The sequence below is a fragment of the Mustela lutreola genome, chromosome 16 (assembly GCF_030435805.1).
Source record: "Mustela lutreola isolate mMusLut2 chromosome 16, mMusLut2.pri, whole genome shotgun sequence".
NCBI classification, from domain to species: domain Eukaryota; kingdom Metazoa; phylum Chordata; class Mammalia; order Carnivora; family Mustelidae; genus Mustela; species Mustela lutreola.
Genome location: NC_081305.1, coordinates 12,378,038 through 13,516,645, shown reverse-complemented (window position 1 = coordinate 13,516,645; position 1,138,608 = coordinate 12,378,038). Strand labels below are relative to the sequence as shown.

Sequence of the window (1,138,608 nt, the reverse complement as noted above, 5' to 3'; positions counted from 1 at the left end):
GCGGGGAGCCTGATTCCCCCCCTCTCTCTGCCTGCCTCTCTACCTGCTTGTGATCTCTCTCTCTCTGTCAAATAAATAAAATCTTAAAAAAAAAAAAAAAAAAGAACTGTTTCAACAGCTACCAAAGTTAAGACTGCACCAACAGTCATGAGAAAGAGGCATGGAAACCCCAACATATCCCTTCCATTCTAGCTGCAAAGTTCTGCAGCAGTTACAGATAAAGAAAATTGCAGCTGGGATGAGATCCTAACCATGGGCCACTCTCTTCTGTGCCCTATGTATAAAAACTCGCATCCTGCTTTAGCTCAGGGAGCTTTGTCATTTTGAGGGATTGCCTGATACACATCAGCTAAATACCCAAGTCACATTAACCTCTGAGTCACTTCAACTAATTTTTTTTCCCTTGCCAAAATAAAGAAGACATCATTTGAAGGGAGAGAGACTTGTGGGAAATTGTCTCTGAGGAGGATGGATTTGAATTGAAACTAAATAATGAGAAGGAGATGGGCTTGAGATACAGAAGCCACAGGTGCAAAGGCCAGAAAATTGGTAGAAAGAAGAGAACATGAATAGGAGTGAGTGAATGGAGAGAGAAGGACTGTGTGGTCTGGGAAACCCCTGGAGGTTTCTCTTCTCTTTGTTTCAGTGGCTTTCTTGATTGAGATGTAATTCCTAAATGATTCATGCATTTAAAGTATACAGTTCAGGGACGCCTGGGTGGCTCAGTTGGTTAAGCAGCTGCCTTCGGCTCAGGTCATGATCCCAGCGTCCTAGGATCGAGTCCCGCATCGGGCTCCTTGCTCAGCAGGGAGCCTGCTTCTCCCTCTGCCTCTGCCTGCCATTCTGTCTGCCTGTGCTTGCTCGCTCTCCCTCTCTCTCTCTCTGACAAATAAATAAATAAAATCTTTAAAAAAAATAAATAAAGTATACAGTTCAGAGGCGCCTGTGTGGCTCAGTCCGTTAAGCATTAAGCATCTGCCTTGGCTCAGACCATGATCTCAGGATCCTGGGATCGGCTTGTGTTACTGTCCTTGTTGGGCTTCCTGCTAGGCAGGGAGTATGCGTCTCCCTCTCCCTGACTCCCTCTGCCCCCGACTCCTGTGAGCGCTTTTTCTCAAATAAATAGTCTTTAAAAAGATAAATGATACAATTTAGTAGTTTTTAGTATGTTCAAAACATTATGCAGCCATTACCACTGTCAATTTTTTTATTAATTTTTTATTTTTTATAAACATATATTTTTATCCCCAGGGGTACAGGTCTGTGAATCACCAGGTTTACACACTTCACAGCACTCACCAAAGCACATACCCTCCCCAATGTCCATAATCCCACCCCCTTCTCCCAAACCCCCTTCCCCCAGCAACCCTCAGTTTGTTTTGTGAGATTAAGAGTCACTTATGGTTTGTCTCCCTCCCAATCCCATCTTGTTTCATTTATTCTTCTCCTACCCACTTAAGCCCCCATGTTGCATCACCACTTCCTCATATCAGGGAGATCATATGATAGTTGTCTTTCTCTGCTTGACTTATTTCGCTAAGCATGATACGCTCTAGTTCTATCCATGTTGTTGCAAATGGCAAGATTTCATTTCTTTTGATGGCTGCATAGTATTCCATTGTGTATATATATATATATATATATATATATATATATATACCACATCTTCTTGATCCATTCATCTGTTGATGGACATCTAGGTTCTTTCCATAGTTTGGCTATTGTGGACATTGCTGCTATAAACATTCGGGTGCATGTGCCCCTTTGGATCACTACGTTTGTATCTTTAGGGTAAATACCCAATAGTGCAATTGCTGGGTCATAGGGCAGTTCTATTTTCAACATTTTGAGGAACCTCCATGCTGTTTTCCAGAGTGGCTGCACCAGCTTGCATTCCCACCAACAGTGTAGGAGGGTTCCCCTTTCTCCGCACCCTCGCCAGCATCTGTCATTTCCTGACTTGTTGATTTTAGCCATTCTGACTGGTGTGAGGTGATATCTCATTGTGGTTTTGATTTGTATTTCCCTGATACCACTGTCAATTTTAGAACACTTTTTATCACCCCTGAAAGAAATCCTATACCCATTAAAATTCACTTTCTACTTCTATATCCATTCTCACCCCCAGTTCTAGGCAACCACTAATCTGTTTTCTGTCTGTATGAATTTTTTTATTCTGGACATTTCATGGAAACAGAATAATACAATTTATGGTCTTTTGTGATCTTTTTCATGTCTATAGCATGGTGTTTTCAAGGTTCATCCATGTTGTAGCACATGTCAGTACTTCATTCTTTTTTATGGCAGAATATTACACTATATAAATTATACTACTTTCTCTGTCCATTCATTGGTTGATGAATATCTGGGTTGTTTCCCCTTTTTGGATATGATCAATAATGTTGCTATAGGGACACTTGGGTGGCTCAGTCTGTGCGGCATTTGCCTTCCACTCAGGTCACGATCCCAGGGTTCGGGATTAAGTCCTGCATCAGGCTCCCTGCTCAGCAGGGGGTCTGCTTCTCCCTCTCCCTCTGCCTGCTGCTCCCCTGGTTTGTGCTCTCTTTCTTTCTCTCTGACAAATAAAGAAACTCTTTTAAAATATAATGTTGCTATAAACATTCAGGTACAAATTTTTGTGTGGGTATATGTTTTCACTTTTCTTGAGCACATAACTGTAAGTGGAATTGCTAGGTCATATGTTTAACCTTTTGAGGAACTGCAAAACATTGTTTGCCTTTTTTATGTCAGCCATCATAGTAGGCATGTAATTGTGGTTTTGTGTATGTGCTGCCAAAGCGAGCACTTTAATTGTGGTTTTGATTTGTGTTTCCTTAATGACTATTGAATTTGCATATCTTTTCATGTATATATTGGCCATTTGTATATTTTCTTTGGAGATATGTCTGTTTGCATCCTTTACCCATTTTTAAATTGGATTATTTTTCTTTTTATTGTTGAAGTGTAACAGTTCTTTGTATATTCCAGACACAAGTTCCTTATCAGATGTATGCTTTGCAAATATTTTCTCCCATCCTTTGGGTTATCTTTTCACTTTTTTGATGGTGTCCTTTGAAACAGAACAGTTTTTCATTTTGATGAAGTGCAACTTATCTCTTTTTCCTTTAGTTGCTTATGCTTTTGGTGTCATATCTAAGAAGCCACTGCCTAACCAAAGATCATGATTTCTTCTGAAGGCTATATAGTCTTTTTTTAAAAAAATATCTTTTCAGAGTAACAATATTCATTGTTTTTGCACCACACCCAGAGCTCCATGCAATACGTGCCCTCCTTAATACCCACCACCTGGCTCCTCCAACCTCCCACCCCTCGCCCCTTCAAAACCCTCAGTTGTTTTTCAGAGTCCATAGTCTCTCATGGTTCACCTCCCCTTCCGATTTCCCCCCAACTCCCTTCTCCTCTCTAACTCCCCTTGTCCTCCATGCTATTTGTTATGCTCCATAAATAAGTGAAACCATATGATAATTGACTCTCTCTGCCAGTCCCGTCCATGTTGCTACAAAAGTTGGGTATTCATCCTTTCTGATGGAGGCATAATACTCCACAGTGTATATGGACCACATCTTAGTCTTAACTCTTATATATGGGCCTATGATTCATTTGAGTTAATTTTTGTATATGGTGTGAGGTAGGGGGTCTAACTTCATTTTTGTACATATGGAGATCTAATTGTCCCAGTGCCATTTGTTGAAAAGATTATTCTTTCCCTATTGATTGGTCTTGGATTGTCAAAGATTACTTGTCAAAGTATTGTCAAAGATTACTTGACAATATATGCAAAGGTTCATTTTTGAACTCTCTATTCTATTCCATTGATCTGTTTATCTTTACACCAGTACTATATTGTCATTTTTTTAAGGTTTTATTATCTATCTATTTATTTATTTTAGAGAGAGTGCACGTGTGAGTGGAGTGGTGAGGGGGAGCAGAAGGAGAGAGGGAGAGAATCTTTTTTTTTTTTTAAAGATTTTATTTATTTGTCAGAGAGAGGGAGAGAGAGCGAGCACAGGCAGACAGAATGGCAGGCAGAGGCAGAGGGAGAAGCAGGCTCCCTGCCGAGCAAGGAGCCCCATGTGGGACTCGATCTCAGGATGCTGGGATCATGACCTGAGTCGAAGGCAGCTGCTTAACCAACTGAGCCACCCAGGTGTCCCGAGAGGGAGAGAATCTTAAGCAGGCTCCATGCCCAGTGCAAAGCCCTCCACAGGGCTCAATCTCATGACCCTGAGACCATGATCTAAGCCAAAATTGAGAGTTGGATGCTTAACCAACTGAGCCACCAAGGCATCTCTAAGAGTTTATTTATTTTTTTTAAAATTTATTATTTTTTTAAATTTATTTGACAGACAAAGATCACAAGTAGGCAGAGAGGCAGGCAGAGAGAGAGGAAGGAAAGCAGGCTCCTCTGTGGAGCAGGGAGCCCGATGCGGGACCCGATGCGGGGCCCGATCCCAGGACCCTGGGATCATGACCTGAGCCAAAAGCAGAGGCTTTAACCAACTGAGCCACCCAGGCGTCCCCTCTAAGAGTTTATTTTTAAATAATCTCTACACCCAACATGGGGCTCAAACCCACAACCCTGATATCAAGAGTTGCATGCTCAACTGACTGAGCCATTCATATTGTCTTAATTACTGGAGCTTTGTAATAAGTTGTAAAATTGGGACTTCTTTCCCACAATATTTTTGGATCAGCTTGTCAATTTCTGCAAAGAAGCCAGATGATGTTTTGGATTGTTTGCTAGTATACAGAAATAGAATTGGTATTTGTTTATTGATCTTGTATCCTGCCACCTTGCTAAACTCCTTTATTCTATTATTTTTTAGTAGATTCCTTAGGATTTCTATATATAAGATCATGTTGTCTGAAAATAGAGATCATTTTATGTCTTCTTTCCAATCTGGATACCTTTTATATCTTGCCCACTTGAACTTCATAGAACCTCTAATACCTTAGGAAATAAAAGGATGAAAATGAATTTTCTTGTCTTGTTCTTGATCTTGGGGGTGGAGGGAGCATTCATTCTTTTACCATTAAGTATGTTGTTATCTGTGGGTTTTTAACAGATGCCCTTTTTACAGTTTGAGGAGTTCCCTACTATTTTTAGTTTATTGAGTATTTTAATTATGAAAGGTTTTTGGATTTTATCAAGTACTTTTTTTTTTTTTTTTACATCTATTGAGATTATCAAAAGGGTTTTGTTTTTTGTGGGTGTTTTTGGTTTTTTAGAGAGAGAGTGTGTACCCGTGTGCACACAAGCTGGCAGGAAAGGGCAGAGGGAAAGGGAGAGAGAAAATCTTAAGCAGGTTCCATGCTCAGCATGGAGCCCAACTTGGGACTTGGTCTTACAACCCTGAGATCGTGGCCTGAGCCACAATCAAGAGTCAAATGCTTCACCAGCCGAGCCACCTAGGTGCCCTGGTTTTTGTTTTTATATTCTATTAGTATGATATATTGCATTATTTGATTTTTTGATGTAAAGTCAACCTCATATTCCTGGGATAATTCCTACTTACTCTGGTGTACCATGTTGCTGGATTGAGTTGACTAGTATTTGTTGAGGCTTTTGCACCTATATTTATAAGAGATATTGTTAAGTAGGAGTTCTTGTAACATGTTTTTTGGTTTTTGTCTCAGAGTAACACTGGCCTTGTATAACAAGTTGAGAGGTATTTCCTCCTCTTCTTTATTTTGGAAGAGTTCAAGAGGATTCATATTAATTCTTTAAATTTTTGGTGGAATCTATCAGTAAAGCTATTTGGGCTTGGGGTTTTCTTTATGGAAAGTTTTATTTATTTATTTTTTTTTTTAAAGATTTTATTTATTTATTTGACAGAGAGAGATCACAAGTAGGCAGAGAGGCAGGCAGAGAGAGAGAGAGGAGGAAGCAGGCTCCTGCCGAGCAGAGAGCCCGATGCGGGACTCGATCCCAGGACCCCGAGATCATGACCCGAGCCGAAGGCAGCAGCCTAACCCACTGAGCCACCCAGGCGCCCCTGGAAAGTTTTAAATTATTAATTCAATCTCTCTTTTTTTTTAAAGATTTTATTTATTTATTTGACAGACAGAGATTACAAGTTGGCAGAGAGAGAGGGTGAAGCAGGCTCCCTGTTGAGCAGAGAGCCTGATACAGGGCTTGATCCCAAGACCCTGGGATCATGACCTGAGCCTAAGGCAGAGGCTTAACCCACTGAGCCACCCAGGCACTCCTAATTCAATCTCTTTACTTGTTATCAGTCTTTCTAGACTTTATTTCTTTTTTGAGTTGTTTTTGGTAGTTTGTGTCTTTCTAGGATTTTGTTCATTTTGTCTGTTATCTAATTTATTAGCATGTAGTTGTTTGTAGCACTCCTTTATCATCTTTTTTATTTTTGTGAAGTCAGTAGTAATATCCCTGCTTTCATTCTCGATTTTAGTTATTTATTTTATTTTATTTATTAATGTTTTTAAAAGACTAGTTTGGGTTTTATTCCAAAACAGACATTAATAGAACGTACTGAAAGTATTGAAGCCTTGAAAACACAAATGATTGGCCTCTGGTATAAAGATGAGAACTTATTTATGTACTGAGGACCAAATATACATATAGCGCTGTATAAAAACAAAAAATGTTTACATTAGATATCACTTCTTAGTGAAGGTATCCGCTAAGGCAGAAGCCTGCAATGCTGATTTGTACCCCTTATGCCACCAACACTGCCAGGTTTCTTTCCAAAATGTCTATTGGTTTCATTTTTCCCCTTTATTTACACTACCATCTATCACCCTAGTCCTGGACTTTTTATCTTCTTCTTTTTTTTTTTTTTTAAATTTATTTGACAGAGATCAAAAGTAGGCAGAGAGGCAGGCAGAGAGACAGAAAGGAAAGCAGGCTCCCTGCTGAGCAGAGAGCCCGATGTGGGGCTCGATCCCAGAACCCTGGGATCATGACCTGAGCCAAAAGCAGAGGCTTTAACCCACTGAGCCACCAAGGCACCCCGACTTTTTCTCTTCTTATGCAGATCATGGCAGGACTGTCCTAACTGATCTCACCGGCTCCTCTCTTCTGTTGAAAGCTATCCTGCTTGCCATTACCAGATTAGTCTCCCTAAAACATTACTTTCTTGGTATAATTACCTTCCTAGAGATCTTTAGACAGTCAGGCACTGGAAAAAAAACCACCTGGCCCCTCCTTGCATGGTCACTCTTTTCTATCAATACTCTCCAGCAACTTGTCTTAGATAGATGCTCTTTGATCTCAAACTGGCCATATTTATTTGCCTGTGTTTATGTTTGCTAATGGCTTTCACCTATCTGCCAAAGCTCAGATGACCTTCAATACCAATGTCAATTCATCTACTTCCATAAAACCAGTTCTAATTATTGACATTTCTTTGATTTCCAATTAATACATTCGTAGAAGTTCATATTACTTGACTATATGTTCTTTAATTTTGGGCACCAAACTACATTCCTGCCCAGTACAGTGTTCTGCAACTGCAGTCTTGAATAATGTTTGAATAATGCAAGATTTGAGTAATGGTGATCTTTGTCTCAATTTTAAATAAACCAAATTCCAGTAAATAGAATTCTGTCCACTTTAAATGTCTCCTGCAATGTTCTCATAAACCATTTCCACCAATTCTTGCTTATTTGCAGGGAGTATTAAAACAGAATAAAAATAATAATTAGTAACAAATGAATTTTAACCAAACAACTAAAAATAGTTCAGCATGGTCTGGACAACTTTTTCCCCCTCCTTTAATAAACACATTGGGTCATATAGAATTGCCATTTTTTTTTTTTTATCTTCAAATGGTAAAATATCAGTTTCCATACAATTTTATATGGTTCAATTTAATACACAGTAAAATTATTAATAAATTTTCCAGTTATTTCTAATTCATATATGGAATTAAAGTGAACCATCTAGTTAGCTTTAAGAATCACTCTTTTATGTATTAATTTGACTCTTCAGTTATAATTGAGATTTTGATAAATAAGCTTCATGAGAACTTAGGTTTAAAAGTTTCAAGGTGTTTCCTTCTATGCATCATTTTTTTGGACCTTGAGAGCTTGTTTGGAGGTTCTAGCAGGGGAGCGCAGCTACTCGTATACCCTTGACCGAAGAACGGTCCTCTCCTCTATCGGGGAAGGTCGTCCTCTTCGACCGAGTGCGCAGCTTCGGGAGGGACGCACATGGAGCGGTGAGGGAGGAAGGGGACACCCGCCTAGCCAGCCAGATCAGCCGAATCAACCCTGGCGATCAGTGGGGTGACAGATGTCGCAGCCAGATCGCCCTCACATCCTGCATCATTTTTTTGAAAATTCACAAATTTCTGGGTTTTCTTAAGAAGCACATTTAAATGCAATAAGGTTTAAGCCTTGATATGTTCTTATTCATTTCCATTTCCCTTAGATATCTGTTCAGCTTATTTATTTTTTTTTTTTTGCACATCCTTTCAGGAAAATTTTTGAAAGAACTTTTTTTTTCTTTTTCTAAGGAAATTCCCTTAATAAAGGATGTAAGGCTTAAACACAGAGAGAACCATGACCACCTGTAGGACTCAGTAGGGATTCAACTCCCATGAGTCAGGATTTTTTGCTTCTTATTCAGTTTAGATATCAGAATGTCATTTTATTCATTTCTGATGAAAAACTGAATATGTCACTGATTGGAAATGGTAATGCAAGTGTAATCAGCATTTATTCTTTTTCAGAAGTCAAGCTGCATGAGAAATCAGATCACAGTGGGTGGTAGATGTTAAGACACTGATTCAATTTCCTTCATGATTATAAGTTACAAGCCTACTTATATTTTCTGTTTCTTCCATAGTCAATTTAATAAATTACATCTTTCTTTAAAATATCCATTTTCTCAGGCAACTGTGTGGCTCAGAAGGTTAAGTGTCCAACTCTTGCTTTTGGCTCAGGTCATGATGCCAGGGTTGAGAGCCTCTGTGGGGCTCTGTGCTGGGTGTGGAGCCTGATTAAGATTCTTTCTCTCCTTTTCCTTGTGCCCCTTCCTACCTAAATAAACTGAAAAGCCCATTTTCTCTAAATTTTCAAGTATCATATATTTGTTCAAGATAGGTTCCTATTTTTCAAGTCTCTGATTTTCTGTAATTGTATCCCTCCTTTTTTTAAATTCTGTCATAGTTTATTCGATTTTAGTAATTTTAGCTTCTTTTTAAATAATTCCTTTTTAAAAATAATTTTTATAATTTTTTATAATTTCTGCTTGGAGATTTGGCTAAAAGCCAGTTGGAAGGCAATCACTAAGCAAGTATTTGCCATACGCTTCCAGGTGGCACCTGATTCGTTCTTATGCTATACCCTGTGAACACATGCAACTCTTCAGAAACCAGCATAATTTGTAGTTCCTCTTGCCACAGTGATATCACTATTAGAAATATATGTCACCTTAATTTATGAATCTCTGCTTTAGCCCCTACCTCCCATCTGCCACCCCACTTGACCCAGCACTTCTGAGCTACTGGCTTTGAGATTCAACTTCCCTTATTTCTCTCAAACAGGAAACTTTTAAATGTTGATTCTTTTTTATCTGCATAAATAGGGAGAGCACAAGTAGGCAGAGTGGCAGGCAGAAGGAGGAGGAGAAGCAGGCTCTCCATAGGCAGAGAACCCAGTGCAGGGCTTAATCCCAGGACCCTGGGATCACGACCTGAGCTGAATGCAGACATTTAACTGACTGAGCCACCCAGGTGCCCCTTATATGAATCTTTAAACATGTCACTGTTTTCTCATAGTAGACGGTTCTGTGATTAGCCTTTTTTTTTCCCTCTAATTATTACATAAAGACTGAGCTCTTTACCTATAATACAAATAAGGTCAAGATTTCATTTGTTAAACATTTAATGAGTGTCAGGAACTGAGGCAGGGAACTGTGTCAGACATCAGTTATGACACGTGAACAAGATAGTTTCCGCCTTCAAAGAGCTCAAAGATGCAAACAGTGGATGGTTTTATTATATGGTATTAAGTGCTGTGATAGTAGAAAGCCAGTACAGGGACACTGAGCAGAGACCTAAGGGTTAAGCTGGGAAAAACTCCCAGAGGAGATGTTTTAGTTGAGAAGGAATTAAAAGAAATGATCAGAGAAGTTGGGGATGGGACAGAATAGCATATTCTCCGTGGGAGAAATAGGATGATCTAAGATCCAGACATGTATGTGGCACACTGGCAGAACTACAAATTTGAGATGGTAGGAAGGTACAGTCTAAGAGGGAGTGACAAGGGAAGGATGCGAGAGCCCGAGCATGAAAGGCTATCTAAACTGTATTAAGAAATTTGTGTGGGGGGGGTGCCTGGGTGGCTCAGTGGGTTAAAGCCTCTGCCTTCGGCTCGGGTCATGGTCTCAGGGTCCTGGGTCTTAGGCTCTCTGCTCATTGGGGAGCCTGCTTCCTCCGCTCTCTCTCTGCCTGCCTCTCAGACTACTTGTGATCTGTCCGTCAAATAAATGAATAAAAATCTTTTAAACTATATTAAGAAATTTGGACTTTCTGAATTTTCAGCACAGTGTAGATTGTACTGAAGTGGGAAGCTTGGAGGCAGGAAGACCGGTCAATGCTTCAGGAGAAGGTGATGGCATGAACAAAACGGGGTGAAGATTTGGAGGGACATGGAAAAGGGAAAACATGTACTTAAGAAATGTTGATTTCTAATCAGTGGCTTTTTATTTTCTCACCTTTTACTTCCTCCTCTACCCACTTCAATCTGGATTTTTCTCCCTTCTCTAAACTGCTCTAGATAGTAAAATTCCATATTATTCATTCACACAATGGGCATTTTCCAATTCTCATTTCACCTGAACTCTCAGCAACAAACTTGATCAAGAACTTCCTCCTTCTTGAGACACTGTATCCTAGTTTTCCTCCTATTTCTCTAGCCACTTCTTAATTTTTTATAAAATTATTCTCTTCTAGAGAATAATTATTCTCTTCTAGAATCAACAGTTGTTGATGATTGATCGGTGGAAAAGTAAAGGGCAAAGTCCAGTGTTTTGATTTGGCAACAGGTTGAAAAAGTGGGGAAGAGACCCAGAAGGGATGAAGATGTTTGGCGTGGTCTAGGGTGAAGGAGGGGAAGATCAGAGTCTGATACATCTTTTGAGATGTTCAAGGGATGTCAGTCAGTGATTGGATTTACAGATCTGGAGCTCAGAGAAGATATACATCAAAGATACAGATTTTGGGGGGTCTTGGGGTGGCTTAGTCATTAAGCATCTGCCTTTGGCTCAAGTCATGATCCCCAGGGTCCTGGGATTGAGCCCTGCATCTGGCTTCCCGCTTAGCGGGAAGCCTGCTTTTCTCTCTCCCACTCCCCCTGCTTGTGTTCCCTCTCTTGCTGTGTCTCTGTCAAATAAATAAATAAAATCTTAAAAAAAAAGATACAGATTTGTGGATCATCTACATGTAGGTGATTTTGAAAACGTTTGTGGGCATAAATGAGATAGTCTAGAGAGAAAGCATAGAGTGGGAAAAGAAGAGGTTCTATGTTGTGCCTTAAGTAATGCCAACATTTAATAGCAGGGTAGAAGAGAATAATTCTATAAAAAATTAAGAAGTGGCTAGAGAAATAGGAGGAAAACTAGGGTACAGTGTCTCAAGAAGGAGGAAGTTCTTGATCAAGTTTGTTGCTGAGAGTTCAGGTGAAATGAGAATTGGAAAATGTCCATTGTGTGAATGAATAATATGGAATTTTACTATCTAGAGCAGTTTAGAGAAGGGGGAAAAATCCAGATTGAAGTGGGTAGAGGAGGAAGTAAAAGGTGAGAAAATAAAAAGCCACTGATTATAGACAACTAGTCAAAGCAGTCTGGCTGTGAGGTGAGGAGAGGCTAGTAGCACTGGTGACTCACCGACTTCTGATGGCTCAGGCTAATGACTTTATGACTTTATCATGGTGTGAAAACAATATGCATACAATAGAAACGGTACATCAGAGTTTGAATTCTTACCATTTCCCAAGCTGGGGATAAGTGGTTCAGTTCTGTTGTGAGCTTGGATGGGGGGGCGAGCTGTGACTCCTAGTCAGCCACACCGTCACGGGCATGAAAAGCTAATACACAGACAGCCATTCTGTACCCATACAACTGTCCCAGTTTTCACTCTAATACAGTGTTCAATGAATTGCAGGAGATACTCAATTCTTTATTATAAAATGGGTTTTCTGGGAGATGATTTGCCCAACTGTAGGCTAATGTACATGTTCTGAGAATGTTTAAGGTAGGCCAGGCTAAGCTGTGATACTCAGTTAAGGGTATTACTTGCATTTTTGACTTGGGATAGTTTTGATCTAGGATGGGTTTAACCCCAGTGTAAATGGAAGAAGATCTGTAGGTGGGTAAGGATATGGGAAGGACAGAAATTTTTTTTCAAGATGTGAGTATGTACAGAGGTAAAAAGAGGAGGATTCAGTTGAGGAGAAGTTGAGTCGAGAGGGAGTGAATACTGAAAATACACAGTGCTTGAAAAGGTGAGGAGATAGAATCCAAAGCTCTGGTAGTGGGGAGGCTAAGCCTTCCACAGGAGACAGAACAGTCTCCATCTTGTAACAGTATCAGGAGCGAGACAGAACGCTAGGGAGCTTCAGACATTCACAGTGAGGAGTGGAGAAGTCGGGTATCAGATGGCTTTTCTTTTCTCTGGGGAGGAGTGGGGAGGTATGCAGTCAGGATAGGACTAGGGAAAGTTCTTAACGTTGAGGGGGGAAAGAGTTGTGAGTGTTGAGGTAATCCTACACTGATGGGGGTGATCATAAAGCCCCCGTGAATTAACCCCGTGTGATCTCCTCTGTTCAGCATTTGCCGGCCTGGGCTCGGGAGGAGGCAAAAAGAAGCCAGAGTGTTGCGGTCAGCCAGGGTTAGGATTGCTGAAGACAGCTCAGCATTTCTCAGACTGGCCTTTCTCGAAACATTCCCGTGACAGGTGTTACTAGGTATACTGAGGGGAAAGAAGCTTCCTTGGTCAAAGAAGTTTGGGAGAACCACTAAATGCTCTTTTCCATTTTTAATATGCACATGGACATATTTGAAGTTCTGAGGGCCTTGCATTTGAAAACCTGGTTAAATTTAGTTTTGTCAACTTTTTCAAGCTTATTTGCTCTCGGAATGCTGTGTGTGTGCGCGCGTGTGCACTCACCTGGGCTCATATAGGCATTTGTTAAAATCTCCTGTTTGGTTTATCTCATCATTTCATCAGCTAATCAGGAGTTCACCTCACCCCTACAGGGGGGCCTTTATCCCATTCGTCCAACATGTTTACATTATCTGTCATTAGCCATTTAAATGCATATTGATTTAGGGTGGAACAATAGCTTACTTTTCCGGAAACACACCTCATTCTTCATGAACAGCAGCGCTATGTGCCTGTTGCACTTGTTCTCCATTCTTGTCATAAACTTAAAAACAAACAGTATGTTCTTCCAGGACCATAAGAAGCCATCTTGAAACGTGGCAAGGCAAACAGGGCCAGCAGCCATCCCAAATAGTTAAGATTAGTGCTGGCAGGGAGGGTGGCAGTGCGAGTTACCTGTTTAATTATCATTATTCTAATAAGAAGAAGCAACATTTTCATAGGTCCTTACAAGTTGCTCTCGTGTGTGTTACTTTGCATAATCACATTTAACTACAGTTGAGCAAGGTTCAAATCTTATTGGTGAGAGCAAGGAACATAGTTTAGGGGGATGACAAAAGACATGTTGAGGAAAATGGAGAGGAGCCGGGGAGGGAGCGAAGTGTCAGGGACAGTGGTCTGGGTCGTGCATGGTCAGTGGAGCTGCTGTTGCCACCGATGGGGTAAAAGTGGTTTGTGGGGGACAACAAATGTAGGTATTACAATGATTTGTGGCCTTTTAGAGGGCCACAAAAACTGTATAAAATATGCAATATATTTGTGGTACTAACATTTCATGGTAGAGGACGATCAGAACAAAAATGTCTACAGTAGGCTTGCTGGCGGGGTAATAATGAAAAAAAGATTGGGGAGCCATGGTTTAAGTCCTGTAGTGCCTGTGGAATTTTTGACGTTTATGAATGATTCTTCTGTTCCCAGACATATCAGACAGCTCATTTGTCTAGCACAGTGTCTGCTTCTGGCTTCAGTTGTCTTGCCCATCTTCCCCCAGACCCTAAATGACCATGTTTTGCCCCCATTAAGCTCTTGTCTTCTGGCCACAGCTGATGGAATTAGGGTGAATATAAGCCAAGACCAGTTATGGCCAGTGCATAACTAATCCCAGGAAGCCTGGCTTTGCTCACTTCCTCTCATCAGACCCCTGTGATGCTGCTCTGGGTTTTTAAAACACCCGCAGCACTACTTACTCCCTTTGAGATGACTTGAGCGAGTGCCCGAAGAGCCCTGGGGGTTGCGATATCTCCCCAGTCAGGACGCTTGGCCTGGGGGTGTACTATTTGAGTAAGACTGGATGTGACTGAATGAGGAGAGAAGAGAAATCTGTTTGAATCACGGGCTCTTCATCTTGCATGTATTCAGCATCTGACGAGTGCAGAGTAGGGTTGCTTAACAGCTGTGCTACTGACATTTTGGACCAGAGAATTTTGGCTGGGGGCGGGGTGGGGGCTTTCCTGTACATAGCAGAAGGGTTAGCAGCATCCCAGGCCACTCCCCGCTACACACCAGGAATATGCACTCCACCGGTTGGGATGACCAAAAATGTCTCTAGCCATTGACCAATTGACCAATGTCTCCTGGGGAACAAAATCACTTTGGGTTGAGAACAATTGATATAGATAATACAGACTATCAGAAAGCTATAATTCTGATCCTATCAGTGTGATCAGAAACGCCACAAAGGGCTTGTGATCCTGTTGGACATCGAAATGATGGAAGATGGTCCCCGGGAGCGCTAAAACCAGCCCTGTTACCAAGATGGTCACAGCTACCACTTAGTGAGTGCTAGCTCGTGCGCCAAATGCTTGCTACACGTGTTCCATTTATTAACTCATCAGCCCTCCCAGTAACTCCAGGAAGTCAGGGCCGCCATTATTCTGCCCACCCTACAGTTGAGGGAACTGAGACATGGAAATGTTAGGGGACTTGCTGGAGGTCACCCAGCTGGTAATAGCAGTGTCACCCAGGTGGCTTGACTCCGGAGCCCATGGGCTCATGAGCATGTAATGACTCCTTTGGAGAAGGAGAAGCAAGCAGCTCTGTACTCCAGCATCCTGTAGATATGCTTCCTAAGGAAGTTGCTAACATTAAGACAATTCAGGTGGAGGCAGAATTTCAGAGGGAAAATCGGAAGAAGTTGAGTCTGTCACTGTCTGTCCCCCTCACTGGACTTCTTCACTCTTTTTGCACCATCACCTACTGCCCTGGCCTTATTTTCAATGTTGGGGAAACTTTTCTTGGTTTTGGAAGGTTCATAGAGGCAAAAAGCATTTGTTTGGGAGATCCCAGCTAGGCTCTTGAGGTGTATCTAGAGTGGCTTAGGTTTATATGTTAGAATAAATTCACTCCTTTAGAGCCACATATAAATGAACTTTGCTAGATCCAGCTGGCAAAGGTAGCTACCCACGCATCTCAGGTAGCGCCCGAGCCCAGGAGCTCCTCTGCAGAATCAAGCGTGAGCATTCCCTCTGCCACTGAGGGCACTTTATGAGGTGAGGACCACATCCAAAGTGGGAGTAGGCACAAAAGGAAAGAGGAAGGGGTGGTATCCTTTAGGGTTTGGACAAAGTGAAATATTAAGTGAGCCTGGATTCAAAGGTCCCTGGAGTTCCAGACAAATATAGACTGTCTTCCTATTCCTTCTACCCTGAGGACAGCGCTAGTGTCAGGGGTCAGCTGCGTGGGTACTTGGCATGTCCCGAAAAGGCATCTGTCTTGGAGAAGCAAGGCAGACAAGACAGTGCTGCTTCCCGGTGGAGGGTGTGGTATTGCCGGGCTGGCCATGAAAGGATCACCAGGGTCGCTTGATCAATACAAAGAAGCCCAGCTCCCACCCTGGCAGACTCCAACTCCAGCTGACTTGAGGTGGGGCATGGCGAAATGAATTTCTAACTATAGATTCAGATGCATCACTAGACCTAGAGTGCTGCAAAGACTTCCTATGCTGCAAAGACATTTGGAGAGGTGACCTGGAAGGGCTGCACAGTGCCAGCCGTACTAGACCAAAGGTCCTCTGGCTGAGGAGCACATTAAAAGAACCCTTTGTGGGGCGGCTGGGTGGCTCAGTGTGTTAAAGCCTCTGTCTTCGGCTCAGGTTATGGTCCCAGGGTCCTGGGATCGAACCCCACATCGGGCTCTCTGCTCGGCAGGGAGCCTGCTTTCCTCTCTCTCTCTGCTGCCTCTCTGCCTACTTGTCATCTCAGTCTGTCGAATAAATAAATAAATAAATTAATTAATTAATTAATTAAAAAAAAAAAAAGAGCCCTTTGCCCAGACTCTAGGGTGATATATACAGTTATTATCACAACTCACACCTCACACAAGAAAGGGCTTAGTTGCTAGTTGCCTAATTTCTACAGATTCTTAAAAGCACAGTGTGATAGTCAGTTATCGATCAGTCTAACAGCTAACACCAAATATTGTCTTAGCAATTTTTTTATGTGTAGGTAATATCTAATCCAAAAGTGTAAAAAATCTGTAAAGATGCTTATGCTAGGTTAGGATCCTATAAGAATTAGTTAGCATTTACTACTAAGTAATTAGAAAGCATAACCAGGGGAACTCCTAACAGAATCCTGTTTGGAATTTTAGCGTGAACGGATGGCAGCTTCACAAGTCAAACTCTTTCACGGGTTAGGCAAACTCTGAGGGAAAATGACGTCTGCGTCAGGGACAGCCACCCCCGTGAACTTAAGAGCTCGCTCTGTTGTGCAGGGATCTTATTTTGTATTTGCACTAACGGATAGCTGACGGCCTGGCTCGTCGTAAGCTGCCAATACTGTTCTCTGTCCCCTTTTTGAATCCACCAGGAGTTCCGTGGGCTCAGAGTTCACATCCCTGTGGAATGTGCTGGTGGGCTCTTCGGCAGGAGACCCATTTCCCTGGTTTTCCTGTCTCTTCCCTTTCCTGCTGGGTGAGATGGGGACAGAAAAGTTTATGGATCTACTCCACTCATTTGTGGTGCCGAATAGGACTCCAGGCCACCAGGTCTTTGAGGTATCCATGGAGAGGAAGGCCAAAAAGAGAAGAAAGGCGATACTCCTTTGTCAGGGGCGGAATATGCTGCCGAATCTCTTCTAGGCCTGAGTAGAGACACGAACATTTCTCAGCCTGAGCAGCTTGTGGGTGCGACTCAAGCTTCCACGTACACGGACAGAGATGTCATTAAGGCTCAGAAACCTTCAGTTAACTCGCCTGAGGCTGGTGCTCGCTGGGAACAGACCCTCTTCCGCCCTCTTGGTGGACTTACTTGGAGGGAGTCCATGCAGACAGAAGGTCCAGGGACAGGTTTTTCTGCTCTTGCTCCGATCTGACAAGGTGGTAGCCCAGCAAAGTCATGGTATCATTGCAGACTTTCTGAAGCCGAGAAACCTTCTTGTAAGGCAACGTCCAGCGCCAGGCCTGGGAGACGTTGAGGGCATTCCTGGCATTAGTGTGGAAGGCGTGACTACCCATGCCCTTGCCTCTAGTGATGTTGTACACCCAGGTCTGGAGGTGAGGCAAGAATTTCAGTCCCACATATTTATACATTTGGGCAGTCTGGCCAGTGGGGTCCCGGACCAGGTCCTCATAGCGTATGAGCATGTAGCGTTGCCTCAGGGCTTTGGGCAAGGACTGCACAGCCTTATAGATCTCCAGCTGGCTTTGGCAGATGACCTGCATCACAGAGTAAGGCTGATCCTCCTCCTTGAGTTCCTCCCAATGCTCCCCCAACACAATGCGGCTGTCAAGCCTGAGTTCCCCAGTGGTGCGTTCTCGAGAACGGAACACCGCCCGGGGGTCCCGTACCAGGTGCACAATGTGCAGATTGAGGGAAGGGTCTCTCAGCAGTGGGAAGAGCACCTTCAGGTTGAAGAAGCGTACCTCCTTAAGCACCACGTGACTGTAGGAGCGACAGGCCTTCTCTACCACCTCAAAAGGCTGCTGACTGCACAGAAGCTTGCAGTGAGCCTGGGGGATGATCATATCCCGGGAGAAGACGTTGCAGGCGGGCGGGGAGCACAGGGCCCTGCTGTTCTCCCACTGGAAGAGGCTGGACTGTCTTCGAGGACCGGGTTTCATGTAGGCATCAAAGACACTCATGTCACACAGAAAGACAGCACGGATCAGGTCCCTCACTGCCATCTGCAGCCTCCAGGCGGTGCTGTGTGTGAAGGTCATCCAGATGTGCCAGGCGGGCTCCATCAGGTAGAAGACGTCCGGGTGCTGTGCAAAAAGCTGTCCCACAAAAGAAGAGCCAGAGCGCCAGGAAGACAGGACCAGCACGTGCATGGGCTTGGGCTCCTCCTTCGTGGACAGGGAGTTGAAGTTGTGGCCATACAGATGGAACAACAGGGCAAAGATGGCCATCTGGGAAATCAGAAACAGCAGTGGCCTCATTTTTTTGGGCGGTATCATCATGGCGAAGTGGAAGAGCTTTAAGAAACAAGGAGAAGGGCTGTGTTAGGCTTCCATTTTGGTGTCTGCCTTCCATTCCCTTTCTTCTTTCATTCCCTTTCTTCCATTCCCTTCCATGTCCCTTTCAAATGACAAAGCCATTTTGTCCCCCCCGACCCCCAGCAAGGAGCAACCTAGAGCGCTGGAAACTTCTGGCAGCCAACTATGCAAATCCTTTGAATCAATTCCCATCCCTTGTAGTTAGTGTGTCAATAAGTTCTATTTATTTTAGACTCTTTACTCCCTTTCTCCTGGACTTTCTTGTCCAGTGAGCTACCAAAAGTGCCTGAACGTAGCCATATTTCATCGACCTAGAGGAATAGCTCCATTCTGACAGCTTGGTGACATGCATGCCTCTACACAGGCCACTTAGGCAAAGCTTAACCACAGTCTGACCAAATTTTGGCTGAATGCTCTGTGATTCCTTCTGAAATGAAGGACGATAAGCTGACTTGGGAGGAATGAGCTCACGGCCACCGTTCACCTACCTCTCCTGTCTTGAGGGAGATTGCCGTAGGCCATTTCTCATTACCTTCCTTCATCTCAACCAAGCACAGGCTTCAGTCCCCTGAAGGATACGGTTGCAGGCTGTAAAACTGTTTGGCTCGAGTTTGGAGCTGTTTCCTCAGTGACAGAGCCAATTGCCCATGGCACCTGTCCTCTGGCCCCCTCTGGTTTGGCATCATCCTGTGGGTTTAGGGACAGGAGGAACCGGCCCAGTGCTGACATCTACATAGCTTGGAAACTGTCTGAATCTATTTAGCTTGAACTGTTGTCTCCTTAATAGCTGACTCGGTGGCAGTGTGGCAAGCCAAGCTAAGAGCTACAGTTACCTGTGACCTGTTAGCCACTCTGCCGCTGCTTGGGGGAATGCTTAACTGCTTGACGCAATCCAATCAGGGCATCTCAGTACAGATGGCCAGGTTATGTACTGCACAACCCTAGAGAATGCCATCTCCTCAAAATTTTAAGATATTTCTTATTAAAAAATGTTTTCATAGGGGATAGTAAAGTATTTTGGTCCAACAGAATAAGAACATTAGGATGATTTTCCAGTTGTTAGATGTTAAACATCTAGAGACGGGCGCCTCAGTGCTTAGTCAGTTAAGTGGTCAACTCTTCATTGAGCCCTATGTTGGGTTCCATGCTCAGTAGGGAGTCTGCTTGGGATTCTCTCTCCCTCTCCCCGCTGCTTGTGCATTCCCTTGAAATAAATCAAATAAATAAATAAATAAATAAATAAATATAAAATCTTTTAAAAAAGTATCTAGAGAAATGAATTCTACTTAATAATTCACACCAAGACTCATACAGACTGGTGGCAGCCCTCAACTTACTCCCTTTATAATCAAGGCTGAAAAGACCATGGTTCCCAGTGCCATGCTAGAATGTTATTCTGAGGGGTTTTTTTAATGGTTTAAGGTTAAGGGTTCTTTAAGGGTTAAGATGAATCTGGATCATTTTGGATGACTTTGTAGCACAAACAACTACTGAGAGATAGAATAGAATAGCTTTTTCAAACAGTGTAAAATATTAATAGTAGCAAGGTGCTAATTTTTTTTTAAAAATCTTATTTTTACGTAATCTGCATACTGAATATGGGGCTCAAACTCACAATCCTGCAATCAAAAGTCCCGTACTCCGATGTCCATGACTGAGCCAGCCAGGCACCCACAGGGTGCTAATTATTATACACCCAAGATATTTTTCCTTCCAGCTTTAAAAAATGAAATACATTAGGGATGTCTGGGCAGCTCAGTCAGTTAAGCATCTGCCTTGGGTTTAGTAATCCTGCTTCTCCCTCTCCCTCTGCCTGCCACTCCCCCTGCTTGTGTTCTCTCTCTGTGTCGAATAAATAAAATCTTTTAAAAAAATAAATAAAATAAGGCTTCCTACAATCCTGCATGCATGCAGGACCGACCTAATGGGAGCACGTACCAGCCTGAGTCTCTAGCCTGTCACACTGCCAGTCTTTAACAGGTGTCGGCGGGGTGCCGGGGGTGGAGTACTATGACAAGCAGTTACGTCTGTGGATGAAGATTATAGCTGTAAATTAGAAAACTTCTAGAGCTGTTTGTAAACAGGGTTAATGATATGCCTTAATGACAGGTCACAGTATTTTTCTGGGGGATAGAACACCTAAGAATTTTACCAGCCGCTGAATCCGTAACCTCCACTGGACTCAGCTAGGATGAATCTGCTCGCTGGTGTTTGGTGGTTACTGTACAGAGAAAGTCTGCGCCAGTCCATGTCCCCCATCTGCCCTTTTCCCACCTTGCACCCAGGTAGCAACTGGGTTTATTTTTTATGTGTCTTTTCCTTTGCTTTCTACACACCCAAGAAAATTCAAATGTACGTGTCGTCTTAATTTTCCCCCTCTTTATAACAGAAAACGTAGCAAGCTCTACACACCTTGCTTTTTTTTAACTTTATAGTGTGTCTTGGCGAGCTTTCCATGCTAGCACATAAGGCACTTCCTCACTCCATTTTACCACCACATAGAGTTCTATCATGCAGATACACCACAATTTATTTAGTTGCCTCATTGCTCGGCTCCCAGCTTATTTCCAGCTCTTTTGCCATTCAGAAACGTCGGTAATGACCTGATGTTTATACATCATTACACATTTATGTAAACTAAATCCCCAGAAGGGGAATTGCGGAGTCAAAAAATACACGTGGGTGTAGCTTTGCTATCTGTCACCCAGATGGTCTTCATACTTGCCACAAACCATTCATTATATCCAGAGCTGCAGAAATTCTAGGGTGTAGATTTTCAAGGAGGAATATATAAATATAAAAGCAAGTTTATAGGTTGCTTCCTGAAGAGATGCAACATGCTTCCCTTGGAAGTCCCCTGAACCTTCTGGGAAGTATGTACTGACCCAAGCCAAACCTTGTGCCATAGAAACTCTTCTCTTGCATTCATTACAACAATGTATTTCCTCCTTATTGCCAAAAGGATCCAGTGAGGGTCATCTCTCCTTCATGGCCAAGATTACTTTGCTATATGCCAGGGAAATGTCAGTGAGTGGTAATTCCTTCCTTTGCCCTGAAGGTTAGAACAGGAGAAGCTAAGATATGCTCTTAGGTCTTTCAGACTCAAGCCCAAGAGGAAATGATTAGAAACTAGGACATTACTAATAACAGCCCAAGATTGGCCTCCTCTACCCCTACCTCCCAAAGACTTAGGAAATGACTTTAGCAAGAGATCCTCTCCCAAAGGTACTGTGATCATCTGGAAAATTGTGGAACAAAGATAGGAAACAACAGAGCAAGAGAGAGAGAAAAGTAAAGAAAAGAAGGACTTGACCTTTGCACATTTATAAGGAAAGCATGGTAGAATTTTATATGCAGGGCCTGTAATCAACTCACAAAGAAACTAACATTTCTTAAGGATTAGGAATATAGATCTTTCAGAATTATACTCTCTCCCTAATCCTGGCTTTGGACCAACTCAGTGTCCTGAGCAGGATTAATGGTTGTAAGTCCTCCCTGCCTACAAGTAGCTCCTGGCTTCATGCCTGTTCCCTCCCAGAGCTGGAGCCACGCCTCCTGACTCTGTCCCCAGTTATCCTCAGGCTTTAGTTGTTCACAGTTCTCAGGAATCCCCATGGAAACCCTCTGATTTCTTTCTCTGCTTTGTCTTACCATGAGCATTCACCCTGGCCAGGAAGAAAATATGCTTTTGAAAAGTGAGTCCCATCTCTTGTCACTGGGATCTAGGTACTTCCTGGATCTAGGCAACCCATGATGGGGCTAGCCAGGACAGCCAAGAAATACCACAGGCAAAGCTCATGTCTGCAGAGATTGTAATCAGCGGTAGAGATGGATATTCTTTTTTTTTTTTTTTAAAGATTTTATTTATTTATTTGACAGAGAGAGATCACAAGTAGGCAGAGAGGCAGGCAGAGAGAGAGGAAGGGAAGCAGGCTCTCCGCCGAGCAGAGAGGCCGATGCGGGACTCGATCCCAGGACCCTGAGATCATGACCCGAGCTGAAGGCAGCGGCTTAACCCACTGAGCCACCCAGGTGCCCAGAGATGGATATTCTTGAGGGCCTTGGAGAAGCGAGCTAATGTGGCTCCATGAAGAAAGGGCAAATTGGGTTTTTTATGGCAGTCTCCTCTAATCTAACTTCCACCTCTCCCCTTGTCCTGCACTAACCTCCTCTATAATCCTTGGAGTTGGTAAGCGTTTGTGAGAAGTGTGTCACTACTCCATTTCTGAGTCCCTGGTCCACCTTCCCAAGTGTTCTTTCCTGGATGTTGCGTTGCAAGCTTGAACCCCTCCCTCCCTGCTGTCAGAATCCCCACTGTGCTCATCTCTGGCCTGGCCTTTGACAGGTAAGTAGCCTTTTTCTTCTATCTCTCAAATTCCCCATCAACCACTGCTGCCAAAGTCTGTCTTTTCTTTCTTTTTTTTTTTTTTAATTTTTTATTTTTTATAAACATATATTTTTATCCCCAGGGGTACAGGTCTGTGAATCGCCAGGTTTACACACTTCACAGCACTCACCAAAGCACATATCCTCCCCAACGTCCATAACCCCACCCCCCTTCTCCCAACCCCCCTGCCCCCAGCAACCCTCAGTTTGTTTTGTGAGATTAAGAGTCACTTATGGTTTGTTTCCCTCCCAATCCCATCTTGTTTCATTTATTCTTCTCCTACCCACTTAAGCCCCCATGTTGCATCACCACTTCCTCATAAAAGTCTTTTCTAAAGCATAAGTCTATCAGTCCCCTCCTTCCGTAACTTTCCAGCACAAGCAGGATTAAATCAAAATCCCCAAGACTTGTAGCCTGGGGCCTTCATGGTCTGGTCTTTGATCCCCTGTCAGTCCCCTGCTTTTCAGCACTTTAGGTGCCAGATTTGACTTTCAGTTCTTTCCTGTTGTTTAGAAGCCCTTCCTCCCAAGATGGAGTTCTCTAAACTTTCGAGTAGCTCCCATCTCTCATGCTATACTAAACAGCCATAGAAGAATTTATTTCTACCTCTGGGCTGCTGTAACTTAAGGGTAAATACTATGTCTTATCTTGTAAGTGATTAAGACTCTTTAAATACTTGTTGACTAAATCAGCAGTTGAACAGGGGGAAGAGGAATAATGGCTGGAAAGCAGATAACTGAATGAGATCCTTTGAGAAAGGGAAACTTTTTAAAATGCACATGTGTGTCTCTGTAGTATCAGTTACTAAAATTTAGGTGATTCTGTTGAATATTGACCAAAACTATCTCAAGTGTATGGAGCGAAATATTAAAGTTAAAGGCAGAGATTTGATGGTATGGCACAGTTAACCTTACTCCAAAAAGGGGGGGGGGGCGTTCCACAGTGAGTATGTATTAAGGAAAGCTACAAATAAAAAGCCATGAACACTATTTTTTTTTAAACTAATAAGAAACAGAAGGAGGCCATCTGGGTGCTCAGTCGGTAGAGCATCTGACCCTTGATTTCGGCTCAGGTTGTGATCACAGGGTTGTGAGATCAGCCCTGCTCAGCGGGGAGTCTGCCTCTCTCCCTCTCTCACCCTCTTCCTAAATTATTAATTAATCTTAAAAAAGAACTAAATCTTAAAAAACAAAAAAGAAAAGAAATAAAAGCGTACTCCAAGGCACAAGACCACTCAGACAGACTACTTCTGTTGTCTAACTAGCTAAGTTAGGAAAAGAAAAAAAAAAGAGAGAAAAACCTCACCACATCCTGTCATCATCGACCCCCCCCCCAGCCAATACTTTAAAAACAGGTTGTGCCAATGAGGGGTGAGTGGTATATTCTTAAAAAACACTATCATCAACATGATCTCACCCGGGAGCCTGGATGACCCCCAAATGGGTACTGTGTAGTTCTTTTAGAAACAAAATGAGCGGGGGCGAGGGGGTGCGCCTGGGTGACTCAGTCGTTTGAGCCTCTGCCTTCAGCTCAGGTCATGATCTCAGGGTCCTGGGATCAAGTCCCACATTGGGCCCCCTGCTCAGCGGGGAGCCTTCTTCTCCCTCTCCCCGTGCCTGCCTCTCTCCCTGCGACAGAGAGAAAGAAAGAAAGAAAATGAGGAATTCTGAGGGGAAAAAATAACAGGCAGCAATTTAAAGAGCCCTGGATTCCAGCCTCTGGCACATTCCTAACTTAGATCCCCCAGGGAGATTATGCTCCCATAACCCCAAATTACAGATGGCAGAAGATATTTTCACAAACCGAGAATTCAGAGTTGAACTGGAGAAACCGAAATCCAGATGTACACCTACAGACCCAGAAAAACCACAGGTATAAGCACCTGGGTAAAGGTGACCCTGTGGTAACAAACACTGACCAGACCGAAAGCGCCAGGAGGGTTGGACCCGGGCCGCCACCACTTCCCTGTCTCCAGTGTGCCAGAAACAGCGCCTGCAGCATTTACCGAATGATGACCAAGTAACATCATCTGTAGAGCAGTTTTTAGTGCTTGAGCGTGATGCGGGTGAGGAAGGTAGGCAAGATCGTTTTATTTTGCGCATATAAATGTATTTCACTTCCAATTAGAAGCCCTAGACTGGTCTGAGGCCCGATGGGACAAAAGTCTCTTCTGCTTCGGCTGTTGTGCCTGCCTCATAACTTAATCTTTCACGTCCAAGTAGCGCTCCGCAACTTTGAAAGCCCGTTCAGCCACAACCACGACAGCTGATCATGACACGGATAATCCACACACTCATTTTTCAGAGTAAACTGAACCCTAAGTGATGGACTCAGTGGTGGCAACAGCCCTACCAGAGTCAGACCCCAGGTCCGTTGAGTGTCAGGGATGAGAGCATTCAATGATCACATCACACCCTGCCTGAGCTTGAGAAAACCTACAGCTCCCTCCACCTCCCGTCTGCCATTCTCTAGCACCCGAGCAGAGAAGCTCCAGGAAGTATAGAAACTTGAACTCAGAAGCCGGGATCGGAGTAAGTTAGATGCACCAGGAGATCATCTACGGAACATCTATCAGGATAGCCCCACTGGCATTCTCTGCTTTTTCAGATCCTGTGAGAGATGGGGCTGGGTGGGGACAAGGGAGCTACTGGCAAGCAGCTTGTGCTTTTTCAGGAAGATTCTCCAGGTGACTCTGATTTCACCGTCCTCCACAGCCCCCCTTCTCCAGTGCCTTTAAAATCCTTAGCTCAGCTGGGGGAGCTTTTCTGATACTCCGTCCGGAGCCCTGGGACAATGGCCCCGCTGCGGAGTGGTGTATAGAGAAAACTCTTCTTACCTTGATAATAGCTTAGGCTTCTCCACTCCTTGAGAGAGGCTCACGGCTAGCCAAGTTGTGCTTTTCTCCTCTGACTCACCAACTCCCCTATCGGCTTCCTCTTCCTCCTTGCATTTTGCATAACCGTCCTTACTCAGAACAAATTCCACTGCCCTCTCCCTTCTGCCAGAGTGACCCACCTTCCAAGACGGTGTTGAGAAAGCGCTCACTCCCGAGTAGCCTTGGTATTAGCAGCTTCAATCCGGAGAGACTCAGGCGCTGGGAGAGTCTGTTCCCGGTAGACCGGGAGAAGCAAAGGAGGAAGCGTCCTCTCCTACGACGGAGCTGATGCTGGAAGGCAGGCTCCTGGAAGGCAGCTGAGAGGGTTAACTCCCTTAGGACAGGGCAGTAAAAGAAAAAGGAGACCTGGGAGATGAGGTCGATAGGGAAATCAGAGACAATTACAAACCAAATACCCACAAGATCTTAAGCCTTGTTCTTCCCTTAATCTTATCTCTGTTGCAAAAAAGAGGAGAAAAGCTGAATGCTATTTCTGGATTGTACCTGCCTGCTCAAGCCACTGGATTTAGGGAGATAACTTTTTTTTTTTTTTTTTGGCCTCTGTGTCACGTTCAAAAATCTTCGACCCTTCCTATAGGAGATTTTAACTAGATAATTTTAACTAGCTACATGAAATAGCTAAATGTATGGGAGGGCAAAAATCTAGTGGCATTTAGTGCAAGAAACGTAATTACCTCCACAAGAATAAAAGAAACAAGTTATTAAAACTTGTAGCTTCTTACTAACTGCGTGGCCTTTGGCATATCACACACCTATTCTGAGCTACTTCACATGATCCTTGTGAGTGTAAACAACAGAGGAGAATCCTCAAGTAAATGTAAATTGCAGCCAAGTGTAAAAGCCACTGACTTTGCATTCAGACATCTGGGCAAGCAAGTCCTTCCTACCTCTCCGAGCCCCGGACTATCACTGTAAAATATATACCTACTTTATAAAATTCTTGTAAATGTTAGGGCAGGATTAATGCATGTCATACCCCTAATACAATATTATGACAATAATGAATTAAAAAGTGGTAGTTAAGGGACGCCTGGGAGGCGCAGTTGGTTAGACATTTCAGCTTTTGGTTTCAGCTCAGGTCTGACCTCAGGGTCAGATGCGTCCCAAGTCCAGCTCCCCGCTCAGCAGAAAATCTGCTTCGGTTTCTCTTACCCTCTTCCTCTGCTCCTCCCCACTGCGCTATCACTGACATAAAAAAATAAATGTTGAGAAAAAGTGATGGTTAATCATAGTACCTTTTTCTTCTTGCTCACTCGCTGGCCCACTTTCTAGGTTTGAAACAGAGAGCAGGCAGAGTTGTAGGAGTTCTAGGATAATCTAGAAAGCATCTTTCCTGGTTTCCCTCAGCTGAGCCTCCTCAGGCTTCAACACTGGCACAAATCTAGGATAATCTAGAAAGCATCTTTCCTGGTTTCCCTCAGCTGAGCCTCCTCAGGCTTCAACACTGGCACAAATGACCAGACCTACAGTGGTGGGATTTCAACTGTATGGCCCTCCCACTCTCCCAGTCACTCCCCAGCAGGAAGAAGAGACAGATTTCCTCAAACTGACTTCATGCTGTACATTGAGGAGCCAGAACCAAGCAGTTGGTGGTTCTGCTTTTATTCTTTTTATAAAAGTGAATACTTCAGGGAGCCTGCTTCTCCCTCTGCCTGCCTCTTTATCTGCCTGTGCTCGCTCGCTCTCTCTCCCTCTGTCTCTGACAAATAAATAAATAAAATCTTTAAAAAAAAAAAGTGAATACTTATTCGTTATTTAAAAATTTGGAAACTACAAAATGTGTAAGGAAGACAATATAAATCCCTTTAGATTTTGCTGCCCAGAGAAAATCACTCTTGATCTTTTTTCCCCAGACATGCAGAAATCTAAATTATTGAGAACACCCTGGAAAATAAAGATTTATACTTGTTTTCCCTTTGTCTTTATTTTAAAACATCTAGAATTACAAAATTAGAATAAGGGCAGGAAGGTACAATGTAACAAGTAACATAAAGGAACTGCCTCTTAAAAAAAGAAACCAGGACATTCATTATCAGAGCTGTTTCACCGTGTCCCTCCCCTCCCACAACCTCCTCCTGCCCTTGTTACTTAAAGATCACTGATCGCTGTCATGTAAGTGGTTCATTGCTTTTTCTTATGCTTTGTCATCTTTTTTATTTTTTTATTTTGGGGCGTGCCTGGGTGGCTCAGTGTGTTAAACCTCTGCCTTCGGCTCAGGTCATGATCTCAGGGTCCTGGGATCAAGCCCCACATCAGGCTTTCTGCTTGGCAGGGAGCCTGCTTTCCCCCTCTCTCTCTCTGCCTGCCTCTCTGCCTACTTGTGATCTCTAAATGTCAAATAAATAAATAAAATCTTTAAAAAAAAATTTTTTTTTTGTTTTTAAGTAATCTGTGCATCTACCATGGGGCTCAAACTTACAACCCCTAGATCAAGAGTTGCACGCTCCACCAACTGAGCCAGCCAGGAGCCCTCTGTAGTCTGTCATCTTAATCAAGACAATTAAAATTTCCCCAATTTGAGCTTTATGTAAGTAGAATCATAGCATATGTGCTTTTTTGATTTTTGTTTTTTTTGGTTTCATATTATCCTTGTAAAACTCATCATGATGCTACATATAGTTATAGAGGCTTTTTAATTTGTTCTGGTTATCCTTGAAACATATTGTGAATATACCACAATTTGTCCACAATCTTATTAACTGACATCTGAAGTGTTTGTAGTTTGGAGCTGTGGTTGAATATTCTTGACCTATCTCTGGGCACACATTTACCCAAGTGTCTCTAGGGGATGCTAAGACATGGGGGGTGTTTGGCTTTGATTTTTTTCACCTCATACTATGTAATAAGCATTTACCCATGTTAACAAATATTTATGGAAAACATTACTTTGAAAGGATTTGTGGTATGCCAACATTCTAGTGCTTGCTCGTCAGACACAGAGATTGTTCCCAGTTTCCCTGTGACATAGAACACTGTGGTAAATATGCAACCTTAATGATTAATGAAACACTTAGCATAATTCTCAGTACGAGTAGCTGCCCCGCCTCTTTCCTTACAGGTAATACCACAGATCTTAGCCTCTTTATTTTGTGACTCATAGATTAGTTCAGAAGAACTTTCAGAAAGTTTGGGCTGAAAACAGTCATAAGGAAATAGGTATTCACAGTAATAAAAAACCTAGAGTATCCCAAACAGAGGGCATTCCCAGGAAGAAATTAGGAGGCACAAAGACTATAAAAGAAGAAAACGATAGGATAGCTCCTGCTTGTTCGCAGCTGGGGACAAGCCAAGCACTGTACTGTGTGCTTATTGGGGTCATTGCATTGTCCTCTTTGCTGTTGCCTTAAGAGGTAATTTCCGTATTTTCCAGATGATAGAATAGAGGCTTGTAGAAGCTACACAGTATATTCACAATTATATGGCTTATAGTGGAAAAGTATGGACCCAACCTCCACTCATCAGCAGTGCTGCCTCTCTTTGTGATCATGGACAGGACTAGTGAGTCTAGTCCCTTTTGCTGTTCATTCAGGGAGAACTCTTTCTATAGTTATAGGAATAGAAATTTAACATTCATAAAGAAGAAAGAACTTGTCCAGTTCCGTGTATCACCATGGAATCCTTGGGCCTTGCAGACCTTATGGGAGATTCTACTAGCCTCGTGTAAAAAGAAAAAAGAGAGAAACTGGGTCTTTGTCAGTCATTGATGAACACCAGTAATTTAACCCAGCCCTTTCTACTTTCTTTCCATGCTTTTCTGAAGCCTTCCCAAATATAGTGATCACTCAGATATACCAAAATCCCTAAATAATTCATGTCACCTACTTTCTTTTTCTTGAGAGGAATTTGTGCTGGTAGAGTGCCCAGCAGCTGAAGAAAAGCCTCCTTTGGTAACTAGCCTTCGGTTGGCAGTCGGCACATTCAGATATGCAGCTTCTAAGACTCCCTAGTATTCCACAGCACCAGGAAGAAATTTGAACGCCCGTGTGGAACAGTCACAGGGAAAACACCATTCCTTTAAGTCCGCACCATCCACAGCACTTTTCTGTGATGAAAAACTATGACACATCTGCATTGTCTAATACAACAGCCACTAAGACATGAGGCTATTGGACACTTGAAATGTGGCTAATGTACCAGACTAGAGAGCTGGGTTAAGGTTGTGTAGATCCAGTCTCTTTTTGAGTCTCAGAAAATTTGATGAAAGATAAAGACCATCTCTCTATGAAAATGTACACTTGACCATCATACAAATGCAAAATCATCTCCAGTTGCAAGGGGTCTCTACTGAAGAATCCTGACAAAGGGCTGTATGTACTTTAAGTGCTTCTCAAAGCATGATTTCAAGAGGGTTGACTCTCAGGGACCACTGTACAGCAGAGCTTTGTGCTCCCTCCCTCCCCCTTGGACTTTTGCCATCTTTAGAGTCTGGAGACCATCCCTCATGGTAAGGAGTCAGCCACTGGGCCAGAGTCTGATTTTTTTTTTTTTAAAGATTTTATTTATTTATTTGACAGAGAGAGATCACAAGTAGGTAGAGAGGCAGGCAGAAAGAGAGAGGAGGAAGCAGGCTCCCTGCTGAGCAGAGAGCCCGACGTGGGACTCGATCCCAGGACCCTGAGATCATGACCTGAGCCGAAGGCAGAGGCTTAACCCTCTGAGCCACCCAGGTGCCCCAGAGTCTGATTTTTTTAGGGGTCAAAAAGAATCTTTCTGCTGGTTATATATCCATGCCTACCTTTACTGAAACCATTGCTTCCTGTGTACAAGGGTTGGAGTTTCTTCACTGCTACACTTGGCTACATGTCTTATTCACTGACATTAAAAGAACAGTTAGGAGTACCTGGGTGACTCAGTTGGTTAAATGTCCCACTCTTGATTTCGGCTCAGGTCATGATCTCAGGGTTGTGACATTGAGCTCCGTGTCAGGCTCTGTGCTGGGCATGGGATCTGCTTAAGATTCTCTTTCTTGAGGCGCCTGGGTGGCTCTGCCATTAAACGTCTGCCTTCGACTCAGGTCATGCTCCCAGGGTCCTGATGCAGCTCTGCACTGGGCTCCCTGCTTGGCGGGAAACCTGCTTCTCCCTTTCACACTTCCCTTGCTTGTGTGGCCTCTCTGGCTATCTCTGTCTCTGTCAAATAAATAAATAAAATCTTAAAAAAAAAAAAAAAAAGATTCTCTTTCTCCCTCTCCCCCTCCCCACCCTCTTAAAAAAAAAAGAATAGTCAGGCTTTCCTTGGGATCCTTTTCACATGGGGGCTCCAGAATTATCTTTAGTCAATATGAAACAGCTTGCAGTGTGAATGTCAAGACTTGAAACCTGAATGACATTACCCTCTCTACATTGGTCACCAGCCCTGTGTAACTTACCAAAGCCTGGCGTCAGGCTTGACAAGGGTACAGGCTGGGTTTGGAGAGTGGATTCTAGAGGATTACAGCTTTCTACTTTGGTTAAACATCTGCAGGCGGCAAAGGTTGGACCTGGACATCCTAGAGAGTCAGCACCTGAAGAAGTGTGCCAGGAAGGGAATTTTGGTTGCTATAAATCCTATTATCAAATGGACAATTGCCTGCTGTAGAATCTGCTTCCCTGAGCTGGGCCTTGGGGGCAGACACCTGACTGGGGATCCCCTGGCCCTTATCTCTGTGTTAAAAGTATTTGTTTCAATAGTGGGAGAACAAGTTGGATTAGGGCAGGTCAGGATGAAGGAAAAGGTAAACATGGTATTAAGTTTCTTGTTGTTCTTACTTTCTTGAGGCCTCTTAATAGGACAAAGAGGGTGTGAAAATGGGGAATAAAGAGTCAGGAGTCCCTCTTAAAGCTCAGTCTCGTATGTTTTTGGTGGTTCGGGAGCTGGACATTATTGGACAAGAGAGACCTTACCAGGGATTAGATCAAGATATGATCTGAGATGAGAATTCTATCTCCAGGCTTTCAAAAGATAGCCAGAGATTGATAGAGGTGATCCATAATGGCCTAGTCAAGGAGTCCTGGGGGATGAAATCCGAGGAGAGCAGAGAGGTGTCTTCTGATGGGCTCCAACCCCATGTATCACATTGGTCACCCCTATAGAACCCAAATTTGCTTCCTTTTCTTTTTGTTCACAGACACTGTCTTTGCTCAGGCTCTCAATTTTTCCTGCTTGAATTTCTGCCAACAACCCCTCAACTCTTCCCTCAACCTCCAATGCTACCCCCTCAAGTCTTTGCTTCACCCGACAGCTAGAGTGATCTTTCATTGTATAGATCCAATCCCAGTCACTTTTCTGATGAAATGCTGCAGTGGAGCTCATTATAGACAAGGTGAAATTTTTTTTTTTTTTTTTTTGGCTTGCCACTAAGCACTTTTAAAAGCAGGTGTCTGTCTACCCTCCATCATAATCTTCTTCATGCAGTAAATTCCAGAAGTATTTATTGGTTGCCTATCACATACCAGGCTTTGCTTCAAGGCCCTGAAAACTGCAGTGAATGAAAGAAAAAATTCCCTGCTTTTGTGGAGCTTGCTGGATGGGGGACAAATAGATAAATAAAATGTGTGGTATATCAGATTGTGTAGGTGCTATGAAGAAAAATAAGGAAAGCCAAGATAGAGATTGTGATCTGGGTGGGGGTTGTTCCAATTTTAAATTGAGGGGTCAGGGGAAGTACATTTTGCCAAGGACTTGAAAAGGATGTGGGGACAAAAAACAAGAGAATATTTGAGGAAGGTCCATCCCAAGCAAAGGGAACATGCAAGTGCAGAGGTACTAAGCTAGGAATCTCAAGGAAAGTGGTGTGACTAGTCAGAAGGAGTAATAGGGGAGTAAACAAGGAAGTTGAGTGTCTTTTATTAGTGGGAGTTTGACTCCTACTTTGGGTGAAATGGGAAGCTACTGGAGGGTATGAATTTGGAATGACATATTCTAAAAGGATCATTTGGGATACAGTGAGGGGAATAAACCATAATAGAGTTAAGGACAGAAGCTAGGAGATCAGCGAGGGGGCTAGGCAAGAGACTAATGGCTTGGATCAGGGTAGTAGCAGTGAAAGTAGTAAATTCTACAATATCTATTAAAACATTTTTTAAAGAGAGACTCGAATAATTCACTGATGGATCATATGTAGGGATAAGAGTAAGATGATTCAGGGCTGACCCAAGGATATAGTTGCCATTTTTCAAAAATGGGAAGAATTCGGTTTGGGGTGGAAATCAGGTGTTAGATTTGAGATATGTTACTTTCAATGCCTGTTGGACATCCCAGTAGGAATGTTGGAGTAGGCAGGTAAATACACAGTCTGGAGTTCAAAGGAGAGGTCCAGCCTGAGACACACATTTGCAAATCATCAAGATAGAAATAGTACGTAGAACCATGAGGCTAGATGAGAACACTGTGAAAGATTGAGAAGATGGAAGACAAAGGAAACCAGAAGAAGGAATCACTAGCGAGTTAAGAGGAAAACAAGGGGGTGTAGGATCCTGGAAGCCAAGAGAAAAAGGTATATCAAGGAGAAAGGAGTAATTAGTTATGTTAAAACTTCAGAAATATTAAACAAGTTAGAGACTGGATATTGACCATTGGATGTAGCAAGATCGATGTTATTAATGACCTTGACTAGAAGACATTCAAGGAATCATAAGCATGAAAATCTGTGGGAAGGAAAGGAATTGGAGGTCGAGAAGATAGCCAACTGTCAGTGTCTAAAGGGGATGAGAAATGGGATAGTAGAAGGAAGTGAGGTCAAGAGATAGTTTTTTATTTTGTTTTTGTTTTGTTTTAAGATGGGAGGAATAACAGCTTGTTTACTAATTGGTGGAAATGGTCCTGGACAGAGAGGAGAGTGGTTAGAGTGATGGAATAAGGTGTACACGAGTAGAGAGTTGGCCCAAGGTAGGAGCACATATGGGTCATCCTTATTAATAGGAGGGAAGGTTGACTGAATGAGCCCAGAGGCAGGTAGGTGGGGAGATGATGTTCTGGAATTTGTGAAGATTCTTTTCTTACTCTTTTTATTTTCTTGGTGAACTAGTTGACAGGGTTGTCATCTGAGTCTGAGGATAGGAGAGAGGTTGTAGAAAGTTTGGAGAGAGAGGAGAAGGTATGGAATGGCTATTAATGAGGAAGGGTTAGTAACTACAGTGTTAGTAACTATGCTAGGGTAATGTAAGTAAGATTGATGAGTGACATTGAAGGCCTCTGCAGGTACATGGTCATAAACTTAAAGTGAGAGCAGTCGGCATAGGTGTGTGAATTTTCAAGCTATGGTCAGCTGTTGCACTTGTGTAGACATAGGTGGAGAGTTAGATTTAATTAAGGCTTATGTTCCGTCAGAGTGTAATGAGATGAGAGAGGAGAAAGGGAGCCAAGGGTGTATTCAAAAGAGTGATTATGATAAAGAGCCACAGAATCTAAGTGGGATGAGAGGCGAAACAAGAACACGAAGGGAATAACCGAGCTAAGGAGGAAGACCGGCTTTTCAAGGGGAGGAGGTCAAGGATTTTAGAAATAAGCATTTTGGAAGGGTCATCTGTAAGGATGTTGAGATTGTGTCAGAGGTGGGTTACAAAGGAAGAGCGGCCACATGGCTGCAGTAAGAATAACATAGTCTGGTTAACCTCAGAGTCAAAAATGGGCAGGATTAAGAAGGAGGGAAGTAGAATGTTCTGGAAGCAGCAGTGGGGAATATTAGCAATAACAGAGGACAGTGATTATTCCACCGTAGGATATGGGAGAAAAACAGCCACCACTTGAGAGGGCTGCAGAGGAAGCAGTGTCCTCAGAGGAGACCCCAGTTTCCAGAGCAAAAAGGTAAAGAAAAAATTCAAAGACTTTGAAAAAAGCAGGGGGTTTGCTGATTCTGACAATGAATTGCTAAGGGTTTCAGGATGTGGGGGAGCTGGAAAATGCGGGTCAGAGAACGAGATGTACAGGGCCATTTGGGATGAAATGTGAGAGAGAAGGAACCTAGGATCCTGGGCTCCTTGTGTGACTGACATGAAGCTGGATAAAGGGAATCATGGTAACATGATGGTTTCAAGGAGGACCATCATTGGGTTATTGACTTGGTCTATGGTCTCAAAGTGGCCAAACTGAATACTCTTGGTAGTCCAGGGGCCACTTGTTGATGCTTGGCACTGACGATGTATAGGTCATTCCTTTTACAGGTTCACTGAGCACTTTCTATGTGCCAGGCACTGTGCTAGGTGTTAGTTATACACCAATAAAATGTGACCCCTTCTAAAGGAGTTCCCCACCATTGGTTATATCACCGAAATTGTGTGGTTGGTTGTCACTCAGCATGACGGTGGCATTGGATCATTGCTGCGGAATCCCCTGAGCATAGCTCTGCCCCAAGCCTTAGTTGGCCCTGTTTCCCCAACCAATGTTGGGGAACTCCTTTAGGATGGGTCACATTTTATTGGTGTATAACTAGCACTTAGCATAGTACCTGGCACATAGAAAGTGCTCAGTGAACCTTGTGAAAGGAATGAATGAATGAACCTTTGTTCAAGCTTTAAAAAGGAACTTGCTGCACAACAGGTGCCAAATTCCCCATAACTAAACAGTGTGATCGAATGAACTCACCCACAGAAAACCGACTCAACAAGGTATGTGAAACTACAATAAAAAATAAGTTCTCATCCCAGATTAAAGTGCTTTTCTACCACAGATGGTCCCGGTTAAACACCGGGAACTCAGTTTCATAGTTTATTATATTGTGTAGGAAGTTTAGAGATAATCTAAATCCCATAAATATACTTTATTTTTACAAAATATTTATTTATTTATTTGACAGAGAGAAAGTGTGAGAGAGCACAAGCAGGGCTAACAGCAGAGGGAGAGGGAGAAGCAGGCTCCCCACTGAGCAGGGACCCTGATGAAGGGCTTGATCTCTGGACCCTGAGATCATGACCTGAGCTGAAGGCAGATGCTTAACTGACTGAGCCACCCAGGCGCCCCTGTTTTTTAATTTTTTTAGGAACCTCCGTACTCTTTTCCACAGTGGCTGTGCCAGTTTGAATTTCCACCAACAGTCCTTGAGGGTTTCTTTTCCTTCGCTTCCTCACGAACGCTTGTTTCTTGTATTTTTTATTGAAGCCAAAGATCATATTTGTGAAAGGTCAGCAATCACCTGGTATGGCATGTTTTGGGAACTTAGAGAGTAATTTTACCAAAGAAGAAAGATTCTGTAGAGAACTAGTAAACAAGACTGGGAGTAACAAATATAATGTTAGATGTCAGTTACATGTACATTTTTTTAAAAAAAAATTTTATTTATTTATTTGACAGAGATCACAAGTAGGCAGAGAGGCAGGCAGAGAGAGAGGAGGAAGCAGGCTCCCCACTAAGCAGAGAGCCCGACGCGGGGCTCGATCCTAGGACACCGAGATCATGACCTGAGCTGAAGGCAGAGGCTTTAACCCACTGAGCCACCCAGGCGCCCCACATGTACATTTTTTTAAAAAGATTTTATTTATTTATTCGACAGATCACAAGTAGGCAGAGAGGCAGGCAGAGAGAGATAAGGAAGGAAGCAGGCTCCCCGCTGAGCAGGGAGCCCGATACGGGGCTCGATCCCAGGACCCCAAGATCTCGACCTGAGCCGAAGGCAGGGGCTGTAAACATGTACATTTTAAAATAAAAGGTTGGAAGTGGCAGGGTAGAAGGATTCCAGTAGTGGAAGTCCTTGAATAAAAGGTTAGGGACATTTTGACATTATCTTTTACTCAAGAGATATCATTCAACAGCTCTGGAGCAAAGGAGTGACATAATAAAAGATTGGGTGAATCTTAACTGCTAGATTCTAGCAGTATTGTGTGTGATGGTTTTCACAGGAACATATTTAATAGTCATATTAAATTTATGATTTATGCTGGATGTAAATGACCAAGGAATTATTTTGAAATCATAAGATATGCTATTGTCTTCCTGAGAGTCATTTAGCTTGTTGTGCGTTAGGAGTCCTTGAGCTACTATCTTTCCCCCTCTGGCTCTTGGGCTGTCTCATTTTCTTCTATTCTGATTTTAATATACTCCCCTGTTTCTGCTTGTCCAGCTCTATAAAAAACTGTTACAGCCAGGGGTAGAAGTCAGAAGTACGATCAAATGGGACTCCATGTAGCCAAAACCAGAATTAATATTGGGATAAAATTTTCTAGGCACCTTTTCCAAAGACACATCTCACTTGAGTTTTGGTGGTATTTACCTTTTGGGTGTGAGGGTGTCATTGTGTTCTTGAAAATCTTTCTTAATCTACCAATTATATTTGCTACGTGGGTGTCACTATTTCTTTTTATTCAAGTGGAACTTAGAGTCAGGAAGGTACATATCTTACCCAAATCTTCTGTCATGTTAGTGATAGAAGCATGTCTTTTCATACTCCATTCCTTTATACATTTTTTTTAAAAGAATGTTCTCTTCTCCACCTCACTCCCAATTTCACCTTAAAAACTCCCATTCAGCTTTTTAAACCCTGTTCAGAGATGCCTTTTCTGTGCAGCCGTTCCTTATCCCCATGCCCAGTTCTGTCTCCTCTCACCCCCCCACCTCCCTGATAGAAATGATCATTCTCGGGGTTGTACGAACGTCTGTAATTATGCATATTCCTTTACATGTCTGACTCTCCTGTTGGACTGTAGGAGCCTTGGTGTTCCTCCCTTTTGTGTCCCCAGCACCAGGCTGGGAATCACAGTAGGAACTCTGTCAATGTTGCAAATCCAAAGGGAGAGAATCAAAAAGGAAAATTCTAAACTCTCCTAACAGTCTAAGCAGAAGATTAGGGGGCCACACCCCAAGCCATCTCCACCTACGTTCATGTTTACCGTCTTTAGAATGTTTGGGAGTGGAAGTTTCCCAGCCTTCCTACAGCCATCAAGGAGATGTCAGTGCTGCCCCTCAGGGGTTCCCCCACGGACTCCCAAAGTTGTGTGCTGAGCTCTTCCCACGACATCTTGACCCCTCCCAGGGGCCCCGCCAGGTGTGGTTCCTTTTTCTGGCTCACTGAGTCTTCTGTGTGGATGCTTACTCTACTTGCTTTGTCCTGGTTTTCTCACATTTTCTCCATCCAGGAACTTTGTTTTCTTCCTCTGGAGGAGATCCGTCTTCCCCACCACATCCTCCTCCACCCACTGCTTCCCAGGAGAGCAGGCAAGAGGAGGCATTGTCTGGGCCCTCTTGTGTGTTTTCTTTTACTTGATGTACCTTCCCTTCCCTCCAGTTTTTCAAATCTGAAATCAGATAGGCATGAAGTGTAGTCAGTAGACAGTGAGGACTGAATGAAAACGAGCATGGTTTATTTAGGGGGCGAGAAAGAAGTCTATATTGGCAGGCCGGCTCTTCCAGCTCCTTCCAGCTTCCTACAGTTACAGCCTCTGGTACCACTGGCTTAGGGCTGAATCTGGCACGTGGGTCTTAGGGAAGCCAAGGCACAAAGCTTCACACAGAGCTCGGTTCTCAAGGTGCCAAAAGAACCAGGGAAGGAGCAGGCAAGTTTCAAGGGCTGGGTGGGGGACCAGTTAGGAGAGGCTGAGGGTGGACAGCGGGGCAAAAGTGTGCTGATAACCCCTTTGAACTCCTCAAATGTGTAACAAAGCACAGCCCAGGTGACCCCACTGCTCTTACCTTTAATGTCTTTTTCCAAGTACTTTCCCTAGTGGCACAGTCAGGTCATTGTTCAACCATGTCCCCGCACCCCAATCCCTGCATTTCATTGAGGGAACAATTTATATGAGAGTCACCCCAGGCCCCAGACTATAAATTGTTGGAAATGGAGAGTTTGGCCTAGGAGAAGGGAAGGAAGCAGGGTTGACCAGTCCCCTGTGGAGAGGAAGTAGAAAAGAGAGAAAACACGAATGGTGATTTTTCCTTGTATTTTTCTCTAGCAAGTCTCCACAAGAAGGATGTTTCAAGCTTCTATAGCAACAGTTTTCCTAAACACATAATATAATCACATAAAACAATTATAATCTTTCTGGAGTCTTGAAATTAACAAACATTTCTTTTTTTAAAAAATGCAAACATCTGAGACCTGAAATGTTAACAGCGTTAACAGTCAAGTTTCCCATAAGAAGTAGAAGGTACACAAAGTTGCAATTTAGTAGGGAATTTCAGCTTACAGAAATGTAAGCAGTGGGCACATGGGTGGCTCAGTGGGTTAAGCCTCTGCCTTCAGCTCAGGTCATGGTCTCAGGATCCTGGGATCAAGCCCCGCATCGGGCTCCCTGCTCAGCGGGGAGCCTGCTTTCCCCCTCTCTCTGCCTACTTGTGATCTCCTTCTCTGTCAAATAAATAAATAAAATATTTTTTTTAAAAAAGAAAGAAATATAAGCAGCATTAAGGGAATCAAGAGAACGTGAGTCTGACGAAAGCAGGAAGCCCTTAGCACCTACAGGCCTGAAGGAGGAAAGGGAGCTCTGTGAAAGCGGCCTCTGGACGGAGCTGTTTCAGTGGCAGAAGCAGCCACTGCCTGAACCTCTGTGATGAGAAGGAAGGGAGTAGGAAGGAAACACCATCCTCGGGCTGCCTCGGTGCTTCCCATTGTCTGAAGCCAGCTGGAAGCCAGAAGGCGAAGAAGCCCGTTGATGCCACCCTCAGGGATTAGCTGCCCAGGGCCCAAGGAGGGCAGAGGAGGGCGGAGAATGGATCTGGGGGACGCGGGACATGCAGGGAATGACCGAGCCCAGTCAGCACCAGAATGAGGGTGGGGAGAGGAGACTGAGGAAGGCAAATGCAGGGTGGGATCCAGCCTTTATTAAAATTTAGGCATTGTGTCATCCTGGATGTTTTGCCCTAATTTTGTTTTTTAAAAGCTATTACATTAAAATATTATTTGTCTGGCTAATGAAATAAAATATTATTTGGGTGGCTCAGTGGGTTGAGCCTCTGCCTCCCGCTCAGGTTATGATCTCAGGGCCTTGAGATCGAGCCCCACATCCAGCTCTCTGCTTCCTCCGCCGTGGCTCTGCTTCTCTCTCTCTGCCTGCCTCTCTGCCTACTTGTGATCTCTTTGTGTCAAATAAATAAATAAAATCTTTAAAAAATAAAATAAAATAAAATATTATTTATCTTGATGACTGAATTGTTTAGCATTTCCCGCCCCCTTTAAATTTTGTGCCATTGGCCACACTCTCATCCTGGCTCTAGAGGGATTCTCTCTGGATAAAGGTATTGTGGGTGGTTTTTATTTTCTCATTTTTGCTGACCTGTATGTTCTGATTTTTCAAGTGAACGTGTGTTCCTTGTATAATAAAAACAAATGCAAAATTTTCCTCTTTGAAAGTAAGGATCTTGAGGCACCTGAGTGGCTCAGTCAGTTAAGCAGTTAAACATCTGCTTTCAGCTCAGGTCCTGATCCTGGGGTCCTGGGATTGAGCCCCGTGCTGGGCTCCCTGCTAAGCAGGGAATCTGCTTCCCTCTCTCTCTCTGCCCTTCTTCCCCAGCTCATGATCTCTCTGTCTCTCAAATAAAAAAATAAAATCTTTAAAAAAAGAACTTAAAAACAAAAGTAGGGACTCTTATTCATGCAACATGGAGCAGACTCAGCAACAAAATCAAATGTTTGTTGAACGAGTGAATTAAGAAATGTGTATCCACTCTATTTCCAAATCCCATCTCTTCCCAAGTTCTAACTCAAATGCCACTTTCTCATGAAATATTTCCTTATATCCCCAAACACATTGGCCTGTGAAGGCCCACACAATGTGTACATGGGGCACCCCTGTCTCTTCGTGGCCTCTGCCACCTGCCCTCTCCCTCACTTGGTTCCTTTACATTAGCCCCCTCCTGGCTATCGCTTCCGGCGCGTGGGGAGCAATTGATTAATATTTGGTGAATGAATGAATGAGTGAATGTGGCCTCTCCCTTTTTTTTGTATCATTCCTGACATAATCTGTTTTGTTCTAGATAGATGTGTATTTATCTCACCTCCCCTCTTCTTAAGCAACTCAGGCCGTCTTCCTACCCACTTTGATGTGACCATTGGTGCCTGGCACATTGCTTGGAATGTAGTTAATGACAACCACTAACAATGAGAGTAGGGAGAGTCATTTTTTTGAGCCAAGCCTTGTGTTATACATTTACAGGTATCCATCACCTCATTTATTTACCTAAATGACTGTGAGGCTGCAACATCCGTAGGAGTGCAAGTAGTCATAAAAGAGAACTCTTGTTTTTAGTTGCACTTTACAGTTAAGGAAGGCGAGGCATAGAGAGGTTAAGTTGCAGGGCAGAGATCACATTGCTAATAAATGGCATGACAGGAAACTGTGGTCCCAAATTATACCAGATCAGTAGTTCTCAGAGCATAGTCCAGGAGCCACTGGGGTTCCCAAAGCCCTTGAAGGGGTCTGTACATTGAAAACCACTCTTGTGTGCCTACAGTGATTTTCTCAAGTCTACATGCCATGTGCTATCAAACACCTAAAATGCAAAAGTAGGGATAAGAATCCCACTGTCATCTGTTAAGCCAGACACTAAAGAGATTTCCAAAAATGTAAAAGAATGCCAATGTTTTCACTTCATTTTTTAATGTTTTGTAAAATATGGTTGTTTTTCATAAAACATATTGTTTATGTTAGCATGTAATGTGATTACTATTGTTATTTTAAAATAAATTAACAAATACTTAAAAATTGTATTGGTGTTAATTTCTAAGATGGTCAATATCAGTAGATGTGGCCCACATTTAAACAAAAACTCTTTGGGGTCCTCAACGTCTTTAAGAGTATTATGGGGTCCAGGGATCAACTTGCTTGAGTATTAGATGTACTAGGTAATATTTAAGTTTCTTAGCAGCTCTAAAATTTCAGGATTCTCTACTCATGAAGCAGTTTAGGTCATACATAACTTTTGGAAGGCAGGGGCAGGGCCTCCAGGTCACGAGGCAGTCTCTGGGGCAGCTCAGGGAAGAGGGGCCATCTTGGGATTGAATTCTGTCTGTGTCTAGGTTCCACTTTGTTTCACTGGTCTTGGGCACCTGGATTTATTCTGCTCTTAATTGCTCTGTGGACTTCTGGAAACTCCTGTTCCTGTTTTGGACTCCCCCATGACTCCCAGTTATGATTCAGTTCTCCAAGACTCATTATTTTAATCTTTGTCCCTCATCCTCTTTTATGCTTATATGATGTGTGTCACTCTTTTCCTTGACCCTTGACTAGATCCTGCTGCCAACTTTTATTTTATCTTCCAACCAGGTTTATTGAACATATAAAAATTCTGTGTATAAAGTGACATGGACCTGCTGCTTCAAAACATGATCCTTTCTTACTAATATTTTGATAAGTCAGTCCATTGAGTGTCCAAAGGCAACTTACTCTGAAATTAATAGGAAAGTGCCCAATACACACTAAAGAAATGGCCTCACTACTGGAACTTTAATAGTTCTACAAGGTAATTAACATTGAGCCCCTGTGACAGGCTGTGGGTGAACTTATCAAGGGGGTCATTTTGTGCAATGCCCCTATGATGCCATCATATTTCTGGATCATCATGTTCCATTATCTTTTTTCTTTAATTTTTATTTATTTATTTGACAGAGGTCACAAGTAGGCAGAGAGGCAGGCAGAGAGAGAGGAGGAAGCAGGCTCCCCGCCGAGCAGAGAGCCCAACACATGGCTCCATCCCAAGACCTGAGATCATGACCTGAGCCAAAGGCAGAGGCTTAATCCACTGCGCCATCCAGGCGCCCCTTCATTATCGTTTTTTTTTTTTTGTAGTTTTATGGTTTTATTAATGCAAATATGACGTGTACACAAGCTGACTATTCATTTTCTTCACGGCACAGCCTGGCATTGGGATTGGTAACTCTGACTGCTGGCTGGGCTGCTCTTTCCACAATGGCTTTGTGGTTCTTGGAGGAGACATTGTGAGCAGTTGCTGCACAGTAAGATTTGTTGCCCGTCAGGAGCACTTCAAGCTCCTTGACATTGTGGACTAGGAACTCCGCAAGGGATTTCCTTGCAGAGTATAGTTAACACAGTTAACGTTTTTTTTTGTTTGTTTGTTTCTCCGGTAACTAATGTTGGGCATCAAGATCTGGCCCTTGGGGGCACCTGGGTGGCTCAGTGGGTTAAGCCACTGCCTTCGGCTCAGGTCATGATCTCGGGGTCCCAGGATCGAGTCCCGCATCGGGCTCTCTGCTCGGCAGGGAGCCTGCTTCCTCCTCTCTCTCTCTGCCTGCCTCTCTACCTACTTGTGATCTCTCTCTGTCAAAAAAAAAAAAAAAAAAAAAAAAAAAAAAAAAAAAAAAAAGATCTGGCCCTTGAATCTTCAGTGCACCCTATTGTCAATGCCTCTGGGCTTCCGCCTGTTGCGCTTAATTTTGACCTATTGGTCTGACTGGTGCCAGATGGACTTATTGGTCCTCTTTTTAATGATCTTGGGCTTCACCAGAGGTCTGAGGGCAGCCATGCTGCCCAGTAATAGATGGCTGCCACCTGTGCAGGCAGAGCTGAGGAAGAGAGGGGAACCGTGTTCCCATTATCGGATTCCAGACACACCACAGGAATATTGGTGAAATCTGAGTTTAGCTGGACTAGAACAGATATCACCCCAGCATGCTCATCTGATGGCATCCCACAGCAGCCCAGATTAAGTCCTTGCACACCTGTGCCCAGGACTCCAACAATGGCTCTATTCTTCGTTGTGTCCTCCAAGTGCTGCTCCAAGGTCGTCTTCATCCCGCCTACTATCCATCCAGCCCTGCCCTGCTGCCAACTTTCTACACTTAGTCTTCCATAAATGAAGGTCTTAAAATATCCAAACACTTCCTGAACAACAGATTAGCCCCAAATATCTTATTTCATGTTGCCCGAGGGATATACGGGGTTACAACAGATTTCATGATTTAAATTCTTTATCATTGATTATGTCTGGGAAGGTAAAGAGTGGAAGGGAAACTCATTCTTTTGTAATGCCTTTTGAATGACTAGCCAAAAAATAAACTGAAACTTTGTTTCAAATGAAGCAAAAAATTAATAATTTATCCTGAAATAACTTCCTTGTTAAATTATCATTAAGTTATCATTCTCCCCTGGGAATGCTCATCTTGCAGGGTGCTTACAGAAGTACAAAGTGGATCACAGATCACTGGACAGTGAAAAATGTGCCTTTTGGGATGGAAACTGCTTTGGGGAGCTTTATGGTGTTTTGTTTGGTTTTGTTTTTCTGCTTTTCAGTCAACCGAGTCACAGTTTGATGGAACAGACTGAGAATATTCATGGGCCTCTGTTATTTCATGAAAATGATATTTTATAAAAATCCATAAACTTAGATAGAGTATATATTGTATATATAGTAACATACTGGATATACTTTATACTTTCTGTTAAAGCATTTGATGTCATTAGTGGTTAATTCATTTGGTATTTGATGGTAATTGCTGGTATTTGATGTAATTGGTGATTTCTTCATGCTCTGTGGATGCATATGGAGAAAGAAAGTGCTATTCCCAACCAAGACATCTATCTGCTGTGAGATCTTTGGCCAAGTCTTGCCCCGGATCTCCATGACCCACGTCTGTCCCACAGAAGGAAGACTTGCCTTTGAGGGACAGTTGTGAGGAAAACATAAGGTCCAGACCTCAAAGCCTTTTGGAAATTTAGAAGTACTTTTCGGAACCTAAGTAGTAGTAGTAACTATTCCTCATGCTTAATTCTTAGAACACTATGGAAGGAAACCAAAAACTAGACATTGGTTCAGTTTGCCAGATTAGAACAAGATGGCTAAATTCCAAAGCAAGTCAGTGGTGGTGGAGCCTGCTCTATCTGCCTTTCTCCAGCCCAAAGAAATATCCTTGAAGCTGGAGGTCAGTCTGGGTCAGTGGTCTTCAAAGTGGGAATAGCATCATCTATTTGCAGATCCTCAGCTTTGTGTGGGAGCAGGGCTGCTTGCTTGCTCTGGTTCTCCTTCGCAAAACCCCACCCTCGGGTTCTCCTTTCCAAAACCAATTTCACAATCTGCCCTTTTGCTTGATAAAAAGAATGCGTGCTCCTAACCTGCCTTGAACTGCCCTGGGGGAGTCAAAACCTCTGGGGCACCAAACAAAGAGACACTTTGAAATATAGGTTTCTGAAAAGGATCCTTTAATAATAATTAATCAAAGGGGGAAAAGTCCTGCCTCCCTTTTGTCTTCCATTGTCTTGTACATTTTTTTATTGGGAGGAATTGGACTGTGTTATGATAGTCTGAATTCAGATACTGTGTACCGATGCCGCGGGGTTCAGGTGACTTCACTTCTTCCATCTCTAGTTCATTGTTGAAAAACCTTTGCTCCTAGCAACAGCCCCACAAAATCAAAGGAAACATCCAATCATCAGAATGCCTACCCACCCCCCCATATTTAAGATAAGCTGTTCCATTCAGTATGTTTCTTTCAGTACTCACCCCAGGACATCTTTTGTAGAAAGAAAAGTTACCTCTAAATGGGTACAAGTTAATAATGCTGATTATAATAATAATAATAATAATAATAATAATAATATATTATTATTATTATTATATTATGAAGTATATTATTATATTATGATATAATATATCTGGGACTATCATATTATTCAAGATACACTGCATCAATTTGCTAGCAAAAGTTCCATGTGATTTCTTTCAGATTTTCTGTGCATTAATTGATACAGTATTTAATAAGGTACTTTTATCAAAGCATATCCTGAAATATTTATTCCAATAGCAGTCAATCCTCATCTTATTTCACTTATAAAATGTTTAATGATGCAGTGTTGGGCTAATTAGTGCAATATGCCTTTCTCTTACATTGGAAAGTTCAATCATGATGTCAAGCAAAAGTAGTAAAGTTAAATTCTGATTTTTGTACATTGTTTTATTTTCAAAAACTGAACACCTGGTATTTATATATATGCACATGCACACATCAAAGAAATATTATATCTTCCTGTATTTCTTGCTTTGTAAATAACTTACAGTACTAGTTGAATTTATACTGAAACATAAGTGATGACAAATAGCATAATTACCTTGTTTTTATAAATTATTCTAAATGTGAATAAATTAATTATATAACAGCTGCATTATTTGAATCTTACCTGCTTTTAGTAATGTGTTGTACCAGATGTGTTCCATAACTTATTTCTCAGTAGTTGTTATAATATTCCTCAAAAATGCCTATTAATACATTTACTTGACTTTTAAAAGTTAGGCAGAAATTAACTCTGATGTAGTTTATTGGTTTGAAAATGAGGATCAGAGTTGACAATTAGGTAGTATGATGCATGTTTTTCATAAATGGAATGAGACTTATCTCTAAGACTTTTAAAAAATATATATTTAAAATGTGGGATGAAGAAACTACTTTTATTGAAAAAATATTGAGGGGTACCTGGGTGGCTCAGTGGGTTCAGCCTCTGCCTTCGGCTCAGGTTATGATCTCAGGGTCCTGGGATCGAGCCCCGCATGGGGCTCTCTGCTTGGCAGGGAGCCTGTTTCCCTCTCTCTCTCTGCCTGCCTCTCTGCCTACTTGTGATCTCTGTCAAATAAATAAATAAAATATTTTTTAAAAAGAAAAAAATATTGAATTGGCTATGTGCATTAGAATTAATATTTTGGTTTTTTTTCCAATATTTTCTGAACATACCAGATTAAACAAGATGTCCTTACATGAAAGAGTAACAGGCAGGGACACCTGGGTGGCTTAGTCGGTTGAGTGTCTCTTTTTTTTTTTTTTCTTTGAGTGTCTGACTCTTGTCGTGATCTCATGGGTCATGGGATGGAGCTTACCTCAGTTTCTGTGATCATGGGGGAGTCTGCTTGAAGATTCTCTCCCTCTACCTCTCCCCTATCCCCCACATGCACTCTCTCTCTAAGAAATAAGTAAATCTTAAAAAAAAAGGAGTAACAGGCATAACTGTATAATTCTTAATATTAACAATTATATAACCTGATGATAATTTTTTTTAAAGATTTCATTTATTTGTTTGACAGAGAGAGAAAGATCACAAGCAGGCAGAGAGGCAGGCAGAGATGGGGGGAAGCAGGCTCCCTGCTCAGGGAGCCTGATGTGGGGCTCGATCCCAGAACCCTGAGATCATGACCCAAGCTGAAGCCGAGGTTTAACCCACTGAGCCACCCAGGTGCCCCTGATAATTAATAATTCTTAAAGCTATTTGAGTATACTACTTTCCAGAAATTAAGAAAGTGAATGACTCTAATTAGGAAACAAATTATTTTCTATTTCCCAATTATTTATTTTCATCAAAACTGAAGGAAGAGGGGTGCCTGGGTGGCTCAGTTGTTAAGCAACTGCCTTCAGCTCAGATCATGATCCCAGGATTCTGGGATGGAGTCCTGCATCAGACTCCCTTGTCAGAGGGAAGCCTGCTTCTCCCTCTCCCACACCCCCTGCTTCTATTCCTTCTGTTGCTGTGTGTGTCTCTCTCTGCATCAAATAAATAAATAAAATCTTTTTTAAAAAACTGAAGGAAGAACACGTAATGAAATGCTGGATCTAGGCAGTGATCATTAATGGCTGCTAAACCATCAGGTGAAAAAATGATGGAGACCTTGGTAATGGGTGGATACAGCTAATAACACTGAACCCACTGATACAGCCTATCACACACACACACACACACACACACACACACACACACACAAGAAACCCAGACTTTAGGTACCTCCAATGAAATAAAAAGTACAAACACACCAGCTATGAAGAACTCTTGCCAAAGTATCAAATCTGTATCTAATCAAGGCTCAAGATTTAAATACCAATTTTCAGGAAATACAGAGACCAAAGAGATGTAATCAACAAAATCCAGAACATGGAAAACATATCCACAGGACAAATGACTCAGTTCTTCAACAAATCAATTGCAAGGGGAAAGAAAAACAAGGAGAAAGAATCTATTGGTTTGAAAAAAAAAAAAAAAAAAAGACTTAGGACACCTGGGTGACTCAGTGGGTTAAGCCTCTGCCTTCGGCTCAGGCCATGGTCTCAGGGTCCTGGGATGATGCCCCGTGTAGGGGCTTGGCGAAGTCTGCTTCTCCCCCTCCCCCTGCTTGTGCTCGTGCGCACTCTCTCTCTCTCTCTGCAAATAAATAAATAAAATCTTTTTTAAAAATTAAGATTGGAAAAAAAAAAAGACTTCAGAGGAGCATCTGGGTGGCTCAGTCAGCTAAGCATCTGACCCTTGACTCTTGATCTCAGCTCAGGGCTTGATATCATGGTTGTGAGTTTAAGCCCCATGTTAGGTTCCATGCTAGGTGTGGAGCCTACTTAAAACAAAACCAAACCAAGAGAAATATGAATAGAGCCAGATGTAATTTGTGGGCATTGTTAGACTCTTGAGTTGAAAAACCAACTCTAAAATCCAAACCAAATCAAAACAAAAGCATGTATGATATAACCTAGGGACATTTAGACAATGGCTGGATATTGGATGATTTACATTTCTTAGGTATACTGCTTTGTTTCAACAGTGTCTTTATTTTTAAGAGATATTTATAGAGGTATTCTTTCTATTCTCATCCCAAGATGATTCTTGGGATTTGCTTCAAAATGATCCAACGGTGGTGAAGGGGTGGGAGGGAGGACAGATAGCAGGAAAGGACTGAAATGAAAAAGGTTGGCTGTGGGTTGGTGAAATTGTCAAAGCTGGATGGGAGTCATGTGGAGATTAATTTTATTATTTTTCTACATTTGTACAGACTTGAACTTTTTAATAATAAAAATTAAAAGATAAAAACAAATCTAAAAAAAAAAACCTCATTGAAGGAGTATCTACTCTAGCTCTCAGCTAATAGATCAGTAAAACTAATTTTTTGATGATATATCACTGTGTGATTTTTGGCATATACCTTGAAAGGATTGAGTGACTGATGTTGGTATAACAAAACTCTCCATTCCTGTATGCCTGTTTATATGGACAGTGCTTAAATGTGGAGAGACAAAAACAAGCAATGATTGTTTATTCAGAACTCTTTCATTTCATTTCACTTTTTTAAAGATTTTATATAGTTATTTGACAGAGACACAGAGAGAGAGGGAACACAAGCAGGGGGAGTGGGAGAGGGAGAAGCAGGCTCCCTACTGAGCAGGGAGACCGATCTGGGGCTCTATCCCAGGACCTTGGATCATGACCTGAGCCAAAGGCAGATGCTTAATGACTGAGCCACCCAGGCACCCTGAACTCTTTTGTTTTAGCCAGAGGTGATATTTATCCATGAATTCATGAGCAAACAGGAAAAAAAGAAGAGCCCCATCCAGTCTTTTAAGAGACCTGTATTTTCAAGAATTTTTTTCTTTTTATGTTTAATAGTTGCTTATATTGTTATATCTTTTTAGAGAGTGGGGAGGGAGAGGGAGAGAGAGAATCCCAAGCAAGCTTCATGTCCAGTGCAGAGTCTGACCTGGGGCTTGATCTCACAACCCTGAGATCATGATCTGAGCCTAAATCAAGAGTTGGATGCTTAACCAGTTGAGCCACCCAGGTGCCCCAATTATTTATATTATTTATCAGAGTAATATTTATGTTGTTTTGATCAATTATATACTAATACCAACTATAACAACCCAATCCAGAAGAAGTTTTTAATATTTGGAGACTTTGGGATCAGGAAAAAAAAACTTCAAAAATTATACCAAAAGGGGTACCTGCGTCATGCAGTCAGTTAAGCTTCCAAAACTTGCTCTCAGCTCAGGTCATGATCTCTGGGTCATGAGATCGAGCCCCTTGTGGGATTCCACACTCTGTGGGGAGCCTACTTGGGATTCTCTCACTCCTTCTCCCTCTGCTCCTCCCCCACTCTCTTCTCCAAATCAATCAATCAATCAATCAATCAATAAAATTAGAAAAAAAAAACCAAAATAAAAATTACATTATTAAGATAAAAATCTAAGGGGAAATGCAATGGAAATATAATTTTAAGAAGAAAAAGGAGTGATATAATTTAGAGTTACACAAGAGGTTGTTCATATGCTTTTAAAAATAGGTGATGGGTTTGGGGTGCCTGGCTGACTCCGTCAGTAGAGCCCGCGACCCCTGATCTCAGGTCGTGAGTTTGAGGCCCATGTTGGGGATAAAAATTAACTTAAAAAAATAGGCGATGGGGTATCAAATTAGAGCATTAAGATCATATGGATGTATTTAGAAGAATGACGTAACCGTTTTATTTTGAAGTGTTATTTATGAGATACTGTAGAGCTGCCCTCTACACTCCCAGCAGGGCATCAGTATCATATGATCTACCAGAAGTTACATCCTTTGCAATTCTTTATACTTCTGTTCAAAAATGTTAAATATTAACCAAAAATATGTAGGGAGACTTTTGTTTGGGAATTTTTTATTGAGTTAAGTTCACATAACATAAAATTAACCACATTAAAGCATACAATTCGTGGCATTTACTATGTTTATAATATTGTGCAACCACCCCCTCTATTTCGAGACATTTGCATCATCTCAAAAGGAAACCCTGCACTCCTTAGGCAGTAACTTCCATCTCTCCCTGCCTATTCCCTGGCAACCTCTAATCTGTTTTCTGTCTCTATGGATTTACCTATTCTGATGTTTCCTATAAATGGAATCATGAGATATTGGACTTTCTGTGTCTGGTTCCTTTTACTTAGCATAATGTTTTTGAGGTGTATCCAAGTGGGAGCATGTACCAGCACTTCCTTCCCTTTTATGGTTGAAAAATATTCCATTGTCTGTATATACCCCATTGTGATTATTCATTCATCAGATGATAAACATTTGTCTTGTTTCCACCTTTTCGCTAATAGGATCGTGTTGCTATGAACATGCATGTACCAGTATTTGTTTGAATATTTATTTCCAACTCTTTTGGGTCTCTACTTGGGAACAAAATTATTGAAAATTCTGTTTCACTTTTTGAGGAACTGCCAGACTTTTCCACAACCACTGTACCTACATTTCCAGCAACCATGGGTTCCAATTTCTCTGCCTCTTTGAGAACTCTTGTTATTTTCATTAAAAAAAATTGTGACTCGCCTGGTAGGTATAGAGTGGTATCTCACTGTGGTTTTTGATTTGCATTTCCCTATTGATGCTGAATATCTATTCATGTGATTGTTGGCCATGACTACCTAGTTTTTACAGAATTATTTTCAGGGGTGTGCAAGCAAAAGTGTTATGGTCCACGGCTGTAGACATAAGCTGTTGTGTTTCTGAAGGCCTTGTCTAGTACTCTTCTGTTTTCCAGCAGCATCCTGCTCTCACCTCAAGGCTTTGCGAGTTTGTCTAAGTGACCCTCCTCCCATCTAGAGGTGCAGAACTAAAAATAAAAAAATACTTTCCTGGGCGCCTGGGTGTCTCAGTGGGTTAAGCCCCTGCCTTCGGCGCAGGTCATGATCTCGGGGTCCTGGGATCGAGTCCCACATCGGGCTCTCTGCTCAGCAGGGAGCCTGCTTCCTCCTCTCTCTCTGCCTGCCTCTCTGCCTACTTGTGATCTCTCTCTGTCAAATAAATAAATAAAATCTTTAAAAAAAAAATACTTTCGGGCGCCTGGGTGGCTCAGTGGGTTAAGCCGCTGCCTTCGGCTCAGGTCATGATCTCAGGGTCCTGGGATCGAGTCCCGCATCGGGCTCTTTGCTCAGCAGGGAGCCTGCTTCCTCCTCTCTCTCTGCCTGCCTCTCTGCCTACTTGTGATCTCTCTCTGTCAAATAAATAAATAAAATCTTTAAAAAAAAAAAAAAAAAAAAAAATACTTTCCTTCTCAGTGGGGTGGCTGGCGGGTCTGTGCAGACTGAAACTACAATTTATAATACCAAATCTTCTTTCTCTGCTCCCTGCTAAATGAGCCCTCCTATGTTTTGAAGACATTTTAAAAAAAGAGACTGAACTAATGAAAGGTTTAAGCAACACTCAAGGACCCACAGGGTATACTTACTAGTGCCAAGATAATATCTACCATTGATTGAAGGTCCTATGTGGGGCCATGGTCTTGTGCTAGGGGATCTACTTACATGTCAACAAATAAAAAGACATCTAATTTAATAACAGTACTACTAATAAATAGGGCTGGCTTAAGGAATAGGCATGTCAAAAGCTTTTGAAATATGTTTTAAACCTAAGTGATGTACATAATATTTACACATTGTGAGTATGCTGTTCAGCCCCATGTGGCAGGAAGTGTAGATTGGCTCACACAACACTCTTTCCATCCTCTTTCTGCCATGGAAGCCAGAAGGGGGAAAAAAATTACCTTCTAGATTCTCTGCTGTTGGGAGTAGCTATGTGATATAATTTTGGCCACTAAGAATGTAAGCTCTATGAGAACAGGGATTTTTGTCTATTTTGTTCTCTACTGGTCAAAACTCACCAAAACGTATACTCTAAAAATATCCAGTTTGCGTGGGGATTAGGAACATTGTGGGAGTGGGAGGACATGACTTACTGGCACTCATGGCCACCGAAATGGGTCATTCATGCATTCCATGGACACTGAACTACCATGAGTCACAATGTGCTGGGACTCAAGGGTGAGTAATGACCAGTCCTTGTCCTTGAAGAGGTCAGACTTCAAAACAAGACAAGACATCTAAAGAAATTCTTTAAAGAGGATAAGCTAAGATGTTGTTCAGGGGTACAAACTTGCAACCAGTAGTAAATAAGTCCTAGAGGTCTAATGCACAATTTAGTGAATATAAACAACAATATTGTATTATAGTCATCAAATTTCCAAGGACTAGAACTTAATTATTCCAGCCACTAAAAATAAATTATAATTATGTAACATGATAGAGGTGGTGGTTGTTGCTATAATGGCAATCATATTACAATATGTAAATTGTACAAAATTAACACGTTGTACACCTTAAATTTACACGATGTTATATGTTAAATATATTTCAGTTTAAAAAACATCCAGGGGCACCTGGGTGGCTCAGTCGGTTAGGAATCTGACTTTTGATTTCAGCTCAGGTCATGATCTCAGGGTTGTGAGATCACGTCAGGCTCCATTGTGGAACCTGCTTAATATTCTCTCTCTACCTCTATCTATGAGCCCCTTCTCTGCTCCCATGTGCTCTTTCTCTCAAAAAAAAAAAAAAAACAAAAAACAAAACAACAACAACAACAACAAACCACCATCCAGTTTGTTACATTATTTTATTTCAATAATGTGAAAAATAAGAGCGATTGTTAAACAAATTAAAAGGCAAGTTACAAACTAAAAAAAATAATAATAATAACAAATTTCTTAGCCCTGCAGGAATCCTGAGAGAAAGGGAGGCACCAAGAAACCTCTTTCTCGAAATTTCAACTAAATTGCCGAGCTAGCTGATATTTAACCAGCCAACACTAGATGTCACCATTGTGCTGTGCAAATACAGCTGGCGGTCTGGCGTGCTATTTAATATTTAGGACGGGGTCAGGCTTTTCGAGCGTTTCAAGAGTGCTCATTTTTTCACCCCCGTTTGACGCTGGAATATGATTGCTGTGGCTTTACCAAAACTCCCTGAACCTTGATCTTCTCTTGTTTATGATTCATTCTACATCTCTCGTGCTTGGTACTGCTTTGAGCCAAGCTCTAAGGGACACACCAAAGCGGGGCGGGGGCGGGAGGGGTGTGTGTGTGTGTGTGTGTGTGTGTGTGTGTGCGCGCGCGCGCGCGCCTCATTGCTTCCTGTGAAGGATGGCAACATACAGGGTTCCTGTGTTATCTCTGCCTTGGACCTGTGCTTCCATCTCCTTGGAGGTCTGACAGGTGCAAGCTCCACTGCTAGAGCTGGAAAGAGAGCGACCCAGGGATGGGGAGCATGAGGGAAGTGTGTGCAGGTGACACTGCCCAGGTGGGAGAAAAGGAGAGACAAGGAGCCCACCTCCTAAGGGCTAGACACACATTTAAATTGGGGAGACTTCTTGGTCCTGGGAAATTGAACAGCCTCCTGGGTTCTGTCACCAAAAGTTGAAGCTTTAACCAAGGCTCTTTTGGGACCATCCAAAACTATGAGTTAGGTACAAGAAATCACATGTAATATACAGAAGTTATTGTTCCCAGTTTTTAATGATTCCTGGACTTTGGCAAGAAATATGAAGAAAGAATGTATTGTACATGAACTATAAGAGAGTAATAAGGGGTAAGAGAGCTCACTTACATTTAATTTGTTGCATGAGTAGTTAGTAATTTAGGAATTTCTGTTTAGGATAGTGTACTTCATGGATACCTGGGGTTTGTCCTGAGTGAAAAGAGGAAGGGCGCTCCACATATTAGAAATATAAGATTTTCCATTTGCAAGGCTATCTAGGCAATAACCCTATTCACAGGCTTACTTACCCTTGTACTTATGGAAAGTAACCCAGTTACTTTCTACAGTAGCAGTATAGTTACTACAATCTATATGTAGGTAGAGTATGTCTCATCCATTTGGCATATTGATGCTTTTAGGAATATTTTAACCTGTTAACATTTAATGTGATAAAATTTGGCCTGACATCTATCATCTTAAATGCTTTTAATTTTTGATGATTATTGCTGTCCTATTTAGTCCCCTTTGCTATGTAGACTTGGCTTTCTTTACTCTTATCATCCTTAGGTATTTTGGAAGATTTCTTCTGTTTTTATTCTACTAGTGGTACCATTGAGATTTTTAAACATTCTTAGAAATATTTTAGGTGTAGAAAAATAGCATATAATAAACCTCTATGTACCTCTTCTTGGCTTTATCATATGTTAACGTTTTGTGATGGCTGTTTCAGATGTTTCTAAGAACTAAAGCAGTACAGATATAATTGAAGTCCTCTATATTAAACTGCATTTCCCTCTCTGTGGCTCCAGAGGCAGTTTACCATCTGGATATGGTGTTAATTGCACCCATAGATGTTTTTAAACTTGTTATATATGGTTATTTCCATAAACATCATCACATTACTTTGCACATTTTGAATCACATAAATGGTATATCTTTTTGCAGCTTATTTTTTAAATTCAACATGATGTGATTGAGATTTTTTTGAAAAGATTTCATTTATTTATTTGAGAGAGAGAGCATGGTCAGGGGGAGGAGGAGCAGAGGGAGAGAGAGAATCTGAAGCAGGCTCCATGCCCAGTGCAGCACAGGGAGCTCAACATGGGGCCTGATGCCAGGATCCTGAGATCATAACCTAAGACAAAGGCAGCCACTTAACTGACTGAGCTACGCAGGCACCCTTGTAATTTAGATTTAAACACATAGTTCAAGTTCATTCATTTCTACTTATGTTTAGTATAGTATTTCATTTTGTGAGCTAAAGTTCAGTTGATTTAGCCATTGCCTTAATAATGGACACTAAGGTTGTTTGGAGTTTTTTCTTTTGAAAAACTGATGCAGTGAACATCGTTGGACATGTTTCATTGCCTACATGTGAAATAATTTTTCTCTGACATAATTGCTGGGTCCAAATGTAGGGTTAGGGAAAGTGTAATGCTGGTGATGGAAAGAACATGTAACTGGCAACAAGGCCTGGTTTATTTTTTCTACCTTGACCATTTCCCTTTTTTGAGATACTGCATATTTCCTTTATAATAGCCTCAGCTTGTCATTGGTTAGTTGAGGTGATTGGACAATGATATTCAATAGTTCTATAATTTTGTGATCCTGTTTCTTTCTCAGGAGTAATTAAAATTTTTTTTCTATTTTAATTCTTTTTAGAGTGGGAAGAGGCAGATGGAGAGGGAGAGAGAATTTCAAGCAGGCCCCATGCCCAGTGCAGAGCTTGACAAGAGGCCTGACACAGGGCTGGTCCTACAACCCTGAGATCATGACCTGAACCAAAATCAAGAGTCATACGCTCATACAACTGAGCCACTCAGGTGCCCCTCAGGAGCAATTCTTAAGTGTAATATTGTTTTCCACTTCTAAGTACAGATGATGTAACCAAGACCGCAAATAAATTCATAACAACAAATGATACGGCAAAGGAAGAGATTATGCTCTCTAGTAAACTCCAAAGAAACATTTTCCAAGGAACTACCTTTCTTTTTTAAAAAAAGATTTTATTTATTTGACAGAGAGAGACACAGCAAGCGAGGGAGCACGAGCAAGGGGAGTGAGAGAGGGAGAAGGAGGCTTCCTACTGGGTGGGGAGCCCAGTGCAGGGCTCGGTCACAGGACCCTGGGATCATGACCAGAGCTGAAGGCAGATGCTTAACAACTGAGCCACCCAGGCACCCCCAAAGAACTATGTTTCTAGAAGATTACGAACTGAAGAGACAATAGGAAATATCCACGGTGGGGAAAGGGAAGGGGAATAAAAGTTGTTTTGCAGCAGGAATGGACAGGATTAGAATCTCCACTGGAGAGGTTATTTTAGTCAATGTGTAGACATTTTATCAGTTTCAAACCATTCCCACCAGGGAGAAGTCCTATGAATGTAGGATATGTGGGAAAGGTATCAGCTTTAATTCAAAACTGATTCAGCACTGAAGAATGGACATGGGGGTGATACTCTTCAAATATACAGTGTGTAAGAAAACCTTTTGGTGTAACTCCCAACTTAGCACTAGAGAAGTCCACAGAAGAGTTTTGAAGCTATCTCAATGTAAGGAATGTGGGAAAACCTTCAATAGGAGTACACAGCTAACTTGGCATTAAGCCGCACTGTGGAGAAACCCTGAGTTTTAAAACTAAGCATTATTATTATGAGATTTACATGTTGAAGCTTGTAGCTCTAGTTCGTTTTAACTAATGAATAGAATTTTCTACAGCCTACTTACCTACTTTTACTATTTCAAGGAGTGCCATAGTGAATATCCTCAAATGTGTTAAAGAAACAAACTCGGGGCACCTGGGTGGCTCAGTGGGTTAAGCCTTTGCCTTCATCAGGTCATGATCCCAGAGTCCTGGGATTGAGCCCCGCATTGGGCTCTCTGCTCAGCAGGGAGCCTGCTTCCCCAACCCCCTCTCTGCCTGCCTCTCTGCCTACTTGTGATCTGTCAAATAAATAACTAAATAAATAAAATCTTTATTTAAAAAAAGAAGCAAACTCAAAGAGGTCTGTAAGAAGAAAGCAAAAGCAAAGGTGTTCTTCATGTTTAATAGTTGGTAAGTACATACTACTTATATAATAGGGGTTACAGAATGAAGGGAATAACTCACAAATAGTAAGAAATCAGTAGAGGTAATATGCTCATTACATATTAAGTGAATAAACTCAATTTTGTACAACAAACATATACTAACAAGTGTGGGGTTTTTTATAGCAAGTAGAGCACGCAAGAACAATTTCCCACAAAAAATATAAAAAAGTTTGCAGTAATCATAATCTTTCCATTTACAGTAGGTTACCTAGGAGGCAAATATAAAACTGTGGTACTCGGTGATAATGCTTTCTCTTTATTAAAGGAGGCCTTAGACGGAGACTCAAATTCTACGTTGGTCCTGCATGAATACATCTGCCAGTGGAGCCCATTCAGAAGCCCAGATATGGGACATTCGGTATTTAGCTTTCCATCTTGCAGTACAGAAAGACACCCCAGAAGAAGGCTGGTAAAGATGCTGAGTGAAGGGGCGCCTGGGTGGCTCAGTGGGTTAAGACGCTGCCTTCAGCTCAGGTCATGATCCCAGGGTCCTGGGATCGAGCCCCGCATCGGGCTCTCTGCTTAGCGGGGAGCCTGCTTCCTCCTCTCTCTTTCTGCCTGCCTCTCTGCCTACTTGTGATCTCTCTGTCAAATAAATAAATAAAAAATCTTAAAAAAAAAAAAAGATGCTGAATGAAACACTCCATGGTAACTACCACATATAGAGTGTGCACTGATTGGACACATACTACACTGGTGTCCCATTTGGCTTAGGCTCCTCTTTTTAATGCCTTTAGGTAACTGGTATGTAATGTTTTAAAATACTTCTTTAAAGAAATGTAGGCATTGATTTCTCAAAAGCGTGTATAAGAATATTCATCCCTTTAAAGGTTTCTCATTAAATACCATTGTTACTTGTTACTTGCAGTATCAACAAAGTTTTAACCATGACTGAATCAAACTTTTGGGGCTTATAATTTTTTATCTATGCAGAATGACTCCCTGTGCATGTGTGCAAGAGTTTTTTTAGGTTATAGGAACAGGGCCATGGTGCCTACGGTTTTTCAATTTTATGATATGGAAATGTATGGAAATACAGGACTGGAAGCGTTTGCAGATTCCCAAGTGAGGTTGAGGCCCTCAGTGACTGAGCTGAGGAAATGAGAAGAGATAAAAGCCAGGGTCATAATGCTAAAATGGCCAAGAAGCTTCCTACCCCCCCGTGAGATCTCTGATGTCTTATTTTTCTAGAATCAGTTCCCTCAGTGGAATAATAGATCTTGAGGTGAAGAAGGCACATGTCCAACATTTCATTTTTTTGTCAAGCCAAGGGCATTGAGACAGAATAAACATTGGCGATTTTGGAGCAGTTTGGGTGCTGATCACGTGTAAAGGGAAAGTAAGAACACTTAAAGATTAATTTCTAGGGGCGCCTGGGTGGCTCAGTTGGTTAAGCCGCTGCCTTCGGCTCAGGTCATGATCCCAGCGTCCTGGGATCGAGTCCCACATCGGGCTCCTTGCTCGGCAGGGAGCCTGCTTCTCCCTCTGCCTCTGCCTGCCACTCTGTCTGCCTGTGCTCGCTCGCTCTCCCTCTCTCTCTCTCTGATGAATAAATAAAATCTTTAAAAAAAAAAAAAAAAAAAAAAAAAAAAAAAGATTAATTTCTAGAGAGGTACCATCCAGAAGACTGAATAAATGTGTACAGATAAATATGCTTGTGTGTATCTACAGTTACAGCTGCTTCCCGTTATAGAACAGCCTGTGAGAGATGCTAATAGTAGAGTTCTAAATAGTACTGTGACTATCCAACTCTTCATCGTTGCTGATGGGGACGTTTTATTAGCCTTCTGACTGCTCTCTTGCCTATCTTAAATGCATTTTTCATGCTGCAATTACAACTCATAGATCTACAACGAAATCAGACCTGGTCCAAAGAGCAGGTTTTGATTCTCTGTTCTTTGTGTGAACATGGTGAAGTTAATCTCGTAGCTTTTGTTAATCCATCTGTTTGGAGGGGGGTGGGAACCCAAATCTCTCTAGGCCCCTAAATCTCTTTTATTTTTATTTATTGTTTTGAAGCTTTTATTTGTTTATTTGACAGAGAGAGAGAGAGAGACAGTGAGAGAGGAAACACAAGCAGGGGGAGTGGGAGAGGGAGAAGCAGGCTTCCCGCCAAGCAGGGAGCCTGATGCCCGGCTTGATCCCAGAACCCAGGGATCATGACCTGAGCTGAAGGCAGACTCTTAACAACTAAGCCACCCAGACACCACCCTAAATCTCTTTTAAAGGAATGTTGTGAGAAGTAGATGAGAAGATGGGTATAAAGCATTGTAGTGTGGTGCTGAGCATGCACAAGCTCTTTGCAAAAGGAAGTTATTACTAAATATGTAGATTAATTTGAAGGAAAGTCAGCATTTACAAGAAGTTTAACATTGATTGTTTCAATCCAGGAACATGTTTTACCTTTTCATTTATGTTTGTCAATAATATTTTATGTAATTTTCTTTACATAAATTTGTTATATTTCCTACTAAGTTTACTCCTGGGTTCTTTTTTTTTTTTTTTTTTAAAGATTTTTAAACAAGCCGTTATATTTAAAAATGTGTTAAGGTACATGCTAAAAATTTGAACAGTTCACAAGGTATGGAGTGAAAAGAAAGTCTGTTTTCTGTCCTGGATTCCAATTTCCCAGTCTTCCTGCACCAGAAGCAACTTCTGTTGCCAGTTTCTCACATGGATTCCCTGGGTTCTTTTCTTAAATGTTTGCTTTGTTTTGCTTTTGTTTATTTATATTTTTGCCCTGCTGTATTGTTTTTACCGAGGAGAGATAGCACTACATAGTGGTTATGAATACAGCTCTTGTGGCCTAAAATAATTACTTAAACTTTCTAAGTCTCCTTTCCTTGTTTTGGTAAAATGAAAACAATGGTTTTACATATCCACTAGTATTATAATGAATATAAAGTATTGAGTTCTGAAGCTGGCACACTGCAGGCCTAGAGAGAATGTCAGTTGTTATTAGCAGCTAGTACAGGTTTGCACGTTTAAAGGAAGGTCACTGACTGAGCCAGGCTCACTCTTGGTTCTCTTTGCTTCTTCCCTCAGCCCCTGCCCTTCATTGAGAGGGAGCCAAGGTGATGGCAGCCATGCCCCTGAATGCCTGGCACCAGGTGAGCTGTGACTCCCTCAGATCTATCAAGAAATCTTATTTGAGGAAATGGGAAATAAGAGGAATGATGTGGGCAAAAGTGTTAGAACCAAAGCAGCAGGAAGACCCCGCTTCATCCCCACAGCGTGACTGGACAGTGACAGATTGAGCAGCCAGAGACCCCAGCGTCCAGGAAACAATGGCTGGAGATGGCTAGAGAGAGTGAGGAATCAGAAGTACAGCCTTTGAGGATCTCTGCTGAGCTGGAGAGCTCCCACATTCAGCCCTGACACAGGGCTCCATGAGATAAGAGACTTAGACTGGTGGTGGAGGTATCCAGTGTTCAGTAGGAGTGTTCAAGATCAACAAGGTGGCAGGATTCTTGGGAGGTGGGATCAGAGGGATGGTAGGAGAAACAAAAGAAAAAGGGAGCCCATAGCATTTGTCCTCCAAAAAGAGAGCAAAGTTAGAGGCTTGGGATCAGTGAGGAAAGAATTGGTTCCAGGAAGGGCACATGAATGTCTGTCTTGAGAGTCAGTACTTCTGGTTGAGGCCAGCAGCATGCTGCAATATGAAATGTGGTACTAGGTGACAGGAAATTTAATTTCAGAGGAGATCCCTCATCAGTCCTCAGGGGCACTGTGACTTTGAGCTAGTCACCTAACCTCTTTGTGCCTCCGCTGACCTCATCCGTCAGATGGCAACAGTGCTGCTCGTTCCGGGTTAGGAGAAAGATTCTGCCAGGTGCCTTTCAGCTCTGCAGTTTGCTGGGTTGTTGAGTGCTGCTTGATGGGCTCAGTCTTCTTCAGGCTTCTTCATGTCGCATCTCGTCATCCATGATCCTATCTCTAGTACCATTCCCAGATCATCCATTATCTGGGTTCCTTTCCATTAGTATGGCTTTGCCTGGAAGCATGATCTCAATGCATCAGTTTATTGTACCCATTGTACCTCCCACTTCTCCTGCACTTCCTGATAATTGCTAGTTTCCCCATGCCACTATCCGTGGTCACTGTTTTCAGATTTTTATCATTGACTCTTCACTCTCCTTTGTCACCTTATTCATTCAATCCAGGTTCTTTTGTTCCTATCTCAGCACCCATTTGTCCCTTCTTTAGCTTTCCTGATTTTTTTTTGAAGATTTTATTTATTTATTTTTTAGAGAGGTAGAGAAAGCATGAGTGGGGGGAGGGGCAGAAAGAGAGGGAGAGGGACAAATAGATTGCCTGCTGAGGGAGGAACCTGACACAGGGCTCAGTCCCAGGACCCTGATCATGACCTGAGCTGAAGTCTGACATTTAACTGACTGAGCCACCCAGGAGCCCCTGGCTTTCCTAATTTTATCATCCCTTTCCTGGATATTGTCAGCAGAGCCTCTCAGTAATTTCATTTGTCTTCAATCTTGGGCCATCCTGTCCTCTAACATTTATTGCCTTTAAAACTCAGGCTCAGGTTCTTGAATTTGAGTTTGTTGCTGTATGGTGATCCATCTAAGTGCATTAGCTCACAGAGGTCAGATTCGCATTTTATAAAGCTCTTTCTATGTGCTGGACAAAGGTAGACTTGGAGGATAAGCCTGGAGTCAGGGATCGCAAGTCGCCATGGTCCAAAGGACAGTTGAGTTATGTGGTAACTCATGATGTTGCATAGGAGTCAGATTCAAGAAATATTTATGAGAGAGAATTGGCAGGATTTGATTACTGATTGCTTGCCAGAACTACGCAATGACTAGGGAGATAGTTGAGAATGATTCTCAGGTTCCCATCCAGGGGAACCAGGTTGAAAGTGTTGCTACTGGCTGAGACTGGGAACCAAAATAATGACCAGCATCAGACTGAGCACTTACCATTTGTTTTTCCTTGTACTGAGCAGGATTAGAAGCACTTTAAGGGAGAGTGAGGGTTCAGAATTGGACATGTGAGAATTATAACTGGCATGGGTGGGTCATTGACATCTGAGGCAGGCATGTGACTGATGCCAAGACCACATGAGACCTTGGAGTGAGGATCATGTTCACATGGGGAAGGCACTAAGGAGACAAGAAGGACCACATCATTGTGCTGTCTGGGAAAGAAGAGTTTGGGCTGGCAGGCTGTTTGATTGGCAGAGGACAGCTTATCCAAGAGGTGTAGAAACAGCCAAGGAGCCACCCAGCAGCAGTTAGAATCAGGAAGCATTTTGTCCTAGGAGGACTGCCTGGAGTTAAAGAGGCGCTCCCAATACCAGAGTTCTTTCTGAGGGAGGGGCTCAGGCAGAGGCAGCATAGCCCCCTTTTGTGAGGGTGGAAGGGTGGATGGCACAACAGGGTTCTGTATCAGGTGAGGGCTTCAGAGGGTGGGGCCCCTTTGGACAAACCATGACTATTCTCAGTAGGTGGCTGTAGGGATTGGGGTAGGCAGGTAGATGTGGACATATAGCAGGGCTCAGTGTAAGTGCAGGGAGCAGGATGGGTAGGCTGGACTCTGATCAGGAAAGTGGGGACGGCAGCAGAGACATCCCTGGGATGTCACCCATGAGAAGTATAGTTGGAGGCCAAACATCTGTTCATAGAGTGTCTGAAAGACCAGAAGGGCATGTGCAAAAATGAAGAGGGTTTACTTCAGGGAGGCGAATTTGGGAAAGATTTTCTCGCTTCCAGTTTTCTATATTGTGACATTGCCTCTTATAATAGTAAGTCTCATGCGTAATTAGAAGCTTCTCTGACAGTGAAGGGAGTCTCAGAGTTGCTTATTGTAATTGTGGTCATTCATTAGCATTCAGCGCCATGTCCTTTTACTTTTCATTTTCTATCCATCATGGGACTGTCCCTCAGAACCTCACAATGTCCCCTGTTCTCCACACTCTGGCTCTGAGCCAGATGATTGGCTCTGGGGCAGTAGGAATCTCTTGTTTTAGGAGGCGGTGACTTTCAAGGATGCGGCTGTCTACTTCACTCGGACAGAATGGGCTGGCCTTTCTCCTGCACAGAGAGACCTGTACAGGGAGGTGATGCTGACAAATTATGGGAACTTGACTTCCCTGGGTAAGGCTACTTCGCCTTTGGGACTCAGATGCCTAGGATGAGGGTAGGGTGGATTGTGGTGTGAATCTCATAACCTTTTACATATTTCCAGGGGCAAAAACTGCTACACCCACACCCTCAGCCTCAGAAGATGTCAGGCAGGGATGGAGGGAGAAGTCTGAGGTTAGTTTGGGTCTAATGTGGATTGGCCATTCTCTGGTGAGAACACTTCCCACCATAGGAGTTCTGTGCAGGGCACCATGGGAAAGAAGTATCTTCTGTTGAAGGTAGTGCCTTCAACTCTCCCAGTGGTCTAAAGAAGACTTCCCTCATTGCTTTTCTTTGCTTTCATGTGTCTCACAGGATTTCACTGACAAACTTTAAGTGATCTTTCATAAAGAGGTCACAAATACTCGGTTTCCTTTTGATCAAAAATCTTGGGTTCCCCATTTTCCAGCCCACTTCTGTGGGCCTTATCCTTACTGAGCTGCTTTGGGGTTTCCTCCTCTGACTGCATACACAGCTTTATGTGGTATCTCAAGAACACTAACATGAGACTCTTTTCCAGTGCCATTTTCTGCTTCCTTTTCAGATACCCAGTTTGCAGACTTGCCCTGATCTCACTTCTGGAAGGAGGGGACTTGCCTTGGGGTCTGGAGCCACAGGACGATCCCCCTGCAGAGGGTACCAGTGATGTCTCTAAATGTAGGTGAGGTAGGTTTAGAACCATCAACCATAGTTCTTTGTTAGATGCGTGTTTTGCCAGTTTTTGAGCACTTGCTGTGTCCTAAAATAGCACTTCCTTGTTTGAGAAGCTCTGGAGGATACCAGTTACGGATTCAGAGTTAGAAAGCTAAAAAAGAGTTAAGTACTTTTAAGTACTGTTGGTATATTGTTGGTATATATGCAGCAGGCTATGGGACAGGCAGGAAGGGTTAGATGAATTCCCACCTCGAGTATCAGGTGACACTTCTTCAATGGCAGGCCACATGATTTGCATGCAGCAGATAAGAACACATTGCAGATGGGGTGGGGGAAGATAATCTGGCTGGAGGAAAGGAATATAAGATCTAGTATAATTCCTGGCATAATATAATATCTGGAAAAGGATTAGTGTCTGGAATATATAAACAACTCTGAAATCTCAGCAACAAAAACAAATAAACAACCCGGTTAGGAAATGTGCGAAAGGTATGAACAGACATTTCACCCAAAGGGAACACAAATGAAAGCATGCTTGACATCATTAGCCATCAGGGAAATACCGTTTAAAACCACAGTGAGATATCACTACACTTTGATCACGTATGTCACCATATAATTGTGAAGAGCTTCATAATTTGATGTGCAGGAGAATTACCTGGGGAGTGTATTTTAAAATGGACATTTTGGGTGCCTGGGTGGCTCTGGGTTAAGCCTCTGCCTTCGGCTCGTGTCATGATCTCCGGGTCCTGGGATCAAGTCCCGCATCGGGCTCTCTGCTCCGCTGGGAGCCTGCTTCCTCCTCTCTCTGTCTCTCTCTCGCTGCCTGCCTCTCTGCCTACCTGTGATCTCTCTGTCAAATAAATAAATAAAAATCTGTTTAAAATGGACATTTCTGGGGCCAAACTGTGAGCCTTCATTGTTCTGTCTTTTTAAGTAAGTGTTCAGGAACATAGGCTTAGGACTGAAAGCCTAAGCAGGACTTCCTTTTATCTACTTCTGTGCAGTTGACATGGTGGCCACTGGTCCTGTGTGCTTACTAAACTCTTAAGCACTTTAAGGGGGGGCTAATTCAAATTGAAATGTCCTTTAAGTATAAAATACCAGATTTTGAAGGCTTAGTAAAAAAAAAAGTGTAAATGATCTCATTGATAATTTTTATGTTGACTTAATGTTGAAATAATGTTTTAGATTTATTGGGTTAAATAAAATACATTATTAAAATTAGTTTTACCATTTTCTTTTTACTTTTTTAATGTGGCTCCCATAAAAACAAAATTACATATGTAGCTTTTGTTTATGGCTCACATTATATTTCTTTTAAACAGACCTGCTCTACTACAGAGCATATCCTTAAGCCCTCTTATTTAGCCAACCATGCATAAATATCGTAGGTGTGTCTAGAAAAGCCTAGAACATAGAGGTTATGGAAGATAACCATAGACTTCTGAAGACTTCTGTCCTAGGGAACTTATTGCGTGGAAATAGGAAATGAGAGAGCTGACAAAACAACATGGAGCAGGAATAGGGACCCCTGCCACAGTGACCTTGCCACTAGCAGCATATGACATAAGCCCATGATTGCTATGTTTTAAAAATATTAGCTACAAAGGATGGCACTGTGCGGTCTCCTGGGCCTTAAAGCAAACTGTGTTCTCCCCTTTCTAAGTGGTTGAGCGGTCCCACAAGTCCCACAACAGCATGTACTCAGCCATTTCTAACCGTTAGATGGCATATGCTCAACCCTTGTAGCTCACCAGGTGTTGCTTCTTGCTCTTAGATTCTGTGTTTCTTCCTCTGTGAGCATTTTCAAGCATTTACTTACTATGAAGTCACAAGTTATTGGGGACATACAGGGACAAACTCAAAATCTCATCTCCTCTTCCACAGCTACTATTTTCTGCTTATGTGATATTTGGCTCTTCCAGTTTAATAGGTTTTAATAGGTTTAATAGGTTTCTATTTCTGGCAGGCTACATGGAGGTTGGGATTATAATCTCCAAAGGCTCTATAATTTTAGTGCTCTATTGTTTCCAGAATAATTCTCAGGTGGCATATGTCTTCCATTTCTCATGTCTGGAATGTTGCCGAGACCAACATTGACAGTGAGTCCACATCAACTCAGGGAATTTCTGAAGAAAGAGGTGTGATGATATCACATGGGCTGCCACAGAGTGTTTCTCTGGAAAGTGACTTTCCAGAGACATGTGAACCAGAGAAATACCAGGAAATCCTCACGGTGAAACATACTAGAAGAAAGGATGAGAGTATCGTCTCTTCAAGGAAACACTTCAGATGTGAGGAGTGTGGGAGATGCTTTTCTTCTTACTACGTTAGACACCAGAGAATCCACACTGGGAAGAAACCCTTTGAGTGTAATGAGGGTGGGAAATCCTTTAATGGCAATTCTTCATTAATTCGGAACCAGAGAATCCATATTGGAGAAAAACCCTATCAGTGTGAGGAATGTGGGCGAGCCTTTAATAATAGTACAGATCTGATCAGGCATCAGAGAATCCACAGTGGAGACAGGCCCAGTGTCTGCCAGGGGTATGGAAATGGCTTCCTCAGTAGTTCTGAGTTGGTTATACACTAGAGTGGGAGAAACTTTATGAATTTAATGAGTATGGAAAAGCTTTCACTGTTAAGTCAATACTAAGTAGGCATCAGAGGATCCACAGTGGAGAGAAACCATATGAGTGTCTCAAATGTGGGAAAACCATTGGAACTTCCTCCGCTACATCATCATGTATGCTCACCCTAGAGAGAGACCTGTCCTGACCTCGGTTCCTTTGGTCTCCCAGCATTTTTTACCCCCTTTTCATGGTAATTACCCTTCTGCTTTTTTTTTGGAAAGCCACTCAGCTCTCACTCAGCAGTTGATGTGGTATGTAGGTGGGGCTTGCTACCCCACTGCAGGGGCGCAACGTGTGGCCTAGTCTAACCCATCTCTACTGTTCCTTCCCCTGCCACAGTGTTGGGTTCAGGTGATGAGGCCCATCTAATCAGGTGCTGAACCTACCAGGAAGCAACATTTCATTCTACTGGACTCTAGTGTTAGCCTTGATCCATCATGAAGGGTGAGAAGAGGCTAGCCCTGCATATAAGAGAGAAATGCAGAGAACCAGATCTACCTCTGGGTGTTTCAGTGACATGAATCAACAAATTTCAGGTTTTTGCTTAGGTAATTTTGAGTTGGGTTTTCTTTCCTTGGTGATACTGATCCATTTCAATGTCTCACATGTTTCAAAGCCTTCAGAGTTAACATAAACTTAATTTGGTGTCACTAAGTCCATGGTATGCAGAAACCTTTCATACGTATGGTATGTTGGCAACACTGTAGCAGTGATTTTGATGGTTTGTGCAGAGGCACTCTAGTATGAATGTGGGAAAGCCATTAACTCTCAGTTAAGGCATGTTAACATTCAGGTATCCCAAATGAATGGAAGTTACAGCAATTTAAGCACTGAAATGAAAATTTCAAGTTACTATAAGTGCTTTTCTTTGTTTTAAGTAGGATCCCTGCCCAAAATAGGACTCGAACTCATGAGCTAAGAAGTCATATGTTCTACTGAATAAGCCAGCCAGGTGTTCCTTCAAGTTACTCAAAAACTAAATCTTGGGGCACCTGGCTGGCTCAATCTGTTAAGCATCTGCCTTTGGCTCATGATCTCAGGGTCCTCGGATCGAGCCCCACATCAGGCTCCCTGCTCAGTGGGGAGCCTGCTTCTCTCTCTCCCTCTGCCGCTCTCGCTCACTTGCTCCCTCACTCTGTCAAATAAATAAAATCTTTAAAAAACAAAACAAAGCAAACAAAAAACTAAATTCTATCAATGAATATTCTGTAGGGAAGATGTATGTATTAAATGGGAAGACTTGTTTACTTCCTACTCAGTTTCTGACAGAAGTGGATGCTGAATTTTTAATCTTATTTTAGATCTTACCAGACGTTTCCTTTTTGACCTATCTATAGTTAATTATACTAGTGTTTTCCTAATATTTAGTCATATTTATATTCTCATAATCCTAGTTGGCTATGGTAGTACACATTTCTTTATATCTTGCTGGATAGTATTTGTTAGTATATTTAGGATTTTGTCATCTATATTCATATGTATGAGTGCCCTGTAATTTTTTTCCATCTTTGTCAAGATTGGGAACTGACTTTTATGAGATTGCTAGAAATAGCTAGGAGGCTCTTCTTTTTCTGTACATTAGAACAGTTTCAAAAGCCTAGCAATTATCTGTTCCCTGGAAATTTGGAGAAAAGTCCACCTAAACATGCGGCTGGGCCAGTCACTTTAGTTGGGGGTAGCATAGAGGACAAGAGATCTTTGATTACTTTATCAGTTCCTTCTATGGCATTGATCCCATTTCACTTTTTCTTCTTGAACCGATGTTGGTCATTTATAATTTCTTACTGACATTTCAAATCATTAGCCCTGCCTTTTACCCAGACTATCCTATTTTTAAAAATATTTTCAATATATGTTCCTTAGCATTCCTAAATCTGTTGGTCAGCAAAATCTGTATGAAGAGTTTTTATTACTTACACATTTGCATGCAAAATCTTGACATTCATCCTTGTAATACCTGGAATAACATGGCTACCCTGACCTTTGATTTGGTTAGGGGACTCTAATAACCAAGGAAATGGTCTTGGTTATCCGTCTACAGCTTTGAGGATTCCTCAAACTTGATACTGTCAGCATTTGGGACCTGATGATTTTTTGTTGATGCTATCCTGTACATTGCAGGATGTTTAACTTACCCACTGATCTCTCCCCACTAGATACTATTTGTAACACTCTGCCTGACCCCAGTCATGAAAATTGAATTTTTGTCCCCTAATCTAGAGAGATCATAAAGGTATATTTTTGTAAAATTAGAAACAAATCCTCTTCTTTGCATGCATGTCAGTCTGTACCTTGTTTTGTTCCGTGCCTCCCCGTACTATTGCCTGCTTGTCAGGACAGTTCTCAATTCCATATTACCTTGCTGTCTGCAGTCTTGCCTTGAGAAGACAACTTTATCAACTCCTTATTTGACAGCAATTTCCCCAGTGGGGAGGACATTGGGAGGTCATCTTTTAGTAATGGACTTAAAATTGTGCAGAGATTTCCAAAGTGATTCAAACAAGGAAATGGTTGAAGTCACTTGAGTTAAAGTTTGTTTCAATTGTTGCCTCCCCAACAGAATATTAGTCTTTTATTGTTATAGCTGTTCTTTAATAAACACTAATAACCAGTACATTGTGTGTGCTTTCCTAGGCTAGGTAATTCCCATTAACTAGGATCCTCCCAGCATCCTTTGAAGTAGATACTGTTACCTTGTTTCAGTTAGGAAATTGAAGAACAAAGAGGTTAAGTAGGTTGCCCAGAGATACAGCAAATAAGTGTAAGAGCAGAGACTCAAACCCAGGCAGTCTGACTTAAGAGCCCTCGCACTATTACCCAGTATTGCCCTCCTGTCTCCACTGCTTGTTGTTGTTGTTGTTTTTAGTTTTATTGTATGATTGACATATAATTGAGTCATTTTATTCACTTCTGCAAAAGGTTTTGCTGGGATTTTGATAGGATTGCTTTTAATGTATAGATGAATTGGGGAGAATTGACATCTTAACAATATTTTTCAGTCAATGAATACCACATCTCTCTGTGTATTAGGTATTCTTTCATTTGTCACTATTTTGTTGTTTTCAGCATGCATATCTTGGGTATATTTTTAGATTTATACCTAAATATTTTGTGATTATTTTGTGCTATTGTAAATGGTACTGTTTTTGAAAATTTATTAAAATTGTATTTGTATCATAGAAAAGATTGCTATTAGAAATTTCAGTTTCCAACAATTAATTTTTTTCTTTTTTGTACCTTGACTTTAATTCTGTGACCTTGCTAAACTCACTTGTTAGCTCTAGGAAATTTTGTAGATTCTTTGGGATTTCATTTCCTTTCCTTTTCTTTCTTTCTTTCTTTCCTTTGACAGAGAGAGAGAGAGAGAACACAAGCAGGGGGAGCTGCAGGTGGAGGGAGAGGGAGAAACAGACTCCACACTGGCAGTGATCCCGACATGGGACTCGACCCCAGGACCCTGGGATCATGACCTAAGCCGAAGGCAGACTCTTTTTTAAGTTTAATTTTATTTTTATTTTTTCAGTGTTCCAAGATTCATTGTTTATGTACCACACCCAAGACTCCATGCAGTAGGTGCCCTCAATACCCACCACGAGTCTCACCCATCCCCCCACCCCCTTCCCCTCTAAAACCCCTGAAGGCAGACTCTTAACCAACTGAGCCACCCTGGTGCCCTGGGATTTTCTGGGTAGACAGTTATGTCCTCTTGCATATAGTAACAGTTTTATTTCTTCCTTTCCAATATGTATGCCCTTTCTTTTCTGGCCTTCCTTGTACTTGTTAGGGCTCCCAGTACAGTGTTGAATAGTAGTGGTAAGAGCAGACATACCTGCCTTGTACCCAATCTTGGAAGGAAGGCATTCTTTCTGTCACCATTCGGTATATTTTCAGCTGCAAGGAAACAATCCATACCAAATCCTATGTCTTTGTAGCCACTGCAACAAAACATTGAGTTTTAACAGTGCCTTTTGGGGCAGCCAAGTTTTGTGTGTGAAACTTAAGTTCCACTATAACTTCAATCCATTTGTGGCCAGGCTTTTCAGAGAGCTGGGAGAGAAGTTGATATTTCCCCCACCACTTTAAAGTCAGGAATAACAGCAAATGTGTCGTGATCTTGTGCTATATTCTGGGTCCCCCGACTTACAGTGCTCTTAGTCTAAATTTAAGTTAGATAACATAGGAGTTAGAGGGAGAGCCGGTTATTGAGGCCATGAAGTGACCAGGACAGGAAGTGGCCTCTATTGGAATCTGGGGAGTGGCCAAGGCTTTAAGATAATTATGTTTGATGGTAGATACCACAATAGACCTGGGTATGAGTATACATTTTCTTGTAAGTGGTACAATAGAACAGTACCAGTTAGCTATTTATTAACCCTGAAGACTCAACTGGAATACCATGTGGGCAGCTGGGAGTGGAAATTACTCATCTTTTAAGCAAAAAGAATTTCAGGTGGCTAGCTTTTCCCCATTCTAATGATCCTAAGGACATTGGATTAGAGTCTTGGACAGGGAAACCCAGATTGCAAAATCCTGCTGAATTTCTAACTATCAAGAATAGTATGCACTCTGATTCATGAAATGTGACTATGCAGGAAATAAGTAACACTGCTTAAGTTCTAATTATCCCCCATAAGTCACCTGTGACAGTAATTGTTCACCTGCCATTCACCTGTGACAGTAATCTTGCTATATTTACTAAATAGTTTGAAGGAAAAAAAAAGACTTGCATAAAAATCAATACAATGTCATGGAGAAATAGGGCACCTAAGTTCAAGTCTTGGTAGGACACATCTGCTAATGCTCATGGCCAGGGTTGAAAGATGACACAATATGTAGTTTGTCCAAAGCACTTCAGAGTACAATTCAAATCACACCATCTCTCTGCTTGGAGTAGTCATTGACCAGAGATAATTGAGACATTTCTCCTCATTGGGGTAGTCTTTTGTTGTTGTTGTGGTTGAGTTTGTGCAGATTAAAAGTATAGCAACCTTCTTCCCCAAGCAAATTAATCAAGCTCTTCCCAAGTCTTGCCACTCAGTAAACACATAGGTTTCCATTATTCTAAAGACTAATAAAATTACCAATGATAAAAACTTTGTTTCGTGTCCAGATTTAATGGACATTATAGAGTAAATGCCCAGAATAGGCAAGTCTGTAGATCTGAAAGTAGATCAGTAGTTGTTTGGGAATGGAGGAAAGCTTCACATGGGGGTTGTATTAATTTTCTGTTTGCTGCTGTAACAAATTACCATGAACAGTGACTTAACACACACTTACTCTATGTGTTTATTAATTTATCTTATAGTTCTAGAAGTCAGAAGTCCAAAATGTGTTTCACTGGGCTAAATTCCAAGTGTTGGCTAAGGAAGGACTATTTTATTGCCTTTTCTAGTTTCTAGAGGCCACTTTTCTTGGTTTGTGGCTCTTTTCCTCTAGCTTCAAAGCCAGCAATGTTGGGACAAGTTTCTCTCAATCTGTCACCTCTGTGGTTCCAGTGACCTCTTCCAGTGATCTCTCCACTTTTAAGGACTCTTATGAGTATACTGGGCCCATCTAGATAATCCAGAATAATCTTATTTTCAAATCAGCTGATAAGCAATTTAATTCCCTCTGCAACCTTACTGTTTCTTTGTTACGTAACCTAACATACAAGTTCTAGACATGTTTGAGGAGACCATTACTCTGCCTATCACAGGGAAGATGGAAAGTGAATGCTAGTGCTGATGGTTACAGGGTTTATTTTTGGGAATGATGAAACTGTTCTAAAACTGATTGTGGTGATGGTTGTGCAATTCTTTTAATATACCTAAAACTACTAAGTTGTATACATTAGTGTGGGATATGAATTACATTTTAATAAAGCATGTGTGTGTGTGTGTGTGTGTATTCAGTATTTCTAGAACCAATTTCTATAATCTTCCTGCCTGAGTCCAGCTCCTCTTCCTGAATTCCTGAATTAACTGAGTCTTAGTTAATGACACCTTCATCTACCACGTTACCCAAACTTTGTGGCTAGAATAGATTGCTCCCATTCCTCATATCTGTTATTTGATCTTTAAAAAAAAAATCTCCACTGTTTTCACTTCCTAAATAGTTCTAAAATAGTATCCCTTCTCAATCCTGGTCTTTCTTAATGTGACTGGATCTTTACCCCTGAGGACAGGGTTTTTTTTTGTTTGTTTGTTTGTTTTGTTTTGTTTTGCCTATCTATCTCTTTGGCATTGTGATGACATCTGTGGACCACTCTAAAACTAGTTATATTAAAATATGGCTCAGTGAGTTAAAGCCTCTGCCTTCGGCTCAGGTCATGATCCCAGGGTCCTGGGACCGAGCCCCACATAGGGCTTTCTGCTCAGCAGGGAGCCTGCTTCCTTCCTCTCTCTACCTGCCTCTTTGCCTACTTGTGATCTCTCTCTGTCAAATAAGTAAATAAAATCCTTTAAAAAGAAACTTTAAAAAATAGTTAAATGGTTTAAAAAAAAATCTGGGGGTGCCTGGGTGGCTCAGTGGGTTAAAGCCTCTGCCTTCAGCTGAGGTCATAATCTCAGGGTCCTGGGATAGAGCCCCTCATTGGGCTCCCTGCTGAGCAGGGAGCCTACTTCCTCCTCTCTCTCTGCCTGCTTCTCTGCCTACTTGTGATCTCTGTCTGTCAAATAAATAAATAATCTTTTAAAAAATTAAAATTAAAATCTGGGATACATTAGTATATGTGTGCCTTTACCACTGTGGTGAAAAGAAATATCAAAATCTAAAGGTGAGCCCTAATAACAACGGTGACAATTTCAAATTAGGGATGAGAATAGCTTATATTTTGAGATACCTGCATTAACTGTGATATGATATGAAGATATCTGTGATTTCTATTGGTGGCAAAGTCACAGGTTACTGCTGATAGTAATGAGGTTTGTTGCCAATACATAATCGGAGGAAATGCTAAATTTCAGTTAGAGATCAGCGAAAACAACAGTCGACTTTCTCTGCCATTCAAGGTCTCCGAGGACCGCTGGTTAAGAAGCCCCCGCCCCCCGGGGCCCGAAGCCTGGGGACAACCGAGCGGCGCGCTCCGGCGTCCTAGAGAGGAGCTCGTGAGTCTCGGCGACAGGGCCCGCGGTGACGCGCTTCCGGTCACGCTGCACACTGCGCCTTTTCTGAGGTGAGTGGTGGGCTTCGTCGCCGGGCGTCTCTGCTAGGGGCGCACCCTTCGCCCTTGGAGGAGGCTGCCTCCAGCGTCCCGGAAACCGTGGTGGAGGGAGGCGGAGGCTGGCTGCCTGCCGGCCGGTGCTGCCTTCCCTTGGGTGGCTTCGCTCGCCCCAGCCCACAGCTGCCGCTTTGGGACGAGGAGCTGTGGACGGAAAGTAGGCGCTCTGTGTGCGCGACACGGCTGCGGAGCGCTGCGCTTTGGCTCCACCACTACCTACCGAGCCGCTGCCTGGCAGCTGCGGCTCCAAGTTCCGGGGATGCGGCTGGAAAGGAGCCAAGCGTGGGCCCCACCCTCCGGGAGCTTTCAGTTTGGTGGGAAAGTCACATAGTCATCAAACGTGATCGATTGACGCCACCTGCCTGCAGCCCAGTAGCTGTGGCCTGTTGCTTTCCGGTTCAAGACCAACTCCTTAACGTGTGCACAGGTCCCTGCATGGCTCCCATCTTCTACAACGGTACACCCTCGTTTTGCAGCACACTCTTCTTTGGCCATGCTACAGCCTTCTTGGCTTTTCACCACCAGAACATGCATTTTTGTTTGTTTGTTTGTTTGTTTAGATTTTTTTTTTTTTTTATTTGACAGAGATCACAAGTAGAGAGAGAGAAAGAGGAGGAAGCAGGCTCCCCGCTGAGCAGAGAGCCTGATGCGGGACTCCATCCCAGGACTTTGGGATCATGACCTGAGCTGAAGGCAGAGGCTTTAACCCACTGAGCCACCCAGGCGCTCCCAGAACATGTGTTTTTAACTTAGTTAATTCCTATCCCTAAGTCTTCCCATCTAGGATAGGTTTCCCTGGTACTAATCACAGTTGCGATCTTTGTTATTTATGAGAATCTTTGATTTGTATGTGTCCTTCCTTTAGTCTGGACAAAGCTCCATGACAGAAGGTCACACCCGTTTTTCCTCTCTCTACTGTATCTCACACTTGGCCTGGAGTGAATGAAGTATATGATAAATGTTTGTTGAGTGAATAAAGCACAAATTAATGCAAATGTATAATCTCAAACTGGGAGAGGTGGTATACATCTCCGCTATGAGCGGAGATTCTAACATGGGAAACTAACCTGGTTTGTAGAGGACAAGCTGAAGGATGATCTAGTATTATCTAGGTGAGCTAGGGTCAGGCTGCTGGAGAGTATTGTAGGCGGACCCTATCAGTTACAAAGTTCCTAAGGTTGGAGAAGAGTAGTTCATACAGAGGCAATAGCGGGTACAAAGGCCCCGAATTAGCCCAGTAGAGGGAACTGAAGGAAGGCCAGAGTGGCTGAACAAAGGAGGGGGTGGCACAAGATGAGGCCAGCAGAAATGACAGCATGCAGTGAGGTTAGGGAAGATGGTGGCGTTGGAGCACAATATGACTGCTTAGTAAGAATACGAAGTGTTGGGGCACTTGGGTAGCTCAGTTGTTAAGCATCTGCCTTTGGCTCAGGTCCTGATCCCAGGACCCTGGGAACTAGCCCCGCATCAGGCTCCTTGCTCAGCCGGAAGCCTACTTCTCACTCTCCCGCTCCCCCCTGCTGGTGGTTCTGCAGTGTCTCTCTCTGTCAAATGAATAAGTAAAATCTTAAAAAAAAAAAATACAAAGTGTCTGTAGGGGATGATATGGTTAAAGTAATAACCTAGCATTTTGGCTTGGTGAGGTGGCCTTTCATGGTCCTTTGCTAATCAGTCAACCACTGGGTCCTAGAATGGAGTGGTGAACAAAAAGAAAGACTTACTCTGCGATTCTTTTCTCTCGATTTTCTTGGTGACTGTTCCATATTAACCTTAGAATCACTGTATCAGGCTCTAAAGGATCCTTTTGGGATTATTACTGGAAGTGATCTAGTGTAGTTAACTGAAAACATGACCTTTGGAATATGGTACATCTGGTTGGAATCCAGGTTCATCTACCACCTTGTGACCTTGGTAAAGAAATATTCTCATAGCCTTGTTTTCTCATTTGGGAAAAAGAAAATTCAGAGCATTAAAGGGGAGACTGAATGAATTTTACATCCAATGACATTTTTTTCCTTTTTAGGTTTCTCTCTAAAAGTTTTGAGTTTTTAAAAATTTTTATTTATTTACTTGTTTGACAGAGCACAAGAGTGCGACCAGCGGGGGGGGGGGGGGGTGCGGATCAGAGGGAGAGGGACAAGCAGACTCTGCGCGGAGGCATCGGGGGGTACTCAACATGGGAGTAGATCCGTGATCCCTAGATCCTGACCTGAGCTGAAATCAAGAGTTGGATGCTTAACAGACTGAGCCACCCAGGATCAGTTTATTTTTTATTTTTTTAAATAAAGCCTGGGTTTCCTCTTCTTAGGTTTTGCTCTTTGGTCTTTGCTTGTTTTGCTCGTTGTGTACTCCTGTTCCCCTGTGCTTACATCTTACCCAGGACAGGCAGAATGGTTCGATGGTGGTACCAGCTCCGGTGCCTGAGGGCGAGTTACTTACCCTTTCAGAATCTATTTCTTCCGAAGTCACACTTCATTTTATGGAGTGGGGTGAAGGAAGAAATACATGCCACTTCTCCAGTGGGCATTGGATAAATGATGGCTGCTGTTGTTATTGGCCCCAGGTTTGTTGGTTTAAAGGAGAGCCTTTGACTGGGCCAAGCTCACTCATGGTTCTCTTTGCTTCTTCCGCACAGCCCCTGCCCTTCACCGAGAGGGAGCCAAGGTGATGGCAGCCATGCCCCTGAATGCCTGGCACCAGGTGAGCTGTGACTCCTTCAAGTTAGCCTTCAGAGATCTAATCTGAAAGAAATGGGTCAAGAGAGGGATAATTCTGGCAAGACTCTTAGAACCAAAGCAGCAAGAAGGCATCTTTTCTTTCTCTCCTGTAGGACTGGATGTTGATGGTGAGGGGCTAAGCAGCCAGAAGCTCGGCAAACACTGGCTGAGGAAGTGTCCGGGGAATCAGTGGTCTCCTGTTCTCTAGCTCTCTGCTGAACTGGAGAGTGCCCAGGTTCAGTAGGGACCCCCATGGAGAGATCTCTGAGAATGAGGGACTCAGGTTGGTCGTATAAGTATCCAGTGTTTGGTGGAAGTGATTGAGATCAGTGAAGTTTCAAAGTTCTTGGGAGGTGGGGGCAGAGGGCAAGCAGGAAGAAGACAAGAAAAAGGGGCTCCTAGCCTTTGTCCTCTTAAAGAAGTTTGGCTTCATAACCAGGGAAAATATATCATCCTTAATGTCAATATTGCTGGCTAAGGTGAGGCACCAGCAGGCTGTGATGGGGGAAATCTTCTGCGCTAGGATGGGACACCCATCAGGACTCTGTGGTCTTGAGCCAAATGGTTGAACTCTGTATTCTGATGGACTTTCATTTGTAAAGTGAGCATTAAGTACTTCACATTTGTGGAACTGGGAAATTGATTTCTTGAGTTGTAGTTCACTTTTTAACTGGGGGGTTGCTAGGTGTTGATTATCATTTCCTCTTCTTGGGACTTATTTATCCAGTAACTTAACATCCATGAGTCATATCCCAAGTCCCAATCCTGGATTTCTGACATCTTGTAGGTCCCTCTCCCTCACTTTAATCGATGCAGTATCTTCCCGATAGCTTCCACCCTCTTCTGATCTTCTGTAAGTGCTAGTGAGTCACTGGTACCACCACATCACACAGTCCTGACCACTCAGTTTCCCGATTGTTAAGCGATAGTTGACTCATTCTCCTTTGATACCACTTCTAGAGAGGCACCAAGTCCCAGCTCCTCTGCCTGCTATCTCTTTCACTTGTCCCATATTTTATATTGCCATCATTCATGGTTTATCATTCCTTTTCTGGGATTTTTGTTGGCAGATCGTCCCAGCTAGTTGCTCTGTGTACAGTCTCATGCCTTCCTCTCACTACTTATCACCTGATGAAGCTCAGTGTCCTGAGCTTTGGTTTTATCCTCTAGTCCAGGGTTCTCAAACTTTAATGTGCTCCAGAATCATCTGGAGGGCTCATTAAAGCAGAAATTGCTTTCAGGTGGGGCCTACCAGTCTGATTTCCAAAAGGTTTTCAGATTCTGCTCCTGCTCCTGCTCCTTTCCCCTTCTTTCCCTCCTTCTCTCCCCCACCTCCCCAGTCCTCTTCCTTCTCCTGGTCTTCTCCTGCTGCTGCTTATGCTCTGGGGAGCCACACTTTAAGAACCACTGTTGTAGTTAGTGCTGACTCATTAAGTCATTGAGTTTAGTGGGTCATGTTGTCATTTTTAAAATAGATCATTGTATATGCTGGCTGAGGATGGATTCAATGCAGGACAGCCTGGAATTGGAGCTATTTTAGTGTCCCCAGCTGTTGAGCTAGGGTACTGATTGTATGATGGTGAAGAAGAGTCAGATTCTGGAAATATTTGGGCAATGAAACTGGCAGGATCTGATTACCTGCTGCATATGAGAAATGGGGAGTGACTGGAGTGAGTTAGTCTCGGGTAAATTTCAGGTTGTAGTGTAGGTGTCCGGGCCGAAATTGGTACTGTTAACTGAGGGAAACAATATTGTCGCTCTTTGTGCCGATTAGTTTATATGAGTTAGAAAAGCCAGTTTTGGTTGGAAGATAAATTTGGTGTAGTTGATGGGTCAGGCATATTAGGTCACCAGGGAGTGCTGGAACTAGTAGAAGATGGGGATCTGCAGAATCAGTTGAGGCATTAGGAAGTTGGAGGATATTCATTGCATGTTCAGGTAACCAGGTTGATACTAAAGTCTAAGGAATAGGTAGAGGGTCTAAACCAGATGCTGGCACTTTCTGGGGAGGTAGAGCTGGGGCCGTCAGAGAAGGGAAAGGAGGGGCTGTTGGAAAATCTTGAGACTTGGTTGGTAGAAGCAACTGTAGATTGTCTTGGAGGTATAAAGAAAAGCAGCTAAAAGTGCTGTCCAGCAGCAATTTGATTCCAAAAGCAGATTCTCCCAGGAAGACCCATCAGGAAGTCCATCAGAATAGACTGCTCCAGGCGGCACTAAGATCTCTGCTAGATGTTCTTGAGTACAGGCAGTATAGCTCTTCAAACACAGATCGGGATTGGATGAGACAGGCTCATCAGAGCAGACCATGATGCTCTTCTTGTTAAAGTGGACTTGAGATCTGGGGCAGAATGAGCACTTGTGGGCGCCTAGGTGACTCAGTTGGTTAAGCAACTGCCTTTGTCTCAGGTCATGCTCCCAGAGTCCCAGGATTGAGTCCCGCATTGGGCTTCCAGCTCCACGGGGAGTCTGCTTCTCCCTCTGAGCTTCTCCCCTCTCGTGCTCTCTCTCACTGTCTCTCTCTCAAGTAAATAAATAAAATCTTTAAAAAAAAATTTAAAAAAAGAGTGAACATTTGTCAGGTACAGATGGATTGATTACCTGGGCACTGAGGCAGTGAAGGGGGAACAGGTAGGTCCTGACATGCTACCTGTGAGTGGGAGTCTAGATCGATTGAAGCTAATGGCCATTCGTAGGTGTAACAACAAAATATTAGAAGTATTTATAAAATCAAAGGATTTGCTTTGGGAAGTTTAATTAATGGGAGATTATCCAAGGTTTTTGAATGTTGTCATGTTATGAAATATTATATTTCATGTCCTAATGGAAGCCGTTCTGTTAATGAAAGAAGTTTTGGATTTTGGGTTGTAGAAATAGTGATTTAATGGTCCAACATCCAGTTTCTTCCCTTTTTCTCATTAGCTGTCCCTATTAGGACCCCTCATTCATAGTGTCCCCTATGCCCTGTACTCTTGTCCCTGAGTCAGAAAATTGGCTCTGGGGCAGCAGGAACTTCTTGTTTTAGGAGTTGGTGACCTTTAAGGATGTGGCTGTCTACTTCACCCGGACAGAATGGGCTGGTCTTTCTCCCACACAGCAGGCCCTATACAGAAGCGTGATGCTGGAGAATTATGGGAACTTGACATCCCTGGGTAAGCCTGCTTTTCTTCTGGAACTCAGAGCTGTCCCTTCCTGTTTCCTTCCTTGTTCTCTCCTAATAGGCTGGGTGTGCATTGTGGAGAGGGAGTGGTTGTCTCTGGTATCCTCCACTCTGGCTCCAGGGCTGAAACCAAATGACCCGCTTCAAAGGTTGCTGGGTAGGGAGAGATCTTGGGTCGGTTTGGTCGCAATTTATGGAATTGTTGTCTCTTGGTAAGAGTACATCCCATCTTCTAAGGGGCTCTGCACAGGAAGGAGGACATAGTTTTCATAGCCAGAGCTAATTTCTTAGCTTGTCTAGGGAAGGGTGTGACCCCCTCCCTGTGTGTGTAGGATCTCACTGACTTATCTCTTCTTGAAGTAGGAAAGGATCACAGATGCTTGGTTTCTTGATCAAATCTTGGCTTTCTCCAGTCCTGAGCCTTGTTCTGTGGATCTTATCTTACCGAGGCCCTTGGGGTTTTCCTTCTTTTGACGCATTGGACACGCAGCTGAAAGGTGCCGTTTTCTCCCCCTTTTCAGGATACCCAGTGCCCAAACCTGCCCTGATCTCACTTCTGGAGGGAGAGAATTTGCCTTGGGGCTTGGAGGCACAGGAGAATCCATCTGCAGAGGGGACCAAAGACATCTGTAAAGGTAAGGAGGAAGGTTTAGAACTGGCAACTATGGAACTTTATAGAGCCCTGTATTTTCAAACAAACCATGCTGGGTAGAATTTAAATAAATGGTTGATTTCTCTTATAAGTAAAATACGAAACCTTTCCCATTAATTTTAACTCTTAACAAGATAACAGGCTCCCCTTAGGGTTCATGTAGTTTTTGGATCCATTACTCCTTTCTGAGTTTCAGCTTTTCCTATCTAAGTGGTTCCCCCTTCTTTGGACAAGATGGATTTGTTCACAGGTGGTTTCCAGCACTTGCCATGTGCCAAGCTTTGTTTAAAAAGCTCTGGAGGATACATGCTATGGGGATAGATGTAAAGAACTTTTAAAAAAGTGTGTTAAAAGCTGTTGTTTGTATATAGGTAGTGGGCTGTGGGAGCACAGCAGAAGGAGAAGTTGAGAAGTTACCAGCTCAAGTAAGCTGCTTCAGTGGCAGGTTTTATGTTCCAAATTTGACTTACAACAATGGATCCCATGTGGAAAAAAGGAGTGGCCTAAGAAAAGGAGTAGAGGATCCAGTAAATTGTTTGGGAGAATTTTGCAGTTTAATGTTCAGGGACAGTCACCTGGAGAGCATATTTTAAAATGGGTATTTCTGGAGCATTATAAGTATTTGTCTTTTCTAGTAAGCAGTAGAAGAGCATGAAGCTTAGGACTCAAAGCCCAAGTAAGCTTTCTAGAATCTGAGGTTGGCCTAGTCCACAGTATACCCTGACCCTCTTTACTCAGCCAGTGGTGTGGATAAAGGTAGTTGCTGTGTCTTAGCCACTCAGCCTTGTATTAAAAATCTAGAATGCAGGGTGTGTGGTGGATCTGAGGGCTTTATCCTTTATTTTATTTTATTTATTTATTTTGACAGACAGAGATCACAAGTAGGCAGAGAGGCGGCAGAGAGAGAGGTGGAAGCAGGCTTCCCACTGAGCAGAGAGCCCGATGTGTGGCTCGATCCGGATCCTGAGATCATAACCTGATCTGAAGGCAGTTTGAAAAACACTGCTGTAAGAAAAGGTTGGCTGTAAAGGGGTGATCATTAAGCCCAAGTGGATATGAGGGTCTGCAGAAGGAAACGGTTGGTAATGAAGAGGAGGGATGAGAGAGCCGGTAGCGCAGTGAAGCTGGGAAGGGAGGAGACGGCAGGAGGCGATTGGGAAGCATGAGAGGTAAGAGGGCAGCAGATGGCTTGGAATGAGTGCGGTAGAAATGGAAGGGAAAGACCTTGAGGGCACTGCATCTGGGCAGCTTTGTTCTTTCAGCAGGAAGGTGGCGGTAATGGCTAGGAAGGTGGTGGCTTGGAAGAACTGCTGTGGGGATCCTGATCTAGATGATGGCAGATTATAGGGCAGCAGGAAAAGAAACAGTATTTTGGTCATTGATTGCCCAAGTCCTGGTTTTATAAGTGAGCACCCTAGTAGCAAGAACGAGGCAGGGTGTAAAGAGCAGACCGCCAGGTCTCAGTTGTGATCACTCTCTTCCATACTGCTCGTTGCCCTGTTCACTTCAGTCTCCAATGTCTCCTCTCCCACCGCCTGTCTCCAAGGGCTCTTACTAGTTTAACTCACACTTGAAGGATGAACTTGATTAATGAGCAGAAGAGTCCCAGGTAACCCAAATTAATGTTAAAACAAAATTAGTCCAGCATTTTATATAAAACAGATTGACTTGGGGACACCTGGGAGGCTCGGTTGGTTGAGCATCTGCCTTTGGCTTGGGTCATGATCCCAGGGTCCTGAGACTGACCCTGGCATTGGGCTAGTTGCTCAGCAGGGAGCCTGCTTCTCCTCCTGCCTGCTGTTCTCCCTGCTTGTGCACTCTCGCTCGATCTCTGACAAATAACTAATCTTAAAAAAAAAAAAAATTAGATTGACTTTAACTGAGGTAAAATGGCATCCAGTCTTGGAATACGAATGCCATTTTACAGGTGGCTGTCTTCTTTTTCTAAAATGAGAAGAACTGCTCTGCAGTCTTGCTGTATCTTGCTGTATTCTTCCTTTCCAAATAAAGTCTCTGCATGTTTGAGATTCAGACTTTTGTGAGAGTCTGATAACAAGACAGGAATTTCCAGCAATTTTAGGGAGTTCGTTGTCCTCTATGAACCTGCAGTGAACAACTTTGGGGGGATGTCCTGCAGCTGAGAACCTCTGAATGGGATTTTCTTCTCTCTCTGGCTTGTCACAGCTTAGTGCCTTTAATGCTTAGTGTATCCAGGCTTTGGGACCATTTGAGTGTATGAATTTTTTAAAAGAACCTTTTTCCTTCATCACCTTTGTATTCTGACTCTGTTCTTTTGTACATTCTGACTCTGAGTCTCGCCAGCCCCAGTGTCACCACTTGCTCTTAGGGCCTGTGCCTTTGCTATTTTGTAGGTCTATGAATATGGTAAGGTGGAAAGATAATAGAATGTACCAGAGAGAAGTTATTCAAAAAGTCTGGAGTCTGGAAAACTTTAGGAAGCAACCTGGTGTGTGCTGTGTATACCAATACCCTATGTCTCCTCGACTGTTCTCTCTGTGATATTTGGCACTTTGATTTTAGTAGCCTGGTCTTGCTAGCAGTCCAGTGTGGGGGTTGGAATAATAATTTCTAAAGGCTCTGTAATTTCCAATACTGTTTTGTTTCTAGCATAATTCTCAGGTGGCATTTGTGTTTTATGTTATATTAGATACTGAGACCAGCGTTGGCAATGAGTCCACATCAACACAGGGAATTTCTGAAGAAAGAGATATGATATTGTCACATGGGTTGCGGAAGAGTGCTGTTCAGGGAGCCAACTTTCTAGAAGCCTGTGAACTGGAAAAGCACCAGGAAATCCCCACAGTGAAAAATATTAAAGGAAAGGTTCCGAGAATGCACTGTGCAAGGAAACCCTTCAGCTGTGAGGAGTGTGGGAAATGCTTCAGTTATTTTTCATATTATGTGCGACACCAGAGAATCCACACTGGGGAGAAACCCTTTGAGTGTAATGAGTGTGGAAAAGCCTTTAATGGCAATTCTTCATTAATTCGGCACCAGAGAATCCACACTGGAGAGAAACCCTATCAGTGTGAAGAGTGTGGGCGAGCCTTTAATGATAACGCCAATCTGATCAGGCATCAGAGAATCCACAGTGGGGACCGGCCCGATCTCTGTGGAGAGTGTGCAAACAGTTTTACCAGCAGTTCCGAGTTTGTTATACATCAAAGAATCCACACTGGGGAGAGACCTTATGAGTGTAATGAGTGTGGAAAAGCTTTTGTTGGTAATTCACCACTACTTCGACATCAGAAAATCCACACCGGAGAAAAACCCTATGAATGTAATGAGTGCGGCCAGAGCTTTGGAAGGACGTCCCCTCTTAGCCAACATCCGCGTATGCACACGGGAGAAAAGCCTTATTCTTGTAAAATTTGTGGGCAGGCCTTCAGTTTTCATACAAAATTAACTCGGCACCAGAGAGTTCACAGTGAAGAGAAACCCTTTGACTGTGTAGATTGTGGAAAAGCCTTTAGTGCTCAGGAACAATTAAAAAGGCATCTGAGGATCCATATTCAGCAGGCCTCCTATTTGTGTGATGCGTGTGGAAAAGTCTTCACTGGCAAAAGAAATCTTCTTCAGCATCAAAGAAGCCATACTGCAGAGAAAGCCTATAAGTGTGTCAAGTACGGAAAAACCTTTAGGTCTTCTTCCAAGCGAGGTCATCATGAGCGTGTCCACCCTGGAGATAAACCTGTCCTGGACATTTGTCATTTTGGCCTCCCAGAGTTTTTCACCCCGTTTTACTGGTAGTAGATTACTGAATTTGCCTTTGGCTTTTTGTCTTCCACTCAGGAGCAGGATGTGTGACACAGGCCCGGCCCAGCTGCACATTCCTTCCCCTTGGCTGTGGCTGGTGGTTCAGATGTCAGTAGTTTACCCAGCGTGGTCCAGTCACAGTTGCAGGACTTGGCAGGAGTTACTAGGAAGAAATACTCTCCTTTTACCCCCTTAGTCTTAAAGCTGAGAGGAGCTCTTGGACATTTGTGTACAGATTTTTGTATGAAAGTTTTCGTTTGTCCTGAATAAATGCCCAGAAGTGCTGGGTCATGTGATAATTGCATGTTTGGTATCCGAAAAAACTATTTTCCAGTGGGACCGCACCATTTTGTTTTACATTTCCATCAGTAACATATGAGTGATCCAATTGCCAGCATTTGGTGTTGTCACTATTGTTTTGTTTCAGTCATTCTGATAGGTATTTATGTTTTTTTTTTTTTTTTTAAAGATTTTATTTATTTATTTGACAGAGAGAGATTACATGTAGGCAGAGAGGCAGGCAGAGAGAGAGAGGAGGAAGCAGGCTCCCCGCTGAGCAGAGAGCCCGATGTGGGACTCGATCCCAGAACTCTGGGATCATGACCTGAGCTGAAGGCAGCGGCCTAAACCACTGAGCCACCCAGGCGCCCCTGATAGGTATTTATGTTAATGATATTGTGGTTTAATTGCATTTCCCTAATGGCTAATGATGTTGAACATCTTTTGTTATCCGTGTATCTTCTTCAGTGAAGTGTTTCTTCACATATTTTGCCCATTTTCCGATTGGTTGTTCTTTTACTGTTGAGTTGTTTTTTTTTTTTTAAGATTTTATTTATTTACTTGCCAGAGATCACAAGCAGGCAGAGAGAGAGAAGGGAAGCAAGCTCCCTGCTGAGCAGAAAGCCCCATGCAGGGCTTGATCCCAGGACCCTGAGATCATGACCTAAGCCGAAGGCAGAGGCTTAACCCACTGAGCTATCCAGGCACCCCTGCTGTTGAGTTTTGTGAATTCTTTATATATTTCAGAAGTACAGCAATAAGTATGGGCTAGCACTTGTTGGATATGTGGCTTGCACATATTTTCTCCTACTCCGTAGCTAGTCTTTTCATCCTTTTAACAGGATCTTTTGTAGAGAACATTTTTAAAATTTTGATGAAGTCTAATATATCCATTTTTCCTGTTACGACTAATGCATTTTGTTTGCCTAGCCCTAAGTCCTAGGACTTAGGAAGGAGAAAGATTTTCTCTTTCATTTGTTTCTAAACATTTTACATTTATATATTTATAGTTTACTTAATTTCATTTTACATTTATGGCCGTGATCATTTTGGGTTTATAAGTTGTGAGGTTGAGATTCATTTTTTTCCCTATGAATGTCCAGTTGCTCCACCAGCACTTTTTGAAAGAGTCATGAATTGCTTGCGTACTTTTGTAAGAGAAATAAGCATATTTATATGGGTCTATTTCTAGGTTCTTCATTCTGTTCCATTGATCTATGTATATATTCCTCTGCCAATAATATACAGTCTTGATTGTTTAAACCACATAATACTACTTGAAATTGGGTAGACCTATTACTTTTTTTTTTTTTTAAGATTTTATTTATCTATTTGACAGATAGAGATCACAAGTAGGCAGAGAGGCAGGCAGAGAGAGAGAAGGGGGGAAGCAGGCTCCCCGCTGAGCAGAGAGCCCAATGCGGGGCTCGATCCCAGGACCCTGAGATCACGACCTGATCCGAAGGCAGAGGCCTTAACCCCTGAGCCACCCAGGCGCCCCGACCTATTACTTTCATGCTATTCTTTTTCAAACTGGTTTGCTTACTCTAGATTCTTTGCCTTTTCATATAAATTTTAAATCAGTCTTATTTATATCTTCAAAAATCTGCTGGAATTTTAGTATGAACTGCATTAAACCTGTATATCAATTTGGGGAACACATGACATCTTTCTTATGCTGAATCTTCCAATCCATGAACCTGGTATTTATTCCCAATAGTTTAGATCTGATTTGATTTCTTTCATCAGCACTTTGTGGCTTTCACCATGCACATCCTTTACATGTTTTGTTAGTGTTCGTTTATTTTTAATTTTCTTTTCTCTGTGTGTTTCTTTCTGGATATTTTTTAGTGCTGTGACTTCCAGTTCACTACATTTTTAAAGTTTTTTTTTCAACATCTACTCTTAATTCTGTCCAGTGTATTTTTTATTGTACATTACAGTTTTCATCTCTGGAAGTTTGATTTAGGTCATTTCTATAATTTCCATGTCTCTACTTAATTTTTGATTCTGTGGGATGCAGTTATAATAACTTTTAAATGCCATTGTCTCCAAATTCTGTAGTGACTATTTCATTAGTTTGCTAGGATTCATATTTAACTTAATTTCTTAGGTTATGAGTTCCTAGTTCAAGTAGTTAGTATTAATTTTAAACTATGATCTCAGTAATACAGGCTGTGATTATAATTTCTTAGGTGACATCCCCACTATCACTCCAAAACTGAGGCAAGGACTAAAACCTCTTTTGTTATCTCTTTTTATTAGTGGGAAGTTTTTACTTTTTTCCTAGTTATTCTTGCATGGGTCCAGACATTTGGGTAGATGTAGGTGTGTGAGAAGCCCCAGTTCCTACTCCTTGTCTCATGTGGCCTCCTGAATATTTTAATACAGCCTCTGCAGATATCAAGATCTTTAAATCTCCACTGTTACCAGTCATGTTGGCCAAATCAGCCAGGGCAGCTAACCTATGGTTAGTTTCCTGTTCAGTTTTGGTACCTGGGTATATTTTCCTGTGAGCTAAGTATAAAATGATGTTATAAATGATATCTTATTCTAAGTTTCTAGATACTAGTTTATATCATTCATTATATTGCCTTAAATGGAATCCTACCTAGTGATATTTTTTGCCTCAAAATCATTGCTATATTAATATAGTTAATGCCGTTATTCCTTTAGCTTAACACTTGTCTAGTATATCCACTCTTTAACATTCAATCCTTTTGCGTTTTTATGTTTTAGTAGTATCTTATAAATATATAACATTTTTTCCATAGGTGAACCTTAAAATCATTTCACAAGTTCCAAAACAAATCCTGTTGTGTTTTTACTTGGGTAGGGCAATTTCTCCCACTTTATTCTTTTTTTTCCCCCAAAATTATTTGAAATTGGACTCATAGATTAAATCAAGATGAATGCCATTTCTTTGAAAATTTACCTGCACCTTTCCATATACAAGTTTCTTTTTAAAAATTATTTATTTATTTGTCAGAGAGAGAGCAAGCATAGGCAGACAGAATGGCAGGCAGAGGCAGAGGGAGAAGCAGGCTCCCTGCCAAGCAAGGAGCCCAATGTGGGACTCGATCCCAGGACGCTGGGATCATGACCTGAGCCGAAGGCAGCTGCTTAATCAACTGAGCCACCCAGGTGTCCCTCCATATACAAGTTTTTATTGGTGGTGGTGGTTATGGTTTAGCTCTTGAATATTTACGTTTTTCTTCATCTATGTCTTAAACATTTATTATTAAATTTATTCTTAATTTTTTGTTTGCTTTGTTGCTTTTGTGAATATGACCTCTCCCTACCCTATTTCTCCACATAATAGATTGAGCGATTTCTTAATTTAATTCACAACATCATTAAGTAAAGGAATAATATAATAATATATTATATAATTAATAATATTGAGACATTCTTGAATTTTTGGAATGAACCCCAAACAGACTTTTGTTGTTTTCCCATAATTTTCAAAATAAGTAGGCAGAACATCCTTTACTATGTTATCTTAAAACTGGAAACACCAGAAACAGATGCTTTAACTGGGGGAAGATCTGTCATTTTCTCCTGGTGGGCAGGGAGGAAGGGTTTTGGGAAGGCTCTGGGACTGTAAGGACAGAGGGTACTTAGAGCTGAGCAGGAAGACTCTTGGCTGCAGGCCCAGCATAGAGATGGATTTACAGAACAGTAAAATATGAGAACCAGCCTAAATTTTTAAGTGTGTTTTGATTTTAAGTATGTGCATATTATGTTTCCATCATTCCTCATTCCTAGAGGTATTCTATAAGGCTATGGTGCTGGGTACTGATTTGAAGAACCCAAATCCGTGTGGTTAATTAAGCATGATGAAAGCTTATTTCTCACTCATGTATATCACCTGAAGGTAAGTAGTCCAGGACTGGTACAGCAGCCCAGTGGTAGCTCCTAGCAGCTCTGCCATCCCCAGGGACAACATCCTCATTCGCATGGTTTGCACCCTTGTCAGATGCTTACCCCCTTGTCAGCATTCCATCTAACTGAAAGGGATATTGGGCCAGGAATGGCACGTTCCTTTTCTTTAAGGGCATAGCATCACCTTTTTTTATAGTCTATTTGCCAGAAGTTGGTCACCCAGTCACACTTTAATTTAAAGAGGGTCATATGTGTCAGCAGACATGAAAACAACATTAGGGGTGCCTCCATGGTTCAGTTGATTAAGTGTCTGCCTTTGGCTCAGATAATGGTCCCAGGGTCCTGGGATTGAGCCCTGAGTCGGGCTCCTTGCTCAGTGGGAGCCTGCTTCTCCCTCTCCTGCTCCCTCTCTCAAATAAATAAAATCTTAAAAAGAAAATTTAAAGAGGGCCAGAACATGTTATTTTTCTGGACTGTCTTTGGCTTGCTAGAAATTATGTTAATATATAAAGGAAGAACAGAGATTGACAAGTGGTCTCTGCTTCTGCAGGCCTTTTGTAACTTGGCATGTGCCTGTGCTAGTACTCTGAAGAGCAGGAGCTTCAGGTTCTTTAGGAGGCCTTCTTATCTGTAAATTTAGTGGCTGGTTTATGATCCAGCATTTGGGCCCAGCATTTCTATGACACTGTGATCTCCTAATTTCTTCCTACTTCTTTAGACAAGCTCTCAGTCCTAGTAAAGTTCTGCTAAACGAAAAAAAAAAAAAAACCCACCCTTATTTCCAAGAGCAATATAATCCCCAGTTATCACTCTGCCAAATCTTGGGACCGTTTTCCTATCTGAACAAGAGAAGCTGTGTAAAATGCTCATTTTAGGAAATAGCAATGATCAGGGACAAGGCAAAACAGAGAAGGGCTCCTGACTGTTCAGTGTCATGATTCTAGGCACAAGAACATCCTACCTCCAGGGGCCCAGAAATAAAGAAGGGTCCTACTCTGGTGTTGGGGTTGGAGCCTTTGGATAATGTCAACAGGAGGTATTTGTTACATGCCTCCTTTGTGCCAGGCCTAAACATAATGATGCTAAACAAGATGGATACAGTCCCTGCTTTGTGGAGTGAGCAAAGACAGTTAAACTGAGAAATACAGAGTGCTATGATGGCATGTAACTTGGGGTCTGCCTTATTCTGGATGGTCAGAAAAAACTCACTTTCCAAGGGAAATGGGATTTGAGCCTAGATTTCAAGTAACAATCAAGGTGGAGGGTGGGAATGGGAAGGGCATTCTAGGTTTAGAGACCAGTATTCAGGAAGTGGGACAAGTTGAGAGAGGAGGAGGAATGGGAGAGCTAGGAGGCTGGGAGAGTGAAGTCGGACTGACTGCCAACCACATTCCAGTGCTGTAGCATCTCAGGGATCAGAGCTAGAAGAAAGGCCCGCACTATCAAGGTTGGGAGGGAACTTAAGGATGCTCTAATCCAGTGGCTTTTAGTGCCATTCCCCTTCCCCCTTGGCTCATTTTGAAATTTTATGGGAGTATTTTTGTATCAATGTTTGGTGGTGTTAGATGGGAACCAGGAGTGCCATGAATCCTGAAAGGCAAAGAAGGGTTCCACCTACTTGGAAAAGTTTTCACAGACGTTTTGGTCTTTGTGGATGTTCATGTAGGGAAAAACTGTTTACAAATGACCAGAATCTAGAACCTGTTTTTCAGCTAAATGAATTTTTACACAGTTTTAACATACGTTGATTTTCCGGGAATATAACTACTGTATAATCAAAAGAAGATTATACTGTTTCACTTAAACCTTACCAAGAAGCATTCACCATTTTGGATCACAGTTTGCGATTTTTTGAAACACCAGTAAAAGACAGCACTGTGGCTTTGGCGTTCAGGCACATTCAACATGAAAATGCAAGTATCTGACCTTTAGGTCTATAGCCGTCATGACCAGACATTTACATATTGAAATGTGTATTTTTACAAATCATTTTCCTTTTATATCTCCTCTATGAAAGCATAGTATTATGGGGTTTTTTTGGTAGTTTCAAGTATTTATTTAAATTCTAGTTAGTGTATTATGTAGTACTAGTTTCAGGAGTAGAATTTAGTGATTCATCACTTATATACAACACCCAGTGCTCATCACAAGTGCCCTCCTTAATACCCATCCTCCATCCAGCCCATCCCCCACCCACCTCCCTTCAGGAACCTTCAACCTATTTTCTATTCTTAAGAATATGCCTTATGGGGGCGCCTGGGTGGCTCAGTGGATTAAGCCGCTGCCTTCGGCTCGGGTCATGATCTTGGGGTCCTGGGATTGAGCCCCGCATCGGGCTCTCTGCTCAGCGGGGAGCCTGCTTCCCCCTCTGTCCCTGCCTGCCTCTCTGCCTAGTTGTGATCTCGCTCTCTGTCAAATAACATAAATAAAATCTTAAAAAAAAAAAAAAAAGAATATGCTTTATGGTTTGCTGTTTTATCCCCAATGTTCATCTGCTTCTTAAATCCCACATATGAGACATATGGTATTTGTCTTTCTCTGACCGACTTATTTCACGTAGCATAATACTCTCTAGCTCCAACCACATTGTTTCAAACGGCCAAGGTTTCAGTTTTCATGGTTGAGTAATGTTCCATTCATCTATCTACCTATCTCACAACTTCTTTAAACATTCATCAGTTTTTAAAACGTGGGTTGTTTATATTACCAAAGATCTTCTAAGTCGTGATCTATGAGTTTCATGACAGGAGACTAAAGCGGTCACTAGAAAACAGTTGTTACAAAAAGGCAGCCTTAGGTGTGACAGCCTGTGATAGATGCACAGGCCCAGCCCAGAACTCCCCAATCCGGTTGCACCTGCAGCTTTACTAAAATACAGATACCTGGCGCCACCTCCAGGGGTGAATCCAGCTCTCCCCTCTCCCCAGCCCACCTCAAGAAATAATGGCCCTTCGGCAAGAGAGGGGCGCAGGGCCCAGCAGCTCCTGTTACTGAGACTCAGTTGCAGGGGCGGGGCCGGAGCACCACCAAGAGGGAGCAACGCTGCTCCTAGAGAGGCTCGGCCGCGGCGTGGTGACGCACTTCCGACTCCGCCGTGGTAACTTCCGCGGCACGGGTGAGTGTCGGGCTGCGGTCGGCGGGGGCGGTACCCTGGCCGGTAGCTGTGGGTTGGGTAGGGATGCCCCTCCGGCTCTTGGAGGAGTGGGTAGGGCGATGGTCCGCGGTCCTCCTGCGTCCGTCCTAGATTCCCGCTTTGGACTTGGTGACCGAATTGGAAGGCGCGGCGGGGATTACTGCCACAGCACTCTGTTCCGGGAAGATGCCACTGACCTTTCGGGAAGATGTGTCGGAGCAGCCCCGGGGTGGAATATTTGCAGGGGTGAAGCAGGTTATGATATCGCGAGTCTTGACTTGTTGAAGTCGTACAGGGGCTGTTACCTATATGCGTTTCAAGTATGGACTGTATGCCCCCTGACTCCTAACATTGGGTCGTGAATCAGGGTTCCGTGAGCACAGAAAAAGCAGAGCCCCTCCGGGTCATCGGGGAGTAGAAGCAGTCCGGCCTTTCGAGAGCATCGTCTTCTGGAGCTGGCAGTTCCAAAAGGTAATTTGGCCTTGTCTCGGGCTGTTGGGATGACAATGACTTGGGCATGATTTCTACGTTGTAATCACTTATTTGCTCAGTTGTAGAATACACATGAAATACACATCATAAGGGGCGCCTGGGTGGCTCAGTGGTTTGGGCTGCTGCCTTCGGCTCGGGTCATGATCTCAGGGTCCTGGGATCGAGCCCCGCATCGGGCTCTCTGCTCCGCTGGAAGCCTGCTTCTCTCTCTCTCTCTCTCTCTCTCTCTCTCTCTCTCTGCCTGCCTCTCTGCCTACTTGTGATCTCTGTCTGTCAAATAAATAAATAAAATCTTTAAAAAAAAGAAATACACATCATAAGATAGCTCCAGAGTGACTCATTCATACCGCAATGAAAGTTATACGAAAATTATACTACGCTAAAATTATGAAATAGTAATTAAAACATGAATACAAAAAAGAAAACCTCTGTAATGTGGCTAGTCGTATATTCAGAGGAAAATTTACGTTTTTACAGGTTTTCATTGCCAAATAGGAAAGAATGAAATAATCGTGCATCCTCAAGAAGCATTTGGGCAGAGGTTTTTTAACCTTATAATACCTAGTTCCTACTTAAAACACTGCTTTCCGAGGTTATTTAGTTCTTTGCTTTCCCACCACTTCAGTGTGGTTATGTAATTCAGTTGTAGTATAATTCGACTCATTTGATGTTTGTATTCCTTTTTGATTTGTCACCCCATCCCATCCTGGTTGGTTTATTTAATATATGTTTATTTATTTATTTATTTGGATATGTGAAACGTTACTATGGTTATGAAAGTCAGAAGAAGGGGCACCTGGGTGGCTCAGTGGGTTAAGCCTCTGCCTTCGGCTCAGGTTGTGATCCCAGGGTGCTGGGATCGAGCCCCGGGTCGGGCTCTCTGCTCAGCAGGGAGCCTGCTTCCCCTTCTCTCTCTTCCTGCCTCTCTGCCTACTTGTGATCTATGTCTGTCAAATAAATAAATAAAATCTTTAAAAAAGAAAAGAAAAGAAAGTCAGAAGAGAAAGGCAAACTCAGAAGCATCACTCTCCCTCTCATCTCTGCTACCCGATTTCCTTTCATCCTCTTTTCCATCCCAGGCTCCTTTCATTTCCTGTCCAGATCTGAAGCAATGACTCTCCTTAGTTTCTTATTTATCCTTCTATTTCTTTTTTGTACAGGTGACCAGATACACACATGTTTTTTTTATACTCCTGTTTTTTGTACACAAGAGGTAGCACACTGCCTTTTGCACTTTGCTTGTTTCATTTAACAATATATTCTGGAAATCACTCCTTATTATAGAACTAAGTATGTTTTTTTAAATGTTACTCATGCATACTGAACACTTCATCTAGCATGACGTTTAAGAAGCATAGTAGTAGCAGGGCGCCTGAGTGACTCAGTTATTAAGCATCTGCCTTTAGCTCAGGTCATGATCCCAGGATCCTGCGATTGAGCCCCTCATTGGGCTTCCTGCTCGGAGGGAAGCCTGCTTCTTCCTCTCCCACTCCCCCTGCCTCTGTTCCCTTTCTTGCTGTATCTCTCTCTGTCAAATAAATAAATAAAATCTTTTTAAAAAAAGAAAAAAGAGGAAGCATAGTAGTAAAATGTGTACCCATGAGCACACCGTCCCTCTAAGGAGAACATTTCCAGTACTGCTTCTCAGCACAGCTCCCAGCTTCCCAACCCTCTAGAGGTAACAACTATCTTGAATTTTGTGTTAGTCATAGTCTTACCTATTTATAAAAATAATTTTATTTCATAAAATATGTCTGTAAACAATATGTTTAATTTTTGAGCTTTATGCAAATGGCCTTGTAGTGTATATAGTCATCTGGGACTTGTATGACTCAATATTATGTTCCTGAAATCATCCCTGTTGTGGCATATAATGTGAGCCATTCATCTTTGCTGCTGGATAATACGCCTTTTTAAAGATGAGGACAGTTTATTTATGTATTCTAAATGGATATGTGGGTTATTTACAGTGTTTGGTATTCAGATACTCACAATGAATAATTTTGTACATGTTTTCTACATAATGAGGGTTTCTCTAAGGCATAAATTTTAAAATGTAAGCACGAGTATTGAATTTTATCAAATGCCTTTGGCATCTGTTGGGATGGAGTGTTTTTATCTTTCTTTGATTTATTCATGTGGAGAAGTATACTAATCTGTAATATTAGGCTTTACTCGCATTTGTGGGATGGTCCCTTTTAGTCATGGTACGTCACTGTAATGAAATACTGGAGTGTAATCCTTTATATTGGGGATTTTTCTGTCAGTATTCATAAATGAGACTGATTTGTGGTTTTTGTATCAGTGTTGTGCATCATAAAAAGGACCAGGAAACTTATTTTGCTGTTCTCTCCTACAGTTTCAGTAGTGTTAGAATTACTCATTTCTTAAAGACTTGAAAAGATTTGTCCATGATACATACAGGCTCAGTGTTTTGTGAGAGTTTGCTCTTTACTGGCTCAGTTTAATTAGGTAGAAGTAATCATGGATTCCAGAGAAATGTCTACATAATAAAACTAGTAGAGTTGATTTATTAGATCCAAATAGAATTACATGTTCTTCTATCATAGAATAAGTTTTCTTTGTAAGTACTTACACTTCAGCCAACAGAAAAAGACCTCAAAATCTGTAAAGCAGAAGTAAATAGATCAGGTTATTTAAACACTGTACAGTAAAGCCAGAAATTATGAACAGAGAAGAAATTAGCAACAAACTATCCTAACATTCTGTGGTTGGAGACAAAACACAGTTGCTGACAGGCTATAAAATGTAATTAACATAATTAAAACATGAAATATTTTTTAAAAACCTCTGGCATGTGGCCGATAGTGTATTCAAAGGAAAATTTATGTGTTTACAGATTTTAATTGCTAAATAGGAAAGAATGAAAGTAAATGAATAAATCATGCAACCTCAAGAAGGTAGGAAAAAGGATGCCTGGGTGACTCAGTCGATTCGGTGTCTGCCTTCAGCTTGGGTCATGGTCCTGGAATCCCGAGATTGAGCCCCCGCCTCAGGATCGCTGCTAAGTGGAGAGCCTACTTCTCCCTCTGGCTGCTGCTCTCCCTGTTTGTGCTCTTTCTCTTTCTCACTCTCGCTCTATCTCAAATAGATAAAATATTTAAAAAAAAAAAAAAAAGGTAAACAAAAGCCTGTAGTCCAGCTTCCCCCAAAAGCAGAACACAGGTTAGAAACTTGTGTGCAGGCAGTTTACTCGGGAACATTTTCCCCAGGGCAGAGTGGAAGACAAGGGGAGCAAAACAAGAGGGAGAGCCAGAGCAAGGGCACGTGGTCAGGCTGGCCTGTCGACAGGCTACTGGTGCTCAGTTTTGTAGGATCAGTGAGGAGCCTTGGAATCTCATGTAGGAGACTGAAGGGGAAAGTATTTATCCACTGACTCTGTCCCCTGGTGGTCATGGGTATTCTCATAGGCATTAACTTCTGCCTTTCAGGACCTAGCAGGTGTCCGTGGGTATCTGCAGATGCCCCCCACAGGACACCAGAGAAGCCCCAGGCAGGAATCAGCCATATGTGGTATAGATCCTTGAGGATGCATTGGTGGGTTACACCCGCACAAAGCTGGTCAAAGTCTCTGGCACTGGACTGAGACGGGACGATTTAGAGGGGAACAGAAGGTGTATCTCTTACAGAGCTAAGGAAACAAAGAAAGCAGAACTTAATGAGCTAAAAGGAAATAGAAAAGAGTGGTGTTCTAAAGAAATAGAAAAAATTGTTCTTTAAAAATAAAACAGCATTCAGGTACACAAACCATTGTTCAAGTTAACTTTATTCGTTTGCTCAGGCCACCATACAGAATACCATAGACTGCATGGTTCAAACAACAGAAATTTATTTTTCACAGTTCTAGAGGCTGAAAGCCCAAGTTAAAGGTGCCAGACAATTTGGCTCTTGGTGAGGACTCTCCTTGGGTTGCAGGTGGCTGTCTTCTCACTGGGTCTGCACGTGTAGAAAAGGACCTCTGGTGTTCTTCCTCCTTTTTATCAGGACACCAGCCCTATCAGAGTAGGGCTCAGACTTAGGGCTTTGGTTAACCTTATTACCTCCTTACAGGTTCTATATCCAAATATAGTCACATTGGGGGATAGGACTTCAACGTATGAATCTTGGAGGGGACACCTTCCACCCGTAACATTAACAATGGGGAAGGGGTCTAGAGAACACATGTATCCATGTATTCAAAAGTGGGAAAAGCAAAGTAGCTCCAGATATGGAAGAAATGGAAAGAATCATGAACCAGTGTTTTTCACAACTCTGCACTGAAGTTGAAATCCTGGAAGACATGAATGATATTTTAGGAAAACACGTATTTTCAAGACTAACTTTGGCAGCAGTAAAAATCCGAAAATAAGCAGTCCACATGTTTTGAATACAGTGAACAAGGGGTGCTGGGTCCTGGGACCCTAGATGATACAGTGACCCCCTCTCACAGGGAGCTGAGGCTCTGGCTGCTTCACTATCAGAGGCTGGAGAACATGAGGAGGCGGCCTGGGACCTCAAAGGTAAGCCTGGGCCATGCGGGAGGCTGGCTTCTCAAGGTCTCTACGGAGGTAGTGGGGCTCTTGAGGACACTCGGCTGTGTGAGGGAGCAGGCGGATTTTGGGGGATGGGGGGAGTGGGCAGCTGTCTCCTTCAGCTCCCAGGGGCCTGGCTCAGGTCTTTGTGCGGGGGCCGCAGCCCTTCCCTCGTGGCTTTTCTTGCAGCGTAATCAAGGGTGTTGCTTGTTTAGAGGGAAGCAAGTAAGTCCAAGATCTTGGTAATGTTCTGGTAAGCTGAATTGTTGCTATGTGGGTCTTTGTTTTATTATCCTTTAGGCTCTGAATACACTTTGTGTCTGCCCTGGTGTGTGTGATATGTGTCAGAATAGTGAAATCCGGGGGTTCCTGACGGCATCAGTATCATGGCTGGGGCGGGGGGGCGCTGGGCACTGAGCCAGTGAACGGATCACCCCCTCCTTCATGTGGCAGCGCCTGCTGCACTCCTGTCTGGACAGTGGCTGCCTGTCCAGGGCAGGCCCTGTGAGGGGCTGTGTGGTTCCTTCTGGGATGGGGTTCACCTCACACTTCTCTCTGTCTTTCCTCAGCTCCAGCCCTGCTCTGAGAGGGAAAGCACGTGATGGCCGCCATGCCCTTGACCGCCCGGCCCCAGGTGAGCTGTGGCTCCTTCAGCTCTTCCTCCGAACAGTTTCAAACTGAAGAAAACCGGGAAGGGAAGCTGGTGAGCTTTGTGATGGAGGCTGGAGGGGCCGTCCTCGCTTCCGCCTGGCCCTTGTGAGAAGAGCGGAGATGCGAAGGGACTGAAGCAGCGGGAGAGCAGCCCCGAAGGCAGGAGTGAAGTGCTCTGCGCACCGAGGTGCTTTGCTCCTCCGGTGACAAGGAAGCATGGGAGCCGCCCGCGGAGGGTGCTCCATTCATGGGTGTGCGTGGAGGGGGTAGCAGAGGATGAGGCTGCCCAGGGCCGGGCCGTAGGCGAAGAGGAGTGGTGGGGCTGGGTCATCATGAAGGCTGGCTTGGTGGGGGGCAGGGAGACAGAAGAGTGGGGTCCAGAGAGGGGGAAAGAAAGTCCTGTGGGACACGATGTCTCACTGTGTCCCGGAGAGGCCTTCAGGGCTTGGGGGCAGGAGCTCCAGCTTAGGTCTCTGATGAGAGCTCTGGACCCTCCCCCGGCTCAGAGAAATGCAAACCACATTCTCCATACAGTTTCAGGGACTTCATGGACGCCCTGAAGCGCATCCATGGGCGTCCATGGACTACAGGTTGCCAATAACGGTAGTCTCAGGAACTCCAGTAACCTTGTTTGAGGCCTGCTCTCCTGCGGACACCACACTCAGCGCTCGGGTGGATCGCTTAGTCCTGACACCCGCCCCCTGCACTAGGGGCTGGGTCGTGCTCTTTCTGCCTCAGAAGACACGAGGGCAACGGGGAGTAGAGTGCCTTGCCCAAGGTCATACAGCCAGTGTTTGATTTTTTTTTTTTTTTAAGATTTTTATGTATTTATTTGAGAGAGAATGGGAGAGAGAGAGAGCACGAGAAGGGGAGGGCCAGACGGAGAAGCAGACTCCCCACAGAGCAGGGAGCCCAATACGGGACTTGATCCCGGGACTCCAGGATCATGACCTGAGCCAAAGGCAGTTGCTTAACCAACTGAGCTACCAGGCGTGCACTCCCCTCCCCCGGGTTTGATTCTTCACTGCTCGTCCTTATGATACGTGTGCGACCCGTGAAGTTAACACGGTCAGAGTTGCGATGGCTTTGTAGGGAATAATTTTTAGGGGTGATTTGAAAAGAAGCTGACCACTTCAGTAAGAATCCCAGTGGTCCAGGTTGATGTGGGCTTCGCCAGGGAAAGTAGTTAAAGAAAAAGAATCCAGTTCAAGTGATGCTTAACATGAACATCGAGGATGCTGAGAGTCAGAGGACTGGGTTGGGGGGTAGGTAAGGGAGACGGAGGGGTCAGGAACAGTCCCCAGGGTTCTGGCTGAGGTTTCTTGCACACAGGGTGGGGGATGTTGGGGTTCAGGAAGAGGCGCCAACTTCCTAGGGTGAAGGGTGGTGGTGGCGGCAGTGAAGGCATTTAATATTGTTCAGAGAAGTTCCATGACCCATCCAAGGTCATAGACGAGTGACTTGCACACTCACGCAGAGGTTGGACTAGAATTGCTGATGGCTGAGGTCAGTAGAAGGAAGCAAGACAGATCCTAGAAGAGAGGAATTGAGGGCATATCCCTGCAGTGTGTCTCCAAGGTTGTTGGGAAGGAGAGAGAGAGAGAAAGTGACCAGAGGCTACAGCTCCCCAGAAGGGAGGCATCAGCCCTGATGGCGGAGCCTGTTTTGGGCACATGGAGTAGTGATGCAGAGAGGAGCAGCTAGCCACCCGGAAGGCTGATCGCCCCTGTTTCCCGAACCTTCTCGGAGAAACAGTGAATTCTTGGGTAAAGTTGAAAAGGATGAGAGGCTTGAATGGGAGAGGGTAACAGAAAATGTTGGATTTTCAGCAAGTTGCCTCTGGGAGCAGAGTGGGCCGCGGCCCCCTCCTTAGCCAGTCAGGACAGCGCTGAGCGGCTGGTGTGCTCAGGCAGCTGCACTGCCTTTTGTAGCAGCAGCAGTGACAGCCGGGCGCTGGGCCAGTAGAGGCCATAGTTCTTCTTCGGGGGTGGATGGAGGTTATCAGGGGAGGGGAGCAGGATGGAGAAGCGGAGATTTCAAGTGGGAACGCTGGTGGGTTGGTCCTGAGCTGCATCTGCCTCTGAGGATGGGGCCTAATGGAAACAGTGGAGTTGCTCTGGGGACTCGATTATGGAAATTTTCTTCCTGTCATCTCAACGTAGGGTATCGTTTATAAATGTGAAATATGGCATGAGGTTCCCTGCCATGAGAGAAGTCAGATACTGTCCATCATGTATTTTCCAGGTGCTGTTTCTCAAACCTGCCCCCTTTTCATTAATTCTGTGCTCTTCGCAAGCTCCCTCCCCAAGCCCTTATACTGCCCTCTGCCCCTCACTTAGGGCCTGAGCCATGGAATTGGCCCTAGGGCAGCAGGAACCTGTTGTTTCAGAAGTCGGTGACCTTCGAGGACGTGGCTGTGTACTTCACCCAGACGGAATGGGATGGCCTGTCCCCCGCACAGAGGGCCCTGTACAGGGATGTGATGCTGGAGAATTATGGGAATGTGGCCTCCCTGGGTAAGGCCTCTCTCCCCCTGGGACCCAGACTCTGCCAGTTGGGGTTTCCTGGCTTATTGCCCCCTAACAGGTTGCAGGTGGGGTCTCTGGTAATCCTTTACTGAGTGGGAACCCCAGGGGCTGAGATTCCTAATCCCCCTTGAGTCAGGGGCTGCTGGGAAGGGTGAACCTCAAGCCTTTTTTGGGCCCATACAGGACTTTGCCAGGACTGGTGTGCTCTCTCTATCCACCTTCTAGAAGTTGTGGTTTGGATACAGTGTGGAAAAAAGAAACTTACTGTTTCACACAGCATTATCTTTGGGTTCACCCTCACCCAACCTGTGTATTTTGAGGCCTTCTGGGCCCAAGTCTGGGCCGTTCTCAGCTCCTCCCACACCGTGTCAGGCACCCCCTCCCCCCCCCCCCCCCCGTGCACATATGCCTTGCAGGCCTCCCATCTTTCCAGTTGTCCCCCCGAACCCTCGCTTTCCCATAGTTTTTAGGCATGGGATCCCCTAGCATACTTTATTTTGCCACCCCATTGCCAAGACAGTCTGAGGAGATGCTTAAGAACTCATCTGTGGGACATTAATTCACCTGTGTCTTCCATTTCTTTCCCCCTAAACAGGATTTTCGCTTCTCAAACCTGCTGTGATCTCACAACTGGAGGGAGCAGGTGAGCTGGGGCGCCCATCTCCACTGGTGGCTGGAACAGAAATAGGCCTCCAGGGCCTCTGGACTGGTAAGGGACATACAGGTTGCCTAATATGGGGGAAAGTTTACGTCTTTTAAGAAGGAGGTCAGCTTAAGCAGCATATAAGCCTGCCACATGTATGAGCCAGCTGTACAGAGTAAAATTTAAATAAATGAGGATTCATAGAGATAGGTACAGTTGGACCTCTTTTTCTAGTTTGTTGTTTCTTTCTGATTCCAAGAACAGATCTTTTTTCAGATGTCTCGTTCTGATTCTTCCCAGTCCTAATTTTGGAATTCTACTTTTCTCAGATGAAATTAATGGATGCTGTGTTTAGGTCCTTGCTACTTCTCAGCGTTGTACACTTACTGTGATGGGTGGAGAATCAACAGTCTTTTCATATAGGAAGACAGAATAGCCTAGTGGCTAAAAGTACAGTCTTTGGAGTAGACTTCCCTGAGGTACCATCCTAACTGCTCTTCCTAGTTATATGACTTCCTACTTGTGACTTTAAGCAGGTCCATTATTTGAGTTCTATAAGGTTCAGTGTTTTTAATCCCTGAAAGTAGAGTAATAAAATGAGAAAATAGTGCTGGTCTTCCGGGTTGAGGATTACACAAGATAATACATATTAAGTGCATAACTTGTAGTGTGGGCTCAGTGAAGTATTAGTTTTTATTAGGCTTTTGTTGTTGTTGTTGTTTGTTTTTTTGGAGGAGACAGCTGTATAGTAAGCTGTGGGAAATAAGGTGGAAAGGAGAAAGTGTTCTCAATTCAGTGCTTCTCAAATGATACGCAAATGAATCCCTTGGGTGTCTTGCAAATATGCATATTGTCATTGAGTAAGTCTGTCATAGGGTCAAGGTTCTGCATTGCTGTTAATTCTCAGATTCTGCCAATGTTTTTGGTTCCTAGACCATAGTTGAAGTAGCATGCTACTCTTTGGCTTAAGCAGAGTTGTTGCGAAATGATTTCCCATTTCCCACTTGTATGTGAGTGTCTTCTTTGCTTGGGGTCTAGATTTTAGTGAATCCTCCTTTTTAAAAGACAGTTTCAGGGCATCTGGTTGGTTCAGTTGGTTAAGTGGCTGCCTTCGGCTCAGGTCATGATCTCAGCAGGGAACCTGCTTCTCCCCCTGCTGTGTTCTCTATCTCTCTGTCAAATAAGTAAAATATTTTTCAATAAATAAAATAAATAAAATAAAAAGATAGCTCCAGTGGATTTTTGTTCCTTGTGACCATTCAGCCAGATAATCCCTGACCAAGGAAGACATGTTTTGCAAAATGAGGAGTTTAAAGCAGATCTCATATAGAAGGGAAAAGAAATGATGTTGTGGAGCTCCTCAAAGGAGTCTGGATTTCATTCTGTAGTTAACAGAAAATCCCAAAGTCTGAAGTTTTCAAATAACCATCATGATCTATGCTGAGAATGGAAACATTAATTAGTGTGTGAAGGTTAATTGGAACAAGGAATCAAATGGCTTTTGGGCAGACAGAAGGGGAAGGTAGGTACAGGGCCCAAGGCCCATGTCAGCAGAGTGGACTCTCTTCTAAAAAAAAAGAAAAAAAAAAAAAAAAAGTCCTATCCGGTGACTTCTGTTTAAATCTCATTTGCTGGAACTGTCTTATGGCCTCCCTACTGCAAGAGTGTGGAAAATACAGTTTTTAGCTGTAGTTTTTATTGCTACCTCAAAAAAAATTGGAAAACATATTAGTAAGGAAGAAAGGGAGAATGGAATTGGTTAAGCAACTGATAGCCTCTGCCACACCGTAGGATTTGGTAAATAGAAGGTCACTAGTATAGAAAAATTGTGATCCACATAAGAAGTAAAAATTTTAATAAATGTGAAAAATCTTCACCCTCTTAGAAACCAATGAAATACAAATTAAAATAGAGATGTTCCACCTAACACACTTGACATAGGTAGGCTGGGTCCAAGGACCCCAGGGTGAGGAGGCTCCTGTAGGACCAGCCAAGAGGGTCCTGGGCTTTGAGCTGGAAAGAAATCAAGTGCAAGCCAGGAGGAAGTGAGAGCAGAGTTTATTGAATAGCATAAGTGATAGAATATAGCAGATGGAGTGTTTGGGAGACTCAAAGGAAAGGAGAGTGAGTGTCTTCTTTGCTTGGGGTCTAGGGTTTTTACTGAGGATTGGGGTGGGTCCAGTATACATGTCCTCTTCAGACACCCAGGAGCTGGGCAGAACAAAGACAAGTGCCTAGGTGTCCTCCATAAAGCACTTATTACCTGGAGCTAGGTGATTTTGGCATCAAGAGTTCTAGAATCAGTGGTCTAGAAAACGTATGTGACGACCCTGCTTGTCATTAGATGTTATCACCTGTGCTGGAAGACTCCAAAAAATCATTAACTCCTTGACCCTTGTAAGAAGGACATACATCATTTGTATTGTAAGGCATGTACAAGGCAGGGGTACGGGTCCTAGCAAGAACAGAAGCAGGAAAATAAGCAAAAAGCAGTTTTTCATGGAGTTCCTTCAGTTTCCCTAGTTCATACAGAGAACAGTTACATTGATGGAGAGAAGACACCAACGTGGAGTAGACTTTTGGAGGTGAATGTGAATCTGTAGTCTTTCTAGAAACGACTTTAGCAGTACATATCAAGAGCCTTTTAAAGTCTGACCTTGATAGTCTGGATATTCTCTTCTAGACTATCTTAATAAAGTAATCAGAGATACAGACAAAGATGTACATGCACAAAAGTTCATCATAATTTTATATAATAAAATGTTGGAAATAACATTTCCAACAGACATTCAGTATAGAGACATTCAGTATAAAGAGAACTGGTTAAATTAAGATACCTCTACAGGATGGAATGCTATTTAAAAAATATTTTTATAGGGGAGCCTGGGTGGCTTAGTGGGTTAAAGCCTCTGCTTTTGGCTTGGGTCATGATCCCAGAATCCTGGGATCAAGCCCTGCATCGGGCTCTCTGCTCAGCAGGCAGCCTGCTTCCCCTTCTCTCTCTCCGCCTGCCTCTCTAACTACTTGTGATCTCTTGTCTGTCAAATGAATAAATAAAATCTTAAAAAAAATTTTTTTTTACAAACTGAAGATACTGGAAAATTGTCATTATTAGTGTTAAGGAAGAAAAATATTTTCAATTTTGAATAAAAACATTTTTAGAAAAATGATTGGAAGGAAAAATCTTTGGGGAAGGAGATAACATCAGAAAAGTAGGTGTAGTTGTTAGATGGTTATATTTCACGTAACTTGAATTTTCTTCTTTGCACGTTTCTGATATTAGGGATGAATACTATTTTTATAATTAGGAAAAGACCAACAGTGTTTTGAAAATGATTGCTAGGGAAATCCACGTCACTTGGGTCTCTTGAGGGTGATTAGAATGAAATCCTGGGGCAGGGGGCTTATGACATGTGTTGAGGAGAGATGGGAGATGAAAAATAGGCAGCATTTTGAGGTCAGTTTAGAGAAGTTTGGGAACAAAGACATCCCTAGCTCTATTGGGACTGTAGGGATTCCAAAAAGAATGTTAGGAACAGGAGCTCCTGGGTGGCTCAGTCTCCCTGCCTTCAGCTCAGGTCATGATCTTGGGGTCCTGGAATTGAGCCCCGTGTCAGGCTCTCTGCTCAGTGGGAAGCCAGCTTCTCCCTCTCCCTCTGCCTCTCCCCCTGCTTATGTGCTTTCTCTGTCAAATGAATGGATAAAATCTTTATGTTACTGGTTATTTGTGTAGAGGTTGGTAATCTTTTGAAATTGTTCATGTTCAAACCTGTACAGGAAGTGTGTAAAGCACACTGGAGAACAAAGTCTCCCAGACTTCCTGTACTAATTTGCTCAGTTTCTTGTGTATTCTTCCAGGAGTTTTCTAGGCATGCCCATACAAATATATAAGTATATATCGGCCCATTTTATTTTTCCTTCATACAAATGGAATCTGCCTTACATCCATTTGTCAGCTTGTTTTGCCATTTAATAGTGTATCTTGGACATCTTTTCACATCAGCACATATGGATTTGTTTCTTCCTTCCTCCCCTCCCCCCCCCTTTTATAAACCAGCTACATATTACTCTACCTTGTAGATGAACCTTAGATTCTTTGACCTAGTTTGGTGATTTTCAAGAGACCCTTGATTAACTAAGATTCTTTATTCCTTTTACCATAGTTCTTTTCTCTCACATGGTTCTTACATGATATTTTATGTTTTCTGGGTTTTTTTAATAGTAGATATTGATATCCAGACTGACGATAATTTGACAAAGGAAGTGTATGAAGAAAAACACAATACATCATTTGAACTTCAGAGGCACTTTTCCCAGGGGATGGACTTTTCAGAAGCCTGTATTCTAAAGAAACAGCAGGAAGTCCATTTAGTAGGAAGCATGAAGAAAGAAAATAACATCATAGACGGGACAGCGAAAGACGACACAAGCCCTGTGAAGGAGTGTTTGTTTAGTCAGAGTCCAAACTTGGGTCAGTGTCATGCCGTTAGTTCTGGAGAGCAGCCTTCTGAATGTATAGGATTGGAGAGAGCCTTCAGCTTTGACACAAAACTTATTCAGCATGAAATAATCAATTCTGGGGAAAGACCTTTTAAATGTGAAGAATTAGTGGAAACCTTCAGGTGTAACTCTGAGCATCAAGATGGCCACACTGGGGAGAAGCCCTATCGGTGTAAAGAGTGTGGCAAAGCCTTTAGCATTAATGCAAAATTAATTTGGCATCAGAGACTTCATAGTGGGGAGAAACCCTTCAAATGTGTGGAGTGTGGGAAAAGCTTCAATTACAGTTCCCATTATATCACACATCAGACAATCCACAGCGGGGAGAAGCCCTATCAGTGCAAGGTATGTGGGAAAGCCTTCAGCGTGAATGGGAGTCTAAGTCGGCATCAGAGAATCCATACAGGAGAGAAGCCCTATCGGTGCAAAGAGTGTGGGAGTGGCTTTACCTGTAGCTCTGCATACATCACACACCAGAGGGTCCACACTGGAGAGAAGCCCTATGAGTGCAAAGACTGTGGAAAAGCTTTCAACGTGAATGCAAAATTAATTCAACATCAGAGGATCCACACTGGAGAGAAACCTTACGAGTGTAATGAGTGTGGGAAAGGCTTCAGGTGCAGCTCCCAGCTGCGGCAGCATCAGAGCGTCCACACTGGGGAGAAGCCCTATCAGTGTAAGGAGTGTGCAAAAGCCTTCAGTAATAATGCAAAACTCATTCAGCATCAAAGAATCCACACAGGCGAGAAGCCCTATGAGTGTACTGAATGTGGAAAAGCCTTTAGTGTCAAAGGGAAGTTAATCCAGCACCAGAGAATTCACACAGGTGAGAAACCCTATGGGTGTAACGAATGTGGGAAAGCCTTCAGGTGTAACTCCCAGCTGCGGCAGCATCTGAGAATCCACACCGGGGAAAAGCCCTATGAGTGCAGGGAGTGTGGAAAGGCCTTCAGCGTTAATGCAAAACTAATGCAGCATCAGAGGATTCATACTGGGGAGAAACCCTTTGAGTGTAACGAGTGTGGGAAATGCTTTACTTCTAAGAGAAACCTGCTCGATCATCACCGAATCCATACTGGAGAAAAGCCTTATCAGTGTAAGGAATGTGGGAAAGCCTTCAGTATCAATGCCAAACTAACGAGGCATCAGAGAATACACACTGGGGAGAAACCTTTCAAATGTATGGAATGTGAAAAAGCATTTAGCTGTAGTTCTGACTATATTGTACATCAGAGGATCCATACTGGAGAGAAGCCCTTTCAGTGTAAGGAGTGTGGAAAGGCCTTCCACGTTAATGCCCATTTAATTCGGCATCAGAGAAGCCACACTGGGGAGAAACCGTTCAGATGTGTGGAGTGTGGCAAAGGGTTCAGCTATAGTTCTGACTGTATTATACATCAGACTGTCCATACTTGGAAGAAACCCTACGTGTGTAACGTGTGTGGGAAAGCCTTCAGGTTTAGCTTCCAACTTGCTCAGCATCAGAGTGTCCATAGTGAAGGAAAATCCTAATGAGAAGGATGTGGAAAACTCTCAAAGTTATGGATCAAGTATCATCAGATTCACTGTGGTGGAAAACCTTGAGGGAAATGAATATGGCATCTTCCCAAGGAAACACATCTTTCCCCTCTTACTTTTAAAATCAGGAATGATGACTGGTTAAAAAGTAACAACCAAAAATATATAGCTTGTCTTACACCGACAACCAATTAGAAAATATGAAAAGATCCCATTCCCAACATCAAGAAAAGTGGCTCTCCTAGGAATAAACTTAAGTGTTACACAGGATTTATATGGAGAAATAAATCTCCACTGAGGACCACAGAAGGAAAAATAAATGGGGAGAGAGGGAAACCTTGTTCTTGGATAGGAAGACTCATGAAGGTCCTCCCTCTACCTAAATTTACTTCCCTTTCATTTTGGACACCAAGTATGTATCCCTTTTGTAAAGAGGATAAACAATAAAGATTTCCTTAGAAAGAAAAGATGAGTAAATTCTTTATGTTCATGAAAGGGAGAAAACCTTTCCTAAGCATCATATGAAAGCTAGAAACCAACCGTAAGGGAAAATAGCAGTACGCTGGTTTTTCAAAATTAAATATTTATTTTCTAGATAACCCCAAATAAAGTTAAAAGATAAAGCACAAAAAGTAGAAATACCTTTGTGCAATTTATAAGTCTTTAATATGTAAAGATAGATTTTATGATCAAGAGAAAAGTAATCTAATAAAACCCAGAAAAAGGACATCAGCAGGCAGTTTTAAAAAATATTAAAATAATAAAGAGATGTTTAGTCTCCGTCCTCTAAGGATTGAAAATGAAACATGCACACAGTCATACACTCCGACCTCTCTTTCACAGACCCTCCAACAGACACACACATAGCTACAATGTCCCCTATGTATGCAGAGACAGTCCACCCCCAGAGGCCACTGACACCTGCCCTTCGTGCTCTGTAGCTCAAGCAACCACTGTTGGCTAGGGATGCTATCTTGAATATTTCAAAGGAACCATTCCTGTTAGAAAGCAAATGATGTGATATAGGACCCCAGCAGAGTGTTGGGGGGATGCCATTGTGTGTAACTCCCATCGCTCTGCCCCCAGGCTCCTGGCAGCTGAGCAAGGGTGGAGGCCAGACCCTGGAGCCCCCCGAGAACATAGGAAGGAGCATGGCCTTTCTTCCCACTGACTATCTGACCCCGCTCCTCTGGCAGTTCCAGATGATACACTAAGACCCAGGCCATGGGTCCATGTCCTTCATTTACTTAGAAACAGGCCCAAAGATGGATGGCACTACCTCTGGGCACACAGCAAATGAGCTGTTGATGAGGTCCTTTTACCCAGGCCACAATGCCACAGCACTCCCCAAACCATCCTGGTCCATGAGCAGCCACTAGTTGGGTTTATAACCAACTAGGCCTGGTCCTGGCTCTCAGCAGGGTCTAGCAGTTTCTCTGCCATGGCAAGACCAAGGTGGGGATTCTAGGAGGGTCAAGAACCACTAAGGATAGAACCTACTGTCTGGAATTGGCTACCAGTGTCCTATGTGACCATGGTCTCTCTCTGGGTTTCAAGCTCTTGTCAATGGGTAAGGGCTGGTCCCAGAATTCAAGGCCCTTCCCACCCAGATGGCCCTTGAGGGTTTTCTTCCTCTCTGTAGGTTTGTTACTGTCCAGGACAGGTCCTCTGCTCAGAGCCTAAGGACAAGAGAAGGAAGAAAGACACCTGCAGAACCTCATGAAGTTACGTGGCTCCATCACCCAGTAGTCCCGCCATCTTGTATCCTCAGTGCTCTTTACTGCAGCCCAGGGCTGCCTGGGTCCAGTGGAAGCCTTATCAGGAACAAAGGAGCCATGGCACTGGAGACCTCGGCCACCCCACAAAAGCGCTTCTCTTTTTCTGAACTGGAGCTGTGGCCCCGGAAAGGCCAGGATTAAATAAACCCTTTCTCCCTTGGTCCCAGTCAGTGTGCTCTACCCCTATAGCACACCCTTCCAGCCTGGCCTGTCACACTGGAAGGGCCCTCAGAGGACATCTGGTCCTGCCCTGTCCAGGTCAGAAGGACAAATTGCCACGTCAGAGGAAAATGGCTGTCCACAGTCGCCCAGCAGGTCAGGGGACAGCCTGGGGAGAAAGGCCAAAGCAGGACAAGTCTTCAGGGTCATCTGGGGGAACAAGAGGCCCGGCACAGCTACTCCCAGGCTGGTAACCCCCTCCTGGCACTGGGGCTGGGGGTTGTGAGAAGAGGCTTCTGGACCTCTACCTCTGAGGTCCCCACTATCCCCAACCATAACCCCACTATGTGTCATCCTGTCTCGATAGGGAACTGAGGATACCAAGTCTGACCAATGCTGGGGAACGGAAGATGAGGCCAACCTCGGTAGTCCGTAGTTCGTAGTCCCCGTCTACGGTCTATGGGCGGGGGGGGGGGGAGCTCCCGGCAGTCCCCTCCCCCGGCTCTCAGGCCCTGGCGCTGCACAGACCACGTGGTCCCCAGCAAATCCAAGTCGTGCCAGGGCTCCCGGGCTCTAGTCTGGGTTTGAGCCCACTCTGCGGGGCCCTGGCTCCTCCGCCTGTCCTCGGACTGCCAGCGGCCCGAGCCTCTCTTCCGCTCCAGCTCTCCCTGCCACGGCTTGCCAGCCCTGGGTGGCTCTGGGATCCTGCAGTGTGACCCACCCTTGCCGGCCACCGAAGTCCCACCCGCGCTCAGCCGAAGCCCAGCCTCCGGGAACCCCCCCGCGCTGCTCCGCCGGCTTCGCCCAGCCAGCTACGGTAAGGGGCAGTTGGGCCACCCGTTCCTAGTGTCGGCCACCCTCCTTTGGCCTGCGAACTCTTGGCCCACGTGTTCCCAGGTTAGGGACTGGAGGCTCCGGATCCCAGCCGCCCCGGGCCACCGCGCGTGGGTAGGGAGCCAGGCGACGGCTTTCTGCGGCCGCCTCACTCCCCCGCCCGCACCGGGGCGCCTGGCCGTCCTGGCACTGTTTTGGCCTCTGTGTGACAACGGGCCGGGCCGCGCGCGTCCAGGGCCCTGTGACCTGCACTTGGGCATGAGAAGCCATTAGCAGCCAGTGGCCGCCAGCCTCGGGCCCCTGCTGTCCCCGGTGGCCGGTTCTCTCCCTGCAGGGCTCCTGACGCCCAGCCCGCTCTCCGCAGAGCCGCCACCGTGAGGCTGCCGGCCGCGGGCGGCTTCTCCCTGCCGTGATCCCTGGAGCATTGTCCTGGGGCAGCCGAGCCTGAGCTCTTAGTGGCAGCTCTTCTGGAGATCCGGCGGGGGTGGGGTGGACCTGACCTTAGACGCCAGGCAGGGCGGGGTCCGCAGGACTCTTAGAACGCTTGGGCCAGCGTATTGCAAACTTCTCAAGAAGTAGATCCCTCTCGACCCATCCCCTCTTCCCCGCTCCCCACCCCACAGGGAAATCTTAGAGGTGCATATTGTATACTCTTAAGTAGAGCCTGTGTGGAAGACCCGGGGTGGGGTGGGGGGCAGTTGCCAGTGGGTCCCAGAGTCAAGGGCAGGGGTTTTGCTTAAGGATGATGCCTTGGAAGGTAAGAGAGGATACAGGACAGAAATTGGAACGTGTTCCACAGAATCCAAGAGTCCCACGCAGGGCCACGGATGTGAGTTGGCTGGGAAGACAACAGATGAGGGAGATGGGGTCCCCAGCTGGGCTCCCCGGTGAAGGACACATAGAAAAGAATGGTGAGTTGGCCTCCCCATGGCAGTGGGGGAAGAGAGTTAGTACAGGCAGCAGAGACCTAGTCATCCCTTCTGCCCAGAGGGCTCTCCCTGCCTTCAATCTGAGCTCACTCAGCCGAGCTCCACGCCCGCCTTGCTGGCCTCCCTGGTCTCCTTCACCAGCACTGGGTGCCCCGCGCTGGGTCCTCCACCAGTTCTCTGAGCCCTCGACCTGAAATTGCTGTTTCACTACCTTATCCTGTGGACCACGAAGTCACTGGGGGGTAGGAGTGGGGGCAGCTCATCTGGCTAGGCCAGACCTTGGTGGTCGAATCATTTCAGTTGAGCGGATAATGTGAGTCAGTAAGGGAAGACGTGTTTCATGCCTGTGTTTATATGGTTTACATGTCTTCATCAACAATGGGTGTCCAGGTGAATTCTCAGGGAGGCTCTCATGCTGAAAGAGAAATAAATTCCCGGGCTTGGGAGCCATCAGACAAGCACAGCCATCAAGCGCACTGGCCTAGGAGCGCTATCATCTTAGAATTTGGTTGCATTCCAGTTGCCCACCAGAGGGCGCTCCACCCCCAAATAAAGATCCGGAGGCTGACGTTGGAGATCCCGCTCTGGTGACTCAAGTTCTCTGACCTCGGTGTTTGCCCCCTCCCCCGGCCCGCCTCCGGTGCTGCTGCGCACCGTCCCCGCCCCCAAGCTGCCATTACACTATAGCTGGCCAGGGTGTCTGGGGACAGGGGCACCTGCAACTGGCTGGCTCTTCTTCTTGGGGAGCAAAGATTAAGAAAACCACCAGTTAAACTGCCTGATGTTTGCTAGATGAAGGAAGAAAAAAAAATGCTGTGGGAACTTGCAAGACCTCTAACTCATGACAGAACGACAGTTTTTCTTTATGGTGGTTAAATACACATGACATAAAACTGACCATTTTAACTATCTCAGAGTGTCTAATTCAGTAGCATTAGGTACATTCACAGTGTTGCATACCCATCACCACCACCTAGTTTCAGATCTTTTCCATCAACCCGAAAGGAATTCTCTATTAAAAAAGCAGTCTTCCGGGGCGCCTGGGTGGCTCAGTGGTTTGGGCTGCTGCCTTTGGCTCGGGTCATGATCTCAGGGTCCTGGGATCGAGCCCCGCATCGGGCTCTCTGCTCCGCAGGAAGCCTGCTTCTCTCTCTCTCTCTCTCTCTCTCTCTGCCTGCCTCTCTGCCTACTTGTGATCTCTGTCAAATAAATAAATAAAATCTTTAAAAAAAAAAAAAAAAAGGCAGTCTTCCACCCCCAGCGCCTGGCAAGCACTAGTCTGTTCTCTGTCTCTATGGATTTGCCTATTCTGGGTATTTCATGTGAACGGAATCAGACAATATGTGGCTTTCGTGTCTGGCTTTTTTCACTTAGTGTAATGTTATCAAGGTTCCCCCACATTGTAGCATGAATCCCGGCACTTCCTTCCTTCTTATTGGCAACTAATAAGTCATTGTGTGGATATAGCACATTTCATTTCTCCATCCATCTGTTGATGGGCACTTGGGTTGTTAGCTTCTGTTTTCAGTTCTCTAGGGTATATACCTAGGAGTAAAATGGCTAGTGTATGTGGTAATTCTGTGTTTAACTTTTTGAGGGACTGCCAAACTTGTTTCTACAGGGGCTGCACCAGTTTACGTTCCCACCAAGAGTGCCCAGGCATTCCAGTTTCTCCACACCCTCATCAACATTTATTACTTGCTGTAATTTGTGGTGTGGTTCTATCCATCCTAGTGGGTGTGAAGTGGAATCTTGTTATGGATTGGATTTGATTTCTATTTCCCGGGTGAGTCCTAATGTTGGGCATCTTTTTTTTTTTTTCAAGATTTAAAAAAAATTATTTCTTTGACAGAGATACAGCGAGAGAGGGAACACAAGCAGGGGGAGTGGGAGAGGGAGAAGCAGGCTTCCTGCTGAGGCGGGAGCCCAGTGTAGGGCTCGATCCCAAGACTCTGGGATCATGACCTGAGCTGAAGGCAGACACTTAATGAATTTAGGAAATATGTCTTAAATAAGACTCAAAAAAAAAAAAAAAAAAAAAAAGAAAAGAAAAACGGCCAACCTTAAAAGACTAGATAAGCTGGGCTGAATTAAAATTAAGAACTTCTGTTCATCTACAGACACCATTAGGAGAGCTCAAAGGCCAGTCCGAGACTGGCTGGAGACACAGCCGGGGTATATCCTCTGCCAAAGGATTCATAGACAGTCCAGAGAAAGAACCCCTATGATTCAAAACAGCTCCCTCACAAACATATTTTTAAAAATCATGTAGGCCTGGCTTTGGACCCTAGCTCTTCTCACCTGTTCAGTGAGATCCTGCCCACAAGGTTCCGAGCCCCCGAATTAATTCTTGTATTTCCAAACTGGGGATAAAATCCCTGCCTCACTGTTGTGTTTCCTGTAAGAATAAAAAAGGGACTCATTCGCCAAAAATGGATCCTCGGTCAGCTGGGGAACTCTATCAATAGCCCTCTGTCCCTCCCTCACACATGGGAGCTCCCCTAGGACTTGGGGCAGGTGTTGGGCTGGTCTCTGGTAACTTGTTCAGAGTACAGGGGAGTGTAAATGTGATATGTGAGTGGACAAAGAACAACATTCCCGGCTGAGGGAACAGCATGCGAGAAGTGTGAGGGTGGAAAGGTACAGTCAAGTTCTTTGGAGGGTCAGTGAGAACAGGCTGGGCTTGGCAGGGGACAGATCTTAAATACCGGACTGAGGATAATGCCAGGCATTATTGGGAAGGCCACAGGCAACCATAAAAGTTGTGGGACAAGGGGTGCATAAATGATGGGGAATGAGGGAGAGACGGAGAGCTTTGGAGAGAAGAGATGAGGGGTAGTAAAAGATTTCTCTGTACACAGCAGCGATTTCAGGAATTCTGCTTCGAAAGAAGGAAGAAAGGAATCGGAGTGAAAGAGAGTATGTGTTCAGGGGGAGGGGTGGGCCGGAGGTAGGGGTTTCATGGGGGAGAAGAGCGGGAGGGGGATCACGCTTCACCTCCCGCTCACTCCTGCGGAAGGGGACCACCAGGCAGAGGGGCTGGCCGGGGTTCTCCAATGGGGCACCTTTTTGGAAACAGTTTGGGTCCCCAACCACGCCAACAGAATTAGGGTCTCTGGGGTGGGTCCTGCAATCCAGGGGATTCGGGTGCTCAAATTGGAGACCGTCCTGGCCTGGTAAGTCAGCCACTGAGGAGAGAGGCCTCCCTGGTCTTCCCTTTCAGAGACACTGGTGAAAGACAAAGCGTCCCAGAGCTCGGCGCATTCAGGGCGGCAGAGGTGGCCCCCTCCCCTCCCTCCGCAGCCCATAGTAGCCTCAGCGCAAGCCAGGCTTCACCCTAATGGGGTGCACCTGGTGAGGAGAATCTGCACCCCCTCCTGGGGACAGCTCAAGCAGCTCTCCGTCTCTCCGCACACACTGGCTCTTGGGGCCGGCCGAGCCTGAGCCCGAGCCCGAGCCCGAGCCTAAGACCCAGCCCTCAAATCTTTCTCTCTCCATCTTGCCTCCAGCCCTTGACTTTCCTCGGACCCCCACGCCATCCCTCTCCCAAGGCCACGGGGGCTAATAGGAAGACGTCAGTGGTGGCCACGCCCCGGAAGACACCTGCCCCAGGTTCTGACCCAGGGCTTGATTATCAATTAAGCTAAGGTTTAAAAATAGCAGCCCTGCAGGGGAGAAGGCTGTACCTGGGCGTCCCAGCGCGGGTTCAGTTCTGCGGCCTTCCCTTCTCGGCTTTGACCTTCTACCTTCAGGGGTGAGTTTCCTGCCAGTGGGGGGACTGGTGAGGGCCTGACTTGCCGGCAGGAGGGACCCGTTCCCCTCCAACACACCCCCCAGCCCCGCAACTAACATTTTGTACTGAAGCTTGCACAACAGTTGCGGGTAAGGGGAGGGGTCCCTGCATTTCCAGCTCTGGGGTGAGAGCAGAGGGGGTTTCAGTGATGTTGATTCTTCCCTCTGCTCTTTCTAGAAAGGCTTGTCTTACTCTTAGGGCGAAGTCCTCTTCATATGTGAGATCCTGGCTAAATGGCCCCACTGCCTTTAAGCTTCACCTGAGGGCCGCTTGCTAGTCTCTTCCCGCCTCGCCTCACCACACTGGCCGGCGGGGGCGGTGGGTTGTTGCTCTGCGAATTGGCCCACTTCGAGGAGCCTGATGCGCGTCAGGGTGCATTTGTTAAAATTTTTAAACAAGTACGTAGGTAGGCATCATGAGGACCCCAAATTGTCCTATGGGGGAAGATGAGAAAGCAGGATTCAGTCGAGAAAAAGACTCCGGGTCTAGCAATTTTAAATTTAGGTTCAAAGAGCCACACCTGTGCAGAAACGAGCCCAAGCTGGGCAGAGACCCATCTTCCTCCTGCTCTTCTTGCCCGCGTGGCAATTTGCACTCCCAAAGGCAACTCCTCCTCCTAGGTTCTTAGGTGCACACAAACATATGCAAAGACAGGTTCTAATGGCCACCCTCCTCTCTAAAGCTGCGCGTTAGGCACTTTGTTCTGAACCTTGGATCCGCCTCTCCCTGCCCTGACCCACCTGGGAATTGTCCTGGTCCTCCAGGTTGTGTCCTTTCTTTTCCTAGCGGCTTTGTATTCCAGGCGATGCAGGTCCTGTGACGTTTCACCGGTCCCTGCCGGCCGCGGGGTTTGTCACCAGTCCCCTCCCGTGGACGGGGGTTTGTCCAGTCACCTGCTGTCCGGGCCGGCGCTGCGGCTAGAGCCTCCTGTTGCCTGGACTTCAGTGTTAGGTCAGAGGGCAACGGCCTTTGTACCGTTTTTGTTTTGGGGTTTTTTTTTGTCCTAGAGGGAAGAATCAAATGGCTGAAGAAGCGGCTGTTTTGTCTTCCTTCTGGTGGGGAGGCAGGAAAGACACTGTTCAGAGCCAGACCTGGGCAGGGAGGGGGAGGGGGATTTGAACCTTTTCCTTGTGTTTTCTAGTTATTTGTTCACCTGAGCTTCAGTTTTTAAAATATGTAAAATGTGGGGAGGATGCTGTGGGATCACCTGTGTCAAGTGTTTAGTTCAAGGCCAGATGCAGAGCGAGAGAGCTCGAGGCGTCCAGTAGTGTCCAGAGTAGTGGCGATACAGCTGCCTGACATCGTCCCTGGGGTGACTCTGGGGTGACTGCCCGTGCATGTGGGGGGCGTCAGGGTCTATGAGCAAGGACCAAGCTTGGTCGGCCAGCATTGGTTCCCTGGGGAAGATCCTTTTGTTTTGTCCCTGAGCACCTGTGCTCCACTGTGGAGCACTGGGGCTCCCCAGGCCCTTTCTGGGGCTCCCCGTTGGGAGGCCTGGAGGAGAAGGCACGTGGTCTGCCTTAACGTCCTCAAAGCTCTGGTCCCCGGCACAGTTCACAGATGAATGCACTTGCTGCTGGTGACAGGGCTGCTGCTACCGTACAGAGTTCTGTGTATTCTACCTGCGTGATTCCATTCATTCCTCAGAATTACCCCGTAGGGTAGGAGAGACGAATAGCCCCACCAGCCAGCCCCTCGGTCATGGGGGAGCCTAGCTCCATCCAAAGGGAACCTCGTGTTTGCCGCATGCCTCTCGGTTCTTCCACGCTGCCCCCTCAAGGCAGGGAAGGAGCCCGTGACACGAGCAGAGTTGCCCCATGTTCACATTGGGCATGAGTACTCCGTGGAGAGGTATGGTGCCAGACTAAAGGGTGACTTGGATTTCGTAGGACTAGAAATGTCCTCTGTGGGTCTGGAAGGAAAAACAAACCCCTGCTACTAACCTCTCCAAACGTCTGTGTGCACTTTCGCCCGTAACACCATCCCGGCCAACATGTAGGATAAAACACTGGTCCACAGCCAGTCTTTGGCATCCTTTTGGCAACACAGTGTTCTTGGACCCTTGCAAACAGACCCCCAGCAGGGCCCATGCCTGTATCTGTGTCTGTTCTCTTGCTGCAGGAGCTCAGGACGAATTGGCTGCCCGGACGCTGTTGGAACAGCCCTAGAACTGGGTGACTAGGGGACTGCACTGATCTGAGAGCATGAGTAGAGAGGAGGATGAGGCATTGTTTCGTATACTCCGTATTTATGATGAGCCAGAGGAGATGAGCAATGTGCCCCAAAGCTCTGATATTTCCTCCCAGTCCCACCAAGCACAGTCCCAACCAGAGGGGGTGTATGGAATGCCCCCGCAGGCCCCCAGTTTCCTGACACAGCGTGGCCTGCTTTATCAGGAGACGAGCGCCGGCATCCCACAGCAGTGGGTCCTCCCGACTCTGGGCAGATCTGAACTCCAGGCCAGTGGTCTCCCCCAGGCAGAGCCAGAAGCAGCCGCAGAGCTGGCCCCCAGGTAGGTGTTGCTTGAACCAGACTGGGGGAGGGAGCGGGAGCTGTCCTGGGGAGAGGAGATCCTGGCACCGAGCTCTCCAGATCACACTGTGTCCCCCTACCCTTCGTCCACGTGTCATAGCTTCCTGCCAGGACCCAGGTTTGGTAAGTCCCAGCTTGGACGTGTGGGCAGGGGAGGTGGCAGCCCCAGGCCGGGCCTCAGATGGGGGACGAGGCGTGAGGCCTGGTGTCGGGGAAGCAGGCTTCTCCTTGGGTCCCGCGGTCCCGTTGCTGTGGGCCACCCTCTCCGTGAGCCGGTGGGCCTTGATATTTCCCTGCAGGCCAGCCTTGCCCCTCACCTCCGCCCAGGGAAGAAGTCTGGTCGTTCTTCAGGACAGTTGTAAGTGTCTTATTTTCTCTACGCTTGGGATCTTTGCCTTCCCCATGCCTCCCCCAAAGAGAAGCTAGTAAGGGAAGGGGAGGGCATGTGGCGTGCCTGGATTCTCTCCCATAGCGGTGGCTGTCCTGCAGCTCCCTGCTGCCTTTGAACTTGGCTGCCAGGCTCTCACTGCCACTGTGTGGGGCCTTTGGCTCACAGTGTCTCCTCTTCTAGAGCTGTGTCGGGAGCGGGGGGGGAGGGGGTGTCTGAGCCGGACCCTGCTGTCAATGCTGGTGCCGGAGCTGTCTCAGAACCTCAGGTGAACACTGAGGAATTCAGTCAGAGGACCGGGCAGGTGGTCGCCCATGGGCGATGGAAGGCCAGGACTGTGCCCTCTGATGGGTACCCGCGTTCTCCTCTGCCCAGCCGCCTGTTCCCAATGAAGCGGTGGTCAGGCAGAGGGTCCCCCGGCGGTGCTGGAAGGTTGGCAGGCTCCTCCACGGGAAGAAAGTCTACGCCGTGGCCATCAGCAGCTCGACTCACCACGTGTACACGTGTGGCCACGGCTACATTAAGGTCTGGGACGAGAGTGCCCTGCATGCCTTCAGCAAGGCCCCACAGGCCCAGCTGGACTTGCAGGTGAGGGGTGTTCGGGAAGGGCTGGGGGAACCTAGATGTGACCTCTGTCGTGTGACGCGGAGCCTGGCCCTCGAGGAGGTTAAGTGAGGGCGGGGACTGTTCCTGCAGGACCACCAGAACTGTGTCCTGGCCTGCAAGCTGTTCCCGGACGAGCAGTGCCTCATCACCGGGGGTCTGTCCCAGAGCCTGACCCTGTGGGATCTGGCACCCACACCGCGCGTCAGGGCCCAGCTGGCCTCCACGGGCCCCCTGTGCTATTCCCTGGCGCTCTCCTCCAATGCCCAGATCTGCTTGGCGTGTTTCAAAGGATTTGTTGAGATTTGGGATTTGCAGAACCAAATCTTGATCAGGTACGCCCCCGGGGAGGGCAGGGTGGTGAGGTCTTTGGGAAGGCCCGTGTCCCTTTCTGGACCTCCCTCGCCCCTCTGTGCAGTAGGACTCGGTGAGTCTGTGTGGAGACTAGATGTGGGGGCTTCCTGGGCCCGAAATGTCCTGGTGTTGAGACAGTGCGTGAACCTTGGAGATCTTCTCCTGCCAGGAAGCACGAGGTCCCTGAATATGGGTCCCGCTGCGTGGACATCACAGGCAATAAGTTCTGGACAGGAGGTGAAGACACCAGACTCTATTCCTGGGACCTGAGGAGCTACCAGAGGTTGCAGGAGCACGAGTTACGGCATGAGGTGTCTGGCAGCCCCCAGTGGGCTGCGGGCGGTCCCCGTGGCCGGGAGTGGGGGCCTGAGTTCCACAGGGGGGCGGGGTGTGAATGACCGTGTAGACGGCTTGGACCGCTGACTCCGGTCCTCCTTCCAAACAGATCCTCAGCATTACCCACGAGCCCACTGAGGAGTGGGTGCTGGTAGGCCTGAGAACAAGCGACATCATAATTCTCCACACACACCGGCCGGAGAAGTTTAAGGCAGTCTTGCATAAATACGTCAACCACCACAACCTCAAGTTTGCCTCCTGTGGTGAGTGGAAGCCAGGTGACCCCTCTAGGGGTCCTGTTCCTAACCCCCAAGGATGTCTGGTCTTCTGCAGAGTCTGGGTCCAGCCTTGTTTCAGGCTCTGTTCTTCCCTCCCCAGCCCCAAGCCGGGCAGAGTGGAGACCCAGGTGTCCGGTTCCCTGCTGCTGTCACCTCTGCACCTGCTTCTCCACTGCTGCCTCTCCCCCCATCTCCTGGCCTCCTACCTGTCTTCTGTCCCCATCCGTCTGCTCTCCGACTCTCCCTGTAACGGTGCCTTCCTACACAGAACAGCAGCCTGGAGACCAGGGCCAGCAGAAAAGGCATGAAGCCCCATGAAATTGTCCTTTTGTGCAGTGATATTGAGCCCCGTCCCGTGTGGGGCTGGAGGGAAGGGCCAGATGAGGGAATGGTTTGGCTCTTGTCTCTGGTTTTTCTAGATGGGCACAGTGGGCCAGAGGAAGAGCTTCTCTCTGCTCAGTCATCTGGGGGAGGGACCTGGGCCCGGAATGCAAGCTTGGTCTCTGGCTTCTTCACCTGCCTTTCCTTCGCCAGGGAGCTACTTTGTGACCGCGATCGACGAGTCGATCCACTGCATAGCCGCACCTTCTCTACAAAGGTTGTTTCAGGTATCGAGAGGAGGGTTCTGCAAACCCAGGCTCTCAGAGCTCACAGGCCCAGATCCCAGTGGGGCGGGTCCCGAGGACAGTGACAGAAACTATCCCTGGGGTAGTATATGGGGCCCTTTACTAGACCCAGGGGAATGGGAACTCCAGGTTCTGTGACCTCATGGGCTCCACCGTGAGCCCCGAGACCTGCCCCGTTGTCTCCAGACTGAACCTCAGGTCTGTCCTTCACCTTGAAACTGCCCCCAAGTGTGGCCTTCATCTGTGGCCCACGCCTGGCCCCTGCCTGTAATCGATCTTCTGGCCTCCTTCCGGGTAGGTAGAGGAGCCGACAGATGTCCTGTGTTGTGATGTGTCTGCTGACAACCAGTATCTGGTCACGGGCTCCAAGAACAATGCCACGGTTTACCAGCTCTTGTACTGAAGTTTGCGTGCTGTGTTCCTGCTGGCGAAGACCCAGAGGAGGCCAGAAGGCCGAGGGCATGGCAGCCTCCATGGCCTGATACCTTCACGTGACCCTCGGTGTCACGTGAAGACCCTCCGTCTGCTTCCTCTGTCCCAGACACACCTTGCCTGTGCTCGCAGGTTTTTATGATATGACGTAGGGGGTTTTTCCTTTGTTACTATTCTTACTGCTGATTTCTGGGTTTGGGTGGGGAAACTTGCCTTCGTAACTAACAAAATAGAAAAGCAAAAACCAAAATGGCATGATAACGTGGTCAGTTTTTTCAAAGAGCAAACCCTTGTGATGGATTTCTTAGACCCCACTCAGCAACTTCCAAGGTGGGGAAGGAATTTTACAGCAGACTTAGTTTGGCTTGCAACTTTTTTTTGGCGGGTCGAGATGTCTTGGAAACTTCAGAAAGCTCAAGAAGAAAGGCATGCACCTGTGCAAACCCTTCAGGCTGTGTCACGGAGTCAGCGCCCCATCAACCCTCCATTCCTGACCCAGGTTAATACTCCATGAGCTGGTCTAACCATATCCCAAGGAAGGGCTCGCACTCTCCCTCTCTCTCTCTCTCTGTGTGAAGATGTGTGGCTTTATCTGAGTCTTTGGAAGGCCTGATTTTTGTTCTGGCATTCTGTAATATTTTTGTCTGGGCCTCTGCAGGTAGATAAAGCCCAGCTCCTGAAATCAAGCCACAGAGGCCTGCTTCCTTATCCTTGCCCATTCTGCCTCCTCTTTGTTTGCTTAGGGTTGGCACGGCCGAGACAGCTCAAGTTTGTAGCTCAGAGTTGTCACTCGCAGGAGATGCAAAGCCAGGGACCAAATGTGCCATCCTTTGACCGAGATACAGTCAGGTACCTAGGTCTTGCCGACGGATCTCGAGTAAGGAATGAGTCTCTCATTCCTGGATCAAGGCTAAAGGAGTCGGGGGCATTCCACCCCCAGGTTCTGGGTCCCTTCTACCAGCTCAAGGCAAGGAGGTGGAGGTTCTTGGGGACTGCGGGGCCATGAGGTGGAAGCATCCACTGCGCCAGACACAAAATTACAAATGTCCACTGATAGATGAATGGACAAGGAAAATCTGATATATTGGTAAGACACACACAAGGGAATGTCGGGTTCAGCCCTTAAGAGGAAGGAAATTCTGACCTCTGCTGCAACACGGGTGAACCCTGAAGGCCTTGTGGGAAGTGGAATGTCACAGAAGGACAAATACTGTGTGATTCTACTCCTGTGAGGTCCTCCGATCACTCACAGAGACAGGCAGCAGAAGGGTGGTTGCAGGGGGCTGAGGGAGAGAGAGAAATGGAAGGTGAGTGTTTGATGGGGACAGAGTTTCACTTCTGCAAGGTGACAAGGATTCTGGAGATGGAGTGTGGCCCCAGTGACACAGCAGCTTGGGCGTGCTCAATGCTGCTGACCTGTACACCTCCAGGTGGTGGAGATGGTGTGAGATCTGTACGTGCCTTTTACACAATTAAATCAACAACTAGGGAATTACAAAGATCAAGTTCAGAATAGTGGTGATCTCTGGGGAGGGAGGGAGAGAAACTGGGTCGTAAAGTGAGAAAAAGGGAGCTTTGACTCCATCTGCAGTGTTTTTTTTCTTCAAAAATGAAGTTAGTCAAAATGAAAACTGAGCCCCTGGATGAGACCATCAGGAAAGGGGACCGACAGGCCACAGAAGGGGAGAGGATATTTGCAAATCCTATTTCTGGTCAGGAACTTCTATCCAAAATACACCAGGAATTCTTATAACTCAACAATAAAAAGACAAGTAAGCCAATTGTACACAGGGCAAAGGATTTGAATAGGCTTTTCTCCAAAGAAGACACACAGATGGCCAGTAAGCATGGGGAAGGCTGCTCACCATCACTGGGAACATGCCAACAAATCCACCCTCTAGGAAGGCTAGAATAAGACAGACAACAGCAGGTGTTGGTAAGGATATGGAGAACATGGAACCGTAAATGGTGCAGCTGCTTTGAAAAACAGTTCGGTAGCTCAAAGCGCTCACCCTAGTTACCACGTGACCCAACAATCCCACTCTCACGCATGTGTCCGAGAGAACAGGAAGAAGAAAACCATGTAAGGGCGGAGGCAATAACTAGAGTGATAAAAGAGTTCTAAATTTTTTTTCCGGGAAAGTAAAAGTCTGGAGTGCTTGGCTGGCTCAGTCAGTAGAGCACACCACTATTGATCTCTTAGTGTTGTGAGTTTGAGCCCCATGTTGGGCAAAAAGATTTTTTTTTTTTTCTTTTTAAGATTTTATTCGATAGAGAGACAGTGAAAGAGGAAGCTGGGGCAGTGGAAGAGGAAGAAGCAGGCTTCCTGTTCAGCAGGGAGCGGGGCTCCATCCCAGGACCCTGGGATTATGACCTGAGCCTAAGGCAGACGCTTAACAATTGAGCCACCCAGGTGCCCAAGATGACCTTAAAAAAGAAAAAAAAGGTAAAAGTCCCAGTTAATAGTAGTCTTCATAAGTCAAGTAGTGGCATTGGGACTTCTAGGTTAATTACTAAAAGAATATTAAACAAGGGTACAGTTTCACAATAGAGGGAAAATGTTGGCATAATAGAACATAAGAATAACATTAATATTAGTATTTATAATCAGTATGATCTTAATATGTATAATTTGATATTAATCTATGGATATAATAATAAAGCATTCCAAAAGAAGAGAGGATATATGTTAACTAACTAGAATTTAAAAAAAATTTTTTTTAAGATTTTATTTATTAGAGCATGCGTGCGGGAGCACATGTGTGTCTACATGTGGGTGGGCAGTGGGGAGGGCAGAGGGAGAGGCAGGCTCTCCTTTGAGCAGGAAGCCCACCCAATTCGGGGCTTGATCCCAGGACCCTGGGATCATGACCTCAGCCAGAGGCAGACACTGAACAGATTGAGCCACCCAGGTACCAGTTAAATAACTAGAATTAAAATAAAACAGGCAGAACAAAAAGGGAAACCTTCTTCAAATGGTAGATTTAAATCCAAACATACCAGTAATTGTATTAAATGCAAACAGAGTAAATATTCCTATTAATTTGTAGCAGTTGTATGACTGTGTTAAAAATATCTCAAATATGTGTTTAAGAAAGATATATATATGTATATTTAAAGAGATGTATATTTAAGAGAGACATATATATTTAAAGATTTTGTCAGAGCAGAAGCAGGGGGAGCAGCAGGGTCCCCACTGAGCAGGGACCCCAATGCCGGACTGGATCCCAGGACCCTGGGATCATGACCTGATCTAAAGGGAGATGCTTAACTGACTGAGCCACCCAGGTGCCCTTAAAAGAAACATTAAAACAAGGATAAAGTATGAAACTCAGAAAAAGATGCTTCTATACACTAAATCAAAGCAAGCTGATATTACTATTAGACCACACGTTTAAAATGAAAAGCTACTGGCAGTAAAAGAAACACTTTGTAAGTGTTCAATTCAGGTTCATTTCAGCAGGAAGACAGGAGAATTCTATGCTCCATGCATTAATATGGACTCAAAATATATACAAATTGACAAAACAGACAAATCTATCAATAAGCAATATTTCAAACAGACCAAAAAAAAACACAGATTTAAAAAAAAAGAATATAGGAGATGAACATGAGTAGAAAATGTAGTTCATTGCCTATGACCAATACAAAATACATACTTTTGCCCACATACACAAAAAGCATTTACAAAATGCGATCATACACTGAGCTATAAATTTCAGTGGATTTAATTCTTTTTTAAAAATTTTATTTTATTTATTTGAGAGAGAGACAGTGAGAGAGAGTATGAACAAGAAGGTCAGAGAGAGAAGCAGACTCCCCATGGAGCTGGGAGCCCGATGTGGGACCTCATCCCGGGACTCCAGGATCATGACCTGAGCTGAAAGCAGTCGTCCAACCAACTGAGCCACCCAGGCGCCCCTCAGTGGATTTAATTCTTATAGAGTATATTCTATGACTAGGGTGCCTGGCTGGCTCAGTTGGTAGAGTTATGGGATTCTTGATCTCAGGGCCTTGAGTTCAAGCCCCTCACTGGTGTAGAGCTTAGTTTAAAAATTAAAAATGGGGGGTGCCTGGGTGGCTCAGTGGGTTAAAGCCTCTGCCTTTGGCTCAGGTCATGATCTCAGGGTCCTGGGATCAAGCCCCACATCTGGCTCTCTGCTTGGCAGGGGGCCTGCTTTCCTTCCTCTGTCTACTTGTGGTCTCTGTCTCTGTCAAATAAATAAAGTCTTTTAAAAAAAATTAAAAATAAGTAAAAAATACACATATATAAAAACTATATAATACATATATTTTATTGATGTGAAGAACAAAGGCAAAATAAATGAGATAAATTTTCTTCTAACTTGCAGCCCATTGACAAATACTTGAGGCAGGCCTAGTATGACATTCCTCCCGAAATTCCCGACGGTTTTACTGTTAATGCTTTGCTAAAGGGAAAAACCACCTTGGCTAGACGATCCCTACCTAGGCCTCCAGGATCCTCTAAATCTTTAACAGACGAAAATCCTTTTGGAAACTTCCTTTGTCTTGACCTCCCCCAGCTCCAAAGCGGATCGTCACTTGCCCCTCAACAATCCCAGCTCTGCTCCTGCCCAAGGTCCTGCCCTGGGTCTGTAACAAAGCCACCCTTTTTGCACCAAAAACCTCTCAAGGATTCTTTCTTGACTCTTTGCTCGGGAACCCCACTTCAAACCACATCGCTACGACCACAGTTCGACCAATTAAGATAGAAATGAATAATAAAAACTAGAAATGTCCCTATTTTGGAAAATAAGAAATACCCTTCTAAATAATTAATAAAAAACTAAATCACAAAGTAATTGGAAGCTATTGTAAACCGAATAATCAAAACTTGCAGGGGTCAGCTGGAGCTGTGGGTAGAGCCGTGGCCTCGCCAGGGCCGCCAGGGTCGCGCCCCACCTTGCTGTCCTGGGCCACGTGGGGGGCGCCCCCGCCCTGAGCGCCCAGGTCCTCCCTCACCACACCTGGGCGGGCTCTTGAAAGCAGGGTCTGGGATGGAGCGAGGACACAGTCTCCGGAGACAGCCGGAACCGAACATAGAGACCTGGTTCTGCTCCGAGTCAAGTTGGGGCAAAGCGAGGGGTCCAGGAGACGCGGTTTCACAAGTGCTGCAAAAGCAGGCCCACCACTCGGCCTCGCTCTGTCCCTCTCCCCGCTGTCGCGACAGCACGGCGAGTTTTCTCACTTACGGCTTTTTATTCTTGGGAGGGGGCCGTGGCCCTTGGCTTGCGTTCCCGCTGAGTGAGGTCCCGGGCAGCTGGGGTCTCCGCTCCTCCGTCCGCGGCGTCTCGGTGTCCGGGGGGCTTCAATGCACCGTCGCGGCAAGTTTTTCTGCACCCGGTGCATTGGAGCGCGGCAAACCCTCGTGCCCTCTCTGAGGCTCGAACTCAGGACCTTCAGATTATGAGACTGACGCGCTGCCCACTGCGCTAAGAGGGCCACGGCGACGCATTTCTTTTTATCGCTAAAGGGACGTGTCTACGGCCCCTACCGCCGCCTGAGCCACCTTCACAGGTCCGTCTCTCCCTGCAGACCCGGGGGTCCCTGCCCCGCGGCGGACCCCACGCGGCTGGCTTGTACCGACACGCGGGGGAGGAGGGTCGCTCCTGGGAGAGGAGCGGTTTCCGCGGAGAGAACGCGCGCCGAGCCGCGGCGCTCCAGGCAGGTGCCCAGGCTGCGAGGGTGACCCCGCCGGCGCGCTCGGGCACTCGGAGGGCGCGCGCCTGGCTCGGGTGCGGACAGGTGAGAGGGGGCCTTCGAGTCCAGGTGTCAGTCCAGAGGGCGGGGGCGGGAGGGAGCACCTAGGGCTTGGCGGGGCTGATCTTCTGGGACAGAGGCTGCGGGTGGGCGGCAGGGGGCGCCCCCGAGTAGGGGGGGTAGGGCCCCGGTTGCAGGCGTGGGGGGCGGAGCGGATGACGGGAGAGCCGGGCATGAAGACTCCAGGCTTGGTCCTGGGTTCGGGGTGGGAGAGAGGTAGGGCAAGGGAGAAAAGATTTCAGAGGACTCTTGGGATGTGAATTCGGGAGGGAAGCACAGGGAAGAAGCTATGGTAACTTTGCACTTGCCGGTATTTTTGTATTTTCTTTTCAATGATTTGCTCCCTTGTTACATATAAGGGTATCTCATCTGGAAGGTCAGAAGGCTGGCACCATGGCCCCAGCAGGGTTTTAAGTTTCATTGTAACAAGATGGGTGAGTGGCAGAACATACAACCATCCCTAGAAAGGCTTTCCTTCCTTATTCCTTTTTTTTTTTTTTTCTTTCCCCTCTTCCTTATTCCTGAAGGGAAATTTCTGCTGCAGATGCCCAGACAGATGGCTCCCAAGGAATCATTCATTGCCTGTCCCTGTACCCAGCGATTATTACAGGTAAGATGACTACGTTGGACTTGTCAGCTTATTTGCTCCCCAGCTCTTGTGGGATTCATGCTTTCACCCGAGTAGCAATATATTTTCATATCTGGTAGGACTGACCCCTTCCCCCTCCTTGCGCCTTGAAGGGTTTTGGTGCTCCATTGCAAACAGGTTTCAAGTCACTCTTGTAACACGGTTCACACGGATTCCCTCTTATTTCCCTGATTTCCCATCCTGTGCTTCCAGATTGTTCTCAGTTGTTCCCTCTGTGTCAGTTCTGTTTCCTTTCTTGACTGGGTGATCCAGGGATAGGAGCTGACCCACCTCTAAGTACGCCACATTCAGAAGGATGGGTGACAGGGCTCTGGGCCCCACCCCAAGCCACTCTCTGCTGCCATCTCCTGCCCAGACTCAAGAGCCGGTGCACTGAGCAACGAGTACTGCATGGACAGTCCACGGCTTGGGTTTGGTTTTCTCGCAGCTGCTACCCAACCTTGACTTTGTGGCTTCCCCTCCTTTTCATCCTGGGGTGGCACAAACTCTGCCCCAAGAATAGGAGGCTGAATCTGACAGGGGAAGGGCTTTTCGGGGGGCGGGGGGGGTATCAGAGCCGTGAAGCCAGAGTTCCCTCTACCTCTCCCACCTTGAGAAGTTGCAGAGGGGAGGACACACTTTGTTCTAGGAGTCTCTCTAAACATGCTTTGCAAGGTGTCCCCATGCCCAGGCTTGAGCTGTTTCTCACTGTCCTTTAGGGGAAATAGCCATTAGGGCCGTGCAGTGGTAAGACAGACCCTTGGCCTCCCAGCCAGGTGAGACGTACTGTCCATCCAGGGCCTTCCTGCCTTCCTCCCGTCTGCCTGCTCCTCCTAATCTGTTTCCTGGGCTCCTCCTGAACAGCAGCCTGAGACCAGCAGAGATGCTTTTCTCTCTCCATCACTTCTTCGAAACCTTTGCTATTCCCCTAAGATGATTGCTCTTTCTTTGGGGCAGAGGTGGGTATGGAATCTTCTGGATCCTCGGCAGCAGGTATATAAGAACTAGTTTTAGCTTATTGATAGGCCTGAGAGGGGAGGGCCTGAGAGGAGAGGCAGGTGCAGTGGGAGGGGTGGGGGGTGGGGGCTTATTGTGAAGAGTCAGTATTGGGAGACACCCCCCCCAGGACTTGGGTGGGCAAGAGTGAGGAGCTGAGGGGAAAAGCAGGCCCCAGGGAATGTGAGGGGAGTCTCGGCCTTCTTTCTTTCCCTGGGGCTTTCTTACTGGCTTCTTCATTACTAAAATCATTCCCTCTTCACACTTAGCTCAGCTATGATGCCTCCCACGAGCCCCTCCCTTGATTCGCTGGTGCGTATTTGGTCCTCCCTTCTGTTCCCCTCCAGCCCTCTGGGTGCTGCACATTGTGTTTGAGATGCCCAGCACCTTATCACCTCCGAGGAGACAGACAGGTTTATCTTCTCACATTCGGTCTCCTCGGCGTCCATCCCAGGACCTCGCCCATGAATGAAGAGCCATTCTCTCTAGCTGTCCTGCAGTCCGTGATTTCGGGGATGCAGGGAGGAAAAACTACTTTGTGTATGTTGGGTCCCTGATAGGACTTCGTTGACAGGGTCCTGGGGATTCGGCAGGAGGGCACTAGCAAATCAACTAGAACCTTCTGCCCTGGCAGGGAGGGTCAGGGTCTTGAAATCCACCAGCATGCAAAGTGAAGCCTTTCAGGGTCCCAGGAAGGGATGACTGCAGTTTTCCAGTCCTTCCGCCAGGGGGCAGCCTTGCATTGCCTCTAACATCCAAATGGTTTGCATTGAATGCCAGGAGCCTTGCCTATGAGACCTGGCCTCTGGTCTCTGTTTTGGCTTTGACCAGCTGCAGGATCCACAGAAAGTCTCTTCACTTTCTGGATTTGTTTCTCCTCTATGAAGGAACAGGGCCAATCCCTTCCATCTTATTCTAGGTTACCAGCATCCCATAAATTCCCTGAGCGTGGCCATGCCTCCGGGGTGGGGGACCTAAGTCCTTTGCCGTCTACTTCTCATAATGCCCTTACAAGACCAGGTCTTGGAGACAGCCGTGCACGGCTGCTGGAGTGAGGGGCCTCTGTTCGTCTCCAGGTCGGCCGTGATGGGTGACCTTGACCTCTCTATTCCCATAAAGTGGTGACTACACCTGCACCGGCCTCGCCAGGCTGCAGCCTCCAACCTAGCATGGACAGGCAGCCGTGGTGACTGTTATCACTGATTGTTCGAGCACTGTGAGTCGGAGGACCTTTCTGGCTTTGCTGAGCTCCGCTGCTCACTGCCTGGTGTGGAGGGTCCAGCATTCTCAAGGGCTTCTGCTAGGGAACAGGAGCAGCCCCCCCCCCCCCAGAGCTGCACCACCCGAGTCCCCTTGGTTCTAGTCCCCTGGTTTCCAAACCTGGCTGCCCATCAAAATAACAGGAATGCTTGTTATTCACCCACAAGAAAAGTACTTATTTAAAGCGTTAAATTCATCATCAATTTCTGAGTTACTTGTAGAGCTGAGAGGAGCTAAACTGAGAAGGTCATTGGGTAGGAGGGACGTGTTCAGGCAGTGGTCTTTGTAGTGGTCAGTTTTTGAAAAACCCCAAACCTCAGATTGTTGTCTGCGTGCCCTTTCTTGGACAAAAGGAAATTCTTAACTTGGGGAAGGTGCATATTGCGTCTTCTCAGTAGGTCTCAGGGAACTAACTGTGTGTGGAATCCTTAGGGGGGGTGGGGCTCAGGGGCTCCTCCTGGGTGGGGATGTGCTGGAGCTCCCTGGTGGATGGGGCGTCTTTGTTTTGGGATGTTCATGGGAATCACAGAGATGACAGGTGGCCTGTGACATCCACTCTTTCAAGGAGAAGGATTTCTTTCTTTCTTTCTTTCTTTCTTTTAAGATTTTTATTTATTTATTTGACAGACAGAGATCATAAGTAGGCAGAGAGGCAGGCAGAGAGAGAGGAGGAAGCAGGCTCCCTGCTGAGCAGAAAGCCCCATGCGGGGCTTGATCCCAGGACCCTGAGCCAAAGGTAGAGGCTTTAACCCACTGAGCCACCCAGGCGCCCCAAGGAGAAGGATTTCTTATATCTATTGGTGGGACCCCAGCTGGGCGAGCCAGGAGGAGGCCTGCCATTCACTTGACACCCCATGTGACTCCTAGGAACTGTTTTTGGGGCTTCTGGTCCATGTGGAAGGCAGGAAGAATAAGACGCCACAGATTGGCTTCTTGTTGATGTCGCCAGATGTCACCTGTGCTGATGGTGGGCCAGAGGAACTCTCTGGCCATTGGGGGTACCTTCTAGGAAGTTTCTGGTGACTTCTTACTTCTTGGAGTTGTTTTGAGGGATGGGGTTTGTTGATAGTAAGATTCGTATGAAAAATAAACTTGCTAGAATATCCAGGGAAACATTGCAATGTTGAAAAGGGGGAGGGTCCATTAGTGCTTGTTCACCAGACATTAAAGCAAAAAGTAAATCCTCTGTAATTAGAACAGCGTGGCCGTGGCACATGAGTAGACCAGTGGAATAGAACAGAAAGTGCAGAAATAAACCTACGTACAAAAGGAAATTGAGTGTGGGATAAAGGTGGCATCTCGAATCTCAGAGGCAATGATCGCCTTTTTAATAAATGGTGCTGGGAAATGGGGCAGGTATTTCAAAAGAGAATTAAATTCATAGGTCACATCACATGGAAGAGTGCACTCAGATGGTTCATGAATGTAGAAGTAAAAAAAAAAATGAAACCATATAAGTACTAGTGTGAAAAGAAAAAGCACAGGTACATTCTACTTAAGCTCCATGTAAGGAAAGGATTTCAAACACCATAAAGTCCAAAGACAACTAAAAAATAGGGAGAAAATATTTGCAACACCCAAAACTAAGGGCTTTTCGACAAAGATGGAGAGCTTACACTCCCTAATACATAGAGAACTCTGGAGAACTGAGGGGCAGAGGATGAAATCTCCAAAGGAAAAATAGAAAAAGATTTGAACAGGCAGTTTGCACACATGCCCGAAGACCATGGTCCGCAAACATGGGACATGGTGAGTAAGCACATTCACTCGCCCGAGATCTGTCGGTTCCAACAGCTGAGTGCCGGGTGCTGCCCTGGCTTGGCTCCTGGAAAGTGGAAAGGACATTACTGAGCAACTGACGAAATGTGAGCGCTGTCTGGGAATTGGTTAGCATCTCCACGTTCATTCTCTGCTTTTGCTCCTGGCGTTCGCCGTTACCTAAGTGTTAACATCTGGAGAAGCTGGGTGAAGCGTGTGTGGGAGCTTGATTATTCAGTCGGAAAATTACTTAGAGAAAAGTTTTAAAAATTAAAAAAACAAACGGATAAAAGTGAGTGCCCTCTGGTCTCCCTCTAGAGATTCTTGTTAGTGGCTCTTAGAAAGGGGGCTATGGGGGTTCTATTTTTAAGAAGCTCTTCTGGTATTCGGGTGCAAAGCCCCCTGGACCAGGTGGGCTGTAACATCTGTTTTATTCATTGGCGCAAGAAATGTTTGAGAGTCTCCAACCTCAATAAATAATCAATAAAACCTGCAGGCATAATGGCTGCCCGAGTTGGAGCACAGACCTGGGCCGTGGGTGTGCCAGGCAATACATCTGATATTTTTTTAAAAATGTTAATTTTTTAAAAAAGATTTTTTTTATCTATTTGACAGAGAGCACAAGTAGGCAGAGAGGCAGGCAGAGAGAGAGGAGGAAGCAGGCTCCCTGCTGAGCAGAGAGCCCGATGCTTCGATGCGAGGCTCATCCCAGGACCCTGGGATCATGACCTGAGCCGAAGGCAGAGGCTTTAACCCACAGAGTCACTCACCCAGGTGCCCCAATTTTTTTTTTTAATCAAAGGCTCCCTATGGATCAGATACTTTCTGCATTAACTGAATCCCCGAATTCATTTACTCAAAATATATCGATGGCTTTGTGTGCCAGGCTGACCCCGTTTTGTGGGGATGAAAAATGGAAGAAGAGTCAGTTCCCGTCCCCAAGGAATTTATGATTCACTGGCTGAGACGTACTGGACCCTGGGAAATAACGCTAACAGACGCCAGAGTGTGGTCAAGTCTCAGGGGGGCTTGGATTTGAGCTGGGCTGCAGATGGCGGTTGGTCAGTTGGAATGTGGGGAAAGGGAACAGCCTGAGAGGCAGTTGTGGGGGTTGGTTCCAAGGAGAGAGGACCGTTGGGAGAATGAGAAGGCTGCTGGAGAGGGATAGCTCAAGGGGACAGCTTCAGGTCTGAGATGACTCGAAGAAAGGTAGTGCTATCAACCAAAATAGTGGAGCCGGGAGGGCTCGCTGGTTTGAGATAGGCGAGTCTCCCTTACCTTGCTTGGGTCTGTGAGGGGCCCCTGAGGACCCTACATTGGGGGCAGGAGACCAGCATGGCCACGCTGAACTAGCCTTCTGGAGAGAGTGGACCCAGTGCTCTTTGGGCGGGGGAGGGGGTGGCAGAGGCTGGAGGGAAGAGTCAGGCACTTGGAACTGGTTGGGTTTCAGGGCAAGACAGACGTCCCTGTGCATATATTTCCCTGGCCTTTGAAAATATGGGTCTGTTGAAAGGAAAAGAGGGAGACTCAAAACAGACTGGCCCCCCGCACCTGCCAGGGAAGGGGTTATGGAGAGAGAAGGCGTGTCTCGAGGGTCCTGGGTGGGGCCATGTGCACCGAGGCTTAGGAGAGGGGTGTTTGATCCAGTAACCCCCCTTCTGACCCCTATTGTGTGCATGGGGGAGCTCTGTCCTTCGTGAGTTTTCTCGCCTTAAAATCCAGAAGGAACACAACACGTCTGGAAAGCACTGTGGTAGGATTAAATGGCTCACATATGTAAAGTGACTTCAGGTTGTGTGCAGGACTTATAAATGCTACCATTTAATTAGGGGTCAGGAGGAGACTGAAGGAGCAAGTCCAGGGGCTGCAGAGGCTTCCCAAGCCCTGGGAAGAGTGAGTCCTAAGAAGTGGAATGGAGTCGTCCTGATTTCAAGCAGCGGTTACATGCCAGGTAGGGAAGGCATATAGCATAGACAGTCCTCACTCTAACCTCAGGAGCGATTTTTTGGTTACCATCTCCAGTCTATGCTGAAACAGGCTGAAGATACAAGAGTGTGACTTACATATTCTGTTCTGATCTGGACTCTTGAGTGTTAAGTGGCCCTTGGGTTAAAGGTTGGCCGCCTCTGGAGATGGTCATTTGCAGGATGTGTTTAAGTGCTGAGGCTCTGCTAAGTGCAGGTGACCTTAAGCTGTCCCCACCCGCCCTAGCTGGAGTGCAGGTTGATCATAGCTCCTGCAGAGAGACTGGCCATCCTTTGTCCTGGGAGTCTCTAGAAGTACACTTACTATGTCTCTTTCCTGCATCCAACCTTCTAGCTGCCATCTGGGAAATCGCTCCTTGAGATGTCCCACATCCGGCGGACTCTTCCTGAACCTTCCTGCTCCAAGTCTTTTCTCCTGACTCTCCTGACTCTGCCTGTCCGTCCCACCCGTGCAGAACCCGCCACCGTTGCCCATAGGGACCACACCCCTTCCTCCCCACTTCCTCTGGCCTTAAAAGGGGCCAGAGTGAACTTGATCCTTCCTCTGAACTTGTAGAGAAACTTCCCTCAGCATGACTCCTTTATACCTTTCTTGCTTCCCCGGGAGGATTTTTCTGTTTCTTCGGCTGGTTTAGACTTTGCTGAGTTCCCTGGGTAAGAAACATCTCCCAGGGATTGAATTCTCAAGTGTCCGGATTGTGGACAGGTTTGTGCAGGATTCAGGAAACCCAAGTGTTCATCAGCAGGGCTGAGGTAAGAGGCCTGGGAGAGTCCCGTGGATCCCGGCAGACGTGGACCTGGCCAGAGCGGCCAGCCAGGAGAGGTGGGTAGATTCTTGAGGTGGACAGCCACTGTGAGCCATGGTGAGTTAGGAGGGAGAGCAGGAGGAAGGAAGAGGAAGCAGTTGGGACAAGGGATGACTGAGGAGGGGCGTTGGCTGTGTCTGTTCCCGCCCCCAGAAATGCCTTTCCATGTTCTTCTGCCTCCCTCCGTTTTCCTCTAGAGCCCCCGTATCTGCCGCTAGAGCACCCCATCCCCCAATCCATTTGCTTGGTACTGGGTCCCCCATCCCTCTGCACTCACTCCAGCAAATCCTTGCTTCCCTGTTTCCTTGGTTGTCTGCTCACTCTGGAAACTCCACGGGGGCTGGAACAGTGGCTCACCATCTCTGGTTCTTAACGTACCAGAGCCCAGTGGCTGGGCTGCCGAAAGCCACCAGTATGTGATCCTGACCAGACACATTCAGGGATGCAGCAAGGGAGAGAAAGGAAATGATGGTGGGCATGAGCTTCCTGTTAACAGGGATGCTGGCGGTTCCTCCGGGGTTGTCTAGAGCGAAAGGAGAAACTCCCCCGGGAGGGGGTATGCACTGAACCCCACCCTCAGCTTCCCTGGGCAGGGACCCACAGAAATCTGTGAGGCCTACCTGAGGTTTGGGTTCCTTAGCAGTTAGGCAGCAGGGGGCGCTCTGGCCCCACCTAGAGCCCTACCTCGGCCGCGCTAGTCCTCTCCCTCCTGCTGGGAAGTGCTGACCCCAGTGGCAGGATGCCCACAGGTGACACTGTAGCACCTGGGAACCTAGGGCGGTTGGCTGGCTCCTCTTTGTGGGGCCAAGTGTGGGGAAAAAGACCCTCCTCTTCATACCCTCCAGCCCGGTCTAGGATGCAGACCATCCCCCAGATCATCCCGGGCTGTGGTGCTGCTCTGTGGAGCCTTCATGCTCTGTGGCTTTAGACATTGCCCTTAGGGGACCGGAGTCCAGAAAATCCACGTCCTCCTGCTGTGGGGACTGGCCCTACACCGGGTATTTCCCATCCCCTTCCCAGACCCCACCCAGACACGACTACGGGGAAGAGCAAGCCAGGCAAGGAAAGAGCTGGGGCCTCGTAGGGAGGAGCCCCAGGCGGGGCGGATGGAGGCCGAGTTGCACGCGGCAGATGGGGAAGGGCTGTCGCCCGGGGGTGGCGGCTGTTTTCTGAAACAAAAATTTTCCCATTGGAATACGACTATTTGCAAACTATTAGAAAAATGTGCCTGGGAAGACAGTTGGCTGGAACGCAGTCTCCTGCTTGTCACAGGCCTTCCGGGGACACGAAGGTGCCACGCTGGGTGGCTTTCCACAGGAAGCCGGTGGCGAGACTGGAGAGTCCCAGAGGAGGAGTCCCATGCCCAGGTGTCGGAGCGCGGGCATCGATCTCGGCTGGAGGAGGAGAGTCCCCTCGGTCCCCGCACCGCAGGCAGCCCGCCCCACGTCCCCAGCCATCCCTTGCCATGGAACAAAAGCAGACACAGACTCCAGGACCAAGGAGAGGCTTAATGGAGGAAAAATGAGGACTCCTGGGGGCTCCGGTGATTCGTCGTTTCCAGAGGCTGACTGGCTGCGGGGGGGCGGGGGGGGGGTGGCGGCTGTGAGGAGCTCAGAGAGGGAGGAAGCCTGGCTGGGCGGCTTTGGTGCCCACAGATGCACAGGCCATGTGCCTGGGAGCTGACTTCGCTGGCTCCGTCAGTCGAACGCCGGGGTGGCAGGTGGTGTCCACAGGTGAGCGTGGTCGGAGATGACCAGGCGCTGACCCAGACTGCTGCTCGCTGCCTGGCCTGAGCCCAGGGTGGCCCCTGCCCTGCCCTGCCACTCAGGGGAGGTGGCACAGGGCCCTTTGCCTGCAGATGGGGCCTCCAGGGGAGGGCACTGCCTCCACATTGGTGGGTGTCCGCGCCCAGGCCAGCGCCTGTGGAGCTGCGGCCCTGCGCAGGGTGCTGTCACCACGCTGGCCCTCGAGTGGAGGGCGGCCCAGGAGCGTGAACCCCATGGAAAGCCAGCCTGGAGCTGGAGTGCCGGGGCCTCGTCTGCGGCTCTGCCACTTGCTGGCTGTGCCACCTTGGAAAAGTTTTCTTAAGGCTCTCTGTGCCCCAGTGTCATCCTCTGTCTCATGGTGATCATAACAGTCGTGACCCGGTTACTGGGCTGTGAGGTCTAAATGAGGTAATACGGGCCACAGGTTCTTTTGAGCAGGATTTCTTTTACTTAGAAGGATTTAAAAAAAAAAAAAAATGGAATACTCCCTAAGAAGGGTTCCTGATCTCAGTATCTTTGGGTTCCTGATATTGCGGGGGCAGGGCGATGTGGAAGGGCATCAGGGGTTGAATGGCTTCAAGGACTCCTCCAGACCCGCAAAGCCTTGTGTCTGTGCGTAAGTCACTTGCTCCTCCCTCCCCAGCACAGGTTCTATCTACTAAGATGCTCAGGGGGCGGGCCCTGACTGGAGATTGGATGCCTGGGGTGGGGGTGGGGGGTGGCTCAAGTGTCTTTATTTGAGACTAGCTTGTTTCTCAGCCTTGGTGCTATTGACATTTGGGGCCGGATGACTCTCTGCTGTGGGGTGCCGTCCTGTGCATTGTAGGATGATTAGCAGCATCTGTCGCTCTTTGCCAGGAGATGCCAGTTGTGACAATCAAAAATGTCTGCAGATGTTGCTAAATGTCCTCAAGGAGGGGAGAGGGGGACAGACTGCCTCTGCCGGAAAGCTCCTGCTTTGTCCAGTTTTCTAGGCAGCGAGCCCTCCCTAAGTAGACATTATTCACTGTCCTGAAATTTATAACAAAGTCACTTTTCTGAGCCTCCATTTGTCTGCGTCGCCCTGTGCACAGTCCCCATGGGGTCCAGTGAAAATCCTGGCAAAGGGTTTTTCAAAATTGGTGGACCGTGGGCTTTGCAAACCCCAGTCCCGTCTGATAGAAATTACTGGTTCCTTACTTAACCTGGCTGGGCAGCTGGATCAATTGGAACTTGGTTTTTATTACATTTCTTTTTCGCTCAAACCTAAAGGGTTTTTAGAGCGTTAAATGCAACATAAATCACTTAGTCCTTTACTATTAAAACCCGAGCTATGATGAAAATGGAACAGTTAATTCTGTGGAGAACAAGATCTTGAGGTAATCTTCTGTTGTGGTGAATACATTTTTTTTTTTTTTAAACCACAGACCTCAAATGGGTAGTTCCACATTCAGGGGAAAGGCCAGAGAAGGGAAGACCCAGCAAGAAACAGATGTGGAAAAGGAATCGGAAGCATGGGAGGTTCCCACTGTTTAGGGTTCCTGGCACAGGTACCCTCGTGTTTTTTCCCTAAATGCTGTGGAGCTTGCTTTGGGGCAGGTCCTTTCAGCCGTGGGTTTGCCAGCACCAAGGCCCCCTGTCTCGGGACCAGGGTGCCCAGGAGCGGGCATCAGAAGCAAGCTTTGGAAATGTTGGGGTTGCAGCCGGGAGCGCCTCTGGGTGACGGATTGTCTTAAACGAAGCGGCTAGTGTTTGCCCTGTGGGATTTGGGGGGGTCTTGTCAGTAACACGCGGGTTCAGAAGCAGCGTGGTGTCCAGCTCGCCGAGGTGTGTGTCGGTCGCACTGAGTGAGGTCATTTGAGTCCCCTTTGTATTCGGTGGCCTGGGCTGTCATCTGCACAGTTGGTCCTGTGGGCACGGTGATTAAGATTCCAACCAGCGCCTGGGGACACCATGGCTGTACCAGGATAGATGGAACCTACACGGAGACATCTAGGGTCCAGTAAAGTGTGTGCACCCTGGCAAGGGTGGCTGCTTGGAATGCATCGAGATGGCTTGGGGCAGAGCAAACGCGGCTCCTATCCCGGGGTTTCTTAAGAATGCACTTGGATGCTGTTCCGTGTGGACCAAGTGGATGCTGTGGGTCATCCCAGCCTGAACTGTAGGAGACTCGTGATTGACAGATGGGCGTGGCAGCCCCAGGGCAGGGATATCTGTGATGAAGTTAGTTGCAAATGGTCCCCTCAGAGAGGAAGTTTCTTCAAGCCAGATAAGCTAACACCAAGGGTTGTGGTGCAAATCGCCCTAACCTCGTAAAGCTGTTGTGTAGACGATCTTGCTGTGTAGACGGTTGAGCTGATGGTAGAGTGGATCCGGTCTCCTCTGGTGGGGCAACAATCTCATTAAGAAGAGCCAGGGAGGACGGGTGGGGCAGATGATGACGGGGTTGGCCCTGGAATGGCCATCTTTGTGGGCACCGAGTTGGGTCCTCTTTGACACTGTGACCCAGTGGTTCTCCTGCACTTGCCTGCCGAAGTAAAGGGTTTCAGCAAAGCACAGAGACGAGGCCAGGGGCCCGAGACCTCAGACAGGCCTAGGACCAGCTGTGGGGGCTTCCTCTGCAGGCCTGGATCCTGGTGGAGGCTAAGCTCCTCCAGTGAACCATGAGGAGAATCTTATGGTTTGGCTCATTGCTGGCGCTGGGAAGGAAGCAGTTTGAGCGATGGTCTTTGTAGTGCTTAGACAGTTTTTTGAACCCCCAAACCTCAGATTGTTGTCTGCATGCACCCTCTTGGGCAAAAGCATGTTCTTACTTGGGGAAGGTGCAGATTGTGTTTTCTCAGTAGGTCTAAGGAGAACCACAGGTTCTGAGCCTCTGTTTGTCTGCCTCCTCCTGTGCACGGTCCACATGGGGTCCAGTGAAAATCCTGGCTGAGGGTTTTTCAAAATTGGTGGACTGTGGGCTTTCTAAGCAGGGGGAAGGACAGGAAGTCCTTCTGGGTGGGGTGGTGATCTCTGTTCCCAGTGGGCTGGGCATCTCTATCTTGGAAGTCGTGGAGACGATGGAAACAGCAGGTAGCCTGTGACATCCAGCTCTTCAGAGGGGAGGATTTCTTGCCTCTTGGTGGGACCCCAGCTGGGCCAGCGAGGAGGCCTGCCGTGCCCTCAAGGCCTCAGATGACCCCTAGGAATCGGTGTTGGGGCTCCCAGTCCAGGTTGGACTCCTTCAGCAAGAAGACCCTATGGGTTGGTTTATTTTCCATGCCAAGAGGCAGACCCCACCTGTTATGGTAGCTGGGCCAGAGGAGCTCTCTGGTCATTGAGGGCGCCTTCCAGGAAGTTTCTGGTGACTGCTTACTTCTTGGAGCTGTTTTGAGGGACACTGTTTATTGAAGCTCTCTTTCTATCTTGGTGTGTTTGTCCTGAAGCGTATCTCAGATTGGAAGCATCCCATCCCTGTGGCAAGAGCTCTTGTAACGTCCTGTGCCGTGGATGGGATTTCGTGGCTTTCCTGTTTAAAGTGCATCTGTAAATTTTACAGGACCTTTCTTGAGGATGGTGTTTTGCTTTTGTTTTTGTTTTTTTAGTTTTTTCTCCAGGGCCTGGATTTCCTGCTGCCTCATTTTCCCTTCCTCAAGCAGCTTCTGCTCTTTTCCCTTCCTGCTGGGCTGTCTGTGCGTGGACATGACGGGTTGCCCGTGGACTTCATTAGGGCCTGCGGGGTGCTGCCTTCCTGCCCCGTGCGAGCAGTCACCCAGGGCAGGGAGCGCCTGCCTCCTTAGCTGCTTCCTGCCCTCTCGCAGTTCTGGCCGCTGGCCCCGTGGTCCCGCGGGGGGCTGGACGGCCGCATCTTCCTCAAACCACTCTCTTTCTTCCCGACTCTGTGTTGCAGGGCCATGACCCACTGCCAGCGGCCTCCTGAAGGCTTGTGTGATGTTCTTCTCGATTTTGGGGTAGTGTCTGAACCTTACATATTCTTCCTTGTTCTTCCTGCTCCACCCTGGTGGCCCCTCCCTATCCTGGTGGAAGAGAAGGGGGCTGCCCGTTCCAAGTCAGGGTGGACAGTATTTCTGTCTTGGGATGATCATGATCAGACATGATCATCAGACTTGGTCTTTTCTCATCCTGGGCTTAAACTGCTTTCTGACTCATTGTGCGCGGCACGCAGGCTGGTTGGGGAGGGGGTTGGCGGTGTGAGCCACGGTCAACGCCCCCGAGGATGTGGACTCCTGTCCAGCCTCCTCGGTGGAGGGATGCGGTACACGCGGTACACGTGTCAACTCTCCGGAGCTTTTGTAGCCTCCTCCCCTTTGGGGGCCCATTTCTTTTGCCTGTGGCTCTTCCGCTTCTTCCCGGTTAGTCCAGCGGTGGCTTCAGCTGTGTGGTCTTTGATGAAATATCCTGCCTTCTGAGGAGTGTCTCCTGACTTCAGTGATTTTTCACGAAACCAGAGGCCAAAGAAACAGTGGCCCCGGAAAGGGAGTCGCAAGCAGCAGCCCGGCTTCTCAGGACTCAGGCCACCTTTGGAGACTCTGCCCTCTAGGCTGTCCCTGCCTTCAGTTTCTCCTTCTCCGGCGCTCACAGTAACCCCTGGGGGTTGCTCCGCCCTGAAGCCGGGGCCCGCCTTTTGTGATTTAGAGCAGGGTTTTGTGGTTGGGGGGGGGGGAAGAACCCTTCTGAACTTCACTTTGGTTTTTAAAATTACCATTCCCAAACCTTGCTTTCCTTTAACCCTTTGCAATCTGTTTGCAGTTTCTGCTCTAACAAATTGTATCGGTCCCTTTTAAAGAGGGGGGAGTCCGTGAGATTCTGGGTCCTGTTGGGAGCAGTCCGTGGTGAGAGCCCGGGACCCGGTGTTGCAGGCAGGTCTGTCCTGTAAGGCCCAGGGCTGGTGGTCAGCAGCTCACTGGTCCCTCTGTGTCCCAGAGGGGCAGGGTGGGGTGGGGATGAGGGGGGGGGGCGCTGGCTTCAGGGACTTGCCCCCTCTGCTTGGTTTGATGCTCTGCTGTCATTGTCTTGAAATTCTTCGTAATTTTTGGAAGAAGGAAGCCATGTGTTTTCTTTTAGCACTGGGCCCTACGAATCACTGACGTGGTTGTGGTTCGTCCTGACCAGAAAGGCAGTTCGCTGAGGGAGCTGTGGAAAGAGGCGGGGCTTGGCGAGCGGGGGTAGAGGGTGGGTGCGGATGGGAAGGGAAGGAGCCATCTTAACATCAGTGGGATGAGGAGGGCGAGCTTAGGCATTTTGTATGGGACTCAAGGCAAGAACATCCGCTTGATCATCAGCCATGGCCATCTCATCAGACTGGGAGCTCCGGGCCCGCGGCGCTTTGGTTCTTGGCTCTGCCACCAGCACCCCCCCCACCCCCCCCACCCCCCCACCCCCGCATGGGTGCAGCACAACTCTTGGTTGTAGTTAACCTCCCAGAGAATGGTTGTCAGCCAGTGACAGGCCTCAGAACCCAGCTGAGTGACAGCGGAATGTGCTGCTTTGGCAGCGGGTGAGTTTCCTCCTGGTCAGGGCACTGGTTAAGCAGAAACCAGCTCCTTATTTGATGTTGTCGTGATGGTTTTCTCGTTGTTTTCACACAACAGGAGCATGCCGCCTCTGGTACATTCCCTTCCGTGGCCCTGAACGTGTGGATTACTCTGTGCCTTTTGAAGAGCGTTGTTCCCCCAGCCTCTGGCCCTCCAGTCAGGATTCTTTGTGTCTCTGCTGGGTTGCTTTTTCCTAACCCCCACGACCTACCCCAGTTGGGCACCATGACATTCTTAACTCATGCACCTTAAAAACGTCCGCTGAACGGGATGGCGGAGGCTTCCTGCGCGGGCCCCACTGGCTGGCCCTCCCGCACTCATCCCTGCAACTGAACCAACCCTCTGGTCACCAGTGAGGTGGTCTGAACATAGTGAAGATGCTCTCCTGGGCCTCTGAACTCTCTCCCTACCCCGACCTGCCTTCCCTGTCCTGGGAGCTAATCCCTCCCAGCTTGTGGGGGTGGATGTTTCCCTGCCCTTTACTGTGCCTGGATTTGCTGGAAAAACGCCTCCAGGTGATATGTCTTTAGGAAGGAGGTAGTGCTGGAGCCTATGAGAGGGTCTGTGTGTGGTGTCTGCTCTATCCTGGGCAGCTACAGCTCAGCGGGGGAGCCCAGAGGTACTTTGTTTTTGGGGGTGAGGGCTTGGGATCCTCCCCTCCCACGTGCAGAGGGTTCCTGTAAGCACACTTCTCAGTTCCTGGCAGGTCATTATCAGTGGTCTATGCCGGCTCCCATTCTTGGTGTCACACTCCCTTGGGGTGAGATTTCCCACAGCCATTCATCCCCCTTGGGGACAACCATTGGGGATGCTCAGTGGGGGTCCTTTTCTTTTTTAATGCTCTAACAAAACATCCTTACTGTCTTGTGTATAAGCACATTTAGTTCACATAGATGGAATTGTTAGGCCATTTCGTACTCTGTTCCCCTCCTCCTGTAGCACTGGGTTTTAGGTGCGGTCTCCCGCTCTGCGTTCTTCAAATGTATTGAGATTACCCCAAGAGCTTTTGTTTAAGTGGGTTAAAACTATCGATACTTGCCCCATTAGAAATCAAAACAGACGTTTACAAATTTTTTTAATTCATTTGCAAATAGAAATGGTGAAAACATTGCAAGTTAAGATAAATAATATTTTAGCATTCTTATGAACATAGTTTTGACCCTGCAGACTCCTTGCCCTGTAGTAAGGTGTCTGTTTGTTCCAGGATCCAGAAGGATACTATGAAGGGTAAGGTTTGGAAAGTGAATTTCATTTGTCTTGCTTTATAAAACCTGTATCTGAAGAGAAGTGGTGAAATGTAGTGTATTGTAGAAAAGTTTGCTAGGTTTGATGGGCTTGCCTCCCTGGTTTACTGATCATTGCCTGCAGTATGGAAGGTTATTCTAGATAGCAGAGACTCTGTGTCTTACCAGAACACTGTTTGGTGCTTTATGTTGAATTTGTCCTGTTGTAGGATAGGTGGTTTTAAAACACAAAAAAACAAAAACTTATCCATTATGAACATGCCATATATATATGTATATAAACAGGCATTTCCTGTTTATTTTGCTTATTTTATTATCCATAAGGATTTTTTTTTTTAAGGAAATGAAGAGGATATTCACTTATTTTTGGTCTGTGGTTTTCAGTATATTATTAGGTTGTGCAGTCATCCCCACTCTCTAATTCTGCCTGATTCCAGACAGAATTAATTCCTAATTAATGAATTCCTTATTGTTAGGGCCCTAATGAATTCCCCAGCTCCCCATTTGAAAATGAAACCCTGCACCCACTAGTGGCCGCTCCCTGTTAAGGTACCCCTTCCCCATCCCCTGGCAACCGTGACTCCATTTCTCTCCTGGCCTCTGGGTATACGTGGCATCACCCAAGATGGGGCCTTTTTTGTCTGGCCTCTTCTACGCGGTGTCACATTTTTTAGGTTCATCCGTGTTGTAGCCGTGTCAGCCCTTCATTGCCTTTTGTGGGCGACTCTCCAGTCATCCCCTCGTATGGATGTACTGTACTTTGTTGGTCCATTGCTTGATGGACATTAGACTTGCTTCCACTCTTTGGCTATTATGAATAATGCTGCTGTGAACACTGTGTGCATGTTTTTATGGGGACGGAGGGCTTCTCATTAGCCCCGTGTCTGTTTACTTTCAACAGTTGGCACTTTTTGACCTGGGTGACCCAATGGGTTATTTCTCAGGCGCCCATGATCGTATGTTAACCAGGTGTCCAAATCTCATCTGACAACTCTGTAGATGTTTGCCTTCTCAAATAATTTAATAAGTAGAGGGGGAAAGAAAACAGAGGAAAGGGAACTTTTTAGGATATCTTCTACACCTGCGGTGGTCTTTGAGGTGCCCCAGAGGAGCCCTGGAAAATCACAAAGATTTGGGTTTGCTCCTTATTAAAAGAGGGCTGCTAGCAATTATTAGGTTGGTTTGAGGTGTTGCTGTCAGAAGATTTGCACTAGAGGAGTTGTCAGATCAGAAGACACGCTCTGCTTTCCTGAAGTTAAGCTTATATAGATGAAATGTGAGTGTAAATATTTTAGAAGAATTGTGAGTATGTGAGTGTGAGTGAGGGGAAGTCCCTGGAGATTTGTCAGTGCCCTCACTGGCCACATGTGTGTGTACCCTCAGGGGAAGCGCCCGTCTAAAGTCTTAGGAAATAGTTCTGCACTGTCCTCAGATAGACACATGTCCTCTTCTCCATTCTGGTGATCCTGGTGAGAGTAATAGACAAACCACAGCTACACAGGCTTTGTCATACAGGCGTTCTGGGGCAACACTGTACAACTTGTTCTGGGACACGTTTCCCTGGGGGCTGTGCTCTAAGCCCCAGGATGCAGTTTGTGTGTCTGAGACAAGGGACAGTCCTACAGCCTCATGAAGAATGACTGTACCAGGTACTTCCAGCCATCCTGCCTTGAAAGAATAGACTCAAGCGTTCAGGCTTCTGAGCAGATGTCGCTAGAGCAGCTCTCTGACTAGCCCTATGGGCCGCATCAGGATTTCCAGAACTCTCTTTGTTCCAGAAGCAAGATGGCATCCTGAAAGCAGACTGCTAATCCAAGCTCCAGTGGGACAAGAATGGATTACATAGGACTGCATGAAATGATGTGGGAATTTTATTGTGCTTTTGTTTAATGTCTTTTGGCTCTATATTTTTCTGGTTCTGTGGGGAAGACTTCTCTTCTTTGGGCTCCCTGTAATTCACACAATTTAGTAGACTCTGCTTTTCGAAACAGAAATAAGGCATTTAAAAACGATACTTGGTTCCCGCTGGTGTGTAATGGTATCTCATCTCGCCAGTGGCTAGCGATGTCAATCTTGTGTTTGTTTTCAAGTAGGCTCCCTGCCCAGGGTGCAGCCCAGCACAGAGCTTGAACTCACAACCCTGAGATTAAGACCTGAGCTGAGATGAAGACTCAGATGCAAAACCAATTGAGCCACTCCAGCGCCCCAGTGATGTCGGTCTTTTTTGTGTTTGTGCGCCACTCGCAGACACTTTCTGGTGTCTTCCTGCCTCTGCCGGGGGTCAGCGTGGGCTGCTCAGCTCCTCAGCTGTGGCAGACAGACCTGCGCCCCTAAGGTGTCTGCCAGGTTTGGAGGACTCCCGTCCCCGTAGGAGGGGACAATGCACCAGGGCGGGCACGTTCTCTGAAAGCTGAGTAGGACGTCCCAGATTTGGAACCAGCTGAGTCCCTGAGAGTCCTGGGGCAGCTGGGAACTCCCAGCTGGGGGTCGAGGAAGCCTCCGGCTCTTGGACCTGGGCCACCTTGTGTGTCTGCAGTGGACTCATAGGCTCTTGCTGCTGTATTTATCACAGTTATCACAGACTTGGGCCTTAAAACAGCCCACGCTATTATTTTACCGCTCTGGAGGCCAGAAGTCCAAAATGAGCTGCTGTCAAAGCCTCGAGGGGCTTCTGCAAGCTCTGAGGAGAATCTGTTTTCCTGCTTCGCTGAGTTTCTGGATGCCTCCAGCTTCCACCTGGGACGGCTGAACCTTTCCCACAGTGCCTCCCTTGACCTCTGCCTCCCTCTTTGCCATCTAAGGACCCTTGGGATTACTTGGGGCACTGGGGTGATCTCCCGAAAGTCAGCGGATGAGCAGCCTTAATTCCTTCCAGGACCTTAATTCCCCTTTGCCTGGTAAGAGGACATATTGACTACGTCCTGACATCTTTGGGGGCCCCTAATGCAGGACAATGTTGGGGTACTGGGTGGGGACGCTGGGAGGAATGGGCTCGAGGTATGTGAGTGGAGCAGGCATGGGCAGGGGGAGCTTGCCGCCCTCTGGAACTCCCGCTCTGGCTGAGGGAGCGCCCGGGACACATACCAGGTCACATGCTCATGGTGCCATGGGGGAAAATGCTGCCTGGAGGAACTAGGGGTGATGGGGTGCAGTGGCTACAGTTTAATCAGGGTGGGCCTCACCGAGGAGGTTCTCCGTCTGAAAATAGGATCCATTGCATAGGATTCCTGCAGCATTAAATATGTCAAAATGCATCCTGTAGACCATGAATGATTGCATTAAAAAATTAGTTATTTCTGTATTCTAGGATCTCAACTCTGTGGATGCCTGGGCCAGGCTGGCCCCCTGCCATGGGGCATCTGAGGAGTGGTGGGGCTCATTACATTGTGAGAAGGAGAGTTTGGCTTTGTGGTGGTCTAGACCTCCTGGTCGGAGGTGTCCCCAGCTTGGAGGACATCACCTGGTCCCACTGTTGGCCACACCCAGCCGGTGTCCCTCCTAGAGAGAAGGTGGGTCCAGTGCATGGGAGCGTGCCCCAGCTCTGCCCCACACTGGCCATGAGATGTGGGGCTCTTCCTTAACCTCTTCAATCTTAAGTTTCCTTTTCTGTGCAGTAGAGGCGATCACAGCACCTCTCTCCAAAGAGTGGGGGATACCTCAGGTCCACCGTTTAGCAGAAGAGGGGGCACTTCGCTTTCAGGGAAGGGATGACTGCTGCCATTATCTCAGAGGAGAAGAGACACATGCAGCAAAGAAGGGACAGGCTGGTGAAGAGACAGGTGGGGAATGATGAGGGTCATTCCAGAGTCATTCCAGAGGGACATTTCAGCCCAGAGTCCTGGGGTCCTACGCCCCTGCTTTTTGTGGTGACTCCCCAGTTGGGTGGTCCCAATGGCTCCCCCTTCTCCACCCCATAGGACAGGCGCTCTCCTGGTCAAGAGCTGCTGCCGGCAGAGAGAAGTTGACCCCTTGACTAGAACTGGGTGAGCTTCCACGCAGAACGTTTCCACTTTATTGTCTGTAAACTCTTCTTTGGTAAACAAGGAGACAAGGAACCCACAGAGCAAAGGAGCACGCGGAGTCCAGAAGACACAGGGCCAGCACCCACGAACAGGGACTCTGAGAAGACAGCTAGGCCATTAGCGAGGTGGTGGGTGGAACTAGGGGGTTTGGGTGGGCGGTGGCACCGGGGGAGAGGGGAGTGGGAGGGAAGAGTCTGCTCGGTGGGACAGAGAAGCCTAGATCATACAGCAGAGGAGCTCATGCATCACAGCGAAGAGGGGCAGGGAAGCTCCGCCCATGTCCCCGCCCACCGCCCACTAGGGTGGTGCACTTCGGTGGGCAGAGCAGCGTGCCAGTCGGGTCAGGTCCGGGGAGGTTGGAGAGGGCTCCCGGAGGCCCGTCAGCAACCCACCCTCCTCTCCTCTCCTCTCTCTCCTGCTCTGCAGGCTGGTGGGTGCAGGCGGCAGGGGCGGAGGAGGGGTGCTCACGATCTCGGGGGTCCAGGGAGAAGTGGCCGGGCAGCGGGGGCAGGGTTTGGGGGAGGCGGAGAAACAGCCCCCCGACCCCGCTTTACATGGGGGGCTCGCTGCAGAGGACGATCTCCAGGTCCTTGCGGTAGAGCTTCCCCGCCTCAGCCAAGGACATGACAGTCTTTCTGTAGTTGGTGAGCTGCTGGATATTCATTTCCTAGGAGACACACGGAGAGAGAAAGAGCCCCTCACTGGATGGCTCCAGTGGAGCGTCCTTTCTGCTCATTCACAGACACATCCACCAGAAGGCTCCTCTTCTCCCATCCCTGCAAACGTGGGCTTTGGAGTCCGAAAGCCCTGCTTTGTTAAGGCAAGGCTGCCTTGCTTTGGGGAAAGCAGTCAACCTTTGAGTCTCAGCTCAGCTGCCTCATCTGTAAAATGGGTACATTACCAGCGTCTGCCTCACTGAGGTGTTAGGATGGTTAGCTGAGGGAATGGACGCAAACGATGGGCAGCGCAGCCCCTGACACACAGCGCGCCCTCCCAAGTCGGCTAGCCCCTGTCTCTGCATGCCTTGTATCAAGTTCTCGTCTCCCTGGGGCTCTGGTACTCGCTGTGGGTCCTTGTAGGTGAGGAAGAGAACACCAGGGAAGCTCCCTGATCTTGTCCCCCGGCATCACGGAAAATACTTTTCCTCAACCTCCCCCATTTAAACAAGGAGTCCTAACTCCTGCCGCCTCCCAGCAGCAAAGCTCTCCGGCCTACTTCTTGTTCACTGGCTTCTGTGGCCATTCAGAGGCCACGAGGACAGGTGAGCCATGGACATAGGGCCACTGTCTCCTGTAAAATGGAGGCCAACATTAGAACATCAATACCTAATATTAGCTTTGGGGAGCATCTTCCCTAAAGGTCTGAAGTCCCTGCAAATACCACCTAGTTTGTTATACTATCCACCATTCAAATTAGGAGCCAAGGAAGGGACCCCATATATCAACACGGAGCTGGAGAACCACCCCGCCCCCCACACTGATTCAGTGAGAGGGCTGTGCTCACTTTCTATATCTAGAAGTTCTGCTTGAAGCTGAGGAAGGTTTTAATGAGCTGCAGCGGCCCCAGGAGTGGTGAGAAATACTGAGGTTTGGGCTGCCTGGGTGGCTCAGTGGGTTAAAGCCTCTGCCTTCGGCTCAGGTCATGATCTCAGGGTCCTGGGATCCTGATCGGGCTCTGCTCAGCAGGGAGCCTGCTTCTCCCTCTCTCTCTCTGCCTGCCTCTCTGCCTGCTTGTGATCACTGTCTGTCAAATAAAAAAGATCTTTAAAAAAAAATACTGAGGTTTGATCACACCAGCCTGTCCCTCAGGGACCTCAAACATGAATCTGTTCAGAAACCATGTCCGAGACCTCGCTCCATCCAAATGGAAATGTGCACCTGCCATGTGGGTTCACAGAACACGGCCCGCTCCCCTCCCGGCACAGGTGCTGTTTCCAGTCCTGTGGTTCTCTCTACTGGTTCCTGCTCTCCATCCCCAGGGGCCACATCCTGAGCTTCGGGCAGGTGGAAGACTCCCAGGTAAATGACTGTATCATTGTTCTCCAACCTTCAGAGTTGCTTCCTAACCCTCAACACCTCTTTTTGTTTCTACATCTTGAGTGAACCTGTGGGGCTGTGGGATTTGTACTTTGCGGTAATTAAGAAAGAACCTAGGAGCACCTGGGCTCAGCTGGGTTAAGCATCTTCCTTCGGCTCAGGTCATAATCCTGGGGTTCTGGGATGGAGCCCAGTGTTGTGGGGGGGTCTTAGCTCAGCAGGGAGTCTGCCTCTCCTTGGCCTTCTACCTCTGCTCCCTCTCCCCATTATGCTCTCTTTGTCTCTCAAATAAATTAGTCTTAACAAAAAAAAAGTTAGGCGAAGAGCAGAAAATTGAGGTCACTCCCAAGATTTAATGCTTGCCTTCAGGGTCGATCAACCTCAGGAGTCGAGCAGGACCACATGGAGAATAATGATGCCTCATTAATACAATTACAGTTGAAGATATTTTCCACTAGGATGCCAACATTCCTTGGACACATAAGGTTGCATAAATAATTTTCTCCTAGAGTCTGGTGCCAGGAAGGAGTCCGCTGAGTTCAAACACCTAGTGAAGACATCCTTCTTCCTACGAAGCATGTGTTTACTTATAATTTATTTTCTGCCTCTTTCAGAAAGCATTTGTAGGTAACAAAAAAAAGTGTAGGATGAAAGAAATGAATCATGATATTCAGGACAAAGATGAAGCGGTCAGAAAGCAAGCAAGTGGCAGGGGAGACAGATTCAGGCTGCAGTGAATTTTTTCCCCCTGAAATTGAGCAGTAAATTTAGCTTGTGCCTGGCAGGCAAGGTGGTTAGGCACCGTGAGGAAGTATGGAGTATTTATCATCTAATTAAAGAAAATAGCAAAATCATTTGCTTAGAGAAAGGCATCCCAGGAGGTGAAGGAAGGTGGCTGCTAAGAGAGCCACGGGCTCCCGGTCCCCCTGCTGCCACCGGCCCTCCAGCCCCGGTGAGCCCACCGCCTGGGGTCTATCCTTCAAGCGACACCACCAGGCAAAGTAATAGTTTGGTTCCCCGCCTTTTGCCTTTTCTTTGAGGGGAACAAATGCTTCCGTGGCTCCTCTTAGCCTCTTGCCCACCTCCAGACTCTGCATTTATTTATTTTTTCAAGATTTTATCTGTTCATTTGAGAGGGAAAGAGCGCATATGCACACACGGGGTGGGGAGGCAGAGGGAGAAATATCTTCACCTTCATCTCCTACTGGCCCCTTCTTTCCCAAATCACTCCCCCCCCTTTTTTTTTTGTAAATTTAAATTCAATGAACATCTATTATTATTGGAAGTTCCCCCAACTCTCTTTGTGGGGAAAATCTTTTCCGATGGCGGTCGGGATGCCAGCGTCTTATCATCGCAACATGATAGAGGGCCAACAGGTGGGGCCACCCCGAGTGTCTGGGGATGGCTGAGCAGATAGAAAGTGCTGGACACAAACCCTGGAATATTACTCGGCCTTAAAAAGGAAGGATGTCGGCACTGCCACAACATGGGTGAACCTGGAAGGCGTTCTGCTGAGTGAGGTAGGCCTGTCACAGAGACAGGACCTGGATGCCACCATTTGTAGGAGGTGCCGAAAGCGGTCAAGTTATAGACACGGTAGCCTGGTGGGGGTCTCAGGGCCTGAGGGTCTGGGGGCTGGGAGAGGGAGGGCTGGGGAGCTCTTGTTTGCTGCGCGCGGAGTTTGGTTTTGCAAGAGGAAGAGCGTTCTGGACGGGGAGGTGATTACAGTGTGGGTGTCCTCAGCACTGCTGAGGGCTGCTCAGAAATGGGGAAGAAGCTTTGTGTGAAGGGGGTTTTCGTCGACGGAGCATCCATCCAGAAACCAAACAACAGCCCCCACACTGCCGTGGCCTAGTTATGGGTGATCAGAGGAGAGCGGACGCACCCCACAGGCCTTTCCCCCTCCCTCAGAAGCCTCGCTCCTGCCCCAGGGCCAGCTCCCTCAGCCCCGGGGCTCCGCGGCTCACCTTCTTGTTCTTCTCATACAGGTCCTTCAGCAGGGCGTCCAGCTCGTTCTCGTCGATGTAGCCGCTCCCGTCCTGGCGGTGGGGGGCAGGGGCACACAGAGCTGGAGAATCAGGCCGCACCACCCTGGCCCTGGCCTCCCCGATTCCCCCAGCTCCTCCCAGGGGGCCTGCGGAGTCCGACCTTCCCTCTGCTCCGAGCAGAAGGCGTTCACACCCCGCGGGGTCAAAATAACACCGAACTGCTGACTTCCCCAGCCCAGGCAGGGGGACAGGACATCCCAGGGCGAAGGTGTGTCCCGGTGTTTTGCATTTGCATTGGAAATACAGAGGAGGTTCCAGAAGCATTTAGCTAACTCCCTAAGATGTCAGGATGAACACGGGGGCTATTTAAAGCTTACCCTCCAGGCTTTGGTTATAAGGGAGACTACTGGAGTCACCCAGGTGAGGCGGCAAAGGAAGGGGTGACGACGGTAAGGGGGTCCTCTCCCTCCCAACTGCCTAGCCAAACCGTTGGCTCCGATGCGAAATGATGAGCCGGCAACAAGGGAGCAATACTGAGTCCCTCCTTCCCCCGAAGGACAAAGCGGAGCCGGTGGCTGGGGGCTCCCCTGCTGGCGGGGCCCCTGCTCTTCCCTCCCACGCTGCTGTCCGTCTTACCTTGTCGTAAAATGTGAAGATCGCGTTGAATTCCTCTGAGGTCAGCTTCATGCCCTGTAAGGCCCGGGGTATTAAAGAGGGAAGCAGAAGCTTGGGAGAGGGTGTGTGCATGCACGTTGCCTGTGTGCATGCCAGTGTGTGTATGCAAATTAGCGCACCGCTGGTGTGTGCCCGAGAGGGCGCGTATATCCGTGTGCACCTGCGTGCACACGTGTGAGTGAGCGCGTATGTGTGCATGTGGGAGCGTGTGTACATGGATGTGTGCATGGGTGCATGTGTGTACACGTGAGCAGGCACAGGGCTGCGTGTGTGCGTGTGTGTCTGCACGTGCGTGTGCGCACCTGTGCGCTGGGGTGCCATCAGGAGGGTGGCAGCATGAAGTGCGTGGGGTTGAGGGAAAGGAGGAAGCGAAGAAAAGCAGAGGCTCTTTTACCTGAAATTTAAGCAGGAAGTTTTCCTGTACAGGCAAGAGTCTGGAAAGGAAGCGTTAGAGCAGAGCTTAGGAGACAGGGCAGAGGCTGGAACAGCGGGTTGGAGGGGGATGTGGAAGCCGTGCCTGTGGTTCTGGAAACTGTCTCTGAGCACGGAGGAATTAGTGGCAAGGTCTGCATGGAGGGAGGCGGACGCACTGAGGTGCTGGGACTCTCTCTAGCTTGGTCTTGAGCTTCATGACACCCGACCTGTCACTTCTTACAGCCCTCTCCCCACCCCCGACTGGTCTTCGAGCCAGGGAGGGTGGCACAGGACCGCAGGCAGAGGTCCTGGGAGAAGTGACCCTGGGGTGGGCTCGGACACTTACCGGGACATCTCCGAGAGGCCCAGCTTGCCATCCCCGTTCAAGTCAAACATCCGTAGCTGTTGGGGACAGACAGAGGTGCCTGTGTGATTCGCTTTGACCTCTCAGGGGGGACCCTGACCCGCCATCTCCTTGCATAAGAGAGGAAGGGGGAGGGGTGGGTGTGCTCTGCCCCCTCTGAGGTCACCTGGAGGCTAGAGACCAGCAGGGTCTAAATGGGTCCCTGCTCCTCTCTCCTCTTCTCGGGGGAGGGCCCCAGGAGCTGGGCTGGCCAGCAGCAAAGGCCCACCCTCTCCCAGAGCTGGGGAGGTTGTCATGGAAACAGATGCTCCCATCTCCTTCTAGCTCAGTGAGGATCTCAGAGGGTGCGTGAGGCCAGAGACCAGCATCCCTTTTGCCACTGGGAGTCACTTCACCAGGGCCTGAAGACTCCGCCAGCAAAGAACCCTGGAAACCCAGAATCCCGCTGGCGTGGGGCAGACCCCAGTCCCGTGCCTCTGCCCACTCACTATGGTTTGGGTGTATTCCTGCAGCTTGGGTTCATCATATGGCCGGTTCGCCTTCTTCAGCAGGTCAGACAGAAATCCCTAGAACACAAAAGGTCTCTTGAGAGCTCCTGACGCAGTCAGTTCCTCCTTCATTACTTGCTCCTTCAGTCAGTCACCACTGTTTTCTGAGGTCTCCCATTTGTATGGCTTACATCCCTCCTGATTCCCTAATCCCTAATGCTTGTGGGATGATCCTGAAGGCCTGGATGCAACTTCAGCCCCCAGGAGAGGCTGCAGAGACTGGCTGTGGCACCTTAGGGAGCCCAGGACCCAGGGCTAAGCAGCGGCCTGGGCACCACTGGTCGCAGAGGGATGGTGGTGTGGTAGACCCACAGGTAGGGGACAGATCTGCCCGAGTTGTCTTGAAGTTGTCTGTCCCGGGCACTGATGTGCAAAGGAGTGGAGTCTGGTCAAGCTCCCTGGCCCCGTGGCTCCCTGCATATCCTCCCTCCCTGGGTTCCTTAAACCTACCACCACTCTGGCCTCTCAGTCCATTCTCTGTGCGTTCCGTACCCTCCCCAAGGCCCATCCTACCTTGAGCTCGTTGGCTTCAATGTAGCCACTTCTGTCTGTGTCATACTTCCGCCAAGCCTGCAGTGGGAACGACAACCTATTTGCAAGGACCCGTCAATACCTCTAAGCCTCCTTCCAGTTCCCTTTAATGGACCAGGTTGGGTCTTGATGTTCAAGAATATTACCGGGAGATGGGGACGTGGAGATGGTCTAGTCCAGTCCCTTCCATGTCACAGATGAAGAAATGGGGAAAGTGTCTTGGCCAAGGTCACACAGAAAAGGGGAAAAAAAAAAAAAAATCCCTTGGAAATTATCTACCTACTCTTAACTGGCCGGGGTCTCTTTTTTGTATCATTTTTAACTACGGTTATGGTTTTCTTTTCTTTTTTGGACAGGGTTATGGTTTTCTAAGGTGCTAACCAAGCAACTTCTAGCACTAGGATCTGGTAGATCCAATTTTTGCTGTGGGTATACAACATGTTCTTTTACTGCTCTGGAAGCTTCTGATGGTCTGGGTGGGGCCTTAGCCAAGGGTAAGAATCTTCTGGAAGGGTCAGATGCAGTCACTGTACTCCCTCCTCCATGCCTTCACCATGGTGCACAAGGCATCCACAGCTGAAGGGGAACAGAAGTGGTAGTGCTGTCAGCTCATTTGGGCTGTCCCAAGGCTAGCCCCCCATCTGTGTGATAAAAAGCATTTCTTTCTCTGTTTTTTAAGGAAACCACCCCTCTCCCTGATCAATCCAGAGGGCCCCACTTCCCCAAATCTTTGATCTAAGTTGGTGCCTGAATATATTTCTTCTATTTTCTTTCAAGGTTTCTTCCCTTGACTTTTTCTCTCTTCTCCCTCACCTCCAAAGTGCACACCACACACCGGTGACACAGAGTTTACTAAGAATCAGCAGGTACTAATTATTTTGCCAAATTTGGATCCCCTGCATCTCCTCCCTTCTCTATGTCATGCCTCCCTTTTATTTTTATTTATTTATTTTTTAAGTTTATTTAACAGAGAGAGAGAGAGAGAGATCACAAGTAGGCAGAGAGGCAGGCAGAGAGAGAGGAGGAAGCAGGCTCCCTGCTGAGCAGAGAGCCTGATGTGGGGCTCGATCCCAGGACTCTGAAATCACGACCCGAGCTGAAGGTAGAGGCCTTAACCCACTGAGCCACCCAGGCGCCCCATCATGCCTCCCTTTTATTGTCCAGAGGGTGAGTTTCCAGATAACCCGGGACCTTTCTTCCATACCAGCAAACAAGGCTGTGTAATTCTTATGGGATAGCGGTGACTCAGGGAATTTGGTAGTATTTTTTTTGGGAACCTGATTGCTTAAAAAGTTATGAGACATGAGCAAATCCCAGCAAAAATGTAGACTTATACCACGGACAACCTGGATAGATGGTATTTGATCAGGGAATTGTCTTTTCTCTGGGGAGGAAAAATGCTTTGGTTCCATTCAAATATTCCTTCCTGTGCCCAGAAAGCCTGCCCTTGAGAAAGAACCAGTAAGAGCAGGTTTATAAATATGACGTCACCAACCACCTGCATGTACCCAGTGCCTTAGAGTTTAGCTCATCGGAGTCTTGACTGAGAAAATAGGCAGATAGACCCTAAAAGTTGGGGCTAAAGCTGCCTAAAAGGAGGGTAACCTGGGGGTGCCTGGGTGGCTGAGTCCAGCGCCTGCTCAAGCCCCACATCAGGCTCCTTGCTCAGCAGGAAGCCTACTTCTCCCTCTCTCTCTGCCCCTCCCCCGCCCTCTCTCTCTCTGACAAATGAATAAAATCTTGGAAAAAAAAAAAAAGGAGGGTAACCCGAAGGCACCCCAGTCCTCACTCAGAGCAAAGCATCGCTTTGATTCTTTTTTTTTTTTTTTTTTTTTGGCCGGGGGTGGGGGGGGCGGAGATCCTCAGCGGCTCTGACCTCCCTCCCCCCCCCCCCGGCCCCGCCTCCCCCGCCTCCTCCCCAGGCTCTCCCCGTTCACTTCTCTTCCCGCCAGTGCTTTGTGCTCGTCCATCAGTGGGTCATTCTCTTCCCATTCAAGGAAAAGAGTTCAAGGGACCTGGGCTTTGTGAAATCTCAAAGAAATCCTGAGGCGTCACTAAAATTAGAAATTACAATGTTGTGCTTAGCAGTGGGACAGAGCTCTCTGCCCGCGCTAGCCTTTCAAGGAGGCACAGGGACCAATTCCTGTTTCCAGCTGATGAAAATGGAACAAGCGGCCAAGCCCAGGGGGGTGGTGCTGCGGGACGGTGGGGTCCCCTGGAAACTCGGTCGGGGGATTGTCTCAGCTGTACCGTGGATTAAAGGATGGAGACAGATAAGAATATGGAATCATATCAACGACACAGAGAGAAACCACTAATGACTTTGAGAGAGAGGGACACACAGAGAGAAAGGTCTTTTTTCCAGCTCCCCTCACCCCCGCAAACTATTCATCATCCCCATTTTCCAGATCAGAGGTGGAAGAGATACCGATTTTTGCCTGCCTCCCTCCCCATCAGGGAGAGAACCATCAGGCATAAGGCTCCCTTTTCTACAGACAGAAAAATGGACTCTCACAAAAGCAGCGCTCTGGCAAGGAGATGCAGACTTTCCACCCCCTCCCCAGGAAGACAGGCAAGAGAAGGACTAAGAACAGAATCCAGAATGTCAATGACTAGCTTACGGAATCTGGCCATCTTGAAAAGCCTGGAGAAAATCCTTTAAGGCACCATAAAATTAAATCCATATCTGAGGCTTAGGCAAGCTGCCACTTAAAAAATGACTTTTCTGCCCTGAGAATTGGTTCTTTCTAACCAATTTTCTACCCATGTGGGGAACTCCATGCCGTGTGGGTTTCTGGGCTAACTCTCCATTAGTTTTAGGCAGTAAATCACGGAGAGGGGATTACCGGTGTCTGGGCATGGATTTAACACGAGGAATGGCAACTTGAGTCAAGTTGAAGGCCAGTCATTCTCCTAGCAGGCAGTGTGTGAGGGGTATTGGTTAAGTTTCCCTCTGGGGGACACATATCTTAAACAGCTAGGGTGCAGAGTCCAGAAAAATACCAAGAAATAATCAGCAGTTTGCCCGGTATCAGGATTAGTCATGTATCTGGTTGAATCATGGAGTTTCCAATTTTTATAAATAAAAAACGGTCAAATATCAGCGATTTCACATGGCTGCATCTATCTGTTCAATATTACTAAAAAAAAAAAAATTGAGTTTGTGTGGTCTACTTCACTTGAGGATTTCAAAGAGTTTCTTTTGCAAAGATCTCTTTCAAGGGTGGGGGGAGCACTGATGTGTAGACCACAGTCAAGAATCAGAACTGGAAGGGGCGCCTGGGTGGCTCAGTGGCTTAGAGCCTCTGCCTTCAGCTCAGGTCATGATCCCAGAGTCCTGGAATCGAGTCCTGAGCAGGGCTCTCTGCTCACCGAGGAGCCTGCTTCCTCCTCTCTCTCTGTCTGCCTCTCTGCCTACTTGTGATCCCTGTCTGTCAAATAAATAAATAAAACCTTAAAAAAAAAAAAAGAATCAGAACTGGAAGATGCTGCAGACTGAAATTCCGCCCCTCCCCCAGGCTTTTCCAGCTTTGGGATGGCACAGAAATCTATGCTCCCCATTCATGCTCCTTGGAACCCTGACCTCAAAGGACACCAGTGTTATTGAGAACACAGTGCGTGAGCTCTGGAAGCCAATGGACGTGAAACAGGTCTCTCCACTGCAAGATATCCAAGATACGGCAAGATGCAAATGTCTATGGACCAGTTCCCAAAGGGGAGATAAGCGCGTACCTGGCATTTCCCACATGTACTTCCCCACACTTACTCCTCACTCTATTCTGCACGCTTTGATGTGCACGTATCATATGGGGATCTTGCTGAAAGGCAGATTCTGAGTCAGTGGGTCAGGGACTCTGCGTTTCTCACATGCACTCAGGTGATGGTGATGCAGATGGCGCTGGTCCAGGGACCACACTCTGAGTCATGGAGCTCTAAGGGGTTTAGCATCGCCCCTGGGGGGGACCACTTCCAGGCACTGGGGTGCACCTGGCCCTGAACATGGGAGAAAGGCAGTGCCTTGGCCTCACCTCCATAAACTCGGTGCTGGAGCCCACGTGCTGCCGAAAGCATAAAAGGAAGTTCTCTTCCGTTGGCAGGATCTGTGCCAGCTGCGGGGGGCCAGAGAGCAACACAGAGACACAGACACGTTACTGGAGGGCCCCGCCAGGGAGCGGAGCCCACTCTGCCAGAGGGTGGTGAATGGCCAGTGGCAAGGCAGTGTGGGACCCGCATTTTGCTCTTCTTCCTGAGAATAGCCCCTCAAAAGGGAAGAAGGATGTTCTGAGGAGTGCACCCCCACCCCCCCAGCTAGAGGGACAGATAGTGGAGCCCCTTCAAAAATGCAAGTGTCCGTTCTCCCAAAGAATACTTAATAGATGATTCCAGTGATATAAAATTCTAAAGAAGGCAAATGAATCTGAGATGAGTAGTGGCCTGGGATTTTTTTTTTTAACTATTTTACCAAAATTTATTATTTTTTTTAAATTAAAAAAAATTTTTAAAATAAACATATAATGTATTATTAGCCACAGAGGTATAGGTCTGTGAATCGCCAGGTTTACATACTTCACAGCACTCACCATATCATATACCCTCCCCAGTGTCCATCACCCCACCCCCCTCTCCCTATCCCTCCCGTCACCCTCAGTTTGTTTTGTGACAGTAAGAGTCTCTTATGGTTTGTCTCCCTCCGGATCCCATCTTGTTTGATTTATTCTTTTTCTACCCCCCCCCCCCCCCCATATGAGTTGCATCTCCACTTCCTCATATCAGGGAGATCATATGATAGTTGTTTTCCTCTGATTGACTTATTTCGCTAAGCTTAATACCCTCTAGTTCCATCCACGTGGTTGCAAATTGGCCTGGGATGTTTAAGGGCAATAGCAATGCTCTGTCTTGATCGTGGTGGTAATTATATGGCTGTGCACAACGTCTGAGCTCCCAGAACTTGGCTCTCCCAATCAGTGCAGCTTATTGTATATAAATTATACCTCAACAAATCTGATTTTCAGAAAATGCAAGAATTCCCTTGTTCAGCACCCCCTTATTTTGCTCCCAGCTTCCTTGGGTCACAGGCAAATCCTGATTGGTGTGAGTCAGGTAAATGGGCTAATTCCCTTGCCAGGGATTGGCTTATGAGTAGGCATGTGACCGAGTTCTGGCCAATGGGATGTGAGGGGAGGTCTGCTAAAAGTACTCCCGGCAAAGCTTTCCTCGCTCCCAGGAGGAGCCAAATGGGACGGATCCTTTCTGCATCCCGACGTGGGTGCTTGCAGATGGGGTGGCTGGAGCAGCAGGCCAGCCTGAAGATGAAGGTGTTTTGGGGGGGCAGAGAAGTGCAGAGAAGCAGAGCTGGGGACCTGGCCTCCTTCATCTAGAGCCATTCCTTCTCGTGGCGCTTGTCTCACTAGGAGCCTCTCATGGTTTAAGCCAGGAGTAGGTAAACAATGGCCCGTGAGCCAAATCTGGCCCAATGCCTGTTTCTACAAATGAACTTGTCTTGGAACATGGCCATGCCCATTCATTTACATACTGTCTATGGCTGCTTTTCTGCCACAGTGGCAGAGTTGGAAGAATTGTGGCAGAAACTATGTGGTCTAAAAATCCTAAAACATGTACCATAATCTGGATCTTTCCAGAAAAAAGTCTGGTGACCCCCGGTTTAAGCCCTTTTGAGTCAGGATTCTCTGAGACTTGCGGCTCAGACATCTATGCTCTTGGTGCCCTTCCCAGACCCCCCTTAGCTAGGCTGGTGGGCCACCCCTCATGCCGTGAAGGACACCTACTAATGGCTCAGAGCTGCTCCCTGCATCAGAGCTGCCCTCCACAAACCACCACTGCCTCAGGCACCCCCCTCCACTTTTCCCGACCTGGAGGGGGCAGCCTGTATCCAACGACTGACTGAACTGGGAGTACGAAGGACCACCCCATCCCTTGCCCCAGGATGAGACCACCTCTGGTGCAATCCTCATTCCAGAGCTCCCCGTGAGATCAGGCCAAGACCCAACTCCGTCGGACACCATGTCCTTCCTTAGCTCCTTCCTCTGCCTTTTCCTGCTACATTCTTCCCTTCTTTCGAGAGTTCTCTCTCAATAACCCCCCCCCCCCCCCACTTGAGTCCTTTCTCAGTCTCCTTTTCTGGGGCACGGACTAAGGCAGCATCCCACCCAATCCACCCTGGGAGGAGCTATGCCCTCATTCCTGTGCTGCGGTCATTATTCCCGAGCCTTAGACCACACATCACAAACTGATGGCCAGTGGCACGCGCACGCGTACGTACCGTATACGTAGGAATGTATGTGTGTGTGTGTGTGGATACATAAGTTGTTTAATTAGACAAAGAAGCCATTAAACTGAGGTGACCTTACTGCCTTAGTAGCCTATGTGAGCAAACCCAAATGGAAACCAGTCACAACAGCCCAGGAGGGGTTCCCAAATAATGCAACCACTTAAGCGATAGCCAATCAAATACCTTCCTTGCTCTGCTCCCACTTCTTCTCTATAAGATTCTTTCCCTAGCTACTGTTGGTGGGAGTGTTCCTGATCACTTGTGGTTTGGCACTGCCCCATTTGAATCAATTTTTCCTCAAATACACTCTTAAAATTTTTAATATGCCTCGATTTGTTTTAGCAATCTGTATTTATGCAAATGTATGTGTGTGTATATAATATATAAGTGATATGTGTTACATATGTAAATTACGTGTTTACAAATTAATTAAGTAATTAAAACTATTGCCTTGGGATGCCTTTTGGCGGGGCATGAACTCTCTTGTTCTCCAACGGTCCTGTTCTTCCTCTCTCAAGCTGGGCTCCTCACCCATTCGGAGTAGCTGCTGGGACCGTGAGAGCACGTAAGGTCTCCCTCCCTGTCTTAGGCCACTGTTTGTTGCTTCTTTCCTTGTGAGGCTCAGAAAAATCCTGCCTGTTCTTGTTGATCAGCCTAAGTGCTGGAGGTGGGGTGGGGGCTTCCAGACCACCCTCCCCCCCTTTTAGAGGCCTAGAAGGACACTTGTGCTTGGCAGAGTGGAGGTGACGGGAACCCCTCTCCCCTATAGCTCTTAGCCAGGATGTAGGACTCACCTCTGCCATCTCGATTTTGCCGTCGGAGTTCTTGTCATACTTCTGCATGAACTCCTTCATCTTCTCCCCAAAGTTGTCACTCTTTGACATCTGGGGAAAAACAAAGGGGGGGACTGACTGTGCTGCTGGGCCCCACGGGAACCACAGATCTCTCACCTGCTTGGTGTGGCAGTGGCACGGAGCGTTCCATGCCCCAGATCTGCAGCCCCAGAACCGGGCCGGGCTGACGCTCTGACTGGTCAGGGCCCCACTCCTTCCCAAGGATCTCCTTCCCAAGATCGCTCCAAGTCCAAGCGATCTCCCCTCTGAGGCTTGGTCACCTGGGGACATACACCCCCATCCCATGTAATTTATGCAATCAAACATGCCCCTCTGCCTTTGAGACGGGATTAAACCACAGCTTTGTCGGAAGGGCGAGGACTTATTCCCATCACTCAGATGTGAGAACTGAGGCCCCAACATTTTACCAAGGCAGCTTCTCATACAAGCCAACTTATTCGAGGAGGAAACCAGCACTACCTCAGAGCAAGGTAAATCATGCATTTTCTTCTGTCAGGTCTAAAGGGAATTTACGGTATTTTTCACTCTGATTTTAAGCCAGGAGGAAGGTGAGGAGAAAGTCTTCATATAGCTGAGGGGTAATTTCAATCATCTGTGCGATTATTGTGACTACTCCAAAGGCAGAGAATTTCAAAAGCTCCTTTGACCCATCACTGCCCACTGTAAATCTAAGGCTCTCTGAAATTCTCCAATCTTGGCCTGTTTTGGATGCTGCTGAATAGTTCCGTGTATGAACACGTTCTTCCTTAACCCTCACCAATGGGCAGTCTGCTTGTACAGCTGATGGCGCCTCTTGCCTTCTCTGATGACTTCCGGGGGGGTTGCGCGCTTCCTCAGATCGGGCCCTGGAGAATTCTACCCATTCTTCAGATTAGAGTCTGTTCTTTCTACCTGGGAAGCGGTTTCAATTTGCCAGGATTTATTCATCAGTATTTCCTGCCTTATATGTTCGAGTGTGCACGGGATGCTCCTAGGCTTGGATCCCAGATGGGGTGAGCTGATTGAGTTTTCACAGCAGCCCCGGTGGGGTGAGTCGTCTGTCCGTTCTACACACCGGTGCACACTGGGGGGCCGTGTCTTCTCCCGAGGTCACCAGCCGGTGTAGCTAGAATTGGAACTTGAGGCTCCTGCTTCCAAGGCTACTATCCCTTCTGCCCAGCTGCTCTGAACACCAGTCACGGATGCTGTCAGTTGAGATGTTGTTGACAGACTTGAGAATCACCCCTGAAGCCATCTGAGATGGGGAGTGACTAAGATTTCAGTCTAGAAGCACTGATCCCAGAATCAGTTTTCATGCCTGGGATTTCTGGGATGCAGGCTTCATTATCCTAGTAATGAGCGTGATGGGGGAACAGTTGATAAACAAACCCATGAATCAAGGCCATCGCCGAAGTCCATGGCTGGCCCTCCTTCTCGCTGGGGCGCTCCGCCGGGCTGTGGACCAGGAGCTCACTGGTGGATTTGCTGCTTGTCTCCCAGATTGCCCCATGGAGACTTGCTAAGAGGCAGGGGATCGGCCAACAGACACGTAGCAGGAGAGAGTGGGGAGACCCCCAAGGGACCAGCGGGAGCTGGGGGAGGTGATGGGTCTGACTGTGTATATCTGAGAACCAGACGCGGGGATTGCAATAAACTAGGTCCAATTACCTCAGCTTTTCGGTATTTCAGACAGTCCTCCCACGGCTTTCGTGAATTTAATAGTGTAAGCTTGTGACTACAGGCCTCACAGTGACCCTGCTGTGAAGGGGTGGGACGTGATTTGGAGTCGCTTCAGGCAGGCTAAGAAAGGCAGACTGACACCACCGCGAATGAGGCCAGGCCGTACTCTCTGGTTCAGATGCTGGTTTGGAGCAACCAAGTTTCCCTCTAGGTCCTTGCTGAGGATTCCAGACTCTGTTGGTCTAGAACAGTGGTTCTCGGGTGGGGATTATTCTGTGGCTCCCACAGGGGACCTTTGGTAATTTCTCGAGACATTTTTGATTGCTACAACTGGAAGAGGATGTTGTTGACATCTCATGGGGAGAACCAGTGACGGTGCTATATATCCTACAATCACAGGACAGCCCCCCCTCCACCTCCCCACGACCAAGAATTATCCAGCCCTGTCCATAGAGCCGAGGCTGAGAAACTCTGGTCTCAAATAAAGACACTTGAAACCCCTGAAGCATCCAATGGAGTCATGACCCCCCTGAGAATCTTAGATAGGCTCTGGACTATTCCTTAGGAAAATAAAAGGGTTTTATACACATATACATAGACACAAACTTTGCAGTTTTGGGGGGTTTAGTAACCCCTGATACCCATTCACAAACACCCCTCAATCCCAGACACCCAAAGGTATTGCAGGAAGGTTCTCTTTTTAAGGGATTATTCCAATTAAAAAAAAAAATTCTTACAAATGAAAGAAAAACTTGGAAGGTCAAGGCCAGAGATGTCAGGCTGGCTTAGGAGACGCAGAATTTGGGACAGACAATGCTGACCGAAGCCACGATCAGGATGATAGAAAAAAATCAAACAGTTCGACAAAGTACTGGGCTTACCATGCCAGAGCCTTTTCTTGCTTTCTCCAGCTCCTGGAAAAAGTTTTCTAGCTCTTTACCTTCAATATACCCATTTCCTGTGAAGAAAGCAAAGAAAAAGAAAAAAGCAGTTGACCTAGGAGCTGAATAGTAAGACTAATGGGGTGGGGTGAGGGGGTGGGGAAGTCACAGGGCTTCAGGGAGAACTTCTTGGTCAACAAGCAGGTGTGTCTGGGTTGGCCTCCGACTGTGCAGCGTGAGGGACGTGGGTCCTGCCCCCAGGGTGTTTCCAACTGTACAGCTGCAAGATCAGTAACCGCGGGCCTTTGGGGTATACATTCAGTAGACGGGAGAACACTGGGAGGGACCAGGATCCGAGCTAAGCTGGTAGAAGTGGGTGGAACTGTCCGCAGCTGGCTGGGTGAGCCCAGGATCCAGAATTTAACGGGATGATGGTGGTGGTGGGGGCACAAGGTCATCAGCATCCCAGCTAGTCAGCAGGTGGCAGACCCTGGTTGCAGGGGTGAATGAGGCCCGAGACAGAATTTGGGTCTCTGGAGTGGGAGGGTATCCCGAGTTGAAGAGTGTCCCCCGTGCCCCCAAATCCATGTCCACGGAGAACATCAGAATGTAACCTCACTTGGAAATAGGGTAATTAGTGAAGATGAAGCCATAGTAGATTATGTAGGCCCTAATCCAATGACCTGTGTCCTTATAAGAAGGCCTCGTGGAGACACAGAGACACACAGGGAAGAAGATGATATAAAGACTGAGACAAGATTGGAGTGATGTTCTCTCCAAGCTAAGGAACGCCATGGATTGCCAGCAACCACTAGAAGCTGGAAGAGAGACACGGAAGGATTGTCCCCAAGAGCCTCCAGAAGGAAGCAATTCTGTCGATGCCTTAGGTATGGACTTCCAGCCCCAGAACAGGAAGAGAAAAAAACCTCTGTTGGTTTAAACCGCCTGGCCTGTGGGACTCTGTTACAACAGCTCTGGGAAACTAACACAGAAGGGAAGAGTGGGAAGAGAAAGGCAGGGCGTCCCTCCTTCGGGCTGGGGGCCCCCGAGAGCATCCGTCACCGGGATTATGAGGAGGGGAGGCAACCCGCTGCACAGCCATGAAGAGAGGAGGCCCTCTGGTCTGTGAGCACCTGGGAAAACCCTGTTCTGCTCGCTCACTGCCTGTAGGACTTTGGCGAAGTCATTAACCCGTATCAGCTGCAAAATGAGTTCTGACACTTAAATGGGATTTTGTATGTACCAAGCCCCCCCATTATGAGTGCACCGTGAACGTGACTGTGGTTCCAGTTCAATGACCAGAACTTGTGCAGAAGATGGAATGAATCAGTCCTGCAATGATCAGGACTGGGCCCCAAGGTCAGTGCCTGACTTTGAAGATCACAGTTAGTGGTGAGAAGCCCTTTAGGTTCTCAAGTCTTAAACCAAAATGGCCTATAGACTGGGTAAACTGAGCCCATGGCCAAGGTCACTAGTCCCTGCTGTGATTGAGAGCAGGCATTTTTGGGCTGGAAATCAGACAGGCCGAAGGGAGTGCTCTCCCACACTCCCCCAAACTGGAATCTCCTGGGATCTTTTTTTTTTTTTTTTTTTAAAGATTTTTAAAAATTTATTTGACAGATCACAAGCAGGCAGAGAGAAAGGAGGAAGCAGGCTCTCCACTGAGCAGAGAGCCCGATGTGGAGCTCGATCCCGGGACCCTGGGATCATGACCTGAGCTGAAGGCAGAGGCTTTAACCCACTGCGCCACCCAGGCACCTCTCACCTGGGATCTTTAAAAAAAAATCAGATGGGTGTCTGGCTTCCACCAGACATGCTGTTGTTGCCATTGGTTTGGGGGTGTGAACTAAGCATCACGGTTTGTTTTTGTTTTTGTTTTTTGTTTTGTTTTGTTTTGTTTTTGCTTTTGTTTTAAGCTCCCCAGATGATTTCTATGAGCAGCAAGTTTGGAAACCACGGGCCTAAAGTCAAGTTTCAAATCTGATCTAAAACAATTGATTAAGGTTCCTATAGAGAATAGCCAACTGGTAGCTTTTGTCAAGGGCAAATGGAATTACAAGTGAAACAGAGACAATAAAAAAGGAGTATTTATCCTGGCCCTTGGGGGTAGGATGGGGTTGCGGTGGGGGTGGGGGTTCTCCCCACCCTCTGCCCCCGGCATCCCCTGAAAATTTAGATTCCCAATAAATAGCCACAGACGCGCCCCCTAGTGGAGAAGATGCCACAATAAACATGGCATGGAGAGGATCCCGTGAGATAAATGATATATTTTTCTCAGCAGGGAAAATATGTGATTGTATTTAGGGGGTGGGGGAAGGGGACTGGAGCTCCCTTTTCCCCCCTGGCATAGAGTGGTCATCGTTCTTGCGACGGTTGGAATTTCATGAGCATGCGCCTAATGGCCTGTGAGGCCAGTGGGAGAGGGGGCGTGAGCGGAAGGGCCAGGGCTTTCTAGGCAAAAGGCAGTCTAGTTGATGATGCCTCGGAGTTGAAGGAACAAGTGCTTTTTCTCTGCCTCACTAGTCCCTGCAATGATCCAGAAGGATGGGTTTCAGCTCTGACCAGCATCTCTCCCCACCCTCAGAGCTGGCCCTGCTATGCCACTTCCCCGCCAGCTCCGGCACCTGCTGTAGAAGGGGGGTGCGGGCGGGTTACCCACACTTCTTGCAGAGGCACCCACACCCACTTCTTGTCCTGCCTCTATTACTCACCGTTTCGCTCTGGGATGTCACCTCTCCGGACCTGTTTCCTCACTTATAAAATAGGGATAATGACGGTGCCCGCCTCCTACCATTGGCAGTGAAGACTCCACGGGGGTAAAAACACAGGGAAAGTGCTGGCCCACAGTGAGCCTCCAAAATGCCAGTGGTCATCACCACCACGGCAGGTGTTTCTTCCTAGGCCAGGGGACATCTTGCCCTTGGGCTGCTTGCTTTCAGCCAGGAAGAGTTGGGTACAGGAGGCCAAAGCAGGTGAGGCCAGCACTGAGCCACCTCCCATTGAGCAATCTGAACGAGAAGAAGAAATCTCGAAGAGTACAGACCGTGGGACCCACCTTTTCCTTGCAGTTTCTCTGAAACTTACTAAGAATAAATGTCCTTGTGTTTATTCCTGTTCTAGAAAGGTTTTAAGGTGGTTTAATATAACCTCCAGAACCCGACAATCAGCCTGTGCCTTGCCCAGCGGGAGACATGGACACTTGTAAACATCAGGAATGGCTCACGGATACAATGCTTTAAATTTTTCAAAGCACATTCGCTTCTCTCTTTGCTTCCGGAGATAATCTGAAGCCTCACTATGTGTGAAGCCCTGTGTAGGTTGCCATGGGGGAGGGATATGACACTGCACAAGACCGAGGTCCCATTTTCCAAGTTGTCATAATCCTTCCAGACACACAGGATCCTAACAGGGCAGAGTAGAATCCTCCTCTTGTGACAAAGAAACTTGAGGCACAGAGACTGTAAGCAATCTGTTCAGAGACACACCGCAAGGCGGGACCAGAATTGGAGTATCCTAATTGCTGATCTAGGTTTCATTCATTCATTCATTCATTCATTCATTCAACATTTCTTGAGCATTCACTTTGTGCCTGCTGTATGCTAGGCCCCAGGGGTATAAAAGTGAGCTAGACGGGGTCTGCCAGGATGGGTCTTATGTTCTAACTGGGTGGGGGTGGGGCTGGGCAGACAAACAGCAAGGAAAAGGAAAGATGACGTAGTAGAATGGGGGGAGGGGCTCCCAGGGCTACTTGACAGGGTGGGCAGGGAAAGCTCGAGAACCCCCAGCTACCAGGAAGAGGAGGAGAAAGGGAAGACTAACCGTGGAGGCCGGGGGAGGAGCCAGGACCCAGCAACGGTAGAAAGTGGTCCCCTCCCCAGCCCACCTTGCCCAGCCTGAGCAGCAGGAGGGTCCTAGAGGCTGGCAAGCCCCTCACACCCTACTAGAAATCCCACCACCTCTTCCTCTCCGTGCCCCCAACGAAGAGACAAAAGGCGGCTCAATTCAACAAACCTATACTGTTGGAAGTAACAATAGTTCATCTTTGTGCCTGGTGCTCTGCGGCGGGGGGTGGGGGGCTGGGGGGGGTGCTACAGACAAGTCTTCGATGTGGGCTTACTCCCCAGAGCGGTTCATGGTCCAGCGGGGGCAAAGCAGCCAAATAAGAATTGTCAGGATCTACAAGCTGAACGCAGAAGGAGAGGGGCAGAGACTGGATAGGGAGGCAGGGGCTGTGGGGCCCAGAAGGGGGCATCCTCCACCATTGGAGGGAAAGGCCTTTGCTACTTGGTCTCTCTCAGGGCAAATCTCATCCCTCCCCCAGGAGGCAGCTGCTACCCCCCCCCCCCCCCCCCCGGTCTCATCTGTGTGGAGGGGTAGGCCGGGTTGACCTACATCCTTCCAGAACAGACTTCAGCACCAGATGAATGGATTGCTTTTTCTCTGACCCCAGTATCAGGGCGTGGGGTGACTGGCCACCCAGCAAATCTCCTGTGGACGGGTATTGATAAGAATGCGGTTACCATGGCAACCACCACTCCTTCGCTTCCTATCAAACTGCATCCTGAGAATATTAGGAAGAGGGGGCTGGGTGGGAGTCAGAGACCCTGCATCTTTCCTTACTGTACTCTGGCTACCACTGTGCCTCAGTTTCCCCCAGTCAAAACTGAGACAACATTTCTTGGGGGCGCCTGGGTGGCTCAGTTGAGTGTCTGGTTTTGGCTCAGGTCGGGATCTCAGGATGGAGCCCCTTGTCCCGCTACTTCTTCCCGCTCAGTGTGGAGTCTCCTTATCCCTCTCTCTCTGCTCCTCCCCTATCCCTCGAGCCCGCATGCACCACCCCCCAGATAAACAAACAAACAATCTTAAAAAACAAAATAAAGTGACACACCACTTCTTTACTATTAAGCTGATCACAGACACCTCGAAAGCCTTGACTAAAGGATGCTTTGCCCCCTGTTGGAAGGAGGCCTCCTTGTTTCTCACTGAGAGTCACGTGTACAGATTTTCTAAGAGTTGAACAAGGAAGAGAGTAAGAGGTATAATTCTGCCACCAGCTCCATGACTGCCCATGTGACATCGAGCGAATCAATCTCACTGTGCCTCCATTTCTTGATCCCTAAAATGGGTATAATTGTTTATGCCCTTTCTGCTGTGAGAGTCACACAAGGTATTATTGTGAAAGCGTTCCAGAAAATGTAAAATCTCACATGAATGGAAAGCATCACTTCTAACCTCAGTCCTCTGAACCAGTCCATGGCTGTCAACTCTTCAGCTCAGAGAGTACTGGTTTTCAGCCAAGCTGTCTAATAGAGTCACCTTGGGGGACACCTGGGTGGCTCAGTGGGTTAAAGCCTCTGCCTTCGGCTCAGGTCATGGTCTCAGGGTCCTGGGATCGAGCCCCACATTGGGCTCTCTGCTCAGCAGGGAGCCTGCTTCCTCCTCTCTCTGCCTGCCTCTCTGCCTACTTGTGATCTCTCTCTCTGTCAAAAAAAAAAAAAAAAAAAAAAATAGGGGGTGCCTGGGTGGTTCAGTGGGTTAAAAAAATAAAATAAAATAAAAATTAGAGTCACCTGGGAGGCTTTTAAAACACCATTGCCTGGGTCCCGCCCCTGGAGGTTCAGATTTAATTGATGGGGGTGGGGACTTCTCGGGAGCCTGTTTTCAAAAGCTCTGTCGGTGATTCTAACGCCCAGTCAGAATTAAGGACCGGTTTATGGTGAGTCTCAAGTGTTAAGGTGTGTAAGAATTACCTGGGGATCTTATTAAAGTGCAGAGTCTAATCCAGCAGGTCTGGAGGGCAAGGGCTTGCTGTTTCTAGTGGGGTCTGTGGAACAGCAGCATCAGAATTACCTGGGAGCTTGTTACAAGTGCAGAATCCCAGGCCTTCCCCAAGAACTCCTGAGGCAGAAGTGCTGGGAGAGAGATCCCGAAATCTGTGTTTTCACAAGGCTCCTACGCTTCAAGTTTGAGAACGAGGGGCCTGGCCGCAGGGGCGCTCACCAGTCCGTGTCTCCCCGTGATGCACAGGTTAGAGAAATCCAGGAGACGGATTGCCAAATCCCAGACGTCCTCGTTAAGGAAGTGTTCCTGAGACCCAGCCACTGGCTGTCTATCCAGAGTTCAGATTTTTGGAAAGGCAAATAGCCCTCTGCCCACCCAAGCCTGAGCACCCTCGGGACAGTCACAGCCCACGCCCCGGGGCAAGAAAAGGGCTGAAAAAACACAGAGCTTTCAGACATGACTTTCAGTCTGTGTTTCTGGGCCGAGCTGCTTCTCGAACACTGGTTCTGGAGCTGCTCTGGGTCCTCTGAACGTGGGGACATCTGGCCGCCGAAGGCTGGGCTCGTTCCCAGGCTTGGGGGAGTCCAGAAGGCTGGAGCAGATTGGACAGCAGAGAGCCAAGGAGGAGCGGGGGAGAGCCAAGCGAGGCCAGAGGCCCCAGATGGGTCCGGCTGGGCCAAGGAGGGCACGGCCTGCCACAGGCCGGGAGAGCTGCCAGGAGAGGCCCTGTTTTCCAAGAGCCTCATGGCCGCTCTAGTAATTTGGGCTCCCCAGGTGTTGGAAGAGATTTCCCCGAAGGGTCTTCTCAGCCCTGGAAACCTCCCTCAGGGCTTCAGCCAGGACAGCCACTGAAGTCCGGAGGGGAATAAGCTGGCTGAGCGGGCAGGGGCGCAGGCTCCCTGGGCTGGCAGCTGCCCTGGGTGAGGCGGGCTCAAGCTACCTTGTTTGTGAAAACTCGTCCCAGGGCTGCCTCCCCGGGGAGCCTCAGCTCCTCACAGACACAGCGCCTCCCTGGCTGGTGTAATCACTCCCAAGGGCAGGCTTCGGGGCCCGGGGTGTCCCCAGAGGCCACCAGCGCGGGGCGACCCAGCACGCTGCAGACACCACAGCAAAGGGCCCCGTTAGCAAAGCATTTGGGGGTTTAGGGGTGAAAGTGGAGTGGAGGCTGATTCCTAAGGCTTACCCCGGGTGGACCAGGAGGCTGCCCCCAAAGAACCCCGCGTCCTGCCATCACGACCCTCAAGCCCGTACCTTGCTGTCCCTGATGAGACCCACAGACCCCACAGAGATTGGCAGACAGGGTTAAAAAAGACAGCTCCCACCTCAGCTCCCTGCACCAGACCCCCCGGACTCTCTTGAGCCAAGAAGCGATCATTTGTAGGAGTCCTGGAATCACCCTAGGACTGGCACAGTGATACTGCCTTGTACATGTTAGAGTGTTTGCCGAAATACTTAATATATTCCAAGCATTCTGTAACCCTGTTTGGGCAAGTCTTTTTTTACTGTTCCAAAAGGCTTCACTGAGTATCCCAGTGCAAGCTGCCCCGACCTCTCCCCAGCTTGGAGAGGCCCTGGGGCTTCTCCCTCCTCGCCTCTCCCTGCAGGCACACGGGCTAAGCTGTGAGGCTCCACCAGGCCTGCCTGGGTGCTCACGCCTCCAGGTGATCCTGGTGCCTGGATCTTCTGTTATTACCTTCGGGTGTGGGAGGACAGAGGAGGGAAGACAGGTCAGGGCCTTCCTCTCACTCATTTTCAAAGGCCTTGAGGCCCCCATGGGTAGCAAACAAGGCTCACTCCCTGTGAGAGGCTTTGAAATCCTCCCCCATCCCCTCAACACCAGGGCCACCTGGAGGCAGGCAGAGACCCTGAAGTATCTGGGCAGATTCCCACACCTGGAGATACAGATCTTCTTACATTTCTACTGTTTTGCGGATTCACCCCAGAAACATAAACTCTTAGAAAATCTGCACACACTCTGGAAATTAACTTAGTTAAAGCAAATGCCTTCTAATTTTTCCCTCACCCGCTCTGTAGAGAGAACCACCATTTTCCATGCCCCGTAATGTGTGGCATTTTCTCGAATCTCTTCCAGCATTTGAGCTTAGTGAATAATGAAAATGGGTTCATATGGTAATAGTGTCCTGCTACCATTAAAAACAAAACAAAACAAAACCTTAGTAGTCCATCTTGGATGTTTTCCCGTGTCAGTGGAAAAGCTCCCCCTCCCTATGCTTGGTTGCATAATATTCCCCTGTAGAGATGGGTACAATTCATTTTTCTCCTCCCTGGTGAAGGGCATTTCCTTTCGAATTTTCAGCATTCCCAAGAACTCGGTAATAGAAGCCCTTGCTTGTCTAACTTTTTGTACACGTCACGGTAGAGCTATGTTAGAGAGATTCCGGGGGTGAGTTGCAGTGCCTGTTTGGATCCAGGTGTCTGCTGGCCTCTGGGAGAGAAGCCATCCTGTCCCTGTGATTTCAGTGGCTTCTAAAGGCTATGGTATTTTTCCCTGTTGAGCCACCCCTTGGCTTTCCATGGAGATTCCTACTGGTCATCCGTGAAACTGGAGCCTGGCGGCCCATCTGATCGGAACCACGCAGACAGACCAGGTGGGCTCCGGGCTGGGCCTCGCACGGCTGCTTGGATCATGCAGGGTGAGGACATTCCGAAGAGGTGACCAGGCAGCATGGGATGGGCTCAGACATGGGGGGCCGTGTGAGGGTCACTCCGAGCATGGAGGCGGCATGTGGGGTCAGAGCGTGGGCTTGGCTGCGGTCTTCCCTACTTCTGCCTTGGGGAGATGACATCTGAATTCTCCCAAATGCATGGCTGCAGCTGACCTTGGAGGAAGAGCCCAGGGACGGAACCAGGCCCGAGGAGACAGGATCCCTGGGTGGCCCCCACCCTCCCACTTTGCCGTGTGGTCTTGTGAAAAGAACTTTGCCTCTCTGAGTCCCAGTTTTTCTCTCTCCAAACGCCTACTCCTTTCTTTCTCCACGAGACTGATGCAGATTTTGAAAAGAATCTCTTAGGGCAGCGTCACCAGGTTGACCTTCCTCCTGGTTAGTAACGGGCTGAGTTAGGGTCAGAGCCCCCTGCCCCAGCTCCCCTCTCTTTGGCATCCAGCTTCTCCTAAGTTTGCCTCATCTGTTTCCTAGAGGGTCCGGGAAGAGTGGGGCAGTGGCTCCCTCCCCTGGGGGGCTGTGCCTGACTGGGCTCCAGGGTCCTGGTGGGTTGCAAACAGGAGTCCTCCCAGAGCTCTTTGAGTTTGTAAGAGGCAGGGGGACTCCGTATCAGGGAGCAAGTCCAAAGTGAACACAGAAGCCAGACTTAGTAAGGGGGAGGCCCAGATAGGGCAGGGAGTGCCTCAGGGGAGGGGGTGGGCTCCCCAGAAGTCTTTGGGTGTGCTCAAGGGGTTAGGTAGGGAAGGTATGGAGCAAGGCCGTCCACAGCCTCTTTCTGGATCCTTCCGTGGAACTCCAAACTTGGCTGTATCCTCCTTTTCCTAAATCACCTCTGTGCCATCTCTGGCCCTGTAAGCCCCTTTGTCTTCTCTGTGTTAGGTCTGGGGCTCCTCCTCGGGACCTCCCTGAGGCAGTGGCCGGAGAGGGCAATGGGGTGTCTGGTGGGCAGGAATCAAGAAGCAAGCATTGAGCTCCCCTTTGCCATGGGAGCAGGAAGGAACCAGAGGCACAGTGGCTTTGGGGGTGTTTGTCGGACTCTTGCGTCTAGTGCTAGCTTAGCTTTGCTCCAGCCCGCACCAGGACCCCTTTCTGAGATTAAAGAAACAGCTCATTGCCTCGGAGGCAGGGGGTGATAGAGGCTTTTCAGTGGGCAAGTGGGAAGGTGGTTTCCAGCATCACAGAAGAATCCCTCTTGCAACCCAAATGCATGTTCCCAGGGAATAAACCCTGGCCGGGAAGGAGCCCCATGACTCCCTTGCTGTACAGCCTGTGAGAACCCGCCCCTCATAACCCCCGTCCTCACCTGCACCAGGAGCACCTCGCCTGCCCAGCAGCCTCACAGGGACTCTAGGAGGTGTGACTGTGTTTGGAACACTATGAGGTCTCAGACAGATGTAAGGATTTGCATGATTATTGAGTGTGCTATTGGTTGTCCCCACGAGGACGGGGGAAAATAGGAACCATGGAGTCCTCTGTCTGTTATAGCTGACTCATCTGGCAGCAGGCTGGTGGCATAACCTTGGCCACTTGGTAACTTTCCTTGAATCCTGCAAGTCTCTGGTGCAGATAAACTGGCAGAAGCATCCTCGGGGAATGTGCGTGTCATCTGGAATACTAAGAGGCTGCACCTTACATCCCTTTTCCCCCAGGCAGTCTTACGGTCCAAGCTGGGGATCGGAAGTACAAACCCTCCTTAGCCCCATTTTACAGATTTAACAGCCTACCCGCCTCCTTCAGTAATTCACAGGCAGATCACCATCCCAACCCGGAGATTACCTGCCCGGTCCTCTGCCCGGTCCTCTGCCTGGCTCTCAACCCAGCTTTCTCAGGTGGCTCCCAGGGAACAAAACTTGACTCGTGAACTTTACTAGACATTAACCCTTGCCTCTCCAAGCACCCTGGGCAGAGGGCCTCTGTTTAGCCACTTGCATGCCCTGCAGAGATGAGGAAAGGAGGAGGGAGGAACTAAGTGAGCCGCCCCTGATCCTCCCTCTGGTTCCCACCCCCCCTCGCTGTCAGTCCCAGGCTAAAACCCGGACGCCACCACCCTGCCAGGAGTCTCAGATGCCTGAACATTTGGGATGCCCATCCTGGCCAGGCCCTGAGAAGGGAATCAGATCACTTAGTTTTTTTTGGAGGGGTGGAGAAAACATCTCTAGTAAGATCAGAGGCTCCTAAAGGGGTGGGGGTCTCCCTTTATGCCGGAATCAGACCATCATAGACTCACAGAATGCCAGCCCAGGGAGACACCTCCTAAGGTCATTCTATCCGGTCCTCAATTTTGGGGGGAGTCAGTGTCTCAGTAGGCATTTAAGATTGTGCTTCCCTCCATCCACAGATGTCACCTAAAGCAGCCAGGACTATCACCATGAGGGAAGATGTCAGGCTGGTCCCCCAACCCTGCCCTCACCACACCCACTGCTGCTGTGTTTGGACCCATTTGCCCAGGGAGGATGGGAAACCGGCAGAGGAAGCCCAAGGGGTGGTCAGGGCCCCCGGCTCACTCCCGACTCCTACTCCCAGCCAATTCATCTGGGGGAGGCCCAGGCTTGTCCTAACCTCCAGGACAGTGGGGGGTGGTGGTGGTGGTGCTAAGCTGGCATTAAACAAGAGGAGAACCCCAAGAAAGAAGAGAGTGGGCTTGAGACCTGTGGCTGCAGCAGCTGAAGGCAAGCCATTACCTCGAAGAGAAGGCAGGGATGATAAGACGGCAGGGGGATTCCCGGGGAGCCTTGCCCGCCCGGGCCTCCTCTCTGGGAAAGCTCCAACTTGCCCAGAATGAGGCTGCAAAAGCCGGCGGGCTCTCCGCCGTCTATGTCGGAGAAGAAAAGTTGCTGACAGTTGTCACCTGAGCAGCCTGGGCATCTCCCAAACTCCAGACCCCGACCTCAGCAGGCTTTGGGGCCCAAACACCACCACCACCGCGCCCCCGGGACGAACGTACACCTGCCCGCATCAGCGCTGTCCCCTTCCCTTCCACCGCAGGTTCCCTGGGGGCCAACGGGCCCAGAAGTTGAGAGATCTACTGACCGTCTGCGTCAAAGTGCTTCCAGATTTCCAGGAACTGGGATGCCGTCAGCTCGGCCAGGTGCAGGTAGGGGGGCTGCTGCTGCGGGCTAGCCATGGCGAGCTGCTGGGAGACCTCAGGCGCACAGCGTTGTCCCTGCGCCCGGCTCCGCTCCCGCACTCGGCCAGGTCCTGCGCGCCACGCTGCCTTTATATACGGTGCGGAGGCTGCGCCCGCGCCCGGCCGCCGGCAGGGGGCGCGCTCGCTCAGAGAATCGGCCCGGGGCTCGGTGGGGCGGCGGCGGCGCGGGGCTTGGCTGGGAGCGCGGGGTGGGGGCCAGGGGCGCGCAGGTGGGCCCTGAGCTCCCTGGAAGCAGAGGCGAGGGAGAGGCTATTCTTGCCTCTCTCTGACCTTCTTGAGTACAGCCACCCCGTATTGTTACTAGCATGGAGCAGTAGTAATAGCAGTAGTAACAGCAGCGCCACGAGTAGTAATAATAATAGGAGCTTGACAAGGAGTTAGCCACCCGCACCTCGCAGCTCACTAGGTCTCTCTCGGGGCTCCTCTCGTCCGGCCCTTCCACGGTAGCAAGAACAGGGACCGCTTTTCTGAGGAGGGGACTTGAGACTTCACATGACGAACTGACTTGCCCAGCAAAGAGGGGCCGAGCTAGAATTTGAACCCAGCTCTTCTCCGTGCTCTCATGGACCCTCAGTACAGCCCATGCTTGGGGAAGAAGCTGTGAGTTCTCAAGGCTTTGTTGGGGCGGGGCGGCTGGAATCAGGGACACCCAGGGAGGATCCAGATGGAATGGAGGAGGGGCTTCCACGGTCCCCTTGGGTGGTGGTTGTCGCCCTCCCCCGCCTGTGTCCCTCAGCGCTCTGGTTACCCACCTCTCCCTGGACAGGCTCTGAGGGCTTTTAGACAGTTGTTCAAGGAGTGTCTCCCCTACTGGTGCTTAACCCCATCCACCTAAGGACATCATGGGAACCTGCCTCGGCCAGTGGGCAGAGAACATCCATTGCTGACCTTGGAATGTTCTACGCTGGTCTCAGAGAAAACAGAAGTAGCTGCTGAGGGCACAGTTCTGAGGACAGCTGATCGGACTCCCCAAACTGGGCACTGGGCTCCCTCCCCATTCTCTCCAGGAGCCTGAGGCCTGCAGCCTCCCGGCTGGCTGTGGGTACCCATTACCCCTGGAGCAGGCCTCCTTTCTCCCCTCTCCTGCTGGCTGACTGAGAAATGAATTGATGCTCATTAACACGTGCTAATGAGTGTTAGCTGAACTGCCTTCCGAAGGGAGAGCGAAAGGGAAGGAGGTAAGTGAGAATCAAAAGAAGGGCGCTGGGGCAGAGGAGCCGGCAGGAGACAGAGGGGGAAGGTTGTCCCTTGGAGGGAGGGACAGCTTAGAGCGAGACTCAGAGGGGCAGTACAGAGCGGATGCTCCAAAACCTCTTGATTTTGCTTGGAGCAAATGTGTTTAGAGTCTCTTGCAGGAACACACGAAGGGAGAGAAGGAGTCCTAAAAAGCCAGAAGCCCAAATGTCTTCCCTCTCCCTTGTGCCGCAGGAGAGCCTGGGCCTGGGAAATTCACCAAAGCTGCCGGGTTTCTCTTGTACTGCCTCTGGGAAGGTAGAATGGCTCAGGAGTTGGGGGTGGACACTCTGGAATCGGGTCTGAATCCCAGAATAAGCTGTGTGACCTTGGGCAAATGACATAACCTCTCTGTGTCTCAAATGTTCTCTTCTGCAAAATGGGAACGTGGGTATTTACCTCTTAGGATTGTTCTGAGGTTTCAGTGAATTGATGTTCCCACTGCCCTTCATGGATCCAGAGATCAGCAGTGATGAGCTTGGCAAGAGATTCCTTGGCCAGCATCCCTCTCCAGGGTAACCATGGCTCCCAAAGGGGTCAATCCCAGAGGGAGGCCAAGGGGAAGTCTAAGCACAAGCTCCTCACCACAGTGCTTCGGAGTCCCGCAGGGTGCAGGCTCAGCCCCTTCCAGCTCTGCCACTGTCCTTTGGGCTCCTCTGTCTCACCTCCTGCTCCTCCCCTGGCCCAGATCGGCGGGGCCAGCGAGCTCATCCCTGGTTCTCTAAGGAGCAAAGCCAGTACTTCCTTGCTGCTTTGGTTTTCCTGGTGAAGAAGAGAGAGTAGAGCTCATGCTTCCTACTTTCCAGAGGCTGAGATGGGTGTTGGGTATGTTGCGGGGTGGGTGGGGGGCATGTTGGCTTGCCTGGGGGACGTTCTAGGTATGATGGTAGCATGGCCACAGTGACCACCAACTCTGCTTTGGGACAGCCCAGCATCATTCATGTTAGATGCGTGATTGGAGTCTTTCTGGGAGGCCCATCCCTGGGCCCATCTCAAACACAGAGGGCTGCAAAGCCCAAGCAAGTCCCTTTGTCCTTTGTCCCCAAGCCAAGCACTGCAGAAGCAGTTGTGTTGAGGAGTTACAAGCTCTGCGCAGGGGTCAGAAAGCTGCAGGTTCAAAACCTACTTAGTATTTGTGAAGCCGTGAGCAAGCTCTTTGACCCTTAGGAAATAAATAGAGATTTAAAAAAATGTCATACTGGGCACACAAAGTCAGTGTAGGGACCAAAATTATTGTAGTCAAGGAGTTAGCTAGCAAGCATCCTGGCAGTGGATAAGATCTACTGGGGCGCCTGGGTGGCTCAGTGGGTTAAGCCTCTGCCTTCAGCTCAGGTCATGGTCTCAGGGTCCTGGGATCGTGCCCCATGTCGGGCTCTCTGCTCAGCGGGGAGTCCACTTACCCTCCTCTCTCTGCCTGCTTGTGATCTCTCTGTTAAATTAAAAAAAAAAACCAAAAACTTACAAAAAAAAAAAAAATCCTGGCAGTGGTGTTTGCTTAACTGAAACATAGTTATTATATGAACATAGGATGTTAGAAGGAATTTTCCTGGTTATTCTGAAAAGGGGCCAAGTGCCCCACTTGTAGAGCTCTTGCAGAAGCCAGGCACCTCCTGTCTACAGGACTCCTGAAGCCTGACCTTCACGTCAACCCAGGCCATGGGCTGTACTGGGAGAAGGCTACATGGGGGGGTTTAGGGAGGGAGCCTCAGTCTTTGGGGAGTGCAGCCTTTGTGGCTTCTATGAAGCCGCGTTTTGTTGGGGAGTCTCCAGAAGACCTTTCCAGGTTAGGAGGAGTGCCTTCAGTGGGGGCGGGGGGCTCTGACCAGCCCAGCCAGTCCTGCAGCAGAATTCTGGAGTCTTGGCCCCCTGTGAAGACAGAAGTGGTGCTGTTTCAGACTTAAGAGTCCTCTGAAGGCCCACACTGTCCTGTCCAGTGCCTGGAAGGATTGCACCCCATCCCTGCTCTGAGCAGCCTTTGGAGGTCGCTGTGCCTCCCAAGAAAGGTGCATGGAGTTGAAGGGCAGAGCAGAAGCCAGACCTGTCGGTTAGCCTTTGGTATTGAAGGAAGTCAGGGTAGAGCTGAAAACTGATCTAGAAAAACCTTCGTTCCACTCTGCTGGACCCTGGACTCCCCGGAGCCCAGCAACAGCTCCAGCCCACGGGGAGCAGCTAGGTGAGGAGCGTTCCTGTTCCCCTTCTCCTCCTGGGGAGGAGATGTCCCAGAGCCAGACCCCCTCCATCCCCCACATCATGCTTAGCCCAGGAGGGAGCCAAGGTCCTTGCTTGGCAGTGGGGGGAATGGGAAGCTTTACATCGGAGAAAAGAATGGGGTTTTGCTAGACTGGACCAAGTTTAAATAACTAAACATGAAGAGAAAGCCGTAGACGCAGAACAGGAGATTGCTAAGGGATGGGAAAGAGATTCAAGGAGTGTGTTTGAAAGCAGTGATGACGTTTGTATCTCCATGATGGAGACTCTTGTGATTCCCTTAGATGTCTGAGGTTTTGGTACCCTCGCAGGAGCTCCCTCTCACATTTATAACACTAACCGGGATGACGACCCTGAGGATACCTTTAAATGCTTTGATAGAGGGCTTTGGTGTATCTTGTTTGGTTTGGGCCTTACAACTAGCCTATTGGATAGACAATGCCCATTTTAAAAGATAAGGATACCAAAGCTCAGAGAGATTAAGACCCAACCCAGACCCAGCAGGGGTGGGATTCTGGGAACCCTTTGGCTGCTGCATTTTCCAGTTTCCAGGGTATATGCAGTTCTTGGGGACCAGATTCCAGACCTCCGCTTTCCCCCAAGTGTGTGTATGCAACTATGCAACATGCTTCCTAGATCCTGGCCACAGGTTCCTTTCTCGCGGCCAGGAGTGATGTCATGTCCACTGTTTCCAGGATGCCCGTGAGTTCAAGTGATGGCTGGCACGCCCCCCTTCCCCAGAAGAGGAAAATTGGGGACCTTTGTCCTTTTTGCTCCCCCAGCTCACCAGCTGAACCCCAGGTGCTGCAATCGGATGTCAAGGATCAGCAAGGAGGCTTGCCCCACTCACCTTCTGCCTTAGAGCCCTGAGTCGCTTTCCGAAGGGAGGGGGGCCTGCGGACGGTGAGGTGGTGAGAGGCTAGAGAACAGCTGACAACTTTGCAGCCAGCACCTACTGGGCCCAGATAATTGGCAGGGCTCCTCAGAGCACCTGGTGTTCGTTTGGAGCACATCAAAGAGAAAACCAGAAGCCGGATCTGGTTCCTCCCTCTGCCTGGAACTATTTCTTCCAGATATTGCTTCTTTGGTCTTTATAATGGCCAGGCCTAGCGGCCCGGGTGCCAGAAAGCTGGCTTTACTTCCCGGGAAGGAGGATAAAAGGGACGCAGGAGCCCAGCAGTTTCCATGGAAACGGATCAGGTGGAGGAGAATAGAGTCCAGAGGAATCCAGAGGTAGGAGCAGGACTTTTGAGTAAACTCCGTCTGAAGCCTGAGAATCTATGAGGAAGAGATTTGGGTCACCAGGATAGCAACAGGTTGTGGAATAAGAAAAGCCGGGGGGGCTGGTGAGTGAGACCCTCCTCCAACAGGCAGGGCACGGTGGCTGAGAGCTCAGGCTCCAGAATCCCATAGGTCCCTATTAGCTTTTGCTTTTGCTGCTAATCAGCAGTTCTGCCAAGTGATGGCTGTGTGAGCCTGGGCAAGGTATCTACCCTCTCTGAGCTTTCATTTTCTCATTGGGGAAATGAAGACAATTCTAGTAACTTCCTTGTATGGCTTTTGTGAGAGTTAAACATGGTAACACATGTAAAGGGTGGTGTAGGGCCTGGGGAGTCATAAGCACTTAAATATTGTTACAGGTGGGAAAACTGATGGCAGTTGATAGGTCTAATTCAATCAGTGTAGCCCATCCTCCTGACCAACCTGACCAGTTCAGGGATAGGCAAATGAGAGATTATTTCTCAGAATGTGAAAGAGCTACAGAAAGGGCTCCCTCTCCACTTGCAGACGTTCTGGTATGAAGCTGTGAGGTCTGGAATTGCTGCAGCCATGTTGACACCATGAGTGAAGAATCTAGAGTGGTCTAAGTTGAGGAAGGGCACAGGATGGAGACTGAGGATGAAGCCCACGTGGCAGAAGGTGGGCAGAGAGACTGTAAGAAATTGGGTGGATGTGATGTTGGGGTCCTGGAGCAATGGTCAAGAAAGAATTCTTGAGACATTTTTGGTGTAGAAAAGGTGGTTTTATTATAGCATGGGGACAGGACCCGTGGACAGGAAGGGCTGTCCTGGGATTGTGAGGAGTGACTGATTGTATATTTTTTAGTTAGTGGGGATTAGAGATGGTGTTAAGTCTTGCTGCTGGGAAGATCAGATTCATGAGACCATTCAGATGTATATCAGTGGGCCGTGTGTTTGAAGGATGATTGCTAGCATATATCTTATGGGGGGTAGAGATAAGGGAAGTTTCCAAAGGGATTTTTATTTATTTATTTTCATTTTATAAAATTTTTTAGAGAGGGAGAAGAAGAGAAAGAATCTCAAGCAGGCACCCCGCTGAGTGTGGACACCTTCCCCGCCCCCCAACAATACGGGGCCGGATCTCAGACCCTGAGATCATGACCTGAGCTGAAATCAAGAGTCGGACGCCTAATGGACTGAGCCTCCCAGGTGTCCCTCCAAAGGGGTTTTTTAAAAAGACTTACAGGATCTCGGAGGTCAGGCTAAGATTGCTTTTCTCATCTAGCAAAGTATTAACATTAAGGCAGTTGAGTTCCTCAAGGGAGGTCACTCTGCTTGTCTCAGGTACTTGTCAATGGGCTGCACGTTGTAAGGAAATTTTATATTTTTACATTTCTTTGGTCTTTGACATCATTTGAACTGTTGGATCCAGCTGAGCCTGAAGTACCTTTGGACTTTCTGTTGTGTGAATCAACATACACCCATTAGTGTTTAAGCCTGTTTATGTTGGGTTTTGTTTCATTTGCAATGAAAAAGTTCCAAGTCTTGACCCAAGGAGAGGGCAGTTGTTCTAAAGGAAGCTGGAATTGGGAAACCTTTTGGAAACAAGGCTTCTGTCTTTTCTGTTTTCTTAGGGTACCAGGACCCCCTTTCATAGATTCTGCCTCCATCTGGATCCTTCCTCCATTTTCTGCTCTCACACAGCAAGGACCGTCACACCTTGCATTTTCCTTCCCACCCACAGCCACCCAGCGTCAGTGTGTCCTCAAGAGTCATAGCTTCCATTTCTCCCCACAGTCTCGGCCTCTCTAGTTCCCTGTTCCAAATTCTGAAGGGAAGAACGTGATTGGTCCAGGTCATCTTTTTGTGTCGGGCCATTCAGATCCTAGGTTGCTGTTGCTCTGGGCGTGGCCCCCACCTCCTGATCCAATCAGCCATGGCTGGGGACAGGGAGCAAGGGCAGTGCAGGGAGGTCACAGGGTCTCTGTCTCAACTACTCAGCTCTCCCTTTGTAGCACGAAAGCAGCCACAGACAATATGCCAACAAATGAACATCACTCTGTTTCAATAAAACTTTATTTACAAAAACATGTGCTGAGCTAGACGTGGCCTATGGGCCATAGTTCACTGACCCCTGATCTAGTGGAAAGAGTTCTAGACTCTCTCTAACCTCTCCAAGTCTCCGTTTCTTCTATGAAACAGGGACCATAATAGCACCCATGTAGAAAGACTGTTGGAACACATCAGTAAAAATGACGAATGGAAATTACTTAGCACCGTGTTTGGCACAGGGTGATAGATCCTGGCTGCTTTGATTCTCTTTATTGTTGGATGGAATCGCAGCATAGCGGGATTCTAGATCCACCAATTTGCTTTGTGATCTAGAAGAGTCCCTTCGTATTCTCTGAGCTGAGCAGGGAGCTGGTCCTCTCTTCTCAGAAGGTGGGATGGCATTACTAAATAAAGGGTTGGAGGAACTGGAGAAAGGCAAGACTCGGGCAAGGAGGGCAAAGCGAAATGTAGCTGCCGCGAATCCCAATCTGTGTGGCCTCCTTGGGAGGCTGACTTGGCCTCTGCTCAGGGACCTGGCGGGAAGCCCTGGACTCCATTTGCAAACAAACCTGCTCTGTTTCCTGCCAGCGTGGGGCTTCCTGGTGGCCAGGAATTTGGAACCGTTCACCAAGGCTGGGAAAAGGGTCCCTGAAGGATCAGTGTCCCACTTCCAGGATTTCCCAGGATGCAGCGGGGATGCTGGGATGAAATGCTTAAAGAGAAGGGATGCGTTCCGTTCATGAATGAATTCATTTAAAATTTAATTCCTCCATGCCGAGGTGGGACCCGTGGCCAGGGAAGGGGATGGGGGGGCACCCAACAGTAGCTGCTGCCCCCAGCATAGGACCAGATGCACTTGGGGGGTCCAGGCAGGGAGAGACAAGGCTGCCATTCTGGACCAGTGGCCATGGGGAGGACCCACTGTTTCTCCAAGTGACCTCCACCCCCCCCCCCCACTAGGTCTCTGGTAATCCCTGCCCTTCCTCATACTCAGACACTGTCCTGGAGACACAGACAAGAAAAGGATGGAAGAGATAGCATTTATCCAAAAGAAACTAACTCCTCCAAAAGTTCCCACCTAAGCCAAACAGCACGGTGTTGCCATAAATCGGCAATTTTAACGTGAGCTCCCCCATTCCTGTCCCTGCTTCCCAGCAGGATGGGAGCCCCTGGAGGATGATCGCATCGACTATGGGAAAGAAAAAGCCTATATATGCCTTGTGCATCTGTCTGAGTGATCTGTGACCCCGCTACACTCAGTTTCTTTGTTACCCCCACTGGAATGGAAGTCGGGACCCATCTGTTCTGTTCAGATTTTCCCAGCTCTCCTGGGCACTCAGTGAATAATTGTTGAATGAATGAATGAATGAATGAATGAATGGCAGCAGAGAGGAAGAGGATGTTTCTTTGTATAGAATCAGGACCCTCTGGAGGCTCTAGAAAGGACCCCAGGCGCTGACCTGGCCCGCTCATCTCCTGGCAGTCGGGCCCAGGCAGTGGGCCCATCTGGGTTGCCCTCAGGAGGGCAGCTGCTCTCTCTGTGGGGGCTGCAGCACGGGCTGGTGGGGGCGGAGCGGGCTGGCTCTCAGCATCTCCTCATTCACTAATTCCCAGGCCTGGCTCCGGGCTGTAGCCTGCCCTGCCCTGCCTTCCTGACCACGTCACTGGGAATCCCCTCAGAGGCAGGCCACAGGATGGGGCATGTGGGGCGCCATTCAAGGCTGGAAGAGAGTGCAGTGGGACACTTCCTGGAACCTTCAGCTCCGGCTGGGATCGCCGATGGTCTGAGACAGGAGCCAGAAGGCCGGGCCAAGCCTAGCCCAGCTGGTGCCGGAGGGTGAGAGAGGAGGAGGTTCAGAAGGAAGAGGGGGAGTCGGGTAGGGAAGGGAATGTGGTTTTCCAGGAGCTGCAGAGCTAGTTAGTGAGGTCTGGGCCTCCAGGGTCACCTGCTTCTAGTGGATGCAATGGCCCCCTGCCAACGTCCTCCTAGCAAAAGGACAGCATTCTCCAGCAGCTGTGAGTGTTGACTACTAGGACATTGTCCTCTGGAGAATCGCCATCTTGTCCAGAGATGCTGCTCCCCACAACCCCGCGTGGGCTGACCACGGCCACGGCCAGTGACTGATGGGTACATGGTGCCATGGGCCGGCCCCTTGCCTTGAGAGAGAGAGAACCCTGTGGTACCATCCATGCTCCAGAACTCCCTGTGGGATCTGGCCATGACCAGACCAGCTGAACCTGCACCTTTGCCTGGCTTTTCCCCTTGCCCCATCCCGCTTCCCTGCTTCTGCCAGGTTTCTCCTGGGGCCCCTCCCCTTTCACACAGTAACTCACCAGCATAGGAATCCCTGTCCCGGGCTCTGCTTTCCGATCAGACCTAAGACATAGCCTCAGACTAAAATCTCTCTTGCCACTTGCTGAGAAGCCCAGCTCCGCCGTCAGGACACTGGTTTCCCACGGTGTCTAGAAATGCGCGTTTTCACATGAGGGCAAGGTAGTTTCCAGAATCTCGGTGTGTCAGCGGCTCTGCCACAGAGCTCTAGCAACTCCGCTCATCAGATGCCTGAACTTGGACCAAGACTTTAGCTTCTAAGAATTTCTCTTCATGCGTCTGAGGCATTGGGGTCATTGACACGATCTTGCAGGGGGGCTGCGGGATAGGCAGAGCCGGGGAGCCAGGGACAGAGAATCTTGCTCGGAGTCAGAGAGATCTGCCTCGCTGCGTGAACTTGGGTGTGTGGTTAATGTTTCTGGGCTCTGTTTTCTAATCCATAAGACGAGGATAGTACGAGTAGTGAAATCACAGGTTCCTGAAGGCACTAAGGATATGTACCGCACTTAATACAAAGCCTGGCCCCTTAGTAAACATGAGCCAGAGGAAGATTCTATGGGGCCTGCTCAGACTAAGTACTCAATACAGAGTGAATGTTGTTCTTAGTAAGAGGTATATGTCTACACTTAGTTGGTAATAATTTAATAATAATAATCTTAAGTAATTTGGGAGAGGTACCTAAAAGGTGACCCAGGAGTGTGGCATGTTGGACCCTTGGGGCCTGATGTGCGGGGTGAGCGCTTATAGCCGGCCAGCGCAAACCCCGAGACCAGGGTTCTGCAGCCCGCCGCTGTTTGTCACCCTGCCATCTCCTCCACCCTCGAGAGCCATTCCCCAGGGATCAGGCGCCAAGCACGCAGAACAAGGAGCCGCTTTTTTCTCTAGGTCTGCAGGAGGGGAAGCAAGGGTGGCAAACAGCGAAGGGTGACCAAGCGCTTGTCCTTGCAGAGAGGATGGTTTGGGGGGAAGGGTGTGAGTTCTGCTGCTCAGGTGAAGTTGGGGTCAGTGACGTGCGGTTCCCCGGTGCATCCAGCCGCCTCCTGTGTCTGTGTGGCCTTCAAGCGAGAGATGGCCTTTTCCATTTGCAAGGGCTTCGAAAGAATGAAATGGAAAATGATATTTTTATAAGAGATTTTTTTGTTTTTAAAGATTTCATCCATTTATTTGACAGACAGAGATCACAAGTAGGCAGAGAAGCAGGCAGAGAGAGAGGAGGAAGCAGGCTCCCCGCGGAGCAGAGAGTCCGCTATGGGGCTCAATCCTAGGACCCTGCGATCACAACCCGAGCCAAGGGCAGAGGCTTTAACCCACTGAGCCACCCAGACACCGTGGAAAATGATATTTTTAAGGATAATTATATGAAATTCCCATATTGTTGTCTGTAACCATCTTACAGAGACCCAGCCATGCTGTCTGTGGCTGCTTACATGGGGCAATGGCAGAATGAAGAGAGCTCCCAGCGGAGACCCGATGAGCTGCAAAGCTGAAAACATTTGCTCTCTGGCCCTTTCCGGGACAAGGTGGCCAGGCCCTGACTTAGAGCGTCAGGCTGATCAAGAAAGGTCAGAAATGGGGCGCCTGAGTGGCTCAGTGGGTTAAGCCGCTGCCTTCGGCTCAGGTCGTGATCTCAGGGTCCTGGGATCGAGCCCCGCATTGGGCTCTCTGCTCAGCAGGGAGCCTGCTTCCTCCTCTCTCTGCCTGCCTCTCTGCCTACTTGTGATCTCTCTCTGTCAAGTAAATAAATAAAATCTTTAAAAAAAAAAAAAAAAAGAAAGGTCAGAAAGTAAGAAAAGCAAAAAGCACGTTGCTTCTCCCCTGCTCACATTTTGGTTTTCCTCTGCTTCCCCCCTTTAATAACTTTTCCCTTGCAATGCTCAGTCCTTTCTTAATGCCTGGCTGATGCCAAGGGATGAATCTGATGAATAAACTCGCACTGAGGTGTCGGTGACCTAATGCATGGCACCCTTCTTCTCCCGGGAGGCTGGACTCGGGGAATAAATCTTTGCGTGGTGGAATTTGGGGAACTGTGGACTGTGTCCTTGTGCGCGCACGTGTGTTTGTGGGCGCATGCGTGAGAGAGACAGGCGTCCTCTCTCTTATCCCAGAGAGTGGGAGCTGCTGAGTCCTGGCCCAAAGGAAAAGGCCACATAGATTCTTTGGGAACAAACCGGGGAATGAGCGGGAGGAGCTCACCTTAGCGGCTCCTGGAACCTTGGAAGACAGGTTAGATCAGGTGTTTCCTCTTCTGATGTGAGTTCTAAAGCTGCCCAGGGCAGGCTCCTTTGATGGCCAGAGAAGCTGGGAATCCGAGAACAAGGTGGGACAAAGGGGGTACTTCCCTCTCCTGATGCTCTGCCCAGAAACTCGACCCCCTTCACATGGCGTGGCCAGAGGACAGGTGAGAGCTGGCTTTGTGCCTTTGTTGGCCTCAACACTCGGCTCTGCCGGCCTTTGGTGCGCCTTGGTGCAGCAGTGCACCTTTGTCCTTCTCTTCTCCCTGCTGCCTGGATCTGAAGGGCAGTCCCAGTGGGAGAGCAGGGCGGTTCAGCGTGCCCACTGCTGCTCCTCGGCTGTCCCGCAGGCTGTGGCTTCAGCCTCTGACTTCAGGCTCTCATTGGCTGGATGGCTGCCGTGGGGTTCTGCCCAGCCTGCCCCCCCACCCCCCCCGCCACCGCTGTTAATTCTGCAGGTTGCCCTTCCTTACCAGAACCAGGGCGAGCTTTCTGAAATGCCAGCTGTTATGGGCTGGATTGTGTCCCCCGCCCCCCAACTCCTATGTTGAAGTCCTAACCCGCAGTACCGCAGGTATGACTGTGTTTGGGGACAGGCCCTTTACAGAGGTCATTAAGTAAAAATGAGGCTGTAGGGGTGAGCCCTAATCCAATCTGGTGTCCCAAGAAGAGGATATTTGAACTGACAGAGAGATACTAGGGGTACACACATAGAGGGAGAGGGTCTCCGCCTGCAAGCCCGAGCCAGGCGTCCGAGAGAAACCGGCCCTGCTGACACCTTGATCTTGGACTTCCAGCCTCTAGATTGCATGAAAATAAATTTCTGTTGTTGACACAATACAGCTACGGGAGCCCTTAGAAGACAGATGCCAGCTTACCTCTCTGTCTAAAATCCTTGACTCTCTATCAGGTGCCATGCCTTGGGTTGCAAAGCTCCTTCCCCAACCTGGCAAATCCCTCCTACGCTCTCGATTCCTTCCCAGTGCACCTCCTCTTCTGGCCTCCTTGAGGGGAATGCCAGGTGGGGCTGTGATGGCCGTTCCAGGCTGGATTCCCCAGCGGCCAGTCCGGGTGCTCCTGGTGGACGAAACCTGAGCCTCATGGATCCTGTGGCCCCAGGACTCCACTCACCGTCGGACCTGCGGCACGCGTGGCTCCTCTTCGTGAGTGCGCTGTTGGAGGTCAGTGCTGGGCTGAGACCTCATCTGCATGATCTCATTTACCTTCCAGCGCTAAAGTGGACGTCCTGCACTTTCTGTCTCCTTATTCTGCGGTGAGGAGTAAATATAATGAACCTGAAATGTTTGGCACAATGACATGGGTGTGTGACAGCTTCTATGGGCTTTGCTTCCACCAGCTCATACCTGCTCCCTTCTTTAGCCCCTCCATCCCCCCCCCCCCGCCCGCATATAAGCACTTCCTGTCCCGCAACTGCAACGGGACAGGAAGTGCTTATATGGGGTCAGGCAGAGGTCAAGACTTTACTCAATGTCACACCCTGCTTGGCCTCCTTCCCTCTCTGTCCTGCTCCCTCACCCCTTTCCTGGTTCCTCCTGTGGCAGCATTTCCTTGGTAAATCACTTGTCTCAAGTGATTAGAGACACACAGATAAATCACAAATCCTTATCTCAAGCTCTGCTTGTGGGAGAGTCGGATGTAAGATGGGGTTGGCAAAATTTTCCTGCAAAGGGCCCCATAATAGGACTTCATAAATATTGAGGCTGTGTGGGCCAGATAGTCTCTGCCCTAACTACCCAACTCTGCTGTTGTAGCAGGGAAGCAGCCATAGACCATATGTGAATGAACATACATGACTGTGTCCCAATAAAACTTTATTGACAGAAAGAGGAGGGGGGCTGAATTGTGTCTGGGGGTCATGGTTTGCTGATCTTTGGCTGAAGACAGCAGCCCTAGAAGCTTGGTGTGCTGTCCCATCCTTACAGGTGAGAACACTTGAGGTTTAGAGAAGCTGAGTAGCCGGTCCAAGGTCACGTGTGGGTCACGTACAGGCAGGGCCTGCAGACTGGTTCTGAATCCTGTATGCTGAACTGGTCCCTGCAGTTAGAGGTCTAGTAAGCAGAAGGCTCCAGGTGTCCAGCAGGGAGGTAAGAGAAAGGAGTGGCTGGGGAGAAAGTACTTGTTGACTTCTCTCCCGTCCGGCTCCAGAAGGAAGACTGGCCAGTGTGTACTTGGGGTGGGTTGGCAGGGACGCATGTCCCCTAAAGTCCTAGGTGTTCGCCACTGATTTTCGGCCTGTTCACTTGCCTCCCTAAAGCTCTGGGTGGACTGAGAAGGACTCCTGGAATCCTTTGCGAAACCTACGTGTTGGAACGATTTTAAAAATAGCACCGGGCCCTTTGACAAGATGAGCGTTAATTACCCTGAAGCTCCTGGGCCCCAGCAGTGTGTGGCACGGCAGAGGCTCAGAGGGAGGCTGTCCGTATGCCCCGAATTTTCCAGCTCAGGCCAGGGAGCTGCTTCACTGTCAGGGTCTCCAACCTGAATGTGATTCTTGCAGGGAAGTGGCAGAACCCTGCTTTCTGGGGCTGAGTTTTCTGGCCAGCCGTGTGTGTGTGTGTGTGTGTGTGTGAACTTTTTTTAAGTAAAAATAATATATATTCATTGTAGTAAAATGCTGCTAAATCAAAAAGAGAAAACTCACCTGCAATCCCATGCCCGGGTTAGTGATTTATTAATACTTTGGTTTAATTCCTCCCAGTCTTTTGTTTATGTTTATCTCTAGATATTATTATTACAAAAATGGGATCCTTCTGTGACTATAGCTTAGTGTCAATGGCATATTTTGACCATGGCATTGTGTACCCTTCTACAGTGTCTTTTGAAATGACTGTGCGTGCTATACTATTTGTGTCTGGACCCTAACTTCTCTACTTACCAGTTCGCTATTATTAGGGAAAAAGCATCAACTCCAGTCTTTTTTTTTTTTTTTTTTAAGATTTTTATTTATTTATTGACAGACAGAGATCACAAGTAAGCAGAGGGAGAGAAGGGGAAGCAGGCTCCCTGCTGATTGGAGAGCCTGATGCGGGGCTCAATCCCAGGACTCTGAGATCATGACCTGAGCCATAGGCAGAGGCTTAATCCACTGAGCCACCCAGGCACCCCAATTCCAGTCATTTTACTGTTATTTTCTTTGAAGATTTTATTCATCCACTTGAGAGAGAGAGAGAAAGAGAAAAAACGAGTAAGGGGAGGGGCTGAGGGAGAGAGAGAAGCAGGCTCCCCACTGAGCAGGGAGCCTGATGTGGGCTCTATCCCAGGACTCCAGGATCATGACCTGAGCCAAAGGCAGCGCTTAAGTCATTTACTGTCATAAACAGAGCAGCTAAGTCTTTGTTTGAGTCCTTGACAATCCCCTTACGTTTTTAGGTGTGGAATGGCTGAGGCTTGAGGGAGCCATTGGGACAGTTGAAATCTCATCGATCTGTTATAAATGATCTGCAGCCTCTTGACAAGACATTCTGAGGGAGCAATTAAGGGCACAGTTTCTAAAGCTTGAGCAGCTGGGTTTGAATCCCTGCTCTGTCTAAAAAAGGTTTGGGACCCTGGGCACATGACTTAACTTCCGTTTCTTTATCTGTAATGTTGGAATGACAGTACTGTCCAAATTTGTGCTCCTAGGATAACCACGTGACTCTCTGCCCCTGCTCTGGCAGGGTTCCCTCCTACTTTTCCCTTGGTTCTGCTCCCCCAGCCTCACTGAGGGAACATGCGAGTGGCAAGTCTACCACAGGGCCTTTGAACTTGCTGTGTGGCCATGGTGCCCCCCTCTCTCCCCTCTCTGCTCCCTTTGCAAGGACACTGTCTCTCCTTCCCCAAACACAGCATCACCTCTCAGTGAATCCCTCCCTGAGCTGTTTGATTTTGAAGAGCAGCCAGGTGGCTGGAAGCCCAGGGAAGAACTGAGGGCCCTTCCTAGTCCTGAGCTCTCTCTCTTTTGGGCTCCATTTCTCTTCTCACTCACACTCATTCTCTGCTGCAGTGGCCTGGAATTGCTTGCTGCCCTGAATGCTCCCCACCTCAAGGCTTTTAGTGCTGTTCTCTCTGCTGGGGGGGTCTTTCCCTCCCCGCCACCCTCCCCCACTGCTTCCCACTACCCCTTGCCCATCATTTCAGGGCTCAGCTCAGGTCTCTGAGAAGTGCCCCCGATCCCTGCCCCCCACCCCAGCCTCATGAGTCTGCAGCCCCCATGCTTCTGTCCACATTGCTTTTCTCACACTGTGTTTTCTTACTGGCTTCTCCCACACAACTGTCCTGGTAGACGCGGGGACAGTGCAGCCCTCACTGTTGTGTCCTCCGTGCCTTGCCTGACACAAAGAAGGTGCTCGTATTGTTGGGTGAATGAATTAATAATGAGGAAATAAGGCACCCCAAAATGTCGGGGGTGGGGAGGAATGGCTTCTGGGTTGGAGACCTGCGTGTGGTCATGGGGGGAAGAGGTGCCAGGGCCTGGAGTCTTGGGTTCTGTCTCGGGCCAGGCACTTCTGCAGTGTTTGGGATAAAGCATCCTTATGTGTCTGGGGGAGTGACATTCTCTGCTTTGTGTCCCAGCTCTGTCAGATTCAAATGCTTCAGCCAGTTTCTATAAATGTGAACATTTCAATCGGGCAGCAGCTGCCATGGTAACGGGCTGAATCTTAGAACTTGGGGACTGGGAGCAGACCAGAGACCAGATAACTTTCAAGAGGCCCTTTTCGAATTGTGCTGGTGTGTGGAAGCTCACGGAGATCTGCCTTTGCCCAAGCGCTCCCCGATGCTGATACTCAGCGCTTCCTTCTCTCTGGAAAGGGACCTTCAGGGGTTTCACCAACCATATTTGTGCTATCATCAGCTTATCCTCTTGGACCCCACGTGGTCTTGGGCTCAGATGAGGTAGCCTGAGATTTTTCTTGGGACGCTGAGGTGGTAGGACTGGGAAGGGGCATAGTCAAGCAGGGAGAGGAAGGTCACTCTCACCTTTAATATTCTGCTCTGGTCAAACTTGGAAGTGACAATCCAGGCTCACTGGCACATCCTCCTCTTGGAACTTTCTCAAGTGGTAGGACATTGTTTTTGAAACATTAACTAGTATTATTTTCCTCATGGCATTTTTTTTCTTCCCATTCAGACTGTACTGCCGTATGGTCAGTATTTTGCAACACACACGGCTGTGCATATGCATACAGTTGTTCAGGTTGTGGACTCTGTAAGTCCATCCAGGCTGTGTGTATGAGGCTCCCTGAATTGTGCAGTGTGCTTGCCCTGGGAAGGGAGGTAACAAAAGAAAAGGGGGATGTTTCAGGGATTTTGCATTCAGAAGCCTTGGCCTTGGGGGAACAAAATGAACTCTAAGTATAGATGAAAGGATGAGAGAATGGTGGATAACCAAGAATAAGGATTCTTCAGCCCCAGTCTAAATAAAGATTCCTTGAGGTATCAGAGGGAGAAGAGAGGTAGTGGTTCATTGAGAAGAGGACCCTGAACTCTGCAACTTGGGCCAAGTCCGGGTCAGGGGATGGGGGGGGGCGTGTGTGGCAAAAACCCCACAAGTCAGCTGAATCTGAGAGTCTCTGAGACCTGTGCCCCTTTTCCCAGATGGTGTTCCAGAAAAGAAATTGCTGCATGGTAGATCCAGGCCTCAAAAGGTGAGGCATGGTGGGATGATTTCAGTGCTGTGGGCACAGCTTCAGGGCCAGCCATGAGAGACGAACGATCCTGGGGCAGGATGGGCCATGACTGAGCAGACTTCTCTGTGGACCAGCAATCGGGGAGGATGGCGTGGTGGCCCAATCAGGGGGCCCAGGTGGGGGGGGATTGCTAGAATCAGATCTCCCTCCACCGCCGCTCCTCAGGTGCAAGTATGTGGGGAAATGGGACTGGGGGTCCTCAGTTTGGCCCAGATTTAGTCTATTCTACGGCAGATGAGGAGTGAGAGTAGAAATTAAGTTGCAGTAAAGATAAAAAAAGGTCTAAATTACATAGAATTTTTTTTTCCTGCAAGTAGGAAGAAAAGAAGAAGCAGGAGGAAGAGGAGAAGGAAGAGGAGGGCCTATTCCATAGATAATCCCAAGTTAAAGCAATCTCAGGTTGTCCTCAAAGAGAGAAGTCTGGGCCTCCAGGGAGCGCAGCCATGTCTCTCTGCCCCAAAGGTCGCAGTGCCTACCAGGCAGAGAGACACATGACTGGTGACCTAGACAGAGATTCAGGAATCACAGCAGTGAACTGGATAATCCATTTAGAGGCAGCTGGCTGAGCTGGCCTGGTGGAAGAGCCACTGGGAGCCTGGCATAGGCAGAGAGACCTGGGGAGCAAGGGGTGGTGTGCCCCGGGCCTTGTAAAGCAAACAAATCCCATTTTTTTAAGGTGGTGTAGCCCTGCTTAGAAGGGATCACTGGGAATGTATCCACCGATACTCCTTATGAAAGTAACATAGTCTTAATAAGATGTTATTAAATAACATGGCAAAAAATCGTAATGTGTGGAAGGAGCCAAATATAACAGAATATAGTCTCTAATATTTCATTTATATCGAACTCAAAAAGAACAGAATTAAACTATGTTGTTTGGAGATACATGATTAGGTGGTGATTTGAAGAAAAAAGAGGGATGTGAGGAGAATGGGCATCTTTTTTTTTTTTTTTTTTAAAGATTATATTTATTTAAGACAGAGAGAGAGAGTATACACAGTCAGGGGGCAGTGGGCAGTGGGCAGAGGGAGAAGCAGGCTCCCCGCTGAGCAGGGAGCCTGACACGGGGCTCAATCCCAGGACCCCGGGATCATGACCTGAGCCAAAGGCTTAGTAGTTCTGACTTGAGACAATTTAAAAAAAGCAGTGATCCCTTACGGAAGTCTTTAGAGGGACAGTTTGATACATTCAAGCCTGAATAATCTGACAACAACCTCCAAAGCTGTCTGTAACTTGCATGGCTCCATCATTCTCCAAAGGCTGAGTATCTGCCGGTACCTTTCCTTACACACCCTCTTTGTCTGGCATCCCTTCTCTTTTTTTGCTGGGTGAAATTGGACTCATCCTAGTGCAAGTGCTTTGCATGAAACCTTCTTTTGTCCTATGAACTGGGGCGGAAGAGATTAGTCCTCTACCTGGACATATCCTGCGGTAGGGAGGGTGGGGGGTGGAGAAACCCACCTCTTCTTCTACCTCCAAGGAACAGGTGGAGTCTTAGTGTTTACCTACAAGGGTGATGGACAGGTCCCCAGATTGCTTCCTGCTGATTTGAAAGTCACAGGAAAAAAGTCTCAGGTCAAGATTCAGGGTGGGAATAACCTCCATAGATGCTAGGGCCTTAGCAGAATTTTAAACAGTTCAAGCTACTCTGACTCCTTCCCTTCATTTCAAAGCTGAAAAAGATCACAGACTTGAACACAGGAGACTTTTTCTCATGTTGAAGAAATCTGGAGGTGGGTGGCTGGACCTCATACCGGAGACTCCACAGTGCTGTGAGGCCAGCTGTCCTCTCTCTGCTTTGCCATCTCCAGGACACAGCCATCGTTAAGACACCACAGGGCATAAAATGACTGCCAGTGCACCAGCCATTACATATCCAGGCCAGGCTATAGGGCCAGGATGTAAAGAGACATAAAAGGGGGGCTTATCTTCTTTTTAAAAGAGTCTTTCCAGTAGTCTCATTTGACACTTCTGTTTATATCTCCCTGGCCAGAACTTAGTCACTTGGCCGTAGCTTAACTCAAAGGAGTCTGGGAAGTATCACCACTGAAACACAACTGGCATGTCATTATAAAGAAGGAAGGTGAGAATGGCTTGCTGGGAGAAGCTCCCAGCAGCCTCTGCCTCTGCAGGAGGCTTTCCCAACAGGCAGTGTTAGCGGCATGGCTCTCACCTGTGAGGGGAGTTGGCACTGAACAGGCATTTCTTGGGGGGACAATGGGCTAAGGTGGGGCACGTGAATGTCCCAATCACATAGAAAGGCCCTGGGTCCTAGAAAGTCTCTGTCCTGTGTGGCAGTGGTTCCCTCAGGCTTCCTACAGCTTCTTGCTCTGGCGTGTTCTTCTTTTGACCCCTCCTCAAAGGACATCCTCCCAAACCTCAGGTCTGAGGTACGCTAACGTGATTTCCAGAAATTTCCAGAGTTTGTTGTTTGTTTTTTACTACTCTATACTTCTCAAATCCTTCCACACACATGGGTCTACTTTATTCTCACCAAAACCTCATTTTGTAGTAACAGCTGCTGTTTAGGGGGAAATCCCGAGCACTTCTACATGCTGCATTCTCACAGTGACCGAGGTGCCAGAGCTGCTGGAAGCCCATTTTTCAGATGAAGATGTGGAGGCTCTGAGAGGAAAACTGGCTTGTGTGAGGTCACAGAGGATGTGGTTGCTGTTTGAACCCGGTTCTGTCTGATTCTGAAACCCCTGCTCCTTAACCACAAGACTAGGTTAGCTCTTATTCTTATTTCATAGTTGAGAAAAAGAAACCCAAAGGAGGTTAAAGTGGTTTGTAAAAACTTATAAACCAAGCAGGTGGGTAGTGATGCCAGCATCAGGACCCAGGCTCCTAGGCCTCTCACCGCTGAGCGGCATGGTCCCATTGCTCTGGACCTGGGAGCATCACCCAGACCATGCGGACTGATATGGTCCAGAATTACCCTGAGGATCCCTGCCGCCTCCTCACCATTTCCAAACCAGGCAAATCGAGACCAAAGGGGTGTCTGGGGGAGGCCGCAGACATAGCAGGAGGGAGCGATAAGCATCTTCTGAATTGTGAGCCAAACCTCTTTGATCTGAAAGTCCATGGGAGGAAATTGGTTAGACCCCCACCGAAGCCTTTCCCTGCCATGGCATCTGTGCAGTAGTTCTTGAACTTGCTGTGGTCGCCAGGCCTGCAGCGTTGTGACACACTCAGGATGGGCCCTGCTGCTGCTCGTGTGGAAAAGCAGCCATCAGATGAGCTCTCCTTCTGTCAGCATTAAATAGGAGGGTTTTTTGTTTGTTTTGTTTTTGTTTTTTGCTGGTTCCGGCCCGTGCCATGACCTTGACTTCTCTTTCCCGCTATTTGGCAGGCATTGTCCCAGAGTCCAAGCTGTAAGAGGAAGGCCCAGATTTACGAGACCTTTATAGAAAATGCCAGCTGGACCCTAGCAAAGCGTCCTGGAGATCCCACAGGGGACACCTTGGGGCTCTTTCAGGTCTTCCCAGCTTCTTTCAAGGGCTGAGCACTGTGGCCAGCCAGGCATTTGGGGTGCGTGTGCCACTAGTTTGTCCTGTTAATAGCTCTGAGGTTTTCTCTGGCCCCCTTAATGGTTTCAGGAGCGCCCGGGATCAGCATGCCCAACGCTGGAAGGGAACGCTACAGTCACCTTGTCCACTCCTGGATCTCCAGGCTGAACCAGACCTCCTGGGAATATTTGCCAGTTGAAAATAATTCAGCAGGTGGTCCTATGCCCTGCATCAGTGCCTGACATCCTAGGTACTCAGTGAATGAACACCGAGTGAATGAATATAGGAATCAGTGGCCTCTGTAACTAATGACTTTTGAGCCAGGAAGTTCTTCAGGGAATGCTGAGAACTCGTGTTTACTCATTAGTTGTATGGCACCCAAGACAAGTGTGAGCTCTGGAAACTAGTGTCTCAGTAGAAAGAGAGGACAATAACAGTTGTTACATATTAAGACCTTGCTATTTGCTAAATGCTATATACGAAGCATCTTTTTAAATACTCACAGAAACCCTTCAAGGTAAACATTATCCTCCTTTTAAATATTAGGAAACTGAGGGCCAGGGAGGTCAAGCCACTTAGCCAAGGTCAAACCCTTAGTGAGTGGCAGATCCAAGATCCAAATCAGGTTTTTCTGATATGGTCTTAGCCAATGTACTTAAAAGAAAATCTTTGGGCTCTGAAGCTAATACTAAAAAAAATCTCTGGGGGAAATTCTCACTTCTCTTTCCTTCATTTGCTTCTTTCCTCTTCAGAGAAAGTCTTTCAAGAAATGGGTCGAGTGTGGGCTGATAACCCTTTGTGTGGTTGGACAATGGAGCTACTATACTTCTCCTGAACCCCGTTGATAAGGAAATAGTCTCTGATGACTTTGAGGTTCTCCATATATTTCTCTTCTCAAATGGGGCCCACTCATCCCTCCACCCACCCACCCATGTACCATAGAAGATACTGATGCTCTGAATATGGTCTATGCTAGGGATACAATAGAAAATAAAAAGTTCACAGTGAATCCCTGCCCTCATGAAACTTACTGTCTCCTCTCCGAGTACCTTTGGACAAAGAAGACCAATTCTATGATGGGCAGTGAGAGTGACCTTATACTATCCTCTGGTCTCCGTAGGTAATAAAAGGAAGGCAAAGTAGTAGGGTATAATACAATAGAGTCAAGCGGGGGATTCTGGTAAACTAGGAAGCTCATGGCCCACCTAAAGCAGATAGCCAGTCCTGAACTCCAGCTGAATGTGGTCCTGCAGTGTGGTTAGATATTTGGATTTTGTCAAAAGAAGCTGGATATTTACATATTTTCGTATGTGAGAGCTGGACAATTCTTTCTAGTAAATCTTCCCGTCTCCCCCACCGCCTCTGTCCCTCTCCATATACATTCGCTGCCCCTCCCCCACCCCACCATGAGTCTGATCAATCTATGGGCTGTTGGTTTGCAATTTTTGCTTTATAGCCACTGAGTAGATTACTTAAGAGTGGAAATCCGCATTAGAGAGATACTAGTTCATCTTTGCCACTTTTTGATCTTTTTCAAAATTCAGGCTTGGCACTTTAGCTCTGCAACAATTATCCGTTAAGAATAATTTCTCCGAAGCTTGCCTCTGGCTAGTAAGATTAGTGCGGTGTCCCTAGAGGGTGCAGGCATGAACGTGCATTTAGCTGTGTGTGTATTACTATGATTGTGAAAGCCACCTTATTTAAGGTGGTTTAAGGAAAACTCTTTGATCTTTCAGAGCCCACTTTGAAAGCAAGAGTAAGAGCAGAGGGAGAGGACAATTCAGCTGAGAACCTAGAACTGGGACACAGACAGTCTTTCCTGTCTAGGTCACTGAATCACGCCCAGCCCAAGGCAAAACTGTCCAAAACGTGTAAGCATCAACAGCTGCCCGGTGGACCGTATGTGAAGGACTCGGGATCTCAATTTGCTACGATATTTGGGTTTTCTGTTCCACTTTGAGGCTGTGCTTAGGTGCCACCCTTGAGAACAAAGACGTGCACATCGCCAGCCAGCGCTGTCATTCCCTGCTCAGTGGCCATAGGGATGGAGGGAGAAGGGGGGTGGGCTGCGGTGTTTAGTGAGCCCAAGAAGAAGCCATGCTCTAAGGAGCGATCTTGAATTTAAGTTATTTGCCTGCTGTGCACTTTCCTCAATGTCAGGCAGTCTTATGTTGCCGTGATGATTCTTACCACAATTCGGTACAGCCTCTGCTCTTGTTGACACAGTTCAGAGCCGTTGACCCATATTTTTTTGCTTAAATAATTGATTCTATAAGGAAAATTGATCTCACCACCATTAGGCCAAAGCCATTGTTGCTTGGCATACATAGAAGGTGATGATAAGGTTTGCTACAGTTTTATAAAGGCTTATCTGCATGTTTTGCATTTTGCATGCCCTTTGTGGGATGCGTGAGGTCTGAGTCCCGTGTGGAGAGGAGCGGATGCCGAGCTGTGGGTCATACATAGGTAATGGACTAGGGACACGGTTCTCGTGTTTCTCTTTCTGGGAAGCTGTTAGTTCGCCAGTGCATTCACTGGCTTGACGCTCATTAGGTCCCTCCTCTGTTCCCATCCTTGTGATCTGTCTGCAGTAAGATCGTCTCTGTGGGTCACGAACGCTGTGGTGTTCTGCCTTGGGTGTTTCGTGTGCTTCTTTGGTTGTGGACTGGGCTGATCTCCAGCCAACACACACCAGGATCGTCAGCCCTGATGTTTATGGCTGTCGCCTGGTCTGATTGCTCAATGCCTTGCCTTTGGTTCATTCAGATGGGTTGGTTGTGAAATATTTTGGGTATAACTCTCAGTGGCAACCAACAGAAATGAATTCAAAATAACAAAGTGGGGTGGATTCATTGGAAGGAACTGAGTTCTCATAGAACTTGGTTGGAGGCTGAAGAACCTGGCTGGGGATGGGGCAGAACCGAGGTCAGTTTGGGGTGGTGTGATGCGGGACACACTGCTTGGTCAGGCTCCGATGCTGGTGGGGATCGACCCGTAGGGCCCAGTCTCTTTGGCTGTCTGATCAAGACTAAAATCCAGAGAGGGAGAGTCTGACTGCTGGAGGCCTTGGTTAACCAGATGCAACTTGAGTGACAAAGGGCAAGGTCTGGATTATTGTATCCCAAAGAGGTGAATTCTCAAAAGGAAACAGAGGTTCTAGGTAGTCAAAAAGCAACGTGTGTGGGACATCTGTGTGGCTAGGGGGGGTTAAGTGTCTGATTCTTTGTATCAGCTCAGGTCTTGATCTCAGGGTTGTGAGTTCAGGCCCCTTGCTGGGCTCCAGGTTCAGATTATATTGTATTATATTATGTATAGATAAGTAACATGTATCCAATATATTGTCTTGTCAGATCTGGGGGAGAACAACCTAGGTACCTTGCTCCTTAGTGGAATAATTGTGGGATGGGAAGAAAATGAGTTTTCCTATTAAAAAATAAGGTTGGAAAATAATGGTAATATTTACCCTCTAACCATTTATGGGAAAGAAGTGCCTTTTTTTTTTTTTTAAGATTTTATTTATTTATTTGACAGAGAGAGATCACAAGTAGGCAGAGAGGCAGGCAGAGAGAGAGGAGGAAGCAGGCTCCCCGTTGAGCAGAGAGCCCGATGCGGGACTTGATCCCAGGACCCTGAGATCATGACCTGAGCCGAAGGCAGCGGCTTAACCCACTGAGCCACCCAGGCGCCCCAGAAGTGCCTTTTTCTTAGAGATTTTATATTTCCATGTTATGTTATTATACTAACCAAAACTTGTGTATTTAATGAGAAAAATCATTGTAGCTTGAGTGTAAGTTTCTTATTTTGCTTAATGTAGGTAAAGCTCTGAGTTAATATGTATAAAACAAGGACAATGAAACCTCACAGATGTGGAATTTAATGAGTATGTGACTAGAGTGTTGTCTTTGAACCCCAGTTCCTTTCACTGAGTAGTTTGCGAGATCTCTGGCAAATGCTTTCTAGGAAACTTTTCTGTGGCCCGAGGCCAAGGCAAACCTCCCAGTATCTCTCTTGGGTTGATATTACCCAGGTAGGTATTCTGTCGCAAAGTCTGTGGAGGCCTCCCTAAGTCATAAGCACTTTTACTGGTGCCTCAAAATAAACTAACTTGTATGCAGTACTCCCCAATTTATCAGCCTTCTGTGTGTGGGGGAAGTAGTAGCTAATTTTTTGGCATCAAGTAGATTGAACGCTGAATGTGTGACTGAACTTTTTTTAAAAAAAGACTTTATGTATTTATTTGAGAGAGAGAGACAAAGAGCAAGAGAGAGTAGAAGTGATGGGTGGGGAGTGGGAGAAGCAGACTCCTTGCAGAGCAGAGAGCCTGACATGGGGCTCGATCCCAGAAGAGTAGATTTTTTTAGTGAAAGTCATCTAATGGATCAGTGCTTTTCCAACTTCTGACAGATACATATACATTTAAAAAATTTCAGTACCCGCACACACACAGAGGCACAACATTTATGAGATAGCACATAGCCTGACTACATGCAAGTACACTGTGAGTGTTTGTTCCTTTCTTTTCTTTGCAAAACGCTGGTCAAAACCCCCTTGTATGGATTTTGCACAGTTCCACAGTTTTAAAAACAGGGGTAAATATGGTCCAAGTTCAAAGCCAACAACTTCTGCCCTATTTGTTGTTGGTGGAGCTGTCCATATTCTTGATTTCTGCCTCCTAGACTAACTTGTTATATAGGAAAAAGCATCCTACAACCTCTTGAGTTAGCCAACAGAAGAGGCACTTTTTATTTTTTATTTTATTTTATTTATTTTAAAAATTTTAAATTTTTTATTAACATATAATATATTATTATCCCCAGGGGTCCAGGTCTATGGATCACCAGGTTTACACACTTCACGGCACTCACCATAGCACATGCCCTCCCCAATGTCCATAACCCAACCACCCAGAAGAGGCACTTTTAGGCTCAGTTTTCCCTCTTTCCCACCCTGAAAAGATATTCTTGGGCCACAGGGCCAGACATATCAATGCAGAGCTGTGTGTAATGGAAACAGCCCTTGCTAACAGTCACCCACAGCTCTGAGCACTTTGCACATGTTCTCTCTCGTCATTCTTGCAATAACCCCATTCAGAAGAAGTAGACCTAATGTCTTTTTTTTTTTTTTTAAGATTTATTTATTTATTTATTTGACAGACAGAGATCACAAGCAGGCAGAGAGAGGGGTGGGGGAAGCAGGCTCCCCGCTGAGCAGAGAGCCCGATGCGGGGCTCGATCCCAGGACCCTGAGACCATGACCTGAGCTGAAGGCAGAGGCTTAACCCACTGAGCCACCCAGGCGCCCCAGTAGATCTTATTCTTATCTCTATTTTCAAACAAACGGATTCTGAAGGAGATTTTGTAACTTGCTCAAGGTGACACAGTTATGGAGAGGTGGGGTTGAGATTTCAACCCTGATCTCTCTGACTTCAAAGATGTTTGGTAAAATTTCTCCTTAAGAAGTGTGGGTGTGGGAGCTGAATAATTCAGATTAATTCCACAGCACAGTATTTACTTTTTCACAGAAGGTCCAAATCACAGCCCTCACCCTGGGGCCACGGGCTGTGGCGTGTTGTCTCAGGGCACAATGGCACGGGAAGTTCAGCGCCGGTGACTGGCCAACACTGATGTCTCCGCCTTGCTCATGGCTTAAACAGCATTCCTCTGAGCTCCAAGCAGGCTGCCATCTGGAGAAATGCTTCTTTTGTGAGGAACTGCTAAGCCCACGAGACCCTCCTGCAGCAGAACATACCTTCCACACGCCTGTCTGTTGGCTTCCCGCAAGTCTAGCCAAGGGAGCGCAGCCAACTCCCGGAGCGGGGAAGGAACGTACATATTCAAAGTACGTCTATTTGCAATCCACATAAATACATTCTCTAGTTCCAACTAGAGAGTCGGAGATACCTATGTAAATGGCCAATATTGTACCAGCGCAAGCTTCCCCAAGGTCACCTGGGCATTGCAACATTTTGCAGTCCAGACATCTGACATGAACCAGATGTCTCCCTTCTTTTTTCATAATAACGTGTTTACTTCTTCTCATCCTCTGTCTGACATTTATGGAGTACCTGGTCAGATGAGCAAAGAAAAATAAGACAAGACTCATCTGCTATTGAGGTGATGCTGTCTCCTCCCTTCCTCAGCTGCCTGTCACGGGGCTTTGTGCCTTGCCCCAGGCATCATCTGTCTCTTTCGGTTCTTCTGTTCTGTTTTTGCAAACTCCTCCCTCCTTTCTCCAGAGACGAACACAAATTAATGTGTGCACTGAAGACCGGCACATGGGGACATCAGGATTTGAAGAAAGCCAGTTTTCCCTGTGGTGGACATGATAGGCTCTGTTCCCCATGGTTCCTCCACTTCTAACCAACTATGCTAATTTGAACCTCGTAAACAAGCAGACGGTGGCTTCAAAGAGGCGAAGTGTGCAAAGTTGTTCTGAACTCCGCTGATGTTGTGGGTTCATATTTCCTGTCCTTTGTTCTTCACCAATAAGTATTCTTCTGCTCTCAACCTGCATTCTCTTACCTACCACGCAGGATTCCTGAGAATATTTTGCCATCATTTTAAATCATGGTTAATAAGTAGCACATATGGAACTTCGGTATTTGGTCCATCGATACTCCATAAGGGTAGGTATTGGCATCTTTTCTGATCTCCTTTTGACTGCATATGGTAGGTCTGGATACATGCTTGTTGAATTAATTAATTAGAAAATGACATGAGCCAGAGTCCATGGGACGATGGTCTTCATACCAAGATGTTGAATAAAGCCTGGGTCCATCTAGAAATGGTTGTATTGTTCCTGGTGGTATAATATGGAACATAATCAAGAGAAAATACTTACAAAATGAAAACCCTGAGAGTCAACAGACATCTCTGGTTTAGAGGCAAAGGCCATAGCAGCCAATGTCAACCACCATCTTTTCTGATGGTGCCCTTTTGATTGTCATGGGATGTGATTATGGGCATATCGAAGAGATAAGAAAGCTAAACCTAGGTGTGGGCCATTAGGTATTACCATGAGAGAAGTTTTGGGGGCATTTGCACAAATGGAAAGATGATCAAAGCCTATTCCATAGCTGGGCCAATGTCAGTTATCTATAACGTCTCCTAGAATTACACAATCCAGACAGACCTCTCTCTCTTCTCTGTATTGGCTCAGGACCCCAAGATGCCCCCAGCGTTATTGGAATTTTAGAGCTGGAAAGAACTTTTGCTCTGTTTGAGTTCAAATGACCTTGTTTCATAACCGTCTCGGGCTAATTGAATTCCTTCATTTATTCATTGGTTCAGCCTCTGTAGACCTTAAAGGTCTACCAGATGCCAGGCACTGAGCTCGTGTTACTATAGGGACACAGTAGTAAACAAATCAGGAGAGTCCAGACTACACTCTTAGCTCTTGTATCATCTACGTTCCAATGACAGAGAGAAAAGCAGTTGAAGAAGTAAAGGAGCAAGGTGGTTTCAGATAGTGGTGAATCCGATCTGGGGGAGATAAAACAGGGGTCGAGACCGTGACGGAGAGAGGGCTGGGTATGAGAATAAGGGAACATGCCTCTGCAGGGAATATTTGAATTGGCATCTAAATGACAAGAAGGAGTCAGCTTTGCACAGTTCCATGTGAAGAATTCGCAGCTGCTTCTCTGGCAAATACCACAAGATGAGAATAAGTCGTGAGATTCAAGAGCAGAAAGACCAGTGTGAGGGGATCACCATGAGGGTGGGGGAGGAGGCGAGAGACGGGCGGCCGGCACCTCATGCTCGGCTTTGCAAGTCATGGCAAGTGGTTTGGGTTTCAGTCTTGGTGCAGTGGGAGAACACGGGGAAGCTTTAGGCAGGGAAGCGAAGTGATTTGATACTGTCTTTTTAAAGGATGACTCTAGCTGTTTAAGGAAAATAGTCCATTGGAGCTGACAATGGAGAAACCTGATCCAAATACGTGATACCTCCTTAATCACACAGTGACTTAATGGCAGAGCCAGGGGTTAAAAATACTAGGTTTCTTCCAACAACAAATCGATTCAGTTCAGTTGAAAAAATGTAACAATAAAAGAGTAGTTACCATTTATTAAATGCTTAGTGTTGCCAGGCTCAGTGATGCAACATTGTAGCTAGTAGTTGTCATAATCATCTGAGGTGAGTCTCATTCTTCTTTCTATTTTATGAATAAAGAAACTGAAGCTTCAAGTTCACACAGATACCAAATGACAGAGAGGCGGAGTGAGGATTTAAACCCAAACTAACTCCCATAGAGCCCACATGCCCCAGAGCACATCTCGTTATTGGCAGTGGGGGCAGTCTAGCCTAGTGGTTAGGTAGGTGGGTGTCGGAGCCCGGCCATCTGTGTTCACACTCCAGCTCTCTTGCTTACTAACTCTGTCACCTTGGGCATGTCACGTCATTGTTTGTAATATGGTTGAAATTGTTGCTCTATCGCATCCCTCTCCCCACCATTTCCCATGGTGGTCAGTAATAAAACTCTGGGAAACAGTGTGACCCTTGTGCTTTGTCTCTGCAAAGAATGGAGAAGCTGGGAAGTTTGGGTCCGTGTTATAGCTATGGCTTATAGGGTAGATGGTACCGGTGCCTCAGGGAAAGGGACGGATGCCTATCTTCTGCGTTCCCAAGAAAAAGGAAAAATGGGGTTGTGTGGGAGGATTCTGAATTCATCCGAATGAGCCGCCTGGGGGCTGGGAAGGCGGAAAGTCCTGGTGGGTTCCTTGGTGCACATGTGGGTCTGGCGGTCTGTTCAGTGTCTGTGCTCTTTCATGTGATGGGCAGCAGGGGGCAGTGCAGCCAATGTATTCCTTGTGAGTGAGGGGTTGTCTGCTTGTAGCCCAGGGGTCTGGGAGAGAGTTTCTGCAGCCTGAAACTGCACCTGTCTGAGCAGCTTCTGAGTAGAGAACGCCACCTTCTTTCTCCTCCTCCGGGACCCTCGTCTTCTGTCTTTCCTCGTCTCCTGCTCTATTCTACATCCTCTTCTCTACCTGTCATCCTCATGTCTCCCCTTTTCTTTGTAAAGCATGCTCGCACCCGTTCCCTCCTGGCATCTTCCCAAATATTTCTCGAGAGAGGCTGGGCCAGGGTAGTGATCTGTCATTTACAGATGAAGAAACAGATGCTCAAGGAGGTGCCCGGTCCCTAGCCCCAGTTCCTCCCTCTGATATACTTACAGGACCTGAAGCCAGGGGTCAAGGCATGTCTTGTTTATTATTCTGGAGAAGGGAACTCCACCACCAGTGAACTACCTTCACCTGGGAATTAGAGCAAAAGCTGCCAAAGTCATAAAACAAGAAGGGGCTTGTTCAGAGCTGTGGGCCCTAACGAACTATCCATCTCATGAGGGCCTCCAGGGAAAGGATCCCAAGCCAGAGGGCAAAACCCTTTGAATACACACACACTCAGGACCACGTGGGGATGGATCATCTTTCTGCTTTTTAAGAAAAGAAGCTGCGGGAGTCCCTGGCTTAGGGCCCACTTGGTTGGACCTAACTGGTGAAAGCTAAGATCATGTCCTCTGTGTGGAAACATCCGGCCATAAGCGAATGTCTCCATCTCTTTAAACCTTGTCTCTTCTCATGTACGATTGCATTTGGGTAACCGTGATGTGTTAGTCGTGGCAGAGCCTACATACTCTGCATTGAGCCAGTATTGCTCTTGGTGAAAGGGGGCTTTACTATTTTCATAGCCACTCATTCTGGAAGGTTGATTACATCGAAGGCTCTAATTAATGACTCCCTGTATCCTTACCCTCTGCCTTGATAATTTCTGGACCTTACCCTCTCTGGCTCCAAGCTGGCCAGTGTCTTGCTTTGACCCATAGGATGTAGCATCTGTTAGTGTCAAGCCTGGGCATTCAAGAGCCTTGCACTTGTCTGCAGCCTCTTGCTTGCTGTTGAAACCCTGCCACGACTGTATGGAAAAAGCCCAGCTAGCTTGCCGGAGGATGAGAGCCACATAGTGGGAGACATCAGACAGGGCTACAGCCCATAGACCCCCAGTCACACGAGAGCGCCCAACTAAGACCAGTAGGACTGCCCACTGTGCACACGCCATGGTTGACCTCAGGTACACCAATAAGTTCAGCTGGGACCAGAAGAAGTGCTCAGCGGACCCATATATCATGAAAATAGCAAGTCCCTATCGTATAGTATTGCTTAATTCTGGGACAGTTTATTATGTAGCCATAGCTAACCAATGCACTAAAAATTTTATGTAGGCTAACCATAGGAGCATAATGTGGGGGTGACTACTCAGAGGGTTATAAACTGTGTTACTGAACACTTAAAGCAGGATGATATTTTTAGAGGCTCAAGGTCAGATATAGTTCATGGTGGTTCGGCCTAAACCCTGGAATAAAACAGACCTGGTTCCAGATCCCTGCTCTACCACTTACTAATTAGGCACCTTTGGTCCAATTTCTCTATGACTCAGTTTCCTCTTCTGTAGCATGGGGATAAAAATAGTTACTGGAAAGGTCGTGAGGATAAAACGGGCTAATGTATGTAATTAGCATGGGTATGTAGAAGGTAGCACGTGTTGAGTAAATGTTAAGCGTTCTTGCTGGTGCTATATTTAACCTTCACATGACATTGCTACGTACAGTCACATGGTTGCTGCAGGTCCAACTGCTAACCCAGGACAGGACTTTGCAGTGAAGGCTTCTACAGCTCTGATACAAGATAAATTGCAATTGCATGTATATTTTTCCTCCTTTCTTTAATTAGAAAAGTCATCTATATTGTATACCTTAATCAAAATCTCTTAAAGGGCAAAATTCCTGATTCAAAGAAAATCTGTATTGTGGGCTATGACTTATAATTATGAATACTGAACCCTACTTCAGTGCCTCGTGGCAGACCTTATTTTCTTAGAAAGGAAATGTGCACACCATGCTCGGTGGTGAGACAGGAGCATAAATCTCTCTTTGCTGCAAGTTGCAACAGCCTACCTCCTATCTTGTTGAACAAGGAAACAGCAATTATCCACAATATCAAATGTGGAAAAAAAAATCATCTGACTATAGAGCTCTCATGTAAAAGGCTTAACTTCACAGGAAATCTGAAAAGGAAATCAGATGTAGGTTTGATGTTCAGGGCAGAACTTCCTTCGGTGATCAATTCCTCACTGGCTTTCAGATACACTAGTTGATGTTTATTCCTAGTGGAGAAGGACAGTTGTGAGGGAGATGGGGAGTCAGGGTGGAAGTTCTTTCTGGACTGGAGAGGAATGCTGTGCTAACGTTTTGGTCCTGAGCAGAAGTAGGTTGGGTGAGCATTCACTGTTTTTGTTGACTCTCAGTTGATTTAATTTAAACAATAACAAAAAACCAAACTTGACCCCTTCCCCAAAACACTGGCTCTTAGCCTTTTTTGTTTTGTTTTGTCTTGGTCATGTCATTGGGGTATCTGATGTTAACTATATACCTATGAACACCCACAGCACTCTGTGTATCCCGTCAAGGGCTTCCCAGTCTCTCAAGTGCATCAGTGAGTTCCATGGTTCTGTTTTAAAGGGAATGACAAGTGTCCCAAGTCCCATTACCCAGTGATGGATCTTTTCCAGCCCCTTCTCACACAGATTGGATGGAGGCATTTCCTCCCCGTATGTTCTTCCAGGGATCACAGTGAATGCACTTGACATTATCACAAGAACTCATCTGTGAGTCGTCTGGCAGACATACTGACTCTCCAGTGGGCCACAGAATAATCTGTGATCACACTGAGGTTTCTGTGCTAGGCTGCTACTGGACTCCCACACAAGTGATCCCGAGGTTCTTGGGTCAGACCTCGCCCCAGCTTAGCTCCCTGAGGGCGGCAGGGTGGTCAAGGTGAGCAGGCGCTGTGCTTCAACCTGGCAAGCAGCTGATGGGCTCCCAGGGTCCAGAAATGGGGCTGCACCAGATGGTTACAGTAAGTTCCGTCTGGAATGTTTGATGTTTGGGCCTTATTGGTTACTAGACATTACGACCATCTCCCCTGGATGCAAGTGACAGAAACCTACAGTTTTTATCGTACGTCTCCAAATCAGGGGAGGAAGCATAGTGCCTTTCTCTCTTTCCTCATACCTGGCTCTCTCTCCTCGTCTTTGAGCACGGCAGAAACTAGCTGACTGACAGTTCCTAATTAATATCGTTTCATTTCAAGCTTCTAGCAGAAACTAACCAGTCTCCAGGTGGCAATTCAGAATTCTTGGGGGGAAAGATATCTCATTGGTCAGGTTTGGGTCAGGTGTCCATCTCCAGTCAGCTGTGGTTAGAGGGTCACGGTCATGTGATACCATTTAGCCTGCCCATGTGAGTGGTGAGGAGGAGGGCGGTTACCCCAGAATGGCGCTGTGACAGGCAGCTTCTGAAATGGCTCCCAGTGATCCCCCTCCTGGAGCGTGGCTGGCACCTAGTGACTTTTGATTCGACTGAGTAGACTATGCCCAAATTAGGTTGCAAAAGACTGGGACTTGCGTCTTGCTCAAACTCTTTCTTTCTGGTTCTTCTTGTGTCCTTATTCTGATCAGCAAGCTGCCATATTGTGCCCAAGGATGGAGAGATCCATGGGGTAAGGCATGGAGGGTGGGGCCTGGCCAAGCACCAGAAAGGAACTAAATCCCTCCAGTAACCATGGGAGTGAGTTTGGGAGCGGCGCCTTCCCCAGTTGAACCCTGACTGGCTTCATGAAGGTAGCCTTGGAAGACATCCAGAGCCAAAGGCACCCAGCTAAGCTGTGCCGGGATTCCTGACCCACAGAAACTCTGAGATAACACACGTTTTTTTCAGTCACTAAGGTTTGCTCCACCATTCTGGAAGCCCTGCCCATAAGCTACTAAATTTTGCTATAGTTCATTGTGTAACAACAGATAATGAATCCAGGTACTTGGTGAGTGAAGGGCTCGGAGGCCACGTGACCTGTGTCTTGTCCTAAGTGCACCATGCACCAGCGATGTGGTTTTGTGCCAGTTATCCTACTGCTTCAAGTCACATTCTCGTCTGCAAAATACACATAATAGTACTAATATGGTTGTTATGGGGACTAAGTGAGTAAACCTAGTGCCTACTTGCGGATTAGGTATGCTAAGATTAATAGCTAACTAATTAATTAATGTTAGTGATAGCAATGAAGTTCACTACTGTTCACAGCTCTGCTAACCCTAAACACTGGGGTTACGGGTGCCTCCGTTTCTTCTTCAAAGAAGTCTAAAGAACTCTGTGCCCCTTATGGAGATGCTATAGAGAGGAACAGAAAATACCCAGAAAGCTCTGCGAAGCAAATGGCTACTTAGCTACTAAGTATGAGGAGTATTTCCGTTGCACTCGTTTTGATTTTCATAGCGAAGAACCATTTCGGTATCACGGAGAAGCCGAATGACAGAATTCATGCTCTCAGATTCAAAATGTCAAAAAATATGTGGGCTGGTGGAATGGAATTTATTTTCGCAGTTTTTCCCCTCACACAAAGGCATCCAACAACTGTCTGCAGCCAATTATTTGCTGTGTGGAAATGCCAGGGCACGACGCAGGTGGCAATTTATCACAGAGATGAGACCTGAAGATGAAGAACGCAGGGGTAATCATGGGTGCTTAAAAGGTTTCTGCCTTTGAGGCCAAAGCCCATGGTGTCAAAAGGTTTGATGGGATTTGCTCATTAATTCCAAAGCTTGGTTGCTTAGTTAGCATGTTTTCATTACTCCTCAGGGATGCTGTTTTTCTCCCGTTGGGAGCTTGGCAGGGGGGAGGGGGCTGAGAGGAGGGAAGGAGGTGTTGGATTTGCAAAGTTCCCACTTGCCTCACCTCCCTCTTTAGAGCACAGCATCCCAAGGTTGCTGCCCAGGCCTGGATTTCCTACCTGTCTCCTTCCACACTGTGTGTTTGTTGTAGCACGGGGTAGGGGTGGGGGGAGGCGGGGGGGGCACTCGACCCGCCTTCCCCTCTTCTCCACTCATTCACAGGGCTGAGCTGTGTCCTTCTGGAAACTGGCTGCTGAGCTGGGGGGTGGTGCTTTCTGAGCCTCCCTCACGTTAGCTATCCTCAAGTTAAGCACAACAAAAGTCCTTTGTGTTGGGGGTGACACCACTCCTTGCTGAGAAACCAAGGGGAAGGAGAAAGAGTTGATGGCAAGTGTGGTAGCCAGACAGATTTCATGAAAACTAGCAGGCTCCCTGAGTAGGGCCTCTCACCACCAGGAGCCTGGGGTCTGCTTGGGTAATCGCATTTCACCTTTTCCCCCCATCCAGCCCTGTCCCTGAGGATAGGTAGGGTAAAAGTGCCAGTCTCCTCATAATGATAAAACAACTCGTTTTGGCTTCCAGAATCACCATCCTCTGTCATTCAGTGAAATAAATGAGTTAAAAATAATTACTACCAACAATGAAAGAGGTTACCCTCATGCTCTAAACCAAAAAGTGCCTGACGAGAAGAAAAACAGATTTTGGTGTGGGTCAGTGCAGCTCCTAAATTACCTTTTTTCCTACAAGTGATACAAGGGAAGAAAGTGACTTGCAAAACTTTGAGAATTCTGCCCAATACCCCCTGAGTTGGATAGGAGACGATGAAGTTGCTGTAGGAAACTTAGAGAAAAGTCAAAGAAATCTCTTCTAAGAGCAGAGGTTCCCGTCTATGATTTCAGTATCACAGCTAAGTCAGGCAAAGCCCCCTGCTGCCATATCTGCCAGGGTTCCATGCTGAATCAGGGGATTGGGTTGAAACCTAAGGATACTATCCCTGAGGGAAAAGGGGTACCTCAATCTGGACTTGAACGTCCAATGGTATACCAAAGGCTGCAGGAAATTAGCCAAATTTTTTCCATGTTCCTGCACCCAGGCTATAAGAAGGTGGGTGGAATGCAATTCCCAGGCCTGGAAATGTTGCTGGAAGGGAAGAGAGTCCCAGATAAGGTTCAGAAGTGGTTCATGAGAATCCATCTATCAAAGCAAAAGGAAGAACCGGGGGAGAGCTGTCTATTTGAAGCCTAAGCAAGATGAAAAGAAGCAACATGGCAACGAAGTGAACATTCCGCAGGTGAATGAAACGAAGGGAAGAGTTAAATGAGCATAGCCAGCATAAAACAGATGGGAGACTGCAAGGACAAAAAAACAAAAACCGAAGCAAACAAAAAACACCAAGGAACGTAGGAGAAGTCCCCCGCAATTGCTTTGAGCTACAGAGTAAATTAGTAAGAACATGAATTCGATAAGACCAGTGTAAAAAAACAAAACAGCCTCATTTCAGGGATGAAATTTAACAAACCAGAAGATGAATGGAGAGGTCAAGGAAAGAAGGGCAAAGGCAGGGCTCACCAGCAGTTACCATGCAATGAATTCTACCGTCTTATTGGGAAAGAGAGTCTAAATGTCCTTGAGGATAAAGGGTATGTGAGATGTTTTTAAAATTGCTCAAACCTGGCACTTATGATCCCTCTTAAAAAAAAAGTTCTTAAAATCATGGTAAAAAATGACATAGATGGAGAAACAATGGTGAAAGGACTCCAGATGAATCAACTTAGATATGACGACACCAAGGAATGAGTTACCGTCTATTGACATGTGGACAGCTGTGCATGGAAGAGGGCTTTGGGGCTAAAACTCGGTTTCAGTTCCGTTTGAGAGGCCTGTGAGGCATCCCAGCTGAGAGGTTGGGTAGGCAGTTGTATATAAGAGACTAGAGGTTGAAAAAGAGGTCTGGGAGGAAGATACGCATTTGAGAATCACAGATATAGAGAGGACATTTGAGGCTTTGACTGGGTGAGATCACCCAAGGAATGGATGTAGAGAAGAAGGCCAAGGAATAAGACTTGGCTTCCCCCAATGTTAAGAGTCAGGGATAAAGGAGAAACGAGCAAAGATGGAGAGAGAAGGTCAGTGAGGGAGGAGGTCAACCAGAAGAGAGAGGTATCTGGAAAGCCAAGAGATAGATGGGTATCAGTGAGAAGTAGGTGACCAGCTGTGTCAAATGCTGCTTATTAGAAGATCAAAGTAAAATAGGATTTTTCATGTTCATTCATGGGTGACATGATAAGATCCATTTCAGTGGAGTTGTATAGTGGAGAGCCTGATTAAAGGGGGTTTTAAAGACATTTCAGAAACTTTTGCTGCAAAGAGGGCAAAGAAGAGAGGCAGTAGGTGGCTAGGATGATGGGTCAAGATGATTGTTTTAAAATGGGATTCGATGTTGTGAATAAAGAAGAGGGATGATTTCTAATTCTATTAGGCAATAGACTGGCTGGCTCTAGCCTCAGTAGTGGGCTCTGGGTTGGAGATGTAACTCTGGGAATCATCAACATATTTAAGATTGTCTGGAAATTAGCTGAGATAACCTTGGATTACTGTTTTAAGAAGGAAAATCACAAGGTTACATAGTGCTAGGAATTTAGTAAAGATCAGGGCAAAAAAGAGAACCCTCTTACACTGTTGGTGGGAATGCAAGTTGGTGCAGCCACTTTGGAGAACAGTGTGGAGATTCCTTAAGAAATTAAAAATAGAGCTTCCCTATGACCCTGCAATTGCTCTACTGGGTATTTACCCCAAAGATACAGATGTAGTGAAAAGAAGGGCCATCTGTACCCCCAATGTTTATAGCAGCAATGGCCACGGTCGCCAAACTATGGAAAGAACCAAGATGCCCTTCAACGGACGAATGGATAAGGAAGATGTGGTCCATATACACTATGGAGTATTATGCCTCCATCAGAAAGGATGAATACCCAACTTTTGTATCCACATGGACTGGACTGGAAGAGATTATGCTGAGTGAAATAAGTCAAGCAGAGAGAGTCAATTATCATATGGTTTCACTTACTTGTGGAGCATAACAAATAACATGGAGGACATAGGGAGATGGAGAGGAGAAGGGAGTTGAGGGAAATTGGAAGGGGAGGTGAACCATGAGAGACTATGGACTCTGAAAAACAATCTGAAGGTTTTGAAGGGGCGGGGGGTGGAAGGTTGGGGGAGCCAGGTGGTGGGTATTATGGAGGGCACGGATGGCATGGAGCACTGGGTGTGGTGCATAAACAATGAATTCTGTTACGCTGAACAGAAATTAATTTAAAAAAAAGGAAAAAATGATAAGGGCAAAAAATTCTAGGTTGGAGGTAGCAATGAAGGAGGTTATTTGAGGTCTTTTAATAAAAGACTTTCAGGGGTATAATGAAGGAGAAGCAAAGTTTTCATGAGTTGAAACTTAATGGGAGATGATGAAGTGAAAATCATGAGGACACAACTCTCTTAAGAACTCTGGCTGAAAAAGAGGTAGAAGAGTGATAGGGCAATAGCTGGAGGAAGACACAGGTTTCAGAAACTTATTTTCACGATGGTGGAGACATGCATGTCTAAATGTTGTTGGAAAGTTTCTCATGGTGAGGAGAAACTCCCCTGTGCCTTTGGGAGGCAGTTTGGGGAGATACAGAAGGGATAATGATAAATACAGGAGGACAAGAGAGAGAGAAAGAGAGAGAGAGATAGAGAGAGAGAGAGACCGAGACCAAGATAGAGAGCACGCGTTGGTGGAATCAGTTTCCCTGAGAAGGATAGAAGGACCTGAGACACAGAACAGAAATGATTAGTCTTAGACACCTGTTCCATTATGAGAGGAAGGATAATAAAATGGGTATAGATGCACATAAATTAGTGGTGGGTTGCAGAATACTGGAGTTCTCTTTTGATGACTTCTATTTCCTTTGTGAAGGAGGAGATGAGGTCATTTCCTGACAAGGAATGAGCAAACGATAAGGTAAGAATTATGAGGAAAGTGGAAGAATTTAAAAATAATCTTTGGGAAAGAAAAAGAGGCTAGTTGCTTAGAAACATAGAAAAGGGAGTAGGAAGAATGTAAGAGAGTCAGAATAGAAGAGAGTTAATTGTTCCCCTTTCTCCTTTGTCCACTGCACCCGAGAAATGGACCTCTTTCCCTGTTAAAATGTTCAGTGTTCAAAATGGATGCTTAAGGGGCACCTGGGTGGCTCAGTGGGTTAAGCCACTGCCTTCGGCTCGGGTCATGATCTCAGGGTCCTGGGATCGAGTCCCGCGTCAGGATCTCCACTCAGCGGGGAGCCTGCTTCCTCCTCTCTCTCTCTCTCTGCCTGCCTCTCTGCCTACTTGTGATCTCTTTGTCAAATAAATAAATAAAATCTTTAAAAAAAAAAAAAGGATGCTCAAGCAGGATGTGGATAAGTTGGGCTTGAATTCTTCTAGGTATCTTTTTAAAATTTTATTTTATTTTGCAGCAGGGGGAGGGACAGAGGGGGAGGGGGAGAGAGAATCTTTTTTTTTTTTTTTAAGATTTTATTTATTTATTTGAAAGAGAGAGACACAGCGAGGGAGGGAACACAAGCAGAGGGAAAGGGAGAAGCAGGCCTCCCACCAAGCAGGGAGCCTGATGTGGGGCTCAATCCCAGGACCCTGGGATCATGGCCCAAACCAAAGGCTTGAGCCAGAGAGAAAATCTTAAGCAGGCTCCAGGTTCAGCGCAGAGCCCAACACAGGGCTCACTCTCATGACCCTGAGATCATGACCCTGGGATCATAACCTGAGCCAAAATCAGGAGTGAGACAGTTAACCGACTGAGCCACCCAGGTGTCCCTCCTCTAGGTCTCTTAAAGGTCATTGTCAACAAAGTCCTTTTGTCTCTTCTGGTCTCAGCTTTGCAGCTAGTTCTCTAGGGAGCCTACCTCAATTCCTCGGCTTGGAGATACGAGGGGATGTTGATCTAACTCCAAAAGGCACTCTGGAAACATTGGAATCGGGACAATAGAATTTGGGTTGAGGCGGAGAGGATGTTCAACGAAGGAACTAGACATGTGAGAGTGCTGTTGACCATCTTCTACAGCAGGGTCACAAGCTTTGGCCCTTGGGCCACATCCAGTTCCACTGCCTTTTTCTGAAATAGAATTTTATTGCAATAAAGCCATGTCTCTGCTTTTCAGCTACCATTCCAGAGTGGAGTGGTTGTGACAGAGACCTTCTGGACCACACACTGAAAATATTGACCCTCTGGTCCTTTTACAGAAAATATTCGTCGGTCTCTGTTCTAGAGGAAAGATGGGAAGGTTTCAGAGGAAATATAACCTTGAGAAAAATCCCAACTCTCTGTCTCTTTCCTTTTCTGCAGAATAAGGACACCATTCATTAAATCATTCTTTCATTTAACAAACACTTATTGATTGCTTATTATGTGCCAGAAGCTGGCAGTGCAGAGATCAATAAGATCCAGCCTTGTCCTTTCAAAGCCCACAGCAGAGACAGATGGGTAAACAAATCGTTGGAAGACCTAGACATAAATGCTATGTGAGTGCCATGGGGATGACGGGGAGGTGTCTCACCTGGCCCAGATGGGACTGGGAAGGCTTCAGAGAAAAACAGAAGAGGAGGGGCTGGCTCATCCGCCTCTAGGGTTGCTAAGGATGAGAATGAAACCAGCCAGGGATTATATAGTGTGAGTAAATATATGCGGTGCCTGGGTAGGTCAGTGGGTTGAGCGCTGGCTCTTGGTTTTGGCTTAGGTTATGATGTCAGGGTCTTGGAATCAAACCCCGCACGGGGCTCTATGCTGAGCGAGGAGTCTGCTTGAGGATTTCTCTCCCTCTCCTTCTGCCCCTCACTGCTGCTCTTTCTCTCTCTCTCTCTCTCTCTCTCTAATAAGTACATAAATCTTTTAAAAAAGATAAAGGAAAGTCAGGGAGGGGGATTCTAGAAGCACCAACTTAGAAGGGGTAAGTGATGGGAGCTAGAAATGAAGGAGAGTCAGGAAAATTGTCAAGAATATTCTTGGGACACACAGGGAACCATTCCTTCACCTGCTCTTGACGCAGCTCCCTCCTGACCATGGCCTTTCCTGTGGAGCCCAGATGTGGTTTCTCAACTGTCTCAGCAGAGTGCTCTGGCCAGCTGCCATTCATCAGTCGGAGTTTATCCCTGACAGGAGCTCAGTAGGGGCATCTTAAGGTACACACAAGCAATTTGTTAATCACAAAACACCCCCAACACATTAAATGCGGTGTGAAAGAAATTAAAATCTAGGAATATGATAATATGTGTGGCTCAACCCAGATATCAGAATTTGAAATATATTTCAAATCTTTTGGCGATGTAGGCCGAACACAAAACAAAACCCATTTTTCATGGGTTCATCATAATTTTCTCTAATGGAAGCTGAGAAGCACACTCTCATTCCTGAAAGTCGTGCATACAATGTGATTTGGCTGGACAGATGGATTTCTAAAGTGCATGGGAGTTTGAATGGATTTAGAAATGAGGCCGACAGTCTTCTTTTCTTGGTTTAAAATTTGTAAGAAATATTTCAAAGATTCAGACAAGAGAATAATGTAACACCCATGCATCTGCTACCTGCATTTTAAAAGTGCCAATATTTTGCTAGAGCTTCAGAGCTTAGTAAAAAGAACAAAGAGACTCCAGATACAGTTGATGCCCTTCTGTATCTCACTGCTATCTCCTCTGCCTTCCCAGAGGTTACCACTCTCTGGAAGTGAGTGTGTCTTTATCATTTTTTTTTTTTATTTTTACTATGTTTGCATGGATAAACATCAAACAGAATTGTCTCATGTGTTTTCAAACATTATGTAAATGGCAGGCAACGCAAGACTGTTCTGTGACTTGCCTTTATCACTCCGCATTATGTTTTCAAAATGCATCTACGTTGATTCATGTGTTCATTCATTTTTTTTTAAAGATTTTATTTATTCATTTGACAGACAGAAATCACAAGTAGGCAGAGAAGCAGGCAGAGAGAGAGGGGAGAAGCAGGCTCCCTGCTGAGCAGAGAGCCCGATGTGGGACTCGATCCTAGGACCCTGAGATCATGACCTGAGCCGAAAGCAGAGGCTTTAACCCACCGAGCCCCCCCAGGTGACCCTGTTCATTCATTTTATAGAGAGTCTTCTTTCTGCTCTTTGAAACCTGCCCGAATTGTTGAAAACAGAAGCAGAAACATTTGAAAGCTTCTCAGTGACCGATATGACATAATTTGGTCTCAATTGTCTTCTCTTGCTTCCCTTTCTTCTCCTGTGTCTCCCTGCCTCTTTTCCTCTCTCGCTCTGTTAAGGGTTTTGAATATAAGAAAAAACAGCAATGGGAGAACCTTGTAAGGAGGGTCTGAATTTAGCACCCCATCTTCCAGAAAAGAACAGACACTTTTCAGGAGCAGCCCACATCTCTCAGATGCTGGCTGAGAGCAAGAAGCCGGGCTCAGCATTTTTTATTTGTCAGGTAATCCTCAGTGTGACCCTTGGAGGTCTGCTTTGCCCAAGGTCATGTAGCTAACAGATGGAGGGTTTAACCCAGGCACTCACAAGTCAGCGCCATCCTTAGCCATTCAAAAAGAGAAGCCATAACTCTCTTCTCCTCTCTAACACCCCTTGTCCTCCATGCTATTTGTTATGCTCCACATATAAGTGAAACCATATGATAATTGACTCTCTCTGCTTGACTTATTTCACTCAGCATAATCTCTTCCAGTCCTGTCCATGTTGCTACAAAAGTGGGGTATTCATCCTTTCTGATGGAGGCATAATACTCCATAGTGGAAGGGGAGGTGAATCATGAGAGACTATGGACTCTGAAAAACAATCTGAGGGTTTTGAAGGGGTGGGGGGTGGGATTTCGGGGTACCAGGTGGTGGTATTATAGAGGGCACGGATTCCATGGAGCACTGGGTGTGGTGAAAAAATAATGAATACTGTTATGCTGAAAATAAATTAATAATAATTTTAAAAAAACACTTTATCAATAAACATCATAGTAACTAAAAAAAAAAAAAAGAGAGAGAGAGAGAGAGAGAAGCCATATTGATCCCAAGGCGGGACAGCCCTAGGCAACCTATTAACAGGAAGGAGTCCCCCAAGGCTAGTGCTTTAACAACTTTTGGTATTGATTCCCCTACTAAGTTAAGTACCATAATCATTGTTAATAATAAATAATAATAAAGCAGGTACTTAAAAAAATCCAAAGAGTTGAAGGTCACTTTCGTATTCTCACCTGATCTTCAGCCACCCACTGATTTCCAGCTCCCTCCGGGGTGTTTCTGCCTGACTATTCCATGATCCTCCCTAACGCTCTATGAACCAAACACAGTCATTTACTTCCCACTTGACCATTTCCTCTTGCAGCAGATTCCGGCACCTCTGTCTGGCTTCCACAGCCCTCTGGACTCTGGATGCTCAGTCCCTGCTGTGGTCCGCGTATTGCCCACAAAATCCAGATGTTGAAGTCCTGGCCCCCGGTGTGATGGTATTTGGAGACTCAGCCAGATTGGGAGGTCATTAGGTTTAAATGAGCTCATGAGGGGGAGGTCCCCATGATAGGATGAGTGTCCTTATAAGAAGAGACCAGAGACCTTGCTCTCTCTCTGCCATGAGAGGACACAGTGAGAGAGTGGCCATCTGCAAGCCAGGAACAGACTCCTGACCAGGAACCCAATCTGCCAGCGCGTTAATCTCAGACTTCCCAGCCTCCAGGGCTGTGAGAAATATGTTTCTTTTCTTTTTCTGTAAAGATTTTATTTATTTATTTATTTGTCAGAGGGAAAAAGTACACACACAAAGAGGGCAGGCAGAAGAAGACAGAATCCCTGTAAAGCAGGGAGCCTGATGCAGGACTTGATCCTAGGACTCCTTGATCATGACCAGAGCTGCAGGCAGATGCTTTAACTGATTGAGGCACCCAGGCATCCTAAGAAATACATTCCTATTCTTTAAGTCCCCCAGTCTATGGTATTTTCTGATCACAGCCTGAACTGAGATACTATCTCTATAGCGTTTCAGTCTTCTTAACCTTTCTATCCCTTTTCTGCAATTACCTTTCTTGTCCATTGATTCACCCACGTATTTTTCCTGAGCTAGGCTGGTACTCCCTCTCCCCAAATAACAGCAGCCTTTTAAGACAAAAAGTGAAGTCTCTTTCCCCCATCTTCTTCCTACTAGTTTGCCTTCCTTAGACTCCTGAAATACTCTGTACCATACCAGGGAGTACTTAGTTGTGTAATGTTATTTATTTTTAAAAATCTTGTGTCTGCAGTTAAACGATTTAATGCTTCAAGGGTGGGCCATGTCTTCTGTTCTATTCCATATGCCACTATTTCCCAACTTTTTTTTTTTTTTTCCAAACTGTGCCCATCTCACAATAATATATGTTGCTTCTTAAACCCTTAAGAATTTTTGAAAAAGTCATTTTGGCGCTTTTTACATGGAAGAGAAAAAAGATGTGATTTTAAGTAAATAAGTATTTTAGGTCAATGTAGTATTAGTGATTATATTATGAATCTTATTCTAAAGTTCATTTAAAATATCATGATATTCATAACCTGAAACTGATATTCACAACATAAAAACACATTTGGCTTTCCCCCATTTAGTGACTCAATCTATCAACTTTTTTTTTTTTTAAGATTTTATTTATTTATTTGACAGAGAGACACAGCAAACAGCGAGAGAGGGAACACAAGCAGTGGGAGTGGGAGAGAGAGAAGCAGACTTCCTGCAGAGCAGGGATCCCAATGAGGGGCTCGATGCCAGGACCCTGGGATCCTGACCTGACCTGAAGGCAGACACTTAGCGGCTGAGCCACCCAGATGCCCTCGATCTATTAACTTTAACTAGGTAAGGAAATTAATGAATTGCAAAAAAATAAGTTTTAAGAAAGACATTTCCTACTGTATCTTAGTTCTGAATATTTATTAAAGTGCAGAATGAGGTTTAATTTATGTGTTATAGCACCCAGACAAGATGAAAACTGCTTTCATAACACGCTGTTTATAATTTTTTGTATTTATGCCTAAAAAGTAATTGCTTTTGTTTAAATATTTTTTGTTTAGTTCCTAAACAGTAAGAAAGAAGAGATTTTGGCTGCTGTTTTCAAGCACTTTCCCACAAATACTACCATTCAGATGCTCTACCTAATAGTTGAATAGACAAATTGGTTATAATTTTTGCTGTATTTTCTCTTTTTAAGTGTATTTTAACGCTGTGTAAGAATTTTGGTCAAAATGCTATTTAAAGATCTAGTGAAGATCATCATGAGGGAAACTGGAATAATTATTAGCAAGTTTAAAAACTGCTGGCTTCTGGAATTTCCATATCCATGTTCCCTTCCTTGGCTTGCTGCCTTTAAATAATGGCCCATTCCATGTGTCGAGAAGAGAGTAAGTGGCCCACTGTGTGACCAAGAATGGGAACAATTTAAGATTGTGTAATGGTCAAAACCAAGCCTGAATGGGGTTCACCAAATCAAATAAATGGTTCAAATGACTGAGCCATAAGAACACAGGTCTGGTTGGCACCAAATCCAGTGCTGTTCCCTTCACACTCATTTAGTGGTTCTGATTCCTGTGCTAGATACTCATTGTATGTATGTATTTTTTTTTTAATAGGAAGCGATGCTATTCCTGCTTTTTATGATGTGAATCTGTATATTTCCCCCACTATTTTATCATGAAAAAATTTCAACAGAGGAATGTTGAACAAATGAGTGCACAGTCATAGAATCCACCATCTAGATTCTAAAAATTGTGGACATCACATGACACTTACTTCACCACTTATCCACTCTTCCGTCCGTTTATCTGTCCATCTTATGTGTGGTGCGTTTTGAAGTAAGGTGCAGAGGTCAGTACACTTCTCTCTAAATTCTTCAGCATATGGGTAACTAGAGTTCAATATTTGAATATTTGTTTATGGCTCTCTCTTTATTTCCAAGGTAACATTTGTGTTTAGTGAAATGCTCAAATCTTAATTACGCCATTTGATGAATTTCGACAGATACATATACTTTGTAACTTAAACCCCCTGTCTAGCTATAGAACATTTCAGACATCCCAGATAACTCCCTCTGGGATTTTGGAACCATGATTTATACATTGTTGCCCCACAGAACTGGTCTGGAGATGTAGTTAGAGACTCAGCAAGTTGACTTGTGATAAAGGGCCACAGTGCAGTTTTGTCTCTGTTTTCTTTGACACAGAAGTATAATCAGAGCAGGGACTGGAGAGCTGGTTGCTTTAATTCTTGTATGCTAATTATTTTCTCATTGTCATGCCAGTTGAGTATAAAGAATATTCAGGAGTTGGAAAAGAGTAACTAACAGTAGCTAGCTTCCACCCAAACACTTATGGATGTTAAAGTACATATTTAAAAGTTGGTACCAGGGGCGCCTGGGTGGCTCAGTGGGTTAAGCCGCTGCCTTCGGCTCAGGTCATGATCTCAGGGTCCTAGGATCGAGTCCCACATCGGGCTCTCTGCTCAGCAGGGAGCCTGCTTCCCTTCCTCTCTCTCTGCCTGCCTCTCCATCTACTTGTGATTTCTCTCTGTCAAATAAATAAATAAAATCTTAAAAAATAAAATAAAATAATATAAAAGTTGGTACCAAATGCATTCACATGAATGCATTTTTATCCAAATTTCCAAATACGTCAGTGCAGGGCTTGGTTATTTTCCTTGAACTTTTTAAAGTTTCAGATTCATTGTTTTTGCACCACACCCAGTGCTCCATGCAATCTGTGCCCTCTCTAATACCCGCCACCTGGTTCAGATACCAGTTTTATTTATTCCTAACATTTCATCTTTTCCCCCAATTTTGTAAACCCTCCTGCTCTTAGGATAAAAGAAATGAAATATCATTTTATTTTATTATTTATTTATTTATTTAAAGATTTTATTTATTTTATCAGAGAGAGAGGGGGAGAGAGCAAGCACAGGCAGACAGAATGGCAGGCAGAGGCAGAGGGAGAAGCAGGCTCCCCGCCGAGCAAGGAGCCCGATGTGGGACTCGATCCCAGGATGCTGGGATCATGACCTGAGCCGAAGTCAGCTGCTCAACCAACTGAGCCACCCAGGCATCCCTGAAATATCATTTTAAATAAAACTTCTGGCCTCATATAAGCATTTCTCACCATGAATGTGGATTATAAAGTTGTTTTTAAATTACTAGAGGCAATTTCTAGGAATTCTCTGCAGAACAGATTGGTCTTAGAATGAGGCAGAGCTAGGTCTAAACTCTGACTGTGCTTCTTACTGACTCCATGACCTTTGGCAAATTGCTTAATCACTTCGATCCTTGTTTATAAAAGTGGGACAATACGTGTATCTACTTCATGGAGTTGTTGAGAGGATTAAATGAATTTAAAAAGGCTGTTTTCAGTGCTAAGCACATATTATGTACTCAAAAACTGTTAGTTAATGTTGTGATTATTTTAGTAAAGACTGGCTTAGTATATGCTTTGTTGTTTGAAATACTCCTGATAATATTTATAAAGCTTAGGGAACATAGTAATTGTATTTAAGAGATCATATAGCCCTCATCTAGCATCTAATCCCCTAAAAGAACAATATCCACAGCTTTTCATTTTAAGTTAATATTGATCAAGAATCAGAGGTAAAAAGCAACCAACTCCCACCCATAGCTAAAATGAAAGATTCATGACACCAAAAGTTGGTGAGGATATGAAGGAACTAGAATTCTTTGTTGTTGTTTAGTTTTTATTTCATAATCATAAACTTAACTCTGTAATCTAAGTTGACTTGGAGGGGGATAAGGAAAATATGGAACCATGGAACTGCTCCAGGGAACACAAAGATCATAGGATATTTTCAGCAGATGGGGGTGAGGGGGTCCTCTCCTAAGCTACGGGAGGAAGAATCTGGTGCTTGAGATATGATACAAGTCAAATTTATTAGACTTGTCCACATCAGCAATGGTGATCTTCTTGGTGGTCTTGCCCTTCCTGGATCCAAGGTGTTCTGTGGCTGCTACAATATTCCTGCCCTCTCTCACCTTGCCAGAGACCACATCAAACGTGCCATCCAATCATTCAGTTTTGGCAGTGCAGATGGAAAACTGGGAACCATTTGTGTTGGGTCCGGCATTTGCCAAGGACAAGATGCCAGGGCCCATATGCTCCAGGATGAAATTCTCATCAAATCTTTCCCCCTAGATGGATTTGCTGCCAGGGCCATTATGGCGTATGAAGTCACCCTGTAAATCCTGGAATAATACTGTCAAAGCAGGTAATTTTATAACCAAATCCTTTCTCCTCAGTTCTCAGAGAATGCAAGTGTTCTGCCGTCTTTGGAGCTTTGTCTGCAAACAGCTCAAAGGAGATGCACCCCAAAGGCTCACTGTTCCTGGCAACGTCCAAGAACAAGGTAGGGTCGACTGTGGCTGGGTGGTGTCTACAAGGGCCAGAATTATTAGGTATGGTGAGTAGGAATGTAAAATAGTTCAAACACTTTGAGAAAACTGTTTGGAGGTTTCTTCAAAGTTACACATAGCTCTACTTACCCAAAAGTAAAGAAAACATATGCTTACAGAAATGTCTTGTGCTAGAATGTTCATAGCAGGTTTATTCATGATAGCCTCAAACTGGAAACAGAACTCAGATGTCCATCAACAAAAGAATAGATAACTAAATTATGGTCTATCCATACAATGACATACTAATTAGCAGTAAAAAAGGAATGAACGTCAAATATGTAAAACAACATGAATATTGAATCTTGACAGGGTGAATATTGACAGGGGTCAGGACGTGCTGCCCCAAAATATGGTGACTGGCATATGAAATATTTTAAGTTAAAGGAATTTGAGAAAAGGTAGGTTCAGGAAGGACCCTCTGACTTTGCCCTGAAGCAAGTCATAAGATCCTGATGTGAGACAGGCATTCCCTATAACTGGAGGAAAGGAACATCCTTATCTGAAGAGGGAAGAACTTCAAGAGGACTCTGGATGAACAGGCCTTGCTAAATTTCCCCGACTGTACTACTCTTAGCTCATACCCATTTGTCACACTTTCCCACAACTTTCTACTCCTCATTAAACTTAGTACAAAAATACTCAGATTTTTTTTTTAAGGATTTTATTTATTTATTTGACAGAGAGAGAGAGAGATCACAAGTAGGTAGAGAGGCAGGCAGAAAGAGGGGGAAGCAGGTTCCCTGCTGAGCAAAGAGCCTGATGTGGGGCTCGATCCCAGGATCCCAGAACCATGACCTGAGCTGAAGGCAGAGACCCAACCCTCTGAGCCACCCAGGTGCCGCCTAAATACTCAGATTTAACAGTTTCTCCAGATCTTCATTTCCTTGGGGGAGGCTCCCATGGCCCATTAAACATGTTAGTAAATTTACATGCTTTCCTCTTGTTAATCTATCTTCTGTTACAGAGCCCCAGCTGAGAATTTAGAAGGGTAGAAGGGAGAGACTATTTTTCTTCCCTACCAAAAAAAAAAAAAAAAAAAAAAAAAAAAAAGCTTACTGGGTGGAAATGGGCTGCAAAGAAACAAACTGTAATGACTGAATTCATATAAAATTCTAAAACAGGCAAAACTAAACTATGACCGTATGAAACAGAGCAGCGGTTGCTTCTTGGGAGTGGGAGATTGACTGGGAAGGAGATTAAGGGAACTTTCTGGAACATTTAATAGCTGTTTGGCAAAAGTAGTTGAATAGTGCCTGTAGGATTTCAGCATATGACTGCATATAATTAGAAAATTTAAAAAAAAGGGAGGGGGGGCAACTAACCTGTCAATTCGGAAGTTCTTGGGAGATCTTTTCTGTCCAAACAGCTTTCCATGGGTTGCTCCTCATGCTCTCCAAAACTTATATTTTTCCTTTTTTGTTTTTGCCAGTATAATGTATAATTGTAACTCATTACAGGGTTAGTTTACATTTCCCCAAAGACTAATGAAGTTGGGCATCTTTTCATGTGTTTATTGGACTTTTGAATATCATCTTTTAGAAGTGTTTGTTCTGGGACTTCTTTTTTTTTTTTTTGGCCCATTTTTTCCACTAGGAAAAAATTTTTTTTGTAGGAGTTATATATTTTGGATACAAGGCCTTTGTCATATGTATGTATTGTAAATATCTTCTCTCACTCTTATGTTGTCTTTTCACTCTCAATGGTGTCTTCTGGTGAATAAACATTCTTAATTTAATATGGTTCAATTTATATATTTTCCCTTTATGTTTAGTGCTTTTTCTGCTTTGTTGGAAACTTTTTGCCTAATTCAAGGTCACGAAGATGTTTTCTGCTGAAAGTGTTGCTTGACTTTTAAAATATAGATTGGTAACCCAAATGAAATATATTTTTATGATGGAGGTAAAAGTCCAAATAAATTTTTTTTCCATATGAATATCCAAATGACCTAGCACCATTTTTTTGAAAAGACAATTGTTTTCCCTCAATTGATGCACATTCTGGAGGACTTGTAAAATAATGTATTTTATATACATATATATATAATTTATATAAATGGTTCAAACTCTACACACAGTTCTGTTTTCCTATTTTTATGCAACACTGTTGACACACATAACCCATTATTAGCTGAATAGTATCCCATTATATGGACGTATCATGAAGAATTCAATTATTTCCCTAAAAGCAGACATTTAGAGTTTCCAGTTTTTGTTACTGCTGTTGTTAAGGTGCTGAAATGAACATTTTGTTCAAAGAGAGTGCCTGTTTGTTTCCGAAGGATAAAGTGCGAAGCGCGGGAATCCCCCAGCTCAGGTTGCAAGACCATTTTAAAGTTTGCCTTCTGTAAGGATTATGCCAGTTTTTATGCCCACCCACAGTCTAGAAACGTGTTTCATCATATTCTCGCCAAGAGTGGCCATTATCGATCTTTTTAATCTTTGCTAAATTAGGTGAAAAGGAAATTTATTGTTTTCATTTCCAACGTTTTTTTTTTAAATAGCTTAAAATTTTTTGTATATCCTTATTGGCTTTTTTACTTGTTTTGAATGGCCTGTTCAACTTTTCGCCCAATTTCCTTTGAGATTGTCTTTTCCTTACTAGTTTATAAGCATATATATGTTATAATAACAGAGTGTTCTCTTGCAGTTTCCGTTGTTTGGCTTTTAAGCTCATACCGTCCGACGCCGGTTTTAACTTGCATGACAAATCACCTTCTGCCTAACAGCCTTGAAAAGCCTTCACTGCCCAAAGGCCAGGTGGGCGGAGCCAGCGTGCTCTGGAAGGGTTGCCCCTCCCCTACTCACGGAGGGGGCGGGGACAAAAGACGCCCCGCCTCCGCGAGCACGCTCCGTTGCCATGGAAGCCGTGGGCGCGGATCTTGGCGCTTCCCAGCTTCAGTACCTGGCAGAGAAACGAAACCTAGGTAGCGAGGGCTTCGGGCGGCGAGAGTCGCCGGCGTGCGTAACGTTGACGCGTGACGCCAGCCCGGCCTCGAGGCGCGTGCGCAATGTGTCTTTCAGGGCCCTCGGGCCACTGTCTGCCGACGTTCGGCGGCGGCGCAACCTGGAGGTGGGTTCCCGCTTCTGGTGTGGCGGGGGCGGGCCAGGGCCTCATTCTCGGCCTCTCGGAGCGCCACCTACCTCTGCAGAGGCAGGGAGGCTGGGGGCGCCGCACACTTTAGGAGCGACCGTTCCGGGAAGCGGCCCGGCCCGGGAGCGGAAGTGGAGGATGGTTCCCTCGAGTGAGGAGAGAGCGTGAAGCGCTGCCTCTCTAGACTCGGGGGGGGCCGAGGTGGGCGTGAGCGAAGGTAATCAGACCCGGGTTCTGAGGCCGGGTCCTCCTGCGACTTTCCAGAGGCTGGGGCTGGGACGGAGGTTCCTCCAGGTTAGGAGGGCTCGGGCCGCTCGAAAGGAGCTTGGGACTCACTTCCATCAGGTGAAAGGTGATCGTGGGTGCCCCTGGCCCAAATTAAAGCGCTGGATACACTCTAGCTAATTATTTTCACCGTTGCTGGGAGGAGGAGTTGCCAGAAACACTTCTAAAACTCCTTTGTAAGCGTTAATTGGAGAGAGCACTGTTGATGAGATCTTGTGGGTTTTGTGTCAGGCCCACGAATTTTGCAGGTATTTCCTTTGTGGCTTCGAGCAGGGAGCTACAGGACTTTTCCACTCTAATCTGCAAAACAAGAATGGTAATGCTGACCCTCCAGGCAGAATTATGATGCCACAAAGCTCTATGGAGTGCTTAATGAAAGGGGCAGGGGAACATACGGAAACTTTTTCCCTTCTATTCTGTGAACCACGCGTTTTGTTGTTGTTTTTTATTTTTGGTCGTGCATTGAAGTGCTGGAGTGAAGTTGAAGTGAATTATTATGACTCCTATTCAGAACCTAATCAGAGGAGTGCCCTTTGTGCTAAGTATCATATACATTCATTTGTTCAATAAATACTGTGTGTTTACTGTGTACCAAGCACTGTTGTAACCTTGGGGTGATATAAATGAGTCAACAAAGCAAAGATCCTTGCCTTGTGGAGCTTAGATTCCAGTTTGGGGAAGACAAAAAATAAACATAATAAGCAAAATATAGTAGAAGGAAAAGAAAGTCATGGAAAAAGAAAAGTACAGCTAGACCCATACCTTTATGGTGGTGGTAGTGCAAGATGCAACTAGGGTGTCAGGGTAGATTTCATAGAAGAATTACACCTGAGTAAATATTCGAAAGAGATGAGGGAGTTAGCTATGCAGGCAGTCTGGAGGAAGAGGGTTCCAGGAAGAGGAATTGATCGAGACTTACAAGTTGCGCTGTATCTGGTGGTAAGTGAACAGGAATAAAACTTGTGTGGCTGGAGCAGAATGAATAAGGAGAATAATAGACAATTAGGTTAGTGACAATTAGGTTGGGGCTGGAGGGCAGAAATCTTCAAGGTCCTTGTAGGCTACTGTAAGGACTGTGGCATTTACTTTGAGTGAAATGGGGAGCCAAAGCAGGCAACGATAGAAGAGACCAGTAAGAAGGCTATGGCAGTAATCCAGCAGAGAATTGACAGTGTCTACAATCAGGAGGCTGGTAGCTGGAGGTTGGTGGCTTCTGGGAATTTGATAGGAGGAAACGAAGGTGGGATTATAGACCTGAGCATTATTCAAAATATACATATATATAGTCAATATCTACAATTTGTATATAAATATATCAGATATAGTCTTGAATTGTGTACCACAGGTGTAGTCCGGAAGAACAGAGGTGTGTTTGAATCACTTTAGTTTTTCTCATGTGAAGGTAGTTGTCTGTTAGCTTACGTAAGATTTCAGAGCTTATCTACAGCCATTAATTAGTATGCGAAATTAGACTAAAATCAGATATTTTTCCAAGATAGACTATAGTTGCCATCTAAACATGGTTGTAGTTTCCAGTAAGCACAGTGGAAATTAAGACAAAATAACTTGTAATAAACCTTCGCTTACTTTTGTTTAGTATTTTGTTGAATGTGACAATGCCTCATTTTTGCTTTCTTTCAGAAGTCTGTCTGAATATAGCTTCTAACTAAAAAAAAAAAAAAAAAATCTAAGAAAAAGTTATTGCTGGGCAAGTGTGACCATTAACTATACTTTACACGTATTGTAAATATACCGTCATGAACAGAAATGGCTGAGAAGATACTTGTTATTTCAATAAGCTTACAAGTTAGTTGAGTATACAGGGTTGTAAATAATTTAAACAAAACATAAGAGGATGAAAAAAGTGTGCTACAAGAACAGTACAAAATAAATGCTAATAAAATATAGTCTTTCGGGTATTGTGTTTATCGTGGCTCAGACTCACTTTTGTTTCCCATTTTAATCATGAAACATTGGCTTTTTGCGGGATGATGGTTGTGTTGTCAGTTTTTTGTGTTTTACTTTAGATTCCTTTTGAGAAACTGGTGTAGAATGCATTGAGTATACTAAGTAAATGCAGAGCTTAGGAACTTAAAGTGCCTATTAATTAACACTGAGCCAACAAGTACTATGTAATACTTACAGCTCTGTCTTCTGGGATGTGTAACTTAGGCCAACACTATGCCATTAAGCCATGCTTCTTTCCCTTATATCTCTTTCCTTCTCCAGTGTTTTTGGTTTCTTAGGCGGTGTTAGAACACAGAATGTACATTGACTTGTTTATAATTTGTAAATTCAATGAGGATATTTCTTCAATTTAAAGATCCTCTATCAAAGTGTGTTACATTTTGGTGGCAAGAGGATACAATATTTTATAGTGGAGGCATGGAGTTGTCTGAGCAGATAATAGAGGAATCTAGTTTAGAGACATGCCAGGTTGAGCTACAGTTCAGTTTCAGCATTGAGCTGAATAGAGGCTAACCAGTCAGGTACACCACAGTTAACAAGCAGTATGGTGATGAGTGTTAGTTGGTGGCCTGTAAAGGTGATTTGGTACTACATCACATGCGTACCAAAGTGCATGTCTTAGCAAAAGTGTGAGATCTGGATGGAGAATGTATCTGGCAGTTGTAAATAAGTATGTTGGCAGAGAGGCCTGGTATGTATACCAGTAATGGGTTCAGGTGTAGAATCTTTTCCTGGAAGGAGGTGAGATTTGAAGGAACTAAAAAAAGCTGAAAGTCACTTGTTAAAGCTTGGTCAAAGTTCGAGGAATGAATCTTAGTCTGACAGTGTGTTTGGGGCCGTGTGGGTGGTGTCTCAGCCATGGATAGAGGAAAATTTTGGGTAGGAGCTAGACAGATTATTCTGTTAATATGGGCCGCCATCACAGATGAATATTCGTTGGTATATGCTTTTTATATGCTAACATGTTTATCCTCACCTAAAAAAAAAATGATACCCTAACTTTTTAAAAATAAGAAACAGGCTCAAAGATGTAATTTGCCCAGGCCCACTTTTTAACTGTGGATTTGAGTTCAGGTCTGTTGGATGTAAAAGCCTTTACTCTTTCTTTATTCCAAATTGCTTCATTGTGTAACAGAATGTGCTGACATTAGTCTTCCCATTTTAGGTAGTTTGTCCTGGGTATGATCTGATTTGCTGTGGATGAGATTTCACTCACTAATAAATTTGATTCATTTAATTATGTGTTTTCTTTTTCTAGATTTTAATTTAATTTGAAAATGAGTAAGTGCAGAAAGCCACCACTGGGTTCAAGTCCTGAGACATTCAGCCCAGATGTTCTTGCTGACATTTTTGAACTCTTTGCCAAGAACTTTTCTTATGGCAAGCCACTTAATCATGAGTGGCAGTTACCAGATCCCAGTGAGGTTTTCACTTGTGATCACATGGAATTTAATACATTGCTTGATTTGAAGAACTCCCTAAATGAAGTAAAAAACCTACTGAGTGATAAGAAATTGGATGAGTGGCACGAGCACACTGCTTTCACTAACAAAGCTGGAAAAATAATTTCTCATGTGAAAAAATCTGTGAATGCTGAACTTTGTACTCAAGCATGGTGTAAGTTTCATGAAATTTTGTGCAGTTTTCCGCTTATTCCACAGGAGGCTTTTCAGAATGGAAAATTGAATTCTCTACACCTTTGTGAAGCTCCCGGAGCTTTTATAGCGAGTCTCAATCACTACTTAAAATCCCATCGATTCCCCTGTGATTGGAGTTGGGTAGCTAACACTTTGAATCCATACCATGAAGCAAATGACAATCTTATGATGATTATGGATGACCGACTTATTGCAAACACCTTGGGTTGTTGGTACTTTGGTCCAGATAACACTGGTGATATCATGACCTTGAAATACCTGACTGGACTTCAGAACTTTGTAAGCAACATGGCTCCTATTCACTTGATCACCGCAGATGGGAGTTTTGATTGCCAAGGAAACCCAGGTGAACAAGAAGCTTTAGTTTCTTCTTTGCATTACTGTGAAGTTGTCACTGCTCTGACAACTCTTGGAAATGGTGGCTCTTTTGTTCTGAAGATGTTTACTTTGTTTGAACATTGTTCCATAAACCTGATGTACCTGCTAAACTGTTCCTTTGACCAAGTCCATGTTTTTAAACCTGCTACTAGCAAGGCAGGTAACTCAGAAGTCTATGTGGTTTGTCTCCACTATAAGGGAAGAGAGGCAATCCATCCTTTGTTATCCAAGATGGTCCTGAATTTCGGGACAGAAATGACCCAGAAAGCTCTCTTTCCCCATCATGTGATTCCCGAATCCTTTCTTAAAAGGCATGAAGAATGTTGTATGTTCTTTCATAAATACCAGCTAGAGACTATTTCTGAGAATATTCGTCTGTTTCAGTGCATGGGAAAAGGGGAACAAACAAAGCTGAATAGTTTAAGGGACTGTGCTGTTCAGTATTTCATGCAAAAGTTTCAGTTGAAGCCTCTTTCCAGAAGTAATTGGCTAGTGAAAAAATCTAATATTGGTTGTAGTACAAATACAAAATGGTTTGGGCAGAGGAACAGATATTTTAAAACCTATAACGAAAGGAAAATGCTGGAAACCCTTTCATGGAAAGATAAGGTGGCCAAAGGATACTTTAATAGTTGGGCAGAAGAACATACTGTATATCATTCTGGGCAAAATTCTCTCTTAGAAGGGACAGCTTCCAGTCTTGAGTGTCACTTGTGGCATATTTTAGAGGGAAAGAAACTGCCAAAGGTAAAGTGTTCTCCTTTCTGCGATGGTGAAATTTTAAAGACTCTTAATGAAGCAATTGAAAAGTCATCAGGAGGAGCCTTGAATTTGGATTCCAAGTTCTGGCCCAAACAGCAGTTTTATTGTTCTTGTCACATTTTTACTGAAGAACTGATATTTTCTGAGTTGTTTAACCTAACCAAGTGCCTTCAGGATGAGGAGGTGGTAGAACCCAGCAACCAAATGAAGTGCCTGCTTGTGGGCTTTCCAACCCTCCATGATATCAAAACACATATACCACTGGAAGTTCACCTCTTGGAATCAACTGAACTCATGACTTTCAGCTGTTCATTGCTTCATGATGGAGACCCGACTTACCAGCAGCTGTTTCTGGACTACCTTCTACAATCATTGCAGCAGCTTCATACAGGGGATGTTATGATTTTGCCTGTACTTTCTTGTTTTACAAGATTTATGGCCGGTTTGATCTTTATACTGCACAGCTGTTTCAGATTCATCACATTTTCTTGTCCCACTTCTTCTGAGCCCCTGAAGACCTGTGCAGTCCTGCTGTGTGTTGGTTATCAGGACCTTCCAAATCCTGTTTTCCAGTATCTGCAGAATGTGAATGAATTGTTGAGCTCTTTGCTTAAATCTGACGCACCCCAGCAGGTTTTACAGTTTGTGCCAATGGAGGTGCTCCTTAAGGGGGCACTACTTGATTTTTTGTGGGATTTGAATGCTGCCATTGCTAAAAGGCATTTGCACCTAATTATTCAAGGAGAGAGAGAAGAAATCATCGGCAGCCTTCAGCTATGACGTTGAACTTGTCCTTTCTGAGATTTAACTTTATGGCTTCTTATGGTTTCCATTGTTAATTTCAGTCCTTTGCTATTTAAAAACCATTCATTTGGGGGAAGGGCCAACTTTTGCATCATTGAAAGTCTCATTATTTTGGGAAAACCACCAGCTAGTTCTGATCTCCTATACATGCCTGTAGGCATGGAGTTTGCCATATGGTGCAGTCTCTCCAGTGATGATATTCAGCCTCAGACACGAGATGTGTGTATACAGTTGGGATGGACACATGCATACTTACTTAAGCAGTTTACTTGGTCTTATTTATCTGTTTTAAGATTTGCACCCATGTGCCTTCCTTCAGATTAGATTTTTTCCCAACTGATTTCCTCATTGGCTAATGCTGTTAATAAATTGAGAGAGGTCTCTGATGAAAGGAGTGAACCACTCCTCAGCAGCACTGGTTCTTTAATACTGACCGTGTCACTTATGGATTCGGGGGAACTCCTCTTGCCAGATGTTCAGTATGTGCCATTCCTTGCCTTTAGGCCACTGACCCAGTTTACTTGTGTGGTTTAAATAAAGCTATGTGCTGTTTCCTGAATATTTAATGACCACAGCCATCCAGCTGGGAAGGATATCAGGACAGCTTCAAACCAAAGATCATGTTTAAAACAATGAAAAATCACTGTGTCTAGTACACACCTGTATCATGAAAAGTTTAATTTAGGAATGGTGTAGAAATCTTTAACTTCCGGGACATAATCTGTGAGCGAACAGATTTTTTTTAGATTGTAAAATATTGTGTATGGACTCCTTTCGGGGACATATGAATGTAATGAACAGAGTGAATCCTAAAGAAAAATTTTAACACTTCCAGAATGATGGCTCAGCATTCAAAACTTTTCAGTCTTTTTCTTTGAAAGTAGCACTTTACCAAAAGATTGACCATGAGATGGTCATTTTATCAGTTGTGTCTGATTTATTTTGAATTATATGTATTTGACGTGTAAATGAGCTATTCTGGCAAACTGTATTAAGCAGATCTTCATTACTTCGAAGTTCCACAAAGTGGGGAATGTTTATATTCTCACATGTGCGTTTTAGACATTTTTGTTAGTTATTAAAAAATAGATGTATTTTCTGATGTATTTGGTTGATAAATATTAATCTGAATTTTTTTCATGTTCTTTGCTATTTTGAGTTCCATTATAGATTCATGAATAAAGTCATTAGCAGAGAGATTTTGTGTTCGTCTTTTTTAAGGAGAATCATGGGGGAAGTTAAAAATATATCTTGGAAACATTTTTTTTAAAGGAAGGTTTGAATGGGAGTTAATGTTCCTTCATTTCCTCTGATTTGTATTCATTAAAATTTAGTCCTTAATATTGTAATATTTATAGAATTTCTACTTCAGGAAAGAAACTGAATACTGGTACTGGTGTTAAAACTTTCTTTTAAGCACTTCAAATAAGTGTTGAATGCTTTCGTGGTTTTTTGTTTTGTTTTATTTGTTTTATTTGTTTTTTTTTTACACTAAGCCATCTCTGTTGGAATACATAGCATAGTGGTGTATATTAGAATATATTTTGGTATTTAACTTGACTTTCGGAATCAGTTGCTGTTCATCTGATTTTTTTGGATTCACATTTGCTCCATAGGTGAGAATAGGACTTGAAGGTTCAGATTGAACTTGATGTGGATGACAGGTACCAATGACTTATAGGAACTTCTCTTTGAGAAAAAAGGGAGGAAAAGTGCTGTCCAAAAAATGAATGACAAGAAAACTGTAAGGTGAGACATGATTTATATAGTAAGATAGGGTTCTTTAAAAAAATTATTTTTGTAGATTTTGAGATTTTTAACTTAATTGTTGAAATTAAGAGTTTTGTTGAAAAAAGTATTTTACAACCAGAAAATGTAAACTTCATAAATGTGTTTTCTAAAAACTTAGATGAGAAACAGGTTTTATAAATTTAATTTTTCCACTGTTCATTTTTGTCCTCCCTAAGAAAAATATATTTTAGTGGAGGCCTTTATATATTATCCTAATGTTGCTTAAATATTTTAATGCATTGAAAATATCTTTTCTTGAGTAAATTAAACATCGAGTTTGTGGACTTTACTCCATCTTTAAAATCGTTTTTTTTATGTTTAAAAAGATCCAGAGATCTTGGAGTGGAATGAAAAGTATTTAAAATACTAGGAAGAATTGGAAGAAAAAGTTGTTCGATGCTTTTGTTATTTTACTTATTTTTGATGAGAATATACCTGCTCTTTAAAAATATGTAAACCTACTTTTCATTTCCAGTTGAACTCATAATAGTTAGACTGCTGTGGCATGGGTAAATGAAGTCAGTTAATCCCTTACATTCTCATATTTTTAGAAATTAAAATGTTGATTGTCAACCCAACCAAAATTTTATTTTCCATGTTTAAATACTTTTCCATATTTAAATTGATTTGAAAACAAAAGGGTAACACTTATACTTCATTTAGTGTATTTTTTTTGCTTTATTCTGAGATTAAAGTAAGAGATAAGACATTTTTAGTTTCAATTTTTTAAATTATTTGAAACAATAAACTATTATTTTTAAGTTAAGCAGCACAAAGATTTTACAGCATTAGATTTCTTTTGCTAATTTTTGTGTTCTAAAAAAAAAATTTATTAATTAAACTGGTATAATTAGGCCTTATTTAAATGTCCTTTGTTACCTGTTTAATACATTTTAAAGAAAACTTAGACTTAATGTAAATATTATCCTCTATTAAAATGATGAAAAATTATTATGTGTAGATGGTACAGATATGCAAGGCCTGGCTGAAAATTTATTACATAGTTACTATTGAAAACAGAGATTCAATTGTTCGATAATAGGCCTCCCCAGCCCTTTTCTATCTATTTTTTTCCCCCCCACTGGATTAAAATTTATTTCAGGCTGATCTTGGGAACAGAACTAACCATAAAACAAAAATTTCAGTATTCCCTAATGAATTTCTGTTGGGTGGAAAACATTTTTCAGAGCTGGCCTCATGATAGCAGGTGAACCAAAAGTGTATGATGTATAGTAACTCATAATAAGTAGCTATGTTTTAGGGCATGAATTTAAAGCAAAAATCCTGAAAATTTATAATGAGTTCCTACTATTTTGTACTTTCTGATCAATGTATTCTTTATATAAAGTAGCAATCTTTGAATATGGAGTTCTGTCCCCCCAATCTGTTATTTATATTTTCTTAATTTGAACCAATACAGAAGATCAAAGTAACTTACCTTTGGATAAGGGTAAGTTTATATGATAATGTTTTGGGAAGAGGAGAAGCTGCTTTATAACCACAGATATGGTGAAGTTGTCTGCTGTTTTTTGTTAGTAAAAATAGTTAGAAATGACCTGTCATTGAGCATGGGTTAGCATTTAATCTTACTCAAGTGAAAATTTTATTTAAAAGTCTTATCTGCTTCTGGTCACATACAGGTTGTATTCTCATTTACAAGTTGTACCCAGAGTAGTGTTTTCTCTAATTTTCTTGAGATTTTACTCTTTCTGTCTTTCCAGAGTATCTTTATAGACCCAGTGAGGTATAATTCTGTGTTTACTGTGTGCCAAGTGTAGCAGCATCAGTATAGTCTGTTACTGGACTTTTAATATAATTTATTATTTAAAATTGCAGCCACATTATTGATTTGTGGGCTAAATTTGTCATGATATAATTAAAACATTTGTAGAGATTGCTTTTTAAACTGTTTGTGTACATTTTGCCAAAAAGCTACTTTTACTAAAATGATTCCATAGACCTTTGTGGATAAATATATTTTATTTACCTTTGTATCTGCATCTTTTTGCTATTTAAACTTCTGCTTCAACACCAAATTATTTTACTGGGCAAGACAGATGTGCTTTTATGGTCTCGACTTTTGAGAATTTCTATTATTTACAGTGAATTTCAGGAGTGAAAAATTAGTCTACCTACTAGACCGGTTCAGAAACTTAAAAAGACGCACAAACATATCCTAGTGATTTTTTTTTTTTATTAGAGTAAACATCATTCCTGTAACTATTTGATAACTCCAGTAATATTAATCTCTTCCTGGAGCTGTTACACTTACTGCTTGAATCATTCAATCTGAGTATTACCTTAAATAAAGCAATATTACATTGTTCCTTTTTTTCCCACCATTCTTTCATTTTCTTTCCAGAATTATAAATTCAAGGGCAGAGTGCTATGGCATATATTTATTTTATATTTCATATTGTCAGTACAGGTGTTATTTTATATTTTGTGTAGTCAATATATGTGTCTTCAGAATACTCTTTTTTTATTATATAAAATTTACAAACATACACAAAATTAAAATCATATTAACAATCCTTGGCCAGGTTCCATAACCACCAACATTTTGCTTAACTTGCTTTATCCTCCTACCTTTTTTTTTTTTTTTTTTGGAGTATTTGAAAACAAATTCATGGAATCTTAAACAGATAAGGACTTTATTGCATGTGACAAAATTAATATCACCCAATACTTAGTCCATGTTCAAATTTTCCAGGTTGTCTCAAAAGTGCCTTTTTGTGGTTGGTTTAAATAAAGATCCAAATAAGGCTGGCACATTGTATTTGCTTAATGTGCCTCTGAAGTCTCTCTATATAAAAGTCCCTCACCCTGTTCTGTAGCCCCAACATTTTCTTTTCTATGCCATGTTAACTGGCCTGTGCTTTCCCTCATGCTGAATTTGATTATGTTTTGATTTGTATCTCTATGCCACATATTTCTTATAAATTGGTAGTTAGAGGTAGAGGATTGATTACCTTTGGCAGGAAAACTTTGTAAATGGCACTGTGTACTTTTCGTCAGATCAGGAAGCACAAAATGGCTAGTTGCCCCATCTCAGTGACATTAAGGTCAGTTGGATTCAAATGTCAAACTTATTTATACACTGCATTTTTCTGTTGATCTTTCTTTTTCTTTTTCTTTTTTTTAAAGATTTTTTTTATTTGCGAGAGATCACAAGTAGACAGAGAGGCAGGCAGAGAGAGAGAGAGAGAGAGAGAGAGAGAGAGAGGCAGGCAGTCTCCCTGCTGAGCAGAGAGTCCGATGCAGGACTGGATCCCAGGACCCTGAGATCATGACCTGAGCCAAAGGCAGCGGCTTAACCCACTGAGCCACCCAGGCGCCCTCTGTTGATCTTTCACTTCATCATTTTATATTTAATAGGTAGTGATACTTAGCTCTATTAGAGTTTGCAAGTTATTGATTAACAACATTTCTTCAGTTATTAACTGGACTTTATAATATGTACTTGAAGTCATCATCATTTGCTTTTTAAAAATAGTTTATTCAGGAAAAAACATGGAAAAAGTGCTTCATTTTGTAGAACACTTTATCAGTTTTCAGAAAAATAAGATGATGTTTTAGCAACCCTCAAAGGTGACTAATGAAATTTTATTTGGTGGTTTTTAAACTATCCTGAGGATTTCTTGGATGGTTGTGTATTTGATGTATTTTAACCAGTTACAAGTACTGTTCTCATTTGATGCTCAAATTATCCTATTTTGACTTGGGTGGGTGAGCGATGGGGCTCCTTCAGGTTAATACCTATGTCATTTTTTACATAATTTAAACAGCCTTTGAAAGCTTCTCTGCTTTCTGGCACAACATATGCCCGTGTCATCTATATTTCTGCCCAGACCTGATTTCATCCTGACCTTAATGGGAATGTCTACAGTGCAGCGGATCTCAAGACTCTTTTACTCTCTTAAAAATTACTGAAGAATCCAAAGAGCTTTTGTCCATTGGAATTTTATCTTTTGGGATGTTCCATGTTAGAAGCTAAACCTCATAAAAATTTTAAGTTTCATTAATTGAGAAATAACAGTGGTAAAAGTACTGTGTTAACATAAACATATTTTACAAAAAATACTTTCAAAACAAAAGTTAGAAGCAGGGTAGTGTTTACATTTTTGCAGATCTTTTTTGTCTTATAGTAGAAGACAGATTCTCATATTCATTTTACATTCAGTCTGTTTGCACTACATTGTTTTAGTTGAAGTACTTAAGAAAATCTGGACTTCAATAGGTAGTTGGAAAAGGAAGGTGTATTTTAATAACCTTTTCAGATAATTATGGATGTTCTTTGATGCTCTTCCAAAACTTGACAGGTGATAAAGTTGATTGCAAAGAAGAATCTTAAACTATATTAATGAGACTTTTTGTACTCTGTTAAAGTCCATTGGTCTGTCTTGTACTTTGAAGGGATTGCTTACATGTGGTTTTGTAACCCCACACATTCGTCATTTGGAAAATGCGTTCATTGAGTTATGCAGATCTTGCAAATGTTTTTGACATAATTTGATTTATATGGTACCCCAAAAAAATCACTTTTTAAACTCACTGCCGATCTTTTTTTTTTTTTTTTTTTGGATTGTTTATTTCTGCTTATTTAAAATTAAAAAAAAATTTTTAATTAACATATAATGTATCATTAGCCCCAGGGGTACAGGTCTGTAAATTGCCAGGTTTACACACTTCACAGCATTCACCATAGCATATACCTTTCCCAATGTCCATAACTCAACCACCCTCTCCCTACCCTGCTCCCCCCGGCAATCCTCAGTATGTTTTGTGAGATTAAGAGTCTCTTATCCCATCTTGTTTCATTTATTCCTTTCTTACCCCCCCACCCCCGCCGCCAAATTCCCCACTTTGCCTCTCAACTTCCTCATATCGGAGATCATAGCAATCGCACTACTGGTATTTACCCTAAAGATAAAAATGTAGAGACCCGAAAGGGCACATGCACCCGAATGTTTATAGCAGCAATGCCCACAATACCCAACTATGGAAAGAACCTAGATGTCCATCGATAGATTAATGGTTAAAGAAGATGTGGTTGGTATATATATATATATATATATATATATATATATATATATATATATATATATATACACACACACACAATGGAATACTATACAGTCATCAAAAGAAATGAAATCTTGCCATTTGTGACGATGTGGATGGAACTAGAGGGTATTATGCTGAGCGAAATAACTCACTGCTGATCTTATCAGAAAAAAATCTAAGTATTGAGAAGCTGTCGAACTCAGGGTGGTGGACAAAAATTTTCTAAAATTTTAATTTTTGTTTGAATGCTTGAATTCTCTCTAAGCGACAACATTGTCAGTTTTCCTTGAAGTGAGAGATCACCTTATTAATTATTAAGGAAATATCTGTCGAATAATTATTAAGGAAATATTTGTTGAATGAATACAAACTATAATTACCAACTATATAATAGCTATAGTTTGTCTCCCAGTTATTCTTCCAAGTAAATACTATGTTCCATGAAAAATACACAATTTCAGGGCACCTGGGTGGCTCAGTGTGTTAAAGCCTCTGCCCTCAGCTCAGGTCATGATCCCAGGGTCCTGGGATCGAGCCCTGCTTGGGCTCTCTGCTCAGCAGGAAGCCTGCTTCCCCCTGTCTCTCTACCTGCCTCTGCCTACTTGTGATCTCTGTCTTTCAAATAAATAAATAAAATCTTTAAAAAAAAAAAAAAAGAAAAGAAAAATACACAATTTCAGTTTGCAACTCGGTTGCAAAAATGCTTTTCCTGGGGACAGCCATTCTACGTTGGTATGCAGTGGAAATGCTTTATATATATTTCCCATTTCTTCACCTAGAATATTTAAGTCATTTGCTCAAGGGTCAAAACTTACTAAGTTGGATTATTTTTACTACTTCAGGATATCTTAAGTTAAAAAATCACTTTTTTTCTACTGCCACGAATATGTGCATTGAAGAATGCAATGACAACTTAGAGGAGTTTATTGCCACTACCTTGATTTGTGCTAAGGCACCAGCAGTTTTTTCCAACACTGCTTTTGGCTCATCATAGTATAAAGCGGAAATACATAATGTCTTGTTTTGGATACACAGACCATAATTTGAGAACTGCTATCCTAGTCTATTCCCATTGTATCAGCTACTAATTTTTAAAAATGTATTTATTTTTTAAAAATTAAAGTTTATTTTAATATTATTTACATTCATGAGTTATTCCTATTTTTGAGGCTTTTATTTTTTATTTATTTATTTTTAAGATTTTATTTATTTATGTGACAGAGAGATTACAAGTAGGCAGAGAGGCAGGCAGAGAGAGAGGAGGAAGCAGGCTCCCTGCAGAACAGAGAGCCCGATGTGGGACTCGATCCCAGGACCCTGGGACGGTGACCTGAGCCGAAGGCAGAGGCTTTAATCCACTGAGCCACCCAGGTGCCCCTGAGGCTTTTAAAAAATATTAATGTTCAGTTTTTCCATTGCTAAAATCTGTGGAGATAAGTATATTTTCCTCTTTAGTTCTTTTTTTAAAATTTTATTTTATTGTGTTAGCCATCATATAGTACATCAGTAGTTTTTGCAATAGTGTTCTATGATTCATTGTTTGCATATAACACCCATGCAAGTGCTCCATGCAATACATGTCCTCCTTACTACCCATCACTGGGCTCACCCACCCCCCACCCCTCCTCTCTGAAACCCTCAGTTTGTTTCCCAGAGTCCATAGTCTCTCATGGTTTGTCTTCCCCTCTGATTCCCCTGACCCCTTCAGTTTTCCCTTCCTTTTGCTAATGTCCTCCATGCTATTCCTTATGTTCCACATATAAGTGAAACCATATGATAATTTACTTTCTCTGCTTGACTTATTTCCCTCAGAATATTCTCTGGTTCCATCCATGTCATGGCAAATGGTGGGTATTCATCCTTTCTGTTGGCTGAGTAATATTCCATTGTGTATATGGACCCCATCTTTATCCCTTCACCTGTTGAAGGGCATCTAGTCTCCTTCCACAGTTTGGCTATTGTGAACACTGTTGCTATGAACATTGGGGTACATGTAGCTCTTCTTTTCGCTACATCAGTATCTTTGGGGTAAATACCCAGTAGTGCAATTACTGGGTCATAGGGTAGCTCTGTTTTTAATTTTTTGAGGAATCTCCACATTGTTTTCCAAAGTGGCTGCACAAGCTTGCATTCCTGCTTACAGTGTAAGAGGGTTCCCCTTTTTCCACAACCTCTCCAACATTTGTTGTTTCTTGCCTTGTCAATTATTACCATTCTAACTGGTGTAAGGTGATATCTCAGTGTGGTTTTGATTTGACTTTCCCTGATGACTAATGATGTTGAACCTTTTTTCATGTATCCATTAGCCATTTGTATGTCTTTGGAGAAGTGTCTGTGCATGTCTTCTGCCCATTTTTTGACTTGATTGTTTTTTGGGTGTTGAGTTTGAGAAATTCTCTCTTTTTTTTTTTAAGATTTTATTTATTTATTTGACAGAGAGAGATCACAAGTAGGCAGAGAGGCAGGCAGAGAGAGAGAGGAGGAAGCAGGCTCCCTGCTGAGCAGAGAGCCCGATGCGGGACTCGATCCCAGGACCCTGAGATCATGACCTGAGCCGAAGGCAGCGGCTTAACCCACTGAGCCACCCAGGCGCCCCAGAGTTTGAGAAATTCTTTATAGATTTTGGGTAATAGCCCTTTATCTGTAGTGTCATTTGCAAATATCTTCTCCCATTCTGTGGGTTGCCTCTTTGTTTTGTTGACTCTTCCATTTGCTGTGCAGAAGATTTTATTTTGAAGTCCCAAAAGTTCAGTTTTGCTTTGTTGCCTTTGGAGACATGTCTTGAAAGATGTTGCTGTGGCCAATGTCAGAGAGGTTTCTGCCTATGCTCCCCTTAAAGATTTTGAATGATTCCTGTCTCACATTGAGGTCTTTCATCCATTTAGAGTTTATTTTTGTGTATTTATCTTGTGTATGGTGTAAGAGAATGGTTGAGTTTCATTCTTCTGCATGTGGCTATCCAATTTTCCCAGCACCATTTGTTGAAGAGACTGTCTTTTTTCCATTGGATATTTTTTCTGGCTTTGTCAAAGATTTTTTTTTTTAAGATTTTATTTATTAATTTTACAGAGATCACAAGTAGTCAGAGAGGCAGGTAGAGAGAGAGGGGGGGAAGCAGGCTCCTGCTTTCTTTGTAATTTTGACTCTAACACAGTATTATTAAATATATATTATATATGTATCATGTATGTTTTGTGTGTGCCCCCCCCCCCCCGATGTGGGGCTCGATCCCAGGACCCCGAGATCATGACCTGAGCCGAAGGTAGAGGCTTAACCACTGAGCCACCCAGGTGCCCCACTTGGTCAAAGATTATTTGACCATAGAGTTGAAGATATATAGCTCGGCTCTCTATTCTGTTCCCTTGATCTGTTTTTGTACCAGTACTGTGCTGTCTTGGTGATCACAGCTCTGTAATATAGCTTGAAATCAGGGAATGTGATGTCCCCAGCTTTGTTTTTCTTTTTCTACATTTCCTTGGCGATTCCAATTCTTTTCTGGTTCCCTACAAATTTTAGGATTGTTTGTTCCAGCACTTAGAAAAGTAGTTCTATTAAAGTGATTAATTAATGGATTTCCAAATACTGAACCCCTCTTAAATTTCTGGAATAAACACTACTTGATCATGATGGGTTTTTGGATTGTGTTTGCTAATATTTTATTTATAATTTTTGCATTAATATTAATAAATGAGATTGGCTTATAGTTATTTTATTATGTAGTATTTGGTTTTAGAATTGATGTTAAATTTGCATTATAAAAATAATTTGGATGTTGTTTCAGTGCTCTGAAATGGCTTAAGCAGTGTTTACATAATCTGATTTTTACAAGTTTAGTGGATTTCTTTGTGAAACTGACTGAGTCTACTGTCTTTTTGTCAGAGGAGCTCTTTTATGACTTTCTATTTCTGTTTTTCTTTTTACATAATTCACTTGTTTAGAATGTTGTTTATTTCATCTATATATTATTTAAAATGTTTTTATTTCATTCATATAGTTGTACAAAGTAGTCTCATGATTTAAAAAAAAATCCCATTTTGACCTTATTTCTTTTGTGTGCTTGTGCTTTCTTTTAGAAATCAAGTTAACAATTTCTGTTTTGTTGATTAGTTTTCAGAGAATGAGCTATTTTGGTTTACTAACTGTTTTTTTCTAACTCCTTGATTTATTTCTAAAAATTAAGATATAATTGACATGTAATATTATATTAGTTTCAGATATATAACATAATGGTTCAATATATATATATATATATATAGTGAAATGATCATCACAACAAGTTTAACATTTATCACTGTACAGTTATAATATTTTTCTTATAAGAAAGGTCTGCTTTCTTTGTAATTTTGACTCTAACACAGTATTATTAAATATATATTATATATGTATCATGTATGTTTTGTGTGTGTATGTGTGTGTGTGTGTATTTATTTTTGGATGAAACTCCTGCCTCTGGGGTGCCTGGATGGATCAGTTAGTTAAGCATCTGCCTTCGGCTCAGCTCATGATCCCAGGGTCCTGGGATGGACCCCCTCATTTTGCTCCCTCTCCTATATGCTCCTGCTCTTTCTATTTCTGTCTCTTTCTCTGAAATACAGAAATAAAAAATCTTAAAAAACAAAACAAAACAAAACCCCTGCCACTGGCAAACACCAATCTGTTCTCTGTATTCATGAGCTTGTTTAAATTTTTAAAAATATTATGCATATAAATGAGATCATATGGTATTTATCTTTTTCCATCTGACTTATTTCACTTAGCATAAAGCCCTTAAGGTCTATCACGTTGTTGCAAATGGCAGGATGTCCCTTTTTTAAAATGGCTGAATAATATTTCATCATCTTTATTCATTCACCCATCAGTGGACACTTAGGCTATTTCCATGTTTTGGGTATTGTGAATAATGCTGCAATGAACATGGGAGTGAAGACATCTTTTTGAGGTAGCGTTTTTGTTTCTTTCAAATTAAAAACTCAAGTGGAATTGCTGGATCATATGATAGTTTTGAGGAACTTCTACACTGGTCCAGTGGAGTAAAACATAGAGGCTGCACCAATTTACATTCCCACCAACAGTGCATGCGCATTCCTTTTCCACATCCTCACCAACATTTATTTCTTATTTTTTTGGTAATATCCATTCTAACAAGTGTGAGGTAATATCTCATTGTGGTTTTGGCTTGTATTTCCCCAATGATAAATAATGTTAAGTGTCTTTTCATGTACCTATTTGCCATCTCTATGTCTTTGGAAAAATGTCTATTCAGATCCTCTGCCCATTTTTTAATTAGGTTGTTGTTATTTTGCTCTCAAGTTGTTTGAGTTCTTTATGTACTTTGGATATTAACCCCTTATCTAATATATTATTTGCAATTATTTTCTCCATATCCATGAACATGGAATATCTTTCCATTTATTTGTGTCTTCTTTAATTCTTTCATTATTGTCTTATAGTTTTCAATGTATAGGTCTTTTACCGCTTTGGTTAAATTTATTCCTAGGTATTTTATTTTATTTTTTGACACAGTTGAAAATGGGATTGTTTTCTTAATTTTTCTTGTGTTAGTTTGTTATTAGTGTATAGGAACATAATAGATTTTTGTATATTGATTTGGAATCCTACAACTTTATTGAAATTTTTTTTACTAGCTCTCACAGTTCTTTGGTAGTCCTAATATTTTCAGTTTATAATATGTCAATCGCAAATAGTGACAGTTTTACTTCTTTCTTTCCAATTTGGATGAATTAAAAAAAAAACACCATTTACTAGAGAGAGAGAGAGAGCATGAGTGGGAAGAAGGGCAGAGGGAGAGGGAGAGGGAGAAACAGACTCTCCACTGAGCAGAGAGCCCAACACTGCCAGATCCCAGGAACCTGGGTTCATGACCTGAGCTGAAGGCAGTTGCTTAACTGACTGAGTCACCTAGGTGCCCCATGGGTGACTTTTATTTCTTTCTCTTGCGAAGTGCTCTGGCTAGGATTTTTGATACTGTTTTGAACAAAAGTGGTGAGAGTGGGCAACCTTGTCTTATTCTTGATCTTAGAGAAAAGATTATAGTTTTTCACCACTGAATATGACATTAGCTGTCGGACTGTCATTTATGGCTGTTATGTTGATGTATGTTCTCTCTATACTCAACTTGTTGAGAGTTTTGATTATAAGTAAGTGTTGAAATTTGTCAGATGTTTTTTTCTACATGTATTGAGATGATCATATGATTTTCACCTTCATTTTGTCAATGTAGTATAAAATGTTAATTGGCTTGTAGATGTAGAACCATCCTTGCAGCTCTGGAATAAATCCCATTTGCATAGTGTGTGATTTTTTTCATGTATTGTAGAATTTGGTATGCTCATATTTTATTGGGGATTTTTGCATCTATGTTCATGACAGATTTTGGCCTGTAGTTTTCTTGTGTCATCCTTGTCTGCTTCTGGTATCAATAGTGACAATAGTAACAATAATGCTGGCCTTGTAAAATGAGTCTGGAAGTGTTCCTTCCTCTTCTGTTTTTTTTTTGGAGTTTGACAAGAGTTGGTATTAATTCTCCTTTAAGTATTTTGTAGAATTACCAGTGAATTACTGTCTGGTCCTGGACTTTTGTTTTTTTGGTGGTTTTTATTACTGATTCAGCCTTCTTACTAGTAATCTGTTCAGATGTTCTCTTTTCATGATTAGTTCTTGGTAGGTTGTATGTTTCTGGGATTTATCCATTTTTTCTAGGCTGTCTAATTTGTTGGTATGTATTCATAAAGTCTCTTAGGATCCTTTATTTCTGTGGTATCAGTTGTAATGTCTCCTCTTTCATTTCTGATTTTATTTGAGCCCCTTCTCTTTTTTTTCTTAGTGTAGCTAAAGTTTTGTCGTATTAGTTTATTTTTTAAGAAAAATAACTCTTAGTTTCATTAATCTTTTCTGTTATCCTTTTAGTCTACTTCATTTATTTCCACTTTGATCTTCATTTTTTCTTTCCTTCTTTTAATTTTGGGCTTTGTTTATTCATTTTCTCATTCCTTGAGGCTCAAGAGTAAGTGATTTATTTGAGATTTTTCTTGTTACTTGAGATAGGCATTTATTGCTGTGAACTGTCTAAGAACTGCTTTAGCTGTATTCCACATATTTTGGTATGTTGTATTTCCATTTCCCTTGGTCTGAAGGTGTATTTTGATTTCCCTTTTGATTTCTTCTTTGACCCATTGGTTTTCTAGTAGCATGTTGTTTAATCTCCACAATTTTAGAATTTTCCTGTTTTCCTTTTACAATTAATTTCCAGTTTCATACCACTGGATTGGAAAAGATGCTTGATCTTTTTTCAGTCTTTAAATTTATTGACTTGTTTTGTGTCCTAACATGATCTGTCCTGCAAAATGTTCCATGTGTGCTTGAAAAGAACATGTCTTTTGTTGCTTGTGGATGCAATGATCTGTATAATATATCAAGTCCATGTGATTTAATGTGTTTTTTTAAGGCCAGTGTTTTGTTACTGATTTTCTGTGTGGATAATCTATCCATTGATGAAAATAGAACATTGACGTCCTTTGCTGCTATTGTATTGCTGTCTAACTCTCCCTTTATCTCTGTTAATATTTACTTTACCTATTTAGGTGCTCCTATGTCAGGCCTCCCGTGGCAGTGTAGGCAATGACTGGAGTCAGGGCCATCTCTGAGTCTACAAGCCATTCTGGGGGCCTTAACTATCTACATGCAGATGGGGAGCAGCTGTGGGGCCCTGCGCTGGCATCTTGCATGCACATAGCTGTTGAAGCTGATGCTGGCAGTGTGGACCTGGGTTTTGGTGTGGAGGGAGCATGGAAGGACTCAGGTAGCTGATATCTGTGAGCCTAAAAACCTGCAGGGTGAAAATATCATGGCAAAATCTGCAGGACATCTGTCTGCAGGGGCTGTGCTAGCTTTTGGCTTCCTCAGCAATAAAGCTGGTGGGGACCTCTGTGAAGCAGTCTGCTGAGGTCTGTAATGAAATTCTCAGCGAAGAAAGCCAGGGTTGGGTCTGTAGCATCTGCAAGGGCTGTTGAGGTCCTTATTCCTGAAGATTTTTGTGGTCCTCTGCAGAGCAGGCCACTAGGAACCACAGTTGATCACACTGTGAGTGATATTGGGAGCCCCTGCCCTTGTTCGTTGTTCCTAGCCATTTCTAAAGGTCTCAGCTTTGCTGGTTTCTGGGGAGGGTAAAACTGAAGTGGGTTCTTTGTGCAGTGCTCTGAAAGGCTGGGGAAACTTGTTGCTCACCCTGCTTTCCTTTTACCAGCATGGGGAATTCTCTTGGGCTGGGGGAGTTCCCTCTTGGCACAGAACAGTGCCAACCCGGGGGATGGAACGATGCAGGCAAAATGAAACTTCTTTCTACCTTTTATGTATGGTTATTTTCAGGTTTTTTTCTCTATTGTGTTGCTGAAGCTTCTTCTTTGTCATCATCATCTTCTTCTTCTTTGTTTTTAAAGATTTAATTGTTTATTGGGGCAAGGCAGACGGAGAAGGAGAGAGAATCTCAGGCAGACTCCCTGCTCAGCAGGGAGTCTGATGCAGGTTTTGATCCCACAACCCTATGACCATGACCTGAGCCAAAATTAAGAATTGGATGGTTAACCAACTGCGCCACAGAGACACCTCTGTTGGTGAAGCTTCTTAGCTGGACTTCTGAACTCTCCCAGAGCTATTTTTTGTTTATGGATAAGTATCTAATTGCTTTTGTGTGTGTGTGTGTGTGGAGGGGGAAAATGGAGGCTGGAGTCACCTCCTCCTCCATCTTGATGTCACTCTCTCATCCAGTCCTCAAAAAATGTCACTCTACTGTCTTCTAGCTTGCATGTTTCTAACAAGATGGCTATTATCATTTGTATGTGTATTTCTCTTTATAAATTTTTCCCCCTTTGGCTGCTTTTAAGATTTTCTCTTTGTTTTGTGTTTTCAGAAGTTGGATATTTATCTTGCTTGGTGGTTTGATCTGTAGTTTGATAGATGCCATTACTTTTGAAAATTCTTAGCCGTTATCCCTTCAGATATTTATTCTACGCAATTCCCTATCATTTTTTTCTTTCTGGAATTCTAATTGTGCATCTGTTAGATCGTTTGATATTGTCATTCATATATATATATATATATATATATATATATATATATATATTTAAATTTTTACTCTTTTCTCTCTTTCAATTTGGGTATTTTCAAATTCAGTAATTCTTCCCTTAGTTCTGCTATGTCTACTGATGAACTAGACAGTGACAATCTGGAACTCTTAACACTGTGTTTTTTATTTCCAGCATCTTCATTGATTTTTCTTAGTTACCATCTCTGTTGAAATTACTCATCTGACAATGAGTGTTGCTACTTTTTCCATTGGAGCCTTTGACAAATTTTTGTGGTTATTTTACTTAAAAATTTTTTTTATAAGATTTTATTTTTAAGTAATTTCTATATACAGTGTGGAGCTTGAACTCACAACCCTGAGATCAAGAGTTGCACAATCCATGGATTGAGCCAACCAGGAACCCACATAGTTATTTCTTATTAAATGTTGATAGCTCCAACATCTGTTTTATATGTAGGTTTGGTTCTGTTGATTGTTTTGTCTCTTGGTATTATGAAGTTATTTCCCTTGATTTTTTTTTTTTTTAACATCGTATCACCAGTGATTTTTTTGTTTGTTTGTGTTTGTGTTTTTATAGGGGAGATGGAGAAGAAGAATCTGGGCTGGGCTCCATGGCCATCCTTCAGCAGCTGCTCTTCCTCACCCTTAAGCCTGTAACACGTATGAGGGATGCCTTCTCAGAACTCTTGCCATCATTTTTTTGTGAGTACACATTGCTGCTCTCTGTAGAGAGAGAGAAGCCTGCAGGTGGTGTTAACTCCCCTTATATCTGTGGCCTTTAGGGCTCCCTATTGTGCCACCAGCCAGTACTTAGCCTCCACTATTTTGTTAATAATTCTTTAAAATAATTTTTAAATTAACATATAATGTATTATTTGCCCCAGGGGTGTAGGTCTGTGAATCGTCAGACTTACACACTTCACAACACTCATCATAGCACACATTCTCCCCAATGTCCATAACCACCCTCTCCATACCCCCATTCCCCCAGCAACCCGCAGTTTGTTTTGTGAGATTAAGAGTCTCTTATGGTTTGTCTCCCTCCCGATCCCCTCATGTTTCTTTTTTTCCTTCCCTACCCCCCAACCTCCCCACTTTGCCTCTCAACTTCCTCATATCAGGGAGATCATATGATAATTGTCTTTCTCTGATTGACTTATTTCACTAAGCATAATACCCTCTAGATCCATCCATGTCATTGCAAGTGGCAAGATTTCATTTTGGGTGGCTGCATAATATTCTATTGTATATATATACCACATCTTCTTTATCCATTCATCTGTTGGTGGACATCTAGGTTCTTTCCATAGTTTGGCTATTGTGGACATTGCTGCTATAAACATCCAGGTGCATGTGCCCCTTTGGACCATAACATTTGTATCTTTAGGGTAAATACCCAATAGTGTGATTGCGGGTTGTAGGGTAGCTCTATTTTCAACTTTTTGAGGAACCTCCATGCTGTTTTTCAGAGTGGCTGCACCAGCTTGCATTCCCACCAACAGTGGAGGAGGGCTCCCCTTTGTCCACATCCTCGCCAGCATCTGTCATTTCCTGACTTGTTAATTTTAGCCATTCTGACTGGTGTGAGGTGGTATCTCATTGTGGTTTTGATTTGTATTTCCCTGATGCTGACTGATGTGGAGCACTTTTTCATGTGTCTGTTGGCCATCTGAATATCTTCTTTGAAGAAATGTCTGTTTGTGTCCTCTGTTCGTATTTGTCCTTTGGGTGTTGAGTTTGGTAACCTTTTTATAGATTTTGGATACTAGCCCTCTATCTTATATGTCATTTGCATATATCTTCTCCCATTCTGTCAGTTGTCTTTTGGTTTTGTTAATTGTTTCCTTTGCTGTGCAAAAGCTTTTGATCTTGATGAAGTCCCAATAGTTCATTTTTGCCCTTGCTTCCCTTGCCTTTGGCGATGTTTCTAGGAAGAAGTTACTGTGGCTGAGGTCGATGGGCTTGCTGCCTGTGTTCTCCTCAGGGATTTTGATGGATTCCTTTTTCACATTGTGGTCATTCATCTGTTTGGAGTCTATTTTTGTGTGTGGAATAAGGAAATGGTCCAGTTTCATTTTTCTGCATGTGGCTGTCCAATTTTCCCAATACCATTTGTTGAAGAGACTGTCTTTTTTCCATTGGACATTCTTTCCTGCTTTGTCAAATATTAGTTGACCATAGAGTTGAGGGTCTATTTCTGGGCTCTCTGTTCTATTCCATTGATCTATGTATTTGTTTTTGTGCCAGTACCATACTGTCTTGAGGATGACAGCTTTGTAATAGAGCTTGAAGTCTGGAATTGTGATGCCACCAACTTTGGCTTTTTTTTTTCAACATTCCTCTGGTTATTCGAGGTCTTTTCTGGTTCCATATAAATTTTAGGATTATTTGGTCCATTTCTTTGAAAAAAATTGATGGTACTTTGATAGGGATTGCATTAAACATGTAGATTACTTTAGGTAGCATAGACATTTGTTCTTCCAATCCATGAGCATAGAACATTTTTCCATTTCTTTATATCTTCCTCAATTTCTTTCATGAGCACTTTATGGTTTTCTGAGTACAGATTCTTTGCTTCTTTAGTTAGGTTTATTCCTAGGTATCTTATTGTTTTGGGTGCAATTGTAAATGGGATTGACTCCTTAATTTCTCTTTCTTCTGTCTCGTTGTTGGTGTATAGAAATGCAACTGATTTCTGTGCATTGATTTTATATCCTGACACTTTAATGAATTCCTGTACAAGTTCTAGCAGTTTTGGAGTGGAGTCTTTTGGGTTTTCCACTTAAAGTATCATATCATCTGCAAAGAGTGATAGTTTAACTACTTCTTTGCTGATTTGGATGGCTTTAATTTCTTTTTGTTGTCTGACTGCTGAGGCTGGAACTTCTAGTACTATGTTGAATATCAGTGGTGATAGAGGACATCCCTGCTGTGTTCCTGACTTTAGTGGAAAACTCTCAGTTTTTCTCCATTGAGAATGATATTCATTGTGGGTTTTTCATAGGTGGCTTTGATGATATTGATGTATGTACCCTCTATACCTATACTTTGAAGAGTTTTGATCAAGAAAGGATACTGTACTTTGTCAAATGCTTTTCAGCATCTATTGAGAGTATCATATGGTTCTTGTTCTTTATTTTATTAATGTATTGTATCACATTGATTGATTTGCAGATGTTGAGCCAACCTTGCAGTCCTGGAATAAATTGACTTGGTCGTGGTGAATAATCCTTTTAATGTACTGTTGGATCCTATTGGCTAGTATTTTGGTGAGAATTTTTGCATCTGTGTTCATCAAGGATATTAGTCTGTGATTCTCTTTTTTGATGGGATCTTTGTCTGGTTTTGGAATCAAGGTAATGCTGGCCTCATAAAATGAGTTTGGAAGTTTTCCTTCCATTTCTTTTTTTGGGAACAGTTTCAGAAGAATAGGTATTAATTCTTCTTTAAATGTTTGGTAGAATTCCCCTGGGAAGCCTTCTGGCCCTGAGCTGTTGTTTGTTGGCAGATTTTTGATGACTGCTTCAATCTCCTCACTGGTTATGGGTCTGTTTAGGTTTTTCTATTTCTTCCTGGTTCAGTTTTGGTAGTTTATATGTCTCTAGAAATGCATTCATTTCTTCCAGATTGTCAAATTTGTTGGTGTATAGTTTCTCATAATATGTTCTTTTTTTAAATTTATTTTTTTATTTATTTTCAGCATAACAGTATTCATTATTTTTGCACCATACCCAGTGCTCCATGCAATCTGTGCCCTCTATAATACCCACCACCTGGTACCCCAACCTCCCACCCCCCCTTCAAAACCTCAGATTGTTTTTCAGAGTCCATAGTCTCTCATGGTTCACCTCCCCTTCCAATTTTCCCCAACTCCCTTCTCCTCTCCATCTCCCCATGTCCTCCATGCTATTTGTTATGCTCCACAAATAAGTGAAACCATATGATAATTGACTCTCTCTGCTTGACTTATTTCACTCAGCATAATCTCTTCCAGTCCCGTCCATGTTGCTGCAAAAGTTGGGTATTCGTCCTTTCTGATGGAGGCATAATACTCCATAGTATATATGGACCACATCTTCCTTATCCATTCGTCCGTTGAAGGGCATCTTGGTTCTTTCCACAGTTTGGTGACCGTGGCCATTGCTGCTATAAACATTGGGGATACAGATGGCCCTTTTCACTACATCTGTATTTTTTTGGGGTAAATACCCAGTAGTGCAATGGCAGGGTCATAGGGAAGTTCTATTTTTAATTTCTTAGGGAATCTCCACACTGTTCTGCAAAGAGGCTTCACCAACTTGCATTCCCACCAACAGTGTAAGAGGGTTCCCCTTTCTCCACATCCTCTCCAACACATGTTGTTTCCTGTCTTGCTAATTTTGGCCATTTTAACTGGGGTAAGGTGATATCTCAATGTGGTTTTAAAATATGTTCTTATAATTGTTTATATTTCTTTGGTGTTGGTTGTGATCTCTCCTCTTTCATTCATGATTTTATTTATTTGGGTCCTTTCTCTTTTCTTTTTGATAGGTCTGGCCAGGGGCTTATCAATCTTATTAATTCTTTCAAAGAACCAGCTCCTAGTTTTGTTGATTTGTTCTACTGTTTTATTGGTTTCTGTTTCATTGATTTCTGCTCTGCTCTTTATTATTTCTCTTCCTCTGTGGGGTTTAGGCTTTCTTTGCTTTCTTTCTCCAGCTCCTTTAGGTATAGGATTAGGTTGCATATTTGAGACCTTGTTTCCTAAGAAAGGCTTGTATCACTATAGACTTTCCTCTCAGGAATGCCTTTGCTATGTCCCACAGATTTTGAACAGTTGTGTTTTCATTATCATTTGTTTCCATGAATTTTTTGAGTTCTTCTTTAATTTCCTGGTTGACCCATTCATTTTTTAGTAGGATGCTCTTCAGCCTCCATATATTTGAGTTCTTTCCAACTTTCCTCTTGTGATTGAGTTCTAGCTTCAGAGCATTGTGGTCTGGAAATATGCAGGGACAGATCCCAATATTTTGGTACCAGTTGAGACCTTATTTGTGACCCAGGATGTGATCTATTCTGGAGAATGTTCCATGTGCACTAGAGAAGAATGTGTATTCTCTTGCTTTGGAATGGAATGTTCTGAATAGATCTGTGATGTCCATCTGGTCCAGTGTGTCATTTCAGGCTTTTATTTCCTTGTTGATCTTTTGCTTCAATGATCTGTCCATTTCAGTAAGGGGGGGTGTTAAAGACCCCTACTATTATTGTATTATTGTTGATGTGCTTATTGATTTTGTTATTAATTGGCTTATATAGTTGGCTACTCCCATGTTGGGGGCATAGATATTTAAAATTGTTAGATCTTCTTGTTGGATGGACCTTTTAAGTATGATGTAGTGTCCTTCCTCATCTCTTATTGTAGTCTTTGGCTTAAAATCTAATTGATCTGATATAAGGATTGCCACCCCAGCTTTCTTTTGATGTCCATTAGCATGGTAAATTATTTTCCACCCCTTCACTTTAAATCTGGAGGTATCTTTGGGTCTAAAATGAGTTTCTTGTAGACAGCATATTAATGGATTTTTGTTTTTTATCCATTCTGATACTCTGTGACTTTTGATTGGGGCATTTAGCCCATTTACATTCACAGTAATGATTGAAAGATATGAATTTAGTGCCATTGTATTGCCTGTAAGGTGACTGTTACTGTATATTGTCTCTGTTTCTTTCTGGTCTACTACTTTTAGGCTCTCTTTGCTTAGAGGACCTCTTTCAGTATTTCCTGTAGGGCTGGTTGGCTGTTTACAAATTCCTTTAGTTTTTGTTTGTCCTGGAAGCTTTTTATCTCTTCTTCTATTTTCAACAATAACCTAGCTGGATATAGTATTCTTGGCTACATGTTTTTCTTGTTTAGTGCTCTGAATATATCATGCCAGCTCTTTCTGGCCTGCCAGGTCTCTGTGGATAAGTCTGCTGCCTATCTAATATTTTTACCCTTGTATGTTACAGACTTCTTGTCCCGAGCTGCTCTCATGATTTTCTTTGTCACTAAGACTTGTAATTTTTTCTTTTAGTTGACGGGGTATAGACCTATTTTTATTGATTTTGAGGGGGGTTCTTTTTGCCTCCTGGATTTTGATGCTTGTTCCCTTTGCCATATTAGGGAAATTTACTACAATAATTCACTCCAATATACCTTCTGCCCCCCTCACTATTTCTTCTTTTTCTGGAATCCCAATTATTGTAATATTGTTTCATCTTATGGTATCACTTATCTCTTGAATTCTCCCCTTGTGGTCCAGTAGTGTTTGTCTCTCTTTTGCTCAGCTTCTTTATTCTCCATCATTTGGTCTTCTATATCATTAATTCTCTCTTCTGCCTCATTTATCCTAGCAGTAAGAGCCTCCATTTTTGATTGCATCTTATTAGTAGCTTTTTAAATTTCAGCTTGGTTAGATTTTAGTTTTTTTATTTCTCCAGAAAGGGTTTTTTTTCCCTCTAGACAGCGTTTCTCAATTATCTTCCATGCCTTTTTCGAGCCCAGCTAGTACCTTGAGAATCATCATTCTGAACTCTAGATTGGACATATTACCAACATCCATATTGATTAGGTCCTTAGCCTTTGGTACTGCCTCTTGTTCTTTTTTTTTTTTTTTTTTTTTTTTTTTTGTGAGTTTTTCCGCCTTGTCATTTTACCCAGATGAGAATATATGAACGAGAGAATAAAATACTAAAAGGATGGCAAAGACCCCAGAAAAATGCACACTAACCAAATCAGAAGAGACCCCAAATTGGGGGGAGAGGAAAGGGGGTAAAAGAATTAAAAAAATATATATATATGTATTTATTTATTAGACTGGTGAATAGAACAGAGCCACCCACTTGATTTTGGGTGTATTTTGGTCTCTTAGAAGAAACTACCTCCCCAAAGTTTAAAGAAAGAAAAACTTATATATATATATATATATATATATATATATATATATACCAGAATGAGTAACCACAATGAAGGGATGGAATATGACTGTAAAGATGAAAATTTAAAAAAAAAATTCTAAAAAAGGAATTTATAAGATAAGTTTGTTGGAAAAAGAAAGTGGAGAGAATTTGCTCAGGCTCGAGACCAGAACAAAGCCCTGTGCTAGATTTAGGGCAAATTTTGGACTATTGGAAGAAATTGTATCCCAAAATTTTTTATAAGAAAAAAACCTATATGTATACAAAAAATAAAGTTAGATACAATGAAGGATAAAAAAATGACTATAATAATTAAGGTTTAAAATTTTTTTCTTTTTAGAAAGGTATTGTTAAGATAAACTACTTAAAAGATGTTAAAAGAAGAAAGAGGAAAAGTTAAAAAAATTAGAATAAGAAAAAGATAAAATTTTAAAAAGTTTAACTTTGTAAGACTAAAGGATCATGGGGAGAAAGGCATAAATTCCATGCATTGCTTTCCCCTGTCTCTGGAATTCCGCTGTTCTCCTTGATCGGTGAACTTGTTCTTGGCTGGATGTGCTTGCTGATCTGTGGGAGGGGCCTGTTGTAGTGATTTTTAAGTGTCTTTGCCCTAGGCAGAATTGCAGTGTCCTTGCCAGGGGTCAGGTTTAGAAATCTGCTCAAGTTCCCTCTTGGGAGCTTTTGTTCCCTGAATGCTTTCTGTAGAGCTCTGGAGGATGGGAATGAAAATGGCGGCCTCCCAGTCTCCTGCCTGGAGAAGCCGAGAGTTCAGGGCCCCACTCCTCATTGCACCCTTGGAGAAAAGTGATCAATCACTCCCATTTCCCTGGTCTCCGGCCACGCTCCAAGCTCACCTGGCCTGTGACCAAGTGTTTCTGTCTCTGGCACCAGCCCCTTTGGAGTCTCCAAACTCAGCAGATTCCTGCCTCCAGAGAAGGAAGGTGAGTCTCCCCAGATCTGCCACTTGGGGGTTCCCTGCTCAAAGAGCAGTGGTCTGACTGTGCCGCAGATCACAGTTTAAGGTAATCCTGAGCTAAGAGCTCACTCCTTGGCTCCATCTCTGTAGTCGGCTTCCCTGCTCTGATACCTGTGAGCTCTGCTACACGCAGACACCGCTGATCTTTCTGTGACCCCGTGGCACCAGAGACCACAGTATCCCTGCTAGGGCTCCACCCCTGCTTAGCCTCTGGAGCGATGTCCCTCGGTGGAGCAGACTTTTAAAAGTTTGGATTTTGTGTTCCGCTGCTCCACCAATTGCCGGGAGTTGGCCATTCACCCTGTGGTCTGTTTTCCTGTCGCTTCGGATTCACTTCTCCACATGCCCGACCTTACAAAAAGTGGTTGATTTTCTGTTTCTAGAATTGCTACTTTTCTTTTTGATCTCCTGTTGGGTTTGTAGGTGTTCAGAATGGTTTGATAACTATCTAGCTGAACTCCTGCGACCTGATGTCATCTTAGTCTGCTACTCCTCCGCCATCTTCTATTTTGTTAATAATTGTAGGTGAATTCTTCTTCCCTGTGTTCACCTGCTCCAAGTAAACAGGGACTGTACTCAGTGTCTCTCTATAGGCACTTGTCTCAACCCAGATTTGGGACCAGTTGGCATTTCCTCAGCTTCATCTGTGATGGATCCAGGAAAAGTTATTCACTTGCAGTTTGTTCAACTTCCTTTCTCTTTCTGTGTGTGTGTGTGTGTGTATGTGTGTGTGTTTCTTTCTATTGTCAGGATGGGAGGGACATTCATTCTAGCTCTTTTCCAGCTCTCTATAACCAAGTAGAAACCAGAAACTGGATCTCCCTGTTTATTCCTGATATCGCTACTGGTGGGGTGACTATTTGTCCTGGTTTACACTAGTATAATTATTAGTAGCACCCTCCTTTCACTCAAGAGTTTGTTTGAATGATAAATGATCACCCTCTCCTCAAAAATATTACATAACGAAGGTTGACCAGGAGCATGTGTTAAGTTTGGATGGATTTGTTTATCCTGGATAAAACTAAAATATTGATTATTTTGGTGGTATTCAAAAGGACTTTGGGAGAAAAGGTGTTAATGAAAGACACATCAACCAAACCCAATATGTAGTCTCTGGGTCTTGTTTCACTCTGAAAGGATTTTTGTTAGGCAATCAGAGACATTAGAACATGGGCTAGACTTATTGTGATTTTGTCAAGTATTATAATGATATTATAGATACATTTTTAAAAAATCTTATTTGTCAGAGATAAATTCTGGTGCATTTCAAGGTGAAATGGTATGACAGTGAGAATTTATTTTAAAATACTCAAAAAAGGTGAAGAGGAGAGAAATGTAGATAAAAACAAGAATGATGAAGTGATAATTACTGAAGTTAAGTAATGTGTATGTGGGGTTCATTATTTTATTATCTCATCTTTTCCTTATTTTTATCAATTTCCATAATAACTTTAAAAAGAGACAATGATATCATCAGGAACCTAGTTCTTAAAAAAAAAAAAAAAGGTAATTATCCTACAGTTTACACTGGTGAAGGTAAATTTTTTCTTGGGGCTGATCAGAGAGGCCAGGTAGCCATGCCTAAAATTTCTTTTGAAAATTTTCTATGCTTCTGTGATTATTTAGCAAACCAGATAATTGGTGCTGTGCTAGGTACAGGGAGACCAAAAAGAGGTGAAATACCATGGTTTCCATGCAGTTCAGTCCTGCAGTTCACACTGGACTAGGAGGAGGGTGTGGTGTCTTAATGCTGATTCCATTTAATGTCTCCTTTGTAAAAACTTATGTTAGAAGGGGTGCACTCTTTTTTCTGGTGCAAGCTTCTGTTAGAAGGGATTCATGAAAACTTACATTAGAAGTGGGGGGTAACAGGGCTATGACCTCCATGAGGGGAAGGTAACAGGGCTATGACCTCCACTAGGTATACCACTGTTTTTAATAGTGGTATACCTAGTACCATTAGTGGCACATAAAAGACATGAAATAAATATTGGATGAAGAAATGAATGAATCAAGTCACATCTGCTTCTTTCCACATAAAAGGAACCTAATAAATGCTGTGTTTGTTGAATTGAATTGTGAGTGACAGAATTGAAAAGAGAATTTCAGAGTTTATGTATCCATTTCATGCTGGACCTCTTCCAAGTCTTTGAAAGATGCTCAGAAGAACCAAATCAGCCAATGTGATGTATGTGAACAGGAAAGGGAAACCAAAATGAAGTGCAGTTTCATTTGTATCTGAAAGAACAATATACAGTTACATACATTCCACCTTTTTCTTTCAAATATAATCATGGAAATGATTAGGCAAGGGTGGTGATTCTCTTTTCCCTCTAAAAGTCCTAATGCTACATATCGCTCTGCAAGGAAATCAGGAGACTCTGTAATATCCTGTTGGCAAAATTTGAAACGACAGGTATCCTTAAAGATATAGGTGTAATTAATCATGGTCTGCTTGTTTTGATGAGCATGCAAGAGTGACAAGTTAATAATAAATCTCCAGCTCATCCAGGGAAGGTGGCTAGGAGGTACTATGGTTTAATTTACATCTTTGGAAGCACCGAAGATTTAATAATCTCCCTGCCTCATATATCAAACTAACACCCCCGAGACAGAAAAGCAAAACATTTTTAACTGTTAATCTGAGAAGCAATAAAATCCTATCTTGGGTCCCAAATAAATTGAGTTTCTGGTGGTTTCAATGGACGCCTAGTGTGTGTGATTTATTCAGATTCCAAAGCTATTCAGGACCCCTGGGAAACTTGGCTGCAAACCCAGCAAGCTGGGAACGCCCTGGGGATCGCCAGTCTAATCAGAAGGTCTAGACCAAGGGCAGTGACTGATTTTACCTTAGGTCTACCCAATTTATTTTACTTTCTATGTCAAATACCCATAGATTATGGAATGCAAACATATGTGAATTTGAGATTCAGTTGTAAATGATTGCTTTTAGTTGGGATTGTAGCCATCTTTATGCTTATATAGTACCTGTTCTCAAAAGAGCAAAGGCTGTCTTGAAGCTTTTACTTTCAAAGCGTAGGATTTTAATTTGGCTGGAGAAACTGGGGTGCTAGTGGGGGGAGTAACCCTTCAAGGCACGGTGAGCCATTTGCAAAAGTTAAGCAATGTTCAGATTTCCAGCTCTTCATTTCTTAAGCAGCTAAGCTGTGAATTATATTGAATTTATTCGTTCAGAAAATGGTTTCCTTATTGATATCATCTTCCTTGTTTGAAGAAAGGGCCGTAAGGATCTCAGAGAAAGAAGAAGGTAGAGTTTGTGCATTTGCAGTATGCATGTGTGTATGCATTGCTCCAGTTTGCTGTGAAATAATTTAAGGAATTAGACTATAAAATGTGGTCCCAGCTCATCTTCTTACTGATGCTGCTTATAATTTTCAATTAAATCATTTCAATTAAATCATTTGTGGTATTTAATGCACCATTATAGGACATGGAAAAAAGAGCCTAAATTGGTGCCCTAAAATAGCTTATTCCTCCCTTTCCCCCATGGCTCTAAATTCCAGCTGTGAGTTAGAGTTGCATTTTGTCATGTCTTCAAGGTCACGTTTACTGACACGTTTACTGATGCAAAAGTTGGGTATTCTTCCTTTCTGATGGCTGAGTAATATTCCATTGTATATATGGACCGCATCTTCTTTAACCATTTGTCTGTGGAAGGGCATCTGGGTTCCTTCCACAGGTTATTACTGGCGCCATCCATTCAACTAGGAAAACATACCACCCCAGATATACCTGGGCTGCTTCTGCCTCCCTCTCTCTAAGGAAGACTAGATTCTTCCTGTCAGGAGTTCAGGTAGGGCCAGGTGGGAGACACCCTGGAGAAGAATCTCTTGCCCCTTCTGCAATTAGCAAATATCTATTGACCACCTTAGGTCCTGGGGATGTAAAGGCCATATGAGGACAGAGGCAAAGAGCACCGTGTCATTTTCTTACTGCTACCATTAACAAATGACCACAAATTTAGTGGGTTAAAATAACAAAGATTTATGGTCTTACTCTTTTGAAGTTCAGAAGTCTACCATCAAGGTATCGGCAGGTCTGGGTTCCTTTTCAAGGCTCTGGGGGAGAGTCTGTTTTCTTAACTTTTCCACCTTCTAGAGGCTGCCTGCTTTCCTTGGCTCATGGCTCCTTCCTTAAGTCACATCAACGGCTTCTTCTGTTGTCACGTCTGCTGCTCCTCAATGTGATCTCCTGTCTCCCTCTTACAAGGATTCTTGTGATTACATTGAGCCCATCTGGGTAATCTAAGATATTCACCCACTTCGAAACCCTTAATTTAATCTCATGGCAAAGCTCTGTTTTCCATATATGGTAACATTTTCAGGTTCTAGGAATTAGGGTTTGGATGTCTTTGCAGAGGCTATTCTTCCTTTCTTTCTTTAAAATTTAATTTTATTTTTTCAGTGTTCCAAGATTCATTGTTCATGCACCACATCCAGTGCTCCATGCAATACGTGCCCTCCTTAATGCCCACCAGCAGGCTCACCCATCCCCTCACCACCCCCCAAAGCCCTCAGTTTGTTTCTCAGAGTCCACAGTCTCTCATGGTTTGTCTCCCCCTCCAATTTCCCCCAACTCCCTTCTCCTCTCCTCCCCATGTCCTCCATGTTATTCCTTACGCTCCCAAATAAGTGAAACCATATAATAATTGACTTTCTCTGCTTGACTTATTTCATTCAGCGTAATCTCCTCCAGGTCCCAACCATGTTGATGCAAAAGTTGGGTATTCTTCCTTTCTGATGGCTGAGTAATATTCCATTGTATATATGGACCGCATCTTCTTTAACCATTTGTCTGTGGAAGGGCATCTGGGTTCCTTCCACAGTTTGGCAACTATGGTCATTGCTGCTATGGCCATTGTTGGGGTGTATGTGCCCCTTCTTTTCACTACATCTGTGCATTTGGGGTAAATACCCAGTAGTGCAATTGCATGGTGATAGGTTAGTTCTATTTTTAATTTTTAAGGAATCTCCGTGCTGTTTTCTAAAGAGGCTGCACCAGCTTGCATTCCCACCAGCAGTGTAAGAAGGCTCTGCTGGGACCATTATTTAGCACAGAATTTGTCATTGGACAGCTCTGCCCCTTGGTGACTTAACATGACCATTAAGTAAGTTTCTTAACCTTTCTGAATCTGGGAAGTGGCATAAATAATACCCATCTCATAGGGTTGTGTTAAGGATTAAATGACTAAAAACTGCGTGTCTGACACATATTAGTTGAGTGAATGAGAAGTGAATGAATTATTGTTCTTAACAATTCAATGATGTCAGGTCATAGTCTCACCTTTTTGAGGACGTCTGAGTCTAGTGGAAAAGATAAACAGGAAAAACCAATAATTATAACTGTGAGGCAATGTGACATAGGCTGTATTTGTCTCAGGCTCCAAGAATCTTCCATGCATGACTTCAATTAGTCTTTTATAAATGGTCACCTAATCTTGGGTTTTGAGGTGAAGGAAGGCAGAATACAGAAAGTCATCTGAGGCTGTGACTGACATGAAAGGTCAGGTCCTAGAATGTTGTGTGGCTTTTTTGTTTTTGTTTTTGTTCTGATGAGGTCATGTTTTTTTTTCTAAGCAAAAGCTAGTTCCTGGTCTTGAGATATTCTATTAACTCTCTTGGCATTAGGGTTTATGCCTTTTAACAAGCTGGGGCCTAGGAGGGCTTAAAACTGTGTTGTATGGTAGAAGGAAAGACAGTTGTGCAGGTCTGTAAGATAAACTTGAAAGTCCTTCTGTTCTTTTCTCTTCTGCTTTCCTCCTCTTGCTACTGACCTTCATGCTTTCCGTTCCCCAGGCAAAAGAATGCTGAGCTGATTGGAAACATTCCAGGGTTCTAGTTGGGCCAAGTTGGCTAGAGACTCTGAATCCCTGTGTGAAAATACGGGCACTCTGGGTGGCTACCATTCATGTTTCTCCCCCATCCAAGGTGCCTGAGTGTTGAGGACCTGGTCTACTGTTTTCCTTCTGTGTATAGCCTTTCTCTGTGTGTCAGCTGGATTGGACATGCGTGCTCTCCCTATCCTGTTTTGTTTCCCAGTTCTTTCCTCATCTTACTTGACCCTTCAGTGGCATGGGACACAGACTCTTCATCTGACTTCTAGAACACTACTTTCTTCTTCTCTTTTCTTCCTATTCATGTCCACTCCATCTCAGTCATCTCTGCTGGGTCTTCCTCACTTTCCTGACTTAATATTCAAATTTGCCAAAGTTCAGTTCGGCTTCCTCTCTTTTCTGCCACAATAACCCACCCTTATGGATTTAAATACTACCAAAATATTGATGATGTTTGAATTCATTTCCCATTCCTACTGTAACAAATGACTACAAATTTAGAGGCTTCAAACAACACTGATTGATTATCTTATAGTTCTTTAGGTTCAAGGTATGACTTAGCCTCACAGGGCTAAAATAACCTGTCACCAGTCTACATTCCTTTCTGAAGGCTCAAGTAGACCGTTCATTTCTTTGCTTTTTGCAGCATCTAGAGGCCTCCTACATGCCTTAGCTTGTGGTTTCCTTTCTGTGTCTTTAAAGCCTTTGACATCTTATCTCTTGGACCTTCTTCCATCAGCTCTCCCTCTCTCACCATAGCCAAGGAAAGTTCTTTGCTTTTAAGGATATCTCTGATTTGATTGGGCTCAGACACATAATCCGAGATAATCACTTCATCTCAAAGATTTACCAAAAATGTCAAGGATAGTACAAAAGCTACTTTGCCCCCCAAGCCATCGGAAAGGAAGGTACCAACCTGATGTCCCATCACCCCCGAAAACTAAATACGGTGAACTCTTTTACATTTCCTATAAATAAGGACACTATCTTAGATAACCACAACACAGTCATGAAATTTAAGAATTTAACATTGATGTCCAGCTATACTAATAACATCCTTTGTAATAGGAGTCCTTCCTTTTGTACTTTTGTGTCAGGTGGTGTCTGATTTTGGTGTGTCCCATTACTGATGATGTTCATTTTGATTAGTTGATTAAGGTGGAGTCTATCAGACTTCTTCACTGTGAAGTTACTCTTTTCTCTTTGTGATTAATAAGTATTTTATGAGGAGGTACTTTGGAAATATTTAAATATCCTGTTCTTCATCAAACATTTATTTTATTCATTTATTTATATCAGCAAATTAATGCATTCTCATTTTATTTAATGGGTTATAATCTGTTACAGTCATTATTTATTTTGATGCTTATATTTCTCAGATTAGAAATACAGGAGCCCCACCAATCCGGCCTGTGTGTCTGTCCCATCCCGCTTTGAGTACTTCGTCACTTCCCGGCACAGGATGTCCCAAGAGCATCTTGTACTTTCCTTGCTCTAAGCCTGGGGTCAACCATTTCTCTGATTCCCTTTCAGTGGAGAACAGTTCTTAGAGACCAAGGTCAGTTGTTACTGCTGTGGAGTGCCATTGTCCCCAGTCCCTCTCACCCTCCTAGTGGGTAGAGCTAGAGAGAGAGAGGGAGAGAGAGAGAGAGAGAGTGTGTGTGTGTGTGTCTGTGTGTGTGTGATGTAATGTGTGGACCTTGTTTGTATTTAGATTCAGGTGAACTAACTAGGGAAACTTTATAGGAAGTTTTATAAAGGACTTGTTAATTTTGTTGCATGCAATAAAGACCTTGTGGTTTTGTCTCTAAAAAAGGTCTTTAGGAGTATCTGAGTGGGGCAGTCAATTAAGTGTCCCACTCTTGGCTTCAGCTCAGGTCATGATCTCAGAGTTATGAGATGGAGCCCTGTATCGGCTCTGCACTTAATGTGGAGTCTGTTGGGATTTTCTCCCTCTTTCTCTCTCTCCCTTTATCTAAGAGAGGCAACTGACATACTTTCAGGTGAACTATATCTTCAAAGTGGTTAAATGAGATGATAATAATATAGGTAGAAAGGACTATGTAAATAATTTATTATTCCATATATACACATATGTATATGCTCATGTATATAGACACTGTATACATATGCATACACATATGTACAGACACACACATGTATATAAAATAATTTGGTATATGAGTGTCTGGAATCTCAGCTCTCTGTATCCAATGTCTAGAGCTCATGTAATCCAAAATCTCCTTGTTAAACTGAAGTTGTATCACAAGCTGTGTGAGACACAGAAAGGTTTTGACTGTGTCTGGAGGAGAAGACTTGTTTCCTGACCCTGAATTTTATGTATTGTATACATTTTATTCCAAAGATAGAACTGATCATTGGAGACATCATAACGTATTCTTGGCTTTGTTTCAGTTTTTGTAACGTTAAACAGTTATTTAGGACCAAATGCAAAACCTGTCTTTTGTCCTCTTGTCAGTGAACTGTCATGGGTGTGCCAGGAAAGTTTGATACAGACATTAGTTCTTCTGCCCTGCACTGGGTATGGGGCTGGCCTCTAACCCCCACAGCTGTTCCCTGCTGGAATGGTCAAGTTCCCAGGTGCTCTTTGACCTGTTCAGCAGCTGTAACAGCAAGCAATTTAGTGCAAAAGAATCTATCAATTAATCTCTTTGTTATTGGACGTTTCAGACACTTGTGTCTTGTTTCATACTGTAAATGAGGTGGGAAGTGAAATGACTCTTAATCGTCACAGGCATGTCCCATCATGGTCATCCTGTCTACTCAACCCGTGACCCATGGGGGGCTCCAGAGTCCGGAGAAGAAGAGCGACGGTGTTAGGACATGAGGCTGTGGATTATACATAACTTCCTCACCACTGGCAATGACGCTACCCTGTATCTCCCACTCCAGGAAGCATATCAAAATGAATGAGAGGGCTAATAACCTTGAGTCCTCTTTAACTACGAAATTAATTATTCAAAAACTTAAATCCTTGGAACGTTGCTAACAAGTAGTGGCAGGATATCATGGTCTCGAGCTACTGCTCTAATGGAATAATTTTAGTGAAGAAAAAAAGAAATAAGGCCACCTGAGTGGCTCAGTCAGTTAAGCACATGCCTTCAGCTCAGGTCATGATCCCAGGGCCCTGGGATCAAGCCCCCAGTTGGCTCCCCGCTCAGCGGGAAGCCTGCTTCTCCCTCTCCCTGTGCTCTCTCACCCACTACCTTTTTCAAATAAATAAATAAATAACAATCTTTTTAAAAAATTAATAAAGGGGTGCCTGGGTGGCTCACTGGGTTAAAGCCTCTGCCTTCAGCTCAGGTCATGGTCTCAGGGTCCTGGGATTGAGCTCCGCATTGGACTCTCTGGTCAGCAGAAAGCCTGCTTCCTCCTCTCTCTCTGCCTGCCTCTCTGCCTACTGTGATCTCTGTCAAGTAAATAATAAATAAATAAAATATTTTAAAATTTAAAAAAAGGAAACGTGAAACAATGTCTACACACTTAGGCAGAATTGTCCAGAGGCCTGACTGTTGCCAAAGCTGAAAAATCCCTTGGAAATCTTCAGCTTCGCAGTTAATTACCACCTCCTTTGGCTGTTTCTCTTTTACTGCTCTTCTCTCCTCTTCCTGTGATTTTCCTTCTTGCTGCCAAACACACTTTCTCTTCCAGACATCATCTGTTTCCAGAATACATTTGCATTTCCTTTTTCCTTCCCAACATGTCCCTACTTTGGGACCTATATTTCCCCGTCATGGACTGCTTCTGTGTTACCACATGGACTGGTGGGAGGGAAAGCCGTGGCTTGTAGAACTGAAATATAACCACCAACCCAACAGAGGCATTTTTTCTGGACTCTATGCTCTATGTTCCTGGTGCACCTACTCCCTTAAAGATCTTAGGGCACAGGGTTTAGTTTGGAGTATGTCTTTAAACTATCTTTTGTTTGTTATAAAACTTCAAAGATTTCAAATTGTAAAAATGAGAAAGTGAAAGCCATTCTGTCCAACATCGGTCACATTCCTCAGAGGAACATGAACTCCTCAGCTACACACAGTGACTGCTATCAATGGTTCTGGTCTTTATGACATGTGTGTATCAAAATGTGAAATATGGAATATATGAAACTTAAAACAAATTGCATCATCCTCTATATATTGTTTGCTGTTTATTATTTTACATAAACATCACGGGCATCTTTTCATATCAATGCACATAATGTTTCTCATTACATTTAAGAACTGGGATTCCAGAGTATGAATGTACATGATTTACTTACCTGATCCATTACTAATAAATTTTTTGCAAATTTCTCATTATTACCAGTGCCTAACATGTTTATCTTTATGCTTATGTAGCTATATTTGTAGATTAGTTGGAATTACTTCATCAAAGGATATGTACATTTTATACATTGGTGGATACTGTCCTAAACTTTATATGTAAATCACTAATAGAAGCCCAGAATTTTCTCCCCTTAGTTATCAGAAATTATAACCAGATGAATAATAATAATTTGTAAAGGATAAAGTATTTTACAATTATTTTTATTCATTTGTTGAACAATCACAGATATGCTAGAGGGAGGTGATAAAGAAATGGGAATTCATTGAAATTAAGCGATTTGCCCAAGGTAATACACTTGGACGTGGCTGAGCTGAGCCCAAGTCCCTCCTGTTTAGAAGCCTGAAATTCCTACACTTGGTTCTACAGTACTTTGGCTTTTCACATGGAGCACCAAAATTTGCACTGTGATAGAAGGAGTGAGGGTAGGTGGGGGAGACGGAATGTGGTGGCCAGCCAACTTTATGCTAGTGTGGTCCACCTGTGGACATACAGACATTTCTCTCCCTGCCATTACTCCCTCAGTAATCTCATCCGGTCTCGGCTTTAAACACCGTCAGTATGTCAGTGACTCACAAACTTATATTTCAGTGTCGCGTTCTCTCCTCAACACACCCTAGACCCAGCTCTCTCAGCCAGCTCTACCTGCAGCCGGCACCATCTCACTTGTCATTTCTGCACCCTTTTAGTTTGTCAGGCCCAGATTCCTGATGCCTCTTTCACACCCTCATCCATGGGGACTGTGACCAAAGGCCTTAGTGGGACTCCTGACCAGGTTTGGAATTAAAATCCAGGCATGTCTTGTTCTCAAACATACCTAGATTAGACTGCTTTATTCTAATCCTGTTAGCTTGATGAAAGGCAATTCTGATCTGAGTCTCGGAATTTGCACTCTAATTTAGGACACTGTGAACTGAGTGAAATGTTTGGAGAAGAGATCAGATTCTCAATAAATTTATTTCTACTGGTTTTTAAGACTGCAAAAATAGAAACTCTGAGTTAAATTTATTGAAAACATAATTTAATCTTAGCAAGAAGCTCAGTAAGCCCAGATTTTGCAAGCACACATGTCCCCCTCCATCAATTCTTCCACGTTGCGAGCACATTGATAGGGAGGCCGAAAAAGGAGGCGAGTGGAGTCCCATAAGTGAGCCTCTTGCTCTTCCCTCAGGAGAGTACAAGATCAGAAAGAAAATCTCCGAGTGGAAAGGCTGCTGATTTTGAGGGCTTACACAGGAGCTGGGGCGAAGTGTATCTTCCTCAATGCACAAAGGAAGGCAAGCTCTTAAGTAAACTATGGTGAAAAATTTAAATTATTGATCAGGAGGGGGATTTAACTTGTCAGGAGGCATTTTTATTAATTTTAGCATATCCTCTTGGTACTGGTGCATCTGTGTCTATGGTTTGTATATGGAAGTTGTCACACTCAGAAACCAAAGGTTGAATAGTTAATATATGTGCTCTTTTCATTATAATTCACTTGTCAACTGGGACCTTCCTAGCCTTAGGAAGTTTAGGGAAACTTGATTCAAATCCCCCCTTTTCCAGCCTGGCTAGAGTTGGCCTGGACCAGAGGGCATCCTTGGAATGCTAACATCCGAAAGTTCTGCATAGACCGCTGCACGTTGGTTGCCCCAAGCTTAACTGAGTCAGGAGCCGTCACTACACATCAGGCTGTTTCCAGGCTGCTTGCATTTAATGAAGTAAGCAGCTCCCCCAAAGACTTAAGGGGTTGTGTATGCCCCCGCCCAGCAGCCATAAACCATGTCTTTGGCTGCTTGGTATCCCTCTTTCTTTCTCTTCCCTGCAACCTCTGCTGTGGTCAGCAACTTCGATTTCTTTTTCTCATCCAGAGTAGTTCTGCCTCTCAAGGTCCTGGGGGGCAGGGATCCCACATTTTATTCCATGGGGGTATACCGTGAAATGTCTTAACAAAGGTGGATCTCATCTAAGAGAAAATCTTAATCCAGCTATGTAGAGAATAAAATTGTGTCTATTACATTACATAATGAATATTTTGTACAAATATGGATGAGAATTTTTTTTTAAGATTTATTTATTTATTTATTTGATAGAGAAAGATCACAAGTAGGCAGAAGGCAGGCAGAGAGAGGGGGAAGCAGGCCCCCCGCTGAGCAGAGAGCCTGATGTGGGGCTCGATCCCAGGACCCTGAGATCATGACCTGAGCTGAAGGCAGAGGCTTAAACCACTGAGCAACCCAGGCGCCCCTGGATGAGAATTTTTGACTTGGTTTGGAAAATAGTAAACTGTCTTCTCTCGGTCTCTCTTCCAAGATCTTATAAGATATAAATCCACCCCCAATTACACATTTTTTTTTGTTCTTTTCTCCTGGAGTTTGTCAGGAAGAGCTAAACTGAGGATCGATCTTAACTGTTTTCTTGTTTTAGGGACATCATGGAATTTTACTCAGAGGTGCGTGGCTTGATGCATTAGCAAACCCCTCAGGATACTGTCTCTGCAAGGGGAATTGTGTCTGCATCTTAAAAATCAAGTGATGCATTTTTCCTAATGGGAAGCATTAAAGATTCAAGTCTGATTTTTGACCAGACACCATAATAATGAGAAACTTGTCAAAGCCATTAATCAAGAAAGAGCTAGAGGGAGGTCAGGTCAGATGGATGAGACTCTGGGTGACCTAGTGCCTCTGAGTCAGGATCCCTTCTGTTCCTTTTGGACTGGGCACATCTGAACAAGGGTGGGACCCTGTTTGGGGTGGAGGTCAGAGGTCTCACCTGGCTTTCATTTCTTCTTACTCAATATGTCTGGATGCAGGGAGAGTCAAGGAATGTTATTTGTAGGGAAGTTAGCCAGGAGAAGAGGGAGGCATGGGGAAAAGCATACACAGGAGGTGGAAGGAGGGCCAAGAGAATATAACATGTTTAGGAGCTTCCAGAAATCTCTGTCTGTGCCCCCACTTGAAACGTTGTGCTCTGGTCACCAGAGAAGAAGAATAATGAAAACGGCTAGTATTTATTGCATGTGTACTCTGTACCAGACACAGTGTTTAATGTGTACATGAGAAGGTGGTCAGCTTTATTACGTCACCAGAGAGATACGAATTGAAGTTACAAGGTGGTAATGCTACAAACCCATTAGAGCGGTGAAAAGCAAACATCAACAAATGCCGAGCGTCGGGAAGGATTGGGAGCAACTGGGCTCTCTCTTGTACGTGGCTTGTAGGGATTTCAGTCAGAATAGCCACTTTGGAAAACTGGCTGGGGAAGGCAGTCTGCTACAGCTGATACCCTCTGACTGAGAAATTCTACCCGACCCAGAAATTGTCTATGTATTTTTACATATATTTATGCGTGCGTATTTTACACATATTTCTATATAAGAAATTTCAAAGCAGGACTACTTGTCAAAGCCCCAAACTGTAAACATCTGAATTCTCCATCAAGACTAGAACGGACACATAAAGCACAGAATATTCACAGACTGCACTACGGGGTAGCGGTCGCGGTGAGTGGGCTCCGATGACAGGCACTGGCTGACATCTGGCTGAATCTCATTCACTCAACGGTAACTCCATGAGGTAGCTCGTAGTCTTACTCTCATTTTGCAGATGGGGTGAGTGAGGGCAGAGAGTGGACGTTACTGCTGGAGCCCCAACTAGTGAAGGAGCTGGGGTTGAAACCCTGGCAGCTGAGTCCCAAACTTTCAGCACTGTGTCCTGCGACCCCAAGCCTCTGGCCCTGCACACAGTGGGCATTTCGTGTGCGTGCTGCGTTCGTGTAAGACACGGTGGAGCTGGTACCGGCCCGTCCTGTGAAAGGCGTCTTCCACCCAAGTGTGATCACCACATGCCAGGCTGTATACAAGTGCTTCACCTAGAACAACATGTTTCATCCTCACAACGGTGCCTGCCCAGAGTAGCAGGTGCTGTTGCGCCTGGAGAAATAGATAGGGAGAGGTAAAGTGATTGACTCAGGTCTTATCACTAGTATGCGACAGAGCCAGGGTTCAAAGCCCAGTCTGTGTGCTGCAGAGTCTGGGCCCTTGACCATCCCACACACGCCTCCTTACCAGCCAGCGCCACAAAGCCACAGGGCCAGAGGCCAGCAGGGACTACTGCTTCTGGTCACAGGATGTGAGTTCTTTGAGCTGTCCCAGTCGACAAAAGTGATGAGAATTTGAGTATCCGCCGTAGATGGTCTTTACCCACTTTCAAGGGAAGAAGCAGCCTGCATCTCTACAGCCTGGACCATGTCTTTCTGGCAACAAATAAGGTAATTGGTAATCTCTGCAGTGTTGGAAGCAGGCTGTGAGCAGGGCCCCTTCTTCAATCCGGAGCTGAGAGGACCTGTACTAGGGAGGAACATTTCTTAGCAGATGGTGGAGCTGAACATGGAATTCTCCAGTGAACTCTGAAGTGGGCATAGGCCTGTACCCCAAGGATCTCTAATGAGAGGAGGCCTGGACACTGATACCCTCTAGCCACTGGCTGCTCAAGGAACAGATGTGAGGCCTTATTGCTTTGCCAAGAGCAGAAGACTCTGGGGACTCAAGTTCTTTTGCTTGACTGTATTGGAGGAATGAGAAGCAGGAGAGTTGAAGCATTTCAAAATATTTCCTCCTGATTGTAGAGTGAAATCGTCTCCAGCCTGAATCATTACAGTGGCCTCCTACCTGGCCTCCCTAACTACAGCCTTTCCTCTTCCAGACTGACGTTAAGTCCATACCCAAAGCACCGGCTGCCACTGTCCCAAGCACACGGCTCTGTTGACTTTCATGGTGTCTTTCCAAATTCTGAGTACTCCCTTTTTACATGAAAAGAGACAGCTTATTCTTTTTTTAAAAAGATTTTTTATAAACATATAATGTATTAGTAGCCCCAGAGGTACAGGTCTGTGAATTGCCAGGCTTACACACTTCACAGCACTCACCATAGCACATACCCTCCCCAATGTCCATAATCCCATCACCCTCTCCCTAGGCACCACCCCCCCCCGCTCTGGCAACCCTCAGTTTGTTTTGTGAGATTAAGAGTCTCTTATGGTTGAGACAGCTTATTCTTGATGGCCCAGTTCAAAGACCTCTCCGTGGTTTTGCCCTTCCTAACCAGCTATCCAAGGGCAATTAATTGTTTCCTCCCCAGTATGCCCCAAATGTGTTCTCTCTCTCTCTCTAAGATTTTATTTATTTATTTGACAGAGAGTCACAGAGAGAGAGGGGACCCAAGCAGGGTGAGTGGGAAAGGGAGAAGCAGGCTTCCCGCTGAGCAGGCAGCCCAATGTGGGGCTTGATCCCAGGACCCTGGGAACAGGACCCAGGCTGAAGGCAGATGCTTAATGACTGAGCCACCCAGGCGCCCCCTTTCTCCATCTTTTCAGTATAACATCCCTGCTCTAACAGATTTAGAGACTATTTGCAATCCTGTCCTGGAGTTGACAGTGGGCTTCCTATGGGCAGGAGCTGTGGTGTGTCCATCACAGCCCTAGCAGCTAACAGCACTCAGCTTGTCTTGGTGCTGAAGATACAGTTGTTGGATGAAATCCAAAAGCACCGAGTTTTAAGGTGTTAGATCATAGTTTCTTTGCAACCCCAATATAGCACTGATTAAAAAAAAAAAAAAAGCTTTTCTTAGGCCAGCTTTCCTCTCTGTTGTCATATTGCTTTCTCATATGGACTCTTCTGGTCACTTCAGTGTTAGTACAGGAAACCCTAGCTTTTAAGGGCCGGTCGTGAGCTGCTTCCCTCCACCTCAGCGTTCTCATTGGAGTGGGTGGTGGGATGGCGGTGGACTTATCCGTGATGTGACCTGTTATGTAATGGAGTATTTGTGCCTGGGGAACAAGAACTTATTTGTATCAGCCCCTCCCAGCTCCCATGATGGGTTAGCAGGTATCAAAAGCTTTAACAAGCAGATTTTTAAAAATTTGCTTTTACTTTTTAGAACAGTTGACTGAAGTTTATCATGTATTGAGGCTTCCTTAGCTTTTTCCTGATGTTCTTCTCTGTTCCAGGATCTCCTCCAGGATAAGACATCACATTTAGTTATCATGCTGACTTAGGTTTCTCACCACTGTGACCGTTTCTCAGACTTCCTGTGTTTTGGATCACCTTGACAGTTTTGATAAGTACTGGTCATATATACTGTAGGATGTCCCTGTATTAGAATCTGACTGATGTTTTCCTCATGATTAGACTGGGGTTATAGTTTGAGGGGAGGAAGATCACAGGTAAGATGTCATTTTCATCATGTCATGTCAAGAGTATAAGCAAACTTCCAAAAAATGTCAACGTATAATAACTCTTCCCTCTCCTCTGTTTTGTGTTCCTGTCTGTATTTTGGATCTCAGTTAATGGCTTCATCACACACGTAGTCATGATGGCTACACATTGCATCTGCTCTTTCTTCTCCATCTTCTGTCCAACTAGCCATACTTATCAATTACAAGATGCTAGTGTATTTTTTTCCCCATCTCTCATTCACTCTGCCTCTGGTTAACACTGTTATTTTTTCCTAGACTGTTACCCTAGCCCCCTACCTGGTCTCTCTGATTCCGTTTCCTGACCTCTGCGTGTCATTGCTAACTATTGTTCTATCAGCTCTGCCTTCATTAATCTCAGAATGGTTCCCTGTCACATACAGAGTAACATTTAAATTTGTTAGTGTGGAATTCAAGGCTCATCTAGCGCTAACTCCAAACAACCTCATTTGCTATGGTAAATACTAGTTCCCCAACTCTTACCGCTAATGGTTTTTGGGAATATATTTATCTCAAAAATAAATAAATGTTTTCTATAAGTAAATCTCCCTCCCCCCGTTAGAGTAAATGAAACAGTGTGTGTGTGTGTGTGTGTGTGTGTGTGTGTGTAACTTGTGTATCACACCAGTGATGTGTACTTCTCCAGGCCACAGCTTTCTCTGAGAAGAAGAGCTGCCCATGGCTGAAAGTCTGTATGAATAGGATGGGTCCACTTGCTGCATAGGTTATATCAAGTTAGAGAAGAGGAAAGAGCAAAAGAATGTAAGAAGGACATACTGTTGCTCAAAGGGGTGTGTGTGTGTGTGTGTGTCTGTCTGTCTCCGCACTCAACAAAACCTCTACTCGTTTTCCTTCCTCAGGGGCTAGAACTACAACCTCTGTTCTCTCACACTCTCTATGGCTCAGGAGCCTGGCCCGGCTTAGGTGGCTCCTCCACCTTTGGGTTTCCCACAGGGCCACGCTTTCTAAAATTCACGGGCTAAACCTCACCTCCTTCGAACTTCTGTAACTCAGAGAGCTTTTGTCACACTCCAGGAATGGTGTTTAAATGAACATTAAATTCCTTCATTGTGCTTGAGTATATAATATGGCTGTCCAAAATTTTAATGAGCAAAAGAAATTGGCTTTCAAATTTCATCTGCCAATTATTCATGTAAGTCCACGATCTTCATTATTAAAGTTTAGAAGTGCATGAGGAATTTGTGAAAGTCTCTTCGGTGCCTGCTGCGGAATGCATAAGCAGTGCAGACCAGGGACCATTTTTTATGCCCAGCACTAGACGAAGAGAAAGGCTAACAGGGGTGGGAAGCAAGAGTGGAGAGAGAGGGAACCACAGGTCCAGGAGTGCTCACAGGCAAGAGCTTGGATAAGTCATTGAATTAATTAATCAGAATTAATCAGAAAGACTAATGCCCTCTCTGCATGCTTATAAATATTGAGCTGTTAGCAGCCCAGTGAAGCTGTGTTTTGGGAAAAGGCAGAGACTATGCAGAAATAGTTATAACATTCAGTAACTGTTTTCATTTTTTGAGCTCCTAAATGATGAAATTGTTTTCTAAGGGTGGAATAAGAGCTGTCACTCTGGGATGGGAAACGTCCACAGATCATCCAATAAAAGCAGCACCTATAACCAAACCACCAATGTTTTCACAGTCTAGGAATCCCATTTATCCACGGTGTAGAACGCTTCCATTTTACATGACTCTGGATAACTCTGTGTTGCCTGCAGCAGAAACAAAGACTGTTTATTAAGGGTTTAGGTGGCAAGGTGCAGACCTTGACAGACCAAGACAATGGGTCAGAGATAGGAAGAACACATGGAGGGAACATATCGTGTAATTCTACTGTATCCAAGTGGACTTGAAACATACACATTCACTATCCATCCGTGTATGTATCAGCCATGTTCCTCCACTAGGCTCCCAATTTTCCCTCATTAGTGCTAACAATATTTTGAAATATTCACTTTTGGTGTATTATCCATGTTGTTTATACCTTTATTAGTGCAGGTACACAATACTTGATTTAAAAAATGGTTGGCGATGTTGCTGCTACCTGATTTGAATTTTTGTTTCCCCTTTCCTCCCCTTCCAATGGTGAGGGGAGATTATTTTTCTCAAACCCTAACATAATTTTAGATTTTACCTTGCCCTTCATTGCCTTCCAAAAGTCATTGGCCTCAGATTTCAAAGTCCTAACCATCTCTATAGGGTCAGCAACTAGGACCAAACCATATCAGGGTCATCCCTGGCTGTCATTAACTCCTCTGATGTGTCCATCTGCTTCTCTAATGAAGCAGGGACCTGAGGACTCTCCAAAGCCTCAGTGGTTTAATGGGAAGATGAGGGCAACGGAAAGCTTTTAAATTTGTTTTCTTATTGACTTCTAGTGTTGAGTCTGCTCAGCTTACAAAAAACTGCTAGCCCAGTGCCTGCCTCCTTCTAGCCCTTTCCCATGGCATTATTATGGAGGCTCTATCTTTTATGTTTAGTCTGCCTGGAAAATAAACAACTGAAAATTTTCCTCTCTTTGTCCCTGGTATCTGACACAGCTGATACAGTCTTGAATATCTAGGTATCTGAGAAATATGTGTTTGAATGAATGGGTGAGTTCTTATATATTCATCTCCATTTCTCTAATAGGATCTTACGATCATCAGGCAGACTTTTTATATGGACTCAAATCAAACATTTTCTTTTGGGGGGGTGGGAGCAGGCAGAGGAAGAATCTTTTTTTTTTTTTTTTTAGTTTCATTTTTTTTTCATTGTTCCAAAATTCATTGTTCATGCACCACACCCAGTGCTCCATGCAATCCGTGCCCTCCTTAATATCCACCAGAAGGCTCACGCATCCCCTCACCACCTCCCCAAACCCTCAGTTTGTTTCTCAGAGTCCACAGTTTGTCATGGTTCACCTCCCCTTCCAGTTTTCCCCAATTCACTTCTCTCCTGCTCCCAGTGTCCTCCATGTTATTCCTTATGCTCCACAAATAAGTGAAGCCATATGATAATTGACTCTCTCTGCTTGACTTATTTCAGTCAGTATAATCTCCTCCAGCCCCATCCGTGTTGGGTATTCATCCTTTCTGATGGAGGTGTAATATTCCATTGTATATACGGACCCTATCTTTTTTATCCATTCATCTGTAAGGGCATCTTGGCTCTTTCCACAGTTTGGTGACTGTGGCCATTGCTGCTATGAACACTGGGGTACAGATGGCCCTTCTTTTCACTACATCTGTATCTTTGGGGTAAATACCCAGTAGTGCAATTGCAGGGTCATAGGGAAGCTCTATTTTTAATTTCTTAAGGAATCTCCACACTGTTTTCCAAAGTGGCTGTGCACCAACTTGCATTCCCACCAACTGTGTAAGAGGCTTCCCCATTCTCCTCTCCAATACACGTTGCTCACTGTCATGTTAATTTTGGCCATTCTAACTGGTGTAAAATGCTATCTCAATGTGGTTTTGATTTGAATCTCCCAGAGGGAGAATCTTAAGCAGACTCCACTTCCAGTGGGGTTTGGTACAAATACAAACTCAATACAAAAGTGAAAATTTTTAGGATGAGTTGTAACAAATTATAACTTTAAAAAAACTGATGAGTACCACAAACATCACAAAATAAAAAAAAGATTTTTATTCATCAACTGCCTGCCACATTTTTTTAAAAAGATTTTATTTATTTATTTGATAGACAGGGATCACAAGTAGGCAGAGAGGCAGGCAGAGGGGGAGGGGGAGCAGGCTCCCTGCTGAGCAGAAAGCCTGATGCGGGGCTGGATTCCAAGACCCCAGGACCCTCAGGTCATGACCTGAGCCGAAGGCAGAGGCTTAACCCACTAAGCCACCCAGGTGCCCCTGCCTGCCACATTTTTATGATGATTTTCTTCTCTACCTAGTCTTTGATTACCTCTTCATATAAGGGTGATTCTGTCACATCATTTTCTAGAGATAATAGATAGTTCAGTTTTTTCTGTAGGATGGTTGGTATAAATTGGTGTTTTTAATTATTGCTAGTTTCATGTATATTGTTGTGTGCTGCCTCACACACAGACCCATTCACTCTTTGTAGTTCTGCTACATCTGTGGGCCCTGCAAACACAGGAACTCTATTATGTGAGATTTTCATCAAGAAGGGGAAGCAAGCAGAAATGCATCTATAGTTGTATATACTGCATTATCAAGTATTTTCCTAACAGGAGACAATTTTGATTTTCCCTGCATATTGATAAGAATGAAGGCCTCTGCTTGAAACCATACATACCTGATGATTGGCAGAATTTTTTGCAGATGAGCTCTTGGTCCTTCCCTTTGAAACTGTGGTCTTCTCTACCACACGCTTTTGGTTCCATATGACACCTTCATGTCATGAATCAGTCCCTGATCCTGGGTATTCACATCCACGACCGTTTAAATTATGGCTCCTAGCTGCCAGACACAACAAGCATCTCGTGTCTCCTCATGACAAGTGCCTCTCTCTGGGTCTCCCCTTGACAGTTAATCACAGGCAGTGCAGTCCTGTTGGCAGTTCTCGGATTTGCATTTTGGGGAAGTCCAAAACAGAGTCAAGTCTGCTTTTCAGTTCTCTTCTAACCCAGACATAGTCTATATTGACGAATCCTCAGGACATGAGGCAAGATATATTCCCCCTACAAGCAAGAGAGTGGGTCATTAAACACGGTGCTGACAGTTTTTATTCCTAGGCGCTGTAAGAACATTATAATTAGTCTTTTAATTGTTGAGCTGAGTCTGATGTCCTAACTTCTCCTAGTCCAGCTCCTCAAATGGAATAAATTGAAATCACTCACAGCCAAGGGGCAGGCACAGAAGATGGTGAGTACGTAGAATTAGATGAGGAAACAGGGTGACATCAGTCTTGGTGAAGACCTTAGTCTCAGGCCAGACGGACCTAATAAGTCCTTCTGCTCACTGCCCGGGTGATTCTGGGCAGGTGACTTGTGCTTTTGGAGCCTTAGCTCCATCTGTGAGATGAAGAGACTAACCCCATGGGCGTGTGAGGACCCCGTGTGTCGCGCACTCTGTACGGATACAAAGGGCAAGGACTTCATCGGAAACACTAGGTACCATTTCTTCTACCATTTCTTTCTCTTCTACGTCTATCTAGATGTCTAGCTCTCTGATATCTCAAAGATATCCGATATCTTTGGTTATTTAAGCCTTCTTCCAGAATCTAGCCTCTTCAGCTTTCTTCAAAACCACCTCTTTTTTTTTTTTTTTTTTTTTTTTTTTGATAACAGGGTTCAGAGCGAAGTCATTTTCTGTCTGTAATGCCTAAAAGTCGCGTTTTGCAAATAATAACCCCACCCATTCATGTAACAATCTGCTATTTATCAAGTGTTTTCCTTCGCTGTTATTACTCAGTTTTCCGAATGGCTCTCTCTCTAATGGTGGTGTCACCGAGCTCACCATGCTCCGCCCTTCTCTTGCCTGTCATGAAGCTGGTGCCTGGCAGCAACCCCAGACCCCGACCTCCCTCCCCGCCCTGCACTGGCAGCTCCTCCCTTGTGGACACCTGGCTGTGGGTCATTCACATCTCACCACTGGGGTCACCTTTCACAGGGGCCTCTGGCTCAGCCCCTCAGCTGTTCTCCATCATAGCATCCTACTTTCCTATTTCAGAGCACTTTTCACATCTGATATTTTGTTTTTTATCCAAATTTTCATGCTACAACGTGGGCCTTTGTGAAAGTGAAATGTTTTCCTCTGTTTCCTTAGGTCATGTGTTCTTAGTATGGGTGACCTTATCCCCAAGGGGCAAAAACTGGTTCTTGGGGGAGCAAAAAAAAACCCCTTCAAATATCACTTTTTAATGCATAGAATGCAGATTTATCATAACATATAGACCAATATACAGCGCATACATATTAACATTTCGGAGGCATCATTAGAACAAATGTGTCTAAAAAGTCTCCTTAGGGGAGCAGTGATGGAAAAAAAAAAAAGGTTGAGAACACTGCTTTACAGAATAGAGCACTTTTGAGCATAGAGTAGCCTCATAAATAATATTTTTTGAATGTCTGATCATGCCTTTTAGTAGCTGCAGACACTGAGGTTGGGAGAGGTGAAGCAGTTAGCCTCAGCACCAAAAGGTGGTGGGCAGTGGAACTGAGCCTCCGACCTAAGTTTACCAGCTCCTGGGCTTTTTAGTCCAAGCTAACCAGTAAATGCCCAGTACATGCTTTTTGAGTTGACTTGAACATAGTAGACATTTTCACAAGAGGGAGCAAAATGAGCTCATATTTTCTAAGTGGCAGAGTCAACGTTCTCAGACATTCTACCCAAAAAAGTCATGTTAGTCTTCTTCTCTGGGGGCATTTGTGATGCGTTCTGCGTGGCTCATCTTTGAGATGGAACTTGATGCCATCTTCTGCTCTTGGTGAAGTAGGAATAAAAAGGTGGACAATATTTGTAGTGTCTTAGTAATTGTTTCACAGCATCTGTGGGCCAAAAGAAGCAGCCAACTATTCCATTTATTAAGTAATCAGGCCCCAGATAGCTTAATAAGTACATATGTCCTAACAACGTAATGCCTGTTGGTCACCGCACACCTTTGAAACCTTGGAAGCATGTCACACACCCCCCTCCACATTTCTATGCCACACTGATTTCCAAGTGGTGCATGTTTTCATCATAGCACTTATTTGAAAACCTGCTTTGACATGATTTCGTCATTGGAAACAGTATAATAATCTAGTGTTGAAACTGTGGACTATCTTAAGGTACTAGTTTCCCACAGATGTTGCTGTGATTCCTGTGAAGATTTAAAATATCCAGAGAGACCACTGTGAATTCTATGTGGTACCCTGAAGTGCCTCAGCAAACACTTTGAGAACTGTGGCGCTAGACCAAGGCAAGATATGAAGCTGGCTTGAGGTAGATGAGTGGCCGGAGAATTGGAAAGAAGTGGGAAATTTGGTATATATGGAGAAGTGAAAAACTGAATCCAGGAAAAACTGGTCCAAAATGGTGAAGGAACAGGGTGTGAGGATGGAGGAAAGAATGAAATTTAGGGCCTGGTTGATTGGAGAACTCCCATGTAGTAGATGGCTTTAAGGACTCTCACTTCCTTGAGAATGACCACAGTCCTCCATACGGGGGTGGCCCTGGCCACCGTACCATTCAGTGTGGCTCATCTCTAGCAGATGATTGAGCTGGAGGAATATGTTGCACTCGAGTCAGCCTAAGCCACTTGGATTTTCTCTTCTAAGAATTTGGAATTAAAACTTAGCATGTTTGTTTCCTATGACTACAGCAACAAATTATCACTAATTAGGTGGCTTCAAATAACAGAAATTTATTCTTTCAGGGTTCTGAAGTCCAGAGGTCTGAAATCAAGGAATAGGCAGGCCTGTACTCGCTTTGGAGGCTCTGGGGAGAATCCTTCCATGCCTCTTCCAGTTTCTAATTGCTCTGGTCGTCCTGGGCTTCCTTGGCTGTACCACTCCAATCCCTGCCTCTGTGGTCACATTCCTACCTCCCCTTTATGTGTCTGTGACTTCTTCCATTCTGTCTCTGACACAGTTGGTAGATTTAGGGTTCACCTGGATAATTTAGGATAATCTCATATCTCAGGACCCTTAATCACACCCGCAAAGACCTTTTTTTCTGAATAAGATAACATTCACAGGGTACGGGTATTGGGATGTGAGCATACCTTTTTCAAAACCACCATATAATCCACTACACTTGGAAATTTGCGGATGCTTGGGCACTGAGAGGATGGGTATATGGGATGACTGCTCTCTAAGATTTGGTAGAGAATAGGGGCACCTGGGTGCTTCAGTCAGTTAGGCGTCTGATCATTATCCCAGAGTCCTGGCATCAAACCCCACATCAGACTCCCTGCTCTGCAGGGAGCCTGCTTCTCCCTTTCCCTCTGCCTGCTGCTCCCCCGGCTTGTGCTCTCTCTCTCTCTTTCTCAACTAAATAAATAAATAAATAAATTCTTAAAAAAAAAAAAAAAGATTTGGTAGAGGATAGAGAGAGACAGGTCTAAAGGGAAAAAATGACACAGGTATCTATAGAGAAGTAGGGAGATTCGGGCCCAGAGAGAAGCAGACAGAGGGACTAGCCCTACTTTGGTTCTGTTTAATTTTCCACTTCTTGGTTCCTGTCCCCCAGGAAGCCCAGCTGCCTTCAGAATTTAAGATTTAGGTGAATTTTTCAATTAATTCTCCAGTTGGCTTAAACTAATTGGAGTTGGTTTCTCTAATTACAACCAAGAGGCTTGCTGAAGGTGAAATAGCAGAAGGGTGGTGAGATGGGTCTCAGTTTTGGAAAACCTTCAGTCTTCTTATGGCTGTAATTTATGCTACCCAAGCATCAGTAGGAAATATTGGCAGTGGCTATTCACAAAATGAGGCTGATTAAATTTTTTTTTTCCACATAAAACTGGCAAAGGTAGTTCATTTACCTCACTGTCTCAAAATGTGAGGAATTAAAATTTTCCCCCACAATAATACTTCTCAGAGGACTTGAGAGAACTGTGTTTCATTCTGAGCTCTAGTAAAGGAGAGCGCTCTGGGATTTGCTCAGCGTGGTCAGGATACAAGGTGTCTGACTAGAACTCATACCCTGTGAGGCACTGTTGGAGAGAAAATGGAGGACTTGGAAAGCCACAACAGATGGTTTTTAAATTGGAAAATTTTTCACATAAAAGAGATATAGGAGTCACATTCTGTTTTATTTCAGGAAAAGTTTTCAAAAATTTTGGCTGTTCAAATGCAGAGTGTCATGATGCTTGATCTTAGTTTTGGGAAAGTGTGAAAAGTAAGCATCTTCTACAAACAAAAGACTGAGCTCTTTGAGGGCAGGGACTGGACCTTATATGCTGAATATACTCCATGCCCAACATCAGTTCAGTGCTTAGTGGCTTCTCAGTCAAAGCTTGGTAAAGGGAAGAACAAAAAGCAAGAGTTTAAACAGAGGCTAGGTATCTTGGTTTGGGTTGCTGTGACAAAAACATACTACACTGTGGGTTAAACAATAGACATTTATTCCTTACTGTTCTTGAAGCCAGAAAGTCTAAGATCAAGGTGTCAGCAGGTTCAGTATCGGCTGAGAGTCTGCTTCCTGGTTCGTAGATGCTATCTTTTTGCTGTAACCTTACATGGTGGACATGCTCTAGGGAGCTCTCTGGGGTCTATTTTATAAGGACACTAATCCCATTCATGAGGGCTCCAGCCTCCTGATCGAATCACCCAAAGGCCGCACTTCTTAACACCAGCGTATTAGTTGGTTATTAGTAACCAACCAAGTAGTTGGGGGTTAGTAAATTCTGAATTTTGAATAATGACGCAAACATTTAGTCTTTAGCGCTGAGCAACTATCTACAGGTGATGTCAAAGAGATAGAAAGCCAGACTGAAGGATGGTGACAATATTCATTAGAATGACAGCTTTCCTTCTTAGGCCCTTGGTTTATGTTATTATCTTAATTCCGTCCTCACCGATCGGGTGCAGTAGTTCCCCTACTGCACAGATGTGGCCACTTAAGCGCTGAGAGGCTATGGAGCGAAGTCCACACTGGGGGTAAGTTCAGAGCTGGAGTCCTGTCACTATAGTAAGAAAAATCATTGCTCACGTATTGCTCTAAAAGTTTTATACACATTGATCTCTACAGCTTTTTATAATGGTGAATACATGATTTCTGGGTATTTGCCCCCTAAGTTCTTGACCATGGCTCTCCTCTGCATGGGCCCCATGAACCAGGATTGCTGAGGCTGGCTGGGTGGCTTGAGGCCCCAGGGCAACAGGCATATTTAACCACTGAAGTCGAAGGAAGGCTCAGTCTTCACTGCTTGTTGACCCAATTATCTGCTCACACCTTAGAAAGAACAGGACCTGGCCTCATCTCTTACCCAATACAAGTGTGAGGTTCCATAGTGTCAGGCAGATCTAGAATAGAGACCGTCTTCATCCTTCCTGTTGAAGACAAATAAATGTAAGTTAAAGATCCCCAAATTTGATCTACTTATGAATACCATTATTAATTCTCAGTGGGATATCCATTTCTAGACACAGGGTTTTTTTGTTTGTTTGTTTGTTTATGCATTTGTTTTTCCCTGTGTTGCCTGCCCACCTGTCTATCTGGCAGCGAGAATAAGCCAAGCTTTCATCCCTATGCAGCAGCTGCAGATGGGCTCCCTCTCAGAAGCCCTGGAAAGGCCTTTGGGGATTGGGGATTAAATGCTAGCTTAGGTCTGGCTCCGAGGCACTGTGTCTTTAGATAACCTCTTCTTCTCCCTGTAATACTATGCACTTTAATCCTTAACTTTATACATCGACTGCTCTGTACACTTCAGGAATAACACACATTCCTACTTGTATTTGTAGCCTGTCTCATATTTCTTCTGTAACCCTTCAGTCAGACAAGCGTGACTTATGGCTGCAGTCATAAAGCAACTTGATTTTTGTCTTCTCGTTTCTCTTTAAAATGTCTCTGTGGGACAAATGGTTTCCCTGCCCGTTGGCTGAACTCAGTCAGGTGCCAAGACTTTTGTGGACCCTCCTGAGTGTCAAAATCCAGTCTCAGGACAGTTGTTAAAATGTTCTGTCCAAGGTGATAATCAAAACTTTGAAAGTTGTGGCTTCCCTCCTTTTTGCTCTTGGGCTGCCGCCCATAGGAACCCTCCTGCAGGGGAATAGAAGCGGGGTCACCTTCTTCTTTCCCGTTGTCTTCTACTTGGGCTCATTGCCTGCCTCCACACCTGTGCCCCAAGTTTCGAAACTCTTTTCCGGTCCTGTTGGGATTAGAACATGAAGACGGAGGAAAGAAAAAGGCAGTAAGAAAATTGTTACTTGTCTGATACTGCCATGATTAAGATGATACTTCCACCTGCAGGGCACTTTCAAGAGTCTTTCAGAAAGTTTAACCTCATCGCCAGGAATCTGTACCCTACTGTTCTCTTACTGGGGTCAAATGCATTTCCCATTTACCTGGTTCTTTGCTTTTCCTTGGCCCCTAGGAACCTTTGCTGAAGTCCCTTTGTCTCACCAGATTTTCCTCTTAGAAAGGATCCAAAATAAACCCTACACATCTTTTTTGAGTGGCCCATAGGATCTCTATAGAAAACCCTCATGCCTTTTTTCACCTTGATACATCCTGGGGGGAGGGGACAGGTTGTCCCCAACCAACCAATTCTTGCTTTGCTCTGCTGTCTGCTGACTAGTTCACCCATCCCTTACCCTTTAGAATTTCCAGGTGGGATTCAGAAACAAGCCCCCTGTGACCCCAATAGGTTGAACTCACTGGTGGTCTTTGCAAAGCCTCCTTTTCTTGATGGATGGATAGGGGATGGGGCTCACAGCTAGCTCTCTTTAAAGGAATCCTCCCCCATCACCTACTCCTGACCCTTTTATATACTCATGTGTGAAAGGCTTAAGAGTTGTCTGACCTATTTTCTTTGTAAATTCTTTATCTAGTTCCTCTATTTGCAGTTTGCTATCTATCCTGCCTCAGCTGAAATATCTATTTTATTTTTTAAAACTTATTTATTTATTTAATTATTATTATTTTTTAAAAGATTTTATTTATTCACTTGACAGAGAGTTATCACAAGTAGGCAGAGAGGCAGGCAGAGAGAGGGGGGGGAAGCAGGCTCCCCTCTGAGCAGAGAACCCGATGCAGGGCTCCATCCCAGGACCCCAGGACCATGACCTGAGCCGAAGGCAGAGGCTCAGCGCACTGAGCCACCCAGGCGCCCCTTTATTTATTTATTTTAAGTGATCTCTACACCCATTGTGGGACTCAAACTCATGATCAAGAGTCATGTCCTCTTCTGGCTGAGCCTGCTAGGTGCCCCCTGAAAGTTCCATTTTAATATCTGTAATAAGATGTCACTTGTTTATTCAACTAGCATTAAGTTCCCACTAGACCAATGCTAATAGGAATATAATGCAAGCCAAATATATAATTTATCATTTTCTACCAATTACATTAAGAACAAGAAACAAGGGGCGCCTGGGTGGCCCAGTGGGTTAAGCCTCTGCCTTCAGCTCGGGTCATAAACCCAGGGTCCTGGGATCAAGCCCCACATCAGGCTCTCTGCTCAGCAGGGAGCCTGCTATCCCCTCCCTCTCTGCACCTGCCTCTCCACCTACTTGTGATCTCTCTCAAATAAATAAATAAATAAATAAATTCTTTAAAAAAAACCAAACAAGAAACAAGTGAAAATAATTTTAATAATAATCTTACTTAACCTTATATATCCAAAATGTTATTATTTCAGTATGAAATCAATATTAAAAATTCTTAATGAGCTATTTTACAGTCTTGTCTTGCACTTGGTGTTTTAAAATCTGGAGTTTATATTGCTCCACATTCCAGTGTGGACCAGCCACAAACCAAATGCTCAATGGTTGCAAGTATGAGGTGTATACTATGATAGACAGCGTGGCAGTAGATTGTGAGCTTTACAGGCAAGACTGGTGCTCTTCTTGGTCATTACTATGTACCATAGACCAAGCACTGGATCTCTGTGAAATTGAACTGAAATATAATAGAATGAAGAAATTATCATTGTTCAGTGGCTTTGCACAACACATATAGTCTAAATCACTCAATTCTGCATATGTTTAGTTAGCCCACATAGTTTGTAATTCATTTATTCCACAAGCATTTATGCTTCATAAAGACAGAAGTATTTGTCTTATTCCCACGGTCCATGTAATTTCTAGTTTTGTGATACGGGGGTTCATGTAGTCAACAAATATTTATTCAGTGTCCATGCCGGGCCAGTTATTTTAGGTGCTGGGGAAACTGTGTTGAGTGATGTCTCTGTCCTCCGGGAGCTCACAGACATTGCAAAGTCACAATGGCTATGAAGGAAAGAAAGGGTGATGTGATAGGGGTGACTGGGGATGGCCGGGTGAGGGAGGAGGGAGAAGGTGCCAGTCCTTTGAAAATCCGGGGGAAGGGCAATCTGATTGTCTCTTCCCACAGTCTTACAAGCCGTCTCCTTTTCAGCTGTACTGGCCTTTCATTTTCTCTAACATTCTAATTCATTTCTTTTGGCTTACTGTATCTTTTGCCTGTGATGCTGTCTTCCTTGCTCTTCTCCAGCTGGTGTCTTGTCACATCTTGGCTCAAATGCAGTCTCCTCAGTGTGAACCTCTCTGACCCCCCTATCTATAGGACATGTTACCTTAGACACTTCCCGTCATATCACATTTTATTTATTATCATAAACTGAAATGATCTTGTTTATTCATCTGTTGTTTCCCACACCACAAGGAAAACTCTGAGAAATCAGGGACTTTGTCTTCACAATTGCTATACTCCAGTGGCTAGAAAGGCACTTGTTTCAAATGTATGACTCATAATTAGTGATCAATAGATATTTTTTGAATGAATGAATGAAAGTCAAGAGTTAAAGTCTTTGAGAGATGTCTCAAGGCAGGATATGAGTGATGCCACCGTCTAAATGAAGTCTGGGAAGAATCACACTTTTTATCTGTGGACTCTGAGAAGGAAGATGGGGTTAATACATATAGAAATTATTCTTTTGGACTGTCTCGAGTTCTGGTTCTGGCTCCTTTGAGAATCTGTAGTTATGGACCATCCCTCCTGGGTGAGTGGACATAGACTTTTGCATATAACGTAAGAGGGTTCACGGACATTCTACCTGAAGATAAAATTGGCGCCAAGTTAAAAAAAAAATTCTGTGGAAGCAAGAACGGTTGCAGTAACAAGGAGAGACAAATGTTTCACGAGACAAGGCATGAAGCACATTTCGGAAGTGAGGACAGGTGCCTGCAGTAGGGTGCCTTTAGGGAGAGAGGGCATCCGAAGAATTCCTGAAAACCAAGGTCACTTCCACCCAACAGCGCAGCCGGGCAGTTGCTATGGACGCTTGCCTTGTCCAATCACACTGCGGCTTGCTAGGCTGCGGGGTGCTCCGTGGTTGCTGTGGCAACGGATGGCAACAGCTCGGGCCGGGAAGCTGGAGGTGAGCGGGCGGCTTGGAGCTGCTTGCGGAGCTCCTCGGCTTCGGCTGCACCTGTGAGTTGGACGCAAGGTCTTGGTGAGGAGCCGGGGACAGAATTGACAGGCAGTCGCGGGCATTCCGGAGTCGGAGGTCCTTGCAGTGATCAAGGGGTCACAGTGCGAGGGGTTTAGGGACTGGCCAGGGCATCTTCTCCTCATGTTCCCACCCTTTATCTCGTGGGTTCCCCAAGCTTTCCAGATCCCGCTCCTCCTCAGCCTTCTCTGACCCCTTCTTCTTATTCTCATTAAAATAGCAGAACCTCCGACCTTGGTGTTCACTTTGCTTCTAACTTCTACTTAGCTGTGAGGCTTGGGGGCCAATCGTTTCCCATATTTTCTCGCCCAGATAAGTTGCCCCCCTTCCATCCCTCCAATCCCTTCCAGTTTCCTTCCCAGAAAGACTGTGAGGATCAATGACTGACCCATAAACCCTCAGACATGCTTCCTCTCTGTGGTTGCATTTGACAGCCATGGTCCTGGGAGGTGATTTTAATCATGAACCTGCCTTTACTCTGGAGCCTTCTGGCTCAGAGACTGGCCGGTGATGGGGACTAGCCAGTGGCCGTTGCTATGATTCTTAATCCCCACCTTTGCTGGATACCAGGTGTGTTGTCCTCGGTGTGTGCTCACCTGTTTGCCTTGGATTTGTTTCTTGCTCCTTTTCTCTACTGGGTCTTGTCCTTTTCGGTTCATAGTACTTCACATACTGTATTTTATCAAGAGGATTCTTCCCCGCTCTTCTTTACTCCTTAAAGTAATAGAGGTTCTCCTTCATGTCCAGTACTAAGGCACGTGTTTTGCTGGAAAGAAAAAATACTGTTACACACGAGATCTGTGTGCCCTTGATGAGGTTGTCTAGTGGACTCACATTTTACTGTGTGAAGTTCAGAAGTCAGCGCTAAGGTCAAAATTGGATGCAGTCAAAAATATCTCGAGACAATCCCTTTAAATCACCTCGAGCAAACCAGTTCTGAAATCGAACCATTGAAAAGCTTTCATTCTGAGAATATTTAAAATTCTAATTTATAGACTTTTCCCGTATGTCTCCATAAATTAGAAGAAGGATAAATTTGTCAGTTTCATTACGTCTTTATTCTAAATTTTGCTGTGGCTCTCATTTCCTACCTGAGTTCCTTTCTTGACAATGTTGAGGAGGCTGGCGCCCTTTGAAAGGCTACCTGGACATCACTCTTTGCTTCTTGGGCTGGTAAATCCTTTGTATCATTCATATGGACCTTCCGTGGTGTCCCCAGCGTGTACTGGACTGACAGACTGTTCCAGCAGTGATGACGCCAACACTAGCATTTTCAGGATTGTCTCACCTCGTCCTACAACCCACTGACTGGAAAAGAAAAGACAACCACCCAAATATTTATTTTATTTTTATTTGTTTGTTTGTTTTTAACCACCCAACTATTTTAAGGGTTATTTTTCTGTCTTTCAATTTAGCTAAGTATGAATATAGTAGAAATTCCATCATCCCCATTGAAGTAACTCTCCTGGGGTCTTATTTTAGAGATTGTATTGCTTTGCATCGGCATCAACACTTGATATTTCCAGTGTTTAATGAGTTTGTCTTTCTAATGGAAAAATAATGGTTATTACTTTACTATAATTTGCATTTTCCAGATTAGTGAAATTGAGTGGTTTATGTCTGTTCACTCTTGATAATTGGTCTTCTGGGGATTGCCTTTTTCTTTATTGTTTCCCAATTTAAATTTGACTGTCCTTCTTGTATTGATTTGTAGGATTATTGTACATACCCTGGATATTGATGCTGTATGCTATGTTAAGATATGAATTAAATTAAATTTTCTCCTAGTGTGTTCTTAGCTGTTTTTTAAAGTCAGATTGAGGATTTATAATTTATGTACTATAAAATTCACCTCTTTTACTTCCATGTGATTTGAAAAATATATGGCATGTAACCACAGTAATATATAGAATGATTCTATTAGCTCAAAAAGTTGTAGTCAATCCCCTTTCCCTACCTCCAGCCCCTGGAAACCAATGATCTAATTCCCGTTTCTGTGTTTTCCAAAACATCAGGTAAATGGAATCAGAAAATACACAGCATTTTTTGTCTGGCTTGTTTTATTTAACACATTGATTTTGAGATTTCTCCATGCTGTCACACATAACTAGCTCATGCCTTATTGCTGAGTACTATTCACAGTTTTCTTCCATGGATTATGCTATCTAAAACTCTTTGCCTAATCCAAGGTAACACCAATGTTCTTTTCTGTTTTCTTCTCAAATTTTTATAGACTTATGTTTTACATTTTATTTCATTTTCATTGTTTTATTTTAATCATTTTCTTGTTTTGTTATTTCATTTTATTTGTATATGAGCAAACTTAGATTTATTTTGAGCGTGAGAATGATTCTTATAACGAACCACAAAGCAGAGAGGAAGTTATTATTTGTTATTAGTTAGTGGGTTAGTTCCACAAACTTCAAAACGGTTTTGAGAATGTTTTTCCACATTAGCAGCAAAAACATTTAGAACATGAAAACTCTTCATCAAGTTTGAAAGAAGTCTGGATAGCTTGTGAGTACTGCAATCATGTTTTAACTGATACACTTTGGGATCTGCATAAAGTAGTGATTCTTGATCCTGGGTATGGGGATCTTTAGATTTTATGTTTATGTTCATCTTGTGGTGGACAGGGTTCCGAGATTTTTCCTGATTCCTAGTGGGACTGAGACCTCAAAGGTCAAAGATTACTGGCTTAGAATGAGTACGTATCAGAACACAGGGGGTAGCAATACACTCGATTATGGTCGTTATCACTGAAAGTGAAGAAACAGCCATTTCCTGTAGGCAGTCTCTTCTCAAATGATTCCTTCCAAGATCTGTTCCCTCATTAATGCTTCAGAGACACTTAGCATTTGGCCGCTCTTCATATACAATATCTTGCAAAGGGAATGAGGACTTGAAATAAGGCAAAAATGATTGTAGGATCGTGGCTGGGAGGATTTCAGGTGGGGCAGAGAAGGATAAGTAAGAAATTGACAAATCACCAGATGCCTCTACCGTGATTTGATTTGAAAAACTGTGCAGTCTTTTTATTTCTTTGAGAATTTAAAATGCTAAAGTTCTGATTTTTTTTTTTAAGAGTCATAGTTACCCCTGTGATAGGGAGGAAAAGTGGGCTTTTAAAAAAGCATTCTTGGCTTAAAAAAAAATGTTCTTTGCTTGATTGAAAGGCTTGTCAGAAAGTATATGATCTTGTCAAAGTAGTGCTCTTCATCTTACAGTGAATACAAAAGTTAACTTGGTTGACTTTAAAGAAAAATTTCTGTGAGATGCCTTAGGAAGAAATCTCTTGTAATTTCTTGGCAGTTCGCAATCTCCTGCATTTTATTTGGCATCTTCTTACTTTAGTAGACTATCTAAAATATCCTGTAAGGTTGCTCTAATAACATTATGATCTGACTGTGTCTGTGTCTGTTTTTATTTCTCTAAACCATTATTGTAAGCTCAAGTTAAATAACTTTCCCTAATTCTATGTTCTGTACAACTATGTTGTTGATGCTTATTTTTATTATAAACAATCCACCCAAGTTTGCCGCCGTGGCTTTGAAAAATCCCTAATTAAAATAGATTTCAAGGTTAAGCTATTTTTATTCATGCCTGAAAACAATTACCTATACTTGTGGCTCTTAAAATAATAACAGTGTTGTAAGCATATTTCAAAACCAGGAAGGCAGAAATTTGTGTTTATGAAAGCCAAAAAATTAGTCTTGCAATGCTTGGGAATGTCCCTGGTAATTAATTATAGGTGATGTGTATTATATGGAGCTCAAAGATTTTAGCAGGGAAAAAAGGGGGCCTGATGTATTTAATTTCTGATATAATTCCTGTCATTCTCAGAGGGAATTAAAGTTTAAGAAAAAGGAATAACAAAGGGATATAATCTGAGAATAGTAATTAATAACTTTGGCTTTACCAGGATGAGATTCCATAATAAATGGTAGGCTGTCATTTGCTAAATCATGAAATATTGTGGAGGGAAGAGGCAACATACTTTCACAATATGGCTCATCATGTTAGAACTGTTAGTGGTAGTGGAGTTTTGTACTTGTGAAGCATTTGTGTTTTTACATCGCTGCTTGTAATTATAATTAAACAGATGGTTCCTGAAAAGATAGTGTGTTCTTAGCAATTAAAGCCATGGCAAGCAGCTTTTCCTCTTCCCCAACATACAATTAAACTGAATGGAATCGCACACCCTGTGGGTGCTTCAGAGGAAAGGTTCTATGCAGATTCAAGCAGATTAGTATTCTGTTCCCCAGCCCTGTCATCTTGCCCCTGCAAATGGAGAGCTTCGCAGCTGCAGAGGACTTCCAAACATGGGTTTTAGGAAGTAGTTACCTCTTCTCTGCTTTCTCCCCAAATCCTACTATTGTTATAGGAAGACTGACATATTATGTTTTTATTTTTAATTTTTAAAATTAAAAAAAAAAGATTTACTTATTTGATAGAGAGAGAGAGAGAGAGAGCATGAGAGGGAGGGGCAGAGGGAGAGAGAATCTCAAGCATGCTGAATGTGGAGCCAGACATGGGGCTCAAACCCAGGACCCTGAGATAGTGATCTGAGCCGAAACCAGGAGTCAGACACTCAACTGACTGCCACCCAGACACCCCTGAGAGATTGTTTTTATTTTTTTTTAATTAAAAAAATTTTTTTTAAAGATTTTTATTTATTTATTTGACAGATCACAAGTAGGCAGAGAGGCAGGCAGAGAGAGAAAGGAAAGCAGGCTCCCTGCTGAGCAGAGAGCCCAATGTGGGGCTTGATCCCAGGACCCTGGGATCATGACCTGAGCTGAAGGCAGAGGCTTTAACCACTGAGCCACCCAGGCACCCCTAGATTCTGTTTTTAAATGGGATCTTTGGAACAGTCTCTAACAACCATTAGATGTGTTGTTTCTTACATGGCTTTCTAAATTTTGGTCACTCTGCTAATGAAATTCCTTAAGGGCACAGGAAAATTAGATTTTTTTTTTCTTCTTAAGACCATGAATGTTGACATGTTTTGCTTATGAAAAAAGTCCTTTCATTTCAGAATTTTTATCTAAAGAATATAGAATTTACTTTGGATTCTAGGAAAACCAAATTCTGTTTCATTTATGATTCCTATTACAACAAAGAAACTTAAGGAGATTTTTTTTTTCAACAAGGATTCAGCACCCTGTGAAATATTTCACCATTCGAAGTACAGCTTTGTGGCCAGTGGTCCCTCCCTTGAACTAACTCCCAGCAGTGTTAATGGGTCTCCCCCAGAGCAGTGTGGTTTGAGCCTGTGGTGCTCTGTTCACAGATGAAACCTTGGAAGAAGTGTTTTGTTTGCACGAGTACAAATAGGCCCAAATATACTTTCAGTGATTTTAGGTACAGGCTTTTGTGCCCACAAGTAGCAGTTATTTGCTGGGGTAATTAACCATCTGCACCTTATTATGGGAGTGCAGCTGGCTAATTATGCCCAGTGCCATAGGGCAGGTTCAACTTCTCATCTGCATAAGAAGCGGATTTGCAACAAAGGGCACTGACCTTTACAAATGAGTCCCTAAATTTAACCAGTTCAGTTGGAGGTCACCACTCATGGATCTTTGTTTTGTTTTGTTTTGTTCAGAAGTGAAATTTATATATGGGTAATGATATTTCTATTTGTAAAGCAATTAATAGAGAACCATAGGACAGCCATATTATTATGAGCCAGGGACAATGAGATCCCTGCTGAGTTCAGATTGTTTTGGTTCTTCATTTTGAAAAAGTGGAACATCAGTATGGATGTACATGTATTCGTGAACTTGTATGGAGACTTCAAATAAGGCAAATTGGCATATTAACTATTTCAGAATCATTTTCAGCGATGGTCATACATTATTCTTGTATCCATCCGATAGTTGTACATTAGTGGATGGTTCGTTTGAGGAAACAGCAGAATCTTACATTTTAGGGCAGTTCAAATTCACAGACAGTACTAAGTGTGAAGGAGATCTGCTGGGATGAACTTCCCGTATTTGTCTGTCTAAAATTGTCCTTCATTCACCACTACTCTTGAAAGATATTTTTGCTGGTTATAGAATTAAAAAATGGCAGTTTTTTCTTCCAGCATATTTGAATTCATCATTCTACTATCTTCTGGCTTCCACTGTGTTGATAAATGAACTCTCAATGTAACCACAGCTCCATTGAAAATAATCTTTTTTATTGGTTCTTTTAATAATTTTTCTCTTTATTTTTGGTTTTCTTTACCCTCTCAAAGACAAGTCCAGGTATGGATTTTTTTTCTCTCTCTCATCTATGCAGCTTAGAATTTGATGGGCTTTTTGAACCTACATATTGGTCTTTTCCAACATTGCAGAAGATTACCCAGCTCTTAGTTTTCAATTACGTCCTCAAACTCCTCTCCTGTCACTCAAGGCTCCCATGACATGAGTTCTCTGCCCTTCATGTCTCTGACTTCCCTTGTATGTTTTCTCTTCCTCTGTCACTCCATGTACTGACCTGCCTGATTTTTCTGATCCATTTTCTAGTTCAGTCATCTTCTCCTCAGCTGTTTAAAATATGTTTTTTACGGGGCACCTGGGTGGCACAGTGGGTTAAAGCCTCTGCCTTTGGCTCAGGTCATGGTCCCAGGGTCCTGGGCCTGAGCCCCGCATCCGGCTCTCTGCTCAGTGGGGAGCCTGCTTCCCTTCCTCTCTCTCTGCCTGCCTCTCTGCCTACTTATGATCTCTGTCTGTCAAATAAATAAATAAAGATCTTTATTAAAAAAATGTTTTTTACTTTTCTGAGAAATTTCTAAATTTAGTCACTTTTTCATTGTTAGATGTTGTGTTTGAATCTTTTTCAAATCTGCTGTACAACTTCCTCTGACAGCATTTTGTTTTTTAAAAATTTTCAAACCTGAAGAAAACTTGAAGTAATTGTACCAAATATTCTTTACTTGGATCCGTCACTTGTTGTTACCATTCTCACATTTGCTTTTGCTTGCTCTCTCTCTCTCTTTTGAATATTTGAAAGCAATATATGACTTGTAGAGGGAGATGTTGTGACACTGCTCCTTTATATAAGTTAGCAGGTATTTGCTAAGGTCAAGAACATTCTTTTACATAACCACAGTGCTGTTTTCACATCAAATTGATACAGTATTGTCTAATACACACTCTATGTCCATGTTTCCCCATGTTTTTAAAGATTTTAATTATTTATTAGAGCACATGCGGGAGCACAAGCAGGGGGACAGGCAGAGGGAGAGGGAGAAGAAGCAGGCTCCCTACTGAGCAGGGAACTTGATGTGGGACTTGATCCTAGGACCCTGGGATCATGATCTGAGCTGAAGGCAGATCCTTTACCAACTGAGCTACCCAGGTGCCCCTCCCCAGTTTTTGAATAAAATATAATAGTTGTTTTAAAAAAATGAAATCCAGGATCCAAAGATTATATGCTATGTTGAGCTATGAAGCTTTTTAGTTCCCTTTAATGTAGAACAGTTTCCTTGACATTTGGTGGTGGGGGGGTGTTTGTTGGGTTTTGTTTTTCAGGACATTGGCATTTTGGGAGTCCAGTTATTTACAGAACTGCTGTAATTTAAAAAAAAATAGATTTGTGTGCCCTAAAGATATCTTCAGGTTTATCTGTTAGTTCTTCAAACAGTAAAAACGTAGTTGTTTTATAGTGTGTATCTAATAAGTCCCCTATATGAAAACTTTGATGATCTTTCTGACATTTTTAGTTTCTGCTAATTTTGTTTATGGTATCTAGTTTTCTTATTTCTTTTCCTTATTGTCCTTAAAATATTATTTGTAGGGATTTGTACTTTTTGAGATATGGGATTGATGGTACCTTCCGTGATAGAATTACATATGCTTCTGCGAGACACCTCAAGATCTGTTAATGTGGGACTACCCTAAACCTAGCTCATGGCTTGAAGTTCTCTGGCCAGATTAGTGGATGGACTTGGGCTGCAGTTTGAGTCAGTAGTGCCCCCAACTTGTGGAATATTTTTTACCCTTTCCTTTTCTTTTTCTTCTCTTTCTGTGCTAAGCACCATCACAAATTCTGCTATGGCTTTCTGGGGATGATGATGGAGTGGCCAGTCTTAAGTTTGGTCCCAGCCTAGGGTGAGAGATTTCTCATTAAACTTCCCATCTTTAGTAGGCTCTAATTGTTGACTTCCATCTCATTGCCCAGCACAGCCACCAAATAAAGCCCCAATTTTTAAAGAGTAGTAAATGCTCTGCGGCAGAAGGGGCTATGGAGTTTTAGTGCTTCACTTACTCCTCTGGTGTTGATCACATTTAGATTTTGGTCTGGTAATTGCTCATTATATTGAGAGGCTTTTTAAAAAAATTATTTTATTGATAGGCTTTTAATACTTTTAGGGAGATTAACATTTATCTCCCCTAAAGTTTTTAGTAGCGTTCACATGAATGGTTGGTTCAACCATTCTGCCACTTCCGGAAATGGAAGTCCTCTTTAATTTTAGGAGAAAAATTTATTTTTGTCCTTATTAGAAATGTAAGTTGGATATAGGTATTTTTCATAGTATTGTAATGGAAATCAATCTGGCCAAGCTCTGTGACACCAATACACTAAGAATTTCCCAGTTAGTATTTGCCAATGTGATAATGAAAGAAGAAAAAAGACCCTGTTATACATCAGACAGTTCAGGTACGGTTTTATAGTATGCAGCCAACCTCTGTCATTGGTTTTCATTATTGAATTCTGTTATGACAGCTATCCAGTGTGAATTAAAAGAAATACATTTGACATTTTAATAAAGGTAGACATATAGCATTTAACAAGTAGCTGCTGGTGAGGATATATGAGCTAGTGATTAGTGTTGAAAGCACTCAGTTTGATCAGGGTCAAGCTAACTTGCTGTTCATTTGCTCCCGGGAATTACCACATCCCTAATGGCTGACAGAGACTGATGAAAGCCCCGGTCCCTTTCTTCATTGATGTTGGTTGGAGCCCTGAAAGGGTCAATGAATAAATCCAGATTTGCTCTAATATGTATGGCTGACTTTCTTAAAGGGATTCTAAATATTTTCTGTGAAAGGAAATTTGATCCCCAGGCATTATTTTTGTCAGTGGGATTTGGTTAACAAATAAGATCACTTTCAAATAATGTTTGCAAGGAACCCTAAGTTGTTAATACTTAGAGGAAATGCAAATAAAATGTACCCATTTTCTGTAAAGAATTTTCTCTGTAACCCTTTATAGGATTATATAGTTCTTTAAAGTATGAAAAGTGTGAAATAGGTAAAGTATGAAGTATTTCGGACCCAGATGACCCAGAATTTTTGGATCAATGTGAACTTCCACAGAGACCTTGCTATGTGCTAGTTTTATTCACATGTGAACTTGGGAAGAGCAGAATTATTTGTGTATGGAATTACCTGTCCTGTGTTACCTAATCCAAGTATCTAATGACGTTTTATGATTTCCAGATTTTTATGCATCCTGGATGGTACATCCTGATTGATACCCTGATGGTTCAAATGAATTAGTCTATGCATTATACACAAGTGCAAAATGTATAAGCTTTTTCTCTTCTATTCTAATAGAAGTAAGGTATTTTCAACTGGCTTTGGAAATAGCAACTTATACTATCATGTATTACTTATTTGCAAGTCTTCCTAATAAATCCCAGGAGTAAATTTTAAGTAAATGTATGATTTCTAGGATGCCTGGGTGGCCTTGGTTAAGCATCTGCACTCAGCTAAGGTCATGATCCCAGGGTCCTTGGATTGAGTCCTGCATTGGTCTCTTTGCTCACTGGGGAGTCTGTTTCTCCCTCTGCCTGCCTCTCTGCCTGCTTGTGCTCTTTCTTATCAAATAAATAAATAAAATCTTCATAAAAAATTTACAATTCTTAAAAATAAAACAATTATCCATTTGAGAGTGATAGGTTTCAAGTAATAGAAACTTAGTTCAAACTTCAATACAGCTTAATTAGCATAAGGAATTTATTAGTCCATTTAGTTAGAACCCTAGGACGGCTGATAAGTTGAAAAGATAAACCACTTGTGTCAGGGCCTCAAGGTTTATAACTACCCTCTTTTCTTTTTTTTAAAGATTTTATTTATTCATTTGTCAGAGAGAAAACATGAGCACAAGAAGGGGGAGCGGCAGGCAGAGGGAGAGGGAGAAGCAGCCTCCCCGCTGAGCAAGGAGCCTGGTGTGGGGCTCCATCCCAGGACTCTGGGATCATGACCTGAGTTGAAGGCAGACACTTAACCAACTGAGCCCACCCAAGTGTTCCTAGAGCTGCTTTTAACAGCAGTGTAATTCACGCATCTTCATCATTCTTTCCTCCTAGCATCTGTCCGTCCTTTTCACATTTCTGATTTTATCTCCTTGGCTTGCCTTTTTTTTCCCCCCCTCAAAAAATGCTTTTTCCATGTGGTGGGAAAGATGGCTGCCAATAGCTTTAAATTCATTTTCACCCCAGCAAAACCGAGGGAAAAAATTCTCTTTCTCAATGGCCAGCTATCATTAAAGGGAAGGATTCTGACTGACATTATTAGAGTCCCACGCTCATACCCAAGACCAGTCAGAGCACAGGAGAATGGATACTATGATTGTCCAGGTTTCGCTACCTTTTCTGGACAGGAAAGTGGCTTCTTACAGGAAGAAGGAGAACTAGCGGGTCGGGGAGAATTATACTAGACAGCCAAAAGAAATCCTTTATAAATAAAAGTAGATTGTTAAAAGGAGTTAAGAGCTGTTGGAGAGTATTCCTAATTGAGTATGCATTTCTTGAATCCAAGTAAGATAAGTAGATTTGAGAAAATGATCTACCAACCCATTGTGGTCGTATGAGAAGATATTTTCTTATGTTAGAAAATTCCCCATCTAGAATAATTAATACAGCACACTGGAGGAAAGGACAGTTGAATTAGAGATTGTTGTGTTAGAAAAAGAAATTAATATACCCAATATTTTCCTTTGCTTATGTTTCTTCAACAAAAGAGTCACAAAGAAATGGTAGGCTGCAGATTTTTTAAACATTATTTTTAAATTTTGCTAAGCCAGCAGGAAGGAGCCATTACATCTGTTGTTGATATTAAAATAGGAGTAAGGCCTCATTGATTTGATGGTTAGATCCAAAATAAGGAATTTTAGTTATCAATGAATGGTAATTTCAGTATCTCTTCTTCATTGCAACAATTCACAAATACGTGTGTATTTGTTTCATACAATGAAAATAGTAAGAATTGCCTGGTATTCATAAGAAGCTTATAAAAGAGTTCACCTTGAGTGATGTGTGTGGTGTGAATTGAAACAAATTCTCCAAATGAACATTCATCATGTGGAACAGCTGTAGAAGTCAGAGGCATTCTGTTTGTATTTCTCCAAGCCAACTGGTCTTTAGAATCTGGTGGTAACAGACTCAATGGTATATAAAATGGAAGTTATTATATATTTTTTTAAAAGATTTTATTTATTTATTTATTTGACAGAGAGAGAGAGAGAGAGAGAGATCACAAATAGGCAGAGAGGCAGGCAGAGAGAGAGAGGGGGAAGCAGGCTCCCTGCTGAGCAGAGAACCCGATGCGGGGCTCAATCCCAGACCCTGAGATCATGACCTGAGCCGAAGGCAGAGGCTTAACACACTGAGTCACCCAGGCATCCACAAGTTATTATATTTTAATAGAGCAAACATGTTTTTAAAGTATCTTGTCTGTTATGTTTACATTAGCATATTTGAAAAAATGAACAAGACCATAAAAAACTGCTTTTGCAGGTTTTGATCTAAATGATTCTCAAGTTATTCATGCTGTGGTTACACATTACAAATAATGGACAGACTACAATTATTTATAATGAATTCATTTTGTCAAGAGATTGTGGCCACAGAGTACAGCTCAGATGACACTTGTGTCAAAGAACATTAATTGGCTCAGATAGCTCGGAAGTTCCTGGCTGGATCTCAGGATTTAAATGATGTCATCAGAACCCAGGCTTATGGTACTGCTTTCATGTGTGGCTTCATTCTTAACAGCCTCTCTCCTCTCATAGGGGCAATAGGGCTGCCAGCAGCTTCAAGCTCATATCCCACTTTTTGGCAACCTCAATGGAAAGAAAGCATCCCTCTTTTTCAGCAGTTTCAGTAAAGTCAGGATTAAGCCTCATTGGCTCTGATTGGTTTGACTTTAGTCCTTTGGCATGTCCAGAACCAATCACTGTGGCCAGAGAGATGTGATATTAGGATAAACCCCTCCTGCATTGGGGTAAGGAGTGGGGTACTTCCCCGAGGAAAAATGATATTAATCCCTGAAGATTAATAGGGTAAAGGGTAAATAGATGCAGGGTAGTAAAAACTTATAAATATCTGACAAATGAGTCCTTTTTAATTTGAAGATATCTTTGAGGGGCACCTGGGAAGCTCAGTGGGTTAAGCATTCAACTCTTGATTTCAGTTCAGGTTATGATCTCAGGGTCACGAGATCGAACCCCACATTGTGCTCAGGGTACCGAGTGTGGAGACTGTTCCCTCGCTCCTCTCTCCCTCCTCTTCCCCACCTCCCTCTCATTTACACACACTCTCTCTCTCTCAAACATTTTTTTTCTTAAAAATAAAAAAGGTATCTTTGAGAAAGCAAGCATAAGTGGTTTAGTGATTCACCTACCCACCTGACCATTCAACAAATAATTATTGACTCCATACTAGGCATTATGTTAGGCAGTGTTGAGGGTGATGGTCATGGTGTCTGACCCATGAAACTTGTTCTCTAGTGAAGAAGACTGACATAGAAATCTAGTTACAGGGCACCTGGGGGGCTCATTTGGTTAAGGAACCGCCTTTAGCTCAGGTCATGATCCTGGAGTACCAGGATCAGAGTCTTGCCTCGGGCTACCCTCTCAGCAGGGAGTCCGCTTCTCCGTCTCACCCTCCCCCATCTCATGCTCTCTTACCCTTTCTCTCAAGTAAATAAATAAAATCTTTTAAAAAGGAAATCTGGTTACACAAATTATTTACTCAATATGTAGGAAGTGAAATTGCTATGCGACTTTAGGAAAGGCTTTCTAGAGGAGGCAGTGATGTTTCAACTGACATCTGTAGAGTGAATCTAAGTTAGCGTGGGAAAGTGGGACTGAAGGAGAGGGTTCCAGAGATTTTACCTCTAAATAACCTTGTAGTTTGATCAGGGGAAACAGGACAGCCTGACAACTAGATTGAAGGGGACCAGAGTATACTGGTAGGGTTAATGGACTTGGAAGGAAAGGCTAGGCATTCCAGAGATAACTATGCATTTTACCATATCATCTGAGGGTGTCTGTAATAGTGTCTCATAATTCAGATCCATACATGGACTAAGATTCTTTCTGAAAAATCTAGCTAAATTTCAAAGAGTCTCAATTTTAATATACATTTTCAAAATAATTTAATGCTTTTTGTTGTTAATTGTTCTTCAAGTGAGAAGGGGCTGGGAAAATATGTCTTTGGTTGCTTGGTGGGAGAAATGTAAAATGTTTACTTCTGGACATTGAAGTTCCACAGGTAGGTATTCATTGTTACTATAGCAAGTTGTCAATACAACAGTTGTTTCTCAACCTGATACCTAAAATCAGTCACGATGTCATGACCTCAGCTCTATAAATCTTGGATTAGATGGCATGAATGGATAATCCCAGTTAATTTTAGGAATCTGAGCATGCTTTATCTTCATTTCCTGGGAACTATTTGTATTATGCTTCATTTTTGGGTTTTATCTTCAAATTTTAAAAAAAAAAACTCTATTTTTGCATTGGAAAATTCTTTAGGCATGGATTAGGTTTTCTCTCCTTATACAGTTTACCCTTGGCAAATAAGGATTTCTGTTCTGAGAAGGGTAGAATGGGTAGTACTGGTCTGTCCTCCTGAGAGGACAACTGGAAAACCTGGGCTGTTTATCAACAGGAGCTTGCTTTAGGTCACTAGAAGGATAACAAGATGGTGAAGAATGATCAGACCAGCTCTAAGGGGAACAGGGACCCAGAGAAGTGAGCTCCAAACTTAGAACCCCTGAAAGCACATGTACATTCCAAGGAAGATGCCAGGAGACAAAGAGGCAGGGCATTGTTTGTGGGCTAAAGCAGCAGGGATTGGTGGCCAGGGCCTGCCAAGGATAGAGCGGGCCCAGTGAATTCCTCTTTGGGTTTAGACCTCAAAGGGCTGCTTAAGAGGAATAGGGATGAACTGGAATTTGGCACATGATGCCATTTGAATGAAAACAAAACAAAACAAAAACAAAAACAAAAACAAAAACAAACCATAGAGTGGGCAGAGACATCTACAAAGACCTATAACTGAAAATTGCATCCAGAATATTTGAAGGACCTCTACAAATCAGTAAGAAAAAGACAACCCAACAGGAAAAGTCAAGAGACTTAACACTTCACCGAGACCTTTCATAAAAGGGGAGTCCAATTGGTCAATCAGCATATGCAAAGATACTCAATCTCATTAGTAATCAGGAAATGCAAATTAATACCACAGTGAGCTATGATGATACCCCCACCAAATAGCTAAAAATTAGGTGGCTAATAGCAAGTGTTAGCAAATTTGGGTGCCCCCCCCCAGATCTGTCATACACTGCTAGTGAGAATATAAAATAGGTACAACGACTTTGGAAAACTGGTTAGCATTATCTCCCATAGTCTAAGATATGCTTACCTATGACCCAGCAATTCCATTCCTAGATATAAACTCTTGTGCACAGGCAGACATTTTTTAGACCGTTCCTGTCTTATTCATGATAGCCTCAAACTGGAAACAACCCAGATATTAACCAATAGTAGAATAGATTAATGAATTATAGTATATCTCCAACAGTGAGCTATTAAACTTAAATGAAGAGAAACAGATTACAGATATATGTAATGAAATAGATACATAAAGTAGAACAAAAGAAGCCAGACGGAGAAGATTGCATACTGTGTGATTCCATTGCCTCAAATATTAAAAACTGGGCAAAACTGTAATGTTTAGAGATGCATACTTAGGTAATAAAGTCAAGGAAGTGATTTCTAGGAAAGTGAAGAAGCTGATTGCTTTTAGTGGGAAGAGATGGCTTAGTGACTGTAAAGGGATGTGAGGGTCCTTTTGCGGGAGAGTGGGGGTGGTGTGCCAACAGCGTTTTCTTTCTTCACTGGGATGATCATTTCATAGATGTTCACTTTGTAAGAAATTCATTGAGCTGTACATTTTGGAGACATCTTTATGTATGCCTATAAAATTTCACAGTAAAATATTTGAAAAGGCAATATCACTTTATCTTTTATCTACCTCATTGTAACTAAAAGCAGAATTTATCAAGTGGTCAGCCGGCAACAATGCTTTTCACTTAGAGATTTGACCAAGCCTGAATGCGGGTGGATCTGCAAAGCCCAAGTCAGATTCCAGTGTGATTTCTGGGTGCTTGTTACTGTATGCTGGAGGTCATCTCACTGAGTTTCATCTTCACTCCTCAGAGCCAATATGATTTTATTTATAATTAATATAGTACTTCACAGATAGTTGATACTCTTTTTAGTTGAAAGATAATTGAATTCCCATGTGAGAAAAGGAATCTATTTTGGAACTGTAATGTTTGTAGATTCTTGGTTTAAATCATGAAAATGATGTGAATTGGAGCTCACAAATAAGAAATTTCTACAGCTGCGGCTTTCTCTGTTCCTGTTGTTACTGTTAAAAAGAAGACACAGCAGAACCCAAATACTGTCATTTGTGCTAAGCCCCTGTCAACAAACACAGACTTAATATCTAATCTAACTGCAGTTTCAGACTGTCCCAGGAATGTTACTTTGAATCAGTCAGTCTGGAATTACCTGGGCAGTACTAGTGAGGTAATCTACCCGATAGGTCCCATCCATTCCCTACAGGAAGGTGAGGTTGCCTGAAAAAATCCATTATTTTAACTTTAATTTCCTCCCCCCTTCTGCCTATTAAACCTGTCTGTTTTGTAGGGCTTTTTGAAACACCTTTCTTTTTGCTCAAAGAGATGCTGCCTGATTCATGAATAATTGAAAAAAGTCAATTTGGTCTTCAAATTTACTCTGTCAAATTTTATTTTTGTTTTTTGTTGTTTTTTTTAGAGAGAGCGCACATGCATGAGAGAGTGGGAGGGTGGAGGGAGAGGAAGAGAGAATCCCAAGCAGGCTCCACGTTCAGTGCACAGCCCGACTCCGGGCTCTATTTTGCAACACTGAGATCACAACCTGAGCTGAAACCAAGACTGAGCCACAAGGCGCCCCTGAATTTTGTTTTTTTTTTTTTAGCATCGCCCTCTTCCTGTATGGTCCTTAGTTGGCTGTTTGACTTTTCTCCTGCCTGTGTCTGGCATGGTTCTACAGTTTGAACAAGTTTCTAGCACTTGACATTTTTCTTTGAGAAGCCGTTCTTTTTGTAATTTGATGCCGAAGAAAATTCGTTTTCTCCATGCATCTTGTGATATTTTGATTTATAGTACAAAATACGTATTTGGTCTTCACTATTTCTGGTACAGAGGTTCTAAAACCCTTGGAATTTCCCAAGTGAGGAAAGCAATAAAGGGATCTTTTGTTATGGTAATGAGCTAATTTTTGGACTCCGCATAAGGGTGAGGAGCCTGGTTGCCAGGAGAACCAACCATCTGATTAGAGGGTTACAACTTTCAGTCCCTGCCTGCCGACTTCTGGGGAGGGGAGGCTGACGGGTGGAGGCTGGAGGGGAGAGGGGAGGTTGAAAGGCCATTGGTTTAATCAGTCATGCCTATGTGGTAAATCCTCTTTAAAAGTCCAAAAGGACAAGGTTTGGAGAGCTTCCAGGTCAGTGAGCATGCAGAGATTTGGAGAGAGTGGTGCCCTTGGAGAGGCCATGAAAGTTCTGCACTCCTTCCCACTATCTTGTCTTTTGCATCTCTTCTATCTGGCTGTTCCTGAATTATATCCTTTTATAATAAATCAGTGATCCAGTAAGTAAAATGTTTCTCTGAGTTCTGAGAGTCACTCTAGTGAATTAATCTAACCTGAGAAGGAGATCTCAGGAGCCTCTGATTTATCTCTGGTTGGTCAAAAGTAACACTCTGGGCTTGTGACTAGCATCTGTTGGTAATGGGGGACATGGTCTTGTAGGACTGAACCTTTAACCTGTGGAATCTAGTGTTGTCTCTGGGTAGATGGTGTCAGAACTGAGTTGAATTGTAGGACAGCCAGCTGGTATCCTGAGTGTTGCTTGTTGGTGCAGGGAATAGTGTCCCCCTTTTGCCCTCCCCTCATTGAATTGGTGGCCAGAACAAAACACATCTTCATTTTCTTTTTCTTCAACATGGGTCAAACAAGAGGATTCTTTTCTGAAATTTGTCTCTTTTATCTATATCAGATATCAGAGGTCACACATTCTGCAGAGACATTATTTTCAGGAAATATTTCAAGGAGAAGAGAGCAGAGGCTAGTGTGAAACCTATGAAATCCGAAGTAATCCAATTTAAAAGAGATCAAACAGATAGAAAACCAAGGAGCGTAACAGCTTTAGAAACAATAGAAAGACAGAAGATGAAGTAAGATTTAAAAATTAAAATTAATCCTTTTATTCTGAGATCCTGGAGAACCCCTCACTAGCAACAAAGTCATGTTGTATTTGAGCATTTTCCTAATTTTTTCTTTGATCTTTTCCTGCTAAAATGGTGTTTGGGGGGTAAAGAAACATTTGGAGTATCAGAAACTGAAGACATGAACAGATTCATTGCTTTCTTTTTTTTAACCAAACTTTCTATGAATACTAACATTAAGAACAATTATATGCCAGATACTGTGCAAAGTGAAGTACTTTACACACATTATCTCATCTAATCCGCACCTTGAACACATTGAGTAGAAGTGGTAGCTGGCTTCCAAGATGGCTCCCAGCGATCCTCCCTTCCTGTATTCACGTCCTTGTGTGGCTTCTTCCACACTGAATAGGACTGATCGGTGGGACTGGTAGATTTTGCATGAATGTTGGTGGTGATTTGGGGGTCATAGAGGACATTGTAGCCTCTCTCATGGCCTGTTGACTGCTTGCTGGGAAAGTTGCCAGTCATCATGCTGCAAGGACACTCAGGCAGCCCTGTTGAGAGACCCATGAGGAGAGAACTGAGGTCTCCCACCCAGAGCCATGTGAGCCAGCCATCTTGGAAGTGGATTTTTCCAGCCTTAGTCAAACCCTCAGAGAGCTGCAACCCTCACTGCCATCTTTGACTACAACCTAAGAGACCCTAAGCCAGAATCAAATTCTTATTCAAATTCTTTCAAATTCTTAAACCACAGAAACTGTGAGAAGTAAGAAACTACTAAGTTTTGGGGCAATTTGTTACCTGGTAATAGGTAACTACTGTTATCTCCATTATACAGATGAGAGAACTAAGGCTTGGGAAGATTGGGGGGAAAAGTTCTTTTTTTTTTTTTTTTTCAAAACTATGAAAAAGCATTTTTAGTCAGTCAACCTATATATTTAGTAAAATGTATTAGAGGCATGTGGGCTCGTGCACTGCACAGCAAGTATGAAATGTAGTGTTTCTGATGGAAGTTTTTTGAGATTTGTTTTCATCTTACATGTTGCTTGCTGGGTAGAAAAGATTTTAACTTGTTCTGAGATTTAACCTGGGAACACATATGCCTGTTTTTTATTTGGCTTTGCAACAACGGAGAGACTTGGGAATGGAAGAAGAAGGTAGGAATAAAAATGCGAGGAAATTAGTCTTTGAGACCTTCAGGATGAAGGGAAAGCAAGAAGAAATGGATAGAGATGAGGGATGGGGTAGAGTTCAGGCGATCATGATATAGTTATTTATGTGACATGTACATGTCCCCGCTGTGTCGGGGGATGTTCACTAATTTAATGATAGATGTCATGAAATTCTGCCTTACCAGACAGCAAACCCATTCTGTATTTGATCGCTTTTAGACTCAGCTCCCTTATGAGTTCCTAGAGGTGAACAAAATAAGTTTGTGCAGAAAATAATTTTGTGCTTAAGAATGTGCTTAAGAATATCTTTAAACTTTTTTTAAAAAAGAATCCAGTGCTGCAAATCAATAAGGCAGATCTTTAATGCAAACCCCATCCTGCCCAGTCTCCCTCCTAAGACTTAGCCTAGAATACATTTTCTTGTCTTTTCTCTGAAAGAAGCTATTGTGACTTAACCTAGACTCTGTTCCATAGAAACACAGAAGGAACCCAAAGTTAACATTTAAATTAACACAAAACAAAAGAGAGAAACAGTTCTTCTGAGAACTATTTCAGTATTGTGAAAAAGTCTCCTTTAATGAATGCAATTTAATATTAAAATAAATTCAAATATTAACTGAGCCTTCTTTTCCTTTGCATTCACACATAATCCCTACAGTTAAGCTTACATCCTGGAGGTAGAGACAGGCTTATAGGCAAATAATTGCAATAGAAGGTATTACCTTCAAGAATAGAGGCATATGCAAAGGACAGAATGATTGACACTCTTTGTATTAGGGAAAACCTTATTTCTGGGGACCCTTGAGATGGTTTTTTTGGGATGAATGAAAGTTTGATGGGCAGATGGGAATAGGGAAGTGAGAAGAAAGGATGAGCTTATATAAAATGGATAGAGGAATGAAATAGCAGGTACATTTGGGGACTGTGGAAAGTCATTTGCAGGGATTAATTAATGAATTTAACACACTTATTAAATAAGCATATGTATCTCATACTGTAGCGGGCAGTGAGAATACAGTGATGGTAAAGACCAAGTTTCTGTCCTCAAGGAACTTGCAGTCTATGGGCAGCGGGAGATGAATAAATAACCATGACAGGGGTGAGCATGAGATCATAAAGAAGGGGCTGCCTTGGAAGGTCAGAGAAGGCTTTCTGAAAGAGGTAGCATCTGAGCCCACAAAGACAAGTGGGAGTTGGTGGTGGGGTTGGAAGTTTGGAAGGAAAGGGGTTCTGGGTGAAATGTACGAGTCTGGAGGTGTGTGAACATTTGAATGATTGTGAACTGCAAATTGAACATAATGTACAAGTAGAGTGAGTTCCTGGTACATATGTCATGCTAAGGAGCTTACAGAATATTCTGGACTAAAGGATTTTAGGTAGGGAAATGACATGACCCTGTTTTCCCTTTAGAAAGGTCACTGTGGCATCAGTGCAGAGAGCGGATGGGGAATAGGGGTGTTGTGAGGATGTGAAGCTGGAGTCAGGGAGGTCAGTTAAGAGGCTGTTCTGGTCAAGACATGAGGGTTACATTAACAAAGGAGGACCACAGGGATGAAAAGGAGGAGTTGGCTTTGTGAGCTATCCAGGGGGTCGAGGCAGAGGAATGTCACGACTAAGCGTGTGGACTCTGGAGCCGGAGCGACTGGCTCTCCTCCCAGCTCTCGCCTTTACTAGTATGGGGACTGGGGCAGCTTCCTTACCTTCTCTGTGCTTCTGGGTTTTTTAATCTGTGATTTGGGGAGAATAATAGTACCTACATCTAGTGCATAATGCTTGGAACACTGTCTGGTTCATAGTAAGTGTTCAGTGAGCATTTACTTATTATAGGACTGATTGGAGGAGAGGCCAGTCATAGATGACACCTGAACTTGGGGAGTGGGCAGTTGTGTGAATGGTGATTCCATCACAGAGGAATGAATGCAGGAGAGAGCAGCTCTGGGGGGCATGCTGGGCTTGAGGTGGCTGTGGACACCCAGGTGGAGACAGCTTGTGTGCAGTGGGGTCAATGGACTGGAGCCCAGAGGGACCTGGGGAGGCATAAATCCTTTAGAATCGCAGGAGGGCATGGAATAGTCCTGGGATACACTGCCAAGGAGACAGCTGACAAGGAGAACAGGATGGCAGGTGAACAGGAGCCAGCGGAAGCCAGCGACTCTGAATTTGTTGTGACATGGTCTGCGCTCTTGTGCGGTTTTCTCCAGCCGTCTTCACCCGCTGGGGGTGGGAGAGAAGCGCAGCTGGACTGCCCCAGGGTTGGGGTTTTACTGGCTGAGACAGCAAGACCGGGAATCAGGATGTTGACAGCACGGCTCAGAGACTGGACGGAGGTTAGCTGAGAGATGAAGGCTGCAGAGGCGAGACTGATGAGGCGCGAAGGGGCGAGGGTGCAGGAGGAGTTGGAGTGTGATTCTGGGACCACTGCCTTGGGAAAGTGATCATGGAAACCACATCCATGTGCACGCAGGCTGCACAGGGCACTAGAGGGTGGAAAGAGGGATAATGGCTACTTAACTAAAATAGAATTCTAGGAGCTTCTGAAGTTCATTTTAACAAATAAAAATTTATTCTTGGTGGAAACGAAAGATTTGGCGATATGGCTAGCTGGCACAGTAAATATCCTAATAAAAGTATTGTTATCCAGACATCTTCAGTTAAAAAGTTATTTGGTTAAAAAAAAATTCTTTGGTTCATGGCTCCTTTTATCATATTTTTGACCTGAGGGTGGTCATTAAAAGCAGGGTGTTAATGGAATACATGAGTCAAGGCATTCCAGGGACATTAATGCATTTGGCCTATTTGCATGGATTCAGTTTTGTGTTAGATATTGGAACACCAGACTAGGTGATGGTCATTTTTAATAACACTCCTGAATATTGACTCTCTCTAATTTGCTGGTCGATTGTTCATTAGAAATTTGCAGGCGTCCATTAAATGCGAGACAGTACGCATTATAGTCTCTATCTCAAGGAGTCTATGGGCTGTTAAGGTCAGAATACGCACACACATAACTGTAAAGTAGAAAGTTTTAGATGTCATAAAAGAGAGGAAAAAGTAAGATGCTGGAAGGTCAGAGATGTTGAACAGTCACTTCCAGCTGGTAAGATCAGAAAGAAATTGCTTCGATAAGGAACTGACATTTGAATCAGGAAGGGATCTGTGCAGAGGTAAAGAAAGGACATTGCGGTTGGAAGGAACAGTGTGAACAGATTTTTAGGGAAAAATATCTTAACCCTCGTAGTTAAGGAGCAGCAAAACCACGATCCAAGTACGGCAGGCTGGAATTGTAGTAAGGTATCTAGTGACCAAAACAGGAAAAAAGTTGAGATTTTTTAAGTACTTAAGAAATCATTTATATAAAGAAACAAGTTTTAATAAAAAATACCCCAGTCATCAGATTTTAAGATAACTGCTTTGCATTTTAGTTTGATAAAGAGGAAGTCGTTGTATTTCTAATCTGTTGACATAGAATGGTCAACTTATGTCACAGCCATAGCTTATGAATACATCTTTTTTTAAAAAGATCTTATTTATTTATTTGACAGATAGAGATCACAAGCATGCAGAGAGGGGGAAGCAGGCTCCCTGCTGAGCAGAGAGCCCGATGCGGGGCTCAAACCCAGGACTCTGGGAACATGACTGGAGCCAAAGGCGGAGGCTTTAACCCATTGAGCCACCCAGGCGCCCTACATCTTTTTTTTTTTTTTTTAACATCTTAATTTTATTTTATTGTTTTCAGTGTTCCAAGATTCATTCTTTATGCACCACACCCAGTGCTCCATGCAGTACGTGTCCTCCTTAATACCCACCACCAGCCTCGGCTAATCCCCACCCCCATCCTCTCCAAAACCCTCAGTTTGTTTCTTAGAGTCCAGTCTCTCATGGTTCGTCTCCCTCTCTAATTTTCCCCAACATACTTTTCCTTTCCTTCTCCTAACGTCCTCCGTATTTTCCTTATGCTCCACAAGTAAGTGAAGCCATAAGATAATTGACTCTCTCTGCTTGGCTTATTTCATTCAGCATAATCTCTTCCAGTTTTGTCTGTGTTGATACAGAAGTTGATTATTCATCCTTTCTGATGGCTGCGTAATATTCCATTGTATATATGGACCATATTTTCTTTATCCATTCATCTCTTGAAGGGCATCTCAGCTCTTCTCATAGGTTGGCAATTTTATTTACTTATTTGAGACAGAGAGAGAACGCACGCATGAGCAAGGGGAGGAATAGAGGGAGAGGGAAAAGCAGACTCCGCACTAAGCAGGGAGCCTGATGAGGGGCTGTATCCCAGGACCTTGAGATCATGACCTGAGCCGAAGGCACTTAACCAACTGAGCTACCCAGGAGCCCCATGGGTACATCTTTACACAATTGGGGTACATCCACCAGCAAAAGATATTTATTCATCAAAGGATATACATAGTCTCTGAGCAGCTTTTAAAGATGGCCAAAATGAAGTTACACATTTATATGCCACCTGAAGCATGTGAATGTCCACCTTTATAACATCCTTATCTACAACGAGTTTTGCCTTTTTCAATTTTTCTTGAAAAACTTTAAAAATAAATTTTCCTTTAAAATAACTATAGATTCATAGGAAGTTGCAAAGAAAGTACAGAGAGGTCTTATGTACCCCTGGCTTCCTATTCCCCCCACAGCTACATCTTATAGCACTATAGCATAATATAAAAATAAGAAAATTGTCATTGGCACAACATATATGTATGATTCTATGCGCATTTATTTATATAACTTCCTCTACAACCAAGATACAGAAAATTCCTTTGTTATATTCAGTAATAGCACTGGAAATTGAACTCATACCTTATAAGAAGTGAAAAACTTACTATAAGCAAATTTTCTCTTATTTACCCCACCTCGATAAGCCTTAAGATTTTGCCTGTCATCTTATTTCTTCTCGATGTCTCTATTTTATCACTACGAACATCCCCTCTCCACCATCCCTAACCCCTCGTGACCACTACTTTGTCCTTCATCTCTGTAATTTTGTTACTTGAGACTACTACATAAATGGAATCACAGAGTATGCAACCTTTTGGGATTATTATGTTTTTTCAATTCTTTTTGTCCCTGAGATCCATTCAAGTTGTATTATCAATAGTCTGTTCCTTTTTAATTGCTGAATAGTGTTCTGTGGTACCAGGTACCATATCTGGCTCACCATTCCCCTGCCGAGGGACATTTAGGTAGTGAAAGCTGCCATTGAATAAGCATGCACAGGATTTTGTATGTATTGGTATTTTTAATTATGAAAAATTTAAAAACATGCCCAAAGTGGAGAGAATAGTATAATCTTCAGTGGTTGTCCGTATTGTCCCGTTCTTATTTCTTCTCTCCTCCTCCCTCACACACCCACACACCTATACCTGCATTCATATTCCCCACATGCATCTTTTCCTGGAGTATTATCAAGTAAATGTCAGCTATAATTTCTCTGTACCTGTAGATGCTACATATCTCTAACAGATAAGAACATTCTTTTGAAAGTTCATACCCACAGTACCATTATCCTACCAAAGAACCAATAATTATTTTATATCATCTCTATTCATTTATTTGAATCCTGATCTAAACGAGGCACACCCTTGCATTTGGTCGGTTTAGAGCTCTTTTAGTTTATATTATAAACTGCCCACAACTCTCTGATGCTTTTTATTCCTTGAATAAAGTAGGCCATGTTCCTATAACATTTCTCATATTCTTGATTTGGCTTAATTGTCTTCCTCCAGAATATGCTTGCTCCTCCATTCTCTGTGTGTCCTGTAGCCTGGCTGGTAGGTCTAGAGGTGTAATTAGGTTTTTGTTAATAGTTCCACATGGCTGGGGCTCTGTAGAGCATCATGTGGAGGCAACATGGTATGTCTGGTTTTCGCACATTTAATGTTAGGATTGGTTTAGAGGGCTCCAGTGGTGTTCGCTCGATTGAGTCATTACAGAGTTCTTCAACAGCATCTTTCCTAATGGTTTTAGCATCGAATGATCTTTTGTTTCATTAGGGCCTGCATAATGGTCATTTTTCTGTTGCTTCTTCTGAGTTTATTAGCTGGAATTCTTCTATGAAGGACTGTTTTCCTTCCTTAATGATTTAGTTAACTTGCAATGCAATTTGTACCCCAAAAAAGTGCATGATAAATGGCTGATTCTTTCCTTTTATTTTTTCCAAAATAATCAGTTTGGTGCCGTTGCAACTTCCAAAGGTGACCAGTGATTTTTTTAGTATCATTTGAACTTAAATTTTTGAGAGACTTATCCATTGCAGACTTTAAAAAAATATTCAAATTGTCCTATTTTTAGTGAATGGGAACTCTTTTAGAGTTCTCCAGTGGCCTTTGATAATGTCCTTGTTTTATAGTAAAATAGAATACTCAAAGTTCATCTTATAATTTCATGCCTCAGACCTCAAATTACCAATTTCTCCAAGGAACTGTGGTTCCTTTTAGTGGGAAATGGCATTTAGAGGCCATGATATGTCCTTGACTGTTATTGCTTACTGAGCCTTCATTGTTTCTGGGCCGTTTCAGTAGACAGGTTATTTAAAAGGAGAAAATAATCACGAGCTCATACTTGTTTTCAATTTAAGTGTAAGATTATAGGGTTTCTTAATATAAGAACTTCTTTGATCTTATTTTTTTCTTAAGCTGAATTGTTTGGTTCCTCACAATATTCCTTTAACTACTTGTTTTGAAAATATTATTACTGGGGCACCTAGCTGGCTTAGTCAGTAGAATATGAAAACTCTCGATCTTGGGTTTGTGAGTTCAAGCCCCATGTTGGGCATAGAGCAAAAAAATGTATATTGTCACTAATATTATGACTAAGGAAGACTATGATTTAATGAAGACAGTCAAAATACTGTATTTTAAGGTCAGTTGGAGTAATTGTTTTCTCTTTGTGCTTATGACACCAGCTTGATATACAGCAAGGTTCATTTCTTTCAGTTGGTTTTCAGTTTTTAAGAATTGATTTTTTTAGGGGCACCTGGGTAGCTCAGTCCATTGAGCTACTGACTCTTGGTTTCAGCCCAGGTCAGTCTCAGGGCTGTGAGATCAAGTCCCGCCCTGGGCTCTGCACTCAGTGTGGAGTCTGCTTGGGATTTTTTCTCTCTCCCTGCCCCTTCTTCTTGTGCATGCTCCATCTCTCTCAAATAAATCTTTAAAAAAAATGAGTTAATTTTTTAAGTGTTTTAACATGTTATACGCAAACTGAACCATGGAACACTACATCAGAGATATATTATATGGTGACTAACATAACATAATGAAAAAGAAAGAAAGAAAGAAATGCTTCCAGAATTCTCCAGTGAAACAACCAAAAAATAATAAAATATATTTTTAATAACCTTATTGAGATAAAACTCTCATACCATACAATTAACCCCTAAGGTGTATATACAACTCCCCAGTTTTTAGTGTATTTACAAATATGTGCAATCATCACCACAGTGCACTTTAGAACATTGTCATCTTAGTAAGATAACCCATACCTTTTAGCCATGAACCTCTGCCCCATCCTTTCATTTTTTCCAGCCCTAAGCAACCACTAATTTATTCCTTCTCACTAGAGAGCTCCCCATTCTGGACGCTTCATGTGCATGGACTCATACAACACGTGGTCTTTTGTGACTGGCTTCTTTTACTGAGCATCCTATTTTTGAGGTTCTTCCGTGTCTCTGTGACCCAAGAGGGTATTTCAGGCTCAACCCCTGGGTTCTGGGATTTTCACAGAGACATCTTGTCTGTGGGTAGTTTTTATTTGGTCTTTTTGTGGGAGACTGAAGTTGGCTCTCACCCATTCCAACATGCTGCTGACATCACTTCCCATATTACCTTGTGTTGTACAATTAGACGCATCACCGTTGATTCATTGTCTTTCTCTGTTTAGTATGGCTACTTTGCTTTTTCTAATTTCTTTTGGTATTTAGGAAGGTTTATGTTGAGTAGTTTTTGGTATATAAACTCTTTAAAATGGCTACATTAGTAATTTATTGCTGTATAATAAATTACCCTAAAATTAGTAGCTTAAAATGGTGAATATTAGTTCTCTCATAGTTTCTATGGGTCAGGAATCTAGGTGTGGCTTATTAGTTGGGTGCTTCCTCTTCAGTGTCTGTTATGCATCTGCAGGCAAGCTGTTGGCTGGGCCTCTAGTCATCTAAAGGCTCAAATGGGGCTGGCAAGTCTGCCTTCAGGCTCATTCACAGGGTTGTTGGCAGGTCTCAGGAGACCCACTTCCAAGATCACTCATGTCATTGTTAGCAGTCATGGTCCCTCACCACGTGGGTCTCTCTCTAAGCTTTCTGAGTGTCCTCACAGTGTGGCAGCTAATGATCTGAGAGGGTGCCAGACAGTACCCAAGATGGATCCAAGTCTCTTTAAAAGCAATCTCGGGGGCGCCTGGGTGGCTCAGTGGTTGAGCCTCTGCCTTCAGCTCAGGTCGTGATCTCAGGGTCCTGGGATCAAGTCCCGCTTTGGGTGCTCTGCTCGGCGGGGAGCCTGCTTCCCCCTCTCTCTCTCTCTCTGCCTCTCCGCCTATTTGTGGTCTCTGTCAAATAAATAAAATCTTAAAAAAAAAATAAAAGCAATCTCAGAAGTGACATTCATCAATGTGCTGTATTATGTTTGTTAGAATACCTAAGGACAGCCCACAGTCAAGGGCAGGGCATTAGCAAATACATGCGTGCTTGGAAACAGGTGTCATTGACTGCCCTCTAATGGGCTTTCTTTTTTTTTTTTTTTTTTTTTAAAGATTTTATTTATTTATTTGACAGAGATCACAAGTAGGCAGAGAGGCAGGCAGAGAGAGAGAGGGAAGCAGGCTCCCCGCCGAGCAGAGAGCCCGATGCGGGACTCGATCCCAGGTCCCTGGGATCATGACCTGAGCTGAAGGCAGCGGCTTAACCCACTGAGCCACCCAGGCGCCCTCTAATGGGCTTTCTACCCTAATTCCCATAAGCTCCTTTATTCTACCTGGGTAAATAGTTTGACTCCTACCTAATAGTGTTAATGATCTTGTTTTACTTTTCTATTTTTTTACTCTTCTTTTAAAATTGCATTCTTTCAAGTTTTTCAGAAAATATGCTTAAACTCTATATTCTCCTCATGTCTTCAACTTCATTATTAAAATTAACTCTATAATTAAATACATGAAATGTTCATTGTAAGTCCTTTCATTGAGGTTCCCCAATCATCTATTGGTTGGCTGAAGCCCATCGTCTAGTACATTCCTCAGGAAGGGAACTTGTTCACAATTTTCCCTGAGTTTTACATGTTCAAAACTCCCTTTCTGTAGCTTTGGTATTTGAGGGAGAGCTTGGCTGTATATAAAATTCTTGGCTCATACTTTTTAAAGTTTTGGAAAATATTGTCCTTCATTTTCCCAGTTCTTAGGTTCCTTTTTCAAGGTCCATTGACATCTAATTCTCTTGCCCCTCTAAGTTATTTTACCTTTTTTGCCTGGAAGCTATGAGAAGTTTAAAAATTTCTCTAAAAGTCTAATAGTTGTGCTAAGATATAACTTAGAGTTGACCATCTGCATCTGTCTTCATAGACACCTACCAGTCCCTTTTCATTATGTTTTCTTTATGGGGGGGGGACTTTTTATTGGATGATAGTTTTAAATATTAGTTCCACTCTAGAACTTTATTTTTCTTCTTCATGGGTTCTGGTTATAATGTACTGGATCTTCTTTTTGACTGTCTGCTATTTCAATCATTTGTTCTTTTATTTGTTTTACCTTTTAAAACATTTTATATTCATTTCCTGGGGTGTTTTACTGCTTTACTTTACTGCATTTTCATTCAGATCTATTTTTCTTTATGTACCTCTTTCCTCACTGTTTTGGTCTGGTAATAACTTATTGTCTTGTGAGCTTTTTAATGACTTTTATGGTTTCTTACTTGACATTGTATCCAAGCATTTTTAGTTTTTGTTTGTGTTTTTTGGGCAGAGTTGGATAAACTAGCCAGCTATTACTGAAAACAGAAATCCCCACTTCTCACAAATGGGCCTCCATGTTTGCAACTGTTCTACTAAAAGGCATAAGGAAGGATATATAGAGGGGAGATGTCCTATCTCTTTGATTTCTAGATACAGAGTGGCTGTTTAATGACTTATTTATGACCATAAATGTCAAAAATTTTCCAGAAACTTCCTCTTCCTTATCTCATACTGCCTTTTTAGTCTCTGCTCAGCTTGAAGGCCTGAAGCCTTATGTTTTTTTCTGTTTGGAGGCCATCATGAGAGAGAATTGTTAAATAAATATAAAGTAGCAAACAATGAAGTGTATTTATTGGGCAGTGTTTGTTTATCTGGGAGGATAAAAGTACCAAATGTAGGAACTACATGTATGTCTGGGTCTTCCTTGAGCTCAGTCCAGAATCACTTGGTTTGTCTAAAGGGCTTCCTAGACTTTGGGCTAAGGTTAAACCTGGACTAATTACATGGAATAGACTGCTCTAGCTAAGGCATTTGTTACAGGCATTTGATGTATTTTTGAAGATTAGTCTTTTCTAAACATTTTGTATTTGAAAAATCTTAAAAAAAAAAAATTGTGACCTGTATTCAGGAATTAACTGTATTTGTTCTAAAACCCCCCCTTTTTTTTTCACTTCTAGGTGAATGAAGGAAATAACTAAAAATGACCAGTAGAAGACTCGAGGAGTCTATGGGGGCTGTTCAGATGGGGTTAGTCAGAATGCTGAAAGGATTCCAAAGCAAGGTTCTGCCACCCTTGAGTCCAAGGGTGGTTACAAAAGAAGAAGCAAATCCAATGGTAATGTACCCGAGACTTTCAAGTGTGAAAGACTTAATGCAGTCTCCTCAGGAGGGTGACAGCTGCTACTTGGCATTCTCAGAACTCAGGGAATTACTGACTTACAATATCGATGTAGGTAACATGGCAGCTTGCTGTGGAGCAGAGGCTCCTCTTAAAAGCCCAAGAAGTTTTTGAAATTACATGCCTCAAAGTAGAGACTTGAATTGCTTAAGCTAATCAGTTGAAGTAAGACTATGCAATGAAATTATGGTGGTTTTCTAAATGTTAGGTTGAACCCTATGAGACTGCCTTGTGTGTAGTTCAAAAACAACGAGGTATCAGAATTTTGTAGAGTTTGACCTCAACAGTGTAATACCTATTGACTGGCAAGAGTTATTTCTGTTTGCATATTTGTAGAACAGAGAGTATCAAAATGATGACTATATGGTATCAAGGAAAAATACACTTTTTCTCTGTCCTTCAAAATAAAACATACTTCTATTTTAATAGGTTATAGTAATGTGATGAGAATGGAATTATAAACTACATGCTATAGAAAATATCAGTAACAATTTACAGGGTTCAAGATAGTATTCATCAAATTTTAAAAGCCAGACTCAAGTTATGTTCCGAGGAAAAAAAATAAAACCTATCATCACTCTCTTTTGTGGTGGTCATCATTTCAAATTTAAACTCCTGACTTTTTGCTTTTAAGACTTTATTATTTTTATTTAAACTGTGACACAGCTGATACCTCTTAACATTTCAGTATTCAAATCTGGGTTCCAATCAAGAAGAACCTAAAAAAAAAAAACAAGTAAGAAGCAGCATTAGAAATATGCTTTCATTTATATGGATTCAATCACAGAAATTAATTTTGTAGGGATTTTGAAGAGCATTGATTTTAACCCAAGGTGAAACGAATCAGCTAAATTATATACCTCTGGCTGTTTTAAAAGTCTTGGTGCATACTTAAGCATTATGTTGCTGTGAATGATCATCCTCCCCTTGCATATAAAGCAAACCCTGGAACATTCCAGAACAACAATAAGTAAATAATTGTGTTTGGTCCTGGATAAATAAGTCTTGTTGGGTTATTTAAATGCCTTTATTTAAATGATAGGTTACATTTTTTTTTTTTTCCTCATAACATGAGAAAGTGTTAAAGCATTTGTGTTCCTGTTTTGGTGTGAGTAGAAGTGGCTGCTGGATCTGATCATGGGTTTAGGGCTCTTTTAAAACAAGGTCTAAACGTGCTCCTGGGATTTCTAAAAAGTTCAAACTCATTCCTAAGCTGTGCAATCACACTCCCTAGATCCTTTCTTTCTTTCTTTCTTTTTTTTTTTTTTTTTAAGATTTTATTTATTTATTTAACACAGAGAGAGATCACAAGTAGGCAGAGAGGCAGGCAGAGAGAGAGAGGAGGAAGCAGGATCCCCACCGAGCAGAGAGCCCAATCCGGGGCTCGATCCCAGAACCCTGGGATCATGACCCGAGCCGAGGCAGAGGCTTTAACCCACTGAGCCACCTAGGTGCCCCAGATCCTTTCTATTTCACAAGATTCCTCTTTAACCTGCTGTAGTGGGATAGCTAAATACCCAAACTTTGCTTGTTTGTTGTAACTTCAACTGAGAACTAGAAGCATTTCATATTCCTCAGCTCTGAACACCAGAAGTGATTTTTGGAAGTAGGGTTGTATGCTCAGATGCTTTATCTGAGCGTAAATGTTAAACTCTTTGGATATGTTCTAGTGCAATTTCTTGACTCCCCAGCCCCCGAGTTTCTTTTGTGTGATTTCTTCAAAATCGCATGTCCTTTCAAATTAGTGTACAAAGAGCTCAAAAGTGCGCAGGTACTTCTCTTGTATTATTTAGTTAATTTAAATATTTCATAAGGGAACTTAGTTGCATTTCACAATTATCCTGAAAGCTGCAAACACAAATTATTCATTACTGGCACTTATGAAAACACTTTTTTGGTATAACCATTTATGAATCTTCAGCTGTTTTTTATTTTTTTATTCTTTAATCTAGCTGACACCCTCGGAATTCCTGAAGGAAATGTCCCTCACCACAGAGCAGAGACTGGCTAATACACGTTTGATGTGCCGACCACAGATCATCGAACTTTTAGACATGGGGGAAACACATCAAAAGGTAGCTACCTCCTGTCATACTTGTTAATGAGGCAGGCTCTGGAATAATGTGAACATTCTAGAACAACAGGAACTAAGTCATGGTTATTGTTTCCAGGCTAATTCCTTATTGAGTTTGTGTTATATATTCTTTTTCTACCTCTTTTGATCTTGGTATTTGTTGATTTAATATGGATAGAATTATAATTAATAAGTACAAATAACTTTTGACTAGTCACTTTTCTTAGTTACTTCTGGACGCTATTGTTTATAAGTCAGGAGTAGTTCCAAGGATTATAGTGGCCAAATCCAATTAAGTCATCTTCTTAACACAGCAATAAATCCCATCTTCCCTGAGCTGTCATCACTAGAAAGGAAGAAGGTGGAATTGTTTATTAAAGGCGGCATTTGTTATCTGTTCTGGCTCACTTCCAATAGCAAATGTATTCATTTAGTTTCTAAAGAATAGTTATTTTAACCTGTTTTTATATTCTAATGTAAACCATGAATTCCAGGCTTTAGGAGTATATGGTTATAAAAAGGTCTTATTTCCTACTTTTAAATTAATTTCTTGAATTAGATGCTTTACTTTTTATGTACAAATTATGGTATGAACTTCCATTCGTCAGACTGATGGAGATCTGTCTCCTCTTAAAGGCTTTCCTGGGCTAATCCTGAGAGATTTCCAGAGATCTTTCCCCCGTCATGAATGAGTTCCTGAGGCTCTTTTGCACTTGCTGCAGCACCATTGCCTTCCCTGTGTAGGATCTACACAAAATTTGCTCTTCCTCTGAGCCTTGCAAATTTAGTTATGGTTTCTTCTCTTTTTTGAGGCCAGTAGCATGGCTTCTCCCAATACTAACTTATCCTGATCAAGGGCTATTTGCTCCTTTCCCATCATGTAACTGAGACCAGCCTTATTTTCCTGCATACTTTCCTGTATGTACTGCTTGTATGTTTTTTATTTTTAAGATTTTATTTATTTGACAGATCACAAGTAGGCAGAGAGAGAAGAAGGGAAGCAGCCTCCCTGCCGAGCAGAGAACCTGATGTGGGGTTCAATCCCAGGACCCTGGGATCATGACCTGAGCCGAAAGCAAGGGTTTAACCCACTGAGCCACTCAGGCGCCCCTGCTTGTGTGTGTTTTAACATATTTTGACCCCTGCTATGAAGGATGACATAATTAGTACACTTTACTGTATTTCATCATTTCTCCCTTTTCTTTCTCAACTCATTTGGTTATTTTTACTTTATTTTCTGGAGTTTTATTTGTTCCTAGTTGGGCGACAGTCATCTTTCACCAATCTCTTCAAGAAGAGCCTATGGATACTATACTTCCTTGGTTTTTTGTTTAACAATATATGCCTATTTCCTTTATATCAAATTTCAGATTTTCCCCATAAAAGCTGTGCAGGCATTTTCCTCACTACCTTCTGGCTTTAATGGTAAGCAGAAATATGATGCATAATGGTATGCAGAAGTGTGATGAAGCCAGCTTGATTTATCCCACTACAGATATGTCAGTCTTTTAGCTCTTATGGCCAAAGACTGTTTATTCTAATTTAGTATGCAGTAATTTTTTAAACTTTTCTTGAGATACTATCACGTATCTTTAGTTTACTTCTAGAAAATTTTTCTTGAATGACCCAGTATTTGTTCTTGCCATTTTTCATTCTTCTTGAGGACTATCAATTATGAATATGTTGGACCTTCTTTGTCTACCTTTCTAGATATTGTATTCCCTTGCCAACCATTTTTAATTTTCTGTTCATTTCCATTTCATTGTTATTATTTCCATCAGGTTATACTCTATGTTCCTTACTTTGAATCTTGTGTATATGTGTTTCTCTTATCATTCATCCTTGAGTTTGACCAGTTCAGTACTTCTGGATTGTCTCACAGTATTAGTCTCAGCATCCCTTTTTATTTACTTGTAGCTCAGCTATCATATTCCTTTTATTTTCTTCCTACTTCACTGGTTGTTTTTATCTTCTTTTATTTTTTGGGTCACTCTTCTGTTCCTGATCACTAAATGTTGGAACTCCCCAGTACTTGGTCCTTGAACTTGGTTTTCTTTTGAACTCATTCTTCAAGTGACCCCTTCTAGGAGCAGGCTTTAAATTCTACTTTTTTAAATGTTTACTTTCACAACTGTTTATCTTGCTGTGGCCCATCCTCTGAACTCTGGGTCAGTTATTCAGCCCAATGAATGATTGGCAGCTCAAACTTAAAATATTCAAGCTCTAATTTTTGTGTTTCCTTCATTCCCTAAAGACACAATCTTGTCTCTTTTGTCTCCTCCATCTAGTATATATTTTCTCAGGCCAGAAACCTACCTTGGGATTATCTCTGATGCTCTTTTTTCTTTCATCTTATATGAAATCCAATGACAAGCGCTATAAACTTCTGCTTTCACAAATATGGCTTTAATCAAACTGCTTCTCACCAGCTGCACCAATACCCTCCCAGTTCAAACCACCATTCTCTAGACTACTGAAATATTCTCCATGTTTCCATCTCATTCCACCATCATCAATTCTGCACAAAGAAGAAAGAATGATTTTTTAAAAATGTAAACTGGGACATGTTACTTCCATGTGTAAAGCCATCCAGCAGCTTCCTCTTACCCTCAGAGATATAGGGTCCTGCATTGTCTAATCCTATTTCCCTCACAGACCTCTTTCCCTTCCACTCTTCCCTAGCTCATTCTCTCTAGCTGTGCCCCCTCCCCTTTTGTTGCTCTTCGAACACTCAATGATAATCCACCCCTCAGGACCTTTGCACCTGCTAGTCATTCTAACTGTAATCTATTCTCTCAGATCTTTGCAGGATTTGCTTAGATCTCTGCTTGGATGTATTTTCCTCAGAGAGGCTCTCCCTTGACACCTGTTGAAGAGAGCATACACCTTACATTCACACTCTCTCCATGTCTGTTAGTTTTCTCTGTAGCCAAATCACTGCCTGACCTCATATTATACATTTCTTTATTTTTTATCCATTTCCCCAAGAATGTCAGCTTCATGAGGGCAAGGGCTTTGTTGGCTTTGCTCACTACTGTGTGCTTAACATTTGGAGAATATTGGAAACTCAATTAGTATTTATGAGTGAACACATGAATTTTTCATCACTTTGATTGCTTAAGTCCTCCCTGCCTCTTAATTATTTGCTTTGTGGTTTCATATTTTTTTCCATTATGTCTTTTGGGTTTATAGTCAAACAGTGTAGCCAATATTTTCATTGGTTCATGGCAACTTTCCTATTAACTCTTCTTCACTTGCCATTTTCTTTATCCCTTTGTTTTCCTTGAATATTTTTGTACTGATCTTGATTTATCAAGATATTACTATTATTGTTACCACTCATTTTTGGAGGGAAGAGGGGCATTTTTCCCGGACTTGTGATCTGCAGGAAATTCTTGTTGGGGCATGTCCTAGTGGTGTCCCAGACCAATAGGAATCCTTCATGATTCTCAGCACAGCATTTTATGAAAGAGGATTGTGTGCATGTGTTTATTTGGAAGGGGGCTGAGAGGAAGGAAGGAAAAATGAGCTGTGTTAGCCTTTTCCCAGAGTTGTGACTTGTGGGGGCCCTTAGGAATCAGAATCCTTCTCTTCTAGCCTGCCTCAGTGGAAAAACTCCTTCCTATAAACATGTAAATTTATGTGTTGCCCATTTGGCCTTGCCTTCCCTGCTGTTTCCTGGTGCCAAATGGCATACAGGTAATTTCTTATTGACATTTCTAGTATTCCAAACAAGGAGTTGGTGGTTTTGCCTATCAGAGTATGCCACCTGCTTAAGAGGTCTGTATAGTGCAAGCCTTACCTGAGATCTGAAATTGTGGACGTTCTCACTGGGTATCTCTTAACCCTGGTTATTTGTGGCAGGAGGGGTGGGGAAGGGAGCTCAAGCTGCCAGTTAAAACCTATACAAAGTCCATCTTGGAGTCTGTCATTTATGCTGAAATCCATTGTTTCCTCTGCACTATAGGGCCTCTGTCATAGGTCCAGTGATCTGTTTCTGGACTTATCCACACCACTGGTCAGTTTATTCAAATCCAAAACATGGTATTTAATTGCTCTCTCTCTCTATGTATATATATATATTTATTTATTTCATATAAATATTAATTTATTTCACTATAATAAAAGCAGTGGCAGAAGAGGGGCAGAGGGACAGAGAGAATTATAAGCAGGCTCCATGCCCAGGGCAGAGCCTATTGGGGGGCTTGATATCACAACCCTGAGATCATAACCTGAACCAAAACCAAGAGTTTGACACTTAACCGAGCCACCCAGGTGGTCCCCAAAACTATATATATATATATATTTGACAATTTTATTTATTTATTTGACAGAGAGACAGAGATCATAAGCAGGCAGGGAGGCAGGCAGAGGGGGAGAGGAAAGCAGGCTCCCCATTGAGCAGAGAGCCCAATGCTGGCCCAATCAGGACCCTGAGATCGCAACCCAAGCTGAAGGTAGAGGCTTAACCCATTGAGCCACTCAGGTGCCCCCTTTTTAATCAATTTCTAATGTTAAAACAACTTTGAACTTCTGAGACAAACCCAATTTGGTCATGATATATTATCCTTTTTATATATTGTGGGTTTCAATTTACTAATGTTTTGTTCCTTAAAAAAAAAAAAAAATCTATTGTATATAACTAAGATTAGCCTATAGTTTTCCTTTCTCCCGCTATGTTTCTTAGTTATAAGAAAGTTGAGCTACCATCATCAATTTGGGAGATATTAATTTTGTTTCTTTCCTTTGGGAGAGTTTCTATAATATTCATGCTTTTTCTTTAAATGTTTGCTAGAATTTGCTTGTAAAGTTATTTGGGCTGGCGTTTTCTCTATCAAAAGTTTTTACTTACAGATTCAATTTCGTAGTTCAAGAACTGCTCATATTTTCCATTTCTTCTTGTGCTAGTGTTGATAAATTGTATTTTCTTAGGATTTGTAACTTTAATCTAAATTTTCACATTTCTTGACATAATACCCACTTATAATCTTTTCAGTTAGTTCAGTTTCTGTTGTAATGTCCTTATTTTCATTCTTTATATTGGCTCTTTGTGACTTCTGTCTTGTTTTCTTTTTTTTTTCTTCATTTATTTATTGTCAGCATAACAGTATCATTATTTTTTCACCACACCCAGTGCTCCGTGCAATCCGTGCCCTCTATAATACTTTCTTGACCATACTCACCAGTTATTTTGTCAATTTTATTAGTTTTTAAAGGCTTGACTTTTGGCTCTGTTGATTCTGTAGTTACTTTCCATTTTATGAATTTTTATTGTTTTGGTTATATCATTTTTTTCATTTTGTTTGGTTTTTTAAATGTTTGCTATTGCTTTTCTAAATTATTGAGATGAATGCTTACATCTTCATTTTGCAGACTATACTAAGGTGCCCCAGGGTGCAACTATGTACTCACAGAGCAACATGGAATATTCTAAAATTTCAAGGAGACATGGCAATGCTCAAAACCTATTGGATTCTACCCAAGCTAATAGCTTGAGATAATTTATACTTTTAACATTAGATTGTACTGTCTTGTTAAGCTCTTCAGTTCCTTCACATAGATATTTGTTGATAGAGTTTTTCTTGTTATTTTCATAGGGAAATCATGACCTTATTCACCATTGCTATAAATGGAAGTTTTGGGTTGGTGTTCTAATTAGCCTGTATTTTTTAAATGAGGACCAAATCTTCTACTTTCTTTTGTATTAAACAAATTGTTCACAATAACTTCAGTACTTATAACAATTATTGCCTATAGTAGTTACCCCCTTCTGAGTGTTTTGTATGTTTTTAGTATTAACATCCATAGGTCTATGTAGTATTTTCATTTATTGCCCTGTCATTTCTGCCACTGTGGGACTGTATAATGAATTTACTCTTTCAATGCAGTCCTCAGGAGTTGACCTGGATCAGGCATTATTCCAGCCCTTTCCATCAGAAATTGTATTTCAGAACTATACTCCCTGTGAAGTCTATGAAGTTCCACTCATTTTGAGGAATAATGACAAAGTGAGTATGTTTGCTGGATGTACCTTTTATTGATATGTAAGGGATTAAATAAAGTGGGATCCTATAGGGTCTTAGATGAATTCTTTAATTTGAGAGGCCTAGAAAAGTAGATTAAAAACATGCACTTTGACTATAAGTTTAATGAAGACAAGATTGGTGTTGATTTACTCATGTGTGTTCCGACCCAGATCAGTGTCCACCAGATGATCAACTCCCAATATGTATAGTAACATTTTGTTGAGTAAAATACTAGCTAGGTAAATGTCTCAATTTTTAAAAAAATGTTTATTTGTTTATTTTAGAGAGAAAGAGAGTGAATGGTGGTGGTGGGGTTATGGGCAGGGAGTGAGAGAGCCTTAAGCATACTCTTCTCTAAGCATGGGCTCAATCTCATGACCCCAAGACCATGACAGGAGCTGAAACCTAGAGTTGGCTGCTTAACTGACTGAGATACCAAGGTGCCCCAAATGTAATGAAATTCTTATGTGTGACCAGTTTAGCTAGGTTTTCATTCAAACAGGGTAAAACGTACATTTATGTTTTCTGCATTAGGGCCTCTGTAAACTCTACTCATATGAATTGCAGTTGTTGAGGTAAATTATTTATACTTTATAAATTGTACTTTTTTAAAAACTTCAAAACAAATGTATCTCCCTTTCTTTTTCTTTCTCCAAACTTCAAAACAGATATATCTCTCTTTCTCCTTTTTCATTCTCCTCCTTTTTACCTTAGATAGCCTTCAAATTTTTGTCTACAGATCATTTTGGACAGCTTCTCACAATGTCTATACCTTGGCCTTTTGTCGTGGCAACTGAGAGTTTCTTCTCCATCCATATGCCTTTTTCCCTGCTAGAGATAAATTATGGTTTACTTCAAGAAAAGGTATTAAGTGCCTGAAGAGTTCCTTGACATCTAACAATAATGGAAGAAAGAACAATGTGGGGAGTCAGCATGACGCACAGTTAAATGTGAAAAGTAATCAGAAGGAGAGAAAAGCATCTGAGAGATACTGAACTTCAGATGTGGAAACAGGTAGGAATACCTCAGGAGTTCAAGAATGTGGAGACAAAAATTCTAGCTGTAAGAAAAAGAAGGAAAATAAATGAAGACTATGCAAGAAAACTTTTAGTTATATTTGGTACAATAGCTCATTAAAGGAGTCGCTGATGCCTTTCAGAGATCAATGGGGTGATGTGGTGACAGTAAAGTCAGACTCTGGAGAAAATAGTATATTTCGTTCTTGGCTACAGGAGTGCTAGCAAGAGAAGCTCAAGGGACAGAAGTTAAAAGGGTAGGCAGAGAGAAGAAAAAGAATCTGAGATGCTCAGAATTATGCCCCTAGACCTCAAGAAGAGATGTATTCCATAGACATCAGGACTCTCTCTTTTCATATAGGCTGCCAACCAGTTCCCTTTGTCAATTCCAGTTCTCTTTTTCCCTTTCTCCATGACTTTTTGACTCTTGCTCAAGTATTTTAAGGCTGTTAAAGACAGAGAGGAGCTAGCCCAAGGGATATTTTGATCACTCTTCCTTGGCCCTAAACAAGAAATGATTGCCAGTGGGTATAATATGAGCAAGTAAAGGGTATGGGCCATTTTGTAAGTTTTGTCTGCCAAGGGGCACTAAGTTCTCATGGATAACCCAGTACCTCTTGGTTCAATGCTGCTACAGTGTGACCTCATGAAAGGAAGGTCTTCATCCAGGGAAAGCCCAGCTACAAAAAGTAGATTGATTTCTCTAGCCTAGGCAGGCTTGTCCTTGGGTAACTCACCCAAGAACAAGCCTGCTTCTCTACTTCCTTAGTTCATGGACTCATAAAGAACTGCTGGGATAGATATGGGGCAGAGAAAAGTGCTTTCTATCTTATTTGCCATTTATTTCCTTCCTCATTGGCACTGAATGCAAAAGATAGAGCCTGTTTGGTCATTATTTCTCTATCTCACAATACAAGGTGGGAGTAAGCTATGAACCCTCTACAAGGCTCAGCTTGATTCTACTTAGTATATAATCATTAGAATCCAGACTCTAGAGTCAGACTAATTAGGTGGATTCCAGCAGAGCTGTCTCCCAGCTGCAGACCGTGGGTAAGTCGCTTCACTACTCTGGGCCATGGTGGTACTAATAGTACCCATTTCAATCCACTGTGTGGAATATTAAATGAGGTAATGAACGCAAAGCCTTCAGCTCAGTGTCTGTCACATAGGAAGCACTAAACCATTATTATTGTCATTACTATTACCATTACGTACTGTTGTTGGTATTTTCCTTTTTCATTTTTAATCTATGATTCTGCCTTTGCCAGAAGTATTCTCAGCAAGCTTCCACAGTGTCAATCTGTCCATCATAAATGACACTGCACCTTCCCCTTACCAGCAAAGCCAGATGGACTCCTATCACATTGGCATGTCTCTTCCTTAACCCCCACTCTCTAGCCTTAGCATCTGTCTGAATTCTCTCTCTGCATTTCTTCTTTCTTTGCCCATCTAGGTTTCAGTTTTGAGAGGTTATGTGGGTTCTTTTGCCCTCATTTTGCACCTGAGACTTCTCCGTCACCTTTAACTATATAGTTCACTGTCTTCTGCCCCCCTTGAGTCTTCAAAAAAAAAAAAATCTTTTCCCTTTCCCTGTGTCCCTGGAACCTCCACCCCCATTCTTCTTGCATTTGTATGTCTTTTATTGCTTAGACTGTGTTAGATAAACAGAGATACGTACTCTGGGCAAGGCAAGCAGAGCAGAGCAGAGGAGGATTTGAAGAGAAGGAGAAGCTCTTTGAAGCCGCTCTGACACTGGCCTGGGGACCCCGTGCTATTGCTCTGTTCTTGCTCACAGTGGTGTCTACTGAGGACTGTGCCCCAGATGGAAGGTGGGCTGAGGCTGGGGCTTGCTGAAGGACACTGAGGACAAGCGTCCTGTTCCGCGTCTGTAGAACGGGGGTCATAAGGTAGCTCTGAGGATATTGAGACGATTAAGGCCTGCCTTCTGTGCAGGGGCTGGTCCACAGCAGGCATGCAGGAAGTGTGAATTCTTCTCCCGGATCACTTCTCAAATGTTGGGAAATCCAGCTTACCTCTGCTGTGTGGCTGGGGTTTTAGCTGATCAAGCAGTTCCTCTTCAAACATGGTCTTATTTATTTATTTAGATTTTAGTTATTTACTTGACAGAGAGAGAGCAAGGGCACAAGCAGGGGGAGCAGCAGAGGGAGAGGGAGATGTGGGGCATGATCCCAGGATCATAGGTTCATGACTGGACCCAAAGGCAGACACTTAACCTACTGAGCCACCTAGGTGCCCCGTATCATTTAAATGACGCAATGAACAAAGGCTTGCAATAACAATAAAAATGAATAATAACTTCAGTAAAAATTAAAGCTCAAATGCACTGAGTGAGTCATCTCCTCTCACAGCTGAAATGGAAGTTAAGCCTTGACCAAGGTCGTGCGTGGCTAATGAGAAGCTGATGGAGATTTCCTGGTGGACAGCAAAGCCCGTGCTTCAGCTTCTGCTTTTTCACAGGCACAGTGTCCAACGTGGTGTGTTTCTCTTGCAGATTCCAAGGTTGGTGAAAGTCACTGGGGAAAGTTCACCTTACTTTAAAGTCATCAGCCCCAAAGATTCCGGCCACAAAGTAGCTCCCGGCGTGCCATCTATATTCCGAATCCTCTTCTCTCCAGAGGAGAACAAGGTAGGAAAGTGGTCGAATACGTGTCGCTAGCGGTTTGTAATTCTGAACATTCGCCGAGGTGGTGCTGGTGCTGGTGCTGACAGTGTTGTTGTCAGTGGTGCTGGTAGTTGTGTCGCTGATAGTGTTGGTGGCAGTTGGTGGTGTTGAGGGGGTGGTGTTGGTGTCGATGGTGTTAGTGGTGGGGTTGGTTAGAGCAGCAGTACGGGTGGCCGAGAGGAGGGGGCAGCGCACCCCTGGGAATGAGGGAAGGACTGTCAAAGAGACCCGAGGGCTTCCATGAGCTCTAAGTACCCGGGGTATAAAGAGGGGTCATCGTTGTGGGTGCTCCCCCACCCCCCTCACCTACCTCAGCATACTTATATTGGACTACGAGCCAGAGGGTCACCAAAAAGGAAAAGGTGTGCTCTAGATGCAGGCAGTCGAGGCAAAAGATAGAGATTGTGGCTTCCTGGAGATTTGGGATCTTAGTTAGTTGCGTCCCTCCTCCCTGGGTTCTAACAAGTTTAGAAGAGACTGAAGATCCAAATATTGATCATGGTAGGATTCTTATTAATGGCAAAGAATGTGGCCAGTACCTGAGGCCCGGAAAGAGCCTTCTCTTGCTCCCCAGTGTTGGCAGATAACTGGGCTTTGAGGGGCTGACGTCCGGATAGCTCCGCTGAAGCCCGAGCAGACCAGCTAGAGCTAAGAGCAGGGACCTGCCTGGTCTGCTCAGCCCTGTCCACACCTCGAAAGGCCAGAAAGAGCCTACGTTCAAAGACAGGCCATTTCCCCTCCACACGAGTCCAGCTCCGTTCCCAAACCCGTCCATTCTGAAGCCCTCTCGGTTGTAGAAATTCCAGTTCCTCCTGGAGGGAAGAACCAGCGAAGGGGGACTGAGGATGGAGGCTTCCTCCCCAGCCCTCTTCCAGGATTTCAAAACTGTGGGTTGAGTTTTCTTCTCTGTGGACCAAAGTGGGGACGTGTGGGGAGGAGGAAAGGACTTTTACCGGCATAATTAAAGGAGTGAGGACAAAAACAAGGCTCAAATAGGCAGAATAAAATGTCAGGTTATATATAATGTTAATGGTGTGTGCTCGTCTGTATTGTGCCCTTAGGGTTAGAACCACAAAAGCATGTTAGAGACAGAAAGAACCAGCTTTGAATCCCTGCTTCTTCATCACTAATACCTATCAGCCACTTTGATGCCATCACCAGTATCACTGCCACTATTGCTACTACTCCTGCTTCCTGGAGAGCAGGGATAGAGAATATCATGTGGTCGGCCAAGTGTGTATCCCTCTAGTGAGTGGGTAGAAATTCTCTTATAATAATGCTGCTCTTATAATTCTGCCACTTTGTAGCGTTTGGGTTGTATTCATGGACCTATAATTTTGCCTGGGGCCCTAGGGAAATAAATGGAAAGATAAATAGTTCCAGAAGTAGTGAGGTTTTTGATGTGCTATTGTTGTTCTCTGCTATCACAGTCTTTGTTTTTTTCCTTGAGGATCTAGATCTGAATACCATCTGTGAAGAGATTGGTATCGGATTTAGTTTGGGTGTCAAGTTCCTCCACTGTCCTTTGGGTAGGAAGCCTTTGTGCAGCTTGAAATAGAAAGCTTGCTGGATTCGAGGAGCTGGAGTTCCTTACTTCTTTTCTGTGCTGGAGAAAGTATGTCTTTTGTTGGATAAGTATTGTTCTACCTGTAGGGAGTCTGGCTGAGAAATGCACACACGGGAGTTTCTGAGGAGGTGGAATGTTCTGTATGTGTGACAAGTGTGGGGGTTATATGGATGAATTCATTTGTCAAAATTGTATGTTTAATATTTATGCTTTCTAATATATCTAAATTCGACCTTAAAAACTATAACATAGAATAATTGCAATGGAAGGGGGAGTAGAAGGAGATCTAGATGAAGCCAGGATGGCAGAAGGTGAATATTTGTTGAAGCTGGCTGGCAGGGGCCCAGCGCTTGTTACACTCTTTTGTTTTCTTTGTGTATGTTTTCAATTTTCCCTAAGCAGAAGCTGAAAGGGAAAGATTTTATTGATGCTTATCTATATAGCAAACAGATAGCCAAAATGTATGTTAGGTATGTTTGTATTTACGTGTAACTATGAAATGCTAAGCTTCCTGTTGAGGGTTATGACTTGGCTGTATTTTGTGGCTGCTTTTCTTACTCCTCGCTTTTGCATTCCCTCTTACCTTTCCATTTCACCAACAAACCCCTAATTAAAAAAACCTTATTGACAAACTCCTGTCTATTGGCAAACCCCTAATTAAAAAAATAATTAAGTTGAAAGTTGTCTTACTGTTTCTTCTAAGTATTTGAATGTCATCAAAGTCTACACGCATGTAGGTGGAAACACAGAGTGAGAACAGTGGCTACCTATGAGAAATTTAAGCAGCCAATTTTGGATACAGTCAGATTTTTCTGGGCTTGGCCTCCAAGCTATCATATAATTTACAAAATGTATTTTTCTAAAATATTGTGATTTCTCCTCTTGCTGGCTTGTCTAAGACTAATGGTGGGAATTTGGGGAAGCTCCTGCTGCTAGCTCTGGTCCCCCTTTTCTGCCAAGATCCTGTTGCACGTGCCCCATCAGCAGGGTCCCTTCTCAGGAGTTTCTGCCGGTGAATCTGCACTCACTCACCGTTGGAAAGCCAGGGGACCCATGCACAGAACGACCAGCAAGGGTGAGTCGTGCTGTCTGCAGTGCCGTTCCCAGAACATGGCACAGGAGCCAGGTTTATTTCAGGGCAGAGAGAAGTCCATCTTTTCACCGTGTCACTTTCTCTTCAGTTGGCCAAACTGATAGGCAACATACACATGTACTTTCCTTCCTTATTCCCTGCTGATGTGAGCACACTCCATTCTCATTTACCCTCCGCACATCTGGAGGGCGAGATATGTAAATTGCAGCATGCCACAGCTTAATAAGCCAGTCCCCTTTCAATTGGATTTTCAGCACCCATGTATATTAGCCCGTCGTCGAAGATGATAATATAATTTACATTTTTCCCTGTCATCTTTTAATCTGGCTTCCTGGGGTTTAACTTGTTAAGAATGTCAAGTGCCCAGATAACAGGTGCAGCAGATTCACTCTGGCTTTCCTTATCTCTTCTTGTCAAACAGACTTAAAAAAAAAAAAATGATCTGATATCTTATTAATCTAATAATTCTGGTGTATGTCAATGTGGTAGAGATATATTAGTGTTCTCATTACACTGTGAAATTCTGGAGCCTTGCACTTTTCTTGACCTCTTGAATTTATATCTTTACTATTAGAAGGAGAATGAAAAGTATTAGGCTTTTGTAGGAAAGCAAAACTGGGTGCTTCCTTAGACTTAAGAAAGCATCTGTTTATTATAGAATTGTCATATGGATATAATTGTGGTGATTTAAAGAGCAATTTTATTGCTGTTATGTTTTAAGAAAAAATATAATGTGTTGTCAAAATAATTTTCCTGGTTTGCTACTATAAAATTTAAAAATTATCCAAGAAGACTAGAAAAATGTTAACGTATTTTATGCTGTCCAGGTGTACAATGATAATGAATTATATTGTCAGTGTCTTTAATTGAAGTGTAGATGCCATAAAATTTTCCAGAATCAACCATTTTTGTTGGCAAAAACTGTGATAGGGATTTGTCTTCTTCCTGCCTGGAATTCGCCCTCCCTACGTCTGTCTGAGTCATCGCATCACCCGAGTGCCTAGTACAGTGCCTGACAAATATGAAGCATGGAGTACATATTTGTTGAGTAACATAAGTAAGTAAAAATTAATCTCAAAAAAATCTAGGGAAGTTTCTTTAACTTGAGGATGGCCTACAGGTGATCAAAGCAAAAACATTTAATAAGGGCTCAAATATCTTCTTGTGCCATTGAATGTATTAGACTTTCACTTTTTCTTGTTTTTCTCCATTTTATGTCACATCTTCAGTGAGTGTCTGTCACTACTGTTTAGCATTCTGAACTTGATAAACATCGTTTTGTAGTAAAGCTAACAAGGCTATTGGGAATTCTCTTTGTGAAGAACTCTTGATAGTTTAGTACCCAAATGAAGATATTAAAAATGAGTAATATTCTTTCATTCACTCTAGGCCAAGACTAGTTCTATGAGCCAGAACCCACTGGAGAACAAAACAAGCTTTGGCCTTCATGGAGCTTATGTTCCTCCATGAATAACAGGCAGATGTATAATGGAATGTCAGCTACTGATGTGGTAGAGAATAGAGAGTGACGGGCTCTTGTTTCTTTTCGGAGGGGAGAGGGGGTTAGGGAAGCCTCCTGTTCTCAGGTGACACTGAGCAGAGAACCAAATTAAGCTGCGCACATCCATGGGAAGACATTTGTCGGGGAGAGGGAATAGCAACTACAAAGGCCTGTGGCTGAGACACGCTCGACAGCAGGCTCGGGGAAGAGCGGGGAGGCATGTGGTAGACTTGAAGGGACCTGCTAGAAAATGAGAGCTAGATGTATCTCAACTGGGAAGATCTGGATAGTGACTGGACATTTGACGATATTGGGGAGATACTGTAATTTTTTAGGTATGGTAACAGTATTGTGGTTATGTTAACTTTTTAAAGGTCCTTATCTTTAAGAGACAAATAACAAAGTATTTACAGAGGAAATAATATGGTGTATGGGGTTTACTACAAAATCCGTGGAGCAGGAGCAGGATAGATGAAGCATGACTGCTCAGGTGCTGAAAACTTAGAAATCTGGGTGATAGATATAGATACACGTGTACATATACATATACACATACACATACACATGCACATATACACATATGTATGTATATAGGTAAATATTTTTTAAGTCAGTTTGCTTAAGTCAGGGTCCAAACAAAGACCTGAATGCATCCCTGTCAGGTTCTGCCAAATGGTCCTCTATCCCCTACGTTTCCTGTAAACTGGTGGTTACATCTAGAGACTTGACTGGATTCGTATTTGATTGGGGGGGGGGCAAGAATTCTTAGGTGGTTGATTCTTCTCTTGTATTACATCAAGAGGCAAAAAATGTCTGTCATTCTGTTCTGGTTTTGTAATGATCCATTGAGGATCCTGAGGTGCAACTCCTCCAGGAAAGAGAAGATACAAACGGAATCCCTTTCCTTTACTTCCCGGGGTGGGTTTTGCCTAGCAATGCCATCTCTGCCTTGCATTTTGGGATCCGTCTGGTTGCTGCGTGAGGATAGACTGAAGGGAGTGTGAGGTGTGGCAGCGAGTTGCCCATCCTTATCATCTTAAGAGCATCCCAAATTGGGATTGGAGTCCCTGCTGCCTACAAGAAAAGACTGCATTTCCCCCAGCCTCCTTGGTGGCTATGTGTGTCTGTGTGTTGGCCAGAGATGTGAGCGAGGTTTCCAGGTGTGTGTTTGCCGAAAGCGGACTCAGCGTGCGGGTGCTTCCTTTTGCCTCTCTGCCTTCTCCTTTTGGCCTGCTGCCCGGCTGGGAGAAATAGCCGGCATCCCAAGAGTTAATGTGCTGCATGGGCCGACATGGAGGATAGATGCTGAGTGCAGTCATGGTAGAGCAAGAAGTTAGGAATTTGGGTCTCTGGGGACACGGCAGAGCCACCATCTCTATCCAGCCTGCTTACTTATGAACTGGTTTATGGGAGAGTAATAAACTTCTGCCTGTCTAATCTAAGTTGCTCTGATTTTGTTCTGTTTCCTGTTATATGCACCAGAATCCAACCCTGTTTACTACAGGCACAAGAGGCTGTTTAATAGTTGCGGTAAAAGATGAGGATGATTTGGACCAGGAAAGTGACAGCGAAGGTGTGGGAAGTAGGTGGACAAAGGATACACATTTTTGTGGTAGAGCTGTCAGGGTTTGCCAAGGGACTGTGAGAAAGGAGTCTAATTTGACTCCTAGTGTTTTGGCAAGCAGCTGACTGAACAGCGGTGCCATTTATTAAATAGGGAAAAGTGGAGGGAAAGCAGGTTTGTGAGGCTGGGTGGGAGTAAAGTTGGGAATTGGAAGGATTCAGGGAATCTGGTGTTTATACATTAAGTTGGAACTTCCCTTTATGCATTGAAGTGGAAATACCAAATAGGCCATTGGACACAATTATCTGTGGCCAAAGGGAGATGTTGGCTAGAGACAAATATTTGAAAATCATATGAAGATGATCCTTTCCACCCAGGGGTGGCTGAGCTGATGTTACGAGTGAGTGTGCCTCAAGAAGAAGTTGGGGAACGGAGGAGGTGCCTGCAGAAGATGCTTCTAAGAAGGGGTGGTCATGAAGTCGGAGGAAAACCAGAAGATTCCAGTGCTCTGGAGTCCCAAATGGATGCAGTATTTCAAAAAGGAGGGAGAGATCAACTTTGTATTATGTCCAAAACTATGAAAAGTAGAATAGGATAAGGATGCTGAGTTAGCCACTGGATTTGTCAAAGCCATTAGTGACCTTGGCAGAAAGACTTTCTGTGGAATGCTGTATACAGAAGCCTAAGTGGGTGGGTTGAAGAGAGAATGGCAGCAAGGAGGTGGTGATATTGAGCACAAGGAACACCCGTGAGCGGTTTTGCTGTCAAGGATAATTAGAAAAATGGGGCCGTAGCTGGAGGTGGATGTTGGGCTCAAGGGTAGATGAGTTAATATTTAAGAGGAAGCTATCCTGATGTGTCAGTGCTCAGTAAAGTGGGAAAACAGATGCTTCAGGAAAATCCTGGAGTGAGCTAGAGGGATTGAGATCTAATGCACAAGGACAGGGGTTGAGCTTAGGAACAGGAGTGAAGGCAGAGTAGACGGGTATGGGTGTTGGTGGATTAGTAGATCCGGGGGTAACTTGGAAAGCAAAAAGTTACAGGGGAAGTTAATTACCTTAAGTGGATCATTTCTACATGAATCGGAAAGCAACCACATTATCACCATACACTATGGATAAAAATGGTCAAAATAAATTCAGAAGTCTCAGGTCTCTTTACATGCCAAAGGTCAGAGGCCATTCTCTTTGAATAGACAAAGAAATGTAACCGCCACCAGGAAGCCGAGAACCCCGCTGAGTCTTATGAAGAGTCGGTGGTAAAGGGTAAGGCCCACGGTGCCTGACCAGTCTCGTTTTCAAACTGATTAGGACTTCAGAACTGATTCTTCCCTGCAGAGGGAAGAATTTCAGATTGAGATCATATTTAATAAATACTTTAAGTGGTTAAAGACTCCATAACATTTTCCAGGGACACCAAAGATTAAATTCACTGAGTCCTAATCAAATATAGCTCTGGTTTTACTCTGTGCTAGTCATTCTTCCATCAGCTTTAGGTGTGGAAGAAAGGCAGAGGGAGGATTGTGAGGGTCTAACCATGCTTGCCTCTGATGAATGCCTGGAGAGTCATTGGCTGCAGGAGAGAACGCTATTTTCCTTTGCCCGAGACTCTGAAGGACAGAATTATTGCCATGTTTGTTCTCTTATCGTGGAGCTCATATAAAAATCAAGATTCATTCTTCTCCCATCTCACAAAGTCAAATCTGCCATTTTCATATTTTGCTGCTCTGTTTTTTAAAGTTTGGGGGCTAGGTGTTTTGGAAGGAAAGCTAATGGACAAAAAGTAGACTGGATGTTTTGTCTGGAGAGCATTTTTATAAAGGATAACCTTTTAGGATAGATAGTAACTCATGGCTATGTCTCTCATAGTACAGCGGAAAGAGCTTGGAATAAATATTTTGGCTCCGAATGGTGACCTGATTGCTCTGAATCTAAATACAGTGGAAAGGGAGTATATAAACTAAAGTAATTGCTTAGCTTGAAGGCTGACAGAGTCTCCCCAGGCATTACGTCTGAATTAATTGTAAGCCAGTAGAGCAATATATAATTGTATATTACATAATCTAATATAGTCATATTAAATATAGAACTTCAGAGATTAGAATACATTTTTAGGGAGTTGTTTAAAAAATTTCTTCATATTCTTTTATGAATATATGAATTGATTATGAAAAAAATATGTACTTCAGACCAAACTTCAAATCTTCCTCTGATGGAAATTTGACATGGTTTGAAAACCTCTCTGAACATTTCAATGAGTCCCCTAAACTGTTTTAAGCTGTACGTAATTTCTTATAGAACAAAGCAGAAGGTTTGTAAATACAGAATAAAATAAGACAAATTACTTTGGGATCATCTCTCATTCTGGATTCAGTAGCATCTTTTGTTCTTTCTCTCAAAGCCTCTGTTAATATGAAGTCGCCACACGTGCCAGAAGCTTTCCAGTTCCTAATTCCCAACAAAACCTTTGCTTGCTGGGTTTGATCTACTAAGAAAAAATGAAAACAGTACTTATCTCTTTAGGATTCTGATGAATTCAGACTAGACTGTTTCATTGGTGAATTCTGTAGGGTTTTCTAGGATTAAGTATGCTTAATGCAATTTGTACTCCCTTATGTGTGATTAGCATAATTTTTGAGCCTGGCATTTCCATCTAGAAACCAGAATCAGTTGAAGAGCTAAGAGTCCAACAACTCCATTTTAATAAATTTCATGACTACTCTCCGTTAGTTTTTATTATTATTCCTACTGTAAGGCCTTTACATTTGCAATTCTCCTTGCCAGGAACACTCCCTTCCTAGATCTCGCTTGACTGGCTCCTTTTGCTGTTCAGGTTTCTATCCAAAGGCCACCTCCTCAGGAAGGCCTCCTTGATTGTTCTAACCAAAAGCAGCCTCTTCCAGCATTATCACGTTACCATGTTTTATCTTCTTCAAAGCCCTTGTTGCTTTGTGAAATTATCTTGTTGTATTGTTATCATGAGGATTTTCAGTATTATTATTCTAACAATAAGAGAAAACACAAACCCGTATACCTTACCCAAGTCCTTGTATTTAATACAGCATTTTAATAATGACAGCTAGTGTTTATGGAGTACTCACGACTCACCAAGTGCTAGACAAAGCATGTACCACACTAGGCCAGGCCACTGCCTTGCTGCGTGGACTGGTGCAAGGGCTTTCTGACTCTCCTAGCTTTTCCCATTTTAGCTTCTTGTAGTTTGCTGCCCACAGAGCAGCTAGTGCTCTTCCTAAAACATAAATCAGCTTTCAACAGCAGCAGGCTTTCAGGCATCTTCGGGTCCTAACTAGTTTACCAGGCCTGGTGGGATCTGGCCGCTTTTACCTCCCTGCCCTGTCTCTAACCTCTCCTGACCTCTTACCTTTGGCCCCAAATCACACTTCCCTTAGTGTGCCGTCCAGCCACACACGGCTCAGGTCTCACTCTGCTCATATCTCTGCTGAATTATTACTGCTCACAGAGGCCTTCCCAAGCACGTCATGTAAACAAGCAAGCAATCACTTTCCAGCCCCTTCTCATGCTTCATTTCTCGCTGCTGCTCAACATTGATTTACTCATTTTCCTGCCCTCAGCAAATCTTTTTTGAATGTTTACTACATTCTGGGCCCCGTTCTAGGCACTGAATACACGAAGTCAGCATGATGAGCGAAGTCCCTATTGATGCTGGAGATACTAGGGGCAGGCATGTAGTGGACTCAAGAAATAGGTAAAATACGACTATGTTGGATGCTTCAGGAAAACGGAGGCAGAAGGAAAGGCTGGGGAGTGCTGGGGGTGGGGTAAGTTTAAACTTGGGCTGCCAGGAGAGGCTTTGGTGAGCCAGAGCCTTATCAAATCCTAAAGCAGGTGAAGGAATGAGTTCTGTGAGTGACTAGAGGAAGGCGTGTTCTGCTCAGAAACGGCATCGTGTTTGCAGGCTCTGGAGGAGGAGTGGCTCTAGCATGTTTGAGGAGCGACGGGGAGTGAGCAGTGGGGAAAGGGGCTGTGGCCAGAGAGGTGACCGGACACCAGGCTGCAGCATTCACAGGTCCTCCAGGTCTCAGCCTGGCAGGCTGAACAGAGGAGCAGTCTGAGCTGACTTACATTTTAACTGGACCCCCTCGGGCCCTTGTGTGGAACACGGACTTTAAGGGAGCAAGGGTGGAAATAGAGGCCACTTAGCCCAGGAGAGATTGGAGCGGCTTGGGGTCAGGGTGACAGGGCAGAGATGGGGAGAAGGGATTGTGATCTGAATGTATTTTGAAGGTCAGTCCTATAGAATATCCTAAGAAACTGAGAAATAGAGTGATCAAGAATTCCTCATTCCAGGGTTTTAAATCCAGGCCACTGGCCCAGTGGTGATGCCAATACCAAGATGGGGAGGCAGTAGGGGAACAGATGGAGGGTGTAGGGAGGGCTACAAGCAGGACCCAGATGGCATTATAGGGCCTACGTGGGCATGAGAAAAAGGGTCCCCCTCTGGGCTGATGCAGTTGGAGCCAGCCATGTGAGCTGGATTTCTACCTCTATTCCTTCTCCATCTTCGTGCAACTGTAGGCAGTGACATCGATCAGATGACGTTTGGGATATGCCATGTGAGCATTCCTGGCGAGTTCATCTTTATATATGTGTTATGTTGTATATTAGAAGCGCTTTACTTACCTTTTCATGATCTATGTCATTATGCAGCTTGAAGTGATGCACGTGTTGTTTTCTGCTTCATTGTATTTGCACACCTAGCTCAATAGCTGGTACCTGAACCCTTCACAAATGTGGTTAAATAAATAAACTAACCGGGGAGACCATTGCTTTATCCTGGTCCTGTGGGTTGCTCGAGATTGAGGGCATGGTCAGGTTTGTGTGTCAAACTATATGTCAGACATTCCCATTCCCACTCTTTACCTAAAGCCCACGGAGAGATTTCCTATAACCTCCACCTTTTACTACCATTTCCTACACAGCTGCTGAAAGAAAATTTAAGTTCCAAGTAGACTTTACATTTACGAATATCGCCATGCAGCTAAATGATGGGAAAACTTAAAGCTTGGTTTAGATAAATTCCTTTCATAGTAACTTCTGAGCTTCTGATCTATTCTTGAGGGGACTACTAATACTTTCCTTTTATATCTAGTTGTGTTTGTTGGTGGGGGTTCCATTTTTACTTTTTCTTTGGTATATTGAAGATGAGCGTTCTATTTTTCTATCTTATGAAATAATGAAAAAGAAAAGGGGGGTGCCTTAATTTCAGCATTTCCTTGCATTTAAATCCAAGACTAGGGAAAATACATGTCTTGGACCTCAGCATTTTTATGTAGAATGGTCAGTGATGGCTTTGCTCAAGAGACAAGGTTTAAACTGGGCTATGTAACAGTTTGTTATTGTCTATAGTACCAAATTACCCCTAAACCCACTGACTTCAAATAATAAACATTTTTGCTCACAAGACTCTGGTTCAGGGGTCTTGACTGGGCCCACTCATGCATTGGGTCAACAAATGCTGCTTATCTTGGTTGGGCTCTCTCACATATCTGGGGCTGTAGGCTGGTCTGGCATGGTCCTGGCTGGGACATTTGGGCTCTCATCCTGTAGTAGGCTGGACAATGTTTACTCATATGGCAGTGGCAAGGTTCCAAGAGCAAGACTAAAAATGCCCAAAGCTTCTTGAGGCCTCAGCTTGAAAACGGCAGAACATAATTTTGACCACGTTCCATTGGTCCAAGCTTGAGATGGAGAGATAGACTCTACTACTCATGATGGAGAAGCTGCAAGGTCATAATGCTAAGAGTATGGGCTTGGAGGGACCATAAATTGGAGCCATTAATCTAATGGCTTGGAGGATAAATAGGATTTGGAAGAAGGATGTGAAGCAACTAGTGTGAACTTCCTCTGATCTAAAGAAAAATATACCTTGACTGCCCACATCCTACCTCTTTAATATATGGAAAACACATGAAGCATAAGCTTCTCCACTGACTTGTGGGTTTTAACACTTGAACTGTTCTCTTTCTCTCAGAAAAGAGTGTCTCATGGAAAGCACATCTATAATTGTCTTGAGGAGCTTTCATAGAAGACATTAAGTTGGTTTGCAAGGCAGCTGGCACATGGCCATTTTACTTGCACAGTTATCTTGATCATGTGGGCATCTCCACAAATAATGATTATACCCTTCTCTTGTAGGATTATGCCCATATTTTGACCTGTATAACTGAAAGAGAAAAGTTTATTGTACCCATCAAAGCTAGGGGTGCACGAGCCATCCTAGACTTTCCTGACAAACTGGATTTTTCCACTTGCCCTGTCAAATACAGCACCCAGAAGATTCTGCTGGTACGAAACATTGGCAACAGAGATGCTGTGTTTCACATGAAAACCCACAGGTATGCATTCCTCCAGTTCTTGTTTTTGATTGATTATAGTTAAATCTATTCAGCACAGGTAATTTGCTAGAACGGCACTCAGGGTGGAACTGCTTGTTATAGTCTTCAGTCGCAGGGCCAGGAGACCTCACTGATACAGGGCCAACTTCCTCTTCATTCCAAGCGGAAACTAAAATTCAAGAATCACTTGGGGTTTGGGTATGGGTAGTTTTTTGAAATGTTAGTGTAAATCTTTTTATTTAGCATAGAGAACAGCCCAGGGAAATCTATTAGGAAATATATCCAGTCTTTCTAGGTATTTTCAGGTTATCTGTTCTGCCATACTTACTGTAGGTCGTAGGGCTGCTGGGGATGTGGGTGGAGGGCACATTCCTTGGTGGGGAGTTTGTGTTTCGTCTTTACAGGAATGTCCCAGGAGCATTACTATCTCTGAATAGTTTCATGTAGACCTAAGTTTATGTCTGGATTCCTATTTCTTCTGGCTGAAATATTACTTTTAATATTTCTTACAGCACAGGTCTATTGGAGATTCTCTTCATTTTGTCTACTTGAAACAAAGCATTTTGCCTTCATTTTTTTTATTAAAAAATTTTTTTTAAACATTTTATTTATTTGCCAGAGAGAGAGAGAAAGAGAGAGAGAGAGAGAGAGCATAGGCAGGCAGAGTGGCTGCAGGGCAGAGGGAGAAGCAGGCTCCCCGCCAAGCAAGGAACCGATGTGGGACTCGATCCCAGGACGCTGGGATCATGACCTGAGCTGAAGGCAGCTGCTTAACCAACTGAGCCACCCAGGCATCTCTTTGCCTTCATTTTTGAGAAACATTCTCTACAGTTTAGAATTTTGGGTTGACTGTTCTGTATACATGTAATTTGTTTCAGCAGTATAAAGATGGCATTTCATTGTCTTTTGGCTTACATATTTCTTATGAGGTCTCTGCCAAAACTCTTTGTTCCTTTAGATGTAATTATGTCTTTTTTTGTGGGCTGCCTTTCAGATTTGTCTTTATATTTGGTTTTTAGTCATTCAAATAAGCTATGTCTAGGCATGGTTTTTTTTTTTTTTTTTTTTTTTTGTCTTTTTTGTTTTAAGGATTTTTGTTTTGTTTTTGTTTAGTTTTGGTTTTCATCCTGAGTTTCCACACTTGCTACATCTTTCGTTATTTTTGGAAAATCTTAGCCATTATCTCTTCAAACACTAATTCTGTTCCATTCTCTCTTGCACTTTCTTCTGCCCATAGGGAAGTTCTGTTGGCTACCAGTAAAGCAGTCTGCACCTTTCCCTCTCCCCTAGGGGCGGGGGGATTGTCCATCTTCAGATTTCAGTTTGCTTGTTTGCTCTGCAATGTCTGCTTTCCGATTCGCTCAAGAAAAGTTGTGATTTTTGAATTTACCTGTTTTTTTTTCATTGTTAGGGTGGGCAACCTCTTTCTAGCTTTCTGCATCCCAGGCAGAAGCAAGACCCCTTGAACTCATTTAGCTAAATCAATCAGCAACGACAAAGTTGTTTTGAAGATCATTGTCTTTTGACCTTGTCCCTAAGCGCTTATATGGCCTTTGTCATCTCCTGGTGAGATTCACAGAGTTGGAAGGAGTAGGAAGCAGGTTAACTGGCTTGCCATGACTTACGAAAGAACGAATCTTTTTGGATTTAAAGAAGTCCTCCCACAACCACTTTCCATAATACACATTAAAAACTTCCTGTTATACTCATATTTTTCCAATGAAAAAGAAAATCCACCTAAGGTGGAAAAACAAGAGCAGCCAGCATAACTTCCTGGACTGAGGCTGAATCTTAAAAGCTACCTATAAATGGCAGTTTACTCTTTATTGCCTTCATACAAAAGTGAAGTAAAATCACTTCCTAGATCACTTCATAGTGTGAAGTTGCAGGAAGAGACGTAAAGCTTTTCTGCCCATTAACTATGAATGTGAATCATCTTCTAATACAGAAATACTTCCAAGGTAAAATAGTGAGCCAACTCAAGGACTAGCTAGGAATCATGAAGCCATTAGAAACTCTCGTCCGACATTCTCATTTTACAGATGAAGGAAATAAGGCCCGAGAGGGGAAATGACTTATCCAGGTTCCTTCGTGAACTAACACCAAAACCTGGATCAGAACAAACATGGGCCAGTTCTGGGCTTACTTCCCCTCGGATCCACTCCTTCCCTTTCCCAGGCTTCATTCAGTATCTCTCAGCAGTTAGCTTTCCTGGCTGCCTCAGCAGAATTCCCTCTGACTTTGACTACTGCAGGGCACTAGAAGGAGAATGCAGAGTAACAAGGGGCCGGGGCATTTCTCCTCCACCCTCTCTGCCTTCAGCAGAGGCCCCAGCAGAGGCTGCATCTCCCGGATGGTTCTGATTCCTGTTGGCCTAGCCTGACCATGGTTCCAACTTCTGTCAAGTTCCCACGATCTGATAACACTTCCTCCTCCTCTTGTCTCCAGCCCAGGGGTGAGAATCGCTAACTGCTGTTACTTATCCCTGAGTCATCTTAAATTGGGCTTCTCATTTCTCTCATCTTCTGGACAATCAATCTCTCAATTCAATTTGTTTGCAAATATTTTTGCTTTCTTGTTTAGGTATCTTATCTATTCGTGATAGAGTAGCTTTATGTTCTTTCCACAAAATGCATGTTTTCTAAACATGCCATCAATTCTTTGAGTTACCCCAAATCCTTCCAGTAAATCCGTTTTCTGAAGTTAGCCAGAGTTGGTTTCTGTTGTTTGCAGCTGAGAACCCTGGGGGTTGCAATGAGAAAGGATGTAATTGAACTTGTGGTCGCATTGTATTAAATCAGAATCTTCGGGGAGATGCCCTGACAAGTGTCCATTCTAAAAAAAAAGTGCACAGTGATTGTGTTGCCGCAAAGGTGAGGATCACTCTTTCAGTTAATATGATTGCCAACGTGGTAGAGCAGTGGATATATTGTGAGATTTTGGAGTTGAAAACCCAGGTTCTGCTCTTACTCTGATCACTTTAAGAGTCAATGCACAGAAACAATATCTCATGGGAAATTATTTTAAAAAATCAAATTCTTTTCATTGAAATAATGATTGAATTAAATGGTTAAGTTTATAAATGGTTAGGTTCATATAAATTATAAAAAATAAAATGTTCTTTTTATGTCTGTTGCCCCCATTAGAATGTGAGTTTCTCAAAAAGCAAGGGTTGTATCAACACCATCCAATTCATTTCTATTTTCCCTGCATCAAATATAATGCCTAGAAGAATTAAGTGCTCAATAAATGTTTATAGGATGCCTAACCAACAGTATATCACAAGGCAAAGCTACAACTATAAACCCGTACAATAATTTAAAATAAAAAAATGGTCCTAGTACTATAAAATAGGCATAATGTTTTTACGCTAATAAAAGGAGTCACAGTGTGCTATAAAATATACAGAGAATATAAACCATTACTCCTCAAGTTTATTGCGGATTTGACCTGAAACTCTAGTAGGTACCAGAATAATTCTGACTATTAAAGTGGGATTAATTTTGGAAGGTGAAATAAGAAAGATGAAGAAGCAGTCTCAAAATCCAAAACCTTATGTCAGGAATCAGTTAATAAGAAAGATTGTCTGAAGAAAACATACTAATATTAAATTCCATATTTAATATAACAGAGCCAATATTTAGCCTTCTGCTAAAATATTGATTTGTAAGGATGGAAAAGTTTTAGTTCTCAAGAGCAGTTTACAGTGGGTTGAACAAAAATCTCAAAATCTTTTTTGTGGCTCATGATTTTTCCGGAACCCAAGTTCCTCCCTAATCAAGCATTCGGTATTAATGGGGCTATTATATCAAAACCAAACATTTTGGTAGACAGAGCCAGTTCTATGCCCTTGAGAAACAATGCCTTTTACCTCTTTGTTAAGAGTATTTTCTGATACTTGATATTTTCTGGCCGGTTCAGCCTGACTGCCTGTAGAAAAATGAAGTACAAAATCAAATTATAGACAATGTTTAATGCCAGAACTTAACACACTCTACCCAATTAACATCTGATTTATTGAGAAAGCTTAGGCAGCTCTAAGTAGCAATGGTTGTCCCAGGTGTTTTGTTTTTTTGACTACTGAAGAAATTTAGTGTAATAGAAACCCAACAGTGAGCACAACAGAAAAGTATCTGTTACTTCTGTATAGAATTTGGATTTCTGGAGGTCCTAGAGAAGGATCTCTTTGTCCATAGAAAATTAGCTTAGGTTCTACTGTGCAATACCATCCAATTCATTTCAAAACTGTTCTTTTCGCTACCAAGAAATGTTTGAAAAGAAAATGAAAGCGCCATGTAGGAAGAAAAAATATTAGGACCCAGGGAGGCAAAAATAGAAGAAAATATTACAACATTGTTCCCAAAGTCAGGAAACTGGGCCCAGTTCTCAGTTCTTAAGTTTCTTACTGACACCATCAGAGACCAAAAGGAAGCTTTACGACTGTGAGCCTTACTTTGGATCTCCTACCTTCAACTCAGGAAGCAGAGATTCTTGAGATGCTAAAAGTCTGCTCCTTTTCTGTTCCACCAAAATGTTATAAAGGTGACTTAATGACTACAGATATTTTTATTTCCCTCTGAAAGTTGGTCGTAATTCAATCCACAACCTCTTCTGAGAGGCTTCTTTCAGTAAAGAACTGTGCATAGGGTGAGAGACACAAAGATCTATCTCTTCAGGTGGCTTCAATGTTCAGGCATGGTTTGGGGAGGCAGAGAGAACTTGAACTTGCAGGCAGGCTTCTAACCCTGCTCCACGGCCACCTCGTTGGGTAACTTTGGGCCAGTTGCCTGCCCTTTTAGAGCATGTATTCTCATATCTAAAGTGGAAATAACAATACCTCCTTTCTGCAGATTTTCCCCAGTATTAAGAGGATTGGCATACAGAAGGGACCCAACATAGTTAGGGCCCGGTGTGGAGTTCATGCTCATGGCAGCTTATTTGCTTTCCCTTTCGTGTTGTCTCAAGAGTCTGTAGCTGCAGACAGGAGCAGGTGTGAAAACTAACTCTAGTACAAGGTGAACTGAAGTGAGAAGTAAAAAGAAAGTTCGAGCCTCTGAGGAAGGAGACTTTGTTCACAACACAGAATCCAGGAAGATTCTAGTTAAGAAGTGCCTTTGAGTCTGGGCAGTGATAAGTGACTTTGGAGGCATTAGGACCTGTGGAAAATGCTAAATATTCTTGTGGGAGCCTAGCAGCTGGGGAATGTCTGTGCAGGGGGCACGGTCTGGTTGGAACAGAGAGGGGGCGCTGCTCGGTGAGGTTATGGTGAAGGGAGCGGAGCCCTCCTGTCCTTTCCTTCCTCAACTGATTTGGGATGTGACAGATAACGTGGGACATTTGCACACACATTATGTGTTCAATGAAAATGTAAAATCTTATTGGGAGCAGATTGTGTGGAACCTCAAATGCCTAGGACTTTGAGCTTTATTACGTACATTATGAGGACCACTGAAAGTGTTGAGATGCATGTGTTATGACCTATAGATGTTTTTTATGGTATCCCTAGAGCAGTGTGAAGGATTGAGAGGAGAATAATAAAAACTTGAACTCATTTAAACACCCAAGATCATCCTCAGGCTCATCGTCCATCTGGAGGCTGCCAGTGATGGAGATAACAGAAATAATAATAAACATTAGTTTAGCACTGCCTAGTGCCAGGTTTTGTTCTCTACAATTTACCTGTGTCTGCTCCTTTGGTCCACCTGACAAACCTACGGAGTAGGTGCTGTCCTTACCCTCATCTTACAGACCAGGAGACCGAAGCTTCAGTGACTTGCCCCAAGGTCATGGCAGAGCTGAGTTTTGAACTTTTTCTGTTGGCTTCAGGCTAGGGACCACTACCCGCATAGAGCCTCTACACAGTGCCTGCGGTTCACTGGAGAGCTGGGGCTATAGGTGTGGGAGAAGGACAAGGGAATGGGAAAATAAAGAAGTGAATGTAGAGGGAGATCCAAATAGAGAGCCCCAGAGAAAAGAAACAGTTTCCCATGGTGGGAAGCACTGCAGAGAAGATCTCGGGTATCACCATGTCCTGCCCTCACCATGGCTCTGTACCCTCACAGAAGCTTAGGCTTTCGGACATGAAGTTCATTACCTAAGGGAAGATTTCAGGGATAGAACTAAAAAACAGTGGTGATAGAAGTAAATAATCAGAAAAAATGTAGCCTGCCAGATACATTGTACAACACGTTACTTTGAAAAACTAGCAATTTAGAGAAGTGAAATGGACCATGAAAATAATTAAATGGGCTGGGTTTTCTATTTAGAAGGAAGAACTCTGTAAGTTATTTAAGGTACCTCATGATCAGATCCAGCTTCTCTCTTACCACTTCCTTCCAGGGAAATGAAATGAAACGATTTCCTGTTCCCAAAGCCACCCTACCACCCCATCGTGTGTCCATGCACAAATTCTATTTTCAAGGCATAGAACTTATCCCCAGTTTGCCTTTCTAAATGCTCTCCACCAGTCTCCAGCTTGCTGTCACCCAGGAGGCTGACTTGCGTGGCATGGGTCAACAGGCTCCCATCCCTTTGGCTTCTGATTGGGTTCACCCAGTGGGAGTCCCAGCAGGTGACCAGATGAGAGGATGTGAAGTCGGGACACTTTGTCCCCTAGTGTCTTCCCTGTGAGGCCATCTGGACTGTCTGTCTCTCTCGACTAAAGGTCCTTGCTCCTCGTACAGCAGCGTTCTCATAGGACTCCTGTAGGTTTCAAAACACTCCTTCTCCTTGGCTCTTTGGGCCTAGAGGTCATAATGGCTTAACTCTTTATAACCCTGGGGGATTGTATCATTTGTAGTTCCCCTTCCCCTTCTGTTAAGCAGACCCTTTATTAAAAGTGCCCTAAAGTCATCCTCACGTGATTGTGTGATCTTTGGGAGTCTCACAGAGTTTTCCATTATGAAACCTTCTCTTTACTGACCTATCACAAAACTTGTTTTTTTTTTTTTATCCCTTTGAAGGTATTTTTCTTCTACAAATTATAGTATTTGCAGACATGTTTTAGGGCTGACCCCTGGAATCACTCCATGAATGTTAAAAGAGTGGCTGAATAGCAAGGACCCAAACGAGAATATTACTGTATCCTTTAAATTTCTCTTACACCTGCTGGTCTAATACTGCTATTTTAACCTTAAAAGGAAAGTTCTTTCATGTCAGGGGAGAAGTGTACTTTACTTCTGAATCACCAAATTGTTCTAGTGCCTGCAGTGCTAGAACTCCCCTTCCTCCACAACCTCTCTTCCACTCTTGCTGGGAACGCAAGCTGGTGCAGCCACTTTGGAGAAAAGCATGGAGGTTCCTCAAAAAAGTTAAAAATAGAGCTGCCTTATGACCCAGCAATTGCACTACTGGGTATTTATCCCAAAAATACAGAGGTATTGAAAAGAAGGGGTACATACACCCCAATGTTCATAGCACCCATGTCAAAGACGGCCAAACTATGGAAGGAGCCCAGATGCCTCTCAACAGATAAATGGTCCAAGAAGATGTGGTCCATAGACACGATGGAATATTACTCAGCCATCAGAAAGGATGAATACCCAGTTTTTACATCAACATGGATGGAACTGGAAGAGATTACGCTGAGTGAAATAAATCAAGCAGAGAAAGTCAGTTATCATATGGTTTCACTTAATTTGTGGAGCATAAGGAATAGCAGCGAGGACATTAGGAGAAGGAAGGGAAAACTGAAGGAGGGGAAATCAGAGGGGAAGAAGAATTATGAGAGGCTGTGGACTTCGAGAAACAACCTGAGAGTTTTAGCGGGGATGGGGGTTGGAGGATGGGTGAGCCCAGTGATGGATATTAAGGAGGTCCCATATTGCATGGAGCACTGGCTGCTGTACACAAACAATGAATCATGGAACACTACATCAAATACTAATGATGTACTGTATGGTGACTAACAACAAAATATAATAAGAAAAGAAAAGAAAAAAAAAGAACTCCCTTATCCTTTCCTCCTCCCCCTCACACCAGAAAGGAATGGGCTCTGATAATGTGTCTCACCGTGTGCTGCAGGCCTTTCTCCGTGGAGCCATCTTCCGGAACTCTTAATGTGGGGGAGTCCATGCAGCTGGAAGTGGATTTTGAGCCGCAGACTGCGGGCAGCCACAGCAAAAGGCTTATCGTGCATTACGACACAGGTATGCGTCCTTCTTTGTTATAAGAAAGGTCAGATGGGGGTCGCCTGGGTGGCTCAGTGGATTAAGCCCGCTGCCTTCAGCTCAAGGTCATGATCTCAGTGTCCTGGGATCGAGCCCTGCATTGGGCTCTCTGCTCAACAGGGAGCCTGCTTCCCCTTCTCTCTCTGCCTGGCTCTCTGCCTACTTGTGATCTCTCTCTCTGTCAAATAAATAAATAAAATCTTAAAAAAAAAAAAAAAAGAAAGGTCGGATGGAAAATATGGTGAAACAAAATAGGAAATGGTTCTTTTGGCTGCTTTAAGCTAAGCTAAGATCCATAAGGTGAAGAACCAAAGAATGAATGTCTCCCACAGAAATAATGTTGAGCCAGAAATAAATCCCACCAGACTGGTTTTTCCAATGCTTGAAAGTCTGACAAATAACAGTTCTCAGGAAGGGAACTAAACCCTGAAGTCACACCGGCAGCTTAATTGTATTTATATGTAAATGAAACATTATGGTAACTGAATACCCCATGGATTTTCCATTTGATTTATTACTGCAATTGTCTTAAAGTTAAAACAAAATGTAAATCCCAGTTCAGAATGTCTCCTGTGTGCTGACCAGTCTATGTAAGATCCACTTGCCTTAACCCTTAGAATGCACATCTTACTTAAATGTGATTCTGTGTCTATTGCTACCAGCATTTTCTGAAGGCTCCAGTCTGGACAATAATAAAAATTATACACTGTTTTTCGCTAATATTTAATTGATGGTCATGTAGGCTGCATGTACGCTAGGGAAGTCTCCAAAGTTGGTTGTTAGATTAATATTTTACATTGCCATTTATTATTTCATGATTTTTCTCATTTCCTTCTCACTTCTTTTTTCCCCATTTGTGTTTATTGACCCAGATTGTCTGCATCTGGAGGGCACTGTAGGCAGAAAACACAAGTGCACAGCCAGGGAAAGAGCAACAGATGACATCTGGGTCACAGTTCAGAGTTGCTGCTTTTGTGGACACACCTCTGAGCAGGGCAGCTCTAGTCATGCTTAAGGACCCGTTGTTAAATGGTCCAAGTTCCACATTGCCTGAGGGAGCAACACATACCCCCTGTGTATCTTATCTTTCAGTGTAAGTCAGGATTCACTGGCTGCTAGCAAGGCAAACCTTAAGCTAAAAGGGGAGTTTTGACCCATATAACCCAGCAGAGAAAGGTAAAAAGCATAGCTTATAACACATCAGGAACATGAATGTTTCCAAAGTACCTGTGCCATTTTACAGGCCCATCAGCAGAGCCTGAGACTTCCGATTGCTTCAGATCCTTGCTGATAAACGCAGTTGTCGTCTTTTTTTTCCTGCTACCACATAGTGTTGTCTTGTTCATTTTAGACCCACTAGTAGTGTGAAGCTCTGTCTTCTAGTGGTTTTAGTTTTTATCTAATGATTAATGAGGTTGCGGACTTTTTCCTGTGCTTACTGGCCATTCATATATCTTTTTTAATGAAGTGTCTGTTCAAGTCTTTTGCTCATTTTTTATTGAGTTGTTTTTTTCTTTTATTAATTTGTAAGAGTACTTTATAACTTGGTATTCTGAACACTAATCACTTGTCAGGTATGTGCATTGTTAATATGTTCTTCCAGTCTGTAGCGTCCCCCATTTCATTTCCTTCATATTTCTTCAGCAGCAGAAATTTTTAATTTTGATTATGTTGACATTATCAAAATGCATTATTGATGCATTTTCCTTTAAGATTAATGCTTTTTGGGGCACCTGGGTGGCTCAGTGGGTTAAAGCCTCTGCTTTCGGCTCAGGTCATGATCTCAGGGTCCTGGGATCGAGCCCCACATTGGGCTCTCTGCTCAATGGGGAGCCTGCTTCCTCCTCTCTCCCTGCCTACTTGTGATCTCTGTCTGTCAAATAAATAAATAAAATCTTAAAAAAGAAAAGATTAATGCTCTTTGCCTTCTTGCTAGGAAATCATCACCTTATCAAGGATCACAGACATACTCTATGTTTACTTTTAAAAGAGTAATAGTTGTAGCTTCTTTGTTGAGATTAATGATTGATCTTTGATTTCATATTTGTATGAATATGTGTGAGGTAGGGACTGTGTTTGATTTCCCCCCTTTGTGGATTCTTGGCTCTTCTCCCTTCTGTAATCTTGTTCTGGAATTCCAATCAGTTACTCTGTTATTCTGTTCCTTAGTCTATTATTATTCTCATTTATTCCTTTTTTTAAAATAAGAGATTAACATTTTTGAAAATGATTTATTTGAAAGAGAGAGAGAACGTGAAAGCAGGAATGTTGGCAAAGGAAGAGGGAGAGAATCTCAAGTAGACTCTTCACTGAGTGTGTAGCCCATGTGGGCCTTGACCCTAGGGCCCTGAGATCATGACCTGAGCTGAAACCAAGAGTCAGAAGCTTAACCAACCAACCACCCAGGTGCCCTGATTTTTTATGCCTTTAAACCTCTACTGTACTTTTTCCATTTCTTTGTCTTTGTAGAACTTCTCTGAATACTTTTTCTTCTCTATTCAATAATTCCCTCTTCCGTGAAGTCTCATCTGCTGAGTTTTAATTTTTCAATTATAAGTATTTTCATTTCTGAAATTTTATTTGGTTCTTGATTCAATCTGTTCTTCAATCTGATTACTTTCTACTCTTTAATTCTTCAAGTTTCCCTTTTATTTCTTAAGCATGTTAAACATTGTCATTCTCATTCTGTTTCTGAGCATTTAAACATATTAAATCTGTTTATTTAGTTAGTTTGCTTTTTATTAGTTCTGATGGTTTTCAACCACGATATCTGTGGGGGAGGAAGAATATGGTTTTCCTCCACTCTTCTAAGCTTTTGGCTGGGCTCCCTATAGCAAAGGACAGATTAAGAAGAGAAAAACATACACATTTATTTAATGTAAGTTTTCCTTTGATGCATGCAGGCCAAGTCCAGGAAGCCAGAGGGGTTCCTCAAGATCAGCCAAGAAGGTCCTTGGCTTCACTAGGAAGTGAGAGCACAGTTTATTGAAGATAAGGAGAGAGCAGATATGGATGGAGATTCTGGGAGACTCAGAAAGGAAAAGAGGGAGTCTTGTCTTTGTCAGGGTCTGGTATGCATATCCCCTCAGGCATCTAGAAACTGGTTAGAAGGAAGAAGACAAAGGCCCAGGTCTTATTCCTTGGAGCCAGGGGGGCCTTGGCCTGGAGATATCTGGAGCCCTGGTCTGGAATGCGCACATGATGACTTCCTCGGGTCATTCTCATCTGGTTCTTCCTTAGATGTTATCTGTTCTAGAGAAATCATTAACTCCTTGTCCCTTACAAGGAGGATATACTGAGTTAAGTGGGGTGGGGGTGCAGATTCTGGTAAGAACAGAAACAGGAAAAGGAGCAAAAGCAGATTTTTAGGGAGTCTTTATCTTTGCCTATCTCCTTGAGGCATGCAAGCTTTCATAAGGAAATAAAGACCTGGAGGAGTGGTTAAATCTGAGTTGGGTTTTTTGTTTTTGTTTTTGTTTTTGTTTTTGTTAGGTCTGGTGAAGAGCAGAGAACTGTTGAGAGAGAACTGACAAAAGACAGCCTGGGCACTACACTATTTCTTGGAATTTTTCACTTTGATGTTCTTACTTTCTGATAGGGTTAGTGATGGATTTTAAAGTAGTTTAAAAACTGTTTTTATCAACTATTTTAGTTATTTCAGTCTCCAGTTGAATTTGCTGCTTAAAACTGACTCTATGTCTTTTTTCACATCATTCAGCATGACTTAAGGAGTAGTTATCCTTTCCTACTGTCCTATAACGCTCTCTATGTAGTATAGTATGAATGTGGTTTATCTCTCACGTATTTAGATTTTCGCTAATTTCTCTCAGCAGTAGTGTGCTGGGTAGAAGTCTTGAACATTGTGGTTAGGTTTATTCCTTTATAGCCTTATTTTTTATGTTTATTATTTACATATTATGTAATCTTCATTACATTTTTTAGTGAGGTATAATCTAGATACAATAAGATGCACAGTTCTTCAGTGTACAGTTTGGTGAGTTTTGGCAAGACCTGTGTAATGACCACTCCGTTAAGGATATCCTCCGTTAAGGATAGAGAACATCCCTGGCTTCAGGGTCCTCTCATGCCCTTTCCAGTCAGTCCCTCCATCCCCGTCCCAGACATTCTGCATCCTCTCACCCTATAGTCGTGTTGCTTGTTCTTGGACTTCAAATAAATATGCTCAATAGAGTATATAGTCTCTTGTGTCTGGTTTCTTTCACTCAACATAATGTTTTGGAGATGTATTCATGAGGTTGCGTGTAGCAAACTCCCTTCTTTACCCGTGAGCAATATCCCACTGTAGGCTTATCCATGGTTTATTTGTTCTCCTGTTAATGTAACTTTAGTTTGTTTGAAGTTTGGGATTATTATGAATAGAGCTTGAATAACCATTCTTGTACAAGTTGTGTGTGTGTGTGTGTGTGTGTGTGTTTTTATTTTTCTCAGGTAAATGTTTAGGGGTAAGGTTGCTGGGTCATAGAGTAGGTATATGTTTTAACTTTCTGAAAAGCTTCCAGTTTTCTAAAGTGGGTGAAGCATTTTAAAGACCAACCACAGCACCCCCTCACCAAGCCAGGTGGTAGATAGGTCTTCTGGTTACTCCACATTCTCATTAACTCTGGGTCATTGTCGATCTTTTAATTTTAGTCATCCTAGCTGCAGAGTTATTATTAGCCAAATATTAACAAAAGCCTATATATTTTGCTTTTTTTTATATTTTGTTTTTAATTGGCATTTCTCCAGTGACTAATGATGTTGAGTATCTTTTCATTTGCATTTTTATGTAAATGCAATTTTTATGTACATACATTTTTATGTATTCTATTCTCAAGTGTGTATTCAGAGGTTTTGCTTATACTTTAGGAGGTTATTTGAACTTTTGTTATTGACTCATGGCTTTTTGTTTTTTTTTTTTTTTTTTCCCAATACAGGCCTTTCAGAAACAGTTATTACAAGTATCTCCTAAAAGTAGATTATCTTTCTAATTTTCTTACTAGTATCTTTCATTAGCAAAAGAATTTAATTTTGATGAAGTACAGTTTATCACTTCCTTTATAGCTGGAGTGGTATGTTTCTTTTAATTTTATTTTCTAAATTTTGGGAGCATATCAAAAAGGAGTTGTATTTTGTATATTGATCTTTTATATTTTCAAACCTTGAGAAATTAACTTATTAACTCCTACTTTATCTGTAGGTGATTTTGGATTTTGTATATACACAGGGCATCTGCAAATAATGATAGTTTTATTCTTTTTCAGTCCTTAAGCCTTTTATTTCTTTTTTTTTTTAAACTTTTATTTATTTATTTATTTGACAGACAGAGATCACAAGTAGGCCGAGAGGCAAGCAGAGAGAGAGAGAGAGGGAGGCAGGCTCCCTGCTGAGCAGAGAGCCCGATGCGGGGCTCGATCCCAGGACCCTGGGATCATGACCTGAGCCAAAGGCAGAGGCTTTAACCCACTGAGCCACCCAGGTGCCCCAAGCCTTTTATTCCTTATTCTTTCTTGCACAGCTAGGCCTTTATCAGAGTTTAATGGAAATTATGACAGCAAACATCCTTCTCTTGTTCTCAGTCTCAGAGTGGAAGTTCTCACTGTTTCATCATTTAGTATGATGCTCTTAATGGATACTCTCTTTCAGATTAAGAACATTTCCTTCCATCTCTAGGTTTCTAAGAACTTTAATTTTGAATGGGTGTTGACTTTCATATATTACTTATGCATTTGTTGAGATGGTCATATATTATTTCACCTTTTCATGCAATGGCTTCTTCTTTGGTCTGAAAAAAATGAATCAGTCTCATAAAACAAGTTGGGAATTATTCTACTTTTTCATTCTCTACAAGTGTTGTTGTCATTTAGAATATTCATATTATTTCTTCTTTAAGGGTTTAGAAAATTTGCTTTTCAAGCTATCTGGGCCTAGAGCCTTTTTGGGGAGGTTTTTAGTTATTCAGTTATTCAGTTTATTTAGTACATTTAGATCTACTAAGGTGTTTCTGTTTTGTTTCCTTGTGTAATTTTTGGTAAACTTTTTAAAGAAAATTTTCTGTTTAATCTAAAAATTTAAATTTGTTGGCATAAAATGTTCATAATAACCCTAAGAAGGGAGGGGAGTTGGGGAATGGATGAGCCTGGTGGTGGTTATTAAGGAGGATACTTATTGCACGGAGCACTGGGTGTTATATGTAAACAGTGGATCTTGGAACGCTACGTCAAAAACTAATTTGTTTTATGGTAACTAACATAACACAATAAAAATTTTAAAAGACAAAAGAAAACACAAAACCCTAAGCTTTGTGATGTCTGCAGGTTTTATAGCAGATCTCCTCTTTCATTCTTGATATTGGTAATTTGTGTCTTCTGGCTTCCTTCCTTCCTCCCTTCCTTTCTTTATTCTTGAATTTCAATAAATGCCTTTGTGTTGTTAGTGTTAATAGTGGGTGAAAGTGAAAAATATGAGTGTTAATAAATTCAATCAATGATAAATTTCTTCCATCTGGATCTCTATATCTTTGTGAGTTATCATATTCATTTATGTCAGCCCCTAAAATTAAGTATTGGAAAAAATGTGGCCTTAGAATTATGTTTGGATTACTTTATCACAAAGTGTTTTAAATCAGGAGTTAAAAAAGAATGAAGCATAGTCAATTTTTGTTGGTAAACATAATTGTTGATAAACATACCAAATTACCTTTAAAATATCTTTCATCTTTAGCTCATTTTGAATTATATTTTTAATATATTTGACATATGAGTACTCTAGTACTCTAGTCCTAGTACTCTAGTACTCATATGTATGTATATGTATATACGTATCCGTAGTATATAATATAATTATAAATGAACAAGTATACATAGGGTGGTGGTATAATGTCAAAAATTTTATTTGGTTGGATTTTGAGACCAACAGTTTAGAATGCTCCATAACGCAACAGAATCAAAGCTTGAGAGAAGACTTAACTAATAATCAAATCTAGATTTTACAAATGAAAAACTGAAGCTTTAAGAAACCAAGTGAAAAGAAAAGAAAAGAAACCAAGTGGCTTCCAAGTTTGCTTGAGTAGCAGAAACACAATTAAAGCCCAGGCTCAGACAGTAATCTGCTGTGCAGTGCTTTTTCCACCAGAGTAGATCACCTCTATAATCTCTCAAGTCACTATCTAGGTACTTTTACTCCCTTAATTTATTGACTGTGAAATGCAGCTCTCACTGGCCTTCAATCTGTATTTTAACTTTTGGGTAAGTATTTGAGTTGACACCCATACTTGCATTTATAGTCGTGTGCCAAAGGAAACAAGTATTCGTGTATTAAAATTGAATCACCACAGCAATGTTGACTTCCACACTGTGAGGTTATGGTGTCAACTTTGGTTCACAGTCATTTTCTGAAGATGCAGATAGAGGTAAGCTATCTTGTAGCATTTTTCTTTACATGAAATGAACTGCTGATAAGAATATGCTTTCATCTTTATTGTGGGTTATCAATGACCGGAACCTATAACCTTTCATTAGTGAAAAACAGTAATGACTGTCTAAACACAATCATGGAGCTTTTCCAGGCAGCCATGATCATTGCCTTCTCATTTCACTAAATAAGCATCTGATTGAATGTTCTGCAGCTGTTTCAAGTATGAATTGATTTGAGGAGGGAAATTTCTCTTGGATTTTTTTTCATACTTCCTCAAACGATGTTCCAAAAGGAGGAACATTGATAATCCTCAGCGGGAAGTACTCAATCACATTTCTAACAGTTATGTTTATGCCCTTCAGTTGCTGGTCCTCCATTGGATAGAAATTCTTGATTAAATGCAGCTAGGAGATTTTTCTTTTTCATCAACCAGAGTTTGAACCAGTGCTCTAGAATCAACGAGGTTGAGTGTAAAGTTCACCAATATCTAATATTTTACTCATCAGTGTTTACCTGAACCAGAACTCTTCTGTGCTTTCTTCTGTATATGCCTTTCTGTGGTGAAACCAAGTTTGTTTAGGAAATTGATTTTACCACAGAAATGATTTTGTTACCTTTTTATAATAGTCTAAAAGAGAAGAACTGAAGTAACTTGATACCTTTTACAAACTGATTCTTCCGGAAGAGATTAAGAACACAATTAGTCAAGACTACATTCTTAAAAACAAAATAGAACAAAACCAGAAACAAAATAGTTGAGTAAACTAATTCTATCATTTTCAATAAAACTGAGATGTGAAAATATTATTTGACTCTTAAAAGATTAATAAATGGTTAACTGCTTAAGTTTTGCACTTTTTAACTGGGTATTGAGAAACTTTAGGTAATCTAGGGGTTCAAGGAGATACTAGTATTTAAAACAGGCATTAAGGAAAAACATATTCTTATTAAACCTTTGGTTACCAGAATGAACCCTAGAAGTGAGAGCATAAAAGTGTTTTTTATTCAATGCCTGGTGAGGTTGCTGTCATCTTAGAGGTGACATTAACCACTGGAACAATCAGGAAATGGAGCTGCTGCACTTACTCAGCATTTTTTAAGTATTATGTCTCTTATTGAAGAGGAGATATTTCAATTCAGGAGTCAGAAGTTGGCAAATAGGATCTTTTCCCCCAAAGATATCATGATGTATTATTATTAAAGATAAAAGTAATCATAATATTAGTACTTCAAAGGACAGCTTTATAGTCATTTATGTATTGTACTCTAATAAACCATAAAGAAGATCTTTTTTTTCCTCCTAAAGGCCAAGAAAGGAATACCAAAATAGAACATAGCAAGTAATTGAGTGCAGTATGTTAGCTCACAGTTGCTAAATAATATGTATCTGAATATCCTGGTGCAGCCCACCCTGCATAAGCTTTGTTTCAGCTGTGGGATTATTATGATTAATTATTAGTGTGTGCTGTTATAATTAGAAAACCTAGCAAAACATAGTTATGGTAAAAGAGTAAATGTTTTAACATGGCTTCAGAGGCAATGGAAACATTCCTTGACTATTTCCTTTTCTTCATTTCTTCTTCCATACCTTAGGATAGGGAATAGCACAAGTTTGGATGCACAGATGGTCAAGATTGTTTAGGAGGTTGGAATGAGGTTTCTGTCAATTACATAGCAAGTGAAGACTCGAGTCATGAGGTGTTCACATTTAAAAGGACATTAGAGGACATCTCTTAACCCCATTATTTTATTTTATTAAAAAAAATCTTTTGATGTATAGTTGACACATAGTGTCATATTAGTTTCAGGTATACAACATTGTAATTGGGCATTTATACACATCACAAAACACTTGTGTAGTTGCCATCTGTCGCCATTCCAAATTCATGCAATACAATTGACTATATTCCCTATGCCGTACTTTTTATTCCTGTGACTGACTTTATAACTGGAAGTTTTTACCTCTTGACACCGTTCACCTACTTCACTCCCCCCACCCCTTTTGCTGCAATCACCAGATTATTCTCTGCATTTATGCAACTCCCTTTATTTTAGAGATGAGTTAACTGAGGTTCAGAGACATTGAAAACTAGCCACCTAAGTAAAGCTGGAACTTGAACCCAGGTCTTTGGCATCCTCTGAGGCCAGCATACTTTCTGTAATCCTCCACTGCCTTCTATGGAGATGGAGAATACTGACTTTGACATTGCCACTGATTTGCTGCGTGAGCTCAGTCAAGCAAATCTTGGAAGTTGTTTCCTGTACCTTTCAAAGAAAGAGCACTTCTAAAAAAGTTTGATTCAGCAATTCACTTGCATGGGTGAATTTGACCCTGCTGTGACCAGGAAATGAAAAACACTCTTTCCACCAACTTGCTAGTTCCTAGAGAATCTATGGCTCCACTCATATATTTTATTTATTGCCCTCTGTTGTCTGAAAGTACTGAAACCACAGTATGAAATATATTGTGTATATAGCTAGTTTCGTATTTTTTTGGTAAACTTAGTTTTGTTCATTTTTTTCTTTTGTTTTGCTTGATTGATAGTAGCAAAACTAGCAAGAGCTAATGAGACTTCCAGAAAACATTTTTACTAGGACATAATAAATGACAGTGGCTAACCTCATCTGCAGTGATCACAACATTCAACGCTAGAAACCAAATCGGAAGCCGAATGGAAACAGGCACTCCAACGAGACAAAAATACCAATGCTGAGGAACAGCAACCTTGTCCACTCTGGCAGGCATAACGTCCCTTTATCCAACCAGTTTTCTAAGTAGCTAGGGTTTGGGAGCCCTTTCTAAGGTTGTCTTCATGAGAGTGGGTGGAAAAATCAAGTCATATTCCTAAAGTTGTGGAGACAAAAGTTATTGCTTCCTTTACTTTGTGGATCTGATGATTTTTGGAAGATGGATTTAAAAAAATCAATATTAGATGGTTTTCAAAAAGAGTGTAGTGGTTTTTGCTATATTTCTAGAAGCAAGAGTTTTGCAGTGAGCAACTCAAATTGATGACATTAGTCCCTCTGACCCTGAGATTTGTATGAACTAAATAAGCCCTTGGATCTTTTTCCTTGATTAGATATTTAAACAATGAAATATTTCAAATCACAACAGAAGCACAGAAGTAATATAATCAATAATGATTATGTTTAACGCATCTCAACATTTTGCTATACACATTTCTTTCAGATGTTTTATTTTATGGATAACTAAACTGAGTACAGATTTGAAGTTATCTCATTTACTCTGTCCTGATCTGATTCCTATGGCTTCTTAGAGGAGCTGTATTTGGTTCATTTTTATGGTATTTTTACATATTTATCTATCTATAAATCATATATGTTATTGTCTCGAGTAGTTTTTTAAAAAAGAGTATTTATGTATTTATTTATTTATTTGAGAAAGAGAGCACAAGAGAGGGCCCAGAGAGAGGAGCAGAGGGGAGGGAGAGGGACAAGCAGTCTCCACGCTGAGTGAGGAGCCTTACACAAGGCTCGATCTCGTGACCCTGAAATCATGACCTAAGCTGAAATCAAGAGTCAGCCACTTAACCAACTAAGCCATCCAGGCATTCTGTTCGAGTAGTTTTAACCTTCACATGAATGATATCATACAGTATATACCATTTCCCAACTTGACTTTTTCATTCAACACTACATTTTGAAGATCTAAACGCATAGATCCATATAGCTCTGATTCATTTTAACTGATGCAACACACTCCAACATGTGGACATGCTATAATCTGTTCTTCTATTGGATATTAGGATGTTCTTCCTAGTTTTCTGCTATTACAAACAGTACCACAATGAATAACTCTGTATATGTCTTATGCAGCTGTAGGAGATTTTCTTTAAGAAGGGAAATTGCAAAGTTACAGATCAGGTGTATATTGAGCTTTCCTGGAATATAAATTGGTCAGTCATGTGGTTGTACTAATTTGTATTTTCATCAGCATTATATGGAAATTGTTTTCCCACATCCTTATGACATAGTTCCAAAACAGCACTGGCAAACTATTTGATATTTGTTAATCTGATGGTTATGGAATAGTATTTTATTTTATATTTCTCTCATTAGTAGTGTTATCTGCAGCTTTCCCATGTTTCCTGAAGACCCTGTAATCTTTTCTTATGTTAAAGTTTTGGATAAGTAATGTACTCCTGTATTCAAAAATTAAAGCAATATCTTAAAAATATATATTGAAAGGTGTCATTTCTACTTTGCCTCATTCACCCACCCAGCTCTTAACTTTATTCTGGTGTTCTGTGCACATAGATGCAAACATGAATGCAGATTCTTATTGTCCCTCCTTACCTAAAAATAGCATACTATGTGAATTATTCTAAACCTTACTTTTTCCACTTAATCATAAATCCTGTACTTGTACACCTGCATGGCATTCCCCTTTTAGGTGTAGCACAGATAATTTAGCCAGTCTTCTCTTGGTGGGTACTATGGCTGTTTCTTCTCTGTTGTTATTAAGGTCAGTGTTTTAATGAATACTCTTGATCTTGTTCTCACTCGTCGACAGGATAAATTCCTAGAAGAGGGCCAGAGGATAAATTATTTTGCAAGCTTGATAGATATTTAATCCATGTCACCCAACTCATTCCATGAGGGAGGAAGAATGTACCACTTTGCATTTCCATGGCAACAGATTATGTTCTCAAACTTTTATTGTACCCATTGTGTTTGGGGGAAATGGTATATAGATACATCTTTAGTTGTGTTGCTTTTATTATGAGAGAAGTTGAGCATCTTTTAACACATATAGGGGACCTGTATATTTCTTTTCTTACAACTCTCTTCCATTCTTGTACTGGATTGTCATATTGATTTCTAAGACTTATTTACATATCTGGCGATTTAATTTATTTTAGATATGAGTTGTAAACATTTTGACCACTTTTTCTTTTGTTTTTACTTAAGTTTCTATAGCATTCAAAATTTCTTTTTTCTTTACTTCTTCTTCTTCTTTTTTTTTAAGTAGGTTCCACGCCCAGTGTGGAGCCCAATGCAGGACCTGAACTCACAACCCTGAGACCAAGACCTGAGCTGAGTTCATGAGTCAGACACTTAACCAGCTGAGACACCCAGCCCCCCAAATTTCTTTTTTCCTTTTTATGTAATAACATTTCTTAATATTTTTTAGAGTAATCTGGATTTTGAGACATGGTTAGAAAACTTTCTCCTCTAAAAGTTACAAAAGAGTTTTTCTGTGTGTCGTTCTACTTTTATGGTTTCATATTAAACACTTAAATATTTTATTAATTTGGCATTTATTCTGTTGCTAGATGTGAGGTTTGTTTTTCCATATGGCTATTAGGTTGTCCAAATAGTGCTTTTTTTTTTTTTTTAAGTTTATTCTTATACCAATGATTTGAGTTGCTGCCTTTATACTATAATAAATTCTAGCATGTATTTGGGCCTGTTTTGACTTTTTATTCCATCAGTCTTTCTTAATTACTGAGACTTTATACTATGTTTTAATTCTACCAGTTCCCAAAGGATAATGACAATAATTCACAGTTCATAAAGCTCAGCAAACCCTTGTTAGTTCAAATACTGCTGGAAACTAAAGCAAAAAGAATGTCACAAAAGGAGTCAGCAGAAAAAAAGACACATTCCTTAAATGGCACACTAATAATGTTGACTGCAAAGTTTTCAGCTGAAATTATGGAAACCAAAAGACAGTGATATTATTCAAGTGCTGCAAAGAAACAGTGCTAATTTACAATTCTTTAACCTATTTAAAATATTCCTAAAAATGAAGATAAAACGAAAATGTTTGTAGACAAACAAAGTCTGAAAAACTATAAATTTTGGTTGGCATTGTTTTCCCCTTCATCACATTGAAGAAGCCATTCCATTTTTCTTTCAGTTTCCATTGTTTGATTTGAAAAGTTAGCTGTAATTCTAACCATGGGTCCTTTGAAGATAATATGCCTTTTCCTCTAACTGCTTTTAGGACTTTCCCTTTGTCTTTGATTTTCTTTAGTTTCACTACAATATATTCATGTATTTAAGTTTCTCCACTTGACATTCCTTTGGGCTTTTTGAATTGTAAACTGATGCCTTCAATCAACCATAGAAAACTCTTAACCCTCATCCCTTGAAATATTATCTTTGCTTCATTATATCTTTCCTCTCCTTCTGAGTTTCCAATTAAACACTTATACCTTCTCGCTCCATTTGCCTACTATTTTATTCATTCATTGTTCATTTTTCATGTATTTTTATTTCTTCATATTGCCTTTTGTATTTTCTGAACCATGGTCCAGTTGACTATTTTTTTCCATAAAATTATTAAAATTATTTTATTAATCTTATTCTTAGAGATTTAAAAATTTAGGTGATTTTATTTTATTTCTATAAGAGCCTAGTATGGCTCTTGTTCAAGTTTTCTAGATCTTTGTTTGATTTCCCACTCCTTGGATATAGCTCCAAGGTCTTACTTTGTTTCTTTAGACACAGTTAGATTACCATCTGTATGTGATGATTCTAGTGTATAATAATTTTTTAATATCATTTTGTCTTTCTTACATTTGCCAGTTCAACCAAATGGAGCTTTGTTTCTTTGCATGCCTCGTTATGTTTGAATGTGTATTTTAAAAAATGTTAAAAATTTGAAATTTCTTTCCTCCAACATGAAGTGTGTTACTTCTGCTAGGTTTCTGAGAGTGAAACCAGTCCATGATCACCAAATCCAAGGACTGAAATTCTCTTCAATCACAGACATTCCAGCATAGTATTTGACTCTGAATTAGGGCTAGTCTGCTTCTAATTCAAACTCATCTTGAGGGTACAGTCCTTTGAGGATAAGTTATTGTGGATAAAGTGTTTCTGTTTGCTTTAAGTCTCCCTTTCTTTAGACTTAGGGTTTTGATTTCCATCCTTCCTGCTTGCACAGGAATAGCTCAACATTGCCAAGAGTACCATATCTGTGGGTCAAAACTTTCTTCCGTGCTCAATGATCTCTTTGGTCCCTTTTTCATTTAATTTTGGCCTGGTAGTTCTTTAATGTGACAATGGTTCTGAAGTGACTTTAAGAAGATGTTTGTTCATATTTTGTCCAGATTTTTAAGTTATTTTAGCAGAAAATCCCATTAACTTAACCTACCTTATTTTTGCTAGAAAAAGAAAATTAGCTATGTCTCATTTTAAAAAGTACATCAAGCCAGACCTATTTATGGTCTCCTTAGTTTCTTTAAGAAAAGGTGCTGCTTTTAAAGGGAAGGTGGAAGTTGAGTTTCAAAATGTAATTTAAAAATTTTAAAACATAAACTTATTTTTAAAAGCCATAAAGAAAAGAATTAGACTACATAAAGACTAAGAGAAAAGAGACTTAACTTGAAAAAAAAAAGTCATACAGAAATTCAAATATCTAATGGAGGAAAAAATTGCAACATGAATAACAAAGAGCTAATTTTTTCATATCAAAAATTCTCACAAATCGATATGCAAAAGGTAAACTTCTCAAAGGGAAAATGAACAAGGCTATAAAAGGCATCTCACAGAAAAAGGTGTTTTAAAGTTCTTTAATCTATGAGAAAATCAATATCATCCATAATTAAGACCATGCAAATTAAGCAAAACAATGATTTCTCACTTATCATATTATTAAGCTTAGCTCATCAGAAAGTTTAAACGTTGTCAAGAGTACATACCTTGATTTGGCCAGGGAGTACATGAAAATATTAACAGCTCTTACCTTTGAAAGTCTGGCCTAAGATTGAGTGAGGGGGAGAAGACATTTTATTTTCACAGTGCATGCATGCTTTTATGGTATTTGAATGTGAAGTTAAAAAAATATATTTTTAAATAAAAATTTAAAATTTTAGAGTCAAATGCCTGGATATTTTCTTCTGTGTTCAAAGCTTTTCTGTGTTTAAAGTGATAGAGCATAAAGGATGTTTGCACTGTATAAAACATTATTAATTTACTAAGTACCTGCTTGGTTAATACAATGGTGAATGGAGCAGAAATGTTTGCTAAAAAATAAGGTACAAGTGCTTATGCTTTTTGGGTGCTGATTAAACTTAGAGCAGCACAGGACCTTCCTGGTGTTTAAGTATTTCCTTTTTCTACTCTTATGTCAGAGTGAGGCACCCTCATGACATCGCAGAGATCATGTAGAACATAGTTTGTATGTTTGTATCTTCTCGGAAGCCCAAGGGGCCTCATGTTTTACCTGGAATCAAGGGAATTAGTGCATCTTGAATGAAATTGGGAACTTAAATTACTATGCTGAATAAAGGTGTTCTTAACATTAAGATTTTTAAAATTTACACATAGCCTTGGTCTTAATATTTTGTTTTTTTTCTGTGTAACTACTACCTAGATATAGTATGTAGATGTTTCGTTTTTGTTTTAATTACTGTTGAAGGAAGTGATTCCTTTTAAATAGTTGTATGTTTTTTGTGTTTTGTTTTTTAACTAATAAAGTTATTCTTTTTTTTTAGATTTTATTTATTTGACAGAGAGAGACACAGTAAGAGAGGGAACACAAACAGGGGGAGTGGGAGAGGGAGAAGCAGTCTTCCCACTGAGCAGGAAGCCAGATGTGGGGCTCTATCCCAGGACCCTAGAATCATGACCCGAGCCAAAGGCAGAAGCGTAACACACTGAACCACCCAGGCGCCCCAATTCTTTCTTTCTGATCCCCTTTGGATAGGATTTCGATCCTTGCATGCTGAGCAGCTCTTCCTAGATATACTTGGTACAGGTACAGTTACTTTAAGAGTCAGAATGCCAGCTCATGCTTGGGATAAAGAAGAGACAAATGGTTATATTCTAGAACACAGGTACCCTTGTGGTCAGGCTATAGGATTTAAAAATATTACCAAAAAGGGGTAAAATACCCTTTACACATGGGTGTTTCAGTTGGTTAAGTATCTGGCTCTTGGTTTTCACTCAGGTCATGAGATGGAGCCCAGTGCTGGGCTCTACACACAGTGCAGAGTCTGCCTGTCCCTTTCCCCCTGCTCCTTCTGTGCACGCTCTCTCTCTCTCTCTTGAATATAGAAATAAAATCTTCTAAAAAATTACAAAGAAGAAAATGTAACACCCACTATAACAATTTATATGGTTTTTACAATTTATATAGTTTGACTCTCCATAACTTCACCAAACATAATACTTAAGTTTTCTGATCATGTCTGATCTCTGGATTGATTGCAGGGTAGGGGGAGCGGAGAATGAAATGTCTAATGCTTGTCCTGTAACTTCACCTTGGGGAAAAAGTGACCTAGTAGTCATTCTAGAATAAATCTCAAAGTGTCTTTGTACTTTGTTAATTTCTAGGTGAAAAAGTCTTTTTATCTCTGTATGGAGCTGCCATAGACATGAATATAAGGCTGGACAGGAATTCCTTGATCCTTGAGAAAACCTACATATCTCTGTCCAGCCAGCGAATTATAACTATTCACAACCGCAGTAACATCATTGCCCACTTCCAGTGGAAGATATTTGCTACCCAGGAAGAAGAAGACAGAGAAAAGTTTAGGTTTGTAAGAAAAATCACCCATATGCTGTAATTTGGGGGAACTCAAAGCTCACTTATCATGAAAAATCTGAGACTTTTGTGGTAAGTTTTTAACCAACTCAAATAAGGTCAGATTTTTATAACTTGGTCCCAATGTATGATGCTCCTTTGTTCATTTCAAGAACTTGAATTGAGCTATGTGGAACACAATGTTGTCCATCCATGGTTAATCTCAACCTGGTTATAATTTATTAGTGGCTAAACTCCTAGATTTTTAAGACAAAATATATAATTTTTCACTAGTCTCTCAAAACTAACCTATAGGACTGTATTTTGTTTCATAAACCTAATCAGATTGGTCAGATCTCATGGTTTCTAAAAACAATCTCTTTTGGATTGGGATCAGTGTGGATTTTTTTTTTTTCAATGAGAAGGTATTTCCAGAAAATATGAAGAATGAGGAACAAGAAGGGCTTATATAATGGCTTTTATAGTCTCAGCTTTAGTAGCATTGCTCAATCCCTGCTAACCATATAATTTAATGATTTCTTGTTGGTATCTTTAATCTTTTCCTTTTTAAAATACTTCAGGCAGGGGAGAAAATTAATAAAGTGGCAAGCCAAACTCTTTTAACTAATCTCATCACTGTTAAATTTTGAGTATTTCTTTTTCCTGAATCTATCCCTGCCTCTTCTAAAGTCCATTTCATTTTTATCTCCTTCCACCCTCCCTGAATTAGTGCTCTTGCTGCTTTCATTGGACTTCATTTCAGCCTTTTTTATTTGCCTCTCCATTTTCATTAAAGATTAGCCCTGGGAAGCTTCAAAGCTTTGTTTAAAACCAAGTTAGTATGTGATAAAAATAAAAGTCTTAGGTCCACGGAAACTGGGCAGAAATCCCCCAGTGTTCTGGCCCTAATTGAATCAGAAGGAGCTGTGACAATGGCGGGACCCAGTAGACCAGAAGCTTTATCATTCAGACAATGAGCTTTAATCACTGGATTACCACTGTGCCATCTTTAAAAAGTGAGAAAAGAAAAGCCTTTCCTGCCTCAAAACTTCAGTTCGCCTCATAGCATAGAAATACCAGTAGTTCAAAAAGGCAAGAGGAAACTGCTTATCCACTGCTTTTTCTGTCCTGATTCCCTCATTCATGAGTGTCCCAACAATAAAAATGGTCCAAGCATGCTTAAAGAGAAAATGGGAGAGCAGGTACAAATGAAGAAACTCCAGCAAACACAGTGTTTCAGTATCCTGCTTGTCCTGCAGGCACAATCTTTTGGGGAGCATGGGAACACACCGTCAGAAGGAAACCAGCTTTACCTTCAACTATGTGCATTTGACTATATGTCTAACCCATGCCTGATGCCAGGGCAAGGTTCAAACAAATAGTGTTTAAGGAAGTTAATTTCAATAGAGAAACTCAAGAAACACTTAAACCAATAATTATCAGAGATGCCAGGGACAGAGAATGTAATTTCAACGACACCTGGATAGACATTTTTTTCTTTTATTCTTCTTTATCTCTTTCGTATCATCCCAAAGCTTCTTTTTCCTTTTCTCTTGTGTATTCTTTCTTTCACTATCTTTCCTGCTCTCTTAGTTCCTATAGAATTTTTTTTTATAGCAAGGGAATAATATGCAATAGCATTTTCATAATCGTGATTGGCAGCTTACTTTGATCATCAAGGATTTTGCCGTTCCATTTAACAATGAACTTGAACAGTGGCTTCAGATGACTAAATAAGAATACTTCCATTTCCACTTTGGGTGGCAAATGGCAACACGACTCCTGTTTCTCCATACTGGATTGGTCGATCTAAGTGCAGACGTTACTGAATACGCTGCTGTTCACTTTCTCCCTCTGCCTTTCCTCGGGCCAGATGGCCAGGGCAAGAGGGGAAAGAGAGAGGAGAAGTAGGCTGTTTATGCTCACTTTCTTATTTGGCCAGATTGTCTTTTCTGTTTTATGCCTCTCTTGTTCCTTGTTCTATCCCCAACCATGCCATAACTTTTATTTTTTAATGTATTTTTTTAATTGAAGTTCGTGTTATTAGTCATGAATTCTTGTCCTGGACATAATTGGAGATGGAATGCCTATCCTCTCAAAAAGCAAGGCAAATACAGAGAGGTTTGCCTTTTACTGAAGGCAGTTTGGTCTTCAACTTGGAACAGAGAGGATCTGCTCTAAATGCATTCATGCATACTTTGCGAGAATAGTTTCCCTTTGTAGCTTCTCAAGGACCCAAGACTTGTTCTATATAAGAACTCCTAGAGTCCTCAGTGGAACCCCCCACAAAGTTGTCAGCATGGATTTATTCCTCAACTGTCAGGTACAGGAAGTGACGTGTTTCTCTAGATAGAACAGTTTTAATGAGCGTTGAGCCTGCCATCCAGCTAATAGTAAATTTAATCATAGTTGTGTTTGGGAGTCTCTTCTCTTCCCCACAGTGATGCAAGATTCGGCAGACATGGACGGTAGCTTGGTAAACAGGAAGGCAGACCTAGTCTTCGATTTAGAATAGTCATCACAGAGTTGCTTGGTGTCCAGGGTCACATGGTCTATTTGAAGATGGAGGACTTCATCTTTTCTATGCCAACTGTGGACATGAGATATTTCTCTCTTGAAGGCCAAAGCTCTTAATTTTTAATCTCCTCAGCATCCAAGTACACTTCTTGGGGGCACTGAAAAGGAGCAGGGTCTCTAGCACCTCAATATAAGGGCGCATTTACTTGTCCAGTGCAACTGTACCTGAGACACAAGGCTTTCCTGTTCATTACAATCCATAGGCTGAACGGGGCTTGGTGCCTGAAATGTGGCGACCAGACCATTTGTAAAATGGGTTAAATCCATGGTTTTACTGAGATAGAGGGCTAGTGTGTGGTTCTGCTGTCTGATGAAAAGTTTCCTCGTCTGTAAATCAGAAGCACCTCTGAATGTTGGAGACCATGAACAGCAGCAGGACAAGATGGCCCAGCAATAGACTGAGGGTTAGACGAGCCCTTGCTGAAGTCAACTCAGCTCAAGGTGTCTCACGTTCCCTTCTTAGACTGGCAGCCTTGGCTCCAGTGCTCTAATCAGAGGGCAAAGAGGTAGACATACAGTGCATCACCACCCCTTTTGCATTATGTGGCTGTCAGGGATTCATGGGCCCCAGCAGTGTGGGAGAAGAGCATTTGGGAATTTTTCTTTCATTCTCTTCTGTTTTCTGTTGTGAGGTTTGAGTTAATCATACTCATCAGTTCATGCAGCATTTTCATCCTTGGTCCATATAAGACATTTTATTTCTACACCGCACTCCCAAGAACCCCCTCAATAAATAGAATGTTTAGGATTCCCATTATTTGTTTAAATACTTTTTCAATCTCTCACATCAAATTTACCCACACCTGTTAGTATTACAGCAAGCACTTCAATGAACATCTTTCTGGCTGTGTCTTTGCTTATATCCATGACTGGTTTCTTCAGGATATATTCCCAAAGGTAGGTGTTATAAATTCCACTCACAGGAGTAAGTGGTTTCCTTTCTTTCTGTGAACTGACTTCTCTTTATTTGACCTGCTCAGCCCAGCAGTGTAGAAGGACTGCTGCTCTGGTTACCTTGGACACTGCTTTCCAGCTAACAATGAAGAGAAAGCACAGGTTGCTTTCTTCCTGGGACACAGAACACATTAAACCCATTTCTTTGACTTCTTTATCTTCTGTGACCAAAGGGCCCTGAGAGCTAAGTCATCAAAAAGAGATCTTTGGTGTTGCCGAACATATTGTCTTCATGAAGTCATTTAGAAAGTAGTTGGGGCTGGGACAGGAATTCAGCCACCCCAGGTTCTTACTGAGCACTCACTTAACTGAATAAATTGTTTCTCACCAGTGACAATATCAGGAAAATGGTGGTAAAATGGTCTTATGTCCTGGGAGGAGATAAAATCCAGTCTTCCAAGTGCAGATGAAGTAACAGGTCCTAAGAGTAATGGGAACACAGCTTTGGTGAGGACAATGAGGAGAGGGGTGGGGAAGGCTGCTTTTCTGACTTATCACCATGGATATCAAGAGCTAGAAGGAGAGAAAAAAGGAGGTGTCTTGAGGTGTGGTGTGAGCTTTTTATAAGCTTGAGAGATGGATAGTTGCTTATGACTGACCTAGGGAGAAAACAGTATTTATGGAGTACCTGCTCTGTCCTGGGAACTGTCAGGTCCTTCATCACATTTTATCCTCAACACATCTGTATTATCTCTGTTGGATAGATGAAGGCACTGAGGCTGGGAGGAATTCTGGAACCTCCAAGGTCAGAGAGCTAGTAAATGGTAGCAGAATCAACATCCAAGCCTAGTCCTTGCTGGTTTCAGATTCTGTTCTCTAGGTAACTAACAGCTAAGAAAGTATTAGAGCTAAGTAAGTCTAAAAAGAAAAAAAAATTGTTTTTCAAGTGTGAGAGGCAGGGTATATATTATTTAAAAAGCAGCCTGGAAAACATAATTTTCTAAAAGAAAATATTTGTCTAAATATACATGAGGGTTCAGTAATAAGCAAATGGGCATTGAGTACAACAGGAAGCCCAGGAGGACTTGTTGAAGAAAGTGACTAAAGGTGAGCAAACTGATGCTCTTGAGAGGATGAAGTCCAAGGTCACTCAGCTCATATGTTACAGACTTACAGCAAAAAAGGACCACCTCAGGGTGATGGGTGAGACCACTTCCAGGAGGATGGACTGGAGGAGAACACTTCGCAGTGTTCTTCATGGGAGTACCAAAACGAGTGTCACATTTCTTGTGTTTTCTTTAGGGTCTGTGATGACCTGAGCAAAGAGGAAAAGAACGAGACCGATGAGTTTCTTGAAGAGTGCATTATTGATCCTTCACTTCGAGAACGTCTTTCCATTCTCTCCCGCACCTTTGAGAATCAGAGGAGGCTGGTTCAGGCGGACAGCATGCTCTTCTTGAGTAACATTTTCACTATTGAGCCCCTGGTGAGCACATAAATAAAATCTGACCATACAATAAACATAAGTGGGGGCACAAGGCTTATTTTGATAAAAGTACTCACTCTGGGATTGATACTGAGCTCTGGGAGCATAAAGATTTCAGCTGAAAGCCTCACGTCGTTATGGGACACTGAATGAAGGCTAGCAGTAGGAATGCTCACAGATCACATTCATAGGTCATACTTTCTACCTGCCATTTGCTGTGTTAAACATCTCATATGTGTTACTCGATTTATCTTGTTGATATATGTGTTATCTTACAACAACCTTATAAGATATAATCAGTTCTGCATTCTACAGATGAGGAAATTAGGACTTAGAAAAATTCAATAACGTTCTCTAAGCCAAGTAGTGTCCACATTTAGAAGTGTAGCCCTGACCAGCCTGACTCAAGGACAGATTTCCTCAACCTCTGCACTCTTGACCTCTGGAGCTAGATAATTCTTTGTCCTGTACATGATAAGATGTTTAATAGCATTCCTGACCTTTACCCACCAGATGCTAATTGTGACAGCCCAGACTGTGTCTCTCTGGCCATTGTCACACATTCCCTTGTCAGGCAGAATCACTTGGGTTGAGAAGTACTTTGTCTTTAATTCACTCAATAAATACTTACTGACTGTATGTTCTATATTAGGGACTATGTGTGTACAAGGCATGAGTGAACAAAACAGATTTAGTCCTCAATCTCATTGCTGAGAGCTGGGCCAGACCTAGAACAGGGTTGGTCTGATTCTACAGACCCAACTCTGAACCACATTCCCTACTGCTTCAAAATGAAAGTAGCTAATGACCTTACACCCAACAAGTATAGAGTGATAGGAGGGTAAAGATAGCAATAGAAGTTGAGAAAGCCTTGGGGTGCTTGGGTGGCTTAGTTGGTTAAGGTTCTGGCTCTTGATTTTTGCTAAGGCCATGATCTCAGGATCATGAGATTGAGCCCCACGTCTGACTCTACATTGGGCTCCACACTGGGCATAGATGCTGCTTAAGATTTTCTCTCTCCCTTTCCATCTGCCCATCCTCCTCTGCTCATTTGCTGCATACTCACTCTCTCTCGCAAGAAGAAGAAGTAGTAGTAGTAGTAGTAGTAGAAGTAGTTGAGTAGTTGAGAAAGCCCAAAGCTAATTGGAGCTGCTGGATTGTTACTTCCAAATCATCTGGAGAGAAGACATGGGCACATGGACATGTTAGAATGCAAGCTTACTGGTGGGAAATGCCACGGACTTGTGGCATCCTATTTTCCTTATGTCTGTGCTTCCAAACTGTTTTTAAAGGATAGAAGATAGAAAGGGGATTCCATAGCTGAGTAAGTTTCACAAACAGGGGTTTCAATAGTTTTTTAAAGGTTTTGAAAGACGTCTAAGTTTTTAATATGTTAATGTGCATTATAATTTCCAAGAGAGAGCCTTCCCCTTGGAGACATGCCTTGGGACTATTGTTGTGTGAATGTTTGGTAAAGACAGTCAGTATACTAGTTCAGAGGTTGAGGTAATTATCATAGGTCAAATTAGAGAAGGTTTCTTGAGAGAAGAGCCTTGAGTTAGGTCTTTCAGGACAGGGCTTTTGAAAAACAAAATGGGGTATGTGTAGGACATGGATAATTCAAGGCTCCAGGAATGGATCAGTTTGCTTGAAGTAAGGGGTTGATGTGGGTAGTAAGGTTGGAGATAGAACTTGAGGCTAAATCTCACCTTAGAAGACTGTCCAGGGCTCAGTTAAGCAAAGGGGTCTTCAGATATGATGGGCTAGACCAGCAAGAGGTTAAAACAAAATGGACATGTAGTCTTGGGGGAATAGGACAGGTGCCTGTGATAATAGGTCAAGCCAGAATATGTTAGGAAGGCATTATAAGTCCAAGCGAGCCAAGGCTGAGCTGGACAGAGGCAGGGAAGAGCAGTCAGTCATGGTAATCTTAGACACGCTGGTTAGGTCCAGAGCATAGAAGTCCAAGATTCTTCCCAGCTGGTATGGGAGATCTGGGCTGATGACTACTGTTCTGTTTGTCCTAGCCTTCTGGGAATGAATGGCTCTGGGATGGCAAACATTGGTGGTCAGGAGTGGGTGAGAGGACCCTGGGTGAGTTTTGTACATTTTCAATTCAGAAAGTAGAAAGATTAGGGTTACCTCAGATTTACTTCTCTTCAAGAGCTCTTCCATAACTTAAAGCTTCTTATGGAGACTGGGGAGATACATGTGTGTTAAAATGTGGTATTTAATACGATTGATTTTGAACTCTAGATAGGAACTGAGTTTTGCATTATTATCACAAGGCATCTTTTCACCATTAGGAAGAAAACGTTTTTTTTTTTTTTAAATGGGGATATACAGAAGTGGTATCTTTCAAATAAATGAGACTAATTTTGTTTATGTTGTGTGAAAAAAATCACTGGAAACAGGAAGGGGATAATATTCACTTAAAATATAAGTGGTGTTTATGGCATCTATAATGATTTTGTTTTTTCTGTATATGATTCTCTTTTCTTCTCATAATATTCATTAGCCAGTTCTTGACAATCTTTACAAAATGACAATGAAGGCATGGAACTTTCCTAGTGTTTTCTTAAAGTTATCCTGGTCAAAACAGCTGAACTCAGTGTCAGTAACAGTGAATTATTTATTTATTTTAAATCTCCCTTTTTTCTCCTCCTTTGAGATCTTAATGGTTTTGTAGAAATGCATTTCTTGTAAATGTAATATAATCTTACCTTAATGTAAATTAATCTGAAGCTATTTTATAGGGAAAATTTTTGCCATTTTTATGAGCTTCCTGATGCAAATGTGCGCTGTATGCATTTTCTGCTATTGAGGTTTTGGTCTTCTGATACAAGTAAATAAATGCTAGAGTACTTTTGGATGAGAGAGTTGGGAAAGAACTTACAGAAGAGATGAGACCTGAACTGAATGTTGAAGGAAGGGTAAGTGGAAAGGAAGGAGAATATTTCCAGCTGGGGAAATTGTGGAACTAAAATATTAAATAACAGTGAATGGACCAGTTTTGCTAGGGCCGGCAGTCATGGAAGCATGGGAAGGCGAGTAGAGGAAGGTCTGGGCTGCCTGGGCCAGCTGTTGGATGGTAGACTGTAGCCTCCGGCTTCCCACAGTGTGTGTCTGCAAATACTGGGTCTGAGTGGGGTGAATGTGCATTCCTTGAAGAAAGGAAGTTCTGTGGTCAAAGAAGTTTGAGAAACATAGTTCAAGAAAAAAAAGATTCTCCAGAGGGTAGAGTACAAGCAGTATTTTTCCCCATGACCCTAGACCCCCTTCTCCTACAAAGCATGCCCAGTGTATTGGAGGCTCACTTTGGGCTTGCAGCAGGTGAGTGACGTGTACAGATGTTTTAGAAATATTACCTGGGTAGCCACAAGTCGATCAAACTGGAGGAGGATGGACTGGGGCCGGGAGAGGGTATGGGTCAGGTGAAATGTGCCAGGGCAGGAAGTACCAGGGAAACCGAACGTCTCTGCAGGCAAGTTCAGGGTGATGTGTGAAGGTCATGCTGACCTGGATGGTCAGCCTACTGATGGTTGGAAACCAAAGGAAATGTCAGATGTGGGAGATACTCAAAAGAAAGGTATTCAAGTGCTTTGTGATTGGTTGTTGAGGGCGAGATGTGATGAATTACACGTCTCTTCAGATCAGAACTAGAGTGGCTGGGAGAATTATGATGTCTTTGATGGAAATTAGCAAATCAGGAGTCTTGGGTTTAATTCCTGGCTTTGCTAATAGCATATGTGACCTTAAACAAGCCATTTGATCTCTCTTGGCTTTGGTTGCCTTGTACACAAAATAAGGATGTTGGGGTAGGACCCTTAGATCCTTTTTGATTCAAAAAGTTTGATTCTCCAATTCGGTAACACACTCTGAGCTCCTTAAGTTAAGGAGTGCCTTATCTTTATCTGTACCTCAGGCCTACCACCCTGCCAATAAACGGAGGGTAGCTGGTGGGAGGGAAGGAGGGAGAAAGGCAGGGGAAAAGGAAGGAATGGAAATCAGCTGATGATCATGAGTCTGGTTCTGAATATGTTGAATTTGAGACGACAATAGACGTCCAAAATGTTCTGGAAATGCAGTGTTAAATATGTAGAAGAGGAATCAAAGTGGAAGCAAGATTTATGACTATTACATAGAAGTCTTCATTGAGGGCATGCAAAGAAGATGAGAATTCTAAGAGTAGAGCAAACTAAGAAAATTGCAGAGGGCCCAAGACAGACCTGACATGCTCACCTTTGGGAAGCCTGTGAAGAGAGGAGGGGCTGTAAATTCACAGAGAAGGATAGCTAAGAGGAGAAGCAGCCATCTGGGAGCACAGCAGCATATCTCACATACCTTTCTACTGTATTCTGAACCTTGCTCATGTATTAGATCAGCTATGCCAAATGGCCCCTATTTAATTTCTGACAGATGAGCTATGCATCAGCGATTCGTTTTTTTTATTACAGTGTGATTCCTTTTAATTAGCTTCTTGATTATGAGTTGAGTTCACAGTAGAAGCAGGGAAGATTAAAACCAAGCAGTGTTACCTACTGATCTAAAAATCAATCTCAAATGGATACCCTATCCACAAAAATAAAAATAAAAATAAAAATAATTCATTTTTGCCCTTGCTTCTGAAGTGTGTAAACCTGGTGATTCACAGACCTGTACCCCTGGGGATAAAAACATATGTTTATAAAAAATAAAAAATTAAAAAAAATAAAAAAATAAAAGGCAGATGTCAGGGCTTAGAGACCACCTTATTTCTGAAGGGTTCTTCAGCCTTTGTGTCCCCTGAGGAAGGACATTGTCTTCAGATGAAGTAAACTTAAAAAGGAAAAAAAAAAAAAAAGCTGTTACCTTAGGGTCTGGAAGGAAGTAAGAAATGATATGCTTATTCTGTCAGACCCACATCTAAATATCTTGACTCTTCCACGCACCACCTAAAACTAAGTTTAGTTTAGCCCTTACTCTGTTCTGTGCATATTGAATGTTTTATGGGAACATTGTTCCTATTCCAGAGGCTCTTGTCATTTTAAGCAAGTAGATTTAGGATCCAGATCAGTCACTGTCCCTAAAAGGCCCACAGGTAGTGATAAGTATGAATTTAATAAAATTGTATTAATTTGATCATGTGAGAAGTAGTTTAACTCAATGCTGACCCAGATTCTAGAACTGCAGATTCTACCACCTGTTTACCACTTCGTCACTGGGTAGTTATATTGTCTTAGCTCATCGTATAACATTGCCATAGAGTCTGTTGTGCAAGCCTGGAGTTATGCTGGAGTGCCTTGAGTATGTACTGATATGGTCTCAAAATGCAGGGGTAGGGGTTTGTCTTTTGAGAGACCCCAGAGGTGTTCACTGGTAGCGAAAGGGGGTAGACACGGACCCAGAGTGACCACTGGGGCAGATACAGGACAGAGGTCTGGAAGGATTTTTTAAAATCTTGGTAATTTATTGATCATCTAGTGGTAGGCCATGATTATTGTTCTAGTCATAAATACATGTGATATATTACTACTATTTATATCAAGTTTCTCATGTCAATTCTTTTGATAATGTCTTGGAATATTAACCTAGGATTTGCAATTTATGCCTTGCCTAGGGAAGGTACTGAGTTCTGCAGAATACTGATTATTTCTCAAGCTATCTGCTTCTGTGTATTTTTTCCCCCTACTTTGGAAAAAAATTGCAAAACTGAGTCTATTATGAATGTTTTGTGCCTTCCAGAAAATCAAGTGGAATCGACTACTTTCAGAACTATAATATTCTATTTTACTAGATGGACTCTGGCTATACAGAATTTTGACAGTCTCATTATGTTATATCCTCTGCTTAGGTCTCTTGGGTACCCTGAGTGAGAGAGATTCAGAGACAAAAACCACAAATCTGAGAACCGCGAGGCAGAAGAGTATCACAGGGCAAAAAGAGAATTAAGCTTTCAATTTCCATGGGTGTCTGGGAGTCCTCTGAGAAATCACAACACAGACGTGCTGGCCTTGTTTCTGGACTCCGGTACTCCTGGTTCAGGTCATACTTCAAAGATGTAGCAATTTTCTGAATATTGAACACTTGATGTTTTCTCAGAAAGAAAGGCCTGGGAAAGTAAAGATACCCAAACTGATCCGAACTGATTGCCTGACATCGGCGAGCAGGGCAAACCCTTCTACTTCTGTTAGCAAATGTCTTTCCATCAAAGAAAACTTCCTCCAGTATCCCTAGGGAAGCTTTACCTTAATTTAACTAAGCCTCAAAAAGGGAGGGAAAATTGATCATTCCTTTATTACCATGTGAGTAATAGTAAACCATGCTTTGTCGTTACCTAAGCCTATAGAAAACATGCCGTTCAGCAATTCAGACGGATAGCAGAGCTCAAATTTAGTTTGCTTTATTTTTCCCAAATCGGCATAGCATGTAGGCTCAGCAGAACCAGGTTGGGTGGAAGCCCAGATCGCTACCAAAAGAGGAAAGATCTAGCTCTCTACTGCAAACCCCTTCCACTTCTTGTACCATTAGTCATGAGTCACATTGCAAACATGTGGGAGCTGACTCCTCGGAAATGGACACCAGAAGGGAGAAAGGAGGGCAGGAATCTGCTGAGAGCAAACTGCCCTTGACAAGTCACAGCTCTTCTGTCAGTATGATTTTCCATCCTTCGGCCTCCCTTTATTCTTATTTGTCCTCTCTGATCCTTGTGCTCAGGCAAACCTTTTCCAGCTGTGCGGGTATGTCCTCTGTTGTACTGGAGAGATTTTGTAGGCCTTGAAATAAGTTAACAGCCTTCACTGTTGAAAGAGACATGAATCTTGTCTCTCTACAGAAGGGCATGAACATCACACACAACTGCCTCGGCTCCTAGAAAACCCCAGTGGAATTTTCATTGCATAGGGGTTAGGGTATCTCACGGAAGACAGAACACAACTTTAGTGAGACTTGCTCTGACAGATGGCCAGACCTTAGACCCCTCTCTTAGAAAGTTTACTGGTCATTATTTTGAGATCAAAACTTTACTAAAATCACAGTGTCTTGCCCCAAGAATTACAGTGGAGTAGAAAAGTCTCCTTGAATATCATGTGCCAACTCAGTCTTTTCTCTCAATGATAATTAGGGTAGTTCACCTTCAATATGTTAGCTTCCATTTATTTTTTTTTTCCCTTATGTCTTTTTGAGACAACTTCTACTTGCCCTAAATGGTGATAAAGGGAGCCATGATTTCTCTTATTGATCTGGAAGATTCTAGAAGTGCAATTGTAGATGGTGAAACAGATTATAATTTCTCATCAGTGCTTCTCTTTTTCAATGGATTGATAGGAATTTAATTAAGAAGTTATTTCTATTTCCCAAGAGAAATTTTACATTTTTTTCCCTTAAATATGATAACACAGCTAAAGGTATTTGTTTACATAGTCAGGAATTTTTCCATTTGGTGGAACATGAAGAAATTCATCACGCATTACACAGCTGCTTTGAAATCATTTTTCACTGACCTTGTTCTGAACTGACTGCACCTTGACCCAACCAGGATAGCTTTATAAAGACCTTCCAATGCATTTCTGAAGAGCTTCAACGCATGAATGTTGACTGTGTGTCATCCAAAGGAGCCTCCTGTGAGTCACCTTCCAATGTACCTGCACATATGAACATACACTGCCTCCTACTTTGTTCACCAGGTCCTCCTGGCCTCATCTAAGCCTGGTTATCAGTTGTAATGTTTTTAGATTTCTTCTGGAATTTTTTTTAATGATGTGAGAAAGGCAAAGCCTGATCTTTTGTTATAATTGGAGGGGATTCAGGAAATTAAAGAAAAATATATTGTAAAATCCCAGTTCTCCCACTTATGGTTGGTGTTGTCTTAGATGAGAGACTTAATTTACTCATTTGGTTGTCTCATCTTTAAAATGGGGATAATACTTAACAAGATTGCAAAGTTTAAAGTGGGTATTGTACATCGGTACTTATCACAGTGCTGGGAACATGCGCTCTTGGTTAATGGTTGCTGATATTATGATTTAGAGTTAGATGTGATTCAGTCTCATCAGATTAGGGAGTATGATTGGAAAAACGTAACATTAGAGTGGCAAACATTTAGATCACTCTTCTAAATTTAAGTTGGGGGTTAAAATGCAACTAATTAAATTGACAAATGTAGACATTAAGTCATTACGTAAACTATTTTCCAGATAAACCAAGTAGATTAAGTGTATTTGTAACTCTGTTCTTGCAGTTGGGTTCTGATTTTGCAAAATTTGCAAAAACAATCCTTCATTGGAAGGGAGGCAGTGAGTGATGAAGGAAGGAAGGAGAAGGGGAGATGAGTGGTAAGTGGGAAGGAAGGTGATTCTTAAGATATTTTCCTTTTTATTTAAGGATTTTCATGGGAGATTTTTAAAAGAACCACTTTAGTCATTGTCAATGTAAGTTTTTAAGAAGATAATTTTAAAAGGACACTTTCCTCATGAAGGTATCCATCACCTGTGGTGAACTAGTGGCAGGGTGTCCGTAGACATCTTGCAGAAAGTCTTGGAACTGAATCCGTCAAGTCACTTGGTTGGTTGTAATTATTCCGGATGGAAAGATGAAGTTCCATTTCCAGAGACATGTAATAGTTGAGTAAAAGCTGCAATATGAGAGTTCGCTTAAGACCTGAAAACTTGATTCAAATTCAGAGTTCAATTTGAATTCAATTCAAGTCACACTTGATTCCTTCTAGAAGACCACTTGATCAGTAAGTAAAATGCAGCTACGGATCTGAGGGGAAAAAACAAAACATTAAGACTGAAAAGGAAAATATTTGTAACATAACTAAAGGCCATTTTGACAATTATTTTCAACAAACAACATAATAGTCACTTACAGATCATATCCTAGATACTCAGTCTTTCATTTGGAGCAGGAGAATAGACTTACAGGAGAGGGGTCATGCATGGAAGGAACACAGAGCAGCAGGGGTTCTGTGCCATGAGGCTGCTTTCCGAGGACCAGGAAGAAAGGATATTAACAGCAGAGCAGCCAGGGAAAATTCTGAATGTTTTCCTTTTCAGAAAGAGACTTTAGAACTGAACAATAACAAAGGGAACATTCTTTTCGGCGACTTAATTTCAGGAGGGTTGGAGAAGTGATGTGAAATGTTTCAGAGCTCTGTAAGTAAAAAGTGGGGTCAGTTTAGGCTGATCGCCTGTTTCTGAGGTTTATTTTCTCTGATTTGCTAGAAAGTGCTATGTTGAGTTTTTGCCATAAAGAAATAGAAGTTATTTCACTTTTATTTTAATCCCAACTGAAAAATAAGTGTCCTTCTACATGTTCTTAACTCCTTCAAATGACCTAATATTGAAAACGTTCCTCTGTGAAAGGGAACTGAATGACCACACTTCTGTTTTTATCGATACGCATAGTCCTCTTAATGCACATGACCTGTGACAAGCCCATCATGTTGTCCCCTCAAAAGGGTTTTAGAATCGGATTTGTCCTTGAATTTCCTCCCAGGGCTCAGTAAAACCTGCAAGTTACCCACAGCTGTCTCAGGCCCGGCAAAACCCCTGCAGCCCAGGATAAGACAGCACTGAGCCCACAGTCCCATTCACTCGGGCTGCCCCATCTGGACTCAGTTTCCCTCACCAAGCAGAAGTGCTTCTCAGCCCCGGGAGCCTCCATATCAGATGATCCTCTTAGGGATCACATCCAAACACCAGCACTTCCTCCTCTGGGGGGTTTCTGGTCACCCATGGATTGGGCCTTGCCACCATTTTCCAACCCACCGGTTCTGATAATCAGGCTTCTGTGATGATGGGGTGTCCAGGAATGCTTCCTGGATAGAACTTAAGTGTGTTGCCTTTTTGTATGCATATGGGCTTTGCTTGCTCTTGCTGGGATAACGTTTTTGAAAGTCGCCTGGCTCACCCCAAGCCATAAAATGCTTGAATTTTCTCACAGGTACTGAGCTTATCTGATTTCTGGTATATTCTTAAGGGCCACTTCCTCCTGTTCTAGTGAGACTTTTCTGGCATAGGTTTTCTCAGGATCCAGGGTAGCTCCTTTGGTCAGTCAGTTTGGATAGAAACAGGTCAGCTGTGTCCATTCTATACCCCCAAACAAAGCAGTGTCTAAACCCACCAGGGGAATACATTTGTCTCTTGGGAGGAAGACCGGGTCTTCAGCTCTTCGGAGATGGAATGCCCACAGATGGACCCATGAACAGATGAGTCACCTCTTCTGCCTGGCCTCTTTGCCCAATCTAGCCATGGGTGTTCCTAATGCTCCATGTCATTGGAACCCCCACAAATCATTAAAAGGCTAGTATTTTCCATTTATCAGAAGGGAGCAGGTACTTGTTTCAAGGTTTGGAAAAGTGCCACAGGGCAATGCTTCAAAAAGTGAAAATGCTTAGGGCTTCCCTCTTTCCCACATGCTCTCAGAGGCTCCTTTCAGCTCTAAATTTGCACGAATTTGGGGTTCCAGTTGAGGAGAAAGTGGCAGAAATAGGTTGCAAAGTTGAATAGGCATCTGCTAATAAGAACACAGCATGCAAACTGTGTGCTGATTGGCATATGACTGATTGGATAATATGCTGAGAACTATGAGCCACCACAGGGAATGAAGCAGTCCCTGTGTTCATGGGGCCTCATCCTCGTGGGCTGATCTGGGCTGTAAGAGCTCCCAGGACCCACAGGATGCTCATGGTCCTCACTGCTGCTTCTGTGCCCTTTGTCATTGTGAAGTCAGAGCACACTGCCTGGGAAGTACACTAATCAGTCTATTACCTTCATAAACAAACCCAAGCGGGCTCTAGGTTGCTATTTCCACCCTCCTGTTTGATGTCTGCATTTTAAACCATTTTGTTCTCTGCTCAAATCTTTACTCCAGCACCATGTTCATTTCAGCCAGACTGGAATGAATAGAATATGTATTGGGGATTTTCTGAAACTGGAACCTAATTATTTACCAGGTTGTCTTTTCTTATTTTTCTGTTTAGTTGGTGGGATCATTTAAAGATATTTGGATGTGATTATCAATTATGCCTAATTTAATTTTTTTATTTTTTTATTAACATATAATGTATTATTAGCCCCAGGGGTACAGGTCTGTGAATCGCCAAGTTTACACATTTCACAGCACTCACCATAGCACATATCCTCCCCAATGTCCTTAATACTTATGCCTAATTTGATCTATTTACAAAAATCATTGAAAAAATACACGCTTTTTCCTCCCCCTATTTTTTCAATACTTTCATCTTATTCTTTCCAGGTGGCATAAAAATAGTATCAATTATAGTAAACATTTTTTGAGCTCTTACTAAGTACGGAGCATGGGGCAAAGCATGTGACCCGCATGACCTTGTCAGACCGTGGGTGTGAAACCCTTCGAGGCGGGTAGGACTGCATCTTCCTTTTACAGGAAGAGGCCTCAGGTTACATTGTCAATACAACAATATTTTCCAAGAGATACTTCAAGGGAATTTCCATATGTGGGCCTGTTGTATATTATAATTTCAAAACTAGATTTCTCTATTATGACTTTTGAGTGGTTTGCATTAAAACAAGAACTATCACACTGGATTAGAATCAGTGTTTGACCATAAGAGACTCTTAATCTCACAAAACAAACTGAGGGCTGCCGGGGGTAAGGGGTAGGGAGAGGGTGGTGGGGTTATGGACATTGGGAAAGTATGTACTATGGTGAGTGCTGTGAAGTGTGTAAACCCGGCAATTCACAGACCTGTACCCCCAGGGGCACCTGGGTGGCTCAGTGGGTTAAAGCCTCTGCCTTCAGCTCGCATCATGATCCCAGGGTCCTAGGATTGAGCCCCGCATCGGGCTCTCTGCTCAGTGGGGAGCCTGCTTCCTCCTCTCTCTCTCTCTGCCTGCTTGTGATCTCTGTCTGTCAAATCAATAAATAAAATCTTAAAAAAAAAAAAACACAGACCTGTACCCCTGGGGCTAATAATACATTATATGTTAATAAAAAAATTAAAAATTAAAAAAAAAATAGAATCAGCATTTGACCTGGTCATTGTTTTGCCTTGGGCCATTGTTATGTTTGCACAGAATTACAGTATTTTATTATGTTGTCACCTCTAGAGTAAGTTAGCCCATCTGGACCTTGTATGCATATATATAAGACGCAGCACGTCCCAGGTTTATTATACAGTATTTGTATGCACATTTATCCTCCCTCTAAGATGTGGGTTCCATGCAGTCTCAGACCACACTCTTCTTCATCTCTGCAACCTAGTGCTGGTCATCTGTTGATACAATGAATGTCCATTGAATGCACAAATGTTGAAAATGTTCTAAATACCCAAGCTTCCTTTAGTATTTATATATTCATGAACTCACTGAAATTACCTTTGAAGCTCATTTCCAAATTGTACCACCTCTTAGCAAGTAGCATAAATTTACTGTTGGGTAAAATAGTACTTTCTTTAATGTGTTGTAAAAACATTTCCTTCAAGTTTCTTGAGGTTATAACATAGGAGCAACACTTAAAAGCAGTGCCTTCTCTTCATCACATTGGGGATTTTTTTGGTTTGTTTGTTTTTAAAGATTTTATTTCTTTAGAGAGTATGTGAGTGGTGGGGAGGAGCAGAGTCAGGGGGAAGACTCTCAAGCAGACTCTGGGCTGAGCATGGAGCCTGATGTGAGGCTGGATCTCAGGACGCTGAGATCATTGCCTGAGCCGAAATCAAGAGTCAGATGCTGAACCAACCGAGCCACCTGGGTGCCTCTTCATCACACTGTTTTTTAATGATTCTTTTCATGGTTTTCAGGAAGGTGATGTCTGGCCTAACTCATCAGCTGAAATCACGGTGTACTTTAATCCTCTGGAAGCCAGGCTCTACCAGCAGACAGTTTACTGTGACATTTCAGGTAAAGACTTTCTCTATGCAGCAAACTTTATGTGGCAAAACCAAGTGCCCAGAGCATCAAATGGGGGTGCCTCTGTGTGTGTGTGTGTGTGTGTGTGTGTGTTTGGACTATAGGAAGTGCATTGATATCAATAGAGGAATAACAGAGTCAAGTCACGTACTTCTCATTTTATTCTAGAATAGATCAGACTTTGCAGACTTTGAAGTACATTATAACTGTGGTGTGGTCAGAGCAAGGGGGGATGGGAAACCATGGATCTGGGTTTCCTCTTGATTTTTAGAGCAGTAGCAATATTACTTGACACAAATTTTCAGAATTTTATTTTTTGTTCTTTTTATAATATTTGGCTATTTAGTTTTTCCTTTTTGAGCTTCGAATCAAAATAATGCATGCCAAGGAGGATGGAAAGGCAGCCTGGCAGTGGCCAGAATCAGCACGGAGGAGGTACAAGGAGGGGGGCAACTTGGTAGCTTCAGAAGATTGGATTCAGAGAGAAGAGTTAAACAAAAAAGTAATAAGGATAACAAGAGCCAGAATTATTTTTCTCCCTTGGAGGAGGCAGAAAGATATATATATATATATTTTCCATATATATGAGAAGTCTTTGGTATTGGAACAGAATTGGAGTTATCACTATGAACCCATGGTTGCTATGCACAGATATAGAATATATATGTAAATGTGGATATATGTTTATGTATATTTCCTACCTATGAACACTGAGAGGTCCTGGCAGCTTTGAGATCCTAGTAGCAGTGAGAACTCCTCACACCCAAAGCTTGGTTTCTGAATCCCAATCTCTTCTAAGAGGGACTTTTTCCAGGACTAAGGCAGGGAAAGAACAAGATGAGCCTTGAACACCCTTTCATATTGGAAACTAAGGAAATGCTCAAAGAATGACAGGGACATGTCAAAATGATACAGAAACCAGCAAAGGGACTCCCACTGACCAAATCTGGAACAAGTGAAGAATCAAGAAAATAATACTAATAGATTATAATCCGCTGAATAAATAGGAATCTATGAATCCACTAAAAAAAAATTTTGCTGTTTGGCAATCATGGTAATTATCAGTGCAGGTAAAAAAAAATTCTTAAGATTTAATGGCCCTCAAAATATCCTACCTTAAAATGCTTATTAACTATAAAGGGGAGAAATTTAACTTTACAATGAAGAAGTCTGGGAAATGTTATTTTAATTAAGACCAGCAGTAATGTGGCAGGTCAACCTCATGGACTACTCACTAGGATATCATCAGACCACAGGATCTCTTCAATGCTATTAGGGCCAAAATATCTAATATGAGTCTAATTGTGGGGAAACATTAGACTAACCCAGATTGGAGAACAGAACAAAATTACCAGCCTGTAATCCTCGAAGACATCAAGCTCACAAAAGTCAAGAAAAGACCGAAGAACTATCCTAGATTGAGGGAGACTCAAGAGACACATCTGGGTGTAACACGTGAGTGTGGGCTGGATGCTTTGCTATAAAGCAGATTATTGGGTAAAAGGTGTATGGAAGTTCTTTGTACTACTCTGGAAACTTCTCTGTTTTAAAAAAATGTCTCAGAATTCTTTTTAAAAGGCTGGTGCTGATAAATATGCAAAACAATTAGATAGCAAGATTAAAAAGTTAACTAGTAGTCTATTTCTCCAGTGTTACTTTTAAGAAGCACTTCTAGATGTTTCTTGCAGGGGTAATTTTCCTTGCTAGTTCTGTGTTTAAATTGATTGCTATTTGTTGATTTATCAATTTCAGATACTACATGTGAGTCCCCACTACGAAAGACAAGAATTTAGTTCACATATGATCTCATTGTCCCCCTGGCTGGCCTTATGGAGTTGTAATTTACATGCAGTGAAATTCACCCTATTTTGGTGTACAGTCCTATAAACTTTGACAAACCTAAACATTCATGTAATGGCACCAAAATAAAGAGACAGAATATCTCCATGATACCATAATGTTTCCTCAGGCCACTTTGCATGCAGTCCCATTCCCCTATCTCAGCCCCTGGCAACCCAGTTATTTTTATTATATTTTATTTTATGAGTTTTATTTATAGTCTTAAATAATATACTTAAAACTGTATCTTTGTGCCACCAACTCTACAGTATTTCTTGACGTGTCAGAGCATTGGGACGCCTTACCTGCCCTCTGCCCTTCCACCCTGTTTCTCTCTCTTACCTTCTGTCATTTGTTTTACTTTCATAGTAGAATTGTTGGTAACCATATTTAAGGTCTCTGTTTTGTCTACATGAGTTTTATACACTGAAGGGCTCAATTTATTTCCAGGATTACATTTTGCTCTCCATTGGTTGAATGTTCTGACCTCTGTTGGTGGATGTTAACCGCTCAAAGAATTCCCCTAAGGTCTGTCTGTGTCAAGTAGTTTCTCTTTCTTCGTTGTCCATCAGTTTTCACCATTGTGCTCCATTTTATCTTACTCCATCATTGAATCGACTCTTCCATGCAGGTTTTGGGTTCCCCCCGCCCTGACCAATATTTCTAATTTTTCATTTCTTCACTCTTGTCTAATTGTAGAATGTGTGCTCTTCTTTTCCTTGAAGACATTTTTTCTCAGAGCCTACTAGCTTCTCATTCTAAATCAGATCGACCACCTCCTACACATTTGTTACTCAGGAATTTTTAAAGTTTCTATGTGTGTTCCATTATAACTTTTTACTCTCACTTTGCTAGAGTAGATTCCTCAGAAAGGGTCTATAGGAGGGAAACTTTGATCCTTGAATGCCTGTTAATGTCTCACCCTCCATATTCACTTGATAGCCTGGCTGATATTTCTAGGTTCAAAGTAATCTCTCCTCAGAAGGTTGAAGACATTGTGCCAACTTTATGGTATAAGTCCAGAAGTCTGAAGTCACCTAATTCACATTCCTTGGTGGTTGGCCTGTTATTTCTGGCTCAGTGTTTTCTAGAGTTTTCTTTTTGTACTTGAGGTCTGAAATGCCATGAAGCCATATCCAAGAGCGAGTTTTATAATTTATCCTCCTCAGCTTTCTGTGGGCCATTAGAGTCTGCTTCCTCATGTGTTACTTCAGTTCTGGGAAATTGTATTTATTTTTAATGTACTTTCCTCCATTATTTTTCATTTTATTCTTCTGAACTCTTAACAGTCTGGTATTAGACCTACAGGATTGATCATCTGTTCTCAAAGAACCAGATTTTAATCAAACATGAGTAATATATGACATTAAATGCCATTTAATGCTATTAGATAAGGGTGCCAAGAGAAATATTTATTTGTCAGAAAATTCAGGTAGAAAGTACCATGCAGTCATAGGGATCCTTCTAGTGCTTTCTGGTCCATGATTGTCCTTTGTGTATAAGAATGAGAAAACGGGTTCAATTTTCAGCGTGGTTAGTGCTTCTTACCCCTCCTGTGTAACATGCAGGTCTCCCAGGATGTACAGCTGTGGTGGCTATTTTAATGATAAAATAGTAAGTGGTGAGAGAGCAGCAGGCGTACATAATCGCTAGCAGCTTCAAGTGCAAAAATCCCACTGTTCTGCTCTACCTAGCATCTTTTTAGTCTGCATCTACATAGTCCCTTTTCTCTGTGTATTGAGGGGCCAGGCAGCGCAAGAACAATGCAGAAGGATGGGCTGGCTGCCTAAGTCAAGACTCTGCTGCCCTCCTCCTCCCCCAAGTATTGTGTCCCTTCCTGACGATGTTCCCCTCATCTTCCCTGCAAGTAACCACCACTTTGCTTTTTAGGATAGTTATTTTTGTTTGTATAAGTTCACTGCCTATGTGTTTATGTCTAAGCAGAACAGTATGATTTTGCTGGTTTAAAAAATGTATGTATTGAAACTACACTCTGTGTCTAATGCTGTTAGCACTGGGAATATAAAGCCCTCAGTAAACATTGATTAAATGGATGAGCAATTACATTAAAAAAATGAATGAATGAATGAATGAATGAATCCTAATTTGATCTTGTCTTTGATCTTGGTCTTTCCCTTGTCCATGAATGCAAGATTCTCAAGATGGCCCCAGAATGAATGCAGGATGGACTAGGAGTTTCAAGATTGACATAAATCTGTTTCCACACTTCAAGCCAGCATCCTTTATCCCAGATTCTTAACGGGTCTGGAGGAAATGTTGGTACAGCAGTGTTCAGGCAGAGGCTGGAAATGCTCCAGTGTCCCCCATGCCACAGGTGGTGGGACCTCCCTCCCAGCTCTGACTCCCCCGGGATGTCGTGCTTGGCCATGTTCCAGGGGGTTGGCTGCTCTCCAGGAGGTTCCCAAACATTACATAACTAGTTGTATTCATCTATTGTTGTGTTTGCAATTCTGAATTCTGCCACAGAATTCACATCCTGGATAAACTGAATAGTATAATTTTCCATCTGCATGACATTCTTCTTTATTTTGCTAGTGGTTTATTAAAAGACATGATTGCCAGAGAAGGGTTTTGTTTACATTGTAATTCCATATTATCTTCCTTGTAAATTCCATGTAATTCTCTGTCTTTTCAAGGGCTGGTGATGATTCCTTAGTATTATCTTCAAAGAGCTGGTAAAACCTCCTGGTTTTAGGTCACTGAGAAATGCTTCTTAGGCAGATAGAAAAAGCCCTTTCCCTTGTTTTGTTTTGCTTTGCTTTTGTTTTTTAACGCACTTTGAGCATATAGAAGCAAATACGTACAACTATGCTTCCCCCTTGTGCCTTTATTACATAAACGATAGCATACTTTACACAGTGATTCTGACACTGCTTTTTAAATATTTCTTGCAGATTATTCCATTAACACTAAAGAAAAAGAGTCATTCTCTTTCATGGTCATATAGGAAATAGGACATAGATCCACAAATGTGCACAAAATACACTCTGGTGGGTAGAGTAACAGTTCCCCAAGATGCCTGTGCCTAATCCCCAGAACCAATGAATATGTTGCTGTGTTTGTGTTACATTACCTGACAAAGAGAAATTAGGGCAGAAAATGGAATTTAGGTTACTAATGAGCTGTCCTTAACATAGGAAAATTAATCTGTATTATGTTAGTGGCTCAGTTGATAATCACAAGGGTCCTTAAATGTCAAAGAGGGAGGCAGTATTATCAGTCTCATGTCACAATGATGTGATACGAGAAAGGGTCAACCAGCCATTTCTGGCTTTAAAGATAAAGGGCCAAGGGCTGGAGAAAAGCTGGAAAAGGCAAGAGAATGGATTATCCCCTGGAGCCTCCTGAAGGAAGCGCAGCTCTGACCACACTTGGATTTTAGTCCAGGGAGACCCAACTTAGATTTCTGACTTCTCTCCCTCTATTTTTTATTGTGTTACATTAGTCACCACATAGTACATCATTAGTTTTTGATGCAGCGTTCCATGATTCATTGATTGTGTGTAGCACCCAGAGCTCCATGCAACCTGTGCCCTCCTTAATACCCATCACCAGGCTCACCCTATATTTTTTAAGATAATAAACTTATGCATTAAGCATAATTCTTGCATATTATTCCATTAACACTAAAGAAAAAGAGTCGTTCTCTTTCATGATCATATAGGAATCCTTTGTTCATGGGGATCTGTCTCAGCAGCAACAGGGAACTAATACACATACATATATATTGTCATTACAAGACAAATATTATGTAGCTGCTACCAAGATCCAGAATAGAATATTTCCAGTTCCAAGAAGCTCCCTGTGTGTCCTTCCTAGTGACACTCCCCTTACCCTAAACTCCCCCTGGGATAATCACCATTCTGTCCTTTATGGTCATTATTTCATTGCTTCTATTTATAGTTTTTACCCCAAAGAATGTGCACATAAATCATGAAATTTGGTACTACCTGTTTTGGAAACATACGCATCAGTCTGCACATTTGGAATCAGTCTGCACATCTTATCCATGTTGTTGCTTGTAGCCCTGGTTGTATTTCACTTTCAATACTGTGTAGTATTCTTTCTCGGAAATACACATTCAGAGACAGGAAGTAGCGGGAAGGCCCTTGTCATTGGTCTTGAAGGAAGCCTCTTGACACACATGAAATGTAACCCACATCTCCAGCTGCAACTTTTTTTTTCTTTTGCAAGCTTTTATATCTAGGGATCACGAGTACAAAGATGTACAAAACCAGATTCTTTGTCCTCAGTAAGCTTAGCAATGAGGGAGGAAACTGACAAGTAAACCAACACTTAACATTGCAGTGCTGTCCAGGGAATGAGTGTGTAATAGGAGAGGGTATGAGGCACACAGCCCGGTCTGGAGTTTTCAGGGAAGGGTCCCCAGTGAAAGTGACCCTTTGAAGTTTTCATTAGTCCAGGAAAAAAATGATGTGGGGCTGGGAACCCTTTGTGCAAGTACATGTCAAGAGCCTGAAATGGCAAAGAATTGCAAATTCTTAGCATGTGGCTGCGGGAGAGACAGAGACTGGGCTGGGAGAGGTGGGGGCAGGAGATGGGGCTGGAGGCTTGAGGAGTAAGTAGCTCAGGGAAGGCTGCCCTTGACTGCTGCACTAAGAGCCTTGGAATTGCTCCTGACTGTAGTCGGGAAACATGGAAAGGCTCTAAGCAAGGGAGGGACCTGCTTATATCTGAACCCAGGTAATATAACATCACTATAATCTTTCTGGCTCACCTGAAACTAAAACTTTTTCTTCATTGAAATTTTCAAATTTTCTTAGAAGTAGTTAAACTATGTTAGATATAAAGACTTGCTGATGGTCCACAAGCTGTGGCTTGAAACTACTTCCTATCTGTCTTGACTTTCCAATGTAATGTGGAAATTCCTAATCTAATCATGAAGATTACCTTTAAGAAAAAAAACTCAACGGGAATCCGCACATATTTGGTTTGGATCACCATATGGGAACTTCAAAGGAAGCAACACTTACTGATTTAAACTGTGAAATATATTGCTAGATAACATCGTTAGTGGGTGCTTCAGAGTCAAATGTGAAAAAGCAGCATGGTGGAAAGGATGCCAGATGTACCTGCTTCCTTTCAGGACCCAATTAAAATGAAACTGGAGTGTCCATTTTCGTCCTGTCCATCAGAAGTGGAATCTGAATTGTTAGCACAATTTAGAGCTTTTGATCTTTATCCTAACTGAACTAAAGAATGGACACTTAGGAGAGAGAAATGTTGAAAACACTTTTGAGTTTTCAGAGTGATAATTAAGTAATGCTCTACATATTTGTAGGGTTTCTTCCTCAAAACTCATCAGACTGCCACCTCATAATAATATAAGGTTTCTTGGTCCTATGAATGAGAAATTATCTTCTTGATCAACTACACTATTTACTTTAAGTTATATGTTCAGTTATCGAAGATTTCAAAAATAAAGAACACAAGGAATAATATCTAAGTATCTTTGTACGCATACCCAGATTTAGGAAAACTTGAACAAATGGGAAGGTCTGTTGATGCTTTTTTGGTCAGGAAAGTCAACAGCATAAATAGGCCAGCTCTTGTAAATATAATGTAATCCCAATGGTAACATCAACCTTTTTTTTTTCTTTTTTTTAAAATTAGGTTGATTCCAAAGTTCTTATGGAGGAAATAAATGAACTAAAATTGCTCAGAAAATTCAGAAAAACAAGAATAATGTGGGAGGACTGGCCCCACCATATGTTAAAACTTATTTAAAATCTATAATAAGTACAATTGGGTGGTTCTGGAACATGAAAAGAAAGAAGCTATTGGATCAATAGTCATTCTTTCATCCTTATCCATCATCAGCAGCAGCAGCAACAGCAGCATGCCCTAATCCGCTAAGCCCTCCCCTCCTCCCAAGCCTCATTTCCCAATGTCCTTGGTGTGTGAGCAAAATAAGAACCCTAATTTATTTAAGCTACTTTGTTCATCTTTTGCTGAGTAACAAACCACCCTAAATTTAGTGGCTTAACACAACCAGCAGCCATTTCTTTTGCTCATAGATCTGTAGTTTGGTCGGGATTCCTCAAGGACGGCTCCTCCTTGCTCTACCTGGGGACAGCTGGACAGGCCAGAAGGTGAAGGCTGGTATCATTTTACAGCTCACCCACCTACTTGTCTAGCAGTTAATTGTGAATGTTGGCAGGGACCTCACCAGGTTCTGCTTCCCTGGATCTCCTGTCCACGGCCTCTCCATGAGGCTGCTTGCTTGTAGCATGGACAACAGACTAGATTGTTGATGTAGGAAATCTGCTGCAGTCTAATTGTTGTTTCCTTAAGTGACCCGTCTCCTGTGTCAGAGTGACACCCAGAATTACTTCATCCTTTGGTATTTTGCAGTTTCATTGCGATGGATTTGCTTTTGTTTATCCTACTTAGGTTCTTGGTCTGCTTCATCAGTCCAAGCATCTTTGATCACTCCTGGAATTTCTCAGCAATTATCGCTTCAATATTTTTTTCTCTCATAATCTCAGGTTTCTTCTTCTGGAAAATCTTTCAGATATTATGTCTTTCCCATGGAATCACTATGTCTTCTAACATCTTCGTTACATTTTTTATTTCTTTGTTTCTCTTTGATATATCCTGAGTATTTTTCTAAGAGCTTCCTCTCAGTGGACTAATTCTTGAGCATTTTCTACTCTTTGGTATTCATCTGTTCAGTTTTTAATTCCATCAACTTGGTTTTTCAGTTTTAGAAGTAATGTATCATTTTAATACTTTCATTTTTTTCTCCTTCATGTTGGTTTCTTTTTCTTTATTTGCCTCTTGAAAGATTTTAAGAATGCAGTGTTACAGTTTCTTTATGAGTTTTCTATTATCTCCAACTCTTGGGGTGCTGATTTGCATGTTTATAGTAAATGCTTTCCTCTTACTGGATTGTTTCGTCAGATGGCTTGAAATGTTTGCATTGTAAGCCCATCTTGAGCACATGTTGTGAACTGAATATTTGTGTTCTCCCAAAATTCGTAGGTTGAAACTTCATCCTCTGTATGATGTTTTTTTGGAGGTGGGACCTTTAGGGTGATTAGGTGGTGAGGGCAGAGACCTCATGATTGGGATTGGTGTCCTTATAAAGGAGACCCCTGAGCACTCTTTCCTCCATGTGAGGACAGTGTGAAAAGATGGCTCTCCCCAGACACTGAATCTACTGCCACCTTGATCTTGGAATTTCCAGCTTCCAGAACTGTGAAAAATAAATATTTGTTGTTTAAGCCACCCAGTCTCTGGTATTTTTGTTAGAGAAGTCCAAACAGATGAAGACAACGTGGCTATTGGTTCATGGAAGTATTCTTTCACAGCATTTTTCAGGATCCTCCGTCTATTATTTTCTCAGCTTCTGGCTCTTTTACCTATCACCTAGGGTAAATTTGGATTCCATATCTGTACTTGAGACTTTCATTTCTCATAGGAACCTCTGTCCACTATTGAGAGATCTACCTAAATGACAATTTTCATAACTGCTTCCCTAGACCAATAGATAGAATTTTTCTTCTTGTTTCCTTTCCAGAAAAAGTATCCTTTCCAAGGTCCTGTATTTTTGCAAGGATCTAAGTTCAGGTCCTTATTCCTGCAGGCCAAATGTCCTGTTTTTGTGAGGGTGTTAAAACTGAAGCCACTAGACCATAAGACCTTTATGAACTTTACAAATCTCCAAATTCTTTTCTCATTTCTGTCACCTGGTATTTTCCTTTCTTCCTTTTGAGCTCGGGTAAGTATTAAAAATACATATTTGTCATATTTTTAATAAAGCTTTTTAAAAAATTTGAAATAGAGGATTGGACTGAATCTGCTTACTGTGCCATGTTTCAGAAGTTAACATGGTTAACAATGTTCATGTTTCTTGAGGAAACATCCCCAGAGAATCTGCATAGACTTACTCTGGCTGATCATTAACAATGGAGATCCTTGGGTTTCATCTATGTTTTATTGGATCAAAATCTGTGGAAATTGTGTTAGAGAATATCTGTCTTAAATGAAGGCCAAAAAGTGTGTGGTAAGGTTACAGGATACAAGATCTATGTAGAGAAAATCAATTGTGTTTCTGTACATTGAATAATGGGAAATTGACATTTAAAAAAGCAATATCACTTACAATAGCATTAAAAAATCCTAAATACTTAAAGATAAATTTGATAAGAGATGTGTAAGATCTCTATACAGAAAATCACAAAACATTGCTGAGAGAAATTAAATAAATGGAGAACTATACCTTGTTAAAAAGTGAGTAAATTCAATATTAAGATGTTATTTCTTCCTCATGTTTATCTATAGATTCAGTGCCATCCAAACAGAAATTCTAGCTGGTGTGTGTGTGTGTGTGTGTGTGTGTGTGTGTGTGTAGATATTGAGAGGCTGATTCTCAAATTCATATAGAAATGCAAAGAGTCTAGAATAGCGAAAACAATTTTGGACAAGAACAAAACTGGAAGGCTACTACTACCCGATTTCAAGACCGTTTTTAAGCTGCAGTAGTGAAGGTAATCTTGGATAATCTCCCCATTTCAGAATTCTTAACTTAATCACATATTTTGCCATATAAGGTAATATTCACTCTTTTGTCATATAAGGTAATATTTACTGTAATTAGGACACTGACCATCTTTGGAGGTCATTATTCAGTCTACCAAAGCTGCCGTGTGGATGCCCAGTTGTTTTGGCCCTATATAATCTAGTCCATCTTCCTGTGTTGACATTGAGCCCCTGCTCTGTCATAAAGTAAATTCACATAGATGTGTACATTTATTCTGAGTTCTGAGTTGTTTCCATAGTCATTTTGCACCTTTTGCCCCAATACCACATTATCTTAATTACAATAGCTTTATAATAGATCTTAATATATCAAGGGGCAAGTCGTTCTTGGTTTTTCCTTTTAAAGAATGTCTTGCTTATTATTGTCCCTTTGATTTTACATTTAAATTTTATGATCATCCTGTTAAATTCCACCAAATTCTGCCTGCCAGCATTTTGTTTTAACAGAGCATTGAAATTATAGATATAGATCTGTTGGAGGAAAATTGACAATTTTATGACACTGAGTCTTCCTTTTCAAGAACATATCCTAGCTCTCCATTATTTAGATCTTTATTAATATATTACAATAAAGTTTTATGATTTTTCCCTTGAAGATTTTAAGTATGTATTGTTAGATTTATTTGAGGTACTTTATATTTTTATTGCTCTTATAAATCGTGTCTTGAAAATTAATTTTGATTGTTGCTGTATGTAGAAATGCAGTTGACTTTTGAATATTGACTTGGTTACCATCACTGTAACTCTATCTTATTAATTTTTAAAAGTTGTTATAGATTCTTTAGGATTTTCCAGGTAGACAGTCCCCAAATATGTGAATAATGATAGCTTGCTCTCCCTAGTTATACGCTCCTCCTTCTTTCTTGTCTTACTGCATAGGAATGGAGCTCAAGTATAATATTGGACATCTAAGATAGCTAGCAAATTTCTGAGAACTAGTTACATTTCCTGGAATTTAATGCAGTGTGATCTCTTGCATTCAGGGACTTCAGGGCTGTTGAAGGAGGTTCTGCAGTACATCTCTCTGCTGCTTGTGTGAAACCAAGACACTGTAACCAGAGATGGGAAACTTACCTATTTTAAAAAACATAATAATATTTGGCTCTTCTAACAAAGACTTTGTCATTAGAGCTTACTAGTTCCTTCAGTTTTGTCCCTCTTACTGTCTTTTGCTAAGACAAGACAAATCCCTGCTTCATAAATCTTGCAGGAAAGTAGCATTTGTAATACAACCTTAAAATTTAGACTAACTATTGCAAAAGCAAGGCTGGTTATCACTTGCACTTCCGTTCTGTTCTGGCTAGCTACAAATAAGACAATATCCTTTGAAGTAATTAATAATTCCCAAAGAAACATTGGCTCACTGCTTTATTATAACACAACTCCTTTTTTTTGTTATTATTATTAAGGAAAGCAGTCAGGGTAACAGATGGGGAAGGCTTTAAGCCTGACAGTTATAAATAGTCTGGCTGTTTATTCCACAATATATTTGCAATTCTCTTTCTTTGCCATTCTGAAAGTTGGATCCCTGTCAAAATACTTTTCTCTTGACCAAGGATTACAAATCATTGCCAGTAGATTAGAACTCTAAAATAATAGATGAAGTTGATGAGGGCCTCTGAAAATTTTACTTATATTTTAGAGGATTGTCAGCACAAACACCTCATCTTCAGAGAAGGATCTGTTTTCCAGGGATCAGATGAATTGGGGGAACTCTTTGAATGAATCAGCTGTCCCAAGTATTGCTAAGATTGCTCTTGTTTCTTATAATCAAAGAAACAGTTGCCTAATGATCACTGTGTTGTCATGCACTAGAGGGGACACAGAGACAGTTAACTCCTGACTAAAAAGACAGGCATAGAGAGCATTAGTTAAGTAGCAACAAAAGACTGGAACATGAAGTGACACAAGGCATTATATTGATGATAATGTAAGTTAGAAATATGATTTGGTTGTTGAAAGCACACTTGCTGTCATACTAAACATTACATCCAACCGATCATCAGAGTCTTTTTAGTGTCAAAATGTTACACACAGAGCAAATATATTATTTTTGCTTAAAGAGCTTTAAATGGTGTAAATTTAAGGATAATCTATCAAATTATCAAAGACTTTCAAAAATGGCAATATCCCCACTGTCAGGGAGGGTATGGAGAGATAGAAATCTTTAAATACTGTTGGTGTTGGTGTACAAATTCCTACACCCATTCTGGAGGGCAATATGGCCATAACTATCAAAATGTTAAATGTGCTTCTCTTTGTTCTGGCAATTCTATTTCCATTAATGGTGGGCTAGACAATTTGGTTTCTCTCTTCCCTCCCCCATCTCCCTCTAAAAACAAGTAGAAGAACAAGGCAAAATATTTTCAAAGCCTTTTTTTGAAGGCAAAAAGAGAACTACCACTACAGTGAGAATTACAGGGCTAAGACCCAAGAGAAGAAGGAAAGCAAGACAATCAGACTGTGGGGGTCACTTTATCCTCAGCAATCCCACCTTTTTGGTAGATATCACAGCGAAGATGAAGTTTAGTAGAGTTAGGGAAGAAACATAGGATTTCATGGGATGCCCAAGGAGAAAGGGCTCTAGTAACCTCCTAAACTTCAGGATGGGACCCAGGGAAGTGAGGACTGGAAATGTACCGATCCTCACAATGCCTGAAGCTCAGCTTCGGTTTCTTCTTCAGTTATCAATTTGATTACAACAGTTCTTCTTCACTGGGATTCCAGGAGATGATCTCTAATGTTCTAAGGCATCAGTTGTATATGAGGAATTAACATCTCCTTTATATCTAGGCCAGATAGTACTAGCTATATACCCTTCTTAGAAAAATCAAAAAGCTAGTTACTCAAATGACTTGGTACAGGGATTAATTCTCTGCCAGAATCTTAGCTGAGAGTGGTAAGATTAGGAAATTCGAATGCTCCCTAGATACCAGCCAGAAGCTAGAGGAAGATAATATCTTTTCAGGGCTTCAAATGACCACTCCATCATTATATACGCTGACCAGCACTCAGTCAAAAATAACCACGCATATCAGGAGACAACACAGTCTGATAGAACACCAAGATAAACAATAGAAATGCCATAGAGAGCCAGAAAGTAGAACTATTTGGCATATTTTGTGTGTGTATGTCAAAAAGATTTTCAGTGTTCTTTTTTAAAAATGATTGAGAAGAGGCCTGGAAACTCTAAAAAATCTAATGGGAAGTCTGGAACTGAAAAGTTATAATGACAAATTAAGAACTTAATAGAATTGAATAGACCATTAAGTACAGCCAGAGATAAATTTTATAAACTGGAAATTAAATAATTCTAAAGAAAATACCCATACTGAAGCATACAGAGACAAAATATAGAAAAGAGCATCAGAGCTGAAGAGGATGTAGCAAAATTTTATCTATCTGGATGAAAAGAAGTGGGAAAATGGAGCTTAGGCAATATTTGAAGATGTAATGATTGAACATTTTCCAAAAACTGATGAATGGCATTCATCTATAGATTCAAGAAGCGCTACAAAGCCCAAGAAGGATACATGCAAACCACACCTGAGAACATCATAATAAAACTGCTGAAAATACTAGTAGTGATCTTTGGGTAGTGGAACTATGTGAGAATTTTCCACTTTCTTTATAATGTTTTTATAAAGACCATGTATTATCAAATGAATAAATGCCCATTTTTAAAAAGGAAACAAAACCAATCAATACTTTAAAGGTTGTGCTTTCTGTGTGCCCTGGGTCCACTGTGCATGTGCAATTACAGACATTGTTCAGTGGATAGTATTACCTCTACTGAAAGAAAGTCTGAAAGGGTCAGGTAAGACTCCTAGACCCAGATCCCTTAATACTCTGGTCTTCCTAAATCTAGGGAAATCAGTGAGAACAATGTCCTTTGGAGCCCTATGGTGATTCTTATTTTTTAAGAAGCATCAGTCAGAGGTCACCCTTCTCTAATTTAGAGAAATTACTTTTTTTTTTTTTGAAAAATATAATGGATTTATTTGCTTCTTTGCTCCAGACAATAGAGACTTAAATGCTGTATGGATGGTTAGGTATATACATATATGCATGTGTATGTGAACTATAGATTCTTGATTTGTTAAGAAAAATACTAGGTAGCATTGAGGAGGACATAATGGTTACAGGAAAATTTCTATGAAACACAACTTTGGTGTGTAGAGTAAGATAGGAAATTCAACTTATAGAGAAATTACTTTTTTAAAAAAAAATAAGAAACTTAAGATTACCATTAATACTGGGTTAAATTTTAAAAAAATTTTTTCCTGCTAAAATATGAGCCTAAATTAGAATATAAGCTGCTCCCTAAAAATAAAAAAACTGCTGGTATTCTTGTATTCTTGTTACTAGAAGATAAGCTAAATCCTTGGCATTGGTTAAATTGGAGTTCCCTGGGTCCAGTGCAGTACTGTTAATTGCTTACATTGGCAACATGTTGTGTTGGGGGTAATGAAACATCCTTCAGGGTAATAAAGTCTGAATTGTTTTTATAGGCCGAGAGATCCGTCTGCCCCTCCGAATCAGAGGGGAAGGAATGGGACCAAAGATTCACTTCAACTTTGAAATGCTGGACATTGGAAAAGTTTTTATTGGATCTGTACATTGTTATGAGGTAAGCACTAGAATTGTTCATTGAGACTCAAACAGTACTTAGCTTTTTAGGTTTACTTTATTTTGTGTATGTGTACTTTGACAGAAAATGTGCACTATCACACCCATTTGCCATTACTCATTCTTGGACTCTGGAATGATCTGGCTCTTCCTTGTCTCCCTGGCCATGTTTAAGGTCTCCCCTCTAAATTTCCTCAAGGCAATGAAGTCATACTTTAATTGGTTTTATCCACATCATCTTGTGGATTGCAAAGGGGAAAATCATAATCTTTTCCCATCCTTTTATGTTCTCTGACAACATAAATCCTACAGACCAGAGGAGAGAGAAATGTTCACATTTTCCAGAAGGTCCTAATGAGGATAGCTGTTTTCACACTTCAGTGTTTTCTCTGAATGGACTAGTCTCCAATCCATGATTAAAAACCAGTCCTTGTACTTTCTGGAACTTTCTTTTAGAAATTTCCCTGCTTTGTCTTTCCAATCAGATAGAAAATGATCCTTTTACAAGATGTACTCACGGGTTCTTCAGAATCAAAGTTACTTTACTGTCACTTCACCACTAACTTTGTATCTTGGGTACTTTTTTTTTTTTTTTAAATCAAATTGTAACCATTGATTCCTAAACTTTAAATATTTGTATTTCTCTAAAGGTAGTAATGAAAGCAGTTACTTAATGAGAGGGAAATAGGTGTCAGGGTCCATGCTTCCTCGTGTGTGCACGTCTGTCTCCATGTGTTTAGCTTCCAGTCCTTACAAAAGTGTGAAGGTAGGTTTTATTGTCCCTGCTCTACAATGAACAAGAAGAGGCAGAGAGTGGTTCATACCATCAGCAACATCACCCTTCATGTAGTCTGAGTGCAATACCAGTACTTTTACATTCAGTAGTTGGCTTGGCCCTCACTAAACCCTAGGGGGTAGAGGCAATGACAGTTCCCTGGCACTTAGAGAAGTTTTGCCAGTTAAGGTAATGCTAGATTCTGTAACAAATACAAAGACCCATACTCTCTGAGACGTGACAAGCCTTTTTCCCTGCTTAGGTAAAGTCTCAGGCAAGGTCACCTGTCAGCTGACAGCCCTCTGCCTGCGGAGCATCTGGCCCCAGGCTCCTTCCTGCCCGTAGCTCTGGCACCACCTCCCCCCGCCCCCTGTGGCCTGCAAGATTGCAGACTCACATGTGTCACGCGGGTGGGAGGGGAAAGAGCACGGAGAGAGGTATTGGGAAGGTCTTTCGTAGCAGTTGGCCCTGTCGGTGACCCACGCCGGTCTGTGAGCGTCCCATCAGCTGTGCATCGCTGCCCAAGTATCTGGGAAATGCAGTCTCGTTGGGAGCGCAAGAGAGAGAGGAAGTGGGTTCAGTGAAGGGCAACCCTGACCCTCCCATGTCTGTTAGGTAACTCAGCAAAGTCATTGAGCTAGTAAATGTGAGTGAGCACGGGGTTACTAAGGCCCTGTATCCTGGGAAGAGACGGTTTTTTGATCCCCTTTCAGTCCGGGGGGTCTCAACTCTGCCCAGCTCAGCTTAGCCCGGCCTAACCTTGGCAGGGGAAGACAACAAGAGGGCTGCTGCTGGGAGCTTCCTACTGTGTCCTTTATCCCCACATCCACTAAAGTAGCTGTGGCTTAGATGGGGCAGCGTGGAAGGTAAATAGAGATGTGAATGTCGTAATGAGATGGAAGACCCATGGAGCACGATTTCAATGAAGAACACGGTCTCATGACTATCAGGCCCTGAAAAATGGCACAGCTGCTCTGTTGCATTGTCTTTTGCATTTTGAAAAAAGGGTCACTTTGGGAGGAAAAACATGTGCATTGCTTCTTACGAAATTCACATTCCGTCCGTAATTTATCCAGTGTGAATTTTCCTTACATCTCACAGACTGTGTCTTGTGGATGCCACATCAGAAAAGGACCTTTAGTTCTGATGCAAAATGGATAAGTTTTCCCTGAGCATAATAATAATTTCTTTCAAATTTAACCAAAGGGTGTTTGAGGCCACCACTTCTCACCCTCCTAGATTTGACCAGTAAAGTAAATCACAGACAACTAAGTAAGTGTTAGATGAGGTGCTGCGTCAGATCGGACAGTTTGGAGGGCTGCGCGTTGGCAGAGAAGGACATGGTAAGGTGCTTCCAACAGGAATATTTTGCACTCTCTGCGTATTTAGTGCTGATGCCTCATTGCATCTCTCTTTCCATTTATTATGTTACCTACTTGAGACGAATTTGAATAACTACCTATTGCCCTTAGTCATTGCTGAGCTTAGCAAACACGTAAAAAGTAAACCACAGCTCCAAGAGTATACACTCTTCCCCAGTGTAATTAGAAAAAAAACAAGGTAAAACTCTACTATAAAATTTTCTCCTCCCCAAGGAGTTGCACTGCAAAGGTACGGTAATCAAAAGGTCTCAGAATTTCATCCCAAATGACTTGCTGGATTCTTCATACACATGAAGATGCTCCTTTCCCAGGGGGAGAGGAATGACATGCATGTTCTCAAAGTTGGAAGACCTGGTGCCTTAAACAAAATCCAGGTAAACCAAAAAAATAAAAATGCAATCTGTGCATCTCCGTAGAGGGAAAAACAATTCCCTTTGAATGGAATTCCCTTTGAACTACCACTAATCTCTTTGAGTTGCCTTGAAGTTCCCACTAACATGTTACAGTCCCTTCTTAAGCACAGGCAAATTTCAAACCTGTTCTGTGTGGTGCTGAGAATAGAGATAGCAATCACTGGTGTTGATGAGCACTCTTGGGGAGGCATCCTCATCTAAGAATTACATAAATTAGTTTCATCTTCACAGCAATCTGAGAAGTTGGTGGTACTTACACTTTGCAGATGGAAAAACTGGGGCACAGAGAAACAAAGCAGGTTTCCCAAGGTCACGCAGCTAGGAAGCCAATGGTAGAGTTGGGATTTGAGCCCAGGCAATTTGGCTCCTGAGTCCCTGGCCATAATCACTTTCTACATGGTTTGCTTAAAAGGAATGAAGGGTGAAGCATGAATTCTATGACCAGGGAACTTAAAACTGAGTGAGGGAGATGGAAAATGAATGTAAAAAGATGAATAAAATATCAAGCAGCAATTAGTTATAGATCTCTTTTGGCACATCATCCTTCTCCTCTGGGAAGAAGTGGTGGTTTTCCTCTGTGAAGGCCCCTGACTCTGTTCTACACAAGCTCTTGATTCCTCCTTCTTTTTTTTTTTTTTTTAAAGATTTTATTTATTTATTTGACAGAGAGAGATCACAAGTAGGCAGAGAGGCAGGCAGAGAGAGAGAGAGGAGGAAGCAGGCTCCCTGCTGAGCAGAGAGCCCGATGTGGGACTCGATCCCGGGACGCGAGATCATGACCTGAGCTGAAGGCATCGGCTCAACCCACTGAGCCACCCAGGCGCCCCTTGATTCCTCCTTCTTTGCTTCTCAGCAGGCAACCTGAGCTGGGGGACACCCCACATCGACCCAGGCCCCACTCCCTGGGCTACCTAGCCCCCTTCTCTTTCTCCAACAAACATGGGGACCAGGGACTGAGCATGCATTATCCCGTTTAGTATAAATATCCTGGGTCTCCTCCGCCATACTCGCCGCAACTTTGCCACCCCCACTCTCGCTCCAAACAGGAATCTCAAATAATCAACTACTATTTCCTCCGTACCCACTCACTCCCTGAACATTTGGAGTCTGGGTTCTGCAGTTACACTCCACTGGAGTTCCTTTCTTCTTCAAGGGCTGGGATGGCTTTTAATTAAAAATCAAAAATCTGTGACATTCTCTGAGTTTGTTCCCCTTCAGCTTTGCCCGCATTCAACCCCTTCTGGAAATTCTCCTCCCTTCGCTTCTTCTAGGTTCCTAACATTGCCCTGCATACCTTTCTGTACCTTTCTTCCTGATCTCCTGTGCTTTTTCTCCTTGGTGCTTTGAGTATAGGTCGAAGGCAGTATGTAAGCAGAACATGCTGTTCACCTGTTCAGGTGTGAGCACTGGCAAGAGATAGAGACTGTCTTAGAAGCCCAGGAACAGAGCTTTGTGGTTACAGCACAGGCTTATCAGACAGGTCCCTCGGAAGATAGGAGCAGGGGCGATGGACTGAGCCAGGTGTGGACAACTCTGAATGCCAGGCATGAGCTTTTTACATACACACACCTAGCAAATACGGGCTTGTGGTATATAGAAATGAAACTTTTCTGTAGTAAAACGGTTGCTTACACAAGTGTCACAGAACAATAGAGTTGTATCCATGCAATAGAGTTTGAAGTGACAGTATCCCAGTTGAATGAAATCTAATAGCACAACAAAAAGAATCCTTGTCCTCTGGAATCCACAGCGATGTCTTGTTCACATTTTCCAGGCTACACTAAGAACACGGGGGTAGGTAGTTCTTACCCACCTTTCCTCAGTTACCCTACAGAGAATCAGAAAAAGGCACTTTAGGGATCCTTTTCAGTAGATGTAATTACAATCAGTATTTATAACATGACTATAGTACATGCGACAACTCTGTTACAAAGAGGATACTAAAAACACAAAATTACTTCTTCATTGGGTTTCTTATCTTCAGACCTTCAAGGCAGAAGACTGTTCATTTCTCCCCTGGAGTTCTTCTCTGGCTTTAATTCCTGCAGCTCTCTCTGTGTTGGTATTAAACAGTACAGCTACATGTTAATATGAAAATAAATCAGATGTCCATGCTCTGTCTTTGCCTTCTTGGCTTTTTATTGATATAGGCAATACTATCCAACAAAGGCAGCATTGACGCCCTCTTCAACGTGATCCCTCCAACTTCAGCTTTGGGGACCTGCTTTGTTTTCAGCCCCAGGGAAGGCATCATCGAACCAAATGGAGTCCAGGCAGTCCAGATCTCTTTCAGTTCTGCCATTTTGGGGCACTTTGAAGAAGTGTTTCTGATCAATGTCAATGGTTCCCCTGAGCCTGTGAAATTGACCATTAGGTAAGATATTATCTATAACTAATATTAATTATCTATAATTAATGTGGATTTTTTTTCCACATTCACCTGTTTATTTTTGATAAAAATTTACATGCACTCCATTTTTTATGAAAGTGATTTTTACAGTGATTTTTATATATTAAAATAAATAATTTTCCCCTAATATAAGAAAACCTTTCTGAATTAGAAAAATGTGAAAATTGTTGCTAGTGTGGTATACGGCCACTACAAATTTACTATGAAAAGAACAAAATACCTAGATCTATGTGTTCTTAATTTACATAGACCCTCTTATATGTACAAAATAAATTTGGCAAAAATAATTTTTGTACTCTTGTTCCTTGTACCCAATCACTGAGGCTCCCCAGAAGTATTTCATGTGCTATAATTTCTTAAATCATATAAATAAGATAGTAATAGGCAATTGGGATTTGTCTACCTGTGTTCTTAATCAAGAATTTGAGAAGGTTCAGAGGTTGCCATTGTCTCTAACCTATTCTAAGCTTTTATCTACTGCTTTCTTAAACTTCAATACCACTTCATGTCTTGGATGTCCATAATTGTCTTTGTTGGTAGGAACACATCAAAATAATGGAATGTTTTGAATTTCCACTGGCATTTACATATTGAGCATGTGTAGCTTATTATTGTAATGTGGATAAAGAAGCTTTTGAGGATTTAGTTTTTCTACAAACTACAGCTTTATAAAATAAGGACTTAAAACTTTAAGCTAGTTTCCATTTATTCTCTGTTGTAGGATATTCAGGGGGAAAAAATCATTATAATCACATCTAGATAAAATTATCTTCTGGACCAGGCTTTAGCTATTAACCCCATTTCTCTAAACTTTCATATTCCATTTTTATTTTAAGGAAAAAATTTAAATTTCATATCTATCTATATATCTAGATATCTAGATATCTATCTATAAATTTCATATCATACCTATAATACCTCCAGATATTGTAAAAGAGTCTACTTAGAGCATCAGTCATCCAAGGCTAGACTTGCAGCTCTTGTGCTAGAAGTCCTTTGATGGCTTCTCCAGCTATTTGTGATAATTGAAAATCATTAATAGCAGAGTTTGCCCTTGGGGTTTAAAAAAAAGTACTCTATGACCAACCCATTGGGCAGGTCTACAACTTTGGTTCCCGGTGCTTAGAAAGATCATGTCTTCAGAATACATTGCAGATCCTATTTGGATTTTCATAGCAACAGGTGTTAATTAGGATGGCATTCTCTCTTATTATGGTTACTTGTAGGTCTCCCTCAGGGTCTGAGGATAACTTAGACATTGTGGTCAGAAGAATCCTAGGAAAATTTGTTGGTCTCAGAATATCTACTGGAAAGTCAGAATCTCAAGAGAAGCTTAAAGGTTATTGCCACTTCTTTCAATTCTTCCACCTAAGTGTCCCTGTTATGGAGTGAATTGTGTCTTCCCAAATTCCTATATTGAAATTCTGATGCCCAATACTTAAGAATGGGACTGTACTTAGAGATAGGGCTTTTAAAGAATTAAGGAAACATGGAGTCATGTGGGTGGGCTTTAATACAATGTGACTGCTGTCCTTTTAAGAATAGGCACACAGATAGGAAAACACCCTATAAAGACATAAAGAGAAGATGGCCATCTGCAAGCTGAGGAGGGATCCCTCAGAAGAAGCTAACCCTGCTGCCACATTGATTTTGGACTTCCAGCCCATAGAACTATGAGGAAATAAATTTTTGTTGTTTAAGCTACTCAGGTTGAGAGAGCCTGGCGCAATCATAAACTATTTTTTTTTTAAAGTCTCAAGACTTATCTGAACCATTCAGAAGGCATTTATATTTTCTTCCATAATACATCTGTTTGTGATAATTGGAAAAAAAATCAGTGTTGCTTTCTAAGTATTTGAATAACATTTACTCTTCAAGAAGATGCACCATGTTCATCCTGGCCCACGGTGAACATCCTTCAGTGATAAAAAGAACATGAGGAGGGCAGGAGTATTTTTCACATTATGTGAGCTCTTGGTCACCTCCCACCTCAATAACAATTCACATTTCATGACAAGCAATGGAGGTGGTTATCTGGAGAAGCAGGGAGAGTAAACCTGCAAATGCAACCTCTGTCTCCCTTTCAGAGATTGTCTGATCCTCGAGGGTCCTCAGTAAGCTCCAGGAGATCAGCTCTTCAAAGTCCCAACTGAATAAGGTCCTCCAACTTCCTGACTTCAAGAGGTATCACTCAGCCTCTTGAGTATCCTCCACAACATCCAGCATCATTGATGGGCCTCCATCCAAAATGGGGAAGACAAAACCTTAAAACTCTGCTCTTACAAATATTTAAGATAAAAAAAACAATCACCCTATTTGAGGGCAAGAATAATATATATAATAATATAGTATAAAATAACCATTAGTTTACTTTTCATGTAGGAAAAAGGAAAATACTTGCCAAGACAGACCAGTTGTCCTTCAGGTTGAATAAGAAAACCCATCCCAGTTTCAAGTGTCTGCTCTCTAATTAAGTGCAGCCTAATAATTAATACTGCATTTATTGACCCGCATACATACACATTGCAACTCTATTAGGAATACATGTGTATTTTGGATATTCACTTAAACTTTTTTTTTTTTCTAGAGATTTTACTTACTTATTTGAAAGAGAGAGAATGAGAGACAGCATGAGACAGTGTAGGGTCAGAGAGAGAAGCAGACTGCCCACTGAGCTGGGAGCCTGATGTGGGGCTTGATCCCAGGACTCCAGGATCAGACCTGAGCGAAGGCAGTCACTTAACCAACTGAGCCACCCAGGCATCCCTTCACTCCAACTTTTCTTGAGTACCTCCTACATGCAAGGTTGTATATTAGGTACAGTGACTGGCGAATTTGAGTTTGTTAGACATTCCTCTTGCATGAATCCTACTGTCTTAACCTTTGGCTCTGAATAAATTTTCCAAATTCAGGATGTGATTTCCCATTCTCTCAAAATTCCCAGACTGACTAAAAAACATAGTGAAATGACAAGGGAATTGAAAGGCTAAACTAAGAAAATAACCATTTAACATAAAGAAAGGCAATAATGGAGAAAAAGAGGAATGAGATGGCATTAAGACATATAAAAAACAAGGAGTAAAGTATAATACATGAATCTTACTTTATCAATAATTATATTAAATGTAATTATATATTAAATAAATTATATTAAATGTATATTAATAATTATATTAAATATTTAACACTTCAATTAAAGGCAGAGATCAGCAGAATGGGTTTTTTAAAAACCCACAAAACACAATTAAACTATATTTAGATCCAAAAATATGAATAAGTTGAAACTAAAAGGGATGGGAAAAGATATACTAGGCAAACAGTAACCAAAAGGAAGCTGTACTTATATCAGACAAAATAGACTTTAAAATAAAAAATTGTTACTTGAGACAAAGAACATTTTACAGTAACAAAAGAGTTAAGCCATTAAGGAAATATAACAAATATAAACATATATGCACCGAACAGCAGAGCCCCCAGATATGTGAAGGATAAACTAACAGAACCAAAGAAAGAAATGAGAATAGATTTGTGGTTGCTTAGGGCAGGGGTTGAGGGATAGAGCATGATAGAGCTATGATATGTATCTTATCCACATTAATATTCTGTGCTTTTGGTTTGGTGCGGTGTCTGCTCTGCCTCATTCATTGGTAGGAATTTGGTGATAAGTTAACCACAGCAACATTTGCTAAAACCCAGTGGTTCGAGTCTTGAAAAAGAACTCTAAGAACCACTGTGATAGACCATCATCTCAAAGTTTCTTTAAGTGCTAGATTCTGTACTTGATTTAATGCCATTTTACAGTTTTTGGACTTAACCATCCCCCTAATTCATGACTGCTACTCTGAATTCACTGGACTCCCTATCCACTCTCCTAATTTGTATTTCTACTTCCAGAGGCTGCGTCATTGGACCTACCTTCCATTTTAACGTTCCTGCTCTGCACTTTGGTGATGTTTCCTTTGGTGAGTGTTTTTCCATTTGAAGTTAAAAATTGAGTGGAATTAGTTTTCCTTCTACATGGAAGGAGGAAGGTTTACAAAGAACCTCTCCTACCATTTTTTTAATAAGTAGCAGCTAAAGGGTCTAGGAATGTTCTCTCCTTTCTCTGCAGCAGTGCATTTTGATGTCGTTTCCATTTATATGTGGAAGCTATAACCATGTTCCAGGCATTAAGAGCTTTCAGGCTGTGGTCGCCCAGGCTCTTCCAGCAGTGGAAAAATGGAAAGCCTTAGACTTCACACTCCTATCTGAATGTTCTGAACACTCTATCTACCTATCTACCATCAGAATTTTTTTTTTTTTAATTCTAGAGAGAGAGCGAGAGAGCACAAATGGGAGGAGTAGAGGGAGATGAAAAGGTTCTCAAGCAGACTCCACACTGATCAGGGAGCCCAGTGCCCAGCTCGATCTCATGACCCTGAGATCATGACCTGGGCCAAAAGCAAGAGGCAGATGCTCAACTAACTGCACCACCCAGGCGTCCCCTGAACACTCTATTTATGTTCAGATTCTGATTTGCCAGTCTGGCTACACAGCAACCTGTGCACAGAGATGCTCTCAAGTTTCAAGTGAATTCAGTGGTGGTTTGACTCAGGTATTCTATCACTCCAAATGGAAGACATCTGTATTTTTGTGTTGTCTTCTTGCTCAGTTACTTCCCTGAGTCATTTCTTCCTGTCTCAGCATTTCCAATAAAAAATCACAGCATTAGCAGTGAAAGTTTCCATTTATTGGCTCCATCTTATATTCTAATCACTGCTAAGTGAATTACATATAGTACTACATTTAAACCTTTTGGCAGTCCTTTGAGGAGATGTTATTTAGGATCCCCATTTTGGAGCTGGAAGAACTGAGCATTTGAACAGTTAAATAACTTACCATGGTCACACAGCAGTGGCAGAATGAGTACTTCAAATGAGATCTGTCTAAATCATGCACAGTGAATGGGGTGCTGTTGCCCCAAAGGGGTAAAAATTGTTTGTTTGGGTTTTTTTTTTTTTAAAGCATAGATCTAATCAATGTTTATGGTCCTCCAAAGTTCAGTACTATCCAACAGAATCTTATTCCTTAGTATTTAATATTCTCATTAGGGAGAAATTAATCTAACTTAAATTATGTTCAATGAATTGATTTCATGAAAAATTAATTCATCACAGTGGTTCTTTGAGGAGGTGATAATAATTTAGAAAAGGCTGAGAAACCCTAGTCTGAATCCATACTCCACAGTCCTTTCCATTTTTCTTTTGTTTCCTCCATTTTGACTTTCATTTCTTTTGTCTCAAGTAGGCCCATCTACTTGGGGGAAAATTTTTCTTCACAATGTATCTTTTCTTTACAAAAAGCTGATTCATAATTCCTTTATCAGTTGCTTTAACACTTAACATTTCCTAACATGTAAGAAAATCTGTATAAATGGAGTTTAATGTCTCTTAATTACTATAGAATATGAAAATGGCTGGAGAAACTTTTACAAATTTATTATGCATTTTAAGTCATAGAGTTTTTGAAGGGAAGTAAAAGTGACCTACAACTTGAAAATTGTCTGATGGCCAACTATGACAGACATACTCTCTCAAGGGTAATTGTGGCTGATCCACAATAAGAGGTGAATTACTTACCCAAAGATCTATGCAGTTATCCTCCAAACAGCTCACCTGAGTCCATAGAGAGGTGTGGGTAACTGATGCATGACAGCGTCATGTCCTTCCACAGGCATTTAAATATGAACTCTAACACGGAATATTTGGAAAATGTGCCCACTTACATATTGCCTTGGAGGCAGAAAGCAGAATCTAAATAAGCACCTCAGTCATTCCAAGGAATCTCATTCTGATTCATTGTCTAGAAGCTGTCTTACTGTTCACCGCTGAAAGGTTAATGTCAATACTATACCAATGATAAGCCAATTTTTGAGCCCCAAGAATAATTGAGTCTAAAATTTAAAAAGCACCTAAGCCCCTAATAGTACATGTCAACAAAATATGGCAAACAGGAAGTGTATGTTTGTGCCTAAGATGCCACTGATTTATTCAAAATGCTGTATTTGATATTGGCAAGCTCTGGCTGACAGAGTGGATAAAACCATGTATGCATGCTCTAAAGCTAGGTAGGTTTTTATTCCCCCATTAATGTCTTCCATTTGATCTGTTGTTATCCCTAAGTATACAAGAAAGGCCATTATTGGGCAATTAATTCATTGTTTCCTTGAGCTATAGAGATAATAATCAATAGCTATTTCTCATGGTTGGTCCAGCTAGAAGTTTTGGTAACTAGCTTAGGTGAAAATTATGAACAGCTTATTTTTCTTTTGTTGTACAACATCTTATTGGGCCATTTGGTGATAAGGCAGCTAGGCAAGAGGTAGGAAGACACTGCAGACCCATGACCCAAGATTCCTCAGGGCTGAGATAGGAAAACTTATCCTTCCTAAGTCCACCTTCAAAATTCAAGTCTCATTTCTTTTAATCTGGATATAGATTCCTTAATCTTCTCTGCAGTGTGGCAGAAAATGTTATCAAAAACATACGTTTTTGCTTGCCAACAGGACATCTAGGGCTATTACATTTTCAAAACCAATTAGGCCAATTAATTCAAGCTACATGGCTGTGCTTTTGGATTCTGCACCCTAAAAGCCAAAGTCAGAGATAATTTTATGATACAAATTTCAAAATTATTTTATGATAATATTTTTAAGTCCTGAAGTTGGAACTAGAGCTCTCTCATGACTCCTACTGAAAGTATCATTATTTATTTCTCTAGAAAGATTGGCCTCCCATCACAAAGAAACATCATCCATGATGTTTCATCCATCCTGATTACTATCTCACGTGTGCAATTAGTGCTTTGATGGGGCAAAGGTAAACATGTTATTGGCTCAGGGATGAAAGAATAATAAAGGTGCATAGAGTTCCAGATGCAAGAGAAATTAACTGTTACAGGAATGAGCCAGGGACTGGAAGAGTTTTCTTCCAAGATGACTGGCATATTGGATGGAGTAAACAAGGTTTGCAGAGGCTTGGAGTGTTGGCTAGTACATTGAGCTAACTAGAGTTGGTAATATTGTCCCTATATTGGCACTCAGGCCCATGCTTGAGTTAGAGGCCTGTTAGAGACAGGGCCTTTATTTGCTTAGAGACAAAGATTCTAGATTTGGTATCAGGGCCTGTTGAGATTGATCGTGTTAGACCATTATTAATATATTGAAGTAAACGAGAGGTATTAGTTCTGTTGGTTGGCATCTGAAATGTTTAAAGTATGGCTATAAATATTTTAATGGTAGGATTGGGTGTTAGAGGACATATCTAATAATTACATTGACTGAAGCTACAGTAGCATGAGAGAATCAGATTATAGAATTTGGGTGGTGATTGTCCCTGAAGGAACATTGAAGCTTTGATAAATCCTCAGATTCATCAAAGAGTAACAGCTGATGCCAGATGATAGGCCCAAAGGGGCAGGGTCTGTATCTGTACACTCACTATTTTTCAGGAGCTACAAGAACATGTTAAATGAGAATAAGGAGTTTAGAAGGGTTCAGGTACTCAGTGGATCTGACCATTGGATAATTTGGTCTGAGAAATTAACGTCTGAGGACAAATTTGATGGGATAAATATAGGGATTTTTAAAAAGCAACATGGTAGTTATCTTCCATGGTCCAGGTATGAACTGGTCATATTTCACTCAAAAAGAAATATTTAGGGGTGCCCGGGTGGCCCAGTGGGTTAAACCTCTGCCTTCGGCTCAGGTCATGATCTCAGGGTCCTGGGATCGAGCCCGCATCAGGCTCTCTGCTCAGCAGGGACCCTGCTTCCCCCCTCTCTCTGCCTGCCTCTCTGCCTACTTGTGATCTCTCTATCTCTCTCTGTCAAACAAATAAAATCTTAAAAAAAATATATTTAAGTTGACTTTAGGAGGGTATAAAGTAGGCTGTAAATTAATTGTAATTGTCTCTTAGACTCTTAATTGCAATGATTATAGAAAGTCTTACAAAGGTTAGCAGAAAAAAATCATAGAAAGCATGAGGAAAGCCCTACACCCTATAGTATTAAGAGTTGGTGCAAGCAGAAGCCCAGGGGATAGCACTTGTATTCATAATGAGCCTGCAGTCTTTAATAAAATAACATCCCTTCTTTCGTCTCCTTAACAAGCAGTGTGGGGTCTACAGATAGTTATGCAAGGAATTGTTCTAGCTAGAAGGTTATAACTGGCTTTATTCTCGGAAAAAACTTTTAGTTTCAGGGAAATAGTCTGAGCCGGTTGTTTGGAAGGACCCATCTGAAACCTTACACAAACTATTTCCACCTGACATTGTAAGAGTGCTTCTCCCTTAAATGGTCAGGTAGACTAAGGGTGAGGCATCTATAATTGCAAGAATCCTTGCTGGGAGAGCTCAGGAGTTGAATGCAGCAATACCTGACTGTGAAACTGACTTTGAAGCAGTTCCCCTGGAATTGCCAAGAGAACCCTTCAAGTCCACTTAATCAGGCAATTCTTTTTCCATAACAGATCTCTTCCAAGTAGATTGTCAGATGGTATCACAAAGGAGATAGAAACGTGTTTCATCCAGCAGCCCTGATGTGTCGAGAAAGGCTCAGTCATGGGGACCTGGAGAAGCAGATGTGGTCACAATACCCCCTGCAGTGACGTAGGAACTAGTCCCGAGACCAGCTGTGTTTTACTGCAGTAGGGTTCAAGGTGGAAAGAATAGTGTTGGCATCTAGTAGAAATATGCATATTTGTTCTCGTTTCATTCTGAAAGTGGTGGCAGATACAGTGGCCACCTCAAGAGTCCAAAATTAGAGCTCAGTTTATAGCTTGCCAGACAAGGAGGATCCATATCTCTTAGAAAAGGACCAGGAGTCTCCCAGAACTAAATGTAGGAAGGCTAGATTTAACATGACAAAGTAGCTTTGTCTAAGGGAGGTAAAAGCCGATATGGCAGTCTCTGGCTGGCTCAAATGCAGTTTGTAAAGTCTCTCTCAGGAGAGGCTATTATTCGATTTTTTGTCATCGACCCTGAGTGCGTGAGCCTCAGACAGGTCCAGGATGAGTTATATAATGTCTTGGCAGGCTCTAGGTCACACAGCGGGGACACAGCGGGGAAAACCACACAGGCTTCTCCTTTAACACACCGGCAAATAAAAAGAGCAAATATGATTCAGTTTCTTTAAAAAAATCTATATTTTATGCAAAAATTAAATGCAAAATATACTTTTGGAGGGCAAGTCACCACACAGATAATAAGAGGCTGCTTCTGAGAGGGACCTGGATGGACATCAAGGCATAGTTTCATGTCTGAAAGACTGAAGACTGAAGACTGTCAGTGGGAGGTGGAGTTAAGCAAGTTGCAATGAGCTGCATAGACATTTGAGAGTTTTGACAGTGCTAGCCAAGGTTGAAGTTCAAGGGAGGCTATAGTGGGGCTCTTACTTCTTACCTCACATTTTGTTTTCCAGGCTTCCCTCATACCTTGATATGTTCCCTCAATAACACCTCCTTGGTCCCCATGACCTTCAAACTGCGTATCCCTGGGGATGGTGATGGCCATAAAAGCATTTCAACTTGCCAGTATTCAGACTACAAAATGCCGTCTTGGAACAAGGACGAAATACGCATAATGCAACCAAAAGAATTCACCATCACTCCCAGCAGTGGCACCATTCGCCCCCAAGGATTTGCCGCTATCAGGGTAAAGTGCACAACCTTCCAGCACATATGGGCAAGGAGCCAAACTCTCAAATATTTATTAGGGCCACAGCTAAGGTGTGCTTTACATGCCCACCATCAGTGGGAGGCAGTGACCCTAATTCACGTGGAAAGGTGGGCCCTTAAGGCAATAAACTACTGGGGCCAAAGAAACCAGATACAAATATATTGGGCGAAAAGAACTGACACTGCCCTAGTGGATTTCCATCAATCTAGATACACTGCCCTCACCAGAACAATGGATTCTAGCGATCTGTAGTACAACCACTGCTCTGTATAGACAGTACACTCATGGGTACAAATAGTAAAAGATTTAAGAATTCATTGATAATTAAGTCCTACTTTCCTTTGGAATCTAATCGTTTATACCACTATAGGTCCAGATTTGTGCCCCAGATGATAACCCAGTTTATTCAGATTTTTAATACAAATCTGGGCTTCATGGTGAGTGTCGATGTGATATTCCTCACAGTGGTTTATATTTAGACCCACGGTGTGATGCTCTCTGGTAATGGCCACCAGCAGAATTATTTCACAGCTGACTGAGAAAGGTTTTACTCTCCTCCCTCACTGACTTTTGCTTCTCCAAATAGTTGGGTCTAGCATTATTGAAGGCTACTAACTTGAGATTATTTTATCTTTTTTGAGAAAGAAAAAGTAAGATTTCCATAGCTAAGGTTGGTAATTTTCTCTTTGAATATTTAATTCAACTATGGCCTTATCCCCTCACATTTAAAAAAATGTTTTATAATATCTCACCATGGATCCATTTGTCCTCAATCTTTTCTGGGACTTTTTGGCTCTTCGAAGGGCTTCTCCATGGACCTAATGAAATTTATATTATATATCGTTACAACTTCTCCGGGGATGTGGTACTTAGTCGGCTTGGGCTGCTAATTTTACCAACACTCAAGTCTGAGAGGCTGATAAACAACAGAAATTTATTTCTCACAGTTTGGAGACTGGATGTCCGAGATCGGGGAGACAGAATGGGAGGGTTCTGGTGAAGGGCCCCTTCCGGGTTGCAGACTGCTGACTTCCTGTGTCCTTGCTTGGTGGGAGGAGCTGGGGCGCTCTTGGGGAGCTTTCCTATGAGAGCTCTACCCTCAAGACCTAATCACCCTCATTGTCCCCACCTTCTAATTACCATCACACTACAGGTTGGGATTTCAATATAATGAATTTTGTTTGGGGGTGGGGGACAGGGTAGGGAGGACACAACCATTCAGATGATTGCAGTTCCTAGCTGTGACTTTCTCAGGATGAAATGCTGTTGCAAACCACCTGCACATTACCTGCCTTTTCTTTGTGCCTTTCACACATGGCACTGGAAGATTTTAGGAGCCATAGCATCCATCTAGCAGTCTTCTGCCAGAACTTCTTATTTTTTTGCCTTCTAACCGTAGCTTGGATAGAAACAAGGCCGCCTCACTCCAGGCCCTTCTGCACGTGGGGGCAGCTACTTCTCCCTGAATCTGACAAGTTTCCTTTCCAAATCCATGGCTCCATCTTCTTTTCCCTTTTATATTTGGAAAAACTTTCTCCAAGCTTCAGCTTTTGCCCCTGAACTATACTTCAGCCATGTCTGTGTAGACTCGAATTTGCATCCAGCGATTCCCTTTGCAACTAAGAAAAAAGTTCTAATTAGTCCTTCATACATAATTTATAGGTAGAAAAGCTTTCATGTCTGCCAGAAGCTATTCTCCCCACTTAGAAGTATCTCTTCCACTACAAATCATCTTAAGCAATTAAATATTGTGACAAGACTTCAACAGCCTGAATGTAAAATTTCACAATAATAAATAAAAACATAGGGTAAAATATATATACTGGGCACATATTGTCCTTGACTAGACCTTTATTTGGAGCTTCCTGTTTTTTGCTCTAATGATGAATACGGAGGGTAAAGGAGAGAGACGAGATTTTGATTTTTCTTTTCTTTTTTTTTTTTTAGATTTTATTTATTTGTCAGAGAGAGAGAGCAAGCACAAGCAGAGGGAGCGGTGGGCAAAAGGAGAAGCAGACTCCCCATGAGCAAGGAGCCCAATGCAGGACTTGATCTCAGGACCCTGGGATCAGGATCTGAGCTGAAGGCAGACGCTTAACCAACTGAGCCACCCTGGCATCCCAAGATTTTGATTTTTCTTAAAAAGAAAATTATCTAGGGGTGCCTGGGTGGCTCAGTGGGTTAAAGCCTCTTCCTTTGGCTCAGGTCATGATCTTAGGGCCCTGGGATCGAGCCCCACATGGGGCTCTCTGCTCAGCAGGGAGCCTACTTCCCCCCTCTCTCTCTCTCTGTCAAATAAGTAAATTAAATCTTTTTTTTTTAAAGTATAGCTTTAAAAAAATATATTACAAAAAATTATCTAGTTGATTCCTTATGCCATTTTCTGGAACTGACATGGTCATGTTCATTTATTTTTCTCTAAGAGAGACTTAGCTATACTGTTTTATTGGTGTATTGAATTTTCATAATTGACAGAGCCCAGAGGCATAGAGAACAATTTAAATTGAGTGATTAAAGTTTGTTTGATATGGCTCATCCTTCAGGTAATTTTTCCCCTGATGCAAGTCTATGACTTCTTTGATACAGTCTTCTCAGAAATGAGCAAACCTATTGTGCCAAAAGCCATTTGGTTTCTAACCTGGCCTTTGAAAAAACTCAGCAGGCCCTGAACCCGAAATGTAACTTGTTCCGCTAAAAATGTAAAGTGCCATACATCCCATAACAAAGTACTTAGAAGCCGTACTCCCCGTGTGGTCCTCCTCTGTTCCTTTCCCCCCTGCGTAGGGGGAGGGCTGGCCTTGCAGAAGAGCCGCTTCTCACCTTTTCCTTTCCAGGTGACCTTATGCTCCAACACTGTGAAGAAATACGAGCTGGCCCTGGTGGTGGATGTGGAGGGCATCGGGGAAGAAGTGCTGGCGCTCCTAATTACTGCAAGGTATCCCCCTCACCTGCTTTCTCTCTTCCCCAGCCCCCCTGAGCCGCCAGTGATGGGCTGCTTCTCCCAGAGGCAATGTGCCTGCAATCGGTTCACACTGCCTTGGTTCTGCTTTCCTGGGGAAGGAGGCTGAATCTGATATTCAAATGACAAAGCTTTGAAACAGCCAACTGCACCTTTGGTGGAGATAAGAGAAGGGATGTGCATGTGTGTTGCCGGTGTTAAGAATAATAGTGCTTTCTAATGGTCTGACTTTCCCAGTATATAACTAAAAAGGTTTTACCAGAAAGAGGCAAACAGTTGCTGGTTTTCATTTTTATCTTTAAATATAGTACTCCAGGGTTATGCCCAGAAAGAACAGTGCTACCAGTCCTGCTGTGCAAGATCCATTTAGCGAGACAGTCCTGCTTCAGGACACCGTTATCACGAGTTCAATGCCACCCGAAGGAGGCCCTCTAACCACATCACCTCCTCAGAACCATCCCCACCTTCTCTGTGTTTTAATACAGGCAGCAATGGGCTCTGGGGCCAGGTGAAGATCCTAGCTCTGCCATTTATCACTTGTGTCTCCTTGACCAAGTTACTGTCTTTTCCAAAGGTTGGAGCATGACACCAACGATGAAGGTCCTCCTAAGTAAATAAATAAAATCATGGCCCACACTTTTGCCAAAGCAAATAGGTGTCCAGGTCTGAGCCTTTAGGGGGAATGTATGAAAATGCCATCATCTACATGAAATTACTTAGCAAAAACCTGATAACTCATCCATCCCTAGGGTTTAGGCCTCACGAGTTGCAGAAGATGTACTGTAAAGGACTTGAAGGTCAAGGCCTTGCTATGGTCTACTAAGTCTTCTTTCCAAAGACCTACCTAATGATTTTGTTTGTTTAAAAATAGCAAAAACTTTCATCTGGTTCTTTCTATACCCAGGTTTACATTTTTGCCTAGTCTTGCATTTCATTTCTTTTCTGTGTAGGTTTATTCTGATACTTCCTTCCTCTCAGGCCCCCCTTCCCAGCTGATATCAATAGCAGATCCTGAATTTTAAAAGGGGGATGGGGCAGGGGATCTTAAGCAGCTATGAATTTCCTGCCATATACTCTGTGACCCAAGTCAAATACTGCAAGTCCTACCTATTTCAGGTAGTAAAGGATTAGCTTTATGAAAGTCATCAGGTCAACCGGCAACTCCATTCTAGCTAAAAATGAACACCCATCCCATTCGAAACCTCAAACTTGAGGTTAACAAGACTCTCATGTCATTATTTTTGGTGTAATCTGTAGGAACTGCTTGAAGACCCTCAACAAAAGAATTGCTTTTAGAACTCGCAGAGAGTAGGCAGTGACAGCTTGCTGTGCCCTCTACCACAGGTTAATCATCTCTCACTGAGTGAGCTCTCGTTCAGTGCTCTGGGCACTGTGCTATATTATTCATTCGCAATACCTCCTATATTTCCCTCAACACTCTGAGAAGAGTTCATTATGCTAATGTCAGTCCCTAGAATTACCTTCATTACACCTCTGAGCAAAGTGGGACTCTGGGAGGGAAAGCTACTTGCTCAAGCTTGTACTTGTTAAGGTCAGCATTTGATAGTGGCTCTGATTCAGATGCCAGTGCTCCCCACCGTGGCGCTGTATTGCCACCACTGTCCGTGCCAGTTCCGGGTTGAGCAGCTGTCTGAGCCTACAGCTCCAAGACAGCTGTTCTGCATAGGAATTAGAATTATTACCATAATTTAGATGGTACAGACTGTAGCTAGTCCTTGGAGGACTCTGACTGGTCCAAAGTGTCACAGCTAGCTAAGACCGCATGCTGGTGGCATTGGCCCTATTTGACTTGGAAACCCATCCACTACCCTAAGGATCTTGCACTGTGGGGGCGCCTTGGGGAAACAAGGCCAAATATGAAAAACAATGGAAATGTCACTCATTACCCATGGAGGACTGCTGTTTAAGGAGTCCTGCTTCTAGCCCTTTTTTGATTAAAAAGTGGTGACTGGGGGCTAAGGGATAAGGAGAACAGGAGAGGAGATTTGAAAATGATTAATGTAGCCGTTAGAGAAAAACTTTGTGGCAGTGACAAATGGTGTTTAACTTGGGACTCAGCCTTCTCCATATGTAAACAAGCTCTCTATCCTTTTGAATTCTTTAATGGTGTCCTTCCTTTGAGCAGGTGTATTGTACCTACCCTCCACATGGTTAACTCAGAGGTGGACTTCGGGCGCTGCTTCCTGAAGTACCCCTATGAGAAAACAGTCCAGCTTGTCAATCAAGATGACCTTCCAGGATGCTATACGGTCCTGCCTCAGGTGAGTTACGATATCCTTTTCCAGTGGTGATTTTTTTTTTTTTCAATTGGATTTTCTTGATGAGAAAGAGAAACCCTTCTAAAGAGCCATGTTCCTGAACACATGACCTTCTGTACTTCCTATTTTTTAACCCTGAGAAGATCTGGGCACAGGGTCATAAAGCCACAGCTGGATTGCCACCCACATGATTAAGCAGCGACACATGTAAACAGTTATTAATTTCCCAAGTAAACTGCCTTTGATAAAGAAAGGAGAGGGTCAATTAAGCCAACATGAAGAAGTTATACCTGCAAATAATTGCCTATGAATTAAACTAGGAGTTTTCATTTATGGCCATGCCTGTGGCTTGAACAGCATCACTAAGATACAATACTTAGAAGCAGGCTTGTTGAACTAGAAGGCTAGAGTTACTACAAAAAAGAAAAAAAAAGGGAAATCATCTTCTAATGTTTTTTGAAATGGATCTGTCTGCATGCCACTACAACTTCCTAAGTGGGACACGAAGCAATTAAACACGTGAATTAAAGATTCAAAAAGATCTCTATAGATCAAAGAAATGGAAGGTTACTAATGGGATGCAATTTACCAAGAATGCATTTGTATTTAAAATTCTATTGCTTTGGGACGCCTGGGTGGATCAGTCGGTTGAGTGGCTGCCTTAGGCTTGGGTCATGCTCCCCATGTTCTGGGATCAAGTCCCACATCGGGCTTCCTGCACGGCAGGGAGCCTGCTTCTCCCTCTGCCTCTCTGCCTGCCACTCTGCCTGCCTGTGTGCTCTCTCTATGACAAATAAATAAAAACAAAATCTTAAAAAAAAAAAAAACTCTATTGCTCTGTAAGGACAGTACTCTATTAAAAATTCATACCAAAAAAAAAAACCCACCCCCAAAGAACCAAATCATATGGGGTTTTTATTTGACTGTAGGCTCAAAATGAGTTCAAAGACAAGTATGGAGGCCATGGAACAAAGACAGGTTAGGCTGTATCAGAGGAACACAGTGGTCGGCTAAAGGAAGACGACAGCCATTGGTCAAGGCAGTGCCAGACTTTGTGTTCAGATCTTGACATCAAAATTTTTAGTGGAGGGCGCCTGGGTGGCTCAGTGGGTTAAGCTGCTGCCTTCGGCTCAGGTCATGATCTCAGGGTCCTGGGATCGAGTCCCGCATCGGGCTCTCTGCTTGGCAGGGAGCCTGCTTCCTCCTCTCTCTCTCTCTCTCTGCCTGCCTCTCTGCCTACTTGTGATCTCTGTCAAATAAATAAATTTTTAAAAAATCTTTAAAAAAAAATTTTTAGTGGAAACATAAAAAAAAAAATTACGTGTGGAGTAACCAGGATGGCAACTGACATCATCTGGAAATTCAAGTTCTCTGAGAAGCACAGTGTTTAAACAGGAACAGAAAAGACTTAGCTAGGATGAAATAGCCATCTTTTAATAGTTGAAGGGCCATTATGTAAAGGAGGAAATTAGAATTACCCTATGGACTTCTCTGAGACAAAACCAGAAGCCAAGGGTTGGGTTTGATGAGAGCCAACTTTTCTAACTTTTAGGTGATCGACAATGGAATAGGCTAGCCTTGAGTAGCACACGATCATCTCAAGAACTCAGAGCAGAGCCTGTCCCTGCGGTGATGAGGGAGCTTTTTCTGCACACCTTGGCTGGAAGAAGGGTGTGACACTTAATTGGAGCACAGAATTTAGAGGGGAGCCCCAAAACTCAGCCATCAAGATAAATCATATTTTCATGTTACATTTTAAGAAACCAAATTTATGCAAAATTAAAACAAAGTATCAAATATTAGATAAAGACAGAATCAGCATTGCTGATCTTCCCTTTGGCCTCAGGCACCCATGAGGCTGGGCAGAGCACTGCCGCATTGACCCACTGAGTTGGATTAGGCCGTGTTAGCCCATTCCAGGTGCACAAAGACCATGGGGGTCTCTGGACAGTTGAAATCTGTATGCTCTGTCTTTATTCTCTAGGAGCTGCAATTTCCCAGAAGTACCCAAATTTATTTGGCCAATGGGATTTTTAAAGTTGTATTTGTTGCTGTTTTTCATAAAAGCTAGTAGAGCGCACAGGTGGCTCAGTCAGTTAAGTGGCCAACTCTTGATTTCGGCTCAGGTCATGATCTCTGGGTCCTGGGATCAAGCCCCGTATCTGGCTCCATGCTCAGCAGGGAGTCTGCTGGAGATTCTCTCCCTCTCCCTCTGCCCTCCCCCTGCTTGCATTCTCTCTCTCTCTCTCTCTCAAATTAAATAAATAAATCTTAAAAAAAAAAAAACTGGTAATATGCTAAGAGCAGGGTTTTGGAGAACATACAGTGATAAATGCTGGATAACATTCGCTCATTCATTCATTCTTTCATTCTTTCACCTACCTATGTTGCTATTTATATAAAACATGGACTGAGCATATGTTCTGGCCAGGAAATGGGCATGTGTTGAGGAGAGGCCAGGTCGTGCCCTAGGAAGTTGACCGTCTATGCAACAAATGGACACACAGATAGTACACATTGTGGACTGGGGCTGGGGCTGCAGGATTCCCCCTGGTGACAGAGGAAAAGCCCTGAGTCTAGAGCAGGGTGGGTACCTGCAAGTGTTCCAGATGGATGTGCAGGTCAGTCAAAGGGAGGGGGCGTTCTAGGAGGAGTAACACACATGCAGAAGGCTGGAGATAGGAAGCAGTATCGTGCTCAAGAAGACCAGGAACTTCTGTTGACAGAGCACAAGGGAAGGAGGTTGTGGGGGATAAAGCATGAACACCTGGAGGACTAAGCCAAGGAATTTGGCTTAGGGACTAATTCACATTGCGGATAATTTCAGCATCTTGCTGGGTTGTGCACTTTGGATTGGGGCCGAATGCACACCCTGCTTCCCTTTAGCAGATTTGTCATCCAAGGACTCAGGATGACGCTTGTTTCAAAATAACCTAATTTGCTATTTTTTTCCTACCCTGCCAGGGGCTTGCTTATCCGTCCAGCTTGTCTCTCCCAACAGGTATATGGAGATAAGCCTGCTGTGTTACTCTCCAGTCCCACGCCCTGTGGAGTCATCCCTCCCCACAGCACTGTTCACATACCTTTGGCCTTGGAGACCCAGGTCACTGGGGAATATAGGTCCACAGTCTACATCTCAACTTTTGGGAGCCCGGACCCCCCTATGGTGAGAGCCAGTTTTCAGAATTACAGTTAAAATTTCTGTATTTCTTGCAGACTCCATATTTGTATATTTTCTGGTTTTGCATTTTCACTCTGCAATAGTAAAATACTAGTGCTGTGTCACTCCAGGAATCTGCCTTCAGATTTATGTAGACGAAGTACTGTTTTATAACATTTGTCCTTTTTAATTCTTTATTTTGTTTTAATTTGTAAACTTTTTAGTTTTTCAATTTTATTTTTAAATTATTTTGAATTTTAATTCCAGCATAGTAAACATGCAGTGTTATGTTAGTTTCAGTTGTACAATATAGTCCTTCAACAAGTCTATATATTATTATTACTCGGTGCTCATCGAGATAAGTGTCCTCTTAACCCCATCACTTATTTCCCCCATCCCGCCTATCCACCTCTCCTCTGTTGTTCTATACAGTTAAGAGTCTGTGTTTTGGTTTTCTCTTTTTATTTTCCTCTCTTTGTTTTTTTTGTTTGTTTGTTTGTTTGTTTCTTAAATTCCATATATGCGTGAGATTGTATGTTATTGGTCTTTCTCTGACTGACTTATCTCACTTAACGTTATACTCTCTAGATCCATCTCTGTTGTTGCAAATGGCAAACTGCCTTCTTTTTTATGGCTGAGTAATATTCCATTGTACATGCACATCATGCCTTCTTTATCAATAGTGTTTGTTCTTAAACTCCTATCGGGAGTTTCACATACACACACACACACACACACACACACACAGAGTGGGGGCCTAGCCCCCCTCCAGAAACTCTGAGGAGAGAGGCCATCTGTGCGTGGACCATCCTCCTCTGTTCTTCTCTAGCAAAGCTGAGTATCCTTCACTGGCTGCACGTGGGCTGTGAGTGTGATTCCAGTCACTGCCCACTGGATGTTTTCCTGTATTTTTGACTGGACTCCTAGCCAGATGAACCTACTAAAGCTGTGGGAAGAGAAAGTTATGGAAAGTTATCTGCTGCTTGAGCTGAATCAAAGGATACATCTTGAAATTTGAAGTTGCCCAACAGGCTGTGAATCCCTACACATTTGGTTTGTTTAGTTGGGAGCTGGGTGATGTGGGTGTACATTTATTTGAAGTGATTCTGAATGCTTAGAGAGTGAACTAGGGTTTTGCTTTCATCTCTTCATGTAAGATGCCATAGATAATCCACCTCACAAAGGCAGGCCAACGGGAAAGCTGCCCCCAGTCCAGGCACCCCGCCCTGCACAGATGCAGCCCATGACGAGGTCCTGTGCTAAGCAGGCAGCACTGTATGAAAGAAGAAGGCACCCCCTTCCTCAGGCAGATACAATGCCTGGATGGGGGCACGGGGCTAGCGGGAGCACAACAAAGTGGCTTTCAGTCCCCAGAATGCACAGCTGTATGCAGTGGACAGCCCTGTTGTTTCCTCTCAGTGTGCGCTTGGGCTGACCAGGCAAGCCAGTCATCCCTTCTGGGGAGGAATTCCAGGCTGGGTTCATGGGTCTGACCAGCATGGCCATCTCTGTGTCCCTCTGACCACGGAGGACAGAGGGAAGGAATGACAGCTCTCATAAGCACCCTTTAGTGCCCCTACTCTCTATAAAAAGGAGTGAAACCATCTCCAAGGCCAGCCATTTTTCAGCTCTTTTTCTGTTTTTTTCTCTTGCGTGGAATGTAGGTCTGTCGCATAAAGAGCATCGGAGAAGGCCCAGTTATCTATGTACATCCCACTCAAGTTGATTTTGGCAATATCTATGTCCTAAAGGACTCCTCAAGGGTTCTCAACCTGTCTAACCAGTCCTTCATCCCTGCGTTATTTCAGGCACGCATGGTGAGTAGACGGCGGGCCGTTGTGGGCTGAAAACACAGCTTTGCTTGTACCTTATAGGCAGCGTCCTGTTTTTACAAAATGCCTTTGAAACCGGTCAACAGAAGCAGAGATTTCTATGGTTTGACTACATTAAGCTCTGTCATTCTCATCCTCAGTTCCTCTCTATTACAATCCCTTTGTTGACTAGGAAACACAATGTTCATACAGTTTAGTAAACAAGCAAATATATTTAGTATAATGTTGGGAGAATGCTTCCAAGACCTTCTTACTGAACTATACCTAAGCCACTCCCCCACCTCTGGAAAACACCTCTTAAATGTCCCTGTAACTGAAAAATGCCTTTTAATATTTAATTTGAACCCTTTTGGTCCCAAATATGTTACTATGCTAATTCTAGTTTTATCCTCTCTTCCTTTTAGCAATATTTTGATGTAATTTATAAAGACACTCAAAGTATAACAAGATATTTGCCAAAAGTTGAACTTAAAGGAAACTAAAACAAGGATTGATACAAAAAAAGATATGTAATAATTCTAGAAATGAGTTTGTCCTATGTCTATGTATTTTATAATATATATACCTGCTAGTCTTCTATAAATTCATTTTTAACGGATAATGCCAATTTTTACAGAATTCAGAAACTTCTCATCCAGCAACTGAAAATATTTTTGATTTTAGAAAAAGTTTTCTAAATTTAAATATAAAATATTAAATGGTATAGCCCTCATCCTTTCCCCAACTTATTGATATTTGAATGAATGCTAACATTTGGTTTCAGTATTTGTCAGATGTTTCTGAAAAATAATATTAATTTTCTAAAAGTCACCATTAGAAGGAACAGGATCATGGTTTTCTGCTGAGTTGTCACAGCTCCTCAGAGCCATTGGTCCCAATAAACATTCATTCATCATTACTATTATTCCTTCTTATTATCAGTTGTCATTAGTCCTTATAAAGGCAGCCTTTTCCTACATAGTCACTGCTCTTTGCAGCATAAGGTTCAGACACAACCCCACTCTCGTCTGAGTGCTGTGTGGGTCTTGTGTGGAAAATAATATCTAATGATGTTGAAAGAAAAATCCTACAGAAAAGATGCCTCGGCTCGTCTTCATCCAGTGAATTAGTTGATGTGTTTGGTGGAAAGCAAGGGGTATTGCTAGGAAGGGTTGCTTGTGGCCCAGCTTTGTGTGTGCAGAGTTCACAGTGGAGGAGGCACAGACGCAGCCAAGCTGTCAAGGATATAGAGAGGTGGCCTGAGAGGGTCCAAGCAGATTACGGAGGAGGAGATGAGCAGAAACCACCAGAATGGTTAGGTACCAGGGTAGCACCTGCCACTTGGTTAAATTCTCCGGTAGTTCCAGATTTCGCTTTTTGACACACGTTAAAAACCAAAAAAAAAAAAAAATCAAGGATCTATGGGTTTTTATTAATATGGTGTATATATTGAGTGATCCAGCTGGTTGTTAAAATGGGACTTTTTCTTTTTCACAAAGGATTCGTGATTCCATCTTTTGATCTTTAGTATCCTCTTAAATCAGGAAGCTCCAGTTCCAAGCAGCCAAATGTGTGATGTAAGCGATTGGTCGTAGACTATTTCCCTGCACATTCGCTCTTGAAAAATTGGTGGTGGTGAGCTGATTGTCCTTCCAGCATAAAAGTAGTTTCAACTGTAATTCTCATGAGTGAACAGTTCACTCCTTTCATATTTCAGCTGGAGTTTTGATGGCTATCCTAGTAAAAAAATACTAACATGTGTTAATATTATAGGAATTGAATGACACTATCTGGGACATTAACTACAGTGGGAAGAAATGGAAATACCATTTACTAAATTTTGAAATTGTTGTACAACGCTGGACCTGCAAATTCATTCTCCTAGAAATTACCAGGCATTAGGAAAAAGTTTCAATTAGTAATTGTTTTTTTCCCCTAAGCCAAGAGCTCAGTACCCAGGCTACCGGTGGTCCGATATTTGTTGCATTTCATTTATCACTCAGAGAAAAGCAGGGCAAGGACAGACTCTTCACTTCCTCCAGGATTAGTAAGGATTCAGGTCTGAAAGTTCTCTCTCTGTTCCTGCTGGATGCCCTGACAGGCGGGCTCATCCTGTCTCCTCTCTTGGCTGTCGGAAAATGTCAGCCCTCCCCTCATGTGGCTCCCACTGTCAGCGGCTTGCCACGCTCAGTCTTGTGCATGGCGTGTAGTCATGGCAGCCACTGTGATTACATTCTCTCTTGCTTGGCAAGAGACATGTGTTTGTCATCAGCTGGAGGGGCAGGAGATAGGAAGCTGGAAGCCCACCTTCACCATGCCGTTGGGAAATAAATTGTAATTGCAGTGATTTTGAATTTCTCCGAAATAAATGCTGTATGAAAAAGTGATTAAAACCCCTGAAACTTCTTAGTACAATATGGAGCGAAGAAACGGTGAAGATTTTATCTTTTCTGTTTCAGTAAAGCTTAGCTTGTCCTGAGTCTAGTCTAAAAAAAAAAAAAATGATTAGTAAAAGCAGAGAGTTGTGTGACCCCGAGCCATAAGTTCTCCTTTGCTTTGGAATGCTTGAAATACCAGCCTCCCCTAGCGGTTCCCTGTGGCTGATTTATTTGGATTTAAGATGAAAGACTCAAAACAATAGAGTAAGTCACCGCTGGTTTGGAGGTTAAAAATATCAAAGTGTGAGAGCAGAGCCGAGAAAGGCCATTTTGGCAAGGGTATGTGGGCTCTGCTTCACACATAGCACTCCTCTCTTCTCTCTGGGTGACAGCAGAAATAAGACAAGAATATGGACCCTAGGACTTCAGCATCAGGCTGGAAGATAGACATCTTCTTTCACGGGTGCCCCTTGCTAAGCAAAGAATGTGCATTGCCCAGCACATATTCAGAAACATCTGGAATTTATTCAACCTAAGGGAACAATTAGCTCGAGAATTTGCATCCAGATGTCAGTGACATGATTCAGCTGGCACTAAAGCATTTTGCATGGGCTTTCTGTCTCCATGATCTGTGGGAGAGGCCATTACAGTTAGACCTTTAGAGTTTCCAGGATCCAGGAAATAAGAATACTGATGCTTCATTCAAGCTTGGCTCCTTTTAAACATTTATTTTCTTTGTCACTTGCCAAGTCATACACAGTGATAACAGCATTCAGGGAATCATTGGGATTTCACATCTTCAGGCCCTAAGCCATTGGGTCCTTTCCTTGTCTAGGTAGGGACACCCTCTTTATATTTACTTGTTTGTCTGATTGTCTCCTTCAGATGATGAGTGTCTCTGATCTGAATTACCAGCACCTAGCAACAGGCTTGGAATTATGATGATGACAATACGATGGCATTAATTGTAACTAATGGTTATTTAGTTCTATTTGCTACTTTATGTACAGTATTTCACTTACTGTAACCTGTGAGAGAAATATTGTTATAATGCCCATTTGAATGAGGTAGAAGCAGAGGTACAGACAGGTTCAATAAATTGCTATAATCTGTAAGTGGCAGAGACTGGTTCCCAGGACTAGTGGTCTGACTTCAGACTCATACTCTTTTCTACTGTACTGCCTAATTTTGCCCAACCAGTGGTTATCCAAAAGGATGTGAAAATGGGGAAAGGATTTTGGTTTCATGTCCATGAAAGACCCTTACAGGTAGACATTCCTAGAAGAACAGATTTTTCTAAAAAGTTGGGGGAAGAAATTAAGGAGTGTTTCTGAAGTAGACTATATTAAGAAATGAAGAGTATGATATAGTATCATACTTAAAGGGTCTATCCAACAAGATTATCTAACAATTGTAAATATTCATGTCCCCAACATGGGAGCAGCCAATTATAAAACCAATTAATAACCAAAGTAAAGAAACACATTGATAATAATACTTTAATAGTAGGGGACTTTACTCATAGCAATGGACGGATCATCTAAGCAGAAGATCAACAAAGAAACAAGGGGCTTTGAATACATACTGGACCAGATGGACTCACAGATATATAGAACATTCCATCCTAAAACAACAGAATAATCATTATTCTCAAGTATACATAGAACTTTCTCCAGAATAGATCACATACTATGTCACAAATCAGGTTTCTACTGATATCAAAAGATTGGAATTATTCTCTGCATATTTTCAGTTAAAACTTGAACTCAATCCCAAGAGGAAATTTGGAAGGAGCTCAAAACACTTGTAGGTTAAAAAGCATCCTAGGAAAAACTGAATGGGTCAACCAGGAAATTAAAGAATTTAAAAATTTCTTTAAAAAATTCATGGAAATTAATGAGAATGAAAACACATCTGTTCAGAACCTTTGGGATACAACAAAAGTGGTCCTAAGAGGGAGGAACATTGCAATACAAAAAAAGACCTCTCTCAAAAAATTAGAAAAATCTTAAATATACAAGCTAACTTTATACCTAAAGGAGCTGGAGAAAGAACAGCAAATAAAACCTAAGCCAAGCAGGAGAAAAGAAATAATAAAGATTAGAGCAGAAATCATTAACTAGATAGAAGAACAGTAAAACAGATAAAGCTAGAAGTTTGTTCTTTGAAAGAATTAATATGATAGATAAACCTCTAACCAATCTTACCCAAAAGAAAAGAGAAAGGACCCAAATTAATAAAATCATGAATAAAAGGGAAGAGATCACGATTAACACTAAGGAAATAGAAATTATTAGTAGTAATTATTACCAGCAACTCTATGCCAACAAATTAAGCAATCTGGAAGAAATGAATGCATTCCTGGAAACAAACTACCAATACTGAAACAGGAAGAAATAGATCATCTGAATAAACTAATAACCAGCTAGGAAATTGAAGCAATAATCAAAAACCTCCCAAAAACAAGAGCCCAGGGCCAGATGACTTCCCATGGGAATTCTACCAAACATTTCAAGAAGAAATCATACCTATTTTACTGAAGCTGTTTCAAAAAAATAGAAATAGAAGGGAAACTTCCAAACTCATTCTATGAGGCCAGCCATTACCCTGATCCCAAAACCAGGCGAAGACCCCATCAAAAAGTAGAAGAACAGACCAGTATCCCTGATGAAAATGGAGGCCAAAATACTCAACGGGATCCTAGCCTATGGGATCCAACAGTACATTAAGAGGATTATTCACAACCAAGTGGGAATTATTCCTGGGATGCAAGAGTGATTCAAAATTCACAAATCAATCAGCATGATAGATCATATTAATAAAAGAAAAGAATAATATTATTCTCTCAGTTGATGCAGAAAAAGCATTTGACAACATGACCATTTTTTGATGAAAACTCTTCAAAATGTAGGGCGAGAGGGATCATGCCTCGATATCATAAAAGCCATCTACAAAAAGCCCACAGCAAATATTCTCAATGACAAAAAACTGAGAACTCTTCCCCTAAGGCCAGAAACACAACAAGGATGCCCACTCTCACCTCTGTTGCTCAACATAGTACTAGAAATCCTAACCTCAGCAATCAGACAACAAAAAGAAACAAAAAAGATTCAGATTGGCGAAGAAGAGGTCAAACACTCACTCTTCACAGATGACATGATACTTCATGTGAAAACCAAAAAGACTCCACCCCAAAATTGCTAGAACTCATACAGTAGTTCAGCAATGTGGCAGAATACAAAATCAATGCACAGAAATCAGTTGCATTTCTATATAGTAACAATGTGACTGAAGAAAGAGAACTTAAGGAATCAATCCTATTTACATTTGCACCAAAAACCATAGGATATTTAGGAATAAACCTAACCAAAGAGGCAAAGGATCTGTATTTAGAAGACTATAAAACACTTAGGAAAAAAATTTGAGGAAGAAAGGAAGACACAAAGAGATGGAAAAACATTCCATGCTCATGAATCTGAAGAAGAAATATCGTTAAAATGTCTGTGCTACTCAGAACAATCTACACATTCAGTATAATCCCTATCAAAATACCATTGACATTTTTCACAGAGCTGGAACAAATAATCCTGAAATTTGTATGGAAACAGAAAAAAGTCTTTGAATAACCAAGAGAATGTTGAAAACAACAACAACAACAACAACAAAGCTGGGGGCATCATAATGCCTGACTTCAAGCTGATCATTAAGACAGCATGGTACTCCCACAAAAACAGACACATAGATCAATGGAACAGAATAGAGAGCCCAGAAATGGATTCTCAACTCTATGGTCAACTAATCAGGAAAGAATATCCAATGGAAAAAAGACAGTCTCTTCAATAAATGGTGCTGAGAAAATTGGATAGCCACATGCAGAAGAATGAAACTGGACCATTATGATTCAGAATACACAAAGATAAACTCAAAATGGTTGCAAGATCTAAATGTGAGACAGGAATCCATCAAAATCCTAGAGGAGAACACAGGCAACAACCTCTTTGAACCTTGGCCACAGCAACTTCTTGCCAGAAACATCTCTAAAGGCAAGGAAAACAAAAGCAAAAATGAACTATTGGAACTTCATTGAGACAAAAAGCTTCTGAACAGCAAAGGAAATAGTCAACAAAATTAAAAAGGCAACCTACAGAATGGGAGAAGATATTTGCAAATGATACACCAGATAAAGGGCTGGTATCCAAGATCTATAAAGAATTTCTCAAACTCAACACCCCAAGAAATAATCCAGTCAAGAAATGGGCAGAAGACATGAACAGACATTTATCCAAAGAAAACATACAAATGACCAACAGACACATGAAAAAAAAATGCTCCACATCACTTGTTATCAGGGAAATATAAATCAAAATCACAAGGAGATACCACCTTACACCAATTAGAATGGCTAAAATTAACAAGACAGGAAACAACAAATGTTGGCAACGGTATGGAGAAAGGGAACCCTTCTACACTGTTGGAGGGATTGCAAGCTGATATAGCCACTCTGGAAAACAGTGTGGAGGTTCCTCAAAAAGTTAAAAATAGAGCTACCCTATGACCCAGAAGTTGCACTACTGGGTATTTATACCAAAGATACAGATATAATGAAACAAAGAGGCACCTGCCCCAGTGTTCATAGCAGCAATGTCCACAGTAGCCAAACTGTGGAGATGTCCTTCAACAGATGAATGGATAAAGATGTGGTATAAACCATATAAATACATTCCATATACAATGGAATATTACTCAGATATTCAAAAGGATGACTACCTACTACACTGATTTACATAAGTGTGGATGGAACTGGAGTATATTATGCTAAGTGAAATAAGTTAATCAGAGCAAGACAATTATATGGTTTCACTCATATGTGTAATATAAGAAATAGCATGGAGGATCTTAGGGGAAGGGAGGGAAAACTGAATGGGAGGAAATCAGAGAGGGAGACAAGCCATGACAGATTGTTGACTCTGGGAAACAAATTGAGGGTTGTGGAAAGGGAGGTGAGGGGCATGGGGTAATGGGGTGATGGGCATTAAGGCGGGCATGTGATGAGAACTGGGTTTCATATGCAATTGATGAATCAGTGAACACTACATCTGAAATAAATGATGTACTATATGTTGGCTAATTGAATTTAAATTTTAAAAATATTAACCATGTACAATAACACTGTTGAATTTTGTGTATCCATCTGTATCAGCCTTCAGCGTTGCCACACATCTCTTAATTAGTTCTAATTGTTGGTAAACGCTCAAGTGCAGACTTCTGTTCCAGTCCTGATACCTTCCTTCTCATTCTTGCCTTATCACATTGGGTAGGATCTTCAATGTAATATTGAATAGTAAAATAAGGTAGAGTGAACATGTCTGTTTTATCCCTAACTTTAATGAATAAGCTCCAAATGTTTTACTCTAAGCAAGCATAATATCTCCTACAGATTTGTGTTAAATACTTACGTCCCGTTCAGGAAGTTTTTCATCCATTCCTATTCTGATATCATGAACATGTACTAAAACTTAGTGCGTTTCCTGTATCTATTCAAATGATATGATTTTTCTCCTTTAATATGTTAATACAGTAGATTAAGTTAATAGATTTTCCAGTTGTGAATCATATTTACATTCTCTAGGATGACTCCAACCAGTTGTATTATTTGAGTACACTCTTGATATGATTGCTGTCATATTATTTAGATTTTTGCATCTGTTTGTAATTTTTTTTACATTGCATTTTTCTGGTTTGGTTATCAAGAATCTCATATTGTTATAATATGAGTTAGCTTTTCCTCTTTTAAATTTTGGAAAAGATCTTTATATAATCTACATAAAGTAGGATCCATTCCTTGATGATAAAGACATTTAGTCATAGGAAGTTCATGTGTTTATTGAGGGTGGAAAGGTATATAAAACATTATGAAATTTTAACTAAAATTCATTTTATATAATGATTATTTAAATTTTTCTAGAAAATTTTCATTTAATCTAAATGCAAATGTATTGGCATAAAATTATTCCAAATATGATTTTGATGATTTTTAAATGTTCATACACTAATTTCTGCTCATAAAATTTATCACATTTTCCTATATTATTTATAATTATTTCATTCTTTTTCAGGAAACTTTAATTGGAATGTTTAACAATACTTTAAATCAATTTTATCATGCCTTTAAGCTTATAAATATTCTCTTTATGCAAAATTTTGGCTCCATAATCATCATTTTTATTTGTAATACCTTTTTATTATAAATATTTGGTAAATTTTACTGTGATTTTCTTTTTAATATGTGAGTTATATGTTGGGGTATATATTTCTAATTCTTTACATTTCCCTTTTTTATAGAATTTTAATAGATAACTTTTAACTGTAATGAAGTTGGAACACATTGATTGCATGATACATAGTCTTCGAATTTGTATTTTGGGAGACATAGTTATGGTTGGTTTTTATAAATATTTCACATTACCTTTTAAAAGAATATAGACTCTCAAGTGATTGGGTGTGAAAGACTGTGTATTTATATTTGTTCAAACTTATTGATTATATTGTTTAAATCTTTTACAGCCTTATTAATTATTTGTATGATATAATAGTTTCTGATAGAATTTTATCAAACTCTTCCACTTTTTCATTTCTGCTTGTAATTATGTCAATTTTTTTCTCCATATATTTCAAAACTCTGTTAATAGGTGCATATAAATTCATGACTTTTATTTCTCCTTGGTATATTATTCCTTTTTTCATAGGACACTGTATATTTTAATTCCTAAATATGCTTTCTAACTTAAATTCTATTTTGCCTGATAGTAATATTGCTACTTTAGCTTTCTTTCAGTTAGCATTTTCTTGGTATATCTTTCCAGTCCTTTGTTTTCAGATTTGTGTGTGTCTGTGTGTTTGTTTTGTGTGTCAACTTAAAATCTCTTTTAAGTAGCATATGACCCAATTTTTAAAAATCTAATGATAGCCTCTGACTTTTAATTGACAGGAATATTAGTTTCCTATTGCTGCTGTAACAAACTTATTATCTTACAGTTCCGGATGACATTAGTCTAAAATGCATCTATAAGGCTGTATATATTTTTTGAAACTCTAGAAAAAAAATTAATTCCTTGCCTTTTACAGTTTCTGGAGGCCACCAACATCCTTTGGCTTGTGGCCCCTTCCTTCATCTTCAAAGCCAGCAACAGACCATCTTCCCTCCTCCCTGACTTCTGCTTCCATCCTTATATTCTTGACTTTGACATTCTTGACTTTTTCTTATAAAGACCTTTGTTACCACATTAGGACTATCCCAATAACCCAGGATAATCTGTTCATTTCAAAATCCTTAATCACATCTGGAAGCCCCTTTGACATGTGAGGGCAGCATATTCAGAGATACCAGGGATTAGAACATGGACATTTTTAAAGGCCCATTATTCAACCTTCCATACCAAGACCTTTTAAAATTTATTATTATTATTATTATTATTATTATTATTATTGATGTATATGAACTCACTTCTACCCTGACATTTCCCATATACTATTCTGACTTTTTTCCTTCTTTATTTATTTCTTTTTCTGCTTTATATTGAATTTTCTCCAAGCCCTCCTCCAGCCACTACTACCTCTCATACATTTCCTATAGTCATTTGAAAGCGAAAGATCTTATTTTATTTAATTATCTCTTTTTATATTGTTAAGAAGTATCATAACTTTTTGTAACAATAATGAAAGAATGTTGGTCCTCCTCAAGAATAAGACAAGGACTCCACCACCCATTTATTATATCTTGACCTTTCCTCTCTTCCATAATTTTTTATTATTGTATAGAATTTTGGATCTTCTCTTATTTACCACAAAGTTGTTGATTTTTGTCAGTAATTAATTTCTCACTAGTTAACAAAATTGTTTGCTGATTTTTCTTTATTCTTTTCTATCTTTCTGCTTCCTTCTTGGTTTATATTTCTTTGTGCTAAATTATATATCTCTAAGTTCTGTGCTATATAGAGGTCTCATAGTTTATGTATATTTGACTATATCTTGATTTCACCTTCACTCTTGCACGATAGTTTAGCTAAGTATGAAATTCTATTTGACAGTATTTTTTTTTTTTTTTTGGAGATTGATCTCTGGAATCAGTCATTGCTGATAAAATTCCATTGTTAGATTATTACTCCTTTATATATCATTTCTTTTTCTCACAAGGTTCTTTTAAGATTGTGTTTTTATTCTTGGTTTTTGTAGATTTTTCTTTAAAGGTATTGAAAGATTTGACCTTTCTAAATACTGGGAAGTTTTTGCCATTATCTCCTCAAATGTTTCTTCTTTGCTCATCCTTCTATCTCTCTCCTGCTTTGAGCAAACTACACACACACACACACACACACACACACACACACACACACATTCTAGTACATTACTACATGTCTATTTTTATTTCTCATCCATGTCTTTCATCTCTTCATCTTTCTGTGCTGCCCCCTCAGTAGTATACTCTAGTTTACAGATTCTGCCTTTGATTTCAGAAAATTTAAAGTTTATCTCATCTATTTAACTTTTTAGTTTAATTTCAGTGTCTATATTTTTCAATTCCAAGATTTATAATTGATTACTCAAAAGCACTATTCTTGATTCATATCTGTTTTTGTTTCATAATTTTTGTTTCATATATATTATCCTACCCATCTCTTTGAGGACCTCAGAAAGACTTTATAATCAATTTCACTTAGTTATATAGATTCATTGAGAATTAATTCATTAGCTGATTGTTTGTAACTGTCCTTCTTAGCATTTGGAATTTTAAATGATAGATTAATCTAGCATGAGGTATATTTTTTCTCATTCTCAGTAGTCTTGCCTCCTTGTCTAACATTTTCTTGATTTGCCTTAACCCTGAACAACTATCACAAGCCCAGAATCAAGTGTTGAGCCTTTTTTCCCCCATGGGGATACTGGAAAAATCAGATTCAGTCATTATACTTGACAATGGCTTGACGTAGGACCTGTCTACATGACAGTCTACTTCACCACCACCACTGGCACAACTGTGTGTCTATTGCCTTGAGAACATCACAGCTTTGCTCAGCCTTCTTTCAAATTCAGGGACGCGCTCTTGGCTGGGAACTCTAGCTCTTATCCCTTACTTCCTGCAAAATCTTTTTGGCTTTCTTTTTGTCCCTCGAGTTTCCTTTTTGATTTTAGGACATACAGCCCAGAAGATCTGTGGCTTCAGGACCCTCTTATTGCTTCTGTTCCACACAATGTTAGTCTTGTTTTGGAGTATAACTATGCCTGGTTCTTCCTTGTTTCAAAACTGTATCTCTTTTTTCTAGAGTTTTTTTCTAGAGTGAAGGTTGTGTTTCAAACATTGATTTATAGTCAGTTCTCTATACTAATTTTTATAGTGAGTACTTACAAAAGGGTGGTGAATTTTGTCTTCATTTGGTATAAGGGAGCAGAATTTTCTTATATCTTTGCTTTAGTTATGAGAAATCTATAAAAATAAATTGACAAGAATAGGTAAATAAGAGGATAAGGTTCTAGTTTATCATGATGGGCATCTTTTCTTTATTTTTTTTAAAGATTTTATTTATTTATTTGACAGACAGAGATCACAAGTAGGCAAAGAGGCAGGCAGAGAAAGAGGAAGGGAAGCAGGCTCCCTGCTGAGCAGAGAGCCCAATGTGGGGCTCGATCCCAGGACCCTGGGATCACGACCTGAGCCAAAGGCAGAGGCTTAACCCACTGAGCCACCCAGGTGCCCTGGCATCTTTTCTTTAACACATGAATGTCATAGCCATTCCAAAATGAATTGTACTTTTCCTGAGAACCATTCCAAAGGACTTATTCAGGGACTAGAGAATACAAAGGACAAAAATAAATATCAAGAAACTTACAGAAGCAAAGGATTGTACTTGACAGAGAGCTGTGAGCCTCTTACCCTGACTCTCACTTGAGACTTCTTTTACTTTGTCAAAGCTAAATGTGAAACCCAGAAGACAATAGTAGGTCATACTGATTATAAACCACACTGTAAAAAGGAAAGCTATTGATTGAATACTAGGTAACATGATGGGTCAGCACCTTTCCTGAATTTATAAGGGCAGCTCTCCTGATTGAATATGAGTAGTTTGAATGTATGCTAAAGCCAAAATGAAAGGCCGAGGTTTTGTTCATTTGTCAAATGAACAGGGTATTTCTGGATACAGGGTATCTAGAAAACAAAAGAAAAATATATGGGTTTCTTGCATGATTTGCAAGACTTTCCATCTTTATTCTGCCTGTTCCAGCTCTTAATTAACTTTAGCAAATTGTTTTTTTCTACTTATTTATTATTCAGTTTTACAGTTAATGCTGGTCACCACAGAGGGAGATTAAGGAAAACTTCATTTATATTGATCAGATGTATTTTTCTTTCCAAATTCTACTTTCCCTCCTCCATAAAAATTTATAACTTCTTCTCCATTGCCAGCAGCATCATGTACTCAATCATTGTGGACTAAATGTTTGTATCCCTCCAGAATTCATATGTTGAAATCATAACCCCCAATATGATGGTATAAGTAGGTTAGGGGTTGGGGAGGTAATTAGGTCATGAAGGTGGAGTCTTTATGAATGGGGTTGGCACCCTCAAAAAAGAGACCCCAGAGAACTCCACCCTTTCCATCATGTGAAGATACAATGAAAATAATGGCTGTCTATAACCTGGAGGAGGGTTCTCACCAGGACCTGACCATTTTGATGCTCTGATCTGACTTCCACCCTTCAAAACTATGAGAAATAAGTTTCTCTTGTTTATAAACCACCCAGTCTATGTTACAGCAGCCTTAACTGACTAAGATACCAGCTCATGTCACTTTTAAGGGATGGCTGTCATTGTCATTATCAACAAAATAATTCATTCTGGGGCACCTGGGTGGCTCAGTGGGTTAAGCCTCTGCCTTCGGCTCAGGTCATGATCTCAGGGTCCTGGGATCAAGTCCCAGATCAGGTTCTCTGCTTGGCAGGGAGCCTGCTTCCTCCTCTCTCTCTCTCTGCCTGCCTCTCTGCCTACTTGTGATCTCTCTCTGTCAAATAAATAAATAAAATCTTAAAAAAAAAAACTTATTCTGACTGTACATGGAGAGCAGTCATATTCAATAATAAGCTAGTATAAAATGAAAAAACACTTTTATATAATGAAAAAAAACAAGAAGTGATAAGTAGTATAGTGTAAAGGTTTATTAATAGTATAAGAGCACCAACAAACATATGTCAAGATTATATAATGTTTTTCAGGAAGAAAATCATACTCTTTCTTAGGCCCATTTCCTCTTCCCTGTCATAAGCAAAAAAGACAGAAACTGGAGGAGCATAAATGACATGGGAGAGCTCTTCATAGGATGGCACTTGGGTCTTTTTTAGAAACATCTGTAATTAAATTGTTGTATGCAGCATTAAGTTTCATACTTTTGAAGAAAAAAAATCCCCCCATGGAATGTTAGTACATTAAATTAGGATGTGTCTAAGAGGGAAGGGCAACATTCTCAGAGGGTGGCATAGTCATGTGTCACACACAGTTGTCTAACATATGGTAGTCACTCAACAAAGAGTTGTTTAATATATGAGTGTTGAAGTAGTATTCCATACTATCAAGAGTAAGGATGTTATAGTCAGGCAGATCTGGAATGGAGTCCTAATTCTACATGTTCAAACTCTGGGAAAGTTATTTAACCTTTCTGAGATTGACCCCTTTCCTTTAAATGGAACTAATAATGGCATCTAGAAGATTAAACATGATAATATATCTAGGAAGTGCCTGGTGAAAGATAAGCATTTGGCATTCAATAAATGCTAGCTTTGATTATTAATGTTGACAGCCAAAAAGATCTAGGTGAAATGACTTGTGGAAAGACTTAAATCTTTATGACACTATACCTTAAGGTCCTTTATTTTATTTTCCTAGATAAGAAAGAGAAATAAATAAGGCACATTCAGAGAGGCCCTAAGATTTCAAACAAACTGATCCATATAGTATAGAGATCTGTGAAATGGGAGCTCTAAAGCTGCCTTTTTCCTCACTTTTCACTTGTTTCTCTAAATTTTTGACAGTGAAGCCTTCTTATAAAGTAGAAAATATTTGTATTAATGAGTGCATATATGTTCTTCCACATCAAAGAAAAGAGGTTTATTAGAAAATAGGTTAGTATTTAGAAATTTCAAGTTCAATAGCTTTCTGATTCTCTATCTCCTTGGAGCTTATTTTTTTCATTTATTTGTACAGATGCTCCCTGAAATTTGTGTAACTCATGTCTACATGCTTAGGAGCTGTCCTCTTTCCTTTTAGTTAACTATCTTCATGCTTTGTGTTTGATCTGACAGCGTTCACTGAGTTTCAAGAAGGCAGTGACTTTCAGAAAGGACATTACAGTCCTTGTTTAAAGATACATCCTAGTAACCTGAAAAGATTGTGGTACATATTACTTACAAGCGATGTAAATTACATATACCTGCCTCCCTCATGCATCCAAACTCAGCTGGCCTTAAAATTCCTGCAGACTTTTTCCCCCACAAATGGGGAAATCAAAAGTTAGGGCAATTATTTGACCTCTAAGAACTTTTAGCAGACCAGTGACCAACCACTTCTTATTCAATCTACTATGCCAAACTACTTCCCTTTAAGAACAAGGAGAAAATCTGGACAAAATTATGAAAAACTGTGAGTTTAAAAGTACCAAAGCCAGTGACAAACAAAAAGAAAAAGGAAACCAAGAAATATATGCTCAACATTTGTGACTTTTTCCTATGGAATCCCTACAGAAGTTGAAAAACTAAAAAGAGCATTCAGAAAATTCACAGGTCTGTGAAGATAAAAATTGAAATATGGACTTGCTAGAGAGAAAAACATTGGAGAAGATTGGACTTGGTGAAACTTTCAGACTTTTGGTTAGTACTCTGACAAAGTTACACCCTGGGAACAAAAGTAAACTAACACAGACCCTCATTTCAAATTATTTTAATCTCTGCCTGGACAAAGAACATCTAGAATTGTTAGTTCTCCCCACATCTTTCCCAGAAGCAAATATATATTACTCTCACCAAAGGAAGAAAACATTATTCTAAGCTTTAAATATTTTGTGTATCTACAGTTTTGATATGCAAAGTCTAACAGTTAATTTAAAAGTAACCAGGCATACAAGGAGATAAGACTACTGAACAGAAAACTACGATATGCTTAATGTGCTCAAGGAACTAAAAGGCAAGATTTAAAATTTTGGTAAAACTAAAGAAAGTATAGAAGAGAACAAATGGAACTGATGACCTGAAAAATACAATTGGAATTAGGGACTCGGTGGATGGGCTTAACTGCTTATTAGAACAGATGAAGAGAGAATTGTGGAAGTGGGAGATATGTCAGAAGAAACCACCCAAAATGAAAAGGGAAAGGAATAAAAGGATGAAAAAACTCAACACACACAAAACAGACAATCATATCCAAAAATGGGCAGAAGATATGGACAGACACTTCTCCAATGAAGACATACAAATGGCTATCAGACATGAAAAAATGTTTGTCATCACTAGCCATCAAGGAGATTCAAATTAAAGCTACATTGAGATATCACCTTACACCAGTTAGAATGGCCAAAATTAGCAAGACAGGAAACAACATGTGTTGGAGAGGATGTGGAGAAAGGGGAACCCTCTTACACTGTTGGTGGGAATGCAAGTTGGTGAAGCCTCTTTGGAGAACAGTGTGGAGATTCCTCAAAATTAAAAATAGAGCTTCCCTATGACCCTGCCATTGCACTACTGGGTATTTACCCCAAAGATACAGATGTAGTGAAAAGAAGGGCCATCTGTACCCCAATGTTTATAGCAGCAATGGCCACGATCGCCAATGTGGAAAGAACCAAGATGCTCTTCAGTGGACGAATGGATAAGGAAGATGTGGTCCATATACACTATGGAGTATTATGCCTCCATCAGAAAGGACGAATACCCAACTTTTGTAGCAACATGGACGGGACTGGAAGAGATTATGCTGAGTGAAATAAGTCAAGCAGAGAGAATCAATTATCATATGGTTTCACTTATTTGTGGAGCATAACAAATAGCATGGAGGACATGGGGAGTTAGAGAGGAGAAGGGAGTTGGGGGAAATTGGAAGGGGAGGTGAATCATGAGAGTCTATGGACTCTGAAAAACAATCTGAGGGGTTTGAAGGGGCGTGGGGTGGGAGGTTGGGGAAACCAGGTGGTGGGTATTATAGAGGGCATGGATTGCATGGAGTACTGGGTGTGGTGCAAAAATAATGAATACTGTTATGCTGAAAATAAAAAATAAATTTTAAAAAAAGATTATAAACATAAAGCAAGATAAATAGAAAGACAACCACATCTAGACACATTATAGTAAAACTGCTTAAAACCAGAGACACAAAGACCATTTATTTGAAAAAGAATAATAGTAAACTGGCTGCTGACTCTCAGGCACTGCTGAGGGCAGGCTACCATTGTGAAAATAAGAGAACTACTAGCAAGTTTTCATTCTGAAAGGCCCCCTTCTCCCTTAATCCCCAGCACATGATCAGCAGATTGGAATATTCTCTGGGCAGTTTCACTAACTTCAAGGAAAGGCAGAAATAAACTGATAGTTGGGCATTTAAAATATCTGGTGGCCCTTGCTTGAGCGCATACAGTTTTAGTGCTTCACAAGGACTGAATGAAGCTGCGTCAAGAAAGCCTATAGGGGCACCTGGGTGCCTCAGTGGATTAAGCCTCTGCCTTCAGCTCCAGTCATGATCTCAGGGTCCTAGGATCGAGCCCCGCATCGGGCTCCCTGCTCAGCAAGGAGCCTGCTTCCCCCTCTCTCTCTGCCTGCCTCTCTCCCTGCTTGTGATCTCTCTCTCTCTCTCTGTCAAATAAATAAATAAAATATTAAAAAAAAAAAAAAAAGAAAGAAAGAAAAGAAAAGAAAAGAAAAGAAAGCCTGTAATGTAGCAGCAGGGAACCAGAAAACATGAGGTTGAGAACCTGGAAGAGACAAAGGCAATACAGTGAGAAGAAAGCTTAAAATGGTCATTAGTAATCTCAGGAAAATAAAAGATGACTTTTTTTTTTCCATGAATAAGAGCAGGGTGATATATTTTTTAAAGGAGCAATAAAATTGTCATAGAAGTTAAAAATACAGTCACATAAGGGAAAATTTTGATAAAAGAATTGAAAAATAAAATTGAGAAGCTGTTAGAGAGTAGAACAACAGGAGGGAAAGCTAGAAACATTTTCTTAGAACCATATGACTTTGCAAATTATTCGTATGTGTACATTTCATAAAAATTTGAAAATTTAAATCTTGCTTCAGGAAAGTATTAAGCTATTACCATTTGAGTAAGAAAACATAGTATATATGTAAATGGGCTTTTTTTTTTTTTTTTTAAGTCATAAAGAATCTCTGGAAAGATATGCAGAAAACCACCAACAGTGGTTGCCTCTCGGGATGGCAGCTAGTGTCCATCAACAGACAGGAGAGAGAGAGAGATTCTTGACCCTTATACTCATTTGAGTTTTACGCTGTATACCTGTATTATTTACTTACAAAGAAAAACTTCTAAGAAATAAAGAAATTGAGAATGAAATGGAATCAAGAGAGCAAACAAAGTTAAAATTACATGGGCGCTAAAGAGAGTGCCCATATCCTTTTAGGACAGGTTCTTTCTTCAATAAATACAAATGCATGTCTTCTTACCATGCAATTGACATTATCCTTGTAGAACAAATGGAAAAAGAAAAAAACCACTCATGCTGCCACCAAGCATATAATCACTCTTAAATTTTCAGTGTATATCTTCTGAAACATCACTGTGTGTGTATATGTTTGTGTATTTCTAACCCCTCCCATTGGATAACAGTACTTCATTACCAGCTATTTTCACTCAGCAATGAAGTATAGTCAAGTTCAATATGAATCATTAAGGAATATTCCTGTTCAGATCATTTCAGTGACTGATTTTATTTCATCTCTTGGATCCACCACAGTTGATTCATTAATCCCCTACTGATAAATTGTTTCCAGTTTTTCACCACCGTAAACAATGCTCGTGTCCTCATTGCCAATCGCATTCCTCACCGTTTCCTTAAACTGAGCTTCTAGAAATGATCCTTTGGCATGAACATCACTAAAAGACTTGACATATCTTGTGAAATTATCTCCTAGAAAATTTATACCAATTTACATCCTGCCCCCAGCAGTGCTGAAGCATGTCACTGTCTCCCAGACCCTTGCCAGCATTTGGTTTATTTTTGCCAAATCTGGCAGATGGAGAAAAAAAAAAAAAGTCTTATTGTAAGTGCTTCTTGGGCTTCCTGGTAGGGCTGAGTATTTTCATGTATTTATTGACAAAAAAAATTTTTTTGAACACCTTCCTCATGCCTGGTGCTGTGCTAACTGAAGTGAGAGGCATCAAAACACACAGGATGGTCTCTTTCTTTGAAGGGTTTACAATCTCAGAAGAGGAAATGAATACACAACCAATCCAGTCTTACGGTGCACTGTGTTATGATATGTACCCACAGGGAGGAAGGGATTAATTCTTCTATAAAACTTAAAGTGTTCATACATGAAACATTTGAGTGGAGACTGGAAGGAGGAGGCGGAAGACCAAGAAAGGGGGTGTGCGATCCCCGAGACTAGCGTGGTTAAATGCAGTGATGACGTTCGGTACCTTTGGGAATGATGGGTGAGCTGGTAGGGCAGAAGCCGGGGGTGCATGTTGAAAATTGACAGTGCCTAGGAAGGAAGCCTGGACAAGTGCACTGGGGCCCTCTTATGAAGAACTGGGGACAGATTCTCCAGACCAAAGGCTTCTGTCTGGTATTCCAGTCTTGTTTATAGGCTGCCATGTTGCACATGGAGTAAGTGGCAAATATCCACCATGAACCCTAGAAATTATATGTAAAGTGTGTGTGTGTGTGTGTGTGTGTTTACATTTTCTGTGGTGGGTTTCCATCGCATTCTCGAAGGGAATAAAGGATTCGACACCATTGGTCCAGACCTTGGAGAGCCTTCCAGTATCTTCAGCAGGAGAGGCGCAGGGTCAGGCCTGGGAGAAAGAACCCTGTCACTACTGAAGACTGGGGAGGACACCAGCAGGAAAGGGAACTGGATGTGAAGTTTTGATAGATAATGTTAATAATACCCTCCATTTATTGAGCTTTTACTCTATGGTAGACAAAATGCTGGATGCTTGGCACCTATTTTATTTCATCTTCAAACAGCACATTTAACAATGAGGAAACTGAAATGGATTTTTTAATTAGTCCTGGATCACGTGGCTACAAATGGCAGAGTCCATAGTCGACCACCAAGTCATGTGACTTCAGAGCCCACTCCTGTAAACATTACCCTTCCCTGGCTCTCTTATAAAGCCCCAGCACCGTTTCTTTCACACTTCATCTCCTAATTCTCAGTTAATTATTTTAAGTAGCAAAGTGACTCACTTCAGGGAAGAGAATCAAATGAGTCGAGATAGCATTTAGCAGACGGAAAAAGAGAGAGGCCTCTGTGACTGTTCATTGTCATTATTCCACAAAGAATTGATCGTCTGCTGAGATAATCGCATTAATCCAAAGAAATCCCTAGCTCTGCACAGTGGTTCCTGTTGTTATTTGTGCCTTCTCATTCCATGGAAGGACATTCTTGCAGATTTTAACTGGCAAACAAGTCATTTTGGAGAAAGCCCACAGCATTCTCTTCAAGCTCCACGGTCATTTGCACCATGGAAGAGGAGGTCTGCCTAAGTACATTCCCACTCATTTATTGTTGAGATGACATGTGCAAACAATAGCACTCACTTCCACCTTTCATGGCAAGTATTAAAAACACCATGAGGAAACATGACTGTATTACCTTGGGAGCTGAGCGCTGCCTCAGAAGTGCGCTGATGCACTATTATCAGGTAAAAAGCAGACGTTATCTTCAGACACGTGAAATGTCAGGGTGTCACACTCAGCACCAGCAGGCACGGAATTCTGAATCGCAGAAGACCATCACCCTTCCATGTCTCACAGTCCCGTGGGCGCGCATGTACTAACCTTCTGTATGTGTTGTTCACGGGCTGCTCTAAGGACTCAGCCTTTTTACCCCCGATTCTCGGAAAAAACCAGAACCAGAGACAGCGATTGCTGAAGTTTAGATGGAGGCTTCGGAAAGCTCATGTTTATCATTTTTGGAACAAATATGTGAAACCCTAAGGGCTCATCTCATCCACTAAGGGTAATCTCCCCACCTTTTTTGTTCTGTTTTGCTTGTTTCAGAGGTAATTCAGTGATTCATCAGCGGCATGTAACACCCAGGGTTCGTCACACCCGGTGCCCTCCTTAATGCCCCTCACCCAGTCACCTCCTCCCCCCCCCACCTCTCCTCCAGCAACCCTTAGTATGTTTCCTATAGTTAAGAGCCTCTTGTGGTTTGCCTCCCTCTCTGTTTTCATCTTCTTTTTCCTTCCCTTCCCCCATGTCCATCTGCTTTGTTTCTTAAATTCCACATATGAATGAAATCATGTATTTGTCCTTCTCTGATGGACTTATTTCACTTAGCATAATACCCTCTAGTTCCATCCACATCATTGCAAATGCCAAGATTTCATTCTTTTTGAAGGTTGAGTAGTACTCCGTGTGTGTGTGTGTGTGTGTGTGCGCGTGTGTGTGCGCGCACTACATCTTTATCCATTCATCTGTTGATGGACATCTGGGCTCTTTCCAAAGTTTGGCTACTGTGGACATTGCTGCTATAAACATTGGGGTGCACGTGCCCTTTCAAATCACTGTTTGTATCCTTTGGATAAACACCTAATAGTGCAATTGCTGGGTTGTAGCATAGTTCTATTTTTAACTTTTTGAGGAATCACCATACTGTCCTCCAGAGTGAGCCTAATCCCTTTGAAGGGCTCATCGGATCCACTAAGGATAATCTCCCCATCTTAAAATCAGTGGACGTGGAACCTTAACGCTATCTCCAAAATCCCTTTATAGCACCTAGATTCATGTTCGATTAAATAACTGGGAAAAGATACCTGTACACCAGGACACAGACACCTTGGGAGCCACCTTACAACTCTGCCTTCCACAGACACTCACATGCTGTTTCTCTTCTGGCAAGGGTAGTGTCTGTCATGTGCTTCCTTAGCATCCCTCTTTGTTTCCTCAGTTTTGTAATCTATTATTTTTAGCAAATACAGCGAGCCTATAATCATGTGTCATGTGGAGCATTTCATATTTTGGTGAAATGATGACAATGACGTCATTTGTGAGGACTTACCCTGTTAGACGCTGCTCCAAGTCTCACATGCCAGACCTCGCTGAAGCATCACCACGGTCAGCACCGAGGGGAGGGTGCAGCTGGTGTCACAAGCTCCAGATGAGAACACTGAGCCCGGGCATGGCTAAGTAACATGCCCAAGATCCAGTGGTTGGAAAGCAGTGGCGCTGGGACTCGAACCCACATCCCTTTCCTTCAGAGCCCTTCTGCCTAACCCATGTCCTTCATCTTACTCTATTGGGGTTTTGAAAGGTTGTGCAGTGTCCCCCATAGCTATGATGATCATCATTCATCCGTTCCTTCTCCCATCAGAACTGCCATCTAATTACAGAAAATATCACATATGCCAAGTCCTTCCTAGTAGCAAAGGACATCCCTAAAAGTCAAAGAGCAAAGAGACACAAGGGTGTTAGAGCAGTTTAAAGCTTGACTTTGGAGAAGAATAGTCCAGTACCTTAGCAGTTGGCATTTTAATGTGCCTTGTTCGTGAGCTCTATGGTATACTTTGCTGCTTGTTTTTATGCCAAACATTGATTAATAAGCTTCATCGAAAAGAAAGCTCTCCAATTCAGCCCTTGAGAACAACTTCATATCTTCTTTCCAGAGTAGCCAACCTGTGTCAGCAGGAATCAGGACAGAAATGGTACGCATCCATTGAAAACTAATGTCCCCTGACTCGAAATAGCACTTAAGCTGGTGACACCCTATCTTCGTTGTGAACAGAGGATTGACCTGTGCTACTGGCTAGAGGAGGAAAATAAATGGCTATAACAGGACAGAACCTTCTTCTGAAAGGCATTTGCTTTTTGATAAAAGAAGGAAAAAATGGCATTGATTTATGTTTTGTAAGCTGAGTCTCATAAGTGAGCAAAACTATGTAGAATGCTCCAAGACCACTAATTTGGGAATAAGGGCCAACAGCTGAGATGATCTGGTCTAGAACTTTCTTATTTTTTCTTGAAGCTGCCCTTCCATTTTTCCTAACAGCAGACAGGTATGAACCCCAGGCCTACAATTCCCCATAGGAGTTGAAATACCAAGTTATGCGTCCATTTCTGTGTTCTGATGGAGTAAATTCTTCACCTTCCAAAATCTGAGATCCAGGGGGAAAAAAGTGAACAGGGCAAAGGGGATCAGGAGTACTGGGGGGAAGGTTTGCAATTTAAAATGTGATAGGCAGAGTAGATTTCGTTGAGAGGTATCATTTGGCCAAAGACCTTAGGGAGGAAAGAGTGAGCTATGAGAGTCTAAGTGGTTAATGGAAATAGATTGGTGGGCATCACTCTCAACTCTATTAATGAGTCCTGTCATTTATTTCAAAATGAGTTTGAAACATTAGCAAATGAAATTCCATTGATTATGAAATAATATATATTAAAACTTCCTGCATTGTGTTCATTAATGAAAGTTGTTCATCCTCACTATAACATCATAGAAACTTTGCCCTTGAAAAACATTTGTTTTAAAAATTACAGATTCCAGGTAAGATGCTGTACCTTCTGTTGGTATCTCAGAATTTTGAGACTAAGGCAGATCATTAATATAAGCTTGTTAGAGGGCGCCTGGGTGGCTCAGTGGGTTAAGCCGCTGCCTTCGGCTCAGGTCATGATCTCAGGGTCCTGGAATCAAGTCCCGCATCGGGCTCTCTGCTCAGCAGGGAGGCTGCTTCCTCCTCTCTCTCTCTCTCTCTGCCTGCCTCTCTGCCTACTTGTGATCTCTGTCTGTCAAATAAATAAATAAATAAATAATTTTTTTAAAAATGATAAGCTTGTTAGAGAACTGGACTGTCATCCTGAGAAAGAGATATAAAGAACCTTCACAGAGCATTCAAAAGTGGAATTGTAGGTTTGCTCTTCAGAATCAGATTGCTTTCTGAAAAAAAGAAAAGCCAACAAACACCCAGCTGCTTTGATTCAAAAAAATAATGTTTGTCTCTGATGTGCAGTGCCAGCCATTTGAAGCCATTCGACATGAACAGAATGAAAAGCCAAGAATATCTTCACTGTTAACTTGTAGTCTTGTGTTGCAGGCACACAAAAAGTCCCTGTGGACGGTTGAACCCAGTGAGGGCATGGTTCCCCCGGAAACCGATCTTCAGCTGACACTGACGGCCAACGTGAACGACATCCTGACATTCAAAGACACGGTCGTTTTGGACGTAGAAAATAGCAACACTTACCGGATTCCTGTCCAGGCTTCTGGAGTTGGTTCCACCATTGTCTCAGATAAGCCCTTTGCTCCAGAACTCAATTTGGGAGCACATTTTAGGTAGGGAGACTTCCTGGGTTGATTCTTACAGACACTAGAGATGTTGCATTAGCTGAGCATCTCCTCTACCTCGAAAAACTTTTATTTCTTTTTAAAGATTTTATTTATTTATTTGACAGAGAGAGATCACAAGTAGGCAGTGAGGCAGGCAGAGAAAGAGAAAGGGGGAAGCAGGCTCCACGCTGAACAGAGACGCCGATGCAGGACTCAATCCCAGGACCCTGAGATTATGACCTGAGCCAAAGATAGAGGCTTAACCCATAAAGCCGCCCAGGCATCCTGAAAAACTATTTTAAGTAAATAGAACTAGCGTCTTTAGCCTCCCCTCCCTTTTCCTGTCTTTAATCTCCCTCCAAATGGGTACATTATCTGCCAGAAGACATTTCCTAGGCACAGCGGAGTGGAGTTCTCTAGGCTGTATCCCTCCACACTAGAGAAGAGAATTCTGGAAGTTCGTTTTTCTCTCAAACATATAGTGGCTTCTTTGTGACAAATTTAGAATCTCAACCCTGATGTCTCCTCTTCTGCTAATTCCTCTCCATGAATGTAGAAAACACAGACGCAACTCGGTAGTGACCTGAGTAGAGTATAACTTGGAAGATTAAAAATGTATATTATCAGTTATTACAAGGCTGGTAATTTTTCTGGTATTTAACAGGGGAGGATATATGTGGGGGTTTATTCAAGGCTCCCCAGAGAAGTCACATGGCTGCTGCTAGTGGACTCTTGGGGGCCAGCTGAATCTGGCCTGTCTGTGGCAATACTGTGAACAGATCTCCTGGCTGGTGTAACAGGCCTTGAAACCAAGATGGACACGCTATACTTATAGAGGATGTACCTGACAAAAATCAGTTAGGGGCCCTCCCCAAAAGCCCATCCACACCCCTTTTCCTCTGCTCCATCTAAAACACAGGACACTTGATTGAAACTACATTAACCAATAGGCATGAAGTAACAGGCGAGTCAGATCGTTGAATTGCACATGTTTTGAGAGAAGCATCCAATTACAGTTTTTGTGTCAACTAGGTATAAAAATACTCCTCTCCACCCATCTAGTGGCCATAAGCTAGGGCATTTTGTCATTGCATACCATGCTTCTATTTCCAAATTTCTTGTTAAGTGCACTCAAATATAATTATAGAAAACAATACACTGCATGCCAGACTTAATTACATGTTCTCCTTAGTCTCCAAATAGTGTCAGATAGCCCCCGAGGATTTTCTGACACTTGCCTAGAAATGGAGGGTTAGCTAATGGCTGTCTATGAATGCAGAAGCAAACAGCAGCTTTTAGCTGCCAATTTCTCCTCTGGACAAACCCTGCTGTTACTCTTTTCACCATAAAATCATGATGCCAGCCACCTCCAGGAGAAGCATCAAAAACAGGGGTGAGCAAACAGCAGCCCACTGCCTGCTCCTGTAAATGCAGTCTTACTGGCACACAGCCATGCCCATTCCTACACAGACATTTTCTGTGGCTCCTTTCACACTACAATGGAGAGTTGAGCTGTCATGACAGACCACATGGCCTACAAAGTCTGAAGTATTTATTATTCATCTCTTTACAGAAACAGTTGGCCAACTTTTTGAACGTAATTGTCTGAAGAAAAACCCATATGGCGCCTCTTCTGGTTGCGTATATTGGGGCAACGCCCTTAAATTTTCAGAGCTTCTATTTCTTTACCTATAAGATGGGAGAAGATATTATTACTGGGTTGCTGTGAGGATGAAAGATACACCTACCATGTACAAGTGACAGAGATACTGCCTGCTTTATAAATAGTTTGTATTATTTATTATTTCCCTAAAGCCTGGACTTAACCATGAAGTCAAGCTACTGTAGTAAACACGCTCTATGGACACATAATTAGATAGAAATGGTTACATCTGACAGCTGGCAAATACTCATTATTTATCTGATGCTTCAACTTACTTATTAGATATGATGCTATTTGTAATGAGAAACAGAGGGGATGAAGTCTCAAAGCCTGATAAAATTTTAAAAATAAAAAAGTCCTCCATTCTGAGATGAGTTTTCTCCCTGGGGGAAAAAAAAACTTAAGTAAGCTTATAAATCAGTTATTTTATTTTATTTTTATTTTTCTAGGATTTTTTTTGAGTGATTAATTTTTTTTATTTATTTTCAGCATAACAGTATTCTTTATTTTTGCACCACACCCAGTGCTCCATGCAATCCATGCCCTCTATAATACCCACCACCTGGTTCCCCCAACCTCCCATCCCCCGCCCCTTCAAACCCCTCAGATTGTTTTTCAGAGTCCATAGTCTCTCATGATTCACCTCCCCTTCCAATTTCCCCCAATTCCCTTCTCCTCTCTAACTCCCCAAGTCCTCCGTGCTATTTGTTATGTTCCACAAATAAGTGAAGCCATATGATAATTGACTCTCTCTGCTTGACTTATTTCACACAGCATAATCTCTTCCAGTCCCGTCCATGTTGTTACAAAAGTTGGGTATTCGTCCTTTCTGATGGAGGCTAATACTCCATAGCGTATATGGACCACATCTTCCTTATCCATTTGTCCGTTGAAGGGCATCTTGGTTCTTTCCACAGTTTGGTGACCGTGGCCATTGCTGCTATAAATATTGGGGTACAGATGGCCCTTCTTTTCACTACATTTGTATCTTTGGGGTAAACACCCAGTAGTACAATTGCAGGGTCATAGGGAAGCTCTATTTTTAAATTCTTGAGGAATCTCCACACTGTTCTCCAAAGAGGCTTCACCAACTTGCATTCTAACCAACAGTTCCCCTTTCTCCACATCCCCTCCAACACATGTTGTTTCCTGTCTTGCTAATTTTGGCCATTCTAACTGGTGTATGGTGGTATCTAAATGTGGTTTTGATTTGAATCTCCCTGATGGCTAGTGATGATGAACATTTTTTCATGTGTCTGATAGCCATTTGTATGTCTTCATTGGAGAAATGTTTGTTCATAGCTTCTGCCCATTTTTTGATATGATTATATGTTTTGTATGTGTTGAGTTTGAGATTTTATATATTTATTTGAGAAAGAGAGATAGAGATAGCAACAGAGAACATAAGCAGGAAGGAGAAGGGAGAGGCAGGTTCCGTGCTGAGCAGGGAGCCTGATGTGGGACTTGATCCCAGGACCCTGGGATCATGACCTGAGCTGAAAGCAGATGCTGAGATGAAGGCAGATTAATCAACTGAGCTACCCAAGTGCCCCTAAATCAGTTTTTAAAAAAATACTAAACAAAATCATGTTTGAGCCAAGTTCTTAGAAATCCCGTGCCTCACAAAGAGCCAATCAAGAGGTTCTTTATAAATATTTATAGTATAGATGAATGAACAAAAAAATGAATTCATGAATGAAATAGCAGCATTTTTAAAGGACTAGTCTAGGAAAAATGACTAATCCAGCTGAGGTTGTGGTCCATCATACAGTCCCCTTGAGCTCTGGCCGGGCTTGCTGGGTATATGTGGTTTCTCTTCCAAGTGCCCTTCAAGTTGAGCACATCACAAGGTATTTTGCTCAGTCAGTGGAAATTTACTCAACAGGGGTTGAAATATATTTCTCCTCCAGGAGGTATTTTGTCTTCCTATCACTCCTCAGAATCATTTCTCATAAATTAGAGTGGTTTTCGCACATACTGTGTCTGTGTTCTGTGCCCTGTCCCTGGTGATGGAAACTCAGGGACCAGACCCAGGTGCCGGACTCAAGGCTGTGGACTCCATTATGTTTTAATGGACATAAAAGTGTCCTGTGTTAAAAGTGTTACTGCGGAGCCTCCTCATAGCCTCATCATGTAGCCTTCCTAAATTAAAAAAAATAATAATGTCCATTTCTTTACTCCCTTTTTAAGTACTTTCAGAGGAGTAAATCCCAAGTGTGGTAAACTGAACAGAACACCCCAAAGCTGAGTGCTCTCAACCCCTGCCTCCTCTTTTCCAGCCTGGACACCTACTATTACCGCTTCAAGTTGACCAACAAAGGGCGTCGGGTCCAACAGTTGTTCTGGATGAATGAAGATTTTCGTCCACAGGGCAAGCTGAGCAAGAAGGGCCGGGCTAAGAAGGGTCTTGCTAAGAGCCAGCCCCAACCTCAGGGCTCCCAGGAGTCCAGGGTGCCCCTGGGCCCCGTGTTTCAGCTCCATCCCGTCAGAATGGAGCTGTACCCTGACCAGACGATCGATGTGATACTCGAAGGCTATTCTGCTACTCCCAGGGTAAGAGGATAGCACATTTAGAAGCTATTTTTCCCCTAAATAAATCTTTGCTCTATTTCTTAGGAGAGTCCCTTGACATTTATCTGAAGAAAGGATGTGGTTGCTCATTTCACACAGCACGGAGTTACCATGGCAGCACCCATTGCTCTCAGGGTTCAGCTCTGCTCAGTTTTCTGTTTGTTTCTACAGCTACCATGAGCCCAACCTTACACTGCCATTTCAAGTAGGTTCTCCTCCCCAGGGTCAGCAGGGACCAGCCAGCAAGTCTTTGGCAGAGGGATAGCCAGCGTTCAGCCAAAGCTAAGCCTCCTCTCAACACTTAGCAATATTAATTTCACATTTCTTCAAAAAGGATGTTTTTAGAGACACTCTCAGGCAACTCTCCTATCTAAGGATTGGGACATCCTTGGTCCCTTCCCTCTCAACCTCACACAACAGTTTCCTATTTATAACCATCATTGTTTTGCTTGTCAACTAAAAAACTGAGTTATTATCAGCTTTGATGTCCTGCTCATATTTATATCATCACTATTCTGCTTTAAACATTTAAGCAGTTCCAAATCATTGTCTGTTTATTTGTATTCCCTCATAGAAATTGGAAACCATCAAAAAAATAAAAGAAAAGTCCTAAATCACACCTGAGCCTCTTCTACCTCACAAATGCGAGCTCTGTGGATACAAAATGATCATGCTTGAGCTCCTGCTGGTGTCACTCAAGTAGGAGGTGATACTGAACTTTTTCCTCATGCAATAGGAAATGGGAGAAATTGGTCTCCCAGCAGACAAGATGGGAAAGCCCGTCCCTTGCCTTAGCTCCTCTAGGGTCACAGACTTTATTTGCTTTACATTCTTTCTTCGCAGAGCATTTTCAGGCAAAACACATCCTCAGTGCAAAAATGAAAAGGTTATTTCCCATTGTGGAATAAATAATGTGCTCTTTCTTTCTGGTATTCAGGGATTCAGCCAACTTTTACCGAGTACGTACCCCACGACAAACACTGTGCTAGGCACTGAGGCTGCATGATGGCTAGAACGCAGCCCCTCATCTCAAGACACCGGCAGTCTGTTGCGGGAGCACATCTACAATGTTGTTCTCGAGAGCTGATCGTATTTTTAAAGGCATTAAATCTGAGCAGCTGGGATTCTAAATTCAGTTTAAGATTTACTAAAAGCCTCCCGAATGTTCTTCCCTGTTGTAGTACATAATTGAGAAGAGACTTAAATTCATTAACATCCAAAACCTGAATATTCTTCAGTATAAACTATTAGAGATATCACTTCACTCTAAGCCCTTTGTACTTTATAAAAATCTGGGCCTCTTTGGTCCAAAGAAATATTGGTTTCTATAGCATGATTTTTAAATACTCAAGAATGAAAGGCAACATTTTTCTAGTTGTAGCTCCTGACTAGCTTGATAAGAAATCTTGTATGTACCATTGAACTTTAAGCCCAGGATGGATTTTACCTGCCTTGTCTGCCACTGTTCTGTATGTCCAGTCCCTAACCATCCTGATACATAATACATGTTAAACTGAATGTAAATCGATTGTGTCCTCAGGAGCAGTCAGAAACCAACACAGGATCCACCCAGGACATAATCGGCCAGTCAGACTTTAATAATAGTGTGACAGAGAGCATCCCTGAAATGTACCGCTCAGAAGAATGTGCTTTTTCCCTGGGGTTTCCAGGCAGGTAGTTGAGAATTAGCTTGCTGATTGTTGAGAAATAAGTTTTCAGAGCAATGGATATTCCAAAAGTGCCGGTGTATCTCCTCTACAGAAAGTCAAAGAAAAGCTGGTGTGCCATGCCATGATCGGGGCACAAAAGGGGAAGAGCTTGGTGATGACTGTGAATATCCTCTGTGAGTTTATAGCGCCACTTATCCAGCTGTCCACGAAACAGCTCATATACCGACTGGAGAAGGTCAGTGTGGCTTGCTGCCCGGGGTGGGTCGGGGAGGGGTCAGCATGTTCACATTTTCATTTTGGAAGCTAAATTAATGGGAAGACTGTTGACACCCACACCCAGCCAGTGTCTTTTAAGCTTCAGAGGCCAATACACATTGAATTAAACCTTCTGAATGTAAACCTACTTTCCTCTGAAATGTAAATTGCTATGGAAATTCTACTTCCACCATTCCTGATTTAGAAGACCAAAGTAAGTGAAGGGGTATTCCAGCACACTAAAAATGCATTTTAGTTGATCTCTTTACTCTAACTAGATTAAATAAACATCACAGTATAGAAAGGGTTGGAGTAGAATTATTGATAATTATAATCAGTAAGAATAGGTGCCACTAGCAACCTCTCTGACCTCAGCCGTAGTAACTTCTTACTAGACACATCGCCGGAGGCGAGGGAAACAAAAGGAAACATAAACTGTTGGGACTTCATCAAGATATAAAGCTTCCGCACAACAAAGGAAGCAATCACAAAACTAAAAGGCAGCCTGTATTTGCAAATGACATATCCGTTAAAGGGTTAGTATCCAAAATCTGTAAGGAACTTATCAAACTCAACACCCAAAGAACAAATAATCCAGTTAAGGCATGGGCAGAAGACATGAATAGACACTTCTGCAAAAAAACACATCCAGATGGCTAACAGACAAAACAAAATATGCCCAACATCACTCAACATCAGGGAAATACAGATCAAAACCACAATGAAATGCCACCTCACACCAGTAAGAACAGCTCAAACTAACACAAGAAACAACAGGTGTTGGTGAGGGTGACGAGAAGGGGGAACCCTCTTACACTGTTGGTGGGAATGCAAGCTGGTGCAGCCACTCTAGAAAACAGAATGGAGGTTCCTCAAAAATAACACTAGAGCTACCCTATGATCCCGCAATTGCACTACTGGGTATTTACCCAAAGGATACAAAAATGCAGATTTGAAAAGGTACACACCCCCCAGTGTTTATAGCAGCATAATCAACAGTAGCTGAACTATTGAGAGAGACCAAATGTCCATCAAATGATGAATGGTTAAAGATGTGATAGATATAGTGGAATATTACTCAGCAATCAAAAAGAATGAAATCTTGCCAGTCATGAAGGCACAGATGGAGCTAGAGTGTATTATGCTAAGTGAAATAAGTCAATCAGAGGAAGACAGATACCATGTGATTTCATAGGTGGAATCTAAGAAACAAAACAGATGAACATATCAGAGGGGGAAAAGAAGAGAGGGAAACAAACCAGAAGAGACTGTTAATGACAGGGAGTAAACTAAGAGTTGCTGGAGGGAGGGGGGTAGGGGATGGGCTGGATGGGTGATGGGCATTAAGGAGGGCACTTCTGAGGAACACTGGGTGTTGTACATAAGTGATGAACCACTGAATTCTACTCCAGAAATCAATATTGCACTGTATGTTAAATAACTAGAATTTAAATTAAAAAAAAAAAAAAAAAAAGAATAGCCACCACTTAACTGAATGGTATCCAGTGGTATCAAGCTGTGCTTCTCACATGCACTTTCCCAGCTGTTTCCTTACGACAATCTGTGCTGTAGCTTCTGTTGTTCCCATGGCACTGTGTGAGGAAATGGAAATGGAAGTTAAGCTGTTATGCAGATCACCTAACACCGCCTGAGAATTATCAGCTTAAACAGATTCACACTCTTTAATTTATGTGGCTATAAATGCCCATGACTTTATATGGCCATTGGGGACATGCAATGAATGGAGGAGGCAGAGGATGGGGAAAGCTGGGAATGCTCGCTGCTTGGTGCAGGGGGTCAGGATGGTGAGGAGGTGGGCGACACATCACAGCAGGATGTCACCTATTCCTAAGCAGACTTCCATCCTAGAATTATGTAAAATCTAAACCAGAGACGTAGAGAATATCTCTTCCAAGCTGAGGACTGTATTGGGGCTGGAAATCTGGTGAACCAGCCTGACATAGTCAAAGCTAAGAGACTGGTTGAGGTTACAGACTAAACAAATTATTAAAATTATATATTTAAGATTCAGTCTTAAACGTGCCATGGAAAAGAGATAAAAGGCTCTGTGAGAACATGTCTTGGAGACATGGCTTTATTTGTACATGTGATCACAGAGGGCTTCCTTCAGCAAGGGCCTCACGCTGAGACTTGAAGGAGAAATAGAAGTGAGTCTGGTGACGAGGGCAGGGCAGAGAATCACAAGCAGAGGGACCAGCACATACAAAGGGCCTGAGTTAGGAAAGAGGTTGGGAGTATACAGAACTAAAAGGTCACCTTAGAGAATGTGCCCAGAATGACGGGAGGGCCATCTAGAGAAAATGGGCAGAGGCCAGATGGGTTTGGCATGACTGGGAGGCATGTTCTTGACTTTGGGTTTTGTTCTGGGTGGCCATTGGAGGGCTATAGGCAGGGAGAGGAGTGACATGGTCAGATGTATTCATTGGAACAGTCATACTGGCTGCCTAATGGAATATTTATCAAGGCCTACCACAAACCAGGCACTGTGTTGAGACTAGGGATAGAACAGTGAGAATAGTCCCTCCCAGATGAACCTCACAGCCAACTGGGAAAACTAAGTATTAATTAAGCTGTTGTTCCATAGCATGGAACATAAGTAATCAAAGCTAGGTCCTGACGTGGTGTCCTACAGATGGACTGAGTTTGGCAGTGCCTAACTGATTATGGAGCAAGCCACCAGGAATCCTTCTGTTACCTGGAGACTCACAGGAGAATGTTCAAGACCATTGTTTCTGGTAGTGGATTCCATTATATTTCGTTCATATTAAACATCTCTTGAGCATCCACCGTAGATAAAGTGCTCTGCTAGGAGAGGAATAAGGGAGCTTATAATCAAGGAGGGGAGGGCAGGTGTACAAGTTCACTTCAAACCAACAGATAATTTGGGGGCACTTACATCATATGGCAGCAAAGACACAGCAAAACCCTGGCTTAATAGGCTAGTGGGGAAAGTAGACTTTGAAGAAGTAGAATAGGGGTTTCAGTTACAGGATGGTCAACTGTAACAAGCTCTATGAGATATATAAAAATTAATACTACACGAGTTCCTGCTTAGTTATTACATTTTCATTGCTCTATCTTAAAATTTTCCTTTTAAAGTAATCAGGAGAGAAATTTATTGGCAACAGCTGCACCAAATTTAATGACATTGCATTTCCTCTAAATTTGGTTATTCAGAGAAAATTCAGCAAATATTTATTGAATATTTTATGCAAGACATTACAGTGTATGTTAAATATGCAGCCTGGTTTCTTATTAGATTTTTTTTGTGAACCTATAAACACTCATAAAAATGTGTGCATAGTGTTCCTTTCCTTCTTTTTATATCCTTAAGCCTTAGGTGTTTTGTTTTTTTTAATTCTTGTTTAAATCTCTGTTATCACTAGAATAAAAGAGCAAATATTTTGAATAAGATAGCAACTTACTGAATTAAGAAACAAATTATCATAACTCTGTGTTCGTTTGCTTTTGCCCTTCTCTTCTTCCCCCCAAATATCGTAACTGTGAACTCTGTTCAACTACTGTGTTTTTCATTATTTCCCACTCACATGTAAGCCCTATCAGGGACAATGAAGAAATGCAACTTTATTAACCAGCATGCACAAGAGGTCTGTTGGTGTTGGTGTTCCGAGTTAATTATGTAACACCCAATTATCTGTCCTGTCTCTTTTGGGGCTCAAGGCAGTGGGTCTGATTTAGGACATTAGATACCAGGACATTAGATATCTGATGATACCAGCCCTGCCTATGGGAAGAATTCTTCTATAACCATTTCCTCAGATTTGATCTACTTTATAACTGTGGTACCACTCATAACCACACAGATAAAGCCACATCTCTGTGGAATTGAAAAGGTCAACTGAAAGTAGCAGCCAGTTTGCTTCATGAAGTCCAGCAGCAAATCCCGTCTCCTGATATGTGGGGAGACAAACAAACAACCCAGAGAGAAGGGGTCATTTTAAAATAGAATGGCTCTGTGTGCATCGACTCCTTGTCATCACTAACCTCTAAATGGCCTCTTGCCAAAACCAACCAAGTATGGCTTCTTCACGTCACGGCTTCCTGAGGTGACAGCGCTGTCTGAAGGAAGGTCACTGGGTAGTTAGCCTTTGTATGGCCCCAACATGCTGCATCATCCATTCCCCAGACTGTATTATGTCATCTGCAAATACAAGGTGAAGCCCGTACCTGTATTAGAGGGAGGGAAACAATGGCTGGCATCTCGTGCCAAGTGCCAGACTGAACCCCTGAAAGAACTCTGGGCGTGCACAGGGGACCAGTGGAGTACAACGAAGGCAGAGGAGGCTTAAGCCAGCTGTTAAGGACTGAATGTTTGTGTCCTCCTGAACCCTCGACCCCAGATTCATAGACTGAACTCCTAGTCCTCAGAGTGGTGATGCTGGAGGTGGGGCCTTTGGGAGGTAATAAGTCGTGAAGACAGAGCCCTCAGGAATGGGATGAGTGCCCTGAAATTCGAGACAAGAGAGATGATCTCCCTCTCAGCCATGTGAGAAGACAGCCGTCTAAGCCAGACACCAGATCTGCTGGCACCTTGATCTTGGACTCTCTAGCCTTCAGAACTCTGAGACATCAATGTCTGTCGCTTAAAGCACCCTGTCTATGACATTCATTATAGCAGCCCAAACTGACAGAGACATCACCGGCCCTGGCTCCCTGAGCCCCTCCGAGCTAGAACCAGGGGACAGGGACCACAGTAGAAGGAAGACTGTGTCAAACAAAGAAGCAGGGACAGAGTCTGACCAAAATATAAGATCAGAAGGATTTAACTGAGATTGGAACAAGGAGAAAAAGCAAATCAAAACAATGAGGGCTGGTGAAAACAGGCTAGAGTTGTGGGCACGATTGGTGGAAGGCTCTCTTCAGAAGCCGGAGACTGAGCTTGTGGTTACCTCCTGCTGATATTAAAGGATACCCTTTCCACAGCACACAAGAAATAACATGGGCTCCCACATCAGAACGAGAAAAATGTTCAGCTAAAGATGCTGAACATTTCTGATGCTTTCTCCAGTTGAAAAACTAAATTTGATGTGTCTAAGAAAGTGAAGAAAAGCTTCTAAATCAACTATCCCAGTCTTACCAGGAAAAATGTACAGGAAATGGTTGTGAACATTTGTCACTGTAACAATATATTGCAAACATATAAATTTTTGCAACTTGGATATTTTAAGCATAGAAGAAATATTGTAAAAGGAAAATGTTCTGTTCATTATAATGAGGCAGGGTTCTTCTACAAGATATCACTAATTTATTAAATTTTGTTTTATGATACTAGAAACCTATAGTAACAGTACTATCGAGAGGCATGGCTTGTATAGGTGTGTTTACCCTGGTAACAAAAGAATAAGAAATCTAATCCGTGTTTTCTGGCTTACGTAAGTTCATTTATCAATAGTCCACTGTAAATTCCAAATGATTCATTTAAATCCGCCCAAGAGAAAAAGGCAGCGAGCAAGGATGGGTAGGAAATGCTAATTTTACTGTTAACAATGAACATGAGACTTTGGCTGCTAAAGGCTTACTATTTTTGCCATAACTCGCTTTCCTCTTTTTCCTCTTTTGCAGAAACCTAACACTATCCTGGAACCTGATTACCAGCCCTTGGTTATAAAGAACATTTCCACCCTGCCCGTGAATGTGTTACTTTCAACAAGCGGACCCTTCTTTATCTGCGAGACTGATAAATCTCCCCTGCCATTAATTCCTGAGGTAAGTTGACAGAAGGCTGTCCTAACGAGCTCCTGGGAGAGTTGTGTGTGTGACAAAGGCAGAGATGTCAGTATACTACCTAATTTCCGTCTAGACAAATAGAAAGAATTCAAGAAACAAAGAGGGAAGAATATAGATACTTTGAAATGTCATAAACTCCGATGTCAACCAACTGTTATTAACAGTGCAAGAACTTTGGCTCATTATGATGACCCTTCATTCCTGCCTATTGGAATCTTCAGAAAACAGTGACTTCCCACTGATGACATTAGAGATCTTTTAATTCTACTTTCTCAAATCGGACCAAAACTCCCTACTCTAGCCAACAGGAAGTAGCTAAAACCAGTCCCTAGACCAGAGAGCCCATCTCCAGATACTAAGAAATCCAAACTGGGCCAAAGGAGAAGGCTGTGAGCTTACCGAGCCCCCGGTCTGAGGCAGGACGCAGTGTTCTCTAAATATCCCTAAAGGATCACCGCTGTGCTTCTTTGCTGGGCATGAGGACGCCAGTGGAAATGGTCAGGCCATAGGGCAGGTGGCACAGAAGAGCCGTGGGGAAGGAGGGAAGGAGAAACCAGATCCACACACCGCTGTGCTCAGCTTCCCAGGCTAGGGAGACAGCTCATGAAGGAGTGACATAAAGGAGGAAGGGAGGCCAGGCAGTGACAGTGCGACCTCAGAAGAGGGAACCTATGACTGAAGATTTGCAGTGAGACTCACTCAGGGAAATGGATCCTGGGGGGAGCGGGGGTACAGAACTGCTTAGGGAGAGGGTTGTCTACGGTTCCCAGCTGGTGGCTGTAAACTGCATGACCACACTCCCCTCCCCACCCCCAATTCTTTACTGGGTTACCTTCAAGCCTGAGCTGGAGGGGAAAAAAAAAAAAAAAAAAAAAAACAGCTAAGATCTTTGAACAGAGGAATAAAATACAGAAGAGGCAGAAGAAAAACCTACTGCCAGGGAACCTACACAAGGAGGAGGACCAAAAGTATAAATGTTGTTCTCTACAGTCTCAAAGAAATGATAGATGGTATGACCTATCTTTAAAAAAAAAAAAACTTAAAGATGAGATACAAGAGTTCTAAGTGGAGACAAAGACTAAACTCAGAGCAAAGGAGAACAAGTGGGATGACAAAATGGAAATTCAGACATGACCAGCTTTCTCAGTCTAGGTGGTAGATCAGACCCACTCTCTTGTCCCTCCTGAAACCTTAAGATAAAAGTAGAAATGATCAGAAGGAAAGAAGCCCAGAACAATAAAATCAAGTGAGAAGAGGATAGAGATAACCAAATAATAAGAGATTTGAACAAATTCTAGAAGAGAGAGTGAGGATGGAATGGGTTGACAAAAAGCCACAAAAACCTGCATTCTAGAAAGTTCTCCAGTGAAATCTCAAAGATGTTGGAGTCATTCAGCCTAAATAGCCTGAGATCAGAGGTAAGAAGTGTGAAGCAAGCACTAGAAATAGAGGAGGTCCACGGGCACTAGACAGCTGTCCCTCCTGACCCCACACAAAAAATGTGGGCAGCTGGCTCTTATCCTAAGACCTAAAGATAAGTGCTCTTTCCCAGAGAAACTGGTAAAAATGTCAGGGGAAATTTGATGTTTCTAGTGTGAGTTTCACCCCTTCGGCATTATGCCTGGCATCTGGGGTATGTCCACAACTTGATCATCCCGTCTCTGCCCAAGGAAGCTGCTCCATGGACCAGCCCCATAATACGAATTGAGATGTGACAGCCTCTGGATTGTTGGGATGCCAGGTTGGGTCAGGAACTACCGCTTCTTGTAGTAACTCTTAAAGTGCAGTCTGACCTTTCATATTATTTGCATGTATAACTTTAATAAAAGCATATGTACAGTTTAAAAAAATAAAGAGCCCCTACAAATCAATAGGTAAAATACCAACAGCCCATTAGGAAAATAGACAAGGGAAATGAACAGAGTTCACCGAAAGAAAAATAAAGCAGTTCTTAAACATGGAAATGTGCTCAACTTTAATTACATTAGATGAAATGAAATTCAAATTACGATGAAACACATTTTTTTTCCTATCAGATTAGCAAAGAGCAAAAATTGGGTAGTTTTCTGTGTTGGGAAGGCTTGTGGAAACAGTGTTGGGAAAGGTATACATCAGGTGATATGGCTACAGCTGTGAAAATTTAAATTTTAAATTTTAATTTAAAATTTTAAATGCCCATACCCTTTGATCTACTTCTTCTATTGCTAAGAATTTACCCTTCAGCTGAATTTACCCTTCAGCAAGGATATTCACTGAGGCATTGATAATAAGAGCAAAATATTGGGAGCCAAAATCTATCAGTAGGAGATTGGTTAAGTCAATGTTGGCAGAATTTTATGATAGAATAAAATGCTGCTACAAGGCAACTCCATACGCACTGATGGGTGATCTCCCAGTGGCAAAAGCAAGTGGTGAAAGAGGAGTGCACAGTATGCGCTCATGTGTATAAAAAATTTTAAAAATACGTACCTGAACATGATTATCTATTCATACAATATGTCCAACAGGGATAAGCAAGACACTTGTGACCTTGATTACTTCAGGGAAGGGGAACTAGTTGGCTTGAATAAGAGGTTTTGATTTTTTAAAGTAAGTCCATACCTTGTCCTGGGACAGAATGTTATGAAATACTCAACAGGGAGACATATCTTAGTGAAGTTCCTGGTCTTACTGAGACCCACAGAGTTCTATGGTCTCTAAGCAGAAAAGAAAGGGCCCATCAAGGGAGAAGTTTAGACTCAGCACAGACTTCTCCATGATAATACTTAATGCCGGATGACAAGGGAGCAATTACTACAGAGTTTTCCAAGAAAGAGCAACCCAGCTACCGTCTTTTGAGCATAAAGACAACAGGCAGACACTCTCAAAATGCGAGAATCAATGAACACAGCATTCAGACAACTGGGGCCAATGAAATACAACAGGAGAAAGAACACACAATGCAGGAGAAGAACCGAATAAAGCACTCGGCAATGGAAAAGCCTCGAAGGGAAAGACTGGTGGGAAGCACTGAGCCCATTCAGCTGTAGAACTGGGACTACACGACTTTGGTGGTTATGACTTGGGAGCAGAACGTTTGAAAGCTCTACATTTAAAAAGGAACACTACAGCCAATAAAAACTGGGAGATGCAGGGAGCATAAGTGTGTTGATATTTCCTTCCTTTTTACAGGCGGCCTCAGTAAGCTATTATCTAAATTTGAAACTGCTTAATACTTAGCTATCTTCTTGATCACAAAGTAGTAATCGGCATTCATATACCATACTTGCACTGTGTGCCAGGCACCGCTCTGAACACATTACATAAATATTAACTCATTTTAGCCTCTTAAAAAAAAGTAGGGACTGGGACGCCTGGGTGGCTCAGTTGGTTAAGCAGCTGCCTTCGGCTCAGGTCATGATCCCAGAGTGCTGGGATCGAGTCCCATGTCGGGCTCCCTGCTCGGCAGGGATCTTGCTTCTCCCTCTGCCTCTGCCTGCCACTCTGTCTGCCTGTGCTTGCTCTCTCTCCCTCTCTCTCTGATAAATAAATAAAATCTTGAAGAAAAAAAAAAAAAGTAGGGACTGTTATTACCCCTATTTCACAGATAGAGAAGCTGAGGTCTAGGAAGTCTAGGCAGCTTTCCTCATATTCACAGACCTGGTAACTGGCAGAAGACAGATTTGGACCCAAGCAGTCTGGCTCCAGAGTCAGAATACTTTTTTTCAGGTGGTTTTTGTTTTTGTTTTTAGGAAAAACCCAAATACTTAAAAAATTAGTCTAATTTCATTTTTTGTAAAAATCATATTTACCCATCCGTTCTGTCTGGACTCATGTTTAAAAAACGTTAACTCTGAGAAATAACATGTGGTGACATTGTAGATGAGTTTCTCCTTTCTCTTCTTTGTGCTTTTACACATAATGCAGCCTTCTGCAGCTGTGTATCGTTTCTACAAAACGACAAAGGGGAGAAAGCCTTCAAGTCGATCTTTGAAGATTTGGAAATGGCAGGCATCGTAGTCACTCATGCTGGACATGGCGGCAGCTGCAGGAATGCACTGTCGCTGTGCCCTGGCCACCTGCGCAGGGGGCCGGCCATGCTCGCGGATGGGATGAACTGACTGAAGGGTCCCTGGCCTTCCTCTGGTTCTTGAGTCAGGTGGTTGGCTTTAGCCACCGAAGCCATCTAATCCTGTCACACTGAGGTGCTCAGGGAAAGACCTGAACCCTCGAACTCCCAACTCCGCAGAGAGGCAAGAGCTCTGTAAAACACTCAGTCCTGCCTCCGACTGCCTTGACTGCCTTGGGGCGCTTTCTGCAAAACCAGGAGGTGCCTTTCCTGCGGATTAACTGTGGGAATTGAGCAACTCCTAGGAAAGCCAACTGGTAGCCAGGCTTTGTATCCTAAGGTGTTCCAGTGACCTTGGCGGCAAGGAACACATGAGGATTTGCATCAGAGAGAGAAAAGGATAAACACCGTCAACTAAACAAACTCTGCCAAGCTCCCAAGTGTCATTTTAAGTTGAATGGAAAACAGCAGAAAGTAGCTAACACTGTGCTTAAGAGTTAGAATTGCAGACAGGAGTAAAGAAATGAAATTGCCTCATCCATCCCTTTCTGGGTCACCTGCTCCCGAGCCCCTCCCCCAGGGCTTTTTAAACATTTCTTAAGCAGCAGATTTTTCCCACTTGTCTAGGAAGAGCATTTTAAAATCTAACTCATTTTCAGTTAAGAGTATTTTATAATAGTTACTCATTGCAGACTTTCCCTTTTGCAACTCCTCAATCCTTGTCACTCCACAACTATTACCAAAATCCTTTCCTTCAGATGATTCTTATCCAGATTCTCCTTGCTTTTGTTTCCAACTAATAAAATATGTGTGTGTGCCTTTATGTATATAAAATACCTATAGTTATCGATATAGTATAGATATCTATATAGATTTAGATATACTAGCTATTTAATTATGCATAGGTGTGAACATATAATTAGGGACCAAAGAAGTGTGGATATATATGCATTTCATACTAATCTGTGTGTACAGATGTGTGCATCTGTGTTTGTGTATGTGTATGAATACATAGAGATCACTTTGTTGTCCTGTTTCATGGAGCTTGTTGGAAATGCACAGTACAAAAGTTAGTAACTCCCCATTATCTTGCTTGTAGCCCATTAAACTGGAGATTGATGGAGAAAAAAAGTTGCTGGTCAAATTCGACCCTTCCTACAGAAACGATTTGAACAACTGGGTGGCAGAAGAGATTCTAGCGATCAAATACATAGAGCACCCCCAAGTAGACAGCCTGAACCTGCGGGGAGAAGTGAACTACCCCAACCTCAGCTTTGAGACCATGGAGCTGGATTTCGGCTGTATCCTGAATGACACCGAGGTCATTCGATACGTGACAATCACCAACTGCAGCCCCTTGCTGGTGAAGTTCCGCTGGTTCTTCCTGGTGGACGACGAGGAAAATCAGATCAGGTACCACGTGCCCGGCAGTCCCTCACAGCCCTTCTCTGCTGGTCATTCTCCTCTCCTGCAGGCTTTGCACTGGGTTTCCTGAATTCCGTGTGCTGGTCTTTCGAGTTTCAGTTCCGACAGCTAATTATTAACAGAAAGAACAAAGGGCCTCAAATCGTTGTTTAATCCTAGATTTTCGAACAGGAAGAGCAGATAAAACATCTTTGAAAACACCAATTACCCCCAGATTAGCAGCACAATATCCATAAGCCTGCTTTAATTTTGAATCAAGTGGTTGGATCATTAGAAATTCGCCGCTAAAAAAAATGAAGTCTTGATAGCATTCTCTTAAGCATTTCAAACCCAAAGCATGAAATCAAGGATTACGATACAGGGAATATGTGCTGCACTGAGCTCCACGCTCTACATATTTCAGTGGGTTTCGGTCTACCCCATATATATGCACACGTGTCCATGCAGACATATATATCTGCTCAAGGCAGTGGGAGGTGGTGAGTGCCAGAAGAGGAAAGCCGTCTTCACAATATTTGGATTTCGAAGTGTCTCTCTGTTCAATTAACAGCTAAATCCAAACTTAATTTGGAAAACACTCCTTAAAAGAATATAAACAGCCTGTTTCAGGCCTCAGGAACATTTTCTTGGGAGTCCAAAGCCGCCTCCTTGGATGTTCAGCCAGCTCTGTGTTCGGCACCTGAACGTCCAGTAGCCACTCTGAGTAGGGAAGGCTCATGTTGTTTCCTCGGCTTGTCGGTACTTCCCGTATGCAGCCCTCATCTTGTAGATGACAGCCAGCTTTCCCCTTCCCTTGCTTGTTACCACGGTAACCACTGCTTGCTCTGGATGTCTTCTGAAGACATCTAATAGCATTGAAGCCGGGCCGGGGCCGGAACGACGGGCCCTGCTCATTAGGTGCCAAGGACTGTTTCAGTTTGGGATGAAATCAGCCAACCTGACCTAATGAGCTTTGAATACCAGATTCTGTGAAGTTATTTTTGATGTAACATAGCGACATGAATTTATTCTATCTGGGAGCAAGGGACATGCTTTGTTTCTTTCTCATTTTTGAGAGGCCATTTCCATAATTAAAATAATGGTGCTTTGAAAATGTGCTTGACCAATACTGGAGATGATATGCTTAATTTTTCATGGGTTTAAATATCTTTTTAACCATTTACCCCTCTGTCTTCAGGATCTTCCTATATCTCAATATCGAACTTTTGCTTATAATTCATTTGTTCATTCATTCACTCAGGAAACATTTGGTAAGTGACTCTTACACATCAGGCAGTGTGTGAGGTGTGAGGGATATAAAAGTAAGACATTACCCCGGGCCTGAGGCTCTTGGGGAAGCGGAGGGAACATGTGATCACACCAGACTCTGAGGAAGGACAGAGCGGGGATGACAGCCCAGAGGGATCCAAGAAGGCTGTCCTGAGAAGCACATTTCAGTGTCTCCGGCAGAGCCACGAGGAAACACTCTGCCTCACAGGAATAGCATGTTTATGTTGCTGGGGTTCATGGATTCCATTCTGTCACAAGTGACAGGAAACCTGATCCCAAACAAAAACAAAAAGGAAAGGACATTCACTGGTTCTTACAACTCAAAAGTCCAGATTCACTCTGGCTTCCGGCCCAGCTGAAAGCGAGGCTCAAACAGTGTCACCGGACCCAGGCGTCCCACCCCCCCAGCTCTGCGCTCTCGTGTGTGAGCCGAGTTCTCAGGCCAGCTTTTCTCCCCTGGCCCGCATGTGTCTGCTAACACTCCTGGGGCTGCATCCTTGCAGGTCTGAGCTCCCAGAAAGGAACATTAGGCCTTGTACCAGAACTCTCTGGAGATTCACTCTGATCGGACCAACTCAGTCCCATTTCCTGTCCCCTCCCCAAGTCAGTGGCTCCACGGAGGGCGAAGCACTGATCCGCGCGGGCCTGGGCCATCTACCCCACACCAAGGGCTGCCGTGGTGACCTCAGAACCGCATGGACTGAATGGGGTAGGAGTGGGGCAGATCTGCGGGCAAGGGCAAGGATGCATCTACCTACAGTGTCCGCAGAGGGCCGTCAGCGCGCCTGCTGTGCAGACCTCACCGGCGGGGGGAGAAGCCAGGGAGAAGTCTGGGCTCTAGATCGACAGTCGTGTGTGAGAGGCATGGTGTCCAGGATGAGGAGTTCAGACTTTTTTTTTTTTTAAAGATTTTATTTATCCACTCAACAGAGAGAGAGAGATCACAAGTAGGCAGAGAGGCAGGCAGAGAGAGAGGGGGAAGCAGGCTCCCTGCTGAGCAGAGAGCCCGATGTGGGGCCCGATCCCAGGACCCCGGGATCACAACCTGAGCTGAAAGCAGAGGCTTTAACCCACGGAGCCACCCAGGAGCCCAGGAGTTCAGACTTTTGAAAGTAATGGGGAGATTTGTAATCAAGAAGCAACAAAGTCAGCTTTTTTTTTTTTTTTTTTCTTCAGAAAGAAAACTCCTCCTCATTCAACATAACTCCCCAACCCTCCTTCAGAAACACCTGCCTTCCTTGCTTTGAATAACAGGGCGCTCTCCTGCTTCCCAGCTTCACCCCTCGACCTTCCAGTCCTTCTCACCCAGGAACAGGGGCGCCGTGTGGGGGGCGCAGGGCTTCCTTCCAGGCCCCACTCTTCTGGCGAAGGCGGTTAGCCCCTGCCGCCGGGGCGCCCCTGCCTCTCCACCTGGACCCTCTGCTGCGTCCCAAGAGCCTCTCCTTCTTGACGTCTCCTCGTGGGTGTTTCCCGGGTGGCTCGTGCCTAACGTGGCCCATGCCACAGTCGGACTCTTCGCTGGCCCCTCCCTGCCTCTCCTCCGGGGCCCCCCATCGCCAAGAGCGACAGCGCTGTCCTGAGAGGCATCCAGAATCCTCTCGGTCCCTAACCTCACTCAGCAACCCATCACCAGGTGCTACTCATCTGCCTTCTCAGACCCATCCTTCCCATTTCCATGGTGATTGTCCTAGTCCGGGCGCCGTCCTCTCTTCCCTAGACTGTGTTGATGCCCCCAGCCAGGCTTCATCACCCCCCCAGGTAGCCAAGTGATGAACAGATCATGGCCCGGGTTTTCAGCCTTCAGTGAGCACCCGTGCTTCTTAGGATGAAGTACAGAATACCTACTGTGCTCGGTTAGTCTCCGCGTGGGCCCTCCCTGTGTTCCTCCTGGCTTCTCACTTCACTCTGCCCTCCCCATGCCAGCCCCTTTCCCGTCCGGTGCGTTCCTGCCTAAGCCCGTGCTCTCTACTGCAAGCTCTTCCCATGCCCCGCCTCACCAGCCCCTGCTCCCTTGTCAAGTCTCAGCCCCAGGAGGCTTCCATGGAGACCCTTCCCTACTGACCTCTCCTGTCATAGACTCTGGTAGCCCATCTCCTCCGGGACACATCACACTTATAATTATGGCTCAGCGTCTGACGTCCCAGCGGGCCCTTCAAACCCTGGAGGCCAGGGAACTCCTCTGTCCTGTCCCCTCTGGATCCCACAGCCCAGCACAGAGTGGACAGCACAGAGTAGATCCTCAAAGGGTATTTTCTAATCAGTGACTGCTCCTGCCTTGCCGGGTATTTGTGGCAAGGTAGAATCATTTCATCACTGATTAAAGATTCTTTTCTGTTGGCTTCTTGGCATCTGTCAAATGGAAAGGTTCAAGGGATAAATGTCACCTTGATTAGAAAAAAAAAAATGCCACTTACCTTTTAGACAGGCTTTCCCTGCAGACAGTCTGAAAAAACACAAGCCACTCATTGGCTAAAGGTCCCTTTTATCAGGTGTCCCAACACTAACCTTTCTTTTCCAATTAGAATTCTCCTAAGCCTCACCTTTAGTAAGAGAAACAGAAGCTTGGAAGACGATGCCCAGACACTCTCACCATCTCTCCCTGTCACACACATGTGTACACACACGCGTGTGTGCATGGGTGTGACTTTGCAGGCAATCCTGACCGGGCCATTTAAAGTGTCTGTCTTGTTTGAGCATTGTTTTTTTCCAAGTTGCCCCTCATGTCACATAAAAGAACAAAGAAAGAAACCACATGGACAGGCATGCTAAGAAAGCGCTGTCTCAGAGGAAAGCCAGGCACTGTCTTAGACTCCTGCTCCTCCCCGTGAGTTCATGAGCGTGACTGGGTTCTGGACTCCGGTGCTGACTGGCCAGGCCATGTGTACACACACGCATCATGAGGAAGCTGGGGTGAAAATTAAGGCATGGGTGTGTCTGTGGTTAAGAGCCAGCAGTAGGAACATGCCCCTTGGGTCTGTCTCTTTGGCAGGACCGCTCAGCTGGTAGAGAACATGCCACTTCATGGCATCTGCGGGAAAGACACACCCAGGGCAGCCCACACGTGAAGCAGCCTTTACCCCTTGGAAGCCAGAGAGAGCCACGTGGATGCCGGCTCAGCTGCTGTCTCTGCTCCAGCTCAGGGCCACAGAGCTGAGGCAATGCTGAGACTAGAGCATGTGGCCAAGTGGTCTCCAGTGACACTGTGGCCTTTTAAAAAAAAAAAAATTATTTTTTAATTTAAATTCAATTAATTAACATTTAGCGTATTATTAGTTTCAGAGGGGGAGTTCAGTGATTCATCAGTCTTCTACCCAGTGCTCACTACAGCAGGCCCTCCTTAATGCCCATCACCCGGGTACCCCATCCCCTCACGCCCCTCCCCTCCAGTAACCCTCAGTTTGTTGCCTATGATTTAGAGTCTCTTATGGTTTGTGTGCCTCTCTGACTTCATCTTCTTTTATTTTTTCTTCCCTTCCCCTAGGATCCTCGCTTTGTTTATTAAATCCCACATGAGTGAAATCATACGGTGATTGTCTTCTTCTGATTTAGTTATTTTACTCAGCATAATACCCTCTAGTTCTATCCATGCCGTTGCAAATAGCAAGATTTCAATTTTTGATGGCTGCATAGTATTCCATTATCTATCTATCTATCTATCTATATATATATATACCACATCTTCTTTATCCATTGATCTGTTGATGGACATCTGGGATCTTTCCATGGTTTGGCTATTGTGGACATAGCTGCTATAACCATTGGGGTGCAGGTTCCCCTTCAGATCACTCTATTTGTATCTTTGGGGTAAATACCCAGTAGTGCAATTGCTGGGTCATAGGGTAGCTGTATTTTCAACTTTTTGAGGAACCTCCATGCTGTTTTCCAGAGTGGCTGCACCAGCTTGCATTCCCACCAACGGGATAGGAGGGTTCCCCTTTCTCCAGTGTGGCCTTTTTGTTTCCAAATCAGATCATAAATAAGTAAATCAAGCACAGTGCTGAGGCGCAGAGCCCTGCAGCAAAGGAACGTGTGTAGTTCTCACGTTGATTCTTCTGCGAGGAGCATCGGTTGTCCAACACCGTGATTGGAAAAGGAAGGTGGAAGGACTGGGAGGAAGGTAGGGGGAGCCTCATTTCTGGATGCTTCCGTCTGTCTCCATCATTCCTCAATTTCTCTTGCCCCCAAAGTGGAACTGTTCTAAGACATATTAGCGGTCACTAGGGTCCTGGGCTGTGGGGTCGGACATGGCTGGTTAGAATCCGGGCTCTGTCCTGGCCATATGACCCCATGCTCCGGTTCACTTCTCTGTAAAGTGCAGATAACGTAGACGCCTAAAAGAGCTGTCGTGACGATTGAATGAGATGTGTGTGTGAAGGGCACGTGTCCCCGAGATAAAAAAGAAAATCTGAAACTGGCGGCTGGCTTTCCGTTCTCCAGGGGTCGCTTCCTTTCCTTCATTCCTTCACACCAAGTGCCACTAAGCAAAGCACCCCCTGGGACCCTAAAGCCTTGGAGCTACAGGGTCCTTAGACACCAAGATGACGGACCCAGACCCCTTTCTTTCTGACAAAGGGTAGAAAATCCTTTTCCGGTGCCGGGCTGTGTTCACCAAGGCTGAAGCCAGGCAGCCCGGTGCACCTCCCTGTCCTCTTCAGCCCACCCCTCCACAGCCAGGTTCTTTAGTTTTCTTTTGAAACAAAAACAGCTTTATTGATTGCTTGGGGGCACGCCCCAGGCATCCTTCTGTGCGGCTGTCCCACGCTGCTCAGCGAGGCCTGGACTCCCCTACCAGCAGAGCTCTTGAAGTTGTGCCTGTCCTGTGATACATGCTCAGTAAATGCCCGCCCCGACAGACACTCCTTTACTGAGGAAACCGAGGCGATTAATGTTAATTAATGTTCATTCATTAAATGTTAATACCAGACCATGTTTGAGAAGCAGCATCCCAGGGGTGGCTTTGAGACCTTTTTCCTGAAATCAGTCTGAAGCCTGAAGCCTGAGGGCTGCAAGTGCCTCTCTGTGGCCTAAGCTTCAGTCCCTTCCATAACTATCCCTCTCTGTTCCCCACCAGCCCTGCATGCCTCAGAATGCGCATTCACCGTTTTTTTTTTCTTTTCCACCTCCCAGAGAAGTTTGGATAAGCAATAAAAGCAAGCAGGGAGCCCTGGCACAAGAGGAAACGCAGCTCTGATGAAGGAGCAGAAGGGGCAAAGTGGGAAGAGAAGCGGTGGCCTCAGCTGGCCTTGAACCAAGGTCAGGCAGTGTCACCTGGCCCTCCCGTCTCTCCCACCTCAGTTGTGGCCTCAGCTGGCACAACGCCGAGTCAAGCTCGAAGCCCTTCCAGGCCCCCTTTTTTCTTCCTTAAGTCTCCCCAACCTGTGTCTGAGCCAGGGTAATTTCACAGCCCAAGGAATGGAGCCAGTGGGAATGCGGGCTAGCCTCCACACCCTCCTCCGCACATCACCATCAACTAGTGGCTTCAAACAAAATCATGTTATTTTCTTTCCGTTCGGGAGGTCAAGAGTCTGAATCCATTTCACCGGGCCGAAGCCAAGTGTGGACACGGCCAGGCTCCCTCTACTCCCTCCAGGGGCTCCGGGGAAAATCTAGGAATATCCCCCTTCTTGCCCTTTCTGGCTTCCAGAGCTGCATTCCTGGCATTCCTTGGATCCTGGCCCCTTCCTCCATCCTCAAAGCCCACAGCAGTGTCTTCTCATCATTCTCGCTCTGCTGAGATCACCACATGCCCTTCGCTACTCTCGGCAGGCGAGTCACGCTCTGCCTCCCCCTTGCAAGGACACCTGTGATTATACCATTGGCCTCCCCCAGATCCATCGCCCCGTCTCAAGACTTTACTTAATCACATCTGCAAAGTCCCTCTTTTGCTACCCCAGGAAACATTCACAGGTTGAGGAGATTCCAACAGGGACATGGAGAGAAGGCCCCTTATTCAACCTACCAGACTCCCCGACTCTGCCGGCCCCAAGCACTCATGCTTCCTCCACTCTCTGCCAGTCCAAATTGGCTTCTAAAAATGGATTTTTCAATACTGACTACCTTATAATGCCAGAAGGAACTTTTTGGTTCTAATTTTTAGCAAATGGGAGTCTAACTTAAAAAAAAAAAAAAAAAAAATGCCTTGGCCTGTGTAACGGAAAGTGTCTAGGTGTGGGCTTCAGGCACAGCTTGAACCAAGGTCAGGCAGTATCACCTGGCCCTCCCGTCTCTCCCACCATCTCTTTGCCCTACCATCTGCTGCGTCAGCTCTACTTTCGGGCAGATCCCGCACACACAGCGGCAAGATGACTCACGAGCTCCAGCAGTGCCAGCTCTCATATGCCAGGTTCAAGTCCAGGGAGAAGAGGTAGAGGCTCTTTCTCTGCAATGAGCAACTGGCAAATGTTTTGCTGCAACTCTCTGGCTGTGGTTGGTTCCTCAGCTGAGGCCTGGGGAACCCAGTGGTGCCCTGGAGTTGGGCTGCAAGTGAGAGTCAGGCTCATTGTCAGAGGGGAGCATGAGGCACCTGTGCCAAGAAAGGGATGCTGGATCCCAGGTAGCCAAGAGCAAAGATGCCCACCACAATGACCAATCAGATGCCTTGTGTTCCCCTGGTGAGTCTCAAGCCAAAGAAATGGGCATCTGGTTATGAAATTTGGCAGCCCGTTTTTGGAAGGCTATCTGAGGGACCCTAGCAGTGCCCCAGGGACGCGGTAAGCTGCTAGGCCCCTCAGACCAGAAAGGCAGCTCCTGTGAGGCCCTGTGCCTTTTCCCGGCACCATGGCCCTGTCACCGTGGAGCACAGACTCCAGCTTCGAAGCACCATCACCTTCTCTGCTTCTGCAGCTTAGACCTTCCATGTGAACGACAACATCCCCATCTTTGAAACCTTGGGATCGGACCGCCAATACGTGAACAAATCTGTAACTTTACTGAGAGAAGAACCTCTTTTAACAGCCTTCCAGCCTTCCTGAGCAAAACGTGTCTCCCATAGCAATTCTTTCCTGTAGACCATTGTGTAAGGCCAAACCTGCATAGTAAAAGCATGAGAGGAGGATTCTGTAGTTTTGACCGTGGAAGTAATGATAACTGTGTTGGTCATGTGCCAGTCACAGCTACAGCCCCGTTACGTATCTTAGCTCACGTCACATGACAGTCCTGGGACGTAGTAACACCCTTCCCTTGACGTTGGGCTCCCACAATGGACCCGGACTCCGGGTGTACACTGAGTGCAAAGCCCCTGCCTTGACCGCTGGCTTTACTGACATATCAAAGAACATTTTTCTATAGATCCCATTACTGGATATCCATCTTTCATTTAAATGAAGGTTCATTTAATGAAGACCCAAGGGCCTAGGGAACGTGAGCACCGTCATGGCCTGTAGCGAGGTGGGAGGCACTACGCTAGAGGAGGCCCGAACAGGACTTGCTGAGGGACTGGCTGGGAGGAGGAAGAAGACGCTCTGTCAAGGTCAGTGCCTGGATTTTCAGTTCAAGGGACTAGGTGAGTGGGAGATAGTGCTGTCGGGTGAGGAGAGAAACAGTCCAAATTTGGCAGTAGAAGGACAAAGAGGGTCTGGGCCTGGACAGATGACAGATGACAATAAAGGTCCGTGACTATGCACCCACAGAACAAGAATCAGTGTAGAAACTGGGCTCCTTCAGTACAACCTGGTGGGTAGCCCAGTGCTACACGACACCGAGTAAACAATAGAAATAGTTCCCAGTGAGCAGGACTTCACAGATGCGCTTAAAAAAAAAAAGTAACAGATTTGTAAATCTCTGTCACAACTCATTTACAGATGGCCCTTAGCCCCATCTGTTCATTTAAGAACTTCTGGCAGAAACAGGGGATGGCAGAGATGAGGGTGGAAATCAGTTCTTCTCGGTCCTGTGACAACATGCGAGAAGTTTGTGGGATGTGCAGCTTTGTCGTCTTTGGTCTTTCTTCTTTCCACTCTGCTGATGAGCTGCTGGGGATATCAGGATAAGGGGCTTTCTCAGGTTAGCATTCTGTGGTTCGAGGAGGCCCAGGAAGGGGACTCTGATTGGAAGAGTCGGCAGAATTAGAGGACTAGGCAAAGAGGGCTGAGAAAGAAGAAAGTGGCTACATAAACCAAGAAAGGGGAATTCGTTTTTAAATTAGAGGGAAACAGTTCCATTTCTAGTAATATAGTGGGCTAAAATGCCAATTTAAATATATATACATATATATATTTACTTAAAAATATATATATATTTTAAAAATATATATATATATATATTTAAATATATTTACTTAATATATTTAATATATTTACTTAAAAATATATATATGTATACTTGCTTTAAATTTTGAGGTCTGGAAAAACTAACAGGAATTCCCACAGAGAAAGTTCGAAGGAACATTGAATGTTCATATTAGTGTACTATTTTATATTAGTTTGCTCCTTTACCTCAGACTGGAAGGCTAAAACAATGTATTTTCTCATCGTTCTGGAAGCTAGAAACCTGAGATCTAAGTGTTGGCAGGGTTGGTTCCTTCTGTGGGCCATGAGGGAAAGATCCGTTCTAGGCCCTCTTCTTGGCTTGGAGATGACTGTCTTCCCCCCTGGGCCTTGCCTCTGTACATGTCTGTGACCAAATTTCCGAATTTTATAATAATAAAGTGAATGTTGCCTCACCCCCCCCCATTATAAATGTGACACTCTTTATAAACTTAAGCCCCTCATGAAAGAGAACAGTGTGAGGCCAGCCTCCAGCTAACCTGCTTATACTCCATGGTGATACCCCCTAGAAGTTTCCCAGGCCTCCCTCATCAGGCCTCTCACAGCCTGGATCCTGTAGCCCATCCACATAGGATCTCCTCTCCTGCTATGATAGGCCAGTGAATTTATCTGACCCAGGGGTCAGATTAGCCTCTGGGACTGTTGGGAAGACTGTAGCCATCTCTCAAGTCTGAGCTTCCAGAGACAAGTTCCTGTGTAGTGAGTCTGCAAGAGATCAAGGCCAAGAGCCTTTGAAGGGGAGCTTTGAAGAGGGTAGGCCTTTTGCTCATTTCATATTTAACTTAAGGTGATCACTGGAAGGGATCCTGTCGTCTACCGTTTCATCCAATTTCCTGAGATACCACATCCATTACCCCATTGAGAAATGAACTGAGCTGTTTTTCATTTCAGTTTTGAGTGTTATGAAACTTTTCGTCCTGCTTTAATGTTGCTACAGTAGAACTCCAGTCACCTTATTATAGAGTCATTCTTTTTAAGGCATCTTCCCAGTGCCTCCAGCGCTGGCGGAGGGTATCAGCCTCGTAGACGTTCAGTGTGAGCAAAGCTGGCTTCTAAAGAAATCAGTGGAAAGCGTCAGTGCGTATTTGAACCTGAGTTAGGGCGATGTCTGCTTCGTTCATTTAGTGATCTGGTTCTTTTAAAAGAGCCAACCTGATTTATCTATGTGTTCATATTAATTAAAATGCCCCACAGCTAGCTACATCTCCTGAAGACCCAACATTAAAAGAAATCAACTTGAAAAAAACCATCCTGTTTTGAAAGTATTTCTAAAGGGCTTTGAAACTGATTATAAGGGAGATTTCACAGCCTGCCTACCTGTTCTGCCATCTTTCGAAGAGTATGTAGCAGTGGGGACACCTTCTGGAGCTTTTATAGAAGTGGCCATTTCTCACAGAAATCCCTCTGGAGACCGTCAGGGAGATCTGGGTATATTCCTCCACCACTCACCTTGCAGCAAAACTCTGTGGGAAGTCACTTCAAGGCAAGGTCAAATGTGGCTGGCTTTTCCTTACCTAGATTACAATCAGGATGGACCCCTCATCATCCAAAAGAAGGGTTCTAGACAATACATTGTTCTTTATGTTGTGGCTTTCAATTACCCCTAAAATGAGAAAACCTGTGAGGCACTGCCATGGGCCTGGCGTGGCAGACGTGACCAAGGAGATGCCCTTGCCCATTAAGGAGGTGGACTGTCCAGCAAACTGGTGAAGAGTGAGCTCTGAAGCCAGGCTAACTTACTGGCTCTCTGAGCTTCCATTTTGTCACCTGAAGACCGAGGACCATCGCAGTACCTACTTCATTGAGCTGTTGCGAAGATTTAATCAGGCAGACATTATGGAGTGTTTCATACAGTACCAGGTGGAGAGTGATGAGTTGTGTTGGCTGCAGGTACCTACCTCCGGCTTGTTTTAGTCTGTTTGGATGCTATACCAATCCAAGCACCACACATCCATCTCTCACAGTTCCGAAGGCTGAGAAGCCCCGCAGATGACGCAGACAGACTTGGTGTCTGGTGAGAACTGCTTCCTGGTTCGCCGATGGTGTCTTTCTGCTGTATGCTTAAGGTGGAAGGGCCAAGATTGCTCTCCGGGCTCTCCTGGATAAGGGCCTGAATCCCATCATGAAGCTTCTGCTTCATAATCACCTCTCAGCAGGCCTACCTTCTAATACCGTCGCCTTACAGGTTAGGATCCCAGCATACAAGATCTGGGGGGGACACAAACATTCAGACCATAGCAAGAAGGCTCTTGTTTGACCACCAATTTTTGTGACCTTCTTACCACCATCTTCTTTGTCCTTGTACTCGGCCTTGAGTGCGAAGCAGAATCATGTTGGAAGCTTTTAAATATCCTGACTCGAAGTGAATCAGATTCTCTGCAGTTGGGACTCGGGCATCAGCTGATGTTACAGTTCAGCACGTGATTCCAATGAACAGCCACAGGAGGAACCACTGTTTTCTAGAAGCTTCAACTGCAACTCCTTTCGAGAACCTTTAAAAATATGATTTTACCCCCAAAGGTGTGGGGGTGAAAACTTGAACTTTGGCTACTCATTGATGTTCTGCCAATATCCCCCTTAACATAGGTGACCAGCTGGAAGCATTCTGGGACACGATCAAGTCAAAGGGCTAAGGCAGGCTGCTTTCATAATGGGTATGTGTTTGCAGTTTGCTTCCCTTTCTCATGTGCCAGAGCTGGGACGAGCTGGTCGGGAAGGCACTGAGCCAGCCCCATCTGTCATTTGCTTCCCGATGTGGGAGGTTCGGCAACTGTAAGACGACAAAGCCAGGCAATAAATAAGGAAACGTGGTTGGGACTTTGTGCCTAGAGGGGCTCTGGAACTTGCCTACTTTTCACTTGACTTAAAGCAATGATTACAGCCTCCACTTAGAGATAGAAAACAGGGGCCAGTCTAATGCGGAGCAGGCTTGTGATGAGTGGAGTTAGAGGAAGGGAGGGAGGCAGGGCGGGAATTCATCTGAATTCCAACAATGAAGGTGTTCCCCAGTCAGCCGAACACAAGAGCAGCTCAGGGCATTGGACTTCTGCCCTGACTCAGGCACCCTGCTGAGGGTCCAGTGTAAGCCTCAAACAATCAGGTGAGGGGGACTCTATCACCGGCACAGTAGCCAGGTGACACAGTGTGTGAACGGGGAAGCCAGAGTTCAAACCCAGGCTGTCTGACCCCTCCCACGCCCGGCCTTGAACTGGATCACTGGGCACTCCACACGCCTTGCGGTTGGAGCACTCGTATTCTGAATGATACCCGTGCCTATGTCTCTGACCCTGACCCACTGGCCTCTGGGTCCCTTGAAGCAAGATCTGGCTTTCTGGTGTTTGATAAGCATGCAGGGCTGCGGTGGTCTCCCTAGAAACAGAGTCGGAGATGCTGATTCTTGGGCAGGTGCTTATCAAGGGAGGCTCTCCGGAGAAACTGATAGAGTAAGAAAAATGAGATAGGGCAAGGGGAGAACTAGGGCATCTGCCTGACCCCATGTCGAGCTCTGGAATGTAAATTGCCTCTGAGTCTGTCCCAGTTAGAGCCCTCACTCTCATCTAGCTATCCTAGCCTGCAGATGGCACCCTAAGGGGAGGGAGGGCATAACCTCCCAGGCATCTCAGGGTCAGGGAAGGCAAGTCCTACCAATGAGCCAGAGAAAGGGGCAGCCGACACCCAGAGCTTCCAGTGAGTGGGGGCATCGTTCCGGTGAGAGAGGTGTAACAGTATGCTAGCTACAGCTGTCAGTGTGTCTATCCACGCATACGGCAACACAGGAGCCAAACAAACGCCTTTAGTCCAGTCAGGGGTGGTTTTCACCCTTTGTAGGCACACTCCCAGAATCCAGGTGCAATGAATCACTGGATTAGAGGTCACTGTGTCTCCTGCAAAGCTGTTCCCCACCTGACACATGCCCCCCAGCCACCCGGAGACCGTGGCTGCCTGCCCCGACGCCAGCGCGCAACCAACACACACCCTTGGGTCTCCGCGTTATCACCTGGACCACAGCGCAGCATCTCAACTGAAACAAACATGCTCCAACCGTTATCCCTGCTTCCGGTGCAGGGAGAAGAGCAAAAAAGACGGAGCACTTTTTAAGTCTGCAGCACAAAAGAGTGTTATCGATTCTAACTTACCCAAGAGTTGAAAATAAAATAGGAGGAGGGGAAGCCTCGGGGCCCAAACCAGTGTGGCTGACGGACAGGATGTCCGATGTCCATGTGATCTGTCCCAGCTGAAGGGAGGGTTTCTTTCCTGGCTTCTCTGGGGATGCTCGTATGGGGAGCTCTGGAATCGGAGCAATATTGATTTTCCTTGTTTGCTACGTACGCTCTTTTAAAAATAACCGAACCTAATCCTCTTGGGGTCAGCATAACAGGAAAGTAATCATCTGTTCCTGAGGGTAAAATGAAATCCGAGCCCCCAAACCACCAACATTCTATTTCAGTTGTTTTGGAGCAGGATTTTTATTTGAATGCTAAATTAAAGCCTTCACTATGACAAAGGCTTCCCTGTCTCCTTATGGCTTCGTTTGTGAGCGGTGGGGCCACTCCCCCAGGCTCCTTTGTTTGTCTCCAGAGACCTCTCACTTCCAATTGTTCAGGTATCAGGATCCTCGGAGGTGTTGTTTGTCCTCAGGTCTGCAGACACAGTACAGCATTGAATGTTTCCTTTACAGATATTCCCATGGGCACTCCCCCCCACCCACCCGTGTAGCACAACATCCCAGGAGTGTGCAAATGTTGGATGAGAGAGTGCTATTATCTGGGGCAGCTCGGCCGAGTCTCCCTGGGCATCTCTGCTAACCTGGGGTGATTTAATGAGTGCTCAGAATCGTCCTCCGCTCATCAGCACTGACCCTCGCTGGGAAGCCCGAGTGCTAGCCTCCTATTAATTATCAGTGCCAGTCCTTAGCCATCGTGCTGCCATTCCTACCCAGCATGGGTCCTAAATCTGGCTGTACATTAGAATCACCTGGGAAGCCTGTTAAAAATCGCACTCCTGGGCCCTGTCTGAGACCTGCCGAATCAGAATTCACCCAAGAATGGGGTTCAGGAACCTTTATTTTATTGAGCTTTCCAGCACCCAGCCCAACATGGACCCTTAGCCAAAAATGGTGTGATTTCAGTGTAAGAGAATGTCAACTTGAGACATCTGGCCTGCAGTAAACCACAACGGAAGCTCATGGAAGAAGACGAAAGGAGCTTTTGCGCTCTTCTTCAGGATCTTAGGGAGTGGGGTGGGTGGGGTTCGGGTGGAGGTACAGTGCACCCCCGACAGGTGGTGGTGGCTGGTTCTTTCTTCAGAACGCAAGCCCCTGACTTAAGCTTTGATTGCCGATGCATCTGTTTCAAAGAGGCACCGCCTCAGAGGCTGCGATCTGCAGTGACCAACTGGCACCCATACAGCTGGAAAAGGAGCCAGGCCCCTCCGCTCACTAACGCTCCTTTGATTTCAGAATCTTGGTAGATTTGGATAACCGACCATTTGCGCTACTTGTCTCTGCTGGACCCTGCACTGTAAATTCCCACTGAGCACAGGCTGGGAAAAGCTGACACGCGCCTGTGGCCCCCCTGCCTTTGTAGGTTCGTGTCACGGCCGAGGAAGGCCTACAGTGCCCCCCTGTCTCAGGCAGAGTCCATCCCGCTCACCTCAACTTCTGCCAGCTCGCAAGCAGTGCCAGCAACAGAATCCCCCGAGATGGATCTAAACGATTTTGTTAAGTAAGTGCAAATGCAAAGCCAGTTGGGGTTTTTTAAAATAGCAATTTCTTTCCTCCACACTGACTTACGTTCTCAAACTCATCCCTTATTTATTCAACTGGCCACTCACTAGTCAACATTTTAGTGAGGGCTTTCTGCGCATGATGCCCTCGACTGTGCTTCTGGGATAGAGTAGAAAATCATTTCTGCTCTCAGGAAGTCACAGCTTCCTGAGCCCTGGAGGACTAAGCTGTTCCCGTCACACTGCTCTCTCCATCCATCCCAGGTCTGCGGCCAGGGTCAGGTCAAGTGTAGCAAGCTAAAGAGGATATGGCAATTGGCCAAACAGTATATCCTCACAATAAAATGCTCCAGTAAATAACGAAAGTTAACGTGGAGCTCTGGGGACCCAGCAAATTGTCTGGAGAATTGCTAGAGCTTCCCAGAATGTCTCATAATTTGGTCATAGGCTCATTAGGCCAGGAAAGAAGGGTTGGAGTCTATGGAAAATTGGCCAGCCTGATGTCCCAGAGTCCATGTTTGAGGGCAGGGAGTAACAGCATTGCCCAGCTGGCCTCTTGAGAAAAGCATCCTTTGAGTGAGAACCCACTTATCTTTTGGGGTGCAATAGAGGAGAGAGGAAGGTGGGTCTGCGACGTAGCCGAAGACCGTGTTGTGATAATTGCTGAATGAGTTATTCAACACCTCTCATTCAACTCTCCAGGACTGTCCTCACAGATGAAGGTGTCGGGTGTGAAGAAAGAGAAAACATGAAAGTACAAGTGCCCACCGTGGTCATCTCCGATGTACGGTTTTCAGTCCACAGCATGTCTTGGCAAGCCGAGGGTCCTTACTCCAAAGGAAAAACAGAGGCAGGAGCAATGGCAAGTGTCCTGCTGGGATTTGGGTGGGGTGAGGCTGGGGAATGTCATCCGGGTCACTTCCCAACCGAACACCCCCAGAGCCAGCATCCCACTGAGAGCCACACACCTCAGCACATAGATTTTTCTCTTTAATGAAAAAGCTGGTTATCTGTAACCCAAGGCATTCTTCCCAGCTCCTAGATGGAGCCTACAAAAGGAGAAAGATTCTCCTCAGTCATCCCATAGTGAAAACAAAGGGGAGAGCAAGGGATTTTAAAAATTCATACCCTGAAATTCTTCTAGAAGGATGGCCTAAGGAAATCATTGGAGATATAAAGATTTAGGTACAACGATGTTTGTCACAACACTTTAGAAATAGCAAAAAAATTGGAAAAATAAACTAGCATATCTCCATGGACAATATAAAATCTTTTAAAATAGGGTTTGTTGGGACATCTGCGTGGCTCAGTAGGTTAAGCGTCTTCCTTCAGCTCAGGTCATGATCCCAGGGCCCTAGGATTGAGTCCCACATTGGGCTCCCTGCTTAGCGGGGAGCCTGCTTCTGCCTCTGCCTGCCACTCTCCCTGCTTGTGTTCCCTCTTTCTCTCTCTCTCTGGCAAATAAATAAATAAAATCTTTTTTAAAAAATAAAAATAAAATAGAGTTTGTCTCCGTAGTGGCAGAGTGGGAGTAAGCAAGCATTTTCATGCTTTGTAGGTAATTATGAACTGGCATAGCCTCCATGAAATACGATTTGGAGAGTGTATCAAAATTTAAAATGCACAGTTGTTCTGCTAGGATACTCTTCTTTGGATATGCCTTTATGCTCTCGTAGACATGGACTCTCCTTGTACACTGAAGCTTTGGTGGTAAAAGTAAGAAAAATTGGAAACAACTTTACTCCATAGTAGGAGACTTGCTAAATAAACCAAACTGTAGCTGCACAAAGCAATACTAGAAAATCTTTTTTTTTTTTTAAGATTTTTTTTTATTTATTTGACAGAGAGAGATCACAAGTAGGCAGAGAGGCAGGCAGAGAGAGAAAGGAGGAAGCAGGCTCCCCACTAAGCAGAGAGCCCAATGAGGGGCTCCATCCCAGGACCCTGGGATCATGACCTGAGCCGAAGGCAGAGGCTTTAACCCACTGAGCCACCCAGGCGCCCTGAAAATCTTTTTTTTTTAAAGTCAAAAGATTTATGCAGTCTGAAGAAAAACCAGAGTATTAAAAATCTTTTTTTAAAAAAATGAATTAGTTCTCTAATACTGATTTAGAGCAGCCTCTGATATATTAAGTAAAAATAAATCCATGTTCTGTATTTATTTTTCATTTTAATTCCAATAGAGTTAGCATACAGTGCTCATCAGCTTCAGGTGCACAACATAGTGACCCAACCATGTGGGTTGCACACTATGTTGTCACTATGTGACTCAACAAGTCTCTTCATGGCCCGGTGCCCGTCGTGTGAAGTGTGCGCTTAGTCCTCATCCCGTTTCACCCATCCTCCCGCCCATCTCCCTTCTGGGAACCAACCACCTGATTGTTCTTTGTGGTGAAGAGTCTGCCTCGTGGTTTGTCTCTTCTTTTTTTTTTTTTTTTTTTTTTTTTTTTTGTAGAATTGCTTTGTTTCTTAAATTCCACATATGAGTGAAATCAGTATTTGCCTTTCCCTGACTGACTGACCTCCTTAGCATTATACTCTCTAGGTCATTCCATGTTGCTGCAAATGGCAAAATGTGATTCTTTTTTAGGGCTGAGTAATATTCCATTGGTGGTATATATCCCCCCCTCTTCTTTATCCATTCGTCTATCAGTAGACACTTGGGTGCATCCATAATTTGGCTATTGTTAGTAATGCTTCAGTAAACATGGGGATGCATCTATCCCTTCGAGTTAGTGTTTTCACATTCTTTGGGTAAATACCCAGTAGTGGAATTACTGGATTATATGACGATTCTATTTTTAATTTTTTGAGGAACCTCCACAGTGTTTTCCATTGTCTGCACCAGTTTGCATTCCCACCAACAGCACACAAGGGTTCCTTTTCCTCCACATTCTCACCAACACTTGTTGCTTGTGTTTTTTGACTGTAGCCATTATGACAGATATGAGGTAAGAACCGATTGTGGTTTCAATTTGCATTTCCCTGATGACGAGTGCTGATGCACATCTTTTCATGTACCTTTTGGCTACATGTTCTATTTGTAAAAAGTATGTTAGGTGATCCTTGGGAAGAATATTTAGGCACATGGATGGCAGCACTCTTACCAAATGACAAGTCAGAACACGGACAATATACCCTTATATAAACACATTATACGCCCACACATATATACGTATAATTTAGTATAACTTAGTAATTGATTTCTATTTCTCTTTGAAGCTTTCTGTGTTTTCCAGATTTTTAGAATACATGTGTATATGTAAAACAGTTGTCTCTTAAATGTTTTCTTTTTTCAATGTTCAAAGAGGTTTGTCCTAGAAAACGCAACAATACAGAAAAATGAAAGCAATAATTTCCTCACAATGCCACCACTTATGGAAAAGTGCTACCGCAACTTTAGCAGACAACCTCCTAGCTAACTGTTTGATCTCTGAATGAATCTGCACATGCTTATACCTTCAGGTGTGATCCCTGGGTGCATGCAATTGTACAGAAGTGGAACTGATTTTTCACTCCATAATACGTTGTGCATATGATTCCCAGTCCCGAAATATACACTGAATCATCCTCCGTGGATGCAGGTGCCACACCCTCTTCATTTGAAGTGATCCCCCGTTGATAGGCATTTCATTTGCTTTCAAAGTTTTGCTGTTTTAAGGAGTTCTGCGGTGCACATCCTTATACATGTATTTTGGGCACTTGTCCGTTGATCTCCATAGGGGGAAACATGTACCATTTTTAAGGTATGAACAATATACTTCAGTTTTCTGTCACTGAGTGGGGAGCAGCACATGGAGGACCTGTCGTGAATGCTTGCTAGCTTTTCCCCACACCTCTAATTTCTAGGGATTAAACCTCAACTCTGATGAAACAGAAAAAACAGACCCAAACCCAAGCCAGGTGGAGGTTCAGGAACCCCCATGGATCCTGGAGCAGGAAGAAATCTTTTCCATCGGGATCGAAGAAGTAAGTAACACCTTCTGGGCCCTGAAGTCACGTGAGACTGACTCTGCTTGCTGAGCCCCTGACCCAAGTTGGAAACGTAAACCTTGGCAGACCACTGTGCCCCCGCTTGTTATGACTTACATGTAGGGTGCTGGGTGAGCCACCTTTCACGGAGTCAAACGAGTTAAGGTCAGGAATTAACCCGTAAATGGACTAAAGTTTACCCTACCCTCATTCCGACTGAGGCCCTCCCGCAGGGTGACTTACCGGTGTTTGGTGTTCCAGGTGTTTGATATTCTGCCCCTCTACGGAGTACTGCAGCCGCACAGCAGCCACCAGATGTCATTCACCTTCTACGGACACTGTGACATCGTGGCACAGGCTAAAGCCCTGTGCGAAGTGGAAGGGGGACCCACGTATGAGATAATGCTGAAGGGAGAGGCGTCCCTGGTCAGCTATTCCTTTGACACCAAGGATATTAACTACGGGTTACAGGTATTGCCAACTACAGGGAGGGGACTGCCCGGTTTCTCCTCAAACATCGCACACGGTTCTGTGCTCTGATGTCTCCTGGAACCTCGGATCATCACAGTCTCGCCACCACCCCGACCTTGATCCCTGCTCTGCCTCCCTAAACCTGATCATCTCACCGCCAGCTGTTGGCCAGGCATTTTTCACTTGCTTCTCTGTCTTCTGGAATTCATGGTAGATGCCTTCCCTTGCCATCCAGAAGCCCATGCCGACCCCTGCTTTTCTTCCAACAGCACCGTCACCTTCTCAGTCCCTTAAGCTTACCGTCTCCAAGGCATTTGCCACTACCGCCCGTCCATCCTTACCGGCATCGGGGCTTTCTAATTCATCTAGCAGCATCCCTCGGCGTCAGTGTGCCCTTCCCAAGGCTATTGAGGTTCTCAGGGATCCGGGGCTTCTCAGGCCGGTCCTGAGATAGGACAGCAGTCCTGCTCAACCCATAAGGTGTGCATGAGTCCCCCAGGAATCTTCTTCAGGGCAGATTCTGATTCAGTAGGTCTGGGGTGGGGCCTTGAGAAAGATGACTCTCTCAAGCAGTTCTGTCAAGCTCCCAGGTGAGGCCGAGGACCCCACGGAAGAAGGGATTACATCACACTCCTCGCTTCTGCCACCAGCCCATCTACACAGCACTGCTTCACAGACTTTCCCAAACCTGCATTTTCATCTTCTCAGGTCCCACAACAGTTAGCCCCAGCAGCATTGGGGAAAGCAACGTAGTACTGAGAAAGGAGTGTGGTTTTGTAGTCAGAAGAACTGGGATGTCACCCCAGCCTGACTTCCTACTCAGAACCTTGAACATATCAAGACCTCTGCAAGCCACAGTGCTCCTCAACTATAAAGTAAGAATGGGATGGCAGTGCCTGTCTCCTAGGTGGCTGTGGTCATTTAAGTAAAGTCTCTGGACAGTCCTATGCATGGGGCAGGGAAGCCTCCAATCCTGAGGCCCTTTCTCTGTTACCCACTGGATCAGAGTCAAGCTCTTCCACCTGAGTGAGGGTCTCCTAAGCCCCTCTATTAACTGATGCTCCTTATAGACTAAATTTCACTTATTACAGTTTCCCCTTCAAGCCCGTTCATCCATTTGTGACCAAACTAGTTTACACCCCGACCCTACTCCTTCCCAGCCCTAACTCCCTGCCCCAATACTTCTTCTTATATTATCCCTCTTGTCTACTCTGCCAACCCCAAGTCTCACATACTGTGAGACTCAGCACCCCCTCCAACCTCTACTTTTTTTTTCTCTTTCTTCACATTCTCTTAGCATTTAAGTATAGTCTTTGCCATCAAATAATGTACATTCTAGTTTTTGGTTTAGAATAATTGTTAATTCTATGTCTGTACACCTTCTTTTCCCAATTAGATTTGTATTATGTTCTCAGAAACCATACCTCCTACCAAATTATAATGGGAATTAGACACCCCCCCCCCATTATACACCTCCTGCATGTAGAATTACTGAATTGTGGGTGTGCGTGTGTTTTTGGGTTAAAGATTGTGCCTAGAAGCAATTCACCTGACTCATGTTGAGACTTTCTCCACTGGGTTGACCAAATGGAATTCTCTTTCATTCTTTATCTCCAGAGTCTTCTGGGCAAGTAGTTCTGGCTCAGCTTACAGTATATTCTTTGAAACAGCTAGTCCTTCCCCTAGCTTATCCTGAGAACCCCCAAAGTGGCCTCAGTCTGTGGTTATTGGCCCTGCTGATTAGCTGCTGAGCTATGTTAGTAAAATCTCAAAAAAAGAGTATGTTTTGCCGATTACACCATGACTTTCCCTATAAATAGAAAAATCCTAATTCTGAAGGCAAATCTCATCCAAAAACTAAATGTTAATACGGGAAAGTTTACTTTTAAGATCCTCCATTATGAATCTCTGTGGTGCGGAGGGTCAGACACCCCCACACACAGCCTCACTAACCTGAATTTGTCATCAGTAGAGCTAACGAGGAGCCAGGCTTCCAGGGTCTGGTGCTCCTCCTGCCCCAGGGACCACCTTGGTGACAGTAAAATGTGGACTGGCCAGCGTCTAGATCATGAAAAATGAAATCCAATGTCTGTGAGGTTTACTTGTCCACCGCCCTTTGCCAGGATAATAGCAGCATCCCCACGGGTGGCTGACAGCAGCCCCTCCCCCTCTCATCTCCAGCTGTTCGACCACATCTCCGAGAATGAGATCACACTGAGGAACACTGGCAAAGTTGGCTTTGAGTTCAAGGTTCTGACTGACCACCTGTCTTCACCAGACCACCTTCTGCCTGGAGTGCCCCTAATCCTGCCCATTTCGGTAAGTAGCCTCCTTGCCCACGATGGCTGTGGGGCAATGGTAGGCAGGACCCAAGTTCAAACCTACAAGCCACATGCCCGTGGAATATGGGATTATGTTAGACATTCACTGACAGGATGATGGGTGTGATTTTCTTTTTAACAACAAATAAAGAGTTCTCAGAAACAATCAATCAATCAATCAATCAATCCAAGCACTTGACTCATTTATTAAGCAAGGATTTATTGAGTCTTGCATGAGCCAGGCACTGCCCAGGCACAAGGGACTCCCCTGAGAACAAGAGAGTCTAACCCAATGGTTTGGGGTTTTGTGTTTGGGTTTTTTTTCATGATTGTAAGAGTGGTTTGTTTCTACTCACGTCCTCACACTTCCCTTGTAATTCCTTGAAGCCAGGGGCCTCCTCCCCACTTGGACTTACGCTTTCCTTTTTAAACTACAGTTTTATTACTCATGCATGCATCCTTAAACTGCTTTTAGTTTATGAATTTTTCCAAACTTTTAAGCACTTACTATGACCAGGCACTTTCTTGCCACTGGGGGTGGCATAGTGTAGTAAACAAAACAGACAGCTATACTTGATCCTAAAACTTGGGCATTTTGCTTTATCAGATTATGCTTTATCTAGAGCTTTATGGAAACTGCACTGGTAATGGCATCTTGTGCCTTTTGCTTTTTTTCCCCTCAATTTTGTGTTTCTAAGACCAGCGTACATTGTTGCATATAGCTGTAGTTCATTTATTTTCACCATTAAATAATATCCCTTCTTTAACTATATTGAAAGCAGTCTTTCTTTTTCCTGTCAGCACATCTGGGATTTTTTTCCCCTCTAAAATTTTATTGTTACAAACAATCCTGCTACAAATATTCTCATACCTGTCTCCTGGTGTACAGTTGGAAACATTGTCCTGGGGAATTTTTCTAGGAGTTAAATTTCTGGGTCATGGGCTTTGCATGTGTTCAATTTTGATAAGATTTTTCACAGTGTTTTTTACCTTCCCCTCACCACTGGCATTCCCACTGGACATATATAAGTTTCTTTTGATACATGTTCTCACCAAAATTTGGTCCTTTTTGGCAATATGTCATTTAAAAAAAAATTCATCATGTTCCTAGTTTCACTTCCCTGATGGTTTAAGAGGATGAGTCTCTCTTAATGCATTCATTCCCCATTCATATTTCCTCTTTTATGAAATGCCCGTTCACATATACTACCTACTGTTCTCTTTCTTGTCGTTTTCACATATCTTCATGTGACTGAACGGAGGGTAAGCAGCGAAACAGGTCTGTGGGACTGTCCTGTCCATTAAGTCTCCAGAAGCAGGGTCCATTGTAAATATTAACATTCTCTCTGGTCTTTGTGCTACGTAGGGTTTTATCAGTTCACATCAAGAGCAGGAGCTGAAGGTTTACTACTTACCTGGAGTACCTGAGGTCTTTCAGAGGAGTTTCCAGATCCAGATTGCACACCTGGACCCAGAAAACATCACTCTGCGTGGAGAGGGAATTTTCCCCCGAATCTGCCTCGATCTCCCCAGGAAACTCCGTGGTATTACTACCCCCTATAGAATTTCCCCACTGGGGGACAAAAGATGCATTCTGCTTTGTTTATTTGAAGGTTGATTGGCACTCCCGTTATTTGCTTAGTGGTCTTCACTAGTTTCCTTCTGTGTGATTCCTCAGTTATTTAAAAAAAAAAAAAAAATCGAATTGAAATTGACCCGGGGACCTGAGTTTAATGAGACAGGATATGGTCCATGGCAGTCCCAAAATTAAGACCCCTGGGCAGTTTTGCCATCAGGGAACTGCAATCTCAGAGGGATCAGGAAGTTGCACTTGGAAAGGCCTTTTCCTCCAGCTGCAGACTGTCCCTGATTTGTCCTCACTGTGGCACACACACAGACGGCCACTGACGCTAAAGGTTGATTTTACTCCAAGGAGTAGAAATCACAAAATAAAAACTGTACATAAAGGCAACCAAGGTTCCGACCCCTTCTGTGGTTTGGCATTACACAGTGTAGTGGCTAATTTAGCCTTTGATTAGTTGTCTGCGCACACCTTAGCCAAGGTTTCTCTGGTAACATCTAGCCCCTGGAGCCATCCCTCTAGACCAAAAGACTTCCATCGTGGCAAATCCCAAAGCTCAGCTGAGTGGCTGTCTTAGCCATGGACTCTCTGGCTCTTTCTTCCTGACATCGGGTACAAGGTGAAGGGTTAAGACGAAGTTCTCATTCTTCTCTGTGACTCCTTCAAGCTCCTTGAAATCGTCATTCCACCGATGGCTTCAGAAGGAGCCCTCGTCCTCAGCCTGTGCCCCAAAGTCACTGGCTCGCCTGCGGATTGATAATCATCTATGATATCCTGACTGAGCCCTAAAAATACAAACATAACTGTTGGTCCATTTAAGACCAGTTACACTCTCGGATCTAGAGTTCCTGCCAGCCAGACGTTAGTTAGTCCGGCTCCATAGAGAAGTGTCAGGACAGAAAGCCTTTGCCACTGGGTGGAAAACCCCCGGTTCCCAGGCGGCCTTGTTAAGGCAGTAGCCATGTTTGGCCAGCAGAGGGCTTTCAGAGAATGTCCATCTGAGTACTGTGAGTACCGAATGTTCTTCTAGTTGGGTCTCCTGTGTTCCAGTTCATTACAAGTCCAGTGCTTCCTACTATCCCAGAGTATGCACTTTCTTTTTCTGCCTACTTCGTCCCTCAAGCATGTGAATTCGCATTGGCCAACAGGTGAACTTGGGTGTCTGAAATCTCTCCACTGATTGCCTACATCCCTGATTGGGGGAATTGAAACCTGTTAAGTTGCAGTTGTAGTTGCAAATATCATCCTTTGGTTTGCTGGGATTTAATAAACGTGTAAAGTGACCTAAAGGATGACCAGGGCCATCTGAGTGTGTCCAGCATGGAGGGGGCTCCCAAGTCATGCAGTGTTAGTGTTGGACCCAGAAGAGCACCGAGGAATCTGGGATCTGCTTGCTTACCCTGTGACTTCGGGTATTACTGCCACCAAGTTCTTGAGAACCAGTTGGGGGCTCACTACAGCATAATCTCCTTAAACTCCATGGGGTCTCTTTTCTTTCTTTTTTTTTTTTTTTAATTTATTTGACAGACAGACAGAGATCACAAGTAGGCAGAGAGGCAGGCAGAGAGAGAGAGAGAGAGAGGAGGAAGCAGGCTCCCTGCTGAGCAGAGGGCCCGATGTGGGGCTCGATCCCAGGACCCTGGGACGATGACCTGTGCAGAAGGCAGAGGCTTTAACCCACTGAGCCACCCAGGCGCCCCTCTCCATGGGATTTCTGACACAAACTGAACTCACTCACAAACTACATCACCCTCTGAGGCAGAGAAAACCTGGCAGACGAAGCACCAAAAGGTTCACTTCCCTTCTCACTCTATGCACCCTGAGCTGACAGTCTGTGTTTTAGGCATGACTCAGAGATTTCCAATCATCCTTATTTCCTTCTCCTTCCAATCCCACAGGAAATGAGAAATATGAAACCTTTTTGAATCAAGCCAGAAAAAACCTAGAAAAAGAGCACCACAAGAAACATGAAATACTCATTCACTTGGAGACAACTGAGGAAATGTCTGAGGATGAATCTTTGGAGGTAAGACTCGCTTCACCCTACACAGGATGACTGTGGCAGAACAGGAGGCGCAAAGGCCCAGGGGCAAGAAGGACATGGGATCTCTGAGAAACAGAAAGGAGAAAAAGATGTGACTAGGGCAAGGAAGGGGGAAAGGAAAGGGGTCCCCTGGGGAACCTGTTAAGGGTTTCGGACTTTATTCTGAGGGCAACAGCAAGTCACTGAAGTGTTTCAAGTGGAGCCTTGGGTAATCAGATTTGCATCTTTAAAAAATCTCTCTGGCTGCCCTGTGGAGCTCCGAGAAGCTCTCAGGGGCCTGCAGAGGATGGGAACAGATGTGCTGAGGTGTGTTCAGTTTCTTAGAAGCTGATGGGGTAACAACTCTAAATGAGAGGTGGTGGTCATGTCAACAAGGGTGATGACACAGGAGGTAGGGAGACTCTGGTAGTTTCAAGGAACACTCTGGAGGTGGAATGATCAGTGATTAGGGACTGGTTGGATGTGGGGGTGAGGCAGAGGTGACCCAATGAGATGGGAAACTCGGGACCTGAGGAGAGAGAGAGGCTGGAGAAAGTGCTCTGAGTCACCAGATGGTCATTGTGATCACAGGAAAAGGTGAGATTTCCCGGGAAGTGGACCGAGTGAGCAAGGGAGAGCATCGATCCAGAGTAGAGCCTCTGGTCTCCAGCAGCTTAGTAGGGGCAGGGGCAGGCAAAGAGGTTTAGCATGGTGCCTTCGAGGTGGGAGCCCAGCCAGGAATTGGTCTTTTGAGGGAGAGAGTGACCCAGCTTGTAAATACAGGCTGCCCTTGTGCCCTTGTGCCCTTGTAAATAAAGGCAGCACGTCTCCACTCTGCTCACAGCATTGCTGGGTGGCTCCTCAGCGGAGCCTTAGCCCCGCCATCTCTGGCGGCCCCTCCACTTCCAGGCTGGGGCTCCTGAGAACCGGCTGAAGGCCCCGGCAGAGCGAACTCATCCTCCGGCCCAAAGTAGCGGGGCCACCTCTCCTGGCTCCGAACAAGAACGGGGTGGGCTTTGCTTGCGTCGAGATGACTGGACACACCTGTCGGTGACATATGCGCCTCTCCCAGCAGCTCACCGCGTCGCTTGGTCTCATCATGGGCCCCTCCACACATGAACCTTCCCGCCTGGCCCCATACCTAAGGTGTGAGTCTTCGAGAACAGTATTTCTCAGCCTTTTTTCACTCTCACCTCCCAGGACATTTTTTTTTCCTAACCCTCTCCCCCATGAAATAGTCTTATTATATTTTTAAAAAAAAAAAAAAAAAAAAAAAAAAACCTCTTTGAACACTTTGACAATAAAATTTTTTTAATATTTTATTTTGCAATATCTATAGATTCACAGGATGTGGCCAAAGAGAAACTATTTTCCCCAAAGGTAACATCTTACATAACTTGTAAGACATGGTACCACAATATGAAAACCAGGAAATGGTCGTCAGTACAAGCCACAGAGCGTATCAGATTTCCATTTGATTTGCACTCCTTCGTGTGTGTGGTTCCACGTAATTTTTTTGTACATGTAGGTTTGTCACCCCTACCACAATTAGGGTACAGAACTGTTCCACCACCACAAATATCCCTTGTGCTTGAGGGAATAGAATTAAAAACAAAATCTCCTTCCAACCCAGAGAATCTCCCCACAGAGGGAGAAGAGGAAAAAAAACCAATTTTATTGTTGAATAAGCCTTAAACCAGGATGTGATCCACATTCTAGACCGTCCACTAAGAGATTGCAAAGACAGAAAGAAATTTCAGCCTTTTATATAACCAAACATATGACCTCTTATATACATGTTCTCGAGGTAAACACTAACTAGCCCTTAAGTAAGAACTATAACTAACTATATCTAGTCCTCAAGTAAGAGAACTTGACGGCACCACCTGTCATACATCATTCATCCTGAATTCACATGGTAATCAGGGCGACCCTCTGTGCTAGAAAGTCGGATTTATCCAGAGGGAAACCTCTCGTGCTTGCAGGCTAGAGCCCTCTGAACTCGGGCTCCTAGCCTCTCACAGAAACTGGGAGGTGGGGCCTCTGTCTTACCTGATGATCACATTTTGAAGAGAAGGTTTCCAGGGCCTTAAGGAAGACCCTGCTGGGTTATAAAGCTGACCAGAGTCTTATGTAGGCTTTAAGAAGATCTATATGTATTTCAGAAAAACAGAAAGAACTCACAAGCTTTTGAAGCAATTTGTCCTAAGAAAAGGGAGTGGGAAGAAGTCTCTCCCCTTATTTTCAACAGGGAGAATTCAACCTCTTATCTTTCATTTGCGTTTGGCCTTACAAGCCACTTCTTCATAACCACCCTCCAATCTCCTTTCCCTTACCCGTGGCAACCACTGTAGTTCTCTGTTTCTGTACTTTCATTATTTCAAGAATGTTATGTAAAGAGAATCATTCAGTGTGTAACCTTTTTCATTGAGTGTCATGCCCTTGAGATCCATCAATATCGCTAGTTCTTTCCTTTCCATTATTGAGGACAATTCCATGGTGTGGACATGCCTGTTTACCGCCCCCTCCACCACCCCCATGGAAACTGCAATACCACAGATACACTGTATATCTGTTTATGTGTTGTGGCCCTTTGGAAGGCCACAAATCACTATAATATCTAAAATTTTTTCATCCCCCCCTTCCATGAAGCAATTCTTTCCCTCTTAGAGATGATTTGCCCCATTGAGAATGCATGTTCTAGAAGAATTTTCTCACTTGCTGTTCTCTCCTACTCCAGTTAAGTCCTCAGCTCCAGATGGAGGTAGAGCGACTTATAGTCCAAGGCTACGCCATAGAACATCAGAAAACAATTATCCCCGATTCCACAGATGACCTGAGCTATCGGAGTCGTCAAAAACTAGCCAAGTGAGTGTCGTTCTGTTTGGGGCTTGTTTCAGAGGGCATCAGAGCAAACGGTGTAACCCATCAGAGTGCAGCCTGAGTTAATTAATGGTTGGTCATCTAGAAATGATATCTACTCACCTCCTGTATCTGCCATCCTCCAGCATCCAAACAACCAGGAAGGTCTGTGCCTCTGAAAGACAGAAACCTCTGGCTTTGCCTAATGGAGAGGCTGGGAAGTTTCAGGTTCATGAGGGGCTAGGGCGAATGTGTTTTGAGATAATGACTGAAACAGCAGTATGGACTCCTGGGCGTGGGGGAGCTTCTTGTTGCTAGTCTTCTCTCTGGAGGGTGGTTCTTCTCCATCCCCAAAGACAAAATTGTGACAAGAGGTAGAAGAGAACAGCACAATCTCTGTTTTGGAAAAGTGACTGGTAAAGAGAGATCGTTAACTGTTTCAGAGTCCAGCTGCCAGAGTATATCCTGGATTTTGGCTACATCATCCTTGGTGACGTCCGGACACATATCATCAAGATCACCAACACCAGTCACTTCCCAGTGTCCTTCCATGCAGAAAAGCGTGTCCTTCATGATACAGGTAACCAAGCTAGGGAGACCTTTTCCTCTTGCCCTTGTCATTTCTAACAAGGTGCCCAGCTGTACTGTTCTGCTAGAATTGTGTTCATGTTTTTTCTGGGATCATCTGAAAGAATTCTTGGCCCCATTAACTGAGACTTGAAACGGTCATCCTGCCCCAGAAGGACTCTACCTATGGCAGCGCTTGTTTTCTCTTTCTCCTTCTCACAAAGAAATGTTTATCTCGGTCTAGGCTTTAGTACTGAGTTAGATCGTGTAAAGAATCTCCCTTACTGTGAAACGGAAACATTTGAAATCAAATTTGACCCACAAGGAGCCAGTCTTCCTGTTGGAAACAAAGAGGTCATCTTACCCATCAAGGTACGACACAATGCAGGGTCCAGCTTGTCATCCCCGGCTACCGTTACCCCGAGAATGAGCCAGTTACCACTTCAGAGCCCCAAGTCTTCTCCCAACCCCATGCCACGTGGTAACACCAGCTTTATGCCTGTTCTAGGTGGTCGGAGGGCCAACAGTTCACATCTGTCTCCAAGCCAAGGTGACCATTCCCACTATGACACTGTCTTGTGGGAAAGTGGAGTTTGCCACAGTTCAGTGTGGACAGTGCCTCGTGGAAACTGTTCAGTTTTCTAATCCTCTCCAAGTCCCTTGTGAATGGTTCGTCCACAGCTATAAGCCAGTTAACAAGGTAAACGGGTTGTGGCCCATCAGTCTGCTTCTTCCATCTCCATTTTGGCCAGAATCATGATTCGAGACCTTCACACTTCCATTATTTCAGTCTTCGGCTCGAGACCTATAGTGGCAACCGCTGCTTCCTAAATACGATCTAAGCACTTAGCCCTGCATTCAAGGACTTCCCAGGCCATGCTGTCTGGGGGATGTCTTACTTATCTCTATAGCCCTGGTATCTACCCATTCCCTGACAGCTGGGAGGGCCTCAGTAAATGTAGGCTGACTGAGTGGAGTATGGAATAAATCTGTTTTCCATAGTAGATGATCTAATTGTCTAATATCTGTTAACCAGCTGGAGAAACACATGCCAAAATACTTAAGACGGAAACTCCATGCTGAATTAAAGCCAAAGACACGCATCTTTGAGATCCAGCCCATGTCTGGGGTCTTGGATCCTGGGGAGAGGTCCAATGTGCAAGTGAAATTCATGCCTAAAGAAGAGGTAAGCTTTAAAGAAATGTGGTCCCATTCAGACTTTTGGGGTTTTTTGAGCTTTCCTCCAAGGCCCACTTGTTGAGGCTGGTGTCCAGGGAATCTGAGTGACCTTGGCTTTGGCATTGTGATAAGGACATTAAGTACTTGCTTCATGTAGGAGCCATGTGACCCGGTAGTTAAGAGCACCAACTCCAGAATCGGATCTATCTAGCATGTCAGCTTTTATCGGCAGACCTGGGTGAGTGGCCTTCTGCTTCTGCACTTGGAGGCTGTGCGGCTTTGAGTAATCTCTTCGCCTCTAAACCTCAGTCTGCTCATAGATAAAATGAAAAATAATATCACATGTCAAAAATCCCCTATTGCAATTCTAAAATCCAATAAGCTCTGGAAACCAGGGGGAAAAATTTCATAAGTTTCAGACCCAAACTCATTTGGTGGAAGAAACCTCATCTGAACTGACAGGAGACTACTTAACCTTTATTTATCAACTTAGTTTATGGACTCAAACATTGCAACTGTGGAAATATTAGTGTCTGATTTTTAGGGGACCTCCCCAGCCCCCGTGGAGGATATTATATAACAGAGAGTCTGTACATTATGTTTACCTTTTAAAAATCTGAATTTGAAAGCTGCTCGCTTGTAGGGTTTCAGTTAAGACAGTATCAACCGGCCATACCTACTTCCTAGGGTTATTTTGAAGATTAAATGAATTAATATGAATAAAACGCACAGCAAAAGGCTCTCTACATAGTAAGTATCTCAATAACTATTTACTATTATCATTGGTCGTTGGAATAATAAGAAGTACTTCCCGGTGGATGTACTCCCTGGGCCTTGTAGGCATTTCTTTTTTGAATACCATTAACACAAAGCTACTCCTAGCAAAGAAACAGAGTAAAAATAAAATCCTCCAGCCAGAGAGGATCTCAAGGGGTTACCCTGTAAAGACTTGTGCTCAAAGCTGAAGGCATTAGTGAGATGGCTTTCTCTCATTTATTCTTTTAAAAGAAGAAAATCGATGTAGGTTTTATAGAACGCCTACAGTTAACGCCCATTTTCCTGGTAATGGAAATGCTTTGAAGAAATGCTGTAGAGTCTACAGAGAGAAAGAAGAAAAGCGAGTGACTTCATATCTGATTCTAAAATAAAACCCCTGCTTCTTTCATTATCAAAATCTCCCCAACCCTGTCTTTGAAAAGAAAAGAGAATTAATATGTTTGTCATTCTTAGAGTCTTAAGACTTTTAGGGGTTTTATTATCAGGGTTGCCAAGATTTGTGGTACTTAACTAAAAGAGGGACATATCAGTAAATAAATTTTAAAAAATAGATCTATTCAGGTGCTCCATAAACATTGAGTTAGAACGGGTCAAAGTTAATAAAGTGTTTCCACCAAGTGGGAGAGCAATTTATTGGCAATATGCAAGAAATTGATTAGCCTTGCAACTCACACAGTCCACATCTCTGTCTCCTTCAGCATCGGCACCACAGGAGAAATCACAGATGTTATACCAGATGTTCAGAATACTCCGTTAGAAAACAAGGAAATGAATAAAATGTCTTAGAAATATTTCCATAAAAAGCAATCAAAATATAGAAGTTTGGATCAAAAGGTGCTAAGTCCATAGTTACATAAAAAAACCTTTTAGCCAATAATTCATTTTCTTATTATCTCCAACAATATTTTGTGGGTGTGAATCTATGTCCATCCACATTCTATCCATCTGATTTTTCCTTCTTGAGCTAAGATTCTTAGAAACTCTTCAAATTGTGAAGCTCTCCAAACCCAAGTCATGAGCTTAACTATATCAGAATGACCTGGGCATGTGGTTAAAAATGCGGATTTCCCAGTCTTTCCCTCTCCCTGTCAAGTCAGGATCTCTAGGGATGGGCCTTTGGATCCACATTTTTAATAGGTTTCCTAGTAAAACAAGATTAGGATAGTTGCTATCCCTATCAATTGGTATTCAGACTGTAATTATATCTGATAAACTGAATGCCCCCCTGACCATCCCTGACCCGCCGCTTAACTGTATTTTCAAATAACAGAAATATGTTCATTCAGAATCTACCAGAAACAGACTTGGAGACAAGGATTCAAGTGCAAGCAGATTAACTGAGAAGTGCAGGAAACACTGATGGAGAAGTAAAAGGTGGTCGGGGAAGAGAAGGCAGCTAATAGGGTGTGCGAGTGAGCCAGCTGCCTTGGAGACTGGAACATAATCCTACTGGGATACTCTGAGGAAATGGACAAAATGCACATTTCAGAACTACCCCTTCCCAGGAGCAAGGAAACTGAGGTGTTTGAGTGGTAGTTCCTTAGTCACTGGTTGAGGATTGCTTCTAGAAGATGTTAATCCCAGTACTTCTGCCCTGCCCTGCCTGCATGCAGCAGGGCCCATGACATGAGAGCAGAGGTACAGACAGTGGAGAGTCTGAAGGATGAGTGTGGCATCCAAGGGGCCTTCTATGAGTGATGAAGCACTTGGCACAATGCCAGGCATGCTGGATACCCAGTATTAATGCAGAATTATAAATTGTTCTCATGCAATTTTACATAAAAAAATGTCCTCTCTTAATGTCAGTAGCATCAGTTTTGTCCCCACCTGGTTTCCAGGTTTACATTGCATGTGACAAAAAAACAAAGTTAAGATGCTTATTCTGTTTTTATGTCTTCCAGAAATTCTACAGCCAAACCCTGGTGTTCCAGATTTCCCAGAGTGCTCAGAAGCTTATGCTGCTGGCACAGGGGCAAGGTCTAGAGCCACGATTGGAATTTAGTCCTTCGGTTCTGGAGCTGGGGCCTCTGCTGCCTTATGCACCTGGAGACGAGGGTGAGGTGGTGGTGAAGAATCCCTGCAGCTTTCCCATTGAGTTTTACTCCTTAGAATTTGACCAGCAGTATCTCTTAGAAGAGAAGGTGAGCAGAGGCCAAAACCAAATTTCATTTTCCTCCCCATGCTGAGCCCTACCCTGTACTGGTGACTTTCCCTGATGTGGACAACATCCTCCTGACCTTTGCCACTTCCTTGTCAGTTTAAATATCACTTTGTAGCCTTCCTTGACCTCCTTCCCTTGCTGTGATTAGAATTTGTTGCTTCTTTGTGATCTCATGACACATTTTAAACAACTAATTGAAAAACTAATTATTGCTCATGGTTAAAATTCAAACTGTAAAGAATGTAAGCAGCAATCATTGTATTTGAAGTGAGTTTCTTGTTGACAGTATGTAATTGGGTTTTTAAAAATATATATATTCTGGTAGTCTCTGTCTTTAATTGGTATATTTAGACCATTTACATTTAATAAAATTAATTTTAGGGCTTAAATCTGCCACTTTTTTTTTTTCTGTTTGTTCTGGGCTACATTTTTTCCAATTGTTCCTCCATGTACTTTTTTAAAAAAATTTTTTAGAGCAGTTTTAAGTTCACAGCAAAATTGAGGGGAAGTTACAGAGATCTCCCATATAACCCTGACCCCCACACATACATACTTTCCTCTTATTATCAACATCTCCGACATGTTACAATTGTTACAATTGATGAATCTACGTTGATATATCATAATCACCCAAAATGCACAGTTTACGTTTGAGTTCACTCTTGGTGTTGTACATTCTGTGGGTTTGGACAAATGTCTAATGACCATGTATCTACCATTACAGTATCATACAGAGTATTTTCACTGCCCTAAAAATCCTCTGTGTTCTCCTACTCATCCCTCCCTCTTCCCAACCCCCGGCAACCATTGATCCTTTGACTACCCTCATAGTTTGGCCTTTTCTAAAATGTCATATAATTGCAGTCATACAGCATACCTTTTCAGATGGGCTTCTTTCATTTACTAATATACATATAAGTTTCCTCCATAGCTTGATAGCTCTTTTTTTTAATACTAAATAATATTGCATGGTCTGGACATCGCAGTTTTTTTATCCACTGACCTACTGCAGGACTTCTTGGTGGTTTCTCAGTTTGGACAATTATAAATAAAGCTGCCGTCAACATCCATGTACAGATTTTTGTGTGGACATAAATTTTTATCTCCTTTGGACAAGTACCAAGTAGCACAATTGCTGGATCGTGCGTTAAGAGTATGTTTAGTTTTAGTAAGAAACTGCCAGAGAGTCTTCCAAAGTGGTTGACCATCTTGCTTTCCCACCAGCAGTGAGTGAATGTTCCAGTTGTTTCACATTCTCATCGGCAGTAGATGTCAGTGTTTCGGGTGTGGGCCATTCTGATAGGTATGTAGCCTGCCTTGTTTCGATTTGCATTTCTCTGCTGACCTCTGAGGTGGAGCATCTGTTCATATGCTTATTTGCCATCTATCTGTCTTCCTTGGCGAGGTGTCTGTTAAGGTCTTTGGCCCATTTTTTAATCCAGTGGTTTGTTTTCTCTCTGTTGCAGCTTAAGAGCGCTTGACATATTTTGAATAACAAGTTTATCAGACATATCTTTGGCAAATATTTTCTCCCATTCTATAACTTGTCTTTTCATTCCCTTGACATTGTCTTTTGCAGAGCAGAGGTTTTTAATTTTAATAAAGTCCAGCTCATCAATTATTATTTTTGTGGACTCTGCCTCTGGTGTGTTTCTAAAAAGTTGTCACCACACCCAGGGTCATCTGGATTTTCTCTTGAAGGCACATTCTAGGAGTTTTATGGCCGTATGTGTTTCATTTAGGCCTTTGATCCATTTTAAGCTTTGCAAAAGATGTCCCACCCATCTAGATTTGTGCTTCTTGCATCCGAATGTCCAGGTCTGGCATGGTTTGTTGGAAAAACTATCTTTGCTCATTGCAATGCATTTGCCCCTTTGCCAGAGGTCACTGGACAGGTCACTTGGGTCTACTTGGATCTCTGTTCTGTTCCACTGATCTAGCTGGGTCTGTTCTTACCATCTCCACCCTGTTCCGCTACCTTGAGGCTGGGATGTATAAACTATCCCTTTATCTAATACCCTTAGTACTCTACCTGTTAGAGACTGCTTCATAGTTCCCTACTGTGAGCAGTTATGAAATTAGCTACTAATCTCTTTTTCTCTCTCCTCACCACCCTCTAACTTAAAATGATATTCTTCTCAATTAATGCTTACTGGGTAATCATGTCACGTGCACTCACTCCATGTTTTGCTTCTTGTATCGTATCTGTCATGTCAGAGCTTACAACATTAGGATGTCAGAACCTACTTTCTATCACTTAGTCTTAATTCTGTGTTTATGTGTGTTCAGTGTTCAGCCCCAGTCCTTGTGATGAAACTTCTCCAGTCACTTCTGTGTGGTCTGCATTGGATTCCTCAGGAGGGGCTCACAGGAGCGCTATTTGCTGGTATATGCCTGGTATAACTATTCACCTGCAGCCTTTATGCTTGAAGATAGTTTTGGTTGGATACAATACCTTTCGCTTGGTTTGTACTTGAATATCTTAAATGCATTGCTTCATCGTTTTCTCCTATGCTGCTCATGAAATCTGATGCTTGGTTTTTTGTTGTATATTAATTCGTTATCTACGGCTGCAAAACAGATTGCTCCCAAGCTTAGCAACTTAAAACAAGAAGCGTTTGTTATCTCATGTTGTCTGTGGGTCAGAAATTAGGAATGGCTTGGCTAAGATGGTTCTGCTTCCTCGGGACCATCCCCCAACTCAACCTGTTTGTCTTCTGTCTTCTTTACATCTAGTGTTTATGCTCTGCCTGATTTAGATTCTGCATCTAGAAGTTTCTCTCAGAATGGGAATTTGTCCCTGTAGACAGGAGTCTTTTCATTAGGTATTCATGAAGTGCTCAGTGGCTTCTGTTGGCCCCACATCCTCTGCTTTGTGCCAGGTTCAAGGGAAAGGCGAAGCAAAGGCCCTGAGACATGCGGCAGGCTTCATAAGGAGCACTCTCGGAGCAATACCAGGAAACAATAAGGCGAGCAGACCTGGTCAGAGAGGTGAGCTGTGATGGGATTATAGCAGAGACCTCGGTGGACCCCACAGGGAGCTCCAGAGCTGGGCCGGCTCTTCAGAATTGCCCCATCTGAAGCAAGCTGGCCAGGCCTTTGTGTGTCTGCATCACCTAGTCTTTGGAATGTTCTTTCCTTTCCCCACTGACCTGCCATGCCAGCTCTGTCCTGTATCAAAGTGCCATATGTGAATGGATCTATTCTAAGCCTTCTTTTCTATATGATCTCTGGTCTACCCCAATATCATTTCCACACTGACTGTTACCCTACCTTCAAAAGTCCTTGTATCTAGTAGGGCAGTCCTCTCTCTTTATTCTTCTTCATTAATGTTTTAACACTCTTTTTATTTTAAGATTTTATTTATTTATTTGAAAGAAAGAGAAAGCATGAGCCGAGGTGGGTGCTGAGAGGGAGAGGGAGAAGCAGACTCCCTGCTCCACAAGGAGCCCAACACTGGGCTCGATCCCAGGACCCTGAGATCAGGACCTGAGCCGAAGGCAAATGCTTAACCCCCTGAGCCACCTAGGTGCCCTAACTCACTCACTCTTTCTTTCTTTCTTTCTTTCTTTCTTTCTTTCTTTCTTTCTTTCTTATCAGTTTTATATTCAAGTATAATTAACATACATGATTATGTTAATTTCAGGCATTTCAACTATTCTTAGCTCTTTATTCTTCCACATAAATTTTAGAATGAGCTTCTTAACAGTGGTTTTCACACAACTAAAAACAGTGATCCTAGAGAAGGAAAGGTTACTCAACAAAACAGAGTTTTCGCGTAAATTAGGCCATATAGGAAGCGAATGCTTTCTAGAACTCTATTGTTCTGTGTCTTATAAATATACATACACACTAAGGTTACCAGATTTAGCAGAAAGAAAAACAAGTTACACAGTTAAATTTGAATTTCAGATAAAAAACATAGGACATATTTTACATGGACATTTTTATACTAAAAAAATTATTCATTGTTTATCTGTAATTCAGATTAAACTGCACATCCCATATTTCATGTAACAACCCCAAAACGCATTCCCTCCCTAACCCCACACTCCCCCCTGACACATTCATGCATACACATACTTAATACCATTTTACCAGTTTTTCCCTGGATCATCTGTTTATGAGACAACCGCCTTCCTCGTCTAACATTGCTCCCCACAGGATTTTTCAAGAACATGTCCCTCGGAGTGGATAATGGAGCTCTGTACTTTTGTCAATGGGAAAAAAACAGTATGTGTTATTTATAAAACAAGAGGAAAATCCTCTCCCACATGTGAAATGCCCAGGCTTAAATGGGGCAAAATTCAAGATCTTATATCCCCAGATTCCCGGCCAAGCCTTTCTTTTTAGACCTCCCGGAAGGCCCATGCTACACACCCCTGCCTCAGGCAGGAGCCAAGGTCTTACAAGGTGGGTCCGCAGAGCCTGTGAGGGCTGTCAGGAGGAAGCTTCCAGCCAGCCAACAGCCGTGGCCCTCCTTCTCTTGCAGATCTTACGAACGCTGAAAGGCTATGATTCCTACAGCACCCTGCTGCTGCCCCCCCGCATTCCGGGGGACAAGCTGCCCCCAGAGCTGTACGAGTACTTTAAGGAGATGAAGCGGTCGAAAGAAGAGCAGATGAAGGCCAAGTATCTGGAGAGTCTGGTCCAGGAAAACGGTGAGAGCTCAGTGCCAAGAACCCAGCTTCAGCCCCCGTCCTGGCGCCCCAGAGGCGTGCGTCCTACAAAGCCAGCCAGGCCTGTGCTAGGCGCCTCACAGATTTTGTTTCTAACCCTCCCAGAATGGGCCTGTCATCCCTGCTGCATGGAAGTGGAGACGGGGGTACGTTCTCTCTGTAGAGTCTAGCGAGGAGTTAAGACCTCAAAACATTGGGTGCAGGCATTAAGGAAGGCACTTGAAGTAATGAGCACTGGATGTTCTATGCAACTGATGAATACTGAATTCTCCCTCTGAAACCAATAATACAGGATATATTAAATTTAATTTAAATAATAACAGATATAGGTATAGAAGAACATGTGCTAGATACCCAGCCCCGTGCTGAGGGCTTTACACATAGAGATGAGAAACTAAAGCACTGACAGGCCAAGTCCACAGTTTGAAGGGGTAGAATCAGGATTCGAGCCCAGATCTCTCTGGCTCCAGAGTCCGTGGTGGTAACCACAGTGTTCCATAGCTTCTGTGTGAGCCCAAGTGATGCAGTAACACATCCCACAGGGTATAGCTTGGTGCCCTAAAAGAGGTAGGGAGTGGGGGTTCACACAAGGAAGAGGTTGGCTCTCCATGGTCCTCAAGGCCAAATCCCAATCATAAAGCTTGACTGTGCTCTTATAATGTGACCTTTCCTGGCCCAGTGTCCCTGAGTTACCCCATCATACACCCATGGTGCTCCCTTGTGTGCACTTGACCTTCAAGGCTCCTGGATGACCTGTAGCATGATGCATGCTTCTCCTTCCTGCTTTCCCTGCTCATCCCGGAAATGTGCGCTCCCAGCTGTTACTCGCTTTCTTTCTCTGTGTAACAGTCATCGTGTGTGTAATTGTTTTCTTCGTGCCCGTCTGCCCCCCCAAATGAGAAATCCCCATAAAGGCAGTGATCACACGTTCCCCATCTTAGTGCCCAATAAATATGTGCTGTGAGAGCAAATGAATGAGCTGAATAAAGTCCATTTTGTCCCACCCTTGAGCTTACCTTGCCTCTCAAGGAAGCTGATCAGAGAATACTAGTTTGCCCTTTTAGGACAAAGATGAGAGAAGACCTCTCCCTGCACTCTCCTGGTCATGTCATTGAGCACTATTGGTACTCAGATGCTAGAAGTGCCATCATGGAGACCACACACTGGGGGCTTAACCAACAGAAGTTTGTTTTCTCACACTACAGGAGGCTCAGTGTCTAAGACCAAGGTGTCAGCAGGGTTGTTTTCTTCTGAACCTCCTTCCTCGGCTTGTAGATAGCCATCTTCCCCTGGTGTTGACATGGTCTTCCCTCTGGGTGTCTGTTCAAATCTCCTTTTAAAGACCACCAGTCATACTGGAGTATGGATGGAATAGGACCCCCATATGACCTCATTTTAACGTTATTTGCCACTTTAAATACAGTCACATTCTGAGGTATTGGAGAATTAGGATTTCAATGTACGAATTTTAGGGGAACCAATTAAGCCTATAACAAGCTGCCGTGATGTATGTTCCAAGAATGGAGCTGAAGTGTGGTAAACAGATCACTAAAACAAGACCCTGTGTTTGAGAGCCCCAGGGTCAGGAAGGAGGAGGGAGGACAGATATTGACACTCAAACCCACTGTCATGGAGGCGGGCGGCGGGGGCACGGGGGTAGAGAGCTGCAGGCGCTGCCAGGTACAAAGGCGTCAGGACCTCAGAGAAGGGCCCTGTCACTCTCGTCCCCATCCTTACAACAGTACAGTGACAGGTTCATTTTTTCATTTGGCCCACTGAAAGGTGGCGGAGAACAGGGACTTAGGGGGCCAGAGGGGACCGGGCAGGTGCATACTCTGCTTTTCCCCAGGGCTTCTCTCAGCCTCTGCTCCCTCTGCTCTCATGTGCAGACTGTCCTCCCTGCTTCCCACGCCATGGCCAGCAAGGCCGGTCACAGGAGAGCTCCGACCTCTCTGCCTTAGATGTCAATGCCCCACGCCTCCCAGGAGCAGTGTCTTGGCCCCACCCCGGGGGGAGAGGGGACCATTTTGTGCAATCACAGCCCAAAACCCCCATTGGAATTGTGAGATAGTGCCAGTGGGGAGGGCGCTGGGCAGGCAAAATGGTAGATGTTCTTAGCGAGGCCATGGACAAATGTTCATGACAAGTTAAAGGGGAAAACAGGCTACAATTGGGATATACACTATAATCCCAAGTTCAGCTTTGAAAAAAGGAGAAAGGAACAGTCTGAGAACTTGGAGCTCTCCTGTTCTGGCATCATGAATTGCAGTTGCAATCACCATTTCTTTGTCTTTCCGTCTCTTTTGCCAATGAATTTTCTAATTCCTACTCTTCTGAATTTTGCAAATTCCCTGAAACAACTGTATAATTTTTGTGGGTTTTTTTTTTTTTTTATGTTAAAATGTAGAAACACTCTGGGCAGGGAAAGTTCTTAATAGCCAACCGATTGCCGTTCTCATTTCTTGGGGTTGGTTAGTCCAGGGTGATGGTGACCGGGTCAGTGATTCTCCACTTTATCTCTCTTTCATTTTGTGTCCCCATCGCCCCTGTCCCCCTCCCAACTCTTCTGCATGTGTGTTTGCATCCTTGGCTCTCGGGCAGAAGAGGAAGACGGGCTGTCGTCCGATCTGGGAACCTCGGCCAGTACAAAGAGGACCTCACTGAGCCAAGGGATCTCGGTCACATCCAACCTCGAAGAGCGGCACCTTCCCACGGCCGAGTCCAAGACCTACCCAGATGAAGAGGAAGATGAGGAGAGCCTGGAAAAAATCATGTTTCAAAGTAAACAAGCATTTTAATGTTTTGGTAACAGTTCTCCCTATGCAGAGTTGAGAAGACTGTCCAGTTCCTCTTTACTTTTCTCCCGGCAATGCACCCGCAAGCCTTCTAGCCCTGCTGGGTGTTAATTCTGCATATGAATATGCATTCATATTTATTCAGCCATTTCCTGTCATGCTGCAAATTCAGCTCATGTCTAGTATCATTTTTTTTCAGCAGGGCACATTCCCCCAAAACAGAGTTAACAGTCAGAGAGTATATTTCAACTCTAGCGGTTGTGGACAAACTATTAGCCAAAAAAGTCACTGCCATGTGAGGGAGTGAGAATACTTGCAGCAGGTGATTTGTAAAACAAAAGCGTCGAAGAAAGGAAAAGTTGTTCCCCTTTCCACTGACCGTGTGAATCCCAGGCGTGTCCACATGCACTTACTTACACACGTGTATTTTTACTTTGCAGCTGACAAGTTACAGAGCATTGACAGCCACTCCACAGAAGTTGGAGAAGTGGAGAACAACCCAGTAAGCAAGGCGATCGCTCGCCACCTGGGCATTGATATCTCCTCAGAAAGCCGCATAGCCAAGAACAGGAAAGGCATCGCCATTATCATCCATGGGACACCCTTGTCCGGTACGCACGGCCCTGAAGGGTTGCCCCTGTGGGGTTTATGGTGAAGGTCGCATATGTAATTTCTGAGACAATAAAAGACTCTTCCATTTGAAATTTATATACCACAGGACTATCCCCAAACTACTCAATTGCCAACGTCAGAGATACAGGGTTAGAGAAAGAGCAGGGACCCCTTATGTTTAATTAATACGTCTCTGACTTGTTTGAGCTTATATTCTTTCAATAATTTAAAAACATTAAACTATAAAAGAAAAATCCAAGACCTGAAATCATTTAAAAAGAGAGGGGAAAATATGTACAAATCTTTTGAACTGGCCACATTCCTTCTATAAATTTATCTTGGGAAAATATTTAATGACGCGGACGAAGATGAACAGCGTGGCTGCGCGCTGCGGCATGGCTTGCCCTAATGAAAAACTGAAAGCAACTGAAGCATTCAGTGCAGAAGACTGGTTACTTAAGCCTCAGTACATCCGTAGAGTAAATTAATTTGCCACTAAAAGTAGTGCCGCATGCACCCTTGTTCATAGCAGCGTTATTCACAATGGCCAAAAGCTAGAAACAGCGCCACTGTCCATTGACAGGTGAATGGGAACACGAAATGTGGTCCAATAGGCTATTACTCAGCCTCAAAAAGGAGGGAAATCCTGACACCTGCTGCAACATGGATGAACACTTAGACATTATACCGAGTGAAACCATCACCCAAAGACAATTGCTGCATGATTCCACTTATATAAAGTACTTAAAAGAGTCAGACCCGTAGAAACAGGAAGGAGAGTGGTGGTTTCCAGGGACTGGGGAGAGGGAAGGAAGGGGGCTTATTGTGTGGTGGCTACAGGGTTTCCATGTGGGAAGAGGAAAAAGTGCTGGAGTTCGATGGTGGTGACGGTCACACCACAGTGTGAATGGTGTAAGTTACACCACATGTAACTTACCCATACACGTACCCATGGTCACGATGGTAAATTTTGTGTGTTCATCACCACAGTTTTTTCCAAGTGCCGTAGAAGTATGTTGAATGAATAGAAAGATATTCATAATACATCATTTTAAGTGAGAAAAAAATGTCATCCTTAGGATTTGCAATCTGTCTTAATTTCCTATTGCTGCTGTGATAAGCAGCCACACACTTAGTAGGTTGAAATAATATAAATTGATGTCCTTTCTGAAGATCAGAAATCTAAAATGTGTCAGGAAGGCTGCATTCCCGCTGGAGGCACATAGGAGAGAATCCATGTCCTTGTCTTTTGTAGCTTCTAGAAATGTCACCTGCATTCCTTGGCTCAGGGCCCCTTCCTCCATCTTGAAAATCAGCATCATAGGGGCGCCTGGGTGGCCCAGTCGGTTAAGCATCTGACTCTCGATTTCAGCTCAGGTCCTGATCTCAGGGTCATGAGATCATCCTCACACTGGGCTCAGCGCTCAGCAGAGAGTCTGTTTGAGATTCTCTCCCTTTCCCTCCACCTTCCCTGCTCATGTTCGTTCTATCTCTCTCTGTTTCTCTCAAATAAATAAATAAATCTTGGGGGGGGGGGGGGACCAGCATTGTAGTGTCTTCCAGTGTCTCTTCCTTTGCTTCACCATCATATCCCCTGTTCGGACCGGCTTTCCTGCTTGTCTCCTAGAAGGACCCTTGGGGTTACCCTGGGCCCACCCAGACAAGGGAGGATAATTTCCCGTATCAGCATCCTTAACTTAATTGCAACTGCAAAGCAGCTTTACCACCTAAGGTTAACATTTCCACAGGCTGTGGGCATTTGGATGTGGATATCTTTTGGAGGGGTCTTTATTCAATCTACCACAGAGCAGGTTTCTTTTTCGTAAGAAATATAAATACATGAGTTGTACATGCATACTTAGTAGCCATAGGCTAACTGTCATATCTCTGGCTGAGCAAATTGTGGATATTTTTTTCTTTTCTCCTGTTTATTTGTGTTTTCTGCTTTCTTTTTAATGAGAAGACATTTTGAAATGAGAAAAGATCCACACAAGTTACTCTTTAAACCAAAAAATCTTCCCATTAGAATCAAAGACAGTAGAACTACAAAAAAAAATTCTTTTAATATTTTATTTATTTATTTGAGAGAGAGACAGAAAGAGAGGGTACTCAAGAGTGGGAGGAGGGGCAGAGGGAGAAGCAGACTCCCCACTGAGCAGGGATCCCGATAGGGGACTAGATCCCAGTACCAGGAGATCATGACCTGAGCTGAAGGCAGATGTTTAACCAACTGAGCCACCAGGAACCCTTAGAGCTACAAAATTTTTAAAGATCATGAATGAATCACCTTTTAACTGAGGAGAAAATTCAGAGAGGCTGCGTGTTGCCATCACGCTGTGCACGGCTCACTGGTGGTAGAATGAGAACCAGAATCCATGTGGTTCTGGCCTTGCCTCTGTTTTCAGCTGCCACATCTGGCCATATTCAAGACTTAAAGGCAAAGCACTTGGAGAGATCACTTTATAGCGGTCTCCATTCTAGAAGCTTCTTCTGTCTAGAACACTGAGCTGCTGAGAGCCAGGAAATTCAATCTCCTGACACTTTTTTGCAGGAAAATCAGCCACTGCAGTCAACATGGCCAAATACTACAATGCAGCCTGCTTGAACATTGACTCTGTCGTGCTGGAAGCCATCTCCGACGGTAGCAACATCCCGGGGATCCGGGCCCGGGAGCTCTGCATTAGGGCTGCCATAGAGCAGTCCATGAAGGAAGAAGAGTCTGGTAAGAGCCATTTCCCCTGACTTTCTGGGCTCAAGTGCCCAGCACCCCTGCTGCTAATTCCCATCGTCCTTGTGTCCCACACTGAACTTCTCCCCCCACGCCTGGCTGAAGGCTGACTTAAAGCATGCTGCCAGCTTAGAGCCCGAGGAGGGATTCTCTCCACCAAGTGTCTGCATCTCTCCATGCTGCCAGGGACAGGTACACACTTGGCACTTCCGGGGACAGGACAATGCATAGGATGCAGCTTCCACCTTTGAGGGTGGCCCATGGAAGGCAAGCAGACAGGGGTTTGTTCAGAGTAGAGGGAAAGAACATGACAGGAGGGCAACTTTGGGATGGCTGGGTTCCAACAAGCGTGATCTCGGGAAGTTTTAGTGGAAATGAGCTTTGAAGGAGCAGGTGAATGTTGACAGGCAAAGATGAAGACAAGGACATTCCAGCCCAAGAAAGCAAGAAGCTGACAGTCAGTCAGAGGTGGGGAAGTGGGCGGAGGCCCATCATAGTTGACCTTGATGCCTGGATTATGAATTTGGGTTTTATTTTGAAGGAACAGAGGGGTCAGGTGGTTTTCACCCTCGGGGAGAAGCGGCCAGAGAGTCACTGTGGAAAAGCAGCAGCCCTTGTAACGTCTTATAAAGGGAGCAGTGGACATGCTGAGGATGAACAGGCGTGGGCCAGCCGCCCCAAGGAGGGCTCTCGACATTCCAGGCAGTCAACGTCAGGAAACCAGGAGAAGAGCGATGTTGTTTACCAAACTAGGAAACATGGGAGGAGAAGAAAGCTTACTGGCAAGGAAAATCAATTGAGTTTTGGACCTCACTGTAATAAGGCCCGGTGTGGCCTACATACCAGAGGTTGGGAATCCCAGTTCCATCGGGTTGTCTAAGAACCTAGAAGGCAGGACAATGTGAAAATATACTGAAGTAGAGTGACTGCTCCAAGCGGAACCACTTTTATATAAATATTCATAACAGCATAACGTCAGTTCTTTCTTTCTTTCTTTTTTAAGATTTTATTTATTTATTTGACAGAGATCACAAGTAGGCAGAGAGGCAGGCAGAGAGAGGAAGGGAAGCAGGCTCCCTGCTGAGCAGAGAGCCTGATGCGGGGTTTGATCCCAGGACCCCGGGATCATGATTTGAGCTGAAGGCAGAGGCTTTAACACACTGAGCCACCCAGGCACCCCATTTTCTTTCTTTCTTTCTTTCTTTCTTTTTTTTTTTTGAGAGAGAAAGAGAGCAGGGGGAAGGGCAGAGGGGGAGGGAGAGAGAATCACAGGCAGGTTCCACACCCAGCATGGAGTCTAATGCAGGGCTCGAGCCCACGACCCCAAGATCATGACCTGAGCTGAAACTGAAAGTCGGACACTTAACCAACTGAGCCACCCAGATGCCCACAAACCAGCATCTGTAATAGTGTACCGTGTCTACTAACCTGTTGATAAAAGTGGCTGGGGCTTTCAGGCGTGTCCTCTCCTCTTAGTACCTCTGCATGGGATGCTTAGAGAAATAGAGGAGTGTTTGCCGGGGAGATAACAGAAATAGCTTTTTAGTAATGTAAGGGAGGAAAAATAATTTTCTCTCTGTCCTTCTGAGTACTTGGCTCTATAATAAAAAATTCATAAGAAAAAAGCAAGTTTGGTGGCGCCTGGGTGGCTCAGTAGGTTAAAGCCTCTGCCTTCGGCTCAGGTCATGATCCCAGGGTCCTGGGATCGAGCCCCGCATCGGGCTCCCTGCTCAGCAGGGAGCCTGCTTTCTCCTCTCTCTCTGCCTGCCTCTCTGCCTACTTGTGATCTCTGTCTGTCAAATAAATAAATAAAATCTTTAAAAAAAAAAAAAAAGAAAGGAAAAAGCCAGTTTATTAACATGTTTATCTTATGTGTACGCGGGAGATGCTCAGGAAGAAATGAGCTGGCTTACAATTTTGAATTAAATACAGTCTTCACGGGGAAAGAAGAGGAGGGAGGTAGTCCTTGTGGGGGAGAGCAAATGAGTTTTAGGGAAGATGAGTAGACCCACAGAAGAACCGATGAGGGTAGATAGCGTGGTACATCCCTGGTGGATGTAACTGCCAGCGTGTGGCTTTGGGACAATGGAGTTCCCTTTGGACGCCTCTCTTTAGGCAGATAAGGGAAGTTAAGAGAAGTCTTCTTCCTGTGTTTGCCCACAGCTCAAATGCCCACAGCTCAAAAGATAACAGCATATTCTGAGATGACATATCCAGAACTCTGCTCATCGTATTTTGGGGGTGGCCTAGTCTACCTTCAGTGGGAACTCCAAGCTGAATCACAATTCTGGTTCTCTTAGATTTTTGCTTCCTTTTCTCTCAACTAAACTACACTTCACAGAGGTCTTTGGAGCTGTGTTGGTGTCCCATGACACACTGGGGATTCTAGCTTCCAATCTGAGAGGGTAATATCAAGCTAAAGACATAACTGGGGGAGTCTTCCTCAACAAAATGAGAGGTTCAACTGCTGGAAGAGAGGAAACCAACTCAGAAAGTTCCAGAAAGGAGCACCTGGGTGACTCAGCGGGTTAAAGCCTCTGCCTTCAGCTCAAGTCATGATCCCGGGGTCCTGGGATCAAGCCCCACATCGGGCTCTCTGCTCAGCAGGGAGCCTGATTCCTTCTCTCTCTCTGCCTGCCTCTCTGCCTCCTTGTGATCTGTCTGTCAAATTTAAAAAAAAAAAAAAAAAAAAAAAAAAAAAGGAAAAGAAAAGAAAGCTCCAGAAAGAGGAGAGGGATGGAAAGAGACATTGGGGAACACTTACATTTTAGGAGGAGTGGGTGAAGGAGAAGCCAGGAAGTCCAAGAAGGCAGAGTGAGGAGGCTCAGAGGGCTGGGCAGTCAGGAGAGCAGGGCACAGGGAAGTCAGGGAGGCTGGCTTCAGAGCCCCGATGGTCTGGGCGACCATTGCTGACTCATTTGTCTCTTAGGCCCTATCACTGGTTCATACACCACTTCCACGACTTCCTTATTCTACTGTCTGCCGACCCCGCCAGAATGTCGGCTGGACGCAGAGATGCGTGAGAGTTCTCATCGCTGCGGTATCCCCGGCCCCTAGCATGGTGCCTGGCACAGAGCAGACACAGAGTAAAGACTTCCCAAAATGTATCGAATCAGCGAGGGAATGTAGTCAGAGACTGCATGAGCCCTGAGAGAGGGCCACTGTGGCTCACAGTTCAGAGGTCACCGGGTGCTTTGGAGAAAGCCCTTTCAAGGGAGGGATTAAACCCAGACCTCTACTCGCTGCTCGCTGTGGACGATCCTGCCTGTCCCACACCGCAGCCACTGGCCACTTGACATGTGACCAGTCCAGACTGAAGTGTGCTGCCAGGGTGGTTGTTGGAAGAGGTGGTATGAGTTCAAGGCTCTTCTATACAATAGCAGAGTAAGCATTTTATGTGTTGTTCACATGTTGAAACAATCACATTTTGGATATAGAGGGTTAAAGAAAACACACCATGAAAAGCCATGTGGACTTTTTTAATGCAGCTACTAGAAGAGTTTAAATTACATACATATTATGTGTCCGTTGACAGATGTGGTCCACACTACTGTTTTCGAAGTCGGGCTGTGAGGGAAAGAGAGGGGGTTGTCATGATGATGTCTGGAAAGAAATGAAAGACTGGCTTTTTAAGATAGGGCAGAATGACGGCAAGGACCAGGAAAGCTGAGAGCCATAGAACAGCCCAGAAAAGACTGCACAGCCATGGCGGGGCGGGGGGTGGGGTGGGGTGGGGGTGGTACTCTGGAGCAGGTGAGTGGGTGCGGGCAGTGGGAGGCCAGCACAGTCGTTATCGAGGCAGAGCCGGAGGGGGCGGTGACGGGGCTGGATGAGCGCAGGACTGGCCTGCAGATCTCTGGTGCAGTTGCTCTACTGGTGGCTGCAGGCTCTTTGCCCCTCTGCCCCCACCCCCACCCCCGCCACCTCCAGGGGCAGTATGCAGTCCTTGTACCTATAATCACCTGCTGGGGGAGAGACAGAGGGGACACATGAAAAGATAGAGCGGGGTAAGCCCAGTGACAGCTCCCAAGGGTGTTCTGAGGACCTATTTGCTGAAATATGGTCACGGAGGAGTAATGAGCCTTACCGAGTCTGCCCGTGCACTGGAGAACCGTGGCAGCTGCCTGGGCACACAGTCGCATCACCCCACCTTAGTGCTGGGGTCCTAGCGCACCAGCTGTTTCAGAAGTACTTGCCCTCGGGACTGGAAGAGAAGGTGGGGCGACTAACACAGGATCCAGCAGGGACAATGGGCGCTGGAGAAACCCGCATTCTAGCCTCAGGGCCTGCAGCCTCTTTTCCCAGCCCTTCCCAGACAGCTGCAGGCAGAGATGGCTTTGTGGTCCTCAAGAGAGTTACACCCATCATACTGGGTGTGGTGCCATCCTCACCATCATTTCCTTGCTCTCCTCGGGTGATTTTTAATAAAAATCTACTCTCTCTCTCTCTGTAGCCCAGGAGGCTGCTTCGGGCCAAACCGCTGTGGGACAACTACGTCTAAGCAGTGAGACTCTGGGCAAGCTGACCTCAGATTCCACGCTGGTCACCCCCGAAGTTAAACCTACGAAGCCGCTGCGCGGAAGCATGGTGATCACCAAAAGCAAGACGGAGAGCCACGGCTCCGGGTCTCAGAAGCAGCATCACCAGCACGCGCCTGAGACGCCGCAGGTACAGATCAGGGCTCCCCCGGCAGAGGGTTGGGGTCCTTCCCCCTGCCCTTCCTCCTCAGCGTCCTGCAGCCTTGGCAGCACGGCATCGTGGCTGGGGGTGCCCTCTCCAGGCTCATGGTGCAGGCGCTGGCAGGCATGCTCCTCTGGCAGGGGTTCAGCAAGAACTTTCATGTGAGGCACTGGCTTGAGTGCTCGCAAAGCGGAGATAAACGAACAAAATCCCTGTGCTCGCGCTGCACCAAGTGTCCGATGAGGGAGATGACCACACATACACGTATCTGCAATAGAATGAGATTGGTGACAAAAGATGTTTGTGAAAAAGAATTGGGGTGAACCACATGAAATGGCCAACAACAGCAGTTTCCTACGGCTCAGCCTAATCCTACAGGAACACTGAGGATGAAACCATTCGTTTCAACTGCAGGGGCTGGGGAGGCTGCACGGGAGTCTGTGAGAGTGTATCAAAGGCACCAGAAAATCCCAATTGTGACCCCAACCCCCCCCCCCTTTTTAAAGATCTTATTTATTTATTTGACAGACAGAGATCACAAGCAGGCAGAGAGGCAGGCAGAGAGAGAGGAGGAAGCAGGCTCCCCTCAGAGCAGAGAGCCCAACGTGGGGCTTGATCCCAGGACCCTGAGATCATGACCTGAGCAGAAGGCAGAAGCTTAACCCACTGAGCCACTCAGGCGTCCCTACCCTTTCAATAAATAGGGAACTTAGAACCTATTCAAGATCACCCCATCCCCCATGTGGCTGCCACAGTGTGACAGGACTCAGGGTTTGGACAACAGTCGCCTTATTGGAGTGCCTCACCCAGAATTGGCTGTTTGGTTTTCCAAAGCTCTCCTAAAGCATGAACTCTCCAATGACTGGAGTTTAGTCATGTTGCAAGTGGGAAGAAATGTGTACTAGATCATATAATGAAGATATGACCTGTAATATAAGGTCATTTATTTATAAATCACCATGTTATAGGAGAGCACCTGTTGGAAATCCTGGTCTTTTGAATGACATTTAATCTGACATTCACATTTCTCCATTCCACGACCTCCTCAGGTACTCACTGCCATGGTCATGTTCTAGAACGGGTTCATCATTACCCATAAACTCCAGGACCTCTGCCTTACACTTCCTACTTCCTGACCACCATCTTCTAACTTTCCAGATGACTTACTCCAGGAAGTAATTGGTCCCATGCAAACCTTCAGTCCAGATCTTCACTGCCTGCCCCCTCTTCGGTTGTTTTCTTGCCCTGTTTGGGATCCGTGACTGTCCCTGTAGGCTCTCCCTCGCCCCTTCCTCTTCTGCATACTCTCCAAGCAAAAGTTCAGCCCTGGTAAACCCAGTTCTCCACCTCCTGAGGCAGGGTGGCTGAACACAGCCAGAGACAGACCTCTGAATTCCGGCAGTCATGCCCTCTCTCCTGCTTGCGTTGTGCCCTACCTAGTGACTCCTCCCCATCAGCATCGATGCATGTTATATGCCTCCTATCTTTAAAAATACTGCCCTGAGGCCCCAGACCACCCTCCCGCTATTACCTCCTCCAGTCAACTCCTCTTCACAGCTCTTCCTCCAAAGACTCGTCACAGGCCTTCCTCTTCAGCCTCACCACATTCTTTCTTTGACCTATTCCAGGGAGGCCCTTGTCCTTACCACCGCTCCTCTCAAGGACCACTTCTCTCAAGGTCACTGCCATTCATCTTGCCAGATCCCGCGGCCAGTGTTCTCTCCTCATCCCCTGTGACCTCACAGCAGCTGATAACTCCTCCTCCTGGAAGCACTTCCTGGCCATCAGAACACCACACTCTTCTACTTTCCTTCTGCCCCATTAAGGACTCCCTCCTCTCCTCCAGGTTCTCCACCTCCTCCAGCTTCTCCACCTCCTCCAGATCCTTAGGATTTGGGGCTAGACTAGAACTGAGTCATCTCCATTTGTTAACTACCTTTTCTCCATAGGTGATCTTATCCAACTCATGGCCTAAGTACTTAAATATTTTCAGTATGCATATGACCCTCAAATTTCTATTTCCAATCCTAATTTCTTCCCCAGCTCAGGTGCATACATCCAAACTCACACTGGATGACTTAGAGACCCCTCAAAATGTACATGTTTGAGAAGTGATCCTGGCCCATTCCCAAAATAGAACAAGTCAAAAAAAAAAAAGCTCTTCCCTCAGTTTTTCCTTTCTTAATAATTGACTTTACCATTTTCCAACTTGACCAAGCCAACACTCAAGGAGTCATTCGTGGGGCCCCTCTTTCTTTCACAGTCCCTTCCAAGTCCTCGGGGAATGGGATGTGAGGAAAGCGCCGAGCGCGTCCCCCCACCTCCACCATGACCATCCTCATACCTGCCACCATCATCTCCCGCTTGGAGCGTGGAAACAGCTAACTAACTAACTAACTAACTAACTAGCCTTCCTGTTTCCACTCTTGTCACCCAAGCAGCAGGCACAGTGGTCTTTCAAAAATAAAACTCAGATCACACGTCTGCCTGAACCATGTCAGCAACTTCCCATAATACTTGGAATGAACTCCGAATTCCTCCCTGGGGTCTACAAGCCCTGCATGTTCACACCTGACTGTGTCTTCAACTTTAATGAAGCCCGGCCCTTTTCCCCATCGCTCACTTAGTCTAGTTACACAAGGCTCCCGTGTGCTCCCCAGATCCCAGCAGGCACACTCGGGTTCTTGTCCAACTCTGTCACGCCCCTCTGTCCCTTTACCTCATGCCGTTCACCCTGGCACTTGCCACTCCTTGAGACTGTTGTTGATTTGTATATTCACGTTGTCCTTTTCTGTCTGCCCCACATAGACAGCAACATTGCCAGCCTTCTTTGTTGTATCCCTAGCGCTAGAGGGGTCCGTCGTGCGCAGTGGGTGCTCAATTACTATGTCTTGAATGAACAAATTCAGGGTGTTCAGTACATACACAAAGCAGCTTCCATGGTGTCCTGCCTAAAGCTCGCAGCAATTCTTTAAGAGAGACAGGAATTTTCCATTCTACGATGCAATCCCCATATTACGGATGAGGAAATGGGGCCCAGAGAGATCTCATCACTTCCATGAGGTCACATGGCTTGTACGTGTGAGAGCTGCTGGGACACCAAGCTGGATTCTAACTCCTGATCCTTCGCCCGCTCCACAGGTTTCCTCCAGCCCCCTCCCAACGGGGCCCGCGCAGCGCCGGCTCAGCGTCAGCCCCAGTATCGGAGGTGAGACGGGGCTTGTGAGCTGTGTGCTCCCCGAGGACCTGCTCACCCAGATCCTGGCTGAGCGCATCCAGGTGGGTCCGTGCCCCCAGCCCCACCCCTGCACAGAGCTACGGGGCTCCCACACCATCCCTGTGCTGGGAGCTGAGGTTCTGATCCATAGCGCACCCACGGCTGCTCAGAATCTAGGAAGGTTGGGTTTCTTCTGTACCTTCTGTACAGGAAGGTTGGGTTTCTTCGTCCCCAACAGCCATTTGCTTGTCCCTTTGACATCCCTGGTCAGCCCCGGGCCCTGGTGCAGCCTGAAGCCACACGCCTTAAAGTTCTAGTGATCAGGTTACATATTTTTTTAAAAAATCAGTCATGATACAGGCCTCTGGTAGCGTAGTAAAAATCATCTCATGGAGTCACGGAAAGTTAGAACTTCATTAATTTCTATAAAAAATCATCTTCAATATGTTATTAAGTGAGAAAAGCAGATTATGAAATAATGCATAAAGCACAAGTACATTTCTATAAAAGTATTTCTAAATGTGTATCATACAGACCTAGTAAAAACTCCCAAGGCACATGTAAATGATTATCTTTGTTTAACAGGATAGTGGATTTTTAGTTCTCTCCTTACATTTCTGAATTACTTCACAATGGCAGATTGCTTTTAAAGTCAAGAAACGCATTAACTGTTTCCATTGTTTTTTTTCAGAATGTGTTGTACAGTTAAAAGAAAACAAGATCAGCAGGAATGGGGAGGGTACCACTTAAGCCTGTTTGCTGCTTATGGTTTCCAGAGAGCTAAATTGTTCACCAGGCCCTGGAGTTGTCCGTTTGCCCAGGTTTTTTCAAACTGGGCCACAATAGTAGTTGCACATTTAAATAGAATGAAACAGGGCCTGAGCTTCCCAAGAGGAGTGTTAATAGAGGAAATGACTCGTGTTCAGGTTTAATGGCGACTGCACTCAAGGTGCTGTCCCCTTCAGTGGATGTGAGCCAGGCGGGCCAGTATATGTGCAGGTGTGCCACGGGCCCGGGTTAAATCTCGTGGGGCAGCCAAAGTGGCCCCACAGAACTGACCTACTTAAAACACCCATCCTGGATGAAACATGAAATTTTGCCTGCTTCTTTCATTGACAGTCTTGCTACAAACAAAACAAAACAAAACAAAAAAACAGCAGTTGCAATAAATGGTGTCTTTAGTGATGTAGTTGATTTACATTCTGACACAAGATTCTTGCCTCATCAAAAACCAGTAGTGATGGGACACCCGGGTGGCTCAGTAGGTGAAGTGTCTGCCTTCGGCTTAGGTCATAATCGCAGGATCCTGGGATCGAGCCCTGCATTGGGCTCCTTGCTTAGCGGGGGCCCTGCTTCTCCCTCTGCCTCTGCCCCTCCCATACATACTCACTCACTTGCTCTTACTCTCTCTCAAATAAATGAAATCTTTTTTTTTTTTTTTAAGATTTTATTTATTTGACAGAGATTATAAGTAGGCAAGAGGAAGCAGGCTCTCCGCGGAGCACAGAGCCCGATGTGGGGCTCGATCCTAGGACCCTGGGATCATGACCTGAGCCGAAAGCAGAGGCTTTAACACACTGAGCCACCGAGGCACCCCAAATGAAATCATTTTTTTAAAAAAACCAAAAAACCCAGCTGTGATCAGCCTCTGCCCAGGGGTGCTCGTGTGTAACACATCAGTGCAGCAGAGGGCGCTCTTCCGTGATTCATGGGATGGAGCTCCTTCCTGGCCTCCAGCGTTACTAACCCTGGGAAAGCTACCAACGGCACACCTGCTCCTGCGGCCCTTGCTGTCTGTTTTTCGGTGCGTGGGAATATCTTGCCTTTCCACCTTCCATCCTGCACCCCCTGCACCTTCCCAGACCCTCACTTTCACATTCCGCTTGCTTCCCCCATTTCCATAGCGACAGAATCAACCTTTCACTCTGCAAATACAGATAATGAAGATCCTTCGTGACTGGTAAACTCTTTGGGTGTTTCTCTTGTATTTTCTAACAACGTAGCAGGTGGAAGGGTGGCTCCTCGGTGTTTTCCTCAGGGACACGGTAGGCCTGCTGACCTGGTTGCAGCCCCAGGGAAAGCGCCCGCAGAGGAACGAACAGCCCTTCTCTGTAGGGAGCTAGGTAACTGCGGCCCTGCTAACCATCTCTACTCTCTGCGCTTTCAGCTGAGTGACTGCTTCCGGGCAGTGGTGTTTGACAGCCTCGAGACCCTCTTCGCTCAGAACATGGCGGTGGCTCTTCTCTGCCTTCTGAAGGCCATCGGCTGCCGGGACCACATCTACGTTATCAACATGGCCCAGGATTACACAGCCATGAAGGCCCAGGAGAAAGCCAAAAAGGAGCAAGAAGGTAAAGCCCCATGCCCTCCTCGTCTGTCCCTCTGGCAGAGCCAGGGGCCGTGTGAAATGCTTCCCCACCAGGCTGACCCACCAGGACTATTCCATTCGCCATGTCTCCCCTCCGTCCCGTAAGGCACCTGGCAGACCCAGGTGACCTGTTGAGAGACGACAGGCTGAGGGATGAACCCAGCCGGCTCCTCTCGTAATAGTCACATTCCCCTTTCCCCCGATATTACAGTGTGTCCCTTTATCTCCTCTATAATCACAGCCAGCCCAAGGGGACCCCATCACTGTACGGTCCCAACCTGACTCAGGTGACTCATTAGCTGCTTGCTTTTGCTTACGACAGCTGTGCACTTCTTGCCAAGCTGGAGGTGCTGAGAAACCTCACGAGCTACATCTTAGCAGGCTCTGTCCAGCCGTCGCAGCAAACACTCTGTACATCTGAAACGCCTAGGCATGGCACCTGGGGTTATTTGATCCTCTCAGTGGCTCTCTGAAGATCATTGTCCCCCCCTTTACAGATGAGGAAAATGACTCTTGGTTTTGGCTCAGGTCATGATCTCAGGGCCATGGGAGTGAGCCCCGCATCGGGCTCCGTGCTCAGTGGGAGTCTACTTAAGATTCTCTCTCTTCCTCTCCCTCTGCTCTCTCTCCCCACTCATGCTTGCTCTCTCTCCCTCTCTCAAATAAATAATTCTTTTTTTTTTTTTAATCACACAGCAAATTAGTAAGGTCTGTGTAATTCTGAAACCTTTGCATTTTCTGTCGCTACAACAGTGGCTTGAAAATTTTTTCAGTGACTGAAAAATAGATATACACACATACAAAGTAAGGTCAGCTTGAGTTCCTGCTGTAGTCAGAAGCAGTCGTAACCAATTTTGGTCCCCAGGGGAGGAAGCCACGCGGTCCCTGGGAGGCAGAGTTCTGCTCTGGCCTCAGCACTGGTCACATCACAGCCCTTCCTTACTTGGCCTTACCTCTGCCTTCTGGGAAAATCTACACAAATCATAATACTTTTCCATTAAGGGAAATAATTGCAAACACGAGGTCTCTTAGCTCTTAAACAGAGTTCAAAGACTTCTTCCTTACATTCTCAACCAGAGAAAAATTAGGAAGAATGACCAGGCATCCCCAGCAGTGTTCCAACCTCCAGCTTCCTGGTTTTTCAGAAAGCTCATTTCCAACGTAAAAGAAAATATCTCTTTCATTTTCTCAATTACCTGCGGACTGAAGTTTTTCGCAGTTGCATTATGGGCTCCTCTCTCTTTGAAGATTCCTCTGCCTTTGAAGAAGTCCTGAGACAGCATCCAGTAACAATAGTATTGTATTAAAATCTAATTTTTACTGAATGTTTATGAATCTGCCAGGCACTAGCCTAAACGCTTTACAGGATTACTTATTTGATCTCCACCACAGCCCGGGAAAGAGAAATCATTATTCTTATCTGTTTCTGTCCCTTGGTGAGTGTCAGAGAAAGATCTCCAGACACATCTCTCTGAGCCCAGAGCTCAAACCCGGAAGAACAGAAGGTAGGAAGTTGTGCTGGTGAAGCGTGAAAAAGAGGCCGAGAGCCTTCGTGCTGGGAGCAAGCCTCGCTTTTGGACCTGGAGTCTGAAGGGTGTGGGAAATGGTGGCCCTTTGTCTGCAAATGGCTCTGTCACCCTGAGGACTCTGGTGGCATATGTTTGTCATGGATAAAGTCAGCAGGTGGCCTGTTCCTTCCCTATCACTGCAGTGGCAACTTACCACAAACCTGGTGACTTCCAACGACTCAGGCTTACTGTCTTGCAGTTCTGGAAGTCAGGAGTCCTAAAAGCGGGGTATCAGCAGGACTCCGTTTCTTTGAAGGCTCTAGGGAGAGAATCCTTTCCCTTGCCTTTTCGAGCTTCCAGAGGCCACCAGCCTTCCTCAGCTCACGGCCCCTACTCTGCTTCTGACCTCTGCTTCCATCATCTCGTTCTCTGACTCTGACCCTCCTGTCTCCCTCTTACAAGGACCTTTGTGGCTATACTGGGCCCACCCAGACAATCTAGGACAGTCTCCCCACTTCAGGGTCCTTAGCATAACCACACCTGCAAAATCCTCTCTGCCATGCCAGGTCCCAGGCCCCAGTCACCCTTCTGGGGACTGGGGCATCTCTGGAACTGCTATTCCAGATGGGTACCAGGTTTGGAGCCGTGTGAGTGAAGCAAGGCCCACCAGAGATCAGGCACGCCGCCCCGGCGCCAGCCCCCTTCCCCTGGCACGGACCACTCTGTAGTCGGTGTAGGCAGGGAGTAAAGCCACCGGGGCACCCCGCAGCCAAGGCTGGGGACTTCCCTCCCCTCCCCTTCCTGTCTTTGTTCCCTCCACAGAGCGCAAACGCAGGGAGGCACTTGAGAAAGAGAAGGAGCGTCTCCAAAATATTGATGAGGATGAATATGACGCCATGACAGAGGAGGAGAAGACCGTGTTCAATCGAGAGGTTCAGCAGGCCCTCCGCGAGAGGAAGAAGAGGTCAGAATCAGGGGCCAGGCAGGGCGGAAGTGGTTCTCCTGGGAGTAACCCACAGCCCGTCCTGAAGGCTGGGGTCACCTTCCAGGGGAGCAGCCATGACCAAGGGAGACCCCAGAGGATGACCTGCTAAGAGCAGGAAAACACGTTGCCCATCGAGGGTGTTGGTTGCGGCAGCCTTCCTGGGTTTCTCTCATTCTCTCCTTCCTTCTGTCTGGAGGGCGTCTGACTAGAGGGAGGTTATATGACAGAATGGGGGGTACTTCTGGCCCCTGGGCTGTCCTGGGGCTCTCCCTAGTTTCCCCTGACACTTGTCCCCTAGGTCCAGCTCATCAATCAGCCTCTGTGCTCAGTTGTCCGCAGCTGGTGACTGAGAGGCCACTCTCTTGACATGAGCTGAATGCTTGTCCCCAGAACTCGGCCATTTCTCCTTCCCCAACCACCATCATGGCCTTTGGTGGTGTTATCTGTCCCCTGAGTTCTGGCTGCCTCTCCCACTTGATCCTCAGCCTGGGCTTTGCCAGAGACCCTGGGCAGACTCTCAGCCACTCTCTGTGCCCATCGCTGGGGACCACACAGGAATGACTGGATCCTCTCCACACCACCTGGGGCCCAGGAGACTCAGGCTATCTCAGCTACAGGTTAGGCGGAGGATAAATGTCTTATCTGCCTTCAGACCTTCAAACATGCCAGGGAAAGAGGGCGCGGATTTCTTATCTTCCGTAGAATTCCAAACATTGGAAGGGACAGACCCAAGATACTTGCCCTTCATTTAACCTCCTTCTCTCCTCTTCCTCTACTTCCAGATTACTCCCACTGACCCCCAGAGAGCTCTTATGTGCTCTCTGCCCCCACAGTGTGCTCTCATTTCTTCATCTGGATGGTCCCTTGTAAAAATGCCTGGTTCTCCAGGGGTATAAAAAGCCTGGCTTTGGGATTCCAAAGGAAGGTCTTTTCTTTCTCGTCCAGGTCGTTGCTTTCAGGAATTCACTTCAAGGTGCACTTAGAGAGAGAGAGAGGAGGAATGCAGCTTTCAGATCCAGCGCCATGGCCCTAAGCTAGCCATTAGGGACTGCTATTGAAAATACGATCTCTTGTTGTCTGAACATCAGACATGACCGTGTTGGAAGCCGGGCCTCATCTGAATTGCTTATTTATTCATTTTAGCGAAAGAGAGAGAAAGAGAAAGCACGCACAAGGGCAGGGGAAAAGGCAGAGGGAGAGGGAGAGAGAGAGTCTCCAGCAGACACCCCCCACCCCCCACCCCACCACTGCCCTGCTGAGCACGGAGCCTGACACGGGGCTCGACCCAGGGCTCAATTCCACAACTCTGAGACCCTGACCTGAGCTGAAATCAAGAGTAGGACCTTTACCTGACTTCACCCCCTCCAGGTGCCCCTGAAAGTCACTTTTTAAAAACTGTTAACATCAAGCTTATTTAGCCCTTGCCTTGTTCTCTTATGAAAGAAGATTGGAATAGAAATACAGACTGAGAATTCCTCTTCGTTGAGTTGGAGTTCATCCGCTTTGCTGAGTGACCGCTCCGAGACCCTGCTTTCTTTCCTTCTCCACCCCACTTCCTCCTTCCTTCCTTCCCATTTACACAGATTTCTTTTGTTCGTTCTTTTTATGCCCAAGAAAACTCTTCCCTGGTCCACCCATCCAGACCCTCGCAGGCAGAGGAGGGTCTCGGGGCCGGAGGGGCTCTGAACTCTTGTTTTCTCGGCCTGGTTCAATGAAGGGAGCTGGAGAGGCTGGCACGGGAGATGCAGGAGAAGAAGCTGCAGCAGGAGCTTGAGCGGCAAAGGGAAGAAGATGAACTGAAGCGGAAAGTCAAAAAGCCAAAGCAATTACCAGTGAAGGAGGAGCCTCCCGCGAAGAAATCTCAAACCAACCGGCAGGTAGCAACCCTCACTCGCTCCTCAGCAAGAGGCAGAACCGAGGAAGCGGTCGCTGTGACTAGCCCCTCAGGCCAGCACATGTCGCTTCCACAGAACTGACCTGATACCGTTCGGGTCTCGTGGTGGAGCAGAGGTGGGAGGCAAGGGGCCGACATTTGCTGAGAGCTGACTGTGGGCCAGGAGCTCGGCCTGCACTTTATTTGGCTCCCCTCGCGCCCTCTGGGGTTCAGAGACATGAGCCCCACCCCAAGAGAGTTCCGGGACCCCCCCCCAGTTACATCTGACCACAGTCCTTGCCTTTCCACTGTCCCCCCCAAGTCCCCTAGATGCTGCTGAACAGGCTGCCTTAACGGGGCCTCCAGTCAGCCGCAAAGCCTGGGGAGCCCCTATGTTCAACCAAGAGCTTATCTTGACCCACAGTCTAGGGAGCCACTCTGACATCAGCTTGGCCTTGCAGACCCGTGCCGCCAGTTGATCCGCCTACCACGCTTAGCGGTCACGCATCTTACCAACAATGGAGAAAGAGAGGGTTGGGGCCAAGCCCCCTCCCTCCTTGGTGAGCAAACGCTCTAGGAGACAGCTGTGCCACCACCGACCGGTCCACACTCTCCAGGCTGTGTTAGAGATCCAGACAGATGTGGAGAAAGAGGAGTACAGTGAGGCCAGGGGACAGCCAACCCTGGCCAGGCCTGCCTCCAAGCCCGTCCTTAGGGAGGAAGAGCCCACAAAGCAAGTTTAAAAAGAGAGAAAGAATCAAGTTGGTTTCTCTTTGCTAGGCTACGTAAATAAATACATATATTTTTTTAAAGCCTTGGGCACAGCCAAATTCTAAACTTCTGTTTGTTGCCAACAAAGGGCCATAGAGAGGATGTTTTATCAAACACCCCCCAGGTGATCCTCAGAGCCCTGATGTAAGGCAGGAGGCACCTGCAATCCTGTGGGGCTTCAGGCAGTTTTTTCTCCCTTAAAGAACTGTTTTAAGCATTTTTTTTAAAAGATTTTATTTATTTATTTGACAGAGATCACAAATAGGCAGAGAGGCAGGCGGGGGGGGGGGGGGGGGGCGGGGGGGGGTTCATGAGGAAGCAGGTTCCCTGTTGAGCAGAGAGCCCTATGTGGGGCTCGATCCCAGGACCCCCGGGGACCATGACCTGAGCGGAAGGCAGAGGCCCCAACCCAATGAGCCACCCAGGCACCCCATGTTTTAAGCATATTTTATGTGTTTTGCTTTCTAGATTCTTACTTTTTCCAAACTAGAGGTCAAGACGGATGCACTGGAAAGGAAAACATCTATTAGGGAACATTTAAATGAGAAGGATGATCTAAGCAAGAAGAGGAAGAACCAGCTGGGAGACATCCACCTGCTCGGGCTCCCCCTGGTGCAGGAGCAAGAGGACAGTGAAGCGGACCTCCTGAAGGATGCCGACAAGCACCTGGCCCAGAAGTTTAAGACCTACGAGCTGACTCTGAAGGATATTCAGAATATCCTCATGAACTGGGACCGGAAGCAAGGCATCCTGCTGCATCACGCCGGCGCCGAGGACATGACCCACGAGCCTGACGACCAGCGCCAGGTCCCTTCAGGCGGGCGCCGAGGCCGCAAGGACCGAGAGAGGGAGCGCGCGGAGAAGGAGCGCCAGGAACGGGAGAAGGCCGAGAGGGAGCGTCTGGAGAAGCTCCGGGCCCTGGAGGAGCGGAGCGACGGCGGCGGCGGCGGCGGCGGCGGCGGCGGCGGCGAGTGGGAGGGAGGGGAGGAGGACCACCACGAGGGGAGGAAGGACCTGGGTGTGCCGTTCATCACCATCCCCACGCCCGACTTCGAGGGCGTGAGCTGGAGGCAGGCCGTGGAGAGTGACAGGCTTCCCAAAGAGGATCAGGTACAGACTCTTCTCTGGGATGGAGACGTGGGTACTGTGCGGACCGCCACTAAAGGGTTCCTTTCTGTACCCCCTTAATTCCATTCATCTCTGAGGTCCCCTTGGATAGGAGACAACAGTGGCTAAGAGGACCTTTTTCTAGTTGGTGAAAACACATGGGAATTTCCACAGATCTAAATGACTCCATCTAACCTCATAAAAAACTGCCTATAGAGTTTTGGGGGGTATTTATTTTGTTTTTATTTAAATTCTAGTTAGTTAACGTATACTGTAATGCTGGTTTCAGGAGTCAAATTTAGGGATTCATTCAGTTCCATATGACACCCAGTGCTCATCCCAACAAGTGCCCTCCTCAGTGCCCAGCACCCCTCCAGCCCACCCCCACCCACCTCCCCCCAGCAAGCCTGTTGCTCTCTATCATCAAGAGTCTCTTATGATTTGCTTCCCTCTCTTTTTTTTTTCCTTCCCCTATGTTTATTTGCTTGTTTTTTAAATTCTACATCTGAGTGAGGTCATACGGTGTTTGCCTTTCTCTGGCTGACTTATTTTTTTTTTTAAGTAGGCTCCACACCTGACGTGGGGCTTGAACTCATGACCCTGAGATCAAGAGTCGCACACTCGGGGCGCCTGGGTGGCTCAGTGGTTAAGCCGCTGCCTTTGGCTCAGGTCATGATCTCAGGGTCCTGGGATCGAGTCCCGCATCGGGCTCTCTGCTCAGCAGGGAGCCTGCTTCCTCCTCTCTCTCTCTCTGCCTGCCTCTCTGCCTACTTGTGATTTCTCTCTGTCAAATAAATAAATAAAAATTAAAAAAAAAAAAAAAAAAGAGTCGCACACTCTTAACAACTGAGCCAGCCAGGCATGCCTCTCTGATCAACTTATTTCACTAGCTCTATCCACATCACCACAAAGGGCAAGATTTTGTTCTTTTTGATAGCTGAGTAATATTCCACTATATATATATATATATATATATATATATATATATATATATATACACACACACACACACACACACACATACCACCTCTGCTTTCTCCGCTTATCAGTCATTGGATATCAGGGCTCTTCTCCATAACTGGCTCTTGTTGATGCTGCTGCTATAAACATTGGGGTACAGTGCCCCTTCAAGTCTGTATTGTAGTGTCAGTTGGATAAATACCTAATAGTCTAAGTGCTGGGTTATAAGGTAGTTCAACTGTTAACTTTTTGAGGAACCTCCATGCTGTTCTCCAGAGTGGCTGCACCAGCTTGCATTCCCACCAACAGTGGAGGAGGGCTCCCCTTTGTCCACATCCTTGCTGACACCTGCTGTTTCCCGTGTTGTTAGTTTTAGCCATTCTGACAGGTGCGAGGTGGCATCTCATTGTGGTTTTGATGTGCATGTCCCTGATAATGAGTGATGTCCAACACCTTCTCATGTGTCTGTTGGCCATCTGTGTGTCTTCTTTGGAGAAATGTCTATTCATGTCTTCTGCCTGTTTCTTAACTGGATTGTTTGCTTTTAGGGGTATTAAATTTAGTAAGTTCTTCATAGATTTTCAGAGTTGCTTTTTAAATATTGACAATACTAGTGTTATCGGCTGGCTAGATAGGTGTACTGTGGAAGCAAGAGTCTCAATTACTTGAAAAATCTTCTTCCCACAAGCTTCTTTATAGTGACAGAAATCATACTATTAGATGGCTTTTTGTCCCTAGAAAATATTGCATTGCCAGAAACCCCTGCATGAGGGTTTGGAGGAGATGGTTTTTATAGCATTTTGTCCAGAAATGAGCTTTTTCTGCAAAACACCAGAAAGCAAATATTTCAAGCTGCAAGTCCTACAGTCTCTGTCACAACCACCACCATGTAAATCAACAGACATGACTCCGTCCCTGTACAACTTAATTTACAAAAGCAGGTAACAGGCCAGATCTGACCTGGGGGCCACAGTTTGCTGATTTTTAGTTTAGTTGATCGGAAACTAGATGCAGCCTTAACAAGGAGAGAACAGAGCCAGGGAAGAAGGTTTGGCAGGTGAGAGTTGATGGGAAAACACAGGTAATTCCTCAAAGGGGCGGACTGGTGTGGGATGCGGCCGCACGTGGAGAGTCTCGCTGCAGAGGTCCGGGTAGGCTGAAGGCTGGAAGATGACTGGGGGACACACGACAACAAACCACTCGTCTCACAGTTCTGCCTGAGGAGACTCTTGGCCACTTTTCTCCCCAGAAATATGTTTTTTGAAAAAGAACTTCTTCTCATCTTGTTTTATGTTCCAGGACTATAGCCAAGGTTACCTTCTGGCTTATTCTCGTTGTCCGCACACCCCAAGCGACAGCTTAGACTGTTGGTTACAGTTCTTGACCCCTGGCTCCATTTAATAATTGGTACAAACTACCCATTCCTTTCCCTCACAGACATTCAAACCCTGGGAGTTAACACTGGCTATGCTTAGGCAGGAAAAGCCTTTGGCGGCCGGACCCGCAGGTCAGAAACCCAGGATTCCACACACACAGCTGCCGGCTCGGCCTAAGTGCCTGCTTGGTCCACAGAACAGAAGCTGTGGCGGGCTGTCCAATTTACCGTTGTGACAGTGACTTATGCGGAGATCGCCTGCTTGGGCTACAGGGTTTCCCTGCTGAGATGGGAGCTGCCGAGAAACGTTCAAGCTGCCCGCTCTGGCGGGTGCCCACTCAGTTGAAACAGCAGAAGCAGAGAATGCTGGAGGAATGCATTTTCTCTTCGGTTTCTTTTCGACTTCTCTCTTCTTTCCCATCCTTTACCCAATTCCCAGAACCCTGACTTGTTTTCTTTGCCAAACTTGACCTGTTCCAACCTTCACTTACTTTCAGCCTCAGAAAGAAAGAACATTTAAAGGTAACAGAAAGATTAACATGGGACCTGGAGGCAGATGGACCGACTCTGTACCATTGACATCAGAATCTTGAGAGCTGGCATCTAAAACATACTGAGCGCCTGCTGTGTGCTCAGCCCTAGTGTCTGTCCCAGTGGAGTTTACATCCATTTGCAGAGACAGACACGACAAGGGGACTAAGACCATGATAAGAGAAGGATAGGGGACACACAGTCCACAGCAAGAGCCCCAGCCTGCTCTGGGGGCACAGGGGTCGAGAAAGACCTGCAGAGCTGTGTCACGGGCCCTTCACCCCCCTTCCCCAACATGTGCCCAGGGCAGAGGCACCTCCCAAGAGTGTTAGGAAGAGGCAGGAGAGTCCAAACCTCCCTGTGCTCACTCAGGGGAGCAGCTGGGGACACCCTGCCCTCTGCCTCAGAAATTAACCATTGGCTTTTCCTTTAGATCCTGGACATCTTGGGTCTGGGTTCCTCGGGACCACCCATCCCACCTCCCGCCTTATTCTCAGTCATCTCCTACCCCCTGAAGCGGCTGCCTTTGGCCACAACAGAAATCCTGAAGCATTTCGTGTTTGTGATCTCCCCATCTGAAGAGCTGTCCCTGCTGGAGGAGAAAAGAGAAGGGGAAGCAGAAGCAGAGCTTTTGGGCACTACGGGCTTTGGGAAGGTAAGGAGCAAGCCAGCCTCTTGTTCTCCTGATTTTGGTAGGACTTCAGTTGGGCAGACAAGGAAGGTCCCCCTCCGCATGGTCAAGAACGGGGTATGGTGTTGGGTGTCACATTCACTGACGTGTTTGCCATTGACTCGTCGCGTATCTCAGCTGGGGACCCCACGTGAGCCTCTCTCAAAATGCCTGATTCTCATCTTGCACCCTTTCTGGTCCCCGTGGGATGGTCTAGGGAACTCGTTGAATTGCTCTAAAGCTCATTTGGGAGAAATAATAAGCAAATGCAGCGTGGTCTCTCTCTCTCTTTTTTTCCAAAAGCAGCTCTCTTTAAAAAAGATATTAGAATGTATTGGGAGGCTAAGGTCATTCACACAGTATATGAGAAGACAAGAATCAGTAGGGGCACCTGGATGGCTCGGTGGGTTAAAGCCTCTGCCTTCGGCTCAGGTCATGATCCCAGAGTCCTGGGATCAAGCCCCACATGGGGCTCTCTGCTCAGCAGGGAGCCTGCTTCCTCCTCTTTCTCTGCCTACCTCTCTGCCTACTTGTGATCTCTGCCTGTCAAATAAATAAATAAAATCTTAAAAAAAAAAAAAAGAATAGACACAAGTTAAGGGAACACACAACACTAAGAAAAGAACAGATTTTCAAAGAAGTTATGAGTATGAGATTGGATATTGTGGTAAACTCACTTTTTATCTCTTTGCCTGACACAATAGAGTAAAATTAATTCCAGCTAGATCAAAACTATGAGTAACTGAAATGAAATCACATGTAAGTAGAAGAAAATAGATATGTAATTAATAGAATAAATCACAAAGGAAAATGGGTTTGACCAATAATTGCAGAAGGTATGTCTATTAAAAGCTGGAGAAGGGTTATTTATTCCCAGAAAAATATGGTAGCCCCAGATTTGAATCTCTCCACCCAGCTTCCTACAAACCAGGCACATCAGCAAAGAATAATAAAATCACCGGTAGGAAATAAAATCACCAGTAGGCCCCACCTCAGCCTCAATTTGGTGAAGAGATTGACTCAAACTTCTATTTAAAAATAAATGGGGAATTATCGTCTGAGATCAGCAGCATGAATGGACACACCCTACTAGAAAAAAGTCCAAATAAAAAAGAAAATGGAAAAAATTGCCCACATTGGAGGTGACGATGACACCCACTTCTTTCCATAAAATTAGCCATTAACAGAAAAGGGTTAAGCATTCTTGAACTTAACCATTCTAGGAGGAACTCGAATTCATCCCCAGTTGGCAAAGGAAAGCTCTTCATTCTAGAAGAATGGCAGCCAAAACTATAGAAAGAATAGTAAAATTAGAAATGAAGTAATTAATTAAGGAGCACCAACTGATCTAAAAAGCAGTACTTTGTTGGGGAACAAGATACTACAGCCAGAACCTCGTCCCACAGGGGACTAGCTGGCAGCAAGGGGAAACACCCCACTATGGAGGCCAGTCTGGCGAGTGCCATTCCAGGGTGAATAGAGTGCATCGGTAATCATGGGTTGAGGTGGCTTTTTTTTTTTTTTTTTTTGGTCCCTTCTTGTGATGGAGTGTGACATATACAGCACCTTCTCTGAATCTCATCAAACTTTATGCCTAATTTCCAGTTTACAGAAAATACAGGGAATGAAGGAATAAGCGAAATGATGCTCGAGGAATAGTCAGAAAATTTCAGAGTATGGCATATTCTATAGGAATACAGATCTGGTCTGCCCACAAGTCAGGGTGAGGGGTCTGGAGTAAGGGGTACTAAAGACACACCCCAACAAAACGCAGTGCAGGAAACCTCTCCCTGCAGCTCGAAGCTTTCTCTGGGCTTCGGCCTCCTCTTCAGGGAATGGGGAGCCCAGGAAAGCACCAGCTCTCCTCCTCTTCTCCACTGGGGAAGTGGGCTAGGCCCTCCTCTCTGCCCTCGGCAGCTGCCAGCATCCTGCACACACAGCACGCACATATTCGAGGCGTCTCTGTCTTCCGTGTATGTCAATGAGTACTTAAGCTTTGTGTTTGTGTTTAATTAAGACCCAGGAGGAGCAGACCACCTCCTCTAAGGGGAGCAGACAGAAACCAAAAGAAAAAGCAGACCAGGCCCGAGACACTCAGAAGGACAAACGTCGCATGGCCATCAACAGGAAGGGCCTCTCTGCGGGAACAGCCGGAGCCATTGCCCCCTTGTCGGACATGGACCAGAACAACTTCGCTGGGCAGTTCTCCCAGGAGAAATTCATCAGGTGGGCCTCTGAGTCACCCAGAGAAGGGAATGCTAGAGCCCCGAATAGAAGGCGTGCCTGTCCTGCCAGAGGGGCCTCCGGATGGCCAGGACTTCTCCCAGGCAACAGCCCTGTCTGCTCTCAGAGGCCCAAAGGAAGGCTTCTCTCTTTAAAAGGTCTGTGGTCGTTTGCAGGCTGAATCATTTCCGGTGGATCGTGCCAGCCAACGGTGAGGTGACGCTGCGAATACACTTCTCTTCCAACGACCTCGGGAACTTCGACCAGACGTTCAACTTCGAGATCCTTGGAACCCGCCGCCAGTACCAGCTCTATTGCCGAGGTGTCTGCTGTTACCCCTACATTTGCCAAGACCCGAAGTAAGTGTATTTTGCCTTAAAAGAGATAGTTGATCGAACTAGAACAATACATAGAAGCAAGGCCCTTGCACACGGACAACACGCAGATTTATGAAGCATCCCATATGTGTGCCCACCAAGACCACAGGCTGCCAGGGCTGGACCGTGGGTATATCCAAGAAGTAATAAATCAGTAGGCCTTGCCTATTAATAAACAATATCTACACCTAAAAGAGAAAGAGAGAGAGAGAGTTGAAAAATATTGAATAAATAAATGAATGAGTCGACAAACATTTTCTTTTGGCCCCATGGCGCTTTAAGCAAGGTAGCTCTTACTGCTAACATGGAACTGGGGCAGCACCCAGGCCCTCTGGTCGTATGGGGCTTTGGTGTCTTGGACATCCACGAAGCCAAAGGAATGGCATGGACCCTCAGAGTGAGCTACAGAGAATGTTAATAGGTGCGAAGGCCAGGGACGCGTCATCCTCTGGCCAGTTAGTTTGCTTATTGGACAATGAGGCAAACTTAAGCAGGTTTTATGTGTACTCTCGGATTTTTTTTTTTAATTTGTCCTGTAATATCACTAAAGGTGTGACTCTCTCCATGGGGGGACATTTTTCTGAGCTACCAAACACCACCATACCCCTTATCCACAACATAAAGTCACCCAGCTGGGCAAGCTAGTGGGACAAACCCTCCAGGGCTGAGGCCTTTTATAGCTTATCCATAAATCAGCTTAAATATAGCTTATCGACCAAGAGGAGCATTTTTGCTGTTCTTACCAGGGCCCACACTGAACAAGGAACTCTGAAGCTGGTTAATGTCCACCAGAACTAGTTTTCCACGGAGATTTTCAGTTTTTCTGGTTGAGCGCACTGGCATGGGAAATCTCTCTCAGTCTACCATCAGCCACTCATTATGAAAGACACCTGGGAATTTTTTCCTCAAGTTCAAGCTCTCATCCCTGGGGATGGTGGAAGGGAGGGAGAAGGAATAACAACTAAGGTCCTCAGATTAAGAATCATTCTGTCTCCAGATACTTGAACCCTTTGCTGAACAAAGGAGTGTTGGGTTCAGGTCACTGTCAAATGGAGGCATTGAACTTGCACTCAGACAGCCTCTCCTCCTCTTTTCCTCCCCTGTGTTCAGAGTGGTATTTCCTCAGCGAAAGCCAGACATGAAGCAAAACGAGGTCATCTTTAAGAAGTATATTATGAGCACGGAGAGGTTTTACTTCGGGCCACTGCTTTGCGGAAAATCAAGAGATAAGTACGTGTTCCATTATTTCAAGGCAAATTTCAGACATCCCGTTGGACTCACGAATGGTACATGCCGGTGTGGACATAGCTTTTACTATTGCTGCCTCGGTTAGCTCTGAACCACAGGAGAACCGGGTTCTTGTGCCCCAAGTTTCTGCTAAGCCGCCCAGATGAATGTGGGTGCCATCTTCCCAGATGGAAAAGCCTGGAGACGGATGAGGTTTTAGTGGGGAAAGAGTAGGACCAAGCGTCTACTTTGGGATATGTTGTTTGAAATGCTTAGGAGATATAGCTAGTAGCCACACACACCAAGGAATAAGCTCTGCGGTCTGGTTCTCAGGGGACCTCCATGGGGTTCAACAACAGAGAGGTCCCAGGAGTCTAAGCAAAGGTCCTTTTGGGGATTTCTGAGGATGAAGCCCGAGCAAAGTGAGTTGAGGAATCAGTGGGAGGTGAGAGAATGGAGACCGAGTGTAAAGGTCGTTCTCTGGAAATCTTGGCCCTGAAGAGAAGGGCAGGCAGCCGAGGACAAGAGGGGACATGGGACCCAGGGACACTGCTCACACACTGCGGTTCTTACGCTGTTTGGATGCCAAGGGGACACAGGGAGGAGGAGGTAGGCGTTTCCAGAGGAAGTAAGGGCCATTGGAGGTACAGCTCCCTGAGACCACACGAACGGGGTACAGAGATGCTGTTCCTGCCAGGAAGAGGGTTCACCACTGCCCACTAGGGGGAGTGAAGGCGGACGGCTTCGGGTGCAGATGTGGTTGGGCCCGGGAGAAGGTTCCCATGCTACGGTCTGTTTTCTCCATAACACATGTTGTGAGGTCATCCCTAACAGGAAGGGAAGCGGAGGGAAGATAGAAATGTTGAGAAAATAGAGAGCAGATGAAACAGTTTTTGTGGAAAGTTGGAGAGGTAGAATAGTAAAGAAACAGAGGAAGGCTGTCGGGCAGAATTGGGGCCCTGAGTGATGTTGACGGTCACAGGTTTTTAGAGATACCAGTTTTTTCGGTTATGTACAAACTTCTCACTGTATAGGCAGGGAGGCATGACCAGAACTGGACCCAGCTCTAAGCACGTCTTAATTCAGTCTGGCATTTATTATGGTGATTAGAGTTTGTGTTCTTGCTGACTTGGTAGAACAAACAAAGCCTCTTTGTTCTCCAGCCTCTTAATAACTGGAGTTTGGTTCCTGAGAGGCTGGACCAGAAAGCCAAGACGCACAGGGTTGACTGATGCTGGAGTGGATCTGCCTCTAGAAGGGGCCCAGGAGAAGGGCTTCGCAGAGAGAAGAAGGGGGCTCCCGTTAACGAACATGATGGACACTGCAGTCCAGGGTCTAGAGTCAGGGAAATCATTGCTATTCAGAGAGACATGGGTCCTGGCAGCCCTGGAACCCACCAGAACTTGGGGCCAGACTGCACTGGCCTAGGAGGAGAGGGATTACAGTGGCCCAAAAAACAAGACCCAGTACAACCGGGTGTTATCTGTTTTCTCAAACCCTGCTGAGCCTCAGTGTTCTCATCTGCAAAATGGGAAAATCAAAGCAGCCGTCCACAGATTTGTGAAACTGAACTGGATAATCAGGACTTAGCACATGGGATTTAGCACAGTAAAGGCCACCACCCCTTTGGCAGCGCCACAGAGAGCACTCTGCACTCTGCCTCTCTGACCCTGAGTTGCTCTCTACCGTTTACTGTCCTTCCTTCCTCCATCACTGCATATCCAAAAAGCTTTTCAGACTGTCCCTGGGCTGTGCATCTTCACCAGCATTCCTTGTACTTTCTGTGGTTCCTTTTTATTAACCTTTAACCGAGCAGCTTCTAATGCCCACAGTGCTCACCTCTGTGGCTCTTTCCCCAAGTCACAAGGGAACAGAAACAGCCTTGCAACAGTGAACCACACCAAACGAATCCATGTCAAAACAGCAATGTCGTGTACAGGTCTAGGAGAAGGAGGTCAATGTGATCATCTCTAAGGCAGGTGGGAAAGAACAAGCCGCTCTCAAAGGATTATATGTCCTGGGAATATAAGCCCTGGGAAGGGTAGATCCTCACGTTTCTCAGAATTCTTTGCAATAATGGAGCACCTGGCTGGCTCTGTTGATAGAGCATGTGACTCTTGATCTTAGGGTCGTGAGTTCGAGCCCCATGTTGGGTATAGAGATTACTTAAATAAATAAATAAACTTTTTTTTAAAAAACAGAATACTTTGCAATAATAGCTACTATCTGGGGGCATTTGATATCTGTAGCTGTCCTGAAGAGCATTAGGTACACCATTGCGTGTAATACTCCTAGGAATCCTAAGAAGTATTATCATCCCATCGTAGAGATGAGGAGACCAAGGCTTGGCAGGGGTGGGGGAGGGGGAGGTCAAGTCCAGCTGCAAGTCTTCACAACTGTGAAGCTTAGCTGCCAGGCCACTGTCTCAGTGCACCACATTACCCTCTGGCACTGCCGTACGCCCCACAGTCTCCTTTGCCACCTGAACTCCCAGTCCATCCTTAAATCCACATCCCTAATCTTTGTTCACTTCCAGGTACAAGTCCTCCTTGTTCCCAGGCAACACAGAGACGCTGACCATCCTGAACAGTTCCCCAATGGTCGTGGAGGCATTCTTCTGTTTTCAGAATGATGTCAAAGCAAACACCTACTTCCTGGAGCCCATCAACATGACTCTGAAACCCAATGAGAAGCAGGTACAGCCACACGGAAACAAGTCCACCGGGGCAAGTCTTTCCTGGGAAATTGGAGGTCGCGGCATTCTTAGCATCAATGTACTCTTTTGATGCTTCCTTTAGATGCTGAATATATGGGCCTACCCTACCGCGGTCGGTGTCTTTGATGACTGCATTGTCTGTTGCATCAAGGAGAACCCAGAGCCAGCTGTCTTCAAGTTAACCTGCCAAGGAGTCCGCCCAGAACTCGAGCTGGACTCCAAACAATTGCATTTTGACCGGCTCTTGTTGCACAGGTCAGAGTTCTGGATGATACCAGGACTGTGATGGGATTTAAAGAACACTTAGTTCTAGGGTGGCCAACTCGTCCCAATTTTCTCAGCCCTCTCCTTGTTGTAGCACTGAAAATCCTGCATCTGGGGAAACTTCTGGTCCTGTACAAACCAAGACGTTTCGCCCATGGGGTCCAGGGCCAACCACCCCCCAAAATTAACTGCCAAAATGTGTGCATATTTGCATTTTTCTCAGAAGGAATCACTTTTTCCAAATTCTCTAAGCAGTCCATTGCCCTCAAAGGTTAAGAATCTTTGCTTTAGAAGTTAAAGCACAAGTAAGTGAAACCACATAATTGTCTTTCTCTGCTTAACTTATTTCACTCAGCATAATCTCCGCCAGTCCCATTCATATTGATGGATGGGTACCATCCATACCAAAAGTTGGGTATTCATCCTTTCTGATGGCTGAGTAATATTCCATAGTATATATGGACCACATCTTCTTTATCCATTCATCTACTGAAGGGCATCACAGCTCTTTCTACAGTTTGACGATTGTGGACATTGCTGCTATGAACACTGGGGTACATATGGCCCTTCTTTTCACTACATCTGTATCTTTGGGGAAAATATCCCAGTAGTGCAATTGCCAGGTCATAGAGTAGCTCTATTTTTAATTTTTTGAGGAATCTCCACACTGTTTTTCAAAGTGGCTACCCAGCTTGCATTCCGACCAACAGTGTAAGAGGGTTCCCCTTTCTCCACTTACTTGTGGGACATAAGGAATAACATGGAGGACATTAAGAGAAGGAAAGGAAAAGTAAATTGAGGGAAACCAGAGGGGGAGACGAGCCATGAGAGACTGTAGACTCTGAGAAACAGGGTTTTAGAGAGGAGGCGGGTGGGGGCATGGGTGAGCCTGGTGACGGGTGTTAAGGAGGGCACGTATTGCATGGCCCACTGGGTGTTTTATGTAAACAATGAATCTTGGAACAGTGCATCAAAAACTAATGCTGTATTTCATGGTGACTAACATAACGCAACAACAACAACAAAAAAAAAAATAGATTCTCCTGGAAAAGGAAGGAGGGAAGGAAGGAAAGAAGGAAGAAATTGAAGCACAGAGAACACTAGACAAAAACTAGAACTTAACATTTTATCCACTGGCATTATATTATTCTAAATAGAGAATGTTTATTTCTGGGGCTACTAGAAGAGACAATAATATGTATCCTGCATTCCTTCATCGCCACGGCAAGGCCCTGTCCCCTGGTGAACTCCAGTTAGTGAACTAAGCAATGACGAAAGTAACCAGAAGGGCATTTTTGGACCTGCCTGAATAAATCAGAACCATTTGAGATAGACAAAACTCCTTTTGGTCTCTGCAGGAAAGAATGCAAGGTGGTTCTTCTCCGCAACGTCACACCCCTGCCGGTGGCCTGGCGGATCACCAGCCTGGATCACCTGGGCGATGACTTCGCCGTGTCCACCATGCAGGGGACCATCCCCAGCAAGGCAGAGTACAGCCTGCAGGTGTACTTCCAGCCCTCCAAGCCTGTCAACATCAAGAAGATGATCCGGTTGGAGGTGAGGTGCCGCACATCTCCAGACTTGGCCATGAGAATGTGTACATCCTGGGTTCTCTGACAAGCCCACGCTCATACACATGCTCACACACACACACGGAGCCACGTCTCTGTGTTACACGCTCCTTACCGATCCCTGTTTGACAACCACTGACCCACAGTGTCTTGCTCTGCACCCAACTGAAAGCTCTGTGGAGACAGTCTTGTTCATGGCTGATTGCCCGCTGCACAAACAGCGCGCTCACTCCACTCAGACAGAGAGAGGGAGAGAGAGAGGGCATGATGTTACTATCCCAAAGTAAGCCTGAGACTCCCAAGTCCTCGCTCCGAAACCCTGTCACGGCTCAGACCAGCCGCCTGTCTCGGTACCATCACCTTTCTCCCAGGTGCTCCCAGCAGACACCCAGGAACCATCCTGGAGTCCCTCCTTCCCCGGACAGCCTGCCCTCCAGCTGCCTCCCGGCCTAGCTCCCTCCCACCCACTCCTCCGCCCACACTGCCGCCGCCCTCTCCCAGGCCGCCCTTGGCACGTCTCTTGCCTGTATTTGGGCCCAATTCCCGCTGCGGGTCAGTCAGCTCAAGCCCCTTTCTTCCCCGCAGCAACCTGCGGGCTCCTGCCACCGTGAAGACCGAGCCCAGGGTCTCCACGGGCTTCTCAGGCCCTTCCTGCCTAGAGAAGCTTTCACACCTCAGCTCTGTCACATGGTCTCTTGGCTTTTTCCTGCCTCAGGCCCTTGGCCTTGCCACAACCCTGCCAAGAATGTTACCCCTAGGCTCTCTGGCTCTACTAAACAACACTGCTCCAGCTGGGTTCCGCTAATCACCCCAGCTCCAGCTGGGTTCCGCTAATCACCCCTTATGTGCGGTCCCTCACCCTCGCCTTTTGTCCTCCAGAGCGCCTCCCCCTGGTGGATGTCCTGTTTTCTTTCTTTCCTTTCTCTTGTGAACTCCATCAGGACGAGGTCTCGCCCGACCTGCTTCTATCTGTTTTCATTCCTGAGAGCTGATGTAACAAATGCCCACAAACCATCACAAACTAAGTGGCTTTAAACAACACACATTTATTCTCTTATAATTCTGGAAGCCAAAAATGTGAAATTGAGGTATCTGCAGGGTCACATTCCCTCTGAAGCCTCTAGGGAAAAACCCTTCCTCGCCTTTTCCAGCTCCTGGTGGCTCCAGGTCTTGGGCTCGTGGCTGCGTCACTCCAACCTCTGCCTCTTGTCTTCATATGGCCTTCTTTGCCTGTGTCCTCTCCTCTTCTGTCTTTTGTAAGGACATTTGTCATTGGGTTTAGGGCCCACCAGATAAACCAGGATGATCTCACCTTGAGATCTTTAATTTAATTACATCTGCAAAGACTTTTTCCAAATAAAGTCACATTCATGGGTTCTAGGGGTTAAGACATGGCCACCATTCAGTCTGCTGCCCCATCAGATCCCCAACGTCTAGCACAGGCCTGAACGTAGAAGTTACTCAGGAAAATCTGTAAGATGAATGAATGAACAAATGAATGAATGAATGTCATTGACTTTTGATGCTTGTTGCATAGATTCTGCGACAGTGAAGGGATTATCCAAGCTTCTCTTTGAATACTTGCAGGGATAGAAAACTTACTCTCATAGCAGCGTGATCTTCCTTTGAACAGGTCTATTAATTCTTCCTTGGGCTGGGTTCAGATTTCCAACTGTCACTTCCATGAATTAATCCTGTTTCTACTTTTGGGTCCACTCAATGAATCCAGGCTCTCTTGTCACTCACCTATGACAGTCCTTAAGGTAGCCAAACACAGATACTTAGAGATTCATTTAATCAACAATTGGTTTTGAATATCAGAGGGTGGTGGTCCACATTTTAAATACCAGTCTCTACACAGATAGGGTCTCTACAACAATGACCCAGGTCGCATGGCTGGTGTAGGGTCCCAGCTTTGTCAGCTTCATCCTTCTGTGCTGGGTCATGGAACCTCCAGGGGTTCCTATGGGGGCGGTGTTGGGGAGACAGGCAAGATGGGATACTTGGAGAGGTCATGTGACAGATGTTTACCAGCTGGTATGGAAACATTTCTTAATTTTAGGGATGATATAGCATCCCTATGTGTTCTAGTCAGAGCAGACACAGTGGGTTTCCCCTCTGGCTCCTTAAAGTTGTCTAAGGTTTCTCTTCTCCAGATTCCTTCAACATCTACATGAGGAAATGCCTTGCTTTGTGGTCCCCTTGGAAAGTGCTCTGGTGAACTCATTTTATTTTATTTGTGTACCTCTTAAATTGTTCATCCTGTTTCCCTCAGTTACAAAATTTAACCTCCACCCTCTACTCCAATAAGAAAGCAAAGGAAATAGAATGTTCTAGGTGCATGGCATCTATCGGGAGAAAGGTACTGTGTAAATTCTGGAAATGGTAATCCAGATTGTTTGTCCTGTTTTGCCCTCCTGCTGCCAGTCCTTTTTGTCATCTCTGTCAGAGGCTGAGCAGCAAAAGAAGGTAAAATTTAAGTGGGTCCAATTTGCTCTGTGAAACATTGGCAAAATGCGCAATGAAAGAAAAGATGGAAATTCTGAATTAAAACTTGAGTTTGGTGACAGCTACCAACTTCCCACTTGACACCAAGCACAAGTCATGCAGAGCTGGTGACTTTATTTCTCAACTTGAGGTACCACCAGAGAGGCAAGGGTGTCTGGGAGAGCTACCCACCATGGCCAACGGCTCTTCCCCTTGATGAATGGACACTTTATCACCCTCTTGTTTGTCTCAGGAGTTAAAAGTAGGGTCCAGCTGACAGATGACAGCAGTTCAGGTGCTTCTCGGGACAGGGAGGGAGGGGACAGTGAGCAACTTGGGGACGGGGGCAGGCTTGCTTTTTTTTTTTTTTTTTTACACTTCCAACTTGAATAGTAAAGGTGTTCACTTAAATAAAACATTTGAAATTTCCTGCAGAGATACACTAAACACACTTATTTTATATGAAAATCTAGTGCTTTTTCCATAGTTTGAACCAGAAACAAACAGAAGAATTCAGATATATAAAATCAGGAAAGCAAGGGTGATTGACAACGTGCAAGTTTTCTGTTTCAACGGGCAGAAAAATGCTCCTCAGGTTTATTTTATTTAGAAGTTCCAAAGAACACTTTGCTTTGTATGTATACTCATAGCCCCAAACTTCAATAATGCAGTGAAAATCACGCAAATAATTTAAACCTCATAAGTGGACAAGATGAAAAATGTAGTCGCTTTTCCCCATTCTTACATTGATTGTCTACACTGGCATTTCCCAAAGGATGTTATGAGAACACCAGTCATACCAAATGGTCACTGAAGACAAAAGCTAAATACATCTTCAAAATATTCTCTACCACATCTCCTGCTTCATCATTCCTGCTGCGTGGCACGTAGTTCCAGCTCCAAGTCCCCCATGGATCTTGCTTTTACTGAAGAAACCCTTTTACCCTAACAGGTTTTAGATGCAGAAAATCTCGTTGGTGTGGTTCAGATTGAAAACATCTTGGTCTTTGCAGAGTCTTATGACGTCGCCTTGGACATCACCTTCCCCAAAGGTCTGTTGACCCCTTCAGGGAAAGGGTGTTTAGAAGTTACATCTTTGAGTGCAATGTATTCCTTATGTAGAGGAAGACCAATGGCTGTTGGCGAGCACGTGGAATTTCAGCAAATAGTGATGCAAGCCCCAGAGTAGTGTTGGCAAAATGACTACAAGAATCTTAGTTTTCTCCAGCTAGAGATGACAAGGGGTGGCGATAATTACAAAGTTGGCAGAGCTCTTTTCCTACCTGCATTAGTCTTCCCTCACTGCTGTAACAAATTGCCACAAATTGTGGCTCGTAACAATACGGATTTATGATCTCACAGTTCCATGGGTCAGAAGTCCAAAACTGATCTAACTGGGCTAGCATCAAGATATCGGCAGAGCCACGTTCCTTGCTGGAACTCTGGAGGAGAATCCATTTCTTCACCTTTTCTAGCTTCTAGAAGCTACCTACATCCTTGGCTCATGGTCCTTTTTTCTCCATCTTCAAAGCCAACATCGTTGGGTCAGGTCCTTCTCACACCATCATCTCTCTTGCTCTCCACTTCTATCTCCCTCTTCTACTTGTGTAGTAATTACAGTAGGCCTCCCTGGAGGATCCAAGATACTCTTTCTATTTTAAAGTCAGATGATAGAGAGATAGATAGATAGATAGATAGACAGACCGACAGAGTCAGCTGATGAGCAACCTGAATTCCATCCATCACCCCCCTTTACCATATGACCAAGCCGATTCACAGGTTCATATGCATATTTACAGCATATTCATGGGGATAAGGACACGGAGACCTTCTGAGGGCACAGAGCATTATTCTACTCACTACACTGCCCTCACACCCAGGTTAGACCCTCCCTGTTGGCATGCAGTTTTCCATTACTCTTGCTTCTTCTGTTTGCCCTCCTTCTCAGCAAGATTTAGAGAACATGAGAGCTGCCTGTTTGCCTAGATGTCGTGAGTCTTATGTACAAGGATATTTATTGCAGCATTATTTGTACTAATGGAAGATTGGAAATAACCCAAATATCTATTAAGAATGGAATGCTACTGGGGCGCATGGGTGGCTCAGTGAGTTAAGCCTCTGCCTTTGACCCAGGTCATGATCTCAGGGTCCTGGGATAGAACCCCCCATCAGACTCTCTGCTCAGCAGGGAGCCTGCTTCCCTCTCTCTCTCTTTGCCTGCTGCTCTGCCTACTTGTGATCTCTCTCCCTCTGACAAATAAATAAATAAAATCTTTAAAAAAAAATGGAACACTATTGCCATAGAAATAATACTGTAAATTATAGAACAGCATATCGTGGTGTATTTTATAACCATTAAGATCATCACATTTATAAGGAATTTTTAATTATGTGCGGAAATGCTTATGAGGCAGTGCTAAGTAAAACTATACAAATTTATATGTAATATTCTAACTATGTTGACTATACACTTGATGCAAAAAAATTTTTAGCTACTAGAAGTTTTAACTAATGGAAATCATGAAGGGAAGGACAGCGGTCCTAAGATGGAGGGAGCTAAAGTAGGTGCCGAAGCAAAGTCCATTCTGAGACTCAGTTACGGGCAGTTTTCTCAGCTGCAGTGTTATCAGAAAATAAATTTTCTGAGTTTGACACCATGGATTTTCCATGGGAACTTCAACAGGAAGTTCCTCTGCTTCTGACTCCCATGCCATCTAATCCCCTTCCCCACCCTGGTTGCTGGCCTCTGCAGGAGCTGAAGGAGGCCTTGACTTTGGGATCGTGAAGGTCATGGAAGAGGTGAAGCAGCCCCTCCAGCTGAAGAATCGTGGGAAGTATGAGATCATGTTCAGGTAACCTGGAATCCATCAGGCATATGGTCATCCACCTCCACTCATGGGGAGGAAGTGCTGTCTGGGAGGTAAAACAGAAACCTGATTGAGGACATCATAAGAACCATTTCTGTTTGTAGCCCTTCTCAGGCTTCAAATGAATGAAATTCCAACTGCTAAGAGCAGAGGTTTTCACGCTGCTCTCAACCCTGTGGCTTTACAGGGACCCTTGAAGTCCCTCTCAGAGCACCCAGAGCCACAGGGCCCTGGGGGTGGGAGAGAGCCTCAGAGGGAGAGGTCGGGAAGAAGCCGTGCTAGGCGAGGGGAGGGCTGTGTGTGGAGGGAGGGGCTGGAGGTAGAGACCTGGCCTTGAACCGGCCTGCCCCCCTCTTGGCTCCAGTCTGTTTCACAAGTTGACGTTCCATGTAAGATTTCATATGGAAAAAGGGCTTTTTCCAATTTTCTTTTTTTAATTTTGAGAACCACTGTGTTATAGAACCCAAAGGGTGGCCTGGCGGAGTGGAGCTCCAGCTTGTGCTCATTTCTCGGGATGAGAAATGAAGGACTAAATAAGAGATTTCTCAGAGAGGAAAGGGTGGTGCCAGGTGGGGGGAGGGAGGAGGTCACTCAGGTAGGGCCACACAACCCTTGGGGGCAATGCCAGCAGCTATGGCCAATCTGTTCTATGGAAGATGATCCTTCTGCTGGAAGAATTTGTGGTTAATAAAGGGACTTCCCCCTCACAGACTTAGAAGAAATTCCGTGCATTCACCATAGCTTCATTTCAGCTAAAAGAAGGTTGAAATGGGAGAAGTCCCACCTCAGGGCTACCATTCCTAGACCCATGCATTGAAATAGATAAATATAAACAGAAGCTTAACAAACCTAGAAGAAAACCACTGACCCCTTGGAATTAGCGCTGAGTGGGATCCTGCTGGCTTCTGAGTTTTGTTGTAGGTTATCACAGAATGTTAGTTCTGCTCTTCTAGATTACATGGACCAGTCACTCTTGGGATGGAGCAGGTGATCAAAATTCATAGAAAGAACTTGAGGGAAAGTGAGGAACTCAGGCACCAAGCATGCAGCAATGGTGTGGCCATGTCTCCTGGAGCGTGGGGGTGACATTTAGGTCCCCAAAGAAACTCCAGGTGCCCCACCTCCGCTTGAGTTCCTTGGTCCTGTTGCAGTCCCTCTGCCATTCTCACGAGTCAGCTGCTCTCTGGGGCTTCCCACCTCATCCCCACTGGGCCATGGTCTCCCTTTCCAAGTGCCTCTGCTAAATGGCTTCTGCCCCTACTTTCTCTCTGTCTTTAGACCCCCTGGCTTCTGCATCACTGTACCCTGTGTATGTGCTAATATTCAGTCCTAGAGAGGGGAGGAAGGGAGACAGAGAAAGGGAGAGATAGGGGGAGTAATAGACAGACAGAAAGATGAACTCATTTAGTTGGTCCATATCCAGCACCAAGTGTCCCTGTTGGACAGAGATCTCCTGCAAAGGAACCTTTTGACCTCAGGCTAGAGATGGCTATCTTTGCCTCAAGCATCACTCACCGGCCGAGTCAGTCTTGGCTGCAGAGGGGGGCTCACAGAGTCCAAAGCACAGTGGGCACTTCCAGACACAGTGCTTAAGCAGACATGGCTGGCACTCAACCATCTGGAGTTTCCTCTCTAGTATCTTGGGTTCCCCAGAATGATTTCAACTGGCCTGTCATTCTCATCTTTCAGCTTTTCTGTGGACTCCTTGGGGATTTTGGCAACCAATGCAAATTCCATGATCTCTATCCAACCCAAGAAGGGCTCACTAACCTCAGCGGAAAAGCCCACAAATGTCCAGGTGTTATTTCGTGCAAAAAAGGAAGTCAAGATTGAACACCAACCAATTCTGCGCTGTCAGGTAAAATAGCTCAAAGGGGGGATTCACTCAGTGACAGGATTGTGGGACTCATGTCAAAAATAAATAAATAAATAAAGGCTACATCGCCTAGCCCATGCTCCAGGGTTTGGTTAGGTGGGGGGCTGTGCAAAGTCATCAGCAACCAAGAGTACCAGACAGGCAATAGAGCCATGATCTTTGGAGAGCTGAGTTCAGACATCAAGTGCAAGAGAAGAGAAGTGAAAGAGGAGGCCAGTTCGGTCCACGTTGATCCATGGCTAACACCTAGTAAGTTTGATATCAGTATTTTCTAATGCTGTTGGTGCAATAATATGAAGAAAATGAAAGAATGAATGAAATTGGCTTCATGGCAGTAACAAAAACAGAGAATGGGGTAGACAGTCCTGGAATTCCTGGAGCATAGTGGCTGACATCTTCCCAATCCTTCCTCTCTTTCTAGATTATTGAACCCAATATCACAGAAGGAGGTGAAACCATTGCCAGCATCCCAATCAAGTTTTCTGTGAATGCGGTGTACTCTAAATACAACATCAGCCCCTCCTCCATCATCAACTTTGGGGCTTTGATCTGTGGCACTCGGAAAAGCGCCACCTTCAGCATAGAAAATCAAGGTGTTACTGACTTCAAGTATGCCCTCTATAGGCTGACTGGGGAGAGCCCCATTCATCAAAAGAAAGTGTAAGACAAGTCTATACTTACCTCGTGCCATTCTCTGGTTAATTAGTGCATTGTATTTTATGAAGAGCTTTCAAATATTTTATCTACATTCACCCAATCCCCTTTTCGTGGGGTGAGGTCACTAAGGTTTAGAAATGGCTTGTCTGGGGCACCTGGGTGGCTCAGAAACCTCTGCCTTTAGCTTGGGTCGTGATCTCAGGGTCTGGAATCAAGCCCTGCATCGGCTGGCTCTCTGCTCAGCAGGGAGCCTGCTTCCCCTTCTCTCTCTGACTGCCTCTCTGCCTACTTGTGATTTCTCTCTCTGTCAAATAAATAAATAAAATCTTTAAAAAAATATATGAAAGAATGAAATGGCTTATCTAAGATTAGGCAAGAAATCACCAATAGGGGCGCCTGGGTGGCTCAGTGGGTTAAGCCGCTGCCTTCGGCTCAGGTCATGATCTCAGGGTCCTGGGATCGAGTCCCGCATCAGGCTCTCTGCTCGGCAGGGAGCCTGCTTCCCTCTCTCTCTCTCTGTCTGCCTCTCCATCTACTTGTGATTTCTCTCTGTCAAATAAATAAATAAAATCTTTAAAAAAAAAAAGAAAAAAGAAAAAGAAATCACCAATAGATCTCAGTTCTGAACCCACATCTCTGCCCTCAGATTTTGTATGCTTTCTTACTGTCACTCATGTGATAGATTTAATTGAACAAATATAAAGTCTTCCATATGGGGTTGTGTCTGTTGTCCTGGTGCTTATAACATGCTGCAGGACTCACAGTAAGTCATTGTCCTATTTACTGTCCTATAGGATGTGGAGGGACTAGTATAACCACAAACTAAGTCAAAAGAAATCAGAGCTGTCCCACACATATGAGGTAGCAGAAGGTACCCCAGCAATACAGACAAGGGAAGCACACTGCTGCCTTCCGTCTAGGCACTGTCACAACAGCTCTCTTAGTTGTTCCAAAGGCAAAACTCTATATTCTTCACAAGGCAGCTCTTAATTCTCTAAAACACTTTACCTTTTTGCATGCTTTTGGCTTTTGATGATCATATCCTTTTCTTGGCAAATTAAGTATAGTTTTACCAGGGGCGCCTGGGTGCCTCAGTGGGTTAAAGCTTCTGTCTTTGGCTCAGGTCATGATCCCAGGAGGGTGCTGGGATTGAGCCCCACATTGGACTCTCTGCTCCACAGGGACCCTGCTTCCTCCTCTCTCTGCCTGCCTCTCTGCCTACTTGTGATCTCTGTCTGTCAAATAAATAAATAAAATTTTTTTAAAAAAGTATAGTTTTACCAATTCCCAAGGCTCTTTGTCCTAATTAATTGACTCCCTAATTAATTAATTAGTTTAAAATGGACTTTCCAGTTAATTGTTTTTTTTTTAAGATTTTATTTATTTATTTGACAGAGAGAGATCACAAGTAGGCAGAGAGGCAGGCAGAGAGAGAGAGAGGAGGAAGCAGGCTCCCTGCTGAGCAGAGAGCCCGATGCGGGACTCGATCCCAGGACCCTGAGATCATGACCTGAGCCAAAGGCAGCGGCTTAACCCACTGAGCCACCCAGGTGCCCAGTTAATTGTTTTAAATCAGACATTCCTTGAGTTGGTCCAAAAGTTGTGGGTTATTGTTAAGCTGTTTAAATCAGACATATCTTGTTTGTGATTGTTTTGCATTTTTGTAGATACCCTCTTCCATTGTGGCTAAGTTTGAACATATCAAGAAATGTTGGGCTAAGATATCTAAAATCTCTTTCTAAAGAGAAAAAAAGCCCTAGCCTTTTTTATTTTTAGCCTTTATAATAAAAGTTGGTGCATGATTCTTGCTTATTAATACTAATGTTTGCTTCACACACACAAAAATAAGTCTCTTCGTTCCAAATTTAATTTCAACTTAATTTATGCAACTTTTTTAGCATTTATTTTATCATAATTTAATACTGCTTATAGATATAATGATATATTTGTATTTGCTTTATGTTGTTTTAGTTTTAATTTGTTTTTCATCTTAGTGTGTACAAATTCGTGCAAAATACTCAAAGGGGGTTGAAATGTAATTGTTCTGGTCACTGAGCAAGTAAATGCTGAACTAGATAAAACTCTCAAAAGTTTAAGATTGCACCTCAAATGCATGGGATGTTGTAGGTTAACTGGCCTCCATAAAAACTAATTACTGAATAAACTAGCTTTAGGTGAAGCAAACAGAACTTAAGTTCGAGCTATTGCCTAAACTCAGTTTAAAAACACCATGACTGGGGTGCCTGGGTGGCTCAGTGGGTTAAGCCTCTGCCTTCAGCTCCAGTCATGATCTCAGGGTCCTGGGATCAAGCCCTGCATCAGGCTCTCTGCTCAGTGGGGAGCCTGCTTCCCCACCCTCCTCTCTCTCTCTTCCTACTTGTGATTTCATTTTTAAGATTTTATTTATTTACAAATAAAATCTTAAAAAGATATTTTATTTATTTATTTATTTTATTTATTTATAAATAAAATCTTTTTTATTTTATTTATAAATAAATAAAATCTTAAAAATGAATAAAAATAAATAAATAAAAACACTGTGACTATAAATGTGAAGAAAAGGGACAGAATTTAAGTTTTTATTTGACATCTCATTTTTTTAAAGTAAGATCAGGTTACAGATTTTTCTACAAATAATTTTCTTTTTTTAATATTTTATTTATTTATTTGACAGACAGATCACAAGTAGGCAGAGAGGCAGGCAGAGAGAGAGAGGAAGAAGCAGGCTTCCTGCTGAGCAGAGAGCCCGATGCGGGGCTCGATCCAGGACCCTGGGATCACGACCTGAGCTGAAGGCAGAGGCTTTAACCCACTGAGCCACCCAGGCGCCCCTACAAATAATTTTCTATAAGTAATTTTCACACATTGCTTTCCAGAGAACTCAAGTAAACACTTAAACATTATTGTTTTCTTGCAGCAATTTTCAATGTCCTTATGAATCATATTCAATAAGTCCAATGACTTTATAATGTCTTATCATTGTTGAATAAGGTCTGCTAATGATAAATAAGCTGGCTTTCCCAGATGCCCCCTTGGCTATCTCTCCCATTCTTGGGAGAAGAGACCATGCAATTAGCTGACAGATCGTACTTAATGTCACCACCCCAACCTGAGGGTGTCCTCTTGCTTCTTTAATCAGAGTCAGCCATGTCAGACGGGCAAGATCCCGGGAAAGCGAGAGCTTCTACAAGCCTGGCCCTTCCAAAGCAACCAAGTTGTCTGATGCAATTCAAAAAGAAATAAATGTCACAAACCAGGTGAGCACCCTTTTCCTTGTCAAAGGAACCCTATAAGGCTGTCTTCCAACTAGTTCCCTCCTGCCTAGTGCTTGCCACAGATACCTCCCTCTTCTAGCAAGATCTGAACCTACTGTGGCAGGAATACTAGCTCTCTTGAAATATCACTTTTATTTTCAGGCAAAGCATTGACTTTTCTTTTGATATCCTCTTTTGTTTTAAAACCTTCATTGGTTCTCATTGCCTTAAAATTAAGTTTCATCTCTTCATATATGTTTTAATCATGGATCACCTATTTATAAGAAACAAAGCCCATTTGGACTAGCTTAAATAAAAGCAGGTTTTAATACTTCTGCTCTAGTAAGATGAAATAGATATACTTCATCTTTGTTGACAGAGTGATGTCAGAGAAACCCCACTCAAACAGAAGATCTAAATAAGATTCTGAGTCTCATAATAGCTAAAATTCCCAGGTTTCAAATCAAAATCATGCATCGTACCAAAAACGAGGAAGATCTCAAATTGGAAATAGGCAATAGGTGCCAGCCTTAATATAACTGTTAGAATTGTCTGACAAAAATCGTAAAGCAGCCAACATAAAAATGCTTCAAAGAGCAATTACAAACATGCCTGGAACAAATGAAAACATAGTTAGTTCTCAACAAAGCAAGAGAAGATGTAAAGAATCAAATAGAAATTTTGAAGGTGAAAAAATAAACAAAAGTTAACTCCGTTGGTGGGTTCAACAAGAGGATAGAGAGGATAGAAGAAAACCTCCATGAACCTGAATACAGAACCATAGAAATTCCTCTCTCTTTTTCCTATTGCCCTCATAACAAATTACCTCAGACATAGTGGCTTAGGACAATACAAATTTTTTAGCTTATACTTCTGTAGGTCAGAAGTTTGACATAAGTCTCACTGGGCTAACATCAAGGTTTTGGCAAAGCTGTATTCTTTTCTGGAGACTTTTCTGGAGACTTTTCCAGCTTATAGAGGACACCTGTCTTTTTTGGTTCATGATTTCCTTCCTCCATCCTTAAAACGAGCCGTGATGGATCAATTTCTTCTCACATCACATGACTCTAGCCTCTTCTGTAGTCACATCCCTGTCTAACTCTCTTAGGTTTGCTTCTTCCACATATAAGGACTCCTGAGATCACACTGGTCCCCGGATAATACAGGATAATCTCCCCATCTCAAAATTCTTAATTTAGTCATATCAACAAGGTTGGGGTTTTTTTTTTTTTTTCCATGTAGGGTGACATATTCGCAGGTACCAGGGATTAGGATGTGGACATCTTTGGGAAACCATTATTCTACCCAATCTAAACAAGAGAAGAAATAAACTCTGTTTTGAGTTCTATTGAAAAATCTATTTGAGTCTAATGAATTAAAAAATGAACAGACCCTGAAGGACCTGTGGAAAAAATCTAATATCCCTGTCCTCAGATTTCCAGAAAGAGATAAGAAATAGGGTTGGGCTGGGACAGCTAGCTGGCTCAGTTGGTAGAGAGTGTTTTCATGTGACTCTTTTTTTTTTTTTTAAAGATTTTATTTATTTATTTTACAGAGAGTGATCACAAGTAGACAGAGAGGCAGGCAGAGAGAGAGAGAGAGAGGGAAGCAGGCTCCCCGCTGAGCAGAGCCCGATGCGGGACTCGATCCCGGGATCCTGGGATCATGACCTGAGCCGAAGGCAGCGGCCTAACCCACTGAGCCACCCAGGCGCCCTCATGTGACTCTTAATCTCTGGGTCATGAGTTTGAGCCCCACATTGGGGATAGAGATTATAAATAAATAAACTTTAAAAAAGAAAAGAAAAGAAATAAGGTTGGGCTGAAAAGGTACTTAAAGAAATGATGACCAAAAGCTCCCCAAATTTAGCAAAAGATGTAAACTTATAGATTCAAAATCTGGGCAAATCCCAAATAGGACAAACCTAAATAAATCCACACCCACACACATCATAGTCAGACTTCTCAACACAAAAGACAAAAAAATCTTAAAACCAGTGAAAGAGGAATTACCTTACATATAGAAAGGAAACTATTTGAATGACAGCAAATTTCTTATCAAAAACCATAGGGCCCAGAAGAAAATGGCTCAACATTTTGCAAGTGCAGGAAGTAGACAACTGTGATGCCTAAATCTTACATACATACATATCAAAATGTGCCTCAGAAAAAAATGGAAAATTAAAGTATTCTAAAATGAAGGAAAATTAGTTTGTTACCAGCAGGTCTCTCCCAAAAGACTGGCTAAAGGAAGTTCTCTGAACAGAAAGTAAATAATAAAAGAAGGAATTGTGGAGGGAGCTAGCTGGCTCAGTCAATAGAGCATATATGACTCTTGATCTCAGGGTCATGAGTTCAAGCCCCACATTGTGGGTAGAGATTTCTTGGAAAAAAAATCTTGGGTGGCTCAGTCAGTTAAGCATCCGACTCTTGATTTTGTTTCTTCATGATCCCAGGATTGTGAGATGGAGCCCCAGGCTGGGCTCTGCACTCAGCAGGGAGTCTGCCCCTCCTCGCACCCCCTCAGATAAATAATCTTTTTTAAAAAGATTTTATTTATTTATTTGACAGAAAGACACACAGTGAGAGATGGAATACAAGCAGGGGGAGTGGGAGAGGGAGAAGCAGGCTTCCTGCTGAGCAGGGAGCCCAATTTGGGGCTTAATCCCAGGACCCTGGGATCATGACCTGAGCCAAAGCCAAATGCTTAATGACGGAGCCACCCAGGTGCCCTAAATAAATCTTTTTAAAAATCTTTTAAAAAAAAAAAGAATTATGAAACATCAAGTAGGAAGTAAAATCATGGAGGCAATTATGTATGTAAATTCAATAGACTTCCCTTCTCCTCTTGAGTTTTCTAAATAATGTTTATCAATTAAAGCAAACATTAGAACACTGTCTGATATAACTATAAATGGATGTAGAGGAAATATTTTAGACACTTATAAAAGGCAGAGGGTGAATAAGCAATTGATCGACAACGTGGTAAATACTATAATTGAAGTGTGTGTGGAGGGAAAAGCTCCAGAAAGGTGAAGGAATAAGTTCTGTTGTTCCTGGTAACTGTTGCAAGTCACTGAAGGCTTCCTAGAAGCCTTCCTAGTGCATTGTGGATTATGTTTAGTTACAAATAACACCCCAACAGTAGTGGTCTAAACAGAGAGGATATGGGGGTTTTTTCTTCTTTTTTTATTAGTTTAAGGGTAGAATTTATGATTCATGAGTTGCATGTAACACCCAGTGCTCATTACATCAAGTGCCTTCCTTAATGTCCATCACCCCATCCCTCACCCTCCTCCCTTCCAGCAACCCTCAGTTTGTTTTCTAAAGTTAAGAGCCTCTTAGGTTTGCCTAGGATATGTTTAAATAAGGTAGGTAGTTGCTTGTGTTGGCTTAGAGGCTCGTTGAGTCTTTTGACTTCTCCTCGTGGTTCCAAGATCATTGAAGTCTGTGAGTCTCTTGACATTTCCTCATGGTTCCAAGACAGCTGCCACAGCTCTAGCCAGCACATGTGCATTCAAGGCAAAAATAAAGAGAAAGTAGGTACTCTGCACTTTCTGGACATCAGTAATTGTTGGCTGCATTTGGATTGAATTTTCTACATATTGGTTTTTATGTCTTCTCAAGTATTTTCCTCTTCAACAGAAGCCTTCTATTTAATTAACTTGCATAATTTTCTACATATGTTTCTATAACTCTCATCCCTTCTAACATATGTGTCTTCAGGGTTGGGGTTTTTTTGTTCATTTTCACTTGTTTGTTTTGCCTTCTCAATCCACTGTATTTTCTTTACTCCCAGTGAAGCAGCCTCTCTCTAATACCCTCCCTCCTCGTTCCAATGACCCTGCCTGCTCTCCCACCTTGACACTTCACTCTCAAGGTCAAACCCTGGATCTCCCATCAAAGGAAACTGAGGTGCTTCTGAACTCTTGATTTCTAAGGTTCTTTTCTCTGACCACCATTCCTTTCTCGCTACTCGCTGTTTTGAGTCTACCCTTTTCTGCTGTTCTTTGCCTTCAGTGTGACTTTATTCCTTTGAGACAACATTCAACCATATTCTTATTATTCAAACCTTCTCCTTCTTACCAATTTATTTTCCTACCAACAGTGGACAATAATAAATTTGATACTAACCATTCAAACAGGCATGAGGTGGTATCTTGTGATTTTGATTTGCATCTCCCTGATGATAGGTGATCACCTTTGTTGATAGATTTTATGAAAAACCTTGTGATAAGGGAGATTACCCTGGATTATCCTCAGCCCAATGTGATCACGAGGCTCTGGTAGTGGTTGAAAGAATGGGGAGATGTTGGTCCAGTTATAAGATGATTAGTTCTGAGGATTTAATATTTGCTTGGTGACTCTAGTTAGCAGTACTGTATTATATACTTGAAAGTTGCTGAGAGAGTAGATGGTAAATGTTCTCAGCATACGAAAACAGAAAAGGTGATTATGTGAGCTGGTACATGTTAACTAACATTATTGTGGTAATCATTTTGTGGTATATTCCAGTATCCAGTCAGCACATCGTAGCCTTAAACTTATACAATGTCCTATGTCTATTATATGTCCGTGAGGGGTGTGAGGGGAAGAAGAGGAAGGATGCTCCTAAGAACCAGAGGAGTGTGTGATAATATCCCATTTTCTGAGCCCTAATCCTGTGCCAGAGGCTAGGGGAAGTGCTTCACACACATTTCTTCCTTTGAAGCCTCCAGTGATTCAAGGTAGGGGCTTTAGCCCCGTATCATGGATAGACAGACTCGAAGAAGTCACTTGCGCAAGGTCAAACAGTTAAAATCTAGCAGTGATGGGATTCAGACTCATGAGTATCTGACTCAGAAATCGCAGCCTTACCCGTCTGTGCCCCTCCACCAGGAGATTCCCATCTGGCAGGACTTGGGCAATGTGGAGTAGGTCTGTTTCCTTGAGCTCGCACGCCGTCACAGCTGGTCAGAAGGAAGGGGCACGGACAGAAAAGCACTGAGGGGGCCCATCCCTGAAGATTCCCAGGGCTCGCTCTGGCTCCAGGAGAAAGCTGGGGTTCAGAGAGCCTTGAGGAGAAGCCCCGTGGGTCCCTCTCGACGCCATCTTACAGCTCTGGTAGAAGAGCTCTGACTCTTCCACCCCCTCTGCCTCCACCCCCCCACCCCCTCCACCATTCCTGCAGGCGCGTTTCACCCACGGCATGTTCACTGTATACCCCGGATTCGGCTCCATCCCTCCGGGAGGAGTGCAGGCCATCACTGTCGACTGCGTGGCTGACCCCGTGGGAAGGTGTGAGGAATTCATAGCGATCGATATATCGGACCGAGACCCAAGAGACCAGCCTGCTGGCATTCCTTACAGCTTGCTGGCCGAAGCCTGTCTACCAGGTACTGGGCACTCAGATTGGACAGCCTCCCCCCTTAAAAGGCCCTCCCCCTCCCGCCATGCATGTGGCTGGCACATATGGCCACACTGCTTCCTCTGGGTCCTTAGAACTTTCTGTGGTGTCTTCAGCCATGTTTTTCTTAGATTTTTTATTTATTTATCATAGAGAGAGAGGACGAGAGCAAGCACAGGCAGACAGAATGGCAGGCAGAGGCAGAGGGAGAAGCAGGCTCCCTGCCGAGCAAGGAGCCCGATGCGGGACTCGATCCCAGGACGCTGGGATCATGACCTGAGCCGAAGGCAGCTGCTTAACCAACTGAGCCACCCAGGCGTCCCCAAGCCATGTTTTTCCTTAAAGACTTGCAAGGCATATATATACCCCTAAAAGATGTTCAGCTTTAAACTCCTAGTCTTCCTGAGTTTGCTCCAGGATTCTCAGACAAATAGAATTATCTGGAAATTGTGGTGTAATGGGGTATGACACAGGACCTGGGAACACCAAAGCCGGCCATTCCCTGTGGACAACATATGCACAGAGAACAATGGTCAGCAACGGCACATACTCTAACTTTAACCAAACAGGATTCAGGTAAAGCACAGAGAGAACTCCTCTTGCTTTGACTCTAGGTACCACACAGCCTTGCACCAACATGGGCCAAATGCCCACCCCAGATCCCTCTCCTTAGCACTGGAAGGAACAGAGGGTTGGGGTCTTGTCTGACAGCCAGCAAGAACAGTGCAGAAAAGGAAGAGAAGATAGAATTTGCACCATGACTCCCGCCCCCTTGTGGGAATTCCCCTACATCTCCTCTATGCGAACCCTCCATCAGAACACTAACCTTCACACTAGCCAGTACAGAAAGCAGGAGCTGGGCCATCAAGCCTCATCTCTCCTTCTCCCCAGCCTTTGTGACCGACAACAATGCCGTGATATTTGAGGAGCACCAGATCTGCAGCAGCGCCACTCTGCTCAACATCCTCCAGACCATAGAGGGTGGGGGGCTCTTTGTGGAGGACGAGAACAAGTTCATCTTCTGCAACGTCCTGGTGGGTCATCAGGCCAAGGCTCGGTTCAAGATCAGCAACGTGGGGAAGATCGCGTGTGATGTGAACATCGTCGTTAAGCCCGTCTCCAACAAGGTGAGCAGCCCCAAATGGCGCTAGCCCGCCAGAGCTGGCATGAAGCCTTGGAAAGAGCTCTTGAAAATCCTGCTGTAGAACTGCTAGAGCTGAGTGGGACAACCTGGCTCTCAGGCCCTGCCAGAAGTCAGATGAGGTCACTGGGTAGTTTCCCAAGAAACCGGACCTTTGTCCCCACGGGTGCTTCCTCTGGGTTTTAAAATGGTCCACACCAATGAGCAGCCCACTCAGCCATCCAGCACTCGGCTCTGCATCTAATAGAGGAAACAGTGTGGCGCAAGCCAAAGCCGAGTGCCGGCTCGGGCAGGCTGCTTCGTGCTGCCCATTTGTCTAGAAATGAGGGTTTGGGGGATGTCAGATGATCTCATCCCTTTCGTGACTTCTCTCAGGCCCTGGCGACATCCAGTCATTTCTCTCTGACCTTTTTCTGGACAGGAAGGGGCAGCTTTTTTCCTGTCCTGCCCTAAAACCATAAAAACAGAACAAGCCTGATTTCTCAAAAATAGGTCTTTACCAAGGGATTTGCAGACATTTATTTTCCTCCTCCCTAATTTGCAGACTATCCCTTGAAAAGAGCAAAGAAACCTTAGTGCTCTCAGCTTAAAAATCAAGAGGGGATAGCCAGTCTCGAATCCCACTGGCCAACCTTAAGAATGAAAAAATCCTTTTGAGGCCTTGCCAGGGTCCCTCCAGCCCCTCCAGTCTTCCCCAAAATCCTGCCACAAGGGGGGTGGGGACAGAGAAAATGCTGACACACGCTGATCCCTGCCGTCTCCCCCCCAGCTCATTGCCCGAATCACTGACATTTTTGAAGTGGAACCTAATAAGATGTGTGTCGCCAGCCGCTCACATGCCTTTGCCACGGTGACCTTCACCCCGCAGGCCATGCAGACCTACCAGTGTATCTTCGAGGCTACCTTGGATGGCTTGCCCAGGTACCAGCTCCCCGGCCCCTCCCTGCAGGCTGAGGAGGGAATGCCGTGCCCAGCACAGCCGGCCCTGCTGACGGGCCTCCCTCCTCCGGCTCCCTGCAGCAACCTGACCAGGAACCGCAGCCTCGGGTTTGATATCGTCGGGGAAGGGACCCTCCCTCGCGTGATCGTGGTGCGGCCGGTTCTCTGCAACCAGCATGGAAACCCCTTGCTCCTCTTCAAGAGGCTTCTGCTCGGTCAGTCAGAGAAGCTGCCTCTGGTCCTCAAGAACAGCGGCACCATCCCCGCCCAGGTACTGCGGGGGGTAAAGTGTGGGGCGGAAAGGGAGAAGAATGACTCAGAGGTCGGACTTTCGGCTTTGAGGTCTCTGCCATCCCTGACCTGTGAGGACTTTGATGTTCCTCACACATTAACCTGTGGAAGGCGTGGGACACGCAGAGCCAAGTCAGCCAGGGGGTCTGCCCTCAAGGAGTGTAAGAAAGCAGAGCACACAGCTCGCCGAGAGTTCCTGCGTGAAGCGTGGGCAGGGGTATACCCTGAGCCGCGCGGGGAGGACTATGGGTATTCTTGGAGTCTTCTTTATCCTTCCATTTTTTTCTGTAATGAGCATTGCATTTTTAATAAGGAAGAAGCAAAAGAAACCTCAGTAGGGGTGAGAGATGCCACATCTCAGGGGACTCTTGGTTCAGCAATTAAATTGTGTTTTTATTTTTATTATTTTTTTCTGTTCACATCCATGTTTTACCAAAAAAAAAAAAAAAAAAAGTGATAAACTGTGTAAGGGTTCCATGAAGAATTGGAGGACTTTTAAGAATGATCTACTCCCATCTAGGGGAATCCAGGAAAATTTCACTCTAAAATGACACAGAAGCTGGGCATTGCAGGACAGCTGGGTTTCAGGAAGGGCGCGTGGCAGGGACTGCATCCCAGCTGGAGAAAGAAAGCTATTCAGACAAAGGCACAGAAGCAAAAAATGTGTCGGGCTCACCACAGGAACTAGGGGGCCGCCAGCAACGTGAGAGCGCAGGGGCCGGAAGAGCAGCGGGAGATACAAATCGAGGGGAGAGTAAGGACACCTCGCAGGGGCTTTGGATTCCCTCTGTGTTTTAAACACCGCAAGATGTTCTTACTATCGTGTTGGGTTTTTTTTAGTTTTTTTATTTATTTGAGAGAGAAAGAGAAAGTGAGAGACAGAGCAGGAGCAACAAGGGAGGGGAGAGGCAGAGGGAGAAGCAAACTCCTTACTGACCAAGAAGCCTGAGGTGGGGCTCGATCCCAGGACCTGTGGATCTTGACCTGAACTGAAGGCAGACACTTAACGGACTGAGCCACCCAGGCGCCCCTCACTGTCGGGTTTTGTCGTTCATACAGTTAAGGCTCATTTAGATTCACCCACATTTGCCCCTTTCATGGCTCCCCTCCTTACACAGCGCACCTTCCATCCGAGCTCCTCTGCCTCCACCCGCTGAAGAACCACCTATACTGTTCCCTCAACACAGGTCTGCGGGCAGTGAATTCTCTCAGCTTGTATTTGACTATCTCCATTTCTTCTTCATTTTTAATGTCATTTTTACCGGCTGTAGAACTCTCCCTCGGCAGTTGTTTTCTCCCAGCAGATGAGAGATTTCATTCCAGGGTGTCCTGGTTTCCACTGTCTCTGCTGAGACGGCAGCTATGTCTAAAATGTCCTGTTAAGGTGATCTTTCTCCTCTGATTTTGTCTGGCATTTTCGCTTTGTGTTCGTCTTCTGTGGTTTCACTATGATGTGACTAGGTATGGATTTCTTTTCATTGATCCCTCCCGGAATTCATCTGGCTGCTTGATTCTGCAATCAATGTCTTAAATCAGTTTTGGTGTTTTTCTCTGGGCTCCATTCTGGATAATCCCTTAGGACCTGTCTTTAGCTCATTAACTTTCCTTTTAGCTCTAATTTTTATTATACCTTCCACTGAGTTCTTCAGTTATAATATTTTTTTGGTTCTAGAAGTTCTATTAGGCTGCTTTTCAAATATATATAGTCAGTTTGGAAGATTTCTGACTTTGTGCTGAAACTGTCAGACTTGGGTTTATTTCTTGAACAACATAGTATTCACAGCCATTTTGCCGCCTATACCCGGTCATTCCAAAATCTGGATTGCCTGTGGGTCTTTTCTGATATCTGCTATTTCTGCTCATTTTTGCCATGTTGTCCTTTCTCCTCATGTGCCTGGTTATCTTCGATCCCTTGTTGAGTATGATACCTGAAAATTATTTAGAAGTAACAACACTAAAGATGATGTTCCTTTTCTTCAGAGACAATTTTCATTGGCTTCTGCCAAGTACTTTGAGGCATTAGAAACTTAGAATCACCTAAAACTAGTTTTAGGGCTTGAAATTTCCTGGACTCAGAGCAGGATTGCTACCCGAGGGTAGAGGCGAGCTGGGTTAGAGCCAACCTATCTACCTTTGGTCCTATCGGCAGATTTTTTGGGGGGTCACAGTCTATAGGAAAGAAAATACCCACCTTTCACAATACTTTTTCCCTCTTAGCACAGAGATCATCAAAAACACAACGTGAACCTCCCACCTACCTCTTCTAAATTAGCAAACACTCCAAGTCAAAAACAGCCCAGAAATGTAGGCTAGACTTTCTGGATTCCCGTGCTCTCCCAGATCTTGGTCTGGCTGCTTCTCATTACCTTCTTAATTCTGTGATGCTTTAAAAAATGTGTTTTTCCTGTTGTTGTTGTCCTGTTTTTCTGTTTGTTTGTTTGTTTGTTTCGAGTCTACATTACCTAGTTTCCCATTGCCCTGTATGGTTTCCATTATTGTAGCTTTATAAAATGTTCTAGCATCTAATTGAGTAAATTCCTGCTCACCCATTCCCCATTTTTCTAATTTTTCTTGACAATTTTTACGTATCTGTCTTCTCAGATGAACTTTAGACATCATCTTTTAATGTTCTTCAAAAGGTCTAATTAGGGGGGCGCCTGGGTGGCTCAGTGGATTGAGCCGCTGCCTTCGGCTCGGGTCATGATCTTGGGGTCCTGGGATCGAGTCCCGCATCGGGCTCTCTGCTCAGCGGGGAGCCTGCTTCCCTCTCTCTCTCTCTCTGGCTGCCTCTCTGTCTACTTGTGATTTCTCTCTGTCAAATAAATAAATTTAAAAAAAAAAAAAAGGTCTAATTAGGAATCCTGTGAATTATTTGGGAGGAATTTCTACTGTTAGAGTATTTAGGCACTCAGGAGCAACATTTCAAATACCCATCCATTTATCTAGATTTTTTTAATGTCAATTTTTGTCATATAACTCCTCCATATAGTTTCTTTTTGAGATGGTTTCTAAACATATCATTTTTTTAATCTCAGAAGCTTCCCATATAGTACCACTATTTCTTTATTCTTTTTGCATCATTTCTTATATCATTTGATCGTATTTATGATGGTACTAGCGTGACTGTCTTCTAAAACTGTCTGCTGATTTCTCAGATCTAAAATCAGAAATATGGCTTTTGTTTTTGTATCCACTATGGTAGTCCAGAAAATACCCCTTTTCTTCACCTAAGCCATAGGCCTGCTTTGGTTTTTTTTTTTTTTTTAACTCAGCAGGCCCCTCCATATGATAGTATCAGGCAACTGATGGATTGACACCTAGGAGACACTGGTTTTTGGGAACTCATATCCATGTAAGCCTTGATAGAATGACTATATTTAGCGACTGCCTCTGTCAGCAGCAGAGGCCTTGGCAAGCCCATCTTGACCCTACATAGCTTGATCATCATAAAGTCAATCCTAGACTCTGGACCACCAGTTCCTTACTTGTTTGATCAGAGCTGAACTGAGCTTTCCTTTTCCTCCCCAGGTCTAATACTTATTTTATTTCCCTTTTAGTAAGAATTCAAAAAAGTGAGCACTGGGCACAAGGACTTTTTGAATACTTTCCAAACACCACCATATCTCTATCAAGACTCAAAACCCATGAGCTGCCTGTAAGCTTAACACTCATCCTTGCTTTCTTTATGCCAGCTGCATGTCGATCTGAGGGACCAACTAGGTGTCTTCTCCCTGAAAGGGATCCCCACCACCTCCTACATCTACATCACAGAGGAGAACAAACCACATGCCAAAGGTAGGTAGAGGGAGTACAGCTTCTGCAGGGCGATGGGTCCCAGGAGCTGTTTTATTGGCGAACTAATAAGGACCCAACCACAGCAGGATACTCAGTCTCATCACCAGGGGCCTCTGTAGGTAAGACTCACTCCCACATAAAGCTGCCCTCCCCTGAGTCAGGATCTCTCTGGTTACATCTTCCTTTAAACTAGTTCTAAATCCCGTGTCTCTCTCTTTTTTGCAGCAAAGAAAGCTCACACAGCCTCCCTGGTTGTTCCTCCTGGAAACACAGCTGGATTCGATGTCGTTTTCCAATCCCAGAAGGTTGGGAGAATGAAAGGCACCATCCACTTGTCAGTGGTCGACAACCAGTATGAGGAGACAATCATCCACCTGGTGGGAGAAGGTTATGAGGATGACATCACCTTGGGCAACATCCATGGGCTGGTGGTTTCCGGCAGCCCTGAGACCCCAGAGATCTCTGAGATCATTGAGGAAAATAGTATGGAAGACTTGGTAACAGGTGAGAGAAATGGAAGTGAGGTACTGACAACTGTTGGCTCAGGCCATTTTCAATAACAGCTCAGCCAGCTTCCTGGGAATTTGGGAGAGCATCTCCTCTTCCTCACTCTATGCCCCTTCATTTGTGGCTCAGGCAATGCCTTCAATCATGTGTTCCCTCGAGGGACATTTCTTGAGCATCAACATGCCTGAACCAGGCACTCTGCTGAGCCCTGGAATTTTAAAGAGTAAGAAGACAGTCTCCACCTTGGGGAGCTTAGAGTTTTAGCTCATTCCAGTTTAGCTAATAAGTGAAATTCAGAGTTCACATTCCAGATTAGCTAAGGGAGCACGTATCTCTCTAGTTTTCCCCATTTCTTTCAGCTGGCTAATATCGGCATTGTCTGTTTCATGTACCCTAGACACTCCACGAGAAATTGTGGGCTTCTTTAATTAAAGAATGTGCAGGTTTGTGCCACTTCTAGAACATCATTCTGTTGGTGTCTGAGGCCCTGCAGCATCAGGAGCACCTGGGAGCTTGGTAGAAATGGGAATGGCAGGGCCTGCCCCAGCACCTTGGTCTGACCGAAGCTGAGTCTACATTTCAGCAAGATCCCTCAGTGATTTGTGTGTGTCTTAAAGTTTAAGATGGGCTCCTCTGTGGTCCGTCTCGCACTTCATTTAGTTGACTATGTTCTTTATGGCAGAAGAAAATTTATGTCATCATTATTATCAAAAGCACTTGTCCATCACCCTAATTGTATAGCTAATTGGTATGAATTGAGTTATAAACACATTCTCATCATTTTCTAGAAGCTTTATTACCATTGGACAGTCTACATGACATGAGTTAAAATCAACACTCCTCACACATATGGCGTTTCACCTGTCAGTGGCTACCAGGTGACATCTCTCTTGTGAGGGGTCAAGCAGGAGCCAGCATGAACCCCAGTTCAGAAATCAGATTTCACCCTTACAATAGGGTTACCAGGTTTAGAAAATCAGAATATAAGAGTCCCTGTTAAATTTGAATTTCAGATAAAACGCAGAGTTTTTTTTATTATTTGTGCATCCCCAAATATTGTATGGAACATACTGATACTGTAAGTGACTCATCAATTATTTATTATTCAAGTTTAACAAGGACTTTTTAATTTTATCTTATTTTAACCCTTAATAATATTGTTTGAGCAAACAAATGGAGTGGGCACCTTATATTTTCTCTTAGAGGTGAGGGCCAAGGTAGATGGATGGATGTGGATGGATGGATGGACGGACGCACGGACAGACGGACAGACAGATAGACAAATAGATTTCCCAAGGAGGGAAAGTTTAAGCTAAGGGACTCCAAATTTTTCCAGAATAATCATTAAAGAAGGTAAGGATGCATGAGGGTAGGGCCCCATGTCTTTCAGGTGCTGCCTCCTTAGGGAAGTGAGCCCTAGGAGGAGGCCAGGGACGACTCACAGACCTTCTGCTTCTGTCCATAGCTTCTCTGGTGGACCACATCCAGTTTGGGGACTGCCACATTGGAAACACCTATAATGTGAGCTTCACAATCACAAACCACAGCCAAGTGAATGTGATACGGTTTGAATGGCCCCTTTTAGCTACAGTTTCCTTTTCCCCACAGGTGAGTGAAAGCCATTCACTGTTCTCTGGACTTCCTTAGGCATAAGCCAATATCAAATTGATTGTCTGTGTCTTCCCATGAATACACAGGATGGGATAGATGGTTCTCAAGCTGAGAAACAGCCCAGGAACTATCCCTTACTCAGACCAGATGCCAGAGGACACTGTTCATGTCTCCTTGGGTCTAAGAACAGAGAATGACGTCTGCTGAGATGGTTGCTAGGCTGGTGTTGAGGAATTCCATGGAAACCTGTGTGCATGAAAACAGGTCCCATCTTCGTGTCCCCGAGGATAGACCTGTGTCCCCCAAAGTGTATGTTCTTTAGAGCATTAGTCCTGCAAAAGTGGTTCATTGGAAGCTAAAATGGGGGTAGTAGGTTCTTTTGAACAACTGAAATTTATCAAATTCGCATATTACATCTTTCTCTTAAAGATGCCCAGTGCTATTCAGCACACTAAAATCTAGTTAACTTTGTTTTACTTGGAATTTTCTGGCCCCTTCTTTAACATCTCACAACACACATTTTATGAATTGCTGACCAAATCTCGACGTCCCATAAGGCCTAAGAGAATGTGGTAGCAGATCTAGCCTCTGGCTAGTTGTTTTTCATAGTTTACTGTTGAGTTCCCAGAACAGTAGATATACCCAGACGTGTTTACTGCTCCTGTTCTGTTTTGGTCACCAAGTCTGTTCACACATGGACAGGGGGAGAGGGCAAGGAGATTTAGGGACCCACTTTGTCACCTTTATTTTTTAGTTTTTTTGTTTAAGTAGGTTCCATGCCCAGTGTGGAGCGCAACATAGGGCTTGAACTCATGAACCTGAGATCAAGACCTGAGCTGAGATCAAGGGTTGGACTCTCAACTAACTAAGCCATCCAGGCACCCGCTTTGTCACTTTTGAATCTTTGCATGCTCTCAGGGAGTTTGGCTTCCTGGAGGGATGTAAAGTATCAGTCAAAGTAGGCAGAGATGAGCTCAATATAGTACATTTAGTGCCCCACATGCACAGACACTCCTGCAGAGACGCCCCCACCACCCATGCACACATTTGTGCCTTGAGAAATACTAAGCTTTCTTCTCCCTTCACTTTCCAGTGGAAAGTTTTTACATCTGTCAGAAACATTGTAGGACTATTATATATATATATAATATATATAATATTATATATGCCAATGTTATATATATTATATATATGTGTTATATATATATATATATATATATATGCGTGTTTATATATGTTAAACCATAAATGATTTTATGCTACAGACCAAATTAAATTTCCCATTTATCTGGTATACTTCAGTGAATCTCAGCTTTTCTGGCCTCAGGACTCCTTTACTCTATTAAACATTATCAAGGGACTCAAAAAAGCTTTTGTTTATGTGGGTTATATCTGTTGATAGTTACCGTATTAGAAATTAAAACTGAGACTATCTGAAAACATATATTTATTCATTTTTAAATAATAAACCCATTTATGTTAATATAAGTATGATTTTTTCATGAAAATGGCTATGTTTTTCAAAATACAACAGTTAGTGAGAAGAATGGCATTGTTTTACAGTTTGACAAACCTCTTTAATATCTGGCTTAGTAGAAGGAGCTAGATTCTCCTATTTGCTTCTCATTGATCTGCCGCAATATTGTCTGTCATGCAACCTCTAGAACGTTCCATTGAATACTCACGAGAAAATGAGAGTGAAAAAGTCAACTAACATCTTAGTATTATGATGAAAGTAGTTTTGACCTCATGAACTTCTGAAAAGGTCATAGGGGTCCCAGGGGTCACCTGACCACACTCTGAGAACTGCGAATATACTGAGTGCGCCTGTCCCTGGTCCATATAGGTGATCGATGAAGAAGCACAGGTTTAGAGTGTGGTACCTGGCGCCATGCTGTCGGGGACTGAATCCAGTTCTTCCAGTATTCATGGGAGGACCACGAACAAGTTACAAGTTTCCTTGCCTGTACAATAGGTGCAATGGCTCTACATCTCCCTGGGTCATCCTGGGAATTAGCAGAATTGTGTAAAGGTTTAAATTGTGCCCAAAGCAAGTAACAGTTTAACAAATATTAGCTGCTTTCATTTTTAGGCTTGTATTTCTATCTAAGAACCTCTTATACATCTTTAAGACCATCTACATAGGCAGGTTTGAATGACGTATTTTTTGCCAAGATTTTTGGCTCTACCCCTTCTCTAGTATGTCACCACCAGGTATTGAAAGTCCTTAAGCTCAGACTCCCAAAAATACTAATACCAGGGTCTTCCCCAGATGGGCCACCTCCACCCTGGGTGTGCCAAGGACACAGTGGTGACCATGAAGTCAGATGTGCCCATCAATCTGAAGAAGATGGGGATCAAGTGTAAGCTGTCCAGGATCACGTTTCCACTCCCTGCAGAGCAGGTCCCTGACTGGGATGACCGCATGCGCACGGTCAAGTGGGTGGATGTGCTCAGAAACCCACCCACGACTTTGACTACAAAACGAAAGGTGAGTAAGGACATCAGGCACAGATCTGACCAGGCCTGCCAGGGCTGGGGGCCTGCTGCTCTCTACTTCAGTATCTCATCATTGCCTTCCAACCAAAAAAGAAAAAAAATGTTTCCCATTCTACTTGACCTTGATTTCAGAAGTGACAACTGAACTTGCATGCCCACCCCACACAGCTTGATCTGTCCAGCTTCGGTTTCAGTCTGGATGCCTCACGCAGCAAGTCCCCCCCCACCTTTTTCAACAGCACGGGGCCTCACCTTTCGGTCAGTTTCTCTTTCCCCCGGGTGTCCAAAATTAGATTAGACTCTTTGGTTCATGACAGAATCTCATCTGTGATCCAAGCATGCCTCTCTTTTAATCAGTCCTTGGTTGGTTTCTTTTGCCTAGTAGAATAAACAGAGATGAACTCACAGCAACACAGGAAGTAGAACACGGAATATGCATGTGCTTCTCAGCCATTCCTTCCCCCTCCACCCCTCTTAGATGTAATCACCATCCTGAATCTCGTTTACTTATTCCCTTGATTTTTGGGTTTTTTTTGTTGTTGTTGTTCTTTTTTAACCTATGCATTCTTTTTTTTTTTTTTTTTTTAAGATTTTGTTTATTATTTGACAGAGACGTAGCAAGAGAGGGAACACAAGCAGGGGAAGTGGGAGAGGGAGAAGCAGGCTTCCCCTGAGTAGAAAGCCCGATGCGGGACCCTGGGATCATGACCTGAGCCAAAGGCAGACACTTAACAACTGAGCCACCCAGGCATTCTAAAAGGCATACTGTTTAGTTGTAGTTTTTCACTTTAGTTTTTTAAAAAGGTTAGATTGCATGTGATCTGTATTGTCACATGTGGCTATCGTGCACCCAATTTCACTGCTCTATAAAATTCCGTTGTTATCATTCATTCTTCTTTTGAAAATTATTTGTGATTCTGCTATCATGCACAGTGTTTCTGTAAACAAGTGGTGTTCATTTGTAAAAGTTTATATTGTAAAAGTTTATATTCCTAGAAGTGGAATTGCCAAGCCATCGGATATGTGAATTTCAGCTTTCCAAGGCAATGCCCAAATGTTTTCCAAAATGGCTGTACCAGTATATACTCTTACTGGCAAAGGGATCTCACTGATCTGCATTTTCTCCACAACTTGGCTTTGCCACACCTCTCACTTTTTGTCATGTATGTGAATGAGAAATGGTCTCATTTGGGGGCTACTTTGCATTTCCATAATCCCTGATAAAGTTGAATATGTCTTCATGTGATTATTGTCCATAATAGTTGTCTCATATAAATGTCTTTTACCTATTTTTCTATTAGCTGCTTATCCTTAATATGAGTCATTTTATTTTTTATAAACTCTACTATTCCTTCCTACTATTTGTCTGCAAACGTCTTCACTAAATTTAAAGCTTTTTACTTTTTTTGATGTATCTTTTGATGAACAAAAAATATTCTTAAGTTTAATATAGTCACATCTATTAATCTCATTTTCTATATTTATTATTTTTATGTCTTATTTTTAAAGCCCTTCCCTACCAGGGAAGAAAAAAATATGCTTTTTTTTTTTTTTTTTAAGGTTTAAGAACTTTGCTGTTTATATTTAAGCCCTTGGCCCACATGGACTTTATGTATGGTGTGAGGCAAGGATCCAGTTTCATAGTTTTCCATCTAGATAACTGACCTGGCCAAATCCTCTTTTTTGTTTAGCCCTTCTGTTTCCTAGCGATCTGCCATGACTCCCTTGTCATCTAAACTTCATACATACCCAGCATGCTTCTTATCTTAGTATTCTGCTTCATGGTTGATTTGTCTATCCCTATGCCAGTTTTATCCTGCCTCAACCTCTATAGCTTCACAGCCAGCCTTGTTGTCTGGAAGGGAAGTCCCTTTTCCATACTGTTTTGTTTTGAAGTGTTTTAGTTATTCTTGGTCCTTTATTTTTCTATCCAATTTTGGAATCCACTAAACAAGTACTATGGAAACATGAATGGAAGCTTGATTGGAATTGGATTGCATCCATAAGTTAGTTTAGGATGAATTAACAATTTTACAATATTAATTTCTCCCTTTTATTAACAGATTTTATCTCTTTAGTTAGATCTTTAAGATTTTTTTTTTTACTACACTTCAGGTTCTTTAATAGTGTTAGGACTCTTCAGGCTTTTGGTTTGTTCTTGAGTCAATGTTATTAAATTATTTTTCTAGGAATTTTCCCTTGGACTAAATTTTCATATGTATTTTAATTATATTATTTATAATATTTTCTATCATTTGTTTAAATCTGTAGGGTTGATGGTGATGTCTTCCTTTTCATTTTTGATATTGGTTATTTGTACTTATTTTTTTTTTTATCAATCTCACTGAAGACTTTTTAAGTCATTCCAAATAAATAAATTTTGGTCCTCTCTGTTTTCAATCTATTCTTGATTTCATTAATATCTCTGCCTATCTTTATGACTTCGTTTCTTCTGCCTTCTTCTGAGTCCATCTAACCAAAAAACCTCATGTCTTTGCAATCCTACTACTCCCAGTAATTTGTTTCCTTCCCCATTTAGGAGTCATTTAGGTTTGCCTGAATCATTTATTCTGGAACTTGAGTTTGTGTGTTGGTGCTCATTTGCACGGGTAAAATATAGTACCATTCTTCCCCACAGCACTTTATTCCTGTGGGTTAACTGGCTCCATCTTTGTTACAGGTGATAGAGACAGACCCCGAGCCCGCCCACTCTGTTGTAGAAGAGAACTATCGAGAACTGCATCTTCAGATCAGTGCCAATGTGAATTTCGCTTCGTATGCATGCCACACAAGCAACGTGCACTTTAAAGAAACGCTGGTTTACCAGACCCGAGTGTTTGAGTGAGTCTCTGAGAGCCCCCACCTTCACAGGGACACTCTTTCATTCCATCATCTGCCCACTCCTTCACCACACATTCTTCAGCTTCTCTGACAGCACATACCAGGCAACAGAGCCGCTTCACACTCACCAGAGTAACTCTGCAGGTGCAGTGAAACCTTCAGACCCACAAAGCTATGGAAGTTCCCACTTGAAGTCAAGATATAGGCCAGGAAACACAGCCTGCCGGCGGCGGGGGCAGCATCCTGCCATCAGGTCCCCAGTAGGGACCATCCTGGCAGTAGCAGTCCACACCACCAACCAGGAACAGCTCTTTTCTCCCCAACTCCAGGTCACAGTTCAGACAATATCCACACTGATGCCAATGGGTCCATCTCAGCTTAGAAGCCCCACAACCTAGAGAAGGCAACACTCCTCATAACCATTCCATAGGTACAGCTTCTAGGATCCCCGTGGGGGACATGCCCAGTTACAAGAATCACTACACTAAGAAAACCCCAAAGCTATATCTTTCCCCCAGGGAACCATAATTCCCTCCAGACCAGATGCAATTTACCAATCAGGCATCATTTTTACTATAAACAGGGTTGCCTAATAATGCGACTGGTATTTCTCCTTTATCGTGTTTCCAGGGAAACAGAGCTAGAAATTTCACTTGTAGCCAGAATTGTCCTCAGAAGGAAAAATAGTTATGTGAACTCATTCACGGGAATACAGGATGTCGTGGGCCCCCATCTTAAGGAGCTCATGGTGGGTGGGGGGAGGATGGGTGAAAATAGGTGAATTGATATTTGTGGTGTTGTGTGTGTGCTGGAGAGTACCTAAAACAGCCTGAGATGTGGGGACAATCAGGAAGCAGAGAGCTCATCAGGGAAGGCGCCCCAGATGAAGCGGTGCCCCGCTGAATTGCAGAAGATGAGCAGGAGGTAGCCAGGTGAAGAAGTAAGTGAGGAAGGAAAGGGCCTTCTAGACAGAGAGAACAGCACATATAAGGACAGACTATTCTTTAAGAATTAGAAGCACAAAAATGTGAACCACTGATCTGTTTCAACTTTGTAAGAATTAGTAATTAACTTCTTCCAGTCATTTTGCATTGGTTACACTTTACATGTTCTCCCCAATTTTTATAGAAGCAAAAGGGATAAGGCAGGAGACAGGACCTCCTGCTGATACCTATTTCTCCTAAAGTAGGGGTTGGCAAATGACCCATGGACCAAATCCAGCCAGCTGCCTCTCATTGTAAATAAAGTTACTTCTGGCCAGGGCCATGCCCATCAGTTTATGCCCATTGTCTTTGGCTGCTTCTGCACTGCAACAGCAAAGTGAGTAGTTGCTACAAAGACCTATGGTACACAAAGCCAAAAAAAAAAAAAAAAAAAAAAAAAAGTGCTATCTTGCCCTTTGTTTAAAAAAAAAAAAAAAAAGCCAATCCCAATCTAAACCAAGAACTCTTTTTAATCAGAAGTATTCTGTACCACCAAGATTTCTCCACTTTATAAAATTTTCTTTGAGATAATGACCAGTGCTCATACTTGTACACAATAAACACAAACCCCTGAGGTCCAAGCACTTGACTTTGGGTGTACCTGCATGGTCTACCTGGGTTGGAAAATGGAAACCTAATTCTTACACCCTAGCGCACCCCACTCGTAAACTCTCAACTCCTACCACTTCCCTAAAACTAGGATAGCACTGTGTTTCTTTCTCTAGGACAATCATTTTCTTGTGACAGACCTCATCCTTTGCTGGGATTGTGATCAGTTTAAATGTGATTCCAGAAAAAAGATTCTATCTCCTGTTCTTGTCTTAGATGCAGGGAAACTTGAGGCAAGAAAGGGCTCCACTAATTCAGAATTTGAGACAAGTCTCGGCCAGTGAAGGAATCTCAGGTAGGGGTAAAGAAGCCTCTGACCACAGGGACATTGTTTCCAGTGGGAGATGCTTCAGGAAGGGAGGGACTATGAAATTTGCACCTAAAGGAGATACTGTCATGGGAAACACATTTTGATTCCTCTCTCATGGAAATGTTTCAGGATTACAGCAATGTATGCAGAGAGCTCATTGCGTAGGGTACTTACTGGCGGTGTTCCAGATGATTTTCAGTACTAAACATTTGGATAGTTTTACTTTTAATAGCTATGCATATATTTTACATGTTTTAGAAGAAAATGTAACTAGCATAGCAAATGCATGATGCTGGATAAAATGCTTAAAACTTGCCTTTTGAAAAAATGTTTAAGAAACACAGTGATGACTTAAAGAAAGAAGTTAAGTAACAGTATAGATGATGGGTGGACAGAAAAAAATCGCTGACAGCACATTTCTCAAATCTATTTTCTGATCTATCTGCAGGTTTGAACTGGTTAATTCAGGAAGTGTGCAGCTGGAATTCAACTGGGTCTCAGAAGAGACTACAAAGACTGTCAGTTTTGCAATGCCAGATAACCAAGGTAAACACAATGACAGGCAAAACCCAGGGCTTGAACTGAGTCCCCAGTTAATAGAAGAACCTTGTTCATGGAGCAGTGAGCACTACCCCTACAGCTCCCTGCCCCCCAGTAGCCAAGAAGCAGCAGAGAAAACGTCTCATGGTGTCTGCAGAACAAAAAGGGTCTGAGAAACTCAAGAGCTGACCTCTGTCCTCCTGGAACCTGAACCCTGGCCATCCACCAGGCCACCACCCTGACCACAGAGCCCTGGGAATCTTGTTTTTCAGGCCTTAGCCTCTTGGAAGATTACAGACCCTTGCTGAAGCTATGAAAGGTTTCCCCAAGAAAGTACACACCCCTACCCAACTTGATACGTATAAAGTCCTCAGAAAAGGGCTCAACACTTGGTGGACAGATACTCATTACTGTTGTTGCTTGCAGTTTTGGAGATTCACAGACCTTTTGAATGGGCCCCCAGGTTGTAAACCCCTTTTTTTAAAACAATGATTCTCCAAAAATTAGGTTCACAGCCCATTATTCTTGAGGCAGAATACCTAGAGACATCTCTTTGACTCACCCCCTTGAGCCAAAAGGAAACAGCTTAGAAAGCTTGTAGAATTAATAGAAGTATTTTCAGGAGTCTCCTATCTATGAGAGATGTAAGCCAATTTCTTACCCCCAGTGCCCAAGATTAAGTATACCTGCTAGAAGAGGTGAGCCCACAGACCCCACAGAGGCTCCCTCTGGACCTGTGAGTGGGCTGCCTCTACCTGCTCTCCCACTGCAAACGCGGAACATCACTGGCTGTCTCTGTTTGCCCCCAGGTTCCTCTCAAAAAGACCAGCTTAGCCAGGGCACGCTGCACACGGTCAGCACCCTGGACAGTGCCACCGAGCACTGGAATGACGTTTCCCTTCCACCCTTCTCTGTGGAGCCCTCCTCAGGCACTGTGCCTGCAGGCAAGACTCAGAAGCTCAAAGTGAAATTCTCCCCGCTGGAGGTTGGAGACTTCGAGGGCCATCTTTTCTGCCAGTAAGGAGAAGTGCTCCCCAGAACAAAGTTTGGCATCTCCTGGCCTCTCTTTTGTCCCACCACTACCACTATTCTTTCCAGCCTTGGGCCCCTCCACAGCATCCTAATGGTCATATTTCCTTTTTTGGAAAATTCAAAGGGGCCAGGCCTTGGAATATACAGAGAATTGGGTCTTTTGTATCACTCATCAATCAACACTCTCTAGACTCTTTCTCCTGTCCCCTGCCAGCCACATACAGGATTACACTGAGCAACAGAATGGTTGATGGATGGGTTCCAGTCCCTGGGCATGCACAAACTTAGGAAAACCTTCTTGTATATTTTCTGAGACTTGGTTTCCTCATGTAGAAAGCAAACAGCAATACCCACCTTGTACTATCGCCATGAACCTTAAATAAGTCAATTCAAGTGAAGACTTAGCAGAGAACTTGGCACACAATCATCCCATACACATACCTGGTGGTGTTGGAGGTGTGGACCTGACACATGTCGGTAAGGAATAGAAGGGTCCACACCCAGTTCCAGAAAAGCCAATCTATAACTTCTAGCACTGAAAGCTCCTGATAGGCTAACCACTCCCAGGAAAGCTCCATGCAGAACACCCACCTTACAGAGGACTGTATGAACCCCAGCATGGGGTAGACAGACCTACGTGGGCCATGAGCGCCTTGTGGAGCCCCACAATCCACCACAGGGGCCCTCCCCCCACATCTTGGCTGCCTGAACTTGGTGTTGGGACTAAGTCTGATCACATCCACCTCACCTTCTCCAAGGCACTCAGGATACTCTTCTAGGATTTTTCTGTCCATGTTCATACCCCAGTAGGTGCCTATGAGAGGACCCAGAGGGTAAGACACTACTCGGTTTACAGCAGGGAGATTTTGTTACCACTATTGGAGAGATTACCTGAGGCTGTACTTTGATGCAGAAAAGGAGCCAGAATTCAGCCCCTCCTCCTCAGCGCATTCACACGTCCATCCACTCAACAGTTAATGAGTCAGCACCTACCACGTATAACACACTGTTCAGGGACTGAGATTGTGTCATTGACCAGGACAGTCTCTGCTTTCTTGGAGCTCACATTCTGGTGGACATAATAATTCATTTCCAACTCTGAAAGCAACAGCTGATTTAAAAACAAGTAAGAATAACTTTATCCTCTCAGGATTCCCAACTTGCCGCCCGGGGAGCAAGGTCCAGTCCTAACAACAAAAGGGCGGAGCATCTTGCCCTTCTGCCACTTTGACCTGAAACACTCGGACTACATCAGTGGTCATCAGCGCAACCCAGACCTCCGAGGGCCCGGTGGTGGGGCTCTGGACCCCAACACCCGGGTGATTGAGTTCACCAGTGTGGGCATAGGAGGGAAGAGTCTTCGGTGAGTTGCTTAGGTTTGCATCAGTCAAGTTCCTATCACTGTCCTTCTAAAGAATGGGGAGGAAGAATTCAGGGAAGTCAGGGAGACTAAATCCTAAAAGCAGGCTTGAACTACTGGGGTTGGACTTCAGAAAACTGCTCTAGTAAGGAAGCTGGATTTGGTCTCCTTAGTATCAACACTGGGGAAAGTTTGGAAGACCTAACACAGAATCCCTGACCACCCCCTTAACCACAGAGGATCAGCGGGACAGAAGCACCCTGGGCGTCATTTTTACTCCAAAGTCCAGTTTGCTAGCCATAGTCTGGAGCTCCAGCTGAGATGCAGTTTTCATTTCTATGTTAATGAAGTGCCCAGATATGTTCTACTTCCCAGATAGGGAGGCCTGTGCTAGAGAAGATCATGAGAAAGTTTGTCTTATTCCTCAACTCCCCTGTGTCAGCCTCTGTGATCAATTCTTCCTCCTCGGCCAGGACTTTTACAATCCTGAACCCCACTAACACCACCTACACCTTCTGCTGGATCTCCGAAGAAACTGAAAGTCTCCAGAACCCTCCAGCCTTCACATGCCTTACAGAGAAGGGCCTCATCCACCCAGAAAAGAAAGCTGAGGTGTGTATGTGAATGAAGACCATCTGATGAAAGACCTTTCTATCTCTCTCTCTCTCTCTCTCTCTCTCTCTCTCTGTCTGGATAGCAAGTGTGCTGTAGACCATAGGTAGAGTGAGGGAGCACAGCCTGAGGGTGCATGAATCAATAAGCATTTCTTGAGTGGCATAGACAGGAGGCCGTCCTCATGAACAAGACATACCTGCACTCCCTTGGTTGGCCATGGAGAAATGGAGAGTTCTAGCATTTGCAGTTTTTAAAACTGAAACTAGTAAAGCAGAGAAGGGGATCTGGGCACTGTGGCTGGAGACTCTAGGACCCATAGAGAAACAAGAAGGCTTGTTTTTTCCCCCAAGGGACTGACAGTGGTAAAAGTATACAGGTGTGTTTTTACTTGGTCAGGCCAAAGGGCAAAACAGAAAAGTGAGTCCTGTCCCACAGCTCAGTCCTCATGTTCACGCAGTGGTGTGGGGACTGGAGTGTGGGGTCAGACCTCGGGAAGCATGAATTCATTGGCCAAAACAGAATGATAGACCCCATATCCTATAAATTCCACAGAGGATCTCAGGCAGAAATAGATCCATGAAACAGAAATGATGAATTCAAATGCCTTCGGGCAGGTCCCACAAATGAATGGAGCAGGCCCAGGGGACGATGACAAGGAATGCTGAGCCCACCCCTGGCTGGCTGCTGTGCTTCTCTGTCAGGTGACCACACACAGACAAGTGGCCCAGGGCTGCCGATTTTCCTGAACTTTTTGGGAAAAGCCAAAATTTCGTATTTCTCTCAGATTCTCTCTGTTTTTACATGCCAGACAAAGACATGGTACGAAATATGGTGGTCCAGCCACCAGAGGCTGTGGAGGCTGTGGGGAGGGGGTTGACCCCCTCAGAAGGACCTGTGGGCAGGGTCCAAACAGACATTGATATTTCTGGAAGAGCCACACTTACATGCCTTCACAGAGATAGCAGAACGGGGGGGGGGGGGGGGGGGGTGGTGAGGGGGGGGTATGACCTGATAATGTCAGCCATCATAACCCCAGCACCAGGAAGCCTCCAAGGGCATGTGGAACAAGCAAACAGAAACACCTTTTACTCCTCTGTTCCCAACTGCCTTCTTAGATTACCTTCCAGTTCACACCTTCCCATCTGGACATCACAGAAGCCTTCTGGACTTTCTTAATCCCCGAACACAACATCACCGTCCCTTTCCTACTGGTGGGCAAAGCCACCGATCCTCTCATCAATCTAGACAAGTCACACCTCAACTTCAGTTGTCTCCTCATTGGTAAGCCTTTCCTGTTGGTTTATGTGTGAGTTGGTGGGACCTGTGAGGGCTGACCCAGCAATGAGTGCCAGGAGCCAACTGGGGTGGCAAACTTGTCCTGGTGCCCATCAGACGTTCTCTGTCACTGTTCACAAAGCCAAGAAATATTTATTTCTCCATCCAACTTCCACCAGGTATCTTCTAAATCCACACGCTAATAGCCTAGCTGCGGATGCTGCTTGTTAGGTTCCTTGAAGGCCTGGACTGACTGTGTCCATTTCCCGAGCCCCGTGTCATCCCGGTCTTACTGGCACGTGCCTCTGGAGGATGTCCTGCACTTGTTGGCCTCTCAGTCTGCGCCGCAGCGATCACATTTCTCTGCCATCCTTTCATGCATTTATTCAGCTCAACAAATATTACTGAGCCCTTGTATGACCCAGGCACGGCTCTGTGAGCTGAGAATGCCGTGGCTACAGCCAAAGTCCCCACCCTCCCGGCGGTTATAGTCTAGTAATAGAAAGCAGAGCAGCAAGGGATGCCTGCGGGGCTCAGTCAGTTAAGCACCTGCCTTCGGCTCAGGTCATGATCTCAGGTCCTGGGATCGAGTCCCGCGTTGGGCTTCTTGCTCAGTGAGGAGCCTGCTTCTCCCTCTGCGTGCCTCTCCCCCTGCTTGTGTGCTCTTTCTCACTCTCTTTCTCCCCCCCACCTCTCTGGTTCTCTCTGACAAATAAATAAATAACATCTTAAAAAAAATAAAGAAAAGAAAGCAGACTACTAAAAAAGAAAAAAGAATAATATATAGCATGTCAGAAGTTAATCGCCTATTCCAGTAGGTGGTGGGAAAGTGACATTTGATCAGAGACCTGAAGGAAATAAAGGAAGTGATCATCAGGTCCCTTATCACATGGATGCAGTGTGTGTGTGTGTGTGTGTCTGTAAAATACAACTAAAGGAGAGGATTTTTAGTAACTCATTAGATTTTTATATTTAGAAAAATAATATACTTCATAATAAGACAATAAGTCTATTATATAAGGAAAATTTATTTTATCTCCACCTATCCTTTCCATCAAAGGAAGCCCATGTTAACAGCTTATTGTGTAATATTTCCATACATTTCTTATACTGATACATAGAAGTATGTGGGAGGAGACTGTGATGTTCCAGAAGGTTTCGAACAAATAAATGGGCAGTAGAGCATAAGAATAATTACAGTCCTCTTTTTTAAAAAAGATTTTATTTATTTATTTGACAGACAGAGATCACAAGTAGGCAGAGAAGCAGGCAGAGAGAGAGGAGGAAGCAGGCTCCCCGCGGAATAGAGAGCCTGATGCGGGGCTCGATCCCCAAACCCCGGGATCATGACCTGAGACAGAGGCTTTAACCCGCTGAGCCACCCAGGCGCCCCAATAACAGTACTCTTGACTATACAGAACAGATGGATGGCTCCCAGAGGGGAGGGGTAGAGGGATGGTGAAGAAACAGGTGATGGGGACTAAGGAGTGCTCTTGTCCTGATGAGCACCGGGTGGGGTATGGAAGTGGTGAATCACTATATGACACACCTGAGTCTGGCAGAACACTGTTAACTAACTGGAATTAAAATAAAATTAAATAAATAGAAACAGCAACAGCAAGGCGAACAGAACTTAATCTGGGAATGCAAAGGTGGTGCATTTCAATATAATGAATATATCAACAGATTAAAGAACAACCAGGTGATCATCTGAATATACACTAAAAAGTCATTGCATAAATTCTTAACAAAAATTCTAATTGTAAAATAGGAAGGAATAGAGGGGGAAACTTCAATAGAGAAGACTATCCAGGGGCACCTGGGTGGCTCAGTCAGTTAAACATCTGACTCTTGATTTCAGCTTAGATCACGATCTCAGGGTCACGAGATGGGGCTTTGGGCTGAGAGTGGAGCCTGCTTGGGATTCTCTCTCTCCCTCTGCCCCTCCCCCCACCCCTGCGCACACATTCGCTCACACTTACCCTCCCTCCTTCTCTCCCTCTTCCTCAAAAAAAGAAGACTAACCAAAATCAAGAGGCAGATTTTATACTGTGATTAAACACTGGAACCACTTCAGTTAAAAATCAGGAATTAGGCAAGGATGCTCATTATCATCATTATTATTGAATATTCTCTTTGTGATTTTAGTTAGCAAATACAATAAAACAGGAAAATTCAAGAATTGGCATAAACATTAAGGAAAAAGAGACAAAACTATCTCATTTGCTGTTGCCGGTGACTTCTTACATAGAAAACCTCCAGAGGCTCTAGAGAAAAGCAAAACAAACCACTAGAATCAACAAGATAATTTAGTAAGCGGCTGGATGCAAGACAATTATGTAAAAATCAATAGTTTCTCTTTCTTTTAGCAATAAGCACCCAGAAACAGAAAAAAAAATCCATTCAATATTGACAAAACCTATATAATATCTAAGGATAAGTGTAAATGAAAAGCATAGGACTTATATGAAGAAAACTATAAAATCTTATTAAAATGCCCTCAAACAAGATGTGAACATTTACTAATTCTCTCAAGATTAAATACAAATTTAATCAAGTTCCAATTAGAATTCCAACTGGTGTTGCCAGATAAAATACAGGATGCTTAGTCACATTTGAATTTCAGATAACAGTGAGTAATTTTTTAGTGTAAGTATGTCAATACAAGTATGTGTCATACAATATTTGGGACATACTTATACTAAAAAAATATTTCCTAAATCTGGCAGCCTTAATCCCAAAAGGATTAAGGGCAGAGGGAGAATTAGATAAAATGATTCTAAAGTATATGTAAAAAAACAAATGCTTTATAATAGTCAAGGAAAGTAAGAAAAAGCAAAATAGTTACAGAAGACCCTGCAGGACTCTCACAACATACCTGAGCTCTGATTCAAAGAGTGTAACACAGAGACTATCTACAAATAAATGGGCCTTCCAGGGAGGGTGAAGCCCTCATTACCAAAAGCAGGAAGGCATTAGTTCCAAAGGAACAAAGAGAGAAAATGACGTCATCAGAATCACCTCAGACAGCTGCGACCAAGGCAGAGGGGCCGCCCAGCAGGAGCAGGAAATTGATGGAATAAAGTTCTAGAAGGAGAGAGGTGAATCTCACCAGGGGAAACAGGTCCCTTGTAGAGCAGAAGGAAGGAAGGGAGGTAGTCAAAGACTGAGGAGCTTGGGAGAAGAGAGAAAAAATGTTGAAAAGTTTTTTCTGTGAAGGCTTCCTCTTGCTTGAGGAGCACTATCTGCTGAATGCTTCAGGAGCAGGCGTGAGGCCTTCACTCAGGGCTGGTGTTTCTCCCACAGGCAGAGAAGCCAGGGAGACCGTGCACATCATCAACAAGGAGGAGCAGGGCTTCTCTTTTGCCTTCCAGGACAACTCCCGGTACTCCGAAGGCTTCAGCAACAGCCTGGTCATATGTCCCATGGAAGGTTGGATCCCACCACTGTCCAGGTAAAGAAAAAGTTCCCCCACAACTGCACACCCCCACTACAGCAAGGGTTCTAGACCTGCTAGCCAGGAGAATCGATTTCCCCCAGAGCGCCCTGTATCACATCTCTCCCAACTCTAACATTTATATGAACAACCCCACCCCTGTCCTCCTCATTTTCCACTGTTCATTTTCCTGATGGATTGTAGAGCACTGAGAACTTTAAGACCTTCTTCTCAATATTTTTCTCTCATGTTTATATTCTTTTCCTTTTTTTCTGTTATATTTGTGAATTCATAGAGCACTGTTCAGCCACGACTGGTAAATCTTCAAAACTCGTCGTAATTTGGAATGACGGTGCCTTTTCCTCATAGAGCAGGTGCTAACGCATCAGGCTCATATTCTTTAGCAGGTTATACCAGGCTGGCCTTGGCAGCTAATCTGCTGTCTTCTTCCCCAACCAGGTTCCCGGTTGATATTTTCTTCACACCAAAGCAGGAGGGAGATGTGAACTTTAATTTGATCTGCAATGTGAAAAAGAAAGCTCACCCTCTGACTTTAAATGTCAAGGCTGAGGGATACACTATGAATGCGGAGGTCAGGTGCAAGGACAGGACTGGCTTGATCACTCTCCTGACTCCCAAAGAGACAAACATTATCAACTTCTATGAGGTAAGAGCGTGAGAGAGCCTCGATTATTCTCTCTCACCTCTCCCTCTCTCTCTTTCTCTGGTTCCACCCTGGCTGGGAAAGGAAGTGCAAGGGAATGTTAGCCGTAGCTCTCTGTTTCATATGTCAGGGAGACCAGAAGAACGGCACATGCCAGAAGCATCTCCACCCTCAGAAAGCATATAGTTTTGATGTGAAACTTATTTTATCTTCCAGGGGGTGGAGAGATGGTAGGGCAGGGAATAATACTTGATTTCAACATACAGGAAGGATGTTTGTCCACCAAGCATTGTCTAAAAATTAAATTGCCTTCTTACACTTCAGGTATGAGCACCCCCCCCCCATCATTTAGTAGCTCTCGGTGGAATATCTGACTACATTAAGCCCATGATACTCAGCTCACTAACATCATCTGTCATCCCTGCCTCCCAAATGATACTTTTCCCCAACATCTTACATATCCTAACCCCAGAGAAGGGAGCCATGATTTGCATTCCATCAACATACTACTCTGTTCTCTATCACTCAGGTAGAGTTGAACGAATGTGTTCAGTGTGAACTCAGCTTTATCAACACTGGAAAATTCAACTTCAGCTTCCAGGCAGAGCTATCTGGCCCCAGATCCCTATTGCAATACTTGGAATTTTCCCCCATCGATGGCATTGTGGATGTGGGCCAGACTGCACATGCCTCCGTGTCTTTCCAGCCATTTAAGAAGTGTGTCTTGAAAGGCCTGGAACTCAGAATCAAGGTGAGACCATTTACCATCGTCTGACCCTGAAAGCATTCCCAGCACTCTTTCTTGAGAGAGTAATTCTCCTGCATGTTCCTTGTCTTCTCCACCCTTCCAGAAGCTCCTGGAGAGTGGTCGTGTTGGAAACAGTCTCACAATCTCTAGTATAAAGGGTTCATCCACAGTTGAGGTGCCCAGTGAATAAGTGTCCATTGCAAAGCAGTGGACCCTCCATGCACTGCAATCCTATGCAGCTATTAAAACGAATAAGGGATATGGGTGGCCAGTGCAGAGGAAGTAAGAGAGACAAAATATGTATAGCATCTTCCAAGATACGTCACTGAATGAAAAACCAAGGATTCATGATGCCCGCAGGAATGGCAGAGAAGGACCCCTGGAGAGCTGCTCTCCCGTGGTGATGAGAACACTGGCAAAAACTAGCAAAAGCAATTTTTTCAGAACTCTTGAAGTTAACCAAAGGCTAGCAAGAATCCTAGGATCATTTATTCAAGAAAAATGGCTTAATTGTGTGTATATGCCTCATTTTCTTTATTCACCTGTCGATGAACGTTCAGGTTGTTTGCACATCTTGACTACTATGACTAGTGCTACACTGAATGTGAGAGTGTTAACACCTCTTCAAGATCCTGACTTCAATTCTTCTGGGTACTAAAGCCAAACAATGACACCACAAGAAAAAAAACTATGGGCCAATATCCCTAATGAATATAGGTAGAACAATCCTCAACACAATACTAGTAAATCAAATCCAACAATACACTGAAAAGATCATACACTACAACCAAGTGGGACTTACCTCTCAGATGCCAGGATGGTTCAATATACAAAGACCAGTTAATGTGATATCTGACATTAACAGAATAAGGGATAAAAATCACATGGTCATCTCAATAGAAGTGGCAAAAAGCATTTGACAAAATTCATGATAAAAATTCTCGACAAGGGGTGCCTGGGTGGCTCAGTGGGTTAAAGCCTCTGCCTTCGGCTCAGGTCATGATCCCAGGGTCCTAGGATCGAGCCCCATGTGGCGGGGGGCTCTGCTCAGCGGGGAGCCTGCTTCCCCTCCTCTCTCTCTGCCTGCCTCTCTGCCTACTTGTAATCTCTGTCTGTCAAATAAATAAAATCTTTAAAAAAAAATTTCTCGACAAACTAGGATTAGAAAGAAAGTACCCCCAACATAATAAGGGTCATATATGAAAATCTCACAGCTAACCTCATGCTCATTAGTGAAAAGCTAAAAGATTTTCCTTTAAGATCAGGACCAAGGCAAGGATGCCCACTCTCACCACTTCTGGAAGGCCTAGGCAGAGCGATTAGACAAGAAGAAGAGAAAATCTATCCAAATTGGAAAGGAAGAGGTAACATTGTCCCTGCGTGCAGACAACATGATCTTATATATAGAAAACCCAAAATATTCCATTAAAAAATCTGTTAGAATTGGGGCTTCTGTGCGGCTCAGTTGGTTAAGCCTCTGCCTTCAGCTCAGGTCATGATCCTGGGGTCCTGGGATCAAGCTCCACATCAGGCTCCCTGCTCTTTGGGCAGTCTGCTTCTCCCTCTCTCTCTGCCTGCTGCACCCCCGCCCCATGCTCTCTCTATAAAACAAATATATAAAATCTTTAAATTAAAAAATCTATTAGATTTAATAAAATAATTCAGTACAGTTGCAGAACACAAAGTCAACAAACAAAAATCAGTTGTTTTCCTATACACTAACAAGAAACTATCTGAAAAGAAAATTAGAAAAATAATCTCATTTACAGTATCACAGAAAAGGATTCAATTCTCAGGAATAAACTAAGGTAGTGAAAAACTTATATACTGAAAACTACAAACACTGATGAAAGAAATTAAAGACACAGACAAATGGAAAGACATCCTGTGTTCATGAGTGGAAAGCCTTAATATTGTTAAAATTTCCATGCTACCCAAAGCCATCTATAGATTCAGTGCCATCCCTATCAAAATCCCAGTGGCACAAATACAGGAAAATAATTCTATGAGTCATATGAAGCCACGAAAGACCACAAATAGCCAATCAATCCTGAGAAAGAAGAACAAGGCTAGAGGCATCATTCGTCCTGATTGCAAAATATGTTACAAAGCTACCATCATCAAAATAGCATAGTACAAGCATGGAGACAGGCACATAGACCAATGGAACAGAATAGAGAGCCCCAGAAATAAATGCACACACATACTGCCAACCAATCTTTGACAAAGTTGCCAAGTACCCACCATAGGAAAGGAGAGCCTCTTTGGCAAATGGTGCTGGGAGAATTGGAGATCCATATGCAAAAGAATGAAACCTAGCCTTTTACACCATGCCCAGAAGTCAGCTGAAAATGGTTAAAGACTTAAACATAAGTCCTTAAACCATAAAGCTCCTAGAAGGCAACATCAGGGGAAAGTTTCATAAACTTGGTTTGGCAGTGACTTCACGGATAGGACGCTAAATGCACAGGCAACAAAAACAAAAATAAAAAGTAAGACTATCTCAAACTCAAAAGCTTCTACACAGCAAAATCAAGAATTGACAGAGTGAAGAGACATGGTCTTTATTCATATCCTTACAGAAAATGTGATTGACAGGGAACCAGGGAGTATAACAATTGGAACCCAAGGTCAGCTGCTGGCCAGTCCATAATTTAAAGGGACATGGAGTCACAGTACAGTCTAAAAAAAAATTTTTTTTTCATTAGAAAAGAGTAAAATTCCTAGTTTGGAACTCAAGGGCAATGTTGCAGCCATCTTACCTGGGGAAGAGGCAGGCACCCCACCTCAGAAGGAGCCCATCACTTTGGAGAAACTTCTTTTTCAGAACTTCCATGTCTTCCTGAAGAAACATGACACACACATCATAGTACCTTCCTGCTCTAACTGGCAGAAGAGTCGAAGATAGTCAATTTTAATCCTTTCTAGGCAATCAGTCACAAAATATAAAGACTTTAAAAGCCTTAAGCTGTTTTTCAGTTTATAAAGTTGCTTATGAAAACTTGTGCCAATGACTGTTATAATGCTTTTTCTAATGATATTTAGGATAAATGGTGGATATTTTGTTTTAAATAAATTTTCAGCTTCCAAATTTCATATTCTTAAGTTTCTGAAGAGCAAATTAAGTTCATGTCCCAGTAGGCACCTGTGCCATCTTACTGAGAACCCAAGGATGACCCATTCTGTTTCTATCTTCCACTCTTTCACCCATGACGTAGGGCGTTTTGACTTCCTTCATTCTTGTCCTTTCCTGGTTGCAAGGTGGCCATTCCCCCCTGTAGCCCTAGGTCTGCATTCAAAGTGCAAATAAGAGGGAAGAGCCTGAAGGCAAAACAAACAAAAAACCAACAACCAAGCAACCCAGGTCTCTCAGCAAGACCACCTCTGTATTCAAAATAGGACACCCTCTAGTCCTTTTCTGTTTATATCCAGACGACCAGAACTATGTCTGAGGACCACCCTTAGTGTCAAGGAAGGACAGAAACTCAAGTGTTTTCCCCCAGGCAGGCGCATTGGCAGCTAAGCAGGGTCCTGCCAATAGGGAACCCCTGGGAAGCAGATAGGGGACAGTAACCTGCAGTGTCCACCACACCCCTGCCTTCCGGCTGAATCCTTGCTGCCAGAGCCAATGCGGGGTCTGATTGCAACTGTCTCACTTTGCTTTCCTCAAGTAAACAAACTTCTAACCTGTGAATCAGATTCTCTGCCCATGGAGTCCTAGCTCCTGAATTTATTGTTTATTTTATTTTATTATTATTTTTTTTTAAATCACCAACTGCTTTCCTCCTTCACCCGGGGACTCGAGGAGCCCTTTGCTCACACTTGCAATCCCGCTCTTCCTGCCATTGCCTCCCCACAGATCAGCCACGGCCCGACATATCTGTGCAGCCTCTCAGGCTGCGCTGTGAGCCCCGCTGTTCATTTCTCCTTCACCAGCTACAACTTTGGGACCTGCTTCATCTACCAAGCTGGGATGCCCCCATACAAACAAATCCTGGTTGTCACCAACAAGGAAGAAACGTCTATGAGGTAAGCGGTCTTCCTGGAGCTTCCAGATGAGTCTGTAGCTCCTCATGGGTCATACAGGTGAAGTGCTGTCGAAACAGAAAAAGATTTCGGGAAAGAGTCAAACACAGCTGGGCATGAATCCCGAGTCTCCTTTCCCCACCACTACTACTTGGGTAGCCATGAGCTGCTCTGCTGAAAATCTTGAAATGAGGAGGGCAGTGCCTGATGAGAGGTTCAGCGGCTTCCGTGTATTTTCCCCACATAATAGATGTGGAAACCAAGGTTTGAAGAGTTAAAAAGTGAATTTCTCAGGCCATTACTTCATAATGAATAACAGATCTATACTGAGCTTAAGTCTTCTGATTAAACTCTAGCCTCTCTGCACCATCGCAGTGTGGAATGTTCCAGTACGGGTTTCTGGGCCTTATTCCAGACGTATCGAAAAAGGATTTCTAGAGACTAGCCCAGAGACCTGTGTTTCCTCAAGGCTTCCTAGGTTAGTACTATGCAGTAGAACTTTCCTGGACGCTGGGACTGTTACATGTCTGTGCTTCCAATATGGCAACCTCCACGACTGCATGTGGCTGCAGAGCACGTAAATTGTGCCTGGTGCAACTGAGGGACCAAATTTTTAGTTTGCTAAATTTTAATGCATTTGAATTTGAATTTGAATAGCCACAAAAGTCTAGTGGCTACCGGCCACTAGAGAGCCACTAGGTAGATAGCATAGGCCCAAGTTTGAGCCCCAGCTCTTCCCTAGCTGTGCGACCTTGGGCACATGTTCTCACCTCTCCTCGCCTGAGATGGTGGATAATAATAGAGCCTCTCCTATGGGGCTCTCAGGAGGATTGAATTAGCCCCCAGAGAGAGCCCTAAGAGCAGTGCCTGGAACATAGGCGATGCTCTGTTATGGTTGTCTGCTGCGGCTGCTGCTGCTGGGATGCTGATGGTTATCATCCTGAAGGGGACCTTACGAGAGTGTCATGTGATTGGAAATGCTCATTAAAACTCTTATCTACCTGCACTCTTTCCTGCATGATTTAATTCAATCGGAAAGGCATTCAGTTACGTGTATTGGCCTAGCAGGACTCCTTCTCTAAATACCTGGAAGACAGACAAGGAAGTACTGAAATGAGGAGGTCTCGTGCTTTCCTACCCACAAGTGGACGTAGAGGGGACATGGTCTTCGAAGACGCCACGTAATTGGGCAATTAGTGATAATGAGAACAGATCGCCTTTGTGGAGTGTTTCCTCCGTGCCCTGCTTAGTGACTGACTCAGTCACTCTATTCCATTTAATGCCCCCAACAGCCTTACGAGGTAGCTGTCACTGCCCCAGCTTTACAGATAAGGCAATAGAGGCTCAAAGGGCAAGTAACTTTTCTCAGGTCTCATGGCTGGTTAGTGGTTAAGAGCCCAGATCCAAACTCCTGTGTATCTGCCTCAGAACACACACTTCTCTCTTCTGTGCTTTGCCCCCCAGTTACTTAGGAAGCACTTCTCCTCCTCCTCCTCTTCCTCCTTCTCCATTTTATCCTTACAGAGAGAGAGAGAGAGAGCACTCTCACAGGGTTGGGGTGGGGCGCGAGGGGCAGAAGGAGAGGGAGAGAGACTCTTGAGCAGGCTCCATGCCCAGCATAGAACCTGATGCAGGGCTAGATCTCAAGACCCTGAGATCATGATCTGAGCTGAATGAAGTTAAGAGGCAGACACTTGACCTACTTAGCCACCCAGGCACCCCAGGAAGTACTTCCTTCCTTTGCATGGAACAAAGGGCCATGGCACTTTTGAGTTTGAGGCCCAGTTCTGCCAGGATCTCTGGGTGTGATTTGGGGTAAGTAACTTGATTATGCCAGGGAGCCATGGCCTGGACCACTGCTAAGGTCCCTTCCAACGCTTAACTCCTCTGACTCCAGGGCAGAGGGCAGGAAATCCATCAGTACCCAGCTCAGAGAGAGAAGGGGACAGAATCAGTCTTTCTGGGGGACTTAAACATGTGTTCTGACCTCCAGGAGCACAGGCGGGTCCTGGAGATCTTCTTCCTTTGCAGACGAAACGGAAATATGAGCACCCTCTAACTTCCACACCTTCCTCCTGATTTTCTGCAGCTTAGACTGTCTGTATACCAACACCACATACCTCGAGGTGAACTTCCGCGTCGATGTGATAAAGCCAGGAAAGACACTGGAGATTCCAATCACCTTTTATCCTCGAGAAAGTATCCAATACCGAGAACTCATCCCCTTTGAAATCAATGGGCTCTCACAGCAAATAATTGAAATCAAAGGGAAAGGCACCGAAATGAAGGTAAGAAACCTTGATGAGATCCTCGGGCTTGGCACCCTCCTTTTTGCCCTCCTGCCACCTGTGCCCCCCTGAGCCCACTCTTCCTCCCCCTCTCCACCTGTCTGGCCCCCAAGCTCCTCTGTCAGAGGCCAGCCAGTCCCACTGAAGGGTGAACTGTCCAATCTGACTCTTCCTCAAACCAAACTTCAGTGAATCATAGGCTACGAGGAGTCACGGGCACCAGAGAAACATTCTCTTTCTTGGAAAAGTTTGAGACGATCAGATGCAGAATCCCATGCACGTCCTTCTCCTCTTACATCAGGGTGTGTTTTGTTTTCAGGTTTAATAGGCTAGATTTGTTTTGGATAGCAATTTATTTTGGCTGTGTGTGCAGATGTGCATTTCAGTTGTGGAACATCTTTTCTCAATGCCACATTGAGTAATGTTCTCTGCCAGACACAGATCCCAGGATTATGTTCGATTGAGGACATGGCTTCTAAGTGGGCGCCCCTAATGAAAGTCCTGTGCTAATCCCTTTCTCCCCAGTGTCTGGTAAACCTTTAAGGTGTCTGTTTGGTGAGCATATTTGCATTTTACTAGGACGTTCTGGAAGATGGAAGGCTTTCCCAGATGCTCAGAAATGCACGGGACATTTCTGCCACAGACAGAGAAGATGGGGGAGGGCTGGGAGGGAGGTGTCCCTGGCAGCTTTCCCATCAAGCTAGAGGAACCCCAGGACATGGCCTCCTGGTGTGTCTGCACCCAAGCTGGACGGGGCGGGGTGGGGGGAGTCCTCTTCTGCTCTCACCGCTCATTCAGTCACTCACTTACTCTGTACCCACGGTGTGTAGGTCCTTTGGGGGGAATCCCAAGGGGACCTCCAGGAGGACAGGCTGCTGCTAGGGACTCTCAGCTTTGGAGACCGAATGGAAATGGCTGGATATCAAGAAAGCTGAGGAGTAGGGGGTGTGCCCTTTAGGGACTGAGCAAATGACAGTGACCCGCGCAGGGTCTGCTGCAGAGTCCTGCGGGCCAGGCCCAGCCTGACCTTGGTCCATCCCGGCCAACACCAGGATCAGGGCCTTGTGAGGACTTGGAAGCGTGTCCACCGCCGCACCTCTGCAGCAGCCATTGTAGTCTGAATGCTGGGCTCCTGTCACTCCTCCAGGCTCTCCCTCCAGCCGCCTTCCAGCCTGTCTCCAGAGAGACGCAAGCCAGAGCACTCCCAAAACACGCGTCTGAGGGGGTCACCCCGTGTTGTCCTGGCTTCCCACTTCTCCCAGCACGAACCCACTACCTGCCAGCCTGTCTTCTTAGGGCAGCCCTCGTTCCCGGCCACAGGCCTTGACTGAGCCACTCCTTTGACTCAGGGCCTTGCCACAGAGTGTCCCCCTGCCCCCAGGGTGCCCTCCAATCTCACACCCACCCTGACTCAAACTGTCTAGATCCTGCCCTTCCTTTAGCTCCCTGGTGCAGTGTAGACATGCCCTCTCAGGGATGCTTCCCCAGACCCCCCAGCCAGTTCAGCCTCTGAAGTGTGCTCTCAAGGTACCCCGAGCGTGGCCTCCACAACCCTTCACCCTGTTGTAATTGTGTAGTCGTGTAAGGAACCACTTAGGGGTTCCTCTATGCCCATGAATGTCCACTCCCCGTATGAAGACGGCGGGACACGGCGGGAGATGAACACCCCCGCCTCACCAGAGCAGATGGGTCACGCCGGTTACTCTTCTCTGTAACCGATGAGCCCCTCCATCCCTGCTCTCTTTCCTGTTCCGCAGATTTCAGTGCTAGATCCAGCCAACAGGATTGTGAAGTTAGGAGCTGTCCTGCCGGGACAGGTAGTGAAGAAAACGGTTTCCATCATGAACAACAGCCACACCCAGCTCACATTCAGCCTGTCGGTCCTGTTCTCAGTTCCAGAACTCCAGGAACCCAAGGTTGGTGCTCAGGGCTCCCGGCGGGCCCCTCCCTCGTCCCGATGGTACGGATGATGGTGCTCGCCACGCTGACCACCCCCACTTCTCGCGCACCTGCAGTGTGCCCGGCCGTTCCAAGAGCTCCCCACGTGCCACCTCGGAGTGTCCTCCCAAAAGCAGTGTGGGGCCGGTGCTTTCTTTATTCTCACTTTACACAGAAGGACACCAAGGCTTAGAGAGGCTGCACACTTCAAAAGGGCAGCAAGTGAAAGAGAAAGGGACACGATTCAGTAGATCCGGATTCTCATGATCATATCTATCCTATAAAAGTCACAAAGAAAACCATTTTCCCCATAATCTCACACCCAGAAACAATCACTTGCCAATGACTGCCTTCTTGTCTTATGTCCACCCAGCGGAAAGACAGCGAGATCGAGCTCTGGTGTCTCTTCTCACAAGGGTTCTAGTCCCGTCATGAGGCTCCCACTCTCAAGACCTCATCTAAACCTAATTATTCCCTAGAGGCTGAACACCACTCACATATGAATTTGGGGGGGGGGGTCACCATTCAGGCCGTAGCAAGGTCATATGACATAGACAGGTCTGGTGGAGTTTCCAGTCTTCAGGGGTCAGGGACCCAGAAATAATACCCGAAAAGTGTAGAAACTGCAGAGACCAGATGTGAGTTGGGAAAGGGCAGCTCAGAGGACAGCTGGGGCTGTTGGGAGGCCTCACGATGGAGGGAGGCCTGCGCCAAGCTAGGGTGAGAAGCGAATGCAGCAGACAGGTTGGGGAGAGGTGCGCTCGCAGGCAAAGCTCCGTGTGCTCCGGAGACTCTGCTTCCGGACGTCCAGGTGGGAGGCGGTACAGCAGGAGACTGTGAGACTGTGAACCGTCTGCGGGTGGCCAGGAAAATGGGCTGGGGAGCTAACCAGAGCAAGAGAGCCGGTGGGTATCTCACCCCGTGGCCATGCTGCCATCCAGAGACAGGGTCGACTTGTTGCTTCCATTTCCTCATTCAGGGGCCGGGGCCCCTGACCTTTGGGCCAAGCCACTTTTGTCTCTTTCGGGGGTGAGTAACCTGTACTAGCTCGGTGGCCTTGGGCTTGGCCTTCAGTGTCACAGTGTTTGCAGAAATCACAAAGATCGCGGTCCCGGTGCAGTTTCTAGCCCATCTCACCCCAGCCACCGCGGTCCTCCGCTCTGCACCCCGGGGGAGCACAAGCGCCAAAAGAGCCTCGGCTTCCTTAGAGCTGACTTTCATTCATTTCTGCCAAGACAGAGTGGGAAGGGGAGATGATAGGAATTGAAACAGCAGTTCCCAGACTCTAGAACGCGTGGGTCAGAGCACTTTTGATGATGTGAGTTCCAGGCTCTCCCAAAACTCAGTCGGCCTGGGGGAGAACCTGGGAATCTGCATCTGAAACAACACACCAGGGAGTGTGGTGCAGGGAGCACAGGGAGTCCTCCCTGGAAAGACATCAGAGCATTGAGCGTTTTCCATGTCCTCTTATCGAACTCTTTCCTCCACCGGAGAGTAGGGGTCATGTGCTGCAAGGGGCTGGAAAGAGAATTAGCATTTGTGGAATGCCAATTACCATGCAGATGATCTGAATCTTCACATAGAGTAAGTCACAGAGAGCTCAAGTAACTTGCCAAAGATGACCCAGCCAGCGGGAGGGAGCAGAATGGGCTATGACCCCTGGGCTGTCACAGCCCTAACAGCAAGACCCAGAAACGGATGCCTCGGATGCCCCCTGCCCTCAGCGGCTGAGTCTCACTGTGCTTCTGTCCAGGTCCTCACCCTGATACCCTTCCACAACATCACTCTGAAGCACAAAGAGGTCTGTAAGCTGGAAGTCATCTTTGCCCCGAAGAAGCGCATCCCTCCCTTCTCTGAGGAGGTGTTAATGGAGTGTATGGGGCTCCTGCGTCCCCTCTTCCTACTGAACGGCTGCTGCCAGGCCCTGGAGATCTCCCTGGACCAGGAGCATCTCCCCTTCGGGCCAGTCGTGTATCAGACACAAGCCACACGTCGCATCCTCATGTTGAACACGGGTGACGTCGGCGCAAGGTAGGAGAGCGGCGTGCCCACCCCGAGGCCAGCACAGCCCTGTGACACTGGCTATGCCCTCAGTCTGGACAGGACATCTGTGTTCCAAGTCTGGCCGCTTGTTACTTCTTTCCCCTCCCTTTTGCATCCCCTCCCTTTGCTCAAGATGTGACAACAGTGGTCCCGCTCGGGTGACTGCTGCTGCCAGGAAGACGAAAATTAATGTCATCGAGAACATCTGCTTGGTGACTGTTCTATGCCCCTCACGTAGCTCCTCTTGGCTAATCCCAAGCAGTTCCATCGCTGATCCATTTTACAGATGAAACAACTGAGATTACTTTACCAAAATCATGCATTTAGCGAGGACTCACACTGTGCAGGAGCAGTGCTGAACATTCTAGCAAATAAGCTCCCATTACTTATCCCAGACCCCTGTAAGGTCCTCTGCTGTCCCCATTCCACAGGCTCAAAGAGGTTAGGTGATTGACCTAAGGTCACTCACGCAAGAAATGAAAAAGATGGGATTGGAACCCGAGGATATCTATGACCGTTGTCCTCTCCAGCGTCTTCCCCCTGGCTAGCAGGCGCCCATCCCAATCACTACTCAGGCTTGCCACCATACCCATGCAGGAGGCACTGCATACCTGCAGGGGGCGCCCTCGCCCAGACTTCAGCGAGAACAGCTTCCTGAGGGCGTGGTGTGGTGTCCCCTGCTCCCCAGTGCTGGAAGCACAGGTCTGTCCCCCCGCCCTCTGGCCCCTGTCTGGCTCCCAGAGGGATGACTACACAGGGCCCTCGGGTCTCAGCACCACCAAGAGCAGGTGCAGCGCTCACAAGAGGGCATCACCTCTGCCCTCCTGGATCTGACCTGCGAGACAGTGCAGGGAGTACTGATAGCCACGGTCTCAGGGAGGGTTCAGTCCTAGCCCAATCCCTTCCTAGCCATGTGATCTTGGGCACACACGTGTTAGTGCGTTCATGCACATGTCCCCCCACGAGTCACTCGTGGGCCACAAGATAATATGCAACCCCTTCCCACCCTGCTCGGTCTGAGAAGCTGCTGAGCTGTCTTACCCAGGATTGACTCAGCTCTCATCCCCCAAGGGGGTAAACGTCCAAGCTAAAAGCCCAGGCAACGTCTCTTGATCTCAGCAGCATTGAAGACACCCCCAGGATACTAGTAAACTGTCTTTCTTGTCTCCTTTTGTCTTGGAAAAGGTTTAGGTGGGATGTCAAAAAATTTGAGCCTCATTTCTCCATCAGCCCAGAAGAAGGCTATATCACTGCAGGCATGGAGGTTTCTTTCGAAGTGACCTACCATCCCACTGAAGTGGGCAAGGAGAGTCTCTACAAAAACTTGCTCTGCTTCATCCAGGGAGGCAATCCCCTGAGCCTGACCCTCTCTGGAGTCTGTGTGGGACCTCCTGCAGTAAAAGAGGTCAGTAGATGCTGCTCACAGATGGGCCAGCAGCTGGAGGGGTCCCGGCAAGCTCCGCAATTAGAAACGAGTGACTCGTTCAAACAGTTCTCGGTGCCAACACCAGACATTCAGACCTGCTCCCTGCCCCCTGCCACAGGGCTTTTGCATATTCTGTTCCCACTGCTGCAATATTCATTTTCCCTCTTCATTTAGTTCATTCCTATTCACTCTTCAGCTCTCAGCTCAAGCATCACATTCTCAGGGAAGCTTGCACGGCTGTCTCTGGCTAGATCGACTTCTCTTACAAGCTCTGTAAGGAAAGGTACACACCTTTCTCTCCTCTCTCGTGAAAAAAAAGGAGGAGAATGGGGCTTGGGTGAACCCTCTGCTAGCCATGTCCACAGAAACCGGAGAGTGGACTCTGTTCCACTTACGGTAAAAACCACTTATGCTAAAAATGACACCCAGTCTTCATCTCTGTAATCCCATTATTTCAAGAGTGTTATGTAAATGGAATCATACAGGGGCGCCTGGGTGGCTCAGTTGGTTAAGCATCTGCCTTCGGCTCAGATCATGATCCCAGGGTCCTGGGATAGAGCCCCATGTTGGGCTCCCTGCTCAGCAGGAATCCTGCTTCTCTCTCTCTCTCCCACTCCCCCTGCTTGTATTCCCTCTCTCGCTGTGTCTCTCTCTTTCAAACAAATAAATAAAATCTTTAAAAATAAATAAATAAATAAATAAATAAATAAATAAATGGAATCATACAGTATGCTATGAACATGTCCTTACAAGTCTTGGCAAGAACATATGCTTTCATTTTCTTGGGTAAATATCTAGGAGTGAAATGGCTGGGTCGTAGAGCAGGCATATATTTACTTTTTTTTTTTCTCATTTTTTAAATTTATTTATTTTCAGCATAACAGTATCATTATTTTTTCACCACACCCAGTGCTCCATGCAATCCATGCCCTCTATAATACCCACCACCTGGTACCCCGACCTCTCACCCCCCCGCTGCTTCAAACACCTCAGATTGTTTTTCAGAGTCCATAGTCTCTCATGATTCACCTCCCCTTCCAATTTACCCCAACTCCCTTCTCTCTAACTCACCATGTCCTCCATGCTTTTTGTTATGCTCCACAAATAAGTGAAACCATACTGTTTCCCAACGTGGTTGTGTCATTTTACATTTCTACCAGCAATGGCTGACATTTCTACTTATGTTACATTTTGCCAACACTTGGTATAGTCGGTTGTTTTAATTTTAGTCATTCTAATAAATATGTGGTGGTGTCTCCTTGTGTTTCTTAATTTGTAGTTCCCTGATGACACATGATGCTGAGCATCTTTGTGGGCATTTATTTGCCTCCATATATCATCTCTGTTGAAGTATCTGTTCAAATTTTCCATCTCTTTAACTAGATTGTTAGTTTTCTTCTTATTGAGTTTTGAGAGTTCTTCATATATGCAGGACACAGATTTTACAATTAGATCTTCAATCTGTTTTGAGTTTTTGTATGTAGTGCAAGATATGGATTAAAATTCATCTCCTTGTATGTTTTGGGATATGGACATGGTTGAAAAGTGCACCCTTTCTCCATTTGAAATACCTTTGCACTTTTTTCAGAAACCATTTGACCGTACAGGGGCGGGTCTATTGCTGAATTCTGTTCCTGTCTCCTAATCTATTGACTCTCCTTACCACCACTGCCACAGTGTCCCTGTGGCTACATTCGGTGGTCAGTTCCCAACTGTTGACCTGTTGATAGCATTGAACCTTGAACAAGTCCCTTGAAGGAGGATCCTTCCAACACTTCCCTCACTTGGCTCCTAGGATACCTCCCTTTCCTGGGTTTTTCCTACCTGATTAGATGCTCCATCTCATCTCCTCTTCTGATTTTTCTTAACGTGGGCATGTGCCAGCCAGGAATTAGTTCTTTAATTTCTTCTTGTTTCTAAAACCAATTAACTTCTTGACAATCTCATCCAGTTTCTTGGTCTTAAAAAAACAAAACAAAGCAAAGCAAAACACTGCTGTACCCTCAACTCCCAAATATGTATCTCCAGCCTAAACGTTTCTTAGAACTCCTCATTTATAAGTTGCACTGCCTGCCTGAGGTGCCTGCTTTCTTCCAGGTGGTGAACTTCACCTGCCAGGTGCGCTCCAAGCACACGCAGACCATCATGCTTTCAAACCGTACCAACCAGACCTGGAACCTGCACCCCATCTTTGAGGGTGAGCACTGGGAGGGGCCTGAGTTCATCACCCTGGAGCCCCATCAGCAAAACAAGCCCTATGAGATCACCTACAGACCCCGCACCATGAACTTGGAGAACCGCAAACATCAGGTAGACGGAGGCTTCCCCCACCCCCGTGGGTTTCCCTGTGTGTTTGGAGGGGGAAGAGTGGTGCAAATGAGCTAAGGAGACAGAATTTGGAGGCTCAGGAATGTTCAAATAAAGGGGACACCTCTAACAATGTTGGAATAACAGGGAATCATGCAGATTATTGAGTCCAAAGGCTCCCTCGGTGCCCACATGTTATCATGTATAGGAGATTCTCTTAGAATGAGGGACACAGTTCTGGAAAGAGTCCTGAACTAAGCATCAAGCAGTTAATATTTAGCTTAACTGCACAAATTTTTATCATCATGGCTGTCATAAAAATAAAAAAGGAAAGAAGTTGCAATCACCCACCCTTAAAAAAGGAGAACTATTCTCTTCTCTCTTCACTACCAGCCCTCACTCAGATACAGCCGTAGCTGCCATCAGCATACCCAATTTTGCCTTCTGTTTATTTTCACTTTACATCATATCATGAACATTTCTCTGTTTCACTAGTCTTCGTGATCATCATGTTTAATGATTGTCTAATATTTCTTTGGATGAGAGTTCCATAATTTATTTGACATTCCCTAGTTGTTGAATATGAAAGTTATTACCAAATTTTAATCAATATTATAAGTGATTTTAATGTGTGTGTGTGTGTGTGCATGCACGCACGTGCACGAGCTTTTTCCTCTGCAAGGATTTTTAAGTTCACTGGGATAAGGCTGCCAGCTAGCTCAACTGGTAAAGCCTGAGACTCTGAAGTTCCTTAGGGTGGGGTTCCTGGTTCAAATACATATGAACGTGTTTATGACTCTTGAAACATACTACCAAGCTAATTTCTAAGAGTTATGCTTATGTGAGGGCCTCTGTTAACCCTGAGTCACTACTATGCCTGAGCAGTAGCTAACAAGGGACCTTCTGTGCCATTCTGACCATGCTTCTCCTCCTCAGGGCACCCTCTTCTTCCCCCTCCCCGATGGGACTGGCTGGCTATATGTGCTGCATGGGGTTGCCGAGCTCCCCAAAGCCGTGGCCAACATCTTCCGTGAAGTACCATGTAAGACGCCCTACGTTGAACTCCTGCCAATCAACAACTGGCTTAACAAGCCCCAGAGGTGAGAGAGTGGGGTGAGGGGTCAGAGTGGAGGAGATGGAGGGAGGACATCCACTGTTAGCCTGGCCTTTCCACTGGTCAGCGCCTCCAGAAGACACTGAGGGGCTGAAAGATTCAGAGACGCATTTCCCTGATGTGGCCAGGCCCTTCCTGACCTCTAAGCTTCCAGACACCCAGGGCTATCCGTGCATAGCCAATTACCTAAGTCTCCTGGACTGGGTCCTGGCATGAAATAAGTGCTCAGTAAATGTTAGCTGTTATTATTTTCAAAATAAGAATTGTGGTGATTATTATTGAGTGCTCTACCATATCACCTAAGCCACTGGCCAGAGAAGGATGTCCCTTGGATCTTTAGTTCCAGTGGGAGTGGAGTAGAGTACAAGGTCTAGAGAAGGTTGAGGACCAGCAGCCTGGTCCCCTTCTTTGACAGAGAAGGAGCCAAAGGCTTGGAGAAGAGACTTTCTTACTGAAGGCTGCCAGGTAGCATAGCGGATGGAGGCCCAGACCTAAGTGTGAATCCTGGTTCTACCAATAATTAGTCATGTTATCTGAGCATGTTTCCTCTTGGCCTCTATCTCCCCATTAGTCAGATGGAGGTGATGACATCATATGTACCTCCCTGTGTCACTAGGAACACATGTGGAGCACTGATTCAGCACCTGGCATGTAACAGATGTTGATAAATTGTAGTTATGGATGTTGTTAGAGACAAAGTGAAGACCAGAGCCCTGGACCCATGTGCTTGTCACAAAGTCAAGAGTAGAAATAGCACCTTTCCTTCAATCCTTTGGGCAGACGGTCTCATTTTCTCTGTCCTCTCTCCATGTGCTCCTGTGTCCCCCCCTCCAGATTCCGGGTCATTGTGGAAATGATAAAACCAGAGAAGCCAGACCTAAGCGTCACCTTAAAAGGCCTTGATTACATTGATGTCCTGTCTGGCTCCAAGAAAGACTACAAGCTGAATTTCTTTTCCCACAAGGAGGGACTATACAGTGCAAAGGTATCTACATGTTAAAAGCATTTCCCTGGAGCCCTGGGGGTTTGCCCCTGAGGATGATGACCCTGGTGTTAGGGAGTGAAGATGTCCTCCCACTGCCAGCCTGTCCTTATCCTGTTGTGCTAACCATTTAGTGACCTGGCAAAGGCATTCAGTATTCCCAGCCTCTTTATGATGGAGGCAGACGGCAGGGCCCTCCGTCCATCATGTGGACCCACACCAAACATGCAAGGCAGGAGAATCATGAAAATCCCTGAGCAGTAAATAAATCTGGGCCGGCAAACATCAGACCACAATAATAAGAAAATATCCCTTTTTTTGAGTGCTGATAGTGACTAGCACCATACTGAACACTCAGTACACACAGCTAGTAATGTCAGAGCCAGGATTCATTCAACTCCGAGCCACCACGGGTCTTTCATGCATCAGTCGTTTCTCCTAATTCATTCATTAGTGCAACAAGTACCTATGAGCATGTCTGCCACATACTATACTGAGTGTTGGCAACACAGCAATGATCAGAAATAGGCAGAGCCTCAGTCTGCAGGGAATGCACAGTCCAGTGAAAGGAGAAGGGCATTAGTGGTACTGTGAATGTATCATCACAAATGAGATACGTGCTTTGAAGAAAAGGAGCAAATATGGATCAGTAGCTCACAGGAGAGGTTAGGGCTGAACATAATATATGGAAATTACTCACTTATAGATAATATGTAGAAATTACTCATTATACTATGGCTTCTAGTACATTTATAGATAGTACTAGAAGCCATGACTAAGGATGGAAAAAGCGAGGGAAAGATTTTAAAGTGAAAAAAGAAAAAAACCTAAGAATGCATCTCCTCCCTCCAGAAGAGATACTGGGAAAACCCATGCAGTAGGATGTCATCCTCTCCTACAAACACTGAGGTGGGCTGCTCCTCTCAGATCACATTCACAGGCTAACAGAGTACCTTGAAACCAAGGTCTCATGAAACATCTGAAGAAAAAAAAAAAAAAACCACTATAATAGAAATACCAGCTCAAAAAAGAGGAACCCCTAAGATAAAAGATGTATTAAAGCAAACAAAAGATTTTTAGTGCATATTATTAATATCCTCAAAGAGATAAAGGAAGATAATCCTACCCATAATAGAAGAACAGGTTATTGTGGGCAATAATCAACTAGAGACCTGGAAAATTTTAAAAACAGTATGTTTTAATCGAAAACCAAAGAGAAAGGCTGAATAGTGTAATGAGCTCTGAGGAAGAGAGAACTAGCAAGTTAGAAGATAGAGCTGAGTAATAGCACAGACTTTAGCACAAAGACATGGCAAGAATGGAAGGAAGTAAGAAGTGCTAGAGAAGGCCTGGCGAGGTTGGATCCCTCAGGCATTGCTGGCAGGAGTGTAAATGGTGCAGCTGCTGCAGAAGACAGTCTGGCATTTCTTACATGGTTAAACAAAGAGTTACCATGTGACTCAGCAATTTCACTCTTAAGTGTATACCCACGATAAATGAAAACATATGTTCACACAAGAACCTGTATGTAAATGAACATGGCAGCGTTATTCATAAGAACCAAAAAACCCACCAAGAAACAAACCAAATGTCCATCAATCCAAATGAATAAATACAATGGAATATTATTTGGCAATAAAAAGAAATGGAAATGAAGTGCCAATACATGCAACACACAAGTGAACGTTGAAAACATTATGCTAGCTGAACAGAGCCAGTCACAAATGGCCACATATTGTATGATTTCATTTATATGAAATGTCCAGAATAGCAGATTTATAGAAAGAGAAAGCAAATTAGTTGTGTCTGTGGCAAGAGTGGATGAGTTAGGAGGAAATGGCGAGTGATTGGTTATGGACCCTGAGTTTCTTTTCAAGGTGATGAAAATGGTCCAAATTTGATTGTGGTGATACTTGCATCACTTTTTGGCTATACTAAAAACCACTAAATTGTACACTTTAAATCAGTGGATTATATGGTATGCGAATCACATCTCAGTAAAGCTATTTCTAAAAAAAGAGTGAAAGGAAATGTAAGATATAAAATATAAATCAAAGAGTTCTAATATCCACCTAATAAGAAATCCAACACCCAAAAATCAAATAATCCAGTTAAAAAGTAGGCATAAGACAAAAAGAAAAGACTTCTTTTCCAAAGAAGACATCCAGATGGCTTACAGACACTTGAAAAGATGCTCAACGTCACTCATCATCAGGGAAATACAAATAAAACCATAATGAGATACTACCTCACAACTGTCAGAATGGCTAAAATTAACACAGGAAACAATGGGTATTGGCAAGGATGTGGAGAACAGGGAACCCTCTTGCACTATTGGCAGTAACATCAGATTTCTCATGGTAACTCTGAATACAAGAAATGGGGAGGGGGGTGCCTGGGTGGCTCAGTTGGTTAGGCAACTGCCTTCGGCTCAGGTCATGATCCCAGGGTCTTAGGATCAAACCCCATGTCGGGCTCCTTGCTTGGAAGGGTGCCTGCTTCTCCCTCTCCCTCTGCCTGCTGCTCTGCCTGCTTGTGCTCTCTATCTCTGTCAAATAAATAAATAAAATTTTTAAAAAAAGAAAAGAAAAGAAATGGGGAGGGGTACCTGGATGGCTCAGTAAGTGTGACTCTTGATTTTGGCTCAAGTCATGATCTCAGGGTCATGAGCTTGAGTCCTGTGTTGGGCTCCACACTGTACATGGAGCCTGTGAGCCTGCTTTAGATTTTCTCTCTTCCTCTCCCTCTGCCCCACCCCACCCCCATCTCATGTGCATATGTGAATGCTCACTCTCTTTCTTCCAAAAAAGAAAAGGGGGGGGGGGGCAATGGAGTAAGCTATTCATATAACTTAGAGTGATGTTCAATCTAGAACTTTTTCCAAACAAAACTATTATGAGGACAAAATAAAGACATTTTTAAAGATGCAACAACTCAAAGTAACCCACTCATATATATATAATCCTTGTTTGAAATAAGTACTGTAAAAATAAAAGTTTTTGAATTAGCAAAATTTTAAAAAGTAAGCGAATTCAAGAGGAAAACATAAGGATACAATGAACAAAGAATCAAAATTCAATTGATAGGTAATTTCAAATAATTGTTGAAAAGCAATCTGAAATGAACATTTCATATGGCCTCAATATAGGAATTAGCCAGGGGAAGAATAAGACAATGAAAAATATCTTCTCATTCAGTGGGAAACAAATAGGGAAATGAAAGATGTTCTTTCATTCATCAGAAGGGTAGGGAAAGAGTAAAGACAGTCATAAACTGTAGATGTGAACAGAAAAATATAAGTAAATATATGTTTTAAAGCGTTAAGTAAAAATGATGGTGAACCCAGATCACAGAGTCTCTTTACAATAATATGTATTAAAATTAACAAAAGTTCTTTAAAAATCAAAAGCACTTTTTGTGACTATAATGGAGTAACTACTTTTCCCACCATAAATGATCATAAAACTGGACAAAATATCTGAGGCAAGTCTTCTCAGGCATTGACAACAGGCAGCACAATACTGCAATCCATCAAAGAGAAGAAAAGCTAATGAGATGAATCTCCATAATTGTCCTGGCTCACTACCAAGGGACAATTTCCTGACTGCAGTGCAGGGAGCTGAAGTCTAAGCAAAGCACAGCTGCCCCCATTGAACTGAAAATGCAGAAATCAGAGTTTGATATGGTTGAAATAGTTGTTCTCTACAGGGTGGGAGAGGAGTGGAGGGAGTAATGCATGGAGGGGCAGAGTCTGGGGGTGGGAGGGGAGGGAGACCGCAATCTGTCTGGAAGCCCCCCTCAAAGTCTTTGGCTGAGAGTTGTCCTGCACATGCACAAGATGAGACTACATGGGATTCATCAGAGAACAGCTTCCAAAAGAGCTGATAAACGAACAAAGATGCAGTAATCAGTGCTGGGGAACTTTGGAGGTTTAGCTTGCCAGAGTGAAGAGGTTGCATGAACATCTCACCAACATCCTAAGAATCCAGTTGAAATACCAGAAAGGCCAAAAGAAAGGACCATGCCCTTAGGATAAGTCCTTTTAGATCCTTAAAAAGCCTAAAACTAAGCACCTACAAGATCAGGGAGGATAAAATTTGGAAGGTCTTCCACAAAGTTGGAAGGTCTTGAGAAACACTTTAAGCTTCCCATACATCTGCTCTAACAAAAGCTACACAACTTTAAGGTGATAGGTCAATAAGTCAATGACTGAACTGCCTCCTAGAATAAAATCAACACTCTTTCAAGGACTATAACAGAATCCAGAATCTCTACAATGATGACCAGCAACATCCAGTGCATCAGCAGAAATTACTAGACTTGTGATGAAGCAGGGAAATGTGACTCATAGTCAAGAAAAATACAGTCAATGAAAATGAACTCCAAGATGGGTGAGATGCTGGATTTAACAAACAAAGACCTCAGAGCTATTATAAACATGTTTAGAACTAAAAGAAAATATTTTAAATAATTAAATATGGACAGGTAAGGAATCTCAGCAGAGAAATGGAAACTATAAAAAAAGAACCAAATGGATATTCTAGAATTGAAAACTACAATAAACCAAAATGAAAGTTTCACTGGATGTGCTTAATAGCAGATTGAATAAAAAGATAAAAGATTTGCCATTTGCGAGGATGTGGATGGAACTAGAGGGTATCATGCTTAGCGAAATAAGTCAAGTGGAGAGAGACAACTATCATATGATATCATATGAAGAAGTGGAGATGCAACGTGGGGGGTTTGGGGGTTAGGAAAAGAATAAATGATCGAGAGGGAGACAAATCATAAGAGACTCTAAATCTCGCAGAACAAACTGAGCGTTGCTTGGTGGAGGGGGTCGGGAGAGGGTGGTGGGGTTATGGACATTGGCGGGGCGTATGTGCTGTGGCGAGTGCTGTGAAGTGTGTAAAGCTGGGAATTCACAGACTGTACCCCTGGGGCTAAAAATACATTATATGTTTATAAAAAAAATTAATTTTTTTTAAAAAGATAGAAGATTGAATAAAAGGAACCAGTGCCTTGGGAACCTGTGAAAAAATATACAATTTTCTAATACATGAGTAATGAGAAGAGAGTGAGAATAGGGCAGGACTATGAGAGACTGTGGACTCTAAGAAACAAACTGAAGGTTTGGGGGTGGGGGAGGGGATGGGTGAGCCCAGTGATGGGTATTAAGGAGGGCATGGATTGCATGGAGCACTGGGCGTTATATGCAATGAATCATGGAATGCACTACATCAAATACTAATGATGTATTGTATCGTGACTACCATACCACACACAAAAAAAGAAAGAAAACTATTTGAAAAAAATTTTGTGAAACTTCCCTGCTATGATTTTAAAAATAGATATATTTACAGATCCAAGAAACTTGGCAAACCACAAGCAGGAAAAACATAAAGAAAACCATGATATATGAGAAAATCATGTCTGTGCACATCATAGTAAAACTGCTGAGAACCAAAGATAAAGAGAAAAAGATAAAACAAACAGATATTTAAAAATCTGTTACAGGAGTGCCTGGGTGGCTCAGTGGGTTAAAGCCTCTGCCTTTGGCTCAGGTCATGATCCCAGGGTCCTGGGATTGAGCCCTGCATCAGCCTCTCTGCTCACCACAGAGCCTGCTTCCTCCTCTCTCTCTCTGCCTGCCTCTCTGCCTACTTGTGATCCCTGTCAAATAAATAAATAAACAATCTTTTTTAAAAAGTCTTGCATATGGGAGACAATAATAAAAATGACCACTGACTTCTCTTCAGATATAATGGAAACCATCTGCAAAATGCTGAATGCTATCAACCAAAAATTCTCCATTCACTGAAAATATCCTTTAAAACGGAGATCTTTTCAGATAAAAGGACATAAGAGAATTTATTGCCAGCAGACTTGCATCACTGGACAACACACTAATAAGGACTCTTCAATCTAAGGGAAAATGATACCAATAGAAATCTGGGTTTACTGGTACCAGAAGCTTGTCGTGTATGCCACAGGGGTGAGGAGACAATGTTCTGGGGTCACAAGGGTAGGCTCTGGAGTCTCGTCAACCTTGTTCAGATCTGGCTCTGACACTTCTCTCCGCATGGGATACTTGGCAGGATACTTAACCTTGATACTTAACCTTGCTGAACTTCAGTTTCCTGGGGGAAATAACAACTATAACAAAACCAAACAAAAACAAAAGAAAGATGGGAAACAGCAAGGGGAATAATAATGCTGCCTACAAGTTGTGTACATGAAACAAGTACTTCTAGGGCCTAGCACACAGGAATCGTTCACTAAATGTTAGACGCTGTCATTACCATTATTGGTATTTCTGTGGGTTCCAGCAGCAACTAGCAGAGGAGTGAAGCCCACTACCTCTTGAGGGCTTGCTTGTTTTCCGGGGCCAGCCAGCGGTCCCCCCGGACACCTTCACCTTCAGCACTAGACAGTGCTGCTCTGGCCTCTTCTCAGCAAACCCGGGCTGTTCCATCAGCTCTCACCTGGGAGGAGCCAGAGCAGAACCCTGCAGGAGAAAGGCTGGCTGGTGGGGGTGCAGACCGTGTAGGAGTGCGGGTGTCAGCCCGGGACCTGCTTCATGTCCCCAGGCCATGCTAGCAGAGAGACAGAGCTCCTTGAGACAGCAGGAGCCCCTCCACTCACCACTCCCCTGCCCTGATTCCTCCCCCTCTCCTTGTGAACCCAGGTGATCTTCCGAAACGAAGTGACCAGTGAATTCTTACACTACCTGGTGAGTTTCAGGGTCATCCCTTCAGGCGTCATCAAAACCATCGAGATGACAAGCCCCGTCCGGCAGAGCACGTCAGCCTCCATCAAGGTGGAGAACCCCCTGCCCTATTTGGTGACCTTCTCCACGGAATGCAGGGTGCCTGACATCAGCCTGCCCTCTCAGTTTGTGGTGCCTGCCAACTCCGAGGTACGGTGCCGGCCAGCTTCCAGGGGCCCCCGATACCTGTGAGGGCGCCCTGCCTGTGGGGGGTGGCATCCTTGAGGCTGGGCCCACCCTGACAGTGGTTGGGAAGGCAAGGGACGGTCCCTCAGCCCCACTCCTGATCTCCCTTTCCCCCTTCTGCCCAAGTCCTCACATAAACACGGGCATGTGAGCACTTTGGTTCACACATGTAAAAGGAACTTACTAACTACAAAGACTCGCCTCTGTCATATGCTTGTCTGATTTGTTCAAATTACAACTATTTTTGGTTTTTGCTAATTACAAAGGTAATGTAGAATGTGTGTGGTGAAAGGGAAAGCAAGGGACGTAACTTTATGGTGTGACCAGCATGTGCACCGTTCACACACACACTTGCTCATGCGCAGATCCCCGCAGGAGGGAGGCACAGGAAGCCTGCGCCCACCTGGGAACACACGGCCTGGAATTCTGAGTGCATGTGGGGAGGAACTTTCTTTGGACTCTTCAGTCTAGGGCTCCAAACTCTCACTGTCCAGATTCCTTCAAAATCCCTTCTATTGGGGAGCCTGGGTGGCTCAGTGGGTGAAGGCCTCTGCTTTCGGCTCAGGTCATGATCCCAGGGTCCTAGGATCGAGCCCCGCATCGGGCTCTCTGCTCCGCACAGAGCCTGCTTCCTCCTCTCTCTCCCTGCCTGCCTCTCTTGCCTACTTGTAATCTCTGTCTATCAAATAAAATCTTAAAAAATAATAATTTTTTTTAAATCCCTTCTATTTCTCCAACTTGAGCTTAGTCCCTGTGTCCACTCCAGTTCTTCCTTCCCCTTCAGAACCCAAAATCTGTTTTGTTCTTCAGAGAGTCACCAGGCCCATCATTTTGTCTTTATATTTTTCATCATGAATTATAAAAAATCTATGCAGGAATGTATAACACACACATATATACTTAATATATATGTGTAACATATGCATATATATATTAAAACATGTTTACTTAACTACAGAAGAAATATCCGTATAGCCAATACCCAGTCCACGACGTAAAAAATAGCCACCACCCGGAAACCTCTGTCTCCACTCACAGTACTGTCCCTCGCTCCTAAAAGTTATCACTGTCCTCATTTTATAAATTTCTTGCTTTTAAGCCATATGGCTTAGATTTGCCATTTTTGAACTTTGCACAAAAGAAATTGTACAGGGCGCCTGTGTGGCTCAGTGGGTTAAAGCGTCTGCCTTCAGCTCAGGTCATGATCCCAGGGTCCTGAGATTGAGCCCCGCATCGGGCTCTCTGCTCGGCAGGGAGCCTGCTCCCCCCCCTTCACTCCCCATGCTCTCTCTCTGCCTGCCTCTATGCCTACTTGTGATCTCTGTCTGTCAAATAAATAAAATCTTTTTTTAAAAAAAAGAAATCATACTATAAACACTCTTTAACATTTTATGTTTTTTGCTGTTAACGTCTTATGTCATGACGGCCGTCACGTTGACGCACACAGCTGAGGTTCATTCACCCCCATCGCTGTATAATATTCCATCACATGACCATACCACAATTTAGATATCCTTTCTACTGCGGCCAGACACGTGTGTTGGTTTTAGCATTGGGCTATCATTAAAAATGCTGCCACAGACCTCACCACACAAGTGCCTTCCTGCTGTACACGGCGTGTGTCTGTCCACAGTGTGCACCTAGCAGGAGAATCACAGGGTTGTAGGGGGTGTAGGCTTGTAACTGCTAACCAGGAGATAACCTCTGGTCAGTAATGAGGTTTGACGAACTTTCAGCACTGTCACATTTTTAAAGGCTTAACAACCTGATAAAACCTGGGATAAACTAATAGCGCCTTGTGATCTTAATTTACCTTTTTACAAGCAGATTGACCTCAGTTGGGTAACAGCCTGTGTGGGAGATCTGCCTCCTTGCTCTTGAGTGAGAATGGACCAGTTTTCCTTTCTTGTCTTCTTGCCCAATTTGAGCATCCTTTCTGCTAGCGATACAAGAAGAGTCGGGGATTTCCCTGCTGTCTCAATCCCATGAAAGAATTTATGAAAGATTGAAGTTAGGTCTTCCTCAACTCACAGATGAAGTCACTGAGCCCTGGTGATTTCTTTTGGGAAAGACTGTCTGCTCCTGACTTGGTTCCTCAAATGAGTTATTCAACTGTTTAAATTTTCTGGTTCTTCCTGAATCGGTAACAGGAGCATGCTATTTGATCCGTATTCTCAAAATATTGACACAACATTGTTAATATCCTCTTACCACCTCTTCTAAATGATGTTCTCTTCTCATTTCTAATATTGGTTATTGTGCCTTCTATTTCTTGCTCTGTTTTGTTAGAGGTCCCTCAGTCTTCTATCTTATATTCAAAAAGACATCTTTTGGTTTTATTTGTACTCTTTATTGTACGTTTGTTTTCTAAGTTGCTTGATTTCGGCTTTTAATCATTTCCTTCTTTCTGCTTCCTGTGTTACTGGTGCTTTATCTCATTTCCAAGCTGAATGCTTGGTGCTTAGTGCATTTACTTCTAGTCCTCTTTATTTTCCCATACACACATTTAGAACAGAAGCCCCCCCCCTGCAGTGTACAAATTTTTTATGCAGCATTTTTTATCATTAAGTTCAAAAATGTTCTAACTTTCATTATTATGAATACTTCTTTTTTGACTCATGGGTTATTAGTAAGTGTTTCTTCATTTCCAAATGTGGGGATTTTTCTACATGTTGTTTTTCAAATAATTTTGTGGTCAGGCAATATCTTCCACATTGTTTCAGTCCTCTAGAATTTGTTTAGACTTGCCTTACGGCTCAATAGATGATCTTTTAAAAAAAAAAAAAAACTCCATATATTTTTTTAAAAATATGTGTTTGCCATTTTGCTGTTAATTCTCTGATATTGTAGTCTACTTGTTTGGTCAGATTTAAGAGAGTATGTTAAAGTCACCACTGTGATGGTGATTTGTCCATTTGTCCTCGTAGTCTTTTTTTGTTGTTGTTGTCCTTGTAGTTCTGTCATGTTTTTGTTCTATGTAATTTGAAGCTACATTACTAAATTTAAAACATACTGTCCTTCTGGTAGTGTTATATTAAGACTTGATCATCTCTTATATTCCTGTTCTTCAAGCATATCTTGGCCATTCTTGGCCCTTTGCATGTCCATATAAATCAGCTTGGGGCACCTCAAGCTTGGGTGGCTCAGTGTGGTAAGCCTCTGCCTTCGGCTCAGGTCATAATCCCAGGGTCCTGGGATCGAGCCCCACATGGGGCTCTCTACTCAGCTGGAAGCCTGCTTCCCCGCCCCTTCTCCATCTGTCTCTCTGCCTACATGTGATCTCTGTCTGTCAGATAAATAAATAAAAAAAAAAAATTTTTAATCAGCTTGTCCCATTCCTCCAAAAACATTAAATAACCTGTTAGGATTTTGATTGGATTATTTTTAGAATGTATTAGCTACCGGTTGGTCCATAATAAGTTGCCCTAAAAATTAGCAACTTGAAACCACAAGCATTTATTACTACCCCGTTTCTGAGGCTCAGGAATCCAAGAGCAGCAGCTTAGCTGGGTGGTTTGGGTTGAGGATCCTTCATGAGGTTGGAGTCCGTTGTTACCTAAAAGGCTTGACTGGGGCTGGGTAACCTGCTTCCAGACTCACTCATGTGGTTGTTGGAAAGGTCTCCGTTCCTTGCTGGCTGTTGGCTCAAGGCTTCAGTTCCTCACCGTGTACACTTCTCCCCAGAGCTGCTTTCAACATGACAACTTGCTTCCCCCAGAGCGAGGGACCTAAGAGAAGCTGAGAGAGCAAAGGAGAAGAGCATCCCCAAGACAGAAACCACTCTTCTCCTCTTAATCTCAGAAGTGATATGCCATCTCTCTGCTGCGTACTGGGGGTCACATGGACCAGCCCTGGTCCAACATGGGAGCGGATGACTCAAGAGTGTGAATGGCAGGAGGCAGGACTCACTGGGGGCCATTCTGGAGGATATCTGTCACAGAGTATTCCAATCTTTATGCTCTCGAGATTTCCAATCCATGAGCACGTCTCCATTTATTTAAGTCCTCTTATTTAATTTCCTCAATAATAGATTTTTTTTAGTTTTCTGTGTAGAAGCCTTATTCATCTTTTGTTAGATTTATTTCTAGGTTTTATCTTGATACTGTTGTAAAACCTTTTCAAAATTTCATTTTCTATTGTTGCAAGTATATAACAATATTCATGATTTGGGGGTATTGACTTTGCCTTTATTTTTTGGCTTTTAAAGTTTTTATTTTAATTTCAGTTAGTTAACACACAGCGTTATATTGGTTTCAGGTGTCCGATATAGGGATTGCACACTTCCATAACGTCCCCTCGTGCTCCTCACCACGAGTGCTCTCCCTCATCCCCACCACCTCTTTCTCCCATCACACTATCCACCTCCCCTCTCGTAACCTTCAGATTCTCTTTCTTGATGTGTCTTTTTTTTCCCTTTCCTCATTTGTTTTCTTAAATCCCACCTATGCATGAAATCATATGGCATTTGTCTTTCTTTGACTGAGTTATTTTGCTTAGCATTATACTCTCTAGATCCATCCATGTCATTGGAAATGGCAAGCGTCCATTCTTTTTGATAGCTGAGTAATATTCCATTGGTGGTCTATATTCCACCTCTTCTTTATCTATTCATCAATCAGTGGACAGTTTGGTTGCTTCGATATTTGGCTGTTGTAAATCATTATTCAATAAACATCAGGGTGGGGGCACCTGGGTGGCTCAGTGGGTTAAGCCGCTGCCTTCGGCTCGGGTCATGATCTCAGGGTTCTGGGATCGAGCCCCGCGTCGGGCTCTCTGCTCAGTGGGGAACCTGCTTCCTCCTCTCTCTCTGCCTGCCTCTCTGCCTGCTTGTGATCTTTCTCTCTGTCAAATAAATAAATAAAATCTTTAAAAAAAATTTAAAAAAAACAATAAACATCAGGGTGAACATATCCCTTTGAATTAGTGGTTTTGTATTCTTTGGGTAAATACCCAGTAGTGCAATTGCTAGAACACAGGGTAGGTCTATTTTTAACTTTTTGTATACTGGCTTTATAACCAACCACCTTAAATAATTCACTTATCAATAATAATAATTTCAATTATAGATTTTTAAGTTTTCTACATGTACAATCCTGTCATCTGTGTGTAAATACAATTTTGTTTCTTCCATTATAAACTTCTTCCTTTAATTTCCTTTTCATGCCTTAGAGGGCTACCCAGAACATGCAGAACAATGTTGACTAGAAAGGCAATAAACAGCATCTTTGCCTTGTTCCCAATCTTGAAGGGCAAACTTTCAAAGTTTCACCATTTATTGTGTTTATTTTGGATTTCTTATAAATACCCTTTATCAAATTAAGGATGTTCCCCCCTCTTCCTAATTTTCTAATAACTTTTTTTTAACTCCATAAATGGATATAGAGTTTTATCAAATGCCTTTACTGTATAGAGATGTTTGACTCTTCTCTTTTTTCTCTTTTTAATGTCAGTGTGGCAACTGACTGGTTTTTCTAATGTTAAACCAATTTTTCATTCATGGAATAAATCCATCTTTGTCACAGAACATTATCTTCTTTATATATTGCTGGATTCAGTTTGGGTAACATTTTTATTGGGCACTTTGTATGTATGTTTGGGGGAGCAGAGAATGGCATCCACTTTTCTATTAGCCTTGTCGGGTTTTGGTCTCAAAACCATGCTCTCTGAACTGGGTTCCCTCTTTTTCTCTTCTTTGGGTGAATTTGTGGAATACTTAGATTGTCTAATAGAACTTACAAGTAAATCTTTACGATCCTGGAATTTTGTTAAGGGAAATCTTTTTTTACTATTGCTTAAATCTCTTTAATGGTTACAAAAATACCTAGGTTTTCTTTATCTACTTGAGTCTGGATTTGTAAGTTACATCTTTCATGCATTTGTCCGTTCTCATCTAATTTTTTAAATTGTGGTAAAATCATCTAAATTTGTATACTGTATTCTTTTCGGTTCAACAGCTACAACAACTTTAATGATACCCTCTTTTTATTCTATTCATCAATGAGAAGAACTAGTTCTTTTTTAAAAAAGAAAAAATACCACCTCAGAATAAATACAAGATTTTAACTACACAAAAGTATATGGAAGAGAAAATCAAAGTCCCTAAACCCCATTTCCTTCAGCCTAAGATAACTACTGGTAACAATCTGATACACATCCTTGCTGTCTCTTTTCTGTACCTGCATAGACATATTCTTCTTCACAAAAATAGGCACATGCTTTATATACATTTATGGAATGTCCTTCCTTTGACTTACAGTATCAACACCACCACCTTTCATGGCAATGTTTATAGCTCTGCCTCTTCCTTTCTAATGGCTACATACTTTTCCACCAACGTGGATAAACTATGATTTATTTAGCCGAGTTCTTACTGCTAACTCATTTGAGTTGTTTCCCTTATTTTGTTATTATAAGCCATACTCTTTGGTCCTGGTTTTGTTTTGCCATGGGTGATAGTAGAAGGAGGAAGAGAAAATCTGGCCCAAAAGAAGGTGGAACCCAGGAAGCTGTCCTGAGATTGGCTAAGAGCAAAGAAGGAGCTGCTGACCTTCAGCCCTCCTGCTGGTAAAACTCACTGCCATTACCATACGTGTGTGCTCTCAAGAGATGATCTAATACTTGTTAGACGCAAAGAGATTCCAGATATATAAATACCCCTAGGTATTTCTAGGGAAAGCTAGAAAGAATACAAAGGAGAAAAAGGGCTATTTGGACAGAGATTCCCCGGGCTCGAGATCAGTGTGAGCATTTGCTGTAAAGCACCATTTTCCCCACCAACCTACTCTGAGGTCCTGTGTGGGAAGGTGTGCGTTGGACTCTCGGCCTTATAGGAGCCTCTGTCTTCTCTTGCAGGGCACATTCACATTTGAATTCCAGCCGCTAAGAGCTGGAGAAACGTTTGGGAGACTAACACTGCACAACAGTGATTTGGGCTACTACCTGTATGAGCTCAGTCTGAAGGCCACGCCAGCACTGCCTGAAAAGCCCATCCACTTCCAGGCCATTCTTGGCAGTGGTCAGAGCATCTTTGCCAAGTTCATCAATTACACCCGGCAGAAGACCGAATACTACTGCAGGGTGAGCAGCCACTATCCGACCCTCTTCCCTCCCCTGGCCAGAAGTCTGAGCTTAAAAATAATAGGAGGAGGATACAGGGGGTGCAGAGGGAGTCAGGGTTTTCATCTAGCCTGAAAACTCCCAGCTAGAAACAAACACTATCAGGCCTGGGTTCTTCCTTACAGACTCTACCTTAACAAGCTGGGATGGGGTGAGGGGTGGGAGCTGTGCTTCCCACAGCATGACGGTGGTCACTAGAAGAGACAGTAGTGCTTAGTGGTCACAAGTATAGGCTGTGAAGTCCAACAGCCTTGGATTTGAACCCTGGCTTCGCCACTTACTCCTCAAATACTTTATTTACTAAAGCTCTCTAAACTCTTCTAGAAATGGTAATAAAACCCCAACCTCACAGGATTGCTCTGAGGCTTTTAAAAGATGCATGTGAAATGGTCTGCATAGAGCCTGGCTCATAGTAAATGCTTATGTATGTTACCTATTACGTAAGTTGGAATCCAGTTTTAACCACTGAAACAGAAACCCAAAATAACAACAAAGTAAAAGTTATTCTTCTCTGAGATAACAGTGTGAACATGAGCAGTTTAGGCTGAAACGGCAGCTCCATGACATCGGGCGTCCAGACGTCGGTCCTGACGCTCTTCCCTCTGTTGAGAGTTGTTTGGTCCACAGGGATCAAGACGGCTTACCCTGATGTCTGCATTCCAGCCAGCCCCAGGGGGGATGGCAGGGAGTTATATATATCCCTTCCACTCACATCCTCTTGAACAAAACAGCATAAGACCATACCTGGCAACAAGGGGAGCTACGAGGTACACCTTGTGCCCTGGGTTCCATGGCTACAGTCAGGAGGCATGGGCTCTTGGTCCATCATACCAGTCAGGAGAAGCTAGGTTATGCCATAGTAACAAACAGCCCCAATATCTCAGTGGCTTAAAACAGCAAAGGTTTGTCCCTCATTTGTGCTACCTATCCAGTGAGGGTCAGCAGGGGCTCTGCTCATCACAGCCATTGGGGATCCAGGCTGAAGGACCACCACCAGCTCAGATGTCACAAGTCATAGTACCAGAGGGCTGAAAAGATCCCAAGGGGTCCTGAGCAGTGACATTTGAGTGCCTTGGTGTGGAAGTGACCCCTTTCACTTCTGCTCAAAACTAACAGACGAGAACATCCATGAGGATCCAGAGTGTTCCGCCTGTCATGGGTGTAGGAGAAAAGAAGAACAAAATGGGGGTGGGGAATAGCCCCAGCAGAGGCCACACTGCCATAACCCAGCTTGGTGTCTCTGGGCAAGTCACTTAACATGTCTTAGCCTTGATTTCTTTGTAATAAAATGGGTAATAATTAGTATTATCTATTCTCCAAGGGACTTACAAGGGCATAACTTTTTTTTTTAAGATTTTATTTATTTACTTAACAGAGAGAGAGAGAGAGATCACAAGTAGGCAGAGAGGCAGGCAGACAGAGAGAGGGAAGCAGGCTCCTGCTGAGCAGAGAGCCCGATGCGGGGCTCGATCCCAGGACCCTGAGACCATGACCTGAGCCGAAGGCAGAGGCTTTAACCCACTGAGCCACCCAGGCACCCAAGGGCACAACTTTTAATGACCTGCCCAGCCTCGCACAAACATTGGTTACTTGATGTCCAAGAGCAGGCAGGGAGGTGGGCCCAAGCCGCTCATGTGTCCTCTGGGCTCCTGTGCGAACCAAGTGCATTTCTTCCTCTTTCAGACTGACTGTCAAGACTTCCACACGGAAAAGATCATTAACGCAGCCCCAGGGGCTCAAGGAGGCACCGAAGTCAGTGTGGAAGTCTATTTTGAGCCCAGCCACCTGGGCGAGACCAAGGGCATCCTGATGCTGTCATCGATTATAGGCGGGGAGTATATCATCCCCCTCTTCGGAGTGGCTCTGCTCCCGAAGCCCCAGGGTCCCTTCCTGATCCGAGCCGGGTACAACATAGTCATCCCCTTCAAGAACATTTTCTATCATACAGTCACTTTCTCCTTCATTGTGGAGAACCCAGCCTTCTCTGTTCGTGCCGTAGACTCCGTGCGGCCCAAGAAGATCAACAATATCACCGTCTCCTTTGAAGGAAACCCATCGGGCAGCAAAACACCCATCACCAGCAAGCTCATTGTGACTTGTCCTCCTTCTGAAGGCAATGAAGCAGGGGTTAAATGGGTTTATTACCTGAAGGGGATCACCCCTTAGTGGTAACTGAGGTCAGTTGCATCAGTGGAAAGCCATCTCCCCAGCCTTCAAATGTATGTATTATTCTACCTGGCAAAGAACAGAGAAAATAGCCAGAATTCTACAGCTACTGTTTTATCTCCTCCTTCAAATTTAAGGGCACTTATTTCCATATTATATGCACCCCAAATATATACCTGAAATATATACAGATATATTTCATATTACACATGGTAACTACAAAAAGAAAGAAAAAAAACTACATTGTACTTTTTAAGAGCAAGTCCCTGAATTTGGTTTCTAGTCATATCTTCAACACTCAAGGAATAATCTCCAGTTTTAATAAGATGACACAGATCTCACACGCGTGACCTCTTATCAGATAGACTTAGCGCATGACATTGGGCCCCCACAATGCCTTTTAAAAATTCGTAATGGCTTAAAAAGCCCTTACACAGAACTCTCTTTTGACATGATATTTTATTCTGCTTTCACATAAAAGCCAAATAAGACACTATTTTCAAAATGACAACAGATAACACCTGCTCATTATTGTAGGGCCAGGGGCCAGGGATGCTCCCTCCATCTCAGAATCCCATACCTGTTCCCCATAGAAAGTTCTTGCTGAAGACCAGGTCCTGGAGAAACGCGGAGCCCGCAGTCCCCCACTCCCAAGCCGGGCCCTGTGCCTAGCAGTCAGTCTGTAGCATAGCGATCCCCGGCCCACCTATAGGTCTGAATCGGCCAATTCTGCTCCAGACCCTTCCAGCCCATGTTCTGATTTAATTGGTCTGGGGAGCAATGGGGGCATCCTTTTCTCTTCCAAACTTGTAGAGCGGCATAGAGAACCTGTGCTACAGATCTTATGCCCACCTGGCCATTAATGCTGCAATGGAGTCAGGAATCTACTTCCAAAGGAGAACCACACCGCCGTCTGCTAATGGTTAAACTGAAGCCATTTTGTATGTGCGGGGTGAGGTCTATGTGCCTTTCCTAAGTGCTCCACCTCCAAGGGGGCATGGGACATCTGCCTTAGCCCAAGCTCTGGCCCTGGGTCCTGGAACATGTATTAGTAGGACCACTTAAAATAATAATAATAATAGGACCACTTACCTGTTGGCATCACCTGATGAAATAAATGATTGTGGACTGGCCCTGGAGTGGATTTGCTTCTGCACTCACGCCTGAGGGTCCCCTGCCTCCACCTCACCCCCTCCACATCCCCTATAGCCTACCTGCACAGACACGGAGAAAGCACGAAAGGAGATGACCAGTGCTGCAAACCAGCGGTTCTGAAAAATGGTCCCTGGCCCGGCAGTGACAGCATCCCCTAGAATGTATCAAAAATGTGTATACTCAGGGCACACCCAGACCTGCAGAGTCAGAAACTCCAGGGGTGTGGCCCAGCAACTTGTGTTTTAAGACGCCCTTATTGCTTTGGGTGGTGTGGTTTTTATTTTGTTTTTGTTTTTAATGGAGGGAGATTCTTCTAACCCTTCTGTACCTCCCCGCCACCCTCAGCCCAGTAGACCTTGCGCTCAGCTAAAGTATTTGCAAAGCTACACGTAATAGCTGGTCTGCAGAACTACCAAAGATGCTGCTAATGGGATAAAGACAAACACTAGATGACAGATTTTCCAGATGCTTAAATGAGCAAAGAGCCTGCGTTACTACTAGCAAACGCCCAGAGTCTGATGAAACCAAGGCTTTTCAAATTGTGTTATCTATCGAAATCACCCAGAGGGCTTGCTAACCTACAGGTTGTTGGGTCCCATCCCACAGGGTCTGATTTAGTAGCTTTAGTGGGCTTGAGAATTGGGGTTTCTACCAGGTTCCCCATGAGGCCAAGGGTCCTGGACCGAGGAGCGCCCTGCCCAGCACAGCTGTGCAGCCGCAGCCACCTTGCTCCACCACCACCTGGGAATGTGCTAGGGATGCAGCCTCTCAGGCTGCCCCAGACCTCCTGCATCAACATGTGCCTTTTAAGGCATCTCTAGGAGATGATGCGTACTCCGCAGCTGAGAGCGGCTGCCTTAAAGGCAACTATGGAAGTTGAGCCTTTCCAGAAGCCACAGCCCTGGTGCTTTCCGTGAGAACCCTAGACACTGGCTGCTACAGACAATGGCCACTTCCCAGTGTCACCACCAGCCAAGTGGTGCCAGCTGGCCAGGGACCATTTCCCTACCTCAGCCCTCCTCCGGCTCCCCAAGCCACTCAGTCCAGAGCCCACAGCCTCCTGGACCAAAGCTCAGCTCACACCCTGCCCTAGCAGGGACACCTCTCCAGGAAGACTTGAGATGTGATACATCTCTTCCCTGGAGGTCCTGCTCATACTTTCTCTGCCTCAAAAAAGACAGAAACAGAACTACTTCATTTTGGCAAACCTGGAATGGCAAAGGACCTCAAGAGAGTGCTGGGGGGAGAAGCTTGGTGAAAATGAACATTCTGATACAAGCCAATAGAAATTATCTTGAAAAAGATCCATTCTCAGCAAAGCAGACCTGCTAGCCTAGAAGTGTCTGATGTGGCCAGCCTGGCCAGAGCTGGCCACCAGGGTTAGAGGAGTGAGCACATGAGAAAGCAAGGGTGGTCTCAGGCTTTCTTCTCATTGCCACAGCCGGTCCAGGAATACATAAATAACCTTAATTAGTTGGCATTTTCCCAGGTAATGGAATGAGAGAAAAGAAAGCACCCTCCCCCCACCAGGAATTTCTAAACTAAAGGTAGAACAAAGCATTAGTTTGAGCTTTGAATAAAAAAAACTGGTTTCTTAGCAACCTACTCCACAATGTGATATCAGGAGAAAAGAGTTTCTTCTGGTCAAAACATTACTGTTTCAATTATTAAAAACTGTATCTCTCTATGACCCTCGGGAAACTCAATTCACCTTTAAGAAAAAGCCAAACCTAACAGCAAAAGAAACAGGTGAAATATTATATATATTAGATACAGGTCCAGTGGATGTGAATACTCACTGGAGAAATAGATCCACATCATTCCCATTGCTTTAAATTTTTTTCATTGTTTTGCATCAGCCATCATCAAAAATCCTAGACATAAACTTTGTGAAGACATTTGGAAATGTCCTTATCAGTGCCACCTGGTATCAAGGTAAGAGGAGAAAACTATGAAGCAAAACATTTTTTCTGGAGACAAATCAAAATTTGGAGTGGTTTCAGACTGGTGGTCCACCCCCCTCCATTCATTGGATTGTGCTGGCAAAGGTTTTCAAAGCTGTGAAACCCCGACTGGTAAGGGAAAGCACTTTTTTCACAGATTTTTCTAGAAACAATTCCTCCATGACTTACTGAATTTTGGGTTAGCTTTTTGTACTTGTTTCTATGGCTGCATAACAGATTCCCACAAAAGCAGCAGCTTAAAACAACACAAGTTTCTTATCTTGCAGTGTCCATGGGTCAGAAGTCCAGAATGGACTCAACTGGGTTCTTGGCTCAGAGTCTCACAGGCTGAAATCAAGATGCCAGCCAGCTGCATCTGGTAAACTCAACGAGGAAAAGAACCACTTCTGAGTTCTCTTGTGTTGACAAAATTCACTTCCTTGCAGCCATATACTTGAAGTCCCCATTTTCTTGCCACTGGACAGCCCTCAGGAGACCACTTTCTGGCAACTAGCAGCCATTCTAAGGTCTTTGACATGTGGCCCATCCTGGAGGGTTCACTTTTGTTACTGTTCACTCTTCAAGGTCAGCAGGAGAATCTCTCTCCTGCTTCAAATGCCTCCTGACTACTTTTAAGGCCTCATCTGATTAGGTTGGACCCACCCAGGATAATCTCCCTTTTTATTAACTAAAGTCAAGTGATTAGGGACTTTAATTACATCTACAAATTCCCTTCTGCTATATAACGTAATTGTTAAGAGTGACAGTCCACCGTATTTACAAGTCTTGTTCACACTCAAGGGGAGGGGATTATACAGGGTATGTACCCAAAGGGGTGGAAATCTTGGGGGCCATACTGGAATTCCCCTCACTTGTGTCCCATAGATTCTGATCTATGGATTGAGGATAAGAGTCTATTTTCAACTTCGTTATCAGATTCACATGCATACTTTTCACTCATTAGAAAAAATACCGTTGGGGCACCTGGGTGGCTCAGTGGTTAAAGCCTCTGCCTTCGGCTCAGGTCATGATCCCAGGGTCCTGGGATCGAGCCTCACATCAGGCTCTCTGCTCAGCAGGGAGCCTGCCTCCTCCTCCTCTCTCTCTCTGCCTGCCTCTCTGCCTACTTGTGATCTGAAGGATTTTTTTAAAAAATTTTTAAAAAAAGAAAAAAGAAAAAGTACTGTCGTGTATTATGCTCATATTTAATACTCTCTGGGCTCCACTGTGGTCTAGCCCTTGTCCTAAGATCCCTGTCCACTATGGAAGCTTACAATAAGGAACTCTGTCTGATGCCTCTCCCTATAAGCCACAATACATCCATACAGTGCTTTTAAAGATTTTGCCACATGAAAACAAAAACCCCAACCCTCTAAGGTATCCAAGCACAATAAACGCACTCTCCTGAGTCCCAAATGGTGGGGTGACAGCCACTGTTGGTACCTGGGATTTTTAGGTAGTAGGTAGTACTGTTTTTAATTGAGAATTTATTTTAATGTTTTAAAAACATACCTAACTATTCACAGCCATGGTTTTACGACCTAAGACTAAAGTAAGAATTTAAGATTTTCGAAAGTAAGTTGGTTTGAGAAAAATATATTTTTATAGTACAAGTGGCTAGAATATGGCGAAACTAACGACGGAATTACTCCAATTGGGAAAACACTGCCACATGCGAAACTGGCGACTAAACAGTAAATGAACGAGTGCGTTCACTGAGTATTTAGCAAGCTAAGCTACGTGCGTCAGGCTCCATGAAACCCTCCCTGCTCCTAAACGTACACAGAAGCCCAACACGCGTCTTGCCAACCACACGCAGGCACTTGAGTGCCCGGGCCACGCGCCCCGCGCGCACCATCTGAAGCCACGCGCGGGCGTGACGGGAGGAGGCGGACCCTTATGGGGGCGTGGACAACCCACCTGCAGCCTGCGTGCGGGGGCGTGGCTGGCGAGGGGACGGACCTCGAAGCGGAAGGCGGAAGCGGCTGCAGAGTCACATGATCCGTGTAACATGGCCGCTGCCCCTTGAGCACTGCCGGTGCCGGGCGGGAGCGGGTCGCGTGAGCCGTTAGGCGGCCTGGAACAGGTGTGCGGGGGCGGGGTCCAAACCCGGGGTTCCGAAACGGCGCGAGGCGGCGGAGCGAGACAGGCAGGCCCAAGGCGGCGTGGTCCATGAGCCGGCGCCGGAGGCAGCGCGGAGCCGCAGACTCCCCCGGCCCCGGCGCCGCCCGGGCAGCCGCGGGCTGAGGAGTCGCGGGGCTCCGGGGAGGGCCCGGAGCTGCCACCATGAACCCCGAGAAAGACTTCGCGCCGCTCACGCCCAACATCGTGCGCGCCCTCAATGACAAGCTCTACGAAAAGCGGAAGGTGGCAGCGCTGGAGATCGAGAAGTAAGCCGCCGGCACACGGGTTTGGGCGTGGGGAGCAGAGCCAGGACCCCGCCCTGGCTGTGCAGGGCTCCTGCTCCTTGCGGGGGGACTCTTCACGCCTTTCCAGCCAGCTTTAGGCCCTTAGCGCAGTGCAGGAGATTAGGAGTCCTAGCTTTGCTTTTGACGGGCTGTATGACTTGGGCCAAGTTCTCTAACCGCCTGGTGCCCCCAGACGATTGCCATGCGGGTAAAGCGACAAAGCATATGTGTAGCGCTATAGCACTGTGCCTGGCACACGGCTCGTCTTGCGTGTGGACTCCATCAAAACCTGCAAATCAGAGAGGGGTCTCTGTGATGGGATGGAGGTGAGAAGCATGAGCATATGCTAATGATGTTGACCTGCCTCATTTCTTACCCAGCTTCTGAGAAGTGAAAGGGACTGTTGGGTGACCAAGTGGAGAAATCAGGTCCGAAATCTCAAAACTCAAAGGACTGTTCATTATATCTTTGCCATATCACCCTTTCCTGCAGGTGGAAGGAGTAATTTTTTTTAAAAGATTTTATTTATTTATTTGACAGACAGAGATCACAAGTAGGCAGAAAGGCAGGCAGAGAGAGAGGAGGAAGCAGGCTACCTGCTGAGCAGAGAGCCCGATGTGGGGCTTGATCCCAGGACCCTGGGACCACGACCTGAGCCAAAGGCAGAGGCCTTAACCCACTGAGCCACCCAGGCGCCCCTGGAAGGAGTAATTTGACCTTTCTTACTTCTACAGTCTTACTACACGTATGTGTAACCATGATCTGACATCTTCCTTTATTCCCCAATGTACAAAACAAGGTGTTAAACTAGGAATGTTTCCTTAAGATTTTCTGCTATTCGTTTACATTTGTATTTTTTTCCCCCAATCAAATCTTTGTGATAAAGTCAGGGGGGTGGATGATTTCAGAAGAGCAGAGAGAATCAAGCTGTGAAACTTGAAAGAATGCCAGACTGGGAGTCAGAACACATAGATGGTAGTCCTGCCAGTGGGATAGCCACTGGCCCTGCGTGGTTTTTTACACAGAAGTTACTAAAGATAAAATAAAAATTTCCAATCCAGTTACCCATATTTCAAATGTTCGGTAGCCGCGTGTGGCTGTGGCTACCATAATGGGCAGTAGAGGTCTTAGAACCTTTCTGTTGCTGCACAATGTTGGACAGCTCCAATCTAATCCATGGTATGGTATGATACTCATTCTTTGACCTTGGGCAGATTGCTTCACTCGGGGTTTCTTAACCTCAGCACGATTAACATTTTTGGGACAGATGAGTCTTGGTTGTGGTGGGCTGTCCTGTGCACTGGAGGATTTTTAGCAGCATTCCTCATCTCTACCCAGTAGATACCAATAGCTCTCCGTCAGTTCTAACAACCAAAAATGTCTCCACTGTCTCCAGATGTCTTCTGGGAGTGCAGATATCACCCCAGGTGAGAACCACTGTCTTAACTGCTCTGGGTTTTCCTTTCCTCCTCACCTAAGGGGTTTGGATTGTGTTAAGAGGACCCTCTCATTCAGCACTAACATTCGGTATGTCCCAAACCACCTAGCTGCTTCTCTCATGAAGCACCGCTTTCTGGTCTGCTGTGTTTCCGTACTTCTGCTTGTTTATGCCCTGGCTCTTACTAATGCTAGTGAGTCTTAAAGATGAGGCTCACTGTACTAAGTAGGAGACGCAGAGCTGATGTGTCGACATGGCTCCATGTCCATGGGTTTTATTGGCTTTGAAGCTACACTGACACCCGATTTTGGCCGTCACCCAGTCTGTTCTCGGGAATGTCTGATTTTCTTCATAGCTTGAATTATCTGTTGAGTTCTTGACTGAGGTATTCATCTGAGCATTACTGTTGCCACAAGCATAGCGCATTAAGTGCTCTTACTCTGCGGGCTCTGCCATTAGGGTTTGTCTTTAAGGGGTTTCTTTTTGTATTCGACATTGCCCTTGATTTGTGGAATTCAGAGAAACCTAGGGACTTAACTAGACGATGGACTCCTTCTTAAGCGCAGAGACCCTGTTTTATTTATCTTCAGCACTTGACACAGCATTTGATGGTTGGTGTCTTGATGAGTGAATGACAGCACATTTTTGGTGGGGAAGTAACATTGCATTCTAAGAACTTTGCTACCCAAGAGTGTGGCCCACAGACCGGCAGGGTCAGGATCACGTGGGAGCTTGTTAGAAAGAGATTCTCCAGCCTCGCCCCAGACCTCTGGATCAGAATCTGCATTTTGATGAGATCCGTGGGTTATTTATATATACATTAAAGTCTGAGAAGCACTGGCGTAGAAGGCCCTGATCTGTTTCTAGCCTTCTTTTGCCATATTTGGAATGAGGAGTGCCCATTAGGTATTTTCCCCAATATATGTATCACAGATTGCTTAGGGGTAGATGGTGACTTATCTCTGCTTCACCAAAGAGCTTTCTGGCATCTCTGCTGAGGAGGACACTAATCCTGTTGGATCAGGACTACAGCCTAGTGACCTCATTTAACCATAATTTCTTCCTACAATTGTAGACCCTGTCTCCAAATACAGTCACAGTGGGGTTTAGAACTTCAACATGCACATTATTGGGACACAATTCAATCCACAACCCCAATCGTTTAAAAAAAAAAAAAATGATCTTGCGTGATTTGGGGAAAGGAGGGTAAGGAAGCCGTCTTTCATTTGGTCATTGCACACCCCTCATCTCTTTATTTTGCATGGCTCCAGTATACAATCTAGGTGATGGCATTTCACAGACGAAGAGACAGAAGATCTTGGAGGTTAAGTACTCTTCCCAAGGTCTCTCAACTAGAATCTAGATTAAAAACCCAGGTTCATCTATCTCAAAGAGCTTCCCCACTGCAGTGAATGGTTTTCCCTACCAAGAAGAGCACATATATTGAATAAGGGAAGTTTCATACTTGAGCATTTCCATGGTTGTTTTAATTGCCATTTTGGGTTTTCCAGAAACATCTGCTCAGTTGGACAGAGCCAGTGCAGCATATGTTTTTCCAATGAAGGATTAAAATTCGTAGTAAGAGGAGGGCGGTTTTTTTTTCTTGATGACAGGACTCTCAGACACTAAAAGTGTAGAGATGTGAATGCGTAGCTCAATAGAAACTTGAACTCCAAAATCTCAAGAGCAGGCTGGGTTGATGACTGAAGATCTGATCGCTAAATGTGTGAGCCTGCTGTGCGCAGTCCTGGAGAGCTTTTCCCTCCGCAGCCTCCCACCAACATGCCCACACAGTTTGCTAAAGAATAAGGCTCTTGGGCTAGGATTTTAGAATGTCTGTTTCAGGTTTGGTGGGCTCTCAGTTTCAGGGGATATAGCCATGGATCAGACCTGATGAAAAAGTTGGTAAGACCCTGGCCAGGTTGTGCTCTCCCGGAGAGAGTAGTGTGGGGGGAGAAATGCCAAGAGGCACTCGGAGAACTGTAGGAGATGCTCGCTGAGGAGGTGGTGTCCCCCACTCTGGCTCAGAGTGGCCCCCCACCGCAGGCTCAGAGAGACAGCGCCCTTCATGGTAACCAGGGATGGGCTCAGTGCTGAGTCTCTAGTGTTCCTGAACTTTGAGTTCCAAAAGCCAGCAAATGTAGGGGCCCAGGCCATGCCCCTGAGAACACCGAAGCCTGAGGGGGTGGGTCGTGGGATAATGCGTCCTTTGCCTCCCGGAGAGGGGGCAGGGATCCTTGGCACTGGGTGATCAGATAAAGGTTAACTGTTGAGTTTGACCTGGCTCTGGAGCGACAACCCCCCACCCCCCCACCACCACCCCCACCCCCCACTCCACCGCTGCTGCAAAGAGACACTGTTTATCACCAGTAGGCTTAAGGCAGGCATGGGTCACTAAATGGAATCAGCGGTAGATTGCTCAGTCCATGGGTTACAGACCCATAGCTAGGGGCTGTGTCCTGCTTATAAACCGGTTTGAGTTGGTCTGAACTGCAAGGTATTTTAATTGATAAATTTCACAGTGAAGCTCAAGTTTTTGGCTTCTCTTAAGAAATAGGAAGTGTGTCTCTGTGGAGCTCACCATCCCACATAGCAGATAAGGGGAGCCTAGGGGCCTCCCTTCTGGCTAGAAATGGCCTCCCCAGTTTGCTTCTTGTGATGGCACGTTCACCACAACCTTTCTTCCCTTGTACCTCCGCTTGGTGCCTATCAGCATGTGAGTCTGTGACCTCTGGTTTCATTTCTGTGTGCCTCAGTCTTCTCATCTTAAACACAAATGCACCTTGAAAACATTAGGCTAAGTGAAAGGAGCCAGTCACGAAGGGCCATGAGTTTCATTTATATGAAAATTTCACTTCTGTGAATTATCTAGAGTAGGCAAATTCAGAGAGAGAAAGTAGCTTGGTGGTTGCCTAGGGCTTAGGGGAGGGGCTTGGGGAATATGGGGAGTGACTGCTAATGGGCACACACACACAACCACTGAACCACACGCTCTAAAAGAGTGAATTTATGGTTTGTGAATTACGGCAATTTAAAAAAACTAAGAGTAGTGTTTTATTGCAGTGAGGGAAGCACTCGTTAAGTGGTCACAGTTATTGTCACCTGAGATTCAAACAGCTGCTGTTTCAAACTCGTTTCTCCTTTATGGTCTTTCCGCTGATTCCAGCCAGTGGAAGCTTGTTGTATCTTGTCTGTTAACTCTGGGGCCTTTTCAGAAGGTCTTTGGTCCTTGCTCAGAGGCAAACATTACACTTTCCATGTTCACTTAGTGGAGACTGGTGAGCAAGTGGAAACCAAATTACTTAAATACTCAGCCGAGGAGATGGACATGTTTATGGAGATTGTCCCTGGGAAGTTGCTGCCCACATATGTCATCTGAACACAGCCCATGATACAGAGAAGCGCGAGAGATACGTGAACTCGGCAAGATGAGAAAAGGCAGCAGCCCTGAGGCCACACTGAGAGCTTCACAACATGAGAATAAACACAACTCTGGATTTCTCTTCCTCTCCTTTTTGGGGCCAGGAGCATGGCAGGTTCTCAGTCCACATTTAGGGAGGGAATGTGATCTTGTGTGGTGTGTGCGAGATCACAGTCTGTCTCTCAGATTCTGACATTGCACTAACGCTGCTCTGGGAGCATGTGCAACACAGAGCGCATTCCATGCCTTCTCTTATTCTCTAGAAACAGTGTGAGGTTGTTGAAATGTGTACCCCCACCTTATAGCCAAGGACATCTCCTCTGAAGACACAAGAACGTAAGTGCAGTGACCAGTGACCTGGCTGGGGCATTTGGACATCACCAGATGAAAAGGGCTTTAGGATTCGATGACATGAGAAACATCAAGTGCCTGGCAGCCAGTGGGCGCCCGATGAGCAGCAGCTGGGATGTTTGAGGACAGAGGGTGTGCAACGTAGCAGGAACAACTTTAGACCTTGGAGTCAGGAAAACCTAGGTTAATTTCTGCGCCTGTCATCTATAAGTTGCATGACCTTGTTTCTTTTTTTTTTTTTTTTTTTTTTAAGATTTTATTTATTTATTTATTTGACAGAAATCACAAATAGGCAGAGAGAGAGAGAGAGGAGGAAGGAGGCTCTCTGCTGAGCAGAGAGTCTGATCTGGGACTCGATCCCAGGATCCTGGGATCATGACCTGAGCCGAAGGCAGAGGCTTTAACCCACTGAGCCACCCAGGTGCCCCGTGACCTTGTGAGTTTCTTAATATCTCTGAGTCTCAGTTCCTCCCATCTGTGGAATGGGTGTTCTAGTACTTAACCCAAGGGTTTGTTTTAAAGTTTAGATTGGATAACATGGATAAGGCATCCAGCATTTATCACCTCGCAGCTAGGAAGTGCTCAGCAAGTGGTTACTTAGTTCCTGCATTCCCAGTAGCAGTCCAGCTGGAGAGCGATTCAGAGCATCCCCAGGGCGCACGTCATCTGTACTCCCTGTGTGTGGTGGAGGGATGCTTCAGGGGTGTCTGAGCACTGAACAGGAGGGGGCAATGTGTGGAGAATGCTGCGTTTTGCTGGAGGCCTCTGTTCTCCACAAGGAGAGTTCACTCTGTCACTGAGTGTGTTCGCTGTGCAGCTTTGGTTTCAGAAGACGAGCGAGAGGACCTGGTGTACACCTGCAGGGGCTTAGGCTTTGACGGGGCTCACGGGTCTGCTCCTCTGTGAGCCTGGGCAAGGGGACTCGGTTTCCCTGAGGCCATCTCACCTCTGCAGGATGAGGCAGTATTCAGAGCAGAAGGACGTGCTTCCACGGAGGAACAGAAGTCCTCAGTGTAGAGTGTCCCCGGGAAGGCGTCCACCACCTGTCCTCATGCAGGCCACGATTGTCACCGCTGTGTGGCACAGGCCAGGGGGGTCCAGCATGGGGCTGTGGTTGTGTCTCTGAGACGATGGCTCTGGGTTTCTTCTGATGACAATTTCCGAATGTGTCCTCCCCTGTCGGGGTTCCTTCTGTCAAGGACGGGGGCATCGGTGTGGCACCATGCGCTGTTGGGGGCCGCGTCATGAGCTTGGAGTTGCCACTCTGGATTTGTGTCTTGTTGGGGATGGGTGTTCTGCCGGCTGGCAACACCTCTGACCACGAGAGTGGAGGCTCCAGGCAGCCTCTAAGGACACCTCCTCAGCCCCTCTTCCCCAGTACACAGAACAGTAGAGCCTGTGACCTTTATGTCCAGGAGGGTCCCAGGGATTTGTGATCGTGCGAGTTTCTAGGCCAGATACTCACTTCAAAACTAGTGCGGCTTCAGATCCCCGCCTGTGGCTCGCAGCCGTGGATGAAAGAGGAAACAGTGCAGGCTTTTAAAGAGAGGCTCGGCCTGCAGCCGGCACTGCCTGGAGTTTCAACTTCACTTAACTCTGCCTCCCTTTGTAGTGCGTTTTTCTCTCTGCATGCTCTTGCGAAGTGGAAAGGCGAGTCTTGCCTGAAAAGGCGAGTCTTGTCGCTGGGCCTGTTTTGGAGCACGTGTTTGGACAGAGGGCTCTGAGCCCTCTCGGCAGCGGGCCTCCGGAGCGCACCATGGCTTCTGCATTTTTCCCAGCCCCAGCTCAGGTGACCTGAGCCCTCCATGCTGTGCCTTTGGGAGCCAGTAATGGTGCCCTTTGCTCCTCCTGAATTGAATCCTAACGCTCGGGGCTGAGGACCCTGGCTGGTTAAGCTAGCCGGGTAGGTTTAGAAGAGTAAGGCCACCCCGTGTCGCCTGTATGGCAACGTGGGGCTCTGGCCGTGTTTGCCCCACAGCTCGCAGTGTCCTGCAGTGCTGCCGGCCCCTCGGCCCAGTCCCCAGGCCGCAGTGGCTGTCCCGCACGTCCTGTGTACACAGCACAAGACCCCGAGAGGGAGGCCGCGCTGGCTGTCCCGCACGTCCTGTGTACATAGCACAAGACCCCAAGAGGGGTGGCATGAGAGACACAGGGGATCCAGTCTGTCCTCAGGGACTTCAGTCAAGGGACTGTGGAGACAGAAATACACACCTGAGAGTGACAGTGGCATTCACCAGTGTGTTGCTGGGAAGAGAATGAGAGGGTCACTGACGACTCCTGAATTCAGAGGAGGAGTGACCCCTTCCTGGGATGTTCCAGAGAAGCAGGGGGAGGGGGGTGGATTTGTAGGCTTTGAAGGCTGGGTGGGATGTGGAGCAGCAGCTTTCCCAGGGAGTGGGGCCCTAGGACCAGAGGGAGCAGGGCCCGGGTTTACAGGGCGAAGGCGGCTCTGTCTAGAGTGGACGGTTACACAGGGCAGTAAGACGAGCAAGGCCAGCCCAGTGCTCTTGTGGTGGCCCTGAGTGCCAGGCAAAGAGTATGGCCGTGACTTGTGAGACAGCTTTTCCCACTGGAGCCCCAGGGCCTGTCCCACCGAGCCAGCCCCAGTGTCCTCCAGGCTGCTGGCATTGGTGAGCTCGTGTTCTGATGTCTTCCCCTTCTGGGGGAACCATTTTCTTGTCTTCAACATATCCCCAAGTGTGCGGGGCTCTGGGGCCTCCAGACTTAAACGAGTCACTACTTTTGCTGTGGCCTGAGGTGCCCTGTGTTGAGCCCTGGAAGGATTCGGGTGGGGAGGCCGATGGTGTTGGTGTCGAGCATGTGAGAAGTGCTCCTGGGCTTCCGAGGCAGGGGGGGTGGGAGAGGGGTTGCTAAATACAAACCAGCCTCCTGCTTGCCCGTCCCCTGCCATCTGGAGACCCTGGTGCTCGTGCCGGCTGTCGCCCCAGCATTAGAGCCTCATTCCTCCCATCCGCACCGTGTGGTCTCTGAGGTCTTCAGACTTCTCGGAGCTCCCTGACACCATCGGGACCCTCACCACCCTCCGCTGCAGATCGCTCTTACCTTCCGTGGCTCCTCCCTGTCACCAGACGTAAATGCCCGTTCCTTTGCCATGCGCAAGCCCGGGAGCAGCTTCACCGGCCCTGTCACCCGTTTCTTCTCCACCTGTGTCCTTCACTCTGCCAAACCGGATGCCTCCCTCCGTCCTCTGAGCCAGCGTTCACGCTCTTCCTCTGTCTGGGCTTCCTGGTCCCCAACAGTTCCCGAAGAAACACTACTCATTCTTCAGAGCCTCTCTCATGACCCTTGCAAAGCCATGCCCGGTCCCTCCCCACCAGATGGCAGGCCTGCTTCCTCTTGCCGGCCCTTCTCGCCTCACAGGCTTCTCACCGGATCGTTCTGTCTCTGCTTTGCATGCAAGTCCTGGGTGCCACCTGGTTTCCTCCCCAGCCTTACCCCAGCAGAGAGCCCCTCATGCCAGGGAACGCATCCGTATGCTGCTCCAAGAGAGGGAAGAGTGCCCTTGCCAGGTGCTCAGGGACCTTTGCAGCCTGAAGCAGGCAGACAGGCGAGGCCACGGTTCCGGGGTGGCACACGCCACTGGCATGGCTGGCTCTCTGGCGGGTGCCCTGCTGAAGCCATATGGGTGTGCTCAGTCCCGCTCTGGGTGCTGCTCGAAGTCGTCCTGAGCGCAAGCACAACCTGGCTTCCTCAGGAGGGCTCTTGGCACCCAGAGTCCCCAGGCAGCCTCTCTGGCAGGAGCGGGAGGCACAGCTGCTTTCAGTGGCTTTGGTGATCCCCTTACCCTGGCCTCCTCAAGAACAGGGAGGCACGGGTTCTAGATGTTTGTGAAGTCCGAGACACTGAGTATTTTTCATCAAAGATATTTAAAACTCAGCTAGAAACAAGTCCTTCTCAGTTCTCAGACTGTAGTTGCATACTCTTTAGGCAGTGTGACCTCTCAAATCCAGTCTTCTGGGATTCAAAAAAAAAAAAAAAAAAAAAAAAAAAAATTCTGCTGTTTGCAGTTTGCATTGGCCGGGAATCGAACCCGGGCCTCCCGCGTGGCAGGCGAGAATTCTACCACTGAACCACCAATGCTCCAGCTGTGAGCAGCTGTGTGAGCACCTCCCTTTAACCCCCATCCTGAGCCTCCTTATAGCTCTGCTGATTCATAGACTATAAGGCCAGGCTCTGATGCTGCCACATCAGCACAGCTGCGGGAACACAGAGCTTCAGCTCCAGAGCTGAAGAAAGGAGGCAGACGGTGTGTGTGTAAGAAAGAGAGGGAGAGAGAAGTTGCTTTGCCTTCAGACATCAGGACAGAAACCAGAGCTGGGGTCCCTCCTCAGTAGCCAAAAGCACATGGAGATTTCAAATGACTTTGTGCCCCTCACATGTGTGGCTCCCCGTTCCATGCCCACCGTGTGCTGAGCTGCTTAACGGTTCTCGGGTTTCACCCCAGCTTCCCGCCAGAGCCCGGCCAGGCGGAGTCCCTCACGGGTGGAGGGCGTGAAGGCCGTGGTCCCCACAGCCAGTGGTGCCTTCTTGGAGAGCCCAGCTGCTGTTCCTTGGCTCATTGAGCAGGGAGGTAAGGTCAAATTCACAGTGCCCTGGGCTGCGGTAGGCCAGCTGGGTTGAGGAGATTGGTTCCTCCAGCAGGATCTCTGTGTGAGGGGAAGCCTGCCAGGAAAAGGCAAAAAGATCAGCTCTGCATTGGCCGGGAATCGAACCCGGGCCTCCCGCGTGGCAGGCGAGAATTCTACCACTGAACCACCAATGCTCCAGCTGTTCTGTGATGGGTCTGCCCGGCTTTTCTCAAGGGGCTGTGTCTGTGGGTACTCGGGAGCTCCAGCAGATCACTGCCTCACCTGGCTAGTTTGTCCAGTTTGGGAAGCCAGACTGGTTTACAGAGAACCATCCTTGCTGGGCCTTATTAGGCTGCTTTGGGAAGAGGGGGAAGGAGGGGTTTGGCGTATGGGGCATTGAGCTTGCACCTCGACGCCCTTAGCCCATCCAGAGCCCTCAGCCCCCTGGGGTGGGCTTGGTGGAATTTCACCCCATAAAGATTTAAAAAAAAAAAAAGAGGCACCTCGCAGGCCATTCATACACCACCTTCCTGAAGTGCCCATCCCTGCTCCCACATCCACGAGCTCGGGAGCCGGGCCTGTTCTGTGCACAGCTGTGCTCAGCTTGGCCCAATATAACTTGCTGTATTAAATCTTCATCAAATCGTGTCAACCCCTCATTGAACAGCCGTTTTGTGGGAGTGGTCATTGCCTCCTGAGGCGGCTTGTTTACGTTTGGACAGCTCTTATTCCTGGCAGCTTCCTGACACTGAGCTGGAGCCACATGGACGAATTGATACCTTTTGGACTTAACTGTCCATAAAATTCTCTGAGAACCCCATTCATGCAGCAGGCGAGCAGTGGGCCCGCCACGATGGACACAGAGCAGGTAGCCAGTGAGTCCAGGCAGCTGCTTTGAGAAGTCCGTATTCTGTAGACGGCCCCTTGGCTGCCCCCCTGGTAGCAGTCTCCCTCACGCCTGGACGATGGGATGGGCTCCGTCCATCTCACAGCTCCTTAAGACACTTTCCCTGTACTCTCAAAAACCGTAAGAAGCTTCGTCGTTACCCATGCTGCGAGACTGATTCTCCCTAATCTGAGACGGCCAGGATGGCCGCAGCCAGCCCATCCTGGTAGGTCTCCCGCTGCTGCTCTGTTCTCTGGGGCCCCAGACAAGCTTGGCTCTTATGTTTCCTCCTGCCCGGAACGCCACTGTTTCCTTCTCTCTCCCTGCCTCCTTCAAGGTCCAGCTGAAATCGCACTTCTGGGAAGATGTCCCTGACACCCAGGCCTTAACTCCGCATCAGTTATCTGGGGGGCTGGTGATCAGTTCTCGGAGACGGTCTGTGATGGAACCGGGCTCCCCCGTGCTTTCCACCACTCCGGGCAGGGCCTGCCGTGGGATCGCCCCCCAGCGTGACCACAGGAGCTCCCTTCCACGCCAGGGGCCTCCTTAGACCACCCTTCTTCCTCAGCGTTACTTCCCAGGTGGACACCTTGGAGGCCAACCTGCTTTTCCTGGCCTCCATGTTCCATGGGTTCCTGATGCTCTTGTCTTCGAAGTAAAGCAGCCCCTCCTGCTCTTTCCCACTGCCTCAGGCGTGTTTCAGGCCGCCTTCCTGACCCTGAGGTTTTTCGGTCTCCCGTCAAAGCCACCCCCACAGCCTAGCCTCTCTAGGCCGCCACCGGGAATAACCTAATTAAAACATAGATCTGAGCATGTCATCTTGTTGCTGGAAAACTGCCACTGGGTTGTCTTCCTTGAACTGTCTGGCCACTCCTTCCACAGGCCAAACTCCTGTTCTTCTCTAAATATACCATGTTTTTCAGGGCTCTTTGCCTTTGGCCAGTCTCTCTCCTGTACCTTGCCCTTTACTTGAAAAGCGCCTGCGGGCATTTTCCAGATCTGGCTTGTGACAGAACAGGGCCTCTCTCTGCTCTCCGCCTCTCCGGGCAGGGCCTGCCGTGGGACCATCCTCCAGGGTGACCACAGGGCACCTCCTGTTCAGCCCAAGAAGACGAGCGCACGGCATTTTTCTGGCTCCCGTTTTATCAGTCACACCACATTGCACCATTTACTTGTTTGTGTGTGGATCTTGCCCCCGGACTGGAACCTGATGCAGAGCCATCCATGGACGCGATGGCACAGACGCAAAGAAGCCCTCTCGGGTGCGGGATTGGGGGGCGGAGCCAGTGTCGAATAAGGGTGGTGCACCAGCTGCTCATGCTGCCGTTTTTTGGTCCCCAGCAAGACATTCCCTTGCATTCTCTCAGACTCCCAGAGGTGAGGTGGGTCTGCGGTTCCCCTTTCTGCTGTATACAGACAGAAACTGTGACCCAGAACAGGGAAACGACCTGTCACTCCGCCAGTACCTTCCAGTCGGCAGCGGAACCGGGAAAGGCCCACCCTGAGGTGCAGGACTTCCGATTCCTCTTTCTAAACGGGTCATCTCCCTGCCCCATCCCTGGCCCTGGAGCCAGCAGCCGGGGAGGGGAGGCCTGACCCCACTGCCCTGCGGCTCCTCTCTCCTCTCTCTCCAGGCTGGTCCGGGAGTTCGTGGCCCAGAACAACACCGTGCAGATCAAGCATGTGATCCAGACCCTATCTCAGGAGTTTGCCCTGTCTCAGCACCCCCACAGCCGGAAGGGGGGCCTCATCGGCCTGGCCGCCTGCTCCATCGCACTGGGCAAGGTGGGCCTTTCTCCTGAAGGGGCAGAAGCAGCAGCTGTGGCCTTCGCTTTCACCGCCCGGCCCCAGCGGTCTGCCGCAGACTTCTGCTTTACTGCCATCCTCGCCACCCCGAGACCCGTGTGGCCTCTGGCCCGGGAGGCTGACTTGCCCAAAGCCAGGCCTCAACCGAAGGCCTGAGCCACTCCAGGGGAGCGGGGATGTCTGCTGGGGCTGGGTGGGGGGCTGTGGGCCCATGGCCTGGCCCACCATGAGCTGTGTCTCCTCCTGACCCCCTCCCTGCAGGACTCGGGGCTGTACCTGAAGGAGCTCATCGAGCCCGTGCTCACCTGCTTCAACGACGCCGATAGCCGGCTGCGCTACTACGCGTGCGAGGCGCTGTACAACATCGTCAAGGTGGCCCGTGGCGCCGTGCTGCCCCACTTCAACGTGCTCTTCGACGGGCTCAGCAAGGTGACTGCCCCCCACTGCCCAGGGCCGGCCTGAGCCTGAGCCTGCCTGGCCCCCACGGGACCCCTGGGGCCCTTCCCCGCAGAGGCAGGCGAGCGGATGAACGCAGGCCTGCGGGCGCCTGCCGTCTGTGCAGTCTCGTCATTGTCTCATGGCCTTGCAGGGACGTTTGATTTTTTTTTTTTTTTCCCACTTCTCTAGTATCTGATTTTTATCACAGTTGATGAAAGTGTCAGTCCCCCAGAGTGCAGCAGAAACACAGGTAGTTTGAGGAGTCCCAGTCTCCCTTACAGAAGGCGAAGACGGTGAATCCCTAGTACAGACTGTATTTCCCCCGCAAGGGCAGCACCGCCTTTAAGCGCTGGGAAAAGCTCTGCTTACAAAGGCCGAGGAGCCCCTGACACAGCGTCCTCCGGGCGCACCTCTGGGCAGAGTGGCCTCGAAGCTTTGCAGCCTGGCCGACCGCCCCAGTTGTCCCCGGGCCACCGCCTCGGTCCCCGCCTCCCAGAGCAGAGCAAGGACCCAGTGTGTTAGGATGGGAAACCCTTGAGGAAGGCTGGTGGGAACCCAGTACCTGGCCTGGTGGCAGCCGGTGCCAGAGGTCCCCGCGTGGAACCAGAAGTCTGCATATGTCCGTTCCTCAGCCACGTGCCATGTTGCCTGTCCCTGCCTCCCCACCTACCTCCCTGCCATCCTTGGGTTGAGTCCCTGAAGGAGGTTCCTGCCAGGGACTTGGCTCTGTGAGTTTTTAGTAGCTTCCTGGTCCCGTATATTGACTGTAATCATCTCTCTGTTTCTGGATCTCTCGTAGTTGGCTGCAGACCCAGACCCCAATGTGAAGAGTGGATCTGAGCTCCTAGACCGCCTTTTAAAGGTAGTACTTGGTTCCTACTTATATTTTGGAATCTGTCTCTTCCATCTGTCTATACAGCTTATAAATTCTGTCTTTGGGGTCACTCTTCCTATTTTTCAAAAATTTTTTCATTTATGTACAGTAGAAGGGACTCTGGTGTACGCTTCTTGTTTATTTCATTGATTTGTGTATTTTTTTTTTTTTTTTTTTTTTGAGAGGAAACACAACCAGGGGGAAGGGTAGAAGGAGAGGGAGAAGTGGATTCAGTCCCAGGACGCCAGGATCATGACCTGAGCCAAAGGCAGCCATTTAATGAGCTGAGCCGTCCAGACGCCTTCAGTGTACAGTTCTGTGACAGGTGTACAGACTTGTGTCACCCAGCACAATCAGAATACAGAAACATTTTATCACCCTAAATATCCTTTCTGCTAGCCACACCCAGGACAAGGAAGAATGGCCATCCCCTGCCATTCCCACCCTGCTCCCAGTGACAGAGGGCTGCTGATGGTCAGCGTACCAGGGCGTGTGATCAGATGTAGGGTTTTACTGTATGATTATCCTCTTGACTCTGATTCCTGCTTTTATCCCAGTGTTTTTGCTCTTCCCTTGGCCTGTTGCGAGGGCAGTTGCTCTGGGACCTCTCCTCTGTAGCCGGAGCTCTGTCATTTTTGTCTGCGGCCCCCTGACCCCTGGAGCTAGACCCTGGGCCCATAATTCAGTCAGGTCAGGCTGCCCTTGGCCTCTGGCTCTCAGCAGCTCATGTGTCTTTGATCCACAGGACATTGTGACGGAAAGCAACAAGTTCGACCTGGTGGGCTTCATCCCTTTGTTGAGGGAGAGGATTTACTCCAACAACCAGTACGCCCGACAGTTCATCATCTCCTGGGTAAGGGCCAGCCCCATGACAGTTTCTCCAGCCATAAGGAGCCTCTGGTTCAGTAGAATCTGCCCTCTGGCACAGCCTGGGCAGTTCCTGTGGCTGAGAGTAGCCTCATTGTTAAATCTCTAAGGTCCAGTTACATAAGGTCATCCAGACACGCTTATTTCGGTCTGCCCCAAAGCCCGTCGTGTTTGCCCCTGATGATGCAGTTCTTTTCTTGTCCCGGGAAACACCCCCATGTCTCTTTAAACCTGGGGGTGCCACTGTCAGCAGCCATACCTGAGCCTTGTCTGTCCTTTCTCTTCTCCCTTGGAGCCAAGTCACCGTTCTCCCGCATGTTTAACAAAAGCCCTGTCTGGGGCAGTGGAGGGGTTTGCTGTAGGGCCGTGAAACACATCAGCAGCAGGGCCGCCTTCTCCCTGCCCAGTCCCAGAGCACTGGTGAGGAGGAGACGAGGGATCCTAGGCTGGTATAACTTTCCCTCCCTATTTCTTTCCCTGGGTCAGATCCTGGTTCTGGAGTCTGTGCCAGACATCAACCTGCTGGATTATTTGCCGGAGATCCTGGATGGGCTCTTCCAGATCCTGGGAGACAACGGCAAAGAGATTCGGAAAATGTGAGTGGAGGGAGGGGGCGGGCAGCTGCTCGGTTCGCACACACCCCGCCCCCCACACCCAGCAGAGGGGTGGCTGCGGGGGAAGAAGTTCAGTCTCTCAGTCCTGGCTCATGTGCTTCCTGCCTCGCGGGAAGCAGAGAGCTCGTCTACCCCCAGCCTCTAGAATATAGCCATCCGGCAGCTGCGAAGTGTGGTCCCCTCTCAGAAGGCCCCCCCAGGGCAGAAGCAGGCTCCGGGAGAGGGTCCTCCAGCCCTGGCTGGTGCATGCTATTTTCCTTCTCCTCCTCTCATCGGTAGGTGTGAGGTGGTCCTTGGAGAATTCCTGAAAGAAATTAAGAAGAATCCCTCCAGTGTTAAGTTTGCAGAGATGGCCAACATCTTGGTGATCCACTGCCAGACCACAGGTGGGTATGAAGGCCCCGTGGCCACCGCCACCTCCTTGGAAGCAGCAGGAGCCCCGGTGGGAGTATGAACCTGCCTCCAACTGGACTGGGGCAGTGCGGTGGTGGGTCCCTGAGGGAGGGAGATCAGGTCCTCCCCCCACTGTGGAGGCCCTTGCACTTGTTCTGACCTTGGAGTAAGAACTAGAGACCGTCTTGGCATTTCACCGGGAATTGAAATGCTTGCAGGTTGGGACTTTATCCATGAGCTTCTGCTGAGTATCAAACCCCCGCAGAACTGACTGCCTCACGGCGGGGCTACTTAGTGTTGGTCGGGAATCTCTAGGTCGGCCGGGTAGCTCCGTTCACCTGGGCCAGGCTTAGCCGCACTTGGTTATACAGCCACAGTCCACTGAGGGGTCCCCTGAGGCCAGATGGTCTGGGATGGCCTCACTCATGTCTCCCAGTTAGCCGGCTGGCACCTGGGAAGCAGAGAGCGTTGGTCCATGTGTCTCATTGTCCAGCATGCCGGCCCAGATGCATTCACATGGCATCTGTGAGGTCCTAAGACCTGCAGTAGAGGGGAGCAAGGCCTCCAGAGGCCTGGACTTGAACCCGCCACACCTTCACTTCTGACACCACTGCTGGCCGCAGGAGGAAGGCCAGCCCAGACTCAAGCAATGGGGAAGTGAAGTCACCCCTTGATGAGAGCAGCTGTGGAGCCCCTTTCTGGGTGCAGAGGGTGGCGAATCCTGGCCGCTCTTACGTCTGCGGCAACATTGTCGTGCCCTCCCACCTGGCACCTGCGTGGATCTTTGGAAGGCAGGAGAGTATCCATGAGGCTAGAAGCAGTGCAGGCCCTCGGGTTTCCCCCAGTCCCTTCCTCAGGCTCTGCTCCGTGGGAGGGAGCACTCCGGCTGCTCGAGCCGACCCTCCTGGAACCCACCGATTCCTCTTCCAGATGACTTGATCCAGCTGACGGCCATGTGCTGGATGCGGGAGTTCATCCAGCTGGCTGGCCGGGTGATGCTGCCCTACTCTTCCGGGATCCTGACGGCTGTCTTGCCCTGCCTGGCCTACGATGACCGCAAGAAAAGTATCCTTTGCTCCAAAGGAGGCTGTGACATTGCAGGACCCGGGTGTGGGAGCATGGGGCTTCCCTTATGATCCATCATACCTCCAGATAGCCCCTGGTACCTAGGAAGCCAGCAGCAGAGCAGGACACGGATAGGGGGTGCTGGGGCAGCACCAGGGACATGGCGCTACCACTGCTGCCCCCAGGCCTCTCCTGCTTGCTTACAGATCTGGAGCAGCTCTTCCAGTTCCCACAGTTGCAGGCCCACGAGCTCACACTTCCCTGGGGAGTCCTGTTGGAAGGAAGCCCACCGGGAAAGGTCCTATGAAAAGACAAGAGCATTTCGCGGGGACTCAGGGCAGACTGTCCGCTAATCCACCCCTGGGAGGGACCGAGTTCTTGACCAATGCCAGTGACATCAGGTTTAGGGAATACCCCTAGGGTGCGGCTACTCCTTACATCAGTGGACTCAGGCATCAAAGAGGTGGCCAACGTGTGCAACCAAAGCCTGATGAAGCTGGTCACCCCTGAGGATGACGAGCCTGACGAGCCGAAGCCAGTGCTGCAGAGGCAGGCAGAACCCAACCCCGATGATTCCCTGGCCACGCAGGAAGGGACACCCAGTGGTGAGTGGGCTCTGCCTCCTGCCCCTGCCCTCCCAGGGTGACTTGATGTGGGGCCTCCGTGAACCAGCCCTGGGGACTTCCCAGGTGTTAGTTCATGTAATTCTGGTAACTACCCAGGGAGGTAGCAGTGGCTGTTCTCTCCCTTCTACAGACGGGCACAGGGAACACGACCAGGATCTGGGTTAAGCCTTTCTAAAACCTTTTTCTGTGTCCGGGTGCAGGAAATGGTTGTTTCCGATGTGGGAAGCTCTGGGGCCTGGCAGAGTGGTCCGGGTTGCAGGGCTTGTGTGGATCTTGGCCATAAACATCCAGCGGCCCAGAAGCTGGCTGCCTTGACTGTGCTGGCCACTCCGGGGAGGAGGCTAAGAACGCTGCGGACGCAGCCTCTTCCGTCCTGGGGATTGCGCTGCCCAAGTCGGGGTCTTCGCAAAATGAAATGGCTCGGCCGTCCTTTCGACTCTTCTGACATTGTTGTCTTCTTTCTCCAAAACAGGAGGAAAACCACTCTTAGGTCAATTAGAGTCTAGAGTTTGATTCTCTAAATCTTATCTCAAACTCAAACTCTGATTCTCTAAATCTTATCTCAAAACTCTGACTTTTTTTTACTAAGAGGCTTCTGTCTTCTGTGAGAGGACCCTGATGAGCTGATGTTCTCCTTTGCGGAGTCAGCCAGAGAGTAAACTGATGCGGGGCTGACTCACATTTTTAAGGCTAACAGACTCAGGTCTGGAACCTTACTTCCAGGAGCCAAAAGAATTTCTAAGAATTTCTCCCGTTGCCATACTCCAACTTCTCTTGAACATCTGAGCAGTACGTCAGGCACCTGAGCCCCATGGGCCTCCTGGCCTGGCCTTGGCTGGCCGGAGCAGCAGCATTCCATATGCCGGACCAGCTCTAGGGTCAGGTTACAGCTGTGCATCGCTTTGGTGAGCCAGAGCAGCAAAACAGCTGGAGACACAGCAGCCCACAAGTGGAGCATTGGTGGTTCAGTGGTAGAATTCTCGCCTGCCACGCGGGAGGCCCGGGTTCGATTCCCGGCCAATGCAGTAGCTGTAACCTTTTGGATAGCTCCTTGAAAAAGAAAATTTGGGAAGATAAAGCTCCTCTCAAGGCAGGAACTTTCTTACCAGGAGAAACTAGAATCTCAGGAATAGACCTGCTTACTGTACTTTGAGTATTTTATCATCTTTTCATTTTTAGATTCTCATTTTAGAAAATTTGGAAAGTAGAGAAAAATATAAAGAAGCAAGACTGCCCCCTACAAGAGGGAATTAATGTAATCTTGGCATTTTTTCCCATTACATATATATAACCTAATAAGATGTATGTTTTCCATGTATATATGTATACACATATACATATATATGTGAGATTATACAGTTTACATAATCCCACATCCTGCTTTTTTTGTTTGTGGGATGGCTTCTTCTGGTTTTTGTTTTGTTTTGCTTTGTTTTGTTTTTTGCTTGAGAAATTGCAACACGGAGAAGTTGTATTTTATACTGACTTTAACAGTTAATGCCTCTTAACCCATTGAGTCAGAAAGTAGGATAATGGTTGCCAAGGTGGAGGGAAAGAGGGAATTGGATCCCCGGATATCCTGGATGTCTTCGGGGGGGTGATGGAAATGTTCTAGAATTAAATAGTGGTGAGCTTACAGAACTTGGTGGTTTTACAAACAACCATCAAGTTGTATGCTTTAAAATGGTGAGTTTTATGTTACATGAAATATGTCTTATTTTTTAAAGAAAGTTGCCTCGTCCCCCAAAGTGGAACCTAGCAGCCCCAACCCCACCTTTTCTGCTTATGTGGCAACACGTCAGGCCCTGTGGGAGGGAACCACTGTCTTCTGCAGGTCGTGGCAGCTGCTAAAAACCCCAGCCAGAGCACTGGGGTTCCACAGGAGTCCCGTCGCCTGCCAGAAACCAGGGTGCCGCTGCCAGCCAATGTAGCTTCTTTCACTTTTTTCGATCATTTTCCTAAGCACTCTTGCAGCAGCTCCCTGCTTAGGAGGCTCTCACGCCAGACTGGGATACAGTCAGGCAGCTTGGCTCTGGCTTTTACTGCCTCATAAACAGCATTTCAGCAGATACAAAGCTCAGTTTCTAGTAGTTCCTAGAGATGATGACAGCTAATCTGGGGCTCCACATCCACGCAGACCTGCTCAGTTTGTAACCACAACTGTGCCAAAGGGCTGGGAGAAGGCCCCAGCCAGCCAGGAGACGGCGATGATTCAGCTGGTTGAGTCAACAGGTTCATCCCAGCCTCTGGCCCTTTTTCTCCTTACTGTTTTGCTCCACTGCTCCAGCGCTGGTTACCTGGCCAGCGGCAGGAATTCCTGCCTCCTCTCCCTCATCCTTGGGGAGCACTGGGTTGCTGGGGGAGATAAGATCCATGACGAGGCTTATCAGCCAGACCTCTGTGCGTGGGCATACACGTGCATGTGTGCACTTCGCCCTCACCGCTGGCCATGGGGCCTCCGCTGTGCCACACTGTCCCCAGCCCCTCTCCACTTGCTCTGGCTTTCCCTTGGCCCTGCCACTTCAGGAGTCCATAATGCAGTGTCCTTGCTCCAAGTACCTGTAGCCCTTGATCTAATCTGTGTTCCCTCTTCCCCTCCATGATGCTGCCTGAGTGTCTCAAGAGTCCTGGTCTAGATTCTGGAGTCAGAGTGGCCTGCTGCTGAGTCCTGGCTTCATTAACCTCCTTTCTGTTGCCCTTGGACAAGTCACTGAGCCTTTTTAAGTCTCCAGTTCCTTATTTGGGTAACAATAATAATACCAAACCTATAGTGTGATGGTCAGTTTTAAGCGAGATATTTGCTTATAAAGCTTTTAGCACGTGGCAAAGGCCAGACACTCTCAGGAACAGGCGCTTTCATGTCAAATTGTTATAACGCATGCGTAGCACATACCTACCTACTCAGCAAGGCTCTCAGTGCAGGGCTTTTAGGTCCTAGTTATTTATGACCAGCCTTCCCCAGATGGTAATATGGCCCTGGTAGGTCCTAAATGAGGGACCGTAGAGGGTCAGGGATAGAAGTTCGTGTCACAGGTGAGGGGGCAGAGCTGTAAATAGCGTCTCAGGAGAGGGCTGCCAGCCCCCGTTGGTGGGCGTGTAATGGACTCCATCCATTAGCGAGACTTTGACGGGCCTGGACCTCTCAGCAGCATCTGTGGGCCCTGCAGATGCAGGTGGACTGGACCCGGGTCCTGCCCGCAAGGAGCCAGGGCCAGACCCACAGCTGCTCAACCACTTAATCACGTGTGGCCCTCCATGTGGTCGCACAGGACGGGGGGCTCCACTCCAGGTCCGTGTCAGGCATCTGAACTGATCTGTTCCTTCTCCTTAGCTTCCACTCAGCCCCCACTGCGCCCAGTATTTGACTCTGACTGTAAAGGAAAGACACGTGCCCTGTGGAGATTCGCGGGGAGGAAGCGTTCCGTGAGAGAGAGGTGCGGAGTAAGTCAGGGAAGTACGGTGTGTGGTCGATCTGTTCGGCGGCCTGTGTCGGAAGCCATAACGTTTAGGAACTTGTGCTTAGGAAATCAAGCTCCCGGTGAAGCAGGTGTGAGCTCACATACTGTCCTGACGAGCCCGTGCGGTAGGCACTGGTTACCCTGTCATACAGGTGAGGGACTGGCAGCAAAGTCAGGTGAGCCGCCCGGGGTCACACAGCTGCTGCCTACAGGAGTCCGGGCTCAGACTTGGGCCCAAGGGCTCTGAGACCGGGCCGCTGGCACTGCTCACACCCTGGCTCCCTGAGGAGGGAATAATCCAAAACTGGAAGCCACAGATGTACAGCTTGACTGGGAATGGGAGCACTGCAGAGCAAGACAGTCTACCATTTTTACTCATCAGCTTGGCAAAAATGTGAAAAATTACTAAGACCCCTGTGTGAGGCTTGCTGGGGATCAACTGCTCCTGCGTTCCTGAAGTGCATTTGTCACCAGTAGAACCTTCCTAAAGAACAACTTAGCAATGTAGGTTAAAACCTAAAATGCCTGACCCTTCCCCCAGCAGCACCCCCCAACGTGGGATCCCAGAGACGTGCGCTCACATAGGAGGACGCGTCAGGGAGGGGAAGAGTGAAAGTTAGGAAACAATCGGAATTAATTTAATGCCTGTTTCTGACACTGGGTCATTTCATCTACAAATGTGCATGTTTCTAGAAGTCAAGAGGGAAGAGGCTGCCGGGGGCATGGAGTCCTGGCTGCCGGTCCAGGCTGGCTCACCCAGGCTTCCCTGCAAGTCCTCCTCCCTTTGAGCCCAGACATGTTTCATCAGTCCCAGGCCACACCTGTCCCCACCAAGCTGTGCCCCATCCCCTAAAGGGCCTCTGGTACTAGAGGAGACAGGTAGCAGCTCAGAGCCTTTCTGTTCAACATGGAAATCAAGTCCCTCTTTACCTGGGGACTGGGGGTGGTCTGTGGTCCACAGGAACAGCACTGCTTTAAGACATACTACAAGGTAGGACCAAAAAAAAAAAAAAAAAGGGAAGAAAATATCCTATGATTCCATTTATATTACAGAACAAAACGAAGGAAAGCAAAAGTTGGTGAAGGATATTTGCCTAACCAAAAGATGTTACCTGCACATACAATAAAGTAAGATTGAAGGTTAGGGAGATACGGGCTGTGCTTTGCTTTGCTTGTAATTTTTAGCATGAGAATATGTTTTGCTTGTATAATTTAAAGCTTCTAAGAGGTCAAGGCTAGGACCATTTGAACAACAATACATAAATAATGATAGTTTTATTTTGTAATCCACAGAATAAAATATATATACATAATGATATGGATGGTTGGGAAGGGGCAGTTTTTCCAGATAGAGGAATTCTAGTTAATAAATGTAGAAGGACAGAGAAAAACAGATGATCACCACTAGGGAAACTCTACAGTCATTATTATTACAGACCCCACTGATGGATGCAAAATCTGCAGGGGAAAGTTCAGGTCTTCTCCAAGATATTTCCTTATTACAAAAAGGAGACTAGTAACTCCCAGAAGAGAAACCCAGCAGACACTATCACGATCGGGTGATAACAACACAGACATCACATCTCCCCTGACATGAGGCACTGAGAAGGTGATCAGGTCACTGTGGGGTGCTCTTCCAGAAACGTGTAACTTCAGCCTCATCATGAGAAAACACGCGACCAACCCACTTGGCAACATATTCTGCAGAGTAACTGGCCAGGGCTTCCGTATTACCGAGTTCATGAAAGATAAGGAAAGTCTGCTGAACGGTCCCCGATGGGAGGGGATGAAACCAGGACAACTCAATGCAGCGAGTGCTCCTGGATTCTGTCCTGGAGCCAAGGGCGTGAGTGGAAAAACCAGGGGCATTTTGGTTCTGTTCACAGTCTTGTGTCAGTGCGTTTTCTCTGGTTTGGTAACAAAGGATGTTAACACTAGGAACAGCGGGGTGAAGGGCAAACAGTTCTGCGCTATTTTTGCGACTTTTCAAAAATCTAAAATTATTTCCAAATAAAAAGAGTTTTGTTTTGTTTTGCTCTTTTTAATTTAAGAAAATGAGTTTCACAGGCTCTCACCCCTAGCTCTCAGTAACTTCTAGTCTATGATCTGTCTTTTTAGATCTGCCCGTTCTGGACATTTCACACAAATGGAATCCTTACAATATGTGCGCTTTTGCAATTAGGTTCTTTGCCTTGGCATGTTTTCGGTGTTGATCCACGTTGGAGCACATATCAGTGTTTCACGCCTTGTTATTGCTAAATAATAGTCCATTGTACGGTTCTAGCACATTTTATTGATCCGTTCATCGGCTCATCGGCAGTTGGATTGCTCTGAACATGGTGTGCGGTTCCGGTGTGGCCAGAAGTGCCCTTTGCTCTGGGGTATCCATCTCGGAGTGGAACTGCCGGGTCATAGGGTAACTGCCTGAGCTCTCAAGGAATTGCCAGGCAGTTTGCCAGAGCATCCGCACTGTTCTACATTCCCACCCACAGGGTCCAGGGGTTTTTGTTTCTCCACAGCCTCACGTGGCTTACTGTCTTTGTTTTAGCCCCCGTAGTGGGTGTTAAGTGGTCCCTCCCGGGAGCTTTGATTTACATTGCCCCGGTGGCTGATAATGTGGACCGTCCCAGGAGTGGTTTGTGACAACCGCTGCCCTCGAGCCGGCAGTCCCTTCTGAGATTTCCCAGATGTGTGAGCACGGGTGTCCTCCTTTTGAGATGGCAGTGCCTAAAAACTTCCAAGCGTGGGTGCTCTCCAGCAGGCTTTGGGGAAGGAGTGGCACCGTATCCTCGCAGCTGCCGAGCTAAGTCCTTTTCAAGAGCCAGAGTTAAGGTGTGGGGAGCTAGAGTCTGTGTCCTTATAGCGGGGATCTCATTCCCTCCAAAGACCCCAGCAGCGCTCGGGTATGACCCCTTGTTCCTCTCACTGTCCCCAGGAGGCCCCGATGGCTCTTGTGACTCCAGCTTCAGCGGCGGCGGCGGCAGCGTCTTCGCGCCAGCCAGGTAAGTGGCTTGTGCCAGCCGGAGGTGTTGATAGAAAGCAAGCAGCCTAGATCTTTCTGGGTGCTGGAGACTGCAGGGAAGACCTGGGGCAAACTCTCTATCGGAGGGAGTCTGCAGGACGCTCAGCGAACCCACTCCTGCAGCTCTGACGGACGGCGGCCATGGGGAAGAGCTGAGAAGCCGCTGGGGGTCAGCAAGTACGAGCTGTAAAAGTACCACCAGTGCGTGGTGGTCACAGGGAGACACATACAGACACCTTCACCCAGCACTCTTGCTTGTTCGGAGAATGTGGGGCTGTTAGGACTGTCAAGGAGAAAGCCGTTCCAGAGGCCGAGGGCGCAGAGACCGGGCAGCCGCAGGCCTCTCCCGGGCGCCAGGTTGGCTGTCGTTGCGCAGCCTTCCACGTGGGGGCGGTGCAGGCCCAGCAGCAGGAGCATCCCCTTCCCCGCGGTTGCCCACATCCTGTGTGCCGGGAATGGCCTCCCCCCCCCAGAGGGAGTTCTCGCCGTTCTGTCTCTGTCCTGAGTCCCCTGGACTCGCCCCGTGTCAGTTTTTCTGTGGGGCTGGCAGCGGATGGCGTTCTCCTGCCGCAGGTGTCTTCCCTCTTTGCTCAACACTGCACCCGGGCCCTGGGGGGCGGCTCACTCCGGAGGAGAAGATCTGCGCTCAACCCCCAAGAGGCTTTCTTCTCCCCAGACTTTCAGGATCTTTCCTCCTTCTGTGTCATTTGTTCGTTTGTTCTCATCTCTCAGGACCCTGGGGGGGGGGGGGGTTCACAGTGCGTGAGTATGGACTGTGGATGTGGATCGCCCTGGGACCTCTCCTAATCGCCCGAGCAAGGCAGTAGATGTGTGTTCGTCCCGTTAGTTGTCTCATGTTCCTAAGTACCTGCCCGCATTCAGCCCCGCAGGTTCCAAGATGGGACCCCTGACTGTGGTCCCCAACTTTGAGGTTCTCCAGTGGGGAGACAGAAACAGGACAGTGGTTTCGGGGGGGGGGGGGGGTACTCAGTTTTGGGGACGAGCCATGGTACCTGAGCCTCAGCTCGCCGGCTTCGTGGCCGACAAGGCTGATCACGAGCGAGTGCTTCCTCGGCCTGCCATGCCAAATGCCTTGTCACATTGGGTTTTGCTGATGTCTAAATTCCATGGGGTCATTAGGAGTAGTATTTCCTGCATTTCTGGGCTGAGAAGGGACAGGTGATCTGGGGGCTGCTGTGTAGAGCTGGGGTTGAGGAGGGGTCAGTCGAGTGCCGACCAGCTAGGGGACCACAGCAGCAACCCTGCAGGACGGGAAGAGGCTCCGCCCGAAGAGGCAGCAGGACACGGAGAAAGTTGGAGAGATTTTTCCTCTGTTTGGAAGGATGAATTGACAGGATTTGCGAATTCACATGGTGGAGAGAGACATGAGGGGAAGAATAGCCTCCAGATTTGGGGCTTGAGCCAACTCAGGATATCCTGCACTTCCCAGGCTGGGCTAGAAGGAGGAACAGGTGTGTGAGTGGCCAGTCAAGGGCTCTGTGCCCGTGGCCCTGAGCACCCTTGGGGGCGGTTAAGGAGGCAGGTTTGGATCCTGGATTCTGGAGCTGGGGGGAGAGATGTGGATGGAGGTGCGGGGAGCTGGCACCCCGCAGAGGGGTCAGCTTCTGTTGTCAAGGCCATGGGAGCCTGCCTGCGAAGTGGTGGGGCCACATGCAGACCTGGGACTTGGAAGGCTACGAGGGTGGCAGTGTGAGATGAAGGGAGGCCTAGGAGGAGGCACAGATCCGATCTCACCGACCGACCGTGCAGGTGGGCATGACTCTCTGCCGTCTCACTTAGGAGGCAGGGGCGCCATTTGCCAGGGCAGCTCTGGACGCCAAGGCTTGGAACTGCCTCATTGGAAGCAGGCTTCGGTTTATACCTGTCACTGGGGAGCCCGTGCCAGATCTACCCTTTTGAAATTAAAAACCCAAGAGCAAATCATCTCATGCTTGCTGTCTCCCACGAATGGCCATTTCCTCATGGCACCTGCTGGTCTGCATCAGAGTCATGAAATCTGAGCCAAGGTGCTGGGGCCCCCGACTCCTTGGAGACAGCAGCGGAGGACAGTAGGGTGGGTGCATGCTTCCTCCAGTAGGTGCTGCCAGAGGGGGACTGCGCTTGGGCAAGGAGGCGCCTTCCAGAATCACCAGGACACACAACCGCCCTGTGACTTTCCAGTCCTACTGCCTGCCCACAGCTCCCACGAATCCTCTGCACAGTGGAGTGTAGCCGCCTGGACACATGTCCTGACTCAGTGGCCTTGCTCCCTGCCTCAGTTTCCTCATCTGTAAACTGGGAGCAGTGATAGTACCTATCTCCTGGGGCTGTGGTGCACCTATGAATTGAATATGTAAAGAGAATGGAATGGTGCATGGCCCACGGAAAACATTTTACATGTTTTCACAACAGTTACTATAATGAGAACCTCATCATTCTGCCCATTTTACAAATGAAACAGGCCCAGAGAGTTTAACTTCTTGCCCAGAGTCACTCAGCTACTTACTGGCCAAACTGGAATTCTCAAGCCAGGCTGGTCTGCCTCCCAAGCCCACCTTTATTGGTCGCACTGGGAGAGTTAGAGAAGCTTTGCATGTCAGCCTCCCTCACTCCGCTGCCTGGGAGCTGGACACAGGAGCCCAGGACACATATTACCGTGTGCACCGGCGTCCGTTCTGATGCCCTGGGCCTCGTCGAGGGCCGTGGTGTCCTCCGTGACATTCGGCATAGGTCTCCTGGTATAGCTGGCTGCAGAAAGGCAGGTAGAAAGATCTGGAATTCAGTGCTTCCCAACTTTTAGCATCTGCTCATTGAAAAGAAGGTGTAAAGACACTTTATGAAAAACCAGTGTTGAGTTCAGAAACAATGATCTTTTATTATTAACTTTTCTTCTAGTTTGATTAGCGATGTACCATATGAGTACCATACGAAGGTACTAACAGAATTAGACATTACAGACATGAAGTGCCACCTCCCAGAGAGAACCACTGGAATTTATCGTTATTTATTAGTAGTATCAGAAGCATTATTTTATGGGTCGGTATTTTAACAGCCACAGTAGTGCCATGCATTTGGAAAACATAGTACATATATGTGTAAGACATGAGTTATGAGATGCTTTATGAGAAAACACGCAGTGGAAATGGAGTTTTGTAGACACCTTGAAATAACTCCGAAGCCCCCAGGAGTAACTAGTCTAGACTTTTTGGAACCAACACAGAAATATGCTTTAAACTGGGAGAGAGCTCCCTTCTGCTCTCTGGGTAAGGCAAGCCAGAGAGGAGGCCACCCCATCTCCGACTCCAGGCCAGCAGCAGCTCAGCAGCTGAGCACACCATGCAGCCTGCCCTCTGGAAGAAGGGCCCGAGTTCCCACAGGGTTCGGCTTCCCGCAGAACATACGGCGGGGGGGCCCAGCACACAGCAGCCGGCCCCACCCAGCCGAGCAGCTGAGAGCAGCCTCCTCGGCAGCTAGTGGGATCCTTCCCGGGCACGAAAACCAGTTTCCCTGGTGCCCTGGGGTGAGCCTGCGTCCCATGAGCTTCCCCTCCAGCCAGCCAGGGGACATGAGACCCAGACAGAGTGTGTCTAGCTAAGGGAACAGGTTTTCAGGCCATGGCTGCGTGGCCCTGAGCAGGTCCCGTGCTGTCTCATCCGTGCATGGAAGGATCCAGTTACATGAACCACGAGGTCCCTCTCAGCCGTGCTCTTCTTGCCTTGCCCGCGATCTGAAGGTGCCCATGTCTGGGGAGCTTGGCTGTGGGGGAGATCGGAGAATGTCAGGGCACAGAATGTGCCACGTCACGCACACCAGCTCCATGAAATCCTTCGTCGTTTGGTCTTGACACAGGGCCGCCTGAGGGGATGCCACCGAGGGCTGGCCCTTGCTTTGTCCCTCAGTAGACACACTGAGCTGGCCAGAAGTGAAGCCAGGGACTCCCGTAAAGCAAGGAGTCCAGCTGCCCCAGGGACCATCTCGCATCTTGGAGCCCTCCTTGGGCCGCTGGCGTCCCCCCCAACACAGGTCAGACCACGCTTTCCCGGATTCCTCTGTCACCCCACACGGAGACTTTGTCTACTGTACTGATAGGAAGATATATTGAAAAGCCTATGTGATGACCTCTTTCTGCCTCTGGTACGTGGGGCTGCCAGATCTGACTGGCCAGGGCGTGGCCGGCCCACAGAGGGGCTGCCGTCCTGCTGCCTCTGCCAGGGGCCAGTTGGAAATGGAATCTCTGGAAATGGAAACTCTGCCGAGCCTGGCCTATTAGGAGGCGGTGGAGTGTGGTGGACGAGGCCACTCTAGACTTCAGTTTCTCACATTCAAACTGCTGGTGCTACCGCTTCCCGACTGGGGACCCTCTGGGCCTGACGTGCAGGGTGGAAGTCGGGGAGCTGGGCTTGGCGCTGCCTTCCTCCCCACGACTCCTCGCTGCCCAGTACAGTTCTGACTCCCCCGGGGGAGTGGAAACAAGGCCTGGCTCCCACGGGCTCCATTTCGGCTAAGAAAGTGGTGGTGGCGTTCAAGGCACAGGGTCCTCCTGGCACCCTGGGCCCCGTGTGGCAGCTGGAGTGTCCTGCAGCACTTGAGGGAAAGGGACTCACTGTGGACCGGGGGCTCACCAGGTGAGGAAGGCAGAGGCCAGGACGGGGCGGCTTCCGCTCCTCACAGCCTCCCGACCTTCTCCCTCGTTAAGGCCTCGGGCTGCAGGTATGCTTCTGGAACTTCTCCAGCTTCTCAAGGAGAAGAACTACAATACGCCAGAAGGAACCAGGTAGGAGGCCAGCAGGATGGGGGAAAGTAGGACTTAGAGATGAGACAGTAAGTCCTGGTCACTGGTAGGAGTGTAAGGAGTGTCTAGGAAGTGGTCAGAGAAGAGGAATGCTCTGGAAGCCATAGGGAGCTCGTTAGCTGGACCCTGCGCTGTGTCGTCTGTGGTGGTAGCTGCTGTCGTGGGGCCGCTGGGCACATGCCGTGTGGCTGGTCTGAACAGAGATGTGCTGTTGGGGTGAGACATGCGCTGGATTTCAAAGACTGAGGACACAGAAAAGGACATGAAGTATCCTATGAATGTCATGTATGTTGATTTATATGTTGATCCCATGTTCAAATGCTACTGTTTGGGTATGTTAGATTCATCAAAAATATATCATTAAAATTGTACCTGTTTCCTGTTACTTGTTAGTACAAAACTGGAAAATGTGAAATTCCATCTGTGGCTCACATTCTGTTTCTGTCAGAGTAAGAGAGGAATTGGTGAAGAGATTGGCTGGGAACTTGTGTTTGCCATCCTGAACTTGTTTGTGCCTTAGTTTCCCCATCTGTCTTAGGCTTCCAAAGAATCTAGATGTTTGGATATTCTCAGAAGCCCCCAGAACTTCCGGCCATATGACTCCTGGGGACATCTCAGGGGCAGCCCGGCTAGAGGCTCAGCATGCCCAGCCTCTCTGGCTACCAGAGGACAGGAGTGCCCGCTGTCACCCCTGGAACGAGCGCCACGGGGAGTCATCAAACCATACTAAAGAGAAGTTCCGCTGAGCAGTTCCAGAGCTGAGAGCGGGGCCCTTTAGGGATTCACATCAAATGAGCTTCAGAGAAGCTGCGGGCGAATCAGGGAAGCGCAGGCATCGAGTTCCTACTGCAAATGAATAATTGCGCAGCCTAGAAATACCACGCGAGACCGCTTTGTACCGACGGGCAGCAGACCTGCCTGGCCAGGGTCCTCGGGAAAGGCAGCCCTGGGTGGCACCTGTCATGACACCTCTGGGCAAAATATGGTACAACTTGTCGCAAGAAGAGAGCCCCTCCCTAATAGCCTGAGGTTCTCTGCCCGTGCTGTCCCCATCCCCAAGAACTCCATCCTCTGCCTTGGGGCCGAGGACTGTGTCCGTCACCGAGCCAGCGGCACCCAGCCTTCTCAGAGCTGCTCAGCAGGGCTTCTCTCTCCCTGGAGACCAGGGCTTCTCTCTCCCTGGGCCTGGGAGCCTGTGTCCCGCCGGAGCAAAGCACAGTCGGAACAAGCTCTGTTTCTCAGAGGCAGAGGCTGTGTTGCCTCTTCCCCTGCTCAGTTACAGCTTCACAGGCATCTCTCATGGCTTCTCAAGTGAGCCAGGCCCCGTGCCAAATGGCCTGGGGGATGGCAAGACCTAAAGCCACGACCCTGTCCTTACTTGAGAAATGTTCTTCGTTTGCCTGGTGAAAAGCCTGTTGGCTCCTCAGACTGCTTGCAGGACTCTCCCCGGGACTGGCCAAAGGTGGCGGGTTGATTTTATCATCTGAGGGTCTGGACTCCATGCCCTGAGGGCTGATGGGGCCCAGGTCCGTGACATCAGATAGGTTTTCTCCTGTCCAGGCCAGGCTCGTGCTGGGGAGGCGGGCGCGCACGCAGCAGACTGGCCCTCTTCCCCCATGGGTGGTTGTCAAGGCTCCGGCCTTAGAGAGGAAGGAGGAAGGCCGAGGGGATGAAGCCAGACCTCGGGGCCCCATGCCGGGAGGGTACCGCCTGCCCGCCCCGGACCACCGCGCCCAGGAGAGGGAGGTGGAGTGCGGTTCTCAGCGCTGTGGCCTTGGCGGACCAGCTCCAGTGGCTTCAACCTGGCTTTCCTCCCTAATCTTGCCCACAGCACCGAGAGGGCCCCAGTCACCCTCCACCTCGATGGCATCGTGCAGGTCCTCAACTGCCACCTCAGCGACATGGCCATTGGGATGATGACCAGGATCGCCGTCCTGAAGTGGCTGTACCACCTCTATATCAAGACTCCACGGAAGGTGAGTCCCAGGGCCCGTCAGCCCCAGAGGCCCTTCCAGGCTGGGGCCTGTTTCGGGGCCCACCTTGATTTTCAGGGCCTGCCTCGTGCTTGGTAGGCTTCTGATCAGTGCAGTACTAGAAAGCCCCAGGCAGGCAGAGGAGTGACAGCTGCTGGAGGAGTCCCGGGAGGGCGTGGGGTGGTCTGTGCGGGGTAGCGAGACCCCGTGCGTGCTAAATCCAGTGGTGGAGCAGTGGGAGCTGACGGGCAGCTGCCTTCTCTGCTCTGCAGATGTTCCGGCATACTGACAGCCTCTTCCCCATCCTGCTGCAGACACTATCGGATGAATCCGACGAGGTAGGTCCCCTGTGCCCCCTGCTGTCTGTGCTCGGCTGCCTGGCCTCCCCTTTTGAGGGCCGATGGGACCTGGTCGATGAGCGGTGCTCGTTCTGTTGTTTCTTAAATCGGCATCCCCAGAATTGCTCTCTTCCTATCTGGTAAAGTGCTCTTGGCTTCGGGAACAAGGACTTCCTCCACTAGCCCTTGTCAAGAGCACCGGCTCAGTGCATGGGCAGAACACCAGCCTCGGGGGGATCCGGCTCGTCCGTAGAAGGCGGGGATGTGGTGGTGGGCATCTCAGCTGTGGGCTGGGCTCCCGAAGGCAACGTCTGGCCCCACTTAGCTGCCTGACTATGAGTTAAATTGCTTCACGACTCTATCCGTCCAGTTCCTTCTCTGCGCAGTGGGGCAGTGCAGCACATGGCTGTGAGGGTGACCTGACCCTTGGAAGATGCCGAGTGCCGGGCCGACAGTGTGAGCCCCTCTGGAGCTCTGGCTCTGTTCATTTCACCCAGACCTCATTCTGCCTTCTGGTTTGAAATTATCCCTTTAAGCTTTGCTCTGCTGGGGTCATCAAGAGCAGAAGGGGGAGGCTAGCCCAGAGAGGGGGAAAGAGAGCTGGGTCCTGCGTCCTTCAGCTGTCCACGGGAGCCCCCACCTGTCCCCACCCATTCTCAGCGGCGTTCCATTCTGTGCAATTAGGCTAAGGCAGTTCTTTTTCAGGACTCCCTAGCCTCCCAGCCAAGGGACAGGATTTGCCCCTGGGGGTTGCCATCAGCCAGGATAGCATCCCTTCTCTCTCCCCATGCCAGCTCCTGCTGCCTGTCAGATGCTGGACAAGTGGGCCTTGACTGCTCCCTGTCCTTCCCCCTTCTGGGCTGTGGGCAGCTGTGGGCTCCAGGCAGAGCTATGTGTGCCCCATCAGGCGGTGGCCATGGGAATCCACACTGCCCATTGGGAACATGAGAGGGGACAAGATCTTGGCGGGCGGGGCTGGGCGGGGCGGGGGTGGGTTTCACCGCTCACCGCTTTGTGTGCATGAGGCGCCTGAGGCTGGTACCAGGCTGTGTGGGGCCCAGGGTAGTTTTCCTGCAGCCTGAATTTGTTTTCTTGGACCTGAGCTGAAAAGCGATGCACACAGGCAAGTGTCTACCTCTCTGTCCTCTGAGGTACTCCGCATTTCCAGAAAAACCCAAAACAGATGATCTGAGCATCTGCCCTTGACCCCTCCTGGCTGTCCCGCTCACGTGCGCACGTGCGCGCGCACACACACGCACTCATGGTCTCTCTGCCTTCCCCTCTGCTCCCCATTGCAGTGTGGGGCCCAGGAGGACACAGCCTGGTTCTGGCTGAGTTAGGGGTGACTCACTGCACAGTCACAGCCCTCATTTCAGTACAGAAAGGAAGAGCAGAACTTTGCTGATTGGTTCCTTCCCTAGGACTTCACTGGAAGCAGCTGAGTTTTCAGTCCTTTAAGTTGAGTCGTTTAATCCCATCCAGCTCTTTGCTCGTGACGGGTTTCTGTGTGCGCGTGCGCTTACGGGCAGCGGGAGGAGATGCAGTCCATTAAACAGCTCTGTTCGGGTTGCGGCTGTGGAAACTCGATTTGCTGAAGTGCCAAATGTTCTTGGAGCTTTGGGCATATCTTGCGGGCTCCTGCTGGGAAAGGATTGCAGCAGCTCTTGGGGACAGTCGCAGGGCTGAAGGGGGGCTGTTGCCGTAACAGGAGCAGCGAGTCCCTGCTTTCCCATCTCTCCAGGGGAGGGAGTTGGCGGCCAGGATAATCGGTGGTGAGTCCTGCTTCTGCCCCATCCTGGTTCTTCACCAGCTCCCATTCCTAAGTGTCCCCTACCCATCTCTTTGGCAACCTTGAGGGCATACTGTGTTCTTGGCAATGGAAATACAACATGAACAACACAAAGTTCTCCCTTCTCCTGGAGCTTCCTTTCTGGGGTATCTAGAAATCACTCTTTGGTGGGTTTTCCCAGTATTTCCAAACACAGCCCTGATTTCACATCAGAGCTCCCTGAGGTTTGAGACCCTGAAAGCCCATTCAGTCAAATCAGATCACAGCCAGACTGGTGGGGACAGGCCTCTTCCTATCGATGGCCTCAAGGAGATTCCTTCACGAACAGAATTTAGCTACAGTGTTACATCTAGCCGAGGGGCCTCCAAGCTCAGGTTATCCCACTGTTTTGGATGATTCTTAACCACAGCTTGTATGATGAAGTCATTCCTGTGCCAGGAACTGTGCTTGATTCGGGGTATCTGGGGAACCCTCGACAGTTCTGCAGAGAAGGAATTACTGTTTCCATCTCCCAGTTTGGAAAACTCAGAGTGAGGGAGGTGAAGCCCCTCACAAGAGCTATAGGAGGTGTGAGGCCAAACTCAAAACCAGATCTGTGTGACTCCAAAGCCCGTCCTTTCGTTCGCTCAGCCATCGGGCCTGCGTTCCCCCAGGTGTTGGTCCCGGCCATCAGAGCCACGGGGAGGTAGGGAGCTTGTGTTTGGTAAGTCAGCAGCCCCATTTCTGGCTGCCTTCTCCTGTTCCACAAGTTCTTCAGAACAGTTCTCCAGGTAGTGTGGAGAGAGCTGGGGATACCCTACAGAAGTTTCAGCTCCCAGACCCTTTGTCTGTTTTCTTATCGATTTGAAGAAGCTCTTTGAATACACAAAGAGGACCGGGGACATTCCGTTGCAAATACTTTTCTCTCCCAGTTTGATTGTGATAAACTCAAATGCTTCTCACCCTTGGTGAGAGTCGCTGGCCTCAGGAAAAAGAGTGTGCCCAGGTGTTCCTGAGACTCGAGCTGGGCGCAAGGAGGGGCAGAGCCTCAGAGACCCACCATGTTCCGTGGCCCCGTTGGCACGTGGCCCTGCTGGGGTGTCTTGCCTGTCATTGTCACTCAATTCTTCTCCAGTGATGTTTGGTAGTCCACGCCCTTCTGGCCCCCTCAGTTGATTGTGCTTTTCCGTCATTCAGGATAAGTGGCTGTTTCCTCAGTATCGCCTGCTCCTTGCACACTTCTTCTGAAAATCCCTTTTGTCAGAAAGAATTTGCAGGTGTCCAATTAAAATTCTTGGCACCAGACAAGAACTCCTCCCATTAGCTGGAGATGCAATTACATGTTTTTAAGAGAAAATGCAACCCTGTTTTCCACAGCATGGAATGGAGGTGCTCGGAGCTTCCTGCCAGACCCTGGTAGGGAGGTGGGCCTGCTTCTTCCCCTGTCCGCAAGATGCCAGCTGTCGGCTACCTCCAAGCCTGCAGCTGCCTGCGCGAGCTCCACCCGTGAGCCCCAGGATGGCTCCTCTCAATGTCCCTGAAGGTGTGGCCGGTCCTGGAGGGGCCTTGGGACCACCCTGAGTCCTCACCCCCAAGCACCGTTGCCTCTCAGCCTGCATCCAGAACCCTCGGGGTGTAAAGCTGGCGTCCACTGGTCTCCATCTGTCCAAACCCATAGGACATACAGTGCCGGGAGCGAGCCGGGAGGTAAACTGTGGAACGCTCCCACCCAGGTGCAGGGCTTAGCCCTTTTCTGTAAGTCATTTTGTAAAGCCTTCAAGCCTTTTTTGTAGGTCTTATTCATCATGAAGCTTATTTTCAGTATTTTAAATTTTGTCGTGATGTTGAGTGGCATCCCTTTTCAGTAACATTTTCTCCCCAGGTGACAGTGCAGTGGTTTAAGAACACGGGTTTTGGGGCTGGCAGTCCAAGAGTCTGGTCCTGGCTCATTACTCAGAAGCTGGTTAACCTTGAACTTGAGCCAATGAGCTGGTCTCGCTGAGCCCCAGTTTGCTTATCCGAAAACCGAGAATAATGGGAGAGGCCCCCGCCTAGGTGTGGCCCCCCAGGCGAGTATTAAATGAGGTCATGGGTATAGAATACACGACACATGTGAACACGTGTTCTAGCTCCTCTGATGCGGTACTCATTTCTGTCAACACGGCGATGATACACACGGAAATCAGGAAGGTGGGCTCTGCTTTTTCCCCACATCCTTCCTGTCCCAGCTCAGCTGCAAAAGCCGGAACAGAAGCCGATCTCTGTCCTCTGTCCTCTGTCCCCCTGCCTGTCTTAGGACTGCACAGACCCCATGCGGATGGCCGGGTAGGCGGGCTTCTTTGGGAGCTCATTGTCCGTCTCCAGCCATAGGACGACCAAGGGGAAGGCAGTGAGCAGTAGGACCAGCACCCCTCTCTGTATCTTCCCCTTCCCCACCCCCCTCCGCCAGCGGCCCCAGCCCAAGTCAGTGGGCTGTGTGCAGCATCACAGGTGGTGGAAGGGTGGTGCTTGCTGCCCTGGCTCCGGGGAGAGAGGAGGGACAGCATCATCTGCAGAGGGCCTCTGCGGCTTCTGAGCCAGTTGCCCAGAAGCAAGCCTCAGGGTCCATGGAGATCCAGAGGGCACACACTCCCCTGGGGCCTCCAGAGCCAGCTCACGCAGAGTCCTCTCACCTCTTGGAGCTGAGGTGTCCTTAATGCTTCAGAGCAGAGTTTCTCATCCCGGGAGAAATGCCCCCCCTCCAGTCCCCTAGGCTCCAAGGATTGGTGAGGAGAGATTGCTGAGGGGAGTTGATGGCTCATGATGTACAAGCGGAAAAAAAGAGTGAGCCTTTTGTCAATATGGAAGCCTGCAGGGTAGGACCGTGAGGACTGCACAGGCAGCAGGGGCCGGTTTCAGGTCCGGAGCCCATGTGCCGTGTGCAGAGTGTGGCCGGCCCACGCAGGCAGTGTGGCGGGCTGGCTGTAGGCAGTGATTGAGGGCATCTCTTCAAGCACCCCGCAAGTGCTGTGACATACCCTGGTCCAGGGCGACCGGGGCCTTCACTGTCCTCAACCCCACAGCACACCAGAGGAGCGTGCAGACCCGTGGAGCAGGGAGCCCAATGGGTGACTCTCACTTTTGCCACGTCCTGGAGCTTAGGGGGGACACAGCTGACTTTGGGGGAGACAGGAAAGAATTTTATGTTTTCATGGTCTGGGTCCTAGGAGAAATGGAGAGGTTTTCCAGTCTCTCAAAGGAGAGTGCTCACCGGGCTTGCCTTTCCCGGGGACTCTTACCACTCTGGTCTCGTGGGTCCGCTGCTTCAAAGGGATTTAGTTAGTGGCAACAAGGCCTTAGCCAAGGGGATCTCCCCCCAGAGAGAGGCCCCAGACTGAGATCATCCTGCTGGGTTCACTTTCTTACTCAGGGTCCAGGGTGGCCGGGGCTGCACTATCCTGTCCCCAGGGGCGGCGTGGGGGCAGGTGCAGCTAGTGGGGTGGGCCGTCGCTCAGTGTCTGCCCCAGCAGTGGGGTTTCCACGCCATTACAATCTCTTCCTTTGAGGGCAGCTCTGAGAGCTGATGGCCCACCCAGCACCCCCACTGCTGGCTGCCCTTAGAATCCACAGTGGGTGCTGGGCTCAGACCCCCGCATCCGTGGAAGCGACTGAGAGCCGGAGAGGGCGGAAGGCGAGGTTGATGGGGCGGGTGCCCTACTCAGAGCACATTGTTTCTGTCGTGACCGCTCGGCCTCTTGCTCTTGGGCTGCTTTTCATTATCCCCAGTTTGACTTAAAAGGACATCCAAGTGTGAGGAGGGTAACTTGCCCAAGCTCATACCGCCAGGAGCCAGAAGTTGGGTTTGTCTGTTCCAGAACATCTAAAAGCACACAAGAGCTGACCTCAGTGCAGAGCAGGGGTCCAGGCAAGTGGAGGCACAGCGTCATTCAGGCTGTCCCCCTCTCCCCTCTTCAGTTCTGAGCACTGAACCTTGACCTGCCTTGTTGGGCTATTCACCCTCCCAGGGCCCATGCCGAAGGAGTGGTGCTGGCCGCTGGGCCGGGGAGGGGCGGTGTGGGAAGTGGCCTGGAGAGGACCGGGAGGGCAGGCCTCTGCCCTGCACTGCCCCGCTCTCCGTGGGACCCGGCACGTGCCCGGCACCTCCTTGCCTCCATCCAGCGCGGTTGGCCTGCTCTGCGTTCGTCCCGTCCAGCTCTGACTCTGTGTGGTCCTGACCCCACTCCCTGGAATACTAATGGGGCGTGCTCGGAGTGGACCGTCTCCCAGATGAATGGGGTTTGCTCCTCCTCCTGAGATCCCTGCCTCAGTTTTCCTTTCAGTCCAGCGTTCATTGCCTCCACTCTCCAAAACAAACAAAAACAACTCCTCAGTCCCCAGGATTCCTTTGCAGTCGGGTCACGCCTGTGGGGCAGATACCAGCCAGAAAGCCAATGGGCCACATGGTGGCCACAACCAAGAACGTGAGTTCCCCCAGCCTAGGGACGTAAGCTGGGTCCCGGCAGGGACAGCGCGAACAGGAGAGGGCCCTTGCCTGCCATCGCCTCCCCAAGCCACCGCCCCCCCCCCACCTCCTGCCCCGGGGCCATGCTGAGGACACAGGGTGCTCACCCACCGGCTCTTCCTGTGGGCTCTCCTTGGGGGCTTCTGAGAGAGAGTGAGAGGAGGGAGGAACATGCAGGGAGAAGGGCAACAGGGAACTCTCAGGGCTGTACTCACAGTCCCCAGGGAAAGCCTGCCCGGACCCACAGCCCAGCGGAGGCACCAGCAGTCACCGCTAGGGGTCCTGGAAGGATTTGGTCTTCAGAAAGGAGTTCTGGCAGCAGATCACTGCTGGGGAGGAGAGAGGACCGCCTTGGTGATGGTTCTAGAATTGTGCCTGCTGAGACAGCCACAAGTGAAGGGGGACCCACGTAACCGCAGCCGGCCTGGCAGCATTCTGCTCTGGGGAAGGCAGGTCTGTGTGCCCACAGAGTCTGTCGTGTTTCTGTCTAGGTGGACTCCTTCCCCTGATGTGCAGGTGAGAAGCCAAAGCTGGCACAGTAGCCAGTGGACATGCAGGGGGCAAGGGGCCTGCTGCCTGGTGGCCCCAGGCTCCCAAGGAAGGCAGAGGTGGGGCTCGGGAGGGGAGAATAAGGCCCTCCCTGATAGAGGGCCCAGCAGCACAGGAGGGATTCCACAAAGGAAAGCCAGTTGGGAACCGCCTTCCCCTGGGACAGGGCTGGTGGCTCTTGGGAGGCCAGGCTACAGGGCTGAGTGACCTGCAGGGGTGAGCACACTCCCTGGCCCTGGGCCTGACTGCCTGCTCCACCCCCCCAACCCCCCCCCACCCCCGCCCCTCTCCCCTTGAACTCAGGAAGCGATCGGTAATCTTACCTAGAAAGGTCAAGGTCCGGTAACCAGATGTCAGCCCCACAGTGGAGCCATCCACACAGGAGCCGCTGTCAGAATCCTCTGGAGCTTTTTAAAACCCAGCTGCTTCGGCCTTGACCCAGACCTCCTTAATTGTTCTCTGAGGTCAGGCCTCGTCGCCTGGGTTCTGGTATTTTCCATTCACTTGCTGCCTGCCAGACCCTGTGCCAGACAGCCTCGAGCATGCATTACCTTAGCACATCTCCACAGCAACCCTTCCCGGGTGGCCTCTGCTGTGTCCCCCACTTCACCGAAGCAGAAACCGAGGCCCAAAGGAGGGAAGTAACTTGGTCAGGACCTCAGCTCAGATGCCCCTGGAAGCCTAGTCTCACACCGCCCCTCCTCCTGCACATCACACAGGACCCCCTCTGTGTGTCCCAGCGTCCTGGGCCCTCACACCCTCCCAGAGCCCTTGTCACACTTTGGAGGGACAGAGACTGTATCCACTATGTGCTCCGAAACCGGAGGAGGGGCCATGGCTGGTGAGCCGCCCCTCCCCCCACCTGCGTTGGGCCCCTGCCCTGCCAGAGCACACCTGTCTCCTTGGGGCCAGGTGCGCCTCACCAGCACGTACACTGGCATCAAGCAGAGGCCTGGTGGAGGGCAGGGGACGGGGAGCCCGGCGCTGCTCTCCCAGTTGCCATGGATGGGTGCCCGGAGACAGCTGGGCCCTCGGCTCATTACCTGGTAACCGAGTGCTCACGGTGTGCGCTCCGTTCCCATGCTGCCTGGAGCACAGCAGGCCCTTCCCCAGCCTCCTGCCCGCTCTCAGCAAGAATGTGTAACGCTGAGCGATGCACCCCCCACCCCCATCCCCGGACGGGGGCCTGGCAGGATGCAAGTGAGCGATGGCTGGCATCACCAGGAGGAAGATCGGGATTGACGGTGCCCAGTGGGGGAACTTGGGAACGGGCCTCCAAGTCGTCTTATCAGGGCCGGCCTTTCTCTTCTCCTCTACCCTCCGAGGGATGGAGATTAGAACGGTTTAAGCAGCCAGAGCCCACACTGTGCTGTCACTGTTCAGGGGACATAACTATAAGCACCAAATGCTGGCCTTCCACACATATGGCACAGAACTGGGCACTTAGGGAAGGATTTCAAAGTTTATTAAAAATGCAGGGAAGGAACGGGAAGGAAGGAAAAAGAAAAGAGGAGAAGAAAAATCTCGATCCCTGTTGGCGTGTGTTCAACGTCAGGCCAAAAAACAAGATACAGTTCTCCTTTTTTAAGTTGTTTTTGCTTTACTGAGATCGAAGAGGTTTTTAATCAGAGTGGTTTTCTCAATGGGAGCCTAAGCAATCCTCTCCCGCCTCCAAATCTGAATTTCTGGCAGTGCTTTCCTTGCTTTTGCTGAAGAAGGCAGGGCTGAGGGACCCGCCCCCGAACCCCCAGGAGATGCTGGGCTTGGCCCACTCTGACCCCGTTCTGGCCAGAAGCTTTTCTGGGAACCCCACCCCTTTCCCGGGCCTGGCTGGGCCCGATTGCTGCCTTCTGTGTCCGGGACGGGACCCTCCAGCCCTCGTGCGGGCTGCTGCCGCTGGGTGCTTTCCTCCAGAGCTCCACGGGGGACTGCCCTGGGGCCCGTGGGAAATCCCATGGCCTTCCTCAGTACCCCCAAGAGGATACTTCCTAGGGCCAGTTCCTTGGCGGACTCCACAGGCCACAGGAGGCATTCTGTATGTGGTCAGAGACTCAAGGCCTGACCCGCTGGGCCTGTACCCCTTGTGAAGGAAACGATCAGGCCTGTGTGTGGCCAGAAGCAGAGGGCCCCAAGGCTCCGGGGATGCCCGGCCTCGGTGCTTCCACGCTTCCTTTCAGCTCCACTTCCCAAGAATAAGAAGCAGCCTGACCTGACCCAGATCTCAGGCACAACCCTGTGGCCCCATGGCTGTGGGCAGAAGCATCACGTAGCGTTGGCAGTGGCCCGCACCGGCCAGACCCTAGCCCCCAGGGTCTTTAGCCCGAATTCACCTTTCCTGCCAGCACCTAGCTGTGTCCCTTGGAAAGACTCTCGCGGCTTCCTTCTGACTAGGACTGGAGAGGGCCCAGTGTGAAGATTTCCTTCCCTACTCGAGGGCTGGAAGGCTGAGCCAGTTGACATCTGGGGCCTAATCAGCTGACCAGGGGCCGAGCCAAACTTGTGACAAAAGTTTCTTAGAGATAAGTGGGTAGAGTGAAGTGGAGGCCTCTCCAGCCATCCCCTTGGCAGAAGCTCTCAGACCCATCCGCGTCTTCCATTTCCTGCCGGGCGCTGCCGGTCAGCAAGTGTTCAGTCAGCATCTGCGAGCTGCTTCGCCCTGGGACTTCAGAGTCAGGAGCCTCAGTAGGAGGCCAGGACGGACCCCCCTGCCCAGGGAGTCGGCCTCGTTCAGCGCTGGGTCTCCAGCCATTCCCAGGGTGGCGAAAGCACAGCCAGGGAGAGTGAGAGAAGGGGCCTCCCACAGCAAGGGGTTTTCCAGGGCTGCTCTGTGGACAAGGTGTTGGGACAGGGAGGGCCTGGTCGGACTAATAAAAAGAAGAAAGGCGGCGCCGCCCTGGAGATCCGGCCTGTGGCCTGCTGGGGTGCAGAGCGGTGCCTGCCCGCAGGCGCCCCATCCAGATGGCCACTTACCTCCCACGCCAGAATATGCCCTTGGCCGGTGTCAAGTTTCCTAGAAGCAAGGGCTTGCTCAGGAATCTTTAGGCCTCCTTGACCTTGCTCCCCAAGCCACAGAGGGTAGCCGCCCCCCCCACCGCCTCCCCCACCACGGCCTTCCTCTCAGAGTTGCTTTGTCAGATGTTTTCCCCTCCCAGTTGTCACCAAGCCTTTCAATCCACCGATGGCCAGCTCACAGCTCACCCCACTCCGGGACCAGGACCCGGGACCAGCTGATGTGCCTTCCCTACCACCACTCCCCCGTCCCCCAGCTTGTTGCCATGGCAACTGCAGGCACTCCTGCCCCTGCAGAATATTGCTTTCTTATAACCTTCTTCCTCCTCCCTCTCCCCCCACCCTCTTTCTCTCACACAAAAAGAAAGCACAAGTGTTTTATATTCATTTTGCAAAAAGCTGTGTAGCGCATACTAATTGGTGCGGCTTCCTCTTGCTTTCTTTGAGCCTTGCCTCGTTCTCAGAGCCAGGACTGCTGGCCAGCGTAGGCTTGGGCCCAGCCAGCCTGCTCCTTGGAAGGGGGCGAACTCCATTTCCAGCGGCCGAGCTGCGGGCCTTTCATCCAGGCCTTGAGCTGGTGCCCTGCGAGCAAGGCTGCTGAGGTCACCGTGTCCTTGTCTACAGACCAAAACACTTGGTTTTGGTTTTGGGAGCACCCAAAACGCTGGCCTGGCACAGAGATTCAAAGCCAGGTTCAGCCGGAAGGCAGAGCACGGCTCTCCCTTGGTCCCTGTTGCTTGGTCCTAGCACCGTCTCCCACCTTAGCATTGCCTCCCGGGACTGCTCCACACTCCCTGGGCCGAGGCAGAGTCCTGGCCTAGGCCTGTGTCAGGATTATTGCTCCGTAGCCTCAAGTTCAGCCCCCAGGACTCCGTGGGATTTGCTGTCAGCTAGGAGAGCGCCAGCATCTGGATTCCAGGGCACAGGAGCCCTGGAGTGGTCCCCACAGATTCCCCACTCTTTTTTCAAGCTGTTCCTTGCCGACCTTTTGGCAGCCCCTTCCTCTCTTTGCGTCTTGGAGGCTGAAGGAGATTGTGGTGCTCTTCTCGGACTCCCATTGGAAAGAACCAGGAGGGTGCTGTGTGTGTGTGTGTGTGTGTGCGCGCGCACACGCTCTCATGTGTTAGGGACATGTGGTATTGTCCCAGGCAGGGCTAGCTTTCAGATTTTTGCCAGTCCCCAAGGACCAGAGATAAATCTTCCGATACGTAAGCACCAGAGGAGTGGCTGGGATGATTGAAGGAACCTGTAGACAACATCTCCGGCTTTAATTGTGCAACTGAAGTATAATTTACATTCATTTGCCATTTGGTGTTAAACTTTCCAAAATAAGAGAATTCAAAATGTAAAATACACAGTTTTTGCTGGCTGCTGCTCTCCAGTGGGGCTGGAGGAAGAGGTACAAAGATGTCCATGCAGATTTTCTCTTTGGTAGAGAAATGAAATCTGGAGCCCGGCACATATGCGTTGGTGTTCCTGCCCAGTCCCTGAGTCAGGACCACTGACCAGGCTCAGCTGGGGTACCAAAAATCTCGTAACAGAAGGGGAACTTGGAGTGTCTCCTATAAGGATGACAGCCTTCTGAGGGTGAAGCTCTTTTGGCATATGTGAGGAAACAGACTCCCCATCACCTGCAAAACCAAGTTCACACCTCTTTGTCTGGGTCATAGCTCTTGGTGGACCTGCCCCTGCCTCTAACTTTTGCCTCATTTCTGGCTGTGCTCTCTGTTAAATAACCAAAGTTCAACTGAGCAAATTTAAAGATCACAGTGGCTTTATTCTCCAGTTCGTGAAACAGGCAGTAACATCCTCATCTAGCAATAGAGAGAAGCTGTAGGAAAAGAGAGGTTTTTAAAGGCAGAAAGGGGCAGAGAGAGAAAATTATTTGCAAAGAATGCATTGTTTCAGGCAAGGTCACCTTTCTAAGAGGACCGGAAGGGGTCTGCTAGGAGGATTATCTCACTAGTGCTGACCAGGTAATTCCTTGTTGACTGGCCAAACGTTGAAACTGCAATTATGATAGATATTAAGTCTTGGTGTGTGGTGGGATTTAGCCCAAATGATTCTGTTTAGGGCCTGCTGTCTGCTGTGTAACACCTACCCCAACCCCATGCCCCACTCCAGAGCTGAATCAAAGCTCTGGTTCCTGGATCGTGCCATGTGACTTGGACTCCGTGTCTGTGAAAGGTGGATACTAGTTAAGAGAATGCTTTGCATGCCTCCCTCTGCACCTGGTTCCCTGGGCGGACCACTCGCCTGGTACTTCTGCGGCCTCTGGCTCCCCACAGGCCAGGCTGCACATGTGTGGCATTGTAAGTGTTTGTTGACCGCCTGTCTCCCTCCCCAGGGTCACTGTGTTGAGAGGCAGGGCCATCCGGTTGCTCTTCGTCTCTCCAGCCAGCACAGCCCCTGGCCCACAGTGGGTGCTTATGGCTCTGGGGGAGCGGTCCGAGGGGTGAAGTTAACTGACTGCGAGTCAGGACTCTGACCACAAAGCCCAGTGAAGCGGGCTCCCTGATCCCTTGAGCAGGTCACTGTCTGCACCAGGAGACTGAGAGCTAATGAGGGGGTTAATTCTAGCTGGAGAGGAGAGCTTCCTCCTCTGGTCTCCTGGGCCCTTGCAGCCTAGCCCCCAGGCTGCTCCGAGGGTGGGCCAGGCCTGTCAGGTGCCGGTGGTTCTTCACAAGCATCTTTTCTGGGGCGCCTGGGTGGCTCAGTGGATTAAGCCGCTGCCTTCGGCTCAGGTCATGATCTCAGTGTCCTGGGATCGAGCCCCGCATCGGGCTCTTTGCTCAGCGGGAGCCTGCTTCCTCCTCTCTCTCTGCCTGACTCTCCACCTACTTGTGATCTTTCTCTCTGTCAAATAAATTAATAAAATCTTTAAAAAAAAAAAAATAAATAATGCACAAGCATCTTTTCTGGTAGGGGAATAAATACCTGCCGGAAGCCTGGTGTGGGCCCCTATGGCTCTTGTGGGGCCGGGATATAGCTGAGTGCCAGCCCGGCCCCAGCTGCCCTGCACTTTCCTCACCGGCCACATCTGACCGCCAGGATTTGCCACCAAGGGGATGTGTGCCTCGGCCCAGCCACACAGCCGGCCTGGGGAGGAGCAGCCTGCAGCTCCAGGCCACAGTAGGGCTGGCCGATGCTGGGAGAGGAAGTCACACAGGGCTCCTCCCTGAGTGCCCTCAGTCTTCTGGGGTGTCAGAACTAGGCGCAGGATTGTGGAGAGTCTGCAAGGCCCACCACCTTGGGCTGTGGGCACAGCAAGAGCAAACTGCTGTACACGTACCTCTGGACTGGGACTTAGGGCACCGATTTGGGGTTGACTTGATTCTCTCTCTTTTTAGATACAGTTTGTCAACCATAAAATTCGCCCTTTTAAAGTATACAATTTAGGGGTGCCTGGCTGGCTCAGTTGGTGGAGCAGGCAACTCTTGATCTTGGGGTCGTGAGTTTGAGCCCCATGTTGGGTGTAAGGATAACTTTAAAAACCTTTTTAAAAAGTAAAATATACACCTTAGTGGATTTTATTATTTTGACAAGGTTGTGCAGACATCACTATCTAATCCCAGAACATTTTTCCCATCCCAGAGAGAAACCCTGTATCAACCAGCAGTCGCTCCCCATGTCTCCCTCCCCCAGCCCCCCGCAGCCACAGGCTATGCTCTGTCTCTACAGATTTGCCTGGTCTGAACACTTCACATAAATGGAATGATCGTACAGTATGTGGCCTTTTGCATCTGGCTTCTCTTATTTAGCAAATGTCTTCAAGGTTCATCTGTTTTATAGCATGTATCAGAACTTCATTCTTTTTCTTGCCAAATAATGGGTCCTCGCGTGGATATGCCCCATTCTACTTAGCCATTTAGTGGTTGATAGACATTTGGGTTTGTGCTGTTGTGATACCCAGTGAACAGTGCGTATTTGGGCTTCATTCCTCGTTTGGGCACACAGGTCCAAAAACCCTTGGAATTTCCTGAGTGTTGAAAATAATATAGGTGACTTGTTAGGTTAGTGAGACAACATGGATGCCCAAAAGGATGGGGGACTGGTTGCCAGGAGAACCAACCACGAGATGAGAGCATTGAACTTCCAACCCAAGTTCAAGGAAGAGAGGGGGTCCCGGAGGTTGAACCAGCTGACAACAGCCAGTGGATTTCATCAGCTCTACCTATGTGATGAAGCCTCTGGAAAAACGATAGGATGGGGTTTGGAGAGCTTCCGGATTGGTGACCATCTGGAGATTTGGGGAAAGTGATACCCCAGGGAATATGAAGCTCTGGGCTCCTTTGCACAAACTGTGCCCTGTGCCTCTCTTTTATCCGGCCGTTCCTGAGTTATATCTTTTTATATGAAACCAGTGATCTAGTCAGTAAAGTGTTTCTCTGAGTACCGCAAGCCGCTCTAGCAAAGGACTCAAACCCGAGGAGTGGGTCATGGGAACCTCTGCTCTGTAGCCAGTCATCAGAAGCACAAGCGACATCCTGGCCTTGTGATTGGCACCTAAAGCCGGGGGGAGGGGAGGGAAAGGCAGTCTCATAGGACTGAGCCCTCACCCTGTGGGGTCTGCCGCTCCCTCCAGGCAGCCGGTCAGAACTGAGTTGAATTGTAGTTGAACTATAGGACCCCCACCCCCAGCTGGTATCAGGAAAAAGCACATCAGAATCAGTGTCAGGACATTTGGGTTGTTTCCGTTTTCTAGCCGTGATGAACACTGATGCTGCGAACGCGTCTGTGTGAGTCCTGGGTGGACACGTTTTCGGTCCTCTTGGGTAGACACTGGGGGCCGAAGTGTGGTGACTCTGTTTAACTTTCTGAGGCAGGCCCTGAGTTAGTCGCTCTCACCTCACCTCCCTGACCTTCAGACCGTGACTTGCTTGGACGGTTGAGCATCTTGAGTGCGTGGCCCGTGCTCAGGCCACTGTCTCCGTGGAACGCGGTGCTGTCACCCCCCTGGCTGACTTTTCCCCCAGCCCACCCCCTCCCTCCGGTGTCCACTTCTGCTACCACCGCCGAAGTAGAGAGCTTCCTGGAGAGCAGATGGCCGGGGCCTCGCGGCTCCTGAGCCTCGCCCTACCAGGCCCCCAGCTCTTGGCCTGGGCACAGGAGCGCGCTCATTGCTGCCATCTGTCTAGGCCGCTTAGCCGCCACGATCTTCAGCCAACATGGATCCGTCCCCTGCAGACCCGGTGGTCAGAATGTTCCAAAATTACACATACCTGTGCAGGAGAGGCCAGGCGAGCATGGGTCTCCCTGCTGGGCTGTGGGCAGAGGCATGTTGGATTCCCCTGTGGCCCCGGCACCCAGCACAGTGGCTGGCACTCCGGGGGGGGGGGGCACCCCGGCGGTGCGGAGAGCCGGGGAGCAGCGATGGAAAGGACGCAGTTAGACGTGGGCGGTGACGTGTGTGTGTGAGTGAGCGCTGCGTCCAGCCCGAAGGAGGCTGGAGCATGGCAGGATGGGGAACAAAACCACCGTGGGCTTGTGGGACAATTGAGTGCTGGGCACGCTGTGCTGCTGGGAGCAGGCCTGGGGCCAGGGCTGACAGAGACGATACCAGAAGTGATGACCAGGGCCAGGCAGGAGGACACATTGGCAGGTCACTTGCACTGAGACAGGAACCACTCTGAAGCTACGAGGAGAGGATAGTAGCTTTGTCCTTTTTTTTTTTTTTTTTTTTTTAAGATGAAATTTGTGCTTTTAAAATACACAGTTCAGGGCACCTGGGTGGCTCAGTAGGTTAGGAGTCTGCCGTCAGCTCAGGTCATGATCCCAGGGTCTTGGGATCAAGTTCCACGTTGGGCTCCTTGCTCAGCAGGGAGCCTGCTTCTCCCTCGCGCAGCCCCCCACTCCTGCTCTCTCTCTCTCTCTCTCATTCTCTCTTAAATAATTTTTTTAAGTCTTTTTAAAAATATATACAGTTGAGTGGTTTTTAGCGTATTTACAAGGTTGTGTGACCATCACTACTATCTAACTCCAGAACATTTTCACCATCCCATAAAAAGCCCTGCAGTAGCCTTATCTTGACTGTTGTCACCATATTCCAGCCAGTTGGTCTGTCCTGGTACACACGACCCACCCCCCCACCCCACTGTGACCCCAGCCACGGGTGCTCTGTGTCACTGCCACAGGTCCAGGACCAAAGCCTGTGGTTGCCGTGGCAATTCATCTGTCCCTAGTCACCTGTCCGTGCCCAGCAGGCACCCACCGAGCACCACGGACAGTCCTGGGGGCACACGTGTGCTAGGCCAGGCACGTTCCTCTTGTGAGCAGAGAGGAGTCGGGGGAGGGAAGGGGCAGGCAGCCTCCCTGCAGCGTGCTCAGCGCCCTGCTGGCTGGATGTGCGGCAAGAGCATGAGGGGATGAGTGCTGTGCGGGGGCAGGCAGCCTCGAAGGGCATGGGGGCTTTGGGTTCTGAAGCAACCCTGGGGAACCTTGTGACACACATCACCGAACGGCGCTCACGCCCAGCTGTTCTCCGTGCTCACCTCTGTGTCTTCCCTGGAAGAACGCGGCAGGTGGGGATCAGGCCTGTGTATGACCATCAGGGAGGCAGCTGAGAATTGAACGACATGTCTAGGAGGAAGTCCCCCTTCTTGGAGCCCAGAGTCCCGTTCTGACTGTAGAGGGTAGCCTGGAGTCACCTCTGGAGGAGAATCTGCTCTGTGGCCAGATAGTGGGCCAAGCTGTGGCCAACACACCAGCCGTATGGCCTGGTGAGCACTGTCAGTCCCTCACAGGGTTAACCTTGGGGCATGGCCAGCCCAGGAGCCCAGGGACACACACCACATGGGCTACACGCTGGTGCCTGAGTCCCACATCTTCCGGGACCTCTCAGATCCCTGCTTGGGGGACTAGAGAGGAGTGGTCATGGGAAAGCTTACTCCCATGCTCCTGACTCCAGCTTCTTTCTTCCACTTGCCCCCATCTTCGCCTGTGTTTTCTTCAATCCTTTCTTTTGCAGAACTTTCTGAGCACTATTAACAGCCATAGTCTTGCCGGCTTTCACCAGCCTGTCACCCTCTGCAGACCCCTCTCCGCCCCCCCGGAGGCAGCTCTCTGTCTCCAGCCACAGCTCTCCAGAGGCCCTTGTCCTTCATCCTTTGTTTTTCTCCCCAGGTTATCCTGAAGGATCTAGAGGTGTTGGCAGAAATTGCTTCCTCCCCTGCAGGCCAGACGGATGACCCAGGCCCCCTGGATGGCCCTGACCTCCGGGTCAGCCACTCAGAGCTTCAGGTGCCCACCCCTGGCAGAGCCAACCTGCTGAATACTCCCGGTAAGTAATCCCCTTCCGGCTACAGCCAGGGGCCCTGGGAATGCTGGTGCTCAGTCTCGTCCTAGACTGGCCGCTCTGGGCTGTCGCTCTTGAGCTCCAGAGCTCCAGTAGGTGTGTGAGCAGTCAGAAGTTGCCTCTGCTTTCTGAGAGGCAGGCAGACCTTGCCCTCCTGCTGCCTCCCCGCCCCTGCAAGAGGCCCTCACATCCCCTTTCTCTCATCTTCGTGCTCCGTTCATACTTTTGAACCATCAGCTAAATATAAAACCATCTGAATCAGCTGATTGTCTCTTTCGCTGGGGCAGCGTCTCCCCAGTCAGGAATCAGGGGGCTTTGGAGCCTTGGGTCTCACAGGTGGAAGACTAGGCAGCCATTTCCTTCCTCATCAGGGAGCTAAAAATAGCAAACAACATGGCAGGCAGCCCAGGCAAGAGAGGTGATGATTCAAACAGGATGTTTCTGGGCAGTTCTTGGACTTGAAGGTGGCCATGGTGTTCCTGGGGCTCGCCCCTCGGGGTCCTTCCAAATGGCAGGAGGCTCTCCTCCCTAGGCCAGTGCAACTCCCAACTCCTCCCTCCCAGGCAGACGTCAGTTCCCTCCAGGGACATGATCCTGGGAAATGCCAAGGATGCAAGCTGATAGGAAAGTCCCAGCAAATCTTGGGTGTTTGCCTGGGGTATGTCTTTGTCTCCTGAGTGGTTCTTGACATCCAGTTACAAGGTCCTAGATGGCTCCTCCTTCGATGCCAAAGCCAAAAGTCAAAAAGATTGAGGACCTTGCAGCGGCAGCTTCCGTCCTGCCACTCTAGCAGACTGCGCCCCTGGAGGCGCTCTGGTACCCTGCTCTGAGAACACCTGCTCAGCGGAGCCCCCGGAGCCCTGCTGGCCTGGCCGTACCCCAGGGCTGCTAGGCCAAGTCACAGAAGGCCAGTGCACTAAAGACATCTCCCTGGTGACTTATGAAGTCAGGAGCTCCCCCAGCTCCTGCAGTGGGGTGTCACATAAGACCCCAGGCTTCAGGCCACTGCTGCTGCACAGGCTGTGCCTGCAACTGGTCGGAAGTAGCCAGCTGTTTCTGCCTAAAGCAAGGAAGGGGGCTCTGGTGGCAGCACAGTTTCCTTCTCCTGTTTCCCCAGGATGCAGCGGCTTCCTTGCCCAGGAGCCCAGTTTCCTCCAGGCAGTCAGAGGCCATGCTTGGGAGGCTCCCACATCCTGACCCTGGGACACTCGGGGAGGTCCCCACCCTCTGTCGCGCAGCCCGGGAGTCCGTTCTCCATCCTGTGTCCCACGTCAGCGCTTGGCACCCCTAAGTCTCTGGGACAGATGGCAAGAATGCCAGAGGTTGAGTGTGGGCAGCAAGGCATGGCGTGGGGTGGGGTCTCGGTGAGAGGGCGGAGGAGCAGCCGCGAGGGGCTGAGGGTGAGAAGTGACTGCAAGAGGGGCAGAGCGAGGAGAAGGCATCCTGTGAGTCAGAGCCAGCCCTCAGATCTCCCTCCACAGGAAGCAGTTGTCCGGAAGGAATCTTCTCTCCTCCTCAGGGTGAGGGAGGCCAAACCTGAGGCAGCGCAGCCTTGGGCAGGGGAAGGAGACTTCTGTCTCAGTCTCCGGGACTCCCAGATCTGTCCCTCTACCTCTAAGGTGTTTTGCCTCTTTCTCTGGGCACCAAGTAGCTGATGACTTCTTAAAGTGCTTACTCATGAGCAGAGAGATATGCTGGCAAATGACTCAGGGCCCAGGTCTGCTGGAGTGGGCGGGGCATGTGCCCCGGGGAGGCCCAGACCTGGGAGCTCCAGGAGCCCCACTTTTAGCCTCTGGAGAGCAGGAGCTGAGGGGAGTCTCAGACAGCTAGGTGCTCGGAACCCTGGCTCCTGGCCCTGCCCAGGTGGGTGGGCTGCTGATGGGGCTGAGGTGGTGAAGATTTGCCCCAGCTTACCAGGGCTGTCGGACTGGCTCACATCAGCCAGGGACTCACCCTGAATTCATAGAAAAACAACCAAGTGTGCCAGATGGAAGAAATTCCATCCTGGAAAGAACACTAAGGAAGTGTCTACAGTCAGTATCACTTCTTGCCTCAAGGATCCACAGCACTGTGGGCCACCACGTGCACTCAGCCTGAGACATGTTCCCTACAGAGAGTGTGGGAACCACACGTGCGTGCCTGTCCGCAGCTGGCACCAGATTTTTTAAGTGGGTCCATGATTTCAAAAGGTCAAGTTCAAACCAGTAAAGAGAAGAGCACAGGAAACCAGAGCTGGGCCCCATCCCCTCTCCTGCTTCAGCCGCCTTGCAGAAGGCACTGGCCAGGCACCAAGGACGTGGGGGGTGGCTGTTTGGGTCAGAAAGCACGCTGGAAGTGTACAGTCATTCATTTGTGGGCTGCTCCTTCTCCCAGAGCTTCTCAGGCATGCAAGAGGGTCATTCTTTCTGTTTCCATCCGGGCATGCACGTGGACAGAGGCTACAAGGCCAGCCCCTCTTCCTGTTTGGATTTGGCTTTCCTCTGGCTCTGCTGTGCTATGTCCTTTTAGGATAGAGAGCCCCCACCCCTGCAGGGAAGGGTCTTTCTGGAAAGCCAGGGAGGCAGGGAGTGGAACAAAGATGAAATCCTTGCGTTTGGAAGGAGCTCAGTGGCCCAGCCTGCTTGCTCCCTGGGTCTGTAAACTCAAATAGTGCAGCTTTAGTGCGAGGGCTGGGGCAGCATCACCACCTGGTAAGCTGCCTCAGGGGCTTAAGGCACCTTGGCTGCAGTCCCTGGGGCCTGCAGAGTTGCCTGCAGGGGGCATTCCTCCCACCTGGCTTTGTGCAGACAGCGCCCCCTCCAGGGCAGAGCTGATGGTCTTGCTTCTCCCACCACCACTTGGTTGCTGACCTTCACAGAGCCCCAGGCCGGGAAGAGGCTCACCTCGGGGGCATTCAGGAGGGGGCTACCTGGGTAGGCAGCCCTGAGGGAAGCCCAAGTCCTGCTGTCTCCTAATTGCGATTTGGTGAAATGAAATGGAAACAACCTCTTGGGGGTCCTCTGGGTGGGCAGCTTTTGTGCATTCTCTGCCCGTCTCCACTCAGGGACGCCAGCTGAGGCCCCCTACGCTCTGAGGAGAGGGGGTGATGAGCCCCCTTCAAGCCAAAGGCTCAGCAGAAGTAGGAGGCTTCCGGAATCAGTCCCTTATTTGAAACATGCTGGGCCCTCCTGGACCCTGGATGTTCCTGCTGCAGGACAGGGAGCGGCCTTGGCTAGGCGTCACAGCAGTGTGGCTGTCTGAGGTCAGAGGTCAGCCCAGGACTGATGTTTGCCCCCAAAACCCGGTCTTCCCTTTCCTTTCCTTCCAGCCAAGTGGGCGCGTTCTTAATGGGATAACTGCTTACATCATTGAGCCCTGTGGGGTTCTCTGGTCCAAGGTGGAGTTTGACCCGGCTCTAAAAATGGGCAGAGATGAAATATTCTGATTTCATTTCGTTCCTTATCATCCTGGCTGGTGTGGCCAAATTTACAAACAAGTTCTAGAAGAAACCCAAGAAGCCATCCCTGGGCATTGTTCCCAGTAGTAATGGTAACTGTAATACATTAAGCTTGTTAGGACCGGACGATGTTGTCCAGAGTGTCACCTCACGGAAATTCGCTGTGGGTTAGCCCCTCGACTCCTCACGACAACTGTGAGAGAAAGCACTGTTGTCATTCTTAGCTGGGAGAGGAAGGTTGTAGTAGGTGTTGGTGCTGACCCAGGAGCCCAGCCTGAGAGTCTCCTGTCTTCACCCCAACGCTAAGAGGAGAAAAGCACTTGGCCAGCCCTGGAAAATTCTACCACCCAAGGAGGGGAGCAGAGCAGTGGTGGCCAGGCCAGCAGTCCATGCTTCTCCTGTGGGGCAGTGGGCCACGGCCCCAGCCTGGCCTACCTCTGGAGGGTAGCCCTCCTCTGCACAGTGACTTCAGGAGCCCCCTTCTGGCCTCAATGGCCTCAGCAACTCATGCCTCCTGCCTCCACTTCCTCCAGCCACACCAGACGAGTTCCCAGCCCCAAAAGCCTTCTCTGTTGCTCTTGGAGCCTTAAAAGGCCTCCTTCCTACATACTCTTCCAGATGGCTTGGGTGCCAGGGTCAGAAGGCTCTAAGTTGTACTCCTCTCGGAATGCCCACAGTTGGGCGCCCAGGAGGGGTTAGTACCTTTCAGAGTCATTAACATGCTGGAAGGAGGGGATGCCAGACCCAGCCGCCCCATCACCAGTGCCATATCGAACATTCCCCTAGCACCACTGTGCAGGTCTTTGCTTGTCGCCAGGTGGACAGCCTAGCCCTCTGCAGCACAGGCTCGGTCTCCGAGATGGCCCTCAGGCCCCTTCCTCCTGTGTCTCTCCAGGGCCGCCCTTGCCCCCACCCCCAGCAGCAGTCGTTCCTGGCGCCGCCCCTCTCTACTGCTCTGTCAGCTGGAAATTCCTCCAGGGACCTGCCGTGGCCCATTAGCTTAACTCTTCCTCTGAAGCAGGCAGCTAGAAAGCCCCCCAGATGTGGGTCACTGCCCAGGGCCGAGGGCTCCCCTGCCTCAGCTAGGCCGGCTCACAGCAAAGATGGTAACTGCCCCTTAGATCGAGTCCCAAGGGTGCTGTTGTCACAACTGTCTTTGCCACCCTTTTATCCATGTGGCCTTGGGGCCTGGGCCTTCCAATTCAGCAGGCTCCACGCCTCGAGAGACCCTGCTGCTTGGAGTCCGAGGCCTTTTCTTCCAGCCCCTTGATCCCATAAGGGAAGCTGCCCCTTCCCCACCTGTGTCCCTGGGTTCCGTGCCAGTCTCCCAGTCATGCAGCCCCCGCCCCGGAGGAATCCCTGTGCCAGGCACTGTGCTAGGCTCCTTACCCCCGTGGGGTTCCCAGACAGGAAGTGGCCCCAGAGAGGGTGTCACTTCCTCAGGCCTGCCCTGCCAGTTGGCCACAGGGCCTAGATCTGCCCCGGCTCCCCGGCCTTTCCTCAACACGCTCTGGGCGGCGGGGTCCAGATGCCCCCCGCCACGGAGGAGGGGACCGGCGAGAGGGCAGGGAGCCAGCAGGGACCCCGCCGGCTCTGGGCCGGGCCATGAAGGCTTTTGCATCTGGTTTTGTTGAACTGTAAGTCGTTTTGCCTATTGAGGCCAGAGCTATTTTTATCCTGACATGTGAGGCTCCTTCGCGTCATAGCCACAAAACTCAATCTAAAGCATCCCAGGGAAGGCTGTTGGTGAGGCGCTGTGTGGATCCTCATGTCGCCACATCAGGTTTCACTTAGCACCATCTGCACGGCTGGCTCCCTGGCCGCCCACCCCACCAGCCTGGGTTTGTACTCCCAGCGCTCCCGACAGCATCTGTCTGCCCCTTGGCCAGCCAGCAGTCACGGGCACTTCCTGCCAGAGCCGCTTGTCCAGACTTCTCCAACGAGGAGTGCCAGGTGGGCGGCATTCAGCTCAGGGGCCGGTCCCCGGCGGGGTCGGGGAATGGAGACCCCGCGCTCCCGGGCCCCCTGAAGAGCATGCCTCTCTGGAGACCCAAGGCCCGCTTGTCCCCAGCCCCCTTGCTGGGCCCCAGCCAGAACAACTGGCACCCCGTCTTTAGCGGGCCCACAAGGCTGTTGTCAGTGCCGCCGAGCGAAAGCCTCCTGGCCCTGGCGGCCCTGCAGCTCCCCAGGGCACAGTGTTGGGGCACCTGCCCGGAGCTGGGCGCTGGGCTCCTGTCCAGGCTCTGCCTCTTCCTAAAGGACTAGCGGCACCTGGCCCAGGGCCCCAACCTGTGGGAGAGCCCAGCAGAGGTGGCTTTTGTGGGAGAAAAGAGGCTGGTTGCCTGCCCGGCTGTGGAGGCTGAGCCAGAGGCGGGGAGAGGTACTGTGCGCTGCTGCTGGGCAGACGTGAGTTCAGCCCAGAGAGGCCTGTCATTCCTTGTAGTAACACTTCCCAGCATGAGTCTGCCGTCTCTCCGCCCCACCACCTCCTCCCTCGCCTGAAGCCCTGATTCTCGCAGGTTCTGTCTCAAGCCAGCTGGGCCTGAGGAGCTGGTTCCTCAGAAAAGGGGCTGATGAGCCAGTGGGAAATGGAGGCTGGAGAGACCAAGGAGGCCCTCACCCTGTCCATGGGGAGCCCCAAGGGGACCCTGTCCTCGACCAACCCACCCAGGAAGGGTTTCCTGCCCTTGCCCAGACCTGCCCTCTCGACACAGTTGGGCCGGGATTGCAGGGAGCTTTCCAGGCTCCTCCTCGAGAGAGCCCGTTCTGGCGGCTGGGACAGCCTGAGGGACAAAGATCCCTGCCCAGCAGCTGCAGGCCCTGGCAGCTCCCGGACACTCCCATCCGCCGGGTCTGGCTCTCAGGCAGGCGCCCGGCCCCCACGGTTTGCACGCAGCCTCCTGCTCTCCGTAGAGTCTTTACACGGGAGTGCCGGGAGGGCTGAGCTGTGGAAGCTTTCCCAGCAGCCACCGCACCGTGAGAACGGGAGGGAGTCATCCGCCGGGGCTTCTCCCAGATGTCTCTCTGCTCCTCTCCCTCCTGCGAGGGGGCCTCGACTCCGGGGGCTGCCATACGGGCCTGGTCGTTGAGCCTTAATCGTGTGGCCCAGAGGGGGCTATGACTAAGACCAGAATGTGTTCAGAGCAGCCCCAAGCCTTGTCTCCTACCATCTCAGGCCAGCTGTCAGCCGAGGGGCGGGCAGATCTCCCTCCCCAAATGTGGGGCAGGGGCTGGGGACAGTCACAGGTGATCCCATCTTCTCACAGCCTGCCTGCCTCCCAGCAGAGCCCTGGGACACCGTCCCAGATCTGAAGTCTCCGCTCAAGAGACTTTCCAGACTATCCCGCAGCCCTTGGTCGTCTATTCCAAGAGGGGGAGACGGGGAGACGGGCACAGTCTGCCCCTTGCTGTGCCCCGGCTTCTGGCGTGTTTGCTAATAGCAGCAGCCCCTGTTCACTGAGCATGGACTGTGCGGCAGGCCCCAGGCCTGGTGCATCACATGTTTTGTCTCATTTAAAGGGTCTCTTACTGGGTGTGCCTGGCTGGCTCAGTCTCTTGATCTCGTGAGTTCAAGCCCGACCTCGGGCTTAAAGATTACTTAATTAAAAAAAAAAAAAAAAAATTCTTTGAATGAAAGGAAAGGGGATCTTATTGGCCCCACCTTACAAATGAAGAAACTGAGGGTTGGGGGAGAAACTGGCCCAGAATTGGACAGCTAGTAAGAGGCAGACATCTGATCTGAACCAGGACTCCAAAGCCTTACTCTAGAACAGCGCACTCGATGTTTCTGCCTGCCCGCGATACCCAGCTCCTTGGGAATGGAGACCATAGCCCCACATTGTGGAAGATTTCTTTATGGTCACTCCGTATTTGGGTACCTTTGTCCTTTGGAATATGTTGGAACCTAAATGACCCTGAGCCTGGAAATGATGTAGGTTGGGGTTGCACAGACAGAAGCAAAAAAGGGGACAAGGACACAGGAGCCCTCACAGATGAGCACGGAAAAGGTTCCAGCTCACACACGCAGCCGGCGTTGGGGGTGTGCGGCCAGGCCACCACGGGGGCAGTGCGGGGACGGGGAGGAGGGGCTCTGGCAGCTGCATCTGCAGCCACCTCTTCAGAGATCGGCCCCAGCTGGGCCCGGGGTAATTCGATCTATAAGAATGTGACACTTGATTCTGCAAACAGTCCCTCTGGGCCAGGGAGCAGAGACTGTTTGCCATTCCAGAGTCACTCAGGACCTCCCAGGCCAGGCTGTTCTGGGCAGGGACCCAGAACAACGAACTGCAAACATCAAGAAGTTCAATGAGGTCTGCCCTCGGACTGGGCTTCTTACTCGAGGCTTGCCCCTTGCACACAGTTCGCAGGGGCTGTCCAGGAGGCTCTCCGGAGAAAGGACAATAGTTTGAAAAACAATAGTTTGAAGGTATGGCTCCTAGTAAGGAATCCTCACAGAGTAATTCACAGCTGGGAAAAACAAAACAGAAAGGCACCCCTTCCCGTTCCCAGTCACACCGTGCAAGGACATCAGGGAAGTCTGAATTGAGCAAAAAGACAGCTCCTGAAAGGAGGGTTTTACTGCTTCTTCTGGCCACTGGCATCTTGTGAAGTCAGCCCGTGGGCCTCTGTAGGCCTTGCTTCTGGTCCTGTGGATGGTTCCGTACATTCGTGTTGTGTGCGGGGGGGCTGATGCTTCTGGGACCCAATAGACCCTCACAGCCAAGCTTGGTTCCCTGTTCTACACAGGTATGTGGCCATCCTCTCCCTGGTCTGGGCAGGAAGTCAGGACTTCAGGGCCAGAGAGAGGCCAGCCTGGCGCATAATGGCCCACATGTCTCTGCTGGCCACCGTGCTTGCCCTGGTGTCCTCCCTGAGCTCCCAGAGGGCTGCAGCCAGGTGCTTCCTCCGCAGCTTCTGCCAGTGCCACTGTCTCTCTGTCCTCCGTCTTGGCAGGGCCTTCATTCCAGTCTTCTCCCCCTTGTTTAGGAACATACCGCCCACTAACCTGCTAACCCCAGACTGCACCAACACCAGCACCCAAGTGATGGGCAACATGGCGGAGCTGTTGAAATCAGCTGCGTGGACTCCGAGACCACCACTCATCAGCTCGGTGACTTCGGATAGTCCTCAGTCTAATTCACAGCTTCTCTACCTGTAGAATGAGAAGAGTAGTAGCCCATATTTTCGAGGATTATTTTGAGATTTAATCAGATGCTATGTGTGAAGACTTTACACACGCATAGCACGTAATAAGTCCCTGGTAAATGGTAGCTCTTGGTTGCCTATTAAGATACCATGTTGGGGTGGGCAGCAGGGTGGCTCAGTGGGCTAAGCCTCTGTCTTCAGCTCGGGTCGTGATCTTAGGGTCCTAGGATCGAGCCCCGCATCAGGTTCTCTGCTCGGCAGTGAGCCTGCTTCCTCCTCTCTCTCTGCCTGCCTCTCTGCGTACTTGTGAGCTCTCTCTCTGTCAAATAAATAAATAAAATCTTTAAAAAAAAAAAAAAAAAAAAAAAGATACCTGTTGGTGTGGGCAGCTGGGTGGCTCAGTGGGTTAAGCCTCTGCCTTCAGCTCGGGTCATGATCTCAGGGTCCCGGTATCGAGCCCTGCATTGGGCTCCTTGCTCAGCGGGGAGCCTGCTTCCCCCTCTCTCTCTGCCTGCCTCTCTGCCTACTCATGATCTCTCTCTCTCTCTGTCAAATAAATAAGTAAAATCTTAAAAAAAAAAAAAAAAAAGAAAGATACCATGTTGGGGAGATACTGGTCAAAGGGTACAAACTTCCAGTTAGAGTTTAATAAGTTCTGGTCATCTAACATACAAAACAGTGATGATAGTTAATATTACTATCATATTAATATATTATAATACTTGAAAGTTCTTGAGACAGTTGATGGTAAATGTTCTCACACACACACAAAAAAAATGGTAATTATGTGCAATGAGGAAGGTATTGGCTGACTCCAGAGGGCTGTGGTGTCTGTTTTTTGCAATGTGTCCAGGTATGAAATCCACACGTTGTACACCTTGAACTTCTATAATGGTATAGGCAATGCTATCTCAATAAAGCTAGAAAAAATACAATGTGGAAAAGCATCAGGACAGCTGGCTGGCTTAGTTGGAAGAGCATGTGACTCTTGATCTCAGGGTCATGAGTTTGAGCTCCACATTGTGGATAGAGATTACTTAAATAAATAAATAAACTCCAAAAAAAACTTCTTGAAAAAAAGCACCTATAAAGTAAAAAGAAGATAACATGTTATACTAAGACAGTTAGGTATCCATCTACATGCAAAAGAATTTGGACATCTTTCTCACACCATATACAAAAAATAAAATAGATGAGAGACCTAAGTATAAGAGCTATATTTTTTAAAAAAACAGTTCTTAGGAGGCATGTCAGTAAATTTTTATGACCTTGGAATAGGTAATACTTTCTAGATATGGCAGCAACAGCACAAGCAACCAAAAAAATATATAAACTGGACTTTATCAGAATTTAAAATCCTGTGCTTCAAAGAACACCATGGAGGACATTAGAAGGAAAAAAAAAAAAAAGAATGGAGGAAAATATCTGCAAATCATACATTTGGTAAGAGACATGTATCTAGAACTCTTACAACTCTGCAATAAAAAGACAAATAACCCAGTTTTTAAATGGGCAAAGGACTTGTATAGACATTTCTCCAAAGATCTGCAAGAACCAGTAAGCCCATAAAAAGATGCTCAGTGTCATTAGTCATCAGGAAAATGGAAATCAAACCCGCAATGAGATACTTCCCATCCATGAGGATGGCTCTAATCAAAAGACAGGTAATAACAAGTGTTGGCAAGAATGTGAGAAAATTGGAATCTCACACTCCACTGGTGGGAATGTAAAATGATCTAGCCCTTATGGAAAACGGTCTGGCAGTTCCTTAAAAGTTACATATAGAGTAACCACGTAATTCAGAAATTCCACTCCTGGGTATACAACCAAAAGAAATGAAAACATGTTTACACAAAAATTTACGCATGAATATTCACAGCAGCATTATCCTTTTTTTTTTTTTAAATTAAGTAAGCTCTGCGCCCAATGAGGGGCTCGAACTCATGACCCCAAGAACAAGAGTCACATGCTCTACCAACCGAGGCAGCCAGGGGCCCCACGTCATTATTCTTAATAGCCAAAAAGTGGGAACAACCAAATATCTAGCAACTGATGAATGGATAAAATATGGTATATCCATACAATGAAGTATTATCCAACCACAAAAATGAATACAAAGTGGATATGTACCACAGTGTGGATGAACCTTGAAAACACTCCGAGTCAAAGAAGCTGCCTACTGTGTGATTCCGTTAGTACAAAATTTCCCGAAGAGGCAAATCCAGAGACAGAAAGTAGATTAATGATTGCCAGGAGCCGGAGGAGGGGAGGTTGGGGAGGGGCAGCTAATGGGTACAAGGTTTCTTTTTGGGTGATGTTTTGGAATTCGTGGTGATCGATGCACGATTTTATGACTATACTGTCGTAAAATACACTGAAGTGTACACTTGAAAAGGGTGAACTTCATGATACGTGAATTGTATCTCAGGCTGTCGTGTGTGCGTTTTGTGCCCTGTTAGTGCCTTGGGCAGAGGGAGTGAAGATTCTTACCATCCTTAACACCTTCCCAACAGTGCTGTTGAGGTCAGCATGGGTGGTAAAGAAAAAACAAAGATCGCATGGGGCATATGAATGTACTACGTGGGGATCAGCCAGGCATTCCATCAGCCCTGCTGTCATCCCCTCCATGACCTATACCTTGCGGAGGGACCCGTGATGGGCTGGGACTCTGGGGGGACTGGACCTGGCCCTCGGTGTATTTTCAGCTAGGATGCTTATCGGGGGCTACTCCGAATGTGCTTCTGGTTCTCAAGCCAACTCTGGATTTGGGATTTTTTTTTTTTTTTAAGATTTTATTTACTTACTTGACAGAGATCACAAATAGGCAGAGAGGCAGGCAGAGAGAGAGGGGGAAGCAGGCTCCCTGCTGAGCAGAGAGCCCCACTCAGGGGCTTGATGCCAGGACCCTGAGATCATGACCTGAGCCAAAGGCAGAGGCTTAACCCACTGAGCCACCCAGGCGCCCCAAGGAGCGTGTGTTTTGTTGACTGTCGAGGTCGTATGCCAGTTTTACCCCTTTCTTCTTTTCGATTTCTCACCTGTCCTTAACCAGCCAAAATGAAGTCCAGGTGCATTTTATTTATTGGGATGATAGGTCCAGATGTGTTCTATAAAAATTTCCCAGCATGTAGCAGTGGATCTCCGAGATAGGAGATGTTCGATAAGTCACTGGGGGCTGGCTGGAGAGGGGGACCCGTGAGTGGGTGTTTGTACAGTAAGCAGTTGTATTTGTTCTCATGTACTTGTATAGTCCTTGCTTTCCTGCCGTCGACCCGAGGCCCTGGATTGAAGGTTTTCCCTCACCTCGCTCTGCACACAGCCGCACCCCCCGACACACCCCCTTTCTGGCATTTGCGACGGCATATGTTCCATGGGGGTCCCCCCATGCTGTGGGCCGTACAGTAACTCTTGGCTCTGTCCCTTTCTTGCAGGTACCAAAGGCTTAGAATGTTCTCCTTCCACCCCCACCATGAACTCCTACTTTTATAAGTTCATGATCAACCTTCTCAAGAGGTTCAGCAGTGAACGCAAGCTCCTGGAGGCCAGAGGCGCTTTCATCATCAGGTCAGACTCGGCGCGCTTTCTCTTCCTCACAGCCCGTTTTCTCCCCGCGCGCCGCGCCAGGCCTGAGCTGCCTGCGGCCGTTTTCTCCTCCGCTTCTCTCCCCTCCTTTTCCTTCGCGTTTACTCCTAAAGAAGCAGAGGCGCCCCCAGCTTCACATCGGGCCTGCTGGTGCTGCCAACACGGGACAGGTGCATGTCGCCATTTCTTGAACGAACGAATTACTTTTCCACTTGTCGAGACACTGTTTTCCCTGGAGGTTAAAGGTCCTGTCCGTGTGTCCTTGTTGGAGTCTTTGGCAAAGAAAGTAGGTGAGCTGGATGGAACACGAAAAGGGTGCCCAGCTGCCCGCACGGCGTTTGGCCGAGGTTGGTGGCAGCAGTCGCTCTAGCGAAGCTGGGATCTCGAGTCGTGTAAGCCTGGCCTTGGCCAGTCCCAGGGCTCCGGCCACTGTCAGCCTCTAGAACGCCCGCCACCAACAACATGGCGAGCTCTGGCCCTTTGCTGCCGCCTCAGCTCCAAGTAGCCAGGGTCACAGAAGAGTGTGACCTTAAAGTGACCAAAATCTAGATGGGGCAAAGATTTCTCCAGGCTCCCCCACAAAGCCAGGGAGAGAAGTTTTCTGGAATAGTCTGAGTAGCTTTCAGTGCTCTACAGCAGTAGCTTCCTGTCAGTAACCTAGGGCTCTCACCCTGACCCATGAAATAAGCACCTCTGGGGGGGATGGGGTTCAAGAGCCGTCCAGGGTGCTCGGGGAGCTGACTAGACAGTGGTGCGTGCAGTAGGGAAGGCTCCTGAGGCTCTCTGTGGCGTCTGGGGATTGGAGGATTGTTGGCAGAGGGTCCAGCCTGTACGGAGTCTTCAAGTCAGCAAAGAACACGGAGCATTCATTCTTGTGTGATCCACAGGGCAAGCGGGAGAGGGGCCCAGCCTTGCTGGCCACACCGGGGTTGGAGGCCTCTCCCCGAGGCCAGAGGGAGCCGCTGAAGGGGCTTGGGTTGGGGGGACGGTATGACCGGATTTGTGTTTTTAAAGATTCCTGTGCTGCTGAGGAGAAGGCGTGGGTGGAGACAGCAAGGCGGACGTGTGGGAGACCAGTGGGAGGCTGTTGTCCAAGTGGGAGATGGTGGCCGCTTGGGAGGGGGATGGGAAGAAGCGGCACCATTCTGTAATTTGTAAGATGTATCATCGATTAGTGACTGATTACGTGAGGGCCTGAGGGGACAGGCTGTTGGGAGTGACACCAGGACTCTGGCTGGTGGTGGTAGTCCCTGTGATGGGAGCTCTGGAGGGAGCAGGGTCCCATGTTTGAGTTGGAATTGCTTTGGTAACATCAAAGGAGAGATGGTGAATGAAGCAGGTTGCGCCCCGTGACTCTGAGAAGAGGGACCTGTGCCCAAGAGAGAAAAGTGGAAATGGATAGCTCAGTCCTTCCTTCTCTCACTCACTCATTCATTCAGCAGATGGTATTACTGAGTACTGACTCTGCCGAGTACTGCTCTAGATGGTTCCGTCCTCGCGGAGCTTGCTTTCTTAGGGAAGAAGAACGATCAGGGGTAAAGAGGGGCAGAGGAGGCAGGGAAGGGGCCTGAGGCCGAGCCCCAGGGAGCTCCAGTGTGTGGTGGTCGGGGAGAAAGAGAAGCCAGGAGAGGAGGCTGAGAAGGCGGCCCTGAGAGGTGGGAAGAAGCAAAACGGGGTGGCAGGAGGCAGCGAGGGGAGGTGAGGCCCACAAGCTTCTGCCGGGAGCCGTGCCAGCAGCCTGCCCCGCCGTGATGTGAGCCGAGGGAGGGAAACGGAGAGAGCAGGCCCTTCCCTCTTCATCCAGAGCTGCCTGCCAAGGCCCTCGCTTGAGGACTGAGGGTGGAGTTGAGGGCGTGGGGTCAGAGGACCGAGCTGCAGGAGGGGACAGGCCCGCCTGGCCAGAAGGCCAAAGCAGGACTACGAAGTCTCTGCCCATTGAGGGGGAGGGGCTTCTGATGGTCCAGACCACCAAAGGTATCCCTGTGGTGGTGGGAGGCTGTCCCAGCCCTCTTGCTCTTCTGAGGTCATGGAGAGCAGGCTTTCGCAGGCTCGGTGCTGTTGGCGTTGGGGCTGGATGGTCCCTGGTGGTCCGGCCCGTCCTGTGGGCTGTGGGCTGTGGAGCGGCACCCGCCCTCCCAGCTGGAACATCCGAAATGTTCCCAGACAGGCCCACGAGCCCCTGGGAGCAGAATCCTCCCAGGTGAGAGCCCCACAGTTACACAGGGACAGAAGCAGATTCTTACCCCACTCGGCCAGAAGGGGAGGACTGCCCGTTTTACTTCACATCAAGTTGGACAGTCCGTGGGATTGAAGTGGAGATTAGAAGTGGCTCAGGAGACCCCCCACTGGGAGAGCGACAGTCTGTCCCCACAAGAGTGACAGTGTATTTTACGTGGTTTTCCGTACTGCAGACATGTCCGTTCACTTGATGAGCTCCCCCTTGCCTGGAAGCCTTTCAGGCACCAGTGGAGAGAGAGGCCTTTGAAGAAGGCATTTGTAACTAGTTCCCCTCCAGAGAACCTGACTGTTGGGTTTTTCCATCCTCCAGCAGCCTCCCTTGTCCCATCAGGGGGCTCGGAGAGAGCGAACTCAGAGCAGTCAGCAGAATGCCAGGCTGCACCAAGCAGAAGTGTGCGCAGCAAGGGCCCGCGTCGGTGTCCTCCCCACCTGCTCAGGGACCCTGGGCTCCCTGAAGCTGGGGACCCAGCAGCCACTGCATATTCCCATTTATAGCCTCGGGGTGGTGAGGCTTTACTTGCTTAGTGTCTTCTTAGCCTCCTGGGCGGAGGGGCATCCTCATTTTGTAGAGGGAAAGAGAGGAAGCCCCATGCCTGCCAGGCTTGGTGGGAGCTGAGCTGCAGACCCTCGCGCTCTGCTAATTCCGCACTCACCGTTCATCGCCTCCGTGAGAGAGTGCAGCGGCCGGGCGCCTTGCGAGGCTCTGCACAGCCTGTGACCCTGGGCCCTGGCGTAGGAACCTGGTGGGCCGGGATGGAAGGAACCTCGGGGCTAGGCCCCTCCCACTTGTCCCTCCTGGTCCTTGGCGTCATTTGTCCAGCCTGCCATCGCCCCCAGCAAGAAGCAGCACCAGCACCTGCTTCCCCTGTGCAGCGCGGGCTCTGTAGGCCCACCGCCACTGACCAGCCTGGGTCACAGTCCCCGCCAGCCAGTCTAGGCTCTTGGGGGGGCACAGAGCACAGCATCAGATGTGGAGGAGGTCTTGAAGACACGGGCTCTCTGCCTTCCTGTGATCAGACGGGGGAGTGAGTCCCTTCAGCCGAGTTTGCTGGGGAGCGGCCGTTGGGAGCGTCAGCCTGCCGGTCTGCTTCTCATTTCATTTCCTTCTTTTTTGCTGACAGCTTTAAAGAAAAGCATAGTAGTGGTCTGTGCAGAGTGCTGAGATGAAGCCGCAGGCCTGATAAGAAACAGAGTGATTTAACCCTCTCCCTCAGGTGTTAAACTAGTGAAAAACCATCATTTCTACAGTAGTGTGTTTAGCCCAGGGAGCAGGAGGGCTTGCCGTCTACAGGACAAGAGCAGCCAGAGTTGCTGAAGACAAACATCTGGTGGGCGTCTTGGCATAGAGGAAGATGCTTGATTTCCCTCGGGACCCTGGAGTGTTTCTTCTCCTCCACACAGCTTTCCCAGGCTGCACCTCTGTTGGGGGGGTGGGGGTGGGAGTGGCGCCTCCAGACTCCCCCCCAGGCTCCTGGGCGGGTCAGACCGCCTCTGTGTCCATACGGCCTTGTTATCTTATGGACATAACAGTTTAGCTGCGTAGTGAACTTGGGGAGGCCCGTGGCTCCAAAGCCTCATCTCGGCTAGACTTGCTGAGGTGCGCTGTGGGCCCAGGCCCTCCTCTCAGCTGCAGGCGGCGAAGCGGAGCCCACAAGTGGGGAAGGGGACATGGGGGAGGGGTGCCAGATGTGGGCAGCCCGCAGCCCTCCCCATGCCTCTCCCCCTTCCCTGGACTCCACTGGCATGGGGCCCATGGGCCCCCCACAGGTCCTGGGGATCCGGATTAAGATTGCAATTACTGGAGTCCAGGAGACTTGGGTTCAAATCCCAGTTCTTCCAGTTTTTGGTCACGTGACCTGATCTGCAGTGGTGCCAGCCTTTCATTTTGCAGAGAGGGCTGCATAAGACGGTGCGCGCCTTCACTCTCAGCACAGGTTGGTGAGGGGAGCTCTTGTTCCGCCTCGTGACACAGCCTCAGCCTCCCAGGGTGGTCTGTGAAGACGGGAAACCAGACTCCAGAGAGGGCGAAGTAATTAAGGCTTCTGTGCCGAGAGCTGGCCCTGGCGCGCCAGGCCTGCGGCCCCAGCACCTCAGACACCCACCAGCGGCCCGGCCCCGGCCCCGTTAAAACAGCTCTGGCCCGAGTAGGTGTTGGTGTACATTTCCCTCCTCCGGCCTCTTCCCGCCCTCCGTGCCAATGCGGCAGAACAAGCGCGCGGCTGTTTTCCCGTGAACCGGGCCACTTATACTCAGTAGAAAGGGAGAGGAGGGAGAAAACGCAGCTTCTTTGATAAACTGATAGGAACTGCAGTGTGATCCGACAGCTGTGATCCTTACAAGGCCTGCTTCTGTGCTGGGAAGTGAGCGAGTCTTGGGACACCCCACTCCGCCCGCCAAGATGGCCCTCTGGCCAGCCGTCCTTTGGCTTAACCGACTGTGCTTCCCCCGCCCCCTCCTCCCTGCTGCCTCCCAGAGAGGACTTGCCAGAGAATGCTTTCTTTTTAACGAGTGCCTGCTGTGAACTCAAAGGCTCCAACCCCAGCCAGCCCCATCGATGGTGGATGAGGTCCTGAGCACCCTTCCCGGGGACACGGGTGCCCCTAAGATGAGAGCATTTGAAGAGCCTGGGTTGGGGGCCCAAGTGGGAGAGCAGGAGGCAGTCCTGCGTCTTCCATGAGTCCTGCACCCAGAGGAGCCCTGAGATAAAGCTTCTGGTTCGTTTTGGCCCTCCTCTCGAGACTCTGATAGACACAGGCATGGCAGCCTCTCCAGTTCAGCAAATGCTCACAGTGCCTGTGATGTACTCCTCCTGATCCCGCCCTGCCCCCCACCCACCCCTGGGTTTGCCCCGTGCTTGGTGGGGAGTGAGGGAGATCGATCGGCTGCTGACATGGGTGGTAGGGCCAGAGGCCTAGGAAGCCACTGGAAACTGGACTTGTTTTTAATTGCATCTCAGGCAGGGCCTTGAGAAGCATCTGTCTTTCTTGCTATAACTGAGGAATTCCACTTTGCTGTCCTTGTATGGTCACCCGTGAGACAGGCTGTCATCCAGGGCCACATCACCACTGTGGCCAGGGCAGCCCACACCGGCTGACCCTCCCCACCCCGCTCCCCTTCTCACTCTGTGTCCTCCCAGACCTTCCCAGCCCCCGGAGCTCACTGACATTGGTTACCCCCCCTACAGTTTTCAGAGGCGCCACTTGTGCCAGGGGGCCTTAGCCAGGCGCCCCTACCCAAAGCCCACGGTGCTGATGCTAATGCAGGATGAATCCAAGTAACGTGGCAAGACCCAGATCCCTGGTTCGAACGGTACTTTAGGCTAGCACGCCTTGCCTCCGGCCCCAGCCCGCAGGAGGGAGCTGCTAAGAGGCTCTCCTTGCTTTCTTTCACTCTCCCCTTTAATGGGGCGCATTCGTTTGCTCCAAATAAAAATAAATTGCCTTGACGAACATGTGCCAGCCAGAGTCTGTCTGCTAGAAGGGACCCAGAATGCAGGTGGAGTTTGAGATTTTATTTGTCTGAAGCCATACTGATGGGGTCCCCAGCTCAGGGGAAGGAGACAGGACCTGAACCGGGATAGAGGAATCCTTCCAAGGAATTTCTTACTTTCCTCTCAGAAGGTTCTCTTCTTGCTGACTTGAAGTAAGTCTGCCTGACTCCTGTGTGCATCTTCTGGAAGTTTCCACAGTCATTCTTTCCCCAGAGACCAGGGGCCTGGGGTGCTTTTGTTGAGATGCAGGTGCTTGGGTCTGGGGTGCTTTTGTTGAGATGCAGGTCAGCAAAGGGAGTGTGTGGCAGAAGCTCTTTTGCACAACCTGCTCTTGGCTTTGATCTAACTGGAAGCAGCACTGAGAGTACGTGACTGGCGGGGAGGCACGATCTGACACGCCAGACAAGACTGAGAGAGGAGTCCGCCCTCGAAGGTGAAATACGAAGAAGTCCTTGGGGCGGGCAAAATTCATGCAGCCCAAAGATCCCAGCCTGGTCTATTGCCACTGTCTCCTAACTCATGGAAAGGTGCCACCTCCCAGCACCTCACAGAACCATCTGTGACCCAGGAGGGCTTGGGACCTGGAAGCAGGCTAGTGGCTTTGCTCTGCCTCCTCCAGGCACTCTCCAGGGTCCCACTCTCTCTCTCTCACACACACACACACACACGGGCACTCCCTGTAAGAAGGGCATAATTTCTTCTGGAAAACAGGAACCACATGTGGTGGGCCCTGTCAGGCAAGGCTGGGATTAATTAGGTCCTACGGCAGGGGACAGGGGAAGTGCTGGCCAGAGGGAGCCCTGCACGGTGTGTGCTGAGTCTGAGGCACTTCAGAGGAAAGCTTCTCCATGTTTCAAGGGTTCTAGTGGATCCCTGTGACAGGGGACTGGAAGAAGGCCAAGGGTCCACTCCCTTTAGCAGAGCTCATGGGAGGTTAGAGGTCACAGATGAACTTGGTGGGAGGCCATGTGACCCGAGAAGCCCCTGTGGACAGGGTGAGGGTTCAGGAGGGACTGGCAGGAAAGGTGTCTCGGTGCCCCTGCACAGCATGCTTTGGACCCCCAGCACGCAGGTGCTGGCACCTGCTCTGTTCTTCCCAGCCTCCGCTTAAAAGCACTTTCTGGTAGTCGCCGCACCTACAAAGCATCAGCTCCCCAGCCCATGGCTCAGGCAGCCTGCAGGGCTGGGGGTGACTGTCACGAGCCGTTGCCAGTGGCTGAGAACTTGATAATGAATTTCCTTCTGAAGCTTGAGAGCTTTTCCGGATGGAATCGGCAGTACTGTCTGGATCTGTTTATACTTTACCTAAGGATGCCAGGAAACCAACAAAGTTTTGACCTTGGTAAGTCAGATAGCTTAGTTAATTAGCACGTAGCTGACGGCTATCATAAATAGCATCTTAACAAAGTAGTGGCAGGAATTGGCCGCTAGAAGTCGTTTGCATCCTCCTGCCTCCTTGGGGTAGGGCTGCATCGGAGTCAGGACAGACAGAAGGGTGTCCTTGCTTTTAAAGGTACCTCTGAACTCCTTCTGGAACAGCAGTTCCAGAGTGAATCCCATTCACCCATCGTAGAATGTTTCTTAGGAAGCTCTTTCTTTTATCCTGGTATCATTTCAGCTTAGGTTTTGGGGGCCTCTGTGTGGGTTCTCCCCTTCCTCTCCACAAGTGGGTTCCTTTAGCAGGAGCCATGAAAACACACACACGCACTCACACACCCTGCCGCCCCCCCCAACCCCCAACACACATAGACCCTGCCCCTGTCTTCCGAAAAATGTAGAGAAGGTCTCTATCGTGTGCAGTTTGTGAAAGTCTGCCTAGAACAGCTGCTCCTCCCACAGAGGAGGGTTCCTGTCTCAGCCTGCATGGTGGTTCCGTCTCCAAGGACTCTCACCTGGGAGAAACTTGGGTCTGAATTGAGCCTCCAAAGGCGGGCACAGGCCCACGAGGAGTACACATGGCCCTTGGGGAAGGGTGCTCTGTAAACCAGGCTGTGATGGCCCACCGACGCGGCCCTTGCGGTCCAAAGTGGAGAATGGCACTTCCTTTAAAAGTCGGCAGCTTCAACTCCCAGGAGCGCTCCCCCGCCCTCCGTCCTGGGTCCTGCTCCACGCTCCATGGAGCTGCTGGGTAGCCGGTCAGAGACCCCAGAGCGGGGTGTCCTGGTTTCTTCCAGACTTGGGTGTGGAGGTCATTTGGGAAAACTGCGGTTTCCAGACTGGACTCTGCTTTTCCTCAGCCCTCCCGGGAAGGAAGCTGTGCTCCCTCATGGTATCTCCCTTTCACCCAGGGGTGTTAACCCACAGGAAATGCCCACCAAGACCCTTCCAGACGCCTCTGCCAGGGCTGCCATCCCTCTGGCCACTGCCTCCCATGCAGAAGTGAAATGCTGAGTAAATCTGCATGTCCTTTCCTGCCTGCCTTCTGGGCCCCGGCCTCCAGCCTGCTGCCCATCCGCTATCCTGGCCTACTTCCGGCCTATATTTAGATGACATAATCTCATTGGAACTGCTTGGTACTTGGACTGTGAGTGTCTTTCTGGGTCTAAATCTCTGTTTCTACTTGTTCAAGTGGATCTGCCTCCCCCCCGCCACCTTCTCCCAGATAACACGTTCTACCTTCCGGGTCACCGCAGTTGCTTGCACCGACCACGTTAACCTCTCTTGCTGAAGCTGGGCGGGGATGGATTTCAGATGCACTCCAGAGTCTTCCTCATTTCTCTCCTCTCCCCTGCCGGGCGTCCCGTGCTGTCTGTTCTGAGCCTTTTCTCTCTCTCCTCTCGGCGGCTGCTGTCCCATGCGCTTAGTGTTCTGTCTTTCTCCATTTTTTGAGCCATGTACCCAGCTCCTGCCCTCACGCAGGATGGGTTTCCTGGCATGGAGACACCGGAGCCTCCTTGTCATGCTCCCCCAGAGAGCTGCTGCCTTTGTCTGTAACGGCACACCTGTTTCTAGTTCATCCTCGGCCTCGTCGTCAGTGAACTTGTCCTCAGAGGGGCCCCTGTGCCCCAGTCTGCCACCTGAGTATCCAGCCCCTCCCCATGAAGGAAGAACGGCCCTTGTGTGGCTTCGAAGGAGCACTTGTCTCAGAAACCGCTCCGTCCCTAGGAGTTCTCACTGGTTTTCTGCTCTTTCTGCTTGTTCTGCCATCTCTGGCAAAACCCCCTTCCCTTCTTAACCGGTTCAGTGCCCAGATCTGTCTTCTTCCCTCTCTCGATCAGGGCAGTGTGGCAGCCTTACCTCCCTCCAAGCCTTGATGCCTGTGATGACTTTTTCAATGTAAATTTTCATTGAAAAACAACATACTGTCTCAACGTGCACAAATCATAGGTGTACTACCACTCAGTTAATTTTCACAAAATGTCTACACCCATGTAACCAGCACTCAGATCAAGAAGTACAGCATTTCTGGCACCCAGAGGTCCCTTTCATGTCTCCTCCTAGTTAGGACCCCTTTCTTCCTCCCCAGAGTAGCTACTATCCTGACTTCTAACACTACAGGTTTGTTTTACCTGGTTTTGAACTTGATATAAACTGAATCCCACAGTTCGTCCTTTGACAAAGTGGCTTCTTTTGATGCATTTTGTGTCTGTGAGAGTCGCCCTTATTAGATGTGCAGTGGTTAGGGGCGCCTGGGTGGCTCAGTGGGTTAAAGCCTCTGCCTTCAGCTCAGGTCACGTTTCCGGGGTCCTGGGATCAAGCCCCGAATCGGGCTCTGGGGAGCCTGCTTCATTCTCTCTCTCTCTCTCTCTCTCTCTCTCTCTCTGCCTGCCTCCCTGCCTACTTGTGATCTCTGTCAACTTAAAAAAAAAAAATCTTAGGAAAAAAAAAAAAGATGTGCAGTAGTTCACACTTCTGGAGAGTGTTCCGGGTATGAAGATACCGGGACTCGTGTACCCGTTCTGCTCCTGTCGGGGCCTTGGCTTGCTTTCAGTCTGGCGCTGTTAACGTGAACATACGGGTACATTCCTCTTAGACACATGTCTAAGAGTGGCTAGCTCAGAGCCCTACATGGTTTAGCTTTGGGAGATATTTCTGGGGTGGCTGCATCGGTGTCCACTCCCGTGGCCTGTCCAGGAGCTCCACAGCTCTCCCATCCTCAGGAGCGCCTGGTGTCCTCAGTCTTGGCTTCTAGCCCTTCAGGTTGGTGTTTGGCGATACCACTTGTGGTTTTAATTTGTGCGCACCTGAAGACTAATGGAGAACTTCTCATCACTTACTGGCCTTTTGGATATTCTCTTCTGCGATGAGCCTTTTCACGTTACTTCCCCATTGGGTTTTGGCGCTTACGTGTTAAAGTTCCGTCTATATTCTTTATGTATTCTGGATTCAAGTCTTTCTCAGGTGTACACCCTACAGTCCTCTTCCCCTACTCCGCAGCGTGCCTTATCGTTCTCTGGAGAGTGTCTCTTTGTAAGTAGAAGTTACCGATCTTTAACGTCGCGCAGGTATCAGTTTTCCTTCACAGTTAGCGTTTATGTTCTGTGGTGCTTTTTCAGGGGATTAGGAGCTCCTAAAACGAACCATAAAGCTGCCTGTTTCTGGGTGACGTTTGTCCAGCATTCTCACCGAGCTGGAATAGTACTTCACCTCCTACCCAAGGTATTAGTCCTTAGCTCTAGCCAGGGGTCTTGGAGAGCACCTAGTCCGGCCTGCTGGTGCTTTCTCCCAGCCAGCTGATCCCCAGCGGCTTCTGGGTTCCGGGTACAGCCTGGCCGGCGGTGGTCTGCAGCCTGGGGTCGGGAACCACACACCTAGCCATATCGGTGGGCGCTCTGAGTGACAGGAGGCAGGAACCCAGGTCACAGGTACCGCAGAGAACAAGGGGCTTGACGAGCCTGTGTGACCAGACAGAGGCAGAGAGCAGCAAGATGCAGGAACTCGGCGTTTCCCGGCAGTGCGGTCTCTCTTCTCGGCCCTTGTTTGGGGTCAGCCTTGTTGTCTTGGTCCCTTCAAGGCTTGTAGACATGGCCACCACGTCCCCGCAGGCTGTGCTCAGTGGCTCACGCTGGGTCATGCGCCCACCCCGTGGGCCAGCGGCGGCCCGACCAGAACCCACATGGAGTGGGGAGCAACAGGTCCCAGAGGAAAGGGGCCGCTCTGCCCACGAGAAAGGAAAGGATTTGCTCTCGCTGTGTGTCAAGGGACAGGGCGGGAGTGTGCGGTCAGGGACAAGGATTGGCTCGTGTCCCCAGGACTTGGTCTCACCTCCCACCTCCGTAGCTGGCTCTTCTTCCTGCTCCGTCAGCGCCCCGCGGGCCGGCCATCCACCCTGTGGCAGGACGGCGCCGCCTTCAGCTGCAGTGCTGGGCTTGGGGCTCACGGACCGGTCGCCGTGGCCAGGGAAGTGCCGTGCCTTGGTGGTCCGGGACCAGATCGTGGGCCCGCCCGCAGGTGCAGGGGGGAAGAACAGTTGTCCACGGGAACCAGCACCCCAGACCGCAGGTGGGGGAGGCAGCCCCAGCTGGTGTCCACACTGTGGTTGAGGTCTGTATGCGGCCTGAAGGGGGACGTGAAGCGGGGCCCACGGTGGGGCGGCAGCAGGAGCCAAATCCCCCCTCCATCCAGGAAGGGGGGAAGGGTGGGGCTGTGTAGTGCCTGGTGACCCTCGACCCTCCCAGAGACCACCCCAAGGGCAGGCAGGGGAGCCTCCAGCTGATCCTTCTCTGTGGCTTCTTTACTTTTTTGAACACTGCGCCCCGCCAGAGGCTGTAGGCCATGGCCTGTGTGTCTGGCTGTGGACTTGGAGTTAGACACGGGATTGAAGAGAGACCAGGAGAGTCTCCGTCTGGATTTTTGGCTTAGTTTGGAGTGGCCAGAAGAGACCTTACAGATCAACTGACTCTTTCCCACGGAAGAAGCGGAGGGTCTGACTTTTCCAGACTGTTTGCACGTGCTGCCTTCATGCCACAGCCTGGACTAGGCAGACCCAAGCCGAAACAGCACAACATGCAGACGGAGACTCAGATGGGCCTGGGGTGCTGTCAGAGGGACAAGCTCGGCCAGCCCCACTGGGACTAAGGGTCAGACATTGACTCTCCACAAGGTCCTTTCCATGACTTCCTGGAGTTCGTGCTGTCTGCCAGGCCCCACGCCAGCCCTGCACATGCACTAGATGGAGAACCCATCCCTCCCTTCACCGAGGGAGCAGTTTAGTGACATAGGCAGACAGGTGACAAGTGACCGATAAATGTGTGTCCTTGCTGTTGTGATCCGAGCTCTGGAGGAAACTGCAGAGGGGAAGGGTTGTATGCGGTGGGCGGGGGGGGGGGGGGGGGGGGGGGTCCCTCAGGTGTGGGCTTTGTTAAGGGGGGGTACCCCACAGCTTCAGGGGAACCAGGAAACTGTGACCTGGATCCGATATTTTCTTGGAGCATAAAAGTGTGCCCTAGTTTTCCCTCTCCTCGGGCTCAGCTGAAGCTACGCCAAGAATTGGCTTTTAAAGGCTGCCTGAAATGCAGTCTGCAGCCAAAAATCTATAGAGCCAGTGCATTTGTGACCTTGCTGAAAATGCTTACTGAGGAAAATCAAGGGGGTAGGATTTGGGGATTTTTTTTTTTTTCCTTTTTAAAATTTAAAAAACAAGTCAGTTTGGCCCTCCTCTCCCCATCCCTTTCCCTCTTGGCACATTCCTGCCCCAGAATGCCGGAGTCCTCCAAGCCCCGCTGAGCTCATCTCTCCCATTTGTCCACTCCTCCCCCATTCCCCAGTCCCGCTCCATCCCCACCCCCCATGCCTCAGGAATGAAAAATACCAAGTGGGTTAAAATAAGGAGCCTGGGTATAGCCCTGGAAATTAGGCCACAGCTGTCAGGCCAGGCGAGAGTCCTGTCTCTGAGAATGGAAATGCCTGGAGCAAGCACCCGGCCCCTCCCCGGTGAGGACCGATAAGAGGGCTCTGCCCCAGTGCTGCCCCCGCCTCCCCAGGGGGCGGCCAGGAAATGCCATTTGTCTTTGAGTGGACCTGTCTCAGTGCCCACTGGCGAGGACACCATGGTGGGCAGGGCTGGTCCCTGCCCTCTTAGGGACATTCACAAACATTAGGAGCGATGGTGGTCTGGGGGAGCAGATGGGGTGGGGGGTCATGCCCAGCCCCAGATGGAGGGGTCCAGGAAAGCTTCGGGAAAGAGACACTGTCTAACTGGAGCCACGAAAGAGAAGTAGGGACTGGGTGAGGGTGGGGAGGAGAAGAGGTTTCTCATGGAGCCAGCAGTCTTCTCAGAAGCCATGGGGCCCATGCCCTGGCACCCCAGGGAGCTGGGAGTGCCCCCTGGGACCTCTGGCTGTCTCATGAGCAGCCCTGGGGCACCTGGTGGACCACTGAAGGGCCTGAGCAGGTTCAAAAAGCTCTCTCCGCCTGCTGTGAGCATGCATAAGACCCTGAGAGGAGAAACCACTGGTAGGTGGCTGCCCCTAGAGTCTGCAGGATGGCACCCCATCTCCCCCAGCCAAGGAAGGACTGCAAGTCTGTGTGAGGCCACACTGAGTTGGATGGGTGCCCCACCTGCCCTGCCATGTTTCCAGAACATCCAGGGAACAGAAGGGAAGTGGGGCCCAGGGCTCACAGGGTGCAGGAGGAGACTCGTACGTGCTACTATCTTGTGACCTTACTACGGTCTCTTCCCCACCATTAGCCTCCCAAAACACCAAAGACTAGTTAAGGAGTGGCTCAGGAAGCTTACTTGACAAGGGATTGGGCTGCTACATCTTCCAGAAGATTCAGTGCTGCTGGGAGCAGCAGTTTGAGCAGATAATCTGGACTAAATTTAAAAACATTCTCGGCACCCCAGATGTCCCCGTCCCAACTGCTTAGGGGACCTGCCTTCAGCCAGTTCAGGTGCCTGGGACTTCAGCCGGCTGGCTTTGTCCGGTCATTTCTCCTGAGAAGAGTCAGCTTTTTTCTCCCTCCTCCATGAGCTGAGCCCCTCCTTTGAGCCCCTTTCCCAAAGGAGCCCCCCCTGCCCACCTATGTCAGTGGCCTCTGGCCCAGACAGTTGGCCAGTTTTCCTAGAGTGACCTCACTTCCTTCCTGCCCTTGAAGCCCGAGCAGCCGCCCCCGGTCCCATCCTTCTGCTTCTCCCAGCCCCCCAGTAGCGTGGTAATTGGTTTCTTAGATCTTCAGCTGCGCACCCTGCCTGGGAGTATTTCCCGGTCCCCTGATCCTCCGCAGGAAGACCTGTGATCTTACTGCCGTGGGGACCCTGAGGGTTGGGGGCTGCTCTGTCAGCTGCCCGCCCCTGCAGTCCCTCTGCTCTCTCTCAGGCCAGGAGTGTCTGAAATAGCAGCAGTGCTGCTGCTTTCTGCCCCCGGTCCCCCACTGCTGCCCAAGGTCACACTCTCCCCAGGATGGGGCTCTGGGACTGGTGTGACCAAGCAGCTGCCCGGCGATATCTGCCCCCAGCTCGGCTCCCGGAATGAGTATCTGTCATTATGGTTCTCGGAAGGTCACAGATTTTATTGCATTTCTGTGGTGTTGGGAGAAAATGTCAAGCTTCTCCACATGTTTAGTCTTCCCAAGCCAGCAGGATGGCAGGGCAGGGGGCAGGGACAGGGAAGCCTGGAGAGAGGAAGGCGGGATGCACAGACCCCAGCAGGCTTGAGGCCCGAGGGGCATGAGGACAGGGACCAGGGGCCACAGCTCAGTCTAACCCACAGCTGTGCCACTTCTCAGGGGCCGGGAGCCCTGGCATGACCTCCAGGGAGGACACCTCCCTGAGGTTGCATCATCTGAGTCCTGCTCTGTCTGCACCCTGCCCCCAACAGTCTCCCAGTCCGCGCTCTCCCTCAGCCTTCACTCGGCTCTGCCCTACCAGGGGCATCTGGAAAGACAGCTCTTAGACCCTCTGTATTTCTACTAGAAGAAGGTGACTGCATGGGGCCCCAGTGATGCTAGCAACAACAGCCCAGAGGGTGGCCTTGCCCTGCGCAGCACAGGGACATGTACTCACACTGCACATTGCTCGAACCCACGACCCTGGGCTCCCCGGCCAGCGGTGTGGGGCAGCTCTCCTGCTCTGACTGAAGGCAGGGGCTTCATCTCCATTGAGACTTTCTCCTCGTGATTCTATTTCCAGAGAAAGCCTCCCATGTAGTAGGCACTCCTGCCTCCGAGTGGAGCCAGGCCTTTTCTCCTGCTCGTATTATGCTAATCACTCCTTGCAAACAGGCAGACTTTGTAGGAGGTTTGCCTGGTTTTAGATGAAGCCTACGCCTTTGAAGCAAAGAGCCACGGAAGCTAAAAATACCATCTCCCTGCTGTTGATCCTCTCATTTGTAAAATGCATGTTTCCATTGTTAAATCTGCAAATGTGCAGCAGCCCCCGCCAGAGAGACAGAGCCACTCTGCCGTCTGGGCCGGAGTGGGAGCCCGGACACCCTCCAAGGAGGCGCCCCCTTCCCGGCACCCTGCTCCCCGCACCTCCCCTGAGAACGTCTCTGATGGAGTCCAGACGATCCCAGAAGAACTTCCTTCTTAGCTCGTGTTGAAAAAAATGTAAACCACGTAAGACAGAAATCCAAACAGTGCAGAAGACGTAGCATAAAATGTAAGCCCTGTCACCACCACCTCCTGCCCAGGAGTAGCCTCTGTTTTGGTGCCACATATTTCCTTCCAAAACTCAGTCTTGCGCTCGTGAGTGCATAGCGTGGCCGAGGGTGGTTTTGGCCATGGCTGTGCATTTCCAGCAGCAGATCCGGGACTGCCCTGCCTTGTTTGCACACAGGGTTTGGCTCCAAGCAGAGTGGCTTGGGGTCGTCCTCCCTTTTCGAGGCCACCACCTCACCATGTTCAACTCCACCGCCTGTCTTCTCTGGGCGTGGTGGCCCTGGCGGGGGGCGGGGGAGAGCAGGATGGCCGCTCCAAAGCAGGGCCCTCACCTGGCCCAGCTCTGCCTCGGAGAACCCGGTCTGTAACTGAAACCTGGGACTCTGGATGGCTGCAGACACTTTCCCCAGAGGGACTTCCATGCACACCTCCCGCCTGGGGCCCTTTCTCGCTCTATTCATTTAATCCAATGTGCATTTCCTGGGCTGGAAAGGAACGGGTTTAGATGAAAAGCCCATTTCATGCATCTTAAAACTCCCTGAAAATGACTGATCACAATAGGAATTTTCACAGCCTCCTGGCAAGGGAGGGTACGAATAAGAGAAACCCCCTTCATTCAGCCACAAAGGACCGAGGGAGTCCCTTCCTTGCTGTCTTTGTCCTGTCGCTTCTGCGGTGGCCCTTCCTTCCTCCCAGCCCTTTCTCTCTGATCTTCTTACCATCTTCCGAGAGACTCCGCGGCGAGGTCGCTGTGATATTTGCTCTGTGACCGGCAGTGCGCTGTTCCTGTTTCGCTTCCCATTCTCTTGCCGACGCTTATCTTTGTGCCCTGTAAGCGGGTTCTTGTAAAGAGCTACAGATGGCAGTCTCAGTTTATAAGTATCCTAAGACCCCCAAGAGTAAAGATTTGAAGGCCAGAAAGGCAGGAGCAGTGTGTGCCCAGCGCCACTGAGCCAAGCTTCCTCCCCTGCGGCGTCCGTGACAGCCGGAGGGACCACAGCCCGAGGCCGGGCTGCCCTCCTTTTCCTTCTGTTTGAACAGAGCGAGTCGGGGCTGCCCACAGTGGGCTTGGGACCCCTCGGGTGGAGATGGGCAGGAAATAGCGAGACACTGGGGGAAACCTAGGAAGACCAGGCCCGGACTCTGGGGAAGTGAGGGGACGTCATGAGGACCCCAACCTGGGGCCTTCCCCAGAGCTCCATGGCTATGCATCCTTTGGGACTGCTAGTGAGAGCTCCCCATTCCTTCCAGAGAGTGGTGTTGCTGGGCTGGTGGCAGTAGCTCTGGGGAGGCAGTTTGGGGGCAGTGGTTCGCAGTCCCTACTGTGAAGGCCGTTAAGAATACAGATCGCCACTTTCTGGAGGGGGCCTCAGCGTGGTCTCGGCATCCCATATGGTCTTCGGCCAACTCCGGCATACAGCCGGGTTCAGGGGTGTCTTGGGAAGGCGCTGTTGCTGGCTTGGAGGGCCTTTCTGGTTCTAAACAGTAATTGCATGACTTTGTGGGGGCGGCTAGGACACTGGTGGGACAAGGGGTGGTGGCTCCCCACTTCGAGGTGGGGGAGGGGCTGCCAGGATGGAGAACGGAGGCTGCCACCAGCAAGCAAAATGGCAGCCCCTGGTTGGAGCCCTTCGGGACACATTAAATCCCTTGGAGGAAAGTCACCACGGGACCGAGAGATAGAGGAGCATCGCTGTGCGTACCCAGAACCCACGACTCTGAGGGCATCTGGCCCTCTTGCATGAAGGGTTTGGTGGGGAAGGCATTCTGGCCGCAGCAGGGACAACGTGAGCAGCCGGCCGCTGGGCTCGGGTGGGCGGCATGGCTGTGAGGTGAGAGGGGCAGAGCTGTGGGGAGGCCTCAGTGTCTGGGCTCAGTGCCGAGCACGGCGGAAGGGAGATGCTCACCGTCTGGAAAAGTTTGTGGTCGTAAAAGCAGCAGTGGGGAGGGATCCCTTGGCCTGGAACAAAGGACCAGTTTGGGAATCATGGGATGAAGTGATAGAAAATCTGCACCGAGCAACTTGGTAACAGGAAGCCATTTGGAACAAGGGGTGTCCCCAGGCCAATCCCACGGATGATGGAGCAGCCCTGGGCAGGCTCCTCTGGCTCCTGGCACTTGTCCTACTTGCTTGCATTTGTTCTCAGAATGTCACGTCATCACCTCTGTAGTTTGCAGCGGAAATGGCAGAGATGGCTTGGCGGGGGGGCTTTCCCTTTACCCGTCCTAAGGCAGACTCTATGTCTCTGTCTGTCTACTTCACTCCAAGCCATGGGGCGAAGCGGTGCCCCTGCACTGGACATGTGCGTCACAAGGCACTGGGGCTCTCCGTCAGCCAGAGAGAAGGGCTGCGCCAGGGAGGAGAGGTCTGTCCTGCAGGTGCCACACCACGTGGGACAGTCTGGCAGAATGGGACAGGGACTCTGCTCCTCCGTGGGCCTGGCAGTGTGGCCTAGGACCGGTGCTTGGCTTCACTTTGGTCCTCCGTCCCGTGAGCACAGGATCCCTGAGGACATCCATGCACCTGGCTGGAAGTTGGCCGGGGCGTGGATGGGCCAGCACGTCTGGGGCCTGAAAACAGTTTGCCAGGCTCTGTGTGTGTGTGTTGGCATTAGTGTGCAGCCACTTTGTGGGCAGGGAGGCTAAGCACATCCTTGGGAGGAAATCCTGCTTGGAAGGGTAGGAACTCAGAGGGCGTCAAAGAGATAGTCTCTGTCAGTGATTCTCTAACAGTTAGGCCAGGGGCTCCCAGACGCATGAGGCTTCGAGTTGCTGTTTGCCTGACTGTGTAGGCGAGTTCAGAGTCCTCACAGTCATTGTATTGAAATCCCTCCTCCCCACCTGAGACCTCAGAGGCAGCAACTGACCTGCCACCTGTGCTCAGGAGCCAGGGCTCCCAGCAGAGGTGTCTGGGCAGCTGCTGATGGGGTCACCTGCACAGTCGTACCTCCGTACCCCCATCCCAACCAGATCTGAGTTTGGGTTCTGACCGTAGCATGGCTGTGGGTGCGGTGCCTGGACTCTGCCTCCCACTCGACCACCAGGAGAAAAAGCCATGAGAACCCAGCACCAGCACAGCACTGTCCTGGCCAGGTGTGGCCAGTGTGGTCATTGCCTGCCACCCACAGACCCGGGAGGGGGTGGGGGTCAAGTAGATAAATAAATTTCCCCGGAGTCACAGGAAGGTTCCAGAGAAACTCAGGCAGGCTTCAGTCCATCAGTGGATCCAGCGATATCTGCAGCCAAGGTAACCCCAAACCATCTTCTGAGCCCCTGTGCCACCTAGGCCATGAAACCCACGGGTTTCACACCTGTCCCCTTGTTAAAGGGGTTCAAGGTACATGACATGCCCAAGGTAGAGAAAGCACTCACAGAGGTGCCGCGTGTGTCGTTACCGGGCAGAAACCTCCATGACAGGACCCGGCTGTTCTCAAGGACATACTGTGTGTCAGTGGTTCTTGGAACCGACTGTCCTGGGGACAGCAGGATTCCCTTTAGCGAGCCCTCCCTTTGTTTTCCTTTGCTCGGAGTGTTCAAAACATGAAATGCTCGGGAGCCGTGGGCTTTTCTACCAAGGGTTCAAGGCCTAGAAGGATGGCCTCCGGCTTTTACCACCTGCCCTGCCTCCCAGCAGCACCTTTTCCTCCGGCACCAACACAACTCAGCCGGCCCCCAGGGTCTTCCCTGCAGGACTTGTGTCCCAGGCGCCTCCAGCACGGGGATCCCTCCCCTGCCATCTGACCTATACTCCGGGGTGTCTCCGCCACGTGGGATAGAAGGTAGAACCTCTTTTCTGGGGCACAAACCTGGACCTTGTCTGTGAGTCAGAGACCTCTCCTGGCATAATCCGCAAGCGCCTCAGCCGGAACCAGACCCTTCACAAACCACCTCGCCCGTGCAGTGTTCAAGGGGTCCTGAGTCCCTTGCGGTCCCTCCCATAAGCCAAGTTGCATAGGTGAAGGAATGCGAGCCGCCATGGCCCTCCTGGCCGTTCATCCTCTATTCCATAAGCATCCATCTCTGGACCGGGCCCCAGACACATCCTGCGTTGGGAAGCATAGGTTGAGAGAGGAGACACACCACGAGCTCCACAAGGTGAAGCTCAGCGGGGTGGGGAACCACACAGCTTGAGGCAGGAGACTGTGGGACTAGCAGGGTGGGGCAGGAGAGGGGCCAGAGGCCCTCCCAGGGGTCCCAGTTGGGGACAGCTTGATCAAAGGCCTGAAGGGGGCTGGAGAGGTCCCTGCAGATGGACAGTGGGAAACAGGCTTGGCCAGAGCACAAGGAAAATGGGGCTGGGTCTGTCAGGGATCAGGTGCGGGAGACAGCTTCTGTCCTGGGGAGCATGCGGGACCCCTCACACGGCAGAGGGGCCCATCTGGCCACCCTGGCCTTGTACAGGGCGGGGGGCTCAGCTCTCCCAGCTCTGCACCGCTCCCATCGCGGTCCCTAGAGACAGCCCCGAACCCAGAGACAGGTTGGCTCACCCCAACCAGCTGAGACCATTTGGTTTTCTTAACCACTCCCGCCCAGATCCGGCCTGCGCTGGAGGTGTCTGCGTGAGCCCCGCCAGGGTAGCTGTGGCCCCCGGGAGCTGGCCGGGCTCATCTGTAAAGAGGAAGAGAGAACTGAGTCGATAAAAGACCCTTTCTTCCTCTCCCCCATCATGCTGCGGCCCTCCCGCCATCCGTTTCCGGGAGCTCCCAGCAAGACCCAGAAAAACAAGTCCTCGTGCCTCCTCCCACCCCCTCCCCCCCACCCCAACGAGACTTTTAAACATATCAGCGGCATCGACTGCATTAAACACACTGAATTTTTAAGGCGTGAGTTGGCAGGGTTACCGTGGTTGCCTCTGCCCTGAGGGGCACACTGCTGAGGACTGATTGAAAGAGATAGAACAGATTTACAGTTTTCATACTTGGGAAGCAGGGAGCTGGAAGGGAAGGGAAGAAGAGCCTGGGGCCCGATGGGACGGGGAGAAGTGGGGGCAGTGGGGCTCTGGAGCCTTCTGAACTGCAGATGGGAGGCGGCTGCTGCCTCCCGTTTCTAATGTTACCCTGACCTGGAAGCTCCTTTCTCTTTAAATGCCTAAAGGATCCCAGCTGTCCCCCAGGGGCAGAGCGAAGGCCAAGGCTGGAGGGCCCTTTCCAGTGGGAATGGTGGCGGTGACTCTGGGCCCTGTGTTTTCTGTACCTGACATAAGGCTGCAGTTGGGAGTGATAGTTGTGAGATCCAGGCGTTTGCCAGGGTAGCTCGTATCCCCTTGGCCTGATCACTGATGTGGACCTCAGCCAGGAGCCAAAAGAGAGAGGTGAGGGTCTGTACCTCAGTACATGGTGTTGGCCTGGTCAGTTCACAGGCGCTGGGGATGGAGATGAAGGAAGCCCAGCTGGAGGAGAGGGGAGGGCTCTGAGCAGAAATGACTTGGCTCTGCTGCCAAGGACACCTGCACCAGAGGTGCCTGAAACTTGTCCCTCAGCCCGATGGGTCTGGCCCTGAGGCCACCTTGCAGAGGGCCATGGGGTCTACCCTGCCAGAGCTTTCCTCCAAGGCAGCATCCAGTTCTAGCCTCAGCAAGGGAGCTACATCCGGGCCTGCGTGCCCAGTGACCCTGCAGACCCCAGCCCAACCGTGTTTTCCACCCCAGGGCTGATCCTCCCTTCCCCAGGCTACCCACTGCAGAGCCGAGCTGCAAGTCTGGTCCCGCATGGCCAGTCCCGCATGGCCTCATGAGGCTGGAGGCCTGGACCCGCCTGGGCAGGATCCGGGATGCCAGGGGGCCCCGAGGCCACAGCGCAGAAATGGAGCTGTGGGGCAGGGCAGCATGGGCAGGCGGGTTAGGAGCCGCAAGCAGACCTTCCTGTGTGTCTGTGGGAAGCTGGTTACTGGGCCCCGCCCAGCAGGAGGTACTGGATGGAATCGAGCATGGGGCCACCTCCTGTGTGACACTAATGGCTCAGTTCCTCTGAGTCTGGACGGCCCTGGAGGCCTCATCTCCTTGATCGCATGGAAGATGGGCAGGGGGGGGGGTCGTTCCCAGGGCACTTGGCCCCGAGGGGCAAGAACATTGAAGCAGGAAGAGCAGCTGGGGGAGGCTGGGGGTGGGAGGTGGGTTCCGCGGCTTCTCTCTCAACACTGGCATCACCTTCCGCTCACATGTGCTGTTAGCCCAAGTCTCTCCATACTGGGCCAGCTGTTCATGGCCTGTGCTGGTGGCTTTCCCGTCAACTCAGGATAGTCAAGAATGGGAAAGGCCTCTATCTCCCCTTAAACTTCTCTTGAATCCATCTGGGGCCCCTCGCACATCCCTGCCTAGTAGCCTTGGGCCGAGCGGCTAGCAGGGCCGGCTGTGTCCCCTGCACCTGAGAGCCAAAGCCATTGGGCCACCAGGTGAGGGAGGCGCTCCTGGGCCCTCCAGGCTGAGTGCTCACTCCAGGCACCCCCTCCAAGGGTCAGACACACCATCTGCTTCTGCCTTTCGTCTCTCTTTAAAAAGCCAGGCTTGGGGCACCTACATGACTCAGTGGGTTAAAAGCCTCTGCTGTTGGCTCAGGTCATGCATGATCCCAGGGTCCTGGGATCGAGCCCCGCATCGGGCTCTCTGCTCCACGGGGAGCCTGCTTCCCCCTCTCTCTCTCTGCCTGCCTCTCTGCCTACTTGTGATCTCTGCCTGTCAAATAGATAAATAAAATCTTTTAAAAATAAAAATTGAAAATAAAAATAAAAATAAAAAGCTAGGCTTGTGGAAGGAGAAAGGGTAGGGGAGTGGAGGGTGGCAGCCAGTGTAGACTAGCTCACTGCACTTCCCGGGCCAGCCCTCAGTTCTGGGCTCAGTGTCAGAACAGTCGGGGCGGGGTTGTGGGGGCATCGGCATGCCCTTACTTGGGGATGGGAGCTGGAGGAGAGCCCCAGGAGAGAACCAGCATAAGCATCTTGCAAATGGCCCAGGGGCCTGGGAAGCATCAGCTGACTGTGAAGGAGGTGCAGGGGCTGCAGTTTCTGACCTTGGCAGCTTTGCGGGTCTCGTTTCCAGAGGGCACAGGGAAGAGGGGTCATGGGAAGAAGTGTGACATCTTCCCCAAAGCCACATGGCGTGGTTCAGACTCCCCCCGCACAGCATGGCGGGGAGGCGGAGTGCTTCTTCCCAAGGAAGGTACGTGTCCATGCTGAGGACTCGACCCTCCTGGGCCCACACCCCGGTGTGGGGGTCCCTGTTCCTGCAGACCAGCCTGGCCCAGGGAAGGAGCCCCCTCTCCAGCTACCCCCTCCCCTGGGCCAGCCTTGCTCTTCCCCAGGCCCTGAGGTTCTTCCTTCCTGAAAGGAACTGCTCACCCTCTTTTCACCACCCAACAGGGTTCCTCAGTGCTGACCCCTATCCTTCATGCCCTGCCAGGCCCTGGGGGTGGGGGCAGGGCTGGCCTGTTGGAGAGAGGCATCTGGAGGCAGAAGCAGCCCCCACTCACACCCTCAGAGGTGACGGCCTCTTCTTTCCTGTTCTGCACATGGTCCTCAAGAGGGAAGGGGGTGCAAAGCTGCTGGGCAGGTCTTACCCTCCAAACCAAGGCTTGGCCTGGCCTGAGTTGGTGACCTGTCCTGGTCCCTAGACGAAAAGCAACATGTGGCCCCTTTCCCACTGCCAGGACAGGGTGAAGGACAGTAATGGGCCCCCTGCTGGCTTAGTAGGGGCCAGCCTGTGCCATGCCTGTCTCCCCTGCAGCGGGCAGCAGCTGCTGCCTCACAGCGGGGTTCTCCCATCTGGCCTGGGCCACAGGGCCTCAGGGTGAGACTGGCCTGTCTCGAGCCACCTGCAAGGCTGGTCGATGCCCTCCTCCTCCTCCCTGCTCTGGCCCACAGGTGGCCTGAAGCAGGGGCTGTGGGTGGCTTGCAGACAGGGCCTCAGGAGCACACCTTCCACTCTGGGCCACCATTGAGGCCACTGGCCGTTCACAGCTGGAGTCTGGTGAACGGGGATGCTTAGCCAGTGTTAGTGGTTGAAGAGACAGTGACACAGACCTCATGCCAGCCTGGCAAGTGTGGTGTGGCCATTTCCAGGCGGCCCCTCTCCAGAGTGCCTTCCCCTGGCCCTGCTGTAGACCTTGGCCTTTTGAAGTTACCCCCAAAGAAGGCACCTCTGTGGAGAGGCAGTGTCCTCTCAATCCATTAGAGAAAGTGGGGGTTTCTGTCTTGGGTCAGGCCCCAGGCAGGTTGCTCCCCTGAGAGGGACCAAAGGGAACTGTTCCTTCCCTGGCATGAACCCAGACCCAGGAGTAGGGCACCAGCTGCATAGGCAAATAGCAGGGGGCTCGATGGGGGGGAGGCAAAGCCCATCCACAGGGCTCTGGCCTGAGGTGAGAGGCTGCATCCCAGAGGCCCTCTCAGGCCACATGCGTGTGGACCCCTGCCTTCCAGCCCTGAGGTAGGCCTGCGGGCTGTGCCCTCCCAGACCTCCTGGAGGTTTCCTCCTGCCTAACCTCTCTGCCTTGTCACCAGGTGTTCTCCAAGCTGCTGTCTCATGATGAATAGTACTTTAATATGAGTATTAAAAAATAGGGGCGGACGTTTAAGGCTTGCAAGCCATGTTCATGACCGCTGCCATGCCTGAGAGCCGGGCAGGCCGCCCAAGCGGGGCTCAGCAGAAGTGATGACACCGCAGCCCCGCGAGGCCGCCATCTGCCAGGCTCCCGTTGGGCGCCGACAGGCCCCAGGGAGGCGGAGTCGGAGCAGGAACCGGGTTCTGGAAGGGGACTCTCCTGGGTCTGGATCCTCCCCGCTCCCCCGGTCAGCCGTGTGCCTGGCAGCGTGGTGTGAGGACTTGGCTCAGCGCCCTGGGAGGACCCTGGGGCTGGGCCTCTGGAGACTCGGAGGCCCCCCTGGGCAGGCCATTTCACGGGCTTGGGGTTGAAGTGAAAAGTGGGTCCCTCCCTCCCCACCGCCCACCGTCCTACTCAAGGAAGAGCAATCAGCGTCCTGGTCCAGTACTCAGAGCCCTCCAGGCTACGGCCCGGTTGACCTGCCCAGATTACTCTTCTCCCGCCCCCGAAGATGCCTAGCTAGGACCCAGTGAGCCCACAGAGACCTGGGCTGCTCTACTTCCCGCCAGCCCCTGCCCATCCCGAGAGGACGTGCTTGGCGTGTGGTGAGAGCTCCCAGTGAGCAGCTAATACTCCATTGTTCCTGCCTTCTGGAGGCTTCGTGACCCAGCAGGCTGGGAATTGTTTTCCTTCTTCCCAAACCCCGGGTGACCTTGGGATGGGATGGAAGAGGCTGGGTGAGAGGAGACGAGGTGCGGCCTCCGAGCGTGGCCCGGCCGCCGGGGGGAGGGGGCAAAACAGCCCCGCCAGGCTCTGCCCAGCAGCCTCCTGGGGCGAGGAGACCACCCTGCAAACATCCAGAGCACAGTGGGGCTTGAGGCTTGCTGGAGGCCGTGCCCCCCACCGCCACTCCTCTCTGAGGAGCCCCTTCCTGGCTTCTCCCTCTTCTCCTCTCCCGCTGGTTTAACTAGCAGAGCTTCAGGGCGGCTTCTCGGGGTGCTGTGTCACTGCTGTGTCCTGCCAGCGCGCATTCAGGGGTCTCCTGAGCCAAGCCCCAGGCAGGGCAGCCAGACCCTGAGTGATGAGGGGGAAACGTAACATCCGGGAAGCCACTCTCTGCAGAGTGAAGGAGGGACCCTAAGAGCTGAGTTGGAGAGAAATGACAAGAAGATGCAAGATCCTGGAGGTGTAGTGAAGAATTGGGATTTGTTCAGATCCCGTGGGAAACTGCCAGGGGGTGGCGTGCTCTGACTGGCACTTTTCAGGGCTTGCCCCAGTGGGCAGTCCTCTGGGAGGGTGGATTGTAGAGATGAGAGAAGCAGCAGGGAGACCAGTGAGGAGACAGCTTGGAATTGACCAGAAGAGATGGCCAACACTTGCCAGGCTGGCGGGTGCACTGGACAGAGAAGCCAGGGGCTCAAGAGAGACTCCTTCCTTGGGCAGAGCAGCAAGGACACTGCTTCCTGAGATAGGAAGGCAGGGAGCCGGAGCGTGGTGCGTGGCACTGCCAAATTTGAAATGCCTGTTGGGCAGCCATTTGGGATGGCCTTGAAAACATGAGACCAGGCATGACCACTGAGAGATGCAGACGAGAGAGAGAGATGGAGAGCACGCGTGCGCTGGGCCACCACAACACGAGAGGAGAAGCAGTCACTGAAGGAGGGAAAGGCCAGGATGGTGTGCTCTCACTGGTGATGAGAGAAGAGCGTTTCTAGAAAATGTTAGAAATTTCTAGAAGGTCCGTGACCTTCTGCAGCACCATCAGTGTTCCGGGTTCTGAGGGATGCCAGGAGGCCTTGGCACCTGCCTGTCCTCACCACCACCATCCCCTTTGCTTACCCCTCCACACTTCTCCAGCTGTCTTCATGTGAGTGCCCCACCCCCACCCTCTGGCTGCTACAGGTCCCCATGCCCCGTGGTCCCCGGAGAGTGCTGCCTTGGCAGAGCCTCAGCTGTTGGCCTCTGTCATGGAGACGGCAGCAGCTGCAGGCGACGAGCATTTATGACCATTTGTCAGAATTCTCCCCTTCCTCCCTGGCCTGCCCTTCTGGAACATTTCTATCCCACGGCCCTGGAGACAGAGCTCATCCAGGGGTGGGAGGCCCAGGAAGGGACAGAAAGTACTGTCTGTGCTCTGCAGAAGAGCCAAGCTTCTTCCTATGAACTGGCTGTCACCCCCACCTTTGGTATCACTGGAGTACCCAAGTAGGGTCCCGTTAACCATGTACTATGCAGCTCTCTTCTGAGTGACCTCCATCTTGCATGGGGGTATTACCCCCAAGTAGGAGGTGAAGAAATTATGGCACGGAGACACTAGGGTCACACAGCTGTTGGAAGTACCAAGCTCTGGGGGCACACAGGTGAGCAGGGGTGCCACCCAGGTGACGGCAAAGCCCCTCCCACGCCACTATCCAGCCCCACCCCCCGCCCCAACAGCCTTATTTCCACTTTTCTGGTGCTTTCTTCCCCAAGGCTGCTAGTTCCAGCTGGGCCTGGGCTGGAGACAGCCTGCCCACTGTTTGCACTTCGTGGTTTGGCCTCTCTATTACCAAATGCTCTGGGATTTTTCTGGAGCCGGGGGTGGGGAGGAATCTTCTGCTGTCTGGCCCCAAGGCATGGCTGGTATTCAGAGGGAAGCAGGAAACCAGAGCCTGATAAATGCAGAGCTTAGTGCGAGTTCAGTGGCCTGGGATGGCTGTGTGTCCAGCATCTTGGCTGCAAATGTGGCTCATGTTGTCCGGTTCATGTAGATCTTGAGGCAGGCCCCAGACCTTTGTACCCACAGGCCCATGTCAGGGTATGTGTACTTGCCGGGAGCAGAGGCAAGGAGTCAGGCGGACATACGTGCACCCTGTGTCCCATCCAGGGGACATGATGTATCCAGGGAGTGGATACAGAGCGCGGTCAGTGGCTCAGTGGCCATGCTCCCGACGGGAAGGCCCACTCGTCCCCTCGAGGCCCAGCCTCCGTGGGCGCCACTGCAAAGGGAACTCAGCAGGCTTCCTCTGAGCCTGTCCTTGAGACCTGCCTCCTACTGTTGACATCATCTTGGCCCAGGGACCCTGGAAAATCTGCTTTTCTCCATTCTCTGGATTTCCTGTTTTCCTTTTTATAGAACGGAGACTCCTTTCCACAAAGCCTAACCCTAACCTACAGGACTTCCAAGAGGAGAGTTGGGGGAAGGACAAGTGGCCCTAACTCATCCTGTGACCTCGGTCAAGTCATTTTGCGTCCGTGCACCCGAGTTTCCCTTATGTGAACATCGGAGATAAAACTCGGGGTTGTCATAGGACCCGTCCATCCCACAAGCACCCACTGAGCCCTGCAGTCGGTGGGCACCATGTGCTCCGGGCGGGGGGTGGTGGGGGTCACACCTGTGAACAACACAGATAGGTTCCTGAGCCCAGGGGGGCCCTCAGAGGACGGCACCGTGAACGGCGTGGGTTACTTGTCGCATAAAGGTCATCTCTATCCAAAAAAGTAAAGGCGGAAAGGGGTAGGGAGTGCCTGGGCACGTGGGGGGCATTGCTGTGACATGTGGGAGGCCTGGAAGGTAACGTGAGGCTTCTGCAGCGACAGTGGTAGGAGAGGCCTACGGTTCCTCTTAGAATTCCATCTTGGGGTCGGGGCAGGGGACGGAGGTCATTCCAGCCTGTGGGGCTCCAGAGTTGCTGGGGTCAGAGTGAGCAGGGCTGGGAGGCATGGAGCCAGGCCCCCCGTGAGCCGCGCCCCACCCTCCCGCACAGGCCTGAGAGCTGGGGTCCCAGGCCAAACCCAGGAAAGAGCGGGTTTCATCAGGATGCTACAAGACCAGGGAGAGGCTCCCTAGGTTAAGCCCAGAGGTTTCTGTAACCTCTCCTTGGCCTGTCTTCCAGGCAGCTCTGCCTCCTACTGAATGCAGAGAACATCTTTCACTCAATGGCAGACATCCTGCTCCGAGAGGAGGACCTCAAGTTTGCCTCGACCATGGTCCACACCCTCAACACCATCCTGCTCACCTCCACGGAACTCTTCCAGCTGAGAAACCAGCTCAAGGACCTGAAGACTCTGGTACTCCGCGTCCATGGGCTCGGGTCCCGGGTGTGGTCCCACGTGCACACAGGCGCACAGCCGTGCTAAGCCACCCTTACCCCGGGGGGCTCATGGTGGGGAGACGGGACAGAATCTGAGATCTCCGGGTCCAGTGTGAACTATGGACTCCCCTGGCTTGCTGCTCAGTGCCAACCATGGCAATAAGTCAGAGGCCGTCTCCTTGGAGCCACCTGCTGCAGAGATCTGTACCCACGGAAGGCTCTGGACTCTGCTCCAGGGTCTGCGTGCCCTCCGTGAGCTGCCAAAGACCATGCCTTTTCCCCTTGTTGACACCCCACACGCCAAGCACACTGGCTTCTGGGACCCAGTGGCTCACGTGTCCTGGGCCGTGCTGCCCTGTGTGAGTCAGGCTTCTGGGTTAAATCGTTGCCAGACATCAGGGATCATTGCTGGCCCTACCCTCCTTCTCAGCCATGGTCCTTCCCTCGAACAGGGGAACAGATCTGTCTCAAAAGGCCCCCTGTCCTAAGCCAAGGTATCCCAGTGCTACCTGGCCCAGGCTTTGGATAAGGGCCTAGTGGAGCCGATCAGTGAGAGGGAGGTGGGGGACTGCTCACTGTTCTGCCAGCCTGCCCTGAGTTCAGTGTCCGGTCAAGGGCTTCGTGTGGCCCATGAGCAGGAGGCTGAGCTTCGGAGGGCCTCCGGAAGTGGCTGCCACTCTGGGTGTGCTGGTGGCTCCAGCGGCTTCGTTCCCCGTTGTGGGCCGTGGTCTCCACCCCACCTCCTCCCGCAGCTCAGACCCTGTCTCTGCTCCCTCTCAGGGAGTCTCAAGGATGTGCACGCCTGCTTTAGGGCATCGCAGGTCAGGAGACGCGGAATGAGCAGGCCACACCTCTGTCTTCTTTTTCTGGTTCTTTCCACACACTTGCAGAGGACTGACTTAAGAATTCTTCTCAGGGCAGGGGCTCCCTGCATGTGGGCTCAGCTCCTGGGCTGGTTCCTGAGCACCAGGGGGGCTGGAGAGGAAGGAGGAGATGGGGCATCTGAGCTTGAGACGGGGTGCTGCCAGGGAGACCCCAAGGCCTGAGGAAGCCTCCTCCCAGCCCCACAGGCTCCGGGACCACAGCGTTCCGGGGAGGACAGTTACTGTTCCTTGCCAAGGGCAGGAATGCCGGCGCAGAGGACAGGCTCACGCCCGACCAGGCCCTCACAGCCAGCACCACGTGGCTCTGTGGTACTGGGAGTAATGACAGGGTCTGAGGAGGAGCTGTCAGCGTTTCCTTTGTGACGGCTTGTTTCCCAGCTGGGCTGCCAGACACAGCCCTGGGTGCTGAGCTGGCTCCCCGGGGCTGCGCAAGAACCCCCGGATCTCAGGCCCCGGGTGGGAAGGAGTCGGGGCTGTGTCGGCCGCTCACACCTCTTCCCCCTCAGGAGAGCCAGAACCTCTTCTGCTGCCTCTACCGCTCCTGGTGCCACAACCCCGTCACAACCGTGTCCCTGTGCTTCCTCACCCAGAACTACCGGCACGCCTATGACCTCATCCAGAAGTTGTATCCTTCCCGTTCATCTGCCCAGGTGGCAGGCCCAAGGGCCACGCTCCTGCCCCGTCACCCCCCTCCCTGCCTCCAGGCCTCGTGACCCCAGGACCTTGGAGGACACCAAGACGGGTGTATTTGAGAGCAAGCTGGGGGCAGCAGACAGGGTCATCTGGGTCTCGTGGCAGGATCTGCCCTGGCAAAACCTTGTAAGCCAGGGACCGAGGCTGAGGGGTGCTGACAGGGCCACCTAGGTGCGGGTGCCCCCGGGTGGGAGCAGGGAGAGGCCCCGGGAATGGGGAAGGTGGGTGGACTGCAGTGGGGGGACCCGGGTGAGGCCTGCACGCTTGAGTTCTGGTGTCTGCACCATTGCTGGTGAACTCAAGGACCTTCTGGGGCCACAGAGCCAGAGGGAGCCCAGGTTGGCTGGGACAGCGGGGAGAAGCAGGCGGGGAGAGAGGCCTCAGCCGAAGAGAAGACCCGCAGCTCGCCTTGGGGCCTGGAAAGGCATCTGTGGGCAGATTGGTCACAGTTCTTAGAAGGCTGACGCGCACCAGCTTCCTCTGTGAATGCCCAGCTCGTGACCCTGGATTAAAAAGCTGCTTAGGACACAAAATGGGCCTCCTTTCCTGATGGGAGCGGGAGCTGGGGGTAAGGAGAGAATTGCCCTGAGGTTCTTCCACTGAGGGTCGGTGTGGCCTCGCCTCACTCCCCGAGGCTGCCTGCTCTCGTCCACACCCTAAATTTGCTTTTCTCAGTCATTGGTGTGGCCCAGAGACTGCGGGCCACACGCTTGCTTGCTGAGCCCTGACCTTGGCCCTGCCGACAGGCGTCCAGGAACCGGGACCTTTCCTCCGCAGCCTTCCCACCCCCCACCCCCCCAAACCCCCCCCCCCCCCCGGTCTGCAGGGCTGAGATAAGAGCCTTTCAGAGCCGGGAGGGCGCAGAGGAGAGAGCCCCCGCGCAGAACCGGAGTGCCCACGCAGGGGGACCCTTGGGCCCTTTTTCACTGAGGGATGGAGAAGTAAAAAGGCAGGTAGACTGGTGGACCTTCGTGCTTCAGCAGAGCAGGCTCTGCTTCTGAAGCCAGGACCCGAGTGGGAAGAGCCCGCGTTCCCAGCCCCCGAGTCTCCCCCTGTCCGGCGGCCCGCACTCCCACAGAGGCCCCTCCGAGAGGCCCGCCGTCCCGGCCCAACAGTCAGACTTTCCTTGACCCCCCCCCCAGCGGAGACCTGGAGGTCACAGTGGATTTCCTCACAGAGGTGGACAAGCTGGTGCAGCTGATCGAGTGCCCCATCTTCACATGTAAGAGCCTTCCCCCCGCCGCCGCTCCGCCCTGCCTCAGGGAGCGGGGGGAGGGGGCTCCCCCCACCGGCGGAGGTGGGGAGGGGGTCCTCCAATGCCGGAACAAAAGGCCGGGGATGACAGTGCTGGGGCGTCCAGTCCAGCAAGACCGGGACGAGTGGCATCAGGGCGAGTGCCTGAAGGTGGGTCTCGCAGATGCAGGCCATCTGAAGCTGAATGACATCCCCACTTGGGGACCCGGAGCGGCCGGTCCAGAGCTGTTCCCACGCCCCCTGCAAGCACACTGCCCTGTGCCCCAACTCTCAGAAGCTGAGGGGCTCCCTGGGCCCACCTGCAGGGGCTTCTCTGTGCCCAGGAGCTACATCTTCCCCTCTCTGCAAAGCAGAGCTGGCGTTTGTGGGGAGCGGCTGGGCAGGAGCCGCCAGGTGGCCACATTTAGGCTGAATGTGCAGAAGTGGCCGCTGGCCGCTGGCTGGGGCGCGCACAGCCCTTGGCATCTCAGCGCACCTGGCGCTTGCTCCCCAGAGAGGGCAGCCCCCAGAATAAAAATCCCGCGCTTGCAGTAAGTCAGGAAGCAGGAAGGCAGCCCTGCCGGTGGCCTCCCTCCTGTCCTGCCGGTTGCCCCAGCCTCCTGCTCCCTGGCAGCGCCTTGAACCCGTCCGAGCTTCTCCACACAGCCGGGCACCACAGGGCTAGAGGCCCGGGACAAAGACCCTGTTCCCAGCGGCGTGCAGCCAAGCCTGTCCCACGTGGTCCCCTGGCCTGCCATCTCACTTCCCCAAGGGCCTTCTGGGGCAGCCAGGCACACACACTCTCCTGAGGTCAGGTCCAGCCTGACCCCGGAGAAGCCACGAGTGCCCTCTCACCAGGGCTTTGCGGGGGTGACCGCAGCAGAGGCACCCTGCTCCTGCTCGGCTCCCCATCCCACTCCCGGCTTGCCTGGCCTCCCGGGGACTGGCTTGGCCCCACAGCCCCAGCTACTCGGGTCTCCATGGGCGGCTCCTCCCTGTGGCAAGAAGAGGGTTGGGGTGCAGGGGCTGGGGGCAGCTGAGCTTGGCTGCTCTGGCTCCAGCGGTCAGCCCAGACCCCTGCACGGCTGCTGGGGTGCCGTGGCCTCTCTGGGTGTTGGTGGCACATTTCCCCCCAGTGATGCCTGGGACTGGGCCTTCGAGACACAAGAAGGCAGGAGCCCATGATTCTCCCGGAGGGGCTCAGAGGAGGGCGGCGTGGGGCTGCTGACTTGGGACAGGTGCTAGGCAGGACTGGGGCGCCGCTCCCATCTAGTGCGGTACTGCCAGGGCTGGTACCTAAGGTAGCTTTCCAGAAGCACTACCAGACACTCCGGAGCTTGGTGCCGGTGGCCTCCCTCCACACGCACCAGCATTCTTCCATCCTGCCCTCCCTTAAAGTTGCCCTAATCCGGGCTTTCTCTCCTGCTCACCCTATTTATAGCTCTCTTGTGTTGGCACGTGCAGAGCAGACCGGGGAATCTGTTACACTCCAGGCCCCGAGCCCCCTCATTACCGGGCTGCAGTGAGGGTAGGGGCTCAGGGCCCAGGCCCCGCGGCAGCACAGGAGTTGTCAGGCCGAGGGCTCGCTCAGCACAGATGGGCAGGAAGAAAGGGGGGGATGCCCCAGGGACAGGCAAGGTGACCCTGGAGGAGAGGGCGGGTGTGTCTGGCTGTGGGGGAGCCCCTGCCTCCCTCTAAAGCACAGGCCTCTGGCTGGCCGGTTCCCAGGCAGGCCTGGGGCAGTGAGTGAGCCCTGACCTCTCTCCTCTGCCCTGCTGCAGATCTGCGCCTGCAGCTCCTGGATGTGAAGAGCCACCCACACCTGATCAAGGCCCTGTATGGCCTGCTTATGCTGCTGCCGCAGAGCAGCGCCTTCCAGCTGCTGTCCCGCCGGCTGCAGTGCGTGCCCAACCCCGAGCTGCTCCAGACCGAGTGAGTGCTGCTGGGGACCGCTGCCCTCCATCCTGCCCCCAGGGGAGGCTGGCCAGAGGGGTCAGGCCCAGAGGGGTCTCCCTCGCCTCGGAACCACAGCCCCCGGCCACCATGGAGACCGGCCACCCCACTGCCACCGGCCCTCGGGCCTCTCAGGGCCCCAGGAGGAGGGGCTGCAGGACGGTTTACAAGGTGGCACAGGCTAACGATACCTTCTCCACACGGTCAGGGTTGAGTTAGTCAAAAAATGCGAGAGCATGCCAGAGTCACCCAGACGGATGCCCCTGGAGGGAAGCCACTTGCAGGACGAGGTGGAGGGAGTTCGGTTCACATCCTAGGCCAGAGATAAGCGCCCAGTCCCACTCAGACAGGCATGAGAGCCCGGCCTTGGGTGGCCATCTCCTCGGTCTACAGCAGAGGCTCCAGCCTGGGCCTCAGAGAGACCCCAGCCTCGCTGCGGCCTTCCGGAGCCTACCCTGGGGACGGGAGACGGGCTGCATCTGCAGCTACCCCGCTCAGGTCCTGCCCATGGGAAGAGCAGGTCCTGGGCACACCGCCACCACGAGTCCCAGCATGGCCGCCTCCAGGCAGGAGGGCTGTGGCCCCGGGGGAGGGGGCTGTCCAGCCCGGCTCCCACCCCAAACCCATGGCTGGCCCGGCCCCCAGAGCCTGCGGGGCTGTGTCTATATTTGGTAACCCTTGCAGGCTCTGCCTCATCCACAGGCATCTGGCATCCGAGATGGAAAATTTCACTTGTCAGGTCGCCATGGAAACCAGCAGAGCCACTGAGGAGATTTACGCTGAATGGAGCACACGCAGCTCGCATCAGATGCCCTGTGTGTCTAGAGTTCCCTCCCAGGCTGTTAGAGCCACTTGGCAGGCCTGGCACCTCGCTTTTTGTGAAGGGCCTCGGGCTTCGGCCCCTGGGACTGATGCGGGCAGCCTTGGAATGGGCAGCCTAACACTCAGGGCCCCAGACCCAAGCCCCGTGCCCTCTGTGGCACTGGCTTTAGGCTCCCACCACCCCTCCCGTCCCGCTTGGCCTCTCCAGAGGCTGGTGGCGGACCACCTGACAGGCTGGCTACCCAGGCCGGCTGGAGGCAGGCCGGCTGGAGGGGCTTGAGTCCCCGGCGGGTGTGCCCCCACTCCCCACCCCAGCCAAGGCCCAGCTCCTGCCTACCCCACCCACTTTCCCGGACAGTGGTGCTCCAGGAGGCAGAGCTGGACACAGTCCCGGCTGCTCCTAGTGATGCCTGAGTGATCCCCAGGGAGCAGGGAGTTGCGGTCTCCATTGGATGCCCCTGGTGGGGATACCTCTAGCTCCTGGGACTCAGGCCCTGAAGCCACACCGTAGCGTCCCTGGCCTTGCCTCTGCACCAGCCTTTCTACTGTCTGGGTGTTAGGGTCACCTGGCAGGCACTTAGGAGGAAAAGTGCAGTGGTGAGGACGGGAGGAGGAGGCAGGAAGGGCTGCTTCCTGTGACCTTTGGTTCTGGTCCCCACCCCCAACCAGCCCGCCTTCCAGACCCTGCACTGCTGAGGGCCAGATGCCTATCAGAGCTCTGCCCATGACATCTTGTGGGGGGTGGGGTTGTAAAGCTCGAGGTGGTAGGAGCCCTCACGGCGTGCTCCAGGCCCGGGGACAAATGTGCAGAGGGAGGGAAGCTGGGGATAAAGGATTCTCCCTAAGCGTCCCATGGTCAGAGTCAAGGCAGTCTTGGGCCAAGGGTTTGAGACCTCTGGGTTCTCAGCTCAGTGGGCAGGCCACAGGCCTGGACTAGGATCTAAGATTTTTTTTTTGAACAGAGAGAGAGATCACAAGTAGGCAGAGAGAGAGGAGGAAGCAGGCTCCCCGCTGAGCAGAGAGCCCCATGTGGGGCTCGATCCCAGGACCCTGGGATCATGACCTGAGCCAAAGGCAGAGGCTTTAACCCACTGAGCCTCCCAGGCACCCCCTGGACTAGGCTCTGATCCACGCTCTGCTCCAAGATTTGCTGTGTGACCTCAGATCCGTCTCTTGGTTCTCGGTTTCTTCATTAGTAAATGAGCATTTGGGTTAAATGGATGGTTGAGGCTCGGCCCAGCCTTCAAGGCCCCAGGTGCCCAGCCTTTCTTCGCAGGGACCCTGGAAGAGTTGGCACAGAAACGAGCAAGGAGACATTGGGCGGGGAGGGGGCCCCAAGAACAGCTGGGGGAGGGGTCAGATTGCAGGGTTGGGCACAGAGGGACAGCTCACACCCAGGAGAGGGAGACAGGGACAGTCTCAGCCCTGGGAGGGGCAGGCAGCTGGAAGACAGCTTTGGGTTGCCTGACAGGCCTGCAAGCCAGGAACAGCTGGGGGTGGGGGGTTCTGTACCCCTCCCCCATCCCTCATTCTGTGTGCTCAAGGCGCCAGCAGGGCTCGGAGACCCTGGCCACACTCAGGCTTCCAGGCTACTCCCCAGAAACCATCTCAGTGACGCAGGAGGGAACCTCTGAAGCAAAAAGCTGGTCACAGGTGCATGGGTGGGGGTGGCAGGAGAGAGGGCCAGCTTTGGGTCTCTCCGCTGCTGGTGGGGTGTCCTCCAGCCACTGACTGCCCGCGGGGTGTTGTCAACAAAGCAGGAAGGGCTTGCGCGACAGCTGTGCCCGCTGTGACAGGCAGGGAGAGGAGCCCTGGCCCACATGCTCAGAGGAGACCTACCCTACTCCCACGAGACACGCTCCTCCCCATTCCGCCCCCCGCTACACACACACAGAAGACCTCAGGCCAGGAGGGGTCCAGGGAGGAAGGCCGAGCCACCGAGGGCCCAGGGAGCACAAGGTGTGGCCCACTCCTCCCCACCCCCACACGCTGTCCCAGGCACCTCTGGGCAGATCCCCCGGGTTGGCTGCCACTGCTGGCATCTCCACGGAAACCCCTAATCTCAGTCCTACTCTGGACCTGACGCCTGGGCTTGCCATTAGTGTCGAGGGGAGCAGCAGACAGACCCACGGACGCCTAGGCACGTACTGCAGTGTCCCATCTGGGCGCGTGTTCCCAGGCCCACAGGTGTCCCGCATCTCTGCCTGAGGGGCTGGGGCTGCGCCTGGCCACTCCCTAGCGAGAGCTCTAAACCGCAGGGTGTCCCTCGGCTTCCCCAGAAGCCCAGGTTATTCTCTCAGGGCGGTGACACCGGGACCACAGAGCTACTATGACAGGGAGCCTCCTTCCCCGCTCCCAGGGGAGCTGAATACAGGAGCTGGAGTTCAGAATGCCACCCGCAGCCTGCCCGCACCAGAGCCACGTGGCTCCTGCTGGTCTTTGTTGAACCGATGTTGCCTGAGGCCCAGGAAAGCGGGGGCCAGGCCGCTGTCTAGGGTGCCTTCAGCAGGGGGGAACACAGAGTAGGTAGGGGGCTACCTCCAAGCTCCAGCCCCATCCTGACTATGGAAAGGGTTCCCACCGCCCCTGGTCCTGCCTCCGCAGCCAAGTGAGTGGTCAGAGAGGCCTGTCAGGGGCCAAGCTTATTGGGGAGCGTTTCCTTGGGGTGAAGGGCCATCGTTTCCCCCCCCAAGTGGACTGAGCCACAGGTAAACAGGCGGCCTTGAGCTGCTGGGTCCCGGCTGGCCTCACCTCAAGGACCAGGGTTGTAGCCATGGTGGCCCCCTATCAAGCTGGGGCTGGGCACCAGGCTAAGCCCTTCCGTGTCGAATCTGAGGGAACCCTTACACCTACCCCATGGAGTGGCTTCTGTGGCCGTCCCCCCTTTACAGAGGAGGAAACTGAGCCATGGGCCCAAGGTCCAGTGGTTAGGAAGTGGTTGTATTCCAGTTGGATCCCGGCTTATCTAGCTTGTGTGTTCAGTTCTTGTGCCTCAATATTGGGGTCTGTCCATGAACTCAGGGGGTCCAAGGATTCTCATGAACAGCCCACAGCCTTCATGAGACTCCCCCCTTACTAGGGCCACCAGGCCTTAGGGGCTAGAAGCAAATATTTTTCCAGCCCACACAGATCTGTTTCCTAAGCCAGAGAGGCTCAGTTGAGAGAGAAGCAGACTTCCAGGAGATTCTCTGGAGGGGTGCTTATAAACAGGGCAGGGCCCCAGGGGATCTAGTCCCTGGGGCAAGCTGAACAGGGCTATTACCCTGCACGACCCCAAGGAGCATCAGGCACATTGTAGCTGCGCTCTGCACGACCTGTGCAACCGTACAGAGCAGGGGGAGGGGGTGGTAACAACAGGAGTTGTAGGAACCGCCAGCATGCCCGGTGGTGAAACCAGCTCTCCTCCCTCAGGGACAGAAAATGACCACAGGCCTTTGGACCTCAACACTCAAAAATCGATGTCCTGCCAAGCTAAAGGCCCAGTAGAGTCTCTTCAGCAGTAGACAGTCCTTGTTGTCTGCAGGCCTAGTCCTGCCCCAGAGAAAGGGCCAGGCTGCCTCCTCCCCCTTCTCCCTGGACCCTGTTCCAGGCCCCAGCTGGCTTCCTGGCTGGCTGCTAGCCCTGGCTTTCACCCCAAAGGGAGCCAGTCGTAAACAGGAAATGCTTCCCGATGCGATGCCTGCTCTGGGCCCCATTGCCAGCCCACAGACTGAAGACCATATCCAAGCAGCACTGTTGACTGGTCCCAGCACTTAAGGGGGAGGGGATTTTCACGGGACTCCCCTGCTTTGGGGCTGACCGTTGGGCAAGGGATCCCGGCCTTGAGGCAGACGTACTCCCCCAGGTTGAGCTCCGTGAGCCTGTGGCCCTGCCCTGACCCCGGCCCTCCTATGCCCGGTGCCACCTGGCCCCCAGCTCCCTCCCCGGCTTGCCGAGACTGATGCTGAGCCCTTCTTCTTCCCCAGAAACAGTCCACAAGCAGCCCCCAAGGCTCAGAAAGCGGATTCCTCCAGCATCGACTACGCAGAGCTGCTGCAGCACTTTGAGAAGGTCCAGAAGAAGCACCTGGAAGTTAGGCACCAGCGGAGTGGGCGTGGGGATCACCTGGACCGGAGGGTTGTCCTCTGACGGTCCTGGCATGGAGAAGGGCCCAACGAGTGGCCCCGTGGAGCATTCAAGGTCTTCGGGCCCCCACCCTGAGGAGCTCGAACACCTGCCTCAAGGGCAGGGCCGGGCCTGGCCACCAGCTCAGGGGAAGGGCACAGAGGCTGGCCACCCAAGCTCCTCACACAGCCCAGCCCTCTGGGCCCCCATTGCTGGCAGCTGCACCCTGGTGCTCAGGCAGCCGGCTTCCCACCAGGGTGCGGCCGAAGCCTCAGACACCACCCATTCTCTGGGACCAGTCTCTAACATCCTCTTGTAAAAGAGCTTGACCTCTCTCCAGCCCGCCAGCGCTCTGGCCTCGTGCTGTGTGTGCACACTGGAGTATGCATACCTGTCTGCAGACAGGGACCAGCCCGGAAGTCCGTATCAATGACACACCCCCTGCCCCAATAAAGAAATGACGGAAACTCGCAGCCGCACATGCTTGCTCCTTCCCACTGGCACTGGCGCTCTGCCTCCCTGATGCCCACAGCTGCTCCAGGACCATGTTGCCTCAAGGAGTGTTGGCTACACCTGGAGGCTGGTCACCTGACAGTTCCCTGATGGGCCTCTTCTGGGTCCCACTCTCACCACTGGGACCCGCCCCTTCCTGGAGACCACCAAGCACTGGCCTGGCCTGAAACCCTGAACCCTACCTTCCCAGGCACCTGACTTTTCCACCCAGATTCCCCTGGGGGATGCAGCCACGTCCCCTTTGAACAGGGGAACCAAACCATGAGTTTCTGAATGAAAGGGCGTGCCCTACAGGCTGCACATCACTGGAAATGGAAGGGCAGGGACTGAGGAAGCATCTCAGGTGCCCACCTTGATTTGGCTAAATAAGCCGCAGTAGCACACGCCTGGTCCTGAGTCCACCAGACTCCAGCTCTGGGCAGCCTCTGAGGGGCCTAATGAGCGCCCAGGTGGTTCTCATGAAGGCGCCGGGGGTGGGGGAGAATGAGTTTGCGCCTCTCGGGGAGGGTGGGTTTCCCTGCCTGGAGTCTCCAGAACGAAGAGCATAACTCGCTGCCCGTTGTCCACGTGAACACCGCGTGCGTCCCCAAATACGTGCGCCCAGGCGTCGGGGACTGGGGCCGGCAGCCTACCTCTGCCCCGCTGCCGAGTAAGCAGGTTGCCCCGACCCGGTCACCACACCCCAAAAGCTCATCCTGCCCTCTCCCTTACTCCCCAATGCGAGTGGCTTCGGCCCCGCTTGGAAAAGCAGCCAAAGAGCTTCTGGAGGACCATGCGGACTCATCATTGCCTGGGATGGAACGTCCCAAGGCAGGCGACACCCCACGCCCCCCCCCCCCCGCTGTGTGTCGTGTATTGCGCCCGCGGGACGCCCCCAGAGGAGTCCAGCCCACCGCCCGATCCCTAAAAGCGCCCGAAGACCCCGGCCCGAGACCACAGGCTGGAATGGGGTGCCGAGCCCCTTCCCGGGGGGGTTGGGGCAGACACCCAACTCCCGGGCTCCACCCGCCAGGCAGCCCCGCGGGCCCCGCCCCAGCACCGCCCCCGGCCCGCAGCGGCGCCCGAGCCCGCCGGCCCCGCTCGCCCGGCCAGTCCGGCTGCGCCCGGGCTCGGATTTCAAAGCCGGGCTCCGGCGCTGAATGGGCCTGCGCCCCGCCGGCCTTTCCCACAGCCCCCGCCCCCCACCCCCGCCGCGGTCCTCCCTCCGCTGCGCCCACGTGACGCCCGAGCCGCGGCGGCTCGGATTACCGCCGGCGCTCCAGTCCCCGCGCCGAGGCCGCGCCGCCAGCTGCCCGCGCCGCGCCCCCCGCGCCGCCCGCCCCGCCGCGCCATGGCCCGTGCCGCCCCGCCGCGGCCCGCCAGCCCCGAGCGCCGCGCGGCCGGCCGCTGAGCGCCGCCCGGAGGCGGAGGCCCGGCCCGGCCTCGGAGCGAGCGCCCGCCGCGCCCGGCTCCCTCGGCTGCTGGCGCCCCGCGTCCCTGCCCGCGCCCGCTGCCGCCGCCGCCGCCGCCGCCGCCGCCGCCGCCGCCCCCCGGCCGGAGCATGGAGACGGCGGAGAAGGAGTGCGGCGCCCTGGGCGGGCTCTTCCAGGCCATCGTCAACGACATGAAGGTAATGGGGTGCGGCGGGGCCGGGTGCCCGGCGGGCGCGCGGGTGCGGGTCCCTCTGGGGACGAGTGGCGGCGGGCATTCGGGCCCCGCTGTGTGCGCGCGCCGCGCTGTGTGTGTCCTTGTCTGAACGCGTCCGGCCTGCGTCGGCTGTGTGCCTGGGTCTCGGGGTCCCCGTCTGAGGGGTGCTGGTGTTCGTGTGTCGGGGTGTCCAGGCGGCGCCCCGGGGTCTCTGTCCGGGGTCGCCGGGCCGTAGCGCCCCCGCGGGGTCCCCACCGGAGGCTGCTCACACGCGGGCTCCCTGTGCCCCCAGCCCCCAAATCATCAATGAGGTTTGGCTCGGGTTTCGACTCCACGGTCCTAATGTGATGGGTCCCGGGTCTCGCCGGCCTCCGCCCCCTACAGCTACCCTGCACCCTCCGCGGCCGCACCACCACCACCACCACCACCACCACCACCCCGCCCCCCGACGGCCCTGGAGCCCAGACAATGCTGTCACCGCCAAAGCAGGGGAAAATAATAAGGCAGAGAACCGTTAACTCCTTCACCGCCGGCCTCGGCCTCTGTGCTCGACCCTGCGACTCTTGCACGCCCCCACCCCAACACACCCCTGCCCAGGTCCCCTGAAACAGGCGCTAGGAAGCTGCAGGACTCCAAGGTCTCCAGGCTGACTGTCCCTGCATCCCAAGGCCTCTGTCCTCACCTTGGAAGGAGGAAGGGAGAGGGTTTGGGTTTCTGGAGGATCCCCAAGGGAGAGCCTACTACCACCCCAGGCCTTCACCAACCCCCAACCCCGCACCCCCCCCCACGACTGGCCGGACAGGAGTAGGTCACCAACTCTTGGCCCACCACTGGCTCACTAGGTGGGGAAACTGAGGCCTGGGACTGGCTCAAGGTCATTAAGGAGACTGTCCGACTCTGTCCCTGACCTCAGTCCTCTCTGTTGATCTGGGGAGCGAGGGAGATCCTCTCCCCAGAGAGGCCAGGGTTTGGCAGGGCTGCCCCAGGCTGACTAGGCAGCAAGGAGTTGCAGCCCCAGTGACAGGATGGGAGCCGGGAACAACGCTCCTGTCTTTCTCCTCTGAGGCAGGACTGTGGGGCAAGGGAAAGAACCGGGCTCTGCACATGAACTCCAGAGAGCCCCCACCCTGTCACACACTCCCAAGTATACAACACAGAATCCCACGGTGACATGACAGGCCCAGGAGGAGACACCACACAGTGCCTAGTGCAGCTAGCCCCACAGTGCCCAGGCAGGCCCTTCCGGAGGCTCCCAGTGCTACCCAGGGAACAGCCCTAGGGGCAGCTGCTGGATCCCTGCCCCTGGAAGAGGCCTGAGGCCATCACCACTGAGAACTACAGGGTGAGCAGCATACAGATGTCCCCCAACCCCACAGAGCGTGCTCCCCTGAGACCTCCATCCCTTGCAACTCTACCTCTGGGCCTTCCTACCAGCCCTCCGAAGTCCTGTCCCCTCTCTGTCCTCAGCAGGCCCTGCTGTCCTGGGGACATCGCAGCCCTGGCCCTGGGATCCCTTCCTAGGACCAGACAGCTCAGACCACCTGCCCCCCCCCCACCCCCGCTACTTCCAGGGCTGGCAGAGAATGGGACCTTCCCGCCCCCTCCTCCCGCTGACAGCCTCGCCGCTGACACTGCAGAGAGCAGCAGCTTCTCTCTTGAAAAGAGGGACACAACTGTCTCTCCCCGGGCAATTTGCAAGGACCTTTGAGATCAGACAGAAGGAAAAGGGAGATACAGCAAGAGATTCAGGCCGGGTTTTCTGACATGTGGCAGTTTCACCTGGGGTGATGCCAAGTACCTAGGACATATGCATGTGTTCGGGCCAGGGACCGAGCAGGGGACTGGGCCACCTGGAGGTTGATCACCTGGTTTTGGGGAGGCAGCTTCTGGCTGTTTCCCTCACTGGTCTGAGCCCCAGAAGCAGCGGGGGCTTGCATAGAGGAAGGGGGCTGAGCTGGGGAGACCGAGCTTACCCCATGAGGCCTGTCCGCAGCCCCATAGCTGCTCCCCTGGAAGCCCCGGCTCCGTGCTGGGGTCGGCAGCAGAGGTGGAGGGAAGCCGCCCCGAGCTGCACCTGGAGCCGGAGACCCTGAGCTGCACCTGGAGGCTGGAGGGCTGGGAGGAGGCCTCTGGGTCAGGGTTGGGGTGGGTGGGGTGCCCAGGAGCTTTCCCTGCCTCTGTGAATCACTTAGCTCAGGTGCCCACTGGTTGCCAGGCCGCCCGCTGATGTTCAGAGAGGGGCAGAGGCTTGCCCAAGATGGCAGGACAGGGCAAAGTGCCTTCAACTGAGCAAGGGGGGCCTCCACTTGGCACTGACCCATCCAGAACGTGGGCCCATAATCTTTGCCTGTCCTCCCATAGGCCCTGCCCTGTGGGAGGGGCCTCCGCAGATGGGGGGGGATCCTGTGTCCCCTGTTTTCAGCCAGCATTGACTGAGCCCTGTACTAGGCAAGGTGCTGAGTGCTTCTACAGCGCCTCCTGGAGTCTCCACTCGGACCCAGAGATGTAGGTGCAGTTCCCAGTCCAATTTGACAGGTGAGGAAACTGAGGCCCAGAGTAGAGCCCTGGTCCAGCCCTCGTCCCAGAAAGCCCTCTCTCTAGGGTCACAGCCAGGACTACCCACACCCCCCAACCCCAGGTCAGAGACCGAGTCTCCAAGGGCCAGGAGTCCCGGCCACCTCCACGTCAGTCGCGAGCCATCCACCTGAGCGGGTGGATGGCACTGGGGACAGAGCGGGTGTTTCTCCTGACCCTGCAGTTCCTGTCCCCTCCTCCCCTCGAAGCTCCCAGATGCTCACCGCTCTATACCCTGGAAGTGAGTGTAGTGACCGGTCAGACATGGGATCAGAGCTTGCCCCTGCCATCCGCAGGGCTTGAGCCCGTCAGTTAATCCCTCTGAGCCTTAGTTTCCTGCCGTGCAGAATGCGGGTGACGGTCGTGTTTAGCTCGCGGGGCTGTGCTGAGGACCCGACGCGCTCCGGCTGCGGTGAGCGCTCGGCCGGCAGCGGTCACCGCCGCGAGTGGGAACCCAGAGTCTCAGAGCCTGACGACCCGGGCATGGCCAGGGTGAGGGCGTGGGCCCAGATGAACCCTGAAGACCCATCCTTGGGACCCTGGCTGCTCCAGCCGCCCCACCACCACCACCTCTACATCTCTGGGGTCCTTTATGAATTACCAGTGGGGCAGAGCCCCAGTCCTTAGAGACCAAGGTGCGCCTGTCCCTCTGCTGAGGGCCCCTCGGGCCTCCCCCTCACCACATCTTGTCCCCTCCCCACTGGGAAAGCTGACGGGGTGAAAGTCTAGGAAGAAGTGAGCCTGGCTGGCTGGAGGCCGGGAAGATGACTGGTCTGTCCCTTGTGTTCCAAGCCCGCCCAGAGTCTGCTGAGGGGCTCAGAAGATGTCCTGGGGGTCAGGACACCTGCCCCTGGACCCCTCTCTCCTCAGCATTGGCCCCTCTCCCTAGGGGTCTTAGCAAGGCTTTGGGGCTGGGATGTTGAGGCGATGTGAGCGCTCCACCTTTCAGAAGACTCTTGGGGGTGCCAAGGTGAGGGTCAGCTCCTTGGGATTGCCAGGGACAACCTACCAGGCTCCTTGACCCTGAACTGCACGCATACGGAGACAGCCCACCCACAGCCTCCCCTGGCCTGCGCCAGCCTGTGTGAACTTCTCAAATATTTGCTTTCTCTGGGCACCGGCTGGGCGGGGAGGAGAGGGAGTTGCTAAGGCTGTCAGAAGCTGTCCTGTCTCCTGTCCACCCCTGCAGGCTGTCCTCAGCTGGAGAGGCCATCTCGAACCTACCCTTGGCTTCCAATCTGGCAGAGCCTCCTTCTGAAGCCTTGAGGCCTGGGGTCTCTGCCTTCCCTGTTTCCCCAGCACCGAGCGCCCCAGCCTACTTGGAAGGGAGATGCCCTCTGGGGCCGGGGCTTTGCTGGCCTTGGGCTCCCCTTCAAGCATCCAGGCCACCACGGGGCCCTCAGGCCAGGGCCAAGGTTTCTCCGGGACCCAGCCACCATGGGAGGGCATGTTAACCAGAAAAACCCCTTGATCAGACTGGACAACTTGGTCGCCAAGAGCCCAGCCTCCCCACTGGGAAACCCCCTCCCAATTCAGAGCTTTGGGCCAGACTGGGATAAAGGCCACACTGTGTCCCCAGGAGGGGAGGGGAACTGGGGGTGGAGAAAGGTGGCTCTGTTGGCCGCACAAGGCCCCATTCAGCCTGGGGCCTGGCTGTCCTGGGCAGGCTGGCTGGGCCCTGGAGCAGTCACAGCATCCCCGGGCCTGGGAGCCACTGCTGCCGGCCTGGGATGGATGGGTGTCTGGGCCAGTAGCAGCTTCCGGGGCCCGGGATGGGGGGATCCCCAGAGACCCCAGTTTGAGACCGGCATCCCTGAGCCCGGCTGGTGCACACCGGCCCTCTGCCCCTCCCTTGGTGTGTGGACTAGCCCGCCTGTGTCCACAGGGACATGGTTCCCCTCATGCAGTTCAGCCCAGAGTCCCTGCCAGAACCCAGGGGAGCCCAGAGGAGACAGAACCTGCTGTTTATGGTTCCCGTCTCCCCTGATGGAGGGTGGAGGCCGAAATGGCAGCCACTGTAGACCGTAGGCCGGACTTCCGGGCAGGGAGGAATGAGCAAAGGCAAGCCGTCCCCACGGCCAGGCCTTCCTTATGCCCCAGGGCTCTGTCCTGGGTCCTCTGTTACCCCGGAAGGCCCAGGAGCCTCCGTCTCCATGGGGGCAGGGCCACTGTCTCAGCAACTGCCCCGAATCCTGACGGAGGCAGGTAGGGAGCCCAGCCCAGGTGGAGCCTTGCAAGCCTCCTCAGTCTCACCACCTCTCCGTCTCCTCCGCAGAGCTCCTACCCCATCTGGGAGGACTTCAACTCCAAGGCCACGAAGCTGCATTCCCAGCTGAGGTGAGGCTCCTGAGGGTGCCCCCACTGGGGAGGGGGCGGGCAGAGGAGAGGACACCTCACCCACACACTGTCCCACTGTCCATCTCCCCAGGACCACTGTGCTGGCTGCTGTGGCCTTCTTGGATGCCTTCCAGAAAGTGGCAGACATGGCCACCAACACCCGAGGTGGGGAGGGGGCGTGGCTGGAGGTTGGGTATGCCCCAGGTTGGGCTTGGAGGCTGGAAAGGCTGAGCGAAATGTGAGCCAGGGAGAGGACACTGGGCCTAGAGTTGGGACCCTGAATTCTGCTCCCTAATAGAATAGGCTGGTCGTGGAGAGAGTGAGCCTCTTATCACTAATGGCATGCGAGCAGGGGTGGGCGAACGGTGATAGGGATGTTACAGCGGAGGTTCCTCCATCAGTGGAGGTTCCTCGATCAGCTCGATCCTCTGCCACAGTGGTTCAGCCTTCTGTACACTGCGTCTGACCATGGCTGCTTCTCACCCCCCCTATCTGTCCGTCTGAGAGCACGCAGGGGCAGCCTTGCCGTCTCCTCTGCCTTCTAGTTCAAGTAGCAAGGACCCGGGTCCCCTGAGAACCAAGGTAGCGGGCGCTTGCTCTCACGCCTGCCTCCGGGCATCCGGAGGGGGTTCCCGCCAGGACTGGAGGGGATTTGGGCAGGCCCTTCCGATAGTCTCTCGTGCCGGCCTGACCACCAGACTACCCGGCCACCCCCAGCTGCAGCAGGCGGGCACGGCCGGGATGGGCAGGGCCTTGGTCCCGCACGGAGAGTCTCGGCAAATACTTGAGAACCGACCAAATGCCCCCCTCAATGGATCCCGGGATCCCAGCGCGGGATCGCGCAATGCTGGGGTCGGGGCACCGGCTGCGAGCTCGGTCTTCACGGGCCGGCGCGCCCCCTCGTGGCCGAGGCTGGGACTGCAGATGCCCCCGCGGGGCCCCTTCCCAAGCTGCGCGCTTGCCTCACCAGGGGCCACCCGGGACATTGGGTCGGCGCTCACGCGCATGTGCATGCGCCACCGCAGCATCGAGACCAAGCTGCGGCAGTTCACCAAGTGAGTGGGCGCCACGGGCGGGCGGACGGGCAGGGGGGGGGCGCAGGGAGAACCCACTGGTGGCCCTGACCCTCCCGCGCCTCCCACAGCGCGCTGCTGGAGAGCCTCATCAACCCGCTGCAGGAGCGCATCGAGGACTGGAAAAAGTCAGCCAACCAGCTGGACAAGGACCACGCAAAAGGTAGGTCCTGGGCTGGGGCCAGGGCTTCCTGCCCCCGTTGTGCAGAGCGCGCGCGGGCGCGCGCGCGCGCGCGCACACACACACACACACACACACACACACACACACACACACCGCCCCCTCGCCCGCCGCATCACCGCACTCCTCTCTCACCCCGTGTGCAGAGTACAAGCGAGCCCGGCATGAGATCAAGAAAAAGTCTTCAGACACGCTGAAGCTGCAGAAGAAAGCGCGCAAAGGTAGAGCCCACAGCGGCCCATGGACGCGTCGCCCCCCGGCGCCCCACTCCATACCCCCCACGCCCTATGGGGTGCCCCAGGGAGCCATCCTGGCTGGAGGGACCCTGTCCTGGACAAGACCCTCCAACCTGCTGGGTGGGACAGAGGGAGCCTCCCCGCACCCCAGACCTGGCCCAGGCCCTCCCCTCCCAGGGAGGCCGCAGGAGGCCCCACAGGCCCAGGCACCCACACCCCTGCCCCAGGAGTGGCTCTTTCCATCCGGCTGGCTTTCACACATTCTTTCTTTCTCGGTCTCTCCTCTCCTCCTCCCACATCCTTCCTGTAGAGCTACTTGGTAAGTCAGATGTCCGTCCCTCCAGCTGCTCCTCCCGTCCTAGTCCCATTTGTCTGTCTCCCCCAGCTCAGGGCCACTGGAAGGAGCCTCTCCAGGCCAAGGAGGAGCGAGGAAGGCGGTCGGTCCAGCGAGGGAGGGGCCCGGGGCACAGTCCCCCTGGGGCTCCAGGGGCCCCTGGCCAGGGATGAGTCCCCGGCCACTGCTGGGTCAGTCTGCCAGGCCAAGAGGGGTTGGAGTGGGCAGGGTGGGGGGCGCAGGCCCTGGCTACCCCCCCCCCACCAGGCCTACCCCATTACCTGTTGCCTTCTCCCTTCCTGTCTCACCATCTCTCCATCATCCTCTTGCCTCTCTCTCTCTCTCTCTCTCTTGCTGCTACCGCTTTGTGTCGCTGTTGCTGTCCTTGGGCACCACTCCCTGAGCTGAGTGGGAGCCCACACTGAGAAAAGCCCCTTCCCCTCCCCAGGCGCCCAGCCCCTAGTTCTCCTGGCCCCCACACCCCTCAGTAGCCTGACCTGCAGCTGAGCCCTCTGGCTCTACTTTGTCCTCTTCCTGTGCCCGGTGAGGCGAGGGGGTACTGGCCCACAGGCAGTGAGGGTACCCCCAGGGCTGGAAGTCTCAGCTGTGGAGGCCTCTGCTGGACTCCCCTGGGCACACCTGCTCCCGGGTGGTTCCCGGCGGAGCCCACTCCAGGTCCCCGGTGGCTTTGCAGCTTTGGTGTCTTTCCTGTGTGTGTGTGTGTCTGTCTGTCCTCTCTGCCTGCTCTGGGACCAGCCCCGGCACAAGCCCTGGAGTCCTGGCTGCCCTCCCCAGTCCCCGGGACCCCTGTGGCAGTGCCCAGCCCCACCTTCAGGGACGTACCACGGGGCCTGAGCCACACACGCGGCGAGCCGGGCGGCGTCCCCAGCGCGGCCTCTCCTCCCCACCCCTCCAGGGAAAGGAGACCTGCAGCCTCAGCTGGACAGCGCCCTGCAGGACGTCAACGACATGTACCTGCTGCTGGAGGAGACGGAGAAGCAGGCGGTGCGCCGGGCCCTGATCGAGGAGCGCGGGCGCTTTTGCACCTTCATCGCGTTCCTGCAGCCTGTGGTGGTGCGTCCCTCGGAATGGGCGCTGTCCTCCGCATCCCCGCCGCTGGGCTAGTTGAAGGGTCTCCAAGAACCTGAGGAAATCCCAAGAGTCAGGATTCGGGAGCCGCTGCTGGGAGTCCTTCTGGGTGACTCCGTGGCCCCAGGAGGTGGGACCGGGCTCAGGGTTGATCCCGCGACCTCTGAGAAAGGCCGCGGCTCGGTCATCCCTGCCGCGCGTCGTCGGAGCCGCGTGCTCACCGCCCAAAGGCGGGTCTCGTAGCTCGTGATGCGCTAATTCAGGCTGGACCTATGGTCACAGTGGCCCCAGGGTGTCCGGGTCCAGCCTCCGTCAGGCCTGAGCAGTGCTGGGTGAGAGGGGAGAAGCCAGGGGAGGCCCGTCCCTCCAGGGTGGGGGGCATGGGCAGGGCCGGTGGGTCTGACCCGCGGCTTCCCCAGAACGGCGAGCTGACCATGCTGGGAGAGATCACGCACCTGCAGGGCATCATCGACGACCTGGTGGTGCTGACGGCCGAACCCCACAAGCTGCCCCCCGCCAGCGAGCAGGTGCGGCCAGGCCTGGGGGCTGGGGACAGGGGTGGGGCTGGCCCGCCCTTGGTTGGGGACGGTAAAGGAAAAAAGAGGACAGAGGACCAGACACGTCCTAACACACACTGTGGGACATCCAGGAGCACCTGCCCCAGGGAGGGATGCTGTGCCCAGGACCCAGTGGGAGCCTCCGTCTGAGAGCAGAAGTGGGGCAGTCCCATGGCACTGGGCCCCGTGTCTGCCCCTAGGCTCTCCCTGAACAAGCCAGATTTGGTGACACTTTCCTGTCATCTGTAGCCAGAACCTGTCCCCTCCCCTGGTCCCAGGCACACAGACATACCTGCCCACACTTACCACCCGCTCGGCTCACCGTCGTGTCCCACTGCACGAGGGGCGGTCCTCCTGGACAGGCCCGTGATGTTGCTCTCACCCGGCACCTACCGTGTGCCTGGCACTGTACCAGGCACTTTCTACACCATCCCATTGAAGGCCCCCACCAGTGGCCCTGCAAGACAGGAATCACGGGCTGCTCACAGGGCCGCTGAGGTTCCAGGAACTTGCCTGAGGCCACAGCAGAGCCAAGGTTTGAGCCCCATGGTGTCCATCATGGTCACTCTCTGGGCTGCTCTGCCAGGACAGTGAGTCCCCAGGGACACCTGGTTCTCCAGTGGCTACCCCCTAGTAGGGGGCAGCATCCCTGAGAAGCCGGGGAGGGGGGGGGGGCAGAGTCTCCCTTGATGTTCCTCTTCCCCCTCCTCCAGCAGCCCTGCTTTCAGACTCCCCTGGAGGGTCTCTTGCCAAGGCTTGGCTCTCAATAGGGAAGAGAGTGGGGGACCACTGGCCCTACCAGACCTCTGTGGAGGCCCCCAGAACACAGTAAGGGTCTTTGCAGAGGAAGGCTGCCTCCAGTGACCCCGCCCCTGTCCCTGTCCAGGTGATCAAAGACCTGAAGGGCTCGGACTATAGCTGGTCCTACCAGACGCCCCCATCGTCGCCCGGCGGCTCTGGCTCACGGAAGTCCAGCATGTGCAGGTCAGTGCAGGGTGGACGGGGTCGGGGGGCAAGGCTGGGAGGCGGGGGCCCCCAAGGAGAGGATGGGGGAGCTCCCGGCAAAGCTGCATCAAGAGCTGCTTCCGGGCCCCAGAATTCACACAAGTGCATCACAGAGGAATTTGTGTGCAAGCACGGAGGACAGACGCACCTGTGTGTCGAGGCTGCTGCCCACGCACGCGTGTGGTAGCAGGAAGCGGGGTGGCGGGGGCCAGAGCAGCTTCGTTTACAGAGCAGTCACGGTGTGCCAGGGGCCATGCTAAGTGCTTTATGCGTTTTCTTCACTGAATCCTAACACCACCGTATCAGGTATGGTGGTATCTCCATCTCACCGAAGGGGAAACTGAGGCCTGGGTTGTGGCATTGCGCAACTGTTGGCAGGTGTGGGGGGATAGTAAGAATCTAAAATCAGGGAGGGGCACAGATGCTTCTGGGAAGGTGTGCTGAGGCCCCACAGGAAGGGACACTCCAACCTGGCTTGTTCCTGAGCTCTGGTTCCTGGCCACTGCCTCTTGCCCGAACCCCAGCCCATGCTGGCCCCGAGTCTCATTCGATCATGGTGCAGGCTCAGGATCAGGGACACCTCCAGGGCTGGCACTAGGACAGCATTTGGAGGAGACATTTAAGATTCAAGGTTCCTTAGTGGGGAGGGCAGTGAGCACAGAGTGAGTTAGTGGTAGGACAGGCCCCCTGTCCCAGGCTCCCCTTCCCCAGAACCACCTCTGGGCACCTGGGCAAGGACATGGCCATCAGTAGCTCCTGGGGAGAGAGGGGGCTCAGGTCTGTTGGACCTCAGGTAGGTGTCTATCACGGCAGGAAGGGTTGATGTCAGAGGACACCTTTGACCCAGGGTGGGGGCTGAGTAACTTCAGCATCTCGTTCAGAAAGAAGGCCGCCCTGATTGGCCAAGTGTGAAGTGGTTGCACAGAGGGTGTGAGCTACGGAGAGCTGGACACAGTCAAGGGGGTGGAGGGGATGAAGACCAGTGGTGGGTCCAGAACTCACACAGACAGTCACCACAGCCTAGATACCCAGTTAGGATTTCATGGCAAAAATCAGACTTTGAGGAGGCAATCCAGAAACCAACTTGTGTTGGGTTCTAGCCCAAATGGGCCAGGGTTTGATGCTTTGTGACTCGGTTGTTAATGGCAAAGTAGGAAGCAGAGTGACGGCTTGGCCCTAGGGATGCCCTGGAACCCTGGGGTTCTCCGGGGGCAGGTGCTGGGCCAGCTCTTGGGTGTGGTCCCCTGCCCACCCCTACCCCCCACCGTCCCACAACCCAACTCTTCTGTGGCACCCCGGTCTCACGACTTGTAGTCTGACACTGTCTTTTCCTTCCTTTGCCCCTCACCTCTTTCCTCCACCCTCGTCTGTCACCCTCTCCTCCACACGCACCCTTGTGTCTCCCTGTCTGGCCGCTGTCCCCCTCCCTGACTCCCCCAGTGCCCCCAGCAGCAGTAGCGGTGCCAAGGGTGGCGGAGCCCCGTGGCCTGGGGGTGCCCAAACATACTCACCCAGTTCCACCTGTCGCTACCGCAGCCTGGCCCAGCCAGCCACCGCGGCCGCCCGCCTCTCCAGCGTCTCGTCCCACGACTCTGGCTTCGTCTCCCAGGACGCCACCTACTCCAAGCCCCCCTCACCCATGCCTTCCGACATCACCAGCCAGGTGAGGAGTGTCTGCAGGGCCTGCAGCTGTTGAAACAGGCCTGGAGGTCCCCAGGATCCCCTCACTGGGGACTAGCCTGGCTACGGAGAGGTGGAGAAGGTTAGAGCCACCTGCATGGGCCACAGAGGCATCAGCCGGGGGCTGTTGTGGCCCCACTTCCTCACCATTTCCTGATTCCCTACCCCCTGCCTTCTTCCAGCCATGGGAGCCCCTAGGGGGCTGCTTAGCAGCTCTGATCCCTTGTGACCCTCCCCCTGCATAGGCTTACTGTGATGGGGTGGCTGGCCCTAGAAGTCATCCCCTGGAGCCCCGCAGATCTCCCCAGAAGCAGGCTTAGATCCTGCAGCCTCAGTGAGATGGGCAAACAGAGGGACCACAGTAGAAGACAAAAGAACGTCAGGCCGCCTGCCCAGAGGGCTATCATCAGGGTGTCAGGAGTGACTGCATTTGGATCCAGTCTGCTATTCCTCCCCATCTAGGCCAGTGCCTCCATTTGGGCTCAGTATTTTAAGTTTTGGGTTTTTTGCTCAAGGATATCCCCATTACACTTTCAGTCTCTCTCCCTGTGCTGGCTCATTCCCATCAGTAACACAAACAAGCTCTAGCATCATGCATCTTAAAAGCTCTCCCTTCCCCCCATGTTATCCTCCAACTACCTAGTATCCTTCATAGCAGAATTTCTCGAAAGAGTTGTCTGCCCTGACCATCTCTACCCATTTTCCATTCACTTCTGTCTGCTTCACCTATGTCTAACTGAAAAATTTTAGATTTGTTAATTTCTCCCATATAGTTCTATGCATGTTTGCTGTATACATTTTGAGACTCTTTTATTCAGTGCATACACGTTTAAAATGTCAACTTTTCGTGGTGACTTGAATCTTCTAACATGATGTAGTTGATCCTTTGTTCCTTATAATGCCTTTCATCTTAAAGTCTCTTTTGTTGGATGTTACTACAGCTATCTCAACTGTATTCTGTTCAAGTTATATATTATTTTCCCCTTCTCTTGGCTTTTAAACTCACTGTATCTTTATGTTTCAGTTGAGGCTCCTAAAACAGCAGATGCTTAGGTTTTCTTTTATACAGGTTGACAATCTCTATCTTTTTGTCGGTATTTTTAGTCCATTTATATTTATTGTGATACTGACATATTTGGATTCCTGTCTTTTTTCTTTTTATTCATTCTGCTTTTTCTTTGCCTCTTTTGTCTCTTCCCTTGCCATTTGTTTTTCTTTTTCCCATTTGTTCCCCTTGCTAGATTGTAAGTTATACTGTGTTTCTTTTCTTTTACAGGATACCTTGAAATTTTACCATACACCCTTACAAAGGGTCTCACTTCCTGAATAATTCAAGGATCTTAATCATTATTTTAACTTGGTCACCCACTTCTTCCCAACTTATAAGCTATTACATGTTACTCTCTATTTTTTTAATAACACTCACAAATGACATTTTCTCCTGAACTTCACTATCATTTCACACAGACAATATTTGTCTAGATTTCTCCATGTGTTTACACATTTCTTCATTATTTCTTCTTGCACCTCAAATCTTCTTTCTGAAGTATCGCACTTCCTTTAGAAGTTCTTTTTTTTTTTTTTTTAAGATTTTATTTATTTATTTGACAGAGATCACAAGTAGGCAGAGAGGCAGGCAGAGAGAGGTAGAAGCAGGATCCCTGCTGAGTAGAGAGCCTGATGTGGGGCTCGATCCCAGGACCCTGGGATCATGACCTGAGCAGAAGGCAGAGGCTTTAACCCACTGAGCCACCCAGGCTCCCCCCTTTAGAAGTTCTTTTAGAATAGATCATAGATCTATAGTAGTAAATTCTTGGGTTTTGTTTTTCTGTAAACATGTGTCATTTTGTCATCTTTCTTGAAAGTTTTGCCAGGGACACGATTCTGAGGTAGTAGCTATTCTGTCTCCACACTTGGGTATTTTTCCAATGTGTGTTTTGGCTTCTGTCAGTTGAGAGGTCTACTGTCCGTCAGATTGTTGTTCCTTTGTGAGTGAGCTTACTTTGCTCCCTGGTCACTTTGAAGATCTTTGCCCTTTAGTTTGTGTCTAGTTGCAGTTTCGTTTTTACGTAACCTCATTTGATATGTTTGTATACCTCCCTCTTTCTATTCTTGTCTTTCATATGTTCTGGAAGTTTTCAGCCATTATTTATGTATTCCTACTTTCATTCTTGCTATTGGCTCCCTCTGAGATTCCAATTCCGTGTGTTGCGAAACCTTCTCATTTATTCTGCTCTGTATCCTCTTAATTCTCACACTTTCGTTCTCCTCCCTTCTCTAGATGATGTTCTGGATCATTTATTCAAGACTGTCTTCCAGTTTCCTTTTTCTCCATGTCACAGGAACTTAACCTCTCCATTGAGGCTTTTTTCCAACTTGGTATTTTGAAATAACTTCAGATTTGTAGGAAAGTGGTCAAAAGAGTACAGACTTCTCACCTACCCCTCCCAAGCCTCCCCTGATGTTAACCCCTCATGTAGCTACAATACTATTGATGAACCTAAGGTCTTTTCTCAAATGTTGCCCGTTTCTCTGGTCCAGGAGGGCAGGATCCAGCCCAGGACCCTGAGTCACAGTTAGTTGTCGGATCTCTTGTGGCTCCTCAAATCCGTGGTGGTTTTTCAGTCCTTCTTTCCTGACTTTGATACTTTTGATACCGGTCAACTGTTTCATGGAACATCTGTCGGTTTGGGTGTGTCTGGTGTCTTCCCATAATTAGACTGAGGTCCCACATTTCTGGCAAGACTCCTGTAACAGTGGGGGGTGGCTGCTCCTCGTCCTCACCAACCCTTGGTGTTTTTCATCTTTTTCATTTTAGCCATTCTGGGGGGAACTTCTGGTAGTGCCCTGTGTTTTTAATGTGCAGGTCACTGATGAGGAATAAGGTTGAGCGCCTTCTCAGGCCACTTGGCTGTCCTCTTTTCTGAAGGACCTGTTCATGTTTTTGCCCGTTTTTCTACTAGGTGGGTTTTTTTTTTCTTAAGATTTTATTTATTTATTTGACAGGGATCACAAGTAGGCAGAGAGAGAGAGGAGGAAGCAGGCTCCCCGCTGAGCAGAGAGCCCGATGCGGGGCTCGATCCCAGGACCCTGGGATCATGACCTGAGCCAAAAGCAGAGGCCCTAACCCACTGAGCCACCCAGGTGCCCCTACATTGTGCTTTTTGCGTTCTGAGCCACGTTTGTGCACTCCAAAGTCACAAAGATATTTCCCTAGAAAAGTCTTTGTCTTTTACCCAGATCTGCTCCTCATCAGGAATTGATTGTACATGTGTGCGCGCACGTGTGTAATAGGAGGTGGGGGTCATATTTCCACACAGATATCTAATTGGCAAGTTACTGAAGAGGCCGTGTCTTACCCCCACAGCACTACAGTGTCTTCTTTGCCATAAATCAGGTGTGATCTATGTACCTGTAGCCATTTTGGGAGTCTGTATTCTGTGTGTTGGTTGATTTATGTTCTCATACCAAGACCATACCGTCTTAATTATTGTCACTTTATACAAAACTTTGATACGTGCTAACAGAAATCTTCCGGCTTTGTTATTCTTAAGTATACCCTTGTCTAATTTTAGCCCTTCGCAATTCCTTGTATCCCTTAATGTCAGCTGGTCATTTCCCATCAAAACAACAGTAACAGCAGCTCCTGGGGTTTTGACTGGGGATTGCTCACGTCTCTCCATTTATTTTGGCCTTTGCTTCTCTCAGTGATGCTTTGTAGTTTGCACATAAAGGTGTTCCACATCTATCACTGGATTTTTTTTATTTTTTTCGGGATATTTGATATTTATTGATGATATTTTATTTATTCATTTTAAAAATTACTAATTATTTACTTATTTGAGTAAGCGAGTGGGAAGAGGAGCAGAAGGAGAGGGACAAGCAGACTCCACGCTGAGCGCAGAGCCTGATGTGAGGCCGGACCCCATGACCCTGAGATTGTGACCTGAGCTGAAATCAAGTCAGATGTTCAACCGACTGAGCCACCCAGGCGCCCCTGTTGATAGTATTTTAAATTATATTAGCTCCTTAAGGTTTTTTTTGTTTGTTGGCTGCTGATATCTAAAACTTTGGGTTTTTTCTTTGGCATATTAATCTTATATTGAATAATTTTATTGAAGTCGCTTATCATTTCTAGTAACTGTAGACTCGTGAGAATTCTGCATTTACAACCATCATGTTTTTGATGAGTAATGACTGCTTTTTTCTTCCTTGCCAATCCCTTTGCTTTCTGCTACTTCTTGCCTCACTGCCCTGCTAGGATTCCCAGTACTGAGCAGAAATGGTGATCATGGGCTTCCTTCTTTCTCCCCCCCCCCCCCCACTCCAAGGGAAATATATTGGTATTTGTCTAGACACTCTTTATTATCAGATTAGGAAGTTTTTTTTCTATGCCCAGTTTAAGTATTTGTTCATGAATTAACATTGACTTTTTCCACGGAGTGTTCCTAATGCTTTTTCTGTTGGTTTTTGTTTGCTTTCACAATTCTATGGGTAAATCCACATTTGCTTCTTGTTTCATCAAAGCCTCACCTGTGGTGCTTTATTTCCTTTTATTTTGGTGATCTTGGTTCACCAGAAACTGTAAAAAACCTGGGGGTCTAAATTAAGGAGAATTTGAAGACTTTGACAGGGCAGGTGCAGTACCAGTAATGGAGCCTTTGCACGCCTCTTGCTGGACCCTTAATTCAGGCCATCACAGGGCTTACCCCTCACCTTGGCCCCTTCCCAGTCTCCCAGTCACTGTATTGCTCTCAGCATGTGCCTCAGGGAGCCCTCATGGTCCTACGTCCGCCCTGGCTGCTGCTTTTCATTCTTGTGTCTTCTTGTGAGTCGGGGGCTTCCCAGGCCACCTGATCCCTGCACCGGCCCAGAGCAGGAGTCTCCCCTGCACACATGGTCCACTCAAAAGTGGACTCCCAGCCGCCACCATTCTGTGACCTAGTTCTTGAAGTCTCCAGGGAGGCCTCTGTGTCCTCATCTGATAGACCCCTGGCAGCGTTAGCACCGCTGCATGTCCCTCTTCCGCGGGGCAGCTCCTTCTGAGTTCTGTAACATCATCTGCTGCTGGTTTTCTTCCCACTTCTCTGGCAGCTCTTTGCTCCTCCCCTTGGCTGGACCCTCCTCTTCCCAGTCACTGACTATGGGCCTGCCTGGGGCCCCGAACCTTCTAACGGCCCCTGCTGCCGGGGTGACCTTACTCTGTCTCATGGCTGTGGATTGGTGGCTGCTACCCTTGTCTTCTCCCTCAACTCCAGACCTGTAAATGCAGTTGCCTGCGTCGCATCTGTGCGTGGACAGCGGACAGGCAGCTCCGCTCTGTGCATGCAGGATGGAGCTCCGGACTCCTTCCTTCCCGCAGGCGTGTTCTTTTGACACAACAGGGATGCCATCGACTCCTCGGCCCTCCCTCATGTCTCTCTTTCCCTGGCCCGCCACATCCAGGCCTTGGGCAGCGAGTCCTGTTGTGAACTCTGACTGCCTCTGGCTCTTGGGCTGGGCCGCGGAGTCGGCCGGCGCCCGCCGTGTGCGCTCGGGGTGCTGAGATCTGCCACAGATGCTCGCAGGGGGGGCCGGGGGGGCACCGAGCCGGAGCACCCCGCTGCATGCCGGTGCCGTGACCAGGTCTGTTCTCTCCTCTCCTCCTGGCCTCCCCGCCCCGTCCGCCCGCCTGCTCGCCTCTGCATGGCAGAAGTCCTCCAGCTCTGCGTCCTCAGAGGCCTCGGAAACCTGCCAGTCCGTTAGCGAGTGCAGCTCCCCCACCTCGGTCAGTGCTCCCCACCTCAGTGGGACGCAGGGAGGGTCCAGGGTCAACCAGCGGGGGGTGCACACGGTGCCCGCTCCCCACAGGAAAAGCCGCCTGGGCACACCTGCAGCCACTCCCAACACACATCTTTCCCTCCTGGGACATGCTATCCTACCCCTGGGCCTGGAGGGACTGAGGGGTCATGGTACCCTCCATGCTCTGTCCTTGGCCATGATCATGGGCCTGACCCGCATATGGGCCTGAAAACCCTGAACCTCAGCAATAGTGAGGGGACCCATCACTGTGGATGACAGGGCCAACGGCCCCCTGACCCATTCGCCACCCCCTGCAGGACTGGGCCAAGGCGGGCCCCCACGAGCAGACCTCGGGCACCAGCCTGCAACGGAGAAAGGACCGAGTGGAGCACCCCCGAGACACAGAACCAGGCCTGGCCAGCGGGGGTGCCCTGGGCCCCAGCGGCGAGGAGGCACCGCGACCCCGGATGTCCCCTGCCACCATCGCAGCCAAGGTAGGCGCCAGCTCTCCGGCAGCCCAGCCAGGGCCCCACCTTCACTCCGAGGTCTGTACCTGAAGGCCCAGCAACTGGTGTCGGGGCCAGCCCTGGCTTCTTGTCGGGAGCCACCTGGAATCCGGGCTGAGGGGGGCAGCAGGGAGCCGGGCTTCAGCCTGCAGTCTTCCTACCCCCAGCACGGCGAGGAGGTGTCCCCCGCCGCCAGTGACCTGGCCATGGTGCTGACCCGCGGCCTGAGTCTGGAGCACCAGAAGAGCAGTCGGGACTCGCTGCAGTACTCCAGCGGCTACAGCACGCAGACCACCACGCCCTCGTGCTCCGAGGACACCATCCCGTCCCAAGGTAGGCCCTGGGGCCGGGGCCGGGGCGGATCAGCCGGCCTTCCGAGCCCCGGCCCACCGCATCCCGTGTCACCAGGCTCCGACTACGACTGCTACTCCGTGAACGGGGACGCAGACGGCGAGGGCCCCGCCGAGTTCGACAAGTCATCCACCATCCCCCGCAACAGCAACATCGCCCAGAACTACCGCCGCCTGATCCAGACCAAGCGGCCCGCCTCCACCGCGGGGCTGCCCAGCGCCTCGGGCGCGCCCCCCGGCGTAGCCACCATCCGCCGCACGCCGTCCACCAAGCCCGCCGTGCGCCGCGCGCTCTCCAGCGCCGGCCCCATCCCCATCCGGCCGCCCATCGTCCCCGTGAAGACGCCCACCGTGCCCGACTCCCCCGGCTACGCGGGGCCCATGCGGGCGGGCAGTGAGGAGTGCGTCTTCTACAGCGACGAGGCCGCCTCGCCCCTGGCCGCGGACCTGGCCAAGGCCTCCCCAAAGCGGCTGAGCCTGCCCAACACGGCGTGGGCCAGCCCGGCCCCCGAGGCGGCCGGCTACCCCGGGCTGGCGGCGGACGACGACGACGAGCAGCAGCAGCTGGCCGCCAACCGCCACAGCCTGGTGGAGAAGCTCGGCGAGCTGGTGGCGGGCGCCCACGCCCTGGGCGAGGGCCAGTTCCCCTTCCCCACGGCCCTGGCCTCGGCCGCCGCCCCTACTGAGACGCCCAGCCCACCCCCTGCCGCCTCCGGCGACCCCCCGGCCGAAGACATGCTGGTGGCCATCCGCCGCGGGGTGCGGCTCCGCAGGACCGTCACCAACGACAGGTCGGCGCCCCGCATCTTGTGATGGCGCCGCCCTCCCGCCCTCCGGCCCCGTGTGACGCAGGTGGCCGGACCAGTGACCCACAGCCGCTCAGAGCGAAGGCACAGCGAGGAGACAGCAGAGCCAGGCAAGCCTTTGGTTTTCTGTTTTTTAAGTCACGCGTGATGGAAAGACACTCATCTTGGATTTCAGCATTTCCATGGGAAGTGACTTCTTTAACCAAGCCCGCCAGCTCGGAGCCTGCAGGCCTTGAACTGGATCTGGAGCCTGTTTTATATGTTTCCTGCCTGTTCTGCCCCTCCTCTTCCTCTTCCTCAGGCTCTGCCTCCCCCTCCCCCCCTCCCCCGCCCCCACCCACTGGGGGAGCCCTGCTCTGGGCCTGCCCTGCCTGGGGCCTCTCCTGGAGACCAGGCCCCTCTCCCTCCTTCCCCTTTCTCTCCCCTTCCCGAGTTCTGGCAGGCAGGCAGGCTGTCTGCGGAGGGGCCCGGCGCCCAGTCGGCTGAGGTGTGAGCTTTGACTGAAAAGCTACCCGGGATGGCGGGGAGCAGGTTGAGGTTGGGAGGCCCAGCCTCCTGTGGAGGGAAGAGGCGCGCAGCCCCAGGGCCCTGTGTTGAGTCTTGGGGACGTGTTTGGAGAAGGCCGTGGCGCCTAAGGTGGCTTCAGGTCCTAGCGTGCTGTCGCTGGGGCAGTGTGGCTGCGGGGGAGGGGCAGGCCACAGGGTCCTCTGGCCGGCCCCCCGGGAGCTGCTTTCGGATGTGTGGCCCTCACATGGGCACGTTGAGAATTTAACTCTGGTGGCACTTTGGTCACGGTTTCGGCCACCTTTGGGCACAGGGGCTGGAGCTGGGTAGAGGGTGTGGGGGGTTGTTTTATGAATATAATAGCGAAAGAGCTGACTAGACAGGACTATGGGGGGGGGGGGGACAGGGTGGACCGTACAGGGTGTCCAAGAGTGCCTGAGGGACAGGGGTCCTCACAGTGGCCCGGTGGGCTCATGGCAGGAGGAGGAGGGCCAAAGTGCTTCCTCAAAGCCAGCGGGCAGCTGTTTTTTTCCTCCAGTTTCTGGAGCAAAGCCAAAATAAGGTTGGAGAAGGCCAGGTGTTGGGGGTTGGCCAGCACATCTGCTTGGATGGGGCTGGGGTGTAGCCCAGGGAGCTTGGCTTTGACTCTCTGTCGCCAGAGGAGACGCCAGCCCAGTGCGGTCCCCCCGGAGTCCAGTCCTGTGCTGGTGGTGGGTGTGGGGTGGGGGGTTCCCTCCCCTCCACATGCTGAGTCCCGCCAACTCGAAGCAGGTAGAAGCAGGTGCATCTAGGGCGAGTGGAGGGCTTCCTGTTGTCCCGCCGGATGGCAGTGAGGGTGGCCGGGCTTGGAGGGCAGCAGGACCACAGGCCAGGGGGCCTTCTGGGGTCGGGAGAGCAGGGATTGGGGCTGAGGCTCAGCACCAGGCTGGAGTTACTGGTAGTTCTTGTGCAGGGAACTGGGGCCCAAGCAAGGTGGCCAGGCAGGTCTGGGGCACCAAGGTGGCCCCTGGGTGCCTGGAGCGCCCCCCTCCAGCCACCCAAGGGCAGACGGAGGATGGTATCTGTAAGTTGCTAGGTCTGAGAACAGCCTTGCTGACTGCTCAGGCCAACCCGAGAGCCCAGGTTAGAGCATCTTGAGAGAGGGCCCGAAGAGGACAGGAGAGCAGATGGCCCCTTAGGGAAGGTGGGGGGGGGGGGGTGTTGTGGGCAGGCAAACACAGAGCTGTGCTGGCATTTCCCCGGGTAGGCTGAGGGAGTAAGATGCAGGGTGTGTGATATGAGCAGGGCAAGGAGCAGTGGGGTAGGGGGTGACTTGGGAGACCCAAGGAGGGGGGTGGGCATGGCAGAGCCACCCCTCCAGGCTCTGGCCTCCTCCCCCCCAAGCCACCCCAGGGCTGTACATAACTCCTCCATCCCCTTGACCGCCCGTCTCCCATCTAGTGACCACCTCTTAGGCCCACCCCCTCGGGATCCGCGCCAACCAGCCCGCATCACAAACTTCGGTTTGGGGAACTTCTTTACGTTCGTTTCTTTTCTTTTCTTTTCTTTCTTTCTTTCTTTCTTTTTTTTTTTCCCATTTTGTACAGAGAAATATTCTCTTCAAAAGCGTCTTTTGACTGAAGTAACTTTTCTGGTGCTGTTGTTAACTTGTTCCTTTATTTTAATTTATTTCCCCACCCGGGTCTCTGCTCCTGGTTCCTACTCACCCTTTCTTCCCCTCCCACCACACCCCTCCCCCATCCCATCTGGCCCATTTTGTTTCTTTTCTGTCCGTTTTTGGATAAATTCTCCTCTCCTCCCTGCCCCCTCCACCCCCTACCCTTGATTTAAATAGTCACTGCTACAAGTAACAAATGCACTGTGAAGATTCCAGTATTAATAAAGTTGTACTGTAATTAACACCCCTGCGTCCGTCCGCCTGGCTTCCTCCCCGGCTGCTCACCGGCCCCCTGCAGCAGCCATGCAGGCCCGGCCCCAGCCCAGATCGGGCCTGGGACAGGGGCACCCGGGCTCCATATGCAGGGGGGCAGGAGCAGCCGGGTCCGGTGCCAGGACCTGTGCTTTTGAACACCTGCACCCTGTCCCAGCCAGATGGAGCCAGGGAGGGCGACCAGGGGGCACAGAGGAGGACCAGCCTAACACCCTCTGCCCCTCGGTCTCCGTCTCATTGAGGCCCCGGCAGCTCGGGCAGGTGTGGAAGGAACTCGGGCCCTTGCAGACCATTTCCAGGCCTCCAGGCTAAGGCTTCATCCATTCCAAATCCAAATCTTGAGACCCAGGCCCCAGGGCCCGACCAGCCCACCTGTCTCCCGAGTCCTGGAACTGGAACACGGAGGCCGCGGAGGGGCTCTCAGGCCTCTGGGGTTCATCTTTGCAGATGCAAACCAAACCAAACCGAAACAAAACAAGCAAGTGTTTAATAGAAAATATAAGGAACTGGAAGAGCATCCACTGTGGCAAGACGGGGTGTGTGGCCCGGCCCCCTCCCTCCCCGTGCTCGCCCGCCTGCCCGGCACGGTTCTCGCCTCTGCAGGCCACAGGAGACACTCGGCACCGCCTCCAGGCCCGGGAGGCAGCCCAGGTGGTGCGGGAAGAGGAGAGACCTATGTCCCCCTTCAGGTACCCCCAGACCCCCGCTGCTCCAGGGGAGACCAGGTGAGGTACAGAATGCAGGGAGCTGAGCCCTTCTCAGGCACAGAATCCCCTCAAAGGAAAAACACTCTCCTGGGGGTTCCTCTCTCAAGGCGGATAGGGGGGCTCCTCACCACAGCCCAGAGAAGTCTCAAGTTCAACCGAACTGTGGAAGCACCTTGAGCTTCCCCATATAAGTCACCACACGGGCCTCTCGGGGCAAGAGGTCTCTGCCTGTGCCCTCAGCAGCTTCACTGAGCCAGGGGTCCAGTCTCGGATCCTGGGGAGCGAGGGAGGGAGGTAGGGGGCCGCTGGGACAGAGGGTAGGGCTGGGCAGCTGCACACTGCGCTGAGGGCTCCGGGCTGTGGGGCTGAGGGCTCGGCACCTCACAATCCTGCCAGTTTAGGACAGAACTTTGTTTACCTGCAGGAGACAGGGGGAGAACAAAAAAGACTGCAGGAGTGGTCAACAGCGCTCTCCGTCCCCAGCCCACACCACATTCTTCTCATCCCCATACCCGGGGCTCCTCTTGGCTTGCAGAAGTGCCTAATAGCCCCGGGGGGTGGAGGGCAAGCCCAGGAGAGCCCTGGCTCTGCTCAGTGACCCGAGCTCAGAAACCTGGGGTCCAGCCCCCAGCCCCAGCCCCTTGTTCCTTACAGCACGAACAGTACAACAGTTCCATGACCCGGAAGCAGTTGTCCAGGAGGGCTTTGGGTCGCACCAGCTTCAGGCTTAGCCTCGGGGCACTCAGGAGTGACACTGTTTCGTCCACCTTGGGGCCGACCTCCACATCCTGGAAGGGAGGAGGCCCTCAGGACCATGGGTGCCACCACCCCGACCCCAGGGAAGAGGCAAGGCCACATCCCAGGAGAATCCCGGAAACTGCCCTGCTTAGAGCTGCTCCAGCCCTAGAGGAAGGGGACTAACAGTGACCAGAAGGCCTATGGGTAACTTCTCTACTGCTTCCTGCAGGCGACAAGGTACCTCGACACCCTTCACCCAAGCCCAAGACAGAGGTTCCTCTTTTTCCATCTTTGGAAAAATGACTGCAGGAAGCAGCCCGGGATGGGGCAAAGTAGGGGACATCCCTGCTGTTCCAGCCCAGGCCTGGCCACCCGCACATAAGGAAGGGGTCCTGGGCCCGGGAGACTGTCCTTCAGGATTCAAAGATCTGCACTGCCTGCAGGGAACAAGACAAAGGACCCTCATGAGGACACCTGGGGGCCAGGCATACTGGCCAGGCCAGTCTCCGGCTCCAAGCTCAGGGTGCTTCTGTCCACCGTATGCAATGACAGGGAACACTGGGGAGCAGGCAGGCACACCCAGGGACGGAACCGGGGGCCAGAGCTGGTACAGGGGACATGGCCTAGAACGGAGATGCAGGGCCTGAACCTGAGAGTGTACAGGGTTGAAGTGCCCGTCCCCCTAATCCCCCCATCCAAAAAAACTATGTCCAACCCTGGGACCTGTGAACATGCCCCTATTTGGGAACAGGATGTTTGCAGATATAATTAAGGATCTCCAGATGAGATCAGTTTGAATATAGGGTAGTCCCTAAATCCCCAGTGCCTGGCGGCCTTGTAAGAGGGGGCACTCGAGGGAAAGGCCACGTGAGGGACATGTGGACACAAGCCAACAGCAGTAGCAGTCAGCAGAAGCAGGGAAGAGGCAGGAAGGGTCCCTCCTCCCCAGAACCTTTAGAGAGAACACGGCCTTGCTGCCACCCTGAGTGCAGGGTTTCTGGCCCCAGGCCTGTGGCAGGAGAATTTCTGTATTATTCCACCAGTTAGCAGTCCTGTTCACAGCAACTCAAAAAAAAAACAGTCTACAAAGGCTTTGAAAGAACAGTGAGGGTGGCAGGAGAGAGAAGGCGCCCATCCCCATGGCCCAGTCCCTGGCGGGAAGAGCCGACTGCCCACCAGATGCTGGGCATTTTCGGAGCGGGGCACAGACTTAACTCCATGAGAATGAAGACAGACTTAAAGCCAGTTAAATGTGAACAACCTGGGGGACCCGGGCCCCCAGCCTCAGCCCGCGTGCAACCTCCAACACAGCTCCCAAATGCTCAGAGTCGGAGCTCTCTCAAGGAAAACCAAGGATGCATAACTGTCTTTTCAGGTCAGCTCCAACTCCTGCTGCCCACGGGCACCGGAGAGCCACCGAGGAGACCACTGGGCCTCCAAGCCTCCGCCCAAACCAGAGCCTCCCCAGAACTCCCAGCAGCTATGGGGTCCCCTGCAGCTCCCAGCTCTGGCTGGGCAGCAGGTGGGGCTCCCCGGGAAGGCTCTTACTTGGGGACTAGGGCAAAAGTGGGGGAGGGGTCCCGCAGCACACCCATGGCCTGCAGGGGCTCACACTGATTCTGCGACCCTAGGCTGCCGGCTTTATAGAGGCCTCCCATCAACCCTGCCATGCAGGCCATGTTCAGGAACCTTCTTCCAACATCAAGCCCATAGTTGACTTTGCGCTGTACGAGCTGTGGACTTTAACAAACGTAGGATGTCATGTATCCACCTTTACAAGTAAGCACGTCCTTACCCTAAAACCTGTGTTCATTCCTCTGCCTCTTCATGCTTCCTCTCCTCTCCCCCAAGAGGAGCCTCCACAAACAAAGCCAGAGGGATCGATGACTTGGCCAAGATCCCAGGTCAAGAGGGACAGCCTCTCCTGCCCCTAGCCAAGGTCACCCACCAGGCACTGGCCCTGTCTTCCTCTCTCATTTCTCCCACGCCCTTTAGGACACGCCGAAACTTTCCACGTGTCCACACCTCAACCATCCCTGGCCGCCACCCCTGCGCGCATGCGCGTCCCCAGCCCCGCAGCTGGGCGCAGCTCACCGTGAGGCTCTGCTGCACGTCCAGCAGCAGCGTGCGGACCTCCTCCAGGTACTTCCAGGACGGGTGGCCCTCGAACAGCACCTCCTGCACCGACTCGGTAGCGCTGAGGCTCACCCAGACCCACAGGTACCGCAGCTCCCGCTGGCTGACCCTCGCCCTCTGCTGCGGGGACAGGAGAGATCGCTGAGGCCGGCAGACATGTGCCTCCGGGCCCGCCCCGCCACTGCTCTGATCACCCCCCACCCCACGCGGCCCCATGAAGGGAGCAGAGAACGGGCAGCCGTGGTAAACAAGGAGCAGCCTCGAGGCCTCGGCCAAGGGCAGGCTTGGTCCCAGAGCTGGGAAAGCCCCCTGGCAGCAGGACCTGCCAAGACCAATGTGCTTCTCAGGCTGGGTCCGTGGGGTGTCCCAGGAGGCAGGGGTCTCCCAGCCCAGGAGGGGGTCTCCCAGCCCAGGAGGGGTTCTCACCAGCCTGGTGATGTTGGCCATTCTGAGCACCCCCTCATAAGGCACGCTGACCCTGTAGTTGATGGGGAAGTAGTGTTTCTGGGGAAGTACAAGAACAAACCATGAGGTCAGAGTCAGAAATGGCTCAGACAGGCTCCCCCCGCTCCCAGATAATCTGCTGTAGAAGGAGAGGGCCAAGGACCAACCCGCTGATGGCAGCGGTGGCCTTTGAGAGAAAAGAAGCCCTCCGCTCTCCCCTAGGGTAACAACAGCTCTCCTTCCTCTGGGACACACACAATGCTTCAGGGGAGGCTGAGACAAAGTGTGGAGTTCCTACGATGGCAGAAACTTTAGGCCAAGAAGTGGTTGGAGGACCTAGTACCCCCAAGAGTACTATATTTTTTGGAGGTGAGGAAAACTAGCTCAAATAAGATGATCTAAACTTCTTATGGTGCTGGCTGCAGTGTTCTGCCGGATACTGAAAACCGCTGAGCTGTACCCTTAAACAGGTGAATAGTGTGGTGTGTGAATGACATCTAGTAAAGCTGTCAAGGAGAAAAGAAAAAAGACAGACTTTTAGAGCCACAGTGCCAGGTCCTTATCTCTCTGCCCTGCCAGTCCCGCAAGTCTTCCTGGAATCCACTTGTGAGTCACAGGGTGAGCGGCATGGGGAGAAAGGATCAAAGGTCAGATCAAGTAGCAGGGGTGAAGGGCCTGGGGGGACACCTGCAGGGAAGGGGACAGTCAGTGTGGACCAGGCACACTGGTGTGTGCCGTGGAGAAAGAGGCCATGGGCTCAGGGCTGACACAGACCCATGGCGGGGTCCGCAAGGCCCTACCCTCTAGGAGCCCGGGGGCTTGGGCAGGTGCCTACACAGTTACCATGTACTGAAGACGGTTCCTGTACTGTAGCTTGTCCCGCAGAAAGCCGGTAACTGCACACTCCTCGGTCTGGGTCAAGGGCCACATCTCCAAACCCTCATTCCCCAAGGCCATGCCAAGGAGGATCCCGAGATCTGAGGACCGAACCCAACAGCAATACATGAGCGCCCTGCGCCACTCCCCCGCCCCCTGGGTGTGCCCTCCCTTCTCCCAGCCATGGGAGGGGTGGGGGTGCAGAGCCCAGAGGACGCCCTCCCCTCCAGGGTCCAGGCTCAGGCAGCAAGGCCAGGTGAGCACAAGCAGTCCCGCTGGTGCATCCCTGCCCCCAGCAGGCAGAGTCCCCCCAGCAGTCACACCCTGAGGTTGGTGTCAAGTCTCCTCATGGGGCAGGCACAGCCTCCTTTCCAGGGCAGCCTTGGCCCCCACCCCCTCGAGGGTTGGAGTGTCCTCAAAGCCTGGGTCTGCATTTCCATCTGCGGATTCAGGAGGCACGGAGGCTCGTTCAACTCTGCAAATGACTCTAGGGTGTCTGGAGCCACTTCCCTCCCTGCTGTAGCTGCTCTTGGCAACCCTCTAAGAAGCACGAATCACTGTGGCCCTTCCAGTGTGCTCGTCCTGGGGAAGCCCGCTGCTCTCCGGCTGCGGCTTATCCCAGCCCTGCCAGCCAGCGGTCGGCCTTCGAACATTACCAGCTTTCGCCGCTGGGGGGAGTCACTGTGACTTCAAAAACAGCTTTTGTGATTTCTTGGACCCGAACACACTTAAAAAAATATCGGAGTCTCCAACAAATAGGAAAATGCTTCAGACTCATCAAAGCAGAAAGAAAACACAGATGGGCAGGAGACGTATCCCCCAAAAAACTCCCCAGTAAAGGTAAAGAAATACATATTAAAACAATCAGATGCCATGTTTCACTTATCAAAAAGGAAAGTCGGGTTTTTTTCTATTTCATTTTCATAACACTTGGTGCTGGCAAAGTCGTGAGGCAGGTGCTCTTATCCTGGAAAGCATTTTGGCCATTTTTTGTATTGGTGGACTTAATAATGTCCACACCCGTTGACCTATTAAGCCTAAAAATTTTTCACATCCTTTGACCTGCTGGAGAGCCTGGGTTGTACAGCGGGTTAAGCATCTGACTCTCGGTTTCAGCTCAGGCCCTGATCTCAGGGTTATGAGATCCAGCCCCGCACTGGGCTCCGTACTCATCAGGGAGTCTATCTGGGACTCTCTCTCCCTCTGCCCCTCCCCCCCCTCCAATAAATACTCTTTAAAAAAATTTTTGTAAATGTTTCATCCTTTGACCCATTGAATTCATTTCTAGGGATAAGCCTGAACGAAAACAAGAAAGAGAGCCATCACCAAAAGACTCGTGGACAAAGAGTCCTGCTGTGGTATTCTCTCCCTAAGAATGACAATCTGTAAATGGCCCACATGTTCATTACCATCGTCACCAGTCAAAACCACTTTGTCAGAGAAGGTTTTTGCTTACTCCCTCCCTGGCCTGGGCCTGCTCCTGGCCACCTCTCCACCTTCTCAGTACTGCCACCTGGTCCTGGCTCTGGCTGGACCCTCCCCAGGAGTGCCCCACATGGCCCCAAGCCCATGTCCAGGATGTGCTGGCCCCACCAGCCCTTCCTCGCACAGCAGTCCGCCAACCGTATTTTTCAAGGTTGCAAATTTGCAACCCATCTTGCATTTCCTCTCTCTTGTCTCTTCCCAAGTGCTTGCATTGGATTTTGGACAGAAGACCAGAGAAACACAAACAGAACCAGTGTTTTCTGCTGCTTCCTATCTTGTCTCTAAATCATGAAGCCCCTCAGCTTGGCACCATGGCAAACTGAGATCATTCCTGGTTTATGGTTTTTGCTAACACTTTGCCTCTGCCCTGGGTATCCTCTCACATGGCAGACCTCTCTCAAGGTCTCACCGAGACTCCTTCCCCCAAGCCCCAACCAGGCTCTCCCCTGCCTGAACCAGCCCGCATCGTCTCGGTCTCTAGCACCATCTGTCCACCTCACTCATTGTCTTGACCAGACAACCTGGCCCCCAGTATGTGAATCCATAATGCAGTCAGCCACAACATTGTCTTGTTGACTGAGTACTGTGGGGGGTTCATCTTGAACAAGGGATGAGGAGCATGCATCTGAATTTTCTGGAAAACTGGTTAAGGCCCAGAGCGTCTGAGTCAGGAAGTCTGGGGTGGGCCTGGAGAATTTGTATTTCTAGCAAGTTCCAAGCTGCTGCTTGGATCTTGATCTGGGGACTACACTTGGAGAACCACCGACCTCCAGAACAGTTGCAAACTGGTGTCCCAAGGGCCACAACTCAGTTCACAGAGATTTCACGTAAAAATCTGAATTTGCATCTTGTCTTTAAAATCAGTATCTCCGTCCACACTTGGCCTTCCTTCCCATGGGCCAGTCATCCTGAAGTCCCACGCTTGCTGTCCTCACCCCTGTCCTGACAGCAGTGGGCTCCCAGCAGGAACAAGCCAGAAAAAGCCATCCTGGCATGCATGGGCTGAGCCAGAAACCTTGTCCATGGGTCATCTGCCTTCCGCCAGACCCAGACTTCCTTTAGATCTGCAGACTGACCACCACCTCCAAATTTCAGCCCCTTTTCTGCTGTCTCCACCCCAAGAAACAGGCCAGCAACCAGTGACTCCACGGGGCCAGCATGGCTGTAGCCTCACAGCAGCTCTGAACCCCAGAGAGCCCCACCACCAGTGCACCCCTGACCCGGGAAGAGGGCTGCTCTTGGTCCCCACCCTCCAGAAGGAAGACATCCCCAAGACAGAAGAGGAGGCTGAAGAAAAAGCAAGTGAGGAAGGAGCTCCCTTCTCGGATCCCTGGCTGGGAGCGGGAGGGGTGGCACCTCCCCTGGGGACAGACCCTTGCGGAGGGACGAATGGGGCTTGTCCACACCCGCAGCAACCGAATCTGAACCTGCACAGAGGGCTGACCAGCATCCCTCCAAAATCCTTATTCACCCAGGGCTTCAGATGTGACCTTATTAGGAAATAGGGTCTTTGGGGATAACATGAAGGCCCGACTTAAATCCAATGACCAGGTGTCCTCATAAGAAGTGGAGGGGACAGAGAGATAAGCAGAAAGAGTCAGGAGGAGACAGATACAGACCAGCACGGTGGCACCCCAAACCACGGACTGCCAGCCACCACCTGAGGCAGGAAGAGGCAGAAAGGAGTCTCCCCTAGAGCTCCGGAGGAGGCGTGGCCCTGTCCCCACCTTAATTTTAGACTTCTGGCCTCCAGACCTGGGACAGAAGAAATTTCTTCCCTGTTCAGTCACCGAGTTTGTGGCGGTTTATTATGGCAGCCCATCCTTCCCCAGCACCCAGCCCCTCTGCGAGCCCCTGACCCGCAGCCCCCCCGCCTCCCATCCCACAGCCCATCCCTGCCCCAGCGGGCAGTGGGCCTCCACCATGCCTTCCGCTCCCAGGGCCACCTCCGGAACAGACCCTCGTCACTTCCTGCCCACAAGGTCGCAGCACAGCCTGTAAGTAGCACACACTGATCTTCCGAAAGCAGAGTAACTCCCAGTCACAACCCCACTCCTGGATCTTGAACTCCCTGATGTCTCATGGACTGGCCTTTATGGCCTCCACCACCTGAGCCCAAACCTGCTTTCCAGCCTGGCCTTTCATGGTCCCAAGGCTGAACCCTGACTCATGCTGTTCCCTCTACCTGAGACACTGTCCTCACCTTCCTACATCCACCTGTGTGAACACTGTCCTGTCCGCTCAAGTGTCTCCTCACCACACCACTCTTCTTGCTCCTTGTGATCTGGAAGCTTCCAGAACACTGAGCCTGGCTCCTTCTGCCTGTTCTGCGTGTCCCGACCCTTTGCAGTATCCCTCCCCAAGGGCCAGCCTGGACCCCTTGCGGGATCAAACCCCAGACCTCATCCATAAGGCACCCAGCTCCGAGCGCCGACCTCCGCGCCAGGCGTCGGGGAGAGGGGCACGAGCTAGCCCAGTCCTTGTTGCCATGGCAGTCACTCTCCAGTGGGCATGTGGGAGGCACCAGAAAAATGTGTTGAATTTGAGTCAATTCAATTGAATCTTGGAGTCTGAAGGGATCTTGGTCTGGCCTCCCACCAGCGGGCTTGAGAGGCTTCTAGACACGTTCTGTCCTCATTTCAACTTATTTTTTCTTTTTACCAACAACACTGTTCTCTTTCTGCCTCTTAATTTTGTTCTGTCACGGAGGGAGGGGCAGAGGGAACAGGCTGCCTCCTCCAGCACCTGGTGGCACTTCTCCCACGGGGCTTGGGAGACACTTCCACAAGCTCCCGCCCCCGGCTGGCCACACCCAGGGAGACCAGAATTCCTCTCTGCCCCCACAGCCCATGCACCCCAGCACCAGACAGCCTGAGAAGGTGCTGCTGCCCCTTGCACCCCGTGCCTGCCCCATCCCCTTGACCACCCACTGACCATGCCAACCAGCCCAGGACCTGGAGCCGCACTGCGGGTCTGAGCTGCGGTGGGCTACAGCCAGGGCAGAGAGCGGTCACGGGAGTCCCCAAGCTGTTAAGCTGGGAAGCATCTCAACTTCTCACCAGCAGGAATGGCCCGGTTGCCTTGGTTACAGCAGAGCCCGGCTCTGGGCCAATGCCTCCCGGGGCAGTCTCCACGGACAGCCCCCCCCCACCCCACCCCGGTACTCACAGTGCAGCCCGGCGATTCCCCAGGACATGGTGGCGTGCTGTGTCCCCCCAGAGAGCAGAGGCGGTGTCCCCGGCCGTGTGTGTCTCTCCACAAAGGCCCAGATGGGGCCTACATGGCCTCGGGTCAGCGAAGGTGCCCCAAGGCTGGGGAAGGGCTGGCCACAGAGGAGCTGCCCGGCAGGGGGCGGCAGGTGCTCCTGGGGCAGTGCCCGCCCTTATCTGCCTGGCCGCGCAGAGGGCAGCTGGGGGGCGGCGGCCGCGAGTCCCATGGCAGCTGGCGGGACCTGGCCTGAGACTCCGGCCTCGGGGTCTTCCGTCTCAAGCGGGAGGAGAGAGTCCCCAGCAGGCCCCTCGGAATCCGGGGCTGGGTTGTGCTTTCTCTGATTTCTCCGTCTGCAGCTGCTCAATGTGAAATCTGGCTCTGGAGGGAGAAAGGAGGAGAGAAACCGATTATGTAAGAGCAGTGCTGCCACTCAGACATCAGCCACGGGCACCGGGAGTCTGTGTGCACGCGGCACCCCCAGCCCGGCCGGGGACCCCGGGGAGACTCCGGAGGCCAGCCACCCGGCTGCATGCGAGAAGGGACTTCGGAACCTCCCGAGGGCAGTGCCGGCCCAGGAGTGAGTTACAAGGACACCAGCTGACAGACACGGGCCTGAACAAAAGCAGGACCGAGCAATGAATGGCTGCATGGGTTCAATCCGGGGAGCTTCCTGAAGGAGGTGAGGTTGTAAAGTACCTGAAGGACTCGGGCTGCCAGGAGGTGAAAACCGCAGCTCTCTGGGCAGTCTCCTCGAGCATGAATCTCCCAGAAAGGCCTTCAATTTCCCGGAAAGGCCTTCGGTCCCGAACCCCACCATACACCCCAGACCCCCAGGCCCTGACGGAGAAGCCAAGAAAGGAAGAAATGAGGTCTCAGCCGCCTTCACACCACACCAGAGAGTCGGAAGTTGGGTGCCTTCTGTGGCCCTAGCCCTTGAGCCCCTCCAGAATGGAGCACATGTGGGAAAGCGGAGGAAGACACTGATCGGAGTCGCCTGATGACCCGGGCGCTAGAGCCTTCGGGGTGGCACGAAGAAAAGTAGGCCCTTTCCCTGCAAATGGGGCCAGACCAGTGGCCTGACAGCCGTCTGCCTCAGAGAGTGGCCTTCCCCACACCTGAGAGGGCACCCCTGTCCCCCCAACCGCCTCTCTCATGGGGGAGGAGGAGGAGCTTGAGAACGTGCCTCTCTCACGCCACCCCCAGCTACCCCCCGGCTGACAGCAGGCATTCGCACAGGGGCCAGGTATGTAAGAAAGTATATGCTGGAATGTTCTGCGCAGTTCAGTTGTGAATACGACGTTTTAAAAAACTATAATCATGTGGGGCGCCTGGGTGGCTCAGTGGGTTAAAGCCTCTGCCTTCGGCTCAGATCATGATCTCAGGGTCCTGGGATCGAGCCCCGCATCGGGCTCTCTGCTCAGCGGGGAGCCTGCTTTCCCCTTTCTCTCTACCTGCCTCTCTGCCTACTTGTGATCTCTGTCTGTCAAATAAATTAAAAAAAAAAAAACTATAATCATGTTACTACTATTGCACATTCCCAAATCAAGAATTCCTGATATCATTTAATACAGAATCCATGTTCAATTTTCCCTGATTGTTTTAAAAATATGTGTCTCTTGGGGCGCCTGCGTGCCTCAGTGAGTTAAGCTTCTGCCTTTGGCTCAGGTCACGATCTCAGGGTCCTGGGATTGAGCCCCGCATCGGACTCCCTGTTCATTGGGGGGCCTCCTTCCCCCCACCCTGCCTGCCTCTCTGCCTACTTGTGATCTGTTAAATAAATAAAAATCTTTAAAAATAAAAAAATTAAAAATAAAAATATCTGTCTTTTTTTTTAAGTTTCTTTGTTTGAATTGAGAGTCCAACAAGGTCCATTGATTGATGTGTCTCAACATCTTTTTTCTTTTTTATTATTAAGATATACTTCACAGGCCATAAAATTTGCCATTTCCAAGTGTATAATTCCTTGAGATTCTTTTAGTAGATTCACAAAGTTGTACAACAATCACCCACAATCTATTTTCAGAACATTTTTTTAAAGATTTTATTTATTTATTTGACAGACAGAGATCACAAGTAGACAGAGAGGCAGGCAGAGAGAGGGGACGCAGGCTCCCTGCCGAGCAGAGAGCCTGATGTGGGGCTCGATCCCAAGACCCTGAGATCATGACCTGAGCTGAAAGCAGAGGCTTAACCCACTGAGTCACCCAGGCGCCCCTCAGAACATTTTCATCACCCCCAAAATAAACTGTATTCATTTGCAATCTCTGTTTACTTCTTCCCCTCATCCAGTCCCTGGCAAGCAACCTACAAATTTGCTTTCCGTCTCTATGGATTTTCTTCCCGTCTCTATGGATTTGCTTCTTCTGGACATTTCTTATCAATGGAGTCACACAGTATGTGGTCCTTTAGGACTCGCTTCTTTCACTTAGTGTAATGTTTTCAGGGTTCGTTCATCTCGTACTGTGTGATAAACTCAGTGTATCCCCCTAACTTCCTAGGTTGTAGCCCTAGCCCCCGGTGTGGTGGGAGATGGGGCTTTGGGAGGTCATTAGGATTAGATGAGGCCACAAGGGTGGGGCCCCCATAATGGGATTCGTGACTTTATAAGAAGAGCCACTAGACAGAGAGCTTCCTGCTCTCCCTGCATGCCTCTCCACCCCGCCCAGGGAAGAGGTCGTGTGAGCCCACAGCGAGGCGATCACCTGCAGCCCACGGGGAGAGTCCACACCAGAAACAAGCCATGCTGTCCCTGAGCTCGGACCTCCAGCCTGTGAGGACCTCCAGAACTGTGAGCGAGTGCACTTCTGTCCTTTAAGTACCCCATCCATGGCATTTTATTACGGCAGCCCAAATAGCCTAGGACATGGCACCTTTCAGCATTTTTTTTTTTTTTATTTGAAAAAATTTTTTTAAAGATTTCAATTTTAAGTCATATCTATACCCAACATGGGGCTCGAACTCAAGATCCTGAGCTCAAGAGTCACATGCTCGGCTAACTGAGCCAGCCAGGTGCCCCCCCCCTTTTTTTGCCTTTTTAAATAAAGTTAAAACAAGAAAACAAAAATTTGCAAGCTGCTTCCCTGTCCATCCCCTTCCCCGCTCCCACGCCCGCACCTGGCACCGGGCCCCGTTCCTTCACCCACTCACACAGACCCAGGCGATCCAACGGGAAAAGCCACGGTGCTCCGAGTACACAGAGATGAGGAGAGAGCAGGTGAGCTGTGTCCACATTCCAGGTCACACCGGGCAAATCCACACTCTCCGGGTTCTGGAGGGCTTCCTCGGGTTACCCAAAGTGAAAAAGTAAGTTCTTCCCGGACCAGATGCTTGTCCTCCTCATCCGTGTCCAGTCCAGTGTCAAAGTGAGTCTACTTCCCGGGATCGGGGAGAAGAGCAAAAGCTTTGCTGACTTCCTCGAACGTTCTCTCCTCCTCCTCCTCTTCCACTTCAGCACTGGCTCCCCCTGGGCCGTCTGGATGGTGCTTCAAGGCTTGTTGCGGAGTTTTCTTGATCTCATCCTCAGAGCCATTCACGTCGGCTCCCAGAACCTTGTAGTAGGCTTTCCTTCAGCTCCGGCTGCGCAATGTTTTAGGAGCTGGGCATGTTCTTCTGTTTTCTCCGTCTGATACACTTTTCCACAGTCCTGTCCTGCTTTTGAAATTGTTCTGTATCCATGTAACACTGAGCTTTTCCCAAGGAGGCTTTTAATTAAGTGGCCCCAAGCCTTGCTGCATTTGTGCAAACTTCTGTTGCACCATCTAGTCTCCCGAGCTTGGAATGATCTATACCCCAGTTAGAGCAGGGTTCGGCATTTGTTTTTATATTGTTGGGGGTCTGTCCCTGGGGCTTCTGTATATAGCTCATAGGCCAGCTTGTCATTTCCTCCTTTAAATGTTTTATTCCGACCTTCTTTCTCTGCTTTAAGGGCTTTGGCATTTCTGCAAGCAAGGCAGGCACTTTTGTGGTCAGGAGTCACCTTGGAAGCCTGTGCAAAAAACTGAACTACTTTCTCAATGTGGTCTTCCTAAAAATGGCAGAGACCTCCTACACACAGAGCATGGCCCTTAGTGGAATGTCACCAGCCGCAGACTGTCCTTCTAGATAATGACCCAGCATGGCTAAATATTGTGCTTTGGTAATTTTGAAGCAAGGGCAGATGAGGCAAACTCTAGGGCACCATCCATGCTGAAAACCACTTGCCAAAAACCCTGCTTCTCAGAATCTGTTTCTGTTCTTTTCTCATGCTCATATATATTATTGTGCCTGAACCCTTTTGTGGGCCAGTTCTAGAGCTCTCTGGAAACAGTGACATGCCACCATGGCATTCCCTAGAGGTCGGGGGCATTGGCCTTCCCATAGACATCCCCAGGCAAAACTATCATTCAACCTCCCTGCTGTGTGTCTCCAAAAGCTTTCTGGAACTTTCTGAGCATCATCAAAATAGCCGCTCAATTCTCACATAGCTAGCATTTTTAGGATGCATATCTAGGTTTTTGTTTTTTTTTTTAAGATTGTATTTATTTATTTGACAGACAGAGATCACAAGTAGGCAGAGAGGCAGGCAGGGAGAAAGGAAGGGAAGCAGGCTCCCTGCTGAGCAGAGAGCCTGATGTGGGGCTTGATCCCAGGACCCTGAGATCATGACCTGAGCCGGAGGCAGAGGCTTTAACTCACTGAGCCACCCAGGTGCCCCCATATCTAGATTTTAGTACAATAATTATAAGCTTCACTAACATCTTTCTTGGCATAGTTTGCATTTCCTTTTTTCCTTGAAAGACTTTGCTTCCCTCTTCACCATGGAGCAGCTCTGGCTCTGCCACCGCCATTACCACATGGTGCTGGAGGCAATCACCATCTTACCCCTGAGACTACCACTCCATTCTTTTTTACTGTCAAATAATATTCCTTTGTATGGATACACCACATTTTCTCTAACCATTCCTCAATTGATGGACATTTGGTTTGTTTTCACTGGGGGGCTATTATGAATTAATACCCTGTGGAAAAAAGACAGTCTTTTCAATAAATGTGCTGGGAAGATTGGACAGCCACATGGAGAAGAAGGATATTGGACCATTCTCTTACACCGCACACAAAGATAAACTCTAAATGGATGAAAGACCTCAGTGTGATACAGGAATCCATCAAAATCTTAAAGGAGAACATAGGCAGTATCGTCTTCGACATCAGCCACAGCGACTTCTTTCAAGACATGTCTCCAAAGGCGAGGGAAACAAAAGTGAAAGTGAACTATTGGGACTTCATCAAGATCAAAAGCTTCTGCACAGCAAAGGAAACAGGCAACGAAACAAGAAGGCAACCCACGGAATGGGAGAAGATAATTGCAAATGAGACTACAGACAAAGCGCTGATATCCAAGATCTATAAAGAACTTCTCAAACTCAACACCCAAAAAACAAATAATCAAGTAAAAAAAAATGGCCAGAAGACATGAACAGACACTTTTCCAAAGAAGACATACAAACTGTTAACAGACACATGAAAAAATGTTCAATGTTATTAGCCATCAGGGAAATTCAAATCAAAACCACACTGATACACCACCTTACATCAGTTAGAATGGCAAAAGTTGACAAGGGAAGAAACAACAAATGTGCTAGAGGTTGTGGAGAAAAGGGAACTCTCTTACACTGTTGGTGGGGGTGCAAGTTGGTACAGCCACTTTGGAAAACAATATGGAGGTTCCTCGGAAAGTTGAAAAGAGAGGTACCCTATAATCCACCAATTGCACTACTGGGCATTGACCCCAAAGATACAAATGTAGTGATCCAAAGGGGCACCTGCACTCCAATGTTTATGGCAGCAATGTCCACAATAGCCCAACCATGGAAAGAGCCCAGATATCCATTGACAGATGAATGGATAAAGAACATGTGGTCTTATTCAGCCATGGGGGAAAATAAAGAAAGAAAGAAATCTTGCCATTTGCAACAATATGGATGGAACTAGAGGGTATAATACTAAGCAAAATAAGTCAATCAGAGAAAGACAATTATCATATGATTTCACGGATAAGCAGAATTTAAGAAACAATGCAGAGGATCATAGGAGAAGAGAAGAAAAAATGAAACAAGATGAAACCAGAGAGGGAGACAAATCGTTAGGCTCTTAACAGTCTGAGTCACAGACCTGTACCCTTGAAACAAATAATACATTATACGTTAATAATAATTTTTAAAAAATTTTAAAAACAAGATTAAGTATTTTCTCCCATTTTGTAGGGTGTCTTTTCACTTTGTTGATAGTGTCCCAGGATACACGACAGTTTTAAGCCTGATGAAGTCCAATTTATCTTTTTTTTTTTTTTCTTTTTTGGTTGTTTGTGCTTTTGGTGTCCTATCTAAGAAACTGCTGCCTAATCCAAGGTCACAATGATTTATAAGTATTTTAAGAGTTTTATAGTTTTAGCTTTTCCATTTAAGTCTGTGATGCATTTGGAGTTAATTTTGCATATGGTTTGAGGTAAGAGCCCAACTTCATTTTTGTGGGGGCTATCCAACTGTCCCAGCACCATTTTTTGAAAAGACTATTTCCTCCACTGGATGGTACTGGGGCCCTCACCAGAACTCAGCTGACCACAGAGGCATAGACAGATAGGGATTTACTTCTGGACTCTCAATCCCATTCCACTGATCTGTATGTTTCCCTCTATGCCGGTACCACACTATCTTAAATTTCTGTAAATCTGTGTAAGTTTTGAACTCTTAAGGCCTTTTAATATATGAAAGCTTATTTTCCCTTTTTTGTTATTGTTGAAGAAACTGGGTCATTCTGGATTTGGTTGACTGCATCCTTGGAATGCCATTCAACATACTTATCAATGCATTTCTTAATATTCAGATCAAAAACCTTCATTAAGTTTGGGTGTAGTTTTCATAGGAGGTACTGCCTTACAGCAGGAGGCACCAAACGTCTTCTCAACCCCCTTTAGTGAGCTAATGTCAAGTTCTTTCTCCATAATTCATGTATTATAAAATTTTCCATCAGCCTTTTATCTTTCATCAAACACTGAGGATTCTAGCCCGCATCCAGTATTCCATTAGTCAGTCCGGGTGGTGAATTTCTGCTTCTACCTTTCCTTCTACATTTATTACTGTGATCCTCCTAGAAGGGAGAACTTTCCCTCCTCCTCTGTTTTCTTAACTCAAAGTTTGTTCTGTATAGAAAAACCAGGGTAATAGTTTGATTCTTTCCCTTGGCTTGTGTACCAGTTTTCAGAATGGGTTCTTCCCTAGAATCCTCCAAAGGTAACTAGTAATGATTCTTCAGTATCATTTTGAATTCATTAATCTTCTAACTTCTATATTTCAATCCATTAAAGTTGCTTTTTAAGGCAGGTTGACTGAGGTAAAATTGTATACACTGAAGTTCATCTTCTTTAAGTGTACAGTTTGATGAGTTTTAATAAATACACACAAACACGTTATGCTAAGATCTGGAACATTTCTATCACCCCAAAAACTTTTCCTGTATCCCTTTGTAGCCAATCCCTTTCCTCACTCTATACCTCTGATGAATATTTATCTAATTGCTATTCCTAATAGGGTTTTCCCCCCCAAAATATTATATAAACAGAATTATAAAGTATGCTGCCCTTTCTGTTGTGTCTTCTTTCACTTAGCAAATGTGTTGGGGATACTCAACAGAGTGTAGTTGAGATCAGTCATCTTTTCCTTTTATACTGAGTAGCATTCCATTATATCACAATTTGTTGATCCATTTATCAGTTGACAAGCATTTGCATTGCTCCCAGGGTTTCCCAAGTATGAATAAAGCCACATACATTTGCATACAAATGGTCTTTCTCTGGAAATATTTTATTTTTCTTAGGGAACTACCTAAGGGTGAGTCATGGGGCTGTATGATAGCTGGAGATGTAACAATAAGAAATTGCGAAGCTGTTTGTTATTCTTCTTAATGCTCAGATTATTTCATCATGAAGATAGTGGGAGCTCCTTCCAGTAGGGTCCTGTCCTACTAACATGACTGCAGTAGTTTTCAACAGCTTCCTTGCTTTCAAACATGAATGGAGTTTCGAGGCTCATCTTGGACATTTTCTGCCTCGGACTAGAAATGAGCTACTTTTCCACAGAGCTCTGTTTGTGGGGAATAATACTTAGAAATCAGAGCCTGAGCTCTAGGGGTGCTTATTGGTTGTCAGTGTCCGTAGGCTCTTCAGGCGGACAGACCTTTTTTTTTTTTTTTTTTTTCCAGAGGAAGACACAGCAAGCCCTCATCCAAGTGGAGGGGAGGGGCAGAGGGAAAGAAAGAATCTTAAACAGGCTCCACACTCAGCACGGAGCCCAGTGCGGGGCTTGATCTCACCACCCTGATCTCATGACCTGAGCTGAAATCAGGAGTCAGACACTCAACCAATTGGAGACATGCAGGTGCCTCAGAAATTATTATTTTTAAGTATAAAAATAATCTGTAGATAAATCATTAGAATTATAAGGTTTCTTTTAACTCCCTTGGATTATGTGCATCTCACTTGCCTTGTACTGAGAATCTTTTTTCTTATTGACACTTAAGATGATTATTTGTTTTCTCCTTCTGTATGGACAGTAGTTTCAAAATGGTAACACTGATATCACTTAACAAGAGACAAGTCCATGCAGTTTAAGTTTTCTTCGTGGTTCTATGTTCAGTTATCTCCTCATTGGACATGTATAGTCCAAAAACCATACATTTCCATCTGCTTATTATTTTTAGGGATTTTTAAAAACTTTAATTACATAAAACACATAATTCCAAAGTAAAAACTATAGAAGGTATGTTCAGAAAGTTCTAGCTTCCAGTCCCTATCTTTCACTCCTATCATTTCCCTCTCCTTGAAGATAAACATTTCATATATTCTGATTTATCATTGAACTGTTTATATTTCAAAACAGAAGCAGGGACACCTGGGTGGCTCATTTGGTTAGGCATCTGACTCTTGATTTCAGCTCAGGTATTGATCTCAGCGTCCCGGGATCTAGCCCCGGTCAGGATCCACACTCAGCCGGAGTTTGCTGGGGGGTCTCTCTCCCTCTCCCTTTGCCTCTCCCCCTAATCATGCTCTAAAATAAATAAATAAATAAATAAATAAATAAATAAATAAATAAAATCAATCTTGGGGGGGGAAAGCATGTTTTTCATAGTTTGTATCTTTTTGCCTATAAAAGGTAGAATATTTTTTAAAGCATATTGCTTTTTATTTTTTTAAAAGATTTTATTTATTTGAGAGACAGCACGGGCTGGGGGAGGGGCAGAGGGAGAAGCAGACTCCCCATTGAGCAGGGAGCCCAATGTGGGGCTTAATCCCAGGACCCCTGAGATGATGCCCTGAGCCAAAGGCAGACGCTTAACCAACTGAGCCATCTGGGCACCCCTTAAAACTTTTTATTTTAAAATAAAACACAGCTGGGGCACCTGGCTGGCTCCATCAGTAGAGCATAGGACTCTTGATCTCGGGGTTGCAAGTCTGAGCCCCATGCTGGATGTAGAGAATACTTAAAAATAATAATATAAAATATTTAAAATAGAACACAGGGATAACATCCAACAAATGTACAGTTTAATGAGTTATTGTAATACAATCGTGTCTTGGAATTGAGAAATAGAAAAGGTGGCCAGGCACCCCCAGAAGCCCCTCATGAGACCTACCCCAGTCACAGCACCCCCCCCGAAGAGCAACCACCGTCCTAGGACAGCATTCACCGTGTTGGTTTCTTTATGGCTTTATCCACACACTTTATCCAGCAACTGTGCCTCCCTCAACACTATAGCTTTCAAGCTTCATCTTTTTCTTAAATTTCATGTATCCTTTAAGTCTCTTTTCTTTTCTTTTTTTTTTTTTTTTAATTTTATCTATTTATCTGACAGAGATCACAAGTAGGCAGAGAGGCAGGCAGAGAGAGAGAGAGAGGGAAGCAGGCTCCCTGCTGAGCAGAGAGCCCGATGCGGGACTCGATCCCAGGACCCTGAGATCATGACCTGAGCCGAAGGCTCAACCCACTGAGCCACCCAGGCGCCCCTAAGTCTCTTTTCATCTATGGAATTTCCCTTCCATCTCATTCCCTCCCTTACAAGTCATCTGCGGATGAACCCGGGATATTTGCTCACTACATTGTCCCCAGTCCAGACTTCAGGCATGGTACAATTCAATATGTTCCTTTGTCCTCCGTTTCTGCACATTGGCAGCTGGATCAGATTCAAGCTCAAACCCTTTGTTACCAGTATAAGTGCAACTGGGTTATTTCAACAGGAGGTATGCAACATCTGATAATTATTCTTTTCCGATGTTGACGGCCGCGGGTTCTTCATGCCTAGACCCATGAATTCACTGACAGTTGCTAAGTGTGATATGCTCACTTACTTTGGTATCTGATCGAGGCTTTTCCCACGAGGCAAGCGGAGGCAGGAGCAGATCAGCAGTTTGGCCAAGACGCCTGATATGAATGAAATATTGTGCTTTCCTCCCACAGCTGACCTCTCTATGAAATCAGAAGGGCTCCGGGCCTGTGTGATCTGTTTTCGAGTGCCTGTTTCCCAGACTAGACTGGATGGGATCCAGATAGGCACTGCCTTTGCACTTGTCATCCAAAGTCACCTGGCAGGTTTTATCAAGTGAGACCGACTCCTGGGCCCACAGACCAAAGGCTCGCAGCAAGCAGGACGCTCCTGGCAGGTGCAGCATGTAATGATTAGGAGCAGCTAGGAGGCTTGGCACCCGGGCCAGATCCCTTGGGCACCTTCCAAGTTGGCATATTGTCTTAAGTGAAACAGAACATGAACACCTGCCCAGTTCAACAGATGACCGAAGCGCTGAGACAGGAAGACATGTCCCTCAACTCTCCTTAGGGTCAGGTGCCTAGCCCAACACCCTCTGGGCTGTATTTACATATATTGAGACATATTTCTCTATAGTCACTCGCCTTTTTACTCAAAGTAACTTGTAAAGAAAACGGAATAACGCTTTCGTGAAGAGAGAAACAGTTGTCACTTGCCAGAATGAAAAGGTCACATCAAGGAAAGCAAAAACAAATGTAATTAAATTCTAGTGAGAAAGCTTTGCCTGCTGAAGGCTCTGAGCTACAGATCTGCTCTCTCTGTCTCTCTCTCTCTTTTTTTTTTTTTGGAAAAGGGAGACGAGCAAAGGTTAGAGAACTGTAAGGAACAAACGGAGGGGGAGGGGTAAGTGGGGGATGGGCATTAAGGAGGGCCTGTGATCTAATGATGTAATTAATGGGTGTTCCATGCAACTGATGAATCATGAACTTCTACGCATGAAACTAATAACACGCCATATGGTAACTAACTTGAATTTAAATAAAATCATTAAAAAAAAAGAAAAGGAAAAAAAAAGGAGATATTTTAGCACAGACAGAGTCTTTTCGCCAGAGCAGTAGTTCTCAACCAGGAGCTGGATTCTGTCCCCCAGGTGACATCGGGCAATGTCGACAGATATTTTTGGTTGTCCCAACTGCGGGTGGGGGTGCTGGGGCCAACAGTCTCGTGGAAGCAGGCCAGAGATGCTGTCAATGCCCTCCAGTGCACAGGGCAGCCCCTCACAACAAAGAATTTTCCAACCCCAAATGTCAATAGTGCTGAGGCTGGGAAACCCTTCCTAGATAAGTCAGAAGGGTTGAAAAAGAACAGCAAAGTCATTTCCTCCCTCTGGGACCCAACGTGATTTAAGGAGGGAGCCAGAGATCTGTAACACCATCTAACGTGAACCAGGGCTGCAACCCCTCACTTAGAGGAAGCTGGAGACGCAGGGAAGCAGGGGAAGCACCAGCCGCGGGTGCTAGAAGGAGGCTCTTAGCGGAAGGCTCCCCGCGAAGGTGAGCTCGCAACAGCATTACCGGGCGCCATTCTGCTGTACTAAGCATCCAGTCCGTGTGGCTGCCATGCTGGGAACTAGGAACCAGTGATTCCGGTAAGAGGCTCACAGGATGGTGGGGCGGGCAAGAGGGCAAGACACGGGTACAAAAGAGCATCATGAAAAAAATTTGTGCAGCCAAAGGGAAGATGAGGAACCACCCATGGGGGGACCCCAGGTGAGTGGGGGTCAGGGAGGCAGGAAAGGTTTCCGAAGGAAGAATTGATTCCAATTCCTAACCCTCCTGAGCAGCTCCTTCTGGGTGGAAGCCGGGCTAATTCAAAAGGAAGGCGTGCCTTCCAGGGGAGCGCAAGGATCTACACTTTCTTTTTTTTTTTTTTTTGAAATAGGGAACAGAATAGCTTTGGGATGTATGGGCTTTTTTTTTTTTTTTAAGATTTTATTTATTTATTTGACAGAGAGATCACAAGTAGGCAGAGATGCAGGTGTTGGGGGAGGGTGGTGTGGAGCAGGCTCCCTGCCAAGCAGAGAGCCAAATGAGGAGCTCAATCCCAGGACCCCGAGATCATGACCTGAACCGAAGGCAGACGCTTTAACCCACTGAGCCACCCAGGCGCCCCTCTCCAATAATTTTAAAGGAAACATCAAGCTGTAGACCAGGCGTATCCGCTGCCCTGCTATTTACTTTTGCAGAAAGAAAACTGGAAACAACTCAGGCTAAACTACAGGAAAACAGCGTAATCTGAGAACTAATTGGTACTTATTGGGAGCTGACCGTGGCCAACGAGTATAGCAAATGATGACACATTTCTCTTCTGCGGCAACTCTGCAAATGAGCCCTCCCACTTAATGAGAAAAGCCAGACTCTGAGAAAACAGGAGGGAGTCTTCTCAACCCGTACTGCAGAAACTACTGGACATCTTTAGATGGGGGGTTAAAAAAAAATTAAGCATAAGCTTTACCCCACACTGTGCATAAAAAGAACCTTTTTTTGAAATAGGGAACAGAATAGCTTTGGGATGTATGGGCTTTTTTTTTTTTTTTTTAAGATTTTATTTATTTATTTGACAGAGAGATCACAAGTAGGCAGAGATGCAGGTGGGGGGGGGGGGAGGTGTGGAGCAGGCTCCCTGCCAAGCAGAGAGCCAAATGAGGAGCTCAATCCCAGGACCCTGAGATCATGACCTGAACCAAAGGCAGAAGCTTTAACCCACTGAGCCATCCAGGTGCCCCTCTCCAATAATTTTAAAGGAAACATCAAGCTGTAGACCAGGCGTATCCGCTGGAAATGGTCCATAGGCCTAATAGTAAGACCTAACACTATAAAATTTCTAAGCAAAAACCCGGGAGAAAATCTTGTGGCTTTGAGGTGGTCAGAATGTTCTTTAATATGAAACCAGAAACAGAAACCGTGAAAAAGAATGGCGGTGAGGGAAGATCAACAGGACTCAGTTGGAATTATGTTATTAGAGCGTTCGTTTTTGTGGCTATTTATAGCAGGTGATGTGGGTCTCCGATTAAAATAAACATGGCTGGGTCTTTCAAACGTGAATGACTCTAAGAAAGAAAACGTGCAGGAAAGATACAGACTGTGAAACTAGAAACGGATTTCAAACCCTGGCTCTACCTTGCAGTAGGAGAGGTGAGGATTCGCTTCCTGCCTCAGGCTCCTCATCTGTAAAATGGGCTTGAAATGAACTTCCAGCCTCAGTGGGTTACATGAGGATTTACCAAGTTTCTATATATGGAAAGCTCCGAACATGAGCTGGTGTAGCGTTCCAAGTACTCAGTATTTTTCGTTGTTATCATTCACTATTATAAATAGCAGTCAAAATGAGTTTTGGAAAACTTATGCCTCCTCATTTGTTTTTGAATGATTTCCTTTATTGCTCTTGCCTTTGCACCCTCAATAGAGATCTGTGAGGAAAACACTTACTTGATTGTGAAAGAAGAAAGAAGCCCAGTGTGGAAGTAGTCACATGGGACCCCTGTACACTCTAAACAGCCCCGACTTTGAGAAAGCCGCTGCTGTCCCCTTGCAGGACTCTGACCTCCAACCATTAACCTCCAACCTCTGACCTCTGGCAAGCAAGGAGATTCAAGAGTAGAAGAACACAGTTTGGAGGCTCCACACTACAGGGATAGTGGACAAAGGGACCTCAGCAGACCTTCGGGCCTGAAAACATCTTTGGAGCAATAACATAAAAAAGAAAACAAACCAAAAAAAAAAAAGAGAGAGAGAGAGAAAAAGAAAACAAATCAGGGGCACCTGGGTGGCTCTCTGGAAGCCTCTGCCTTCGGCTCAGGTCATGATCTCAGGGTCCTGGGATCGAGCTCCACATCGGGCTCTCTGCTCAGCAGGGAGCCTGCTTCCCCTCCTCTCTCTCTCTCTCTGCCTGCCTCTCTGCCTACTTGTAATCTCTGTCAAATAAATAAATAAAATCTTAAAAAAAATAAAAAGGTGAAAGAAAAGAAAAAGAAAAAAAGCAAAGAGTGGTGAGGTAGGAGTCCGTAGAGGGAGGGTCTTCAGCCTGGCAGCACCGTGGAGGGACACCCCCGCAGAGGGCTACCCTCTCTGGGTGGCAAAGGAAACAACCAGCACCAGGGACGCAGCAGACACAGAGCAGCGGAACTCTCCCAAGTCACCCTTGGAAGCGTCCACAGCGCAGTCACTGTGAAGACTGGCAATTCTAATGAAGTTCAACGTACACCTGCCCCATGGTGTAGCAATTCCATTCCTCATATTCAACCTAGAGAAATCACAGCCTGTGTCCACCAGAAAATGAATGAGAAAATGCGTTGCCACTACGTACACATTTTGAATCATCCAAAGCTCCAAAAACTGAAAACCATCCGAATGTCCATCCGTGGAAGAACAGATGCAAAAACTGTGATCTGATCACACAACACAACACCACGCAGCAAGAAAAGGGAACAACCTACTGGTCCGTGCAAAAACACGGCCGAATCTTAAAATCACTGTGAGCCAAGGAGGCCAAATGCAAAAAAGCACAGGCTACAGAATTCCCTGTATAGGTGAATGCAAGGACAGGCCAGAAAATTGGTCAACGGTGATAGAAATCCGAACGCTGGTGGTGTGGGGTGGCTGGTGGTGGTGGGAATTCCCAGGAAAGGGGCCTGATGGCGGCGCTCCAGCTCCTGACTGGGCCGGTGGTCATGTGGGCAGACACAATGGTCAAATAGCATTCATGTTGAACAGTGTCCCCTCCAAAATTCACGTCCACCTGAAAACTCAGAACATGACCTTACTTGGAAATAGGTCCAAGGAACTGTGCAGATATAATAAGTTAGAGTAAGGTTACACAGATTAGGGTCGATCTGAATTCAACGACTCATGTTCTTTTAAGAAGAGTGGCAGAGAACCGCGTGGTGATGAAGACAGAGATGGAAACGGTGCGTCCACAAGCCAAGGAACGCCAGGAACCACAAGCAACCCCCGGAAGCCAGGAAGAGGCCGTGGGAGATCCTCTTGGGGGCCTTCAAAGTGATCGGGGCCCTGCTGACACCTGAATTTTGGATTTCTAGTCTCCAGACCTGTGAGAGAACACCGTTCTGTTCCTTTAACCCCCAGGTATGTGGTACTTTGCTTGTAACCCTAAGAAACTAATACACCACCAAACTAACACACCACCTACATTTAAGGCCTGAGCATTTTAAGTAAATTATACTTCAGTGTAAAACACTTTAGGAGCGCCTGGGTGGCTCAGTAGGTTAAGCGTCTGCCTCTGGCTCAGGTCATGATCCCAGGGTCCAGGGATCCAACCCCGCTTCGGGCTTCTGCCTCAGCAGGGAGCCTGCTTCTCCCTCTTCCTCTGCCTCTCCCATTGCTTGTGCTCACTCTCTCTGTCTCAAATGAATAAATAAAATCTTTAAAAAAATGAAAAATAAAACATTTTCAGTAGTTAATTGGAAACAGCAAGCTAGTGCTACTGGCCCCCCACACCTGAAGGAGAGCCGGCCCAGTGACGATCGCCGGGAGAACCCGGACTCTGTCCAGCTGGACCCCTCTCCCTTTACACTCATCCACCAGTCGAAGCTGTCTCCTCTGTCCACAGCAAAAATGTCCCCTACACCCTCTCAAAAACGGATACCACAGGTGTGTATGGGCAGCGCTACCCAAGACAGTCACCTTGCAGCCGCCATGGTCAGAAGCCAACCAGCCCACTCTCAAGGGAGCTCTAAGCCTTGGAATTAAAGGCTGCAGAGAAACCTGGTCAGAGGCCAAGAATATTGGACCCACTCTTTTTCCTTAGCTCACACATGTATTATCTGAAATGTCGACCCTAAGGAATCTTTCATTTCTCTGCCTTCTGTAGCTCAGACGCTGACAAAAGATTTTCTTTCCTTCACAGTTTGCTTCACCTTAGAAGCCTTGAGAACTTGCTGACCTTGAGAACTTGCTGATCACTTGTCTAAGCACACCCTGCAGATATCTGCCCGAGGGCTGAGGTCAGTGAAGGTCAGGAAGGTCACTGAATGCAGGGACCCCGGAGTCCCACCCCCACTGGATTCTTTAATCCCCACTCAGGCCCCCTAACGTTTATTGCAAGGAGTTCGCCATATACTAAACTTACTGACTCCTCATAACGAGGCTAGACATGGGAAATGTTCTCATCCTCACTTTCAAGTAAGGAAACCAAGGACCAGAGGCATGAAGTAACTTGTCCGAGATCACACAAGTAGTAAACCCAAGAGCAAGGACTTAAGCCCAAACAAACTGGCGGAGCAGTTACTGTCTTAATCACTGGGCGGCACCGCCAAGTGGATGCCTCTTCTACGGACTGGGCACGGCATCCCTCCAGTGACCAAGAACCCAGAGGTTTTTCTTTGTTACAGACCCAGACTCTTAACATTTTTGACTCTTCCTGAGAAAAGTTAGGGCAGTGAATCCCAAGTTTATAACATCCCGGTGGCTCTAAAAGCCTATTGCAACATCCTCTCAAGTATTACGTAAACGAAACTGAGTATAATAAAAATTGTTTAGGTACATTTGGGGGGGCCTGACATGTTTTGTTTTGAAATTAATCAAAACAATAATGGAATTAAACCGAAAAAGACTAAGATCAGAATCATGCAGTTTTTCATGAATTGGTGGAAAACCCCAGTTTCTTTTCTTTTTTGAAATAAGCTCTATGCCCAGAGTGGGGCTTGAACTCATGGCCACCACATCAAGAGCTGCCTGCTTTACCAACTGAGCCAGCCAGGTGTCCCAAACCCAGTTTCTATTGCCAGGAAAGAATCTGGAGCTGGCCTGCCGGAAAGAGAAACAAACTAATGGTTCCCTACTTCAGGAAGAGCCACTTCTTGCCCACATGCACTGACTTTAGACCCTCTCCTGCATAGACCCTCTCCAGCGGAGTTCACAGTGGCAAGTGGCTCTGTCAACAAAGCTTCCCCAGCAGGGCAGCACAGCATAGTAAAAGACCACAGGGAATTTATTTAAAGTTCAATATTAGGAAACTTCTGAATACAACATAATAATAGATCCTAGGAGATCCATAAATGTAATAAACATTTGACAAAATTCAACACCATTTTCTGGTAAAAAAAAAAAAAATCCTCATTAAAGTAGGATGTGATGAATAATTCCTTAACATGATAAAACATATAAAACTCGGATAAGGGGTGCCTGGGTGGCTCAGTGGTTAAAGACTCTGTTTTCGGCTCAGGTCATGGTCCAAGGGATCTCTGGGATCAAGCCCCGCATCGGGCTCTCTGCTCAGCAGGAGGCCTGCTTCTCTTCCTCTCTCTCTCTGCCTGCCTCTCTGCCTACTTGTGATCTCTGTCTGTCAAATAAATAAATAAAATCTTTAAAAAAATAAAATAAAATAAAACTCGGATAAAAGCTGGCATTTTGATTAACTGGAAGACCCTAGAAGCATTCCCACTAAAGTCAAGGCACATGTACAGGTGCCAACTAATTGTTATACAGAAGGTACTAGTCAATGCAATTAAATAACCACAAGAAATTAGAGATGTAAGAATTGGATAGGAAGTAAAATCATTTCCATTTATATATGGCATGCATTCCATCCAAGAGAACCAAGAAACTACTACAAACAGTAGACAGAAAAGGCTCCACAAAAAAGGAATAAACTTATCAAAAAATATGCAAGCTTTTTACTAAAAAACTATAAACAATACTGAAGGTCACAGAAAAAAGATTTTTATGGAAAGACATACCATGTTCTTGGATAGAAAGATTCAACACCATGTTACATATGTCCATTCTATGAAGTTAATGTGCAAATTTAAAGCGACCTCAATACATTCCACCAAAGAGGATTTAAATGGCCAACCCCTATATTTTTAGAGGTGCTCAAACTCATTGATAATTAGAGAAGTGAAAATTAAAACCAAAATTAATTACCACAACACATATCAGAATGAATCAAATTTAAAAGACCAACAAAACCAGGTTTTATAAGCATGTAGAATAACTGGAATCCTCAGACACCACTGGAAGGGGGGTAAATTGTTACACATCTATTTGAAAGACAGTCTGGCAATATTTTCTGAAGTTGAATACATACATATCCCATGGCCCAGACATTCCTCTTATAAGTAAATATCCAACAGAAATATGTACATATGGACACCAAAAGCTGTTCATAGCAGTCTTATTCATGACAGCCAAAAGCTGGGAAAAGGGGCAGTTGGGTGGTTCAGCTGGTTAAGTGGCTGACTCCCAATTTTTGCTCAGGGCATGATCTCAGGGTCCTGGGATGGAGCCCAGCATTGGGCTCTGGGCTCAACAGGGAGTCTGCCCGAGCTTCTCTCTCTCCCTCTGCTCTTTCCCCCACTCACACACATGCATGATTCTCTCTCTCAAATAGATAAATAAGTAAATAAACCTGGAAACAATTTAAATGTCCATCAACTGCAGAACAGATCATTCTCACAGTATTATATAAAAATATTATAAAATATAAAATATTATAATATATGCTATAGTTATAATTATAAAATTATAATATAAATATTATAATGTATTATAATAAAAATTATAAAATATAAAATATCATTATGTTGAGCAAAGAAGCCATCTACAAAAGAGTACTTGTACACAAGGTTTTGGTTTGTTTGTTTTTTTTAAGCAACAAAACCAATCTATTACATAAGAAACGAAGATGATGATTACCTTTCAGAAGAGACTGGGATCTAGGGGGGCTTTTGCACACTGATTATGCTCTAGTTCCAGATCTGGGGAACAGTTTACTATGTGTTTGCTTTGTGAGAACCCATCATGTTATATACTCATAATTCATTCACTTTTCTGTATGTGCGTTATACTTCAGTTTTTACGAAAGCAATTCCAATAAAAACAACCAACATGTGTGTATAATTAGGTATGAGATAGTAAACTTCAAATAGAAAAGATAATATGCAAGAATAGCCCAAAAGAGAGCTAAAAATAAGTGGAGCAGCCCTTCCATGTACTAAAATACATTTTTAAAAATATTATAAATCTTAGCAAGCATAACAGTGGGAACATGAAAGAACGTGAATCAAGAGAAACCAATGGAAAAGATTAGCAAATTCTGGAAGAGACTCACATACCACAAGGAAAGAGCTAATGATAAAGTAGCTTCTCATTCTAGCAGGAACAGGATAGGCAGTGGGGGTGGAGGGTGACTTGGATTTATACTTCACACCATGCATCAGGATAAATTCCAAATGGATCAACATTTGAATGTTAAAATAAAAGTAGGGAAGATTTTTGCACCCGTAAGTCAACATTCAGAAACCATGAAAAAACTGATAAATTCGACTGCATAAAATAAAAAAAATGCATGCATACAAAACAAATAAAACCATCCACAAGATAAAAGAAAGGCTAAAACTGGACACGACTTGTAGCAAAGCAAAAGGCTAATCTCCCTAATAGATAATCACCTAGAAATGAAGAAGGAAAAGGCAACAATCCAATTTTAAAAATAAGCGAAGACTGAACAAAGGGAAAAAGAGATAAAGAAAGCTGACTCTTAACTATAGAGAACTGGTGGGTACCAGAGGGGAGATGGGGGTGATGAGGGAACAGGTGAAGGGGATTAGTAATACACTGAACATGATGAGCACTGAGTAATGTACAGAACTGCTGAATCACTGTATTGTACACCTGAGACTAAAATGACACTGCATGGTAACTATTGGAATTAAATTTTTTAAAAACAAATGAAGAATACTTTCATTATTGTAATCATTTCATAGTATAGGTAAGTCAAACCACTATGCTATACGCCTTAAATTTAAACAACGATGTGTGTCAACTGCTCAATAAAACAAAAAATAGTTTAATTTTAAACACAGAAAAAGAAAAGATTATGAGTAAGTCAGCTATAGAGAAAGAAATAAAAATGGTCCTTAGACATATCATGAGTTTAAAACTTCTCTTAACGGGTGCCTGGGTGGCTCAGTCAGTTGAGCGTCTGACTCCAGCTGAAGTCATGACCTCAGGGTCCTGGGACTGAGACCCGAGTCAGGCTCTACACTCAGCAGGGAGTCTGCCTCTCTTTGCCCCATCGCTTCCTTATTCTTTCTCTCTCAAATTAATAAATAAATACAATCTTTAAAAAATCTTTTCATAACAAATTTAAATTAAGACTCTGTTGAGTCATTTTCTCACCTATCAGATTGGTAAAAATCCAGTGATGTAACAATTTAATGCGTTGGCAAAGATGTGGGGAAACAGTAACTACTCATCCAAAGCTGGTGGAGGGCTATTAGTAAGGCAGATACCTAGAATCCCGACTCTATCCTGCATATATAATATGCACCTGCGAAGTATCCCACGTACGGGCAGTGTCTTTGACAGCAGACGCCATACAACCCGAGAGTTCACCACACCACAGAACAGCATGACATATTCGTGAAACAAGCAAGGTACAGAAGTGTGTATTCGATCTTGTGAATTGTGCTCGGCAGAGGGGGCAATGCATTTTATTTATTTATACACACACACGTATATGTATATAGGTTTCTAAATGCAAACACAGCATATACAAATTTATATATATAAATATATGCTATATGTATAAAAATATACATACTTGTATTTGCATGAAAAAAACTCTGTATTAGAATAATTCCCACTGAAGTAGGAATGACTGGCAGCTCAGAACTTCCCAGAAATAGTGCATCCTTTAAAGAAGATGCCTGTTAATAAACAAATAAATACATCTGTAATTTGATGGATTTTTTTTTTTGTCAGGGTGATAAAGTGAATTGGAAAGTTGCTCATCCAGCAAATCCGGAGGTTTGGGGAGTCAGGAGGGCAGCCATGTACCAGGAGATTCCTCAGTTCCCCCAAGGATCAGCCTTAATTAGATTAGACCCAATAAACTCAAAACTCAAAAAGTTGCCTGGGCTAGGAGCGTACTGGGTGATTATGGAACAGGTTATGGGGACTGGGTGGTTATGGAAAAGAAAAACTTTCACTATAATCCTTTTCAACAAGACGTTTAAACTGTAGGAATGTATTATCTAATCAGAACAGTGAACGGTATAAGATAAGAGGGTCTTGATCAGGAAACCCCCCCAAGACCCTCCCCAGCACCTGTCCCAAGAGCCTCTGTCATTTACAATCAGGTAATGTTAAATATTTATGAGTTTTATCACCCTGTAAAAGCTCCCCGACTTTACCAGAAACATAAATATTGCAAGACACGGTGTGATAGGCAGATTGTGAGCAACTCGTTTCACCTACCTTAAACTTTAAGTTGTCTCTTTAAGACAGCAAAGAAGGCGAAAACACTGCAAAATCCCTGTGAAGTGCTGGCAGGGGAGTGTTTCTCAGGGAAGCGGCTCCAACAAGCTCTGCACACCACAGCCAAGCCTCAGCCCTTCTCAAAGGTCAGTGTGCTTCAGACGCACGGGGAGGTGTCATGAAAACACAGGCTCCCTGTCCCCACCCTCAGAGACGAGACTCCCTAGGTCTGGGGCCCATGAACTTACTTGTATCTCTAATGAGCTTCTACTCCAGGGTGATCGTTTAAGGACACATTTGAGTTGTCCGGTCCACAGCAAGGCACCACGACCTGGGATGTGTGAATAAATCACGTGGGAAGCTTATTAAAATATAGATTTGGATTCAGAGAGGTCTGGGGACCTCTCTGAAGCCGGGCCTGGGACTCTGCATTTCCAAACAAGCTCCCAGGTGTTGCAGGGCGGGGATACTGGTCCGCAGACTGCCGCAGGTTCCCTGGACAGTCAGAGCAGAGACCAGCTGAGGGCCAGTCCACGATGGCCAGCACCGCTCAGGGGTGCCTCCCTGAGCCCTCCCGAGACCTACCCCACAAAGCTGCATGAACCAACAGTGATGCCTCTAAGAGACGGCGTAGAAATTTTCTTTTCTTTTTTTTAAGAGTTTATTTATTTATTTGACAGGCAGAGATCCCAAGTAGGCAGAGAGGCAGGCAGAGAGAGAGGGGGAAGCAGGCTCCCTGTGAAGCAGAGAGGCCGATACGGACCCTGGATCCAGGACCCTGGATCATGACCTGAGCTGAAGGCAGAGGCTTTAACCCACTGAGCCACCCAGGTGCCCTGCATAGAAATTTTCTAAAGGTGCGTGGGTGGTGTCAGTCAGTGAGGCGTTTGGCTCTTGATGTCAGTGTAGGTCACGTTCTCAGGGTCATGGGATCGAGCCCCGCGTGGAGCCCCCACTTCAGGCTCCATGCTCAGCAGGGAGTGTGCTTGAGATTCTCTCCCTCTGCCCCTCCCCCCTCTCTAAAAGAAAGAAAGAAAGAAATCTTCAAACAAAATTATTAATGCATAGGAAGTCCTCCACTGGGGCGCCTGGGTGGCTCAGTGGGTTAAGCCTCTGCTTTCAGCTCAGGTCGTGATCCCAGCATCCTAGGATCGAGCCCCACATCAGGCTCTCTGCTCAGCAGGGAGCCTGCTTCCCCCTCTCTCTCTGCCTGCCTCTCTGCCTACCTGTGATCACTGTCCAATAGACAAATAAAATCTTAAAAAAAAAAAAAGAAAAGAAAAGAAAAAAGAAAGTCCTCCACTCTTCTGAGAAATAAGCCACATACCAGAGAGCTTGCTTAGCTCCAATCACCAGTCTGTTCTTTTTTTAAATGCACTTCTGGCAAAATTATTTCTTCAGCTTTAGCACCTTCCCCTCCAGTGACTCACACCTCTGTCAGGCCCTGCTGTGGGAACCCGGGGGAGACACTCAGCACTTCTCAACATGGGTGATCTGATTCTGGGGGAGGCGGGGGGGGGCAGATCCCTGGGAAAACTAAGCCATCTATATATGGCTCCCGAATGACCTCAAAACCTATAGACTTGTGCAGTTTGCCTTTTGCCAACTCACTTTATCACCCTGAAGAGAAGTCCAACACATTACAGATTTACTGAGATTAACAAGCATCTTCTTTTCAGGACCACAGTCTCTGAGCTGCAGGCCTCTCTCGCTTCGCAGGCAATTAGCTGAACCCGAGGGAAACGAGTAGAATTCAGGACACTAACGTCTCCGGACTAATGGAGGCAGAGGGAGCCTTCCCTGAGATGGAGCTTGATCCGGGAGCCCAGTTGCTGCTTGGCCTCTGTTCCACAGTCCCGGTGCCTCACAGCTCTGAATGGTTTGTGGGAGGGCTCTGCTGCCAACTTTCTGGGTGACTGAGTAAATCACAGTTTTAGAGACTTTCAGAGCTGCAAGGAATGGGTCCCCTGGTCCTCTGATCCCAGAACCCTAATTTCTAAACCAAAAAAATGCATGGCCCCTAATGGCCTGCCTGGGGTTGGCTTCCCCAGAAGCAGAGCCTTGGGACAGGGGTTCAGTGTCACGTGAGGCCCTGGGGGCGTGCTCTCAAGAGAAGCCTGAGAGGTAATGTGAGCAGGATAGGGAAGGGCCGTTCTGGTAGGCTCTGAAGCATTTTTAATAGTTTTCTTTTTTTTCTTTTTTAAAGATTTTATTTATTTATTTGACAGAGATCACAAGTAGGCAGAGAGGCAGGCAGGGGGGTGGGGAAGCAGGCTCCCTGCCGAGCAGAGAGCCCCATGTGGGGCTGGATCCCAGGACCCTGAGATCATGACCTGAGCCGAAGGCAGAGGCTATAACCAACCCACTGAGCCACCCAGGCGCCCCTCTGAAGCATTTTTAAATGACACTGCAGAGTCCTCCCAACTGAAGCAAGGAGGCTGGGCCCTGACTCAGTCAGGGGTCCCGCCCCCGCCCCGGGTAGGGGAGGGATAGAAGTTCCCAGGTATCTCTGGCAAGGTGGCTTGGAGGAGGACACGGGTCTGCCGCTGTCCCAGCCCTTCCCACCCGACGGCTGCTGGGAAATGCAGCCCACAGTGGGTGAAGGGGACCTGGTGGACGGTCTGAGAGCGCCTCAGATGTGTGTCTAAACAAGAGGCCCCAAAAATCACAAAAGAGAGAAGGTAAAAGAAGAACACAAGCTTTTTTTCCCCCCTGATTTCCAGAAGAATCTCGGAATCTGCACTTAGAATAAATCCTAACTGCTTTCCTGACTTCCCAGCAGGGAACAAGGTGACCCCTCCCCCAGCTCCACACCTCAGACTGGCTCCTCCCTAAGGACTTTGCCTGTTCCCTCTACGTATAGGTTCCAGCCCATATTTTTTGCCCAGAGCTCCTTCTTGACAACTCAAATATCACCTGCACAGAAAGGCCTTCTCTGACCATCCCAGGTCTTCCCTGTCCCACACCCCCGTGGCACTTCAGTGTAGCAGTGGCCACTCTGACATTATCTTAAACTCTGCATTATCTATCTTTCCTTGGAGAGGAGCCTTGCTCTGGTGTCACCACTGTGTCCCCAGAGCACACAGCTTTGTACACGGGAGACCGTAACATCTGAGGAATAACCCCTGAATGAATGAATTGGACATTTGGCAGGATGCCGAAATGCCCACAGAGAAGTCTGAACACTCCGCACCCCAAGGAGGAGGAGGAAAACCAGGCAGGTTGGGGAAGGAGAGAAGCTACCACAACTTTGCTTGTCTGCCCAATTCCTCTCTCCTCCCCGAGCTCCCTCTCCCAGCGCCTATCCCTCAATTTGGAACCAGAGTTACCATCAACCTTGCGGAGATCTTTCCCCTTTCAGACCTCTCGAAATGACCATGGGTTCCAATTCTAGCTCTAGCTCTGAGCACCCTTTCCCCGCGGGGACCCAAGTGAGGCACAAGGATTGTGCCAGTCATGGAGGCACATGGCTCAAACACACACCACCGAAAAGGTAAGCCAGCACAGGATAATTTCCTGTCTCCTTGCAAGGCCCCATTCCCTCTCCTGGCCCCCTCTGTGGCTCAAGCCCCAGGACAGTCTCCACTGCAGCTACAATGACTCTGGTCACCTCTGAGATTAGGCAGCATTTTCAATGTGCCAGGCCCTGCACCAGCTGCCTGATAGACACTTGCTCACTCCCCTGCATGACCCTGAGTTATCGTGACTACCCCCACATCTCGCAGCAGCATGATCTCCGTTTTACAAATGAGGAGACTAAAACAGAGAGATTCAGCCACTGGCCAAAGGACACACAGCTAGTGACTGGGGAGCATCTGGATTCAAATCCCAGCCTTAGATGCTTGAGTCTTACTTAAGTGCTTTGCCACTATGGCCTCACTGACTACAGCACCCAGAAAAGACAGATCATGACCTTCATTTCACAGGGGAGGAAACTGCCCACAAGCTCTGGACCTGCCCACAAGCCACTGCCCCATGCACCAGGGGACGCCCTCATGAGGTGCGCAGGCTGGCCAAAATCCACTGGCCATTCTACCGCCATCTTGGTTTGGTCCCAGATATAGAACTGGATTTCTATTTACTAACACCAAAGCTGGAAACAATCTACACACACTCGTGGGTGAATGGATTAAAAAAATATGATAGACTAATACAACGGAAAGAATGGACGATCGCTACACACGACATGGTGAAGCTCAAAACAGTCACACTGAGTGAAAGGAACCAGACATCCCCCAGAGAAAGATTACTGCTAGAACTCCATTTATTTAAAACTCTAGAAAACCCAAACTAATCTATAGGGACAAAAATCATATGGTTCATATGATTCAGATTGATATGGTCATTGATTGGGTTCTGGCATCAATATTCAAAATTAGCCAATTGTGCACTTTCGCGTAGTCTACCACACCTTATTTTACCTCAATATGCAATTCTTTAAACACTGCATATAAATCAAGGTCCCTGCAACAGGCAAACTCATAGAGACCGAAAGTAAAGGAGCTTTGACTGCCAGGGTCTAGGGAGAGCTGGGAAGGGAGAGTTACTGTTTAAGGGGTGTCGAGTTTCTGTTTGGGATGGTGAGAAAGTTCTGGAAATAGATAGTGATGATGGTTATACAACACTGTGAATGTACTTAATGTTACTGAGTTGTGTACTTTTTAAAAATGCTTACATTGGGGGGCGCCTGGGTGGCTCAGTTGGTTGGGCCACTGCCTTTGGCTCAGGTCATGATCCCAGAGTCCTGGGATCGGGTCCCGCATCGGGCTCCTTGCTCGGCGGGGAGCCTGCTTCTCCCTCTGCCTGCTCTTCCTGCTGCTCCCCCTGCTTGTGTGCTCTCTCTCTCTCTGACAAATAAATAAATCTTTTAAAAAAAAATGCTTACAGGGGCGCCTGGGTGGCTCAGTGGGTTAAGCCGCTGCCTTCGGCTCAGGTCATGATCTCAGCGTCCTGGGATCGAGCCCCGCATCGGGCTCTCTGCTCAGCGGGGAGCCTGCTTCCTCCTCTCTCTCTCTGCCTGCCTCTCTGCCTACTTGTGATCTCTGTCTGTCAAATAAATAAATAAAATCTTTATTAAAAAAAAAGTTTACATTGGTCATTTTTATGTTGTGTATATTTTCCCACAATTTAAAAAATGTAAAAAAAAAACCACTCAAAAATATGGCATATAAGTAGACACTTGCATTTGAGGGGAAAGATGAGGGCTCTCTGCTCTTCTCAATGTATTAAGAGATGTCTGTCCTCAAAGAGGTTTTGAATAACCCTTCTCCCATAGGACAGAGAGCCTTCCCCTCTCATAGAACAAGACCCTCATGAAGCTTTGCTCCATGGACCTAGGATGGCCAGGGGACGGTCGGGCCCCCACCTCTGCAGCAAGCCCCCCTCCACGAGGTCTGACTGGCCACGATCCCTTGGACTTGCCACTCCCTGAGCAGAGCGCCCTTCCCTCTTCACACGCCAGCCCCCCCGCCTTCTCCCTCCTCCATGCCGCACCTGCATCCAGATTCTCACACGCCACCCTTGACCCACAAAAGACTGCCAGGCTTCTGCTTGTTCCAGATGTCCCCCTCTCCAAGGGGGTTGCCCCTCGGTGCCCCCAGACCCCCGGGGCCCCTTGTCCTTTGGCCCTCATCATGGTGTCCTGTGCATCTGGTCTCTCATCTCTGAGCAGAGAACTCCTTCAGGCCTGGGACTCTGTCTAACCTCCTCCGTCTCCAACTTTCAGATTCTAGTTTAAAGCCTGCCCAGCCCATCAACTGTCAGGATGTGGGCTGAACCAGTCCCTTCTTTACCAATGCAGGAATGTCCCTAGTGGAGAATAATGTGGGGAAACGGCATTCTTGGTGAACAGAGCAGCTTTGTTTCTGAGTTTTGGCTCACAGAGGACGAACTCTGGGGACTTGGGCAGATCCGAGCCCAGTGCCGGGAAACCTAGCCTTGGCTTCTCCTTACGGACTCCCCTTCCTGACTTGGGACCCAGAGAACAAATCATTTCCTTTCTCTAGACCTCACTTTCCTTATCTGAAGACGGAGCTCGGAAAACGCGAGTGGTGGAGGCGACATGGGAGTGTTTGCAGGGGTCCCTGCACGGACAGCATCTTGGTCGCTCAGGGCCCATTTTCCTGCAGAGCTTTGGCCTCAGACTTGTTGAGTTTGGTTCAAGTCTCGCTCTTCCAAGGGTGCCGGTGGGAGTGTGTCCCTGCCCTTCACAGGCCCTCGTGCACAGGTGGCCCATTCTGGTCCATGGTTGGATTGGTTTTTGTTTCACCTTCCACAAGCAATGTGGATCTGTGCTTGTAACAACAATGCGCCTGTGATTACACGGTCATTCACTGTAGCTTCCTATCTGTCTCCCCTGCTGCAACACAAGCCCCCCTGCATTCTTAGCTACGCCTATCACGAGGAGACACAGGGAGGTGTGCGGCAAAGGGCGGGGCTATCTTTCCTGCTAACATGCACCACTAGCATGCATAACTTCCTTAGCAACACAGCTAAGAAAGAATGAGACAGGCAGCCCCTGTCCCTGAGTCACTTCCCTGAAAGGGAAGGTCTGGGGCCCGGGGAGAGTCGCCAACCCCCTCACTAGATCCGTTCCTCTTTACTCACATGTGCCCAGTCTGACTCAGGACTGGCTTGGTTCCACCAGGAGCCCCACTCATGTCCCTACCTCCTTCTGCAAGAACATGAAACTTTTTAAACAGGTCATAGAGTCTCCACCACAAGGCTAAATTCTGTCTTGCACACAGCTGTTAACAGAGCCTCTCCCGCGTGCCCGGAGCTTTGCACACAAAGATGAAAAGCTTTGAGCCCCAGTCTGGAGCAGCGAGCCCCTGGCCACAGAGCAGGCTGGTAAGAGGAGGGGGAAAGTAGGTGCCTCAGCAGACAGGACAGAAAAGACAGGAGACTAGGAAGGGGGCGGCAGGCTTCCTGGAGCAGGAACCCGAAGGGGCCTTCCCACCTCCTAACAAATGAGGACAAACACCTCCGTGGACCTCAGGAGTGGACCCAACCTAGGCAAGAAGGGTTGTTCCAGAACTTTGAGAAGTATTTGTTAGCTGAGTCAGTGGCCCAGTGGCTGGCAGTCAGGCCCATCTCTCCTCACCAGAGAGGTACAGGGGGTGAGCAACCTTGGGTTCTACGAGCCCCCTAGCTTCCTTCTTCCCCACCCAATCCCCTGACTTTCCCACAGTGGGCCGCAAAGCCAAACACGAACTGAAGGACTGAAGGAGCGCCGACCCAAATCCTCTTCCGTCTTCCCTCTGCCACGGTTCTACTTCTGGACCTCACGTCCTTTCTTCCAGAGACATCTCCTAGGTATGCTTTTTTTTTTTTTTAATTGTATTTATTTATTTGACAGAGAGAGAGAGAGAGCACAAGCAGAGGGAGAGGGAGAAGCAGACTCCCCGATGAGCAGGGAACCCTATGCGGGGCTCAATCCCAGGACCCTGGGATTATGACCTGAGCTGAAGGCAAGACACTTAACCGACGGAGCCACCCAGGCGCCCCTCCAACGGACAGTCTCCACAACCTCCACTTCCTCCTCCCATTCCAGAGTATCCGACAGAAGCAGGCATCTCTCTCTCTCCCTCTTCCTTTTTAATCCAACCATAGTACACCACAGCGCTTAAAGTGTATTGAAGAGTGGCCCCCAAAGTTCCGAACCACCCGGAACCTCAGAATGTGACCTCATTTGGAAATGGGGTCTTTACAGATGTAATCACTAAGATGAGGTCATGCCGGATGACGGGGGCCCCTAAATCCAAGGGTGGACATCCTTCCCAGAGGAGAGAGACACGCACACAGAGGAAAGCCATAGGAGGACAGAGACAGAAGCACAGCAGCACAGCTACAAGTAAAAAAATGCCAAAGACTTGGGGAACCACCAGAACCTAGGAGGAGGCCAGGAAGGACCCCCGTTCCCAAGCTTTCAGAGGGAGCACGGCCCTTGATCTCACGCCTCCGGACTCCCAACTCAGAGAGGAAGCATGTCTGTTATTTTAAGCCACCCATCGCCGCACAGAAACCTCTTCTCACTCCCCCTCTCCAGAAGACCGTAACAGTCTCACTTTTTCCCTAATCGCTGTTAAGTATCTCTCCGTGTAGAGACCATGGCTGACTTCATCCACCTCCTGTCGATGAACATCTAGGCCATTCCCAGTCATTTGCGTCCGCAGGTCATGCTGCAGCGGCTCTCAGGACCGGAAGCGGTGTGCTCCTGGGCAAACGCACGGGGAGAGGCAGAACTCCTGACTTGAGGAATAGGCACACTGGGTACATTTACGTTCTTGAAAGCTACTGCAAGGAGGCCCTCCAAAGAGAGCAGACACTTGACATTGGTAAAAGCAATGTGCGCAAGTGTTTCCTTGGCTCACTCGTTTGCTTTTCCTTTTCCAAACCAATGTACGTTTGTGGTCACAAGTAAAACAACACAATACAAAGATGTCGGTGTTTGGGTCTCTCTTCTTGTGAGGGCACCAGATCGGACATCTCCCTCTTACACCTCCTTCTCCGGCCCGTCTCCTCTGCAGGGTTAAAAGTGCCAACACCTTTCCTTCCACAGCGTTCTCCTCGCTCACACTAAACCCCGCGGACACACAGAGGACGTTTGCTCACTGGTATTAATACAATCAAATAACCAGATCCACCGAACTTGTCCCCCGCTTCACAGTAGGCAAATCAGTATCATAATTGTGTTCTCCTATAGACACAAACACACCCATTCAGAGATCACCCTCCACAAATGGGATTAGAGCAGACGTGCTGAGCGCCAAGTGCTGGAGATCTTTTCAGTGCCGTCTTGAGACCTCTTTTTCTCCTCCTTTCCCTTCTCCCCACCCCCTTTCTTCTCCCGCAGCCTTACCCAAGCAACCCTGCTGGGCACCCTTCCCTCTCCCTGAGGCTCACAGATCTGTTTTGAAATACACACCTATCCGCAGGCGTGGGGCTGCTTTGCAAAAATGGGAGATTAGCACCCAACTCCATTCCTAATTTTTCTCACTCCAGGTTAAAGTCCCTCAGGGAAATCCTTCTAAATCTCTTCATGGCTCTGGAATATTTCCTGGCCATGGGACTTTTGCTTTATTTCCAGCTGTCGTGGTGGTGGTGGGTTTTGTTTTGGTTTTGGCTTTTTTGGACATTATGAATAACTCCACAGTAAACATCTGGGGACATTTATCCTCTCTCTTTTTCATTCTTGCTGCTCACTCCCTGCTGGTTTCCTCGTGTGTTTTGCAAGTTGCACTTTTCTCTCAAATTCAACAAGGATCCTAAAGGCAGCCTGAGCAGGATGGGTTGAAGGTATATCTCTCCAAAGAGGTAATGTTTTTGCTTCTGCCAGGTGTCCCAAAAAGACACCAGTCAGAATTAGCTTTTTTTTTTTCCCCTTGCAAAATACACACATTAAACTTACCATCTGAACCATTTTTAAGTGTGTAGTTCTGTAGTGTTAAGGACTTTCATACAGTTGTGCAACCAGTCTCCGGGACTCTTCATCTTGTAAAACAGAAACTCTAGGTCTTTTAAACAACTCTCCATTTCCCCTGGCAACCACCACTCACTCTACTCTTGTCTCTATGGACTTTCCAGCCGGGAATAGCTATCATGTTCATTTCCTGGCCTAGACACTCTAGGATCACATGAGTTGCGTAAATTGAATCCAAGATTCAAAAGAAGGCAGGAGTGTAGTCATACATTTCTCAGAAGAGACCTTCCCCAACCAGGCCAGGTTAGAAGAGCTTCCTTCTCCTCTGCCTTTGAAGGTGAGTATATTTTTTTCTGGCCTAACTTTCACTGGAAGTTTAAACCCTCGAGGATCCCAGCTGTCTGTGGGAGTCACAGTTCTACTTCTCTGCTTCAGGTAGGTTCAAAACACTGTTCTTGTCCCTTTGGCTATTCAAACCCAAGTTCCTGCATTGTCCAGACCAGCAAAGGGCAGCCAAAGCAGCCGCACTCCGTCCCCAAAAAAGGCTCTCAACTTCTTCTAGGTCTCTTGCTCAAGGGCTATCCTATTTCCGTGCAGCTCAGCTATGCATAAAGTGTGTTGACTGTTTCCCATCCTGTTTCTGGATGTTTTATCGTTTTCCCCACTAACTATCAAATCTTCCATGTTGCTGGAAAGCAATCTCCCTTACATTTCTTTTTCTTTCTAGAGGTTATTTTAGGCTTAACTTTGCATGGCTCCTGCCTTCTTTCTCCAATGGAGCTAGAGGTCTGGCATTCACCAGGCATAGTCCCCTCTGGACATACAGGAAATGCCCCTATGAAAACCAGAAGTATGAGGGGAAAAGAGCCAGAACCCTCTGTAAGGGATGGGGGGTGGACACGCAGATGGTGCTGCCTCTGCTTCAAGGATGTTTGGGGCCCATAAAACTTATGTTTATAACATTGGCAAGGGTCCATAGGCTGGATCTGGGACAACTTTCAATGGATAAAGGGCTAACGGGACAGTAATAGTGGCTAATGTTAATCACTTTGTCCCTTAATTCCTACACACACACACACACACACACACACACACACACAACACCAGAGTTAGGAATTCTCACCTTCATATTAAAGATGAGGAAATCAAACTGATGGTTGGGAGAAAAGGTGGGGGGAATGGGGGAAACCAGTGAAGGGGATTAAGAGTACATTTTCTTGATGAGCACTGAGTAATGTACCGAATTGCTGAATCACCATATTGTACACCTGAAACTGACAGAACACTGTATGTTAACTTTACGGGATTAAAAACAAAAAAGGGGCGCCTGGGTGGCTCAGTGGGCTAAAGCCTCTGCCTCCAGCTGAGATCATGATCCCTGGGATCAAGCCCCAAATAGGGCTCTCTGCTCAGTGGGGAGTCTGCTTCCTCCTCTCTCTCTCTGCCTGCCTCTCTGCCTACTTGTGATGTCCATCTGTCAAATAAATAAATAAAATCTTTAAAAAAAAATAGATTTCACATGTGGAAAAAAAAAAAGACAAGCTTTCATATGTAAATTCCCTTTACTATATTAAAATCTCCACCTATTAACCAAAAAAACAAAAAAAACACCCAGATGAGGAAAACAAAGCCCAGAAAGTTTGACAACGTGCCCAAGGTCACATGGTAGCACGTGGGAGAACGAGTATCAAATCTAAGTATGTTTGGCCCCAAAGCCCTTGCTGATAACTGCAGGAGGGCGGCCTGCAAGCAAAAGGAAAAGACCACGTGCCCCCACTCAGCAGCTTTCTGCAGCCAGAGGAACCTGCCTGTGCGGCCAAGAGAGGCCTGACTCAGGGGACAGAGCCCACGAGGATGTGGAGCTGAAGGGTTGACCTGAGCACCCTGACACTTCACAGTCACAGCCCAGAGGCTGCATGCATGGCCTCAGCTGGTCACTGCAGGACACTCTGGCCAGAGCTCGGGCCACTGGGCCTAAAGAGGAGCTATTCCTCTTCACCACGGATGGGCTGGCTTTCTGGGCTTCCTCAGAGGTTAGACAGTCTGTGGCCCTGGGCCTTTGGTCCCCCCTCATTCCTCCCTGTCTGGGCTTACGCTGGGCTAGGAGCTCAGCTTTGTCTTCCCAGCTGGGCAACGGGCTGGTCAGGGGCACCCACGAATCCAAGGCCATCAGAAGTTTCCTCACAGGTGAGGGAAGACAGCCTCTCGACCCCCTGTCACCACCCCACAGGGGCTGGTGATGGTGAGATCCCAGTTAACAAGAAATCAGCCTCTGAACCAGCATAGACACAGGGGGCGGGGGGGGGGGGCAGGAGAATGGAAGAGATTAAGAGCTGAATCATATCAGAGTGACTCAGGAAACTTCTGGACCCAATAGGTACCCCATTAGGGGCCCTTCCCCTTCCTTCTCAGCACACTCCCTCTTCTCCTGGGATCCCTCATGTCTCCCAGAATCCCCCACTTCTCCCAGCATCCCCCACTTCTCCCAGAATCCCCCACTTCTCCCAGCATCCCTCATCTCTCCCAGAATCCCCCACTTCTCCCAGCATCTCCTCATCTCCCAGATCTTTCCCACATCACCTCACTTCTCCCAAATACATTCTCCCAGGTCTAATCCAGAAACAGCTATCAACAGATTCTCATGTCAGTCAGTACCAGCATTTCCATGAAGTAATGTTCTTTTCAAGTCTAACGCACCACAGATTGTAAAATGCACCAATATTTTATATCCCACTAAGAAACAGGGACAGGGAGCTGTGCTGTCAAATTATGATATGCCATTGATCCTGATTTCAGAGATGTTAAAATGTGGGGAGTGGGAGGAAATGTGTATTTTATAATATGTGGAATATGGTAACACTAAGAGCCTTGTTGTGCCTTTATTGTCTTGCAGGAGGGTTACAGGACAGTTCCATGTGTACTGCCTCACTGTGAATGGCTAGTATGCAGGGAACGGTATGCCCAGAGCCATCCTGGACTCTGGGAGTCTTTCCGTTTGGAAATCACAGTCTAGTAGGTGATCTTGGAGGCAGGTCCAAAGCACATCTACAAAACAGTTTCTATGGTGTCAACAATAAATACAGTAAGTGTTTGGAGAAGGGACGGACTAGAGTTGGCCAGCTGGTCAGAGGACACCTCATGCAAAGAAAAGGGGGAGACAAATTAAGCTCCAAGATGAAGGACAGAGAATGGGGATAAGGAAAGACTGAGAAGGGAAAGTGGAGATAAAGTGAACAAGGCATGGAAAGGAGGCCCGTGGCAGATTCTCTGGATGGCAAACAGAAGGTTGTTCATCTGGAGCAAAGGAGCTGCACTGGGGTGTCATGGAATCTATACTGAATAGGCAAAGTCAAGGCCAGACCACAGATCATCTTCAGAGCCAGGCAGTTCTTGATGTGACATGCAGCTGGGAGCCAGTGCAGATTCTTGAGCTGGGGAGTGACCTGATGAGCACATGAACTTAGGGACCACTGATTTGCAAGTTGAATTGGAGGCAAAAGCTGGAGTGATGAAGAAAGACAGCCTCTAGGGCGTGTCTAATGGAGCTCATGTGCCCAGAGGGGCTTGAGCCATGCCTAGGTGGAAAGGAGTCCCAGGCCCTTTTAAGAACTGTCCCTTCAGGGCACTGGCCACCAGCCATTTGCCTGGTCTCTTCGGGGGTGCAGCTGTATAAGGAACCATCCTACTCAGGAAAACTGGTGCCATTCAGAAGCAGAGGCCGCAGGACATAGTGCTCGCATTTGTGCAGAATGTAACTATCATGTTAAGTGAGTCCTTTCTGCCTCCAGGAATCGAAGATAAGAGGTATATATGTCTTTGATAAGAAGTACATATGTCTGATACGTGTTCATTGATAAAACACTGCAGTCTTTCTGAATGGGCCCTACCTGACAATGTGTAGTAAGAACCATAAAATCGGATGAACCCCATGAAAGAGTAACTCCTCTTTACAGGGCGGGCCCTGAGAATATCAAGTCGGAAATGGCCCAGAGCAGGGCCATTGGGAGAGGGGAGAACCAGAGAACTACCCCAGGGCCAAACAGAGGGAAGGGGTCTGAGCTGCTTAAGTGAGGCACCTACAAACCTATCAAGCTGGGGAGAAGGGCTGCTATCGAGTGCCCCTGTCCTGGGAGCTAGGACCCGACAGAGGCAATGTAGTGTTACAGCAAAGATTTTGCTTCAGGGCCCATTTCCGCATCTGTAAAATGGGAATGAAATTTCAGCCAATGGCCATCTTGGTCAGTGAGGAGCTATTCTTACTACAGGTATGACAAACAGACAAGAGCCAGATGTAAATATTCTCACCAGGGTTGGGGGACGGGCAGAGGGCAGCATGCAAGGAGCTGTAGGGCATCCACGGGCCCCAGTGTCTAAGGCAGAGGTGGGAAATGGGAGGCCAGAGAGCCTAGTGCCAGGTCTAGGAAAGTTACCTCCAACCTGGCAGGGAGACCCAGTGGGGAAGCCATCTTGGCCCATACTTGGCCACTCTGATACTCAGCCGTCAGCAGCCCACGGCTTCTCTTCAGCTCTCCACCACAGCCGGTCCTGAGCACGCGACCCCTTCTGTGCCTCTGGGGATGCCCTGGCCATTCCCCTGACAATGTTGATCTCAGGATGGATAAATTTATCAATATGGATAAATCCCTTTTCTCCTAGAGTCAGCCAAACAAGGGTAGGCTAGTCCTCAGAAGAATGTGTCTAAGCAGCTAGAGAGGAAATGAAATTAAGGAATTAAAATGCAGCCATCTAGGAACAGGATTTCTGAGCCCTTATTCTGACAGGAGTCTGGCCCCAGCCTGGCTGGCAGCCTTCTCTCCTCATCTCCTCCCTTCCTCCTCATTGGTACCTATTTGCCTTGGCAAAAAGCCCTCCCTTCTGGAACCTGCTTCCTCTGGCCTAGAGCAGCATCAGCCTTGCGCCTAGCTCTTGGCAGGACCAGCCTCTCTGCTTAAGCTCTTGGACAATTCAGTTGGCCCCTGAGAGTCCTCCTTTGGCCCTCAGCCCTCCCACGGGGATAATAATACCTGCCGGGCAGAGTCCCTGTGGGGACCGGTGATATAGTTGGTGGCACCAACTACAGTGAGTGTTGGCTACAGGAGAGCAGGACCCCCTCTTGTTCTCTGCCCCATCTCCTGTGCTCGACCCACAGCGAATGCTCCTGGATGTTTGTTGAATTCGTAATAAACATTAACAGGAGCTTGAGTATATACATACCATCTCTAGAAGGATCCACAAGAACCTACCATCAGTGAATGTCTTTGGATAGTTGAAAATAGAGACCCAAGGAATAGGATACAGAAAAGAAACCACTTTTCACTGTAAATCAATCTGTATCTTTTTTTTTTTTCTGTGCACATGTATTACCTGTTTGAAATTAAAACCACAATACCATTTATGTTAGGACCAAAACAATGAAACACTTTGGTATAAATCTATCAAAATATGTAGAAGATCTATATAAGGAAAACTATAAAACTCTGATGGAAATCAAGGAACACCTCAACAAATGACTGGAGATTCCATGTCAGGGACAGAAAGACACAGTAATTTTTAAGATGTTTGCCATCTCAATCAAATCCCACAGGGTTATTTTTGTGGATATCTAAACACTGATTCTAAAGTTCATGTAGGGAGGCAGAAGACCCAATATTGAAGAACAAGCCTGGAGGGCCAATGCTACCTGATTTCAAGACTTAGTACAAAAGTAGGCTAATCAAGACAGTGAGGTATTGGCAGAGGAAGAGACAAATAGATCAATGGAACAGAATACAAGCCCAGAAACAGACCTACCTCTGAAAGCAAACATTCCTAAGTTAGAACTTAATCTAAGAAAACCTAAAAGATATAAAATAAAATGCTTTAAGCCCATGCATTTGCAAGCCCAGAATTTAAGATCCTGAACCAACCTCAGTTTCCTTCTCTGGGGTCAAGAGTCAAGCTTTATAGAGCTGGGTTAACGGCTAAGTTGTCACTGCAGTAGGACAGTCAGAAAGTACACTGCCTGTGTGATTTCCAGGGAAAGGGAGAGGAGTGGCCTCGCGGCCAAGAGGGGATCCAGGGCAGAGAGGAACCCTTGGCAGAGGTGTCGCTCAAGGAAGGTTTCCCAACTGTGGCTACACGCTGGAAAGTACCTGGCCCCAGCCCAGCCTCCACCGGGCCAGCTAGTCAGCCGGCCTCTGTGAATCACAGTTTCACTGGGGACTGGGACAGCTCCTCCAAGAAGGCAGGCAGGAGGGCTACAAAGACCACAGTCAAGTGTGGCGGAAGTGGGAGGGTACCTGGAGGGCAAGACCAGGCCGAAAGGACCACCGTCCTGTCCTGGGATGTCCCTTCCCCTGTAGGATGTTGGGAAGCCCTTGATCACCTTTTTCATCCTTAAAATAACGCAGCCAAGACCCACTCCCAGGGTGGCAGTGGGGAGAAAGCTTGAAGGTAGTTATTCTACCAAGCAGCAGGTGGAACGAATATTGCTGTCAGACCAGCAACGGACACGGAGCCTCAAAGGCAGGAGCAGAGACAGGGAAAAAGCTGGATTTCTAAACACATGGTTTAACTTCTCCAGTCCTCACACTCCTCGTTCCGACTAGGGGGAATAACACGCTCCTTTATCTCCCAGCTTCCATATGAATTAGCAACCTGCCTGGCACGGAGATGTCCCTAATTGAGAGCTCCATGTGCCTTTATAAGGTATGAACGCCACCCCAGCAAACTGAGGTCATTCTAGATAAACCACCATCCCAGCCAGGGCTTCCTCTGTAATCCTGCTCAGCCCCGAGGACAAAGGAAGCCACCACACTGCCACCATGAGAGAGAGAATTTATTGCCTTGCAGGTACTAGACTGGGAACTTGGGACCATCTGAATCATGTAGACAAGGTCTTGGCACCCAGACAGCGAAGTTGGAAAAAAACCACTGTTGCAAAAAAGCAAAATGTACTCAGCTATGGGAAAGACTTTAAGCCCTGGAAGAGAGTTTGTAAGGTGGGGGGGGGGGTCCCATTTAATGGAAGAAGGGGGGCACTAAGCAACAGAGCTTGGCTCCCAATCAAAGCCAATGCTGTCTGCAGTTTTATCCTTGGACCCTGGGGACACAAGCAGGCTGGGCCTGGCTCCACAAAGCCACCAGCCGGAGGGAGGGGGGACAGCACCGGTTACCTGGCAAGCAGAGGTGGCAGCCCTGAATCCACACCTGTGAGAGTGTCAAGAGCCTGGGAACGTCAGCCAGACACAGCTGGGTAGGAAGCAGGCAACGTTTTGGCAGGTGGATTTTGGAGATTTTCACTCAATATAAAGGGCTAGATAGAGCCAGACGTCTAGGTTGACGTCACAGTTCTCCATCTACTTGGCAGTCTTGAACCAGTGACTTAAACCTTGGGCCTCAGTTCCCAGCTGTAAAATGGGAATGGGGAGCACCAGCTGCACAGCGTTGTAATAAGGATTTGAGACCAGGCATGTTCTGTTCTGCACTTACCATAGCGCTTGCCGGAAGTAAATGGCAGCGGCTGTTATTACCGTCAGTTAGGGGAGGTCTGGAAGCAAGCCTTCCCACCTGCCTGCCCCGTCCCGTCCTCTGACTTGGGTCCCACCTTCACATACGCCTGTTATGTGTAACTTTCTGGACTGGATCATATCAGAGAGGCACAGAGCCTTGGAGGGCCCCCGCCAAGCCCACCGCCCCGTGCAGGAGTCTCCTCCACAGCTGGCCAAGTCTCTCCTTCCATGGCTCCAGGAGTGGGCCGTGCTCCACATGTGGATGGCTCTGATCACAAGTCCTCTAGGTGGAGCTGCAAACTGGCTTACCGTGGGAGTGATTTTTCTGCCAGGGACTTTCCAGTGTCCGGAATCTACCCATCCCACAAACACTAGGATCACCCTGAGCACGGTCCCAGAAGTCCTCCAGAAAGTCCCCCTAGAACCCCACACTGAGCACCTCATGCAGAATGGCACTCCCCATGAAGACACACACACACACGCACCCCAACACCTAGATCCACGAGGCACAAAGTCTAGGATGTCCGCAGACCTGACACCAACAATAGTTCACGTGCACTGCCTCACGAAATCCCTGTGAGGCATGTTCTGTTTTCTCCCCCAGTTTAAAAAATTGTAAAATACACAGAACAGAAAACCTGAACCACTTCCAAGTGTCCAGTGCTGTGGTATTAAACACATTCCCACTGCCTGTGCACCCATCACTAAGCCCCATCTCCAGAACTCTCCTCATATTGCAAAACTGAAACTCTAGACCCATGAAATAATAACCTCTCCAGTTCCTAGCAACCACCACTCTATTTTCTGTTTCCATAATCAGCACAACACAAAGCACCTCATATAAGTGGAATCATACAGGATCGTCTTTGTCTGGCTTAGTTCACTGAGCATACCATCCTCCAAATTCATCCATGTTGGAGCCTGTATCAGAATTTCCTTCCATTTTAAGGTTGAGTAATATTCCATTGCATGTGTTTACTACCTTTAACTTAGCCGTTCATCTGTGGATGGACACTTGAGTTGCTTCTACCTTTTGGCTATTGTAAACAAGACTGCTTTATTATGAACAGGGGTGTACTATCTTTTCAAGACCCTGCTTTCAATTATTTTGGGTATGTACCTAGGAGTGGCATTGCTGGATCATATGATCGTTTTATTTTTAATTTCTTGAAGCACTGCCAAACTTTTTCATAGCATCTGTACCATCTAACAACCCCACCGACAGCACACAAGGGTTCCAATTTTTCTGCACCCCTGCCCAGCCTTGTAATTTTTTGTTTTTGTTTTTTAATAGTAGCAATCCTAAAACATATGCAACCTATAGGAAGAGACTTTTTTTTTTTTTTTATCCCTACTTCACAGCAGAGGAAAGCAGGACTGGAGAGGCGCTGTGACCTGCTCAAGGTCCCACAGGCAGCACATTTCAGAGCTGGGATTCAAGCTCAGGGTTGTCTGCAACTGCCTGGTACTCTCGACAGCCCCTATCCCCGCAAATGCTTGCTGTCCAACTCGTCAGTGACCTCCCTAGGGTCTCCAATGTCCTCAGAGCTCTGTTCAGGGCCTGGCTAGGGAGAAAGACCTCCCCACCCCCAAAACCCCAGCCCCCTGGATCTCCCAGACCCAGGCAATCCTGAAATTAGCATCCAACAAAGGCATGACCCTGCACACAACCCACAGAGTCTTTGGCCTGGAGGCCTCTTGAGAGGGCCTCCTTCTTGGCTGGTCTGCCTAGGGAGGGGGGACAGCACCGGTTACCTGGCAAGCAGAGGTGGCAGCCCTGAATCCACACCTGTGAGAGTGTCAAGAGCCTGGGAACGTCAGCCAGACACAGCTGGGTAGGAAGCAGGCAACGTTTTGGCAGGTGGATTTTGGAGATTTTCACTCAATATAAAGGGCTAGATAGAGCCAGACGTCTAGGTTGACAGTCACAGGCTGCCTCCGCAGCATCTAGAGGGAAGTGCAGGAGGGAAGGTGCTAGAGGGCCTGGAGGGGCGCCCACGCAGCTCTAGGATTGAGGATTCCGGTTTCTTCAGTGCAGGGAGGTCCGCTTGCTGCGGGGACTGAATGAGCACTAGATCCACAACGCCAGGCCAAAGACTGGGCCTGACTGCGCTGGCACCACCGCTGCTTTCCCTGCTTTTGCGTGGCCCATCTTGATCCCACAGTGCCCTGCTCTCCACCAATGGGGGATGGCAGAGCCTTAGATTAAGAGTCCACCCTCCCAGGTGACTCCTTTTAGGAGTAATGCATTTGAATGTGTTAGTGCTGGTCGGCTTCTTAGAAAAAACAAATGAATAGGGCACACCTGGCGGCTCAGTCCAAGGGGCATGCAACTCCTGATCTCACAGGGTTGTAAACTTAAGCTCCAAGTTGGGTGTAGAGATTATTTAAATAAATAAATAAAACTTTAAAAAAAAAAAAAAAAAGTAACAATAATACCTCCAGACAAAGACATGGTGGCAAAGATGTTTGCTACTGTGCTATTTTTAACAATGATAATTTGGTAGCACCCTGAATTTCATCCAAGGGGACTAGCTGAGCTAGCATCTTACCATGAAATAGGATAGTATATGATCACTATAAAGGAAATTGGAGCTCTGTATTTATTGGCATTTATTGGCATTTCCATGGCAATAAATGTTGGGTGGGGAGAAAACACGGGTTATGAAGTAAGTCATGTATAGATGATCCCACAGAACACAGATCTGCTTGTGTGTGTATAGACTACAGGTGCTCCAATGGCTTCCTGATCACTCAATAGCATCACCTAAGAACATGTTAAAAATATAGAATCTTGGGCTCCATGCTGGGCGTGTAGCTTACTTAAAGCAAGCAAGCAAAGGAAGAAAGAAAAAGAAAGAAAGAAAGAGAGAGAGAGAGAGAGAAAGAAAGAAAGAAAGAAAGAAAGAAAGAGAGAGAGAAAGACAGGGGGAAAAAAAGAACTATAACAACTTGTGCCTATCTCAGGCCTCTGGAATCAGAATTTAAAAAAACGCTCAGGTGATTCCTGTGTAGTTTACAGTCTGAGAGCGAAGAAGTAAGGCAGTGTCTGGAGAACTGCCCAATAAAGTATCATTAGGGGTGTTACTTTTGGGGGAGTAGGGGTGTGGGATTAAGATTTTCTTTTCTTCCTCTGCTTTTCTGAATTGTTAGTATTTTTTCTAATAAGCACATGTCATAAAAACAATAAAGCCTTTAAAATGCTTGCAAAGACATAAGATCTCTGTTGGTTAAGTGTCCAACTCTTGGTTTTGGCTCAGGTCATGATCTCACGGTGGTGGGATTGAGCCCAGCATCGGGCTTTGCACTCAGTGCATAGTCTGCTTCAGATTCTCTCCCTCTTCCTCCTGCTCACTCTCTCTCTCTAATAAATAAATAAAATCTTAAAAAAAAAAGGGGGGGGGTGCCTGGGTGGTTCAGTGGGTTAAAGCCTTAGCCTTCAGCTCAGGTCATGATCTCAGGGTCCTGGGATTGAGCCCCGCATCAGGCTCTCTGCTCAGTGGGGAGCCTGCTTCCTCCTCTCTCTCTGCCTGCCTCTCTGCCTACTTGTGATCTCTGTCTGTCAAATGAATAAATAAAATCTTTAAGAAAAAATAAAATAAATAAGAGACCCCTGGGTGGCTCAGTCGGTTGGGCCGCTGCCTTCGGCTCGGGTCATGAGCCCGGGGCCCTGGGATCGAGGCCCGCATGGGGCTCCCTGCTCGTCAGAGAGCCTGCTTCTGTCCCCACCTCTGCCTGCCACTCTGCCCGCTTATGCGTGCACGCGCTCCTCAATCTTTCTCTCTCTCTCTGACAAATAAATAAATGAAATCTTTAACAAATAAAAAAAAATAAGATCCCAAATTATAAAATTCATATAGGAGAAAACACAAGTAAAAAAACTTAGTTAACACTGGATTTGGCAATTATTTCTTAACTAGAACACCAAAGCAAGGACCACAAAAGCAAAAATAGATAAATGGTACTACTTCAAAATTGAAAAAAACTTCTGTGCATCAAAGGACACAATCAACAGAGTGAAAAGGCAACCTATGGAAGAAAATATCCACAAATTTAAGGGTTAATATCCAGGATATATAAAAACTCCTACAATTCAACATCAAAAAGTCCAATAATCTGACTGGGGATAAAAATACACAAAGGACATAAATAGATAGTTCACCAAAGATATATAAATGGCCAACAGGTATATAAAAAGATGATCGGCATCACTAGTCACTAGGGAAATGCAAATCAAAACCACAATGAACTACCTTCCCACATCCATTGAGATGATTATTATCAAAAAGGCAGACAACAAGTGTTGATAAGGATGTGGAAAAACTAAAGTTCTCCAGGCGTGGTCACTGGCCCTTCCTGGCGGGAATGCGCAGACAGAACTCTCCAGGCAGCCCCTGGGAAACTCTGGAGGCAGATCCCAGAGGACATCATCTCCTACTCGTGGGACAGGGCCCTCTCATGTTAAGTGTGTAAGACAGAGTCCACAATTCCCCTGGGGTTGCTACAGGCCTGGAGACCACTGTTCTCAGACCTCCATGGAGTCTCCCAGCATTAAAGGGCCAGATTGCCCATTTCAGACAAAATGCCTCTATCAAGACCGAGTCAGGTACTGCAGCCCGACCGTACTGCGTTGTGGAGGGGGGCGGTGGAGGTGGGGGAACTTCGGCTTCCAAAGACATTTTGCAGATGAAAGAGCTATAGGAAGCCTACCTGCCTTGAACTCAACTGAGGCAGAAGAGGGGACCCATCCACTCCGGTGGTGAGCTGGGGTCAGAACCCCAGAACCCAGCACCCCAACTTCCAAGCCAGGCTCTCCCACACTGAGCCTATCCTGTGCGTTTATTTAGTTGAGGTACCATTAAAGCCTGGGTGGGGTAGAAGGCTGGGTGCATTTCAGGCTTCCAACACCAGCCCCCAAAGCCTCCAGAACGGGCATCCCCAATCCCACTTAAACCTCCACATCCTTAAGATAAAGTACACATTCTCACTAGACTTATCAACGTCCTTCAAAATTTGGTCCCCCCGACTCCTCTCACTTCATACCCCACTCTTCCAGCCATGCAACCTCCTGAACTTCCCACTTTCCCCAGACTCTGCTTTCCCCCGCTTCTGCTTAATAGCCTGTTCTTCCTTTGTAAGCAAGGAACTGTCCCGGAGCCCCCAGGCTGCTCAGTCACCGTCTCCTCTGCTCCTGTGAGATGGGCTGTATGCCTATATCAAGAGCATGGAATCTGTCTTCTGCGTCTCGCCTGTTTCCAGCACCATGGTCAGCCAGCCCAGTAAATGATTGCTGACCAAGAAAACAAAAGCATGTAAGTTTTCGGCCTGTCTTTTATGGCTAATTCTGGTATCTTCCTAAAGGCTCTGGAGCTTGGCCTTGACCTTCCACAGTAATGGGTCCCTATGTGTCAAATGCTTTACCCATGTTATTGCATCTAATTCTATGGCATAGGCATTAACTTCCATTTTACTGAGGAAGAAATCCATGCTTAGAGAAGTGTGATGGGGGGCGCCTGGGTGGCTCAGTGGGTTAAGCCTCTGCCTTCTACTAAGGTCATGATCTCAGGGTCATGAGATCGAGTCCCGCATCAGTCTCTCTGCTCTGCGGAGAGCCTGCTTCCTCCTCTCTCTCCGTCTGCCTCTCTGCCTACTTGTGATCTCTATCAAATAAATAAATAAAATCTTTAAAAAAAAAAAAAAAGAAAAAAAAGAGAAGTCTAATGACTGACTGCCCACAGTCAGGATTGGAACCCGGCCTGACCAGCCTATGCTTACTCCACTGCACCTCATAGACGGCCTCGCAATAATTTGCCAGAGTGGGATAACAGGTGTGCCCGGGGAATTCTCCACTCTGTCCAGGGATCCCCTAAACTGCACTTTGACCCAGGAGGCTGAGAGATGGAAGGGTGACATCTTGATCAGATGGCAGAAGTCAAGAGACTGGGGAACCTTCAGAAAGAAAGAGGCTGACAGCTGACCTGCTGTCCTCTCCCAGCGCCCCAGCCGTAGTACAGATAGGGGCCGAAGTGAAAAAAGAAATCCTCTGTCAGCGGAGAAGCCTTTCACTCCAGCTATAATGGGGCTGGAAAAGAAGAGTCAAGGAGTGAAAAAGATGCCCTTGGGATGACCTTCTCAGTTCCGCCCAACTGGTAAAATGACCCAGAGAGACTCGCAGGCTTGAAGAGCCTACCAGGGGTGCTTTAAGTCCCGGACTTTGTGCCAAGCGTTTTACAAATCTTCTATCAGTTATTAAATTTTTATAATCTCTATTCTGCAGATGAACTAACTGAGGTACAATTATTAAGTGAGAGTTCAAGGTCAAGAGGGTATGCATACAAACCCTGGCTTATCTGCCTTCAAAGGTCATTGTCTTAACCACCACGCAAACTGCCTCCTTCCTGAAAAATCCTCAGAGAAAACAAGTTCCTTACCCACCCCCTCATACCATCACGGTTCCGAAAATTAGGAATTAGTCACATAATTGAGTGAGTTCACCCCATGTGTATCATGAACTATAAAAATGTTCTTGCCCTATGCCCCAAGTGTTCATTCATTCTAGATGGAAAATAAACTCCAAGGAGAGGGGGGAAAAGTTTTAAAAAACTTCAAAAAAGTTATTTTCAGTATTGTCTATAAAAGCCAGATTACTAACTGCAATCACCTGGAAGCAGCCCAGCCTCCCAACTGAGGGGCGAAGGCCGCGTGCGCTGGGATGGACTGGTTAATGTGGTGGACAGCACGTACACCTTGAGTATGTATGCCCTATAGTAGGTAGGTTGTGTGCATTTAAAATAAATGTCAAGTGTAAAAGTAGAACTTATTTTAATTTCAGAACACCATCTGAATGAGGCAGGCTCACCTAGGCCATTTTCTTTCCCCCCTTTTTAAAGAACTCTAAGTCAATTAATTTTTGATAAGGTAATGCAAGCATGTGATAACTCATTCACACAGAGTACTTAAAGATCTCAAGACCTAAAGCACTATGCAGTGAACCCACAACAATCATTTAAAAATGTGGGTTTGGGGCACCTGGGTGGCTTAGTGGGTTAAAGCCTCTGCCTTCGGCTCAGGTCATGATCCCAGGGTCCTGGGATCGAGCCCCACATTGGGCTCTCTGCCCTGCAGGGAGTCTGCTTCCCTCTCTCTCTGCCTGCCTCTCTGCCTATTTGTGATCTCTGTCTGTCAAATAAATAAATAAAATCTATAAAATAAATAAATAAATAGATAAATAAAAATGTGGGTTTGATGATTTACAAAACCCAAAAGAGAACACGGGAAAGTAACTTGCTTTATGGTTATTTGGATCTGCCTTTTTTCCCTGCAAGCCTGAAGAAACACGTAGAGAATTCACAACATTTCTGAGATATAGTGCAGAGCTGCTTGGCGGGGTTGGGGGTGGGGGGGCTGTCTTTTTCAATTTTTGCTCAGATCCCTCTTGCTGTGATCTGCAAAAGCGGCAGCTAAGTTGAGATGAAGTCAGGAATAGGAAACCACATGAGAAAAAAAAAAAAATGCCTTCTTACCTGTTCACCCAGGAGGATGTGGTTTTCTAGGGCTTTGCTGAGGATTTCTATGGACTTCAGGACTGGAGCAGGTGCCCAGGAGCTGGGGGCAGTGGATGTCAGGCGGGAGAGGCTACGGCTTCCCTTAGCCTGCAATCCAGGCTTCCTGACTGATGAGAAGGGCGGGGGGAAAGCAGGCCACTGCAGCTCCCGATTCAGAAACTGAAGCCAGCAAGGGCGGGGCAGGGCCACGTGTCCCCAGCCTGCCTTGGGAGTGCGGGTAGGAGGGGGCCACAAACCCCGACACGATCAGCCAGGAACTGTTTCCTGGCTCAGAGTGCCTGGCAAGTTAATGGCCACAGTCCCCAGAGTCAGATTTTGGCTCCCGGACAGGTTGGGCCATTTTAAGGGAATACCCTAGCTCCTCTCCAAAACACATTTACTCTGGCAAAAAAATCCTCCTTACAAAACTTAATAAAACTGGGTGATGTGGAAGTGACTGCAGTGCATGTGTACACAGAGGGACAGATGGAGAAAAGGCCTTTGATAAATATCACCACTGCTGAGGACCAATCCATTACCCAGTGTACAGAGAGAGACAGACATGAACCCAGAGAGATGAAGCCCGGGACTTCCTGACATGACTTCTGGTGTAACCCGTGATAGGACACATAGCACAGGGAGTTCCTGAGGACCCAGAAATGAGGCCCTTTGCTTAGCCTCACCTCTGAGAATACGGGCACTTTCACTTTGCCTGGGTCAGATCAAAAGCTGAGAATGCTTCTGCCCAGCAGAGTTCCGTGGGCACCATGGGGAAGTTCCTCCCCCACCTAGTTTTCACAGTAAGCTCCATATATCTGGAGATGTTAGGGGTGGGCCAACCCCCCAAAGGATCCTTTAGCGCTTCCTCCAAAGTACGTTACCAACAGGGATCAGGGGACAGGGGAAGGGCTGTGTTCAAAGCATCGAACTATTCAAGACAGTAATTTCCAGCTCCCATTTCTCTGAAAAGGAGCACAAAATTTTTATTAAAGGAGCCCTTAATAACATCTAGAATTCCAGAGCACCTAGTTTGAAAAATGTTAGCCTAGATGTTAACATGTCTTTTTCTGAATACCAACATCTAGCACAAATGGTTGTTTAAGAAATGATTTCTCGGGATGCCTGGGTGGCTCAGTGGTTAAGCATCTCCCTTCAGCTCAGATCATGATTCCAGGGTCCTGGGATCGGGCCCTGTATCGGGCTCCCTACTCGGTGGGGCACCTGCTTCTCCCTCGCCTACTCCCCCCGACTTGTGTTCCCTCTCTCACCGTGTCTCTGTCAAACAAATAAAAATCTTAAAAAAAAAAAAAATCAGTTTAAAAAATAAAATGATTTCTCAGTTGGGTTGACAAAATTGGATTCCTGGTTTGGCCCTGAACTTCCAACAGGACAAGGCCCTCACTGGAATGTACTTGGCTAATTCTCCACCCCCATCCCCAAGGCTGTGCCTACGCCAGCCACACCCTCCCACTCTAAAGGCCTTGGCAGACAGTCAGGGGGCCTGGAGGGAGGGTAGCAGAATGGAACCCTAGGAGCTCATGGGAGCCTCACAGAAGCCAGAAAACTCCACTGTGCCCTCTCTGGGGCCCCTTGCTTGAAATGTCCCTTCCTTTCGAAGCCTTGCACATAGGACTGCTGTTCAAGATGGAGATGGCTCTAGACATCCCTGGGTTCCAGACTCAAGTTCAGTGGCTGTGCCTCCTCATCCCCTGGAGGCTCAGCAACAGCACTTTGCTATTAGTGTGACCCCTGAAGGTTGGTTTCCACTTTATAGACAGGAAACTGCGACCATGTTTAGAGACTGGTGAACCCAGGTCGTAGGACTCTGTGTTCAAGGCTCTTTCTATGGCCTTCACTCCAACTTGGCATTTGAGACAGGATTTTGACTGTTTTCCGTGGTAAAGTGGCCCTTCTCCAGCTGCAGCATCAGCTCAGTAAAGGCAAGAGATTCCCCAGACTGCTTTGTTAACAACACTAGGCTCTAATAACCCACAGTAAATGTTGATACTTCTCGTGAACATCATGTCACTAGCCTATACACATCTATTCATGGCCCCAAACTATTAAATGTGTGAAAACCCTAAATGAACTAATGCAAAGCATCTCACACTCCCTGAGATTTTGTTTGCTGTCAGAGAAGGCAAGTTCTGCTGGGTAAGCCTGTGAATGAAAATGTGAAGGCTCTAGGAGGCAGAGGTGAGGTACTGAGATGGGTTTGCCTTTGGGCTTACAAAAAAACCCACTGAGGGGGCGCCTGGGTGGCTCAGTGGGTTAAAGCTTTTGACTTCAGCTCGAGTCATAATCCCAGGGTCCTGGGATAGAGCCCCACACTGGGTTCTCTGCTCAGCGGAAAGCCTGCTCCACCCTCCCCCGCCCCTCTGGCTGCCTCTCTGCCTACTTGTGATCTGCCAAATAAATAAATAAAACCTTAAAAAAAAAAAAAAAAAACAACCCACTGGGTATTGGCTTCTAGATTTGGGGGGTTAGGGTGGGGGTGGGTGGTGCTGACCTCCAGTTAAGTCTCCAGTTAAGTCTCCAGTTAAGTCTCCCAACTTTTTGCCCCCAAACTGGAATTTACAGCCTTGGTCTATTTATTTGGCTTCATTTTGAATAATAAACACTGTTCCCTCATTCCCTACCCAACCTAATGATTTCTAAGTCTGATGACCACCAGACAGTGAACTATACATATGCCCAGATACCAGCAGAGATTAAGAGTAATCTGGGGACAAAATGCAGCAATCTATTCTGACAAACAGATGATCCTAATGTCCAGTTAAGAGTTAAAAACCACTGGGGGCGCCTGGGTGGCTCAGTGGGTTAAAGCGTCTGCCTTCCACTCAGGTCATGGTCCCAGGATCCTGGGATCCAGCCCCACATCAGGCTCTCTGCTCAGCGGGGAGCCTGCTTCCCCCAACCACCCATCTGCCTCTCTCCCTATTTGTGATCTCTGTCAAATAAACAAATAAAGTCTTAATTTTAAAAAACGAGTTAGGGGCGCCTGGGTGGCTCAGTGGGTTGAGCCGCTGCCTTTGGCTCAGGTCGTGATCTCAGGGTCCTGGGATCGAGTCCCACATCAGGCTCTCTGCTCAGCAGGGAGCCTGCTTCTCTCTCTCTCTCTGCCTACTTGTGTTCTCTGTCAAATAAATAAATAAAATCTTAAAAAAAAAAAAAAACCAAATCCTTAAAAAATAAAAAAATAAATAAATAAAATAAAAAAAGAGTTAAAAACCACTGCACGCTGCAACAGGTTTCTTTCTCTTTCTGGACTGAAAACTTTTGGGTACCCACCATCCACGTTTTTTTTCAGATTCAGGATCTTCTGACTTTTCCCAGAAGTCACAAGGCCGTGCCTGTTTTAACCAAGGAGACGAAGAGACGTGGCTCTTCAGAAACTTGCCACCAGGCTCCCTAGCAAACTCACCAGAACTGCTAGGTTATAAAAACTGTCCTTCAACTTTTGGATGCAGAGCAGACCTGCAAGGAGATGGCACGTAGTAGGTGCTTAGTAAATCCTGGTGGAATAAATAAATTTGTCAGCATCCTCTAGTAGGTTGGTCATGACTTCTGAGGTTGGTTTTCAAGCTTCTATAGGAATAGTTGGCTAGGCCGGTGCAGACTGGCAGAGGGGACTCTTCTGACCACTGTGTAGTGTGTATCTGCTGATTTCAGTTTGCCCCACATACTGGGCTAACAGATCCCCAAATGTAGTAGCCACTGGCCACAGTTGTTTAATGACTCCCTACCACATACCCAAGATTAAGCCCAATGGCCCCCACACTTATTTTTGTGGACAAGGTTTGATTTTAGCAGCAGACATGGTTCTTCTGAGGTCTTTTTTTTTTTTTTTTTTTTTTAAGATTTTATTTATTTGACAGAGAGAGAGATCACAGGCAGAGAGAGAGAGGGGGAAGCAGGCTCCCCACTGAGCAGAGAGCCGGATGTGGGGCTTGATCCCAGGACCATGAGACCACAACCTGAACAGAAGGCAGAGGCTTAACCCACTGAGCCACCCAGGTGCCCCTTCTGAGGTCTTGATATAGCCCTTGAATGTGTTTTAAAGGCATAATAAACAAAATACCCACAGATAATATACCATATGCACGTGAGCAAGTAGATGACTCAGGCAAACACATGTCATTTCTTTTTTGAACAGAAACAGAATTCAGGAATTTTTTTTTTTTTTTTAAATCAGAAGCCGGGTTGATCTCATCTGAAGAATGTTCCCAACGTTTCTGGCTTCCCACTTATGAGAAACTCAAGAGAGACGGCATCACAGGAGCAGCACACATTCTGAAGACCAGTGCTCTTCTCCCCATGACAGGAGTGAACTCCAAGTGCCTTTCCCAGCCACAGCAGTCCTGCTAGCAATACATTTAAAAAAATACCAAGAAAAGCAACATTCCATCCATAGTTCAACTTGGCCCCCAACCCCACCCCAGGAATGCTATTCTTGGCAAGAGATCTTCCAGAGGAAACAGCATCTGCAGAACCTCTAACTATGAGGTCAGGGAAAGATGAGGCAGCTGAAAACTTTTCAGTTCTTTCTTAGATCCAAGTTACAGGGATCTAACAGAGCAGCAGGAAGGGAGCAATCCTAGTCACTCAGGGCAAATGCCTCAGTCTTGACATTTCCTTTCTGAGTTCCATGGAAGACTCCGATGTGTTCTGTAAGTCTACAGAGTTCCCCATTTACCTGGCTGCTCAGTTAAACCAAAGGAGTTCATTAGTCCCCCTAACACCTACATAGATGGGATCTGTAACTTAGTCTCATTGTTTTATTAATCAAGTTTTATTAATCACATTTTGTAGCTTCTGGGACAACAGCTATGAACTAGACAAAATTCCTGAGCTCAACATATTCAAGCCTAATTCCCTGTGCCTGTGCTCCAGAAATTCTACTTGCAGACCACAAGCAAATTTATGGACAAACAAATGAAGGAAGCTCAATGGCGACAATTCCTGGATATGACACCGTAAGCACAGGCAACAAAATCAAAAATAAACAAGTGGGATGAATGAAAATGAAAAAAGGAAAAAGCTTCTGCACAAAAAGAAAAATCAACAAAGTGAGAGGACAGCCAACAGAATGGGGAAAAAAATACAGCTAAATGTGCTTAGTTGCAAAAAAGTATCTAGGTAAGTTGCAAACTAAGTATCTAGGTAAGGGGTTAACATTTGCAAACTAAGTATCTAGGTAAGGGGTTAACATCCAAAATATATAAAAAACTCATACAACTCAATAGCAAATAATCCCTTAAAAAAATGGGCAAAGGGGAACACTAATTCAAAAAGATACATGCACTCTTTTATTTATTACAGCATTATTTACAGTAACCAAGATACAGAAGTTGTTTAAACTTCCATCAATGAAGATGTGTATATGTATTATGGAATATTACTCAGCCATAAACAAGAATGAAATCTTTCCCTAGGCAATGACACAGAGTGAGAGTATAATGCTAAGTGAAGTAAGTCAGTCAGTATGTTGAATTTAAGAAACAAAGAAAAGAGACCAAAAAACAAAACAAAACAAAAAACAACTTAAAAAACAAAGAATAAACTGGTGGTTGCCAGAGGGGAGAAATTGTGAGCAGTGGTGAAACAGAGAATCAAGAGTACACTTCTCCTTTTTTTTCCTTTATGATTTTATTTATTTGAGAGAAAGAGAGAGAGTACATGCACTCAGGCATAGGGGGAAGGAGAAGGAGAGAATCTCAAACATGTGGGGCTTGATCTCACGACCTAGGATCATGACCTGAGCCAAAACCAAGAGTAGGACGCTTAATGGACTGATCCACCCAGGCGCCCCTAGAGTACACTTATCTTGATGAGCACTGAGTTAATGTGTAGAATTTATGAATCATTATGTTGCACATCTGACACTATTAACACTGTTAATTATATTTCTATTTTTAAAAAGATGGGCAAAGGAACTTAACAGACATTTCTCCAATGTAGATACACAAAAATAAACTCAAAATGGATGAAAGACCTAAATGTGAGACCTGAAACCATAAAAATCCTTAGGTAACAGGCAGTAATATCTGACATTAGCCATGCCAACATTTGCCTAGGCAGGTTTCCCGGGGAAAGAGAAATAAAAGCAAAAATAAACCACTGGGACTACATCAAAATAAAAAGCTTTTACACAACAAGGGGTGCCTGGGTGGCTCAGTGGGTTAAAGCCTCTGCCTTCATCTACTGAATGGGAGAAGATGCTTGGCAAATGACATATTTGATAAATGATCAGTATCCAAAATATAGAGAACTGTTACAACTCAACACCCAAAAAACAAATAATCCTATTAAAGAATGTGAAGAAGACATGAACGGACCTTTCTCCAATTCTCCAAAGACAGCCAACAGACACATGAAGAGATGCTCAACATCATTCATCGTCAGGGAAATGCAAATCAAAACCATAATAAGGTTATCACCTCACATCTGTCAGAATGGCTAAAATCAAAAAAAAAAAAAAAAAAAAAAAGAATGGCTAAAATCAAAAAGAAACAAGTGTTAACAAGTGTTGGTGAGGATGTGGAGAAAAAGGGACCCTCACGCAGCGCTGGCGAGGATGCAGACTGGTGCAGCCACGCTGCAAACAGTATGATGGTTCCTCAAAAAGTTAAAAATAGAATTACCCTACTATCCAGGAATTGCACTACTGGGTTTTCACCCCCCAAATACAAAAGCACTATTCAAAGGGATACATGCACCCCTATGTTTAGAGCAGCTTATTTACAATCACCAAATTATGGAAGCAACACAAGTGTCCATCAATAGATGAGGAGGTAAAGATGTGGTACGTAAACACACACACACACACACACAGAGCCATAAAAAAAGAACTGCCGTCTTGCCATTTGCAATGACACTGATGCGGCTATAAAGTATAACTAAGTGAAATTAAGTCAGTGAGAAAGAAATACCGTGTTATCTCACTCATATCGGAACTTAAGAAACAAATGAGGAAAGGGGGGGGGGGGAAGAGACAAACCAAGAAACAGACTCTTAACTACAGAAAACAAATGGATGGTTATCTCAAGGGAGATGAGTAGGGGGATGGGGAAATAGCCATGGGGATTAAAAGTGCACTTATCCTGATGAGCACTAAGTAACACGGAATTGTGGAATTACTGTATTATTGTATACCTGAAACATTAAACACACTGTATACTGAAACACAACAGAACACTGTATGTTAACCATACTGGAAAATAACATAACAGAAGTCGTGACATACATATATGCAATGGAATATTATTCAGTCATTAAAAAAAACTACAAGGAAATCTTGCCCTTTGTTACACAGGTATTACGCTAAGTGAGTTAAGTCGAGCGGAATACTGTATGATCTCACCTATCTGTGGAATCTAAAAAAACACCTAACTCCTGAAAGGATAGGAGATCTGTAGTTGGGAACGGAGGTGGCAGCAGTGTTGGAGCAAGGTGGTCAAAAGGTATCAACTTCCAGTCCTAATTATTAGACATATAATTTTATATGTCTATTAGACTATAATTAGACATATTAGACTGTAATTAACACTGCTATGTAATATATGTGAAAGTTGTTAAGAGAGTAGATCCTAAGTGCTCATCCCAAGGAGAAAAGAAGTATTTTTGCTTTCTTTTTATTCTATCTCTGAGATGAGTTATGTAATCATTTTTCATTGTGTATTCATCAGCCAAACCATGATGCTGTACACTTTAAACTTATACAGTGATATATGTCAATTATACCTCAAAGCTGGGGGGATACAATAGACAAAAAAGATTAAAAAATCTTTCCAGCTGTTAGAAACCTGGTAGAGAAATCAAGTCCAGAAGGCCTCTAAGTTACAGAGCTGAAATGTTATCTGTATATCCCTCAACACTCTACCTTATCTAGCACCCATTTGGGAATGTGACAGAGTCAACAGACACATCAGAAGTTAGTGCAGTATGAGGGGAAAAGAAAACATCCTAACGTGTGTACTGGGTGCGGAGGGGAGAGTCCTCTATGGTTCTTCCGGGACTCCTAAAGGAAAATGGAAGACTTCACTGGTCTTCCTGACCTAAGTCCCATATATGTAAAGAGTTTATGTTTGGCTCAATGAGCCCCCATCATGTGCCGAGCTGGGTGCTGGGTATTCCGGACGCATGTTCTCATTTTACTCTCACACCAACCCTGTTTATCTCCATGTTAGGGTGATGCAACCCGCCATACCAATGTCATAGATCTCTTCAGAGAGGCGAAGACTTGACTGACTGAATTCAGGCCTGTGAGTTCATGTCTAGACTTATTTACAAGTTCCCATTTTAGACTTAGCATTTCACAATCTTTAGGGGAAAGTGCCCAGGAATCTATATTGAGTGGCTTAAGGGATGATTTTCATGATTAGAGAAATTTGAGAGAAAAAAATAAAACATACTAACAAAATTTGTACTGCCCAAAGGCATAGGGTCACTTTGACTTTTTTGATAATGTCAGTACTCTTAGGAACCAAGATGCTGTCTCAAGGAAGGTTGAGCAACGCAGTAATGGACTTGAATGCAGCTTATCTGACATCTCTCCCTTTAAGATGCGGGAACCAAGGCTCATAAATTTTAAATGGCTTGCCCAAATTCACTCAGCTGTTATCTGGCCAAGCCGGATCAGACAGGTTGCCTGATTCTAGTTCTTTCTACCATAAACACATTTTGGTTGTTTCACATGCAAAAGCCTTCTCTACTAGGCTATTAATAAATTCAACAGAACAAACCCTGTGAATTTCTTACTGTGCTTATTATTAGTACAATGCTCAGAATATTATTAGCTCATCATTTGCTGTCATCTACCACCTTTTGCAATATGCACCCACATGTCTAAGACAATCCCACTGAGTTTGTTATCATTTTCCCTGGGCTTTGGGTTACAGAAGAATGCGAAAGGAGGAAAGCTCATATGAAACATTTGCCTGGCCTACCTGTAGCTCTCCAGTGGGGCAATACTCATTCCACACATTCCCAGCTGAAAAGATCTAAAATTAAGATTCAGTATTATAGGGTGCCTGGGTGGCTCAGTGGGTTAAGTCGCTGCCTTCAGCTCGGGTCATGATCTCAGAGTCCTGGGATCGAGTCCCGCATCAGGCTCTCTGCTCAGCAAGGGGCCTGCTTCCCTTCCTCCCTCTCTCTCTGCCTGCCTCTCTGCCTACTTGTGATCTCTCTGTCAAATAAATAAAATCTTAAAAAAAAAAAAAAAAAGATTCAGTATTATATGCTGTAAAATTAAAGGCTTCAAATGGCCTAAGTGCAAGTTCCCCTGGTTCCCAACCTAAACCTAAGCCTCTTTATCAAAGGACTATACCATTCCTGCTCATTTCTGGGCAGCAGAATCAAGTCTATAGATTTCTAGTCTATAGATTTCTTCAAACAAGCCAATCACATCTTCCCACAGGAAGAAGGAGGCACCCCACCTTCTTGATATTACAAAGCCTGCCTCCCATGAAGTGCTGCATCCCCCCAACCCCTCTGTATAGACGATTCCTAATTCTATACAGAGATCAAGTTTTCCTTTCTTACATAAACCCCCTATGACTACAGGAAGCAGTACTTCAGGAGAAAACCGGGCACAAGGGGCCACTACTCAAGCATCTACGTGACAATCTGACAGCCCGAACGGAATAGATTTAAGTAGGGCTCACAGAAAAAATAAGTCCTGGAATTAGGCCATAAAAATGTAATTCTAAAGTGTCACCTGCTATGTGAATCAGTGAGATAATAAAAGTGTTAACTAGCGATTCAATTCCTGGCAAAACCTGGATCTTTCCTCACTGCTCTAAAACCTAGTCATGATTAGAGATATGCAGCATGAGGAACCCTCTCAACAGTGGACTGTGGGCTGCTCGGGACCAAAGGTTGTGTCTAACCACCTCCATTCCTGATTCTAACACGGTGCTAGCCACAGAGAATCTGCTTGTGGAAGTGGCTGAGCCTACGCACATGAAGAATGTTTTACTCTGTTGAAGACCAAGAACAGCAGTGAGCTCAGGTCTTTCCGGGTTCCATAAACCTGGGGAACTGCCTGGGAGATTAAGGCTGCCTTTTCACGTGTGGACATTTTCAGGTGACAGGCTACCAGTGCTGCCGCCTCATACTCCAAAGGCCCTCCTGAGTTTGCCTAAGACGTCCAATGCTGACAGGACTCCCTACCACGCAACCCGCCCCCCCGCAACGGTTACCCATGAGCCTTTAAATAGGGACCACGTATACTGATTTTGTTCCCAAGGGCAGGTTAGTTTCTAGGTTCTTCTGTACTTACTCATCCTTCCTAGGAGTCATATGCCAAACGATCATTTCGGGAGCTGTAGAAGTAAACGGAGCATCTGTTAAGAGACACCCCCCCCCCCACCTGGAATGCATGCCAAATCCTTCACTCTAAGACCTCGAAGTAGAAGGAAGCTAAAACAGGGGAGAAGAAATCAGGCACCATTCCTCAATATCCAATGGGAAGAAGCATGGCTGACCACATGGTTATTACTGAGCCCAAGTTTCACTTATACTGCAAAAAGAACTACAAGCCCAAAAAACCCACCATGGAACTGGGATTGTGAGGCTACAGGGCGCCAGAAGTACAAGCAGGTAGCTGGAAGGAAGGAGGGTACTCCATTCTTCACGCTCTAACTCGGGCTCAAATTCCCCACCTAAATTCTCACCCCCAGAAAAGACACATGGACACAAGCCACCTTCAAAACTAGATCTGTATTTCTGGTTAGATTCCAGAGTGGCAGAACTCAGGAGTTAGACTATATTCAACCTGGTCCCCACCTCAGCTTGCCTCCCTCCCTCCCACAAAGATAACATTGTACAAAACTATATTTACAAGAAAACCAGTTAAAAACTAAGGGTGTATACAAAAGTAGACAAAGAGACCCAGAAGTATCAATGTAGGGAAAGGTTTGGGGGAGAGGGAACATCTTATTACACACCAGAAACTGGGAGCACTGTATTAGGTACTAGGTAGGAAGAAGCATAGCGAGGTTCAGTGCCAATTTTAGGGGGAAGCAGTCACTCCAGGGAAGACTGGATAGGCAAGACCTACTAGCTTTAATATTACAAAGTCTTATCCAGCCACCCTTCTTCTGATATGTGGGTTAGGAGCCACGTGGTAGGGAAACAGAACAGTCTCTGACACAAGTCCCACAGGAAAAGCAAGGGCTCAGAAGGCATAGCGGGTCCGGATGTCCTCAAGCTTCTTGGACACCTCAGGTGGGGTTCGGTCCAGTTCTTCAGAGACGTTCTTCTGTTTGTTGGGCTCCATGGAGTTGAACTGCTCACAGAGATCTCCATCTATCACATTCTAAGACACAGAAAAGTGAGTAAGAAATACGTCAGATGCTTAAAGGAAGTGGCATGCTAAAGCAGCAGCAAAGAAAACTTTTATTCTCTCTCAGGTATCTGAACCATTTCAGAGCCAGGGACACTACTCTAAGTTCATCCTTAGTATCCTGTGTTCAGAGTAGCAAAACTGGGGGAAGCCTCTTCTCTGGCTGTGGTCTGCCCTGGGGGAAGAGGTCCTTGAAAATCACTAGTCATTCTTCTCCGCCATTACTGACTCCCATCAATCCACTCCTTTGATGTTCCTTCAATCAGGACTGTTCTGATTTACCAGAGAGGGATGTCCAGAGAAAAGACAAGTTACATGGGGCAAGGATCCCCCTTTCCAACTCAGATTTCCAACAAAGACCTACCTTAACAGGGAAGTAATAGGAACGAAAACTGAGGTGGTCTCGTCCACAGAGAGGAGGATGCTCAGACCGTAGATGCATTTCTACATGTTGGAAAAAGTCATGGTCCTGGTAGAAGATATAAAGAAATCTATCACTAAAGAAAAAATGATTTCAACTAGTCTACAGTTTCCAGAAGCACAATGAACAGACAAGTCACTGATCTTATTATTTTTTAAACCATCCAAACAGATGTTAACTATCAAACTGTTCCTGTGACAACCCCAGGTTTTCTTGCTACAAGAGACCTAAAATCTGAAAAAAAAAAAAAAACCCACCTATATCTGCAGAACACAAGAGAACAACATATGTAAAGACAGATTTGTAAAGTCAGATTCCTGATCCCTGTTTCCTTAGCTGGAATGACATAAACCCAATTTAGCCAATCCCAGAGCTGAGCCAAGGAGGCAGCAAGTACACAGTATACCTCACTGTAGTAATCATCATTCCTAGTCTGTGGGGTTTGGTTCTGGGGCTTTGGCCACTAACTCTATACCCATACCAGTAAGAAACCAAACCTGGGGTGCCTGGGTAGCTCAAATGCTTAAGCAAAAGACTCTTGACTTTGGCTCAGGTCACGACCTCAGGGTCCTGGGATCAAGCCTCAGGTCGGGCTCCATGCTCAGTGGAGAGTCTGTCTGAGGATTCTCTTTTCCTCTCCCTCAGACCCTTCCCCTGCTTGTGCGCTCGCACTCATTCTCTCTCTCTCTCTCTCTCTCTCTCTAAGATATCTTTAAAAAAGAACTAAACCAAACCCTGGTACAGTATAAAAACAAATGGCTTGGAGGAAGAGGGAAATCAGGATTCCTATTTTCTGAGGCACTTCTATCACCTTATAATATTTCCAAAACATGCCCAGCTGCAGGTGGAGACAGAAGATATGCCCTCTTAGGCTGATTTAGCACCAGGAAACAACCTTGTGAAGGCAAAGGCCAGAAGAATGTGGGAGATTTCACCTCATGGGATGTGAATGGGACAAGGATGCCAATTCCTCCTGACAAGGTGGTATAGACAAGCGATTCTGAGCCTCCAGGGATCAGTGTGGTCTTCTGTAATGACAGGACGGTCTCGCCCACATGGTAGTTCATGATCACCTCCGCCTGTACGTTGAAAACAGACTAGTAACTGTGCCCTTGCCCTCCGAACCTGTTCTAGATTCCCAAGAGCAAGTAGTGCCTCCAAAGAGCAGATTTCACCTTCTTTTAAATCCAAACATTACTAACATATAAAAATACTTTACAATTTTCTTAACATTTACTTGAGATTAATGTCACAATGCTGATGTTAAATCATTTCTGATAATTATAATGGAAAAGCATTGTTAAATTACCAAGTTTGCAATAAAAAAAGAAACCACAGATAATTGTTAAAAAGCAGCAATCATTAGACTAGCTCTCTAAAACAGACCTATTTTAAAAGTCCAGAGATGCTCTACTACAGAAGTATATACCTACAGCAGAAAAGTAAAGAGCCCAGAACAACCCCTCAGAGAAGAGCCGGTTAATATCAGGAATGTGTGCAATGATTTTTTCCAAGGAACACACTATGCTCTAGTCACTGCTAAAATGTCTTGGAAAAATTCTATTTTGCAGTGATAAAAATGGAATGGTGACTCGGTCACTGTACATCAAACCCAACATCTACCCATCACAGGCTCTGAAAGGACACCCCTGAGCAGGAGAGTACTCAGCATAGTCACGTGCACTGCAGACAGCGAACTACAAAATGTTCCCTCAGTATGGGTCATGGGAAATGTAGCCTGCAGGCTGATACCTCTCTTTCCAGGTCGCTTCTGCAATCTTACCTTCTGAGAGGCCCCGTTGAGCAAGCCCCGGTCCCACAGGGCTTTGTTTCCTGTGGGATCCTCATCCACTTCGTCGTTGGTGTTAGGTGGGAGCCTCACCTATAAGGAAGTGACAGAAGTCATGGGGCTGGCTCCTACACCGACTCACCTGGATCACCAAGCAACATGTTTGCCCTAGATCCCTGAAAGCAAGCCTGGGACCACCACCTTCAGCAAAGCCTAAGCCTATCTCCTGCAACCTGATGTCTGAGTGACAAACTCCGGAGATTCAACCCATGAGCAAGAACAAAACAAAGGCTATAAAACATACACAAAATAAGTCAAATTGGGCTTGAAAAGAGAAAACCAAAATTCTCGCACAGATAAAAATAATTTTTATTCATTAGCTCAAGCAAAACCTATCATCACTATTAAATCATATTCCATAAGGAGGAGGGAGGGAGATGGACCGGTCAGGTGATGGAAGGACGGGGACAGGGGACTCTAATGTCTGATAAGAATGGGGAGCTTGACTGGCTCAGTAATAGAGTATGCAACTCTTAATCTCAGGGTTAAGTTCAAGCCCCATGTTGGGTATACAGAAGATTAAATAATAATAATAATTTTAAAATCTTTAAATATAAAAATAAATGACTGGTAAGAGGGCTTAAAGAGGGTGCCTGGGTGGCTCAGTCAGTTAAGCGTCTGCCTTCAGCTTAGGTCATGAACTCAGGGTCCTGGATCAAGTCCCACATCGAGTCCTGGATTGGGCTCCCTACTCACTGGGGAGATGTTTCTCGCTCCTGCTCTGCCTTGCTGGTCTCCCTGCCTGTGCTCTGTCAAATAAATAAAATCTTAAAAAAAAAAAGAAAAGGGACGCCTGGGTGGCTCAGTTGGTTGGACGACTGCCTTCGGCTAAGGTCATGATCCTGGATTCCCGGGATCGAGTCCCGCATCGGGCTCCCAGCTCCATGGGGAGTCTGCTTCTCTCTCTGACCTTCTCCTCACTCATGCTCTCTCTCACTGTCTCTCTCTCAAATAAATAAATAAAATATTAAAAAAAAAAAAAAAAAAAAAGAAAGAAAGAAAGAAAAAAAAGAAAAAAGAAAAGGAAGATGGCTTAAAGAACACAAAATTTCCTTTTTAGAGCTGGCTTTAGGATTAAATTTTATACCTATTTTCAATTTCCGTACTAGAGATCATAGTCCTATGTCCTTGACTTTATCACTGAAAAGAGCTGGCTTTCCTACACATCACTGTAACCGACATAAACATCAACTCACCACACAAATGTTGCCAAATTTGTCTGCCCCCGCCACAGTGTCATAGTCCAGGAGGCTAGCTGTAGTGACCCATCGTGGGTAAGTATCATCAGCGAAAATGATAAGCTGGTTCTCATTACGCTTGTATCGAACCCAGATGAAACTTTCTTGGACATCAGACACAATTACCCTGTGTCCAATAGTCTGGATCCCAGAGATGTAATTGGCAATATGCTGGGAAAAACAAAGACATCAATGGGTATAACCTTGAGATTCAGAACCCAGAGACAGTTCAGCTTCTCCTGATTGAAGCATATATTTATATATGACCTACAGAATGGCAGTCAACAATAAATTCCTAAAAGATGGAAAAAGAGCTAACTGGTTTTAATACAGTGGAAATGTATGCTCAATTCTCACAGTTAAATACTCTGTATTTAACAGAAATATGGTTCTTAGTGTGTCCACAGGACAGAAATATGGTTCTTAGTGTGAAGAAGTCAAGAAACTGACCTAACTTTTGTCCTCCTCAAGTCACAAAGGCCTAATTCTAAGGCTGGAATGGAGGATCTACAAGATCCTAAAAAGACATATGATTTTAAGTAACTGTCCACTATCCAATGTTTCCTCCTTCCTCACTAGCTAGTTCTGATTCCCTGTACAAGCTATTTACCTTGTTCTCACACTTTCGGAGTAACTTCTTCTTCCCCAGGTCATAAACTCGCAGAAGCTTCCCCACACCAATCAAGACCCTCCCCTGGAATGGAGCAATGGCAGCAGGGACCTCTTCCACTGGAGTCTGTGAGAAGAAAAGCAGGCAATGCAGCTATTAGAACACCAGCCATATGCTAACCGTACCCTCTTGACCCCAAATGTCTACGAGACAGTGTGTGATCACCTTTGGCTCCTCAGAGAAATAAACCACATATACAAGCCTATGAACAGGTCCCACAGTGCACTGTACGTCACTCAGCAAATGGATCAGTGCCACAAGCCAAAGGAAGCCCTGAGGCCTGATGAATGTGGTCTCAGAGCCTGTGCTAATTCAACTGGTGCCACAAACAATGAAGCCTCAATGCAGAAGTGATTCCTGGTTGTGGATGGATGGGAAAGGAGTGCTAGTGCCAAGTGACATCTCAGTTGTAAGGGAGATACAATGAGTTTAGCACAAAGAAAAGAACATGAGTAATTACTTCCTAGAGGACATTCCCCTGGTGAAGGGCTAGAGCAGCTACATGCATATGCTATCCTTGTGGGAGAATGGGATATTTTCCCTCTTAATTTAAAAACTGTGATAAGATACACATAAAATTTATCATTTTGAGCATTTTTTAGTATACAATTCAGTGGCATCAAACATGTTCACAGTGTTGTGCAACCATCACCACCATCCACCCCCAGAACTTTTTCATTTTTCCAAAGGGAAAGTGTATCCACTAAATGTTAATTCTCCAGAGGTCACAAATTGCTGCCTGCTTAGTAAAACCAGTAAACAAGGGGCCAATTCTGTGTGCATCTATGTCACCATTGTGGCTAGTTAGTATATAGGCTTCCTGTCAGACTCCCAGGCAGTAGAGCTTCACTGGAGCATGAGAGCCCCAGCATTTTCTGTGTGCCACCAAAAGATGGAACATAATCAATGAGCTGGCTTCCAAAATGGCCACCAGAAGACCTGACCCATGACTTAAGCAAAAGTGGGAGAGACCAGTAGGACCTAAGATCCAGGAGAACCAATGGCTGGTTCTTACCTTGTGCAAAAACTCCAGTTTTTCCCCATTATTCACGAGCTTGTAGGTATAGACAAAGCCCCCAGCTACAGACCTGGGATTGAGAATCAGGTCTTTGGCCACGCCCACCAACACATACCAATCATCACCAGTGTTGGAAAACCTGCATACAGCCACACTGTAAACAGAGAAACAGGAGTCGGGTATTAACTACAGCCCAGAGAATTCCTGCCCTCAAAACCCTAGATGTCCAGAGCTCCTTACCTAAAAGCGGCCTCATTCTGTTCTAGCTGGACAAGATCCAGCGTGTTCCCTTGAATAGGATTCATCACTCGGATCACAGAGGCCCACTGCCCATTGCCAGCTTTAGGAGCTCCAAAAATGGACTCAGGAAGGTTTTCATTGAGGAATGCTGCTGCCATCTCTGCAGCAAGCTCCCGCTCATCCTCCCCTGCTGCTTCTACCATTTCCTAAATTAAAAAACAGAATCACAAACACAAAAACAGAAGAGTTGGTATATTCAGAGGTAGATGGTGGGTAAGAAGTGGACAAGTAGCACAACAGTTCATATCCTGAATAGCAAAGTCTGTAGGCCAAAACCAGATTTTTCCCCAAAATGAAGATTAAAGGGAAAGGTGTACAGACAAGGGGAAGAGAGAAAACTACTGAAGGAAAAAACCAAGTACTTTATTTTTTAATGTCAAAAAAACCCAACATTGACTGTGGCAAATACTTAGCAAGTGGTCTCAGACACATCAAACAAAAACACCACTTTTCTACCTAACCTCCCTGATTTCCCTCGCTATGACTCTTTGTCTCATCTCTTCTAGTCGAGATACAGTTTTGCATGATGGGGCTATTTGGGTTTTTTTTTTTTTTTGCTGGGAAATGATTTCTGGAAAGAACTAGTGTTGTGGAGAATTGAACACTGTCTCTTTTGGGCCCAAATCTAGGAAACAAATACACAGGCTGTTTGGGAAGCTCAAGGATTGAAGAACTCTGTTCCAGAAGGAAAGCTGAAAACTCAATAAACCCAGGTTCGTGTATTAGTCCCAAGTCACAAGAAAACTTCTAAAACCAAGGATAGGGGCAAGGGCTCTGCTTAAAAGCCCTGAAAAGAACGTGGGTCTTTTTTTAATGTATAATATACTATAGATATATATATAGATACATATATAAAATGTGTAATATGATCAGCAATTATACAAGTTTAAACTTTTCAACAATATTTCATATGAATGCCTTTTAACTAAACCCTAAAGTCAGTCTCATTACCTCGGCCATTTGCTGCTTCCTCTGAGCTTTTGTTGCCTCAGTGTAGGCATTGTGGTCCGTCTCAATGATGATAAGGTTGTTACTCTCAGGGTGAATAACAAATTTCCTGGGTGTGTACTGCAGTGGAAAGGCCACCTGATTGAAGACAGCACCTAGCTTCTCCAATGCTAAAATCCTACGGGGGGAAAAGGCAGGGAATCAACAGATCACTCACTCAGGATTTAGAAACTCCTATCAAAATGGCCTGTGACTGGTCACACAAATGCATTGATCCCTAAAAGCTCTAATGTTGGCATATTCCTCTCTTTGGAAAGAAACACTCGATCAGGTATTTTACAAATATCTGAATGATGAAATTAAGTGTTTAAGCATCAAAAGTGGTCATTCTGCAAGAAGGAAAAAAAAAAAAGTTTCACATAAAGAAAACAAAACCCAAACCACCGATCCTTCAGTTTTGATTCTTCTGGTCCAACCCACATAATGATCTGTCTTATAAAGGCACCCTACCACGACAAGCAGATTCAAAGTAGAGAGAAAACCTGCTCTCAGGACATACCCAACACAGGAGGCAGCACAGATATTCCCATGTTGTATTCCTAAGAAAGTATGTGGCTAGTGAACATCTAAGTAGAACTTATACCACTGGTGATACCCAACAGGACTTCAGGCAGTTTTCAAGTGGACTTTAATAATTAATAAGCTTTTGTGCACCAAAGAACATCACTGAGAAAGTGAAAAGACAATCTACGGAATGGGAGAAAATTAGGAGAAAATACGTGCAAATCTTATCTGATAAGGGCATTACAACTAGACTATACAAAGAACTCTTAGAATTCAGTAATGAAAAAAGAATTATCCAGTTAAAAATAAGCAAGGGATCTCAACAGTACTCCAAAGAAAAATAGCAAGAAAGCACATGCTTATCATTAAGCATCAAAAAACTGTCCATCTAAACCACCATGAGGTACCACTTCACACTTACTAGAATGGCTGGAATCAAGAAGTCAAATAAATGCATGTGGGTGAGGATGTGAAGAAACTGAAACTCTCATACCTTACTTGTGGAAAACAAAAACAGTGCAGCCCCTTTGGAAAGCAATTTGCTTTCCAAACTCCTCAGAAAGTTAAATACAGAGTTACCACAGAACCCACCATTCCACTCTTTCAGATATATATCAAAGAAAAATGAAAATATATGCCCCCCAAAAAACATGCACAAGAATATCCACAGCAGCATTATTCATATGTGGAAGTGACTAGTTTTGACAGTAATTACTCTAAACACTGGTGTTACTAAGAATTCTGCTATTAACTATTTCACACAGTGGCCTTCCCTGAAAGATTCTGTTCTGGGGAGGAAACGCTCTTCTGCTACAAAGTGAAAAAATCTGTGGCTGTGGCCACATTTATAGGAATTCAAAAGAGAAGGAGCACCCATAAATAATGTGAATGTCTATGAATGAGGCTAGGTCTTGACTGGCAGAGATGTGGGTGGGAAGCATGCCAGGGCACAGAGTAAAAAAAAACCATGAGAGAGGAGAGACAGCAATTCTGCTGGAATAGAACGTATATAAAGGCGTGAGGGTTAGAGAGAAAGAACGATGACTGGAAAGATCCTGAAAGGTGCTGCACAGAAATCTGGGAGTTCACCTGGTAAGTTACCCACATAACAAGAGGGTATAGTTCCTCTTGATAGGGTTCCTCTTACAAACAGTTACAACCAAGGCAAGAACACAGGTGGTGTTAAAAGATTAAAGAAGAAAAAATGAAAACCGAAACTTGAGAAAGTCAAACTGAATATAGCTTATTTTTCAAACCGAATAGCCATCTTGCAACAGAACAGTACTTGCTCCAACATCATTGCATAAACAATAGTTGTTCAACTTGCAAAAGGCCTAAATAATTTATACTGAGGTTAAAATTAGAAGATGTAACACTGCAAATGACAGGACCAAATAAAAAAAAGTTATCAGCGAACCAATGCCTGCCAGCTCTAAAACTAATCCAATAGTACTGCCCTGGAAAAACAGATGGTTTAATCTCAAGGAAACTGAACCATACTGCAGAGTATATTAGAACTTGGCCCTGAAAATCTAAACAGAAGCTACAACTCCAAAAATCAAAACTTGGCTACCAGGTACTTAAAATCCTGAGACAAACGAAGGTTTCAGTTGCAACACTCTAGTGCCATGATGAAGAGCTGGCTCCCTGCCACTGCTTCGTAACTTCTTCCAGCACACTGGCAAAACCACAATCCCAGCCACTGGCAAAAAGGATTCCCACTGGGCTTGAACCATGGGACTCTCACCTCAGAGTATTGGTGGAGATGGCAACAATACCCTCAGGACACTGTTCAGAGGCAAAGCCAGATGCAAACTCCAGGGTCTCGTAAGACAAGGGGGTGAGATGGAAACGAGACTGGTAGGAATAGCTCAACCATGACCGGCTTGACATGGCCAACACCTGAGGAAAGAAAAACATTCCAACATGCTTGGGGAAAAGACAAAAATGCAATGCTAACCAAGCACCCTATCTGCAAATTTTAGTCAACAGAATATCCCAAGGAATTGTTGGAACCTAAGACTACCTTAAGAAAAAAGAGCACCAGAGGTGCCTGGGTGGCTCAGTTGGTTAGTTAGGTGTCTGACTTGATTTTGGCTCAGGTCATGATTGAAGAGTCTTGAGATCCAGCCCCCGGTCAAGTTCCACACGGAGTGTGGAGCCTGCTTGAGATTCTCTCTCCCTCCCCATGTGTCCCTCCCTCCTTGTGCACGCATGCACACTCCCTCTCTCTTCTCTAAAAAAAGAGGAGGAGGAGGACTGGAGAAGAGGACTGCCTTAGTATTTGCTAAAAGCACGGGCCACAAACCATATGAACTAATCACTCAATCTCTCTAAGCCTCTCTAAGGCTCAATTTCCACATCAGTAAAATGCGAACACTGTAACAAGGGAGGATCATTTCAAGAATTAAATGCAGTAACAAAGGGGCTCCTGGGTGGCTCAGTGGGTTAAAGCCTCTGCCTTCAGCTCAGGTCATGGTCCCAGGGTTCTGCATTCGAGCCCCACATCGGGCTCTCTGCTCAGCAGGGAGCCTGCTTCCTCCTCTCTCTCTTTGCCTGCCTCTCTGCCTACCTGTGATCTCGATCTGTCAGATAAATAAATAAAATCTTAAAAAAAAAATGCAGTAACAAATAAAGAACTAGCACGACACTCAGCAACAATAACATTCTTAGTTACAAAGGACACAATGTTTCCTAACTTCTTTCACCTTACATAGTAAACCCTGGTATTGATATAAGGTTGCTCATGGGTAGTTGTACTCCTGATAAGAGGTTTCTAGCTACCTCTCAGTCAGCTCCATTTGCCCACCCTAGAGCTGAACAGACTGATAACCTATTTCACCCATAACCAAAACGTAGCTCAGTACCATGGAAAACTCTGCATGAAGGGACCCAAGACTTCCCACAGAAAAGCTAATTAAGAGAGAGCTATGTATGGGTGAATTACTGAAAGAAAAGCTGATACCACTAATGTCCAAAAATGCAGCCTGCCCCCTTTCATTACTTACTGCTTCCTGGCCTTGCATCCGGACACGAAAGAGTTTCACAGGACGAGACCCCAGGTACCTAGTACGTGTGTCAGACAGATCCCCAGTCACAGGGTCCAAGACCGTTCTCAGCAGCACACCATTCTAACAAAAAGGAAAAGAGTGGGTGAAGCCTACCCCTAATGGAAGCTCCCTGGCTACTGCATAGAATACATAAGTTCAGAACAAGTGAAAGGAAATGGCAGGGTTTAAAGAATATCCCAATAACCAGACAACAACTCATTCACTCCCCGACTAAATCACTCACTCAAGTAGTTACTGAACATTTACTAAGTGAAAAGCACTTATTTTTCACTACATATCTGTTAAAATTCTTTCTACCACATATGCTAAACTCTTCTTTATAATTTATAATCTTAGGACATATACATAGTTAAGGGGTGCCTGGGTGGCTCAGTCAGTTGAACATCCTTAAGACTTGTTTTGGCTCAGGTCATGATCTCGTGGGTCATGGGATAGAGTTCTGCATCAAGCTTCATGCTCAGTGGGGAGCCTGCTTAAAGATTCTTTCCCTCTGCCCATCCCCCAACTCATGCACGCACTCTAAAATAAGTAATCCTTAGGGCGCCTGGGTGGCTCAGTGGGTTAAGCTGCTGCCTTCGGCTCAGGTCATGATCTCGGGGTCCTGGGATCGAGTCCCGCATTGGGCTCTCTGCTCAGCAGGGAGCCTGCTTCCTTCTCTCTCTCTCTGCCTGCCTCTCAGTGTACTTGTAATTTCTCTCTGTCAAATAAATAAATAAAATCTTTAAAAAAAATAAAAAATAAAAAATAAAATAAAATAAAATAAGTAATCCTTAAAAGACAAAACAAAACAAAAAAACATGTATAGTTAAAATAAACAAGGCCTGCTGTGGTTTCTAAATGCCATTTCTCCTAAAAAGATTAAGACTCTTGGGATGCCTGGGTGGCTCAGTCAGTTAAGCATGTGCTCAGGTCATAATCCCACGGTCCTGGGATTGAGTCCCACATCCGGCTCCCTGCTCAGTGGAGAGCCTGCTTCTCCCCCTGCTTGTGCTCGCTCACTCTTTCTCTGACAAACAAATAAAAATCTTTAAAAAAAAAAGAAAAAAAAAGATTAAGACTCTTAAGAGAAACAGCTAATTCAGGTCTGGGTAAAGACTATTTCAGGTAAATACAGGGGCACTCACTCTGTTTTACCAGAAGGAAGCACCGGAAGATAACAGGGTCATGTTAAAAGGACAAAGGAACTAACTTCAAAAGGGAACTCCCACCCATCTAAAATGAGGCAATTTAGCATCCAAAAACTGAAAGACCATAATAGTTTGAAGCACAGATACAAAAAAAATCATCAAGTTCATAGGTTATTAAAAAAAGATTTTTACTTTAGCAGTCCCCACTTGAGACTGCTGTGGCACCAACTCCTTACTGTGAAAACAGATGAACAAAGGGGAAAAAACAAAGTATTTATCCTTTCCCTGTATGAACTATCTTTTGGGGTAAGAAAATTTTGTCTTTTGAGAGAAGTTCCAGGTAATGAAATGAAGAGTATAATAGAAAATCATCATTTCTCAATCCCTAATGACATAACGGATCTAGGCAATGGGCCTAGTAGCAATGCTACTGGGTAAAAGGCTGACAAGGAGCAGATAATTTAAAATAGATACTAACATTCTAACACCACTAAAATAGCATAAGCAGACATTACATGCCTCCTGATGTGAAGTAACAGAAAGGGCACCACTTATAAAACACTGTCTCCTACAAAATATTAAATCTGAATCTTATCAACCTCTCCACCTGTGCTATCCAATTCTATAATCAAACCACATGTGGCTAGCCAGAATCGTGATGTGCCATTAAGTATAAAATACAATATATGAGATTTCAAAGACTTTGTTCAAAAAGAGAAAATAAAGTGTCTTAATTCTTACACCAATCACAAATTGAAATGACATCTGAAGTATTCTGGGTTAAAGAAAACATTAAAATTAATTTCATCTGTTCCCTTTTTGTGGCTACTGGTATATTTAATTGACACATGTGGCTTGCACTGTATTTTAAATGGACAGCATGGTCTAGATCCACCCACTACTTTACAGGAAATACAGATGACAGACAAACATTAAACACACAAGGAAAGACTGCCAAATTCAGAAGGTGGAAATTTCTCAAGACAAACGATCTGGTTTCTTAAAAAAAAAAAAAAAGGAGGGGTAAAAATTATTAAAAGACACATAAAGGGATAGGTCATGCAGAAGGTGCAACTGCAAATGGCTTTCTGCAGATCCTAAGTACAACCAAAGATAAACATTTTTGGAAAAACAGAAACAAAACAAATCAAGAAAAGCCAGAACATGAACAAGATATCAGATATCAAAGAACTGCTGTGTTGGGCATGGTAATAAAATTGTGGCCTAAAAAGAAAACAACGTGTACATCTATTGTGGCTACATTCTCAAGTATTTATAGATGAAATGACAAATCATCTTAGATTTGTTCTATCATATTCCAGAAGAAAGAAATAAGGGGGAATAGATGAAACAGCAACAGTATAATGTTGGTAACTAATAAGACTGGTGATGGATACACTGAGGGTTGTTACATTAGACTAATGTCTGTGCAGTTTGAGAAATTTCTAAATTAGGAAATAAAATTAAAAAGCAAAAAGTACCAGGGCTAGATTATTTACCCAGGGGGTTGAGCAAATAATCATTAAGGAAAACGGAAAGTATATGGTCAAAAAATATGACTGACGCTCTGCTACCCTTGGGTTCTGCTTTTCACGCAAAAAAGAGCCCCACTGCTTTGACAATAGGGAACATCCAGGGATCCTCTTGTTACTAAAGGAGTCCATTATACATAAAGAGGTTTTAGTTTCCAAAAGCTGCATATTCTAAGAACTGCAAAGGACTCTTGAAACCCCTCTAGTTCTGGGGCAACTGGGTGGCTAAGTGTTAAGCCTCTGCCTTTGGCTCAGGTCATGATCTCAGGATCCTGGGATCGAGCCCAGGATCTCTTTGCTCAGCAGGGAGCCTGCTTTCCCCTCCCTATGCCTACTTGTGATTTCTCTGTCAAATAAATAAAATCTTAAAAAAAAAAAAAGAAACCACTCTAGTTGTGACCCAGAGTAGTGATGAAAACACATTTGTATCAAAGACTATGAAAACTTTGTCCTAGGCCTGACTTGTTCTAATTAGAGCTGACAGAAACAGAACACAGCGCAGCACCGTTCACTTTTCATAAGATGGTAAACTGTAAAAGGCACAGTAAATGCCCATATTGAACAGGGACTACACAAAAGCTAAAGAAGCCCTGAAACCAACAATGTGAGCCTTAGATCTCTTACCTGTAACCCAATATTCAGGTATAGGAAGCCAATAGAGCCCCTCTCCCCCAGCTCATCTTGTTTCTCAGTACCACCCATCTCCACAATACACAAGGATTCGGGCTGAGCTGGGAGCGCCTGCATGCTCAGAGGCTGCAAACAGTCCTAAGGAGGAAAGAAAAAAGAGTATAACATGGGAAATGACCAATTTTGGAAAAATCTACCCAGAGAAATCTAATTGGAGGAATGGAGAAACAACTTTCTTGTGGACAGTGGCATCCTATACAGTAAGTTCTAAATGGGTTACTATTAGTTAAACCAAATCTTAGAATAAGCTCTGGAAAGAACCATGCTTTCCTTTCTGTAAAAATTTCCGAAGTAAATAAGCAAAGTATACCTATTCCTGAAAGTTAACCAAAGCCCAGGGCCAGTCCCAAGTCCTTTTTTTTTTTGCAAACAATCTTCAGTTGTTTTTAACAAGGCTTAAGGCAAGAGAGCATTTAGTAGTCCGGGATCAGGATCTTTAAAGTACTGAGGTGCGTTGCTATGACAATCAGGAGAAGCAGCCAGTGCTGACTGCAGGGACTAGCCCAGCTGATCCCAGAGAAGCCCATGAGGAGTGGGCCAGAAGCTCAGGTTCCAGTGGGAAGATCCTTGGAACTCAAGAGTAACACTCACTGATGGATCCAGAGAGATGATTCTAACAGTATTGTCCACTAGCCCCACAGCCAGAAAGCGAGACCGCTGCTCTCCAGGAGGCACGTTGGCCAGACTCATGCACACCACATCTGCCGACATCTCCTTCCGCTCTGTGTACTCGTTCAGCTGTCCTGACTACAGAAGTGAGACAGAAAGGTGACAAACCACTCCAACTTGCCCCTAAACCCTGGGCCTGGGAAAGGAAGGAGGACTGTTAAATTCCTTTTCACTTGTTCTCACTCCTCTTACTATCATCAGTCACTAAGAATTTCTCTACTTAAGATACCAAGACTGAATACTTTAGGCTAACAGCAAGCAAAATTACTGACAAGACAATCAAAACAACATCTTTGTCTTTGACAAATTCAACAGGCTACAAATTTTATAAGCAAACCTAGTTCTCAGGAAACAGAAATATATAAAATTATCTGTTCATGAAAATACTCTGGGTGAAAGAGATTTCAAATATGGAACTTAAAGACAAAGAAATCTCAACCAGAGGTACAGTTAGACTCTCAGGTTGGCCACATCCAGAAACTAAGAGCATGTAAGTATACCCAACATCCTTCCATACAGAAAAGCAAAAGAAAATTTCTGAAATGGCTTCAGATTATAAAAATTAAAACTTACAGCCAATATTTGGTGGAAAAGCAGAGTGTAAAGGGCAAGAGAAGCAAATATTTCATTGCTAAGATGAGATTTCATAATTCCAGTTAGAATTAAGATATGAACTTACCCTTCCCCTCACCCCACCCCCAACCCCACCAGGCCAGAGTGGCTTATGTACACTTTCCCTCTTGAATTTTCCTGTGAGTATCATCTAGATACTGGACTACAACTCTCATCTTTACCTCTGGACCCTAACACCAACTCCCACAATAAATGATAAAATAATATTGAATAATAATATTGATAAATAATTGAATAATTGAATAATAATATTGATAAATAATATTGAATGATACAATAACATACAGGATCCATCTCAAAATAGACCAGCTCTCCTCCTGTCAGGGCGATCACCACCTGTCGCTGGTTCACTGCACATTTTACAATCGTTTTCTTTCCAGGGGTCTTCCATTCATTGACTCGTTTGTCTGCTCTTATGTGCCGAATACCATCAGGATACACCTAAGTCAATGACCAGAAGGAAACTGGACTTTAGCAATGTGACTCACTGCTCAGCAAGACCACATACCTAACAGATGGGTCACTTTTGTCAGAATTGGGAGCCACTGCATTGAGTTGCCATTGGGTCAATAACAAAAAGGAGTTACTAGGCCCTGTATAGATCAACTTAAAACAAGTTCATGTTTGCAATGTCCACTTCAAAAGAGTTTTTCAAAGCTCATTACTGTCAGCACAGCAGCCTACACCACAGTAAAAGGACAAAGTAAGGCAAGTTAAGTTCTCTCGCTCTGGGAATCCTCACCTGCACCAAGGCGTCATCTCCTAACAACGAGCAGGACAAGGTTGGGGTGGTACCCAGAAACCCAGAGTCAGTCACTTCTTCCACAGTCTCTCCGATGGATAACACCAGTGTGGCATTCACGAAAGACACAATGATGTAGGCATCAAACTCATCTGCAAGAGGGAACAGAAGAGGAGGTGGTTGGCTAAGAACTCATTAGTTACAAAGCTAATTGAGATATACTAAGTTTTCTCTTCAGAAACCTTCCAAGGCACTTCTATGTGTAGCCATCACACACACACACACTCATGTGGCAAACGACACAGGATGATCCAAAAGATAACTGAAGGTCATAACAACCTATAGATACACTCTGCTTCCTTAAATGCCTAAATACATTGAGTAAGTATACCCACCCCAATAGCTCTGAAAGTTAATTTTCCTTGAGGAATTTGCTGGAAAAACACAAGATGACAAAGCAGGGTAACCAGGCAGGAAGAAATTTTGAATACTACAATATTTACATATACTGAAGTGAGAGCTTATTTATTTGTGCCAGATGCAAATCTCAATTCACCCTTAAAGATAATCCTTATAACCAAGAAAGGTCTCCAGCCTCTTCCAAAAGAAGTTAATGTGGGAACATAAGACCTAATGAATAAAACAGATTACTTAAGCCTCAATGAGACTATCATTCTCAGGTTCATAACTGAGAATCCCAGGATGTCCCAAAAGGAAGGCGTTAAGAGGATTACCAGGAAGTTGTGGAGGGGGGGGGGTCTGTTTATATTGTCAGTCCTTGACCTCTCTACTCTTATTATTGAAAAACGCAACTATTCAGTGGAGACAAGCAATCCTATTAGGATTTGCTTTTCTTTTAACAAAACATAGTTATGGATAAACAAACACGAGTAAGTTTCTCAAAGTCAGAGGATCTGAATACAGGCAATCCCAGAAGTTTCTCATACAGACCCCATAGTTAAAGACCACCTATTTCACATATATTCCATCCTACACATAAAAACAGCTTCTGTGTGTCTCCCACATCCAGCACCATGTTTAGCATTATGCTTGATAAATGCTGAAGAAAGGAAGGGTGTATTTATTTTTCATGAAGGACTGAGATTTCCCTATTTTACATCTGAATTTTCTTTATCAATTCCCCTTTCTGTCCCCCTTCCCTCATAAGAAATCAGGTGAACAAGGGACAGAACTACAAGTAGACAAGGTACTAAATTAAGTTTGTTTGGTTTTTTTGGAGAAGGTACTAAATTATACCTCACTCGTAGCAGAAGGAGCTATAGGGCGCTGTGTGCCTGAGCCCTTGTCCAAAGCTTAGTACCATAGAGCTGATCCTCTCCACTCCCATCAAGGACAGTTTGGATTCTGATTGTTCCAAAGGTGGTTCAGCTAAACCAAGACTATTCTACTAGTTCAGCAGAATCAGTGTTCCTCACAGAAAAAGGTCAACTGAAGACATATCACTAGTGTAGCCTAGACTAGCAGTACTCTGCCCTACGAGCAGGACATACTCAACTTGCCAGACTATAACCAGCATTTTAAAATAGAAATACATAGAAATAAATATAATTTATGAAATTGCTTTACACATGAAATTAATAACCCAGTAAGGGTGAGTATTATTTTCCAAACTCCTACTCAATACATGCATATACTGACTGGGTGGCTGAAAGGCAAGTATCAAAGATCTTTCCCAATGGGTATAATCCAATGGCTATACCAGGAATCCAGAATAAGGGTTCAAGTTCCAAATCATAAACACTGGAGAAGTAGATAGCTAGTTTTAGATTATCTTTGTTACAACCGTTAAGATGTATCAAATGCTTTGGGGACACTTTATGGCTTCGTAAGACAACACTGTTCGCCACCATGTGAGTAAAGGACATGGTTATCCATGAAATGGATGACTTAGTAGTTTGCAACAAAACCAAAATGAATCTCCACACAATACCAAACTTGGAAGCTTTACTCTAGCTGTTTTTGAAATTTATAATGTGTAAAAATAACAGAAATTGCTTAATTTTAACTATATGAATATTGTGTCCTTTTCCACACTCTCATTACTGAAACCCAATATCCTAAAAGCTGTGCCAGAGCAAATTAAAGCCAAACAACAAAGGGCTCTTAAATGGTCAGGATTTCTGGTCTTTTCTTTCAGTCAAGGGGAAAGGGAAAAACCTGCAGCAGAGACCATGGAAATTTTTAACTAAAATGCAAGAGAATGAGGAGAGGAAGGAAGGTGGGCTGCCTGGGTCTTCACCCTCCCTTTGATCCAAGGCCCCAGACTGCTCAGATATAAAAATAAAGAGATGCTCAGTGGACTGAAATAGGATCTTACATTCCCTGAGCAATTCAACAACCACTAGAGCTATTTTACATCACAGACTCCCTCATAACATCCATTACCCTGTGAATACTAAGCACACTCCAACTTTCCTCTCCATGCTACAGCCAGGAGGACCTATAGCGGCCAGTTGCTCATGTCCTAGGAAAGTTATAGGTTAAGAGTTGGAATTCAGAACATAATCAAGCTAAATGACCGTAAATAATGCCTTGCCTTTTCCCAGAAGTTACAACTTTCATATAAAAGAACATTAGTTCAGGGGCACCTGGGTGGCTCAGTCAGTTAAGCCTCTGCTTTGGCTCAGGTCATGATCCCAGAGTTCTGGCATCAAGCCCCCTGTCAGGTCAGGCTGCCTGCTCAGCTGTGCTCGCTCTATCTTGTGCTCTATCTTATGCTCTTGCTCTATCTCTGTCTCTCTAATAAATACAAACTTTAAAAATAAAAATCTTATGCATACGTGTGTGTGTGTATGAAGGACATTAGTTCATACCTCAGTGAAGAATCTATCAGGGTATGAGAATGCATCCTTCTCACTTAAATAAAACTTCTGAGCACCGCTAAAGCAGCCCACAGGGGAGGGAATACTTTATTCTCTCCTCTGCCTTAGTATCTGAAGCTCAACAAACAGCTCACTCTAAAAGGAAAGTGAGTGACCATACAATGACTTGAGCTTTCAGTATTCCATTCTCGCTTTATACGTGGGACTACTTGGTGCCTGCCTTGCCTCAGCAGTCCTGATTACACTCCCCAAAAAGGCGGCTTTCTCTAGGACTTGAGTCAGTACAGCTGGAACAGACAAAACTCCAAAGGAGTGTATGGAGTTAAGGCTTTCCTAGCTATACTTTCTTTTAGCTTAGTGAAAGACAAATTAGTCATATTTTCCACTAAGGGAAAAAAATACAGAAAGCTGATTCCTGCCTCAGACCATGTAATATACAGGCAGATGGGCGTGCATCTCTATAATGCACAACAGCCAACTGCAAAGTTACCCTCTGAGAGATGCCATCCGGGCAGTCTTATTACTTTGTGCAGATCCCTCTCCCTGGGCAACTCTAAGACCCCATGGTAGACCCTAGCAGTACGTACACACCTGTGGTGATCAGCACCTTCACCAGCCACCTGTGGAAGAGAAAAAAAGGCTTGGTATTGGTAGTGTGCATCACCACGTACCAGCCAAGGTTAGTAGTTGCCTGGAAGACTACAGCATGTGTGGACATGTGGGCTATTCACTCAACAGTTAACTTGGGAATATCTGGAAAGAAAATGAACAGAGAGAACCTGACCGTTTTTTGTGGGTGATCACCCAAATTACAAGTTTCTAAAAAGTAAAATTTATTAGGATGTAAGTCTTTTCCTAGATTTTGGTATTTAGAGAAGAAAAAATTTCCACTACAAGTTCCACCATGCAACATACTGCTGATCACTGACTCATTAAGCACTATCAAAAAAGCCTTTTCTGATTCTCCAACATAAGCCCATTCCCTGTCCTCTAACACAACCTAGCCACATGCCTGTACCTTTCACTACAGCAGAACACACAGTTTTGTATACTTGTCTTCTTTTTTAGATGGCAAGTGCCCCAAGAGGAAGGATCCTATCTTAATCACTCTGAGTGCAAGGTGGACACCCAGAAAGATTGCAAAATAGAACTTAACCTAAAAAACAGCAAGAACCACAGATAGCCACTACAGGGTTAGTCAAATGAACACTGGATTGGAAGTTCAGAGACTGTGCTTTCGGTTTCCATTACCTCAGTGTGCTATCTCGGAAAAGTCAACCTGTGTGATTTTTCTGCCTTCATCATAAAAATGAGGGGTAACCTTTTTATAAATCTAAACCCTTGTTGAAGTTTAAAAAGTAGAAAATGAAACACAAAGACAGGAAGGGTACGGAATACTAGGATTTTATCTCAAGGGCTCAAAAATTCAAAGTGTAGACAATGTTTGCATCAAGCTGTAATATCAACCAGTCACAAAGCTAAAGGTAACATCAATACTGACCAGTTTCTCTATGAAGACATTAAACAAACTGAGGAAATCCTTCTAAATCAATCATCTAAAAATTATCTTCTCAGCAAAAATGAACCTACTAATTTCCTGTTTGCTTCTTCTTTTTCATCTCAGACTTGGCTCAAATGTCCACATGAAAACAAAATCCACCACAATGTGCATTCTACTAATATGAAGAGGTTTCCCTCCTACACATTTCCCAGCTCCCATAAAATCAAACATCAGAACATCAAAATATCAGGAAGATTTCCAGCTGTTTTCCTGAAAATGCTTTGTATGCTGGCCAGGGTGCTCTTACTCAGCAGGCCCACATTCCTAAGGGAACAAGAGGAAGATGAAGCCTAGGAATAGAAATGACCTACACCCCCAAAGAATCCAAGGGAAAATGAGAGTTAAGTTTCAGTTCTCAAATTCAATTAACTCAAGATTTTCCTGCTGGCTGTTGCCCTATTATGCATTTTCACATGAATTTCAAAATTTTAGGATGAAGTGGCCCATTTTTATCCAGGAGCATGGTCTCCTGTTGCCTCCATCCCCTCTTTTTCACCCACTTTAAAATTCTAATTCCATTCAATCAATCTTAATCTTGTGCTCGCTTCGGCAGCACATATACTAAAATTGGAACGATACAGAGAAGATTAGCATGGCCCCTGCGCAAGGATGACACAATCAATCTTAATCTGAACTTTTCTGAAGCACAACTACACCCACTAAACGGGACTAATAAGCTTCATTAAATCTCTTAATACCTAGAACAACACCTTCAACTTCACCGTGGTTTCAGCACAATAGAAGAAAACACTGAAGAAAAATGAAGAAGTGAAAACTTTCCCTCACACCACACCTCTTACACAGATGGAACCAATACCGTCAAGATGAATACAGTACCCTTACTTGTGCGTAATAAGGGTGAAGGCATCCTGATTCAGAATCTGAGAAATGTGATGTCAAGCCAGAAAATGTTTCTAGTATATTGCTAAAAAAAAAAGCAATATAGAAATATCTTGAATGCAGACACCTAAGCCTTCTATTGTCAATGTCACCCAGACCCACTTTCTGACTATTGGGAATGGGCTGCTTACCTTCAATATGCCGACGCACTGTCCAGACAGCATTGGGATTACCGGGTAACTCAGAGACAGCCATTTCTGATACCTGACAGGATAGGAGACAAACCACAGATCCAGTGAGCACAGAACTTAGCTCCTTGCTTAAAACTACACTAGATAATGGGATTCTGAAAAGGCAGTGCTCATACTGCATGTTGGATTAAAAGAATGGAACCAGCAGGGCACCTGGGTGGCTCAGTCGGTAGAGCATTGACTCTTGATCTTGGGATTGTAAATTCAAGACCCATGTTGGGCTATAGAAATTACTTATTTTTTTTTTAATTTTTATTTATTTATTTGACAGAGAGAGAGATCACAAGTAGGCAGGGAGGTAGGCAAAGGGGGAGAGGGGGGAAGCAGGACCCCACTGAGCAGAGAGCCCAATGTGGGGCTCAATCCCAGGACCCTGGGAACATGACCTGAGCCGAAGACAGAGGCTTAACCCAATTGAGCCACCCAGACGCCTGGGATTACTTAAAAACAGGGGGGGGGGGGGGGGGGGCTTTTTTTACAAAGAGAATGGAATCATTTTATTAAAAAAAGAAAATAAGAAAGTTTAGAACCAAAAAGGGCTGGAAATATTGGCAATCTCCCTAACAAACCTTTGCAAAAAGTGATGGAACATTCAGGATAGCTGTTGCATCAAAAACTATGCAATTTCTTTCAGTATGACATGCCTATATCTTCCTCAAGAGAACACATAGAATCAAAGAGGCCATGATCTAAGTTAGCATCCCATTTCTTCCCTAGCTCCCTTAAGGCCAAATCCCATCTCTCTTCAAGGACCAATTCAAATGCTACATCCTTTAGGAAAAAACCTTCCCTTATCTTCTTGTGAGGCAGTCCACTCTCCCTCCTATAAGATCTAAGAAATCACCGTCTCCTAAGGCATTTATCTAAAAAGTGATTTCAGGAATTATTCTGTCCTTCCTACTAGATTTTACGCTCCTTAAGGTTAGAATCAAGAGGGTGCCTGGGTGGCTCAGTGGGTTAAGACGCTGCCTTCGGCTCAGGTCATGATCTCGGGGTCCTGGGATCGAGTCCCGCATCAGGCTCTCTGCTCAGCAGGGAGCCTGCTTCCTCCTCTCTCTCTCTCTCTCTCTGCCTACTTGTGATCTCTCTCTGTCAAATAAATAAATAAAAACTTAAAAAAAAAAAGGGTAGAGTCAAGAATCCTCTGAATATCCTATAGGTTCTCAAACATGAGAGGAAATGAAATATTTGGGATGAACTAACAATGATCTAGAAGGGAAAACTAAGTGTAGGTTACAGATGGAACTTATGATACAATCCCTGTATTTTTTCTGTAAATACAAAACCATTCCAAAATTAAAATGTTACTATTTTTAAATGACCCAGAAATGATTTTCTTAAATACTATACCATGTAACCACATGGTTATAGAGAGAACTCACGTATACCCATTAAAGGCAGTAACTTTTTTTTTTTTTATCTCAACTAATAAAATAATAGGAACACCTTAATCACGGAACAGGAGAACTGAGTAAAACTTCATCACCAATAACTCCTAAGTGTTAGGAGTGCTATACCCTATAACATGTGACAGTGACCCTGCTCAAAAGAGACCATAATCTAGCTTAATAACAAGGTTCAACAAATAAATATGGAGGAACAAAGAAATGTTTAACAATTTCAAAATGTTTTTCTGTGTAACAGAGATCTTTTGTAGACCTGGAAAAAAGTGGGAGGGGGTGGAAGACTCGAAAACAACAATTCTTAATTGGATCCTTTATCTCTTACACTGTACACAAAATTTTCTGTTAATGCACATATGCACTTCTGGTGGAGAATTTAGCTTTTGTCAAATGCTGGATGGTATCTGATGAGTGATCAGAAACTGTTACTATATATTGGATTTAAGTCATTAAAAATTTACTAGCCTGATGAGTATTTTGGCAGAGCCAAAAAATTTTCAAATACCCTGAAACAGCAGTATTAATAGCTAGCATAAATTAAAAAGATGCTCTATGCCAGACTTTGAGCTAAGTGCTTCTTATGCATTCTCTCACTTAATTCACACAACAATCTTTAAAACAGATACTATTATTAAGCTCATTTTATAGAAGAGAAGAAACAAAAGCTTAGTAATAGCTACTAAGTGGTAGAGCCAGAATTCAAAACCAAGGTCAGTCATCTTGTCTGTATTCCAATAAAAATTTACAAAAACAGGCAGTGGGTCACTGAGAGCTTATAGCGTGCCAACCCCCAACTCTAAAGCAAACTGCCGTAAGAAGCTTTATTTTGCTCTTAACAGAATCAACACCAGGGAACTTGCTAAAAAAAAGCATCAACTCTAGAACCAAGAGGATGTGGGATTTGAGTGTCCATGTCACCTAAAAGATCCAGCAATAAAGAATTAAATAAATTCTGATCTATCCACTACAGTGGAATATTACAGAAACATTAGGGGAGCCTGGGTGGCTCAGTGGGTTAATGCCTCTGCCTTCAGCTCAGGTCATGATCCCAGGGCTGTGGGATTGAGCCCCGCATCGGGCTCTCGGCTCAGCGGGAAGCCAGCTTCCCCTCCTCTCTCAGCCTGCCTCTCTGCGTACTCGTGATCTCTGCCTGTCAAATAAATAAATCTTAAAAAAAAAAACATTGAAAAGAATACAACATAAAAAAATAAACTTAATAAAATATACAGTATTAATATAGTTAAAAACACATAAATAGGGCGCCTGGGTGGCTCAGTGGGTTAAGCCGCTGCCTTCGGCTCAGGTCATGATCTCAGGGTCCTGGGATCGAGTCCCGCATCAGGCTCTCTGCTCAGCAGGGAGCCTGCTTCCCTCTCTCTCTCTCTGCCTGCCTCTCCATCTACTTGTGATTTCTCTCTGTCAAATAAATAAATAAAATCTTTTAAAAATAAATAAATAAATAAAACACATTAATACCTAAAAACTTTGAATACAGACCAAGATTAGAAGAAAAGAGAATAAAATGCTCCATGCAGATTTCCTCCATGTTTTAGCTGGTTAATGTGGAGCCAGTAGGGGTTATCTCCCCCGCCTTTCAACCCCATTCGCCAATTTTTAAAAATGTGTCTCTTGTACTAACATGATAAAGATTCGGAAATTTAAACTTCGTTACGGAAAAAGAGGACAAAGAAAAACATTTTTTCTTTCACAGAGACATTAATCACTTATCTTCTAGAATAAAGCCATAAGCTGCTTTTTCAATGCTTCTCTCCAAACCCTGCAGATGATCTAAATAAAAATTGCCAGCTTACCTCAAGTCCATGCCTTAGGACTCTCAGAGATGATCGCGGTCCCCTACCACAGGCCACATAGAGCTGTGGTGTGTCTTCATTGGCCAGATCAGCTATCTGAACAGAGAAAAAGGCAAAAAAAAAGTCTACTTGTACCAGGTTTTCAAAACTAAACCTGATTTTCTCGGGGGACAAAGTACTTGTTAGTTTACTAAGATTATATATTGGCTACAAGCCGTGTAGCATTATGGGGAAAACCCTCGTGTTAGAAAAAGCAAACCAGTTTGAAGCAACAAACTTTACTAAGAAAGAAAGGCCTGTATCAGTTTTTCAGTTAGCAAAATTTTTAACAGCGAGTAAAAAGAGTGTTATAGAACCTTGAACTGAAATTTAGTATATCCTTTCAACTAAAAATATAAACTACAATATTATTACAGTATCAGTGACTGTGTCACCAATAAAAATTACTTTATTCATATAACATTAAAATTTATATACCTCCCATTATTCCTCTCATCACTACTTCAAAATTACATTCAACAGATCTGCTAGACTACACATTATCGAAGTTGCCTTTTCAACAAATACTCCTACAATGTAACTCACTAGCCACTGGGGAACACCTGACTCTTCAGGCACCAAACGGGGAAGACATGTGTTATGTTGGTATCCCAGACATCTAGCTGCTTTCCAGTACATTTTTTGGTCAATGATGAGTCCAATCATTTGTACTAGTTTTGTCAAACAAGTCAGTTCAAGTGAAAATTCTTAACTGTAAGACAATACAGCTTACTGCAACACAGACAAACGTGTATTGAGTGCATACAGCCTTCACAATGATCTCTTCCTTAAAAAAATTAACTCACCTACTTCAAATGCACCATCTTGTTATTTAAATAAAGCCTTGATAAAGAAGCACATCAATTACTTTTTCATAACTGAAAAAATACCTTGTTATCTTGGTTTATGTTTATTACTACATGCATTTAAAAATATTATTCAGACATAACATCTTTAAAAAAAAAAACAAAAAACAAAAGGAGCGCCTGGGTAGTTCAGGCTGACTCCTGATTTTTGCTCAGGTCATGATCTCAGGGTTATAAGACTGAACCCCACATAAGGCTCCAAACTGTGCAGAGTTGGCTTGAAAGTCTCTTTCTCCCTCTGCCCCCTCCCCTGCTCACATGTGCGGGCACACATGCACGTGCTTTCTCTCTAAATAAATAAAATCTTTAAAAATAAATAAATATGAAAACATTATTCAAAGAAGAAATCCAGTTGCCTCACCAGGCTAGTAAAGACACCATGGCACAAAAAAATACTCAGCCCCCTACAGACACCTGAACTTTCTGCTAATTTTATCCTTTATCTACAAACTATACCATTATTTCTTCAAATTCCAATGGGGGGGGAATCACTAACAATCTATTTAGGAATTACTTAGTATTTTCTACTGCCTCAGGGCTAATTTCTCAAAAAGAAAGAACAAAAGCAGTTAATGTCAAGAATGGTTAATTTTGGGGCGCCTGGGTGGCTCAGTGGGTTAAAGCCTCTGCCTTCGGCTCAGGTCATAATCTCAGGGTCCTGGAATCCAGCCCTGCATCAGGCTCTCTGCTCAGCAGGGAACCTGCCCCCCCCCTCACTGCCTGCTTGTGATCTCTGTCAAATAAAAATATCAAAAAAAAAAAAAAAAAAAAAAGAATGGTTAATTTTACCAGAAATAGTGACTTAATGCTGACTCATTTTCCAAGCACTCAGTAAACAAACCTCTCTTCATTAAAAGTGTGATCAACTAGACAGGGGCTGGTGCCTAATGGTCACTCAAACTCCAGCAATCCAGGATATAAAGGCATGGCAAAATTCCTTCTACAACTGAGTGTCACCAGCGGGGCACAGTCCCCATCCTGGCTACCTTGGGTTCCTCCCTGAGAATGTATTTAAAAAAGCTGTTCCGGACTGATCAAAAGGACTCTGGAGAATTTTAAGAAATGGTGTGTTAAAATAAGATAGAGGTGTTCCTTGACGATAAATATTCATAACTATTAAGTGCTAAAAGATCAATTCCAGAACACTATGAAGTACACAAGTCAATTTACATTAAAAAGAAAGGGGTGAGGCTCAGTGGGTTAAGGGGTCAGACTACTGGTTTCAGAACATGGTCTCAAGATCTTGAGATCAAGCTCTGCATCAGAGAGCTCTGTGCTGGGCCTGGAGCCTGCAACAGATTCTCTCTCTTCCTCTCCTCTCACCCGACCCCCCACACACTCTCTCTCTAAAAAATAATAAAAGAAAAAAAGAAACATGTAACACACACAAACACATACGTGCACTGACAGATCCAATGAAAATCCCTGTAAGCAAACACAAGCTGTTAATAGCGGCATCCTCGGTGTCCTCGGTGAATAGAAAGTTGAAAATAAGATTGGGAGTAGGAATTTTACCATTTACCTTTTGTATGGTTTAGAATTGTTATATTGAAAACAAGTTATAGAATTAAAAATTAAAAGTCTAAGGATTGATGGAGTGGTTTTTAGTTCTCCACTTTTCACCTTGAACTGCTTCACCTTTACACTCTGGTGATTTCCACAGATAGGGTGATGAACCTCATTCTTAGACTATATCTTAATTTAACTGCAGTTAAAACTTTCAACTCATTCAGATACAAAAACATTTGGCTGGTACTGTTCATTGTGGAAGTGACTGGAAAGACCCACACCTGGCAAAACAAAATGGGAGATAGGCTGTCCAATTCATCAACCAGCACAAGGTTCTTGAGTGGTCTTGGTTGGAAGAAGAATGTGTCTCCTTCTTCCAGAGGCATGGCAGATGAAAACTCAGGTTCTTCATCATCGTCTCCGAGATGTGCAATTTGATATAAGTAACTGGGGAGAAGCACAGAAAAATTTTATTAAAAACCTTCTGCCTAAAGATTATGTTTACCATAAACACAATGCTCAGAAAGCACTTTCCAAAGATCTAATCAAAATTCTAACATGCACTATTAAGTCAGCGTCCTAGTTTCAAATCTGTTTATCTAAGTCAGGTCTTCTTTCTTAAAAGAGAATGGATGAAAAAATTAAGACTACTGAATTCAGGGGGCATGTGACTGCCCCAATCAATAGAAGATGCAACTCCTGACCTCAGAGTTTTGAGTTCAAGCCCCAGGTTAGGCACAGATCACTTTAAAAAAAAAAAAAAAAAAAAAAAGACTACTGATTTCAGATTGGTACAGTAAAGGACCTTAGCACCACGGTGTTTAAAAGCACCTGGCTTCCACTAGAGTACCTAGGTCTGAATCCCAGCTCTGCCTCTTAACCAGCTACATATTTTTAATCTGTACGTTCGTCACTTGTATCAATTTATAAAAATAAATAGTACCGTCCCATAGAACACAATGAGTATGTAGAACTGCGTATGCATGGAACCTAGGAAGACCAGTGTTTGTCAAATAAAATGGAATATACAAAATAAAATTTTTTAAAAATCCCAACTGCACTTTAGGGAATTGTGTCACAGAGAAATTTGTGAAATTTGTAAAATTTGTGAAAAAAATTTGATCACTTCCACATAAGTCCCTAAAATAAAATGACATAAATGAAATCCAAACAAAATCTACAACCATTTCCTATTTTAACCAAAACCAGGCCAAGTCTAACAGAAAATAAGAACTGGTGGTCACTTTGCAGTAACATGCAAATATCACAGTATCATTCCCCAAAACACTCCCCATACAGACATTACAGTATCATTCACAGAAACAAAACATCAACATATCAAAGGTAGTAAGCAACAAAATCATTCTGTCCTTCTCTTGTCTGTAATCTAGCTAATAATACTTAGTGGAATGATTTACAAAAAAAAAAAAGGGGGGGGGGCGCCTGGGTGGCTCAGGTCATGATCTCAGGGTCCTGGGATTGAGTCCCGCATCGGGCTCCCTGCTCGGCAGGGAGCCTGCTTCCTCCTCTCTCTCTGCCTGCCTCTCTGCCTACCTGTGATCTCTCTCTGTCAAATAAATAAATAAAATTAAAAAAAAAAAAAAAAAAAAGAGGTAAAGGAACTTTAAGAGTAGAAAATCTAGAACAATATACCATCATAAGCTGAGTATGCACTTAGCTTTTGGGAAGCTCAATTTAAAAAAGAAACACCAGGGGTGCCTGGGTGGCTCAGTGGGTTAAGCCGCTGCCTTCGGCTCAGGTCATGATCTCAGGGTCCTGGGATCGAGTCCCGTATCGGGCTCTCTGCTCAGCAGGGAGCCTGCTTCCTCCTCTCTCTCTCCCTGCCTGCCTCTCTGCCTACTTGTGATCTCTCTCTGTCAAATAAATAAATAAAATCTTTAAAAAATAAATAAAAAGAAACACCAAATCACTGGTCACGTTAACCCTTTAAGTAATAGACCAGGGCCTTTAATATACAGCACTTTAAACAACTGTAAGTTTAGCTTTTTAGAAGCAGAATAAAAATGACTAAATCAACATCTGAAATACATAGCTATTCAAGAAATATTTACCAAATAAACCTCAACATTTAACACTTTTGGTAAACACATCAGATTCTATGCTAAATTACAAAAGAAGGAAATAGATTATCCTTCAACAAGGTATAAAAAAAATGTAATTAAAAAAAAGCACTGAAAATATAAGATACACATATAAAAAGTTGATTAGTATAAATTCCTCACTCAGGCAAGAGGTGTACACACAGATGATAGAGTCCACCTGACAAAAATACCTTCAGTATCTACTAACTGCCAGATAACCAAAAGGATGCTAGGCTCACTACCTCCCATTAGAGGGAAGGTTGGTTAAATCTTGTAAGTGTCTGTGACTAGGGAGTTGTGGTTCAGAGCAGAACTTTGGAACCAGATGGTCTGGGACTTAGGTGTCTGAACAAATTTCTTCCACAAATGCTCTGTGACCCAATTCCCTATAGTGTAACTGAGGTAAGGGCACTGTCTCACTGAGAACGTTATGCACTGATATTATGTTATTTGCAGCACTTAGAACAGTGCATGGAAAACAGTAAATACTAAATGCTAAATGTCTGATAAATAGGTTGCTTTATGATTCAATACCCACAGTACCTGTTCCTGAGGATGCAAATCAGCATGTTTTAAGTGCTCCAGACTTCAGCTTCAGTTCAGCCTCAATGGATAATTTCTCACAAGCTCAAACCCATCCCAGTCTGATAAGTACCTGCCTATATACTTCAGTCTTTCTACTCTCTGCCCCAAGAAATAAATTTCAAACCAGAAAATTTTGGGAAACGAGTAAAAGAGCAAATAATAAAAATCCCCCATAATCCTAGCAGTATCCCAGAATACTCACAATAACATTTCATTGGATCTACTTCCAGTATTTTTATTTCCTAGTTTTTGTATGTAATTTTATTTTAAAGAACTGCATCATTCTAAAAAAAAATGTTATTTTTAAATAAGCAGTGTATCTTAAAATATTTTTCAGATCAGTATTTTTCACTTAAAATTTCTATTTATTAAGGAAATTTTTAAACACATACGTAAGAGAACAGTATAATTAATGAACCCATATGTGCCCAAACCTCAGCTTCAACAAAGGTCAACCCATGACCAGTCTTATTTTATTTCCCATTTCTCCAAAATAATACTAATTTCTTGATATTTTCAAATAGTATTCAAATTTTACCACTGTCTCAATATTTTATCACTTTTTAAAGATTTGAGAAAGCCTACACACACACAGGGGAGGGGAACAGAGGGAGTGGGAGAAAGTGTCTTTTTTTTTTAAGGTTTTATTTGAGACAGAGAGAGAGCAAGCAAGAGAGGATGAACAAGAAGGGGAGAGGGAGCCCAATGGAGGACTCAATCACAGGACCCTGGGATCATGACCTGAGCCAAAGGCAGACATTTAACCAACTGAGCCACCCAGGTGCCCAGGGAAGACCATCTTAAGCAGACTCCGCACTGCATGTGGAGCCTAGTGCAGGGCTCAAACTGACCGCCTTGAGATCATGACCTGAGCTGAAATCAAGTCAAATGCTTAACTGTGTCCTGCCTGTCTCAATATTTTTATAAAGTTGATTTGTTTAGATCAGGATCTAAACAAACCCATACACTGCATTTAGCATACAGAAAACATTTTTAGTGGCAGCGTATCTTATGACCATGCCCCATACTGATGGGATATTTAGGTTATACTTCTGAGTTCACAAATAGCACTACAGTGAATATCATGGGTGCATCTTTGAGTGTTAATCAAATACAGCCAGAGTTTAAATTCATAAGTGCAGGATGAAATTCTGATAAAGTCAGTAAGGATGAGTAACAGGAATGTCTAAGAAAGGAAAAACAGTTGGAGAAAGGCAGAAATGGGATAGAATTCTAGAATCCTAGACACGACTTCATTTTAATCATGAGGAAACAGCATTAGTTAAGTGATTGCAGAGACTTTAGCAAATACTGGCAAGACCCAAACTAAAAATAAAAGGCAAGACCAAGTCACTGAGTAATTTGGAGACTTAGATATTGGTCTTAAATTCAAGGCTGGAGTTCAGACTTTATCCATTTGGTAATAAAAAGTCATCAAAGATTTTAACACAGGGATAAGGGAAAGGATTTCATCAAGGTTGTCTTAGCTGCTTAACAAGTTTTACAGGAAAAGACAATGAAATGTAGTAAGAAAACTAGTGAAATAGTTTAGACTAGCACTATAAAAAAAGGGATAAAGAAGTTAAAAAGAGAAGTTAGCACTCAAACAAAAGTAGTTTTTTGTCCACAAAAATTGAGATGTTAAACTCAAGTTGCTAGAACTCACCCATTAGCCATTAACAGAAGTATTGAGGTTGGGAAGGTTAGTGACATGGCCAGGCAGCTGTGGGTACTGACAAGCTTCAACTTTAGATTTGTACAAGTGAAGCCTTGGTAGAACATGAAAGTAGTTTCACAAATACTCAATAAAATGTCCAGCAAGACGCTCAGGAAAGATCACCTCTGAAGCTACTTTTGCAGTTACCTGAAGATAGTGACTGAAGTCACTGAAGTAGAGTAAATAACCAAGAAAAACAATGTAAAGGGGAAAGGAGGGCAAAACCTTTGAAGAAACTAGAACATTCTTTTGGAAAACTCTTTGGCCTTAGAGCCACATCTCCCTCCTGCCAACTTTTATAATAACGGGGGTGAACTAGGGTAATAAAAGGATTACTCACTGGTTTCCAAATTCTGATGCTACAAAAAGGAAGCCTGTTTTAAGCACACACATGGCAGCAGCAACAGGCACAGTATCAAAATACTTGAGCCGGATCTCAGTAACCTGGAGGGGAGAGAAAAAAAAAGATTCTACCATGTAGGCAAGTGAAGCTAGGCCACAGAAGGTAGCCCAGTACTGTAAGACAGCAGAAGCAGAAGAGCAAATAAAATACTGTCCTCAGTATCTAAATCCAGGGTTACCAAACTAAAACCCAAGACCAGCCTAATTTGTTTATGTACTTCCTAAAGCTGCTTCTGTGCCATAATGGCAGAGTTGTATAGTTGAGGCAGAGAGTATATTGCCCATAAAAGCTGAAAATGTTTATTACTGGGCGTTTACAAAAAAAAATCTGCCAACTCCTGAGCTGAACTGGTATCCAAAAAATTGCTCAGTTGTTCACAGAGCTCCTATACAGGATGAAAACAGTGATCATGTGTATTACCAGCTTTCAGTAGACATCAAGAGCTTTTTCTTGCTACTCACCAGAAGTGGCATTACTCAGTCTTATACATGAGACTACCAGACCAGGAATCTGTTAACCAGAGAAAACCTACATTTCTATACTAGTTGCACAAATAAAAAGCTTTAACACCTTAGACAACCACTTTTTAAGATATTACTTCCATTTTATTAACTTGTAAAGTATTAACTGTCCTATCTCAGAGTAGTTTTGAAAATGGTTTATAAAACCACTCTGTAAACCTTAAATGTACACCTAAGTACCAGTTTTTGAATTAAGATTATTTAAATATATGAAAACTAGAATACCATAGGACATTTTATCAAACCAGACTAACCTAACAAAAGTGTTTCTTCATGGCTTTTTTTCCCCTCTCCATCCACAGTCTGCTTACCATATCTTCATCTGTCTCCAAAGTGATCTTGAAGATATCTCCCTGCTCAGTTTGGGCCAAAAAGAAGAACATCGATTTGGTCTTATGGGTAGCAGAGCAGACAAAAATCATTCCTCTTTCAGGATCATCCAGGTCATTCTAGCAAAGTCAAATATAGAACCAACAACTTAGAAATGAGTACTACTTATTTAGGGAACGCAGCACCTTACCAATAGGGATCATACAGGTCACCCACCCAAGGCCTAGAAATAACCCCACAGTCCTTTATAAGTTTTGACCCAGAGAAGCCTTTTCGCCAAAATATAAAATGCAGTAGCCAAAATTATTGTTTACTATAACTATGTGACAAAGCCTGTGTATAAAAAAATAGCCACAGGGCACCTGGGTGGCTCAGTTGGTTAAGCAACTCCCTTCAGCATAGCTCATGATCTCAGGGTTCTGGGACTGGCTTTCTGCCAGTCAGGCTTTCTGCTCAGCAGGGAGCCTGCTTCTCCCTTTCCCTCTGCCGACCACTCTGCCTGCTGGTGCATGCACTCTCCCTAATAAATAAATAGAATCTTTAAAAAAAAAAAAAAAGGCGCCACAATTTCACTCTACATTCTGATCCAGTGAGTAAGAAAAAAACTTTCTTCAGAGAAAAATGTCAAAGATATGAAATTTAAAGAGCCATCACTTCAGACTATGAAGAAACGTCTTACATGTCCATGACACTACCGTCCAAACTGTCCTTCTTTAGCCTTGTTCCACATCATCTTCCTTAACTCTGACAAGGCAACTCTTTGACTATAATCCTGGCTGTTTTTTTTTTTTAATGTTTCCAACATTTTGTATTTCTCCCACTGACTTAGTTCTTCGAGGGCAAAACATGTTTTATATGTTTTTATACTCCCCAAACCAAGTACGATGCACAAGAGTTAGGTGCTCAGTAAATGTCTGATGAGCCAAACTGAACTTCCCACCCCTTACCAAGAATTTAACTTGACAGATTTCTTCTCAGATTTCCTAAAATTCATGGACTCTTATCTGGATATCATATATTAGATCAACTAAGTAAGACCTGTAAGATTCAACCCCAGGACCTGTAAGTTAATATTAAAAAGATATAAAACGAGGAGTGAAAGGAAGAGACCAAGGAAGCAGAGATTAAACGGGATTAGCCGAAGCTGGATATACAGTCCATTATATTCTACTTTGCATATCCTTAATAATTTCCACAGTACACTGTTAAGATTAAAATTGATAAAACACCACTTTTAACCACCAACGTAGTAACTGAACTGAGGGGAAACGCACTGTGTGAAAAGATGTTAGGGAAAAGACTATTTACCACCTCAAAATTCACCACCTGCTTCCACACCAATTACAAAAAGGAAAAGGTACCTTCACAATTAAGCAGTACAAGCAGACACTACCTTAACAATTTATCATCACCAAGTCAAACCAACATTCTGTACCCCTAATGTGACAGAATTGGAAATATGCCACTCCTTCTGTAATGTTTCTGTCAAAAAATATTAACATGGATACAACCATATGGAAAAATATAATGGGACAAACTTCAAGAAAATTAGCCCTCCCTCAAAAAAAAGTCAATAAAAGACCAAAAGCAAACAAAGGTGAGACAAAATATTCTAAAAGGGCAGAAAAAGTAGGTAAAAGGGTACCTTTGAGGAGGACAATGAGAGAAATTGGTATATGAACTGTACATAAGATAACTGTATCACACAAAACAGGATATTTCTTGCACATGACATTGGTAGTGTGGTTACACAGTAGGAGAAGTTCTTTTTAGGAGATATATCTTAGGACATTCTTAGAATGTCATGATGACTGCAACTTATTTCCAAAACGTTTGTCTAAAAATGTATACAGATACAGCATAAGAAAACAACGCAAGGGATGCTTGGGTGGCTCAGTCAGTTAAGCATCTGCTTTCAGCTCAGGTCATGATCCCAGGGTCCTGGGATCAAGTTCCACATCGGGCTTCTTGCTCAGCAGGGATGAGCAGTGAGCCTGCTTCTTCGTCTGCCTGCAGCTTCCCTCTGCTTGTGTGCTATCTGTCTCCCCCGACCACTGACAAATTAAGTCTTTGAAAAAAAGGAACAAAATCCAAATGCAATAAAACATTAAATTGGTGCATCTTTTTTTGTATATAAAAGACAAACAGGAATTCATTTTTCTATTCTTTAAAATTTCCTGTACGTTGGAAAAAAGACAAAACAGTAGGAAACAATCTATCTCCAATAAATATGTCTGGCTTCTTCAAACTAGAAATGCAGGAATTTCAAACTGATCACCCACAGATTCTTCTGAAATGGAAACCATGTTTTTAATTCCTTTTCTCAAAAAATCTGTTTTGCTTTCACTAAAATACCAGCTTCACCAGGGCGCCTGGGTGGCTCAGTGGGTTAAGCCTCTGCCTTTGGCTCGGGTCACCTCAGGGGCCTGGGATCGAACCTGGCACTGGACTCTGCTCCACTGGGCTCTCTGCTCAGCAGGGAGTCGGCTTCCCCCTCTCTCTCTGCCTGCCTCTCTACTTGTGATCTATCATATAAAAAAAATCCTTAAAAAAAAAAAAGTTTTATTACAAACATTTACGAAGAAACTAAAACCTCACAACAAATAAACTAAGAGGCTATACTGTAATTACAAAAAATAAATTAACTTCACAAACACCAGCATCTTTTCTTATGGCAAAGATTTTTACCCGTCTCCTGGGAATTGGACAGCGGATATCTGGTTGGTCACCGAAGTTCTTGTAAGTGATATAGTTTTCAGAGCAGATTAACACTCCACTTGGACCATCTGACCCTCCGGGAACTACAAAAAAAAACAGAACTTAACAATGATACAATGTAATATGAATTACGATTTAGCTTTCAGTTCCTTCTCTCCTTCAGCCCAACCTGGATGAAGGTGTAAGTGCCTGAGACTAAGAAATATTCAAAGTGTTTCTTTTTCCCTGATACTAGCATAAGACAAGGATGGAGTGCAGTTCGGGTAGCCTGAGCCTGTGCAGGTACATGATGCCGCATCTAAAATTTCTAGCTGAGTCAAAACTCAGTTCTCATCTTTAGCCCTATAACCCAACTGTGTACTGGACACTTTTAACAAGGATACTCCACATGCAGCTTAAAAATACACTGTATTCATGAACAAACTCAAGTTTCTTCCCAAATCTGTTCGACCTCCTGGGTCCTCCATCTCAGAGAACACCACTATCAGTCAACAGACCAAACCAGAAACCTGGGTGTTCCTCTTCAAGTCTCTGTCCCCTGACAGCTCTGAGTCTACCTTCTTAGCAGCGCTCATGCTGCCAATCCCCTGAGTTAGTAAAACAGCTTCCCAATCTGGCTTACATTCTTATCCTCCACTTAATTAGCCAAAATGTAAGGAAGTGATGTTTCCAAAATAATCATCTTTAACAGATTATTCCCTGCTTAAAATCCTTCAATCACATCAACAAAAAATAAGTTAAATAAAATCCTTCAGTAGCTACCTTCCCACCACAGCCCTTTAGTTCTATTGATCCATGAGCTTCCAAAAGTTCTTTGAACGAACAATGTTCTTTCTTTGTACATGGGCCTTTGTGCATCTCGCTCTCCTTGTCCACAACAGAAACTCCTTCCTCCAACCCCCACCCAATACCTAAATAACTAGTCTTCCAGTCTCAGCATAGAGCTCTTCTCCAGAAAGATTTCTCTAACATATTCCTTTCCTTCCCTGGGTTAGAGACCTCTCCTCTACCCTGTCATGGCGTTTGATACATTCTCTGGCAATTTTTTTGTTACTTGGACATATTCATCACCAGACTCAACCTTGCATTAAAGGAGACACCACATATAATTCTTCATGCAGAAGATTGACTCTGCACATACTGACTGTAGAGGCTCAATAAAAAACTGGTGAACAGGGCAGGGCGCCTGGGTGGTTCAGTGAGTTGAGTCTCTGCGTTCGGCTTGGGTCATGATCTCAGGGTCCTGGGATGGAGCCCCACATCAGGCTCTCTGCTCAGCAGGGAGCCTGCTTCCCCCCCTCTCTCTGCCTGCTTCTCTGCCTACTTGTGATCTCTCTGTCAAATAAATAAATTAAATCTTAAAAAAAAAATTGGTGAACAAATGAAGACCTGACAGCAAAACATATGGTAATGTTACAGAAAATGAGATGTGTAATCTATTGTCCAAGGTTCTTCTGTTTAATACACGGCCTCTTTAATTAAGATTTAATGTTCAAAGACAAGTGCTATCTTATTCTCCAAAATCTTCCCCAACAGGGCATATTTCACTTTAGACATCAATTCAAGTGCAAATGACTCAACACAAAAAGGACTGAATCACTGTCTTCCCCAAGACAGTGGGGAAGAAACTTACAGGACCACAAATATACATGTCCCATTTAGTCTTTTAATATAATAAATTAAACTGACACTTATTTTCTTTTTCAAGGTTTCATTTTCTAAGTAATCTCTCAGCTCAACGTGGAACTGGAACTTCACATCCCCAAGATCAAGAGTCACATGCTCCACTGACTGAGCCCATCAGGCACCCTGGATACTGATTTTCTAATCGTAAACATCTCTGAACACCTATAAAAATCTTACTTAGCTCTGAAGCATTTAAAGCAGACTTCAATTTTCTAAGACCTTAGATTTTGGTATTTATAACCATAACCAACATATATAGATTTTTGTTACTAACCTTTCCCAATTTTGATACTTAAGTTACATTAGGGTCATAAAGAGGTACAATAGTTTTTTATTTTTTTCCTATCTCTGGAGAAATTTAAGATCCCTAAAAATTCTGGACCTTAAATCTTTTGGGGAGTATTTCTGACTACTGCTGCAATTTCCTTAATGGATGCTAGTCTATTCAGGTTCTTAACTTCTTATAGGGTCAATTTTGGGAAGTGCCTTCAAAAACATTTCTATTTCACCTAAGTTTTTAAATTCATGGACATTCATTTGTCTTTTCAAAGAATTGGGTTTTAGCTTTCTTAATGACAGTGAAAGATTGTCTACAGTAGAAATATCGGAGCACCCAACAGTGATCAATGTTCCAAGCTGCGTACTCTCCCCATCCTTTCTTCTCTGCCCCCATTAGAAGGTTAAGAGTCAGCCACTCCATGAAACATAGGCAAGGTACTTAGATTTACCACAAATAGATTGTAGTTTCCAAACCCTCGTAAGTAAACTCTCCTAGGTTTGCATATAAAATGGGCTAAGCAAAAACGTACAGAGTAGTTCTGAGAGTAAAGTACCTGTAAAGGCATCTGGGTGCCTCTGTCAGTTAAGCCTCTGCCTTTAATTCAGGTCATGATCCTGGGGTCCTGGGATCCAGACCCACATTGGGCTCCCTGCTCAGTTGGGAGTCTGCTTCTCCCTCTCCCCACCTCTGCTCTTGCTCTCTCCCTCTCTCTCAAATGAATAAAAAAATAAAAAAATAAAAAAACCCTAAAAAAAAAAAATACCTGTAATAAGAAAGTTGCCATGTTCCTCCAAAGGTTCACTGTATTTTCGGACCACATGATTTAAACCAAGGTCTAATTCATAGAAGGTAAGAGTCTGCTGAGTATTGGCCGCTGCTTCCCCTGTTGGATCATTGTCTGCTTCCTATAAAGAAGGACAATGGCACAAACCCAGCATTAGGATCCCTCCACCTCATGAGTGGGGAAGCAAAGGTCAGTTTACCAAAGTTCACACTACTAAGTAATGGCAGAGCTGGAACACAAACCTGGGTCTTCTATTTTGGGGATCAAGGTTCCCGCTAATGAAGGCTATAGCCTTCCATTCAAGGCAAAGAATAGTATGCCCCAACCTTCACTACCTCCCTGAAAAAAAAGTCCCACATACAGTTTCACCTCCTTTTTCAAACAGCTCTTCCCCCCAAAATACCATTTTTATAGGGAGATTGTTCGAATCGGAGTAAGGTGCTATTATACAGTTAAAGTTAAGCTGTGAAACATTCCAAAGACTCCCAATAAGACATTTGGAAAACAGAAAAGATTTGTTAGCAAAATAACTGCAAGACAACACAATGAAGAAATAATCAGGAAAGCACTGAGGTGAATCAAAGAAACCATCGTGTGGGGGGAGGGGGAGAAGCAAGAAGGGGGAAAGAGGAAGAGAGCAGGGGGTCAATGAATCCCCATTACCTCATAATCCATTTCCAGACAAGCAAACATTGGATTTTCAAATCCCACATCTACTCCAACCACATGATATACTAGAGTGTTCGCTTTGTGGGCCTCTAGGGGAGATGAAATGGTAAGCCGGGCTGCAGCATCTCTGTTTAAGATATATACCAATTTCTGTTTTTCAATGGCACCTACAGATAAAGAAGACAAAACAAATAAAATTTCCAGAAAATGTAAAGAAGGGCTTATAGAACAGCCAGACTCGCATCACAATGCTTTCTTTAAAATTATTAATTGCCAACATTAACTCCACAAGTGTATTAATTAGGATTTTACTATCAGTAAAAGACAATAGAACTTTACTTCCTTCCTTCCTAATAGGGATCTTAATATCCCACTAATTCTTCAAGAAAACTTTTCAGCGTGCCCAATATTTAATGATACTGGGAAACAAAACGTTAATTCCTAAAATTGCCAGCTTTATTCTCTGAATTAAATCTAATGATTTTGTGACTTGTCAAAAGAGTTGCCTTCTGGAGGCCTGATCAGATACACAGAAGTTTCTTCAAGAGATACATCAGAGAAGAGACATGAATGTGAATCATCACTTCAGGCTGATGAAAGCAACCATATTCACTGCCTAATTATGTACAATCATTTCATTGTAGGTTTTCTGCTACACAGAAATGGGAAAAACATCTAATTCAACCAGAAAGAAAATAAAAAAGGTGTGTTAAGACTATTGCCATTGTTTTAAAAGGAAAAGCAACTTTAAACCATGGCATTAATCCAAATGTGATCCAAACTTTACCCAGGTAAGGAACTTACAGGCACACTGCCAAAAGCACAGCACTATTACCCCAAACTGAGAATCTATGAAGTCTCAAAGATATACTTAATAGATCAAGTCACTTACTAATCATAACAGCTCGCCCTTTGGGATCCACAGCTAAGAACTGGCCAGGAACAATGCGGCGACATCCGCTCTTGCCAAAGGTTTCTTGGTGAATTTTCTCAAACATATTCTTAGATGGCTGGTATTCCAAGATAACAATCCGACCCGAGTCACTGCCAACCACAATGTAGTCTTTGGTGCCACCAGTCAGCCTAAAGGCCATGAGTGACCGGATAACACCAAATACTTCCACAGTTAGTAGAGTGTGTACTTTGCCAGTGTTGGGGTCAGGGCGAAGCAGCTCCAGTATCTTCCCACGGGAAACAACAATTTCCTGCTGTTTGGTTCCTAGATCACCAAAACAATAAAGATCATGAATAATCAGAACTAGTCCAAAAAGTAAACTGGATGGGTCAAAATGCCACTCAAGATAAATATAATTAAGTTGGGGTATTTTTTTAAATTCTATTTCATTCCTAGAATTGATAAGACTTAACAAAAGTGATATCAAAGAAAAACTTTTACAAAATGGTCACACAGGGGCACCTGGGTGGCTCAAGACATTAAGCGTCTGCCTTCAGCTCAGGTCACGATCCCAGCATCCTAGGATCCATCCCCACATTGGGCTCCCTGCTCAGCAAGGAGCCTGCTTCTCCCTCTCTAGCTCCCCCGGGGCTTGTGTTCCCTCTCTCACTCTGTCAAATAAATAAAATCTTTAAAAAAAAAAAAAAAGGCACATAGGGACGCCTGCGTAGCTCAGTCACTTAAGCATCTGACTTTGCCTCAGGTCATGATCCCAGGATCCTAGGATGGAGCCCCACCTCAGGCCTCCTCTCTCTGTCCCTCCTCCTGCGTGTGTCCATGTATGCATGCGCACACTCTCTCTCTCACAAATATAGAAAATCTTTTTAGAAAAATGCTCAACAGGTACTTTTTAAAAACCCTTTTTATTTTTCTAAAATTTGCCAACAATCTGCGTAATTGGGAGTTGTCTACAAGTCATTATTAACATACGTTTAACTTCATAGAATTAATTATTTCCAAAGGCTCTTTTTAGCTCAGCTTGAAAGCTTTTATACTAGAAAATCACATTCTTACCTGTGCAGTTCGATGGATTATCTCAAACAACTTTTAAAGCTGCTATCTAATATATACCATTTATTTCTAAACTCTGTCCTAGGGGGCACCTGGGTGGCTAAGTCGTTAAGCACCCACCTTCAGCTCAGGTCATGTTCCCAGAGTCCTGGGATTGAGCCCCACATCAGGCTCTCTGCTCAGCGGGAAGCCTGTTTCTCCCTCTCCCATTCCCCCTGCCCGTGTTCCCTCTCTCAGTCTCTCCCTGTATCAAATAAATAAAATCTTTTTTTTAAAAAAAGTTTAATTCAGAAAGAAAGTTAACTGGATATCTTACCAGAGAAGTTGCCATGAATGGCAAAGCTGATGCCTGTGGCCCGCTGCAAGGTCAAGTTGTATAGGAACATGATGGCAGCAACACTGAGATACTCACAACTCCACAATCAGGCCGCAGTTGTACGGAGTCAAAACAAGCTAAGAGCACATAAAAGCACAAAAATATCAGCTGGGAGACTTACTTTAACAGACATTTCTGCAAAGGAACTTCTGGCTGAAGGGCAGAACCCATACAGTAAGGCTTATTGACGAATAACGATATTTATAACCAGAGAGGATTCTACATGCCATGCACCAGGCTGTATACTTTGCCTCTAATCCCTACAAATCCCTACAAATAACTCATAATACTAACGAGTTATACTAACTACATCTATACTACCTACAAATAACTCATTATACTAATTATATAGATGAAGAAATTAAGGTTAAGAAATTAAATCACCTGCCTGAGATCATTAATAAGTGGTAAAATCTTTGGAATCTGTACCATTAAGAAACTGTGTGCCTTTACTGTCAAGAAACTAAGCAGCTCTGCACGTTCTTGTATTTGCATAGGTTACACACACACGGTTCACAATTCTTTAAAAGCACAGCAAAAAGCTCCTTTCCATCCATTCTCTAGCCTCCATCCCTTCTCCCTGTGCCAAAGCAACATCACCGCATTCAAACCTCACAAAATCTTCAGAATAGATACTAGTGTCCCCCACTTTGCAAATGATAAAATTGAAAATCAATTGCCCAAGTACCAAAACACGAATTCAAAAGAGGGTCTTGGCACCAAAAACTGTTTCCGTTATTTACGCTTTCAACACACGGAGTCTTCCCACCTTACATTACAGTTGGCGTGTCGTTTACGTCCATCTTAACCCCTCCCCTCACCCACCCCCCGGGGCCTAAAAGCCGGGCAATTTCTTTAAGTCTTACTTCGATCGGGAATTCGTTCCCACCTTGGAGACGGAAGTGGGAGACGACTCCTGAAAGTCGTTTTCGTACCCAAGCAATCCCCTCCACCTTTTTCCCTGGCCTGGACCTTACGGGCCTAGGCTGCTTCAAAACCCGACCAGAAGCCCGGCCAACCCTCCTATGACCGCTCTCTGCCTCCCTAGGTCCGAGAAACTAGGGAGCCTTCTTCTTTACCCTGCAGCAGGAAGGATGGCGTAGATATCCGACAGATGCTGAGTTCTTTCAAGGCCTAAGCCACCGCCAGCTTCAACCTACCGGCGTCCGCCATTAGCTCTAAAGGCAGGGACCTTCAGGCGGGCGCGCGACGTATAAGAAGTCCCCAACCGGCGCCTGAAGAATATATATGTAATTTTTAAAAATGTTTCTTTCTTCGACTCGACATTGAAAATTAGTTAAACATACCTTATGCCCGTCACTTTCCCAGGAGAAAAGAAATCAAACAGACCTTTTACAGTGTACTTAAAAAAAAAAAAAAAAAAACTACCCATAAATCCGTCGGGCATTTTCTTGGGCAGCCGCATGACCGGGCGCGCAAACGAGGCGGGGGCCTCGCGGGGCCGGAAGAGCGAAATGGGGACCAAGATGGCGGATCTCGAGTCCCCTCAGAAGCTGTCAGGGGTTCCTTCGCCTGAGGGGATGGGAGGAGGCTGCTGCTCGGAAATCTCTACTGAGCTCATTCGCTCCCTGACCGAGCTGCAGGAGCTAGAGGCTGTATACGAACGGCTCTGCGGCGAGGAGGTGGGGGAATGGCCCAGGGGCAGGGGGCTTAGGAGACGTCAGTTTTGGGAATTCCGGGCTGTGGGAAGTTCTCTCTCTGCCTCTGCCGAGGGAAACAAAAAAAGCACTTATTGAAGAAGGAGGAGTGTAGTTGAGTGTATCTGGGAGGATGTGACATCTCTGTTCACTTGATCTGGTGTCCCTACACTTGTTTTCCGTGTTATTTCGGCGATCTGCTTCGTTCCCTTTGATTTCCCTGGCCCTTAATCTAAGTTTTTCGGCCAGAGCAGTTAGAGTCAACTTGCTTGCTTCTCAAAGTGAGAAAGGCTCCCTTGCATTGAATTAGCCATTTAAAAAATTACGAAACGCTTTCACCGCGTTACCTCCTTTAAGAAGGAAGTCTTTGCAAAGAAACCTGAAGCGTTATAAGACTTTTGTAGGGAATGACTTGGGGGGGGGGGGTGTAGTTTTAGCGTTGGGTAAGTGCACAGCTTTGTAGAAGCTTGAGGTTTTAAGACAGGCACAACTGTCTAATCTTGAACTAGGAACTTTCATCTTTTAGACCCCTGCATTGTGTCAGGGGCATAGACTGTATTCTCTTAAGGATTCCTTGCACCCTCCATTTTCCGTGGCAACCTGATGCTGCCAGTATATTTTTATGATATCATTTGGGTTCCTTGCCACTCAGAAGAAAGAGATCTAAGGCCTGATAAAGTTTAGTAGCTGTTCCCTAAACCAAACTTTTAATTAAGTTTGAGTACAAAAGTCAGTTTCAGCGGGAGGGAGGAGGGATTATTGATATCTAAGAATATCTCCAAATATTAAATTGCACCAAGTAAAGCATTTTATGGTGACATTTTTCAGCAAGATGTGCTTTATAAAATTTAGTATTTTAACAGTCCTAAGCATGCATTCATTAAGGCAGTCAATTTTTAAGGTGAAATTAAGCCCATCTTCCAGACAGGACAATTTTAGTTCTGTATTTGTTTTTGATGACTGTCAAGGGGACGTTCCCCTCTGGATCCTACTGAACTATTTTAATAGAAATATATAGCTGATATCGATGGCTGTTAATAAACAATGCTTCACATACTCTGTTAAGCACTTTACATTTGTTACCTTGTTTGGCTCTCACAACAGTACTATAGGATATGTATTACGTTTTACAGATGAAGAAACTCAAGCATTTAAGAAGGTTAATGTCTTTTGCAGTAATGCAGTAAATAACTTTGTTGAGAGAATTATGTTTTTATCCCTTCTGGGTACTGACTGTACACTATGAAGGGACTTTTTGTAACTTCCACTTTGAAAGTTTCATTTAGCGATTATATTTTAAATGCCTTCCTGCATTAGGTACTATGCTACTTATATTGAATTAAAGTTTACTTCTGGCCTTTATGGTGTTCATCTGCTAGATGGGATAAAATATACAATAGGTAGCAGCCAGCCTGCAATGTGATACATGCAAAAAATGAAGTATTGTTGGTTAAAGTCCTAGGAGAACTCAGTGAAAGGAAAGACATTCGAAACGTGATTCACCCTTAAGCTAAGTGGTTGGGTTAGATTACTCTTAAGGTTCCTTCTGACCATTCTGATGACAAAATGCTTGTCTGTGTTTCAGAAACTGGTAGAGAGAGAACTGGATGCTCTTTTGGAACAGCAAAACACCATTGAAAGTAAAATGGTCACTCTCCATCGAATGGGGTGAGTCTCGCAGCGCTATTGTCATTCCGACAAGGTCCACTGGATGGATAAATTACTGTTTTTCCTAACTTTCTGTTGTAAAATGCTACTTGACTTTGAAATGTAGAGGAGGATTATTTCAGAATGAAATGAACACTTAAGGGTATAGTCAAGTGGTTCTCAAAAGTGTCCTTGGAAGTATCAAACTCATTGGGAAACTTGTTGGAAATGCAAATTACGAGTCGCCACTCAAAACCTACTGAATCAGAAACTTGGCGCATAGAGCCAAGGAATCTGACAAGCCTTTAACAGGCACACCCACTGATCCTGATTATGGTTCAAGGTTGAGAACCACTGTTTTTACAAACTTTGGGTATTTGCTAGGCATAAAAATTGCTCTTTGATCTCATCACCCTCTTTGCTTGTTGGTTATTGCACTTTATACTCAGCAATGGGGAGCATCTATTCTGTTTAGTAGTTATAAAAAGTCTGTTTAGGTCTGTTTAGTAGTTATAAAAAGTCATTTTTTTAATTTAGTACAGACCTGAGTTTTCAGCAAAATACTCTTTAGGAAAATCTGTGAGTAGAGTGAACTGAGCTAAAAGTTGTGGGGAAGTACAAAGACAGTAGAAGACATAGTCTCCATTTACAAAAAAAATTTTCCATCTCTTATTCCTACCTTCTGCCTCTCTGGATGTATATTTGCTGTCATGTGTCTCCAGTCCCAATCTGCAGTTGATTGAAGGAGATGCAAAGCAGCTAGCTGGAATGATCACCTTTACCTGCAACCTAGCTGAGAATGTATCCAGCAAAGTCCGTCAGCTTGACTTGGCCAAGGTAATCCTGTTGAACTTCTGATGTTTGAGTTAGTAGGGGGCAATAGAGAGGCCACCGCATTAGAAATTACAGTAGCACCATTCAATAGAAATTTAATCCAAGATAGTAAAACCCAACAGAGAGGCAGAAGAAGAGAAAACTCAAGACCAGTACATCTTATGAATAAGGACATAAAAATCCTTAGCAACACCAACAAACCAAATCTAGCACCACATGAAAAAGAATATACTATGACCAAGTGGGATTTATCCCAGGAATGCAGAGTTGCTTTAACATCTGAAAATTAGGGGCACCTGGGTAGCTCAGTCTACCTGATCTCAGAGTCCTGAGGTCGAGCCTTGCATCAGCTTCCTGCTCAGCAGGAGGCTTCCATCTCCCTCTCCCACTCCCCCTGCTTGTGTTCCCTCTCTCGTGCTCACTCTCTCTCTCTGTCAGATAATTAAATAAAATCCTTTAAAAAAAAAAACCCTGAAAATCAATTAATATATCTACCACATCAGTAGAGTAAAGGATAAAAACACATGATCATCTCATAAACTCAGAAAAGGCATAAACTCAAAAAAAACTTGTAATAAAAAGAACTTCCTCAACCTGATAAAGGCCAATTACAAAAATCCCACATCTGACTTCATACTTACCAGTGAAAGACTGGGTGCATTGCCCCTAAGATCAGGAATAAAATAAGGATGCAGCTCTTCTTTTCTTCAACATTGTACTGGAATTCCTAGCCAGGCATTTAGGCAAGAAAATGAAATAGAAATCATCCAAATTGGGCGCCTGGGTGGCTCAGTGGGTTAAGCCACTGCCTTCAGCTCAGGTCATGATCTCAGGGTCCTGGGGTCGAGTCCCGCATCGGGCTCTCTGCTCAGCAGGGGGCCTGCTTCCCTTCCTCTCTCTCTGCCTGCCTCTCTGCCTGCTTGTGATCTCTCTCTGTCAAATAAATAAATAAAAATCTTTAAAAAAAAAAAAAAAAAAAAAAGAAATCATCCAAATTGGAAAAGAATATAAACCATACATTTAACTTTAGATTTTTCTAGTAGCCATTTTTCTTCATTTTTCTATTTTTCCTCTTTCTTTCTCTTTTCTTCCTTCCTTCCTTCTTTCTTTATCTTTCTTTCAAGTAGGCTCTGCACCCAACATGGGTTTTAAATGCGTGACCCTGAGATCAAGAGTATCATGCTTTCCTGACTGAGCCAGCCAGGTGTCCCACTAGTAGCCAGTATTTTTTTTTTTCATTATTTTAAAAAGTAAAACAGAGGGTCGCCTGGGTAGCTCAGTTGGTTAGGCATCTGTCTTCGGCTCAAGTCATAGTCCCAGGGTCTTGGGATTGAACCCCACATCAGGCTCCCTGCTCAGTGGGGAAACTGCTTCTCTCTCTCCCTCTTGCTCTGTGAAATCAATCAATCAATCTTTTTAAATTCAAAAATAAATAAATAAAATATTTTTAAAATAAAAAATAAAATAGAAATAGGTGAAAATAATCTTAGTAATATGTTTTATTTAACCCATTATATCCAAAATACCATTTAAACATATGATTACTATAAAATGGTATTAATGAGACATTTTGCCTTATTTCTATACTAAATCTTTGAAGGTCAGTGTGTGTTTTACACATCTTAATTTGGACTAGCCACATTTCAAGTCCTCACTGGCCATAGAGTATTAATGACTACTGAAGTGAATAGCAGAGGATCTGAGTTCCTGAATAAGTCAGTCCCAGTCTCAGTTTTCCCCTGTGAAATACCATAACTCTTTCCAATCTATTTGTTGAGATTCTGTAAAAATAACTTACCACAAAATGCTAATAGCCACACAACCACCAAGTCACATTGTTAAGGTTTTTTTTTTTTTATACATTCTTGCTTATTCTAGGGGAACCTGACTGGCTCGGAAAGAAGAGAGCACAACTCTTGATCTTAGGGTTGTGAGTTCTAGCCCCATGTTGGATGTAGAGATTACTTAAATAAACAAAACTTAAAGAAAAAAAATCTTGCCTATTCTAAAAGAAAAATATTTTCCACATGTATCACTTATCTTATTACTTGGTTTATAATATCCTCTTCCCAAATGTTAAATACAGCCTGATTCCATTATTAATTTAATAGCATCGGCCAAATTCAAATATGGCTTATCCCTGTTCCTGTTTCCATTAAAATGAATGACCTCGTCACGTAAATAAAATTGCATGATACTGTCGGTGCTATTGATCATCATCAGTAACAGTTTTATAACTGGTCTTGGTTTTGGTTCAGGGCCTCGGGTTAACTGGATTCTCCTCCTGAATCTCCCTACCTTCTGAAGAGATGTTTTGAAAGAATAGGGCATTGTTTCTAAGCTCCAGGTCTTTTTGCAGAACCGCCTCTATCAAGCCATTCAGAGAGCTGATGATATCTTGGACCTGAAGTTCTGCATGGATGGAGTTCAGACTGCTTTGAGGAATGAAGATTATGAGCAGGCTGCGGCCCACATTCATCGCTACTTGTGCCTGGACAAGTCAGTCATTGAACTCAGCCGACAGGGCAAAGAAGGTGACATCCATCCCAAATTGTTGATTTCTATGGTCGTTACAAGTATCTGTAATCTGGTTTAAGCACCTATAAATTCTGGTTTAGTTACAAGCATCTGTAATCTGAACAAGGCAAACTCACCCAAGAAAAGGGTATCAGGCAATTTCGTTGTCTGATACTCAACCCTGTAGAGGTTGTAGACTACCCTAGGACAGGTGTTGTTATTCCCATTTTATGGAAAAGGAAACTGAATCCAGATCTATTGTTCCTCTGGCCAGTGGGTTTTCACTTGACCATATCACCTACTTACAAAATTGAATTCTTAGCCTGGCTTTCCAGGCCTTCTGTGATTTCAACCCACCCTGTCTTTCTCACTTTGTTTCATGCTGTTCACTCACGCATCCATTCCCTGTGCATGTATATAGAATACTCTGTATGCCAGAGTTTATATTACTTGCAATACCCTAGAAATATTTTTTTCATCTTTTTCTCTCTATTCCTTTGCCCATTTCATTCCCTTGGCCTGGAATGTATGTACTTGTTTTTCAGGTATCAAAACCCTGCCCAGGGCGCCTGGGTGGCTCAGTGGTTAAGCCGCTGCCTTCGGCTCAGGTCATGATCTCGGGGTCCTGGGATCGAGTCCCGCATCGGGCTCTCTGCTCAGCAGGGAGCCTGCTTCCTCCTCTCTCTCTCTCTGCCTGCCTCTCTGCCTACTTGTGATTTCTCTCTGTCGAATAAATAAATAAAATCTTTAAAAAAAAAAAAAAAAAAAAAAAAAAAAAACCCTGCCCATCTTTAAAACATAGGATATCATTTCTGGGAAGACTTTTCTAATTAACTTCAACTGAAATGTGACTTGTGGACACTTTCTTACTACACTTATACACTTAGTTTGTTATAGTTACTTGTGCACAGATCTTACTTTTTTTTTTCGCTCTATTAGAACTTCTGTATATTTCGAATGAATAGTGGTGCACAAAATGGCATGGACCCGAGAGAGTTCGATTCTTTACATTATTTCCCATATTCCTCCCATTGTGCAGGCAGCATGATTGACGCCAACCTGAAATTGCTGCAGGAAGCTGAGCAGCGTCTCAAAGCCATTGTAACAGAGAAGTTTGCCATTGCTACTAAGGAAGGGGATCTGCCCCAGGTGGAGCGCTTCTTCAAGATCTTCCCACTGCTGGGTCTACATGAGGAGGGATTAAGCAAGTTCTCAGAATACCTTTGCAAGCAGGTATGGCCCCCGATTGCTTGGTAAGAGAGTGGTATGATTCTCTGCCTGCAGACTGGGGCACTGTGTGGATCCAGTTTCTGTGGATTCTTTCTCACTTCTGGATTTAACTCCCGTTTCCTGCTCCCACTGTAGCAGGACTGGATGCATACATTCATTCAACACTTACCTAGCTATGGCCTAGACATCTACTGATGTACATTCAGTTCTGACAGGCTGAGTGAAAACATGGGAAAATTAAAATGCAAATTCTCTGACAAGCTGAATCACCCTTTTTAAGATGTCAGCCAGAAACTGGCTTCTTTTAAGAGCATTCAGCGTTGTTGGCTAGTTGTTTTCAGACTTCATAACCAGGATTGGGTCTCAAAATAAGCCACTTTGAGATGAAGGAGGTGAGGTCACTTAAGGTTAAATCCTGAAAAAGAGACAGGTTTCAGTTAAAGACTCAGCCCCTTCCCCTTGACGTTAGGTGGAAAGATGCAAATCTCAGCAGACATGTGTGCAGAGGGTTGTTTATATGTCAGAGTACATCCTGCCACCTCCCCCCCAGCAGATTCCCTGTGATAGAACACTATTCTGCATTAAGAAAAATGAGACAGGGCACCTGGGTGGCTCAGTTGGTTAAGCAACTGCCTTCAGCTCAGGTCATGATCCCAGAGTCCCAGGATGGAGTCCCGCATTGGGCTCCCAGCTCCATGGGGAGTCTGCTTGTCCCTCTGACCTCCCCTCTCATGCTCTCTCTCTCTCAAATAAATAAATAAAAATCTTTAATTAAAACAATATTTAAAAAAAAAAATGAGACAGTTCTGAATGTGCTGACCTGTTTCTTTTTCTAACATATGGTTAAGTTAAACAACTATATGCAGCATTTTTGCTTCAAATGACAGAAGTGACAATAAAATACATGTTTGTGTAAGGGTTAATAATGGTTTTCTCTGGAGAAGAGACTTAGGAGACTAAGAGACATAGATAAAGGCAGAACTGCTTTTCACTGAGCACTCCTTTATTCCTTTTGAATATTTAAGTGTGTATGTCTTAACCATTCTCAAAAATTTATAAAAAACAAAATATAAGGGGCGCCTGGGTGGCTCAGTGCATTAAAGCCTCTGACTTCAGCTCAGGTCATGATCCTGGGATTCTGGGGTCAAGCCCCACATCAGGCACTCTGCTCAGCGGGGAGCCTGCTTCCCCACCCCCCGCCCCCGCGCCTGCATTTCTGCCTACTTGTGATCTCTGTCAAATAAATAAAATCTTAAAAAATAAAATAAAATATAAGGGGGATATGTGGGGCTGGCCATTTTTTATCAGTACTTTGCCATCTTGATCTAGAAATGGCTTTTACTTTAAATCCCTTTAAAATAAATCAAATCTTGGGGCACCTGGGTGATTCAGTGGATTAAGCCTCTGCCTTCAGTTCAGGTCATGATCTCAGGGTCCTGGGATCGAGCCCCACATCGGGAATCTCTGCTCAGCGGGGAGCCTGCTTCCCTCTCTCTCTCTCTCTGCCTGCCTCTCTGCCTACTTGTGATCTCTGTCTGTCAAATAAATAAATTTTTAAAAAATTATAAAATAAATAAAATCTTAAAAGATAAATAAGTAAATCCCCTTAAAGTCCCTTCTGCAGTACCCATATTCCTTGTCCTGCTCAATGAAGCACCATTTTTGTTTAGGTGTTTAATTTTTTTTTTAGGATTTTATTTATTTGACAGAAAGAGACAGCCAGAGAGGGAAACAAGCAAAGGGAGTGGGAGAGGGAAAAGCAGGTTTCCTGCTGAGCAGGGAACCCGATATAGGACTCGATCCCAGGACCCTGGGACCATGACCCAAGCCGAAGCAAACACTTAACGACTGAGTCGCCCGGGCACTCTCAATGAAGCACCATTAATGATAACTTTGAGTTATCCTTTGAGGTGATTATTGGAAGTGGGGACTTTCTCGTTTGGGTAATGGCAATACATACCTTCAAAGAAAAGGAAAGCATTATTTATATCTTTGAATTAAAGAAGAGTTACCACTATGCTCAAGTTCTTTGTCTTGTGTGAGGCCCAGACAACTCAGAGCCCCCAAGGGATGTTCCTCTATCCTCTCTAAGCTTTCAAGCATCAAAGCAAACATGGGAAAAGAGAGTCAAGGGAGGTCTTTTTGGAAAACTAAAACTAGCCTTTGATCTGAGAATTGTGGATTTTCCACTTTTCAGGTGGCCAGTAAATCTGAGGAGAATCTGCTGTTGGTGCTGGGGACAGACATGAGTGATCGGAGAGCTGCAGTCATCTTTGCAGATACACTCACTCTTCTTTTTGAAGGTAAATCTCCTTTTCCACTCGAGAGAGACTGGAGATTTCACCACTTAACACCCACATCCTAGGTTTTCTTCTCCCCTTGCTTGCCTGATGCCTTCATTTTATTCTTATAGCTTGCTGTGTATTGATTGATACATTAGAGAATTAAATTTTTTTTTTAAGATTTTATTTATGTATTTGACAGAGAGAGAGATTATAAGTAGGCAGAGAGGCAGGCAAAGAGAGAGAGAGAGGGAAACACTCCTACTCCCTGCTGAGTAGAGAGCCCAATGTGGGGCTCAACCCCAGTACCCTGAGATCATGACCTGAGCCGAAGGCAGAGGTTTAACCCACTGAGCCATCCTGGCGACCCTGGAGAATTAACTTTTTATTTCAGTATCTAATTAGCAAAAATTAGGCTCTCAAGTCTTTTAAGCCACCCTTTCCCTCAAGACCCAAATGCTAAGAGTAAATTTAACCATAAAGTAAATTATTGGGAAGAGAGTGATGCTGATTTCTAAAGATGCTCCTGTTAAACTATCATACATAAAGTAAATGCCTTCTGATTTACCAAGCACTGTATAAAACAGACATTTGCTTAGCAATTCCCAGTACTGGCACGAACCATTTGTATTCATTTTGGAAGGTTGAGTTAGACCCCAGAGTCCTGGATAGAAGAAAGGAGTTTATTTTGTGGAGGGAATATTTGGAATCCAGCGCTCTCATTTTCTCCATTCTAGGTATTGCCCGCATTGTGGAGACCCACCAGCCAATAGTGGAGACCTATTATGGGCCAGGGAGACTTTATACTCTGATAAAATATCTGCAGGTGGAATGTGACAGACAAGTGGAGAAAGTGGTGGACAAGTTCATCAAGCAGCGGGACTACCATCAGCAGGTGAGCTGGGGAAGCTGCAGGGGGGTTTGGACACCGTGTGAGCCAGCGATACTGAATGCAATAAATTTAAGGTGCGATAGGGAAGGGACGAAAGCAGAAATAGAAAAATACGTGCCAAATGCACACTGCCTGCATCTTTCCTCTCAGCAGCTTACTTTGGATTTGAGGTCTTCTGATAATATAGTACAAGACTGAGAAAGAAGTAGAAGGGGCTTCTTGAAACAGAAACATTAGAGCACCTCTCTATCACAGAATGTGCAACAGTACCTTCTAGTGGTATAAGAATTCTATTTCTTAAGGTCCTGTTAAGTGTCAAGTCATTTGTCTCAGACTTCTCCTTAGTTCTTTAAGTGCTCACAGTAACACTTGCTTTTTTTGTGAACTTTATTTCTCCTTTCCTTTGAGCAGAGGAAGTAAGTAGGATTTAGAAATAGGGGTAGCCGGGTGCCTGGGTGGCTCAGTGGGTTAAGCCGCTGTCTTCAGCTCAGGTCATGATCTCGGGGTCCTGGGATCGAGTCCCGCATCGGGCTCTCTGCTTGGCAGGGAGCCTGCATCCCTCTCTCTCTCTCTCTGCCTGCCTCTCTATCAACTTGTGATCTCTCTCTCAAATAAATAAATAAATAAATAAATAAATAAATAAAAATCTTAAAAAAAAAAAAATAGGGGTAGCCGTTCAGCTTTATTTCTAGAACTCTAGGAGAGTAGGCAGTAGTTCATTTGAACACCATTAACATCACTTCTAAGTGCAATAATAGATTTAGATTAGAATCTAAATCAAAAGTAAATTTTTGGCTCATCATGCTGATAGCCTACTTTTGGTCTGCCTGTTAAGCAGACTAAACTTAAACATTCTTTTATGCCAGAAGTTTGGAGGGACCAGCAGGAGGGAGGTAGAAGGAGGGTGGGGAAGAACATTCTCATTTCTTTGGTATATTGCAGTTCCGGCATGTCCAGAATAGCTTGATGAGAAATTCTACAACAGAAAAAATAGAACCAAGGTAATAACCCTCTTTTTCTTAGCCCATAGGAGTTTGAATTGGTAATTGTGTATCATTCAGAGACTGCTCTGTTACTATGTGATCTGTGTTTCAGAAATACTCTGACTCAAGCTTTTATTTTTTTCTAATAAAAATATGCTTGTTAAAATTCAGACATTAAAAAAATGTATTCATTCAATCAGTAAATTTTTACTGAGTACACATTTTGGGTCAAACACTGGTCTTTGGTACTAGGGATGTGGCAGCAAGCAAAGTAAGCAAACCAGACATAATTCTTTCCTTGTGGCATCTGTAGTCTATAAAGTAGATAATAATAATACTTAACATATATATAGTATTTACTGTATGGCATACATTGTTTTATGTTTTCAAATTGGGAAGTATGAGTCCTTCAACTTTGTTAATTTTTTCAAGATTGTTTTCCTTTTCATCTGAATGGGCATGGGTCATAGTTTAATAGTGTATTCTAAAATCCCACCATAGCTAAATAAGAGGTTGGGGAGGTGTGGTTCCTTTCATGTGAAGCATAGGTAAACCACTAGCAAAACTACACCTCGCATTCTCTTATTTAGCCCTGACATTATTTTAGTGGTGAGTGGGTTCAGGTGAAACAGTAAGTAGAGTATGTGGTTGAAGCTGTCTCTGAGTATAATCGGGCCAGCAGAGCCAGTATGACTATCTGGCAGAGCTCACCCTTCTGGGCCCAGTGGGAGAGGGAGTTTGGGACTGTGTTTGCCCAGTAGTTCTTATATCTAAGAATCCAGTGTCCTCCTTCTTACTCCTGCTCCATGTCTCTTAGGGAACTGGACCCTATCCTGACTGAGGTCACCCTCATGAATGCCCGCAGTGAGCTGTACTTACGCTTCCTCAGGAAGAGGATCAGCTCTGATTTTGAGGTGGGGGACTCCATGGCCTCAGAAGAAGTAAAGCAAGGTAAAAGGCATTTCCCATATTTTCTGGGAGGGCTAGGACAGAGTTGGCATTGATCTCTTTTTTTTTTTTTTTTTTTTTTTTTAAGATTTTATTTATTTGTTTGACAGATAGAGATCACAAGTAGGCAGAGAGGCAGGCAGAGAGAGGGGGGGAAGCAGGCTCCCTGCTGAGCAGAGAGCCCGATGTGGGGCTTGATCCCAGGACCTTGGGATCATGACCTGAGCCGAAGGCAGAGGCTTAACCCTCTGAGCCACCCAGGAGCCCCTGGCATTGATCTCTTAATCACACCACACTGCTCTTGTAAGCCACAGATCTCTTAACAAAGAAATAACTAGCACTTCTTAACCTTTGTAGTCTGTGACTCCCAAAAAGACAGACTTACTGAATATTAGAATTAGACTCGCTCTATGAGACCATTTAGTCATTTTACAGGTGAGGAAAGCTAATGTCCAGAACGGTTAAATTATTTTCCTCTAATCTTTTCTCCACACCATGTTTCATTGCCAGCTCGACTTAGGGATTAGTATTTAATATTTAATATAAATATAAAATCAATAAATATAAATAGTATAAATAATAAATAGTATTCATATGTAATAAATAATATAAATAAATAGTATTTAATATAACTAAGCCAGCCACCTGGCTGGCTTAGTTGGTGGAGCATGTGACTCTTAATGTTGGGATTGTGAGTTTGAGCCCCACATTGGGTACAGAGATTACTTAAAAATAAAATCTTAAAAAATAATAATGATAAAAAATAAGTAAATAAATAAGTGATTTGCGCACATGACGTGTAGGTACACAGAACAAAAAGATATACTTAATTCCGTAAGGATACTTTCGGGAGTGATAAGAATATTCTAAAACTGGATTGTGGCTATTATTACAAAACTCTGTAAAATTACTTTAAAAAAAAATTGAAATGTACAAATACAAGGTGTGAATTTTATAGTATGTAACACTTCAGGGGCTCCTGGGTGGCTCAGTTGGTTAAGCGTGGGCCTTCGCCTCAGGTCATGAGCCTAGAGTCCTGAGATCAAGCTGTGCACACTTGCTCTCTTTCTCTCTCTCTAAAATAAAATCTTTTCTTAAAAATAACACTTTAAGGGGCGCCTGGGTGGCTCAGTGGGTTAAGCCGCTGCCTTCGGCTCAGGTCATGATCTCAGAGTCCTGGGATCGAGTCCCACATCGGGCTCCCTGCTCAGCAGAGAGCCTGCTTCCCTCTCTCTCTCTTTGCCTGCCTCTCCATCTACTTGTGATTTCTCTCTGTCAAATAAATAAATAAAATCTTTTAAAAAAAAAATAAATAAATAACACTTTAAGGGGCGCCTGGGTGGCTCAGTGGGTTAAAGCCTCTGCCTTCGGCTCAGGTCATGATCCCAGGGTCCTGGGATCGAGCCCCACTTCAGGCTCTCTGCTCAGCAGGGAGCCTGCCTCTTCCTTTCTCTCTGCCTGCCTCTCTGCCTACTTGTGATCTCTGTCTGTCAAATAAATAAATAAAATCTTTAAAAAAAAACACTTTAATACAGTATTGAGCCATAATATTGAAAAAAGAGTATATATTTTAAAGAGTATATGAAAAGAGTATGTAGTATAAAGAAAGCCTTTCACTCCCTCCCTCAGTCTCCCAGTTCCCCCAGTCACAAGTTTTAAAGGGATAAATACATTGGGAAGAAATGTGGGCCATAGTCCAGTTTCATTTACAGATTGATTCTCTGGATTTTTAAGAAGACCATTTAATTCCTGGTGGTTAAGTATATGCAGGATTCCCTGAACTAAAGACTTGAAACTATCACAGCATCTCTGGCATTCTACATGACTTTAATACATGGCAAGGGAATTATTTATATGACCCAGAATGGTATTGCTTTGATGTTTAAAGGAAGATGTATGCTCATTTGGATTTTGATGCGCATTGCTATTCATAAAGACTGTCACTGTTCAGAGCTGTGTGTCCAATACAGTAGTCACCAGCCCCATAGGACTCTCTAGATTTACATTTAACTAAAATTAACTAAAATTAAGAATTCAGTTTCTCCAGGGGCGCCTGGGTGGCTCAGTGGGTTGGAGCCTCTGCCTTTGGCTCAGGTCATGATCCCAGGGTACTAGGATCGAGCCCCGCATCGGGCTCTCTGCTCAGCAGGGAACCTGCTTCCTCCTCTCTCTCTGCCTGCCTCTCTGCCTACTTGTGATCTCTGTCTGTCAAATAAATAAATAAAATCTTTAAAAAAAAAAAAAAAAAAAAGAATTCAGTTTCTCCAAACTGAGAGTTGCTGAGGGAAGAGGGGTAGGGAGAGGGTGGTTGGGTTATGGACATTGGGGAGGGTATGTGCTATGGTGAGTGCTGTGAAGTGTGTAAAAACTCACAGACCTGTACCCCTAGGGCTAATAATACATTATATGTTAATAAAAAATTTTAAAAATTTTTTTAATTAAAAACGAATTCAGTTTCTCAATTACATTAGCCACATTTCAAGTGCTGAATAGTGGCTACCATATTAGACAACACAGATACAGAACATGTTAATTACCACAGAAAATTTTGTTGGACCACACTGGTTTAGAGAATGAAATGTAGTGTACCCAATATATTTCAGTCTTTGCCCTGGAAACTTAGGAATTTTAAGGCTTACTAGTTAATTCTAATGGGAAAGAAGTAAAATGTCCTTTGTACAAACACTTTTACTGTAGGGGTGCCTGGCCTTCTCAGTCAGCGAGAATGCGACTCTTGATCTCAGGATTGTGAGTTTGAGTCCCATATTGAGTACAGAGATTACTTAAAGATAAAAATCTTTTAAAAATTACCATAATCTCGGGCGCCTGGGTGGTTCAGTGGGTTAAAAGCCTCTACCTTCGGCTCAGGTCATGGTCCCAGGGTCCTGGGATTGATCCCTGCATCGGGCCCTGTGCTCCACGGGGAGCCTGTTTTCTCCTCTCTATCTCTGCCTGCCTCTGCCTATGTGTGATCTCTGTCAAATAAATAATAAATAAAATCTTTTTTTTTAATTACCATAATCTGCAATTACTGTGGTTTCCAGAGTTATTTCTGATAAGGACAAAACATTTAGAAATAATCCAAGTGTCTAAAGATGGAGTTTAGGGGCGCCTGGGTGGCTCAATGGGTTAGGCCTCTGTCTTTGGCTCGGGTCATGATCTCAGGGTCCTGGGATCGAGCCCTGCATCAGGATCTCTGCTCGGTGGGGAGCCTGCTTCTCTCTCTCTTGCTGCCTACTTGTGATCTCTCTCTCTCTCTGGGTGTCAAATAAATAAATAAAACGTTAAAAAAAAGTTTTAAAGTTAAAAAGTTAAAAAAAAGTTTTAAAAAATGTGGACTGTCTACCTGATAAGCTATCACACAGCCATTAAAAATAAGTAAGTTAAGAAAACAGAAGCTTTGTAGAAACATTGAAAATATTTATGATATAATCTTTTGGGGGTTTTTTTATTAATTTTGTATTTGAGTATAGTTGACATACAATGTTACATTAGTTTCAAGCATATATAATATACTTTTTTATTTTATTTTTTTAAAGATTTTATTTATTTATTTATTTGAGAGAGATCACAAGCAGGCAGAGAGGCAGGCAGAGAGAGAGGAGGAAGCAGGCTCCCCGCCAAGCAGAGAGCCAGATGCGGGGCTCGATCCCAGGACTCCGAGTCCACGACCCGAGCCGAAGGCAGCGGCCCAACCCGCTGAGCCACCCATGCGCCCCTATAATATACTTTTTTAAAAGCTTTATTGGTTTTAAATAAGAGAGAGAGCATGCGCTTTGCATGCAAGTGCACGAGCAGGAGGGGCAGAGGGGGAGCGAATCCTCAAGCAGACTCCCCGCTAAGCACAGAGCACTATGCAGGGCTGCATCTCATTACCTGAGATCATGACCAAAATCAAGTCAGGCGCTCAATTTACTGAGCTACCTAGGTGTCCCCCAGGGTGTATATGATATAATTTCTTAAAGCAGAATACAAAATTATGTCTGGACTGTGATTATAACCATGTAAATTATGTACAGACTGGGAGGAAAGACTAGAAAGGAACCTGGGAAAATTTAAACAGTCGAACTTTTTCTCTTGAGGAAGAAAAGTGAGTATCCCTTTCCTGGCTGTCCCCTAGAGCATCAGAAGAGCCTGGACAAGCTCCTTAATAACTGCCTGTTGAGCTGTACCATGCAGGAGCTCATTGGCTTCTATATCACCATGGAGGAGTACTTCATGAGGGAGACTGTCAACAAGGTAGGACAGAGGATACACTCCTTGGAAATTGGGCTTCCTGTGCAAAAAACCAGACTGGAAGAGTGGCCGAGGCATGTCACATTTCTTGGCCTGCTTTGAGAATATCCTTGCGTGCAACCGAGCAGTACCCCTTTGTATGATTAGAGGGCATTTTTAGATTTGTCCTGCTCTCCAAAGACCTAGCTAGGATGTCTTTCCCAAGAATCACAAAAGAACACCTCAGCTCCTCAGGGAGCCCTACTTGTGATCCCCTGACAGAGAGCCTACCTACTTCCGTGGAAGTATGTGAGTAAAGAACCTCAGGGAAGAAGGGCCTCTCCTGATGTCTTACATCCTGAGTAACAGGTGTCCCCAGGGCAAAGGCCCTAAATACTTAATTCTTAACATAGTCATCAGTAGGGAAATGAGCTGTTTTGGCAAGGAGGATCCACACCAGACTGTGACCAGAGTAAGCCATGTTGGGAGAAAAAAGGGCAAGTTCAAAAAGAAGCAGAACCAGAGCCTATTCCAGAACCATCTAGAACAGTGCCATGCAGAATTGGAGCCCTCACTGGCTGCTTTGCCTTTTGGTTAGGCTGTGGCTTTGGACACCTATGAGAAAGGCCAGTTGACATCCAGCATGGTGGATGATGTCTTCTACATTGTTAAGAAGTGCATTGGGCGGGCTCTGTCCAGTTCTAGCATCGACTGTCTCTGTGCCATGATCAACCTTGCCACCACGGAGCTGGAGTCCGACTTCAGGTAGGGTTGACTCCCTTTCTACTTTCTAGGAAGGAGGAAGGTCATAGTTTGATTTAATATTGATTCCTGAGGGCCCTGTTGCTTCCTTTTTTTTTCCCCATATGATTCTAGTTCATTGCTATACAGGATAAAACTCCTATCCATGGTACAACATCCTTGGGTCCAGGCAGCTGTAGAGCAGCCAGATATCTTACAGGCTGCATCTGTGCTCCTTGAACTGGACTGGAGGGGTTACTGGCCCTCAGACCTAGGAAAGAGAACAGTCAGCTCAGCTGAAGGCAGTAGGTATAATATAGCAATCATAGTTACCATTGCTACAAACCAAGCACTATACTAATTTCCTGCTCTCATTCAGTCCTGAGAACAACCCTATGATGTAGGAACCATTACCTCTCTTACAGATGAGGAAACTAGGGCTCCGGGAGAGCAGGCACCTCATAAATGGTGGAATATGGAGTGAAGCCCAGAACTGACTCCCAAAACCTGTTCTCTCACCACTTAATGGTACTGCCTTTCACTAAGCTCTGTGCCTCCTCTTGCGTTTGTTGGAGCTCAGTGGCGGTAACTGAAATCCTCATAGGAAGCCAAGAACTGGCCAATATCCTCTATATGTTCTGGTCATATCAATGCCCTTAAAGGGGCATTGGTCTCTCTCATACCCTGGATGCTCCAGTTCTCCTACAATGGTCTCAAGGATTGGTTATTCTCGCAAAAGAGCAGCTCATGCCGCTGGGTTAGGGTCGTGCGCCCTCTCTTCCACCGTCCTGGAAGCAAGATCGAGTGCTGTCGATCTCCATATGCCATTCTGCTTCCCTCCCAGAGACGTTCTGTGCAACAAGCTGCGGATGGGCTTCCCGGCCACCACCCTCCAGGATATCCAGCGAGGGGTGACGAGTGCCGTGAACATCATGCACAGCAGCCTCCAGCAAGGCAAATTTGACACAAAAGGCATTGAGAGCACTGACGAGGCCAAGCTGTCCTTTCTGGTAGGTAGCCCCATAGGTTGGGAGCTGGTCCATTTATTTCAAGAGGTTAAATTATGACCTCTAAGCCACAGTGTAATTAGCTTTCAACTAGAGACTTTTCATCCATTCCCTCTGTAGAAGGAAAACTCCTCCTTTAAGGAAAGCTCCCTCTAGAAGGTTCTGAAACCACTTCTTATTCAGGGACCTATTTCTGAGCAATCCAATCCAGGACATCGCTGTTCCCTGCCTGGAAGGCTGGGCTCCTCAGCTCTCCCAGGTGCTCATTCCCAAGAGCACTAGGAAGCTGTTCCTGAGGCTCCACTGAGTATCAAGCCTGGGTTGCATCTGCCACAGAACCGACGGTAATATCTGTGCCAAGCCTCCAGCCCACTTCTCTGAGGGAAGTCCCACAACATGGAGGGGTACTGATCATTTAGGCCTAGCAGGGTGGTTTTCCTAGCACACTTCTTAGGCTTTCAACTTCCTCAGAAAGATGACCTTTTTGAAGCTCTTAGCCAGAATGACGGACAACATGAAGCAGTGTCTTACCAGTTGTATGACAGCTGGGAAGGGAAAAGCATGGAAGGATGAAAGGGCTTATACAAGGTTAACGGCCAGTTTGTGATGAGTCAAAAGAATATAGATGAGTGCTGAGCCTGTGATCAGCCCTTCCTGGCATGTGCTGTATTGGCATGAGTGGTGACAGTGCTGTCAGAGGTCCTTCTGCTCCACCCCCATAATGGCCAGGCTCTTGAGTCTTCTTCGTTCCTGGGGTTCAGAGCCTGAAGGAAACACCCAACAATAGAACTCTCCATTTGTAGCCTACAAAGAGAGTCTCTGGACACCCTGGGGTTAGATGCCAAGTCTGTACCTTTTTTTTTCTCCATGGAAGCAGGGTCCTTGGCTTTTATCAGCTTCTTAAAGGTATCTGTGACCCCCGAAAGAGTTAAGAGCTGTTGTTTATGGAGACAGTAGCATAAACATACTAATATCCACCCACCTGTGCAAGTTAACCCACAGTGACTCATCCTGAGGCAGATTCAGTATGGAGGCTCTTTAGGCAGCCCCACTGTCTTCCTGTCACTGAAAATATTGTCCCTGAGCATGGGTTCTAGTGATTCGGGATGTCCTGGTTGTTTCCAAGAAAGAGGATCAGCTCCAAGAAGCTTCTGAAATCCGACACCTTTGGAAGACTTTGCCAAAATGTCTGGCAGCCAGTTCCCTATGATCACGAACTGACTTAAATTTTTCATTATATTTGCATTCATTTCATTTTCTACCGAACTTACTTTTATTCTTTCATTTCTCTGCTCAGAAATGACCACCTAGCTGCTGACCACCTCAGAGCTCTGCCCCTTCACGTGGTGGTTTGTTGACAGCTTCCGGAGTCTGACCCATCCTGCCACACTAGTGCTGTTCTTCTCCCCTTGGCCCCACAAGTCCCCATGACACTGGCTGCCACACAGACAGCTTCATTGTTTGAGGGCCCAGAAGATAAGGCCAACAAGAAAGGTGATGCTAAATGCTTTGTGACAGGTTTCCCGTTTTCCCAACGCCATCTACTTAAAATGTCATCACTCCCACTGCGGCACTTATTTCTTATGTCACCTTGATTCATTTGGCTGTCAAGATGAATTCCCCATCGGTGCTGACAGATCAGTCACCACGAACCACGGATAAGCCCAGTGAATCCATGCTTACAAGGACTGTCAGTAAAATGAAACTTTGAAATCAATAGCTTTTGACCTCAAATCCATTTTCCCCTTATGATAGATTTTTCTTACACCCTTAAATGTCTTGGAAACATTTAAGTTGTGGCCTTCATCCTTGAGCTGTCGTGACAGTGCACTTATTTCTCTGCAGGCTTGTGATGTGAGCAGCCTTGTGTGTGGCATGCTAACGAAGGCTTTATAAGTCTTACCCATCCCCCATGAAAGTGGCCTCAGCACTGTCAGCAGCAAGATCTTTCAGTATTGGCTGCAGGACAGTGATGAGGGAAGCACTCTTGGGGACACAAGAGGGATCATCCTAATCTCAGTCCTTGGAGTTCTAGAATTCTTCTTTTATGCCCAAATCCTGAAGCCTCTGACTCATCTCTTGAAAACTGGTCCTCCCTGCCTTACCCCTGCCTTCATGGTCATGCCCCCAGCACACCAGTTCAGAGAGAGTATGATCCTCCCAAACTCTGTAATTCCACCCCCGCACAGCCTCTAGATTAGTATTCCCAAACCACATCTGTGCGCATCCAGCATTCACCTGGTAGGTAGTAATCCTCGGTGCCACGCCGTTGTCCACAGTAGAGCGTGGCTTCCAACTTCTAGTCTGACTTCACTCACCTCTGCAGCTTTACCTCTTGCCATTTCCTGCACATATCTGTACACTAATTCTGCTGATTCCCAAATACCTTTTGGGGTTTTCTGCCACTCTGCAACTGTTTGTTTTCCCTTCTGCAGAACACATTCATTTACTCATTCATTCAACAAATACTTACTGAGATGCTTCTGTGTATTAGGCACTGCTCTAGGCTCTGGAACTGCACTGCACAATGTAGCAGCCAGTAGGCAGAGATGGCTATTTAAATTTAAACCAATAAATAAAATCTTAAAAAAAAAAAAAAAAAAAGGCTGGGGGGGATGCCTGTGTCTGCCTTCTGCTTAAGTCATGATCTCAGGGTCCTGGGATCAAGTCCTGCATCGGGCTCCTTGCCCAGCAGGAGGCCTGCTTCTCCCTCTGCCTACCTCTCCTCCTGCTTGTGCTCTGACAAATAAATTTTTTTAATAAATAAATAATAAATTTAAACCAAAAATCCAGTTCCTAAGTTGTACTAGCCATATTTCAAGTGTTCATTAGCCTCATGTACAGATGGTTAGGGGCTACTGTACTAGACAATTAAGATATAGAATATTTCTATCATCAAGAAAGTTCTGTTGGGCAGCGTTCTACTAGAGATATAGCTCTAAAGAAAACAGAATAGATCCCTCCCTTTATGGAGCTCTCATTGTAGCGGGAAAGGCAAACAAAATACTACTGGGTAATCCTAAATACCATTAAGAAAATATCAAAGAGGCCTGACAATGCACTAAAGAAAGGCCGATGCGGGTGGAGAAATGTACTCACCCTCATCTTGTCAGAATTACTCCAGCCTTTTGGAGCTGAATTAAGTTCATCTCAGTCACCAATTTCTTCCAAGGAGCTTTCCTTGAATGCCTTAGACCAAAATGTTTCTTTCTTCTAAAATGACCATAGCAGTGTGCCTTAATCATCACTTTTGTTACACGCTGCTTTTTATGATTCCTATTTCTGCACCAAGCTTATAAGATGATACAGTTATGAAAGAAGGAGCTCTTAGCCAAGAGTAGGGAGACCTGATTTCTATTTCAGGCTGTAGCCCTGTGGCCTGTCACAAACTTTCTGTCCTCTCATCCTGCTTTATTCTGCATTGTGTTTATTGTTATCTGATATTTCTAATCTCACTTGCCTTCTGGAATATGAACTCTATGAGAGGGTAGATCCCAGGAAACTTTTCTTTTTTAAGATTTTATCTATTTGACAGAGAGACCATGAGCAGGGGGAGGGGCCTACGGAGAAGCAGATTCCCCACTGAGCAAGGAGCCACACATGGGGCTCGATCTCAGAACTCTGGGATCATGACCTGAGCCAAAGGCAGATGCTTAATGGCTCAACTGAGCCACCCAGGTGCCCCAGAAAGCATTTCTTTTTTTTTTTTTTTTTTTTTTTTTTTTTTAAATTTTTTTTAAGATTTTATTTATTTATCAGAGAGAGAGAGGGGGGGGGAGAGAGAGCGAGCACAGGCAGACAGAATTGCAGGCAGAGGCAGAGGGAGAAACAGGCTCCTTGATGGCATTTCTTAAACGAATGTCAGCCTTTGCCTCACTGACCTGGGCTTGGAGCTAAGGACTTCTCCCAGACCTGTGTGCCTAGACATGGGACAAAAAGTCCTGAAACCTTGGGTCACTACCCCTGACATTAGATGGCTTTGCTGTCTTAGTGTCAGTCACAGGAGAAAGGGCAAGCCTGGTTCACCATTCGGCCCAATCTAAGACCTGAGCACCCTTCCAGATGACCTTGCTGTGTGTGTTCCTTAGCGCTCCTCTGAGCCTCAGGAGTACAGCTGTCAGCCAGTCTGGCACTGGAGTGGTTCAGACACCAGTGAGCAGGAAGTCACATTCCTCTGTCTTCATCTCCCAGGTCACCCTGAACAACGTGGAAGTGTGCAGTGAGAACATCTCCACCCTGAAAAAGACGCTGGAGGTATGGAGGACATTGCCTGTCAGCTGCAGCCTCTCTGGGCCTGCCTGTGCAGGGAGGGCTGTGCACTGGTTCTGGTGGGGACTGTGCGTCCCCTGGCACGGAGCTAGTCTTCCTTCAGAGCACCAGAGGGGATTCGTTCGTGATCAGCCCACCAGTTGGAAGATCAGAATTCAAATTAGCACTTCCAGCACATACTGGGCCTGTGACCTCAGGCAAGTCCCTTAACTCCCTGAGCCTCAACACTCATCAGATCTCCTTCCTGCCCTCATTTGGGTTTATTGGGGGCATAATTAAAAAGGGATTGAAAGCACTTTAAAAAATTATAAAGTCCTATAAAAATACTAGGAAATTAAGGTGAAATAAGGTTTACCAAACCTGCTACAAAGCTGTTGCTGTTACCATTTTTTTTTTAAAGGAAGACTGCACAGTGTGGTGTAAATTGCTAGGGTTTGGAAGTCAGATCCCCCTGGGTTCATAGCTCTGTTTGACCACTGACCAGCTGTGTGGCAGGAGGTGGGTTCTCTAACCTCCTGGAGCCTCAGTGTCCTCATCTATAAATAGGGAGAATGATATCTGCCTCACAGAGTTATTACAAAAATGGAATGTAATAATATAAAATACCTGGTTTGTAAGAGGCATGTCGGGGTAGTTAGTAACTGTACTAACAGTTAATAACTAATAATAGCACAAGACAATTATGCTGCTAAGTATTAGAAAATGAAGGGCCAACTCTCCCTCACTCCAAAAGTCTGCCTCTGGGAGAGGAGGGGAGCCAGGGTCCTGCCATCCCAGCGGACACTGAGTCCGAGGAGGAAACGTTACTGCAGAGACACAGGGCTCAGTGCACAGGCTGATTGTGAGTGTTGGCTTAGGGATGGGCAGACTGAGGGGGCCAGGAGCCAGCACGGGGGGCGAGATCCTTGTAACTGATGCAGTTCCTGAAGGAGGCTGAGAGAGAGCAGCCAGGTGGGAGATTCAGATTAGAAATTTACCCCCCAAAAGGCCTTAAAATGGAATATAATAAGAGTGAACCAAAAGCATAGTGTTCGTCACACAGTACCTGTTTGCCAGGATAGCGGTCATCATTGTTGAGTCACAGCACCTTTTAGATTGTATTCCTGACTTTGTCCTTAAGATTTTGTCCTTAGGATATTGAATTTGGAAGGAGTACTTTGGGAAATGTTAGAAATTTAGACCTGAGCCAGCAGAATTAGCAAGTGAAAGAAAAGGGTAGCAAAGAGTTGAGAAAACTGTTCCCATGAATCCCACCCACCTTAGACGTGCATTTCACGCGTGTTCTTCCTGAACCGCACCAGCAGCCCTTCGGGACAGGTCAGGTAGCATGAGGAGGTTACAAGGCCAGGCAAAGACAGTGTGTGTTCAGCTGCTGTGGAACTGAGGGCTCCCGCCAGCTGCATCAGACCCCTTGCAGCTAGCTCTTCCGCACTGCTGCCTGCATAGCCAGAAGCGCACAGACTTCTAAGGAGCTCCTGGCAAACCAAAACTTGGTGAGTTTCAGGCAGCTCCACTTGTGATGTTCTCCATACCTAGGCTGTTGTACAGGCGTTAGGAACAGGCACTCTGCAGCCAGGATCCCAGCTCGAATCCCAGCTCTACTACTTAACTACTGGGTGGTGTTAGACCAATTACTAACTTCTCTGTGTTTCCTCATCTATACAAAGAGATAGTAACAGTACCTACTTCTTAAGACAGGTACCTTAATTAATAAAAGTTAAATATTTTAAATAGGGCCTGGCATACAGTAAGCACTTAAAACTTAGCTACGATCATGATGATCTCCCTTGGGCACCCAGACCAAATTATTTTATTTTGTTATAAAGATTTATTTATTGGGGTATCTTGGTGTCAAGAGTCAGACACTCCACTGACTGAGCCACCCAGGCACCCCAGGACCAAATTATCTAAAAAGCAGAAACTATAACATTAAGGCTCGCATCACCTGAGTGTCTACTGCTTGCCAGGAGCTGTGCTAGGCACTTCATGCATCATCTCCTCCAACTCTCCCAACTACCATAGGGACAGGAATTTGTGTTCCCATTTTATAAACAGGGTAATTGAAGCTCAGAAACTTTTTAAATCACTTGACCAAGGTCACTCAACCAATATGTAGCCAGAATTTGAAGCTAGGAATGGCTGGCTCTAAAGGTATAAAAAAACTTCCGGTTTTTATGTTTTTTATTCATACCCCCTGATACCAATACTCTCATCTTACAAAGGGAGAAATGAGAGCCAAGTGGCTAGCCACTGGGATAGAATCCAAGTTTTCTGAAACCTCTCAAGGACTCTTGCCTAGGAGTGTAGTGGACTGTAGCTATTCCCAGGGAAAGCTGAAGTCGGAGAAATGGCTGCTTGCACATGGGCACCTTCCCCACCCTCCCCGCACCCGCACATCCCAGCCATGCTTGGAAGCCTGATAACTGGGTACTCTCCCCTAGAGTGACTGCACCAAGTTGTTCAGCCAGGGCATTGGAGGGGAGCAGGCCCAGGCCAAGTTTGACAGCTGCCTTTCTGACTTGGCTGCCGTGTCCAACAAATTCCGAGACCTCCTGCAGGTAAGCCCCAGGATCAGTTGTTGACTGAATCCTGTGCCTGTGTGTTGCTCTGAGAATATTGTTATTGGTTTATTACGGGATCAATATATATAAGGAACAAGGAGAAGTGAGGGAATAGCATGTAAGATACTGAGCTCGTGTGAGTCCCTTGAAGATTCGTTTTTCAGCAGTTGTCATCCTGACAAGCCAGCATTGTGGTCCTTTTGAGTCTCCACTTGGCCCCCAGTGCCAAGAGCCCAGAAAGGTGCTCAGAGGAAGTGCAGCCACATGGTTACTCAGACCTGCAGCCTGGCCTTAGGCAAAGGTGCTGCCTACTATCAGGTACTCAGAAATCTCTTGAATTTGCCAAACCAACCCCATAGCCTAGACCTGAATTGGCACAAATCTGGAAAGGAACAGGTTGTTTATGACCTCTTCGATTAGCATTTTCTGGTAGACTTTGGACAGGCTCACAGAAAAACCAGAGAACTAGACTAACACCGTGGCAGTCACAAGATGGATGGAGCAGAAGAAAGGAAGGGCAAGGTATATGCATCTTCTGTGTCTGATGTGTCTCTGCCTCTCTTTCCGCAGGAAGGGCTAACGGAGTTAAACAGCACAGCCATCAAGCCGCAGGTGCAGCCTTGGATCAACACCTTCTTATCTGTCTCCCACAACATCGAAGAGGTCAGCCTGACCATAGGCAGCCATCAGGCCCAGAATTATTCCTCATTCTCCAGCTCCCTGGCTGGAGGGCAGTGGAGCTGTCTGAACAGACCGGCCCTTCCCTGCCCCTTTGGCCCACTTTCCTCACTCTGGCAGACGAGGTTCTTCCCAGGAAACAGGTTGTTCCTGCAGACAGACAGGCTCTGAAAGACACCTGTAGGGGGTTTTCCATGACCTGGCACATCCTCTTTTATTAAGCTTTTTGCCCTATCTATCACACTTAAGAGCTTTTTTCTTAGCCTAATGATGTCATTCCTGCAGAACATGAGATCCAAAAGGAAATAAAATGCCAGGAGCTTTAGCATATATCAGCTTGGATGTCCAAGCTGCTTCACCTGGATGAGTCAGAAGCTAGAGAGGAAAGACCTCTTCCTCTGTTTTCTTAGAGGGGTGAAAGTGGGGGGTAGGGTGAATGGTACTTTCTGGAGAAACTCCCAGTGACCCAGCTTGTTTCCTGACAGGAAGAATTCAACGACTATGAGGCCAATGACCCCTGGGTACAACAGTTCATCCTTAACCTGGAGCAACAAATGGCGGAGTTCAAGGTAAGCAGGGGCTGAGAGACCGGGTTATGGAATTACCCACTTCTGCCCAAATCAGCAGCCTTTGGCTTCTTATCACACTCCACTGGGAACCCCGAAAACGCTTCCAGGCCCCAGCCTGTAGACATACTCCAGCCTGTAGACATACTGTAGACATCGGGGACGATGGCCTCTTGTAACTGTGCTTACTCCCCCCACCCCCAAAGACTCCTGTTGGAGGCAGAGGGGCTTAGGTACGACTCTTGCTTATGTCTAACCTCTTGTGTGCAGGCCAGCCTGTCTCCAGTCATCTATGACAGCTTGACTGGCCTCATGACCAGCCTTGTTGCAGTCGAGTTGGAGAGAGTGGTGCTGAAATCCACCTTTAACCGGGTAAGGTCCAGGGAGTACAGGTCCCCAGCTCTTGTTTTTCCTCTGAGGAAGACAAGACCTGCCATCCTAGGCCTTGCATCCCCTCAGTCTGCTGCCTGCAGCTCCCTGCACATCCAGCTGCAGTCCTGCCCTGGCATCTGAGGCCTTGGAGCTGCCTGAGGCACAGGAGGGCCAGGCCTTGAACGCTGGCTGAGCTTGCGCTCTCTTGCAGCTGGGCGGTCTGCAGTTTGATAAGGAGCTGAGGTCACTCATCGCCTACCTTACCACAGTGACCACCTGGACCATCCGAGACAAGTTTGCCCGGCTCTCCCAGATGGCCACAATCCTCAATCTGGAGCGGGTATGTGTGGCTCCCTTGACCTGGTGAGGGAAAGGTAATTGGGAAGAGAGGCAGAAACAACATTTGGATAGACTCTTCTCAAAACCAAGTGTCCACCAGCAGCCCAGCACTACAGAGCATCTTCTTCCTGGGCACCGCCCTGCTCTGTCTTCTCTCAGGGTAGCCTCTCATTGCTGACTTGCCAGTGTTCTTCCTCACAGGTCACGGAGATCCTAGATTACTGGGGCGCCAACTCTGGCCCACTGACATGGCGCCTCACCCCTGCCGAAGTACGCCAGGTGCTGGCTCTGCGCATGGACTTCCGCAGCGAGGACATCAAGAGGCTGCGCCTGTAGCCGTGGCCCATCTGGCCTGTCATTCTTCAGGCTCTGTTCCCTAAGTGGCCACGGCCAAGTAGCTGAGCAAGGCTGTCTGGCTTGGGGAGCTCTGACAGCACAGACTGTTCCACTGCAAACAGCAGGAAGTAAGGCCCAGCTCACCCTGCTGTCTGTACTCAGGCCTGTCTGCATGGTGCTTTGCAGGTAGCCTCCCCCCACCAAGAGAGGTGAGTCCCTCGGGCTCCTAATTATGTGGGAAAGCCAAGGCAGGCCAGCTTTCTGCATGGGCAGTCATTCTCTCCTCCTTAGACACTACAGCAAACAGGCTGCCTCCCAGCCAGCCCTAAAGGACTGGGTATATCTGGGGCCCCGGGGAATTAGGTTTACTCTGAAAGGCTGTGATGTTTATGATCACCCTGAATAAAGACACTCCTTGGAGAGATGCCAGCGTGCTGTTTCCAGGGAGGGCTGGATGCTACATGGTAAGACAGGTCCACAGTTGCACTGAAGTGTGAAAGCAAAAGCCTAAAGCCTCAGCCTCCTCCTGCACTCCAAGGGGTACACAGCCACCGTCAGGACCCACATGAAGCACGCACCTCAACCTCCTCTAATCCTGGATCCTCATGCCCCTCCTGGGCCCTTAGCACCAGGAGCTGGATCATCTCAGGGGCAGTTGCCCACAGTGCCAACACAAGTGAGAATTACTCCTGGCAGGGACAAAAAAGAGCTTTATGAAAACAGCCTGGAAGGGCAGAGAAAATGTATTCCGAGAAGGTTGCAATCCTGAGAACCAACTGCCCATAGGCACTGGGTCATGTGGCATCGTCCGTAGTGTTAATGGTTAAGGCCTCTATTAGCGGTGACTTTCTGTTAAGACTGCATTGGCTCATGGCCACAAACAGGAGTATGGACCCACACCCCTGTTCCGCCTCCCCCATCAAGTCAGGCTGAATTCCTCATTCAGAATTCCTCATCAAGTCAGGATTATTCCTCATTGTCCGGCTCCCTGGCTGGAGCACAGTGAGTGTTGAACAGGAAGTCTCTTCTCAGGCAAACGCCTGACCTCTAAGGAAGGCCACAGGAAATACCTCAGAGAGCCTTTTCAGGGTTGGCCTTAACCAAGGGACCCCAGCCATCTGCTAAAGCTGGTCATCCTTTTTCCAGGCCCTCATGGAGAATAAGGAGGCCAAGGCCCAAGGTGGGCCTTTTTAAAGGCCACATGGGACACTGAGCTTAGGACTTTCCTATGTCCAGATGGAGCAGAGGCCAAGCCTAGGCCACAGTCAACCAGAAGGTCACAGACCTATTCCCAGGCACCATCCATTCCCAAGCTCCAGAAAGGGCTGGGCCCCAGCTCCCGGTAGCTGGCTTCCCTTGGAAGCAGGTTCGCAAAGGGCTAGGTAGAGAGTAGAAGGCTGACACTCCCATGGGGGAAGGAAGGGCAGGGCTGCTGTAGCTCCAGGTTTTCTCCTCTTACAAAGAGACAAGCCTTCTGGGAAGGAGCATCAGGTTGAGGTCTCACCACCCGGTAGCTGCAGGCTCAGGCCCTGAGTGTCCACTTGTACCAGGTGGACGCTGTAGTTCCCGAGGCCCTGGGAGCAAAGGACAGGAGGTGTTCAGAGAACAGGAGGCTCTGAGCAGGCCACAAACTTCATGCTGCTAGGTGATCTGGGGACTTGCAGCTGTAGCCCCTGCTTAGTGGTGGGCCACAGTGAGGGCTCTTGTCCCCCACCAATAACCACACCCCCAACACAGGTACCTCAGTCTTGGCCAGGACAGCCTCCAGAGCCTCCTTCTGCCGCGGCTCCTTGGTCAACAGATAGAGAAAACCCCCGCCACCTGCCCCTGCCAGGCTCTGGCCATGTACGTGGGGGGCCAGGACATCCATCATACGCCGCACAGCCAGGGGCTCACAGCCTGGAGCCATGAGCTTCTTTTGGTCCCAGTATGAGGTCAGGCACTGGCCCAGCAGAGGCAGGCTCCCTGGAGAGGGGACAGAGAGGAGTGGCCTGCCTGAGCCAGGATATTCCTTCAACACCCATTTGTAGACCGAAAGAGGTGCCAAGGGGCACTACTTAACCAGTGTCATGGTTAAAAACCTAGATCCAGTCCTGGCTGGAAAGAGGAGTGCTGAAGCCCACCACACAGGGTTGTTTGAGGACTAAAGGTGCATAGAGCAGCTGGCATGGGGTCCAATACAGTTTTTAGTCAACTGTGGCCACACACATGGAACCCTAATCCACTGAGTCTGGAACTCAACAATGGGGCTGAGCCTTCTTCCCAGTCTGCTGCCTGGTCAGTGCAGCTAGAGGCCTGCCTCGTGATGCAAGTGTTATCCTAAGATAGGGCTCCCACCTAAGTGTGAGACCCCATAGAGGAGACAGTAGACTTCTGTCTCCAAGGGCCTCATATATGGGGTCTGAGCCAAGCCTGCAAAGGCTCCTGACCTCAGACCCACAAGTGACAAGGTACTCACTCCCAGTGCCCTGAGACCCAATAAGAAGGACCTCACCTCGGCGGAAGGCTTCAGCACATTCCTCGGTGTGCCGCACCAGGCTGTGGGCATTCTGCACGACGGCAGGCAGCCGGGCATACCAGTTCCTCAGCACATCCTGCAGATGGGGCAGGAGGGAGGAGTAAGGATGTGGGCCCAGCCGAGCTGCCTGCCTCCCTCCCTCCCGGGGCCAGGGCTCACCTGCAGCAGATTCCGTGCCAGCCGGGTCTTGCCAGTGTACACCAGCAGCAGGTGGTCGTTGAGCTGCTGGACGAAGCCCTCGGGCACAATGATCTCTTCCACCTCCACCTTCAGTGGCAGCTGAGCCCGGGAGCGCCCCACCTTGATGCCAGGCATTAGGCCACCCACTTGGTCCTGCCAGCCACCTCCTGCAAGCCCAGCGTCCCATCACTTTTGGAGCCTATCTGGCTCAACTTCCGTCTCCCAGCCCTACACCCGGGGCAGGGACCAGTGTGGGAAGACAGCTTCCCCCAGCTCAGGCTGGGCCAGGTTAGCTGTGCAGCTTCTGCGCCCAGACCTGGGAAAAGGACAAGCCCAGCGAGGGGAAAGGGTTTCACTCTAGAGCCAAGCTTGGAACCCACAAGGCCTGAGTTCTGTTGCAGACCTAACTGTAAACGGGAATAGGGTAAACCACATCAGAGGGTAAGCCCTAATGGAAAACTTGTCCCCTCCAGGAGAGATGACATAGGACCTTCCCTGCAGCCCCGAACAGGCTCTTGCACCCTGTCTTTTCCAACAAAAAGTGCTGAGGTTAGAAACCAGCTTTTCAGCAGCATCACTGAATTTGAAAGAGCTTGTTCACATCCTACTTTAGCAATGAACAGTATGGATCTCCTCTTGCAGCTACATAAAAGGGACACTATTTGAGAGAATTCTGATAGGCCTTTCACATCTGGGGAAGGGCCTACAAGGATTTAAAGTACAAAATGCCAATGGCAGGAAGCTTCTGGAACTTTACAGCCGAGACATGGCGGTTGGCGTCGGGCCCCCAATGTCAAGAACTCTTTACCAGCACCCCTCTCCTTCAGAGCACTCAGCACAGAGTGTAATGATACGTTCGTTTGAGTGCTTATTGATTAAGGTCTGTCTCAGTAGGTGATGGGATTTCTGAGAGCAAGAACCCTGTTTTTGCTCACTTGCTCATTTTATCCCCAAGGCCCAACACAGAGTGGATACTTAACAAATTGTTGTCAGTTGGCTAAAGGAAGGATTTGAAGGAAAGTGAAAAGCCCCCTCCCCCACCCTGCTAATGACTACCCTTTCTGGGGTGTGAATCATGGCAGTGAAGGGAGGCGGGTGGGCTACAAAGTAGCCAGAGAAGTCAGGCATCCAGCTTCCTTCCCAGGGTCCTGCAGGTGAGGCCCTGCATCCGGAGGTGACCAGAGTGCCACAGGATCTGGAGTCAGACAAACCAACTGCTCTCCCTTGTGAACGGATTCCAAGGGGCCAAGGTAGTATTGGGGAGGAAGGTGCCAGTAATGTTCCATTATGATCACAGCCATGCATTGGGCCCTCTGCGCAACCCCCTATGGTAGTGGGGGGCACATATGCCCAGAAGACAAGCTTAAAGTTCTATCCCGTATTCCAAACCCACCTTTGCCCAGACCCACCCTGAGGGACAGCCCTTGGTGGGGACAGAATCATGAGGACTAGCACTGGGTATAACAGGTACCTAGTAAGACACATGAAAACTACAGCACAGAATCTGTTATTTAGCAGGTGCTCCTAAGCATCAGGCCCTTGGAGGCTGAAACATTTCAAGTTGAAAACCAACCATAAAGGCTCAGGGTAGTAAGGAGGACACTGTAGCCACTTTAAGCAGTACAGTTACATGGCTGTCTGCAAGTCCAGGGAGCCCCTGGAGGGCCTCGGAGAAGTGCCTGTGACCTCCGTCCTGCCCCAGGGCGGTCCCATACCTGTAGTGAGCACCTGTTCCAGGTGCAGCACTGCATGGATCAGGGCCTCGGTGCCCACCACCCGGCCCGCGGCCCTCTGCAAGGCGGCCAGGGCTGCGCCTGCCAGGATGCTGCTCGTGCCTGCAGGGTGCCGAGGAAGACACCAGACATGAAACAGCCCTGCCGGGCCCCGTCCTGCCCCACCCGCTCCCTCCACTGGGCAGAAGTTGGGGAAGGGATCAGAGGGGAGGCCGGGGGGGTTGGGGATGCAACCGATGGGCAGCAGGGAGACAAGACCTGCTCACCAAGACCAGAGCCATGAGGCAGCTCAGACCAGGCATGCAGCTCGAAGCCTCCCCCGAAGGTCTGCAGCAGCTGCTCTCTCAATGAAAGCTTGGAGCCGATATGCACAATCCCCGCACAGATGAAGGCTGCCTTCAGCAGAGCCCCTGCAAAGGGACCAGCAAGGAATTTGGTCTCCAAGGGTAGAAGCAGATACCCTAAGCCACCTCCACTACTGCCCAGCCCAGCATGGGGCTCACTGGGGGACAAAAGCCCAGAAGTATTGTAGGCCCCATCTCCAAGCCATAAAAGGCCCTCTGATGACTTCGGGGCTCCTCCACCAGACTGGCTCACCCTCAGGCCAGGCCTCTGTGGCCTGCAGGGTCTCCAAGGTTCTGCCCTCACCTCTCAGCTGGCCACAAGTGCCATCCCCGCCTGTAGATGTCACAAGTGCCCTGACCTGGGGCATGGGGCTGGCAGTAATCCTGCAGGTCATCCAGGCTCCAGCATACCATCTTCATGGCCATCTTGTCCTGCCGAGGCCCCACTGCCAGCCACAGCTCGGGCTCCGGGATGCGGCGTGCTCTGGCCCCGATGGGCCGGCGGCCATCCACTCGCACAGCCAAACCTAGCACTGCCCCACCGAGCTCATAGGCAAGGGGTGGCGTATCACTCCAGCCACCTTCAGCAATTGGACAAGACCAAATCGGTCACAAGGGCTGCGAGCCCAGCTCTGGGGTGGCTACCTTCACCTCCACCCCCCTGGGGCTCACCAGAGAAATCCACACGAGCCGGGCACTCGGCCACCACCCACTGCCCAGGTGCTGGCAGCTCTACCGGCTCCGTGGAGACAAAGTGCTGGGCTGACATCACAGCCTGGCGGATGAGAATCTGCCCGGCTCCCTCATAGTGGCGGGCAGCTCGCACCAGCAAGGCCGGCCTGCCAAGAGGTCAGGGAGATAGGCTGGCACGCAGCCCCAAGTTGGGAATGGACTGTCTGGGCTTGGGGACCCGACTGCTCTGGGAACCTGGGTAGGAAGACGCCCCACCTCCCTGTGGGTCTCCACCTCCAAGAATGGCCAGGGACCTCTCCAAAGGTCTTGATGTCATTAGCACCCACCTGGTCAGCCACTTGTCCCGCTCCTGGGCCAGCGCCTGCACACCTCCCGCCAGGTCTCCACACTCCAGGTACGAGAAGGGCCGCATCCACCCAGGGTTGGCAGCTGGCCCACTCCGTAAGCCTCCTCGACCCTCCGCCATGCAGCCCAGGACATCGGCCACACAGGCCAGAGCCCGGGCTGCCACACCAGGGTCTCCCGCACCAGCTGCAACTGAGAAACCAGGAGTCAGTGTGATGGGGGAGGGGCCTGCCCCCGAAGACTACTTGGCCATCCTCAAACACTCCAGGTCCCTCATACCTCTTCGCTTTTGCCCAAGATGTGTCCTTGCCCATGAACATTCCCCGCCTTGCTGCCTGGGAAAGTTCTTCTCATCAGCCCTATCCCAGATGTGCCTCTTCACCCTCACCCGGGATGTCCCCAGGGGTTGGGAGCTCAGGCTTCCGGGTCAGACCACCTGGGTTTACTCTCAGCCCTACCCCCAACCGGCTTAAATGGGAATAATGAGATCTGCCCATGAGACTAAGGCTGAGCCCCCAGCCTGTGTGCCTGGGCCTCCAGATGGAGCCAACCACATCCCAACCCACTGCAAAACACGAAGGGTTTGCTGATGCCCCAAGGACCCAGAGGCTCAGTCCTGGGCCTCAGCCTCTCACCAAACTCCCCACAGACAGGGATGAAACTTCCCACAAAGTTACAAGTACACTCTACTGCGTCTCTCCCCTGCTTTAAAGTCTCTTGGCTCCCTAGTGCCCTCAGACCGATGAGCCAGAGGGCAGGTGACAGTGGGATGGGCTTTCCAGTACACTCACCCTGGTCCAGCGTGGCCAGCAGGGGTCCAGGACAGCCCTCTCGGACAGCGGCCCGGATCAGCGGGCGCAGGCTAAGGTCCTGCCGGGCCTCCAGCACATGCCTCGCCTTACGCAGGGCCTGGCAGAAGAAAAGGTCCCGACGGGAGGCCAGTATGGCAGCCCGGTCCAGGCACGGCTGCAGCTGCTCCCAGGACAGACGCCAACAGGCCCGCCAGGCCCGTAGGGCCTTGCCCCCATCCTCCTGGGGGTCCAGCATCCACAGCAAGTCCTGGGGCCCCAAGGCCCTCGAGGGGTGGAGCACAGGAAAGAGGCGGGCACTAAGAAGGCAACGTTCTGCAGGGGGAGTGTCTGGATCCCACAGATCCCAGTCCCTGATGTGAGGAAAAGGCACATTAGCAGGGGGGAAGCCAGGGCTCCTGCCTGGTCACCAAGCCCTGACTGCCTGTCAGCTGGGAGCTGGCTCATTCATGGGGACAGGACAAACTCCTCCGGAGGCAGCCCAAGTGGACAATTCAGAGAAGGAGGCCCAGCTGCCTTGCCTCCTTTCCTAGACCACTGAACAAAATCCCAAAGCCTGAGCAGAGCCAGGAATTTGGAGTTGCCCAGGAAGATGCTGGGGCAAATCAGGCTGCCCCAAACTACCCCAGGCCCCAGGGATGGTTGGAGGGGTGGGTGTGGCTCTGTGGGGCAGGAGCAAGGGCAGGGATGAGCCCCAGAGAGGCAGCCCCCCTGCCTGCTGAGGCTCATGGAGGCCCATCGGAACCGCCCACCTTACCGAACACCTGTTTTCTGGAAGAATTCACTCCAGGACATGTTGAGATACGTTCCTGTCCCCTGCCTCTGGGGGAAGAGGAGGAGGCAGTCAGGGCATCAGGGGTGACAGGAAGGGGCGAGGGACACTAAGACCAGAAGGAACAGAAAGAGAGACGGGCACATATACAAGCAAGTTCTGAAACAATGTGCCAAGCTCTGGAGCCTCAATGCTCCTGCCCAGGTTCCAGGAACTCGGAGTGGAAACCTGTTTCTAGGCCCATCGACCATAACTGGCTCTGCAGTCCAAGGTGGGCCACCACCCTCTCTGGACCTCATCATCTGGCCTACAACATGGGCAGGCCAGGGCTTAGAGACACTCACAGCGGCACAGGAGCCAGGCTGGGATGCTTGAGGCTCCCCAAAGCCTTACGGCGGGCGATGAGGGAGTGGGGGAGGACACCTACCTCCCAGCTGTCTAGACGGCCAACGAGGGTGAATACACGGCCTGGGGCACCGTGCAGTCGCACGTGGTGTCCCTGCAGGACGAGATCATGCAGCTCCAAGCCACGCAGGGCCTCACACTGCGCTGTGTCCAGGCCACTCACAAGGCAGCCAGTGCCGATGTGAACGGGGCCCTGGAAAAGAGAAGGCAGACATCCCAGCACAGCCCTTGGTACCCCCACCAGTCCACTCTCAGAACCGGAGATCTGTCCCCCGCAGGGGCCCCGCCCGTGGGGGAGGAGGTCTCGGCTTCAAGCCTCCACTTTCTCATCTGTGAACAAGGGGGCGGTCAGCCTTGTCGACCGGCAGGACCCAGCATTTGAGCCGTCCCCGGAGCCGAGGCTCGGATCACCCCTCACGGCCATCCAGTCTCTCCAGGGGTGCAGGCCACGGCCCCCGTGTCGTGTCGGGACCCGGGCCCCTGAAGCCCTGCCCTCCCTCTGTCCCGCTCCCTGGCCTCACCTGAAGGTGGCAGTGTTGCAAGACACTCCCAGCACCCAGCTGGACGGGGCCCTCCAGCAGGCAGCTGACCACAGAGCTGCCGCCGCCCAGGAGCTCCAGCTCCTGTGAAGCCAGGGAGGAGGTGGTGAGAGCCCCAAGCCCAGGACTGCCCAATCCCCTTGAGCATCCAAGGCTCTGGCCAGAACTCCCGCTGCTACCCAAGCCTGATGGCCAGCCAGATCCCTCCACCCTGGTCCCAACTTCAGGCCAGCTCCCCTCACCCCTTGTCCACGCTGGCCCCTAGCGGCACACTCTGCCCGCCTTCTCCCCCAGACCGAATCTGCCCTCCGTGACAGAGGTCCCCCATGACAGCTCTCCCAGGAATCCTCTCCCACCTGTCTAGCCACCCTCACCCCTGCCACCCTGAGGGCCACTTTGAGCTTCCTGACACCTGCCTTCTTCCTCAGCTCACGGCACTGACCCTGGCCTGTCGCCTCAAATGTACCTGTCTCCCCAAGCAGACCCCACAGAAAGCGTGGAGTGAGTTTTCTCTAGTTTCTCAGTCCGGCAGACCTGGCCACTCATGGGCTCTGTGGCTTTAAGCAAGATACTTAACCTCTCGGAGCCTCCAGTGCCTCAAGTGAACGATGAGAATAATCGCGCCTACACTCATAGGTGCTCTGTTCCAAGCACCGGCTATCCCTTCCCTTTCCTGAAGCCCCAGGTACCCCGGCAGGCACTTCTGCTGCCCCCCGCCCCAGGCAGGCCTTACCTCCACCTGGGAGTGCACTACCCGGGCCCTGGGAGCCCCTGGGAACGTGACGCTGCCCAGGAACGCACTGGCCGAGTTGCTCAGGTAGCTGTAGCTGCCGTCAGCGACATAAGCTGTAAAGACACGAGGACTGACCCCAACCTCGTGCCTGCTGAGGCAGATGCCAGCCAGGCCTCCCACCGGAACACACATCATCAGGCCCCGGGAAGGCAGGCAGGCCAATGTGCCCCTGTGCCCCTGTGGAAGTGGGAATCTAGAAAGGCTCAGCACCTGTCCCAGTCACCCAGCTAGGAGCCCGGGAATGAGACAAAGGAGAAGGGAAGAGAGTTATGGGTTCTGGACTGGGAGAGGGTCATTGTCCGGCAGACACTAGGCCTATATGGGAGCCTGGGGTTCGGGCAGGAAGCCACCTCATCAAGGGGCCCTCACTCCTGTGGTCTCCCCACCCCAGAGAGCCGAGCGGCAGTACCCACCCATGGTGAGGGGCTGATCGCGAAGCTCCCTCCACAGCTCAGCCCGGGCAGCCTGCAGATAACCTGCGCCGTCCGAGTCACCTTGCCCCATCTCCGGGGGCTGCCCTGCCAGGAAGTCCTCCCTGTTCATGTTCCGGGCCATGCAGAGCAGGATGTCGAAAAAGAGAGACAGCTGGGGCAGGGATAGGAAGCACAGCTATTGGGAAGGTTCCTGGGCTGAGCTGGGGAGTCTCATTCCCAGAAACACCAACCCAGAGAGGGAAAGGGACTGGCCCAAGGCCATGCAATGAGGCGGCCAGTGTCAGGGTGTCTATCCAAGGCCTGGGGACCCCAGCCCACACCCCTGGTCACCTGGACAGGCCGGGCTCCGGAGTCCAAGCCCATGTAGGTGCAGGCATCCAAGGGTGGGCTCACATGGGTGGCCAGGAGGTGCTCAGCTGTCTCCACAGAGAAGAAAACCACCCCGGACACCTGAAGAGGTCAGGGTCAGGTGGGGAGCACGGTATGCTGGGGCCAGGCTTGGGCCTGAGTTGGGAAGGGTATGGGAAGGCCCATGCAGACGGGTCAGGCAAGGTTGGCTGCCACAACGGGCAGGGTCCTTTGTGTCTGGGCCACTCCAGCACCCAGGCTCCAGGCTTACTGGGAGGGGCTCCCACTCAGGGACCCCTCAACAGGCACGTTCTGACACCACCCCCCCTCAATTTTCAGGCCTTCCTGAACTAGAGATAGAGAACGAGAAATAGTTCCCTATCTTCCTCAAGGTCCAGTTCCAAACCCTTACCCAACAGCCCTATCCTTGTCTTTCATTCTAAAAGCATCCCCCAAGTTAGATTCTAGACTTCCTCCCAACTGCTTCCCGAAATTACCCACATTCTGGTTCGGGACCCGACCCTGAATTCCAAGGCCACACCTTCCTCAGATTCTAGCTCTACTTGCACCCCTGAACACTAGTTCTAGACGTTACTCAGCTTCTGGTTCTGGCCTGCCCCAGAATCTTCAGGAAGGAGCGGAGCTCTGCTCTGAACGGGAAGGCCAACACTCCCTGCCTCATCCCAGAAGGCCTCCAAAGCCCCCAGCGTGGGTCTAGCAGCCGTACCAGTGGCACCCGCCCATCCGGCCTGGCACACCGCTGGATCTCTGCCTCAGTGCCTTGGTAGTAAATGTCCAAAACGAAGCCCTGCGTCAGGTGGGGAAGAGAACAGAGTTAGGGCAAATAGCAAGGGAGGACCAGCCCGGAGGGGACCGCAAGGTGTTCTCCCAATGAAAACCAGGTCCCAGCGTGCTGGGTTGGGCGGGGGGACAGGAGCGCCGACACTCCCACCCCCACCCCCACCACCGACGGTAGAGGGCAGGCTCTGAAAGTCTTCACCACTTGAGCTCCAGCGCAGGACCCAGCAGGAGCCAACTAAGTGAGCACAGGGGCTGTTTGCCGGGGAACTGCTCCCAAACCACACCACGCCAGAAGGCCCAGGATGATCGGCTTTCCTGAGCACAGGGCCAGGAGGCCAACCCAGATGGTTCAGTGGCCCACACCACTGTCGCAGGGGCACTACCTGGGCATCAGTGAGGAAAACACCATGGTTCCGGGCATAGGCCGTGCTCCCCGGAAGGGCAATCACTCTGGCTCCCCGGAAGTTGTCCCAGCTGATCCCTGTGAGTGAGGCAGTCAGGCAGGTCCCTGGGGCCCCCCAACCCAAGACACAGGGCCCCAGCCAGGAGGAGGCAAGAGCTCTGGGGAGGGGCCTCCAGACACCTCTATAGGGAACATGGTCTCTGAAGACAATGGACATTCCTCTGGGAGAATGATAACACCTGCCCTCCCAAAGTTCTTCCACAGAGCCCTGCAGGGCGGAAGGGGCAGGGTGGGGTGTCTCCATTCTCTAACCAGAGGGGGAAGGGAAGCCCAGAGATCACGTGAAGAAAGGTGGCTGGCTGTGGCTAGGGTAGGCAGGCCCAAGCCCTCTCAGGCTCACCTGGGTTCGGAGGAACGGACAGCAGCATGTCGGTGCTGCAAACCCACACACCTGGCGGGGAGCCTGGGCCCAGCTGTGGAGGAGGGAGAGCATGGAGCCAGCGACCTGGCCCAGCTCTCTGCTCCCACACAACCCAGTGGTGGCCTGTCCAGGAGGACTCTGGCTGCTGGGGCCTCCCCCGACCAGTGGTGCCAAGGCCGGTCCTTCCCTCTACTCTGAGCGGGACACCTCTCCACCCGCATGGCCCAGACTAACTTCCTGAAGCTCTAGGTCTGGGCACCCCCAGAGCCGTTCCTCCCGGGATCTCCTGTCTGCACCAGCACAGATGGCATAGCCGGGGGTACTGTGGGAGAGCCGTGGCTCACTCTGGGGCGAGGCCCCATGATCACCGCCAGCCTCACCCGATGGCTCATGATGTCCAGCAAGCAGTCCAGGTTGCAGACCACGGCCTCCACCGGAGCCTCGGGGTTCTCCACAGGGAGGCAGGTGAAGGCCCGGCCACAGTCCTCAAAAGGGAAATCTCGGCCCTAGGGAGGGAACAACCACAAGAGAAAGAACCCTCAGGGCAGAGAGCCTGGGGACACCCTATCAGCTGTGCCAGGCAGGAAGCCATTAAGCTAGAAGACGTTTTACAATGTACATTTTCACTGGCCCCTGGCTGGCTTAGTCCATGGAGCACGCAACTCTTGACCTCAGGATGGTGAGTTCAAGCCCCACACTGGGTGTAATTACTTAAAATCTTAATGTGAAATGCGCTTTCTCAGTTTTTTTTTTTTTTAATTTATTTGAGAAGAGAAAGAGCACAAGGAGAGGAAGAGGAAGAAGCAGACCCTCCTCTGAGCAGAGAGCCTGAAGTGGGGCTCGATTCCAGGACCCTGGGATCCATGACCTGAGCAGAAGGCAGACGCTTAACTGACTGAGCCACCCAGAGCCTCATCAGAGTCCTTTCTTTCTTTTTTTCAGAACTTTTTTTAAAAAAAGATTTTATTTATTTATTTGACAGACAGAGATCACAAGTAGGCAGAGAGGCAGGCGGGGGCGGGGAAACAGGTTCCCCACTGAGCAGAGAGCCAATGCAGGGCTCCATCCCAGGACCCCGAGATCATGACCTGAGCCGAAAGCAGAGGCTTAACCCACTGAGCCACCCAGGCGCCCCCAGAGTTATTTCTTATAACGTTTTCAATTACATGATTATGGTGAAAAATTAGAAAGTGCAGACCTGCAAAAATAAGACAATTCCTCAGGGATAAGAGCCATTGTCCTCATTTTGAGTTGTATCCTTTCAGATTTTTCATTTTTAATGAGATAATGAGCAGGTGGAGACAACAAAACTTCACACACACACACACACACACCTACAAGTAAAACCAGGGGGAAAGACTGGCAATTATATCAATGTCAATATCCTAGCTGCAGTTACACTATAGATCTCGAAAATATTGCCACTGGAAAAATCTGGGCAAGGTTGGCAAAGGCTTCTCTTTGTATTTTTTCTTGCACGTGGATCTGTATTCATCTTAATCAAAATTCCAATTAAAAGGGCACTGGAGGGGCACCTGGGTGGCTCCATGGGTTAAGGCCTCTGCCTTCGGCTCAGGTCGTGATCCCTGAGTCCTGGGATCGAGCCCTGCATCGGACTCTCTGCTCGGCAGGGAGCCTGCTTTCACTTCTCTCTCTATCTGCCTGCCTCTCTGCCTACTTGTGATCTCTGCCTGTCAAATAAATAAAATAAAATCTTTTAAAAAAATAATAAAAGGGCACTTGACTGGCTCAGCTGGTAGAGCGTGCAACTCTTGATCTCCGGGTTGTAAGTTAGAGCACCCTGTCAGGTGAAGAGGTTACTTTTTAAAAAATCTAAACAAGAGACACCTGGATAGCTGACTCTTGATTTTGGCTCAGGTCATGATCTCAGGGTCCTGGGATCAAGCCCTGCATAGGGCTCCCTGCTCTGCGGGGAGCCTGCTTCTCACTCTCTGTCTGCCACTTCCCCTGCTTGTGCTCTCTCTCTGTGTCAAATAAATAAATAAAATCTTAAAAAAAAAAAAAGAAAGAAAGAAAGCTGAGGTCATTTATATAAACTTACGTGGCTGGCTCTTCCCAGTAAACAATGAAAACACATTCCCTGAATGCTCAGAGCGAGCCAGGCCAGGCCCTGTTTTAGCATCTGCATGGATCATCTCAGCACTTCCATGTGAAGTAGAAACTGGCATCACCCTTTTTTTACAGATGAGGAAACTAAGGCCTAGAAAGAAAGGGTCAAGTGACTCGTCCAAGGTCACAGACCGGTTCAGTCTCTGTCCAGGCCAATGCGTAGAGTTGGCTGGACTTCTAAATCATAATAAATCACACCAATACAAGTGCTGCTTATATTCAGCCTGTTCCTATTTCCAGACACTCGGACCAATTCTGACTCTGATTCTTCTGGATTTGCCCAATGAGCACCTTGCACAAAAAATAAAAATAAAACAACTATCTAACCCATGGTTCCAGCCTTCAGCACGGCCCCTGCAGAAACACGCCACCCCCTACTAACCATGTGCAGGATGAGGATCCGGGCCGACTGCAGGACATCCGATGTGACCACCTGTCAAAAGTGCAAGAGCCCCATTGACAGAAGCCTCGGCGGACGGTACCCAAGGATGCTGTCCTCTTGTTCAGGGAAAGACCCCCAACACAAATTCACTCAGGTACCAAAGGAAGAAAAGCCAAGGTCAGGACCAATGGCCATAGGCAGGCAAGGGGTGGCCCTGGCCCCTTCTGGATGAGAGAGCCTAGAGGCCTTCCACCTGGGCCATCCCTCTGTCCCTATTTTTTAGGGGAATCTATAGGCAAGAATGTATGGTTAGCGGGGTTACTCACGGTAAGTCAGCTCCACGGCAACCAAACAGTGGTGGCCTCCCCGGACATGGCCACCTCCGTCCCCGTGACCAGCCTCGCTCCCTACACCAGGGAGCCATGAGGGCAAGGTGGCTGAGTGAAGGGGCTGTGGGGCGGGTGAGGCGGGGGGAAATGGCCCCAGTGGGAACACTGACCCCATGCCCTGCACAAAGAGGGCAGCTCTATCCCAGTGCCGGCAAACAGTTGTCACAGGAGAAAGAGAGGCCAGGAGAGAAAGATGGAAGTTTTCAAGAGAAGCTGGAAAGGCTAATTCTGAGATCCTGGCTCCAATGTTCTAGAACCATTAGAAGGTCTGGCCCTGCCTTCCCCCTGCCTCCCACCTGCTAAGTCTGCCCAATTTATAGGTATGAAAATGGGTACCAGATGCTGAACTGGCCAGGTGATGGAGCCCAGAGCTGGTGACCTTGGAGACCATCTGTCGTGAGCCCCCATCCCTATTCCCACCAGCGTGCGTGCCGGAGGAGGGCACACCATAAGCACTCACCGTGAAGCCTGCCCGGGCACTCAGGTGTTCGGCAGCCACCAGCAGGGCATTGAGGGTGGCCCCTCCGCTCCCCACACGCATCTCAGGGTCCTCCACGGCCAGTAACAGCGTCCCAGGCGGGATCTGCTCCCGCTTCTGGCGCACCTCCAGCTCTGGGGTCAGAACGCAAGCTGGGACCAGCTGCCAGCCTCCCCACCTCGGTCCAGAGCAGCAAAAGCCAATCTCCTGAGAGTCATTATTTTCTCTTAATTAACTCAGGAGAGCTTATTTTGCACTGAGGTATAATGGACATATAACATTCTGTGCATCTCGTCTGTACAACGTCATGATTCAGTATTTGAAAAAGAAAAACGGAATATGGCACAAATGTGCATGCCAGCCCTGCAGAGAAGCCATTGCTAACCTTCTCTGTGTGGTTCCAATTTCAACATACATGCTGCCAAAGCAAACACTTAGTAGCTTTTCATGGAGCCACTTGTTAGATCTTCACCCAACTCTACGAGTAAGTACAACCAGTCCCATTTAATGGACACAAAAAACTGAGTCTCAATGAAAATGACATGATGATGGGGCGCCTGGGTGGCTCAGTTGGTTAAGCAACTGCCTTCGGCTCAGGTCACGGTCCCGGAGTCCCGGGATCGAGTCCTGCATCAGTCTCCCAGCTCCATGGGGAGTCTGCTTCTCCCTCTGACCTTCTCGCCTCTCATGCTCTCTCTCACTGTCTCTCTCTCAAATAAATAAATAAAAATCTTTAAAAAAAAAAAAAAAGGAAAAAAAGAAAATGACATGATGGGTCTTGAGGTCACATGGCTAGACAGCAGCAGAATCTGGGCTTTAACCCAGGTCCTCCCAGCTTGTGGGGCTGTGAGGGTGTGATGAGGAATCTACATCAGAGGCAAAGTGGGAGGGAGGGTCCCCTACCTGTCTGGAAGACATGGACACTCTCCTGGTACTGACATGTCAGGATGATGACGGTCCAATCGACCCCCTTGGGCTGCTCCATTCTGGCCAAAGTTCAGGGCTCCGTGAGACAGAGATGAAGCTGTGTGTGTGAACTTTTGAAAAAAAAAAAAAATTATCTTACCCTAAAATTGATTCCTGCTGGTACACAGTTCTATTAATTTCAACACACATATGGGGCCGCCTGGGTGGCTCGGTCAGTTAAGTGTTGGACTTTTAATTTCAGCTCGGGTCACGATCTCAGGGTTGTGAGGTCAAGCCCCTGCTTAAGATTCTCTCTCTCTTTCTCTCTCTGCTCTTCTTACCCCCTCTCTAAAAAAAAACCTCAAAAGTCAAACAAAATCCTGCATGCCATCCCTTTAGGCACACCCCACTCCATCCTTCACCCCCGACAACCACACTGTTCTCTGTAGCTATGGTTCAGCTACAATCTTTTGAGGTTGGCTTCTTTCACTCAACATAATGCCTTTGAGACTCATCCAAGTTGACTGCACATACCAGTAGTTCTCTCTATTCACCAAGCCGTATCCCACTCCATGGACTGGCATCCGTGGTCTCGAAAGACACCTGGGCTGTTTCCAGGTTTGGAGAATCATGGACAAGAGCTGCTACAAACATGTGCGCGCGGGCTGCGTGTGAACGTAAGACCTCATCTCTGCCAGTGTACACCCAGGTATGGGAAGGCTGGGTTGTGTGTGAGTGTATCTGACTTTCTCAATCTGGTTGCATGTGATTTCCTCAGGAGAGGGAGTGAGGGGAGCAGGGTGGGGTTGACAGTGCATCCCCATCTGAAAGCAAAGGGCTTTATTTAGTCTCACTCATCATTCAGGTATTGGCTGTGAGCTAGGGGGAGGGGAGGTGAGGGGAGGAAGGTTCTAACCTCCTAGGCTCCTGAAGCCAAGGACAATTCCCCAGAGAAGGGAGTAGCTGTGGGAGGGATGCACCAACCTGTTCAAAAGGATAAGGCAGGGTGCCAACAGCGCCCACTACAGGGACCTTGGAGGGGACCTTCCCTTCCAGAAGCTCCAAGCCAGAAGAGGGCTACAAGGCGCTTGGCAGCCATCTTCCTCTAGGGCACTCTGAGCAAGTGAGGGGTAAGTGGGCCAAAGCTATGTCTCCACCCTCTCCTACCCGCCTCAACATTCCTCTCCTACCAAATGGGAAATGAATTGGACTCTTGAGTCCCCAAGACCACGTGTAAACAGACCTCAAAAGCCCCCTGGCATCCACCTCTGGCAGGGGTCTGAGTGCTGTCCCACAAAGCAGCACCCCCCCACCTCTTCCCTCTGACTTCCAAAGCTGAGCATGGTGAGGGATGATGGGGGGCCCAGAGTGTGTGTCCAGGAGTCAGCCTACTCTCTAAGTCAGCCTACTCTACTCACTAAGAGCCAGCAACAACAGCATCTCTCATACCAGACTCTGCAGCCATCAAGCTTATGGTTAGCTAAGGCTGACAGTCACCACCACTTGGCAACACCCACACTCCCACCAGCTTTCAGGGAGAGCCTCCACCACTAAGAGAAATTGCTCGTTCCCTGCTAAGCCCAGGAGGGAAATCCAGAGGGGAAGTCCAAGCTAGAGATCTTGGCCAGCCACCTGAGGAAGAAGGCATTCCCCAGGATGTCCATCTGGCCTTTCCAGTAAAGGAGCCTCGTGGGACTCCAGCTTGGCCACAAACTTACCGTGTGATCTCCAGCACCCTAACACCCTCAGGCCTCCTGCAGCAGAGAGTCTAACTGACAAGTGCCCCCAGCTTGTTCACATGGAAGCAACACTTCCACCAATTCTTCCCAACCCATCAATGACTCCGAGCAGCAAGGACATGAACACAGACCAACTCCTGCAAGATGGGGATCCTCTGAAAGACAACCTGGGCTCCTGAAGTTCCCATCAACCCAACAGAACGGTCTCAGAGCTGCAAGCGTGTCAAACATCCTTCCTATCTCCCTTCCTTCCTTCCTTCCCTTCTTCTGCTGCTCCTTCACAGGCAGCAGCCTGACAGCTCTCCCTGACTCCTCTAGCTCCCTCCCCTTCTTTCCCCTTCCCCAAAAAATCTCTTGCAAGTCTAGTCACATCTTTGTTTCTGCTTCTCCAAGGACCTGAACCAAAATGGGGAGTATAATATCATCCCTCTCTTGGCACCTTCAAAGGAAAAAAAAAACCTCTGTAAGAACCCCTAACTTAAAAAAAAAAAGGGGGGTGCCTGGGTGGCTCAGTGGGTTAAGCCGCTGCCTTCGGCTCAGGTCATGATCTCAGGGTCCTGGGATCGAGTCCTGCATCGGGCTCTCTGCTCAGCAGGGAGCCTGCTTCCTCCTCTCTCTCTCTCTGCCTGCCTCTCTACCTACTTGTAATCTCTCTCTGTCAAATAAATAAATAAAGCTTAAAAAAAAAAAAAAAAGAACCTCTAACTTCATGTCAGGGAAGTACTATCTTTATCCTCAAAGATAAGAAACTGAGGCACAGAGAGATTAAGTAACTTGCCCAAGGTTGCACAGTGAGCAAGTAGCACAGCCAAAATGAACCAGACACTTTTCTCCAGAGTCCATTCTTTTTTTTTTTTTTTTTTTTTAATTTGACAGAAATCACAAGTAGACGGAGAGGCAGCCAGAGAGAGAGAGAGGGAAGCAGGCTCTCTGCTCAGCAGAGAGCCCGATGCGGGACCTGATCCAGGACTCTGAGATCATGACCCGAGCCGAAGGCAGCGGCTTAACCCACTGAGCCACCCAGGCGCCCTCCAGAGTCCATTCTTTTAACCACTACTCTGAACCTACTTTGTGGGAACAAGGAAAGAATGAAAGGTGTAAATATATGGAAAGTGCTCAGAGTGTATTAGCCATTGTGACACAGTCTAAACAAATACAAGGTGATAATGAAATGAGGTCAATGTTAATGATAACAGCCGCTGGGACTGAGTTCACTGGCCCACAGTTAAGACATTTGGGTTTTTTATCCTCACAACACCCCCGCAGGATAAGTATTATTATCTCCACTTTAAAGAAGCTAATGGATGTGCAGCCATGACTGGGACCTGGGTCACTCTAATTTTAATTCAGGTGACAATGATAATGACATTTGGTCCCAAGCAAAGGTGCTGAAAAGGGAGCAAGGAAGAAATGTCCCAAGGAGGGTGTCCAATGACCCAGAAAATCTGAGCCTAGTCTTGATCTCAGCATAATGACTGGGAGACATGGACAGGTGACAGATCATGGCCAGAGGGGAGGAGGGAAGGCCTATCTGGACTGCACCCCACTAGAGCCTTAGGTCAGAAGAGCAGTCCCAAGCTGAAAATCAGTCCTGGGAGCTCTGTTTCCATCGCTCCCTGCCTCCTCCTGTGTGATTTTGAACAGGTTAGCTCATCTCTTGCAAGCCAGAGATACCAACCTCCTAGGACTGTTGCCAGTATTAAATAAAATGGAAACAATGTGGCATGGGAGTCCAGGGGGTGCTCAATGAGTGGTAGTTCTCTCCCGGAGGGAAAGGGAACAAGAGAGTTTAACTTGACCCTGAAGGCAGTGAGAGTGAACACTACCTCTGAAATATTCTCCAGGTCAAAGATGTCCCAAAGATTAAAAAATCAGGGAAGGTCTAGGGATATCAAGCTAGGTGAAGCAGCATGCTTTACCAGATCAGCCCAAAGGGTATTTTATGGTAACACAAAAGGTGGAATGATACTAGTGGCTAAAGTTCAGGGAGCACTTTTTTTGCAACACCACCGGCATTACATAATCAGCTCACAAGACTCAATAGACCTATGAATTGGATCTTATCACACACGATAAAGATAAGGAAACTAGCTGAAAGAGACGAAAGAGTTTGCTCAGTCATACACAGCAGTACGGGCAGGCCAGGTGCGTGCAACGCCAAGGTGTATCCCGTCATACCTGACATTTACAGAAAAGTTAGAAAAGAATAGAGTTCTATTCCAATATTCTGCCCACTTTCAATAACATTTCATCTACTGAGGCCAAGTTTAATGTCCTCAGCCAATTTTCCCCATCCCAAAATTGGGTAGGGAAGGGGAGCCAGGGACAGAACAAAATAATTAAACCTCTTCATATATGCTTTTTGGAAGAGTATTGGGGCAGGGATTTTGCATTTCTGAGCTTGAAAGGTAAAAACAAAACAAAACAAAAACAGGCTCATGAAGGGATCTGTCTTGCCTTCTGGAAAATAAAACGGCAAACTGAAGTTGACTGGGAGTAAAATCACTTTGTAAATTATACAAACGTCCTGTAATCAAGATTTGTGCATAATTATGAGCCCAGATGGGGTAAACTAAGGCAGGAAACACGGCTTTAAAGCAGTCAGCAGCGCTGGCATCCAACGCCCCACCTGCCTCAGGGGTGAAGGGCCTCTGGGGTCCGTATCCTTCCCTCTCCCGGGCGTCCCCAAGTGCCCGATACTGGCCAGGTCCCAGGGGTACCACTGAAAAAACCCAGACCCACCGGTAGCAGAGGTACTCTGCAGCCAGGGGACGCCCAGGGGCGCTGGCAGAGTTCTCGGACACTTCCCTATCGGGAACCTGGAGACTACTGGCCAAGCTCGGTCCTGCCGGTCCGAGAGCGTGGGCCGAAAAACAGTGGCGGGGGACCGGGGCGCGCGAAGCAGGGACCCACACGGACCGACATACCTGCCTCTGCTGGGCGTTCGGCGCCGCGGGCTCTTTAACACGGGTCGCTTGTTCCCCCCCAACGCCCCCACCCTCCTCGCGGTGCACCCTAGGAAATGTAGTTTCTCCCCTTCGCTTGTCCTGGCTTGTCCTCCCCAAAAAACTGACTCGGAGCTCTGTATTGCATGGGTACACAGATTTGGCGAGGGCAGCACTTGCCTAAAGGATGTGTGAGTTCAGATCGAGAAAGGAGGTGAGATGAGAAGGGGGCTCCATAGCCCAGCAAAACTACAACTCCCAGAGGAACGAACGCTTCTTAAAGACACAGGCTCGTTTTTCTGGGACTCGAGGTTCCTCGTTTGGGGTCTGTTTAGACCCCTAGCCAGGACCTGGGGCAGCTGCTTTTCTCAGAAGAAAATAAAATCCACTGAGGGGGAAAAAAAGTAGTTGCCAGAGTGTAAGCGGCTACTGTTGGACTGGCAGTTGGCTAGTGCTTTCGTGGATTTGATGACATGGGTCCTTCCAGAAGAAACTTTGCAACTCTGCAGTACGAAGAGAATCTGCGGAGTTTTTGGAAAAGCTGTGAATGGCAGCATTGTTTGTGATAGAGAAAAATTGTTTTTTCTCTATTCTCTAGGGTACATCTATGCCATGGAATACTATGCGCAATGAGAAAGTAAGTAGAACTGTGTGTACAATAGGGAACCGTGTTCAAGGTAGGGAGAAAAAACGTAGAACCATATGGACAGGAAGACACTCGGGTCAAAAATAATGTATATGGGGCGCCTGGGTGGCTCAGTGGGTTAAAGCCTCTGCCTTCGGCTCAGGTCATGATCCCGGGGTCCTGGGATCGAGTCCCACATTGGGCTCTCTGCTCAGCAGGGAGCCTGCTTCCCTTCCTCTCCCTCTGCCTGCCTCTCTGCCTACTTGTGATCTCTTTCAAATAAATAAATAAAATCTTTTAAAAAAATAATGTATATGGACACATAGTATTCATAACAGGATGGAGACTGCTAGGGATCGAGATGGACAAGGAGAACTTGAGTTTCGTAGCTATTGTTTTAATTTTTCTTTCAAGAATGTACTTTCCAAATCTTCTGTCCTCAGTAGGGAGCCTGAGAGGCCTTGGCATTCATCTCAAAGGAGATGAGGGACCCTGCTCAAACTCTATGTAACCTTAGCCAATCACTTGGCTACTCTGTCTCTCCTTGTCACCATCTGTAAAACAGGTTAATAACAGTATCAAATACCTGACATTGTTGTGAGGATAAGATAACTTCCTGACTCCATAGTAGGTGCTCAGAAAGAGTCCTATTAATCATTAATAGCATTATTTTTATTGTTCTTCTCATGTTGCCTCATTAAATCAGGGTCTTTGGTTTGTCCATGATTGTATCCTCAGTCCCCAGAACGGTGCCTAGGACATTGTGAGTGGTTAAAATAATTTGTCAGACGAATGAATAACCAACAATTCCCTAGTCCGCCCCCACTATCCCACCTCCTCCCCCAAATCTCTCTCCTTCCCTTTGTCTTCTCCCCCTGGAGTTGTTCCCCCTCTTCACTTGGCCCAGGTCTGAACCCTGACTTCAGTGCCTGCTCTTTGTCTTCTGTGAACCCAGGAAGCCTCCAGGGAAGTGATGAGCTTTCTCCCACTGCTGCTGTTCTCAGCAATGCAGATCCCCACTCTGCAGTGGAGTGGAAGGCAGGGATGCCTCTAACTACAGCTCTGGCAGGGGCTCCCGGAGATCCGTGTGCCCCCAAGGAGCTCAGAGGCAAAGGGGTTCACCCCACTTCCTAGGGCAGGCACACTGAAGGGGGAGCTCCAAAGGCACTCTGGAATTCCTCGGTGTGAGTAGCAATGATACTCAGAATATTTTTAATAAGATGAAGCTCTGAGCACACTCTTTCAGCAATAGACATACAACACGTACCTCACCTCTATACACAGTCCCACTGTCTCGGGTAGATAGACCCACAAAAATAAAAGTTCTGATACTATAATTTAGGACAGAGTATAGTGATTAAATACGAGCGTGAGAAATCAGACAAATGCTCCTTAATTTCTGTTACTTTCTTACTGAGTGAGCAAGACACTCAACCTCTCTGAGCCTTATTTTCTTCATCTGTAAGAATACAAGAGTATTTGCCTAATCAGCTTGTTGGGAGGATTATGCACTAATGCACACAAAAGGATTAGCACAGTGCCTGGGCAGAATAGGCATCCAATTTCCTTATTAAATGCTGCAGGAGTGTGAAGGCCCAGGTCCAGGAGGGCTTCCTGAAGGAGGTGCAATCTGCAGGGCTCCAGATGAGATACATGCCTGCTGCTCGTAGCAGGAAATACCTCTGGGAGCCAGGACTACCCACAGGGATATCCTAGGTTGGGCTCCATAGATGTAGAGCCTGAGACATGGATTCTTGTGCAAAGGATTTATTGGGGCGGTGAGGTAAGCAGGATTAGAGCAGGGTTAGAAGCCAAGCAAAGATGTCTAGCCTCGGTCTGATCCTACAGTGAGCTCTGGGGCATAAAATGCAACGCGAGGTGTATCTCTCTCCAAAGTAAGGGAGCTGGACTTTGTACCCCACATCAGTCATTCATAGGCTATGGGCCACTGGGAGGTAGGAAAAGGAGCAGCATAATTTCCCAGGCCCATCTGGATGAAATAGTTCATGTGGACTGAGGACAATTCTCTGGAGAAGAGTAAAACTGTGAGTAATTAGCTGCCAACACAACAACTGAGAAAAGTGGAGAACGGGTGCACCATTGCTGTAAAGGGTGTAGCCCACAGCATTTACTACAGGAAGAGTAGAGAAGACATGGGGACTAGTTGAGGAAAATGGAGAGAGGATATTAAACTCTTGTGCTGGGATTTCCAAGGAGAAAACAAAGCAGCTGGTATGGTTTTAAAAAATTATGTTTTTAGGGGCACCTGGGTGGCTCGGGTCAAGAACTCTGGATCGTGGGATTAAGCCCCACATTGGGCTCCCTGCTCAGTGGGGAGTCTGCTTCTCCCTCTCCCTCTGCCCCTCTTTCCTGCTCGCACACTCTCTCTCTCTCTCAAATACATAAATAAATAAATCTTTAAAAAATAAGATTTCTTTATTTATTTGAGAGAGAGAGAAGGAGCACACAGATGGGGAAGGGGAGGGGCAGAGGGAGAGAGAGAATCTCAAGCAGACTCCACTCTGAGCAGGAAGCCCAGTGCCCAGCTCAACCTCATGACCCTGAGATCATGACCTCAGCCAAAAGCAAAAGTCCAATGCTTAACCAACTAAGCCACCCAGGCACCCCAAGTGTTTTAATTTTTAAAATATCCAACTCTTGAGGGTGCCTGGGTGGCTCAGTGGGCTAAGCCGCTGTCTTCGGCTTGGGTCATGATCTCGGGGTCCTGGGATCGAGTCCCGCATTGGGTTCTCTGCTCGGTGGGGAGCCTGCTTCCCTCTCTCTCTCTCTGCCTGCCGCTCTGCCTCCTTGTGATCTCTGCCTGTCAAATAAATAAATAAATAAAATCTTAAAAAAAAAAATCCAACTCTTGATCTCAGCTCAGGTCTCCATCTCACAGTCTTGAGTTCAAGCCCTGCATTAGGCTCCATGCTGGGTGTGAAGCCTACTTTAAAAAAAAAAAAAAAAAAAATTAAACCAAAGACTTGACAGACTAAAAAACGAGCCCTTTCTGCAGAGCTTTTAAATGTACTTCATCATTTAGTGGACCTTCTTCCCCAAATCCTGACTGTTACCATTCACAAATATCTTGTGTAGTATTTTCAAGAGAGCTTCTGTAAGATGTTAACAAGGGTTGCTGCAAACCACGAAACAAAGGTAGACAGGCTTATTTTCTTCTCACAACTTTAGGAAATCAATATACTGGATAAACAAAGTATAGTATATCTATGCAATAGAGTAGTATTTGGTCATAAAAGAATGAAATATAGACACATGCTGTAACATAGGTGAACCTTAGAAACATTATGCTAACTGAAAGATGTCAGACACGAATGACCGTATTTTGTATGATTCTATTTATATGAAATATTTAGAACAGTGAATCCATAGGGATGGAACATAGTGGTTTCCAGGGGCTTGGGGGAGGGAGCATGAGGCATGGTTGCTTAATTGGTACAGGATTTTCTTTTGGGATCATGAAAATGTTTTGGAACTAGATAAAAGTATTGGTTACAAAGCATTGTGAATGTACTAAATGCACTGAATTGTATGCTATAAAGTGGTTCATTTCTGGGTGCCTCCTCCAAAAAAATTAAAATTAAAATAACAAAATGGCTAATTTTATGTTTTGTGATTTTCACCTTAAGTTTAAAGACAGCCACAAAAGCTCAGTTGCTAATGGGGTATCACTGCTCTCAGGCCTTCTCAATGGACAAAGGTAGGGAAAAAAACACCTGTATGCATGGATAACTTTACACTCATGTATAAAGCATTTCACACACAGGTTAGAGAATCTTTTTTTTTTTTTTAAGATTTTATTTATTTATTTGACAGAGATCACAAGTAGGCAGAGAGGCAGGCAGAGAGAGAGGAAGGCTCCCTTCTGGGCAGAGAGCCCAATATGGGGCTCGATTCCAGGACCCTGGGATCATGACCTGAGCTGAAGGAAGAGGCTTTAACCCACTGAGCCACCCCAGGCGCCACCAGGGAATCCTTTTTATAGGAGCAACCTGCACACCTTTGAGAAGGCTGATCCAGTGCATGGAACACTGGTGGGAAATGGTTCCCCTGAAATGATCCCCCAGGGCACTAAGGATGGGCACAAATGGAATGATGACTTCTATTTTAGTCAGCATCTTTGTTCTGCTGTTTCATATGGCTTTTTTGAGAAACTACTTCTCTGATCTGTACCTCAATTTATCCACCGGAATAATGGTTTCCATTGCTATAACTGAAAGGACCATTAAAAAAAAACTTGGTATTTTGGGGGTCCCTGGCTAATGCAGTCAGCGTGTATGACTCTTGGTCTCAGGGTTGGGAGTTTGAACCCCACATCGGGTGTGGAGATTAAAATAAAATCTTAAAAAAAAAAAAACAAACACCAAAACCTTGATATTTTTAATGGTGTGCCGGATTGCTTTGCTAGATCTCAATCTCTTAGAAGGTAGGGTGCGATTTTTCAATTTCATAGTGCCTTCCATCGTGCTTTGCACATAAGGAATAGGTAATACATATTATATATGAATGACCTTAGACAAGCCACTTAACCTCCTTGAGCTGCCTGCCAATTCAGTTCTGCCAGAGACTAAGAAATAATTTCATTAATTTAATCAATATTTCTTGAAGGTCTGTTTTGACCTACAAAAGCCAGTCCCCTGCTCTCCAATAGTTTCTTATCCACTGAGCTAATGATAACAAAAGACACCATCAGTTGACTCCTTAATTTAGATCATGAATATTTATTTATTCATTTGTTTGTGAGAGAATGAGTGGGGGGAAGGGGCAAAGGAAGAGGGAGAGAGAATCTCAAGCATGGAGCCCAAACTGGGGCTCGATCCCAGGACCCTGAGATGATGACCTGAGCTGAAACCAAGAGTCGGATGCTTAAGCAACTGAGCCATCCAGGTGCCACAACATACAGATCACTTTTAATCTTTGCTCACATGGTGTTGTAACAAATAGCCATCCCTGTATGCAACTAAGAAAATGTGTAAATAGGATACTTTCTTACAAATTGCTGGGTCAAATGGTGTGTGCATGTGGAATTTGAAGATATTACTAAGTTACTCTTCTTAGAGGCTGTACCAGTTTCCAGTCACACTCACAGCATACACGAATCCTGTTCCCCACACTCTTGCCAAGATAGTTATCAAGCTATTTGGTCTTTGCCAATCTGATAGGTGAAAAATGATATTTCAGTGTGGTTTTAATTTGCATTTATTTATTCAGCATGAAGCTCAGAAAATAACGGTTGGCGAGGATGTGGAAAAACGGAAACCCTCGTCACTGCTGGGGAAATATAAAACAATACACCCATTATGGAAAATACTATGATGGTTCCTCAAAAATTAAAAACAGAATTGTTATATGATACAGCAATTCCACTGTTGGGTATATACCCAAAAGAACTGAAAGCAAGGGGGGGCCTGGGTGGCTCGGTGGGTTAAGCCTCTGCCTTCAGTTGAGGTCATGGTCTTGGGGTCCTGGGATTGAGCCCCGCATCAGGCTCTCTGCTCGGCGGGGAGCCTGCTTCCCCCTCTCTCTATGCCTGCCTCTCTGCCTACTTGTGATCTCTCTCTGTCAAATAAATGAATAAATTAAAAAAAAAAAAAAAAGGAACCGAAAGCAGGGACTTAAAGAGAGATTTCTATACCCATATTCATAGCAGCTTTATTTGCAAACGCCAAAAGATGGAAGCAACCCAAGTGTCAAATGATAAATAAATGGATACAATGTGGAACATACACACAATAGAATATTATCCTGCCTGAAAGAGGAAGGAAGTCCTGACACATGCTACAATGTGGATGAACATTGAGGACATTATGCTAAGTGAAACAAACCAGACACAGAAGGACAAATACTGTCCTCATGCTGATATGACTTCATAGTCAAATTTATAGAGATGGAAAGTAGAATGGTGGTTGTCAGGAACTGGGGGGAGGGGAAAATGTGAGGAGTCATTGTTTAAGGGGTACAGAACTTTTCAGTTTTGCAAGATGAAAAGAGCTCTGTGGATGAGTGGTGGTGATGGGGGCACAACACTGTGAACGTACTTAATGTCACTGAACTGTGCACTTAAAAATGGTTAAGGCAGTGGGAGCCTGGGTGGCTCACTTGTTAAGTGTCTGCTTTTGGCTCAGGTCATGATCCCAGGGTTCTGGGATAGAGCTCCCATCAGGCTCCCTGCTCAGTGGGAAACCTGCTTCTCCCTCTCCCACTCCCCCTGCTTGTGCTCCCTTTCTCTCTGTCTCTCTCTCCCTCTGTCAAATTAATAAATTAAAAAATCTTTTTAAAATAGGTGGGGTCGCTGAGGAGCCCGAGGAAGAAGGCAGTGGCGGTGCTGGTAACTGAGCGGAGCCCAGTGACAGGATGGCTGGGCACGGATTGGTGTTGGTATTAGGAGACCTGCACATCCCACACCAGTGCAACAGTTTGCCGGCTAAATTCAAAAAACTGCTGGTGCCAGGAAAGATTCAGCACATTCTCTGTACTGGAAACCTTTGCACCAAAGAGAGTTATGACTATCTCAAGACGCTGGCCGGTGATGTTCATATTGTGAGAGGAGACTTCGATGAGAATCTGAATTATCCAGAACAGAAAGTTGTGACTGTTGGGCAGTTCAAAATTGTTTTGATCCATGGGCATCAAGTTATTCCTTGGGGAGATATGGCCAGCTTAGCCCTCTTGCAGAGGCAGTTTGATGTGGACATTCTTATCTCGGGACACACACACAAATTTGAAGCATTTGAGCATGAGAATAAATTCTACATTAACCCAGGTTCTGCCACTGGAGCATATAATGCCTTGGAAGCAAACATTATTCCTTCATTTGTGTTGATGGACATCCAGGCTTCTATAGTTGTCACTTATGTGTATCAGCTAATTGGAGATGATGTGAAAGTAGAACGAATTGAATACAAAAAATCTTCAAAGCCAGGCCTGTCTTGTTGGTTTTTAATTCCCCTGTTCAAATTAAGTAATTAAACATATGAGCCACAAAATTGCATCACTTTTATAATATTTTGCAGTAAAATATATCATCTTGTTAATACAATGTTCTAAGCTTCTTGTAAACTATAAGAATATATTCTGTTTCCATATTTGATTTCTATGAAAAAATGTCCATCATACAGTAAATGGTCATGCGTTAAGAAAAATTTATCCTTGTAAATATCTTCAAAGTTGATTATCCAGAACTTTATTACAAAAGTAGTGCATGAGGAAAATGAATCTAGATTTTCTTGTATACGTTTTTCTCTTCAGTAATAAACAGTTACCTTTCATTTATTTAAAAAAAAAATGGTTAAGGTGGTAAAGTTCATGCTATGTGTATTTTACTACAATTTTTTCTTAAAAACAGAAGCTCTGCATCTTTCATATCAGAGCCATTGTGTTTCCTTCTTTTGTGAACTGTTTATATAATTTTTACATTTCCTATTGGGTTCTTGGTCTTCTTACTGATTTACAAAAGCATCTTATATTGGTGCTTCACCTTTTTTTTTTTTTTTTAACTTTATTTATTTGACAGACAGAGATCACAAGTAGGCAGAGAGGCAGGCAGAGAGAAGGGGGAAGCAGGCTCCCCACTGAGCAGAAACCCTGATGTGGGGCTCGATCCCAGGACCCTGAGATCATGACCTGAGCCAAAGGCAGAGCTTTGGGATCCCAGGACCCTGAGATCATGACCTGAGCCACCCAGGCACCCCAGCTCTTCACCTTTTAATATAAATTCCAAAAATGTCTCCCATTTTCTATTAACTTGGTTTTTGGTGGTGGTGTTGGTGATGGTTTTTAGCGAGGTATGAGGTGGAGATGTCACTGAAAAAGGTTTAAACCATTTTATTATGGAAAACTTCAAACACATGCAAAAGTAGAAAAAATATTATAATGAACCCCAAGTAACCATCATTCCCCCCCTACTCCAACAATGATCAATCCAGTCAAACTTGTATCTTTACCTTCATCCAACCCTGAATTATTTTGAAGCAAACCCCAGACATCTTATCATTCCATAAATAGGATTTCAGGATTTCAGTATATATTATTAAATGAGGTCTCTTAGACAAAAAACTAACCACAACAACATGAGCACACTTAAAATTAACAGCAATCACTTAATATCCAATGGTCAGTGTTCAAGTCTCCCCTCCTTTTTAAAAATGATTTCATCCATTTATTTGACAGAGAGCCCAAGCAGGGGGAGCAGCAGGCAGAGGGAGAGGGAGAAAGAAGCAAGCTCCCCACTGAGCAAGGAGCCTGACTTGCTCCATACCATGCCCTGGGATCACGACCTGAGCCATGACTAGCCAACAAAGCCACCCAGGTTCCCCAAATTTCCCCTATTGTAAAACAACTTTTTTTGTTGTTTGAATAAAGTCCATACATTGTGATTGGCTGACAGGGCCAATTTAAAATTTTAAAATTTACAGATTCTCTTCTATATATACATATATTTTTTAATTTAAAAGGTATTCATTGAAGAAACGGGGTCATTTGTCCTGTTTGGTTTCTCACTGCATTTTGATTGTATCTTACATGGTTTCAAATAACCTGGTCCTCTGATACCAGCATATTCTGTATATTGGTGTTGTTAGCTTTGGGGTGATTTCTGTCTTCAACACTACTTTCAGAGTGTCTTACTTCTTTTTTTTTTTTTTTTAAAGATTTTATTTATTTGTCAGAGAGAGCGAGCGAGAGCGAGCACAGGCAGACAGAGTGGAAGGCAGAGTCAGAGGGAGAAGCAGGCTCCCTGCGGAGCAAGGAGCCTGATGTGGGACTCGATCCCAGGACGCTGGGATCATGACCTGAGCCGAAGGCAGCTGCTTAACCAACTGAGCCACCCAGGCGTCCCCAGAGTGTCTTACTTCTATGGATGAAGTATGGTTGTCTTTGTTTTACATGACACTGAGAAGCATTGGTGATTTTTACTTCAATCCACTAATTTAGTCACTGTTGACTTAATTTTTTAGCAAATGGTTCCCCAATTGTCCCTGCATCATTATAGAGTAATTCACCTTCTCTTCTGCTTATTTAAGAATGTATCTTTACTACATGCCAATTTCCCTTTGGTATTTAAGCTCATTCCTATGAGTATTTGAGCTTACGTCTAGACTGGCAGGTGTGTCATTGATCTACCATACCCTTTAAGAGTAGACTTTATAACATGTTGACTATCTGAGAGGGCTAACATCCTTTACTACTGTTAGTTTTTTAAACATTTCCTGACTACTCTTGCTTGTTATTTTTCCAAAAAAAAATTTTTAAAGATTTTTTTAATCTTTCTTTTTAAACATTATTTATTTGACAGACAGAGATCATAAGTAGGCAGAGAGGCAGGCAGAGAGAGAGGAGGAAGCAGGCTCCTCCTGAGCGGAGAGCCTGATGCAGGGCTCGATCCCAGAAGTCTGGGATCATGACCTGAGGCAGAGGCTTTAACTCACTGAGCCACCCAGGCACCCCAGAAGATTTTATTTATTTATTTGACAGAGAGAGCATAAGTAGGCAGAGGCAGGTAGAGGAAGAAGGAGAAGCAGGCTCCCCACTGAGCAGGGAGCCCAACATGGGCTTGATCCCAGGACCCTGGGATCATGACCTGAGCCCAAGGCAGATGAGTAACTGACTGAGCCACTCTCGCACTCCTATTTATCCAAATAATTTTTAAAAATCAATTTATCTCCTTCTCTCTCCCATCTCCAAAAAATGAACAAAAAGAGCAAACAACCTGCTAGTATTTGTACTGGAATCACAATAATTTATAGATTAACTTCATTTATTTTTTATAGTCTTCCTACCTAAGATCATAGTATTATTTTCAATCTTTACAACAGCTCTAAAAAATGAGGTCTTTGGGGGCGCTTGGGTGTCAAAGAATGATTCAAATCCAAATGCTACCCTGAGGCAGTTGGGGAGAACCTTCTGGAGGGAGGAAAACTCAAGGTAGACTTCAGACAGGCAGAATTTGGATGGGTGGAGGGCATGGGAAAACAGAACCAGCAAGGGTAAAAGGGTGAAGCAATGTGACATCTAAGTGGGAAGTGGTAAGGGTGATGATAAGGGTCTCTGTTGGAGCTGAGGTAGAAAGAAGGTCTCTTTGCCCTGTCCGTGAAAGGGCATCTTAGTTCTCCCTGAACCATCTGCCAACAGAGATTCGGGAGACGAGTGTAAATTCAAAAATTCATGAACCTTCTGCATGCGAGGGAATGTTGTCATGGCACGTGACTCAGGTGCAGAGGTCAAGCCCCTTTAGGAAAGGCCTGGCAGCTCGTTTTATGGAAAGAGCACCGGGTTGCATGTGGATGACTTAGCTGCCACTGGCCTGTGATGGAGACACAAACCTAAAAGCAGAAAAGCATCCCAGAGTTAACTTTAGTCAAGGTCCAACGCCTCTGGTGGCCACTTGGCTACTTGCCCAAGGACCTGAGAGTAACTCACCCTTTTGGCCCTCAGTGGAAGGGTGGAACACTAGAATCTGGGCCCTGAGGACTCAGTGTACCCACCCCTTTTGTCAAAGATAAACAAAGCCAGACACCAAAGTGTTACGCCAGATTTTAACCAGGAATATACTACTGCAATAATGAAGGGGTCCAGTGTGAACTGAATTCAGTTTCAGTTTGTAGAGGTGACATATTTTATTTTAATTTTTTTAAGATTTTATTTATTTATTTGACAGAGGGAGATCACAAGTAAGCAGAGAGGCAGGCAGAGAGAGAGAGAGGAGGAAGCAGGCTCCCCACTGAGCAGAGAACCCGATGTGAGGCTGGATCCCAGGACCCTGAGATCACGACCTGAGCCGAAGGCAGAGGCTTTAACCCACTGAGCCACACAGGCGCCCTAAGGTGACACATTTTAAAGAGAGAATGAGGGAGTACGGAGGGAGGTGAGAGTAGCTCTGGAGTCAGGGAAGTGAAAAATGACGAAGGATTGGTGGGTGTAAATTATTAGGCCTACTATCTGTTAGGAAGTTAGGATGCAATCCTCCCACGGAGGCTGGGAGACCCAGGCCCTACCCTTCCTGATGATTACATTTCAAAGGAAGGGCTTTCAGGTCCTGGGGAAAGGCACTCCGGAGCTGTAGAAGCTACATATACATCTCAAAAGGACAGAGGAAGGAGTCACAGTTGCAAGCCCTTTGTAGTAAGTGTTTAAGTTGGAGTAGTCACCTATCTTCTGGGGTTGGCTACAGCAAACAACAAATCCTTTTCGCAGCTTTGAGGTTTAGCTGGCCTGCACTTGAGAGGAGCTATAGTCATCCTAGGGATGTGGCTTTGAGGTGTTAGAAACTATGTTACTGTGTTTAAGTCTTTACTGTGCAGGGTGGAGGATGAATGAAATCGTTTGTGTTGAGGAGTGTAGTTTTTATAGACCAAGCTTGAGGCTTATGGAAGAAGAGAGCTCAGACCAGCCTGGCTGAAGTTCGGTCAAGCAGTGAATCTTTGTCACCTTACAGCTCGTAGAGTCTAGGATTGTGTCTGAGGGTGATGGTCACCAAGTGTTGTCTTCAGGGGTTTGTAGTTCCCAGAACTACAAGGTCAAGGAGAGCCTACCTGAGAGGTCAGGAAGCCACCTTCCCATCTTTCACCACCCCAACCTGTTTCATTTTTATTTATTTAATTTTTTAAAGATTTTATTTATTTGAGAGAGAGAGAGGTTAAAAAAAAAAAAGGTGGGGGCGGAGACAAGCTGACCCCCCACTGAGCAGGGAGTCCAATATGGGGCTCAATCCCAGGACCTTGAGATCATAACCAAAGCTGAAGTCAGATGCTTAACCAACTGAGCCACCCAGGTGCCTCCCCAACCTGTTTTAGGTTGTAGCCCACCCAGTGGGAGTGGATTCTACTGAGCTCACTGTACTCCCCATTTGAGATCACACTCCTTGGCTTACATACATGGAGGAGAGGGGCAGTTACCACCAGAAAACCTCCCCAGCTTTAGAGAAAACACCACGGGCTAGGATCAGGAACACCTTTCAATCAGATGGCCCACACCCTATTTTTCTTTCCAGGATGAACTGATTTGTTTATTTATTACAATTAAAAAGAGCACTCCTGTGCTAAACTACGTTAGAATCCTGCCTTAGGCGGCCTGGTTTTTCTGAGACTAATATTCCACAGCAGACCCATCCTTGAAGGACAAAGTCAGAACTAACAAACAGCAACAGTAGCAGTTCTCAAAGTGCTTCCCCAGACCAGCAGCCAGCAGCCTCACGTGGGATGTTGCTAGAAATGCAAATTCCCAGGCACACCTTAGAGTTAATGAAACAGAAACCTCGAGTGGGGAGCCAGCTGTATTTGAGCAAGCTCTCCAGGAGAATCTGATAACACGCCAAAGTTTGAGAACCACTGACCTACAGGCTTCCGCTCTGCCAGAGGAGATGAAGCTTGGAGGACGAAAGTGCAGTCGACCTGGAGCTTCTCGAAGGGTTTGAGTTAGGTTTGGAAGTTGGGGAAGGTCCCTGCTAAGAGAAGACATGGAAAAAATATTTAAAACCTGTGCGCCTTACCCTAAACAGTAGGGAGGGAGCTAAGAGCATCTGACAAAAGAGAGTGAGGCTGAACGAGGTGCTCCGGGAAACCCACAGTCTCTCGGCTCCTCTTTCCCGGGTGGGGAAAGCCCCACGCCCACGACGCTCCTGGAGCCCCTTCTTCTCTTGCCTGAGCACAAAGGCCCCACCACAGCTCCTCCGGCTTGGAGAGCCCGGGCACGCAGCCAAACTGGTCTCAGGTCATGGCTCTTTGGGAGCGCTAGTGGCAACTGTACCCAAGGCTCTGTTCGGGGGCCGGGAGGCTTCCCCTTCAGCCGGACTCGGCCGCATCTGGCCACAGACGCGTCTGAGAGGCATCCTGGGCTACAGTTTGCACCTCCCTCGGGATCCAGGTATTCAACCCGAGCCCGGAGCACCGCAGAACCCCACACCTTCTGTTTCAAAACGCCGGGAGCCCAGCCTTCTGGGAATGGAGATTTCCCATCCCCCGCCGCGCCGACCCCCACCTCCTGCGCGGTAGACAACCCCCCTCGGATCCCGGACGAACTACAAAGTCCACAATCCCTATAGCGCGCGCGCTGTCTTCCGGGAGCTGTAGTCCTGAATGTGGCGCACCCCTAGCGGTCCAGCGCCGGCTGCACTCCATATCCCAGCATGCCCGCCCGGGTGCGGGTGGAGGAGGGTGGGGAGAGACAGAGAGGATGTGAATGGGGAGGGGGCAGTCGTCCCCTTCCCCCACCCTTCCCTTCTAGCCGGGCTGGGGTGGGGGGAGGGGCCGGACTGAGGCGGCGGCGGCGGCGGCCAGCTCCGGGAGGGCAGAGCCGGCAAGGGCGGGACTGGCCCGCTGCGGACGGACGAGGGAACCGCGGAGCTAACGGGTCCGGACGCCGCCAGCGGCGGCGGCTTTCTGCACGGGCGGAGGCGGCGACAGGAGCGGCGAGCATGGCCCGCGCGGCGCCCGGCGCTGACTGAGGTGCGCGGGCGGGATGAAGGCGGGCGGGATGCGGGGCGCCCCGGGCTCCTTGCTGCCCGAACCCCTTAACGCGCCGGCAGCTGGCTCGGCCCAGCGGCCCAGACCCGCCCGGTCCACCCCGACAACTTCCCCGGGGTCTGGGCTCTGGGTTGCCCCATGGGGGCGCGGGTCCGCCTGTCTTGGCCTCAATCCCCATCCCCGCCTTCTGCTTCTGCACCTCGAGCCGCTCCCAGCCCTTGAGGCGCGACTGTTCCACTCTTTGGTGGCAGCCCCCAGCCCCAGCTCTGGGAAGCGCTCGCTGCCCCAGTCCCGACTTACTGTCCACTGGCTAGTTCGTACCCCCAACCCCTGCGCGCTCTTGGCCTCTGAGCTACCTGGAGACCCCTAACCCGCTTCTCTTGGCCACAGGCTGTCTTTGCACCATCAGCACCTCTCTCCTCTTTCCCCTACTTGGCACTCCCCCCAGCCACCCCCATGGCCCAGTTCCCTCTGATGAGACCTAACAGCTTGACCTCCTTCCTACTTTGGAGAAACTGAGGCATGACATGAACCAGGAACTTGGCCAAGGCCATGCCCTAGTCCTATGAGGGCTGTCCTGAGCCCATGCTTTGGAATTGAAGTCATTTTTTTTTTCCCCTTCAGCCATTCCACTGTAATGGGACCGGACTTCCCAAGCCTCCTGATGCATCCCTGGGCTGAGCTTACTTTAGGTTCCCCTTTAGCTTTCTACCACTTCTGCTAACCCCATCCTCCTTCCAGTAGCCCACTTCTGGCCCTCTCTGCCTGTGAAGAGTCACCCACCCATTGCTTCTTTGCTCAAGTTAGCCTTTCAGTTTCTGTTCTTGCCAACTGCATCCATCTCCCATCTTGTCTCTTGCTTTACAGTTGCATAAAGCACTGAAGAACAGAGTCTAAGGCATTGGGGGAAAGGGGGAAGAGAAGTGCTGGTGGCAGAAAGGGAGTGGCTGCCTCTTCCAAACAAAGCCTCTGAGGGGACTTCGGGGCACTCTGGGGTCTCTGGGAAACAGTCCTTCCTTGCAGGGTAACTCACACTCCTACCTTGTCTTTGGGACAATTGCCTAGACACCAGTTGGATATTCCTTTCTCTTATTATGCCTGGTGGGCTCTGAAGTCCCTCTGAGATGGAGGGAACCTCCTACCTTGGTAGAGATGGTGGCATAAGAGGAGTGTGGGAGACCACACCCCTAAAACTTATCGAGATTCTGCTGCTAACTTTGGAAGGGGTTGCTGGTTCGAGGAAGGATGCCTGCGTATGTGCCCCGAGTGCTTTGTGGAGGAAGGCACAGTGTCTGTAGGCGGTAATCTCGGGTTTAGTCGTGGTGTTCAGGATCTGAAGGGAACTGGGAACCAGGGCTCAGAGAGGTGGTACAGATTTGCCTAATTCAGGTTTTTGTTTTCTAGTCTTCCTTTGGCAGATTTGCCTTTGGGTCACCCCTTTCCAGCCCAGTCTTCAGTTTCCCTGTGGGAATTTGGGGGAGGGAGGGAAACCTGTGAGCCATCAGGGAGTCTGCTGGGGTCCTGAATGAGCAGTCTTGATCTGAACCAGATGGCTAGCTGCTTCAGCAGTCCCTCTTTGATCCCTCCCCTTTGGCTTTCGAATAGGATGCCTTTAACCTTGTAACTTGAGATTAGAGGAAGAGAGGCCAGGGGGCCAACTGTCTGTGTGTTTTTATCTGCATCTGCACACTCGTGTGCAAGCTTGCCAGGGGCCTGGGGGAGTGACCCTGCCCAGGAATGCATTGTTGTGATGTGCTGTGGCATGTTCATGGCCCTCCAGGAACTTTCTGAGCCCAAACCTCCAATAGAGCCATTTTCCAAGTCCCTAAGAACCACTGGGTGTGGCCTTGTGGGAGCGTATCCCGACATGTCAAGCTTCTGGACCTGAGACATGCCTCTGGGCAAGGATCACTCCTGTTGAGAAAGCTACCCGAGGTGGAAGAGTCCAGGATAGCAGCATTGGGGGTGGGTTTCCAGGTTTTCAGAACTGGGGTTCTCTTTTCCCAGCCATGGCAAGAGAAGGTCTGAGGGGTAGGAGTCTGAGGGAGAGGGGTGGAAAGTGATTCCCTCGACTTCTTTCATGCCACCTCCTGCCTAGTGTATTTGTGTATTTCCCCATTAAACTGTGGAATTTCTTCACATGTGTCCTCATTTCTGGAATACCATCACCCGGCTCGATCCTTGGTACATAGCATTCAGCAAATGTTTGAGTTAAAGCAGAGGATCATGCCATGAAAGGTTTAGGACAAGGTTCCTCATATTTGAGCTGGCGTCAGACTGCACCCCCCCACCCCCAGAGCTGTTTAAGGCACAGATTGCTGGGCCCCACTCCCAGAGTTTTCTGATTCAGTCAGTCTGGGTGGGGCCTAGAATTTGCATTTCTGCTCAGCTCCTCAGAGAGAACACTTTGAGAACCACTGGTTTGGGCTGTCACAGTTGCTTAGGAGATGAATCCAGGCAGATAGAAGTCTTAAGAGGGACTTCTGCCTTGCTTCCCCAACCCAGGCTTGTTCTGGCTGCTACACTGAATTGGCCTTTGCCTTTCATTCTGATGCTGCGCAGTGTTGACTAGGTTAATGGTAGGGGTGACTTGCAGTGCCTGAGCTCCCAGTCCCACTGTAACCACATGGCAGACACTATCCCTTGGTTATTTGAAGGAAGGCCCCACGAAAGCAGGACATTTAGGAACTCAAGCTTTGGAAAAGGGATGGCTGTGTGGACATGAGGAAGCAGACGCGGAACCACACCATCATTTGCCCTGACTTTGTCTCTCAGACTGAGCAGGTTGGAGTATTTGCAAGGTGAAGTCCTGCCATGGTCGTGCCCTGGGCAGGACGCCTGGGAATCTCTGAAATTTAGAAAAGTGGGAGGAATCCCACTTCCATTGTGCTTTTTACTTTGTGAAGGATTTTCTACTATGGTTTTTAAGGCAAATCCAGATCCAGGTGGGGTTACCTAGTAAACCCTGGGACTCCTGATTCCAGCCCTCTGATAGAGCATCTGTTTCGTTTTTGTTTTTTGATAGAGCATCTGTCAAACCAGCTACTAATAGCTAGAATAATGGCTGGTGTTAACTGTGTGCTTACTGCTAGCTAGGCGTCATCCTAACTGCCCTCACATTGAGAGTTTGGCATTATTGTCACTACCTCATAGACAAAGTACTGAGACCTACAGAAATTACGAGACTTCCCTGAACTCAGATGGTTCAGTAAGTGGAGAAGCCGGAATTGAGACTCCAGTCTTTCTGATGACACACTCCACATTCTTTGTCACTCACTGTCTGTTTTGCCCAGTGAGCCTGTAATTGTCCTTTGGGTTGTCTTCCCGCAGAGTCTGGTGAATTTTACTGAACCTGAAGCTATGCTGGGTTCCTGGAGTGGGTGTTGTGGAGGGAATAATGACCAAGTCATTGTCCCTTAGGAGGGGGCTAAGGCAGGTACCCTAATGTCTACAGTGGAAGAAGGCAGAAGGGACAGCTAGTGGCTTGTTGCTTTAAAGGAAGCCGAAGCCATCCCCATAGAGGGTTCAGAAGAGGCCTTTGGGCTCTGAAGGGGCAGGTAGAGCTTCAGCAGTGCCTGGGGGCTGGAGAGGGGCCAACGGGTGCTGAGGGAGGCCATCGTAGCCTTTATAGGGAGTTTTCCCTTTTGGCTAGAACGTAGGAAATGTATGTCAGAAAGTACTAAGAAAATCTCCTTTGGTTACAAGCAACAGCTTGGCTGATTTTGGCAGGAAAGGACTTCCTCAGAAGATTGTGGGGACTCCCAGAATCAGAGAGATGACTCAACACCCACGTCCCCTCCAGGGTCTCAGAGTGGGTACGGCAGGAACCAAAGGCCAGCTGACTTCAAGGTAGCGCTACCACCAGGATAAATCTGCTGCAGCCCTGTTCTGTAATTTTGTCACCAGGGCTCGGGATGCACATCCCAGGGAGGAGATGTCTGGTTGGCCCAGCCTAGCAGGGCGGGCTGGGGGCATGGTAGGCAGTGCACCCAGACTGTATCGAAAATTTCAAGTCCCCAGAAGAAGAGGAACTGGGCACTGCAAGAGAGCAGTCCAGAAAGCCACTAGACAAGGACTTGACTTGGCAGGTGGCAAACGGAGCACTTAGTTCTGACAAGTTCTTGAGCAGGCAAAGGGCAGACTGGGAGCAGGATATATATAGCTGGTCATAAGGGGAGGAGGAAACAGGAAACCGGGCAGATAGGGTCCAGGTGAGATATAGTGAAAAGCTGGAATTTGGCAGCAGACATGGAAAAGAAGAGACTGATTCTAGAGAGATTGCCAAAGTAGCTATCATCTTGCGGAACAGACACTTGGTCGGCTGGGGTTTGACATTTCAGTGCCCGTGTGATGAGGTTGGTCCCTTTAGCTGACGTGGGGAAGTCAGGAGGAGGAAGAGTTTGCAGGAGAAGGCGATGCGCCCCTGCTTTGAAGGAGCTGTGGACGGGATGCCGATGGCACACCTGGAGCCTTGGTGAGCTCATTACTCCTGACTCCACTCTGCCTAAGGTTGGGGCCTCAGCCCTGAGGACGTGGGGCCCCAAAGCCACAGGACCCCTGCATATCCTGAAAGCACCTCGACTTTGTGGCCAACGCTGAGCACACCTGCATCTCTTCTCTCCGCCCATGAGCCTGCCTTCCCCTTCTCTACCCTCCGTTCCATATCCCAGCTTCCCTACACTGTGTTTTGCAAACCTGAGCCCTTAGCAACTTTAAGGGCCCAGCTCACCTCTCTGGGGACCTGGATTTTTGAGTTTTCCTCCCTTTCTGCTCAGAATGCTTGTTAACAATAAGTTCTTGCTAGCTATTAGGGCAGACATCTCTAAGTGACATTCTGGAAAGAGAGGGTCTAAATTTGCTATCTGGGGAGAGCAGGCTTTTCCTCCAGTTATGCTGTGTTCCCCAGGGATGCCTGCGTGTGTCCCTAACCAGCCATTCTAGAGTACTTCTTGGTGCTGATTTATGAATCATTATCATAATTACAACATATTGTCAGTGGAGACTTCATGTTGCCATTACAGATCTCCTCTAAGGCTCTGGGGCATAGGCTGGGCTTCGGGCCACCCCAACTTGCTAGCTGAGAACTGAGGAAATTTTTTCTTACGGGAATGGGAGGGAAGGATCAGGGTCCTCTCTGGGGCTGGGGCTGAGCAAGCTGTTGCCACAGCTTATCCCCCCGGATTCTCCGAAAGATGGTCATCTTCCTGGAGTCAAGAAGACTATTTCCCTCAGTCCCAACTATTGGCTTTCAAATACATGTGATCTTTTGCCATCTATAAATACAGTGCATAGTACTGTGGATAATAAGGTGAACCAAAGACAAGGGATATTTAGAGAAAAATGTAATTTTAGTTTTGATAACAATGATAAATTTTTATTTGTGTATAGTAATATTAAAACAAACAAACAAAAAAACCCCCAGTTTTGATATTGAATGCTACAAACATCCTCAACCCAGCTTTTTCCTTTAGGGGGATGTGACTGTGCAAGTGAGGAAGCCCAGGGAGGGTAAGCGATTTCCTGGCTGCTGAGGTGAGAAGGAAGCCAGAGTCAGTCAGTCTGCAGCCCTGAGGGGCTTTGTTCTCTGTCCCATAGTCCTCTGTTTTTCATCTCTTCCTGGGTTATTATCTTTGCCCATTAGGGTCTCTCTTCTCCTTCTCTTCCTCCATAGGATCAGGGTAGGAAGCATCCCAGAGGGACCCTGAAAGTGGCTCCACTGAAACGTGGAGCTTTTCCTGCTCCCAGAAAAGCAGCAGGGCCTGAGAAAGAGCAGGGCGCCCCGAGCTGTTGTGGCATGACATACGGACCCCAGAGAGCAGTCCTGGTCCTGCCCTGCCCTTCCTGGAATCCTTCAGCTGTCAAGTCCTAGCACCACCATAAGGCAACAGCCTCCCAGCCTCACCAGGTCAGTAGCCTTCCTTTTATATTTATTTATTTTTTTAAAGATTCTAAAGATTTTATTTGACAGAGGGAGACCTAGCAAGAGAGGGAACACAAGCAGGGGGAGTGTTAGAAGGAGAAGCAGGCTTCCAGTGGAGCAGGGAGCATGACGTGGGCCTCGACCCCAGGACTCTGGGATCATGACCTGAGCTGAAGGCAGAAGCTTAATGACTGAGCCACCCAGATGCCCGGTCAGTAGCCTTCTGAGGAAGAAAATCAGCAAAAAGTGCAAATAGCTAATTGGTCTAGGGGGAGCTGTTCTGGTGAGGAAAAATCAAGTTACTTATTTGTATGGCTCAAGGGAATTTGGAAGGCCGGTGAAGAAGGGAGGATGGGAGGTGGTCGTGGAAGGAGGCACAAGTGAGGGGACAGGGACATGAGTCGGAGATGTCCCCTTCTCCTTTCATCCCCACGGCTCCACCCCTACTCCTCCTTCCTTCTTTTTAGGCTTTCTTTGGGTTGAAAGGGACGTTAGTAGAACTTTGAATCTCCCCTGACCTGTAAGTGAAGTTCCCTCCAGCCTCATTCCCACCCAAGCTCAGTTAAAGACAAAATACCAGGCCTTTGATGCTGATGGTGAACTAGAACCAGAGTCAGGAGGAAATGAAAGTCTCCGTGGGCCTGTGCTGAGTCCTTCAGCTGTGCGGGTAAAGCAGCAGCCAAAGGGTGTGAGGCTCTATGGGCAAGGCAGGGGAAGGGAGCGAGCCCCTGAGGCCCTCCTGGTTCCTCTCTTGCTTGAGTTCTCTAGGGAGCCGTGTGAGTCTGGGGCTGCCAGGCTATGAGGGAGTTTCCAGGGGTGGCCTTTTCTCTGTTATGTTCTGTCCCAAAGGGCTTGGTGTGTCCCCAGACCCACACCTGTGTCTTCAGCCTATGGCTTCCAGGGGCCTCTGGCATCACTTAGGGAGAGACCCTAGGTACCCCAGGAGAGAATGAAGGGGGTGAGGAGAGGGATGGGGGCCCTGTGCAGGCTCTTCCAGCAGAGTGGAGGCCCCGTCTTCCTTAGACGGGAAGACGCTGTGAAATGGGGAGTAAACAGTTTACATCAAGAAGGTTCAGCCAAGGGCTAGAGTGGCAGCTGTTTGATGAAAGAATTTTCTCAGTGCCTGAGGAGTAATTCACGCTTGACCCTAAAGCAGCAGTGGGCAAACTTATAAGATGAATGGGAGTTTTAATCTCTCAAGTGGCATTTCCTCTGCATAACAAGAAGATTCCTCACATCCCTTCACATCTGGGGGAGGTTTTTTTTTTTAAAGATTTATTTATTTATTGGACAGAGTGAGAGAGATCAGAAGTAGGCAGACAGGTAGGCAGAGAGAGAGAGAGAGAAAGGAGGAAGCAGGCTCCCCGCTGAGCAGAGAGCCCGACATGGTGCTCCATCCCAGGTCCTTGAGATCATGACCTGAGCTGAAGGCAGAGACTTAACCCACTGGGCTACCCAGGCGCCCCTGGGTGAGGTATTTTGAAGGGCGTCTTCTTCCACCCGAGCCATCTATCTTAGGAATAGTAGTAGTAATAGTAATCCTACTCATCTGGGATCTGTGGGCCTACCCTCCCCTTTACGCTGTGCAGAACAGGTTGCAGCCAGTAGGCCCTGCGTTAGCAGCCTGTGAGGCCAAGGTGGAGGCCTGGGCTGGCTCTGGACTCCAGGGTCTCAGGGCAAGGCTCTTCGACTTTTCTAAAAGGGAAGCAATTTATTTGGTGGGGGGGCCCTCTCACTGATTTTCACAGCCCAGGGCCCAGTCCGACTGTGTGCATACATGGCCCTTGCTGCCTTAGCTATCCACAGGGCTTTGATGCTGTGTGACTGAGGCTGAGTCCCTGCCTCTCTCTAGGCCTCAGAGTCCTGCTCCAGGAATACAGAGTTGGAAGACCTTTTCAGGGACTTGCTCTTAAGCCATCTGGTAGACCCAACAGAAAAACACTATATCCTGAATGAGACAGTGGTGCTGTGGACCCAGGATGCCACTATGTGGCATTTATGGGAATCAATTTGACCTTTCTTCTAACCTGCTTAGATGATTAAACAGCAGCCAGCCTCCTCTGGTGTCTCTGGAGACATTGGGCTCTTGTAGCTGGGAGATCTGTCCCCCAGCCTCCCATTGGCCTCATGCTTACCTCCTCCTAATCTTTGCTCTGATTCTGTACTGAGTTCTGGCAGAAAAAACCATCTGGTCTCTCATCACATTCCTCCCTTCCTATGCTGGCCACCAGTTAGGTCCCAGGGTGACTGTTTATAAGGTTCCTGTTTCTGTTCCCAGCTCCCTCCCCCTGCTTATGCCCTGGGCTCTGCTCTAGCCAGGTTTCTTTTTTTCCCAAAGCCAGGGTGGGAGATGAGATTACAGGCTGATCACAGGAAGGGGCATATCAGTGGCAGGAATTTAGGGCAAGTTTCCCAGGAGTTGAGAACACACCTGGACGTGGGTGGGGGAGGACTTCATAGTAGAGAGAGGAGGTTGGTGAGGAAAAGGCCACACTCACCAGGAGGAAAGGCCTGATCTGAAAGGGCAGGGCATGACTAGGGACCTTGGGGAGACTGATTTGGACAGAGCATAAGGTATGTTGGATGGTTGCCAAAGAAAAAGGGGCAGGATGGAGGGGTCTGGCTGAGAAATGGGCCCCAAAACCCACTCTGGTGTAGGAAGGCACAGGCTTTCTTGCAGGACTGTGCTGGTCACGGAAGGATTGTGCATGCTGGAAGTGTGGGAGGAATTGTTAATGACTGTTTGTTCTCCACTGGCTGTGAGGCTGCCAAGGGTCAGTCTGATAAGAGAGAAGAGATAGACTTCTTGAGTTTTATACTCCCGACAGCTGCCTTCTCTCAGCCGGCCCCACAGATACTGACAGTCTATTGTGGCGCTGCTCTTGGTCTAATTCCTCCTCTCCTTCCTGAAATACACAGTCTCTGGCTTTGGCCCAGCTGGGTTTCCCCTGCCTGGCAGCGGGATCCTAGTCCCATCTGTGGTCAGATGAGGCCTGCACTGAGGGAGGGGTCAGTCCTAGCAAGACCATGCCAGTTCTGAGCCTGACCAGGGTGGGAAGCCACCCCAGATTGGGATCAGGGCTCTGGGCTAAGCTGTGACTTCCAGACCTACCTGGTCCATTTTGGTCTCAGGATTACTTGCTACCTCTCAGCCAGGTCTGGGGCCAGAAGGCATTTGGGGAGTCCTTCCTTTGTCCCAGAGCATTAGGAGGTCTGGCCATTTTGCTGGGAGGGTTCAGAGATGGGGGGGGGGGTGTACGGTCTGATGGGATCTGATACAATTTGCATTTGCAAAGATCACTTTGGCCTATCTGTTGAGAGTGCATTGGAAAGGTCTCTAGTAGGTCTCTGGGGCTTCAGTCATGAGGGGACTAATGTAGGTGAAAGATGACAGATCCTTGGATAGTGTGATAATGATAGACACAGAGAAAAGTAGAAAGATGAGAGATCTGGGTGGTAAAAATTAGGTGGACTTGGTACTAGGTTGCCTGAGAGGTATTAGAGGAAGGAGGGGGCATAGATGGCCTTCAGGTGTCAGGGTTGGATGGATAATGTCCCTTTCCCTAGGGATAGGAATACAGAAAGGAATATAGGAATACAAATAGGAATACAGAAAGAGGACCAGGTTTGGGACTTAGAGCATGCATGAGTTTGGCTTGGGGCAGGTTGAGTTCTGAGGTACTTTTGGGTCCTCTAAGGTGTGTCATCAAGGGGTGGCACCCAGCAATGAATGGAAAAGCAAAAGAGACAATACCCTCCTCTGCTGAGTCATCCCTGTGGTTGAGGGGCTCTGGCAGTGGACAGTGCTGACCCCAGGCCACCCAGGAAGACTATGCATGTCAGAGCCTCCCTCACCGTCTGCAAACCTGGGCAGTGTCCCTTGCTGGAGAAGGACTTGGGTCCTGGCCAGAACTGAGCCACTGCTGGGAATCCCAGCACCACTTCTGTTTGTGTGGCCACTGAGCTCGTTTGACCTCTCAGGGATGAGATATGGTGGACAGGTTCAGGGTAGTCGTTCTGTGTCGGATGGCAAGTTATACAGTAAGTGGCTTTAAAAAAAATGTTTTGAAGATTTTATTTATTTATTTGAGAGAGAGACCGTGAGAGAGAGCATGAGAGGGGAGAGGGTCAGAGGGAGAAGCAGACTCCCTGAGGAGCTGGGAGCCTGATGCGGGACGAGATCCTGGGACTCCGGGATCATTACCTGAGCCAAAGGCAGTTACTCAACCAACCGAGCCACCCAGGCACCCCTAAAAATTTTTTTTTTAATTTTTATTTATTTATTTGACAGGCAGAGATCACAAGTAGGCAGAGAGAGAGGAGGAAGCAGTCTCCCCACTGAGCAGAGAGCCTGATGCGGGGTTCGATCCCAGGACCCCAGGATCAGGACCCGAGCTAAAGGCAGAGGCTTTAACCCACTGAGCCACCCAGGCTCCCCCCTAAAAATTTTTTTAATTGAAATTCAGCTTAGTGAACATACTGTATTATTAGTCTCAGCAGTAGAATTTAGTGATTCATCAGTCACCTAGAACACCCAGTGCTCTTTGCCTCAAGTGCCCTCCTTAATGCCCGTCCCCCAGCTACCCCATCCCCCTCCACCCCAGCAACCTTCAGTTTGTTGTGGCTTTTTATAAATTCTTTTAAATGAAATGGAAGCTGACAGTACATGTGTGCAAGATTCTATCCATTGGACTTACTCCATTACAAAAGCTAAAAATTCAGCTTGAAGAGCCCCTGGGTAAAGGGGAATCTGTTGACTCATACCTGAGTGTATGGCTGGCTACAGGCCAGGAAGATGGGGGACTCCGACCACAGCCATCACACTCTGCCCTTCTCCGTGGTGATGCCACTCTCACTTCCCACATGGTAGTCCCCGGTGGCCTACCAGCAGGACCCAACGCTGCACCTAGTACTGTGACAGAGTGCATTTGATGTTCTGGTTGGCCAGGCCTGGGTGACACGGCACAGAAAGGGAATTTGAAGAGAGGTTGCCCCCCAAAAGAAAATAGGCAGCAGGCAGTGCAAGGTGTGCACTTGGACTCAGGGAGATCTTGCAGTAGTTCTGTGGCCTGACTTACATGCCAGAAACACCACTGTAGACAATTGATAAGAATTTATTACCATTTCTTAATTGACCTTGTTACAAGCTAACTGCTGAAGTGTAGAATGGAACTTAGAATCATTGAGTCATTCCATTTACAGATCAGGAAGTAAGAGTTGAGAAATTTGCCCACTGTCCTCTAATCAGAAGGTAGAAGCACTGAAAAGAGAACCCAGGTCATCTGGTGTGGGCAGGGTTCACACTTCCAGTGTGAAGTGGGTTTGTTTTTGTTTTTGTTTTTGTTTTTGTTTTTAGGTGATGTCTAGCCCTGTTAGCTGCCCATCCACAAGGACTGATTCATCCCTTGGGCTACAGGTCAAAGAACTGACAGGCAGATTCTGGCAAAGGCTCCCTTCTTCCTGGTGGCCCAGGGCCATCTGCATTGTGTATAATGTTATGCAGGGGTCTGTCTGACATGGGGGAGACACTCACTGTGGCTTCAAACTGGTCTCAGTAAACAGAAGCAGCATTGTCCCAACTCTGATGGGCTTCTACCCCGGTGCTAGCTTTGTTTGTCCTTCCCCAAGGGTCACTCTCCTCCATATTGTTTCCTGGTGGATCCTGGGTAAGGATGTAGCTCTAAGACTGTTGTGCTTTCTGGATTAGGTTGGGTTATTTCCTATTGGGGAAAATTGTGCGCCTCTGTCTTCTCCTTTGGAAGACAGTGGTGCCAGTTTTAGGTACAGATAGACAAATAGCACAATTTTGACTTCCTTTCACATTGCCTCCAGTTTGTGAGGGAACAGAGATTAGACCCAGCTTGGCAGAGCCAGGAATGAGGTATTGTAGAAAGAACTCTGGGCTTCGAGTCTCTGACTTAGAAAGAGGCTTCAGGTTCAAGTTCAGTCTGACACAGTCTGGCCACTTGCCTTGGGTGGCCTCTGATCCAGGAAGGAGAGGCTGTCGCCAGGAAGGGCTTTGGGGTATTTGAAAGTGTGAATGTAGATTAACAAAATGCTGGAAGTCCTAGGAGCTTGAGGGCAATTCTCACCAAGTCTTCAGTGCTAAGGGAGTGAGGTGGGGTCTTCTGAGTTTGGGACAGAATTCCTGTTTCGTTCTGACCATCTTCTCATACATCTTTCCTCCTGCCCTTCAGATAGTTGCTCACAGCCAGTCAGTTCTTCTCTCCCAAACTGTCTGCTAGCCCACGCTGGCCGTGTGCTCTGTTTGCCCCTCCTGCTCATCTCCTAGAGGCCCCCTGGTCTGCGTCTTTCTGTCTGGGACCGTGTTCTAAGTGCTCACGCAGCCCGGCTCAGACCTCCGTGTTCCCTTGGCTGAGCCACAGTGTCTGCTCTTGTCCCTGCCTCTCTCTGTTCTCTGTGAGGCTGAAACTCCGTGCCGCCTCGGGTCCATAGTGCATCTTACAGTCATCGCTTATTTCATCTTGGCAGGGACTTTAAGAGGCAAGTGGGGCAGGCATTATCAAGCTCATTTTACAGATGGAGGACAGGGGCCCTGAGAATTACGATCTACCCAAAGACACAAATGTCGAACAGCAGAACCAGTTCTGGAATTGAGGTACTCTGGGTTTAGTCCAGAGTTCACTATATAAAATGTTAACTCATAGGCACGTGTTGGGGTGAAGATGCCCCAGTCTCACCAGGGAAGGCAAAAGGCTTGAAAGCAGGCCCTGGGCCCCTCCTTTCATAGCCCCCAGATCACCCCTGCATAGCCCTAGTCCCAAACAAGCACAGCCCTTAGTAACCACAAAAGACATAGTAAGCCACACAGTAGAGGCTGCTCCCTGGGGACCATTGGAATAGTCCCTGGTCTGTGTATTCCTCCCTTCCACATCCCCCCAAAGTTAACAAAGTAATGCGTGTCATGATGGATATCATCTTAGCCAGATCCAGGGGGATGAGTCATTTCTTGAGAATAGGACTGCAGAGGGCTTCTTGCTCCCTCGTGCCTGACTCCCCTCACCTAGGAGGGAGGGTCAGAGGCAGCACAAGGAGAAGGCTCCCGTTGCCCCTTCTCGTAACAGCTGACATTGATATTACCACCACTTTGCAGAGGCAGTAAAGTACATTACCCGGCAACCTCGAGAATGGTCTTGATCTCAGGAGCCCTGCTTGAGTCAGTCACAGCGTATCATCAGCTCCTCTCTAAAGAGGAAGATTGCTCAGCTAAAGCAAGGGAGAAATGAAAGCAAGTGTTGGGCATGACTCAGAGCTGGGCTCTCCAGTTGGTCACTTGCTCTGTACCGCCTGGAGGAACACGGGGAGAAGTGGGGGGTTCGGGTACTAAAGGCACCAGGCTGAGCATGGACTCGGAGCGTCTAACTGGAACTTCCAAGGTCTCTGTTGGAAAGGTAACATCCAGTGGACACAGCCACCAAGCAAGGGGCCTGATTCTGGGCTCGTCTGTCCTTTTACTCCGCTTCTCACTACCTCCACTCCCAGGGGAGAGTGAAGATATCATTTCCCTTTAATCTCTTGTCCAAGCATGGCTGCAAACACCTTCTTTGGGTTTCCATTAGCGTAGCTGCCATAGACTGACCTTTCCAAACAACATTACTAAATATAAAGGAAGAACAAAACAAAGGTAAAGATAGAGAATAAAAGCAGCCTGGCACATAAAGTGCAGTCGACAGGTTTGTTTTCAGCGTTCTCAGAGTACTCCACTGCTGGAGATCCCTGCCTCCTGGCCAGCGCCCTCTGCGTGCCCTTCTGCCAGAGCCTCTGGCCTCCTAGCGCTGACCTGTCTCCTTGTCTAAGACAAACCCCAGAACCTGTACTACCATGATCCTCTCCAAGAAAGTTGGACTACCTCCTGATCAAGCGCCTGGCCCACCCTCCTCTCTACCCAGGGCTCACTGGCTCTGGTCCTGGGTCCCAGGGGACCAGGTTCCTACATAACTATACCTTATAGGAGTTCTGTCTTATTCTAAGTAAACCTTGTAACAGGACCCGTCCCCTGACACAGTGCTCATGCCCCAGCTTTAGCTCACAGCTGTCATCGGAGGCCAGTGGTTCTCAACATCACATCCTGTCCAGAACTGTACAAGTGTCTCCACCTGGTTCCTTTCTCCCAGGGAGCTACAAGAATAGAGGCTGATAAGAAGAGGGCCCATTCCATGGGAGTTTTGGGGGTAGATTGGGGAAAAGATTGTCTGTGTTTAAAAACAAAACAAAACAAAGAAAAACACCCCCCAAAGTCCTCTGGTCTTGATGAAGGAAGTAGATAAGAGCCTGGCCACAAAGCTGAGTTTCCAGCCTTCAGCACGGGTCTGTGTCCTGCTTGGCACGTGAGTGGCGCCCAGGAGCCAGGTCTCCACACTCCAGACTGCTGCCTGCCCGCATACACAATGCTCCCATTTCATACCAAATGTTCAAATGAAGACACAAAAAATCAAAAGAACCACCACCTCACAAGGAAATGTGGGGGCAGGATGGTTAGAAAAAGGGAGGCTGCCATCGGTTACAGCCTGCTGTCGCCACCCTGCTACGGGTGGAGCCCGTTAGAGAAATTTGCCCTGTGCAGAGTAGGCCTCATGCCTGCAGCCCAGACTGTTCCCTTCATGATACTGCCCAGTCCCAGAGGCCCTGGCAGACATTACCCCCCGGTGGGGGCTCAGCTAGGCCATGAGCACTGAAAAGGTAAGCCACGGATCATATCAGCCCAGTGGAAGAGGGATGGCACATTACTGGGGCTGATGATAGAGAGCCCCTCTCTCACCTGGACCTTCATGCGTACTACTAGCCCTCGCCAAGTGAGTGTGCTGCTCCCAACTTCAGCTCCTGGGCTGGGAGAAAGGAGAATTCTGGAACCAGAGCTGGTACACTCTGAGAGAGTGTCACTTCTGGACCGACATGTCCCAAAAGCTCCATCAGCATTCTTTTTTTTTTTTTCTTAAGATTTTATTTATTTATTTGACAGAGATCACAAGTAGGCAGAGAGGCAGACAGAGAGAGAGAGGAGGAAGCAGGCTCCCCACCAAGCAGAGAGCCCAATGTGGGGCTCGATCCCAGGACTGTGGGATCATGATCTGAGCCAAAGGCAGAGGCTTAACCCACTGAACCACCCACGCGCCCTCTGTCAGCATTCTTAAGGTCACAGCTTGTTCTCTGCATTGGAGCTTTAGGCTAAGCCTGTCCCATTATGCCACCCAGAAAGAACTGGTGTCTTCTGTCTGCTTTCCCGAGGGCCTGGAATCCTGTTGGGTTGTGCATATGCAAGGACTGCACCGACCTGTCCTGCAGCCTTTCTTGCCAGTGAAGCAGGCAGTCACCTTGCCTCCTAGACCTCTTTCTTATGGATTCACGGTACTGGCAGCTGGGTTAGGACCTCTTCTCTGGCATTCCGTCCCCTATCCTCTCACAGAGGATGTGGGCATAGATCCTAAGGTTTAAAGTCCTATAACTCAGCCTGGGCTAAGGCCTAGCTGGAATTTTGAGTGACTGTGGCCTTGAAAGCTTCTGGAAGAATAGCTTCTCTCCTCCCTAGATGTGCATTGGCAAGACTTGAAGGTGCCCTAGCTCATCCCTTCTTCATCATCCCCATGCTGGGGTCTAGTTAGGCATCAGCCTTCTTGCAGGTGGCCAGCCTTCATGTGCGCACAAGTGGCGGGGAGGGAGAACTCCGTCCAGAGACCCCTGCCGTGGTCCAGGCTTGGAAAGGGGCAAGAAAGAACAATGGCAGAAAACAGAAGCACCAGTCCTGTTCCCTTTCCCAAAGTGAGGGCAGAAGTGTCCAGAAAATGTGTCAGAAATTCTGGTTTTGCTCTCCAAGGACTGGGAGAAAGAGTGCTGGTTGGAATTTAGGGAAGGAAGGCCCTGTTCCTCTCCACCATTTTGTATGACTCACACTCCTTTAGGAGGGCATTTGCCCTTTGCCCCCAGCCCCTGGAGTCTCAGTTTGCTAGTTCCTGCCTAGAATTGTTCTAGAAAGCTGTTTGGGTATGGTGGGTCATGTTTTCACTGGCTGATTCCCTGCCACATGGGTGCCAAAGAGGGTTGAAAATTACCTTGGAAAAACCACCACTACTCTTCCCTTTCACTCCTCTTGGTGAGGGGAGCAGTGCAAGAAGGCTGTCTTCTAAACCTTCTCTAGACCTCCTCCCCTCCGCACAGGGTAGAGGGAATATGTGTGTTTGCAGGGAGTCATTGTTGAAGAGGATTGGATTAATCCGTGTTTCCTAGAAGAGCAAGGAGGGCTCCCTTTGGTAAGAGTGAGTTTGATGCAGACCGTGGTCCTTTTCACTAAAGCGGCCTGTAAGGTGAGACTTGACTCATCTCTTCCGTCTCCAAGCCTTCGTCTCTGTCCTCCACCAGTACTCTGGCTGGTGGGTACTGCTCTCATATGTGCCCCCCCAATCCATGTGTCTCCGTGGATAGGCCATGGAAACACATCACTAGATCACACCTCTTTAGGGGGCAGGATCTACAGTCGCGACTTGGAATGCTGGTCCCTGAGGTCATCTGCCCCATGGCATATCCTTGGTAGGGCAGCTCTCCTAGAGGAAGCCTGGCTGGAAGAATGAAGGAGCCCGGGGTGGCGGGCAGGCTGGAGGGGCTGAGGGAGTCCTCAAAACAGATGAACTGCCACAGGCTGTAGAAAGAAGGGTTTTGCTAAGGGGCGGTGATGCAGCCATCCTTAGAGGGAGAGGACCGGGGTCCTTCCCGTTCTGCCACTTCTTGGTGGTGATAAATATTTGTTGAACAAACGCATCCTCTGCTTTTCTCTTGAGATTCAAGGCATACCCCAGACATCCAGACAAGTGCAGGAGGAGAAGGAAGCCCCAGCAGCGTTTCTGGGGCTCTTTAGTTCCACATCTGTGGTGTGACTGAGATCTGAACCGTAAACAGTGATGAATCGCCAAGCCACTGGGCACTGTGAACGTTATCTCTAAAGAAAATCAGAGCACACTATAGACATTCTAGTCCCCTCTCCCTGCGAGGTGGTACGGTCAAGTGTAATTATCCCAGGGAGGCAGAGTTTGGCAGTAAGATCTAAGCTCCCACCTTTCCAGACTCCTGTCTGGCTTGCCCTAGGCCACATTCCTTCATCCCACTCCTGCTTCTTCCAAAAGTTCCCAGAGAAACTTAGATTTATTTTCTCATCTCCTGCCTTCAGGGTCTTCTACCTGTCTCCTGCCTCTCTTAATGTCTGAGGTTTTTCAGGCCTATGGAGAAACTCCTTATTAACTTTGTCTTTTCTAGAATCTTGCTCCCCATTGTGGCTAGAGAGCCCATAGACAGCTATGGCTGGGCCTCAGGGAGCTGTTTAAGACCAGCTCAGGGCAGGCCTGTGTTCTGTATGCTCTAATGAGGTAGCAGTCAGGAAGGATGTGACAGACTCGGTGACACATAAGCTCTGGGATGGACAGGATAGACAGAGCACTCCTCTCTGCACAGCCTGGGGTGAGGGTCAGCCAGGGCAGAGCTGACTATGAGACCTCAGGTCTGCATGTCCACCCCACTTCCCTGGAAGCTGCTGCCTGCCAAGGTGAGGAGAAGGGGCAGTTTCCTGTGGTTAGCCAGGGAAGAAAGTTCTCAAGCAAGACCCTGGTGGTGCTGGCCTGCGAGGGGCTGCAGTTGGGGTGGGGGTGCTGAGGAATTTGAGCCGGGGCTGTGCAGTGGGGGCTGTCCTCATGATGCCTGGCCAGGGTTATAGGGTCCAGCCCAGAAGAGCTGCCCAAACTGGGGCTGACAGAACCGTAACCCTAAACAGACCCAACCCAGGCACACAAGCATTGATCTAGAAGCTTTGTGCCTTTCATCCTTACAGAAACCCTTACAGAGATGGGTGATATTCCCATTCTACAGATAAGGACACAGATCGGAGAGATTAAATGGTCAGTAGCTGACACGTGGTGATGCCAGAATGTGAGCCCATGATTTCCTGGGCGCTTTCTTCTGGGAGGCTTGACTGGAAAGGGGATTTGAGCTGGGGTGAACAGATGGGAGCTCTCCCAAGACCTGCCTGGAAAGAACTACAACCAGTAGCCTGTAGTGCCTAGGGGAATGACTGGAGAGAGTTCTTTTATTTATTTATTTATTTTTAAGATTTCATTTGTTCGTTTAAGAGAGAGGGACAGAGCACAGACCGGGAGAGAGGCAGAGGGAAAGGAAGAAACAGATTCCCTGCCGAGCTGGGAGCTCACATGGGGCTTGATCCTAGGACCTGGAGATCATGACCCGAGCAGGCGCTTAACCATCTGAGCCCCCCAGGCGCCCCGAGGGAGTTCCATTTTAGCAGCCCTGGTGTGTCTCTGCTGACAGAAATTGAAGAGCGGGGTACTTGGACTATTTACACACACACATTTCCCGTTGCCTCTGACTTGTTAAATCTGTTTTGTACCTGAGGCCACATGTTTCTTGGTAGTCCACAAGAAATGGGAGAAAGCTTGCGCTTCTGGAATGTCAGGACTGGAAGAGTGGAGGCAGAATATAATTATCACTTCCATCTGCATCCTTATATAATGATTTATAAAATGATTTCAAAGCATTTCTTCATTACCATGACTTCCCCTGATTCTTACAATCCTGGGGTTATATATGGAGATGATACTCAGCTGGACAAGTGGTTTTTTTGTTTTGTTTTGTTTTGTTTTAATGCCTGTTATATGTAGGCCAGTGCTAGGTCCCACAGTGATACAGAAATGATGAGTTAAATAACATGGTCTCTGCACAACCAGAGTTGATATTTTGAGTGAAGGAGATGGACATGTGCATGTCTTTTTTTAGGCTCTGTACAAGATCTTAATAAATATGGCCCAGATTTGGCCTGTGGTCCAAACTAGTTCATAACCCCTCAAGAGTAGGGTACAGTGAGAGATGAAGCTTAGCACGCGGCCTGGTTTGGGGGGTCTTTGAATGCTATGCTAAAGAGCCTGACCTTGGCCCTTATGGGCACCCCATCTCCTCTGCGTTTGGATGTGGGAGCACGATGAGCTTGTGAAGTCTGAAGTGCCATATGGGCATGCTAAAGAGGCTGTTGAGAATGTAAGTCTAAAACTCAGAGTGTGGGGCACCTGGGTGGCTTGGTCAGTTAAGAATCTGCCTTCAGCTCAGGTCATGATCCCAGGGTTCTGGGACTGAGTCCCACATCGGGCTCCTTGCTCAGCGGGGAGCCTGCTTCTTTCTCTGCCTGCTGCTCCTCCTGCTTACGTGTACGCTCTGTCTCTGACAAATAAATAACATCTTAAAAAAAAAAAAAGAGGGACGCCTGGGTGGCTCAGTTGGTTGGGCAGCTGCCTTCGGCTCAGGTCATGATCCCGGCGTCCTGGGATCGAGTCCCGCATCGGGCTCCTTGCTTGGTGGGGAGCCTGCTTCTCCCTCTGCCTGCCACTCTGTCTGCCTGTGCTTTCTCTCGCTTCTCTCTCTATGACAAATAAATAAATAAAATCTTTAAAAAAAAAAAAAAAAAAAAAAAAAAAGAAAAGAAAATCCAGAGTAGAAGGATAGTGCTGGATTTGGAAGGGGATGGGGCAAAGAAGCAAAAGCGGCCACAGAAAGAAACTTCAGGAAGCATTATAAGCTAAGTCAAGAAAGTAGATTGCAGTGACTTAGGCGTCAAAGTGGTGGTCAGCAGGAGCAAACAGGAGGTCCTCAGTGAAGAAGAGGGTGAAGGTAGGATTGCTATTATTCTCTGACTGTTCAAGAACCTCGGCCTTAAAAGAAAAAGTGGTGTGCTGCCTAGTGACAGCCTAGACTAAAATTTGGCTCCTGAACCTGCTCCTGTCCTTCAACTCCTCCTCCATTTGTTTATTTGTTCATTTATTTATTTATTTAAGTAATGCCTACACCCATCTTGGGGCTCAAACTCATGACCCTGAGATCAAGAGTTGCCTGCTCTTCGGACTGAGCCATCCAGGCGCCCGATCCCCTGCTCTTCTGATGTAATTGAAACTGAGGGCTGGGTCTGGGGTAAGCCGGCTGGGAACTCAGAGTCACATGGGCCTTTCATCAAGGGTGTCCTTACAGCCAATGTGCATTTTTCCCTGGCCAGAAAAAAGAGTGTAGAGTGGTCAAGTGGTGTGGAAGAGAAGCTGACGGCTGGGGTGGCCTTCCCCTGGGAGGGCCTGCTCAGACCACATCTGAAAGATCCTATTTAAATGTCTACCCACAGCGGCCCTACCCCCAAGGGGGACTGGGATGAAAATGGGGTGGGGATGGGAGAGCAGTTTTAATTGGGACGCCTGATCAGCTCACCCCAGGCTATCTCAGTCTGCTTCCTTCCCGAGCGCTGGCTGGAGTTCTGTGAATCTCGTTAGAGATGGTTTGATATGCCTTCCCAGGAGACTGGTATTGGCAGGGATCCCCAGTTCCTCGGTACAGATGGTTTAATCCAACTCATCCAGTCAAGATGGCACTGTAAATTTATATCTAAACACATAGCAGTCATACACAAAAAGATAAAATTCTAAAAACATAGTCATACACTCCCCCTCCTTCCCCACACATGAAATGACAAACATCCCTGTAATGAGAAATGTAGCAGGAACACAAAGAGGAGAGCGGGGCTGAAGCTGCTGGTCTCTGAGTCTGGAAGCAGGAAGAAGCCACTGGAAATCTGGGGTAAAGAGCTATAAAGTTCTCTCTACGAAGCATGGAATTAGGGTCTGTACACTGTCCAAATCCAGGGGCTGGGGAAGCGGGCGGGGCTACCACTTATTGTAAAGATGCTTATTTAGGGAGAAAGAACCTCTCACTGGGGTAAAATTTGATTCTAGCCTGGGAGAGCCAGAGGACCTCGGAGACAAAGGTGAAAACCCCTAGGAGGGGAGGCTAATTAAAATATAAGAGAGAGGGTGCCTGGGTGGCTCAGTGGGTTGAACCGCTGCTGCCTTCGGCTCAGGTCATGATCTCAGCATCCTGGGATCGAGTCCCGCATCTGACTCTCTGCTCAGCAGGGAGCCTCTCTCTCTCTCTGCCTCCCTCTCTGCCTACTTGTGATCTCTGTCAAATAAATAAATAAAATCTTTAAAAAAAAAAAATATAAGAGAGAAGGTGAATTTGTACACCAAATCTTAGAAGCACGCAAGGAAAACTAACGAGAAAAAAGAACCAATAAAAATCAAAGAAAAATTTACCCCAGAAGAAATGAAAACAACAGAGTAATTAGAAAATGTCTTTAATATAAATAGGTTAAGGACCCTCAGAGAGATTGGAAAAAAAGGAAATCCATTAAAGAAAAGAAAGCAAAGTTATGAAAGGCACCTGGCTTCCTCAGTCAGCAGAATGTGTGACTCTTCATCTTGGGGTTGAGAGTTTAAGTCCCACATTGGGTGTGGAGCCTACTTTTTAAAAAAAAAAAAAAAAGAAAGAAAAAGTGAAGTTGTGAAAGGGAAAGAAACAGGAAAGTGTCAGTATGAAAAGTACTAAAAATTCAAGCGCCCTGAAAAATAGTGTGAAACGGTAGCTAGCCTGGACACACAGAATCCATGAATTGGAAGCTGGCATTGAGGATGCCCCCCCAGAAGGCAGCATAGACGTGGAGGACAGATTGATAGGCTTTAGCCTGCATCGAATAGGATTTCCAGATATGAGTCAAGAAAATGGCAAAGAATTAATATTTGAAGAGAGAAGGGCTGAGAATTACAGAACTGAAGGGATAGCATGAATACCAAATAATAAATAGGTATCTGGGCGTAATATAGTAAAGCAGGAGGCAAGAAAAAAGAGAAAATATTAAAGGCAACCAGAAAAAACAAGGACTCAGAGGAGTGACAATTAGACTGATGTACCTCTCAGCGGGGCTCCGTAGCTCAGGGGTTAGAGCTCTGGTCTCGTAGACTGATGTACCTCTCATCAATGCTAGATGCCAGAAGATGATAAAGGGTTATCTTGGAGAAGCTAGAACTCTCCACCCAGTATCATTCCAGAATGAGATGAAATAAAGGTATTTCTGGACATACCAAAGCAGTTTTATCACCTTCAGACCTTCGCTAAACAATCTGTTAAAGGTATGCTTCATTAAGAAGAAAAGTAAACTCAGGGAAAAGAGCAGGTTGTTAGCACCATCATGAGCACAGAAATTGATACATAATGTTGATAAATTTAAATAACTATCGGACAGTACATCAGGGTGCTTTCTGCTGTAAGTAACAGAATGACTTACAGTGACTTGAACTCTAAAACCAACCAAACAAAAAATAAACCTTAATTCGTTTATAATGAGAACTGTGGAGGTAGGGAATTCCAGGGTTGGGGCAATGGTCCAGTAATGACAAGAAGGACCCTGGGTCATTCTGTCTTCCTGCTCTGCTATCCTCAGGGTGTGAGATCTCTCTTCTCATGGTTTTGAGATGACTGTTGCAGCTCTAGGCATCATATAATTTCCCCATAACATCCCAAACAGAAAGGGCAAGTAAATGTTAGCCAGTAGGAAGCTTTTGAATGTGTCCCTTTTTTGAGAAGAAGACTCTTTCCAGGAAAACCCCTGCAGATGTCTCCTTATGCCTCATTGGCCCGAGCTGGTCCATCCTTAGACCAATTCCAGATAAAAGGGAGTAGGTTTACTGTGGTTGGCTTGGACCAGACTTGCCTCCTCTCCTGGGACTGGCTCCTTTGTTGCCTGAGCAAAATCATGATTCTGTTGGCAAGAAAAAAAGTGGGGGAGTAGCTACTGATAGGCAATCAACAGTGCCTGCCACAGATGGCAAAACACAAAAATTCAGGGTCTGATTTGTTTTTTAATTAAAGAAAAAAAAAAGGAAAACAAATTGTTGACCACACTGTCAGGGAAGAATACGATTAGAATAAAGTAGGGAATTTCATTGTTAAATCACATCCAGTTGCTGCCTTGTTCAAGGGAATAGCGCTGCTGAAAACTTGCACACTTCTTTAAAAAAATGAATATATCCTAATAATGTAAGATAACCACTAAAAAAAGAGAAGTGTTTAATTTCCAAGCCAGGAGGGAAAAGAATGGTGGGATGAGGGATAGCATAGCTTGTCAGTCCAACAGAAGTCAGAGAAAGCAAAAAGAATTAAAGAAATAATAGAGAAAACACAAAGTAAGGTAATAACAGAAGATGCATTAATATAGTGGAATACATTCATGTGTTTAAAAAAAAAAAACAAAAAACCTATAGTTACCTGAATGGCTTAGTCAGTTAAGGGTCTGCCTTTGGCCCAGGTTGTGATCCCAGAGTCCTGGAATCAAGCCCTGCATCAGGAAGGGCTTAGCAGGAAGCCTGCTTCCTCCTGCTTGTGTGCTTGCACTCTCTCTCTCTCTCCCTCTCTCTCAAAGATTTTAATTATTTATTTGACAGAGAAATCACAAGTAGGCAGAGAGAGAGGGGGAAGCAGGCTCCCCATCGAGCAGAGAGGCCGATGTGGGTCTTGATCCCAGGACCTTGAGATCACGACCTGAGCCGAAGGCAGAGGCTTAACCCATTGAGCTATCCAGGCGCCCTAAATAAGCAACATCTTTAAAAAACAAAACAAAACAAAAACAAAAACCTACCATATTGTGTAAAAAGCAAATAAGTGGTCTGCAGCATGGAGAGACCTGTCAGTGAGACTTAGGAAGTTAACTAGGAAAGGCTCTGGCCGTTGTCACCAGCAGGTTCTGTTCTTTAAATGACTTCTGTCCTTCGCCTCATCTTTTCTTTCTCTCCCCCCTACTGTTCCTGCCTAGCCTTGTCTGCCTTGCTTGTCAGAGAGTATTATTTTTCTAGAGTTTGCTTCCTGTATGGATGAGTATAGTGAATTCCTGGACTTTTCCCCCACAAGAACATACGACACTGGGGTCCCTTGAGTGTGGAGCAGAGCTTGGCCACAGTGGAGCAGGTAGTTGATCGGAAGGAGCCCCACATCCCAGTGCTCCCCCTCCCCCAGCCTCTCCCAACCCCCAGCGACTGGCATTCCTTTCCTGAGAGCCTACCTCTTAGGTATGACATCGATCCTCTCATAGTGAAGACTGATGGGTTATTTTTCTAGGACCTAATTGGAAGTTAGCCAGAGTGATGACCACGGGCTTGAGGAAATGTGTTCGCTCTCGTTCTCTGGTTTCCTGACTGCTAACCCTGAGCAGGAGCCGCAGAAGTCCCAGAGCTGAGGGCTCAGAGTGGAGGTGAAGTCAAGGAAGGGAGGCCCTGGAGAGGCAGAGGCTGCCCGAGGGTGTGTAACTGGGGCGCCAGGAGGGCCTGAGTCACTGGGAGAACTACGATGGGTGCGTGCCAGGGGCTGGCGCCAGGATGTTGCAATGAGGTGACGTGACTTAGCCGAACATGCAGAGGTGAGGCACCCAGCTCTCGGGCACATCAACCTCGCTGGGGTTGAGATGCGTGAGAAGGCGGGACTGTCAGGTCTCTTCCTCAAGCTAATGACTGGCCCCCCAGTTCACCTTCTGCCAGGGTAGGCGGTTGTCATACCCAGGAGGCAGGCAGTTTGCTGGGTTGCTAGATTGGCAGGGATCTGGGGGCATAGAGAACCCTTCAGTTGTCATACCCCAGTTAATGGAAAGAATGTCTGCGGTAGCCAGTGGGTGCTTCTGATAGGAGCACTGGTCGGAGCCATCAGACCTGGAGTGGCATTAAAGCTCTGTCCCTTACCGCCTGGCTGACCTCGTTCGGTTAGTCTTGGGATTTCTGTGAATACTAAGTGAGAGGCTATGCCCCCAAATGCTCAGAAGCTCCTATAACATCATACTCTGCAGTATGAGTAATCTGTGGTTCGATGCCTTCACATGGAGGCTCTGGGACGCATCCTCAGGCTGTGTGTCAGTGGGTGGAAAGAGGGTACTTAGTCAGCATCTTGCTGTTTTTCTTTTTTTTTTTTTCCATTCTCCCCACCCCTTCCAGATTCAAGCCTCCCCTTCCCCCCATCCTCTGAGCCTTATTTTGACATTTCTTTTCTCTGCCTGCCAAGAAGATTGTGTTCAGCTGCGCTGGGCTGAGGCTGTGCTATCCTGTGCTTCATTAGGTTAATTCGATGGTTTGTCTCCTGGGAGCTGACCGGAGAAAGGCTCGAAAACCACCTTACCCTCCAAAAGCCAGTCTCCCTCACCCCACTCTCCTTTTGGGGCAGCCTCTGGGACTCGATGCCATATGCCTTCTCTTCCTCTCCTCTTTGAGCTGAAAGCCCCCTTTAGCTTCCATTGCTTGTTCAAGCGTGCATCCTTGATTGGTAGAAGGCTCTAGGGGAGAGAGACCATCCATTATTCAAGGCCCTTGCTGCCTCTGACCTTTTGGATTATGGTCGCCAGCTCCTCTGTTAGCCTCAGCATCTCAAGCGCGGCCAGCCATTCAGGGGACACGTATTGCTGAATGGTCTCACCAAATTTGCTAAATTTGTGACCACAAACCAGTCAGAAGACCCAGCATTGCTCTGCTACCTACCAAATTTCCCTTGTGACTTCCTTTGTCTCTTGAGGACTGTTTCACATCTGATCTCTGTCAGTCTCCAACCCCAACAATAAAGAGACCCTCATTTTCCTGATATGCAGCCACTCTCCACACTCTGATTTGCCCCCTGTTTCTCAGGTAGACCCTCCCCGTGTAGGCACCAGCTCCCATTGCTCCGTACTACTCCAGGCTTTTTTTTTGTTTTGTTTTTTAAAGATTCTATTTATTTATTTGAGAGAGCGAGAACATAGAGGGAGAGAAAGAGAGGCGAAGCAGACTCCCCGCTGAGCTGACAGCCCCGAGTGGGGCTCCATCCCAGGACCCCAGGATCATGACCTGAGCCGAGGGCCAACACTTAAACGACAGCCACCCAGGTGCCCCAAGGATTTTGCTTCTTGACTATCTTCTCTTTTTCCTGCAGCATTCACTTTTCCCTCGACTAGCACATAAACAATCTCCCAGCTTCACTCCCCCATTCCACTTTATCCCATTCCTTTTTCTTTGGTAACACCTTCATTGAGTTATCATTCACATAACATACAGTTCGCACATTCCAAGTGTACGGTTCAGTGGGTTTTAGTCCATTCACATGGTTATGCAACCATCACCACAAACAATTTGAGAATATTTCATCACCTAGAAGGTAATGCCCAACCCATTAGCAGTCTACTCCCTGTCTCCCCACAACTCCCCACTCTAGGCATCCACTGTCTGCTTTATGGATTTAACTAGTCTGGAAAACTTACATCGTATATATACTATTTAAAGAATGAAAATTTGAACTGTTGTTTCCACCTGCTAGATTAAGGAGCAATGCACTACCCTGTACTTCTGAAGCCTCTGTAGGCCCCTCCCTGATCGTATCTACCTTCCTGTCCCTCCAGAGGAATTTCCTGAATTTACACCATTTCTTGGATTTTCTGCATTGTTTTATCTTCTGTGCATAGAGACATATACTTAGCTCTGCATACTTTCTTTTAGTGAACTCCTACTACTGACATTCCTCCAGGACTTACTCTTCTTGCTCAACATAATAGTTTTTTGGACACATTCATCCCTACTGATGTCTGAAACTAGAATTCAGTAATTTTTTCCTGTTGGCAGTTTTCAGCTCTTACCCGGTGGTGTCTTCAACACCCTCGTGTGTCTCTTGATGCACGTGTCCCTATGTACCTGGTGGTGGAAATACTAGAGTTGATTGCACACCTATCAGAAAGGCCTCAAATTTTAAAAATAGAAATTGTCAAGGAGGGGCGCCTGGGTGGCTCAGTGGGTTAAGCCGCTGCCTTCGGCTCAGGTCATGATCTCAGGGTCCTGGGATCGAGTCCCGCATCGGGCTCTCTGCTCAGCAGGGAGCTTGCTTCCTCCTCTCTCTCTCTGCCTGCCTCTCTGCCTACTTGTGATCTCTCTCTGTCAAATAAATAAATAAAATCTTAAAAAAAAAAAAAAAAGAAATTGTCAAGGATACGGAACAAATGGAACTCCTGTACATTACTGGTGGAAATGTAAAATGCTCCAACCGCTTGGGAAAACTATTTGCTTATTTCTAGTAAAGCTTAGTGAACACCTACCCGGTAATTCCACTCCCAGGTATTTACCCAAGAGAAAGAGAGTAAGTGTCCACAAAAAGACTTACACAGGAAGTTCAGGGCAGTTTTACGCATCACAACTCCAAATTGAAAGTAACTCAAACGTCCAAATGTGGAAAAGAACGGACTACAGACACGTAAGGTGTGGACGAGTCTCCATAACATTGCACTGAGCAAAAGAAGCCACATACACAAGAGTACATAGTATGTGTTTACATGAATTTCAAGAGCAAGTAAATATAACATATGGTGAGAGAACTCAGAAAAGCAGGGGACTGCCGGGTATTGACTGAAAGGAGCACAAGGGATTTAACTCTCTGAGGTGATCAAAATGCTGTGTTTCCAAATGGGTGGTTACACCAATGTACACATAGTTAAAAATTCATCAAACTTTACATTGAATGAATGAATTAATGTATGAATTAAACTCCAGTGGAAAAAAAAAAGCAGATTGTCCCAAGTGGGGGTGAGATTTATGGGGGGAAATGAGACCCTATACTTAACCTGTTGTCAGGGTTTACCTTAAGCTTTAAATCTGCTTAAAATTACAAGCAGGCTGAACTCACTGGATTTGTTCGTGATTCAAAATATTCAGCCTTTCAGTGAGAAACCATTCATTCCCACCCAAACCTGAGGAAGATTAATCTCTGAAGATGTCCACATAAATGAAGTCATAAAATAAATTAGCCCGGGACAGATGGGGGAAACTTATAGTATCACAGTCTGTTCCCACACCATGTTTTCTGTGGGAAAGATGGTTTTTAATTTTTCTTTTAAAAAACATAAAACACCAATGGCATATATTATGTCTGTCTTTATTAACTCATGCCAAATTATCTTGAACTGTTGTTTCTACCAGCTACATTAAGGAGTAATGCAGTATCGACTGCATTTATTGTCCCACTCTACATTAATTGTCCCAAAAGAGGTGTGTGAGTGTTTTTATTTTTTATTTTTTTAAAAGATTTTATTTATTTAATTATTTGACAGACAGAGATCACAAGTAGGCAGAGAGGCAGGCAGAGAGAGAGAGGAGGAAGCAGGCTTCCTGCTGAGCAGAGAGCCAGATGCAGGGCTCCATCCCAGGACCCTGAGATCATGACCTGAGCCGAAGGCAGAGGATTAACCCACTGAACCACCCAGGTGCCCCTGTGTAAGTGTTTTTAATACGGTACATCCTCTCCCGACTCTTGGTACTATTAGTTTTTTTTTTTAAGATTTTATTTATTTATTCGACGGAGAAATCACAAGTAGGCAGAGAGGCAGGCTGAGAGAGAGGAGGAAGCAGGCTCCCTACTGAGCAGAGAGCCTAATGTGGGCCTTGATTTTAGGACCCTGAGATCATGACCTGAGCTGAAGGCAGAGGCTTAACCCGCTGAGCCACCCAGGCGCCCAAGTACTATAAGTTTCTTTAATATTTTCCTATAAAAATCCTAGAAAGCTCAGGTAGTAATGTCTATGACGTTGGCCATAGCAACATTTTTCTAGATGTATCTCCTGAGGCAAGGGAAATAAAAGCAAAAATAAACTATTGGGACTATATCAAAATAAAAAACTGCACAACAAAGGACACAGTCAACAAAACTAAAAGGCAGGGGTGCCTGGGTGGCTCAGTGGGTTAAAGCCTCTGCCTTTAGCTCAGGTCATGATCTCAGGGTCCTGGGATTGAGCCCTGCATTGGGCTCTCTGCTCAGCAGGGAGCCTGCTTCCCCACCCACCCCCGCCTCTGCCTGCATCTCTGCCTGCTTGTGATCTGTCAATAAAATCTTAAAAAGAAAACAACAACCAAAAGGCAACCTGCAGAATAGGAGAAGATATTTGCAAATAGCAAATAACAATAAAGGGTTAGTGTCCAAAATATATAAAAAACCTATACAAATCAAAACCCAATAAACAAATAATCCACTTAAAAAATGGGCAGAAGACCGGAACAGTCATTTCTCCAAAGAAGACATCCAGATGGCCAACAGACCCATGAAAAGATGATCGACATCAGTCATCATCAAGGAAATTCAAATCAAAACTACAACAAGCTATCCGTTTACACCTGTCAGAATGGCTACAACCAAAACCACAAGAAACAACAAGTGTTGACAAGGATGTAGAGAAAAAGGAACCCTCATGCGCTATTGGTGGGAATGCAAACTTGTGCAACCACTGTGGTAAACAGTATGAAGGTTCCTCAAAAAATTAAAATTACAACTACGCTGTGATCCAGCAATCTCACTGCAAGGTATTTTCCCAAAGAATATAAAAACACTAATTCAAAGGGATCCAAGCACTCTTACGTTTATTGCAGCATTATTGACAATAGCCAAATTATGGAAGCAGCCCAAGTGTCCATCGATAAGTGAGTGGTTTAAAAAAGATGTGTATATGTACAATGGAATATTATTCACCTGTAGAAAAGAATGAAATCTTGCCATTTGCAACGACATCGATGCAGCCGGAGAGGATAATGCTGAGTGAAATAAGTCAGAGAAGACAAATACCACAGGAGCTCACTCATATGTGGGCTTTGAAAAACAAAATAGATGAGCAAAGAAAAAAAAAGAGAGAGGCAAACCAAAAAAACAGACTGAGCTCTAGAGAACAAACAGATGGTTACCAGAGGGGAGGTGGGTGTGGGGATGGGGAAATAGGTGATGGGGATTAAGGAGTGGGCTTGTCCTGATGAGCATGGGGTGATGTGCAGAACTGTTGAATCAGGATTTTGTACACCTGAAACTAATACAACACTTTATGTGAGCCATACTAGAGTTAAAAACTCCTCTGAGAGCCCATTTTAAAATGTAAATCAGGTCACAGTCACACAGCCCTCTTCAAAACCCTGCCTACAGATTCGTCATAAATCCTAATCCTTCCAAAGCCCTCTGTGGCTGGCCCACAGCCTTCTGGGGCCTCTTCTCTGCCACCCTCGCCACCCTCGCCTGCTTCATGAACCTTCTTCTCTGTTGTAACAGGTCAGGCTTGTCACCTCCTCATTCTCTCTGCACTCTTTCACTCTTCTGTCTTCTCTCCTGGCTCGCTGTAATTTCCCTTTGTATTTGCACCTAGACCAGAAGCTCTGTGAGGACAGGATTTGAGTGTCCTGTCCCACACTGTCCCTCTGGCCCAGCGTTGGTCCATTAAGAATCAGTGGAATGAACAAGTCCCCAGCAGCCAGGTGGCCCCAGAAGACGGGCCTGCTTCCCCTTGTGGGCAGCAGAGTGTGTGTCCTCCCTCCAGCTTTTTTATACGGGTGTGTGCATTCACGGGCTTAACGTGCATGATCAGGGCAGCTGCGAGGGGAGAAATCAGCAACTGGAGGGCGCGGGATCCCACTGGAGGAAACAAGATGGGCGAAAGCACTCCACAAGGGGCAGCGCTGGGTGACTTCTGGGATTTGGGGTTTATGTCTAGGAGCCTCTGATGTTTCTTAGTCTCAGCAATGATTCCTCCCTGTGTCTCTGCCCTCAGCACATGTTGAGCTGCTCAAGCTTCCGGGAACAGCTTGGCCACGGGGTTCACAAAGCAAGGGCTTTTGCTGGTTACTCCACTTCTTTGCTCTTCCCAAACACACTGACAAAACTAGGGCTTTCCCTCTCCCCCACAAAGCAGCTGGTTACCTCAGATGCCCCCTTCATTGAGTTAGAATCCCAAGGAGTTACTGACTTCCCTAGTGGGGGAGAGATTTCCTTTGGAGCTTCCTGTGCCAGCGTCTGCCCAGCCCCCACCTTCAGTGGTCTCAGTGGGCTGCCCACCAGAAACCAGGTCTCCATGGAGAAGCTCTTCAGAAAGTCACTGCTTTCTTGCGCCACTTGCCTTGTGGTTGGCTCTCCCCACAGGTCACAGGACCTGGAAAACCAAGTTCTTTTCCTAAGATGTTGGGTGTAGAAAGGGACAAAGGGAGAATGGGAAGAGACAGTGACCTGGCTTCCTGTTTACACACTATCAGCCAAAGGCCATGCATGGAGTCTGGCCTTCCAAATGGGTGCAGTAAAACATCTACAGTAAAGCACCTTGGAGCCGGTGCTGCGGGAGCCCCTGGGAATTAGAGCCAGGAACCCTGGGTGAGACAAATGAGGAAAGCTTCACTCTTGACCCTGGGAACCAGCTCCTGGGTCCCCTTGTCGCTCTTCTCAGAGCCCTTTGGTAGTTGAAAGAACTCACAGGCCTCTTTCTGCGCCTTGGCCAGTCATAGGCTTTGGAACCAGGTAGACCTGGACACGGATCTCACCTCTGCTCCCAAGACTGTGACCTTAGGCAAGTTGCTTTACTTCTGCAAGTGTTGTTTCGCCACCCAGAATAATGTTCTCCTTACTGGAACATGCTAGTTCCGTTCCCCAATGGCTTTGTGGTTTGGCTTGGCTCCAGAAATTTGAGCTGCCACGAGTGGAAGGGGCAGCTGAGGTTCTTGAACGCAGAATCTGAGACGCCTTTTCTGAAGCTGCCGGCAGCCGCCAGAGGACCCAGGAACAGAGAACCTAGGAAGGGCTGGCTGGAGCTGGGGCTTTCAGCAAGGAGCTGTGAGGCCCTGGGGCCAGATCAGAACTGGGGCTAGCTGGATTTGGAGAAAAGCTGGTGGGGGACAGGCGGGCAGCCAGATTTAAGTGATCCGCGTGGCGTGGAGCCACGGCCTCCACCCTCAGCCTTGTCCCTGACTCTGGCTCAGACTCCCTTACCCACGGCATGGATTCAGACTCCTTTTCTCAGGGCCCATCCATACACTGCCAGCCCTTTCTCCCTGCTCTTGCCCACCAGGACAGCACGAGGCCTCAGACTGTCCATGCCCCCAGGGACCCTGGCATCCATTTCATCCATAAGGTACAGAAGAAGGCAGCTGTCCAGTCGGCCGTTTGGTGGGGACGCTGAGCCCAGCACCTCCCCATCCTGACCCAGTCGGGTTCTCTCCCCGATACCAGGGTCGGAAGGATTGTTAATGTTTCACTGAGCTAGCCCAGAAATACCTCATCTAGAGCCCACACCCAGGAGAGGAGGGGGCAGATCCCAGGACAGAGGCCTACCCCTCCTCCACCACCCTGTCTCTTGCTCAGAGGAGTTTGTCACAGGCACTCAGAGGGTAGAGAGCCCCAGGGTGGGGCGTCATATCTGCAGTTTCCTGTAATCTTCCTCTGGGCCGATTTCTCTTCAGTTTCACCTGAAATTAACCTCGCATAGCTGGACTAGGAACATTCTAAACCCGGTTCTTCCAGGGAGTCGCTGTGGACTCCAGGGAAATCACTTCACGGCCTTGTTTATCTTCTGGCTAATAAGTGCGAGAGGGAGCTAATCTCTTCATCTGCAGCCAGCAGAGAGCGTCTGTGGGTCCGGACGGGAGAGCCCTTTCTTTTGTCCACCCTTTGGTTAAGTGGGCGTCTCCTCTACTGCTAGCTGTGTCCCCTCTGGGACTTGGGGGCAGGGCTGGGGGGAGAGCCTGTGTGTGTGCGTGCCATTTATCTGCATGCTACTTTTCCTCTCTGCAATTTCAGGGTCATGCTGCGGCAGCCTGGCGCCTGACGGAGTGAGGGGGAACCTGCCGGGGGATTACTGCTAGCGCGAGCGGAACAGCGGGACAGCAGCGGGACAGCAGCCCTCAGGGGACTGGGGATGGGCAGAACAGCCTGCCTGCGAGGCTGGGCCGGCAGCACCAAGGAGGGCTGGGCCCTGGCAGGGAGCTCGGCACACGTTCAGCTGACCCAGACAGCGTTGGAAGCAGGTTCCTGCTGAGCGGCAGCTGTTCCCAGGCTCTGGAGGACCTCCCAGCAGGAACAGGAGCTCTGCGAACCACCCTCTAACCACATTTGGAGCCGTGACCATCAGAGGGGCCCAGCACCTCGAATGGGAAGTAGAAAGGCAGAACCTAGTGCAAGGAGGATCTTGGTCTCTGCGGCAGAGTTTTCCGACAGCCACAGCACTTCTTGGGTTTCTTCTCGCAGGACTGGGGCCTTGTTCCCTCCTCTGGTGGAGGGATTGGGCCAGGAGGGCCAGCTGCGCTGGGGAGGACTCTCGGATGGAATCCAGGCCGTTTGAAGCCCATGTGCTCTCTGCTGTGGTTGGGGTTTTAGGGTTTCCCCACTGCAGGGGACGAGGGGCCGCCTCCGTGTCTGCTCATGAACCACAAGGACCCCGAATGCTCCAGACTGGACCATTTCGAGCCACCAAAGAGGGGGCCCCCCAGAGCTGGCAGCCAGCAACCCCAAGGGACTAGAGGGCTGGAATGGACTGACCTCCCCCTCTTCAGGGCAGCAGGAGAGTCAGAGCCTCTGTGGCCCAGCTAGTGACAGAGAGACCCGATGAAGCCATAAGCTGGCACCCGACTGGCTCAGGGACAGGGGAGCCACTCCTGCCCACTGTGCTTTCTCCTTACATTGAGGGAGGGTGTGGTAAGGGACCCCTGCCTCTGTCCCCTCCTCAGCACGTGTCCCTATGCCCTTTGCACGTGGTGCCAGAAGAGGCAGGCTCCGCTGTGGCTGGCCCGTCAGTGGGCTGGGAAAGGAGTGGCCACGGTGACACCCGCCCGCCCCCCAGGCTGGTGGTCTAGCCCCCTGAGGCGCCAAACCATGAAGTGCTCGCTGCGGGTGTGGTTCCTCTCCGTGGCCTTCCTGCTGGTGTTCATCATGTCGCTGCTCTTCACCTACTCCCATCACAGCATGGCCACCTTGCCCTACCTGGACTCGGGGGGCCTGGGCGGGACCCACCGGGTGAAGCTGGTGCCCGGCTATGCTGGCCTGCAGCGCCTCAGCAAGGAGGGGCTCACTGGAAAGAGCTGTGCCTGCCGCCGCTGCATGGGTGACACTGGCGCCTCTGACTGGTTCGATAGTCACTTCAACAGCAACATTTCCCCCGTGTGGACCCGAGAGAACATGGATCTGCCTCCAGATGTCCAGAGGTGGTGGATGGTGAGAGCTGTGGCCCCTCCTGCCTACCCTTTGCTGCCCCATCTCCAGGGGTCTGTACCCCTGTTTGGGAGTCACTCTTCCAGCCCTGCCCCCCCAGCCCTGGGATTTGGGCTGTCTGTCCTCTGGCCTCCAGAGCCCTGACAAAGTATTAGGTCCGCTTGACCAGAGCCATCTACTGGGGTCAGAGATTCTGAAAGGCAGAGCAAACTTTGACCTGGAGGGAGGCAGAACTGTTTTCTAGTGCCTGTAGGGGCCAAGCAGAGATGAGGAATCCCTAGTAGGCCTGGGAGGGCACACAGAAACAGACCCCAAGGAGGAAGACGGTGAGAAGTCCAGGCCGTGGCAGGGAGAGGGTCTGCTTTTGATAAAGGACACAGCCTATCTCAGCTGCAGCCCCTCTTGCAGAGGTGTGACCCCCGCCCCGCCACTGCTGCATCTTCTGACCCTTTAAGAGAACCCAGAAGTCCACAGTTTCTTGCTAACTATCCCAATTTGTGAATGTTGGCTCACAATAATTTTAAACACTGTGAGGGCCACTCTTCTGTGTTTTGTTTTGTTTTTCACAATTGCTGGAAGAGACTATCTTCGGGGCTGGGATAAGAAAACATGGTCATTTCCTCTGGGTGATAAGGAAGATGAAGGGGAGCAGATGAAGGGACAGTTGTGCCCATGCCTCCCTGCTCTTCTGGATCCTGTCACCTTTCTATTGCTTTTAATTCCCTTTCATCCCTGTCATCTCTGGAGCATCACTCCCCAGGCTCCACCAGGGCCATCTGGTTGCCACATGTCAGGTGGAACAGTGTCAGTACTTCTCCCAGGGGCCCACAGGCTGCCTGCATTCCCCAGTGGGGGACTTGGGAGGCAGCTCATGGCTCCTGGTTTCCCCACCTGGCAGGTAGGGTGAATGATGACTCCCCATTTTTCTCACATTCAGGGAGGTAGTAAGAATGAGCTCATGCGATCAGGCTTATCAGAACAACGTACAGATCCCACTTCCTGACCCAGACTGTCCACGTCCCTAAGAATGGGGAGGTCTACAGAGCAAGGGTCACCAGGAACTCCACAGGCCATCCTGTGACAGCCTGGAGCCCTTGAAGGGTTCTGCCTGTTAATCATAGTCACAGCCTTCATTTTGTGGGGAAAATCAGTGTTTAGATAGTGCACAGGGTTTGCCCAAGGTCATAGGTCTCTGTGGTGGCCGTCGAGAGCCAAAACAGGTTGCTAGACAGAGGTAGACCCGTGGATGGGGTACGGCTCCTACCACAGAGCATTTTCTTTTAAGAGAGGGAGGATAGAGGGGCAGAAAGGGAGAGAGAAACTTAAGCAGGCTCTGTGCCCAGTGCAGAGCCCAGTTGGGCTCAGTCTCAAAACCCTGAGATCATGACCTGAGCCGAAACCAAGAGCCGGATGCTTAACTGACTAAGCCCCCCATGAGTCCCCTATAGAGCATATTCCTTGGTTTCTACCTTACTGATTTGTGGCATGTGGGCCCAGTACAGTATGTTCATTTAAAAAAAAAAAATTGTACGGGCGTCTGGGTGGCTCAGGTTAAAGCCTCTGCCTTCAGCTCAGGTCATGATCTCAGGGTGCTGGGATCAAGCCCCTCGTCGGGCTCTCTGCTCTGTGGGAAGCCTGCTTCCTCCTCTCTTTCTCTGCCAGCCTCTCTGCCTACTTGTGATCTCTGTCTGTCAAATAAATAAGTAAAATCTTTAAAAAAAAATTGTAAAAATTTTATTTATTTATTTATTTAGAGAGTGCATGAGAGCAGGGGGTGGGGGAGAGGGAGAAAAAGAAAGATAATCTGGGGTAGACTCTGCGTGTAGTGCAGAATCTGACATGGGACTCGATCCCAGGACCCTGAGATCATGACCTGAGCTGAAATCAAATTGGCCGCTCAACCAACTCAGTCACCCAGGCTCCCCTTTTTTGCTCAATATTTTTAAAATATTTGCATTCATTGCCAATGTTTAGGAATTAGGATATTTCACATGAAATGTATATTTTCAGCTTCTCAAAAAACTGGAAAATTTGGTCTTTTTGGGCTCACCATACCACATGGCAACAGTTGGCTGATGTCACTCGTTTTTGCTGGGGCCTCCTGTTTGCCATAGGCCCCATCTGATGCTTCCCTCTGAGGTTTGCTTGCCTGGCGCGTAGGCATCGGAGGGCTGCTGCAGCTTCGGGTCATGGTCTTTCATGGTCACTGGTGGTGGGAAGCTCAGGGAACCAGTTTCATTCCAGCCATCCTGACTTGGAAGGAATTTTTGTATGTCACTGCCTTCCCTTCTCCTCCTCCCCAGGGCTCAGGAAGGGGGGAGGGTTCCTGCCTTTATCTGGTGGATATTGTCTCACCTGCAGCTTTTGTAACCTTGAGCCCTCCGGCTAAGTCCCAGGGGCGCCCTCTGTAGGCTGGTTCGGAATGAGCCCCCAAACTTCACAGGGTTTTTCACGTTAACCGCACCTCGGAATGACTCTCAGGTGACTTGTAGCTTCCTTGAGAGGACAGCAAAGCAGGGGCATCTGCAGGCATGACAAGCCCGGAAGTTTCTCTGCTTTGCAGTACCCCTTGACCGCCACCCCCCTCCAGTGCATTAGGTCGCTCCTGATGAGCAGGGTACCAGTCTGAGAAAGGGACACCGCTAGTGTGGAGAAGGGGAACATCCTCAATGCTGAGACGATTTCGCTCCCTGAGACTAGAAAGTGAGGGCAGGCAGGTGGGCAGGAATCCCTCCCTGCTCGCATAATCCCCTCACCTTCCTTCTCCCCTTGTGTTGACAGATGCTGCAGCCCCAGTTCAAGTCACACAACACCAATGAGGTGCTGGAGAAGCTGTTCCAGATAGTACCAGGCGAGAACCCATACCGTTTCCGGGACCCCCACCAGTGCCGGCGCTGCGCCGTCGTGGGGAACTCGGGTAACCTGCGGGGCTCTGGCTATGGTCCAGATGTGGATGGGCACAACTTCATCATGAGGTGAGCCCCGGGGCGCCCAAGGGTGGGCCCAGAACAGGCCTCCAGAAGGAGGGACTGGCTTCCTTAGCCTTGTCTGCAGTGGAGGAGTTGCCCACTGCTGTGAGTCTCTGATGCCAGGTCTCTCTCTTGTTCGTTGGGTAGACGGGGAGGCAGAACCCCCATCGTATACTTTGCTCGAGGCCAGCACTCAGTTTCTAGCTCTGAACTCCTCCTGAAAGAGCTGAGAGTAGAGTCCTGGCTGTTTTCTGGTAAAAAACTCCCACCAGAGTTCTAGCCTGATCCCCTCAGTGCTGGCCCAAAAGTGATAGCCTGCACTAGAGTCTTGATTAATAGCCACAGATGATTCCTTCTGGCAGACTCACGGAAGACAGAGGTCCTGGGCAGGAAGAGGAACTGCTCAGTGCTTGCTCTGGGCTGCTATCCCTCACCTTTATTTCATAAGGTTCAGATTATTTAACGGACATCTGTGCCCAGCCTTGAGGAAAGGAGAGGGGTTGGGAGGGCGTTCATTTCAAAGACACAGAGCTATGAGTCTGGAAGTGAACAGGGACTAGACAGTGGACTTGTTTTTTGTTTTGCTTTGTTTTAAAGATTTTCAAATTTATTTCACACAGAGAGAGATCACAAGTAGGCAGAGAGGCAAGCAGAGAGAGAGAGAGGAGGAAGCAGGCTCCCTGCTGAGCAGAGAGCCCAATGCGGGCCTCGATCCTAGGACCCTGAGATCATGACCTGAGCCTGAGCCGAAGGCAGAGGCTTCAACCCACTGAGCCACCCAGGCGCCCCTGTTTTGTTTTAAATAGGTTCCCCGCCTAGTGTGGAGCCCAACACGGGGCTTGAACTCATGACCCTGAGGTTAAGACGAGCTGAGATCAAGAGTCGAACACTTAACTGACTGAACCACCCAGGTGCCCCTAGATGGTAGACTTGTAACTTGAACATGGGCTGCTCATTCTGCTCCTGAACTTGTGTTTTCTGACTTCCTCCCTGACTTGGGGGACAGGAAGTGCCACAGTGGGGGTCTTTCAATCCCACTCCTTGGTGGAAGAAGCGCCTTAAGAGTGAAGATGCTGAAAACGCCCAGTTTTCACAAAGCATCTCTTAGGATAAGCTGTTGCAGAAAGACCAGGTTCCCCAGGAGGCAAAAGGAAGGGCTTTGTCTTAGAAACTGTTGCTGTTACCATAGCAACACCAAGACAGCAGTGTGTCTCTGAGGCTTTCATCGTTCCTTGCGAAACCTTTCTCATTCCTTGCGAAACCTTTCTCGTGTTGAGAATGGTTGGGGGTGGGGGAGAGGAGGGATACTAGGCCTCATCCAGGAGCCCAGAGGCACCTGAGATTCTCTCCATCCTCCCGCTGCTGGCACTCCCAATGTGAGGGAGGCAAGCTGGTTGCTGGAGAGGGAGTTCTTTCCGAGTGGGGAATGAGATGTCCACACTCCCCTGCAGCCTTGGGACCCTTGGAAAGCCTGGGGAAATGCTGTTGAGTGCCTGAAACGCCTGCTGCCCCGTCCTCCTGCCTGTACACCAAGTGGGTGCTTTCACTGTGCATGTCGGTGATGGCTGGGAGGCTCCGGGGTCCATGGAAGCCACAGAAAGGCTCGGCTCCTATGACACCTGGCTGGTACCCGATCAGGCCAGGCTGCCGAGAGGAATTTACAGAGGTTTCCTTACCTGGACCAGGTTCGGAGATGTGCGTTTTGGAGTGGACCCCAAAATTGCTTTGTGGAAGGGCTGACCCTGCGTGAATTGGCTTTTTGCTAGGGGATAGTGGAGTTGACTCTTTGCTTATAGGCATGTCTTCGTTTTGGAACCCATGGGGAAGTCTCCCTGCTCCACGGAAGCAGGACCAACATAAGACCCCACTGAGCTGGATGGCTGAGATGATGGCTCTACCCATACTTCCCTATGCCGCTCTCCAGCTGCTTCCTCCTCTTCTGTGTCTTCTGAGCCCTGCTGGTGACTCCAAATGGAGTTGAGCTGGTCCTGCTCAGCCAACCAGCAGATAGATCCACAACTCCTAAAACAAGCACTGGGCAGATTGTAGGCTCACCAGAAATACGTGAATGAATGAAAGAGACAAGGCAAGTGCATACCAGACCCCAGGGAAGAATCCACATCTGCCTTTCCTGTGCTGCTATCCTCAGGTGCTTCTTTGGCAGGTGGAGGGAACCAGGAACAGACAGACTCCTAGAATGCTGTTCCCCTGAGTCATGGAGATGTAGTTCTCCATCCCGCTCGGGCCCCTTTCCAGGGCTTGGCTTCTCCAGAATGAATCAGAGCCTCGACACAAAATCCTGTCTTCAAAAGCATGCCCTGCGCCTACCCTCTACCTTGGAGGCTCTGAAACATCTTTTTGGACCTGTTTCTCCATTCATTCCCAGACTTCTGGAAGCTGGTGCCTGCCCAGCAAATGGAAGGGACCAAGGGAGCTGGAGGCAGTGATGCTGCCTGACAGGTCTAAGACAGGACTTTGTCAGAACTGTGGCTGCAGATGCAGTGGGAAAGGTAGATGGGGGGCCTGTGGGTGTCTTCAGAGGCCAGCCTGGGCACTTGCAGCCCTTCGATCTGTGGGACCAATTTGGCCTTTGCACTTCACGTGAGGTGAGGTTTGTTTCTCAGGTACTCACCAGAGTGAACTTTGACCCCAGCTCCTGCCCAGTTCAGGCCCAGCCAACTTGAGTGTCACCCACCCAAGTCTTCTGCCTCCTGCTACCCCCTTACATACCCCAGGCAGCTGAGAAACACCATCCCTGTTAAGGCTTTCTTTCCAAACTGCTCTGTTCCTCACAGACCCCAGAGCTAATGTGGCAGAAGGCAGATCCAGACTGTAGCTATGGTGACCACAGGACATACTAGTGCTGTGTGCAGAGCTATACAACCCCCAACCAATGGTTACTAATAACATGGGAAAAGATACTTCTAGGCTCTTCTAACAGACAATATCTCTGAAATCTAAAGACCAGCGAACAGAGGGGCACCAAGACAGGTGGCAGTGCGGCAGTTAACCTAAAGAAATAGAAGCCACAGCACAGTCCTGCAGGGAAGATTCTAGGCTTCTGCTTGAACCAGACTAGAACAGAAATGGCCAAGAACAAAGACTCATCCTCTAGTTCCTAATCAGGCCACTCTTGGGCTTTATGGCTTCCCAGCCCCAGAGAGTCTCCAGTCCCTGAAGGGAAGGGAAGCAGAGAGGAGGTACAACAATGTGACCAGCGGTGGGGCAGGGGGGCATTCTGGACATGCTCGCACTGCATCTTGCCATCAGTGGGAGAAGGGCAGGAGGAAGGCATTGTGGGAGCCCCAGTGTCACAGGAGGTCCTTACCCAGCCCAGCTAGTGGTGCCAGCCACTGTAAGGACACGTTTTATGGATCGGCATAAAAAGCAGGGAAAACACCTGGAGACTTGATTCCCTCTCTCCCAGGTCCCTTTGTTGCCATTGGAAGGCAAGGCTGTGGCCATCTCCCTGGGTAGTCATGATTCTGCATGGTGGTCCACGTGAGACAGGAATGTTCTCATAAATGGTCACAGCAGAAAAGACTGACGCATTTGTGTTCAAAGCTGTATCACCTGTTTTGAGGATGCTCTGCAAAAGAGGGAGCTTTGGTTTTATTGATCCTGTGTTTTGCACTGTTTGGAAGAAAGTAGAAGCCTTCTTGGCTTGTTATACCCAGGAGAGTGGCAAGCCTGCTCTGGGTTTCTGAGTCCTTCCATAGCAGTATGGGAAAGACAGAGCCACACTGCACATCACCAGGGGACAGCCGAGGTGGGTGCTGTCAGAACTCCGCGCATCCCACTTGGCCTTGGAACAAAAAGACAGATAAGAAGGTGAAGTACAAGGACAGAAGGCATGGGCCTGGCGCTGTAGAGGCTGTCATCCAGCCCCGGGGCTGAGGGAACACTGCAACTTCTTACCGTCTTTCTACTGTCTTCTAGGAGAGAGGACAGAACAGCCAGGGAAGGTTGAAGCTGTAGAAGGCTTTTCTTTCCTAAAAAAAAAAAAAAAGGCATAAGAGTAATATGTGCTTATTAATGGGGGGGAAAAACCCAAAAATGTATGCCCTAAAAGATGAATTATCCCTCCTCATCCCATTTCGCAAGAGTAGCCTTGGTTACCAGTTTCAGTACTCTTCCAGATTTTGTTACATTTGTATACAAAAAATTCCTACCACACTATTTGGTTTTAAGTTTTCCTTTTGTGTGTTGTTAATTCCCTCCCTCCTGCAGCACAGAGCAGTATTCAGAAGACACACGTTAAAAGGAAAGAAAGGGGATGGACACGTCACACCACGTGGTTTTCTTGCTGGGCTTATTTCCGACCAGCACACGGAGATCCGCTCCACTCATTCTCATGGCTCCGTAGTATTTCGTATATGAGTGTGCCACAACGTACTGACTGGTCTTTATTGTTAAATTAATTCTCCTTTTCCCAACTCTAAGAATTAATACAGTGAATATCTTTGTACACATGTCTTGGCAGACTTAGGCCACCATTTCTGTAGGATATGTAGAGATGGAACTGCTGGGTCACCCGTTTACATTTTCGATGGCTAGTACCAAATCATCTTCTAAAAATCTTGCACCGGTTTCCATGGCGGCTTCTTCTCATGTTACCCTCTTGTCCCTGCAGGATGAATCAGGCGCCAACCGTGGGCTTTGAGCAGGATGTTGGCAGCCGAACCACCCACCATTTCATGTACCCCGAGAGTGCCAAGAACCTGCCCGCCAACGTCAGCTTTGTGCTGGTGCCCTTCAAAGCCCTGGACCTCCTGTGGATTGCCAGCGCTTTGTCCACGGGGCAGATCCGATTGTAAGTCACTCTGCGGACTGGGAGTGGAATAGGGGAGACCGGGGCATTTCGAGAGGACTCTTCCCAGGGATTGGCTCTGAGAATTCTGTTAACTGAATATTCTGACCAAGAGGGGCTGGTGAAGAGGGAAGTCATCCTGTTCAGTGTCACTTCCTGCATAGTCACTGCGGGCATCCTGGTAGTAGAAAGGCGAGGAAAGGTTTTGGTCTCCTTTCCAGGAAGTGGCTCCTGACTGTGGAAACTCTGCCATCTGAGAGTTTTCTGTAGAGGCAGTTGCTGGGAACCTCGGGAAATTCAATTCACCAATTTCCTTTCTTCCTTTCTTTCTTTTCTGAGATTTTATTTATTTATTTGTCAGAGAGATAGAGAGAACACAAGCCAGGGGAGTAGCCCGCAGAGGGAGAAGGAGGCTCCCTGCCAAGCAGGGAGCCCGATGCAGGGCTTGATCCCAGGACCCTGGGATCATGACCTAAGTCGAAGGCAGACGCTTAACTGACTGAGGCACCCAGGGCCCCTCCCCACCCCTTTTCAAAAATTGAAGTGTAATTGACATACATGTTACATTAGTTTCATCACCAAGTTGTTGTGTTTTTTTTTAAGATTTTATTTATTTATTTGACAGAGAGCACAAGTAGGCAGAGAGGCAGGCAGAGAGAGAGGAGGAGGCAGGCTCCTGGCTGAGCAGAGAGCCCAATGCCGGGCTCGATCCCAGGACCCTGAGACCATGACCTGAGCCAAAGGCAGAGGCTTTAACCCACTGAGCCACCCAGGCTCAAGGATTTTTTTAAACAGCTTTATTGAGATGAAATTCACATGCCATGGGGTGCCTGGGTGGCTCAGTGGGTTAAGCCTCTGCCTTCAGCTCAGGTCATGATCCCAGGGTCGTGGGATCCAGCCCCACATTGGGCTCTCTGCTCAGCGGGAGCCTGCTTCCCCCTCTCTCTCTGCCTGCCTCTCTGCCTACTTGTGATCTGTCTCTCTCTCTCAAATAAATAAATAAAATCTTTAAAAAAAATTCACATGCCATATAGTTCGCATATTTAAAGTATACAAGTCAGTGGCTTTTATTAAATATAGTGTTGTATAACCATCAGAATTTATTTTAGAACTCTTTCATCTTCTTAAAAAAGAAGATTAAAGAGCTAAAGATACCTCTGTATCCCTTAGCTATCACCCTCACTCTCTCCATCCCTACCCTCAAGGTGCAGGCAGTAGCCAGTAACCTACTATCTCACCATGTTTTTGTGCGTGTGTATGTGTGTGTGTGAAAACATATATAACATGGGGCACTTGGCTGCCTCAGTCGGTGGAGCATGTGACTCGATCTTGGGGTCATGAGTTCAAGTCCCATGTTGGGTGTAGCAATTACTTAAAAAGCAAAAATAAGTAAAAATTAGCTTTCTCGGGTCACTGCCCACATCCTCCACCAAAAATATAAATAAGCCAAAAAACCGTATATAACATAAAATGTATTTTAACCACACAGTCCAGTAACATTAAGTATATTTTCTTTGTTGTGCAAACATCACCTTATCCGTCTTCAGAACTTCTTCACAATTTCAAATGGAAATTGTACCTATTAAATCATAATTTCCCATTTCCTCCACTCTCTAGGCCCCTGATAACCACTAGTCTTTCTGTGTCTATGATTTGACTGTTGTAAGTACTTCATGTAAGTGGAATCATTGTGTTTCTCCTTTTGTGTCTGGTTTATTTCACTTAGCTTAATGTTTTCAGGGTTTATCCATGTTGTAGCATGTAGAGGATTTCATTACTTTTAAAAGCTGGATATATTCCATTATGTGGATATATCATATTTTATTTATCAATTCACCCATCAATGGACAATTAGGCTATTTCTACCTTTTGCCTGCTATCACATTTTTAAAATCTTTTTTATTTTTTTATTTTTTAAGATTTATTTATTTATTTGACAGAGATCACAAGTAGGCAGAAAGGCAGGCAGACAGAGAGGAGGAAGCAGGCTCCCTGTTGAGCAGAGAGCCCGATGTGGGGCTTGATCCCAGGATCCTGGGATCGTGACCTGAGCCGAAGGCAGGGGCTTTAACCCACTGAGCCACCCAGGTGCCCCTTAAATCTTTTTCTAAAAAGATTTTATTTATTTATTTAGTTGACAGTGATCACAAGTAGGCAGAGAGGCAGGCAGAGAGAGAGGGAGGCAGGCTCCCTGCTGAGCAGAGAACCCGATGTGGGGCTTGATCCCACCACCCTGGAATCATAACCTGAGCTGAAGGCAGAGGCTTTAACCCACTGAGCCACCCAGGTGCCCCAAAAGATTTATTTATTAGAGAGAGCACAAGTGGGAGGAGCAGAGGGAGAGGGAGAGAGAAACTCAAGCAGGCTCTGAGCTGAATGAGAGCCTGACATAGGTCTTGATCTCACAACTCTGAGATCACAACCTGTTCTGAAACCGAGAGTCAGACACTTAATTAACTGTGCCATCCAGGTGGCCCTGCCACCACATTAAAAAATATATATATTTTATTTATTTGAGGGGCGAGGGGCGCCTGGGTGGCTCAGTGGGTTAAAACCTCTGCCTTCAGCTCAGGTCATGATCTCAGGGTCCTGGGATCCAGCCCCGCATCAGGCTCCCTGCTCAGCAGGGAGCCTACTTCCCATCCCCCCGCCCTGCCTGCCTCTCTGCCTACTGTGATCTCTGCCAAATAAATAAATAAAATCTTTTAAAAATGTTATTTATTTATTTGAGACAAAGGGAAGAGCGGTGAGGTGGGGAGGGACAAGCAGACTCCCTGCTGAGCACGGAGTCTGCCCAAGGCTGGATCATAGGACCCTGAGATCATGACCGGATCCAAGGTCAGACATTCAACCAACTGAGCCACCCAGGCACCCCACCACATATTTTTTAAGCACAGAAATATGTTACCATTTCTTAGACATTATCTTATGTTTGGGAGACATAGGGGCTAAAATAAGTGCCATTAAATTGAAGTCCCATAATAGTTAGAAAAGGAGTATAGATTATAGGTGCCATGGCTGACTAATTGGAAAGGAGGGATTTGTGCCAAATGTGAGGATAGTAGCGAGAGGGTCATCATGGTCACAAGTAAGACAGGGACGCAGTGGGCATGAAATGATTGGCTAAATCAAGTGGGGGAGTTCACAACTGAGTGTTGTGGAAGGAAAAGTTACGGCTGGATAACGGAAGACCCCAGTGTTTGTCTAAAACATCCTCATTTTCTCCTGAAGGACGTGAGTAGCTTCTGAAGGTTTCTGAGCAGGGTACTGCAGAGATGTGCTATGGGAAGCAGTCTGGAGGCAGGGATCTTTTGTAAGGTTGTCATCACTCAAGCCTGGGAGGATAGAAAGGCATCTCTGAGCCTTTCTAGATCCCAGGGGCCATCTAAATGTTATCTTTCTCTCTGCTTGAAGCACCTATGCGCCAGTGAAGTCCTTCCTTCGAGTGGACAAAGAAAAGGTAAGCTCCCTCCTCCTCCCCCTTCTTCATCCCCATCTCATTGGAAACAGTGCAGACTTGACTCATGGTGTGCCCAGTCTGGTGGCTCAGGTATACCCCCAGTGCCCTTCCAGAACCTTGAGAGTACCCCCCCCATCTGCTGGTATGCCTGACCCCCCTTAGAGTCCATAGGAACCAGGGAACATGGACAAACAGGTCTGCTGGCAAGCATGGAGGAACTGGCAGAAGCTGCTCAGAGCCTGACCTGAGTTTTCAGACCCCCAAAGCCTCTCATGCATCTGTTCCCTTTTCTCCTCCCAGGTTCAGATCTATAACCCAGCCTTCTTCAAGTACATCCATGACCGGTGGACAGAGCATCACGGGCGGTACCCTTCCACAGGGATGCTGGTGCTCTTCTTTGCCCTGCATGTGTGTGATGAGGTGAGTTGCCCAGTGTTAGGGGTAAAATAGGGATACCCGTGGAGCAGAGGGAGTCAGTCCTTCTTACTAAGTGGTAAGAGCAACGGAAATGCATTTTTGTAGGCAGAAACCAAGTGGCTCTGATTTTCCCCATTTCTGGGCTGTAAAGTATACATCTTCATTTCCCAGAGTCACTATGTCCATGATTTTACCAAACCTGAAATCATTTCAGTGGGAAGTTAAATTTATTTAAAAAGGAAATAGACTCCTACCACCATAATTGGTTATTACTTGCCATAAAGAAAACAAATAATCAAAAATATAAAGGAAACAATGCAGTTAAGTTCCAGCGGATGGTATCCATAGCTGTGGGCGACAGGCCTGCCCTTTGTTAACCCTGGAGGCCAGTCGTTCAAGGGGCTGCTTCTCACTAGCAACCGGGCTGCTGTGCCATGCTCCGCGGTGCTCAGGCCCAAGCACACCCACTTCTGCCAGTAAATGAGTGTGTGGTACTGGAACACTGTAAAGTACTCCAAAAGTACCCAAAACCCAAACCAGAAGGGATGTTAGCAAGCTTGGAGAGCTGTCCTAGCCCTAGACTGAGGGTCCTGGTGCAGGGAACCGGGCGGAAGAACCGAAAGGGAGCAGCCGTCTTCCTGGGGCGGTGTCCTCAGCTCCAGGCCCGGCTGTCCGGTCCTCCTCCCGGTGCCTCCCGCGCTCCGCTAACCGCGGCCCGTCAACGACCCGAGGCTCTCCCGGTCCCCGTCGCGGGGTGACGTGCGCTGCCCTCCCCTGCAGGTGAACGTGTACGGGTTCGGGGCCGACAGCCGGGGCAACTGGCACCACTACTGGGAGAATAACCGGTACGCGGGGGAGTTCCGGAAGACGGGAGTGCACGACGCCGACTTCGAGGCCCACATCATCGACATGCTGGCCAAGGCCAGCAAGATCGAGGTCTACCGAGGCAACTGAGCCCGGCCTCGCCGTGATCCTTTCGGACAGCCGCGAGACGGCGGCGCGCGGTCCCGGCCGGGACTCTAGGCCAGCCCGAGGTCTGCGGCCTAGGCAAGAGCGCGGCGCCCCTTTGGGCATCTCCAGGCCTTGGGGGCGATGCGGCTGCGGTCTGGACCAATCATGCTGCAAGTCCGGCAAGGACCGGCCGTCCCCTGCCAATCAGGAGACTCTGGGGGCTGGCCCGGGCCTGGCACCCAATCAGCGCTGCAGTCGGAGCGGAGACTCTCTCAACCAATCATGCGACTCAAGGAGAACTTCCGGCGCTGAGCCCGTCTCTTCCAATCAATGGCCTTCGGAGGCGGGCCGGCGGCCGCTGAATCCCCACTTCCTTACGCTTTGGGTAGGATTTTATTTCATGCTTTTTAAGGAGTAGTGTGGTTGGTTTGGCCTCAGCCAAGTTCTTTCCTCAGGCTCTGCAGGAAGACTGCCAGTTGCCTGTCGGCCTTACTCGGCCGGGGGCTACGGCAGCTGGGCTTCCCTTTGCCGGGCGTCCTCGTGACCTCGGGATGCGCCGAGGGGCGTTGGCCGTTCCTTTCTGGTGGTCTAGGGGAGATCAGGTGGTTTCCAGGGAGCGCGCTTTCATCCCAGGGGAAAAGCTAGAGCCCTCTCAGACCGCTGCAGGCCTCCGAGAATCTGGGACCCCGTATTTACCTGTCAGGCTCACATGGGTGAGTGTAAACCCACCAAAGAAACGCAGTGACGGGTGGGTCCTCTCATCCTCCCTTCTCCCCGTCCCCACCTTTGGCCACCCTATGGAATGGCCTTTCTGACCAGGGCATTGAACATCTCACCAGAATACTAAAACTGTATTCACCTCTTGCTAGGGGGCGGGATTTGCCTAGGGCCTAACTCTGGAACACAGGTGTAAGGAACAGGGCAGGGGACAAGGAAGCCCCGTCACTTCAGATGTAAGGTGCTTCTCACTCTCGTGTACTCTCGGCCCCTTACTGTTCACCCACAACTTTTTTTAGTGTCTCTCCCGTGGCCCTGGGCCTCCTCAACAGCCTACTTGTCCTGGAACAGAAATCAAAACTTGCCCTGGGATTGGGAGGGGGGCACTGCTGCTTCTCCACCCCTTACCCCCCACTCACTCGTTTTTGGCCGGCTCTAGGGATTGGAAGCAACACGTAGGAAAGACGGCTGGAGTTGGGGAGCCCAGCTGCCTGGTGCATGCACCTTTTCTCTTCACCCATCACCCCAAAGAGGAGTAGGAAACCTCTTGCTTGGGGGTGAAATTTGGTTTGGTCTCCTAATTTAATTAACTTGAGATTACTAGGGATGGCTGACCAACAAAGATTCTTTTAAAATTTTAAGCTGGCCATGCAAATAGTTGGGATTCTAGCTGGGGAGGAGTAGACTTGCCCGCCTGCATGCCTCCTCTCCTCCCCATGCGTTCCCTTCCCCGTGCTCACTTCCTGCCTCCTCGTTCTAACCCATTTTTCCATTTCCAGCTCTAGGAGGGCAGAGATGCTAACAAACAGGGGTTACACCTGGAAGTTAATTGCATGACTGAACCCAGCTTTAACTCCCAGAGGAAGCTGCTGATGGTATTCTCACCCTTTGAGGTTGGGGAAGTTTCTCAGAGGAGGGGAAAGGGCTTCTGTGAAGCTTCCAAACCACTAATAGGATCCCCCTTCCCAACAGTGAGGAACACAAATACCACCCTTTATCTTAGTGAGCGGATACCACCAAGCAGCCTCCTAGCCGTTGGTGTGGTTCCTGCAGCTGGCTGGGGAAACAGTAATGCCGAGAAGTATTTTAGAGGAGGATTGGGGCAGGGCAGTGGGCACCCCTAAAGTTAATATATTGAGAACTTAGCTTGAGTCTTTTCCTTCCCAATTCCAGAAGTACAAGGAGTAAAGAGTGAGGGTGGATTTGGGGGGCCTATAGCGGAATGCGTCTGTCAGCGCACACCCCCCTCCCCATTTTAGAGAGTCAAGGCACCAGCCATTCTTGCCAGTCTCATCTCAGTGCTTCCTGGAGAGGCTGTTCAGAGTGTTTAGAAGATGAAAAAAACAATGCAATTATGCCAAACAGTATTGAGCAGAATAATTTATTTCCTTTTGTTCCTTTTTCTTCTTGTTTTGTTTTGTTTAAACATTAATAAATCCCCTTTCTGGAAGAGGTAGGTCCCAGCATCCAGCCCAGATCTCCTTTTCTGCAATAGTTATTTAAACAAATGTTTTTTTTTTTTTTCCTTAAATTTTCTTCCCTTTCTCTCTCTTTCTGAATTAAAAAGAACAAAAAAAACATATAGTCATTTGTCTATTCTGAAATGGGTCCGGTTGTGGAAAGAAGGCCTCTCTGTCACTGGGGAGCTGTGACTGAGTAATGACTGAGAACATCGGGTGGCACGTAGGAAGGAGGAAAAGGACTCCTGTTAGTTCCGTCATCAAAGGAACGAGACTGATACAAAGCAAAGGTCGAATAAAGCTTTATCTCTCACCAAGCATCAAGAATCAAACCGACCGTCCTGGGCCACCTCTTACAGAGAGGGCGACCCCTCCCTGCCTTACAGACTGACCTTTTTTTTTTTTTTTTTTTTTTTAAAGATTTTATTTATTTATTTGAGAGAGAGACAGTGAGAGAGAGCATGAGCGAGGAGAAGGTCAGAGGGAGAAGCAGACTCCCCGTGGAGCTGGGAGCCCGATGCGGGACTCGATCCCGGGACTCTGGGATCATGACCTGAGCCGAAAGCAGTTGTCCAACCAACTGAGCCACCCAGGCGTCCCTACAGACTGACTTTTATAGGGCAAAGGCCATGTGGTTGAGCCTGACCACACACACGGGTGGCCTATGAGATTGCAACACAGGGAACGCTGCACAGTCATGCTAGGTCACACACCGGTGGCCAATTGAATTACAGTTCACCCCATAGTAGCTATTTGAACTAGCCTATCGCCTTGGTTAGAATTGGCACCCAAAGGCGGGGCCCACATTCCTTGGTAGCTAGGGAGACAGTATGCGCGCCGCACTGATTGGATGTCTCCACCTGGCCCAACTCATCCCTGGTTTCCGCCTGTTCTCTCCACCTGACCTGACCTACCCTTGTATTTGGGCTCTGTTATCAGGGACTGGTCGACCATTTTTTTTTTTAAGATTTTATTTATTTATTTGACAGATCACAAGTAGGCAGAAAGGCAGGCAGAGAGAGTGAGAGGGAAGCAGGCTCTCTGCGAGCAGAGAGCCCGACGCGGGACTCGATCCCAGAACCCTGAGACCATGACCCGAGCCAAAGGCAGCGGCCCAACCCACCGAGCCACCCAGGTGCCCCTGGTCGACCATATTTTACATAGTTTCCCGGACTTGCTTTTAAGTAAGTCCCCTGGGGGGCGGACAGAGTCGATTTAAGTTTTAATGCATAAACAACAAAATGGCTGTTCAACCAGGTGGAGCCGCTCTGGCTGAATAGGCTCTCCCAGACACGCACCCCTTGTACGTGAGGCCTCCCAACCCCGGACTACCACAGATGCCCTGTGAAACGGTGGTTCTCCACCACTGTCTTTTGGGGCACCTGAGTGGATCAGCAGGATCCACATAGTATGCACAACCAATAGGCACCAGGATGGGACTTTTCTGCCTACATTTCCAGGCTATGCAGATGCTGTATGTGTGGATTGGCAGGAAATCAACAACGGTAGGAGCAGGTGCCACAGGCATCTGAGGCACCTCCTCGTACCATTTTCTTGGACCATCTGGATCCCTTCAGCCTACTTCCATCAGGCAATGGAATGCCACTGAATGTCCAGTTTTATAGTTCAGTGGATCGAATAATATGGATCTCTCAATGGATATCTTAAAGTCTAAAGTCAGTTGGTATCCTGTAATTCCGTTTGTGCCAATGCCCAAAAGCAAGCCAGGAGTTGCTTTTCAGATGGAGAATACTTTTTGTGAAGGAGGGTATTGGAGGTATTGGAGGGTATTGGTCTTTTTCTAAAACCCTAGAACTTGGGGCTGTAATTCTCTTATTTGGAGTTTTTGGAGACTCCATACATCTCTGTCTACCGCAGATGCTCTAATAGCATTTGGTTGGCTGAGTCCTAAGGCCTGGTGGCAGGACAGTGCAAACGTAGCCTGGACTGCTGAGAACCATTTCTTACTCAAGATGGTGAGTAAATGGGATGAGAAAGAAATCACCCACCCATGTATAACTCAAGTTTGATGGCAGCACGAATCTATAGATCCTGCCAGAGTGATATTGATTTTTTTTTTTTTTTTTTGACTTTTGACTTGCTATCTTGGAGAGAGTTCCAGGGACTTATGTTTGGCCTATCCTTCTTAATCACCCTCACTCCATGGGTCAGGTTACCAATATGGGGGCTTTGCCAGGGAGTAAATGTCTCTCTTTTGGGACTGAGGAAATTGCAGGCATGACTAATATTTTTGCACTTTGCAGATGGGTTTTTTGTTTGTTTTTTCAAATTGAAGGTTGTGGCGACCCTGTGGTGAACAAGTCCATCCATGCCATTTTTCCAACAGTATTTTCCCATTTTGTATCTCTATGTCACATTTTGGCAAGTCTCATAATATTTCAAACCTTTTCATTATTATATTTGGTGTAGCAATTAGTGATCCATGATTACTGCTTGCTGAAACCCCAGAAGATGGTCAGCATTTTTTAGCAATAAAGTATTTTTAATTAAGGTATATACATTTTTATACATACTATTGCACGCTTAATGAACTAGAGTGTAGTGTAAGCATAACATACACTAGGAAACCACAAAATTCTTTAGATTTGCTTTATTGTGCTATTCACTTTATTGCTGTGGTCTGGAGCCCTGCCTGCAATATCTCCAAGAGTTTTGTCTGTACCCTCTTTTTTTTTTTTTTATTTTAAGATTTTATTTATTTATTTGACAGAGACCTAGCAAGAGAGAGAACACAACCAGGGGGAGTGGGAGAGGGGAGAAGCAGGCTTTCTGCTGAGCAGGCAGCCTGATGCAAGGCTCAATCCCAGGACCTGGGATTATGACCTGAGCCAAAGGCAGATGCTTAACAACTGAGCCACCCAGGCACCCTATTTTTTTATTTTTTAAGGTAGGCTCCACACCTAGGATGGAGCCCAATGTTGGGCTTGAACTCATGACCAGGAGCTCAAAACCTGAGCTGAGATCAAGGGTCAGATGCTTAACCAACTAAGCCACCCAGGCACCCCAAATATGCTTGTGCCTTAAAATGGGTCTGTGGTCTCCTTGCGCCTGCCATTAAATAGACTGGGATCAGAGCTCCATTTGTTATTTGCCGTAATAAGCTCCGACTCTAACTGGTGGTCAGCTGGTACTCAGACATCAGAGCTGGTATCTGATAATACCTGACTCTCTGGGTACTTTCCTTTCCCTAGCACACTGTCACTCCAGAAAATGGGTTCCTCCAGAAAGGCTTGGGCAAGATTCATGCTACACACCTGAGCTATGTCAGAGAGTCACTCCTCAAAGGACCCTGGGATCCCCTTGAAAAAGAGGTTCCGTGTGTGCCCTGAATTGGGTCTGAGAACAGGCGAGGAGCTGTAAATCCCCGTCACTGTGACTCCGTTTGCTCAGTACTCCTCGTTTTTGTCCTCCCGTGCCCATTAAGCAGAACATTAGCAGGTCTAGCATTTATGTCTTTTCTAGAGACTCTAATGGTCCATTAACTTGTCCCAAATCCTTGTAGGTCAAAACACCAGTTACCATACTGTGGTTTGTTGTGGTAAATGTGCTTACTACCATCTCAGCATTTAGGCACTAGTTAGGCATGTCTTTTGGGCCTTTATCCTGTTGGGGGTCTCATTGTTCTATGACTTACACAGGACAGCCACCACAGAGTTCCTCAAAGATGCTGGTGTACCAATCACTAAATGCATTTTTAAAAAATATTTTATTTATTCATTTGACAGACAGAGATCACAGGTAGGCAGAGAGACAGGCAGAGAGAGAGGAGGAAGCAGGCTCCCCGCCAGGCAGAGAGCCCGACGCCGGGCTTGATGCCAGGACCCTGAGATCATGACCTGAGACGAAGGCAGAGGCTTTAACCCACTGAGCCACCCAGGTGCCCCTCAAAAATAGTTTAAAAAATTAATTTAAAAAATGCATTTAGATGCATCGGGCTCTCTGCTCAGCAGGGAGTCTGCTTCCCTCTCTCTCTCTCTCTCTCTGCCTGCCTCTCTGCCTACTTGTGATCTCTGTCTGTCAAATGAATAAATAAATAAATCTTAAAAAAAAATGCATTTAGTGGGGCACCTGGGTGGCTCAGTGGGTTAAAGCCTCTGCCTTCGTCTCAGGTCATGATCTCAGGGTCCTGGCATCAAGCCCGGCGTCAGGCTCTCTGCTCAGCAGGGAGCCTGGTTCTGCCTCTCTCTCTGCCTGCCTCTCTGCCTGCTTGTGATCTCTCTCTCTGTGTCAAAAAAACCCCAAAAAACTATTTTTGTCATGGAATTTAATACATATGCAGAAAAGATTTAAAGATTAATGTAGAAAAACAGATCATGAATTATTATTTTTTAAAAGCTCCATAATGGAAATTTATTTGGCAAAGCAAAGATAGGATAATATTATCTGTAATAAATATATTTATAGATAGATTTCTGTGGTAAAGGAAGAACAATTCCCACTGCCATTTGGTTATTGAAATGGAATAAAAAAAAGAAAAGAGGTGGTTGAGCATGTTATATGGAAGAACTAGAAAAAGGAGGATGTTGTGTATTGTTCCAGGTTCATTAGATATACCGACATAGAATATTGTGTGGGTATATAAGGTGTACGGACCCATCAAAGGTATACAATGTTGTGCTTTTATATGTGTATATATATTACAAAATGATTACCACAATAAGGTTAGTTAGCCATCTTAAATAGTGAAAATTTTTCGTGTGTGGGGTGAGAACTTTTTTTTTTTTTAAGATTTTATTTATTTATTTGACAGAGAGAGCTCACAGTAGACAGATAGGCAGGCAGAGAGAGAGAGAGGGAAGCAGGCTCCCTGCTGAGCAGAGATCCCGATGCGGGACTCGATCGATCCCAAGATCCTGAGATCATGACCTGAGCCGAAGGCAGCGGCTTAACCCACTGAGCCACCCAGGCGCCCCGGGGTGAGAACTTTTAAAAGTCTACTCTTAGCAACTTTCAAACATACAGTATTGTCAACTATAGTTACCATGCTGTACATTTCATCCCCACGACTTACTTATTTTATAACTAGAAGTCTGTAGCTTTTGACCACTTTCACACCCCCACCCCCACCCCCAACCCCAGCAACCACCAATCTGCTGTTTCTGTGAGTTTGTTTTTTTAAGATTCCATTTATTTAAAAAAAAAAAAAAAGGAAAAAAGATCCCACCCAAAGTGAGATCATTATACTATTTCTCTGTCTTATTTCACTTAGCATAATGCCCTCAGGGTTCATCATTACAAATGGCATGATTTCCTCTTTTATGACTAAATGATACTCTATGGTAAACAGCCACACCCATACCCACACACCACACCACATCTTCTTTATTTACCCATTGATGGACACTTAGGTTGTTTCCATGTCTTCACTATTGTAAATAGTGTTGCGCTGAACATGAAGGTGGAGATATCTCTTTGAGACCATGATTTCATTTCTTTCAGATAAATACCCAGAAGTGGAATTACTGGGTTACAGAATTTTTTTTTTTTTGGAAGATTTTATTTATTTATTTGTGAGAGAGAGCAAGAGATGAGGGAGGTCAGAGGGAGAAGCAGACTCCCTGCTGAGCAGGGAGCCCAATGCTGACTCCATCCTGGGACTCCTGGATGGCCATGATCTGAGCCAAAGGCAGTCTCTTAACCAACTGAGCCACCCAGGCGTGCTATAGAATAGTTCCTTTTTTTTTTTTTTTAAAGATTTTATTTATTTATTTGACATAGAGATCACAAGTAGGCAGAGAGGCAGGTGGCAGTGGGGATGGGGTAGGGTGTGTGCGTGGGTGGGAAGCAGGCTCCCTGCTGAGCAGAGAGCCTGTTGTGGGGCTCCATCCCAGGACTCTGAGATCATGACCTGAGCTGCTGGCGGAGGCTTAACCCACTGAGCCATCCAGGTGCCCCTATAGAATAGTACTTTATTAGCGTGAAGAATGAAAGTCGATTGATCTCTGTCTTCCATCACTCATGAAAATTAACTCCAAATAGATTAAGGACTTAACTCTAAGACATGAAACCATAAAACTCCTGGAAGAAAACATAGGGGAAAAGCTCCTTGACATTGATCTTGGCACTGATTTTATAGATATAATACTGAAAGCACAAGTAACAAAAGCAAAACAAACAAGTGTGAACATATCAAACTACAAAGCGTCTGCACAGCAAACAAAGCAATGAAAACCAATCAGCAAGATGAAAAGGCAACCTCCAGGGGCACCTGGGTGGCTCAGTGGATTAAAGCCTCTGCCTTCGGCTCAGGTCATGATCCCAGGGTCCTGGGATCTAGCCCCCATTGGGCTCTCTGCTCTACAGGGAGCCTGCTTCCTCTTCTCTTTCTGCCTGCCTTTCTGCCTACTTGTGATCTCTGTCAAATAAATAAAATCTTAAAAAAAAAAAAAAAAGAAAGAAAGAAAGAAAGAAAAGGCACCCTCCAGAATGGAAGAAAATATTTGCAAACCACATATCTGAGAGGGGCTAATATCCAAAATATATAAGGAATGCCCACAACTCGATAGCAGATAGAGAGATAGATAGATATAGACAGACTGTTTAACAAGTGGACAGAGGATCTGAATAGACATTTTTCCGAAGTAGATACCTAGATGGCTAACAGGTACAGAGAAAGGTCCTCAGCACGACTAATCCTCAGGAAATGCAAATCGAAACCACAATGAGTGATCACCTCACACCTGTTGGGGTGGCTGTTACCAAAAAGATGAGAGCAGGGGGCCCTGGTGGCTCAGTCAAGTTCAGCGTTCAACTCCCGGTTTCAGCTCAGGTGATGATTTCATGGGTCATGAAATTGAGCCCCTGCACCCGTCAGTCAGTCAGTCTCCCTGCTCAGTGGGGAGTCTGCTTGGAGATTCTTTCCCTTTGCCCCTCCCCCTCAAATAAATAAACAAATTAAAAAAAAAAAAAGATGAGAGAGAAGTGCTGGTAAGGATGAGGAGGAAAGGGAGCCCTCATGGTGGGAATATAAATGGGTACAGCCAATATGCAAAACAGTGTGGAGCCTCCTTAACCAACTTATTTTCAGATGAACCCTCATAGCCACCACCCAGGCTGCGGGAGTAGTCCAGAGGCCTCCCCACTCCATCTTCCCTGCCAAGCACAAACCCCTTCTTTCCTCTGAGGGTGACCACTACCCTAATGTTCCCATGATCATGATCACTTGAGTCTATTTCTGGATACTCTGGTCTGTTTCATTAGCCTGATTGCTAGACCTGGTCTATATAGAAATGTGGTTAATCATAAAGATGGCCTCTCGAATCACTTAGGAAAAGAGGGAGGTTCAAATAAGTTTTATTTGGGACAACTGGATAACCATTTGGAAAAAGATAAAATTATATCCATACCTTAAACCAGTCACCAAAATGCCAAGTGAATCAGAACTAAATGTAAAAAATAAAACTCTAAAAGTGGTAGCTCTTTGATATATTCAAACAGATTATATATATCTATATATATATCTATATCTATCTATATCTATCTATGTATACATAGATATGTATACATAGATAGATATATATACATAGATATGTATACATAGATAGATATGTATACATAGATATGTATACATAGATAGATATGTATACATAGATATGTATGCATAGATAGATAGATATAGATATAGATATATATAGATATATAATCTGTTTGAATATATCAAACATATATATGTATACATAGATAGATATAGATATATATAAATTGTTTTTCCCAGCTTTGTAGCTGGTTTTTGGATTGGTGTTATTTTTCATGCTCTATATAGTACCCTGTATTGCTAAAAATGGGAGCTCTTCATCCTTTTTGTGTGTGTTCCAAACATTTTGTTAAATTCCTTTCCTACTGATCTAATTGCCCCCATTTCATTTGTCCATGGGTGTTGATCCCTCTTTCATTCCTTCCTTGTAGGTTACAGGGGTTGTGGGAAGGAAAGTTTGGTACGCGTGATGTTTACTCATGTACTTAGCAGACACATTTTCTTTCCTTGGTTTTCCTCTGACTCCACAGAGTAGCTTCTTTTGTGGTTGTTTATTGAACCCATCTCTGGCTTTTTAAATAATTGGGAATTGACGATGGTTTTCTCTTCTGAGATAGTGGGTCAAGAAACCGTTTGGGAACTTTGTGGACGTGGCTGGGGCTTACCTGCTCTCCAGGTTGGCATTAGGGTGGCCGGACAGGGAACCAGTCATTCCATGGCATGAAGGGTAACGATGAGCTAGGTTGTTAGAGTAACAAATACCCGTGAAACTTCCAGTGGTTCAAAATAGCAATGTTTATTGCTCCCTCAAGCCACATATCCACCCTGGGGTTCTCTGCTTATCACAGTCTCTCAGGGACCCAGACTGGTAGTGTGGTACCATCTGGGATGGATCTGGGGTCTCCGGGGCAGGAAAAAGAGAGTCTGGTGATCCATATGCTTGCTTGTAAGGCTTCTGCTCCAAGAAGTTCTCATGTTCTTGATGCCAAAGAAGTCCTATGCCATGCGTGAGCTGAGTGGAGATGTGTAACCCTTCTCTGGGTGAAGCAGCATATTTGGATGATGTAGTCATACAGTCCGTGACACAGAGGCCTATTGGAAGAGAAGTGCTTGGATTTATGGCCTGGCAGGGGTAGATGGATGCTAGGGAAGGGCACGAAGCGGTTAAGGGTTTTCCCCATCACAGGAACAGCTGCAGGCAAGGAACTGGTTCCTGTGACATGTTTGGCAAGGTTAAGAAAAATCTTTCCTTGCTAGGTGAGGGAAAAGATTGTATCCTAAACCTGTATTTTTAAAAATTAGAATATTATTTTCTGAGTGTGATTTTATTTTATTTTTTTTTTTTTTTTTTAAAGATTTTATTTATTTATTTGACAGAGAGAAATCACAAGTAGGCAGAGAGGCAGGCAGAGAGAGAGGAGGAAGCAGGCTCCCTGCTGAGTAGAGAGCCCGATGCGGGGCTCGATCCCAGGACCCTGAGATCATGACCTGAGCTGAAGGCAGCGGCTTAACCACTGAGCCACCCAGGCGCCCCCTGAGTGTGATTTTAGAATTGGTGCCCCTTCTCACTATCCTTCCAGAAAAATCACAGCTTCTGCAGCAACTGCCTGGATGACAACTAACCCACGAAATTGCACGAAGATGCCCCTCCCCCCACTCTTGGTGAACCATGGGTATCAGGACCAGCCTGTTCCTCTGAGAATATAGAATTAACACCTTTCATCTAACAACTGTTTCTGTGCTGGAGAAGAATACAGGCCCTTTCTGGCAGCATGGCTTCTCTCCAGGGAGAAGGCTTGGTGAGGTAGAGTGAGCATATGGTGTCTGCATTCAGAGGTTCTGAATGCAGTTTAATCCTGCATTAAATCTTGAGTTTAATTCTGTCTTTGCTCTACTCTGCTAACTTTGTCTCTTTTTTATATTAAAAATTACAAAAAGAATTGAAACAATTCATAAACATAGAAAGTAAAACATGGAGGGCTTTCTTGCAATAGCTCATTTGTATTTGTAAGGTTTCATAAAATGGGTAAAGGGACTCATAGAAGGAACCCTGGCCGCTTTGAACCACTTTTCTTGTCTCCCAGGCTTTGTCTCCACAGCTCTCCCTGTGCAACCTGCTTCCACGAACCACCACACTAAAGACCATTCAAGGGAAGGGTCTGGAATCTCAGCTTTCTTTGCTATGAAGGACTTAACTAAACTTGACGTTTCTAAAATATCAAAGTCACCTTAGCCAAGTGATCAAAATTAACGTCACCAGTCTATACTTATATAAATACATAAATGCACGGCTCCCCACAACTTAGATATGTGTGGCAAGTTCCTTTCAAAGAGGAAGGTATGAAAAGGGAGAAGAACGTAATTTTACAGTGGAAAAACCTGACAGACCCTACCTCTGCCAGGTCACAATTGATGTCATGCTAATTGTATGTGCCTTTGGTACGATGTGAAGAAAATGAGAATTTACCTCTGTGGTCTCCCTCCTATCTATCTATCTATCTATCTATCTATCATCTATTTATGAGGGGGGTAGAGGGAGAGGAAGATAGACCCTCAAAAAGACTCCCCACGGAGCCAGGAGCCTGACGAGGTGCAGGACTAGACAAGGGGCTCCATCCCAGGACCCTGAGATCACGATCCAAGTCAAAACCAAGAATTGGACACCCAACTGACTGAGCCATGCAGGTGCCCTGATTTATTTTTAAAGATTTTATTTGACAGACACAGCAAGAGAGGGAACACAGGCAAGGGGAGTGGGAGAGGGAGAAGCAGGTTTCCCACCAAGCAGGGAGCCCGATGAGGGGCTTGATCCAAGGACATTGGGATTATGACCTGAGCCAAAGGCAGATGCTTAACAACTGAGCCACTAAGGCACCCTAAAGATTTTTTTTTTAATATTTTATTTATTTGACAGAGACAGAGATCACAAGTAGGCAGAGAGGCAGGCAGAGAGAGGAGGAAGCAGTCTCCCCACCGAGCAGAGAGCCAGATGCAGGGCTCGATTCCAGGACCCTGAGATCATCACCCTAGCTGAAGGCAGAGGATTAACCCACTGAGCCACCCAGGCGCCCTAAAGATTTTATTTTTAAGTAATCTCTACATCCGATATGGGGCTCAAACTCACAGTCCTGAGATCAAGAGTCGTATGATCCACTGAGCCAGACAGGCGCCCCTGTGGTCTTCCTAAAGGACTTCCATGTTAGACTTTAAAGCAAGAAATGTTTTTTTTTTTTTTTTTTTTAAAGATTTTTATTTATTTATTTGACAGAGAGAGATTACAAGCAGGCAGAGAGGCAGGTAGAGAGAGAGGAGGAAGCAGGCTCCCTGCTGAGCAGAGAGCCAGATACGGGACTCGATCCTAGTACCCTGAGATCATGACCCGAGCCGAAGGCAGCGGCTTAACCCACTGAGCCACCCAGGCGCCCAAGAAATGGTTTTTGTGGTTTGTTTTTAAGTAAGCTGCATGCTCAGCATGGAGCCCAACTCAGGGGTGATGGGGGACAGTTGAGCTCACAACCGTGAGATCAAGATGTGAGCTGAGATAGAAAGTTGGATGCTCAATTGACTGAGCCACCCAGGCTGAATCTACTGAAATTTGGATTGTGTTTTAATACTTTTTTTTAAAAAGTGAGAATATAATTAGAGTTTTATTTAAGATTGTATGCTTAAGTGATCTCTACACCCAACTTGGGGCTCGAACTCAATCCTGAGACCAAGAGTCCTATGCTTCACTGACAGAGCCAACCAGGCACCCCCAAGAGGATAATTAGGATTTTATTTTTTTATTTTTAAAAAGATTTTATTTCAGAGAATGATCCAACAAGAGAGCCTGAGTTAGAGGAGCAGCAGGATCCCTGCTGATCAGGGAGCCTGATACAGGGCTCGATCCCAGGATCCCAGGATCCCGGGATCATGACCTGAGGCTGAAGGCAGATGCTTAACTGACTGAGCCACCCAGGCAGCCCTAATTAGGATTTTAATCTAGGATTCTCATTTATTGACTTTATCTCAATGACTACCTTCTTTTCTTAAAATTTCTAATATTATTATTTTGTTCTATGCTGATGAATTGTCTAAAAACAAAACTCTGATTTGTAGTTTGCTGACTTCTATGGTAAACACTCCCAGCACGGCCAGCTTCCAGTTACCAGTGACTTAACAGCCAGCTTGTGTTGAGTTTCAGCTTTTGTCTAAATTCACTTAATAATTTTTTAGTGAAATGCTTTTTTTTTTCTTTCTTCTTTTTTTTTTTTTTTTTTAAGATTTTATTTATTTATTTGACAGAGAGGAGGAAGCAGGCTCCCTGTTGAGCAGAGAGCCTGATGTGGAGCTCAATCCCAGGACTCTGGGATCATGACCTGAGCTGAAGGCAGAGGCTTTAACCCACTGAGCCAACCAGGTGCCCCAATGATTTTTTTCTCTTAACATTCATACATATTTGAAGTCGTTTTTATCAGGCCATTCCTTACAAGTAGTTTTATCTGGAGTGAATTTGATGTTTGTACTCTTTCTTAGGATAAATTTCTTCCCCCTGACAATCCATGGGTGGGTGTAGCACTTGGCTCCATCCAGCTCCTGCCCTTTTGGCTTTTATTCTAGAACAGGTCTGCTGACATTTAGTAGTCTGGGGATCTCACAGAGCAGGCAGAGTCAACAGGATCATGTCAATTGCCTGTCCTAGCAGGGGGTGAGTGGTCCAAGTCCTCCCACCTGCTTCAGAGGTCTGGGTCTTAATGAAAGTCTCCCCTCCAGCCAGCGCGCAGCTCAGGTTCCAGTCCGGCTCCCAGCAGCGAGCCTGGCTTTGGTTCTGGTCCTGTACGCAATGCTTCCCGCGGTCTCCACTCCGTGAGACAGAACAGCCGGTAGTTACTCTGTTTCTGGACTGAAGCCCAGCGAATTTTTGGCTTCAGCCCTGGCTCACCATTTTGCATTTTTACCCTATTGCGGGTCTACAGAAATATCGATCTTGTTTTGGGGTCAGGCAGGGTGTTTTCTGGTTTTTACATTTTTGGATCACTGTTGTGTTGGGGTCATAGTGGGTATCACTTTAACTGGAGCGCTGGTGCCCCACCTGGCCTCCTCCATCTTCTGGTGTCCCGTGAGGACCTCTTTCCCCCTCCTCTTGTCCCCTCTCTGGAATCTGGCGCCCCTTCTTGCCCACCTCTTTGCCAAACCGCACTCCCACCTCCAGCTCGCAGCTATCCTTCCCGTACTTGCAGCCACTCTCCTGCACCTGGTGACACCTGCAGGGACACCGAGCCCTTCCTTCCCTCACATCCGTTCCCAGGGGACCCTCTGTATTCTCATTCCCTGGGGGCATGGACTCCAGCCCACACCCACAGCTCTGCCATCCATTCACTCTCAGGACAACCATCATAATCACTTGCTGCAAATTAACAGGGAAAACCATTTAAAGATCTACAGGAATTTAGAAGGTTTACTCCCCAAAAATTGCCGCCACAGGAAACATGAGTAAATAATTTATAATACTGGGATGAGTACAGGATAAATTGGGGTTTATGCCACAGGGATGAGGAAAACTTTTCTAGCCATGGCATAAATCCAGATTTCTTAAAAATGAAATCTGAGTAACATTAAACTTTTGTGTAATATTATGAAAATTGAGTTTATAAAGACAAATGAGGAAAACACCCACCACTCAAGAGAGTCCCATTTCCTTAAAATAGCGGTGGCTTAAAATCATTAAGGGCTGACATTCAATAGTAAAGTGATGAGGCAAGAATGGGCAAAAACACAAATATCCAATAAACTGAAAAAGTTTGCCAAAGTGCACTAAATACAGAATGCAATGAGGTCATTTATTTTTGCTACTCGAACTGGCAAATTTGTAAAAATTGACAATAGAGAGGATTGGCCAGCAGGAAAGAAAATAGGTACTTTTGCTATCACTACAATAATGTAAATTGGTAAAAACGTTCTGGTAGGGTAAGTTGGGAATGGATTAAAATCGTCTAAGTCTCCACTCTCTGACCCAGCACCAGGACTTCCAGGAACAGATCCTACAGTGACTTTCACAGGGCAGAGGTGAGTGAGGCTGCGGGCCGTGGCCCCGTGGCCACCTCCCACGCCTGTCACTAGAGAAGCCAAGAACACAATGCATATGCCTATGTGCTAGACATGACACGTCCAAGATAACGCTATTGAGTGAAAAGGCGCGGTGCACTAGAGCCTGAGTAGGATGTTCACATTTTTGTAAAAACGTTGATATGTAAACAGAAGGAAATACTATCGGATGTTCATCAAAATGCCAGCAATGGTGATTCCAGAGAGGCGGGGAGAGACAGCACCTGCTCCTTATGTATGTATATACACATACACACACACACCTTTTTTAATGAGCATATATTAGTCTAGTTAGCAGAAAAATACAAATAAAAATGAATCATGATTAGTAAAGCCTTTCATAATTACCTTAAAATTTCTGAACATAATGAATGATGGGTATAGCTCGAATTTATCTGTCCTTATGCATAGAGATGACCAAAGTAGCCAACAGGTCCACTATTACAGATAAATAGCACTATCAGAGTTTCCACTTGGTCCTAACTTCCTTTCCAAACACTGCTGCTCAACTCCAGGCACAGTGTGAAACCCCGTGGATAAGACCCAACTCACTTGGCCAGGTGTGTGTCAGAAACTCACCTGGTGTCTCCTGGGTGCCATGACCGACCACCAGTGCCTGAGCAGACACAGCAACAGCAGGAACAGGAAGGCCTAGATTCTGAAAGGGTTCTACCCTTGCCAGACCAATCCCTCTGAAGATTCACTGACTTCTGTGTTGCTCTCTAAATTGGGAGATTTACAAAAGTACCCAAGATGCTCACCCAAAGAGAAACGGACATCCTCTGGCACAGGGAACAGAGGTAAAAGGGATCAGCTGAAATGTCACTGGATTTAGAAGGAAGATGGCCTCAAGGGCAGGAGACATTGGCAGCAGGTCTCCAGGAAGGGACTGAGAAGGGGGAAAGCTCACGGGTCTCTCTGCTGCTGCTCCCCTCACTCCCATCTGTGCAGCGGGGCCCGCACACCTGTGCTGTGAGGTCTCTCTCGCACTCTACATCTACCATTCCTGCAGGGGCGGGAGACGGGTCCTATCTCCCCACCAACAAAATAAGCAGGGATTCCTAGGCTCTGTGATTATCCATAGCGACCAGATTATTATAAAGATAGGGAAAAACCATGGCTTAAAAGGGGGGAGGGGCAGGGGGAGGACTACTTTTTCCAAAATGCAAAATTTTCCTTCTACCTTCCCCCATCATTTGCACAATTTTTGTCGAGTCCAAACGTAATTTAAAATGAGGTAGGTAGTTTCTCTCTCCTCTGCTTTTGTCTTTGTGGTGACTGTCGAGGCCTGTGCCGTGAAAGCACTGGTCTCCCATGCAGGCGGAGTGCCGGGGTGGGCACTGGTGACTGGTGGAGCATCTCAGTTGGCTATTTTCTCAATTTCGTCCAAATCATCCGTGTCCAGTCTTTCTATTTTCTTATCTGAGGAGGAAAATGAGAATTCAGAGAGAAATCAGTGCAGGTCTACCATGGAGACACACACCCAGGAAAGGGACAGCATGGCAGGGAGAGAGGAAACACAGCGTTCTGCCCGGCCTAGGAACAGGACCATACCTCTGGCCACAGCAGTCTTGCACTTGACCCCAAAGCCTCCCGGTGCTCAAGTGAGAGACAGAGAGAGCCCTAGGTCCCTCGGCCGGGCCAGGGGGGCACTGTCCTTTGCATCCCTGACCCTGAAAACTTGCCAGGTGTGCTCTTCGAGAACTTCCATATTGTAGGGAAGGAGGGGACTGTGTGACAAGGACACGGGCCTCTCTCAGGGCCACGGGAGAACCAACCGACCCTTCCCCCCTCCCCGGGGGCCATTCCCAGGCGCTCACTAAAATGCTCCTGGATTCTGTTGAGGATGTTCATGCTGTGCTTGCTATCAACCATGTTCACTGCCAGGCCCCTCTTGCCAAAGCGGCCCGTGCGCCCGATCCGGTGCAGGTAGGTCTCGTTGTCCGGGTTCCCGTCCTTGTCCACGGGGAGGTCAAAGTTGATGACGACAGAAACCTGTTCGACATCAATACCTGCATGAAAGGCAGGTGCAGAGCAGTCAGAACAGGAACCGAAAATCCCTGCCCACCAAGTGAGGCTGGAACACACCAGCTTCGGCTGGAAGGAAGCATCTGGGGCAGGCCGGCTCTGGGATTCGGGGACCGGGGGCATGCAGCAGAACCCAGAGGGAAAGAGAACTTCGGCAAGTGCTGACAAAATTACGACCTCAAGAAGAGAGCCTCTGGGACGCCTGGGTGGCTCAGTGGGTTAAGGCCTCGGCCTTCGGCTCGGGTCATGATCCCAGGGTCCTGGGATCAAGCTCTGCATCAGGCTCTCTGCTCAGCAGGGAGCCTGCTTCCTCCTCTCTCTCTGCCTGCCTCTCTGCCTACTTGTGATCTCTGTCTGTTAAATAAATAAATCTTTAAAAAAAAGAGAGAGAGAGAGCTTCTGCTAGACACAAGTATCAGAAAACGCAGCCGAAACCTCCGTGGGGGCCCCAAAGAGAGCAGACACCATCCTGGGCCAGTGAGCTGCTGCTCCGTGTCCTTCCAGTACATCAGAGCCTCTGGCTTCTGTGACAGTTCTCAGCTGCGGGGGGAATCCGGTATCTCCAGGAGAGAACCAAGCCCACGTGGACTCCCCCAAACCGGCGGAGCGCCCCGTAGAGGACTCCCTGGCTACCCGGGGCCTGGCGGACAGACACATTCTCTGCTCACCGCGGGCACACACGTTGGTGGTCACCAGCACCTTCTCTTTGCCCTCTCTGAAGCGCTCGATCACCGCAGCCCTCTGCTCCACCATCATCTCGCCACTCAGCAGCGCCACCTGGTGGCCTTCTTTGGAGAGCTCTGCTGCCAGCCAGCTCGCTGTCTTGCGGGTCTGGAGAACAGAATTGTTTTATTTTTTTTTTTTTTTATTTTTTTTTTTTTAAAGATTTTATTTATTTATTCGACAGAGAGAAATCACAAGTAGGCAGAGAGGCAGGCAGAGAGAGAGAGAGGAGGAAGCAGGCTCCCTGCTGAGCAGAGAGCCCGATGCGGGACTCGATCCCAGGACCCCGAGATCATGACCTGAGCCGAAGGCAGCGGCTTAACCACTGAGCCACCCAGGCGCCCCCAGAATTGTTTTAAATGAAGAGACTTGTTAAAGAAAAAGATAACAGCAAAAAGTGGCTTGTTGCCATTAAAAGTACATGAAGACCTGCTGAGTTCAGTCATCAGGGTAGGCTTACCAATTTCAAAAATACTTCTAGCCCTGTCATTTTTTTAGATTAATTACTTAAATCATCTTAGTGTTCCGCTAGGAAGTGTGTGGTGTGAGCCAAAAGTCTCTAATGTTTTATATAATTATTTCACTGGATGTTATTTGGAGTTTTTTCCAAGTTATTTCAAAGAAGCGGGACCAAAGAAGGTTCAAATCTTGACTTTCCCTCATAACTCGTTAGTTAAGTCTGAGAATACTCCCTGGGGCAGGTGGAGGTGATTCATCATTTCCTTTCTGGCCACACAGGACAGCTGGCCCGCCTCAGCACTGAGGTGGCGCTGGCTGAGAGGAGGGGCTGGCACACCCTCCAGAGCTGCTGCTGCCACTGCTACTCACATGGCAGAAGATCATGGCCTGAGCGATGGTGATGGCCCCATACAGGTTACACAAGGCCTGGAACTTCTCATCTCTGTTATTGCACAGCACGTAATACTGCTTGATGGTGTCCAGTGTCTCCTCCTCGCGCTTCAACTTGATAATGTTTGGGTCTGGGACCACTTTCTGGGCAAACTTCCAGACAGAGTCTTCGAAGGTGGCAGAGAAAAGCAGCATCTGGCAGTTCCTGGGCAGCATCCTGCAAGGGAAGACCCAGGGACGGGGCATGATCCCGAGTCTTTTCTGGAACGAACAGAAGACAGCGGCCCGGGGCTTGCATGGGCTACGTGCCCAGGAAAACAGCGAAAGCGGGAGGAGAACAGCGGGGAAGAGGTGAGAGCAGCCACGGGGCAGGAATGGGGCTGGGGTTAGATTCCCTAAGTCTCCTTCCTCAACCCCAGTCAGTGCTGATGAGGAAGTGGCCCATCAAACAAATGCTTCTGGAGGTACTAGATAAAGAACCCGACAGGAGCAAGAAGAGGTGTTTGAAGTAAAAGGAGAAGATGCTGCAGATCAGGAGGCTGAGAAGTTCCTCTTGACTCAAGAGTTCCTACCTCTGGATGCGGATGCTCTGATCTTGGTGGCCCTGAGTAGCTATCATCACGTCAGCCTCATCCAGAACAAACACCTTGATCTTCTTGGGGTCAATGAACTTGAGCTTGGCGCACCAGTCCAGAACAGTCCCAGGGGTGCCGATGACAATGTGCTCACTGACCTTCTGACCTCGTTCCACTGTGGAGACAAGATGTTTTCTGAGGGGATTTCCGTGGCAAAGCCAGCTTTGGAAATCAAAGCTTTGCCCATCCTTCCAGAGTTAGTAAAACAAGTTAACTCCAGATGTCAAAACACATATATAGGAGTGTTACCCGAACGTCTTGGGTTCTTGTAAAGCAGGCACAATGGCACCCATCTCACTGCATTGTGGTCAGGATTCAATCCTCTGCAGTGAACCCTCAATAAGCATCACATCTCCTTCCTGTTTCCTCCTGTGATTCAACATCAACTTGCTCATTCTCCTCAACATCACTCTTACTCACTTCCCACCATACATTCACTCACGGTTCATAGGTTTTTCTTTAGTTGGTACTTGTGAGCCCCAGGATCCTGGCCTAACGCATTTTTGCTTTGTTAGACATTCTAATGTGTAGACAGTTTTCCTAAGTACAAATTCTCTCGTTTAAAAAACATATTACTTGGAGCGCCTGGGTGGCTCAGTGGGTTAAAGCCTCTGCCTTCGGCTCAGGTCATGATCCCAGGTCGTGGGATTGAGCCCCGCATCCGGTTCTCTGCTCAGCCGGAGGCCTGCTTCCTCCTCTCTCTCTCTGCCTGCCTCTCTGCCTATTTGTGATCTGTCTGTCAAATAAACAAATAAAATCTTTAAAAACCAAACCAAAACAAAACAAAACATATTACTTTCGAATTACAGCTGGTGGGAGCTGAACCGGTACAATCACCTGTCGACATTACTAATGTGCATAGCCTGTGACCAATACTCCATGATTAGGAATTAAGCCTGTTGTATATTAATATGTGGGAAAAAACACATATGCAGGGATATTCAAGCATCAGAAGGGGCACTAGGGGAGCTTAGTGGGTTAAGCCTCTGCCTTTGGCTCGGGTCATGGTCCCAGGGTCCTGGGATCGAGCCCTACATCGGGCTCTCTGCTCAGCGGGGAGCCTGCTCCCCCCGCCCCCTGCCTGCCTCTCTGCCTACTTGTGATCTCTCTCTGTGTCAAATAAATAAATAAAATCTTAAAAAAAGAAAGAAAGAAACCAAAAAGTTTGAGGACCACTGCTCTAGGCAAATATAAACTGCTTGGGTCAAAGGGTGGTCTGTCATAGTTTTTGTAAGCAATGCCAAACTGCTTCCAGAAATGACTGTCCCATTGTCTACTCCCTACCAGGAATGTATGGGCATTCCAGTTTTTGGACATCTCCATCAATACTTAGTATCATCAGACTTCTTCACTTCTGCCCGTCTGAGAGGCATACGGTGGTTTTAACTTACATTTCCCTGATGACAAATGAGGCTTTTGTGAGGAGTCTGTTTAACCGGGCCTCTTACTATTAGACTCTTTCCTTATTTAGACTGCTTACTTTTTCCTTACTGACTTACAGTTTTATATACTCTGATAACTTTCTAATGAACCATTTTCTACCTGCCCCTCCTCTCCACTTTACTCCATGTTCTCTATATGACATTCTATAAAAGACATGGGAGAAAAAAATGGTGGAAGGATTTCTGGTTTTGATAAGACCAAGTTATCTGTACATGCTCCTCATTTACTCTTACTAAGGCTGTGCTTGTCTTTAAACAAAGGGATATGACTCCAACCTACCATCCTCACACCTACTAATCCCTTGTTAGTAATAAGCAGCTTCAAGAACTCTGCATGCTGAATTCAAAACCCTGTTTTCTCTGGGAAGAACGCCAGACTTTAAGAACTCCATGACTCATACAAAGATTTTTTACAACAACTCAAAATCGTTTAAGAGTAAAAAAAAAAAAAAAAAGGAGTAGAAACGACTGTTAAATAGCAAGTTTAAAACAGATTTCCTGAAAGTGATGCAGTGGGCCCTAAGGTCAACTGAACCAGAAAATTTAATATTATCATACCTTCAAAATTCAAACACCCAACCACCCTATCCTGCTCACTGCTTAGGTCTCAGGCCTTTATACTTACATTTATTGCCTCGAACAGCATAAGCAAGCTTTAGTTCTGGATGAAATTTGCCCATCTGCTCAATCACTTTTCCCGTTTGAAGCGCCAGCTCATATGTTGGGGAGAGGCACAGACACTAACAGGGAGATCATAAAGGTTGAGTTCAGAAGAGCCTTTCAGTAATAGACAACAGGACCTAAAGTAACAACACGCTGACTTTACCACCACTAAAAAGTGCAGGGAACCACATCCTTTCCAACCAGGCCCACTTTTCAGCTGTAGACCCAAACCTACAGCAGGGAGCCCTGGATGGGGGGATGCCTTCGGAAGCCACTGTTGAAGACTGCTGCTGAATGAATTCTACCCAGACTGTGGCCTAGTGCATGACCTGGCTCTGCCTGAGCCACAAGAAACATTTAGACCCCTTTAGGGGCACCACCATTAACCTCCCACCGTATGGCACTGCCTTGCCCAGGGCAGGCAAGCCCTCAGGATCCCCCAGCCCTCACCTGGGGGTATTTCTCTGCTGGTTCCACTCGGCTGAGCATGGCCAGGACGAAGGCAGCCGTTTTACCAGTACCTGACTGAGACTGGGCAATCAGGTTTTGGGGGCTGGATCAAGAAAGAATAGAAATGAAAATAATACTGTTTAAACACAATACGGTATCAAAAGTTCTTTTTGGATGGTAGGCATGCAGAACTTTCTCCCTTTAGTCCAGGTATTCTGCACTGAACACAATGATATATTTTTTATATGTTGTCAAAAAACTGCTTAAATATTAAGGGACATAATGATTTAGCTGTGTTCATGCCAAGAATCTTCACTCTAGACTCCAGCACAGCCAGCGTACCCAAGTTTTGTACCCTAGGGGCCCCATGGAAATTAACACTGCAGGTAAACTCTGTGCTGAGGCAAATCCCCGAAGGTATTTTCTGCCGAGCTATAATGCGTCTCCAGGACTTGGCTCCCTCTGTGTGTTCCCCTTCCCTTCTTTACGAAAATACAAGACACCAAGCCAAACAGATGCTTTAAAGGGAACTTTCACATTTTATTTAACGTAACCCAGTCAGGGAAATGGGAAGAATTTTTGTCGTTAAATAATAAAAATAATGGAGTTGAATGGAACAGGTTACTACATAGAGTAGGATGCCAATTTTCTTTTCTTTCTTTTTTTTTTTTTTTTTTAAGATTTTATTTATTTATTTGACAGAGAGAAATCACAAGTAGATGGAGAGGCAGGCAGAGAGAGAGAGAGGGAAGCAGGCTCTCCGCTGAGCAGAGAGCCCGATGCGGGACTCGATCCCAGGACTCTGAGATCATGACCTGAGCCGAAGGCAGCGGCTTAACGCACTGAGCCACCCAGGTGCCCGGATGCCAATTTTCTACTGCTGAAGTTTCTCTCCTCCTCTGCCCCTCCCTGCACTCACTCATGTGCATGATGTCTCAAAGAAATATTTTTCAAAAAAACCCCAAATTTAAAAACTGCACAGAACAGCAACATTAGCTCTCTTCATCAGTTTTGTTTGTTTTAAAGATTTTATTTATTTGGGAGCAAGAGTGTGGACACATTGAGCGGTGGGAGAGGGAGAAGCAGACTCCCCACTGAGCAGGGAGCCTGATGTGGGGCTCAATGAGAGGACCCTGAGATCATGACCTGAGCCAAAGGGAGCCACTTAACTAACTGAGCCACCCAAGTGCCGCTGTTTTAAAGATTTAATTTTTTAAAGTAATCTCTACACCCAATATGGAGCTCGAACCTACGACCCCGATATCAAGAGTCACATGCTCTATGGATTGAGCCTCTGCCTTTGGCTCAGGTCATGATCTCAGGGTCCTGGGATCGAGCCCCACATCAGGCTCTCTGCTCAGCAGGGAGCCTGCTTCTCCCCCCCTCTCTCTCTGCCTGCCTCTCTGCCTACTTGTGATCTCTCTGTCAAATAAATAAGTAAAATCTTAAAAAAAAAAAAAAGATTTTATTTATTTGAGATAGAGAGAGAAAGCGTGAGCATGCAAGTGGGTATGGGAGTGGGAAGAGGAGCAGAGGGAGGGAGGGAAAGGGAGAGAGTCTCAAGCAGACTCCATGCTAACTGTGGAGCCCTGTGTGGAGCTGGACCTCACAACCCTGAGCTCATGACCTGAGATCACAATCTGAGCTGAAACCAAGAGTACCAGATGCTTGACCGACTGAGCGACCCAAGCACCCCATCAGTTTTTACTGTTAAGTGGAAAGGCAGAAGCTGTACCAAATTTCAAATGACTCTCTGCACTTGCTCAAGTGGTTTTCCTGAAGAAACATGCTGTCCCAGACATACCATCTTATTCTCAAGTAGAGTTAACAGTTATTGGTATAAGACATTAAACCAAATCCTGCATACTCACGGCTCAGCAAGCATCATGGGTAATGCGTTCTCTTGTATCTTGGATGGTCGATTGAAGCCCATGGCATAGACTCCCTGGAGAAGCTGTGGTTTCCTAGGAAGCCAGGGAGAGAAAGAATGGATTCCTAGTCACTCAAATTGTTTTAAAAGCCTAGAATTTTAGCTTTCCCTAAATCTAGCAAAGAATGTTTCCTATCTTTGTCAGACGTATTTTTCTAATGCCTTAAAAAATATCTAAAATGAAACCAAGCCACCATCTTTTCCTACTAAATCTTAATCTGCAACTCTTTTTTTTAAGGTTTTATTTTTATTCATTTGACAGCACAAGCAGGGGGAGCAGCAGGCAGAGGAAAGAGGGAGAAGCAGGCTCCCCACTGAGCCTGATGCAGGGCTTGAACCCAGGACTCTGGGATCATGACCTGAGCCGAAGGCGTAACCAAATGAGCCACCCAGGTGCCCCTTAATCTGCAACTCTTGTGCAATTCCGAAAATACAGACTAGCTTCAGTTCTTGGAAAAATTCATGCTTTCAGCAGATCCACAAATATGACTGGTCGTGGGGGACAAATGTTCCCTGAATATTTCAAGAGTGGTATGTATTAATTCATATCAATCTTATAATTTGCATAAAATGAATTATAAAAGACATAGTTAAAAATATACTGCTTACTATACCAGTAACATACAGAAGTCCCCTTAAGGAATGAGATTCAGTTTTAATTTCTGGAGGCAGATGTTAAACTGAACCACAGTCATTTTGTATTCCACGGTCCTTTCAAAGCCAGCTGTGCAAATACTTAGGACAGTCAAGAAATATGAAAACTGCGACACCGGGGTGGCTAGGCTGTTAAGCGACTGCCTTTGGCTCAAGTCATAGCTCGAGTCCTGGGATGGAGACCCGCATTGGGCTCCCTGCTCAGCAGGAAGCCTGCTTCTCCCTCTCTCTCTCCCACTGTTTGTGTTCCCTCTCTCGCTAAATAAAATCTTAAAAAAAAAAGAAGAAAATTGTTTCAACCAGTTTCTATTACCGGATCTATAGTAAATAGGTAGGAGTGTTTAATTACCATACTTAACTTTCCAAATGTTCACATTTAGTTATTATGTCTAGTTAAAAATGAAGAATAGGAAAGCACCAGCTTATGTAAGTAGATGCACAACAAATATCAAATTCAAGTTGGTCGTCTTCTTCTTCTTTTTTTTTTTAAGATTTTATTTATTTATGACACAGAAATAAAAAGCACAAGTAGGCAGAGCAGCAGGCAGAGGGAGAGGGAGAAGCAGTATCTCCACTGAGCAGAGAGCCCGATATGGGGCTCGATCCCAAGACCCTGGATCATGATCTGAGCTGAAGGCAGAGGCTTAACCCACTGAGCCACCCAGGCGCCCCTCAAGTTGCTCTTCCATTTCATTTACAATTAGCTCTCTGCTACCTCCACACTGACAGGGTGTTCCACAAAAATCCCACCAGACTGTAAAGAAGAGTCAAACCAAGTCAAGACTTCTGTTCTCTGAGCCCTCCTTGGAGTTAACAGGCTCTCTAAATGGCAAATTCTTCTGGCATATGTTGGTTCTCAGATACAAAAGACCTGAAAGCATAACCTCTGGTGTCTTCTGTTTGGAAGAAAAGGATATGAATCTTGGCAGATTTTGATTTGGTTGCTAAGGAAACAAAGTCACAACTGATGAAGATCTGAATGACCCAAGAGCTTCCGGTGGTTCATTATTTTTCTCTTATTTTGCAGATTAATTAAAAAATGTTAAGTACAAAAACAAAGCAAGGCAACTTAAGTTTCATTTTTTGTTTCCTCTAGCCAACAGCTACTAAATCAGAGAGAACTTGACTTTTCAGAGAGGACAGTTCCTCACTGGTTGGACTGGGAGTTCAAGTCCTTTAAAAGAAATGGGGTTTAAAAACCATCAATCCTTGGAAAAGCAAACTGTCGCTTCGGGAAACAAAAGAGCACAACTTGCTGTCCTGATCTAGTTTATAAACAGAGGCAGAGATGACAGATTTGCTCAATGAAGCCCCTGACGGAGGGAATACACATAGAAAAATATAATATCCTAAGAACATTAAAAAAAAAAAAAAAAAAAAAAAAAGCCATGCTTTAAAAAACTTGTTCTTAGCTAACAGTTTAATAATGACTTGATTTGGTTTTATTCAGCTCTCATAGTTTAAATGTCTCTTACTTAAAGCAGTGGTAATAAGCTGGCAAGAATGTAGCCTTTATTAGCCCACAGTGGGCATACTATAGATTCTGCTGATAAAGGCAAAGAATCTATTAATTCCACCACTTTCTTGTTCACCAGCTATTTTCTGTCTGTGATTTCGGTCCCGGCAGGCAGCAAGAACGGTAGTTACGTCTTATGTTACTCACGACACCCAGCTCAGTAGTATGTCTATAAACCAAGGATTCATAAATACTTCTTTACTAATACGCTGAGAGAAACAAAAAAACTTGGTATGACCTTCCACAATTCTGCCTTTAAAATAAACAGATGTTAGAAGTCATTCTTAGCACAGTGCCATAAAAGTGCTCCCTTGTGGCTTAATTCTGGGTTCTGAATTAGTTTTTTTTTGTTGTTGTTTGTTTTTGTTTTAAATTCCAGGATACTGAAGGCTGCTTTCCGCCGTAGGTACTAGGAATCCTGCATAGGCTCTTTTGACTGATTATGTAAAAGCAGATAAAGTGTTCTCAAGACCGTAAACCCTATAGTCTAACGAAAGGGCTTACCTAATAAGAAATGTTCCTGACATCCAGAAATCACCTGTCAGCCAATATTTTATTGAAAGTTCTAAGAGCATAAAAGAAAAAAGACTTTCAGCTATGATGAATAAATTTGTGGCATTTAAAAATCCCTCCCAAGAGGAGGAGAACTGGGTAGCCAAGAGACAAGGGTGGGAGGGAAAACCATCACCGTAAACTTTTCCGTACTTTCTCACTTTTGAATCATGTGAATTATTAACTAATCAAAGAAGTAAATACATTAAGATTCTTAAAAATAAAGGCAAAAAGTAAAATTCCCAAAAAATCTCTGAGATGCTCAGTTTTAGAAAGGCGGGACCAACAAGGAACAGCTGTTCCAGGGAACAGACACTCACAGCCGAAGCTCCTCAAAGGACTTCACGGAGTAGAGCGGGGAGTTCGGGTCCCGCTGCAGGACTTCCACCTGGTTTGTGTTATCCACCAGGTTGCTTCGGATCAGCTTGTTGAGTAAGGACTGGGCAGCTCTGTCCTCTGTCAGGAAGAAACCAGCAGATTGCTTTCATACTCACTTGGCAAACCCACCCTCATGGAATCTCTCTTTCTCCCTGGCTCTGCACCAGCACCTGGGCCGCTGAGCACAACTGGAGAAAAACAATCACACCGACACCGACAGTGTCTAAAGAATCGCTTTAGATTCTTGACCACCAGCCTCAGTTGGGCTGCCCTGCCCTGTAAGTCTTCTTGTTTCTATTCTCTCCTCATTCACTCCTCTCGGATCTCCACCTCCACCTCTCTTCTCATCCCTCCTCCTTCTCACTCATCTGATGAACCACTTGTACATCTTCACAGAGATGTACAATTGATCAGAAGCACCTCAGACACTGCAGTAACACACCTACACACCCACCTGCTTTGTGTGCATACTCTATGTCCCCTCTGGTAACCTGGGAAGGAAAAGCCTGTGCTTAAGGCTAACCCCTGCATTGGTGCAACAGGTCCCAGCCCCTTTTGCCTATAAGGATATTTCTCCCCACACTAACTCTGTCTTGCATTATCAGCTTTCCCTTCCCCTGGAACATTCCCCTACTGCATGTGCACACATTTTAACATTTCATTATGAACTTGCTTCTTCCTTTAGTCCTCATTGCCATCCAGTTGCTGTCCTATTTCTCTACTCCCCTTTATAGGACATTCCCTGAAAAGGCTGTCTATGCTCATTGTCCCCACTTCCTGTCCCCCCCTTCTGCTAAATGTACACTGAATAGGCTTTTGTATTTAGCCTCTGCGCTTGAGACCTCAAAGGCCCTTGTTGAGCACACCAGTGGCTTCTACAGTGCTAAATCAAGTGAACAATCCATTTGTATATCTTCCTAATCGATTTATTATCTATATTTGACTACCTACTTTTGAAACACTTCCTTCTGGTCTCTGGATATCCCTCTCTTTTGGTTCTCCTTCCGCCTCACTGACTGCTTCTCAATCTCCTTTGTGATTCCTCTACATCTCTTTGATCTAGTGCCTCTGTCTCCAGAAAGGCAAATCTTGGGTCACATGTTGTTTCTTGCTACAGTGTTTTAAAAAGTAATTACCTTTCTCTTCTTCTTCTGTTTTCTCTGCAGTGGCATTGGTTTTAATAACACCTACACAAGAAAACAGGTGTCATCATAAAGGCAAATTTCAAACCCATCTGAAAGGTGTGACAACATAAATACTGAATCTTACATAAGTGATCAAAATGTAAATATTTGGCATTTCTTTATATTTAATGGGTTTTTATTCCTAGAAAGCACATACGAAAATTTCAACTTTCCAGATATGTTGGCTGACTTCATACTGATCAGAATATGTCACCTCTGACTTCCTTATCCTATTTTAAAATATACTATTATTTTAGCAAACACAATTGAAAATTGGTTAATTGAAAATTAACAATTGTTAAAATTTGAAAATTGAAAATTAACAATTAATTGAAAAATAACAATTAAAATTAATTGTTTAATTGAAAATTAAAAGGAAGAGGTAAAATCACTTTTTGTGGATTACAGGATTGTAAACCTGCAGGACTAAGTATTAACTTAAAAATGACTATAAAATAATATATCTGAGCAAAAGATAAAAAAAAAAAGCTAAGTACAAAAGAAGTAAATAGAAATCAGCAGCTTTCATAAATACAGAAATATAACTAAAAAGATCCTATTTATAATAGCAATTAAAAAGATGAAATCCTGCACCCAGAAATAAAGTTAACAAAAGGTATGCAAGACTTATACGAAGAAATCTTGAAAAAAGTCATAAAATAATGCAAAGACTATAGCTAAAATGTCAATAAATTAAAGTGGAATTCTAAGATATTCAATTAAACCAAAAGGCAGGAAAAGAGAGGTAGAGAAAATATGAAAGACAAACAAATCAAATAGTAAAATTGCTTAACTAAACCCACCATATCAATTTTAACCCACCATTTATATTAAATGTAAATGGATACAAAAAATAAAAGGCATCCAAATTGGAAAGGAAGAAGTAGTGTTGGGCTGGATGGCCGAGTGGTTAAGGCGTTGGACTCGAAAGGAAAAAGTAAAACTGTCAATATTTCCAGATGATATGATATTATGTACAAAAAGCCTCAAGATGCCATCAAAATACTGTTAGAACCAATAAATGAATTTAGTAAAGTTGCAGGATACAAAAATTGATACACAAAAATATGGCAAGTTTCTATACACAAATAATGAATTATTGGAAAGAGAAATTAAGGAAAAAATGCCATTTATAATTACATTAAAAATAATTAAATACCTAGGAATAAATTTAACCAAGAAGGTGGAAGGCCTGTGTACTAAACACTGTAAACATGAATGAAAGAAACTGAAGACACAAATAAATAGGAAGGTTTTCCTTATTCATGAATTGGAAGAATACTGTTAAAGTGTCCATATACCAAAAGCAACACACAAAATCAGTGCAAATCCTATCAAAATTCCAATGGCATTCTTCACACAAATAGAACAATTTAAAAATTTGTATGCAACCACAAAACTCCTGAACAGCCAAAGCAACCTCTGCCCCCACCCCCCAAAGCAATCTCGAGAAAGAAAAACAAAGCTGGAGGCATTATACTCCTTGGCTTCAAACTATATTACAAAGCTATATAATTAAAACAGTATGGTACTTGCATAACAAGAGACACACTGACCAATGGAATAAACCATGACCAGAAATAAACCCATGCATACACAGTCAACTAATGTATGACAAAGAAGCCAAGAATACACAACAGAGAAAGGACAGTCTCTTCAGGAAACGGTGTTGGGAAAAATGGACAGCTACATGTAGAAGAACAGAACTGGCCCGCTATCTTAACCACATACAAAAATTAACTCAAAATCGATTAAAGACTTGAACATTAAGTTCTGAAAACTTCAGAAGGAACCAACCCTACTGACATCTTGATCTCAGATTTCTGGCCTCAAGAACTGTGAGACAAGAAACTTGGACTGTTTAAACCACTCAATCTGTGACCTGGAATGGCAGTCCCACCAAACTAACAGAGAGTAACAACTGGCTCAATGACCTTCCGGGATAAAAAGGAAGCTTTTTACCTGTTTACACGCTGAATTTTGAACCCAGATTTTTTTCAAAAAATTAAGTTAAAAATGTAAAGAAACACCACCAAAAGAACAGTGGCAGGAGCCAGAGACTAGGTGAAATCTGTAGAACTAATGTATCCTCTTCAGCAACGGAATTTACTGGCTCTTAAATACAGTGCCATCATTTGCGAAACATAATGTTAAGTGAAAGGCCTTTTCACGCAGCAGCTACTACTGCAAAGCAGGAAAGCAAGAGAGCACGCTTAGAGTGTGTATCCACCTAGTAGTTACAAGTGACTCACCATTGGTATCTGGTTTGACTTTTTCTTCCTTGATTTGCAAATTACTCATCTGAATGGAAATAAAAGGAAACAGAGTTAAGCAAATGACCCAATTAAAGGAAAGGAAATCCCTTGAGCAAAGAGAAGTTCCCTAGTGAAAGTCTAGTAGCACTTATATTCAGGGAGTTGCCCTGCTCAAGCAGAAATCCTACAAGGTTGGGTGAAGACATCATTTCACATCCTCAAGAACCTTAAAAGGGGAGGGGACTAACAGAGCAGATGGGAAAAAAAAGTTTTGTTTTAAGATTTTATTTATTTATTTGAGAGACAGAGACAGAAAATGTGCACAAGGGAGGGAATACAAGCAGGGGGAGTGGGAAAGGGAGAAGCAGGCTTCCCACTGAGAAGGACCCTGGGATCTTGACCTGAGCCAAGGCTGACGCTTAATGACTGAGCCACCCAAGCGCCCCAGATGGGAAAAAAGTTTGACAGCAGTCTCCAACCTCTACTTTTCTTTCAACTTATGCTCTTTCTAGAACATCTGCCTTCATTAAATACCTATGATAGCCTTTCAATAGCGGACACACTCAGTTTTCCTTCTGGATATGGTAAAAAACAATACCATCTCAGCTTTTAGTCCTGAAACCCACGCTGTGGTGGGTAAACACTTAGCAAATAAATTATAGCTTTCTTTTCTGCTTTATCAACCACTTCCATTATGAATTAGGTTAAAAAGTTATTTTATTTTTTTTAAAAGATCTTATTTATTTAGTTGACAGAGATCACAAGTAGGCAGAGAGGCAGGCAGAGATGAGAGAGAGAAGAGGAAGCAGGCCCCCTGCTGAGCAGAGCCTGACGCAGGGCTTGATCCCAGGACCCTGAGATCATGACCCCAGCCGAAGGCAGAGGCCTAACCCATTGAGGCATCCAAGCACCCCAAAAAGTTATTTATTTTTGATGAAAGAATCAACAAATTCATATTCCTGATTTAGAATATTTTGGAAACTTGAACGAAAGATTTTTTATTTTGGCCACTAGTCCTGGTCAATGCAAACTTGCTTCCTAAGCTGCAAATGAAAGTGCAAGCAGACCAATAATTTATACATTTGTAATGAAGTTTCCGATCTCATGAGAACTATTTTTCCACACTCAAGGTATTCTTAAGAGTAAGGGTATGATACAGGTATGGGTATTATAAAGCTATGTTACCAGGGTCTGAAGAGCACCTCCAATCCAGTGCTAGACAGACCCCAAGCCCTTCCTTCAACATGATCCCTCAACTGACACAATCATTCATTATCCTTATGACGACTACCACTTGAGAAATACTTCCTCCTCCATTCCCCCTCTCCTCAACTGACTCTACTCTTGGTCTTTGGGAGAAGTCCACCCTCACACAGTGGGAATATCCACTCCTCTCTTTAAAATCAGGTCTTCCAGAGAAAAATCAGATCAACACACTACTGCAGATAGACACCCTTTCCCTAAGGCCAATGGGAAAGCTGGCACACAACAGAGAAGGTATTTTATACCAGAACTTATCCACTGATTAACCCCTATTTTTAGGCTAATACACAGGGATCTGAAGAAGCTGACTAGTCTTGCGATAGGCTGAAAATGCAAATAAGGCAGTCTGGTATGCCCAATGCAACCAAGCTGATTAGTCTCAAAGCCTGACTGATGGAAAAGAAAACCATAACCAAATCTACTGTATTATAATTTGTTTGACAAATGTATGTGCTAACAAAAGATGACAAGCTTAGAAGCTAGAGAGATCTAAGAGTTTGTCAGCATTTATCAGGCTGTATTCAAGGGAAATACTACTGGCAGATGAGTATTCCTGTCTTGAGACGTAACTCCACCATGGGAAAGAAGCAGGCCAGTCAACTCTCATTCTCCTTCATTCTGTATTCATCTTAAGTGAGGAGACCCTTCTGATTATTAATTATGCCTCTCACAGAAAGCACTGTCCTTGACACTGGACACCTGTTTTCAGTTATGATAAAAACATCCTTCCCCTATCCAAACTGACAGAGTAGCTCCTGAAGGGTGGCTAATGTTTTCTGTTAGTCCCAGAGTCCCTGATCCATGAAGAGGTGAACTCTAAGGCACTCAAAGACTCTCAACAAGGCCTGAAGACCTACCTCTATGACAACCCTAACTGCAAAAGGGTCAGATTATATCTCTAAAAGATTCTTAGGGTTGCCTTTGGGTTTTTGTTTTTGGCTGACCAGGGAAAAGGAAGGAATTAAACTGGTGATTTGGCCAAAAAGAGGCAACAACGGAAGCCATTTGTGCTGGAAGAGATGATAGTGGCAAGAGAACTGGCATCACGTCCTTTCTACTGATTCAAACTCTCAGAATTTTTTATCAGGGTTCCTAGAACTGCAACCAAACTAAACTTCCTGACCTCTCCTTCCCCTCCAAACCTGTTTTTATATGTAGGGAAGACTCAAGGCATATCCTTGACCACACAATCTTAAACCTAACAAAAATCCTCACGGTGTGTAAATGTAGAATCCTTATCATTGTGCTTTCTCTGTCCTCTTCTGTCATTTTCATCTACTACCTGTACACTTGAGAGCACAGTCACATAACCTAATATCATGAATTATTCTTAAGGTACACAAGTCTACACGATAAAATAAAAAAGGGGGGATGGTCTTCCCCAACTAATAGGAAGCAGTGTTTTGTTTTAAAGATTTTATTTTTTTAGACAGAGAGAGAAAGAGAGAGCTTGTGCATGCAGGGGGTAGGGGCAGAGGGGAAGGGAAAGGGAGGGAATCCCAAGCTGACTCTGCTCTGCATCCCAGCCCGACACAGGGCTACATCCTACAACCCGGAGATCGTGAACTGAGCCAAAAACTAAAAGTCGCACACTCAAATGACTGAGCCACCTAGACGCCCCTAGGAAGCAGTGTCGTAACACATTTATTTATAACAGCTTCCTGAGAAGTACACTGATTAAAACCAGATACTAAGTATGTTTAGACCTATATTTACAATATTCGTAGTATCACAGCTAGATTAGAGTCATAGGCTTAAAAAGATTTGAAACCAACTGGTGTGAAATAGTGGATTTTAAATCCTCCTATGCCAGAACCTTAACTTTTGTCATACTCTCTGATTTATTTGTGGGAAACAGCCTGTTTTATTACTTGCCCTGATTCTTCTCCTGACTCCAATGCCACATTTCCAAATGCAAGATTGGTGCTGTGCAGAAAACATAACACAGCTAACAGTTTCCTATCCTTAGAAAAGTCAGCTTGCAAGGCTGGCCCCTGTCCCGCATCTGGGGTCTTGGACTTCTGAAGGGTTCCCACCATTCCTAGAACTGCTGAGGGGTTTGCTATGCCTAAACTGTTTGTAAAAACATGTGCTTTATGTTAAACACCTGCTTTCCTTCTCTAAGTCTGGATTTTTGGTACACGCTAGGCAGAGGGTTAGTTTGTGACAGCACCCACGCCCCCAATAAGAACCCTGAGCACTGAGTCTCTAATGACCTTCCCTGACAATACTTCACATGTGCTGTTACAATTAGCTGCTGCAGGACTTAAACTCAAATTAAGCTGAGTATGTAAGTCCACTAAGAGAGGACTCTTGGAAGCTGGTACCTGGTTTCCTCTGGACTTTGCCAGATGTGCCTTTTCCTTCTGCAAATTTTGCTTTGTATTTTTTCATTGTAATAAATCATAGCTGTGAGTACAAACATATGCTAGGTCTTGTGAGTCTTCCCAGGAAATCACTGAACCTGGACTATTCCTGGGGATTCCCAACACAGGTACCTACCAAGAGACCTCCTTATCTCAAAATAAGAAGAGCCAAACCTGAACCCAACATCGTCCATATAAAATTTGCCCAACATCCCACTTCCCTGGTCCTGTTATTAACATTTTACTAATACCACCTGTGGGCTCCTGACTGCAAACAGCAACCTTTGCCTTTTTCCTAAATCCTGCTCTTTATACTGCCACAATTCTCTTGAATCCATCTCTTCATTGTCACTTCCACCAACCAAGAACATACGCCCTCTCTGGGCTAGACTGCCACAGGGATTGCCTTTCCTTTGGACATCACTCCTTCTAACATTCTCTGTAGTTCGATAAATCTTGACAGCTCTCAGATCTAATCTTGAACAATATCCTCCCGAAAAATCCCCAAATCAACTAAGTTAAGTCTCTCCTCTTTAAGTTTTCAATGAAAGTTGCAAACCACACTGTATAGTATTTTCTGCTCAGCTTCTACTACAAACCATAAACTGAAGTTGTAGCAAAAATGAGTTCTGATTCTTGCTCTCTAGATAAGTCCAGCCCCTCTGAGCATTTTCTCCTAAAATGCCATTCACCTCTCTCCTAAATGATTCATTCTCTAAAATCCATTTGAAATAAAAACTTTTTCACAAGGAATTTCGCTATTTCCTACTCATAAACGGCCTCTTTCCACTCAGAGATCACTTATCACATTATTCTTACCATCTTCACAGCACTTCCCACATTCTCACCTTCCTAACTAGACTGTAAAGATTCTTTTTATACTCCACTGGATTTAGCCCATAACATTTGCTGACAAACTGACAATCCTCCCAATGTAATCAAGGATGACTGGGGAAAAAAATGTAACTTAGCCATTAAAAAACTTAGGTAAGACTTCAGACTATCAAACAAACACAAACTATTAAAATCAATTATCATTATCACTAAACTAACCTTAACTAAGATATCAGAACAGAAAGCCAGTTTACACTCTAATGACCTTAAGCTGAATGGGTCTTCATTGATCAAATAACCAGTATATGAAATAAAACGTCGCTTCAAACATCAACGAAACTTGAAGGGCCTCCCGCTGACATCTGCAGTAGACTGAAACAGTAAATCTGAACCTGAATCTGTTATTCTTCAAAGAGCTACAAACTGACAACCATGTTAAGCACAAACCGAAAAACAATGTTTAGCACAGAATCACTCAGAAAACAGACAAGAGAATTAGCACCTAAATTTCCCTACAAACCCCACGCCCGAAAAGGAAGTGCAACAGAAAAAAAAAAAAAAAAAAGCAAAGTGGGAAAAAACTTGCTACTGGGTAAAAAAGTCTTTAACCCGCCCAGATGAACAGTACAAGGCCGACGTTGGTCTCTTTCGACCCAGGCGCAAATCGGGGCTAAGTGATTCCCGGCAGCAAACTCTAGGGAGATGTGGGCCACAAGCCTGCCCAACCCGGGTAGCTAGCTCCCTGGGCTCGCATCAGGGTTCGATCGGGCCCCTGCTACGTTCGCCCCGCGGGAGCTGAAGCCACTGACCGACTTGACAGCCGCTTCCTGCTCGTCCACTGCCAGGGCCCACGAGTCGGTGGCCATGATCCGGCGGGAAGTGAGGTCGACTCGCTAAAGAATTCACCGCACGCGCGCCAACACCAGTCCCGAGTCGGCTGTCTCCGCGAGAACCACCCCCACGAGGACCGGAAGCGGTGGTGCCGAAGTGACGTCACTTCCTGCCCGGCGCAAGGCGTCACTATTCCGCGCCGCGCCGGGCGTGTTCTTCAGCGTCGCCTCTTCCGGTCGTTTGCTGACGCGAGTGTACCGCGGGCTGGAGCACCGTTGTCGCGCCTTGAACTCCCCAGGCTCTGCGAAGTCAAACTCTTAGTCCTGGCTTTATTGCCTTACTTCACACTGAGGTAACCCATGCTTTATTTCAAACCTGTCACGTGTCTCTGAATTCTAAAGACTTGCACAAAGGTAAGTCCCCTGAGAATGCCGTAGATGGCTGGTGTCTGGTGTTAACGCGGTAGCAATAAGACGAAAATCAAAAAACGAAACCAGGAGCCGTTAGACGCCCCCGTAATTCCATCACTCCGAAGAATACACGCAGCAGCGTTTTATTTTTCTTCTGGGTCCTTGCAGTTTTCGTCCACATGCATCAAAACACGGGTGTTTTACATAGACAAACAACGTACGCATACAATTTTAAATTTGACCCTTGTATTATATGGCTAAGTATTTTTTTCATGTTATAGTTACCGATGTCATGGCATTATAATAGGCCATTAAATTCATGTCACATAAATTACCTAACTCCCCCTGCCTCTGTCACCTTGGGGAAGTATAGGTAGTTTACAACGTTTTCTCGTTTATACTCAGTGAACTTCTCCATCCCGTCAAAAATCATCTTGTTTGCTTTTGGTTCACGTTCTGCCTCTCGCCTCCCACCCCAGAATATGAATTCTTCGAGCAAGAGCGAACATTTTATGTCTTAGTCACAGTTAATTTGTGAGATATTCATGACACATACTAGCCTCTTGATAAATACTTCTTAATGTGTGGATGAATACGTTAATAGAGATTTTAGTTCAAAATGTATTACTTTAGGGCATCTTTTTAAAACGATTTAATTTATTTATTTGTGAGAGAGAGAGAGAGTACATGAGAAGACCCAAGGTTCAGAGGGAGAAGCAGACTCCCCACTGAGCTAGGAGCCTGATTCGGGACTCCAGGATCATGACCCGAGGGCTTAACCAACTGAGCCACCAGGCGCCCACTTCAGGACATTTTTAATTGCAACATTTATGTCAAAATGGGTGAATGACTTGAAAGCTTTGCAAAAGAGGATACCGTTGTGGCGAGTAAGTTCATGAGAAAGAGCTGGAAATCCCTGGTTCTTAAGGAAATGCAGATCAAAGTGAAATGCAAATCGAAGTCACCACACAGAGATACCACTGCACATTGGTAGAATGGTTAAAATTAAAAATTGACCTACCCTGTGTTGGTAAGAATGTGGAATGTTAAAGAAATATTCAGCGACATGGTAGAGATGGCAAGGCACACAGGATAGGTAGAGGGAACTCTACAGTGAGATTTTTTTTGGTGAGGGTGAGATGCAACATGAGGGAGAGTTTATAGCTGAGGAGCAGGGTGGTGGTGGTAGGGAGTGGTCAGTGGATCGAAAATTACTAAGAGCAAACATAAAGGTGTAGGGGAATTCTGTTAGTGGAATTCTAACCTAACGGGATTCTTGCTGATGAATCAGACCCTACCTGGGGGATGGTGCTGTCAAATACTGAGGTGGCCAGATACCAAGTGTTGGGGGGGGGAAAGTCTTGCTAAAACTGGATTTTACAAGGAATGCACAGATAGGCTTAGTAGAAGGTTCAAGAACCTGACTAAAGTTTGGTCACGCAAAGAAGCTTTGTCAGGAGCAACTGGAACTCTCAGAAACTTCTGCAGAGAATGTAAAATGGCACAGTGGTTTTTGTTTGTTTATTTGTTTATTTGATAGACAGAGATCACAAGTAGATGGAGAAGCAGGCAGAGAGAGAGAGAGAGGGAAGCAGGCTCCCTGCTGAGCAGAGAGCCCTACTCGGGACTCGATCCCAGGACCCTGAGATCATGACCAGAGCTGAAGGCAGCGGCTTAACCCACTGAGCCACCCAGGTGCCCTGGCACAGTGGTTTTGTATGTTAGGCAGTTTCTTAAGAAGTTAAATCTATACGTACTCTGTGACTCAGCGAATCTACTCCTGTTACTATCCAAGAGAAATGAAACATATGTCCACCGAAAGACTTGTACCAAATGTTTATAGCAAAATTCATCAAAAATAGCCCCAAACTGGAAACCCAAATGTCCATCAACAGGAAAATGGATACACACATTATGGTATGTTTATTCATTGAATTACTACTCAGCAATGAAAAGGAATAAACTATTCATGATGAAGTAGGTGAATCTTAAGAGATGTTGCATTGAAGGGAAGAAGTCAGATATAAGAGATGCAATACTGTAGGATCCACATATATGCAAGTCAAAAATTGGAAAAGGGGGGTGCCTGGGTGGCTCAGGTCATGATCTCAGGGTCCTGGGATCGAGCCCCACATCGGGCTCTCCTCAGCGGGGAGCCTCCTTCCCCCTCTCTCTATCTGCCTGCCTCTCTGCCTACTTGTGATCTTTGTCTGTCAAATAAATAAATAAAATCTTTTTAAAAAAATTGGAAAAGGGAAATCTATAGTGAGAACACTCATCTGAGGGCAGTGCATCTGGATGAGGGAAGGTTGAGCAGGTCACAAGGGAACTTCTGGGTGATAGAAATGTTGTGTACTTTTTTTTTTTTTTTTTTAAGATTTTATTCATTTGACAGAGCACAAGCAGGGGGAGCAGCAGAGGGAGAGTGAGAAGCGGGCTCCCACTGAGGAGAGAACCCAATGTAGGGCTCGATCCCAGGCCTCCAGGATCATGACCTGAGCCTAAGTCAGACACTTAACCGACTGAGCCACCCAGATGCCCCTAAATTTTATTTTTAAGTAATCTCTACACCCAACATGGGTCTTGAACTTAGAACCCTGATATCAAGAGTCACATCCTCCGCCGACTGAGCCAGCTAGGTACCCAAAATGTTCTGTATCTTGATTGGGGTCCTGGTTACATAGATGTATAAGTTTGTTATATGGAACAAACTTGGAACTGGGGGTACCTGGGTGACTTAGTTGGTTCCAGCCCCATGTTGGGCTTCCCACTGAGTGGGGAGTCTGCTTGCTTCTCCCTTTCCCTCTGCCCCTTTCCCCATCTGCTTGTGCTCTCTCTGTTTCTCAAATAAGTAAGTAAAATCTTTAAAAACAAAAGAAACTAGTGGAACTGTATATTTTAAATGTCATTTTATTATATATAAATTATCCTTCCCAATAACATTGATTTAAAAAACAAAAAGGGGAATGAAGTACTGATAAATACAGCAACAGAAATGAGAGTTCTGCGGTCTTACAGACATTATGTTGAGCAAAAGAATCCAGAGATATAGTGTGTAGTACATGTTTCCATTTATGTAAGTTCAAAATAGGTATGTATATATAATCTCTAGAGATAGAAATCAGAATAGTGGTTGTTCGGGGATGGGCTGGGGTGAGTAGGATTGTTTGGAAGGGCAAAAGAGAACTTTCAGGAATGATGAAAATATTCTGTATCTTTTTTATTTTTTAAATGTTCTGTATCTTAATTGGAATGGCAGTTACAAAGCAGTGCAGTGAAAAAAAACCTAAATTTTTAAAAACACAGGTAGTAACACTTTGTACTGTAAAAAGTGTTTCTGGGGGTTTAGAATGTTTTCTCAGCTCTTAACTACTCATTTAAAAAGAGGGCATGTACTTGTGATCTCTCTCTGTCAAGTAAATAAATAAAAAAAAAAATCTTAAAAAAAAAAAAAAAAAAAAAAAAAAAAAAAAAAAGAGGGCATGCACAGGAGTATACCCTATGCTATAGAAAAATGCCAAATAGTCTTCCCAAGTAACTAGTTTTAATTCCCGGCATCCGTAGCACCAGTGAGTTGGAAAACTACATTACTTATAAGGAGCCAGCACCATGCTCTAACTCTATGTGGGGCAGCAACCCTGAGAGAAACTGCTAATTGCATTTCTGAGGAATAATGTTTCTTCTGTCTTATTATTGCAGCAATTGCTGAAAATACCAACAACTAGATTTTGAGGCACCTCTCCCTCCCAGTCTGTCTTATCTCAAACATCGAGGCAGCAAACTCTCATGAAAAGCAAAAGCAAGAACATGAACAGCCTCGTTTTTCTAAGTTCTTTGGGGACAGAGGATCTTGTGTAGAGCACAACTGAAGTCTAGGAGTCCACTCTCCTCTTTTGATTGCTGGGGTTTTTTTTCCCCTTAAGATTTTATTTATTTGACAAAGAGCGCTCACAAGCAGCTAGAGCAGCAGGAGGAGGGAGCAGGAGAAGTAGGCTCCCTGCTCATCAGAGAGCCCCATGCAGGGCTCAGTCCCAGGACCCTGGGATCATGAGATGAGCTGAAGGTGGACACTTAACAGACTGAGCCACCCAGGGGTCCTTGATTGCTGTTTTATTACAAAGTCAGCTGCTCTGTCACTGAGAGGTGACACCTACATTGTTTCCACTGAGACACAACTCCTCAAGCTAAATATGGTCTCCTGGGGAATTGAGGATAGGACTTTTGCTTGCATCGGATATGTAGGGTGTTTACTAAATTTCTTTTTAGTTCACGAACTATTCCAGTTAGAAGGCTGGCGGGCATTTGCTTAGTTTAGGTGAGTTCTCTCAGGGAGATCTAGGCTGAAACTCTAGCCGGAACCTGTTTTAGGGCACCTCTGGGCAATAGAGAACTTGCCAAGGCTATCTCTTCCCCCTCAGTTAGCATTTATATCCCAAAAGGAGGGCATCCAGCCGGAAGCCACCGAGAATCCCACTCTTCTCCAGACCAGTGACTGACAGGAAGGGCAAATTCTCCTGAAGCTACAGAGTAGAGAGTCTCCTGCTCTGAGTAAGATTCAGCTCTGCTGGGTAGTGAGGACATAATGTGTTAACATTTTAAATGCATCCTACGTGACTTACTTGAATTATCTAATTAACTTTACTTGGTTAATCTAAAGACTAAAAAGTTAACTTTTCCCAGATACCAGTGGCCTAATAAGTGGCAAATATAGGATTTGAATTCAGGGCAACCCAGTTTCAGAAATCATTGGGCAAGAAAACCGGAAACTAAGGGCAGAGTGAGGGGTCAGCATTCCTGGGATACCTTTTTTTTTTTTTTTTTTTAAAGATTTTATTTATTTGACAGAGAGAGATCACAAGGAGGCAAAGAGGCAGGCAGAGAGAGAGGGGGAAGCAGGCTCCCTGCTGAGCAGAGTGCCCGATGTGGGGCTCAATCCCAGGTCCCTGAGATCATGACCTGAGCCGAAGGCAGGGGCTTAACCCACTGAGCCACCCAGGCACCCCTCCTGGGATACTTTTTAACTGGCCCTTTGGGCCTGGGTGAGCTTGAACTGCATTGTCCATGGAATTGCCTGATCACTTGTTTCAATTTTGTCACTCAGTTGGGAATCCTGTGGGCTGGGACCTTACCTGTTTTGTTCACATTTGGTTCCCCAGCATCTTGCCCAGGGCAGGGACACAGTGAACAGTTGAATTAGGTAGTGAACAGATCAGTGAATGAACTGGCGATCAGCAAATAACCATCTCTCAGGGACACACCTGCCTTTGTGGCATCATTTCTTCTGAGTGAATGGGTACAGGGAATTGCATTGCTTGTTCCTCTAGTGGGGGTGGGCCTGGCAGGACGATGGCTCTGCTCTGGGAACTGCTCTTTGCTCAGGATGCCTCTGTGGACAGGAGGCAACAGGAGGGGAATGGGAAGGGGGATGCTGTAAGGATCAAAAGTTTTTTGAATAACAAAAAAAATTCTATGAAAAAGTGATTGGGATGATTTTAAAAGAAAACATGTAAAACGTCTTCCATGTTTTCATTGGTTAACACATTAGCAAAGCAGATTTCTCTGTAAAACACATCCTGCTGACAGGAATTCAGTGATGATTGAGTAAAACTACTTCCTGCCTTTATTGTCCTTAAGTACAAGGAACACAGACATCAAACTAGCAGTCTTAAACCTAGGCATATTTGTATGTGAAGCATATACAGCCTAGTGGTGGTTAAGAATGTGGCCCTGGGGACACCTGGGTGGCTCAGTCATTAAGCATCTGCCTTCGGCTCAGGTTGGGATCCGGGATCCTGGGATTGAACCCCAGCATCTGGCACTGCGCATGGTAGGGGAGCCTGCTTCTCCCTCTACCTGCTGCTTCCCACTGTTTGTGTTCCCTTCTCTTTCTCTCTCTGTCAAATAAATAAATAAGCAAATATTAAAAAAAAAAAAAAAAAAAAAAAAAAAGAACCTGGCCCTGTAGCCAGACTGCCCAGACTCAAAGCCTGGCTTGCTACTTCCTGGCTCTATGTTGTAGGGCAAATTCCTTAATCTCTCTGTGCTTGTTCCTCATCTGTAAAATAGGAATCATAACATTTTTTATAACATATTTCTTATGAAGAGTTGATAAGTTAATCCATATAGACCTTTAGAAGGTTATTTAACAGAATGTTAATAAGGCAAGAACTGGACAAGATGGGGGATTATGATAGGGGAGTGAGGCATGCCTTCCTGAAGAATCAATTTTTACCACTGAAATTGGAAGGACCAGGAAGAGATAGAAGGATTGGGAGAGGAGTTTCAAGGAGAGGTATAACCATGGCAGTGGATGCAAATGGTCACAGGTTGTTAGGGGGCAGCTTGGGGAGGGATGAGTCTCTCCCTCCAGGCTCCCTATCCCAGTCTCCTGTGCTCTGCTGGGGGTAGGGGCACTTCCAAGAGATCAGGCAAGAGGGAGCTCCCCAGGGTGGAGCAAAGGGAGTGTCCTCTGAGCTTCTTCCACACTGCTCTCTAGCTGCCTGCAGCACTGGAGGGCTCCCATTTTTAGTTAGGTCTTTTTCCCCCAATGCTCATCTTAGCCACAATCCTGGAAGTGAAAACCTCTTCTAGCATTATATTTGAATTTTTGTTTCAGCTTCAGAGTGGGCTGGAGGAGGAAATGCAGTTTTGAGAAATTGGGGAGGGAAATGCACAGGACCACCACCTTCTGAGACATATTTGCCCAGCTCGAGGGCAAATTTCAGTGATAGTGGAGCAGAGAGTATGAGGGAGAAAGTAAAGCAAGTAAGGCATCTGATCTGGAGAGCCTAATTAGTACCTACCATGTTAGGCAGTTTGGGCTTATCTTTTTTTTTTTTTTTAAAGATTTTATTTGTCAGAGAGGCAGAGAGTACATGCACACAAGCAGGAAGGGCAGGAGGCTGAGGGAGAAGCAGACTCCCTGCCGAGCAAGGAGCCTGATGGGGAACTCGATGCTAGGATTCCGGGATCATGACCTGAGCCAAAGACAGATGCCTAACCAACTGAACCACCCAGTTATCCCCTCCTTTTTTAAAAAGAATTTATTTATTAGAGACCTAGCGGGGGCCGGGGAGCAGAGGGAGAGGAAGAAGCAGACTACTCACCAAGGAAGAAGCAGACTACTGACCCAAGGCTCTCTTCCGGGACCCCCGGACCATGACCTCAGCCAAAGGCAGATGCAAATGGACTGAGCCACCCAGGTACCTCTGAGCTTATCTCAAGAAAAATGGAAAGTGTGTATGAGGGCAGGAGATGGTTTTAACCTGAAGGGTGGGGTCATCAGACTGAAATGTTAGATCACTCTGGCTGCTGTGTGACAGTTGAACTAGAGAAAAACCTGACTGGAGGCAGGTTCCACTAGGAAGCTATGTAGTAGACCAATGACAATGGTGTCTAGACCAGGGGGAATTCAAGAAACATCAGATTGAACCATGTGAAAGTGCCACCTTTGTAGGTCAATATGTCATTTGATTCAACCCAATAGAAGGTGGTAGATTAAAAATAGCCACAGATAGGGGCGCCTGGGTGGCTCAGTGGGTTAAGCCTCTGCCTTCAGCTCGGGTCGTGATCCCAGGGTCCTGGGATCGAGCCCCGCATCGGGCTCTCTGCCCCGCGGTGGGCCTGCTTCCTCCCTCTCTCTCTCTGCTTGCCTCTTGGCCTACTTGTGATCTCTCTCTCTCTGTGTCAAATAAATAAATAAATAAAACCTTTAAAAAAAAAAAATTAAAAATAGCCAGAGATACTTCAAGCTCCTCCTGTGAGAAGATATTTATTTCCCCATCATCTCTGCACTGGCCTTGTCATTTGCTTCAACTAAAAGATTGTGACAGAAGTGCACTGGGGAGGGGTGCCTGTGTGGCTCAGTTGGTTAAGCATCTGCCAGGATCCAGGGATTGAGTCCCCAGGTGGGCTTTCTGCTCAGCAGGGAGCCTCCTCCCCCTGCTTGTTCTCTAGCAAATAAATGAAATCCTTTATTTAAAAAAAAAAAAGTGGACTAGGGAGTTCTGAGCCAAGGCTTCAGGAGAACTTAGAGCTTCTGCTCTCCCCTCTTGAAACCCAGAGACTATCTGCCATGTTATGAAGATGAAAGACCCTATGGAGGGGCCCAGCTGTCTCAACAGGGTCCACACAACAGCCAGGGGAATACAGCTGCATGTGTGAGCCTGGGAAAGGCCAGCAGAGCCACCCAGACTAAGTTGCTTTGAGCCATTGTTTTGGGATGATGTGTTACACAGCCGCAGATAATACATATGAAAGGACTTGGTGATTATTGATTGGGGGTCAGGAAGTTCCTGTTGAGTCCAGATTTCTGTTTTGAACAACAGACAATTGCAGTGCCATTTTGTGAGATAAAGTTAGAGGAAGAGCTAAGAGCAGAACATGGGTTTTTTGGAGTGGTGATGGGTTCAGTTTTGGATATGTTGAGTACAGGAATCCTTGACGACATTCCAATTGCAAGTGTCATGTGGGCAGTTGTTTCTATAACCCTGGAGCTTGAAAAGTGGGTCTTGGTATAGATTTTAGAGTTGCCAGCATAAAGAAAGCCAGAGGAATGAACAAGATTGCCCACAATAGAGAAAGAGGAAGAGATACCCCCAAACAGATTTATGAGGAGTGCTCACATTTAAGAGGTAAATATAAAAGCCTACCAAGGAAACAGAGAAGTGGCCAGAGTGAAGGAAGACCAGTAAGTGTGGTGTGTCACTTTAGTCACCAAAGAATGGTTGGAGGAAGGGCCTGTTCCACAGTAACCAAACTATGGAAGGAGCCTAGATGTCCATCAACAGATGAATGGATAATGAAGATGTGTGTGTGTGGGGGGGGTGTATTATAGAGTTATCATGCAGCCATCAAAAAAATATCTTACTATTTGCAACAACGTGGATGGAACTAGAGGGTATTATGCTAAGCAAAATGAGTCAATCAGAGAAAGACAATTATCATATGATCTCACTGATAGGAGGAATTTGAGAAACAAGACAGAGGACATAGGGGAAGGGAAGGAAAAATGAAACAAGATGAAACCAGAGAGGGAGACAAACCATCAGGGACTTTTAATCTCAGGAGATAAACTGAGGGTTGCTGGAGTGGAGGGGGATGGGAGGGATGGGGTGGCTGGGTGAGGGACATGGGAGAGGGTATGTGCTATGGTGAGTGCTGTGAATTGTGTAAGACTGAAGAATCACAGAGCTCTATGCCTGAAACAAATAATATACTATATGTTAATAAAAAAAAAAAAAAGAGGAAGGGATTGTTATGGTGCTAAATGCTGTTGGAGTCAAATGTAAGTACAAAGTTTTTCAGAGGTGCCTGGGTGGTGCAGTTGGTTGAGCATCCAGCTCTTGGGTTCAGTTCTAGTCATGATGTCAGGGTTGTGAGATGAAGCCCTGTGTTGGGCTCTGCGCTCAGTGGGGAGTCTGCTTCTGTCTCTCTCTCTCTCTCTCTCTCTCTACCTCCCACTTTTCTCCCTGTCCTCCTTGGGTATAGTTTCAGTTTTGCAAGATCTGAAAGAATTATGGAAATAGATGGTGGTTGCTTTATCACATTATGAATGTATTTCATACACTGTACACCTGAAAATGGTTAAGATGGTAAATTTTGTTATGTGTATTTTACCACAACTACTAATACTCCTACACACACACACACACGGAAAAATTGATGGGGGTGATGGGGGAACCAGCTAGTGGCATGGGAAAGGTTGAAAATATGAGAGGGAGAAGATGGAGCAAGTCCTTAAGCAGCCACAGTAGAGGGAATTCGGTGCACTGGTAGAGAAATTTAGACAGTAGGCACTTCTCCCATTGTAACAGGATGGAGAGGGAAGGATAGGCGTGCTTGGGAAAGGTCTGGTGGCAGAAAGCTGAGGGGGTTTCCTTGTGTTGACTGTTTACTCTGAATATGGAGATAATGGAGTTGAAGATTGAGGTGAGTCTTAAAATGGTTACTGGATAGCGTGGAAGAGTTCATCTGAAAGGACTGATGAGGGGCACCTGGGTGGCTTAGTTAAGCATCTGACTCTTGGCGTCAGCTTAGGGTTGTGAGTTCAAGCCCTGAATTGGACTCCATGTTGGATGTGGAGCCTATCTTAAAAAAAAAAAAAAAGAAAGAACTCATGAACCAGGAGGCTAGAGGTACTGCAGCTGTTTCTGAAGTTGTTCCTTCCATGGGCATTAAATGCGAAATCAGATGAATAGAACACTATTTGTCCCTCTAACTTAACCTTGTTTTAGAAATTAAACCAGTGCAAACACTGGGACTTGTGCTGTTGTTAAACCTGGATTCAACTGGCATTAATTTATCAGGACATTTCTCGTGTAAATTTAGAAGCTGTTGGTGTGAGAGGAATACAGACCAGAGGACAACACTTAGCACATTTAACCACACACCCAACCAGGGCTTTCTCATGTTCTTTCAACTCTAAGCATGGGGATGTGTGCTCTCAGGGATAAACTAACCTGAGACTACTTGGCTTTCTTTCAATTGGAGAATTCCGAAAATGGTGGAAGTATGTGGATAAAGATAGAACAGTTGTTAAGAATCAAGAAATGTGGGGCGCCTGGGTGGCTCAGTGGGTTAGGCCGCTGCCTTCGGCTCAGGTCATGATCTCAGAGTCCTGGGATCGAGTCCCGCATCGGGCTCTCTGCTCAGCGGAGAGCCTGCTTCCCTCTCTCTCTGCCTGCCTCTCCATCTACTTGTGATTTCTCTCTGCCAAATAAATAAATAAAATCTTTAAAAAAAAAAAAAAAAAGAATCAAGAAATGTGTACTGGTACTTGTAGGAGAGTTCCATTTAAACCCCTCCCCCTGCCTTAAGGGAGCTGACTGTAGCCCTGGGCTGCAGATCTGCATGATCCAAAAAGATCTGCCTGAGAGAGATGGCTAAAGTGGAAATGAGAGTGATCTCACCAGAGCAGCTGACACCCAAACCATGACCAATCTCAGACCACATCCAGTATTTGCCTCCACCTACTCCTATCCCCCGTCTTACAACTAGAACTACTATGGAGCCCCTTGCTCAGATGAATACTCACACCAGTATGGTTTCTAAGTCAAGGCAGAAGCATCTAGCAACAGGGACTGGAAAACAAGAGGGCATTAGGTATGAGTATGACAGATACCCTCTAAACAGATCTCCACCTGGACTAACTTCCAACAAGGTGTTTGAAGTTATTCTGGGAAAACCCTGTTCCAGATGCAGGACTGGGAAAGCAGGGTCCTGGAGCCTCCTAGCATCAGCCCCTCTAGTTCCCTCACCTCCATTATATCATTTTTAGAAGATGCTGCAATCTGATTCAATCAACAGGATAAAGAATAATTATTCTCAAGCAGAAAAAGTCAAGTCAGGTAAAACCGCAGAGTTCCCAAGAACCTGACATTTGTGTCTAGGACCAAGAAAAACGTGAAGACCTCTGAAATCTACAAGATGTTGAAGAGGGACCCAAGTCCCTGCTTGTAGAGGTGACAGGCCTGAAATCATACATGCTGTGTATGAGACTCAACCCTGATGCATCTGTTCTTTCCAAACCTTCCCTTTGGGCTTCTTCCCAGAATTATTTTGCACAGTGGATCTTTCCACAAATCCTTTTTGGAATAATAAGCAGGTATAAAAGCCCATCATTTTTTCTGTGATAACCGTCTAGTCCACTTCTTTTGTGCTTTCAGTACAACCTTGGCACTTGCTGTGTGATGGGACTACACAATCATCTTCAAACTGTTTTCTCAGATGCTTGCCTTTCCCAGCTCCAACATATCCTACAAACCTCTGCTAGACCCCCCCCCAAAAAATAAAAAATAACCCCACTAATTTAATCACTCCCTTTATGTGATTTAACAATCTTTGACTGTTCACTAATAAATCCAAACACTGTTCAAGTTTTCGTTTTGTACCTAACAAGACTTCTCTGTCACATGGCGAAGCTGCCCTTCTCACTGCCCTTCCAGTATGCTAGGTTTATCCTGGGGAAGCTATTTTATTTTATTTTATTTTTTTTTAAAAGATTTTATTTATTTTATTTGACAGAAAGAGATCACAAGTAGGCAGAGAGGTAGGCAGAGAGAGAGGGAGAGAGAGGAGGAAGCAGGCTCCCTGCTTAGCAGAGAGCCCGATGCGGGACTCGATCCCAGGACCCTGAGATCATGACCTGAGCTGAAGGCAGAGGCTTAACCCACTGAGCCACCCAGGTGCCCCCTGGGGAAGCTATTTTAGTTTTAATATTACTTTCCATTGCCTACAGCACTCTCCTTGTCACTTTTCTCTCAGAAGCAAACTCCACTCCTTTATGAAACCCCTAGCCTCAGAAATCCTTAATTTCTGAATACCATTGACACTGAATGAAACTGCCTTCATGTTAAATAATAAACAAGATGAAACAAGGGGAGAAGACCTGCTTCCAAGGCCTATTTGTACTTCTTTCCTAGGACTAGAAGAATAGAATGTAAGGACTTTGTCTTTACTGCCATCTGCCGTCTTTCTGATTAGGTAGCCAGTGTTCTCTGGGTTTACCAGCAGGAAAAAAGGAATGTGAGGAGCACTCTGGCAACCGAGAGGGGTCCTTGGCCTATAGAGACATTGGAACTGTTCATGCTGGAGCAATGGTAATTTTGACATGTAGTAGTAGGATCAGGTAATGACTAACCTATGGAATCTTAAGTGTCTCGACTTAAGCATGATCACTAATTCCAGCAACCCAAAACTTACTTTTTATACTCATTAATGGTATCCTAGTAACATGCATACTTCATAATTCATTTAACATCAGTAAGAAATACATCAGCAATTGACGGTTCTTATGCACACAGCCATTCAATGACACTCCAGAAAATCCCAATAAAAAATCCATTGTTTATGGATGAACATATCCAGAATCTTCCATTGGACCAAAAATCTCTTTTTCCAGCTGAGTTTCTCTGTTCTAGGACAGTTTATCATTCCATACATGAGAACTTACCAAAAAGAATAAGAGAAACTCTGGGGACTGAAGCTTACCAAGTACATTTTCAGTACATCAGTGGTATCTCAAAACAGCACATAGTCAGAGGCAGCTGTGGACCACTGAACCCTGGGAGCCAAGCTCTGGCAAGGATGAATATGGATCGTGAAGAAATATGGGCTGCAGTGACACTGGGGTGACACTGCACAGCCAGCATAACAGTGAGTCTTACCTTTTTAAAAGACACTCCTTTGGGAGTCTCACCCCAGGAAAATGCATCTAAATTCAAGATATGGCACATACTTCATAGACTCCATGAAACCCATCTAGTGAATTCTTAGAGTCCAAGCCCCCAGATGGAAAACTGTTGATCTAGACTTCTACCAGATACCTACTTACTCCTAGTACTGAGAAGTCCGAGGCCTATCCCTTCCCCTTTTCCTCCTTAGATTTAGGGCTATGTAGTAGGCAGGTTACAAATGTTGTGAGAAGGGGGGAAATGGAGGTCACCCTGCAGCTTTGTGAGGAGTCAGTACTCCTTTAATTATTGCCTTTGATTTAGTTATTATAGGGTTGGTCCACAGCACTGCAGGGGGTAGGAGACAAAAACTTCTTCTCAAGAGATTCCCAATGTGGGTCACAGTTGGCCAGAAGCAGAGAACACTCAACAGTCAAATGCCCACTGGGGTGGCGGATTGGCAGTCTGTCTGCAGCATCTGTAATGTCCAATTAAGGAAACCACCTGGAGGCTGGTATTAGCACCTTCCCTTCCAGGAAACAGATCTGGCCCTAAAACATGAAAACACAAGGATAATCTGGGATTGGAGCAGTTCTCATCATAGAAAATCCCTCTTCCAGGCCTGGGCCTAGACAAATTACCCATTCTGTATCAAGGTCAAAGAACTGGAGAGGACTCCTTGTGACTGGGGTCTCCGTTTCATCTCATCCTTGCTTTGTCATTCTGTGGGTACCATCAGCTTAGGCCGGGTCTGAAAAGCGTCCATCACTAGTATTTGCTTGGACTGTTCTGCACAAAGATGCCCAGTAAGGAGGGAGCCAGTTCCTTGGCAGTTACTTCGGCCTTGCACAGGTGAATGACCACAGTCCTTCTAGTCCCTTACTGCACTCCTTGTATTCCAAGAACTGTGAACACAGATGTTTGGAATCGCTTCACAACCAGGACGGCAAATAACTGAAATAATACCCCAGCTCTGACAAATCTTGCCTTCTGGGATCTGGAGACAAAGTATTTGTGACTACTGCTGACCACTTCTGGAGCTGCCTTGAAGCTGGCCACAAGTGATTGGAAGCTGTAATTTTCACTGAAGATCCAAACCTTAGATCACCTTTTATTTGCTTGGGGTTCCTAAGGGGTCAAGGTGACAATAGAGATTATAAAAAATATGCTGCAAATGCCTGTGAGCCCAGGATGTGTGGCAAGCTCAGGTCACCGCTAACTCTCCACGATGACTTGTGCACAGGCCTTGCTCAAGCACATGCAAGGGACCTACCAGGAATCATGTGCACCATTGCACCTGCTGATGAGAACCAGGAGGTTGTGGTCCTGCAGCACAAATCTGCATACACCGAAGTCTCAGGGTGGCACTTTGGTCCATGCTAAGCACATACCTTCCTGGTGTGGGCAGCAGGACAGAGGGAGATGACAACATTCAGATGAGCTCTACCACCCCACATCCAGAGCACCAGCTTACAGGCCTCATGCCATACAACAAACATGATGGCTGGCTGATATATCTGTCCTACTTGGGGTCTCTGTGTCCCTCTTCACCTCTATTCTGCTTGAGGATGTTCTGAACACTTCTGGCCAGAGAATAGGCAGGGGCTGCCACAAGGATCTTGAGCAGTGATTAGACACAGCATTTAGATGGGGGAAAAGAAGACGGAATTTCCAAAAAGTAAATTTCTCTGTATTCACGCCTAATCTTCAGAAGTTGTGTAAACAATTTTTTTCTACCTTCCCCCATTATTTGCACAATTTTTGTCGAGTCCAAACGTAATTTAAAATGAGGTAGGTAGTTTCTTCTCTGCTTTTGTCTTTGTGGTGACTGTCGAGGCCTGTGCCGTGAAAGCACTGGTCTCCCATGCAGGCGGAGTGCCGGGGTGGGCACTGGTGACTGGTGGAGCGTCTCAGTTGGCTATTTTCTCAATCTCATCCAAATCATCCGTGTCCAGTCTTTCTATTTTCTTATCTGAGGAGGAAAATGAGAATTCAGAGAGAAATCAGTGCAGGTCTACCATGGAGACACACACCCAGGAAAGGGACAGCATGGCAGGGAGAGAGGAAACACAGCGTTCTGCCCGGCCTAGGAACAGGACCATACCTCTGGCCACAGCAGTCTTGCACTTGACCCCAAAGCCTCCCGGTGCTCAAATGAGGGACAGAGAGAGCCCTAGGTCCCTCGGCCGGGCCAGGGGGGCACTGTCCTTTGCATCCCTGACCCTGAAAACTTGCCAGGTGTGCTCTTCGAGAACTTCCATATTGTAGGGAAGGAGGGGACTGTGTGACAAGGACACGGGCCTCTCTCAGGGCCACGGGAGAACCGACCCTTCCCCCCTCCCCGGGGGCCATTCCCAGGCGCTCACTAAAATGCTCCTGGATTCTGTTGAGGATGTTCATGCTGTGCTTGCTATCAACCATGTTCACTGCCAGGCCCCTCTTGCCAAAGCGGCCCGTGCGCCCGATCCGGTGCAGGTAGGTCTCGTTGTCCGGGTTCCCGTCCTTGTCCACGGGGAGGTCAAAGTTGATGACGACAGAAACCTGTTCGACATCAATACCTGCATGAAAGGCAGGTGCAGAGCAGTCAGAACAGGAACCGAAAATCCCTGTCCACCAAGTGAGGCTGGAACACACCAGCTTCGGCTGGAAGGAAGCATCTGGGGCTGGCCGGCTCTGGGATTCGGGGACCGGGGGCATGCAGCAGAACCCAGAGGGAAAGAGAACTTCGGCAAGTGCTGACAAAATTACGACCTCAAGAAGAGAGCCTCTGGGACGCCTGGGTGGCTCAGTGGGTTAAGGCCTCTGCCTTCGGCTCGGGTCATGATCCCAGGGTCCTGGGATCAAGCTCTGCATCGGGCTCTCTGCTCAGCAGGGAGCCTGCTTCCTCCTATCTCTCTGCCTGCCTCTCTACCTCCTTGTGATTGCTGTCTGTCAAATAAATCTTTAAAAAAAAGAGAGAGAGAGAGAGCCTCTGCTAGACAAAAGTATCAGAAAATGCAGCCGAAACCTCCGTGGGGGCCCCAAAGAGAGCAGACACCGTCCTGGGCCAGTGAGCTGCTGCTCCGTGTCCTTCCAGTACTTCAGAGCCTCTGGCTTCTGTGACAGTTCTCAGCTGCAGGGGGAATCCGGTATCTCCAGGAGAGAACCAAGCCCACGTGGACTCCCCCAAACCGGCGGAGCGCCCCGTAGAGGACTCCCTGGCTACCCGGGGCCTGGCGGACAGACACATTCTCTGCTCACCGCGGGCACACACGTTGGTGGTCACCAGCACCTTCTCTTTGCCCTCTCTGAAGCGCTCGATCACCGCAGCCCTCTGCTCCACCATCATCTCGCCACTCAGCAGCGCCACCTGGTGGCCTTCTTTGGAGAGCTCTGCTGCCAGCCAGCTCGCTGTCTTGCGGGTCTGGAGAACAGAATTGTTTTAAATGAAGAGACTTGTTAAAGAAAAAGATAACAGCAAAAAGTGGCTTGTTGCCATTAAAAGTACATGAAGACCTGCTGAGTTCAGTCATCAGGGTAGGCTTACCAATTTCAAAAATACTTCTAGCCCTGTCATTTTTTTAGATTAATTACTTAAATCATCTTAGTGTTCCGCTAGGAAGTGTGTGGTGTGAGCCAAAAGTCTCTAATGTTTTATATAATTATTTCACTGGATGTTATTTGGAGTTTTTTCCAAGTTATTTCAAAGAAGCGGGACCAAAGAAGGTTCAAATCTTGACTTTCCCTCATAACTCGTTAGTTAAGTCTGAGAATACTCCCTGGGGCAGGTGGAGGTGATTCATCATTTCCTTTCTGGCCACACAGGACAGCTGGCCCGCCTCAGCACTGAGGTGGCGCTGGCTGAGAGGAGGGGCTGGCACACCCTCCAGAGCTGCTGCTGCCACTGCTACTCACATGGCAGAAGATCATGGCCTGAGCGATGGTGATGGCCCCATACAGGTTACACAAGGCCTGGAACTTCTCATCTCTGTTATTGCACAGCACGTAATACTGCTTGATGGTGTCCAGTGTCTCCTCCTCGCGCTTCAACTTGATAATGTTTGGGTCTGGGACCACTTTCTGGGCAAACTTCCAGACAGAGTCTTCGAAGGTGGCAGAGAAAAGCAGCATCTGGCAGTTCCTGGGCAGCATCCTGCAAGGGAAGACCCAGGGACGGGGCATGATCCCGAGTCTTTTCTGGAACGAACAGAAGACAGCGGCCCGGGGCTTGCATGGGCTACGTGCCCAGGAAAACAGCGAAAGCGGGAGGAGAACAGCGGGGAAGAGGTGAGAGCAGCCACGGGGCAGGAATGGGGCTGGGGTTAGATTCCCTAAGTCTCCTTCCTCAACCCCAGTCAGTGCTGATGAGGAAGTGGCCCATCAAACAAATGCTTCTGGAGGTACTAGATAAAGAACCCGACAGGAGCAAGAAGAGGTGTTTGAAGTAAAAGGAGAAGATGCTGCAGATCAGGAGGCTGAGAAGTTCCTCTTGACTCAAGAGTTCCTACCTCTGGATGCGGATGCTCTGATCTTGGTGGCCCTGAGTAGCTATCATCACGTCAGCCTCATCCAGAACAAACACCTTGATCTTCTTGGGGTCAATGAACTTGAGCTTGGCGCACCAGTCCAGAACAGTCCCAGGGGTGCCGATGACAATGTGCTCACTGACCTTCTGACCTCGTTCCACTGTGGAGACAAGATGTTTTCTGTGGGTATTTTCCATGGTAAAGCCAGCTTTCCTCTCTGAGAAAAATCTAAAGCTATGCTGTACTTTAATGTCAACTGTTTTGATGTTTGCATTAATATCTTAAAGTAAGGTTATAATATCACCACAGCTTTTAATAATGCTGAAAAGACGCAGGATAGAAACAGTGACAAGATGAAAGCCTCTTCAGTAGTGTTCTTGTCCGTTCTCTGTAGTCATCCAGTTCTCTTTCAAGGAGGATCTGTTGTTTATTTCTTCTCTGTCAGCATCATTCCCCCAGCCCAGGGTTGCACTTCTCACAAGCAGACTTTCACCGCTCTCTCCAGTGCACTCTGCCCCTCAGCTATCCTGGCACCTACATCAAACAAGCCAGTTGCCTTCACACACCCTTGCCCAGGTCAGAAAATAGGATTCATCATGAATGGCTTTGCTTTCTCAAAGAAGCACAAAATGCCTCTCTTAGGTAAAGTGCTTCCCCAAACAAGGCCCAGCCCACCATGGCACATTCTTGACTCTGTGTGGTTTGAAACTGAGATTTGCCTCTTCGTTTTGAATTAGATGGCACCTATATATTGAATTTAAGTCTCCTAATTACAATCATGACCTGACATACACAATCTCCCTCTTAATCACTGCCAAAGTTTTGCCCAAATGTGAATGTTGAGTCAATTCAAAGCTAATAAATGCTGCTTCTTTCTTAAACCAATACTGCCTCCCAGAAAAGTTATTCAGACTCTGGCATTCTAACTTCAACCCAGTTTGCAACCAATTTACGTAATAAGTTTATGATCATCTTCCACTAAGTTTTGTAATTGTATTACTTTTTAGAAGCAACTTCAAGTTGGTATTAGTTGGTATTGTACGCTGAGTGGATTTGTGAGTCATAGTTACACATGTGAAAGATTCACAGCCAAACTTTCAACAGTTTTTATATTACTTAAATATTGTTAATTTGTTGCAAAACAAAAGTACAAAGATGAATAAAGAAAGAATAATAAAAACAAGCTCCAAACAAAAAACAGACTCTTAAATACAGAGAACAGATTTGCCATAGGGGAGCTAGGTAGGGAGGTGAGTGAAATAGATAAGGGGGATTATCTTTTACATTTATTACACTTATTTTGATGAGAACTGAGAAAAATACAGACTTGATCTATCATTATATTATACAGCTGAAACTAATAAAACTGTTAATTATAATTCAATTAAAAAATTAAATGCCAGAGTTAATGGTCATGAATGTTCAGGAACATTTTTGTTCTTCTGATGACATTAAAAAGAAATCGGGCAATTAAACAAAACCAGAATGTACAATATTATAAGCAGTTGGTCTGGACCATTCAAAAAGTCAGAAGTAGTGGGGAGGAGAAGGTGGAGGGACTATTCTAGATTTAAAGAAACGTAAGAGATACAACATCAAATGCAGTGCATTCACACCAATTTGATCTTGGTTCAAAAACAAAACAGCCATAAAGACCATGGGACTTTTGGGACTATTAGGGAAAAATAAAAATGGACTAGATACTAGTTATTAGAGAATCTCCTAATTTTCTTGGTTGTGATAAGGGTTTTATGGATATCCTGAAGAATGTACTTATTGTGGGGAACCTGGGTGGCTCAGTGGGTTAAAGCCTCTGCCTTGGCTGAAGTCATGATCCCAGAGTCTTGGGATCTAGCCCCACATCGGGCTCTCTGCTCGGCAGGGAGCCTGCTTCCTCCTCTCTCTCTGCCTGCTTCTCTGCCTACTTGTGATCTCTGTCAAATAAATAAGTAAAATCTTAGAAAAAAGAAAAAAAGAATGTCCTTACTGTGAGATGCATGCTAAAGTATTTATTAAAAAAGTTTTTTTTTTAAAGATTTCCCTAAGGGACACCTCAGTGGCTCAGTCGGTTAAGCATCTGCCCTCAGCTCAGGTCATGATCCCAGGGCCCCAGAATCAAGTCCCACATGGGGCTCCTTGCTCTGCAGGGAGACTCATTCTCCCTCTACCTGCCATTCCCTCTGCTTGTGCTCAGTCTCTCTGACAAATAAATGAATGGAATCCTTTAAAAAAAAAAAAAAAAGATTAAAAAAAAATTGTTTAAGTAGGCTCCACTCTGTTTGTGGAGCCCAATGTGGGACTTGAACTCACAACCCTGAGATTAAGACCTGAGCTGAAATCAAGAGTCATATGCTTAACCGACTGGTAGCCATCCAGATGCCCCAAGATTTTATTTCTAAGTAATCTCTACACCAAATGTGGGGCTCAGACACAAAACCCTGAAGTCAAGAGTTACATGCTTTCCTGAGTGAGCCAGCCAGGTGCCTCCAGGCTTAAGTATTTAGGAGTAAATACCACAATGTCTGCAATTTACTCTCAGATGGTTCCCCCAGAACATGCACACATAAAGCAAATTTAGCAAATGTCAAGTTTTCAAGTCTAAGTGAAATGTTAATTTTTATTATTTCAACTACTGTGTATGTTTTGAAATTTTTAAAAATAGAAGTTGTGGGCGCCTGGGTGGCTCAGTCATTAAGCGTCTGCCTTTGGGTCAGGTCATGATTCCAGAGTCCTGGGATTGAGGCCCATATCGGGCTCCCTGTTTGTTGGGAAGCTTGCTTCTCCCTCTCCCACTCCCCCTGCTTGTGTTCCCTCTCTCACTGTGTCTCTTTCTTGTCAAATAAATAAAGTCTTAAAAAAAAAAAAAAAAAGAAATAGAAGTTGTTAGCTTAATGAATTAGGATCACATATTCATACTCACATTTATTGCCTCGGACAGCATAAGCTAGCTTCAGTTCAGGGTAAAATTTGCCCATCTGCTCTATCACTTTTCCTGTTTGGAGGGCGAGCTCGTAAGTTGGGGAGAGGCACAGACACTGGCAGGGAGAAAGTGCAGAGTGAGATCTCAAGGGCAGTGGGGAATCACCATCAGGACTTACTCCTCCAGCTGACGCTGAAGAAGAACATTAAAGTGCACGCCATTTGATTCTTCATGCTGCAAAGTCACAGGTTAGAACTCTGGTTGGGTAAATACACTTGAAAATAGCTATTGGCTATAGGAATACAAAACCCACATGTGAACAAGGATCTGAAATCTCAGGTGGAGATTAGCTTCCTTTTCATTTACTCAGGAAGTTCTCAGAACTTTCCAGAGGATGATAGCTGTAGATAGAAGAGGTCTTTCCTGAAAGTAAAGGTGCCAAGCCTATCAGCAAAATCTCAGAACTGGCAAACCATGGAAAGGGAACAGGATGCGTGTTGCTACCAGAAGGTCAACCATATTGTTTGTGCTCGACAAGGGGTTCTGTTTATGTAAAAAGTAATATGCATTTTGGCTTTCAATCCATCACATGTAATTTCTAGCTACACATCGACAGAAAATCCAAATTCACCAAGCCCTTACCTGGGGGTATCTGTTTGCAGGTTCTACTTGGCTGAGCATGGCCAACACAAAGGCAGCTGTTTTACCAGTACCAGACTGAGACTGGGCGATTAAGTTCTGTGGGCTGCACAAGAAAACATTGTTTAGGGGCTTACATCTTAAGTACCCTTTTAGTTAGTAACAGTGAAGAATAAATGAGTTTATGGTAGGAGGCTTTGATTGCTGCAGTAGTTAACACATGCTAGTACCACAAACACCAAGCACCACAGAGAGAAGACTAGTGGAATTTAAAGCACTCCCTATCTCTTATTCTTGACAGGGCAGCCAGTGACTCTTTTAAAATGTGAGTCAGCGGGAGCCTGCTTCCTCCTCTCTCTCTCTCTGCCTGCCTGTCTGCCTACTTGTGATCTCGGTCTGTCAAATAAATAAATAAAATCTTAAAAAATAAATAAATAAATAAAAATAAAATGTGAGTCAGCTCATGTCACTGCTTTGCTCAAAAGCCTTCCAGTCACTCCCCCATTTCATTCAGAGTAAAAGTGCAAATCCTTCTGCATTACAAGGTCCTACCTGATCTGGCTCCCTAGTAGTTCTCTGTTTTCAGCTCCTCCCACGGGCTCCCTTACTCATCCCACTACAGAAGCCTTGGGGCTGCCCCAAAAGCAAGCCAGCCATGCCCCCGTCCCAGGGTTTCTGTACTCTGCTGGGACAGCTGTCCCCAGATGACATGTCAACTCTCTCTTCTCCTTCAAGGCTTTGCTCACACATCACCTACTTGATGAGATCATACCCTAAGCACTTGATTAAAATTGTAGCCTATTTTGAAATGCCTTAAAAATTATGTATTGGTAGGTAGATATGTGATAAAGTTTAGTAAAATGTTAGTGACTGCTATCTAGATGGGGGACATATGAGTGTTCACTATAAAATCCTTTCAACTTTAGGGCACTTGAATAGATCAGTTAGTTAACTGTCCAGCTCTTGATTTCAGCACAGGTCATGATCTCAGGGTCATGAGATCTAGCCCTTTGTGGGGCTCTGTGCTGGGCGTGGAGCCTGCTAAGATTCTCTCTCTCCCTCTCTCTCTGCTCCTCCATAACCGACTTGTGTGCTCTCTCTTAAAAACAAACAAACAAACAAACAAAAAACTTTCAACTTTGTTTTTTTTTTTTTTTTTTGACAGTTTTCGTAATATAATGTTGGGGGAAAACTGCAATCAGTTCCCTTGGTATTCCTGATCTCCCTTATTATGGTTTCTTTTTCTTATTCGTATTTATCATCTTTTTTTTTTATCACCTTCTTTTTTTTTTATCACCTATCACTTTTCTTAAAAAAAAAAGGATTTTATCTATTCATTTGACCCACAGACAGAGAGCACAAGCTGGGGGAGCCCCTGATGTGGGGCTTGATCTCAGGACCCTGGAATCATGACCTGAGCTAAAGGCAGAAACTTTACTGACTAAGCCACCCAGATCCCCCAGTATTTATCACTTTTTTTAAAAACAGCTTTTAAGTGTACAATTCAGTGGCATTAATTACATTTATAACTTATCTAACAAACTATACACTATATATCTTATTTATTTTTAATAAAAATAAATGATTTATACTCCAGACCATGCTCCTTAAAGACAGGAATTTTGGTCTGTTTTGTTTTCTAATGTAACCAAGTGCCTAGAATAGTATCTGTTACACACCTGCACTCAATACATATTTGTTAGAGAGGTACTAGATAATTCTCTCAGGTGTCTTCTAACATTGATGATTTTAAAAATTGAACATACTTAAGAGATGCATAAATGGAGTATTTGTTTCACACTGGTCATTCGCTTTTTATAGATCCCAGTGCTTTCATAGATGCTCAAAATGTCAAGTTAAAAAGAGACATTATTTGGGGCGCGTGGGTGGCTCAGGGGGGTAAGCCTCTGCCTTTGGCTCAGGTCATGATCTCAGGGTCCTGGGATCGAGTCCCGCATCGGGTGCGCTCTCCTCTCTCTGCCTGACTCTCTGCCTACTTGTGATTCCTCTCTGTCAAATAAATAAAATCTTTAAAAAAAAAAAAAAGACATTATTCATCATGAAAAAAGTCACTAATTGCTTCTCAGGCTTCTGGCTAAGATCAAGTGAAAAAAGGCACCGTTTTGACACAGAACAAAGAAAACTTTAATATAGACCTAAAATTTCTATTTTTAGACTCTATGAAAGGAGTTTCAGGATTTAGGATCAGATGCAATACAACTTTCCATAATCATATATAATGTAGGGATCAGTTTTTATGAAAAGCTCCACATGCTCTTGAATCTTGTTGCTCAAAATGTGGTCTGAAACTAGTAGCATCAGCATCACTTAGAAGCTTCTAGGAAATAGTGAACCTCAGAGGGACTGAAATGAGGATCTGCATTTTAATAAATTCCTAAGAGATTCATGTCCCTATGAAAGTATGAAAAGCACTGCACTACAAAACAACCTTGGTAATTAACCTATTCTGATCTCCCAGAACCCTGTTTGGTTTTTGCTTACTGTTTCTGACACAATAAATTCTATCTATCCATCTAATGAAAGCAAGGTGTGTATGAATGATAAATGTTTATTTACCAACAAAGGATGATCATCTCACTAAGTTTTTAAAAAAGCACGTAAGATTTTATATGGTTCCGTTTTTTAAAAAAGGTATAAATATGTGAGTTTATTTTTAAAAAGTCTAGAAGTCTCCAAATGTTAGTATAGTAGGTTGGGGAAGATTACAAACAATTTTTCTTATTTTTAAATTATTTTCTAACTTTTCTAAAATAAACATGTGTTCCTAGTATAGATTTTTAAAATAATAGAAATTTTAAAAAACAGAAAATTAAAAATGGGGTAGAGTTCTATCAGGACACATACGGCTCAGCAAGCATCAAAGGCAGTGCGTTCTCTTGTATCTTGGATGGACGGTTGAAGCCCATGGCATAGACTCCCTGGAGAAGCTGTGGTTTCCTGGGAAAACAGTTAAAGATGAAAGTCACCATCTCTTTGGTTGAGGAAAGAAGCCAGATATCCGAGGGATTTTTTTTTTTTTCTCTCTTTCTTACTATTGTTACACACAGTTTATTTACAATTAATAATACTTGAACTGTGCACTTTGCACAATTCACTTTAGCTAGAAATTTTACTTAATAGCCCAAAGTAGCTAAATTCTTTGATTAAATTTGTATTGGCTGGCAGCAGCTCTTTCTGCCCATGGATCCTGTGCTCCTCCTTTAATAAAATCACCTTTTATACCAATAAATAAATAAAGTAAAAAGATAAATTTGTATTAGCTAAAAATGTTCTGCTGTGGAAAAAAAAAAGTGTGTGTGTGTACACGTATGTACACGTACTAACAATGTTAATCTGTATCTAACACAAAGGGGAGAGTCCAAAAGTAATCACTCACAGCCGAAGCTCCTCAAAGGACTTCACGGAGTAGAGCGGGGAGTTCGGGTCCCGCTGCAGGACTTCCACCTGGTTTGTGTTATCCACCAGGTTGCTTCGGATCAGCTTGTTGAGTAAGGACTGAGCAGCTCTGTCCTCTGTCAGGAAAAAGAGAGGAAAGAATATATATATTTTTTTAAGCAAAGAATTTTTAAAGGCCATGAAATCCACCATGAGCTCATCTGAATTCACTTTTCATTGGCATTTTAAGCACTTACATGTATGTATGCTAGGACTTATAATTCAGGATATATCATAGTTTTGATTTATAAATAGAATTAAAATTGCTTTATTAAAGAAAAAGGTTTTGATACTGGTGTCATACATTGGGGACTCCTATTCCTCTCCAGGACTCTCTATCAAGCCCTCCTTTCTGGAGGTTATCTATTCTTCCTATGTAAACCCAAGTATTAACTCCCTCCTTTGTGCTCAACAGAACATTGAAAATTATTAGCTTGGCCAGCACATCTCAACAATGGAAAAAAAAAAAACCCAGAAATTAACAAAGTTTGTATCTTGATATCATATAAGTTGTTTGTATTTTGTTATCCACTTTTAATGTGTTCAAGTAGCATTAACTTTAGTAGACAACGGCGATTCAACTTAAAATTTCTTTTATAATGCCCTGTAAAAGATCATCATTCAGGGCTTATTTCCTGCTGCTGCTGCTGCTGCTGCTGAAGTCCCATCAGTTGTTCAAAGTAAAATTTCTTTAAAATGTAACCACTGAGAATTCCTTCATCAGCAACCATGTTGAGTGTTAGCAATATGACTCCCTTTAAAGTCAAGCCAAGTTGGGTCTAAAAATGAAGCCTGGTAACAATCTATTGTCTTAAGATGGTGGAATCTCATGGGTATAGCTCTAGGCTGTTACCTTTCTCTTCTTCATCTGCCTTCTCTGCATTAGCATTGGTCTTGACAACAGCACCTTTATCAGACACAAAGTGGCCGTCATTCAATATCACATACTATACCCAACAGCAGAGACAGTTCAAATTCTATGAGACACTAGAAATGTAAAAGGCCTGGGGAGCAGAACAATAAATGAGGAAACCAAGCCACAGATGAAACCATTTTATTGTTCTTAAATAAACAAAGGTATGAAACAGTGTTGCTTATATGCAGTTCTTTCCTATTCCGAGTCCTCTCACGGTACATCAAACACTAATGGGACTTTCCCTCATAGCATCAGTATTTCTGAAATGTTATAGAAAGATGATCACAGCAGGCAATGATCACAAACCACCTTGATGCTCAACAGAGGAATATTTGTGCAAACCGTATTTCATCAGTTTTGAACACTATAATGCCATTAAGATTCTATGTATATAAATTGTTTAATAGAAATGTATATTCACACAACGTTGTAGTTATGAAAAAATTACAGAAAAAGATTGTAAATGAATTTGGAATGAGGTAAGTGTTACTACCCCCCGCCCACTATATGTACATCATCAATGAAAATTTAATGGAAATCTTGGATTTGGGTAGATACGATTTCAGAATGACAATAGGTTAACTCTTAGGTTGTTCATACTTTGTATATTCTCATGGTCAGCAATAAGTTTGGTAATAAATAAGTCACTTAGGCATCCTATGCTTATTTTAAGCACAATACAAAGCAAAACAATCCAGTTTAGTTCCTAAATCAAATGACTGCCAGTATCTGCCAGCCCCCTATTTGTACATACACAACTTTTTTTCCAGAGAGTTATGTCAAAGCAGAAATACTAAAGGAAATCACATTTGTTTTCAAACTAGCTTTTACTCACCATTGGCATCTGGTTTGATTTTCTCTTCCTTAAGATGCAAGCTGCTCAACTAAATGGAGAATATGGGGGGAGGGGGGAAAGTGTCAGGAAAATGACTTAAAAGATTTTGTATCAACAGAGTCTCCCCAGTGAAGCTGGGGAGAAATGAGCCACTCTCAAGATCTATTCATTAAGTTGTTCTGCCGGGCTCCTTTGGTCGACTAAATGTTTGAGTGAAAATAAACAAAATTTCCCATAAACACAGCAGTAGAAAAAAACTGGTTACACAAATGACTCAAAATCCACACTTCCTAATTACAGTCCCTAGAGAAAATTATAGTTTATGAGTTTGCTTAATGCTCTGATTACAAAGACTCTCAGTAGAATACCATTTGTCATTCTCTCATATTCCAAACGACAGGAAAATTTAAAAGATACTGGAAAATGCAGTCACACTTCAGACAGAGAACTTCAAGGGGGAGGGCTGCAACAAAAGCCGTGTGTGGGTGGGAGTCCGCTCCCTTGCACTGTAGGTTTGAGCTGCAGGACCACAATGTGCAGATACGCACCCTCATATTCAGGTTGCCTTGTTTTTTGCCTTGTAGTGGAAATCTAATATTTTAAACAGAGCAGTCTGGGGCATCGTGGCACACTGTGTAATCAAAATACCTAGCTGAAGTGGGAATACAAAGGAAGGGACAGAGCAAAGAGACATTTCAAAGAATTATTAGGACTTTGATCAAACACCATAAATTAGGCATATTGTGATGGCACTTTTCTCCTCTATTAGAATGAAAATATACTTTTGTCACTTATACCTCATAAATGCTAGGGGAGGGGAAGAAAATACCTTAAAGACAGGAATCTTTTTATTTAATTGATCTTTGGATCTAGCACAAAGCAGGTGCTCTAATCATAAAATATTAAGTGGGGCTTAGGACCTCATCTAGTGATGGGTAACAATGAAAATGGCTATTTTTTCTTTTTCTTTTTTAAAGAGTAGTCATTTCTTTCTTTCTTTCTTTCTTTTTTTTTTTTAAAGATTTTATTTATTTATTTATTTGATAGAGAGAGACCACAAGTAGACAGAGAGGCAGGCAGAGAGAGAGAGAGAGGGAAAAACGGGTATTTCTTAACGCACCACCTACACTGGTGGTTTATGTTTTCGGGTTCATTCTGTCTTTCCTCTAAGTCCGGGAAAGGCAAGAGAATGAAACAAATGTCTGTTTTTTGGTTTGTTTGTTTTTTAAAGATTTTATTTATTTGACAGAGATCACAGGTAGGCAGAGCAGCAGGCAGAGAAAGAGGAAGGGAAGCAGGCTCCCTGTTTCACAGAGAGCCCGATGCGGGGCTCGATCCCAAGACTCTGGGATCATGACCTGAGCCGAAGGCAGAGGCTTTAACCCACTTAGCCACCCAGGCGCCCCACAAATGTCTGTTTTAATAGGTGGTTAGTTAGGGTTGGAGGAACTACACTTCTTTTGTTGCCAACTGAAAAGGGAGTTTCTGGTGTTTCTGCTTTGGTGTTAGGGGAGGGAGAAGTAGGGGGGAACATATTGGAGAGACTGGCAAGAAAGGAAATTGGCAAAAAAGGAAATCATTGGGACACCTGGGAGGCTCAGTGGGTTAAAGCCTCTGCCTTCAGGGGCTCCTGGGTGGCTCAGTGGGTTAAGCCTCTGCCTTCGGCTCAGGTCATGATCTCAAGGTCCTGGGATCGAGCCCCACGTCGGGCTCTCTGCTGAGGAGGGAGCCTGTTTCCCTTTCTCTCTCTCTCTCTGCCTGCCTCTCCATCTACTTGTGATCTCTCTCTGTCAAATAAATAAATAAAATCTTAAAAAAAAGAAAGAAAGAAAGAAAGAAAAAAGCCTCTGCCTTCAGCTCAGGTCATGATTCCAGAGTCCTGGGATCAAGCCCTGCATTGGGCTCTCTGCTTAGCAAGGAGTCTGCCTCCCTTCCTCTCTCTCTGCCTGCCTCTCTGCCTGCTTGTGATCTCTGTCTGAAATAAATAAATAAAATCTTAAAAAAAAAAAAAAAAAGGACATCATCAGAAAACAGTAAAAATCCTTAATTCCAAATGATAGCAAACACACTAATAGATAATGAATATAAAGGGACCAGCGTAGTGCCTGATACACAGTAGGTGTTCAATATATTTTAATCTTCTCTAAAGCACTTCTCCATATCCTGCTGACAAACCCTGTTTTAAGTATAGTATCCACATCTATTGAGAGGGAGAGAGAGAGAGAGAGTGCGCAAGATGGGGACAGAGAGACAGCGAGTCTAGACAGACTGCCTGACTTACTGGCAATACTTCAACAGTAAACTTAATAGTACTCACTCCTAGGGTGAAAATTGCTAGCTAAAGCAAATGACAGGGCTGAGGTATAAATGAGTTAATGAAGTATAAATGAGTTACAAACATCTATTACAAAAAATTTTAATAATGATAAAAAGGACAAACCATTGTTTTGTTGATACATTGTTCAAACTGAAGTTAACAGTAAATAAAGTTAACAGTTAAAATAACTAAATGCAATATGTAGTAAAGTTGTTAGCAACAATGTAAATGAAACCAGTAGATGTTTTGATTACAACGTATCAGGATTCTGTAGAGGGTCCAGTGAATCTAAAAACAAACTCCTCCCTTGGCTATAAGGACCTTAAAGCCTGTAAAGCAGAGACAGTGATGTCTGTATTACCCAGTGCAGTGTCAGTGAACTGAACGCTGAAACTTCTATTGAAAGTACAGTTAGATACCTTCTTTGCTGTTTACTTGGACCAAAAAGGAGAAACCAGTTTCTTTTGCAACTTCATCAGAAACCATTCTGAAATTAACCGAAAGGCAAAAAAGCAAAAACATCCACTTTGTAATACCCACATTTTCAATGCCTTTAATACTTTAGTTTTTAAGGTATGTTAAAATAACTGAAAACTCTACAGTTACACACTACATTTTATTCAAAAGCTACTTGAGAAAGCATTCTTGAGACATAAAAGATTTAATAGTGAACTATAGAGAACAGGGATTATCTCTGTCAAAATGGTGAAGTAGAGGACATAGTCATACTCATCAGTTTTCTTATCTGTTTGCCCTCCTCTAAAAAGAAATTTCCCAATGGAACAGAAGGAGAACAAAGACAGGAGCCACTGGGGGATGAAGAAATAATTATAAATAGAATCTAGTATTTTCTTACCTACAATAAATAAGGAATGAAGCTTAATATTTAAAATACAGTAACTATGCACTACACACATCAGTGTTACCTATGTCATGCAGTGTCCTCAGTGAGAGTTCCATGAGGCAGAGGGTAATAGAGGCTTCTTGACTCATTTGCTCAGTTTTGGAAAGTTGTGATCTAATTTACCTGTGCATGGTTAAGTAGATTCACAAGTCTTATCCAGGTTCAACTATCTAATCCATACAATATGGACAGGTAATTTAAAAGATTCCTGCAGGGTACCTGGATGGCTCAGTTAGTTAAGCATCTGCCTTTGGCTCAGGTAATGATCCTAGGGTCCTGGAATCCAGCCCCATACTGGGCTCTCTGCTCAGCAGGAAGCCTGCTTCTCCCCCTCCCCAACTTCCTCTCTTGCTGTCACTCACTCAAATAAAATCTTAAAAAAAAGATTCCTGCGTTGGAACTGTGATTTATACATAATAACAACAACTGCTATTACTTACATTGCACATATAACAGGCATGTCCATAACTCAATGAGGTAGGTATTATGATTATCTCCATTTTACAGATGTGGAAACCAAGGCACATAAAGATTAAACAATTTTCCCAAAGTCATAGAACTAGTAAACCATGGACCTACAATACAAATCCTAGACTGTCTGGCTATAAAGGCTAAGGTTTTAACCTCTACACAATAGTGCCTGTCACAGATAATACTAATCTCATAGAAAGCAATTATTTTAAGGGTGATACAATGGTGCAGCCACTTCGGAAAAGTCTGACAATTCCTCAAAAGTTAAACATAGAGTTACATAATCCAGTAATTCCACTTGTGGGTGTATACCCAAGAGATTTGAAAATAAAGGTCCATACAAAAACTTGTACATGAATAATCATGGCAACATTATTCATAATAACCAAAAAGTAGAAACAATAGAAATGCTCATCAATGGACACTGATAAGCAGAGAAATAAGATGTGATATATCTAGACAATGGAATATTATTTGGCAATAAAAAGGAATGACACCTACTGCAACATTGATGAACTTTGAAAACATTATGCTACGTGAAAGCAGCCAGACACAACAGACCACATATTGTACGATTCAACTTATATAAAATATCCAGAATAGACAAATCTCAAGAGACAGAAAACAAATCATCAGTTGCCAGAGAAGGGTGGGGAGAAGGGAGTGAATGCGAAAGTTTAAGGGAACTTTGGGCAGTGGTGGAAATGTTTTGTATCTTGATTGCTGTGATGGTTACACAACTGAATGCCTTTGTCAAAATTCACAGAACAAGGTGAGTTTTATTATTTTATTTATTTATTTTTTACAAGGTGAGTTTTAGTGTATGTAAATTTTACCTCAACAAACTTGACTTAATGATTGGGCCACTCTGAGATATCCAACGGTCAACTAGTAAGAATTCTTGAAAGAGCAAAGAAAAAACAAAGGGGGAGAAACAAAAAATGAAAATTTTCAAGAAAATTTCTCATAACTGAAGGATAAGAATTTTCCAGATTGAAAGGACCCCCCCAGGGGCACCAGGCTGGCTCAGTTGGAAGAGCATCCAACTCTTGATCTTGGGAGTGTGTGCTCAAGCCCCACACTGGGTATAGAGATTACTTAAAGTCTTTTAAAAAAAGGATATATCCAGTGCCCAGCAAAATGGATGAAGACAGACCCATACCAGTTATCAGGAATGTTCTGTATACTGGAAGCAAACAGAAGATTGTTCAAGTTTACAAAGGGAAAAACAGGTCACATAAGGAATCAGAATGGTCTCAGACATCTCAGTAACCAATAAAGTCTAAAAGGCAACGAAACAATGCATTTAAAAATTATTAGGAAATTAATTTCCAACCTACAGCTCTACACCCAGCTATAATACTATCCAAGTGACAGGGCAAGATAAGGTATTTCCAGAAATGCAACAGTATCTAAAACAAAACAACAACTTCTGATATACTTCTGATATACTTCCAGAAAGCTGATGAATGGTTTCACCAAATCAATAAAGATGAAGAGAGGGGATCCAACACAAGAGAAGAGTGAATCCCCAGAATGAAGGCGAAGGGAAATCTGCCCTGGTCCCTCCAGTCCCTGAAATGAGTTCTGCTCTAAGCACAGGGAGAACTAGTCCAATATGAAGCAGGCTGAAAGACCTGGGGGAAACAGAATTAATAGAATACTTTTTTTTAGGGTGCCTGGGTGGCTCAGTGGGTTAAAGCCTCTCTGCCTTCCACTCAGGTCATGATCCCAGGGTCCTGGGATCAAGCCCCACATCGGGCTCTCTCCTCCACAGGGAGCCTGCTTCCTCCTCTCTCTCTCTCTGCCTGCCTCTCTGCCTACTTATGATCTCTGTCAAATAAATAAATAAAGTTTTTTTAAAAAATACCTTTTTTATTTTTTTTTTATTTTTTTTATTTTTTTTTTAAGATTTTATTTATTTATCAGAGAGAGAGAGAGGGGGAGAGAGCGAACACAGGCAGACAGAATGGCAGGCAGAGGCAGAGGGAGAAGCAGGCTCCCTGCTGAGCAAGGAGCCCGATGTGGGACTCGATCCCAGGACGCTGGGATCATGACCTGAGCCGAAGGCAGCTGCTTAACCAACTGAGCCACCCAGGCGTCCCAAAAAATACCTTTTTTAATGAAATTTTATTTACTTACATATTTTAGAAAGAAACAGAGTGGGAGAGGTGGGGGAAGAAGCAGATGGAGAGAGAAAAAGAATTTTAAGCAGACTACAGGCTGAGTGCAGATCCCCATGAGGGGATCGATCTCACCACCCCAAGCTCATGACCTGAGCTGAAATCAAGAGTCATAGCTTTAACTGACTGAGCCACCTAGGTGCTCCAAACTAATACTTAATGTGTTTGAACATCCTGAGATAAACTAAACAATTAGCAAAGAGCTTGGGGTTGAGTTGGTGATAAGTACAAAAAACATGAAGCAAAAATGCAAGACAATTACAAATTCCAGGGAAAAACAAAGTTTTATAGGAAAGTAAAAGTATTCATAAGTTACTAGTAATGTAAACATGAAACACTGATCTAAATGAAATTATAATATAATGAAAAGGTAGGGAGTGGGAAGGTGTGCATGGGTGGTGGAGAAAGTATGGAGAAAGAATAAAAATCAGTAAATAGGCTAAACTGAAAGTTCAAAAACTAGCATAACATGCTATTTGGAGAACAAGGAGGTCAATGATGTAAATTACCTCCAACAGAACTATTAGTTGTCTCTGAGGAGGGAAAAAAATGGTGGTGGTGGAACCAGTTTTTAAAAGTGTGACTTGGGGCACCTGGGTGGCTCAGTTGGTTGAGCCTCTGCCTTCCACTGGGGCCATGATCCCAGGGTCCTGGAAACAAGCCCCATGTCGGGCTCCCTGCTCCGTGAGAGCCTGCTTCTCCCTCTCTCTGCCGCTCCCTCTGCTTGTTCTCTCCCCCACCACCCCGCTCCGTCTGTCAAATAAAACCTTTTAAAAATTCTAAAACTATTTGACTCTTCGAATTATGTGCATATAATCTATTATCAGTTATATAATAAGACCAAGTCCTTGTTCTCAAGAAATTCACAGATACAAGGCCTAACAGAAATAGGTTCAAATCATTATCAGAACTTAAGAGTGTTGAAGTAGAAGGAATTAATTCTCCATAGTCATGTTTAAGTCGTATCTTGATTGCTGTGTGTGAGCCCCGGAACAAAGTTAAGGTGAGAAGAGGATTTACTTACTGACTACCGGGCCCACAGAGTAGGTCATTCATCATCACTAAGCAAGCAAAGAAGTACACAAAGAGGAGTAAGCCACGGTCACAGAGCCCAGAAAGCTCAGAATCCAGAGGCGGAGAAAGACACAAAGGTGATTATACTCCCCAGTGGGGAGAGTGCAATGTACAATCAGTCTTGCTTCCAGGAAGACAGGCGGCTGGGGCTCTTCATCCACGGGAGTACTCACCTGCTCTTACGTAACCCAGGAGGCGGGCGGATAAACAAAGCCAGCTCAGGGTCCAGGCTCCATCCTCCATCCTCACACGCACCCCATACCCGTCCGGACCAAAGTAGTGAGTGTCTTATCCAGGGATGATCCCCGGCCAAATCTGACCCCCTGACCCTTTTACGGCTTTAGTCAACTCACCGACTCCGCCGCCGCCTCCTGTTCGTCCACTGCCAGCGCCCACGAATCGGTGGCCATGGTCCGAGGCGCTGGTGAGACAGACTCGCTAGCTGGGGCGGCGCGATCGTGGACTCTCCCGGGTCGCCCTAAGCCCAGCTCCAGCCCCACCAAGGGAGAAGTCATTCGCTCAGCCGCTGAGGAGCGGAAGTGGCGCGCCGCAGTGACGTAGGACTCTGCGCCCACCCAGCCGCCTCGCCCACGTCGAGCTGTAACTTCCACCGCTTTCGGAGCCCCCGACCTAACCCTTGGTTAGCTCACGCTCTTTTCTAACGTCCGGAAACGCTGGCTGCCAACTGGCTCTCCACCGCACGAGCAAAACCATATTCCCACCCAGCACGCCGGCAGAGAAGCTCATATAGATTGAATATGTCAAGAACCATTACAAGTAGAGTAGCCACCAAAAGCGTATTGGAACATCTTTTTCTCTTCAGGTTGGTAATTTTCAGTGCCCAAGGATTGGCAACCAGCCATGTCAAACACCATTTGGTTAAAAATTTGTTCCGTAGACTATGTGGCAATACCACTTACAGGAATTTCACCTTCAAAAATACTCAAGGTGCTAGGGAAATGCGTTCCAGGAGAAGGATCGGAAACTAGAAAAAGCAAAGAGGTTTGAGTCTGAAGGACACAATTCCTGCGGGGATTGACAAGAGCCCGGGATGAAGAGATTGGTAGTAGGTAGAGGGAAAGGGCCATGCAAAGCCGTTTAATGAGCAAATGAGTTCATTCCAGGGAGCTCTTCCCCATCTGTCATGACTTTTGGAGTTACCTGTGCCTGGGTTGCAATCCCAGCGCTGGTTGCGTGGTTGGGAGAATTTTTTTTAAAGGAAAAAATATCTTGGGCTTTTAGAAGAGGTAAAATAAGGATTAAATGTGACACTCGCTTTCCCTTAACTGGAAATAAACAAGGTCTCCTCCCCTTGTTACTTAACTAGAAAGAAGCTGGGTATTTTCCTGCAAGCTGAGAAAATGAATCCCCACTTCTGTTTGCCGCTGTTCTACTCCAGTGAATTTATTTCAAGCAGTAGTGGGCTCTACCTGGAATTTTACCTGTAGAGTGTAAGAATGTTCAGGAAAGGGTAAAACAGTTCCAAATGATACTCTGTTTGCCATGATTCTTTTTCTCTTGTACCCTTGCAGGGGTTAATTTGGTGAAGATTTTTTTGGAACCTATAGGGGAGGATATGCAAAAAGAAAAAGGCACACACACAGCCAGGGAAGCCACAACATCTCATCGTATTCAGAAGCAATCCTAGGAATATTTTGCCAGCAAAATTATATTGATCACAGGACCAATGGAGGTTAAGGATTTTTACGTTAAAAAAGAAATCATCCAAGGTGCAGGACTGTATACAATAGGATCCACTTGTGAAAAAGAAAACCCTCATGTGCTTGTAGATACTATAGGAAATGTATGAGACACACAAATCTGTTAACAGTGGTTGCTTCTTGCGAGGGATCTAGAAATGTGGGGTGAGAGAAGACTTCCTTTTTGTTGTGTACACTTCATCCTCTGAAATTTAGTTTCTTTTTTTTTTTTTTTTAAAGATTTTATATATTTATTTGACAGAGAGAAATTACAAGTACACTGAGAGGCAGGCAGAGAGAGAGAGAGAAGGAAGCAGGCTCCCCGCTGAGCAGAGAGCCCGATGCGGGACTCGATCCCAGGACCCTGAGATCATGACCTGAGCCGAAGGCAGCGGCTCAACCCACTGAGCCACCCAGGCGCCCCAGAAATTTAGTTTCTATGTGCATGTTTTCCTTTTAAAATTGTATTTCAGGGGTGCCTGGGTGGCTCATTCGGTTAAGCGTCTGCTTTCAGCTCAGGTCATGGTCCCAGAGTCCTGAGATCTCCCTGCTCAGCCAGGAGTCTGCTTCTCCCTCTCCCTCTGCTTCTTTCTCCACTCGTGCACTCTCTCTCTCTCTGTCTCAAATAAATAAAATCTTTAAAAAATAAATTTGTATTTTAGACAAACAAGAAAGGGAATAATACAATGAACATCTAGGTTCCCACCTTAGGGCTTAAGAAAGAAAACAATTAAGATTTGATTGAAGCCCCCTGTATGACCATCCCTCAACACAGCAGCTGTCCTGAATTTGGTGCTTATCCTTCTCATAAATGCTTTATATCATGTGTTGCTTTCTCTATTTAAAAAACAAACAACCCAGTGGTGCGTGGGTGACTCAGTGGGTTAAGCCTCTGCCTTTGGCTCAGGTCATGATCCCAGGGTCCTGGGATTGAGCCCCGCATCAGGCTCTCTGCTCAGCGGGGAACCCGCTTCCCTCTCTCTCTGCCTACTTGTGATCTCTGTCAAATAAATAAATAAAATCTTAAAAAAAAAACACCCAAATTTAATAAGCATCAGTATGCTAAGGTTTCCTGTCTCCATCTGTAGATACTAGCTCAACGTGAGACACCTGCTAAGAAGCAATCTGCTTTCCAAAGCAGAGCATGGAGAGAGGAATCAAGGTTACAAGAGCCACTGGATTAGAATGCAACCTCCTGCATTTACTCCCACATGACTTTGGCAGCCTCCACATTCTCTGAAGTTATGGGTAAGTACCCGGTGCACCATTCAATAATTCAGCAGTCACAAGCTTATGTGATATAGCGACTGGCCTCCGGCGAAGGCTTGATAGATATTAGCTATTATTACTACTCCAGACTCTTCCCTCCATGGGTGGGGGTGGGGGGGGAAGACGCCTAACTGTGGAAAAAGGGTCTTATTTCTAACCTCAGAAATACTCACATCGCCCACGGGCAAGGCAAGCGGAAAGCACCCCAAGGCGCGGCCTCGGATACGGCCTGCAGCCCCAGCCATCGCCCCTCAGCATGGCGGTTACCTCCGCCAACGGCCCCCACTGCGGCTGCCTCATTGGCTGAGGCCTGGGAGCCGGTCCGTCCAGCCAATCAGCGGAGGGGATGGCACAGCCTCGGGCTCGCGTGCCCGGGTAGCTAGCGGCGAAAGGCTGAGCCTTTGCTCCAGCAAGGGGTCCTTTGTGTATTGAACGTTGTTATTTTTTGCTGAATATCCAGCTCCTTCGCTAGACTGAAAACTTCATGAGGGCAGGGCAATTTGCATTCTTTAATGTTACCTTTAGGGACTAAAGCATAATAGACACCCACTTGGTGAATGACTAGGTGAGGAATACACAACCCCCAGATAGGTCAAACTTTTAAATCTTTATCTCTGAACAAATAGGGGAAGAAGCTCATTCCTAGTTGATGCCCTCGCTACTCCAAATGTGATCCTCCTCCTCCAGCAGCAGCAGCATAGGTATCAGCAGCACCTGTGGAAGTCCATTAGAATGCAGAATCTCAGGCCTCACTTCTAGACCCACTAGATCAGGATCTCAATTTAAATATATCAGGTGATTTCTTAACAACTTATGGTCTGAAAACTATTCAGTCATTGCCATTTGACCTGATAGCAAATAAATGAACGGTCTAAGTCCATTTTATGGGTGCTAAAAATATTTTAGGTGCCATGGGAGAATTAGAACCTAGGACTACATATTTCCAAAACTAAGTATCTAAGTTGTACTATCTTGAGCTCTATTAGCTTCCTCATTTCCCAAGAGGTTCAGCCAATATTTTACTTCAGAGTAAGTCATGTGTATAGCACTTATTCTTACCTGCAAGCCTATTTGCTTAGCCCAGAATAAGAATTTTCCTATAATACACAATTTGCCTTGCACTAAAATAGTTTTCGGGGGGGGGGGGGCGGGGCGCCTGGGTGGCTCAGTGGGTTAAAGCCTCTGCCTTCCGCTCGGGTCATGATCTCAGGGTTCTGGGATCGAGCCCCGAATCTGGCTCTCTGCTCGGCAGGGAGCCTGCTTTCTCCTCTCTCTCTGCCTGCCTCTCTGCCTACTTGTGATCTCTGTCAAATAAATAAATAAAATAAAATAAAGTTTTACTGGGGCACCTGGGTGGCTCAGTAGGTTAAAGCTTCTGCCTTTAGCACAGGTCATGGTCCCGGGGTCCTGGAATTGAGCCTGGCATCAGTCTCTCTGCTCAGCAGGGAGCCTGCTTCCTCTTCTCTCTCTCTCTCTGCCTGCCTCTCTGCCTACTTGTGATCTCTGTCTGTCAAATAAATAAATAAAATCTTTAAAAAAATAGTTTTCTTTCTATTTTATATTTGCATTACCTACAAGAGAAACAGATCATAGAGAACAGGATAATTCAAGTAGAATGCTTAGAAAAATGTTACATTTGGGTCTCAACTATTTCTTTTCATGTGTATTGAGACAGTCGTTGGGTGAAATGAAAAAAATTTTTTGTAAATGTGTCTCTAATTCTTTCACGAGTGAAGGTGCTATCCTAATAGCGACAACTCCAGCAACATAATAAAGGTATTGAGACTACAACCAATATCACTTTATTTTGAAAATAAGCTTGTACAATTCTGGCTTTCCATTTTAATTGTGGTGGCACAAAGGCTGACCCATTTCTGATTGTTTAGGCCGAATATGTTATTTTGGGCTAATGTGGATCAGAACAAACACTTGTCTTTCTTGGTTTTGTCCTTGTCTTAACCTCTGGGTGCCTCAGTCTCCTTAGCTGTTAAAAACAGGTAATATTAGTAACTCCATTATAACTCATTCATTGTTGTGAAGATTAGCTCGAAAGTTTACATCAGTGCCGGCGCATTGTACATGTGTTCAGCAAATGTTAGGTGGGATAATGATTAATGAGTTGGGGTGAACTGGGAAGCTAGTTCAAGTGTTTTTTTTTTTTTTTTCTTTTTTCTTTTAAACTGGCTTTTGAGCTTGGCCGTCCTTATGTATAGAATGCACTTTTATATACGAAAGTAACATATTTCCACAATGAACAGAACTGTACACCAAGGCCGTGACCTTTAACAAACACACGTCGTTGGTTACCGTTATTAACCAGGTCAACTATTAGGACTTTGCAAACCAAAATGTCGACCTCCAGAAGCCCGCAGCCTACCCGGTCACGTGACTTATCCCTGCCCTTCTATTCCGGGCCATTGCATCAGCCGACATAGAGCCGCCTTTCTGGAACCAACTAGTAAGCTGATTCGTGCTCAGATTGATTGGCATCTAGACGGACCAATAATACCTCGTAAAGATAAGGCTGGGCGGTGCACTTTCCATCGCGGCGCTCTGACTGGGCCGGGTTGTGAAGGCTGCGGTGTGTAGTGGCTCGCGGCTAGTGCCGCTCTGCGTCTGCTGGACCAGGTAACCTCGGTCTCTGGGTGGGGGGTCCTTATGTAGGAGTTGGGGAAGGCGGCCCTCGGGAGAAGTAGACGGAGAGATTTGCGGTGTCGCTAGAGCTGCTAGGTCGTGGGCCTGAAAGCGCAACCGCCCCAGCGGGTCACTGAGGCCAGGCCCCACGAGGCCTCTGGAACCAGGGCCTGCGGTGGACTTGGGGCTACAGCGCAGCGCGGGAGCGGCATCTTCAGACCCCTGGGGCGCTGCGGCCGGAGTGGCCTCGGGTGGCCTTGCGGAGGACCAAGACCTTGGGAGGATCACGGTTGCCATTGACTACCTGCTCAAAGCTGAGGTTTTATCTCCTCGGGTTTTAACCCCTCGGGACGGGCGAGGAGGTTCTGTGTGTGTTGGGGGTGTGTGCGAGGGTGGGCTAGAAGGTTGGAATTCCCCTGTGAGCCATTTCCTAAATTCTTAAAACTAGGCGGTACTTATTCAGGTTTATCTGGAGGCACTGTGTGTGCCCCGTCGTGTTCTGCTGGTACTTTAACAGAGAGTGCATTTCCCGGTGTGCTTCCGGTTCGCTAGCAGTTTGCTATTAAAGGATCATACCTAATCCTGAAATATTAACTTAGCAATCATTGGACTAGATGTTGAGGCTATTCCCGTATGGTGAGCAAAAATCAGTCATGATTCTCACGGGGGTGGAACTTAGAGCGTGATGGGGGAGATGGACGTTGAACAAGCAGTCCAGTGGGTGTAGAAGTTTTAAAGGAAGACACCTGAAGCTAGGTGGGGGGGGGGGGGTAGGTATAGTGAGAATCTGGTCAAGAAGGAGAAGGCTTCCTTAAGTAAGTGTCTTCGGAATTGCTATATCAAAGTCCAGGAGTTAACTAGGAAATGGAAAAGAGTGGGGTAAGGTAGACAACTTACTTGGCAAATGAAGAGGACATTGAAAGGTCCTAGGACTGGTGTCTTAAACCCAAAAGCCATTGTGATTTAAGGTACTCCAGGCCTTTACAGCCCCTGCTGGGAAGTAGAATCTGAGGACCACCCTTTCTCCCACTTTTCAGTGGATATAAATACTATACAGCCTTCCCATATATATTGAATAAATGAATTTGTGATGGTGACGTGCCTTTTAAGAGTTCCGCCTCTATATGGCATATTGTGAATATATATCGGATCCTTACATCATTTTGCAGTTCTTTCTGTATGACTGTCTCCCTGTTGAGGGCAGAGACTCATTCTTGGTTCCTTGCACAATATGCGTTTATATATGTTGAATGAGTAAGCAAAATGGAAAGTCTACAAGTCTTTTGGGATGCAGCTTATTTACCTCAGCCTGTTCAGAGGAGGAGCAGTGAACGTTTTGAAACTGCTCTGATGTTGCTCATTCAGAATTGGCACTGTACATTAATTTTTGTCACCATTAAGACTGATTGAGAGCCACGATGAGGAGGGATGGGGTGTAGCAAAGTTTCTAAAAACCCTAGCCTTCACTCCTTTGCCTGGGCATTAAAGTCCTTATCTGTGGGAGTTTTAGTTCACTCGGGTTCTTTCAGCCAGTGTTTCACCATCTTTTTGTCCAAAGGGCTTTTGTTCCCGTAAGTAGTTGATTGAATTGTGAATTAATCATTTGAAATTGTGGTTAACTGTGAATCACTGTGTGCATCTTTATCTTCTTAGAAGAAGGGAAAAAAACAACTTTGCACACTAAGTGACTTGAAGTAATAGCACCCATGTTCCTTTAGAGCTTTCCAGTTTACAAGTTGCTTCCAAGTGTCAGGTGGGTTTTGTCTCACAACAGCCGGGAATAGGCGGAGTAAATACTTTTTTTAAAAAAGATTTTATTTGTTTATTTGACAGACAGAGATCACAAGTAGGCAGAGAGGCAGGCAGAGAGAGAGGAACAGAAGCAGGCTCCCTGCTGAGCAGAGAGCCCTGGGATCATGACCTGAGCCGAAGGCAGAGGCTTTAACCCACTGAGCCACCCAGGTGTCCCTAGATACTACTATTTTACACAAAAAGGATACCGGGCTCAGTGGGTTAAGTGTCTGCCTTCGGCTCAGGTCATGATCACAGGGTTCTGGGATCCAGTCCCACATTGGCTTCTCCTCCCCTCCCCTGCACTTGAGCGTTTGCACTCTCTTTCTTCATCTCTCAAAAACAAAACAAAACAAAAAAACCCAAAGAAGAAATTTGGGACGCAGTAACTTATTTATGGTTAGAGTTGGGTCTCGAATTCTAGAGACTAATGTCAGCCAGATGGTTCCCATTTTTTTGGACAGCCAGTGCTGATGGCACTGTAGTACCATGCTGGCGATGGGCACCTGCTCACCAGGGACTGTCACTTTTCCCCAACCTGCCTCTCAGGGAAATCATAGTAAGTGTGAAAGAGCTTTGACATTGTCAAGTTGTATCATTTCTTAGCTTCTCTCTCTTCTGAACTCCTTTCTCTTTTACTGGCTCTGAGCTCTACCTCCTCAGTGTGGCTGTAGCATCCTCACCCCTTAGTAACCTAATAGCTGGGAAGGTCGCCGTCTGCCAGCCAGTTGTTCTGGGGGGTGCTCAGGCTAGGTGGAGGCAGGTATCGTCCTACTTGCAGACAGTTCCTTGTATAACTGGCCCCATCCCCAGGTCCACTACTGTTGACAGCAAGCCTCCCTCAGGTGGTCAGGCCAAACCTAGAGACCCTGACTTTAGGGATAATGGGACGATTGTAGGCATGTAGATGAACACAGAGCTGGAAGGGGCCTTCGAGTTCATTCTCATATGGACCTGTCCTTGTGTTGGCGAAGTGAAGTAACTCCATTAAGGATTTACAGCCAGGATTGGAACGCAGGTCTTCTGAGCATCCCCCGCATCCCCAGTTGGCGTCTCTGCTGGACGGTAAACCATCAGGTTTTTATTCCCATTTCCTAATTCCTGGCCTAGGCCTTGGCACAGAGGATGCGCTATACATCTTCATAGTTTGGAATAAATGAACACACGAAGAAACACTCCTGCTCTACTTGATGTGTTGGTGTATTGAACCTATTGAGGTTGGCATGGGAAGGAAGAACACGTGGGACTATTGTCTGCTAGTGCAGCAAGTTTTGCTTCGATAATGATTTTAGCCTTGGACGTTACAACATAGAGGTTTTAGGATCAAACAGCTTTCTGTGTCCTGAATTGATTTGGCTTGAGAAGCCAGGAGTCTTGTGTAACGCCTACTTATCTCTTAGTTTCAGTTCCCCGAATTTTCCTTCTTTTTTTCCCTCTGCTTAGTTCCGTAGCGTTATTTTCAAGATGGACTCGACCCTAACAGCAAGTGAAATCCGGCAGCGATTTATAGATTTCTTCAAGAGGAACGAGCACACCTACGTTCACTCGTCTGCCACCATCCCGTTGGACGATCCTACTTTGCTCTTCGCCAATGCGGGCATGAACCAGGTAAGAAGGGTTTTTCCTTTTCCTTTCTTTGATTTAACATTATTTATTTACTTATTTAATTTTTTTTTTTAAAGATTTTTATTTATTTATTTGACAGAAAGAGAGACAGAGAGAGCAGTAACGCAAGCAGGGGGAGCGGGAGAGGGAAAGCAGGCTTCCCACCAAGCAGGGAGCCTGTTGTGGGGCATGGTCCCAGGGCCTTGGGATCATGACCTGAGCAAAACAAAGGCAGATACTTAATGACTGAGCCACCCGGGCGCCCCTAATTTATTTTTTTAAATAAGCTCTATACCCACCGTGGGGCTTTAACTTAGACTCCGTGGGGCACCTGGATGGCTTAGTGGGTTAATGCCTCTGCCTTTGGCTCAGATCATGATTCCAGGGTCCTGGGATTGAGCCCCACATCGGGCTCTCTGCTCAGCTGGGAGACTGTTTCCTCCTCTCTCTCTGCCTACTTGTGATCTCTGTCTGTCAAATAAATAAATAAATAATCTTTATTTTTTTAAAAAAATAAATAAATAACTTAGACTCCGCCGTTCAGGAGTTGCATGTCCTATCGACTGAGCCAGCCGGGTGCCCCTGCTCTATATAAAGTTTTGCCTTTACTTTCTTCTAAGGAAAAAGCTATGTTTTCTTCGTCATTGGCTAGATTAATCTAACTGAGCCCTGAAGAGACCTATTCACCCGCTGCTGTGATTCTCCTTGACTTCTTCACTTTCTTTTGTTATTTCTCTCTCTCTCTCTGTCTTCTGTTCCTTCTTTCCTTCTCCCTCCCTCCCTCCTGCCCTTCCTTCCTTCTTTCCTTTCCTTTCCTTTCTTTCTGATTTTATTTATTTATTTGAGAGAGAGTGCACAAGCGAGGGGAGCAGGAGAGGGAGAAGCAGGCTCTTCACCTTGGAGGGAGCCTGACATGCGCCTTGATCCCAGAATCCTGGTATTGTGACCTTAGCTGAAGGCAGATGCTTAATAGACTGAGCCACCCAGGCGCCCCCCCCCCTTATTTTTTTCTTTATAAAATAAGTGAGTACTTCAGGATTCTTTTAAAGCTTTGCTTTTGGGGCGTCTGGGTGGCTCAGTGGGTTAAAGCCTCTGCCTTCGGCTCAGATCATGATCCCAGGGCCCTGGAATCGAGCCCCACATCGGGCTCTCTGCTCAGCAGGGAGCCTGCTTCCTCCTCTTTCTCTGCCTGCCTTGTGATCTCTGTCTGTCAAATAAATAAAATCTTTAAAAAATAAAAATAAAAAAAGTAGGGGCGCCTGGATGGCTCAGTGGGTTAAGCCTCTGCCTTCGGCCCGGGTCATGATCTCAGGGTCCTGGGATCGAGCCCCAAGTCAGGCTCTCTGCTCGGCAAGGGAGCCTGCTTCTCCCTCTCTCTCTGCCTGCCTCTCTGCCTACTTGTGATCTCTCTCTGTCAAATAAATAAATACAATCTTTAATAAAAAAAAAAAAAGCTTTGCTTTTGTTCGCATTCTGAGTCATGTAACTTTATTGCTTTTTTGCCTTTTATATTATTTTAAATTTTTTAATTAAATCTTTTAATTACATTTTTAATTAAATCTTTTTAAAGATTTATTTATTTAGAGAGAGAGTGTGTGCACATGTGTAGGGGTCAGTGAAAGGGTTAGTGGGAGAGAAAGAGAAAATCTCAAGCAGATTCTCCACTCACCTTGGAGCCCACATGGGGCTTGATCCCAGGACCCTGAGACCATGACCTGAGCCAAAATCAAGAGTCAGATGCCTAACAGACTGAGACACCTAGAGCCCATAGTGATTTTTTTTTTTAATCTTTCTTGAAGCTACTGCCACCAATGCCAATTTGGATCCACTGCTGATGAAACTTTATTAGTAGGATTTATATTTAGAGTAGTGAGCTTTAAAAGATAATTTGAAAGCTTTGTTGTGATATTGAACACTGTTTATCAGGCTGATTGTGGCCTGGAAGTGGATTCAGGTTACATAATGCCTTCAGGTGGTTTTCTTGGAACCCTTAGCCCTATGGACCGACTGGCCCTTAGAATGTGTCTCACTCTGTACTAACTGATAAGTTGATATTTTCTTTTCTTTCCTGACATAGAAAATTAGAGGCAGTAGGAACAAGAACATTTTCTTTCTTTCTTTCTTTCTTTTTTTGGAGAGATTTTAAATTTATTCATTAGAGAGAGAGAGGGAGAGAGAGTATGTGTGCCAGCAAGAACTGAAGCACAGGGGAGGGTCAGAGGGGGAGAAAGAAGCAGACTTTTCACTGAGCAGCGAGCCTGTTGCAGGGCTGGATCCCAGGACCCTGGGTTCGTGACCCAAGCCAAAGGCAGACACTTAACCAGTTGTGCTACCTAGGTGCCCCAGTGGGAACACTCTCCATCTTGTATAACATTAGCTGTACAATTATACACATGTTTTCAATTATATGTGTGAGTCCTTTGTCTACATCTGGAATAGAGGGCACTAATTTTTTTTTCTTTTTTTCCTTTTTTTTTTTTTAAGATTTTATTTATTTATTTGACAGAGAGAGAGATCACAAGTAGGCAGAAAGGCAGGCAGAGAGAGAGGGGGAAGCAGGCTCCCTTCTGAGCAGAGAGCCTGATGCGGGGCTCGATCCCAGGACCCTGAGATCATGACCTGAGCTGAAGGCGGAGGCTTAACCCACTGAGCCACCCAGGCACCCCTAATTTTTTTTTTCTTAAGATTTTATTTATGTATTTGACAGACAGAGATCACAAGTAGGCAGAGAGGCAGACAGGGCGGGGGTGGTGGGTAGGAGCAGGCTCTCTGCTGAGCAGAGACCCCAATGCAGGGCTCTATCCTAGGACCCTGGGATCATGACCTGATCCTAAGGCAGAGGCTTTAACCCACTGAGTCACCCAAGTGCCCCAGGGGGCACTAATTTTATGTGGATTGCAAGGTGATGGGTTTTCTGGAATACTGGGAAGGTTCTCTTTTACTCTGGCATTCCTAGGCATGAGTTTTATCTTCTCCCACATGTGTCAACTATACTTGGTAGAAGAACCATGGGAGTCCAGTATTTGTTTTGTTTTGTTTTTAAAGATTTTATAGATTTATTTGACAGAGAGATAGACAGTGAGAGAGGGGACACAAGCAGAGAGAATGGGAGAGGGAGAAGCAGTCTTCCTGCTGAGCAGGGGGCCCAATATGGGCTCAGTCCCAGGACCCTGAGATCATGACCTGAGCTGAAGGCAGATGCTTAACGACTGAGCCACCCAAGCGCCCCGGGAGTCCAGTGTCCTAATGTTCTCTGAATAGCCGTAATTATTAGACTGATGTACTTCGCATTTACTATGTGCCAGGAATTGTTCTACGTCTTTTATGTGAGCTGACTCATTTAATGCTCACTCTGTACTGATGCACTGACAGCTCAGGTAAATTGCCCAAGCTGACATAGCTGGTGAATGCTGGAGTATAGATCGGAAACCCGGCAGTCCTTTGCTTAGCTTAACTTTTGTGCTGTACTGCCTCTTACTGCTTCTTAATCAGAAATACCTTGATGGGTTTTTGCTTTTTTTTTTTTTTTTAAACATTTAAAAATAGTATTTATTAGGCATCTGCCCTTTTTCAGGTATTGTGCTAGGTACTGGATATATGAAGATAAGTAATACGGTTTTTGCTTTTAAGGGGTTCATGGTCTAGTTCAGAACTGTCAAATGGAACTTTGACAACGATGGTCATGTTCTATGGCTATGACTGGGCTATCCAGTATGGTAGCCACCAGCCACATATGATGATTTTTTTTATTTTAGGTTTTTATATTATTTATTTACGTAATCTCTACACCTAGCATGGGACTCAAACTTACAACCCCGAGATCCGAAGTTGCATGCTTCACCAATTGAGCTGGCCAGGCACCCCATGCGTATTAGTGAGCTGATGCGACTGAGGAACAGAATTTTTTGTTTTTAGAAAATTTTGATTAATTACTAATAATTTCATTTTAATTAATTGTATAAGTCACAGGTGACTGGTGGGCTACCAAATTGGACAGGTCTAGTGAGTGGGAAAATAAATAAACTTATATAACAATGTTACATCAAAGTGTAATTTGATAAATCCTGAGAGCAAAATAATACCTTTTCTGCACATGGGTCGTTCATCAAGTTGTGCTGATTTTACTCCCTTAATAGGTCTCAGTTTTTTTCTTCCTTATCACCTGTACCATTAAGCCTGCACATCATTTTTTAAAATAATAATTATAATTATTATTTTTAAAGTAGCTCTGTGGCCAATGTGGGATTTGAACTCATGACCCTGAGATCAAAGTGTTCCTTGCCCTACCAACTGAGCCAGCCAGGTGCCTCCAGCATATCACTTTTACACTAAGTTCTTCCAGAAAGATGTCCTAAGTAAGCCCTGACCACCAGAGACTCCTGAGGAAGCGTGGGTTTCACCACATCAGCCTCTGGCTGATACACAGATCCAGCAGGTGTTTCCCTGGTGCAGGTGGTGTTGCTAGCAATGGTGGAGACTGAGAGCAAGGACCAGGAAGAAGCTGCTCTCAGACAGGCTGCCTGTGCTGCTGCCCTGTCAGGCCACGTGCCTCCCAAGTGTCTCCGTATTCCAGGCTAATTAAATACATCACAAACAACAGTTTCTGTGTGGTCTCTACCTGCCACCATGTGACCACCTGATGGCTCGACACCTCCTTCAAAGCTGAAATGTTCCCTTTCTTTTTTAGTTCAAACCCATCTTTCTGAACACTATTGACCCATCTCACCCCATGGCCAAGCTGAGCAGAGCTGCCAATACCCAGAAGTGCATCCGGGCTGGGGGCAAACACAACGACCTGGATGACGTGGGCAAGGATGTCTATCATCACACCTTCTTTGAGATGCTGGGCTCCTGGTCTTTCGGAGATTACTTCAAGGTAAGTTCGAAGAGGGGATCTAAGCCTTCCAGGATGCAGTGCCTAGCATTTGATGATTCCGGTTTATGTTTTGGTATCTTCTATAAATTGATCCTTCATTTGTCTGGGTTGATAGTAAAGATGTTGTAGTTTTATATTTGCATTCCTCGGGTCTGCACTTTTCTACTCAGCCTAAATAGATTTTTGGCTTGGCCACATTCTGCATTTTTTTTGTTGTTGTTCTTTTTTGTAGGAATTGGCATGTAAGATGGCTTTGGAGCTTCTCACCCAAGAGTTTGGCATTCCAGTTGAGAGGCTTTATGTTACTTACTTTGGTGGGGATGAAGCAGCTGGCTTAGAACCAGACCTGGAGTGCAAACAGATCTGGCAAAACTTGGGGTAAGAATGCATCTCACATGTAGAGTGTGGAGGAGTGAAGTGATTTCTGACTTGGTGCTGCCATGGGCTATTAGGGCTTGGGGTGCATTGCCTTGTCCTGTTGCAGGCTGTGCATTTTGAGATGGAGGTGGGAGTGACTAGGAACAATTACCCTTTGGTGCATTCGTTGTCTTTTTTTTTTTTTTTAAAGATTTATTTATTTTAGAGAGAGAGCAACACAGCGTGAGTAGGGGGAGGGGCGGAGAGACAGAATCTCATGCAGGCTCCATGATGAGTAGGGGGCCAGGCATGGGGCTCCATCCCAGCACCCAGAAATCATGACCTGACCTGAGCCGAAACCCAAGAGTCAGACGCTTAACTGACTGAGGTACCCATGCACCCTGTTCATTTTCTTTTTCTTTTTACTTTAACTCTTAGAAAAGGTATAGCTTTTTACCACACTTAGTGGTTTTGCTGTTTCATTCATTCATTTATGAATTAATTACTTTGACTCCAGTAATACTACTCTAATCCGGCTTCCCCTGGTACTTGGTCTGAAACCCCTCCTTGCTTAGATTCTGTCATTTACAAGTACTTGGACATTTTGGCTAATAACACATGCGAACCTTAGACACTTGAGTGGGAATCCTGTTTTGCTTGGCTTGTGTGTATCTGGACCCTGTTATCCAGTGTGCACAATCTTTCCTGACTGCCTGTCTTACCTAGCAGCTCTCAGGAGGGTTCAGTATTTTGGAAATAATTTTAATTTTACTAAATGCATTTTGGTATCATTTTAAGGTGAGAAAGTTGACTAAATTGAGGCATAGAAAAGTGACTCGAAATATTCAGCAGCTGTTTTAATGCTTCTGGTGTTTCCATTTTTTAAAAATGAAGGAACACTTACAGAGTAAGTATTTGCTTAAATTCTGGTCATATGAGCATATATGTTTTCATTTTCATGTGTTCCTTTCTAGGCTATATCCTTGTCTTTGCCGATTTTTGTTTAGTTATGAACGTAGCTTTATGTGTATTTTGTATTCTGTTGTAGTCACGCCTGAGAAGAATCCTGTCCTGCTCCCTTAGCCCCTGCTGTGTCGGCCCAGCGTTAGTCATTGCCAATGAGGGTGCCTTTTTTTTTTTTAAATAGGAATGCATAAGGATCTCCTTTAGTAGTGGATACAAGTCTGGGCAGAATCCTTGTCATTGGGGGCACCTGGGTAGCTCAGTTGGTAAAGCGACTGCCTTCAGCTCAGGTCATGATCCTGGAGTCTCAGGATCGAGTCCCGCATGGGCCTCCCTGCTCAGCAGGGAGTCTGCTTCTCTCTCTGACCCTCCTCCCTCTCATGCTCTCTTTCTCTCATTCTCTCAAATAAATAATAAAAATAAAATCGTTAATTAAAAAAAAAAAAAAAGGATCCTTGTCAATGGCTGTAACTGAGCTTATCTTCTTACTCTCCGCAGGCTGGATGACTCCAAAATCCTCCCTGGCAACATGAAGGATAACTTCTGGGAGATGGGTGACACGGGCCCATGTGGTCCCTGCAGTGAGATTCACTATGACCGGATTGGTGGCCGGGATGCTGCACACCTCGTCAACCAGGATGACCCCAACGTGCTGGAGATTTGGAACCTTGTGTTCATCCAGTATAACAGGTGGCCTTGGGGTCCTAAACTCTTCCTGCTAATAGCAGCACCTTTCCCTGAGCCACGTAGAGAAAGAGGGACTCAGAGCACAAGGCTGTCTTCTCATCCTCATCTTTGAGGATAGTGGAACAGAGCTAAAGCAAGACTAAAGACATCAGGGGATCTTGTGGACATTATTTAGATTTTTTCTCTCAGGTTTTCCCTCTGATCTCTGAGTCACTGGTGGACCTAATCTTTTATAAAATAGTTTTATTTCACATAGTACCTGCTTCAGGACTATTCCTATAATGTCATTTTTGCTATAATTTGGACTGCGATTTTATTTTATTTTATTTCAGTTTTTTAAAGATTTTATTTACTTATTTGACCAGAGAGAGAAAGAGTGGGAGAGAGAGAGGGAGAGAGAATCTGAAACAGACTCCACACTGACTACAGAGCCTGATGTGGGGCTTGATCCCACAACTGAGAGATCATGACCTGAGCCAAAACCAAGAGTTGGATGCTTAACCAGCAGAGCCACCCAGGTGCCCCTGTGGACTGCAGTTTTAAAGCTCATTTCCTTGAGACCTGCTTCACCCTTTATTTTTTATTCTCTAAAGATTTTATTTATTAGAGAGAGAGAAAGCACAAGAGTGGAAAGAGGCAGAAGGGGAGGGAGAAGCAGACTGCCCATGAAGCTGGGATCCCGATGCGGGGCTCGATCCCAGGACTCTGGGATCATGACATTTAACTGACTGAGCCACTCCAGCTCATGCCTCACTCTTTCATAGGCCCCAGAGTACTTACGTTTTCCCCTCCTCTCCTCCCAACAAGTCAGGCAGAGGCAGGTGGCAAATAGTCACAGCCTGTCATCTGTGCTACGTAACAGAGTTTTAACCAGCGGGGAGAGGTGGCACCTAGAGCCCTTGTTTCAACTTCTCTTTCTCTGGGTCCTACAGGGAAAGCGATGGCATTCTGAAACCTCTTCCTAAGAAAAGCATTGACACAGGGATGGGCCTGGAGCGACTGGTGTCTGTACTGCAGAATAAGATGTCCAACTATGACACTGACCTTTTTGTTCCTTACTTCGAAGCCATTCAGAAGGTACTGGTCCTATTGCAAACATGCAGATGTTTGTGGAGGTTTCTAGGTTGTACTCTGAGCAGTACTGTCAAAGGTAAAATAATCATGTCTTTGCCAGCTAAGGGTACCTGTGACCATCTGTTAATTGAATTGTTAATAACTTAAGAGGCTCTAAGCATAAGGTACTGAGGTTTGTTGAGTGCAGGGGTCTGGCTGGAGGCTCTTTCTGTCCCTCTTCTTAGTATTAAAAGATCTGGGAAGAGGGCCATCCTTTCCCTTATGCCCATTCAGTTCTCTTGGAATCTTCTAGGGCAAGGCGGTACCAGAAGGGTGCTTCCTAACGAGCTGCCTCCTGGTTTTTATCTGTAGGGCACAGGTGCCCGGCCGTACTCGGGGAAAGTTGGTGCCGATGATGCTGATGGGATCGATATGGCCTACCGGGTGCTGGCTGACCATGCCCGGACCATCACCGTGGCACTGGCTGATGGCGGCCGACCTGACAACACAGGGCGGGGGTAAGTCGGGCGGGGTTGGGACTGCCACTGTGAGTTTGAGGACTCTCCACGGAACTTAAAGCCATGCTTTATGTTTGTTTTCTTTGTCACTTAGGTAGTTGGAGGGATCCTTGTATTTTTTAGGGATTAAGAGAGTTTCAGCTTGTGTTACAGAGTTGCCATTTTTATTAAATCTTTGTTGCTAAGTACAAGAGAAGAAGATAGAGGTTGTATTTTAGGTTGTCTGGTAGGATATTGGAAGGGCGGGATGGGCTCCATATTGATGAAGCCCAGGCAGTTTTCTTACTGATAGGCAGGTCCTGAGATTTGAGTCATCAGCCGTCTGGGCTGAACTTGACTCCATCTCTGGGTCAGCAGAATGTGGTAGAAAAACCGACGTATTTGTTGGGTATATTCCTGAGTTTTCTGCTGGAATGAATGTCCTCAGGGGCTCACAGAAAAAGGACTTAGATAAAAGAATGTCTCTGGAAGAGTCAAAATGCTGGTTATTTGCTTTGGGTAGAATTCCAAAAACCCCATTAAAAAATGCTTGGAAGGTTGTCTAGAGGAGGTGGTCTTCTGCCTATTTCAGGTATGTGTTGAGACGGATTCTCCGCCGGGCGGTCCGATATTCCCATGAGAAACTCAATGCCAGCAGGGGGTTCTTTGCCACGTTAGTAGATGTTGTCGTCCAGTCGTTGGTAGGTGTATCTCCCTGCTTATCTCTGTTCGGCTAATGCACTTAGCTTAGAGGGCTGGGGTGGGAATTAGCATATTGTCAGTGAGAGTTTTTAAGGCGCTCATGGAATGGTCTGTCTTCAAGGAGTCCACGTCTCTGTTTTCCCTTTGCCAGGGTGATGCATTTCCTGAGCTCAAGAAGGACCCAGATATGGTGAAGGACATCATAAATGAAGAAGAAGTGCAGTTTCTTAAGACTCTCAGCAGAGGGCGCCGCATCTTGGACAGGAAAATTCAGAGCCTGGGAGACTGTAAAACCATTCCTGGTAAGGACTAGTTTGTTCCTTTCTACATCCAGGTTAATCTTTCCAGAAGAGGCAAGCTCTTTTTCACAATTGACAGTGGAGTCCCCTGTCTCCAAGGGCTCAGGATAGCTTGGTTGGTTATACTGCTTTTGGTATAAAATGGGGTTTATAGTAAAATTATAAAAGTAATATGTTAATGTGGCAAAGTATTTAAATAACACAGAAGTAAAAAATGAAGATTCTCTTTTCTCCTGTTACCTCATTTCTCAGAGGTAACAGATGTTAAGAGTTTGTTGTCTAACTACTCAGGACTTTACTCTGTTTACCTATGTATGTATGTAGGGGCGTGTGTGTGTATTTTCTAGCAATAATGGAACATACGGTATGTACTGTTCTGCAGCTTGGCTTTTTTTCTTTCTTTCTTTTTTTGTTTTTAAACTAGACTGGAAAATTTAAAAACATTTTTTTTAACATTTTAGTGCAGTGTAATGCACAAGGAGAAAGCCTGATGAATTTCCACAAAGGGAACACTTGTGTTCTGATTAAGAAACAGAACTTTTCGGGGAGACCTCTTGTACTTGCTCCAGATCAATCTGAAAGATTTGTTGGATTTTCTGACAAGTGCACAGAATCAATACTAACTAGCCTTGTCTCCAGTTCCTTCTGTCACTGCCAGCTTCCTTTGGGAAGTGCTTGAGATGGCAAAGGAGGGGACTTTCATGTCATTCTTACACAGTTCCTTTGTGCCATGCAGGGGACACTGCTTGGCTCCTCTATGACACCTATGGGTTTCCAGTGGATCTCACAGGACTGATTGCTGAAGAGAAGGGCCTGGTGGTGGATATGGATGGATTTGAAGAGGAGAGGAAACTGGCCCAGGTAAAGAATTTAGGGAGTGAGCTGAAAACCCAACACTAAACAAGAAGAAGAATAGGAGTTTCCCTCCATTAAAGTCTTCAGAATTCCATTTTTCCCAAGACCAGTGAGTGTCTTGCAGGGGCATGTTGGCCCCAGGGGAGATTTGGCAATAATATATGAAGACATTTTTTGGTTTTCGCAGCTGAGTGTGGGATGCTGTCGGCATCAGGTGGGTAGAGGTCGAGGGGGCTGCTCAACACCTGCCGTGGACAGCCCCCCAAAACAAAGAATTACCTGGCCCCAAATGTTGGTAGTGCTGAGACTAAAAAACTGTTCTAGAGCTTTCTGTTGGGCTTATTTTAGCAGTCTGGGGTCCTTCAGAATTCTTGTTCCCACATTGGGGTAACTTATGTTTATTTCTCTTACTGGCAGCTGAAATCACAGGGCAAGGGAGCTGGAGGGGAAGACCTCATTATGCTGGACATCTATGCTATTGAAGAGCTCCGGGAGAAGGGTCTGGAAGCAACAGATGATTCCCCAAAGTATAATTACCATTCGGACTCCAGTGGGACCTATGGTGTGTTCTTGTGTTACTGTGCGTACCTTGGCCAGGTCTCAAGATTAGGAACCTAGGGTATTTAGCAGAGCCTCTCCTGTAGTCCTGCAGAGTCGTACTCTGTAATTTTATACTCCTAGAGACCCATGGCTACTAATTTTCTAATCCTTTCTTTTCTTTTTAAAGATTTTATTTATTTATTTGACAGACAGAGATCACAAGTAGGCAGAGAGGCAGGCAGAGAGAGAGGAGGAAGCAGGCTCCCTGCTGAGCAGAGAGCCCGATGCGGGACTCGATCCCAGGACTCTGAGATCATGACCTGAGCCGAAGGCAGCGGCTTAACCCACTGAGCCACCCAGGCGCCCCTAATCCTTTATTTTCTAAGAATTACAGATTCATAGGAAGTTGTGAAAAAAATTTATAGGGACAATCCTCGTACTCTTTACCCACTTTCTCCTAATTGTAACACCTTTCAGAAAACCGGGAAATTGGCACTAATACAATCTTCAGTGGCTGCTGAATTTTGCATCAGGATAGCGGCATTCTAGGGGCGCCTGGCTGGCTCAGTTGGTAGATCATGTGACTCTTGATCCTGCAGTCTTGAGTTCAAGCCCCACAGTGGGTACAGAGATTACTTAATTTATTTTTTATTTTTGAACAAGTATTTTATGCATTCAGTTGAGAGAGACAGAGATAGTGAGAGAGAGCACGAGCCGGAAGGAGTGCAAGTGGCAGGCTCCCCACTGAGCAGGAGGCCAATGTGGGCCTCAATCCCAGGACCCTGGGATCATGACCTGAGCCGAAGGGAGACGCTTCACTGACTGAGCCACCTGGTGCCCTGAGATTACTTAATTTAAATAAATAAGTAAAGAGAAAAGGATAGAATAGAGGCATTCTGAAGTTAAGAATCAAAGAAACAGGCAGTATGTGTTTTTGCTTTTTTGCATCAGCTGAGATCCCTAAATCTATCCAAGCAAGCCCACAAAATGAATACATTCTTTATGACTTGACCTTGGCAGGCGAGAATTCTACCACTGAACCACCCATGCATGACTTGACCTTGGGAGTAGGGAATTTATTATTAGTCCTAAATATTCAGATTCACTAGGTTCCTGTTCAACAGCTCAGAGATAGAGTGACCAGAACTGTCCCAGTGATGTGAAAGTCTCCCCTGGTCCGAAGCAAACTGACAGTTGGTCACTCTACTGAGTGTTATATTCCCAGCTGTTAAGCCCTTTTGGGGAGTCTAATGGTCTTGATTGTAAAATAAAATCAGACAGTTAGGACCTAAGGAGAGTTTGAGCCATAGAATCCAGCAAAGACAGCCACGAGTGTAGGAGTGAAGTCCTTGACCCTCTGTTCCCCCTTCTGTCCAGCATTTGAAAGTGCGGTGGCGACAGTGATGGCTCTGCGCAGGGACAAGATGTTTGTGGAGGAAGTGTGCACGGGCCAGGAGTGTGGAGTGGTGCTGGACAAGACCTGTTTCTATGCCGAGCAAGGCGGGCAGATCTATGATGAAGGCTACCTGGTGAAGGTCGAGGACAACAGTGAAGATGTGAGCCAACAGTTCGTCCTTGTTAGCCGGGGATGGGGGCATCCAGCAGAGGGCTGGGCCTCGGCTGGGGTAGCTTTTCTGGCTTCTCACGCTCCTGTCCTTGGGGAGGAGACACAGTGGTCTTTGGGTGTGGTCCGTTGTCAGTGTTTCTGAGACCAAGGGAGCTGCCTCTTATCCCACTGATCACTGCGGTTAGGTCCCTCTTAGCAGGATCCCTGTGGTTGTGCTGTGTTCGTTGATCCTGGATTCCTCCAGGCTTTCCTCATGAATAAGAGGTAGCTCTCTGGAGGACAGACTCCCTTGCAGAAGCCTCAGCCTCTATCTCTGCCACTGCTGACTCTGTGATCTTGGAGGAGTTACCTCGTCTCATGGACTTCAGCTTCCTTACGATGGCTTTACATTCTCTAGCATGCTCCTTAAGAGAACATCTGTTTCTGTATATATACACACATATATTTGTATACCTATAAAGTGGTCTGTATCTTTAATGGTAAATACAGGTACCGTTCAACTATAAAAATGAAACTGGTATTTTACCAGGAAAAGTAAGTTTATTGGGAAGTAGCAGAGAATTTTAATTTGGGACATGTGAGCTATGGCAAAAGCACAGGCAAGTCCAGCAAAGGAAGGAGAACTGCCATTTTATGGAGAAGGCGGAGGAGGAAGTTGGAGGGGGCGAGTATTTTAAAGGAAAGTCCACTGGAGAAAATCACAAGCTTGGGTGATGGGGGTTTCTCATTGGCTGAGTTGCAGGGGTAGTTGATTTCTCGTAGGAGATGCAGTGTATATCTTTCCTTGTGAGGGCCTATACTTGATGGTTCTTTCCTGTCAAGCATTCCACTTGGTTCGGTAATAGACAAATTCTTTCTGAAATTATTACTGCTCCTGTTCTAGCTTCCCCTTCTAGCCACTGGGCTCCACTTCTGTGTGATTCCTTTTGATTAATTTTCAGTAGATTTGGTGCGTGTGTATGTATACAATAACGGTATTAATGGTATAATGTGTGTATAACAGTATATATATACACAGTAGGAAGAGGAGCTTAGAGAATGTGTAATATGTAGATAAAGAGAGAGGAGATCATATATATATATATATATGTATGTATGTATTTGGGCTTACTTACATATTCTTCTTCTCCTGGACTCCTCTTAGAAAACAGAATTCACAGTGAAGAACGCTCAGGTGCGAGGAGGGTACGTGCTGCACATAGGGACCGTCTATGGCAGCCTAAGAGTCGGGGACCAGGTCCGGCTGTTTATTGATGAGGTGAGTTACATTATGCTGCTTGGCATTGGACCTGGTTAGTAATCCTCTCCCTTTTATTTTTATGTTTGTAATTTAAAATTTAATTTTTTTATCGAGGTATAGTTGACATATAAAATTCTAAGATATTTCAAGTGTGTGTCATAGTGACCCAATATACATTATGAAAAGAATTCATCTCCTTTGGCTCTAAATTGGTCCAGTCATCGTTGTCACTCCTAAGTGAATTCGTGAGATGATTCTGAGTCTGATGCAAGAGAACATTTTGTGATGGGTGCAGCTGTGAGTTACTAAATGGATATGTTCTTAAGTCAGAGGACTGTGATTTTATTTTATTCTATTTTAATTAATTTATTTTCAATAATCTATACCCATTGTGGGGCTCAAACTCGTAACCCCGAGATCAAGATGAACAGTTCCTCCTGCTGAGCCAGTCATGTGCCCCAGAGGACAGTGACTTCAGTTGAGATTTAGAGACTTGTTTCAGGGATGGTCTTTCTCCAGATTAACTGCAAATACTTCCTCAGGAGCCTGGGATCCTGTATTAATTAGGAACTAGGTTCTGTTCATGTGACTGAGCTCAAAATTAACAGTCACTTAAAACAAGGTAGAAGGGTGTTTCTCATCTCCAAGTCCAAGCTGCTACAGATACTCTGCCCCACAGAGTCATAGGGCCCAGCCTTTCCTTGCTTGTTTTTCTGTCCTTACTCCTGCGGTGTTGCCCTTCATTTCACAGTCCAGGAAGGTAGCCACTGGATCCATTTCTAGGCCAGGAGTTGGCAAACTTTTTTTTTTTTTTTTTTTTTTAAAGATTTTATTTATTTATTTGACAGAGAGAAATCACAAGTAGATGGAGAGGCAGGCAGAGAGAGAGAGAGAGGGAAGCAGGCTCCCTGCTGAGCAGAGAGCCCGATGCGGGACTCAATCCCAGGACCCTGAGATCATGACCTGAGCCGAAGGCAGCGGCTTAACCCACTGAGCCACCCAGGCGCCCCAAACTTTTTTTTTTTTTTTTAAAGATTTTTATTTATTTATTTGACAGAGATCACAAGTAGGCAGAGAAGCAGGCAGAGAGAGAGAGGAGGAAGCAGGCTCCCTGCCGAGCAGAAAGCCTGATGCGGGACTCGATCCCGGGACCCCAAGATCATGACCTGAGCCGAAGGCAGCGGCCTAACCCACTGAGCCACCCAGGTGCCCCGGCAAACTTTTTTTTTTAAACAAAGTTCCAGATAGTCAATATTTTCAGTTTTGTGAGCCATATCGTCTTAGTCACAACCATACACCTCTGGTGCGGTAGCATAAAAGCAGCGTAGATCATGTATAAACATGTGGGTTTGGCTGTGTTCCAATAAACCCATTTATAGAAATGGACAAAAGGCTGGATTTTGGCTCACAGGCCATAATTGGCCAACTCTTACTTCTTACTCTAGGTAGTGGGAAAGAGGAAGGGGAGGGCGTGTTCCTTCCCTTTATTTATTTTTTATTATTATTTTTATAAATTTTTATTTATTTATTTGACAGAAATCACAAGTAGGCAGAGAGGCAGGCAGAGAGAGAGGGGGAGGCAGGCTCCCCGCAGAGTAGAGAGCCCGATGTGGGGCTCAATCCTAGGACCCTGAGATCACGACCTGAGCCGAAGGCAGCGGCTTAACCTACTGAGCCACCCAGGCGCCCCTGTTCTTCCCTTTAAGGGTGTATATCACATCTTCTCAAAACACACTGACCAGAATGTCATATGGCCACAGTGCGCTGCAAGGGAAATGGGGAAACGTAGCCCTCAGTCCGGGCAGCCCCGTGTCCAACTAAGAATCCTGGCAGTCGGGAGGGAGAGAGCGGGGATTGCAGGATGACTGGCAGACCCCTCCACCAGCTGCCCCTGCCCTCCACAGCCCCGACGGAGGCCCATCATGAGCAACCACACGGCCACGCACATCCTGAACTTCGCCCTGCGCTCCGTGCTTGGGGAAGCGGACCAGAGAGGCTCCCTGGTTGCTCCTGACCGCCTTCGGTTTGACTTCACTGCCAAGGGAGCCATGTCCACCCAGCAGATCAAGAAGGCCGAAGAGATAGCCAACCAGATGATTGAGGCAGCCAAGGTAGGTTGGATTGTGCGTCAGCTCTCAGGCCGTGAGCCCTGCTCCTTCCTACGCCGGCGTCTTTCTCCATGGAGCCCTCTCCGCAGTCCTGATGCTCGTCCTCATGGGACCACATCCTGCCGAGCACACAGATTTGTTCGAAGCAGTAATTCTTAGCTGCATATGTGGAGGGGCTGCGGTGGTATCCTGTGGAGGGACCTTAGGGCCTCTGGGGAGGGGGCAGAGGGAGGTCTTTGCTTCACTCCCTCCAGAGCTCTTCTGGTTCTGGCTCACATGCAGCACATCTAAGATCTGGTCCACCAAAAAAAAAAAAAAGATTCGGTTCACAGTTTAGCAAAGCAATTGGGAATTCTATTTTGAGCTTCTTGACTTTACACCTGGGTGCCTTATTCCAGGAGGCTCAGGGCACATGATGAGAGCCAGGATTAGAAACCAGAGTCCTGCCTGTAAGACTGTGCTTTCCCTGCTGCTTTGTACTGCACCTCCAGAGACTTTTCCCAGCTTTGTTCTGTTTTCTTTCCATGGCAGCCTGTCTACACCCAGGATTGTCCCCTGGCAGCAGCTAAAGCCATCCAGGGCCTACGGGCTGTGTTTGATGAAACCTACCCTGACCCTGTGCGAGTCGTCTCCATTGGGGTCCCCGTGTCCGAGCTGCTAGATGACCCCTCTGGCCCTGCTGGCTCACTCACTTCCATTGAGTTCTGTGGGGGAACGTGAGTACATTGGGGAACAGTGGATGGACTCGCTTTTTGTTAATTTGGTGCTGTCCTTGGAGGATGTGAGTAAAAGGCTAGATCCACTCTTACTTTTCTAAGGCTAAAACAAAGTTCTCAGACATTTACTTGCAGACAGCATACCCAAGAACTTTAGGGTTTTCTGAGCTCCTGAGGAATAAAACCTGTTTACAGGATTGTGGTGAGATTTTAAAGGTAATCCTTGGATATTCTCAGGTACTGGCAGGGACAGAAGAATATAGTTTCTATTCCAAAGGGGACCAGAAATAGAATGAACACAGAGTCTGCCAGCAGGAACATTGTGTTGGGCATTAAGGATTACAGAGTACTTTTGTTTGATTTCATTTGAGTTTCACAGTAGTCCCGTGCAGGAGAATTCTCTGCATTTTATACCTGAGAACACTGAGGCTCAGAAAGGTGGTGTCTCACTCAGTGCCTGTGTGTTCTCAGCCCCAGCTGGGCTTTCTCTGACTTGCTGCTGGGCTTTCTCTGACTTGCTGCTGGGCTTCCTGGCCCGAGTCCTTCCCGAAATCCACGTAAAGGGCCTCTTCCCCTTGTCCTGTTGAGGGAGCTTCCCCAGGATCGCAGAGACCTCAGGCCCTCACCATGGGCTCCCGGGTGCGGTAGGGACCAGGGTGCATGGGCTCTCTGGTCACTGTGGACTTTGTGTTGTTCCAATCAGGCACCTGCGGAATTCAAGTCACGCAGGCACTTTTGTGATTGTGAGTGAAGAAGCTATTGCCAAGGGCATCCGGAGGATCGTTGCCGTCACGGGGGCCGAAGCCCAGAAGGTAAGTGTGGCAGCTGGTTTGTGGCTTATGGGAACAAGGCAGGAGTCGTGCAATCTGAGTCTATAGTGTAGACGGTTCCATAGATGCTGTGCTCAGAATTGGAAGTACAGTGCTACCCCCAAACTGTCCTTCAGTGACCCCCACGTGGCAAAAGAGAGCCACCACTGTGCAGAACTGCCTAACTGCTGGCTTTAATCTTTAAAAATATACGTAAATTCTGCTGTTTATTCCATCATCTGTCGGCGTCTAGGAGGGTAAGCCATAATTTGGCTGTAGCTTCCAGTGCCCCAGCACTCACTCACATCTCTCCAAGGGTACATGCCTAGTTTGAGATGTACAGTGCACGGGGATGGTTGCCCGAGGGGTGGGGACTGTACCTGCGGCCTGAGGTGTGCTGAGGCTTGAAGATCGGTTCTTGTGTTGGGGTGAGAAGGGTTCCTGACTCGGAAGTTTTTGGTTCTCCCCTAAGCCTGAGGTGGTACAGTCTTTGTGCTAGTCAGGTACGAGGGCGCCCTTCCTGGGGCCTGAGGCTGCCAGCACTTGGTCCCTAAAGAACGAGAAACTTCTGCCATGTTGGGGGCGTGTTGTTCCGGAGCTTGCCATCAGTGCGCCCGCAGTTTACCGGTAGTGAAGCTGAAGGTTACCGCACGGGGGTTTACAACTCTGCCCCTCTCCAGGCCCTCAGGAAAGCAGAGAGCTTGAAGAACTCTCTCTCGGTCATGGAGGCCAAAGTGAAGGCTCAGACTGCGCCAAATAAGGACGTGCAGAGGGAGATCGCTGACCTTGGTGAGGTAGGGGCTGTCTCCCTCCTTAGGCCCCGCTGAGGGCTGGATGCATCGGATGCTCCTGTAGAAGCCTCAGGTCCTGGTTCTCAGTGCAGTGGTCCCACAGGGGTCTTGGTGGATCCTGGCCTGTGGACCCCCGGAATCCGCTAGCTGCCCCACTGCCAACGGCAGGGCCCATTCTCAGCACTAGGGGGAGTTGAGGGAGTTGGGAGGAGGGGTGCCCACTGTTCCCAGGCCGCCTCATGTCTGTTATGTGGAGGCTTCCTGTGAGCCTGTCACAGTCTATATTCACTGCCTGGTGGGGACCAGCTCTCTGTGTCTGCCCCTTTCCCCACTCGCCCTACTCGGTACGGCACCAGTAGTTGCTCACAGAGTGACTTGTCTCTAGGCTAGTGGATACCTTTTTGTTTTTTCTTTCCTCCTGGATATGAGTCAGGGAAGACTGTGGTGTTCAGAGCCAGAAGGGTGGGCTGGTCTTGGGCCTCACATCTTAGCTCCTTGTGGTCTGGACTCCAGTGGTATTGTGGTTCTGGTTCCAGGCCCTGGCCACTGCAGTCATCCCCCAGTGGCAGAAGGATGAATTCCGGGAGAATCTCAAATCCCTGAAGAAGATCATGGATGACCTAGACCGGGCTAGCAAAGCCGATGTTCAGAAGCGCGTGAGTCCTGCCGTGCTGGTGGGTGGATGGGAGACTGTGTGGACAGCGGTCTGGGCCTTTGACCTGAGCCCTCTCCTCTGGATTTCCTTGCAGGTGTTGGAGAAGACAAAGCAGCTCATCGACAGCAACCCCAACCAGCCCCTTGTCATCTTGGAGATGGAGAGCGGCGCCTCGGCCAAGGCAAGGGGCTGGGACGCCACGCGCTGCTCTGTGCCTGTCCAGTACTTGTCTCCTCTCGGGGGATCAGCCCTCTGGTGTCTGAATTGTGAGCTTTGTGGCTCTTCATGGAATGGTGGCCTGAGGGCCCGCTCTCTGGGATTGAGGTTAGGTTGCGCCATGGAGAGATCCGGTGACTGGAGAGCTCCAGCTCCTTGGGATGGAAGGCGAACCTCAGAGCTGGAGGGTGGGCAGAGCCTTGTGCTTGGGTTCTCCTCCCCGTACAGTCTCCTGGGACCAGCACCTGCTCTGAGAGAGGGGGGCACAGGGGATGCTCTGAGAACTGGGCTCTGCAGACTCGCTGTACAGTGGAGAGCTTGGCTCCCTGTCCCTAGGCCTGGCCTGACAGCAGGTTTTCCTACAGGCCCTGAATGAAGCCTTGAAGCTCTTCAAGACACATTCCCCTCAGACCTCTGCCATGCTCTTCACAGTGGACAATGAAGCTGGCAAGATCACGTGCCTGTGTCAAGTCCCCCAGGTCAGAACACCCTGCAGCCCTGTGCCGGCGGGGAATGGTGTTGGAAGCTTGGCTCTTCTCACGGTTGTTTGCCAAGACCCTTGTGTGCGTGTGCCACCAGTTAGAAACAGCCGTCCTCCTGGCCCTTGTTTGTCACCTCCTCCAGCACCCCTACCCTCAGGCCGTCTCCTCGGGGAACACGTTCCACTGTGCTGACACCTGGCCTGGCAACTCCTCACCTGGGCTGGGCACCAGCTGTAGGATCCGTCTCAGCCCTGGCAGCCGCACCCGGAAGGGCGGGGGTCGGGCTCAGGGGTTCCCCCATCCTTTTTCATTTCCTCCCCTCTCCATGTCTTCCTCAGTCCCGTCTTCTGTCCTGACTCCCACTTCTTTCTGTTTTCCAGAATGCAGCCAACCGGGGCCTGAAAGCCAGTGAGTGGGTGCAGCAGGTGTCCGGCCTGATGGACGGCAAGGGTGGTGGCAAAGATGTGTCAGCTCAGGCCACAGGCAAGAATGTGGGCTGCCTGCAGGAGGCGCTGGAGCTGGCCACTTCCTTTGCGCAGCTCCGCCTGGGAGATGTGAAGAACTGAGGGGGAGGGGAAGCTTCCAGTGGGAGGCATCCTTCCTTCACCCAACGGATCCGTCCAGCCAGCTCTCCATCTGCCACGAGGACATTGGGATCTTGGGACCTTTAAACAGCCCTGTCTGCTCCTAACCCAGCAGTAACAAACTCACTCACCTGGGAGCTGGCCTGTGACTCCTGGCCCACGTTACATTTCTGCCCTGAGCCCTACACACCAGCACCATCCGTCTGAAACCACTACCCCAGGATTGCTATTTATCACTGTCCTGCTCGTGTCTGTAGATAGAGTTCCTTGTGGGCCTGAGGGTCTGGGTCCACAGGGAGGGGTCCTTTGTGCTGCAGAGAATAAAAGGACTATGTGCAATACCTGATGATGCCATGTGATCTCGTAACCGCCCGCCTCCCCGGAGCCCCTGTGTAGCAGCCTGCAGCTCCAGCTGGCTTCTGGCTCTGGTCCTCACCAAGTCCAGCCCCAGACTCCTGAACTTGGGGAATGGCTGCTGGGAGGAGGTGGCCCATAGAATGGGGAGTTGAGGGTGAGATGAGAGAGATTAATCATTGAATAGAAGATGGGTCATGGGGTTACTGGAAGCAGTTCATTGAAGAAGTCCACTTCTTCCCTTCCCTTTTGATGAGTCGGGGGTGAGACCAAAGGTTTTCTCTGGTATGGGACAAACTTAAGGTGCATTAGTTGCCTGCCCCCATCCCTCTGAGCCAAAGATGGACCGTGAGGATTGGGACCTGCCTGGTCCTGAATCCTTCACTCAGGTCTGAAGACAGCTGGGCTTGGAAACTGTGTACAGGGGAGGTTAAAGGTAAAGGTACTGGTTGCTTGTGCTGGCTCTGGCTGATTCCATGTTCCCTGGGTATAACAGGTGGCTATGGGGCCCTGGTTCACTTAGGTCTGCTGACACGTTAGGAGGGGGAAAGCGGGTCTATGGTGGAAGAAGCAGTGAGGCTAGCTGTCACCAGGGGCTGTCCTTGGGGTGAGAAGCGCTGAGGGTGAGGGTGCTGAGGACCTGGCTTCACCAAGCACATGCGAGGTGAGGACTCCCGTGGGTACAAAGAGTACACAATCCAGTGTGTACTCTCCGTACACAATCCAGTGTGTACTCTCCGTTCCATCAACAAGCACGATGCCAGCCAGGGCACTGAGGATGGGAAGAATGACCAAGACAAAAAGCCAGCCCTCTTGGGGAAGTCCTAGGGAAACACGTAGGAGAGTCACACAAACAAGTGCAAGATAAAAATAATCACAACCTTCACAAGTGAAAGGACGAAGACGTACACCCTGGGACTGCTCGGGCCCGAGAGGCTAGAGGCCAGCCAGGCCGGACGGGGTCCCACTCCTGCAGGCCTGCCCCCGCTGTCTATCCATTTGTCCATCCAGATCCCGGGGCCCTTGAAGCGGCCTCGGGGATTGGCCGCGCTCGGGATTCTCCCTCCAGGACGGCAGGGGGCGGTGCGGCGCCGCACGCCGCTATCCCGACAGCCCTCGCGCGGGCGCGCGGCTTTAAGCGGGCGGAAGAACCCGCGTGCGAGGCCGGGACGGCGGGCGGAAGCGGCTCGCACGGTAGGCGCAGCCATGCCCGGGGACCACCGCCGCATCCGCGGGCCCGAGGAGTCGCAGCCGCCGCAGCTGTACGCGGCCGACGAGGATGAGGCGCCCGCCGCCCGCGACCCGACGCGGCTGCGGCCCGTGTACGCGCGCGCCGGGCTGCTGAGCCAGGCCAAGGGCTCGGCCTACCTGGAGGCGGGAGGCACCAAGGTGCTGTGCGCCGTGTCCGGCCCGCGCCAGGCCGAGGGCAGCGAGCGCGGCGGCGGCCCGGCCGGAGCGGGCGGCGAGGCCCCGGCCGCCCTGCGCGGCCGCCTGCTCTGCGATTTCCGCCGCGCGCCCTTCGCGGGCCGCCGGCGCCGCGCGCCCCCGGGCGGCGGGGAGGAGCGCGAGCTGGCGCTGGCCCTGCAGGAGGCGCTGGAGCCGGCGGTGCGCCTGGGCCGCTACCCGCGCGCGCAGCTCGAGGTGTCGGCGCTGCTGCTCGAGGACGGCGGCTCGGCGCTGGCCGCCGCGCTCACCGCCGCCGCGCTCGCCCTGGCCGACGCGGGCGTCGAGATGTACGACCTGGTGGTGGGCTGCGGCCTGAGCCGCACGCCGGAGCCGGCGCCCACCTGGCTGCTGGATCCCACGCGACTCGAGGAGGAGCACGCCGCCGCCGGCCTCACCGTGGCGCTCATGCCGGTGCTCAACCAGGTGGCCGGGCTGCTGGGCAGCGGGGAGGGCGGCCCAACCGAGAGCTGGGCCGAGGCAGTGCGTCTGGGCCTGGAGGGCTGCCAGCGCCTCTACCCCGTCTTGCAGCAGTGCTTGGTGCGGGCTGCGCGCCGGAGGGGCGCCGCCGCGCCGTCCTGAACCAGAAGCCCGAGCCACGACGGACGGCGAGGACCTAGCTGCCGCCGCCCTCCGAAGGACCCGTGCCCTCAGCTTCCAGACTGAGCGGAGCTGAGAATTCGGAGGGCCAGGGCGGGTCTGAGGCGGCGTGCACAGAACCGATGCCCTGGACAGCCGTGTTGGAACGGATTTCTTACACACTGCCATTAAAGAAACTTTTCTGCTTGAGCTGGTGCTTCCCAGCTACGACCCAGTTGAAGACACTTGCTAATGCGGCCTGACTCCCGAGTTGGAAAGGACTTTTCAGGCGGACTTGCCTGGAAAACTGGCCTTGGAGCTTTTGTCTTGTAAGGGATGGACCCTATGCAGGCCAGCTGGTGACTCCCTTCTGTAGAACTGGTCTGCTCTTGAGAGAATGGACAAGAGGGCTGGGCCTTCTCATTTATATTTGAGCTAAAACAAACTCCTTTGTATCTGGAAAAGTCTTCTATTGTGGTTCTTCTCAGTAGTGAATTTAAAGGAGCAAGGCTCTTTTGGACAAATAATGGACCCTTGGTATCAGGGCTTGGGACCTCATTGTCTTGAATGTGCCCTGTTCCTTAGACCAACATAAGTAGAAGAGACGGGCTGAAACTGAAAGTTCCGGGGGCTGGTGTGGGCAATGTGCCTTGGAGGAGGAGAACCTGCCCCTTGAGTATCAGAGTTGGCCATTGGTGAGGTGTGACAAGAGTAGGGAGGGTTGTATGGGCCCAGGAGCACTCTGGGTGTTCTCTCCAGCCTCTGGTTTGGTGCTCGGCCAGACCCCAACTCGGTTGGGTCCCTGGAAGGGGTTTGGTCCTGGGTGGAAGCTAGAGGCCTCCTCCACTACTGGTAAGAAGAAGTGGGGGTCCAAGCTGGCTTGCTTTCTTTTTTTTCCTTTTTTTTTCTTTTTGAGATTTATTAATTTAGAGAAAGTGCATGCAAGGGGGTCAGGGGTGTGGCAGAAGAGAAAATCCCACAGACTCCATTCTGAGCACGGAGCCTGATGCAGGGCGTGAACTTAGTGACCTTGAGATCAGGACCTGAGCTATAATCACGAGTCCGACGTCTAACCTACTCAGCCACCCAGGCGCCCCACCCGGCTGGGTTTATTATTTGGGGCCCGTGATCCAGTCTTGGCTCCTGGGGGAGGGTATATGAACTTCTAGGAGATAAGAGCTTCTGGGTGTTGGGAAACCAGGTACAGCCTGGCCATTATTCCATGTGGTGGAGATGGTCTGAGTGACCACAAGAGTGGGCTCTTCTGTGTGGCTGCTGAGCCCAGTGGGTTTATGCCCAAGTCTGAATAGGAAGAAGGCAGGCAGCCTGGTCCCCTTTGTGTGCCCTGGCTTAGGAGGAGCTTCTGAACTTGTGTGACTCAGGGGCCTGCTCAGCTTCTCCAGGAAGGCCTGACCTCAGGGAGCCCCAGGACCAGAATAAGCCTTGGAGACCACACCAAAGAACCCCTGGCCAAGGGAAAAGAAATACAAATTTTATTTCTGCCCTTTTGACATAATAGTATTTCCAGAGCCAATCTGAAGTACATAGTATCACACCAGCAAGAGACAAGATAGAAATAGGATGTGAAAATGATACCCCTATTCTGAAGGATGGCTTTATAGGGTAGGTGAGGAGTCTGGAACTAGAGGGGGCTTTGTGGGGGCGCACGCTGAGGAACTTAAAGTTCCCTTTCAGACTGGAAGGGGGACTGTAGGCACATGAGTTTCCTGGGCACCACTGGCTGGCCGCTGCGGGACGCGCCACACTGGGAACCGGCAGGGGGATGGGAAGAGCAGCCAGCGCAGTACCTGCTGTCCCCGGGAGCTGACGTGTGTCCAAGGGGGGACTGGGCAGCTGCCCCTTGCAAGACGGCCTCAGCTTCGTGAGCGCAGTGAGCTTGTGCTAAGGCAGTTGCAGGACTCCCTCTTGGCCCCTATCATCTGGAAACGACCTCCAAAGCAAAAGCCACCATTAATGGGGGAGGCTTCCTGGCGGGTCTGGCTGAGCCTTGCTTCCACTTTCACTGTGCTCATTCTAGAACAGGTGCCTCTGGCGGCACAGTCTCCTTCGAGAGGCTTTCAGGAATCCACACGAGGCAAGCAAAGGAGCCACTTGGGAAGGAGCCCGGAGGGGTTCCACCCTTCTACTGGCTGCCCTCCAGGTCTGATGCATGGTTCTTCCCCTGTAGGAAAAACAGAAGCAGGACTCTGGCCAGGAGGGCTGAGAGACATGGAATGCCTAAGAAATAGGCCTGCCTGCTAACCTCTTCCCTCAGCCCCATGTCTCTTTCTCGGCAGCTTCGGCAGCTCAGGGCCACTCCGGATTCTTCCTGAGGCCTAGAAACCCAGAACCACCAAAGTAGCCCCTTCCTGTAGGCCTGGGCAGTGGGAAGGGCCCTTCAGAGCTCAGAGGTCCAGGGGACAGGGCCAGATAGGTGGAGGCAGGAAGCATCGTTACTGCCAGCCCCTCAGCATCCCAGACCTTGCGGAGATAGCCCCAACAAACATGGGGCTTGGCCTGCTGCAGGGACCTCCAATCAGGGAGCAGGACATGGTAAGACAGGAACATTCGGGCCCTTTAATGCTACCCAGAGGGCTGTTATCAGATCCAGGTTCTGATGGTCTCCTTCCAATGACGTCCAAGTGCCACAGCTCCCCCGGGGAGCATGGTACCCCACAAGATGTGGGGGCAGGGCAGGAAAAAAGGCAGAAATGGGTTTTAACTGGTTCCAGGCCCTCAGACAAGGGGTCTGGGGCCATGAGGCATACCTATGACACGGTGTAGTGCTCAAAGCCCGCCCCCCAGCTTCCAGGAGAGGGTGCTATGTCAGGCCACAAGCAGCCCCTAGTGCCCTGAGTTCACCCAGCCCGAGTTGAGAAGGGAAAACAAGCAGTACAGGCCCCATCTCCTGGGGGTCGCATGGGGCACCTGTCCCAGGTCTCCTCTCAACCCCCACTGTAGGCGCCTCAGGGACGTATGTCTCCCCCTTGTTCACAGGGAGGCCACAAGGAGCCAAATGCAAGGAGGTGAGGATGAGGGGAAGTGCCGCGCCACTCACCGCCTCCTCCGGGTCTGCGCTCTCCTCATCGCTGTCTGATTCCGGATGGGCGCTCTGGCCCCTGAGCTCCTGCTGGGGGTCAGTGATTCTGCATGAGGAACCCTTACTGCCTGGGCCCTTGGTTTCTTCACTGTCCTCTGACCCTGTGCAGGGAGAGTCACCAGTTAATGGCCAGGTTGGGAGGCCCCAGCTGATCTCAGAGAGGCTCCCTTGGTGCCCAGCCCTGATCAAGGGTGCCTAGGGCTTGAAAGGACAGGATGGGGAGGGGCTGGGACACTGCTCTGCCTCCAGAGAGCTGGAGAGTGGATGGGAGGGTGGGGGTCGGGGAGGCTCACAGAACAACCTAGAAGCCACAGGCCTTCCAGCCATAGGAACAACCAGTGGGAGTGGGGGGAAGGAAGGCAGGAAGGAGCCCCGCAGAGGGAAAGCCTCGGGGCACGATCCAAGCCGCGGGAAAAGCTGGAGCTCACTGGGAATGTGGCCTGGGTCCACAGTTGGTGTTCCACCCGGAAGCTGGTCCCTCTGCTGGTCCATGCATTCCAGATTCTCCAGGAGACGGTCCACCTGGGCTTTGATCTGGCTCAGCTCGCCCCTGATGGAGTGCAGCTCCTCAGTCTGGACTGTTTGGAGAGGGGCCAGAGCTGATGCCCACCAGGCCGGGAGGACAGAGGACTCTGCTGCCTGGGCTCCCCCGCCTGCCCTCAATGCTGAGGTCCGCCCAGCTCTTCCCTAGCCTTGCAGGTGAGGGCTGTCCCCCCTCACTCACGCTTTATCTGCTCTCGGGGCAGGTGGCTCTTTCTGGTGCCCTTGTGGGGACTGAAGCTGCTCTTGACCCCCAAGCCCACCTGGGTCCTCCGGATCTTGACAGGCACACGATGGATGAGCGGAGGGATCCTTTGGTACTCATACACCCTACCGGCACAGAACAGAGGGAGTCAGGCCAAGCAGCCCACCCGTTTACCCAGAGGACCGAGGGTTAAGACTCACTGACCTGTAGGGGACACCTTCCCTGTATAGCTTGTAGCCCAGGCCATAGTTATTCCTGCTGCAACAGAGACAAATGGAGACGGGCTCTCTCTCCATGGCCAGAGTCCTCGCCTAGACCCCAGTTTAGCTTGAAGAAACTGAGGCATGCAGGTTTTCCTTAGAACCCCAGGATTTTCCACCAAAAGAGCCCTGAGGGACTTAACCAAGGTCATTTTGGGGAACCACAGCTTCCCCATGTCTGGCCTCTGACAAGGGTCACGTTCCAGGTGACGGGGGAGACAATTGCCTGCAGCCTTCTGGCCAGCCAGACAGGGGCCCTCCAAAGGTTCCTCTGCCTGCCCCAGGAACAGCTGACGTTCTGGAACTTAAGTCTGGCAAAGGATGAAAGGGAGGAGTGAAGTCAGGGCCCAAAGCCACGGTGGTGGCGTGAGAGCCCTTAATCCTTGCGTGGGGATGGCCAGGATGCAACCCAGCTCTGGCAGAGCCAGCCAGGCAGTCGTAAGGGCTGTGGCCAGGCCACCTTCCTCTTTGCTCTACGCCTGCGGAGAGAGAGGAGTTTGGAAGGTCCCAGACTCTCACTGCCTGTGTCTCCGGTGTCCTAAGATCTCCAGGGAGCCAACTGTTGCCTAGGAGGGATGGGGAGATGGGTACAAAGGGACAGCTGGGTCGCGGCCTAGGCAGCGATGCTCTGTGGGGACACAGCTGCAGGAGCCCCTGCGCCTGGAGCCGGAGGCGTGACGAGGGGAGGGGATGTGAGCGGGGGCAGCACAGTTTCTAAAACAAATTTCAGGTGCTGTGCGCCCACGACCCCAGCTCAGGCCCAGCCCACGAGGGGCGAGGCCAATAGAGCCACCAGGTCGGAATGGGGGACGTTCAGGGGACCCCTTCCCTTTCATCCTGGCTCCCCCCCCCCCCAGGCCTGTGGGTGCGAGTTCCGACCACCCCCGCCCCTGCTTTCTGGCATCAGGGGGTCTGGAGGGGCGGCCTGGAAGCGGCAGAGATGCTGATTCCGGTGGTGGAAGGCCCGCCTTTGGAGGAAGGAAAGCGTCGGGAGAGGCGCACCCAGCCCCCGGGGGTCGCGGTAGGGGCGGGGGGGTCCCCGGCGGGGTGCCAGAAACCGGCAGCCCGGCGGCGAGGGGCGGGGGCGGGGAGCGGGGGAGGGGTTGCTAGCGGGCGGGGCTTGGGGGCTAGGGCCAACCTGAAGCTGGTGCGTCTCAGCTGGGCGCCACTGCTCCGAGAGAATTTTCACTGGCCCGGATCCCCTTAGGTTGGCCGGCGGGTCCCCCGACCCACCCCCTAGACAGGCCGGAAACCTCGGCGGAGCGCAGAGGCGGAGGCGGCCTCTATGGACCCTCTGGATCTCTGTGGCAGCATCTCTGTCAGTGCAGCATTGGTGGTTCAGTGGTAGAATTCTCGCCTGCCACGCGGGAGGCCCGGGTTCGATTCCCGGCCAATGCAGACCCTTCTAATTTTCTTTTTATCCCCCCCCCGGCACCCTCCACCCCGCATTTTTCCCTAAAATGACATTTTGAAGTAGTTACGAATGGATGGTACAGGAATGGTGCTTCACTGACTGCTTAGCACAGACTTGAGAGCTCCCGAGTGGAGACGGGGCAGGATCGGTTTGGGACTTAGGGTCAGGCTGCAGGCAGAGGGTCCCCCTGGGCCTAAGGAAGGGGGGGGGGGTCCTGCTTCTCATCCTCATTCCACGGCACCCCACCCCCTCAGCAATCAGCCTCGGCTGAAGCCTGCGCCCTGATCCTGTGGCCTTGCCTCTCGCCCGCCCTGGACTTGACGCGTTCTCACGGGGAGGACATCCCGCAGTTCAGCGGCCACCAGAACCCCATCCCCACCCTGCCCTTCCTCTGGGCACTATCCCAGGGCCCCAAGCCACAGCCACTACTGCCCACCCACAAAAGGCTTCATCCTCCCTCCTGGAGTGCCCCCTGGGGACAGAGCATTATGAAACCCCTAGAGTCTCCCACAAGACACAATCTAGCCAACAGAGCGCGTAGGCAGCTCCCTATCACTGAAGACAGGCCAAGTTCAAAAACCGCTCATTACCCAGCACCAGACACCTGCTCATCCGCCCAAAACAAAAGCAGTGGCAAAACCACCCACACTGGCACACTCACAGGGTGACACACACGCCCAGGCGGGTGCTGGCAGGGAGAGGTTGGCCCTCTTCTTTTTTTTTTTTTTTTTTTTTTTTTTTTTTTTTTTTTTTTTTTTTTTAAGATTTTATTTATTTGACACAGAGAGAGAAATCACAAGTAGGCAGAGAGGCAGGCAGAGAGAGAGAGGGGAGGAAGCAGGCTCCCTGCGGAGCAGAGAGCCCGACGTGGGGCTCGATCCCAGGATCCTGGGATCATGACCTGAGCCGAAGGCAGAGGCTTTAACCCACTGAGCCACCCAGGGGCCCTCTTCTATGTCAAGGTCAAGCTGAAGGTGCAGAGACTTCTGGGAGCAGCGCCCAGCCCATCCCTGCCATCTCCTTTCCGGGAAGACGAGGCAGGGCGAAACCCAGAAGGCACAGGGCATTTACACAGCATGGTTCCTAACAGCAAACCCCTGGCCCACAGCCTCTTCCACCACAAGGTGGGAACCCCCCACCCACCCCCACTGCTCACAGGAGGGCCAGGAGCTGAGCGAGGCCACCATAGATGCCCAGCTCAGGGACACGCTTGCCTTGTGCAGGTGAAAATGGCACGCGGGCTGGCAAAATGTGGGGCGCTCCTTTCTGAAAATGTTTCAAGAGTTCTTAACATTTTCTTTAAGGTTCCCAAGTTAGGGACAAGGTTTCGTCCAGGCCATGTTCCCATTTGTGACTTCCCAAACATCTCTAGCTGGAAGAATCCCCCAGGCCCCAGGCAGGTGGGACTCTCCGGGGAGGACCCACTCGCCCCGGCTCCAGGTGGGAGAAGGGGTACCCAGCCTCTGTCAGCAGGATGGTGCTGGGTGACATCAGTGATGAAGGCCCTGGGAATGAACGGTGTCATCTCCCTCAGTTTACAGACAAAACCCGAGGCCAAGGGAGAAGAGACTTGCAGGTGCCACAGTGAGTAGGCAGAGCTGGCCTCCTGGGGATCTTTTGATCTCAAGGGAACCCAGAGCATTGGACAAGACAGCCAGTGACCTGCTTCCCCTGCAGGCTGCAGGCAGCCCCAGACAGACTCACCAGGCTGTGCCCTGATGCCTCTTCTCGCCCTGCTGGGCAGGGCCCGGCCTGGCCTCTCCAGCCATGGTGAAGTCTGAAGAGAGAACAGGAGAGAAGGTCAGAGCCTGAGGAGGGGGGTGCTGCATTGAAAGGGCCCAAGTGCACACAGGCCCCCCTGGCATCCAGGCTCGCCCTTCCCTGCTCCTCCGCTCCGAAGCCCTGGGTACGGCTCCGTAAGAGGCCGTGAGGCAGAGCACCGCCCTGGCACTGGGCAGCCCTGTCTGAGCTCCTTCCACCCCAAACCCACGATGGGATCCACCCCATCGCCCGTGCCCTGGAATTGGGGGTGGTACCGTCAGAAGGCCGGAGGGAAAATATCCGTGATCTCTGTGTCCTCTGAACAGACACCTAGCTGGCAGAGTCAATTCTCGAATGTCCTCTTGCTGCCTGTTTTGCCTGCCTGCTGGTGGCCCCCGCGCCCCCGCCTGCGTGATAAGCCCAGGGGGTGGGTGCTGGCCGCGGCAGAGCTGGCCAGGGTGGCTGTGAGTGAGAAGCAAAGCCAGCAGCTGGCCTGGGCTGGGGAATGGACTCCCTGCTGCCTTCTGTCAGAGCGGGAGGTAAGAGTCCACTGAACCCACACAGGGGAGGGCTGAGACACTCAGTGAGGCGGCGTCAGTGCACTGTCACCACAGATTGTCCCGTGTCTGGGCTTCTGTCCTTTGGTGGTTGGTCCCCACTTGAGAGAGCAGTGCTGTGCCCATGGCAGAGAGCGGGGCGCCGGTTCACTGCACACCCCATTCTGTGCTCAGGGCCTGGCACTCAGCAGGCACCCGCTGATGTCCACGGAATATGTAGATGAGAGTCCATTAAATCAATTCTGTTTTTTGTTTGGGGTTTGGATCAGACCCCAGAGTTTCACTGGTGACTTCAGGGCCCCTCCCTGACCCCAATCCCTTTCTTCCTCAATCTGTGATCCCATCATCCGTGGTCCACTGTGGCTGCCCAGACGGAAGCGACTGTGAGCCTTCTTCCCCCTTTCTCCAGACTTCATGCCACATGAGCGCCGAGAGCCCTCACCCAGCCCCTGCTTGCTTCCGGGGAGAACAGGAGACTGGCGACAGTGTCCCCAAGGCACTGACGATCCAGACCTAGTGTTTAATTGGATGAAAGTGGGCAGGTTGTCACCTTGGCTTTTCTTTCTCATCTGTGGTCCTGATTCATCCCCTCAAGGACACATCACACAAATGCCCTGTGTGCCAAGGCAAACACTCACATCTGCATCTTGTCTAGCTTCCTGCATCTTTTCCCTTGGCATATCTTTATACCTGTGGTCACGTTCACATTTGCAATATCCAGAGGGGACAGAAAATCACACCCATGTCTACCACACAGGGCACAGACAGAAATGCCTGCTCTGCCCCAGATAGAAGGCAGAACATTCAGATAAGCTTTCCATTCTATTTGGGTTAAACATCATCTCCTAAAATTGGGAATACTGAGTGAGATGTGATTGCCCAGAAAGGAGAGAATGCAGAAACCTGCAACACCCTCCTGGGGCCTCCATCACAGGACCCAGCTTTGGGTCACATGGGAAAAACCACTCAGTGGCCCCCAGATTGCCAATTATGGGCTAATGATAACAAGGGTGCTAGTGGAATATCTGGGAAGTTCACCATCAATGGCAAACCTTGTCCACATGTGTAATAGGCATCTTCCTGGGCACCTGCCACCTGCAGCCCAGAGCAGATAAGCCTGGGGGCATGGCTTGGCCCCACCCCCACTCAGGGGCTGTATTAGTCAAGATTCTCCAGAGAAACAGAACCAATAGGTGGCATATACAGAAAGAGATTTATTCTAAGGAATTGGCTGACAAGTCTCAAGATCTTTAGTCAGCAAACTAGAGACCCACGAGAGCCAGTGGCATAGTTCCAGTCTGAAGACCAGCAGGTCTGAGACCTAGGAAGAGTCAAAGTTTCAGTTCAAGTCTGAAGGCAGGAAAAAAAAAAACAAAAACAAAAACAAAAATGGGTGTCCCAGCTCAATGGCAGTCAAACAGGAAAAGTTCCCTCTTACTCTTGGGAAGATAAACCTTTCTGTTCTAGTCAAGCCCTCAACTGATTAGATGAGGCCCACCCACACTGGGGAGGGCAATCTGTTTTACTTAGTCAGCCCCTTCAAATGTTGATCTCATCCAAAAACACTTTCACAGACTCACTCCAAATAATGTTTGGCCAAGTCTCTGGCTGACCACCTTGTGGCTGACATTGAAACATAATATTAACTATTATAGGGGCCAAGCATCAGAAACAGGTGAGGTTTTTGCTCCATATTCTTCTCTTACAAAGGGACACCCCCTCTTGCATTCCCCCAGGCTGTGAGTGCCTGATTCATGGAACACAAGTCCAAATTCTCTGCTCAAGGCATGGTTAGAAAACCAGGGAATTTTTATATCTTGCACCTACAAGAATGAGTGAGTGGGAAAACAACTTGATCAATGGCTAGAAAATGACGCCATTGGGTGACCTCATACCCTTGCCTGGTCTCTAACTGGGAAGGAATGGAGAGTGGAGGGCAGAGGCCATCAGAGCGGGGCTCTTCGGGAAGGTGGGAGACTTAAGCACCCCTTACAAACACATGCACCCCGATGGAGCCTCTCTGGTCAGCAGCAGCTGCCTCTTGGTCATTCTGAACATCCCGGAACCAGAAACTTGCTGGCTACTTGCCAAAACCATACCCCTTCCCTGGGCATGTGTGTCGCTGGGGTTTCTTGCCCTCCCTCACGGTTAGTGTGCTGTGGGGCTGAGGGGCGGCCAGCAGCTAGCGTTTCTTTAAACAATAGAGCCCCGAATCACCTTGAGCTGACCTACCCCATCAGCCCCTGTTTTCGCTGGACCGAAATAACAAGTCAGGCCCCAAGGGGCTGATGACTCCAAATCCAAAAGGAGGACATTGGATCACCAAAAGAACTAAGAGAATTTGCTAGTTTTTTTCCTTTTTAATTTATTTAATTGACAGAGAGAGACACAGCCAGAGAGGGAACACAAGCAGGGGGTGTGAGAGAGGGAGAAGCAGGCTTCCCACAGGGAGGGAGCCCTATGCGGCCTTGATCCCAGGACTCTGGGACCATGACCTGAGCTGAAGGCAGACACTTAACAACTGAGCCACCCAGGCACCCTGAGACTTTGCTTATTTATATTGGCCAAAATTTGGCAAAGTGACCGGGGGAGGATATCTGAGACCAGAGGCCTGGGGAGGGAAGAGTGTGAGATGGGGCTTATTGTACTGATACTTAGAATTCTGCAGGGCCAGTGTGAGTAGCTGGGTTAGTTCTTTTTTTTTTTTTTTTTTTTTTTTCAGGATTTTATTTATTTATTTGACAAGGAGAGGCAAGAGAGGGAACATGAGCAAAGGGAGTAGGAGAGGGAGAAGCAGGCCTCCTGCCAAGCAGGGAGCCCAATATGGGACTCGATCCCAGGACCCTGGGATCATGGTCTGAGCTGAAGGCAGACGCTTAATGGACTGAGCCATCCAAACACCCCAGCTGGGATGGTTCTAATTGTTTGCTCTGGTGACTGCTTGAAACCTGGTCTTCACTGTGGCTAGATAACCTTTGCTAATAGCGAAGAAGAAGAAAAATGAGCTTAAGACTTACTGAGCATTTACTAGCCACCAGGCTTTAGACTTATTTCACAAATTTGTTAGCAAGTGAGGTTTAGATGGTGTTCTGTGGATGAAGGAGTAGAAAAAATTAGGGCATGAGCTCAGGACTGAGCTGACGTTCATCCGTGTATACCGGTCTCGGGCTCTGGTCCAGACACATTAGTGTACCAACTCAATTAATTATCCTCATTTTTTTAAATTTAATAAAGCTTATGTATTTATTTGAGAGTGCACACGAGCATGCTGGAGTGGGAGGAGGGGCACAGGGAGAGGCAGAAGCAGACTCGCCACTGAGTAGGGAGCTCTGACATGGGGCTCGATCCCAGGACCCTGACTGAGGTCATGACCTGAGCCAAAGGTAGACGCTTAACCCAGAGAGCCACCCAGGTGCCCCTATTATCCTCATTTTACAGGCGAAGTGCACGAGGTAGAGAGATGTATTAGGGAGACCTGGGACCCAGGAGTTTCCCAGCAGGTGGGACAGGGACTGTTCTAAGACCCAGACAGCTCCAGGCAGACGGGGGTGGTGGTGGTGGTGGTGGTGGTGGTGGTGTGTGTGTGTGTGTTTTAAGTAATTTGCCCAAAAGAACACAGTAAGTGGTGGAGCCTGTCCTGATGTTCAGGTGATCTCAATTTTGTCTCAATTTAGGCTCAAACTCTCCACCTCTGCCCGTGGTTCTCGAGTCCGAAGTAGCTGGAGATCTTGCGGGGGGAAAAAAAAAAAAAAGCCCCCAGCCCTGGCCTCACCCTCACCATTCTGTCCGTTGGGGGCAGCTGAGAATTTGCTTTTTCCACCAAGTTCACGGGTGACGCCGGTGCTGCTGAGCTGCGGACTGATACGGACAATCGCTCCATTCTCCACCTCGCCTCCGGATGAGGAGGCTGGGCTCGACTTCTCAGGTAGGACCCGGTCACCACCACCTGCACTCACAAACCCCGCGGTGGCACAGGGAAACGCATGGGTGAGGGAAAGGGCGGGCCGCCAGGGGAGGCTGCTTCTGGGTGGGAAGCTGGTGCCCCGGCTCTGGAGGGCCAGGCTGGGGTTGCCACAGACGTGTTGCCAGGGCCTGGCAGCAGTGGTGTAAGTGTCTACCTGGCCTGACTTTGCAGCAGAATTTGGGGCCTGGGTCTCTGGCTCTCTCCAGGATTCTGGGACCAGGCCTTTTCTTAAAATTAAAGTGAAATTCATATAACATGAAGGTAACCGATTTGGGGCATCAAATCCAATCACCATGTCGTGAGACCACCACTGCTAAGTTCCAAAACATTTTGTTTCCAAAATAAAACCCAGACCCATGGAGCAGTTACTCCCCCATTCTCCTGTCGCCCCTGGCAACCCCCAGTATGTGCTTTGTTTCTGTGGGTTTATTCATTCTGAGTATTTCTTCTGAATGGAGTCGTATGGTATGTGAACCCCTGTGACTAGCGTCTTTCACTTAAAATAGGATTTTCAAGCTTCATCTGCCTTGTAGCCTGTATCTGTTCTTCATTTTTTTTAATGGCTGAATCACGTTCTGCAGCATATTTGACTGGTTTCTGCCGTTTTGCTGTTGGCAGTGATGCTGCTGTGAACTTTGTGTAGAAGGATTTGAGTACTTGTTCGTGGTGCTCGTGGGTACAGACCTAGGAGAAGAATTGCTGGGTCAAATAGTAGCTTCTCTGAACTTTTCGAGGATTCACCAAACTGTTTTCCAGAGTGGCTGCCCATTTCCTGCTCCCCCCAGCAGCCTGTAAGGGCTCCAACTGGTCCAAGGCCTCATCCACATTGTATTGTCTGTTTCTTTGGTAACAGCTGCCCTAATGGGAGCTAGATGTGGATTTCCTAATGAGTAGGGATGCTGTGCTTGCTGGCCATTTGGATAGCTTCTTTGGAGAGCAGTGGATTCACATTCTTTGTTCATTTTTAAGTCATGTCTTTTTGATTAATTCCTTTTCTGCTATGATGAGTCAAAGCTGAGTTTCTATGTTTCTCCTGGTTGCAATCACAGTAAAAATTGTGGCTGCTATGCATGTCCCCGTTCCATGGTCCCGGACCACACTCCCACCTCCAACCAGCAAAGCGACTCCACAGTGTGCAGACGGGGCTGGCGGTGCTTTCCAGACCCTAATGACAGCCCCTCCCAGCCTTCACCTGCCCACATGGCCTCTCTCACCACTGTAGGGAGCGGAGGGAGAAGGGGCCATGACACACCCCCGCTCAGATAATCACAAAGGACACAGGAGGGACATGCAGGAGCAGGCGTGGGGACCCTAGGGGAGGGTGTGAGCAGGAGCACGAAGACAGCCAGTGGTGAGAGGAGCTGGAGCAGGAAGTCAGGAGTACAAACAGAGCTTCTCAATCTGCATCCCTCAGGGGCTAAGACCAGGAAACTTCCAGAAGGTGGTCTGGGTCATGCGGGTGCACAGGGAAGGGACTAGGGCAGGTAGCGGGCAGCCAGCAGTGAGGCCTCTCAGGCACCCTCTGGTCTTCCTGAGATCATCCTGGGTCAGCCGAATTCGCCTTCATAACAAGTGGTCACAGAGGTGCTTGGGTGCCTCAGTGGGTTAAAGTCTCTGCCTTCGTCTCAGGTCATGGTCCCAGGGTCTTGGGATCGAGCCCCACATCAGAACATCGGGCTCTCTGCTCAATGGGGAGCCTGCTTCCTCCTCTCTCTCTGCCTATCTCTTCTGCCTACTTGTGATCTCTGTCCGTCAATAAATAAATAATTAATCTAAAAAAACAAAAACAAAACAAAACAAAATAAAACAAAAAAACCAAGCAGTCACAAGTACAGCTGATTCATAACTTAGTTTAATCCTTTGTAGGGAGCACCCTGGGCAGTGAGGAGCCTCCATCTGCCCCAGAGGGTCTGGCGACCATGGAGGAGGGTGGTCTCTTCTGGCTGCTGGCCCTGCCTCATGTTTGGGTGTCTGACCCCCACCTTCCCGATCCACAGCAGGCTGAGGGGCCCCAGCTCCCCTCCCCATGGTGCAGACTCCCTCTGGGGGCTGACTTGTACCCCCTTTCCCCACTTCCTGCAGGGCCTCTCTGAGACCTCTGGATACTGGCTTGCAGTCCTGGGCTGGCCCCGGTTCCAGACAGGTGGGCAGCGGGGTGAGCGCGGCTGCATATCTGGGAGCTGGCAGGGGAGAGGCACGGCCGAGTCTCAGGGCCCCAGGTCCCACCGGGAAATGTGCTCCTCAGCTGGAAAGGAAGCCGGACAGAGCAAGGGTCACTGGCAGCCCAGGTGGTCCTAGGATGGGGACCTTTTGGCAGTTGGTCCTGAAATATGCTCCCAGTTGGAGTTCCAGACCTTTCTAGCGGGAGCTGCTGGGGGTCGGTGCTGGGCCACCTCTGTTCCCTGCTGTAGTTTACTGGGCTCTAGGGAATCAGGGAACACGGGTGAACCCAGCAGGTCCCTAAGTAGCAGCTTTGGTAACAGGAGGAAAGCGACCCTGGAGAAATCCCTGGCCAGGCTGTCATTCCCGTCCTGTTGCCTTGTGGACATGAGGCTGGGCTTCTCTCTCCTCCCTTGTACTCAGGGGCCTGCAGGTCCCACGGAACTCGGACCAGGACATCCCTGGGCCCTGCATGCTTAGGTGCTTTCTGGGACTGTGACCTGGACATCCTAGCGCCTGGAGCAGGCCAGTAGGGACCAGAAGAGGGAGCTGTGAGGGGGCCCTCACCAAACTGGCAGATGTAACGGTTTCGGGTTTTGCAGCGCTGGTCGTTCCAGTTGAAGGCGGCGGACGCCTGTAGTTCCACACAGTTGCCGAACCTGCCAGGCCAGGACGCTGGGGGCTCAATGCCGGGGAAGGGAAGCAGGAGTCCGGGAGAGGCTTCCATCTTCCCCTCCAGCAGGCCCCTGTGTCTAATGGCCTGGCCCACAGATGGGGCTTCTGGAAGCCAGACCCACCCCCATATGAAGGCTCAATAAGCTGGCCCAAGGGAGGGAAGGCACCCCAGACTCACCCCTGGTTGTCGGGCTGCCCAAAGGCGAAACTCGTAAAGGATTGGTGCTCCCCCGTGGTCCAGCGGAAGGAGTCCTTGGTGGTCTTGTAGGTGAGCCCTGGGCCGCGGCAGGTGAGTTAGCCCACCACCCCGGGCCCCCACCCAGAGCCCAGGCTCCCTGAGAGGAGCCCCCTGAGCTCAGAGCCTGTTGCCTAATCCCTTTTCTGCTGCCATCGAGACCTTAGCCCCCTTCCTAGCTCTTCCAGCCCCCCCGAGGCTCTCGCTCTCCCTCCCTTCTGTGCTCTCCCCAGGGAAGGAGGTTGCCTGCCCCATCCTGGGTCCCTAGCTCTCACCACACCCTTACTGTCTGCTGGTGGGTTTTCACAGCTCAGATTCCTGCACCCCCAACCAGGCACTCACCGATCCAGAAGTTTCTGGTTTCAAAGTCACTGTCGGTCACCTCATTGGTGGTCTCCAGGCGGCCCAGGTAGAAGGCGAGGATGTCCTGCACTTTCTGGCTCTCGATCTGGGCCAGCATCCCGCCCTTTCCCTGTAACCCCCATTCCAGCTCACCCTGGCAGGGCCCCAGAGCTCAGACCAGCCCTTCCTGCCCACCCTGCCACAGCCAGGGACGTCTCTTCCTCTGCCTCCTCCTTCTAGAGTGGGGGTCCCCCTTCCTTGCCCCTGCCTGCCTCTCCTCTCTCTGGGCATGGGGGGTGGGGGGCCAAGACTGACTGGGCCCTGCCCTTGGGAAGCTTTTGTTTCACGTGTTCAGTGTCCTGAACACATGTGAATCGGTTGCCAACATGAACACCTCGAGAGATGGCAATGAAAATCTGAATTTCTGATTCTCTTGAAAAATCCCAAGTTCTGGCCTTTCTGCAGAAAGGGGGCAGCCCGCTGCTAGAGCTGAATCAGGGTGGCTCCTTAGAGGGGGGTGGGTGGGGCCTCACCTCTTCCCCCCACCCCAAGTCCCTCAGCTCATTCAGTGACCTCCTGGCTTCCATGGACCTCTGAGTTTGGGGCCCCTGCTTTATCCTAATGACCAGAGTCAGGTCAGGAGAAATTGAAGGAACCATCTCTTCATCCAAGGTCCTTCCAAGGACCCTCGCTTGAGATCCTGGGGTTCCCTGGGAAGGCTGGGGTTCACTGTCACCTGGCATTTCATCTTGGCTCCGTAGTAGGTGTCTGCCTCCGAAGACACCAGGAAGCAGTCTCCGTCGATCCTCAGGTCACAAGTGTGGAAGGGAAAGTGCACCTTGGCTGGGGACAGGGGGGCCCGACTGTGCGCGTGGGGACCTCAGACGCATTACACCTTCCTCCCTGCCAGGGAGCTAAGCTCAAGAAGCCCCTTCCTGGGCGCCTGGGTGGCTCAGTGAGTTAAGAAGCCCCTTCCTCTGGCCACTGTCTCCAAGCTGGGGCAGGGGGTGGGGGAGTCAGCGGCGTGCTGGGCAATGTGTGACATCCAGCTTGCTCTCTCTTCCAAAAAAAAGAACGATCTGTAGCATTTGCCAGATTCTGTGGAATGCCACCGATGTGATGTGATTGCATGGGGGGTCGGGAGATGTGCCCAGTGAGGGGCTCCCGGGGGGTGGCCTGGCTCATCGGGGGACCTCAGGGCAGGACTCACTGGCACACTGGGCTCCCCCGTAGCCGACGTCACAGACGCAGGAACACTCCTCTTCCCGGAACCGGCCGTGAACACACTGTACGCTGCAGCGCACTGCCGGGGGGCGGGGGGAGGGAGAGCGGAGCTCAGCCCGCAGCCCCCGGACCCCGTGCTGCCCCTCATGGGCCTCGCAGTGTGGGCAACGGTCAACCGTGACAGGAAAGACCCTCGAGGATGGGACCCCATCAGGGCTTCCCGCTGCAGCTACGCTTGGTATCTGGATCTCCGTCGTAGAGAGAAGCAAATTAGGGTTCAGGGGTGACCTGCCTACAGTCACAGAGCTGGGAGGGAGACAGTGGGATCAGAGTCTACTTCCAGATCCCTCTCGGGACCTAAGGGCCAAGTCAGATTCCGCCTTGAATCCCCTACACGGCTCAGGCTCCGGCAGGGGCTCAGGCTGTTGGTCGAATGACTACACGGTGTTCAGATCAGCAAGTACCCGGTCAGCAGCCGCACACTCCCTCAGGGCTCTCTCCAGACCCTTGCAGTGGGTGCCCCCACGGCCCCTGGACACACCGCACAGGGGCACGTGGCCCTCCTCACCCCCCACTGGCTGCCTGCCTGCCTCGGCCCTGGCCCAGGCTTCACTCACCGGGTCCCCGGGTGGCTGTGACCTGGAGCTCTAGGTGCCCCTCACCTTGGCAGTATCTGCCCGTGTAGCCGGGGGGACAGTGGCAGTGGCAGGTGCTGACGTTGAGACGTCCATGGTTCCGGCAGCTCATGCGACATGGGTTCCTGGGGACCTCTGGTCAGATGAGGATGAACTCTGAGAGGGCGCCTCCTTCCGGCAGGCCAGGGGGCTGCTTCCCAGGGTGCCAAGGGCCGGGGCCTCGAGGACAGTCCCACCAGATGTTGCCACAAAGGTCACCACACGGAGTTCTCTTGTACCCGCTGCCCCAGCAGGAGGCAGGCAGGGTCGGGCACTTACCACAGAGCCCTCCTGCGTGGTCCCAGGCTTTGAAGCAGCCCGAGACGCTGGCCGTGCAGAGCGAACACCAGGAGCCCTTCTTATAGGGGACGATGGTCTTCCCATTTACCTCCCAGTTGCCCCTGTGAGAGCGAGCACCAGAGGGCTGCAAGGGCCTGGCCTTGGGCAAGGCAGGCGTGGGCCCTGCTGCATGCCCCACGGCCCCTGCAGCTCCTTCTGGCCCAACCCCGGGAGTCAGGGAGCTGGAGGAGACACGAGATGTCCTAGGAAAGGAAAGACGGCCTCCAGACTAACACGAACACTCCATTCTTCCGTGGCCAAAGCAGAATAGTGCTGCCAAGGAGGGGCGTCTGAGGAGAAGCCACATTCTGCTTGGCTGCCCACTTCCGCACCCACTGCCTTTCCTCCTTCCCTCTCCCCGAGAGGGTGTGGACCCAGGGGTAAAGGCCTTTGAGTGGGGGGCTGAGGGTTCTCCCTTGGGTGAAGGTAGGCGCCCCTCCCCACCCCGCCCGAGCCCAGCGGGGGATGGCAGGGCAGCCTCTGTGATGGGACCTTACCCGGGAGAGTAGGCACAGACGAAGGCTTCCATCTCGGCCTGGGCCCCAGAGCACCGATGCCGCCCACAGCCCAGCTGGCTCGAGGTGGCCCACACGAGCTGCCAGAGACACGGCGGCTCAGGAACCCTATCACAGGCCACCCCCACTCCCAGTCTGGGGCCGGCAACACTGATGATGCTTGCCCCCGGGGAGGCAGACACAGTCTCTGCCCCCAGTGAGGCAGACAGACAGACCTCGGGGCCTCAGGAGCTGTAGCTGTGCTGGGAAGAGCTGTGGGGACAGGTGGGCACAGCCTAGGAAGGCTTTCTGGGTGAGGGGTGTGGAGAGGTTTGGATGAGCAGATACCTGAAGAAAGGAGAGAATCTTGGAGGGAGGGGTAGTGGTGAAAGAAAGTCTTAGACCTCAAAGTCTTTGTGACAGACCGCACACGTGGCTACAACCCTTCCCTCCTCCCTGTGGGCCCCTCTTAAACGTGCCTTTGCAGTTCTTTGCAATGAGAGGAGGACTCTCTTTTCTAGCCTGGACCCCAGCTGGGCCTGTGGCTTGTGTTGGCCAACAGAATGCAGCAGAAGTGATACTGAGCTGAGGGGGTGCTGGGTGGCTCCATTGGTTAAATGTCCGACTCTTGGTTTAGGTTAAGGTCATGATCTCACGGTTGTGAGTTCGAGCCCCGTGTCAAGCTCAGGGTTCAGTGCACTTTGCCTGGGATTCTGTTTCTTCCTCTGCCCTACCTGCCCCCAGCTCCCATGTGTTTACTCTCTAAAATAAATAAATAAAATAACGTCTTAAAAAAAATGATATTGAGCTGGCTTTGAACCTAGGGCTGGAGACCCCCACAGGCCCAAGGGAACCTGGTGAGGCTCCTCTAAACGGTCAGCTCCCAGCCCAGGTAGCAGCTGACTGCACTTGTATTTGGGCCCAGCAAAGACCAGAAGAACCTCCACACAGGGCCCAGCCCAAGGATGCTAAACTTTGGGGTAGTGTGTTAGCAACAAAAGCTAACAGGTACAGGTCTCTGATAATATTCAGCACTTGGATTGAAAATCTTAAAATCTGCGGCAGCTTGGAAACAGCACAGTCAATACAGGGGACTAGTTACGCAAACTCCTGTAGCACAGCCATGAAGTAGGGAGACACGGACACATGTGTCCAATAATTAGAGAAAATACATTCTTTTTAGGAATGCACAAAACATTTGCAAACACTGACCCTTCACTTAACTACAAAGCAAGGCTCGACAAAAACCAAAGGAATAATATTCCATGGGCTGCATGCTATAAATTCAATGCAATACAATCTCCAAGTAAGTAACTTAGAAGTAAGGAATGATTGGGGCGCCTGGGTGGCTCAGTCCGTTAAGTGTCTGCCTTCAGCTCAGGTCATGATCCCACGGTCCTGGGATCAAATATAAAAAAATAATAGAGTCTTTAAAAAAATGAATAAAGTAAAAGAAAGTGAATAATAGGGGCACCCCATTAAAATATATAAACTTAAAAAAATAAGTAAATAGTAAAAATAAGAGCAGAAATTTAAAAAAAAAAAAAGAAAAAGGATAAAACAAAAGCTTCCTTGTTAAAATAGACACATCTCTGGGAAGACTAGTAAAGAATGAAAGAGAGAAGGTGCACATAAACAAAGCTGAAAAGTTTAAAAGGATCTAGCAACAGACACAGGAAATTTTTTAAAAATTTATTTGTCAGAGGGGCACCTGGGTGGCTCAGTGGGTTAAGACGCTGCCTTCAGCTCAGGTCATGATCTCAGGGTCCTGGGATTGAGTCCTGCATCAGGCTCTCTGCTCAGCGGGGAGCCTGCTTCCTCCTCTCTCTCTCTCTGCCTGTCTCTCTGCCTACTTGTGATCTCTCTCTGTCAAATAAATAAATAAAAAATCTTTTAAAAAAAATTTATTTGTCAGAGAGAGAGCAAGAGAGCCAGCAAGGGGAGAGCCAGGAACAGGGAAAAGCAGGTTCCCTGCTGAGCAGAGAGCCTGATGTGGGACTCCATCCCAGAGCGACCTGAGCCAAAGGCAGATGTTTAACCAACTGAGCCACTCAGGGGTCCCAGGAAAATTTTAAATCCCTGTTTAATCCTAGGTTGTTTTTTTAAAAAAGATTTTATTTATTTTTTTATTTGAAAGAGTGAGAGAGGGAGAGCAGGCTGAAGGGCAGAGGGAGAGGGAGAATCCCATGCTGAGCTCAGAACTCAACGCAGAGCTCGATCTCACAACCCCGAGATCATGACCTGAGCCAAAACCAAGAATCGGATGCTTTATGGATGTTCTGCTCTTATTTTTATTATTTACTTTCTGTTTTTAATTTTTTTTTGTTTTTTAAATTTTGTTTTTCTTTTTAATTTTTTTTAAAGATTTTATTCATTTATTGGACAGAGAGAGAGAGAGATCACAAGTAGGCAGAGAGGCATGCAGAGAGAAAGGAAGGGAAACAGGCTCCCTGCTAAGCAGAGAGCCCAATGCGGGGCTCGATCCCAGCACCCTGGGATCATGACCCGAGCCGAAGGCAGAGGCTTTAACCCACTGAGCCACCCAGGCGCCCCTAAATTTTGTTTTTCTTAATAATCTCTCTACCCAATGTGGGGCTCGAACTCATGACCGTGAGATCAAAAGTCACATGCTCCACAGACTAAGTGAGTTACTTTCTCCTACTTTATTCAGCTTACTGTATTTTTTTTTTATATTCTTTTAAAAAAAGATTTATTTATTTATTTATTTGACACAGAGAGAAAGAGACAGCAAGAGAGGGAACACAAGCCAGGGGAGTGGGAGAGGGAGAAGCAGGCTTCCCACTGACCAGGGAGCCTGATGCGGGGCTCGATCCCAGGACCTTGAGATCATGACCTGAGCCAAAATTAAGAGTCAGATGCCTAACCAATGAGCCACCCAGGCACCCCCACTCTGTTTAATCCTAGCCTTAACTCTCTCTTCAGTACTGAACAATTCCTCCCAATCAATTGGGAAACATAAAATGGACAGTTTCTTAGAAAACAGAACTTGGCAAAAACAATCTCAATGTGAAGTAGACCATTTCCCAAAGTTGAATCAGCAGCTAAAAACCCACGCCTGCATAGCGTTTGAGAGAATCAGGAGCCAAGCACAGGCAACACAGTTTTGAACAATAATAGTAATATGGGGAATTTTCATTTCAAAAGTTTCTATAACCCTGTAATAATTAAAATACGATTTGTGCAGGGCTTAAAAATTTTAAAAAGCAGCAGAATAGAATCAAGAACTCAGCAACAGATCCGCGGGCAGACATGAGCTTGGTGGGTGACAGGTGGATTGTGAGTCCGTGGGGGAAGGGTTGAATATTCAATGGAAGGTGCCCATTTGTGGAGAGAAATGGGCGCAAGCAGGGGAGCAGAGCAGGAGACGGAAGCAGACTCCCCCTGAGCAGGGAACCCGATGCGGGGCTCCATCCTGGGACTCCGGGATCATGACCTGAGCCGAAGGCTCAACCAACTGAGCCACCAGGTGCCCCTAGTTGTTTTTTCTTAAGAGATGAGAACACATATAGTTAAACATTGTCTAAGTGGAGCTCATGGGTAAAAGGGAATCCATTACTAGATTTACGTTTGAAATCGTTCATGCTTAGAGCAGAGAAAAGGAAAACTAAAAAGCGCGTAAGAGCAGCCACAGGTGGCCCTTCTGAGCTGACCCCGGGGGCCGGGGCCGGTGCCACAGCCTCACCTGAGTGTAGTGGGTGCAGGTGGCGTTGTGGGCACACTCGGCGGCCGCGTGGCTGTACCACCGCCGCTCTGCGAACCACAGGTCCACCACGCTGACGAAGGACGCCGAGCCTGCCGGCAGCAGCTGCACATTCCAGCCCACTTGCTGGGGGGCTCGAGGTGCTGACGCGGGGCTCAGGACTGGGGCACCGCACAGGGCCGCCCTGGCCTGAGCCCATTGGGCCAGGCTCTCGCTCCAGTCCTGGGGGCGGCACAAAAAGAGATGTCAGCAGCGACCCTTTAGGCCTTAGGGAACCCACTTCCCCCACCGCCCCCGCCCCGGGGTGGGGGTCATGCTGAGAGCACTGGATGGGGAGTCCTGTTTCACCCACTTCACCCTGGGCCGGAGAAGGCCAGACCGGGCCTGCGAGTTGCTCTTGGAGATGCGGTGGTGAGAGCACCAGCGAGGTCTGGACGCCTACCCCGGAGCCTGGCTCTACCCGGGCCTGAGAGCCTCCCTCCTCCTGACTCCCGCCTTAGGCGCCGCCCCAGAGGGGGATGCCCGTTCCTGAGGGAGCAGTGCCAGCTGGGGTGACAGGATGGGCTTCCGGGGTAGACTTTTCTGTCCAGTAATGTGAGCCTGGGCAGGGCCCCAGCCATTCAAAATGGTTTTTTGCTTGCCATTAGGTACAACGGGCCATAGCCATTGTCAGGGAGGCTCGGTTGCTCCCACCTGGCTTTTCTTTGATGAAAAAGGCCTCAGCGGCCAGGCTGCTTTGTCCCGTTCCCGCCCCCCCCACTCACCGGTGCCAACAGGGAAGCAGGACCAGAGAGGCTCCTGGCCTCAGGGCCCAGCCAGCGCTGTTCTCTGGAGTAGCCCTAATCTCTCCCATCCACACACCAGCAGACTCCCCCCTCATACCCCCACAGCTACCAAATCGTCCCCCCTCTCCTCTTAAATGAAGGGTTCAACAATCAAGAAGACTTGGGTCACCTCACCCCAGCTGTATGGCAGAGAGCCCCTAATCTCCATGAGACTCCACATCCTCGTCTGTAAATTGGGACAGTAAGATACTCACAGAGGAGGATTATCATGGGGACTCAAAGGGTACCGGGGGAGAGTGCCTGACCCACGGTGGGCTGGACGGCTGTTAGGATTTTACCTCTGATGCAGACCGGAACCGGAGCAGTGGGGATTGCCTGGGGGGGGCCCTTGGCTGCCCTGCACCACATCAAGAGCTTTAGCCTCCCCTGGGTAAAAGCACTAGAGACCCGCACAGGTGAGGGAGGCTGAGTGGTGGGGCTCCATGCTCATCTTCTATGAAATGCTGATTCCTAAGACTTTGGCCAAAGGGGCATGAAAAGCGTCAACCGATGACCGGATGAGGGGGAGCACCTCCCTGCCAGGCACTTGAGCTGGGAGCACAGGGCGTGGGCAGTGGGAGCCAGGACCTGAGCTGAGGAGGGCCAGAGCTGCTGCAGAGCAGGGAAAGGGAGAGAAGTGACCCCCTCCCACTGGCCCGCCCCACCCCCACCTCCTGGGAAACTGACCCAGGAGCTCTCAAGGTCACCGTCCCGCTGAGCCAGCCTGGAGGAGTTTATGGGAGGCAGCCATGGGGAACCCTGCCCACCCCCACACAATCCCGCCCTCACCCCCCAGGGCCTGTTGGCATGTGCTGGGGCAGTGCTTCTGGGCCCTGGGATGACACCGCCAACCCTGCCGTCCTATGCCAGAGGAGCAGAGACCTTGGAGGGGCCCCTTCTAGTCATCCAGATAAACTGTGAAGAAGCACTGGGTCCTGGTCACATTCCAGGCCTTTCCCTCAAGCAGGACGCTTCTCCCTCCCAGTCTTCTGCCCCTCTGATCCTGCGGGGAGTCCTTTGTGGAGCGCCTCTTTCCTGCGGGGCTCCTGCCATGTCTTCTGGTTTCCAGGGCAATGGGTTGGGATGCGCAGAAAGGCCAAAGGACTGGCCCCTTTGGGAAGCAGGCCGCGGCAGAACCCTAGCATCCAGGAGCTGTCCCCTCGTGGGCACGGAGACTGGCTGTCCCCTGCCCAGGCAGAAGGGCACCTGCCACAGGCCTGGCCTCCTGAGCCGTCTTCAGGATCGCCCCTCCAGCCACCGCCTCGGTGAGCCCGCCTTGGGGTACTCACCATTCTCTGCATGTTGGCCGCGGGGGGCTGCACCCGGCTACGCAGACGGTTGTGCATGGAGAGGAGCAGGAACGTCTCCTTACTGCTCAGGGCTGGGGTAGGAGACAAGGTCAGGTCCCCTGCACAGCGGGACCTGGTCTCCCCTGGGGTGACCCTGGCTGTGGCAAGCTGAGAGGGCTGCCCTGCCCTTAGGGAGCAAGAGCTGATGGGGCCAGGGGCACGGGGATGGGGGGGGGGGAGATGGACGGCCTACAGGAGACCAGGAGCTGGGGGCCTGGGAGGGAGGCAGGTGTGCAGGGGCCCTTGAGCTGGGGGCTGGGCTGACTGGAGGGAGGTAGGGCCACGGGCTGGTGGGGAGCAGCCCTGGAGCCGCCAGCTTTGGGTTGCCATTCCTCCTTGACCCACACGGCTGGGCCCACTCCCCTTCATTCTTCCTGCTCCCCAGGCCAGCCTCCGCCATCCAACTTGGGTCCCTGGACCACCTTCGGGGCAGGGGGGTTGCTATTAAACCCCACAGGTCTGCCCAGAGCTCAGGCCTTCCTGGCACCGCTCTGCGACACTCCTAGCTGCTTTCACTGGTTCCTCACCCCAGGGAGGGGGGCCCTTACCTCCAGGCATCGGAGCCTGTTCCTCCTGCAGTGGGAGTAACTTCGGCTCTGTCCAGGCCATGCCAAGGAGAGCCAGGAGCACGGGGAGGAGGCCGGGCCGGGGGCCCCCCAGCTGGGCGGAGGGCGCCGGCCCCAGCATGGGCCTGTTGGGCGCTCCGGCTCAGCCGTCCAGCTTGCTTCCCAAGCTAGACAGAACTACTCACAATCTCAAGGAGGCAGGCTGGACGGGCAGACAAAAGGGGGAGGCTGGTGTGAGTAATTGGTGTATCCAAAAGGCCTCCTGTCGACACTGGCATGAAGAGTCAGCCAGCTCCAATCCCAGGGCTCCCTCCCTCCTCCAGCCGAGGGCCTGGCCAGCGGCCCTGCCCACAACAGCCAGCCAGGCAGTGTGCACTGACCCTGTGCCCCTGCTAATCATTGCAGGATTATTGGAGCCCTCGGGGAGCCCCTGGAGACCCCGCTGATTGGCCCGCAGACATTCCAGGGCGGGGGATTAGCAAATGATGGCCGGCCCGGCTGGGACAGTGTCCTCTGGGCCCACCGGCAGCCTCTAGTCCCAGTTCCAGGCCCAGGGCAGGCAGGCAGGAACTGGGCGAGACCCCAGGGGAATTCTTCCCTTTCTTGGGAAGTTCATCCCAACCCCCAGCCATGAATTAAACATGATGGACGTAACCACAGACCAGGCAGCTACCACCGCTGGGTGGGGGCACTGGGAGGTTGGGTTTGTAGGGGAATGGGTTAGGGCTGCACCTGTAGGAGGGTAAGAGTGCCTTAGGACTCTGGGCAGTGTCTGTCTGGGCAGTGTTGGGGGCTGGGCCCCAGCCCCAAAGGCCCTTTGGTCCCCAGCATTCTGCAGGCCGGGAGAGGGCCCCCTCGAGCAGAGGAGAGCACATGATGCCCTTAGCTGACTGGAGTCCTGCAGGGAACAAGTGGGACTCTAGATGATCAGGCAGTGTGGCAGGCAGACGGCAAACCGCCATGATGCTTTGGGGCTTGGCTGAGGCCTCCATGCAGATCTGCACCGAGGCCCACAATTCTTAGAAAAGACAAGGCTATCCCGCAGGCCGTGGCCAAATGCCCACACTCCACCTCCAGGCTGACCAAAGGTTAATCACCCACTGCAAAGGACTGCCTTGGAAGCCAACTACTTCCTCCTTCTGGAGTTTGTGTGACCCTTGACCTTTAGGCGGACACCCTCTCAGAGCCAGGTGTCACCTACCTGGGAAATTCCAGAGATGCATTGAGATGCAACAATATCCATGAAAGTGGATATTGTTGTGGGTATGGGGGGAGGGGATGAAAGCAGGGCCAGGCACAAGGACCCCTAAGCTGGCCTGGGGTTGTGCGTCCCCCCCTGACACAATACCTGGGGCTTCGGGAGTTTCTCCCTCCAGTGGGGGTGGCCACACGATTTCAGATTCATCCTGCCCGGGGCCTAGCAATGCTTAATAATAGTGACCTTTCCTCCAGAGCTCACAAAGCACAGTGACACGTGTGGCTTCACTGAATTGTCACAAAACTAGGGCATGGCAGATGCGGTGCCCATCTTGTAGATGATGAACCTGGGCTCACCAGGCGGGCACAGGGTGTGTCCCAACTGACCCAGGCTTTCTGTCTTCACATTCCTAGACCCCCAGTGCAAATCGGCTTTCATTTACATTGTGGCCCTCCAAGTTCAAGTCCCACCGCCCTGCTCCATGCCGATGCCGGGGAACAAAGCCCTATTCTTGCTCCCAGGCTGCAAAGGAAAATGTGGCTTTTCTCTTGAGTAGCACCATACCAGGTCATTGGGGCAGCTAGGGAAATAGATTTTGACCCGAGGTGGTGGCTTTTGAGGGGTCTTGGCTCACTGCAAATGCAGGTCAGGGTGAGGCCAGCCTCAGGAGCTAGAAGATGAGGAACTGAGGGGATAAAACGCCACACCACAGAAGACCTGGGTTCTAACTGAGACTGTCTGTAAGACGCTGGGATTGTCACTTCCACCCCTGGGCCTCCATGTCCACTGGTGTTAAAAGGACTCCCTAACCAAGGGATTGTACCTTGCTTTCCATGGCATTTCATGCTGGGTGTTGAGAATGGGTAGGTCCTTTCTTGCATGGCTGATCTCCCCAGTGAGCAACTTCTCTTCGGATTTCTACCACCATGGATTAGTTTTCTTATTTTGAATGTCAGAGGAACCGACTTCTAGGATATGCACACTTTAAGGCCGTGATTCCTTTCCTCTCCGTGTCTATGAGATTCATCTATGTTGTGGTCTGTTTTAGTAGGTTGTTTTTGTTTATGTGGTTTTGGTTTTTTTTATAAATTTTTTTTGGGGGGGGAGAGAGAGAGCCCAAGCAGGGGCACAACAGGAGAGGGAGAAGCAGACTCTCCTCTGAGCAGGGAGCCTGATGTGGGGCTTGATTCCAGGACCCCAAGATCATGACCTGAGGTGAAGGCAGATGCTTAACCAACCAGGCGCCTCATGTTTTGGGTTTTTTAAAAAATGTATTTATTTATTTAGTTATTTATTAGAGAAAGAATATGTGAGGTGGGGAGGGGCAGAGGGAGGAGGCAGAGAAACTTCAGCAGACACTGTGCTCACTGTGGAGCCCACACTGGGCTCAGTCTCATGGTTCTGAGATCACAGCCTGAGCCAAAACCAAGAACTGGGTGCTTAACCGACCACATCACCCAGGTTCCCCTCTTTGTTTTTAATTGCTGGGAGTAGTTTATATTTTCATTCTCCTATAAATGGACATTTGGGTTGTTTTAAGCTTTTGTTTATTATGAATAAAGCCGCTGTCAACATGATTGTACAATTTAAAATTTTCCTCTCATAAACAGCTACAAAAGAAAGAAAAGACAAAATTCTCCAAATCAGGAGGGAGATATCATAACAACTGATAGTATAGAAATAAAAAAAGTAAGAGAATATTAAGAACAACTTTATGTTAATAAAATAGACAATGTACATGTAATGGACAAATTCCTAGAAAGGCAAATCAGCAAAACTGATTCAAGAAGAAATAGGAAACCTTAATACCCATTTAAAATTGAGAACCCTTTATAAAATATAAAAAATTAAAAAAAATTGAGAAACCAAATGGGAGAGAATTTCTCAATATAATTAACATTTAAAAATATGCTTTTTATTATATCTGAATAGTTACAAAATTTAAAAATGTCCATACTGCTTATAGTAAAATCCACTTTTGAAGATTTTTATTTATTTATTTGACACAGAGAGAGAGATCACAAGTGAGCAGAGAGGCAGGCAGAGGGAGGGGGGGAAGCAGGCTCCCCACTGAGTAGAGAGCCCAATGCGGGGCTCAATCCCAGGACCGCGGGATCATGACCTGAGCTGAAAGCAGAAGATTTAACCCATTCAGCCACCCAGGCACACCTAAAATCCACTTTTAAAGTGTAGCTATTTGTGTTGTACTATTATATCAGAATTTTAAGGAGGATCAAAGAAAATGAGCAAAGATTAAAAGTTTATACAAAATCCTGTGAAAATCCTATAGTGAACATCATACGTACCGATGGAGGACTAAATGCTTTCTCTCCAAGATCAGAAGCAAGGCAAGAATGTCAGCTCTCACCACTCCCGCTCAGCACTATCCTGCTGGATGTGCGATTAGTGCAATCGGGTGAAATAAGCAATTAAGGGCATCCAGATGGGAGAGGAATCAGTGAAACTGTCTGTGTTTGCAAATGATATAATCCCATATGTAGGAAATCCCAGGGAATGTTGAAAAGAAAACCCTACTAGAACAAAGGTCTCAGAGTACAAAATAAAGATACAAGCTACCAGCTACCAATAAGCAATCCAAAACTGAGACTGAGAAGGCAATCCTGTTGACAGTGGCATCAAAAAGAAGAGCACTAGAAAACCTAAGACGAGAAAACATTGCTGAGAGAAATGAAAGGTCTTTTATGTTTTGAAGATTTTATTTATTTGACAGAGAGAGAGAGAGAGAGAGAGAGAACACAAGCAGGGGGAGTGGCAGGCAGAGGGAGAAGGAGAAGCAGACTCCCTTGCAAAGCAGGGAGCCTGATGGGGGGGCTCCATCCCAGGACCCCGGGATCATGACCTGAGCCAAGGGCAATCGCTTAACCAGCTGAGCCACCAGGCGCCCCTGTGAAAGATTGGAATGGAGAGATGCTCCGCGTTTATGGAGTGGAACTCAATGTGGTCAGCATGGCAATTACTCCTAGATTCCATATAATTCCTAACAAAATCCTAAAGCCTTTTTTCTTTTTTGAAGATTTTATTTATATAATTGAGAGAGAGAGAGAGAGAGAGAGCGAGCACATGAGCAGGTGGAGGGGCAGAAAGAGAGGGAGAAGCAGACACCCCACTGAGCAGGGAGCCCAATGTGGGACTCGATCCCAGGACTCTGGGATCATGCCCTGAGCCGAAGGCAGACGCCCACCTGGCTGAGCCATCCAGGAGCCCTGCCTTTTTCCTTTTTGAAGAAAGTGAGAAATAGATCTTAATGTGCCAAAGAAAGGTGAAGGAATTAGAATAACCAAAACATTTTTGAAAAGGAACAAAGTTTGAGGACTTCTACCAGATTTCAAAATTTGTCATGAAAACTACAGAAATCACAAATACGGACTACAGAGAAAGACAGACATATAGATCAAAGGAACAGAATAGACAGTTCAGAAAAAAACATTACATTTTAGGGTCAACTGATTTTTGACAAAGGTGCCAGAACAATACAATAGGGAGAGGATAATTTTGTCTACAAGCGGTGCTGGCATAGTTGGATATCCATATTTAAAAAGATGAACTGGCTGTCATTTCACACCAACCACAAAATGAATTTCAAATGAATCATAGACCTACCTATAAAAGCAAGAACTGTAAAAGATCTAGGGGGAAAAATACATCAGAGAAAAGCTTAGTGACCTTGGGTCAGGCAATGATTTCTTAGATATGACACCAAACAGATAACTCATAAAACAAAAAAATCAATAAAGTGGATTTCATAAAAATCAAAACTTTTCGTTCTCAAAAGACACCATAATGAAGATGAAAAAAGAGGCCTCCTCCTGAGAGGAAATGTTTTTAAACCCTTTATCTGGTAAAGGGCTTATATGTAGTACATAAAGAACTCTTACAATGAAATAATGAGAAGACAAATAACCATTTAAAAAAGTGGGCAGGGGCACCTGGGTGGCTCAGTGGGTTAAAGCCTCTGCCTTCAGCTCAGGTCATGATCCCAGGGTCCTGGGATCGAACCCCACATTGGGCTCTCTGCTCTGCGGGGAGCCTGCTCCCCCCCACCCCACCACCTGCCTCTCTGCCTACTTGTGATCTCTGTCAAGTAAATAAATAAAATCTTTTTTTAAAAAAGTGGGCAAAAGATTTTAATAGAAGCTTCATACAAAAAGATGTATGAGTGGAGAAAAGGCATGTGAAAAGATGCTAAGCATCATTAGTCACTACGAAAATGAAAATTAAAACCCCAGTGAGAAACCATTATCTATCCAGGAGAAGGAGGACAGTCCAAGAGACAAGCACTCCCAAGTTTTAATGAGATTGGAGCCTGCATATTATTGCTGATGGCCATGTAAAATTGTACACTTTGGAAAAGAATTTGGCAGTCTCTCAAAGTGAAATACTTACTTGCCATGAACCCCAGAAATTTAGGCACACACGTGCATACAAAGACTTGGTCACAAGTGAGCACAGCACCATTCATAACAGCCCCAAACTGGAAACAACCCACATGTCCCTTGAATCTTGAACGGATAAACTGTATGGCCGTAAAACAGAATACGTTTCAGCCTTAACAGGGACTGAACTTCTGATCCTGAGCTTTATTGAGTTGTCACTGACAGTGATGGAACAAACTTGTGACTTGTGCTACAACACGGATGAACTTCAGATGACTTCAGCGAAACGAGGGAAGTCGCACAAAACACCGTACATTGTGTGATTTCGTTGGCAGGAAATGTCGACAAAGGCAAATCTCTAGAGGCAGAAGGCAGATGCATCAGTGCTTGTCTGGGATGGGGCTGGGGCCTGACTGACTGGAAACATCCATGAGAGAAGGTTTCAGGTGATAAGGACATTCTGAACCCGGATTGGGGTGATAGTTGCACAAATGTATAAATCGGCTGAAAATCATCCCACAGTACATATACGATGAAACTCCTGGCATGTAAAATAGATCCCCACGAAGCTGTTTAAAAAATGAACAAACGGTAGGAAACACCAACTCCTTTTGTGAGTCCGGTATTATATGGACGCCAGAAGCAGACAGAGATAACACAAGAAAAACGTGTAGGGTGAAGAGCACCTATGTCTCCATTTACTTTGAAACGTACCAAAACCAAGACAGATGAATGAATGGATGTAGGGATGGCCAGACGAATAAAGAGGTGACAAAGGATGTTCAGTAAAATGGGAGGTTCTAGCATTAGGTATTTGGAGGTTCGCTGCAAAATTCTTCCAACTTTGCAGCACCTTTGAAATCTTGAATAATAAAACAGAGGAGGGGAATGAGTCATAGCACGTGACACTCAGCACGTGATGCTCAGAGGTGAGCATTTTTTATGAAGTCAAACAATGTAAATAACACTGATTTCATCCAAAAGGGAAAGGAAAAACAAAGTTGGGAAATTAGGAGGCAGGGCACCTGAGTGGTTCAGTCTTTTGGGCATTGAACTCTTGACTTCAGCTCAGGTCATGGTCTCGAAGTCATGAGATTGAGTCCTGTGTTAGGCTCCTTGCTCAGCAGGGAGTCTGCTGGAGATTCTCTCTCTCCCATTGCCCTCCCCCTGGGTCTCCCCGTGACCCCCATGCTCTCTCTCTCTCAAAATAAATAAATCAGTTTTTAAAAAAACTATGTGGCAAGTGGAGGGAATGAGTATGTGTGTGGTGTGAGAGCTACCTCGCTGTCTAAGTCAGTGGAGAATCCTTGAACTTCAGGTCTGAGAAATAAGGGTAGATTTAGAGACTGACTTAGGCACAGGAAGAAAGATCTGTAAGACTTGACTGAGAACCAGAGGGGAGAGGCTGGTCAGGGACCTGTTGTTTACCATTATCAGCCTTGTAGTATTGGTCGACTTAAAACTATTGACTGCGTTACTTTGATACGGTAAACATTAGATCATAAAAATTAGTCATCAAAAGCACATACTTAAGCTCTTAGAAGAATAAGACCTGGGGCCTTCGCATGGTTGAAGTGGACAGTCAGGTAGGACACTGAAGTTGCCTAGGGCTAGCTCCCTTAGGTCAGGGTTGCTTCTCTGGGGCAGTGGCGGTGCTGGGGGCGCCCCTCCCCCTCCAGAGTCCCCAGATCCTGCCTCTGCCTTGGCTGGTGCTGTGGAAGTTCGAATTTGCAGAAGCCTGGAGGCTGCATCCCCATTCATTGTTCCTCTTGGGCTCCTGGCTGACTGATGCCTGGCATCCTGCCTGGAGGAGGAAAGCAGGGCCCAGCGAGGCAAAGAGATTTTTATATTTGGGATGAGGCATGGCAACGGTCATATGAAGGGGGTCTGGGCCTAACCCTTCCAGAAAAGAGTATAAGGACCCCATGATTCCAAAGCATTTTGAGAAGAAAAGGTGGAGCCTAGAACAGACACATGTGTCATCAGGCCCAGACCACTGGACTTAGTGGATTTGGAAAGGAGAATGGGACCTCGCTCTCGCACGCCCAGCACTCCATGCTTGTTGCCACTGGGATTTCTCTCTCCTGTGATTCTGCCAAACTTCCATTTGAGAAGCGTCAGGACATGGAGGGCCTGTCACAAGTGGGGTGCCTCTGCTGTAAGAAGGCTCTGGCCAGGATCCCCTCTATTTACATCTCCTCTGTGGCCAGGGGTCCCAGCTGCCTTTGCTCCTCAAGGCTGGTGGGCATGGGTCGGTTGTCATCATGGGCTGGAGAAACTAGATGCAGAGCTTCCCTGGGAGGCTGCTGTTATGTTCTAAGCTGGAGCCTATAGGAGCAAAAGCTGGGCATCCAAATGGGCCCCCCAGTAGAGGAGATCTGGGCATAGCCAGCAGAGCAGGGCCAGCTGGTCCAAGGAGGGAATGAAGTGCAAACATCCAGCTCCATGCGCAGCCTTGGAGAAGTTAGAGAGTGCAGGGGCCAAGATTCCCAGAGGCTTGGGGTCGCACTGCTCACATACCATCCACAGAGCTGCATGGCCTGGACATGAAGAGATAGCTCACTGAGGGTCCCCTGGGTGGCACAGTTGGTTGGGAGATGACTCTTTGTTTCAGGTCATGATCACAAGGTCCTGAGATCGACCCCTGCATCAGGCTCTGCACTCAGTGGGTAGTCCACTTGAGGTTTTCCCACTGTCTCTGCCCCTGCTGCTCATGCTCTCTTTCTCTCTAAAATAAGAAAAAGAAAGAAATCTTTAAAAAAAAAAAGGAGCTCACCGATCTTGGACAATTTGGACAATTGTCTTGGACAATTTTGTAGAGCTCCTGGGCACATCATGGAATAAATTTACATCTAGCCCAGGCCTTTATAGTAAACAGGTCATGATAAACTCAGTTCAAAGACATTAGCCCCAGTGGCACTTGGGGACTGGAGCCCAGCTTTTGTTGTAACCATCTGCCTAACAGGTCCTTTGTTCCTTGAGCTTCATAACTCTGATTCCCTTTGGGTCACTGAGTGTCACTCATCCCCTTCTGTCTCCCACCCATGAAGGTGCCTGGCCATGCAGCTCACCTTGCAAGACTAAAAAACAAAGCAAAACAAAACCCAGCTGTCGTGCTCTCAAAATTGTGCTCTGAGCCAAGTATTTTATCCACATTATTTGAGTCTTACAAAAAAAAAAAAAAAAAAAAAAAGGAAAGAAGGAAGGAAAGGTGTCATGGCCAACTTTCCAAGCAAGTAGACAGAGGCGACGATGGTTAGTTTCACATGTCAGGTTGGCCAGGCTAGGGTGCCCAGACATTTGGTCAAGCACTAGTCTGGATATCCTTGGGCAAGTGTTTTTGTTGATCTAACACCGAAACCCATAGACTGATTAAAGCAGGTCACCTCCTCTAACGTGGGTGGGGCCCATGCACTCACTTCAAGGCCTTAAGAAAAGGACTAAGGTCTCTAGAGGAAAAAGGAATTCTGGCCCCAGACTCCCCTCGAACTCGAGACATTGACATCAATGATTCCTGGGGTCTCCACCCTGCCTGCCTGTCCTGCTATTTCAGACTTGCCAGCCGCCAAATCCTTCAGATAAATCTCTCTATAGAGACGCACATGCTAATGCCCCTCCTTCTCTATAGTCTGTACTGGTGATGACTGGAGAGGAGGCTCAGGGCAGGTAATGTCCCAGGGTCACACACCAACGGGGAGGCAGTGCGGGCATTTGGACCCAAGCCAGGTCAGCTCCAAAGTCACTTTTCTTTTTTTTTTTTTTTTTTAATATTTTATTTATTTGACAGATCACAAGCAGGCAGAGAGGCAGACAGAGAGAGAGAGGGAAGCAGGCTCCCCGCTGAGCAGAGAGCCCGATGTGGGGGTCGATCCCAGGACCCTGAGATCATGACCTGAGCCAAAGGCAGAGGGTTAACCCACTGAGCCACCGAGGAGCCCCCAAAGTCATGTTCTTAACCAAACAGGACAACGGCCCTTTCACCTGGGCTCTGGGGGATGAGTCAGACGATGCCCCAAAGCCGTGCATCTGAGGTCCCTAACTCCACAGACCCCTCCAGGGGAGGACAGCAGGACAGAAAGGGCACATCTCTCTTTTCAAGGCTGCACAAAGGAGCCTTTCCTCAGCCCCTCCTGAGTCACGGGGACCACACGGGGTATCCCCTCTTAGGGAGAGATTTGATTGGTCTGATTTGGGTTTCTAGTTCACCCTGAGGACCTGCACTCCATTAGCTGGCCTGGGAGGCCCCAGGGAAACCTCAAATTGTATGTCACAGCGCCACCTACTGGTCATATTGAGGGGCAGCTGCAGTAACCAAATGCCCTCTGCTCTCTGAGGCCAGGACATTATCCCATTTTACAGATTGGCGAAAGGAGCTTTTGCTCAAAACTTTGCCCCATTTGCTCAATCATGTGTTAGCTGCCAGGCACGATGCTAGATGCTGGGGGTTCAGAGAAACTAGTCCTCCACGGAGGGAAGTGACAGAAGGCATAGGGGAAAAGACCAGGAAAGACAGAGGTGGAAAGAGTAGAGGTGACATGCCAAAGGGAGGCCAGTTTTCGTGGGAAGGAAGGGCTGCACCACCATCGTGGTGATGGTGGGAGAAGGTTTTGGAATTCTGGAGAAGTCTGCCAGGTTGACATGAGGGGCCTCGGGAGCATCATTTGATTCTCAATTCAGAACTCTTCCCCAAGGACAGAAGGACAGGTGCCAGGAAGGGCACCTTAGTGAGCAAAATATGGGATTGGTGGAGTGTGACTTGAACGGAGGGTGGGGGATAGGATCAGTCGCACACAGGGGCAAACGGGCCTTGATCCGGGGTTCCTGAGTCACACACAGTTGGCCCCAGAGCTGCCTGGGGCACCTCTGCCAGTCCCACTATGGAGACAGAGCTCTGCCACGCTAAGGAGTCTGAGCACGGTCTCTCCAGCAACGGGGAGTCCCGAGGAGCTGTTAAGTTATGCCAGGGAGTAAAATGATCTCACGTGCTTGGGAAGGACAGCCCTGCAGAGTGAGGACGGGGGGACACCAGAAGCAGGAACATCGTTTTAGGGATGACCCTTGCAGCAAGCTTGCCAACGCTCAGAACTCCAGCGGCGGGGTTGGGGAACCAGAGGCCAGAAGAGTCAAGAGATCTGGCGACCCAGTCTAGATGGGGCCGGGCGATTAGGCAGAGGTCCAGGGAGAAGCCGGTGGGGTGTGGGAAACAGATGCAGCGTGACCTCGGGCCCAGAGCTCAGGGTCTCTATAAATCCCGCCTCGCCCGGGAAGAGCCGAGAGCCTGCGGGTCCAGAGCGGCTTTGAGCCTCGACCCTCCCGGGGACAGAAGTGGGAACGCGCCTGGAGGGCAGAACGAAGCTCCGCGCTCCCCACAGCACCGCAGGGCGAGCGCCCCACCGCGGACCTCCCGGGTCCACCTGCAGAGGTCAACCTGGTGGGTGGCCGGAGGTCAAGACCACCGGACCACCGCAGGGGGACCTCCAGTGATCAGGGGCGGGGCCTCGCGAGACCCAAACAAGCCACACGTGGCAGGGGAGGGGCCGCCACGACGCGCGCGTGCGCGGGAGCAATCTCGCGCCGGCGTACCCTTGTGGGGGCCGTAAAGCGCGGAAGGTCGCGGTCCCCGGCGTTCCCCGGAACTTTTTACTCCCTCTGCCTCGCCTCTTTCCGTTCCCGGCTCCCCGCGTTCTGGTGCCGGGACCCCTCGCAACTGTTGTGGCTGCTGCCCCGCTGCCGCCGGGGTGGTGCTGACCGCGGAGCGCTCGGAGGCCCGTGAGGTAAGGAACCGCTGTGGGGCCGCTCTGGCCTCCTCTCAGCGCGTCTCAGCGCCCCCCTTTCCGCTCTGGTCTCCCTCGGGGCTGGTCCCGGCCGCCCCGCGTTTCGTGTCGCTTGCGCCGGGTGGCCTCAGGCCTCTGGCGGCCGGGGTCGAGAGGGATTCGCCTCATCTCTCCCAGCCTGTCCGCGGCTGTGCTCCGTCCGGCCGAGGTGGTCCGGGTTTCGGAGACTAGTGCCCGGCTGCCCCGGGGCCTGCGCCGCGGCCCCTCAGGGGGCGTCCGCCGCCTCAGCCCGACGTCCAGAGCGCCGGCGGTGACCGCGCTTCGCGCTCCGGGCCTCGGCTTGCAAGCCCCTAGGGCGGAGGAGGCCGGGCTCGCAGGTCTTCGTCCGCTGCGGGCGCAGTTGCTTTCCCGCCTGGAGACGCGCTGCGGTCCGCCTGCGCCTCACTAACTTGCAGGACTGCTGCAGAGTGCGGCAGCCAAGTTAGCGGGGACAGTGTAGGCCCGGGGCAGTGGGCCGTCTTCGTGATGCGTGAGCACTCGGCACCGATGTGAAGCACACAGATGGGGTGCGGGCGTCTTCAGGTGTCCTTTGCCGGTGTGTGTGAGCGTGACGTACGGGGCTGCGGAGGGAAGGGGGTGGGGAGCCGCGCCCCAGGGCACACCTGGCCGGCACACCTGGCCGGCGCTGGCGGTTCCTTTGATTTCTTAAACTTGTCTGATCACCCGGTGGCACTTGTTGAGAATTACACACCCAGCACCGGCAGGGTCCGACTCTCCAGAGGGGGAGCCTGGGAGAGAAAAGTCCTTGGGGGGGGGGGGGCTCTAGGGCTGAGGCAGGTGAGGGACATCTTAACCGCTCTCCCCTCACCAGTCTTCGTTGTCCCCAGCGGCCCGTTTGTACACACGCTGTGACCGTACAGAGGAACGACTCAGAGGGACTTGGAGCTGCCCTCTTGGTCGTGTTGGTGTAAGCAGATGTGGGCATACCTAGTCCCGATATTGAGTTTGCTCGGCAGATAATTTTTCTTCTTAGCGGAAGGCATTGTAGGGTCGTCTTAGTTTTTTAAAAATATAATTTCTTTTGGGCGCGTGACTTGTTTAGTCGGAAGAGCATGTGAGTCCCGAATGGGGTGTGGAGAGTACTTAAATAAAGCTTAAGATATGTATTTTTACACACACACATATTTTAAATCCGGTTATCGCTTTTTTTTCTTTGTTTTTGACACCTTCGGTTTCTTGTCTAGTGACTTTCCCTTCTCTGCCGTCAAGCTTGGCCTTGGTTTTGCTGCCAAACCTACTTGGATACTCTGGCATCTGCCTTTCTTTGTTTGGATCCACTTTTTTTTTTTTTTTTTTTTTTTTTTTTTTTTTTTTTTTTTTTTTTTTTTTTTTTTTTTTTTTTTTTAAATTTTATTTATTCCTTTGACAGAGACAGATCAGAAGTAGGCAGAGAGGAAGGCAGAGAGAGGCGGAAGCAGGATCCCTGCCGAGCAGAGAGCCTGATGTGGGACTCGATCCCAGGACCCTGAGATCATGACCTGAGCTGAAGACAGAGGCTTTAACCCACTGAGCCACCCAGGCGCCCCTGTTTGGATCCACTTTAAATCTTTTTTGGTTCTTGTTTGCCTCCACCACTCACTGATTCTTTCAAGGTCATGATGCACACAAGGTCACAAATCTACTTGGTTCTCATCACCCTAGGCTGTTTTTTTTTTTTTTTTTTTCCCCTGGAACAGTCTAGGTTTCTAACATTGTTTATTTCATCTTAAACCTCATCTGTTAATATGTGTCTTCTGTGGCATTTGCAATTCCTTTTATCCCACCAAGGGATGTGTCTTGTGGTTCTGGCCTCACAGCTACCGCTTCTGTACTCGTCTGAGGTTGTTTGATGGGTAGCAGGGAGTAAAGATTCTAGGGTAGACTCTGTGGTGCCATCCCGACAGGGTCTTACTCCTGGCTCTGCCACTATTGGCATTAGAGAAGCTTGGTCGAGTTCCTTCCCTGTGCCTCAGGTTCCCCAAGCAGTAGAAAAGAAATTTTAGTGCCTTATAGGTTTGTGAGTTTTAAGTCAGTTTTAAGTCAGTTGTACACCTAACGCAGCATCTGGTAGATTGTAACTGCCTTTGAAAATATTCCCATTTTCTTTTTAAAAATTCTTTCACGTGATTTAGATATCCCCTGAAGTCTGAGAGCCTAGCCTTGAGATCTCTGAATCCTCATTGAACTCCTCCCTCCCCACCCCCGTGTGTTCTCTCTTCTTATCCATTTAGCAACTTACATTTCCTAGGTGCCTATCCTGAATGCTGGGAGAAGTATGATCAAGTTATATCATTGGTCCCAGTTCCCAGAGATCTCCATGGTTATATGATACTAAAAAGTATCTTTACCAAGTGCTTCTTAGGTCCAGTGGCCATGTTTTTCCTTCTATTCTGATTGGGTGTTTGTAGCAGCTGTGTGAGGCAGGTCGTCCTAGCTTACCTCGTGGATGAGGAGCCCAAAGCATGGGGATGGAATAACTTGCTGCAAGTCCTAGAGCTAATGAGAGGTGGGTGGAGGCTTTCAAACCGCCAGCTGTCTGTCTCTCTGTAAAGCCTACATTCTCAGCTGGGCTGTTGTGCTGTTTCCCTGATTGACCAACATGGTCCGGGAAGCTCTGTGCTGGGAGAAGCCCAGGGTGCGATGGGAGAACATAGGAGGGCCACCTGACCCAGTGCTGGGGGAGGGGTCTAATAAGATTTCAGGCTGAGAGCCTTGGCGTTACCCTTGTTTGGGGAGTGGGTGGAGAGTGGCGAGAGCTATACTGTTTGGTTAGAGGAACAGTGTGCCCGGATCCCGGGGGGTTTCAGAATCCTATCCTGTTTGAGGAATTAGTTACAGAAAGGTTCAGCCTGGCTCCAGAGAGAGCAGAGTTAAGAAATGAGCCAGAGAGTGAAGGGTCTTGCACTTCTGCGAAGGAGATTGCCTTTTCCTGAGGGCATCAGAAAGACACTGAAGAGTTTTAAGCAGGGGCGTGAAACAAGATTTTTCATTTGAGAAGACTGGCTTAGAGTCCTGTGTCAGGATTGTGGGGTGTGGGGAGAACGGGCTGTGGAAACCCTTTCAGGAAGCTTCTTCGGTAATCTGAGCAAGGGTAGCCGCCTGTACTCAGGTAGCTGCAGCAGCGGGGGGGGGGGGGGGGGTGGGGTGGGGGGGGCGGCGGCGGCGGTGGGAGAAGTCGGTCCACCTGAGGGAAATGAAGCCTGTGGAATCCTTGGTCCTTGCAGGTTGGCTGCATAGAGGAGCCAAGAGAGGAGGAGCCCAGGGTAACACCCAGGGTTCTCATATATGGAGTCACACTGGGGACACAGAAATGGAGAAGATTTGGAGATTGTGGAGGATGGGTTTCCCTGTTGGATGTGTCCATTTTGACCTCTGGGAGCCCCAGCGGACTTGCTGTTGTTCCCTTGGAGGTGCAGACGCAAATGTTGGGGCCGCTGTGGATTGGGCCCTCGGTCACGGTAGGTAGTGAAATCCCCCGGAGAGTAGGGGACCGAGGGGAGTAACTGGTCCCAGAGCCCCCATGAGGGACATGGACTCGGAAAGATGGACAAGGGAGAGCAGCCAGCAAAGACGTGGCCAGGGTAGTAGGAGTCAGGATTAAACCACGAAAGAGGGTGTGAGTAGAGGGAGCGGTGGGCGACATGCGGTGCTTGAAGAGGACCTTATGAGGAGGGGGCCAGTGTTCCCAGAAGTTGGCAACATGAGCCTTCTCGGTGAGAGCAGCATTCCTGGCTGTTGGGGGAGGGGGTGCACAGAAGCCAAACTGCTTTGGTTCGGGACAGAAAGGAAATGGGGGAAAAAGGGACAGAACATACAGGAAGCCCTTTCCTGAAGGTATTCGTCAAGTGAAAAGACAGGTTGTGAGTTCGCATTAAGAGTCACTTCTGGCTCAGGACGCCTGGGTGGCTCAGTCAGTTAAGTGGCTGCCTTTGGCTCAGGTCAGGTCATGATCCCAGGGTCCTGGGACCCAGTCCCGCATTGGGACCTAGGCAAGGCAGCCTACTTCTTCCTCTGCCTGCTCTGGCTGCCACTCCCCCTGCCTGTGCACGCTCTCTGTCTCTGATAAATAGATAAATAAAATCTTCAAAGAAAAGAGGAACCTCTGGCTTGACCACCGGCAGACCGTGCAGTCACTGAGGGGTAAGGGAAGAAGGACACAGTCAGGCGGCAGCACTCGGGTGCAGAGCAGAGCAGCACATGGGACTGCTTATTTCGTATGGTGGGAAATCGTTGTTTTAAATTTTACTCATTTATTTGAGAGACCGCACGCAGGTGCACATGTGCCCATAAGTGGGGAAAGAGGCAGAGGGAGAGAGAATCCCTATATGGGGCTCGATCCCCTGACACTGAGACCATGACATGGGCTGAAGCCAAGTCCGACATTCAACCAACTGAGCCACCCAGGCACCCCGATGGGAAATCATAATTGCCTTCTATGTTTGTGTTTTCCGCCAAGACCATATTTTTTTATCATTTAGAATTTTTAAAGTGAAAAATCGCTACTCAAAGACATTTATGGAGGCTTTGTTCTGTTTCTTCAGTGGATTGGGAGGACTTGAACATGTGAAAACGCTGAGGGTCAGGAGGGCACCGAAGGCACATGGAGGAGGAGTTGGGTTCACGGACCTGGGTTCCTGGGGAGGAGGGGGAGGGTTCTGGGGCTCTTGGAGCCTTGAACTTTGGACTCTCTGAGGGAAGGAGAGATGGTTGCAGATGCCAGTGGGATTGTCGGTGGAGTTTCAGGGGAGGAGATGAGTGGGGTTATCTGCTTTGAAGGAAGGAAGGTGGGGGATCCGAGGTCTGGAGAGGATCAGTGCTGCGGGTTCAGAGGCAGAACATACACAGACATCTGCCTGTGGCTGAACCCGTGATGCCCCCCCCCCCCCCCCCGGTTAGGCAGGGGGTAGCCACTGGCCTGAGCCATGGAGGAACTGGGTCTGTTCCAGTGTGACCAAGCTGTAATCCTTCCGAAGGGAGGGGGAGGGGGAAGGGGAGGAGCATGCTCCCTGCCGCCCCCTGGAGGCGAGCTCAGTAGAACGCGGCTGGCCAGGAAGGGGTGGCCGCTCCCTCAGAGGAGCTGTGGCTCTGTGGACACCCAGGAGAGAGGTACTGGGCGAAGGGCCAGGGCTTAACTTTGGAAAGGATCCTCTGGAGGGCACAGTGGAGAGATCTGGAGGGGAGGGTGCAGGGTGGTGGGGAGGGAGGGAAGCACAGAAGTTGGTGCTGTGGCCACGAGGTTGCAGGAAGAAGCTTCTCTCTTGAGACCCTTGGGCAGGGACCAAGGGTGCGAGGAGGCCTGGTGACTACTGCGAGGCAGCCGAGTGATCGGCCCTGGTTGGGTAGGATTTGACTTGGGATGCGGTGTAGGCCTTGCTCAGTCTCTGTTCGGAGAGGTTTGTGGTGGATAGGCGCCACACCTTGGCCTTGGACGAGTTGGGATTTTGGGGCCCCGCATGCTGCTGGGCGTGCTGTCTGCCGGGGCTCTCCTCGGAAGTCCCCTCCCCCCCAATGCTGGCGACCCGCTGGTGACCCTGCCGTCTCCCGGCAGGTGTGTCTGCAGTTTCCTGAACCTTGAACAGGCCTCTGCTTTGCTGGGAGAGTAGTTCTCCCTGGTGATCCGATCCCATACCCTTTTGCTTCTCTCTCTGATGATGCTGGTCCCAGCCTGTGACACCCGAGGGTGCAGGATAAGCCAAGCTGGACTCCCCCACCCACCCCTGCATCTGGGAGGAGGCCTGCCGGTCCCTGAGTCTCCCTCCAGCCCGCGGCCTGTGCAGACACGGCGCACACCGTCCCTCACCACAGCTTTGGGTCCTCTCTCTCCTCTTCCAGGACCTCATTCTTTGTCACCAGCTCTCCTTCCAGATCCACCTCTTTCCCTTTTCCCGGCCGTTCCCGCCAGCAGTGAAACAGGTTCAGGGCCCGTGCCTTTAGAGACCAAGAGCCTTGCTCTGCTCCCTTCAGAACAGAAAGTGAAGGAACAGTCCTCACTCCCTCATCTCCTCGCTCGCTCGGGAGCTTGCTGTGGCCCCGGTTTCATCCCGAGCACTCCCCTGGGAATGCTCTTTTTGGGGACACCAAGGACCTCTGCTGTCCCAGCAGACCCTTGTCCATCGTGCTGCAGGGTCCCTCAGGCACCATCCATAGGGAACCACTTTTTTTTTTTTTTTTAAAGATTTTATTTATTTACTTGAGAGAGAGAGAGAGTGAGAGAGAGCATGAGCAAGGAGAAGGTCAGAGGGAGAAGCAGACTGCACATGGAGCTGGGAGCCCGATGCGGGACCCGATCCCGGGACTCCAGGATCATGACCTGAGCCGAAGGCAGTCGTCCAACCAACTGAGCCACCCAGGCGTCCCGGGACCCGCTTCTTAAAGCCCCTTTCCTCTCTTGGCTTCTGTGACACTACAGCCCAGGCCTCTTTCTGCCTCGCCACGGCTCCTTCTCTGTCTCTTGAACCCCATCTGTTTGTCTGGATGCTGTCCGTCTCCCCAGCGCTCTGTCCTCTGTCCGGTACTTCTTCCTCTTCCCAAGCTCTGCGTGCTGGGGAGCCTCAGGGTCCTGCTTGTTCCTCAGCATGCTGGGTCTCCAGATACCTGCGCTGGTCCTTGGCTTCAGGCCTGGATGTCTGACCACTGCTGGTCCTTTCCCCGTGGATGCCCGCCAGACATCTTGCGTGTAACCCCTCGGGTGGGCTGTTGGCCCGCCTGCGCCCCTTCACAGCCTCCCTCTCGCTCACTCTCCCTGCCCGCCTCCGTCCCCATCCCTGGCCCTTCACACTGTGCTAAGTGGCATCGGTTGCTTAACCCAGAAGCTCTGCCGTCTGCCTTATTTCTCCCCTTGCCCCATTTTAACATCCCCTTTGCTGGCACGTCAGTTCTGTCATTTCGCGTCCAGAACAATTCAGTTGCGGCTCTGACTCCACTGCCACCATCCTGCTCTGAGTCTCCGTGCCCTCCCTCTAGGACTACGGCGGTCGCTTCCCAGCCCTGCTTTTCCTCTCGTTCTCCAGTCCTCTCCCCACCGTGGAGCCGGACTGATCTTGGAAAAGCATGTCCAGTTATTTCATTCCCTGCTTCTGTATTTTCCTTTGCACTTGGAGTGGAATCCCAGCTTGTCGCGATGGCATCCAAGGGCTGTGTGTCCTCGCTTTCTGCCTGCCTCTCCAGCCTTGTCGTGGGTCCACTCCGCTGATCACGCTGTGGGCACATTGGCCTCCTTTCTGTGCTGGGACTTCTCAAGGTCTGCCCACCCCACCCCCCACCCGGGGCCTTTGCACATGCTTGTGCCTCTGTCCGGAAGACGCAGCCCGCTGATTCCTGGTCACCATCAGGTCTCTTTTCCAATGTTCCTTGTTCCCGTCCGTCCTATTTGGCACATGACTTCAGTTATTCCAGCACGTTGGCTTTGCTCCTTGTTTGATCTGGGTACGGGCCGCCCCTGCTGTGGGCACCCTCACAGGCACTCCAACGCCCCCTTGCGTTCTGTGTCTCTAATGACAGTTGCATAAAGGTCGTCCCCTGCTGTCTCTATAGCTGGTGAAGCATCTGGAACTGCAGGGCCTCAGACACTGGCAGAAAGCGTGGCTAGCTGGTCTCTGTCGCCTCCTTTCCCTTTCTCAGTAATCCTGAGCACGGAGTACGGTGGAATGAAATCTGATTGCTTTCTCCGTCTAGTGTGAATGTCGGGGATCTCCGCCGTAGCTGAGTGAGAGCACACCTCCGAGCTGCCGACAGACGGGATGTTTTTTCGGTTGCTGTCGGCGGTCCGAAGACAAAGGCCCGGCCGAGGATGGCAGAACCGGTCGTCGGGGAGGAGCAGTGCGTCGGCCGCCGAGGCGCATTCTGTCGCCCTGCCCGCCCAGGCGCAGGTGGTCATCTGCGGTGGCGGGATCATGGGCACATCCGTGGCCTATCACCTCTCCAAGATGGGGTGGAAGGATATTGTCCTTTTGGAGCAGGGCAGGTAAGGAGCAGACACACACGGTGTGGGGCTGTGTTGCACCCACTGCTCGGGCTCCCCTCATCCCCTCCCCTCCCCTCCAAGTAACATGGGCCCAATAGTAGCCAGGCTGACTGGCACTCAGTAGCAGGAGAAGAGCCACAGAAAGGCTCCTGGACGCGCTTGTGCGATGATTATGCCCGTGTTCTTCGGCTCAGAGGGAGCTGCCCGGTTCCAGCATGGCAGGTCTCCTCAGAGAGAGTGCTTCATTTCGGGGTCATGGCGCACCTCGCCGTCTTGTCCTCTCCACTGTAGTCCACAGCAACACCAGCCCTGTGGCTCGGGAGCTTCCTCTGTGAGCCGAGCCGGAAGAGTCTGTGCATCTCTGCTCCTTTCCTTTATGGGGCTCACGCAACTCGAGTGCAGTGGTAAAGGGACAGAACAGTCACGAAGGTCGTGCGGCGTGCCCGTGCGCCTCGGCCCAGGAGGCGCGTTGCAGAGTGGGGTCCCGGTTGGATGTCATGGATCCGGCAGGTGCCACAGTGGTTAACTGAGGTTCATGCTCTGTTTCAGGCTGTTTCACTTTCCCCCGAATGTCCCCTTTCTGTGCTGTTGCCTGCCAGAAAGTGGATGACCTTTAACACGTCTGTTGTATTTATTTCTGAGTAGGCAATACATGTACACGACTCAGAGTGAAAATTGTAGAGAGTGTACAGGGGAAAATCTGCCCCCCGCTCCAGATTCTAGCTCGAAGTTTCCCTCGCTGGAGGCAAGTTAAGTTCCTTGTGTATCATTCCAGATGCTCCCCGCGCATATGAGCGCGTCTTTATCAGTCAGCTCGGATGTGTACCTGGGCATTCATTTGTTATTTTTTCCACTTTTGTATTCAGGTTGGTAGCGCACCTTAAACAGTGTCCCTCCCCTTGCTTTGCTCGTTAGGGTTGTTCCATATTGTGGCAGAAAAGCTTTCTCTCGTTCCTTTTTCTGTGCCCATGTGGAGTATCCTGCCGTCGAGGGGACTGTGGGCTGTCGGTGGCTAGGGAGGTGGCCTCCCCCTTCCCAGCTGACAGACGATGCCATAATGAGGGTCTCTGACCTAGCTGCCGTCGCGCGGGGGGAGCGAGTCCATCTGATGGCATTTTGGATGTGTCCTGCAGGCTGGCTGCTGGCTCCACGAGGTTCTGTGCTGGCATCCTGAGCACCGCCAGGCACCTGACCATCGAGCAGAAGATGGCAGACTATTCCAACAAGCTCTACCACCAGTTAGAGCAAGAAACGGGCATCCAGACAGGTAAGCAGGTAATCCGCCGCCCGCCGGTCAGCCTGTGGTGCGGACTCCGGGGCTCTGGGCCGTCTGCGCCCGGCACCGCGTCAGCCCGCGGGTTCGGTGGTCAGGACTCGAGTCCCAGGCCGGCGCTGCCGCTCGCCGGGGTCTTTTCCTGGCGCGAGTCTGTCAGCGTGTTGCGCTGTGTCCCGTTTCCCTGCCCGCCGGTCGAGGGGATCCGTCCTTACCCCGGATCCTTTCCAGAGCCTGTCATCCTCAGGATGTGAACGGCTCCCTGGGCCGTTTGCTGTGACTTCACTCACTGAAGTCTATCTAGCAAGTGGCCACACGTGGCTCCTGAACGAAGCCGCCGAAGACTTGCCCCGGTTCGGTGCGTGATGGTGACATTGCTCTGAGCCGCGGCACCTGCCCGGTTGCTCTGAAGGCTGTTTCTGACCAAAGAGCTTAAACGTAGGTTACCCGTCATGTGTGTCGTCAAGGGGAAAGACCCCAGGCAATCGCGAGCTAAGTATGACCAGAGCAAGTAGAGGGAGGGCCGAGCCCCGGGACAGCCCCGCAGGGTCACAAGGTAGAGGGTGTCTGTCCACGTGTCGTCAGGTGACGGATCGGCCGGAAGCCCAGGGGCCGATGAAACCGTTTGGTGGCCACGGGAGTTGTCCTGGGGGGGTAGCGGGGTCTAGAGCTGAAAATTCAGGACGCCCGTGTCCGTCAGGGTTGCTCTTCTGAAGACCCGTGTAATTCAGATCCCAGATGGTTCCAGGCTGATCCTGGCAAGGTTGGTAGTAGCCTGACGTGCTCGCCCGCTGAGGTGGCCCTGCCAGGGGTTGCAGCATAAGCACCGGGGATGTCTCCTTTGCTGCCCGTTCAGCGCTTATGTGACCCGCGACACGGCTGTCGTTGGGAGGGTGAGAGTTGATGTACTCAGAGGCTGAGGTTTTATGGCATTTCCCTTTCACAGGATTCCTACTCTTGCGAAGCGTCGCCTCGCGTGTAAATCTTGGATCAAGACTGAATGTCTGGGAACTGGGAGCGGGTGGCTGTGTTCGTGCAGAGGGGAGATGCCAGGAGAGGAGCTGGAGGAGGGGAGGGAAGAGGCCGTGGCCCTCTGCCCAGTGGATGAGCCTGGGGTCTCCCCGCCCCCCACAGTGTCCTCAGATTTGGCCGGGCTTCCTCTGGAGCGGTGCGGACTCAGTGAAGATGGTAAAAGGCGTCCCCGCTCCTCACCACCTCTGCTTTTGTCACGGAGGTTGGCTGCTGCGTGTAGGACAGGCGGGAGCGGGTCCCTTTTGGTTGGATTTAATTTGGGGGCAACGGGTACTTGAGTCGGGTGGGAGCAGAGTTGGAGTCAGGAGAGGGTCTGCCCCGCGGGCCCCGAGCCGGAACTGCCGACTTGCGGTCCCGGGTTCGGTTCCTCGTGCTTTGCCGAGCCCTGCATCGCTTACCTGCTTGGATGCGAGAGGAACCCGGGCCGTAGGCCTCTTGTCTACAAGGGAAGTTCATCTCACTTGAGTTCTGGGTCATTTCCTGGAACCGCATTTGGAGCCTGGTGTCTCCCTGTTGCTTTGCAGGGCAGCAGGGAAGTCAGGCCAGGGAGGGTGCAGGGGTCACGCTAGTCTGTCACCCCCGTTGCGGTTCAGCCATGGTGCAGCGGAAAGGGGAATGGGGGTCCCCAGCGGAGAATTCCGTTACCCGGCAGGATGTGCAGGGGTCAGTCGGGGGACTGGTTTTGAGCCACTAAATGAAGACACGTGACCTGTATACAAGCTGGATTTCCGGATATGCTATCCTCAGAGAGAGTGCATTTACGTGAGGGGCAGGCTTTCTGACTCGGGCCATTTGGCTCTTCTGAGAAAGCCTCCTTCAGGAGGTTCTCTGTGATACGAGGGAGTCGGGAAGCTGGAGCTGGAAGGTTTTGAATCCCCTAAAGCTGAGGACCGTGTTTGGGTTTGTTCTCACGGTTCAGAGCCCCTGCTGAGTTCCCTCCTGCGTCGCATGCCCGACCTGGAGACCCTGGAGATCCTGAAGTTGGTGAACTGCCCTGAGACCTTCACCCCGGACATGAGGTGCATCATGGGCGAGTCTCCTTCGGTGAGGGGCTACTTCGTCCTGGCGGGAATGAACTCTGCCGGCCTTTTGTTCGGTGGAGGGGCTGGGAGGTAAGTCTTTCTTGCTCTGCCCCCGTTTGCCGGGCGCTTCCTTCCTGCAGTTTCTTGTTGCTCCTGTGGCGCGTCACGGGGGGTGGGCAGTGTGGCACGTTAACTGTGAGGAGGTAGCCGTGATTGGAGAGTTGTGCCCTAAGGTCATCACTGTGGCATATTCTGGAAGTGTCACTGCACAGTGTTTTGTGAACTCTTCCTTTGGAATTAGTCTGATAGAGTGTGGGATGTACCTTTGTATTGAGTGCTGACCTTCAGTTATCTCGAAATTTAACAAGTATGTTTGGAAGACACGATGAGATTGTTATAGACCCATTAGCCAATCTACGGATTCACCAATGTACTCGTTCAAAAAACCGCTGGGTAAGTAAAGTCCAGTGACTGAATTTTTAGGTCATATAGTGAAAGATGTGGGTGTGTCTCTGTTTTCTTCTCTTCCTACTATGTGAGCAAGCATGGACAGAGTCTGTTTTGCACACCAGTGTGGGCCCTCAGGTGATGGGTGATATGTCAAGTATCAGGTTCTAACTATGTAATCAATAGGCAGAAGGGGAGGTCAGATCCTTCAACAGAGATCGGAACCTCAGGACAGTAGCCAGAGGCTCTCCCCAGGCTGCCACCAGTGTGTGGAGGTTTCACGATGCCTCTAGCTTACCCTTGGTTTCCATGTGGTTTTCTTCCTCTTTGGTATCAGTGTAAATGGTTTTGTGGAAAGTGTTTACCTCTTGCGCTGGCCAAATACATTTATTGAGTTACTAGGGATGAACATTTCACAAGTGGACACAGCCAGAATAATTAAAATGTCTGTTTATTCATTTACAAACTTAGTAACATGAAAAGGACATCTGAATTGGAATCTGGCTTGATAGAAACACAGTGCACAATGTTAATACCACATTCATGGAGGCAGAAATTCACCCCAGGTACTAAAGTCACCAGAGTTCTCGAGAAAAGGTCCCATCCGCTAAAGTGCCTTAGATGTCTTCAGCACCAGAAGCTGACGCTGCAGAGGGACCGAAAGGGGCTAAGCTAACTGCACATTTAGAGACGTAAATAAGGAGTCACAGCCTGAACGATAATTACAATGGCATCTCCTGGATCCCAAGAGTAGATTTGAGAGTGAAGCATTAATTGTGCTGCGAGAAACCCCCTCAGTGAAAGAAGCTGCAGAAGCTTTCTCCCCCTCACCTGTCTGCTCTGGGGAAGGGAGGTGATGGCGGGGTGCCTGGGAACCCTCAGACTGACATGAAGTTTCTTTTCATCCTGCACCCACCGTGGGACATCCTGGTATAAGGCACGAGAACCGGGCTTGAAAAGAGGTGCTCCCAGCTCCAGTTCTTGGTGTGCAAAGGAAATCCTGGCATAGATCTTTTGAAACTGATGCTAAAAATATCCTTCCCACCCTCTTGTAATTTCTGTCTTTGAGGGACAGAAAACCGAGAAGGCAGAAAAGGTTTGTGAAGGGTAAAAATAGGTACCTCTAGATATGAGGAGAAAGCCCAGGAAGAAATGTGTAATTCTTCAAGGGATGCAGATTCTCTGCTTGGAGAAGTCTAACTCTGGTGTTTAATGAACAAAGAGAAGGCAAAGACATACAAAAATATTTAGTTCTCTTGAAAAATAGTGCATCTGTAGTGATGAGGGGCCGCAGACGCAGCCGTGGGCGGATGAGGGGAGCCTTACAACTCAGCACCTTGAAGTGGAGGAGGCCGAGGGGCTGTCGGGGACGCGCTGGCAGGCAGAGCCCGGGGCTCGCTCGGGGCTCACTGCGAGACACGGTTAGCGCCCGAAGACTCCCGGGTCAGCTACCGTTTCTGCCCTCTGCTGTGCTGCTCTGAACCCATGCACCTGCAAGTGACAGTTCGTGACTCGTGAAAATGTTCCCTTTGTCGTTCTGATAGAAGATTTGGGGAGGGATGTGGGTGTGGGGATGGGGAGTGTGCCAAAGGAAGTGGAAACAGCAGGAAAGTTCTCCAGTACTAAGCAAGGTGCCCACACCTCCACCTCGGATACCAGAGGGGCCCTTTGCTGCTTCCACTGGTGAGACAGCTACAGAGAGACAGCAGGCTGCACCCGGGAGCTAACCCTGGAAGTCAGCCAGGACGCAGCCTTCTGGGGTCAGAATTGTGACGACAGATGATAGAAGATTCCCTTTTATCTCCCTCAGGTTCTCAGCGGAGGGTAGAGACTCAGATGCCAGAAGATGTGTCCATCAGGCAGAGGATGAACAGAGCTAGAAAGCAAGGTGAGGGGTCAGCTCTCCAGTGAGGGTAAGCCGCTTCCAGAAAGCTTCAGTCCCGCCGCATCGCGGGGGGGTGGTTAACACTGCAAATACGCTCAGAGGCTGGTAGTGGAGGAAGGAGTTGTTACTTTTCACTTGTTTCACTGCCTCAGAGGGGAAAGAGGTAAAGCTGTTGGTCTGTACAAGGTAGAATCCATGGACACCAGATCTCTTGGTGAGAAGCCAAGTCACCAGGCTTCTCCTCCTGCAGAAATGGGGTAACTGAGCCTCATCACTGAGCCTGGTGGTCTCTGTGCCCCTGTTCTGAAGGGCAGCTCTTGTATTCGGGGGCACAGGGAGGGACCCCTGCCCCCAGCAGAGCACTAGAAACGTAGGGTGGTTGTTTGGTTCTCTCTCCTGGAGCAGGTCCCCTGTGCAGTGCTCCGTGGCTCTGACACGTTAGACGACAGCAGGTAGTTCTTGTCCCTTGCTCTAAAGTTTTCCAAATTAGAGCGCTCCTGACTTCAGTGACACTGGTACGCACAGGGAGTCTCTCTGCTGCAAGCTTCCCCAGAAGACAAGTGACCGTGGTAGCGCCGGGAACCAGGATTTACATGTGGTGCCAGGAAGTGGGGGCTTAGCAGGTATTTCAGGGGAAGAGAGGGGCCGCAGGGACCCGCAGCCCCGAGTTTTCATCTGCTTGAGGCCGGTATGCTTTGTGTTTCTAGCTTCAAAGAGAAGAGCGCAGAGGCCCTCCCTCAAGAGAGCCCAAGATCAAGACAGCACAAGAGGTGACAGTGGATCCTTTCAGAGAAAAGACCGCGTGTCCGAACACAAAGTCCCGCTAACCGTTCCCAGCAGTCCGGGGCCCTGGGATCTCCAGGGAGAGGTGAGTGGTCATCCACGGTGACGCACGGGGCCTGACCGCCGCAGAACGGACGTGTGTCAGGTGTGCGGGGAGGCAGGGAAGAGTCATCCCCCTCACAGTTACGAGCAAAGAGGGAAACTACCAAATTCAGACGGACAAAGTCTGACATAACCAAGAGATTTCAAGGGTGAGTGTTCGTGTCAGAAGCGAAGTGTGTGTGTCAGGGTCCTCGATAAACAGTGATGCCCCGGAAAATTAACATCTTGCCAATTACAGCTAAGATAGAAGTAACTAATAAAGCTAGAATGTCTTTTAGATTCAACCTGAAATAGTTTTTCATTTACAGAGAGGAGTGTGGCACAGGGCACAGGCTGCCTCTAGCGCCGCGATCCTTCCTCAGTCGGGCCCCGCTGCTCACAGCTGCCGCGCCTGCTGTCCGGTGGGGCAACACCGCTGCCCCCTTCCTCCCTCCTCCCCAGGGGCAGCGTCTCTCTGGGAACAGAGTTCTCACTACCTACTCCCTTAATAAATCAACTAAAACCTCCTTAAGCAGTCAGTGATCAAGTAGGCATTGTCTGGCTGGGGAAATGGCAAGCAGCGTCTAGAAGGAATCTGTCTGATTGAGTAAATAGATCCCAAGAAATGCCGCAGCAGACACAGCTGAGGATTCTAAGTTGCTCTAAAACAAAAGGCTTTTTAGTATCGAGACCTCACTAGAGCTAATGCATCCAAGATACCAAGACAGCAGTCCAAAATCTGTAACAGCAGAGGTGGCCCAGCTAACTCCTACCTAATAGCACAGAGGGCCTTTCCGGTGCCCCAGGCCCTTTTCCATGCGGGAGCCCCAGAGCGCTGGCTGGCTGAGAGTGGACTCAGGACGTACTCTCTCCATGCTCAGAACTCTCCGCAGACCCATGGCGGGGGCGGGGGCAGCGCTGTGTGGATCTGTCGGTTCTGGGCCAGAGGAAGCCAAATTGGAGAGGCCAGCAGCTCTCTCGAACTCAGCATGGCCAGCGAGGTTTGGTTCCTCACCAAGACCACACAACCCTCCTGTTCCAAAGGGACAGCAGTGGCGGAGGGCCCACTGCACAAGGGACAGGGGAGGGAGGATGGACCAAGTCAATGCGCTTGGAGAGACTGAGCTTAAAGGCAGAAAGCAGCAGCAGCGTTCTAGCAGCAGGAAACCGGCTATGCACCTTCTGAGATCAGACCCTTGCAGCTGGGAAAAGCAACACAAAAGGCAACATGGTTTTTCCCTTTCCAGCACTGGCTTGTTTACTCAGGCCGATAAAGGCTCTTGGAGAGCTGAGCGAGACGCGCAGAGAATTTGAGGCCGGTGGCCCCGGCCTGACACTGTAACACCCAGGCTGGTAGGGACCTCAGGATGGTGCCAGGGCCGCTGTTCACTAGAGACCAGACAGCATCCACGGGATGCCTCGCGGGGGTGAGGTAGATGGTCGTCCTCCTGCTCGAGGTACCAGGGGGCCAGCCCACAGCACCGGGAAAGGGAGAGGGATCCGCCTGGCCCAGCAGCACGGCCCGTGCTCGCACAGGGCTGAGCCACACACGCAGCGAGCCACGGCTCCGAGAAAAGTCGGCCTCACGGAACTCCTGCCCCGAGGCCTGCACACCACCAGCTTCCCTTGCTTCGAGACACAGCATTAGAAATCCGACTGTCCCGGTTACCTACTTGCACAGGTGGAGCTGGCGCCTGTCCTGCCCATTAGACATGGTTCTTGTCACCACGGGAATCTGGGGGGCGAAGAGGGGAGGGAGGAACAGCCCGGAGTGAGTGGTAGATGGAAAAGCGCAGAAGGGAGGGGGAAGGTGGAAGGAGAAGAGGTTGCGAAGCAAAAGGTTTAAAAGCAGGTGAAGTTTAAAATGGCATCAAGGAGCTGAGGGCTGGGAGGCAGAGGTCAGGACAGACGGGGGCGGAGGGGAGCGCTGCGGTGGGGTTAGGTGGGCAAGTGAGGCCGCCGGCATTACTTCCCGTGCAAGTCACTTAGCTCTACGTCCTCCTTTCGGCGCTTGTGAGTGAAGAGTGAGGTGACCGGATAGAGCTTGGCCTTGGCCTGGAACCGGTGTCCCGCGATGTCAATCTCATACTCTCCCCGGTTAATAAAATCTGCTGTCACCACCTGTTCTTCCCCTGTGTCTTCGGAAAAATTGTGTACAAAGCCCAGGCAGACGTGGCGCTCCAGGGTGTAGCTGTAGGCGCTGCTGGTGGTCTTGCCCGCGTACTGCCCGTTGCGGTAAATGGGCTCCCCCCACCATGGCCAGAGGTCCAGGTCGGTGTCGTGGTCGTCCAGGATGAACATGGTGAGGCGTTTGTACACCCCGTTCTGCTTCTGCTGCAGCAGAGCATCTCGGCCAATGAAGTCCATCCCCTAGGAAAGAAGGCCAGGCTGAGAGGGGACGGCCGTGCTGGGTGCGAAGGGGCCCCTGGCGTCCCTGGCCTGGGGCACCCCCTCCGCCCCCCGGTTTCCCGCTGCATGAAAAACTGCGTTCACCGTAGTAAAGGCCTCCTCAGGGAACTTCTGTAACACAAGCATTTTTCAGATTTCAACCACAAGACCACACAGAAAAAAATACTGAGGAAGAAAAATCCTCCAAACGTACTCGCTAGAATTTAGAAAAACTACGTTTTTATATATGTAGAATCTCAACAAAAAGCCCACACATGTACATCTATATTCAATGCTTGTAGGTTCGCATAGGCAACCCAGCAGTTAGAAACAGTGATTATGAACAGATAAAATGGTGTTTTACTTTTCTTGACACTCTTTGCTATCTTATCCCAAATTAGTATTCATTACTTTTCTATCCGAGAGAAAACAGTTACCTGTAATTGTGCACAGAGAAGACTACAGAGCTGTACCGCACGGGAAGGCCTAAGATCATTTGCGCAGCAGGAGCGAGTGCGGGGAGCCCGGCTGGGGGCGGCGGGGAGAGGAGCACACGCTCAGAGGGAGAGGCGGCAGCTCCGGGGGGGGGGGGGCAGGCTGGTGGGGGGCAGACGTGGGAAAGAGACTTTTCACTAACATCCTCTTGACCTAGTACTTTTCTAAAAAATAATGTTCCTACTCACTTTGAAAAGAAAGAAAACTGAGGCAGCTGACTCTAAGAGGCGTACCGTGTACAAAGGCCCATGGAACGGAAATGGAGCAACTTCCCCAACAGCCCTCTGTCTGCAGGAGCGCCAAGCAGGGTGCCTGGCTGCTTCCGACGGTGGGGGGCGCAGCTCTTGATCTCGGGGGTGTAAGGGGTAGGGCAGCCAAGGGCTCACAACCAGTTTTCTTATTAGGACAGACATTTTTCACATCCTCCTTGTCCATCCAAGGCCATCCCTGGGCCTTCCACCTCAGCCGCTCCTTTCTGAGGCCACGTCCACTCCCGCGGCAGGGGGTGGGGTGGGGGGAGCCCTTGGGCCGCGCAGACACAGTACCTTCTCCAGTTTCACCCGAGATTCTCGTCCACATTCCAGGGGGGTGGTGAGGGTATTTAAATCCTGACCCCAGAAGGCAAAAAACTTCTCAATCCGAAGACTACGAAGAGCATAGTACCCAGCATTCCGGATTCCGTATTTCTGCCCAACGCTCATCACCTCATTGTACACGTGCAGGGCATACTAGAGGGGGAGAGGAGAGGTCAGTGACTCGCACATCCATTCGACATGGGGGTGTGTCTGGCAGTGCCGACGGCAGGCTACCTCGACTCTGACAAGGCAGAGGGTATATGAAATTCTCAGGATGTCTCATCTTTGACAAACCAAAGCACTACCCCCCCCCAAGGGGTAATGAGCCAGGGTTTCCCCAACCCCAACATTAAGCTCCATGAAAGCAGTACCCGTATCTTTCCCTTCTCTCCAGCGCCTCGAACAGGGAGCAGGTTGCGAGTACCAATCCTAGACGCATGCCTACCCCCCGGCATGGCCAGGCCCATCACCGCCTCCGCAGCAGCCCAGTCGTCTGCCACGGGCTTTGCTCTCTCGCCCCACTTGGCTCCCCCGTGACCCCTCATGCACTGCCCGGGCTAGGAAATGCATCACACACAACTCTGCACAGTCTCTGACTTTTCACAGATGACAGCACATCCGGACAACCAGATCAAGTCACAGAGGAGCCAGGAAGGCAGCACAGCCCTGCCCGTGTCCCACAGCAGCCAGCCTCTCGTGGCATTCTTTTCTTGGTTCTAGAAACTCAGATACCTTAAGCAAACAAAGTTTTCCAAATGGAAAGCAAATGCTCAATCCCTACCTAAACACGCTGTGTGGAATCTAAAGCCCAGAACAGACAACGTTATTTGCTAGAAAAACTGTGAAACAAAAACCAAAATAAGAAATCGGAGAAACGCTGTACGATCGCACAGTGGAACCCAAAACAACGAAGAAACGCAAACCCACACCCACAGAAAGACCAGAGTTGCAGTTCGAGAGTTGGGGAGTTCCAGGAGGGGAAGTGGAGGGAGGGGACAGAAGGTACAGACTCCCAGGCAGGAGACAAATGTGAGCTAGGGAGGGAGCAGACCACCTGATGACCCTGGCGGGGACCCTGCTGCGTGACAGACACATGGGCTGTTTCAAGAGTGAGTCCCGAGTATCTTCGTCACAAGGAAAACACCTTGTGTGCTCTTCCCTGAGAGATGAACGACGCTTGTGGAACTTAGCCTGGCAGTTCTCCCACGGGGCTGGTCAGTCCACCAGGCCGTGCGCGCGCAAACCTGTCCAGTGACACGTGCCCATGGTGAAACCAGAAAAACACCTGGTTTCCTCCTCGGCGTGGAAGTCCTTTCCCCTGGTGGGGCCCCTGGCCTGTCTGGTGCATTCCTCCAGCTGAGGCAGCAGCTGCTGAATGGGCCACCCGTGGGGACAGCCTCCATGCGACTGCATCTACACACAGCTATGGTGCCTGTGGCCCAGACACCTGCGTGGGGGCAGGCTGAGGGGACAGTGACAGGGACATGGCAATAATGAAGGGCCCGCATCCCTGGTGCCTTCCGTTCAGTGCTTTCCGGTCTTGAGCTGAATACTCGAGTGAAGAGGAAGGCCAGGGAAGAAAGACTCAGCAGGCAACTAGGGCTGGATGAGAAAAGCAGGTCCCGAGCATGTACCCCTTGTCTAAGAGCTGGGGATTCAGTGTGAGCAAAGCAAGAACCTGCCATCTGCCACCACATCTCGGAACACATTTCCCTCAAAGAGACCAATGTACCAGTGTAGTTGACAGTAGAGTTCACATGGCTTTGAACCGTGTGGGTCTCGCTTCTGCATGGACTTCTGTACATGGTACAGGGCTGTAGATATATTTGCCTTTGGATTTCACGAACATTTTCTATTCTCTACCTTCCTAGACTGGAAGAGGACAGTACGCGGTACACAGAGCACATGACGTATGTGTCCGTCAGCTCCTCGAGTGATCAGTAAGGCTTCCAGTCAACAGCAGGCTCTTAGCAGATCACGTTTTTGAGGAGTTGAAAGTTCTATGTGAGGCTCTGGGGCAGGATGGGGGTGCCCTGACCCCCACGTTATTCAAGGGTCAACTGCATAACCTTCTTGAGGATGAAAGCGCTTGAGAAGAACCCAGGCATGGCACAAATCACCTCTTGGACTCATGGAAAATCATAAAAACAGGACCAGCCCAGGATAGTCAGACATGGAAACCAAGGCCTTAACTAATGAAGCTACTGGAGCCACAGAGCATCCCCCTCTTGACCAGGTTTGGCCACTTAATGACACAGGCACCCAAGCGGCAAAGCTGACTGATCATGTGGCACTTCAGAATCGATCCCTGCCCGCACAGGCACAAGTCAGCTACCTCTGCATCAACTCTTCCCAAATTGTGACTAATCCCTTCATCTTAAAACCATTATATCTGTCTGGACAAGGACATAAAATTCCATGGGCTGGCAGATGCATGCTTCTGCCAGTAACGGAAAGAAAGCCTAAGGCCGTAGGTAATGCAACTAACATCAAGAACAAGACAGAGATGCCTAGGATCCCTATGTACATAAGACTGGACCCTGAAAATTCCAAGGACTCAACTAAAAAGCAACTATAAGAAAATTTAGTAAGGAAATAAAAAATATAAAAGAAAAAATGGCTTTCATTATCACTTTGGGGCGCCTGGGTGGCTCAGTTAAACATTTGCCTTCAGCTCAGATCATGATCTCAGGGTCCTGGGATCGAGACCCGATTCGGGCTCCTGGCTAAGCTGCTCCCTTTCCCTCTGCCCATCTCCCAACCTGTGCATGCTCCCGCTCTCAAATAATAAAATCTTTTTAAAAAATAATAATCACTTAGAAGATAATGGAACAAAGATACTCCTCTCATTCACAATAGCAACAAAATATTTTAACATCTGTAAGAAGAAAACTTCAAATACCTCTGAAAGGTCACCAAAAAAACTTAAATAAAAACTCAAAGGCTTTCTTTTTAAGATTGAGCACATCATGTCAGTTCTTCCTAATGTATAAATGTAATATAATCCAGAATCCGTCAGTGTTCTTAACTAGATAATTACAGTTTCCAAGGGAAAATAAGAAAACATGGTTTTTTCCCCAGAGTTTTCCAAGCTATGGAGGAGGATAAGCACGACCAAATATTACAATACATAAGTGACCCCGATCATGGATCGACTAAGGGAACAGAAGTCCAAAAATAAAAACAGAAGTCCAGAAATAAATCCAAAAACATAGAGGAATTTAAGATCCGTAAGGACGGAATGTCAAATCAACTGGTTATCCATGTAGAAAAAAAGTCTAATCCATATCCCATGAAGTACAGCAAGAGACACTGCAAAAGGATGGGGCATCAAAATACATGAAAACCCCACAAACCCATACAACAGAGCAACACAACTATAAAAGCACTAGAGGAAAACTGAAAAAAATCTTACAATCCTGACGCTATGCATCACACTCCAGAAGGCACAAAAGATCAACTCAATTACATAAAAATCCAAATCTCTGCAATGTATGAAACATTTCTCATAATTTTTTTTTTTTAAACCCTGTGTGGCAAAAAAATGAAAAGACCAGTGACAAACTGGGGGGCATCTAGGTGGCTCAGTGGTTAAAGCCTCCAATTCTTGGTTTCAGCTCAGGTCACGATCTCTGGGTTCTGAGATCAAGTCCCACATCGGTCTCTGTGCTCAGTACCAAGTCTGCCGGAGACTTTCCCTCTGCCCATCCCCCCGCTTGCGCACACACTCTCAAATAAAATCAATCTTAAAAAAAAAAAAAAAAAGACAAACTGGGATACACCTCAACAGCAAGGACTGATTTAGACAATGCTTAAAAACTGGTAAACAGACCAATCATTGGGGCACCTGAGTGGCTCAGTGGGTTGAAGCCTCTGCCTTCAGCTCGGGTCATGGTCCCAGGGTCCTGGGATCAAGCCCCAAATCGGGCTCTCTGCTCAGCGGGGAGCCTGCTTCCCTTCCTCTTTCTCTGCCTGCCTCTCTGCCTCCTTGTGATCTCTGTCAAATGGATAAATAAAATCTTAAAATAAATAAATAAATAAATAATCTTCAGTGGAAAAAAAAAAGACCAATCATTGATTACAAAAGTGCACAAAGGTTATGACCAGAACATTCATTCATGCCACGTTTATTAACCACTTAACTATGTGCCAAATACTTCTCTAGGTGCCTAAGATATAAAAGTTAAAACTGATAAATAATCCTGCCTTCAGAGAACTTAAATTAAAGGTAATCTGATGAATGAAATAAATAAAACACATTTTATCAGATGGAAAGCAGAGAGGGAGAACCAGGGGGTTCTGGTTCTGGCTGTTGCGCCCGTTAAGGCTTCATCCGGAAGATGCCATGTGAACGCGACCCGAAGCAGGTGCGGCTCTGAGAGCCTCCCGATGAGGGAAGGACACACCAGGGAAGGGGAAGAGCCAAGTGCAAAGACCCTGAGGCAGGAGCAGCAGCACAGTCCAGGACTGGCAAGGAGCAGAAGAGGCAGAGAAAGGATAAGGTCAGAAGAACAAGGTGGGGGAGGGGCGGGCAGGAGTGCACAGGTCCTACAGATGAGCTTTTACTTGGAAATGGGTTCTGAAAAGTTGCTTCATCTCACAAAGAAAGTGAAGAGTGCGCTGACAACGCCGTACCTATCAGCCAGCGTGCAAGAGAGCAGCGCTGGGGCGTGCGCGTGTGCGGCCCGGGAAGACACCGGTACACAGAGCGGCTTGTAACAAAGGCCTACAAAGCGCTACACCCACAAACGTCCATTAGTCCCAGACTAATCACGTAAATGATGATTTGATGATGTGATGTGAAGGAAGACTCACCACTGTTAAAAAATAAAGAGGGAGCTCTTCTCTTTAGGTACTGACCCGGAAGGAGCTCTACGATTATTAAGAACATCTGTATGCTTCCATCTGTGTTTCTAAAAAAGGGTTATGGTGTCTTTGAACTTATCTGCATATGCACAGAAATCTTGGACATGACCTACAAAAAATAGCTGGTCACTAGTGGTTGCTGGGAACTGCTCAGGTGGCACTAAATCCTTCCTATAGGTTTTGATTTTTTTTTTTTAATTTGTAAAGATTTTATTTATTTATTTGACAGATCACAAGTAGGCAGAGAGGCAGGCAGAGAGGGGGAAGCAGGCTCCCTGCTGAGCAGAGAGCCCCATTTGGGGCTTGATCCCAGGACCCTGAGATCATGACCTGAGCCGAAGGCAGAGGCTTTAACCCACTGAGCCACCCAGGCGCCCCTAGGTTTTGATTTTTAAACCATGTAAATGTATTTCCTCTTCAAAAAAGTAAAATCTTAGTCCAAATGTTGAAGTCCCTCCACTGCAGCCTACCTCAGTTCCCAAGGCCCAGCTGGAAACGCTCTCTAGCCCTGCCAGTGCCCAGCCGGCGTGGGGAAGCCGGCGCCTTCCCCGGGAGGCTCACCTCTATGGGGATATATAGCATGAATCCCGGCTCTCCTGTGTGCGTCATGCTCATCACCCGGATCCCGTTCGCGTAGCCCACGCTCATCTCCTGTGGAAGCAGAGGGAGCAGTTGAGCACGGGCACTTCAGAGGTCCTGGGCACCCGGCGCTTGCGGAGCGACGAACACCTGAGGTGAGCCCCTCTCGTTAGCTCTGCACCTCTGATTCGACAAGGGGCACATGTGAATGAAAAATTCATCCTCCAAGTGGTCTGTTTGCAAGTACTGGGGTCAGCAGGAATGGAGCAGAGTCGCTACAATCTCTCTTCTCAGGAGTGTCGCCACTGCAGGAGGGCCAGCCAAGCTGCTGGTGGGAAGTGGAGGCAAAGTCTTTACAAGCAAGAAACATTTCTTTGCACAAAGCCCTGCTGAGGATTGGTTGTAGTCAGGGGCCTCTTGAGTGATGAAGACCGGGTCAATGTCTTCTCCAGGGGATCTGGCAGCCAAGTCCTGGGCACCTACCCCACAAGAGGGCACCCGATGACCACAGAACGTGGTGCACCTGCTACTCGGGTCAGAGGCTGGGCTTCTCACCCTCAGAATGTGTTTATGGAGCCTTAGTTACCTAACGGCCCTCTGGCACCATTGCTGTTCCTATCGGGGAAAGTGCTAAGTCCCAGATGGCAGTGAAGCAAGCTACTCCCCCAGGGAGCCCAAGAGGACACGCTGCTCCGCAGGCTCACGCACATGGACCACTCATCAGGAAGCAAGCCCTGCAGGGAAGGGCCTGCTAACGGCTAATGGCGTGAGCTTTCCGTTGCTACCATTCTGCCGCGGAGGAAAAGGAAAACTGTACAGTCAGCAGCTGGATCCCAGCTTGGGTCCAAATTTTGAGGAGCCTCTATGAGTAACTGTCCCACGGCTGTTGGTTACAGGTCACCAAACCACTGGTCCGTTTAGACCTCATTTACCAGCATTCAGTTCCCACTTGTTTTACTTAGTTATCAATGGCTACTGTTGCCAAACATAAGGAACTTACAGAAGCTGCTCACCAGAGATACTGCACAGACAGAAGTTACTCTGTGAAGGGGAAGGGGAAGCACAGAGAATGCGAACCTGACCTTAACCAGCATTTTTGGCATCTGTGTAATAATGCTCTAACTTAGAAAATTTAAGCCACTGCTACATAAAGCAATAAATATATAGGGCTGATACTGAGAGAAGTTAAATCCACTTTCAAAGATAGCCTAATGCTTACTGAATAAGGAGACCTGGCAGGGTGAAAAATAAATGAATTTACTGAGTCATTTTGTTTGCTTAATGAAAACCACAACACCCTTTGTGGGCATCAGTTGCTGTAGTAAGAACATGTAATTGCCGTCACTATAAAACAAGTATTCCCTTAACAACCCACTTAACAACTAAAACTGTATTAGTACCCACCTTGCAAAACAGACTTGGGAAGTGGTCCGGAGTCATAGGGGCATAGGACAGCTCAGACAGCACATCCACAGCTCGAGGACCGATCAGATTGAGGGCTAAATGGAAAGGAGCGAGAGATGCCAGTCCAGGTGACAGCGGGGCCAAAGAGAAAAGTCTGTTTTGGACTTGATCCCTTGCTGCCAGGCCTAGGCATTGAGACCGTGACAGCAACCCTTTGCTCAGGCAACCCAAGGATGGACAGAGAGTCCTTCCATTCTGACAAACACACCCCTCCTGACAGGCTGCCACAGGCAGCTACTGACTGCTGGCAACAGCACCCAGCGAGCTGCTTCCTCTGCCCGGCTGCACTGGGAGACAACCCACAGCCGCCTCTGCAGGGACACTGGGATCGGGAGACCATGTCCTGGCTGACGACAGGTGCCCACTGCCAGGCCTGGCCATGAACTGGCCGCACAGTTCCCACTGCCTCCCTTTTCCCAGGCTGCTACGTGATGGGAGGAGCCCAATCCCCGATCTGCACCAGGAGGACAGCCCTGAGGAGAGCTGCCCAACCAGCCTGGAGTCCATCATGTGACAGCAGCCTGTGGGAACTACACACCAACAACCCTCAGGGGCTAGAAAACAACTCTGGTTCTACAGTCTGCCAGTCTGGTAGCAAGAAGGAAAAGCTGCTATGAATTGGCAACGAGGGCCTGCTGGGGACGAGGGGCGGGTGGCAGTTAAATGGGGGATTGGCAGGCATTAAACCTAGAATGAGCAGGTAGAAGGAGGGGCTGCTCCCCCACAGGACTGCTCAGGAGGAGACAATTAAGTCATCCTTGGGGAGCCTGCGTGGCTCAGTCAGCTGAGTGTCTGCCTTCAGCTCAGGTCATGATCTTGGGTCCTGGGATTGAGTCCCGCATCGGGCTACCTGCTCTGTGGGAAGCCTGCTTCTCCCTCTCCTGCTCCCCCTGCTTATGCTCCATCTCTCACTGCTTCTCTGTCAAATAAATAAATAAAATCTTAAAATAAAAAAATTAGGGACGCCTGGGTGGCTCAGTAGGTTAAGCCGCTGCCTTCAGCTCAGGTCATGATCTCAGGGTCCTGGGATCAAGTCCCGCATCAGACTCTCTGCTCAGCAGAGAGCCTGCTTCCTCCTCTCTCTCTCTCTCTGCCTACTTGTGATCTCTCTCTGTCAAATAAATAAATAAAATTAAGTCATCCTCAAAAATTATTCACTCACTTAAAGAAGGTAACGGGAAATTCTGAGGAGAATAATACATCAGCAATAAATTAAAAAGTACCGTTCAGGACACCTGAGTGATGCAGTGGGTTGGGCATCCGACTCTTGATTTTATCTCAGGTAACAATCTCAGGGTCATGGGATCAGGTCCCATGTTGAGCTCACCGCTCAGCATGGAGTCTGCTGATAAATAAATAAAATATTTTTTTTAATAATTGATTTATTTGACAGAGAGAGACACAGTGAGAGGGAAGCACAAGCAGGGGGAGTGGGAGAGGGAGAAGCAGGCTTCTCGCTGAGCAGGAAGCCTGATGTGGGGCTTGATCCCAGGACCCTGAGATTGTGACCTGAGCAGAAGGCAGACGCTTAATGACTGAGCCACCGAGGTGCCCCTGATAAATCTTTTAAAGGAAATTTTATCTCTTTTAGAGAGTGTGCGAGCACATGATGGGGAGGAGGGGCAGAGGGAGAGAGAGAATCTCAAGCCGACTCCACAATGAGCCTCACGTAGGGCTTGATCTTACAACCCTGAGATCATGACTTGAGATGGAATCAAGTCAGATGCCCAACCGACTGTGCCACCTAGGCGCCCTGTCAAATAGATAGATACAGAGAATCTTTAAAAAAAAAAAAAAAAAAAAACACAAAAACCTATTGGGGTCCCTGGTGGCTCAGTTGTTAAGCATCTGCCTTTGGCTGGGGACATGATCCCAGGGTCCTGGGAACAAGCCCCACGCTGGGATCCCTGTTCAGCAGGAAGCCTGCTTCTCCCTCTTCCACTCCCCCTGCTTGTGTTCCCTCTCTCACTCTCTGTCAAATAAATAAATAAAATCTTAAAAAAAAATACTATTCAAATGATTTACTCATTCATTTCAGCAATATCTGCACTCCTCCACGCTGGCCGTAGGGATACAACAGCAAACAAAACAAACCACAACTAAAGCACAACTCAGTGCACACCACACTGACAAAAACCTGGGTATCAGAGAGCAACGCTGTGCGCCCAGAGAGCCTCCTGCACGCCTCTGACTCTGATCCCCATTTCTGAATGTCAAATAGAAAGAAGGCAAATGGAGAAGACACATCTGGACAGGCTGGCCTTTCCCTGCACAGCTGACCCCAGAGGGCCCGCCTACCGGTGTATTTCCAGGTGACGTCCTCAAGAAGCAGGTTGCTGTCTTCCGGCATGTGTTTCTTAAGCCAGGCCCAACAGTGGACCTGCTGGTCGGTAGGGGAAATCATGAAGAAACTGAGAGGGAGACAGAGAGTAATCAAAGCCAGGCAGCTGAGAAAGGCTCAGGAAGCAGGCAGGTTAACTCATTTCAAAGCAACCCATGAGCAGAAGACCTAGCTTTCAGAGAGGGCCAGCAGTGCCCAAGCCCAGGACCTACCGAGTAAGCACAAAACAAGACCCGGGCTTCCTGTCGGTGCCAAGACAGCATACAAGACCGACTATGGTAAGCGACCATCTCTGCCCCTAGGGTGACTCCTCTGTTCACAGAGAATTTTATTAATCTGGGGGCTTCTTTTCCTTCCCTTGTGATTTCTGTCTGTACTGCACTGCCAATGACCAGGCCAGGAATGTCTAAAATCTGTGTCCTGGGTGTAAGCTGGTTTCCTGGAGCCCAGGGCCGGGCGCTCGGCTCCCCGCATGGAGTCGGGGGCCGTGGGGGGCGGTGGGGGACGTGGGCCTCACCTGCGCTTGCTCAGGCGCGCGACACTGCAGTCGTTCTCATAGCCCCCGCCCTGGTTGAGCATGCCGGTGTGCACGATGTGGCCCACAGGCACGTCCAAGTCGTTGGAGAAGAGGTACTGAAGGACTTCCAGGGCCTGGTCCCCGGTGGACTGCCGGGTTAGGGAACAAAGCAGAGAGCGTGAGCACGAAAGCCTGTGGCCGGGTAACACTGTGACCTGCTGAGGAGATTTCCCTCATCATCCCCCAGCAATGATGCCTGGTTTTACTCCACCGGCCAGAAGCTCCGGAGAAAGCTAGCTCGATTCCGATGGTAAGTGGGCCTCGGCAAGCGGATTATAACCCAGAAACAGCTTAAAATTTAGAGAAATGCTATAATACAGCTAAAACACTAAGATATACCAGAGTTCTTAGAGAAGCAGTTTTAAAGTGACAGATGAAAAATGGGGCATTCAACGAATACGCAAAGGTTCCTAATCTCTTCTTTTGGTTCCCAAGCACTTACTGTTATTTCAAACTTTGTGAAAGAAGACATGTCAATGACGCACACAGCTTCCTTACAGCACTTGACCTCGGACTCCACAATTTCAAACCAGTCTGGCTTATAGAACGTCTTGCTCTGTTCCAATGCCAGGAGGTCTGTGGACCAGAAAACAACAAAAGAAAAAGAGAAAAGGAGATTTATATTGTGTGGAGCTTAGTAGAGCGTGACAGATTTTGTTTACTCCTCTAGGAACATGTTCTAGCTGTAATGCATTTTAAATGGGTTTTATTGGCCCCCAGGACAAAAAGGAACAAAAATGAAAATAGGCCTTCTTACCCTTGTCCGGTGGCACAAAGTACTTGGGCCTCTCAAATCCATGTTTCTCCATCCACCTGGCTCCTTGTGCGTCCAGCCGGTCATAGAGAGGGGAGGTGCGTAACTGCCTCCCGGTCTGGAAGTCCCAACGGGGAACCTTCAGATCGTACAGCAGAGCTGGAACAGATAGGGACAGTCTCTGCCAGCCCAAACCACAGGGCGGAGAACACAGCATGCACGAGGTTCAGGACTTGCTCCTGTGCACAAGAGCACGCTCTGCGGGCTAACAGGGCCTAATATGGACCAGTGCCCAGTGCGACAGGCCGGCTCCCAAAGAAAGAGGAATGCTGCAGAAGCCGCGCTCCTCCCTCACAGTTACACAGCTGTGAGCCGCAGAACATCTCCAGGTTCGAATCCGCAGGCAGAGTCGATGGGAGGAAGGTCCGTTTTCCCCAGCAGAGGGGAAGGCTGCATCGCCACAGCACACAGCAGGCAACAACAGGCAACAACGTGTGAACACACGGCGTGTGCTGCTTTATGGGGCCAGAGTTGCTGAGCCCTCAGAACTGCTACAGACACCTCTCTCTAACATCTGACCCGCTTTCGAAGTGAAAGGGCACAGAGTATACCCTGATTTGGTGGCTGTGATGTAGGACAGGTTGCAGAGCCCTGGCCCAGTGACGTAGTCACATAACAAAGCCAAGGTCAGAATTCATGTCTCCTAGTGTCTAATCTCCGACAGCAAGATGTGAAAACAGCCAGCCAGAGTGTGAGCTTGAGTCCTAGCACAGAGAAAACCTGACCTCGTGGCATGCCACACAAGAGGGACAGCAGGCTGCAGAGGAGGCTGAGAAATGCAGAGAAGGGACCCACGCTGGTTGCCTTAACTTGTGACGATGTTTCAGTCCCCGCTCACATTTAAGGTCCTACTTAGCTTCCCCACTTTCTATTGTGCCTGCGATTCCTGTCATGTGAGAATCGGAGGTGGCCACCAGAAGTGTCACATCATCAAGTAGAAAGTAAAGCTCCATTACAATTTGCACAGGTTCTAAAGAAACTACAGCTGGGAAAATCAAGACTTATTAAGGCAGTTCATCATTTTAACCAAAATCTCTGCTAAAATTAAAGAATCTTAGTGGCCACCCACACTGCTGCCAGGCCCTCTGTCTCCCACAGACAGTTGTCTGCCACAGGCCAGAAGTGAGCACATAGATGCTAATGCTTAACCAAAGGCCTCATTGTGAATGGGCCCCTGACCCCCACCACTACTTAATCAACAATTCACTGTTAATCAAGACTGGTGCTCAGAGCCAGTGCAGAAACTTGGCTGTGAGTATAAATATGCCCCAAATATTTAGGAATATTTTGGCAAACTCTCAGAATAATAGTTCCTCAGTATAGGACAGTGAAATGACAGTCTGATTTGGTTCAGATTCTGATACAAAAGCTGACTCTGAGGGTTTACTAGAAAATAAATCAGAGACAAGGTACAGTAACAAGTTAAAAGGAAGAGGCCTTCAAAGCTGGAGGGAAGACCAAGGAGAACAGAAGCATATGTTTTATATTTACATGAGTAGTGGTCTCCTATCTTGCTAGCATGTAACAGTTAATGACAAAAATCACTCAGAGAAGCCTGAAGCTTTGAGAATAATGTGGCAAATTCTCTGCCTGACCAAATCATGGTCTCAAAGATCAAGGAGGGAGCGAGAGCATTCACCTGGCATGGGAGCTTGGCAGGCACCGTAGAAAGCAGATGATGCTAGGAATCCGCATGGAAGCCCTATTCTTTCCTATTCCCAGAGGTAAATAAAAGACAATATACTAAAGAGAAGGTTCTGTAAATATCACCCAGGGCCTAATGCCTCAACCAGACATCAGAACTTATTAAACAACTGCCCCTCAGAATGATCAAGCAGGCCCCAGGGCAGACACCTTCAACAAGGCACTGCCGGGACCAAGCTCCACTCACGCATGACTTCCATGACCCGGTGACGCAGAAAGGTGCGGCTGCTCTGGAGGGCTCCGAAACGCTTCAAGTCCAGTTCCCAGATGTTTTCTGATGGGGAACCGTGCACCATCCACTCAGCGAGGTACCTGTTTAGACGTGGGGGAAGCTGCTATACCTCCCATGGGACACTCTCCTAACTGTACGCGGAAGCAACAGCCAACAGAAACAGCCCGTCTTGTCACAGACCAGTTGAGAAATTGTGGGCAAATCCCTTAACTTTTCTGAACAAACAAACATGATCCATCTACTGCTCTCAAAACCACTGTGAGAATTTTAACTCTAGTAAGATTCCCTAGAAAGTGCTATAAGACAAGCCACATCTGTGAAAAAAGACGAAAATAGAGGTGTACTCTAATTTATCCATCCAGTGGTTTTTTCCTGGAAAACCCTTGGAGGTTATACAGCTATCTGACCATATCTCAGCTCCAGCCACTTTGGGTAACTCCTCTTCCCTGTTTTCAGAGCCATTCTATAAGTCACTCAAGAAAAATGGCCTCATCAATAAAAAATTCAGATCAATAAAAAAAATTCAGAAATTTAATGTGCTAAAATACACAGAACATAACAGAACATAGAACAAAACAGAACATAAAATTGAACACCTTAATCGTTTTCCTATGTGAGGTTCAGGGGCAGTACGTACTTCGACAGTGCCGGGTGGCCGCCACGGCCACCACCTCCTGAACTCTTCAACTTCCCAAACCGAAACTCCCTCCGCACAGCCCGCGGCCCCCTCCGCTCTGCTGCCCCAGCCTGCCAGCCGCCCCGGCACTCCAAGGAGTTCAGAGAAGTTCAACCACAGTGTTTGTCCTTTCTGACTGGCTGCTTTTAATTAGTATGTAATTTTTTCAAAAGACTTGTATTACTCAGCATGATCCTCTGTCTCACAGCACTTACGGTTTCCAAACTCAAATGCACTTGAAGGATCAACATTTGTAACCACTGCAGGAGCCCAAAAGTACATCTCACAGGCTCCAAGACTAATTCCAAAGAGTTCGCGACCACTATGCACAGTGACACTTCCGGAATATGCCACAGTGATGACCTTAGGGCACAACTCTCCAATCATGGCTACCTCCTCACAGTTAACGTGCCACACTGCCCACCCCCCGTGACGCGCCACAGGAGCAACAAGTGACTGCAGGAAGGAAGCGCCCGGCAAACGGGGGCAGAGCAAGGAAGACTTACCTCCCAGCCCCTCCACCGAACGAAAGGCCGGCAGAGTTCATTCCCGCCAGGACGAAGTAGCCCCTCACCGAAGGAGACTCGCCCATGATGCACCTCATGTCCGGGGTGAAGGTCTCAGGGCAGTTCACCAACTTCAGGATCTCCAGGGTCTCCAGGTCGGGCATGCGACGCAGGAGGGAACTCAGCAGGGGCTCTGAACCGTGAGAACAAACCCAAACACGGTCCTCAGCTTTAGGGGATTCAAAACGTTCCAACTCCTGCTTCCCGACTCCCTCGTATCACAGAGAACCTCCTGAAGGAGGCTTTCTCAGAAGAGCCAAATGGCCCGAGTCAGAAAGCAGAAACCATGCTGGAGTTAAGGGACAAACCTACGAAGTGCTTGGCATAAAGACAGAGAAAAAAGACACTCGTTAGAAAGGCGAGGAGCTGGGACGCCTGGGTGGCTCAGTTGGTTAAGCAGCTGCCTTCGGCTCAGGTCATGATCCCAGCGTCCTGGGATCGAGTCCCACATCGGGCTCCTTGCTCTGCAGGGAGCCTGCTTCTCCCTCTGACTCTGCCTTCCACTCTGTCTGCCTATGCTCGCTCTTGCTCGCTCTCTCTGACAAATAAATAAAATCTTAAAAAAAAAAAAAAAAAAAAAAAGAAAGGCGAGGAGCTGTGGAAGGGCACACAACACACAGAAGGACAAGTAAGATCGCCAAGGGACTGGTAGTTGGGGAAAAGCAAGGATTTCCCAAACTGGAACAGCTACAAAAGACAGGTCACCAGCCTGTTGGCAAGTCAGCCCGGCATCTGGGAATTACTCCGGGGGACAGTGGCAACAGATGAAACCAGACTGCAGCTGGCTGGTGGGTACACAGAGGGTTCTCTATACTATTCTCTGCATTTTTAAAAGTCTGAAATCTCCCACAATAAAAAGTTTATTTAAAAAAAAAAGTCTATTAAGGGTGGGAGGGGAAACTCTACATTATACACCATATCTTTGGAATCTGGGCCACAGGGCTGTATTAACTATCTGTATTTCTTTTTAGTAAGGAAATAAAAAAATTACAAAATCAAGGGGCATATAAATAGTGAATCACTGTGATATACACCTGAAACTAATACAGTATCATAGGTCAATTCTTCAATAAAAACAAAAACCAGCTAAAAGGGACACCTGGGTGGCTCAGTCATTACGCGTCTGCCTTTGGCTCAGGTCATGATCTGAGGGCCCTGGGATCGAGTCCTGAATTGGGCTCCCTGCTCAGAGGGAAGCCTGCTTCTCCCTCTCCCACTCCCCCTGCTTGTGTTCCCTCTCTCGCTGTGTCTCTGTCAAATAAATAAATAAAATCTTTTAAAAAAAAGTCTAAAAGACTACATTAACAAAAAGATTCTGCTTTCTAAAAATTTAATTTTCCAAGCTGCCTACAAAAAGGTTTCCTCCTAGCCTAGAATTTTAGCAGTTGTTTTAGGTATAGTAATAGGCCAGAAGTCCCTTAACTAAGATCTTTGTCCCCAGAATCTGCTACCCTGTAACCACAGCCTTAGACCAGGCAAACTCCGTAGGCTACCCTCTGTGAACATCTCATGGGGCTGTTACAAAGATCGAAGAATGAACTCTTCTTGAAAAATGCTTTCAGAAAGACAGCATCTTAGACAACACGGGGCATTACAGTTACCCCCTAGTTTGCGTACCAAAGTGATCCCAGTCTTCCTGCAGATTCTGAATCTCCAGCTGGTTCTTGCCCTCAGTGAAGATGGGCTTCGGGTTCTTCTCAAAGCCCCCAGACAAGATGCCACCCTGCCAGTTCCGGATATAAATCCTTCCGTCAGCATCCACAATAGCTGAGGAAGAGAAACAACAAGGGAGTGGGTGATAGAAGGTTCAGAGGTAGGCCAGCTCTCTAAGTGCACAGAAAAAGCAGAACCCAGACACCCATTATTAGCTTTATTAGCCAAAGAGCATCCAGGGAATGCAGACCTTTCGAGGTCATGGGGGAGGACCTGCCCCTCTCAGAGTCACAGGGGACACCGCTTCTCTGATCAGTTACCCAGAAGCTCTGACCCGGGCTCGCAACCAAACTATGGCACTGCTGCAGTGCTGCAGGAAAAGCCTAGCAGAATAGGGGGACCGCAAGCCCATTCTCAGGGTCGAGACCTTCCAGATGATGTCAAGCCCTCTCCTGTGGCACTCGGGGCCATGGAGCAACCAGACTGGAGCTCACCTAGAAGCCCTCTACAGTGTACGCCATTCCTGTCAAAAACTCCAGGTTACACTGCAAATATTCTTGGCCTGGACCTCTGTGTGGGGCTGCAATCAGCTTACAAAATCAACCAACCAAAAAATTGCTTCGGTGGAATGCCCATTTTGTCCATCCTTTCATAAAAAGTCCTTAGAGAAAAGGTAGAACTGAGTCGGCTTCCCCGTAACATGCTCCAGAAGAGACGAGGCTCTTCCGAGCACTATCCTGAGGAGAAAGTCTTCCTTTTCAGAGGACAGGACAGCGGCAAGGAAACAAGATTAAAAACAAAGTGTAAGTCCTCACTTGGTGTGTTGCTCTGCAGAGGGGTCTCCAAGGGGCGAGTCAGAAGGTAGAAGTGTTCGCAGGCATGTAACGGGATACTAACCGGCTCCTCGTTGGACAGACCCAGCTCGTATGCCCACTACAAACGGACAGATTGATTTGTGGGTGGGAAGAGGAAAGAAAGACAAATGAGCATGTTCAGCCGCTTGCCAGAGCTTAATTTCAAGTGGCCTGTGTGTGTGCTTGCCCCAAGGTCAGGTGTGGGAAGCCAAGGTGCAGCCTGCTTTAGTTATGTGGGCGGGGAGGAACACGGTCCTTTTTAAACCATAACAATTATTTTTAGACCAAAGAATGAGAGATTTAGCAACTCATAAAAGGAGCTCATTGGGGGACAAGTGATGCCCTTGTAACAAAACGCCTGATACCTACAAATCCCAGATACCGTCATATGTGATGTTCACAAGGCAAAAACCACCCCAGGTCCTCTGAAGATTGTAGAGTGGAAGGCAAGGAACCAATCTGCCTTAAAAGTAGGAGCAGCTTAGTGTTCTGAACCGAATCCACACTCCCGACACAAAAAATAGCCCTGTGCTTTATTTGCTGGGTGGCAGGATGAAATGAAACACCAAAGGAGACCCAACGCCAAGGATTTCTGTCAATGCCCGACCATTTCGCAGACTTCCTGGCACCGATTAACCCAGGGTGGCGGGAGGAAAAGGTCACCACTGGTGCTCCTCTCTGAGGACTGGCTGGAGGCCTCTGATTTAGAATAAAAGAATTCTGGGGGCACCTGGGTGGCTCAGTGGGTTAAAGCCTCTGCCTTCGGTTCAGGTCATGATCCCAGGGTCCTGGGATCAAGCCCCGCATCAGCCGCTCTGCTCAGCAGGGAGCCTGCTTCTCCCCCTCCCCTCTCTCTGCCCGACTCTCTGCCTACTTGTGATCTCTGTCTGTTAAATAAAAATAAAAATATTTTAAAAAAAAAAGAATTCTGGGGTGTCTGGGTGGCTCAGTGGGCTAAAGCCTCTGCCTTTGGCTCAGGTCATGATCTCAGGGTCCTGGGATTGAGCCCTGCATCGGGCTTTCTGCTTGTCAGGGGGCCTGCTTCCTCTTCTCTCTCTGCCTACATGTGATCTGTCAAATAAATAAATAAAATCTAAAAAAAAAAAAAAAAAGAATAAAAGAATTCTGAGGTTTCTAGTCCAAACAAGGAACAGGTGATCCCTGAGGACTGCTGAGTTCATCACTGCATTAACCTTACATCTCCATACCTAAAATCCCAGAGGGAACAGTGAAGTGAGAAAATCAGTGACCCAGTATGGTTGCTCCCCTACCTGACCAGCACAGTTGACAAAATACTGGCACTCGATCTGTCCTTTATCTGTCTCCACACCAGTAACTTGACCTTTCTTGACCATTACGTGAAGAACACTGGTCCGGTCATAAATCTGGACACCTGTTCCAAGGTAAAGAAAGTTGATGCATCCATTCTCTAATGGCCCAGAATTAAGGTCTCTGTAGCAGATTCTCAACCCCTGAGAAACACTGAAAAAGCCAGGTCAGTGATTTATTTAAAAAAAAAAAAAAAAAAAAAAAAAAAATTCCCAGGAACCACATCCTGAGACTATATCAGTGGGCCTTTCCCAAGACTTAAAACAGCGGACAACGTTAGCACACAACTCCATTCCAGGAATCATAAAAGGGGTAGGGGAGAAAAAGTTCAAATAAAGCACCTTAAATCCTAATGCACCCACACCGTGAATCAGTTCATCCAAAGAGAACACCGTAGACAGTGGTTAGTCTTCCCCTCGTTCATTCCAACCCCAGGACACAACCAGCTGTGGATTTAGTCCACTTGTGTCTTTTGACCTTGGAGCTTCTCATGTTCTTGGGGGTGGGGGGAGTCCCATAGGCCTGAAGTGCACTGATCAGTACTAAAAGCAGTTCCTTAGAACTTTATTAAGAAAAATATGGCCCTGAGGAAACATTTATTAACAGATAGTACATTCAAACAAACACTCTAAGAGGCAATGCTCAGAAACGGAAGCTGAACTGGAGTCACCGCCAGTTGTGAGACACCTTCTTATGTAACCTCTTCCTTCCTCACCCAGGAACCCGCTTACCATTTTGGGAGGCAGCACTGGCCAGGGCAAGAGCCACATCAGCAGAGGACACCACGGCATCCTCGGGAACATGCATGGCCCCCACCAGGTCGTGCACGTTGAGGAGAGGGTGAAGTTCAGCGACCTTCTTGGGAGAGATGATCTCAGAAGGGATGCCTATGACACTGCCGCAGAACACAAGGGGACAATGATATGCATGGCCCTCTGGCAGAGGTCAGTCTGACAGGAGCATCAGGACAGGCTTCTAGCCTCATACGTACTTCAGCCTTGAGTTGATGCGCTTCAGGGAGATCAGCCGGTCCTGAGTTTGGGCCAGAAAGACCGAGCCTGTCCTTATGTAACCTGTAAGGAAAACCAGCCCAGACTGAGCAGCCCAGGCCTCCCGTAGGGGTCAGAGGGGCAAGCCCCCTAGACTGTAAGTTCGAAGACCAGTGAGGGGTCCTGGAACCACCACCACCCAGACATCCTCGGCTAGGGTTTTGGGAGGATCGAGTTGGATTTTCATGTACATCTTCAATAATCACTCGTAAAATAAAAATGAGAGATACTGTTGCTACAAAGCTTTTTGAAAGGGAATGTACCCCAGAACCCATCTCCTTCTTCAGTTTTTTTAGCCTTTTTCCCTGTGGTTTTGGTGGGAGTGTGACCCGATGCAGGCCACTCACAACACCGGTGCCCAGGGGCTGGGCCCTCCCTCTCTCACTGCAGCACAGCCAGTGGGCCTGTGGCCACAGTCAGCCCACCAGACAGACCCTCCTGGGTGGCATACTGGGTCTGGAGCAAGTGGGTGACTGCTGGAGGCCGGTGATCTCAGGTGCAGCAGCATCCTGGCCAGACCGGCCCTGTTTCAGCTGAGGGGCTGCCTGCACTGGGTTCCCCCTGGTCCAGCCTCTAGCTCCCTTCTCCAGCTGGCAGCCTTCCGCCAACTCGACTGGCTCCCATGGCCTTCCAACAAACTCCCTTCTGTCCAAGTTGGCCGGAGTCAATTCCTGGTCTTTGCAGTCAGCATACCTGACACAACCTTGATCGCGCTTGAGTCAGTGACAATCTCCCTAACATACTTCACTTTCAGTTCTGATGATGAAAAAGCTAAATCAATCAGGCCATCTTTATAAAAGACAGCACTGGAGGATCTCTTAAATATATTTCTCGTCTCTTTTGAAATCATCAGGTAAATATGCCCTTCCCTGACACAACAAGAATGTCTCAGTTCGGAGATTAAATTTCAGAGACTGCTTTTTAAAAACTGCAGACAGACAGGCCAGTGGGGTGATCGTGGCCAGCGAGGGGGCTGATCACAAGGAGTCTCACCTGCAGACAAGGCTTTAGCAGTCACTTCCCACTCCCTAGCAAACAGTCCCCCGGGAGGACAGGGCCACTGTGCACAAAGCTGCACATCACAGCACACGCATGAGGCCAAACTGCACTCTTCCCCACAGAACCACCGGCCACAACAGTCTGTCACTGCTTCACAAGCCTCCCTGTCCACTGTCTTCCCACAGAGGACTTTTAAAATTTGGTCTAGAGCTTCCTGACATAAAACGTGCTTTATCCCAGGTTTGAAGCCATAACATAGAACTTCTCAGGTTTGGTAAGAGAAGGTAGATATCTGATACTAAAAAACAAGTCAGAGGGGCGCCTGGGTGGCTCAGTGGGTTAAAAAACAAGTCAGAGAAGAAATACAAATGGCCAATAGACCTAAGAAATAATATTTAAGTGATAAAGATGCAAACTGGAATCCGATAACTTTTTCCATCTCTCATATTAGTAAAAATGAAAATAATACCCAACGTGGGGCACCTGGCCGGCTCAGCTGATAGAGCACGTGACTCTTGCTCTCGGGGTCATGAGTTCAAGCCTCACATTGGGCAGAGAGATTAGTTAACAAGAAAGTAGAATGGAAACCCCATATGTAGTACTGAGGAGACGCTGAGGCAGTAAGCGCGCTCACACCTGCTGGTGACGGGTAGCTCCTTCGGGGACAGATCTGGCCATACCTATCAGAGTTGAAAATACGAACGCTTTTTGCTCAAATCATCAATCTTCTAGAACTCTGTCTTTTAGAAACAGCAAGAGAAAACAAATGCAAACTACAGGGATCTGTACTGCATCTCTCCAACAACCAAAAAAGGATACTATGAACATCAGGTAATGGGAAGTGGACAAACCAACGGCGCATACTGGGGCACCCTCCTCTGCTGTTATGAAAGGCAAACTGGTTTTTTTTTTTTTTTTTTTTTTTTTTTAGATTTTATTCATTTATGAGAGAAAGAGTAAGAGAGAGCGCAAGCAAGCATGAGTGGGAGAGACAGGCAGAGGGCAAAGCCGGCTTCCCGCTGAGCAGGGAGCACAACCTAGAGCTCGATCCCAGGACCCCGAGACCATGCCCTGAACTGAAGGTAGACTGAGCCTCCCAGGCGCCCCAAAGCACTTATTCACATGAGCTGCCTCACAGAGCCTTCCATAATACGCTTTAATGATTATTTTAAATATTTTTGCATTTAATGAAACAAAAAATGAACATGTACCAAACAATTCCCGATTCAAAAGATGGTATGAAGAGCATATGATGAACTGATAAACACCAACAAAAGGTAAAGCAAACTTTGGAGACACAAGATCTGCATGGACCACCTCATCTGAAGTAGTGACATGTCAGATTAGTAAAGGAGCAAAGACACCCCTCACGTAAATGCACTCTCTCTGAGGATTAGCGTGTAATATCCGGAAATCCAGCTTGTATACAGGTCACGTGTCTTCATTTAATGGCTCAAAACCAGTCCCCCGACTGACCCCTGCACATCCTGCCGGGTAACGGAATTCTCCTCTGGGGACCCCCATTCCCCTTTCCGCTGCACCATGGCTGAACCGCAACGGGGGTGACAGACTAGCGTGACCCCTGCACCCTCCCTGGCCTGACTTCCCTGCTGCCCTGCAAAGCAACAGGGAGACACCAGGCTCCAAATGCGGTTCCAGGAAATGACCCAGAACTCAAGTGAGATGAACTTCCCTTGTAGACAAGAGGCCTACGGCCCGGGTTCCTCTCGCATCCAAGCAGGTAAGCGATGCAGGGCTCGGCAAAGCACGAGGAACCGAACCCGGGACCGCAAGTCGGCAGTTCCGGCTCGGGGCCCGCGGGGCAGACCCTCTCCTGACTCCAACTCTGCTCCCACCCGACTCAAGTACCCGTTGCCCCCAAATTAAATCCAACCAAAAGGGACCCGCTCCCGCCTGTCCTACACGCAGCAGCCAACCTCCGTGACAAAAGCAGAGGTGGTGAGGAGCGGGGACGCCTTTTACCATCTTCACTGAGTCCGCACCGCTCCAGAGGAAGCCCGGCCAAATCTGAGGACACTGTGGGGGGCGGGGAGACCCCAGGCTCATCCACTGGGCAGAGGGCCACGGCCTCTTCCCTCCCCTCCTCCAGCTCCTCTCCTGGCATCTCCCCTCTGCACGAACACAGCCACCCGCTCCCAGTTCCCAGACATTCAGTCTTGATCCAAGATTTACACGCGAGGCGACGCTTCGCAAGAGTAGGAATCCTGTGAAAGGGAAATGCCATAAAACCTCAGCCTCTGAGTACATCAACTCTCACCCTCCCAACGACAGCCGTGTCGCGGGTCACATAAGCGCTGAACGGGCAGCAAAGGAGACATCCCCGGTGCTTATGCTGCAACCCCTGGCAGGGCCACCTCAGCGGGCGAGCACGTCAGGCTACTACCAACCTTGCCAGGATCAGCCTGGAACCATCTGGGATCTGAATTACACGGGTCTTCAGAAGAGCAACCCTGACGGACACGGGCGTCCTGAATTTTCAGCTCTAGACCCCGCTACCCCCCCAGGACAACTCCCGTGGCCACCAAACGGTTTCATCGGCCCCTGGGCTTCCGGCCGATCCGTCACCTGACGACACGTGGACAGACACCCTCTACCTTGTGACCCTGCGGGGCTGTCCCGGGGCTCGGCCCTCCCTCTACTTGCTCTGGTCATACTTAGCTCGCGATTGCCTGGGGTCTTTCCCCTTGACGACACACATGACGGGTAACCTACGTTTAAGCTCTTTGGTCAGAAACAGCCTTCAGAGCAACCGGGCAGGTGCCGCGGCTCAGAGCAATGTCACCATCACGCACCGAACCGGGGCAAGTCTTCGGCGGCTTCGTTCAGGAGCCACGTGTGGCCACTTGCTAGATAGACTTCAGTGAGTGAAGTCACAGCAAACGGCCCAGGGAGCCGTTCACATCCTGAGGATGACAGGCTCTGGAAAGGATCCGGGGTAAGGACGGATCCCCTCGACCGGCGGGCAGGGAAACGGGACACAGCGCAACACGCTGACAGACTCGCGCCAGGAAAAGACCCCGGCGAGCGGCAGCGCCGGCCTGGGACTCGAGTCCTGACCACCGAACCCGCGGGCTGACGCGGTGCCGGGCGCAGACGGCCCAGAGCCCCGGAGTCCGCACCACAGGCTGACCGGCGGGCGGCGGATTACCTGCTTACCTGTCTGGATGCCCGTTTCTTGCTCTAACTGGTGGTAGAGCTTGTTGGAATAGTCTGCCATCTTCTGCTCGATGGTCAGGTGCCTGGCGGTGCTCAGGATGCCAGCACAGAACCTCGTGGAGCCAGCAGCCAGCCTGCAGGACACATCCAAAATGCCATCAGATGGACTCGCTCCCCCCGCGCGACGGCAGCTAGGTCAGAGACCCTCATTATGGCATCGTCTGTCAGCTGGGAAGGGGGAGGCCACCTCCCTAGCCACCGACAGCCCACAGTCCCCTCGACGGCAGGATACTCCACATGGGCACAGAAAAAGGAACGAGAGAAAGCTTTTCTGCCACAATATGGAACAACCCTAACGAGCAAAGCAAGGGGAGGGACACTGTTTAAGGTGCGCTACCAACCTGAATACAAAAGTGGAAAAAATAACAAATGAATGCCCAGGTACACATCCGAGCTGACTGATAAAGACGCGCTCATATGCGCGGGGAGCATCTGGAATGATACACAAGGAACTTAACTTGCCTCCAGCGAGGGAAACTTCGAGCTAGAATCTGGAGCGGGGGGCAGATTTTCCCCTGTACACTCTCTACAATTTTCACTCTGAGTCGTGTACATGTATTGCCTACTCAGAAATAAATACAACAGACGTGTTAAAGGTCATCCACTTTCTGGCAGGCAACAGCACAGAAAGGGGACATTCGGGGGAAAGTGAAACAGCCTGAAACAGAGCATGAACCTCAGTTAACCACTGTGGCACCTGCCGGATCCATGACATCCAACCGGGACCCCACTCTGCAACGCGCCTCCTGGGCCGAGGCGCACGGGCACGCCGCACGACCTTCGTGACTGTTCTGTCCCTTTACCACTGCACTCGAGTTGCGTGAGCCCCATAAAGGAAAGGAGCAGAGATGCACAGACTCTTCCGGCTCGGCTCACAGAGGAAGCTCCCGAGCCACAGGGCTGGTGTTGCTGTGGACTACAGTGGAGAGGACAAGACGGCGAGGTGCGCCATGACCCCGAAATGAAGCACTCTCTCTGAGGAGACCTGCCATGCTGGAACCGGGCAGCTCCCTCTGAGCCGAAGAACACGGGCATAATCATCGCACAAGCGCGTCCAGGAGCCTTTCTGTGGCTCTTCTCCTGCTACTGAGTGCCAGTCAGCCTGGCTACTATTGGGCCCATGTTACTTGGAGGGGAGGGGAGGGGATGAGGGGAGCCCGAGCAGTGGGTGCAACACAGCCCCACACCGTGTGTGTCTGCTCCTTACCTGCCCTGCTCCAAAAGGACAATATCCTTCCACCCCATCTTGGAGAGGTGATAGGCCACGGATGTGCCCATGATCCCGCCACCGCAGATGACCACCTGCGCCTGGGCGGGCAGGGCGACAGAATGCGCCTCGGCGGCCGACGCACTGCTCCTCCCCGACGACCGGTTCTGCCATCCTCGGCCGGGCCTTTGTCTTCGGACCGCCGACAGCAACCGAAAAAACATCCCGTCTGTCGGCAGCTCGGAGGTGTGCTCTCACTCAGCTACGGCGGAGATCCCCGACATTCACACTAGACGGAGAAAGCAATCAGATTTCATTCCACCGTACTCCGTGCTCAGGATTACTGAGAAAGGGAAAGGAGGCGACAGAGACCAGCTAGCCACGCTTTCTGCCAGTGTCTGAGGCCCTGCAGTTCCAGATGCTTCACCAGCTATAGAGACAGCAGGGGACGACCTTTATGCAACTGTCATTAGAGACACAGAACGCAAGGGGGCGTTGGAGTGCCTGTGAGGGTGCCCACAGCAGGGGCGGCCCGTACCCAGATCAAACAAGGAGCAAAGCCAACGTGCTGGAATAACTGAAGTCATGTGCCAAATAGGACGGACGGGAACAAGGAACATTGGAAAAGAGACCTGATGGTGACCAGGAATCAGCGGGCTGCGTCTTCCGGACAGAGGCACAAGCATGTGCAAAGGCCCCGGGTGGGGGGTGGGGTGGGCAGACCTTGAGAAGTCCCAGCACAGAAAGGAGGCCAATGTGCCCACAGCGTGATCAGCGGAGTGGACCCACGACAAGGCTGGAGAGGCAGGCAGAAAGCGAGGACACACAGCCCTTGGATGCCATCGCGACAAGCTGGGATTCCACTCCAAGTGCAAAGGAAAATACAGAAGCAGGGAATGAAATAACTGGACATGCTTTTCCAAGATCAGTCCGGCTCCACGGTGGGGAGAGGACTGGAGAACGAGAGGAAAAGCAGGGCTGGGAAGCGACCGCCGTAGTCCTAGAGGGAGGGCACGGAGACTCAGAGCAGGATGGTGGCAGTGGAGTCAGAGCCGCAACTGAATTGTTCTGGACGCGAAATGACAGAACTGACGTGCCAGCAAAGGGGATGTTAAAATGGGGCAAGGGGAGAAATAAGGCAGACGGCAGAGCTTCTGGGTTAAGCAACCGATGCCACTTAGCACAGTGTGAAGGGCCAGGGATGGGGACGGAGGCGGGCAGGGAGAGTGAGCGAGAGGGAGGCTGTGAAGGGGCGCAGGCGGGCCAACAGCCCACCCGAGGGGTTACACGCAAGATGTCTGGCGGGCATCCACGGGGAAAGGACCAGCAGTGGTCAGACATCCAGGCCTGAAGCCAAGGACCAGCGCAGGTATCTGGAGACCCAGCATGCTGAGGAACAAGCAGGACCCTGAGGCTCCCCAGCACGCAGAGCTTGGGAAGAGGAAGAAGTACCGGACAGAGGACAGAGCGCTGGGGAGACGGACAGCATCCAGACAAACAGATGGGGTTCAAGAGACAGAGAAGGAGCCGTGGCGAGGCAGAAAGAGGCCTGGGCTGTAGTGTCACAGAAGCCAAGAGAGGAAAGGGGCTTTAAGAAGCGGGTCCCGGGACGCCTGGGTGGCTCAGTTGGTTGGACGACTGCCTTCGGCTCAGGTCATGATCCTGGAGTCCCGGGATCGGGTCCCGCATCGGGCTCCCAGCTCCATGTGCAGTCTGCTTCTCCCTCTGACCTTCTCCTTGCTCATGCTCTCTCTCACTCTCTCTCTCTCTCAAGTAAATAAATAAAATCTTTAAAAAAAAAAAAAAAAGTGGTTCCCTATGGATGGTGCCTGAGGGACCCTGCAGCACGATGGACAAGGGTCTGCTGGGACAGCAGAGGTCCTTGGTGTCCCCAAAAAGAGCATTCCCAGGGGAGTGCTCGGGATGAAACCGGGGCCACAGCAAGCTCCCGAGCGAGCGAGGAGATGAGGGAGTGAGGACTGTTCCTTCACTTTCTGTTCTGAAGGGAGCAGAGCAAGGCTCTTGGTCTCTAAAGGCACGGGCCCTGAACCTGTTTCACTGCTGGCGGGAACGGCCGGGAAAAGGGAAAGAGGTGGATCTGGAAGGAGAGCTGGTGACAAAGAATGAGGTCCTGGAAGAGGAGAGAGAGGACCCAAAGCTGTGGTGAGGGACGGTGTGCGCCGTGTCTGCACAGGCCGCGGGCTGGAGGGAGACTCAGGGACCGGCAGGCCTCCTCCCAGATGCAGGGGTGGGTGGGGGAGTCCAGCTTGGCTTATCCTGCACCCTCGGGTGTCACAGGCTGGGACCAGCATCATCAGAGAGAGAAGCAAAAGGGTATGGGATCGGATCACCAGGGAGAACTACTCTCCCAGCAAAGCAGAGGCCTGTTCAAGGTTCAGGAAACTGCAGACACACCTGCCGGGAGACGGCAGGGTCACCAGCGGGTCGCCAGCATTGGGGGGGAGGGGACTTCCGAGGAGAGCCCCGGCAGACAGCACGCCCAGCAGCATGCGGGGCCCCAAAATCCCAACTCGTCCAAGGCCAAGGTGTGGCGCCTATCCACCACAAACCTCTCCGAACAGAGACTGAGCAAGGCCTACACCGCATCCCAAGTCAAATCCTACCCAACCAGGGCCGATCACTCGGCTGCCTCGCAGTAGTCACCAGGCCTCCTCGCACCCTTGGTCCCTGCCCAAGGGTCTCAAGAGAGAAGCTTCTTCCTGCAACCTCGTGGCCACAGCACCAACTTCTGTGCTTCCCTCCCTCCCCACCACCCTGCACCCTCCCCTCCAGATCTCTCCACTGTGCCCTCCAGAGGATCCTTTCCAAAGTTAAGCCCTGGCCCTTCGCCCAGTACCTCTCTCCTGGGTGTCCACAGAGCCACAGCTCCTCTGAGGGAGCGGCCACCCCTTCCTGGCCAGCCGCGTTCTACTGAGCTCGCCTCCAGGGGGCGGCAGGGAGCATGCTCCTCCCCTTCCCCCTCCCCCTCCCTTCGGAAGGATTACAGCTTGGTCACACTGGAACAGACCCAGTTCCTCCATGGCTCAGGCCAGTGGCTACCCCCTGCCTAACCGGGGGGGGGGGGGGGGGGGGGGCATCACGGGTTCAGCCACAGGCAGATGTCTGTGTATGTTCTGCCTCTGAACCCGCAGCACTGATCCTCTCCAGACCTCGGATCCCCCACCTTCCTTCCTTCAAAGCAGATAACCCCACTCATCTCCTCCCCTGAAACTCCACCGACAATCCCACTGGCATCTGCAACCATCTCTCCTTCCCTCAGAGAGTCCAAAGTTCAAGGCTCCAAGAGCCCCAGAACCCTCCCCCTCCTCCCCAGGAACCCAGGTCCGTGAACCCAACTCCTCCTCCATGTGCCTTCGGTGCCCTCCTGACCCTCAGCGTTTTCACATGTTCAAGTCCTCCCAATCCACTGAAGAAACAGAACAAAGCCTCCATAAATGTCTTTGAGTAGCGATTTTTCACTTTAAAAATTCTAAATGATAAAAAAATATGGTCTTGGCGGAAAACACAAACATAGAAGGCAATTATGATTTCCCATCGGGGTGCCTGGGTGGCTCAGTTGGTTGAATGTCGGACTTGGCTTCAGCCCATGTCATGGTCTCAGTGTCAGGGGATCGAGCCCCATATAGGGATTCTCTCTCCCTCTGCCTCTTTCCCCACTTATGGGCACATGTGCACCTGCGTGCGGTCTCTCAAATAAATGAGTAAAATTTAAAACAACGATTTCCCACCATACGAAATAAGCAGTCCCATGTGCTGCTCTGCTCTGCACCCGAGTGCTGCCGCCTGACTGTGTCCTTCTTCCCTTACCCCTCAGTGACTGCACGGTCTGCCGGTGGTCAAGCCAGAGGTTCCTCTTTTCTTTGAAGATTTTATTTATCTATTTATCAGAGACAGAGAGCGTGCACAGGCAGGGGGAGTGGCAGCCAGAGCAGGCAGAGGAAGAAGTAGGCTGCCTTGCCTAGGTCCCAATGCGGGACTGGGTCCCAGGACCCTGGGATCATGACCTGACCTGAGCCAAAGGCAGCCACTTAACTGACTGAGCCACCCAGGCGTCCTGAGCCAGAAGTGACTCTTAATGCGAACTCACAACCTGTCTTTTCACTTGACGAATACCTTCAGGAAAGGGCTTCCTGTATGTTCTGTCCCTTTTTCCCCCATTTCCTTTCTGTCCCGAACCAAAGCAGTTTGGCTTCTGTGCACCCCCTCCCCCAACAGCCAGGAATGCTGCTCTCACCGAGAAGGCTCATGTTGCCAACTTCTGGGAACACTGGCCCCCTCCTCATAAGGTCCTCTTCAAGCACCGCATGTCGCCCACCGCTCCCTCTACTCACACCCTCTTTCGTGGTTTAATCCTGACTCCTACTACCCTGGCCACGTCTTTGCTGGCTGCTCTCCCTTGTCCATCTTTCCGAGTCCATGTCCCTCATGGGGGCTCTGGGACCAGTTACTCCCCTCGGTCCCCTACTCTCCGGGGGATTTCACTACCTACCGTGACCGAGGGCCCAATCCACAGCGGCCCCAACATTTGCGTCTGCACCTCCAAGGGAACAACAGCAAGTCCGCTGGGGCTCCCAGAGGTCAAAATGGACACATCCAACAGGGAAACCCATCCTCCACAATCTCCAAATCTTCTCCATTTCTGTGTCCCCAGTGTGACTCCATATATGAGAACCCTGGGTGTTACCCTGGGCTCCTCCTCTCTTGGCTCCTCTATGCAGCCAACCTGCAAGGACCAAGGATTCCACAGGCTTCATTTCCCTCAGGTGGACCGACTTCTCCCACCGCCGCCGCCGCCCCCCCCACCCCCCCCACCCCCCCCCCCGCTGCTGCAGCTACCTGAGTACAGGCGGCTACCCTTGCTCAGATTACCGAAGAAGCTTCCTGAAAGGGTTTCCACAGCCCGTTCTCCCCACACCCCACAATCCTGACACAGGACTCTAAGCCAGTCTTCTCAAATGAAAAATCTTGTTTCACGCCCCTGCTTAAAACTCTTCAGTGTCTTTCTGATGCCCTCAGGAAAAGGCAATCTCCTTCGCAGAAGTGCAAGACCCTTCACTCTCTGGCTCATTTCTTAACTCTGCTCTCTCTGGAGCCAGGCTGAACCTTTCTGTAACTAATTCCTCAAACAGGATAGGATTCTGAAACCCCCCGGGATCCGGGCACACTGTTCCTCTAACCAAACAGTATAGCTCTCGCCACTCTCCACCCACTCCCCAAACAAGGGTAACGCCAAGGCTCTCAGCCTGAAATCTTATTAGACCCCTCCCCCAGCACTGGGTCAGGTGGCCCTCCTATGTTCTCCCATCGCACCCTGGGCTTCTCCCAGCACAGAGCTTCCCGGACCATGTTGGTCAATCAGGGAAACAGCACAACAGCCCAGCTGAGAATGTAGGCTTTACAGAGAGACAGACAGCTGGCGGTTTGAAAGCCTCCACCCACCTCTCATTAGCTCTAGGACTTGCAGCAAGTTATTCCATCCCCATGCTTTGGGCTCCTCATCCACGAGGTAAGCTAGGACGACCTGCCTCACACAGCTGCTACAAACACCCAATCAGAATAGAAGGAAAAACATGGCCACTGGACCTAAGAAGCACTTGGTAAAGATACTTTTTAGTATCATATAACCATGGAGATCTCTGGGAACTGGGACCAATGATATAACTTGATCATACTTCTCCCAGCATTCAGGATAGGCACCTAGGAAATGTAAGTTGCTAAATGGATAAGAAGAGAGAACACACGGGGGTGGGGAGGGAGGAGTTCAATGAGGATTCAGAGATCTCAAGGCTAGGCTCTCAGACTTCAGGGGATATCTAAATCACGTGAAAGAATTTTTAAAAAGAAAATGGGAATATTTTCAAAGGCAGTTACAATCTACCAGATGCTGCGTTAGGTGTACAACTGACTTAAAACTGACTTAAAACTCACAAACCTATAAGGCACTAAAATTTCTTTTCTACTGCTTGGGGAACCTGAGGCACAGGGAAGGAACTCGACCAAGCTTCTCTAATGCCAATAGTGGCAGAGCCAGGAGTAAGACCCTGTCGGGATGGCACCACAGAGTCTACCCTAGAATCTTTACTCCCTGCTACCCATCAAACAACCTCAGACGAGTACAGAAGCGGTAGCTGTGAGGCCAGAACCACAAGACACATCCCTTGGTGGGATAAAAGGAATTGCAAATGCCACAGAAGACACATATTAACAGATGAGGTTTAAGATGAAATAAACAATGTTAGAAACCTAGACTGTTCCAGGGAAAAAAAAAAAAAAAAAAAAACAGCCTAGGGTGATGAGAACCAAGTAGATTTGTGACCTTGTGTGCATCATGACCTTGAAAGAATCAGTGAGTGGTGGAGGCAAACAAGAACCAAAAAAGATTTAAAGTGGATCCAAACAAAGAAAGGCAGATGCCAGAGTATCCAAGTAGGTTTGGCAGCAAAACCAAGGCCAAGCTTGACGGCAGAGAAGGGAAAGTCACTAGACAAGAAACCGAAGGTGTCAAAAACAAAGAAAAAAAAGCGATAACCGGATTTAAAATATGTGTGTGTGTAAAAATACATATCTTAAGCTTTATTTAAGTACTCTCCACACCCCATTCGGGACTCACATGCTCTTCCGACTAAACAAGTCACGCGCCCAAAAGAAATTATATTTTTAAAAAACTAAGACGACCCTACAATGCCTTCCGCTAAGAAGAAAAATTATCTGCCGAGCAAACTCAATATCGGGACTAGGTATGCCCACATCTGCTTACACCAACACGACCAAGAGGGCAGCTCCAAGTCCCTCTGAGTCGTTCCTCTGTACGGTCACAGCGTGTGTACAAACGGGCCGCTGGGGACAACGAAGACTGGTGAGGGGAGAGCGGTTAAGATGTCCCTCACCTGCCTCAGCCCTAGAGCCCCCCCCCCCCCCAAGGACTTTTCTCTCCCAGGCTCCCCCTCTGGAGAGTCGGACCCTGCCGGTGCTGGGTGTGTAATTCTCAACAAGTGCCACCGGGTGATCAGACAAGTTTAAGAAATCAAAGGAACCGCCAGCGCCGGCCAGGTGTGCCGGCCAGGTGTGCCCTGGGGCGCGGCTCCCCACCCCCTTCCCTCCGCAGCCCCGTACGTCACGCTCACACACACCGGCAAAGGACACCTGAAGACGCCCGCACCCCATCTGTGTGCTTCACATCGGTGCCGAGTGCTCACGCATCACGAAGACGGCCCACTGCCCCGGGCCTACACTGTCCCCGCTAACTTGGCTGCCGCACTCTGCAGCAGTCCTGCAAGTTAGTGAGGCGCAGGCGGACCGCAGCGCGTCTCCAGGCGGGAAAGCAACTGCGCCCGCAGCGGACGAAGACCTGCGAGCCCGGCCTCCTCCGCCCTAGGGGCTTGCAAGCCGAGGCCCGGAGCGCGAAGCGCGGTCACCGCCGGCGCTCTGGACGTCGGGCTGAGGCGGCGGACGCCCCCTGAGGGGCCGCGGCGCAGGCCCCGGGGCAGCCGGGCACTAGTCTCCGAAACCCGGACCACCTCGGCCGGACGGAGCACAGCCGCGGACAGGCTGGGAGAGATGAGGCGAATCCCTCTCGACCCCGGCCGCCAGAGGCCTGAGGCCACCCGGCGCAAGCGACACGAAACGCGGAGCGGCCGGGACCAGCCCCGAGGGAGACCAGAGCGGAAAGGGGGGCGCTGAGACGCGCTGAGAGGAGGCCAGAGCGGCCCCACAGCGGTTCCTTACCTCACGGGCCTCCGAGCGCTCCGCGGTCAGCACCACCCCGGCGGCAGCCGGGCAGCAGCCACAACAGTTGCGAGGGGTCCCGGCACCAGAACGCTGGGAGCCGGGAAAGGAAAGAGGCGGGGCAGAGGGAGTAAAAAGTTCCGGGGAACGCCGGGGACCGCGACCTTCCGCGCTTTACGGCCCCCACAAGGGTACGCCGGAGCGAGATCGCTCCCGCGCACGCGCGCGCCGTGACGTCCCCGTGGCGGCCCCTCCCCTGCCACGTGTGGCTTGTTTGGGTCTCGCGAGGCCCCGCCCCTGATTACTGGAGGTCCCCCTGCGGTGGTCCGGTGGTCTTGACCTCCGGCCACCCACCAGATTGACCTCTGCAGGTGGACCCGGGAGGTCCGCGGTGGGGCGCTCGCCTGCGGTGCTCTGGGGAGCGTGGAGCTTCGTTTTGCCCTCCAGGCGCGTTCCCACTTCTGTCCCCGGGTGGGTCGAGGCTCAAAGCCGCTCTGGACCCGCAGGCTCTCGGCTCTTCCCGGGCGAGGCGGGATTTATAGAGGCCCTGAGCTCTGGCACCCTGCACCTTCCTGGCCTGTCTGGGACGAGGGAAATGGACTCTCTCGGTCC

General features: G+C 46.6%; 24 protein-coding genes, 4 long non-coding RNA genes, 9 other non-coding genes and 2 pseudogenes across 78 annotated transcripts; 19 read left to right on the top strand and 20 right to left on the bottom strand.

Moving 5' to 3' along the window:
• Positions 1 to 16,573: 16,573 nt before the first annotated feature.
• On the bottom strand, positions 16,574 to 26,297 carry CHST4 (carbohydrate sulfotransferase 4). 2 transcript variants are annotated; one of them, XM_059153227.1, is made up of 2 exons: positions 25,993 to 26,297; positions 16,574 to 18,569 (listed from the first exon to the last, which is right to left on the bottom strand). In XM_059153227.1, the coding sequence occupies exon 2, from the start codon at positions 18,552 to 18,554 to the stop codon at positions 17,400 to 17,402; it is 1,155 nt and encodes a 384-aa protein (XP_059009210.1). In that variant the 5' UTR covers positions 18,555 to 18,569; positions 25,993 to 26,297; the 3' UTR covers positions 16,574 to 17,399. The 2 variants fall into 2 exon arrangements, with proteins under 2 accessions (XP_059009210.1, XP_059009209.1); XM_059153226.1 differs by lacking the exon at positions 25,993 to 26,297 and adding an exon at positions 25,814 to 25,957.
• A 15,931-nt stretch (positions 26,298 to 42,228) lies between these two features.
• Positions 42,229 to 43,524, bottom strand: LOC131818727 (ragulator complex protein LAMTOR5-like). Its single transcript, XM_059153375.1, has 2 exons — positions 43,323 to 43,524; positions 42,229 to 42,341 (listed from the first exon to the last, which is right to left on the bottom strand). Exons 1-2 carry the CDS (start codon positions 43,522 to 43,524, stop codon positions 42,229 to 42,231), a joined length of 315 nt encoding a protein of 104 aa, XP_059009358.1.
• A 16,458-nt stretch (positions 43,525 to 59,982) lies between these two features.
• LOC131818726 (zinc finger protein 19-like) lies at positions 59,983 to 66,468 on the top strand. The gene is given in 7 exon segments (XM_059153374.1): positions 59,983 to 60,006; positions 62,880 to 63,019; positions 63,578 to 63,675; positions 64,163 to 64,176; positions 65,102 to 65,110; positions 65,780 to 66,278; positions 66,281 to 66,468. Coding segments are annotated over 7 exon segments (972 nt in total).
• Positions 66,469 to 73,345: 6,877 nt separating this feature from the next.
• On the top strand, positions 73,346 to 87,405 carry LOC131818444 (zinc finger protein 19-like). 4 transcript variants are annotated; one of them, XM_059152916.1, is made up of 5 exons: positions 73,346 to 73,476; positions 76,157 to 76,221; positions 79,261 to 79,387; positions 79,917 to 80,030; positions 82,716 to 87,404. In XM_059152916.1, the coding sequence occupies exons 2-5, from the start codon at positions 76,189 to 76,191 to the stop codon at positions 83,816 to 83,818; spliced, it is 1,377 nt and encodes a 458-aa protein (XP_059008899.1). In that variant the 5' UTR covers positions 73,346 to 73,476; positions 76,157 to 76,188; the 3' UTR covers positions 83,819 to 87,404. The 4 variants fall into 4 exon arrangements, with proteins under 4 accessions (XP_059008899.1, XP_059008900.1, XP_059008898.1 ...); XM_059152917.1 differs by having other exon boundaries at positions 73,347 to 73,476; positions 79,264 to 79,387; XM_059152915.1 differs by lacking the exon at positions 73,346 to 73,476 and adding an exon at positions 73,490 to 73,978 and having other exon boundaries at positions 79,264 to 79,387; positions 82,716 to 87,405.
• Positions 87,406 to 91,084: 3,679 nt separating this feature from the next.
• Positions 91,085 to 106,582, top strand: ZNF23 (zinc finger protein 23). Of its 14 annotated transcripts, none has more exons than XM_059152117.1 (6): positions 91,085 to 91,592; positions 96,064 to 96,133; positions 96,715 to 96,848; positions 99,186 to 99,312; positions 99,920 to 99,967; positions 104,193 to 106,582. In XM_059152117.1, the coding sequence occupies exons 3-6, from the start codon at positions 96,747 to 96,749 to the stop codon at positions 105,977 to 105,979; spliced, it is 2,064 nt and encodes a 687-aa protein (XP_059008100.1). In that variant the 5' UTR covers positions 91,085 to 91,592; positions 96,064 to 96,133; positions 96,715 to 96,746; the 3' UTR covers positions 105,980 to 106,582. The 14 variants fall into 14 exon arrangements, with proteins under 14 accessions (XP_059008100.1, XP_059008096.1, XP_059008095.1 ...); XM_059152113.1 differs by having other exon boundaries at positions 104,190 to 106,582; XM_059152112.1 differs by having other exon boundaries at positions 99,920 to 100,033.
• A 6,666-nt stretch (positions 106,583 to 113,248) lies between these two features.
• TLE7 (TLE family member 7) lies at positions 113,249 to 119,282 on the top strand. 2 transcript variants are annotated; one of them, XM_059152127.1, is made up of 9 exons: positions 113,249 to 115,990; positions 116,111 to 116,133; positions 116,310 to 116,368; positions 116,774 to 116,986; positions 117,095 to 117,336; positions 117,525 to 117,666; positions 117,801 to 117,954; positions 118,504 to 118,577; positions 118,894 to 119,282. In XM_059152127.1, exons 1-9 carry the CDS (start codon positions 115,683 to 115,685, stop codon positions 118,996 to 118,998), a joined length of 1,320 nt encoding a protein of 439 aa, XP_059008110.1. In that variant the 5' UTR covers positions 113,249 to 115,682; the 3' UTR covers positions 118,999 to 119,282. The 2 variants fall into 2 exon arrangements, with proteins under 2 accessions (XP_059008110.1, XP_059008109.1); XM_059152126.1 differs by lacking the exon at positions 118,894 to 119,282 and having other exon boundaries at positions 117,801 to 118,572.
• Positions 119,283 to 124,417: 5,135 nt separating this feature from the next.
• Positions 124,418 to 124,490, bottom strand: TRNAM-CAU (transfer RNA methionine (anticodon CAU)). Its single transcript has one exon. It is a non-coding gene; the product is annotated as a tRNA-Met (tRNA).
• A 6,083-nt stretch (positions 124,491 to 130,573) lies between these two features.
• Positions 130,574 to 133,809, top strand: LOC131818739 (uncharacterized). The gene is made up of 3 exons (XR_009348925.1): positions 130,574 to 130,659; positions 131,280 to 131,401; positions 133,514 to 133,809. It is a non-coding gene; the product is annotated as an uncharacterized LOC131818739 (long non-coding RNA).
• Positions 133,810 to 144,751: 10,942 nt separating this feature from the next.
• Positions 144,752 to 172,706, bottom strand: CALB2 (calbindin 2). The gene is made up of 11 exons (XM_059153108.1): positions 172,524 to 172,706; positions 161,029 to 161,105; positions 158,429 to 158,518; positions 155,374 to 155,454; positions 151,328 to 151,384; positions 150,755 to 150,832; positions 150,249 to 150,304; positions 149,883 to 149,922; positions 149,450 to 149,503; positions 148,793 to 148,864; positions 144,752 to 145,456 (listed from the first exon to the last, which is right to left on the bottom strand). The coding sequence occupies exons 1-11, from the start codon at positions 172,615 to 172,617 to the stop codon at positions 145,340 to 145,342; spliced, it is 816 nt and encodes a 271-aa protein (XP_059009091.1). The 5' UTR covers positions 172,618 to 172,706; the 3' UTR covers positions 144,752 to 145,339.
• A 47,040-nt stretch (positions 172,707 to 219,746) lies between these two features.
• On the bottom strand, positions 219,747 to 223,017 carry LOC131818725 (peptidyl-prolyl cis-trans isomerase A-like; annotated as a pseudogene).
• Positions 223,018 to 223,260: 243 nt separating this feature from the next.
• Positions 223,261 to 230,458, top strand: CMTR2 (cap methyltransferase 2). Of its 2 annotated transcripts, none has more exons than XM_059150957.1 (2): positions 223,261 to 223,385; positions 226,918 to 230,458. In XM_059150957.1, the coding sequence occupies exon 2, from the start codon at positions 226,937 to 226,939 to the stop codon at positions 229,235 to 229,237; it is 2,301 nt and encodes a 766-aa protein (XP_059006940.1). In that variant the 5' UTR covers positions 223,261 to 223,385; positions 226,918 to 226,936; the 3' UTR covers positions 229,238 to 230,458. The 2 variants fall into 2 exon arrangements, with proteins under 2 accessions (XP_059006940.1, XP_059006941.1); XM_059150958.1 differs by lacking the exon at positions 223,261 to 223,385 and adding an exon at positions 223,392 to 223,623.
• On the top strand, positions 223,302 to 608,841 carry HYDIN (HYDIN axonemal central pair apparatus protein). 3 transcript variants are annotated; one of them, XM_059150954.1, is made up of 87 exons: positions 223,302 to 223,385; positions 245,800 to 245,924; positions 312,912 to 313,069; positions 315,085 to 315,207; positions 321,095 to 321,214; positions 324,761 to 324,895; positions 336,833 to 337,032; positions 345,055 to 345,179; positions 361,920 to 362,121; positions 366,883 to 367,066; positions 379,827 to 379,926; positions 394,872 to 394,990; positions 399,710 to 399,933; positions 403,864 to 403,931; positions 409,426 to 409,658; positions 412,517 to 412,617; positions 414,788 to 414,923; positions 417,922 to 418,086; positions 419,745 to 419,897; positions 443,583 to 443,821; positions 447,758 to 448,031; positions 449,811 to 449,954; positions 455,579 to 455,722; positions 460,891 to 461,204; positions 476,335 to 476,472; positions 477,176 to 477,335; positions 480,323 to 480,442; positions 480,707 to 480,916; positions 483,098 to 483,235; positions 484,604 to 484,781; positions 486,718 to 486,845; positions 489,583 to 489,710; positions 490,148 to 490,284; positions 490,516 to 490,643; positions 490,780 to 490,971; positions 491,308 to 491,457; positions 494,129 to 494,368; positions 498,881 to 499,049; positions 501,669 to 501,848; positions 502,303 to 502,473; positions 505,026 to 505,196; positions 509,656 to 509,870; positions 513,024 to 513,161; positions 515,267 to 515,450; positions 517,798 to 517,939; positions 519,678 to 519,837; positions 521,073 to 521,714; positions 525,011 to 525,232; positions 527,265 to 527,473; positions 527,647 to 527,829; positions 528,958 to 529,077; positions 531,611 to 531,770; positions 531,873 to 532,045; positions 533,413 to 533,611; positions 537,065 to 537,164; positions 538,865 to 538,964; positions 540,669 to 540,837; positions 541,277 to 541,515; positions 544,652 to 544,769; positions 549,936 to 550,140; positions 551,043 to 551,278; positions 552,062 to 552,213; positions 552,313 to 552,502; positions 556,215 to 556,317; positions 556,543 to 556,821; positions 558,290 to 558,432; positions 560,708 to 560,926; positions 563,615 to 563,775; positions 566,126 to 566,223; positions 567,027 to 567,234; positions 568,400 to 568,612; positions 569,083 to 569,221; positions 570,340 to 570,505; positions 573,806 to 573,953; positions 574,395 to 574,602; positions 575,129 to 575,350; positions 579,207 to 579,376; positions 581,463 to 581,661; positions 583,419 to 583,577; positions 585,353 to 585,630; positions 586,828 to 587,047; positions 589,166 to 589,378; positions 590,312 to 590,475; positions 591,324 to 591,474; positions 598,160 to 598,390; positions 605,279 to 605,503; positions 607,226 to 608,841. In XM_059150954.1, exons 3-87 carry the CDS (start codon positions 312,935 to 312,937, stop codon positions 607,706 to 607,708), a joined length of 15,432 nt encoding a protein of 5,143 aa, XP_059006937.1. In that variant the 5' UTR covers positions 223,302 to 223,385; positions 245,800 to 245,924; positions 312,912 to 312,934; the 3' UTR covers positions 607,709 to 608,841. The 3 variants fall into 3 exon arrangements, with proteins under 3 accessions (XP_059006937.1, XP_059006939.1, XP_059006938.1); XM_059150956.1 differs by lacking the exons at positions 223,302 to 223,385; positions 245,800 to 245,924 and adding an exon at positions 283,517 to 283,589; XM_059150955.1 differs by lacking the exons at positions 223,302 to 223,385; positions 245,800 to 245,924 and adding an exon at positions 283,523 to 283,611.
• Positions 608,842 to 612,796: 3,955 nt separating this feature from the next.
• Positions 612,797 to 711,483, top strand: VAC14 (VAC14 component of PIKFYVE complex). Its single transcript, XM_059153260.1, has 19 exons — positions 612,797 to 613,196; positions 625,534 to 625,684; positions 625,967 to 626,134; positions 626,943 to 627,005; positions 627,763 to 627,870; positions 628,371 to 628,480; positions 628,778 to 628,884; positions 629,822 to 629,956; positions 630,409 to 630,561; positions 636,976 to 637,042; positions 643,686 to 643,830; positions 644,100 to 644,165; positions 661,115 to 661,271; positions 673,299 to 673,431; positions 701,124 to 701,298; positions 702,712 to 702,830; positions 704,041 to 704,120; positions 705,913 to 706,063; positions 710,872 to 711,483. The coding sequence occupies exons 1-19, from the start codon at positions 613,093 to 613,095 to the stop codon at positions 711,032 to 711,034; spliced, it is 2,355 nt and encodes a 784-aa protein (XP_059009243.1). The 5' UTR covers positions 612,797 to 613,092; the 3' UTR covers positions 711,035 to 711,483.
• On the bottom strand, positions 622,455 to 622,525 carry TRNAG-GCC (transfer RNA glycine (anticodon GCC)). Its single transcript has one exon. It is a non-coding gene; the product is annotated as a tRNA-Gly (tRNA).
• Positions 623,137 to 623,207, bottom strand: TRNAG-GCC (transfer RNA glycine (anticodon GCC)). The gene has a single exon. It is a non-coding gene; the product is annotated as a tRNA-Gly (tRNA).
• Positions 631,537 to 631,607, top strand: TRNAG-GCC (transfer RNA glycine (anticodon GCC)). Its single transcript has one exon. It is a non-coding gene; the product is annotated as a tRNA-Gly (tRNA).
• Positions 639,926 to 651,408, bottom strand: LOC131818638 (uncharacterized). 2 transcript variants are annotated; one of them, XR_009348902.1, is made up of 4 exons: positions 651,307 to 651,408; positions 650,650 to 650,760; positions 642,227 to 642,295; positions 639,926 to 640,818 (listed from the first exon to the last, which is right to left on the bottom strand). It is a non-coding gene; the product is annotated as an uncharacterized LOC131818638 (long non-coding RNA). The 2 variants fall into 2 exon arrangements; XR_009348901.1 differs by lacking the exon at positions 642,227 to 642,295.
• Positions 711,484 to 712,989: 1,506 nt separating the features above from the next.
• MTSS2 (MTSS I-BAR domain containing 2) lies at positions 712,990 to 734,061 on the top strand. 5 transcript variants are annotated; one of them, XM_059153263.1, is made up of 14 exons: positions 712,990 to 713,132; positions 717,999 to 718,060; positions 718,152 to 718,225; positions 719,031 to 719,115; positions 719,205 to 719,296; positions 719,461 to 719,535; positions 720,801 to 720,958; positions 721,393 to 721,500; positions 722,417 to 722,514; positions 724,072 to 724,198; positions 729,908 to 729,982; positions 730,314 to 730,490; positions 730,670 to 730,835; positions 730,911 to 734,061. In XM_059153263.1, the coding sequence occupies exons 1-14, from the start codon at positions 713,064 to 713,066 to the stop codon at positions 731,663 to 731,665; spliced, it is 2,121 nt and encodes a 706-aa protein (XP_059009246.1). In that variant the 5' UTR covers positions 712,990 to 713,063; the 3' UTR covers positions 731,666 to 734,061. The 5 variants fall into 5 exon arrangements, with proteins under 5 accessions (XP_059009246.1, XP_059009244.1, XP_059009247.1 ...); XM_059153261.1 differs by having other exon boundaries at positions 723,976 to 724,198; XM_059153264.1 differs by lacking the exon at positions 721,393 to 721,500 and having other exon boundaries at positions 723,976 to 724,198.
• Positions 734,062 to 734,558: 497 nt separating this feature from the next.
• On the bottom strand, positions 734,559 to 743,782 carry IL34 (interleukin 34). Of its 2 annotated transcripts, none has more exons than XM_059153266.1 (6): positions 743,647 to 743,782; positions 738,961 to 739,094; positions 738,100 to 738,177; positions 737,632 to 737,793; positions 735,452 to 735,587; positions 734,559 to 735,217 (listed from the first exon to the last, which is right to left on the bottom strand). In XM_059153266.1, the coding sequence occupies exons 1-6, from the start codon at positions 743,672 to 743,674 to the stop codon at positions 735,045 to 735,047; spliced, it is 711 nt and encodes a 236-aa protein (XP_059009249.1). In that variant the 5' UTR covers positions 743,675 to 743,782; the 3' UTR covers positions 734,559 to 735,044. The 2 variants fall into 2 exon arrangements, with proteins under 2 accessions (XP_059009249.1, XP_059009250.1); XM_059153267.1 differs by having other exon boundaries at positions 737,632 to 737,790.
• Positions 743,783 to 743,926: 144 nt separating this feature from the next.
• On the bottom strand, positions 743,927 to 748,171 carry LOC131818636 (dnaJ homolog subfamily C member 7-like; annotated as a pseudogene).
• A 52,592-nt stretch (positions 748,172 to 800,763) lies between these two features.
• On the bottom strand, positions 800,764 to 843,013 carry SF3B3 (splicing factor 3b subunit 3). Its single transcript, XM_059151895.1, has 26 exons — positions 842,874 to 843,013; positions 841,735 to 841,871; positions 840,345 to 840,671; positions 839,447 to 839,619; positions 838,763 to 838,904; positions 836,004 to 836,116; positions 833,297 to 833,434; positions 832,402 to 832,505; positions 827,939 to 828,104; positions 825,244 to 825,339; positions 821,970 to 822,042; positions 816,535 to 816,686; positions 816,078 to 816,233; positions 815,082 to 815,237; positions 814,425 to 814,568; positions 811,079 to 811,201; positions 809,818 to 809,972; positions 807,510 to 807,684; positions 806,499 to 806,704; positions 806,256 to 806,412; positions 805,181 to 805,306; positions 804,529 to 804,741; positions 803,267 to 803,365; positions 802,419 to 802,562; positions 801,427 to 801,531; positions 800,764 to 801,035 (listed from the first exon to the last, which is right to left on the bottom strand). Exons 2-26 carry the CDS (start codon positions 841,802 to 841,804, stop codon positions 800,895 to 800,897), a joined length of 3,654 nt encoding a protein of 1,217 aa, XP_059007878.1. The 5' UTR covers positions 841,805 to 841,871; positions 842,874 to 843,013; the 3' UTR covers positions 800,764 to 800,894.
• Positions 821,476 to 821,579, top strand: LOC131819075 (U6 spliceosomal RNA). Its single transcript, XR_009349053.1, has one exon. It is a non-coding gene; the product is annotated as a U6 spliceosomal RNA (small nuclear RNA).
• Positions 833,893 to 833,978, bottom strand: LOC131819032 (small nucleolar RNA SNORD111). The gene has a single exon (XR_009349035.1). It is a non-coding gene; the product is annotated as a small nucleolar RNA SNORD111 (small nucleolar RNA).
• LOC131819031 (small nucleolar RNA SNORD111) lies at positions 839,966 to 840,045 on the bottom strand. Its single transcript, XR_009349034.1, has one exon. It is a non-coding gene; the product is annotated as a small nucleolar RNA SNORD111 (small nucleolar RNA).
• A 229-nt stretch (positions 843,014 to 843,242) lies between the features above and the next one.
• Positions 843,243 to 870,291, top strand: COG4 (component of oligomeric golgi complex 4). Its single transcript, XM_059152170.1, has 19 exons — positions 843,243 to 843,437; positions 845,038 to 845,120; positions 845,822 to 845,936; positions 848,293 to 848,467; positions 849,490 to 849,683; positions 851,878 to 851,983; positions 852,700 to 852,857; positions 853,797 to 853,855; positions 854,655 to 854,788; positions 858,906 to 859,024; positions 859,599 to 859,765; positions 860,586 to 860,751; positions 864,940 to 865,002; positions 867,459 to 867,575; positions 868,149 to 868,241; positions 868,742 to 868,825; positions 869,093 to 869,194; positions 869,406 to 869,534; positions 869,735 to 870,291. The coding sequence occupies exons 1-19, from the start codon at positions 843,270 to 843,272 to the stop codon at positions 869,867 to 869,869; spliced, it is 2,367 nt and encodes a 788-aa protein (XP_059008153.1). The 5' UTR covers positions 843,243 to 843,269; the 3' UTR covers positions 869,870 to 870,291.
• Positions 870,292 to 870,594: 303 nt separating this feature from the next.
• FCSK (fucose kinase) lies at positions 870,595 to 904,020 on the bottom strand. Of its 2 annotated transcripts, XM_059152167.1 has the most exons (25): positions 903,917 to 904,020; positions 903,348 to 903,458; positions 885,690 to 885,823; positions 884,769 to 884,920; positions 883,920 to 883,970; positions 881,788 to 881,913; positions 881,387 to 881,459; positions 880,967 to 881,064; positions 880,510 to 880,590; positions 879,765 to 879,884; positions 879,414 to 879,585; positions 878,941 to 879,053; positions 878,190 to 878,291; positions 877,691 to 877,861; positions 877,249 to 877,313; positions 876,474 to 876,844; positions 875,664 to 875,874; positions 875,317 to 875,483; positions 875,004 to 875,225; positions 874,567 to 874,710; positions 874,283 to 874,402; positions 872,547 to 872,734; positions 872,364 to 872,463; positions 871,611 to 871,834; positions 870,595 to 871,443 (listed from the first exon to the last, which is right to left on the bottom strand). In XM_059152167.1, the coding sequence occupies exons 3-25, from the start codon at positions 885,769 to 885,771 to the stop codon at positions 871,357 to 871,359; spliced, it is 3,240 nt and encodes a 1,079-aa protein (XP_059008150.1). In that variant the 5' UTR covers positions 885,772 to 885,823; positions 903,348 to 903,458; positions 903,917 to 904,020; the 3' UTR covers positions 870,595 to 871,356. The 2 variants fall into 2 exon arrangements, with proteins under 2 accessions (XP_059008150.1, XP_059008152.1); XM_059152169.1 differs by lacking the exons at positions 883,920 to 883,970; positions 884,769 to 884,920; positions 885,690 to 885,823; positions 903,348 to 903,458; positions 903,917 to 904,020 and adding an exon at positions 883,470 to 883,596.
• LOC131819007 (U6 spliceosomal RNA) lies at positions 885,113 to 885,216 on the bottom strand. The gene has a single exon (XR_009349014.1). It is a non-coding gene; the product is annotated as a U6 spliceosomal RNA (small nuclear RNA).
• Positions 890,863 to 898,304, top strand: LOC131818088 (vacuolar protein sorting-associated protein 29-like). The gene is made up of 2 exons (XM_059152171.1): positions 890,863 to 891,013; positions 897,303 to 898,304. The coding sequence occupies exon 2, from the start codon at positions 897,374 to 897,376 to the stop codon at positions 897,986 to 897,988; it is 615 nt and encodes a 204-aa protein (XP_059008154.1). The 5' UTR covers positions 890,863 to 891,013; positions 897,303 to 897,373; the 3' UTR covers positions 897,989 to 898,304.
• A 151-nt stretch (positions 904,021 to 904,171) lies between the features above and the next one.
• On the top strand, positions 904,172 to 936,985 carry LOC131818089 (uncharacterized). Its single transcript, XR_009348695.1, has 3 exons — positions 904,172 to 904,458; positions 910,148 to 910,381; positions 936,854 to 936,985. It is a non-coding gene; the product is annotated as an uncharacterized LOC131818089 (long non-coding RNA).
• A 26-nt stretch (positions 936,986 to 937,011) lies between these two features.
• On the top strand, positions 937,012 to 953,164 carry ST3GAL2 (ST3 beta-galactoside alpha-2,3-sialyltransferase 2). The gene is made up of 6 exons (XM_059152166.1): positions 937,012 to 938,263; positions 941,042 to 941,235; positions 945,863 to 946,042; positions 949,454 to 949,499; positions 949,800 to 949,919; positions 950,697 to 953,164. The coding sequence occupies exons 1-6, from the start codon at positions 937,925 to 937,927 to the stop codon at positions 950,868 to 950,870; spliced, it is 1,053 nt and encodes a 350-aa protein (XP_059008149.1). The 5' UTR covers positions 937,012 to 937,924; the 3' UTR covers positions 950,871 to 953,164.
• A 12,842-nt stretch (positions 953,165 to 966,006) lies between these two features.
• Positions 966,007 to 987,326, bottom strand: DDX19A (DEAD-box helicase 19A). Of its 2 annotated transcripts, XM_059152164.1 has the most exons (12): positions 987,155 to 987,326; positions 981,880 to 981,928; positions 979,580 to 979,630; positions 978,386 to 978,521; positions 975,285 to 975,377; positions 973,414 to 973,516; positions 972,926 to 973,040; positions 970,796 to 970,973; positions 970,203 to 970,440; positions 969,320 to 969,482; positions 968,444 to 968,635; positions 966,007 to 968,045 (listed from the first exon to the last, which is right to left on the bottom strand). In XM_059152164.1, exons 1-12 carry the CDS (start codon positions 987,209 to 987,211, stop codon positions 967,984 to 967,986), a joined length of 1,437 nt encoding a protein of 478 aa, XP_059008147.1. In that variant the 5' UTR covers positions 987,212 to 987,326; the 3' UTR covers positions 966,007 to 967,983. The 2 variants fall into 2 exon arrangements, with proteins under 2 accessions (XP_059008147.1, XP_059008148.1); XM_059152165.1 differs by lacking the exons at positions 979,580 to 979,630; positions 981,880 to 981,928; positions 987,155 to 987,326 and adding an exon at positions 978,018 to 978,078 and having other exon boundaries at positions 978,386 to 978,523.
• A 13,086-nt stretch (positions 987,327 to 1,000,412) lies between these two features.
• On the bottom strand, positions 1,000,413 to 1,024,219 carry DDX19B (DEAD-box helicase 19B). 3 transcript variants are annotated; one of them, XM_059153313.1, is made up of 12 exons: positions 1,024,121 to 1,024,219; positions 1,014,030 to 1,014,078; positions 1,013,132 to 1,013,185; positions 1,012,220 to 1,012,355; positions 1,011,688 to 1,011,780; positions 1,008,826 to 1,008,928; positions 1,008,184 to 1,008,298; positions 1,005,246 to 1,005,423; positions 1,004,653 to 1,004,890; positions 1,003,999 to 1,004,161; positions 1,003,125 to 1,003,316; positions 1,000,413 to 1,002,730 (listed from the first exon to the last, which is right to left on the bottom strand). In XM_059153313.1, exons 1-12 carry the CDS (start codon positions 1,024,190 to 1,024,192, stop codon positions 1,002,669 to 1,002,671), a joined length of 1,455 nt encoding a protein of 484 aa, XP_059009296.1. In that variant the 5' UTR covers positions 1,024,193 to 1,024,219; the 3' UTR covers positions 1,000,413 to 1,002,668. The 3 variants fall into 3 exon arrangements, with proteins under 3 accessions (XP_059009296.1, XP_059009295.1, XP_059009297.1); XM_059153312.1 differs by lacking the exon at positions 1,024,121 to 1,024,219 and adding an exon at positions 1,021,332 to 1,021,647; XM_059153314.1 differs by lacking the exons at positions 1,013,132 to 1,013,185; positions 1,014,030 to 1,014,078; positions 1,024,121 to 1,024,219 and adding an exon at positions 1,021,332 to 1,021,501.
• Positions 1,021,662 to 1,050,315, top strand: AARS1 (alanyl-tRNA synthetase 1). 3 transcript variants are annotated; one of them, XM_059153310.1, is made up of 22 exons: positions 1,021,662 to 1,021,801; positions 1,023,767 to 1,023,926; positions 1,029,816 to 1,029,980; positions 1,034,665 to 1,034,853; positions 1,035,086 to 1,035,231; positions 1,036,672 to 1,036,863; positions 1,037,793 to 1,037,937; positions 1,038,286 to 1,038,431; positions 1,039,003 to 1,039,111; positions 1,039,264 to 1,039,414; positions 1,040,148 to 1,040,272; positions 1,040,684 to 1,040,828; positions 1,042,184 to 1,042,362; positions 1,043,518 to 1,043,631; positions 1,045,518 to 1,045,724; positions 1,046,253 to 1,046,437; positions 1,047,141 to 1,047,249; positions 1,047,927 to 1,048,040; positions 1,048,574 to 1,048,693; positions 1,048,787 to 1,048,873; positions 1,049,274 to 1,049,387; positions 1,049,771 to 1,050,315. In XM_059153310.1, the coding sequence occupies exons 3-22, from the start codon at positions 1,029,837 to 1,029,839 to the stop codon at positions 1,049,954 to 1,049,956; spliced, it is 2,907 nt and encodes a 968-aa protein (XP_059009293.1). In that variant the 5' UTR covers positions 1,021,662 to 1,021,801; positions 1,023,767 to 1,023,926; positions 1,029,816 to 1,029,836; the 3' UTR covers positions 1,049,957 to 1,050,315. The 3 variants fall into 3 exon arrangements, with proteins under 3 accessions (XP_059009293.1, XP_059009292.1, XP_059009294.1); XM_059153309.1 differs by lacking the exons at positions 1,021,662 to 1,021,801; positions 1,023,767 to 1,023,926 and adding an exon at positions 1,026,437 to 1,026,575; XM_059153311.1 differs by lacking the exons at positions 1,021,662 to 1,021,801; positions 1,023,767 to 1,023,926 and adding an exon at positions 1,026,880 to 1,026,900.
• Positions 1,050,316 to 1,051,418: 1,103 nt separating this feature from the next.
• On the top strand, positions 1,051,419 to 1,052,814 carry EXOSC6 (exosome component 6). The gene has a single exon (XM_059153315.1). It carries the CDS (start codon positions 1,051,535 to 1,051,537, stop codon positions 1,052,351 to 1,052,353), a length of 819 nt encoding a protein of 272 aa, XP_059009298.1. The 5' UTR covers positions 1,051,419 to 1,051,534; the 3' UTR covers positions 1,052,354 to 1,052,814.
• A 1,007-nt stretch (positions 1,052,815 to 1,053,821) lies between these two features.
• LOC131818671 (uncharacterized) lies at positions 1,053,822 to 1,057,754 on the bottom strand. 2 transcript variants are annotated; one of them, XR_009348908.1, is made up of 6 exons: positions 1,057,594 to 1,057,754; positions 1,056,400 to 1,056,453; positions 1,056,175 to 1,056,320; positions 1,055,879 to 1,056,028; positions 1,055,409 to 1,055,551; positions 1,053,822 to 1,054,532 (listed from the first exon to the last, which is right to left on the bottom strand). It is a non-coding gene; the product is annotated as an uncharacterized LOC131818671 (long non-coding RNA). The 2 variants fall into 2 exon arrangements; XR_009348907.1 differs by lacking the exon at positions 1,056,400 to 1,056,453.
• A 28-nt stretch (positions 1,057,755 to 1,057,782) lies between these two features.
• On the top strand, positions 1,057,783 to 1,057,853 carry TRNAG-GCC (transfer RNA glycine (anticodon GCC)). The gene has a single exon. It is a non-coding gene; the product is annotated as a tRNA-Gly (tRNA).
• An 8,132-nt stretch (positions 1,057,854 to 1,065,985) lies between these two features.
• Positions 1,065,986 to 1,077,101, bottom strand: LOC131818530 (C-type lectin domain family 18 member A-like). Of its 2 annotated transcripts, none has more exons than XM_059153107.1 (12): positions 1,076,737 to 1,077,101; positions 1,076,129 to 1,076,220; positions 1,073,998 to 1,074,237; positions 1,070,298 to 1,070,395; positions 1,069,741 to 1,069,862; positions 1,069,450 to 1,069,557; positions 1,068,774 to 1,068,866; positions 1,068,300 to 1,068,406; positions 1,067,564 to 1,067,577; positions 1,067,165 to 1,067,261; positions 1,066,879 to 1,066,970; positions 1,065,986 to 1,066,396 (listed from the first exon to the last, which is right to left on the bottom strand). In XM_059153107.1, exons 1-12 carry the CDS (start codon positions 1,076,873 to 1,076,875, stop codon positions 1,066,393 to 1,066,395), a joined length of 1,206 nt encoding a protein of 401 aa, XP_059009090.1. In that variant the 5' UTR covers positions 1,076,876 to 1,077,101; the 3' UTR covers positions 1,065,986 to 1,066,392. The 2 variants fall into 2 exon arrangements, with proteins under 2 accessions (XP_059009090.1, XP_059009089.1); XM_059153106.1 differs by having other exon boundaries at positions 1,067,564 to 1,067,693; positions 1,076,737 to 1,077,097.
• Positions 1,077,102 to 1,087,983: 10,882 nt separating this feature from the next.
• On the top strand, positions 1,087,984 to 1,112,813 carry LOC131818920 (pyruvate dehydrogenase phosphatase regulatory subunit, mitochondrial-like). Of its 3 annotated transcripts, XR_009348971.1 has the most exons (7): positions 1,087,984 to 1,088,120; positions 1,095,834 to 1,096,122; positions 1,097,256 to 1,097,389; positions 1,099,347 to 1,099,539; positions 1,101,707 to 1,101,784; positions 1,102,489 to 1,102,649; positions 1,107,975 to 1,112,813. XR_009348971.1 is itself a non-coding variant. In XM_059153701.1 (6 exons), the coding sequence occupies exons 2-5, from the start codon at positions 1,095,899 to 1,095,901 to the stop codon at positions 1,101,774 to 1,101,776; spliced, it is 621 nt and encodes a 206-aa protein (XP_059009684.1). In that variant the 5' UTR covers positions 1,087,984 to 1,088,120; positions 1,095,834 to 1,095,898; the 3' UTR covers positions 1,101,777 to 1,101,784; positions 1,102,489 to 1,102,950. The 3 variants fall into 3 exon arrangements, 2 of the variants coding, with proteins under 2 accessions (XP_059009684.1, XP_059009685.1); XM_059153701.1 differs by lacking the exon at positions 1,107,975 to 1,112,813 and having other exon boundaries at positions 1,102,489 to 1,102,950; XM_059153702.1 differs by lacking the exons at positions 1,087,984 to 1,088,120; positions 1,107,975 to 1,112,813 and adding an exon at positions 1,091,411 to 1,091,617 and having other exon boundaries at positions 1,102,489 to 1,102,950.
• PDPR (pyruvate dehydrogenase phosphatase regulatory subunit) lies at positions 1,101,364 to 1,138,196 on the bottom strand. 5 transcript variants are annotated; one of them, XR_009348970.1, is made up of 19 exons: positions 1,137,997 to 1,138,196; positions 1,130,251 to 1,130,539; positions 1,128,984 to 1,129,117; positions 1,124,750 to 1,124,831; positions 1,124,490 to 1,124,653; positions 1,123,701 to 1,123,822; positions 1,122,391 to 1,122,508; positions 1,121,540 to 1,121,689; positions 1,119,863 to 1,120,055; positions 1,118,636 to 1,118,760; positions 1,116,688 to 1,116,843; positions 1,116,373 to 1,116,506; positions 1,115,871 to 1,116,019; positions 1,115,311 to 1,115,423; positions 1,112,953 to 1,113,047; positions 1,111,531 to 1,111,620; positions 1,106,074 to 1,106,256; positions 1,104,319 to 1,105,015; positions 1,101,364 to 1,101,772 (listed from the first exon to the last, which is right to left on the bottom strand). XR_009348970.1 is itself a non-coding variant. In XM_059153696.1 (18 exons), exons 2-18 carry the CDS (start codon positions 1,130,472 to 1,130,474, stop codon positions 1,104,611 to 1,104,613), a joined length of 2,637 nt encoding a protein of 878 aa, XP_059009679.1. In that variant the 5' UTR covers positions 1,130,475 to 1,130,539; positions 1,137,997 to 1,138,196; the 3' UTR covers positions 1,101,364 to 1,104,610. The 5 variants fall into 5 exon arrangements, 4 of the variants coding, with proteins under 4 accessions (XP_059009679.1, XP_059009680.1, XP_059009681.1 ...); XM_059153696.1 differs by having other exon boundaries at positions 1,101,364 to 1,105,015; XM_059153697.1 differs by lacking the exon at positions 1,137,997 to 1,138,196 and adding an exon at positions 1,134,761 to 1,134,939 and having other exon boundaries at positions 1,101,364 to 1,105,015.
• Positions 1,138,197 to 1,138,608: the final 412 nt, after the last annotated feature.

Bases quoted from the DNA above. Each gene is read 5' to 3' on its own strand.
- CHST4 (XM_059153227.1), bottom strand. From the start codon at position 18,554: ATGATGATACCGCCCAAAAAAATGAGGCCACTGCTGTTTCTGATTTCC.
- LOC131818727 (XM_059153375.1), bottom strand. From the start codon at position 43,524: ATGAAGACGACCTTGGAGCAGCACTTGGAGGACACAACGAAGAATAGA. The intron at 42,342-43,322 runs GGAACACGGTTC...AAAAAAGATAAT, and splicing joins GTGTCTGGAATCCGATAATG to GGAACATGATGATCCAGAAA.
- LOC131818444 (XM_059152914.1), top strand. From the start codon at position 73,957: ATGGCTCCCATCTTCTACAACG. The intron at 73,979-76,156 runs GTACACCCTCGT...TCTTCCGCACAG, and splicing joins GGCTCCCATCTTCTACAACG to CCCCTGCCCTTCACCGAGAG. The intron at 80,031-82,715 runs GTAAGGAGGAAG...ATGTTATATTAG, and splicing joins GACCAAAGACATCTGTAAAG to ATACTGAGACCAGCGTTGGC.
- ZNF23 (XM_059152111.1), top strand. From the start codon at position 96,747: ATGGCCGCCATGCCCTTGACCGCCCGGCCCCAGGTGAGCTGTGGCTCC. The intron at 99,313-99,919 runs GTAAGGCCTCTC...CCCCCTAAACAG, and splicing joins TGGGAATGTGGCCTCCCTGG to GATTTTCGCTTCTCAAACCT. The intron at 100,034-104,189 runs GTAAGGGACATA...TTTTTTTAATAG, and splicing joins CCTCCAGGGCCTCTGGACTG to TAGATATTGATATCCAGACT.
- TLE7 (XM_059152126.1), top strand. From the start codon at position 115,683: ATGAGTAGAGAGGAGGATGAGGCATTGTTTCGTATACTCCGTATTTAT. The intron at 116,987-117,094 runs GTGAGGGGTGTT...CTGTTCCTGCAG, and splicing joins AGGCCCAGCTGGACTTGCAG to GACCACCAGAACTGTGTCCT. The intron at 117,337-117,524 runs GTACGCCCCCGG...TTCTCCTGCCAG, and splicing joins CAGAACCAAATCTTGATCAG to GAAGCACGAGGTCCCTGAAT.
- CALB2 (XM_059153108.1), bottom strand. From the start codon at position 172,617: ATGGCTAGCCCGCAGCAGCAGCCCCCCTACCTGCACCTGGCCGAGCTG. The intron at 158,519-161,028 runs GTAAGCCCAGTA...GTTTTTCCCCAG, and splicing joins CAAGAAAAGGCTCTGGCATG to ATGTCAAAGAGTGACAACTT. The intron at 149,504-149,882 runs GTAAAAGAGCCT...CGGGCCTTACAG, and splicing joins ACTTCCTGCTTAAATTTCAG to GGCATGAAGCTGACCTCAGA.
- CMTR2 (XM_059150957.1), top strand. From the start codon at position 226,937: ATGAGTAAGTGCAGAAAGCCACCACTGGGTTCAAGTCCTGAGACATTC.
- HYDIN (XM_059150954.1), top strand. From the start codon at position 312,935: ATGACCAGTAGAAGACTCGAGGAGTCTATGGGGGCTGTTCAGATGGGG. The intron at 521,715-525,010 runs GTACAGACTCTT...CTTTTCCTTTAG, and splicing joins GGCTTCCCAAAGAGGATCAG to ATCCTGGACATCTTGGGTCT. The intron at 532,046-533,412 runs GTCAGAGTTCTG...TGGTCTCTGCAG, and splicing joins GACCGGCTCTTGTTGCACAG to GAAAGAATGCAAGGTGGTTC.
- VAC14 (XM_059153260.1), top strand. From the start codon at position 613,093: ATGAACCCCGAGAAAGACTTCGCGCCGCTCACGCCCAACATCGTGCGC. The intron at 613,197-625,533 runs GTAAGCCGCCGG...CTCTCTCTCCAG, and splicing joins GCAGCGCTGGAGATCGAGAA to GCTGGTCCGGGAGTTCGTGG. The intron at 661,272-673,298 runs GTAAGTAATCCC...CCTTTCTTGCAG, and splicing joins CAACCTGCTGAATACTCCCG to GTACCAAAGGCTTAGAATGT.
- MTSS2 (XM_059153261.1), top strand. From the start codon at position 713,064: ATGGAGACGGCGGAGAAGGAGTGCGGCGCCCTGGGCGGGCTCTTCCAG. The intron at 713,133-717,998 runs GTAATGGGGTGC...TCTCCTCCGCAG, and splicing joins CCATCGTCAACGACATGAAG to AGCTCCTACCCCATCTGGGA. The intron at 729,983-730,313 runs GTCAGTGCTCCC...CACCCCCTGCAG, and splicing joins AGTGCAGCTCCCCCACCTCG to GACTGGGCCAAGGCGGGCCC.
- IL34 (XM_059153266.1), bottom strand. From the start codon at position 743,674: ATGTCCTGGGGAATCGCCGGGCTGCACT. The intron at 737,794-738,099 runs GTGAGAACCCCT...CTGTCCCCGCAG, and splicing joins TGGCCAACATCACCAGGCTG to CAGAGGGCGAGGGTCAGCCA. The intron at 735,588-737,631 runs GTGAGCTGCGCC...CCTCCCTTCCAG, and splicing joins ACGTGCAGCAGAGCCTCACG to GATGTGGAGGTCGGCCCCAA.
- SF3B3 (XM_059151895.1), bottom strand. From the start codon at position 841,804: ATGTTCCTATACAACTTGACCTTGCAGCGGGCCACAGGCATCAGCTTT. The intron at 833,435-836,003 runs GTAAAAATCTTT...TGACTTTGCTAG, and splicing joins GTCCAATTCCCAGGAGACGG to AATGACCTGGATGATCCTGA. The intron at 801,036-801,426 runs GTAGGTCTTTGT...TCTGTGTCTTAG, and splicing joins CCTATTACTTCCCTGTTAAG to AATGTGATAGATGGAGATCT.
- COG4 (XM_059152170.1), top strand. From the start codon at position 843,270: ATGGGGACCAAGATGGCGGATCTCGAGTCCCCTCAGAAGCTGTCAGGG. The intron at 868,242-868,741 runs GTCAGCCTGACC...GTTTCCTGACAG, and splicing joins TCTCCCACAACATCGAAGAG to GAAGAATTCAACGACTATGA. The intron at 868,826-869,092 runs GTAAGCAGGGGC...TCTTGTGTGCAG, and splicing joins AACAAATGGCGGAGTTCAAG to GCCAGCCTGTCTCCAGTCAT.
- FCSK (XM_059152167.1), bottom strand. From the start codon at position 885,771: ATGGAGCAGCCCAAGGGGGTCGATTGGACCGTCATCATCCTGACATGT. The intron at 878,292-878,940 runs GTAAGGCCTGCC...CTGGCTTCACAG, and splicing joins TAGTGCACTCCCAGGTGGAG to GAGCTGGAGCTCCTGGGCGG. The intron at 871,444-871,610 runs GTACCTGTGTTG...CTTTGCTCCCAG, and splicing joins CTGTCCTGGCCAAGACTGAG to GGCCTCGGGAACTACAGCGT.
- LOC131818088 (XM_059152171.1), top strand. From the start codon at position 897,374: ATGGCTGGGCACGGATTGGTGTTGGTATTAGGAGACCTGCACATCCCA.
- ST3GAL2 (XM_059152166.1), top strand. From the start codon at position 937,925: ATGAAGTGCTCGCTGCGGGTGTGGTTCCTCTCCGTGGCCTTCCTGCTG. The intron at 938,264-941,041 runs GTGAGAGCTGTG...TTGTGTTGACAG, and splicing joins ATGTCCAGAGGTGGTGGATG to ATGCTGCAGCCCCAGTTCAA. The intron at 949,500-949,799 runs GTAAGCTCCCTC...TTCTCCTCCCAG, and splicing joins TTCGAGTGGACAAAGAAAAG to GTTCAGATCTATAACCCAGC.
- DDX19A (XM_059152164.1), bottom strand. From the start codon at position 987,211: ATGGCCACCGACTCGTGGGCCCTGGCAGTGGACGAGCAGGAAGCGGCT. The intron at 978,522-979,579 runs GTAATTACTTTT...TCTTCCTGACAG, and splicing joins AACAGAAGAAGAAGAGAAAG to AGGACAGAGCTGCCCAGTCC. The intron at 970,441-970,795 runs GTAGGAACTCTT...CTTCCCTTGCAG, and splicing joins CAGAGCATCCGCATCCAGAG to GATGCTGCCCAGGAACTGCC.
- DDX19B (XM_059153312.1), bottom strand. From the start codon at position 1,021,493: ATGACTTCTCCCTTGGTGGGGCTGGAGCTGGGCTTAGGGCGACCCGGG. The intron at 1,014,079-1,021,331 runs GTGAGTTGACTA...TTCTCCATTTAG, and splicing joins AGGAGGCGGCGGCGGAGTCG to TTGAGCAGCTTGCATCTTAA. The intron at 1,002,731-1,003,124 runs GTGAGCGCCTGG...TTTCCTCCTCAG, and splicing joins CAGAATCCAGGAGCATTTTA to ATAAGAAAATAGAAAGACTG.
- AARS1 (XM_059153310.1), top strand. From the start codon at position 1,029,837: ATGGACTCGACCCTAACAGCAAGTGAAATCCGGCAGCGATTTATAGAT. The intron at 1,046,438-1,047,140 runs GTGAGTACATTG...TGTTCCAATCAG, and splicing joins ATTGAGTTCTGTGGGGGAAC to GCACCTGCGGAATTCAAGTC. The intron at 1,049,388-1,049,770 runs GTCAGAACACCC...TCTGTTTTCCAG, and splicing joins GCCTGTGTCAAGTCCCCCAG to AATGCAGCCAACCGGGGCCT.
- EXOSC6 (XM_059153315.1), top strand. From the start codon at position 1,051,535: ATGCCCGGGGACCACCGCCGCATCCGCGGGCCCGAGGAGTCGCAGCCG.
- LOC131818530 (XM_059153106.1), bottom strand. From the start codon at position 1,076,875: ATGCTGGGGCCGGCGCCCTCCGCCCAGCTGGGGGGCCCCCGGCCCGGC. The intron at 1,070,396-1,073,997 runs GTGAGGCTGTGG...TGTCTCTGGCAG, and splicing joins CCTGCACCCACTACACTCAG to CTCGTGTGGGCCACCTCGAG. The intron at 1,069,558-1,069,740 runs GTAAGTGCCCGA...TCATCTGACCAG, and splicing joins CCACGCAGGAGGGCTCTGTG to AGGTCCCCAGGAACCCATGT.
- LOC131818920 (XM_059153701.1), top strand. From the start codon at position 1,095,899: ATGTTTTTTCGGTTGCTGTCGGCGGTCCGAAGACAAAGGCCCGGCCGA. The intron at 1,097,390-1,099,346 runs GTAAGCAGGTAA...CTCACGGTTCAG, and splicing joins AGAAACGGGCATCCAGACAG to AGCCCCTGCTGAGTTCCCTC. The intron at 1,099,540-1,101,706 runs GTAAGTCTTTCT...TATCTCCCTCAG, and splicing joins TTCGGTGGAGGGGCTGGGAG to GTTCTCAGCGGAGGGTAGAG.
- PDPR (XM_059153696.1), bottom strand. From the start codon at position 1,130,474: ATGTTTTTTCGGTTGCTGTCGGCGGTCCGAAGACAAAGGCCCGGCCGA. The intron at 1,121,690-1,122,390 runs GTGAGGACTTAC...TCTCTTCCTCAG, and splicing joins TCTGCAGAGCAACACACCAA to CTATTGTGGATGCTGACGGA. The intron at 1,116,507-1,116,687 runs GTAAGAAGGCCT...TCTGGTCCACAG, and splicing joins CTTTGTGCCACCGGACAAGG to ACCTCCTGGCATTGGAACAG.